General features: G+C 42.9%; 1 protein-coding gene and 1 pseudogene across 1 annotated transcript; both read left to right on the plus strand.

Annotated features, from left to right (window-relative positions):
- The first annotated feature begins 42,229 nt into the window (after positions 1-42,229).
- CNTN5 (contactin 5) lies at positions 42,230-893,176 on the plus strand. The gene is made up of 25 exons (XM_074981652.1): positions 42,230-42,246; positions 163,444-163,569; positions 322,129-322,257; positions 464,012-464,230; positions 489,536-489,659; positions 495,445-495,620; positions 581,866-581,961; positions 619,959-620,162; positions 647,883-647,985; positions 679,193-679,374; positions 694,453-694,589; positions 696,746-696,875; positions 700,461-700,611; positions 762,732-762,859; positions 765,027-765,202; positions 795,810-795,930; positions 817,330-817,488; positions 817,883-818,032; positions 837,453-837,523; positions 838,840-839,074; positions 857,013-857,122; positions 879,390-879,576; positions 880,008-880,120; positions 881,842-882,010; positions 890,288-893,176. Exons 3-25 carry the CDS (start codon positions 322,200-322,202, stop codon positions 890,389-890,391), a joined length of 3,303 nt encoding a protein of 1,100 aa, XP_074837753.1. The 5' UTR covers positions 42,230-42,246; positions 163,444-163,569; positions 322,129-322,199; the 3' UTR covers positions 890,392-893,176.
- Positions 275,666-275,773, plus strand: LOC142007706 (U5 spliceosomal RNA; annotated as a pseudogene).
- Positions 893,177-1,092,501: the final 199,325 nt, after the last annotated feature.

A 1,092,501-nucleotide genomic window follows, 5' to 3' on the forward strand; every position in this document is an offset into this window, starting at 1 on the left:
GTTCTTGTCCTACTCTGTTCCATTTGTGACCAACTCTTGCCATTTGATGCAAATGATATACCTCAGACATCTGTTTATGAATGTCTGTAGCTTGTGATCTGAAGACTTTTTAGAATGCCAGTTCTTACTTCTACACAACAGTACACTCTTCACATTTATGTTGAAGATCTGCAGTTTCTTCATTGCAGATATTATTTGTAAACTCCATATAGAACAAAGTGTCTTGAAAGCAGTTGTTGCTTTCCCTATCATGGCATAGATATCCTTGTCTATTCCTCTGTCTCTGCCCATAATACTCCCCAAGTAGGTGAACTGCTCCACATCTTCCAGGTCATCCCCTCCCAGTGTGATGGTGTTGTTGCTGTACTGGTTAATCCTCATTGTTTGGTCTTTGCCTTTTAAATGCTCAGTCCAGTCATTGAGGCAGTTTTGTGTCGTGGTGTGACCTTTCCTTCCATGCTGGATAACAGAACTTTTACTGGGGCTTGGATATTTAAAAAAAAAAAATGCTGGAGGCTTTTTCATATCATCTTTATTAAAAAAAAGAAACAACATTAGATAGTAAAATAATTGGAGAAGAAGTCAGACATTAAAACACACCTTAGCTTGCCTTTAAATCTGAAAGTAAACAAACAAAAGTCATATTATAAATAAGCCTTTTCTAATATCAGTGTAGGGAACAGAAGGGTTACATAAGTATCAAAATAGCCTCTCCTAATGATAGCTGATGGGCATACAAGCTACTACCTCATCTCTAATCTATACTGCCTGGGAAGTGTTAACAAATGCAGCCCACCTAACTTACAGTAATATCCTGTCCTTATAGTCAGCATTTGTATCTAGTTATATCATGTACATGACACGCTCATCCCACTGATAGATTCTTCTCAGCCACGAACAGGGGAAAATATCCAGGAAGAACTGAATATCCTTTCTGCTTCTACCACACTCTGTCATGAGGTATTGGTAGCTCATCTGCAGAACATAGCAAGAATGGAGGGAACTGTTTTTACAGGGTTACACTCATGCTTCTCACGCAGATCTCAGGAGAGCTAGTGTTCCTCATAAATAAGAGCTTTTTTTTCCTGTGTAGTTTCAGAGGGATTGATTTCTTACTCCTTTTAATTCAACATCTTTGCTAAGTCTTCAGAAGACATTATGAGATGTGGCAGGCTCAAAAGCCTACCATAGTCTGTTGCACAGCTGTGGATATTGTTCCCCTAGGAACCAGACAGTGCTGTCATCCATATTTGCCACTTCCTGGGAAGAAAAAAAAATCCCCCAAGAAGTGCATGAGGCTATCTACTTATGGTCATCCACTTATATCCTTTACAAATATTTCAAAATCAGTTTTTCCAATACCTTTGTGCCCTGCTCATGAAAGTGTAGCTTCTTCAAACTTCTATCATGAGCAACCTTGTTCAGCAGCTGATTGCAAGATTGCACTGATCAGGTGGCTCTGAGCACGTTACCTGTAATTTTTTCTTAATACTGTAGCCTTTCCAGCTATTAGGATAGTAGTACATAATGATGCATGTGACAAGTGTCCGTTTCAAGTCAACAAAATCTTCCTTAGCTTGTGCTAAAACTCCTATCACGTCAAGAGCTGTGGAGAAGCATGTAGTTATTTCTCCACAATTCCACTGAAAAGGACTGCACATTTTAGACTGAAGCAGGTTTTGGAGCAGACTTTTTGCTTGTGTAAATTGGCAAGGGTCTGTTGAAATACAGAGAAGTAAATTGTGTGGAGCGTCTACACACAAACCCTTGTTTTTTGCTGGCTGGCATATGGAAATAGTCTCAGTGCTGATATGACTCCATAGCTAACAAGTTGCTTGGAACCCTAGTTCAAAGCAAATCCAGGCAGGTCCTGAAGCAGGATATTCAAACTAAGTGAGGAACCACCCATCTTGCCAACTGGATCTGATCCCGTTGACATATTCTGACCATACTTGTTATATGGCAGCCCCAGCAGCAGGAGGGCCACTGGTAGTGGAAAGCCAGCAAAGAGTCCACACAAAAGAACCCCGGAGGCATGAGGAGATGTAGTATGAGTGCAAAGTAGGTATCAAGCAGGACTAAGAGACAGAGACATGTTTTGAGCCACTAAGTCATGAGATACCTAAGTGGCTGATCTGGCATGAGTGCCTCACTTCAGGAGAGGATTTTCAGCAAAGCTGCCTCCCTTCACTTGTACCCTATTGCCAGTACATCAATAAGGTCAAGCCATTTAGGCACCTAAACACCTTTCCTATCCCTACTTCTGTGCTACTTAATTGATTAGCTTCTGAAAATCCCTTCCTGAAGAAGGAAACTCTTCCCATCCACTGTATGGAGAACCTGGGCGCATAATTCACAGATGAAAATTCCGCTGGGCAGTCAGTCACCTGGGCTTTAAGTGTTGCAGCACTGAATGGGGCTATGCCTGAGATCTTCTAAGGATCTGGGCCTTTAGACTTACACACACACACACCCACCCCAGGAGCTTCCAAGAACACATCTGGCCACCTCTGATTGGCGAGAAAATTACATCTACTCTTTGCAGACTAGAATGCTCCGATACTCAGGACACTGCTGCCCAACAAAACTTGCACCATGAAAAAAGAAATTAATGATTTTAAAAATCTAACCCCCTATCACAAGCAGAGATCTTACCCCTAAAAGAGAGGAGTGCACTTTGAGATCCTTAGGGACTTCAGTCTTGCTATTGTTTGATTCACACATGTACTCACTTTGATGGGCAGCAGTATAATGAAAGGATAATTGCTGTATGTGCATTTCTTTATTACTGGAAAGAAATTTACATGTGGGGGAGTGGCATCGTGGGTATAAATGGTTCCATTAGTTCGTTGCATGGTCATTTGTTTTAACTGTAGTCAGGCCCACTGATGGGGAGGAGGGGAAAGGGGGCATAATCTGTGGAATAACTCTCACCTCAAAACAGAGTGGATCACTAAGCAGGATATTCTGTCCAAGCATGGGCTAACTCTTCCCTGTCCCTTCCCAGCCCCCTGGACCTCTTCACCCCCACACAGAGACTTTCACAAAGAAATTCAAAAAATCAAAGCACCTTTTCATCATTCATACAACTCACACCTCCTGTTTTAGTCCCCACATTGTCCTTTTTGAGTGAAAGATGGAAATAATGTCTTTGTTTGCTAAGAAAGGATCATATACTCATACTGAAGTTAGTGAAATGGAAGTATAAGAAGTATAAGAAGAATCTCTCAAGATGGTTAATCTTTGGTAGAATGATTTTGGTTTTGGAATGAATTCAAAGTATAGTAGCGATAATGATATTGGCATAATCAAAGGGGTACAATAGTAGAGTTCAAGCTATACATAAAGTTTGAGACCCTATAGAAAATGAAACGTAATTTGGCAATGAAAAATTACCTCTGTCAAATGAATTTCTAAGGCCAGTCAGTGGAGATTTATTGTTCATGGTGTTAATACTGTTATTCACACCATGTTATTAAAAGGTTCTTTCTGTGTTTGTCTCCAGTATTCATTGTTAAATATGTAAATGCACCTTTAATGGAATCAAAAGTGTTCACTGATTGTACAATGAAAGCTAATGACTCAGTTCAGGTCCTGAGTTACAATTACAGTCACTTATGATAGATTATTGAGTGGAAAAAAAAGTAAAAAGAAATGTTGCAATGAATTATTTCAAGGTTTTGAATAATCCATCAAATTTTTGGGATTTCATTATCATAAATCAGAAGATAAATTCCACTGAAAAAGAAGAAAAGATTCACTTGTTGAAAAAATTAGAAGCGTATGGGAGGGAGAGATAAGTGAAATGAGTTTCTTCAGTAACGATTATGCAGATGTCAAATCCAAATTGCTTATTGGGTTACCCTAGGCAGTTAATTCATGAAACAATTTCCTCGTGGATATTTCCCACTGACTGTTCTTCACCATATTCCAGTCAGGGAAATGTCATTATTTCCTACCAGTCTGCAATTCACAGATCCATAGGAAAAGCGAGAAGGGACATTGTGATCATCTAGTCTGACAAAAGCCCTATTTTCCTGAATTATTACCTTTTTGAACTGGGGCATCACTTTTCCAAAAGATCTTGGAATTCTGAAGCTTCTACTTTACAGAGATCCATACTGTTTTCATGGGCGTTATATATTGAGTTGCAAATTTATTTCTATTGCATTCTCCAACCCATCACTCTGATTAGTGTAGATGTAGCCAGAGACATGTATGGTCTCTGTGACAAGTATTTAATGTATTTAAAGGAAATGAAGTATTTTTATCCACATCTCACAGATGGGGAATTGAGGTGCAGATTAAATTACTTGCCCGAGGTCACACAGAAAGTCTAGTAAAGCAGGAAACTAAATTTTGATCTCCCACATCCCAGGCTAGCTCCCTGAGTCTTGGAATCTAAGGTTATTTACTGACAAAGTGCTTTTCCGTGGCTGCGTCTACACTAGCAAGTTCTTTCGAAAGATTTTTTGGACATCTGTACAAAAGTGGAGTGTCTACACACAAAAAGTGTTCTTTTGAAAGTAAATCTAAAGAATGAGGCACTTTTTTCGCAATCCCTCTTCCTTCCCCGTTTCAGGAAGAGTGCCCCCTTTCGAAAGCTTCTTTCGAAAGAAAGTGTATGTAGATGCTCTGCAAACCCTTTTTATTCCAAAAGAGCAGTCCTCATGGGACCTGACTTTTCGATCCCTGGCCTGTTCTCTTGAACGAGTGGGGGCTGTGTGGACGGTCTCTTTGGAAAGAGCAGATCACTCTTTTTATCTGCTTTTTTGTGTGTGGACACACTCTTTCAAAAGAAACTCTTTTGGAAGACATCTTCCAGAAGGGCTTCTTTCAAGTGATGTCTTAGTGTAGACATAACTCATTTGTTTTAAATATAATCCAGTCCACTGATAGGGCAGGGGGCTGGGGGGAGGCAAAGGGGGCAGTTGTCCTGGGGTCCAATGACTGAAAGGGTGCAGGGCTCCTGGCTGCCACTGCAGTAGCCCTGGGGCATTTAAATGGCTATTGGAGCGCTGTGTGGTGCATTCCAGGCTGCACTAAAGAGTGGCTGGGAGGGGAGGGGACATGATGTGGTACACTCCAAGCAGTACTGAGGGCTGGCTTCTCCTACTACTGTTTCTTCTGCTTGAGGCACCGCCCCTTCCAGAAGCACAGAGCCACTGTCACCCCATCTTGCCCAGGGACCCAGCAAGACTGTCAGACCCCTCACTATATTTTTATTTGAGTTTACTATTATCACATTATGGGATTCCAGATTTTGAAGGTTGATTCCTTATATGCATCACTAAAAGCCATGGAGATGGAAAATTAAACAAATACAAGTTAAACCTCTTTCATCCGGCACCCTTGCGACCTGATGTGTGCCAAATGAGAGAATTTGCCCAACTACAGGAGGTCAATGCTAACAGCATTACCAAAACTTCCACTGCTAACAGGGCTCTTGGAAGACAGTTAGGGATAAATTACAGCTAAATAACAGCACAGAACTGGAGGCTGTAAACAAACTTTATGGGACCATGGGAAACTTGGCTACACTCATGGTAAGTGGATATCCAGCTAAATAATATCATGCAGGATGTTGCTGAATCCCTATCAATCAGCATTGACAACTATACGTTAGAGGTCGTCCACGAGTTCGTTTACCTCGGGTCCACCATCACTGACACCCTGTCGTTGGACACTGAGCTAAATAGGAGGATTGGAAAAGCGGCCACAACTCTGTCCAGACTCAGCAAGAGAGTGTGGAATAACAACAAGCTGTACACTCACACCAAAATGCAAGTCTACAGAGCCTGCATCATCAGCACCCTCCTTTATGGCAGCGAGACTTGGACCCTGTATGCCCGCCAGGAAAAGAGGCTGAACGTCTTCCACTTGTGCTGCCTCAGGCGCATCCTTGGAATATCATGGAAGGACAGAGTGACCAACACCGCCGTCCTCAGGCAAGCTGGAATCCCAACCATGCACACCCTCCTCAGGCAGCGTCGGCTCCGCTGGCTTGGCCACGTCCACAGGATGAATGATGGAAGGATTCCAAAAGACATCCTGTATGGTGAGCTAGCCTCTGGCAAAAGACCACCCGGATGCCCCCAGTTGCGCTACAAAGATGTCTGCAAGAGAGACCTCAGAGAGGTAGACATCGAGCTGGACAACTGGGAAGAACTAGCAGACGACCGCAGCAGATGGAGGCAGGGGTTACTCAAGGGCCTTCAGAAGGGCGAGATGAGGATCAGACAGCTAGCAGAGGAGAAGTGAGCGCACAGAAAGCACATTAAGGACTTACCAGACACCCACCACATCTGCAAGAGACGCAGCAAGGACTGTCACTCTCGTGTGGGTCTTCATAGTCACAGTAGACGCTGTAAATGAAGTCCTCAATTGAAACTATAAAGGGCGCAATCCATAGTCTATGCAGACTGAAGGATGCCTACTTGGATTATGGCTGTTGTACTTCATTTTAATGTGTTTGAGCACAGAATCTATGTATGTTATTAAAATAACAGTATTTCATTACAACTATGTGGACTGTCGATACTTTTCTTCTTAAAACAAATAATGCACCATGTAATATTCAGACACTCGTCTTGTTGGGAGAAAACCTTTCATGTTGAATAACATTGCTGGCCACACTCTTACAACTATGTTTAAATTAAAAATGTAGTTCAACCGTGATTAACCTAAAACCAAGGTTACCTTCCCTCCCTTGTCTGAAATCTTGAATAGCCAAAATACATTTATTACTCCTCTCACTCCACACCATTTGCATAATGTATTCTGAAGGTAGTAATTTTGCAGAATACATTAGAATGCCATGGGGTTCCATCTTTGGGGTTCCACAAAATCTCCTTGAAGTTGAAGTCTTAAAGAGGGCCTTAGATGAAACACAAAATGAAAAGTTAAAGCTTGCCTATGGGAAAACCAATCTATGGGCGAGATCCTGGCTTCATTGGAGGTGATGGTAAAACTCATATTTTTGGAGAGAACAGCAGGATCTCAACATTCATGAGGGTTCCATGTTTAGAACCCTCACAAATGTTGATTTTTAGTGAATATGGGGCGGTGGCTGGAGACCCAGAGGAAGCGGTGGGTGCTGGTGCTCCTGCCCAGAGCACCGGAGGAAGCAGTGGCTGCCAGCGCTCCTGCTTGGGGTCTTAGGGGAAGCGGCAGCTGGCAGCACTTCTGCCCCGGGGAAAGTGGCCGCTCAGCCGCTCACGAATAATTGAATTCACAAACATTAAGTTAATTAATTGTGAGACCCTACTGTGTTTTTCCTATAAGCATATAGATATCAAAGAGAATTGGCTCACTAATTTCTGTCTGTACCTATCATTTGATATTGATCCACTTGATGGCATGGATATTTGCTTTTCCTTAGCAGTTAAGTACTTTATATATAAATGAGAATGTGACTACCAACAGTTGAAAAAAACAAGCCCTACCAAGTACAGACTTAACCTCAATTGATACAAAATGCAAGAAGACATTTTCAAGAGCATTTAAAAATCTCATTTCACTTGCTTCACTGTTGGTTTATAAAATTATTGGCTAATATGTTGAAATTTCAGTGTAGCTGCTGATTTTAAGGGAGCTCCCAGCGTTAACTGGAGCATAGAATAATGTGGGAAGCTGCCGTTTAAGTTTCCCATTATCAGTTTATTATTGCTTCTGTACTTCACTCTCATGCCTCTGCTGAGGGGAGGCTTCCACTTATGCTTAATTGTGTCAAAGAGTAGCAAGATTTTGAAATATAGACAAATGATGGCAACAAGGGACTTGACAGAGAGACCATTAAATACTTCTGTTCCACTTGAGAGCTAATAATATGCTAAAACTAGGGCTCTAGAAATGCAAGACGTACAGCATCTTTTTTCACTTTTCAATGACTTGTATAATATTGTAGACAACGTACTAATTTTCTTTGCGTCTGTGTGCTTCCACTGAACAATGTTAGGCCCACCTTTGTCATTGGCCCAGAGGTAGAGAAGCAGAGACTGGCAGAGGTTAACTAAGGCTAGCTTGACATGTGCAAGTTCCTGTATTCACATGTGTTTGGCAAAAATACTTAGGTTTGGTAACGTTCTCTTCTCCTGATTTCAGAGAGAAGCCAGAAAATTTTAAGCTTTAAAGGCTATGAACACCATAATAGAAAAGCAGTCTGAAACTTACTTTTTAATTTCGAAGGCTTCCCCTACACTACATTCCCCTTTCAAAGGGGGGAATGCAAATAAGTGAGATCAGAATGCAAATGAGGCATGGATTTACATATGTTGCACCTCATTTGCATATTCTCATGTTATCTTGCTTCCGAAAGAGAGTGCTTTCAAAACAAAAACAGCCATTGAGATGGGGGTACCTTCAGAAACAAATCCCCTTTTGGAAGGAATTCTTCGTCCTGAAAGAAAATAGGAAGAAGGGTTCTTTCAAAATCGGGGTTTGTTTTTAAAGGAACCCCGTCTATGTGGCTGTTTGTGTTTTGAAAGCAGTCTCTTTCAGAAGTGAGATTGTGCAATAATATAAGGCATGAAATATGTAAACCAGCCCCTTATTTTCATTTCCAATCTCACTTATTTGCATTCCCCTTTTGAAAGAAGAAAGTAGTGTAGACTCAGCTATAATTATTAAACTAGTCTCATGGTTTTTGAGGATGTGTTTTGTGACTGTGAAGTCCTTGGGTGGGTAATGTTGTAAAATCTAGTACAGATACAGAGAAAATAACTCAATGGAAAGAACATTTACTTTTGCTCCTACCCTACTCACAGCAGATCAGAGCAATACACAGAACAAGTTGGGCCAATGTTTTATAACTCACAGCAGAAAAATGAAAGAAAACATAACTAAATGCCTGCATGAGGTGCTTGCCACTATATCACGCAATATTACTAGAAGAAAAAAATTATTGCATTCTGCTACTCCAGAATGAAATATCGTGCTAAATAGAAATCGTTTCTAAGTACAGGTTGAACCTCTCTACTCCAGCACTCTGTTGCTTGACAACATCCCTAATCCAGCATGATTTTAGTTTGCCAGATGATTTCTTATCATGTGTAGCCAAGTTTACCGTATTCCAATAAAGTTTGTTTTCGGCCGCCAGTCCTGTCTCTCAGTGTTCTATGCTGTTATTTGGTTGGCAGGAGGGATAGCTCAGTGGTTTGAGCATTGGCTTCCTAAACCCAGGGTTGTGAGCTCAAGCCATTTCAGGACAAAGACAAATAGATGTCAGGAATGGTGCTTGGTCCTGCCAAGAGGGCAGGGGACTGGACTAGATGACCTCCCAACATCCCTTCCAGTTCTAGGAGGTGTGTATCTCCAATTATTATTATTTTTTTTATAATTTACCTTTAAAGCAGAAGCATTGGTAATGCTGCTAGACAATACTGATCTCCTGTGGTACATCAAATTCTGTCATTCAGCAGCAGTCAGGTCTTGCTGGCACTGGATTAGACATTCAGTCTGCATAGCAATGTTAGTTGAGTGAAATTAAATAATCTGAACAACCAGTGTTTGCCCACTTGACCTTGCTTTCTGGACACCAGTTGAGTAATGGAAAGCAAATTAAATTTTGTTCTCCAGTAGGTCACATAACCTGTATGCTTAAGAGAGACCACAAGAATCAATCAGAAAGAAGCACCTGGACCATAGGTAGCAATGAATGACAACATCAGTCTCTCACTATCCTCTCCTGATCCCCTCCTCTTCCTATTCCCTGTTCTCTTCCCAAGTTCTGCCATTGCACTGGTGAGCAAAACCAAGAGTGATGTGTGGAAGAAGGGATGGCTAGCTAGAAATGGAGGTGGAAGAATGTCTTGTGGAAATAACAATTTGGATACAAGGTCTGGATATCAGAGGTTCAGGCATGTGTGGGGATGGGGAGCAACAAGCATTGCTGTGGGGGCAGGAAGAACTAATTGTGCAGGGAAGTAGGTTTATTGAAGGCAGGTCTTAGATACACTGGGAAGTAATGATAGTGCTCTGTGTAAGAAAGCGTGATGCTTGACAGCAGAATTCAGACATTTAATCAAACATCCTGGACCATGAAGAGGAACTGCAAGCAAACATAAAAATTATGTTAACCATAGATTTTTGTGAAGCACTTCACCATTAACCAGATTGCAGGTCAAATAGCACAGAAATAAATCTAAGCTAATTGACTTAGACTTGTGTTTAATTTAATTAATTGAAGATAACCCCCAATACACTCAAATTCCATCCTTCTCATTGCAGCCAATGAGAGCTCTAGAACAGGTTGAACTTCTCTAGTCCAGCATGCTTGGGACCTGACTGATGTTGAACAAAAAATTTTGCCTGATCACAGGAGGTCAATATTGTCTAGCAACATTACCCATACTTTCTCTGCTTACTGGGCTTTTATAAGATCTTTGGGGGTAAATTACAGCTACAAAACTCTGAGAGCCAGGACTCGTGGCTGTAAACAAACTTTATAGGACCACAGGAAACTTGGCCACAACAATGTAAGTGGCCATCTGGCTAACTAAAATCAAGCTGGATTACAGATGTTGCTGGGCGAAAGAGTGCCAGTCTAGAGAGTGTCAAGCTCTATCTCTGATGTTAAGTGAACATCTCATAAAATGCTGCACTAGCATGGAAGCATCATGAGGATTTTAGAGGACGAAAATGCAATTTGGAAGAGATTAATCAAAATACTTCTGTGCTTAATGTCTCCCACAGATTGTTTATTATGGTCATTGATGTCTGTGCTCAATTCAACTTTCACATTGGCTTTGTGGTTCATTTTTAGGAGTTTTTATTCATAATAAAGGAAACAACAAAAAACCACACACACCCCTTTCTCCCCAACTTCTAAATACACACAGACTTCTTCTAGGGACTGGCATTCAAGAAAGTGGAAAAATTCTTCCCTGGTGTAGTACAGCCTGTTCAATAACCTTCAGGGTTACCTTTTAATCAACTACATACATTTAAGGTGCATGAATTCATGTTCAGGTTTCACTATTGCTGGAGCACAATATTTTATTCATTCCAATGTTGTGCCACACTGGAATCAGCTCATGAAATAACTTGTTAACCAGTGTCCTGGGGCAACAGATACATTCGTAATTCAAAAATGTTCAATAGTCTACATCAATCATAGACTACAATGTCTGAAAGCATGGGCATATGAATGCATGCTAATAAGTATAGTCAAGAAAATAACAAGTAACTGCAAAGTCAAGAAAAATGAATCTACCAATATTATGGACATAAAGGGAGCAGTCATTGAGATCATTTTAGTACATTTTATAATTAATTTAGAAATTGGTGCATAATATCTGGGCTAATTATTATAACATTCATCAAATAATAAAATTCGCACACAAACTTTCCAGAGGAGTTTGCATGTGTGTGCTTATATATTTGGACAGATTAGTTATCCAAAGCCAGCTACATTTTACAATTTAAGGTGTTTCAAGGTCCAGCGCTAGTTAAGTACATTCGAAATGTTTGTATCTGAACTACCCAGAACTCTGTTTTTGCCTATTTCTGCCACATCAAATCCTTTCTGACTGATCATGTGCTTATGATGGTGTTCAGTCTGCTAAGTTGGGGCAGCTGTCAATGAAAATCACCTGTCAGATGATTGTAATAGCCTTGTATATAGTGGGAAAATTGATGAAAAGCATCCCTGTATCATGAACATGTCTAGAGTGAAAAAAAAAAGATGAAAATAGGTTTGTTTTGTTTTTGTTTTGTTTTGTTTTTTAAAGTGACAGAGAGGTAGCCGTGTTAGTCTGTACTCCAACAAAACAAAGCAGCAGATATGTAGCACTTTAAAGACTGACAAAATGATTTATTCGGTGATGAGCTTTCATGGGACAGACCCACTTCATCACATCTGATGAAGCAGGTCTGTCCCATGAAAGCTCATCACCACATAAATCCTTTATTTAGTCTTTATAGTTTTTTTAGTTAGATTAGTAGAAGTAAAAATAATTCTGCTCATCACAGTCTTGAATATACCCATTTGAAAAACAAGAACAAGTAGACCTATGGCACCTTAGAGATTAACAAATGTATTAGGTCATGCGCTTCTGTGGGTAAAACCTACTTCATCAGATGAGTTGGAGTGGAAAGTGCAGAATCCAGGGCATATATAGCAGAGAAAAGAAGGTCTCATTAATAATGCAATATATGTGTGAATATCACAGGTGGGGAGATTTCATCACATCACTTGCTATCAATGAGACACATGCAACTTAATGTTCTTCATTAACTGGTCCTGCTAACGACAGGTAACTTCTTGTGTATTGATTTATTTAGCTGCCATATATACCTTGGATTCTGTAGTTTCCACTCCAACTTATATGATAAAGTGGGTTTTACCCACACAAATCTCATGACCTAGTATATTTGTTAGTCTTTAAGGCTACATCTAGACTATTTCCCTAACTGGAAATAATTTGTGCAATCTGTGCAATGCAAATTGTGTAAATTATTTTGAGGTAACTTATTTCAAACTTTGTGCCACCCAAACAAGTTCCAAATAAGTGGCTATTTCAAGGTTGCCACTACCCCTCTCATAATGAGGGGTAGCCGAAATGGAATGCTGCACTTGAAATAGTGCTGCTGCTATGATTACAGTGGGTAAATGTAGAGTTGGTATTCGAAGATACATTTGTATCCCAAAATAACTTTAGTCTAAACATAGCCTAAGGTGCTGTAGAACTGTTTGTTGACGTTACAGAGTAACATGACTATCCCTCTGAGATTTTAAAACAATTCAATAGAATTGTTTTAGAAACTGTTATTAAATTTACCCAGTGTAGGTATCCTGAACATGTGCTAAAATGAGATATTTAATGTCTCAAAAAAGTGTCCATTATCATGCATTTCATGCATCTGTCTTTCAGGGTTTACCTGCTGTGACCTTGTAATTGGGTGTGAAAACATGATGATGATTGCCTAAACTTCTCATCAAAATGTCAGACACTTCACCATTAATCTAATTTGTTCATGAATTGTGAAGGCTCAGGGCACTTAAGTACTCTTCAAATCCTGTCCCCTTCCATCTCAGGCATCTTAGGTACTAATTCATTTCAGTAAATGTTTTAGTCACCTATATTTACTGCAAGTGTTATATGTTCCTTAACTGTGAGCTCTTTTGGAATGGTGGGCAAAACAGTGGCCAGATCTAAACTATAAACTTGCTTTGGTATCACTGTGTTGCGCAGGTGTTGAAAAAATCACATTGAGTGACATAGTTTTAACAAGGATACCTTAGCTTTTGTCCCGTTACCCCTCCTTCACTTATGCTATATCATAAGAACATAAGAATGGCCATACTGGGTCAGACCAAAGGTCCATGCAGCCCAGTATCCCGTCTGCTGACAGTGGCCAATGCCAGGTGCCCCAGAGAAGGAGAACAGAAGACAATGATCAAGTGATTTATCTCCTGCCATCCATCTCCTGCCCTTGTACTGAAGGCTGGGGCACCATACTTTACCCCTGGCTAATAGCCATTTATGGACCTAACCTGCAAAAATTTATCGAGCTCTTTTTTAAACCCTAATAGAGTCCTGGCCTTCACAGCCTCCTCGGGCAAGGAGTTCCACAGGTTGACTGTGCGCCGTGTGAAGAAAAATTTCCTTTTATTAGTTTTGAACCTACTACGCATCAATTTCATTTGGTGTCCCCTAGTTCTTGTATTGTGGGAAAAGGTAAATAATTTTTCTATGTTCACTTTCTCCACACCATTCATGATTTTATATACCTCTATCATATCACCCCTCAATCGCCTCTTTTCCAGACTGAAAAGTCCCAGTCTCTCTAGCCTCTCCCCATATGGGACCCGTTCCAAACCCCTAATCATCTTAGTCGCCCTTTTCTGTACCTTTTCTAATGCCAATATATCTTTTTGAGGTGAGGAGACCACATCTGCACGCAGTACTCAAGATGTGGGCGTACCATAATTTTATATAGGGGAAGTATGATATCTTTTGTCTTATTATCTATCCCTTTTTTAATAATTCCTAACATCCTATTTGCTTTACTAACTGCCGCTGCACACTGCGTGGATGTCTTCAGAGAACTATCCACTATAACTCCAAGATCCCTTTCCTGATCTGTCATAGCTAAATTTGACCCCATCATGTTGTACGTGTAATTTGGGTTATTTTTTCCAATGTCCATTACCTTACACTTACCCACATTAAATTTCATTTGCCATTTTGCTGCCCAATCACTCAGTTTGTTGAGATCTTTTTGTAGTTCTTCACAATCCCTTTTGCTTTTGACTGTCCTGAACAACTTGGTGTCATCTGCAAACTTTGCCACCTCACTGCTTACCCCATTTTCTAGATCATTGATGAACAAGTTGAACAGGATCGGTCCCAGGACTGACCCCTGGGGTACACCCCTAGTTACCCCCCTCCATTGTGAAAATTTACCATTTATTCCAACCCTTTCTTTTCTGTCTTTTAACCAATTCCCGATCCATGAAAGGATCTTTCCTCTTATCCCATGACCGCCTAATTTACATAAAAGCCTTTGGTGTGGGACCGTGTCAAAGACTTTCTGGAAATCTAGGTATCTTATGTCCACTGGGTGCCCCTTGTCCGCATGTTTATTATCCCCTTTTTGACATCTTTATGATTTGGACCCCTCTGTAAAGAGACTCTGGAAGAATTCCACAGAGATTTTAACAACCTGCATCCTACCATCAATCTCAGCATTGACTATTCCCCGTGAAAAGTACATTTCTTGGACACCACAGTACAAATCTCTGATGGCCACATTGACAGCACTGTCTACCAGAAACCCACCAACTGCAACACTTACCTACATACCTCCAGCTTCCATCCAGCACACACTAAACAATCCATCGTTTATAGTCAAGCCTTTAGATACAATCACATCTGCCCTGATCCTACTGACAGAGACTGAAAACTTCAAGTATCAGAGAGGTAGCTGAGTTAGTCTGTGTTTTCAAAAACAACACAACTTCAAGACCTCTACCAAGCATTTGTAAAACTTAATTGCCCACCAGGACAAATACCCAGAAACCAGCTACTTCAAGATAGGCCCAAGAAGATCAATAACAGAACACCACTTGTCGTCACCTATAGCCCCCAACTCAAACCCCTGCAATGCATCATTAAAAACCTACAATCTATTCTGGATCATGATGCTACACTCCGGAAGGCCCTAGTGACCGTCCGCTCTTCTCCTGTAGACAACCTCCTAACGTAAGAAAGATTCTCACTAGCAATCACAGGCTACACCACAGTTATACTAATCCTGGAATTTTTCCTTGCAACAAAGCCCACTGCCAACATTGTCCACATATTTATTCTGGGGATACCATCACTGGACCTAACCATGTTAGTTACAAGATCAAGGGCACATTCTCATGTACTTCGACCAATATTATGTATGCAATTATGTGCCAACAATGCCCTGCCACTATGTATGTTGGACAGACTGGGTAAACTCTTCACCAAAGAATGAATGGACTCACAGCAGACACCAGGAATCTCAATACACATAAGCCAGACAGTGAACACTTCAGTAGAGTGGGCCATTCTGTTAAAGACCTGAGAATTTGTGTCTTAGAACAAAGAGACTTTAAAAAGAGATTACATAGATAAAGTTGTGAATTGGAGTCCATATTCAAATTTGACACATTTACACTTGGTATGAACAACAATAACAATTACCTCATTCATTAGAACAAAAAAACAGTCAAGTAGCAGTTTAAAGACTAACAAAATAATTTATTAGATGAGCTTTTGTGGGACAGACCCGCTTCTTCAGACCATAGCCAGACCAGAACAGACTGAACATTTAAGTATGGCTTAAGTATGGCATGGCTATGGTCTGAAGAAGTGGGTCTGTCCCAGGAAAGATCACCACCTAATAAATTATTTTGTTAGTTTTTAAAGTGCTACTTGACGGCTTTTTTGTTTTTATAGTATATAGACTAGCACAGCTTTCTCTCTGTTACTACTCACTCACTAGAATGACTGCTTCCCTTCTTTTGATGCTCATAATTATCTCAAGCAAGACACATAACATCCTCCACCCTTCATCTCCCTCCTTCAGTCCAACGTACTTGATTGTCAGTTTTTATTGCAAATTTTTTTTTGACCTCTGTACTTATAGATGCCAATCTGTATTGGAAATGTGATTGATCTGATGAAGTGGGTCTGTCCCACGAAAGCTCATCAACTAATAAATCATTTTGTTAGCCTTTAAAGTGCTACACTTCTGTTGTTTTGTTTTGACCTCATCCCTGGTGTAGATAGTGCTGTGTTGACAGGACAGCTTCTCCCAGTGACATGGTTACCCCCATTTGCTGAGATAGATTAATTAGACCAACTGAAGAAGCCCCCCCCATCAGTTTAGCGGCATCTTTGCTGATGGGCTGCTGTGACACACGCTGCAACATATTAAGTGTAGACCTGCCCAGATTTACAAAATATACTCGTCAATGTGTTCAAAAGGCTGGCTGTTGACTGTGTGCTTAAAAGAAAACCTTCCCAGCTCTCTGTGTTTTGGGAGGACATGTAACAATCTAAAATGCTAGTGTAAGAGTGCTGAATTTTTCTCTGCCACCCATCAGAGGTAGCAGAGAGTCTGTAAGGAACATATGTGTAAACACAGTAGGTCATCACACAGATGTGCAGATCTTCCAACATAATGAGAGATAAATCATATGACTTTATTAAAGCTGTCATCATTTTTAAAACCAAATATTTCTACTTTTGATTTGCCAATGCTATCTGTTTGTGTCTTGTGACTAGATGCACTGCTGATGTTAAACAAAGGATATCTGGTGGATAGATCTGTATTACGTATATGATATGATTGGTAACTGGTTTCTATTAGGCAAGTGCAGGGTTTTCTTCTTGTAGGAACTTTTTCCTCCTCACTATACTGTTCTGATGCTGATTGTTGTTATTTGGTGAAGCCACACAACTACAGTTCTAATACAGTAAATCCTCGCTTTAGTGGACCCTGATACAAGGGACTTTGGAAATAATGGATGCTGTCTGCCAGCCCCCCCACCGCACCTAAATAAATGCTGGGGATGCACCAGAGCCACCGTCGGGGCTGGAGAAGCTGCTGGAGTGGCTGGGACCGCCAGGGCTGGAGGATCCACTGCAGCGGCTGGGGCCTCCAGGGTCAGAGGGTCAGTCGTCGGGTGGGGGGACTGTGACAGGGTGCAGGAGCTCTTCTCCCCCAGCCCTGTGTGCATGGAGTGAGTGATGGGCAGGGAAGTCAGTACATCGTCATACAATATAACCATTCAGATATAATGGACTTTCAGCATTAACGGACAGCCCTTCTCCACATTAGTCCATTAAATTGAGGTTTGACGGTATAGCTATCTTTCAAGTAGAGGCATCTTTCTGTTGAGCTGACAAGAACCTGGTTAGGGATGTTTATGTTGTGTAGGTACTATGTTTCTAGACCTTTCAATTTGCAACACAATTTTGACAGGACAAATTGTATTCAGATACTTAAAAACTGAAATTTAATACAAAGGGGTGGTATATAAGACATTAGCAGGTGTGTTGTGAACAAGACACGAGAAATCATTCTTCCGCTCTACTCGGCACTGGTTAGGCCTCAGCTGGAATATTGTGTCCAGTTCTGGGCACCCCAATTCAAGAAAGATGTGGAGAAATTAGAGAAGGTCCAGAGAAGAGCAACTAGAATGATAAAAGGTCTGGAGAACATGACTTATGAAGAAAGGCTGAAAGAATTGGGCTTGTTTAGCTTGGAAAAGAGAAGATTGAGGGGGGGACATGATAGCGGTTTTCAGATATCTTAAAGGGTGTCATAAGGAGGAGGGAGAAAACTTGTTCTTCTTGGCCTCTGAGGAGAGAACAAGATGCAATGGACTTAAGCTGCAGCAAGGGAAGTTTAGGTTAGACATTAGGAAAAAGTTCCTAACTGTCAGGGTGGTCAAGTACTGGAATAAGTTGCCAAGGGAGGTTGTGGAATCTCCCTCGCTGAAGATATTTAAGAACAGACTAGATAGATGTCTATCAGGGATGGTGTAGATAGTGGTCGGTCCTGCTGTCGGGGCAGGGGACTGGACTTGATGGCCTCTCGAGGCCCCTTCCGGTCCTAGTGTTCTATGATTCTATAAAGTGTCTCAGTGAGTTTCTAGTGACATTCTCTACCACGTGAAAAACCGAATAGACTCCTTTATTGAGCATTTATACAATCCAAAATATTGACTTTAAGGAGGTATGAGTTGGTTTACAAGACTCTATGGATTTTGAATGACCTGGGGAATTAAAAGAAGGGCGGTATACTTTTTTGTTTAAGGAGAAAATACGTGTGTTTAATGCTCACTTTGTAATCCTTATTCATTGCCTTCTTTTCCAACTGAGGTTGCACAGAATAAGGATTGTAGGTCTGAACTTGTATGCTGGAAAGTGGTCTTGTAAGTTCCCAGAGAGGTGAACCCTGATCTGAGTTGTACCTGATCTACATAGGCTTCTAAAACAAAAGAGTCTATATCAATTCTAAAAAAAACCTGAGTCCTGCAGGAGTGATTTTGAAGATCTATTTGCTCTCTCCAGGTCCCTACAGCTGAGTTAGGTACTGAAGAGATGTAAGAGTGCTAGGGAATCCTCCCTCCCAACCCCCTATAGTTAAAAAAGGCAAAGCTACATTCTTGCTATGCCCCCAAAAGAGGATTTCTACAAGTACAGATCGATTAACCAAATCATGCCCCTCTCTACTCAATTTATTGTGTGCTGCTGTGCAAGGCTATGAACTTTTTTAGAGCTCCCTGTTCAGCCCCCCCCCACTTTTTTATATAGGACAATTCCCCCTTTTTTGTCATATAGGACCCTGTGCAGACACAGGAGACATGGCTGGATTTCTCCTTCTGCATTAGTAATGATGTTTTCCAGAACTTTTTGTTCCATGTTTGTACAGCACCTGACACAATGGGGACCTGATGACTGACTTAAGCTCCTCAGTGCTACAGTATTAACAATAATACTCTTTCCTCTGTGGCTAAAAGGAAAATATTTCTCATTGGCTGCGTCTGCACTTAGAGAAATCTTCAAAATAGCCATGCTAATGGCCGTTTACAAGAATACCAATGAGGCACTGAAATTCATATTCAGCACCTCATTAGCATGCCACTGGCAACACGTCTAAATTGCCACTTCTTCATCGAGTGTCCCCATGGGTGCTCCACAATAGGTGTCAGGCTCGCCCGGCGCCGCAGATCGGAAATCTTCCAGCAGTTTCTCCTGGATCGCGCATGCGCCGGCGCGCGCCACTCCTTGCACGATCCGGTCCCCGCCAGTTCCTTCTCAACCGCCATCGGCTGCAGACGGAATCCGCTCAGGCTACAGCCAGAGTCAGATTAGACAGTGTTTTTAGGTGTAGATTGTTGTTTCTTTTCAAAAAAAAAAAAAAAAAAAGAGAGAGAGGACAAAGAGAGTATTAAAAAAAAAAAAAAAAAGGAAAATAATAAAAGAGAGAGAGAGGAGCGGAGAAGAGGAGTGGACGTGAAGGCCAGTAGGCCGCCCGCTGCCTGCAGGCGGGTGTCCGCAATTCGGGGAAACAGGCACGGACTAGGTGCTAAGTACCCTATTAACAGTACAGACTCACCGCGATGGCTTCTTCAGGCTTTAAAAAGTGTGAGTCCTGCCGCGAAGCTATGCTGGCCTCCGATGGGCATAGTGAATGCATCCAATGCCTGGGGGAATCACACGTTACCCAGAAGTGTTCCCACTGTGCTAAGCTCACAGCCAGGGCCAGGAAAGACAGAGAAATGCATCTTAAAATGCTCTTGTTTGATAAGGCCCTCCAGCCAGACGTGCCGGAGAGGCAATCAGAAGGGCCCTCTGGGTTCCACAAGAGGAAGGCAGCTTCTCTCACCCCGTTGGTGCAAAAACGGAGGAAGCTCTCCCCAGCTCGATCCCTGCCGGTGGTTTCAGCGAGCAGGACGGGCGGAGCACACAGCCCCCAGCTGCATACTCAGGCAAGCGGCACCGCGGCAGTGCACGTGGCAGAGGCTGAGCCTCCGATTATGAAACAGCCGGCATGCGCGGCGCCTAGAGCGTCGGCAAGGCAAGCGCCGGAACCGGCAGCACCGCCACAGGCGGCACCTACCCCCACAGTACCAGCGGTGCAGGGCCAACAGGCACGGAGCCTGCAGGCACCGGAAGACATTATCCGCGCAGCACCGCAGCTGAGCGGGCCAAGCGCGGCGCTGACAGCGGGGCCGAGATCCCCGGCGCAGGAGGGGGCAGTGCCAGCCCCGCAGGGGAGGGGAAAGGCGAAAGCAAAAGCCCGGCACCACAGCCCTTTTCCAGACAGGGCTGCGCTGCTGCTAGCAACAAGCCCTCCCCCTGTGCTACACACGCCGCCCAGAAGGCCTGGGTCCCCACCGGCCTATCCAGAACCTCCTTCTCCGTTCCTCCAACCAATGTCACCATGGCTTAGGCCACCTTCACCCTTTCTGGGCCTGGATCCACTGGAGTACTATCACAAACCAGTGTCACCGCTATCTGTGTCATCGCGGAGGTCTCGCTCTCCCAGGCATCGGGGGTACACACCCCGAGAGTGGTCCAGGTCTCCGTCCCCGGACCCGTGCCCATGCTGCCATGGTCGTTCTTATCATGCTGGACACAGACACCCCAGGCCTACGCCCGGGGCAGGTCCCCCCTGGCCATCCAACACCCCCGTGGGTACTCCCGTTCGGGGATGGAAACTCAGTTATCTCAAGGGGAGTTAATTTTAGAACCCCGAGACTTTCCTTCGCAATCATCCAGTAAGCAGGTGTACCATCGGCTGCAGGAACCTGAGAGTTCGAGGGAAGTTTACCCTAGTGGTTCCTCCTCATCCTCCCCAGATGAGGCCATGGCCCCCGGGGATGTTACTCCCCCGGATGACCTTAAACAGTTTCAGGAGCTGTTTAAAAGGGTGGCTTTCACGCAAGGCATTCAGACGGCAGAAGTGCGGGAGAAACATCACAAACTCCTGAAAAATTTGAGACCCCTGGCTTCATCCAAAATTGCTATCCCGCTGGACGAAGCCATTATGGAGTCAGCCACTACCACGTGGCAGACTCCGGCCTCTGTTCCGCCTGTGAACAAGAGAGCAGATAAGAAGTACTTCGTCCCGGCAAAGGGCATGGAGTTCCTCTTCAGTCACCCACAACCGAATTCATTGGTGGTCGAATCGTCCCAGCAGAGGTCAAAGACTTCTCAGTACAAATCGGGGGGATCGGACAAAGATGCCAAGAAGTTAGAGCTGTTTGGCAGGAAGGTATATTCCTCTTCCACCCTGCTATTGAGAATGGCAAATTATGCGGCAAACCTAGCGAACCATAACTTTGATAATTACTCCAGTCTTACTTCTCTCATGGATTCACTTCCGGAAGATAAGAAGCCGGTGTTGAAGGCAATCGTGCAAGACGGCTACGCAGCTTCGAGGACGGGAGTCCAGATTGCCCTGGATGTGGCAGATACGGTGGCACGCTCAACGGCTACAGCAGTGGTCATGCGTAGAGAATCCTGGCTCCAGACATCGGGCATCCTGAGGGATCTACAGGCGAAGATCGTGGATCTTCCCTTTGACATGCAAAAGTTGTTTGCAGACTCAACCGACTTGGTCCTCCACTCCAGTAAGGACTCGAGAGCTACACTTAGAACCCTGGGTATTTATACCCCTCCATATAGGAAGAAAAAATATTACCCTCAGCAAAGACGCTACCCGTACCAACCACAGTGTGCGCAGTATCAATGGAGCTACGACCAAGGGCGACATCAATAGCAGCAACAGTGCAGAACTCCCAGGCGACGTTCCCAACAAAGCCGTACACCCTCAGGACAGGCCCAAAGGCAACAAGTTTGACGGGCATGTCGAGGGCTGCACTATCACTCCCATCGTGCAATGCCACTCTCATCTCATGTTCCATCATCGCCTCAGACAATTTCAATCCCAATGGCAAAAGATCACCGCAGACAAACGGGTGCTGGAGATCATAGCCACGGGTTACGCGATCCCTTTCCAGTTGCTCCCACCGACGAAGCCTCCCTCCAGGCCCCACCTCCGGGACGCTACCCACAAGGCGAGGCTCAAACAGGAGGTGGACCACCTTATGTTCATAGGGGCGGTGGAAAGAGTGCCGGAACAATTCCAGGGGAAGGGATTTTATTCACGCTACTTCCTCACAGAGAAGAAAACAGGAGGCTGGAGGCCCATCTTAGATCTTCGGGGCCTCAACCACTACTTGTGCAAGCAACGTTTTCAGATGATTACAGTCGCCTCCATACTCACGGCACTGGACAATGGAGATTGGTTTGCAGCCCTTGACTTATAAGATGCTTACTTTCATATAACGATCCACCCGGCACACAGGCGCTTCCTCCACTTCATGGTCGGCAAGGAACACTTCCAGTACAGGGTTCTTCCGTTCGGTCTCTCCTCAGCCCCCAGAGTCTTTACCAAAACCCTGGCAGTGGTGTCAGCCTACCTGCACAGACAGGGGGTATTCATATTTCCATACCTGGACGACTGCCTATTGAAAGGGGCCTCGAAGGCAGAGGTCCTATGCATGATACGCGTCACAGCGGACACGTTTTCTTTGCTGGGCCTAGTCATCAAGCTGGCGAAGTCAAAGACCGACCCCACACAGGACATAGAGTTCATAGGGGCACGCATGAACTCTATCACAGCAAGGGTGTACCTACCCGACGCCCGCTTTCGCGCCATCAATTCGCTGATGCAAGTCATTACATACAGCCCCACGGTGCTGGTCTTAACGTGCTTACAGCTGCTGGGCCATATGGTGGCAGCAACATTTGTGGTACAGAATGCCAGATTGCACATGCGAAGCCTGCAGCATTGGCTGGCGAGCGTCTACAAACCGGCATCCCACACTGTTCCCAGGGTGGTGTCACCCACGACAGAGGTGCACAGATCCCTGGCGTGGTGGGAAAACCCCAAGAACTTGCTAGCCGGGGTGCCCTTTCACCAACCACAAATTTCTATTTTTCTTACTACTGACACCTCCCACATAGGATGAGGAGCGCACATCGGCGACAAGGTGACGCAAGGGCTATGGTCCCCTGCGGAACAGCCACTGCACATAAACATACTGGAGCTCAGAGCAGTGTTCAATGCCTGCAAGCATTTCCAAGAACACATATATGGCAAAGTAGTCGGGATCAATACAGACAATACCTCCACTATGTTTTACATAAATCGACAGGAAGGAGCCAGTTCCCATGCCCTATGTGCGGAAGCAGTCCGACTGTGGAACTGGTGCATCGCCAACAACATTACGTTGAAAGCCTCGTACTTGCTGGGCGCTCACAACGTGAAAGAGATCAGCTGAGCAGGCGCTTCGCACTCACGCATGAATGGGAGATCCGCTCCGATCTGCTACGACTGATCTTTCATACATGGGGGTTTCCCCAGATCGATCTGTTCGCCACACAGCACAACAAGAAGTGTCCCCAGTACTGCTCCAGGGCAGGAGTGGGGCAGGGTCCCTGGGGGACGCATTTATGATTCCATGGAAGGGCCCCCTACTTTACGCGTTCCCCCCCACAGCGCTTATCCACAAGGTCTTGCAGAAAGCCAGAAGGACTTTCCTTATCCTCACTAAAAGTCCACCTTGCTGCTATATCAGCTTTTCGGCATACAGAGGAGGGGCCCACGGTATTTGCCCATCCTATCGTTACCAGGTTCTTGAAGGGGTTGGTAAACCTGTACCCCCCTCAGAAACCGCTTCCGCCATCGTGGAACCTGGACTTGGTGCTCAGCATGCTCACGGGTCCACCTTTTGAACCATTAGCCATGGTTCCCCTACGTCTCCTTACGATAAAAACAACCTTCCTCCTTGCAATTACGTCAGCTCGCAGGGTGAGTGAGCTCGCAGCAGTTATGGCAACGCCGCCCTGCACAGTGTTCTCAAAGGAGGCGGTAACCTTACAGCTGCACCCAGCCTTTGTTCCAAAAGTTTCTTCAGAGTTCCATCTTAACGAACCAATAGTTTTACCCTCGTTTTACCCGAAGCCTCACAGCTCCAGCAAGGAGGCACGCCTGCATCTCCTGGATGTGAGGAGGGCATTGGCCTTCTACATAGACAGAACTAAGTCCTTCCGGAAAACAGACAGGCTTCTAGTCTCTCTCGCTCCCAGGTCAAAAGGAGAAGGTCTCTCTTCACAGAGAATCTCAAAGCACATTGTGTCCTGTATAAAAATGTGCTACAAGCTTCGAAAGACTCCTTTGCTGGCCCCGCCCAGGGCTCACTCCACTAGGGCGGTGGTGGCGTCAACAGCCTTCTTTAAGGGCATTGTGTTGAAGGACATCTGTAGAGCGGCGACCTGGTCATCCTTCGACACCTTCGCCAAGCATTATGCCCTACATCGGGTATTCCAAGAGGATACCCGCCTCTCGACAGCAGTCCTTTCGGGGGCAAGCTGCACATAAACCGATTACCCACCTCCTTTCTTGGGTTACTGCTGGGTAGTCACCTATTGTGGAGCACCCACAGGGACACTCGATGAAGAAAGAGAAGTTACTCACCGTAGTAACGGTGGTTCTTCGAGATGCGTCCCTGTGGGTGCTCTACCACCCGCCCATCCTCTCTGCTTTGGATCTCTGTCTAGTGTCTTTCAGGAGCATCCGAGGCGGTTGGTCAAGGAACTGGCGGAGACCGGATCGCGCATGTGGCTGGGGACGCGCAAGGGAGTGGCACGCACCGGCGCATGCACGATCCAGGAGAAACTGCTGGAAGATTTCAGATCTGCGGCGTGGGGCGAGCCCAACACCTATTGTGGAGCACCCACGGGGACACATCTCGAAGAACCACCATTACTACAGTGAGTAACTTCTCTTTTTTGCTACTGCACGACTCATCCAGATGGCTGTCCTTTTCGAAAGGACCCTGGAAACTTTGAGATCCTCTTATTCCTATCTGTTTGGGTCCTTATTAATATAAAATCTTATTGCTTAGGTCTGGAGCTTTCATAATGGCCATGTCTGCTGATAGGAATAAGGGGATTTCAAAGTTGGTGGGGTCCTTTCAAAAAGGACCACCATCTGGACGAGCCACATGGGAGCGAAAAGTGGCAATTTCAAAGTGTCATGGCTGGTGGCATGCTAATGAGGCACTGAATATGCATTTCAGTGTCTCGTTAGTATTCTTCAAAATGGCCATTAGCATGGCTATTTCAAAGATTTTTCTAAATGTAGACATGGTTATTGTGAAAGCTCCAGACCTAAGCAATAAGACTTGATATTGTTAAGTACCCAAGCAAAGCAGAGAATGAATTTTGAACCCCCCACCCTGCCAGAAAGTCAGTTTAACTCAAACCAAAATCTGCTTTTGTTGTTCTCAGTGAAAAAAATAAAAATCTCCTGGGTCAAGCAAACTCTTTCAAATGTTGATTCAAAATAATAACACTTCAACATTTTGACACGAATCAATATTTAGAAAGTTTTGTTTTCAGTTTTCTTTTGTCCTAAAGCTTTTCACCAAATTTAACCTAAATTTGTGAAGTTCCACTGCTTCAAAATGCATTTTTGGAAAATGTATTATTCACTGATGAAGTTATTCCCAGCTGTAATAAACAGCGGTAAAACATATTTTTAACATACAGTTACATGAGCAAGACACAATTCATTATTAGAAAGCTTCAGAGGTTGAAACTCCATTCATGCAGTGTTATTAAAGTCTGTATCTACACTAGGAAAGAAAGTCGAATTTATTAAAGTTAACTTTATACCACTAGATTTTATAACTGATGGTGAATGTCCAAACATGTTTACAAAGTTGGCATAGTGTGTCCCTATTACCTTTGATAACTTTGACTGTGTCAGCAGCTGCTTGGTGTGGAGGGAGCCGGAGAGCCCAGCAGCTTGGTGGTGGGGGCAGCTGTGTGGTGTGTGTGGGGCTGGACACTGGGAGAACCTGGCAGCAATGTGGTTCAGGGGGTAGCTGGAGAGCCCAGGCTGATTCCTGCTTCTTGTTTCCTACTTCCTGCTCACCTGGCCTACATCTACACTTGCCCCCTTCACTGAAGGAGGCATGGTAGTCAGGCTGATGGGAGATTACTAATGAAGTGCTTCAGTGAATATGCAGCACTTTATTAGGCTAATTCTCCTGCACGGCAACTTCAAAGTGTCACATTTTGAAGTGCTAGCACGCTGTGTAGCCATGGGCACTTCGAAGTAGCACGAGCACTTTCAAGTGGCTGCGACTACACGGCATGCCAGCACTTCAAAGTTTGAGACTTCGAAGTTGTCGCTGAGGAGAATTAGCCTAATGAAGTGCTACATATTCATTGCAGCACTTCTTTAGTAATCTCCCATCAGCCTGACTAACATGCCCCCTTCAAAGGAGGGGGCAAGTGTAGAAATAGCTCTGGAGAGCAGCAGAGGTGAAAGTGATTGTCAGAACAGATGCCTTGGGGGCACTGTGGGATATTTCTGGAGGTCAATAAAATCAAATTAAATTATGTTGTGTCTACACTAGCATTAAGTTGACCTCGTGTAGGCAAATTCGTCCTTCATGGAAAAGCTGAAGCAGAGGGTAGCGCTGGGTGGAGGCATAGCTCAGTGGTTTAAGTAGTGGCTTGCTAAAGCTTCGGTTGTGAGCTCAATCCTTGAGGAGGCTATTTGGAGATGGGGGTAAATAAATGTCAGGGATGGTGCTTGGTCCCCCTAAGAGGGGAGGGGACTGGCCTAGATGACCTTCCTAGGTCTAGGAGATGCAGACTTCTGATTACATGAAAGTCAACCTTACTGAAGAGCGGTACATTATAAAATTGACAAAACTCTTTAAAATAGACTTTAAGATCTCGTGTAGACACAGCCTAAAATGAGTAGCTTATTTTTTCTGTCTGTGAGTAACAAAAACAGAAATGGAGTCTTTGTAATTTAGAACACAATTAGAAAGATGCATTGGGGTTAAATATGATTAGTCACATAACATCACTGGATATTTGGGATATTTTCACAATAAACCAGCATGCCGTATGTTTCAAATGTTTCTGGTCTTTGTCTCCATTCTCCAGGTTAATAAAGCAAAGATAATCGCAGAATATGTAAGAAGAATTGATTCTTCTGAGTCAGGTGCTGGAGGATTTTGGTTCAGTGAACTGAACTTCTATTAGAATGAGATTATTGAGTTGCAATTATGTACGAGTGCAATACACAATCAGCTTTGTGGGATGTATTTTATACCAAGCATCTTTTCTAAATTTTGATAGAGTACATATGGTACAGGTGCCTTCTACCAAGCAAGCTTCATGTAAAAATCAATCTCAGTCTCAGCATTAATTTTATACTTCACATTGAAAAGATTCATGCTTCGGAAGGTAAATTCCCTAGTTGCTGTGAAATCTGCAGATAAACAATAGCAGCTTTTTCACTTATTGGCTTTTTATTTTTCCCTCAGTACAGTTTAGTTAAAGAAAATATTAAGTTTCACAGGTTATAAATAGATTTTTTTTTAAAAATCTGCCACACAGAAAAAGCAAACACAAATCCAAATGACCACTCGTTACCGTGTTCTCTAGTCACAATTTGTGGTTCCTCTGGCCACATCGGGGGGATCAGCTAGAGTGACCATCCGTCTCATTTTGGCTGGGACAGCCATGTATCTCAGGCACCAGGAAGATAACCTGATTTATTTTAAGAAACAGGCTAATTGCCCCGTATCTGCTGAGCTGCCATTTCCCCCAGATGAGCACAAGCACAGCTGTTGGCTGGAGAGCAAGTAGAGAGGATATACTCAAGGGCCATGTGCACAGGCCAAAGAGGGAGCCAGCAGGAGCCCTGTCCTACTGGGCATGTGTATGCCCCCTTTCTAAGATTTTAATGGGTCCTAGTTCCCCAGCAGCCATCCCTGCAGCCAAGGAGCACCCTCCCACCCCAAGGCAGAGCTGCTGCCCCACTCCCAGCTCCCTGCACCTTGGGGAAGACAGGAGCCTTTCCCAGCTCCCGGTAGTTCAGGGAAGCCAGGAGCCGCACCAATGGGGCTGTAGCTCCCACTTCCTTTGGCTCAGGGAAGCCAGGAGCTGCACCGGTGCAGCTGCCACCTCTTTTCCAGCTCCCTGCAGCTCTGGAAAGCCAGGAGCCACATTGATGTGGCTTTCTGAAGTGTGAGGAGAAGCCGGGAGTCATACAAGCAGGGCTGCAGCCCTGTTCCTGGCTTTCTGCAGCTCAGGGAAGCCAGGAGCCGCACCAGTGTGGCTGCTGCCCCCTTCCCAGCTCCCGCAGCTCAGGGAAGCTGGGAGCCATACCAGGGGGGCTGCTGCCCTGTGGCTCCCTGCAGCATGGGGTGAAGCCAGGGGCAGCACTGGCAAGGCTGCAACCCTGTTCCTGGCTCCCCGTGGCTTGGGGACGCTGGGAGCCCTACTTGCGAGGCTGCCACCCCATGGCTTCCCATAGGGGCAGTTTCAAAAACCCTGTTCCGGTGCCCTGTGATGTGGGGCTGCCAGAGAGCTGCACTCGATTGCCAGTCACAGCCGGGAGCTGCCCCACCCCCACAGGGTGTCCTCTCTTTGGCAGCTAGGGAAATATGGTCACCCCAGGATTAGCTCCACTGCTTTATTCTGCTGCTTACTGCTCACCCTGCTACTGGTTTCTCTCCTCACTTCTGCGATACCAACATCCCACTGGAAATCTGTCTTCAGCTGTCTGCTCTCCACTGTCCAGAGTATTTCACTTCCTCAGTGTCTGGAAAAGGGACCCAGGCCTGCTCATGGCTTCAGGTTCCAGTGCAGATACATTATACCTGGCAAGAGTGGTCTGCTTTCCCTCATACCCTATTGCTCCTTTCTTGGGCTCTGGCTTCCCTCTCTCTGGGTCTATTAGCACAGACTCCCTCTTTCCAGTGAGTTGCTGTAGATATCTGATCCATAAAACCTCAAACACATCTCCCTACATCCACGGAGTGACTGTAGTATACTTCTCCTGCAGGTTCTTCCTGCTGCCAACTTTCTGTCTTTATACCAGCCCATCAGGTGCCTCCTGCTGGCCTCCATCTTCAGTCAGTCCTTGGAGTCTTGGTTCTTCCCCAGGTGCATCCTGTCAGGTTAATTATTCTCATTTACTTGCTCTGCCTTATAACATGACCACTCCATCACACCACCTCAATAGGTTACTGACTCTTATTTTTATCACTTGTATATTGTAAAGGATTGTAAATTATACTTACCTAACTTAGTGCACTAAAAATATCAGCATCTGTTCTTTTAAAAATTCCTTTCTTTTTTAACGTGGAAACAGTGAGCCACTTTTCAGAGCTCTCATCATTGGCCAAACTCTGCTGTCATCAAAGTTAACAGTAATTCACTCTTGACTTCAAGACGAGCAGAGCTAGGTCATGACTGTGGAAATCCTCCCCTGATGTGTAAGTTTAGATATCCATGTTTCTTTTAGGGCTTCTGTCTTGCAACCATAGCTTCATGGGTAAAGTACTTTATTAGCTCACCTTGAAACCAACCTGTAGCACATGAGGACATCAGATAGAAACATTGGAGACATAGGTTCCTGTTATGTGCTTCTGAGATGACTTCTGTCTTAGCATCTGAACCACAGCTCCACATAAGGATTACTAGGCAGGGTGTCATTGGGGGTTACCAGGCTGCATAATATTTCTCACTGAATTATATAATCAGAAAATAATCTCAGAAGCTGTTAGTCATGCTGATAGTTAATTTATACAACCACATTTTCCTATCACTTTACCCTCATGCTTATTTCAACATTCCTGCTATTTGTTACTTTACCTCTTGGATCTGTCTTAATTTAGAACCCGATCTTGTAAGCCACTTAAGAGCATACATAGTTTTACTCATGAATGAAGTTACACCCTTCTGTTAGTGTCTGAAGATTGGTGCTTTAACTTGTAAACTCAGTGGGACAGGGTCTTTCTTTTATTATGGGTTTATAGACCACTGAACACCAAAGGACATCAATTCTGATGAGGCTTCTAGGCCTCTAGGCCTTGTAACATAAAATACTGTAATAACCTTTAATGGGATCACAAAGTCTGTCTGTTATGTCATATGACCCTACCGAGATAAAGGTTGTTGGAGGTACTGTGACAGTGGTAGGCAACTTGGGGATCATGGACCCCTAGGCTGTTACCCACACTCACCTGTCTCTCACACATCAGGGCTCTGGAGCCCTGAAATGCATACTCCTCTCCCTACCTCCCAGCACTTTAGGGACTCAAATGATTCATGTAATTCCAGATGTAGGAGGGTGGTGAGGAATGGGGATGGGATGGAGTGGAGATGGAGTGCAAATCAATGGATTCATAGTGCCCCAAAAGTGCTGGGTGGGGGAGGAGTAGGAAGTCCAGAGCGCCGGTGTCCTTATGCATGAGAGGTGCATGGGGAAAGGAGGTAGACAAGGGATACATGGAGGGGCCCACACTGCTACAGCTGAATGAGGTGAAGGAGGGCCGCTCATATGTCTCACTCACTATTTTTGGTTGCCCATTAGTGTACTATGATGTCACAACTTACAGTAAGTGACAGGCAGTTCATGACCCTAAGTTTTATGTCTCTGGAAGAATGAAATTAAGAGTTGGCGAATTCACTCTTGCTAAAAGGCAATACTTTTTCTATAGAGCTGACTGCCACATAAATTCACTAAGGCCAGGATGTTAGCCTCAAAGAGGAGATGGACATTTATATGGATAACAAGCATTATCAAAAGTAATTGTGAACTTGCAAGCACTATTTAACTTCATTCTTCAGGTTTGACATAAAATTCTAACTATTACAGATCAGTATGAGAGGGCTCAGATCATCCCACTCATCTTTAATGTGGGTTACTTACACCTCCTTCTTGCATTTGGATCAGTAGGCAGTGTTAAAGACAGGATACTGTACTAGAAGGTCCCCAGGTCAGCTCCATTATGGCAATTCCTAATGGCAATCAGGTGATGATTGGGATGGCCAGGTTTCAATCAGAGCAGGATTTCAAGACCATGTAAGTGCAATTGTATGAGAGCCAAAACTGGTGTAAAAAATCAAGCCTGACATCAAGCCCAGGCTGAGGGTTCTTTTGGGTGCTGGTGGCAAAATACTTATAGACTAGGTATATATCTTAGATGACTCATTGAGGGACAGTAACATGGAATCCCAGGACACCATTTGTTAATGTTAATTTTTAAATAATAGATTTTTCTATTACAAAACTGTCTTTATAGGACATTGTTTTTCAGCTGTGTGTTTTATTATTATTATTATTATTATTATTATGAGGTAGAAAAAAGGACAACTACATTACCTTAATGCATTGTGGTGTTGTGGTGTTGTCAAGAAAAGTCATGTCATGGAGTGAGGCATGGAGAAAACTCAAAAATAGAGCAGTATATCCACTCAAATTCATTTCTGCAGGGCATTGTCATAGCTGGGAATTCAAGAGAGACCACTTTCCTTTCTGTTTTCAAGCAACTTTGCAACTTATGCCATGGCCAGCCTGCTACTTTTGACCTCTTTTGAGCTTTTAGGGTTAAAAGGTTTCCCCACCTCCCCAGCCTCATAGAATGCACATCAGGTATCAGAGAAAGGAATTTGCTATAATGGACTATGCTTACCAAAATGTTTCTCATTGCAACATTGGCAATACCAGAGAATGAAGTCCTCAATTCAGTTAGAACATGGGCTACAGAAATGTGTGGTTTGGGAAGTGCAAAATTTTCTGTGGGTATTAATGACAAATCTGCTTAGTCCATGAAGCTGAGGAAACACTTCAAAACGTGCGTTCATAATTTAATCTCTACATTCATTCAGTTGTGAATGTGTTGGCTGCAATAGTCAACAGTAATCATTTCACTCTTGATAGTTGTTGTGATATAAAATTAGCAACCAGATTATGATTGCTAAATACTGTACATGACATTGTACTGCTATCGAAATAGCACCTGATGAGTGGATTCCAGTCATTATTTCCCCACTCTATTACTTCAGTTTTGCAGCAGACTTCATCCATTTCAGTGGAGTTACACTGCAATAGATTGGGTGAAAAATAATGGAGAACTCTGTCCAAAATTTCTAACACTCCTATTTCTTTCAGAAGAAAAAGCATAGGCACAATAAAAGCTTGAATCACTTCCTAGAGTTTTTACTGAATTAATAATATATTTAGAAATATGCAATAGTATAATATTTAATCGTTGTTGTTAATTGTCATTTATATTGCAGTAGCATCTAATGTCATCAGGCAGTTTAGGCAATAATTGTTACTAAGCACAAATCAGTGTTGCATTTTGTGTCGCTCATCAAATGTGAGAAAAAACCTGGGAATAAAGCCACAGCCTCTAGATCGTGGTTGTGTAAATGCCAAAGGCTTTTGATAGCATCAGTCATGAGGGCCTCTGGTGGATCTTGCACCAAACGTCAGGTGCATTCACACATTCATCCCCACCATGCACTCATTCCCTGATGCTGGCTAGAGTGCTGGAAAATGATGCTTCATCAGAGCCTTACTGTGTCACAAAATGATGTTAAGCAGGGTTGTGTGCCCACGGCTACAGTATTTACTATTCTCTCTAATGCTGGGCTCCTAGATTGGAACCAGGGCATTCACATTCAGTTCTGCACAGATGGCAGCATCTCCAGTCTCTGTGTCTTTGGTGATTATATATAAGCAATCAGCTTGCTTGTCAGGGAATTCCTCATGCTGCTGACTGTGTGCTCATAAACGCATACAGTTGAAGACGTGCAGCAGTCTGAAGAAAAGTGAAGTGGTTTATTAACCATGTTCCATGAAAAAATGAATTCTGCCCCTGATATCACAATTGATGACAGTGCTTAATGCAGTGGAAAACTCCTGCTAACTGATCAGCACTGTATCTTATAGTGCCATGATTGACAATGAAATCCAACAGAACATTTTTAAAACCAGTTCTGATTATGGTCAACTTTGTTGTTGCTGGTCGATGTGAGAAGCATTTGACTTCATACTAAATTTAGTGTCTGTTGTGCAAGTGTCTTCAGTGCTCTTTTCAACAGCTGTAACATGAAGTAACCAGATGGGATACCAAAAACTGAAGCCCCAGGCCAGTGCTACATAATTAGTATTGAATCCTTAACCATACAGGCGTAACTTCCCTGGCCATGGCACCTCGTACAGGTGAACAATATGTAACTTCCCAAAGCCATATTTTATGCACAGATGAAAAGAGGAGCGTGCACACTGAGATGCCAATGAAAACATTATAAGGACACACACACAGCTCATTTAAAAGTTAGCCATGTCAACCTCAACATAAAGGAAGTTGCTTCTGATAACATTTGAGGGTATGAGCAGACCCATTGGACTGCAGCTAAAGTCATCAGGAATAGTTGAACAAAAACAAGCCAAAGAGAAGAATGAGTGAGGAAAATAGGCTGTGGCATAATCATGTGGCCATGTCCGTCTGATGTGCAGATGCGACTGTGGATCTCTCATCAATTTCTCTTTGCACAAGGAGGTTTGCTGAAACAAAAGAGTGCATGTTTTTGACTATGTTGGCAGAAAGGTAGCAGAGACTGAATCATGGCTCAGAGTAACCACTGGCTCCCTTCTTTCTCCTCATTCCATGGGAAAATTAAGATGTGCGAGCCCTTTTCCTAGAGCAGTATGCTTACTCCCCTGCACTAGTTCATCTTTGCTGGCCGGGACATTGGAAGAGTGGGGGAAGAGCCAAGGCATGCGAAGGGGAACAATCACCTCTGTGGAAAGGCACCTCTGTTGGTGGAGGGTTGGAGTAAAGAAACAAACTCACAACACAAAAAAGAAATATCTTTTCCTGGCCTATCTTTGGCATTTTGTCTTGTCATGCTGGCTTCTGGGCACCCTTCCTCACTCCAACAGGCAGTAAGCTCGGTTGTGGGGCAGAAAACAGCCTTCCAACACAGGAGAAGTCTCATCTCTCTGCTGCCACTAGCTTCATTGTGGCTTGGTCTTCTCTCTCCTCCATCTCCTCCCTTCCCTCTCTCTCCTCAGAAGAGATGTAGTTATAGGTTATAGGCAGCCCTAACTGGACTCGTGTCCTTAGTTGCCCTGAGGTACCCTATTTTTAACTAATGGGAAAAAGGGCCTTTACCATTCTAGGGGTGATATACTTGTCTTCCACTACTATCTTACAGTGGTCTGGTCTGAATTTGTCACAGCTGATAGCATCAGATGCTTCTTATGTATTATGATGGATGGGGCACAGGTGAGCCAGCTCACTGAGGGAAGTAAGCTATATGAGGAAAAAGGTATGATACATCTTGCTTTCCCCATGGAGCAAGGAGAAACCAGGGACACAGTTGTTACTGAAACACAATTTGTTCTCTGCTCTCTTCTCATGGTTATAAGAGTCTAGAAACACTTTGTATGTGTTTGATTTGCCATGTGTATTTTAGTTCCTTTTAAAATGCATATATAAGTTTCCTTTTTTGTGTACAGTTAATTTTAGAAATTTATTGGAGGTACACATCTTTTAGAACTGGAAGATTATCTAATCCAGTCCCCTACCTGGGCCAAGCACCATTGCTGGCATGTATTTGCCCCAATCCCTAAATGGCCTTGTTTAAGGATTTGAACTCCTAACCCTGGGTTTAGTAAGCCAATGTGCAAACCCCTGAGCTATCCCTCCCCCCAAGAAAAAAAGCCACAGTGTGCCCTTGCTCCTGGGTGCTGCACTGGCGGGAGCCCCCTTTGGCTGGCACAAGAGCTGCCTCAGGCCCTCCACAAGCCAGGGAGGAGTTGAACCTGCAATCTCCTGATCTGTAATCATTTTTTAAATGAATGATTTGTTAAGCAGGTATAAAATTTCAACGGTCATTAAAAGTGCATTTACTTTCTTGCACAAAATCAAAGCTTCCATTGGGTATATATATTTTAACGATTTATGCTTATGAGTTTGAGCCTTCTCCTTCCCAGTTTGGTAGTCCGAAAATGAATGTTTTTCTTAATTTAAAAAGAAGTAAACCAAGCTATTGTGAGCCTTCAGAAAGTATTGGGGTTTTAGCTAAGGTTGAACTAGTAATTGACTTTGAGCGAGTTCAGCCTTGGTTAGTATGCTGTCATTCCACGGTACGGGCATAGTGAGCTGGGCTCTTATGGGGATTTCAGTAGCACCAACAAATATAGGGATTGCATTAACATAAATGCATCACTCTGTTTGGAACACGAGTTTACTTATCTCACTTAATTCAAAGTAGGCACATTTAGTCAGATTATAAAACTACTCATTGAAGAGATTTGCAGCAGCTATTATTTTATTATTTGAACACAACCCCCACCCCCGACATATAAAAATATCCACACTGTTGCAGATTGATATATTTCCACTGACAGCAAATGAGCACAAGTACTATTAGCGCAATGAATGGAAAAGAGATCGATAAAGATTAATCTACACATTTCAAAGTGTAGGCCTCTATCAAATGAATATAATGTCATTAATACATCATACCAAACAGAAGTTATTCCTATTCCCAAATCAGTAAAAACAAACAAACTTGGTTAAATATGCAGAATCTAGACAACCTTACTGTGTTTACATTGGATCAATGTATATGTTCACCCAGTGTAGAAGCTGATTCATTATCACTGGAGCGAGCTTAGCAAATGTACTGGGGATAATACTGGGGAAATCATCTCAGAGGGGTACCCAAGTTAGTCTGTAGTTTCACAAAACACCGGCACTCCTGTACTACCTTAATGACTAACAATTAAACAAAGACTAATAAATAAAATGGTTAGTCTTTAAGGTAATACAGGACTGCTTGTTGTTTGCTGTGGAGATCACCACCTCTGCTCCTCCTCTTCTACTTTTCCATGCATTCTAACATGCATGTCTCAGATGACTGAATCTTCTTGAAATAAGTGGGTGCCCCAGTAGGATATTTCAAATTACCACATATGTAGGAAGTAAGAAATTTAAGTGGGGAGTGAAGATAGAAAGACAGCACATTTCAAAGACCAACTGATAGGATCAGTGTCACTGGTCTTGTCTGAGGAGGGTTGATATCAGGTAACTGGGTCCTTTGTTGTAGTATGTTTAACGCAGAGTCAGCAGATGACTTCCTTGTATCCATCTTCATCACAAAAATAGAGAGCTTAACTTAAATATATTTTTCAAGGAATAAAGAGGAAGTACTGAGGTACTGAAAAGGTGGCACTGGAGCAAGTGTATTTATTATGAAAATTCAGCTGGACTGGATTCTGTCTACCAAATGCTCTTGAGGAGCATAGGGAAAGCAAATATGTAAGCTCTGACTGAAAACAGCTACTGTCATGGAGACCAGGAGGGTAATATATGACTAGTTCTCAGAAGGCAGCTAGAGGTGATCCTTGGCATCCGTGAGCCTTACTTCATTTCCAGGTACATTGGTTCAGGTTTAGGTTTTGAGAAGTGCTAAAAGAATTGGAAGGCCTACTCACAACCATTCAAAATAAAAAAAAAGCAAGTTATTGCTGCTTCAATCTGCTAAATCTTTTGGCCATGTCTACACTGCGTCACCCTTCCAGAAAGGGAATGCAAATGAGCAAGAGCAAAAATTCAAATGAAGCGTGGATCTACATATCTCATGCCCCATTTGCATAGTCTCATGCAATATCGCTTCCGGAAAAGCCTTTTCTGGAAGCAAAACCAGCTGTGTAGATGGGATTTACTCAGAGGAAAACTCCTCTTCCAGAAGAACCCTTATTCCCCAAGGCTATGTCTACACCTGCTAACAACTTCAAAATGGCCATGCTAATGGCCAAATCGAAGAATACTAATGAGGCACTGAAATGCATATTCAGCACCTCATTAGCATGCCCCCGGCCGCGGCACTTTGAAAGTGCAGCCGTTCACTCCCATGTGGCTCGTCTGCACCATGGTCCTTTTCGAAAGGACCTCACCAACATTGAAATCCCCTTATTCCTATCAGCTCCTAGGAATAACAGGATTTCGATGTTGGTGGGGTCCTTTTGAAGAGGACCCTGGTGTAGACAAGCCACACCTGAGCAAACTGCAGCACTTTCGAAGTGCCGCAGCTGGGGGCATGCTAATGGGGTGCTGAATATGCGTTTCAGTGCCTCATCAGTATTCTTTGATATTTTTCATTAGCGTGGCCATGTCAAAGTTTTTAGTAAGTGTAGACATGGCCCAAATGTTTTGAAAGCAGGGTTTCTTTTCCAGTGAACCCCATCTACACAGCTGTTTTGGCTATCGAAATCAGCTCTTCCAGAGTTAAGATCCTGCGTGAGTATGCAAATGAGGCACAAGATATTTAAATCCATGGCTCATTTGCATGTCTGATCTGCTGCATTTGCATACCCCTTCTGAAAGGGAGGGGCAGTGTAGCCACAGCCAATGTTAGAAGTTGGGAATATTCTGTCATTCATTTGAAAATGGCTGTAGGACAGAAACAAGGAATAGCAATACATGGTACCTTGTAACATGTCGAAGGGTTGATATTAGTATGCCCCAGGTCTCATGCACCCTTCCTTTACCATACCATATTCAATTCCCTTATGTGTGCCTTCTAGATCTGACATAACTCTTCCCTTCAGTATGTATCAACTCTGTCTCTTCTTATGCCACTTACCTTTCTTTCCATTTCTCCAGTGAAATCAGCATCTTCCTGAATTCATCAAATTCTCCAACAAATGTCTCCATAATTTTTTCCATACAACCCCCTAGATATAAAATTCCCACCCAGAGCTGCCCTTCAAATCCCACTGCCTTCTCCTCATGAAAGAAAAGCAGTCAATGACAACATTATAGCTCATCACTTACTTATCTCCCCCACCCCTCAAAAATGCTTATGTTACAGTTATTTTCTTTGACAGTTTGGCTTTCTCTGCAACTTTCAAACCCTTCAGCATAAGGACCGTGTCATTCTTGAATGTTTACAATATGCCTGGCACCTTATTGCAACCATAAACAAGAAAGTAGTTAAAAAAAGCTGTTGGAACAAACTGAGAATTTGAAAAAGCAGAAAGTTGCCTGGCCTAGTTTAGCTTAAGAAGCACAAGTGTGAAGTGGATAAGCTGGTAGGAAAGACACACAATTTTTTATTAAAAGCAGCTATTATATGAGAGCATCGGAGGGTAGCTATGTAGATACAATTGCATATCAGAGGGAAAATAAACTGTACCACTTCTACCCCCCACAGGGTTCTAAATTAACTCTCCACTCATCCTGGGCATCAGGGGAGACGCCTCAGTTCAGACATACTTGTCCTGCAGCTGCAGCCAAGAAAAGAAAAAAAAAAGGTTAACATGATGTTAGAGAGCATATGAAATGAGATGGAGAACAATACAGAAAATATAATGCCATCATATAAACAAGTGGCGTGGCTTGTTAAGTACTGGTCACTTTATCACACAAAGATTCTTGGTAAATTAGAGGGGGGTTCAAAAAAAGTGATGAGATTGATCAAGGGTATGGAATAATTTGCAATGTAAAAAGGACTGGGATTGTGTGCCTTACATAGAAGACATAGGGGAGAGCATGATAAAAGTCCATAAAAATAATTAAAGGTTTAGACAAGACATATTATGTTCTTACCTTCTTGTTTCTTAACTCAAGAAAAATGGGACATTCAGGGCACATCTACACAGCAGCCTTATTTCAAGATAGCTTTGAAATAATGCCACTACACACAAAAATGCATTTCAAAATATCATTTACCTACTTCAACAGACAGTGTCTACACACTTAGGCCATGTCTACACTTGCCCCCTCCTTTCAGAAGGGGCATGGTAATAAGGGATTTTGGGAGATGCTAATGAGGCACCTCATTAGCAGGATGGCAACCACGCACTTTTTGAAAGTGCAGCTTTTGAAACACATGCTGCCCATGTAGATGGGGGCCTTTTGAAAGGACCCCCTGATTTCGACAGCCCTTTCTTCCCATTTGGTTAGGGTCTATTCCCAGTCTTAACAGCACTTTTCTGAAATAGGAGCTATTCCTCATAGAATGAGGTTTGCCAATTTCAAAATAAGCCAACAACTCTTTTGAAATGATTTTCAAATACTGTAGCGTTTGCATTGTGTAGGCGCTAGGATAGGTATTTCGAAATAACAGGTGTTATTTTGAAATAGGTTTGCTGTGTAGACCTACCCTCAGTGAACTTAAAAGATGGCAAATTTAAAAGCTGTAAAAGGAAATTGGACTGTGGAACTAATTATCACAGCATGTCATTCACAGACCTCCAAAAATACTTAGATATTTGTCTGGGTTGTAACAATATCCAGAATTGATATAATTATAACAATTTTAAGAAGGGATGTCAAATTTTGTGCTTCAAGATTTAACCCCATCTCTAGCTATTATAGATGGAGATCAGATCAATATGCAGGTTAAATATGGACCTACTGTGTTTTTTTGCACATTTCCCTGAGCATCTAGTTCTGACTACTGTCAGAAGGATTCTGGATAGTTCTGATCCAGTATGGTGATTCAAAGCCAAAGTCCCCTCAAGCCTCTGGCTTATCTGGGTGATGCAGTTAGTTGACATCAGTTTCAGCATGCAGTCAGCATGCAATCCAACTGATTTGTTCCAGTGGATCAGCTTCCCATTTTGCAGCTAGATGAACTAGAAATGGCCTTTTAGAGTGAAATGAAGTGAGACTCAAACCCACCACAATCAGAACTGTAGCTGAGCCCCTTAACCACTCAGCTACTGCACCTCAGTAATAGCCTTTTTTATACCCCATCTAAGTACTAATAATCACATCTATGTTTAGATTGCCTACTTGAACAAGGGGCCTTCAAACTCCAGAATCTTGATGTTTCCCAGTCACTGTTATTTACCAAACTAAACTTAATCAATAGGGGAGAAAAGCAACACAATTATCGTGCTTTCCTCCCCCACCCTATCATTTTTCTTTATTCAAAAACGTAGTTTTCGCACTGGCAAGATCATGGCTGGAAGTTTTATTAGCATCTATTGATGCAGCAATTTGCTGATGGAAAAAGCGTGCATTAAACAGTGAACTGTGAATACAAAGAAGAAAAGTTTCTCCACTAAAGTAACAAATGCCCTTTCTTTCTTGTCTTTCCCTCCCCAGTCTGCTTAAGTAAACCAAGCTGGCCTGTGGCATGTTCTGAAGACAAATCAGCAATGGCATGCACAGAATTGTGCACATTTGGCAGATGGGTATATGACTGTAGACTTGTTTTGCTTCAGAACATGAAGGCTGCTTCAATTCACAGCATGTCACACCAGTACATTGGAAGAATTCTTCGCTTGTTTTGTCTAAACAATTGCATTTCTCTATTTCCTGACTGACAGTCTGAAAAATATTGGTCCAACAGTTCATTGACTTTCAAGATGGGCAGCTTTCTGTGCCACAGAGTACTGGGTTGAACCCCTCTCTTGGGTAGTCTTATGTTTAATAATCACATACTTTTTATTTTGCTGATAAATCATCCCTCACATTTAATTTAAAATGCATCATGCCCTGAACATTATAAATTCAGACTCCAATCGTAGCTTACAGGCATTGAGGTCTTGCTGCTGCTTTTTTCCCTCTGAACACTTGAAGGGCAAATACACCAAAGTAGTATCACTCAGGCATGAAAATGTTTTTTTGATTACTAAAACTCCACCTCAAAAATCTTGCAAGAGAGCTCTCATGGCTGGCCTGGCAGCAGTGTATTGTTCTGTCATGCAAGAGATCAGAACTCAGGTTCAGACATTCCCTTTTGCTCCAAAGATCATCAGATGTGGATAGGGCAAGTTCCTCAACCCCTGGTGGCACAGTAAGAGTCTTCTGCTGCTCTTCAGGAGATTTTCAAGCACATATTTGGATCTCCTTTGATGTGAAACTCTGCAAGCAATATCCAAGATAATAGATAGAGGTTCCATCTCTCTTGGAGGATTTTGGTGTGAATGTGACATATTGAAAAGGGAGGCAAATTGGAGGAGTCAGGAGACCTTGCCATTCATCCAGCCTCGGAGAAATCAAAGCACAGGCAGACTCTAAATAAGCAAAGAGACACAAAAAGACAGTCACAGCTCACAACAACGAAATCCAATTTCAATGGTTTGCTAATAGAGGCTAGACAATAACAGCTTTGGGATGTATCTGCAAATTTTAAAGTGTCAGAAAAACCAGGAGAAGCTCAATTTCTAAAGCACGGTATTCTGGAACTAAAAAAAAAATATTGGCTAACACTTGTTAGTTTGTTACTATACAGCATTTCAGTAACAACTAAAACCATTCTGACACCTTCTCCTGGCAAAATAAGATGCTGCCTATGTCCACCTAGGCAGGAGCCTTTATCTGTTGTATTCAAGGGAGGAAAAGGTTAGATGCATGATATATACACAAGAACAGATGGTATTATCCAAAGCTCCTACTCAGTGAATCAACCTGAAAGCTTCAATTTGGAGCCTACAAAAACAGCAGCACGTGTCTTTCAGCACATTCTCAAACTTCACATCCATCTTGCACAATTGGACCAGGGATGTTATGCTTAGACATATTAAAGAAACATTCAGAAAAAACCATAAATAATGATAGTGCCAGTGCTTCATTTAAGAAATGCTATCACTACAATATTTAGCACTTACGTATTTAGAATTGTTTTTAATTTTCTTGTACAGGAATTATACATTTATTGGGACAGCCCCATTCTTTTTAATCTCTCTTCACAGAGAGTTTTTTCCATACCCTTAGATTAGTAATAGAAGAGAAGAGAAGAGAATACAGAAACAAAAGGAAAAATTGATTTAAAATGTTTCAATTTTGTTACAATGAAACATTTATAGCCACCCAAAAAAGAAACAAGTCTCAATATTTGTCCATGCAAAATTTCAAAATGTTTGGATTTTGTTCTGAATCAGAATGAAACCAAATCTTTTGATAAAAAGAGCTTCCATCTTTTTCCCAGTTCTAGTACAGACTACTAATAGGTGCTTCTTTGAGTAAAGCTTGATGTTGATTGTCTCATTTGGGCACATAAAATTGGTTGGAAAAGACAAACAGGAAGGACCTGTTGACTATACCATATGGAATAATTACAGTGATGGTCCTCAAAGGGGTAAAGCACTAGAAACTGTATTATACAGCCACAGCAAGTAAATTATTACCCACAGGATTAACTCACCAAAGTCTGAACTAATCAGTAATGTCGTAATTGTATCGCAGACACTGAATTGTACCCCAGCTAGGAAGATATTCCATCTTCCTTTCATTCTGGATTACTGACAGCAATTGTTACCTGCTAAGGAGAAGCTGTGACAGTTCCATCCTATGCTTGATTGAATTCCAAGAGATTCACAGTAACATAGGTAACTGATTATGTTGTGAAGACTCTTATATGGTCCCTGTCTGTTTGCCTTTCTATTTTAGCATTGTTGTTTATATGTCAGTGAACCTTGTTATTAATTTGTGAATGCTTAAAAGAAATGCAGAAAGCTATTACTGTGTTCAAGGAAGAGATTTAAGTTAGTCTGTGTGAAAATAAATTTATAATATAAATTGTAAACATAACAGCTTTGAGTCATTCCCTAAGTGATGTATGGTGTTCTAAGCAGGTGGTTCAGAGAGTCCAAGTGAAAAAATATAATAACCTTGATCAGCATTCACATATAAAGTCTTTGTAATAAAGCAGTGTAACATATGGTTGTGTAAACTCTTGCTTTTATTGGAAAGAGACATTTAAAACAATGCTATGTTCTGTGTTTCTTAATTCATAGATAAAAATGCATGTGTTTTGGTCTCAAGCTAATGTAGAAAAGTCTTTACTATTGTTACTTATGATGATATTTTAATGCTGTAGAATGATCTTAATTAAATTTGAGAAATCACTTTTGATTAATTAACTAAATTGCTTTTTTGAAATGTAATATGTTCCATAATGGGTTATAGAGTTAATATACTAAAGGGAGATTTGATTGCAAATTTCAGCAGAGTATCAAAGGCTACTTTCGTGCCAAACAGAACTTTGATGATGCCAAGAGAAAAAAAGAAAGGATACATTGTATGTGTAAGATGATTCAAATTATTCTTATTTTCCATTATTAGAGAGTAGTATGAGGTGAATCTTGCATGTGTATTGTCATTCATGCATGAGGTGATTCATATTATTTTCTTTCTTCATTATTAAATAGTTTGGGTGAATCTTCCAATGTGAAGTACAAAAGCAATCTCAGTAAACACTGAATTTTTATTTACCTCATTGCTACTGTACTTATTTGTGATATGGCTGTGTGTTTTGTTTTTGCTTCACTGCGTAGACCTTAATCTTTGGTAATATGCTAAGTGCAGTGAGAAGAATACGGACACTGCGCCTGCATATGAGAAAAATAAATTAATACCCAAAGGATTAACCCTTCAGCAGAATGTGATAATTATTATTGTAGTAATTATTATAATATATATTTTCCACTGTACCTTTTACAAACAGGTTGTCAGTGAAAAGCAAACTTTGAGTGCAGTGTGAACAAAATATGATGACTGGAGCTCAGAAAATCCTCCCTGTAGTATTTCCTCTCCTCACTTCCCATTTGTGTTTCACTCTTATTTATCTTTGGATCAAATTATTATGACTGGGACAAAATAATCCACAGCTGCTCATATTCTCCATCATTATTGCTGAAAAGAATGCTGCCTGAAACAGAATTAAAATTTTGCAGATGAGCTGTTTCCCTGTGATTACACACAATGCTTCTGAAGAGAATCCCTCTTTGTACGAATAATTCAGCTGCAAAAATGGTACTTAACTCAGATCAGCCCTGTTTTGCTTTTGTTTTTTTTCTCTCTTAACAGTGCTACCAGGTGCTGAATTCAGCTCTGAATATAAGACCTTTCATGTCAGTGAAATTATGCAGGGCTGAACTTTGCATTATATATATATCTATATATCTATATATATATAATATATATATCTATATATATATGAAAAAATATTTCATTAGACTAATTTTTGCCAAGATCAGGCCTGGCATTGCTTGGAAATCTCTTAGAAATTGATATGTCCTTGTCAGATGTAAAGAAGCATAGGAAGCTTGTGTACAAACCCCACTAAAATGTTCAATATGGGCATCTTCTGTGGCTAATCCTAAAGGGAACAGGAGCGGGTATGTTGTAGGGATCAGGTTTTGACAAATAAGTGACTATAGAGTGGATACAGGTGGGGTATGCAGGAGAAGAGTGAGCACAATAAACGGATTACTGTTTCTTCTGAAGTTCAAAAGTTGTTGGCGAGCACAGGTTAAAACAAATGTTGCAAATCGTAGCCATGTGCACAAAATAGGCAGTCATACACCTATTTTGTGCCTTCAGATGCATGTTTGGTGGGTCTTGTTTCAGTATTCTTTTAACTGTTGACAGTAGGTAACAGATTAGTGGCACTAGCAAATATCCCCTTTGCTTAGAACAGGGAATATTGGTGTAAAAATAATTTTAGCATACCTCCTATAATTCTTTCTTTGGGCCTGTGCTCAAAATTTAGATTGTTGCTCAAGAACCTGAGTCTACTGCCTTTGGTCCCCTGGAGAACACCAAGAAAAATCGCATGATCACTATATGAGTTTTTCATCTGTCAAAGCAACGAAGGGTCCTGTGGCATCTTATAGACTAACAGAAAAGTTTTGAGCATGAGCTTTCGTGAGCACAGACTCACTTCATCAGATGCTGGGAGGGTGTCTGTGTAATGGTGTGCTGGTCAGTGTTGTGTTGAAAGTATTCTTTGAGTCTGAGATGGTGAAAGTAGGCTTCCAGATCACCGCAGAACTGTATTTTGTTTGTGCGGGTGGTGGGGCAAAAAGAGAGTCCCCGAGGAAGAGCAGACTCTTCTGCTGAGCTGTGCGTGTAGCTGGACAGATTGACGATATTGCTGGCTGAGTTAGTGGTACCACTGCTACTGATAAAGTGAGTCTGTGCTCACGAAAGCTCATGCTCAAAACTTTTCTGTTAGTCTATAAGGTGCCACAGGACCCTTCGTTGCTGTTACAGATCCAGACTAACACGGCTACCCTTCTGATACTCATCTGTCAAAGTTATTTTTCTGCATATTAGCCATAACCAATAGAATCGGATTTCAATAGACAGTGGAAAATATCCTAATTCCTTCACAGTTAATCTCACTGGTTATGGGATCATGTTGAACTGGTGCCTACTTGACCAAGGATACCAAAGTGCAAAATACACAGTGTAATTTCACCTCCCTGCTTTGGTGCTGTCTTTCAATCACCTTTGTCTCATCATTAAAAGAGTCAAACTTTCTTTGAAACTCATTTTGCTTTTAGATTTTCATAACCTTATTTTAACTGTTCCATATTTTGATGAATTCTCAGCATTCCATTTAAGAATTTGAGGAAGATAGCTTGGCTTGAATTTCCTATATATTCGGAGAGGAAGGTGTGTATATTTTTAGCTTGCATTCTTGTAGCACTTTTGAACTTTGAAGAAATACAAGTGGAAATATGGAACCCACTCCCAAGCAAACAATAAACAAAAGCTGAATTCAAAATTCAGGTAGGGGTTCTATGAATAATTCAGTAACGTAAATAACATATTCTATACAGTGATTTTTTCCCCTCATTTTCCAATATATTGTATTTTAGCAGTACTAAAGTGAATGCTGTTTTTTTTTCAGGGAATGTTTGTGCACAATAATAACATATTTTGTGCCAAAATAAGGACATAATCTGACTACACAGCTAAAATACCTGTGCATGCAGTGACTAGGGAGATATATATTACCTATTAGTGCCAGTAAAATACGCTCAAAAATTGTATCTCAAAAGAAGCAAATAAATAGTGCTATTCATATGTTGAAAGCTGAGTAGGTGCTCACAGGCTAGCCCTAAAACAAACAGTGGCTGTGGGCACTGAGAACTGTCTTTGGCCTCCCTCCAGCCATTTGTTAAACTTCTGAATGCCTTATTATTCATTGTATTTTTTGCCTGTTTCAGGACTTTGATTCATGACCTATCATTGTCATGTAAGATGAGAAATTTGCATGATATAATCTGTACATCTGCACTGAGTCATTCCATAGATAAGTAAATAAAAAGTATTTCCTCTAAGCTTAGAGAAACTTTTTAATTTTAATTATAAGTGATTCCATGATTTATGCTTCACTCCTCAATTTCTTCTGCATGGGGATGAATGCTAATGCCTAAAGCCTGGTCATTGCTGTTCTGTTTCAAATATTTTCCCATCACATTCAACCCTGATGCAAACTAGACTGCAGTTGAGCTTTTTGCTTCCCAAACTGAGTCCTGAAGGCTTCTTTGGGAGCATTTTTTAAAAATTTTCCTGCAAGGGAAAACATACTGGTAATGACAGTAAAAGTCAACGTTCGACGGTATTATAAAGTGTATGTCACTCGTTATCCTTTTCTTCCATGAGAATGTGAAAAAAACAAAGAACTTCACAATCTGTGCTTGTACTAATACAACTTTAGAAATATATATTTGTATCCAGGAGCAAGATTAATATCAAATAATGGTATTTAAACATTTGTGAAAGGTGCTTACATTACTCTCATGACATATTCTGAAAGCACATGTAAAGTGCCAGCTAGCATTAATATGGTATCTTGGGGCCTGGTGAATTTATTTAAAATACACTCACATTTTTATATACATTTGTCTAGATATGGTTTCGCATTTGTATATCAGTAACATACACATGCAGTAGGTCCACAGGAGCATTTTCAGTACCATTATTGTTTATGCACCAGTGCAGTGTATACGTGAAAATGATGTACTTACAACAACAGTAAAAGTATTAATAACAATAAGATAAGAGCAATCTACAAGAAGATAGTTCTCCGCTACTGTTAAATTACTTTTTAAAAAGAACTGTAGTCTATCTTCCATTTCCCATTATTTACTGTAAGATTCTATAGCATGTCCCAGTTTATTTTTGAATTGCTTTACTGAGGCTACGTCTACACGTCCTCCAGGGCCGGCAACGTCGATGTTCAACTTCGACGTTGCTCAGCCCAACATCGAAATAGGCGCAGCGAGGGAACGTCTACACGTCAAAGTAGCACACATCGAAATAGGGTTGCCAGGCACAGCTGCAGACAGGGTCACAGGGCGGACTCAACAGCAAGCCGCTCCCTTAAAGGGCCCCTCCCAGACACAGTTGCACTAAACAACACAAGATACACAGAGCTGACAACTGGTTGCAGACCCTGTGCCTGCAGCATAGATCCCCAGCTGCCGCAGAAGCAGCCAGAAGCCCTGGGCTAAGGGCTGCTGCCCACAGTGACCATAGAGCCCCGCAGGGGCTGGAGAGAGAGCATCTCTCAACCCCGCAGCTGATGGCCGCCATAGAGGACCCAGCAATTTCGACGTTGCGGGACGCGGATCGTCTACACTGTCCCTACTTCGACGTTGAACGTCGAAGTAGGGCGCTATTCCTATCTCCTCATGAGGTTAGCGGCTTCGACGTCTCGCTGCCTAACGTCGAAGTTAACTTCGAAATAGCGCCCGACGCATGTAGACGTGACGGGCGCTATGTCGAAGTTGGTGCCGCTACTTCGAAGTAGCGTGCACGTGTAGACGCAGCCTGAGAGATTGGTATAAACCCAATCAGGAGAAAATCCATTAAGGGAGGAAGTTTTCACTGCAAGGATACGGAGGTCGGGTTGTTTGTTTGTTTATTTGTTTGTTTGTTTGTTTTAAAGGAAGAACCTAGCCTTTGCACAAGAAAGTTGTATCAGGTTAAATTAATTTGTTTTTAAAATTGATTTTGTTAAAGCAATTCAAATACATCTATGTTCTTTCAGGTTAAGAGCTTTTTAAATTTTTTAGTTTAAACCACTTCCTGCTAGTCAATTTAATGAGAAAAGGCACAAAGCTGAAATATGCATGTCCAAACAGGAGTTTGCACTAGTTGAATTAAATCAGTTTAAATTCATACCCTTGGTTAAATCAATATAATTTTCTTCTGACCACAAGACCTTAGCGAGAAGGGGGAGTTGCAGACAGAGCCAAAAAATGGTCTGAGGTTGGGAAAGATCAGGTAGTCCCTAACAGGTAAAAAATAATGAGAACTAGAGGAGAAAAATGAAGGTCTATAGAGAAAGATGAGGAGAGAGGGATGTGAAGAAATGGGACTGAATGAGAAAGGTGGAAGAGAGAAATCTAGGAAAGATGTAATAGTAAGTTAAGGCTGAAACTCAGGGTGAAAATTTGTAGGAAAAAAGATAAAAAAGGGAAGTGAAATGTTTACATATGAAAAAAACAAAAGCGGAGGAGGGGGCAAAGGAAAAAGGTAGAGAGCAAATGGAAGGGATCAGGTAAGACAGGGCAGCCACTCTGGTGGATAATGTAAGAGGCTATATAGATAAGAAGATCTAATTGTAGATCCAATAGACATGGGGAATTCTCATTCAAAAAGAACTACCCTTTTGCCCACTACTGCAATGGAATAGAAGATAACACAACATTTTCACTCAACAATCCTTGAATATTTTTGTGCAGACCATGATGGAGAATTGTTTATATTTCTGGATAAGGCCTTTTTGATCATTTGAGTGCTCATGCTTTAGTGTATTTTGTGTCCTCTATTCTCCAGCACTTTTCCCTCTAGGTAGAAGGACAGGGCAAACTGGTGTTTATATACCATCTTTGCCTAGAGCAGATTTCAATGCTATTCAAGACTTATGCTTGCTGACTGTGAATTCATGCTCTAGGAGTTGATGGATTTTAATGTTCTTTTGAATGTCTCACTATGGAGAGATTTTAAAGTGTTTCTAAAGTGGTAATATGAATCAATTTCATAGTAGTTACGTATAGTTTGGACCCAATTCACAGTAAAACACAAAGGGCTCATCTACGTTAGGAACTAACTTTGAAGTTTGGCACTATTTTGAAGTATCCAGCAGAGAGTCTACACACATTTTCCCTTACTTCAAAGTTAACTTTGGGAGCCCAAATTCAAAGTCCTTACTCTATTCCCAGGAAGTTTAACTTCGAAACAGGGTCTGTGGAGATGCTTAACTTTGAAGTTGCTTTCTTTGAAGGTGTACTTTGAAGTAAGCAACTTCCAAGTCATTTTTGTAGTGTAGACACAGCCAAAGTGTAATAAGCCCATCCTGGGATGGCAGTATAATCATCTTGTATCATGCTAACCCCACTATCTTTAAAAACATCAGTTTATTATTTTAATAGCAAAAATATCTTACAATTTCTACTATTAAGATGTGCTCACTGGCTATGTCTACACTACAGTTACTATAGGAAGATATTTGCCAACAAAACTTCTGTCTACAGATTCGAGAACAAGAAGTCTTGTGGCACCTTACAGACTAACAGATATCTTGGAGCATAAGCTTTCGTGGGCAAAGACCCTCTTCATCAGATGATGAAGCGGGTCTTTGCCCACAAAAGCTTATGCTCCAAAATATCTCTATAAGGTGCCACAAGACTTCTTGTTGTTTTCAAAGCTACAGACTAACACGGCTACCTCTCTGATACTTGTCTACAGATTGTGGTCACACATAAAAGTGGATCCATCTGTCAATCCGCTTTTCCAGCAGAGAGCAGCTGCACTGCCTGCCTGCTGTCTCAACAGAATGGCCAACTGGAAGCACAGCAGACAGGGCTGCCTGGTGTCTCAGAATTCCTGTCTGTCAACCAAGGGCTCCTCAGAATGTCCAGACTGATTTTTTGTTCACAGATCTGTGTCGGCAGAGGCGTTCTGCCTCATGGGGAGTGGGATACGTCTGATGACAAAATTGCTGCATTGTGTAGATTTACTGTCAACAGAACGCCTTGGGAATCTGAATGCTCCCTGGGTTTTGTTGACAAAATGCCAGTTTTGGAAACAAAACCCTCTAGTTTAGACATAGCCCTAGAAAGCAACTCCACAAAGAGCTCAGTCAAAAGAATATCAGTTAGGCAGGAATTTTCAAATTCAATTTATCTAAACTATATTGTCACCATGAATGCATGAGTGTGGATTTAGGGAGCTAAGACAGAAGGACTCTGTTGTCGAGCAGCTTAATCCTCCCAGAAACCAAGTTTTACAGCATCAATTTGGAGATTAGGGGTATTCCATATTCAGACTGGAGATCTGAAATATATTCTGTTCCAAATAATGATTGCAGCTATTGCATTCCTGAAGGTTTGTAAAGTTGGTTTTTTGTTTTTTTTTACTCGTTAGTCAACTTCTCAGTCTCACACCTGAGCCTGAAACAGAAGGGTCAAAAGGGTGTGGTTGTTGGGTAATATATTATTATTTATTTGTGGCAGATCACAAGCTGCAGATGGAGGGTGAGCACTTTGGGTGTTGGATAAATGCCTTTTTGCTCCCCTCCTAGGCTCACAGAGGGTGCAGCCCTGCAGAATGGACAAGCAGCTGGGACCCATTAGGAGTCAGCTGGCAACAGAGGCTAATCAGGTACCTGTTGCTAGTGAAGGCCTTCTGGCTCCCTATGAAAGGCTTCCCCGTAGGCAGAAGTGGGGAGGGATCTGAGAGGTGGATGAGGAATAGAGGCTGGCAATTGAGAAGAGCAAGGTGGTGCAGCCAGGTACAAGGGTGAAACTGCTAGGGGGAAGTGGTGGGGAGCAGCAGTCCAGGGAAAAGGCTGCTGAGTTTGGGGCAGGGGTAAAGTCCTTACAGCCACCTTCATTTAGTGTACTCAATTCAGAGTCCAGAGTAGTGAGTGGGCCTAGTCTCCCCACACCCTTCCTCTGGAGAGCTGCCTCTCTGGAAGGACAGGAGTGCCCAAACCTGCTGAGCAGAACTTGTCTCCTCCCTGCTTGGGACTTGCTGTTGATGAGACTGGTTCCGTAAGCCAGGACTCTTTGACTTTGGACTGACCCTAGGTAGTGAAAGGGGCCACCGTGAATCTTTGAGGCACACTAAACCCTGCCAGAAAGCACAGGATCCCGAGGGTGGCATTTAAGGACTTGTCATTTATTATTTTTATTATTATTATTATTATTATTATTATTATTATTATTATTTCCAATTGCGTTAGCTTGGACAACTTCCATTAACACTGTTGAAAAAGAATCCCTATTAAGATGCAGGTTAATACTTGGAGCTTTTTGGGACATTTTTTCCTTGTGAAAAATCACATTATTTGATTCTGGACAAGCACAGTTTTGTGGCTTTCAATTTGTGCATGAAAACCTGAAGAATTATAACAACTTAGTTTTTGTTGAAATTTTTCAATATTTAAGAATCACTTTTGTTTTGCTCCCTCTATAAAAAACAGCCCTAACATTTTTTGATAAAAACACACTTTCCATGAAAATCTCCAGTTAGTAAAAAAAATTCCGTAGAAAAGTAAGTTTTAATAGACATTTTACTACCAGCCCTAACTAACCTGTTTGAAACTATGTTGGCTGACTGGTTTGTAACTGAGATTAGCACTTGCACTACAATGCAGCCAGTTAACACATGCTGTGTTAACACTAACTGTGTTAGTCATGTTCAGGTAACTGAGCTAATGTTGCTGCTCTTTTTACTTTTCAAAGCAAGGCCCAAGTGTATGCTCTGGAATAATCACGAACATCAGACAAAAACAACTACAAGTAACAAACTTAATTGCTGTGTTGCTGTGCTGTCCTGTGCAAAGATGGAAAATGATAAACATCCTAACTCTGTTTTATTTCCTAAATTTCTCCTTTTTTTTTCTTTTTTGCACTGTAAAACTTTCTCAGCCATCGACTAATAACAGTTCCTGTAGCAGAGAAACCTTTGAGATTTTCATACCCAATAGCAAAAAATGAAATGAGAACAGGCTCATCAAATCTTCTCTTGAGTAACTATTGCAGATTTACCGCAGTAATAAGATATTTTTCAGGTAATCCATATTCTGGAGTTATCCTAGCATCGTATGGTACAATATTGTTCTCTGACATTTGGATATTGTGGGTACTTTTTTGTTGCTTTCAGTTTTTACAGTGTTCTCCCCATGAATGTAAAGGCTAATGTCAGGGGTTACCAATGGGGCTAACAGTCATTGTGCGCCCCCAGGCAAGGTTGGAGGAGGGCCTATCTCTGTAGCCCAGAAGGGATGGGGCCAAGGGTAGTCATCCCTTAGAGCCACTCAGACCATGGTTCTGGGCTTCCCCACCATTCTTTCAGAGCTGTACAAAGTGGCACAGCAGCATTACTGCAGTGTTTCAAATGGGCCCAGAAATCATGCTGCTGCCACTGCTAAAATAACAGGAGTGGCAGACAGAGCTCTGGTTCCCTTTGAAACTGCAAGCCCTCGGACAACTGCCTTTTTGCTCCCACTCCACCTGATGGACTTTTGAATACTTTCTGTATTTGTCAAATGTTTCATACACAAATGCTAGGAGTCTGTCTAATAAGATGGGTGAACTGGAGTACCTCATATCAAAGGAGGAAGTTGACATAATAGGCATCACAGAAACATGGTGGAATGAGGACAATCAGTGGGATACTATCATACCGGGATATAAATTATATCGGAAAGACAGAACAGGTCGTGCGGGTGGCGGAGTGGTACTATATGTGAAGGATAATATAGAATCAAATGAAACAAAAATCCTAAAGGAATCAAAATGTTCCATAGAATCATTATGGATAACAATTCATTCCTCTAATACGAATATGGCATTAGGAATATATTACCGACCACCTAACCAGGACAGTGATAGTGATGCTGAAATGTTAAGGGAGATTAAAGAGGCTATCACAATAAAAAGCACAGTAATAATAGGAGATTTCAATTATCCCCATGTTGATTGGGTACGTGTCACCTCAGGACAGGATTCAGAGATTAAATTTCTTGATGCCTTAAATGACTGCTTCTTGGAGCAGCTAGTACAGGAACCCACAAGGGGAGAGACAATTCTCGATCTAGTCCTGACTGGAACGCAGGATCTGGTCCAAGAGGTAACTGTTACTGGACCGCTTGGAAATAGTGACCACAATATAATAACTTTTAATATTCCTGTGTTGGGAAGAACACCGCAGCGGTCAAACACTCCGGCATTTAATTTCAAAAAGGGGAATTACACTAAAATGAGGAAGCTAGTTAAACAGAAACTAAAAGGTAGAGTAACTAAACTAAAATCCCTGGCAGCTGCATGGAAACTGTTTAAAGACACCATACTAGAGGCCCAACTTAAATGTATACCCCAAATAAAAAAACAGAGTAAGAGACCTAACAAAGAACCACCATGGCTTAACAGCCATGTTAAAAAGGCAGTGAGAGAGAAAAGGGCAGCTTTTAAAAAGTGGAAGTCAAATCCTAGTGAGGAAAATAGGAAGGAACATAAACACTCCCAAATTAAGTGTCATAACGTAGTAAGAAAAGCCAAAAAAGATTTTGAGGAACAGGTAGCCAAAAATTCAAAAAACGATAGTAAAATGTTTTTTAAATACATTAGAAGCAGGAAGCCCGCTAAAAAAGCAGTGGGGCCCTTGGACGATAAAGATATAAAAGGAGCGATCAAGGAAGACAGTGCCATTGCGGAGCGATTAAATGATTTCTTTGCTTCAGTCTTCACGGCTGAGGATGTTACAGAGGTTCCTAAATCTGAGCCAGCCTTTATAGGTGACAAATCTGAGGAACTCTCCCAGATTGAAGTGACATTAGAGGAGGTTTTGGAGTTAATTGATAAGCTGAATAGTAACAAGTCTCCAGGACCAGACGGTATTCACCCAAGGGTTCTGAAAGAACTCAAATGTGAAATTGCGGAGTTAACAACAGTGGTTTGCAACCTATCCTTTAAATCCGCTTCGGTACCCAATGACTGGAAGATGGCCAATATAACGCCAATATTTAAAAAAGGCTCCAGAGGAGACCCTGGCAATTATAGACCGATAAGTCTAACATCAGTACCAGGCAAATTAGTAGAAACAATAGTAAAGAATAAAATTGCAAGGCACGTAGAAGAGCACGAATTGTTGGGCAAAAGTCAGCATGGTTTCTGCAGAGGGAAGTCATGTCTTACTAATCTATTAGAATTCTTTGAAGGGGTTAATAAACATGCGGACAAGGGGCACCCAGTGGACATAATATACCTAGATTTCCAGAAAGCCTTTGACACGGTCCCACACCAAAGGCTTTTATGTAAACTAGGCTGTCATGGGATAGGAGGAAAGATCCTTTCATTGATCGGGAATTGGTTAAAAGACAGAAAACAAAGGGTTGGAATAAATGGTAAATTTTCACAATGGAGGGGGGTAACTAGGGGTGTTCCCCAGGGGTCAGTCCTGGGACTGATCCTGTTCAACTTGTTCATCAATGATCTAGAAAATGGGGTGAGCAGTGAGGTGGCAAAGTTTGCAGATGACACCAAGTTGTTCAGGATAGTCAAAACCAAAAGGGATTGTGAAGAACTACAAAAAGATCTCAGCAAACTGAGTGATTGGGCAGCAAAATGGCAAATGAAATTTAATGTGGATAAGTGTAAGGTAATGCACATTGGAAAAAATAACCCAAATTACACGTACAACATGATGGGGTCAAATTTAGCTACGACAGATCAGGAAAGGGATCTTGGAGTTATAGTGGATAGCTCTCTGAAGACATCCATGCAGTGTGCAGCGGCAGTTAGTAAAGCAAATAGGATGTTAGGAATTATTAAAAAAGGGATAGATAATAAAACAAAAGATATCGTACTTCCCTTATATAAAACTATGGTACACCCGCATCTTGAGTACTGCGTGCAGATGTGGTCTCCTCACCTCAAAAAGATATATTGGCATTAGAAAAGGTACAGAAAAGGGCGACTAAGATGATTAGGGGTTTGGAACGGGTCCCATATGGGGAGAGGCTAGAGAGACTGGGACTTTTTAGTCTGGAAAAGAGGCGATTGAGGGGTGATATGATAGAGCTATATAAAATCATGAATGGTGTGGAGAAAGTGAACATAGAAAAATTATTTACCTTTTCCCATAATACAAGAACTAGGGGACACCAAATGAAATTGATGGGTAGTAGGTTCAAAATTAATAAAAGGAAATTTTTCTTCACACAGCGCACAGTCAACCTGTGGAACTCCTTGCCCGAGGAGGCTGTGAAGGCCAGGACTCTATTAGGGTTTAAAAAAGAGCTCGATAAATTTTTGCAGGTTAGGTCCATAAATGGCTATTAGCCAGGGGTAAAGTATGGTGCCCTAGCCTTCAGTACAAGGGCAGGAGATGGATGGCAGGAGATAAATCACTTGATCATTGTCTTCTGTTCTCCTTTTCTGGGGCACCTGGCATTGGCCACTGTCGGCAGACGGGATACTGGGCTGGATGGACCTTTGGTCTGACCCACTATGGCCATTCTTATGTTCTTATATTCTTAAACAAACAAACGCTCGCTTTGAAACTGGGGGCCCTGATTGTCCTTTCACTTACACTCTCTGTATACTACTAATCTCAGAGGCATAACCATGTTAACTTATAGCTTTAGAATCATAGAATCACAGGGCTGGAAGCAACCTCAGGAGATCATTTAGTCCAGCCCCCTGCTTCAAGAAGGATCAACTCCCACTAAGTCATCCCAGCCAGGACTTTGTCAAGCCCAGACTCAAAACCTCGAGGGACGGAGAATCCCCCACCTCTCTAGACAGTTCACTCCAGTGCTTCACCACCCTTCTGGAGAAATCGTTTTTCCTAATGTCCAACCTATAGTTCTGCTTCTTTGACTTCAGACCATTACTCCTTGTTCTGCCATCTGACACTACTGAGAACAATTTCTCACCCTCCTCTTTAGAGCTCCCCTTCAGGAAGCTGAAGGCTGCTACTAAATCACCCTAAGTCTTCTCTTCTGTAAACTAAACAAGCCCAAATCCCTCAGCCTATACCTTTACCAAAAACCAAACCAAACCAAACCAAAACAACCCCCCCCTCCAAAAACAAACAAGCAGTCCTGAAGCAACTTAAAGATGAAAAATTTTATGTATTAGGTAAAGAACTTTTGTGGGTAAGTCCCGCTTAATCAGATCTGAAGCAAAAATGAGAGTACAGTGTATACATGTGTACGAGGTGGTGGGCAGGGGAGGGAAGAAAACGGGAAAAAGAGGGGTGGGGGAGTCACCAGTCATTACTAGTACCTATAACAGGAGTAAATTAAAGTAACTTGGATGAGTGCCATTCCTGCAAATATCAAAAGTGGTGAAATTATCCTTGTAACGTGTAAGATAATTGAGATCTCTGTTAAACCCCTGGTTAAATGTGTCAAACTTCCAAATGAATTCCAGTTCAGTTGTCTCCCTTTGCAATCTAGTGGTAAAATCCTTTGTAACCAGAAGGCCACTCGAAGGTCCATTATCGTATATCCTGTCCGGATAAAGTGTTCCCCTACAGGTTTCTGTGTATTTTAGTTCCTGATGTCTGGTTTGTGTCCATTCATCCCTTGAGGCAGGGACTGTTCAGTTTGTCTAATGTGCATGGCAGAGGGGCATTGTGGGCTGGTAGTATCTAGTGCTTCAGTGGTAGAATTCTTGCCTACCATGTAGGAGGCCTGGGTTTGATGCAGCTTATGTTGTGGGGGAAGGGATAGCTCAGTGGTTAGAGCATTGACCTTGTATACTCAGGGCTGTGAGTTTAATCTTTGAGGAGGGCCTTTCAAGGGTTGGGAGCAAGTCAGTCTTAAAAAGAAAAGAATTAGACCCTGGTTCTCACCTCTAGAAACTAGGGAGAATATGAGGGATACTTCTTTCTTGTAAGGATTACAGTGACATTTGATACAAGAGAGGAGCTGAATGGGAGTGTTGGAAGAAGAACTAGTTTCTCAGCCTAACAAATGAATATATAATTTCCAAGCAGTATGAAGGTGAAGCTAATTTACAGATTGCTGCCCAGAATACAAAGCCAGAAAGTTACAAGCTGAAATATGCTACCTGACTAGCACTAGTGACAGCATAAGACACGCTAAGATTTTATGGTATTGTTTTAAACTGGCATAATAGCCTTTTATATTCTGCTTATTTATTAGCTATTTGCATCAGTTCAATGGTGAGTAGTTCAGTAGTTTGAAGAGGACTAGCACACTTGAATCAAAAATTCATGGCTCTGAGAGATAAAACTAAAATGTCAGCAGGGAATGTGAGGCCAGTAAGGAAAGGGCCTTTTTTCACAGAGTAGTTAAGTAATTGTTACTCAGGTCACAGAAATGAAAATCTAAACATTTAGTGGCAGTCAAGAAATATTGAAAGGTGGTTCTCCTGGGCCATCTTGGATGAATTCAATAGAAGTTTATCATTCTCCTTGCAGAGGTGGGGGCAAGTTATGTACCATGGCATCAGCATAACTGAGGCAAATAAATGTCACTGCACTGTCATCGGTGGCTATTGTGCTTCAGCTGTGGCCCTACAGAAACAGCAAGAAGTGATCTGGAGTTGTTTATGACTTCTATCACTGCCTTCTTCCCCAGCCTGTTCTTTCCCCACACCTAATTAGGACACACAGGGCCTCATTCTGATACCACTTAAAGCTGATTTTCTTCTCATCTACACCTGTGTATGCAAAATCAGGATGAATCTCCATAAATACATTTTAATGCTCTTCATGTGATAAAAGCCTATCTTATTTTTCCATGGATAAACATATTGAGTTATATACAAAACAAAAACCTTCTTATTTCAGCAGGAGGTAGCACCACTCAATTTAGGGCCCTGCAGTTGAGATGAAAATGCAGCTTCTTTCTCTGTTACTGAATGCTACTTGCCACCTTGCTGCTGAAGAAACACATCCATTGCATTTAGTTTTATCAGCTACTTCAAGACCTGGCCAATTTGTACCAGCCATAGTGCACTTTAAGGTAAAGCTTTCAGCTGCCTATCTAGTCACAAGCTCATAGTGCCCTTTCAAAATGTCATCTTGTCTGGATAAGACAGACTGTCATTTAAAAAAAGAGGGGAGGGAGAGGTATTGAGAAGAAGTAAGATGAAGAAGAATGATGTATGAGTTGAGGACGACTGCAGGAACCAAAATCTCATATGGCAGGTGCAATTCAGGATTCAGCTAATTATGATGGAAATGGTGATGATGATGGCTCAGTGGTGAAATGGTGGATCCTTGAATCCGCAGATATGTCATGGAGGAAACCAGGAGGGTGACATTTTTAGGATTCCAAATGAGAGTTACAAGTAGAGAATCCTATTCACCCTTCTTGGCTACGTCTACACGTGAAGCCAACATCGAAATAGGCTATTTCGATGAATAACGTCTACACGTCCTCCAGGGCCAGCAACGTCGATGTTCAACTTCGACGTTGCGCGGCACCACATTGTAATAGGCGCTGCGAGGGTACGTCTACACGCCAAAGTAGCACACATCGAAATAAGGGTGCCAGGCACAGCTGCAGACAGGGTCACAGGGCGGACTCAACAGCAAGCTACTCCCTTAAAGGGCCCCTCCCAGACACAGTTGCACTAAACAACACAAGATACACAGAGCCGACAACTGGTTGCAGACCCTGTGCCTGCAGCATGGATCCCCAGCTGCCGCAGCAGCAGCCAGAAGCCCTGGGCTAAGGGCTGCTGCCCACGGTGACCATAGAGCCCCGCAGGGGCTGGAGAGAGAGCATCTCTCAACGCCCCAGCTGATGGCCGCCATGGAGGACCCAGCAATTTCGACGTTGCGGGACGCGGATCGTCTACACGGTCCCTACTTCGACATTGAACGTCGAAGTAGGGCGCTATTCCGATCCCCTCATGAGGTTAGCGACTTCGACGTCTCGCCGCCTAACGTCGAAGTTAACTTCGAAATAGCGCCCGATGCGTGTAGCCGCGACGGGCGCTATTTCGAAGTTAGTGCCGCTACTTCGAAGTAGCGTGCACGTGTAGACACAGCTCTTATGTGCTCCACTAATTATGCCTGTTAGATCCCTATTGTTACAACAGTGTTCTGCTGGGGGCAAGCGGTCATGTTAGTTAATTGTACCTTATATTGGCAAAGTTATCCTGTAAGTGGCAAAACATTGTAATTTGCATGAGGTTTATGTTCAGGGGGTCACTGGTATATGGTTCACACAATGAACTCTGCTCACACCAGGCTTCTAATTGCTCTGCACTACGAGAGTGGTGCTTAGCTGTCAGAACAAGTCCATACATTTGTCATACTGAAAGCAAAGCTAGTGAATGCTACCCTGTTTTGCTGTTCACACACATTTATGTTCAGATTACCTGTATGTGTCTTATATAACTCTCTAGGCCTCAGCTGCTTTTGCCCTGGAGATTTCAACCGAATTGGACTTATTCCAAGCTGCATTTGATTTAACTTGGCTCTGATTCCTGGGGCTCATATATGTAATTATGATGTTTCCATTCAGTTTCTGATCTGTTAGCTTAGCACTGGAATTGTTTTCATTTACGTGCATTGTCTTGGCTCTTAGGCAGAAAAAGAACCAGAATAGAATAATTACATTGGAGCCATACAGAGGGGTTAGATATTTGCTGAAACTCAATGTATGGCACAGACAAGGTCCCTCCCTAATAGCTGTTTTAGTGGCAGGTGGGAGAAAAATTATATGGGCACAGAGAGAAGCTTAATGCTATTGAAAGCAAAACAATAACTCTTTAAGTCCTGACAAGGTGTAATCCATGGTTTAATTATTATTTTTTTCAGACACTTAACAAAATATTTTTGGTAAAAGCACTTTCATATATCTAAAAAATAAGAGTGGAGATAAATAACTGTCATCTAAAATCATGAATAGAATATATTATTTTCAAACACTTTGATAATCTGTTCTCAGATTTCCTGGCTTGTTTATTAGTGTTATGCCTGGAAAATCCTAACCAAATTTCATTCAGAGGATGTGTATATTTTGTACTTGTTTAGAGTATGCTGTTCTTTCATGAGCAACAGGAGTTTGGTTCCCATTGATGGTATTTGCAGAGCTTCAGCCAAAGCTACCAGAGAGTGTGTTAGAAGGTTCTGATTGTAGAAGCCCTATTGTGTATTTAAACTTCTGTGGGTAAAATAGGACGTGCTGATGAGATCATGGCTTGGCCTCTGTGTTTGCAGTGGAAAAATCAGAAAACCAATTATCTTACCACCAAACTATCTAAGAACATATTGCATTTAGCAAGGGATAATTTGGGGATCTTTTACAATACATAATATGTGCTTTGTTGATGGACATTATTCTCCATTTAGCTACAGTCTGGTGTCAATCTTCTAATTAACAATAGTCAAGTACATTTTAGATATTAGGTTATGGTGACAAGTTGTAATGAAACTGTCCAATTTTGTTCTTTTGGGAACCTAATTTTGCTCTCAGCTATAAGTGCAAATCTGAAGTAATTCTTCTGGCTATATATTGTGGAAGTGTTCAGACACCAGCACCCAGTCATCCCCTTCTACAATAAGATACATGGGAAGGGGGCGTACTAGGACAAACTAGCTTCGATCCCCTCAGAGAGAATCTCCACCCATATTATTCAACTGGGGGCCAGGCAGGGAAAATGGGATTTGCCTCTCCCATTCTGCATGAAAAAGACTATTGGGCCTGTCCCAATTCTGTGAAATTGCATCTGTATTTTGCCTCCATGGTCCTTGGAGGGCACCCATTCTAGACTCCCAGTTTCCAGCAATCTTCTTTCTTGGACTGAGACCCACATTTCTCTCCTGATGAACTGGGTGTTTTTCAGGCAGGAGCATTTCTTTAATGGACTATAGTACACCCAGCAAGCCAAACAGCTTAAACTGGCCAGCAACTGCACTTTGCTCTTCAAACACTAATTGCCAGAAGTTATGAGTTTTACAGCACTGCTGTTTATGAGCAAGCACATGGATTCTTAAGTTGAAATTATTATAGAGAAAATATTAAAAACAATAAAAGAATCTGCTAATATGCCCCCCCCCCCAAATTCTGACAGCTCTGGTAGAAGTCCAACAAACCCCATTTTTCTGTGGTCTAATGTCCATTCAAATAAGCATTCCCATGAATAGCTTCTTTTTCTTTTATACAGCTTGGGCCATTGATCTTCAGATTCCATGATCAGTGGTCCCTCCTCCAGATATAGCTTCAAAAGGCTGTGGTGGGATGGGTAGCACTCGACATGTGATCCTGTTTGAGACATAAGGTGTGGGCTTGAGTGGCTAGTCCCTCCTGCCATTCAAACAGCAAGGACCTCATTTCTGTTTGTAGTGCTCTAGTGCTATCATACCTAGCGCTATTGTGTCTGCCTGAGCTGGAAATGACACCTCCAGCTCAAAGTGCAGATACAGACATATAGGGCTGGAAGGGACCTTGAGAAATCATCAAGTCTAGCCCTCCATGCTGAGGCAGGATCAAATAGACATAGACCATCCCTGACAGGCATCTGTCCAGTCTGTTCTTAAAAACTCCCAGTGATGGGAATTCCACAACCTCCCTTGTAAATCTGTTCAAGATCTTAAATACCCTCTTAGTTAGGATGCTTTTGCTAATATCCTGAATCTCCTAAATCTGCTGCTGAATATCCTGAATCTGCAGCTGATTAAGCTCCTTACTTATCGCCTTACCTTCAGTGGACACAAAGAGCAATCAAGTATCTTCATGTTTATAATTACCTTTGCCATGTCTTAAGACTGTTACCAGCGTTCCCACTCTCTCCACCCCAATCTAAAGGTACCCATTTTTAACATGTCCTTATGGGTAAGGAATTTAAAACTTTTAGGTTTTTTGTCACTCTCCATTGGACTCTGTCCAGTTTGTCCACGTTTCCTAAAATGTTGCACCCAGAACTAGACACAGTACTCCAGTAGAGGCCTCACCAATGTTAGGACAGCAGGGTAATTACATCCCCTGTCTTACACACGACATGCCTATTAATGCACCCAGAATATTAGCCTTTATTGCAACTGCATCACTTTGTTGACTTGTAATCTATTTGTGATCCATATGTATGTATTGTCTAAATATATAATATTGTCTATGTAAGATTTGTAATTGTATGAGTATATATGGACTCTTTCTAAGAGCCCATCAGCCTCATCAGCATAGATGGGATTTTAAAAACCACTCAGCATTGGGCTAATTATGTGTGCCTACTGGAGCTGACAAGTGCTGTATCGCTGACATGAATAGGAACAGTGTTTACATGAGTGCTGAGTGCTTCTGAAAGTCTTTTAGCTTGTATGCATGCTGATTTTCCCAAGGCAAAGCAAGCACATAATTTGGAAGTGATTTGCAGCTTCCCCAAAGCTAGACAATTGTGGCATTGATTTTTTTTTTGGGTTCTCTGTTGTAAAAATGAGGCCAAATATGCAATTCAGGTTCCAATCTGAACTTCTCCAGAGCTCAGATGTCTTTGGATCCTGGATTTTGGATCAAGTCCTCTTGTACGCTAATGAAATACTTCCAGCAGATCATAAAGGCTATGCCTACACTAGAAGTATCTTTCAACAGATGTTTCTGTCGGAAGACATTTTCTGACAAAACGTGAGGCAACGGTGCAGCCCTACACTGAAGGGGATTGAAAGAGCAATCTGTTCTGTTGACAGAACAGCTGGACCGCCCAGCTGCTCTCTTGACAAAACAGCCAACCAGAACCTCAGAAGACAAAGCTGCTCAGTGTTCTGGATGCCCTGTCTGTCAACAGAAGGCCTCCCTACAGAGCATCCACACAGCTTTTTTATTATCAGATTCTGTTGACAAAGGTGCTCTTCCTTATCTGGGAGTGGCAGAATGTTGTTGCCAGAAGTACCAAATTTTCTCAACAGACTGTCGACAAAACATATTTTGTGTGGGCATGTGGTGACTTTTGTCAACAAAACTCCAGTTCTGTTGAAAAAACTCACTAGTGTAGCTGTAGCCTTTCTTCATATATAATCAATGAATGATATAGAATGATCACTGTTATGTGTAATGATAAAATTTTATGTGAAGGAGATTTCAATTTCACTAAATTAAGTGCCAATAGATTTGTTTTTGAATTTGGTTCACAGAGTGGCTTTGTTGTTGCTCCATAGCCTGTGGGAAGGATTCTTTTTTTCCCTTTCCCTCGCCCCTGTGGTATCTCCACTCCAAAGCCTAATTACTTGGGCTGCATATGGAGAAGAGTGTTTTGTCTACAATACACAGTTTGAATCTGAGTTTTCAAGCCTGTTCCAAAACCAAATCAGAACCCTCCATGACAGGATCACCTGCGTGCTTAGAAAATGCTCAGCCTGCAGTCTTTTCTTTTGATATTTCTGTGGTGCACTGGTCTACAATTCTTCAAATTTCACAACAGGAAAACCTGACAATACTTGTGTTGTTTTGGGTAGATCATTTCTTACCAGGCTAATGATCTGTTTTTATTACAACATAAACACAACACACATGGGGGGGCCTTTGCTCAAAAACATCTGAGAAAGTTTAAGCTACAAGAAGAAGAATATTACAATGGGTCAGTTTAATCCCTGAGGTAATTCCTTTGATTTCCTTGAATTTGCACCAGGGAGAAATCTGGTCCAATGTGTGTTTTAGGAGGTGATATTGTCTTGAGTAGGAAAGGCACTTTACAAATTGTCATTATAACATTAATAAATAATAATAATTGACAGTTCTAATGCTTTATTCCAATGTTACTCAGCCAATTTTAAGTGTCCTTTAACAATAATTTTTCCCATGAAATAAATGGAACTTTATTTTTTAAAGAGAGAGGGAAAGAGATGTCTATTATGTAGTGTGTGCACAACTACCATGCATTGTTATAACCTAGGTAGTTTTTAAAAACAGTCTTGGGAATTTAACAGTAGAGCTCTACCAGCAACTTCTCTATTTTGCTCACTGTGGTGTTTTCTTTTTCTTTAATTCAATTCAGAGTTTACTGTGAAGGAAGGCCACATGAGATTAAAGCTTGTTTTGCTGCTTGCCCTAATGGATAAAGTTCATACATGCACTAGAGAAACAGTTACATACAGTAAGCCTTACATCACTTTTAGAATATAAGCAGTGGCATGCTATTATGAGAGCAACACATATTTAAAAACAAAAACAAACAAACCCCCCAGGATTAACATTTTTGGTGTATACCATAGCAAGTCTCTGACAACATAAGGACACAATTAGCTTTTTAAAATAGTAATCTGGAATGCTTCTTTTCAAACCATTGCTATGGCATAAGAATTCACTCCACTGACCTAGAAAAATATAGAAAGGGAACTTTTCATTGTTTGTTTTTAATACCTATATTCCAGTTTTCAATTTGAGTGTGAGAAGAGATTTTTATTACAAGAAGTGACTGAAAATCTGTACAAATGTGATTATATAAGCACTTTCTATATTCTACCTATCCTCCATAAGGATCCTGGGTTATTTTAGAAACCAGTGAACAAACTGTCTGGAAGAACTTTTTTCCCAGATACTTCTAGAATAGGACACAGACCTCATTTAAAAACACTACCCTACATTTTTAAAAAATGGAAAAAAATGTTAATTGACTGAACCTGCGGAAGGAATTTTAGATAGAATTTAATTAACTAAATTGAAATTTGGATAGAGTGTACAAAAGTGACACACATACTATTATGAAAAATGTCACAGGGTATTCTGAAAAGTGTTTTGGGTACTTTTAATGGTGACATGTTTGGGAATTTGATTTTGTAGGGATAAACTCTTAAAGCTACCATTATTGAAAGGGATTGCAGTGAGAGGAATTGTTTTCCACTAAACAATTATAGGGCAAGAGGTAATGTTGTGTCTAAATCTCTCGTTGACAAAAGGTATTTTCTTCAGTACAGTTGTTTAGCTGAAGCATGACACTATGTAAAAGTGTTCCTTTTGCTTTTCCATCTTCCATAAAATCTGGACTGTACCAAACCTTGAAGTTCTCAGCTCCACTCCATGAAGTATTAGATTTGAGTACTTTTTGGTGGGTTGAGTTGGCATAGTCCAGTCGTCTGGCAAATTCTTATTTCTGAAAGCCATTCTGCTGCTCCCTTCAGTAAAATCTGCTTTCCTTTCGTAAGTGTAAAACATAAAATATGGTTTTGCAGTTGTGATAAGAGAATTACACTTAAAGCTCATTTAGGCGAGTTAATTATACTTGATGACAAGGTCCTAAGTAAACTTCTCTGACTCATGACAGATAGTTGTTCCCTGTAAGTGGCTAGGACCCTTTGCAATTGTTCCTGTGCACTACCTTTGTTTTTGTATTTATTGCCATACATCAGGATGGGAAAGTTGAGGCCCACTATGTTAGAGCATAGAATCGTAGAACTGGAAGAGACTTTAAGAGGTCATTAATTCCTGTTGCCTGCCCTGACAGTAGGACTGAGCACCATCTGTATCATTCCTAACAGATGGTTGTCTAAGCTACTCTTGAATATCTCCAAAGATGGAGATTCCACTATCTCCCTAGGCAATTTATGCCAGTGCTTAACCAGTCTGACAGTTAGGAAACTTTTCTAAATGTCCACTTCCCACACTGCAACTTAAGTCCCTTGCTTCTTGTCCAATCATCAGAGGCTAAGGAGAATATTTTCCTCCTCCTCCTCGTAATCTCTTTAATCCAGAACTCTCTTGTCTGGCAAACTCTGTAATCCAGCATGATTTAATTAGCCAGACAACCACTTACCATGGGCGTGACCAAGTTCCCTGTGGTCCCATAAAGTTTGTTTACAGCCACCAGTCCTGGCTCTCAGTGTTCTGTGCTATTATTTAGCAGCAAGTTACCCCTAAATGTCTTTTAAGAGCCCAGTAAGCAGTGCAAGCATTGGTAATGTGCTAAGCAATATTGCTTCCCGTTGTCCAGCAAAGTCGCTTGTCTGGCACCAGTCAGGTCCTGAGGGTGCTGGACAAGAGAGGTTCAACCTGTAGTAAGTTCATGCACATCAAGTAATTTAAGTGTATTTCCTAAAGTAATTGTAGATCTCTGGACTACAGAACACATGCGCTCTATCAAGAATTCTGTTTCTGTTACTGCATCCAATTCTTGCCTACATTGATTCTGGAAGAAAATAATGACCTCCCTGGGAGTTCACAGAACATAAATGTATTCGACAACTATCAGTTATGTGCTGGGATTGTGTAGACCTGATACTTCTTTCACACAGAATAGTGTAAATTAAGAATAATTTCACTTGAAAACAATGGAGTTGCTTGGATATAAAACTGGGAGTGAGCACAGTCAAGCTTTACATATCTCAAGTAACTGACACTCAACTGTTTTTGTTAGTTGTGAAATTTTAAAACATTTTTGCAGGCTAGATTGTGGGGAGGAAAGACTCGAATTTGTTTGGGGTAAACTGGGGGCTTAGGTTTAAGTTTGAGTTTCAGTACCTCTAAGAAAGGTGCAAATGTGAATATTCCAAGTGAAAACAAAAAAGCAGTAAAGTAACACTTTAAAGACTAACAAAATAAGTTATTAGGTGAGCTTTCGTGGGGCAGACCCACTTCTTCAGACCATAGCCAGACCAGAACAGACTCAATATTTAAGGCATAGAGAATCAAAAAGAGTAATCAAGGTTGACAAATCAGAAAAAAAAAATCAAGGTGAGCAAATCCAAGTGAAAATTGAGTACCTCTATCAATGAGGAAAATTACATCCTTGTTTATTTTTACTGCTGTGGTTTTGTTAGGTTGCGAAGAAAAAAATCAGTGACATAACATGAAATTCTCTTTTCGTTTGAGGCAGTTGACTTGTACATTTTGCCCAAATTCTGCTGCAGTTTACATGGCTGTAAATCACTGCTACTCTCCCTGAATTCAGTAGTGGTAGAAATAGAACTGAGCACCTGTATGTGCAGTTCCTAGGTCTGTGAATTGGTCTTAGTCACTGCGTAAAAGGTTTGTTAATATGTAAATATCATTGCCTCTGATCTTGCTGAAATTCCTGTAAAGCTGAAGCTGTATGGGAAATACATGGGACATTCGCAGACAGGAATGTTCTTTCCAGGAAATGCATCCCTGATAACTCTGCATATGAGCGTAACAGAAAGGGTTTCTTCCATCCATCATGGAAGCGATGGGAGACTGCGAAGCCTGTCAGAGGGAAGGGCTAAGGGAAATTTGAGCATTTAACTTAAAACTGGTCTTCACCTCATGGCAGAGAGATCTGGGAGACAAATGAAAGTAGTGGGCACACCATTACACTTGGTACTCGAATGCACTCATTCCCATAACATTTGCCATTTCCTGTGACATGCTTTGGGTCAGCTACCTGCAGTGCTACATGCATCTGACACATTAAGTAGCCTTGTCCCAGTGGCAGGATTAACGGATTAAAGTTCACAGACAGTTGACTAATGGCAATGAAAGCAACTCTTAGGGCATGTGCCTACTGCATCCTTAAGTCAACTGCAGTTAAGCCAGCATCCAGATGCAGCAGTAATTAAATCAGTGTGCATAGCCACTCCACACTCCTTGAGTCACTGGAGCGTGTCCTCACTAGCGCTGTTTGCACTAATGCAGACAGCAGTGCACCGTGGGTATCTATCCCACAGTGCAACACACTGGAGGGAGTTTTGGGAGGGGTTTGCAGTGCCTCATGGGACCAAAATATTCTCACAGCTGGGAATGGGAAAGAAGGGAACATGGCTTCAATGTCGCAGATGCAGTTTTCTCCTTGCTTCCCCTGATTTTAACTGTAACCTGTAATATTTCATGCCTTTTTCCAAAAGTCCAGATCCACAAGAGGAGGACATTGCAATGTCCTTCAAGCAGCCCTTCTGGAAGTCATAGAATGACACAATTCCTGGTTGCTGCTGGAAGTCATGCAGCAGCTGGGCATGTGGAGCACCATTTCTGGTCCTGAGAAAGAACTAGTGGCTCCCTATCATTATACAGTTTTTGAACGATCAGTGCCTGTAGAACTTCTGTATGCACAAAGCCACTTTTCAGGAGCTGGGCTTGGAACTTTCCCCAGTCCTGTGGCACAACAACATGAAAGTGAAACCAACTCTGAAATGAAGCATCAAGTGGTGATTGCTGTATGGGTGCTTGAAAAGCCAGATGACTATGAATCAATTTGGAGTTTGGAAATCCACTGTGGAGGATCCTGTGATCCAAGTTTGTAGGACCATGAATGGCCTCTTCCTGAGAAGGGTTGTGACTCTGGGTTATGTAAGGAGTACAGGATGGTTTTGTTACAATAGTGGTGTGATAGGTGGCATGCATCTTGTATGTCATTCTCTTGGCACCTGACCACCTCACCAACAAGAGCAGATAAACCAAAAGGAATACCTTTAAATGGTGACGCAGCCATGGAAGTGGATAGGTTGTTTGCTAGTTTTGTGCAGCCAGATACCAACACTAAAGGGGGAACACAATGTGGAGCAAGAAGCTTTAAAGCCTGTTTTAGTAATCTCTCCCTCCCACTCCCAGTAATGTGAGCTGCTTCCCTGTATTGGGCTGTTCCACAGTGTGAGCCTTGCTGTAACTGCTGGGTTTTTTGTCTCCAGCTCATCTCCACCATTGCCACAGTTTCAGTGTCCCTCTTTGTCCCCCCATTTTAAATTAATAAAGATGAATCCCTTCTTAAAACATGGACTTTTGCTGCACATACCTACTGCAACTTAAAGATCACAAATAGAATGTAACCTTGGATGCACATTGGAATAAGATTGGTAGGGGAAAAGCAGACTCGTCTTTAGAAGCAGAGTAGCCTTGCCTGTCACATGTTATATGTGCAATTTTTATTCTTAGGACCCTTCCCTGGGATTGAGTGTAATTGCATCTCCCCTAACACATCCTCCTCCTCTTCCTTCTGGCATGTTTGGGATAGAGAAAGGGGGTTGTCATGATTCAGGCACTCCACTCTGTGGGGGGCTGCAAAGGGAGATTAGCCTGAAGGAGTATCATCTTAAAGGCCAATGAGATGTCTCAATATGTCTTGTTGTTTCTTTTGAATCTTCAGCTTCTCTTTTTGTGTGCCACACTCACTGTCCTGACCTGCTCTCCTGTTTGTCATGTCCAGTTGTTCAGAGAAGAATCCTCCATTCTTTTTGATTTTTTTCTGCTGTCCCAGGGATGCTCATAATCATTGTGTTCTTTCACCCTTGTCTTATCTAGGTGAGCTCTCCACTGGTGTGGAGAAAGAGCTGAAGTCTGCAGTTTCAGATGTAAGCCATGGAAAGTGGAAAGCACAACCATGGTCAGTAGAGACACTGTGGCTAGTGGAGAGTTGCTATACAAAGATCATTCCACTTATTTAATGTAAGCTTAAGGAATAATATTTTCATTAACTCCAAGTATTCACTGAACCATTTACTGTCCCAGCCCTCATGAATACGACCCTAAGGCCTGGGCGCTGGACTGTCAGCAGCATTGGGTGGACAACCCACAGCAGGACCATAGGTAAAGAGGGGGTCATGGCATCTGTCATCTAAAATAGGGATGTTGTCTTGAGATTGGAGACCATTGTTCACCCTTCCAAAGTTCAAGCCTTCACATAGGCCGCACAAAGGGCGAGAGGTACATGCAGTGGCAAGTGGGCACAAGATTTCCCTTCCTCAGTTGTCCCCCAGTGCTGCTGCTAGCCATCTCCCAAGACTTACCAGCCCTTGCCACCCAAACCACTACCATGTTTGGAAACTGTGGGTGAAGAGGTGGAAAATCACAAGCGGGATGGGAGAACTCAGGCACTGTTGTTTAGACAGGCACTATTACGTGCAGTCTGATTGGGTCAATACTTTCCTTTATGACTTATTATTGTGTTGATGGCTAATTCATCGAGCATTGTCCTGCATTTGCATTAAGTGGGTTAGAACTCCTGCAGGTAATAAAGAAGATGTATTAAGGGGAAGTTTTTATTATGTGTGTAATATTGGGATTTAAATTGCGACCAAGTACAGTAAGAAAGATTAAACACTTGACTGCTGTGCCTCGAGTGATGCAGAGAAAGAGGAGAGCATGGATATCATTTTCGTGTAGCTGGAGAGTGATGTGTGAACCAGTAAGGTGTAAGTTAGGGTTTTTGAAATGAATAAGAGGAGATGTAGAAAGAATTTTTTACTAAGTTTTCACAGGAAATGTTGTTGGGTTGAAGATTGTATTGGAACCAAAAAGGAGAAGGATAGGCAAAAGATGATATAAAGTACTGTGTCAGGGAGGAAAGAAGAAGTGGGAGGTTTTTGTAATGGAGATGAGATACATAACAGTTAAGTTTGGGATTTATGAGTAACAATTCAAAGGCGAGTAAGTTCCATTTCAAGATTCATAAAGTGTCTATCTATAAATGCAAAATGTTCAGCAAAAAACTATATAAATAAACTGGAGGCACTTGCAGACAAAGAAAAAATATACAATTATGGGCTTAACAGAAATCTACTTTGATGACTATAACTGGGGCATTCACGTGAAAGGAGAAGTAGGAAAATAAAAGAGAACAGAACCTGCTGAGGAAGAAAAATGTGTTACTTTCTGAAAGACAGGCTTTAGCAGTGACTAGTTAATAGCTGGCTTAAATCTTGTGAATGCACATAAAAAAATGTTGAATGGACCCTGTCTTTTTTGCTTGCCATAGTTGCTTCTGTGCAGTATAGGTGAGTAACAAAGCCCATTGCTGTTGCAACCTAGATTCACTTCAGACAATAGGAGTGTGTGCGTGGGGGAGGGGGTCACTCTACTGCTATTGTTATGCAGGATAAGAGCTCCCTGTGTGCCATAGCATGTGCAGCATTCAGTAATCACCCAGGCCCTGGTCACAAAGATACTTCACCTAAACCTCAGATTTAGCCACTGAAGTCCCAGTTTTAGGTTCTGCAATCTACAAAACTCCTGCTGAACCCGCTTGACAACTATACTCGCTTGACACCTACATATTGAGGGTAAAAGCACCCTTGCTGCGTAAGTTTCTGCCTGTGTGCACAACTGCCTCACTGGCATCCAGCTGCACACCTATGGACCACAATGATTCATGAACCACTGAAAGATAGGGGATAAATGCCTACCTTGGACAAGGAGGTCAGTTCAATAGGCACACTCAAAATAGGGTTGCCAGTTGTGGAATAGTTTAAAACCAGACACTACGGCAGGCATAACACAATTTCTTCTGCTCTTCTCTTTTGCTGCTGAGAATCCACCCCTGCTGTGCCTCTTTCCCACATGTTTCATCCCTGACCCCACCTCTTCTCCGCAAGGCCCCACTCCTGCTCTGTCGCTCTCTGGTCCAGCAACATAAGTGGTCCATCACAACCATGGACATTGCTGGATCAGAGAACCACAGAGCCTTGGGAGTTGGGGGGGCTGGCAGATGGGGGACAGCAGTGACCAATTGTGGCTCCCAGCCCCCACCAGCTACCCCTTCTCTAGTCCCAGCTGTGGTCCACGGCTTTCTGGACCAGGCTGCAGTCCCTCTGCTCTCTAGCTCCAGCAGGACTGGAGAGTGGTGTCCTGCAGTGGGGCCAGTGAGTGTCGGACCACAACTAGGGCTGGGACATGACAGCTCATGGCCTGAGCCAGGGAGCTGTAGCTGGGGATGAGAAGTTGAGAGCTTTGAGCTGTAGCCCGGAAGTAGCAGCTGAGGCTGGGGAGCTGCAGCCAAGGTTGGGGAATGGTGGCCCAGGGTTGGGCCAGGGAAACATGGCCCAGGCCAGGAAACGGCTGGCAGCTACGAGGGGATTCTGGGAGCAGGGCTGAAGACCAGCAGGGGTTTGACCTCCCCTCATCTGGCAAAATCCCTGGTTTGGCACGCTCAGAGTCTGAGCAGTCCTGGATCAGGGAGGTGGAATGTATACCTCCAGAACTGAAGTTGGGGGGATGCAGCAGCCCAGTGCAGGTAGGACGTGGAGCCAGCTAAGTAGGAGAAGATGTGGGTGATGACTCATGGCTTCACTGCCTGCAGTAATCAGACTTTAGGTGTCGAGTCAGGTCTACTGACTAGTTACTGTCGGGTCCACTTAGCCTTCTGCCAGAATGAGTCCTGCCCAAAATCTTGCCACTGTCCATTTTTTGCCCAGTGGTCAAAACACTCCCAAGCATGTGGGATACCCAGAGTCCAGACCCCTGGTACAATCGCTGACCACTGTAGAACAGCTTCAGCAGGAGAGATTAAAGGTGTCCTCTTCAGAAAATTGCATAGCTCACTGGTTAGTACTATGGTTTTCAATCAGTGGTATGGGAACCTTTGGGGTTACACAGATCTCTTCCAGAGGGTACATTAACTCAGTGTTCCTCAACCTTTTTATGAATAAAAATTGGACTTATTTCATGTTCATCTAGTTTTGCACAGTCACAAGTATGACGGCAAGTAGGTAATTTCTTCCAACTAAACAGTTATGATAAAATTACTTAAACAAATGCGTTGCAATGGTAGAAAAAATTGAGTGTCTGAAAATTGTAGGTACTGGGGATACTTTTTTTTTTTTTTTTTTTAAAAAGGGGTACTTCATATAAAAGAGAGGTTTGAAAACCCCTGGGTTAGTTCTTCTGCTGCAGAGACATGGAGACCCTTGTTCAAATCCTTTCACCTGCATGTGGAGAAGGGGGAACTGAACCCCACCCCCCTTCCTTTTCTCCATATTAGGTGAGTGCTCTAACCATTGGCCTAAACACATAAGATTAGCAGGAGCATCTCAACAGGTTGATTTTTGTATGGAGCAAGGCAGGCACCAAATTCATTCCTGTAAGAAAGAGCTTTGGCTCCAAAAGTGCTTGCCTGCAGGAAAGGGGTTCTTATTCATGGATTACTAAGTAGCGACAGCTCTCTCCCTATAACATAGATTTTGGCACCTTTACTGTGAAAATGGAGGGATTTAGTAATTGGGAGAGTCCCCAAGAGGAGATCTATCTCATGGGGGCTGCTGCTTTCTAGGCTGGCTTTTGTGGATCTCATCATAGAATGCTTCTCTGCCTATGAATTTGTATATGAAGCCCACTAGTTTAGCTCAGTCTTTACTGACTACAGTGTTATTCCTGGGATTGTGAGGTGCCTAAAAGTGAAATTATAAAACACTGAGGGTGTGTCTGCACTAGCCGGCTACTTCGAAGTAGCCAGCACAATGTTGAAATAGCACATGTCGCGTCTACACGCACCGTGTGCTATTTCGACATTGAAATCAATGTTAGGCGGCGAGACATCAAAATCACTAGTCCCATCCAAAGATGGGAATAGCGCCCTACTTCGATGTTCAACGTCGAAGTAGGGCATGTATAGACGATCCGCATCCCGCTACTTCAAAATAGCTGGGTCCTCCATGGCGGCCATCAGCTGAGGGGTTGAGAGATGCTCTGTCCAGCCCCTGCAGGGCTCTGTGGTCACCGCATGCAGCAGCCCTTAGCCCAGGGCTTGTGGCAGCTGCTGCTGCTGCAGCTGGGGGTCTATGCTGTGTGCACAGGGTCTGCAACTGGTTGTCGGCTCTGTGGATCTTGAGCTGTGCAGGCCGTGTGTGTCTGGGAGGGGCCCTTTAAGGGAGCAGCTTGGAGCTTTGCTGGCCCCTTATTTCGATGGGGAGCACTTGTGTGTGTGGATGCTCCGCATTTCCTTCCGGGGTGGCTCCTTTCTATGTTCTCCATTGCTACTTTGATGTTGAACATCTATGGCAACAGCCCTGGAGGATGTGTAGATGGTATGTGTGGAAGTAGCCTATTTCGATGTCCTTACTTTGAAATAGGCTACTTCGATGTAGTGTGCTAGTGTAGATGAAGCCTGAGTGTGGCAATTCCTAAGTCCTATTTGAGACACATGCCTCAATCAGCACTATGTATGAGTAGATAAGGCATGGGCATCTGTGTTTATACCTATGAGCATAGACACTAAGTTCCACCAGTTACTTACTGTATGATCTTGGGCAACTCACTTCATTTCTCCTCACTTCTTGGAACGCAAGTTCTTTGGGACAGGAACTGCCTCTCATGTAGTTGTATTGTACCCGCCACGAAAGAGACCCCATCATAATCACACTGTCCATTTGTCCTCCTAACTGGCTTTGTCTGCAATCTCTATACAACTGTAATGTTGCCATCTTACCTAAGTACTATCTCTCATATTTCTTTCATATTCTTCGTATTTGAAACTATTTTCTACCCCTATAGTTTTCTCTTAAAATTGTCTCTGTTGCTTTCTTGTACAGTATTCTGGTCTTTCTTCATCATTCTGATCAGGTATTTTCTGTTCACCTACCCTACAATAGCTTATCCTCTCCTGATGTACCATTCTTCTGCACTGTGCTGATTAGTGTCGCATTGCCATTATTTTGTACTTTCAGATACAGCCAACTTTGTGCCTCTGTGAGAGCTGATCAGCAGCTTCATAGATTCTATCATCCTGACGACTGTTGATTGCTGAAGAGCTGGTTTAGCTCTAGGGAATCAGTACAAGAACTGGGCTGGAGCCACAGAATTCCTCAGCCCACATTTGGATCTGTGTTTGGCTAGATATATAACAGCAAGAGGGGAAAACTACGAAACACCGATCTGGATTTGGTACAGAAATGTCTTGTTGCCAATTAAGTTTTAGGGTCTGAGGACCTTCAGAAACCGTGTATCCAATTGCTAGTGGGTGCTGGCTTCAAATGCACATTTATAGATTACCGTAAATATAAGAAATTACAATTTGATAATTCCCCAATTTTTTTCTAAAGCTCAATATTTTCAAATAGACCAAACCACTGTAAAAGTGAGAGCCCTTCTAGTCATACTTCAGACAACTGCCAAAGACAGCTGTGAAATTAAGAGTGAAGAGATACTCTAGGCTGAGGGCAGCTGCACCAACAGCTGCCACAGGCCTGGGGGCAAGGTCAGAGGAGGGACCAAGGGTGGAAAGAGTGGGGCTTAGGGAAGTCAGCCCAAGCCCCCCATCCCACGTTCTTTGTGAGCCATGTGCAAAGCAGCAACACAGTGCTCCATGGCATTCAAAGGGGTCCAGAGCTCCAGCTGCTGCTGCTCCTTCTTTGGCAGTGTCAGCAGCTGGAGCTCTGGGCACCTTTGAAATGCCAGCATGGGGGCAACTGCCTCATTTACCGCATGCCCCCCCCGCCCCTCATTGGTAAGCCTGTTTGAGGATGGTGTTTCAGAGGGTAAACTAAATATATGAATGGTACGCAGTAGGCACCTTGGCACAAATTACAAATGCACTCTGAAAGGATGGGGCATTAAGGAAAAATAAAAAGCCCTGAGTGGTATTAATGGAACATTTTACTATCCAAGCACAGACTGCAGGATATTAAATGGAGGAAATAAGTCTGAGGGTATGTTGGTGGATGTGGAACACAATTGATTTTTAACTGAATAGGTACATCATCTGAAGGGGAAGGAAATAATAATAGCTCTGGCAGTAAGTAAACCATTCAGAGGAGTACACTTAAATAACTTTGAGCCACAAATGGACAGAGGCAAGAAAATGCAAAATGTTGATTTTTTTTTCTTTAACTTGTGTGATTGGAAGGGGTCAAGTAGCAAACCCCAGCTACTGCAAGGAAAATAAAGATAAACAGACTATATTACTTAGGTGCAAAAATGGAAAGGGAGGCTCAAAGGAAAACAGAAGAGGGGTGGGGAAAGGAAAGCTAGTGAGAAGCTGCCCTAAATATCTCCTCTGGCAGAAAATCAGTGGAGTGAAACACTTAATTAAAAGTGACAATCATCATGGTGTCCCCCCGTTGCAAAGGGCTTGGCAGTTTTGTGGAAAAAGAGGACCTATCTCTTTTAAAAAAGCTAAGGGGTAAATGTTCTGGTGTCAGGGACATGAAGAAGTGTTCACAGCACTTAATCATAAAGTTTTAGGGCCAGATCTTGAAATGGTGGTAAGTGGTGTAACTCCACTGAAGTTAATAGAAGTACACCATTCATACTAGCTATGGATTTGGCCTTTAGTTCCGTGTACAAAAGAGATGAGCTGTTGTACTTAATGTCTGTAGCATTGTTCTGCCAATCTAACCCCCTTCTCCCTCACGTGTCTTTGGTGTTGAGTGAGGTCCCAACACCAGTGTTCATGGAGTGCTGTGTTGTTTGATTCAGAGGAAAAGTAGTACTACCATTACCCGTTTACATAAAGGCTACTCTATTCTTGTGTTTTGTCTGGATATGATTAATATGGTTGAAACCCAAGGGCCAAAGTAAGATTGCTGATACCAGTAGCATCTTTGAAAGTCAGTGAAGTTATTTGCATGTGTTAAGGGGATCACAGCTGGGTCAGGCTCTGGTCATGTCTAGGCCACATAGAAACCTGCATGTGCAACCCTAGGTCCAGGCCGGATGTAAAAAAATGTATGTGTAAACAGAAAAATTAGTGTAAAGTTCAAGCTTCATGTTTTTCACAGCAAATCTCAGTTCCATATTTCCTGTGAAATCTGTGATGACGTGGGAAAAAAAAAGCTTCATAGAGAAAGAAGAAACAGCGACATGTTGTGATGCTAGTCTGCCATGTTGATTTTAAAGAGATACTGTCAATTTAAAAGTCATTCCTGTAACTGATTTTTTTTAACCTCCTGCTGTTACAAGCAACACCCAAGATTAATTACAATGAAAGGTTAGAAGAGAGAAAAGTGTGTTTCAGGCTTATTTTGTGCCTTTGACAGCACTTCTGTATATAGTTAGCTTCAATGTTTTTCTTCTCTGCTCAGTTTCATCTGTCATGTGTCTGCATCTTCTTCTAGAAATAAATAAAAGTACCACCATTTCTAATAAAAATATGTATTATAGATACTTGTATATTTGTGTTTATTGTGAAATTAGAAAAAATGGGAGACATAGTAAAACATCTGGTGGAATTATTGCACAGGTGGCAAAGTTCAGCTTTGTATCACATACTGTCTGAATTGAGAGTAATAAAAACATAACAATTGGAAGGGGGCCTTGGGTAAGTCCTAGGTATGTTTCATTCATAGTCTGAAATGGGCTAAATTTGAAAGTGCTATCTTTTCAATCATCTATTCTCACATAGAATTAGAGGTAATTCAGAATGGTTTCACTCTATGTGGACTTATAGGATAAGCAATTCAGTACATGTTGAAATGCAAAGACATATATAAGTAGATGCATTTTTAAAAAGTTTTGATTAAATTTGGTTTTGAGAGACAAATCTGTTATCTAGCCCCACAGCACTGCTCTGTATGTAAGTGTATATGTGTATAACTATGGATGCACACAGAGAAGTGCTGCAGCATTAGGTAATAGAAATTAGGTATTACCTTACTGTTCATCAACATCCTGTGGTAGAGAGAAAATGCTAGTTCACCTCTAACTGTTCAGCTGACCTGTCTAATTAAACTTATAAGAAGGCACCTGGCTTCAGAGGGAAAGAAATTCAGGTTAGCCAGAGATCTGGCAAGTCATATTCAGATAGAGTGAAGAGGAGACAGGTGAGAGCACATGTGAGACCCAGGGGAGCAGGAAGAATCAAGAAAGATATGGCAGGAATTACTTCTGTGTGAGCAGTACTGAGATGCTGGTGATACCCAACTGAAGCTGGAGACCTCTTGCATCTCAGGCAGTGGCTCCTAGGAAAGGGGAAAGGTCTGGGTGGGTCAAGGGGGATTAAGCTGTGAAGGAAACTGGTTGTTTCAGGATGAGTTCCAGGAGTTTGGAGTCCCAGGCTGAGAGGCTTGGAAAAGGGGGATGCTGCAAGAGGGAGAGGCCTTGAGGAAAAGACAAAAGAAGGATGGTAGAAAGCCTGCTGATTCTTGGGCAGGGAGGCATTCAGATTGGATCGGTGGTCAAAGGAATTAAGTGCTGCTAGTGGCTCTTGGATGGGTGATTTGTTGGGGATGTCCTGGGAGAGGGGAATGGGTAAATATCCACTGTCTATCTATGTGTATTAGAATACTGAAAAATAGTTTTTCTACAAAGTTTGAAGGAAGTAATGCACTGGTGCATGTGAATAAATAATGCTTCTCCCCATTAGCAAGGAACTCCTCCCTGAATCACATTGCAGCTTCTGTCTATCCCAAGGTGCAAGTCACATGATATTTGTGGCACAACAGATTCAGAAGTGCAGAAATGAACTGTTCATGGCATTCAACAGCCTAACCAAGGCCTTCAACTCTGTCAGTTGTGATGCCTTATGGAAGATGCTGTGTAGGTTTGGCTGTCCACAGAAAGTTATTTCCATCATCAGATTCCTCCATCATTAGGATGATTGTCACCATTCTATCCACTGGCTCAGAGACCAAACTATTCATTATTCACAGTGGTATCTAGCAGTATTGTGTCATTGCTCCAGCATCTCCATTTACCTTGCTATGATCCTGATTTGCACTCATGACTACTTTCCTGATAGAACTTGGATTGAATATTGTATAAATGACCAACGCCTGAATCTCCAGCATCTACAAACAAAATCTAAGATCACTAGAAATAGCATCACCAACTTTCAGTACGCAGATGGCTATGTCATTCTCATATGCTCAGAGGTCAACTTGAAAAGTACCCTAAACCTTTTTGCAAATTCCTATCACAGCCCAGGACTCTCTCAATATCAGGAAAACCAAGGAACTCACCAGCATGTACCTGCACAAGCTACTCTTTGAACTCTACAAATCACAATCAGTTGAAATGTCCTGGAAAATGTGAACCATTTTCCATACGTTGGCACTTTTCCCAAACAGCCAGAACTGACGCAGAAATTGGATAAAGAAGCCACTATGCCAGCATGTCTTTTAAACGACTACTTAAATGCATCTTCAATTATAGGGAGCTGTAAAATGTCAGATAAATTTTGACCTATTCAGATAGATCTTGACCTCAAGGTATTTACAAGACAGTTGCCATCCCCACCCTTCTCTGTGGGTGTGAGACCTGGGTAACCTACAGACGACATCTCAAGTGGCTGCAGTGGTTCCAACAATGCTGCCTCAGCAGTAGTTTCAGAATGAGCTGGGAAGACTGATGCATTAACATCAATATCCTCTGTGCAGCCAACCTCAGCAGGTCAGAGCAGGTCATCAAACATAAACTCCTCTGGGCTGGGCATGCTGCATGTTTCCCTGATACTTGCCTCTCAAAGCAAGTATTCTTCTCTGTATTCAATCAGGGAAGAAGGGCTTGTGGAAGCACTGTGAGGACATATTGAAACTACATCTTAAAAAGGAAGGCATCAACCCAACAAACTGGGAGAACTCAGTGACAAACAGAACACATACATGCCATACAACAACAAGCCACAGCTCACTTTAAGAAGAACAAATGTGCTCAGGAGATACAGAAGTGTTGAAGGAGTTGAAAGGGCACAACAATCCAGACAAAAACTATGTATCCTCCAAGATTACAGCTGTCACTTCTGTGGGGAAATTTCCAGGGTATGAATTGAGCTCCTAAGCAACTTAAAACATCGCCAATGAACTCCCTTGGTAGGAACCATATTTGCAAAAAGGGATAGCCAAAGAGAAAGATGAAAAGATAGTTAGACAATCTAGGTAATCTATTCCATGTCTTTACAGATAATCATAAGTGTCATGTGTAGATCATCCAAATATCTTGGCTGAGATTTTCAAAGCTGATGAAGGATTTAGACCACAACTTTCACTGAAGTTTATGGAAGTTGTGTGTCCAAATCTCCTGTGATTTAAAAATATCCCTGTTTTTTGCCCTACAATTCATGAACGAGTTGAAAGTAAATAACCATACATACAGAAGAATGCTGTACTATTTAATTATCCAGATTTTCTTGTGGAACATTAATGTAAAGATTACTAGTGTTCAGGGGCACCAGCTGTCAATGTGCACTTACCCCCCAGATTGTTGTTCCTCTTTACAAAGGAAGTTAACATTACCCACCACTGTCTGAGTTGTATTTGAGACCTAGGTTTCTCCAATACAGGGTGCCAGTCTGTGGCCAATGGGGTACATATGGCACAAAAGGGGAATCTAATTAGAGGCTGTGAGTCATTTTGCTGATACTGACTGTCCACAGGCACTGTCCCTTTCATCTCCCAGTGGCCACAGTTCTCTGTTCCTGGCCAATGGGAAGTATGGTAAGTAGTGCCTACAGCTGAAGGATCCATAGGGACATGCTGGCTGCTGCTTTCCATAGTTCCCTTTGGCTGGGAGCAGAGAACCACGGTCACTTGGAGCTATAGTGGGCAGTGCTTGCAGGGGGTCAACATGAGCAAAATGTCTTGCAGCCCACACTGAGATTACCTTCATGGGCCACACATGGTTCTCAATCTGCTGTTTGTCTAATCACTTAGGCCCTAGTTCAGTGGTAATATCAAGAACAGATTGTTTGGTTTATTGTCTCAGAGTCAATTGCTCAAAATTGTCAATAGACTCCATTTTAATGAACTCTAGAGTGAAGCAAAATGAAGTTTAAAAGAGTGGAGCTTTGCTTGCTTTCTTCACATTATTTTGATGTTATTATGAATTGGAGGAGGAGCTGTTGGTTAACAATCTTTCTGTATTGAGATATGCTCCTTTCATAATAAATAAGGTTAAAGCCACTGGTTTGCTTAGCCACCTCATGCTACTTCCAGGCTACTCAATTGGTCTAATGCCATTATATAAAGCAATGATATGTGTACAGTGTTCACTTATGGTCAAACTAGCCAAAAATGTATAGCAGAGGTAAAAGTCATTTAGAGCCATGTAGTGACAATGATTGGAGGCATGAAAAGACTTCCATATGAAGAGACTAAAAAGTTTGGATGTATTTAGTTAAAAGGAGAGACAAAGATTGGGCAACATGACAAAGGCATGTTATACTAAATGGCAATTCTTTTTTAGTGCCACTACTTGCTGGTACTGAGTACCAGCACCTCGGCAGCCCAAGCCATGGGATTGGATGAAGGGGTGGAGGCTGCAGCGCTGGCTGGGTACTGGCACCTCTTTTTTTTTACTAAAAAGACACTGCTGAATGGTCTATCCAAGGTACATTGGTAGCCCTGTTTACTTTTCTCATACTATAGGAATCACTGTCTCAAGATCCTGCTTGGATCAAGAAATCATTTAATGTGCACAAAGCATTAAAAAATCTATATGGCTAATGAGCAATCCACAGGTACATTAAGGAAGATAAAGATTCATTGTTTTGATGGGATATAAACCCTCACTTCAGGGTATAAACTAATTGCTTTGTAATGGAGATGAAGAAGAAACTTCCTCTCTGTTCTGTTCTATTACTGTCCACATCAGGATTTCTTTCCTCTTCCCCATTCGTTGTTCTGAACGCTGATAGATAAAGGACACTACTACCCACAACAGATATTCTTATATTCCTTAAATGCTACTTTTCTTTATGAAATGGCTTTTGCATGCTGCACAGAATTCTTTGTCTGCCAATCACACCTTGCACAGTGTCAGTAATCCCCACCAAAGATGTGGATAAGACCACTTCATTTCTTTCCTACAAGTGTCCATTTTAAAACAGCAATAATACACTCCAGGCAAAACATTTCTCAGGGATTCATTTACTGTATGACTCAGATAGTTGAAATCACTCCACCATTTGTCTTATGCCTCACAAAACATAGCCCAAAAATACAATAATTCTCCAAAATGCTCTGTCTTATTACTTTGTTATAGCATACTGGAGGGCCCTGTAACCACAATGAAACTTGGAATAAGCAGGAATTCCATTAGTGGCTTAAACTGAAACGTGTTGCATTCTGGTTGTAAAGGGTTTGTATTTCTGCAGCAGGTTGCAGGGGAGGGATGATATTAAGTCAGAGTGGAAGTAACTAATGCCCACTATTGTACAGAATAGCTTAACAGAATAGCTTAACGAACTCTGGATATAGCTGCCTAAATCCTCCATGAGTTCTTATGCCTTTTATATCTATCATTTTAAAGATATTTTTGTGAAGTACATCCCAGGATATAATTGTCTAATATGAATGGCTGTAGCTTTTTTCTGTTCTTGATTATCTGCACAATGCTGTACACATTTTCAGTAGCGATTTTACTGGAACACAGAGTATACTGTACATGTAATTGCTGAGTATTACAGCTGCCCTCCAATAACTTTCCTTACTGTTTCATCAAGTGTATCTGCTTTGTAGAAACAATTGTCTTTGAAACAGACATAACTAAATGGGTGAAGAAGGGTATAGGAGGAATCCTGGCAGAAGCAGTCACATGCTGAAGTATTATATTATTCAATTGAGCAAAATTTAGTATTATAAATACAGTAATTGTGATATCCACAGGGGCATTGGTGGCTGAGGGCTTTTTCAGTCGAAAGGTTGCAGGTTTAGTTATTGCCTGACAAACATGAAAGCCCCCATCAAAGTCACATCACATGTTCTCTGAACATTAATGTGACAATTTCACATTTTGGCTCTGGCTATGCTACCAGTAGTACCCTGATTTTGTAACCAGATCATAACATGTTTATTGAAATCAGTTGCAGCTGAGACGGCTGAGTTCTGCCAACAAAGCAGATGCTTTCACAAAGCAGCCATGTCTCAGCCATGTTTGTGCATCCCCATTCATTGCCCTTCTAGTGCCTGAGTTTGTAACGGTGCCTTCTGGAAGGAGCTCCCCAGGGGACATGCACACAAAGCACAACCAGCAGCAGGGGTCAGTAGTGCACTTTGGAGTTTTCTACAGCTTCAGACCTGAGAAGAGACATGGTGCTCTAAACTGGTTATGCACAGGCCCACTGACACAGTGGAGGGGCCGTGGGGGCAAAAGGACAGTTGCCCCAGGGCCCAGCATTTCAAAGGGGCCTGGAGATCTGGCTGCCACCACTGCTGTAGGAGCATTGGCAGCAGCCAGAGCTCTAAGCCTCTTTGAAATGCCACAGAGCACTGTGCTGCCATGCAGTGTGCAGCTTTGAGGGAGTAGTGGCAGGAGAACTGCAGGGTAAACCCATGCTTCTGCTGTTAACCCTGCCCCTTCCTGCGTGGGGATCCTGGTCCCCCTCCAACCTTGTCCTCAGGCCCACAGCAGCTTCTGGTGATGCAAATCTTATTTAGGTTTGAGGGGGGGAGTTGTCTGTCCTTCAACAAAGAAGGCAAAGTAAGGACTCCTGAGATCAGAGAGAAAGTCCTCTCAAGGATAAGTAACTGAGAGAGGTAGCCATGTTAGTCTCTATCTTCGAGAACAACAAGAAGTCCTGTGGCACCTTACAGAGTAACAGATATTTTGGAGCATAAGCGTTCGAGGGCAAAGATGCATGAGTGGGCATAGGACTTCTTGTTGACTAAGAGATAGCAACTAAAGGATAGGAATAATGGCTTAGTTTTGAGACTGGAGAGAGGTAAAAATATTGAGACCAAACAAGTATCTGTACTGTGACCAGTGTTGTTCTATCTATTCACAAATGATCTGGAAAAAAGAAGGTAAATAGTAAAATGCACAACTCACAGGTGACATGCAATTTCTCAAGATAACTCCAGGGCTGTGAAGAGCTGCAAAGGGATCTCAGAAAACTGAGTGACTGAACACAAAATGGCAGATGAAATTCAGTGTTGATTGTGGAGTTGTGATGTGTAGTTCTCTGAAAATATCTGTTCAAGGTGCAGCAGCAGTTGGAACAGCTAACAGAATATTAGGGGCCATAAAGAAAGGGACAGACAATAAGATAAAAGATGTCACCACATAAATCCATGGTCACCCACCACTTGAATAATGTGTTCCGCCACTTCAAAAATGTATCGGAGGGAAGTAAAAAGAGATTAGTGGTATAAAGTAGCTTCTGTTTGAAGAGAAATTAAAAAGACTGGGCCTGTTCAGGTTAAAAAAAGAGACATTCAAGGGGTGGTATGATAATGGTCTACACAATTGTAAGGCTGAAGCATCCAGCTCACTGGCAGGAGGGAAGGAACCTGCAACTTTAGACACTAAAGCCCTGTGGTCTACTACATGAACTAAAACACAAGTGGCTCTCAGCCAAGGCTACAGAGCAGAGACTTCACTCTCCCTTGCCAATGGTCTCAGTGCCTCTGGGGTCAGACAATCATTATTGATGTGGAGAACGTGAATGGCAGTGTTGTTTGTCCTTTAACATAACACAAGAACCTAGGGCCATCCAAATGAAATCAGACGTAGGTTCAAAACAAACATAAGGAAGTGTTTCTTCACACACTCTATGGCTATCATGCAGAGTTCGTTGCCTAGACATGTTGTGAAAGTAAAAACTAAAACTGGGTTAAAAATTTAGATAAATTCATCCACGTACGTCCATTGATGTCTATTAGTCAAAATGGTGAGGACGCAACCCCATGCTCTTGGGGACCCTAGGCTTGTGACTAACATAAGTTGGGGTGGATTGACACGTGATAGATTACTTGATAGTTGTGCTGTCTGTTCATTCCCTATGAAGCCTCAGACATTAGCCATTGTCAGAAATGAGGCTACTGGGCTAGAGGCACCTTTGCTCTGAGCCAATGTGGCCTTTTTATGTTCTTGGGGTACAATACTGACTATGCACTTCCATGGTGCATTTGAACTAAGAATACCAACTCTCCAAAAGAGCCCCGCAAATCACTCTGAACCTTCATACCACCCCATGAAACATAAATATTGAAATATACATGCCATCTGTTTCTCAACTGCGGAGGGGGGAAAGGAAACATTAGGTCATACCACAAATGGTTGCCAATACTGTGAATTAGAACCCAAATGTCACTAATTTTAGTTCTCCTTTTTTAGACAAAGGGTACACCTTTTAAGCTGCATCAGCCGTTCTCCAAAAGTGGGTCAAGGTTCCAAAGGGGGTCATAACTCCATTTTAATGAGTTCTCCAGGGCCAGAACTGCTTGGACCGGGCCTGAAACTGAAGCCTGAACTTTACCTTCACCCAGGGTAATGCAGCTCAGACTGTGGCATCATCTCCCTTCACCCAGGGCAGCGAGGCTTGGGTTCTGCCCACCCTGTCCCCCGCGGTCACAGAGTAACTTTATTGTCAGAAGGGATTCATGGTGCAATGATTCTATATGAGCAATCCAAGCACCAGCCATCTCATTAAAGAATAAAATTTCTCAGCTGCTGCTTTTGAACTTTTTAAAAAATTGCATTTGATAAGAACGTTCAAGGTGCAACACAGTCTTGAAAAAGTTGAGCTGGGCAGAAAACTACTATGTGATTGATAAGTTATGCAACCTCTTATGTTCTCATTTAATAATTGGCTGGTAGTCATAGACTCCATGCTCATTAATCCAGCTCCTGTTACTCCCCAATGTATGAGGATCTCACTCATGCAGCAGGAGATTGGTGTCTTGGCTCAGTGATTCTATTTAACGCTAATGACATCATCCATGCCACAAAGATAATAAGTGTTTGCCACCTCTCTGGTGCCATATAATATTGTTGACTTAATGTTATTTAACCTTTAGTCATTGTTATGGAAATAGCTGTTAAATAAAGGCAAGAAATCTTAGGCCTTTTCCTCCCCACATACTGAAATCGTGCAGGACTGCTGCAGAGGCATTTCAACATGTTAATTAAATACAACACCACAGAATAATTGCAAGCCAAACAGCAGCCTTTCCTTGTCAAGATGTGTGCAGAATCACTGTTAGGAGAGATTCAGGTACTGCCCAGCTGATTACAGAGTGCCCACCTACAGTGAACAGCATGTGTTTCTTTTGCTGGTACACATCCATGTATGCCTTGGTGCACATCATGAAATTTATTCGGCCCCTGGATGGAAAAATTCAGAGGGAACTCTTCCTCTGGGTGTTTTAAGAGTAAAATATAGTAGATGTAGATGTCTTTGCAAAATGCCTTCTTTCACTTTCTGCAAAAGAGAGCACAATGGGTGGCCCTCACCTCTTGTGAGTGCCCCCATCTGGCTGAGAGCATATCTGCACTGCCTCAGTTCTTCTTCTTTTCTTTTTTTTTTCTTTTGCCTTCTGGCTATTCATCCCTCTAGCTGAGTCACTCTGGAGCCGTGTCTACACGTGCACGCTACTTCGAAGTAGCAGCACTAACTTCGAAATAGCGCCCATCACGGCTACACATGTTGGGCGCTATTTCGATGTTAACATCGACCTTAGGCGGAGAGACGTCGAAGCCGCTAACCCCATGAGGGGATGGGAATAGCGCCCTACTTTGACGTTCATCGTCGAAGTAGGGAACGTGTAGTCGTTGTGCGTACCGCAACTTCAAAATTGCTGGGTCTGCCATGGCGGCCATCAGCTGAGGGGTTGAGAGACGCTCTCTCTCCAGCCCCTGCGGGGCTCTATGGTCACCGTGTGCAGCAGCCCTTAGCCCAGGGCTTCTGGCTGCTGCTGCTGGAGCTGGGGATCCATGCTGCATGCACAGGGTCTGCAACCAGTTGTTGGCTCTGTGGATCTTGTGTTGTTTAGTGCAAGTGTGTCTGGGAGGGGCCCTTTAAGGGAGTGGCTTGCTGTTGAGTCTGCCCTGTGACCCTGTCTGCAGCTGTGCCTGGCACCCTTATTTCGATGTGTGCTACTTTGGCGTGTAGACGTTCCCTCGCAGTGCCTACTTCGATGTGGTGCTGCGCAACGTCGATGTTGAATGTCGACGTTGCCAGCCCTGGAGGACGTGTAGACGTTATTCATCGAAATAGCCTATTTCGATGTAGTGTTCACGTGTAGACGTAGCCTGGGTGTCAGTAAGCAAATCCCTTTTGGGGTAAATGTTTCTCAGGGCCCGTCTAAGTGCCCTCTGTATAGTCTCTCAGATACTTTCTCCACTCAGAGAGTGAGAGAGAAGTGTCTCCAGGGCTTCTCCTCCTGGAGACTGTCTCTGCATCTTTATCAGTTCACCACTGTCTGGTTTCGTCTCTGCACCAAGTTACAATCATTCACTCCCCTCCCTCCAACATTTCTAGGATGCCAAGATGCAGGCAACCTCCATGTTCCTAAGTTCAGAGGTTGAGGGGAGTTAAGGAGAGCAGTCTTACTGTGAAATCTGGGCCCCAGCTCAGTGACCCTATGGATAGTAGCTATGTGCCAAGTTCAACTTTATAGGTGCTGCTTTCTTGGGCCACTTCCCTCTGGGCCTGCTGACTCCTTGCCTTTTCCTCAGAGCTCTATCACGGACTATGTGCATCTACTGATGTGCCTCAGTCTTTCATCTGCCCACCACATACAGAGTTCTTCTTGGTGCTGTTGCTCCCTCAGGTAACCAGCCAGCCAACCCTGGTCTTCATTCTTAGGCTGCGTCTACACTAGCAAGTTCTTTTGAAAGATTTTTCAAAAGAAGTGGGCACTTTTGAAAGATCCCATGGATCGTGTACACACACAAAGTGTAACAGAGAGATAGCCGTGCTAGTCTATATACTATCAAAACAAAAAAGCAGTCCAGTAGCACTTTCAAGACTAACAAAATAATGTATTAGGTGATGAGCTTTTGTGGGACAGACCCACTTCTTCAGATCATAGCTATACCAGAACATACTATACTATGTTCTGGTATGGCTATGATCTGAAGAAGTGGGTCTGTCCCACAAAAGCTCATCACCTAATACATTATTTTGTTAGTCTTGAAAGTGCTACTGGACTGCTTTTTTGTTTTTACATAAAGTGTGCTTTTGAAAGTCAATTGAAAGAATGTGGCACTCCTTTCAAAACTGCTCTTCCACTCTCGTTTCAGGAAGAACTCCTTCTTTCAAAAGAAAACGTGTAGATGTTCTACGGGCCCTTCTTTCAGAAGAGCAGTCCTCATGGCCCCTGATTTTTCAATCCCTGGCTCATTCTTTCGAAAGAGCCAGGAGCTGTGTGGACGCTGTCTTTCGAAAGAGCAGATCACTCTTTTGATCAGCTTTTTTGTGTGTGGATGCACATTTTCGAAAGAAGTTATTTCAGAAGACATCTTCCGGAAGGGCTTCTTTCAAAAGATCTCTGTAGTGTAGATGTAGCTTTAGAGGGCACCTGCCAGACTGAGCTGATGCTGGTGCTGAAGCTCCTTTTTATAGGCCTTCTTGGTTTGTGATAGGCTGCTTTGTTTGGCTGGCAATCCAGCTTCCTTTGGAGGATTTCTCTGTGGTTCCTGAGACAGAGTAAGGCCATTAGCCTCCAGCAGGGGTCTTAAGGGCCCAGTCCACCCCTTCATTGGGAGAGTTTGGAAGAATGACACAGCAGATCATAGCCGTGTGCAAACTGTAGGGCTGTCCTACTGCAGTCAATGAAAAACAAATTGCCTCTTAGGTTATGTCTACACAACACTGTAATTCCACATTCCCAGCTGGCCTGTGCCACCTAAGTTGGGCTCACAGGGATGTAGATTTTTGGACTCAAGCTGGTGGACCCAGGGCTTGGGCTGCAGCAGGAGCCCAAACGTCTATATTTCAATTGCACAGCACTTAGGCTTACATGGCTTGAGTTAAAGTCATCTGGCACAGGTCAGCTATGGGTATCCAGTGGCACTGTGCTCATTCCCTAAATGCATGTATAACTGGAGACACATGGCATTATGATGACTTTGGCAAAATGTGTATTGCAGCAGTACAAGAGGGAACAGCTTAGCGGGACTCCACGCAGAGGTTCTTCATGCTTTGTGGATTTATTGCTCCCTAGAGCAACCATGGTTTAGTGTCAAGTCTCATTCTCTTTGCCTGTTAGAAGAATTTAGACAACGTATATCCTACAGGTGCTCCATGGATGACTGACCATTACCTGATACTGAGAGTTTCAATACTTACAAGTCATGCTGAGATTTTCATATTAAAATCACTGAAAGAGAGATATTATTTTATTGTCACAGTGTAGATAAAAGTATTAGGGTTCTATGTCCCAAATGTATAATGACTCAAAGAACTGGTGCTTGTGTGCTTTGCTTTTAGTCACTTTTCACCTTTTCTTGTATGCCTGTGCCAGTAATCAGCGAGACACTGAATTATATTTAAACTGTATTTTAATAATCAGAATAATAATTTTGGGAGGAAAATATAATGGGATGGAGAATTCCATAAACTCCAGGAGCCTGATTCTGCATCCACTTACACTGATTTCATAACAAGTATAACTCAATTTTTTGCACAGTTGGGATTACTTCTGATATGCACTGGTACATGTGAGATGGGAATTAAGCTGAACCTTTGTGGGCAAAGTTTATCTTTTTAGCTTTTAAACAAATATCTCTAAGAGTCCTTCATTCTGAAAGTGAGAATATGACACAGCATTTATACATTATGTTTGTCCAGGATTGAATCCATTACCTGTAATATTAGATCCAATATAAGAACATGAGAACAGCCTTACTGAGTCAGAACAAATGGAGCATCTCGCGTAGGATCCTGTCTTCTGACAGTGGCCAATACCAGGTGCTTTAGAGGGAAAGAACATAACAAATAATCATCAAGTGATTCACCCCTATCTCTGCCCAAGCTGGCTAAGTAGCCATTGTTGGAACCTATCCCTCATGAATATATCTAGTTAGTTTTTGAATCCTGGACAATTGAATAATTCTCACTTGTGTAAAGAAGTTGTCTTGCAGATTTAAGCCAGGTGTTTTTACCTGATCTGGAAAGTGGAATTTCCCCCACCCCCCCGGCATGAAAAATTCTAATATTTGAAAAATTGTTTTGATTCTGGATAAAAAAAAGTATAAATTTCAATTTTTCTTTCAAAAAACTGTCATGGAAACTTCATTTCATTTTGATTATATCAAATCAGCTAGATGTCAAAATAGTTAACAGGGAAACATGGACAAGGACAGCTCCTGGACTAATGTGATGAGTGATGCATTGTGGGATGAAGGTGGACAGTCTTTGGTGGGGAAAGAACAGGTTAGGAGCTATCTAGAAAAGCTAAATGTACATAAATCCATGGGCCCAGACCTAATTCATCCTAGGGTTCTGAGGGAGTTGGCGTATGTTGTTGACGAGCCCTTGGTCGTTATCTTTGAAAAGTTGTGGAGATTGGGAGAGATCCTGGATGATTGGAAAAAGGCAAATGTAGTGCCCATCTTTAAAAAAGGGAAGAAGGATGATCCAGGGAACTAAAGGCCGGTCAGTCTTACATCAATCCCTGGAAAAATCATGGAGGGGCTCCTCAAGGAAGTCATTTTGAGGCACTTGGAGGAGGGGAAAGAGATCAGGAATAGTCAGCATGGATTCATGAAGGGCAAATCATGTCTGACCAATTTGATTAGTTTCTACAATAAGATAACTGGCTCTGTGGATAGGGGAAAATCAATGGATGTGATTTATCTTGACTTTAGCAAAGCTTTTGATATGGTCTCCCACAATATTCTTGTCAGCTAGTTCAAGGAATGTGGATTGGCTAAATGGATGGTAAGATGGATAGAAAGCTGGCTAGAAGATGGTCGGGCCCAGAGGGTAGTGATCAACAGCTCGATGTCAGGATGGCGGTCGGTTTCTAGTGGAGTGCCCCCAGGTTCGGTTCTGGGTCCTGTTCTGTTCAACATATTTATCAATGACCTGGATGAGGGGTTGGATTGCACCCTCAGCAAGTTTGTGGATGACACTAAGCTGAGGGGGAGAGGTAGATATGCTGGAGGGTAGGGACAGGGTTCAGACTGACTTATACAAATTGGAAGATGGGGATGCAAGAAATCTGATGAGGTTCAATAAGGACAAGTGCAGAGTCCTGCACTTGGGCCGGAAGAATCCCGAGCATTGTTACAGGCTGGGGTCCGACTGGCTCGGTAGTAGTTCTGCAGAAAAGGATCTGGGAGTTGTAGTGGACGAGAAGCTGGACATGAGTCAACAGTGTGCCATTGTAGCCAACAAAGCTAATGGCATATTAGGTTGCATCAAGAGGAGTGTTGCCAGTAGATCCAGAGAAGCGATTATTCCTCTTTATTCGGCTTTGGTGAGGCCGCATCTTGAGTACTGTGTCCAGTTCTGGGCCCCCAGTTATAGGAAGGATGTGGATACACAGGAGAGGGTCCAGTGGGGGGCGACCAAAATAATTAGGGGGCTGGAGCATATGACCTGTGAAGAAAGGTTGAGGGAACTGGGAATGTTTAGTCTGCAGAAGAGAAGACTGAGGGGGGACTTGATAACATCCTTCAACTTGCTGAAGGGAGGTTGCAAAGAGGCTGGAGAGAGGATGTTCACAGTGGTCACGGATGGCAGAACATGGAACAATGATCTCAAGTTGCAGTTGGGAAGGTCCAGGGTGAACATTAGGAAAACCTTTTTCACTAGGAGGATGGTGAAGCATTGGAATAGTCTACCCAGGGAAGTAGTGGAGTCTCCATCCCTGGAGGTGTTTAAGTCTTGGGTCGACAAAGCCCTGGCTGGGCTGATCTGATGGGTTTGGTCCTGCTTAGAGCAGGGGGCTGAACTCGATGGCTTTTTTAGGTCTCTTCCAGCTCTATTGTTCTATGATTCTATGATTTTATGAAATATATCAAATAGAAATATAATGGTAACAGCAATATTTTATGGACTATAAATATTGGGATGAAATTAATCAAAACGGTAGTTGAAGCAAAGTGTTATACCTTGCCACTGTTCATTTAGACTTTTTCTGTACATTGAGGCATTACCAGAAAATATAATGATTTTGAAGAAATAGCATCTTTGGATGGTAAAACTGTTCCACAGAAAAATGTTAACCAAACACAATAATTATATTGTGATACAATGGTGAGGGAAGGTTTTATATTATAATAAGTATAAAACAGGACATCAAAATACCAGTATAAGTGTAAGTGGATGCAGAATCAGGCTCCTGGAGTTTATTATATAGATATAGATATATAGATATTGATGTATAATATGGCATAGTTATAAATATAGATAAATATTAAATAACCCAACACAATAAAATAAGCAATATATGGGAACCTATCAACAACTCTAAACTTAACAAAAGCACTGGCATCATGCCCATACTAAAGAAGTTGGAGATGAAAAGCTGTGGGTGAAATGAACCACTGAGCAATTAGGAGAATAGTTATAAAGCAGAGGGAACTTGTAAGTCACTTAGAACTGTATATGAACTGCATAAAAGGGGCACATTTCAGAACAAGAAACCTGAAGATTATTTTTACTGAATCATTTATTTTAATAGATCTTTAGCAAAGAAGAATATAGATTTACCATTGTTATCATTGTGTTAGCCACTGGCAATGGGATGATAATATTGAAAGCTAATGTGGAACTGTGGCCTTATTATTTGGTACTCTAATTACTTGCCTCAGTAAGCAAAGGAGCCTGAGGAAAATAAAGCTGGAATAGGCATCATGTTAGGAGCGTGGAGTGATGGAAGCTCTGGGCTAAATGATCAGAAGTGTTGCAGCTTGCAGAAAGAACTGATGTTCTAGAATCCATCTGGTTTAAAGATTTTCCCTTTTCTAAAGTTGCCAGCAAATTGGTGCTTGATTTCATGAAATCTGTTGTGATATAAATTTGTCCTCACCACCACCTGCCCCTTTTCTTCTTGCTTCAGGGGAGGGAGAGAGAGAGAGAGGGAGAGAGAGAGGAAAAAAAATTTCTATCTGAAAATGTCACTTGGAAGTGGCTTCTTCACCTAAGAGAGAATACTGAGCTGTGCTTGTGGAAGGGAGAAGGGAGAGGGGAAGAGTTTCTCCAGCTAAAAGACCCTACTAGTATCTTAGAGTAGTTCATTTCATGTACGGTGCTCTTATAGAGAATATGGGTACAGACAGTTTGTTTAGTGCTAATGATCGTTTTGAAGGAAATGTCAGAAGGAAGCACCATTATACTATGTATCCTTATGCCATAAAAGACCATGGGATCTGTCCATTGTGCATGTGTTTTAAACAGAAAAATATTATGTACCGGCATGCCTGAGTATACAGCTGCGGTTTTCTTCTGACATGCTGCATGATTTAAAGTAAAATGTTAATGCACCATTGTTTTAATTTATGATTTGTTTCTACCCAAGTTAGCAATCCACACACTAAGCAGGGTGGCCCTTACATGCCCCTTTCCCCCCTATACTCTGGATAGACTATAGAATGGAATTTAATTAAACTCTTACTTACTTCAATTGTAGAAGCCTTGTCAGTTTAATTGATTCTTGGTCAAAGTAATATTGATTGGATAAAAGCAAATCCATTTCTCTCCCAACAATTAAAACATTTAAATAGGCTCCGTCTCTCTTTTGATGAAAGGACAGGAAACTACTGGCAGCCGGTCTGATGGTTGATGTGGATCGTTAGCAAATGAATTAGTGTCCATTTGCATTGATATCTGTCTTGTTTCAACATCATACCTTACTACATTAAAGTGCTGTAGCGTCTAGTTGTCAAACGCCAGACATTCATGTGAAAAGCCCTTATGTCTCTGTGCAAAAAGCTCTCTGTCAAGTAAGCTTTGCACATTCAGGCCTCTGAGCCTGTGAGCTGCTGTGGTCTAACAACTTTGCTAGAAGTCAATGGCAGTAGAGGACACTGAGCTGTAGAACTGCTCAGGAAATATTTGACTCAAGTTTTTTCCTCAAAAAACACCAATCTATCGAAATCAAAACTTTAAATATTTCACATGGAAGGGTTCTCCAGACTATGGTGGGATTTATGAGGGTGAGAAACCGAGTGTGTGCATCCTGCTGATTAGCTAATACCAGAGGTTAGGGCACTCAGATGGGATGTGGGAGACCCAGGCTCACATTTCAATCCCCACCAACCTAGATGTAGAATCAATCTCTCTTTCCTGTGTGATTGCTTTCTGCTGTGTCAAAGTAATTAAATATTTTATTGGATAATTGATTTTATATCTCAGTGGTGAGGGCAGGGGTCTGCAAAGTGGGGGGTGGCATGAAATTTTGGAAGGACGGGTACAGCATGATCGGCCTCCTTCCCCACCCCTGCAGCATCCTCTGCCTCCTTCGTGGCTTTTGCTGGTTCCCTCAGTCTCTACTGCTTTGCTGCCACCATCGCTGAGGGAGCACAGTGTGTCACTTCTGGGAGACCGCCACTCATGTTAGACGGGTTGGAAGGGCCCTTCTAATTGCTGGACAAAAAGTGGGGCCCAGCCTCAGAAGTTTGCTGACCCCTAAGTTAGGGCATGCACTAGGTTTGCAGGTAAGTGAGGTTCAAGTCCTTCTTGGTGTGCCTGATTCAAAGGACTTTAAACTGGATCTCCCACAACCCTTCTTCATAGCCCTGCCTGTCCAGATACATTTGTTATGTGTTCCTTAAGGGCAAGAAAACAAATTTTTTTATCAGTGAATTTTTTTTTCCTGAAACACAATTGTTGTTTTCTGGCTGGGTGGGTGGAATACAGGGTAGAAGGTTCAGGGTTCTGACAGTTCCCATTGGTAACCCTGCCCTCTGATGCTCCTGTTCCCAGCCAAGTGAGAGCTGTGTGGGCAGCCCTTATAGAAGGGGGCTAAGAGCGAGCAGAGTACAGCACCCACAGGATTTTGGCCCAGTGCCTGGGATCCTGACCACTGGCCCCACACATCTGGAGCTCTCCAACTGGACCTGCACATGCAGGGCTTCCCTGCTGCTCCCATACACTGGGACTTTGCTCCCAGCCTCAATTTTGGACAGGTAGGAAGGGGTGAGGACAGGGTGAAGCTGTCTTGATCAGAAGCCATCTACTTGCCAGCCACTTTCTTACCAATGCACCACGCTGAAGCACACTAACTTATTTTCACCTTTGTCTTAACTGGAAAAGCACCATAACCCTATCAGAGTTCACTGACAGCTTATGGATTCATAGACTTTAAGGCCAGAAATGATCATTATGATAATCCCCTGTTCCATAACACTGGCCATACAACCTAACCAAATAACCTGTGCTTCAAGCCCATCACTTTTGTTTGATCTACACACAGCATATCTTTTAGAAAGTTTGCAAACAGCCCTTGAGTGTACCACTATACACACCAGAAATAAAATTAGAAATAATAGTACAAGAGATTAAATGCAGGAAAAAAAAAGAGTGACAAAAGTAGAGCCCTGCAAATCTGCAGATATCCAGTTTGTATCTGCAGATGTGGATGTGGGTATACATTTTATATCTAGAACTCTGCAGATCTGTGGATATCCATTTTATATGCAGGATCATTGTTGTAGATGCAGATACCAATTTTGTATGTATGCCAGGTTGGAGACAAAGGTTCCTGGAATATCAGAAGGCAGTTGAATTAAGTAAGCCTTAGAAATTGTGAATAGCTCTTTGCATCTCGTAATTAAGTTTTGGGCACACATTTCTGCTAGCCTCAACTCATTGCCAAGAGTGGAGTTAGGACACCAAAGAATCTGGCCCACTTGGTTTCACAGGACTGGAGTGTTTCTCACTTTTACTGTTCGAGAACATTATCTTGTTTTCTCTGCATATGGTGATTATGTCCATTTTGAATGCGGTGCAGAAATTGATTATGGAGTGGTAACACAATATGTTGGAGCCCTACCAAACTCCATGTTCTCATTTTTCTGATTTTTGATGGCATACAAAATATCTAAAAAGAATACAAACTAATTCCTAATCATCTAGCTGATTGCTACAGCATAATGGCATAATGATAGGTTTCATGTAAAATGATAATGTTAGAAGTCACATGAGAAGACAGAGCATTCATTTAAAGGATACCATTTTAAATCAGGCTTGTGTATGGTTACTTTGTAAATGAGAGCACAGGATAAATCTTTTGGATGTAGAATATGCACTTTGCCTCTTTAAAAAAAATAAAGAAACAGCAACTCTCCATCTATTTTAGGATTTAAGGATTTCAAGAATTAAAGTTCCAGCCTTTCAAAACTGAATCCTACTGAGCCACTGTAATGAATCATGTGATCTCTTTAAGTAGTTACCTCATCCCATTTGTCTGATTGGCATTGACTCACAATCCAGTTTGGAATCTTAGAAGAAAAGGCTGAAGTAAAGAACCATGATGGTGGATTATTCACTCTTCCTGGTTTTCAGTTTACGGCAGAAGATTATAGAAATGTAAATACACAATTGCATCAACTTAATCTACCTTAGCTCCTAGTCTGATGTGCTGGCTTTTGTGTGTGTGCTCTTCTAACCCCAAGCAGTCAAAGATGGCATAATTTAAAAGGAAATCCAGCCCAACATGGGGCAAGGATTATCTGCTCCCCCCACTTTTTTTTTTCCCCTACAGCTTGCTATATGCAGACCACAGCAGTCTCCTTAACTGCTATGTGACTGCAGCAGTTCTCCTGCACCAGGGACATATAAGGAACAGTTCTGTTAGGGTTTCCATTTGTGCAGTGTGACTCTGAACCCTCCAAACCCAGGATTTTTCATCATTAAGGTGCACTCAAGTGCTATAATTGTAATCATACTTGAAAGGCCATTGACAGCGTTGTCAGTAAAGTTTGATTTCAATCTCTAGAGTGGCATTTTTTTCTTTCCAAAGTACTGCTATCTTGAGAGTTAATTTCTTATGCAGTGTGAAGGAAATAGTATGGGGGTTCATCAACACTTATTGGAAGATCCATAGGCTGGCGGTCAATTTCCTGGGGTTTGATTTAGCATACCTAGTAGGGACATACTAAATCAAACTGTGATGGAACCGCCATTGACCTTGGTAGTCCTGGCAGTCATGAGAAGTATGGGAAGTTGATGGGAGAACTTCTCCTGTTCACCTCCCACAGCATGGATGGCAGCGAAAAGTGATTTTAGATAAATTAACTCCAACTCTGTAATTTTCATAGCTGGATTTGCATCTCTAATATTGATTTGTACCTCCTAGTGTAGACCAGGCCTGTGCTTCTCATTCTGATTCCTTTCTCCTGGAAGCATCTCTCTACCTATTTGTGGCTGCTGCTTATACCTCTTTCTGACAACTTAATACACACAGAGCAAAGTCTGTTGATATGAGAGGAAGCAGCAGACCATGCTTCCTCACTTTTTGTTTGTGTCAAATTAAAGACAAGATAAAGGTTACAGGATGTTTTTTCTTTGCTTCCCTTTAAAACTGTTTTAACCTTCTTATGAGGAAATAAAAAAAATCCAAAACTTACTTGCATAATTGTAGTGTCTAACCTGCCCTTTAAAATTAGACATGCTGACACCTCATGGAAAAGGTCTAAAAGAATTCTGTTTTCAGTTTGGATACGGAGAACATATTTGATTATAAGCTCCTCTTTCTGAAACCTGTGACTTAATTTTTAATTTTCATCTCTTCCTGTTCTTTATGCCTTAGTTTCCATTTCTGATACTACCGTTTTCTGGACAGTCATGGGTGATGGGCCTTCTGGGACAAATTCTTCGCTCAGTTATAATGGTGGAAGCCCATTTATACAAAGCTTCACCCTGTAGTTCTTTTGGTGCTAAGTGTTTTACATGATTATACCCACTCACTGACTTCTCTGTCACTACTTGTAGGATTTTGCCCGTAATTGAGTGATAAATAGAAGCAGCAATAGATGTATTGTAAATGCCAATATCACCCCAACTTCCTTTAAATTACGATGGGTCAGAACTGAAAACTGGAATTTGGCTTCTGTCCCCTGGGATGATAGGACATAGATCTTTGATGCATCCTGTTTCAGAATTGTATAATTAGGTATGGGGGCACAGATTCTGAATCCTTCTTCTGTAAAACATGGAAGGTTGGATCCAGGGGTCCAAAACCACTTTCATTGTTTCCCCTCTCAAGACATCCACCTTAACTAAGGCTGTGGCCACACTAGTCCCTCCTTTCGGAGGGGGTATGGTAATGAGCCACTTTGGCAGATGCTAATGAGGCACTGCCATGAATATGCAGCACTTCATTGGCATAATGGCAGCTGCACGTGCTTCAAAAGTGCCGGTTTCGAAATGCACACCCCCTATGTAGCCAGAGGCCTTTCCAAACAACGCCCTGATTTCAAAAGCTCCTTCTTCCTATTTGGTTTTGGGAAAAAGGGGCTTTCAAAATCTGGGGGGGGGGTCATTTTGAAAGGCACCTGGCTACACGGGTGGCATGTGTTTCAAAGCTGGTACTTTCAAAGGACTTGCGGCTGCTATTATGCTAATGAGGTGCTGCATGTTCACAGCCGTGCCTCATTAGCATCTTCAAAACCAACAAGAATATCTATTTGTCTATAAGGTGCCACAGGACTTTTGTTGTTTTTGAAGATACAGGCTAACACAGCTACCTGTCTGATACTTATCATTAGCATCTGCCAAAGTGGCTTATTACCATGCCCCCTCTGAAAGGAGGGGCTAGTGTGGCCACAGCTTAACAGTGTATCTTTCTTGATTGCCTCTAGGGTATGATTCTGCTATATCTGTAATCTCCTGTTTCACAGTGTCACATGATTATGGTGGCCACAGATAACACTGCTTCAGGCCTTCATACCATGAAGTTCCTTAATTCCTGCCATCACCTATCATCTTCTCAATAGAGCACTGCTACATAATTTCTGAGGCACCTTTGAATTGCCATGGCTGTCAGTATGCTAATGAGGTGTTGCATATTCATTGCAGTGCATCATTAGCATCTTTCGAACCTGCTCATTAACATGCCCCTTCTGAAAGGAAGGGGCTCGTGTAGACACAGAGCTGATGTTTGCAGAGCAGGCAGTTAGAGAATAAATAAGTGGAGCTTGTTTTTATATAGAAGCCATTAACATCAACCTGTGGCTAAAGGGATGTAAATTGTAGGTGCTTAGCAGCTCAGAAGATTAGACCATATGTCTAGAATATATCCTCCAAAATTTTAGTTTCTTCAGAGTTAGTTTTCCAAGTGTTCTGAGGTTTTTATTTTTTTAAGATTGTGCAAATAAATTCCCTTATAACCCCTGAGTGTAATGGGGTTTATATAGCTCAGTTATGAATGTTTGCTCCAGGATCAGATTTGGCATGAAAGACTAAAGTCTAAAACCTACCATTGTAGTTTGGAAAAAAAAATGAAAATAAGTGCAGTTGATCAGCAATTGTTCTTTTGGAATAACAAATGCAAACAGATTAAGTCTAGTGTTTTTTCTAAAAATGCAGCTCTGCTCTTGAACTTGATTTTGTAGAACAATTGCATTGTCAAGTTCTGTAATCAGTATTTCTCACTGATTTCCATATCAAATTTGCTCATCTTGCTGCTAAAAACTATGAGCTCCACAAACTCAACCTTCACTTTGATAGTCAAGAAATATTCTTTACGATTTCTGGATCACCATTAGCAATAGTGAATTTATACTTGTGCCAGTCCAAGTCTCAGTCCACTGAAGGCTGCTAAAATGTCAATGATAGCATAATCTGTGGATAGCATGTCAGTGAGGTATAATGCAGAGCCTAATCTAGTCTGTAGAAGTTTTGTTACTGAAGAAGTGTGTGATGATAAAGAACACAACTTAATTGTCTGATCCACAAATTCACCCAGGATCCAATGGACAGTTATTAAAACGTGCTGTGAAGACATAGGACAACATATGATCCAGCTGCTATGGAGTCTTTACTCTTTTTGGCTTATCTTATTCTGTTGTATACTCAAAGCCCATAAACAAAGATTGGGCTGCTGATAGAGGGACCATTGTGATTGTGTTGTCTGATGTCCTGTATAATACAGGCCATAGGACTTTATTTAATTAATTCCTGATAAAAGTATAATACCTGTGGCTGAATTAGAGACAATTTTTGAAATAATATCAAATCTTGATTTAAAATTTCCCAGTGTAGAATCTACCATAACCATAGGAAAGTTGCTCCAATTGCTAATTATCCTCGCTTTAAAAAAGCCTGATTTGCTTCCTCCCTTCCCCTTCTCCTTACCCCAAAGCTGGAATGCCATGAACAGCTGATTCACAGTTTCTCCAAAATTTCTGGGAAGAAGGGAGGGCGTGTAAGTGTGGGGTTTTGGTGCCCTAGTGTTGCACCTGCGGGAGGGGCACAGGCAGGGTGTCTGTAGGCCACAGATGGACCCCCAGTGATATATATATTACTGGTTTAGATAGTACTTTATTTGCACTGAGTAGTAATGTGAAGGTAGCTGTATTGTATTTGTGCCTTGGGCACAGATGATTTGTTTTACCCTGGTGAAACAAAAAGCATTTTGCCTGTAAATCACGTTAACTAAGCATAAGTTTTCATACCAATATGTAGAAAAGACTGTATCATAACATGGAACTAAACTAAGGTCTTGAAAAATTCATAGCTACCTGATGGAGTCACACATGTAAAATAGCATGTAAAACATAGCACTACCCCACATTGTTAAAAAGCTTACTGTGTAAACATTAAAGGTGTAACAGATTTTTCATCCTGAAATTTTCTTGTTTCTATCAACAAAAGCAGTTTTACTAAAATACATAATTTTCTATTTAAATTTGTATCGAAAAAATCTGTTATATGATTGAACTTTGTGACAAACTTTAATCCCCCCCTCTCATAAAAGATGGATTACAGAATAATATGAGAAGCCTGATTTCTGCAATCCATTCTTAGATTGAGCTCTCTTTGGAGTCCTGCCATTGATGAAAGTCTGACCAAGATTTGACCCTAATTAAGTTTCATGCTGTGAAGTGTGTTTGTGTAGCTCTTTCACAGGCCCTTGTCAAAGTTATGTATTAGCAATTCTAAACTCAAGACATTTTTACCCTGAATTAATAGACAGTTTTTATAACTGATTTTTTCCTAAAATAAACATATTAACAAAAATTGAGAGAGTTCATTTCTAACAGTAGGAATTTAATTGATTGCATTGAAATAAAACACAAAACAGTTCTGCAGATTTTGCTGTAACTGCCCAATGAACTTATTCAACTATCAATGAAGTTTCTGTTATGAAGGAGATTATAGATTGGATTACAAAATAATTATTTTTTATTTGCTTCTGAAGAGGACACAGTGCATTGACCATATATATTATCATTTTTTTCTGAACTGCATGAATGTGTATCACAAACAATGGCAAAGTAAATATTAGAAATTTTATTTATTTCTGGACAAGAAACCAGCAGCCAATTCCCATGCTATTAATTTTGCCGTATCACTCGGAGAGTGTTTGTTGTGAGAAATACTGTCTCACAAGTCTCGTTGAATTGAAAGACAGAAATATAACATTTCACACTCATTTATATTTAAGCCATACTTCATATGATTAGCATGAACCACATCAGAAATACAAACCACTGCCAGGAATACAGCATGACACAGAACAAAATATTTGAGAAAATCTCAACCAGGAAATGGAATGCCAGTTTCAATGAAATAAGACCCAAGTTTTAACCTTAGCCTAAAATGTGACATGGCCATTTCTGAAATTTGAAAGGTTTTTGACAGTGGGTCTTTTGGAAGAATTAGGATCTGATTCTTCAGCGTACACCAGTGAAACCTGACTTACATCATTTGAGAAACTTCTGATTTATAACTCTTGAGAGGACAATCAGTTCTTGACTTCTCCATTTGCTTTCCTTTTTTTTATTCTTTTTTCCCCCCTGTTGACTGTTCTATTACAAGTAGCAAGCTAGAGGACCCAAGTAGCAAGAGACAAGCCCTGTAGTGATAGCTACTGCCCAATGTCATAATAAAGTAGTGATTCTGCCCTGAGGAGTTTGCATTCCAAATACCTCAGACCATCAAAAAGTCAGGGAAATGAAGTTTTATTTTATCCTTTCTATATAAAAGCAACTAGAAGTCCTGTGGCACCTTATGGACTAACAGATATTTTGAAGCATAAGCTTTCGTGAGCAAAAACCCACTTTGTCAGAAGCAATGCAACACCTTACAGAACTGATGCAGAGGATCCTCTTGGAGGCTAATATGAAGGAAAAAGGAGTTCAGGAGAACTGGCGGTATTTTAAATAAGTCTTATTGAAGGCACAGGAACAAACCAATCCTGATGCTCAGTAAGAAAAGCAATTATGGTATACAACCAGCTTGACTTACCAGGGAAATGTGTGGTGAGCTTAAACTCAAAAGGAGGCTTATAAGAAGAGAAAACTTGCTCAGATGACAAAGGAGGAGTATGAATATATGGCTGGAGAATGCTGGTCAGAAATCAGGAAAGCGAAAGCACAATTGGAACTGCAGTTAGCCAGGGATGAGAAGGGCAACAAGAAGGGTTTCTTCAAGCATGTTAACAATAAGAGGGTTATCAGGGAGAGTGTGGAGCCATTATTGGAAGAGGAAGGTAACCTGGTGACAGATGTGGGAAAGGCTGAAGTACTCAATGCTTTTTTGGTCTCAGTCTTCATGGACCAGGTCAGCTCCCAGACCATAGAAATTCAGTATGGGAAGGAGGTGGGCAGCCCTCCACGGGGAAAGAATGGGTTAAAAGCTATTTAGAAGTGCTAGACATGCACAAATTCATGGGTCTGGATTGAGTGCATCCAAGGATACTGAGGGAATTGGCAGATGTCATTGCAGAGCCTTTGGCTATTATCTTTGAAAAGTCGTGGAGATCGGGCGAGGTGCGGGATGATTGGACAAAGGCAAATGTAGTGCCCCTCTTTAAAAAAGGAAAGAAGGACAATCCAGGGAACTATAGTCCAGTCAGTCTTACTTCAGTCCCCAGAGAAATCATGGAAGGTATCCTCAATTAATCCATTTTGAAGCACTTGGAAGAGGGGAAGTGATCAAGAGCAGTCAACATGTCTGACCAATCTGATTAGCTTCTATGATGAGGTAACTGGCACTGTGGACATGGGGAAGTCAATGGATGTGATATACCTTGACTTTAGCAAAGCTTTTGATACAGTCTCCCACTACATTCTTGCCCATAAGTTAAGGAAGTATGGATTGGATACATGGACTGTAAGATTGACATTACATCTGATGAAACAGGTCTTTGCCCGTGAAAGCTTATGTTCCAAAATATCTGTTAGCCTATAAGGTGCCACAGGACTTCTCGTTGTTTTTGTAGAGACAGACAAACCTGGTTACCACTCTGATACATTTCTGTACATGTGGATGTACCAAAACAAAAATCCACCACAGGAGAGAACAAAGGCAAGCCCGTATAATGTAAGACTGGTGCCTCAGACTCACGGTCATCTTTTCTCTCAGCTTTATGTCTCTGCATAGGCCCAAAAACAACATATGGAAATTGTGAGACTACAAACTTAAATCTTACAAAGGATGTTCTCCTGAGAATTCAAGCCTAAATTGTTGAATTAATAAGTTTTAGCTAGTCAAACTTCTGGGGTGTAACCCTGAACTGAATCCAAACTGCAAGCCTTCAGAGAGCTATCACTAGACTTTTAATTTTTTTGATTAAATATGTCATCTTGATCTTTTAGTTCTCCATATCTTGTGGCTGATAATAACAGAAAAAAATCAGTAGGTATTAAATCTGTGGAGCACTAGGCTGTTTTCTGCACACACAGTTGTGCAATACAGTGTCACTTAAACAGAATGTTGACAGCTGTTGAATAGTGTCCTTGGTTTTCTTCTCTAGCCCAGCAACAGGAGTGTGCTTTATATTACCAGAGCCATTTTTCTTGGACAATGAAAACGACAGTATTGATTTATTCTTTTGTCCGTTGTTTGTGTCTTTGTCTCGTTGCATGCAAGAGTGAAGTGAGCTCAGAAAGAGAAGAGAAAATCTGACCTTTTGCTGCTAGAGTGTCACTTTCCCAACACATACAAATAAATTGTACCAAACGTTCTCTGCTAATTTAGTGTCTAAAATGCCATTCTTGCATTTTTGTTTTGTTTCTGAAATATCTGAGAGTTTAAATGAGATTTTTCCATGACCTGTTCTTATTAATAAATGCCATGCTATTGTTTACCTGTTAGTTTGAAATGGGGACAGATATTTTTAAAACGATACTTTCCAGACTGAAAATGACTTAGTATTCCATGCTGCCCAGTTATAAATATGTCCTACAGAGTGTGCAATATGAGTGCTGAGCCTCTCACAGGGTTAAAACACACTGATCACTGGTGCTTCCTTGTGGCTCATCTGAAGAATTAGATCACCACTGCCCATGCCCCATGCTGCAGTTACTCAGCCCATTGCTTCAGTCATTTGTTCTATGGCTGTTCTCTCACTGGTAAGGAACTCCAGTGCTTCTCTGTTGTGTCTTTGCCCCCTGGACGAGTAACCCTCTCCCCCTCCCCATCATCCTCTTCCCTGTATTATCAGAGACTTTTTTCCTCAATGTGATAGGCAGTCTGCATTTCCACTGTGCTGATTACACCACTTCTATACTGGTTGGTAGGGGAACCTGGGTCTGCTGTCTACATTGCGTACCAATCCAGTGGTTTTCAAACCAATAATTCAGGTAAGTTCTGTCAACCCTTACTGCTCCCTTTCTGGCCTGCTTCTACTGCTGTTGCAAGCTCCTACTCTCCCTCTTGTACCCAGGAATGAGACTGCAGCCTTCCTTCCTACATCCCTCTTTCTCTACATCCTCAATGCTGAGGCTTTCCGGAAGCCCCTCTTGGTCCTGCCACCTGAGCTGCATTCTCAGTCTCATTGCCCCATGGCAACCTAGAAGGCGCAGCCCAAGGCTAATTGGCCTCTCCTGCCTCTTTAACCCCATCTGGGCTGGTGTGTGTGGAAGCCTATCACAGGGACCAATATCCAGTACAGCCTGACCAGCCATTCGTCCCTCTCACTCCATTGACTCCAGAGGCATCCACCTCCCAAATCCACCTGTCTTTTGCTTTTTACATAACAAAAATCATATAAAGAATAGGGACAGTGGGATTCCTGCCAACTGTGTTTACTAACCTGTGGCATCCAACATGCCAGCCACTAGCCACATGAGACTCTTTGGCTGGATGAGTGTGGCTATTTAGCTTGAACAATAAATATGTTTTCAGAATAAACTGGCTAGGTTGCTCTAGCAGTAGCCACTACAGTAGCTAGTGTTCAGAACTGGTTGGAAGCCCATATGGCTGACCTAGCTACATACATACTGATGTTTTACATGTTATCTGGCAGCCTCTACTGCACTGAGAACAGTGAGCACCACTAGAAAACTCACAATCTACTCATCCTCCTTCCCCACCGGAGCTGAAGAAACATGGGCTGCCTTGGCATGCAGATTGTTGTCAGCTCTCATTATGTTATTGCATTTTTGGTGGACAGGATTTTAGCTGGGGCTTTAGGTAGTCTGGCAATGACATGAGTCTCCAGCCCCTTGGCAAATTTGACCTTTGCTTTGGAGAACTCCCCCATCACTCCCCCCAAGTGACTGGCTGCCTCCCTCACTTCCCAGTCTTCTGAGACTGAGAAACCAAAATCAGAGCTCTTGCCTTCTCCCTTTGGTAACTCAAAGCCATTGTGGTATAAGGGGAGGGGGGAGGAAGGAGCAGAACCTCCTTGCCCCTCCACCACTGCTAGTTCAGGGTTACTCCACTCCCTTCTTGAAGCACCCAGCCAGAGAAGAGGTAATGGCGGGTGGGACAAAGAACCTCTGGAGCTGCTGTCCTGAGACTCAAAGGGAGTGAAGGGACTCCAGTGTAGTCCCCAACTCTGGCTGGGGATAGGTGAGTGAAAAACATCAGGAGGAGCAGGGGGCTGAACTGATGATGATGGTGGAGATTGATATGGAGGCTGGAGGCAGAATTAATTGCTCACCAGGGATGGGCATTTGTGGAGGTGAGAGCTCTGCAACAGGCGCAAGAATTTAGACTATTGCCTCAGTCACATGCTTTGCATCCCTCCTCTCCCTGGCCAGGTACTGCATTGCCTCTGTTTTATGTCTGAGCCCTTCAGCCAAGTCACCATCATCACACATTGCATTTGGGAAGTGGGTAACGCTAACATTTTCTGTCTCTCTCTCTCTCACACACACACGAACACACATGAACACACATGATAGGGAGGAGTTCGAAAATCAAAATACAGACAAACAATGGATGCATAATTGAAAAATCACATGCTTTTGGCCCAATCTCATGATGTTGGAGGATCAAACTCCTGATTTTTGTTATCTTCTCATTGGCACTACTGTATACAGACCCTATATGGGTCCCCACCCTTGAGGCCACCACAACAGAGACCACAGGAAAAATAGTTAGAGGATTAAACAGGTAAAACAACAACAAGAAGAGGTCTAAAATATACACTCAAATCAGAACTCATCAGGCAATGTCTTCTTCAGAACTCCACTGGAGCAAGTCCTTTTCTGTTTTACCAGGTGTTTACAGGCACAAAGGATGCAGGAAAACAGCAATAGCTATATTTTTATTGCAACAGTTAAAACATTTTCTGTTGGTTTTGATTTTGTGGTTTTCAGTTTTATCACATTCAGGTACATTGTAATAAAACCCACACCCATTTTTTGTTTCTGTTTTTGCTCAAATTATTCTAGTGATATTGCTGAATAAAAATTTCCTTTTCAAACATGATCCCAGTTCCTGTTATGTGCAGATGTATTTCAATACAGCATGTTTGACCTCAAAGGTGTTACATCCCATATAATTAGCTCAGATGGATGATGTAGACTCAACAATTTGTCAGTTTATTTGAGAGTATTAAAAGGGAATCATGCCCTTAATACATGAGACATTCTTTTGTATGTGAGCAAAAACAGTATCCAGCTTTGTATTCCACATCTTGCTAATTGAATCTTGGTGATGCATTCAGAATATCTAATTTTAGACCAAATTAATTTTGTAGTGATTTTTTCACAGAATAATAAAATACACCTCCAGATGTTCCTTTCTTTAATTGATGGGCCAAATGTTTTATTGTATCAAACTAGAAAGTGCTTGTTATGCAATATATTACCCTTTGAACAGGAGAAGGTAGATGTTTCCTTACCTTAAAAAAAGTGAAATTAAATTAAAAAAAGTTCTGTTTTGCCCTCTGTAATTACATCAGTTATGAGGTTAACAAAAAATTACCCAGTCTTGCTGATTGGGTTCAGCATTCTGAGATTGCTTATTTTTGTTTTAGAGCCTGCCTGCTGGGTGGGCCAATTTAAAAGCCCTTTAATCATAAACAGACTTTTCAATTAGTTGGGAAGAATAAAATGTATAATCTGCTCAGGAATGGTACAGACTATGTGAGGGAGCAACTCATTTCATTCCCTCTCAAATGACGATTGAAAATAAATTGGTGTCTTACGGTCAGACCTACTTACAATTTGCAGAGGCAGCTAAATATTGATGCTGCTTTGCTTTTTGTGAGAAAGAGTGGCGTGGATATTATTTATGTAGATTGTCTACTTTAGTTCTGCATACAGAGAGGCACCTCAATGAGTATCTATCTTCACATCTAGGTAGAGGAAAGAAGAGGTCAGCTGTTTCCACGGTAACCATTGCTGCCTTCTCAGGAACCCATGATACATAGGCTAAGATTTTATACAGGGAGAGACTGGGTAGATCAATGAAGAAGGCGGAAACACATTGGAGAGATTGCATGTTGTTCCTTCTCTGACCTTGCAGAAATTCTTACGAAGAAAATGCATCCTCGGCCTTTATAACTTTTTCTCCAGATTCCCTGGGTCTTGCCTTTCTTTACCCTCTTCTTCCCACCCCACCTAGGCCTGCCTGGTTCCAAAGAACTGAGCTGAAAAGCTGAGTAAAATTTGCCCTGGCCTTGGTTGGCGCTCTGAGGAGCAGCCAGATCTGTTGACAGGACTTTTTTTTCTTCAGTGGTTCAATATTCATATAGCAAAGAATGAATGAAATTAGATCTCACAGAGAGGTTTTACCATGGGAAAAGGTTATCTTTCCATTATTTTGTAAATGTTTCAAGCATTCTTTGTGTATTGCTAATGTTATTATTGTGTGATATATATTAAACCCTCACCCACCAGTATGTCGTATAGGTAAATAGAGAATGTTTATTTCCCCTCAAATAATTTATATTCTAACAACTTTCCTACAAGCTGAGGGGAACCTGGGACTGGCAACCCTTGTAAGTGAGAGTTGAGCAGACTTCATCACCAGTAGCTGAGAGTCAACTAGATGGCTGAGTGTGCAGGATATCACTGTTATACTTTATTCTCTTTATTGATGTATGTACTTGACGACAGGAGCAATGATCTGTAGAATATCCCATGGGGAGAACTATTCCTTCAGTCAAACAAACTATATCTACACATTGTGTTACCAAGTTGGCATTGCTCACAGAACCCAGAGACCTAGCAAGTTTTTGCAAGAAGTTATTTCTTGTAATTGCTCTATTTCCCCTTTCTGTTTTAAACCTTGGTGTTATCCATAGTTATTCATGATTCTATGCCACTTGCAATCTCTATTTTTTGCTTGGTAATGAATGTTCAGTGAATTCATGCAACTTATTTTTGAAAACGTATACACTTGAACCTCTGCAATCTGTGTGTCCATGGTCCAGGAACACATGTGGTTCAGAGCCTGGCAGTGGGAGGAAGAAGCAGCTTTGCACATGGCCAGTCCCCCACTCTCCCAGCTTGGGGGAAGGCAGTGCAGTGAAGTGCTTGTCTGAAGGCATTTCCCCTGCCACTCCAATAGTAGTGGGGGTGGTACAAGGGAACAGTGGTGGGGGCAGGATACAGAACCTCTTGTGCCCCCTGAGAAGAGCCCCACCCCTGTCCCTCTCATGCACCCTCTCTCTGAGACCCTCCTCCCACCCCCAGCTTGCTCCTGCACTCTCCCTCCCTCTAAGACACTGCACTTCCACCCCTGTGTGCTCCTGCATCAACTTCCCTCTCAGACCCCACCTCCCCACCTCCATTGCTTCTCCCCAGCCTCCCATACCCAGTATGCATTTCTGTCTATAAAAATTCAGTACTTTGCAAAATGTTTTATCTCCACCTTCAAAACAAGAAGTATACATGAACACCCATGGTCTGGAAAATTCCAGTATCTGACAGCCTATTTCCCAAGGTTGTCAGATTAAAGAGGTTCAAGTATATTCAGTTCATACAGGTTGAAACTCTCCAATCTGTAGCTCTCTAGTCCAGAAAAATCCATGGTCCCCTAGGACCATGGATATTGTTGGACCAGAGAGCCCCAGATCTGGGAGTCTGATGGCTAGAGGGCCAGTAGCTGGTGGCTGGCAGTGGAACTGGGCCTGGTGACCTAGGGTAGGAAGCTAAGGCTCTGTCTACACTAGAGCATAAAGTTGATTTTAAGGCACTTAGCTTGTTTTACAATGTGACTATCTTCACAGCAAATACCATTTGGTCAATTTTAAGGGGCATTAAGGTCAACTTTCTTGCCCCGCCCCTTTGATGTGGTGAAATGACAAGTTCAAATTTACAAGGGTGGGGTAATGCTTGTGTGGAAGCAGCATTACTTTAAATCAATTTTATTAGCCTCCACTGTTATCCCGCAATGCCCTGAATGTGTCCATTCTGACTGCTTCTGCGCCACTGCTCTCCAGGGCTACGTCTACACGTGAAGCCTACGTCGAAGTAGCCTATTTCGATGTGGCGACATCGAAATAGGCTATTTCGATGAATAACGTCTACACGTCCTCCAGGGCTGGCAACGTCGATGTTCAACATTGACGTTGCGCAGCACCACATCGAAATAGGTGCAGCGAGGGAACGTCTACACGCCACAGTAGCACACATCGAAATAAGGGTGCCAGGCACAGCTGCAGACAGGGTCACAGGGCAGACTCAACAGCCAGCCGCTCCCTTAAAGGGCCCCTCCCAGACACACTTGCACTAAACAGCACAAGATACACAGAGCCCACAACGAGTTGCAGACCCTGTGCATGCAGCATGAATCCCTCGCTGCAGCAGCAGCAGCCAGAAGCCCTGGGCTAAGGGCTGCTGCACACGGTGACCATAGAGCCCCGCACGGGCTGGAGAGACAGCGTCTCTCAACCCCCCAGCTGATGGCTGCCATGGAGGACCCCACAATTTCGACATTGCGGGACGCGGATCGTCTACACGGTCCCTACTTCGACGTTGAACGTCGAAGTAGGGCGCTATTCCGATCCCCTCATGAGGTTAGCGACTTCGACGTCTCGCCGCCTAACGTCGAAGTTAACTTCGACATAGCGCCCGACGCGTGTAGCCGCAATGGGTGCTATTTCGAAGTTAGTGCCGCTACTTCGAAGTAGCGTGCACGTGTAGACACAGCTCAGGTGTGCAGGAAGTAAGAAACAGGAAGCCTGGAAGTTTGAATTCATTTTCTTTCGGGTATCTAGCCATGATTTCTCTGGGTTGCAAAAGAGACGCAGCACAGAGCCAAGAGAGAGCCATGATCTCATTTCTCTGTGGGTAGATGAATGTGTACTGAGCAAACACCAGGGACACTCAGCAATGCCAGGTGAAAATCAAGCTCCCCGGACACCCACATGGCTGCCAGGCTGTGTCCTACATCCCAGCAGGCAGGGGGGCATGCCCTGTCCTGTGCAGGAAAAAGGGCTTCTTCTCTGCCCCTGATTTAGCAGAAGAGGCCAAGAAACTTGTTTAATGTGTTCTGAGAGCATCCAGCTGACTGAACCATCTCAACATGTTGCTCAACTTGTTTTCTGCACTTCACATTTGTACAGGGTAGCTGTTCCACCCCAAGCTGCCATGTGGCTGGCAGACTAGCTCCTTCTACTCCACCACATGTCTAGCCCTGCCCCACAATACCATGGAGTGGCTAGGCTGTGGGGACCATGACTGCAGACAGCAGCACATCCTGCCCTAAATGGGGTGAAGGCTTTTTCCTTGCACAGGGTTTAACAAGAGAGACTGAGAAACTTGTTTTCTGCATTTCACATTTGTATGGGGCAGCCCCACCCCCAGGCACCATGTGGCTGGTGGGCTAGCCCCCGCCCCACCATGCCATGTGGTGGTTGTGAAGTGCGAACCATGCTTCCAGACAGTGGCCTATCCTGCCCTGCATGGGATGAAGGTTTCTTCCCTGTGATAAATTTGTTTTCTCTGCTTCACAATTTATGGGGCTAGCTCCCACCTGGCACCATGTATCTCAGGGCTAGCCCCCTGCCAAAAATATGTTATGGTGCTGCATCCCCCCAGGTGCCCAACTGACTGGATGTTGCTCAACATTTTACAAGGCTGTATCTTCAACACACCATGTACCTGGGGGCTATCCCCTGCCAAAAAAGTTTTACGGGGCTGCCCACCCCCAAGGTGCTCACTTGGCTGAACCATTTCAACAAGTTGCTCAACATTTTATGGGGCTACCCCCCTTGGGCACCATGTACCTGCAGGCTAGCCCCCCACCACAAAAATTTTATGGGGGTAGCCCTCTCTCCCAAGGCACCATGCCCCTTACTCCTGTTTCACTGTACATGGGAAGCATGCAGGCCATCTTTATTAATGACCTGGATGAGGCACTGGATTGCACCCCCAGCAAGTTTATGGATGACACTAACATAGACGAAGAGGTAGAGATAGGATCCAGAGTGACCTGGATAAACTGGAGAATTGGGCCAAAAGAAATTGGATGCGGTTCAACAAGAAGTGTAGAGTCCTGCACTTGGGACATAAGAATCCCAAACATTGTTATATGCTGGGGACTAATTGGCTAAGCAGCAGTACAGTGGAAACGGACCTAGGGGTTATGATGGATGAAAGGCTGGAGATGAGTAAACAGTGTGCCCTTTTAGCTAAGAAGGCTAATGGCATGTTAGGGTGTATTAGGAGGAGAATTTTGAGCAGATTTAGAGAAGTGGTTGTTCCCCTCTATTTGGCACTGGTGAGGCCACATCTGGAGTACTGTGTCCAGTGTTGGGCCCCCCAATATGAAAAGGATGTGGATGTGCTGGTGCAGGTTCAGCAGAGGGCAACAAAAATGATTAAGGGGCTGGAGCACATGACCTATGAGGGGAGGCTGAGGGATCTGGGCTTGTTGAGTTTACAGAAAAGAAGACTGAAGAGTGATTTAATAGCAGCCTTCAACTTCCTGAAGGGGAGCTCTAAAGAGGATGGAGAGAAACTGTTCTCAGTGGTGTCAGATAGCAGAACAAGGAGCAATAGTCTGAAGTTACTGAAGGAGAGGAATAGTTTGGGTATTAGGAAAAACTACTATGCCAGGAGGGTGGTGAAGCACTGAATGCATTGTCTAGAGAGGTGGTGGATTCTCCATCCCTAGAGGTTTTTAAGTCCAGGCTTGACAAGGTCCTGGCTGGGATGACTTAGTTAGGGGTGATCCTGCTTGAATCAGGGGGCTGGACTAGATGACCTCCTGGGGTCCCTTCCAAGCCCTGTGATTCTATGAGGGAACCTAAGGCACCTTGGGAACTGTAGTTCCTTGGCCAGCTCCCTGCCTAGAGAGCTGGGTTTAGAGCAGGGAACAGATTACATTTCTCAGCTTACCTTTGGCCACAAGCAACAGGAAAGACACTGCTGTGAATTTACTGTCACAAAGAAGAGTTTGCTGGTAACTAATATCTATTTAATTACTAGTGTCCTATATATAGTCTTAACTGAAACACTCTGGAGACAAAATCTGGAATATTTTGGAGTATTGTTTGGGATTTATGACATTACAGCTAGATCCCAGAAGGTAATTTCTATAAGACCTTTATTACTAAATAATGTTTTAGTGTGTTATAACAAAATCATTTTACTAATCACTATTTCCACTCTAAACATTTCATTAACTTCTTTTATGCACACTTATGGCAGGGTTATTTTGAACTCCTTATTTTTTTTTTAAATGTGGTCCACATTAAAACAAAAACAATCAAACAAAGAAAGAAAAAATCTTGTCCTGCCAAAATTCCTGCATATAGGCCTGAAACTTCACTCTTACCTCACGGCTCTCTTATTTTCAGGCCCAGCAGACAGCCAGGAGATCTTCCTCACTCCTTTGGTCCCTTCCATCATGAGCTGTCAATGGTGCTGTAGATTCCTTTGTCCAGCCACAGGCACCATCGCTGCTACTCTGTCTCTAGCAAGGAACTGAAGGCTGTCTGCACTGCATCTCTTTATATACTAATCATCAACCCTCTGAGTGGCTAGCCCCTTGCAGCCTCTACCTGATTGGGTGCTCTCTCTAAGGTGTTGGAGGACTTAGGTCCATTGACCTTTTCCTGCAAGGAACATGACAGGACCCTGAGGTCCCCAACATGGGCATTCTGGGCTTAGCCCACCCCATCACATGTTTTGTATAGTTTCTTATACTGCCGTCATTGCTTAGGTATCTGAGTGCCTTTGAGGAGTACAATAGTCAACATGACTAGTATCTGTGAAAAATGTTTCATTCTCTCCCTCTGTCCCCGTTCTCACCCTGTGTGCAGCATAGTCTTTTTGCTTTGGTGATGTTTGGCTTGTTTGGGATTTTTAAAGGTACATATTTCTGTGTGTATGTGTTGGAATAAACAAGTCCAATGAAGTGAGCTCAATTTTGAAGCAGAAGGTTGTGAGATTTGTTCTCATTTTTGTTTGAGTGAATCAGGAGTTCATTCAGCATTTTCAGACAAGCCCCTGAAAAGCTGTCTGCTGTGCAGATAAGCTTTACCTTTATGGAACAAATTTCCAATATGCCAGAGGAGTTGAGCTGTTGACTAGAGTGTTCATACTGAGGCTTCAAACAATCTCTTAGATACTGTGAGCTCCAGGTGTGGCATATCTTGAAGATAAGGACCGTGAACTTCTCTCAATAATCTGTGCAAAGGCAGTGTAGAATGTGAAGGAAAGCTAAGATGTGCTCATAGTACCCTGTGTTGTTAAGGAGATCTACTCCAGTATTTTGTGTTATCTGAAGTTTCCTGAAGGCTGACAGCTTTATGTCCATGTATGTTGCACTTCTGTAGTCCTCATATGTATAACTGAGGCCAAATCTGTGAGGTTAAATTGCCATGTCTTAGTGAACTGGAGATAGTAGAAAGTATTACTCATTGAAGCTGATGTGCATAAATTTACTGCAGGTTGAACCTCACTAGTGCAGCACCCTCAGGAACTGACCAGAGCCAGCTGAGAGAATTTGCTGGACCACAGGTGGTCAATATTGTCTAGCAGCATTACCAACACTTCCAATGCTTACTGTGCTCCTAGAAGACATTTAGGGGTAAAATACAGCTAAATAACACCACAGAACACTAAAAACACAGAACACTATGCATCAGGACTGGTGACTGTAAACAAACTTTATGGGACCACAGGAAACTTGGCGACACCCATGGTAAATGGTTGTCCAGCGAATCAAGATCTTGCCAGATTACAGATGTTGCCAGATGAGAGAGTGCTGGATTAGAGAGGTTCAACCTGTACCAGCAAGGAATCCAGAAGCATTCTAAATCATGGAGAGAAGGATGGGATTAGGGGAGGAGGATGGGTCTAGGGCTGCAAAGAATATTGAATTTGATGCGGTTGCAGATCAGAAAACAGTAGTTAGTTTCAAAGAGTGAGTGGCTCAACACACAAGTAAGATGGTCCTAGCTGGCACATTTTGTAAAGGTCTGAAGTCATGGGGCAATGAGGGCATCATGGGAATCAGACAGGAGGGCAGTGCTATGGTCAAATCTGGAATGATGGGCTGGGACTAGACGTATAGATGTAGAAAGAAAAGAATCAGATTTTAGAATGCTGTGGAGGAAGGCACAAGAAGATTTCAACATACCCTGAATATGCAAGGAAAAGAAGAGGAAGGAGTTAAAGATGTTGTCCATTGTAAGGATAAATAAGAGGAAGGATATAGCTATTTATCAAGCTGAGAGATGGAGTGAGTTTTGGAAGAAAGATCAAGCACTAATATTTTCGTATAGCTGTGCTAAATCTAAGCTGATTTAGACAAAGCTTTGTGGAAATGTTGGTGACAGGATGAAATGCAGGATTAAACGGAACATTTTGGGGATGATTCTTAGCAACTTTAATCTGAGTTCATATTTTCAGATCGTTGTACAATAAACAAATCTTGAGAACACTTCTGAAGTATGTAAGTGGCTATATCATAAAGAAGTAAACTAAAGGAGAAAGGTTAAAATATCAGCCTAGCACCACTGAGCACATTTACAAGAAAACTTGGATTAAAAAATGTCATTTCTTTTTTTCTAGTCTTGCCCATAATTCAGTAAACCAGGCTCCTTGTTAAAATATATAATAACTATATAAGACTATAAATTGTTCCTGTAGTCAAAAGGTGAAAATACTGTATATTTCAAATCTAAAGATGCATCTAAAATATGCCTTGTAACTGTACATAAACCTCTGCCAAATTCCAAATATTCTAATAGTTGATTCTCTTAGTCTCATCTTGTGTTTTAAGATTACACAGTTCTGAGGTCATTCCCCTTTCACTCCATCTACATTCTGCATTCCAGCTGTGGTAATGATTTTTCTAAAAAAACCAAATGTCCTTTTGATGACTTTAGTTTCTCCTGAATGTCCTGTTCAGATGCATAGTAGTTTTTTTTTCAAAAGCTTACTGACATTAAGCAGCTGAATTATTAGCTCTTTTTATAACAACCTTCCCACTGAAAGTCAAAACTTTCACCTCAATACTTTCCTAACAGAGTTACTCTGGACATACCATATAAATTTATTATACCTATTATCACAGATGGTCTACATTTGAAGTATTAGCTTATAATGTGAGGTCAATTTCTGCTGTTTAAACTCTGGGTTTATATGTGACTTCACAGGTTATAATGGTCTGATTACACTTGTAACTGTACGCAGAATTTGGCATTTCCATGATGTTTGATACGTGATGTCTTCTTGTTAAACAGAGGCCTGTTCTCTCCTACAGACAACCACCTAACCTTAGGAAAATTCTCACTAGCAACCACAGGCCATACCACAGTAATACTAATCCTGGAACTTTTTCTTGCAACAAACCCCATTGCCAACTTTGTTCTCGTTTATTCTGCAGACACTGTCACTGGACCTAACCATGTCACTTGCAAGTTCAGGGGATCATACTCCTGTACCTCAACCAATGTTATAGATGCCATCCTGTGCCAGTAATGCCTCTCTGCTATGTATATTGGATAGACTGGACATTCACTTCACCAATGAATGAATGGACACAAAGCAGACATTAGGAATCTGAATACACATTAAACCTGGTCAGTGTGTATTTCAATGGAGTGGGCCATACTGTTAACCTGAGAATATGTGTCTTACAACAAAGAGACTTTAACACCAGATTACAAAGGGAAAGAAATGAACTAGAGTTTATGCTCAAATTTTATACTTTGTGTCTTGGCCTCAATAGAGACAGCAATTACCTTACGTATTACAAAGAAAGCCTCCCATTTTGATGTTCCTAGTGATCTCAGGCAAGTCACTTAATGTACGCTTGCAGTACGGAATTTTCTCTCCCCACCCTTTGCCCCTGTTTCTGTCCTATGTATCTGATTTCTCAGTTTTCGTTTCATTTTTTTTTGTATCTCTTTGTTATAAAACCATCATGCCAATTCATTTTCAGCACCATGTCCAGTACAGCACTATCTCCAGATCTGAAGAAGTGGGTCTGTCCCACAAAAGCTCATCACCTAATAAATTATTTTGTTAGTCTTTAAAGTGCTACATGACTGATTTTTTGTTTTGTTAAACTTAGTATTATTTGCGATGGAAAGACATTTGTTAATAACAATTCCAGGCTGTTTTTTTTTAAATGAGGACTTCCCATGGAATTCTCATCAATACCCTAGCTGTGCCAATGAAACTATGCAATGCAATATGCTACAGCTCATCAGTTTCAATAAAGTTGCATCCTCAGATAGCAGTGCTTGAACTAATCAATTAAATAACACTTTGTTAAGCTTAGCATCTGTTTGAAACAAATTGTAAAATCTTTGAGGCAGATCTTCAGCCAGTATAAATCAGCACACTGTTGATTTTCATGGAGTTATGGCAATTCATGCGATCCAAGGGTATAGCCTATAGTTATTTATTTGGTATTAGAAACATGCTACAGATCCATATGTTTGCCGTATGGCACTTTTGACTTCAAAATACATCACAGACACTCAATTATATCTAAAGTACAACAGTATGGTCCAGTTGCAAAACCCATCAGTAGCAAGCTAGGCAATTTAAAGGCTCAAATTGAAATTAATAATTATTAAAAGAAAAAAATAAAAAGTAAATTGTCCTTTGGAGGAAATGAATTACAAATTAATATCTGCCATTTTAGATAAGTTTTTCAGTTCAAGGAAATGTTGGACTATTCTCTTGAATTTCACAAGTGCTTAACTTGAAAGCCACATGAAAACCAACCCTCATCGCAAACCTCTCCCCCGACCCATGCCACACACACCACACTACAAAAGACCTGTGACTGTGGACTGAGGGAATTTTCACTAGAATCTAGGAAAGTTGAAGATGTTTAGAGGAGACTTTTGTGCTCAATAAATTTGATTTCTGATACAGTAGAGATGGTCAAATTACACGTTAGGGTAGTCACAGTCTTTTACTACATGTCTGTATAGAACCTAGCATAATGAGGCTCCATCCTCACTGGAGCCTCTGAGGATAACATATGAATAAATAATTTCTCAGTTGACCCTATTATTGTGCTCTCATATTGCTTCTACTTTACAAAGGTTCTTATACTACACTAATTACTATAGATTTTGAACACCTTTGGATCAGTGACAAAACTGGGCTTTAAAAATCTGAAAAATATCAGGTGTGATTTTTTATTATTATTATTATTATTATTATTATTATTATTTCTGAGATATTTGTATAGAAGCAGGAAAACATGAGCTCTTTAAATATGGCCAAAATTTGCTTGATCTATACAATTTCAGACCAATGGTGGAGCAATTAATGTTTCTACATTGAGTGCAGGAGTTTGATGTTGCATGGCACATAAAGAATACTATGGAGAAAAATATTGAACCTCTGTCTCGTTCAGGCTCTGTCTACACTACATAGTTATTTCAGAATAACAGTTGCCATAAATTAAAAATAGCAGGTGCATTATTTAGAAATTGGTAACCCTCAATGGCAGTCGCCACACTAGAAGATAATTTCGAAAGCGATTTTGAAAGGAGGGGCGATTTCGAAACGAGCAGCAGAGCAACTACACACAAATCGCTCATTTCAAAATCAACTTTGGAATAAAAAGGCAGTCATTTTGAAGGCATTGTTGCACTCCTGTGTTGGGAACAACACCCCATTTCGAAGTTGATTTCTAAATGAAACGTGTAGCTGCTCCACTGGCTGACATTTTGAAATCACAAGTCCTCCATGGAGCCAGCCCCTTCCTGGAGCACAGAGGTGCCCTGGCCAGCAGCCAGGGCTCTATGGCTGTTAGCTCCGACTGCCTTAAAGCTGCAGTGACACAGAACCCCCTTGCAGGAAGCTGACAGTATGCTGGCAGCCACAGGAGCATGTGCTCACAGCTGTACGTTCTGCAGCACCCCCAGAAATGTAGAAAAGGATTCAGCTGGAGCCATGACCAGCAGGCAAGACCCCCCGGGAGCCCCAGAGGTCACAAGGCACTGAGTGGCAGAGCTGGCAGAACCCAGGGCACCCTGTGGCTGGAGGCTGAGGTTCAGGACCTGCTGGCCGTCTGAGAGAATGAGGACATCCTGCTCAGGGTGGAGATGCAGAAGTGAAATGCAGCAACCTTCATCCACCTGGCCGACAAACTGGCCACAAGGGGCCACTCCCACTCCCAGACTCCTGACCAGGTGCGGAGCTGCAGCAGGGCTACACAAAGGCAAGGGACACAGCCATGTGGTTGGGGGCAGTGCCTGCCACGTGCCCCTACTATACTGAACTACACCAGCTCCTAGGCCACAGTGCTGGAGGAGACCCTGGACACTGCTGATCCAGAGGGGCAGGGCAAGAGGCCAGAGCTGGGACCTTCCTCTGCACCACCATCTCCAGGCCTAGAACTGCCAGTCAATGACAGTGACGGTGAGGGCAGGAGCAAGGGACCCTTATATATTGTGGAGGCATCAGAGGGCATGAGCTAGGTGGCATCTACTCGGTTCTCCCCCAACCCTGCCACTGAGGCACCCTCAGGTAGGCCAGGGTTTGGGGTGCCGCCCGACATGTCGGGGGGGATATCCCTGCCACTGCCAGCATGGGCCTGGGCCCTCAGCCATGGGTTGGGGACCCAGGGATGGCTGTGGTCACCATCATGGAGGGGCCTGAGCACATGGGAGGTCCCCCAGGGGGCCATGGACAGCCATGTGGGGCACATGACGGGGGGGGCGAACCAGCACCACCAGTGATGCAGTGTGGATGGACCCCACAGCAGCCAGGCTGCCCCAGGGCCCCCCACCATGAGCAGGGAGGGATGGCCATGGGGATGTGGCCACTGGCCCATGGTACCTGGTCACGTGACTGACAGGGTGCTGCCCTCTTCCCTTATGTCTTCATGGCCTCAACATTCACAGGCCACCCCAGCCCCCTTGATGTGCCAGAGAGCCCTGCAGCAGCTGAGAAGGGGGAAGGAGTGATGATCCCTAGGACCAGGTGCCATGCTGGGTGGGCCCACCACCACAGCTGGGCCGATGAATTGGCAGCAGCCCACATGCCTGTGTGCTGGAAGCAAAACTGCCTGCTGCAGGAATGGCTGTCCATGGAGCGGGTGGCCTGGGACCAGGTCATGGGCTACTTTAACACCTTAACTCACGCTCTCACCAGCCTCCTGGCCCAGCCACCTACTCCATGGATGGCCATTCCCATGGCCCCTGCTGCTGCCCCTGCCTCCCCGATGCCCGTCCCACTCCTCTCACTCTCACTGTCATGCTCCCACCTGGCATGACCATGGCTGAGAGGGAGGAGCTCGCGTGGTAGCTGTGGGCAGGCATGCCTGGCCTGGCCATGGTTCCACTGCCCTCCCCTGGCAAGTCTCAGGCCATCACAACCCCAGCATGCCCCTACTTACCAGTGCTCGCTGCATTGTCCCAAACCCACCATGGGCCCCGGACCTAGGGCAGTTGCAGCTCCAGGGGCTGCTGTGACTCATGTCCCACCACCCCTTTGGATGACTGAGGCCCCGCACCTCCCATTGTAATTAGTTCACCCCCCCACCCCTCCAAGGTAAACGGTTAGAGACTTGTTAGGTTTTGAAAAATTAACGGTTAACTCTATTTAACAGTGTCTGTGTTGTGCATCGGGTGGGGATAGTGAGGGAAGTGTGTGCGTGCAGGGGTGCTGGTGGGGTGGACGTGGGGGTGAGGGTGTAGGGGGTGTTGTGTGGGGTGGGCCAGGGCCAGGTTACCAGGGTCCCCAGGTGAAGGCCTCTCAGAGAGCTTCCCACATGTGCACCCCATCCCATTGTGCCTGGCAGCATGGGACTGTACCTAGCTGGTCATATTGTGGCACAGCTTTGATCACCCAGCACACCATGAGGAGCTCCTGCTTGCTCTCTGCAAGGCTGTGCAGAGCATAGCAGGCTCCCACAACCACAGGCACGCTGGGGAAACCCATCTCCAGGCACGTCAGCAGGCACCTGAAGCATATCTTAAGACGCCTGAACGCCCACTTTGCTGTGTTCCTGGCTTGGTTGAACCAGGCATTGTAGCAGTCATGGCTCTTGTTAGGGTGTCCTGTGTAGGGGCGCATTAGCCAGGTCTGGAAGGGCCATGGTTCTATCCCCCACCAGGAGTTTCCATGGGTGGATGGAGGTGCCCTCGGCCATCCTGCGCCCAAGTCATGAGTTCCTCAGGATGCAGGCATCATGGGCCCTGCTCAGCCAGCCCACACAAATATCTATAAACCATCCTACGGCATCCACAAGGGCCTGGAGGATGGTGGATTGGCAGCCTTCCAATTTATGTAGCACCCACGGCTGTGTGGTGGGGCCTACATAGTGATGTGGGTGCTGTCCAGTGTCCTGATACAGTTGGGGAATCCCAGCTGCTGGAACCTGACTATGGCGGCATCCATGTCCCCCAAGTGTATGAGCCCGCACAGGATTATCCAGTTGATGGCATCGATGAACTGCATGGGATGGAGGGCATGGGTACCCATGGGTGTGTGGTAGTATGTGGGGGACCACTCCCCAAAACCTCCTCTCTGGGCCCCACCATGGGTGCATGGTGCAGGCTGCCTTACCTCAAGAAGGACGACCCCAACAGTAGCCTTCCCCACCCTAAATTGTTCGCTGACTAAGCGATTGCTGTCTGGAGTGGCCAGCGTTGCATGCAGGTGTCCTGGTGGCAAAGTGCTGGTGCCAGACACTGGCACAGCTCCATGAAGGTGGCCTGAGTCATCCTAAAATTGTGGAGCCAGTCCTCCAGGATAATGTGGCTCCATGAGCCCTGCTGGAAGGGTACGGCCAGAGACAACAGCGGACCCGGGTAAGGGGATACCCCACATGCACCATGGGAGGAGCCAGCAGGAGGCCAGCCATGTGGTGGGCAGCATGGAGACTGAAGTGGCATGCTACCAGGGTGGCCACCAGGATGGCTATGATGTCCAGGATGTCCCCATCTGTGAAGTGCTGCTGGTCCATGCCAGGCTGCATTGTTGGGACTCAGCAAGGCTCCACTGCTGCTGGGCTGGAGGTTGCATAATGCAAGCAGCCTGACCCCTCAGCATGTGCTCAGGGAGTGTGTTTGGGAGGGCCTCCTTAAATGGGTGGCTGGCCAGTGCTGCAGGAAGGGCTTGCCAGCATTTGACCTTTCCCTCGCCATTTCCTGACCCATTATTTCGAAAGGAGGCTGTAGGCTGTGTAGCCGCTCCATTTTAAAAGGACGGGGTTTCTTCAATGCTGCAGATTACAACGTTGATCTGCATTTTGTGTGTAGTTGCTTTGTTGCGACTCACTTCAAAGTGTTGGATCAGGATTACCCCTTTCAACGTCGCTTGCTAGTGTGGCCACAGCCAATGCATGTGGAATAAAACTAAAAAGCTATTTTGAAATAAAAACCATTAAGAACCCGAATAGCAGTATTTTGAAATAAGCCATCATGGTCCCATGTCACTATTTCAAAATAGTTGGGTGCTATTTTGAAATGCATTTTGAATGCCTGCATCTACACTAACAAGTTATTTTGAAAGATTTTTTGAAAGAAGGGGGCCTTTCAAAAGATCCTGTGGAGTGTCTACACACAAAAAGTGTTCTTTTGAAGGTAAATCAGAAGAATGCTTCGCTCCTTTCAAAAGAGCTCTTCCACTCCCATGTCAGGAATGACCTATTTTGGAAAGCTTCTTTCCAAAGAAAACGTGTGCAGATGCTCCTCAGGGCCTTTCTTTCAAAAGAGCAGTCCTCACGGCACCGGATTTTTCAATCCCCAGCCCATTCTTTCCAAAGAACAGGGGCCGTGTGGCCACTGTCTTTCGAAAGAGCAGATCAGTCTTTTGATCCACTTTTTTGTGAGTGGATGCACTCTTTCGAAAGAGGCTCTTTCGGAAGAGATCTTCCAGAAGGGCTTTTTTCAAAAGATCTCTGTAGTGTAGATGTAGCCCATGTGTCTGTGTTATTTTGAAATAAGATATTTTGAAATAGTTGTTTCAAAATATTTTATTTTGAAATAAATCTGTAGTGGTAGCCTCACCAAATAGCATCCATTCTGTACAGCGAATGAGGCATATGTCACATTGGGGAAAAGACATAGAATAGAATCATAGAACTGGAAGATACCTCAAGAGGTCAGTGAGTTCTGTTCCTTACACTCATAGCACTATCTAGCACCATCTACAACAGATGTTAATCTAGCTTGTCCCTATGTACGTGAAAGCAGTTATCCTGAAATATATTTAAGGCCTCAACAAGGATTGAACTCATTACCCCTGTTTCAGAAGTCTAGAGCTCTAACCAAATAAAGGCTTTATCAGGAATAGTAACAGAGAGGAAGCCGTGCTAGTCTATACACTATCAAAACAAAAAGCAGTCAAGTAGCACTTTAAAGACTAGCAGAATAGTTTATTAGGTGAGCTTTCGTAGGACAGACCCACTTCTTCAGACCATAGCCAGACTTGAACCCACATCTCCTTCCTGGGACCAGAACACCCGACTGAGGGAACAAAAGTAGATGAAGTGGGGAACCTTAGCCCACTCTGCCATCTTGATCACATGACTAAATACTGCTTCTTTCTAACTTTTATGTATGTTTACTTTGCAAGTTTAATATTCTTTTATTGTATTATTTGTATATAATACTACATTCTGCCCCACTGCTTTTTCACATTGTATGATCAGATGCTGTTCTCCCCTCTCCCCAGTAGAGGTATGAAGTAATTTTGATTACAAGCTAAGGTGCTTACATGTATATTATACATTTTAGGTTTAATATTTTAACTAGTAATGTACTGTAAACCCCCAAAATGCTCGACTTCAAGTTGTGCTTAACTTGAGTTAATGTGGGTTAAGGGCAACTTGAAGCCATTCTGTGGCTGTCTGCCCACCCTGCTGCCCTAGTCTGTGCAAATGGGATGGACAGAGAGCCATCCCACCGTGTGCAGCCATGGCATCATAGTTTCTCCCTGGCTTCCCCCATCTGGGGGAAGCTGCACTGCTGTACAGTTACAGTGGCTTTATTTTTATGGGTCCATTTAATTTCCTTTTGGTTTTCAAGAACTGAAAGAGAGAGAGAGAGAGAACCCTATGTGAAGGTCTATAAGCGTCTATAAAAACTTTTATACCGCAACATACTTAAACACTGGTTTCATTTTAGTACATTAAGGCTACGTCTACACTACAAGCATCTGTCTACAGAAGTTACTGTTGGAAGAGATGTCCACACAAAACATCTGTCAACAGAATGTGTCTACACATAAAAGTGGATCGATCTTTTGATCTGCTCTGTTGACAAAAGGTCCCTGGGAGTGTCTACATGATTTTTTTTTGTTGGCAGTTTCTGTCGACAAAACACATTTTGTGTGTAGACATCCCATGAGTTTTGTCTACAAAACTCTCTAGTGTAGATGTAGCCTAATAGTCCATGTATTTCATGTGCTTAAGTGCCATGCAGAATTGGGTCCATTGGTTTCATATAGGCTTTAACAACATTAATTTATGAGATTATAACCCATATAAATCTATTTAATTTAAAGATTGTATTCATGTAAATATTTTCATTCATACCTTTAAAGTGATATATGCATGTAGATATACTTCTTATTTGTAAGAGAGTGGCTTATTTTTTTCATTACACAATTCTTTAGTTACAGTGCATGTCTAAATCCATGATTTACTGATGATTTTATTAACATACAGTATTTTCATAACTTTATAATCTATCAAAACTCAGTCTTTCCCATGTGAAGTCTGGAAGTTTAAGAGTCAGATGTTTAAATTATTTGTGTGTGAAAACTTTTTTTTTTAAAGGCAGAAAATTGTGTATTCTCTTTAAGGAGAAAAAAATCCAAACTTATGAAAAAAGTATTTCACATGCAAATTCCAGATCAGTATTAAAAATTCAAATATTTCACATATTTTACTGAGGTCTTGGAAGCTTAACTTTCTATCCAATCATGTTCCTATAAGCATCAGTGTGTTTCCTCCTTACCAGGTAATTTTCTATGGTGCTGAAGCCCCAGAAACTAAATTTTGTATGTCTTTTTAATAATACCATTGGATAATATGTGACATTACTATTATTCTTTTTCTATGAATTAAAACTTAGGTTAAAAACTCTGTGAGAAACAATGTCTCCAGAAAAATGTGTTTGAGAGAACAGAGAATCTTCAGATTAGAATGGGTGAATTAAAAATTGAAGATGAAACAGTAGTCTGATTAGTTATGTAGAAAAGTAAACAAAATAGAGATAAGAGGTTATCATAGATAAGAACAACTAGTTAAGTAGTAAATTACAACAACCTGGATAGAAGATCAGATCACATATAATGTAGCTGGAAGAAGCCAAGAGGAAATATAATCAAACTTTGGAAAATAAAACCCATAATGGAAATACTGGAGAACACTTACAAGAAAATGATGTGATCATTATATCTTTTTTTCAATAAGTTATGTTTTGGGAAAAGTTTGCTAATTAAAAAATAGAGTGGAAAATTGCTCCTGCCTAAAGAAAAAGATGTATAAATAAAGCCATGATGAAAAGATGTATAATGTGATATAGAATATGTGATTTGAACAAACTTATAAAGAGAAATCATTGCAAAAGATATAAGAAAGGAACAAGCGATGAACTGTGCAGATGCAAAAAACCAGTAAACAAACAAGCAAACAAAACCAAACAAGCACATCTTTTGAAGTTACTTCTAAAATATCTTATCTTAAAGTAAGACCTTCATCTTTGGAAAAATGTAACTTTCACATACTAAATAATAAGATTGTTAACCTTTCTGTCTTTCATAATTATCCAGGTCACTTTGATAAATTTCACAGGCATATGGTAGTAGAGCCTTTTTAGTGCTATCTTCAATGAAATACTTGTCTTAAATTTATTGTGTCAGTCACTTCCATGGCAATAGATTTTATATATTTCTACTATCACAGTCTTGGGACAGTGAGGAAAGGTAGCGGGACTCAAAGGAGAAATGTTCATAATTATTCTCAGGCTGTGTCTACAGGTGCTGCTTCTTCTGGAAGCAGCATGGTAATGAGCTATCTGCAAGATGCTAATGAGGCATTGATGCAAATTTTCCATGCCTCATTAGCATATCAGCACATGTATGGAGTTCGGAAGCTCTTCCGGACTCCAAAGTACACATGGAGATGTGCAGCCTGTGGAAGGAGACCCTCCATCTGTAAGCCCCGTCTTCCCCAAAATTTTGAGGAAGAGGCTTCCGGAAGGAGGATTTCCTTCCAGAAGATCCCCGCAGGCCACGCATCTGCATGTGTACTTTAGAGTCCAGAAGAGCTTCTTCTGAACTCCGAACCATGTGCCAATATGCTAATGAGGTACAGAAAATTTGCATCTGTGCCTCATTAGTGTCTTCCAGAAGCAGTATTTCTAGATACAGCCTCAGATGGTTTACAAATAGAAATGAGAATTCAACATTTCCTGCAAATTGATTTCTTGTATATTTTCACTAACATACTTTTAGATGATGTAATAGATTATAGGCAGTCAATTCCTTATTAATTCATAAATCCATTACAGAAATCAGGTATGCTTCATATATACAAATTAGTTTCAACATATTTAAACTGCAACTATTTTTGTTCCATGTATGAATGTTATCATCTGGTGGGAAAGTACATATAACTGAATGAACTATACTTTTTGAAGGGTACCTCATCATACCTCAGTGGATTACAGCTGAGAATACTAAATTCAGGTTAGGCAGCGGAGAAGCAAGACAGATACCTAAACCTCCTAAAACTGGAGGTTACAGCTTTCCAAACCAGCAGTATAATGAGCTTTTGTATCACCCCACTGGTTAATGAGAAGTCCAAAAGAACAACAAGTCCCTGTATGCATGACAGCCCTTAGTTCATTACCTGGGGGCTTGGACTTTATGGTGATTGGTTAGGGAAAACCAGTTTAATTAGAATTAGGTTCCTTCCTGTCCTAAGGGATCATCCAGCTATCTGCCTGGTCAATATATCATTTAGATCATAACCTATATTCATACCTTCATTGCCTAAAAACTAAAGGTTTAATGATGAAATGACGAAGAGAATTATAAATGGTTAATGGATCAAATACCTGGAAGTGATATACAGTGTTCAAAGAATAAGATCATAGCAGTCATGGAATAAATTGCTAACACCCAAAAATCTTTCTGATGCTAGCAAACAGATCGGGGTCATCAATCCTTGTTCAAGGTTTCCTTCTTAGAAAGCCAAACCACAGAAAAGAAGCAAGAAATTAAGACAAAAATGGAGATGTCTCAGTGACTTTATGTATTCTCAGATGTTTGGAAATTTACTTTCTCAGATAAAGGCAACAGCTCCTGCTTGTAGAAAGTTACTGGCCCATGATGGAGTTCAGAGTCATGTAAGAATAGCTGACTCAGAGGGGGCAGCCAGTGGTCTGTTTGGGCCTGAGGCATCTGCAGCAAGACCTACCAGGTGGGATGAGTTCATCTATGGCTCAGTGGTAGTGTGAAGTGTACTTTCTGTCTAACCTTGAGGCAAATCCACCTGGTGGGTTTCACCCAGGAATATAACACAGATACAAATACATAACTAATCATAATTACCTCAGATTCAGAGATTATACATGAATTTAACCAGAATAATCATACTTGATAGAGTGTAACATTTCCTTTAACTCTGCCATGAAGCCTCTGGGGGTTCCATGCCAGGCCCAATCTTGGATGGAGGAGGAGAGTTGGTCAGACAAGTGTCAATGAGCTGATCATGAAACAATACAAATGAAATCTGTTTCTAGTATGACTAACTGATAAAAGATGCTAGCTCAGACATTGCCTGGATAAACAAGGTCTGTGGCACCAACTGAGAGATCAGGTTGGGTTGATAAGTTGGCTACCAAAACAAAATACAACACATACAATATCAGTTGGAACATGGAACGTCTGAACACTGCGGGCAAATGGAAAGTCTGTTTCCAGTAAAAGGACTATATTAAGTGGACATGGTTATCAAATGACAGGAAGTCCCAGAATGTGATAGGTATGACCTTGATAAGAAGATGAGTAACATCAATACAGAAGTGCCAAACTTTCCAAGGAGTGTATACAGACTTGGACCACAGTCTAGTTATCACAAACTTCAACATGAAACTGAACAGAAAGTATAAGGCACAGTTTAAGAAAAGAAGAGACATGGCAAACCTGGACAAAGAAGAAATAGGGAATGCATACAGAGCAGCACTTGAAGAGATTAGGAATGTGAGCACACAGAAGGACCTAGATACCAGAGTCGAAGGGATAGCCACAGCGACAGAAGAGGCAATTGAGCAGACTGTTCCAGAGGAAGAGAACATCCATAAGAAGTGGATTACGCAGGAGACACTGAAGTTGGTCCAAGAGAAGAGAGCACTGAAGATCAAAAGGGATGTTTCCGAGAGGGCAGAACAGCAATGTAGAGTGAAATGCAATGATGTAAGGAAAGCACCCAGAAAGCATAAGGAAAAATGGTTAGAGAAGCAGTGTGATGATACAGAGAGGTATTGTGGCAAGTGTGAGACCAGGGAGGTGTATAAGATGATCATGAATATTAACAGGAAGTGGCAGCTGAAGCAGATGATCATCAAAGACAAGAACAATGAGGTGCTCAGGAACAAGGAAAAGGTTGGTCAGCTATGGATGAGATATTGCACCAACCTGTACAAAGCACAGTTGGACTGAGTGTCTCAGAGAGACTGATCAAAGAACTGAAAGAGACATCACTGAGCATACAGAGCAAGACCGATATTTTGAAGAAGAAAGTAGAAAAAGCAGTGAAATGACTAAGAAACAACAAAACCCCTGGAAATGATAAGATCACAGGAGAGATGATCAAATATGGCAGAAAAAGTATGATTCAGGGATTATGCTGGCTATGTAATATAGCATGGAAAGAAGGGCAGGCACCTGAGGAATGGACAAGATCCATGCTACTGACAATGCACAAGAAAGGAAATGTATTGGAGTGCAAGAACTACAGAATAATTGCCCAAACAAGTCATCTAGGCAAAATGCTGATGATATTACTGATGGAGAGACTGAGATTGCAGATAGAACATCTAGTGGATGACCAAGCAGGATTCAGGAAAGATAGCAGTACCATACAGCAGATGTTGGTACTCAGATTGATAGTAGAGAAAGCTCAATGAAAGAACAAGACCAATTGCTTCATCAATTTTCAGAAAGCACTTGACAGTATAGCTCAGAAAGTGACTTGACTTGGTCATACAGGCTACGTCTACACGTGAAGCCTACATCGAAATAGCTTATTTCGATGTAGCAACGTCTACACGTCCTCCAGGGCTGGCAATGTCGATGTTCAACTTCGACGTTGCGCGGCACCACATCGAAATAGGCGCTGCAAGGGAACGTCTACACGCCAAAGTAGCACACATCGAAATAAGGGTGCCAGGCACAGCTGCAGACAGGGTCACAGGGCGGACTCAACAGCAAGCCGCTCCCTTAAAGGGCCCCTCCCAGACACAGTTGCACTATACAACACAAGATACACAGAGCCTACAACTGGTTGCAGACCCTGTGCCTGCAGCATGGATCCCCAGCTGCCGCAGCAGCAGCCAGAAGCCGTGGGCTAAGGGCTGCTGCCCACGGTGACCATAGAGCCCTGCAGGGGCTGGAGAGAGAGCATCTCTCAACCCCCCAGCTGATGGCCGCCATGGAGGACCCGGCAATTTCGACGTTGCGGGACGCGGATCGTCTACACGGTCCCTACTTCGACGTTGAACGTCGAAGTAGGGCGCTATTCCGATCCCCTCATGAGGTTAGCGACTTCGACGTCTCACCGCCTAACGTCGAAGTTAACTTCGAAATAGCGCCCGACGCGTGTAGCCGCGACAGGCGCTATTTCGAAGTTAGTGCCTCTACTTCGAAGTAGCGTGCACGTGTAGACACAGCTACAGAGTGCATAGCAGACTGATGCGGTTGTTGAAGGATATCAACGACAACACAGCAGCGGCAGTGGGAATGTGCACAGAGTTGGGAAGTTGATTTAGAATGAGTAGAGGTACGAGACAAGGGGGCAGCAGAACATTTTACACATGTGAGACATGGGTGGTAACAAAAGATTCGAAGAGAAGGATATTGGCATTTGAGAGGAGTTATAGAAAGATCCTGAGAATAGGATGGATGCAGAAGGTCAACAACAGGGAATTATATAGGAAGATACAGCCGAAAAGACCCTATTGCAGAAGGTTATAAAATGGAAGTTACAGCTATTCTGACATGTCTGCAGAATGAATGACAAACGAAATATCAAGACCCTGTTATTCGGCATAATGGATGGTTCAAATAGGAGAGGCAGACCCCACACAGAATGGTTAGATGATACAATTGATTAGTGCAGAACTAGTTGACAGAATCTAGGTCACTCTGCACTAGATTGGGAAAGATGGAAGGAAATAGCAAAGGAGGCATTGGGCACCAATGGGTGCTAGGCCCATGGTTGTTGATGATGATGAACATTTCCACTAACACTTTTCATGATACACACTTTCCATAAATCTTACACAAAGTGCAACAGTGGCCAAAAACAGTAATATAAATGACCACTTTTACTACACACAGCATCACAACAGGATTTTGTGAATTTTATTCACTGTATACAGTCACTGGAGTATATTTCCAATCATCTGAGAACAAATTATTGTATTAAGTAAGGTATTCCTCTGTGTGTGTGTGTGTGTGTGTGTGTGTGTGTTTTGCAGGGATGTTGAGTGAGCCACAATATCTGAATCCCGAAGATTTCAAAGCAGAAGAAAAACATATTTAAGAAAAGGAGGGCGAGATTGCAGTTACTTCATTAGCTGCTTTTTTCCAAATACCCATTCTCCATCCCAAAGACCAGTTTAACAGCTGAATATTAAGTGATATTGGTGCTTGAAGCCACTGGTTTTCCTCTTCCAAAAATCAAAATCACTATAATCCAGAAATCACTTCTGAGAATCACAGTCACAGACAGCTGGGGGGGGGCGGGTCTCTCAAGCCAGCTCTGTCATGAATGTGTACCTTCTTGTATGAGGAAGAGGAAACTTGAGAAATATGGCTGTGGGATTGGTCTTGCTCCAAAGGCCTTGATTTTAACATTTGAAACATAATTTCAGGGAACATTACTATGTTATAAATAATTCTCTGTGCCAACCTTGAGTTTCCACATTATCTGGACAATAGTATGATATAATTCCTAATAGTCGATAGTCATTTGTGCAGATCAGCAACATTTTTGCTTGAGGATCCTGCTTGACTTCAGGCCTTCAAGCTCTTTATATAAGATGATCAATTTCAATGTGTGCCGAGTCAGGCAAAAAAAAATCTTTACCAAAGTGAAATAAAAGCATCCTCAGTCATCTAAATTTTATAATCAATAACTCTTTACTCTGCCATGCTTTACCATATGTTATTTAAAGGTAGGTCTTTATGTTTAATTGAAATTCCCCTAACTACAAAAGGTTTGGAATAAATTGCGTTTAATATATGAGGAAAGGTGGTTTCCACTATCTGGCTATCTTTGTCACGGACACACCTTCTGTATTATCTCTCTCTATATACCACCTTTCCTCAACACAAAAATAATTTTACAGGCAGCTTGTTAAGTGAAACAGAAGTGTTTCACAAAGACAGTGAAGTGACCTATTGCAATGGGTATTTACAATACAATATGCATTCCATAAGGTCAACGATTCAATGTTTTTAATCTGATCATAAACTCTAATATTTAAGAACTGACTGCTGAAACACACCTCAAATGATCAGAAGCAAATTTAGAATGATCATGTATGGGCAGAATAGAGTGTGGACATTTTACAAATAGTGATCATTTTGCCATAGCAGAAATGCGTTCTGTTTTTCCTCTAAGCTCTTCATGATGGCCTCATCATTTTCATCAAACCAGTCTTGGTGAACTCTCTTTTTCAGTCCTAGTGCTGAGTTGGTTGACTCCGTCACCAGGGTTTTGAACTGGTCCCACTTTTGTGTTGGGTCTCCAGTCAGTCAGCACTTTATCAAGGCAGGCTGAGAATTTCTCACAAAGACCAGTATGTTGCAGCTTCCTGATGTTTAAGGAAAGTCTGACAACCTTGAGCTTCTCGCAGTGCAGTGGTGTGACGTGCAGCATAAGGACTGATCTGACAAGTCTATGATCAGTCCAGCACTCAGCTCCCTGTATGGCCCTGGTGATCTCAACATCTCAAATGTCCCACCTGTGACCGATGACACAGTCAATCAGGTGCCACTGTTTTGATCTTGGGTGCATTCATGTGGTCTGGTATTTATCGGCTTGCCTGAAGAAAGTGTTGGTAATCGTCAGGTCATTTTCTGCACACAAGCTCAGTGGAACGCAGCCATTGACATTCATGTTACCAACAGCATGATGGCCCAGCACCTCTTTCCAGGTCCTACAGTCCTTGCCAACCCTGGCATTGAAGTCACCCAACAGAAGAAGCTTGTCACTAGGAAGAGTTGCTTTCACAAGTTGTTGAAGGTCCTCATAGAAACTTTCTTTTGCTTTGTTGCTACTAGTCAGTTTGGGGGTGTAAGCACTGATGACTGTAACATGGGGAGAGGTGTTGAGGGGGAAGTGGAGCTTGATCAGATGCTCACTGATGCAAGTTGGTAGGTCAGGAAGCTGGTGCAGAAGTGATGTCTTGATGGAGAGTCTCACTCCATGGATTCTGTCTTCATTCTCTGGCCTGCCTTTCCAGAAGGTGTAACATCCATTTGGTTCGCAGATGGATCCTTCCTCTGCCAGTTTCGTCTCACTCAGGGTGGCTACGTCAATGTTATAACATGCTAGTTCTCTTGCTGCGAGGGCCATTTTTCTCTCAGGTCTCATAGCATTCTCCCTGTCCAAGAGGGTGCAAAAGTTCCATGCTGCAAATATCATCTTTCTTTTCACTGATTTTCAACCGCTGTGAGGGTGAAATTTCCAGCTGCAGCATGCTAGCCATTTTGTTTGGGACAAGCAATTTTTGGGACACCTTTTCTAGTCCCCTCCCTCATTTAGAGAGCGAGCAGTGCTGTTCCTAAAAAGGCCTGCTTGGTTGCCTGGGATGCTGCCAAACTCCTCTGTCATCCCGGGGTCAGAGTCGTGTGATCAAAATGCACAGGCAGCCTACGTGCAGGTTTGGAGCTACGACTCCACCTGTCGCTTCGCCCCTCTGCCATTGCCATAGGACTTTGAGGTAGACAGAAGTGACGAGAATGTGCAAAGATCCTGTGCGAGAAAATGTTTAAAGTGGAAAAGCCGTTGCACACGGGCAGTTCCACTCTGTCGACCTCAGAAGCCTGGTTCCAGTGGTACAAAAAGTCATCACGGCTGGGACTTCCTAGGCTGCAGTGGATGGCCATGCTGTCTTTGGTGCCTTGTCACGCCCTTCGCTCTCCACACCGTGTTGCAGAACCGCCTTCCTGGCCATTGCATCTTGCTGCTGATCTCGTCCGCCCAGTCTGCCGGAGCCAACTTTGCATGTTGGGATAGGTTATTCCCTATCTCACCGCAGGTTTCAGACCTGCCAGTTACCCTCATCTGATTTAGCCTGCCTGTCGAAGCGGTTTATTGGGGTGCAGCTGCTGCATGCTACAGCTTCTTGGAGCTCCAGGTGAGAGCTAGGTGCCAGGTGCGGACCAAAGGAGCACAAACTGCCCTGAAGAGACACAAAAAGTCCCCACACCAGAGGTGTTACCCCTCCCTGGACACCCCATACACCCCTTACAAATAGTAAACAAATTAAAATTCTAAAAAGCCAGTAAACCTCACTACTTATAAAAATAACCACACAAGGTTTTACAACACTTGAAAAAATTATCCAGAAAATCAAGTCCCACTAAATGCTTGTTTACGTGGAAAATTTCTACTATTATAAGGTTAGGATGTGGCTATAAAGAGCTATCGTTGTAATAATATCTTCCCCCTTGTAGAGATTTATTCCAGTATGACAACGCCTTTACTCTGGTGTAATGTATACACCAGAAGCAGTGTTAACTAAGCTAAAGTATTCCACTCTTTTTCCATGAAATCCACATTAGGAAGTTCACAATGGTGTAGCTACCAGGCCTTCCAGTGGTAGGGTAATGAGTTGCCCCAGGGCCCAGCAATTCAAAAGGATTCACGGTTCCTGGCCACGCCTGCTGCAGCAGCAGTGGGAGCTGCCCTGTCAATCACTACCAGAATGCTGTGCAGTGCATTTCAGGTGGCACTGAGGGCTGCTGTGCAGAGAAGGCATGGGGTGGCATGCTCTGGGTGATGCTAAGGGCTGGCTGAACCCCACCCCATCCCTTCCAGCTATGTAAAATTGAGCCCTTCCTGCACCTTGCTCAGGGGCCTAGCAGGTCTGCCCCCCAGCAAGAACCGTGCTAATATAATTATATTGGTGTAACTGAAGAAATCTTCCTTGTAAAAATGCAATCTGTGACTGTACCATATAGTACTTTTTGTGGAGGAGGAAGGGCATCCCAAAGAAAAAAAAAGCTTAGCATTTCTGGTAATGATCTGTTTTGATCTTTGAATTCACCTCATGACGTGTGCTACTCACAGATAAACCTGTGTTTTGGTTGCAACAGAGCAGCAGCAACATAGAGATAAATATTCCATGGCCACTTTAAACTACAGATCTGTTTGGATGAGATAATGATGATAATACTTCACACTTACATAGTACTTTATATCTTCAAGGCCCTCTGCTAAGATTAATCTTCATACTTCCTCAGCGAGGAAACATCAGCCTCATTTTCTAGCTGAGGAGGTGGAGGTAACTTTCCCAAGGACGCACAGAGCATGGGAGGGACAAAGTTAGAACTCAGGACTTCCTGACTCCTAATCATTGATCTTGACTCTGCTTAGATTATTTGCCTTTAGTTCCCCATAAATTATAGGTGACTGGTGGTGAGGGAAGGGGATTATATAGAATACATCTAAAGCATCAGGGCTGCCCCAAGACAGCAAAGGAGTATTTCTTACTGATGACTGTGCCTCCCTGTGCAGCAATGCCCATCTCTGCCTGCAGGACATTGGCTACAACTGCCCTGTAACAGAATATTGCCTATTATTGAAAGGTTCAGTTACAGTCAATATTTCCAAATTATAGGTTGTACACTGCCTGGGTAAGTCATAAATCAAACAAATTCCTGTTATCACAGTATCTCCTTGTTTCTTTAAGCTTTGAGGTTTGGAGTGATAAAAGCAGCCTAAAGTCATAAAAATCCAGTTGTTCTCTGCCTAGCATGTGCCTGTACTGATTTTGACTCTTTGAGACTGTGCTGATATTTCAGACTGCAGACTCCATGTCTTCAGCAGAATCATTTCCCTTACCCATTCAGATCTCTTCTGTTCCCCCTTTTCCCCTTTGAATCCTAAGGGTTCAGATAACATGAACCTTGATGTTGGAAACCTATGAGTATGGCTTTGTAAAATCAAATGCAGATCTGAACCTTCCTCTATACAACCTCAATTACCAACTTCCAGCATCCCATTGGCATTCCTCCTGAAGTTATATGTTGACTTTATAGACCTCATTTGACTTCTTGGATAACTTTGTTTCATGAACGACCATACTTATGTTGATTCCGAGGCATATGTCTTTGAGGGACTGTGGTACACTGAAGTAGTCAACAGTTCAGTGAAAAACCTGTAAATATATTCCAAAATATTTTTTCAAAGCAATTACTGAAAAACAAAAAGGTCCCTGAACTCTTTTGTACTTCTTTCAAAATCTACCTCTTCATCATCAAATTTTTTGGAGCATAAGCTTTTGTGCGCAGAGACCTGCTTCACCAGATGCTTATGCTCCAAAAAATCGGTTAGTCTATAAAGTGCCACAGGACTTATTGTTGTTTTAGTGGATACAGACTAACACTGCTACCCCTCTGATACATTTTCATCGAAACTGCTAAATACTAACTGAACTATATCAGGAAAGCAATTCACTGAAGTATCCAGTAAAGCTGATGCTTACAACTTTTTGGATCTTATTATATCACTTCGGCAACTCTCTGAATAAACTTTCCCTAAAAAAGTTATGCAAATAACATTTAAGGAAAATAGAAAGAGGTGTGACCCCTGCTTATTAAAAACTAATAATCATAAATCAGCATGCAGGATAACCACAAAAATCCATGCTCTTGGCACATCTCAGCATCCAGATACACATGACAGCACACATTATTAGCAGGTCATTTCATGCATTTTCAACAAATACAAACTTTAAGAAACTGGCATATACTTAGCTACAGTCAGAGCTCACAAAGCTGGTAGGAAAAATTAGAACATTACAAAGGGAAAAATGTAGGAGCAGTCTTTCGTGATTCAACATGCTTAACAGGACATAGTTAATTTAGCATTATTTTATTTATTTATTTATTTAGAGCTTATATTAGTTCAGGTATCTGATAGAATAACACCCCTCTAAAATCTTGGTAAGCATTCTATTTTCAAAAGAGTTCACAGAAAGATTATTCTGCTCTGGATTTGATGCCTCATGTTTTCAACAAGAGAGTCTTTTCAGCAAGAGCGTTTTTCAAATCCGACAGAAACCCCACCAGATGAGGAATAAAAAATGGGAGCATGTTCCCCAGCTCTCCAGACCTTCTTTGGCTCTGCAACACCATTCCGGCCTCATGTGAAAAAGGAGTCATTCTCTTGTCCCCAGAATCGTAATAGAGAAGCATCCCTGCGGCAGTGTTATAGTAGAAAAAAAATTTATAGGACTTGAAGAATAGCATGTGTCTAAGCTCTCCCCTCCTTGGAGCAGTGTATGACAATGCTGTCTCCATGCTAGTATGCCAGACACGAAATGCAACTATAAATCAAGTAGTCTCAGACCATACATAAAGTGCGGTCAAAAGCACAAAAGAAACATTTTGATAGACTATTTTTACTAACTTATTTCAGCTCTCGTGTGACTTAGCACAATAGAAAGTAACTGTTTTCCCAGGAAGGTGTGTGAAAATTTTCAAGTTGATTTTTTTCCCTTTTCAATATTAATAAGGCTTGGTCCTTTTCTGTGTGAGACCAGACATTTGAAATAAAATTAGTTATGTCACACATAACTCAAAGCATGTTCATGGCATAAAGGCCCTGATACACAAAACATTTAATGGATCATCATCATCATCATCATCATCATCATCATCAATAACCATGGGCTCAGTGCCCGTTGGTGTCTGATGCCTCTGTCACTATTTACTTCCATCTTTCCCTATCCAGTGCAGAATGGCTTAGTTTCTGTAGACTAGCTCTGCACCAATCCACTACATCATCTATCCATTCTCTGTGGGGTCTGCCTCTCTTAATCAAACCATCCATTATGCTGAATACTAGGGTCTTGATTTTTCGTTCGTCATTCATTCTGCAAATATGTCCAGATAGTTGTAGCTTCCATTTTATAACCTTCTGCGGCAGGTTCTCTTTTGGCTGTATCTTCCTATATAATTCCTCATTGGTAACCTTCTGACTCCATCCTATTCTCAGAATCTTTCTATAACAACTGCTTTCAAATTCCAATATTCTTCTTTTCGAATCTATTGTTATTACCCATATCTGACATCCGTACAACATGTTGCTGAATACACATGTTTTCAAGATGCCCAGCTTCGTTCTTAAGCTTATTGCTTTGTTTTTCCAGATCTTATCCATCTCCTTCAAACTTGCTCTTGCTTTCACTATTTGTCGCTATTTCCTTCTTATAGTCTACAGCATACGTTATGTTGCTCCCCAGATATGTGAACTTCTCTACATTTTCTAGTTCAATACCATCAACACTGATCTTCCTTCCTATTTCCTTATCTCCAAATACCATTGTTTTTGTTTTATCGATGTTCATAATCAGTCTGTACCGCTTCCCTTCTTCATTTAACACCCACACCATTTTCACTAGCTTCTCCTCATCTTCCTCAATGATAACTATATCATCCACAAACCTCAAGTTGTTAATTCTTTTCCCATGCACAGATATCCCTTCTACCTCTTTCTTGATCTTGTCCATCGCTCTCTCCAGATGTGTGATGAAGATATTTGGTGATATTGGATCTCCTTGTCCCGTACCTCTGCTTGTTTTGAACCAACTCCACATATGTTGTCACCGCTGCCTCCACATTATCACTGATATCTTTCAACAACCATATCAGTCTGCTATCCACTCCATATGACTCCAACACTTCCCAAGTCACTTTCTGATCTATACTGTCAAATGCCTTTTGAAAATCGACGAATCAAGTGTTTTTGTTCTTTTGTTTTTGTTCTTTCATCGAGCTTTCTCTGACATCAGTCTTAGAGCCAATATGTGCTGTGTCATACTTCTATCTTCTCTGAACCCTGCTTGCTCATTGCTATATGTTCCTCGAACTGTGATCTTAATCTCTCAGTCAGTATCATCATCAGCACCTTACCTATATGACTCGTTACGACAATCATTCTGTAGTTCTTGCACTCCAATGTACTTCCTTCCTTGTGTATTGTCACTAGCACAGATCTCATCCATTCCTTAGGTGCCTTCCCTTCTTTCCATGCTATATTGCATAGTCGGAGTATTTCCTGAATCATGCTTCCTCGGCCGTATTTGATCATTTCTCCTGTGATCTTATCATTTCCAGGACTCTTGTTGTTCTTTAGTCATGTCACTGCTTTTTCTACTTCCACCTTCGAAATATCGGTCTCACTCTTGATGCCCAGGGGAGATATTTCTTTCAACTCTTCAATCAGTCTCTCTGAGACACTCGGGTCCAACTGTGCTTTGTATAGATCATTGCAATATCTCATCCATCGCTAAACAATCTTCTCCCTGTTCATGAGCACTTCTTCGTTCTCATCTTTGATCGCCATCTGCTTCAGTTGCCATTTCCTATTAATATTCCTAATTGTCTTATACACCTACTTGGTCTTACATTCACCATAATACCTCTCACTATTTTCCCATTGCTCCTCTAACCATTCTCCTTATCCTTTCTGGCTGCTTTCCTTACCTCATTGCATTTCATCCTATATTGCTTTTCTGCCATCTCAGAAACATCTCTTCTGATCTTCAACACTCTTTCTTCTTGAACCAGCTTCAGTGTCTTCTCAGTAATCCACTTTTTATTGATCTTTTCTTCTTCTGGAACAGTCTGCTCAATTGCCTCTTCTATAGCGATGGCTATCCCTGTGACTCTCTTATCTAGATATTTCTCTGTGGTGATATTCTTAATCTTCTCTTCGAGCACTGTTCTGTATGCATTCACTCTTTCTTCCTCACATAGCCTTGCCACATCTCTGCTTTTTTAAACTGTGTTTTACATTTTCCTTTGAGTTATATCTTGATGTTTGCGATCACTCGACTGTGGTCCGAGTCTATATCCGCTCATTGGAAAGTTCGGCACTGCTGTACTGATGTTATCCATCTTCTTCTTATCAAAATTATATCTATTATGTTCTGGGACTTCCAGTCATTCGATCGCCATGTCCACTTCCTACAGTCCTTTTGTTGCAAATCACCATCTCATGCTCTGTAGCAAACTCACCTCATTTGTTTCTTTCTCCATATCCAAACCTTCCCAAGACTCTCCCCCAACCTTCGTTATCTGTTCCACCCTTCACATTCCAATCTCCTCCGATGATCAACACATCTTTCTTCGGTATCTGCTCCACTGTCTTTGTCAAGTCTTTATAGAATAGCTCAGTCTTTTCCTCCATACTGTCCAACGTGGGTTTATACACCTGACTGACTGAGATATAGAATGGTTTTGCTTCGAATCGCGTGACCATCATTCTTGCACTCACTGGTTTGTATCCTAATAATGCTCTTCTAGCTGTTTTGCTAAGAAGGAAATCCAACTCCTGTTTCATGCTTCATTTTGTTTCCTGACCAAATGACTTTGCAACTGCATTTCTCTCCTGATCCCATCCAACGCATCTCTGCCAGTCCAACTATATCACATCGGTATCTCTCCATTTTCTTCTGAAGCAGCTCTAATATTTCAGTTGCCCAGAGTGTTCAGACGTTCCATGTTCAAATGGATAGCATATGTGTTAGGTGTAATTTTCTTTTGGTAACCAACTTATTGACCCAACCCTGATCACTCGATTGGTATCGCAGACCTTGTTTATCTGGGCAATGTCCGAGCCAGCATCTTTTAACATTTAGTTGTACTGGCATCAGATTTCATTCATATTGTTGTTTGATAGTCAGCGCATTGACACACATCTGACCAACCCTCCTTCTTCATCCAGGCTTGGGAATGGCATGGAGTTCTCAGTAGCTTCATGGATTTCACCGATGCCTAACTTTAACTACATACATTGTCCTATGGCTTCCCAGTGGATGCTGCTGCATATGATGCTATGCTAAATAAAGGATTTTGTGATGTGGAGGTCTGTTTTCTGGATGTGGTAGAGTTCACCTACACCTTCTGAACATTAAAATTTCTATTAAAGGTGATTGCAGACTATGCCTTTTTAATTTCCTGCTTTTCATTTCAATATGTTCATTCTCTGTCACCAGAATTGCATTGCTGAGATAAATACCTGAATAGCTAAAATAAATAAATACAGTTAAAATCTGTTTTCTTTTTATACTCTTCCTGAAAGCACTACCAATAATATATGAGCAAATGAGCCAAACGATCATGGTGTAATTAGTCGATTCAGTGGCTGTAAGTAATTGTTAGGTACTCATAAGCATTTTGTGGTAGATTATATTGTCATTAAAGCATATTTACAGTGTATTAGAAAAATCTTGGTGCAACTTAGCCAAGCAAATTTCTCAGCTCCTCTTAGAATAGTACCTTCACAAGAAGAAAATACTTGGTACTAACAGACTGTTTAATTTAGCCAAGAAAGGCATAATAAGAACCAGTGGCTGGAAATTGGAGCCATACAAATTCAATTCAGAAATAGGGAACAAATTGTTAGTGGTGAGGCTGGTTAGTCATTGGAACAAACTGCTGAAGGAGCTTTTGGATGGTGGATTGTCCATCTCTTGAAGTCTTTATCTTGTCACTAGGTGCCTTTCTGGAAGATATGCTTTCATGAAACACAAATTATTAGAGTCAACAAAGGAATAACTGGATAAAAGTATATGGCCTATGTTATGCAGTTGATCAAACAAGATGATCAAATGGTCCCTTCTTACCTTAAAATCTATTAGTCTGAAAAGCAGCCTTTTGAAACTCTCATTTGGGACTTATAATTCATTACATTACAATGGGGATATGTAATTTACTGTGATAGTTAATACGACTGGCCATTTAGCCTGTTCATAGAACTTTTTATTTGCATGCTATTTTCTGGTCAAAAATATTCCCTATTGTTGTTCAGACTAAAGTGGAATAATTAGCTTCCTCATGGCAGATTTTTTGGTTTAAGATACACATCAGTATAATTTCAGACGGTAGAGTCCATGACAGTTGACCCTATAGATAGTTTGTTTTGTGATTAACAAAACATGCTAAAGAGTATTTATGACATTTGATTCTCCAGGTCTGTCTTTGATAATTACTAAATTATTTATAAAGGCTTTTTATAAGGGTCTGTTAAAACATTTTAAGTATATCAGAATGCTTTAATATTTTTTAAAAAATTAATATGCATAAGCCCTGCTCAGAGTTTGGTTTTCAGTTCATGAATTAAATAGTTGTAAAATACAGATCAGGGAAAAGAAAGACCTTGTTGTTTTAAATAGGTGGGTTATTCTGCAAAGTATGTATGCAGCCTAAAATGTGGACAAAGATACATCCCTACTTACAGGAGTGTTGTAAAAATGAGCTCCCAAATGTTTGCATGAAACTTAGTTATTATTTTGGTGGTGACCCTATATGGACCTGAACGGGAAGATAAAACTGATTGACAACCAAAATGCAGCTGACCCGCCTAGTCTCATAATCCAATCTGAGGTAAAGGCTCAATGTGAGCAAACAGCACAAAAGTTGAAAAAAATATCAGACAGCAACAGTAATAAAATAATTTCACTTTTAAACAATTGTATTTCATATTGATATTGTTCTCTGAAACATGTTAGTATTTTGGTTCATATTAAAAATCTTTTGTTTGTCATTGCAGGTGGATATTTCACTTATACTGAAAAAATATCAAAGTTTGCAGAATCCTTCCTTAAATGAATAGTTTTACTACACAAAAGGATTGTACAAAACATTCTTGGATAGTCTTGTATTCTGTTACACTGCAGGGGTGTTACACTGTCATAAAAGTACAAGGTCAGATCATTTGATGTTGATAAGCAATCCTGTAACTTTAATATAGATGATAAATAGCTTTACCACATTTTAATACTACTCCACATGCAAGAATAGGCTGCCTCAGAGAGCATGTTGCACTCCGTTTCCCCCAGTGTAATATGTAAAATACAGAAACCTGTTGTTTTCTCCTTTTTTATGCATACATAGTTATAGTCTATATCTCTGCAGATGGAAGAACAATGTCACCGGAACAGTAAAGTGGTAATTAATTAATGATTGAACTGAAAATATATTTGTCAAACAAGTAAACAGCCTCCCAACACTTCTCTTTAGCTAATTTTTTAAAATAATTTACTTAGCATTTCTAACAAAATGCTTTCCTAAGGCAGGAAAGTGTTGTTCTGAGCATAAAATATGAGCAGGTGGCTAAGCAATGCGTTGTGACTGAGTATAGTGGATTTACACTGAGGCTAACAATGCCTTTTATTGATAATCTTCTCCCATCTGTTCTAATGATTTATTCATATGAAGAAAAAAGCAGGTGAGGAGAGAGAATGGAAATAAATGGCAATACATATGTTCTGAATTGTTCTATGATTGTCTAAACAGCATAAATGCTATTGTTAATGTTAAGGCAATTACTATCCTTTAAACATCATCTCTACCCTAGTATTATGGAGCCTTCATTCAAACCAGAGGGTTGAAAATAGCCGAAGACAAAATTCCAAATATACACTTTCAAGGGGGTATGTCTACACTAGCCAGTTTTTTTGAAAAATCCCCCAGAACATCTACACACAAAATGTATTCTTTCGATGTTAAATTGGAAGAACGTAGCACTTTTACCAGTGGCCCTCTTCTCCCAGATGAGGAAGAGAGCCTTTTTCTGAAAGATTCCTTCAGGAAAAAAATACATGTAGATACCCCAGGGGCCCTTTTCCAAAGGAGAAGTCCTCATGGTGCCAGATTTTTCAATCCCTGGCCCTTTCTTTTGAAAGATCGGGCGCTGAGTACTTCTCTCTATCGAAAGAGGGGATCAATTTTTCATTCTGCTTTTTTGTGTGTGGACATAATCTTTTGAAATAAGTTTTTTTGGAAGATATCTTTTAGAAGAACTTTTTTGTCCTCCTTGCTTACTGTTTTTGGTTCTCTGTGTCTTAAATATTGAGTCTGTTCTGGTCTGGCTATGGTCTGAAGAAGTGGGTCTGTCCCACGAAAGCTCACCTAATAAACTATTTTGCTAGTCTTTAAAGTGCTACTTGACTGCTTTTTCTTTTGAAGGATCGCTGTATTGTAGACATAGCTGAGGAGTCTGTATTTCCAATGAACACTATGGAAATTCCCATTGTTGGAATAAAGTCTGGATACTGTATGTGAAGCAACAACCAGCTGGCGGAGTAATTCTGAACTTGGTTGAGTTTCAGAATGCACTGTCAGGCACCAAGTTATGATTGGTTATATAGCTAGCTGATAGTCAGAGGAAAGAATAGAAGCAGACAATAAGGAAATAAGTGTAATCAATGAGCAATCAATGAGCAATCCAGATGAATTAACAAACAATCTGGGAGTTACAAAGAGTTTCTGTGTGCAGTTTACAGAACGTTTTATCTATAAACAAATCCTCTGAAGAGTGCAGTTATCGACACTGATGTTTAAAGCAGTGATATCTCGCCTGTAATACATCGAAGTCTCATCTGGTACCTTCACACAGACATGACCATTCATGTTATTTCTACAGAATCAAGGCAAGCAGGCAATGCAGGATCAAAGCTGAAGTTAGTGAAAGAATCATGTAAATCGCCCTTAACTATAGTCCAATTCCCCTCCCCGCACGGTCCCTTCCTGGAAGGTGGCTGCCTAGGGACTTATTTACACCAACTGGGATGCCCTCCCCAGATGGCTGGGGTGAAAGGGATTACCAGACTCCATTTTGGAACAGTGGTTCTTAGCAAATATCATGGCCTAATTCAGAATTTTATTCTATATTATTTTCTGTGATATTATGAGAAGAACTATACATTTTGTTAACATTTCATATATTTTAAATGTTGGGAAGGTATAAAATCCAGAAGGAAACAACCGATATTTTTATTTGAAATACCATAAAATAAGCCTTTTGAATTTCACACAACTCTAATTGTGACCACCAATTTGTCGATCAAAATGTTAGGAACAAATTTTAAGTAAAAGCAGAATGACATGGTCATCGTTAATTAGAGATTTCTTATTGAACACATTGTTTATGTTTTGGGTTATAGTGAGTGTTTTTCCCATTGAGATTTTGCAAGGGAATTGTGGGAAAGAAGGCACCACTAATATGCAATGTGACAGGTACAATGGTGTTGGACATAGGAAGGAAAAGGAAATAAATATCATCAAGCACTAGTGCAGTGGTAGCGTCAGTCTCAGATTATTGATATTACAGGTGCATAGTCTTATTAGATAAGTGTGACACTGTGCCCCATATTGTAGGGAAATATGTTTTTGAATATGATTAACATGAATATGCTTTATGTGAAAAAGGTCCAGTAAGCTATTGTTCAAGAGCCTGTGATACTCTGAATGTGTGTATTCTATTTGTATGTAGGAATAATTCTAGCATACAAAGTTAGTAATATGAACTTTAAATCTGCTAATTGATCTAGAATTTATAATGAACACCATTAGTGGTACCTAAGGATCTTAATAGCTCATGCTCAGTGTTATTATCTGTAAATGGTTTTGGTTTTACTGTAAACCTAAAGTGTGGTTAGTTCTACAAAGGCGTGTGACCATGCCACCTGGTGCTAGAATCCATCTTGAATCTGTTTCTTTCCCCGATGGGTATGGGGAGAATTTAAAAAAAAAGATTCCCATGCTGGGGAAATTCTATTTAAGGAATGGAAAGCAATTAAGATCATCTTCTGCTTGCTTTTGAAGCTGCTTTGCCCATGCTCAGAGATACACATAAAGAAACCTGAACAAAAGAACTCTAAGGACAGAAGAAGCTGTTAGACTCAGGCCTGAGGAAAGATCAGTTCTGTCTTGAAAAATTTTAATTGAAATCAAGATTAAGGAGAAAATTATGATCTGTAAGAATTTCTCTTAAGCTGCGTCTCCACGGCCCCTCCCTTTTGGAAAGGGCATGCAAATGAGGCACAGATTTAAATATCTATTTTTAAAAATACTTATTTTTAAAAATACCTATTTTTTTCAAGAAGTGTATTTTTGAAAGGGGGGTTTCCTTTCAAAGGAACCCCGTCCAAACAGCTGCTTCGGCTTCTGGAAATGGCTCTTGCAGAAGCCAGATCATGAGGGAGTATGCAAATGATGGACAAAATATTTAAATCTGTTCCTCATTTGCATTTACAATTGGCCACATTTGCATTTACAATTGGCCACATTTGCATGCCCCTTCTGAAAGGGAGGGGCCCCGTAGACGCAGCTTTTGTGTATGAAGTTTAGCTGTCATGTTTTGTTTATTTTAGATTGCTATCTTCCTTTGATATGTCTGTTACCACTTGCAATCACTTAAGCCCTATTTTTCATACTTAATGGAACACTTTTATTTATTATCAAGCCCAGTATAAAGAATTGTTACCTGGGGAGAGCATCTAGTGTGCATATCTCTCTTTCATTGGTAAAGAGTGTTTATGAACTTTCTCTGTGTAAAACTTTTATACAGAGTAAGACAGATTTATGTGGGGTTTTTGTCCTTTTTGAGGGCTGTGCTCCTGGATGCCATCAAGTTCCTATAACTGAGTACTCCCAGAGCTGAGCTGGTTCAGTACCTGTGTGACTCTGCAGAGGATGGGGATGGTTATCCCAATTCTGTGCTTATGCTGGGGCAGACAAGAGCTTCTGGCCCAGCAGGACAGGGAGTGGGGTACCCCAGAGGGCAAATAGGCAGGCTCAGTGGTATGATCACCACGTTGGGTGACAGCCCCAAGGGGACCTCTGTGACTAAACTCATTGCTATAGCTATGTCTGCACTTGCCCCCTTCTTCAAAGGGGGCATGGTAATCGGAGTGATGGGAGATAACGAATGAAGTGCTGCAATGGATATGCAGCACTACATTAGCCAAATTCTCCCCCGCGTCAACTTTGAAGTGTCAAAAGAGTAAAGGAGTGTTGAAGGAGTAAAGTCACTTCGAAGTAGCGCGGGCACTTCAAAGTGCCTGTGGATACATGGCGTGCTGGCACTTTGAAGTTTGACACTTCAAAGTTGTCATGGGGGAGAATTAGCCTACTGAAATGCTGCATATTCATTGAAGCACTTCATTAGTAATCTCTCATCACCCTGATTACCATGCCCCCTTTGGAGAAGGGGGAAAGTAGACCTAGTCTATGAGTAATAATACAAAATTTGTGTTTGTAGAGTACCTTAAAGATTTAAAATACTGTATAAAAACTGACCAATTTATCTTAGCACTTACAGCAACCTCTCTGTATAGATGTTCTCTATTTTTCATGTGAGAAAACTGATGTTAATAGAGGCCTAGAGAAAGTGGTGTGTTTTAAAAATTTGTTATCTAAAATGTTAAAACTCATGTGCAGACAGGACAAGTTGTGGTGTTATATGTGTTATCTGAGAGAAGTGAGTCCTGGGAGAATCTGCACATGTCAGAAGTATTAGAATATAAGAGACTGAGTTAGCACTGCACTCCTGAGACAAAATGAGAACTTGTAGTTGACTACTTCCATTTTATACTCTCCTGTATAACACTAAATAGCTTAATTATCTCTTGAGCATGTAGGCCTTCTGAGTATTTTTAAATGATTATCATGCCTCTCACCCCAGAGTTATCATTTAGACCAGGTATTTATGGGACCTCATTCTCTCCTTATTTGCCTTGGTGTTGATTCAGAGTAATAAATCAACAGTCTTAGTCTAGTGAATGAGGCTCATAACATTTTCAGTTTTCTTTCTGAGTCTATCCCATCAGTTTTTAGTCAGAATTCCTCCTGTCTTGTTTATATTTTTCTGATGTTGTGTTGAAACCTTCATTTCTGAGACATCTTATTGCAAATCCATAGCTAATTTACTGTCCAAAGTTACCACTAGTTGAGTAGAATTAGGGAGAAATAAGTGGAACATTTTAGGGATGAGATTAAGGTAAATTTATATAGAGAAAGGCTGGAGAAAAAAGTAACATAAAATGGAATTAGATGCAGACTCCTGGGCAAAATAGAAAAAATTAATCCTTAGGAACATGCAAACTGTCTGGGAGCCAGAGAATGAGAGAAATCTGAGAAATGGATCAAAATGCATTTGAGTATCTCTTGGAAAAAAGGATAAGGTTAGGGTACAGTGGGGGATGAGAATTAAGAAGAGTGGGATAATGTTTTCTATATTGTTGAGCCAGAAGTAGAAGGTGGGGTCTGTGTCTGGTTCTTTGTCCATGGGACATAAGAAGCAGAGAAGAGACAGCAAGCCAGGAGTTAAAGCATTTATACATTGTCTTGTCAAAATCCCAGACTGAGGTTTCTGGAGGGCAAACATTTTGATTCAGAACTCCAAAATATCAAGATATTGGCTCAAGAAATCGTGACCTTTAATCAGTTTTGTTTTATTTTTTACTCCCCTCTTTTCCACTTTCAATGCCTCTGAAATTTCAGGTTGAAAAGTATCAGATAGGTAGCCGCATTAGTTTGTAGCTTCGAGAACAACAAGTCTTGTGGCACCTTATAGACTAACAGATATTTTGGAGCATCAGCTTTCATGGGCAAAGACCGATGAAGCGGGTCTTTGCCCATGGAAGCTTATGCTCCAAAATATCTGGTAGTCTGTAAGATGCCACAGGATTTCTTGCTGAGGTTGGAAGCTCAGTCTTTAATCCCACAAAAATGCATGACATTCCTAGGCTGCTCAGATGGTGACTCCACATTTCTTCTCCTCATCCCATGATAGGGGAACTGCCATCCATTTTCTGCTACTGTTTTGCTACAGCAGCAACACTTCTCTGCCTCCCGCTGCCCTAGGACCTAATCTTGATTAAGGTAGATACCTCAAGGTAGGGCAGGTCGATGTCCTTATCCATCAGTCTCTCACATAGAGCCCTGCCCAGCCCTGACAATAATTGGATTGTAGGAGCTCTTTGTGTCATCACAACAGCTCTTCCAGCAGATTTCAAAATCCCATGATGTGCAATCAGTTTATGACAGCTGGCAACACTGGCTCCTCTTGGTTGCTCAGTGGGGCCTTTCCTAACCTGCTACATACTCTGGGCTGGGAGAGCTCCTGTTCTGTCTCCACCAGTTCCCACCCCATCACCATCCTTTGCCACCCCCCTGCTCCACTACCTCACCCTATTCGCATGCAACACCTAAATCTATCTCCTGCTTCCATTCTTTCTGCCTGTCCAGCTTTCACAGTGACTGTACTAGGCTTCACAGTTTCTGTGTCCTGCCCACCTTCCTGAATTATGGAGTGGTAGCCATTTTGCCTTTAGGTGTAGCTTCAACATTATTGAAAGCCATTGCAGCCAACCTTGTGAAGGGTGTCTTCACTTCTGTATAGACAGGCAGTTTGGAAATGGCAGATATTTTTCCCCGAGACTAATAATAGATAAAGGAAAAATTATGAGCTGGCAGCCTTTTATCAAGTGTTCACATTTCCTGATGTCTGATTAGAGCCTCTTGGAGTCTTCCACACTACAAATAATACATTTTTAAATTGTGAGGGAGGCCACAGGGTGTAGAACAAGAGAGAAGTAGCCCAGAAGAGCATAGTGAGGCCTAACAAAGAAATGGGAAAGGGCCAGAAGAAGTGCTACTGTGTCCATTTAGGAGCAGTAATCTAGGCCTGGGAATTGTGAGCATAACAACCTGAGTTAGTTTAAAGAGTAAGTGGAAAATAATATTGTTATTTCCTGCTTCATTAAGCAAATCAGATGATTAGATAGACACAAGCAATGTTAAATTAGGTATCTTAGAATTGGCTTGCTAAGCAAAGAAATACAAATTTTCATGAAAAAATGACTCTTGGAAGCTGTGAGTCCTATTAAATGTGTTGATTTTATTAAACAAACTAGTAGTAAAGCATCAAAACAGCCACCAATAGTACAGTTGAGTACAGGAAAGATTACACCATTTGAATTCATACTTCAAACATATATTATTTTATTTCACCAGGATTGCGGTAAAACAGCATGGCAGGATGATGAGAGTCATGCAGTTCTATGGGCCCTTAAATACAGGGTACTCTAGAAATAGGTGGGGTTGAGTTTCACACTGAGACTATTTATGCTCTCAGGCTCTCGGCTGTCTTAAGTCTTCCCCTACCTTGCTCTGTAAGTACAGGGGAAGGAGGAGGTTTCTTAAGGGTTTTGGAGGCCCACCAGCATGTCACTCAAGTGACTGCAGTTCACAATGTTGCAGTGAAGGCTCTGGATGCTAACAGACTCTCTTCTTCCCTTCTTACCCAAACCTGTGCTGCTCCCCTAATTCTGCTTGCCATCAGGAGAAAAGAGAGAAAAGAAAGGCATCTCCCACAAAGATTTTCTGTTTGCTGAAAGAAATAATGGAAGGGAGGAGATTTAATTAGTTGGATTCGTATCTCTTAGTCTTTTATTGTCCAGTGTCAATGGTGAGAAATGTATTTTTTAAAAAGCAACTTCTACTGAATAGAATCAATTATTTTATCTCAGAAAAGACAAGGAAATTTCTGGGATGTGTTCTCCTTTCCTTTCCATATCCCTGTTGCCACAGATTTTTCTCCTGTGTTGTGACATCTTCCCACTAAATAAATACTAATTTCCAGCATTTTATCACCACATTTATATTTCAAAACTCAATGATAACTGCTAAATTTCTGGAGTTTACATGCTCACCACCTCAAAATATTACTGAGTACAGTTAGTGTTACACATATGCCAATCCCTACAGCCTCGCATAAAGACTTTAAGGTATTCAATGCATGTATTGTTATGGACTCTATGTAACCTATCTAAGGGGCAGATGTGACTGATGTGAGACCTAGGAGTTCAAAACAAAATGTGACAGATGAGCATTGGTTTTGAAATCATAAGTGTTAAGTGGATTTCATAGAAAATCTGCAGGGAGAGGTTAATGCAAATTCCCCAGCTATTGTATTGCCAAAACACAGTCTTTTGAATCTGTGCCCGAAAGAGAGAGCCATTGTCTGCTAATCATTTGTTACTGAGGGCCAAGATGAAATACCTGAGTTATATTAAAAAATGGCTAATCTGGTTCTGGACCTAAAACTGATGAAATTTTAAACAGGGGAAAACCTGGCAGTGGCTTTTGCTGGACTGAAACTTACCAGAGCCCCAGGCTGGCATTGGTTGGGACCTCTGGCAAGCATTCCAGATGTTTTCAATAGTTAATATTTTCCCTGTAATGATTTTACCTTGAGAATAAAAATAGTTGGTTAGAAGGAGCAGTGTGGTACCTTATAACTGCGGACAATGCAGTGTTCAGATCCCTCAAGAAGGATAGCACAAGTGCTGGCCTTTCAGGCACTGTGTCCTGCTGGAGTAATCACAGTACAGGAGATAAACAGTGTAGCCCTAAAATCCTAAATCAGGAGGGAGTAAGATGGGGGTCTCTGCCAAAGAGTGGTGATGGGAGCCAGTGACCTAAAATTGGTGTTCTCTGTGGATCCTGGAGGGTGAATTCAGGTGCAGTTGCACGGAACTGTGACACCTAGACCCTTAGAGTGCCATTCATATCAGTACTGAAAGGAAGAACGAAAAGATTTAGGGTAAGAAGACATAGGAAAAGGAGTGAAGCTTGAATGTATATATATTATTCCCTAAAGGAATAAAGTTAATATTTTTTCAGACCCACAGTTATCTGGCATTAGCAAATTCCTTTTTAATTTGTATAATGGGCATATGATCTGTTTGAAGTACATTAATCTCTCCGAAGGGAAAACTTTTATTTTCAAGTCTTAAAAGTATTAAAAACCTCAAACTTTTCCAAGTTCCATAAACCCTTTAGTTATTTACAAATAGCTGCAGATTGTAGTTGAAATTTTCCTGGGATTGGTTGAAATGACACAGCTTTTTTTTCTTAAGCCTCCAGCGTCTGGACAGTACTTGACATTTCCAGTTCTATGGGGAGGCTTTGTATGAAAGTTTGCTAAATTTATTTTATACCTTATGCCTGCAGTACATCTGGCTTATCCCCTAATTCTTTGGTCATTCAGAAACTTTGGATAATGTCTTGCCCTGCAAAACCCATTACATATCTCTGCAAAAAAAAAAAAAAAACTTTTGGGGCAAGATAGCTGTTTCACCACAAAATCTACAGGAGGAGCCCAGAATGAAGGCAGTTTCCTTTCATGGCTTTGTTTATAATCTTTCCATGACAAAATTGGAGGTTGTGGAAGAAGCATGGCATATGTAACCACTAGAGGTAGGTCTCCAGTGCAACTAGAACCCTTTGACTGATCCATGACAGCTGACTCTGGTTCATGAATATCAGACAGTGGAGCTGTTTAACTGCAACATAGACTTACAGGCTCATGTTGGAACTTCATCTCTAGGACCCTATGATGTGGGAGGATCCCAGAGCTTGGGCTGCAGCCTGATCCCAGAAGTCTACACTGAAATTAGACAGCCCTGCAGTCTGAGTCCATGTGAGCTAGCACAGGCCAGCAGGAAGGTTTTAATTGAAGTGTAGACATATCCTAAGACAGTGTTGTCATAGGGTTGTAGTATGTCAGTACCAGGATATAAGAGAGTCAAGGTGGATGAGGCAATATCTTTTACTGGAACAGACCAGATTTTGAGCTGTACACCTGAAGAAGCACTCTCAGGAGCTCAAAAGCTTGTCTCTTTCACCTTGGTGCAATTAAAGATATTACCTCAGCCAACTTGCCTCTCTAATAGCCCAAGAGAGTCATTAGCATGGAAGCATGGAGACCCTGCTTCTACCAGTTCCCGATAAATATGGCGCCACTAAAGCAGTGCTGCTAGGCACTTCTGTACCGGCAGCAGCTCCTGGCACCTCAGCGTAGGGATGGGGAGGGTTTCCCAGCATTGATTTAGTGTCACAGGAAAGAGAAGATCCTTTAAAACAGCTGTGTGTTTGACAAATAAACACGCACGATGTTTCAGGGGTGGGAAAGAAAACTGCAAACACATACATATTCTCACTGTGGTTGCTAGCAAATGAGGTGTAAATTGTTTTTTGGAAGAAATGGAAGTGCAAGTCTTCATTTGGCAGTTTTCGTGCTCAGCATCTAGTAATCTTCCAAACATGCATAACATTTCACAGTCTTTTTCTTTTCCCCTGGCCACTTTCAGCCATCTTTTGCTATAGTGTCTAGGATAACTGCACTATACTTGTATTATTTGTCTGTCTATACTGAAATCAATGTTAGAGAACTCTGTGGGCCAGAGACATAATATCATTATTCAATCTGCTAGCAGTTCCCTATTTGAATCCATAAAAGGCCAAGAGGTCTTGACAAGCTATATTTTTTTCGAATATTGATCTTGATGACCAAGCTGGTGCCCTAGAGTCTAACCATTGATTTTTAAAGAGAGAGTTGTCAAGTTGGAGGCCAATTTTGTGCTATTAAACACATAAGGGTTTGTAATTAAAGAAAATGTCAGACTGCCATATTTTACAAGACTGGCAAGAGAGAGAGCTTTTCGCAAGTGAATTAAAAGGTGCACAGACGTGAAAATATACGTACTGTTAATATCTATTCTGTGTAAACAGACTATATTCTAAACCAAACCAGACTGAATAACTTTCTGTAGATCATGGACTTTGCTGGAATTCAGTACCCCTGGGATTTAAAAGTTTAAGGAAGTAATTTGATTCATGGATTCAGCGGTATGAACTATTTGTTTTAAGATTCAATTATGTTAATTTTATCCCCTCAGTGAAGAAGCAGCAATTTAGTCATTGCAACTCTCATTCTGTCTTAATGCTGCAGAGTAACCTATATGAGATGTCTTTTCAGACAACTGCATCATTCATCCTATTACGACCTCTGATGTTCCAGATAAAGTTTGAGTTCTGTTGCATCCCATGCTCTGGATTCAAGTACAGATACGTAACTTGTAGGCAGGCTATCGCAGCACCCCTGAGGTCTAACACAGAGGTTAATCTTTGGTTATGTATGGGGATCCTACTCAACTTGTCCTAAATTCCTGATAAATTTATAATAATGCGTATTTCAAAGACGGCAACTATCAGACCCTGTATGAAGCCTGATTGGTACTGAGGAGAAGTTTATTTTGTGTAATCCAAATTTTAAATATACCCAGTGTGATTTTTTGCTTTGTTTTGGTTTGTTTTTTTTCTGTTGGAGTCTATGGTTTTGACCTGTTCGTTCTAATTTCAAACACATCTATTAATGCTCGTTTATTTTACTAATTAATCCCATATTGTTGTGTGGTATTAAATTATGGATTGGTGGCCTCTTGTGTCAGGCACAAGATGTATAGAGTAAGGGAGAACTCATGCCCCCAGCTGAAAAGAAACAAAAAGAATAGGATGCAAAAAAACAAACAAACAAACAAAAAAAATTACAGCTCAGGAACGAAGGCAGAGAGGAATTAATATTCAGACTTTCCATGATTCCCAGATGCCATTTAAGAGCTAAAATAAATCACCAGATTGTTAAAAAATGGGCAGGATGGAGACTCAGCTCCAAAAAACTGACTGTAAGGGCAGCTAAGCACTTCTCAAAATCTGGCTCCAGTTGTGGGTGATGATGAGCATTTAATAACCTCTCTCTGGCTACGTCTACACGTGAAGCCAACATCGAAATAGCTTATTTTGATGTAGCAACATCGAAATAGGCTATTTCGATGAATAACGTCTACACGTCCTCCAGGGCTGGCAACGTCGATGTTCAACTTCGACGTTGCGCGGCACCACATCGAAATAGGTGCTGCGAGGGTACGTCTACACGCCAAAGTAGCACACATCGAAATAAGGGTGCCAGGCACAGCTGCAGACAGGGTCACAGGGCGGACTCAACAGCAAGCCGCTCCCTTAAAGGGCCCCTCCCAGACACAGTTGCACTAAACAACACAAGATACACAGAGCTGACAACTGGTTGCAGACCCTGTGCCTGCAGCATGGATCCCCAGCTGCCGCAGAAGCAGCCAGAAGCCCTGGGCTAAGGGCTGCTGCCCACGGTGACCATAGAGCCCCGCAGGGGCTGGAGAGAGAGCATCTCTCAACCCCCCAGCTGATGGCCGCCATGGAGGACCCAGCAATTTCGACGTTGCGGGACGTGGATCGTCTACACGGTCCCTACTTCGACGTTGAACGTCGAAGTAGGGCGCTATTCCGATCCCCTCATGAGGTTAGCGACTTTGACGTCTCGCCGCCTAACGTCGAAGTTAACTTCGAAATAGCGCCCGACGCGTGTAGCCGCGACGGGCGCTATTTCGAAGTTAGTGCCGCTACTTCGAAGTAGCGTGCACGTGTAGACACAGCTTCTATGTGATTTACCTAGGGTCACTCAGGAAGCCTGCGTCAGAGTCAAGAACTGAAGAGCTTGTCTACATAGCCCTGTAATAGAGACTAAGAGGATGTGAAATGCAGTGTACATTAAAGTGTGGCACTGTACCTCCCCCAGATGGCTGTTGTTAGTACAACAGGTTTCTTGTTTCCATTACCATAGCCCAATAGGTGACACAAAGTAGAGAATCTGAACTGTTGGGCCTTGTATGCAAGCACTACAATATAGCCTCTGCCCCCAAAGGATTCTTATTTTTTGAACTCAACACCTATATTTCTATTTGCACAACTGTCCTTGACACAAGATTATTCAAAGTCACACTGAAATGGCATTTCTTTTCGTTTCAGCCATTTATTTTGTTTTTTTTAGTTAGAGGGAAGGTTGGTGGTTTTTTGTTTTTTTTAGTATGTTGTTTTGGGGAGCTAACCCACTTTCAAAGTCTTGTATTATACACTCATCGCTCAGTTTATAAGAACATTTGCAAGCTTCTCTTTAGCAGAGATTTTATTTGAATGCACATATTCCAGGAAGGAGATCTAAGTCTATTTTTACAGATGCTAAGGGGCATTAAAACGCCTTAGGAATCAACTTCATTAGCTGATTTCACATCAGTTTGAATAGTACACAGAAGGAAATAGTGCACTTGTTTTATCTGGCAATCAGTTCAGGTTCAGGGCTTTTCAAAAGATGGGAAGGGGAAGATTGCTTTATACAAAATATATCCTATACAAAGAATTGATGTAGCAATTTAAAGATTTTCTTACTGTTATGGAAAAGCAGTAGCTGCCCTATAGTAAAGGCTTCCATTCTAAAACTCAATTATAGCAGCCCTTTTACTTTTGCTTAGAAAATTCATTTGGCCTAAAAATTGCCAGATTTACTGTCAAAGGCAAAGATTTTGCAAAGGAAAAAGAAAATTAACCAAATCTTATGAGTTCCAGATCATTAAGGTTTCACCTGGATTTGAATTAATGAGCTTATAGTAACGTTTCTGTGTCTTCTTCTTGGCTCAAAATGATTTGTTGCAAACTGTTCACATTTTCCACATAGATAAAATGCTTTGAAAATTTACGTCCCTGCTAAATTTTAAGAAAAAAGATTGTGATTCTGTAACATTATTAGCAGTTTTTATATTCTATCATGAATATCAATTTCTTAAATAGAATCATTAATAATCTTTGTGGGAGTTTCTTCACTTGCTTATCTACCTAAATCCTTTCCTTCAGTGAAAGCACTGCGTGTGGGTGTATGTTGCCCTCTATTGCTTAGCAGCTGCTTAGGGGGAAAAAAAAGGTGTGGGGGGGGCGGGGCTTTTCTGCTTTTCTTGTTGATAACCTTCTTCGTCACATAGAATCACAGAACACTAGAACTGGAAGGGTCCTCGAGAGGTCATCGAGTCCAGTCTCCTGCCATCACAGCGGGACCATGTACCATATAGATCATCACTCATAGATGTCTATCTAACCATCTCTTAAATATCTCTAGTGATGGAGATTCCATAACTTCCCTAGGCAGTTTATTCCAATGTTTAACCACCCTGACAGCTAGGAAGTTTTCCTCACGTCCAACCTAAACCTTATTTGCTGCGGTTTAAGCCCATTGCTTCTTGTCCTATCCTCAGAGGCCACAAAGTAGAATTTTTCTCCTTCCTGTTAGAGAATTATTTTTGTAGCCATCAGAACGGATTCCAGTTGGAATTCTGTAAGCATATTTGATTGGCTTTCTGTGTAGAAGTGGCAAATGTATATAGTAACTGCATCATAACCGTGGGTCCATTCTAGTTTGAATTTTAATGAATCAGTAATGAAAAGTGTGGCTAAATTAAATCATATACTTTCTGAGATTAAAAAAAACTTTGTCTTTAAAAGTTTGCAGATTCTAATTTTTTTTTTTTTTATTTCTTTGCAGAGGTAGTCACATCACATGGCAGCATCTTCTAATTGCCATGGTCCAAATTGTACCTAAAATGAAAAGAAATTCTATTTTCTTTTAAAATAGGTTATCCTTTTTAATCCCCTCTACCTGGAGCAGTTACCCCTTTGTCCCAAGAGTGATCGTCATGGTGCTGGATTTTTCAATCCCTGGCCCATCCTTTTGAAAGAGCAGGGGCCGTGTGGACACTCTATTTCAAAATAGCAGATTGCTCTTTTGATCCGCTTTTTTTGTGTGTGGACGCGCTGTTTCGAAAAAGAATCTTATGGAAGATCTTCTTTTGAAAGATCACTGTAGTGTAGACATGGCCTTAGAAAGAAAGAGTAATCTCCTCTACAGGCTTAGCTGAGTGATAGTTGGCTTTTTAGTTCAAACTGCAGAGGATCCTTCACTAACCTTCAAAGGTCCTAGGACTGAGACCTTCTGTTGGCAGTTACACTAATTATTTGTTATTCTTATGTTGATAGAAGGATTATCGGTGACCAAATAAATCATCTGAACGTAATATAGTTCATGATTGTCAATATAATAGTATAATTATTATTATGGCAGATATCATTATGTGGTGCTGTTACTCACAATCCCCCCACAATCTTACAATTCATTTTTCACAGCATGCGAACAAATATTTGGCCATGGGGAGACACACTGTGGCCGTGTCTACACTAGCCCAAATCTTTGAAATGGCCACGCAAATGGCCATTGCGAAGATTACTAATGAGGTGCTGAAATACATATTCAACACTCATTAGCATGCTGGCAGCTGCGACCCTTCAAAATTGCCATGGCTCGCTGCCAAGCGGCTCGTCCAGATAGGGGTCCTTTTCGAAAGGACCCCAGGAGCTTCGAAATCTGCTGATAGGAATAAGGGGATTTCGAAGTTGGCGGGATCCTTTCGAAAAGGAGCCCTGTCTGGGTGAGCGGCGTGGCAGCGAGCCATGGCAATTTCGAAGTGCTGCAGCTGCCAGCATGCTAATGAGGCGCTGAATACGTATTTCAGTGCTTCATTAGTAATCTTCGAAATGGCCATTTGCATGGCCATTTTGAAGATTTGTGCTAGTGTAGATGTAGCCTGTGTGTCCTTATTTTGTTATGCAAGGTTCTCTATGAAATGTTCATGAAGGAACAGGCAGGTTTACCATCTGCTTTCATTATTTACTAGAGTCAGCTCTTGAAGCAGAGTTGCTACTCAGGGAAATAAACACTGGTGTTGCTCTCAGATTCCTTAAAGGGATTAAAGGTTGAGCCCTTCTAGTCTGCATTCTCTGGTGTGCCAACATTTGTGGTCGACAAGATTTTAGTTAGCTGGATGTCCACTTATCACGAATGTGCCCAAGTTTCCTGTGGTCATATAAAGTTGGTTTACAGCCAACAGTCCTGGCTCTAAGTCAGAGATCAGCAACCTTTATCACCTCGTGACATACTTCATCACTGGTTATAATTTCATGGCACACCTAATATGTATAACCCAATCCCCTCCCTCCCCAGAGCCATGCACTCTTAGTGTCCCCCGCCACTCTAACTCGATGCTGGCGACTCATCAGAGCTGCTGACACCACTGACACCACCCCAGAACTGCCACCACCACCTTCCACCATGTGTTTTTCCCACCAAGCGGTGGGACAAGTGCACAGTGCAGCAGACAGCAATCCCAGAGCAGGGCTCTAAGGCACACTAAGTGTCACTTCGCATCACACCAGCTGCAGAGCACTGCTCTAATTGTTCTGTGCTGTTATTTAGCTCTAATTTATTCCTAAATATCTTCTCAGAGTCCATGAAACAGATGAATTGTTGGCAATACCATTACAAAACATTGACCTCTTGTGGTCTCGGAAATTCTCTGGCTCGGCACTGGTCAAGTCCTGAGGGTGCTGGACTAGAGAGGCTCAACTGTTCATGCATACTCTTTGTGGCTGCTTCTGCTCCAGTAGGAGTGTATATGTAAATAAAGCAAGTCACATTTGGAATATACCCAGATTGCATGCCGCTGATTTCTTGACCACGGGTAAGCCAGCCTCCACAACCACACATACCTGCTAAAGTTGTATCATGGGAGATGGAGATTGTAGGATTAGGAAAGTACAGAATAGAAAAAGAAAGTACAGGATACAAAAAGAGAAAAGAAACTGGGAGCTGGTTGTAAGTATGAAAACCACATGACTTTAAACTTAAAAAAATGGGTTTAACTTGACTTGGTCTAGAAATAAAATTCAGATAAAGTAGCTCAGTATTTCCCTTTGGCAAGTTGTATGCATACATATGCATACAAAGTTAAACAGAAAGTTTTAGTGGAATATATTTTGTAGCAATCCTTTAATAGCTTTGCTCCTTGGATTTTATTTATAGTGGAATTTTGCCCTATTACAATTACAGCACAAGTTGAGGTAAAATAGTATATTCAGCAAAGGATTTTTGTGCACCTAAAATAAACTGACCTGGACTGGACTGAGAGTACTTAAACACCATGGATACTGTGTCCTGGGACTGCCTGCTAGCTGATGTAATCCATCAGTATTTAATGGGCTTGTAACCCTGGCATCTAGGTGCCAATTCACTATTAAACCTACTGGTCCTTTCCTGTTGCTTGATGAGAGATTGCTTTAAATGGAATAACAAAAACGCATTGGACACCATTTATAAACACAATATTTATTACTTTGCAGTGATTGTGACTCTGCGCCCCAGTATCTTCAGTTCTGATTATTGGATGCTGTGGTGGTGCTTTGTCATTGGGGCCTAAATAGTAACAATGGCTGTGAATGATCAGTTTATTATGTCTACATCCTTTTCTTGTTGCTGCTTATTAGGCAACTGTATGAGGGACTGGAAATGGGTCTTATATTCTGCTAGCAGTTTTAATAGTTCTCTCTTCTTTAACCGGTGAAAAGGAGTTTTTCAGTCAGTGGCAGAGCATCACCTCTCAGAGCTATGTTGTGGACCTCCATGGAAGCACTCTTCTATTGACACTGCTGCATTCATGGTGGGGCTTAGGTCAGCGTACCTACATTGGAAGGAGTGGTGGTTTGTTCACCTGCCTGTTTAGCACACCACCACCACTAAAATGTCAAAGCACATACCAAGCCTCAAAAACACCATAGTCTTGTACAGTGGGAGGAAGGAGGAGACCTGATATTTACTGGTGTTTGTTGTGACAGCTACTCATAGCCTGGCTTTGAAAAATTATTTAGAGTCACATTTTCAATGGTATAGTCTAACTTCGGGTTTCTCAATTTTGACTCCTACCACAGGGTTCTGTTTTCAGAAGCTCAGAACATACTGAATGGCAGTTAAATTTCATGGGGACAGTAGGGCTCATCATCTTTTGAAATCAAGCTGGCATTACCTGGTTCATATTGTACACCCAAAACCTGAAGCACTTCAGTATTGGCCAGAACCATTATTCCGTTTTGTCCTCATGTGTAAAGTAGAAATGGCGTTTACTTCCATGACAGGATTCATTCATACATATTTGTAAAGCACTTTGAGAGTTTGAAATTAAATGCACAGTAGAAATCTACTATATTGTTTGTGAGCTGTGCACTTTGGAAACACTGAAGTAAGTAAAACTGAGCAAAGCCAACACAGCTGAACTGGCATTTAGCCTCAGTTTGTTAGATTGTGGCTATTCTCCAAGCTTCCTGGTAAACAGGACGCATATTCAGTTTCTATTGGATAAAGACCCCTGTTATTTGGTACCTGATGAATCAAAAAATTGTGTTCATCACATCCCTGACTGTCCCACTGTAAAGTGACACACAGCTGTGCAAACTCATCTGTGTCTTAAAAAAAAAAAGCCCACATTCCATTAATATGACTGGAAAACAAGTACTTGTCTCAATTAACTCGAATCCAAGGAAACAGATGAAACAGCAGCCTAGCTCAGTGAAGTTTGTCACATGATGATTATTAGCTTTTGGCAAGCAGCAATGACACCATACTGGTTTTCAAGAGGTGTTATTTTCCTGACAGCTGCAGCAGCAGAGGTGGCAGGAAAGGCAGCTTTCTGAGTAAAAAGGTGCAGCAGCACATCCCTGTCACTGAGTACGAAGATCCAGTGGGAGTGAAGTCTTCAATAGACACTCTAGCCAACTTTCTTTCTCATGGTTCCCCCTGCCCCACTTCCCTTCTTTATTGTGTTAGAGAGTGAGATTGGTTCCCTGACAGCAGGCTTAGGGGAGATAAGACTCTGACAAGATACAGGATGCACAGAGAAACATGTGACTAACCATAGTAACAAGGTTGTGTTTGTTAGCTTGTGATTTAGAGGACTAGAAATCCCAAACCATACGGACAGTGTTGTTTTTCTTGTTATGCAGAGGCTACTTTGTTGTTCCCAGAGAAACAAACAACAGAAGCCAAAAACGCTACATCATGTGATTAAGATTTCAGCATTGAGCCTTATTTAGTAAATTCAATATAATTTATTAGAATTTATATGTAACACATTAAAATTAGATCCTGTGTGTCTGCAGCTGCAGCAAAAACTGTGGAAATTAGCTCCAAAGGTGGGATTTTGCCTTGCCAAAATCTGTCCCTTTGCTCTACTGAATTCTTGCATATGTTGCTGGATCATGAAGGTTGAGGAGAAGTCTTATTAAAAACTTCACCTACATTAAGTTGTGCTATTGGCCTGCTGGGTGATCTTAGGCAACTAATTTCATTTCCCCTGATTCTGTTTTCCCCATGGTTACAAATGGGGATAGTGGCAGAGACCTTTGTTGTAATGTGCTTTGAGATCTACTGGGGTAAGTGTTCTTTAGCAGCTAATCATAATAAATAATGTTGGAGCACATGTTGAAAGGAGAGAATAAATGAAAGGAGACCTCCACCTCTTTCTGCCAAATCATGCTGAAAGTGGTAAGGTGCAAGTAACCAACCATTAGGCAGGATGATTGGAGGGGTGAGGCCTTGGAATCCATTGTCTCATCGTAGAAAATAGGTAAAGAGGAAGAACTATCACTTCTGCAGCACACTAACTGTAAATTTGCCCAACAGGAGCTGCAAAATTTTGCTGTGGGGGAGAGCAGAACATGAAACCACTCTGTTCCTTTCCCTGGATTGGTAGCATTCAGAGAGATGCTCTGAGCATAGAGTGGGTGCAGGATAGGCAGAGAGTCTGAGGGGAGCTCTTACTGGCTGGGTCCTGAGGCTAGGCAGATCAGATTTGGCCCATGGGCCATATTATTCCTGCCCCTGAGATAGGATGGCATATATATCAAGATACTACAACTAAATCCATGCAAATATTTGATTTTTTTTTTAAATTATTTGACAGTCCTGGAAAAGTGAAGTTTGATTTGGTTCCATCCGATGTGCAAAGTCTGAAAAAAAATTCTTGAGTTGAACAATTCCATTTTGCAGCCTTACAAAAGATTTAATTTTACTTGAAGCACTTTGTTGCTGGACATTTCAACGTGACAGATGCCCAAAATGCCAACAGCAGGATCCTGTCTTTGCTTAGGACATTCAGATGGGATGTGGGATATCAAGATTCAACTGGTCCCCTTGCCTAACATGTAGAAAGAATGTGAACCAGATTTGAATGTCTGCTACGTTATAATTGTCTGCTCTCGCCACCTGGCTGCGAGTGGTGAGCCAATTCAACATGGATAAGAGGCTTGCATGCTGCCATTCGGGTCAGAACAGCAGTGCAGAGCAAGATCCTTGCTATACAGCCTGCCTGTGGATCTCTGCATGTCCACCTCCTTCCACTCTCAATGTCCTGTTCACTGGTGGGGGGGGGGGGGGAAGGGACCTGTACAGTCTGCATCTGAGCTATTGTGAGGTTGTATTAACACACATTTGTGAAATTCTTTGCAACTCTTGGATCACATGGCTGGGAAAGTGAAAAGCATGATTTACTGTTTAATTCTAATTACCAAAACCAGCTGTATGGAACACCTTCTGCAGGTTTCACAGACCAGTGGATGTTTCTATCTGCAAACCACTTTTAACAAAGTGTGGGCTTCTAGCATTAATGTCTCCAATGAAGATGACATTCAGACCGTAGCTGAATGTTACTCTTTTATGTTTGCTTGCTTTTGTTTTTGATTTTTTTTTTGAGTTTTTCAAAGGAAGTTATTTTTGAAAAGATGTCTTGTGGCCCATTAATAAACAAAAATGTCGAAAGGAAGTTGCTAAAAATAAAGCGGGATTAAGGTATGTTTTTGTGTTCAGAGGAATATAATAGAGTAAGAAGGCAAGATAAAAACATTGCACTAAGCAGATTTTTGCTTTTCAAGGCAGATGAGTAATTTGGCACTATTCCAATAAGGGTTTTCTGTGCCTGTGCTGACAGTAGCATACCCTCCTCAGAGCTGCATCAATCCCACCTATGACTAATCTCATGTTCCCCACTCCTCCCCCACACAGACACTAAAGATCAGAGCTAAGAGGCAGGTGATAGGTTGAAGAGTAGCTGGTCCTTATAAAAGGCAGCAGGTTCCCAGATCAGCTGGGTGGGGGGGAAATTACTGCAAGTTAATAGTTTCCTAAAATGGGGCATGAAACCAGAATGATCCTCATTATGCAAACTCTACTAGACAAATGGCCTGGAGAATGAGAATTGCAAGGAGTAGAATGCCTCCTGGGGGGTCAGAGAGAGAAAAGCTTTTGGGAGTTGTAGCCTATGTGATGCAGAGACACTCCAATACAAATGTATTGTGCTTAAGTTTCTTGTGCCCTGGGCTCAGGGCCACACCTTCTCTGATACAGCATTGATTCCTCATAGGTCAGTGAAGAGCCACAAGGGTAGAGGGTCAGAGCAGGGTATGTTAAAGCAAGCACTTGAAACAAGCAAACAAAAAACAACAGCTGTTGTATTATCTTCAAGGGGCCACCAAAAACACAGTTGATTTGGGAAAAGAACAGAGAAATACAGCTCTAGAAAAATACATGAGTATCCAAAATTAGAAGTCTAAATATTATTACTTAACATTTATGTTTTAGCAGGGCCTTTGGGCAGGCTCAAGTTGGGGCTGAATTCTAACACCCAGGCTGTGGGTACACTACCTCCCTACTTCAAAGGGAGGATGGTAGGTAGGGTGTTGGGAGTTTATTAATGAAGTGCCACGGTGCATATGCAGCACTTCATTAAGCAAACTCCCCCTCATGGCAGCTTCGAAGTGTTAAACTTCGAAGTGCCAGCTTGCATCTAGACACAGCTCACCCGCCGGTACTTTGAAGTGCCCGGGGTACTTCAAAGTCCTTTTACTCCTCAGAATTTTATACCCTGGGCACTTCAAAGTTTAACACTTTGAAGATGCCACGGGGTGGGTGGATGGAGTTTGCTGAATGAAGTGCTACATATGTACCCCCTCACTTCATTAATAGACTCCCAACACCTTACTGGCCATCTTCCTTTCGAAGAAGGGGGTCGTATAGACAAGCCCCCAGTGTATAAATGAGTGATAGATGATTCCTCTCCTGAAACACTAAGTAGACTAGACAGATGTAAGTAGAGGCAGGAATCTATCACTAAGCAGATCATACAATCTGATAGTGGCAGATGTTGCCTTAGTTCCATGTGTTTTGGGGTGGGGTCAGTTAAGTAGGCAGGAGCTCAATGGAAAGGGAAATGAAGGGAAGCAGAGACAGGGGAGAAGAGTGTAAGGAGAAGCAATGATAGAGTGAACCTGTCATGAAGAGATTCAGGCAGATGGAGGATTAGAACAAATGGCCTAGCAACACAGGGAGAGTCATAACAGTTTTCACTGGAATATTCATTTCTTTTCTTAAAAAAAGCAGTTCTTTGCTTTGTCTGCTGCTGATCCTGTGGGGGGTTCTCTGTGTTTTTCCCACAAGGCTACATACTGGCAATGCAAAGGGGAGCTGCCCCCTGAATCTAACTGCCCCTGTCTGCAGTAGAATTAACATTAACTCATTACTTCTGTTACAAGTAGTCTGAGCCAATAACTTGAGGCTGTGTTATCATAGTAAGTGATTAAAGCGCAAACTTCTCCCCCTGTTTCTCATTCAAAGAAACATCTTTGCTCTTTTGTTAATCTAATGCAAAACACTGTCACATTAGTGTGATAATGTACCCATTGTGAATCAAGAAAGGAGGAGATGCCTTACTTCAAATAGCAGCTGTGTATCACAAAATACATCAGGTCACATGGAAAGTCAGTAACTAAGCTGACAGTATCCATATGAAAAGAGAGATTAAATGACAGAAAGCTCCAAATATAACACAGTATACATTTTTTTCCTGTTCAACAGATTACCTGAAAGGACTGCTATTTTTGACTCAACTGAATGCCTTGTCTTCATCAATTATCGGTTACAAGGACTATTTGCTGAGACTATTTCCCTTTTGAAAGCTGCTGTTCACACAGCTGAACTCAGGTATAGTGAATGTTTAAACCAAGTTTATTTCAAATGTGTTAGTTTGCTGAGCCCAAGCAACATGTAACTTGCCAAACTAAAGACAGTCACAGAGGCTATTGCCATCAGAAATCCAGGATTAAGAGGGAGCAATATACAGAAAAGTTAAATAAAATGCGTTAAGGTTAGACTGAATATGTTGATCACTCTTGGCAGGGAAATATGCAGTATAAAAATTCTAACCCACTTTACTGGGAGCTTTGCTATCCTATGGAAGGTTTAGACTTGTTACGGTAAGAATAGTTAACGACTAAGGAGAAATTAATACCACTTGGTTATGTATTGTTCAAATTTTAACAGTAACAGTTAACAATTCATTGAATTGCAAATTTAAGAAGACTACAAATAAATTTGCAATTATAATTGATTAAATGCAATTACTGAAGCCCATTAGAGGCAGCCCTGAGACACCAACTTCACACTGGCTTCTCAACTTCCCGATAGTCTGAAAGTGATTGGACCTCGGCTTTTCATTCATTCTGTTATCAAGATGATGGGAATCAGCTGAAAAGTTTGGATTCAGATTGTAACTTCTCCAAAGGGTAATGTTCAGGCTAAGGACTTTGTTTCAGGCCCATATCATGTATGAAATTTCTCCTGAGACTATTGGACTTGTTTTCAAATATACACTTGTATGTGTTTGTGTCTGTTTTATGTATGCAGAAGCAAACTTCCTGAACACTGAAATTAATTCCCTGTGATTTTTTTTCATATCTGTTCAAGTTTGTACAAAATGCTGCATTAATGAACAGATCAAATGAGTAGTGCTTGCTGACAGCCTAATGTGATGCAAAGCAATGCAGTACAACAGCTGTAGATCAGAGACTTTTGGATCTGATGTTCATCATCCAGATGGATGATGGATATCCAATTTACATTTATTGAGGAAGCATTGGCAGATGGAAATGGAATGAAGGAGTAAATGTCTATGGTTACCTGTTAACTGGTGTAGTTCATCATTCACCAACAGAATGAATTATGCTCATGTAGTTCAAAATGCTGCTAATTAATTTTTGAGAAGAAACTTTATGATGACCTATTAATAAACCACAGTTCCAGGTTGGGGATAAGTAGCTTGTTAAAGTGTAGCATGCCTGTGCAAACTGATTTAGAAGTGCATAGTTCACTGTTGTAATGTCAGATGTTTTACCTGCCTACCCAACTAATTGAGAATAACATGGGAAGACTAGAAAGCAATTGAAACAAATGAGACAGACAGTGCATTCCAAACAGACATAAATGAATTAGAACTGATGAACCCAACAAGGGTAGATTCACCATGTCACTTTAAATGCAACACAATTTCATTCATTTTCATGTACCTGATCTGTTGTTGCAAGTACTAAAAGCTTTCAGCTGACAGTTTAACTTGAAGCTGCATTCAGCATACTAGCCTTGCTATCGGGGGATTTATTGAAGGATAATCTATATATTAAAAGGAATGCTGGCATGACATCCTGGGAAGCAGACTTTTTGATGGCAGCTGGTGCAGCCATTACTAGCTGCTTAGCCATCTCAAAAAGAATTTATTTTGTTGGAGAGTTGCCCGCATCGGTACAATTTTTATGGATTTACACCCATGGCAGGATTCCCAGGATGTACAAAGTATAAAGCCCTCTCCATCTCCTAATATTAATGTAGAATGCAACATGTAATAGAGGAGTTTGATACTAACACACAAAATGAAATAGAAAACAACTGTCACTCACTAATAATATTGTATAGTGTTTTAAATTTACTGTGTCCACATATGTAGAGTGGTCTAAGTCACATAGGTTCAGTTAAATTGTCTTTAATGTCTGAGAGGCTACGTCTACACTAGCACACTACGTCGAAATAGCCTATTTCGAAGTAAGGACATCGAAATAGGCTACTTCGACGCGTATCGTCTACACATCCTCCAGGTCTGGTGCCGTCGACATTCCACGTCGAAGTAGCGAAGGGGAACATTGAAAGGAGCCGCCCCATAAGGAAATGTGGAGCGTCCACACACACAGGCGCTCCCCGTCGAAATAAGGGGCCAGCAAAGCCCCAAACCGCTCCCTTAAAGGGCCCCTCCCAGACACACTTGCCCTGCACAGCATGAGATCCACAGAGCCAACAACTGGTTGCAGACCCTGTGCACGCAGCATGGACCCCCCAGCTGCAGCAGCAGCAGCCAGAAGCCCTGGGCTAAGGGCTGCTGCACGCGGTGACCATAGAGCCCCGCAGGGGCTGGACAGAGCATCTGTCAAACCCTCAGCTGATGGCCGCCATGGAGGAACCCCCTATTTCAAAGTAGAGGGACGCGGATTGTCTACACACGCCCTACTTCAACGCTGAACATCAAAGTAGGGCACTATTCCCATCTTTGGATGGGAATAGTGATTTTGACGTCTCACCGCCTAACGTCAATTTCAACGTTGAAATAGCACATGGCGTGTGTAGACGTGATGCGTGCTATTTTGACGTTGTACCGGCTACTTCGAAGTAGCTGGCTAGTGTAGATGCACCCAGAGTGTTTGGAGCCAGGATTTCTGCTTATTAACAAGATAGAAACTGTAGGTTGTACTTTTCTTCTCTGGCATGGTTGGGTCCGGACTGGTCTCAAATGGGAGAATTTGCTGGACCAGCCGGGGTCTCCTGTATGTGCCTGGAGGCACTTGCTTTGGCTCTCCCATACATCCTAGCCCACTTGCAGCGAGGGTCCCTACTGTTTCAGGCCATGCTGCTGCAGGGCTGCCATAAGGCTCTGGCACTGGGCTGCTGAGGTGGGGGGTCTGGCCCTGGTTCAGCAGAGGTCTGGCTCCTGGGGCTCTGGTCTTCTCCACATGCAAGGTTCCAGTCCCAGCCCAAGACTGCAGTGGGTTTCTGGCCAGCCCCATGCATGGAGCTCCAGCAGCGTTCCAACCGGCCTCATGCAAGTAGCTCCAGCCTTAGCTTGGGGCTGAAGTAGGGCCCTGGCCAGCTCTGTACATGGGGTTCCAGCCTCAGTCCTGTGTTCCCTGGGGCTGCAGGAAGCCTCTGACCAGCCACATTATCACAGGGCTCCAGCTCCAGTGGGGCTTCAGTCTGCTGTGTGCTCCCAGGGCTTTTTGAGTCCCTGTTCCTCATTTGCTTTACACTGACTGCATGAATTAATGTGAAGTATAGCAAACTCAGGGCTACTCTACTTTGACTATCTGCCCATGACCCCCAGAAATCTTCCTTTCAGCCAGGGTTCACTGGAGCATAAGGATGCCCTTGCTCTGCTGCCTTTCCCTGTATGTTGTGGACTCGCAGAGCTTGACCTGGGAGCTGCTGCTATAGTTTTATGCCTCACAAGGCACCTGCTCATGCCGGGGGCTCCTCTTAAAACTGGAACTGCCATGTACACAGGTGTTGTATAGAGACAGTGAGTCAGAGTGGCTGGGGCACAGCAGATACTGTCCTTTCATGTCAACCCACTTGCCCAGACAGAACAGCAAAATTATTACATGTGTTACAACCCATGAAAGGAAGGCTTCAGCAGCCATCAAGGTATATTTGAGTACCGTATGTCAGTCCATTTTAACGGCCTCCACCTGTATTAGCAGCTGTAAACTACAGAGGACATTAATTAGGCTTACTAGGAGATTGACCTTGTTTTGAAACTGCTCTTGCTTTAAAATTTCAAGGGAAAAAACCCACAATATTTAGCGAAAAACCAGTTTCTAAACTCAGATTTGCAGTGTATTTTACTGTACGTTGATATTTTAGACAGCTGGAAATTCTGATAATCATAACACTAAAGGACAGAAATAGAAACACTATTTGCTAGACATTTAAATAGAGCTCTTCACTTTCTTCCAAATGCGGTGATTTTTCAAACACTACCATATTGAGTGTATTGAAGAATCTTCAGAGAATGAGACATATTAGTGAACCTTCCATGGTTTGTTCTGGGCTAAAAGGAAAACTGAAAAACGACCTTTGTATTTTTCACCTCTCCAAATCATGCTGTTCCAGTGATGTGTAGAGTTGGATATAACAGAGATGAGTACAATAGACTGTTCCATAGACTGAGTTTTCCAGGCCATTTAATTCTCTCTCATGCCTTCAGAACCTTTCCAACAGAGCTAATGATAACAGATTGTCACATTACCCAGCTCATGGTGACCTGTCTGCTTAGGTGCCAGAAGTTCTACTCACTCAAGCTATGAATTAAAAAAAAAAAAATAAAGTCTTCTGAAATTGCTATAAGCACATCCAGCAAAGTATTATGCACCATGGAAATAGTCTGTCATTGTTTTATGTGAGCATTCCAAGAAAAAGCATTGAAAAAATCTATTTCTAATAATTTATCCATTAGACATGTTGTGGTGCAGCAGCTTTGTGCTGATGTGCTCAAGAAACCTGGCCATAAACAAACTCACTTTGCCCTGAGAGGTGATAGGGTTAATCCAAATGTAAGTGGGAATGGTCTTATCCTACAGAGCCAGCATAAGCATACCTATATTCACCCATCTCCCATAAAAGAGAAATAGCTAAACAAAAGTGGGAATAGTAACAGAGAGGGAGCCGCACTAGTCTATATACTATCAAAACAAAAAAGCAGTCAAGTAGCACTTTAAAGACTAACAAAATAATTTATTGGGTGAGCTTTCGTGGGCACACCCACTTCTTCAGACCATAGCCATACTGGAACAGACTCAATATTTAAGGCACAGAGAACCAAAAACAGTAATCAAAGTTGACAAATCCGAAAAAAAATATCAAGGAGAGCAAATCAGAGAGCAGAGGGGGGCGGGGGGGGGGTGGGTGGGTGGGTAGGGGGAGTCAAGAATTAGATTAAGCCAAGTATGCCAAAGAGCCCTTATAATGTCCCAGAAAATTTGCATCCAAACCACATATTCAAACCACATGTTAATGTGTCAAATTTGAATATGAAAGAGAGTGCAGCAGCTTGTCTTTCTAAAGATGACTGGAAATCCTTCTTCAATAAGATGCAAACTCTTAAGTCATTAACAGAATGGACCACTCCATTAAAATGTAGACTAACTGGTTTGTGGATCAGGAGTGTTTTTTGATGTCTGTTTTGTGCCCATTAACTCTTCGTCTGAGAGAGTTTGAAGTCTGTCCAATATACAAAGCATCTGGGCATTTCTGGCACATGATGGCGTATATGATGTTAGTTGAGGAACATGAGAATGTGCCCGTGATTCTGTGAATAACCTGGTTAGGTCCAGTGATAGTATCTCCAGAATAGATAAGTGGGCAAAGCTGGCTGCAGGCTTTGTTCCAAGGTATTCCTATGATATAGACTGTGGCTATTGATTAGAATCCTCATAAGGTTGGGAGGTTGTCTATAGGAGAGAACAGGAATGTCACCTAGGGCCTTCTGGAGTGTGGCATCCTGATTAAGGATAGGTTGTAAGTGGGAATGGCTTGGTTGTCCTGAACTGCTGCCAATTGCCAGCTCTGGTTTTGTCACCTTTGAGCTGTTTGCAGACAGTATAATTTATGTCTAGGGATTGGATCTGCATTTAGAACATCTGGGGCTCAGAGAGTGCAAAGGTGAATTTCATGCCACTTTCATGCATGTGCACACATATGCATGGCTGACTTATGTGTTGTACTCCTGTCCTACCTGAAATAATTGACACCATTAAATTTTTCCCCAGTTAGAACCAAATCTCATCTAAAATAAGCTTAACCCTGTTCTTCACACCCATTGTCGATTATATACTCTGGTGTTTCCTACTCTTAATCACAGACAAATACACAAGAGTTTGTCTGGGAACATGGGGGGCATTTCTGCTTTAAGCAGGAAGCATATAACATTGAAATATCACAAGAGAGCCTTTGATGGTGCAGGGGGAAAGAACGCAAGCTTGACTGGGTAAAATAGCATTTAAGGAACAGCTAGATAAATTCGATATATTCAGGGCCTTGTAACATTTATTTTAAGGTACTGAAAAACTAGCAGAATTGTTCTTGCAGCCATTGGACATTTATCTTCCAATCCTCATGGAGAACTGGTGAGTCCCCTGGGTCCTGGAGAAAACATAGTACTTATCTTTAAAAGGTGAAATGAAGAAGAACAAAGGAATCAGACCAAACAGCATAAGCAGGGTAACAAATAATAGCTCACACAGATTTGCTAAAAAACAGATTGTGCCAAGCCAACCATATTTCTTTTTGCGACAGGGTTACTTATCCAGAGAATGAAGGAAGTGGAAGACCTGGCTTATACTGATTGTATAAGGATTTTAACACGTTGGTGAACATAACAATGATTGGGTTCTTACAAGCCCGTCTAGTGTACTCAGCATTGTAGTTTCACATACTCATAAAATTGGTCTAATTATTTTTGTTTTCATTAACACTGTCCTCAGAACTGGTGATCTACAACAGACATCTAGTGGACATTTCTAACTTTCCCATCGGTTTTTTTTTTGTTCTATTAACCGAGTTCTTTGTTGTTGAAACTTATATTAGATAGTTTGAAAATGTGTGACTTTCACTCTTTGATCATGTCTATATTATGGCTTTTATAACAGCATAGGTATGTTGCCATAGCTACAACCCCAGAATGAAGATACCTAAAAGGATTTTGTATTGTTGCCCCTGGAATGGGCAGGACCAAGGGAGGAAGGAGGGTGATCTAGGGCAGTAAGCACTTAGCACAGCCCAGACCACAGGGCTGCCCACCATCTCACAACCAAGCAGAGTGGTGGAGCAGCACTGCTATGGTGTTTCAAAGGGGTCCAGAGCTCTGGTGATGGTCAGAGCTCCAGACCTCTTTGAAATTCCAGGCCATGGGGCAGCTGACCCCTTTGCTCTCTCCTCTTCCTCCACCATAGGTGGGATAGCTAGATGAGAGAAACACTCTTCCTGGCCTATGTTTTTACCACAGGTTAGGACACCAGAGAGGCAGCATTTAAGGTGTAGATTTTTAACATCTGCAAGCACTGTTGCTATATAAACTTACTACTTTAGTGTAGACCAGGCATCTAAGATAACTATTTCCCTTGTTTTTTCTGTGCAGATCCACTAAAAAATTATGAAAATATGAGCCATTTTTAGAAGAAACATTTTTTAAATGCCATTTTCATATTTTTGTTGGAAATGAGCAAAACAAGAGGTATTTGGATCCCAATATGAGGAAAAGTTAAAATTGTCATTTGATAACACTCCAAGTATTGGACATCTATTGAAATCACTCATTTTGGGTGATTCTTACCATTTTAAATGGTGAAAACAAGATCAATGGTACTTAAAATATTTTGGTTGCATCTGTACTCAGGTGAGAAATGAGGCTTCTTTCACATATTGAAATGACTCTTGAGAAACAGTAATCTCAAGTGTAGATATGAGTTCATGGTCTTGGACCTAATTTCCATTCTCACTCCAAAACTGAAAGTTGTTTGAATTTGTGGTTCTCATTTGTGTATTTTCTAACTTTTATAAGAGCACAAAAGCATAAGAAGGTCCATAACTGGGTGAGACCAAAGGTTCATCCAGCCCAGTATCCTGTCTGCCAACAGTAGCCAATGCCAGGTGCCCCACAAGGAGTGAACTGAATAGGTAATGACCTCTCTCTTGCCATACATCTCCAACCTTCAACCAACAGAGGCGAGAGACACCATTCCTAACCCCTCCTGGCTAACAGCCATTAATCGACCTAACAGAGTACAAACAGAGTATTTAGCTAGCAATAGGTAATGAGAAAAAAGCAGTGAATAATGAGACCTTGAAATTGGAGCCCAAAAAAACCCACTCTAAAATGACGGGGGGATGAAAATTCTATCATCATAACAATCACGAGCTTTGTGAAGGCAATAACCAGCACTGTTATTTTTGTTATCTTTGTTTTGCTCTGTAATCAATTATCTGAAAATAAATGGATGCTTATAAGATCTGCTTGTTCTATAAATGCTTTGGAGGTCTGATTTTAGTGTGCTACAGCAAGATTAGTGCAGCTCTCATTAATGTGATTGGAGTTGTGTGACTAAATCCTGGCACAGTGGTCTGAAAATTTAGCCCGAACCTTCTTGTCTTGGTGTGTGTAGGGAGGGAGGGGGAAGAAGAGAAAGAAATAGACCTTTCGTGTTTTTTGAGGTGCCTGAAGTAAGGATGAGGAGTTTTCTGGAGTTCTGTGTATTGAGATGACTTTCTTTTTTCAATGTGTGATTCCAGTTAACTAACACAGTAAATGCCTAAATTAAATTAACAAGATTTAAAATTTTAAGAGATTTTAATTTAAATGTAGCCATTTTGATTAATTTGCTTGATGATGACAACTAGTAGATTTATAACTCTATGCTTACTCTGTTGCCTAATGGGTACATTTTAGATTAAGAGGCAGTCCCCATTATTTATAAGGACTGAAATATAGAATAGCTACCCCTTAGCCAGGGGTGTCCCTTCAGATGTTTGAATTTCAAACAACTAGAAATCCAATTATTTAAACATCAGCAGCACTATAATGATTTGGTTTTATTGTATGACTAGTTTATTAGTTGTAGTTTTATATTGAAGTCAATGATATTTTATGATCATATACATTTTGTATATCTTAAAATACTACAAAATTAAAGAATTTGCTGAAACATTTTTTAAAAGTCTTCAGACTTGGTTCCTGTAATTTTATAAGACTAGTAGATGAGGTAGTTTGGTGGATTAAACTGACATGATGTAAATTAATGATCAGAGTAATTAGCCACTGGAACAGATGTATTAAGATTTGTGATGGATTCACCATCACTGACAATTGTTGAATGAATATTGAATTTTTGTGGGGGAAGTAGGAGGATTAAAAGATCTGCTCTAGAATTTATGTTGGGGAAATTATATGGCCCTTGTTATACAGGAGCTCAGACCTAATGATCGCTATAGTTCCATCTGGCCGTGGAATTTGTGAATTCATATATCACTCTAACAGGTGGGATTGAACCCTGGGGCTTCTTGAACTTAGAACATGAACCTTTATTGGATGAGTGAAAAATCCAGCTGCCTATTAGCTAAGGTGGCAGAGCAGACTCATTACTCTGCTTGTAAGTGGTCTATGTGCCACTAGATGGGACAAGAAACCACACCCAGAAGTTGTGTGGGTAACCTATAGCTCACTTCAGCCTGACGAGATGTCCAGTATATACCATATATCAATATGCCTACTTTTTCCTCTTGTATTTGTTTTGCTTATCATACTACTTGAAGTGATTAGATGTATTGAAACATTTAAATCTATTATCAGCAATATAATGTATAAGAAGGCAAGTTTTCATACACCTCAAAATATGAGAATAGAGTGGCATTACCCCCAGATGGTTTTTAGTCTCAGTTCTCTGGGGCAGGGACTCTCTTTTTGTTCCAAGTTTGTACAGCATCTAACTCAAAGGGGCCCTGGTCTGTGACTGCATCTCCTAGGTGTTGCTGCAATACAAATTATAAATAAAATGAGCAGTAGGAGGCTGGAATTCCTAGGCAAATAGAGGCTGTTTGTGTGTTCTCCCACCTGGGGATGCATTTTCTACCTGCATTCTTCTGTATTTCAGGGCATGAAAAAGTCATGCATCTTAACCTTGAAAATTCTTCCTCCCCAGTCTCACTGATGTTGTAGTGATAGCTGGTGTTCTCTGTAAGCTGAACACTTTGGGAAGCCACCCAGGAGAGAGTCGGGTGCTGCCCATAGCTGGCAGAGTGCCTGCAGCTGCCTATAGCTGGCAGCATGTGTTTCGACGGGCAGTGCACATGCTCATGTGCCTCAGTGTACATACCAAAATTTATTCTGCCCTTGAGGGGAAAAAAATAGAGGCAAAAATTATTGTGGTTTCTGTTTTATGTGGCACATGCTCAGAGACCACATTGATAGGCAGCAGTATAACTAATAAAATAAGAGATTATTTTTGGCTACTGAAGGGCTTTCATATTTGTCATGAAATGTGCTCTATTAAAATTCCCAGTAAAAGTATTTATGAATGTTATAGCATTTCTCTTCAAGCTCTAAGTCTTTAACTGAGATCCACACACCAGCCAAATGCCAGGATCAATAACTTCATACTAGGAATGGGCCAGATCCTATCTGAATATCAAAAGCCCTTTGGCTCAATTCTGAAAGGACTTTTCAATTATCTCTAAAGTAGAGACGAAAAGTTGTTTATGCCTGAACAACAGAGAACCAATTGATCATCCTGTTGATTGCAGGTGGAAAAGAGTCAGACCAACACTGGTTGCTTTTGAACATCCCATCCTCAGAGAAAGACTGCTTAAGAAAACTCCATCATCATATAATGAATTGGCACAACCTGTAGTTCAGTTGTGAACAGGACCAGGATTAAAAGTTATTTGGCATTTTTAAAATGTGTATAACTTTTTTCGTTTAATGTCTTGTGCTCTGCTGCACATTCCTAATAACGGCTGGAACCAGAAGCAGAGGTGCTGTACAAAAGGAGCTGTTGTCATGGTGTTTCTAGCCTGGCTAGAAGATGAAAGACAAGAAGTCTATTGTGTTTGTAAATATTAACCTTTTTAGTCATCTTTTCATACCATGTTAAATTAATTAGCATCGTAACTATTCTCTTAGAATCTTCACAACGATAACAAGTGTGTCTGTATGCTAAGGCTGAGAATGTAGGTTCTTAACCCATGTGTGACCTGAATTCAGGAATTTAATGTGATTGAGTGTTGGGATGTGTCTAATTACCTTCGTCTGCTCAGCTGTTGGATTCCAAGTCTCCAGTGAAAAGGACCCCTCATATTAATGACAGGTGTCTACAAAGTATGTTATGAACAAAACTAAGGCTGTGGCCACACTTGGCCAAAACTTTGAAATGGCCAAGCAAATAGCCATTTTGAAGATTACTAATGAGGTGCTGAACTGAATATTCAGTGCCCCATTAGCATTAGGATGCTTCCGGTCGCGGCTCTTCAAAAGCACCACATTCAAACCCTCATGGCTCGGCACAGCTATATGGGGGTCCTTTTCAAAAGGACCCTGCACGTTTCAAAATCCCCTTAGTCCTTTTGGCAGAGAGGAATGAGAGGAATAAGGGGATTTTGAAAATGTGCGGGGCCCTTTCGAAAAGGACCCCTGTGTAGCTGCGCTGAGCCATGTGTGCTCGAAAGTGGTGCTTTTGAAGCACTGTGGCCCGAAGCATCCTAATGCTAATGAGGCACTGAATATTCAGTTCAGCACCTCATTAGTAATCTTCAAAATGGCCATTTGCATGTTCATGGCCTGCATATTCATGGCAGCGCCTCATTAGCATCTTTTGAACCTGCTCATTAACATGCCCCTTCTGAAACAAAGGGGCTTGGGTAGACGCAGCCAACATCTGTCAACAGATTGCATCTACACACAACTTGTTCTGTCGACAGCAAACTGCTAGGCTGCACTGCCCTCTGGTGCCAGAAAACAGAATGGCAGCTCTGAGAAGAGGGCTGCCCAGCAACCGTAAGTCATCTATGTCGACAGAGAAGTGTCTTACACTACATTTTGTCGGCGGTACTCTGTCAGGAGATTGTTATGCATAAAATTTTTGAGAGATAATATTGTTGGGCTGGGGCTACACTAGAGAGTGTTGTCGACAGAAGGGGCCTTCTGCCAACATAAATCGGGGACCGTCTACATGCTTAAAGCATTCTGTCAACAAAAGTCTCGACACAACTCTTCATTTTCCTCAACAGTATCATCTCTCAAAAATTTGAGGCATAACAACCTCTAGACAGAGTATGGTCGACAAAAGTGCAGTGTAAGACACTTCTCTGTCAACATGACTTACGGTTGCCAGGCAGCCTTCTCAGAGCTGCCATTCTGTTTTCTGGCACCAGAGGGCAGTGCAGCCTAGCAGTTCGCTGTCGACAGAGCAAGTTGTGTGTGGATGCAATCTGTTGACAGATGTTGGCTGGGTCTACCCAAGCCCCTTTGTTTCAGAAGGGGCATGTTAATGAGCAGGTTCAAAAGATGCTAATGAGGCGCTGCCATGAATATGCAGGACCTGATTAGCATAATGACAGCCACAAGTGATTCGAAAATGTGAATTTCAAATCATGAGCCACCCTTGGAGACTGGGACCTTCTGACGGGATCCCCCTCCAGTTTTCGAAAGCCCCTTCTTCCTAACACCAGATAGACAGAAGGGGCTTTCAAAAACTGGGACTCCTTTCAGAAGGTCCCCATCTCCATGGGTGGCATGTGATTCGAAAGCCGCACTTTTGAATCACCACAGCTACCATTATGCTAATCAGGCACTGCATATTCATATTCCCTATGGAAGCGCCTCATTAGCATCTTTGGAACCCGCTCATTAATATGCCCCTTCTGAAAGGAAGGGGCTTGTGTAGACACAGGGGTTCTGTCGAGATTATCTTGTCGACAGTAACTTCTGCCGACAGATGCTTCTAACGTAGACATAGCCTAGAGGAAAATGCAGAGTCCCTGTACCCGCTCCATTTCAACAGCCCTGAATGGGACTATAAGATTTGTCTGTGCTGCATTTAGGCACCCATGGCTGGCCTGTGCCAACCCTGCCTTGTGCTAATGGAGTTCAAGCTAAGGAGCTGTTTAATTGTGGACTAGGTGTTTGGGCTGGAATTGAAGCCCTGCCTCTAGTACTCTGACTAGGTTCCAGATTTTGGGCTGCAGCCCAGTCCCAAATATCTACCCAGCCCTTTATCCTGAGCCCCACTGGCCTGAGACAGCTGGTATAGTTATGCGCACCTAATTGCAATGTAGACATATCCACAGAGGCTAACTCTTGCCTTTCACCAAGAGGGACTATGGATTACTTCTTGCTCTATTAATCTCTGACCAATAATCTTTGATTTAAATTACTCTATTTCATCATGCTATTTGACAATGTCTCATTGTTCCATATGAACATGAAACAAACCCTTTTCCTGTGGTTTTTCTAGCCTAATTTTGGAAAACTGGCATCCATGTTTACAGCCCAAGTTCTGCAAACATTTTTCCGCATAACTTAATTGGGATTGTTTACTTCCATTACGTTTGTGTGTGTTGGGAGGATTAGGGTTTAAATAAATTATTTTATTAATTCAAAGAAGATTTTTTTTTGAAGACTCTAGATTAAAGAAGTGGCTTTGGCAACAAGGATGAATTATTTAATTAGTTGTATTTGTATGACAATAAGAATCCAGAGGTGTCTGTCTTTTGTTGTGGGTGCCAACACTGTACATTTTGAACAAAAAATGGTATGTAAAGTACCTATCATGTCACCTTTAACTCATAGCCCAATGGCCTCTCTATAGCCTGTGCGGGAGGGGAGAAACAGGGAGATAACTGTAACTTTATACAAGTGAAGAGCATCTGTTCTTGGTAATATTGAGAAAATTCTATGTTAGTTCATCCATTACAGATTATGAAATTTAGCAGGAAGTTTAACGTTGGTTGTTTCTGTTTTTCCCTCTGCTTGGTTCAAGTCCATATCAGAAAAGTTCACAGTTGTCATTATAGCATACACTGTAATGATGTTTTATCACTTCATTAATGAATATTGTCTTGTAAATTCATGTGTGCATTGTAAACATTAAAATCTAAACTTTAACACCAACAGAAGAAAGTTGAAGGCTGAATTAAAACGGCATTTCTCATGCAACATCTTATCAAATTTGCCATTTGCCTTGATTCTAGTAATTTTGCAAATCAATACACTTGTTAGTTAATGTTAATGAATGAGAGAGTCACACATCATTGGCCCCTTCAATTGTTTTCCTATTTTATTTTGTCACATTTATGTAACTACGCACTTCAGTTGCACAAATCAATAATGTTGAAGTAAACATCTCCAATAATCCAAAAGTATTTATGCTCATAACTGGAAATCTAACAGTTTATTGTCAGAATTTGGGAAAAAATGTATAGTCTCCAACATACTGAAGCAATGTCTTCTGCCAAGTGGCAAAATCTTTATACACTGGTGGATTGGATTAGGAGTGTAACTAAACATGTAACTGAATACTTAGTGCAGATGTGGTCGTCTCATCTCAAAAAGATATATTTGAATTGGAAAAGGTTCAGAAAAGGGCAACAAAATGAGAGGGGCCAGATGAGGAGAGATTAAAAAGATTAGGACTTTTCATCTTAGAAAAGAGGAGACTAAGGAGGGATATGATAGAGGTCTATAAAATCATGACTGGTGTGGAAAAAGTGAAATAAGGAAAAGTTATTTGTTTTCATAACATAAGAAATAGGGGTCATCAAAAGAAATTAATGGGTAGCAGGTTTAAAACTATCGAAAGGAAGATTTTCTTCATGTAGCACACAGTAGGTCTGTGGAACTCCTTGCCAAAGGATGCTGTGAACACCAGGACTTTAACAGAGTTCAAAAAGGAACTAGACAGGTTAGGTCCTTCAATGGTCAGGATGGGTACAGATGAAGTCCCTAACCTCTGTTTGTCTGAGGCTGAAAATAGGTGATAGGAGAGGCATCAGTTTGGGACTTCTTGAAGCACTTGGAAGAGGAGAAAGTGATCAGGAATAGTCAACATGCATTCATCAAGGGCAAGTCATGTCTAGCCAACCTGATTGGCTTCTATGATGAGGTAACTGGCTCGGTAACTGTGGGGAAGTCAATGGATGTGATATAACTTGAATTTAGCAAGGCTTTTGACACAGTATCCCATAATATTCTTGCCCGCAAGTTAAGGAAATATGGATTAGATAAATCGTGGATGGAAAACTTGATGGATTGTCAGGCCCAACAGGTAGTGATCAATGACTCCCTGTCTGGTTGGCAGCCAGTTTCAAATAGAGTGCCCCCAGGATCTGTTCTAGGGCTGGTTTTGTTCTGAATCTTTGTGAATGACATGGATGAGGGAATGGATTGCACCCTGAGCAAATATACATTTGATACTAAGCTAGGGGAACAGGTAGCTACATTACAGGGTAGGGATAGTGACCTAGATAAATTGGAGGATTGGACCAAAAGAAATTTGAGATTCAACAAGGACATGAGCAGAGTCCTGCACTTGGGATGGAAGAATTCCACACATTGTTACAGGCTGGGGACCAACTGGCTAGGTAGAAATACAGCATCAAAGGATCTGGGGACTACAAAGGATGGGAGGCTGTGTATGACTCAACAGTGTTCCCTTGTGTCCAAGAAGCCTAACGGCATATTGTGTTAGCCTGAAACAGATTAAATTAAATATGGTTATCGGAAAATGGGCTGCCTGCAAATTCAATCTCCCATCTGCATCTGTTCAACGGTAAGTATTTAGGTTTATGACACCTTAAGATATAACAAAGGTGACGTTTATTGAACTATAAACAGAGATATAATACAGAACTAGGACTCCCAAACTATATACACAAGCTTATACGTCTCGGATGTTAGCCCCAAACAATGAAAATAAAGAGGTGCCCTTAAATTAATGGAATAGATAGTACCATCTCCTGGCGAGAGAACAGTCCAGAATATCAAAGCAGGGACATTTCAGCTTCAAACGGAAATGATGGATACAGGTAGGTCTTCTGTTCTGGTCTTCTGCCTTCTATATTTGACACAAAGTCCTGCATGTAGTGAGCCTAAAAAGAATGATCTGTGATGGCGTGTGCAGGTAAGTATGGTACGAAACTATAACTAACGATAAACTAAAAAGGTTTAGCTGTCCCTGTGGCCAAATCAGTACCCAGACTGCTACCATTAAGCTAATCAGCTGGCCAGAGGCCTAGCTGTCCCTGTGGCCAAATCAGTACCCAGACTGCTACCATTAAGCTAATCAGCTGGCCAGAGGCCTAGCTGCCCCCCATGGTCAAATCAGTCTTTGATACTGCTGCCAATGGCTAATCAGCTAACCCAACAGAATAGCTCAGCTGTCCTCGGTAGCCTAATCAGTATCTATACTGCCACCATTGAGCAAACTAGCTGGACCGAATCCCTGAGCTCTCCTCACCAAGACAGACTGTGAGGCCTAACTGCAGTCTCTGGTAAGGTGTCCTAGAGGATTCTTCTCAGTGAGGTCCTGGGGAAAAAAGCCTGAGGAGGAAAGAGCCCTAAGGGGCAGGCTCCTCCTCTCTCTGTTGCTGGGCAGATTCTACAAATTTCCCACCTTGACTAGTCGCCAATTCTTCCCGCCTTTTCCCTGGGGAGAAAGATGGAGTCACATCCTTTTTAAAATGGATGACAGACTGGAGTCCATCTTGAATTCACTAAACTTAAAAATTCAACCTAACAATTGGAATGCATTAAAAGGAGCATTTTCAGCAGATCTAGAGAAGTTATTATTGCCCTCTATTCAGCACTGGTGAGGCCACGTCTGGATTATTGCTTCCAGTTCTGCCTCTCCTGACAGCATAGAAAGGATGAGTATGAATTGGAGACGGTCTAGCAGAGGGCAATCAAAATGAATAGGGGGGTTGGAGCACATGACCTACAAGGACAAATTGAGGGATTTGGACTTATTAGATTTGCAGAAGAGAAGAATGAGGGGCAATTTTATGACAGCCTTCAACTTCCTGTAGGGGGCCTCTAAAAAGTGTGGAGACAGGCTGTTTTCAGTAGTGCCAGATGACAGAATAGGGAACAGTGGTCTCAGGTTATAGTGGAGGAGGTCTTGTTGGATATTAGAAAAAAGTACATCATCAGGAATGTGGTGAAGCACTAGAATTCATTACTTAGAGAGGTGGTAGAATCTCCATTCCTAGAGGTTTCTAAGTCCTGTCTTGACAAAGTCGTGGCTGGGATGATTTAGTTAAGCCTGATTCTACTTTGGCCAGTGGCTTGACTTGATGACGTCCTGATGTTTCTTCCAGTCCTCAGATTCTATGATGTCACATTGGCTTCTGTCTGAAGACAGGACTCTGGTCTAGATGGACCTATGGTCTGACTCAGTATTGCCGTTCTTATGTTCTTGTGACAATTCTCTGCTGACTCGGAGCCCAAGCCTGCTCTCTCAAACTGGTTTATATCAAAATGTTAGATGAGTGTAATTGAATGCAGAGAGACATCCTCAGACATACATTGTCATTTCTCTTTTATCGTATACTAAAGGACCAGATCCTGTAACTTTTACTCACATGGGCTGGGTCTACACTTGTCCCCAGCTTTGAAGGGGGCATGTTAATCAGGGAGATGGGAGATTACTAATGAAGTGCTATGATGAATATGCAGCACTTCATTAGGCTAATTTTCCTCCTGGCATCTTTGAAGCTTCAAACTTCAATGTGCCGGCATGCATGTAGCTGCAGGCACTTTGAAGTGCCTGCACTATTTCAACTCCCTTTACTCCTCAAATGTTTGAAGCTTTGAAGTTGCTGTGGGGGAGAATAAGTCTAATGAAGTGCTGCGTATTCGTTGTAGCAATTCATTAGTAATCTCCTGTCACCATGATTAACATGTCCCCTTTGAAGTTGGGGGCAAGTGTAGACAAGCCCTTGAAGATTATCTTTGACTTCAAAATGACTCCTAGTTAAGTAATAACAACTGGATCAGGACCATAAACTTAAATCAAATAGAAATTGGCTGATGCCATGATGATTATCCACATCCCTTTCTCCCTAGAATGGCCCTTACCCTGAGCTTTAGGAGCAAGGTAGCTGAGAACACAGAAGCTCCCCTGGAAGGTCAAGCTCATCATTAGTTTCCTTCATGTTGGGGAATTGCCTGGAGATCTGGAATCTCTGGGTTTGTCTTGCTTTGCCCAGGAGGTAGGCAAAAAGCAGATTTTAAAAACCTGTCAATCAGAGCCAAAGTATTTGTCTTTTCCTTCCCCTCCATTATATCCATGTCTTTCTTGTATATTCCTTTTGTACTCTATCCAATGCATTTGGAATACACATCACAGACCTTGCAAGTGTATTTTGCAGCTAACCACTAAGATTGTGAGGGGAATCCAAGTCCTGATGATCTATGTCTAGACTGGTGGCTGTAAACAAACTTTATGGGACCACGAGAAATTTCTCTCATGATATATGGTTGTTTGGCTAACTAAAATCATGCCAGATTGTGGATGTTGCTGGATGAGAGAGTACCGGACTGGAGAGGTTCAGCCTGCACTTAAACACTCCCTTTTCTCCAGACTCCATTTCAAAGACATGACGTTTCTGGTGACTGTTTAGTGCTGTGAGGCATGCATGCCAGTCATAAAGCAATCAAAACATATGCACTTTGTCCAGTTTAACATTTTTCTCCTTTTCTCCTTAATTATTTAAAGGAAAGGAAAGCATAGTGTGTATAAAACAACATACCATTCTACATGCAGTGCCCCTCAACTAGCTTATCCTTCATGAGGATCGTTGTGGGCTCATCTGTGCTCTGACAGGAGGGCAAGTAGGCCAGGTCCTCTGCCCCATTACCTACCCTGCCCCAGCAGCAGCCTCTGTCCTCTTAATATCCTGCAAAATGACTTTTTCTCTCCCAGTTCTCCTGTGGAAGTCTCATCATGGATTCTTGCTGGTGCTACCTGATTCTTTTCTTCTGTCTCATGATAACTGTCCTTCGCATCCACACCTCATTGTCTTTTAACAAGTGACGGAAGTGTCTTCTCCCTTTTGCAGCAAATCCATTGCCCCAAGGTGTTTTACTTTGAATAGACCACTACTAAGTACTGATTATTCACCATTGGTCTGGCCTGACAGAGGCATGACACAACTCTTCTAACTTCTGGTTTTCCCATATCATAAAAATGTCACGATTCAACATTTCCATATAATCAGTTCAGAAGTGGCATAGACAAATCATCACAACTGGTACTTTTAGCCATATTGACTTCTGACCTGGTAATCAGTGAATTGCTTACAGGCTAATTAATACAAGATGTGTGTGAGATCTTCTTTTTTCTTGAGTTATGATTTATATATAAATGTATCAGATCCTTAGAGCACAGACTGCATTTTACTTTGTTTGGAAAATACCAAGTGTGTTTTAGAGTCAACAATAAATAAATGATATTAAATAATACTAGCCAACTATTTGTTGTAGTAGGGCTGAATTGTACCCATAGGTATCTTGAACACTTGTTTCTATTTGTTCTTTCTAAAACGTGTTCAATAAAATATTGATTTAAAATAGCAAGGGGACCTTCTTCCTGATGTGCAACCAGAGTACCCAAGATCAGTGTTATTAGAGCACTAAAAATGAAATATATTTCTGATCCTGCTGCACTGCATGTATTGTCATTGAGCATTCATTTAAAAATCATCTGTATTCAGATATTAACACACAATGACTTATTCATTCCTCAAATGTAAAATAGAATTCAGAGTCTCTAGTCATTTTAAGAACAAGTAAGTAAATTACTTAACACAAAACAATACTCATCTATTAAAGCCCCAACATCTGGGCAGAAGAAAATAAGATTGTCTCCATTCCAGCCATGGAGTCAGCTCTGTCTAAATCAATATCACTGGGGTAAGGAGAGAAATTGATGTCCCTGTTAACTGACAAAATACAGAGAAGAAAGTGAAAGTAAACAGAATCAGAATGACACAATTTCTGATTTTAGAGATTTTCAGAAAGCATGAAACTCAATGCATAATGTGTAACAAATCAAAACTATTTATGGAATTCAGTTGGCCCTCAGGACCCTACAGGGTGATATCCCATGGACTGGTCGTGCTCAAGATTTTAAGTGGTAGGGTTTAAGACGGTTATGTGCTGCAGCAGAAAGAATATTTCTGGATGTAAAATCGGAACTGGGCAGAACTCAAGGGAGACCCCCCTCTGCATCTATGTCTCTATCTAATGGGGTTCCTCACCCGTGTTCCCTCTGATTTTTTTTCCATCCAAGGGTTGAACCCATAGAAACATAGGCTGTGGGTGGCTGTGGGCATTCTGCTAATCAGCTGGACAGCACCTGGATGTCTCCTGGGCAGCTGCACAAGCACTGAGCTTGCAGGGAACACTGTTCCTCACTGTGATTTTTTTCAAGCCCTTGCATACTGGGTGATAGTCATGTAATATAATTCATTTACATATGAATTGCAGTGAGATTATACACCGAGAGAGATAGGTAAACAATCACTTCAAGCACTGGGCCAAACACTGCCCCCCTGCCACCCTAAGTTATGTAAAGTTCTCCCAAAGGAAGACATCAACCCATTCTCATAGAGAACTGAAATGCCATAATGCTAATCTTAACTGCAAGTTGTACGTGCCTTGCCCAGCATTCTCAGGACCTGAGTGGTATCGAACTAGGGGATTTACAGGATGAGTGGAGGTCAGGCCTCCTGGCTACCCTGCCCTGGGGGCTGCCAGCTTGGCTGGGTTTCCCACTGCTCCAGGGCTGCTGGTGGGGCACCATGCCCTAGTCGACTCTGCTGCAGGGCTGCTGGCTTCCCCATCAGAGCCCTGTTATGGCAGATCCTGGTAGGGCTCCCCCCACACAACTGGGGTCTCTTTGGCTCTTTGAAGGCGAGCGTCTAACACTGAAAGGATTATTTGCATATTACAGCACAACATGCACATTTATAAATTAGAGGTGAATCAACAAGTATTGCTGGGCAAAGCATTATTTTCAGATATTTGATTTGAAGAGGTCAAGAGTTTGGGATTTTTTTTTCCTGATTTCAAAATATGGTGATACGTAGAAACCTGTTTATAAAGACAATAATTTTCCCTAAAATGTTCAGATTCTAACCTTGAATCCATAGATTGGTGAAAGAGAGGAGATTTGATAATTTCAGGAGCAGGCAAGCTATATTTGGAAGATAAAATTCCAGAACCTAGGGGTTTAGTTAATTTTTCATCACCAGTTACAGAGAATTTGAATTTGTAGTCTTGGAGACAATTACTTTCATCGTAATCTGTGGAAAAAGGAACTTACAGCATCTCTGAAGGCATATGTACAAAAGAATAATGATATAAAATCACCTCATTAAGCACCACAGTATAAAAAAGTTATACAATAAGCTAAGCAAAAAAAGGACATGATGTGAAAATAAGGTGAAAGAAGGTGGAGAGTTGTGAAAGTCAGCTGATCTCTCCAACCAGAGTGAGAACCTGTGGAGAAAAGCCTCTAAGAAAGGAGATTCGTCAGAGGGATGTTGAATATCTTAGAGCAGAATAAAAGGTATTTGAAGATAAAAGTAGAAGTAGAGCAACAGCAGAGATCCTCATTTAACTTTTTTTTTTATTTTGTGATCAAAGGAGAAACATTAACACTAACATATCTGACAGCTGAAGGATGTGCTGGTTTCTTGGCATGAAATATTGAGAAAAGTGAAAATGTATCAGTGTCTCTGACAAATACAAGATAGTATCGGTGGCAATCTTTTCGCTCCTTAAGAGCTGAGAAAGAGACATGCTGATTCCAAAGACAGAGAATGATTGTATTTATGCCATAGAAATATAGCAGGAAAACAGTAATATAACTGGAAAACAACTGTGAAATGAAAACATTGATAAGCTCTTGCCTAGTGAAGACAGAAGTTATATCTGATAAGCACCATAGTGCAGTGATTGTCTATGTATTGACATGTAAATAGTAATATCAACAATATATGGTGACGGCAGCAATAATCATGTCTAAACATCATCATCAACAAAACCTAGCAAAAATTATGCAATATGGTTAAACCATGTTTGTAGAAATAATAGACAAGACTGAATTACTGTCTCTGCCTTTGATTTGCCAGGTAAATCCATAATTAGAAAAGGGACAGATTAAAAATGGAAAGGCTAAAACCATTCATATTTCATCATTTATATTTATTTACATTTTTCAGAAAGGAAAATGATCACATATGTTTATACCCTGCTGATGATATGAAGGTGCAATATATGCACATATCATTCTGTTATAAGTTCACTATTAATATGATTATACATATTGATCACTCTTCATAAATAGGACACTAGCATATAATTAGAGAATTAGGATAATAATGATGTAATTAGGATTGAGGAAAGCTTCCATTATAAAACTATTTTCCAGGTGCTTAACCTATTTATGAAATTATTTCTGTGGGATGCACAGTTCTATGCTTCCGTTACAGAGGTATATATGCATTAGTGTACCCACAACTCTAGCCCGGACCTTATGGTTGCTCAATTGTTAAATTTGTTTAATGCAAAAGCCATCATTAATTCACCCATTTTAAAAATGTATTTTGAGGAAGATCAGGAAAAAGAATCAGTTTATACTTCCACATCCACTGTAACTTCAGCATGTTGTGTATGTGCTACACTTTGTGTTTCTCGGTATATGACCTAATCTGCAGCTGTGGCTTGCAACAAGCTCCATTTGTTAACATCTGTACAATGTTGCACATGAAGTGGTTGCATGATAGACTTTGAAGATTTTACTAGTGTAAGAAATACTTTTTTTGAAATAGTGGGGATACAAATGCACACAATGCAGAAGCCAGAGAATCCCTTCTTATGTGGCTGCCTGGCCCCTACTGACTCTCTCCAGAGTAGGGTTGCCCTCTTATTCCCTTGCTTCTGAGGAAATTGTGCATCCTAATCCTTCACCAGTTGTCACTTTAGTATCAGCACGTCAGCCTAGACAACCTCTTGCTTCAGCTCCACATGCCCATATTGCTTGGGCTAATAAGACTCTTCTTTAATCCTTAGGGTCATCTATCTAATCCTAAATTGAGCAATTGTGGTTCTGTAAGGAGAGGATATTGTTACCCATCCATATTTATGTGTTTTTCACCATATACCTGTGTCTCAGGTTGGCCAAGTTAAGTTTGAGATGGGAACCTGAATTCTGAATAAATACATTTTCTGAACCATTAAAATGTCAGTGGTAGACAGCGTAAAATTTTGAACTGCATGTCCAATGGTTACCATGATCTGAATGGAAAGGTTGAATTACACAACAACTGCTGAAGCGTATCCACTGATCAAATGTATTTACTCTAGAATAAATAATTCTAATAATAAATAAGCTCTTTGTTCCTATTAACATTTAGAACTAGAAGATTTACCCAGCATTACCTGGGTCCTTAACTCAATTTTTGTTTTTGGAAAATAAAATGAAAATTTACATGCCTCATTTAAGTCATTGCTCTGGAGTGGGGCTGGAGTTGAGTATTTCAATCAGCAGGCTGCCATGGGGAGAGTGGACTACTCCATACTTCTCACTGCAGCAGCTGGGGGCCAGGTGAGAAGTGTCTCTCCACAGCTACTGCAGTTCCAGCAACCACAGTGGAGGGTTCAGCTTGGGCAGGTCCAAGTTCATCTGCCTCCTGTGCTCCCCAGACAGAGCGAGGAATGCAGCAAACTCTGAACTTTCCCCAGTTGCTTGACAAAAGGAAAGAGCCAGCAGTGTCCCTGTACGAATTGGGTGGTCAGCGGGAGAGTAGATGGAGCCTCAGCCTCCCCTCTGTCCTCACTAAAGGGTGCCTTGTTGGTGGGAGACCCTCTGTATGGTTTTATGAGAAGCAATCCCACTCTGGACACATCCCATTTTCCTGGCACAATCAAACCCCTACCTTGGTTTAAGTTATGATAAAAGGAAGCTGAGGTCCTAACTCTTACTCCTTAGGAAGAGTCCTTGAATACACAAACAAACTCTAATATATAGTGGATGACACATGTTCTAAGATGCTACTTCTACGCTAGACAGTTTTTTTAGACAAAACCCATGACACGTCTACACATCAAATGCATTTTGTTGACAGAAACGGTCAACAAAAGGCTGTGTAGATGCTCTGGGGTCTGTGGCAGCAGTGAGGGTGGCTTTTGTGGACATAGAGGATCAAAAGATCAATCGCTTTTATGTGTAGGTATATTCTGTTGAGAGAAGTTTTGTCGGAACATCTCTTCTGACAGTAACTTCTGTAGACAGATGCTTCTAGCACAGGCGTAGCCAGAGTGAGCAAACAGCCTGCTCAAATGCCCTGTTAAAATATTTCTGTATCACATTTGAGCCATCAAACCTTAGGCATGACCTATTTTAAATCTTCAAGGTTACTTCTGAAAAAAAAATCCCTTTGTTGCACTGTTTGAGGTCAGAAGGCAGGCACTCCTGCTAAAAGATTCTCATCTGTGGAATTTACTCACAAGACTGATTCCTTTAGGTGTCTATATAACTGATCTATGTTTGTCAGCTTTTGTCAGTGAACATGATGGTGATATGTATTTTTCTTGGTGGGGGGGCATATTTGAAGTGATATTGTTTATATTCTGAAAAAAAGCATTCTCATGTTTTAAAAGATGTACATGTGCTTAAAGTGGCTAACGAGCACACTTTAGAACCTTAAAAATGAAGGAATGCCAACAGTTTAATAGGTAATAAAGCTTCAGACATAGAGTACTGGCTAACATCAGTAAACCAACACACTTTAGGCTAAAGATTTTAATTAAGGAGATAATTGTCTTTATTTTTACTATTCAATGTCTTAACTCAGCTGAGTGATTTGCAAAGCTCAGAGGAATCAATATGGTGGGCTAACATTTATACCAGAACCAGGGTTGTGAGATAATAACATCTCATTTCCTTTCTAGTGGTAATTTCAGGATATTTACATAAAGCCCATAGTGCCTATAATCTCCCCTGGTTTTCTTTAGGTAGAGCTGTGTGAACAACTGAGATTTTTTTTTGTTTTTTTTTTCTGTCTTTATCTTTTGTTCATTTACTATTTAAAAAATGGCAGAAAATATTTTGGGTCTTTTTTTTTTTGCTAATTTTTTTTTAAATTATTTTTTAGTGAAATAGAGAATCATGATTAACATTAAGCCTACATCTACACTTGCCCCCTTCTTTGAAGGGGGCGTGGTAATCAGGGTGATTGAAGATAACTAAGGATGTGTTGCAATGCATATGCAGCACTTCATTAGGCAAATCCTCCCCAGCGGCAACTTTGAAGTGTCAAACTTTGAAGTGCTTGCATGCCATGTAGCCATGGGCACTTCAAAGTGCCTTTATTCCCCAAAATCTTGAGGAGTAAAGGAACTTTGAAGTAGTGCAGGCACTTCAAATTGCCCTCAGCTACATGGTATGCCAGCACTTTGAAGTTTGACATTTTAAAGTTGCTGTGGGGGAGAATTTGCCGAATTAAGTGCTTGATATTCATTGCAGCATTTCACTAGTAATCTCCCATCACCCTGATTTCTATGCTCCCTTCGAAGTTGGGGGCAAAGTGTAGACATAGCCTTAGGCTGTCAATCAATCACAGACAACTGTTGTGATTAACAAAAATTGCAATTAATATTTTAATTGCAATTTATCAGTTTTAATCATACTGCTAAATAATAGAATATCATTTGAAATTTAGTGAATGTGTTGATCTACGTTTTCAAATATACTGGTCTGTATTACTACGTAGAATGTACAATGCTCACTTTACATCATTTTGATTACAAATATTTGCACTGTAATAATGATGAAATAGAATTTTTCAGTTCAGCTCATACAAGTGCAACAGTGCAAGCTCCTTATCATGAAAGTCCAACTTATAAATTTACATATTGTGGTTATATAACTATGCTCAAAACCAAAACAGCATAAAACTATAGACCTTTCAAATCCACTCTTTGCTATTTCTTATTTACCCAATCATTCAGACAAACAAATTTATATTTACAGGTGTAACAAGGTCAGGCCACCAGACCAAAGTAGGAAATGGGGAGACAGCCCAGGATGCAGCCCTGGCTAGGGGACAAACGGAAAGAGCTGATTAAGCATCCAGGTGAAAGCAGCAGAGAGGGTCTGCAGTTATTCAACAAGGGCCAGCTGATCTTATGCCAGCCTGCTGGCAGGAATTTTAAAAGGCAGCCCCAGTCAGGGAAAGTTGGAGGAGAGTGAGGGAGAAGACAGTAGAGACGAGGAATCATTCAAGAGTATGATAAGATGAGCCAACAAGACAGACAAGGAGACTGGCAGCACTTGAAAAGACAGTGGCGAGGAGGGAGTAGCTCCAAGGATGGGTGCCTTGATTCCCTTCCCCTGGCGAGACTGACAGTCCATACCATGGCTAGGGGGAACAGATTGCTCAACCAGCCCCTAGTAATTTGCACTGCTTTTTTCTAGAAAAAAGTGCCAGAACTCAGGTCTGATGATTCCTCATACGGGTTACAGTGTTCACTTTTAACGCCCAGTCCCCATGTTTCTGCAGGACCAGTAGGGGTTACAGTGTTCACTTTTAACGCCCAGTCCCCTTGATGCTGCAGGATTGGAGGTGAAAATTTTTCAGGTGTTCTAATGGAAAAAGCTGTCAGAACTCCATTCTGGTGCATTCCAGAAGAAAGAGAAGCCCTGGTAGTTTGTATCTGGCTACTTATGATCTTACCTGCACATCTGAGATGTGAGTGCTCAATGAGACACCCTACCGTGCTACACACAGTCCCTTAATTTCTGACTTAATTCACCACATGTGAAATTTAATGTCACCTAAATGGAAAAATGCTTTGGTGTCTCCCATCCCCATTTTGACATAATTATCACTCTGCTGCTTTCTGATAAGTGTCTAATCATGTCTCACACACGTGTCTTAGCCATGATAGAACTGTGGCAAAAGTAGAATTGATCCACCCAGTGTGCAATATGGACTTTTTGCAGGTGTTTCTAATAGACTCATCTACTTTCCAAAGCTTTTTCCATGCATGTATTCCCTATTATGTTACATGCTTTAACACCAACTATTTATACTTTGTAAAAATTGTATATACAGTGCTAAATTTTTGACCTGTAATAATACAACAGACATGGAAATCTACTCTCTATACCACCTTGGTCTGTCCCATGAAAGCTCTCCTAATAAATTATTTTGTTAGTCTTTAAAGTGACTGCTTTTTTTTTTGTTATAGTATATACACATTTTCCCTCTCTGATACCTTTCCCTGATGTGTATCTCTGTCCCAGAACTGGCAGGTCCTTTAAGTAGAGTCAGGCTAAGTTTCACTGGTGTTTGGGTCTGGTGACCAGGGGAAAAAGATCTCCATGCAGGCCAGAGAGAAGGGACGGGCTGAAGCTACCTTCAGTAATGGGCAGAAGCAGTCCCCATTCATTTTAAAAATGGAATTAGAAGGCCATGAGAATAGGTGTTTCTAAACAAAAATGTAGCCTGGAAAGAATATGTGGGTGAGCATTGAAGGAGATTGACACATTCTTTTGTTCTAGGGGTCCAGCGTGGGACTTCCAGTGAGGGAGGGTGGAAACCTTCCTTTCTTGCTAAGTACCAAGATTGTAAAGGGACATCTGAGAAACATGTTAGGCAAAGTGCTGAGCCTAACATGGGACAGAACAGAAGTGATAGCTCACTGAAGATAAAAACTTTGTGCCTTTGTCATTTTGAATTCTGGCCATACTGAAGGTGTTGAACACCTTCTTTGCTTTGTTGAACTTTATCTCCAGATATGGGAATGGACTTTGAGTTGGCCTGAGAACTAAATTGCTAAGAAGCAGAAGAATTGTGCAACTGGGAATAGGGAAAGTGAAGCAGTGGCAGAGTCTGACACCAGCTGTGGTGAGACTATGCCCACTGATTGAGCAAGTTAAAACAACTCTTTAGTTGTTTATTTAATCTCTCTTTACATGTAGGTAATTTGATACGTTAATAACTTTCAAGCGCACTTCTGGGTGTGACTTAAATGTATTGCAAATGAGTATACACTCATGTCTATATCTTCTTGGACAATTGCTACCAAAAAAAAAGTGTATGTGGCAGAATACAATACTGGATCCCTTATGGCAAAGGAGTGGCTTTCATTTCAGATTTCAGGAATATGGAATCAAAACAGTTAAATTTAAATGTTGGTTAAAACTTGCTTCCATCGTGATATGATTCTAAAACTGGGGTTTCTGAACATTCTTGTGATTTTTGTCAGCACAGAGCTTTTAAAAATAGTGATGGGTCAGTGGTGTAAGAACCATAACTCTTCTTTAAACTTAGCATAGCTCATTAAACATCCATTTAATTATGAAATCCTACAATTTTAAGAAGGTCCTATTTACATATCCGAACCATATTGACCTACGTTGATGCCCCATGAAGGTAACTCAGTAGTATTACATGTACACATATTTGAAAAAGACAGAAAGTCTGTATATCTTTGACAGACTATACAGCCTGCCTGCTAGATGGTCTGTTCTATCTTTTATTCACATCCTACCAAAGGCTCTTGATTCCAAGTAGAAAAAAATAGATATATCTAATCATAGAATCAGAGGACTGGAAGAAACCTAGAGAGGTCGCCTAGTCCAATCTCCTGCACCCATGACAGGATTAAATATTTTATAAACCATCCCTAATAGGTGTTTGTCTAAGCTCCTGTTAGAAGTCTCCAGTTGGGGAGGTTACACAACCTTCCTAGGTAATTTATTCCAGCACTTAACCACCAGGACATTTAGGAACTTTTTCCCTAACGTCCAGCCTAAATCACCATTGCTTCTTGTGCTATCCTCAAAGTTTTAGAAGAACAAATTTTCTCAGTCTTCCTTTTAAAAACCTTGTCTGAATTTGAGAATGTTTCTATTCTTCAGATTAAACAAACAATTATTTCAATCTTCATTCATCTGTCATGTTTTTTAGACCTTTAATAAATTTCATTGTTCTCTGGACTTTCTCCAATTTGTCCACATGTTTCTTGAAATATGACAAACAGAACTCAACACAGGGCATATATATTTACACTTGCACTAGTTGTCAATGTGCTAGTAAAAGTTTAAATAGCAGACTAAATGTGATAGCATGGGTAGCAGCAGTTGAGGCAAGGCTTGGTCATTCTGATTATGTATATACCAATTTTGGGTAGGTTTGTAGTTGGTGTGGTAAAACCATTACTCTACTGTGTACACAAGAAAAAGACTCCCACCCTTAATGGTCAGTGTAGAAATAAAAAAAAAAATAAATTAAAAAAAAAAAACAAGGTGTTGAAATTGTTTCCCATTACAGTAAAAGCAAAGATGAAAACTGGGGGGAAAAAAAACAGATCTGAAATCCCAAAGTTTTTTTTTTTTATGTAAACAGTATGTTGTTCCCTGTCTGCCTGATGGCAAGAAAGCAGGAATTATGGAAGTTCTGGCAGCTGCTGATTGAAATTGACATGCTGTCACCCTCTGATTAGCAGTGGTGAAACTGATTCAGGCTCAAGTCAATTTAACAAGAGTGTGGTCAGTTTCACATCTGCCATTTAGCAGTGGGCAGCAATGAAACTCAGAAGGATTAGGTCAAGTTCAGCTTCCAGGGTCACTCACTCCATAGTAATCAAGGTAGGGGGCAGTGTGGAAGTCCTATTTCTTCAGAGGCCCACCAAACAGAATTGCGTGGGAGCTTGGGAGAACCATCTCCTGTGTTGTGAAGCTTCTAGCTCACAATGCTGGCTAGAAGCTGGTGAGGTGAAATGGCAGTAAACCATGAAGATTTCAACTGGAACTCTTCCATTCAACAGATAAAGTAGTTAAACTTCAGCAGATTTAAAAAAATCTCCATAATTTAGTAAAGTTTCACTGGGATTTTTTGCTCCTCATGCTACATTACTGCTGATGTAAATGCAGACATTCATAGGATGAGACATAATTAGGTTTCTCTCTTGAAAATAGCCCTTATAAAGTCTCCCAAACAGTTATATCAAGTGCTCCGAACTTATATGGGGACATTGTGGATCTTTTCTGTTATGGGCATGCATTATGGACTTCCATAAAAAATTCCAATCACAATGTGAAATAAATTTGTACTTAGACCATTAGAACCCCACCTCTTTTTAAAAATTACTTTCAAAACAATAAAACAGCCCCTACATCAAGTATTACTGTTGAAGGGATATATGTATCCACTTTCTCAAGCTTATGTTAATATGATTGTGTCTACTTTCTGAATTATATTTTCTGATAAATCCTGCTGGTGTTTGGTGGTCAGGATTATGATTCCTCAGAGGTGTAGCATTCACATGTGATTCTCACTTCCATTCAGCTTCCCTCACTCCCTATAGTTTGAGTATGAATGTTAACACTAATTGCAGAACGCTGAATGCTTTATTTGAATCTTTAATATGTTTACATCTTTTCAAATTGATTCTTGGAGTGTGAAATCTTTGTTGTCATTGCTGTTTAATGTCTTAACATTTCCAAGTGGGAAAATGGTATGAATTTTTTCTTTGTTATTTAAGATGATTCAGCAAACACATTAATTTGAAATAGATGTAATGCCCTTTCCTTGACTTTAAAGGAGATTAATGCTTATAATTATAAATCACCTTTATCAACGTCTATCAGTGCTGACACTGACTGATCTTGGCAAACACCAAAAGCAGACCAAGTTGAATACAGTTTTGTAAATGTCATTGTATGATATCACCACAGGGAGTTTGCATCTTTCTGCATTGATAGAAATGAGGTTGTAATTAGAAATGAGTGACAAGGTGCTTTTCATCTTTGACTAGGAAAGATTTTATATGTCAAAATATCTCACCACAGGAACAATTTTCTCTATATCCTTTTCTTGTCCTGAACACAGTTTGCATAATAATTGAGGGGGAGGGAAAGATGGGAAATTATTGGTGAATGTTGCCTAGTGACAAAATAGCAGAAGTTCAGCATTTGCAGATAACAATGGGTTGAAAACGATCATATTGTGATATTGACAGATACCATTCATGGGAAACCTTAGGATAAAAAAAAAATCCCCTATGGCATAGAAAATACCTTTTTAAAATTTTATATATTGAGTGGTCTTAAAAGTACCTGATGGAATTTAAGCATCTACTTTGAAAATACGGTTAGAGAGTTTAATCATCAGAATTATAATCACTGTAAGAAGACAAATGACCTGAATTATATCTTTCCTGATCTTTTAAAGATCAGTAGACCTGCCTTGTCATTCAGTACAAATGGTATTTAATGTCATGCACACATTGAAAAATTACTAGTTGGCTCAGTAAATGGATTTATATTGATTATGTTAAAATTAGTACTTAGAAAAATTGTGGCAACAGTGTTGTTTTAAACTTGGTATGAGGGCTGTCTCATTATGAAAACATCACACGATGGTATCAGACTTTTATCAAGTAAAACGTAGAATGCTTTGAAAAATATCTGGTGAAACAAAAATTCTTAAGCCAGTGTATAAGCCAGTGTACCTTAGTACATCTCCACTGAAGTTAGTACAGCTGTGTGATGCTTAAACCAACTGTGGCATCTAGACTCTTTTCTTGAAGTGAGAACTTTTAATATTTTCCTGTATGCTTTTCCTTTCTTCATGACAAAAGGAAACTTTGACACAGATCTTCCATTTCCTGTATGCCTTGCCACGATGTAATTTCAATGTCCACTTTTGTCACCCTTCCTCATGTTTAGGAACTTGTTTTTTTATGATTACAATGAGACTATTTGCAGTAATGTCCTGCATAAATATAGCAGAATCCAGGCCTCCATTTGTACATCTTTCTTGGAACAAACTGTATTTCCAAATGCCTTAGAGTCAAATGGCTCAATGGAGGAAAAATATATTTGAGAGGCTTAGGTGAGAGACAGATGATACCAATCTGTGAAAGCAGAGAAGATATTTTTTACTTGAGTTGTACCTCAGCTGAAGAGCTAGAATGCTGTGGGTCCTGGGGAAAGATGGGAGGGTGGCCTGGCTCTGTGCATTGAGGTGGAGCTTAGGCCAGTCAGCCTTGGGCACCATGACCCTCACTCCATCAGAGCTGCTTGTGGAATGGCGGAACAGCACTCCATAACATTTCAAAGAGGCCTGAGGGCTACTGTCCCAATGCCCGTCACTGCCCCCCACAAATCAGGCCTGCTGATAAAACAATGGTTACTAGATTTCCAATGGGAAGAACCTAGATGTAAGCAGAAACAAGCCTGAAATGTGTTCCGCTTTTCTGTCAGAGTCAGATGTTGATGGATGTTTGGCTGTATGTGAGTGTTCTTCCTGCATATAGTCATAGCTCTGCATGGCAGACTTCCAGCAAACTGTTCAATGACCACAAAATTTTTTGGGCTACAAAGGTAGCCAACCAAGTTTATTGCCAACAAAATACAGACTTTGCTCCCTGGATTGATGTATATAGTTACTCTAGCTCATGCGTACCCGTGCAAAGGATGCAGCTCAGTCAGTGATGGGACTTTGCACCTGGGCTATGCAAAGTCGACCTCTGAAACACAGTTTTATGGACAGAAATGAACAAGTTGCCCATCACTCCTAAAGTTTCCTGTGATGCTTCTCATTGCCCTGTACATGTTGATTTGATCAATAATCTCTATTCATCACGTGCTCATCCTTTACTCATCTTTAGGGCATGTGGGAAGTGTGCTGTTATCCAGGTGTACTCATGCAAACCACATTCCAGTAGAGTGTTCTGTGCCTAGATTATTATCCCTAAATGCACCTACACGGCCCTGAAGCATAGTGCTGCTGCTGGCAGCTCTATGCTACTGAGGTTTCTAGAAATTACAGATGGTTTTCCATTTGCATACTCGTGTGGCTAATTAGCATAGCTATGCGAGGCTTTGCTCTAGGCAGAGGGGCTGCTGGAAGTAAAGAGGCTGTGTGGACATGCTTCTGCTGGCTAAACCCCACTCTGTCACCAGGCCCTTATCTCTGAATTTAGCTGGCAGAGGCACATCCACACGGTCTCTTTCCTGCTGGCAGCCTCCTCTGCCGAGAATAAAATCTCGTGCGGCTATGCAAATTAGGAACCATTTACAATTTCTAGAAACCTCATTAGCATAGCGCTGCCGGCTGCAGCACTATACTCTGGGACCATGTAGACATGGCCCTTGTGCTTGCCAAATTCAGTGAGCAGGGTTTGCCTCTTGCTTAACTTTGCTTTATATAGGCAAAATGTTGACTTTAGCTCAGCCTTAGTCCTCAGACCACACCTTATGTCTCAGGCCCTCTTTCTCCTGCATTCCCCCTCTCTTTTTCCCAGGGGAAAAAAAAAGCATAATGCATAAACTGAAGATGACCCAGTGGCTAAAGAGTGTTATGTGGTCACCTTACTCCACCATCCATACATTCATGGCCCATCTGTCCCTTATTCTGCACACTCTCCCATATGACCAATGGACAGATTTTGTTCTTCAAATTTATTTGGCCCCCTACGGTGGTCCTGGGAATGTTAAGGCCCAGAATTTTGGTTGAGGAATGTAATGTTATAATTCGACCTTGTTTGCACTTCCAAATAATATATATGAGTAATATATATCTGGTGCATATAGTTGTACTTCATGTGGGCATATGTGTACACTGGCTATATGTACAAAAGACATTGCCTTGCATTCAACCATAGCCAGCCTTTGTTAATTTGGTAGTGTGGTTTGGTCCTTTTGGTAGTGCAGATGCTCCTATTAAACGCTCCTATTACAGCAATTAGTTACCACTTGTATTATTACTAGTACTAGGCTGAGGCTATGTCTACACTACAGAGATCCTTCAAAAGAAGTTCTTTCAGAAGATCTCTTCCAAAAAAGCTCTATTCAAAAGAGTGCGTCCACACACGAAAAAGTAGATCTACAGGTCAGTCTGCTCTTTCGATAGACAGCATCCACGCAGCCCCTGATCTTTCCAAAGAAAGGTCCAGAGATCAAAAAATCTGGCACCATGAGGACTGCTCTTTCGAAAGAAGGGCCCCACAGAGCATCTACACATTCTTTCTTTCAAAAGAAGCTTTCAAAAGAGGGCAGTCTTCCTGAAATGGGAGCAGAAGAGTGCTTTTGAAAGGCTCACTGCATTCTTTCAGTTTACTTTCAAAATGATTTTTGTATGTAGATGCTCCATGGGATCTTTCAAAAGAGCCCTCTTCTTTCAAAAAATCTTTCGAAAGAACTTGCTAGTGTAGATGCGGCCAGAGTGTTCTGAAATGCTAAGGCCTTTATATATAAATGTCTTGGAGTTAGTTACTACCCAATACTGTCCATTCATGCTATAGATTACCCTTATTGCTGGTTGTCACCCTCTGGTAAGCTTTGCTGGGCAGGAAACAGGAACTGCTATCTTCTCTGTTCCATTGGTTCTGTGTGATACACCAGGAGCTGTGACAGATCTAGTTGTTCTTATGGATGCCGTCTTCCAGATAACCTACTCAATGGGCAGCAAGCAATTTATCCTACATTGCAGGATTGGCACTGGTAGCCAGATGTTGAGCAGATTATTTTGAAGAACATGTGACTCTGTTGGGGTGCGGTGTCACTGACCCCAATTACAACTAGTACTTACAGGGAATTGGGTACTTACATGGAATCGGCTTACCCAATTTGTAGTTACTATGTAACATGATTATTTTTTACCAATTTGTTTTTTCCTTTCCTTCATGCTGTTTGCTGCCATTCATTTGTTGATTTTTACCTTGGTGTTGGTTGAAGAGTTTAGCAATGGTATGCACATTGCAAATGATGTACAGCAATAATATGCCAAAATTGTCAAGAATATGGCAGTACAGAAAATATATAGTTATCATATTACAGTAATATAGTTTCTTCTCATGCACTAGCCAAGTTTAAGTGATTTCTAGTTGATTGTCAACATAGAATGAGGTATGTTGGACCAATCTCTTATGCATAAAGCCTTCATTTTTCTTTTCTTGATGTTTTGAGGTTCCTTTACCATATACTGATATCTTCTGGTGTTTTTAGTCTGTGAGGTGCAACCTTAAATGGCTAGTTACTTAGCATCATAAAATTTTGGGGATTGTGTTTTTTACATTTTTAATAACCCAAATGGAATACACAGATTAATTTGGTTGTTTACAAGGTTGTAGGCATGAAGTATTTTATAATACAAGCTATACCCTACTAATCGCTGTTTTATCAAAAGAGTTTGCTACATAATTATTACCAAAGTGTTTTTACTCAAGCTTTTAGAGTTGATTTGCCTTTGATACGAATTCCACTTTTGTTAACTGTTTAGAAACACATATCTTAGCAATCACTGTTTCCCTTTGAATTAGCATACAAGAAAAGAGAGCAGAATTAAACCAAAATAAATTTTAAAGGCAAATGTATATGAATGCTTGAAGGATGTTAAATTTGCATAATGCTTTTATGTGTTTGGAAGCCAAAGGGGAAACCTGTTGAAAAGGTGGAAACCTATTGAAACTGTCTGCTTGACTACATGCATAAATTATTTTAAACTTATGTTATGACAGTCCTATAAATATATTTAAAACGCAAACAAAATTGATAATTTGTTTATATTAACTTTACTCTAGTCATGGTGATTCCCCTAATATTTTTCTTTAAATAAAAATAACAAAAACTGCGATCGCAGATAGAAGAACATATAGCAGATGAGCAAGGAGGATTCAGAAAAGATAGAAGTACCATACAGCAGATATTGGCACTAAGGCTGATAGCGGAGAAAGCTCGACAAAAGAACAAAAACATATACGCTTGCTTCGTTGATTTTCAAAAGGCATTTGACAGTATGGATCAGAAAGTGACTTCGGCAGTGTTGGAGTCATACGGAGTGGATAGCAGACTAATATGGTTGTTGAAAGATATCAATGACGATGCAGAGGCAGCACTAAGAATGTGGGGAGTTGGGAAGTTGGTTTAAAACAAGTAGAGGTACGAGACAAGAAGATCCAATATTGCCAAGTATCTTCATCGCACATCTGGAGAGAGCAATGGACAAGATCAAGGAAGAGGTAGAAGGGATTTCTGTGCACGGGAAAAGAATTAACAACTTGAAGTTCATGGATGATATAGTTATCATTGAGGAGGATGAGGAGAAGCTAGCAAAAATGGTGCAGCAGTTAAATGAAGAAGGGAAGCAGTATGGAGTGATTATGAACATTGATAAAACAAAAACAATGGTATTTGGAGATAAGAAAATATGAAGGAAGATCAGTGTCTGGTACTGAACTAGAAAATGTAGAGAAGTTCCCATATCTGGGGAACAACATAATGTCTGCTGTAGAGTGTAAGAAGGAAATAGCAACTAGACTAGCAAAAGCAAGAGCAAGTTTGAAGGCGATGGATAAGATCTGGAAAAGCAAAGCAATTAGCCTAAGAATGAAGCTGGGTATCTTGAAAACATTTGTATTCAGCAGCATGTTGTATGGATATGAGACATGGGTGATAACCAAAGATTTGAAAAGAAGAATATTGGCGTTTGAAAGGAGTTGTTATAGAAAGATTCTGAAACTAGGATGGATGCAGAAGGTCACCAGTGAGGAATTATATAGAAAGATACAGCTGAAAGAGAACCTGCTGCAGAAGGTTATTAAGTGTAAGCTACAACTATTTGGGCATATTTGCAGAATGAACAACGAACAAAAAATCAAGACCCTGGTATTTGGCATAATAGATGGTTCGAATAGGAGAGGCAGACCCCACAGAGAATGGATAGATGATATAACAGATTGGTGCGGAGCTAGTCTACAGAAACTAAGCCACTCTGCACTGGACAGGGAAAGATGGAAGGAAATAGTGAGAGAGTGATAAGACACTAATGGGCACTGAGCCCACGGTTATTGATGATGATGATGATCATTGCATGGGTTTTGTTTCTGCTGGTGGTGTACAGTTGCACATGCCTAGATGCACAAAGAAAAATTATTCCACGTGTGTATGGAAAAAATCTGCACATAGATGGAATCTCCCCAACAGTCTGTTCCATTTTCCTACTATCCTGATTTAAGCAGCTTTTCCTGAGATTTCATTTAAATCTGCTGCTGTAGTTTGAACCCACTGCCTCTTGTCCTGAACCCTGTGGCAAAAGAGAAGACAGTTTCATTTGAGATCATTCATCTGACAGGAGACTCAAGAGCCAAAAAATAACATGGATTTTGCACTGATTTATACAGCACACTAGAGCAAAGTATTTGTGAAGGAACTAACTGATGTGTTACAAGGGGTGGTGGTGAACAACTTCAGATTTGTCATCATGGGAGATATCAATACACTATGGACAAGACTGAATTTGTGGAAGGCCCAAAATACATCTGCTCACTTGCCTCTCCAGGCCTTTTACAAATCATCTCTACTCTACTCCACATAGCCAGGCATGACCTGGAGCTGATCTTTGGCTTAGATATCAATTACCCATGATCCTGCACAAACCATCACCACATTCGAATAGTGCTCAGAGACCTTCCAGCTCCTGGGCAACAAGAGAGATTAGTTATCCTGCACCAAACACAGACACCCTGGGACTCCAGCCAATTACAATGCTTGCTAAAGGACAACGGCACTCCACCTGCAGGTTCAGGAGTCCAGGGCCTGGTGAGTCATGACTATTCTATGCTACCTCAACCATTGACAGGCTGGCCATGAGACTGCCTCTTTCTCCCCATTATCCATGCATATTTTCTTGAGTTTTATTATACCCTGCAATAGAAGACAGGCAGAATAAGAATTAATGCACAGTGATGGAAAACACAGGGGCTGTGTTTACACTACCCCTCCCTTTTGGAAGGAACATGTAAATGCAGTGGATTGAAAATGCTAATGAGGCACCAATAGGGTGCTTTTGAATGCAGGGCTTCCTTCTGAACGAACTCCATCTATGTGGCTATTTTACATTTCCAAAGAAGTACTTTCAATAGGGCAAATGGCTGCTGTTAGGCAACTGGGGCACTGAATATTCATATCAGTGCCTCATTAGCATTCTCAATCTACTGTATTTCCATGCCCCTTCCAAAAGGGAGGCATTGTGTTGATGCATCCAGGCTGCTTCAGTATGTATGTATCATAAGTATCAGAGAGGTAGCTGTGTTAGTCTGTATCTTCAAAAACAACAAGAAGTCTTGTGGAACCTTATAGACTAACAGATATTTGGAGCATGAGCTTTCGTGGGCAAAGACCCGCTTCATCAGATGTATCTGACGAAGTGGGTTTTTTCCCATGAAAGCTCATGCTGCAAAATATCTGTTAGTCTATAAGATGAATCATAAGGTATTCCTTAAAATCTATGCTGAAGCTGCACTACAGGTCAAGTGAACCTTCCTATCAGTCTCCATTAAGGTTGCCAAATCATCTCCCAGGAGCTGACAATGTCAGCAAACCACTCCATCAATCCTAAATGCCTCCAGCTTGTATCAGATCTTTGCATGACGTAGTGCTCAGCTCTAACCTGTTTCACTGAAAGGACTGTGAACGTTTGGGAAACCTTCTCAAGCAGCACATATCTGCTTCACCTGCAGCAATCAATTGACAGCTCAGCTGCATTTCCAAAATTCACTATATTCAGCCATCAAGTAGGTCTGGACACACTAAAGGAGCCTTGCCCTAAGATTTGGAAAGCTTGTTCAGGACCCTTCTTGGCTTTTGAAAGGGAGTAACAAAGAAGTGGCACCAGTCCTGACTGAAACACCCAACACCTCATTTAGAAAATGAATATTCTCTTCTGCTTTCAAAGATGCAATCATCCAACCAGCACTGAGAAAACCCATCCTGGACACAAAGTTCTAGCCAACTCTTGCTCAAAGGATAGAACAGACTAGAACATAAGCATAGAGTCTCCTGGGCAGGAAGAAGGAGCTTATAAGCCCTTTCTTCGCCCAGTCATGCCATACCACATTCTTCCACTTGGGGATTAAAACAGGGCCAGGTTTTGGTATTTTGCTGTGGGTACGGTGTTTGTTGCCATTTTGGGTGTGAGATTTCTTTTTCTTCTGTACCAGACTGGCCTGGGCAATGTGTTTTTTTTTACCTCCCTATCAGCAACCCAGGGACCTGGTGACCAAAGTAGGCTAAGTTGTAAGAGTCATATGATTACAACTTGGCAGGGCCCAGTACAAATAATTGTTCAGTAGTAGATCCAGTTCCTCCACTGCAATTGAAGTGTTTTGGGAGAAAGTGCCACCTAAGTAACCTGTCAAATAGGGTGGTGACTGCTAATGTATGGTACAGCAAGTGTATTATTCTCTTTTCTCCAGTCCCTTAACTTCCCATGAGAGGATGGCAGTGGCGTGCCAAAGACAGCGTGGGGCCAGCTTAATGGGGTGGGAGACTGAAGACAGCTGTCTCCCATGGGATAAAGCATAAATAGTGAAGGATGACTTTTCTTGGAAGAGTTATTGCTGGACTGTTCCCAGAAGAGTCATTCAATAAAGTTCTGACCTAGTAAAACCATGTTCCTGGAGTGCTGTCTGTCCTCCTCTCATGTCTGGGTCAATAGAACCATGAACCCATGTTTCATCAGACGAGATGAGGAATCTATCCGGATCCGATCTTTCCTTCCATTACTCAGATCGGGGTCAGCAACCTTTACGAGGCACAGTGCCAAAATTTGACCTTCTGACCTTGATGTATAATACGAGTGCCAGTTATACTTTTTAAAGTCACAACAGCTTCATTAATAAATAAATTAAGATGCAGAGCTTTACCATTTAGGTGGGGGTTGGTAGCATTAGCTTGTTTTTTGTTAATCCACAGGCAGCATGGCTTTGAGCAAGTTCTCACTGCATGGAGCAGGAGAGGTGCGGTGAGCTCATCCCTCGTATGCCAGTGAAATTCAGCTCATGTGCCACTTTTTGGCACCTGTGCTGGGGATTGCTGACCCCTGACTCAGATAAACTTATTGGAATCTTGTTTGTAAATGTGAGTTGTATTGTACGGCAGTTCGTGTGTATTTATATATTATTTAAAAAGAAGACTCAAAAATGTTCACAGGCTGTTAGTCCAGTAGCCATTGGTGTCAGAATTTAACACTGATTTCACTAGTGCTGACAGCCTTCACTTTATATAATTTCCATTTGTCAGACATTTCAGCATCATCCAGCTCATGAAATAATGTCCCTGACAGCAGCTGAACACTATCAGTGATTAGGAGGGTAGAAGAAGACTATTTAACATCAAAGTATGTTAATGATCACAACAGCAATTTATGTGTTTCCATTTTGTCTGGTCTAGAGTTGTCAAAGTGCTGATTTTGAGATCAGTGCACATGGGTAAAACAGGAACACAAGGAACCTGGCCCTATATGACCCTGAATGCCTAACCTCCCATTAACATCAGTGTGCTCAGAGGATCCAGTGGTTAGTTAGTGAATATTTCAGTATGTCAAAGATGAAAGAAAAGAAGTGGGTGTTATGCTGAATGACAAATACAATGAATGGAAATTAGCTGTCATGTTGGTTTCAGGTTTCTTTTGCATCTTTAGAGCTTATTAGCTCATGCTTTTACTAGAACGTATAGCACTATATGCAACGCACAGACAGTAGATAAAAAACAAACCCTGAATAATATATCATACTCATAAAACATAAATTCAGGGATCTTTCAGCTCTGGCTTAGCCTGTGAGGAACACTGGATGCACCAGGATTTTGATACAAAAATTCTCAAATGTAACTGTTTTAAGAACCACAGATTAGAAGGAATACACAAGGCTATGATTTACCATTAGGAAGGGACATTATTTGCAGTAAATGCACAGGAAAACATTCATATCCATTAACAATCCATTCCTCATGGTCAGATGTCTCGAGTGTTTCCAAATGCTGTCATGTAAGGACTGATCCAACTCCCATTTTCTTTACAATGGGGCTTTTGATGCCGACTTGATGAATGGAATAGAATCAGACTGTATCTTCTGGAAAATTGCCCTCAATAGTCTTCCCACTTCAGTGCCTGGTGTTCTTTTGCTTGAGTCTGAGCATTGTTCCAGTTTTGTTTATACTGATGCAAATTAGGTGTAATTTTTTTGGAATCTATTGGAGTTATCAGTATGAAAACAGTGTAAACAAGAATCAGAATCAGACCAGATGTGTCTTCCAGAATAAGGTAATTGTGTGTCCTATTTATAAACTGTTCTATTCTTTTTAGCGCAGCTTGTGTATAAAAACATTCTTTGTCTCTAAAACTGCATGCTATGCTGTTATTCAGAGAGCCTGAGAGCTCTACAATATATTAAAGGTAATGGCAATGTGATTTAATGGAGATGCAATTTATTCAGCTCAAGGGAAGAATCCTGCCTACAAAAACCCAAGCAAATATACAAATACAATGGAAATATTCTTGAAAGATGGGTATACAGTTGGAGGAAATTGTATGTCAATGACTGATAAGCAAAATTGCTGTTTTACTACTGCCATCAGAGGTTTCAGCAATAGACAGAAATTCTAACCCAGTCCTCAAGTATCTTCTATCTCACTCTGAAACGCATTTGAGTTTCCTCTTACATATTGCCAGATTCAGTCTCCTTTGGATGAATTTATCAAAATAATAATAATAATAATAAAAAAGCCCTCACTACATTCCCAGGGCCAGATTGATTCTACTTTGCACACCCCATGCAAAAGACAAAGGAAGTCGCATAGATCGCCCCTTCTGTACATCTCCAAGGGGGAACGGGTGGAAATTGTCTTAAAATGGAGAAAGAAGGACAGAGTTGGGGCATGTTAACAACAAATGGCATAAGAAATGCATGCTACAGAACCCTGATGCAATCACCATGAGCACTAATCCCCAAACCCTTCCTGGGATGGTGTTGCTCAGCACCATTTTCTACTCAAAATTATGCCTCATGTGCATAATCTAGACCTCATGTTTTCATAGCTTCTTTCTTGTTGGTAGGATTTGCATATACTCTCTGGAGAATGTGTGAGTGCTTGTGTGTAAACAGAATGAATGAGTATCATCTACATCAATACACTTGTCATTTCAGTGTTCTGATTATACCTATCATTCATTAGGAGTTTATTACTTGGAAGTAAAAAATTGTCATATTGGTAGTAATGGTCTTTTATGCTAAAACTTTAGATTCATCATCAAGGCTGCTTCTACACAGGCAGGATCTTCCAGAAGAATGGCGCCTTCTTCCAAAATATCCGTGGAGCATCTATACATGCAAGGTGCTCTTCCGGAAGAAGGTGCCCCATCTGCTGGATTCCGTACTTCACTGCGGAATCAGGAAGGCCTTCTTCTGGAAGAAGGCATGTGTAGACATTCCCAGACTGCTTCTTCCGAAAGAAGCAGTCTGGCCTGTTGGCAGCCTGTTGGAGAGCAGAGAGGCTCCAAGCAACCCCAGCAGACCTCTATGATGTCTGGGTCCTGCAGCTTTTAAAGCTGCAAGGACCCGGAGACCCCACGACAGGAAGCTGAGAGTGTCAGACAGGCAGCTCATGCAAGGCAGCCTGCCAAACTCCCCTGAGGCCCTGCAGTGCCCAGCGAGCCCCCACCCGCAGAGATGGCCAGCAGGCCAGCACCCCGCACTGCTCAGGGGAGCCCCAGGGACCCTCACTGGGGAAGCCAAGACCCCAACTGGGCTCCAAAATGGAGGGCCCCCTCCTGGGCTGAGCCAGAGCTCCAGGACCTCCTAGGCCTCTGGCGTGATGAGGACGTACTTCAGAATACCAGTGGGCACCGGAGGAATGCCTCAGCATTTGCCCGCATCACCCAGGGCCTGGCTGCTCGTGGCCACCCGTCCCAGACACTGGAGCAAGTCAGGCGCAAGGTGAAGGAGCTGCAGTAGATGTACATGTGGGCCTGGGACAGTGCCTGAAGATCTGCCATGCCCCTGCCAGCTGCCCCTTCTACTGGGAGCTTCGGGACCTCCTGGCTGCAGATGATGCCTCACCACCCTGTGCCTAGTGAAGATGGCCACACCCAAGCCCCCTTCCATGTTGGAGAAGGAGGAGGGACCCACCACTGTGGACATCTCATCTGATGGGGAGTCCACAGATGGGTCCCTTGTCATGGCGCTGCCCTCCACCGCCAGCACCCAGGCCCCCTCCAGTCAGGCACCAACCGACATATAAAAGTCCACCTTGGGTAACTGCGCACCATGGCCAAGCCCCGGGGAGAGGAGGGGACAGCTGAGCCCCAAGGCCCTAAAACCCATCCCTGGTTGGGGCCCATGGTGCACCGATGCCTACGGGCAGCACCCAGTTCCCTACCCCATGGAGTGCCCCCCGAGCATGCTGAGGGTGCCCCCCAGGCATATACAGCTGCATCCAGAACCCCCCATGGCTGAAAACCTCCAGCCTGCAAGCCCATTGCTAGGGTGGGCCACCATGGACAGTGCCCCAGCCCCAGCATCATGCCCCAGGGGCCACTGCAGTGAGTGCATATAGGCCCTCATGGCAGACTCCACAGCACATGGCCGTCCTGTGGGTCTGTGGAGGGGGTAACCAGCCAGGGAGACTGGGCCCATGCCACCTAGGTTCCGGATATGGCACTGACCCCTCCCTCTACCCTCACCCTCTGTCTCTTAACAGCGGCACCATCCAAGTGCCGGGGCACTAGGACGAGGAGCCTGGGGCCTGCCAGCCCCATCCAGCCTGGAGGACCCAGCAACCCACCAGCTGGGCCCAGACCAGCTCCCGCAGCACAGCAGCCATGGGTGCACCAGATGAGGTGCAGCTGCCGTGAGAATGAGGTTGCAGCCTACACCGTGGCCCTCCATCACCGGAACGCCCTCGCCAGGAGGTGGCTGGCCCTCGATGAGGCTGAGCTGTGATGGAGGTGGCACACATGGGGGGAGGTGGTGGGGATACTCCACAACATGTGCCGGGCCCTAATGGGCCTGCACTCAAAGCCCCCGCTGCTCCCCCCGCAGTCCCCCATGAGGCCCCCCAAGCTGTCCCACTGAGGATCCCCCTGCTGTCCCCCCTGCAATACACCCAGATTGCCCTCCCCACTGTCCCCTTAACTGCTCCTGTCCCTGCCAGCCCATGACCTTGAGGCCCTGGCCACCCTACTGCCCACGGGCCTGCCCGACACAGCGCTGAGGGACCTTGCAGCATGGCTTGTGGCCATGGTAGGCCCCATGGAGGGTCCCCTGAGCCACAACCCACAGCACTCGACAGGGTACCGGGCGTGTGTGAGCTGGGCGTTAAACAGCTCCTGGGAGGGTTTGAGGTGGTGCATGTGTGGGTGCATCAAGCAGGGCTGGAGTGGGTAGGCCAGGTTGCCCACAAGGCAGAGGGGACTCATGATGTCCCTGATGGCACGTTCCCACTGGGGCACAAACATCCCAGGCTCCATCCTGTGGAGCAGGGCGGAATTCTTCAGGAGCCACACGTCCTGTGCCCTGCCTGGCCAGCCGACATAAATGTCCATGAACTTCCCATGGGTGTCCACCACTGCCTGGAGCATGATGGAGTGGTACCCCTTGCGGTCAATGTATCGGCTGCCACTGTGGTCTAGGGCCATGATGGGGATGTGCATCCTGTTGATCTCCCCAAAGCACTGGGAGAACCCAAGCGCTGTGAAGCCCTCGATGACTGCATCCAGGTCCCTGATGTACACCAGCCGCCTCCTCAGAACATGGTTGATGGCCTTCATGACTTGCAGGGGAATGGGAACAGGTGCACTCATGGGCATACACAAAGGGGTCCCTGCCCCCTTCCCCTTCCACCCCCTCCCTCCTTACTGGGACCCCCTGCTGGGGATCCCTCTGGCAGCAGCCATGTGGTATCCTGTCTGGGCTCAACCTGCCCGACCCCCAGCCTGGCCCCCTCCCAATTGGTGCCTGGGGTTGCCTGAGCCTGCTGGCCTGCTCCCTCCGGCCAGTGGGGCAGGGCCTGGGGCAGGGCTTACCTGGAGGATGACGGCCCTGATGGTGGATGTGCCCACCCTGAACTGCTGCCCGATGGACCAGTGGCTGTCTGGGGTGGCCAATTTCCATATAACAATGGCCATGTTCTTCTCCGGGGAGAGGGCCAGCCGCATCTAGGTATCCTGGCATTGTAGCATGGGAGCAAACCAGCTGCAGATCTCGAGGAAGGTCTCTTTCTTCATCCACAGGTTCTGCAGCCAGCAGTCGTTGTCCCATTCCCCATGACGACCCTGTCCCAACAGTTCATGCTGGTGGTGTGGGTCCAGATGTGCTGGATGGTCTGGAGGGGGTCCAGCAGGGATGGTGGGGTTTCAGGACCCATAGACCTGGGCCTCTGTCTCCACAGGAGGCTGAGGAGGGTGGCCAGGAGCATGGCTAGCCTGTGGGTGAGGGCAAGCCTGGTGTCCTGCGGCTGCTGGGGGTCCATGCCTGCTGGTCAGTGGGTGCTGGACAGTGACCTGGGTCTGGCTTGCTGGGCACAGACGTGGCAGGCCTCAGCAGAGTTTGCAGAGAGAGGCTGCTTAGGTGGGGCCTTTTAAAGGGCAGTTTGGCTGGCAGCTCCGGAAGAACTTCCTGGCCATGCGACCCCGTCCATGCTGGTTCCTGCCCTGCTCTTCTGGAAGAGCACCAGTGCATGTGGAGATTTGCTGTTCCGGGAGAATGGGCAGCTCTTTCAGTAGCCCGTTCGGTGTGTAGATGCACTCTTCTGGAAGATCCTCTTCTGGAGGCCTCTTCCGGAGGATCGTCTTCCAGAAGAAGTGGCATGTGTAGAAACGGCCCAAAATGTTTTTCTCTCTTTTTGTTTAAAATGTAGATGTAATGCTAAGGACACTGCAGAAATTGATACTCATTAGAGAACATAATTTAAATATTGGAGCCAGGTCTCACAATCCTGACAAATGAAATGCTTCGCCCTGATGCCACTGACGTTTTGCTGCATCAGAACTCTAGGACACAAGTCCTTTTCATGTAACATTGCTAAGAGCACAGATTCCCTTGCAATGCTTCTGTGTGACTGGGGCTCAGGAAAAGCTTGAGCTCTCTGGAATTCTTGGTGGGCTTTTTCAATGTACGCTATCATTATATATTTACATAACATCATGTATTTGAATGGAAAACAAATTGCGTCTTTTCCCCAAAGAACTCAAGTCTAACAGAGACATAAGCAAAAGAGAGAGATTTTCAAGAGACATAATTTAATGTAACTATAATAAAAACCTCTAGTGCCATGAAATTTTATGAATAGAATTTGTCTCTATTTTAATATTCTTATCTGTGGTACACAGCATTTAAGCTACTACTCATTGCTGTAAGTACACCTAAGAACATCAGTTGAGACCTCAGAGAGAGTTTTTGGCTGAACTTGGAGTATTAGATTTGGTCCCAAAAGCAAGAGGATAAAGGATTCTCAAAACATTTTTGTAAACACGATGTGTATCTACATTGACTGCTTTTGTTCAGATTCTTCATTCAGAATTCTGTGAAAGCCTGTGCTGGGGTCTATGGTGACCTGGAAACCAATGGGCTAATACTGGAACTGCCAGTCAGTGCTGATTGGCAGTTTCACAGTAGCTGGGAGAATAATAGAACGGAGAAACAAATAGGAAGAGGAGGTGGCAGAGGATCAAGCAGTCTGGAGAAGGAAACTGCTGCTTGGAAGCTGGTGAGAAGCTGCCCAGAGACAGCATCCATAGAAGGAACGATGAGATGTACAGGATGGAGAAGCCTGCAGAAACCCTGGGAGGGAGGACTTAAAGACAGTACCAGCAGCAGTGATCACTGAAATGCTGGGCTCTTTCCAAACAGGCATATAACTTTTGTCTTTTTGAGGCTCACTGTGAGTCCAAAGCAGTTAGCAGAAGTAACGAAGCAGTCTAAAAGTTTCTATGCATCCTTCGCTGAATGAGCCAACAATGCACAGTCATCAGCAAACAGAAGGTTCCATCCAATGGAAGAAAGTGCTGTCAGACCAAAATAGCTCATCGGATCACATGGCCAGTCTGAGATACTGGAATAGCCAGTTGTGCGTTTTAACCCATTTATTGATCAACAAAAGGTAAGAGAGCATGTAAAACTTAACAACCCTTTATTCTTTCTCTGCTTCCTCACTTGGGCTCCACTTTTATAGTGCAGATTCACTCTTTGTATTATGACTTATAATGATCCTTCAGAGTCACTTCTAAGAATCAAGTGAGGGTTCTACGAAATAAATTGATTGCTTCTACGGGCATTGAGGTACCCTTGTCCTTCACATCTCTTCTAATGTTTCTAGCTAAATTGGAAAAGATGCCGCTTCTGTTGTGTTATTGGTCACTTTTTGTAATAGGAGAGGCTTGCTCAGAGATGGAAACATTTCAGCTTTTAGTGATTACTGTGAGTCTCAGGATGCATAGGTTGTGTCCCTGTTCTGTACTACTTTGTACAGTTTCTGAGGTTGTAAATGTCTGGGCATCATTGTTTGTTGCTTGCAAACATCTCTTTTCTGTGAAATACTGTGCATCTTCCGTAAGGTGTCAAACACCCTCATGCTGCCACTGACTTCAGCGAGAGCTAAATGTACTCATTATTTCTGAGGACTTGACCCACATCATCTGAATTTTAGCTCTTTCCTCAATTCATTGCAACAGAGATATTTGATACCTATGCAGCTCACTTAATTGTTTTCAAATGTGGTGAAGGTCTCATATGCTTTATGCCATATTATACAGAGATTGGTTTAAAAAAACCTGTTAAGGTAGCAAAGTTAAGCATTTTAAAATTTACTACCGTTAGGCATTCGTAAAAGTCTCACATGACCACATGCTCCTTGCTCCTCTCACGCAAGATCATTACTTCATCATGTATATAGGATAAATGGAGAACACTGTCTAGAAAATTATTCAATATTTCTTTTTATTCTCCTCATTCTCTGCCTGGTCCCTTGCATTATTTACTGGATACCTTCCAAACCCCACACTGAACACAACTATGGATTTCTTCATGGGCTGTTCTATGATGCTTTCATGATAGGATCTTAATTTTTCACGAATTCTTCTGATTTCATCTTCAAAACACCCCTCAGAGGTGAAGTTGTGGCTTTATTCCCATTTTATGAAAAATGGAACTGAGGCACAGAGGCAGATTTGTTCATGCAATTAAATGGAGTCACATCGAGGAAGATAGAGACACATGCTTCGCTAATGGGTTTCCCAGCTATTTCCTAGACACACAGGAAAAGACAGCACTCCCATGCTCCTTTATTCCTGTTTTCCACTAGTGCTGTTCTTGTCCCTATTTCCTCTTCATATTCCTTGTCATCCGTCATTTCTGTGAGTCTATCCTGCCCCACGCCACTGAAAATACAATATCATGAGAAGCATTGAGAGAAAAGAATGGACTATCTTCCTACTTTTTTCTTCTTGTCCTTGGTGCCAGTAGGTGACTTCTCAGCCCATGTAGTTGTCTATGTGGTCGGTGCAGTGTGGTTCGCGGGTAGGAGCTGTAGCATTTGGGGGATGCATAGTTCATCAAATTTTAGGAAATTATCAAAGAATTTAGCTACCAAACTCTAACATGTCAGCAGAACCTATGAAAATAAATGTTCAGGGGCTTATAGTTGGCCAAATTTGGACAGGTTTGTTACAGAAGCATGCAAAGGATGCCCTTGACACCTGGGCAATTGCTCCACCCCAACTCTGGCTGCCAATTTTCAGTGATGTTAAACTTCTCAATAAAAAAGTTGCAAGAGTCCTTTTTAACCTGAGCAAAACTATGTATTTTTCCCTAATTTCGTACTTGAAAATAGATGCAGCCTGAGGCAGATACTCAGCATAGACAGTTTCAACCTAAATTGTTAAAAATTGGGTTAAAGTTGCAAGTAACTGAAAAACAGTTTTGCAATGGTACTTGTAAGACAACCTTAATAACAGGTGATACTACATCTGCCAACTATAATTACAGGAAGTTTTTGAATATCACAAAAAGGACTCCCCATGATTGTGGTGATTGACTCCAGTACACTGTTCCCTGTTCCTAGCATGGAATTGAATACATTTAGAAAGTTCTGCAGAATTCAAACCTGATGATCTGTGGTTTCATTTATTCAAAGCACATCACCTTATTTTGAAATGGTTGCCATGGCAAGATAAGTATGTGACATTTAAGAAATCATCATTGGTTGACATTGTACTTGATTAATTTGCTCAAATGAGAGATCAAATTTCATTTAAATTGTGATTGGTGCTTCAGCTGAGGGTTATTAGCTCTTGGTCAACAAGAGTGGAAAATAATTATTAGAGGACAAGTCCTATAGTCCTCATGATGCGAAGAGAAAAGGCAGTCATATTGCAGCCATGCATTGTGAAACAAAACATTTATGCTCAGTTCTTTCTTTTGATCTCCTTAGAACATGTAAGTATTTAAAGCTTCAAAATTACAGCATTTGGTAGTTGGAAACATGAGGGACACCTCAACAGAGTAAATTTTGTCTTGTAAAGATATTTACTATATTTTGGAAGACAAGATGTCTCAGAGTTGAGTACTGGAGTATGGAGCCACTGAGCAATAGATACACTCTCAAGAGTGACTTTTCCTACTATACAATAGATGTCTTATGTTTTTAGGGTTTCACCATTTAGGTTAATATTTAGTTAGTATTGGCATCCATCACAAAACTACTACCAAAACTGGCATTAATTACCTTTCTTGAAAAGGCTGAGGGCTTGGATGGGCTTTATCACATCAGATAGCTTTGGACACATGAACAAGACCATATGGAGGAAACCTGAATTGCTACACTGTGTTGTTCCTGATCTATGGGTATATCAAGAACAACTTCTTCTTCTTCTTCTTCTTCTTCTTCTTCTTTTTTTGGCAGACATTAAGAAAAAACCCTTTTTTTTTCATCAGTAACCATACATTTCCAAAAGAGAGATACATGGTCACTTTGGCATTCACCTGCAATTGGGTTGGCTATTCAGTAACATTCCATTTTAAAGGTGATCTGCAAAGTTATAATGAAGACTGAGCTAATCCCAGAATTATGTACTGAACTCTTCCCTGTGCAGGAAAAAAATGTGTATAATAAAAAGCCCTTTCAGATTTATAATCTCTATTCTGTAAAAATTACTTAACTTTGTAGACTAAAATTAATACTGAAGTGCTTGATATTAATGCTTAAGTATGCATGTAGAAACTGTCAAACATCACAAGAAAAAAAAAAAACAATATTCCACCCCCAATTGTCTCCCGCCATCTTTTTTTTTCAAATCAACTAACTTTTGGGACTGTCTCTCTACTCTTGAATTAAGACAGTGGAAATTACTTCCCATATGTTAAAACACTAAAATAATTAATAATTTTCTGTGTGCACAATAACTGTATGTATGTGAGTGAAGGTCAGTAACACTGTGCTCTTGGTTGGTTGATCAAAGTGGCCCAGTTCATATGGCACTGGTAGCTGTCATGTATTGTTTTGGGAACATGTGAATGCTGCCCTCTAGGGATTGTCCAGAAGTGAAAAATGGAATAGATCTTCCCCTCAGCTCAAAGAACAGAGCCTTTGTTTATTTTTCAGCCTGAAAGACTAAGACTGTTGACCTAGATTCCTATGTATATTACTTTGTATATTTGTATCTGTGCAGCCCATGGATCTGGGACAAAGCTCAATGACACCTAGGCAAGCTGTGAACAGAGGAAACTATCTAAATTAAAAATGCTGCAAAAATAAACTGTGTTGAGTGGAATTTTCTGGTCCTTAACTTATTGCACTCAAGTTTTACTTGACACAGTACAGTTAAAATTTTTGCAAACTTACTTAAGTTTAAAAAGAAGGTATACTTTTTTAAGCATATTCCTGAAGTATTTTAGTTTTCAGCCTAACAAAATTTGATAAAACCCTAAATCCCAAGATTATTTAAAAACTAATGTTTGACGCAAGTATTTTATATTATTGACTATAAATTTAGAAATTGTCAAATATAGATTTCCTTTTATATTAGTCTTTGATTTTCCGAGGCCAGATATAATTCAAAACCTGAAGCCAGATTCACTTCAACTCAATCTATATATTTCTGCTTTCTGAGCTACACTTTATCAGTGTCATTTCAGAAGAAATGGAATGGAATATTTGAATTCTCCAGGAAAGTTGACAGAGTAAAAGGACCCTGGGCAAAAGGTAAGGCAGAGGCTCTGCACTCCTGGAAGGACTGGGGCCAAGGGCAGCCAGCCTGAGTGCTGCCTGGAGCATGCTGCCCCCAGAGCCCTTCGTACTGCCCAGAGCATGTGACATGGCATTTTAGCAGCAATGTAAAAGGCACAGTGCTCTGGTTGCTGCTGGTACTACTACAGCAATGATGGTGATTGGAGTGTGGGCCCCTTGGAAGTACTGGGCCCCAGAACAGCTACACACCTTGCTCCCCTGCCCCCCTCTAGTGGGCCTCGAATTCACACAAATGGTACCTGTTCCTTATGCTTTGCAGTTGGCAACTTGGGAAGCAACTGTGTATCTAGTATCTTTTGACTAAGCTAGAACTGTGTTGAGAGGGTGAGATGGAATTTAAAATAGGCATGCAGGGCTTGTAATTCATCCTCGCTCAGCAACAGCAGAAGCCAGGCTGACAGCACAGGTAGAGTTTTGATGAGAATGTTGATTTTAAAAATGCCTCCACGGAAGAGTAACAATAGATAGATTGATCCATTCATCATCCTACCCTCCACATCCTCTGTTGATTCTCTTCTGTGGAATACTGGTAAGGAATAAAGTGTTAACTACTTATGACAGCCTGAACATTGCATATGGTCCCACTGGTAAAGGTGATCGATGAAGAGGATAGTTCAGTGATAAACTCACAGAGAAGCCATAGCCAGCATTGTTTTTGACATTAACCCTAACCAGGATGCATTCTTGGTGTTGTAAATATGTAGCTGAAACATTATGGAGTCTGAAACAAACTCCCTACCCCAACAAACTCTGCACATGCTATTCACAGCGATACTCCTCATGCCATTATATTGTTATTGTGTAGAAATCCACTGGCCTTCTATTTATCTTCTCTTGAGATATTTGTATTACATTTACTGGCCATGTCTACACTAGCCCAAAACTTCGAAATCGCCATGCAAATGGCCATTTCGAAGTTTACTAATGAAGCACTGAAATACATATTCAGCGCTTCATTAGCATGCGGGCGGCCGCGGCACTTCGAAATTGATGTGCCTCGCCGCCGCGCGGCTCGTCCCGACGGGGCTCCTTTTCAAAGAACCCCGGCTACTTCAAAGTCCCCTTATTCCTAAGAGCAGATGGGAATAAGTGGGACTTTGAAGTAGCCGAGGTTCTTTCGAAAAGGAGCCCCGTCTGGACGAGCTGCGCGGCAGTGAGCCGTGCCAATTTCAAAGTGCCACTGCCACCCGCATGCTAATGAGGCGCTGAATATGTATTTCAGCACTTCATTAGTAAACTTCAAAATGGCCATTTGCATGGCCATTTCGAAGGTTTTGGCTAGTGTAGACACGGCCACAGTGTTTGAACGTGTGATTCTTTTAATATACTTAGTCCAGTGCAAGATAGAGTTCTATATTTAATGTTCAGCCACTGACCCGCTGTATGACCTTGGTCAAGAGTAAGACTGTAGCGAATAATTTAGGAATGTACTGTGTGTGTGTGTGTGTATATATATATATATATTTGTATTAGAGAAAAAACCCAAAATTTTATAATTTTTCAACCAGCTGAAGTGCAATTAGTTTAACTCCTTGATGTCCTGCTTACCTCAATCTGTATTGCCGCATTGTATATTACTCTACTCTCCAGTAGATACTTAAATACCATGGGTGATGGTGTGGTGTAAAAGCGAATTAAAATGGAAATCAGAGAGGTAGCAATTTATGTCCATTTTATACAGGTATAAATGACTATCTAAGGCACAAAGCAACAGAGAATGAGGTTGCCAATATAAAAAACAGAGATGATAATACCTATTTCGTCTTGTAAAGTTATGTGAGATCTGTGGAGTTGCTCTTGTATGGTTTCATTTTAAAATTTTTAACTGATATATATTATTCCCTGTGAAGATAGTATTTGAAGTGACAATGACTATGTAGATTCTTCTTTTGTTTTTTCTGTCAGATGTGATACTGCACTTTATTATACAAAGTCTTTTGTCTCCATTGTCTAACAACTGCTTAACAATTAGCAAAGGTTGTCATACTTGAAATATTTTGATTCTAAGAAGTTTCCAAACAATTAATGAAAATTTCTGGAAAAAATCACACTTGCAGCTGTTATGTTCCTCAGTATTACAATTTAGTTAATTTCAAAACTTGAATTGGCCTTAATCATTCTTAGCCAAGTGTGTGAAAGCCCAGTGTGCATGTTTGGACATCTGGATTGCATGATAAAATAAAATGTAAAATGCCATATAAATTTAGGCTGTGCTGTGTTTTGGGTCTAATATGTGAAACATTAGTTGATTATGTGCAGTTTCCCTACTGGTCTTATCATATAAGCTCTTGCCAAATTTGCTCAGGTCTAATTTGGATAGCTCATGGTTAATCTCTGAAAGAAGACATATCGGCAGTCACATCCACACTTGGCAAGCCAGCTTGCTGCTGGCAGTACCATAATCAAGACTGCCCACACTAGAATAACAATAGAAAAGATTAATCTTTTGGACCCTGATAGTAATGTGGATGCAATATATTATACCAACTACATTAGTGTAACCCTTCCAGTATTGTAATTTTCTGTAGCTGCTGTCAAATTTAATGCAGAGGACACAGAAACACTTGCTTTAACAAGGCAGAAGCTGTGTGACTCAGGCTTTTTACACGTGCTGATGGTAATGAGGCGTATGCAGCAGTGACAAGGCAAGAAAGCTACCAGATATGCAGCAAGGCTGTACAAATGTCACTGTTACTAGGTACTGACTGGACATGCTTGATGGACCCAAACTTGAGATTCTCTGTTGATTCCTTATGTGTGAAGTTGAAAATGTTGATGTTCATCCTACAAGAAATAGTGTTAAAAAGGCTGGAAGGCTGAAGTTTTACTGTATGGGTGGTAAAACACTTTAGTCTAAAACACTACCCGCATGCTGCTGGTTCTGTAGTCTTCCTTTCATTTGCTGTGGCTGAACAATGATGGCATGGTTCCATCAAAAGGAAAAGACCCTTCCTCCTCTCAGAAAGGTTTTTTTATTGTTATAAAAGCTGTAAAGCATTAGATTTATTAAAGTTTCCATTTCAGTGCAGACGCTATGTTTGTGTAGCACAAAGGGGTGCTTTAATGCATATACAGCACCATCAGCCTGGCTTTCCAGTGCTTCCAGAATTCCTGGAAATAATGCACCTTGGGATATTACCAGGCTTTAAACAATCCTATCAAAATTGGCTCAAGTTTTAAAACATAAGGATTTGCTCTGTCGATAAGGGCTACTACCAAACAAATAAGCCCGGAACATTTCTACAGAACTTTTTGCAAAGCACTTTAAAAAAAAATACTGGGCTCTGTTTTGCAGGGAAAGTAGGATTAATTTGGCATATTCCCCACAAAATGAAGAAAAGCCAATGAGAATGCAAGCCCAACATACAGCATTCTCATGAATGGCACAATTTCCATGCTCAGGGAGAAACCTGCATGCCTGTGTCTAATTGTTCAACCCTTTCATATCCTGCAAGTTAAGTCCTATTGATCTGGGATACCTAGGCCGTATCTACACTAGCCCCAAACGTCGAAAGGGCCACGCAAATGGCCATTTCGAAGTTTACTAACGAAGCACTGAAATGCATATTCAGCACTTCATTAGCATGCGGGCGACCGCGGCACTTCGAAATTGATGCGCCTCGCCGCCGCGCGGCTCGTCCCGACGGGGCTCCTTTTTGAAAGGACCCCGCCTACTCTGAAGTCCCCTTATTCCCATGAGCTGATGGGAATAAGGGGACTTCGAAGTAGGCGGGGTCCTTTCGAAAAGGAGCCCCGTCGGGACAAGCCGCACGGCGGCGAGGCGCATCAATTTCGAAGTGCCGCGGCCGCCCGCATGCTAATGAAGCACTGAATATGCATTTCAGCGCTTCGTTAGTAAACTTCGAAATGGCCATTTGCGTGGCCATTTCGAAGTTTGGGGCTAGTGTAGATGTAGCCCGAGTGGAGAAAGTTGAGTTTGGATGGGCTTGGAACGAGGCTGGAAGGGAAATTTTCATATTTCATACTCCTTCCAGTCTTCCTTGCTTCAGTGTAATTTAGGTGGCAAATGTACTCCTACTTTGGGATTTGTCATCCTCTCCACGTACCCCTTCCCACTCTAAGAAGGGCAGAAAGAAACTCATGACCAGAACAAGTATAGATCTTCCTGAATCATCCAAATCTGTGGAAAAACCAATGCAGCCTATCTTCTCTGGCATGGAGAAGATAGTAAGGAAATATTTCTCCTCAGGGAAGTCAGGAGAAATATAAAAAATGTAAAGCCAGGTTGGGAATTTTTTTACAAAATATTTTCTTTAGGAAATGCCAATTGGTTGAAACTCTTTTTTCCAGAAATGTAGGTTTTGACAAATTTTGATAAGATTCTCTGCTCCAAAACTGTGAGAGTGGTTTAGTCTGGTAGTTAGACCACTCCCCTGGTTATCATGAGACCTAAGTTCAAGTCCCTGCTATGTCTGATTTGGATCAGAGACTAGAACTTAGGTCTCCAATATCTTTGTGGGTGGGAACAGAAACAAATGCTGAATCTTTGTGAAATAAAATTCTTGTCTTCTGGACAGACTTAATGAGGAGAGCCTCACAGACATCTCTTCTTTGAGGACATGCTGTTAGGTTTTTCCATAGATGATACTTGGCCCCAGCCTGTAGGCAATATTCTGTGATTTGTTGCGGGGTGGAATCCTAGGTTGACACATTTGCAAAGATATATGGAGACCTGATGATGTAGCTAAGAGTCTATAACATTTATAAATGCACCTGATCAGGTTAGAGAGACACAATGGGTAAGGTTATATACTTTATTGGTTAGACTTCTGTTGGGGAGAGAGACAAAATCTAAATTTCTTTACCATAAAGAGGACAGCTATACAGTTCTGGAAGTCCAACCATCAGATAGTGATCAAAGCAATAGACAAAGGGGGAATGATTGCAGTCCTCATCTGTGGTTACTGTGTTAATGAGGTGAAACAACAACTCTCCAATACTACCTCCTATAAACAATTCAAAGAAGATTCCGTACCACACTTTAACTAGGAACTTAAGGATGTAATCAAATCCTTTCCTAAACAACCATGAAAAGAACTCTACAAACACATTCACCATAAACCCAACCCAGGGACCATTTACTTGCTTTCCAAGATATGAAAAGAAGAAAACCCATACTGAGCCATCATATCCGGCCATGACTCTATTTCTGGGACTTTGGGAGGGCATTCTCAAACCAATTACCTCGCAAATAGGCAGCTTCTTCTGGGTCATAACTGACTTCCTCCATAAACTCTATATGAACATCCTCTCTCAGAACACCATATTTGCCACCATGGGTTCCACTTTCTTATACATCAATATTCAGCACAGTGATGACATAGCTGCCTGTTGCAAATATTTATAAGAAAATGGACAATGCTCAGTTACATACCCAAACGCTTTTTGCCGAACTCATCAATTTTCTTCCTTATCTATTACACTTATACATTCAACAACAGACACCTTTTCCAAACCATAGGAATAACCATAAGTACTAGGATGGCTCCTGGCCAAACTCTTCAAAGGTCACATTCAAGAAGAATTTCAGGACAAATGCAACATGAAACCAATGATATATCTGAGACAAATGTATGATATTTGCCTCCTCTGGGCAGATGTCTTAAACTTCCTCATAAACTTTCCACAAGAATTTCTACAGTTACCACCAATCTGCTAAACTTTCCGGAATTCTCCCATGCTACTATCAATTTTGTGAACATTGCAATCAGCTTCAACAATGGAACTGTACAGACAACCCTACACAAGAAATGCAGATTTCCACATAAAGCTTAAAAGATCAGTAAATACCCCAAATAGATGAAGAAATATGTTATCAACAGACATTCACATACCACAGAATGTGCTCTGGGAAGAAAGCAAATGGTATATATATTTAAAATTGCCTCCACAAAACAAAGGCACTCCACCAGAGACGTAGATCACATCATAGAGTGGTCTATCCAAACACCCCAAAAGAATCTGCTTCAGAAAAGAAATAAAGGCCCATAATATCGCCCCCCTAGATGTGATCAAGAGGCCCCACGGGAACTCATATGGGTGGGCTATGATCAAACAGATACAAACCACACTTGATGCGGACCCCATCCTCAGATTATTATTTACTAATCCACTCCTCCGGCCTTGAAATAAAGCCCTAGCCTCTCCAAACTAACCATCAGAAGCAAGCTCCCCCTATTAGATCAGCAGTCCACCTCCCAACCCGAGTAGCACCAGCCCTTGCCAGAACATGTCTATCAAAACATGCAGTTGTCAATTCACAGGGTCAAGGATGGACAGGATTATGGGATTCACTTCAACACAGAGCCAGTTAGGAATCATATACTGTATTATGCTTTCTGCTCCATGCTACTACAGTTTCACAGGGTACACATTAGCAAGCAAAAAGCACAGCAGGTCAATGCACTCAGTGGGATAAGAAGCTCTTTGGAATGCTTATGTTCTTTTCTGCCACAGGAAGTCCCAATTCCAGACTGCTTTATACCAGGACCATGGTGGATGTGGCTCCAGATGGGGAAATCCAGGGCACCTTTAAGGCTATAAGTCCCAAGTGAAACTCACCACAGGTGGGATTCTGTCCCTTAGCTGTATACTGGGTGCACATGCAATAGCTCAATGCCAGTTTTTAGGATGTGGCCACACTAGCCCCTCCTTTTGGTAGGGCTATGGTAATGTGGCACTTTGGAATATGCTAATGAGGTTCTATCAGGAGTATGCAGCACCTCATTAGCATAAAGGCAGCCATGCACATTTTGAAACTGCTGGTTTCTAAATGCAAGCTGCCTGTGTAGCTTGGGACCTTTCAAAATGACTCCTCCGATTTCAAAATCCCCTTCTTCCCAAAACCACCTGGGCAGTGCAGTCTGGCAGTTCTCTGTCGACAGAGAAAGTTGTGCGCAGCAGCTATCTGTCGACAGAGGTTCAGTCGAGATTGCCCTGTCTACAGATGCTTCTAGTATAGACATAGCCAATATGAAAACCTTGGTACAATGGTGGGTACACCACAGAAATTCTTTAACCTGAAAATTTTACTATTAAGGAAACTGAAAATAAGTTTCTTGTCCTATTCAAAATAGCTTTCTTTGGCTAGTTAAAGTGCATTAAACTCTTTAAGCAGAGAACACAAAATTACAGTCAAGCCTACAATATTTACTCATCACTGTTTGAGTAGATAAAACAAAGCAGCAGAAATGTAGCAGTTTAAAGACTAACAATATGATTTATTTAGTGACGAGCTTTCATGGGACACACCCACTTCTTCAGATCCATCATTTTGTTAGACTTTAAAGTGCTACATATCTACTGCTTTGTTTTTTTGGACTAACATAGCTACCTGTCTATTACTGTTTGAGTAGATGTTCATCTTGCTCTAAGAAATCACTGGAAATAGGCCATTCTAAAAGTTATCAAACTAATTTTTGGAAAAAACAAAAATAAAGGAAATATGGAATATTTCAAAGAACTTAAAGGTTTTAAAATGCTTGAGAATGTATCACAAACCTAGTTTTGCCTTTGAGCAATTTGAACAGATTATGAGTAGAAGCTGAAATCACTGCTGCAAATTGTGATGCAGCAGCTCATTTAGTAATTCCTTAATGATTTCTTAATTAATAAAATCATATTAACAAGAATGGTGCCATTCTTCAATCTAATCTGAAAGTTTGATTACTTTTGAAATTAAACTGGAGTTTAATTTTGAGAGTGCTTATTACCATGCTGTTTAACCCTAGGACTGTCGGGTCCAGCCAAATGATGTTAGTTTTTTATTTCAAAAGGAAGTGCTCTAGGAAGACCTCTGGTTTTGTAATAGAACAAGAGGAAAAACTCCTGGGCCTAATATGGAAGGAAATGTCTCTAGTATAGATATGTGGAGAGAGCTGGTACTGGAGTTTGTTGTTGGGATAGATTCCTAAGTGTTTCCATTGTATAGTGTGTAGCTGCTAGTAAGAATTTTCCCGAGGTTGGGTGGCTGTCTGAAGGAGAGAAGAGGCCAGTCACTCACTCAAGGCCTTTGTGAGACTGAGGGATCAAGTGCTGAAAGAACCAAACAGGGGCCATGCGCAGGCTGACCTGCTGCTCACAAACAAGGTGGAACTAGTAGAAGTGTGTGGCAGCCTGGGCTGCAGCGACCATGAGATGGTAGATTTCAGGATTCTGACAAAAGGAAGAAAGCTGAGCAGTAAAATACAGACCCTGGATTTCAGTGGACCAATTTTGACCCCCCTCAGAGGACTGATGAGCAGGATGCCCTGGGAAGCTAATATGAAGGGGAAAGGAGTTCAGCAGAACTGGGAGTATTTTAAAGAAGCCTTACTGAAGGCACATGAGCAAACCATCCCAATGCACAGAAAGAAAAGCAAATATGGTAGGCAACCAGCTTGGCTTACTGGGGAAATCCTTGGTGAGCTTAAACTCGAAAAGGATGTGTATAAGAAGTGGATACTTGGACGGATGACTAAGGAGGAATATAAACATTGTTCGAGAATGCAGGGGAGTAATCAGGAAAGCAAAAGCACAGTTGAAACTGCAGCTCGCAAGGGATGTGAAGGGTAATAAGGGGGGTCTTTACAGACATGTTACCAATGAGAGGGTGATAAGGGAGTGTGGGGGGGTATTACTGGATGAGGGAGGTGACCTGGTAACAAATGATGTGGGAAAATCTGAAGTACTCCGTGTTTTTTTTGCCTCTGTCTTCATGGACAAGTTGAGCTCCAAGCCTACTGCATTAGGTAATGCAGTGTGGGAAGGAGGTGGGAAGCCCTTGGTGGAGAAAGAACAGGCTAATGGGGTATTTAGAAAAGCTAAACATACACAAATCCTTAGGTCTACATTTAATGCATCCAAGGATACTTGGGGAATTGGCAAATGTAATTGCAGAACCTTTGGCTGTTATCTTTGAAAACTCATGGAACATAAGAACATAAGAACATAAGAACATAAGAATGGCCATACTGGGCCAGACCAAAGGTCCATCAAGCCCAGCATCCCATCTGCCGACGGCGGCCAATGCCAGGTGCCCCAGAGAAGGAGAACAGAAGACAAGTGATTTATCTCCTGCCATCCATCTCCTGCCCTTGTTCTGAAGGCTAGGGCACCATACTTTATCCCTGGCTAATAGCCATTTATGGACCTGACCTGCAAAAATTTATCAAGCTCTTTTTTAAACCCTAATAGAGTCCTGGCCTTCACAGCCTCCTCGGGCAAGGAGTTCCACAGGTTGACTGTGCGCTGTGTGAAGAAAAATTTCCTTTTATTAGTTTTGAACCTACTACCCATCAATTTCATTTGGTGTCCCCTAGTTCTTGTATTATGGGAAAAGGTAAATAATTTTTCTATATTCACTTTCTCCACACCATTCATGATTTTATATACCTCTATCATATCGCCCCTCAATCGCCTCTTTTCCAAACTGAAAAGTCCCAGTCTCTCTAGCCTCTCCCCATATGGGACCCTTTCCAAGCCCCTAATCATCTTAGTCGCCCTTTTCTGAACCTTTTCTAATGCCAATATATCTTTTTTGAGGTGAGGAGACCACATCTGCACGCAGTACTCGAGATGTGGGCGTACCATAGTTTTATATAGGGGAAGTATGATATCTTTTGTCTTATTATCGATCCCTTTTTTAATAATTCCTAACATCCTATTTGCCTTACTAACTGCCGCTGCACACTGCGTGGATGTCTTCAGAGAACTATCCACTATAACTCCAAGATCCCTTTCCTGATCTGTCGTAGCTAAATTTGACCCCATCATGTAGTACGTGTAATTTGGGTTATTTTTTCCAACATGCATTACCTTACACTTACCCACATTAAATTTCATTTGCCATTTTGCTGCCCAATCACTCAGTTTGCTGAGATCTTTTTGTAGTTCTTCACAATCCCTTTTGCTTTTGACTGTCCTGAACAACTTGGTGTCATCTGCAAACTTTGCCACCTCACTGCTTACCTCATTTTCTAGATCATTGATGAACAAGTTGAACAGGATCGGTCCCAGGACTGAGCCCTGGGGAACACCACTAGTTACCCCCCTCCATTGTGAAAATTTACCATTTATTCCAACCCTTTGTTTTCTGTCTTTTAACCAATTCCCGATCCATGAAAGGACCTTTCCTCCTATCCCATGACCACCTAATTTACATAAAAGCCTTTGGTGTGGGACCGTGTCAAAGGCTTTCTGGAAATCTAGGTATATTATGTCCACTGGGTGCCCCTTGTCCGCATGTTTATTAACCCCTTCAAAGAATTCTAATAGATTAGACAGACACGACTTCCCTCTGCAGAAACCATGCTGACTTTTGCCCAACAATTCGTGCTCTTCTATGTGCCTTGCAATTTTACTCTTTACTAGTGTTTCTACTAATTTACCTGGTACTGATGTTAAACTTATCGGTCTATAATTGCCAGGATCTCCTCTAGAGCCTTTTTTAAATATTGGTGTTATATTGGCCGTCTTCCAGTCATTTGGTACCAAAGTGGATTTAAAGGATAGGTTACAAACCACTGTTAATAACTCCGCAATGGAGATCAGGACAGGTCCCAGATGGCAGCAAAAAGGCAAATATAGTGCCCATCATTAAAAAATAAGGAAAGAAAGACAATCCAGGGAACTATAGACCTTACCTCGGGCCTTGCCTCAGGCTATAGACCTTAGCTATAGACCTTACCTCAGTCCCCAAAAAAATCATGGAGGGGATTTTCAAGGAATCCATTCTGAAGCACTTGGAAGAGGGGAAAGTTATCAAGAGTAGTTAACATGGATTCACTAAGGGCAAGCCAGACCTGACCAATCAGCTTTTATGATGAGGTAACTAGTTCTGTGGACACATGGAAGTCAATGGATGTGATATACTTTGAATTTAGCATAACTTTTCATACAGTTTCCCACAATGTTCTTGCTTATAAGTTAAGGAAGTATGGATTGGATAAATTGACTGTAAGGTGGATAGAAAGCTAGCTGGATGGTTGGGCCCAATGGGTAGCGATCAATGGCTCAATGTCTGGTTGGTGGTCAGTTTCAAGTGGAGTGCCCTAGGGATCAGTTCTGAGGCCTGTATTGTTCAACACCTTTGTTAATGACCTGGATGAGGGGATGGATTGCAGCCTCAGCAAATTTGCAGAAGACACAAAGCTAGGGGGACAGGTAGGTACATTGGAGGGTAGGGATAGGGCCCAGAGTGACCTCAATAAATTGGAGGATTGGGCCAAAAGTAATCTGATGAAGTTCAGCAAGGAGAAGTGCAGAGTCCTGCATGTGGGACTGACAAATTCCAACCATTTTTGTAGGCTGAGGACCACCTGGTTAAGTGGCAGTACAGCAGAAAAGGACCTGGGGATTACAGTAGATGAGAGGCTAGATATGAGTCAGCAGTGTGCCCTTGTAGCCAAGAGTGGTAATGGGTTATTGGGGTGCATTAGGAGGAGCATTTCCAGTAGGTCTAGAGAAGTTATTATTCCCCTCTGTTCAACACTGGTGAGGCCACATCTGGAGTATGGTGTCCAGTTCTGGGTCCCCCAATATAAAAAGGATGTGGATGCACTGAAGCGGGTCCAACAAAGGGCAACAAAAATGATTAAGGAGCTGCAGCACATGACCTATGAGGAGAGGCTGAGGGATTTAGGCTTATTTCATTTGGAGAACAAAAGAGTGAGGAGCAATTTTATAGCAGCCTTCAACTTCCTGAAGGGGAACTTTAAAGCGGGTGAAGACAGGCTGTTCTCAGTAGTGAGTGGTGGCAAAACAAGAACCAATGGTCTAAAGTTACAATGGGGGAGGTGTAGGTTGGATATTAAGAAAAACTATTTCACCAGGAGAGTGCTGAAGCAGTAGAAGACTTTATGTAGAGAGGTGGCGGAATCACCATCCCTAGAGGTTTTTACATCTTGGCTTGATGAAGTCCTAGCTGGGATTATTTAGTTAGGCTTGATACTGCTCTAGGCAGGGGATTGGACTCATTGACTTCCTGAGTCCTTTCCAGCCCTACCATTCAATGATTCTATGATATAGGTGGTGTTTCTGTGAACTAATGTATTATTTCAGTGAGAGATCCTTGGCTCCAGGAATGTTTGGAGACAATCTAGCTTTAGTCATTTATAGTTTGGGAGACAGCAATGAAGGGTCCTGTGGCACCTTATAGACTAACAGAAAAGTTTTGAGCATGAGCTTTCGTGAGCACAGACTCACTTCATCAGATGCTGGTCTTAGAAATCTGCAGGGCCAGGTATAAATAAGCCAGAGCAAGGGTGGGGATAACAAGGTTAGCTCAGTCAGCAAGGGTGAGGCTTACTACCAGCAGTTGATCTGGAGGTGTGAACGCCAAGGGAGGGGAAGCTGCTTCTGTATTTAGCCAGCCATTCACAGTCTTTGTTTAAGCCTGAGCTGAGGGCGTCGAATTTGCAGATGAATTGTAGCTCAGAAATTTCTCTTTGGAGTCTGGTCCTGAAATTTCTTTGCTGTAGGATAGCTACTTTTAAGTCTGCTACTGTGTGGCCTGGGAGATTGAAGTGCTCTCCTATGGGTTTTTGTATATTGCCATTTCTGGTATCTGATTTGTGTGCGTTTATTCTTCTACGTAGAGACTGTCCAGTTTGTCCGATGTATATAGCAGAGGGACATTGCTGGCACATGATGGCATAAATTATATTGGTAGATGTGTAGCTGAATGAACCCACCATGGTGTGGCTGATCTGGTTAGGTCCTGTAATGGTGTTGCTGGTGTAGATATGTGGGAAGAGCTGGCAATGAGGTTTGTTGCATGGATGGGTCCCTGAGTTAAAGTGACTGGGGTGCGGTGTATAGTTGCTGGTTAGGATTTGCTTCAGGTTGGCGGGTTGTCTGTGAGCAAGGACTGGTCTGCCTCCCAAGGCCTGTGAAAGTGGGGGATCATTGTCCAGGGTGGGTTGTAAATCCCTGATGATGCGCTGTAGAGGTTTTAGCTGAGGACTGTAGGTGATGGCTAGTGGTGTTCTGTTGGTTTCTCTCTTGGGCTTGTCCTGTAGTGAGAGGCTTCATGGCACACATCTGGCTCTGTTGATCTGTTTTTTCACTTCCTCAGGTGGGTATTGCAGTTTCAAGAATGCTTGGTAGAGATCCTGTTGGTGTTCGTCTCTGTCGGAGGGGTTGGAGCAAATGCGGTTATATCTTAGTGCTAGGCTGTAGACAATGGATTGTGTGGTGTGTCTGGGATGGAAGCTGGAGGCATGAAGGTAGGCGTAGCGGTCAGTGGGTTTGTGGTGCAGGGTGGTATTGATGTGGCCATCGTGTATTAGCACTGTGGTGTCCAGGAAGTGGATCTCCTGTGTGGACTGTTCCAGGCTGAGGTTGATGTTGGGGTGAAAGTTGTTGATCTCCCGGTGGAATTCCTCCAGGGTCTCCTTCCCATGTGTCCAGATGATGAAGATGTCATCAATGTAGCGTAAGTAGAGACGGGGTGTTAGTGGACGAGAGCTAAGGAGGCGCTGTTGGGAGGTTTCTTTGTGGCACAGTTTTTCTTCCTAATGTGTTAGAGGAAAGTTAAGGTATCTTTGTCTCCTTGACAGCAGCGCAGAAATTTCTCATGTCTTAGATTGTCTAAATCAGAGTGTAATTTCAGCCACTGATAATTGTTTCATTTTTTTTCTTTCAGAGGTCATCCAGAAGCATGATCTTAGCTACTTTCTCAGCCTAGACAGACAGATAGGTGTTATAAAAAGCAAGGAATTCAAACATACCATTTCACAATTTCACCAGTTCTTGTACATACTATTCACATTTTGGGAGTGGGGGGAAGGATTACTAAAATAAATGAACATTTCTTCTTTTCCATATTTAATTGATATGTTATATTTGTGAAAAATGTAGTTAGGCAAGAAAATTCAGTGAGCCACTGTCAACACCTTCATAGAACTAAATTAATTGCCAGCTTAAGGCCCAATTCAACAATACTCATTCACACCCAGTATGGTACTACTCCATGTGATTAAATGTGGCAGAGTTGAGAAAACTCAATACGCAGGAGGGTGATCACAGCACTAGACAAATAACCAGCAGGCTCCTTTCACAGTACTTAATTAGCAAGAGTATAGAATTATTAAAAATGAAATTGAGTAAATTCTGAAGCAAATCTCCATAACCCATTTCCTTTTAATGAGACTTCAGTTAGTTGTGAAGGGAAGCTTTAAGTCTTCTGTCTCTTTAGATACACATGACTATTTTCTTTGTCAATGATAATGGGTATAGATTGATAATGAAATATTTTCCGCAAGAGTGGAAGAAACTTTGACAGTTTAGTCTGTCTGAACAACCTGCTAGTGTGAAGGTTTTGGATGAGCAGAAAGAGGAGAGGTCAGTTATTACTGGATATCCTATCCTATAATTAGAGACCTACTGTATGCATAACTGTGATCAATAGATTGCTGCTCCACACAACTTGCTCAGTTAACAGGGAGCTGCCAGATAGGACTGCCCTCTGGTGACAGAAAGCAGAAAGTATCGGAGGGGTAGCCGTGTTAGTCTGGATCCGTAACAGCAACGAAGGGTCCTGTGGCACCTTTTAAACCAACAGAAAAGTTTGAGCATGAGCTTTCATGAGCACAGGCTCACAGGACCCTTCTTTGCTGTTACAGAAAGAAGAAAGGCAGCTCTACAAACCAGGTTGCCGGGCAACTGGAAGCTGTCTCTGTTGACAGAAGTGTCTACACTGCACTTATGTCAACAGTACTCTGATGACAGCATATTATGCCTCAAATTTTTGGCTATCTCTAAACTAGAACATCTGTCCACAGAAGTTACTGTTGTCAGGGAAATCTCAACAGAACCTTCGTCAACAGATTGCATCTATATACAACTTGCTCTGTCAGCAGCGAATTGCCAGATAGCACTGCACTATGGGTGCCAGAAAGTGGAATGGCAGCTCCACAAAGAGGGCCACCCAGAAACCGGAAGACTTCCCTATCGACAGAAGTGTTTACACCACACTTCTGTCGACAGTACTCTGTCCCAGTACTCAGGTCCCTTCTGTTGACAAAACTCTCTAGTGTAGACCCAGCCTTTGAGAGATAACGCTGAGGCAAAAGCAGAGTTCTGTCAAGATTCTGTCAACAGAAGGCTTTATGTGTGTAGACTCTCCCTGAATTCTGTAGCCAGAACTCTCCAGTGTAGACACAGCCAAAATGTTTTCCAGAGGGACACTGGTGACTTGTACTTAAGTACCCATCCCTCCCTCCCCTCTCACATCACCCAAAAAAGCAGCAACACTTTTAATCAGGTATCTTTTGGAGTACTTTTTCCACCTGTGCTTTAATGTACCTTCTATATTGTCTCTTTTCTTTCCCTATTTTTCCCGTTGATTGTAGTTACCTTCCTGCATCTTCATTGCCTTTGTTGTTATACATAATATAGCACATTCTAACTATATACAAAATCTTTTTTTAACATTCTCTTTTAAGTTAATGAAACTGTATAGTGAACTGTTTCAGATATCACATTAATATAAATATATTCACTTCTGAAATATTCAGGGGTGATAACATTTTTCATGGACACAAACCTGCACAGCGTGATCTGTGTCTTTGAGCTAGATAACTTCAACATGGCCTCTTCAGAACTGTCCTTTAAAAACATTCAGAGACTTTAGTTAGAGAAGAATGCTGAAGCATAACTACTCAAGGGTATGTGTCTGCAAATATCAGTGATATCCACACACTACAAGCTTCACTTATTGCTCAGAATAGCTTTGGTCAAATCTAAGCAAGAACAAAGAGGATTGTTTTATTGCTTAGGAATAGAAATGGGATTCAGGCAACCTTACGTTTTATTGTACTTGTGACTTCCTGTATAGCTGTTAACTAACATCCACCATGTATAGAATTTTGGAAAGCTGGAATATTAGGTACTGTTGGAAAGTCAGGGTATTCTCTTATGTCTCGTTATATCCTGGTCAGGGATAACGTATTTTGGAATTTTCCTCTTTCTGGGCATCATATTCTACTTAATCTGACAACTTTACAATGCATTACAAAACACATCTTTTTGCTATGCATTTCCACTATCTGGTGTTTAGCATAATTTTCCTGGTAGTCAATGCATTGTCCTGCCTGGAGAAAAATGTGGCATTATATTTTATGGATTTCATGATTATTTCCTTCAAAATGCGAAAATATGCTAGTTACAACACATTACAGTATGAATAGAAAAATGCAGGGCCTGTTCCAAAGAACTTACAAACACAACTTTGAGAGTGAACAAAACAATTAGACGAACACCAGAGAGGAATGACAGCCAAAGATGAAAAGTTACAGCTGTAAACATCAGCTGTTTAGTGTGGGCATATGTCCATGTTGACATTTCTGTGGGTTGTTAACTTTGATGAAGCAGACATAAAATTGTGAACCTTTACTATTCAATTTTGATGCCGTAAAAACAAAAGATTTTAGCAGGGGTTGAAGTGTGGTAGGTTGCCTTTGATGACAAGACTTTGCCTTCCAATAAGCAAGATAATCATGATGTTTAGTCTGTCTGCCTTCTGCACAGGTTTGTATGATTTTGTCTTGCCTGATAAGTAGCTATGATTGTCTGACTACTTTCTATTATTCCTATAAACTTTGTGTTTATTTAAAATGACACCAAATAGAGCAGGAGACCGCTAAACTGGGATGCACATAGCTCTCCTCAGAGTTGTTAGGTGGGGGAGCACATGAAATCTGGTACAGCTGATATCAAATACTAGAGATATTGCACCAATGTAGAACAGAAGGCTGAAAATATTCCCATGGAAATTTTATAGACAGGCAAAATGAACTAGGAGCCTTGCTGTATATTGTTTTGCCTAAGCATGTTTATAGTCTGTTGGATACTGCAATGATCAGTAATGAGTTATTGCATGAGCTATGTTACAGTATGACTGCAGTCCTGTGACTTCACCTTTTTGTGTGTTTTCCCTGTGGTATAATAGATATGGTTATTAGTTCATCATGCATATTCTTTCAATCCTTCTGCCTGCCATAAATTTCCATTTCCTGAGTAATACACAATTGATGGTCAATAGTTATAAGATTCCTTCTTCCTTTGTGCTTGCTAAGACATTTAATTCATGTACCAATCCATGTAAATGCCCACTGAAGGAGGCAAAGATTCATTCACAAATCTGAATTCAGTCTTTATTAGTCATGTTTCTACAGGGTACTATTTTTATTTGTGTCAAGAATTAAAAATTGAAACAAGTTGCATTTGAAGTCTCTGGATAACCATTTCTGTCCAGATAATTTGATGAATGATGCTGCCTGGCAAGGCTGTTAGACACCTCCCGCCTCCCACAGCCACCTTTTTTATTTTTCGTTTAGTACAGTACGTAAGAGCTCAAGTCATAGTCCAGGACTCTGTTGTACTAAGGGACTATACAAACGTGGAACAAAAAGCTGGTCCTTGCCTCACAGAGCCTTTGTTCAATGTATAAGACAAGAGCCAACAGATGGATGTAGACAGATAAACAGGAATTGAAAAAAAAACAATGAGATAATGTGATAGCCAGTAGTATGGGGGACCAGTGGCCTAACCCTAGTCAAGATGTTGAGCCGGTTCCATTTACATGTGGGAATGTGTGTTCCCTATTTCCTCATGGTGTCCCATACAATGCCTAGGAATATATTAGCATCTCCACTCTTCATTTGCATAGGTTTCTAATACTATTTGCATGCTACTTGTATGTTTATCTGCAGAATACATGAGAAATATATTTGGGAATTTTTTTTTTGTTTGGAAAACTGAGGATTGGTATGACATCTACATGTGTTTGTTCCTACTCTAATCATGTATTCTCCCTCTTTAAGTGTACAGTTCAGGCATTTCTCTGTTTTTTTTAAAGATATAAGCTTAAGCTTCCTAAAAATCAGGCCTTGATCATAGAATTTCACTGATATGGAGGTCTTTCTTTTAATGTTGAGAGTGGTGACATGTTCCTGCACAATTTTATTTGGCATAATTTTCAAGCATATTTCTGTAAAATAAAAAATGATTAGAAGAAGTTGAAGTGTTAAAGTAGTAAGACATTAAAATTTCTGTTCCATATTATTGAATCTGTTTGAAGTCTTTGTTCTCTGCAAGAAATTGTGAATGAGTGCATGCTAGTGAAAAGTAAATAGCATGCTTAAAGCATAACAAGAATATAAAAAGTTCTATTTCCATAACTATGTGGGTACAATACTTACAAATCTTGGTTCTGTAGAAACCTTAGTTGTATTTTCATTATTGTATTATAGTATTCATTTCTAGTTCAGTTACTACTTCTAGAAAGTAACATTAGTTACAAATATTTTAAATGGGTATGGTCAAATTGTTGTAACTGTGCTTATTTTCTGGGGCACACATTTCCACCCTAATATTACAGAATGTATAATAAGAATATTTTAGGAAAAATGTCTTTTTTCAAGACAAATAAACCTACAGCCTAGATTAAGTAGGAAAATCATATATCAGAATCAAAGAAATATAGGGCTGGAAGGAACCTTGAGAAATTATCAAATCCAGCCCCCAGCAGTGTGGCAGGATCAAGAAAATCTTGGAACATCATTGACAGGAGTCTTCTTAAAAACCTGCAATGATGGAGATTCTACCACCTCACTTGGAAGCCTGCTCCAGAGCTTGACAATCTTTATAGTTAACATTTTTCATTATATATATCCTAAAGCTCTCTTTCTGTAGATTAAGACCCTTTCCCTTGTCCTAACTTCAGTGGACATTGAGAACAGTTCACTGTGTTCCTCTTTATAAAAACATTGAACATATTTGAAAATTGTGATCAAGTCCAATAAAGACTAAAATATGCCCAGTCCTTTTTAACCTTTCCTCATAGATCAGGTTTTCTAACACTTTTATAATTTTTCATTACTCTCCTCTGGACTCTCTTCAGATTGTCCGCAGCTTTCCAAAAATGTAGCAGAATTGAATACTGTATGTTAAATAAGGCATTTGTTAAAGCATATTTCCTGATATCTGTGAGGCTGACTGCTTGGGCTTCTTGCTTTGTTTTCCAGGTCATCTTTTGTTCCCCTTATGTTTGTTTTCTTGAGTTCTCAAGAACATCATCTGTCCTCCATGAATTTTCAAAGACAGTTGCTGAATATTTGGGTGCTTGCTCTGGCTGGTTCCTTATAAAATGTAGGATTGATTTAATCAAGCCCTGCTAACCTGAATACATCTGAATATTCTGTAGCCTGCTCGTTTCCTATTTTGGCTTGAATTCCTATGTCATTTTTATTAATATTAGTTATGTTGCACTCATGATTAATCTTGTTATTAAAGACTAAAGCAAAATGGATATTAAATATTTTAGCCTTCTTGTCATCAGTTATCATCTCTTCTTTCCTTGTAAGTAAAGGACAATGCTTTATTTTTTCTTTTTCTTGCTCTTAAAGTACATAAGGAATGTTGTTTTATTGCTTTTTATTGCTAGACTTGTAAATGACATATTGTCCACCCAATGTACAAGGGTTTAAGTCAAGTAACTCATTGCTAGGTGAACAACCTGACCCCCTGACGACTTCACCCTGACTTCCAGAAGTCACTGCTGATCTGTTCAGGGTCATGTTTGGTGGTACTATGGGTGACTGCTTGGATGAGCAGCAGTGGATTGTGGTGACAGGGGCAGATGAGCCTCAGCAACCTTTCCATAATGTGTCAGAAATGGGCTCAAGGCAGACAGCGTAATTCTTGGAATATCATGTCAACTTGGCAAGTGAATGCCTCCATCAGTCTCAGAAAGGAGTTTCTGACCCCTTGCATCGCATGCCTTGTCTTCTTGGGAGTGATGATTATGAGCTTCTCAGCCTTGGAGGCAGTTGGTTCTTCCTCTTCCGCTGTTGGGCTCTGCTCTTCATGTATAGTCATCACTCTAGAACACTGGTTCTTGACCATGATGGGAGGGGGCTGGTTATGAGGTGGTGCAGCATCTACTGCTTGAGGTGATGAGCAGCTGGTCTCTTCCTTATGGAACAACTGGTTTTCCATTGTCCTCTGGTGCCACAGTAATCAGATAGCATCTTCCATTCCCGATGTTCCCACTTGTGTTTTGATGATGAAGCCCTTATTCCCCTGGATGCTATGCATATAATCCACCTCTTTCTGTCACTCTTTTACTTGCTTCTTGAGGAATTAAGCTATAGACACCTCTCTCCAGGTGGTTCCCCCTATGTGGCTTTTGTCAGATTCACAACAAAGCAAAAGGTAGGCCAGCATGGGACTTCACTGGTAAGAATGCCTGTCCAGCAAAGAGCCCAACTTGTAGAGGCTGAGGAAGAGCTACTAATAGTGTTGGAAACAGGCCATTTACCTCCCATAGTGGGTTCTCCTCTTTGAGTACCAGAAAGAAAAATAAAGGGGAGGTAGAGGGGGGCAACTCATGACCCTACCTCCTTGCCTTCTCCCACTGCAAAACTCAGCTCGCTGACTTCCTTAGTTTCCCAGCTGCCTTTGCCTCACCAGCTATAAATCTTACCAACCATTGTCAGACTACATGTCTTTAAAAGCCTGGGTCCCACACAAAGATGGAATGGAAACTCAACCCATCTTACTCAACTCTCTCTAATCACAGGCCTATCCAGTCAAAAACTGCATTTCTCTCACTTCAAATATCCCTCTAGAATGCTTCAAAAAGTCCTGCTTGAAAGCACATGGTAACTCATTAAATTGCAGTACAGCCAGACAATAAGCAACCAGGCCTAGATTTCAAAATCCAAGAAACACAGTAGCCAGCCTATTACATTTGATGTCAAAGTCCCTCCAGTGTTTCTCTTTTGCCCCCCCCCCAAAGGTTATTCAATATCAATAGTCCAGTGCCCCAGTAGTACACAACTGGCTAACACCTTCAGCCTCCAAGACTTGGATAAAATAAATAACTAAAGCTTTCACTTGAAACTCAGACCATATTTGAGATTCAGAGTAATTATTTTTTCATTGTTCTATATTTTTCCAAATTGAACTGGAAGCAGAAAAGTTTAAAAAATTACCAAATAGCTGTATTTATATTTGCCAGAATTAGAAGCCAAAAGTATACCAAAAAAAATATTCACCAGCTTTCCACCAAATTTTTACAGATGAATGAGGTTCACATTACTAAAAAGTCAGGTTTATAAACAACTATGGCTACGTCTACACTAGCACACTAGAGCCGTGTCTACACGTGCACGCTACTTCGAAGTAGCAGCACTAACTTCAAAATAGCGCCCGTCACGGCTACACGTGTTGGGCACTATTTCGATGTTAACATCGACGTTAGGCGGCGAGACGTCGAAGCCGCTAACCCCATGAAGGGATGGGAATAGCACCCTACTTCGAAGTTGAACGTCGAAGTAGGGCACGTGTAGACGATCCGCGTCCCGCAACATCTAAATAGCGGGGTCCGCCATGGTGGCCATCAGCTGAGGGGTTGAGGGACGCGCTCTCTCCAGCCCCTGTGGTGCTCTATGGTCACCATGTGCAGCAGCCCTTAGCGCAGGGCTTCTGGCTGCTGCTGCGGCAGCTGGGGATCCATGCTGCATGCACAGGGTCTGCAACCAGTTGTCGGCTCTGTGGATCTTGTGTTGTTTAGTGCAACTGTGTCTGGGAGGGGCCCTTTAAGGGAGCGGCTTGCTGTTGAGTCCGCCCTGTGACCCTGTCTGCAGCTGTTCCTGGCACCCTTATTTCGATGTGTGCTACTTTGGCGTGTAGACGTTCCCTCGCAGCACCTATTTCGATGTGGTGCTGCGCAACGTTGATGTTGAACGTCGACGTTGCCAGCCCTGGAGGACGTGTAGACGTTATTCATCAAAATAGCCTATTTCGATGTTGCTACATCAAAATAAGCTACTTCGATGTAGGCTTCACATGTAGACGTAGATTTGGTCAAAGTAGCCTATTTCGACGTAAGAACATTGAAATAGGCTACTTTGACACATATCGGCTGTGTCTACACGTGCCCCAAACTTCGAAATGGCCATGCAAATGGCCATTTTGAAGTTTACTAATGAAGCGCTGACATGCATATTCAGTGCTTCATTAGCATGCGGGCGGCAGCGGCGCTTCGAAATTGACGAGCCTTGCCGCCGCGCGGCGCGTCCAGACGGGGCTCCTTTTCGAAAGGGCCCCGCCTACTTCGAAGTCCCCTTATTCCCATGAGCTCATGGAAATAAGGGGACTTCAAAGAAGGTGGCGTCCTTTCGAAAAGGAGCCCCGTCTGGACGCGCCGCGCGGCGGCAAGGCTCGTCAATTTTGAAGCGCCGCTGCCGCCCGCATGCTAATGAAGCGCTGAATATGCATGTCAGCGCTTCATTAGTAAACTTCGAAATGGCCATTTTCATGGCCATTTCGAAGTTTGGGGCACGTGTAGACACAGCCATCGTCTACATGTCCCCCACGGCTGGTGCCATCAATGTTCAACATCGAAGTAGTGATGGAGAATGTTGAAAGGAGCAGCCCTGAAAGTAAATGCAGAGTGTGCACACAAGCTCTTCCTGTCGAAATAAGGGGCCAGCAAAGCCCCAAACTGCTCTCTTAAAGGGTCCCCCCCAGACCCTCGGCCTGCACAGCATGAGATCCACAGAGCTGGCAACCGGTTGCAGACCCCATGCACGCAGCATGGACCCCCAGCTGCAGCAGCAGCAGCAGCAGCAGCCAGAAGCCCTGAGCTAAGGGCTGCTGCACGTGGTGACCATAGAGCCCCACAGGGGCTAGACGGAGCATATCTCAACCCCTCAGCTGATGGCCGCCATGGAGGACCCCACTATTTCGACATCACGGGATGCGGATTGTCTGCACATGCCCCACTTCGATGTGCAACGTTCAAGTAGGATGCTATTCCCATCTTCGGATAGGAATAGTGAATTCGACGTCTTGCCGCCTAACTTCGATTTCAACATCGAAATAGCACACGGTGTGTGTAGACAAAACGTGTACTATTTTGACGTTGTGCAAGCTACTTCGAAGTAGCCAGCTAGTGTAGATGCACCCTATGTGTCTAATCTTTCAGTTTTATATTTTAAGCGAACCATCAAAAATTGTACAAAATTATAAAATAAAGTTAAAAATAAAAAAATTGTCTGTCTTGCGCTGTCTCTCTGGGGTAGAGGAACATGACTTGGGATGTATTATTTTTTCTTTCTTTGCTTTATCATATTGTAGTGAACTTCAAACATTTTGGTGGTCACCCATCACTAATGCAAACTAATCATCTCTTAAATGAAACTCTCACAAGTGCACATTCAGCTGAAGAAATATTGTATTTGCTTTATGGAAATTATTGGCCATAACTGAAGAAGATTATTTTAATAGAAATTGTGAAAATTAGGAAACAGTAACTTTAAAAACAAAGGAGCATGGAAAATTAGAAAAAAAACATATACCTTCTTTTGTGTCTATAATAGTAAAAATGTTTATTGATCACTGGCACTTATTTGGAGCACAAACAAGACATTAATGCCACTATGAAAATAGAGTTAAAATCAGTTTTGAGACTGAGGAACAGTCCAAATATATTGGTTCCTGGTGACGGGGGGCCACATTTCTAGTTGAGTAAGTTCAGATCCACCATCATCAGTAATAACAAAAATGAGTGCTTGGTATTACTGGGAAATGAGTTGCTGTTTCTGTCTAGTTCTTATTGCCTGGGTGTCTGACATACACAGTCCATCTTTCCACTTGATATGTTCTGGCTGTCTGGTTAACTGTTTCAGGAGAGAGGTTAAGGATATGTTTACCTGGCAGTTGAAAGCAAGCCTCCTAGCCCAGATAGACTGGAACGGACATGGAAACTCCTCACTCACTGGAACTTGTCCCTCCAGAAAGTGTAGGATATATTGCCAAAGAAATGCCAGGGCTTGCATTGTAGTTGCTGTTTTCTACTTGCTCTGTATAGTTTAATTTAGAAATATTTCAAGCTTCCAGTGCAGGAAGGAAAAAGATATAACATAGGTTTTCAGAACCCACCACTGAAATTCTCTCCCTGGGTGACAATCTGCAAAGCTCTCATTAGAGCGAACTTTCAGACGCTTGCTGATTTGCAGAAAGGAGCATGAGTGATGGGTGTATGACTTGAACAATGGCCTTGTGCATACCATAGACACACACCGTCTTTAAAATGTACCCCTCTGAGTGTGCATTATATCCATCTCTCACCCACTTCTGCAGAAGACATTTATAGTCATTCTTCACTGTTTATTATTAGAGAACCAGTGAATATGTAGCACAGTGTTCTGTGCTTTAACGGTCTAATATTAGAGAGTCCCAAAAGAACAAGCGTGATAATCGGAAGCACAGAGGAAAGAAATGTGGAATTTCTAGTTATTAGGAGCTACAAATTCTACAGAACAGACTTACACTTTTTTCTCTGGGTAACACTTTCTTCATTTACTGCTCTTTAGCAGGAAGTGACTAGAGAACAAAGCCAACCATTGCAAAAATACAGTCTGAATTTTGTCCTTTAGTAGCATGATTTAATCATTTTGACCTCTTTTTTCTGTTAAGTTACAGGTGTGAATGGTTTATGAACTTTGTGTGTTTCAGCTATTCAATTATTAGTAATATGACCTAAGAAGTATTATTTACACTGTTGGTATTTCTATTAAAATAGATATCATTATGTGACCCATTAAAGCTATAACTGTATATTTTTTGCAGTTGCATCATAATTTAATGCTGTATATTACAAGGGCCTATAGAATTTTCTTATCAATTGTTTTGCTACATGAATAACTAGACTATTTACCAGCCACTGCTAAGTTCCTTGACTCAATTAATTTTTGTATTTTGGAAAATAAAATGGAAATGTACATGCTTAACTTAAATCATTGCTCTGGGGTGTGGATGGATAAGGGGTTCAGTATGCAGACTCTGCCATGGAGAGAGGACTAGCCCACCCTTCTACCTCCATAGCAAATTAGGGTCAGGTGAGAAGCACCTTTCTATGGCTGCTGCAGCTCCAGTGAGCACAGCTGGGGGAGGGGTGACTGTCCCCCAGCTGGGGCAGGTTCAAGCTCATCTGCCCCCTGCACTCCACAGCCAGTCTGAAGAAACCATAAAAATGTGCACTTGTCCCTCACTCTCTGACCAAGGCGAACAGCCAGCAATGTTCCCATATGCTTCAGCTCCCCTACTGCCCTGCCCCACCCTCCCTAAATGGCACCTTGGGGGTGAGAGCCTCAGAGCTGGGAAGTCCTGGGTGGGGAGGCGTGCATTCCCATCTAGCCCCTTTCATCTATGTGGTTATTCTGTCTCCTTTCTGTATAGTTTTATGAGAAATAGTCCCATTCTAGGCACAACCCAGAAGGAATTCTTCTATAACTATCATCGGTACATGTTGGCCATGACTAATATAGTTGTACATATTACCCAAGACCCCTGGATTAGTGGGCTGTACTAGCAAATTGAATATTCAGCTTTGTGAAATAGTGCAGTGCTGGATACCATACAGCCAAGGGCATGCTCTGTCTGTATGACTCCAGTACATTGTTTCTCAAAGGGAAACCAAACAAACAAACCAAAAAATTGCAGCAGTAGGTCTTTCTATCAATTCCCCAACTGTAATTTGCACCAATGTTTCCTGAGAATGCTAAGCAAAGAGCAAATCCTCAGTAGGTAAGCTACAGGTTTTTTTTTAAATAAACATTTCTAAAAGGAGAAGAGACAAATAAACCACATAACTTAATCAGACATTCACAACAGTGTCAAACTATTGCAGCTAAACAATGCTCTACCTTCTTTCTGGGGATATTTTTGGCAATGTTTGTTAGAGTGGGAAAGATACCTTTATATGTATGGAGTAGACAAACTTAAATGAGTCTGCCTAGTACAAAATAGAGCATTGAAATATGTGTCAAATATGTGGAAAAGAAATGCCAGGAATTAAAAAAGGAAAAGGAGGTCATAATTCTGTTAAATCTTTGAAGCTAAGAGGTGTGATACTTCATCTTCAGAGAGGTCAAAGGGAATTAAACCTTTAAAAAGATATCAACACAAAAAGCAGTCAAGTAGCACTTTAAAGACTAGCAAAATGGTTTATTAGGTGAGCTTTCGTGGGACAGACCCACTTCTTCAGACCATAGCCAGACCAGAACAGACTCAATATTTAAGGCACAGAGAACCAAAAACAGTAATCAATGAGGACAAATCAGAAAAAAAATGATCAAGGTGAGCAAATCAGAGAGTGGAGGGGTGTGGGGGAAAGGTCAAGAATTAGATTGAGCCAAGTATGCAAACGAGCCCCTATAGTGACTCAGAAAGTTCCCATCGCAGTGTAAACCACGTGTTAATGTGCCGAATTTGAATATAAAAGCCAGCTTGGCTGTTTCTCTTTGAAGAAGGGTGCGAAAGTTTTTTTTCAGTAACACACACACCTTTAGGTCATTAATAGAATGCCCCATTCCATTAAAATGTTGACTAACCGGTTTGTGGATCTGGAGTGTTTTGATGTCTGTTTTGTGCCCATTAACCCTTTGTCTAAGGGAGTTAGAAGTCTGTCCAATATACAAAGCATCTGGGCATTGTTGGCACATGATGGCATATATGATGTTAGTAGAGGAGCATGAGAAAGTGCCCGTGATTCTGTGAGTAACCTGGTTGGGTCCAGTGATGGTATTTCCAGAGAAGACATGTGGGCAATGCTGGCAGCAGGCTTTGTTGCAAGGAAAGGTTCCAGGACTGGTATTCCTGGGGTATAGACTGTGGCTGTTAGTGAGGATCTTCATAAGGTTGGGAGGTTGTCTGTAGGAGAGAACAGGCATGTCACCCAGGGCCTTCTGGAGCGTGGCATCCTGATTAAGGATAGTATCGAGGATGTGAGTGACGTAAGAATAAATTTGAATATTGATTAGGCTAAGTCAGTCACACCAGAGCAATGGACTGGACTAAAACTGAGTCCTTACCAATGCTCCCAGGATTTTACCCCGCGACCCTGCTCGCCGTCTACGGTGGGTCTAATCACAACGGGGTGTGTGAACTGCGCTGCTGCGGTGTGTTTACCCAAGGAAGAAATACGGACAAGACGTTAGGTTCAAACAGGGAGAAAGGGTTTATTTAACAAAGTAGAAGTGTGGATTATGGTAAGCTAGGTGACACAAAATATATGGACCCTTTTTTTTCTGAAAATAAGCACAGGATTTGAATACTAATTGGCTTTTAGCCTTAAACAACAGGTAACTGCTATAACAGCACTGCTATCTAACCCCTTAGCTACTTACTGCGCTTCCGGGACGGGCCGTGCAGCCTTCGATGCGTGCTGTAAAATGGAAAGGATAACTTCAGAGCTGAATATTATATTTATTTATTCCTGGATCTTCCTGAGGTTCACCAGGTCGCTCAACCCTTGGCCGACTACCTCGGGGAGCAGATCTTACTTAGAATAAGAATTTGCCTGCGCTAAGCTAGGTCAATTCTCTAGTTAAGTGGGTTGCCCTGCTGGCCAAGCAGGGGAGAGCCCAGTATATGTGGGGTTTCCTTCTGAGAGGTTATCCCCTTAGTTAAATGGTGGGGTTTTCCTAGTTAAAGGTTATCCCCTCAAAAAGGTACTGCCTATTTCGACCACCTTGTTATGGTAGCCCTTTATTGCAGACCTTCATTACCCTTAAAGGGTTACTAAGAACACGAGGGTTTTCCCTTTATAGGGTTATCCCTGACCGCTCTACCCTCCTAAATAGGGGGGAGCTTATAGCTCTGGATTCTAATTATAAAGCAGTTTGCCTAACTACCCTTCTGTGTGCATGTAATAGTTTTAGGCTAGACCAATAGCATTGGCCTCCTGTGCCTTTACAAAGAGACAAGGGGTACAAAATATAAGACGCAGATCATGGACTTGGGGAAGTCCCAATCCACTCTCTGTTACAAAACTATATAAAAACATTAACTGCTCACCTAATTACTTATATTAGTCTTAAACCCAGACCACAAATACCTCCTTATTCCTGCTCTGTAATCCAGGTGCTGGGCCTGTAGTTCTCTTTGAGCTAGGAAGTTATGACCCTCACGGCGCGCTTGTACGGGAGCCGCGTCAGGTCAGATAGTAAAGGAGGAAGGAAGAAAAAGAGAGCCAGGAGGAAAAACCGGCTTGGTTAACAAAACCTCCTGTGTCTTTTCAGGAACGACCGTGATATTTCAGACACCGGCCCGAGCTAAGGTCGGTGACTGGAAGGGCAGGGTCGCTGCTGCGGTTTCCCCGTGCAGGGCACCATTGTTTAGGCAGTGCGATCTGCCGGGCAAACCCTCCGGATAAAAGAACCGGAGCCTTACTAGTGATTTTTTGCTCTTTGTAGACTGGAACTCTTCTGTTCTTCGTCGGCCCACGGCGGCTAGCGAGCGATGACTGACACACAGGTCAGCTTCGGCTCTTCCGCCAGCGATGTTCGGCTACAGGCTCAGTCCAGCTCTTAGCTCAGTCCTTCTCTGTAGTCTTCTTTCTTCTTTGTCCGCTCTCCTCCGAGGTCAGGTCCGGAATGCCCCAAGCAGGGCTGCTCTCCTGAATATATGCTGCCTGGGTGGACCTGTTTGACAACTTCTGCCTGCTAGGTCCTCCTCAGTGCCACAATGTATCAAAGGGGCATTTGACTACTACATATGTATAAGGATTCTAAATTGACCAATCAGTTTGAAACATTTCAAACATATTCATAGCCCGCCGAATATTAATTGTAACTGTCATTCTCCAACTGTCATTTTCCAGCGGCCATTTTGTGTATCTAAACACCATTTTAACAGTAAATACATTTTACAATTTATCTAATTTTGATGTGGTTTGTGAGGGAAATATGTCACCACTGCTGGTAAAGCAGATTATAAATTTTAAATGCTTAGCTTAAAGGCTGTTTGGTCAGGATGCAGGGCAACCACACAGACACCACGGCTCATGGACAGGGACATATAAATCACCTCAGAAGAGGATTTTTCTACAGATAGGTTGTAGGTCTTTAATAATTCATTGCAGTGGTTTGAGTTGGGGGCTGTAGGTGATGACCAGTGGTATTCTGTTCTTGGCTTTTTTGGGCTGATCTTGGAGTAGCTGGTCTCTGGTTAAGAATCTGGCCCTGTCGATTTGTTTTTTTACTTCTCCTGGTAGGTAATTCAGGTTTATGAATATTTGGTAAAGATCTTGTAGTTTTTGGTCTCTGTCAGTTGGATCAGAGCAAATGCGATTGTACCTGAGAGCTTGACTGTAAACAATGGACCTAGTTATGTGTGCAGGATGGAAGCCAGAAGGGTGTAGGTAAGTATAGCGATCATTAGGTTTTTGGTACCAAAATGAGACAAAATCTCAACTATGCTGAACTCCATGCTGTCCACAGTCTCAAAAATAACCTCGACATCATAATCAAACCAGGGGGCGCTGTCGTCATCCTGAATAAGTCAGACTATGAACAGGAGGCAGCCAGACAACTCTCCAACACCACATTTTACAGACCTCTCTCCGCTGATCCCACTTTCTCTACACCTTAAATACTAGTTTCTTGGGTTTGCTAGTTGTTGACCACACAAGGAAACCCTCATCTCAACTTTGTCCAAAATAACACATAGGTTGATTTTAGTAATATGTATAACTGAGCCATTCAATTACTGTGCCTAATTTATAATTAACTTCAACATACTCAGCAATGCTATGTCTCATGACAGAAAGGGGAATGGCAGCTCTGCAAACAGGGCTGCCTGGCAACCAGAGGCACTGTCAACAGAAATACACCACACTTCCATCAACAGTACTCAGTTGACAGAATATTATGCCTCAAATTTTTGAGGTATAACTCTGTTGAGGAAAAAGCAGAGTTCTGTCAAGACTCTGTCGACGCAATGCGTGTAGACACTCCCTGGCTGTTTCTACACATGCCACTCTCAGAACAGCCCGAAATATGCTAAGGAGGCATGTATGTAAATTCCCGGCACCTCATTAGCAAATTTTTGGGAAGAAGGGACCTCTGGAAGAAGGACTTCCTTCTGGAAGACCCCCCAGGGGCTGCGCTTCCACACGCCATTTTGGAGTCTGGAAGACCATCTTCTAGAGTCCAAATCATGTGACCTTATGCTAATGAGGTGCTGGGAATTTACATAGGTGCCTCATTAGCATATTTTGGGCTGTTTATTAGCATGCCACTTTCTCCAAAAGTGGCATGTGTAGAAACAGCCCCTGAGTTCTGTCAACAGAAGTCTCCAGTGTAGACACAGCCAAGATGTTTTCTGGAGGGACAAGGGTAGCTTGTACTTAAGTGCACCCCCCACTCCCCAGAAAAGCAGCAGCACTTTTAAGCAGGTAATTTTTGGGGTACTTTTTCCACCTGTGCTTTCATGTAGCTTCTACGTTTGTCTCTTTTCTTCTCCCTATTTTTCCTGTTGATTGTAGTTACTTTCCTACATCTTCACAAATTTTTGAAGGACAATACTGTCATGGCAAATGCAGAGTTCTGTCAAGACTCTCTCAACAGAATGCTGTAAGTGTGTACATGCTCCCTGAGTTATGTTGACAGAAGGCCGCTTCTGTCAACAAAACTCTCTAGTGTAGATACAGCCTAAAAGAAATGTACCAAAATCGTGTGAAGACAAGCAGCTTGAGAAAGTTAGTTGTAAAAGAAATAATGCTAGTCAGACTATGTAGAGTGTGAAATAATGTGTAATATTCATTTTGTGTGCATGTGCATATGCGCATGGTGTTTCAGCGTGGATATTACATAAGAATGTCATAAGAGTCGTATATGGTTTATGTATTCCTAAAGAAAGAAGTAGGAATGGAAGAAATAAAATGTGGAAATGCTGTTTGAGCCAAATGACTACTCTCAAGCTGGGATGCCTGCTGGAATAAAACCAATAGAAAGAAAGCAAGAGAATTATGGCAAGAAAACTGGAAATGCTAAGAGGGGAATTAAAAGTGTAAGTAGCTCACCCTTTCCCACTTAAAAATATAAGAAAGACATTTCAATAGATGTCAGGAAACAGAGGGCGTAACTGGTTAGGTTACAGACACTGCGGAGAAACAAAGCTATTTCTTCACATTGGACTTTATTACAAAGTATTTCAGGATATTCTTAATGCAGATGTACTCTTTTCAAGTTATAATGCTGAGTTGTGTTCAGACACTTGGGTGTCACATGCAGAGGTGAACAGATAGATAAAAGAACAGAGAGTCAGTGGAACCAGATGGTACATGTTCTAAGGCTATGAAGGAACCAATGAAATATGAACTCCCAGTTTTTAAAGTACTTGTTTGCCATGAGTGGACTTGTTCTGCAGAATGGTGAATGAGCTAAGTATGTCTCATTCAGATATTTCACGGCTCTTTAAATTGTGAAATTTTCATATTTTTCAGTACTATCAAAAGGACATGGGAAGTCATATGTTTACTGGGAAGTATAGCAGTAAAGCTGGGACTGTATGTTGATGTTATATTATGTATTTTTTTAAATAGTTTAAAAATTCAGAGCTTTCTCCTCCCGTGCTAAAAATTTCCTCCACTTGTGTAGTAAGTAAAGAGCAAGCAGAGTTTCTGTGAAGATTCAACAGGAGATAATAGAATACCATATGCTTGTTGGTTTCCAGTGAGAAAAGAGGGCACCGCTAGATGTGAGGGTCTTTAGAAATGTAGAAAAATCCACATAAAATAGACTTTCCTGTATCCCAGTAGGAGCTCTCCTGTATTTAGCCTCGCTCATTGTAATTGATAGGCAGTTGTGGGCTGCTTAGTACAAATTGTGAAGACAGAAAATGGAACTCAATATTATGACATTGCAGTCTTGCCAAAGAGTCTTTATTGGTACTAGTCTTCTGGATTAGACACCATCATACTTAGTCTTTTTTTTTTCCTATGACTCCTACTGCATTTTGCTTCATAAATGTTTTGGCACAGGATTTTTTCATTGAACTGCTCCATTCATGAGTATTTTATGACACTAGCCCTCATAAAAAGATGTCCTCCACAGATAATCCTCAGAAGCACTATTTGCCCAGTGGAGAATAATCTTGTGACCAAATGGGTGCTTGTTCACAAATATTGTCCAGTATTGCTAATGTTCTCATAAACCAGCCATTTAGAAGTTAAAATTAAGATGATTCCCTCTTCTCCAATACAACTATATCTTTCCCATAATGCATCATCATAACTTGATTTTAACCTTTGTACTGACAAAATGCTACTCTCACTTTGGCCATTACTTAACAGTGCCACATCACAAGATGTTGACCCTTCATTGCATGCAGTCCCATGGTTTGTTTTACATCAGAGGTACAGGATACCTGTATAGTATTTGGCTGTATAACCAAATATATACAGTATAACCTGTATAGTTATTGGCTACGTCTACATTAGAAGCATCTGTCTACAGAAGTTACTGTTGGAAGAGATGTTCCTACAAAACTTCTGTCAAGAGATCGCGTCTACACATAGAAGCAGATCAATCTTTTGATCCTTTCTGTCAACAAAAGTTCCCCTGGAGCATCTGTGCAGCCTTTTTGTCAACAGTTTCCGAGGACAAAATGCATTTTGTGTCTAGATACTCCATGAATTTTATCTACAAAACCACCCCAGTTTTTTCTACAAAACTCTCTAGTGTAGATGTAGCTATTGACCTTATTAAGAAATTGTTCTTTCCAAGTTTCGTTATACATTTGTTGTTGTTTTACTCTTTTTGCATCATACTTCCATAACTTGTTCTTGATAAACTTAGCACATATGGGCCGTGCCTACACTAGCCAAAAACTTCGAAATGGCCATTTGCATGGCCATTTCGAAGTTTTTGGTGAGTGTAGACATAGCCATGGATACATTCGTATCCATAGTCTTAGTTCTACTACTGTAAATTCCATTTCTACTGGAAGACTTACCCTGCATTGTTTGAGTCCTTCCAGGCAGGGGCCCAAAGGGGTGTCGGATGCAGAAGTCAGGGTTGGGCTTGAGGAGGGGCTCAGGGCAGGGGTGGGAGTTGCAGGAGGCAAAGTAGAGTGTTGAGAAGTGAGGGGGCTCATGGAGGGGGTGGGAGTGCTGGAGACGGGGCAGGGGATTGGGGGTGGGGGGTCCAGCGCGGGTGTGGGAAGCTCACAACAGGGGGTGGGAAGGTAGCCAGTGGCTTCTCCCTGGGTCTGGCCTGGGATAACACAGACTGCCTGCCAGCTGATCCCAGGGGGTGTCCTAGGGAGGCAGAGGCCATGCAGTCTGTTCCTCAATGCACACAGGGACCAACCCAGTGCAGTGGGTGCAATGTGGTTTGGCCTCTAGTTGCTCCCCATGGCCCTCAGGGTTGGCATGACCCAGCTGTCAGCTGCTCCCTGGGGCAGGCAGGTTGGTGGATGCCATGCTTCCAGCTGGCAGTTGCTCCCTGGGGGTGGCACTTGTTGTCCTTGTGTGGTCATTCTGGGGTCTAATTGTCCCACATGCTTGATGCTCCCTGTGGTGATTCATTAATGAAACTGTCCCTGATAACTCACCCCTCCCTTTCCACTTGAAAAGAAACAATAACATTCCACACACATCCCATTGTCCTGACACAACCAGACCCTGACCTTGTTTTAAGTTATGGTAAGAGGAAGCTGCATACAAAATGTGGTGGTCTTAGCTCTTACATTTAGGAGGAGCTCTTGAACAAATGGATTCACAGTCAGACAGGCAGCAGAGAGATGCACAAACTCTCTCAAGTGTATTGTAGATATGGCTGGAGCTAGTTTCCTTTTCCCTTTTTTATATTCCATAGACACTGCTTTTTTACATAGCGGCATAACACATGCCAAGTGTAAAGACCAAAATGACAAACAATTCACTCTTGTCACCAGCACCCTCTTTGAAGGGAATTTTTGGTAAGGCAGCAAGAGGAGAGACATTTATGTGGCTGTGAAAAATAGCTGTCCTACAAACAAATAATTGATTTACCATAAATTTGACAATGCAGGATAAGAGGAGAGATGCACTTTTATAGTAATTATGCAATCTCTGGAAGAACTACAGCTGTCTATTCAGGTGTGCTCAATTTCTCCTTGATGGGAATAATTACCTTCCACCCTCACTGGGTAATTGCCTTTTGATTGAGGTCATCAGAGCAATCAAATCAGTGAGAGGCTGAAATCACTGGTAGAGTAAAAGACAAGTGGGAAAAACATGAAGAGAAATATTAAAAAGGAGAATTAATAAAGAGAACTTGCATCTATTTCAAAGCTTTAGCATTCACTGGGACATTTCAGATGAAGTCATTACATAAAAATAACCTGCAGTTAAATATGTTAAAGCTAGTGGCTGTTTATTCATCTTTCCCAGGAGAACAAGAAAGGTTTTTGTGTCATTGACATATTTTGTTATTTGAACAATGGAGTTTCTAATTGCAGCCTTTGCAGTTAGTTTCTCTTTGTGAAAATTAATGTCAACTTAGATATTTTTGTTGCCTATTGTTCATGTTCATCAAATGAATTTAGTAGCTTTTGTGTTTTTTCTTTTATTTTCCACTGAAGTAGGTCTCTTTGGATCATTTCGTTATACAATATTATTGGAAACTGTTTGTGAGTATTTCCTTTTACCTGCTAATGATGTGCCTGTATTGTGGTTCAGGATGAATTACTTTTTGTCCCTGATAAGCTCTCCTGTCATTCTAATAGCTTCTAAAATAAATGCACAATTACATAGTGTAATAGTTGATTGCTAACATTTTCATCATAGTATGTGTGTGTGTGTGTGTGTTTGCAATGAATATTTTACTTTGGATAATGAGTAAGCCTCACAGGAGGCTAATGTGCATATTTTCAACTCCTAATTTAACAGACTTTTAAAAAGTAGTGATTTTAAAATGTAGGAGCCTCCTTGAGCCTTTGAGAGGTAAGCAATGGAGATTTGCAGATGATACTAAACTGCTCAAGACAGTTACATCCAAAGCAGATTGGCTGTGTCTACATGGGCACAAATCTTCAAAATAGCCGTATTTCAAAGATTACTAATGAGGCGCTGAATTGAATATTCAGCACCTTATTAGCATTAGGATGCTTCCAGCCATGGCACTTTGAAAGCACTGCTTTCAAAAGCGCGTGACTTGGTGCGGCTACACGGGGCTTCTTTTCAAAAGGACCCTCACCTTTCAAAATCCTGTTATTCCGATCATCCCCATATTCCAGCTATTTTGAAGATTTGTGCCCATGTAGACACAGCCATTGTGAAGAGCTTCAAAAGAATCACGCAAAATTAGGTGCTTGGCAATAAAATGGCAAATTAATTTTAATGTTGATAAATGCAAAGTAATTCACATTAGAAAATATAATCTCAGTGCTATGCCTAAAATGATGGGGACTAAATTAGTTATTACCCTCAGGAGAGAGATCTTGGAGTCATTGTGGATAGTTCTCTAAAAACATCCACTCAATGTGCTGCAGCAGTCAAAAAAAGCAATGTTAGGAATCATTAAAAAAGGGATAGAGAAGAAGACAGAGATGATCTTATTGCCTGTATATAAATCCACAGTACACCCACATCTTAAATACTGTGTGCAGATGTGGTCACTTCAGCTCAAAAAAGATATTTTGGCCTTAGAAAAAATTCAGAAAAAGGCATAAAAATTGTTAGGGGCTTGGAATGGCTGCATTTCAGAAGAGAGTAAAAAGACTCCTCAAATGTTTTGCGTGTAAGGGCACTCCGAAGTTGCTGCGGGTACTTCGGCGCTTTGAAGTTTTGCAACTTGAAGTTGCTGTGGGGAGAATTAGCTTAATGAGGTGCTGCATATTCATCACAGGACTTCATTAGTATTCTCCGCTCAGGCTGATTACCATGCCCCATTCACAGAAGGGGGCTAGTGTGGACACAACCTTGGTGATTACCTGGTCTGGAGGACAGGATACTTGGCTAGATGGACCTTTGGTCTGACTCACTATGGCTGTACTTATAGTCCTATGTTCTTCAGTAAATAATATAAAATTCAATAAAGGCAAATGCAAAGTTCTGGATTTGGGAAGGAACAATTAGTTGCAAACAAAATGGAAAATTACTACTTAGGAAGGAGTGCTTTGGAAAGGGATCACAGGGTTATAGTGAATCCCAAGCCAAATTTGAGCCTGCAGTGTAAAACTGGGACATAATCTGCTGCAACAAAGGAAAATTTTTCCACTCTGTTTTGCTGGACTACTGCATCCAGTTGTGTGTATCAAAATTAAGGTAAGATGAGAAAGTGGGGAAAGTGCATACAAGAGCAAAAAAAAATCATTGAAGTTTTAGAATATGATCTATAAGGAAAGACTGAAAAATTATTGGAAGAGAAGATGAGGGGGAACATGGTGACACCTTTTAGGTACATAAAAGATTGTTACAAGGAGGATAATGAAAAACAGTTGTCATTAATCTCTGGTGATAGGATGAGAAGCAATGGTCTTACATTGCAGAAAGAGAGTTAGCCTGGACATTAGGAAGAACTTCCTAACTGTCAGGATAGGTAAGTATCAGAATAAATTGTCTAGGAAGATTGTGAAATGATAATGAAAGTTTTAAGAAAAGGTTAGGAAAACACCTGTTAGGAGTCATTACATTATTAGTTAGTCCTGGCTTGAGTGCAGGGATCTGAACTAGATGATATATTGTTTCCTCCCAGTCTTGCACTACTGTGAACTATGACTATATCTTCCACTAGCTGTACTGAGGAGTTACCCAAATCTTGTTGTTGGGTGGTATTTGTATGATATGTCTGAGGGTGCAGTCTTGACTGTGGAAAGTCTGTGCCTCTTTAATTTTCCTGCCTGAGCTGTTTCTTATCTTGCTATACTAGTGAGCAGCAGGCGCCTCCATATTTCCTTCACTCAGTTGTCAGCATGCAGAGGCACACCTAATCAAATTGGATAAAGGTTCTTCCAAGACACTCATGAATTTTATACAGGGAGAACCAGCAAATATCCTCACCCTGAGCCTTGCACTCCAGAATTGTGTGTCTTACATTGCCCAAACCATTCTTTATCCGTGCAAGTTCATTAATTAGTTTCTCTCCTCCCAGTTGTCCTTCTCCAGCCTCTGAGTGGATACCTCAAGCACTGATGATTATTAACTAGTGAAGAGTTTATTAGCTAGAGGAGGATAGAGTTTAATGATTAAATGATACTGGCATTGAAGATTAGAGTTGGTTACAAAAAGAAATAAAATAGTAAAACCACCATCAAAATCATATACTGCACCAGACTAATAATTCTAAAAGCAAGAGGATTTATTCTACCCAAAACTTCACAGCAGTTCATGCTAACTGGAAATCCTTCCCATTAGGTCCAACACCTCCTAAGTTCTCGATGGTGATGTCTTTGTTTTCCAGGTGATCATGCTTCCTTTTGTAGGGATAGATTGAAGAGGCAGACAAAGGGTGTGTTTACACTAGGAACCAACTTTGAAGTTAATTTTGAAGTTAGGCACTACTTCGAAGTAGCCATCAGAGAGTCTACACACATTTTCCCTTAATTTGAAGTTAACTTCTAAGTAGGGAGCCCAACTTCGAAGTCCTTACTCCATTCCCAGGAATGGAGTAATGCCCTACTTTGAAATTTAACTTCAAAGTAGGGTGTGCGTAGATGCTGTACTTTGAAGTTGCTTACTTTGTAGTTGTACTTTGAAGTAAGCAACTTCGAAGTTATTTTTGTAGTTTAGACACAGCCAAAGTGAAAATACCACTTCTCTTGTTTATATTTTTTCCAGATGCATCTAAGTAAGGATCTTAGCATATCATCAGTAACACTAGTGTTTAATTATAAGTGCTACTAGCAAGTCTACATTTTCAAATTTAATCATTAATAAATTAGGCTTGATATATATGGCCCTCACATAGCAGAATGCAAATACAGCTTTGATAAGAGAAGAGAAAAGATTATTTTCAGCATTTTTTCAGAAAAAAGTGTCACCCTTAATCCTGTGCTACTTGAGGTGAATTCTGTGAGAGCCAGGGTAGGGAGAAATGCTGGACGCTGTCCAAAATACATTCAGTGTGTTTGTTTATAAGTCATTGCTTGTCTTTCATATTTAAGATATAGCACAATTATGGTACCATAATTCAAATAAAATAATTGACTGTGGTATCTTCTAACTTCTTCCATATGTGTTAATTTTTAAACTTCTTATTGAAGTCGTTTTCATCCTTTCCTCTCATAGGAGGTAATAAAGAAACAGAGAGAAAATGTAGAAGTTCTGAAAAGTAGAACAATCAATGAGAGTCAAACTTAAGGGAATTCTTGATAGTATCATACATATTTATGAAGCAGCTAGCACAGCATTTTCTAGGCACATTTTGAATGTTTTATTAATTGTAAGTAAATAGCATTCTCTTGGTTTTGGGACATAACCCCCTTTAGTTAGAGAGAGAGTCTGGTTTGGATCCTAAATTATCAGATACAACCTCATAATTCCACAACTTTTAGAGGTAGAAAATGAAAAAATGAGAAAGCAAAAGCCAAAGAGACATTTGTTTGCAGATTGCTCAAAGAGAAGTTTTGCAGTGCATTGTAAAGTTCAGATTTGTGTTCCATTGAGGCCCTATCAAGAAGATGCTGCTGCTAAATTTCATAGGTAGATGAAGCATTTCTGGTGACGACACACAAGATCAGAGAAGAAGCAACAGCCCCTTGAGTAACACCGGACTTGCCCTTTGAGGTTTCTTAGATAGTTACTGAAACTTGAAGCTTCATCCAGATATGGACTGGAAAGTATGAAATGCTTATTTGTGTACCTCACTTGGAAGTGGATCAAAAGGTTTTGAGTGTTCTCTTGGGGAGAGAACAATATTGTAGTCTAGTCTAAAAGCAATAATGACAAGGACATATTTATGAGATTTCCATCCTTATAGCGAAGAAGGTGCCTCTGGCCATGATGCAGTCAGAAAATACAGAAGCAATGGTTAATCTTGTTAGACCCTCTAATTGTAAAACCCTTTTGACAAGAGGCTGAATGAGCAGCCAAACTTTAACAAAGCTTTAATTGTTCTCTTTTTCAATCACTGCCATCTCCATTTTTAATTTCTGGAATTTACACCAGCTACCTTTTTTGCACATCTCAATCTCTATCAGACATTTGGAGAGCGAGAAGGTAGCTATGTGTGTCTCTGATGAGGAGAACTCAAACATGAATCAACCTCATGTAAATACTGAATGTAGAGTTACAAGTAGAACCCTTTAAAATTCAATCGTTCAGATGGTTCAGTAAAGCGATATTATCTAGGTCTCAGCTACCCTAAGCTGGCTGTCCACAGATAAGTCAGCATCACCACATTGAAAAATCAGGTATCACCAGCAATGACTTTGCATACATTAGACAATTCCTTTAGTAAAGGAAAGGTCAGTTTTTGTGCACTGAAATCCTGTTGAGTCTCTGTAGGACAACAGGTCTATCTGGAATATTTACAAAGTTGAAGACCTACATTAAGCTTTTGCCGATATCACATAAATGAGTTTAGTGCTGGTCACATAAAAAAGCACATTCATCAGGGCTCACTTTACTGGACTTGCATGGGAACTCATCAGAAAGGCCTCTTATTACTAGATTTTCCTGTCCTTTCAGCCAGGGAAGACGAAGTGATGGCTTGGTTATCTACAAAGTAAATAATTTCCACAACATGGTGTGAGGTATGTAACTAGCCCTGTTTTCAGTTAGATTGTGCAGTCTTTAGTCCAAAGACCGGTGTTTGTTAGTGCTCATGACAATGGGGTCCTGATCTGTGACTGGGGCCCCTATACTTTACCACAATGCAAATAATGTTGGTATGACTATATAGATGCTTAACATTATAGAAACAGGGGGTAAATACCCATCCATTCCTAAAGGATAGTTAAATACTGAGAGACAATGGGTATACCCTTGATTTGTTTTTTAAGAACTGTTGTGGTAGATGGAGGCTAAAATCATATATTTCTAATAAAGCATGGCAGATATGCAAACTAACTTTTCTTAGTAGAAGGAATGATCATCAGCATATTGTGGTTGAAATGGGAACTATTTATGGAATGGTGAAATAAGACAAACTGGTCTTCCTGGGTCTGAAACAGTCAGCAGTTGTTGAACTACGTTACTTAAATACTTCAAAACTTTGTGTCCTGAATGAATACGAAATCTGCTTCCAGCCTCATAGGCTTTCAGCATATTCTAATGTGCTATATGTTCTCTTGATTCCCCTAAATTGCCAAAAACAAACCAACCAACCAACCCTTTTTTGCTTTAGGATAATAGGCATTAGGTTGTGACAAAAGTACTGTGAGTCCTCGAGGTCACAGGTTGTTCCAGAGCTGGACTGTTCTGTAGAGTGTATTTTGTTTCTACTTTGAAAGATATTTCTTCCATGTTGAATAGAAACAGAGAGGGAGCCGTGCTAGTCTATACACTATCAAAACAAAAAGCAGTCAAGTAGCACTTTAAAGACTAGCAAAATAATTTTTTTAGATGAGCTTTCTTGGGACAGACCCACTTCTTCATATGGCTATGGTCTGAAGAAGTGGGCCTGTTCCACGAAAGCTCACCTAATAAATTATTCTGCTAGTCTTTAAAGTGCTACTTGACTGCTTTTTGTTTTGATATTTCTTCCAAACGAGCTTTAAAAGTCTTGATTTGAAAATCCCACAAATTTAACTGCAAGCTGACACTCTGCACCATTTATTTGGTCTCAATAACAGAGAAGATCCTTCTGAGGTACAAACTAGCCATAATGGATTCAACAGTCCCTGTTATGCAAAAACACACCAATAAATCCTGAAGCTATGGTTACAATAGAAACTAGGACAAAGAGAATTACAGAGCTAAACAGTGATAACTCAGTTGAACTTGATAAATGGACTTTGTTTATACAGTAAAGCGCTAGTTTAGCTACTGTGATTGGCAATAAGGCCAAGCTTCTAAAAAAGGAGCAATGGAATACTTAATTTGAATGTACATTTGACATAAATTATCTTACGAGCTGTAAGTATGTTAGTATTAGTGAAAACAAGATATTACCATGAAGGAAACTCAGGAAATCTACAAATGGTAACAAAACCCCTGAAAATTTACAAGAAATCCTGTGGCATCTTGTGGACTAATAGATACCTGACAAAGTGGGCCTTTGCCCATGAAAGCTTATGCTCCAAAATATATGGTTGTCTGTATGGTACCGCAGGACTTCTTTTTTGTTTTGGAAGATACAGACTAACACGGCTACCCCTCTTATACTTGAAAATTTAACATCTTTCATTTTCTGGTGTTTCTGAAAAACTTCTGCTCTTTTCTTAGATCATACAACACTGGAACTATCTGGGCATTTGTTAAATATGAATGTGTCTATTTCCTGAGTTCTCTTCCTTTTTCTACAATTTAGGTTGCAGCTTGCTTGAAAATGTATTGGAAATAAGTGACTTAAATTTAGCTAGGAATTAGCAAGATAAAGACAAAGTCATTCTCCCTTCCACAGATCCTTGGGCAGTGGACAAACTGCCTTTAAGTTGGTATATTTTTCATTCATTACAGGAACTATGTAGTGAAGCCAACAGATAATAGGGATTCTGGTTATTTCTTTATTGACTTATTTTCAACTTGTGCAACACTTCTGATTAAGTAGGTATGTATTTTTTGAAAGAAAAAATATAGGGTGCGGCATTGCCTCCCCTGAAACATCAGACATTAGTTATTGCCATAACTGGGGTACTAATCTTATTTGGTATGGTTAATTATTTTGCTTTCTTTTTTTTTGTTGTTTTTTTGTTATGCTATGCCCTTCAGTTCATGGTATCTGTAGTTAATTAGGTCAGTAAATGTCATAATTTTAGTCAATACACAACAGCAATAAAGACAGAGTTTCCAGTAAAGCTCTTAATGGGCTACAAACTATAAATTGTGATTCCTGGAGGATTTTTGTGTATGCTAAGAATTCTGTTGGAATTAATTATTCTGTCTTTTAATTTGCATGAGTGATATTTTAAATGACCTTTTTTATTCTGTCACACAAAGCAATTGGCGCAAAAAACATTAATAGGAAAATGACAGAGGGAAGACCTTTTAAGATTACTGAAATCTAGAAAACTTAAGCCACTACCTTAAAACTCTCCAGTGCATCATTGACAACCTACGATCAATACTGGAACATGACTCCTCACTTGCACAAACTGTGGGCCAGTCCTCTCCTACAGAAAGCCTCCCAATCTCAAGAAAATATTCATCAACAGCCGCATGCCATACCATAGAAGCACTAACCTAGGAACCTGTTATTGCAACAAACCCCATTGCCAGCTCAATCCACATAGCTATAGAAGTGACACCATCACTGGATCTAACCACATCAGCCACACCATCAAGGACTCATACACCTGCACATCTACTAATATTTATGTATACACCATCATGTGCCAGAAATGGTTCTCTGCCCTGTACATTGGACAGATCAGACTGTCTCGGCACCAAAGGATGAATGGACATAATTCTACCTCAGGAAATGGAATACATGTAAACTTATACGGCAACACTTTAATTTTCCTGGACATTCAGTAATGGACTTAAAAGCAGCCATTTTTCCACAAAAGAATTCTAACAGATGATTACAGAGGAACACATCTGAATTGGAATTCATTTGCAAATCTGTAACATTTAACTTGGGCCTGAGCAGAGATCTTAACTGTCTTAGGCATTAGAAGGGAAATTTCCACACCTTTTGGTATTCACAGGAATGGGACACATCCCACATAATTTGTTTTATTAACTGGTCCTACTAGTGATAGGTAACCCCCATTTTTCTTTCCTTCCTTCCTCTACCCCTGCTATATAAACCCTGGATTCTGTTTTTCTACTCTATTCATCTGAGGAAGTGTGTTTTACTCACAAAAGCTCATGACTTTATATATGTGTATTAGTTTCTAAGGTGCCAAAGACTGCTTGTTATTATGTGCTGCCAGTTAGCAGATGCCATTGCAACACAGAGAAAGGTTAAAATTGGAGACTGCATCAAAGCTTCAACAGTAGCCCATGAAAATACTGAATCCTGACCTGAAAAGAGACTAAAACCTATTGAAGTTAGTAGAAGCATTTGGTGGCCAGAATCTCTGAAGGGGTCAACGTGTCTCAAGGGTGGGCACCCCCTTCACTTTTAGAACTACAGTAAACCCATGATTTAAAAGACCCTGATATAACAGACTTTGAAAATAATGGACACTGGCTCTGGCACAGGTGATTTTATGCTAAATCTATTTAGTCCCTATTTCATTGTTTGAAACATCAGAATATCCTGCACCATTTTCGTGTTATTACTCATAAACGTATATTTACAAGCAAGTGATTTTAAATCAGGCCCTGAGAGCTGCAGCCTTTTGTGTATTCCTGTCTGCTTACTTTTGTCAGAGAATCTCTCAGGGAGAGAGAGGAGATGTATAAATTAGCCTCTCCATTTAGGCTTTGGTTTAAAGGCCGGGGTGTGCTTTCTGTGCTAGTCTGCTCATTACAAATTAGAAGATTTAATGACAGGCTGCTGAGCCAACCAATTCCTTTAGCTGGGTAACTCTAAAGATCACAAAGCATTGCGGATCTGATTTCTGACAGGGAATCATATTATTCCCATAGTGAAAAATACTTATAGCAAGTGAATACCAACAGAGAGATTCATTTATCTAATTTGGCTGGCTCATCAGATGATTACAACAGTGTTTGGGTGAGATCATAAAGATTTTTTTGTCACAATAACTTTCAATTTTGTTAACATTTTTTTCTGAAGCTGTGTCACTCTGAAGTTATTACCTAGTGGCTCAGATATTGCACTGAGGAACTGGAACAACAAGTAGAAGAGGTGTACAAAGTATAGGCCTTAAAACCAGTCACTACCACATTACATCTATTGGAAAGGATGCACGAACGCTTTTCTAACAGTGGAAATGTGACTGCCCTCTTCTTGACTAAGACACTGGGGACTTCCAGAGCTGCAAGTAAGAGTGCCTGTAGCTGAAGCTAAAAGGCCAAGTCTTAACAACAGAGAGATCTACCACACTGAATGATGAACATTTTCTTCTTCGGACCGTCTCTTATGGACAGTAGTCAAACCTCCTAGGTTTTTTAAGTTTTCTTCCTTATTGAAACACTAACCAACACATCGGCCGTGTCTACACTAGCCAAAAACTTCAAAATGGCCATGCAAATGGCCATTTCGAAGTTTACTAATGAAGCACTGAAATACATATTCAGTGCCTGATTAGCATGGGGGTGGCCGCGGCACTTCGAAATTGATGTGGCACGCCACCGCGCAGCTCGTCCAGACGGGGCTCCTTTTCAAAAGGACCCTGGCTACTTTGAAGTCCCCTTATTCCCATCTGCTCATAGGAATAAGGGGATTTCAAAGTAGCCGGGGTACTTTCGAAAAGGAGCCCCGTCTGGATGAGCCGCGCAGTGGCGAGCCACATTAATTTCGAAGTGCCGTGGCCGCCCACATGCTAATGTGGCTCTGAATATGTATTTCAGTGCTTCATTAGTAAACTTCGAAATGGCCATTTGCATGTTTTGGAGGTTTTGGCTAGTGTAGACATAGCCATCCAGTTTTGCAAATATCTAGAATTAGATATTTTGAGCAAAGTAACAGTAATCAACTTACGGTTAACAAATTCTTCAACTGTCAAGTAGCTAAGAGATTACTACAATGGAGGCAATCTCTCTACTCAGTTACTTGCTGTGCAAACAGGCAGAGGTTGCAACTCACCGTTGATTAGCGGGCCAGCAATCCCAATTAACACCTGTTAGTACAACATACTTTGTGGGAGCTATCTTACAAAGTAAATTGCAGTGAGCAACTTATTGATTATTATTTATTTAAATGAGCCTCCTAACACTATAGTTTAAACAGTGAAATTCAGAAAAGGGGAAAAATAATTTATAGTGTCTTTCATGCTTCGTAAATAGAAGGGGGTAGAATTAATTTTAGAATAATGGAAAATAAATTGAAACCGTTCTTTCAAGAAATATTAGGAAGCTAAATCTAATAAAACAGGCTTCTTTCCTCTCTCTTCCCCTCTCTCTCCCACATGGTAAGTTGTGTTAAAGAAGGTTTTATATAATAACAGTGAAATTAATTTGATTCAAATAAGATATAGCTAACCTGATAACCCTTGATCATGTTACATAATATAAATTAATGTCACATATCCAAAGGAGAATCATATTTTAAATATTGTAGGTGCCTTTTAGGTTCACCCCAAAGAGAAAAAAGAATTATTAGGAGAACAAGTTGCTCCCTCATGCACAAAGGTATCAGAATCGATCTCCAGTTCTAATCTGAAGCCTTTCTGTCACATTTCATAGCGTGGGATTCAAAAGACTTCAGGTCATGTGTTTAATTTAATATTATGACAGATTATTTTCTGGTGTGTGTAGCATATTTCTTTGAAGCCCACAACTTTTTGTCCTGCCTCTGAGTCTGTTATTTCAAACTTAACATAGCAGTTCTGTGGCTAGTTGCAATAACTATGTACCATTTAAAATCTCATTCCATACAGCTGCGGTTAAGAGCATGAGGCATGAATTCATATTAGAGCTCATTAGGAATATTTTCACAGAATGGTTTTTCCACTGGAAAAAGTTGATTTGTTAAAAAACAAACCTTTTCATGGAAATATCTGTTTCAATAAAACTTTCATGGGGGGGAAAGAGGAAAAAAGGAGAGTGAGTGTGCGAGCGGGCGAGAGAGAGAGAGAGAGAGCTTCACATACTGTAGTGATTGGGGAATTCACTCATGGTAGTAAATAATAATCTTTCATTATTCGTTTTATATTGTATTCTCATGAGTTGTTAACCAAACATCCCAGGATCTTCTTTTCTGTGTTAGCAAAAGATACTGGCTGAACTCTATTAAAGAGGATTTTCTTCTGAATAAATTAATGTCTTTGTCTTGGTAGACTTGAAGTTTATTTTCTAGTGCATTATTATTATAAAGTTTAACTGACCCTAGTGTGTTCTCAATAAGCAGAATTTTAGCTGGCCCTTAGTGTCCTATTAAATAACGTATTGTATTTGTGTGTGTGTGTGGTTTTTTTACTCTAAATTCTTTGGGAAATGTCCAGAAAAGATCCAATTGTGATTGATGTTGGACAGGTGTTTCCTTGATTAATAAAATAGTAATCTATAGGCAAGGTCTTTTAATTTCTCAGGAATTACTCTAGCATCATTTCTGGTCATGACTTTGTTATAGCTATATTTTATAATTGAGAAATAGTGGATGGTTGAACAGATGTATTTAGCTTATTTTTTATTTAATAAATCAGATACCATGAAATTACTTCCATGACTTCCATGATCAATACTTCATTTTCTTTGAGTCTTTTTTCTTTCTGTAAACATAGTAGCTAAGTCTACATGTACCCCTCCCTTTCGAAAGGGGCATGTAAATGAAGTGAGTCAAAATGCTAATGAGATGCCAATATGAATATTCAGTACCTCATTTGCATAATAGCAGGCACCCGGAGTGTTGAAAGTGCTGCTTTGGAATTGCAAACTATCTGTGTAGATAGGGTTTCCTTGAAATGAAAGAATTCTTGTTTTCTGACCCTTCCTGCTTTGTAGTTCAAAAATAAAACGGCATATCTATTATTAGTTTTATTTTAGTGATTCTCCAGTATAAGACTACTTTGATCCTAAGAATTTGCCAACAAATAACAACCCAAAGGAACCTCTGCACTGATCTCACAGATCATGATGTTACCTTGGGGAATCAGCCTCCTTTATGGCATCAATAGTCATCTGGCTTGGACAATGATTTTCTGCATGCAAAGCACCAAGAAATGTATTGGACAGTCAGCACAGGTCCAAATTCCTAAGTAGGAATTTCCCCTTTTAATGGAGGTTCTGGAGACAGCTGACAGTTCAGGTATCCATGGCTATGTGAATGTGCTGGAGTTGTGCTCCCATGATCCTGAAGAAATGCTTCAGAACCTGCAATGAGGGGTTTGGACTGTTGCAGATTATCTGGACATCAGAAAGAATTTTGATCCTCTCCATCTGCTAGTCATATTCAAGCAGTGGCCAATAAGGTTGTTGCCTTGGGGGAAGACTCCTCACTACAGAAACAAACTGAAAGCATGGCTTTTCCCAGTAAATATTGGTTCTCCTTTCAGATTGACATAATCACTTGAGTTCTAAGTGTTTGTCAGAATTTTTAAAAATTTCTATTATTTACTTAAACCAAGAGGGATTTTACAGGGATCCATTATAACGGACATGCTGGCTTAGCATGTGTCCACTATTTATAAAAAATGAACCTGAAAAAATCATCATTTGCTTCAGAGAAATTGACATTTAACAAAAACACTTTTGAGATTGCACATGGCAGCTCCTAATTTAAGGCAGTTATTACCTTAAGCAGCTACCCCAAGGAGAAAATTTCTCCTTTCCATTAATGATGTTATTCAATGGCAATTTCAGAGATATCAAAATTTGTTTTTGTTCCATGTTTATTTTTTTTTCATGTCATGGGAGGTGTGCTCTAGTTTAGAATGAGGAGAAACCCATGCTCACATCCCTTCTGTGTCTGATTCAAAGCAGCACGGCATCCAAGATTACTCAGAAGCAGGAAAATTACAACTTGAACAGGAGAAGTTTGCTACATCTAAGGTCAGTGCTGTAACCCCCAGGCTATTGAGTTAGTGCATAACAGAAAAAGAGGGATGAATCTGTCTGCCTTACATGGAAACTTTCTGATGAAAGCCAGAAAGCCTTTGACACGGTCCCACACCAAAGGCTTTTATGTAAATTAGGTGGTCATGGGATAGGAGGAAAGATCCTTTCATGGATCGGGAATTGGTTAAAAGACAGAAAACAAAGGGTGGGAATAAATGGTAAATTTTCACAATGGAGGAGGGTAACTAGGGGTGTTCCCCAGGGGTCAGTCCTGGGACCGATCCTGTTCAACTTGTTCATCAATGATCTAGAAAATGAGGTAAGGAGTGAGGTGGCAAAGTTTGCAGATGACACCAAGTTGTTCAGGACAGTCAAAAGCAAAAGGGATTGTGAAGAACTACAAAAAGATCTCAGCAAACTGAGTGATTGGGCAGCAAAATGGCAAATGAAATTTAATGTGGGTAAGTGTAAGGTAATGCATGTTGGAAAAAATAACCCAAATTACATGTACTACATGATGGGGTCAAATTTAGCTATGACAGATCAGGAAAGGGATCTTGGAGTTATAGTGGATAGTTCTCTGAAGACATCCACGCAGTGTGCAGCGGCAGTTAGTAAGGCAAATAGGATGTTAGGAATTATTAAAAAAGGGATCGATAATAAGACAAAAGACAAAAGACATAAGACAAAAATAAGACATAAGACAAAAGATATCATACTTCCCCTATATAAAACTATGGTACGCCCACATCTTGAGTACTGCGTGCAGATGTGGTCTCCTCACCTCAAAAAAGATATATTGGCATTAGAAAAGGTTCAGAAAAGGGCGACTAAGATGATTAGGGGCTTGGAACGGGTCCCATATGGGGAGAGGCTAGAGAGACTGGGACTTTTCAGTTTGGAAAAGAGGCGATTGAGGGGCGATATGATAGAGGTATATAAAATCATGAATGGTGAGGAGAAAGTGAATATAGAAAAATTATTTACCTTTTCCCATAATACAAGAACTAGGGGACACCAAATGAAATTGATGGGTAGTAGGTTCAAAACTAATAAAAGGAAATTTTTCTTCACACAGCGCACAGTCAACCTGTGGAACTCCTTGCCCGAGGAGGCTGTGAAGGCCAGGACTCTATTAGGGTTTAAAAAAGAGCTTGATAAATTTTTGCAGGTTAGGTCCATAAATGGCTATTAGCCAGGGGTGAAGTATGGTGCCCTAGCCTTCAGAACAAGGGCAGGAGATGGATGGCAGGAGATAAATCACTTGATCATTGTCTTCTGTTCTCCTTCTCTGGGGCACCTGGCATTGGCCACCATTGGCAGATGGGATGCTGGGCTGGATGGACCTTTGGTCTGACCCATTATGGCCATTCTTATGTTCTTATGTTCTTAAGTCTTCATGAAAACAGAGACATCTTTATGAAATGTCTCAGCTTTGACAAAACAGTTTATTTTGATTAAATGAGATTTTTTTTTAATGTTCCCACCAGTTCTGTATAATATCATGACCACGGGCTGGGCAAATGTAAGCTCCTGGCACACTGTGCGCTGTGTCTGTATCTGCAAATCAAAAGATCAGGGGTCCTCAGTGGAGTTAATAGAGCTCTTTTTACTCAAATGAATGAGACCCTTACACTTATTGCTGATAATTCCACTGTCAAATCCCATTGGTGAGCCTTAAATAAAAAAGGATCATTAAACACATCATTTGCACCTCCATAGCTGTGGTTTTGGGAACACTGTTACAGAGGGATTAAGTATTTTAGGATAACAATTTTTAATATGAAAAAGAGAAGGTCAAATTCATAAAACCTTACAAATGTAGAAAAAGAGCGTATATCAGATATTTAACAATCTCGTCAAAAATTATTCAAAAAAGTCTTTTAGAACGATGTTCCTGTTTTCCCTTTGCTTCACTGCACTGACAGTTGGCAGTTCTTAGTTATCAAAGACCCACAGTTCAGAGGTGACTTAGATGGGTTCACCTCTCACTTTTTAGTTTGTAGGAGGAGGCATCAAGTAGTGCATCTTTTTCTGCTGCCTCCTCTGCTCCTGGCTCTCAGCCGTTCCTTTTCTCTGTCAATCACAACATATGTGTAGTGTAGATGTGCCCTAGGTTTATAGCTTGAAGGAGGCATAAACACATTGGCTATGTCTAGAGAGTTTTGTCAACAAAACTGAGGCTTTGTTGACAAAACTCGCAGAGCATCTACACACAAAATGTGTTTTGTCAACAGAAAATTCCAACAAAAAAGCTGTGTAGATTCTCCGGAGAACCCTTTTGTCAATGGAGTGGATCAAAAGATCGATCTGCTTTTTTGTGTGGATGCAATTGGTCAACAGAAGTTTTATCGGATCATCTTTTCCACCAGTAACTTCTGTAGACAGATGCTTCTAGTGGAGACATAGCCGATGGCTACGGTTACGCTGACCCAAGCTGCCAGCAGCAGTATGCAAACGGACAGTGTCAAAAGTGCAAATAGCTGCTGATTTTCATATTTGCTCACCAGGAGACGCTGCTGCCAGCGCAGAAAAATCAGGCATAAGAGGCTGGCGACAAAGGTGGGTTTTCATCAGCAAAAACCACATTTACACAGCTTTTTTGTGGCGGCGGCAGCTTCTGCCAGTAAGCAAATATGCAAATGAGCAGCCACTTGCATTTTCAAGACCACCTGTTTGCATACTGCTGCTGGCAGTTCGGTTCAGTGTAACCATAGCCATAAAGTATAGGCAATATTATAGTGTGTATGTCTGCACTAGCACAAATCTTCAAAATGGCCATGCAAATGGCCATTTTGAAGAATACTAATGAGGCACTGAAATACATATTCAGCACCTCATTAGCATGCTGTTGGCCGCGGCTCTTTAAAATTGCTGCATTTTGCTGCCGTGCGACTCGTCCAGTTGGGCCCCTTTTTGAAAGGACCTCGGGAACTTCAAAATCCCCTTATTCCTATCGGCTGATAGGAATAAAGGGATTTTGATGTTGGAGGGGTCCTTTGGAAAAGGAGCCCCATCTGGACGAGCCACGTGGCAGCGAAATGCAGCAATTTTGAAGAGCCGCAGCCAACAGCATGCTAATGAGGTGCTGAATATGTATTTCAGTGCCTCATTAGTTATCTTTGAAATGTCCATTTTCATGGCCATTTCAAAGATTATGCTAGCGTAGACATAGCCAGTATGCTTTGGTGTATGCATCTGAGAAAGATATACTAATAAAATGCACATTTCTGCAACTGATTTTGAAAATTGATTTAAAACCATAAAATCCTTAGCGCCTTCCAGTAACATAAGGTTCATGCTGGCAGAATTGCAGCATGAGCATAGAGCCCAAATTAGCAAAATACATGTCATAAAATATTATCACCATCAGTAATGCTTAATAAATCATATCTGTGGGTGGAACAGATGACTTGACAGATCATTAGAATGACAGTAGCCAGAAAGCTTGAAGGTGTCATAGCTGAGGTATTTGATGTGTTCTGGACAACCAACCATAGTATAACAAAATAATAGAGATAATTTTGAGCAAAATAAATTCCAGATACCACTATCAGGCATCAATATTCCAATAATCGTGATGCCCACAGGGTAACAGGATGAATATTTGATACAGCAGCTGATTTCCTTGAGATCTATGGACCTTCCATTCTTATTTCATTTTTTGTTACTTCTTAGCAATTTTAGAAGGATGCAAATTGTTGTTGTACTATCCTTTAATCATTATGCCAGGAGTTTTTTTTTTTTAACCACTTGCTAATCTGGAAGATAGGAAGGAAATGGAATTGTAACAATCCATCCCATACCCCTCCGATGAAACAAATGACAACTTGTTGTTTTGTCCTTTGCTACACACAGAGCAGAAGCTTTTGTTTAGTTCTAGGTAATGAGGTGCAGGTCTCCTCCTTCCTCACTTGTGAATTTTGATATGACAGTCATTTATGAGTAATTCAAATTGTTCATTTAAATATGTATTAGTAGGGCATTCAACAATGCACTACATCTGTCTTTCATGTCAGTATAATATTAATGCAATGTGTTCTATGTAGTGTTATGCCTTAAACCAACAGACATTGAACCTAGTTCAGGATGAGGTATTTTACTTATTAAATAATCGGTCTTGCTGGGAGCCCATGCTACCAGTTCTCCAGTGTTTGCACTGAGTGACTGTGAGCTTGCTGCCGGAGGTTAGAATAATGGTTTTAAGCACTAAATGGGTTCGGATAGGCTTTTTTGATGGACTGTACAGTGCCCTACTATCACAATTGCATGTAATGGAGGCTCACAAGCTGGAGACCCCTCAGTATAAATGAAAGGGAGCGAGCTGCTGAGATGTCTTCAGCAGGGCCATTACATTTAGGAATTTACTATTCTGTGCCAAAAATAACCAGCCTGTTGACAACAGGATATTCTGAAAAGCCTTGTGACAGGAAGGGGTGATAGGGACTGACATTTTGTAGTGTAGTCATATTAGTATCACATTTAGATATGCGTGTTATAACTGGCTGGTTATTTTTTTGGTTTGCTAGTACGTGTATTTTTTATGAGATTTCCCCTGATATCATCTGAGACCTCCATCATCCTTTGAGAGAAAATGACGAATCTCCTGCTGTGCTGTATCATTGGATACAGCTTCATGTTGCAGCCAGACCTTCCCTGATATTTCTTAACATTTTTCTAACTCTTTATAATTGTAGCAAGCACAAACCCCCTTGATTTGGGGTGAGAAGGTTAATTAGAGAGGTTGTGTTTTGTGGATGTACACAGATGTCATTTTGCTGTTTGTCACTGACAAGCCACGCTCTGTGTTCAAGTGGATGTTATTACTGAAAGTTTGATTGCTTTTCTGGCTTCAAAATGAATGAATGTTACCAAAGCTAGATGCAATGCCACCATTTGGGTTAGCACTAGACGGTATTTCAACAGATATTCTGATAAAACTGGCATCTCTAAGTTAGTAGTGTTTTGTTGAGCTTTTAAAAGTTTCTATTTTTCGTAAGAATCTCTAACATTCACTCTAATATAGACAAATATACAGTTAGCATGTATTCAAATCCAATCACAATATTCTCGTCTATTAATTTTCACTTTGGAATTTTTATCACATGAAGTACAATAATATGTGACAACAGATATTGCTTCTGTAAGTAGTTTTAAATGGCTATAATGCTTATCTGGTCACATCTTCTTATTGCAGTAGCTCCCACAGTTTTCTAGACTCTGTGCAAATGTAACCCATGTGTTCTGGGTGTGAGGTACTGTCCCATCTGGTGGCACTGAAATCATTTACAGGAGTGGTGTTAACAGGCCACATAATCTTGAATAATCCCTGGTTAAGAATTTATGCAGAAAAAAATCTGTTCCCTCTTGTATGTAGCAGTGATACTCTTCTCACACTTGAAGAAGAGCTCTGTGTAGCTTGAAAGCATGTCTCTCTCACCAACAGAAATTGGTCTAATAAAAGATATTACTTCACCAACCTTTTCCCTCTCATAGATGTTTACATTGTTTGAACTGACCCAATATAAATTGCTTTACTTCTAAAAGAGAGAGAGGCTGTCTGAGGTTAAATTAGAACTAACTGGTTGGTTAAAAATGTTTAACTGTATTGATGTGATCTTCAGCATAATAGTAATACAATATATATTCAATTTTTACTGGAGAGCCTACCACAAGAATGTACAAAATTCTATTGTTTTCACTGAAGAATTGGTTGAGAAATTGTAACAGAGAAGGGAATCTGGACAATGAGCTTTGGTTTTGCAACCTTGAAAGGATATTATATAAAAATTATGGAAATCATTTGATTATTATTGATAAACCAAGCAGAGAATTTTATCTGTAGGAAGATTTATTTTATCAGAACAATCAGAGAAGTGAAGTATGTTTACTGCCCCTACCTGGAAAGTATGGAATGTAGTTACTTGGGACCACTCCTTTGCTGCCATGTTTTAAACATGGGCTTACAATATTATAGTAATAGAAAAAATCGATACATTCTGTTCAGAATTGACTGAAACATTTTATGCAGGACGTACCCATTTTCTTAAATATGCTTCAGAGCAATCAACCTTCCTAACAGAATGACTTGATTTGGGGCTCTTGAAGATTATTTTGAAACCCCTGGCCAACATGCTCAGGGAGGCTAGCTTCCAGCTTTCCCCTTCTGCCTGAGGCCCTGCCCTTCTGTCCCGACACCCCTTCTCCACTGCAGCACCAAGACCCGCACCATGGCCAAAGAACCCCATCCCATTGCCCAGCCTGAGTCCTGTCCACTGGTGTTCCCAGGCCACCCAAATGCCCTGAGCCCTTCAGAGTCCGGGAGTGCCTGCTGGCCAGCCTGAGTCCCACCTGGGTTTGAGGGACAGGGTGAGTGAAGACAGGAAGAGAAGCACTGTGAGCAGAGGCACAGGGAAAGAGCAGGACGTGGAAGCATGGCCTTGGGTGGAGCACAGGCAGGGTGATGCCAGTCTGTTAGGGAGGCTTAACCTCCCTAGGCCTATTATATCTATCTCCCTTGTTAAACCTATTTTATTGAAATCTTCCCCATTTTGGTTCGTCTCAGTCATGAATGTTAATCTAAACGTAAGGAGATGGATGGAGTTACTGTCTCCTGCCCAGTCACAGAAAGATCTAATTGATAACAGTGGCAATAAAAGTGAGGTAGGTGGATGATATTTTAGAATTATGTTTCAATAACCTCATGAATGTGACCTGTTCTATTAAATCTGTGTTACACCGGATAAACAACAACAACAATAATAAAAAGGTGCAGTAGAGATTATTGTATGAACTCATAACGGGCTTTTTCATCTACACCTTTCAAATATTTGTTGATTTTTACTATGACCTCCACAGTTATTATTTAGTGATGTTTTGCTCTTGCCTCACAGGCTTCAGAATAAGGAGCTAAGCTCCTAGAGTTAAACAATCACCTGAGTGCATCGTGTTTTTCATCTACTGAAGTTTAGAGAAAACCTTAAATAGTGTAATAATTGCAGATGTGAGGGTAGGAAACAAATATGAATTTCATCAGAAAATGGTGAAGGATGTGGCAGTAGATGGACTTACCAAGAAGGAAGAGGTAATGGAAAATCAAAACAAGATTGTAATGTGCCAGAGACTTTGCTTACCTTTGGAAAGAAAAATAAGTACACTGGGTTAAGGTAGATAAGGATAAACAAAAAGGGCAACATATTTTTTTCTCGAAGAAGAGAAGGTGTTTTGATAATGACTCTATTCAAAGAACACAGATCTGTACCCCTAGAGAACTACTTTGCTTTTTGAAGCAGCCAGTGGCAGCAGGTTCGCACTACAGCCAGGAGCAGATTGCATCAAATCAATGAAAAGATATCATAATTTTACTGAGAGATGCCATACAATTGATTGAGGTTTTATCCTCATAGAAAATCGATCTAAGTATGAAGCTTTCAATAAGCTGACCTAGAAAATAGACTAGGGAAACAGCTAAGGACAGAGCAAGATGCATCATTACTCTCCTGCTGAATAAGTTGGGCAGATACAAGACTTTCAAGTGGGTAATTGTTTGCAAATGGATGTGGGATTGATAACTTGTTTGAAGGAATTGGACCATATTGTCATGGAATTCCTTGAAAAGATTTCAGTGGCATCTGATAATCTTTCAACATTCTAGGTAGAGTTGGCAACCATCTAATATTGTCCTGAAGTCTCTTTAAAGATTGTTATGTGATGAATCCTTCAAGAATACACCCAAACAAAGTTGGCAACCCTACTTCTAGGTGAAAACAACCATCATCGCAATGGTAGGGAGAGAGAACCCTGAAAAAAGGATACATAATGAAAAGATGTGGCAAAGCAAATTTTAATTTATTTTCAACAATGGCTGAGTTTGCTTCATGTGTACATTCTGGAGCCTGATTTCAAGAGCACTTGTATTTGTATTTGCAAATGTCCACATCTTCATGTCTACTTTGTGTTCAGACTACAGCTGCATTCACATGCAGAAAGTTTAATCACATGTGAATGTCTGCCCAACTGTCTCTCTAGTCATATGTATATCCATCATCATCATCATGGGCTTAGTGCCAATTGGTGTCTGATGTCTCCCTCACTATTTCCTTCCATCTTTCCCTGTCCAGTGTGAAGTGGCATAGTTTCTGTAGACTAGCTCTGCACCAATCTACTATATCATCGACTCATATGTTTATGCAACACTCCTACTTGTAGTAGGGATGCTAAATAGTTAACTGATATTAATGCCAGCAAGCATGAAGCTACTGGTATGCTTCCAGGTTAACAAATTAACTGGCTTTTACAGGGGAATTGTGGCAATGGCCAACTGCCACTGGGATGGAACAGCTCACAGTCACAGCAGACTGGTGGCATGGCTGTGGCTGGACCCGATAGCTGTAGTGGGCTGGGCAGCAGGCCCTAAATTAAATGATTAACCAGTTAAGTGCTAGTGTTTACCCGTAAACTGTTTTAACATCACTAACTCATGCACATACAGGAAGTACTTTGTGCTAAGAACTTTTGCACTGATGAATATAAGAAAGGTCAGGCTCAATTTCTGTTAGAAAACCAGGCCTCAGTGGTCCAATAAGGGTTAATTCAAGGAAAAAACATTCAACACTTTCAGAAAATAATGCAGTAATTTGAATAGTGAGTTTATGGAATGTGGAATCTAAGGACATATTGAACCTTTGGCTTATTGTTTTACACAGACTCATACAAGAAAATAAATTTGACTTATTGTCACTTTAACCACACAAAATAATTTCAAGTGGGAATCGGATGTAATTTACAGAACAGCTAAACAATTCATATTTTTGCACACACCCAGCAACTGTACACTAATGCTCTTCAAACTGTACACAGTACATTTTATTTTAAAGCCCTGCTATCTAAACTCTTTACCAGTGGTATAAAACTTATGTGAGCAAAGCTGGTTTGCAAGCTAACACTATGCTTGATATAAGTGAGCTCAAACTCATTATCACTTTCTGTGAGAGGTTGGAACCAAACCATCTGTTTAGCAGTCTCCAGATGCTTAATTCAGTCAGAGAATCCTGAGTTTATGATAAAATAATTATTCTCTTAGCCTGAAATGCTATGTCAAATGGTACCAGTGATTCATGTTTTTAAAAATACCTTTCTGCTAACACATAGACAGATATGTTATTTGTGTACTTCAGGACCAGGAGAAACTATTTCTATTGTTTTAGACAATTCTTCTCCTGCATTCTAAATCAGTGGATTATACAGCAGTAGAAAGGTTATGTGTACTTCATGATCAGGATGTGGGAGGATAATAGTGACAGTTATATACATAGAGGTCCTGAAGGCTTGGAACTCATCTGTTTTTTTAAGTTTCAAGGGAAATTACTAAGAAAGAAGATCAGCTAATCGTACATGAACACCTGGACATTATTTTTTCCTTCCATTACTCTTCTCCAGAGGTTAATAGAAACATGGAACTCATTTTCTTTGGGTTGGGTCCATTTCTGTAGTTCTCCACAGCTTTTAAGAATGCTTGGTAAAAGATGTGATATTTGAAGATTAAATGTTCGTGGTGGATTTTATTTCACCAGTTGTTCTGTGTTTTAAAAAGAAGTGTGAGTCATTGCATGCAAGAGTAGCTCAAATGCATATCTTTCATCAGATTCTAGTTTATTAAAGCAAGAGAGGTGGCAAACCAAAGTTTGTTAGTGTAAACATTCCTATTAGTGCCCCTTATGGAATAAGAAAAGAGAATCTTCATTATACTCTTTATACATTGTCCACATTACTAGATACACCATATTTGAAAGCCATTTTGAAGCACAGCTCAAACGTGGCTCCCTGTCACTCTCACCATTTTGAACATGATTGGCTGATCCAAATGGATGCATTTTTACTCTAATATGTTCAGTCAAAATGGTTCTGACAATCTTTTCATTATTCATAATGAATAGTTTGAATGATTTGTCCAAATGATATAGTGGTTATGGAAGATTTGCATATTGGGCACTGTGACTATTCATTTACCTTTTTTATTTTCTTCACGTTCTGTGATTCAGTCGAGCTGTGGCACAATCTAATTTGAGATTTTATTTCTGTGGAACTCCAGTGCCATACTTCAGAGATTTTTCAGTAGCTTCATTTACATGAAAAACTAGAGGGATTTTTGAGTTAACGAAGCAAATGGGTAATAATCATTTGACGCTAACTTCATTTTGCCTTATGTTGCTGAATGTTCAGTCGTAAGTGTACCATAGATGTTTATCCTAACAGGAAATTACTGTATTGTAAAGGCTGCCAGGGAGAAAGATGGAGGCTTTCACATTTGGGTTTGAGGCAGATCTGTCTCTTGGCCCCTGGGAAGGCACTGATGGATAGTTGGGGGTTGTGGGATAAACACATTACCTGGATTTCTGCTAGTATATTTATCAGTGAAAACAACTGAGAATGTTGACTCTGATGCTCTGAGGTTCACCCAGACCAGGAAAGGAGGTGTGTCACCATGTGGCCTGTAACCCTATCTGCTTCTGTGCCTTGCAGCTTTGTCACAGAGCCCTGATACTACTAGTCTGCTTATAGCACCATAGCTTTACTCCAGCTCCCACCGGCTAAGTCACTCCTATCAATGAGACACCATCAGCCTTTCCAGGCCCAAGTCTCCCCAAAACCACCTGCCCTGCAGGTGTCCAATCCTTCTCACTAGCCCCTCATGGAAGTTATCAACTTTTCTGTCTCCAGAGAAATGGAGAGCACATTAGCCTCTTTTGTGTGGGAAAACCTGTTTTGCCTCCTGTGTCTGTTCAGACTCCAAAATACAGGTTGAACCTCCCTAATCCAAAACTCTCTCACCCAGCAACATTGGTAATCCAGCATGATTTTAACCACCTGGACAACCACTCGTCATGGTTGAGGCCAAGTTTCCCATAGTCCCATAAATTTTGTTTATAGCCACCAGTCCTGGCTCTCAGTGTTCTGTGCTGTTATTTAGGTGTAATTTACCCCTAAATATCCTCTGAGAGCCCAGTAAGTAGTGGAAGTGTTGGTAATGCTGCTTGAAAATACCAACCTCCATAGTCCAACAAATTTTCTTGTCCAGCACTAGTCTGGTCCAGAGGGTGCCGGACTAGATAGGTTTAACCTATAAAATATAAGAGTATTCCCAAATTTACAGTGATATGAATGATCAACATGTTATTAGTTTTCAAATGATACATCATAAAACATAAAAACAGTGTGTAAGGTGCATTGAGTTGGTCAAACCAGTTGAGTTTTACTGTTCCATTCCAGTAAACCTTCTTATCATGAAGGCATTGGGATGCTATTTGAGTCCCAATGACATTTATCTTTTTAACTTTAGGATTCAGAGTTAATAATCCATTCAGCTGAAAGAGGAAGTTGACAACTTGCAGAGTTATTGTTTCAGGCAGTCTGATAATCCAGGAAGAGAACACTTTGCATTCATGACATGTTTTTATGTTTGCCTTCTCGCTAACGCTGGGGTGGGAGTTTAGAAATGTACTCTTTTAATATGAGTTCATTTCTGGAGTTACATGAATAGCAAGAGCTTGATTCTGCAGCAGAAGACTCATGAAACAAATGCTCCCAACCATTCATTTGTTTTCCATATGAAAGCACATTCCCCATCCAGCAAGCTGCACTGTTTTATGTACACAGCTCTATTATCAGTGGAAAAATTGATTTCCGGCATCATATTAAAAGCCAGAGCATTATGGCACATAATTATTGATAAATATCACTGTAAGTGGGACTTATTCCACTTAGGCACATTATGCTTCATAATTAAAATGTTCAAGTTAGCAGCTATTTTGAGAAAAGATAACTTCAGTGGAAAAAATGTCTTTGGTGTTTAATGATATAGTTTGTCAGAATTTCTAAGCTGTTTTATTAATGGTAGGGGCCACTCATGTATTGGCAGTGTTTCCTACCTAGAGCAAATTTGAACTTCAGTCGGAATGGTGCCTCTCATCTTAAAATCCAATTGCATGTCATCACTTAGTGCTAGATATTTTTCTTTATGCCAATGCTTAATAAAGGTCTTAGTCCATACATAACATGGCTATTGAAGTGTAGGGAACACACTTTGAAATGTCTAAATGTGTTTTTAATAAAATTAAGCTGATTAAGTGATTGTTATGAGTCAGAAGCACACCCTTCCGTTTCCATCTAGTGGGATCTTGAACATTTGCTCAAACCTTACCTGAGACACTTACTATTATTTCCTGGAAAAGCTCATCATGAAAAAGGGGAGGGTAAAATGTGTTGGGGTGGGAGGAGGTACACCCCATCAGGCAACTGATTAAAAATACTTTTGACATAGCAAACTTCCCAGGTTCTCTAAAAGGCCAATTGTGAGTGTTTAGGTCAGAAGAAAAGGAGAAAATTATGAGTGCAATATCCATTTAGTATGTATTGGGCCACATATTCGCACCTGATGTTACTTTTGCCCAATAAACCAGCTGTTTGGGAATTCCCTAGGCATACAGAATCTCTGTTTGGTAGGCCCATTGATGGAGGGAGTGGGATGAGGCACAAAGGGAACAATTGCCTTAGGGTGTGGCATTTCAAGGAGGTCTGGAGCTTCAGCCAGCATTGCCATTGCTACTTCAGCAGCTTTGAAGTGATGGTCACACTGCTGCACAGGATTCTGGGAGCTAGACTCTGGGAGCAGTGCCACAGTTCCAGTGGTTCTAAGGGTGACGGCCCTTGTCCCCACCCCTTTTGCCCTGGGTCTCACCCACTCTGTGTGTGTGGAGAATAGCCCCCACAAACACTTTGCCTCAGGGTGCATGGTGGCTGTCACCACCCAGTGCTGGTTGGCAAATGTCTTTGTTTGATGCCCCTTCTCCCTTGGCATAGGAGGAAAGTTCGGAGGGTCTTGAAAAGTTCCTGTGGCAGCTGCAGGATTGAGAAGCTGTCAATGGCCATTGCTGAGGTTATGAACCTACTTTGTAATGAGAAAAAATGTTTATACAACTTTGTGAATTTGTGGGAATCACACCAAGACTTTAGACTTTCTCTCTGTCATATCTCCAGTGAATCATATGTGCAGTGTGAGACTGGTTTCTGTTAACTGAGCTTCTGTTATACCAGGTTATATCTACACTAGAGCCCTTTCCAAAGAAGTCTTCTGGAGATCCCTTCCAAAAGAACTTCTTTTGGAAGAGTGTGACCACACACACAAAAAAAAGCCGATCAAGACAGTGATCTGCTCTTTCAAAAGAGATCATCCCCACTCTTTCGAAAGAAGGGGCTAGGTTTCAAAAAATCAGGTGCCATGAGGACTGCTTTTTTAAAAGGAGGGCCCCTGCGGAGCATCCACACACGTTCTTTTGAAAGAAGCTTTTGAAAGAAGGTGTTCTTCCTGAGGCAGGAGTGGACGAGCACTGTTGGAAGGCATGCCACATTCTTTCATTTTACTTTCTGAAGAAAACTTTCTTTTTGTTGATGCTCCACAGGATCTTTTGAAAGAGCTCCCTTCTTTCAAAAAATTTTTCGAAAACGCTTGTGTAGCTGCAGCCCCAATATATGTTTACGCAGCACAGTTGTTTTGAAATAACTTTGCTAGTATCTACATGATGCAACTGCTATTGCAAAATAAATTTGAAATAGCAGCAGTCTTATTTTGAAATTTGCAATCCTGATTTCCTGAGGACTAGTGCCAATCTCAAAATAGTCTGTCCAATTGCTCTATTTGAAAATTGACTATGTGTGTGAAGGTTGTATTTCCAAGTAGCTAAGTGCTCTTTTGTAATGCAGTTTTGTCTGTAGCACTGTTGTTTCAGAAAGACGAAGTGTTACTTATTCCCTAACATAAAGGTAGAACCTGGGGTTATCCAATGAAATGCACAGATAATAAGTTTAAAATAGGGTTGTCAATTAATCTAAGTTAACACACTCAGTTAACTCAAACATTGATCATGGTTAATTGTGGCTTTAATTAAACTGTTAAACAATAGAATGCCAATTGAAATTTATGAAATATTTTGATTTTTTCTACATTTTCAGTATATTAATTTCAATTACAACACAGAACACAAAGTGTAGAGTGAGCACTTTTTTACTATTCACATCATATAAATCTTTTGCCTTTTACTAGAGATTTCTGTGGAGTGGAACAATTATTTTTATTCCAAATATTTGCTGTGTTAAATAATAAAATAAATAATAATTTTCTATTTACCTCCTATAATACTATAGTTCAATCCCTTTATTCTGAAAGTGCAACCTACAAAACTAGATTTTTTTTGTTGCAAAACTACATTCAGAAACAAAATAATATAAAATCTTAGAACCTATACGTTACCTCAGTCCTAGTTCTTCTCCTGACTATTGCTTAGGCAAATAAGTTTTTTTTCAAACCTTCATTGGAGATAGTGCTGCCCATCTCTCATTTACAGTGTCACCTGAAAGTAAGAATGGGCATTCAAATGGCACTTTTTTAGCCATCTTTACAAGTTATTTACATGATGGATAGTCTCAGCATTTGTTTGGCCACCATTCTGGGCATGCTTTGATACTGTTGACACACGTTAAAAACAAATGCATTATATAAATTTTAACTGAATTCCTTTGGAAAGAATTGTAGCTCTCCTGGCCTGTTGTAATTGCATAATGCCACATATTTCATGTTATAGCAGTCTGCGATGATGACCCACTATACACTGTTCCTTTTAAGAATATTTTCAGTGCAAATTTGAAAACAATTGTCCACTGTGAAATTTCTAAAGATAGCTATAGAACAAGACACACGGTTTAAGAATATGAGGTACCTTCTGAAATCTGACAGTAGTAAAGTGCGGAGCATGCCTTCAGAAGTCTTAAAAGAATAGTATGCTGTGGTGAAAATAACAGAACAAAATCACCATAAAATAGAATCAGTCTTCTGTTGGTGGCATCTTACTCAGATGATGAAAATGAACATGTCAGTCTGCACAGCTGTGGATCCTCATGGAGCACACTTGTTGTCAGAATGGACATGTTTTCTTGGGAATGGTAGTTGAAGCATGAAGGAACATATGAATCTTTAGCCTATGTTTACCTTGTGACACTGCCTACCATGGTGGTATATGAACACCTGTTCTCACTTTCAGGTGACATTCTAAACAGGAAGCAGGCAGCATTGTGTCCTGCAAATATATATAAAAATCCACTTGAGTGATTGGCTGAACAAGTAGGACTGAGTAAGCTTATAGGCTCTAAATTTTACATTTTTAAAGCAGGTCTTTCCCCACAAAAGCTTATGCTCCAAAGTATCTGTTAGTCTATATAAGGTGCCACAGGACTTCTTGTTGTTCTCATTCTTAATACAGTATTTTTTGTACATAATTCTACATTTGCAATCTCAACTTTCACAGTAAAGAGAATGCACTACAGTACTTGTATGAGGTCAATAGAAAAATACTATTTTGGTTGTCTTTGTAGTCAAAATAAATACCAAGTGAGTATGGTACACTTTGTTCTCCATGTTGTAATTAAAATCAATTTTGAAGAGTATAAAGCACACAAAAAGATTGAAATTAATGATATTCTGTTATTGTTTAATAGCATTCATTTCACAATTCATTGTGATTATTTTTAAGATCATGTTTAAAAGTCATTAATTTTCAATCACTTGGCAGCCCTAGTTTAAAAGAAACCAAGGAACTACTTGTTCACACCTGTCAACCTGTGGAACTCATTGCTGGGGATTTTGTGAAGGCCAAAAGCATAACATAGTTCAAAAAAAGAAAAGTCCATCAATAGCTATTAGCCAAGGTGATCAGGGAGGCAACCCCATGGTTTGGGGGTCTCTTGCCTCTGACTGCTACAGCTGGGAGTTGAGTGCAAGGTTTGGCTCATGTAAGGATTAGCATTTCTGTTCATTTCCTTTGCGGTTTAGACAGTGTCAGAAGACAGGATACAGGGCTAGATACAGACCACTGATCTGACCCTGTATGGCCATTCTTTTGTTCTTAAGGTACTTATCATTTATTTGGTAAACTTTGCAACAAATACAATATGGGAAATAGTGTGTTAAGATCCTGATGAGGCTTAGTGTGAACTACCTGTTAGTATGCAACAGACCATGGCGTGGATTATAAAAGGGCACAGTCCTTTCATTAGCTGCACCAGCCTTTTCTCCTGACAAATCTGAGTCCTCTGAATATTAGAGTGCTAGCCTAAAAACATTTGAGCAAGCCCTCTCTTTTCACAGTCCTAGTCTGTAGACATTACTCACTTGTGTAATCACGAATCCTCTTTAAGGAGTTTTAGAGCTGTTATTTACTAAGTTTGTCATTTATGATTAATGAAGAATTCATGCCCTCAGAGGCAGTATTCTCTCACATGGCAGGGAGATGCTCTGCTTATTTTATGGCATATGTTATTGTCAGTACGCAAACATCTATAGTATTTCAGTTCTATTTATGTAAGTTATAGGAATAGGAAGCACTAAGATAACTAATAGACAGGAAAACAGTGGGACTTAGTCAGATTGATTCTTGATTCAAGTCTAATTTCACTTTTTGTTAAGTAAGTTCCAGTTCAAATCAACAGCAGAAAAATGGGGCCAAATTGAAGAGGAACGCAAATAGAAACAAGAAGAAAGAGGTTGCATTCAGTGCACTAATTATTCAAGTTCCAAAAAGCTGCTAGTTGAGAAATAAATGATAAATTATAATGCTTATTTTGGGCTAACACATTACTTGCACTCATCTTACAGTTGTTTATCTTTGAAAACTGATGGGATAATATTTGTTCTGTATTAGTAATTATGTTGTATACCGAGTTTACACAACAAATAATCATTCATAAAAAGGGTATTTATAGAAATAGCTAGGAAGGTGCCTTTGAAAAAAGAGTATATTTTCTAAAAAAGTAAGAGCTCAAAATTCCTATATAACGGCTATTTAAAAGCAAGTTCTGTCAAACCACAGAATATTACTTGTGTTCACGTATCATTAAAAAATATGTCAGTTATATCCAGAAACAATCTTTAATCAGGAGGCAAGTTTCCATGAGCACTGTTCACTGTGGAAGGCTTATTTAGTACATAATAAAGACTACAGTTACACGCACAGAGAAAGCAACCTCAGATTAAACCTTTCACTTCTTCTTGTATCAGAGACTACACAAAAAGGAATGTGAAGTAAGTATACTTTGAATCTTTAGTCAGTAAAGTAACATAAATACAATGCTCAGAAGTATAGCCTCTAAGTTAAAGTGCAGTGTTGTGAAATAGTTTCTCTTCATCTTTGATGAAGACGTAGTGGAACCCACACACCTAAAGGTGTGGTTCAGTGTCCCATGCAGTGGCACCTAGATCGGTGGTTCCCAGCCTTTTCAGTAACATGGCACACTTGAATGAGACAAACAATTCCATGGTACACCCACTTTTTTCAGCTGAGTTGATTGCTCATAAACATCACTTTTACTATGGGTATAGTCTTACTAGAGAGGTTTGCAACATAGTAGAGCATACAACAAGATAAACAAGAATCAAATGCAATAATGTTTCAAATTCACCACAGAATAGTCTTAGTGGACACAGACACATTTTCAAATTATGCTCAATGCCATGCTAGGGATGTTGAGTAAATGAGTAACCACTGAAAACAGGCTTCCCTCCCTGCCAGCCCAATGGCTCCTGTACACAGCATTTAAACAGCGTCCTGGCTCCAGCAGGCTCCTTCCCTCCCACTTACCACAGCAGGTAATTGGGACAGGCTCCCTGCCAGCTCGATCAGGCCAGGAAGCAACATTTCAGCTGGCTCCCAGCATTAATGGGGTCCTGTGGGGCTGATATTTCTCCTCAAGGGAAATTTCCCCACAGGGGGGAAATTAACAAATCCCATGCCAGCTAGGTTGTCAGTTTCCCCATGGGTTGGCTCTGTAAAGAGCTACGGCTAGGGGAAATTGAAGAAACTTCATGGCACACTTGGACAGTTCTCATGGCACACTGGTTGTAAACCACTGACCTAGACCACTTAGAGAAGGGATGAGTGTCCTCCACAAGCTTAGCTGACAGCCAGACAGTGGGCTTTTAGCTCAAACTCTAGAGGTGCCTGCATTAGTTGCCAGAGGCACCCGGTTTGAGTCTGCCAGTGGGTGGTTACACTAGCCCATGTGAGCTTATATTTTGTTACAATTGCCTGGGGTCAATAATGGATGGCTAACTGCAATTTCTGATCTGTCTTGCAAGAAGGAGCTGTGCACATGCCAGGTTAGATTAACCTGGGAAAGTGACAGATTTTCATTACTTTTTCTTGTTCTCACCAGCTTGCAAAGCACACCTGAAGATTAAGTACTTGTAATCATAAATACCACCATTTATATATATAAAAATGATGGTAATGGACATTTCAAGATGACTCCATGCAGTTAAACGATTTGATTTGTCACATGTACCCCCAAGTTTTCATCAGAGGGGTAGCCGTGTTAGTCTGGATTTGTAGCAGCAACGAAGGGTCGTGTGGCACCTTATACACTAACAGAAAAGTTTAGAGCATGAGTTTCGTGCATCTGAAGAAGTGAGTTAACTCACGAAAGCTCATGCTCTAAACTTTTCTGTTAGTCTATAAGGTGCCACAGGACCCTTCATTGCTGCTACAAGTTTTCATCATTATCAACAATCATGGGCTCAGTGCCCATTGGAGTCCAATGCCTCCCTCACTATTTCCTTCCATCTTTCCCTGTCCAATGCGGAGTGGCTTAGTTTCTGTAGACTAGTTCAGCACCAATCTACTATATCATCTACCCACTCTCTGTGTGGTCTGCCTCTCCTATTCAAATTGTCCATTATGCCAAATACCAGTGTCTTGATTTTTCATTCATGGTTCATTCTGCAGATACACCCAAGTAGCTGTAACTTCCATTATATAACCTTCTTCAATAGGTTCTCTTTCGGCTGTATCTTCTTATATAATTCCTCATTGGTAACCTTCTGTGTCTATCCTATTCTCAGAATCCTTCCATAACAACTCCTCTCCAATGTCAATATCCTTCTCTTCAAATCTTTCATTATCACCCGTCTCACATACATACAACATGCTGCCGAATACACACGTTTTTAAGACACTCAGCTTTGTTCCTAAGCTAATCACTTTGCTTGTCCAGATCTTACCATTGTTTTTCAACTCAGTCTTGCTTTTGCTATTCTAGTTGCTGTTTCCTTATACTCTGCATCATATGTTATGTTGCTCCCCAGTTGCGTGAACTTCTCTATATTATCTAGTTCGATCCCGTCTCCTCTGATCTTCCTTCCTATTTTCTTATCTCCAAATACTGTTGTTTTTGTTTTATTGATGTTCATAATCAGTTCATACCGTTTCCCTTCCTCATTTAGCACCTGCACTATTTTTGCTAGCTTTTCATTTTCTTCAGTGCTAATTGTGTCATCCACAAACCTCAGGTTGTTGATTTTCATCCCATGCATCAATATTCCTTCTATCTGTTCTTTGATCTTGTCTATTGCTGTCTCTAGGTGTGTGATGAAGATACTCAGTGATATCTCATCTCCTTGTCTTGTACCTCTACTTATTCTAAACCAGTTTCCCAGCGCTCTGCACATTCTTACTGCTGCCTCCGCACTGTTTATATCCTTCAACAACCATAACAGTTTGCTATCCACTATGTACGAGTCCAACACCACACAAGTCACTTTCTGAACCATATTGTCAGATGTATTCTGAAAATCAACAAAGCAATTGTAGATATTCTTGTTCTTTCATTGGACTTTCTCTGCTAACAATCTTGGTACAAGTATCTGCTGTATGGTACTTCTATGTTTCCTGAATCCCTCTTGCTTGTCCACTAGTTCTTCTATCTGTGATCTCAGTCTCTTTGTCAGTATCATCATGAGCACCTCCCCTAGATGACTTGTTGGGGCAATCATTCTGTTGTTCTTGCACTCAAATGTATTTCCTTTTTGTGTATTGTCACTAGCACTGATCCTGTCCATTCCTTAGGTGCCTTCCCTTCTTCCCATGTTATATTACATAGTTGGTGTATTTCCTGAATCATACTTTCTCTCCCCTCTTTGATCATCTCTCCTGTAATCTTATCATTTCCAGGGCTTTTGTTGTTCCCTAGTAGTTTCTGCTCTTTCTTCTTCCTCCTTCAAAATATCAGTCTTGCTCTCAATGCTTGGTGGAGATATCTCTTTCAGTTCTTCTATCAGTCCCTCTGAGGCACTCGGGTCCAACTGTGCTTCATACAGATTGGTGCATTATCTCGTTCATCACTGCACAACCTTCTCCTTGTTCATGAGCACCTTGTCATTCTATATCATTGATTGCCATCTGCTTCGACTGCCACTTTCTATTAATATTCCTAATAATCTTATACACCTTCTTGGTCTTACACTCACTGTAATACCTCTCTATATCTTCACACTGCTCCTCTAACCATGTCTCCTTGTCCTTTCTGGCTGATTTCCTTACTTCGTTGCATTTCACTCTATATTGCTGTTCCGCACTCTTAGACACATCCCTTCTGATCTTCAATGCTCTCTTCTCTTGGACCAAATTCAGTGTCTCCTGCATAATCTAATTCTTACTGATCTTCTCTTCTTCCAGAACAGCCTGCTTAATTGCCTCTTCTATTGCTGTGGCTATCCATTCAACTCTCTTATCTAGGTTTTTCTCTGTGTCCATATTAGTAACCTCTTCAACTGCTGCTCTGTATGCATTCCCTATTTCTTCCTTGCCTAGCCTTGTCACATCTCTTCTTTTATTAAACTGTGTCTTATACTTTCTCTTGAGTTTCATCTTGGTATTTGTGATCACTAGACTGTGGTCCAAGTCTATATCTGCTCTTTAGAAAGTTCGTCACTGCTATACTGATGTTACCCATCTTATTCTCAAGATCATATCTATCATGTTCTTTGACTTTCCGTCATTCGATTGCCATATCCACTTCCTACACAAGTTTTGCCACATTTCAAAACTTACAAAATCAGACCGAAAAATACAGAAGTGCCACAGGGCACTGTTACTGAAAATTGCTCACATTTTCATTTTACCATATTATTATAAAATAAATATCTTGGAATATTAATATTCAACAGTAAAAGCTTGATGATCTGGAATCTCCAAGGAATGGGGATTGCTGGATAATCAAATATTCTGGGTATCTGAGCATGAGCCGCACAGCTGATGGCAAGGCAGCTGGCCCTGGCCAGGATGCCGGCACTGCTGCTGCTGGCAGGGCAGCTGGCACTAGCGGGGATGTCAACCCTGCTGCTGCTGGCAGGGCAGCTACCCTGCCGCCACTGGCCATGTGACCCCATGGGACATGATGCTGAATAAGAGAACTTGCCATTATCCAAGTGCCAGCTAGTGCAGCTTTTACTGTACTTACATTTCATTTTATAATATACAAAGCAGTAAAAGAAAGCATTGTCTATGAAATTGTAGATTGTAGTTGCTTCACTAGTGTGTTTATGTAGCCTGTTTTGAAATTATTCTCTTGTGTCTAGATAAGTTGTTGTACCCCCTGGAAAACCTTTGATTCTCCTCAGTGGTACATGTACTCCCAGTTGAGAACTGCTAGCATGAAACATCTGGTTGCATTGGTAAATCCTTTGAACTGTACGTATTTTAGCTTAATGGGAAGAAAATGCTCTGAAATAGGCTCACATCCTTCTGATCTTGAGTTTAAAGAAACACTTGTTGGCTTCAAGTTAATGGTGTTTCATATTAACAACTTAATAAGTAGAAAGGAGACACTTGGAAGAAAGTCCTATTAATGTTGTTTGTAATGTATAGTTATACCTGGTGTAGATGCAGGTACCTCAGTTTGTGAGATACTGGCTACATCTACACCTGCCCCAAACTTCGAAATGGCCACGCAAATGGCCATTTCGAAGTTTACTAATGAAGTGCTGAAATGCATATTCAGCATCTCATTAGCATGCGGGCGGAAGAGGCACTTCGAAATTGACGTGGCTTGCCACCGTGCATCTCGTCCAGATGGGGCTCCTTTTCAAAAGGACCCCGCCTACTTCGAAGTCCCCTTATTCCCATGAGCTCGTGGGAATAAGGGGACTTCAAAGTAGGCGGGGCCCTTTCGAAAAGGAGCCCTGTCTGGACGAGCCGCACAGCGGCAAGCCACGTCAATTTCGAAGTGCCGCTGCCGCCCTCATGCTAATGAAGCACTGAATATGCATTTCAGCGCTTCATTAGTAAACTTCGAAATGGCCATTTGCATGGCCATTTCGAAGTTTGGGGCATGTGTAGACAGGGCCACTATGTCATAATGACTGAAACAGGTTGAAAAGGGGTCAGGGCAACTTAAGGTGTCATCTTTACAGTTAATGGTTCTTACTAGATTTTTTAGAGAATGAATTGGTGAATGAATGAAATGGCTAAGAATTATTAGTTGGTAGAGGTGATCAGAAAACACTGCATATGAAGGTTTTCAAGATTTTTCACAGATTTGGGGAGACTGGCAGAAAGGGACGTATACTTCTTATGTTTGTTGGAATCCAGATTCTCTATATTCCTTCCTTTCCAAATATCCATTACCTGACCAAGAGATACAACATGCAAAACATACCACAGATGTAAAACCACACTTCATAAGCCATCTTAGAGCTGTTCGCACCAATGTCAGTGCTTGAATGCTGTTCTCAATCTGGGGAAATAAGACACTCATGTATGTTCCAGGTATGTGTGACAGATAGCTATAAGGGTCTTGCTGTAGCCTTTCAGAAAAAAAAAAAAACAATACCAATTGCATTTCTGGCTGAGGACAAAGCCAGTGAGAGACATGTAAGAGACCATAGCGTTGGTTGTCCAAGCATTAATTGTAAGAGACGCAGTTGTCCTCACAGCACCTTCAAGTTCCATCATGACCAAGATTAGCAGAACTCACTTTTTGTCATGAGCAGCAGAAACTTAACACTCACCTATGCTCCCCACTAATATTTTGATGTATGCACAATAAAGATTTAAACTGACTTTCCATCCCTGAACTCTTATATTTCAAACAGTGAATCAATTGTGTAGCTGATAGTAAAAATCAGCGATCATGTTTGGATACCTCCGTATAGCATCATATCATCTTGATACTGACTGTATTGATGTAGAGTATGTTGTAGAAAGAGAAGCTTTCATTGCTTTTCATTGTTTCATATTCAAAGTCTAAACTTCCATCTGGCCAACTACTTCCAGGATTTTTCTCTGTCATACTGCCAGTTTCACTCCCTAATATGTATCTTCTTTCAGTAATGAAAGAGGGTTTTTGTGTCTAATTAAACATGACATTCCTCACTTTCTGCTACTCTGATTCTGACCTGGGCTCTTTTCCAAGTCCTCTGAGCTGAAGCAGGCAAGCAAGAACTAATGACATTGTACATAACAGGGAGTGTTGTGGGATGGAGGAATGGGTCCTGCTGTCCAGTTTTCTCTTTGTGGGTTGTATGTTTGACCACCATCTGAGCTAGGAGGTTTCTTCAAGAGAGGTGACAGTGGACAGCAAAGATCTATGTGTACAATCTGACATGATTACAAGAAAGCCACTGCAATTTGGGAATGAATTACATAATTAGATATATTACACGACTAGACGGCTGTGTCTACGCTAGCTCCCTACTTTAAAGGGAGCATGGTAAGTAGGGTGTGGGGAGATTATTAATGAAGTGCTGTGCCGCATATGCAGCACTTCATTAAGCTAATTCTCCCCTGCGGCAAGTTTGAAGTGTTAGAATTCATAGTGCCAGCTTGCATGTAGCTGTGGCTAACCCTCTGGTACTTCTAAGTGCCTGGGCAACGTCGAAGTCCCTTACTCCTCAAAATTTTGCTACACGCAAGCCAGCATTTCGAAGTTTAACACGTCAGAGTTGCCGTGGGGAAGAATTAGCTTAATGACATACTGCATATGCAGCGCCACACTTCATTAATAATCTCCTGACACCCTACTTACCATGCTCCCTTCGAAGTAGGAAGCTAGCATAGACAATAGCCTATGTCTGACAAGCCAAAATGTAAATGTCTTGTTTTCAAAGAATGTCAACTTCTATAATCGAGAAACAGTGAGGAAAAAAGAAAAAACAATTTGAATGTTAGTCAAGGTTGCTAGCTTTGCATTAAACTGAGACAAATTAGGTCGATTGCAGTGGCACCCAGAGACTATATTTGACTTTGTCTAGTAAGTAACGATAACCCAAACTGACTTTCCCTTGTTATCATTTATCTACCTGCACTGGACTGTAAAAAGAAGAATGTTAAACCTGTTTCTCAATTTTGTTTCAGAAGAGCTCTAGAAAACCACTGACACTTCCAGTAAGGTTTTCTAATGGATGACTAATCCACATTTGTTGATGCTAACATTGAGCCGCACTTCATTTCAGAGTGCAAAACACAGCACACTGTGTAGACAATGCTCGGGGGCTCTCATGTCTAAACTTAGTGAGAAAGAAATATTAATAATCAGTATGCTGATGTGGCCAGAAATTGTCTTTGTTTTTATATAGCAAGAATACTATCACATTACTATTACAATTTATACTGTAGAGAACATTGTTCATCTCATTGGATCACAAAGCTGTGTACATTTCTTTACACACAACACCACTGAAATGCAGCTGTCTGTTGGAGCGTAAAACATCAGCAAACTGGAAAAGTTACAGACTGCAAAAACAGAACTGTTGCCCAAGGCAGTAGTTCCCTCCCATCCTCAACCCTTGCACCTAATAGGAAGTTTCGGGAGATCTTTACGTTCCACGCAGAACAGATAAGATCTTGTGACTTTAAGATCTCAGTTGCATAATCTACCTACATTGAACTGCCTTGAATACAATTGAGCACCTTGGAAACATGAATTAACTCTGGTGGTATTTGACTCTGTGTAAGTCATCCCATTCCCAATTATCAAGATGCCCTATAACAGTGTGTACAGAAATTGCTCTACCCATGACTTCTGAAAAAGCCATTTCCATAGCACAACAGCCAATGCATCCCGCCATGAGCAACACTAGAGAACAGCTATTTGGGGGGTGGGAGAGGTTTAAAAATGACATCCAGTTGAACTCCAGAAAAAGCTGAGGATAGACTTTAACATTCTAAACCCCAGGCTACAAATAACATATTCCAGTTTACTGCTTGAAATGTCTTTGATGACAGGCGATATACTTCAGCATTTGCTACTGACTACTGAGCTTGGCAAACAGCATGCACAGCATTTCAGTAATAAAACAAGAATACTTTCCTCCCTTAACACTTGCATTATTTCCCCATCAGCGAAATAGCATGTGGACAACTCCCCTTTGGGACGTGTCCTAGCTAGCAGTGAAAATGAGAAATGCAGACATATGACACTCTTGGATTTATTTAGAGGGAATGGAGGAATATAGCCAGGGAAGAAGTATGATCAAATAGAAGAAAGTTTGATTAGTATCAAACATGTTGTCTTGCTGCCTGTCAAAATCTCCAGTTCATAATCTCTGCTGCTATTGAATTCTGCCTGTCAAGAAAGCACATTATTCAAGCTTTTTGTATAAAAACATTTAGAGAGAGAATAAAAGCAATGGTGACATTTTGTAGACAAAAAACATTTTTACCATATTGGCAGATGACACCGTAACAATACAAACAACACAATCACTGATTTTTAAATGTTAATCATGTAGGTATAATAAAATGTGGATTGACAGAAAAAAAAATCCCTTTACAGTAACTATTTTAATAACTCTAATATAGCAGGTGTACTGATAAATATTTTGTTTTTAAAAACATAGTTTGAAACATTGATACTTGTGAATCTCCTTGCAGAAAAAGCAATACAAGAGCATGATGGTGTTCTGCAGAAAGTATTTGTTCCTGTTGCTTTTGAAGACTGTTAATGATTCTAGCTGAATTTAGGCCAATTTTGTAACACTGCCAGGATCCCTTGGTAACATTTTTTTCATTAAATGTACCTTGTGATAAGTAGGGTCACAGAGATCCCCTTGATCCTGTCACAGGATGGGCTGATCGTCTACAGAGCCCACCTACCTGCCTTCTGGTGTGCTCCCCTGCCCTGTCCTGTTGAGCCAGAAACTCTGGTCTCCCCCAGCAAAGGCAGAGTTGTGGTTACAGGCCATCAAGTGACAGTGTCAAGAGGATCTTTGTGACCAGACCTGTCACGTACTGCATTCACATATTTTCACTTAGGAGTTGCTTTGATACTTTGACCATAAATAGGATTTTCTTGTTAGCCATCAGTTGTGACATACCCATGTCAATACCCAGTTAAAGCAAGCCCTTCAGTTCTCCTGAATTTTATTTACAGATCTATTGCACACAGTCCCAATAAGACACACCAGGTGCTACGTAGCTGATGATGGAGGGGATACTTTGCTGCCAGCCAGCATGATGATTTACACATGTAATAATCACTTAGAAATGTTTTCCATGTTAGCTGATTATCTATCTTGAAAAATAACTTTGAAATAAAAAGAGTGCGTGCATTTACTACACTCGGTATTACGTGAAGCCTATTCTCTTTTATTGTCTTTATTTCAGTACTATAATGACCGGCTAGACAATCTATAGTTGTAGTTGAGCAGGGTCACATTTTTAAAAGAACTAATTTTCATTTATTTGCAATTTTTGAAAAATACCCAGGAAAGCATGTATGTATGTATGTATGTATTGCACCAGTTATATCTGTCTGTAACCACTGACAGGTGGATTTAAATTTCATACTTCTGGAGCTTAGTGCATGAGCCTCTACAGGATGAACTAAAAGCCAGATGACACACAGCTAAGGCTGTAGAGGAGGCTCATTTTTATTCTCGGTAAGTGGTCTCAGTGCCACTACATGGGCCAGTGAACCACACCCAGGAGGTGTGTGGGTTACGTGTGTGTGTATATATATAAAATATATATATATATATATATATATATATATATATAAACTATTCATCTTCCATCAGTAATATAGCTTACTTCTCTCAGAAACATTTGTCAGTATTCTATCCTGACTTACACCTCACAGTTCCAATGAGTGCAGTGAGTTAACATGGATATTATTATTTTTTTATCTCAGAATATAGCTTGATATATTCTCAATGGAATATTTGGTTTACAAACATTGCAAAAGTTAACTAACTTTTGCAGCATTTTGAGATATTTTCTTAGCATATTAGGATCCTCTCGCTAACCAGCCAACTCATCCCTGCAAGCTCTGCCAAGGGGGAAAAAACCTCTATATGACTGTCTTTATGACTAACAATAGAAAATGAATTCTCAAAGAGTAGCCCACTCAAAAGAATGTATTAGTTTTGAGGGTTCCTGCTCTATTTTTCTTCTCATATTTGTGGTAATAGGTCATTGGAAGATTGGATTGTTTGGGTGTACAGTTTTCTAAATTTTCATTTGAAATGTCCTCTGCTCAAGTCACTATATACAGGAAATAGTCTCACTACACTTGAGTCAGTTAATAGCATCTGGTCTGTTCTAGCAACAGAGTTTTTTTCTATGTGTTGGTGGTGTGTTGCCATCAACAGTTTGTTCTTATCTGATGACAAAATTTCAGCAAGAAATTAAATTCATACAGATGGATACACTCACTCTGCGATAAAATAGAAGGCACAAGACTCTGAATCTGCCTCACCTACATTTCCACACTTCAGCTGGCATCTAGTAGGCATGAAAGGTACAACCCACTCCAATTTTCCCCACTGCTGTCTTTTCAAGGCTGCTAATCAGTATTTTCATTCCAAGTCTTGATTTTCTGTGGTTTATAACTTCCATATAAGTTACCAGTATTACTCCAATTTTTCAAGCTTACTCTCATTGCAGAAAAGTGTATGTGGATACTAACTGGTTGAAGAAAATTCACTGAGCTACTTTGAGTTACTAAAGTCAGGACAAAGTATATTTTGAGCAGAGAGGGTATATTAGGGCTGTTCATTTAGAGCTCAATTTTGCAAAGTGCTTCTGAATGCTCCACTGAAGTGCTAATCAGTTATCCATGGTGCAGGGAATCTTCAACTCCCATTGAAGTTAGGGGGAGCTGATGAATACCTGTATAGATAAGACTGAAGGATCCTAATTTTTTCAGTTTTTCAAAAGCGGGGCCTCCTTTCAGAGGAACCCCATCTACATGGCTATTTTGCATTTCGAAAGCAACTCTTCTGGAATGGCGAGTGGCTGCTGGTATGCAAATGAGGTGCTGAATATACACATTGCCAACTTATTTACATTTTTAATCCACAACATTTGCGTGCCCCTTTCAAAAGGGAGGGGCCAGTGGAGGTGTAGCCACTGAGTATTGGCCCATGTATAGGCTTTCTTCAAATGCCTATGGACTAAATCCTACCCTGCTTCTGGCGATGTGTGGACTGAAGGATGAAAATCCATTTAGTTTGGCTGCACTAAATTGACGGCAAAACATGTACAAGTCTCAGAAGGCATCTGCAATCCCTGCTCTTGCAAAGCGCTTTTAAATAAAGGCTCAGTCCTCTGTATTAAAAGGAGAAGTATCCACATCTTAATACCTGCTACTGGTGGGGGATGCACATCAGTTATAGCAGCTATAGTTGCTGATGACTTCCAGTTCAGAGAGTGGCTCCACTGCCAATGCTCAGCCTGGTGCAGAACATTCATATCCATACACCCCTACTAGGACCCATGTACATAAAGCCCATTTTATGTAGGCTTAACACATGGGGGAGGATTTGAATGAAAAGGATAAATCCATGTTGCTGCCTCTGATAAATATTTTCTTTAACCTTTCATGGATGGAAAGCAGTCAAGTAGCACTTTAAAGACTAGCAAAATAGTTTATTAGGTGAGCTTTCATGGGACAGACCCACTTCTTCAGACCATAGCCAGACCAGAACAGGCTCAATATTTAAGGCACAGAGAACCAAAAACAGTAAGCAAGGAGGACAAATCAGAAAAAGATAATCAAGGTGAGCAAATCAGAGAGTGGAGGGGTGTGGGGGAAAGGTCAAGAATTAGATTAAGCCAAGTATGCAGACAAGCCCTTATAGTGACTCAGAAAGTTCCTGTCCTGGTTTAAACCACGTGTTAATGTGCCGAATTTGAATATAAAAGCCAGCTTGGCTGTTTCCCTTTGAAGAACGGTGCGAAAGTTCTTTTTCAGTAACACACATACCTTTAGGTCATTAATAGAATGCCCCTTTCCATTAAAATGTTGACTAACCGGTTTGTGGATCTGGAGTGTTTTGATGTCTGTTTTGTGCCCATTAACCCTTTGTCTAAGGGAGTTAGAAGTCTGTCAAATATACAAAGCATCTGGGCATTGTTAGCACATGATGGCATATATGATGTTAGTAGAGGAGCATGAGAAAGTGCCCGTGATTCTGTGAGTAACCTGGTTAGGTCCAGTGATGGTATTTCCAGAGAAGATATGTGGACAAAGCTGGCAGTGGGCTTTGTTGCAGGGAAAGGTTCCAGGACTGGTATTCCTGGGGTATAGACTGTGGCTGTTAGTGAGAATCCTCATAAGGTTGGGAGGTTGTCTGTAGGAGAGAACAGGCATGTCACCCAGGGCCTTCTGGAGTATGGCATCCTGATTAAGGATAGGTTGTAGGTCTTTAATAATTTGTTGCAGTGGTCTGAGTTGGGGGCTGTAGGTGATGACCAGTGGTGTTCTGTTCTTGGTTTTTTTCGGCCGATCTTGGAGTAACTGGTCTCTGGATATTCGTCTGGCCCTGTCGATTTGTTTTTTTACTTCTCCTGGTGGGTAATTCAGGTTTATGAATATTTGGTAAAGATCTTGTAGTTTTTGGTCTCTGTCAGTTGGATCAGAACAAACGTGATTGTATCTAAGAGCTTGACTGTAAACAATGGATCTAGTCATGTGTGTAGGATGGAAGCTAGAAGGGTGTAGGTAGGTATAGCGATCAGTAGGTTTTCAGTACAGTGTGGTACTGATCAGGCCATCCTTGATTAGTACTGTAGTGTCCAAGAAGTGTATCTCTTGCATGCTGTAATCGAGGCATAAGTTGATGGTGGGGTGTAGACTGTTAAAGTCTCTGTGGAATTCTTTTAGAGTCTCTGTACCATGGGTCCAAATCATAAAGATGTCATCAATGTATCTTAAGTAGAGGATGGATAATAAGGGGTGAGAGCTGAGGAATCATTGTTCCAGGTCAGCCATAAATATATTAGTATATTGTGGGGCCATGCGGGTGCCCATAACAGTTCCACTAATCTGGAGGTACATATTGTCCCCAAATCAGAAATGATTGTGTGTGAGAACAAAGTTACAGAGGTCAGACACCAGACTGGCTGTGGTGGCATCAGGGATGGTATTCCTTTCTTAGATGATTTATCTTTTCTCTTTATGATAAGGGAATTAAACATAGCAGATCAACATTATAGAATGTTCTTGTAGCATGAAAACTATGAAACAAAATGAACATAGACATACAATTCAAAGGGAAATTTGTCACAGTCTCCATAAGCCACGCCAGTTTTGACGGGTATTTTGGCATATCTTTTCTGCATGCTAGTTTAAGAGTTAAGGATGAAATCACAGAACTCATGTAGAAGCTCCTTGTTCGTAATAGATTTTGTACTCTCTTCAAGTGATTCAACCCAATATGTAAAATTTTGTAAAAGAAGAACTCAAATGGGCTTTGTTGAGCATCCTTTGGTTTTCTATGCTCCTCTCATGTATTAGTGAGTCTCATTCTTATGTAGTTTTTAATGAATTTTCGTCTCAGAGATGAGATAGTTATCTAAGATATAAGAAACAAAGTGCAAAATAGACATGGGTTTCACAATCTGGATCTAGCTATCAGTCTTGCTTTTGTCAACTAGGGAAAATCTGATAACATTTTAAGCTTATTACGATTGCAGTATTTTTAGTTCTCTTTCTTTTCATCTGCAACTGCTGTTTCCTTATTAGACATACTTTTTGAAAGATGAATGTAACTCCGTGATTGGGTTTATAATCCAACATTTCTGAGCATGAAGGAAGAGCTTAAACAGACTCCAAGAAATGCAAAATGCCCCCGAATCCTAGTGCCCCATGATGCTAGGAAACAGGAGCTGATTGTGACTGTGGGAAAATTATATTACCAAAAGTGAAGGCTCCAGCTTGAGCTGCCACAGAGATCTTTGAACTCTCTTCATTTCTTGCCACCTGCCAAGAAAGGAAGATGTCCACAACCCTAAAACTTTATTACCGTTTCAACCTCAGGTGATGCTCAGAGTTGCTGATTTAATTAAATTTTTGATTTGATATTTAATTAAATATTTGAATCAGATTAATAGATCAGCTCTAAGACCCTGTGTGGATGCTCTTCAGTCAGTATAAATTTGGCTTACATTGTATTAGCTTGTGAATGTAATTTTCTAAGCTAAACCAATATAAATACTTTTCAATCTCCTTCTCTCCACACCGCAAAAAACTATATCTGGGAGTTTGCACGCACTGAAGGACTGAGTTTAGCTGAGTCTATGCAACTTGTGTGTCAACATGGGCTGGGCTCATAGCATTTAGCTTGAGCTCCAGTTGGACCTTCCACAAACACTCTCTCTCTCTAACACCTTAACAAAGCTTGTGAGTTTAGAAGAGATTGTTCTTGGATGACATAGTTTAATATTAAAATACAAAGAGTGAACTTCAGCAATGTTAATGCAATTCACAAAACAATTTCTAACATAATAAAAAACACAAAGAATAACTGTGGTGTAAAGGTTTGAGTGGTTTGTAACATCGGGAAGGGTATCTAGAAGATCTAAAGAGGTGATGCATGTTTATAAGCTCTCTGTTACAGTCAGAATTACTCGTGGAGGAGAAGACTGAGAAATAACATCCTTTATCTTGTTTGGGCCTATTCAGCTTTTTTAAATAAATTGTGTAACGGGCGGGTGGTAGGGTTCATTTGTTGAAAGGTTACAACTCAGGATCACCCAAAAGCCTAAAATGTCCAGCTGTGTCTTTGGTACCTGACATTCAAAGTCAAGGGTGTATTTCAGTTGCTTCTTTTATGGTGACAAATAGCTTCCTAATCTTCTCGCTTGCTATTTTTCTCCTTACCTCATAAGATTTCCTGAATTACCTACCATTTATCCAGCAACTGCATGTGCCAGCTCAATGATGCAGGATTGCGTAAAAACTCATTTACAGCATTTATCTTCATGCTTGTCTTAACCTTTCCAATATTTTCACCAATGCAGTACATGAGAGAGAATGTACTCCACAAATTAGCAGAATAAAATATATGGGTCACTTCACATGAGGAAAAATGAATATGTTTGGACTTGAACATGCGGTGTCTGCTTTTTGTGTCAACTGCTGATAGTTTACCAGTTTTTTCCGTGTAACAAGAATGTAGAATAATTGTTTTAAAGAAAGATATTATTTTCGTCCATTCCTTTCACTTTCTTTTAGTATAAAAGTCGTGTGTGTGTGTGTGTTTTGTTTGAGTTCTAGGGAAAGAAGTCTTCTATGTTTTAAAACTTTGAAGACAAACTGACTGCAATAAATATAGTTACCGTTACCTCTTGTAGCTGGGTCTACATGTGAGCATCCTTTGTCACTGGGTGGCTGGGCACCTCCCCTGGTGCCTCGACGCCTTTGGACCCACGCCAGCAGCACCAACTGGTGGGAGCACCTGGTGCTGGGGAAGTGGGGTGAGGAAAGGTGTCTGCACAACTTCCGCATGTTGAGGCAGACCTTCGAGGAGATCTGCCACTGGCTCACCCCTGCACTTCTGCACCAGGACACCTGCATGCAGCCAGCCCTCATCCTGGAGAAATGGGTCATGATCACCATCTGGAAGCTGGCCACCCCAGACTCCTACCTCCCCGTGGGACAGCAGTTTGGGGTGTGCAAGGCCACCATCGGGGCTGTATTTATGGAGATAAGCTAGGGCTGGGTCACACATCCTGGGGCGAGGGGAACCCACCTCTGCAAGCGGCCGGGTGGGAGGGGGCAGGGATCTGGGGCCAGATGGGAGTGGGGCAGAATACACCTGAGGCAAGGGGGAGAGATGGCCCACCACACCTGCACTCTAGCTCGTGTCCCACTCCTCCCCACCACGCAGGTCGTCAGAGCCATCAATGCAATGCTGCTCCATGGGATTCTCCACCTGGGGCATCAGGACAACACTGTTGCTCGCTTCCAGGACCTGGGCTTTCCAAACTGCATCGGCGCTTTGGATGGCACGCACATCCCCATCCGCACCCTGCCACACAGCACCGGCCAGTATGTCAACACGAAGGGCTACCATTTGGTGGTGCTGCATGCCCTGGTGGACACGAGAGCCTGGTTCACCAATATCTATGTGGGCTGGCCCGGCCACACCCACGGTGCCCGGGTCTTCCAGAACTCTGGGCTCTGACAGTGAATGGGGGCCAGCAGGTTTGTCCCCCAGCGGGAGATCTCGATGGCGGAGGACGTCACCTTGACGCTTTGCATGGTGGCAGATGCGGCATACTCCCTGCAACAGTGGCTCATGAGGCCATACTCTGGACACCTTGACCTCACCTGGGAGGCATTCAAACAGCACCTCAACCATGCCTGCAACATTGTGGAGGGGGCCTTCAAGCACCTAAAGGGGCAGTGGACGTGCCTCCATATGCAGCTGTAGGTCAGGGTCCTCAATGTGTGCCAGGTGGTGGGAGTCTGTTGCGTCTTCCACAATATTGTGGAGGGGAAGGGGGATGCCTATGTCCCTGGGGGGGCCCTTCGGCTAGTTCTGGCTAAGAGCAGCTGGGCACCACCCACATCCGCCAGGCCCGCCAGGATGGCCACCGCACCAGGGAGTTCCTCAGGCAGGCCTTTGCCAACAGCCACATCTGACCCGCATGCACACTCACATCACATGCACATCTGCCACCCACCATCCCGGCCACCCCTACCCCCACCAGAACCTCACCCACACATCCACCACCCACCATCCCCCTGAGGAGCACAGCACAGAGTGGTGAACAGTAAATAAACATTTATTGAGACCATGCATTGTGAACTATGTACAGGTGGGGGGATCTTAACTTATAAGGGGGAGGAGAAAGTGCGGGGAGCACTGGCAGGTAAGGCTGGGGAGTTGGTCCAGTGGGGGCAGGGTCAATGGAGGTGGAGGGGGCAGACTCAGTGGGGGTGGAGGGGGTGGGTTCAGCGGAGGAGCTGCCGGGGGGCCAGGAGTCAGGCAATGTTGGCCACATGGTCCCAAAGCGTCTGGCCAATGCCCTTGAGGGTCTGCAGCAGCCTCTCCCAGGCCACCCTCTGCTGCTCCATCTCAGCCTCGGCGAGCCGCAGATGCTGCTCAGTTACCTTGGCCTGGTACTGCCTGGCAGAGTCCTCCCAGAAAAAGGGACATGTGGCTTTGGAACTCCTGGAAGAAGGACCATGTGGCTGGAGCAGCCCCAGAGCAGCTAGCCTGGTCCCTGGCCTGAGCATAGCCCTGATGCAGCTTCTTGACCTTGGAACATACCTGCTCTGTGGTTTGCTCTGGGTGGCCCCTCGTCAGGAGGCCCTGAGCCAGGCAGCCAAAGGCAGTGTCATTGTGCTGCTTGAACCCCATCTCCTGCAGGACCTCCTCATCCTTCCAGAGGCTGAGGATGTCCCGCAGTGCCTGTTCCAACCAGGAGGGGGCCCATTTTTTCTCCCCCTGGGATCCCTGTGGGGGTTCGGGGGGGACCATGGGGCTCGCACAGGGGCTGGCTACTGGCTATGTCTGCAATGCTGTAGCATGGGGCTGGAGCACGTGCAGAGGCTGCTCCTAGTATGCTCTCAGCTTCCTGCCACAGGTTTGCTGTGTGTGGGCAGCATTAAGGCAGCCAGATGCAGGGACTATAGAGCCCTGCTGCTGCTGCCTGGAGTGGTCCCACACTCCAGCTGACCAGCGCCATGGTGGACCCGTATTTTGAAAAGGAGTAATGTGGAGCGTCTACACATGTACTCTTTTGATTTAGTTTTTTGAAAGGGGCCAATCTTCCTGATATGGGGTCGGGGTTCGGATTTTGACGTCTGCACCCCGTTCCTTTAATTTCCTTTCGAAAGATGGCATTAAGCGTATCAATGCTTCTCCCACTCTTTCGAAAGAAGGCTACTTATTTCGATGTTTTGTACATGTATAGACACAAGGGTGCATCTACACTTGCATTCTTCTTTCAAAAGAGGTATGCAAATGAGGGAAATCAGAAATGCAAATGAGGTGCATATTTGCAAAGTTCATACCTCATTTGCATATTATTTAGGAAGCACTTCTTTTGAAAGAAGAAAACCAGTGTAGACACTGCTCTTTCTAAAGTAAACCCCATCTTTGAAAGAATCCTTCTTCCCTTTGTGTCCAGATGCAGTCTGTCAACCAAGGATTCCATTGAGATTTCTCCATCCACAGTAATTTCGGTCGACAGATGCTTCTAGTGTAGACATAGTGGCTGTGGCCACACTAACATCCCTCTTTCAAAAGGGGGATGCTAATGAGCCACTTCAGCAGATGCTAATGAGGTGTTGCCATCCATATGCAGTGCCTCATTAGCATAATGGTGGCCACATGCGTTTCAATATGTGCACCTCTGGTGTAGACAGGGGCCTTTCAAAAGCATCCCCCGGATTTTGAAAGACCCTTTTTCCCAAAACCAAATAGGAAGAAGGGGCTTTTGAAATCCGGGGGGTCCTTTTGAAAGGTCCCCATCTACACTGGTGGTGCAGGTTTCGAAAATGGCACTTTTGAAACACGCATGGCTGCCATTATGCTAATGAGGCACTGCATATGCATGGCAGTGCCTCATTAGCATCTGCCAAAGTAGCTCATTACCACCCCCCTTTCAAAAGGTGGATGCTAGTATAACCACAGCCAGTCTGAATGAATCATTTTCAGTCAGAGAATACAGAGCTCTCAAAAATGAAATACTTTGAAAAATTATGTTGACTTTGGAGATTTGATTTCAGAGAGAAAAGAGGAGAAAAAGCACCATACAACATTTTGGACAAATTATTTTGCTTTGTCTTTTTGAATAGATGTTTTGCTTTGAATATTTATACTGTATAATATAATATAAAAGCCCCACTGCCTTGTGGGTTATCCTGGGAAGGAGCAAGGCTAAGGGAGTAAACCCTGACAGAAAATACGGAGGGGAGTCCTAAGGCGGTTCTGTGCCAGCTTCTGGCATTGACCCGGCAACTCCTGCAGCTGAGCTGGTACCAGACGTAGAGGTTATCCTCTCCTTTGGACTATATCAGTAAAGACGAGAGGTGAACACTGGTGTCTGGACAGCCCAGGGTCCCAAAAAATTGCCCAGGCTCGCACCTGGAGAGGTACTCCAGCATCGCTTAATAGCGTTGAACCAACACAGGAGGTAACAGATATCGTTATAAGCTCTTACTTATAAGATATAAGCTCTTGCTCGATTGGTGTAGAGAATGAGTGCTAGGGGTTGCCTTCGACGGTGGGAGAGATCGTCACATCTCACTGAACAGTCACTGCCCGCCTCAAGCTGGTCAGCCCCCAGCCAGTAGGGTACTGTCCCGCCACAGTTCACCTGCCTCCCTGGGTGCATGAGGCTTAAGGCTCCCAAACCTGACAAGTGACTGAAATTTGAGCACCAGGTAAACCAATAAGAAAATCAAGAAGAAAAGGAAAGCATCAAAGTTTTCGGCTTACTTGCTGGAATGTGCAGACCATGCTGACTGGTTTGACTGAAGATCTTCAGGCCATCAGCGACACCTGAAAGACCACTGTCATCAATGAGGAACTGAAGAGGCTCCAAGTTGACATTGCTGCTCTGCAAGGGATGCGACTTGCAGATTCGGGATCTCTAAAGGAAAAGGACTACACCTTTTTCTGGCAGGGTAAAGCCCAAGAAGAACCCAGGGAGCATGGAGTTGGCTTTGCCATCAGAAACACCCTTCTACAAATGGTGGAATTAGTCATGGGCGGATCAGAAAGACTCCTTCAGGTCATACTTCAAACTTGCACCAGTCCTGTCCACCTGATCAGCGCTTACGCTCCAACGCTGTACACAGCACTGGAAGTAAAAGACAAGTTCTATGACATGCTTAGTGCTGCCATAGTGCAAATACCTGCTCACGGACAACTGTACATTTTGGGTGACTTCAATGCAAGAGTTGGAGCCGATCGTGACTCATGGCCTTCCTGCTTAGGCTATTTCGGTGTGGGAAACATGAATGAAAATGGAGAGTGTCTTCTCGAACTTTGCACATACCACAATCTGTGAATCACAAACACATTTTTCCAATCCAAGCCACAGCACAGAGTGTCATGGAGACACCCACACTTGAAATGCTGGCATCAACTAGACGCGGTCATCGCTAGACGTGATAACCTCAAAAACGTCCTTCTGACATGCAGCTATCATAGTGCCAACTGCAATACAGATCACTCGCTAGTTTGCTCCAAACTCAAGGTGATTCCCAAGAAGCTGTACCACTGTAAACCGACTGGAAGGCCCCACATAGATGTCAGAAAGACAGCAGACTCAGAGAAAGCCGAAAAGTTCAGAGAGACCCTCGAGGAGAATCTGTGCAGCAGCCCTGGGGATGCCAGTGTGACATCCAGATGGCAGCATCTGAGGGATATAATTTATAACATGGCCTTGTCGGTGTTTGGAAGAAGAGCTAGAAACACAAATAACTGGTTCGAAGCTAACTCTGATGAGATGATTCCAGCCATCAAAAAGAAGCGCGCTGCACTCCTGGAATACAAACGCTCGCTGAGCCAGAGTACCCTGCAAGCGCTCAGAGCAGCCAGAAAAACAGTACAGCAGACAGCCAGGTGCTGTGCCAACAACTACTGGCTCGAGCTATGCAGCAGCATCCAGACCAGTTCTGACTTTAGTAATCTCAGGGGAATGTACGAGGGCATCAAGAAGGCATTAGGGACCCACCCAGAACAAGATGGCACCTCTGAAATCCAAATCTGGTGAAGTCATCGCTGACAAAGCCAAACAGATGGAGCGCTGGGTCGAGCACTACTCCAAGCCGTACTCACGTGAGAACATTGTGGTCGATACAGCCCTCGATGCCATCGAGCTCCTACCAGTAATGAATGAACTGGACCAGGAACGAACTGTGGATGAACTGAAGAAAGCCATCAACAGCATTGCAGTAGGAAAGGCCCCGGGCCAGGATGGTATACCACCAGAGGTAATCAAGTGTGCCACAGACACTCTCCTGGAACCCCTACACGAGCTATTGTGCCTGTGCTGGAGAGAGGGACAGGTTCCACAGGATATGTGTGACACTAACATCATAACCTTGTATGAGAACAAAGGAGACAGAAGTGACTGCAACAATTACCGTGGAATCTCCCTCCTAAGCATCACTGGTAAACTGTTTGCTCGTGTCATCCTCAGCAGACTCCAGAAGATTGCTGAGACGGTGTATCCCGAATCACAGTGCGGATTCCGCGCAGAGAGATCTACCGTTGACATGGTCTTCTCTCTGAGGCAGCTTCAGGAGAAATGCAGGGAGCAGAGGAAGCCACTCTATATTGCCTTCATCGACCTGACCAAGGCCTTTGACTTGGTCAGCAGGGATGGGCTGTTCAAACTGCTCCACAAGATAGGCTGTCCACCATGGTTACTCAAGATGATCCAGTCTTTCCACGAACACATGAGAGGAACCATCCAATATGCTGGCACATTATTGGATGTTTTCAGCATCAGGAGTGGTGTCAAACAAGGATGCGTCCTCGCTCCGGCATTGTTCGGGATCTTCTTCGCTCTCCTCCTGAAGCATGCCTTTGGATCTTCAACAGAGGGCATCTTTTTGCACACAAGATCTGATGGGAAACTGTTTAATCTTGCATGGCTGAATGCTAAATCTAAGGTGCGGGAAGTCCTAATCAGAGATATGCTGTTCGCAGATGACGCTGCTGTAGTGTCACACACAGAAGACCAGCTTCAGAAACTGCTGGATCAGTTCTCCAAAGCATGCAAGGACTTCGGGCTTTCCATCAGTCTAAAGAAGACAAATGTACTTGCTCAGGACGTTGCTGAACCTCCATCAATCAGCATTGATAAGTATATGTTAGAGGTCATCCACGAGTTCGTTTACCTTGGGTCCACCATCACTGACACCCTGTCATTGGAGTCTGAGCTAAATAGGAGGATCGGAAAAGCAGCCACAACTCTGTCCAGACTCAGTGAGAGAGTGCGGAATAACATCAAGTTGTGCACCCAAACCAAAATGCAAGTCTACAGAGCCTGCATCCTCATCAACCTCTTTTACGGCAGCAAGTCTTGGACCCTGTACAGCCCCCCAGGAAAAGAGGCTGAACGTCTTCCACTTGTGCTGCCTCAGGCGCATCCTTGGAATATCATGGAAGCACAGAGTGTCCAACACCGCTGTCTTTGAGCAAGCTGGAATCCCAACCATGCACACCCTCCTCAGGCAGTGGCAGCTCCGCTGGCTTGGCCATGTCCACAGGATGAATGATGGAAGGATCCCAAAAGACATCCTGTATGGCGAGCTAGCTTCTGGCAAAAGACCTCCCAGTTTCCCCCAGTTGCGCTACAAAGATGTTTGCAAGAGGGACCTCAGGGAGGTAGACATCGAGCCGGACAGCTGGGAGGAGCTGGCAGACGATCGCAGCAGATGGAGGCAGGAACTACACAAGGGCCTTCAGAAGGGTGAGATGAGGATCAGACAACTAACAGAGGAGAAGCGAGCCCACAGAAAGTACAGTAAGGACCTGCCAGACACCCATTACACATGCAACAGATGCAGCAAGGACTGTCACTCTCATGTGGGCCTTCACAGTCATAGTCGACGCTGCAAATGATGATCCCAAATGGAACTACGAAGGACGCGATCCATAGTCTATGTAGACTGAAGGATGCTCCTACTACTGTAATTTAAAATGAAAAAGTGAAAATCAAGAAGAAATATTTGAATTATTCGTTACAAAATAGTTCGATACATCCACATTTTTGTTTGTTTTTCAGTCTTCATTTTGAAATTTAATTTTGCTCAGATTCAGAAAATAGCCATATTTGAAACTGTATAGAAAACAGAATTTCCATCTGCAGCAGAGCTCTAGTTACTAGTGGTTTGAGACTATCAACTAAGCATCAGGTGTTCTAAAATATTTGTTATAAACTACCTAATGAAACAATAAAGCTAGAGTTCAGGTCATAACTACTTTTCAGTAAGGTGAAAAGCAAATACAATTGTTTCCATAAGAAACGGTGTGGACACTAAACCTGTGTTATAAGCATGTAAGATAATTTGGGTGTTCTTGAATCAGTTGGTGTGGAAGTTTATATGTAAGTTCCAGAAAGCGAATAATCAGCCCAATTGAAAAGGAAAGTGCATGGAGATTCTTGAAAGCAGTCATTGTTATAAATAAGTTCCTACTATAAAGTACTCTCATAGGCTCGATTTTGCCGTCATATTTCTGCAGCACCATTGAAAAGGGCCACACTGTCTATCCAGTGCAATATGTTTCCATTTATGTTTGCTAACAAACTATCAAGGGAATTGCTGCTTCTCTGTATAACAAAAGCAGCATTTCAGCTCTCTCCCTGTTTGAGTGGGAGGGACAAAAACAACTTGGGCACTACTGACACTACTAATGTTGCTCCAACTAAAATTGTTATTGTCGTACTGACAGCATCACTGACACTGCTGGTTTTGAGTTGCTGTTCTTTGATAGGAGATAGCCCAGCAGTATTGGCTAAAATGGTAGTAGAAAATGGTGCAGTCAGCTTTTGTATGGTGGGTTTTCTTGATCATCCAAGAGACTTGAAGAATTGGATTCAAAGGTTGAGTTTTGACCAGAGCTCTCGTTTTCATTCTTCTCTTCATGATGCTTGCATTTCAGGGGAAAGGGAAATGCTCCAGGCTTATTGCCTACAAGGCAGGATAAATATCTGAAGAGTTTACATTACAAGTTGGAAAAGCCTCTTGAGCTTTGTAGCATATGGATTTCTGAGAGCTGCCTTTTGTGTGTCTGGGTTTTAGAAGTATTATAGAAATGGGAGAGAACTAAGACAGGTATTTGGGTATAGTCAACCACAGGGACAATTGGGCATGGAAGCATATTGTAGAGCAGTGTGTACTGGCATGCGAGACATTTCTTCTGAGTCATTTCTGGCTTTCAATTCAAATACATCTGAACTTACAACAAATATACAAAAAGTAAAGTACAGTAGTAATTAGAAAAATAGAACAGCATCGTATGATTCACAAGTGCCATGTATAATTGATACTTCACTCCTTGGGCTATGTCTACACTATAGCCATCTTTCAAAAGACGTTCTTCTGGAAGCTGTCTTCCGAAAAAACTTCTTTCGAAAGAGTGCATCCACACACAAAAAAGCAGATCAAAATATCAATCTGCTCTTTTGAGAGAGAGCTTCCACACAGCCCTCAGTCTTTCAAAAGAACAGGCCCAGGATCGAAAACACCAGTGCCATGAGGACGGCTCTTTCCAAAAAGGGGCCACCAGAGCATCTACACATCTCTGAAAGTGGCATGCTAACAAACAGCCCGAAATATACTAATGAGGCATGGATGTAAATTCCCAGCACCTCATTAGCATAAGGTCACGTGATTTGGAGTCCGGAAGAGCGTTTTCTGGGCTCCGAATCACATGACCTTATGCTAATGAGGTGCCAGGAATTTACATCCGTGCCTCATTAGCATATTGGGGGCTGTTTATTAGCATGCCACTTTCAGAGAAAGTTGCATGTGTAGAAACAGCCGGAGAAAAAGAGGGCTTCCAGACAGAAAGTCGCATTCTTTCAATTTCAGATCAAAAGAGCACATTTTGTGTGTGGACACGCCACATGTTTTTTTTGAAAAAGGCAGGATTTTCTGAAATAACTTGCTAGTGTAGATGAAACCTTGTAGTTTGAGGAGTAAGGGACTTTGAAGTAGGGCGGGCACTTCCAAGTGCCCGTGGCTACAAGTATGCCGGTACATTGAAGTTTAATACTTCAGAGTTGCCACGGGGGAGAATTAGCCTAATGAAATGCTGCGTATTTACCACAGCACTCCATTAGTAATATCCTGTCGCCCTGATTACCATGCCCCCTTCGAAGTTGGGGTCAAGTGTTGACCCAGCCATCATGTATATTTAGGATGACTTAAAAGTAATATGTAGTTACTTTGTGTCTCTGAATCAGTGTATTTTCCTCAATCCAGTTAGGATATTTTCAGCTTAGAAATCTAACTTATCTGATTTTAACCTGTGTTGAAAATAAGGTATTGATACTGAAAGCAATTAGAGAAAGATATATTTTTCTATTCTTCAAGACCTTTATTAAATACATTTCGGTACAATTTATTTAAATGACTTTTTCCATAGAGACAGCATCATTTCACCTTTCAGCTGGGATGTTTGCATTAAATAATTATCTTTCTAACCTTCTTTGCACTAGTAATGAGCTGTGAAATAAATACCACGTATTTCTTTCTTAAGGGGCAATTTGATAGCAGCCTTCAAATTCCTGAAGCTGGGCTCTCAAACAGATGGTGAGAGGCTGTTCTCAGTAGTGACTGATGACAGAACAAGGAGCAGTGGTCTGAAGTTACAGAGTGGGAGGTGTAGGCTGGATATTAGGAAAAACCGTTTCACTAGGAGGGTGATGAAGTACTGGAATGCGTTACCTAGAGAGGAGATGGAATCACCATCCTCAGAGCTTTTCAAGTCCTAGCTTGACAAAGTTATGGTTGAGATGATTTAGTTAGCATTGATCCTACTTTGGGCAGGGGTATAGACTTGAAAACTTCCTGAGGTCTCTTCAAGCCCTAGGATTCTATGATTCTATGAAAATGTGAAAGTTAGATATTCATAAGCCAAGGGCAGATGCTCTAAATTGGGAAAGTAGGGTGTTTAGAATACAGTTTGCATTTTGTTGGACTGTTTTAGTAGTAAATGGTGATTTTGATTTTCCCCCAGCTGGATGTTCATTATAAGTACCCAGTCTCACTTCTAAGTTTAAAAAACTTATAATTATAAACACTCCTTTAAAATTTTGTATGAAAAACAGGTCAAGCTGACACAGGACCTTGGTTTAGCTATGCAACTAAACTATGAAGAATTAGCAATGATTGTGTTTCTAGTGTCCTTTTGTCCTTATTTCAGTTTGTAAAAATCTATTAAAATTGCAGGAGTTCAAATTAATTCTTTAATAGTTGACTCCCCACGGGCCTAGGACTTCCATTACTGAGCATAGAATGATTATAAATAGAGTACTCTTCTTTATATTTATATACTGGGATCAAACCACAGGAAATAACCTGTCTCCTTGTTCAAGCTTTCATCTAGGACTATATTTGCACCTACTAAGTAACTCTTCCTCTCCCCTATACTGAATAGTCTGTTTTAAATTCAAGCCTGTCTCTTGCTATCAGGGAAAAAAGAAATCATAGTTTTGTTTTTTTTAACCTGTCTGGCATAAATACTCTGATACACACGTGGTGAGCATAACTATGTGGACATAGATGGGTAGATAGCTAATGCAAGGACTTCTTAGAAAATACTTTGGACTTTTCATCCAAACTTACCTATTATCTCTCACTCCACCCAATATTTTTCACATTTAGTAAGAGATTACCCTACTGGAAAACCCCTTATACAAGACTATAATGGTATAGGGAGAAAAACATTGTATATCATCATAAAAAGAATACTGCAGGATGATTTGCTGGAGCTCATTTTGCCAAGAACTGTGAAGCATTGTACTGTCTTGGCTTCCTCACTGGTCTAGCCGCTCTGCATGAGGCTCTTTAATCAAGGAAAACAGCATTCTGAAAAAGCATTTTATTACATATTGTGAAATGCCTGATAGCTGTACTGCTGTCCGGGTCATAGCCACAGATAAGGGCTTGGACTGTAAATTGCTTCTGATACAATTGATTTATCAAAGAGGTGGGGGATGGGTCCCTTCCCAGACACTCCACACACACAACTGCAAACAAAGCCTCAGTCAGAGCCAGTAGCTTGTACTCTGCAAATGACAGTTATTTCTTCACTAAGAAAGCATGAAAAGTCAACACAACATCTCCCAGAAAGCTATGTTAAGGAAGGGTAATGGTGGGTATGATTCTCCACTCCCTATTAGTGAAGTGACTGAATCTATTTCCTGTGACATCCTTTACCTGGGTTATCTAGCAGGATTCTCCATGTATCAGTCCTGAAGTTGCCTTGAGTACACACCTCGGTAGTCCCAGATATGTCTTTAACTGGCTGACTAGGACCTAACACATTAGCAAATATTTCACACAAATATCAATGGAAGATTTATTCCATTGTACTGATTTTTTTTGTCTGGCTTCCATTTTGTAGAAGATGTCAAACTTGCTGAGGTGAAAAGTATCTGAATAAAGCAGAAATGAAAATGCTGTCATAGACTTACAGCTGTGTGTTCTTTTCTCTATATATTGCTGGTTCTTGAATGTCACATAGTTGCTACGTCTACACTGGGATGGTACATCGAAATAGCTTATTTCGATGTAGCGAAATTGAAATAAGCTATTTTGACGAGTAGCGTCTACACATCCTCCAGGGCTGGTGCTGTCGATGTTCAGCGTCGACATAGGAGAGCACTACATCGAAGTAGGCACTGCAGGGGAGCGTCTACACACAAAAGCGGCCCAAATCGAAATAAGGGTGCCAGGAACAGCTGCAGACAGGGTCACAGGGCGGACTAGAACTTCTGGGGCAACAGCTAGCCGCTCCCTTAAAGGGCCCCTCCCAGACACACTCAGCCTGCACAGCACGCGGTCTGCAGAGCCACAAGCACGCACACCCCGTGTAAGCAGAATGGGCCCCCAGCAGCAGCAGCAGCAGCAGCAGCCAGAGGCCCACACACCCACCCCTGGAGCAGTGGCTACCCTGCTCAGTGCCATGGAGGAGGCAGCTCAGCATCTTTTATTTGAGGAAGATGAGCTGTCCTCAGGGGATGAAGAAGCAGCCCCAGACCTTGCTGCCCTCCCAGCTTCCCCCTGCCGGACACACCACCAGCTGTGGAGGTACCCCACTAGCACAGATTGGTGGGAGCGGCTGGTGCTTGGCGAGTGGGACAACGACCGCTGGCTCTGGAATTTCCGGATGAGCCAGCAGACATTCCTCGAACTCTGCCAGTGGCTCACCCCTGCCTTACGGCAACAGGACAACCCCATGAGACATGCCCTCACTGTAGAGAAACGGGTCGGCATCGCTTTCTGGAAGCTGGCCACTCCAGACAGCTACCGATCCGTAGGGCAGCAGTTCAGCGTGGGCAAGGACACCATCGGGGCTGTCGTCATGGAGGTAAGAGGACCCAGGGGGAAGGGGGAGCCCGGGGCGGGGGAGCGGGTGCCTGGGAAGGAGAGGGAGCTCAGGGAAGAGGGGGAGCCCAGGGAGGAGCCCTGGGGGGACGGGGAGCCCGGGGAGAGGGCTAGACACACCCTGCACACCCTCCACCGGTGCGCTCTCATGTCCTTCCCCTGCAGGTGGTCCGTGCAATCAATGCCCTGCTCCTCCACAGGCTCGTGCGGCTTGGGGACCTTGGATGCCGCCATCGCAGGGTTTGCCAGCCTGGGCTTCCCTAATTGCTTTGGGGCTCTCGATGGGACCCATATCCCCATCTGTGCCCTGGAGCACAGCGGAGGACGCTTCCTGAATAGGAAGGGATACCATTCCATGGTCCTCCAGGCCTTGGTGGACAGCCGGGGCCGCTTCTTGGACATTTATGTTGGCTGGCCTGGCAGCACCCACAACACCCGGGCGTTCAGAAATTCGGGCCTGTGCTGCCGGCTGGAGGTGGGGACCTACATCCCCCAGCAGGAGATCCCGCTGGGGGACACCATCATGCCCTTCTGCCTCGTCGCAGATGTGGCGCACCCCCTCCGGCCCTGGCTTATGCACCCCTAGACGGGCCATATAAGTGCCACCCAGGAGCGGTCCAACACCTGCTTGAACCATGCGCGCCAGGTGGTCGAGCGGACTTTCGGCCACCTCAAAGGCTGCTGGAGGTGTCTCCTCACCCACCTGGATGCACTGGTGGACAGCAAGGGAGAGGCATTCTTCCATGGCTGGGCTCTGGAGGTTGGCAGGGCCAACGCCCAGCCACCCATTGCCCCCAGTTGCCAGGGGATCTGGGTCTGGGAGGCCCTGCGGGCCCATTTTGACCAGGCTGCGGGGTGAATGCTGGCAGAGCCAGCTGCTGGTGAGCCACCCACTGCCCCCCCACATCCCCCACAACACTACCTGCCCCCATGCCCACACCACTGAGCACCAGAGAGCACACACCACCCACACACTTCTTTTGTAAATAAACAAAAAAATGAACTCTACATTAAGAAGGGGGGAACTATGTACCTGGGGGGCAGCTACTAAAGGGGAGTGGAACAAATAAACTATTTAAAATTATGGGGGGAATATGTACAAAGGAGGGGAGGGCCTGGGGGGGCAACGTCCTTGGCCCTTCGCCCTTCTTGTCCAGCACCTGGCGTGGGGGGGTGCGACCAACCCATGTCTGGGCCAGAGGCCCTGTCGAGGCTGGGTAGGGGCCGGGAGAACCGGCAGATACAGCCTGGCCAGGTCCTGAGCCCACGGTCCCCCTCAGTGGCAGGCTCCAGGACAGCTGCTGGTGGAGGGCGGCTTGGAGGGATGGCGGGCGGAGCAGTGGGGGGGCGGCCAACTGCTCCGCAATCCGCTCAAAGGTCTGCCTGAAAGCCCCCCAAGCTTCCTGATGCCAGGCCAGCACTTGCTCCTGCAGGTGGAGCTGCCGCTCCTCCACATGCAGGTGGCACTCAGAGACCTCCAGCTGATGCCGGAGGGTGACGAGGAGCTGGGGGTCAGCGGACACCCGGGGATGGTTCCGGCGCTGTCAGGCTGGTCCTGGGGCCGGTCCCTGCTCCGCTGCTGGGCTGGCCTGCTGCAATGGCCCTGGTGGGCTGTCCGGCACAGCGGACACAGCACCTGTGCTCTCAGGGCCCTCAGATGGTGCAGCTGCAGAACAGAGGCAGGGAGAGTGGAGACAGCTGTTAGTGTGGGCCCTGACCCGTGGCCCATGTCCTCCCACCCCTCTGCTGCTGGTTCCCCATCCCCATCCCCCAGAGATGCTGCTGATGATAATGGGTGTGCTATCCCCGTCCCCAGGGGGGACCTCTAGGTTCCACTCCCCCCATCCCCAGGGATGGGGCATGGCGCTGTCCTGCTGGGGGGGCAGGGGCTGATGGATTCTTCTGAGGGACATGCCACTGCTGTCCTCGGGGCCATGGTCATCTGGGTGTGTGGAGGGCCCTGGTCATGTCCCTTGGCCCTGCCCCTTAACCCTGGGGGTGTGCACTGGGGAACATACCTGATTGTCCGCTCCCACGGTCGGGGGACACCCATCAGGCGGACTCCCTGCTGGAGCTGCGGGAGGGGAGGTCTATGAGCCGCCTCCCCATCGCTGGAGGCCTCCTCCTCCTCCTCCTGCTGTGCTGTCTCAGGGGTGGGCTTCTGTGTGGGCCCCTGGGGTGCAGGGCTGGCCTCCGGGCTGGACTCCGTCTCCGGGGCCTGCTGGGGCTCGTCGGCCGAGGCGTCAAGGGTAGCCAGGGGGGAGATGGTGTACTGGGGGCCCAGGATTTCCCTGAGCTCCCTGTAAAAGGGGTAGGCAGTGGGGGCGGCCCCAGATTGGTGGGCCAGGGTGTAACCCTGCTGCAGCTCCTTCACCTTACTCCTGACATGGTCAGGAGTGCAGACAGGGTGACCCCGGGCAGCCAGGCCCTCGGCCAGCCGAGCGAATGCATCTGCATTCCGCCACTTGCTCCCCATTACCTCTAACATCTCCTCCTCGCCCCAGAGCCCCAGCAGGTCCTGGATCTCTGCCTTCGACCAGGAGGGGCCACGCTGCCTCTTCCCCCGCTGGCTGGCTGGCTGGGAGCCCTGGGTCCCCTTGGGGGGGTGCCCTGTGGGTGCTTGGGGGGTGGCTGGCTGCCATTGGTGCTGGGTGGTGGTCTGGAGCTTGTGGAGAATGTGCAGGCTGAGCACGTGTGTGTGCTGCTGCCTGCACGTGCTCTCAGCTTCCTGCACAGGAAATAATGGGGTGGGGAGCTTTAAGGGGCTGCTGCACGCGGCGACCATAGAGCTCAGAGGATGGAGAGAGAGTCTCTCAACCCCTCAGCTGATGGCCACCATGGAGGACCCTGCTATTTCGATGTTGCAGGACGCGGATCGTCTACACGTGCCCTACTTCGACGTTGAACATCGAAGTAGGGCGCTATTCCCATCTCCTCATGAGGATAGCTATTTCGACGTCTTGCCGCCTTACGTCGATTTCAACTTCAAAATAGCGCTCGGCATGTATAGACATGGTGGGCGCTATTTCGAAGTTGGCCCGGCTACTTCAAAATGGCCGGCTAGTGTAGACGCAGCTAGTATAATGCAAAGAGATCTGTTTAAAATGATCCTCCTCCATTTAATGCAACTTGCAGCCCTTACATCCTGAACTGCCATTTCACAGCCTAAGGGGGATTGAGTGTCTTCAGGAATTTTTATGATGATCTGAATATCATCTAGGTCTAGAACTGCCAAAACTTTGTAATACTTAAAAACCAAGCACTCCAGTAGCAGTGCTGGTGCCTCCAACATACCACTTTATCCCTTCCTCCCCCTTCAAGCCCAGGACCCTGCATCTGCCCCTCCTTTTATCTGAGCTTCCTTTAGTACTCTTCCTTTTTTCCTCCCAGCCCCCAAAAACACAGGTTGGGAAGGACTTTCCTGAGGAGCTGGGGCTGGTAACTGCAGCCAACTAACTCAGGTAGGAGGTGGCCCTACAAAAGTAGGGGCTGGTGTGGGTTATGACCTGACATCTCATTGTCTCTGCTGCCCACAGTAACCCTATTTTCGTGTCCAGTCAGTAGATCTGACTGGTCTCTTTCAGGTCCTCTTTGTGACCAGATTTTCAGGATGAAAACCAGACCCTTCTCAACCCTCCTAAGATGCTGTGTGGAAAGCTGTGTACTTGATGCAGCAAATGATACTCTGACCTCTGAATCAATGTCCCAGCTTCACTTTGGCGGACTCAGTATTTTCAGTGAGGAGACTTGTTTTAAAACAAACCCTGTATTTTAGATCTACAACCAGGTGAACAAGTCATTGTCTGCTATTCTAACATACAACCAGCCTATACGTTTCCTACAAAAGCGTTGCTTCTGAGACCCATTTTTGAGAGACAGAGTTGCAGCAATGGCAGGGAGAATTGGCAGGAAATTTGGCAACTTTTCACTGCTTAATACACAGAACACTGTAGCGCTGGAGTTAACATGTCAGATCCTGACTTCAGTTGTGCTGTGACAGTTTACATCAGCTGACGGTCTATCCCCTTTCCTTTGTATGAAGTGTTTGCCTAAAGACTGGGAGGAGCAGGGATGTTAACTTTATAGCTTGGTCAAATATCAAAATGGGGGATTACATACTTTATATGAAAATAGCCCCTGTGTTTGCACCTGGATGTGGAGTAAAAAACACATTCTTTCTAATTAGTTTTCAGGAAATATGCCCACTCCAATAACTTGATCAATAAAATACAGTAAAAGAAAATAAGACAGCAACTCATTCAGAAATTCTTGTGTAAGAACCAAGCTTCCTGTGCCACAGCCACTAATACTTTTCCCTCTGTAACTAAAATGAATCCCTCTCACAAAGGCTGTGCCTCACTCTAGCAATCTGTCAACATAAGTTACAGTCAGAAGATATCTGCTGACAAAACTCCTCTCGACAGATTGCGGCCACACATGAAAGCAGATCACTCTGTTGAGTCACTCTGTCAACAAAGAGCAGCTCTACTGCCCGTGTGCTCTCTTGACAGAACGGTAAACCAGAACAGCAGACTGGGCTGCTCCATTACCCAGGATCCCTGTCTGTCAACAGAGGTCCCCCTGGAGCATCCACACAGCTTTTTTGTCAACAGATTCTGGCGAGAGAGGTCTTCTGCCTCATGAGGGTGAGGCAGAAGTCTATTGACAAATGTGCTGAGTGCTGTTGATAATACATTGACAAAACACATTTTTAGTGTGGACCCTCTGCAAGTTTTGTTGGCAAGACTCTCCAATGTAGACGTAGCCAAAGAGAAAACTATCTTCGTCTGTTTTTAATTTCCCTTTTTCCTTTTCCCAGTCCTTCAAAACCAAATTGTATAAATCTCAGGTCTCTGAGAAGTCACTTTCTCTTAGCTTTGAACCCCATACTGTGAAATAAATGGATCTCCCTAAAGGAAAAAGACTGAGCTTCAAAAAAGCAGATTTCTAAAGAAAGATAGATAGATAGATGTGGCTCTTAATCCCTAAATGATTGGCTACATTGGTTTTATGTATACAAGAAATCTGCTTTTTTGAAGCTCAGTCAAAGCTAAAGATAGATAGATATGTATGTATGTGACTCAATGTCCTCCCCCTACTACAGAGCCAGGCACCCCAACCCCCCAGCAACTCACCAGAGCGGCTGCTGCCACACATTTCTCCCATGAAGCGGAGTGGCGTGTGTGCAGAGCAGGCAGACAGCGCTCCCAGCATGTGGCTCTTTGGAGTAGTCTCATTTAATGGCTCAAATAGCCATGGGTTGGCCACCCCTGACATAAAGAAACCTCATACATGATCCATACTTGCGCTGCAGTGATCTTAAACATTTATTCTTTATCTGTTTCATAATCACAGTAATATTCCCATGGAAAATAATGGAGGTACTGGTCACATTGAGACCCCTATTAAAAATGAGATATCCAGCATATCTGATCTGCTGCTTTTATCACTAATATTTGAGAAGGTTTTACATTATGATATCTTGGTTTCAAATTAAATGTCAGATTCAATTTCCAGCTGAAAACATGAAGTGTGTGACTTTCTGTAAAAGAGTAACCTCTCACCACCACTGCGTAATTGGTGTGTGAACTCAATATGGGACACAAGTCTTGAAAGCAATCATTATGTGGCACCCTTTTCTTTTAAAAGTAAACAAGCCATCCTCAGATCTTTAAAAAAAAATAAAATAAAATAAAAATCTTTGCTTGTGATTTGAGCCCTTACTGAATCCTCCTGACTTTGTTTAAAATCTTGGTAAAAGTAGTGCTAAATAGCGTGACTACAGATACGAACCATCCCAATGGGATCAGGCCATCAGTTACATCTTTATATCTGTGACATTTAGCTTCTAATAAAATGAGATTTGTGAAAGGAACTGAAGAGGTACTTTAGTTATTTTTTCCCCTTTCTATGCAGGCTAGCTCTCGTTTTAATAATGGGACTTCTAATCCACTTTAGTATCCTAGTGTTATATCTTCGCAAACTATCTGCATTATAAGTAGTATTTGTGAGATATGTTGAAATATAAAAATGTACCCTTAAACATCTAGACATCATGTTTAGCTCTGGTTGTAATTATTAATGTAAGAAACATGCAATTAAATATACTCCTAAAAATAATAGATAATTCCCTGTAACACCAGTCAATTTGTTTCATCATTAGTATCCTTCAGCATGGCAGTTTAAAATGTTTTGCAGTCATTCAAATGGAATGGGCCAAAATTGCTAACATTTAACTCCCCCTAACTGTTTTAGAACAATTGACTATTTGAAGTATCTTCTTCTGAAATATAGTTTTATCTTTATGATGCATTTTGAAACTCCACATGCCAACAGATAATTTTAATAGTGAAGCCATCCATCTCCAAAGATAATGTATTCTTTACTGTATATGTAAATAAAATCTGTCCTGTTTATGATAAGATTGTTCTGAAAATGAAAATTTTCTTCATTATATATGGCTTGTCTTTTAAGGTTAGAAATAGCTATTATGATGATCTATTTGTTTTCCTGGTTGGAATTTCACACATGCACTGAATCCAAAAAACTCATGGTAACGTTAAAAGCATGTATTTTAGTAAGATAATCAGGGTAAAATTTTCAAAAGTGCTTAAGTCCCATTAATTTTCAAAGAGACATGCATGTACCTGCAGATCCTGATGTAAAGATGAATGTGCCATACTTATTAAGCAGTACAAATGATTGATTTTTACTTGTGGAACCTTCTCATTTTCAAACAGGATCAGTGCAGGTGGCCCCTTACGCTCCTACAGAATCACAGTGAATTCAATTATATTAAGACCACGAGTCATATCAATATTAAAAACAAAACAAAACAACAAAAAATACCCCTAAGCTGGGGTAAAGCTCTAATATAATATATCAAGCATAGATAATGAACAAATTTGGTGGCTGCTTTGTTTCATATTTGTCCAAATACCACAAAAGAGCATTTGCAAATGTGCCATTTGAAAATTATAAAAGTCCTTGCTGCTAATCAAGATTCTTACATATTTGTTCTAGGAGACATTTATTAAAATAGACTATGGCTTGCATTTAATTTTACTACACTGTACCTATAAAATGATTTTGCTGTGATATATCTAAACAGGATATCTGTTTACTAATCTAATTTTGTGTGTGTGTGTGTGCGTGTATTGGCTGACACACTGGGGATTGACTAGTAACCTCTAGAACTAAAAGAGTGAGCTGCTCCAACTTCAGCAAAAGCTCTCTAGCTTGGTTTTTATCAGTCTTCTCTGTGGATTGGCAGAGAGGAGAACCTGTGAAGCACTCAACAACGGGTTATGTAGATACATCCTGTTCATGCATATGCCAGTTCAAGTCTCCTATGTCTGTCTTCTGTCCTTTTAATATAACCCACTGTGCATAAAATGCCTTCTAAAACCCATAGCACCAGGTCTACATCCTCTTCTTATTGAAATCCTCCTAAAAGACTCTTCATGCAAGTCCCTCAAACGTAAATGAGATACAATTGAAATACAGTAACTGCTTTTTCTATGCCCCTCTCTTTTTGGCTTCTGTAATGTAATCAGATCCATGTGAGCAAAGCACTGTGTCCCTTTACAACTCTAATGAAGTCATTAGAGTTCTGCTTAGATGCAGGGTCTGGTTGCATAGATCCAGTTATGGAATTTGGAGCCTAGCACTGCCTGCCCTGAAGGGATGACAGTTTCTTTATCTCTCTTTCATGTGCAGCGCTGATAGCTAATAGGTATATCCTGCTATCCCAACAGTAGATTTGTCTGGCAGGGGCCATTTCACTACATAAACAAATGTTCAGGTCCGCAAAGAGAGGTGTGCTCAATAATACTTAGTCTGATGTGCTTAATATATGCATAACCTAACACTCTTAATAGCCTCATAGAGTGCTAAGTAATGCTGCCTTGCACAATTAAAATGCACAATCTTATTAGTCTGGCAATTATATTTAGTGGCAGGCTTAGGCTATACTGATTTTTCACTAGCATACATAATTCCAGATACAGGTGGAAGATGGAATCTATAAACTTATTCATCAAAGTCAGCATCCCTATGTGCACAAGCTGGCTGCTTCAGGAAGGAACCCAGCTTGGACTCTCTCCACAGAAGGTGGACCCAACAGAATATGGCTGCAATAGCATGACACAACAGTGGCCTTATCATTGCCCTGCTGTACCTATTCTATGAATAGAAGACCTACTCTGCCAGTATGGTGCAGTTCATGATTACGAAATAGAGTTTTAAAATAATAAAAAAAAGGGTTGCAAAACCACTGTTCAGTCTAAGTCCTGTCTCATATCCCAGACAAGCTGCATGAATTTACTTTTCTCTGAGGTTTTAAATTCTAAATGGATTGAATTGAATTTAAATATTCAAGTGACAGAGGCAGCCTGCAGGTATTGCATGAATTGGTGTAGGCACTCATCCACAACATCTCTGGTACTTTTGGGGTTCCTCAGGTAACCATGGGCTATGAGGTAGCTGCTTTCTCAAGTTGCCTGCATAATAAAATCCCATCAAGAGAGTTAGACAGGGGACCTAGGACTTCCTCATTGCTATGGCATTAGGCTGGGAATCAAATTACCGACACTCCATTTTTAGGTGTATTACAAACTTCCTGGGTGAACTTGGACAAGTTGCTGAAACCCACTGTAAAAGAGTGTTGGAAGATGATTTCATAAATCTTGTGAGGCTGTCTGCTGTGAGGTGAAGCCACATATATACCTAGCCTATATCTATACTATAGAGTTTTGTTGGCAAAACCCCAATTTTGTTGACAAAACTTGAGGCGCATCTACTCTAAAAATGTATTCTGTCAACGGTAACTGAACAGAACGTGGCACTTTTGTTGATGGACTTCTGCTTCTCCCCGACAAGGCAGAAGCCTTTCTCAACAGAATCTGTTGACAGAAAAGCCACGTGGACACTCCAGGGGGGGCCTCTGTTGACAGACAGGACTTCCAGATTACCAGGCAGCCCTGTCCGCTGTGCTTGTAGTTAGCCATTTTGTTAAGAGAGAGGCTGGGCACTATTGCCACTCTCTGTCGACAGAGCCGATCAGCAGCAATACACTTTCGTGTGTGTCTGCAATCTGTCAAAAGAAGTTTTGCAGGAAGTTGTCTTCTGACAGCAACTTCTGTCAACAGATCACTGTGGTGTAGACTTAGCCCTACAGAGAGAACACCAATATCTTCAGACTAAAAACTCCATTAACACTTAAAAGATGTACAAAAAATGCCAAGCACCTGAACCAGTTTCAGATTTTCAAAAGGGCTCATCTTTCCTTCAGGCACCCCAAATAAAGTGGCCAATTTTTTAAAGAAAAGCTCTGCCCCCCTCCCCCTCCTAGCACCTCCTGTCTTTTTCTGTCATGCCAAAATAGGAGACAAACTCACAAAAATCTGTTTCTAATGTTTTGTTTTACTTGGACCATAAACTGTTTTAGGGCAGGGACTGACTTTGTTCCATTTTAGTACAGTGCCTAGCACACACGGGTCCAGCTCCACATCCAACCCAGTGCTTTTTTTGTGCCAGTACTTTCTGGTACTGAGTACTGGCACCTCAGCAGCCCCAGCTCTGTGATTGGCTTAGGGGTCATGGGGGTGGGGATCTGGCTGTGTACCGGCTTCTCTTTTTTTTTTAAGTGCTGCAAATATCTTTCTACACTGCTTTGATTTTCCTAAGGCTCCCTACACTAGCCACTTACTCTGCTGAGTAACTTCATTCATATTGAGTAATTCTGAGAGCTTTCCTCATTGGCTACGTCTACATGAGAAGCTCCTGTCAACAGAAGTTGCTGTCAGAAGGGATTTCCTGGCAAAACTCCAGTTGACAGATTGCATCTACACATAAAAGCAGATTGAAAGAGCAATCCGCTCTGTTGACAGAGAGCAGCAAGACTGCCTGGCCCTCTCTTGACAGAACAGCTGACCAGAAGCCCAGCAAACAAGGCTGCCCAGTGAACCAGAAGTCCTGTCTGTCAACAAAAGGGCCCTGGTGTGTCTACATAGGAGTTTTTTCGACAGAATACTCTTGAGAGAGGCATTATATCTCAATGGGGAGAGGTATATAATACTGACAGTGGATGTGCTAGGTTTTGTTAACAAACTGTCGACAAAGCACATTTGCTGTGTAGACACTCCACGGTTTTCCTGACAAAAGCCTAGTTTTGTGGGAAAAGCCTCTCATGTAGACGTAGCCATTATCTTTGTATTATCTTGCATAAATGTTTGTAGCATCAACCCACAGCAATACTTTAAAAATGGACACATTTATTTTCTTGAATACATTAGTCAGTGAAAGTACTCCATGAAACTTTATACATTTACATAGTAACAGAGAGGAAGCCGTGCTAGTCTATACACTATCAAAACAAAAAGCAGTCAAGTAGCACTTTAAAGACTAGCAAAATAGTTTATTAGGTGAGCTTTCGTGGGACAGACCCACTTCTTCAGACCATATCCAGACCAGAATATTGAGTCTGTTCTGGTCTGGATATGGTCTGAAGAAGTGGGTCTGTCCCACGAAAGCTCACCTAATAAACTATTTTGCTAGTCTTTAAAGTGCTACTTGACTGCTTTTTGTTTTTATACATTTACATCTTAGCTTTAAATATTTTAAGGTTTCTGATCACAGCCTGTCTGGGTTTCCACTGAACTTCACTAAAATTGGTCTCTGCAGCATATTTTGTTTTTGGCAAATGAGATGAGTGAATTTCAAGAAAAAAATGTTTTATCAGAACTTATTTGGCTAGCTTTGTTCTCAGTTTAATGTGTGAGGATTGCATTCAGTTTTACCTATTCTCCAAGAGGTGGCAAAAGCAAATTAATAAAAATGGTGGATAATTTTACACTTTTGCCCAGCAGATGATGACAAGTAGTTGTGAACCATACAATTGCCTTTGCATTTACTGGAAAGGAAGGTATTTCAAATTTCACATTTATAGGGTTTGTGGTGCTTTAGTACTCAAATATGAACAGATAATAACTATTGAAACAGGAGCTTCTTAATTTACAGGTACTAGGTGAGATTTTCAGTGGAGCCTAAGTTACACTGAATCATTCAATGGGACCTGGGGACCTGTACATTTAAGTCAGTTATGTGCTTCTGAAATTTTGAACATTTTCTGCATTCAGGAAACATCCTTGTTTTGCTTTCCAAAAGAGAAGAACGCTCAGATACTCCATTTATGTCAATGGTAATTCTGCGCAATCTACTTCCTCTATGACATTTGTGCCTTTATGCTGAATCTGAAGAAGTGGATCTTAGCCATGAAAGCTGATTATCTAATAAATAAATGTATTAGTCTTTAAGGTGCTACAGAATTTCTTGTTTTTTCTGGAAGAATTTCATCCTAGAATATGAGCCTTAACCCCCCGCAACCCTGCAGACCAGACCAGCAGCCTGACACCCCTGCCAGCCTGAAGACTGTCCCCGGCAGCCTGACCACCACCAGCCACGTGGCCCCAGCAGCCTTAACCCCGCAAAGGCCCCACAGACCAGCCCAGAAGCGTCATCACCGCTGGCCCTGCGGTCATGACAGCCTTAACCCTGCCCCCAACCCCCGGCCCCACAGACCAGCCCGGCAGCCTGACCCCGCCCCCCTTGCTGCCGGCTCACAGACTGGCCTGTGGCAGCCTGACTCCACCACTGGCCCCATAGACCTAGCCCACTGCAGCCTGACCTCCTCCCCCAACCGGCCACACACCCAACCTGCAGCACCCTTAACCCCCCCAACCCTCCCCACAGACCCTACCCACCACCAGGTTTTAACCCTCCCTCCTACTCATGGCCCCAAACTCTCCCCAACCTTAAAACTCCCTCCTCCTCCCCAAACCCAAGGTTCTCTTACCTTTCCAAAGCAGTGCCACATGCTGCCACTCCTTTGCTAATCAGAGACTTTTACATGTATTTTAATGGGAATTTAACATCCCTCTTGCAAGTTTTCACCTGCAAGCAGAAAGGTGGGAACCAATTGTGTTCATAGAGCGAGGGATGAGTGTAGACTTTTGGATATTTATTTCAATACAGTAAACCCTCAGTTTAAAGGACTAATAATTATAAAGAACTAAACTTCTGTCAACAGATCACTGTAATGTAGACATCACCTTTATGTTTCTAGCTATTTTAAGCTCATTTTGCACCATGACTTCTCTAATTTTGCCCGTAGGTCTTTATGTTATTTGTCTATATTCCTTTTATGTAACTTAACCCAGTTTACACTTTTTGTAGGACTTCTTTTGATTTTCGGATCATTCTAGATCTCTTGGTTAAACAGAATGGCATATTTCCTGTCTTTTCTGCATAGTGGAATAGTTTGCCCTTATGCCCTTAATAATGTCTCTCTGAAAAACTGCCAACTGTCTTCATTTGGTTTTCTTTTTAGACTTGCTTTTCGTGGGATTTTGCCTACCAATTCCCTGAGTGTGCTAAAGTCTGCCTTTTTTAAATCTATGGTCTTTCTTTTGCTGTTCTCCCTCCTACCTTTCCTTAGAATCATAAGCTCTATCATTTCATGATCAGATGCCTTCCATTTTCAATTTTGAGTTTAACAAATAGGGAGGAATGGGTTGAGAACTAATAGGAAATTAATACAATAGATAATTAATGGGTAATTAATACACTAATTAGTTTAATTAATAAGTAATTAATACATTTCATTGTAAGATTTATAGCTCAGCTGCTTTCTGTCGTAGTAATGACTCTGTCATTTCAGAAATATTCTTGAGATAGTCTCATGCTTCTCTTTAGTCCTAGAACCATTTTTTCCTGTTCTTGTGACATAAGAATCACCAGAATTTTGACTATCATTTCTGCTTTTCGCCTTGTAAAAATGGGCATTGAAAAAGGAAAAAAAAAACCAATGATGCATTCTACAAATTTTAACAGAAATAGCCATAAGGAAAAAAAGTTAAATATTAATGAAAATGTTTATTTCCCATAGGTCTGTCCAGCAGAGAATGCTGAAAGAGATAACTCACCCAGCCCAGGAAATGTACTGACTGAAACACAGATTATCACAGAAGTGGAAAACAAAGGCAGCTGGCATTAATAATTAATTGAGAAGGGTTCCCTGTGGAGGTTTAGATGAGCTGCAGTTATGTTCTATTTCAAGGATGCATATATTAACATGTACACTTCAGATTAAATATGCCCAGTTTAAACTACTTGAAAGAAAGAACAATCCCAAATTGGGAATCTTTATTTGTGTTAAGTGTTGCACCTGGAGTGCTATATAGATGAGAGCTGACAAGTTACACCTGTAGAGGGTTTCAAGAATAACTTCTCCAGTATAAAAATAAATGGAGTCTTTCCCTGCTCACTCTGTATGTGCAGGTGTGTTTGTGTTTGTGCATGCCCCCTGCACAGAAAAGGGGAAATAGGTGATGTATCTCACAAGTGGAGATGTTCAAGGTGCATTTTAATAGGCAAGATACAGCAGAAAGATTATCACATATGTTCTTTGAAACATTTTAATGTTTTCACTTTGATTGTGTTGCACCCCTTCTGTGTCTACTTTCTATGGCTAGTCTAATGAGTGACAGAGACCACAAAATGGGTAATGTTACTATGCTAAGTGATGCCACTTAGCTAGTGGTCCACATTAAAGGTTGTAAATGAACCACATTGATTCTGATGACGTTAGAGGCATGATTCACATTCCATCCCCACATGGACTAGCCCAGAGTACAGAATGCTGCATTCTCAACTGCTATTGTGGCAAGTGTTCACGTGAGGGTTGGGGCATAATTCCTTAAGATCACTTGCAGAAGGGCCTGTCATAATCTAGCTTTAAGCAGTTGTGACACAATAGCCATGGCAAGCCTTATGCTCATCCAGACATGGAGCAGAAATACACTCACGTGGCCCACAACAACTAGACATTTGAACTGTGGATGCTGACTGCCTGAATCAGTCAAGGAACAATCTGCAGGTTGCAATCCATTCATATTGTTTCAACTCTTACAATAACATCTAAGAATCATATAAATCAATACTATAACAAAAGTTTCCTCCCCAGAGATCTCCCAGACGTACTAGACAAGACTGGACAGATGGGGGAGATAGACAGATGGGTGTCAGTTTGGGAGAAGGAAAATAAACATTCACAAAGATATTTCAAACTGAAATATTATTGGTGTTTGCAACCTGTTTTGGCATCAGTGGAAGCGGTTGAATTTGGTGAACTAGTTGTTCTTTTCAACTCTCTTTCTTACCTCTAGAAAACACCAAACCATTATTTCAAGAAGCTGGGGGAAATGGTTTGCTGCATTCATTACACTGGCTGATAAAAGCTGCAGTGTGCCGTTTGAATTCTGGGCTCCAGGAAGAACAGGCATTCAGGGCCCTGACATACCTCTGCCATCAGGGGCCGTGTCTACACGTGCACGCTACTTCGAAGTAGCGGCGCCAACTTTGAAATAGCAGCCGTCACGGCTACACGTGTTGGGCGCTATTTCGAAGTTGAAATCGACATTAGGTGGCGAGACGTTTAAGTCGCTAACCCCATGAGGGGATGGGAATAGCGCCCTACTTCGAAGCTGAACGTCGAAGTAGGGCACATGTAGATGATATGCGTCCCACACCATCGAAATAGCGGGGTCCGCCATGGCGGCCATCAGATGAGGGGTTGAGAGACGCTCTCACTCCAGCCCCTGCGGAGCTCTATGGTCATCGTGTGCAGCAGCCCTTAGCCCAGGGCTTCTGGCTGCTGCTGCCGCAGCTGGGGATCCATGCTGCATGCACAGGGTCTGCAACCAGTTGTCGGCTCTGTGGATCTTGTGTTGTTTAGTGCAACTGTGTCTGGGAGGGGCCCTTTAAGGGAGCGGCTTGCTGTTGAGTCTGCCCTGTGACCCTGTCTGCAGCTGTTCCTGGCACCCTTATTTCAATGTGTGCTACTTTGGCGTGTAAACGTTCCCTCGCAGCGCCTATTTCGATGTGGTGCTGCCCAACGTTGAAGTTGAATGTCGATGTTGCCAGCCCTGGAGGATGTGTAGACGTTATTCATCGAAATAGACTATATCGATGTACGTGCACGTGTAGACATAGCCAGGATGAACAGCAAGGTCTACCTTATTTCTAGTGCAGCTATATGATGACATTCACAACCTAGCCCTGAACATAGATAGACACAGGTCTATACTATGAAATTGCTTGAGATTCTCTTAACATACCTCCATTTCAAAGTATCCCCTCCCATTTTACAGAAAGAGCTCTTGGAATTGCACTAGATTCTCGTGTTTATTTTGAGTAGACTATCAGATTTTTACCAGATGTTTCTAATTTTCCTAACAGAGACTTTGTCTTCTGTCTCACTAGATTGATCTTTAATGAAGAAGCATCAGCACTGCTAAAATCACACAAACAGGGACTCGAGATCTTTGTGAGTAATGATGTGGTCGTCATGGAGACTGATTCTGTTTCTGTCACTCACTGGGTGTCTTTCAGGTAAAGCACCAAAAATGTGCATTACTGTTTTAAGAATATCTGACAAGAAGAAAATCGAACTATAAAAGCAACATTAGTGCAAAGAAAAACGAACAAACCATGTCAATTTGCAATAAATCAAAAGCAATGAATGTTATCAACCTAAATATAAAGATTGTGATTGCTTAATACAAAATTGCACAAGCATTCCTACTTGCCATTAATCTTAATTATAGTCAGGTTTACTTTTAATTTGTAAGGAAGAATGGAAGAGTTAGTCATTTGCCAATTTAAAACAAGAATACCCCAATTTATATAGTTTCAGAGAGAAAAAAATCTGCTTGGAAAATAATTGATTTAGCAAACTCCTTTGAAAGGACTCAAGTCTGCAGCCTTGTTAGTGATTCTGGGCTGTGAAATTCTCAAATTCTTACCATGTTCTGAATCTGGAAACTTAATTATGGAGTTGATGTTTCTTTCTGTAACAGTATGTGTGGTATTGATCTGCACTAATGATTCTGGTTTTGCCTGCAACAGTATTCCTTTTGAGCTGTTTTTCCTTTGGCTTTAGCTTAGTATTATCTTTTAAAGTAAACAAATTGTGTTGCCTTATACTAGATAATCATTTAATCTTTGCATGTGGGGATTTCTGTAATTTGATATTAGGCTTTCCAGAATTATCTTTCATCTGTGCCTAGCACTGTTTTCTTTCAATTTCCCAGTTTCCAGAAATTGATTTTTTTTCAAAGTATTTTTATTTATCTGCCTTCATTCACAATAACCAAAGCTGAAGCAGTCTAAATATTATGGGTTGTATCCCTTATGCAACACATGCTTCTTTACAGAAGTTGTTCTTCTAGCTTCAGGCTAATAATAATAAGAATACCGAGCTCTTATATAACATTTTTGATAAGTAGGATCAGGCCTCACGCTCTGGAATTATAAGTCCCTGTGCAGATCTGCAAAAATTTCCTAACCTTGACGTGTCATTCATTTCTTTCTGGAACTGCTAGCTGTCTGCCTTTTTTCGGTGCTTTCTTATGTGCCCTATGCTAATTCACCGAACCATCCTCTTCTCAGTCATATAACCTCCCGACCCCCTGCACATTCATTCTAGTCAGTTATTAAAGTTAGTAAGTAAAATTTTCTCCATTTATACCTTTGTCTTTGGTGCAGTAGAACATAATGGCTGGATCTGCACTTGCCCCCACCTCCAGATAAATATATACAAACCTACTACATAGTGGGCTTGTCTACATTTGCCCCTGACATCGAAGGGGGCGTGTTAATCAGGCTGATGGGTGATTGCTAATAAAGTGCTGAGGTGAATGCACAGCACTTCAGTAGGCTAATTCTCCCCCATGCCAACTTTGCAGCCTCAAACTTTGAAGTGCCGGCTTGCATGTAGCTGTGAGCACTTTGATGTGTCCATGCGACTTCAAAGTCCCTTTACTCCTCAAAAGTTTGAGGCTTCGAAGTTGCCACAGGGGAGAATTAGCCTAACAGAGTTCTGTGTATTCACCACAGAACTTTGTTAGTAATCTCCTGTTGCCCTAATTAACACACCCCCTTCGAAGTTGGGGGCAAAGTGTAGACAAGCCCAATACGTAATAGGTTTGTATGTATTTATGAGGAGGCAGGGGTAACGTGTAGGGTTCCTGATACAGATTCTAAACCATTTGGAAAAAAGGGACTTCCCTTATATTTGTGTCCTATATAGCACATTGTCATTATTTAGCAATATTTGTATTTCAGTGATTCCAAAAATAATTTTCCTTTGCAGTGGTTCTGAGCCTTTCTAGATGTCTGTACTCCTTTCAGAAGTCTGATTTGTCTTGCATTCCCTAGGTTTCCTGGGGCTTCAACTTTCTGGTTTGGTTTTCAGAAAGTCTAACACTGGTCCTAAAAATCCCATAAAACAAACTCACCCACAGTTTGATAACTGCTGATGTATTGTGTAGAATAGTGTAAACAAATCATTGTATTAAATTTTAGCGTGCATTGACTTTGCTAGTGCTTTTTTGTGGCCTGTTATAGAACTACAAAAAAGTCTAGATGAGTTGATGTATCCCTTGGGAGACCTCTGTGTACCCAAAGGGTACATATATGACTGGCTTTGAACTGCTAGTCTCTTGTAAATACTATCCACAAATTAAACTTAATTCTCTTAAATGGGAAACTTCACCATGATTTATTATTTATTTTTTACTATAAACATATTTTGTAAACCCAAAGTACAGAATACTCTTTGGAAATCAGTAATTAGAAACGAGAATCTCTGATTTTAAGCATTGCATATCTAGTTTGCAAGTTGTATAAAAATCACAATTAAAAAGCTAGTATTTGGCACCATTTTACTACACAGTGAAATTTGTCTCCCTGATGCTACAGCAGATTCCATTTGAATGGGATCCCCATTAGGCTGCATCTACACTGAGCTGTACTGCCAACAGCTTGATGTGAATAAGCGGTCTTGAAAATGCTTACATGTGTTAATTTGCATATTTGCATGGCTGATTTGCGTATTCACATGAGATCGCCCTGCTGGCAGAGGCTGCTGCAGGCAGAAAACAAGTAGTGTAGACGTGGTTCTGCTAGTAAAACCCTCCTTTGTTGGCAGCCCATTATCCTTGATTTTTTCCAGGCATAAGGGGCTGCCAATGAAGGGGATTTTTGCCAGCAGAACCACGTCTATGTTACTTGTTTTTTGCTGGCAGCAGCCTTTGCCAGCAGGGTGATCTCACAAGACTATGCAAATATTCAAATGAGCAGCTATTTGCATTTCTGAGAACCCTCCTTTACATCACACTGCTGGCAGCGCAGCTCAGTGTTGATGCAGGAGTAGAGTACTGTTGTAGTTTATGAGCATATACACACATAACAGGATCAGCTGGACACAGTCAACCACAGATCTAAGGCATGGGACTCCACAGTCATTTGTTACACTGCAGTTTTTTCATGATGACCACTGCAACACACTATACCACTCCATTATGAGTGCTCTGAAGCAAATTTGAACACAAATAAGGAAGTAGTCAGTTTGCCTCACTGAGTCCCTGTTCAGATACTTATGAAATTAAGGAAATTAAAAACCATTTAAAATATAAGCAATGATAAATGTTTGTCGAGCATTGATTCGACAAGTCTTGAATGAAGTATAAGTATTCCAATGTATTCTGAATATTTCTTTATCTGAAGAACAACATCATGGAAGCACTTGACAATCAGCCTGAGATATTTAATTGAAGTACCCATTATATCTCTCTCATTGTTTTTAAGAATATATTCCTTTCAGTTATTCAAAATGCTCCTGTTTTTCCGTCGCTGGTTGGTTATCTAAATCCCTGTCTATTCTTATTTTTGGTTCTTTAAGGATTATTCCATATTATGTTGGGGTTCACTAAATAAATCATTTTACTTCAAATCTATTTTCCTTTATCATTATAAATAATGTAGAGCAACACATCTGTTTCTCACAAATGCATTAGATGATTCTCACAATATATACAGCATCTTCAGCTGTTACTTCACATCTCATCCAAAAACATAATATCATATGAGCTTAAATTAAAAAGAGATTTGAAACTGAGAGGATCAGATTGTCAAAGTACATTGTAATTCTAATAAAACACCTTGTGTGTTTCTTTTGACATTTAATTACATAATTCTGCACATACAGCTGCTGTTATATCATTACAGTCACTGATGTACATTCGCTGCCGCAAATATTTCTTGCTTTTGATTTTGTTCAGCATGATATGCTAAGTTAGGTGCTTTAGAATTTAATTTTAAACATTATCAATTGCAGTTTTCAAAGGTAAGACAATAGATGCGGGTATGTGCACTAAGAAAGAGGAGGTTCAGTTCCTGTTGTTTCAAGCAATGTTACGTTTCAGAAATTAACCTTTATATCACCAGGTCTTGACAGTATTTGGTCAAGCAAAAAAGTTGGGAAGAAGACACTGAATTATTGCATTAACTTTACACTGTTGAGGGAAAACATCCTGCCAGATATGCAGAGACTGTATGTCTTGTGTGGGATAAATACACTACATATGTTTCTGGGCAATGGGAAAAGTGATTTGTGGGTAAAAAGTGTGAGCAGAAGATAATGAAATTGAATAAAGCAATGAATGCCTATTTAACTTGTTATCTATACAAGAATCCTAATTCAAGCTACAGTCACCTGAAAGTTTACAGAGCACCCAAAAATTTGTTTGTTTATTTGTTTGTTTGTTTGTAAATAAATAACTTATGAGTTATCCACCAGCTTAGTCAATATTCACTACTTCTTGCTTGGTAGAAGTGAATATTAATAGGTATCAAATTCCCAGACCAAAGCTAATTTTGAAATTCAGCAGGGGCAAAGCATAGTTGTGTTTCCAAAATTAACAGCAGTTCTTCTAAAAAATGTTATTTGACATAACCAGTTGCTCTGAGACATTTAAAACTTTGCGGGAATAAAAGATTTTCCCTGCTGAAAGACGACATGTATAACATTTCAGACAGAACAGTTCTTTGCATAAATTGGTGGTGGTAGCTGGTTGTTGAATTGTCCTTATAAATTATGGAAAGTGTTTTACAATCTTAATAAAATTCACACTGCATCCTAAGCTTTATGTTCTGTAAAACTATTATATTCTTCAAGATGTACAATACTTGCTACAAGAGCCTTTAAGCATGTGGTGAAATTGACATGCCCATGTAGCCAATCAGTCATGTATAGTATGTTATAATGGCGTGATGCTTATACGTAATGGGAACCATCAATGATCCTCAGGTGGATTCACTGAGGAGATCTAGATGAGCCATGGGGCTTGTGGATGAGCCTGATTTACCCTTAGAGAGTGGCTGGGCATTCAGAATTCCTTTCTATCATGAAAGTGAGACAAAGTTGCTGTGGGTACTGGGATTTACGACTGTGTTGTGGCTTCTTTTATTCCTGTGGATTGTTTTTTCAAGCTAAATTGGAGGTGGGGAAAAATTAGGGGACTAGTTTCACTTGTGAACTAGATTGCATCTGTGCTAAGGATATGGGAAAACTATCAAACCCTCTTCTTTGTGAGTAATTGCAATACAAATATATTGTGAACAGTAAGATAGTGGACCAGCCCTGGACTAGCCTGTTCCTGGCATTGAGCTCAGGGAGGCTTTGATCACTGATAAAACAGACTAGAGTTTAAAGCAGATTTAGAGGGGCCCATTTAAACCTAAGGCAAATTGTTCATACATTTTCTTATATGTGGCTTGGGTTTAAGTCTTTTGAGATGAAATTTTAATGATAATGAGCACTTGTGTGTATGCAGGAGTTGCGTAATTGGCATTAAAACAGGTTTGAATGTTTATCCTTTTTATTAATGGAAAAGCCTAGAATGAAGTAAAATTTCTTACACCCCAGATTTGATTCTGTGATGAGTTTGCAGGGTCTTCTATGACATTATACCCTTGTTAGCCGGTGGCCAGGTAATGTGCAGTGAGGTACTCCCCTGGGTCCTAAGCAACCCAGTTTTTTACTGTTAGAGGAGGCAGCTCCTAGCACTCTCACCCACGGCCAGGCTGTAGTAACCAAACGGTTAAAGTTCTTTTTGTTGTGTCGGCTGTGTTGCAGTGACAAAAGGGTAACCGGGTCAGGCTCAGAGCTTAACTAGTTACAAGTTTATTTAAGCTACAGTTATAAGCGTGCGGTTACAAAAGGCTATTGTCTACTTCTTATATGCTAGCAAAGTACAGGTGTTAACAAGTTACGTTACAATCCAATACAAAGATATCTGTTACCATCTAACACAATGATATCTTGACACAATGACATCTAGTTACAGAGCTCTAATTCTTTAGCTGTGCACAAAAAAGTCGGAGACTTAGCATGGGTGTATCTTACCCTCTCTGCGTCTCTCGATACCAGCGTAGCCAAGCTGGATCGGTCACTCAATTCCGTGGAAAGACGAATACGAGGTTGGGCGTCCCCAGTTGTGGACCTCGAGAGGCAATCACCTGACCCGACCAGCAGGTAGTTGGTGGAATGCACTCAAAGTTAGAGTTCTGCTGGGCCCATCTTTTATACCCCTCTGGGTTACGTATTCTCTTTCTTATCTATGGTGCCAGATCATACTGGTCTGTCTTTGTGACGCCAATAGTGATTACTTCACTAGGAGGGTAGTAAAGCAGTCTAAGGCTGTGTTTACATGAGCCACAGAATCACAGAATCATAGGGCTGGAAGGGACCTCAGGAGGTCATCTAGTCCAGCCCCCTGCTTCAAGCAGGATCAACCCCCACTAAGTCATCCCAGCCAGGACCTTGTCCAGCCAGGACTTAAAAACCTCAAGGGATGGAGAATCCACCACCTCTCTAGGCAACGCATTCCAATGCTTCACCACGCACCTGGTGAAGAAGTTTTTCCTAATATCTAATCTACACCTTTCCCTCTTCAACTTCTGACCATTTCTCCTTGTTCTGCCATCTGACACCACTGAGAACAATTTCTCAGCCTCCTCTTTAGAGCTCCCCTTCAGGAAGTTGAAGGCTGCTATTAAATCACCTCTAAGTCTTCTCTTCTGTAAACTAAACAAACACAAATCCCTCAGCCTATCCTCATAGGTCTTGTGCTCCAGACCCTTAATCATTTTTGTTGCCCTTCGCTGAACCTGCTCTAGCAAATCCACACCCTTTTTATAGTGGGGGGCCCAAAACTGGACACAGTATTCCGGATGTGGCCTCACCAGTGCCGAATAAAGAGGAATAACTACTTCCCTAGATCTGCTCAAAATGCTCCTCCTAATGCATCCCAGTATGCCGTTAGCTTTCTTGGCTACAAGGACACACTGTTTACTCATAGCCAGCCTTTCATCCACCATAACCCCTAGGTCCCTTTCCATCGTACTGCTGCTGAGCCAGTCGGTCCCCAGCCTGTAACAATGTTTGGGATTCTTCCGTCGCAGGTGCAGGACTCTACACTTCTCCTTATTGAACCGCATCAGATTTCTTTTGGGCCAGTCCTCCAATTTATCCAGGTCCCTCTGGATTCTCTCTCTACCCTCCAACATATCTAGCTCTCACCCTAGTTTTGTGTCATCCACAAACTTGCTGAGGGTGCAATCCAGTTCCTCATCCAGGTCATTAATAAAGATGTTGAATAACACCGGCCCCAGAACCAAGCCCTGCTGCACTCCGCTTGAAACAGACCACCATCCAGATATTGAGCCATTGACCACTACCCGCTGGGCCTGACCATCAAGCCAGCTTTCTACCCATCTTATAATCCAAGGATCCAATCCATATTTCCTTAACTTATGGACAAGAATGTTGTGGGAGACTGTATCAAAAGCCTTGCTGAAGTCAAGGTATATCACATCCACTGACTTCCTCATGTCCACAGAGCTTGTTACGTCGTCATAGAAGCTGATCAGACTGGTGAGGCAGGAGTTACCCCTGGTGAATCCATGTTGGCTACTTTTGATCACTTTCCCCTCTTCCAAGTGCTTCAAAATGGATTCCTTGAGGATTCCCTCCATTATTTTCCCAGGGATTGAGGTAAGGCTGACGGGTCTATAGGTCCCTGTATTGTCCTTCTTTCCTTTTTTAAAGATGGGCACTATGTTTGCCTTCTTCCAGTCATCCGGTATCTCCCCTGATCTCCAAGAGTCTTCAAGGATAATGGCCAAAGGTTCAGCAATGACCTCTGCCAATTCCCTCAGTACTCTGGGGTACATTAAATCCAGACCCATAGACTTGTGCACATCTAGTTTTTCTAGATAGCTCAGAACCTGTTCCTTCCCCACAGATGGCTGCCCTCCACCTTCCCATACTGCATCATCTAGGACCATCATTGGGAAGTTGACTTTGTCTGTGAAGACTGAGGCAATAAAAGCATTGAGTACTTCAGCTTTTCCTGCATCCTCTGTCACTAGGTTACCTCCCTCATCCAGTAATGGCCCCACACCTTCTCTGATAACCCGTTTATTGTTCACATGCCTGTAGAAACCCTTCTTGTTACTCTTCATATCCCTTGCCAGCTGCAGTTCCAATTGTGCTTTCGCTTTCCTGATTACTGCCCAGCATTCTCCAGCTGTATGTTTATACTCCTCCTTAGTCAACTGTCCTCGTTTCCATTTCTTGTATGCATCCTTTTTGAATTTAAGCTGACTAAGGATTTCCTTGTTAAGCCAAGATGGTTGCCTACCATGTTTGCATTTCAGAAGGGGCATGTTAATGAGGGAGTTTGAAAGATGGTAATGAGGTGCTGCCATGAATATGCTGTGGCAGCTGCAGTGATTCAAAAGTGCCACTTTCGAATTGCATGCCACCCATGTGGTTGGAAGCCTTTTGAAACAACCTTCCAGTCTTTGAAAACTCCTTCTTCCCAAAACAAATGGGAAAAAAGCAGATTTCGAGGTCCTGGGGGTCAATTCAAAAGGCCCCTGGCTACATGAGTGGTGCACGATTCGAAAGCGTCACTGCATAATTGCTGTGGCCGCCATTATGCTAAGCAGGTGCTGCATATTCATGGAAGCACCTCATTAGCATCTTTTGAACTCCCTCATTAACATGCCCCTTCCGAAAGGAGGGGGCTCGTTTAGACACAGCCTAATAGGTTATCTAGAGAGGTGGTGGAATCTCCATCCTCAGAGATTTTTAAGTCCTGGCTTCACAAAGCCCTGTTTGGGGTGATGTAGTTGGGATTGGTCCTACTTTGAGCAGGGGGTTGGACTTGAAGACCTCCTGTGGTTTGTTCAAACCCTATGTTTCCTGCAGCAGTTTCTTGTCAACAGCATTTCTGGGGCATGTGCATAGTAAAAGAGATGAGAAAGGTAACCATGATATTGCTTCAATATGTACCACCGTTCTTTTGATTTGCACTCTGTCTCCCTGAATGTATCTCTTTGTTATGGGAACTGTTAATATTCAGTTGCCTTTGTAGTTCAAACTGATATGCTGAAAGTTACTTTAAAATAGTACTATCTAACCTATGCATGCTCCTTGTATTAACGAAACATAGGAATGTGTATAAAAACAGCCTGCATCAAATTATACTTAATCAGCACCAGTTTAACAAAAACAGTATACCTTTATTTGTGTATAGAAGATATCTTTGACAGTAGCTGGTTGAGATTATGATATCCTGGCATTCCATTCTACAACTATTACAGCTTGGATGAAAATGCTTCAAAGTAAAGGAATGCCAACAACCAAATAACACAATGAATGGTATATAAACAAGTTTCTCTTTCTTGATCTACCATATATGTCTCATGTCTTTTTGATCCCTTGTTCTTGTTAGGTCATAGAATCATATGATTTAGAACTGGAAGGGCTCTCTAGAGGCCTTCTAGTCCAATCCCCAGCACTTAGTGCAGAATTAATGGTTATCTTTTCCAGTGAGGGGCAAGCTGCAGCCTGAGTGCCACATACAGCTCATCAGGATAACCCACCAGTGGGCTGGAAGACATTTTGCTGATGTTGACCATCCGCAGGCATGGCCCCCTTCAGCTCCCAGTGGCTGTGGTTTACCATTCCTGGCCAATGGGACTGTTAGGAAGTGGCATGGACTGCATGGTCATGCTGGCTGCTGCTTCACGCAGGTCCAATTGACGCGAAAGGGTGAACTGTGACTAGTGGGAGCTGGAGCAGGGGGAGGATGCCTGCGGATGGTGAATGTAAGAAAACTCTTTCTTGGCCCGTATGAAGGGCCCAGGTCTATGGCATCTATGTTGGATCCCTCACTAGCAAGCTCCAGATCAGAAACCACTAAACTTTTATACAACATTGAGGGGCACTTACCAAGTGGCTGAAGTAATAAGTATGTGAGTAGTAGCAAGGCAAGTTTCAATGCCCTGCTCTAAATTTTGAACTACAGATGCTATTTAGCTGAGGTACATGTTTCCATCTCTTAGACTAGTCTTCACTCGCCATCTGGCTAGCTAGCGGCTTTTAGCATAGGTAACCGAGAACATTAATATAGGACTCCAAATATTTTCCAATCTGCTCAATATGTTACTGTTAAGAGTTTCAGCAGTCACGGCCAGCATTAATGCTCATAGCCTAAAGGTTCATAAACTGATTAGTCAAACCATGTAAAAGATGAATGCTACCTGGTAGACCTGGGATATGTTTTCCCATCATCTATTTGGTCAATTCCATTCCATACAACAGCTTACCATCTGTTTAAGTTTGCTGAGTGCTTAATTCGTTATGAAAAAATAAAAGGGCCATTAGATGCTGAGGCATAAGATATTTTTTTCTATTTTACTCATGCAGTAAGCGTCCCTGAGGGGCTGAAGCTAAGAATTGCCAAGCCCAGCTGTGCTGGGGGTCAGCCTTGGCAATTCCTATCAAAAACAAAGTTTGTTCCTCTGTCACATGGATGATGTTGAAGAGAGAATGTTACACAATTATCTGTTTACTGAATTTCTTCCTTGTTGAAAATATGGCTCTGATAGCAGTAGTTGACTCTGGTGTTGACCTTTGGGGTTTTTTTGCCCACCACCTGTACAGATTCTCTGCCTGCTACAATAAATCCCTACTCTGATTACATGGTTAGAATCGCCTTCATCCCAGTCCATAATGCAAACGTTGAGAACTCCCCCCAGCATTCTCAAATAGAAGCCAAACACTAAATGGGACAAGGAGACAGGTCTACTCTTTCACTTTTAAACATGCAGTGCCTTCAGATCAGGACTGTAACATTGTGTAGTGGCATCTACTCCCGGTGCTCTCACACTTCACTGAGCAGGCCAACCAATCTGTTTCTTTTCATACCTTACTGCGCATTACATATTTATTCCAAATGATTCTGAAGGGCTTAAAGGAATCTGCAGACAGCCCCTGGGTACAACCTACAATGGTGTAGAATATCTTCCTCGCATTTCTTCCAGCAGACTAGGTTAGCACAGCCAGTGAAAGTGGCTGACAAACTTCTCTCAATGGAAAAAGCTAGCTGAAGAGTCCAGTGGGAGGTAACATTTCAGCTCAATACAGCCTACTGAATTCTAGCTCTAGTTAGCTCACTGGAACCATTAGTTTACCTCTTAAGAGCTGTTCTTTGCAGCCTAGTGAGATGCTGTCTTCCTCAGATAGTGCATATCTCATTTTGCTAAGTGCTCCAGGGGAAGAGATAAGATGACACCCTGACAGAAGGCTTTCTCTTCAAAACATATAAATATGTTTTGGTGTTCTCAGTCACAAAGTCAGAAAGTAAGAGTTATGATAAGAAGCCACCATCATGTGATTAGTTTTACTGAATAATTAATTGCCACTGTTGTTGCTGGGGAGAAGTAATTAATTATGAGAGGTGATTATAGCTTTGTTACCCCAATGTGAACATGTAAATGGGTCTGTTCTCTCCTGCCTGATATGAAGCTCTAAAAACAATAACATTTGGAACTTGATAGATGATTAATTCAATCCCTTCACTCTTCCCATTCATACAATGTACACAGAGGGAATACAGCGGTGCATAATGCAGAGAACAACGCTTCCCATGGTCAGTGGAGTACTTCATGCAGGCATGGAATACTTAATACAGTCAGTCCAAGTTGCTGGAGGAAATTTAACTGCTTATTTTAAAGAAAATATTTCCTAAATGTTGTCATAGCCTTCCCTATCAGTGCACCAAGCGCAGATGAACTCCATTGCTTTTGCAGTGACGATCCAGGCAAGGAGATTGGGGCCTCTGTCCTCCTCTACTGGCTGGTCACATGACCTCTAGGTTAATCCTTAAACTGAAACTGTCAGAAGTTCATGTTTTTAACCTGGCAGGTGCTAAATTCAAACCTTGCTGATATTCAGTTCATTTTTGGTGTGGCGGGGAGAGGGGTTGTTTACAGTTGACCAGGCAGCACAGAAGGATAGTACCTTTCTTCCACCAATTCAAGGCAGGAGAAACTGAGACTCTGGATACCTTTTTCAAACATATCTGTAGACTAGCCTATTAATTTTTATATCTTGCTGGTGATTTTGACTCTGCAGTGTAAAAAGAAACATGCTATAAGCAGTAAGGAAAAAAATCACCTGGATCCCTTAGCTTTAGGACTAATTCCTTCTACTTTCTCAAACTCTCTTGTGATAATAGGTGAAGGAAACCTTTGGAGGTGAACTTCTAGATATTTACTGGGTTCATAGAGTTCTTCTGCAGAATGGAAAAATAGGGTTCCTTGTTTGCGCCATCAGACATGGCCACAAGTTTGCAAACACTATGATTGTCACTAAGTTTTGAATCCAGGGTCTTGAGCACCAAAAAACACAGGCCACTAACACTTGAGCTAAGTAAAAGCTTTGTACCCCTTAAGCTGTTATACACCCTGGGGCCAGCCAAAAAAGGTGAACACGATCTGATTAGATTTTGATTACATTTGCATGAATCTACGTCACACAATAATGCAGAACACTGATTCATGTTAAATATGTATTACATAATGTTCAGAGATCAGATTTATAATATTTTAAATATTAGCAGTTTATCAGTAAATACACTGTGGCTTCATCTACACTTGCCCCTTTCTTCAAAGGGAGCATGGTTATCATGCTGATGGGAGGTTACTAATGGAGTGCCACGATGCATATGCAGCACTTCATTAGGCTAATTCTCTCCTGTGGCAACTTCAAAATGTCAAACTTTGAAGTGCCCATGGTTACACAGCATGCCAGCACTTTGACGTTTGATACTTGGAAGTTGCCATGGGGGAGAATTAGCCTGATGAAGTGTAGCATATGCATCGCAACACTCCATTAGTAATCTCCCATCAGCATGATTACCAAGCCCCTTCAACGAAGGGGACAAGTGTAGACATAGCCTGTGTTTCTTATCTCTACAAACAACTAGCTACATCTATTCAAAATATTTTAAAATTGTGAAGGTCAGCGTCACAGTGGTCATTTTTATTATTGGTGGCAGTTTAGTGAAGTCAATTTCCTGTCGATGGTGTAGCTAAACCGGATTCAAAATTGATTGAAAATAAAGTTTGAAAAGTAAATATCTGCTCCGTCTAAAAGTATGAAACGTACTTCTATCTGAAGTAATGAGAGGACCTGACAATCAGGCTTGGTTGTAAGACCTAAGGCCTAAAGTCTAGGGCCTGAACAATAGTGGGTTAACTTTTCTAACATAAAGGAAAACTAAGGCTGTGAGCTAAAGGTAAGTGCTTCTCCAAGGAATTTGGCAAAGACAGGGCTAATATTGCAGAAATATCCATACCTGATAATAGAACATCTTCCTTAGTACCAGTATACTCCCCATAGATAACAGGACATGACAACCCAGGCTCAGCATAGTGTAGGGATAACACCATGATGGATAGTGTTGTTTTGATTGTACCACCATCTACAATGTAAAGGGTGGCATATGGCTACATCTAGGGGAGTCACCTGGAATATGTAATGCATACATAAGTTGTTTGTTCCTGTGTATAAAAGTGTCACTCAGAAGGGCTGCATCGAGTGACCTAGGGGATGATGGATCCCTCTTGCTTCAGATGACTCACATCCATTGTCATAGTATATTCATGTGCTAGAGTTAACTCCTGACATCTAATTGTGATGTCTGGAATGTTAGAGCCATGTGTCAATGACAATAAACGTGGTTCCAGTGCCTTCATACCTTGCCAGATTTGTGGCTAATGGGGGCTCTTGGAAGTCTGTGGTGTGCTCTACCTGCAGAGACTACACTGCATTCTGATGAGAGCACATGCACACAGCCAAAGGTTATCAACACAGAAGGGAGCAGAACAATTGTTAGAGCACCACACCAGTAATAGTGTCTGACGACAATATTGTTCAGTGCTAAAACTTGGATGCAGATCTTATTTAATGCTATACTACACCGGGACTGGTAGCTATTTTGCTTGGTGGAGTGTTTTGGTAGGTTGATCTTCTCTCATTAAGCACAGCAGCGTGCAAACACCGGACAAGGCTGGAGAATATTTCACTTTGGATTTTACTTCTTCTGTTTGACATGGCTGATGCCCTTTTGTTGAGAACCTCCACTCAGAAAGAAGTTTTAGCTTTTTTAATTGTATGTAATAACAGTGCTATGCAATCACTCTCATATTAAGTATGTAGCTGCTGTGATATTAAGTAGTCCTTTGTCTCAATGCGGCTAGAGACAAGAGTGTAGAATTCAATAAGCTGAGAAGTTAAACATTTCAAGTGCCCCGACTATCAGCTGTGGAATGAGTGTATTGATAATCCTGTGTCTGATACTGTCAGTGTGGACACTTAAGAGGGTGTGCTACTGTGAAAAGGAGTGCTTGAGTTGTTGAAGTTTGACGAGCATCAATTTATCACACTACAGATCTGTAGGTGGTTTGCTGTAGCTCATGACACAGCTGCTAATGATATCATTTTAGCTTGGTTCTGCACTGTAAGTGGTAGCTTTAAACTCATCATAACCCTGTGAAACACAATACTTTATTCACGTTCAGAAGATACTCAGACACGATATTCTAGCTAAGCATGTGATTTAGATGAGTCAGATCCAATCTAGCTATGAAATCACAGGTGTGCAATCACAGGTCAGGGGATTCTGAAAACTTAACTAGAAGTGATTAAAACATTTCAGAAGAAAAAAATAAATCACAGATTAGGCGGGCTTCTGAGGACTACTATACAGGGCTACGGCATGTATCAGCCCTGATGAAGTATTCAGTTCATTATTAGGAACTCCACTGAAGGATGATTGAAAATGATAAAATTTTATCTGATATCAGCATGTAAGAATGGCCTCAATTTGTCAGGCCAAAGGTCCATTTTCCTGGTGGTATGAGCAGCAGGTATGCAAACAAGGAAAGGCATTGCCTTCCCACAATCACCTACATTCCCCACCCCATAGCATTGCAGCCCAGCTCCCTGGTCACCTGGGTTCCCTGGACTGTGGTACGGTAGCCTGGCTGCCTGATGGGACTGGGGCCATAGGGTGGCAGCCTGGTTCTCTCATTGCTGGAGACTGCTGGGGCCAAGGCACAGCAGCCTGGTTTCCCATCCACCCGCGAGGGAAGGATGTGGAAGAGGTGGGGCTGGAGTTTGCCTTTGATACCTGCTTCTGCATCTGCTGTGCATGCCCAGTATCCTGCCTTCTATCAGTGACCAGTGCCAGGTGCCCCAGAGGAAATAAACAGAACAGGTAATGATACATCCCATGTCACTCACTCCCAGTAAAGAAACACTTAGAGGAAAAAATTAAAGAGACAAGCAGACAGAGTAAAAAGATGTCAAAGCAATGGTGGCTGGTTTTCCAAGTTATGATGTGAGGAATGTGACTGTCACTTGTAAATCTAGTGACAAACTTTGCATGTGCACTGCTGGAACCACAGCCTGTGTGTTCCATTGAGTGAGTGCACATCTCTACATATAACATACCGCAGATGGTGTTTGAGATACCATGGATAAACTTTTCAAAAGTCACAGTGCTGAAGCTCCTCGCTCACTCTTGAAAATGGGACTTCAGTTGAAATCAATGGGACTTAGACATCTAGTTATGATTGAAAATACCACCAGGACCCTAAATGCATCCTTGTGTGACTAAATAACATTGACAATCTGGCCGCTGAGGCCTGAGGCTAAAAAGCCTAAATAAAGTTCTATTTACATTACATGAGATTTAACTTTTTAAGTCACTTAGGGTAAGTTTTTCATAATTATATCTGGCCTTTGAAACATTTTATATACGTTTGACATAGCAGACAAAATATCAGACAGTTATAGAGAGGTAGTTCTTGCATGTAATACCCTGGCAAAAATAACATGTCTCCTCTATAGAGATCATATTATTCTATGTTACTATATTACAAAATGTTAAGGAATGGGAAATGATGTTAAATGAATGAGACTAAATAAAGAAATAAAAGTGGAAATCAAATGAACCCCTCCAAATAAAAACAGCAGCCAAAAAAATTTGCTGTATTTAATCAACCCATTTGTTGATTATAACAAAGCTGATGGAACAACCATGATCTTTAGCTCTTTGATTGATCATAAAATAATTTCAGTTACAGAGTCAATAAGAAAATTTGTTCAATCCTGACATTATGAAACCCAAAAGACTAAACACATAAGTAAGTGCTCTGCAGGTGAATCCAAACGAATCATTTATGTGGGTGATTCAGAGCAAGAATCTGTAAAAAAAATACTTGCCATAGTTGTTAGCCATCCTGAAGTTATTCCAGCTTAAGTTGATATACTGAGCATGGGTATTGGTAAGGGGTGACTATTTGCAATAGTATGAACTAATCTGAAAAAATAAAGTCTACCCAATACTGTAGTTATTTAATTAGTATCTTTTATACAGTCTGCTTCAACTGCTCTATCTTCTGTAAAAATGGAAAATGCAAATTCATAATAGAACTTTTCTCACCTCTGTTGATCATTCTTATCCTGGCTCAGTATTCTTCATATGATTCTTATAATTTGTCAGTCATTTAAGATTTTGGGTAAATGATTTCTACAAATTTAGTATATTGTAGGGTTTTGTGTTTTGTTTTGAAATGAGTTTTGACCAAACTGGTATAGTGGTACATTCAAAGAAAGTTTCAGATTAGTCAATAAAGTATTCATCAATCAGAAAGATCAGTAAATCAGCTAGCATGAAAATTTAGTTAAACAGAGGAAGACAGAAAACCTGTTATTAACTATTTTTGTTAACTTTTAAGTGTCAAACCCAAATCATCTAGAAAGAAGGATTTTGGATATAATCTTAAAATCGAGTGCTGTCATGTTTCTTTGATCTCTCTTGCACCTGTGTACTAGCTTGAGTACTTGCATTTAGTACTATGTCCCAGGCGGCATTATGTCTCATGTTTGTAGCTGGATAATTATTTTTGTTGGTTGGGTCTAATGGATAACTACTTTGATTTCCTCTGTTCCCAAAGCATCCTTTCAATGTCATTGCTACCCTTTTGTATGTTATTGATAAACACAGTTAAGCATTACTCAAGGCTTATTATTGAAGAAATCATCACACGTACCTGCACATGACATTATCCAATATAAAGGTTGCTGAAAAATTCGGGAGAAGCCACACTCCAAATTCATACTGCTTCTCCTGCAGTACATTGACTGAAGTGTGGTCCTTTTGTATATCTGGCTATCCAGTTAGCTAGCAGTGTTTTCTGGGCAGGATGGCAGAATCCAGTTTATGGTGACAGTTGCTATACATGCAACAATTCACATAGCCTAACAACTAACTTCACATCCAGAGGAAGGGAGGAAGGACTCTATTGGTTGCTTTAGTGGGTCCAACAGTTAGCTAGTATGGAATGAGTTGTTTGGATCTTTATACATGTAGCATGCCTCTTTCATTGGCCCCTGTGCTCTTGTAGGAAACCTTGATGGTTCTTTTTATTTCATAGTTTTTTTTCACTACTAACTTTTGATCAAATAGAGGCAATTTACAGCTGAAAAAAAACTGACTTTTTTAAGGCATCAGCAACTTTTTCACACAATTTACATCATCCTTTTGTTTATGTTAGTCCACATTCATATGACTCACTTAAACGTCTACTTTATAAATATCCATGTTCTTTTTTCATTCTCCTGTCGGAGTGCTCTAGCCCCTAGTCCAGTTCCACTCACTCAGTGCAGGACTTCTGTTGACTTTACTGGGAGTTGGATCAGGTCTTAAATCAGGAGGTAAAAGTGCACAGAGTAGTGTAATGGAAAGCCACCTTTTGCACACCTCTCCAAACTTACAACATGTGTATTATGGAAGTACCAAAGTATCTGCATTTAGATGTGCATCACTCGTTTAAGCCAGAACCTTGGTTTTCCTCAAATTGTATTTACATTTGTGGGGTTGTCTTGTGGCCATCACTGCTCCAAAACTCTTGGGCAGTCTATAATGCATTGCATCAGATATCTCTAACCATAATAATTACATTGTCTCACATATTGTAGTCTCTGTTCAAAGCAGTGATATCACTGTGGAGGTTTAGAAAAAAATGGCAATATTTTATTGTTACTGGGCATAAAAATAAAGAGCAAAAGACTTTGATTATAAATTAACTAGAGAAACTCAGTACGAAGTTTGCAATTGGTTTATTATGGGTAACACTCAGGTAGTTGCTATTGATGTTTTAAAGTTGTTCTAGTGAGCAGAAAGAACAAAAGTACACATCAGCAATTATTAGATGAATGAAAGCATTTTAACTGAAGACATAAAATCATAATGGGAAAAAATCTATATCTTAACTTCTTGAAAATCAAATCATTAGTATTTCATTAAAATTTCATTTTCTTCACCTTGAAAATACAGTTTTCGCCAACTGTGCTCATAAGAATGATTTCTGTATGCTTCTGGATTATCATTTCTTTGAAATTTCTTACATTAGTAAATGAGTTTGGCTCTAAAGTAGCCCCAGCTAGCAATAAATGGGGAAATATGTTGAAAAATATCCTTCTGCAAAAAATGAAATGTTTCACATTATCATGACTGTGTTGATGAAAACATCACTGGAAGGTTTCAGAGGTCTAGGACAGAATTTCCCTCAGGAGGGGGAAGGAAGAGATCTGAGCTAAACTAACCATTAGCTACAGGGTTACCTAGGACAGTACTTACTAAACTATGTTCTGTGGAACGCTGGTATTCCATGAATATATTTCAGGTGGGCTGCAAAAGTTTGGAACAATCATTCCAAATTTTGCAATAAATAACCATTTTATGATAATAATAATGGAAAATGCTGAGACATGATTTTATTTCTACATCTCACAAGAGTGGTAGTACTCTGACATCACAACAAGGCTGACTAACATTGTGCTAGCCTCCCCTCTCTTCTAGTCTTCTTCTATATTCTATATGGTGGCATAGCAACTAGTAATGATGTGCAGCTCATGCACTACACCAGCAAGGCAGATAAGCTGTCAGTTGGCTGTTTAATATCAGCCAGCAGGTATGTGTAGCATGTGATAATATATTTTCATAGGTGTTCCACATTAAAATATTATTATTTGGTGTTCTGTGGTCTCAAAAAATTAAGGAACACTGACCTAGGATGTAGGAGATTCAAGTTTCTCTTCTGCATCAGGCAGAGCCTGATGTGGTGCTCTCTCTGTCTTTCCTGTTTAAGGTGTTTCACTTTATCTAGATACTGGAATGAAGCAAATAAAGATTCTGACTTGACAGCCTGGTGTTCAGGGTAGTCATCTTGGAAGTGGAAAACAACTTTAAATCCCCTCAGTGTTTGATTTAGAACTGGAATTCAAATCTGGGGCTACGTCTACATGTGCACGCTACATCGAAATAGCTTATTTTAACGAATAACATCTACACATCCTCCAGGGCTGGCAACGTTGATGTTCAACTTCGACGTTGAGCAGCACCACATCGAAATAGGCGCTGTGAGGGAACGTCTACACGCCAAAGTAGCACACATCGAAATAAGGGTGCCAGGCACAGCTGCAGACAGGGACACAGGGTGGACTCAACAGCAAGCCGCTCCCTTAATGGGCCCCTCCCAGACACAGTTTCACTAAACAACACAAGATCCACAGAGCCGACAACTGGTTGCAGACCCTGTGCATGCAGCATGGATCCCCAGCTGCAGCAGCAGCAGCAGCCAGAAGCCCTGGGCTAAGGGCTGCTGCACACGGTGACCATAGAGCCCCGCAGGGGCTGGATAGAGAGCGTCTCTCAACCCCTCAGCTGATGGCCACCATGGCGGACCCCGCTATTTCGATGTTGCGGGACGCGGATCGTCTACACATGCCCTACTTCGACTTTCAACTTCGAAGTAGGGCGCTATTCCCATCCCCTCATGGGGTTAGCGACTTCGACGTCTCACCGCCTAACGTCGATTTCAACTTCGAAATAGCGCCCAACACGTGTAGCCATGATTCGCGCTATTTCGAAGTTGGCGCCGCTACTTCAAAGTAACGTGCACGTGTAGACACGGCCTGGGTTTCCTACATCCCAAATGAGTGTCCTAGATATTAACTGTTCCGGTGTTCATCTGGTGACTGTTCTGTCTCTCTCTCTCTCAGATGTTTTTGGTTAGTTCTGCATCAGAACAAAAACAAGGAACAAAGTATCAAAAGTTCTTGTAAAATTCAGTTATTTCCTGTCTGATCCTAATCCCAGCTAGTCTTCCAGCTGGATCAAAAGCATGCAACGTTCTGCATATTATATACGGAATGACTATTGCTCTTTGCTAACTCATGTCCCTGTTAAAATATGTTTATTATACCTAAGACTCTGAATTACAAAGTTCCCTCTCAAACACCTAAATGTTTAGGCACATTGGCTCCTAAGAATGGCTGTGTACAGAGAGAATTGTGCTATATTTCATTTGGAAGCATAGCCAATCATGACTACAGCATATTCCAAAAATTCATTCAATCCTACTAGTATTTAGATACATCAAATAGTGATATTATTCATCCGTGTAAAATACATAAAGCTCTAAGTAATTTATTAGGCTGTCTCAGGGGAGAGATGTCTTACCAAATACACAGATTTAATCACAGTGCTTATGGTGTTTGACTGATGCTTAAAGAATGAGAAATCGTCAAACAAAAAAGCTAGTTTTAGTCTTCCCAGCATGCTATCAATGAGATTTGGTGGTATCAAATTAAAATAAGGAATAAAATTGAATCTATAGTGGACTTTTAAATCCACAAACAATTTTAATATATTTTCAGTTGAATAAATTTAAGTTATTTTATCATGTCACTCGTCTTACAATGCATTTTGGGTATATCTAGACAAAAGTAACTATTGACCCAATTTCACCTAGATACCATTGCCTTTTCCTAAGCTTTACATAACCTGTCACAGCTCTCAGTGGGTGAATCCTCTTGGCCAATCACCAGTTATCAGGAGACCTGTGTCATTGGATCATGTGTTCTTTAAGCCCTAGACTCTGAATCCAGTCCAGACATTGCCCCAGGTTAGGGTCTCTAGACATACTCCTGGGTTTCAGATCCTTTGTCTAGTACTCCTCCTGAGAGTTGAGATGTCATCCTCCAGCTATATGCCCCTATTAGCCATACTGATCCCTCAGATATCATGTAATTGAAATATACCATCTTACAAAAGTTAAGTAATGTGCATGTTCTGGGGCCACATGTGAACTCGTCAAAAGCATGTAGCAAATGAGACACATAACACAGTCTTTTGCATGATATAGTAACACCATAGCTTTATTTCTTTCATGGCAAAAGAAATGCACTTACGTATAAAAAAATAACAACCCATAAATGCATTTCTTTACCTCCACTTCATCACCATTTTAGAACATTCCTTGGACTTGATTAGAGTCCTTTTGAGCCTGTCCAGGGTCCTTCTTCTGTACCATGTGGCTTGTCTTCTCAGTTAGAGTCTCTCATTTCATTTCTGGTGGTCAGCCTCAAAATCATTTCAGTCTCTTCTCCTCTCCTGCCCAAAACTTTCCATGTAAATATTTGAACCCTGCCTTTAACCACATAGGTACTTTGCTTGTTTCAAAGTTAATATCAACTGCTTGATTTCTTTATCCTCCTAATTTTCCATTCTTCAAAAAGAGCCTTGTTGAGAAGTTGGAGAAAACTGGTGGTCCTCAATGTACCCATTATGTAGTTAGATCATAGTTGTTAAAATTAATTACTCTCCATCATCCTTATTCTGGTGACCAAGTGCTACAAGCCCTATCAGCCCATGGTTGATTTGTGTTTTCCACAAAAATGACATTCTGTTGTACAGCAGTTCTCACAGTAACAACTTCAGCACATCAATTCATAAGTTGTAGAGGCAGACTCCCAAGATTGTCATCACACCCCCCTGTAGTTAGCAATCAGAGTCATTGAAAATGACTACAGAAAGCACTAAGTATGCCCACTGCAACCCCTGAGAGCCATGCCTGTAAGTTAACAATGGAATGGAATAGAGGAGGAGACAAGATACATTTTCACTGCCCATGGAATCCTTGGTAGTACTCATGGCAATGTCTAGATTAGAGGGTTTTGTTGACAAAAAGGCCGTTTTGGTGACAAAACCCACAGAAAGTCCAGATTCCCAAGTGTGTTCTGTTGACAGTAAGTTGATAGAATGCAGCACTTTTGTCGACAGCTATACTCTACTTGCCAAGAGGAAGAAAGCCTCTGTCAACAGAGATCTGTTGACAAAAAGCCTGTCTGAACATTCCTGGGGCCCTTCTGTTGACAGAAAGAGGTTCTGGGACACTGGGAGACCCTGTCTGCTGTGCTTCCAGTTCGGTGTTTTGCTGTTAGAGCAGCCAGGAAGTCCAGCCACTCTGTGTTGACAGAGCAGATTGATGTTTCAATCCACTTTGTTGTCTGGACGCAATCTGTCAAGAGAAGTTTTGTCACAAAATATCTTCCAACAAAAACTTCTCTAGGCAAATTGCTCTAATCTAGACATAGCCCATGAAACCAGTGTGTTTTTGTTTTTTACATGCCCCGTGAGTAGCTTGGACCAATGAGATATGTATCCTTTAATTTAAAGTGCAGATGTAGGTTGTATGGTCCAGTAGAGGGAGAAGTCAAGGTCTATGTCTACACTAGCAAATCCTTTTGGAAAATCAGGCCCTCTTCCAAAAGAACGAGTGGAGCGTCCACACACAAAATGCAGCCTTTGAAATTCCTTTCAAAAACACATGATGCTTCTTCCGTGGGCCCTCTTTCTCTCCCAAATGAGGAAGAGCACCTTTTACAGAAAGCTTCTTTCAGAAAAAAAGCATGTGTAGTTGCTCTGGGGGCCTGTTGGTTGAAAGAGCAGTGCTCATGGTGCCAGAAGTTTTGACCCCTGGCCTTTACTTTCAAAAGAGTGGGGGCTGTGTGGGCGCTGTCTGTGGAAAGAGTAGATTTCTATTTTAATTTGCTTTTATGTGTGTGGACATGCTCTTTTGAAATAAGAGCTTCCAGAAGAGATACTCTGGAAGATCATCTTTTGAAAGCTCACAGTAGTGTAGAAATGGCCAAGAGGTATGTCTACACTACAGAGTTATTCCAGAATAGTTTATTTTGGAGTTGTTATTCCAAAATAATGCCTCTGCACCACAGGGAAGCCACAAAAATAAGCAAAACTTATTCCAAAATACTGTGTCCACACACAATAGATCCTATGTCAGATTAGATCCCCTGGAAGGTCTGATATAATTCAAAGTACTATGTCCACACAGCAGCTTTATTTTGAAATAAACTCTTCCAAAATAGCTTATTTTGAAATACCCTTTATTCCCTGTCTACACAGTATCTATTTTGAAATATATATTTCAAAATAAGTAGTATTCCTCATACAGTGAGGTTTACTAAATTTCAAATAAGGTATCTGCTATTTCAAAATTATTTCAGAATAGCAGTTGTGTTGTGTAGGTATTTGGAAAGTTATTTTGAAATAGTGGCCTCTATTTTGAAATAACTTTGCTGTGTAAACACAGCCGGGCTGCATCTACACTACATTCCCACTTAGGATGCAAATGTGGCTGCTCAAAAATGCAAATGAATCACAGATTTACAAATCTCACACCTTATTTGCATACTCTCATATAATCTTGTTTCCGGAAATGATTTTTTTGAAAACAAACAGCCCTGTAGACGAGGTTCCTTTGGGGAAACGAAACTGTTTCGAAAGACCCCATCTTCCTATTTTGTTTCAGGAAGAACAGTTCTTTCAAAAATGGTGTTTGTTTTTGAAGGCTCTTCCAGAAGTGAGATCGCATATGAATATGCAAATGAGGCATGAGATATGTAAATCAGCACATCATTTGTATTTCTGATTTTACTCATTTGCATTCCGCTTCTGAAAGCGGAATGCAGTGTAGACATATCTCTCAGGTGTCTGGGTGAAAGAGGTGATGAGACCTTTAACATCAGCACATCTCTTCCCGAGCAGTTCTATGACTCTTTGATTTGACTAATACTTTGTCCATGGAAGGGTTTTCTACACAGCAGGCCAACCTTCCTCCTGAAGAGATCAGCCTACTTGCACAGCAGTGAAGCCATGTGTATTTTCTTCAGTTCATACAACCCCTGGTTGCACACATTTCTAACATAAAAAGAAATCATGCCTATTTTCTATGTGCAGGACTGTTTTGTTCACATTTTGGGGAAAAAAAATAACTGCAGTTGATGGCAATATTAGTAGGTTGGCAGTTTTCTCCAATCCCATCATTAATTGCAAATGGATAGAAGGCTAGACTTGGGTCTATTTTTCAGCTTCAGTTCAAAGAATTACACACTGGAGCATGATTAATACTCTGGGACATACATTTGCCAAGATAAACAAACTGTGTTCTTGGGATAATCATATAGTGAGAGTGTAAGTCAAATTTTAGATTAACACCCTATTATTATGCCAGGAGGCAAAGATCCATTAATTAGTTCTCAATTAGTTCCTTTTATTTCTAATCTCGGAGTATTAGGTATCGATGGAATTAATAGATTAGTAGCTGCATCCGAATGGTGTCAAACAGGCCAAAATGCAAATGGAGGATGTTTTTAATGGGATTTATTGATTTATATGCATTCTCCTGTTAATCAGTTTTTGTGTTTGACCTCCAGTACCGTTTTGTTTTCTAATATATGAGTTTATAAAGAAATCACGGTCAGTTTTGGTCTCTAAATTAGTTTTTTGCAGTTTAAATTGTTCATTTCATCATGCATACACAATAAATCTGACTTGGAGAAAAAACTGTTCCTGATGCACCATCAAGCCTTACGGTGGCACATGAGCTCTGGAAATCACTTTGCAGCCTCTTCCTCTGTTTCTTTTTCCTTTCAGGACTGCTGATGTGAGGGGCGAAGGGGGCAATTGACGCAGGACCTGATGATTCATAAGGGCCAGTGGCTCCCAGCTGCTATGGCTACTACAATAGCAGTGGCAGTGCCTGAAGCCCCAAGCTCTTTAAAGTGCTGCTGGAGCCATACAGGGACCACTCCAGGCAGTACTGAGGCTCATGGGTGAGGGCAAAGCAGGGTCTAGGAAGTGCTGAGGGCTGGCTGCCCCCTGCACCGACCCTTCCACCCAAGTCCCCACCCCTTTTGAAAGCACAGAGCCAACACCCTACACACACCTGGCCAGGGGACCTGGCAGTTCTTCCAGTCCCCCAGCTTCCTCTCATGCAAACTGGTGTTTTTTTGTTCAGTTGTTTGTTTCCTGGTTAGTTGGTTCTTTGGTTGGTCCAAGTACTATACCTCTCCTGTCTGCAGATGGCATGATCCTTCTGAGGGAGAAGAACAGTAGCAAAAATAGGTGGAGAGAGCACTTCAGCAACCTTCTCAACAGACCCTCCATTGTCAACCCTGTGGCCCTAGACCAGATCCCTCATAAACCCACAATAGACAGTCTTGACTTGCCCCCTACAATGGATGAGGTCAAAAAGGCAATCAGCCAGACCAGCTCTGGCAAAGCCCCTGGGATGGACGGTATCCCTGCTGAAATTTTCAAAGTGACAGGACCAGTGTCACTTGAAGACACTCACAACATTCTGATCAGCATCTGGGAAGAAGAAGACATGCCCAAAGACTTTAAGGATGCCACAGTCATCTAGCTCTTCAAGAACAAGGGCAACAAAGCTGACTGTGGAAATTACAGGGGCATCTCCCTTCTCTGTGCTGCTGAGAAGATCTTGACTCAAGTCATCCTCAACTGTCTGATCACCATCATCTCAGAGGAGAACCTACCAGAGGCACAGTGTGGTTTTCGCCCAGGCTGCAGCACCATTGACGTGATCTTTGCTGTTCATCAGGTCCAGGAAAAGTGCATAGAGCAGAACTTGGATCTGTACGCTGTCTTTATAAACCTGACGAAGGCGTTTGACACCGTCAACAGAGAAGCCCTGTGTATCATCCTGTCAAAACTCAGCTGCCCGAGAAGATTCATTAACCTCATATGCCTGTTCCAGGATGACATGACTGGCTTTGTTCTTTCAGATGGTGAGTCCTCAAATCCATATGAGATATCCAATGGTGTGAAGCAAGGGTGCATGCTGGCCCCAGTGTTATTCAACCTCTTTTCAATGTGTGTCCTCAGCCACGCAGTTAGGGACCTGGGCCATGGAGTCTACATAAAATACAAACTTGATGGGTCACTTTTCGACCTTCATCGTCTGAACGCTAAAACCAAGATGCTTGAGAGGCTCATCCTTGAAGCCCTTTTTGCTGACAACTGTGGACTTATGGCACACAAGGAATCTGATCTCCAGCTCATCGTCAACAAGTTTGCTGATGCCACTGGCCTCTTTGGTTTGACCATCAGCCTAGGAAAGACCAAGATACTGTTTCAACCTTCTCCAGGATCTGCTGTTCTCCCCGCTTCAATCTTTATTGAAGGAACAGAGTTAAACACAGTAGAGGAGTTCAAGTATCTTGGCAGTGTGATAGCAAATGATGGCTCCCTTGACAAAGAAATCAATGCCAGAATCTGCCAGGCCAGCTGGGCACTAGGACGTCTGAGCACATGAGTGTTGAATCAACACAATAGCTGACAGTCCACTAAACTGAAAGTGTACAAGGCTGTAGTCCTGGTCAGTCTCTTGTGTGGCTGTGAAACCTGGACCTTGTACAGAAAACATAAAACTGCTGGAGTGCTTCCACACACACAGCCTGAGGTCAATACTGCACATTCGATGGCAGAACAGAGTTATGAACCTGGAAGTCCTGGACAGAGCAGGAACCACCAGCATTGAAGCCAGGATTATGAAAGCCCATTTTTACTGGACAGGGCATGTCATACGAAAGGAGGCATCGAGAATCCCTAAGCAACTCCTCTACAGTGAACTGTCCCAACACAAAAGGAATCAAGGCAAGAGATGTAAAGACTGTGTGAAGGCTAACATTGCTCATGCTGGTTGAAAACCAGATCAGCTAGAGCAGCATGCAAAAGACCAAACAGGCTGGCATGGTCTCGTACAACATACATAAGACAACTTTGAAGAGCAGTGATATGTACGCTTGATTGATGCTCATGAGAGGAAGAAAGCAACAGCACCAGCCACACCAACAGAGCCAGGATATTTCCCTTGCCCCCACTGTGAATGCCCATGCCATTCAAAGCTTGGACTCCTCAGCCATATGCAAGTCCACAACCAATGAGCCTGTGCAAGCTCAAGACGTCATCGTCGGACATGAGGGACTACCTACATACGGTTGGTTGCTTGGTTTCTGAGAGAGTGAGAAGGACTCTGTTTCTGGGAAACATAGTGACAGTGGAATTCACAATGTCTAAGAGAAATAAGATGATGTATGCACTGTTATACATGGCACTGATGAGAGCTTTTCTGGAATCCTGTGTGCAGGTCTGGTCTCCCACATTTAAAAATAAGGGAATTCAGTTTGGAACAGGTGTAGAAGCAGGCCACGAGAATGATCAGAGGAATGGAAAACCTACTTCTGAGACAATATTGACAGTGTGGTTTGTTTAGTCTAACTAAATAATGGCTGAGAGGGAGATATAAATGTGCTCTATTTATATGTCAGAAATATAAATAGTAGGAGGGGAGAGTACTTATAAGCCGTGTCTACACATGCACACTACTTTGAAGTAGCGGCACTAACTTCGAAATAGCGCCTGTCACGGCTACACATGTTGGGCGCTATTTCGATGTTAACATCGACGTTAGGCGGCGAGACGTCGAAGCCGCTAACCCCATGAGGGGATGGGAATAGTGCCCTATTTCAAAGTTGAACGTCGAAGTAGGGCACGTGTAGATGATCCGCGTCCCGCAACATCGAAATAGCGGGGTCCGCCATGGTGGCCATCAGCTGAGGGGTTGAGAGACGCTCTCTCTCCAGCCCCTGCGGGGCTGTATGGTCACCGTGTGCAGCAGCCCTTAGCCCAGGGCTTCTGGCTGCTGCTGCGGCAGCTGGGGATCCATGCTGCATGCGCAGGGTCTGCAACCAGTTGTCGGCTCTGTGGATCTTGTGTTGTTTAGTGCAACTGTGTCTGGGAGGGGCCCTTTAAGGGAGCGGCTTGCTGTTGAGTCCGCCCTGTGGCCCTTTCTGCAGCTGTGCCTGGCACCCTTATTTCGATGTGTGCTACTTTGGTGTGTAGACGTTCCCTCGCAGCGCCTATTTCGATGTGGTGCTGCGCAACGTCGATTTTAAACGTCGACGTTGCCAGCCCTGGAGGACGTGTAGACGTTATTCATCGAAATAGCCTATTTCGATGTCGCTACATCGAAATAAGCTACTTCGATGTAGGCTTCACGTGTAGACGTAGCTATACTGAGTTAGGAACCAATGTTCACACAAGAATAAATGGATATAAATTGGCCATAAACAAATTTAGCCTTGAAATTCGAAAAAAGGTTTCTAACCATCACAGTAACGAAGTTCTGGAAGAGCCTTCCAAGAGGAGGAATGGGTGCAAATATCCCCAGTGGCTGACAATAGGATACAAGATAGACAGGAGTCTGAGAGAATTTATTCCAGGTGTCTGGTTGGTGGTTCTTACCTACATGCTCGGCTTCTAACTGATCACCATGTTTGGGGTTGTGAAGAAATTCCTTCCCAGGTCAGAGTGGCAGAGACCTAGGGTTGGTTGGTTGTTTTTATCTATCCTTGGAGCACAGGGCATGGATCACTTTCAGGTTAAAAAAAAGAGAAACTATAACACGGTGTAGCTCAAAGCCTTTAAATCACAATTTCTGGATTCAGTAATTCAGCCTGAGGTTCTCAGGGTAAGGATGAGGGGGTGGAGAGTGTCCTGTGATGTGACCTGTGATATGAAGGAGGTCAGAGTAGGTGACCACAATGATCCATTCTGACTCCCAGTGGGCAAGTCTTCACTAGACAGTTTTGTAGACAAAACCGAGGTTTTGTATAGACAAAAAGCATGGAGCATCTAAACACACAGTGGCTGTGTCTACACGTGCCCCAAACTTCGAAACGGCCATGCAAATGGCCATTTCGAAGTTTACTAATGAAACACTGAAATGCATATTCAGCGCTTCATTAGCATGCGGGCGGCAGCCGCGCTTCGAAATTGATGCTCTTTGCCGCCGCGCATCGCGTCCAGACGGGGCTCCTTTTCGAAAGGACGCCGCCTACTTCGAAGTCCCCTTATTCCAATGAGCTCATGGGAATAAGGGGACTTCGAAGTAGGCGGCATCCTTTCGAAAAGGAGCCCCGTCTGGACGCGCCGCACGGCGGCAAAGAGCGTCAATTTCGAAGCGCGGCTGCTGCCCGCATGCTAATGAAGCGCTGAATATGCATGTCAGCGCTTCATTAGTAAACTTCGAAATGGCCATTTGCATGGCCATTTCGAAGTTTGGGGCACGTGTAGACATAGCCAGTATGTTTAGTTGACAGAAAATGTTGACAATAAACTGTGTAGGCGCTCCAGGGACCCTTTTGTCAACAGTGTAGATCAAAAGAGCGATCCGCCCATATGTGTAGAGGCAATCTGCTGACAGAAGTTTTGTCAGAACATCTCTTCCACCAGTAACTTCTGTAGACAGATACTTCTAGTACAGACATACCCATAGTGTTTAAATCAGCAAGGGTCTTCTATAATCATTTAATCTGTCTTTCAGCATAACATAGACCAAAGATTTTCATCCAGTTTATCCTGTAACTTGCAGCACTTATTGGTATGAATCAAACACATTACATTTGCCTGTCTCCTCTCTTGGCCACACCAGCACAATGTTTTGTGCTCTACAAAATGGAGCCAGATAAATTATGTTGGCCTCTTATCTAAATACGCTAGAATAGAGTAGCTCCTTTAGACGGCACATGCAGAACCAGCTATCACTTCTTTCCTCATTTGTAAGAATATTTATGTACAAAAAAGTCTTAGTATTGAGAAACTTCTATTGACTTCACAACGCTGTTTTAATGCTTCAATTGGGTATTCATTGGACAGTTTGTTGCTCTGCAATGCTGTCAGCTCAGAGAGTGATGGATAAAATGGCAGTACTATAAAGCATGATGTTACACCTGTAGTTTAATTTGGTTTCGTTGGCCACTACATTTTGCCAAGACATAACAGAATACTTAAACTCAAACTATTTATTTTCACGTTCTGGGGTGCAATCCAGGCCAAAGATGGGTTGTGTTACCACCTGTGCTATAATCCTTGGTGCCTGTCACTTCTTCACTGCTGTTCAGAACTACTGAAAGGTTAAAGTAGGTGAAACGTATGTACAGCGGTATCCGAGTTTATAACTGCAAATGTTGGCAGTGACATAATAAAAGGGCCAATTTCCCAAAAGTCTTTCAGGGGTACCCAGACTAACTGTTATTCAGTTATTCTGTCCTTTTAGAGTGCAAATTATCTAGAAATGAAGAATATTTGTTTGAGTCCATAGTTATATCTTTTATTTCCCTTGCAGAAGGAAAACTGACAGTTTCTTTACCCAGCTGGACTTTTTCTTTAGTAAGGATGGGGGATTAGTATCTGACATCAGGTCATCAACACAATGGCAATCTGTTTTTTGACATTAACACATTTTTGTGTGAAAGTCTTTCTTTAGCATTCCCCAAGACTTCCTTGATGTCTGATGTGTTATTTACTTACAGGGGTATTTGCAATGTACATGTGTGCTGTTATAAGAGGAACAGATAAGTGGAAAATAATGCATGTAACAGCACAATACTTTTAATGAGGTTTAAGTACTCAAAACACTAGTCATTTTGATCTATTCAAATACATACTTGAATTGACCTGAAAACACTCTGATATGGCCTGGTCAGCCAGGATAACATAGGCAACAGAATTTCTGCAAAATAATTTTAGAGCATATGTTTTAGAAAAACATCAATTCTTAACTTAAAATTTTTCAGTGGTAGAGAAGATACCTTGATCCTCAGTAAGCTATAGTTAATTGCTAACACTGCTGACAACTGTGTCAAAAAGTGTCATATTTCTAGTCTGAATTTGTCTAGCATTAAGTTCCATTCACTACATTATAACTTCCTCTGCTAGATGGAATTTAATATCTCTTATTAAACAATTGTTCCCCTGTACGTATTTGCAGACTGTGCTCAAGTAACCCATTAACCTCATCTTTGTTAAACCAAATAGATTGTATTCCTGATTCTCTCACTGTGAGGCATATTTTCTAATCCTTTAATTATTCACATGTACCGTCTTTGTACTTGCTGTAGTTTATGAATATCCTTCTTGAATTGTGAACATCAACTGGGCAAAGTATGTCATAAGCATTCACGCTGGTCCCAAATATGGAAGTGAAATAACCCCAGCATTCCTACTCAAGAGTCTCCTGCTGATGCATCCAAGGATTGTATTAGCCCCGTTGGCCACAGCATTGCACAAGCTCAAAAATACAGAACAGAAATATTTAAGGAACACTGCTGCTTTTTCTGAATTGTTATTGATAATTCTACTATTTCCATCTAACACTGAACTAATACCATTGTTAGGATTCTTTTTGTTTCTAAAGTACTTAAAAATCATCTTTTGTCCATTTGATACCCTTATAATTTTCTGCACTTTCCAGCTGCTGATTTTATCTACTGCTATCAACTTCCCATTCATATAATTTTCCAAAGCAATTTGGGAATAAGGGAATTTTGAAGACCAGGGTTCATTTCAAAGTGGCTGCATCTATACAGCCAGTCTGTGTTTCGAAAGCAGCACTTTCGAATCGCAACTAGCCACCATTAGGCTAATGAGGCACCGAATATGCATCCCACTGCCTCATTAACCTGTCCAAAGTGCCTTATTAACATGCCCCTTCTGAAAGGCAAGTGTAGACATCGCTTTTATCTGCCAGAATAAGGACTAGTATAGAATTAGCCTATGTTGACAGCAATACTTTTCAGGTTAGATTTTCTTAGTATTATATATGACATTCCAAAGATGTCTTAGTATTGGCAGCATGAGACCTCCAGCATGCCACTCAAATTAAAGCTTTCCATGGTCTCACAGCTTTTATTCTACCTCTTGAAGATAAGTGCAGAAGTTGGTAATCATTTTCTTCTCAAGTGTGATTTGGTGGTCTATGATCAGAATCCAAGGGCTTGTCTACACTACTACCTTCCTTCAAAGGAAGGGTGGTAATTAGGGTGTTGGGAGTTTACTAATGAAGTGCTGCCATGCATAGGCAGCAGTTCATTAAGCAAATCCCGCTTCAGCAACTTCAAAGTTTTAAACTTCCAAGTACCGGCAGGCGTCTAGCAGCAGTGCACCCGCTGGTACTTCGAAGTGCTGGGGCAACTTCAAAGGCCCCTTACTCCTCAAAATTTAAAACTTCAAAGTTGCCATGGGGAGTGGGATTTGCTTAATGAAGTGCTGCCCATGCACGGTAGCCCTTCATTAGTAAACTCCCAACACCTTAATTACCATCCTTCCTTCGAAGGAAGGTGATAGTGTAGACAAGCCCTATGTTTCAGTAAAAACAACTAGGTTGAATTTATGCTCATAAATGAGCAATTCTAGTTCTCCTGGGTTCCTAGCATTGGTGCAATTAAATAATTTCTTCATTTCCTTTGAGTCTTTGATTCATTTTATTAACAATATCTTGATTATGTGCAGCCTGTCCAAAAAAATATTTCTCCCTTTTTCTGAGATGGAAGACATTTAAACTATATTGTCCCCTAATTCCATGAAATATGAGTTGTTTTGTGTTCCACAAAAAAACAAACAAACAAACAAACAAAAACAAACTAGGATACTACACTACATAGAATCCATTCTATCTCATGCATCTCAGTAAACATATTGCTTCTAAGGTGGTATAGATTTGTTATTGTGGGTATTTTTTCACCCAGGGTCATTGAACAAATCTCTCATTTCTGTTGTTTTTATTCCTGAACCTTTTTAATTTCTAACTTATTTGCATAATTCTTTTCACTGGCAAGTGAGATTCTACACGTTAAATGTAAGTTCACAACAGCAGGGGTTCTTCTTTCCCCTTAATTTTTTTGGATCATATATACCAATCAGTTAAAATAAAATTTACAACACCCTGTGGTCTTAAATGTAAACTAGCTTGCAATCAATTTGCTCTAATGAAATTAAAGTCATACAGGATTACTGGAGAATGACAGTCCTTTGGAGCTTCCCTGAATTCATAATGGATACAAATGTGATAGCCTAAATAGATCATGTGCAAATGTAGATGTTCCAAAACACTAAAGAAAGATTTAGGATACTTTATTCTGAATTAGTCAAACAACTACAACATTCTAATTATCTTATCTGCAGAGAATTTTTTTCCAAATAATGCTCCATGGCTAACTTGCAAAATTGTAGCTGCACAGATGATGACTAAAATCAATCATTCCTTCAGACAAAAGCACTAGTCAGAAATTACTCCAAGGTCTGTTGGATTTTTTATGCTAATTTAACTATACCAATATAATAGTAACCTAAATTTTCACATTCATTATTTATGCAAAGGAAAATAGAACAGTGAAAAGGTTATTTATCTAACTTCTGCTAAAAATTCTTATGTATTTGATTTATGCTATATATGGTACTGCTTAGTTTTAGAACTTTGAAAATTAATCTCCTTTATGGAGTGAGACCAGGGTGCTGGAACAGATTTTTATGGTGTGGGTGCCGAGAGTTGTTGAACCAAACTGAAAACCCTGGATAGAATGGAAACTACTTCAAGACAGGGGATACTGCAGAACACTCTGCATGTCTTGTTCCAAAACCCATGAGTGAAATTGTCAAAGTCTTAACTAATTAACTAATGATTGGATCTTTGTAAGTATAAGGGACATCCATACGCCCTTTTTTATTTTTAAAATACAATGTACCATGCCGGCCTAAAACACTGTAGTTCCTATGTTGCATGATCTATTGATTGTGCATTAATTATTTATGATTCTCCAATTGATAAATTAACACTCTGGGGTTTGGTAGGTTAGAGTTCTGAGATCAGGCACAAAGTTATTGCAGTTAACCTGGAAAGCCCAACATTCACACAGTTGCAACACTCATATTTTAGAGAAAGTTTTTCAATTTGCCGTAGTTTCTTTTACACAATTAATAAACACTACAAGGTTGGATCCAAATAAGAATGTAACCATAATGCATGGTGATGCATGATGGAGCTGTCCTTCCTCTGGAGTGCCAGTCAAGGTCATAATGGAATTAAGCCAGTTAGGCCTATCATAGTATCTGATGTCTGCCATGAATAATCATCAGAGTGTTTGGCCTCATTTGACCTTAACTAACTTCTTTACCCAAAAAGTGTTGGGGTCTCCTTACCCTACATGTTTTAGCACATTAATTATTTCAAACTTATTATCATATGTGTCTATTGATTATTTGGCAATTTTGTGGTTAAATGGCAGCGGATGTTTTTGTCCCAAAATTCCTAAACTGGTATCAACAGACTTCTTATGGTTTATTGACTTTTATGTGAGCAGAATTATATGCTGGGAAATTAAGTCTTAAGTCATCTTGTGAGTTAGGATCACTATTGGTCAGTTTCCTTATGCTAAGGCTTATCGGTCTACTTTCCTGATGCCACCTCCTTAAGCAAATATCATACAGCCCTGAGCCTGTACCTTTTTTTCATTAACATCCTGTACTTAAATCTTACTCATCTTATCTTGTTACTTAAAAACTAATTTTAAATGTCTAGTTTAACCCACAGGTTCCACATCAGTTGTCATATCTAAAAACTTGAAATGTAGGATTCTGATCTTTGGTGATCCTTTGACTTTATAAAGTTATTTGGAACCGAAAAGGAATATACACTCCACTAAATCCACACAAGAATCTTCTGTTTTTTATGAAGGGTTATATTTTCTGCAGTACATTCCAATATACAGGATTTTCCTGTTTTCTCACTCTTAAGCTGTGTCTACATGTGCCCCTCCCTTCTGGGAGGGACATGTTAATGAGGCACTTTGGAACAGTGGAGTGGGGTGAGGGGGGAAATCTGGTAGTGGCCCCGCTGCTGCCACAAAGCAGGTGTGGCTTCTGCACCTGCCCCAGCCCCTGTCCAGTACTCTCTTGTCCTGGAATATCCATGGTCCTGCCACTATCTGAGAGGTGCAACCTGTAGCTGGTAGCATTGTATGTGGTAACAGCATCTGGATTCAAATAATTAAATCAAAGAAAAAACAATGGAGACTGCACATTATCAGCCAGATTTTTTCAAGTACTTGCCTACTTTTTTGTGCTTGTAGTCTTTCTGGAGGTAGAAGGACACATATATTTGAAGATCACATTCAACTTATTAGCGGTCCATGTGACTGGTTTGCTTCAAAATTGTGGATGGGACAAAAGAAAAATCTGGTTAAGGAGAGGTGGAAAAATCAGATCTTGTATCTCTCTCTCAAATATGTACACAGAGAGAGAGAAAGAGAGAGAGAGAGAGAGAGAGACTTCTCTCTGTAAACATTTGTTTGGTCACAAATCTAAAAATGTCAGAATTCTAGAGCCTGTTAACATACCTATACGTAAATAAAGGTCACACTGTCCTGCTACAGTGTTTAAGATACAAAAATCCTAACTAATGTGAGAGTAGTGAGTGGTTACATTGGTGCTTTATGATGGAATAAAACAGCTTCCTATTAGAGGATTCTAATAAAGCACATTATAGCAATAAAGGAGGACAAAGCACATTCACTCTACACTGTTACATTGATATGAAGTGCTGCTGCAGCTCAGTATAAGCTCAAAACCTTGTCTCTCTCACCAAGAGATGCTGATACAGTAAAAGATATTACCTTGCTTGCTTTATATCACCATTACCTTACTAGTTATTCCTATGGGACATTAACAAATTATTATTGGTATCACCATGTGCATTAGTCTCCATTCAGCTTTTACATTTCACAGTATATGACCTGACGACGGTGTAGAAGAGTTTTCCTTTATTGCTAACACAGTGAGAGTTTTTAAAACTGCACACAGTGCAGAAATCTGCAGAAGGCCCGAGCAGCCTAAATTCCAAATACAAAAGCTCATTCCTAGTGATTTGAATTCTTTCTAAAGCAATAGATTATCATGGCAAGATGTCACACCACATATTCCTGATCATGGCATTGCCCAGAGACATTAAAAGTATCATCAGAATGGATTTCGAACTGGGATTCCGTACCGCAATAAGAAGATCTGTTTCTCAATATTTTTGGGACACGAAATGCATACCTCAAAGAATGCAACACAAACCCAGTCACACTGGGTGCTCCACATAGATACTTGGGGAGGGTAATAATCTTACTACCCTATTTGTGAATTACTCCAAAATTGTTTCGCAACCTACATAATTCTCTATTCCTATATTGTGATAAATATTACTGTCAGATGCCAACCTGTTCAAAATAAAGGAAAAATACAAATACCAACAACAGCAAAACAAACAAAAAATCAAAGCACCTCTGTTAAAAATGTGTACTACCATAAAGGATGAGGACATCAGCATCTGGATATATACATATTATAATTATTAAATAGTTTTAAATATCATTTGGCTGAATTTTAAACAAATAAATTTGCCATGGGATGGGAGAAAGGGAGTGTGTTTCCCAAGCAGTACTTAACCCATCCCTAAAAACGAACAAAAAGTACGTATTCAGAAAGCGTTTTGTCCTTCTATTAAGAAACAGTCTAAGAAAGCCTTAGTGTCTGCAAAAGTTGATTTTTTTTTCGTTTCTCTAAATTTTATTGAACAAGGAAATTAGTCACTGATGCTGTTGGTTCCATTGGGGATGTAAATAACATGCTGCTGGAGATATTTCTCCTGTTGCATTTAGTGCCAATAACCATACAAATATTTTTTTCAGCTAGCTGTTGCCACCTTCAGTTAAAGCATTATGCACAAAAGTACTTCTAAATTCACAAACGGCTCCATTTTTCTTTCCTAAGCTGCCCACCCAAAAGCTCCAAACTAAGACAAAGAAAAAGAACTTAGCATGTACATTAGAAAGTGCATCACAACACAATCTTTTTCTGTAGGCTTGCCTAGACTTTTATATTCTGCTTTACTTTCTGGGTAGGGTATCTTACAAATATTGAGGTAGACAAGTCAAACAGACAGATTGTTAAAATGGCTAATGCAATGGTACTAGAATGCTAGATAGTACATTGTGTCTAGTAATGACATAATAAAAATAAACATAAAAAAGGAGGAAGGGAAAATGTAAGGGAAAAAAGACCCAGGGAGACGTTAATTCCCCAACCTTTCCCATGAGTAAAGTTCCATTAAACAAAAATGTGAAGATTTTTTCACTTTGTTTGGCATGACAAAAGATGACCTATTCCCTATTGAAATTAATATCCTAATGCCGACTGATTTCAATTGAGCAGGAGCCAGGCTTTAGGCAGTGATCAAAATATCCACAGAAGCAGGAAAAGGTTACTATGAAGTAATAAAACCCAAGTTTTAATTCACCACTCTAGCACAATGGGGACAAGCTGAATCCTTCCACCTAAATCACAGATCAAATCCTCTCTGAGGTGGAACACAATCATGGCAAAAGGGCAGGCTCACTTATTGCTCAAGGAAGACATCCTTGTTTTGTACTTAGATGCCACAGAAATGAAACTACATACTGAATCACTGCAGCCCTGGCTTTCTTAAATCGGTCCTGCTTTTGAAGCTACAACTGGTGACTGCAAACTCCTCCTCAGGGCTTAATTTGTGCCAAGGCTTTCCACAGCTGAGCCCTGGCACCTCCATGCTTGGCAGTTCATATCCCAGCAAGTGTGGGCTTACTACATCATTTATGAAAGTGAAAAAAAAATGATTGAGTCCCTTGCTTGAGTTCATTATAAATTAAGCACTTCATTTTAATTGGAGAGGTTGTGGGAGCTTTGTGCCTTTGTCAGGCGAGTGGACTTTCTACAAGAGGGCTTGGGAAGCTAGGCTTCTACCAGAGGGGAACTCAAAATAGCTCAATTCTACTGCCCCACCAGGCATCAATCACAGGTAAATCTTAAACACTCTGATTTTTAATTGGTATGTTTGTTTGTTTGTTTGTTTTATCTCTGACCCAATGAATAGCTTCTGCTTAATCTGTCACATGACATGTAGAGGTGGTGTTCTCCTTGAAACTTCACAGATAAAGAATGAGACAAGCTGAAACAAACTCAACTATACAAATGTGAAAAGATGACAAGAAGAATAAGAGCAGGGAGAAAAGGTGAAATAGAAGTTGGAAGCTACATTTCTACATAACAGCCATATGCTCATTTTATCTAAATAGCTTCAATGGCTGTGAAGTAACAGTAGGAGCAGCAGCAATGTAAGATATATTGGCAGCTGAATTCTTTTGCTGAAGTACTATAAAATACTGAATTGTGTGCCATGATCCGTTATAAGAATAAAACAGCTATAGAAACAGTAGTAGCTATGGTACAAAGTAATTGGTGGTAATGTTACTGCCTCACCTTCTAAAAGCACTGAAAATAAATGCTGTCACTACTATTGTTCAAAACAGTGTATTTGATTACATCATACAAAAATAGTAGCAGAAAGAGAAAACAGGAAACAATCTGTTTAAACATAGCAAGATCAGTCTTTCTGTAGAAACTAAATGATAAGTAAATATCATAATTTAACTTCTGTATCTCCAGTGTATGAGAACCTATCCTATTCTAAATTACTACGCGTAGGACCAATTGGTTCTTAAATGAATTGCACCATGTTCTTTTTCTACATTTTACTTGGTTTATTTTTATGAATAGGATTACAGAATATGTAAATGACATCTAAAGAGGACGTTGGGCAGGGATGGTGTCTCTAGCCCCTGTTTACTTGATTACCTGTTCTGTTCAGTCCCTCTGGGGCGCCTGTCATTTGCCACTGTTGGAAGACAAGACACTGGTCCAGGTGGACCTTTCTTCCTACCCAGTATGGTCATTCTTATGTTATCTTATTCCTATGATACTAAAATGGGGTTGGGACAAAGAAATAATACATGAATCCCTACAAATGTTCTAAATATGGCCAATTAAAAATTCAGGTTGGAAAAATTAAAACTGTTAACTGGGGGGGAATTTTTCAGAAGTACCTCTATTCTCCTGTCAGGAGAAACCTGGAAAATAGCAATATCTACTTTTTAAATGTGCTCATTGTACTAAAAGTAAAATAATAATAATTCACTAATAATTAAGAAATTCATGTTTTGTCCAAGCAAACTATAGTCTGTACCTCTTATTTATGCTACCTTCTTAAAGTATGATAAGGCTAAAATGTATGCAAAATATTTTCAAACTTCTTTGATTCCATCATTATAATCAGCCAAGAGTTTTCTTTCTAAGGCTGGAATCCTAAATTTTCATAATGTCCACTGAAGGGTCTATGTGATTTGCAAGAGGAACATGTGCTCTGCATCTCTCAGGTTTTTGCTAAAACGAATATGCAGTGAAATGAATAATGCACTACAAACACAATGGCTACTTTGAACTTTTGAAGATAGTTGGAAATTAGAGTAAATTGCACTAATGAGACAGCATAGACACACCACACTTTATATGTTCCGATGAGGAACACGGAGTATTTGCAACCCTCCGCAATGGAAACATATCAGCAGCTCTACTTCTTGGCTCATCTATTAATTAACTCCCATCAGCCGTGTCTACACATTCTCCTCCCTTTCGGAAGGGGCATGTTCATGAGTGACTTCAGAACATGTTAATGAGGCTCTGTCATACATATTCAGCACCTCATTAGCATAATGGTAGCCAGGCACATTTTGAAAGTGCTGCTTTTGAAACACAGACTGGCAGTATAGATGCGAGCGCTTTGACATAAGCACCACCTTTCAAAATTCCCTTATTCCCAATTCATTTTTGTGCCCATTCTACCCATGAAAGCTTATCCTCCAAAATATGTTAGTCTATAATGTGCCACAGTACTTCTTGTTGTTCTCAAAGATGCAGACTAACATGGCTATCTCTCTGATACTAGTAAATAGGATGAAGTGCAAGAAGGATGCATGTAAAATGCTCCACTTAGGAAGGAACAATAACTTGCATGCACAAAATTTGGGAAATAACTGCCTAGGAAGGGACCCTTTGGGAAAGTAGCTGGAGATCATCATGGATCACAAGATAAGCTTCATTGAAAACAAACAAAAAAAAACAAAAAAATCAAACAAGAAGAAATAAACAAACAAGCAAGCATCATGCTGGGCTATGTATTAGCAAGAGTGTTATAAGCAAGAGAAAAGAAGTAATTCTTCCACTCTAGGCAGTGCTGATTAGGGCTCAAATGGAGTATCTGGGCCAGTTCTGGGCACCACATTTCAGCTAAAATGTGGACAAATTGGAGCAAGTCCATGTGAAAACAACAAAAATTATGAAAGGTCTGGGAAACTTGACCATTGAGGAAAGAGCTAAATAATTGTGTTTGTTTCATCTAGGCTGTGTCTACACTACAAAAATAACATCAAAGTTGCTTACTTTGAAATACAACTTCGAAATAAGCAACTTCGAAGTTGAGCACCTACACACACCCTACTTTGAAGTTAAACTTTGAAGTAGGGCACTACTCCATTCCTTGGAGTAAGGACTTGGAGTAAGGACTTCAAAGTTGGGCTCCCTACTTCAAAGTTAAGTTCAAAGTAAGGGAAAATGTGTGCAGACTCTCTGCGGGCTACTTCGAAGTAGTGCCTAACTTCAAAGTTAGTTCCTAGTGTAGATCCACCCCCGGAGAGGAGAGGAGTGGGTGAACATGGTAATGGTTTCAAGTACGTACAAGGAGGAGGGAGTAAAAATGTCCATATTAAACCTCTGGGGCTAGGAGAAGAAGCAATGGGGTTAAAATGCATCAAGGGAGGTTTAGATTGTACAGGAGGAAAAGCTTCTTAACTGTCGGTGTGGTTTAGCACTGGACTGAACCATCTAGGGAGTTTGTGGACTGTCTGTCATTCTCCATACAGCACTCTTGCTAAGACATCATAGAACGTTTGCTTTTTTATTCAGCAGTATTACAGTGTTAACTCGTATTTAGCATGTGGTCCACGATGACTTCCAGAGTCTTGTCCTTGATTTTGTGGTTGCTTCTAACGTATTTATAGAGTGTTTTCTTGTGACCCATCATGTCCCTAAATTATAATCATGGCTTCATTTCAGCAAAGCATTTAAGAACATACTCATCTTGAAACCAGCTAACAGTGCCACTAACTTCTGTGTTAAAATATATTTGTTGAGCAAGATGTACTTGCATGAATAAAATTATGAATGAATTTACATGCTTGGATGAATTGGGGGCCTCTTGTGTAGAGTGACCTTCTGCTTATTCTTAATTTAAGCTTTATGAGTTATTAAAATACTTTATTATTGAACACAAGTAATTATATGTGCTTGTTAATTGGCAGCCAATAAAAAAATCATCATGGGCTAGATCCAGCTCCCATTGATGTTGATTTCCTGAGGCTAATTTTGTCTGATTTTATTTAAGAAAAATGCATATTCCATATCAACAATATTGGAAATCATAACTACAGGGTGGCTGCTTGCCCTACTATAAATGCTAAATTTTTTTACAAAATCAGATGAAAATAAAAGAATATAAACCCCCTCCCCCACAGACAGTCCCATGGGTGGGGCTGCCAAAGTACCGTACTCAGTACCAGCACGTACCTAGGACCACCAAATTTAGTATACAGCTTCCTCTTATCTCAATTCATTTAGTTGGTAGGTCTGTAGATATCATGGTACAAATGGGTCTTTGAAAAGAGTTAGAATTTGTAGAGGTTTGTGAAAACCAAATAGTTACATTTTTAAAGGTGGTTTCTGTGAATATTTGGGAAGTCCAGCATCCTAATTAATATGCTTTACTTCAAGTTCTGTTGTAGGCATTTATTATTAGCTAGCGAAAAATACCTTAATTTAATATAGGTGTGCTGCCATTACAAGTGTAACCCACGAAGATAAAGCATCTGACATTGGTTAGATACTTGTGACAGAGAGATATCCATGTTAGTCTGTATTCTATTAACCACGGGCTATACCACAATAATACTAATCCTGGAACTTTTCCTTGCAACAAGCCCTGTTGCCAACTTTGTCCACATATCTATTCTGGAGATACCATCACAGGACCTAACTATGTTAATTACAGAATCATGGGTACATTCTCCTGTTCCTCAACTACCATCTGATATGCCATCATGTGCCAGCAATGCCCACACAGCATGTATGTAGGACAAACTGCAAACACTCTTTGACAAAGAATGAATAGCCATACAACTGACATCAAATATCTCCAAATACACAAACCTGTCAGCCAGCCTTTTAATGGAGTGGGCCATTCTATTAAGGGCCTGAGAGTTTGTGTGCTACTGAAAAAAGACTTTAACAACCATCTACAGAAGAATGCTCAGAACTAACATTCATATTCAAATTTGACACATTAACATGTGGTTTGAACAGGAACAGTACTTGCCTGACCCATTATCAGACCTCTTTTACATACTTTGATGTTTGACCTGACTCTTAACTTCCCCAACCTCCCCACCTGGCCTGCCCCACCACCTCGGTCTCTCTGCTCTTGTGATTTGCCAACCTTGATAGCAATTTTGGACCTCTGTGCTTTATATATGGAGTCTGTTCTAGTATGGCTGTGATCTGAAGTAGTGAGTCTGTCCCATGAAAGCTCATCACCTAATAAATCATTTTGTTAGTCTTTAAAGTGCTACATGAATGCTTTTTTGTTTTGGTTAGATAATTGTTTATGGAATCCTGTTCTCAATTATTATACTCGATTTTTGTTTGTTTTAATTTGATAACATGGAGGTTATTAACTTGCACATGCTCTGCAAGTGCATTTGCTGAGGGTTTTTTTTAATATCCTTTTCAGCTGGTACTTTGTTGGTGGAAGTGTCATTTCACACTGTTATGGTGCATAGACCCCTCTGATAAAAGGCATAAATTAGCTCATGGTGTTAAACTACCATCATTTTAGATTTGCTGGTTTTAATATTTAATGCTTAATACTACTGTGTTGGCCTAGCTCTTTACCTCACTCATGTCCTGTATTCTTTCACATTCCTATATATGTGGGAGTACTCTTGGGGCCTAGTAATTTGTAGAAGAGACAGTAGGGAGTTTACATCAAGCTCTTGACCAGCCTCTTAATTATTTACCACATCAAAGATCCTCTAACGTTGTTTTTTATTGTGCCCTTGTGGGCCATTTGCTAAAAAGCAATTTGCTGTTCTGGAGCTCAATTAGCTTTGTTCCTTCTCGTACATGTATGTAGAAAAAACACTCTAAATGGGTTTTCCAATCCATCAGAAAACCTATTAAATTCTGCTGGTCTCATTTTTTTTACATTCTTAAAAGATCTATTTTTGGTCTTTGTTGTTAAAAGCTAAAGTGGCTTGTTGTTATTAATAGTAGAATTGCCTATTTCTAAACACCATAGGTAACATATGCGATGCACTACCATATACAGCAATTTTACAGCATCTCCAAAATCTTTGTGTCTGAGAGTTTATCTGCCTGCCTTAGAGTTAGATTCTTTAAATGTATCTGCCTCTCCAGGCAAGAGCCCCACTGATATCATGCTTTGCGTGGGAGCATGAATAACTCTCAATGGGTCTGCTTGCAGCCCCAAATGTTTTGAATTTATTATGAGGTAACAATTTAAAAAAAAAGCCAAGTGACTTAGGAGTTTCTGTGCCTAATGCCCAACATTCTTGTCTAGACACAGCCCAAACATAACCAGCAGAGAATTCCAGAATCAAATGTCTTTCCTTACTCTTTTCTCCCATGCCAAGAAGAATAATGACTCTGTGCTTGGGCAAAATATTTGTTTTGGGTGGAAATGCAGCTTGGGAACCTTCCCCCTACTATTATAAATCTCCACGTTCTCTTTAAATTTGAGGTATTTCATATGAAAATGAGAGAAGACTTGTAGAAAGAGTATTATGAACCTATAAAAATGGTGTATTCACAAAAAAACAAGCAGCCCTGTAGCGCCTTAAAGAATAGCAAACATATTTATTAGGAAATGAGCTTTAGTGGGTAAACCCACTTCATCAGATTTTGGAAACTTGCTGCCATGCAGTGTGCTGTATTCCCAAAAGGAATAGTCTGAAATCCCCTGAAAGCAGTATTCCCTGTAAACTGAGAACTTGGACAGCTTTCCAGAAGAGTTTCAGGCGCCACCTGGATGACTGGCAGAGTGCCCACAGCTGGCAGCACATGTTCTTGTTGGTGAGGGTAATTAGCTGGAAGAACTTGAAAAGTTCTTAAAACTTAAAAAAAGTTCTTTAAACTTAAAAAGTGTGGGTAATTAGCTGGAAGAACTTGAAATCCAAATGAATAAATACAACTATTATATAATTGGTATCTCCAAAGACAACCGTTTGTTACTCAATCTAAATGTTGCCTCCCTTCAGCAAACTGCCTGAATGTTACATATCTAAACCCAGAAGAGCAAGTCTGTTTGGAACAAGTGCTACAGGTCTTGCTGGATAGTAGCAAGTTTTCTACTAGGCTATCTATACCACCAAAGGGAAGTGTTTCTGGATATGGGCATCCCAACAAGACCTCTCTCTGACTGAGTCACCATCAGTCTGTCATGGATCACTTACTCCATCTTAGGCAACAAGATCTGGCCCTCACATTAATCAAGATGCAGTCAGCAGCAGTTTCAGCCTTCCTCTCACCAGTGAACATTAGGTCAGTGTTCCCTCATGCAATGACAGTCCACTTTCTCGAAGGCTTGGAGAGACTTTTTTTCTCAGCTCCATGAGCCAGCCCCCCTAGAGCACTTTTGCCTGGTAGTGATCACCTCAGCCAAAAGGGCTTTTGAAGTTAAGGCCCTTATGTCAGAGACACTGTACATAGTGTTCCAGACAATTGCACCCCTACTCAGCTTTTCTGTCAAATATGGTTTCAGAGTTCAATAGCTACCAGGTTATTTTCCTGTCAGTCTTGTTCCCAAAGCCTCACAAGAATTCAGTAAAGGGGTGGCTCCCCCCTTTGGATGTTAGATGTGCTCGCACATTCTAAGCCCTTTTGCAGGTCAGCAGAACTCTTTGTGGCAATAGCAGAAAGAATGAAAGGTGTCAGGGTCAGCCCAGATAATCTCATCCCGAATAACCTCTTGTATTTGGACATAATGGCTACGTCTACACGTGAAGCCTACATCGAAGTAGCCTATTTCGATGTGGCGACATCGAAATAGGCTATTTTGATGAATAACGTCTACACGTCCTCCAGGGCTGGCAACGTCGATGTTCAACATCGACATTGCGCAGCACCACATTGAAATAGGCGCAGCGAGGGAATGTCTACACGCCACAGTAGCACACATCGAAATAAGGGTGCCAGGCACAGCTGCAGACAGGGTCACAGGGCGGACTCAACAGCCAGCTGCTCTCTTAAAGGGCCCCTCCCAGACACACTTGCACTAAACAGCACAAGATACACAGAGCCGACAAGGAGTTGCAGACCCTGTGCATGCAGCATGAATCCCCCGCTGCAGCAGCAGCAGCCAGAAGCCCTGGGCTAAGGGCTGCTGCCCACGGTGACCATAGGGCCCCGCACGGGCTGGAGAGACAGCGTCTCTCAACCCCCCAGCTGATGGCTGCCATGGAGGACCCCACAATTTCGACGTTGCGGGACGCGGATCGTCTACACGGTCCCTACTTCGACGTTGAAAGTCGAAGTAGGGCGCTATTCCAATCCCTTCATGAGGTTAGCGACTTCAACGTCTCGCCGCCTAACGTCGAAGTTAACTTCAAAATAGTGCCCGACGCGTGTAGCCTCGACGGGCGCTATTTCGATGTTAGTGCCGCTACTTCGAAGTAGCGTGCACGTGTAGACACAGCTAATACGAGCAGACAAATGTCACACCTGCAGCCATTGTGATAGCGCATTCTGTACGAGCTCAGATCTCTTCGTCAGCATTCCTCATGCAAATTCCAACCCAAGACATCTTCAATTTGGTCACCAGTGCATGCCCCCTCATCCCAGTGTGCCATCACCCAACAGACTCAAGACATTACCAGGTTTGGGAGAGATTGTTGAGGTCTGCATGTTCCTGACCTGATAGCCCACCTTCTCAAGTGCTGCTTGAGTCACCTAATGTGGATGTTCATGTGTATCTGTATACTAGGGCTGTCAATCACAGTTAATGCCAACAGTTATCTAAAGGCAAAATTAATACATTATTTTTATGTGTCAATCACGTACCCGTGGACAGGGAGGGAAGCATCATCAGTGAGAGGGCTGAATCCCCATCCCAGCGCTGCCATAATGGTGGGAGGGATGAAGCAGAGGCAATGGCGAGAAGGAGAGAGTTGAATCCAATGTGGGCTAGAATTCCGTGCCCATGAGCCCCCATATCCTGAGAGGGGATTAAAACCCAAGCAAGGTGGAAGCCTAGAATCCCTAGGCCCAAGCCTATGTATGCAAAATATAGAAAAGCACCCAAGTATTTAAATTAATGGTAATCTAAAATTGTTTAACAGTGCAAATTAAGCTGTGGTAAATCATGATTTTGTTTAAATCTCACAATTTTAATTGCTTTAAAGCCCTACTATGAAACTTTCCATAACTGTTGTACTTCAAGAAGTGTTGCTCATGTCCACTCCATGATCCACCTTCCTTACCCCTCTGTCAAAGTTTTTCAGCAAGAAGGAACTGAAAGCATGTGGAGTGGATGGCATGTGTGTGGCACCCAGTACAGCCGGCCCATATGCACCTAAAGTGGAATGGCCAAGACCAACACATCTTGAAGAACAAGAGGTTTAGAAAGGATAGCAACGATTCCCATCACTGCACCATGACACAGGGCTAGAGTGGCCACATTTCAGGAGGGCACTAGGAAGTTTGGGATATGGGCTGTTGGACTTGGCCTGCATAATGCAGTATAAGTGCAGAAACCCCATGTTGGGCCACAGGGTTCCACAGTATCTGACCTAGGGTTACAACTGAATTCCGATGATCAGACTTTCTACTAACATTGGGTTTATATTACAGGATACAAATACCCTGAGTGGCTCATGAATTTGGTTGTAAGGAATAGTTTATGCAAAAAGCTTTCTTTAGAGAGGTTTACAGGAGCTATTTAGACTTGTCCTAACCTCCAGGCAAAGCGAAGTACACAGACAAGAACATTCTATTGAGAATGTCTTCCTTCCAATACCCATGAAATTTCACTCTGAAGAACTCCATCTTCAAATGCAGCATTAAAGATGGACTTGGCACATGCAGGCACATGCGTGCACGTGCGCGCATGCACACACACACACAGAATGAGTAGGGTGTTCAGAAATCAAAAGGCCAGGCCAAACTCCCCACCAGCACCACCACAATATAAGGTCTCATGAGTATGGTGGTCCAATTCATGGTTTGTGACCTTTTGCAGTTGGCAATCCTGGTACCCAGTAAAGTCTATCAATGCCATAAAGCCCTTATAAAGTGGGAGTGTAGATGTACATTGGTCTAATTAAGAATATAGAACAATTATTACTTGCCTCCCCTTTTCAGCTGCTATAGTGTTGCACACATGTAGGCTAGCAATATGCTTCTCTGAGTCTTTTGTCTGAGTTGGTGCAGGTACCTAATTTCCCAGGTGGGTACCTTCATATAATGGGTATTTTAATTCTCACCCATCTCATTATTACTGTGGCCTTTCACTGCAAATATCAAGAATCATTGTGATGCAGAGTACCCTACAGACACATACCCTTTAAATATCAAGGAGTTTAGCTGAAACTTTCAGTGTTTTCTTTTCTTTAAACTTTTTGGTCTGCTCAGTACACCTGATTTACTTGCTGCTGCTATTATTCCACTGTCTCCACAGACTTTTTTCTTCTTCTTTCGCTCTTCTCAATCCTGATAACATATAGTTCATTTGTCACAACTAATCAGCCAAATGGTGAAGAGAAAATTGGTTTGTGCTGGAAAGTCTAATACATCCCACTGTATTCCAAATGTGTAAGTGTTCTCCAGTACCAACCCATTCTATTGTTTTGAAATGCTTGCGTTTGAGGCGTGGATGACTCTTTTAAAAATGACTGAAACTGCTACTATGAGAACCATGGGAAATACAGTCACCTAAAATGGCAGAATCTTATGACTATGTCTACACTGCAGCTGAGAGCTGTGATTCCCTAGCTAGAATCATAGACACATAGACAGAGAGATATCTATTAGCTCTTTTCAAGCTAGTGCAATAAAAAAAAAATAGTAGTGCAGCCATCATTGCATGGACTGTGGATTTTCTCCAAGCTCCCAGGGTCAAAAAGTGGCTTGCTTTAACTGCTGTCCATGCCCCATCATCTGCACTGTTCTTTTTGGTGCACTAGTTCGAGCTGAGTGCCCATGAATCTGTTTACTTGTGTGTGGAGTCACAGCTTCCAGTTGTCATAAGGGCATACAATTGTTATGGAGATAATTGTTATGGAGAGGTGAGGGCATGTGACGGTAAAAGTGATGCCACCAAAGCTTTTAAGTGCCTATGGAGTATTCCCAAGCAGCAGTAGACAATTTGGTCCTGGCATGCCAGGGCATTTACCTAAGTTTTAGAGCTCTAAAGTATGCACTTTGGTGAAACACAGTGGGGTATACAAATGTGTTGAGACCGGGGCTCAAAATAAAGTTTGAATCTCTGAGAGGGATCTTGACAAACTAAGATATGCACAGGAAGCAGGGAAGGATGGATGACAAGATCTGCCATTGGCGGGTCTTAACTTTAGGCAAAATTACTAAAAATATAAATAAAAAACTCTTCAGTGGTGCCCCATTTTTAATAGTAAGTTAGGTGTAGGGTTGTCAATTTTCTTATTGCACAAAATTAACTAATTTGCCTTGCCTCTTCCCTGAGGTCCTGCCTATTCTGAGGTCCCACTCCCACCTCCTCCATCTTTCACTTCGTTCCACACTAACTCTCTTCCACCCATCTGGGGCAGAGGGAGGTGGGAGGTGGGCCTAAGGACTCCAGCTGGGTGTTCAGGCTCTGGGATGGGTTTGGAGATGAAGCTTGAAGTGCAGGGCTCAGATCTGGGACTAGCAGGTTGGAATGCAGGATGTTCTGGCAGGGGGCAGCATGTTCATGGTGAGGACTCTGGCTGGGCAGCATTTAACCCAGGCAGCTCCCAACTGGCAGTGGGTCTAAAGCAGGGTCCCTGCCTGTTGTAGCTCCATGCTGCTCTTTTGAAGTTTGTGGCATGTCTGGCCCCTGGTCAAAGGCGCGGCCATGTTGCTCTATGTTATATGCTGTCCCCACCTGTAGCCATGACCCCTGTAAAGCTCCTGTTGGTAGTGGTTCATGGCCTATGGGAGCTGCGGAGTTGGTACTGAGCGCAGGGATTGTGGGATAACTCTGGGGACAGGGATTCCCTGTGAAGGAAACTGCTGGCTGCTTCTGAGACCTGCAAGAGACCTGGGACCTGCGAGACCTGGGTTTCTCTGCCCAGGTGTTCTGGTCAAAAAAACCAGATGCTGGCAACCCTCGTTTGGCATTGTTTTGCTGAGGTAACATATTTCTCATCACAGCTTCTCTGTCAAGTCTCCATTTCTAAATAAAAGTATATTCAGATAATTTATTGAGCCACAGCCTACCAAGGTCCTAGAAGCGTTCTTAGAAGAATCATATGCTGTGGAAATGATCCAACACACAGGCTCTTTGGGAAAGAAAAAAATTAGCACTAACAGTGGTTAGCAAATTAGACATTAATTTAGAAAGTTACAGGGCAGAACGGAATCCAATGTAGTTTTGGGACTGTATAGACAAAGCTTTCTTGTTACAGAGCTGAGAAAAATTTCTCTATGCTGCTTTAATGCACCTGTATTTATATATTTTGTTCAGGTCAGGACATCAGATGAGCATGCAAATCTCAGCAAATTATAAAGAGTTTGGAAATGAGCAATAAAAAATGGATGGGGAAGGACTGACTTATGTGTTAACAATGAAAAAAGCTAAACATGTTAAAACACATGACAACGTGTAGGTTTTTGAGGGATATAAGCACCAGCTTTGATTGTGATAAGTAGAAGTATGTCTGGAGGTAGGATGAAGCTAAGACGGCTAAAATTTAGGCTAAACAGAAGTGGAAAGAAAACTTCCAGAATCTGAGTTTTCAACAGCAGTCTCCAAAGGGATTCCATATTGCAAGGAATAGGTATTTCCAGGGCTGTGGCCATACTAGCCCCTCCTTTTGGAAGGGCTATGGTAATCTGGCACTTTGGGATATGCTAATGAGGCACTGCATATTCATGATAATGCCTCATTAGCATATCCCAAAATGCCACTTTACCATAGCACCTCCGAAAGGAAGGGCTAGTGTAGCCACAGCCCAGGGCTATGCCTACATTAGCACCCCCCTTTCGAAAGGGGGGTGCTAATGAGACACTGAGATATGCTTATGAGGTGCTGTAATGAATAGTCAGCACCTCATTACCATAATGGTGGTCACGGCACTTTGAAAGTGCTGCTTTCGATTGCACAGCTTGTCTACAAAGGGTCCTTTTCAAAAGGACACCACACACTTCAAAATCCCCTTATCCTATAACCAAATACGAATAAGGGGATTTCAAAGTTTGTGACGTCCTTTCGAAGAGGATCCTGTGTAGACGAGCCATGCACGACCAAAAGCAGCATTTTCTAAGTGCCACGGCTGCCATTATGCTAATGAGGCACTGCATATTCATTGCAGCACCTCATTAGATTATCCCAAAGTTTCTCATTAGCTTCTCCCCTTTCAAAAGGAAGGTGCTAGTGTAGATACAGCCCAGGTGTTTTTCTCACTTCTGTCGTTCTGTGGCCTTGTGTACAGTCGGCTTTTCTGTAAGAATTATCTCTTTGACATAAGTGTTGATAACTATGGTGACAGTGTTAATTAATGAGGCACCAGCAACTGACAGATTTAAACCCTACTCTGAAGAGACTGAAGCAACATGAAATTAAAATACCAGTGGCTTCATGGGACATAAAACCATTGTAGGAAAGGACAGTGTGATTGTTTGTATTTGGAAACTCTTACATATTATAATGCGAGAACATGGTTACTTATCATATGGAAGTTGTTTATAAGGTTATAATCGGTAGAGATTTTCTAGTGTTTTACCCATGTCAGTTTGATGGAGGATTCAACATTGTTAGCAACAATAATTGAAGGAATTAGTAGCAACTAGTGTAGCAAAAATATGCACCTCTTCCACACAATCGGCTGGAGACTCTGCAGAGTGACAGCTTTTTAATTTCCATCATTCTGTATGTTTGAATTCATTCAGAGAAGCTGGGAAAACAAAATGAGGTAGAGAAGTCCGACGTATGACGGAGTACCCAATGAGGACGACAAGCTCATTGGTGATGAATAAATCATACATAAGTTTGTATGCATGCCAGTTTTGTTGTTAGTCTCAAGCTGGTGCTGAGACACTTGCAAGCTTTCATTTTACTACAGTCACTCATGTACCTTGGTGGAGAAAGCACAAAAGATAAAAAAAAAGAAATAGCTTGAGTGAAATCTCAAAACAGTTCTGTTCCAAAACAAAACAAAACACATGTTCCAGCGGACAGTGCACAAATGGGAAAAGAGCAGTGGAGAAGTGGAGTAAGATATATTAAAACTTATATTTATTCTTTCTTAATTTATTCCATGTTTACAAAGTGCATTAGTGCCAGGGAGATGTCAAAACAGGGATGCATTTGTCTGTGTTGAATCCCAGCACTCATAGAACCCTAACACACCATCCATAAATTATCCCATGGTAGAGAACAAGGAGAGGAAAAAAGTAAAAACCCTCTGTGAAGGTACTGTTTTTTACTTCGGGTGTAAGGAAGCTATTCTAGATGGCTTAGGATGTTGGTAATTAATAATGGAGCATTATCTGGAGGTCACTGCTTCAGACAGCTCAGGTTACTTGTGAATAAGACCTCTTCAAATGGCCTTGTTAAAATGAGTTGGTGAGCTGTAGTTCAATTTCTACTGAACTATCACAAGAAGTAAAACCATCATCATAACTTCTTCCCCTTCAGAAACAATCTCAAATAACAGACTGATGAATGAATGGGCATGGAGTCCTCACTGTCCTCTCTCCTTCTGTGATCCTGGAAGCTCAGGGCTGAAACACAGATGATGAGGAGAAGGAAGGAGAGGCAGAAAGAATGGGAGGCTGAAAAAATCAAACTTTGTACTCGGGACCTAGTCCTCAATCCTGCTTTTTCTCTGTCTGAGCCAAGAATCATCATGAACAGCTCCTGTGTTCCTTCTGTTGCAGCACCCATCATAAGGAGTTGGGAGGAACACGGAGGTTACAGCTGGGGACAATGAGGTGTTTACAGCAGTATTTTATTAAAGTAGCCCTAAGGTAGTTATAATGTACAAAGGGAATGGCCTAAAACAGTCGCTAGAATCAGGGAGCTGCAACTTGGTGCTTCTAAGTGGCTTTTTTTTTCCAGCTTAAAACTTCTAAAAGCTTTTCATCCCAGCAAAAAAGTCTTCTAAGATTTAAATGGGACACTGCCACGCCTTCTGATGATTCACCCATGGTTGAATTCTACCCAGGAAACAATAACAGGGATGTGATTTGTGATTGTGTTGTGGAGGGGATGACTGGAAATTGAATAGAGTAAGGAATTTGGTATTTGTAAAACATTTAGCTGCCTATAGTACTAAATATAAGAGTGTTAACTGTACCAGCATAGTGTCTAAATATTTGGTATATGTGTAGGTTTTTTTTGGGCTTACCATCAGCCTAAAGAAGACAAACGTACTCGGTCAGGATGTTGCTGAATCCCCATCAATCATCATTGACAACTATATATTAGAGGTCGTCCACAAGTTCATTTACCTTGGGTCCACCATCACTGACACCCTGTGGTGTTGGACACTGTGGTGTCGGACACTGAGCTAAATAGGAGGATTGGAAAAGCAGCCACAACTCTGTCCAGACTCAGCAAGAGAGTGTGGAATAACAACAAGCTGTACACTCACACCAAAATGCAAATCTACAGAGCCTGCATCCGCAGCACCCTCCTTTATGGAAGCAAGACTTGGACCCTGTATGCCCGCCAGGAAAAGAGGCTGAACGTCTTCCACTTGCGCTGCCTCAGGCACATCCTTGGAATATCATGGAAGGACAGAGTGACCAACGCCGCTGTCCTCGAGCAAGCTGGAATCCCAACCATGCACACCCTCCTCAGGCAGCGTCGACTCCGCTGGCTTGGCCACGTCCACAGGATGAACGATGGAAGGATTCCAAAAGACATCCTGTATGGTGAGCTAGCCTCTGGCAAAAGACCTCGTGGACGCCCCCAGTTGCGCTACGAAGATGTCTGCAAGAGAGACCTCAGAGAGGTAGACATCGAGCTGGACAACTGGGAAGAACTAGCAGATGACCGCAGCAGATGGAGGCAGGGGTTACACAAGGGCCTTCAGAAGGGCGAGATGAAGATCAGACAGCTAGCAGAGCAGAAGTGAGCGCACAGAAAGTACAATAAAGACTTGCCAGACACCCACTACATCTGCAAGAGATGCAGCAAGGACTGTCACTCTCGTGTGGGTCTTCATAGTCACAATAGACGCTGTAAATGAAGTCCTCAATTGAAACTTTAAAGGGCGCGATCCATAGTCTATGCAGACTGAAGGATGCCTACTACTACTGGGTTTTTTGTTTTTTGTTTTGTTTTACTTTCAATTCATACTTTGCCTTAGGATTCACACAACTGTTGTTTCTATTTCACAAATGTCAGGGTCCAGGTAAGTGCTCAAGACCCTAAAGAGCAAATGAGGGAAAAGATTAGCCTTGGAGAGAAAATTCTCAGCTTCTGTGCATGTGTGTTCATATTCATGTGGGCGTGGGTGTGTGCATACAGGCCTGCCAGTGGGAGAGGGCAAAAGAGGAAATTACCCAGAGCCTGGACCCTTTAAATCACTGCTGGAGCATGACACAACATACTCCAGGCAGCTCTGAGGACTGGGGATGGGGTGCAACAGTCCAGGCCGTGATGAGGGCTGGCTGCCCCAGCTCTGCCTCTTCCACCAGAGGCCCTGCCTCTTCTGAAGGTGCGGAGCAGGCTACCCCAACTTGCTGAGGTACCTGTTGAGGCCATTGGCCCTGCTGTGTGTGGTGCTGGGGGGCAGGAAAGGGGTGGTTATATGTACAGTTAGCATGAGGAGAAATTGCTGTGTGGGACTGTTGAGACTTGTGGTTAGCACGAGCAGAAAATACTGTCTGGATTTCTGGGAGGGACGCTGTACATGTAAAAGTTTGGAAGGAATATAGATCAGGCAAACAACTCTCTGTGATTCAATCAAAAGCCTTTCAACCTGTAATGGTAAAGAGGATATGAATGTCTGTTTTTATGTTTAATTGAGTAAACGTTAAAAGGACAGATGGCAGCACATTAACATTGCGAAGAGCCTTGAACACTCTTTTTCTGGCAGTCTGATTCAGCAGCCAATTTGAATCTGTCAGTCTAACAAAATTATATTATGATGTATTGGTTTGATCGCTTTCCTAAATCTGTTTGGACTTCAGCCTTGATTTAGTATACAGCAGAACATTAGTGTCTAAAGTACTTTATGAAAACAGAAAAGAAGAGGAAAAAGAGTAAACAGAGACAATAAATCTCTTAAATCTCATTTATAATGCAAGTAGTGAGTGGCAAGTGAGGTCTTGAGTGATCAAATGTAATTCTACTTGCCAGGTGTTTTAAGAGATTCCCATAAGCAGGAGTCATGCTCTACCTTGTCCTTGAATACTCAGGGTTTTTTTTCATCAAATAATGTTTCTGTGTCCACAATATGATTTGATCAGAAGGCAGTTTATTATTTATAAGTTAAACTCCTCCATATATATCTCACCTCCATTGATACGGTATCTGAAAGGGTTAAATAAACAACAGATGAAAAGTTTGCAGAATAAGTCTAAGTCACTACTGCAGTTAATTTGTTTTTGCTGAGTGCATTTCTCAGTATTGATTTTTGATCTGGACAATACATTGCCATAAGCTAGAGTTATTTTTAGCCAAAAGTATTTGCTTTGTTTAGTTTTTTTTTTTCAGAGTGGGCAGCTCTTGTCTTTGTACAGTTACTACTGAAGGATCTCAGAGATGGAAGAACTCAGGTCCAAATTGCTGTAACATTTATTCTCCTACCTTCCAGGGGACTTGCTTCCACAAAACAAATAGATGGCTCAAAAAGCTGAAGTAGCCCTTGCTAGTAATAGATGTCAGAATCAGCTACAGTGGAATGAGTGTCTGAATGTATTTTAAGTGCAACACCAATGACATTTTTGAAAAATATTCTCCATTATTGTTGACCTAGTAAAGATAGAATTACTAAAAGCCCTACCGTAAAAAGCCCATTGGCTTACAGCAGTGTTTTCAGCAATGTGTCAGTTACACTTCTCTCAGCTGGATAATACAGTGATAAAACTAGTCAGAAGCCAGTAGGCTGTCTGCATTAGGCCTCCAAATGTTTCTAACACTGGCAATGATGAGCAACTATTCCAGAAAAAGAAAGGAAAAGGTAATGAAATGGCAAGGACTTGAACCTTGGGAAGGATGAAGGAGGTGTAAAGAGACTGAGAGAGAAAAGAGAAGACAGACAGAAGAAAGGATGGACAGGAGAGAACCTGAGCTTCATATTACCACCAGAAAGAGACAGATCTATGTGACCTGGGACTCCTTACCATCAGTAGGCTTGTCACCAGAGCAAATCCAAAGAACAGAAGTATGTACAAGGATATGAAATGTAGAACTTTGGCTGAAAATAATCCCAAAGGCAGTGGGGAAAAATTCACTGATTGTGCTTTGTTTCCAGGCAAGTGACACTTCCAGATTTCTACTGGCACTGACCAAGGATGTCTACAACAGGTGGGTAAAATGCTTAAAGAAGTTGAGGCTCAAGTTATCTTCAATGGAATACTTCCACTTTCTAAAGATGGTGGGGAAAGCATGACAAGATAATTATCATCCACAGGTGATTCAAGTACTGATCCTTTGAGGAAGACTTGGAATATTCAAGCATTCAGAAGCATTCACAGAAAGAAGACATCTCTTGACTGGTGAACTCCACCTGTGTAGCTGGGCTCAGAATGGTAGCCATGTTAGAGTGTAGCTTCACAAAAGAAACAAACTGTCCTATAGCACCTAAAATACTAACCATTTTATTTATTGGGTGATGAGCTGTAACCAACCAGGCTCGGGTTCCCCAGAAACAAGGCTGCACCCAGAAGGCGAGTGCTATATTTGGTTTATTGAAAGCGCGTGACACCCGCAATGGGAGCCCTGAAAACGCCACAGTCACCAGTGGGGGAAAACCCAACGTGTTGGAGCTTCGCTCGGGGAGAGGCTCTGTAACAGGCCTCCTAGCACTAGCTGATAAAGCTTAACTCATTAACATAAGATTGCCTAAAATTGCTTATGCATTTCTTATCACTATCTCTTGTGGCCTGATGCCAGCGTAGCCTTGAAGTATTGGCAAGCGTACTTTGTTTTGCAGGTGTTGCCATGGCAGGGTCAGTTGTTTTGCAGCTTTTCACCTTGCACAGGCTGGTCTGTTTAGGATTCCTCTGGGGGTTCACAGAGGGGTCAGACTGCATTCTTGACCGTTACAAAATCTTCTCGCACCCTACACTCCTCCCCACAACCCCTTTGTGAACACCGAGGCTAGTAGGAATCGAGTGAGGTGGTTGATGCCCCTCTGGCAAGACTTCTGGCCATACAGCATGCACCTGTGGAACAGACTTGACAACAGCACATGAGACCGAGATGCCCGGTGCAGAGGCATAAGAGCCCAAGGAAGAGGATTTGCACCAAGTGGGCTGCCCAGCCCCACAGTGAGCCTAACCAGGACCAAAGCCAGCTACTGCCCTGGCTTTGTTGGATGCCCTGGGCCAGGACTTCCAAATGATTTAAATTGGTCTCCACTGTGTTACTGACATTGGTGATGTTGAAACAACACATACATTTAAACTCAGCACACTTGTGTCCATGTCGCCATGCGGTTCTGTATCACTCCTTTGCGCACCTCCCAGAGTTCCTGATTGAGGGCCGCAATAAGAATGGAGGTGAGGTTGATAGTTAGCGAGAGCACACGCAAGGTGGGTTATGGCATAATAGTCATGGCCCAAGAGGCCGGAGGGACCTCCAAAAGCAAAGATTAGGGCTGCTGCCTCTTTTTCAGTGGCCAAAGTCAGCCTCGGGTCGCAAGTGGGTGGCAGGGCAGGGTTGGTATGTCACGTGCTGAACGGCGTCAAGCCTTGTGTTGCGACAGATAAGGGCTGATAAGGGGCACGATCCTGCCAATGGTACAAGGGCCGCCTGAGCTATACGCAGGTATGTATGTGCGGGCTACACAGACACACAACAAGAACCACCCTGTCGGCAGCAAAAGTGGGTTATGGGCATACGAGACAAGCTGGGTCTGAGTACATTGTAACTCGGAGTTATTAAGGTCTACTCGGGGTCCTGGTGCATTAATAAAAAACATGCAATGTGTAGCTCGCGTTACGTTTGCTACACGAAACACGAGTACGACTGTCTGGGGCTGCCAACACAGTCCCCATGTCATACAAATTGGCAAAGGTAACCGTGAAAGCAAAGTTACGCAGAAGAGTATAGTTCTGCAAGACTGCAGAAGTAGCACTGACACTTATGAAGCATGTGTCCATGAGCTGTCCCACGGCCATACTGTGGGGCAGACAAAAGGCAGATGTGTTGATGGCAGGCTGTGCCAACATTACCCGTACGTTGGAGCTGTCACTGATATGTGTGCCCCACTCTGAGGCCGTTGCTACAGCAGTCCAGAGGTACCAGCGCCACAGCCAGGCCATGGTTACAGGGTCCCTAGCGTCAGTCTGCGGGAAGAAACACAGTGAGGATAGTCCTTTCCATCAGGGAGGACCACGGCCATGCCCGAGCCTTCTGCTAGGATAGTAACTACTTGTATAGCCCCCGAGGGCACACCATGGTGCCAGGCACTAAGCAGAGGTACACTGATCACTGGTGCAGGGGCACATTCTATGTGTGCCGTCGTGGGCGTCACAGGGACCAGCTCGACTAGGGGTTGCCCCACTTCCCAGACAACCAGCTGATCGGTGTGATTGTAACACTGTAGTCCAGCCAGTGGTGGGCCAGGGACTGACCAGTACGTTGGGACCCAACTCAACCCAGGTACTTGGGTGTTAACAGCAAAGAGGATCTCGGGGGTACACTCAAGTACGTCCGCTCCCGCCCAGGATTTGGCAGTGGTTAGGGGTGCTACAGTCTCCGGATTCCCAGCAAGGAGCACCACCCGGTGTCCTTCCACTTGCACCTGGACCGGGAGTGAGGTCTGCCTGACACGTACTACGACTCCTTGCTCAGGGGCAAGGCGCAGGCACTCATAGGGAGTAGTGGGTCCAACAGCCCGGTTGTTAAGAAGGAAAACAGCACAGTGCACCACCTCCCACCACTTTTTCAGGGTGTTCGTGGGTGTCAGTTTGCATATTTGCTCTTTCAGGAGTGCGCTCATTCTCTCAATTAACCTACTCGCAGTGGGAGTATAGGGCATGTGGAATGTCCAGGTTACTCGTAGGTCGGCTGCCCAGTCACGGACATGTTGGGCTGTGAAGTGTGTGCCCTGATCACTCTGTATCACTAGGGGGATGCCATACCATTCGCTGATCTGGGTGAGTGCCGTAAGTGTAGCAGCAGTGTCCGCATGCTTGCAGGGATGTACAAACAGCAGGCCAGTGTAGGTATCCACGGAGGTCAGCAGATAGAGCCACGAGCGTGATGGAGGTAGTGGTCCGATATAATTGATCTGCCACTCACTACAGGGCAAGTGCCCGGGGCGTACGCTTCCTGTGGCTAACACTAGTGCTACTGGGGCCAGTTTGGTGCAGACAGTGCATTTCAGTTGGGCCACCCGCTACGCTACCAGGGGGAGGTTCTCACCCTTGGTCAGGCTGTATTGGTGGGCTGCGTGGGCGCCTCAGTGCCCTGACTCCACATGAAAGGCCATGGCGCGTTCTGTGATTGTATGTTCTGCCATCTGATCCACAGCTGCATTGAGTTGTGCCTCCCAAGTTGTCTGTTTGGTATGGGCATCAACGTGCTGCACTGCCAGGGGCTGCTGCCAAGCAAAAGCTAAGAGTTGTTGCCATAAGTCGGCGCCCCAAAGGGGGCGATCCGCTAGCTTCCATTCCTTGGCTTCCCACGTCGTCACCCAGGTGCGCAGACCCTTGTACACTACCCAGCTGTCAGTATAGATAAAGGTCTCTGCTTGCCCAGCTTCCACCACCAGCGTCGCTGCCCGCAACTCTGCCCATTGGCTTGAATTACCTGTTCCCCAGGCAAAGGCGATTTCATCCTTATAGGGGGCATATGCTACTGCTTGCCACTGTCTCTGTCCCGTTGGGGTGTACGTAGCAGACCCATTGGTTACCCAGATGCTTTCTCTCCTCTCCTCAGACACGGTATACAATGGAGGTGCCTCCGCCACCAGCAAGAGGGCTACTGGTGAGTCGACAGTGGGTAGCTCCTCCGTTAGCTGGGGAGCATGCTGAAAAGTAATGGTTCCCAGGAAAAGGGCATGTGGAACAGTAAGTGTGGGGGCTCCCAAGCGCATGCGCTGCTGTAAGTAGTGTTTCCAATTGAAGTGGGTAGCTGCTTGGGCCACTCCTGTATGTGCATGCTCAGAGGTATTGGTGACCCGCCCCGTTAAGGGGATTGGGGTCTGTACAGCAACAGGGGCGATGCCCGTGACCTGCTCAGTGTCCTGCAAAGCCCACACCACTGCTAGGATCTGCTGTTCCAGGGGGGTGTACCCACCTTCGGCTCCACAGAGGGTTCGTGACCAGAAGCTGATAGGTTCTTATCGCTGGGTTCCTACCTGCTGCCACAGACCCCAGGACGCCACGTCGCTGACAGTTCTTACCTCCAGTTCAAACAGTTGGCACTGCAGCTGTGCCGTGAGGCGGGCGTGTGCCACCATCGCCTCTTTGCAGAGATCGAAGGCTCATTGGTGCTTCTCTGTCCAGTTCCACTGGGTGGCTTTGCGCACAAGCTACTGTAAAGGACGCATAAGACAAGCAAGGTGTGGAATAAAAGCACGCCAGAAACCAAGAAGGCCCAGAAAGGTTTGCAACTGCTGTTTAGACAAGGGTGTGGGGAATGCTTGGATGGTATGCCGCACTTTTGGCGGAATGCATTTGTCCATACTCATCCACAGTACACCCAAGTAGACCACGCCAGTGGCTGGCCCCTGCACTTTCTTGGGGTTAATAGCCCACCCCCGTTCCTGCAAACCTGTTACGACGGTGTCTAGGGCAGCTTGAACAGTTGGTTCATCTGGTCCCGAGATCATAACATCATCAATGTAGTGGTAGCAGGCTGTCCGGTCGGGGAGGTCCAGGCGCTCCAGATCGGCCTGCACTAACTGATGGCAGATCGTCGGGGAGTGCTTAAAGCCCTGCGGTAACACAGTAAACGTGTACTGCTTTGTTAGCCATGTGAAGGCAAACTCTTCTTGACTCTCAGGATGAATGTCAATAGAGAAAAACGCATTGGCCAGGTCTATGACAGCATGCCAAGGCAAGGCTGCCACGGTGATGCGCTCCAGGATGGTGACCATGTCCGGAACTACAGCCGTAAGCTCCAGGGTTACCTTATGGAGTTCCCGATAGTCCACCATCGTGCTCCACGATCCATCTGGCTTCTTCACTGGCCAGATGGGGCTGTTGAAGGCGCTCAGCGTGGGGTGAATAATATCTGCCTGTAGCAATGCAGCAATAGTGTCACTAATCTCGTGCTCTCCACCAGGAATGTGGTACTGCTTGACTGACACCAGGGCCTGGGGGACTGGCAGGTGCACCGGGTCCCATTTGGGATGTCCCCGCAGTGGGGGCTCCACAGTTCTGATTGCCTGAATGTAGCAGGGGTGCCCAAAGGCAAACAGCCCATACTGTGTATCCACACACCGGCCACGCAAGACGTCCATTCGAATGATGTATTCACCCAAAGGTGCAGCCAGCACTGTTGCCCAAAAGCGAGGGGCTTTCCCCAGCGTTAGGGTGACCTCCACCAAATAAGCGGTGGTCTCCGCTCCTCCAAGGCCCTGCACAACCACCACACGACCCGCAGTCTGAGTAGAATGCAGAATGGTTACTTTGGCTCCAGTGTCTAACAGAGCTAACACATGCTGCTCCCCTCCCTGGGGCCACTTGATGGTTAACAGGACGAATGGGCGCCGGTCCCCTGCTACCTGTTGCACAGCCACAGCCCATACTGCAGGGGACCCGCCTCCCCATCACTTCCTAGGGGGAAGGGTCCAGTCGACAGGGGCACTGGGCTCTGTCCTCCCCCGCAGATCGTGTACCTTTCTGTGGTGCCTGGGTCTCACCCGCCCTCTTGGAGGCACCCACATCCTCACTCTGCTGGGTAGGCAGCAATTGTAACCAACGTTTGTACAAGTCTGGTGTTGGCAAACCATTGATCTCCTCACGGGGGACTCCTGCCTTCAGCAAGTCCATCCACATGGTTCTCTGAGTCACCTGAGCGTGCCCTTTTTCCTGTCCAGGTGCTCCTGCCTGACCACCTTTTCCTTTTGCAGCACGGACTGCTTTCGTGCCTATGACCATCTCTAACTGTATCAACGTTCCAACTAAGTCACCTATGCGCCCATTCGCCGCCATGACCACAGCCGTAAGACAGGCCTTCAGCTTGAGGGGGGCAAGGCGTAACAGAGCAGCTTTGATGGATTTCTGGACCTCTACATCATCCGGTTCTATGTCGATGAAAGCCACAGCCCAAGTCATGCCCAGCTGCCGTAGCGCACTCATCCCTTCTGGGATCATATGCCAGGGACTCACCAGTGGCTCCAGTTCCCCCAGAGAGGGGTAGACCTGGTCCACCACCGTAGTCAACCAGTGGTACAGGGACGGCGCTTCCATGGCATTTCCCTGTGCATCAGTAATACCTAGCATAGTCTGCAGCGCCTGTCTGACCTGTGAATCCTGGGACAACACACCCATCTGATGGAGTTCCACAAGCAGCAGCAACACAGTGTTGCCCGCATTGTCCCACGCACGCACCAGCCAGGCCAAAAGACCTTCCCCTGGCTCCTGCTTAAAACTCTTCACCATCTCCTGCAATTCACTTGTCTTAAACGTCCACCAGACCCCATTGCAGCGACCTCCTTCTGCCCTCAGCTCCCGAATGGGGTGCGCCTGTCTCAGGACAGTTTGCACAGCCTCCCCATTCACCTCCTCCTCCTCCGATGAGGAAGAGCTCTAAATGTTCCCATCCCAGGTCTCAGGGTCACAAGTGGCTAGCGCAAGGACTGCACGCACTTGGGCCGTCAACACTGGTTCTTTCCCTAGTTTTGCGCTCCGACTATTCGCCACTCTCGCCGCCAACACCTCATACCGATGGGTTAACTCTTGCGTCCTTTTGGACTGCGAGGTAACCACCTCCTGTGCTATTGCCCGCGCATCCGCCAAATTGTGACATTCCTGCTCCTTCCCCGCCAGCGCCTTCTGCAAGCGGAGAAGTTCAGCATCCAGGGCCTGGAGGGCAGTTAGGAAAAGCCATGCCACCTCTTCCACCGCCCTTTTTTCCATCCCTGGCCGGCGGCTCAGCTGCAGCCGATGCAGCACCCCTTTTACCTGTACTAGCATCATGCCTGCCACCTCCTGCAACTCTGGCCAGTCCTCCGGGGCTGCCCAACAGGCCACCATCCGCGCTACCGGCCCCCATCGCTCCGTCGAGGGCCATCCTTGTATGCGCTGCAGGGCCAGCGCTGGCTTCCCTGCCTCCCCCGCTTTTGACCAAAAGGGCATCGTACCTGAAGAACCCTGCTCGCTGTGCCAATTGTAACCAACCAGGCTTGGGTTCCCCAGGAACAAGGCTGCACCCAGAAGGCGAGTGCTATATTTGGTTTATTGAAAGCACGTGACACCCATGACGGGAGCCCCGGAGACGCCGCAGTCACCAGTGGGGGAAAACCCGATGCGTCGAAGCTTCACTCGGGGAGATGCTCTGTAACAGGCCTCCTAACACTAGCTGATAAAGCTTAACTCATTAACATAAGATTGCCTAAAATTGCCTGTGTATTCCTTATCACTATCTCTTGTGGCCTACTGCCAGCGTAGCCTTGAAGTATTGGCAAGCATGCTTTCTTTTACAGGTGTTGCCATGTCAGGGTCAGTTGTTTTGCAGCTTTTCACCTTGCACAGGCTGGTCTGTTTAGGATTCCTCTGGGGGTTCACAGAGGGGTCGGACTGCACTCTTGACCGTTACAAAATCTTCTTGCAACCTACACGAGCTGTCATGGGTAAAACATTTAGGGATAGATTAGATGTAACTAACAGCAAGGAATGCTGAGAGCCCGGACTGATTGCTGTAAACAAATGTTATAGAACCACAGGAAAGTTGGTCACAAGCATGATAAGTGATAAGACAGATAACCATGATAAAACAGACAACTAAAATCATTTTTGGTTTCCCCCATGCTATATTGCCAACATGGTTGCAGCAACTGTATTCTCAATTGGCAATCCATCCCACCTCCAATCATTGCAGAAAAAAAGAATTGTTGGTTTTCCCTCAGAGGCAGGTGACCCAGGTATGGGCCAAGGAGGCGGAGTGTCACTGAATGACCAGTTGAAGTACTCTCCCCCATTGGCAGCAAGCCCCTGAGCCACTGGGGGAGACTTTTCCCTGTCAGCAGCGGCAAGCCCAGATATGGGCCAAGGGAGAGGTGGTGGGGTGCCAGTTGAGCTGTTCATTCCCCATGGCAGCAGCAAAGCCCCCAGTATCTCAAGCTGCTGGGACAGACTTCCCATGGCTGCATCGAAGCATCCCATATCTTAACCACCAGGAGGAGAGTTCCCCATGGCGGCAGCAAAGCCCCCAGTATCTTAACTGCCAGGGGAGACTTCCCAATAGTGGCAGCAAAGCCCTCTCCTTCCTGCATGACTGGCAACATTACCAGCACTGAACAGCAGGCACATCCTTTTTATTGGGTTGGGTTGGGGGCTGTCCACATGACGTGACTGGCACGGGAAAGACCCAGACTGTGTTGTGCCTGTGGGGGAGGGAAGGAGGTTCGCACACATATGTAAACCGCTGAGAAGAATTTTCTCGGCATGTTATGCAAGCACGACCCCCAGCACAGCCTTGTTGACATGTGGTATGGTGGGGCAGGGCTGGCACCAGGCAGTGCAGAAAAAAATAGCAAGTGTACGGACAGATCCGTGAATACCCTGCAGGGGCTGTTTGAATGGGTAGATCCATGCACACTGCTAACAGCCTAGAAAGAAAGAAGCCATTTCTCAGGCTGTCATAAACTAACATGAGACCACAGCTAAAGGCTTGCTGCTCCTGCTTGGAAATTCAGGCTCTTCCTGTTACTGGAGAGCAGCCACCAGAGAGGAGCATTGTGGGTTACAAACAGGACATCTCTGGAGACTGATAAATTTTGATTTTAAGATGCAGCGTTTCCACACTTGCATTTAATCGAACTTCTGAATTTGAGCTTGACACTATACCCATCAGGTAACGGCCATTCTGTAATCTTGAGATTAGTGAACCCAAAATCAAGCTAATGGTCTTTGCAGTGCAGACAGTCACGTGGTAAAATTGAGCTAATTGAATTAAATTTGGTTTTATCTCATAGTGTAGATGCAGCCTAAGCCTCACAACACCTCTGAGAAGAAGGTAAAGAGTGGTTTTGTTCAGTTTTACATGTAAGGCATAAAAAGTTTAAGTGACTTGCCAGTGGTCACACAGCGAGATAGTCAGAGCCAGAAATAGAAATCAAATTACATCTTTTCCCCTAATGCCAGTGCTGGGTGGCCATTCTGGAGAGACTATAATTCTGGTAGTTTAAATTGTTCCACACTTGCATACATCAAAATTTCATTGTGCAGTTTGTTGCCGCATTTTTACACTCCCTTTTTGCCCTTTTTTGTACATTAAATGTGTAAATAGTCAATTCACTGTGTATTAGCTATGATCCACTGGCCTTCTGTAGGGCAATTAGAATAAGTGAATGCCAAATCCTTAGAAATAGTTGCTATAGAAATAGTTGCAGAGTTCTGCCAGGGTAACAGCTGTAGTACATGAAGTCCTTATTTACATGAACTGTATTCAAGAGGTAAGAGGTATAGCGAGACTGTGTGTATTGCCAAACTGCATTCAATCTCTTAGGAAAGGAAAAAAAAAAGAACATGCCAAAATTCTAGCAGGCTCATTCATGTTGATATGCATTGTGGTAATTACAGGTAAGTTCTAAGCCCATGCCTGTAGTTATAGAACAGTCTACATTCTTTGCAAGCAATTTCTATTAACAGTGCAATGCCCTTCCCTATGAGACTTATAGGAATAAATTGTGGGTTTCATAAATGTCATAAGAAAACAACTGGACTGGGCTGTGCATTTTTCAGTGACTGTTGTCAGAGACAAATTTATCAATGTTTTCTGACATTAATTATACTTTAGAATATTTCCATATAAATCAAATATTATTCTGAACAAGGTTTAACTCTAAATTAGATCTTGACCTCTGACTATGACTTTAAGAAGGAAGGTTGGATAGTGACAGGAAAATTCAAAGTGCTCACTCACTCACTGCTCACTCTCTCTCTCTCTCTCTCACACACATGCACACGCAAACCAAAAACAAAATTTGGCAGGTGACAGAAAAAAAAATAATTTCACAGGGAAAGCTGGCATAAAGTATCAGTATCTGCTTTGCCAAAAGTTGCCAATAGTTTGACCTCAAGATACAGAACGTTCAAACAAATAAGGGTACTGCATAAATAAGCTACGTAAAATCTTTTAGACTGCCCCTCAGTTCTCTATTTTGGTGAAAAGTTCTGAGACAGCGTCTGTGTGCCTGAAATGATTGATGGGATTGTTCTGAAAGACTATGGTTATTTTTGGTAAAATTAACCTGGACATAGAATAATAAGGACTAAACTATTATACTATATACAGTAACCTTCCTAATTACTAATGTCTAATATGTTTTATAGCAATACATGTGTTTACTATCAAGGGGGCTTCATCTGCCTTCTAAATCACAGCTGCACATTGGAGTTACTTTGTAAAGTCAGCTCCTTCTTTGCATCTGTAGGTGATTTGCATGCCCTCTAGATGATAATACAGATACCTCTGCATGCTGTAAGACTCAGTAAATGCTTTGTCAGGGCTGATATTAGACTACTCCGCCCCAGGTGTGAGACTGCATTACAGATAACCATTTTATTTTCTTCTCTCATTTCTCCGTCCCTAGGTCTCACCTCTCTTTTGGAAAACTGCTCCTCTCTCAGGCTCTGGCTACACTGTATCAAATATAAATGCAACCCCATGGCTGAACACTATTCTATTTCCACTGCCCGTTGTCATGACAGGGATAACAGAAACTTTGACAGAGCCACTTATTTTGAACTTTGGTGCTTTTTGGACCACACCAGTTTGAAATAAGTTAACTCAAGATAACTTATGGAATTTGGGCAATGCAAATGCGTAGCTGTAGCTTCAGAGAAGGCAAGTGACAGGCAGTTGCTGTTCTGCTCTGTACAGGCTGGCAGGAGTTGAAAAGGGTGTTGGTGAAATGGGAGATTACTCTTTTACATTGAAACAAAACAGGGTTCAACAGGACTCTCATCTTCTGTGGGGACTGAACATAATTTAGCTAATTGCTCTTCACTTAAACTTAGCCTTAATGCAGTATTAAAGTTTGCCATGAATGAGTGCAGGGAAGGGGTTAATCTTCCTGAGGTAACCTGAATCCCAGATCAGCCAATGGTAGTGAAATAATTCTGTTTAAACTGAGAACAATTGCAGTTCCTGGGCTTTTTGTCTCTGCAGACTGCAGGGAGAAAGACCTGGGGTGGGAGATGGCTCCCAGGCAATTGGAATAAAAATCAAAAATATCTTACCATCGCAAAATCAACCATAGAGGTAAAAGTGCAATGGAAAATGTATACAGTCTTCCCCCACCTTATGAGGGTAATTCGTTCCTGAAAAACTCCTCTTAGGGCAAATTCTTGTAAGTTGAAAATGTAATTACCATTCATTTCAGGGGGAAAAAAATTTATGCATTCCTGAGCCCCAAAATTTACACCCATTTACACTAAAACAACACCAAATCACATTAAAATGAACACAATTACTTCAGTAATTAACATTAGTTAACATGACACAACCTAACAAAGTGTTTTCCCTTCATTAACTACTCTACAATATGTCAGTTTACCTGCAGAGACGGGGGAACAGAAATTGAAGAGCGCCTGGGAGGGGGACACAAAGCCGGGTAGCTGCCTGCGGCTTCAGAAGCGGGGCTGGTGCTAGGGGGCAGGCAGGGCAAAGCAAGGCACGGGGAGGCAGCCCGGCCTAAGCACCGCTTAGGTTAAGCGGGGAGGGGGTGGTGTCAGAGGCTGGCCGTGCGGGGAGATAGGCAGGCACAGGAGGCCCCCAGTTGGCAAGGGGCGATGCCTCACTCATGCAGGGCTGCACAGCGGAGAGGCCCCGCCAGCAGCGGCCGAGGCGCTAAATGCGCAAAGGAATGCCACAGGTGGCAAGTGGTGCCCAAGGCACAGCTGTGCAAGGCGGGCAGCGGTGGCCCCCTACCCACCCGGGGAGTGATCAGCAGGGGCGGGGCCGGGATGGGCTGCATGCCCAGCAGCCACATCTCTCAGGAGCACCTGGGAGCCCGCGGCTGCCAGCTAGGCCGGGGCGCGCCGCTGCTGCAGAGCCAAGGCGGAGACCCAGACCAGCCACAGGTAAAGGCTGGGCCAGGGGCTCTGGGAAACAGCAGCCAGGTGCTGCGGAGAGACACGCAGGGCAGGATACAGCTGCAGGCACCTGTTGCCTGGACTGCAGCCTTTCTCTTGCTGCAGGGCGTCCGTGCCCCGCTGAGGCGCACAAAATTGAAATCGGTCCTTGTAAATTCGAGGAAATGCCTCGTAAGACGAGGTAGGGGGTTTAAATCAAACTCATCGTAAACTTGAATTCTCATAACCTGAATGGGTGTATTTTGGGGTATGACTATAGTTAGATGTGTTCAGATTTCTGGTTATTTTAAATGTGGGTGGACTGTTGGCTTGTTACCTTGTTCTGTTGTTAGTTGCTCTGTTTTTTCTCTTTTGTGTTGTTGTTTGGCATGAACTTTTAAGCTGAATCCCAGGGAAATATTTTTTTCTCTGCCTGCACCCCCATGATCTACTTTTCTCTTGTTTTGTGAATTAATCACTGTTGTAAGCAACTGATCTGATTTCTGTGTCCTAAGAAGAGTCTGTGCCTCAGACCAAACAGTCAGCTACTGAATTACAGGTTTTTGTGCCCAAGATCTCTCCTGAAGGGGGATTAAGAGTTTGAGGTACCCACAGAGTAAGACATCCTAGTGTGTCTTCTTGGTGTTGGGGGGTCTTTTGTCACTTGGGCCATGTCTACACTAGCCCCTTCCTTTCAGACAAGGCATGGTAATGAGCGAGTTGGGAAGATACTAATGAGGTGATGCCATGAATGTGCCACACCTCATTAGCATAATGGCAGCAGCACATGATTCGAAAGCTCTGCAGAGCTTTCGAATCATGTGCTGCCCATGTAGACGGGGGGGCCTTTTGAAAGGACCCCTCGGACTTCGAAAACCCCTTCTGCCCCTTCCTATTTGGTTTGAGGCAGAAGGGGCTTTCAAAGTCCAGAGGGTCCTTTCAAAAGGCTCCCGTCTACATGGGCAGTGCGCTATTCGAAAGCAGCACTTTCGAATTGCACGCAGACACCATTTTACTAGTGAGGTGCTGCATATTCATGGCAGTGCCTCATTAGCATCTTCCCAACTCTGTCATTACCATGACTCTTCTGAAAGGAAGAAGCTAGTGTAGATGTAGCCTTGGTGGTGGCAGCCTACCTTCCAGAGTCCAGGAAATCTGTGACCCTGGAAAGTTTTAAAGTAAAGCCTTTGAATAGGCAAAATGTTTTAAGCTCTATGAGGCCCCACTTTCTGCACTCAGAGTGGGGAGTTGGGAGGACCCCTGACAAAGTTATACACTAGAAATCTATATACAGTACTGGCATAGTGAATTCTGGTCAGAGAACAGGTAGTGGCAGATACTGCAGCTGACATGGCTATTTTTTCTTAGGCCTTGTCTATACTGACAGAAGTTGATCAAAGTTATTCTAGTGCAGCTACATGAATAGCATTACTGGAGTCAACACAGCATCAGTAGGAGATAATCTCCAATAGTCTTACTTTACTTCTTTCATTGCATTAGAGTATTGTAGTCCACCAGAGCATGCTGTGCAGTCAATATATCAGGTCTTCACTAAGCCCATAAAATAGATCCCATTAAATAGATCCAACACAGAACCATCAATCCTGTGTAAGTGTAGACACAGTCTTAGGCATGGTCTCTGTCCATTAACACCATCAGACATCAAAGTTTACAGAACGTTTCCACATTTTAATTCTCTGATGCCAATGTATCTGCGGAGTCTAATTGAAGAGGAAAGTATAGAAGAATGAAGCAGGCAGAGTTTACATCTATGAAGAAGAAATATTTGGAACCCTATAGGCACAGAGACCACAGACAAGGGAGAATGAAGTCTCTGCTTTACGGCCTCAGTTTACAGATAGTTAGCTTTTACCTCATAAGGCAGAGCACATGGCTTTAGCCTCTAAGGTTGCAGATTCATTCCCTTCTGCTGACAGCCAGGGTTCGTTAGCCTTACAAGTGAGGCCTCATCTGGGATGAAGTGCTAGAAAGTCTCAAAAGCTTGGGGCATGCTTTCTCAGCTGAAGGAAGTATGCAACCCAGGCACTGAGACCAGTGACCAGGGAGAGTGAAGTCTCTGTTCTACAGCCTTAGGTGAGAGCCAGCTGGTTTTTAGATCATGCAGTAGAACACATGGCCCCTTTCGCCAACAGCCCAGGTTTGTCAGACTTACATTTTGTTTTCTTGAAAAACAATTTTATTTAACCAAGTGATAATTTTAAACTGTTTCTAAAAGAAGTCTTTTCTGCCTTATTAATGGTTCTCACAGGCAGAAGATTCTATAAGAGCAACCCACTTTACTTCCTCGGCAAGGACTCCATCATTCAATGACTTTCTTAGATAGAGGTTCAGTTTGTGTACTGACATTCATATACACTATCTTTGTTATTTTCATTACCTGCCACTTACATGCACTGCCCCAGATCAGGGCACTACATGAAGAAACATGAAAAGGGACACGCTTTTCCAGGTTTCTTGCGATTTCAGCAGATAAGTAAACAAAGAAGGGAAAGGAGCGACCATGAAGTTACAGCAACGTAAAAATTTTTAAAACAATATCCACATTAATTTCCAAGTAAAAATAAAACTTTTTACCATGTAAAATTCATTTCAAATCTAAAAACTGATTGCAATGTATATGAACTTTTTTCTTTTATTCATACCAGTGCGTCCTGTTTCTCAGGGCCAGCCAACATGTCTGAACAATATATTAAATGTTTGTTTTTCCTTTTCAGTTTTACAGTGATAGTTTGTTGCTATAACTGTTTGGCTGAGTTCAGTAACCATCTTTCTTCTATGCATCCATATGGTGCCCAGCAGTATGGCCCAGGCAACACAAAATGAGCGTGTCACCTCATAGGACCAACACCAGATGGGATTTTTGGTATTCGCTTCAACACAGAGCTGATTAGGGATAGTATAGCCCCTTTTCGTCTCAAGAGATGGTGGTTAGCAGCAGTGGTGAGGATCTATGGGCAGTGTTTGTCTGCAGTTTCACTCATGGCTTATCCGTCTATCCCCATGCACCCAATGAGGAAGGCAGACGTGGTGTGTCAGCATGTTAATGACAAGGGGCTTCCTGGCTTGAGGCAGCCAGTGGCTGACAAGTGGAGCGCGATGACTCCTCCCACTGATGAAAGTGATCCTGGACATTCTCCTTTTTGCCAGTTGAGGAGGGCTTATAACCCGTAACTACCCCTTCCCGTGTTGTTTCCTTGCTGTCAGGGTGGAGTGTCCTCTCCATTTGGCACCTTCTTTGGCACAGTGCATTGCCTCAGCTAGTGTTTGAAGCAAAGGCATTGCCCAAGCAGCACTATTCCTCTCTTGGTTGCCTCAGTGAATCTAAAGGAAAGACAGAAGGCAGTACTTTTGAAACTGTGGTGACTGCCCAGAGATGCCTGAAAGCAGGTTTGGCAAATCCTCCCCACTAACCACCTTAGGGTCTCCACTCTGGATTTTCTGTTTGGATTTACTCCCATAGCCGTTGGCTCTCCTGAACCTACCCACAAAGCAGTGGGGAATTTTCTGATAGGGTTGTCTTCCTGGGGTGATGTAAGAAGTCCCGCTTTCTTGGATGCCAGTGACCAAGTCATGGCTCATGATTAGGGGATAGTAGTACTTTATTAAACTGATCTACTCCAAGTTATTGCAAATTATTCACAAGCTACATATTAATAAGCCAAGGACAACAAGAATGTATAGATCTGGACAAGAGACTATTTATGTCCCTTCTGTCACAGGGAGTTTTGGTACCAAAGTGCCTCACATCAGGGCCACAGCGGACATTGCTCCACCTTGAGGGAAGAGCTCCAGAGTGCTCCTGAAGCTGAGCGTCCCTGGTTGAAACTCAGTGAGGTGTAGGACCTTACAGTGATTTTTATCCCTTAGCTGTTTACTGGGTGTACGCATACTAGCCCAATGCCACTTTTAACATTCTCATGGGGCTGAAGCCAAGATTGCCCTAGTTACTGGTTCACCCATCTAAACGCAGGTATCAAGGGATGATGTGGCAATCTCATGTTTATGTTTGCGGGGTTCAAGGCTGTAACAGGCTGTAACACAGGAATGGGAACTTGGTTATACCACAGGAATGGAAGTTCCCACTCTTGGTCTGTGTGCTCTGCAGGCTGCTCTTTAAGGCCTTTAGGCCTGCAGATAAGTCTCTTGGCTTGTTACACAACATAGGGCTTCTAGGCACTTCTGCAATACAAATTATTATAATCTTTGCAATATAGTTGCTGCCACAGTACATAGAAAATATTTACTCCAGCAGCTACAGTACAATTTCTTATCTGCTTCTTAAAAGTTAGAATTACAACACAAAGGCTAAGTCTAGACTGCCGAGAACTGTTAGCAAAACATATGTAAATTGCACAACACATTTGCATATCTTTTTGCCAACAGTTCTGATGGGAGAGGCTTTTCCGACATTTAGCCCATCCACCTGGGGCCAGATGTCGGAAAAAAAGCCGCTGCCGAGACATCCCTTTCTTGTGGAATGAGGTGTACAGGGATGGCGACAGAACGCTCCTGAATGGCAGATCTCTGCTGACAGATCTGCAGTCTGAACGTGCACTGTGTTGATAAAACTTCTATTTTGTTGACAGAAGCCTGTAGTCTAGACGTAGTCTAAATTTAGTAATTCCCTGTAGCAAGAGCAATAGGAGGTGGAAAATCAGAACATTGGTAAGTTAGTAAAATATTGGTCAGTCTATAAGGTGCCACAGGACTTCTTGTTGTTCTCGAAGCTATAGGCTAACATGGCTACCTCTCTGATACAGAACGTTTGGTACTGGTCCTTACTGAATATTACTTTCAGATGTGTAATAGATTGCACAAGAATTGCATGATTCTCCTTTTATTACCAGTATACATTACATCATGAAAAGCTGTCCCATTTTGTTTTGAAATCCAGATAAAATGAAGCTACCCTATAGGTATAGAGAATAGTTTGCCCACTGTTATTCCCTCCATGCTAAGTTTATACACCTGAATACGTAACATCTTAGAACAAGAATCCTAAACCTGGGGAATCATAGAATCATAGAATCATAGAACACTAGGACCGGAAGGGGTCTCAAGAGGCCATCGAGTCCAGTCCCCTGCTCCGACGGCAGGACCAACCACTATCTACACCATCCCTGAAGATGCAGCCTTCAGGGTGTCATAGCAGCCTTGCTCTTCCCATATGTTACAGACATCATTACGTGTAATACAAAAGATGGACTGCAGAGCTGACTGTGTGCAGCATGCAGGAGGCACTTACAAATCCACCATGGGTGTAATGGAAAGAAACTGACAAATTGTAGTATGGAATATGTATGTCTCTACAGTACGTGAGCTCTGCTTTATCTATTCACCAATTTGCTGTGGTGGATGCACTGCGTTTGGTGAAAAATTATTAGTTCAGAGGTGACTTACAATGTAGTATCTGCCCCTGGCTCCACTGTACACCTATTGATTCTTGGTCAGTATTTCTTCATTGATTTCCATGGGGACGTCTGCTCAAAAATTGATGATACCATATATCTGTGTGTTGTGATCTGTGATTTTGAGAATACCTGCACAATAAGGCCAAAAGAGTTCAGCTAGGAGTCAAGACACCCAGTACCCTACTTTAACCACTAGCCCATGATTCTCTTGGGAAAGCAAGAAATTCATGAATCAGGAAAGTATTGAAGCACATAATGAAGACCGTTAAACCTGTGCTAATAAAACACTAGATATATAATTTAACAACTAGACCTCAGTATGAAACAATTTTCTGATAGTACATTTTTTCAATGTTGAAAGCAATCCTATTCTACTTCTGAATGAAACTGAGACCTGTTGTGGTTTTTCATTAAGAAATGAGAAAGAGAGCTATGCACTCCAGAGAAACAATAGCTCAGTGGGTAGAGTACTCAAGTGGGATTTTAGAGCATCCTTTTTTCTTTTGCTCTCTTTCTAGATCTGTTCTGCTTTATACACACAGTTAAATATTCATTGGGACAGAGAAAGACAGATTTTTTCAATCAGTATTTAGGGCAACCATCTGGAATGTGGGAGACGTAGGTGAGTGGTCTTAACACTGGGTAATAGGCTGTCCTGGGGGAACTATTTCTGTTTTTCTGTGTGGTTTTTGTCTGGGAAATCCATCCTAGATCTTAGAAACAGTTTTCCATCAAGTTTAATTAAAATTGATAACCCCCTTCCACCACTACCAAAGGGCAGTTTCAATGAACTTGCATTTTATTATGAAAAACTCTGTCTTCAAAATATTCCTGACCTGCTCTAATCATAATTAAATAATCTAAATAGCTGCAGGACTCCTGACAGTGACATGGCTGTGCTGTCTGCCATGACTTATTCCAAAGAAAGGTAGTATGAATGAATGAAACATCTGTTAGATGGCTGGTAGACTCTTTTCTCTGTGACCTGTGTGAGGTTTGTGTTTTTCAGTCCTTCCTCACTGGCTTTGGAAGAATATTTATCTGTAAACATTTTAGAGTATTTGGTCACAACTAGCAGTTATTTGATTAGGGTTTAAGTACTTTAGCCAACAGGTAAGCAAAAAATCTGTGACATCTTTCAACATCTTCATTACGTGTGATAATTTCAAAAGGGCTTTTTTTGGCTTAACTCTGCTCCTATTAAAATGGTGTTTGCAATTCATACTAACTTCAATGAGAGCAGAATTAAGCCAATGCCATGTACTTTGGAAAGGGGACCCCACTGTGGTCCAGACCCTCGATCACCATGTGCTTCCGGGCCAGGGCTCTGAAACAATTGGGTAAGTCCAGGTCTGCAAAACTGGCGAGGGCAGTGTCCAGGTCCCCCAGGGTGCTAACACCACACAGGAGCACTGTGTTGATGGCTTGGATGACCTATGGTGGGGGATGGAAGGCACATCCATGAATGCCAGACTAGGAGGCCCCCCTGCCCCTTTCCCCCTTCCTGCCAGGAGTCCCCTTGCCCAGTAGCCCCCTCCCCAGCGTGGGTCCATGGCGGGGGCCAGACTTACATCTATCAGCACCTTTCCAACGGTGGCCTTGCTGACTCCAAATTGGTGGTCAACGAACTGGTGGCTGTTAGGTGTGGCCAGCCTCTATAGTGCAATGGCTACCCTCTTCCGCACCGGGAGCACTGGCTGCATCTGTGTGTCCTGATGCTGGAGTACTGGGGCGAGCTAGTGGTAGAGGTCCTCAAATATCTGATGGGTCATAGTGAAGTTCCTCAGCCACCAATCTTCATCCCAGTCCTCCAGCACTAGCCAGTCCAACTACTTATTGCTGGTGGCGAAGGCCTACCAGCATCAGATCAGGGGGCCCAGTGGAGGGGCAGCGGGGCTGTGGCCAGGGCCTGTACGCTAGGTCCCACGCAGATGACCCAGCCATGCCGCTGAAATAGCAGAGCAATCCGCATGGCCAGCAGGCTGGCCAGAATGGAGAGAAGATCGCCCTTGGGGAGGATGTGGGCTGGTATGTTCTCCAGCTCTTCTCCTGAGCACAGGCTTTGCTGCTTTATGCTGCCTGGAAGCCTTTAGCAAGTGCAGGGTGGGGGTGTTGGAAGGGGCTCTTTAAGGGGTCAGCTGGCTGCAAGCCCAGAAGAACTTGTCAGCCATGCGACCCCCTGCCTGCATCATTTCCTGACCCCTTGCTTTGAAGTAGGGGCTATTGTGTGTAGACACTTAACTTTGAAGTAGACTGGAGCCTACTTTGAAGTAAGGGAGGGTGCTTTTGGTGTGTAGATGCTCTACTTTCAAGTTGCTTACTTCAAAGTTATACTTCAAAAGTAAGCAACTTCGAAGTTATTTGTGTAGTGTAGACACAGCCTATTTATTTTTATTGCACTTTAAAACATTCTTCTTTTTTTCTCTAACTCTACTGGCCACAGATTTCACCTGGTGTTAGTTTGCTTCCCTTACCAATTATATTCAATTCCTAGCTTCTGATTTTCATTCATTGCTATGAACTTTCCCTTTTTTTCAACTGGTGTGTGTGTGTGTGCCTGCGTGCGTGTGCGTGCATGTGTAATCAGTCTTCACTTCTCCTCTAAGTCAGATTGGTAATTTAACCAATATGCTTTTCTTTCTTGATTGTTGGATTGTGGTTTTGGGGCATCTAGTAAAGTAGAATCTTAGAGTTATGAACACTTCAGGATTGGTTATTGTTTGTAATTCTCAAAACTTTACAACATTAACTTAATACAGCTTTGAAATTTTATTATGCATAAAAAGTATCTTTCACTTTTTTAAGTATTTACATTTATTACAGGGCTGAACTGTATTTCCTTCTTTTTTTTTTTTTTTTTGTCTCTGAGCTGCCTAACTGTGTACTTCTGGTTCCAAATGAGGTGTGTGAGTTGACATCTCATTTGTAACTGTAGCATTTGTAACATTGAGGTTCTATTATAAATTGTTCTTAAATAATTACTAGTTAGTATTTAATTTTTTATGATTGAATATTTCCTCCTAGCTGATTTGACTCAATTATTTTCAACTTTCTGAAATCAGGCCTTTCTTAAGCACTGAGTATATTGTTAGGATGGACTTCGTTCTGTTTGAACATTTAAATGTGATCAAGTCATGATCACGTGTATTTTCAGTTCTGTGCTCTGTGTCTCTTTATGTGTTTGGACAAGGTTTTTTAATACAGCAAGGCCCCACATTCTGAACTTAACATTCACGAATGCAATTATTTGGGAGTGGCTACTTTCCCAGAGCTCAGGAACAGGGAGTGCTGGCAGCCGCCACTTCCCTGGGCTTTGGGCAGGAGTGCCGGCAGCTGCTGCTTCCCTGGAACCCTGGGCAGAAGCACCAGCAGCTGCCACCTTGCCGGAACTCTGGGCAGCAGCACCAGCAGCTGGGGCTCTAGGTGGAGAGCACTGACAGCTGCCACTTCACCATATTCATGAAACTCAACATTTGCAAGGGTTCTCAACACCGAAACCTCATAAATATTGCAACCCTTCTGTATAGTATCCCCCTGTATTGGATGCAGCACGTTTAGAGTTAGGAAATTATCTATAAGGTTTAGAAACTTGGCCAAGAACCATTATCATATATCTTTGTTACTGATGCTATGCCTTGGCTCTGCAATCTGTTGTGCTGCTTCTCTTGTGTGTGTGTGTGTGTGTGTGTGTTTGGGGGTGGGGTTGTAATGATTTCAATAAAATTACAAGGGTCACCATCCATAAAAATTTTATATTCTGCAGATTTCAAATCTGCATTACTTTACCAAAAATGTTTTTGTGTCTGTCTCTCCTTTCCTCTCTTTCTTAAAATACTTGTTTTAAAAAAAAATTAAAACTTTTTTTCAGGTGAGCTCAGAGATATTGTAGCAGTTCAGAGATATTGTTAAGCAGACTAAAACTAAAATGCAAATTATCAAAAAAAGATGAATTTATTGCCTCAGGAAAAGCACTGAAAATTATGGAAGCTCTTTCGTATATAAAATTTTATGTCCCTGAGTTCTTCTTGTATGCTAATCATATTGCTTTAAACCCCTCACTAACAAGTAACTATAGCACTGTGTTTTAAAAATATGTATATATGGCATCTTTGAACACTTCCTTACAAGCTCAAACACTTGTTTAAACTGTATCTTTGTATCATGCCATATTCCATGTCTTCAGCACTTCTGTTATTCAAAGGAAATTCTTTCTTTCTTTCTTTCTTTCTCTTCTGTTTTGTTTGTTAAACACAAAGAAGGATTTGGCACTTTTGTTGCTGTGAAACATGTGAATTCATAGGCTGGTGTTGCTAGTTGTGATCCAACGAGTTTTAAATTTTATTGTACTCAGGTGAGTGGTGAAGTCTGAACTTGTGTAAAGATATTTTGTTCATCTTGGGCCCTAATACTGCAATGATCCCCATGTGGACAGACGCTTCCACTCATCTGAACAAAAAGCAGTCAAGTAGCGCTTTAAAGACTAGCAAAATGGTTTATTAGGTGAGCTTTCGTGGGACAGACCCACTTCTTCAGACCGTAGCCAGACCAGAACAGACTCAATATTTAAGGCACAGAGAACCAAAAACAGTAAGCAAGGAGGACAAATCAGAAAAAGATAATCAAGGTGAGCAAATCAGAGAGTGGAGGGGTGGGGGGGAGGTCAAGAATTAAACTGAGCCAAGTCTTGGCTCAGTCTAATTCTTGACCTCCCCCCACCTCTCCACTCTCTGATTTGCTCACCTTGATTATCTTTTTCTGATTTGTCCTCCTTGCTTACTGTTTTTGGTTCTCTGTGCCTTAAATATTGAGTCTGTTCTGGTCTGGCTACGGTCTGAAGAAGTGGGTCTGTCCCACGAAAGCTCACCTAATAAACCATTTTGCTAGTCTTTAAAGCGCTACTTGACTGCTTTTTGTTTTGATAGTGTATAGACTAGCACGGCTTCCTCTCTGTTACTATTCCACTCATCTGGTGCACTATGTAGAACTGACCGTTAGTTTGGCGAACTCACATAATAAAAAAATATACATTTGCATGTGTACTTTAATCTTCATGAACATTCAAATGAACTGCTGTTCTTCAAGGGACCAAACAGGAAAAAAGAATATTGTGTGATGGATGTAATCCGTGCAGCTAACACTTCTTTATCAGTACTGGAAGGAACTAGATGATTACCATCGTATTACAAAGGGCAAGAGTGTGGTCTTTGTAGACTGGGTGAGCAATTTGGGAAGTGTTGGTGTCTTCACAGGGATTGTCACAATTTACCTAATTTTATTGTAATATATCTAATACACATCTGTAATATTCTAAGATGTCTCAATATCTTTTTATGATTGTCAGCCTGCATCTCAGGTCAGCTTTTTTACTCCACAGACATGAATGATCTTAATTGTGCTTGACACTGGGCTGGCCTTCACCAAGGGTATATTAATGAGAAATGAAAACAGAAGAGGTCAGAAATATTCCACCCACTTAATACCTCTACAGTTCAACCTATGCCTCTCTTTCATAGCTGAAGCAGAGAATGTCATCGAAGACCCACTTTCGATGATGTGCCTTTTTGCATGTCACTTCCTGTGTTGAATCCCTGTAACAAGCGCCATTCATATTCCTCCAAAAAAACAGCTTAGTTAGATTTTTACTGACAGTGAATCTGATGCTGTCAGCCTGACCTCTTACGCTAAATTAGTTCTATCTGTCTTTTAGATTATAAACTCTTTGATGAAGGTACCATGTCTTAATTGTTTATAAAGTGTTACAAGCATTTCTGCTGTTTCATAAGTATTTATAAATTATGATAATACTTTATTTTATGGCTTGACTTATAAGAGTTAATTTTGGTTCTAGAAGCATGTTATAGGTATGAGTGGTATGTATTACTAGGGGTTATGGACACCTAAGTAAAGTTCTTCTGTGTTGGGCTAGAAAATGTGCTTTTCTCTCCATGTGGAAAATTTCATATATTCAGTGAAAAAATTAAATTTGAACATATGTAACTGAAAATACTTTTTTTAAAAAAACTTGGAAATGGGACCATGCTGCCTCATGGGGTTTGTAGTTTAGATATTGTATAGCTCTATTCTCCTCTGTGTGCTAGAGCTTCCCCACTCAACTGTATCTCCCATGCTGCACCACAGCGTTTTCCTGTTGCTGAGACACTGAGGTGCATCATAGGGTCATCTCAACTGGCAGAATCAATTCCATAGAGGACAATCAGGGTATGCGTCACCTGAATTACGGCCCCCATGACTATTTGTGGTATCATTTCCAAATCTAATATCATGGGTGTAGGATGAAATATTTGTTTTTCATATGAAATGGAGAGACCTTTTCAGTTATTGGGTTATGGCTGTGCAAGGTCTTTTTGTTTCAGAAAAAGTTAAAATTTTCTTCAGGAAACAGGTACATTTAGTGAAAAATTGTGTTCAGTAAAATAAATAAATAAAAATTCAACAGCATTTTTCAATCTGCTCTAGTTATAAGTAATCCATTGTCTGGTTGGATTTTACCAAGTCATCAGTTCATTCAGATATCTATAAGCCCTTTATTAACTATTTATACAGTATTGATAAATGGAAAATTGTTATAAACTGCAACTATAATAATAATAATAATAATAATAATAATAATTAATAATACATTTAGTTAGTTTATTATGTTAATCACAGAGCCAATACTGATTTACTGCTATATGGGGATCTGGGCACATACAGAAAACAAGACCTAGATTTTACCCATCCTTTCAGGCGATTCTCAGGAGAAGTTTTCACACAGTTCTATCGAGCCCCAAGAGGCTCATCATTTAAAAACCCTCCAGAAAAAATGTCCCCTTTTTCCATAGTAGCTTGATGGCTTCTTCTCCCTCTTCCATACCAACAGGGTCTAATGTCTCAGAGGGGTAGCTATGTTAGTCTGTAGCTTCGCAAATAACAAGCACTCCTGTGGTACTTCAGAGGCTAATAAATGTATTAGGTCATGAACATTTGTGGGTAAAACCCAGTTATTCTTCCCAGGGGGGTGAAATTTGATTTTAAAATATAAAGGTGGTCTCCTGTTTCCCTCCAAAGCAAATCCTGATCATTCTATGAATTCTGTGTGTGTCGAAAACCTCTCTGTTCGTCGCTTGGGCACTCCATAAATAAGGTCATTAATTGTCACATTCAGAATAGCAATGTACAGTAGCATGTGATTACTCCATTGCAGTACCCTCATTGTCACTAGTCCAAAGTACATTCCTCTCTTCAGACAGGTCACTTGGCTAAGCATTCCAGATTACTTATTTGAAGGTTACAGAAGTCCTGCAAATGGCAGATGTACAGTACTCCTGAGATACTTAAGTTATCAGGTTCAGGAGTAGGACCCTGCAAGCCTCTATCCTTTCAACACTGGTGTCCTTGGTGATATATAAATAAATAAATGTATGTATTTCCATAAAGAATTGTAATGACTATGAAGGGGTTGTAATGTTGTATCCATCTGAACACATAACTGCCCATATTGTTATAAGAGCATTTGGTTAATGATCCTATAATCTTCCATGAAAGATTTTTAAAGAAACCAAGTGGTGTTTTGATTACATTACACTGAAATGATGCATCACATCAATAATAAGCTGGACATTAAGATGTATACTGAGGGTGACCTTCATAGTAATTTCTTACCTTCTAAATTTCATTAGATATATCACAAAACTTGTAAGAGCTGGTGATCCCTGGTCATTTTGACTTTTCTGACTTTTCTGGATTTGGGTCACATTCTGGTCTTTACTTAAAAAACAGCTATATCCCCCTTAGTCTGTTTTATTGCTAGATAGTCTCTGTCTTAAGTGTGTGCAGAACATCCTTATTACCCTGTCCAGAACTTTTTCCTCATCTGTAGCAATATTGAATGGCTGTAGTTCTTTGCAGCTCATGGTAGCAGTTTATTAACCTCTAAATTTTCACTCAGCTTCTATGTAAGACTACACTTCCATTCCTCCCTTATTATTTTGTTCAATGAGAACCACCTGAAGCTACTGTTATAAATTCATTGACTCCTCCAGAGTCAGGAACTTTTCTAATGAAATACCTGTGGTGTCATAATTTTCTACACTACTTGATTTTAATTCAGATGACTTTTTCCTTCTACTGGCCTGATCCACACACTTCACAGTACTTAGAAGTCCCATAATTTCACTGGGGTGGTAGGACTATCATAAATTTGTTTTGAGTTGGTCCTCTTGCAGATCCAAGCTATGAAGGATTCCCCCATATAAGAAATACTTTGCTGATATAGGGCTATCTTAGCAGCTTTTATGCTCTTTCATATGGTACATGGTTGGGTCACTCATGCGCCTGGGTTTTTTTCCAGGCTATGTCTAGGTTACAGTGATTTGTCGACAGAAGTTTTTGTTGGAAGATATGTTCCAACAAAACTTCTGTTGACAGATCACAGCCAAATTGCCAAGTGTATCACAAGAGCAATCCACTCTGTAGACAGAGAGCAGCCAGACTGCCCATCCACTCTCACAACAAAACAGTCAACCAAACGCACAGCAGACAGGGCAGCCTGTCACTGGTGAGCCCCTCCCCCACCAGCCCCGGTAAGTCTTTGGAGCAGATGTATGAATATAGCCTACTTTGCCGTCTAAGAAATCTGTGGTGATAGCTGTTGCTGTAATGAGGCTTTTTACAGTGCAGTTGAAGGTTGGTTTTTCCCCATTCTGGTGGTAAATACTAGTTTTTGCTTGTCTGACTCTATTAACGAGACATTCTTCTCATTTCCTTCAAAACCCTCTATCTAATACAATGAGGAACGTTACTTGTAGAGAATTAAACTGCTGCCTATCACCATAATATCTGAATACCTCCCACATAGAACTGATAGCAGTAATGAAGTCCCTAGTGGATTTAATGGAATATGGCCATTTAACTACAAATCAAATATTGTAGTTTATCAAAGGGGCAGGAAGAACTGTACACTTCGGCACTTCCGCCACTCTCACACCTAACTGAGTAATTGTCCCTGCACATTGTGGAGTTTCTGTTTTTGACTCTGAAAGGCAGTCAGATGACTGGTAAAACAAATGAGACAATAGGAGTAGCTATTCAAGATCAGAACAACACCGGTCCTTCAGATCCATCGTGTTTCTACCTCTACCTCCGGATGCTGCTTATGTATCCCCCTGCAGAGCGGAGGTTATAAAAGCTATTAAGCAGAGGTAGAGCAGCCTCAGATAAAAGCCCTCAGAGCTTGGCAGGAAGTTTCTGAAGGGACATAAATGGAAGAATAAAAAAATGAGGAGACAGCAGGACACCTCTGTAGCAGATGACATAGACTAAGAGCCTGTTACTTATTCCTAAACAGGAGAAATTTGCTAAACTACACATATTAAAGGAATGAGACAGTAGTGCTGTTTTCCTGGCTGCAATCTGATTACTTGGATCCACATTAAAAAGGATGATAGGGAGTCAGTGACTACAGTGGTTATTTCTTCAGCACAGATCCACACACCTTATAATCCCCACATAAAAGCCATGTTTCCCCTTATTCACAAAAGTTTTAATAACAAAGTCATCTGCTGATGTTCATAATACCCAGACTTCAATACTTTTGCATACAGGATAGTTCATATCAGGAAAGTGTGAAGTAGTCTTATGAATAATTTAAGATAAACCACTGTCATCAACATAAATGAATGTAGTACATTTCAGGATGCATTATCTCAGCATCTCTTATTGTACAATGTTTACTTCCTCACTAATTCAGAAGATTTGGTAATCTGCAACAGATCTCCCAGTCATTTAAATGAATGAGCAATGCCTGCTGTATTTCCATATGCCATTATTTGAATGACTCTGGTGAAAGTCACTAGATTTGAATCTCAAAGCTTATACACAACTTTGAAAAAGTAAATGTTTGCATATACAGCCAAACCTCCCTAACTATGTACATTTTATTATTGTTCTATGCAGCGGACTTTGAGCTATTGAAGTTGGCACTGACACTGGACAGTTCCTCAAAATATTATCTTTGGGTGCGTCTACACTTGCATTCCTCTTTCAAAAGAGGTATGCAGATAAGGTAAATTGAAAATGCAAATTAAGTATAAATTGGCATATTTGACACCGCATTTGAATATTCCAGTTTCTAAAAAGCTTCTTTCAAAAGAAGAAAGCCAGTGTAGACACTGCTCTTTCGAAAGTAAACCCCATCTTCAAAAGAATCCTTTTTCCTATTAAATAAAGGGAAGAAGGATTCATTTGAAGATGGGTTTACTTTCAAAAGAGCAGTGTCTACACTGGCTTTCTTCTTTCAAAAGCTCTTTTGAAATTAGAATATGCAAATGAGATGACAAATATGCAAATTTACACCTCATTTGCATTTTTGTTTACCTCATTTGCATGCCTCTTTCAAAGGAAGAATGCAAGTGTAGACGCACCCTTTCTGCTTTAGGTATTGGCATGATTCCTGTTACTGTAGTTTTTGAATGCTGTACACCAGCCTAGTGAAGTAGTGCAAGTACTGTTATCCATTATACCAGTGACTGAATCACATAGGAACAGATTTTTAAAGTATCAGAGAGGTAGTTGAGCTAGTCTGTATCTTCAAAAACAACAAGAAATCCTGTAGCACCTTATAGACTAACAGATATTTTGGAGCATAAGCTTTTGTGGGCAAAGACCTTTAAAGTGATTATTAACATTACCTAGGTGTCTAAAGATGCAGATAGGCACCTAGTGGAATTTTCAAAATCACCCTTGATTTCTGTCTGGCCTTTCTGTCACCTGAACATCTCCACCTTGAAGACATCTTCAGGGTAGCGTCCAAGTTAATTGTGATATTAATATAGTTCAAAACTCAAATGAGTCTCTTTAAAATAGTAGTTTCCTGAGCGGATCCCTTAAGAAGCATTTAAACACTCAATAAGCCTCCCAAATAATTTTGAATCAAAGCATTGATGATAGTGGAAATTTTCAATCCTATTGCTAATGTGTTTTTCCCATCAGTTTGGCTACATGGTTCATCCCACATGCCCCCAACCCCTGCCTGTGAAATACACTGGATACTTTACTTCAGTGACCTGCTCAGTGACTTAAGGATAGGAGGGTTCTCCTATGTCATGATGAACTTTACGATTTATCTGTTGTTATATCCAAAAAATACAGAATTAACTAACCAGTCTGTGGCATAATCAAACTGGTTTGGGGTTCACTAACTCTAATCTTGTGCAGTATATCTCAATTAATGCTGCAGACTGTGGCTAATCACATTCCCACCAGGCAGGCTCACATATCTCACAGAGCTGGGTTATTAAAATCCATATTTCACGTTAACAGACATGTGTGAGATTAGTTTCTAAGTAGTAATGCACCTGCCATAAATACCTCGTATCTAGTATCTTCTGAAATACTGCTGCTGTCAAAGATAAAAAAGCATGATGTGCATTCAAAACTAGTTTACGTTTCCTTTTTATGGACAGGTGATTTTTTTGGCCCTTGCTTTATCCTGATTTACCTGAAAAGCTACAGGGCACAACAAAATAGAAACAGATACTACTAGTAAGCCACGAGGTGGAAAGAGATTCATAGAGAAATGTGGCTGTGTTATCTCACACTATTGATCATCTCTCTTCTCTCAAACCTACTAGGAAAAACAATGTTTAATGGAATTAAAAATGCTTAATTGTGTTCATCCTTTTAAGCACTCTGGGCAATTTGTGTTGTATGTTAAACCTTTGTAAACCAGGAGCCTTGGCCTACTGCTCACATTTTTTTACCTGCAATTTTTTCTTCAAAAATCTCCATTTGCAGATTGATACAGGAAAGATAGATAGAAGGAAAACAGAATTTGCAATAATATTACAGATTTCCATCCCAGTTTTTCAGTCACTCAGCAGGTTATAGTTATGCTAAAATGAATTGGTTTTAATGTGTCTTAAAGGACATGGTTAAGGATGAAATGTTTTTCTTTATTGTTTGCATACAAATGAAGGACTCGGTCTGCCATATCCTGAGTGCGTCCCCTAACCATCAAGCTCTTGATTTCCCTGGGTTGGGAGCCAATGAGAGTGCTTTCTTTTATTTTTCATTGAAAAACTTCAAAAGATCACTGTTTGACATGACACAAGAGCATTTTTGCAGGAGGGAGAAACCATTTCCTTTCTAGCTTTTCTCATCAAAACTGCATTTTACAGGGAAACTGTAAAAGACTGGCTCTAAAAATAACTTCCCTGCCAGGCCCTGGCACATAGCTAATCAATACAATTAAGAGTTAATGAGTTCAGGATGCTAGTACATCTTACAATTTATATTTAAGGATGACAAAATGTGTACAACCGTACAATAATAGATGCCACGTGGTGGTTTGCTTTTTATGGAGTAATACTTGGCTGTATTGCATATTATTATGAAAATACCACTTAATGTGAAATTTTTACATAACTAAGTTCCTCATGTGCTTTTAGGCACTTATCCTTGCAGCTGTTTTGCAGTTTTTTATATTAAGTATGCACAATATTCAGTCATAAACTGCAGCTAAAATTTAAGCTGCCAAGACAGAAACAGGCAAAATTAATTCAGCAAGGCAGGTCAGGCAATCCATATCTGGGTGATCACTGAGCAGGCTCCAGGGAGAAGTGAGGAAGGATAAGTAGTACATTATAAGTCCCGAGGTCAAAGACCACGTGTTTTACTTAAGAGGTACATTAATTTCCATAGACAAATGCTGTTTTGAATGTTTTATTGTTCTTCTGGGGTGAACGTAGAAAGGCAGTCCCATGTCTTCATTGAGTATTATTTACATGATGGTTAGTATTTATATTGTTGTGGTGCCTAGGAATCCCAGTCAAGGATCACTACCCAGTTGTGCTAGGCGCTGCACAAATACAGAACACAAAGACAGACATGCTCCCAAAAGCTAAATATAAAACTAGGTGAAAGCAGGTGGCTACAGACATCTATAATCTATGTATTGATTTCTATGAAGTAATTATCTGTCTTTCTAGCCATGGTCTTACATAATACCCATGACTATAGGATTTGAAGACTTGTCAAGTATTTGGAAATTGAAATGGCGTAGAAAGAACAGAGAACCCAGCTAGCTTCCATACAATTCAGGATTTAGTGAGCCTTGGTTGTGATCAGTCATAGTCAGAAGTTATGTTGTTTACATAGACGCCTAGACTGTGGCCACATTTGGCCAAAATATCAAAAGGGCCATGTTAATGTCCAAATTGGAGGATACTAATGAGGTGCTGAAATGAAAATTCAGTGCATCATTAGCATGCTGCCTTCCTCAACACTTCAAAAGTGCCACATTTCGCTCGTGTGTGGCTCGGCTACATGTGGGTCCTTTTCAGAAGGACCCTGCAGATTTCGAAATCTCCTTATTCCTATCAGCTGAATAGGGGATTTTGAAGTTCTGCGGGGTCCTCCCAGGTAGCCAAGCTGCGCGAGAGCAAAACACAGCAATTTGAACTGCCCCAGCTGTTAGCATGCTAATGAGGTGCTGAATACTCATTTCAGTGTATTAATATCCTCCAATTTGTCCATTAGCATGACCCTTTTGAAATTTTGGCCAAGTGTGGCCACAACTGGTGAGAGTTCTGTCTAGAATCTGAGCATCCCTGATAACTGGGCAGAGGAATACATGAAAGAAGAAGTGTGTTTTTCTTTTCTTCAGTATTGATTGAGTGCTGTGTTATTTACTGTCTGCCATTGGGAGCTTTCTTCTCTTTGTTGACATCACTCTTGTCCCAGAGAGGCAGTGTTAACCACTTTAGGAAGCAAGCGTGAGGAAAGGGTTTATATAGATCAATCTATCTATCGATTTAATAATTGAAGTGTTTTTTCAGTACAATACACTAAACACTATAGTTTGCATGCAAGATATGCAGACTTTGAGTATTTTCCTCAAGATATTGTTGGAGTTCATTTGCATCAAATTACACATGAGACAGTTTAGCCAAACCAAACCAAACAATCTGCAAAAAAATCAGAATTTCAAATCATACTGTTTTATTGTCATGCAAAGAGATTAATGTCTGACAAGTGGATATTAGTGTTTAGAGAAAGTCTTTGGAATGAAATCTAGCAAAAGCATCAATTCAAAGGCTGTTTCTTGAATCTCGCCAATTTGTTTTTGAATTACCTAGAATAGTTTCTTTGTGTCTTTTTAAACCAGTTTTCAATTGACATTGTCAACTTGGATTTTCAAAACAAAGATGATGTAGCTTTAATCAGCAGTAGGGCAAAAAGCATTTTCGTGCTCAGTAATATTCTTAAGGTGGTAAGTAAACATCCTTCTTAGGTTTACAAGAATTATGATTCCTGAGGCCCCCTACAATATATTTGAAGGTACAAACTTGGGATAAAAAATTGCCCAAATTCAGGCCTCAAATACACTCCAGATTTCAGTGAGATTAAATTGGTGTGGAATTAAACTGTTAACTGTCATGAAAGATAAGAACAACACAGAAATGGGTGAAAATAAATAAGGCTATCATTAAATAAAGGAGAAACTAAGTTACATTAGAGAAAACAGCCTACTGCCTCTCTTCATTTATGAAATATATTATGGACTGTGTAGTTCTAGTTATACCATGAAAGGGCAAAACCTATGACCAGGTCTGAAATGTCATCATAATGAAGAAAACATAACTTTTTCCAAGCAAGCTGAATGATGTTTTTAACAAGTTAATTTTCATAAATATATCCAAGAACACGTAGATTCTCTTAAGTACAGAATGATTTGGCTTGGCTTTATTGTATAGGTACTTGTTGATGTAAATAATACAATATTAATGTGTTCAACATCAATATTCAATACAATATTCAATACAGTATTAATGTGTTCAACCATGTTTTCAACAGAAATAATGTTTGAAGTCAGAAAGAAGTTGGGGTTCATCTAGCTGAATTTCAAACCCTGTAAGATATCCTGGAGTTTTAACTTAATCACACATCTGATCAGGCTCTGATCACCATTACATGAGTAGCCCCTCTGTTTTTTAGTAGAATGGTGCCTTGTTTGTACGAGTGGATGTGCTAGCTAATTATGTCTAGGTGTGTCCACTGGCTTGTCAATTGTACACATTAATACAAAGGAGGCAAAAAACAAGGTAACAAAACCTGCTTATGCACCTATCATCTCACTCTTTGTGGCATTATAGAAAATCTCTTTGTGAGACTTCCTTCCCATACTTCAATTTTTATTTACCTTCTTAGTACAGGTTCTGTCTTCACATGTGAGGTGAGTTTCCAGTCATGTAAACAGGAATTGTGCATGCATGTTTAGCAGATTTGGCAAAGATGGAATTGCAAGAAGTGTTTATCTGTCCATTTCTCAAACAAAGTTGCATTGAATTCATAAGACACCAAAAGATTTATATTAATTTATATCCTGACCCTGAGAGACACTGAGTACCTTCAACTCCCTTTGACTTCAATGGAATTTACAGATCTCAGTATATTGCAAAATCAGGACCTAGATTGCAGGGATGGGGAAATGGAGTGCTAAACAAGGAAGAAAGGAAGTAAATCACTACCAGCTTCTGTCCTGTTTTTAGACAAATGGCAAGTATGCATTTTTCTTAAATGTACATCAAGTACTGAAGGTATGACAATTAGAGAGAAGGGCTGAGGGGAAATGCCACAGAAGAATATGATATCGGTGCTAAGCAGTGTGTCCTCATTCACCACCCCTACTCACACTCGCATAGACAGCCCTGAAATAGCTGTTTATAGCAATTGTTTTCAGCCAGATCCTCCTTATCTGTTTTCCTTCCCTTCTCAACCTAGTACTCACTGTCATTAGTTTATAAGCTGAGCCCACAAACCATGCACCTGCATCTGTTGTTGATCAGCTTATGCCAGTTGTTCTCCTGGAACTAAAGTATCCACTGTCATGTTTTTCAAATAAAAGCTGAGCTGACAAATTATGCACCTGTGCTCTTCCTTCCTCCCCACCTGCACTGCTGTGTCGTTTTGCTGTCCTTTCTTCATAATATTAGCAAAACCTATGTGGCCACCATAAATGAAAGCTGCTGTCTGTTTCATCTTTAGGTATTTTTATTGAAAAAATATACCTGTTTTAACAGAAAGGAATCCAGGCAGCTACTTTTATAAGTCATTATTGTATTGTCAATTTATAGTTTGATGATATTTCTAAGTCAGTTGAAATTCTGCCACTGACATCAATGGAAGTGGGTTCGAAAACAGTTGTAGCATAATAGAGCAAAGAATATGTATTCAGTTTGTATGGAGAAGAAAGTCTTAGAGAGATATATTAATGTATCTTAATTGTGTTTTATCTCATCCTTGGTACACTAAGGCTGCGTCTACACGTGCACGCTACTTCGAAGTAGCGGCAGTAACTTCGAAATAGTGCCCGTCACGTCTACACGTGTTGGGCGCTATTTCGAAGTTGAAATCGACGTTAGGCGGCGAGACGTCGAAGTCGCTAACCCCATGAGCGGATGGGAATAGCGCCCTACTTCGACGTTCAACATCGAAGTAGGGACGTGTAGACGATCCGCGTCCCGCAACATCGAAATAGCGGGGTCCTCCATGGCGGCCATCAGCTGGGGGGTTGAGAGATACTCTCTCTCCAGCCCTTGCGGGGCTCTGTGGTCACCGTGGGCAGCAGCCCTTAGCCCAGGGCTTCTGGCTGCTGCTGCTGCAGCTGGGGGTCCGTGCTGCATATACAGGGTCTGCAACTAGTTGTTGGCTCTGTGTATCTTGCACTGTTTAATGAAAGTGTGTCTGGGAGGGGCCCTTTAAGGGAGCGGCTTGCTGTTGAGTCTGCCCCGTGACCCTGTCTGCAGCTGTGCCTGGCTCCCTTATTTCGATGTGTGCTACTTTGGCGTGTAGACGTTCCCTCGCTGTGCCTATTTCGATGTTGGGCTGAGCAACGTCGAAGTTGAACATCGACGTTGCCAGCCCTGGAGGACGTGTAGACGTTATTCATCGAAATAGCCTATTTCGATGTCGCAACATCGAAATAAGCTATTTCGAAGTTGGGTGCACGTGTAGACGTAGCCTAAATGATGCAACACAGGATCAGTTTCCTTGGTTAATAGACAGACACACACAACTGCATCATTTGCAGCTTAAGTACATATAAATCAGGGGCAACAAAGAGACTGTCATTATCTAGGTCAAAAGAGAAGTGACATTGCAAAGGGCTAGAGACTTAAATGTCATGATTAATTTTCATATTCTTATTAATCTTGCCTCATTCCTGCCTTCAGAATAGATAGCCTCATAATTTATTTACAGATTATTAGAATCCCAATGACTGATTCCCCTCTCATTTATGCTAGTGTAATGTCAGCATCAGAGAAGAGGCTATGCCATACCACTAATAATTAAAATTATAAAAGTCAAAAATAGCCATTGGAGAGAGAAAAGCATCTGATATTATTTCATACTAATGCATAACAAGGTCTGGAAAGTCAGCATAGAATAAAGAATACTCCTAATAAGAAGGTCAAAATTCAAACAACTTTGTAATGATTATGATAGAGAAATGAAATTCCTCAACAGTTCAGTGATGGGGTTGTTCTTACCTAATATGGTTTTAACTTCAGGCCATGTCAATGGCACCATTAAACTTCTGTTAAAGTCTGTGCTTTTATTTTATGGCAGAGGTACATTCACAGAGAGCAAAGGGAAAAATAAGTGTGGTCAAAGTCATGAGCGTATGCTTTAGGAAGCGGAGTGTACCTCTGTGAAAACGAGCTGAGTGATCCACTGCTAGGAGTAGTCACAAGACTTTTTTTTTTCCAGAAGGTTTGGGAGGCATACGCCTTTCTCTCCCCCACCCCCGGGAGGGGAGGATGAGGATCCGGCACAATGTGCGGACAATGAGAGATGTGGGGAGACCTGCAGGCCTCCTCCCTCCAGCTCATGCCCCACCACCCCACTTCCATGATCCTTCCGCCTTCATGAACAGCAGGCCAGGACGCACCTGGTGTTTGGAGCAGACCAGGAACATGCCCACTGATTCTGGCTTGTTTTCCTAAAGCCAAATAGGAATAAGGGGCTTTCAAAGACTTGGGGGTCCTTTTGAAAGGACCCGCCTACACGAGTGGTGCATGATTCGAAAGCAGCTCTTTCGAATTGCCATGGCTGGTATTATGCTAATGAGGCACTGCATATTCATGGAAGCGCCTCATTAGCATCTGCCAAAGTGTTTCATTGGCATCCCCATTTCAAAAGGTGGGTGCTAGTGTACACATAGCCATAATGTTTATTATATATGTTATACACTCACTATAAAGAGATTTTAAAACCACAGGCAATATACAGTTTTCTATATTCATGAATGGGGAATAAGAAAGCTCCATATCTGTGGGATTTTTTTTTCAATGTTAATGGTAATATTAAATGTTTCGTAGCTCCCACTAAACTCAGTGGGGATAATAGTAGCATTATTTTACTCCTTCTCCCATTGGTATACTTTTATATTACATTAAATGTAAATAATTATTCTCTGCTACTAATCAATAGAACTAAAAGTATATGATTTCTGATGGGCATGCCTATTTGTCTTAAGTGGCATGAACAATACTTAGTGCATTACACTTAAATTTTGTACACTTTTTAATATTAATTTTGATTGGAAATTATACACATCAGTAAATTTTGTTGAAATGCGTACGTCAATAAAAAGCAAAGGCAAACTACAAAATAACCAGTTTTAAACTAGCAAACTCATCTTCATACATTGTCTACCTATGCACCTTTATTTAGCCTTATTCCCTGACTTTCATAAATTCAGAATATAGTTCTTCCTGAAAGCCATTAGGTTTAGATTGTGATAGAGAGATAGCCGTGTCAGTCTGTATTCTATCAAAACAAAAAAGCAGTCGTGTAGCACTTGAAAGACTAACAAAATCATTTATCAGGTGATGTGCTTTCATTGAACAGACACACCTCTTCAGATCATAGCCTTACTAGAACAGACTCAAAATATAAAGCACAGAGGTACAAAATTTTTTATCACGGCTGATGAATCAGAAAAATTGTTATCAAGGTTGGCAAATCAGAAGAGCAGAGGAGCGGTGGGAGGGGGGGTGTGGGGTGGATAAGTTAAGAGTTAGATAAAACATCAAATAGTTAAAAGAGCCCTTATAATGGGCCAGGTAATTGCTGTCCCAGTTCAAACCACATGTGAACATGTTGAATCTGAATATAAATGATAGCTCTGAGCATTCCCTCTGTAGTCGGTTATTAAAGTTCCTTTTCAGTACAACACAGACTTTCAGGTCATTAACAGAATGGCCCACTCCATTGAAGTGCTGGCTGACAGGTTTGTGCATTTGGAGTTTTTTTATGTCTGTTTTGTGTCCATGTATTCTTTGATGAAGAGTGTTTGCAGCCTGTCCTATATACGTTGTGTATGGGCATTGTTGGCACATGATGGCATATATGATCAGAGGTGACAAGTGAATTCTCTCCAGGCTTCTTCATCCAGGACATGCTGGATCTAAATCATTGCTTATCCTTTGACCCTAGCAGTACTTCTCCTGTTTATCCCCTCACAGACAGACAAATTGGTCTGAATCTGAATTATTTTAACCACTACATAACTCTTTAAAAGTTCACTTTAAAAATGAAACATGGTGAAATGACAATTCAAAATTTTTGAAACAAAATATCCATACAGATCACTTAGAACATGCCAACACTGGTTTTCCTCACTTTTCGCTCATCTGAAAATCTATCTGAATTTTTTAAGTGGATTTGCTGTTTTGCTGAAAAAAATTGGCCCAACTTTGCCCTGAAGATTTCCAATAAAATAGGCCTTCCAAGCTAACAAGAAAAGTATTTCCTAGCTTTATATAAAAGGAACCTCGTATTAAGTAAAGATTTTCCATAGTCTGGTAAGGTGGGTGAAGAGTGTCCCAAACAAGGAAGTGAGGCATGAGGAAGTTATTGATTTTCAGATACATTTGCAGAAAAGGTCAATGGAAGTCCAGGCTTTTAGCCAAATGATCAATTCTCGAAACCATATACTATTTCAGCATTACAGAGATGATATTAAACACACATTCCTCATCATATGCTAGTTCTATTAACTTTGAAAAACCATCATGAAGACATTGAACAGCTAAACATGGCAAGCCATATATAAAGCCTGTGACATGCCAATGATTAAAACTGAAAAGGCTGTAAAATAGTACCTAAAAGTATAGTAATGATCTGAATCTTTTTAGATCCTCTTTGATCATAAGAAAATACCTCTTGTGATGTTTCTGCTTGTTGCCCAACAGTATGACCAATACTGAGAGATTAGGTTTTTAGCCCAAAACAATACGTGAAAAATAGAAAGGAAAGGAACAAAAGATCCCCAAAATGCTTATCATCTCATAATGTGAATTAACTATTGAATGAAAATGTACGCCTGTAATTTTTTTTAATTTTTATTTATTTATTTATTTATTTTTATATTCAAATAGATTCATCCCTACCTTCTCTATCTACTATTAGGTTCAGATTTGAGTTCTAGTCCCTCTTTGGACACTGGTTGCCTGTGCATTTAGTATCTCTGTGATCAGTTTACCTTATCTGTAAAATGAGGATAATAAATCTTACTTCCTTTTAAAAAGTGTTTTGGAAAATTGACCAAAAAGCATTATTTCAGAACGAAGTAGCACAGTGATTCACAAAAGTAGTAAATGCGGAGTTAAATCTTATTCCTTCATTAATTAAGCAGTTCAACATTAAACAGCTCACCATTAAGACACTGCATCACAGAAAGTTATGGCAAAAAACAATAAAGCTAGGTTAATATTCATACTTGCTTGAATTGAACACCAAGATACCCATTACTCAATAAAATTGGATATTGCAAATCAGGGCCAGCCACAACATGTAATTTCAAACAATCAGTATTTTATGTATTCATTTAATATCTGTACATTTATATTTTAAACATTGATTTTGCACCAATATAAGATATAGTTACTGTAAGATGGTAAGTGGTAAAGAATACCCACAAGTACTGGTAATTGGCAGCTGAGTACATTTTTAATTACAATTGTAAGACAAAACAACATTTTGATTAATTGGGATGACATTAGCAAGAAATGTAAAATGTGTTCTGTCCAAAGAAAATCTATTTTTAAAAGCCAGCAAGTTCCGTAAGGAGAGGGAATAAATGAGTTTCAAAAATAAACAGAACATACTGTGACTAAGAGTGGAGTTTAGCATTACGCGTCTCAAAACAAAAATGCAATAAAATAAATCCTAGTATTTTTGTTATACAGTTGGTGGCAGTTTAAAACAATGTCTGAAATGACATAAAATTGAGTCTCATACACTTTGAGTTCAGATTTAATGCTGCTGTTACTTCCGTTATTCAGCTTCTGTGGTTAATACTGAAAGCACAGCTACCTTGAGAGCTCACAAAGGAGATGGTTGCAATTTACATTTAGAGGGGAAAATAAGCAGCAATGTCTGACAACATTCCCTTAGAAATTACTCCGGGCTGTTTACATGTAAATCACATTCTTGAATATACAACACACACATTTTATTTACAGATTTAATAAATGCTCCAAACATTGAGAAATTAGAGTTCCTTAAATTTTATGAAAGTCACAAATACACAAGTGTGCAATGAACTTTTTAAAGAGTGCTGAAGTCCTCAGAAAAAGTCAGAGTATCTGCAAGTCTGAATCATAATAAAATAAGGGGAACAACAGCCATTTTTAAATGCATCAGCACAGCCCAGGGTGCATAGTTTGCAGAATGCATAACACAAGAGCTTCTCAAATGTTTCAGTACAAATATAAGGATAATGACTCAAATGGTAACTTCAAAAGCCCCTTTTTGTTTTCGATATGTGACAAACTTAATGCATAAGATTTAAGCAAAAGTGAAATCTTAACTCATCATTTATATACGATCTTAGGGTATCATCCTAAACTTCTTTGAACTGATTGCACTGAATACTCAAACTCATTGTCTCTGCCCCCTCCCCAAAACTTCATCTGTAATTTTAACTGTAACATAGAGATAAGAAGGAGCAGAGATTTACTGTAATTGGAGCCATCACTTCTTAAAGAACTAACAGTTTGTACCATGTAAACTCTTACAGAGCCCTGCTCTGAACAGAGCAAAGATGGGAACTAAAACCTCAACCCAGATTCTAATACTCTCCAGTGAGGAAGAAAAAGGGTCAGCTCTGCCATTTTTCCCAAAGTCAAACTTCAATTCAGATCTCCAGATGTCCATCCCGTCTCCCAGAATCTGGAGCTAGGAAGATAAGAGAGTTTTCCCTGGCTCAGTTTACTTCTGTTTGTACAGGTGTGCCCTTCCAACACTTTTGATGTCTTCCTTCCCTCTTGCCCCCTTCATAGGGTTCCCATATAAGGGACACTTCACACCACTTACCAAGATTGATGTTAGAAGGTGCTATCAAAAGAGGTGGCGTAGATACAGCCCATCGGGCAGATCCAGCCTGCCAACTCTTTCATTCTGGTTGCTGACCTGCCTCACCAGGACCCACAGGCAGGCAGCAACTCTGGGGTCAAAGCAAGGGGCTGTCTCTCTGCACTGCCCTCGGGGTTGGGGAAGGCCAATGGAGAGCTGAGAGATTGTGCTGTGGGCAGGGGCAGCACAGGAAACCTTTACCTCCTGCTCACAGCACAGAAAGCCACGTAGAGCAGCCACCCATTTTGAGCATTCTGAGGCTACAGCAGGGAGGGAGCCTGACGGAGGAATCTGCTGGGCTGCTGTCCAGGAGCCTCCTAGGTAAGCACCTCCCAGCCAGAACCTGCCTCTGGCACCCCAGTCCCTGCTGCACCCCAACTTCCTGCCCCAGGTCACAACTCCCTCCCAGACCTTGTACCCCCTACTCCCCTCTCCGAGGCCAGAATCCTCTCTTGTACCCATGCCCCCTCCAGGATCCTGCACCCTAATCCCATGCCTCAGATCACAGCCCCTTCCTTCAGCCCAACTCCCTCTCAAACCTTACACTCTCTCCTGCACCCAGTCCTCTACTCAGAGCACTTTTTTGCACCCAACCTCCATTCCAGACCCCACACTCTCTCCATAGAAAAGTGCAGCCCTTGACCACTTACCAAAATCTTGGGGTGCCCTCCAACAAAAATTGTTGCCCACCCTATGTTATCCTTACTCCATCTCAGGAAGCAACATAGTCCATGCTGTTCTTAGTCCAGACCAGCATGATAGCACAGCAGACATTCTCCTGCATTTTTCTTCCCAACGGTCATTAAGTTTCTATCATATTGAAGCATTTGTCTCTCATTGCCTTCTAATCCGCACAAGAATAAGGAGCCCCTTTTGCTAGACTGTTGATACTGTTCCTAGTGAGAGGGTTAGGGAGGTTAGCATTTGAAAGACAAATTCAAACCCGTCATGTCTTCCAGCATAACTTTATACAATAAAGGATCATTTGCACAACACAAGGAGAACAACAACATAGGGCAGATTTCATATTTAAATAATTCTGTAAAATCAATCAGAATGTTACTTATTTTCCAAAATTGCTCAACTTTAAAACAACATTGGCTACGTCTACACGTGAAGCCAACATCGAAATAGCTTATTTCGATGTAGCAACATCGAAATAGGCTATTTCGATGAATAACGTCTACACGTCCTCCAGGGCTGGCAATGTCGATGTTCAACTTCGACGTTGCGCGGCACCACATCGAAATAGGCGCTGCGAGGGTACGTCTACACGCCACAGTTGCACACATCGAAATAAGGGTGCCAGGCACAGCTGCAGACAGGGTCACAGGGCGGACTCAACAGCAAGCCGCTCCCTTAAAGGGCCCCTCCCAGACACAGTTGCACTAAACAACACAAGAGCCACAGAGCCGACAACTGGTTGCAGACCCTGTGCATGCAGCATGGATCCCCAGCTGCCGCAGCAGCAGCCAGAAGCCCTGGCCTAAGGGCTGCTGCCCACGGTGACCATAGAGCCCTGCAGGGGCTGGAGAGAGAGCATCTCTCAACCCCCCGGCTGATGGCCGCCATGGAGGACCCGGCAATTTCGACGTTGCGGGACGCGGATCGTCTACACGGTCCCTACTTCGACGTTGAACGTCGAAGTAGGACGCTATTCCGATCCCCTCATGAGGTTAGCGACTTCGACGTCTCACCATCTAACGTCGAAGTTAACTTCGAAATAGCGCCCGACACGGGTAGCCGCAACGGGCGCTATTTCGAAGTTAGTGCCGCTACTTCGAAGTAGCGTGCACGTGTAGACACAGCTATTGTGCCTTTGACTCCTATATAAGATTACATGAACAGTATGTGATAAAAATATTTAAGCCTATGACTGCTCTGCTTGGCCCATTTTCTGTCTTATTTTAATAATCTATAGGCAGGTGCATGGATCAGTACGCCAGCTCTACGCAGATGATCTTTATAAGGGTATATCATTTCCCAGTTTATCTGTGCAGAACATTTGTGGTTACTTTTAAAAGAATTTGGGTAATGGCAGTGATTTGGTTCCTAGATGGCCATGTACCTTCCCTCTCCCCCAGGTCCCCTGTGAAACATGGCAACTTTTGTGCATGTATTTGCCATTAAATATTATGAAGGTTTTTAATATATGCAGGTAAACCTGGGCAATTTTCTAGTTGGAGGTAATTTTCTCAAGGATGATGCATTTAGAGGCTGACTCCTTGTATTCATTTTAATGCCAAACTGATGCCACAGCTTGAGTAAATTTATAGACAGTCTCACAACCTCCCTTTCTTCCTCTTAAAACTTGTGGTTGCACCAGCCAAGGACAATTGACTGATTCTTTAATGCCAATTTGTTGGCAGCTATGCGCGGAGTAGGGGGCATTTGCTGGAAAACTGTTTGTTCTCTGGTCGCCGCTAACTTAATATGAGTAGGCTTAGATGACAAATTTTACACACTAGAAACAATACATTTCTGATGCTTCACACCACAACATCAGCAAATTCATCAGCAAGCCTTGATTTTCTGCTCCATAAAATAGATTACAGCAATGGTGTAGGCATCAGTTATATGTACAGTGGTATCTCAGAGCACTTCTTGAGCCATTTACCATAATGAATCAATTATATGTGATGGTAAAGTGAGCTGCTAAGAATATGAACAGTTACCATTTTTTCAGGCCTCACCTTCTGCCGTAATTTTTCAAATAATTTACAAGTAATTTTAACAAAATCATCCAAGGCACAGAATTTGGTGGAGATGGATCTTTCACTATCCAGACGTGTTAGGAAAATCATATAGCAGGGCACAGATTATCCAGCAAGTTTTTGGAATGTGTTGGAGACCATTTTTTTCATTGCACAATGTGGAGAAGTCTATTAAGGAAGAGGCTGTTCTAGATATGATTTTGGCAAATAGAGAGGAACCAGAAGAGATTTTGAAAATTGATGGCAGCTTGGATGGAAGTTAACATGAAGTGACAGCAATCATGATTCTAGGGAATGGTTGGAGGGAGAACAGCAAAATAAAGTCAATGTCTTTCAAGGAGGCAGGCTTTTATCAAGCTCATGGAGTTGGTGTATAAGTTCCCATAGGACCCAAGACTTAGAAGAAAAACATGTGGGCTACGCAAAAAAAAGAGAAGTTTCTGGATTTTCTGGATTTTTTTAACTAAATTATGTCACAATCAATAAATTGTTTTGATTGTTAAAAATCCCTACCAAATAACACTTTCTTGACATTTGCCAAATACGGTATTTTAATTTTTGGTTCATAGTCTAAATTTTCATTGAAAGTTTACTTCAGTTTTATCAAAAATTGTAGGATCACCCATCCCCTCAAGACCTAATTGAAAACAAAAATGTTTTAGTTTTTCAGCCACAAGACTAAATAAATATCACTATTTGTACATTTCTTTAAAGAATACATAAGCAAAGAAGTATAAAAATACCAGCACTACAATAAGTTCTTGGTGAGTGTTTGGTCAATCTTGTATTAGTTTTTCCCATATCCACTCCTTTTGTGTTTGCTTCCTGTGAATTTCCAGATTATCGTGTGTTCCTAACAACAAGTTTTCCCAATAGTGAATTTCAAAGCAACAAGCATGGATAGACCTGGAAAGCCAAATTTTACTTTTACATAAAAAGTGTAGGTAGGCATGCTAAATTATTGTGTTTAACTTATCTGACCAATGCCAGGTAAGCCATATAGCTGAAATTCAATACTCTGGTATCAACCAGTAACTGAAAACTTCTCTTCATAGATTCAAAACGTCTGAAAAACAAAATCAGCTTGTCAATATTTTGCAAGCTCACACACCCTTGCCTGTATTTGTCAAATGTTATTTTTCTAAAAATTATTTTCTCAATTATAGTCACATAAGGCATACATCTTACCAGTTCTAAGGCTTATAATCCTACACTAGTGAGCTTTTTTGAAAAAGTCAGGGCTCTTTCAAAAAATCGTGTGGAGCGTCTACACACAAAATGCGTTCTTTCAATATTAAATTGGAAGAATGCATCACTTTTCCAGCAGCCCTCTTCCTTTCCCCAATGAGGAACAGTGCCTGTATTCAAACGATTCTTTCAGGAAAATATGTGTGTAGATGCCCTGGGTCACTTTTTGCAAAAGAGCCATCCTCATGGTGCCAGATTTTTTGATCCCTGGCCTGTTCTTTCAAAGGAGCAGGGGCTGTGTGGGTACTATCTATTGAAAGGGCAGATCAGTTTTTTCAATCCACCTTTTTGTGTATAGAAGCACTCTTTCAAACAAAGTATTTTCAGAGGAGATCTTCTGGAAGAACTTCTTTTGAAGGATTGCTGTAATGTAGACACAGCCTTCCAGTCCTTTCTATTTTTCTTTTGAGGAGCTTCTGAGTTTCCTAATCGTAAGCCAGAGCTCTTGAAAGATTTTTATTTATTCTGTCTTAGTCATTCTATTACATTAAATGGATTTTAAAGGTTATAACAACATGAACCTAAAATTTTACAAACTCAGAGAGCCAAAGTAATAAAATTTAAATGATGTGGATGCTTTTAATGATTATTAAAAATGACAGATTGATAGCCCTTCCTGGAGCCTAGCAAGGTTCAGATAGATGCTTTTCCTATCGCAAATGACCTGTATTGCTCTGGTTTTGTTTCTTGTGCTGCAGATTTTTAATCAGACAGGACAAGGGATTTTTTTGAACACTACAGGGTGATGTCATTTGTGACTATGAGACAAACGTTTATCCCCTAACTATATTGCTAGAGAGTAATACATTAGTTTGTGCCACTCTTCACTATAGATCCAATTAAATTTATGATAATTTCCCTCACAGTGGTGGTTGGAAAATGATGTAAACTTACAATACAAAATACATGAGCGATCTCAAGCTTGTGGAAATTCTTAGGCTATGCCTAGACTACAGGGTTTTGTCAACAAACCCACATTGCATCCAGACTGTGAAGCACATTCTATTGGTGGTAACTTGACAGAATGCAGAGCTTTTGCCAACTGCTGTACCCTGCTCGCCACAAGGAAGACTGCTGCTGCTGACAGAGATTTGTCAACAAAACGCCACTGTGGATGTTCCGGAGGGCCTTCTGTCGACAGAAAAGGCTTCCAGGGCACGATGCAGATGCTCCAGCAGACAAGGTGTCCACAACAAGCAATGCTCTATGGTTCCTGCCTTCAGTCTTTCTTAAAGCCATGGGGAGCCCTGGGAACCTCATGGCAGGAAGCTGAGAATGTGCAAGCAGCAAAATGTCAGGCAGCTCTACAACATGCCCTCAGAACCACACACCATAAGCAATGGCCAAATACTAGGCACCCTGGGACCCCCACCATGCGCTCTCAAGGGAGCCTATCAAGGGGTCCCAGGATCCACCCTGGGGCTCCAAGTGGTGGGCCCCCTCGTGGAGTGGGGCTGAGATCCAGGCCCTGTTGGACCTGTGGAGGGAGGAGAAGACCCTCCAGGAGCCCAAGGCCAGGCACAGGAATGCCAAAATATATACAAAGATGGCTACTGTCATGGCCAAACAAGGCCACCCCCACCACAGCATAGAGCAGGTCCTGGTCAAAATAAAGGAGTTTCATCAGAGCTACATCCAGGCCCTAGATGCTGCCTGATGCCCCAGGGCAGGACCAGCCACTTTCCCCTTTTAATGGGAGCTCCATGTGATCCCTGGGGGGATACATCCCTCCCTGCACTGCAACATTGACACTGTGCTCGAGGCCCCTTCACCACAGTGTAAGCCTCCATAGGAGGAGGAGGAGGAGGCATCCCAGCTGCAAGCCACACCAGAGCTGAGCAGAAGCCCAACTTGGAGGCCAGCAGACTCATGCTGGTGTCATACCCAGTCCCCAGCAGCCAGACCACCTTGCAGGCATCCTCGGAGCTAAACCAGGGTCTCTCTGGTGAGTACTCCACATGTTACACACCCCAGGCCAGGGCAGCAGGTTAGCGTCACTTGACTGGCCTGGGCAGGACTTCACACTGTGGTCCCAGCACATGGAACCACATGCAATGGGAGTGTGCATCACCCAGACTCAGCAGAGAGCCCCCAGGCATGGGGGGCATCCTGCTGCCAGCCTCATGGGAGGCCAAGATGAGACCCAGGCCCTGAGGCACGGGACTTCCCAGCACAGGATACAAATCCACTGGGGTAATAGGAGAAAATACTTAATGTCCCTGAGGTAAATGAGACTTCTGGGAAGTTGCCTTTATAAAGTACCAAAATTCGCCTAGGAAAACATGCATGTTTCTGATGTTCTTTGAGGTGTGATTTTTACAGTCATGTTGCAGGTATGTCATTTAGCAAGCAACAGGAATGGTATAAATTTTATAACATTGAGGAGATTTAAAATCCTAAATGCCTTTGGGGGTGGAATTTTAAAGTTCCTGCTCACTACATTTGTACTCAGGAAGGAGAGAGGACATCCTTTATGGCAGAAATCAACTATATATGAAAATCAGTCAAGTCACCAGTGGGACAGATTTCCCATCCTTGCGTGCTTGCTTGTATCATTTACTTACTGTTTTGTCTTGTAGATGATAAGTTAATGTGCTCATTTTCAACTTGTGTATATAGTGCCTAAGTCAACGTATCCTAACTGGTTGGCCCATAGATTCTAATATGTATGTTAAATAACAGTAATAATCAGCTGTTGTAAGTTGGCATAGATCCATTGAAGTCAATAGAAAATGGATTCCACAACTTTGTGAACATTACTGGAAAAAGTAAAACTGGAGTAGTTTTTGTAAAGTATCATAGGGCTAGTCTACACTTCCACCTTCCTCCATTAAGCAAATTCCGCCCCCCCCCACACACCCCCCACAGCAGCTCTGAAGTTTTAAACTTTGAAGTACCAGCACGCGTCTAACTGCAGCGCACCTGCCAGTACTTCGAAGTGGTGGGGCAACTTCAAAGTCCCCTTACTCCTCAGGACTTTGAAGTTGCCCCAGTACTTTGAAGTACTGGCGAGTGCACTGCGGCTAAACACGTGCTGGTACTTCGAAGCTTAAAACTTCGGAGTTGCTGCGGGGGTGGGGGGAATTTGCATAATGAAGTTCTGCCTATGCACAGCAGCACTTCATTAGTAAACTCCCAACACCCTAATTACCATCCTTCCTTCAAAGGAAGGTAGTAGTGTAGACACAACCATAATGTCTTAGGAGCCTAAGTCCCATTTTAAAACATTATTTAGGAACTTAAGAATCTCTGTTTCACTGAAATTATTAAATAATTATTTTTAATGGGAATTTATTTGGATATTTTAGGAAATTTTGCTGAACATATAAAGATGCAATTGTGCTGCTCAATCTCGGATTCATCTACTGCTCACACATAGTTACTCATGCCCACAAAGTTATTTCCTCTGTGCATAAACAGGCACACATCTTGCTTTAATATTATAGTTGTCATATCAATCTTTTTATATTTATGTCAAAAATGATGATTTTCTGCTAGACCCTTACTTTTTTTTTTCAATGTTAGAGGTAAAAATAACAGCCCTATCAAGTTGAAGCTCTCCAGGGTTCTTGTGAGATCTATTTTTGACATGTTTATGAAAATTTTGAATTAGCTAGGTTTTGATCATTTGGACCAGAATCCATGAAAAGAAAATAGTGAGTATGAAACTAAAATTATTTAACTTTAGCACTTTTGGGGGGACAGTGAAACAACTAAAAAAAAATAGCAAACCACTAGCCAGGTCCTTTAATGTCCCTCATTATTTAGGTGACTAGGAAAAAAAAAAGTTGGGCATTGGCAATGACATGACAAGTCTGTATTATTTTTGCAATCATTTGCATGGCAGTCAATGCTATTTTTGGATTACCTTTGTTCATGTATAACCAAAGAACATTCTACCGTAGGTGGCTATGTGTGTGCGCTAAACCAGTAGCTCCTCAACTACAGCCTGTCAGAGTGTGCTCTGTCATATCAAACTAGCTTTTCTTCCTGTTTCCAGCTGCTTCTAGGGGTGTCCAGAGTGTTTTTGTTGTTGTTTTTGGGGTTATTTTTTCAATTAAAAATGCCTAATGGTTTGGAAACATAGGAAAAATAAGATGAAGGGATCATACTCACTGTCTTTAGGATTAACTGCAACATAAGTGGAGAAGAGGAAACAGGAACTACCTGAATCGAGCAGAAAATACATGGTGAATTTAATGGAAAAAGTTCTTTAATGAAGGAAAATAATGTGTTGTTCTCCTTTGCATTAAATCTGTGTGAGAAGGTGTACCTGGTCCTTGTGGGTAGCCTGCTCTCCTGCTACATTCCTGGAAAGGCTGCACAGAGGCAGCAATCGAAGCCAACAATGCTCACATAAAAGGACTTACAAGGCCTGAACAGCTTAGCTCTGAGCTGGGACCACAGGGAGGAAGAAGGAGGAGGCTCTGCCCTGGTCAAATAATAGCTGTGAAGTAGAGTCGATGTACATAGGTGCTACAGATTGGGTGCCTGGGTAGGGACCCAGACTAGTGGGCCAGCCTGGATTCCCCCACTGGGATGAGACCTAAGCTCTCAGAAAGGCCCATAGCTTTTGAGAAGCCTCCCAGTGATGGGGATGAACTCCCTGTGAGGGCCAACCATATGTTGAACTCTTTGTTGTACATTTGATTGTGTAACTTAGCTAGAGGGCTGAGCACCTAGAGACCCACCTAGTAAGGTCAACAAACTACAGTATGCAACCTGTGCACGTTGTACCCAGCTGGCAGGAGACACTCACTCAAGTACGTGTTGTCCATGTTCCCTGGCAGTATAACCTGTATAGTTCCACTGAAAAACCTTGGCAGCATTTAGGGTATTATGCTAAGGCTGTCCCTTTCATAACAATACACAAGAGACATTAGAGGCAGGGTGGGAGAGTCTGCCACTGCATCAGTCCTCTGGTACCTCTCCTGCAAAGGTGTGAGCTAATGACTGAAATGGCTATTCTAGTAGCCTCCTCTATCTTTTTCTTTCTTTAGTGTCTGGCCACTTTTACTTTACTTTTTAGCATAAAGCTCCTTATAGAAGGAAATTATTTTTTCAGAATAATGTTTGCCCTGACTTAGTCTTCTGAAATTCTATTTCACAGTACATCTTTTCTCACTCTGTGAAATCCAGAGAGCGATTTTTTCTAAAAGTTGAAAACAAATTTCTTTAACGAATTCTCCTTAAAAAGTAAGGATGGAATTCCCCTTCAGCAGGGAGCCAGCCCCAAGTCTGTGACTCATTTAAATCCTTAAAAAGAGGCTTAAATGGCGCCTAGCCAGTGTGTCCATCTTCTGCACTGGGATGAGTTCATCTTATGTGAGTAAGGGTTAGTTTCACTAAGTGTTTGTGAATTCTGTTTACAGCCCTGCTATGGCACTGACTGTACATCCAGTGATTTAATTAGTAAGATTTCTAAGAGAAGGCTAAGACACAAAAAGCTCTCTGCAGCTATCTCTACACTATGAGGTAAATTCAAATTTAAAGCAGTTAACTTGATATTAAAACATCACCATTAGTTTAAACTCGGGAGCAATAATATCGATATCATAACATCATCAGTACCGGCTGGGTGTAGAGTCAAGTACAAATTTAAAATTTTGAATAAAAGCCAGTGCGTAAGCACCATAACTCAAAATCAAATGTATTAACCTCCATAAATGTTCCGTATGTCTCCCACAAAACTGTGTGGTTACCTGCCAGTTATGGCCACTGTTCTCCAGGTGCACAGGAAGGAGGTCACAGGAAGCCCGCAAATTGGAATTGGAATTTGAATTCATCAGCACCCAGTCCTTGAAATATAAAGGGCACCCATAATGAAAAATTTCTTTTACCCATCACATTGCATTCCACCACATCAGTAGAGATCTCCTTCAATCATGAGCACTCAGGATAGTGATCTACCTAGTAGTTCTCAGGCTTACAAGGGATCTCCAGCATGGAGCCATCTGGAGATTCTGGATCGTCTTGCACTTTGGAGAGATGAATCAGACGAAATCAGGTGAGCAGACTTCGGGTGTCCAAGAGAAATGTGAACATATATGATGAGATCTTGCAGTTGATGACCACCAGAAGTTGCTCCCGGGACTCTATGCAATGCTGGGTGAAGGTGAAAGAATTCTGGCAGGCCTATCACAGAGTCTGGGAAGCCAAACAGCATTCTGGGTCATCTCCACTGACCTGCCACTGTTATGAGCAACTGTACATGCTTCTTGGGCTGTGCAATAACTTGGTGTGTGCAACAACTTGAAGCATTTGAGGGTCCATGATTGCACTAGTGCTGCCTCCCATTCATTTTTGCGTGGCTAATGAGTGCTCTGAATTCTGGGAGAGTACTCTGCATTTTGGGATAGTAACATCAAATGCTCACAAACACCCAGCAGCAACTGGGGCTAAGGCACTGTGGGATATATGCCCAAAATGCACTGCTCACATAGTCAAACTAGGATAAGGCAATTGGGACACAGAAACTCAACACAGGGCAATGGAGGGTTGAATTTCCAAATGATTTGTGGACACTTAAATTTGAATTCATAATATTGAGGTTAAGAAATCAAATGTATTAAAATACAAATTTATCTTGTAGTGCAGACATAGCTTGTGGTACAGATCCAGGCTGTAAAGTATTGAGCAAATACCAAAGCAAGCCATGGAAAACAATACTCTATCCTGGCAGTGGAGAACAGGGGGTGGGTCACTTGGTAATTGCCCTGGCACTGATCATAGTCACTGTTGGAAGACAGATGGGCCATTTGCCTGACACAATTTAGCCATTATGTTCTTATGGCAGAATCAAGGACAGGATACATTCACTGACTGGGAAATAAACATTAAGGACCTGCTTGCAGAAATTTTGAAGATGGTGAATCTGTATCTGCCTTCTGTGCACACACAGCAGAATATATCAGAAGTCATGTCACTGGGATAGAAAAGTCATAATTTTTAGATAATAACAACTAATTTTATAGTTTTTACAAAAGCTTTATTGACCGTCGCAATGGAGGCATGCACACAACTGTCTTGGAATACAGTTGTGAAAGGTATATTTAGAACAGTACTATGTAAAGGTAAACTTAATCTGATAGAACAAAATGCACGTAAAACTCATTCAGTGACTAGAAAAATCTATTGTTTTAATTAAATATTGTAATTCAGATTTCTTGCTTCTACACTCAACCCAGTTTAAGGTAACCTTATTTCCCTTTGTATACAGTGTAGAATAATCCCTTCTGGGGAAAGTAAATAAAATTTTCAAAAAAACTAGGTAAGTTCATGGAGCATAGGTGCATCAATGGCTGGATGGGCAGTGATGGTATAACTAGCCTCTGTCTTTCAGAAGCTTGAAATGAGCAACAGGGAATGGATCGCTTAGGCTTGCATTCCTCTTTTGAGAGAGCCATGCAAATAAGGGGAATTGAAAATGCAAATGAGGTGTGGATTTACATATCTGGTGCCTCATTTGCATATTCTTCTTTCAAAAGAGCTTCTTTTGAAAGGCGAAAAGCAGTATAGACATGGCACTTTTTAAAGTAAACCCCATCTTCGAAAGAGCCCTTCTTCTCAAAATCTGCACCTCATTTGCATTTTCAATTTCCCTCATTTGCATGCCCCTTTCAAAAGAGGAATGCAAGTGTAGCTGCAGCCGTAGTGCTTTCCTGTTCTGTTAATTTCCTCTGAGGCACCTGGCACTGGCCACTGTCAGAAGACAGGATATTAGGCTAGATGGACCTTTGATCTGACATGGTATGGTCATTCTTATGTAAGGCAAAATTCATTCAACAACAACATAGGTATGGAAAGTGTAATTTCCACTTCTTCAAATGAATATGTAACTTGCAACATTTATAAGCTTGTTAAACTTTAGTGTGCTTCCCTTTTTGAATGTATTATCTCTCCTCAGTAGATTCCTCCCTTACCTTTGATTTTTCAGTTGAGCTTTGAATACATTCTTAGTGACGTTTTCAAATGTTTCACTGAAATGCACACAAACTCTTTCATCAGGAGATTATCTGCACCTGTCATGCTAGATAAATAAACATTTGGGATAATTTTCAGGCAGCTTTTACAGGTTTCTTAAAATGCATTAATCTCAGTAAGTTACAGGTCACACTGAGTAAGTGTGATTGGAAAAGTGTTAGCTCTTGTCCTAAATAAGCAAGAAGTAATTTAAATAATAGAAGACAGATATGCAGAAAACATGTTCTTTTAAATAACTCTGAAATATTATCCTGTCTTTTTAATCTGAACAGTTTTCTTCATGTTCTAATATTGTTTTCTCTTTTACAAAACCTGTGTTTTAATGGTAAAGCTTATAGGCTAAATGTTACTTACATTTATTACTGTATAAATTGGAAGTAGCTCATTTGAGATCAGAGGACTTACACTGGTTTTACATTAATTAAAGTCTTACCCAGTACTGTAGTGTCTGCAGGTGCTGCTGGCCTTGGGGCCAGGTGGGAGCAGAGCCACAGGTTTGTGCCTAGAAGGAAGACGTGGGGCCAAGGGAAATCAGCCCCTAGTGCCACCCTTACTATGGCATAGGGCCTGGAGCTGCAGCCACTGCCAAAGTAGTGGTGCTGATGGCAGCTGGTGCTCTGAGTTCCTTTCAAATGCCAGACCCATGGGCAATTGTGCCCTTTGCCCCCTCCCTGCTCCTTCATCATCAGTGGGCCTGACCCAGTGTATTTAGTGACATGCATCATTCTAAATTTCATAATAATGTATAATGCTTGAGAGGCTATCATAGACCAGTATCCCATTGTGCTAGATGTGGTCCCTATGCAAAGCAGAGGGGAAAAAAAGTCTGTATACTATTTAGAGAAGAGACTAAGGCAGGCGATAACAAGTGGAATCAGAAAGATCTGAGAGGACAAGAAAACCGTGAGACAATACTCGTCAGCTAGTGTTCTCAGCACACCAGCTGCCTAGCAAGTGTCAGGTGTTGTGTAGACATCTCAGAAAAGAGTTGTAAGGAGGGATGTGAAGAAGGACAATGAGGTGGATCAGCAGATGTTTAGGATGAACTCATCCCATATGTGAGGGGCAGCACAGGATAAAGGTTAGGCAGGTCTCCACATGTCATGCGTGAGTATATCAACAGACTACTGATCTTACATAAATTGCTGGGTTTTTTTTTCCAGTTTGCTTGTGGATATTTGCATACTATTTGATTCACATATGGATTAGACCTTTGAATGTCATACATATTTAATTCATTTGTATAAATATAAGCTGTGCTAAATTCACCAGATAATGGCAATCTGACACTGGTGTATTTTTGTGAGGAGGAAGAGTAGAAATAATTATTTCTATCACTCTATTTTCATTAATTTATTGTTGAAATAGTTGACCTTTGCTTCTGGGCTTTCTCTTTGTGTTCACAGTTGAGAGCTCACTCGGGTGCTCAGCAGACACAAGGAAAATTAGTTTTGGTTTCAATTAGAAGCATGCTGTAGGGGCCAAGCAATGGATCTCATATCTGTAATGTTGCATGCTTTGCTGCGTTACTGGCTAGCTGACAAGCATTGTCTTGTTCCATAGAGAACTGGGCATCTGACACAATCAAAAGAAACCCCTACAGATTGTAACCGAGAGAACTCTTCATGCTGTGCTGTCCCATCACATTGTACATATAGCTGCAATTATGTTTTCCGGTGTGCATTAAACTGCATTTACTCACATTGAATTTCAGCTGTTATATTTTTGTCCAGTCACCCAGCTTAGTGAGATCTCTTTGTACCTCGAAAGTCAGCTTTGGACTTAACTTTCTTGAGTAGTTTTGTATTGGCTAAAAATTTTGCCACCTCATTGTTTACCTCTCTTTTTCCAGATCACTTATGAATGGCTATGTCCAAAATGTAGGATATTGTCAACAAAATGTCGATTTTTTTGACAAATCCCAGGGCGTGACCACATTGAAAAGCGTGTTCTGTCAACAGTAAATCAACAGAATGGAATGGTTTTGTCGACAGCCATAACCTGCTTGCCATGAGGAAGAACTCCTCTGTCAAGAGAGATCTGTTGTCAAAAGGTGTGGATATAACAGAAGGCCTTCTGTTAACAGCAGAGGCCTCTGGGATGCCACACAGGTGTCCCACAGACACCCAGATCCACAGCAATCAGCACTCAGGAGGCTGGAGAACCCTGGGGCAGAAAGCTGAGCATAGGAAAAGCTGTATGTCATGTGATTCTCCCCAGCATGCTCACAGCCACACCCGGGAGCACCATGGTTGAGTCACAAGCCCCTTGGCCCTCGAGGAAGCAGCCCCGAGATCCCAGGACCCGCCCCAGTACTCAAAGATACAGGCCCTCCTGGATCTCTGTGCTGAGAAGGAGACCCACCACGACCCCTGTGCCAGGTGCCATAATGTGAACATCTGGATGTGCCCATTGTTGCCCACCAGGAGGGTGAGCTGGAGGAGAGGGAGCAGTGGGACCTGGACGAGACCTGCAACTTCACCAGCATCCTGAATCTGGTCCCAGGCAGCCAGGATGCCTCCCAGGCCTCCTCAGATGCAGTGGAGGGTTTCTCAGGTGAGCGCCCCATTAATCACATGCCCAAGGTGTGGGAGGCAGGCTAGACAGTGTGGTGTGCAAGCAATGGCCGGCTGGCTCAGGCGGGACATTGCACTGCAGTCCCAGTAGCAGTAGTAGTAGTAGTAGCAGCAGCATCCTTCAGTCTACGTAGACTATGGATCGCGCCCTTCGTAGTTCTGTTTGGCATCCTCATTCACAGCGTCGGCTGTGACTGTGAAGACCCATACAAGAGTGACAGTCCTTGCTGCATTTGTTGCATATGTAATGGGTGTCTGGCAGGTTCTTGCTGTGCTTTCTGTGGGCTCGCTTCTCCTTTGCTAGCTGTCTGATCCTCAACTCACCCTTCTGAAGGCCCTTGTATAGTTCCTGCCTCCATCTGCTGCGATCGTCTGCCAGCTCCTCCCAGCTGTCTGGCTTGATGTTTACTTCCCTGTGGTCTCTCTTGCAAACATCTTGTAGCGCAGCTGGGGGCGTCCAGGAGGTCTTTTGCCAGAGGCTAGCTCACCATACAGGATGTCTTTTGGGATCCTTCCATCATTCATCCTGTGGACATAGCCAAGCCAGTGGAGCTGACGCTGCCTGAGGAGGGTGTGCATGGATGGGATTCCAGCTTGCTCGAGGACGGCGGTGTTGGTCACTCTGTCCTTCCATGATATTCCAAAGATGTGCCTGAGGCAGCGCAAGTGGAAGACATTCAGCCTCTTTTCCTGGCGGGCGTACAGGGTCCAAGTCTCACTGCCGTAAAGGAGGGTGCTGAGGATGCAGGCTCTGTAGACTTGCACTTTGGTGTGAGTGTACAGCTTGTTGTTATTCCACACTCTCTTGCTGAGTCTGGACAGAGTTGTGGCTGCTTTACTGATCCTCCTATTTAGCTCAGTCTCCAAGGACAAGGTGTCGGTGATGGTGGACCTGAGGTAAACGAACACGTGGACGACCTCTAACGTATCATGAAGAACTACATGTAGCGTTAGTGTGCAACACAGATCCGGCAGACAGCCCCTGACCATAGGTGGCATTTTGCTGCCAGGCTGTCAGGAGTCTGAACAAGCATCAGGCCCTGGGAAGTGGGGGGCATCCCAACACCTGCAATTTCTGGAAGCAGGTTAGCTACAAGGGTGCCAACCGGGCCCCAGGCACTCCAAGGGGTGCCCCACGCAGCACATGAGCATGCCTGCCTGTGTGCAGCAGCACCCGCTCCTGTTCTCACTCCTGTGAGCTGTGCTGTGAGCCACAGGTATGTGATGGGCCCCACAGAGGACCAGGCTGTGCCTGGCTCCCCCACCACCCATGAGGGGACCCCTCTGAGGCCAGACATCCCCTTGACTTCTGGCCCATCATCTGGGAGGCAAGAGTGGTGGCAGAGGGCAGCATGGTCCGATAGGCAGAGGCCCCGTGCAGCAGGGCCCACTGTGCAGGCCACACATGGCTTTGCTTTCAGAACATCCTCCTCCCCTGCCCCGAGGGTTATTGGTTGCTGCTTATGGTGCGGGACACAGCCTCGGGAACTGTGTCTGCATGAACAACTGGCCATCCCTCCCTCCTTATGCTCTGTACAGCTGGACCAGGACCAGCACCAACTAAGGGCTTAGGCACTCTAACATCCCCACCACACTATCCCTGGAGCCAGAGGAAGTGTTCCATAGTCCATGAGGACATCAGGTGGCAGCATGTGGGGGTGCTGAAAGAGATCTAGCAGATGCTGGTGTACCACATCCACAAAGATGTGAAGTGGCAATTGCAGGCATGGGACCAGCTCATGTCCTGCTGTGACATTACCACAGTGTAACAGGACTTGGTGGTGCAACCACCCACTGCTGCCCCACAGCCCTACACCCTTCTACAATCTTGCAAGGCACCCTGAACCCCCACCTGCTCCCCTTAGGTGATGGCCATGCCTATAATCCCCAACAACCCACCTCCCTGTCCCCTGCCAATCAAACCCCACCCCAGCCCCTCCTTATCTGTACCTCCCTTGTTCCTGGAACCCAGCCAGCCCTGCCAGGGGTCCTGAACAGGCAGTGAGAGGGGACTCTGAGGTGGGTGCTGCTCAGAGTCCTGCCCCCGTGAGTTCATGGCCCCCTTCCCCATCTTCTGAGGCCCCCACCCCATGTCCCAAGCCCCTCCATCACCCCAAGTTCTGAGGCCTCCCACCACTCCACAATCCCAGCCAACCTTCCCCATTCGCACATTGTAAATGGTCCAATAAACCAGTTTTTGTTTGATATTCACAAGCCAGGGAGCAGTGAAAGAGCAAAGGGAGAAGTTGTGGTGCGGATGGGGTGGAACTTTAAGCCTGAGGCCACCAATGAAAGGGACCTGATGAGGGTTACTGGGGTCATTGGGAGAAGCTCTCTCTCAGGGCCTCCCATATTTGCATCCCATCCTGATGGGCCTGGTGAATGGTGGCTGTGCTCAGCTGCATATAGGCTCACTGATTGTGGCTGGCATCCATCCGCCACCCCAAGAGGAAGGGCTCCCCTTTTCCCTCCACAGTGTTTTGCAAAATACAACAAGCTGCCACAACAGGTATGTTGTGCTCCTCCATGTTGAGGCAGGTCAGCAAGCACCTGAACTGTGCCTTGAGGTGGCTGAAGGTACATTCGCTCTGCATCCTGGCATGGTTCAGGCACTGACTGAATTGTTCCCTGCTGGGGTCCAGCTGTCTGGTACACAGCTTCATCAGTCAGGGCATGGGGGTTAGGCCATGTCCTTCATGGTGCAGACTGGCATCTGCATATCCCCTACCGCCAGCTCATGGCTGGGGATGAATGTGCCCACCTCCAGCTTCCATCACAGGCTGGAATTTTGGAACACTCAGGTGTTGAGTGCCCTGCATGACCACCTGACAAATGTCTGTGAATTGTCCATGGTGGTCAATAAGAGCTTGTAGCACCCTGGAGAAGTAGCCCTTCCTGTTGACATAGTGGGCCACATGATGCTTTGGAGGCATGGATCAGGATGTAGGTCCCATCAATGGCTCTGGCAAAGTTCAGGAACCCCAGGGCAGCAAATCCAGCCACAGTTGGTTCCAGGTCTCCCAGATGGATGACCCTCCACAGCAGGATCAAGTCTATGTCCCTCATGACCTGCAGAGGGAGATGAATAAACATTCATGACAGGAAATGAGGGAAGGAGTGCCTGATCCCCTGGGGAGTTGCCCATCCCCCTCCCATCCTCTCTCCCCGGGAGCATTTGAGGAGCCTGCCCTGTGAGGCTGCCCCTCCCCACCAGCAGCAGGCTGTATGAGGGCAGGACAACACAGCCCTTTGAGGATGGTGCTCCCCACACCCCAGTCCACCCCTCCCACCCCCCAACCTCCCTCCCTGAGGGTTTCCATTTTCCAAGTCCCCTTCCCTCCATGAAGGGACTGCAGCCCAAAAGTGCCTTACCTCCATGAGGAGGGACCCAATGGTGGCGTTCCCCATGCCAAACTGGTGGCCTTCAGGATGGGGAAGTTTTGGAACTACTGCTGATCATCCCACTGCTCTGTGACCAGCTGGTCCCACCAGTCCAAACTGGTGTGGAACTTCCAGATCCACCTCTCCACCACAGAGTGTGATTGCCAGGCTGTAGCTCTCACAGTCAGGGAGAGGGTCTTGAGAATGAGTTTGGGGTTGAACTCGCAGAAGAACTCAAAGGCAACTGCGAGAAAGTACAGCACAAACCTCAGCATGTTGTCATGGGATCATCACAAGCCCAGGGGCAGCTTCAGCTGCATGGCACACAGGGACCAGCTATGTCACCCACAAATGCAGTGAAAGCACAGCAGGCACTGCGAAAGCTTTGCTGTCCCTTGCAGGAGTAGGCGAGCCCATAGCAGGAGCAGGGGAATGGCTGTCCGGTGAGGTCCCTTTAAGTGCACATCTTCACAGCTCTCCTAAGGAACCAGTAGCCTACAACCCCAGCTGATGTGGTTTCACGTTCTCATTTTGTGAGAGAGCATCCCATCGGTCTGTCTGCTCTCTGTCAGCAGAGTGGATCACTCTTTCAATGAGCTTTGATGTCTGGGCATACTCGGTTGACAGAAGTTTTGTCAGGAGGTATCGTCTGATAAAAGCTTCTGTTGACAAAACCCTGCAGTCTAGACATAGCCAATGTTTTGGACAACACCAGGGCAAACAGAACTTGTTAATTACCTTTTTCCATTCTGAAAATCAGCACTTTATTCTTATGCTTTGTTTCCAGTCTTATAACCAGTTACTGATCAAGGAAAACCTTCCCTTTTATCCTGTAGCTCCTTACTACGCTTCAGAGGCTTTGGTATGGGTATTGTCAAAGGTTTGTTGACTCCCTTCAAAGAGCTTCAATTGGTGATGCATGATTTCACTTTAAAAGAACATAGTAACTCTTCCCCAATAAGTCACATTCATCTATTTATATGATATGTCTGTTCTTAGATGTAGTTTCAATACATTTTTTTGGTACTGAAGTTACTCTCATTAGACTGTGAGTGCCAGGATCACCTCTGTAACTCTTTTTAAACATTGGTGTCAAATTAGCTCCACTCCTGTCATCTGATACAGAAGGAGATTGAAATGACAAATTATAAAAAACAGTTTCGTTTCTGTACAGTTTTATATTTGAGTTCATTTGAAATTTTTGGATGAATACCATCTGGTCTTGGTGAAAGTTCAGACTCCTCTGTATTCAGAAACTTATCCTCAACTTCATCACTCTCTTACTTACATTGGTATAGGCCTGATTCAGCCTGCCACCCTTCCATAGGTCAATCCTTGGGACTGCTGCACAAGCAACACAGAGGTGGCATGGCTGTCTCCACACATTGGAACAGAGGTTTATGTCCACAATATTCCCCAGGGAGGATATATGCCTATCTTAACTGGCATAAACTGGGCCGCCAATAGCTAAGTTTGTGTGAGATAGGTCCATCAGTGGCTATTAACAGTTCCTAGCCTCTGTTTGCCGGAAGCTAGGAATTGCCATCAGGGGATGAACCACTTGATCATTGATCACTGTTCTGTTCATTCCCTCTGGGAAACCTGATATTGGCCACTGTGGAAAGACAGGATACTGGGCTAAATGGTCACTTGGTTTGACCAAGTATGGCCATTCTTAATCGGTTTCATTGGCCCTATTCTTGCCCACTCCTGATATTTCTTCATCTTTCAAATGCCTATTGAAAGTAAACATGTTATACATCACAAAAGCATTTCTCACGAGACATGCCTATCTGAAAGTAAAGTTGGCTGACCAGGTTCCCTCCACGTTTTTTCTGATGAAAAATTAAAGACTGGCTGCATCCTTACAACAACAAAAACAAAAACCATTATGTTTATAGGACAACTGAATTTTCAGCCAAAACTTTGAGGATTTAGGTTTTCTGTGTTATTTTTTTTTAAAAAAAGGCTAAGTTTTCTGCATGGGAAAGACATGCCAACCAGTTCTTCTCAAAAGTCTAACTGTCTCCCCCATCCAATATTATCAAATTTGTGAACAGAGAAGTTGATTTGGTAGGGTATTCTTTCTGCGGACCTTTCAGTTTGAGAAAAGCTCTGCAGTTGGGCCTTTCAGTGTGTACTCTTGTGACCAAACTGATGAGCTCAGTAGGCTTGCCTCATTTTCACTTTGTGTTCCAGTGCAGTGCAGAGTGCTACTACTTGTGGGGTGGTAAGCGGGTTATACCCCAAGCTCCTGACAACCCTTTGGGGGTCTTGAGTAGTCACTCCAATACTGCCCTCTTCCTTCATGATAGAAGGAACAAAAGTAAACCAAAAACAGGATCCAAAACAAAGTCCAATAGCCTTAATTAGGACAACCTTCTTGAATCAGCAGTCTGTCTCCACTCCTTCATCAGGGATGATCGAGTCACCTAGGTCCCACTGTCTTCGGTGTGCCACCCTAGGGGCCCTATATCAGGCACTCCAAAGACTGAGGGCTTAAGTGTGCAAGAGCATCCATGTTCTGCCTCTTACATATGGCCTTTCCAGGCATCTACTATACGGCAACCTTCCCCAAAGTCTTCTGCCAGCAAATTGAGTTCATTAGGGTGTTTTTCTCTGTTCAATACTGCAACATTCCTCCACATATCTCTTATCTTCTTTCTGGGTTGATTTTTTTTTATATCCTAGCTGTGGCCAATTAGCTTTTTTATCCAGGTAGGGGAAAATATTATTCCATGAATTAACTTGTTAGTGTCCCTCCAAGGCGGAGTTTATACACACCCTAGCAAGCCAAATGTATACTCTTTGCAGTACCAAAGAGAAGTCCTGTGGCACCTTATAGCCTACCAGATTTTTGGCATCTGATGAAGAGGGTCTTGGCCCATAAAAGGTTATGCTCCAAAATATCTGTTAGTCGAAAAGGTACCACAGGTCTTCTCGTTGTTTTTGCAGATACAGGCTAACACAGCTACCCCTCTGATACTCTTTGTACTGTACAGTAATAGTGTTTTTATTTACCTGGATCTTTTGTGGGGGTAGTTGGTGCAATATAAGTTTGACAGTTGAGAGGGAATGGTTTCGTTTTGGCTTGATTTATTTTCTCTGTGTGTGTGTGTGTGTGTGTGTTATAGCATTTTTCAAATTAGATTTCTTAGGAATAAATGTGTAAATGCTAGACACTTTGGTCAATGTAAGTGACGATTTTAAAGAGACTGTAGACTGCTTCTCTCTCTCTCTCCCCTTTTCCCTTTACTGCTATAGTTAGGTTACTTTTAATTTCAGTCTGTAGAGGAAATGTAATAAGTGATGTTTTGGCTTAACTGAAATATAATCTGACTCTCTGATGGATATAATCAGCTCAAATTTCTGTTTATAGGGATCACAACATCAACAGAGTCTCTTAATAATCTCAGGTATTTGGGGAATAATAAAAGAAGCTTATATGTCATTGAATAGACTAAAAGCTTATATTCAGATGAAAGACATGAATACACACTGAACTAGGTGGAAAACAAATTGCTTTCTACAAAGTTCAGGGACTACGATATGAATTTCTGTCCTTTGTAGAGTGGCATTACATGTTTTATAAGTGAACTCTTCCACTGGAACAATGTAATTAAAAGTTATAATAAAAATTGTTAAGAGTTCTTAGTGGCATTTTACAAAACATGCTAGCTAGCAGGAATATAGAAGTGAAGGTCACATTTGCAAGTATTATAAAACACATTATATTTTAATTAGGTATCTGATAAATGTCATTGAATCTAAGTTGTTGCCCTACTGACTCTTAAAAAAAACAAAAACAAAATATACCGCCTACAGTGTCAAAATCACTTACTTAAAATTTTCTTGTCATTAAATTTAAAATTCTTGACACTAACTGAGACATAATAGGATAACAAACTCTTTGTTGACACATTTCACTGTTTGGACTAAAAACGGAATTCTGTTGCAGATTGAAGTGTATTTTGACAATTTATTGAATATCACTAATGAAACTATATTCAGATATGTTCCTGCTTTCTATCCAATTCCGAACTCATAAAGGCTATGTCTACATTAGCACACTATGTCAAAGTAGCTTATTTTGAAGTAAGAACATCAAAGTAGGCTACTTCGACTCATATTGTCTACACGTCCTCCAGGGCTGGTGCCGTTGATGTTCAACGTTGAAGTAGTGACGGAGAACGTCAAAAGGAGCCGCCCTGGAAAGAAATGTGGAGCGTCTACACACACAAGTGCTCCCTGTTGGAATAAGGGGCCAGGAAAGCCCGCGGACTGGGTCACAGGCTGGACTGGCCCTTCTGGGTCAACAGCAAGCCAGTCCTTTAAAGGGCCCCTCCCAGACACACCCGGCCTGCACAGCATGAGGTCTGCAGAGAAGTAGCCACTCTCTTGCAGACCAAGTCACAGCAGCTGTGGACACCCAGCAGCAGCAGCAGCCGCAGCAGCAGCAGCAGCAGGAAGAGGAGGCCCTCCAGGTAGTCATCCAGGAGCAAGCACCCAGCTAGGTGCTGCCCGGGAGGCCACCCAGTTGTTCCTGCCAGAGAAGCCCTCCCCAGAGGCAGACGGGGACACCCCTGACCACCGAGCTCCCCTCTTCCTCCCACACCGGCTGCTCCCACACCTCTGGAGCTACCCCACCAGCTTCAAGTGGTGGGAGTGGCTGGTCATGCGGGAGTGGGACAACGACATGTAGCTGCGGAACTTCCACATGTGCCAGCAGACCTTTCTCAAGCTGTGCCAGTGGCTCACCACTTCACTGAGGTGCCACGACACCTGGATGCGGCACGCCCTCACCGTCGAGACTAGGGTCACAATAGCTGTCTGGAAGCTGGCCACTCCAGACAGCTATCGCTCCGTGGGACACCAGTTTGGGGTGGGAAAGGCTACGATCAGAGCCATCATCATGGAGGTAAGGAGGCCCAGGCACGCACCCACTGGGGGGTGGAGGGGCTGGGTGTGGGTCTGGGAAAGGAGGGGCTGGGTGGGGGGGTACCCAGGGAGGTGCCTGGTAGGAGGGCCTGGGGGAAGGGCCCTGGGGCACCCTGCACACCCTCATGGGTGCCTGTGTTCCCTCCCCACAGGTGGTCCATGAGCTTAACGCCATGCTGCTCCAGAGGGTCATCCAACTCGGGGACCTGGATTCAGCCGTTGTTGGATTCGCCGCCTTGAGGTTCCCAAACTGCTTCAGGGACCTGGATGGGACCACATCCCCAGACCACAATGGAGGAAGATACATAAACCACAGGGGCTAACACTCTGTGGTCCTGCAGGCCATGGTGGACATTCGGGCCCGCTTCCAGGACATGTACATGGGCTGGCCCGGCTGCACACATGATGCCCATGTTTTTAGGAGCTCGAGCCTGTGCCACTGGCTGGAGAAGAGGACCTACATCCCCCAGAGGGAGATCCCTCTGGTGGACACCACCGTGCCCCTCTGCATCATGGCGGACACGGCCTACCCGCTCCAGCCCTGGCTCATGCGGCCGTACACCAGCCACCTCAACGCCAGCCAGGAGCAGTTCAACACCTGCCTGAACCACGCCCGCCAGGTGGTGGAGAGGACATTTGGCTGTCTGAAGGGCCACTGGCGGTGCCTCCTTGCCCGACTGGACATCAGCCTCCAGAACATCCCCCAGGTTGTGGGTACATGCTGCACATTCCACAACATTGTCGAGGGCAAAGGGGAGGCTTTCGGCCAGGGGTGGGCAGTCGACTCCGTCACGGGCTTCCCCCAGCCAGCTGCCGCACCCAGCCTCCAGGCCCACCATGAGGGGATATGGGTCTGTGAGGCCCTGTGGGCCCACTTCGATCAGGGAGACCCCCGAGCACCTCCCTGGCTTTCCCCAGAAGACAATCCCACACACAGCCCACGCTGCCTGCACACTGCCCCCAACACCCGCACACCACACCCTCAACAAGCACACGCCTCCAGTTTTTTTTTTTAATAAAATTTTTTTTTCTGAAAACTGCTAACTTTCTTTTGTGCACAACAGAAACTGCAACCAATATACAAAAAGGGGGACAGCTATATACATGGGGGACAACTATATACATGGGGGCCCAGCGGACAGCTCGGCTGTTGCCCCATCAGTCTGGTGTGGCGGTAGAGGGGTGCGACCCCCGGTGGGTACAGCTCGCGACTCCACCCCCCCGTGTCCACGGTCCCTGGTGTGGCCGGCTGGGGGCTGGGATGACTGACAAGTATGGCCGGGATGCCTCCACTGGCTGGTCTTCAGCCCCAGTGGGCTCTGTGGAGCTTGCAGGTGGCACAGCAGAGGGGGGCAGCAGGTGGGGCAGCTGGCGGTGAGATGGGTGAGGCAGCAGGTGGGGCAGCAGGCAGCGAGGTGGGTGAGGTGGCAGGCCGTGCGGCGGGGGGCCTCGGGTGGAGCGGCGGGGAGGGCAGCCTGGTGATAGCTGGGGGGTGGGAGCCAGGTGACACCCTCCCAGATCGACCTGGCTTTGTCCCAGAACACCCCCATGAAGTCCTCCCATGCCGCCCAGTGCTGGGTGGACTCCTCCCAGTCAAAGTGGAGTCTCTCCTCCGCCACCTCCGTCTGCCGCCAGAGAGCTGCCGGGAGCTGGAGGTCCACAGGGGCCATCTCCAGGGTCCGGAGGTGGTGGGACCATCCTGCTGGCCTTGGGGGTGTCTCCGGGCACTGGCAGTGGCTCACCTCCAGTGGGCTGTCAGGGACAACGGAGGGTGCCTGGCTGCCTGGGGTGTCGGATGGTGCAGCTGCAGAGAGGGAGAGAGGGAGGGGAAGGCTGTTAGTACAGTGCCCTGGCCTGTGGCCTGTTCCTACCATCCCCCCTTGGGTGCTGGGTCTCCATCCCCATCGGTGGGTGTGATGTCCCTGTTGGCTGTCCCCATAGCATTGTCCTCCCGCCCCTGGGGTTAAGGCACAGTGCTCTCCATGGGTGCAGCTGCTGACAGGCGCTTATGGCTGTGCCGCCATCCTGGGACTGTGCTGTGGCTGGGTGGTTGCGGGTTGGGGTCCGCTGGCGGTGTGTGAGGCTCCCAGTCGTGTCTGGTGGCCCCCCCAACCCCCATGGCCCATGGGTGTGTGCTCTGTGGGGTAAGTACCTGACCATCCATTGCCACGGCTGGGGGAAGCCTGGTGAGCAGATGCCCAGCTGGTGCTCCAAGAGGGGAGGTCAATGAGGAGCCCCCCTTCCTCACTGCTGGACCCCTCCTCTGCTGTCCCAAGGGGGGGGGGCTCCTCGGGTGGGCCCCAGGGTGTGGGGCTGGCCTCCGGGCCAGACTCTGGCTCTGAGGACTGCTGAGGCTCATCGGCCATGGTGTCCAGGGTGGCCGGGGGTGAGGAGGTGTCCTGGGGACCCAGGATGGCCCTGAGCTCCCTATAATAGCGACAAGTGGCAGAGGCAGCCCCAGACTGGCTGTCCAAGTCCTGGGCCCAGGCGTACCCCTGCCACAACTCCTTCACCTTGCTCCGGATGTGATCCAGAGTGTGGGCAGGGTGACCCCAGGAGGCCAGGCCCTCGGCCAGTTGGGCAAATGCTTCTGCATTCCGCCGCTTACTCCTCATCACATGGAGCACCTCCTCTTCACCCCAGAGCCCCAGCAGGTCTCGGAACTCGGCCTCCGACCGGGGGGGGCCCCGCCTCTTTTTGGCCCCCTGCTTGGCCTCTGGGGGTGCCTGGGTCCCCTCAGGAGGGGAGCCCTGGGGGTGTTTGGGAGTCTGGCTCGATGCCATGGCTGGTGGCAGTGCATATTGGGGCCTCTGCAAAGCGTGCAGGGCTAGCACCTGTGTGTGCTGCTGCCTGCACGCTCTCAGCTTCCTGCCACAGGAAATCCGGGTCTGTGGTGCTTTAAAGGCTGCTGCACATGGGGACCATAGAGCCCCACAGGGGCTAGACAGAGCATCTCAATGCCTCAGCTAATGGCCGCCATGGAGGATCCTGCTATTTCAAAGTAGCGGGACATGGATCATCTACACACACCCTACTTCGATGTTCAACGTCAAATTAGGGCGCTATTCCCATCTTTGGATGGGAATAGCGATTTTGACGTCTCTCCACCTAAAGTCGATTTCAACATCAAAATAGCACACAGCGCGTGTAGATGTGATGGGTGCTATTTCAATGTTGTGCCAGCTTCTTCGAAGTTGCCGGCTAGTGTAGAAGCACCCAAAATGTAACAAATTGCCATCTTGGTTCTGTATGTTTAATACATCTACGCTGGGGGTTGCCAACCGAGGGCTCTTGAGCTGCATGCGGCTCTTTGAGCTGCATGCAGCTCCCTAGAGGTTTTTAAGTCCCAGCTTGACAAGGTCCTGGATGGGATGACTTAGTGGGGGTTGATCCTGCTTGAAGCTGGGGGCTGGACTAGATGACCTTCTGAGGTCCCTTTCAGCCCTATGATTCTATGATTCTATCAATGAAATAAATACATGTTCTTCTCAGAGTCAAACACCCAGACTGCTCACTGCCATGCTGCATGTGCCCCAGTGCCAGGAGGGAGAAGTGTTTGATGGCAGTGGTATCGTTTTGGTGAGTCCCAGGCATTGGGTTACAGTAGGCGGGGTGAGAACTGGGGGCGCCTGGCTTTTGAGGGGAGGAGGATTGAGATGGGGGAGGACTGGGAGTGCCTGGCTCTTGGGCGGAGGGACTGGGTTCTAATGGGGTGCTGGAGGTTCCTGGCCCTGGAGGAGATGAGGGGGATTGGATTAGAGTGTGGGTGGAGGGTGCCTGGCTCTGAAGGAGGAAAAGGGCATTGAGCAACATATTATATGTTTATTTTTATCTGTCTAGCTGTCTATCTACTTAGGGAGGTAGGTAGATAGATAAAAATAAATATATTCTATGTGGCTGTTTGCACTTTATCCACAACTATTTTGGCTCTTAGTCTCTAACTGATTGGCCACCCTGATCTACACTACATCTCTGGAGCTTGCTTAGGCATGTTATTCATCATTTTGCAGACAAAGTGCTTTTTCTCCCTTTTCTCTTTCCTCCAAGTTTTTCCTCCCGTGAAACACATGTAATTCAGTGTTTGAATAACAGACTAAAAATGCTGGTCTTTTAAAGTCTTGAATTCTTATTATTTCCAAATAACGTTAAAGTCATTTATTTCCTTTTAAATTAAGTATAAAATCAAATTTAGTTTTGGTTATCTGTTTTTTTCTATTGGAACTATGATGTCAAACTAATAAGTTTCTTTGTCTATACTTCTTAGCTGTGTCTACACTAGCCAGTTCTTTCAAAAGAGCAGGCCCCAGTCGAAGTCGTGCCCAGCGTGTCTGTCTATACATGATAAGCACGCTTTCAAACATGAAATCAACGTTAGGCACTGCAGGAATTGAAATCACTTCTCCAAACAGAAAATAGAAAGAGGCCACTCCTTCAACATCTTTTATTTGAAAAAGGACGTGTGTAGATGCTCTGCATCCTGCTTTTTCAAAAAAGCGAGGTCTGCCATGGTGGCGATCGGCTGTTAGGCAGAGACATGTTGCCCAGCCCCTGGGGGCCTCGATGGTCTGTGTGTGCAGTGTCTCTTAAAGCTGGACAGACCAAGAAACCCCATTGCAGGAAACTGAGAGCGTGCAGGCAGCAGCCATTGCATAGTGTAGACATAGCTCTTGTGGTGTCATTTTGGCTAATTATGTCTAAATCTGACCAAAGAATGGGTGTCCAACAGCATATGAGATACTATGATTTGACATCACTGAGATAATTTTGTTGAGACTATTTTTTTGTTAGGGATACGTGTTTTACTAGTCCCATGAAAATCCACCTGCATTTGACCAGGTAATAAGACTTTGTAAAACTTCAGTATACACGTGCTCAGTAAAGACTTGCAGGATTATTGCCCCTGTATACTGGGAATTGAAGTCCAGACTTAATTGCTGGGCTTGGAATGGGGATGAGAGCTCTTGGTTAAGACAGTTAAATGTTTTCCTGGAGAGCTGGATTCTATCCCTGCTTCTCCTATGAAGTTCCTATGAGATGCTGGATAAATTGCTTAAATGAAACTTTTTGCAGGTGGTGATTATATCTATTGTCCTTAAGACACTTGGGCCTGGTTTGCAGAAATACTGAGCACTCTCACATGCAAGTGAATTCAGAGGGAACTGTTCTTTAAACCCACAAAGTGTTGCAAAATACTAACCACTCTGAAAAATCAGGACTAGTTATCTCAAAGCGGGCACCCAAAATCTATGGATCTTAATTTCTATATGCCCTATTTCCTCACATGTTAAATAAGGTAATGCCTCGCGGACAGTGTTGTGAAAATAAATCATTCACAGAGCACTCAGGTACCATTATGAGCACAACAGGGAAACCCATCAGAATCTTAATAATTCTCTATTCAGAGCAGGGACTGAATAAGGTGTAATTAAGAAGTCACGTTGCACAATGAGGATGAAACAAAACATTGAATTGCTGTGTAGTCAGTGAATGTTGTCCATCCTGTGCCCTCAAAGAGGCAAGGTTCCAGAAGCAAAAACTGTGATAATGCAAAAGCACAAGAGGGCAGATGTAGGATTGCACAGGTACCCTTAATTCAGGTATTTCCTAACTTTAAAGCACTTGTCTTTGCAACCTACATGTTTGTTTCAACTCATTTTTCCATCTGAAGAGGGAGTACGTATGGAAGGAGGATGTGAATATACTACTCACAACTTTTGGTGAGAAATGACTGAGGTGGCAGGCATATCACAATATCAGACTCCAACAATTTATGTTTAATGTAGACTTTAAACTGTATATTAACCTATTTTACTGCTGTACTCCATGTTTTCATAATCCTTTATTGCATTCTTTGATAGTGGTGACTAAAATCAACCTATTCTGATTCATATTAACTTTTCTTAATGCAATTTTTTCTTGGGCTGACCCTTAAATTAATTAGAACCAAGTGACTACAGCCATTTATCCAAAGGGTCACCCAAACAAGACAGGTTAAAGGGTAGAGATCAGACAAATTTGGATCACCTCCCCTCAAAGTAAAATGTGTTGGCTTTGGGTTAACAACCTTATCCATGAAAAAGAAAACATACAGAAACATCTACAAAGAAACCCACAATTACACAGCTCGTGGGAGAGTTGGCAATTCACATGGATTAAGTATGAAGCATGGTAGGGAAAGCCAAAAAGAAGCTGCTCTGTACATGACCCTGGCTCTCACCCAGGACAACCACCCAGTTTGTTACATGGAATGTTTGGACCATGTATCAAATGGGGAAGACAGTGCAGCTAGCAGCAGAGATGAAACAGTACAAGCTCGCTGTTTTGGGTTTGTGTGAGACAAGATGGACACAGTCTGGGCAACTATGCCTGGCAATATGTGAAACCCTCATCTACTCAGGACTTGAAGAAGAGAATGCAACACACACAGAAGGTGTGGGTTTGATATTATCAAGAGAGGCATCTGATGATTTAATGGAGTGGACAGCATTACCACCACACATCAACACGGCCATTTTTTGTCCCAAAGTGTGGAAGGTACTAATTGTGCAATGTTATGCACCAACTCATGAAGCAGCTGAGGAATGTAAACCAGACATATAAGAGAAACTACAAAGAGTTGTGAATTGGAAAACAAAGAAGATTATATTAATTTTGATGGGGGAACTTCAATGCAAAAATTAGAAGCATAAATACAGGAAGAGAACAGACCATGGGAAAAGAAGGCCTAGGCATCATGAATGAAAATTGAGAGTGCTTCATTGACTTTTGTTCCTTCAATGGATTAGTAAGAGGTAGTAGTGTTTTTCCACATAAAAGGATCCACAAGGTCACTTGACTTTCACCAGATCACAAGTCAGAAAACCAAATTGATCACATCTGTGTCAGCAGCTCTTTCAGAAGATAGATGCAAGATACGCACATTAGAAGAGGAGCAGCTGTAGGTTCAGACCACCATTTGGTCATGATACACTCAAGTTCAAGCTCAAGAGGTACACCACAAATGCAACCAAGCCAGTGGGGGGAGGGGAGAGACATCACGTTACTCTGTATTCCAGGGAAAGTGTTCAGTGGGCATCTCTTGGAGAGAATGAAAATAGAAATTGATAGACAGCTCAGAGAAGAACAGGCTGGCTTACAAAGTAAGAGATTTTGTACTGACCAAATAGCAAATCTCAAAGTGACCATAGAACAGTCACATAGAACAGGAGAACTCCCCCTTGTATATAACCTTCATAGATTTCAAAGTACCTCTGACAGCACTGACAGAGACACTTTGTGGAAACTGTTGCAACACCATGACATCCCATCCAAAATTATTAACATGATCCATTCAATGTACGAACCCTCAACATGTCAAGTTGTTCACGATGGTGTCTTGACAAAATCCTTCAGCATTCAGGAGTGTGACAAGGGTGTCTGTTGTCACCTTTCCTGATCTTGGTCACAATGAACTGGTTTATGAGCAGGACAACAGATGACCAGCACTGCGATATTCAGTGGACACTTTTCGAACACTAGAGAACATTGATTTTGCTGACGATTTCACCCTCCTTTTCACACTGACATGAAAGCATGGAAGAAAAGCTCGCAACACTAGACAAAACTGCCTCAATGACTGGACTGAGCACCAACAAGGCAAAGACCAAGACAGTGAGGATCAACTAGTCCAACAACACCACCATCACACTAGGAAAGGATGACCTGGAAGATGTGGAGCAGTTCACCTACTTGGGGGGTATTATGAGCAGAAACAGAGGAACAGACAAAGATATCTGTGCTAGAATAGGGAAGGCAATAGCTTCACTCAAGACTCTTTGTCCCATATGGAGTTCACAAATAATATCTGTGAAGACAAAACTGTGGATCTTCAACCCAAATGTGAAGAGTGTGCTTCTGTATGGATGCAAGACCTGGCATACTAAAAAGTCTTCAAATCACAGGTTACAGACATTTATAAATAAATGCCTGAGGTACATCATCACATCAAATGTCAAAACTTGGTCATAAACACTGAGCTTTTGAACAGAGCAGGACAAGAACCACTTGATGTTCAAATCAAGAGAAGACTATGGGAAGGGCTAGAACACACTCTCAGAAAACCATCTTCCAGGATTGTCTGCTAAATGAAACCCACAAGGAAAACACAAGAGAGGAAGACCTCAGCTAACATGAAGAAGATCTACTGAGATTGAAAGACTACAAATGCAGTATCCCTGGGGTCATCTAGAAGTTTTGTCCCAAGACAGAGTGAAGTGGATGAGACTTGTAGATGATCTATGCTCCACTCACAGTACAAGGGTTTAAATCAAGTAAGTAAGTCAAGACTACAGCTCGGTAATAGCCAATTTGATTTTGCTGATGACGTCACCCTCCTTTCACACTGACATAAAAACATGGAAGAAAAGGTCACAACATTAGGTCACTACCCACAGCTGGGGTAGGCTACAGTTTTCCCTCTCTTCCACCTAGAAAGTGTGCGGCTTCTCCCCCTGCTGCCACAATTTTCCCCACTTATTGTTTAGAAGATGAAACCGTTTTTAGCATTACTATGTAGAAATCACAAGTCACACACTAATAAATAATGAGTCTCTCTGGTTGTCCCACATTGAATGGTCAGAATAATAGAGCTCTATCTGCAGAACAGGTGCTTTAGAGTTACCTATACAGCTTCTGGAGCTCTTGGCAGGGGCAGATCAATGGCCTCCCTCAAGGATCAGTTCTTTCACCAATACTGTTCAATGCGTAAATCAAAGACCTGCCAGCTACAATCTTGGATAAGTTTGTCTATGTCACTGACATCTGCTGCAGCTACCAAACTCAGTCCTTTGTTAGAAATTGAAAATGTCTTGAATTAAGTTATGAAATCCATGGCAAACTATTATAGTTGACAGTACCTGCACCTGAGCTATTTTAACACCATTTTTAATATATTCCAGCTTCATAATGCATGTGCAAGCCATAAGTTAAAGTTTTTTTTTCAACTGATGATTCTTGAAAGATCCAAACCTTTTGTGTGACACTGGAAGGATCAATAACATACAGCAAACACTTTAGGAAGATGTCAGCCAAAGGCAGGACTCAGAAAAACCTGCTCAGAAAATCAGCCAATCTATCCTGAGGAGAAAGCACTTATAACCCTTCTCTTCAATTTTTTTTTTAAATGATGTATGGTGCAGCAGCTTCAGACTATGTCAGATATTGTTGATTGCTTACTGACTTATTTTAATGGTTGGCAGTTGACATACCACCGGCTGGTGATGGCACCATTCAGAGGCTGGGATCATTGCACATATTCCCCTGATAATGAGGAGGAGGAGAAGGAGTTGCACTTGTCAAAGATTTTGTAAATTATAGTTAGGAATCAAAAAGAAAAAAATAGAATTTTGAATACATATTTTACTAGAATTGCATATGTATATATGCTTAAAAATGGGACACGTCCAACTTAATTGCCTTCATCAACTGGTCCTACTGATGACAAGTAACCTCTCCTTTTCTCATCTTTTCCCCCTCCTTCCCTTCTATATAAACCCCGGATTCTATATTTTTCTCCTGTAACTATTTGAAGATGTGAGTCTTACCCACAAAAGCTCATGAATTAATACATTTGTTATTTTTTAAGGTGCCAGAGGACTGCTCATTATTCACAAAACAAAAGATCCTTATCACAGGGGGCATGCCATTCTTCATAAACCAATCATAGATTAAATTCTGCATTATAAATAAAAAATATGCTGTATATGTAATATATTTCCACAAGACAAAATATAAATGAATTAAGGAAAAAGCAAGCTAAGTCCTGGAAATATTTTAGCACTTTTGATATTGTATTAGATGTATTACAGTAGCCTTGAAATCCTACTAAGTTTATGCTATGCACTGTCCAGATCCATGTTAGAAATCAATTCCTACTCCAAGTAGTTTACAGTAAAAACTGACAAAACAGATAGGAAAAAAGAGATTAGCTCTCTTCATGGATAGTGAATTCAGAGTGTGTATATTGAATAAAAATTTCAAAAAAACAAGCTTAATTTTCTAAAGTCATGTGACAATCTTGTTGAAATTCAGCAGGACTTAGGTGCTTACAAAATTTTTTGAAAATGGTATTTACATTCCTAAATTGCTTAAGCATTTGAAATTTTTATCCTATGTGGTTTGCCACAGGTCACAAAAGAAATTGGTGGCAGAATGGAAACTGATTTGGAGCATAAAATCCAAAATATCACAATGCAGATCATGTACTTAAATACTGAAAAGAATCAGTTCCCATTGTATAGCAATCTAATCCATATCAAATTAGAGAAATATATTTGTTTGTTTAAAAGCATCAATGAAAAGTGAATTCTAATTAAGCTACTGCGAAGAGACAATTTAGCAGCCTAAATCCCTGGAGGGAAATACGTGGGTTTGGAAATGGGTTTTGCTTTCAGGTAAATCAGGTTTTGACTTCTGTTCTGTTGGCAATGATGAACATGAAGTACAGGCTTTCAGTAGCCAAATGAGAAATGTTTTATGATGTACAATTTATTAACTATTTCTAAATTGGCTTTACAAGAGCTGCTTCACTGGGACACAGAAGCCTCACGAGCATGACAAAATAGAAGTAGTTAGATGAAAACTGAACAGTTAAATGTAATCCCTACCAAACAGAGGATACTCTTAGCAAATATGCCTTTCAAGGTCAGAAACCAGACTGCTTTATGCTGATACTAGTAAAATGACCAGGTGATGCTCGGGTATTTAAATGAAGAAGGATTTTTTTTTTTTAATTTGGAAGATAAAAGGAAAATGTAGTTATGCAAATTATTTTATTTTTGGAAAAAGAAATTTGTATTAGTAAAAGTCTGAGCATGATTCAGAGATTGCACACAGCTTTTTGGTAGACAATATTTGCAGTCTTTCTGTCTTTTGCTGGAATAAATAGGGGTAGGCAAGTGTTGGGGTGTGGGAGGGCTGACAATATGCGGGCAGGGGTTCAGAGATCTGGGGAGTGAGGGCAGGCAGTGAAAGGTGCTGCTGTGAGGATATGGGTAGGGGTAAGAGCAGAGAGCCTGTTGTGTGGTGAGGCTGAGGGTAGGAAGGCAGGGGGGCTCAGGACAGGGAGTAGGGGGTGCTGGGGTGAGGGAAGGGTTGTGGAGATTCAGAGAACAGTGTTTAGTGTGAGTGAGAGAGGTGTGGGTAGGGGAGGTGGTGTAGATGCACAGCAGGGGTTTTGGTGTCTGGGTGTCTGAGGGCAGGGGTGGAGTTTGGAAGTTAGGTCCATAGATGGCTATTAGCAAGGGGTAAGGTATGTGCCTAGCCTTTTGTCAAATGCGGGAGATGGATGGCAGGAGACAAATCGCTTGATCATTGCCTTCGGTTCACCTCCTCTGGCATTGCCTACTGTCGGCAGACAGAATACTGGGCTACATGGACCTTTGGTCTGACTCAGTATGGCCATTCTTATGTTCTTATGTAGTAGTGTGAGGGCAGAAGCCAGGGAACTGAGGTCTGAGGGTTTTGTAGGGAGGCTTAGAAGTGGTGTTGGGGTACGGAAGGAGGCTGTGGCCAAGCAGTCAGGGAGTCCAGGGGCTGGGAGGGTGGGTATCCTCACGGAAGGGATGGGGTTTGTGTGGTGAGGGCAGGGGTGAGGTGAGGACAGAGGGTTGGGTGTGTGTGAGGGTCAGGGCAGCGAGTGAGTGTGCAGACATCACAGTAGGGATTTTGTTGTGGTGGGGGCATCCAGGGCAGAGGGGGGAAGGTAGTGCAGTGAGGCCAGTGGGTGGGGGCTGAGGGGAAAGGGTTCAGTGAGGGGGTCAGAGCAGGGGTCTTATGGCAGGGGGTTGGGAAATCTCAAGGGGTTTGCCCAGGAAGGCCATAGCAGTGAACGTGGAGCCAATCTGTAGGTGGGGGCAGGGTTGCACTGCCCAGCTCTGGAATCTCCTCTCAGGGGTCTGTGTTGCAGTTCCTGACCCCAGCATCTTCTCATAGGAGGGCTGGGCTGGGCTGGGCTGGCCTCTGCAGCCTGAAAGGTACCTTCTGGTGGGGAGAGGGGAGAGGTGCTTTCCCACCCTCTAGGGGAAGCTGGGACTGGGCTCTTTTTGGGGAACCCCTTCCCCTGCCCAAGCATGAACTGCAGGGGTGGGAGGGCAGGGCCAGAGCCATGGCACCTTTCTCTGGCCCCAGCAAGAGTAGCAGGCAGGAGGAGGGGGTTTGGGTGGGGGTGCCATGCTTGTAGCTCTTTCCCCCGGTCCTGGCACAGTGGAGGGGGCTGGACATTTTTCTTGACCCAGCACAGTGGCAGCAGGGTGCCAGAGCTTCAGCTTTCTTTCCCCAGCACCAGCACAGCAGCAGTGGGAGGCCAGGGACCAAAGCCAGGGCAAGAGGTGTGGCTTTTCCCCAACCCTGGCACAGTGACTGAGGAGAGTGGGGTGGGAGCCTGGGTCCACGTTGATTTTCCTGGCCAGAGCATGAACTTGCTGGGTCAGACCTGGGGTTTGTGGCTGCAGCATCGTAGAGGGGGCTAGCTGTGAGGAGGTGGGGGAGGAAACCTCAGGGTTCCCTCTGTGTGGTGCTGGGGCCAAACTCTGACAGGAGGTGGTTGAGGTACAGGGGCACTTACATCTACCAACAGGGTAGAGAGCCCTGTCTCCAAGTGGCCACTCAGTTCCTGCTGCAGCTGCCCCCAGTAGTGAGCCTGATGTATGTCCCCCCCTGCTTTCATTGCCTCCTCCTTTTCAACGTTCTGGGTAACTGTGGGCTATCAATCATATCCCACTTTCCAGGCAGAGCCAAACTCTGACTTTGGTTTAAGTTTGGGTAAGAGGAAGCTGCACACCAAATTTTGTAACAGAGAGGTAGCCGTGTTAGTCTGTCACTTCGAGAACAAGAAGTCTTTTGGCACCTTATAGACTAACAGATATTTTGGAGCATAAACTGTTACGGGCAAAGACCTGCTACAAATTTTGTAGTTGTAGCTTTTATGGTTTAAGAGGAATTCTTGAATAAACATAACATCAACAGACAGATGCACTTTACAATATAGAGTAGATTAGTGGAGGATCTCGTCACCATGGGGTAACATAGCTCTTTTGTCTGTGCATTAATATAACAAAGACCTTTACCTTTTCCTAGCCACCGCTCTTTTGATTTGTGCCGTTTGCGCTGGATTTGTTTGCTTTTGAATGCTGGAGTTACTATTGTTTCTTATTCAGGTATATAATAATATCTTTAAGATTTGTAAAATATTTGTTTCTTTTAAAGGAAGACTAAAAATATCAAAATTATTCTGGCTTTGCGACAACACAGAGAAAGTCTGTTTTAGCAATCCATCTGAAATTGTGATTTCAATAACAAAATAAATTGTCAAAACTAGTTTGCAGTTCAGTGATGTTGAATTCAATTTCCTTGTGTAGATTACTACCTTGCATCATGAGAGCAATCTTTTCAATAGCACTTCAGTGGGAGATGTATATAGTACATAAGACAGCAGAAGAGTTTCATTTTTCTTGGAGATGTGTCTGTGCCAGCAAGTCTTCATTCAGATTCATATATAGCAGAGGCTGAGTTTATACTGCTCTGAAGACTTGGTTCAGTCTCATTTTTTAATTTTCATCAAGCTATATAATGCATTTTGTAATGCTTAAGCAGTTGATTAACATAGGGTGACTATCCATCCCATTTTAGCCTTTTTTAGGTCCCTGGAGAGTGTCCTGATTTTTTTTTTAAACAGGCTAATTGTCCCATATGTTGCAAAACAGGGACTTGACATTTAAAGAGACATATCCTTAAGGATCAGGGTCTGTCTGTTTAATGAGCTGGCTGGAGGAGGCATGTGGGCTCTTTAAACAGATTGTTTAAACACACTGTTGCCAGCAGCCCCTGGTACAATGGGGGTGGGGTTGGAGGAGGGGTGAGGGGTATGGGCTGCTGCTCACAATGCCTGAAAAAGACAGAGGAAGCTGTGTCTCAGATATCCCCCACCTCCAACACTTCTGACAAGTAATAGGATTGGGGTAGGGAGGACAGGGCTCCATGGTGGGCAACAGGGGGCAGCCACTTGGTGGAAATGGGGGACAACTGCTGGGCAGTTGCACTTAGCTTGGTAGCCCACAGGCAGCAGCAAACAGGAAAGTCTCTGGAGTAAATGGCAGATTGACCCACGCCAGGAATTAGATGAGGGATCATGGATTCCATGAAGGATGGGGGACAGGACTCAGAAGACAGCAGAGACAGGAAGAAGGGGACAAGGAAGGTGAATCAGGGAGGTGGGCTGGTAGGGCTGGACTAACTCTTCTGGAGTAAGGGCTATTAGATGTTGTGGGGTCCCCTAGGATATGGGTTGAGCACAAAATAATGGGTTCAGAAATGACGGAGGGCAGGCTCCAGGCTGGGACAGAGAGTGTGGGTGTGAGATGGGGTGAAGGTGCTCCAGCTAGGAGTGCAGGCTCTGAGGTAAAGTCTGGGATGAAGTGTTTGGCGTACATCAGGAGGGGGCTCCAGACTGGGACCCGGGGTTTGGAGTGTGGGTAGGGGCTCAGCCTGCCCAACTGATGGATGGGGGGAAAAGGAATCAAGTGCCCAGGACCCCAGGCAATTTCAAAAGGTCTGGAAGCCCCAGAACCTTTTAAATTGCTCAGGCAGGTGTGGCAGGTGGAGCCCACCTTTGGGGAGGCTAACCCCCTGCTCCGTTCTTTCTGCCCATGCCTTTTCTCAAAGGCCAGAGCCACATCCCCCTACCCTTCGAGAGGAGGTGGAAAAAAGGTGAGGTGATGAGAGAAATAGGGTAGGTTGGGAGTTTGACTGCCCCACTTTGCATTGCCCCAATTTGCATGGGTGTTAGTGGATTAAAAGGGAAATAATTCTTTTTGCAACATAATTCCTTAGTAACTATCTGAAAACTGATCTTTTTTTTTTAATATCCTGTGTTACTTTACTAATTGATGCATGGTAAATTAAAACCTGGAAGAACCTTACCATAGAACCTGGTTATTTGTTTGACTTTTCAATTAGAGTTGGATTTCCAGATAAGTGATTTCCATCAAAATTTTAGTCTTTGTCTGGGGAGGGGTATTTGAACCATTAGGCTGCCACCCTTATCTTAATCTGGCTTTGTCTTGGGGAGTGGAGGAGATAGGTAGGCCAGGACTGCAGAGAAGGGAGGAGAGAGTGGCCCAAAGAACGTAACTAGGAAACAAACAGGCGCCATAATTTATCTGATGTAGATCCACTGACTCCAGTGAAATTGAAGTGGGACCAGGGGAGGGGAGACTAAAAATCTGTTAGTCTATAAGGTGCCACAGGACTTGTTGTTTTTAAAGATACAGACTAACTCAGTTACCTCTCTGCTAGTTGGCCTAGTAGGTTTCATTATCTTTTTATACTGCTGCAAAAATATCAGTTGGTTTACATTGTTCCAGAACCAGGCCCAGGGCTCCTCCCTGCTCCCAGCCTCCTGTCTGTACTCCTGACCCCTGTCCCTGACTCCTGCCCTCCTGCGCACACACCCAGCTCTGATTTCCAGCAGCTCACTCATATACCCCAGCCCTCTCCCACATGTCCCCAGCCCCCTGCTCTGTCTCCTGTACCTCTCTGTCTGACTGCCAGCACTCACACTACCAGCCCACGCTCTGGAGGACAGTAAGATGAGGACAAGGCAGGTACATCTATAGAGCAGTAACCACTTAATTTTAGGCATAATTCTGGTTTTTTTTAATTTTTACCTATTTTTGTTACAATAATGCAGTATATAGTTTAAAGGGGTGATCAGTCAACTTAAATGCTATTTTTGAATGTTTGTACTGCATAGTTCTGATGGATTGCCATTCAACTCACTTAACTCCAAGCAGTTATACCAGGTGTCCCGTATTTTACATAGGGAAATATGGTCAATCTATTAAAACAGAGTTGTTTAATGAAGGGTACATGTACATTTGGGGGTACACCAAGATCTTCCAATGAGTATATCTAGATATTTGCATCTGTTTCTATCTATTTATATCTATTACATATAGATATTTGCCTAGTTTTACAACCGGCTACATTAAAAAAAAAGAAAAGAAAAAAATAGTAAAGTCAATACAATCCAAATATTTATCCAGACAATGAATTGTTTCTTTTGCTTCATATGCCTTATGCTAAAATGTAAATGCAACATTTCTATTTCAATTCATTTATTTAATAATAAGGTGGTAGAAAATCAGTGAGATTTCAGTAGGGCTGGGTCAACACATGCCCCTTCCTTTCGAAAGGGCATGTTAATGAGCAAGTTCGAAAGATGCTAATGAGGCACTGCAATGAATATGCAGCACCTCAGTAGCATAATGGCGGCTGCGGCAATTCAAAAGTGCGGCTTTTTGAATCGCGGGCTGCCCATGGAGACAGGACCTTCCAAAAGGACCCCCCAGTTTTCAAAAGCCCTTCTTCCTATCTTTGATCAGAAGAAGGGCTTTCGAAAACTGTGGGAGGTCCTTTCAGAAGGTCTCATCTCCACGGGTGGCGCGCAATTCGAAAAGCCTCACTTTCGAATCGCCGCAGCCGCCATTATGCTAACGAGGTGCTGCATATTCATCACAGCGCCTCATTAGCATCTTTCAAACCTGCTCATTAACATGCCCTTTCGAAAGGAAGGGGCACGTGTAGACCTAGCCTAGTAGCCTTCTGTGATATGACTGTATATTTGTGTAAGTTTTTAAGTGAGATGTAACTTGGTGGTATGCAAAACAAATCTGACTCCTGAAAAGGGTACTGTAATCTGGAAAGGTTGAAAGGCCCTTGTTTCAAGACCTCAGATTATTTTAGGACCATGTTTCTCAACTGTTGGTACTCCTCTGGGGGGTACTTATATATTTTTTTGAAATGGGATACTTTATAATAAAGTTTGAGAAAAAACAGAATAAAATATAACATGGGTAAGCAGTGAACTTATTTTATATCAGTTATGTCACTTTTGACCTACTTTCTTAGGTAATAAAACAGAAAACTTTATTGTCTGGCCAAACGTTTGAGGAGGAAAACTAGGGGCTTGTCTACACTATCCCCCCTCCTTCGAAGGGAACATGTAAATGAGCCCAATTGGAGAATAACACCAAGGTGCTGTACTGCATATGCAGCACCTCATTAGTATAATTCATGCTGTGTGAACTTCAAAGTTGCTGGCAAGCTATGTAGCCACAGGCACTTCAAAGTACCCACACAACTTCAAAGTGCCCTTACTCCCAAAACTGCTTGCCGCCACCGTTTGCGCTGTGGGAATTATGCTAATGAGGTTCTGCATATGCAGTGCAGCACCTCATTGCTATTCTCCGATCAGGCTCATTTACATGCCCGCTTTGAAGGAGGGAGCTGGTGTAGGTGAGCTCTTGGAGTCAGAAATTGCTATTCTGTTCTAAGTATGCTCACATGCATCTTGGTCTTGGGGAAAGGTCATTTGGGTCTAATATTTAAAATAATTAGCCACTATTTTGTGAGCCTAACATGAGGTGTGATTTCCAGGTGTGCTGTGCACTATCTCCATATCTCTGTGGCTTCAACTGGAGTTATTTTTGGTCCTTTTATGAAAATCAGGCTGTCATGATGAGTCATGCTTGACACCCAGAAATTGACATACCCAGCTTATTGGACACATTGAAAATGTGGGTCTTAGTCCTGATGTCAAAGGAGCTTAACTGCTATAATTTTAGTTGAAGTTAATGGGAACATTGGGTGCTTATTACTTCATAGATCAGGTCAAGTGGGTGTTTAAATATTAATTTAGTGACCAACCATTAGGCATCAAAGCTAAAATTTGTTGCCCTTGGTATGTAACTGCATAACTAAGTGTGTTAAGATGAAAGTGATCAAAGGATAACTTACAATGAACATCAGGTATAACTTTCCAGTGAAGAAATTTGATAGACTGTTCAATAGGCAACCAAGCAAAGTGGTGGGAAAACACATCATTTGTGTCTTTTCAAACTAGAAAGAACAAAGTACTCAATTATGCTGTAGGGAACAATTCTTTATTGACAAGGAAAATGGACTATGTGGAAGAGGTTTTTAGTCTTCAGTTTCTAATTTCTATGTTGTTCTGAGTAGACATAGGCTAGCTCTGATTGCAATCAAGTACCTAATTTGTTTCAGGAAGCTCATTAAGGTGCATAGGTTGTAATAAGATGTCTGTAGCTCTGGTAAATCACATTTTTCTTCAACAAAAGCTGATTACAAGAGGTTTGGGTTCACCTATTTGCTACCTTGGGCACTTTATGTTCTCAGTGAGGATTGATCAAAATCTTTCATCTTTTAAAACAGTCTAGGAGGTCAGATGAGATTTACTGAGGTTGTGTTTTACTAGGCAATAAAGTTTGTTTATTTGAAAAGTGAGAACCAATGTGATTTTGTTTGATCATATTTGATTACATAATTTTAATTTATAGAAAAGGCAGAAGTGGTGGGAGAGTGAAGAACTGAATTCTAAACAAATGCACACCTCTGGTGTCTATTTTAACAGCCACTTTGGCCAGCCTGACTTTTACATAGAGCATTAGCATAAGAAAAATTGTAACATAGTCCATGGCCATATGATGTTTGGACCATGAGAAAAGGATAGCTTTATTGTTCTGTACCCACAAACAATTTCTGTTTCTTACCAAATAATGTTTATTGTGATTTTCTTCTTTGTGTTAAAAATAATTTAAATGTACTTATTAATTGGAGTATATTTCTTCAATCCCTAATGAAAGGGCAACACAAACTGGCCTTCGGTTTCATCTTAACCTCAGTGTCAACTCAGAGTTCCCAGAAATAGTTTAATCCTGTATAAAGAAGCAGTTGGATCTAGTAGACTTCAGATCCTGATTCCTTCTTTGACGGGGAGAAGGTTTGGTTGGGGAGAGAGAGATGGTTTGGCTCTTTATATTCATGTTCCAATTAACCCTGAGTGAACCTTTTGCTTTACTCTATCAGCTTAGAATGTACACATTTTATCACAAAATCTTTATAAAATAAATATCATCTTTGTTTTGTGCCACAACCTGTTTTGTTATGAGAACTACGGACAATATCAATTTTACAGTATGTCTACACTATGAGATAAATTTGAATTTATTAATATCGGTTTTGTAATCCTGGATTTTATAAATTCAAATTTGACTATCCTCTTCTCCCCATGAATTCTTCACAAAGTCGTCTTATTGCTGCCATGCTCAATTGGCTAACACTGACTGTTGCAGCAGTGCATTGTGGGAACTTATCCCACAGTTCCCTCATCCCAATAGCATTCTGAGTATTTTTGCTGATGCAGCATGTGTAAAAATGCCCTGCAAGTAGTTGTTGGTATGTGAGATCATCTTCCCACATTGCATTGCCCTCATTCCCCTCCCGTGGTAAGTAAACATCCATTTTTCCAGGTGGAAGGAAGGAAAACTAGTGCATCAAAAATGATCGCTAAATTCATAGAAATATTTTTCTCCTGTAACTGCATCGCTTTTTAAAAACTGTAGCTGTCTTATGAAAGGTTTTAGAAAAATCAGCAAGTGTATGTCTTCTCAACCAACTATCCCCTCTCTCTTGATTACATCTGATCCATGAAAATAATACAGGGACAATGAAAAGCTTGAAGAAAGAGCAGGTAGTAAAGGTTTTGAAAAAAGAGAGTTGTTGAGGGGAGGGGTTTGGGGTTCCCAGTTCATTATACAGCCTCTGTGCACAGTCTGTAGTCTCCACTGGCCCTCCACCCTTTCTTCCCTGTATGAAGGGATCCAAAGTTAGAAGAAAGAGGATAGAAAAGGCTAGGAAAAGAGATTTTTGGCTTCCTTCTCGACTACACAGACACTGCCAACAGGGTGTATGGGGTGCTCCAAATTTCATTGCCATCATGGGGTGTTTTGGTATTTGGGAGGTTGAATGGCCAGTTGACATGGTCCCCAAAAATCTTTTATGGTGGTGAGGTGCAAGGTCCATGGCCCCTTGAACCATTCCCCTCAGGCGGCAGCTAGGTCCCACAATTCATAGCCACCAGGAAAGACTTTCCCCCCATGACAGGTAGCCCCCCAGGTTTTTGAAGTGGTGAAGAGCATGGCATGGTTGAGTGGGGAGCCAGTTGAGGTAGTCCCCAAGGGCAGCTGCAAACCCTGCAATTTGTAGCTGCTTGGGGAAGACTTCCCCCCAGCAGCAGCAATGCTCCAAAAATATTTTTGGTAGGGGACCAGTTAAACCAGTCACCCTGGGTGCCTGCAAGTCCCCAGAAATCTTAGCTATCAGGGAAGACTTCCCACCAGCAACAGCAGTGCCCTGAAAATATTTTTGTTGATGGGCCACTCGAAGCAGTGCTCCCAGACGGCTGCAGCTCCCCAAAATCATAGCCACCAGGGGAGAATTCCCCTGGCAACTACAAGTCCCTAAAAATCTTTCCTGCCCTTGGAGTCCTCACTGCATGCAAGCCAGGACATGGAGCTGCCTGGCAGTGTGGTCAACTCCGAACAGCGGGCATGTCCTTTTATTGGGTCGGGGGCTAGCCACAGGATGTGGTTGGGTGCAGGAAACACCTTGACTGCATTGTGCCTGGGGGGGTGGGTAGAGGGTGCATAAATGTAAACTGCTAAGAAGTTTCTCAGCCTCTCAAAGAAGCATGACTCCAACAACAGCCTCCCTGGCACTTGGTGCAGTGGGGCAGCGGCTGGCGCCAGGCAGCGCAGAAAAAAGTACCAAGTGCTCAGCTAGCAGAGGTACAGACAGAACCACCTTGGGACTATTTGTGAAGGGTACATGCATGCACAGTGCTAATAGCAAAGAAAGAAAGACATTTCTCAGCCTCTCATACAACATGACCCCACAGATGTGGGCTTCTTGGTCCCGAATTGAAATTCATGGTCTTCCTGTTACCTAATTCCTGAGCACCTAGAATGCAGCATCCAGAGTGGAGCACTTCGGGTCATTGTGGGTCACATATGGAACACCTCTGGAGGCTAGTCAATTCAATTCAAAGACATGGCGCTTCCACACTGGCCTTTATTCAAACTTCTAAATTCAAACTTGATCCTATTGCCAGCCGGTTCCAAAAATATTATGAGATATTAGTGCTCCCTAAATCAAGCTAATGATATTTACAGTGAAGACAGTCACTTGGTATAGAAAAGCTAACTGCCTTAAATTCGAATTTAACCTGGTATGTAAATGTAGCCTTAGTTTCCAAAGGGATAATGGCTTCAGGCTATACCAAGAGACATATGAAATATGGAGTAAACTAAGATCTACAACTTTTTGGGATGTCTTAGATCTCATTAGAAAATGTTAAGGAATATCAAGAGACAATAAAATATATTTTCTTGGAATGAAAGCTATATTGCATTTCTATTAGTGGTTGCATTGCAAGAAGCCCTATAAGCAGTATTCCCATTCTTCATTTTAATTTTTCACTACCATATCATGGAATAGGTCTGCTTACCCTGTTTATGGGTCAGGAAAGATCATTATAAAACAAGATAATGCACTGCACTATAAAATGGGTGCCTTCTGAGACCAAAATGAAAAATCATCTCAAGACAATTCGTTTTATGTATGCTTTCTATAGTACCTTATATATATACAGGACAAAGTTATGCTTAAATTTGTTTCAAAAAAGACACTAGGACATATCTGTCTATTGAGCAGCTTGCTTAGGAGGAGATGGCTATTTTCAGATGTTTGTTCTCCTTTTGTCAGACGTTTGCTTTTAAAGTAATGGCAATATAGGGATTTTTTAACACCTTCTGAATACTAAGCATTGAAACAAGGTATCTAGTACCTGTCTTCAAAAACTTCAAGGGTCTCAGAATTCACCCATTTTTCTTCTTCTGACCCACCGGGGTAAAATAAATGGTTTGTTTTACCAGCAATATAGTAACACAATAGTGACCTTTTCTTTTTTCTACCAGACTCACTCCTTCCCCCACTGAGGAATACTTCTTATTACAGATGCTCCTTTGATACCCACTAGTATTTCCTGCCCACTAGCATAAATGAACATATTTTACAACAATCTGGAAGTTCTGCATAACAGAATATGTTGATTTTCTAGATGTTGCATTTGGGAGGCCTCACATTTGATTTACATGGGAGTCCTGCTTGCTGAGTTGCTATAGAATGGGTTTCTAAATATAATTTTAATCTCAAAATTAGAAATGAATTTATTCTTTAAAACAGCATTTCACAAACTGTGTTCCATGTGATGGAATAGGTGCTTTTTGAAAAACTTTTGATGCTAGGGACATTATTACTTATTAAATAAGAAATTATGCCTTATCAAAATTACTAAGGTATTTGAATAGTATTTAGATTGTAGGTGTATTAAAACACATTCAAAATAGTATAGTAATTATGCAACTCATGACAAAACAGATGCAAAAACACTCAAGATTAAAAAACTTATTTTCCAGTAGTTTTCTGTAAAAATAACAAGTTTATAAAAGAGAAAATTTAAAAATATTTCCATACCTAATTTGTTTTCAGTTTCTTTTTCATAATTTTTTTAAAGCTTTATGGAAGGACAGTTCTTTCTTTGAGCAATATTGTTCTTTCAGTTTTTGTAAGAACAGCACTAACCCCCTTTTCTCGGCTGTTATATTGATATTTTGTTTTGGGTTTGTACTTATTTTTAATTTTTATACTTCATTATAGGGATATTAACCATCCTTCTATCAGAAGGACATTAGCTGTTTGTTCAGATGATTTTCTCTTGTTATTTTTTGTTCTTTGTAAACTAAAAGACATATAAAAAATAACTCAAATCAACTTTTGAGCATTAAGTGCAGCAATTTTTCGCTGTGAACCTTCCCTCTTTCCCCTGGACCAACATGTATGTGTTCTGTCAATATATTCCAAGCCCAGAAGTGTTCCGTGGCCAAATTAGGTTGGGAAGTGCTGCCTTAAAATAATGTGCTTGGCACTGTATAAGACACACACAACAAAGGACAGTTTCTGGTTTCTGAAACGTGCAACTGTAAACTCCATAGCCAAAAAGACAAAAGCATTGGAAGAGACAAAAGAATAAGTGACCTTGTTGTGAGTACATATTCAAGCTCTCCTGAATTAGGTCACTTCACCTCCACAGTAATGTTAGAGTCAGGAAAGTGTTTCATATAGGTCGGTATTTCTGGGTTACTTCTAAAAAGTGAGCCTAACAAGAAAGGAAAAATGAGGAGGGATTATAAGGGCTTGGAACTAAGGAAGACAATGAGAAGGGCTTCACAGTGTGAAAGTTAGTAGTTGCCACCATATACTTATGAGGTCTGATATAACTACAGGTGGACTTCTCTCTTTGGCTCTCTCTATGGTTTAACATTGCCACCCATTCCCATAGTGTCTAAGTGTCTTCCACCTAAAATTGATAATAATATCAAGGTGCCTGGTGGACTTCATGAAGTCGAGAATGTTTCTATTTAAGTGGTCAGTACTCTGCTGGGTACTGATTTATTTTAAACAATTCATTAATTTCCCCTCTTTTCATCTCAGTTGTGCATTTCCTGGTTAAAATATTATTTAGGCAAAAATCTACCTCCTTTTCTCCTACTCCTGGTATCTTATCTCATCCTCAGAACTTACTGCTTTTTTTACAGAATATTCAGAAGCTGTTCCAGGCCTCCCAACTTCATATGCTGCTATCCTAAGAATTAAATCTGCCAGTTCACCTTCAGCATTGTTTAATTCAAAGAACAGGCCACGATTAAGCAGTCCTTCATTAGGAAGCATATCTTCTCCAGGTTGGAAAGGGACAGCGCAACACTATCATTCACCAACAAACCTCTATCACTTCTCAGAGGCCTTCAAACATGATGGTAAGTCCTGCTTTTTCTCTGACTCATTGAAGAGAAGGTGTATTTGTGTGGCCTTGACAAAATGGGTACATTTTTATTTGGTTGCTTCAGTATCTCCCATTGTAAAGATGGCTTTCAGTAAACATCGCACAGTAAAAATGAGCTTTCTTTTTTTTTAAAGAGGCTACTTAAATTGACCTTAAAGTCACCAGGGTTAAACATTCTTTTCCTCTTGTTCCTATGGGGATTTTATTTTATTATTGCAGCCTTTGCAATGCAAGAATGGGAAAATAGAGGTGGAATACAATTGCACTGCAATCCAATTTGATCTACTCAACTAATGTCTGTACATTTGAAAGGCACTGCAACAAAATCTCAATTTGTCTCTTATGGGTTTTTTTTCCCAAAGTGCTCTGGTATTTTTCACCTTTATGTGGATTAAATCTTTATAGTGCTTCTTATCAAACTATTTTTCTTCAATTCCTAATATATTATATAACCTCCTGACACTCAAAATACAATGTGGGATCTTGTTTTAGATGCAGAAATTATCAGTAATAATAAACATTTCCTATTATTCAATCACATTTATTTTCTCTTTATCATCTTCTCTTCTTTGGTGTGAGCCTTAAGAGAGTCTTAATGGAATTTATAAATCATAATTTATTTCTCCCCAAATTATCCCCATCCCAGCAAAAACGAAAGGTAAAATTATTTAAATGTAGTGGATCAAGAAGATGACAGAAAGAAGGAATTGCAAAAGAGACCAATAACAATATCAATATGCTGACAGTAGTCTTTTCAGAAAGGCACTTTAGCATGTACTTAACCATTGCACATTATGGCTGTGTCTCCGCTACAAAACAACCTTGAAGTGCTTACTTCGAAATGCAACTTCAAGGTAAACAACTTCATAGTTGAGCATCTACACACAAAAAGCTGCCCACCCTTACTTCAAAGTAGGGTCCCAGTACTTTAAAGGGAAGTGTCCACACAACAACAGCCCTTACTTAGAAATAAAAGGCCAGGAAATGATGTTGGCAGGGGTCACGTGGACATCAAGCCCTTCCGGGCTTGCAGCCAGCCAACCGCTTAAAGGGCACCTCCCAACACCACCTCCTGGCACGTGCTCAGGGCTGCCAGGCTGCACACAGCAGGGCAGACCACATGCATGGGAGCAGACCTGAACAACATGCCTGGCCAGCTGCTCCCCCAGGAGGATCTCCCAACCGCTGTGGTCAGCCTACTGGACATGCTGCTTGCTGTCCTGTTAGAGCAGCACACCACGGCCAGTCACATGGGCTCCATTCTGCAGGCACTGGGCTGGGCCCTCCTGCCCCTTCCCCGGCCCCTGTGATCCAGCACCGATGGGCCTCCACCACTGGCACTGTGCTGCCCCTGCTTGTGGCATGCTCTCAGCTTGCTGCCTGGGGTTGCTGGGGAGCTGCTTCCTGTCAGGCAGCCAGCACTAACCATAGAGCCCTGTCTGGTCTGGCTGGAGTGTCTCCTTGCTGCAGGGAGGGACCACTGCCATGGCAGACCCTTACTTCAAAGTAAGGAGTGAAGAGAGGCTACACGTGCCCTACGTCAAAGTTAAACTTCAAAGTAGGGTGCTACTCCATTCACAGGAATGGAGTAAGGACTCAGAAGTTGGGCTCCCTTACTTTGAAGTTAACTTCAAAGTAAGGAAAAGTGTATGTAGACACTCTGCTGGCTACTTCGAAGTAGCCCCTTACCTCAAAGTTAACTTCGAAGTAGGATCCTAGTGTAGATGCATCCTATGAGTAACAGCTGTCACAAAACAGGATGACTTAAGCATGTGTTTTTCTGAATTGGAGCCCTGTCTAGGAATACAGATAAACTGCATCCTGAAAACAGTTAAATTGTGACCTTATTAGAACTGGATTTTCTTTTCTGCGGTTATATGTGTTGTATGATATTCAGCATATTTACAAAACTTGGCTACTGTCTGTGTTCCTGACCTTGCTGACTCCTCCTCTGAAAATCTATGTACAGGAAAGAATCTGGAACAATCAAAGCAGTGTAATGAAGAACTGAAGTTCATTGTCTAACAGTAGTATTATGTTGGCATTTCACACAATGTGTCTTGGAACTGGAGGCAAAAGCACCAGTTGGTTGGGGAAGAGCAAAGAAGGCAGATTTTATAAAAAAAACAAAATTGGGAACTATAAGTGATCTTCCCTGAGAGTGAACCTGATGACTCCTGTGCAGGCCTGTTGATGAGGAAGGAGAGTGTGTAGAAACTGCACAGAGGCTTGGCACTTCTAAGGGGCCCAGAGCTCCAGTCCACCACTGCTGCTGCAGTAGCAGCAGTTGTGGCCAGGACCTCTGGGCCCCTTTGTAATGCCATGGGAGTGTCACTTTGCCACTCTGTGCAGCTTCCCTGAGGACTCAGGGGCCGGGGATGGAGAGTAGAACCATGCTTCAGGTAACGCTAAGGGTTGACGCTGACTGCCCTTAGCCCCACCCCTTTTACCTGATGATCTGGCCTTTTGTGGGGCATGGAGCTGGTACCCTCACACCTTGCCCCCAGGCTATGGCAGTGGCCCCAATGCTCCTCCGAAACCGGGACTGAAAGTCTGAAAATGAGGCATTTTCTTAGGATTAAATTCTCACAATCAGTTTGGTGATATATATACATTTATGGCTCTGGAAAACAATGATTTTTGTCAATTAGTTCCTGCTGAGATTTAATGCCATCTGCTGTGGAGTAAGAGATAGAAAGCTTTCTTCCACTCTCCCAACCTGGATCTGACATGGTGAGGACTTTGGATATTGCATGGCCTGCGTAATAATGATTCACATACGTGAATAGGCAAAGTCTTGACTAAAGCCATACATATTATTCATTTATTGTTTTGCTGGTAAGCTCCAAAAAAACAAGAAAAAATGTTTTAGAAGAACCCCAAACCAACTTTTTCCAGATGTCTTAGCAGACTGGAAAGTAAAGGCAAAATGCTTGAGATTGAATAAAACATTTAATTATATTTGCATCCATTGCCGTGCTGGTTCTTTGGTACCTACAGTTAAACGATTTATGTTTCTCGTCACCACTTAATTTAATCTTATTGAATTATTTCATTTAAACACACATTTAATAGGCCGTAGGACTTCACCCTATTAAATCAAGCTGTTTTTAAAAACATAATGTTGTGATTAAAAGAAATCTGCATAGAAAATGTCACTGGGTATGTCTACGCTGCAGTTAAAAACCGGCATCTGGCCTGTGCCAGCTATTTGCAGCTAATAATCTGTTGCACACTAGGCACTCAAGCTGTGGCTGGAGCCAGGCTCTAGCACCCTGTGCGGGGGCAGAGTCCCAGAGCTCAGACTGCACCACAGTTAAACTTAGGTGGTGGCCAGGTGCCTGGTTTTCAACCCTGAAGTCCAGACAGATCTACTGAATTAACACTCCATGTTTGTTTACTGGGCGGCGGGGGAGGGTGGGCAGGGGATCACGGGATGCTCTTCCATGAAGGACTGCTAAACAGGGATCGAATTCTCCTTTCAAGGAATGGGACGGAAGTATTTGGCTCAAGACTGGCTAACCTAGTAAGGAAGGCTTTGAACTAGGTTTGATGGAACAGGTGACCAAAGCCCACAGATAAGTAAAATACCTGGAGACCTGAGAGCTGGGTTGGAAAAGGAAGGGATCATGGGCTATAATAGGAGACAAAAAAAGAAGGACAAGGCAGTACTGCAGGGCAAAAGCAAATCAGTACCTTAGATGCCTATATGCAAATGTAAGAAGTATGGGTAATAAGCAGGAAGAATTTGAGATCCTAACAAACAGAACTATGATATAACTGGTATCACAGAAGCTTGGTGGGATAATACGCATGATTGGTATATTGGTATAGAAGAGTACGCCTTATTAGGAAGGACAGGCATGATAAACAGGGAGGAGGTGTTGCCTTATATATAAAAAATGTGCACCCCTGGACTGAGGTGAGATGGATACAGGAGACAGACATGTTAAGAGTCTCTGGGTTAAATTAAAAGGGATAAAAAATGATGGTGATATCGTGATAGGGGTCTACTACAGAACACCTACCCAGGTAGAAGAGTTAGATAAGACGTCCTCCAAACAATTAACAAAACTATCCAAAACACAGGAGTTGGTGGTGATGGGGGACTTCAACAATTCAGAGATATGTTGGGAAACTAATACAGTGAGGCACAGAATATCCAGAAAGTTTTTGGAGTGCAGGGATGACAATTGTTTATTTCAGAAGGTGGAAAAAGCTACTGGGGGGAAGCAGTTCTAGATTTGATTTTAAGAAATTGGGAGGAACTCATTGAGAATTTGAAAGTGGAAGATAGTTTGGGAGAAAGTGACCATGACATCATAGAGGTGACGATTCCAAGCAATAGTGAAATGGAGAACAGCAAAATAGACACAATGGATTTCAGGAAAGCAAATTTTGATAACTCAGAGAGATAGTAGGTAAGGTCCCATGGGAAGCATGATTAAGAAAAAAAACAACTGAGGAGAGTTGGCAGTTTTTCAAAGGGACATTATTAAAGGCCCAAAAGCAAAATATACTGCTGCATAGGAAAGCTAGAAAGTATGGTAAATGACTGCCTTGTCTTACCCAGGAGATCTTGCATGATCTCAAAATCAAAAAGGAGTCATATAAAAAGTGGAAAGTCAGAGAAATTACAAAAGATGAATATAAGCAAACAGTACACGTGTGCAGGGGCAAGATTAAAAGGTCAAGTCACAGAATGAGCTCAAATTAACTAGAAACAGAAAGGGTAACAAGAAGTCATTCTATAAATATATTAGAAACAAGAGGAAGACCAAGGACTGGGTAGACCCACTACTCAGTGAGGAGGAAGAAACAATATCAGGAAACTTGGAAATGGCAGAGGTGCTTAATGACTTCCAAGAAGGCTGATGCAGAAACACCTAACTTAAGGCATGCTAGCGGGAAGGCGGTAGGTGTAGAGGGTAAAATACATAAAAAACAAAATTAAAAGTTACTTAGAAAAATTAGATGTCTTCAAGTCACCAGGGCCTGATGAAATGTATCCTAGAATACTTAAGGAGCTGATAGAGGAGGTTTCTGAGCCTTTAGCTATCATCTTTGAAAAGTCCTGGAAGTCAGGAGAGATTCCAGAACACTGGAAAAAGGCAAACAGAGTGACCATCTATAAAAAGAGGAAAAAGAATAACCCAGGAAACTCCAGACCAGTCGGTTTAATTTCTGTGCTGGGAAAGATAATGGAGCAAATAACCAAGGAATCCATCTGAAAACATCAGGATGAAAATAAGGTGGTAGGTAAGAGCCAGCATGGATCTGTAAAGAACAAATCATGCCAGACCAATCTGATAGTTTTTTTTGACAGGATAACAAGTCTTGTGGATAAGGGAGAGGGGATGGATGTGGTATGGTATACCTAGACTTTAGGAAGTCATTTGACATGGTCTTGCACAATCTTCTTATCAATAAACTAAGCAAATACAACTTAGATGGGGCCACTATAAGGTGGGTGCATATCTGGCTGGATAACCATTCTCAGAGAGTTGCTCATGGTTCACAGTCATGCTGGAAGGGCATAACAAGTGGGGTTCCTTGGGGATCTGTTTTGGGACCGGTTCTGTTCAATATCTTTACCAGCGATTTAGATAATGGCATAGAGAGTATGCTTATTAAGTTTGCAGATGATACCAAGCTGGGAGGGGTTGCAACTGCTTTGAAGGATAGGCTCATAATTCAGAATGATCTGGTCAAACTGGAGAAGTGGTTTGATGTAGACAGGATGAAGTTTAATAAGGACAAATGCAAAGTACTCCACTTAGGAAGAAGCAATCAGTTTCATACATATAGAATGGGAAGTGACTGTCTAGGAAGGAGTATTGTGGAAAGGGACTTAGGGGTCATAGTGGACAATAAGCTAAATATGAGTTAATAGTGTGGTTCTTTTGCCAAAAGAGCAAACGTGATTCTGGGATGCATTAACAGGAGTGTAGTGAAAAAGAAACGAGAAGTCATTCTTCCACTCTAATAAGCACTCATTAGGCCTCAGTTGGAGTATTGTGTCCAGTTCTGGGCACCACATTTCAAGAAAGTTGTGGAGAAATTGGAAAAGGTCCAGAGAACAGCGACAAGAATGATTAAAGGTCTAAAGAACATGAGCTATGAGGGAAGACTGAATGATCTGGGCTTGTTTAATTTAGAAAAGAGAAGAGGGGACATGATAGTGGTTTTCAAGTACCTCAGAGAGGGTTACAAGGAGGAGGGAGAAAAATCGTTCTCTTTGGCGTCTGAGAATAGGACAAGGAGCAATGCACTTAAACTGCAGCAAGGGAGGTTTAGATTAGACATTTGAACAAGCTTCCTAACTGTCAGGGTGGTTAAACACTGAAATAAGTTACCTAGGGAGGTTGTGGAATCTCCACCACTGGAGATATTAAAAAGCAGGTTAGATAGCCACGTATCAGGGTGATCTAGATGGTGTCTGGTCCTGCCAAGAGGGCAAGGAACTGGACTCGATGACCTCTTGAGGTCCCTTCCAGTTCTAGTGTTCTATGATTCTATGATTCTACATTCAGTCATGGCCACCTCCTACATCTGTTGGTAGCTGCACCTCCACAGGTGAGTCCCTCCTGAGCTGGGCAGCACAGTGGGAGGAGGAAAGCAGCAAGCAATGAGAGGAAGAGGAAAAGAGGAAGATTGGATGGGGCCTGAGGGGAGAGGCTCTGGGGATGAGGCAGAATATGGGTGGGGCTTTAAGGGGAAGAGGTGAAGCAGAGGAGAATCTCGCATACATGCTGGAGTGTCCGATTTTTTTTTTATATAGTAGAGGTTGAACCTCTCTAGTCCAGCACACTCAGGTCCATCATCCACAATCTGGCATGATTTTAGTTAGCTGTATGTCCACTTATCATGGGTCCCATAAAGTTTATTTGTACCCATTTGGCTGCCAGTATATCATGCTGTTATTTAGCTCTAATTTACCCACTAAATGTCCTCTTAGAGCCCAGTGTGCAGTGAAAGTGTCGGCAATGCTGCTAGACAATATTGACTTCCCACGCTTTGGTAAAATGTTTGGTTGGGCTCAAGTCAGCTCCTGAAGGTGCAAGACTAGAAAGGTTTAACCTGTAACAAGTTGGCAACCATAATTTAACAGCCCCGTAGTCCATGCCCTGTGAGTCTGAGTCAACTGGCACAAGCCAGCTGGGGATTTTTAACTGCAGTGTTATAGCTATATTTACGGAATGGTAGTGTTATTTAAAATACCAGTAGAATAATTTATTGCCAGTCAAATTCCTGTTATGGAGAATGTAAACTAATGTTGTATGGCACTGGAGATCTTTGTCTCCCAACATTTATGCCAGATGTGTCTGTTTCAAGTGGCAGGATTGGGAGACCTTGACCAGGGAATACCATCAGCCTTCAGAATGTGGTGCTGATGAAAGAGGCCATTAAAAGAATGTTCCATGTGTGTGCTTCTGCTTTTGGGAGAACAGTAGGAGACCAGCAGTCCAATGACTTAGTCTGCCAGTGTGAACTTGCTAAATAAATGTTTCTACTTTAAAGAGACACATGAAAATATGAGGGAAGAATTTTGCCATCTATATTGTGTTAAAGCCCCTGACCTTGCACCTGTGGAACATTGCACCAGCATCAAGCTAAACCAAAGTCAATGGAGATGCATTTAGCTGCAAGCATCTCCCCTCACAGAATATGTTGAAGACCTCCAATAGCTCTGTTCAGTAAAGATAAAGGAAGTCATCTTAATCTTAAGTTAACTAAAATCGGCCATGTACTTCTTAAATAGATCAGTTTTTCCTTTTTTATATATAATACATAGGAAATTACTGTCCTGTGTAGTAACACAGTGAACGTTAATTTTACGTAGGTCAAATAATATTGTTTGAATTTGAAATAATTTGCTATTTTGCTCTGACGTACCTTAGTGGCATTTCCTTTTTTTGTTCTTTGAGGGAATATTGTGACTTGGCAGAATGGCATTATCACGATGGATGGTAGTATTTCATCTCAGGTGTTGAATCAGAGCTGCTGCTACTGTTGCTGAAAACTTGCAAAGCAAAATTATTTGTATCACATCTGCCATACTTTTCAGTCCATTATTAATTTTAAAACTGTTTGTGGGATCTCCTAATTTTCAGATTAAAAAAGTGATTTATTTTTCTTTAAATAACTGATTTTAATGTGACTGAATTATTTTTCAGATAGCTGTCTCAATACACTGAACGCTCAATATGAAATTTGAAAAGTGATTAAACAGATTAAACTGCCTGCTCCCAAGATAATAAAGGTTAATTGAAAGACCCTGAAGAGTCACCTCAAGTGCACATAAAGCCAGAGTAGATTAAAAATAAACAGTGAAAGAATAAGTACCAAACTGAATAAAAGATTGAGCAGCAAGTAACACCGATTTACATGTACTGTGTTTCCCCCAATTTCAATGTAAAACATACACGTGTTAATATGTGTGATAATCCAGCAACTTGCCTACACAAGATGATTGGTCCCTGTTGGGAGTGATGGACACAGCCCCACTTGCATCATAATTAGTTAGCTGTTTCCCCAGCTGCAGGACAGGAGTGTGGTTAGCAAATACCTAAAGGCATAATGGCCCCGCTCAATGAGTTGAGAGAGCTCAGTCTGGAAGCTGACCCACAATTAGTGGGCCAGCTTCCATGGAAGGCCGCAAGTCAGTGTCTACAAGCAGCTGATGAAGTGAGTCTGTGCTCACGAAAGCTCATGCTCAAAACTTTTCTGCTAGTCTATAAGGTGCCACAGGACCCTTCGTTGCTGTTACAAGCAGCTGGGTACTCTAGAGGAACAAGACTGAGGATCCAGTCTTCTGTACCAGAGGGGGGTGAAGCCACAGGGAGAAAAAATGTCTATGATAGGTCTTGTCCCATGCTGTGTAAGATGATGGTGCTTCAGGAGAATTAACCTGGGAATGCATAGTACCAGAACAGAGGGTAGGACCCAAAAGGAGCCTGGATGGAGGTCTGAAGAGAAGCCTACAAAGAGTCAAAGAACTTTTTTGTTCATTTAGATTTCTTAATTTGAGGGGTTATTTTTTGTTTGTTTGTTTGGTTTGTTTGTTTTTTTACCCTAGAATGGTTTAAGATTGTTTTTGAGTTGGCCAGAGGGCCAAATCAAATCTAGAACAGTGACCTGTGTGTGAAGCTCATTTAGGAACTCTAAGTAGAGGGGAAATGGAGGCAGAGCACCAGAGTCAATCCTGACCACAAGCAGGTGCTTGGATGGCATCCACCATGTTATGCTACTGATTTTTTTCTAGGGCAGTTGCTTTCCTACAGTGATCATGTGATTCTTCAGCCTAGACATAGACATCTTGATGGTTCTTTGACCTGTCAAGTAGTTGTGTTCTTGTGCTCTTTTTCGTTTGTGTGGCATTATTACAGAGAAACTGACAGCTGGTGGCCGCACTAGCCCCTCCTTTTGGAGGGGGCATGCTAATGAGCCACTTCAGCAGATGTTAATGAGAAGCTGTTATGAATATGCAGTGTCTCATTAGCATAATGGCAGCTGCACGTGCTTTGAAATGCCAATTTCGAAATGCACACCACCCGTGTACCTGGGGGCCTTTTGAAACAACCCCGATTTCGAAAGCCCCTTCTTCCCAAACTCAAATGGGGAGAAGGGACTTTCAAAATCAGGGAGTCATTTTGAAAGGCCCCCTGCTACACGGATGGCATGCATTTTGAAACTGGCACTTTCGAAGTGCGCGTGGCAGCCATTGTGCTAATGAGGCACTGCATATTCATGGCAGCACCTCATTAGCATCTGCTAAAGTGGCTCATTAGCATGCCCCCTCTGAAAGGAGGGAGTAGTGTGGTCAGAGCCCTGGTAATCTCTATATTTAGGTTGTCTAACTTTATATATTGTTAAAGAATATGTGATCCTCTAGGAGTTCAAACATCTGCACTTATTGCTAGAAAACTTTGAAAAATTTGGGTGGGGAAAAGGTACTGGGGCTAGAAAAGAGCATTTTCATTGCCTCATTAAATTCTGTTTGGATTTAGCAGTTCAATATTACTGAAAATTGATGTTTTTCTTCTCCCCCATAGTACTGAGATGTGTTTTGGCAGTATGCCAGAGGAAATAACTGAACAAGTCTTTTTAGACACACCCACCATTAACACAGTAGCAAGTGATGCATAAGGAGAAGATAACCTCTCCTTGAAGGGTATTGTTGTTCTTAGATCAGTTCCCAGTGGGTGAATGTTAATAACTGACACCCATGTTATCTGTTGCTGGAAAACAGAGAGGTGTACCTAGCAACGCATAACACTAAAGAAAAACAAGATTAGATAACAAGAAACAAACATATATGTATGAAGAGTACTTTATTTGCCAACCACAGGAGTACTGTACACTGTAAACTTATTCTGTATTTGCTTCCATTGCCATTAAACACTGTTTTGATGCCAGCACATAAAGTAATGAAATGTGATGTGTCTTCTGGTTCAAGTGCCAGTTATTTGAGAATTCTAGATGATAGAATGACAGTTAAAATAGAGTTTACTGTACTAACTTATGATTTTTGTTCATGACTATCTCCTCCTTTCTTCCATTTGTTACATAGTTTGTTAGTTGCTCTCACTTCCCCTCTAAATCAGGATTTTTTATTTTATTTTTCTAGCACAGCCTTTTTTCCTCTGTTGTGGGATCATGAGTTTTGGTCATTTCCTAAAGTATTCTTAAATTATTCTCAATTTTCACTCATAATTTTTCTGATTAAATTCTTCCTCCCCTCTCATTTGGCTCATAATTGTTTTCTTAGTTTTGTGAAATTGACTATATTAAAGTACTTATTACTGGTCTGGACTTTATTCTTTTGCACATTTATAAATGATCAAGTCATCATCACTTGTACCTAAGGTACCATTAATTTTTAATTCCATCATCAGTTCATCTTTATCAACCTCATAAAGAATTCCCCTGTGGTGGCTGTACCACTTTCTAAGTAAGGAAATTGTCATCTATAGTATTTTAGAAATTTTAAGATGTTTTAATACTGGCAGCACAAAACTTCCAGCATGCCACTCAAATTGAAATCCCACCTAATAACGCAACATTTTTCCTCTGCACATTATAAATGAGTGAATAAGGAGGTGGTTATCCTGTCCCCTATTGTATTTTGGTGGTCTGTAACATACACCAACTAATGACTCATTTTGCATTTTATCTGCTAGATATTGGCCAATAAACATTCACAATCATTTTCTACTGATTTATCAGTGAGTTGGAGATAGGTAATGCGATTTGAAACAATGAAGCTCTCCCCACCTGCTTTTTGTCCATTCCATCCTTCCTAAATAGGTTATAACTATTAATTAACATTCTACTAATGTAAATTGTTCCAGTGGGTTTCAGTAACAACACATAGATTGAATTTATGCATGTGAGTGAGCCATTCCAACTCCCTGTTTGCAGCACTGAATAATCAGGTGTGGTTTTAGAGGACATTTCACTTTTCCGTGATAGTGCAGTTTTTGGCCACAACCCAGGATTCCAAACTTGGTACAGCAAATCCTCTGTTCCTATTTCAGTTTTTCTATAGCAAGCAGTAAATCTACCAGTAAGCGATCGGCTGTAATGCTCCTTAGAATAAATGTATTGTGGATAATCTTTTCCTAGTCATCTTATTTTCACATGCTCATTTGGTATATGTCTTTGAAATATGTAGTCACTGACCCTGAAAACACTTCTACTATGTAAATAAACTCATTTACTTCTATGGCACAACTCATATATATGAAGCTCCGCAAGTATTTAAGTATTTGCATGATTAAGCTGTTTTGTTGCCACTTGGCAGACATCCAAATACATATCTAACCTTGTAACTCTGCTTCCTTGTGGAACTAAGAAGGAGATACTCATTTGATTATGTAATCAAGCTATAGAATTATGGACTGGAACTGACTTCAAAAGGTCATCTAGTCCAGTCTCTACCCTCTTGGCACGATTACATAATAATCTGACCTTTCCTGACAGGTGTTTGTCTAATGTCTTCTTAAAAGCCTCCAATGACTGGCGTTCCTCTGCCATGGCAATTTCTTCTACTGCTTTACTGCTCTGACAATAAGGAAGCTTTTCCTAATGTCTAACCTAACCTTAACCCTAACCCTCCCTTTGCTGCAGTTTAAGCCCTTTGCTTCTTGCCCTATCCTCAGAGGTTAACAAGAACAACTTTTGTCCATCTTTTATGTACTTGAAAACTGTTCTTATTTTCCCAGTCAGTCTTCTTTTTTCCAGATAAAACAAACCGGCTACGTCTACACGTGCACCCAACTTCGAAATAGCTTATTTCGATGTTGCGACATCGAAATAGTCTATTTCGATGAATAACGTCTACACGTCCTCCAGGGCCGGCAACGTCGATGTTCAACTTCGACGTTGCTCAGCCCAACATCGAAATAGGCACAGCGAGGGAACGTCTACACGTCAAAGTAGCACACATCGAAATAAGGGAGCCAGGCACAGATGCAGACAGGGTCACGGGGCGGACTCAACAGCAAGTCGCTCCCTTAAAGGGCCCCTCCCACACACACTTTCATTAAACAGTGCAAGATACACAGAGCCAACAACTAGTTGCAGACCCTGTATATGCAGCACGGACCCCCAGCTGCAGCAGCAGCAGCCAGAAGCCCTGGGCTAAGGGCTGCTGCCCACGGTGACCACAGAGCCCCGCAAGGGCTGGGTTGAGAGTATCTCTCAACCCCCCAGCTGATGGCCGCCATGGAGGACCCCGCTATTTCGATGTTGCGGGACGCGGATCGTCTACACGTCCCTACTTCGATGTTGAACGTCGAAGTAGGGCGCTATTCCCATCCGCTCATGGGGTTAGCGACTTCGACGTCTCGCCGCCTAACGTCGATTTCAACTTCGAAATAGCGCCCAACACGTGTAGACGTGACGGGCGCTATTTCGAAGTTACTGCCGCTACTTCGAAGTAGCGTGCACGTGTAGACGCAGCCACCCAGTGTTATTTCTTCAGTCTTCCCTCGTAGGATATGTTTTTTGGACCTTACATAATTTTTGTTGCTAACCTCTGGGTTTTCCAATTTATCCACATTTCTGCTGTTCATCCATAGGAAGGCTCAGAGAAGTTCATGTTTTACAGGAAGAATGGCCTAAAGGATTAGCTCCACACCTGTCCCCCAGAAATCCTTGTCTTATTCTTGCCACTGCCACATATTTGTTGTTCATAATTGGGCATTTTTTCAAAACATCAGTTAGTTTTCCAGAGGATCTCTAAGATGTTGCGAGCATTATTTCTTCTGTCATGAGAATGAGTGCATGTATTGTGTTTGGCGGTGATGGCTTGTCTTGCACCATTCACTCTTGTCTGGTCACCTGTGCTCCTGTGTCATGCATTCACGGGACAACTATCAGGGTTTAGAGTGCAGACTATGGCAATCAACATGGAATCATCCTGTATCTTTTCTGTAATAGTAAACAATGACTATGCCTGCAGCTGCCTTCTGTACTGTTACAGTGTGTAACACTCTCATCCACTACAGAAACTGTTGTGGTCTTCACTATTGACCCAACAACTGGGAATATGGGTCAGGGAGTGTCAGGATTTGTTCCACACATTGGATGGCCTATTCACAACGCCTCTGAGGTGCCATCCTGCTCCAAGATCTCTTACAGAATTTGGGCATGAAAGGACCCAGTTATCAATTGTTACCAATGAGGAAATAAAATTAGGCTCTTATCTGTGAATAGGCGATATATACCCGCAGGGAGGAACATAATGCACTTAGTGCTTGTCTACACTACCACCTTCCTTCGAAGGAAGGGTGGTAATTAGGGTGTTGGGAGTTTACTAATGAAGGGCAGCGGTGCATAGGCAGCACTTCATTCAGCAAATTCCCCACCGCGGCAACTTTGAAGTTTTAAACTTGGAAGTACCGGCGCACATCTAGTCACGACTCACCTGCCAGTACTTCAAAGTGCCGAGGCAACTTCAAAGTCCCCTTACTCCTCAAAATTTTTAAAAATTATTCTCAATTCTCAAAAGTTTGAGGAGTGAGGGGACTTTGACATTGTCCCGGCACTTTGAAGTACTGGTGGGTGAGATGCGGCTAAACGCCTGATGGTACTTCGAAGTTTAAAACTTTGAAGATGCCGCAGGGGGGAATTTGCTTAATGAAGTGCTGCCTATGCACCGCTGCCCTTAATTAGTAAACTCCCAACACCCTAATTACCACCCTTCCTTTGAAGGAAGGTGGTAGTGTAGACAAGCCCTTAATCTCCCTTTCCTTTAAACAGACTAGTTGGTGGCCACTGATGATAGCAATTGAATCACTATGATGATCCCTGACTAGATGCTTCATGTAGACCTGTGTCACTAACCATGCACTAACACCAATCAAGATCATGCTGGAAAATAGTAGTTAACAGTGCGGTTACCCAGATTAAGGCTGACTGCCAGTGGATTTTGAGGCATGGAGGCTGTCTTGTGAATAGTGGCAGAGTCATCAGGAATGGATTGTAATCTCTTCCTCGGCACTGAGGTACTTGCATGCTTCCTGGGGAAAGAGGCTCACTCAGGCTACGTCTACACATGTATGCTACATCGAAATAGCTTGTTTCGATGTAGCAACATCAAAATAAGCTATTTCGATGAATAATGTCTACACGTCCTCCAGGGCTGGTGCTGTCGACGTTCAACGTCGACATTGGGCAGCACCGCATCGAAGTAGGCGCTGCGGGGGAGCATCTACATGCCAAAGCGGCACATATCGAAATAAGGGTGCCAGGAACAGCTGCAGACAGGGTCACAGGGCGGACTAGCACTTCCAAGGCAACAGCTAGCCGCTCCCTTAAAGGGCCCCTCCCAGACACGCTCAGCCTGCACAGCACGCGGTTTGCAGAGCCATAGGCATGCACACCTCGGCGAAGCAGTTATGGACCCCCAGTAGCAGCAGCAGCAGCCAGAGGTCCACCCAGCTGCCCCTGCAGGAGCAGTGCTCGCCTTGCTCAATGCCATGCAGGAGGCAGCTGATCACCTTTTATTCATGGAAGAGGAGCTGCCCCCAGGGGAGGAGGAAGCAACCCCAGACCCTGCTGCCCCCCCTCCCCCCCGCCGCACACGCCGCTGGCTGTGGAGCTACCCCACAAGCACCAACTGGTGGGAGCGGCTGGTGATCGGCAAGTGGGACAACGACTGCTGGCTCCAGAACTTTCGTATGAGCTGGCAGACATTTCTGGAGCTCTGCCAGTGGCTCACCCCTGCACTGAGGCACCAGGACACCGCCATGCGGCGTGCCCTCAGCGTGGAGAAATAGGTCGGCATTGCTGTCTGGAAGCTGGCCACTCCAGACAGCTACCGATCCGTGGGGCAGCAGTTTGGCATCGGCAAGGCCACCATCGGGGCTGTCCTCATGGAGGTAAGAGGACCCATGGGGAGTGGGAGGCAGCACTGGGGGGGGAGGGGAAGAACTATTTACATGGGGGGGCAGGTATCATAAAATAACAGGGGTCTAATACAAACTATATACAACATAAATAAAGGGGATATGTACAAAGGGAGGGCAGGCAGAGTGGTGGCCGGTGTGGCATGGGGGGCCAGGTAGTCTGCGATGTGCTCAAACATGCACATAAAGGCCCCCCATGCCTCCTGGTGCCAGGCCAGTGCCCGGTCCTGCAGATGGAGGCGCTGCTCATCCACCTGCAGGCACTGCTCCGAGACCTCCGGATGCCACCGGAGGATCGCCAGCAGCTGGGGGTCCGCCGTTGTCCCTGCCCTGGGGCTGGTCGGTGCTCTGCCGAGGGGCTGGCCTGCAGTGATGGCCCCGGTGGGCTCTCCGGGACCACTGACACCTCGCCGGCGCTCTCCAGTCACTCCGATGGTGCAGCTGTGGAACACGGGGGGGAAGAAGAGTGGAGACAGCCGTTAGTGTGGGCCCCGAGCCGTGGCCCTTGTCCCCCCACCCCTCTGCTGCCTGTTCCCCATCCCCGTCCCCAGGATATGCTGCTGCTGCTGATGGGTGTCCCACCCCCTCCCCCCGGGGGACCCTAGGTTCCGCTCCCCCCATCCCCAGGGATGGGGCATGGCACTGTCGTGCTGGGGGTGCAGGGGCTGATGCACTCTTCTGAGGGACAAGCCACTGCTGTTCTTGGGGCCATGGTCATCTGGGCATGTGGAGGGCCCCGGTCATGTCTGTTGTCCCTGCCCCTCAACCCCGGGGGTGTGCACCGGGGGGGTACATACCTGATGGTCCGCTCCCACAGTCTGGTCGGGGGAAACCCTGTGGGCGGACGCCCTGCTGGAGCTCCGTAAGGGCAGCACAATGTGGAGCCCCCCGTCGCTGGAGGAGGATTCCCCCTCCTCCTCCTCCTCCGGCATCCCAGTGGTGGGCTCCTGGGGGGGGCCCTGGGGTGCGGGGCTTGCCTCCGGGGCGGATTCCGCCTCCGGGGCCTGCTGGGGCTCGTCGGCCGAGGTGTCAAGAGTGGCCGGAGGGGAGGAGGTGTGCCGGGGGCCCAGGATTTCCCTGAGCTCCCTGTAAAAGGGGCAAGTGACAGGGGCGGCCCCAGATCGGCTGACCGCATCCCGGGCCCGGGCGTAACCCTGCCGCAGCTCCTTGACCTTACTCCTGACATAGTCAGGAGTGCGGGCAGGGTGACCCCGGGCGGCCAGGCCCTCGGCCAGCTGAGCAAACACATCCGCGTTCTGCCTCTTGCTCCCCATTACCTGGAGCACCTCCTCCTCGCTCCAGAGCCCAACAGGTCCCGGATCTCGGCCTCCATCCAGGAGGGGCCCCGCTGCCTCTTTCCTGGCTGGCTGCCAACCTGGGAGCCCTGGCTCCCCTTGGGGGGGGTGCCCTGGGGGCCCTTGGGGGGCTGGTGGGCGGCCATCGCAGCAGGGGGGGTGTCTCTGGGCTGCAGGGAGGCGTGCAGACAGGCCGCATGGCTGTGCTGCCGCCTGCACGCTCTCTCAGCTTCCTGCACAGGAAGGAAGGGGCGGGGAGCTTTAAGGGGCCGCTGCACGCTGCAACCATAGAGCTCAGGGGCTGGAGAGAGCATCTCTCAACCCCTCAGCTGATGGCTGCCATGGTGGACCCTGCTATTTTGATGTTGCGGGCCGCGGATCGGCTACACGTGCCCTACTTCGACGTTCAATGTAGAAGTAGGGCGCTATTCCCATCTCCTCATGAGGATAGCGACTTCGACGTCTCGCCGCCTTACGTTGATGTCAACTTCGAAATAGCGCTCGCCATGTGTAGACGTGGCGGGCGCTATTTTAAACTTGGAGCGGCTACTTCGAAGTAGCCGGCACGTGTAGACGCAGCTTCACAGACCAGAAAACCATCACCATGCCATCTATACTTACAAGGAGAAGGATAGATCAGTGGTTTGGGCATTGGACTGCAAAACTCAGGCTTGTGAGCTTGATCCTTGAGGAGGCCATTTAGGAGCTTGGGGCAAATAGATTGAAAGAAATTTATCAGGAATGGTGCTTGGGTCTGCTGAGAGGGCAGGGACCTGGACTTGATGATCTCTGAAGGTCTCTTCCAGTCTTATGGGATAGGGATACCTCCATATGTTTATCTACATTATTATGAAGGAAAACAACCAGAAGTGAATGTATAACTGCCTTGTGCTTTGAAGCAGGGAAACTTTATTTACATACATTATTAAATTTACTTATTAAATTCTGCATTATATTGAGAGCATGGCGTAAAATTGTCATAGTTCATAATCTTGCGAAAGAGTCAACACATGCTCATGGAAGGTGATAATTTTCTTGTAATCTTGAGTCGTAAATCTGTAGGGTCAGCTTCTCCAAGTGATTATTTTTATGGGGTGGTTAAGATAGGCTATCAGGCAACCGTCATTTCAAGAAAGCATGTATGGACATAACATGCCAATATTGCCTCTGATGCCTTCAGTCACTTAAAATAATGTTATCGTATTTTTACTCACATGTGCCACTGTCCATCTCTTGTTCGTGCTGAGCTGTTCCAAGCTCCAATTCTTCAACAGAATTGGAGCCAAGAACTCTGTGTCCCTCAGTCTGTTTGACTTCTCTGGGACATAGGCTTAAAGGGGTAGCTTAGTTAGTCTGGAGCATCATGAAAAACAAGGAGTCCTATAGTACCTTAAGGACTAACAGAGTTATTTAGTAGTTTGCATGGATAAGACCCACTTCTTCAGATTTTCAGATTCTGAATTCTGAAGATGTCTGACACTGTGCATGTGAGATATGTGCTGCCCTTTTAAGGGGCTTCAAGTGAGAGGCTAGGTGCTACATAGTAGTGCGTGGAGGTGAATCCAAAGTGAATAGCCATCGATAGCCTGCTGGGTGGCCATGTTACGTCTAAGCCCACTCCTGTCAATTTAGTACCTCTCAGTTCAGCTGCCCATCAGTTTGGGCCAACCTTAGCTGTATATATGCTTCTCATGGGTTCCTTCACACCTCTTTTCCCAGGGCAGGAGGCTGCACCCAGGTCCTATTGTATTAACTTAGGTGGACTGTATGAGCCACAGGTGCTACCAAAACCCATTCACCACCCTACCTAAACAGTTTTGAACAAGATTCAGGTGTTGGTAAGCAGAGATCTGAGTTTGCTTAGTAGCTTGGGTAATGCATAGTGAAAAATCCGTTAATTAATGAGACAAAAAAGAAGGAAAAAACTATTACAGCATTTGAAATGTACAGTGGAAAGTAAAGGATTTTAATTTAACACTCCTTGGTCCCTTTCCTTTTAGCTGCAGAGAAGTTTTAGAAGGGTGAAAAAAAAAAAACCAAACAATTTGACAATCTCTTAGGTGATATCAAAGACAATTCTTCTTTTGCAAGAAAAAGTAGATACATTAGTTGGAAGGACCTGGAGATGTTAATGTGATTTGCTGTTAAAGTCCAATCCGGTTTCCTATGGGGAAAAAACAAACAAGGAAAACATACACAAAAAGGGAGCAGGAGCAACAGCAAGGATAGAAGCTGCATATTCTGTCTCTGGTGCTGACTTTCACTTTCCTCCTCACAGCTGGAAAAACAGCAACACATCACACCATCTTATCAGCTGCTCCGAGATCTCCCAAACTTGTCCTGGCATTAGACGGCTTAGGGCATTGATTTTTATCTTTATCAGAGAGGTGTAGCTGAGTTAGTCTGTATCTTCAAAAACAACAAGAAGTCCTGTGGCACCATATAGACTAACAGATATTTTGGAGCATAAGCTTTTGTGGGCAAAGCCCTGCTTCATCAAATGCATGAATTGGGGGTGTTCAGAGGAGGATTTAAAGAGGGAGTCTCAGTCAAGGGGAGGGCCACAGTTGACAAGGTCTATTCAGTCACTGGGGATGTGGCCCATTAACTGCTGATAAGGTGGAGTTGTGAACGTTAAGGCTACGTCTACACTGGGACGCTACATCAAAATTGCTTATTTCGACTTAGCGAAATCGAAATAAGCTGTTTCGATGAGTAGCATCCACACATCCTCCAGGGCTGGTGCCGTTGACATTCAACATCGACACTGGACAGCACTACATCGAAATAGGCGCCTCAGGGGAGCGTCTACACACAAGAGCAGCCCCAATCGAAATAAGGGTGCCAGGAAAGGCTGCAGACAGCGTCACAAGGCAGACTAGCACTTCCGGGGCAACAGTAAGCCACTCCCTTAAAGGCCCCCTCCCAGGCAGACTCAGCCTGCACACCACAAGGTCTGCAGAGCCCACAAGCACTTACACCCTGTGTAAGCAGCATGGACCCCCAGCAGCTCAGGGGCTGGACAGAGCTTCTCTCAACCCCTCCGCTGATGGCCGCCATGGAGGACCCCGCTGTTTCAATGTTGCAGGACGCGGATCATCTACACATGCCCTACTTTGACGTTCAATGTCGAAGTAGGGTGCTATTCCCATCTTCTGAGGAGGATAGCGATTTCAACATCTCGCAACCTTACGTTGATTTCAACTTTGAAATAGCGCTCAGCATGTGTAGACGCAGGGGGGCTATTTCGAAGTTGGCCCAGATATTTTGAAATAGCTGGCTAGTGTAGACGCGGCTTAAGAGAGGAGAAATCAAGTCAGTTCAGTCAGGGGGGATGTGGCCCATTATCGGTAATTAATGTGGAGGTATGAACATCAAGAGCAGAGAAACTGCTTTTGTAATGGCCCAACCACTCCCAGTCTCTGTTCAGTCCTTGGTTAATGGAGTCAAATTTGCAAATGAGTTGCCTCTCTGAAATTTCTCTTTGCAGTTTATTTTTGAAGTTTTTTGGTGTAGGACTGCTACTTTTAAATCTGTTACTGAGTGTCCAGGGAAATTGAAGTGTTCTCCCAAAGGTTTTTGTATGTTACCATTCCTGATGTCTGATTTATGTCCATTTATTCTTTCACGTAGAGACTGTCCAGTTTGGCCGATGTAAATTTCAATGGGGCATTGCTGGCACATGATGGCTTATATTATATTAGTAGATGTGCAGGTGAAAGAGCCCTTGATGGTGTGGTTGATGTTAGGTCCTGTGATGATATCGCTGGTGTAGATATGTGAGCAAAGTTGGCACGGCGGTTTGTTGCAGGGATTGATTCCAAGTTTAGAGTTACTGTGTTGTGGTCTATAGTTGCTGGTGAGAATTTGTGTAAGGTTGGCAGGCTGTCTGTAGGTGAGGACAGGTGTGCCTCCCAAGGTCTGTGAGAGTGAAGGATCATTGTCTAGGATGGGTTACAGATCACTGATGATGAGCTGGAGAGGCTTTAACTGGGGGCTGTATGTGATGGCCAGTGGTGTTCTCTTGTTTTCCTTGTTGGGCCTGTCTTGTAGCAGGTGGCTTCTGGGTACATATCTGGCTCTGTCAATCTGTTTCTTCACTTCCTTAGATGGGTATTGTAGTTTCAGGAAAGCTTGGTAAAGGTCTTATAGATGCTTGTCTGTGTCTGAGGGATTGGAGCAAATGTGGTTGTATCTTATTGCCTGGCTGTATACAATGGATTGTGTAGTATGCCCTGGATGGAAGCTGGAGGTGTGAAGGTAAGTGTAGTGGTCTATGGGTTTTTGGTATTTATGTGACCATCACTTATTTGCACAGTAGTGTCCAGGAAGTGGATCTCATGTGTGGACTTGTCCAGGCTGAGGTTGATGGTGGGGTAGAAACTGTTGGAATCATGGTGGAACTCTTCAAGAGCCTCTTTCTCATGAGTCCAGATGATGAAGATGTCATCAATGTAGTGCAAGTAAAGGAGGGGCACCAGGGGATGACAGCTGAGGAAGCATTGTTCGAGGTCAGCCATAAAAATGTTGGCACACTGTGGGGCCATGTGGGTGCCCATAGCAGTGGACTGATTTAAAGGTATAAATTGTCCTGAAATCTGAAATAGCTGTGGGTGAGCACAAAGTCACAAAGCTACACCACCATTTGTGCCTTGGTTCCATTGATCACAGGCTGACAAGCACTGTTGCAAACTATGCAGCCGTGGCCATCCAAGCCAGATTTTTCTCACACAGAAGGAAAAAGGGGAGAAGGGAAGGAGAGCACAGAAGATATGGAAGAGAAAAAGACACATTCCATAGAAGTGTAGAAGTACGAGGAACCTAGGGAAGTCACCAAATCTAGCCCCCACATTTAAGGAAGGACAATTAAACCAGAGAGCATCCATGGCAGGTATTTGTTCTAACCTGTTCTTAAAAACCTCCAGTGATGGTGATTCCACAGTCTCACCTGGAAGCCTACTTCAGTGCTTGGGGAAGGTGGTGAGTATATAAATTGTCCCCCACAGTTTGAACTAAGGTGGTATGAACAGTAGTGAACACCAAAATGCTGTTCTTTGTGTCCTATCCCCTATCTGGATGCCAGAGGCATGAACCTAAATTTCTTGGGGCCTTTAAGTTTGTGCCTGAACACTGGGAAGTTATAATGCAGTACGTTGGTGCCTTATTTCAAGCTGCAAGGCAGTGTAGACATCCCAGGTCTCACATCCCTGGCAGTGGATGGGATTCAGCTGCAGCTGATGGAGGTGTCTTTGTTATGTGGCTCCCTCTCTATGACCCGGCTGGGTCAGGATTAGAGTGAAGAAGGTCAGGGATCCTAGGAAATGATCAAGATGGCAGTTGTGATGGTGAAATTTGTTCAAATAGTGAGATTTTCTCCTATGTAGTCTCTTTCCTTAAGGAACCCAAAAGGGAGTGGTCAGTGAAATACCATGCTCTCTCATTATTTAATGTGGCAATTATGCCCAATATCCAACACACCAATTCTGCTTTATTGATTTTTCAATCCTTGTCACCTCTTGTTTACCAGGCATGATTGTAAGATGGCCCTGGAGTTATAGCAATAAAGCCTTTTTGCATGGACTATTTTAGTATTTCTGTCTCCCACTTATACTGTTCCCATCAACAAATGATGTTATTAGTTATTGTGCTGTCTTACAACGTTTCACTTTCCCCAGATGAGCTCCCAATTAGGATAAATTTATAGGCCCAGTTATTATAAAAGAAACACAAACTCTGAACAAAGCATTATGATTGCTCTTTTCAAAGTTTATAACTGAACAGTGACTTAGTACAGCTTTGAACTTCACAATTTTAAAAGAAATATGTGCACATTCCCTGTTTTTAATAGTTTACACTTAACACTTTACTGTCTTTGCCTTGTTTGTTTTGGTTTGGTTTTTGTCTGCTGCCCGATAGATGCCTTGAATTTCCAAACAAGATCTGTGGTTGACTGGTCAGTTTGTAAGTCTGCATTTCTATAGTAGCTTTTGTTTGACCTTTTCCTAATATCATAGGAACTCAGTAAACAAAAAGACACACAAATCTTACAGAGTTCAGTTTCTGGAGAGAATCAACTATATGACATCAATATTTGTCTGACACAACAGTCAGTCAGTGAATAGTTCCCATGGTCCTCATTCTTTTTTTCATATCTAAGATCCCTTTTGGCATATTAGGACTCCTACTCCCAGAATCCTTTTTATCGGTGCACCCCTTCCATTTAGAACCATAGAAAGTCATGATGTGTCAGGCTGTGGTTGTGTTCCCTGACCCATTAAACTATCCCCATATTATTAATGGATTTACGATAAAGGACAGCCACACTGTTGTTACCACATGGAATTTTTAATTGGTGGCACCACTGGCATCAAATCAGAAAGGGGTCAGTATTTGTCTTGTTATTACCTGAGACTACACACTGTCATTCCTTTATGCAGAATAGGAGGCGTTTGTGGTAACAGTTGGCAAATGTTTTGCATTATAGATTCAGTGTTACATTAAGTCACTACTAGTGACATGTGAGTGCTTTGTTAAACTATATATGTATATGTGGCTCTTCATATAGTTCATTGTGTTCTTTACTCTAAAATGCTTTAAATGATTTAAATTAATTTGTTTACCTAAATCAGAAGATCTGAGAAATGTCTATTAATATTAAATAGAAAAAAATTGACTTTTTTGTACAAGTGTTCACCTGTTTAAATCCAGCTTCGGTAGTAAATTTAATCTCTCAAACAGTTTTCTTTGGAATTATGGGAAAGCACAAACTGTGCAACTCTGTGTGCCTTAATTCACTTATACAGTTCTCCAAAAGAGGGTGAGTTCCAAAAAGTGAGCAAATAGAACATTTTTTTCTGTCAACAGCAAGCAGAAAAGCATAAATGAGGTGTTTTAGCAGGTGCACATACAAAGCTAGTCCTGCAGCGGCTTAATTCTAGTGCGGCAGCCTGCCCTGATAGGAGCATGGTAAGGAGCCATCTGCCAACGTGTGTTTTCACAAATACATTAGGCTGATTTAAACATCCTAATGCAAAGTGCGGTATCCAAGATCCTCAGATGATTTTGAACAAACCTTGAAGGAGTTTAACAATGTGAACAGTTACAACTGTAAAACTGTGATAGCTGAATGCATGCACTTATGTGTTTTAATGTGTGTTGGAAAAATGTGTGATTACAAATAAAATTGCAGGCACTGGGCTAAATTCACAGATGAGTCTAAGAAATTTGGGAGGCAAGCTAAGTTGGTATAAATTATACTTTTTTACTTCTACTATACCGGGTTACACCAGCTGATACTTACATGATGGAACACATTATATTCATAAGTACTTACTGGAAATTTTCACTCCTTCTACACACCACTTCTAGACTTGCTCCATATATCCCTTAGTTCAGTCATTTTAATATTTCTAATATGCTCTGTCTTGCTCTCTGCTTAGCAAGAGATACTTAATTCACACATGACATGGAGGGGAGATGTAAATTTTAGATTTCAATATACATAAAGGAGTCACCAGCTGGTGCTACGCCAATAATTCTATCAGTACTTTTCCTTAGTGTGAGAGTACTGTACAACCCTGGAATAAAGGATGTGTTGGTGTTCATTCTATGTTACAATCCACCTGTGCCAACTTTCTGATTTCCCAGGGCATTGTCAAACCCTGCTGTGATCCAAGCCTGCCCCCAGTCCCTCCCTTCTCCAATGCCCCATCTCGTCCCATCCCAATGCACCACTTCCTGCCTTCACCCCTCCCTGGCCTGCTTATTCTCACCCTGTTCTGCTCCCACCAAGTGCGCTCTGCCCTCTCCCTGATCCTCCTCCTTCCTCCCAGCACTTTCTGCTCACTACTGAACAGGTGCTCAGCAGTGGGCAGCAGGCAATGGGAGTGGGTGGGGGGGGTTGGAGACTGGCTGCTGTTTGGCAAGGCCCACCAGTGGGTTTTGAGCACCCAGTGTTTTCTGTGGGTGCTGCAGCGCTGACGTATCCACAAAGTTGGTGCCTATGCATCAATATTTTGGGTGGTTGAGGGGGTAATTGTTGAAAAGATAGGAGCGTTTGCTTTCTGTCTTAATCTATCCAAAGTCAACTCTTGGGGAAGATTTGCTGCCTGGGAACAGTATATAACTGTGTATATTATTACATATAGGCAAATGGCATGTAAATAGAAAAAGTAACAGAAAATACCCAGAGTCTGTCACTGATTTCTTAAACAATGGGAAACTGACCTATAAAGCCCCAATGTCTGAGGCTGCTCAGCAGAAGGGCAATGTTACATGTCCTTTTCCCATGCTTGACATCATTTATTATCCTTACAGACTAATTAAGTAAGTCTCTAAGGAAACACTATTCAAGTAATGTTGTTTCTGAATTTACCTCAGTTGCATTTCCTTATCTTTTTTTAAAATATTTAAAATATTTTATTTTAAAACTGCTGGAGGAGTTTGATGTTTGGTTTGTGGGAAAGAACATGTGCCATGCAGTGTGATGATATAACCTGAGCATACAGGAGCTTTGATAAGGCAGCTTTTACTGAAATTCCTGAAACTGGACCCCTTGTGTTTCTACAGAAAGTGTTGATTATGGGCCAGTGTTTGTACAAGAGCCTGATGATGTGATTTTTCCGACTGATTCCGATGAGAAGAAAGTGTCCCTGAACTGTCAAGCGAGAGGAAACCCTGCTCCAACTTACAGGTACAGTGAATCTGTTGAGAAGTTCTTGTTTGGCCTGTGTGCTCTCCTACTGAACAACATGTGGAGGGAAACAAAGTAATGGAAAGATGCAGAAGCCCAAGCATAACTTCCCTGTTCCTGGGGCTCTGGGACCAGTGTGGACTCTGAGGAGGCAAATGGAAAAGGGAACTGCCAGGAGTTATAGCTCGAGGATCCCCAAATGTCTCCATCCATTTGAAGATGTTTCTAGATAATTATCTGACCCTCATCATTTTAATATTTGAACAATGCAAAATTATTAATGCATTTAATTCCCACGCCAGTGAGAGATTAGGAAGTGCTGTCCCATTTTACAGTTGAGAAATTGAGGCACTAGGTAGATTAAATGACATGTCCAAAGGCACACAGGAAGTCTGTAGCTGAATGGAGAACTGAGCCCAGTTTTTGAGTCCTAATCCAGTGCTTTGTCCTCCACATCATCATTACTACACTGAGAAAATGGGTAGCCCCCTGCCTCTGCATTCCTTTGCAGACCTCACTCAGCCCTAGAAGTACAGAAGGAACAGGACTAGGTGGGTTGCTATTTGTTCACCTCACTACCACCAATCCTTAGCATCAATCAGGTGCACAACTCCACAGGTCATGAGCAGCTCAAGCACTTTCCACAGGCCCCACTGTTTCTCTACGGTTAGTGATGGGCACACTCCAAAATACTGAGCATCTCCCTGGGATGTCCAGCCCCTCTTCTGTTGGACACTCATAGAGGCTGCGTCTACACTGCGAGGTAAAATCAGTTTTAGTCAGCCCGACTTTTCCAAGTGCCTGTCTTCACTGTCAATTCCACTAGCTCAATTTATGGAGCATTAAAATCGACATAATATCGAAATCCTTAAATCGTAGTAACCAGACAGGTGTAATGTTCAGTTCAAATTCAAAATTCTGAATGAAGGGTAGTGAGGATGCGCCATATCTTTATGTTAAATTCATTAGCCTCCGTAGATGTCCCACAGTGCCCTACAGTGCTCTGCTCTTGCCTCTTATACCTCCACAGCTCTGAGGTGCAGAGGAATTAGGCAACAGGAAGACTGTTACAATTGGGCACCTGGAAGCCCGTGGCTGTAGGGTCATGAGATGCTGAAAAATCTTCTTTTTTTTCATTTGCGAGTATCATGACTGTGGGGTCTGTGGTTCTGTGTATACCTCTGCTAGCTGCCTTTTTTTCTGCACTGCCTTGTGCCAGCTGCTGCCCCCCTCCGTACCATGGCTAGGCTGTGGATGGGGGTTGTGCTTGTCTGGTAGGACAAGAAACTTCTTTTTAGTCGTTTACATGTTATCCTGCCCCCCGACTTCCCTCTCTTCCCTCCCCGAGAGGTGCAGTGCATTCTGGATCTTTCCCTCACCTGCCTCACATGGCAGCTAGTCTGTGGGTGGGGGTCATGCTTGGATGAGAAATTTCTTTTCAGCCATTTACATTTTGTCTTGACCCCCATATTCCCTTCCTTCCCTCCCCCTGGAGGCACCACACACTCTGGAACATTCCCATGCCCAGCTGCATCACGTGGCTTGACCCCAAACCAATAAAAGGATACGCTGTGCAAGGTTCCAGACAGCTTGCGTGTGACGAAGGTCATGACTTTCAGGGACTGACTGTATCCAGGGGTCTTTTAGCCGCACAGGGGATGTCTGTCTCAGTGGTAATGATTTCCAGGAGCTGGCTATAGTCTGGGCTCCTTTAGGCACCCATGGGAAATCTCCCTTGGTGCTCATGATTTTTGGGGCTGACTGTAGCTGTGGGTCTTTTAGTCACTGGGGGGAAGTCTCCCTTGGTGGTCAGAATTTTCAGGGTCTGGCAGTAGCCAGGGGTCTTTTTTCTGCCAAATGGATGTCTTCCTTGGAGGACACGATTTTAGGTCAATGGAAGAAAATACTGTGTCACTAGAGTGGCTGTCCTCCTGGACCAAATTTTTATATGGGCTTTATCAAAGGCCAAAGGGGTGGGCTTTATTTAGGGGTCTTTTACCCACCCTGAGCCATAACTATTTCAATGATTCATTCAAGTTCCAGTGGAGCAACTATGTCTACTTAAACATGTGTCTTCTTTTGCAGAAGGCCTAAATCCAGATCCAAGTTCCTATATAATGAAAGGGTCTCAGTGGGCAGTTGTGATTGTCGTGGCTGTCAAAAGTCTACTGTCTTTTAGCTTCCCCAAGCCATTACTGATGATTCATTTGCGTTTCAGTGTAGCATCAGTGCCTACTTAGAGTTCTCTTTCCCTGGAGGCCTGAATCCATATCCAAACCTAAAATAAAGCATAGGCACGCTACTAGTAGGGGCAGGTGGAGGGTCTCCCTGGGTGGTCATGGTGTTTGAGGCTGTCAAACGTCACGATTTTGGGGTGCTGGTTGTAGCCAGGGGCCTTTTAGCCAACCCAAATTATACATGTTTCAATGAAGGCAATGTAGTAGCTATACAATTGCCGCAGTTCTTGAAGCAAGGCTTGCAGCAGCAAATATTCTTGCCTGAGGTTCTTTTTTGGCAGGTCCAAACCTGGCTGTAGACTGGCTGTAGACTGTGAATGATTCATTCGAATTTCAGTGTAGCACTGATGTCTACTTACACATACTTAACATAGTGGGGAAAGAGGGGAATGAAATGTGGGAAGATGTTGTCATATATCCAGATCTACTTGCCATGCCAGAAGGCTATGGAGCTCAGGGAACTGTGAGATAGATTCCCACAATACACTCAATTTAAACTACTTGTGTGTGGCAGCAGTAAGTCGATTTTGTAGGGAGCATGTGGGAAAGCAAAGATGCTCAAAATCGAATGGATAAAACCCAGCATTAAGAAACTGATTTTAATCAATTTGGTTTTATCTCGTAGTGTAGACTCAGCCAGTATTCAAAGACTAGGGCTTCCGGAGTAAATAGAGTTTACCAACTCCACTTCAGATTACTGCTCAGCTTAGCACACAGTAGATAGATAGATTTATAGGGAAATAAAGTATAAGTTCATTTAACAAAGAATAGAAAGAAACAACAAAATAGAAAACCAAAGAATAGAGATTCAAAGTGGATGCAAGAAGTAGCACTAGAAATACATGATGACATATAAACAAAAATCTTTATTCTCCTTCAACAGACTATATTTAATATTAAGTAGCAAATCTCAGGAATTCTCCCAGATGGAGTTGTCTAGCGATAAGCTTTTATATCAGGTTGACAAGCAATAATAAGTTACTTGGCCCTGATGGTATTTACCCAAGTGCTCTGAAAGAATTCAAATTTAAAATTATTGTACTATTAACTACGATTTGTCGCCTATCACTTAAATCATTCTCTGTGCTAGATGACTGGTCAATAGATAATGTAATGCCAAATTTTGAAAGAAGAAAAACCGGATCTCCAGAGGTAACCAAGCACATACAGAACAGTAAGCCTATTCAGTAACAGACGAATTGGTTTAAACAATAATAATGAAAAGAACAGTAAGATTCACAGATGAACACTGTGTTCGGAAATCATGGACATGGCTTTTGTAAAGGAAAACCATGCATCACCAGTGTATTAGATATCTTTAAGAGTGCTACCAGCTGTATGGACAAGGGTGATCAAGTGAGTGTAGTGTTCTTGGACTTTTAGAAAGCTTTTGACACGATCCCTCCCCAAAGGCTCATAAGTAAAATTAGCCATTCCTGGCGTAAGAGAGAAGGCCGTCTCACAGATGAATGATTGGTTAAAATAGTCTGTTTTCACAGTGCAGAAAGGTAAGTAATGGGGTCCAGTGTTCTTCAGTATGTTCATAAATGATTTGGATGTGCAAATAAGTATTGTGTGGCAAAGTTTGGAAATGATACAAAATTATTCAAGATACTTAAATTGAAAGCCGATCATTAAGAGTTAGATAAGGATCTCACAAAACTGGATGACTTGGAAACAAAATGGCAGTGGAAATTCATTGTTGATAAATTCAAAGGAATTTACTTTGGAAAACATAATCCAAACTCTGCATACAAAGTGATTGGGTCAAAAAATAGCTCTTGTGACTCAAGAAAGAGATCTTGGAGTTATTGTACTTAGAGCTTTTAAATATCTGCTCAAAACGCAGCACCAGTTAAACTAGTTAACAGGCTATTTGAAGCCATTAGGAAAGGGAAATTCATAGTGCTTCCACACTTTGAATATCACATACATTTCTGGTTGTCCCTTTTCAAGAAAAAAGTATTAGAATTGGGAAAAGTATGGAGAAGGGCAAAAGGAATGATTAGGGGTATGGAATGGCATCATGTAAGAAGAAATTAAAAATACTTGAGCTGTTCATCATCACAAAGAGTCTTCTAAGCAGGAATATAATAGAGCAGTGGTATTCAGCCTGTAGGTCATTCAAAAAAATTTTTGGGATCCCCAAATGAGAAAAGGTTGGAAACCTCTGTGATGGAGATCTATAAATTCATGAACAGTTTGAATAAAGTGAATAAGGAAGTTTTATTTACCCTTTCACATAACACGAGAACCAGGTGTCATCCAAAGAAGCTAACAAGCAACAGATTTAGAAAAACTTAAATAATTTCTTCTTCACGCACAGTCAACCTTTGGAACTCATTGCCAGGAGACATTGTAAACACTAAAAATATAACTGATAGAAAAAAGAACGAAATAAGTTCCTGGACAATAGGGGATATTTCCATCAATGGCTGTTAGTTAAGATGGGAAAGTACACAATCTAATGCTCCAGGTGTCCCTAAATCTCTAACAAGAGCTGGGACTGGGAGTAAGTGAATTGCTGTTTTCTGTTCTCTCCATCTGTAGCATCTGCACTGGCAGACGGGATAGTGGGCCAGATAGACTATACGTATGACCTAATATTGCAATTTTTATGTTCTTATTTGGAAAGCTGGAGTGTACCTACCCACTATGGATGCAATCTTTGTGGAGTTTAGCTGCTGAAATCGAAGAGGTCTATACTCACCATATGCTTACTCTGACAAGCCAGATTATAATTTGGCCAAATTTGGACAGATTTTCATGGGAACAGCAGTAGATATTTCCTTGACATAATGGTCAGGCCCCTGTCAAATTTCAAGTGCCTTCTCTAAAATGTTGTGACAACAGAACATATTAAACAAAATTTTCTGGTATTTAATGTTTTGAGAGCAGTATATTTTCCTCTGCCCTGGTTCTCAAAAATATCTAAATTGTTTCATCTGAATGTTTGCAAAAAATGGATGAGCTAAGTAGATATCCTGAATGGAAAATTTCAGCTCATACATATAGGCTGTGGCCACACTTGGCCAAACTTTTGAAATGGCCATGCCAATAGCCAAATGGAAGAATACTAATGAGGCTCTGAATTAAATATTCAGCACCTCATTAGCATTAGCACACTTCCGGCCATGGCACTTCAAAAGCGCTGCTTTCAAACACGCACAGCTCAGCTTTCGAAAGGACCCCACACATTTCAAAATCCCCTTATTCCTCCCAGCTGAAGTGCCTCAGCTGGAAGTGTGATAATGCTAATGAGGTGCTGAATATTCAGTTCAGCGCCTCATTTATATTCTTCCATTTGACCATTAGCATGGCTATTTCGAAGTTTTGGCCAAGTGTGGCCACAGCCTTAAAGTTTGCCAAAGTTACAAATGATTGGAAAAAGAATCTTATAATAGGAAGTATCTGAAGACTTTAATTAAATCATTACTACAGGGTGCCACCTATAATAATCCGCTTGATTTATCTGCATATTTTGTATATTTTCAGTAGTTTCCTTTTTCAGACAATTGCTGAACTAATTTCTCCCTTTTTCTCTCAAGATGGCTACGAAATGGAACTGAAATTGATATAGAAGGTGATTACCGCTACAGTTTGGTAGAAGGAAGTTTTATCATCAGCAATCCAAATGAAGCAAAGGATTCTGGGCAATATCAGTGTTTAATCACCAACGTGTTTGGGAGTATTTTGAGCAGAGAGGCCACCCTTCAGTTTGCATGTGAGTAACAATATTTTATAGGGAGTCAACCGTAAGTGATTCATCAGAGTACTCAGGAGGTGCACCAACACCCTGTGCCTTTGACAAAATTGTAATTGCTAAATGTGCCCCCCATGCTCCATTTCTGACCCTCTGGAGAGTCAACAATTGCACTATTTAATAATATTCTGTTCTGTAATTTGAAAATACTCTCTAGACTGTTACTTGCGTAACTTGCTAAACTAGTCAGAGAAATCTTCTAAAAACCACACAATTGCTGTAAATTTAATTTTCTATTTCTACATTCAGACTTAATCTGAGCTTAGCTGACTAAGTGTACATGGTGGAATAGCTTCAACAGGAGAGACTGAAAGTTGTGCCAAAATATCACATAACCCAGTGGCTGGGCTCCTTTCCTGTAATGTAGGAGACTCAAGACAGAGGTTGAGTCTAGGTCTCTTTATCCCAATTTGATGCCTTAACCAGTGAGCTAAATTACATAAGGAAGGCAGCCATAGCTTCTGCAGTGGCATCACTTCCTTCTTCTCCCTCTTCTGCTGTTAATGAACGGCTGTCCTAAGTTCCCAGGTTCTGTTGGCAACTAGAAAGTGCCCTAAAACACAAATGTTTGCTCATGCTGATTCCATTCTAAGTGTACACAGGCTCCCATGCATGGGTATCAGAGATTTTTGTCTTAGTCGTATCCATAGGATTGGCTGTGGCACCCACTTGAATGCCATGCTCATGTATTGATGTGTTAGGTGCTGCTGGCCTTATGCCTCCCCAGTGGTTAGTCTGCATGACTTTCCTTGCCTTGAAAGGGCTAGCAGTTTCATCTCTACTGTCTTCTAGCCCTAGGGCCTTTTAAATAGTTTGTTTATAGTTCTTAGTGTTTAAGTAGTTGTTAAGTATTCTGTATTATGACTAAGCAAACCATCAGCCCTGTAGCACTTTAAAGACTATTTAGTTAGCCTTTATAGTGCTACATGACTGTTTAGTTTGTATTGTAACATTGCCAGCTAGTGATCCCCATACCAGCTGACTCAAGTGCTTGGGGGAATCACGTGACAAACAAGTGCCACTGAAAAAACTTTGGAGTCATGACCCAGAAAGAACATGACATCCATTTGAGAGCCCTCCACTTGGAGGCTACTCTCTTCCTGGCTTCCAAGCCTTCCCAGCTGCACTCTACCCCCAGCACTTTGGCCTTGGTATGTAGTGTACCCCCAACACAGTGCTGTGCCTGGCACTGCTCTCTGATGCTGGCTCCCAAAAATAAGTCTAAGAAAGGTGGTTCTCTGGGACCAAGAGAGAAAAAATATGGGGTATCAGCCAAAGCTCCAATTTCCAATTTCACACTGGAGCCAAATGGACATGCCTTCCTGAAGGGAACTCTTATGCCAGCAAGCAATACACCACAGACTCTCAGGTTTGTGGTGGAGTCAATGGATTCCCAGGCTATCCTGATGCCCAGAAAGCACACGCATCCATCAGTGCCACTGAGGCCACTTGCATCACAGGATGTGTCAGGAGCTCCCTATGAGGTAAGGCCAGCCAGCAAACCCCCTGCCACAAACCTTTGATCCCCAGAGCTGAGCCAACACTCTCCATCGCTGTATTGCAGGTCTCCGGCTTCACAGCCAAGGTCCTCCACCCTAGATCACCAGCACTGCAGTCATGGTCTCCACCCTCTCAACACAGATCGATTAGGAGGAGGTGCCAGTCACTGTACCACTGGCACTGTTCATTTTCCCACTGATCACCTTCTTGGTGCAGATCCCCATCTCCTGCACCATAGGAATGGTCTCCATTGTGCTTCTGGTCCCACCGGTCCCCAGTGGTGGTGGCCCTATTCAAAATGCAAGTCTTCATTGGCAACAATTAGCCACTGGACCTAGGTATCAACAGCCCCACTTTGGCCATGGGAAGGATATTCTTCTGGCATGAAGTAAGGATTTCAGCCCCTTTCCAAAATATTATCAACCTCTGTTGACCTCTGTGATGCTATCTTGGCAACACAGGCAATGGCCAACACGGTGACCCTTCTGGAGTACTTGGGATATGCCTGTGATGCTAATATCCCCTTCACACCATTCATCAGCCTGTTGATAAAGAGCTAAAAATCCATCTTAAGTCCTGTTTTCGGAGCAGTTCATGACTCCACACAAGCCAGAGACTTTGTTCCAGAGGTACATTTTCATGCAAGGGCAGAGCTGATCTCTCATGTGAAGAACAATGGGCATCACTACTCACACCTGATGGCTGCCTGTACATATGTGATTTGTAATGCACGGCTCCATCTCCAGCTGCTCCAAGCATGGCTAGTCTTGTTCTACATCCCCAACAAGCATGAGGTAGACTGGACAGTCAGGGTTCCAGATGACATCCAGTCATCGCTGGAGTGGTAGTCCTACTCTGGGTTGGTGTTGGTGGGAGTCCCCTTTATGGTCCCATCTCCATTACAGACCCTGGAATCCAGTGCCTTGGGCCTGGGCTGGGGAGGCCATCTGGGTGAGCTCAGCATGTACGACTGCTGCTTGCAGGATGATTTGGCCCCTCCATATAAGTTTCAGGGAGCTCAAAGTAGTTCAACTGGCCTGCTAGGCTTCTTTTCCCTCAGTTGAAGAAAAAGGTGGTGTAGGTCCTGACATATGATACCACTGTAATTTATTATATTAACGGACTGAATGGAGTCAAATTAATGGCCCTTTGCCAAGAAGCTCTCATACTTTGGGACTTCTGTGTGCGTGGCATGGCATTCATCTGTTAGCCACATATATTTCCAGGACCAGATATGCATTAGCAAATCACTTCAGCAGGATCTTCTCTCCATGAATGGTCGCTCCATCCGGAGGTGGTCAGTATAATCTTCCAGATATGGCATCAGAGTAGGAATTGCCATGTGTTCTGTTCAGTCTGGGATATGGATAGGGACTTGCTGTCAGGTATCTTTCTGACCCCATAGTCAGAAATCCTGAGATATGCCTTCCTACCGGTGCTGTTGATTCAGAGTCCTTGTGAAGATTAAACAGGATGGGGGAAAGGTGGTACTGATACTCCTGAGTGGCCTCAATGGAACTTGTTTGGCACGCTCTTGGATCTTTGGCTAGCTGCCCCACTACTGCTACCTCTGTGGCCACACCTACTCTCCCTGAATCATGGCTGTCTTCTGCACCCAAATCTGGCAGCATTGCACTTGACAGCATTGCTACTGCATGTCTGAATGCTGAAGAATAGAATGCTTGGCACACATTCAACAGTTCTTGCTGGATAAACAGAAAGCCATCCATCAGAGTGACTTGCCTGGCCAAGTAGAAAAGGTTTGTGCATTGGGCCTTGGAATGACATGTCCAGGCTTAGCAGGCCTCATTGCAGGTGATTCTGGATTATCTTGTGCACCTCAAACTGCAAGCATTGTCCCTGGCATCCATCAGGGCCACCTGGCTTCCTGCTCTCCTCCTCTTTTCTCCTGGAAGGTTTTGCTGTGTGCCATGAATGTCAGGAGTGCACTGGTCTTCTGAATAGAAAGGGCAAAGCTATTTTACAAGGGAATGAAGCTATTCATTTTGTTGAGAGACAGGATGAAAGGTTGCCTGGTGTCTCTTCAGAGGATTTCATCCTGTATCACAGCCTGCATCTGCTATGGGTATGAGCTGGCAAAAGTGCCTCTACCAGCAATTGTGGCAGCTCACTCGACTAAAGTGTGAGTGTCATTGGCCTTCCTGGAACAAGTACCAAGCCAAGAGATCTCTGTAGCACTGCTACCTGGCCCTCTGTCAATGTGTTCACATCTCATTACCTGCTCACCCAGCAAGACTAAGATGATGCTGGCTTCTGGAGAGCAATTGTTCAAGCCAAATGACCAGGTACTCTGAATCCATCTCCATGGAAACTGCTTGTGAGTCGTCTAGAATGGAATTGACATGAGCAAGTACTTGAAAGAAAAAATGGTTACCTATCTTTCATAACTGGTGTTCTTCAAGTTTGTTGCTCATGTCCGTTCCATTACCCATCCTCCTGCCTCTCTGTTGGAATTGTTGGCAAGCAGGACCTCAGATGGTGCAGGGGCAGCAGCACCTAATATACCAATATATGAGTGCAGCTCTCAAGAGGGTGCCACAGCCAACCCTACGGATACCACTAAGGCAGGGGTGCATAAAGTGGGGTTGCACTCCGCAGAGGGGGCATGATATTTTGTAAGGGGGGGCACAGTGCAATCATCTCCACTCCCCTGAAGCTTCTGCTGCCTCCCAAACCCTGTACTTCCTCCCCCCATGGCAACTGCCATTGCCATCACCAAGAGAACACCCCCCACAAACTGTTGGGCCAATCAGAATGTGCAGAGGCCCTGTGCCAGGCAGCAGGGGCAGCCAGCGAGTTCCTAGCGCATTAAGGCAACCACACTGGTTCCCAGTAGTTCCCTGAGGTGCCAGTATGTGAGCAAGTAGGGAGGTGGGAGGGATAGCCCAGTGATTTGAGCATTGGTGTGCTTAAACCAGGGGTTGTGTTCTCAATCCTTGAGGAGGCCATTTAGGGATTGGGGCAAATAGATAAAAATTTTATGTAGGGATTGGGGCAAATAGATGTCAGGGATGGTGCTTAGTCCTGCCAAGAGGGCAGGGGACTGGACTAGATGACCGCCTGAGGTCCCTTCCAGTTCTAGGACATGTGCATCTCCCATTGCTTTCTATTGGCCAGGGATAGCTCAGTGGTTTGAGCATTGGCTTTCTCAACCCAGGATTGTGAGCTCAGTCCTTGAGGAGGCCATTTAGGGATTAGGGCAAACAGATGAGTGATGCTTGTGAGGGTGCAGGCCTGTCTTCAGCTTGGTGCCACCACCACTCATCAATATGGCACACCTATGAGTTCCCTTAAGCTTCCTGGGCCTTCCTCTGAGCCCCTCACCTGCTGCATCCCTTTCTGTGGTCCTCCTGTACATTGTGCAGGGCAGCTAACTGCAGGCTTAAAAAGTGAGGCCTGACACAAGAAGTTTGCTCACCCCTGCACTAAGGCAAAAATCTCTGATGATCATACATGCACCTAGAATGGAATGGATATGAGCAGCAAATCTTGAAGAAACAGTTATGAAAGGTAGGTAACCATTTTTAAATGATTGTAATTGTTATTACTAAATTCCTTAATAATGTGGTGGAACTATGTCTCTGAGGGTTGGGAAATATGTTGTTTACAAGTGGATTACCACCAATTGTGCCACTGTTTAAATTCTATACCGAAATGTAGAGGATTATAAAGGTACAAAATATAATCTGCTTACCACTCAACTACATATTTAAATATAAAATGCTACTGTGATCTCATCAGGCATTACTAGACTTCAGCTGTCAGGAAACACTGCTGTGTCTTACCTTCTATATAACAAAAGTATAGTAAAATGATTCCTTGGCTATTTAACATTACAACTGGTAAATCTGGATTGTTTTGGGGCTCTGAAATACAGAACTTTGTGTCTGATTTCTGAGGAGGAGCAAAATGTAGGTCAGCTGACCCTAATTTCAACAAGATGAGCTATTTGGGGGATAGGGCCAGAGTTACAGAAGTTAGTGTGGAATTCAAGTGTCTGACAGTTGCAATGTACTCAAGATCCAATGCATCTTTGGAAGGCACAGTAAAATAAATGTGTTCTCTTTTGACTAATTTTGACAGAACTATGCACCATCTCCACTTGGAATGTACCAGGAGGGTTTTGTATTTGAAATTTTTGACCAGCATTCATATTTGTAGTTGCAGAGATTGAAGTTGTCACAGTATGGCTATTTGCAGCACTTTTCCAGTCAATATTTTAAATTCTTAGCTCTGGAGAGATAGTAGAGCTTGCTACAGCAATAGGTTAATAGTAGAACGCTAGCTGGTAGATGTCAGAGGTGGAAGTTGACAAGACTACAAATGTCATAGGAGGAAAGGAGAATGTTTGAAGCAAATAAAGCACCATAGAAGAAAATGCTGAATGGTAAATAATTGAAGGAAACAGAAAGGATGTGAAGTAGTCAGATTGAAGTGGGCCACTGCTGAGGAACAGCAGCAGAAGAGGAGAGGGTGGAAAAGAACAGAATTTCCAATTGTGTCAATGTAAAGTGTTAGTCTTTTCATAGTTTGGGAGCAGCTCTGAAGCAAACAGCAATTCCAGTTATGATGTGTGGTCTGATTTATTTTCTTCTCGCCTGCTCTATGCTGCTTCTCATCTAACTCCTCCCTTTACATCAGTTGCACACTCTTGCTTTGTTTCCTTCCAGGCCATCCTCTACAACTAGAACTTGTTTCCTGTCCTGGTGACCAAGCTTCTGCCTTCATTTTTATAAACACACCATTTCCATGAGGCTTGTCAGCCCAGTGACATGTTGGTTTTGTTTATAAGATGATAATTTGCCTTTTTTTCCCCGATCCCACACAGAGGAAAAATTATAATCTCTTCCAGTTGTTTTGTGTGTGTGTGTGTGTGTGTGTGTGTGTGTGTGTGTGTGTGTGTGTGTGTGTGTGTGTGTGTGTGTGTGTGTGTGTGTGTGTGTGTGTGTGACTTCATCTACTTTGACTATCTTGGAGGTCAGGGCCTATACCTTCCCTTTCTAAAGTACCAAGAACACAGTTGGACTTAGTAAGTAATAATTAATGGCTGTTAGCCTTAAATCTCTCTTAATCCACACATAGTTCTTCACTCTTTGTTGTGTATGTCTCCAATAGAATCACAGAAGTGCTGGACTGTAAGGGACTTCAACAGATCATCTAATTCAGTCCCCTCAGCTCAGGACAGGATTAGGTGACAGTATTTCTGTCACATTTCTAACGTAGACCAGGCTGACAAAAAGTCTCCTATAATGCAATGATTTTTTTATAATATGTGGAAATCCACTATATAAAATGCTGCCTCTGTACTGTTTTAACTTGCTGTCATGATGATGAGAGCCTCGAATCGATAACGTGACATCTCCAACTTCTCACATATCCAGCTGAGTTTAGAACCTGAAAACTCATAGCAATCTATAAAAAGTTTAGATTTTGTGTCAGTTAGAAATTTGTTTCAGTAAATCAAACAGAAAATGAATCAAGATAGTCTCCCTGTGCTGTTCCCAGCTTGAAAATATCTTTGTGCCAACCTTGCTAAATTGATAGGTCATGTCTAAATCAGAACACACTGCTTTCCAGGGTACTCAGATGATTTAAATCTCAATATTCAGCTCGTCTGCCTTGCAGCAATAGTTAAAATAATTTGATCGTGGGCTTTAGGAGAATTGGAATATACAGTAGTAGGTACCGTAGTGCTCAGTATTTGCACTATAGCTAATGATAATCAGCAGTTTCCATTAGGAAACCTGAATTTCAGGGTTATATCTTGAAGTGTGCTTCACAGATGCTTTTTGTGTGCTTTACACTGTAGTTGATGGAATGTCTTTAATACAAAAAGTTGTGGATAGTTAATCTCCGGTGCCTTACAACATCCTCTCCAGAATAATCAGAACCTTCGTGCAAAAAATTTCATGGGCTTTACGTATGTAGATATCCCAGGTACAATGCAGTGCTATATGTAATGCTCATTTTCCTTCTACTGAAATGCATTAATTTGCTGTTTACATAGTTTGGTTATATTATTATATATAATATGATAGAATTTGATTTTATGTATGATTGTATCATTCATTCACAAGGGATTTTAAAGCACTATGATGAATCAAGATTGAAAGATTTGATGAATACGGTCTTTATGATGGGTTTTAATATGATACCATTTTGAATCTTGGAATTATAATTCCATTTAGCACAAAAGATCTTTGTTATTTAAAGTCAAAATGATACACAGTGGGCTGTCATCTTCAGAACAGTTTAATAATATGGGCCCAGACTGCACGTCTTTAAAATTTTGCCCCCTCGGGCAATATAAAGATTCTAGTGAGCACCAATGCCAATGCAAACTCTTGGAAATACCACATGTAGCCACGGTTCCAAATGCTCAGTTGAGCCCACCCTTTAAGAAAGGATCATGAACAATTTGTCCTTATCACTCTGAATCAACCTCAGTTCAGGCAGGTTACCTGTGTCTGATCCCTTTGGCTGAAAGATTTTGATTCAGACCTGTAATATGACATGGTTTCTGGACACAGCTAGAGAATCAATCCAGTATATATTTGATTAAAATCAGGCTACTTACAGCCCCAGGCTGGGATTTCCTTCTCACTAAGGCAAATCCAATCAGCCACAAAAATATCTCTGCCAGTCCCACTGTCCAGCCAGAAGCCACACAAGCAAACCCACAGACTTCCCAGCTGCTATACCAGCCCAGACCAACAATTCCCAAATTCAGTGAGCGGTTCTTTAAACCTATTTTCACCAACTCCACACAGATTCTTCCAGGCCCCAAGAGGTCCAGCGCAAGTCCCCAGTCAATATACACTTGGATCTTGCCCAAATCACCATTCTCACCAATCCTTCAGATCTAAACATATATAGGTTTAGTAACAAAAAAGAAAAAACAGTGTTAGAGAGAAAAATTGTTAAAGGGATACTTTACATACACCAGTTATAGTTATTGATACTTGCCAGCGATGTTATTTGCTGATTCTTGAAAGTCTCTGAAAGGCCATCCTATAAGGGATATAATTCAAGGTTACATAGTTTTAATTACCAGAGAATTGTAGATTCAGCCAGCTGGAGTCAGTATACAGGAACAATGATTGTTGGAACAGGGTCTAGAACAAAGAAGAAAGATCAAGTCCACCTCATGGTTCTCACTTGTCTAGGGACCAAAACCTTTTTTCCTTCCCATCAGGTCTTTGAGGTTCAATATCATCTGACCCAGGTGAGCCACTGTGGCAAAATTCCATTGGTCGTTGGTTTTGCCAGCACTCCCCGGTTATTTACATGTTAAGTGGAATGGATATCTGGGCATTTGATTTACATCCCATTGTTTAGCCCAGTATCCTGGCTGGGTCTGAGTTCACACCTCCTATTGGGAAGCTTAGTACTAAAACACTGCTAATACAACTACAAAACTAAAAGGCATAATTCTACCTATGACATGACACAGACATATAAGTAGCATACATAAATTCAGGACATTCTCAGCTTTCATTAGACTCCTCACATGGCCCTCCAGCACAATATTTGGGGCCAATATATACAGTGGGCACTTAAAATGGCCTCCTTATCCAATATAAAAGTCCAGCCATGTGACAAGGCCACTGCTGTATGAATTTTCACATAGTTCCACTGAAACCTTTAGTTTTCTGTGGTCTTGACAAAACAGACCGTTGTAGCCAAAGATCAGTTTCCAGTTTCCAAACTCAGCCTAGCTGAGGTGTGTTCAAGGAAAGAGGATTCACCAGAGATGGAATCACTTCCCATAATTATGTTTAATAAGACTGGCAACAAAGCATTCAAGAAGCATTTTGGGAAGTTAGGACCTAATCTGTAGTCAAAGCACAGCAATTATACAAGACTGTAATGATGTGAAAGCTGACCTAAAACCACCATGTAAAACCAAGGTGTCTGAAGTTATGAGATTTGGAGTTTGCATAATGGCATTTACTTCCTCTTGTTTGCTCTAGAAACCTAGGAATCGATTACACCTTACAGGGGGATGTACAGAAATAACATCCTGCCTGAGGTTCGTGGTCTGCACCATTTTGGCAAGTAATTAACTCCTTGTAGCGAATTAGACTAGCTCTTTCAATTAAGTAGAATAATGGTGCACCACTTCACAGTGAGGCTGACAGCCATGCCAGACCCACTGGGCTAGGGGTTGTGGGAAGTTCTGTCCTTCCAGAAAGAGCGGGGCTTCGGAAAGAAGGGGCATAACTGGGGCTTCCAACCTTCTGTGCTATCCCAAGCATGTGGTGCAGAGCTTTAGGTAATTTTTGAATCATCAGGCCCTGGGTCAATTGGTCCCTTTGCCCCCTCCTGTCAGAGGGTGTACCACTCCAAAAAAGCAGCCTACAGAGTGTTAAGGTATTTTTCAAGCAGCAGTACAGAAAAAGCACATGGTGCAGCATACTCAGGAAATACATAGGAAAGACTAAGGTAAACGAAAGGTTCATATGTTCCAATACCCTCCATCACATGATTTTGGACAAACTAAATTTGCGCTATGTTGCTGTGGTCATTATTATGCTGTGCAGCAAAAATGTGACACTACAAGCACCTCCCACACGTCATATCACATCCCTGTTTGTGCATGGTTAAATGATAGTCCTCTCTGAAACCAAAAATGGGCTTTGAACATTTTATTTGCTATCTTCAAAGTTAGAGAGTGTATAACTAGATTGTGTGTAAATAGACACAGACCTATAAACAACTACTAGAGTAATGGATATTTCAGTATAATGGATTGGAATTTGTCAAGCACTTTCATTTGTAGCTACTGATCTACTCAAGACCCTTAAAACACATTTGCAGGTATTTCTATAGCCCCAAACAAACACACACATTTTATTCTCGTAACCCTGGACTCAGCAACCTCTCCAAGGCAGAGTGCCAAAATTTGACTTTTTGACCTCTATGTATGGTCTGAGTGCTGGTGATACTTTTTAATGTCACTGATAGTCCCACTTATAACAGCTTCAGTAATAAATACATACAGATGCAGAGCTTTACCGTTTAGGTGACAGTAACATTAGCTGGTCTTTTGTAAATACACCAGTGGCATGGCTTTCAGCAAGCTTCTGGCTGCATGGAGGAGGAGGAGGAGGAGGTGCAGAGCTGTGCTCCTGCATCACATGCCCATGAAAATCAGCTTACATGCCACTCTTGGCTCCTGTGCTGGAGGTTGCTGACCCTTGTCTTACCCTATCCTTTCTGCCTTTGTTGTAGTAGATACAGTACCTAATAAATTTCATGTCCAGGGCTGTGCTGGCATCCTTATTTATGTTAATTTAGGAAAGCAAAGAAAAAGGCAAAATATTTTCATTGTTTATTAGGAAAAAAAGGAGGAAAATATGTTGCCAAATAAGTAAATATTTGCCAGAATTTAAACTGTAAGTGGAAGATTATTATGAAGCAAAACAAGAAAGGGAAGGAAATGAGAACAAAACATAATACATCAAAATGTTGAAATCTAATAACTGTAAACTAAAGTCATAGTTCAGATGTTGATCTGTAATGTGCTGTAACAAAACCAAAAATAAACTTGCTAGTTTGCCTTGCTTTTAAATATCAGCTTATACATATCTGAATCCATCAATATCTAACACAGGAGGTGTCATTTATTTGCCAGTCTTCTATTCAGGTCTGCTAACACTGAAGAATATCAAAGAATATTTATTGAATTTCCTTCCACAGTTAACACAATTCATGAAATTAGCTGTACAAAATGTGGCTAGCTCAGTGCACAAATCATCCGAGGTCTGACACAGCTTTACAAATTCTTAACTCAGTGGCATTATTTCAGATTTCCATGAGTGGAAAAGCCTCACCCACAGCCCCGTACCTTTCTACCCCATTCCCTTGGTTCTCCCCAATTCCTCCCCGCTCCCTACACACACACTGCAACCCTGCAATCTCTTTTCTTCCTATACCACTGCAGCCTAAGAACTGGTGAAGCTCTGTCCCTAGATCATGGTCATGGGCAGCAGTGAGAACTCCAGTCCCAGCATTGCACGGGAGGTCTGTGTGCTTTAGCAAGGGACCAGGGAAAGTGCACTGGGGATTCTCTCACCCTGCCACCTGGAGCTTCCACTGGAGAGCAGGTTAGATGCAGAAGCTTCCCCTGCAGCTTCTGCGGGTGATGGTGTCCTATCAGTATCCTTTGGAGAGGAGCAGGGTTCTGCTGCCCCATGGTTGCTGCCAAAGAGTGGTATTGGGCGCATGGGGGGATTTCCACCTCCCAATGTTACTGACACATAGGGGAGTCTACACACCATGTCTTCTGCTGCCCCATTTGCTCAGCAACCCAGCAACCAGGAATCCAGCATGCTGACAATGACAGTGGAGTTTTTCCAGGGTCCTCTCATTTCTCCTTTTGCATCCATCTGTCTTGTGGCAATAGTGGCTTAACAGAGCCATGGCTTTATCCACACGTGTCCTATTTGCTCCTGGCGGGAGTTTTTCAGGAGCCACTGACAGCCAATGCCCAAGGCTTGTAAAGCAGCTCTGCAAGGATGGCCACCCAGCTTCACTCTCCTGCAGGTCTGTATCAAGACAGGGGACAGTAACTCAGAGAAAATAAAGAAGAATTATGATAGAGTCTGTAAATTATGCACAGAAGTACAGATCTAAAACAGTTAATGCCCACAAACAACTCTAATGGTTTATATCACTAGCTAAATAGTTTAGTTAGTGCTTGTACACAGTTTAATGAGCCCCGATGCCTCATTTATTCCTGCATTGAGTTACTCTGTACATGGGGATAACTTCAACCTTATTGATCCTTATGCAACAGATCCTGAAAAAGTTCTGCTTACTTCAAAATGTTCAAAGCAGAGTATCAGCCCTATCAATTTCATTTATTGGGCCATATTTTCTGATTCCAGCAAACTATTGTCAGCAACTTTTCATAAGCACTGCTCAATCTTCTGCAAACATATTTTCAACAGTGCTGTATAATTTATACTTTGTGTTCTGTAAAAGCACTCATAGCAAGCAGGCATTTAGGCAGACAATTTGAATCTTAATTTCAGCTGTCACTTAAAGATGTACACTGCGTGCACTTGCTTTTCCCTTCTGCATGTTGTGTTTTTAGCATGAGACTAGTAGACATTCTGGCTACCTTTACACCAGCAAGCTTTGCTGGCAAAACCCCAAAACTTGTGGAGTGTACACATTCAAAATATTAACAAAACACAGCACTTTTGGTGGCAGCATTCTGCCTCAAAGCTTTGAGGCAAAACGCTGCTGTTGACAGAGTCTGCTGACAAAAATGCTTTGTGCATGCTCTTAGGGGTGCGGGGGCTTTGTTGAAAAATCTCTTCTGACAGTGACTTCTGTTGACAGAGTGCTGTAGTGTAACCATAGCCTCTGTCTACCTATAATATGTTGCAACTACCTTTCCTAATCTAGTCTCTGGTGCTTCTATGGCATCTAGAATCGTTGGATTTAAGTACAGATGACAGCAATGTAGGTAGCACAACTGGAGGATGTTTTCAAAGGCTCAAAGAGAAGTTAAGTGTAAAGATCCACTAAGTGGTAATATAGCAGTGTGCCTACCTGCCTTTGAAAATCGCTCCCGTATTGTTGAGAGGAAACCCGTGTGTCTGCCTTTATAGGATATCTGACGTTACTTTAAACTATTTCTTCTCCTTTAATCTTTTAGACCCTTTCTATTATATTCTTACTCTCCTTTGAGTTCTACTCTTCCCTCTGGGAGCTATGCTTTTACTAAGGAAAGACTACAATCAAAACGTCTGTGTTGTATTATGATCTGAACCTGGCCACATTTGATTTCTTCTGGGAAAGAATTACTTAGTCATCATTCTCCTCTGAACAGCATGGTGGCCCCAGTACTTGAATACCTTAGTCTGAGGTGCTCAAGTTGCAGTGCACAGCTTTCAAAGTGGGTTATAGGCAATGTTCCCTCTAACCTTTTCCATACATCTGTGATTTTTCCCACCCATGTGCAGAATAAATTTTGTTGTGTGCACCAGACATTTGTGAATGGGCACCACAAACCTAAAAGTGTGAGCTCCCTGCTAATCAGCTGGACAGCAACAGTCTCCCCTGAGCAGCTGCACAAGAGCTCAGCTTACAGGGAGCACTGGGTATGGTTGGTGAATTGGTTTGCAGTCTATTCAGTTGATGATGATTAAAACAAGTGCCCAAGTGAGTGCACATTGCAGCTGTCAGATCCTCAGCTCACTCTAAACCTCTCCTAGGCAGTTCCAGTTTGAACCCAATCAACCAAATAACATACTGGTAGAGTGACACTTCTCACCAGACCCCGTTGCTTGCTCTTTATCCAGGAGTCTTAGAATCATAGAACACTAGGACTGGAAGGGACCTCGAGAGGCCATTGAGTCCAGCCCCCTGCCCTCATGGCAGGACCAAGCATTTTCTAGACCATTCCTGAAAGCCATCTATCTAACCTCTTCTTAAATAGCTCCAGTGATGGAGATTCTACCATCTCCCTTGGCAATTCATTCCAGTGTTTGATCACCCTGACAGTTAGGCACTTTTTCCTAATGTCCAACCTGAACCTCCCCTGCTGCAATTTCAGTCCATTGCCTCTAGTTCTATCCTCAGAGGCAAGGAAGAACAAGTTCCCTCCCTCTGCCTTATGACACCCTTTTAAATACCTGAAAACTGCTATCATGTCCCCCCTCAATCTTCTCTTTTCCAAACTAAACAAGCCCAATTCTTTCAGCCTTTCTTCATAGGTCATGTTCTCTAGAACTTTGATCATTCTCGTTGCTCTCCTCTGGACCCTCTCCAATTTCTCCACATCCTTCCTGAACTGTGGTGCCCAGAACTGGACACAATACTCCAGCTGAGGCCTAACCAGCGCAGAGTAGAGCGGGAGAATGACTTCTCGTGTCTTGTTCACAACACACCTGTTAATGCATCCCAGGTCATTTCACAATGAGAGACAGAATCATACTATGACACCTGTCTTTGAAAGACCTCTTTCTTAGGGCCTGGTCCTGCACACGCTCAATTGTATAAAGTCAGTAGAACCCCTTATGGTGGTAGCCACTATGCCCAGTGGAGAGAATGTGCCATATCATTAAGATAGTAATGGGCTTTCTGAGCTCTGTTCGTAATGATATGAGTCAGACAACCATGAAACTACTTTGGCATTAAAGGCATCCACTTGCAAGCCTCTTCACCAATTATGCCACAAAATTTTATGAGGGTGTAGTTATACTATAGTTATTGACCCAAACTGTAAACTTTTTCAACTTGTATAAATATTAAAAGATCAAAGGTAATCTTTGGCATAAACCACAGAAGCAAATAATAACCTTACTCCTTTGTCTTTCAATCAAAAATAAACTCTTAACAAAAACTCCATCTCCATATTCTAAGGCCCTATCTCCTATATATTAGAGGATGGAGGGATCTCATCTTCACCAAATAATTAATAGCAATATATCAAGAAATATTGAGATTTAACTTGTTTTTGCAAATTGTAGCACAGAACATTCACTAAAGTACAGTGGCAGATTGTATACAATTACAGCTAAATTAAATTTGCCACAATAAATTAACAAGATACACTTTGTGATTTTTGCTGTCTATTCTTCTCATTTAACTATTAGTTCACAAAATTAAGATATTCTCAGCAAGTCTCCCTGATCTTAGTGGAAACTAACAAGGTTTGGCAGTGATAAGAACGGCCAAAGAGGAAGCTAACACTAGGCAAATTTCATTGCAAATAATTGTCAATCAGAATCCATTTTTTAAGTATCTCTATTATTATTATTATTATTATTATTTATATCATCATCTCAAGATACATATCCATGAACTAAGAGGTAGCTTTTGAAATAGCAGCTCAGAGAAGTATTCTTCAGAGTGAAAATATCTGTAGATTTTTAATTGCATATGTCTTTTACGCATGGGGGGCAGAAAGAACCAATTCACATTTCCATTCTCATAAGCCATTACATGTGCTGCTCACCATTATCTATTGTGGTGCCATTTAAAAAAATAATTCAGATATCGAAGTTTTTGTGGGCAGGAGTGGGTCCAATGAGGGCTTAGTGGAGAGCAACATGAAATGACCATGCAGCTTCTTAATAGTAAGCTTCTCTGTTATAGAATCATAGAATCCAACGATTCTATTACAGGGGTCAGCAACCTTTCCAAAGCAGAGTGCCAAAATTTGACATTTTGACCTCTACATGTGGTCCAAGTGCCAGTGATACTTTTTAAAGGCACTAATAGTCCCACTTACAACAGCTTTATTGATAAATACATTAAGATGCAGAGCTTTACTGTTTCAGTCTTTAAATCTCTGTCCTACCAGGGTTTTTTAATCATTGAAAAATGTCCAGGATTTTAATAAAGGTTGAAACTCTCTTATCCCAGATTCTCTGGTCTGTCAACATCTTTGGTTCAGTAGGACCACGGATGTTGCTGAACCTGGGAGCCCCACCCACAGAGGATGCTAGAGGCTGGTGGCTCGGCAGGTCTGGCAGGTAGCCCCACTAGCTGAGCACAGAGCTGCCGCAGGCTCTCGTCAGGGAGCTAAGGTAGCCTGGTGTGGCCAGTGGGTGCCCCACTGCTAGGGGCATAGAGCTGCTTCCGGCCCAGGCAAAAAGCTCTGGTGGGCCCCGGGGTGCAGTGAGCCCCAGCTAGACTGGGGCAGGCAGCCAGTGGCCCAGGGTGCAGAAGTCAAGGCTGTCCCTGAGTGTGGAGCCCCAGCCAGCTCCACGAAAACAGCCACTGGCGGCCCCATCAGGGAGCTGCATGGTGGGAGGAAGGGCAGGGCTGAGCTCCCACCATGTGCAGAATGAAATTGGCTCACATGCCACTCTTGACAGAGGTTGTCTACCCTGTTCTATAACAATAGGTGAGGTCTTCTAGTCCTGTCCTTTGTGCACAAAAGTTATTTGGAAATAGCAATAAATATATAAAAAGAGCTGAAAAACACTTTACATATGTATGGTTTAATGAGAAGAACATAGCCTTTAATGAGCATTTGCAAGAGTACCTGGAAATAGAGTGTAAATTAGGGCACATATTTTACTGTGGACTGAAAAAGTATCTGAGTGTGGATCTGAAGATCTTAGCGAAGTTTTGTTTTCTAAATGACTCATTTTTGGTTTGGGTTTTTTTTTTTTGTTTGATTCGTTGTTTTTTTTCTGTGTTGTTTGCTTTTTGGTGGTGGGGATAACTGCACTTACATGGATTGCGGAAACTGCAATGAAACATCAAAGCTACATCTACACTAGAGCACTTTTTCAAAAGGGCACCTTTTGAAAGAGAGTAATGGGAAGATGCCCTTTCGAAGAGGAGCATCTACACATGGGCTGGGAGTGGCGCTGTCAATGAGTGCCATCGAAAGGGTCACCTGCCACATCAAAAGGGGGCATCCAGGCCATCGAAAGACAGTGTCTGCAGGCACCAACACCCTCTTTCGAAAGAATGGGTGAGGAAACATCGTGGATGGGGTTGCAGGGTGGCCAAGACCTTCTGGGGCCTCAGAAAACTGCTCCTTTAAAGACCCGCTCCCAACACCCTTGGCCTGCACAGGATGAGTCCTGTGGAGCTGCCATAAGCTCCACAGGCATAGGGCCCGCAGGAATGGACATGGAACAGCAGCAGCTCAACGTCCTGCTGGCTGTCTCCCATGGAGAGGTCACCCTGCTAGCCATAGTGGTGGTTGCCCTGCAACTTCTGTCAGGGGAGCCCCGCCCCCCAGGCCAGAAGGGGATGCCTCAGACCATGGGGTCCTCTGGGCCACACCTCCCCCCGGATGCTCTGTCAGTTCTGGAGCTACCACACCAGCTCCGAGTGGTGGGAGCAACTGGTTATGGGGGAGTGGAATATCAACTGATGGCTCCAGAATTTCCAGATGAGGTGGCAGACCTTCCTAGAGCTGTGCCAGTGGCTGTCCCTGGCCCTGAGACACTAGGATACCTGGATGTGGTGCGCTCTTCCCATGGAGAAGAGGCTTGCAATGTCTGTCTGGAAGCTGGCCACTCCAGACAGCTACAGGTCTGTGGGACACCAATTTGGTGTGGGCAAGGCCACAGTTGGGGCCATTGTGATGGTGGTAAGGAGGACTGGGCATGCACCCATTGGGGTCAGGGGGCCCAAGGTGGGCCTGGGCACACCCTCATGTGTGCCAGTGTTCCCCCCTTTGCAGGTGGTGCATGCCCTAAATGCTATGCTCCTTCAGAGGGTCATCCACATCAGGGTCCTGGACGTGGCCATTGTGGGCTTCATTGCACTGGGGTTCCTGAATTGCTTTGGGGCCCTTGACAGGACCCACATAGCCATCTATGCCCTGCAGCACAATTCATAAACAGGAAAGGCTACCACTTGGTGGTCCTGCAGGCCATGGTAGACAGCTGGGGCCAATTCCAGGATGTGTACATGGGCTGGTCTTGGCTGCACCACGATGCGTGGGTGTTCCGAAACTTGGGCCTGTGCCACTGGCTGGAGGCAGGGACCTACATCCCTCAGAGGGAGATCCCGCTGGGGGAAACCACAGTGCCCCTCTGCCTGGTGGCCAACACGGCATACCTGCTCCAGCCCTGGCTCATGCAGCTCTATGCAGGCCATCCCATCCCCAGCCAGGAGCACTTCAACAGCCAGCTCAGTCACACCCACCAGGTGGCTGAGCACACTTTCGGCTGCTTGAAGGGGCAGTGGAGCTGTCTCCTTGCCTGTCTGGAGGTGGGTGTCCTCAAAGTTCCTCAGGTGGTGAGTGCCTGCTGCATGCTCAATAACATTGTGGAGAGTAAGTAGGAGGCCTTTGTGCAGGGGTGGGCTCCTGAGACCAGCACAGGCTACCCCCAGCCAGCTGCCATCCCTACGCACCAGGCCCACCAGGACGGGATCTGCGTCTGGGAGGCCCTGTGCCATTACTTCAACCAGGGCCCCAGTGAGCTCTGCCCCGGCCAGTCTCCCACACACTCCTCCACACCCTGCGCACCCTGCATCACCACACCCCCAAGCACACACCACACTGGGGGTTTGGAAAAATAAAGGATTATATTGTGCACCAGAAGAACGTGTGGATAATAACGTGTTGTAAGAATAACAGAACATCCAACTATTTATAGGGTGGCTAACTATGTACAGGAGGAGGGGGACCTAGGTGGCCAGCCTTGTGGGCTATCACTCCAGGGAGGGGTGGTGGGCCGCAAGCCACGGCAGTCCCAGGACACATGCCCCCACCCCCATCCGGGGTCCTCGGCATGGCTGGGAGGTAAGGCCAAGCATCGGCATTGGCCTGGTGTTCTGGGCCAGTGGGGGTGTCTCCTGGGAGGCTGACAGGTGGAGCCACGGCAGGAGGGGCAGCCAGGGAGGTAGTGGGAGGGGACAGCCAGGCCAGCAGCTCCTGGGACGTGACCACCACATCCTGGAAGGTGGTAAGGAACTCCCTGCAGGTGGCCTCCCACTCCTTGAACTGGAGCCGGTACTCTGTCAGCTCCACATGCTGCCAGACGGAGGTGGGCATCAGCCACTGGCCAACTTTGGCTCCCCTGTGATCAGGCCCATCCTGGTGCTGGGGATAGCTCTAGCCAGTTGCCATCTTTCGCCTCCGGGGACTGTCTGAGACCACTGACAGGGCAAGGATCTTCCAGCCCTCATATGGTGTGGCTGCAGAAACAGAAGGGAAGACAGGAAGAGGCCGTGTGTATCAACCCATGGCCCTCATACCCCGTCTGTGGATGCAGTGGCCCTGTGAGTGGCCCCCTTGTGCGGTCTGCCCCCCAGCCCTGCCCATGGGGGCAGGATGCGGCACTGTCCGTGGTAGGGGGTGCTGATGGGCACTGGCAGCCAGACCACTGTCCCAAGGGCTATGGTTCAGCGGGTGCCTGGATGGCCAGGGTCTGCTGGATGGTGTGGGGGGCCCCTGATCGTGTACAGTGGCCCCATCTCGTGATCCAGCATGTGAGGCCTGTCAGGTACGTACCTGGAGGTAGTCAGGCCTTTGGCCAGGTGGGCAAAGGTGGCCTCATTCTGTCACTTCATGCCCATGACCCGAAGCACCTCCTCCTCCTGCCAGATCCCCAGCAGGTCCCAGAGCTCGTGCTCTGTCCAGGAGGGGGCATGCTTTTTCCCCCGCTGGCTGGACCCATGCGAGCCCTGGACATGCTCAGAGGGCCCTGAGGCTCCTGACCTGCTGGGGTGCTGGCCATTGCTGTCTGGCAGCTGCTCAGGATGTCACCAAGGCATGCAGAGGCAGCAGATGTGAAGGCTGCTGCCTGCACACTCTCATCTTCCTGCAATGGGGTTTCTGGGTCTGTGCAGTTTTAAGAGCTGCTGCACACACAGACCATAGAGGCCCACAGGGGCTGGGCAGCACAACTCCACCTAACAGCTGATCGCCGTCACGGTGGACCCCACTCTTTCAAAAAAGCAAGACACACGGCCTCTACACATGTCCTTTTTCGAAAAAACAGGTTGAAAGGGTAACTTCTTCATATTTCCTGTTTGGAAGAGCGGTTTTGATTCCTGTGGCCTCTACTGTTGATTTCATGTTTGAAAGAGCACATGGACTGTGTAATTGCACTGCATGCTGCTTCGAACTCGGGCCTGCTCTTTCAAAACATTTGCCTAGTGTAAACACAGCTCAGATGAGGGTAGCTGTAGGGACTCTACAGCTCTAAGGATACCTGCAGATGTTTATGCCCCCTCAGCCTGAAGTCAGCCATGCAGTCACTAGGGACCTGGACTCAGTTGTTATGAACATCTTTAACTCCCATTCAGTTCAACTGGACATTTAGGTGCTTGACACTTTTTAGAAATAGAATTATTTACAACCCTGCATTGAGTCTGTTTTCCTCCTACACCTTTCCCCAGCATCCTAATCTGTAAATTATATTTGGGTTTTTGTCATACCGACTAATTGACAAATTGGTGCATGTTAATCCATATTTATAATTTAAACTCCCAATGCCTACCTGAATTTGGTCCACTTTTACCTCAGTTTTAGGTCTTTCTAAATCTGCTGGTGAGAATGGGAGAAAACAGGATACATTTTTTAATGTAATTTTATGAAACACAAATGAAGATGAGCTGCTCTGTGGGAAAAATTTATACACAGAAGACAGAAGGTGACACTATAAAAGCTAAAACTTTGTTCCTCCTTTTGTATGCAGTTAAAATCTGATTAAATTTCAGTGATAGTTGGATTGAAGCTATACAGTGTGATCCAAAGTCTACTGAGGTCAGTGTAAAGGCTTCCGTTGATGTCAGTGGAGATCCAGCCCATAATAAGGCATTTTTTACCTTTCAGAGAAGTTGGGAGGCTGTTTTTCATTGAGTGCACAATAGATACATTGCAGTTCACAACGTGCCATTAGTTTAGAAAATTACGCATCAGGGAGCAAGTTAAAAACAGGGTTTAATTTTTCAATAGTATCAACCCACAATAATGAGCGTAAATCTTGAAGGGGGAGAAATTTAAATAAATCAGCTGTTTAGTTCTCTGGTCATCAGAGTCACCTGATCTGAATTCAATGCAAGGAATTTTCTGTAATAAATTGAAGTAGAGACCAGTAAAACTACAGCAACAAGGAATAATTGAAGCTGTTTATGATAAACCCATGGTAGAAGCTATCTCCCATTTGCAAGAAATTATGTATTATATCATGATATGGTACACACAAGTGAAAAATATCAGAGAGGTAGCCATGTTAGTCTGTATCTTTCAGAACAACAAGAAGTCTTGTGGCACCTTACAGACTAACAGATATTTTTGAGCATAAGTTTTCGTGGGCGAAGACCAGCCTCATGAGATGCAAGTGAAAAAGTACTTCAAAGGAATTATTTGAATATGCCTGTGTTTATGTATATATTGCACTTAAATGCAAGATCTGTGCCAAGAGGGAGCTCATTTTATTTTATTTTTTCTGAGCATTTCTGCTTCAAAATAGTGACTGGTCCTCACATCTGTTGTTTTGTATATCCAATGAATTGTTCACAACTCCATCTGCGTGGATTGTAACCTTTTAGTTTCCATTTTCTCAGATCAGTAAAATATATAAAGGTTTCTATTTTTAACCAGATAAGCTTCCGCAATCAGTTATAGGAATTCTCATCTTCAGACTTGATGATTATTAATTTAGAGCCTTGCTCTCTGTGACAATTCATTGTAATGAAGACAGTGGATAGCACTCTGCTTCATTTTAGTCTGGTCTGTCATGTTTTATGCTTTTGTTTTTTTAATAACTATCCTACCTTATCCATTACACTGAAATGTGATTTCACATACAAGGTACAAATATCCTAGTTTATTCTCTTTTCTGTTAGGCTGCATTTGCTCTTGTAAGTTTTTTTGAATATTTTTCAGAAGAACGGAGCTCTTTCTAAAGATCCCATGGAGCGTCGGCACACAAAAACCCTACTTCCTAGAGTGAATTGAGAGAACGTGGCACTCCTTTCGAAAGTGCTCTTCCTCTCCCATTTCAGGAAGAGTGCCTTCTTTCAGGAGAAATCTTGTGTAGATGCTCTGCAGGCCTTTTTGGTTTTTGTCTTGAAAGAGCAGTACCCAGGGCCTTTGTGGATGCTCTTTCGAAAGAGCGGATCACTCTTTGTTCTGCTTTTTTGTGTATGGACTCACTCCTTCGAAAGAAGGTCTTTCAGAAGAGATCTTCCAGAAGGGCTTCTTTCAAAAGATCTCTGTAGTGCAGATATAGCCATAATGAAGAACAGTCATGGCTCTGGTAAGTGAGTCCACTGTTAATGTTAAACAATAAGATGGCTTATGTTTAGAAAGTGAAAAATCTGCAAATGATGCAGCTCAATACCTTTGTTGTTAATGGTTCTTAAGTGTTTCATCTATTTTAGCAGAGACTGTTTCCACACAATAATTATGATTTATGTCTTCCAAGCAAAAGACTAATGGGAAGTCCCCAGTTACTATGAAAACAAACTAGGTCAATGTCACCGTACAGCAAAAGTCAAGTTTTAGTTTTGCAACAGTATTGCTGTAGGGAATGTGGCAGAAGGAATGCAGTGCTGCTGAAGGCTGGGAGGAATGAGTCTCCCAGAGGTCATCTGCATGAGAATGCAAAAGGTGTGCATGTGTGATACCTTTTCAGGCAAAGCCTAATGGGTAGCAAGTAAGCCATGAGATTTGGTCTATTGTAAACATGTAGTTGTAAAATCACAATTTAAGCTGACACTTAAGGTGGGAGTTGTGAGATCTCACCAATGCTCTGGGTTGTTGTGGGGGACAGGGCAGTCGCCTTAGCTGTGTAAGACATTGATTACACAGGGCTCCCTGGTTTAAAGCATTGTGAGAGAACAAGGGGAGGGTATGGGTTGAGCCAGCTTGCTGAGTGCCTTGGCCCTGCCTATGCCTTGGCCATATAGCTATAAGCCTGGCTTGACTAACCGTCCCCACCTGTTAAAAGATAGAGCTGGATACTAGGGTGTTTGTGAAACCCCACACTAGAGATACCAAGAGCTGAAATCACAGAGTGGCAGCTGAGGCCACACAGAGCTGAAATCACTGGATTCTGCCTTAGGGCAATCCCAAGCAGTGGGGTTAGGACCGGCAGACAACAGCAGGACCAGCGGGCGGCTGGTAGGAGCGGCGGCGGCGGCGGTAGACACCGGCGGGCGGCCGGTAGGAGCGGTGGCGGCGGATGACGGCGACTGGCAGACGGCTGGTGACAGCAAGGGGAGGCTACAGACAAGTGGACAGCTAGTATTGGCCTGGTGATGTATCTGTGGGCTTTGAGTTTGGGACTGCACCGCAGAGGGTACACCCTGTAACTGTGTGTGTGTGGAAAAGGGCCACGAGCCCCAGCAAGAGACTGGGTTCTACTGCATATGGGGATGGTATCTGGGTAAAAGGGGTTTTGTCTCTTCTGTGCTGAGATATACTGCATCTGTCACTGTAACCTTGGGGTAGGTTACGGTCATTAAACAAGCCATTTCTATCTCAGACTCTGCTTGCGGGGGGCGGGGGGGGGAGAACCGCCTTACAGGCACCCAGCACGGGGGTGAAATTGTCCCAGGCCACTGGGTGGGGGTCGAGCCGGTTGATTGTATCCTTGATAGGAAAACCCCACAAGAGTTGAACCCGGCCCTTCTGGCTGGCATCTGGCGTTAACAGAAGGGTTACATAAGTGGGGGCTCGTCCGGGATCTCTTTTGCTGGGTAGTACCCCTCGCAAGCACACATATATATATATAACATTGTAAGAAGCAGTTGTTGTTGCGGGATAAGTTAGAGTTTATACCATGGCTGGCCGTATGCTAGAAGAGTGGTGTGAGGAGTTGGGTATTGACCCTAGAAATTGTCTATTAGTTTTAGGGATACCTGAGGGTATGGAAGATGGCCCGATTGAGGCCCTTCTAACAAAAGCCATTGATTCTCTAACGAGGTGTCACATACGGGGGCGTAGACCTCAAGTAGACGACAAAGCATTTGTGGTGCTATGTGAATTGCCAGTAGCTGTGGACTCTTTGCAGATCCCAAGTGAGATAAAGATTCCCACTGGCACTTTGAAAGTTGTGATCGCCAAGGCCTTTGCAACAGGCCCCGCTTCACATGCTGTATTTGAGGAGAAGATGACAGCCTTTTTCGCACAGGAAGGAAAGACTATGGCTGACGTGTCAAGTCTACTGAGTGCTGAACCATCGGCCCCTGGCCCTTCTATGGATGTATGGGCCAAAGCTTTGGGACAAGCATTGGAGAAGGTCCTGCAACCTCATCATGAATCTAGTTCTTACCGTAAGTTACGCTTATTTTCGGGTGGTGTGGTCCCAATACCCGGGGAAGAAGCGTTTGAACCCTGGTTAGAACATACCACTGAAATGCTCCGAGAGTGGGCAGTACCTGAAGCTGAGAAGAGAAGGCGACTGATAGAGAGTCTCCGGGGTCCCGCGCTGGATGTCATTCGGACGTTGAAGCTGGGTAGTCCGGAGGCTAGTGCAAATGACTGCTTAGAAGCTCTCAATCATGCCTTTGGGAGGACTGAAGATTCGGAGGAAGTTTATTGCAAATTCTTGAGCACCAGACAACAGAGAGGCGAAAAGTTACCAACCTATGTTCAGAGGTTGGAGAAACTACTGCAGAGAGTTGTCTTGCATGGAGCCATCACAGCGGAGCAAATGGATCGAACTCGAGTGTCCCAAATTGTGAGGGGAGCGCAATACCAGCACCCAATCCTATTCCACCTTCGGTTAAGGGAACGACTGGCGGCCCCACCCAGCTATTCGCAATTGATTAAAGAGATCCGAGAAGAGGAAGAAAGGCAGGCCACCAGTGAGAGCGGGGACACTCAACCATCCAAACATGGCAGCACGGCCCCCTCGCAACTCCCCAAAACATTGATGGTGAAGGGTGGAGAGAAGCTTGCCCAAAGAGTGCAAGACCTGATGGTGCAGGTGGACGAACTGAGGGGTGCTGTAGGTTCAGCCCGGGCACCAGGGAGTGGTGAACAGCTAGCAGCAGCGGTCCATAAGACTGGGCTCAGGACAGCTACTTCTGCAGGCCGGCCAAGTAAAGGATCCTTCTTCTGCTACAAATGTGGTCAGGAAGGACACACTGCAGCAAGATGTCGAAATAAGGAAAATCCAACACTGGTGTACCAAAAGCTGAGGGCCACCTGGGAAAAGTCGGGAAACGGCTACAGGGTCTGGGAAAGGAGCCGCCCACACCCTCGGGAAGCGAGGGCTCCCCTAGAAGAGACAGACCCACGGCTTTCCCACGAGGACTAATAGGACCTAGAGCAGAAGTCAATGTGAAAATAGAAGGGGTGGAATGTACAGCCGTCCTTGATACAGGGTCTCAAGTGACGATCATATTCCAGTCATTCTATCAACAAAGGCTTGGGCACCTGCCTATCCAGCCATTGACAGGTCTCGGCCTGTGTGGACTCAGCCTGAATGAATACCCCTATGCGGGGTATATCATCGTGCACCTAGAGTTCCCAGAAGATGTGGCGGGGGTAAGAGAGGAGGTGGACACAGTTGCCTTAATATGCCCTGACCCCAAGGGGATCTCTGACGTGTCAGTGCTCATAGGGACCAACTCCAGTCTCTTTAAAGTACTGGCAGAATATTGCAGACGACGGGCTGGGGACCAGTACCCGAGCACCCTGATGATTCATGCACTTTGTGCTGAAGCCTACAAAAAATTTGAGGATTCTAAACAGGAGTTGCCTGAACTACCAATGGGTACCCTGAGGTATGCGGGCACAACTCCCATAGTAGTGCCTGCAAGGACAGAGCAAGAGGTGCTCACTAGGAGTACCTGGCTAAAGAGCAGCGGAGGGACTCTAGCTATGGTAGAGCAACCAGCTGATGGAGGCCTTCCTGAAGGAGTGCTGGTTCCCAGTGGAGTTATAGCCTTACCCGCTGAAGCCCAGGAAGAGGTGACTATACTAATCGCTAATGAGACGAGTCGTGATATTGTTGTAAAGCGAGGGCAAAAGATAGCAGACCTTTTTGAGCCCGATGCAGTGGTAGAGCCCCAGTGTGGTACTCCGGCCCCAAAGATAGATCCAGAAAAATTCGACTTTGGAGATTCACCACTGTCTGAGGAATGGAAGACGCGGTTAAGGGAAAAGCTTTGCCAGAGAACAAAGGTATTCTCACTGCATGAGTGGGATGTGGGATGTGCAAAAGGGGTTGAACATAACATCAGGCTGCATGATTCTCGACCCTTCCGGGAGAGATCTAGGAAGATCGCCCTTTCTGAGATGGAAGATGTGCGACAGCATCTTCAAGAGCTGGCAGAGAATGGCATCATTACAGAGTCCCGCAGCCCATATGCTTCACCCATTGTTGTGGTCCGTAAAAAGAATGGAAAAATCCGGATGTGTATTGATTACCGCACCCTAAACAGTCATACGGTGACTGACCAGTACACTATGCCTCGGATCCAAGATGCCTTAGACTGCCTGCTAGGAAGCCAGTGGTTCTCAGTTTTAGACCTTCGAAGTGGATACTATCAGATTCCTTTGGGGGAAGAAGATAAAGAGAAGACAGCCTTCATCTGCCCATTAGGGTTCTACCAGTTCGAACGCATGCCGCAAGGGATTTCCGGGGCACCAGCCACATTCCAGCGTCTTATGGAGAAAGTTGTAGGAGACATGAACCTACTGCAAGTCTTGGTTTACTTGGATGACCTGATCATATTCGGAAGAACATTGCAGGAGCATGAAGAAAGACTTCTTAAGGTCCTCGACCGGTTGGAGGCCTATGGGTTGAAACTTTCTATTGACAAATGCCAGTTTTGTAGAACATCGGTGAAGTACGTGGGTCACATTAGCTGCGTCTACACGTGCACGCTACTTCGAAGTAGTGGCACCAACTTCGACGTTAGACGGCGAGACGTCGAAGACGCTAACCTCATGAGGAGATAGGAATAGCGCCCTGCTTCGACGTTCAACGTCGAAGTAGGGACCGGGTAGACGATCCGCGTCCCGCAACGTCGAAATTGCTGGGTCCTCCATGGCGGCCATCAGCTGGGGGGCTGAGAGATGCTCTCTCTCCAGCCCCTGCGGGGCTCTATGGTCACCGTGGGCAGCAGCCGTTAGCCCAGGGCTTCTGGCTGCTTCTGCGGCAGCTGGGGATCTATGCTGCAGGCACAGGGTCTGCAACCAGTTGTCAGCTCTGTGTATCTTGTGTTGTTTAGTGCAACTGTGTCTGGGAGGGGCCCTTTAAGGGAGCGGCTGGCTGTTGAGTCCGCCCTGTGACCCTGTCTGCAGCTGTGCCTGGCATCCCTATTTCGATGTGTGCTACTTTGACGTGTAGACGTTCCCTCGCTGCGCCTATTTCGATGTTGGGCTGAGCAACGTCGAAGTTGAACATCGACGTTGCCGGCCCTGGAGGACGTGTAGACGTTATTCATCAAAATAGACTATTTTGATGTCGCAACATCGAAATAAGCTATTTCGATGTTGGCTGCATGTGTAGACGTAGCCATTGTGTCCCAGGAAGGTGTGAGTACTGATCCAGACAAAATAGAGGCACTGGTCACATGGCCACGTCCCAACAATTACCGAGAGCTTAAAACCTTTCTTGGATTTAGTGGATATTACCGTAGATTTGTGCAACATTATGCGTCCATTATCAAGCCTTTGAATGATCTCACTCGTGGATACCCGCTCAACAAGAGCAAGGCTAAGACCAAGGGTAAGGGGGGGCCCTCAAGACTGCCAGGGCAGAAGTGCCGTGGCCCTCTAGAGCCTTTTGGATCACAATGGGATGAGAGGTGTGAGAAAGCTTTCCGAGAGATCATTAACTGCCTAACTCATGCTCCAGTCCTCGTGTTTGCTGACCCAAACAAACCCTTTATCTTGCATACGGATGCCAGTTTGGAAGGGTTAGGGGCGGTGTTATACCAAGACGTGGACGGCAAACATAGGCCTGTGGCCTTCGCTAGCCGAGGATTGTCTGACAGTGAGACCCGTTACCCGATCCACAAGCTGGAGTTCTTGGCCTTGAAGTGGGCCATCACTGAGAAGTTTCGTGACTACCTATATGGTGCTAAGTTCCAAGTATGGACAGACAACAATCCATTGACATATGTATTGACAAGTGCTAAGCTGGACGCCACTGGGCAGAGACGGGTGGCTGCCTTGGCCAGCTACGAGTTCAGCCTACAGTACCGATCGGGCAGAAGCAACATTGACGCCGATGCATTGTCACGATGCCCACAGCCACCGGAGATTGCTGAGATTCCTCTAGATGGAGTAAGAGCCATTTGCAATGGAAGTTATCACAAGCCCCAGGCCCCTGAGAGTTGCATTGCTGAAACTCTAGGTTTACCACCCGAGAGTGTGCCGTCGGCCTCTGTGAACTATATTGTGTTGGATCAATCGCCATTGCCTAGGCTCAATGCAGCGGACTGGCAAAAAGCCCAGTTGCAAGATGCCGACATCCGTGACACCCTGCTCGCAAAAAGAGAGGGGCAAGACCCTCGAACCATTGTTCCCTCCACTCCGGGAAGTAAAATACTGCTAAGGGAGTCGAACAAACTGAGACTGATACAAGGCGTGCTGCACTGGGTCACCGTAGATCCATTGCAAAATCGACGAACACAACTGGTACTACCGACCGAGTACAGGGTTCTGGCCATGAGGGCTCTGCATGATGATTTCGGACATTTGGGTATGGAAAGAACACTTGAGCTTCTCCGTAATAGGTTCTATTGGCCCCGGATGGCTGAGGATGTACGCAGGAAATGTGAGACGTGTGCTCGATGTGTTCAATGCAAAACTCTGCGCACTAGAGTAGCCTATCTGCAGAGCATCACGACCAGCAAGCCCTTGGAACTGGTATGCATTGACTTATTGTCTCTGGAGCTGGATAGGAAGAATATTGGAAACATCTTAGTGGTAACTGATCACTTTACCCGATACGCTCAGGCCTACCCCACACGGGACCAGAGAGCCACCACTGTGGCACGGGTATTGTGGGAAAAGTACTTCTCAGTGTTTGGACTCCCAACTCGGATACACTCTGACCAAGGGCGAGACTTTGAAAGTCAACTCTTAAAGGAGGTGCTAAGAGTGGCAGGAATAAAGAAGTCCAGGACAACCCCTTACCACGCGCAAGGGGACCCTCAGCCAGAACGGTTTAACCGAACCTTATTGGATATGCTGGGGACATTGCGCCCGGAGCAGAAAGCGGCCTGGAGTCAACATGTTGCTTTTTTGGTGCATGCCTACAATGCCACAAAGAATGATGCTACGGGAACCACCCCGTGTTTGCTAATGTTTGGACGAGAGCCCAGACTACCAATAGACTTGTGTTTCGGGGTGTCAGGGGATGGGGAAGGCTATGAGACACATTTGCAGTATGTTTCCCGACTAAAGAAAAAGCTGCGGGATGCCTACTGTTTGGCTACGGCAGCTGCCCGCAGGAACACAGATCGTAACAAACACCGGTATGATGCAAGAGTGCGCCCTCAGGAGCTCCAACCTGGGGACCGAGTTCTCCTGCGGAATCTAGGGGTTGCTGGTAAACACAAGATTGCCGATAGATGGAAGGCAACACCCTACCTGGTGATGGAAAGACTTAAGGACCTACCTGTTTACAAGATTAAACCTGAGAGCGGATCAGGGCCAATGAAGACCGTACATAGGAATCTCCTACTGCCTGTGGGAGAGTTGGTTGGTGCATCTGCAGAGATGGACTATGACATACGACCAGGTGCAATGTCACATCCATTACCCAACACAGGCAGTGGGTGCAGTGGAGATGATCTTCCTTTATACAGCACCTTCGAGAGTGATTCTGAAGAGAATGAGATTCCCATGGAACACCCTTGAGTGGGAACCAGATCCCAGAGTCTATTGCAGGAACCTGGGGAAAAGGCAACACCTTTGGCACTGAATCCCAGAGCAGAAGTGTTTAGGCCCCGGCCTGGGGACCCTCCTTCCACAACAAGACTAGTCTGGGATGATGAACCTGCCTCAACTGCCGACAGTTTGGAGGAGAACCAGGCATGTGCAGATACACCCCCATTAGCTGACGGAGACATTTTTGTCCAGGATATCCCAGTCTGTGAGCAAGAGACACAAGGACCAACGCGGGTGGAGGGGGAGTCCCCGGGTGGATGCCCCTTGCCCCTGCTGCCAGAGGAGGACCCTGCCCCTGTTATCCCCATCCTCAATAGGCGAGATAGAGCCATAAAGCCCATAAACAGACTAACTTATGAGGCACCTGGAGTAGTTGGGGAGGATGTAATACATCTGGCACACAGACTTGTAGAAGCCATAGTGAGCTTTCTCAGGCCATTAGAGGGGAATTCATGTGGATGTTATAATTGAAACAGTGTTTTGCCGCGACGTCAAATTCTCAGCTGGGGGGAGGATGTAGGGAATGTGGCAGAAGGAATGCAGTGCTGCTGAAGGCTGGGAGGAATGAGTCTCCCAGAGGTCATCTGCATGAGAATGCAAAAGGTGTGCATGTGTGATACCTTTTCAGGCAAAGCCTAATGGGTAGCAAGTAAGCCATGAGATTTGGTCTATTGTAAACATGTAGTTGTAAAATCACAATTTAAGCTGACACTTAAGGTGGGAGTTGTGAGATCTCACCAATGCTCTGGGTTGTTGTGGGGGACAGGGCAGTCGCCTTAGCTGTGTAAGACATTGATTACACAGGGCTCCCTGGTTTAAAGCATTGTGAGAGAGCAAGGGGAGGGTATGGGTTGGGTCAGCTTGCTGAGTGCCTTGGCCCTGCCTATGCCTTGGCCATATAGCTATAAGCCTGGCTTGACTAACTCTCCCCACCTGTTAAAAGATAGAGCTGGATACTAGGGTGTTTGTGAAACCCCACACTAGAGATACCAAGAGCTGAAATCACAGAGTGGCAGCTGAGGCCACACAGAGCTGAAATCACTGGATTCTGCCTTAGGGCAATCCCAAGCAGTGGGGTTAGGACCGGCGGACAACAGCAGGACCAGCGGGCGGCTGGTAGGAGCGGCGGCGGTAGATACCGGCGGGCGGCCGGTAGGAGCGGCGGCGGTAGACGACGGTGACCGGCGGGCGGCCGGTTGGAGCGGCGGCGGCGGCAGTAGATGACGGCGACCGGCGGGCGGCCGGTAGGAGCAGCGGCGGCGGATGACGGCGACTGGCAGATGGCTGGTGACAGCAAGGGGAGGCTACAGACAAGTGGACAGCTAGTATTGCCCTGGTGATGTATCTGTGGGCTTTGAGTTTGGGACTGCACCGCAGAGGGTACACCCTGTAACTGTGTGTGTGTGGAAAAGGGCCACGAGCCCCAGCAAGAGACTGGGTTCTACTGCATATGGGGATGGTATCTGGGTAAAAGGGGTTTTGTCTCTTCTGTGCTGAGATATACTGCATCTGTCGCTGTAACCTTGGGGTAGGTTACGGTCATTAAACAAGCCATTTCTATCTCAGACTCTGTGCTTGTGAGGGGGGGAGAACCTCCTTACAGGCACCCAGCATGGGGGTGAAATTGTCCCAGGCCACTGGGTGGGGGCTCGAGCCGGTTGATTGTATCCTTGATAGGAAAACCCCACAAGAGTTGAACCCGGCCCTTCTGGCAGGCATCTGGCGTTAACAGAAGGGTTACATTGCATTACAGAATATTCCAGCACTGATATTCCTAAAATCCATCACAAAAGTTGTACTTTAATAGTGAGATAAAATATACTCACATCAGTGCTAGATTGCTGCAGTTCTCCTTGGACAAATGTGTCACCATTTGGGGATATTATCACTCATGATCTGCGAGTCACACCAGCTCTTGCTAAACTGTTCATCTTCAGTACATGAATGTTCATACTGTTTGATCCATGCTAAACACTCAGCAAAAACATTACAGGATAGCTGGTATTCACATTTTCATCAAAAATATAAAATGGGGAAAATTCCGCATTTTAAAACGTCAGAAATATTGATAGGAATACATAGGAAATTAACTCAACAATTACAAAGGTTTTCATGTTACTAATGGAATGTGAGTAGTCCCTTTGAGGCCACTGGAGTTCCACCCAGTAGAATCAGGCTCTAAAAATATACATAATACCATCCCCAAATAAAGAGTAAGAGGGTGATATGACACCTTTGTGTAAGTATTTTAAGTGTTTGTAGCTCAAAGAGAGGCATATTTAGAATGAAAAAAGGAGAAATTACTAAGAATAAAAGGTAAATTTAAGTCAATACATTTGAAATTGAATATTGAGATAAATTCCCTAGTTAGGAAGGAAAATGTTTAAAGCACTGCAGTTTGGTTCTTTTAAAACTGAACTGGACAAAGCAGTAGAAAACTGTGCAGCAGGACACAATTTTCAGCTGGAAGGGAGATGGAATAGACATCCCCCAAATACTTCCCCGGGTCTAATTTCTGATGCTGTGATGAAAGTGTAGGCAAAGGACAGTAGAATCTCAGAATTACAAACAAACTCTATGGAAGGTTCATAATTCTGAACAAAATGTTATGGTTGTTCATTCAAAGGTTATTGCTGAATAGTGACATACAGCTTTGAAACTTTACTATGCAGATGGAAAATATTTCTTGTAACTATCTCAATTTGAATTAAACAAACTCAGAAATAGTTCCTTTACCTTGTGTGTGGTTTTTTTAACCTTTATGATCCAAGCAATGTTCACTGAACAAGTTACAAAGTCAGAGAGAGAGAAGCAACACACAGTTTGTTAGTTAGCACTTTAAGGGTAATGGTCAAGTATTCAATGTGAGAACCTGCAATCAGGCATTTAGGTCCACACTTAGACTCCTGAAAAAATGGACTGGTTTTTAGGAATTCTGAGCACCCAGAAGCTCCTTTTAAGTGTTTTTTTTTTCTTTTTGTGGTACTCAGGACTTTTGAAAAAGGCTGCTTGTCTATAATTTAAAAGCCCCTCAGTTATCAATTATGGTGAATCTGTGCTAAGAGACAAAGAGAATTCAGATATTTTTGGAGTGTGGAGGAGAGTATGAAGACAGATTGTTCAAGTCACAGATGGGACCTATTGTACAGAGCCCTCTACTTAGTCCTGTACAATGTTGATGTAAAGGTCTGTAACTTTCAGTTATTGCTCGTTTTAAGTCCTGTAACTTTCTGCGAGCTTTGTAACAGTAGCTTTGGTTTGTAAATGTAGCTATATTCTATAAAGTTATATTTTGTTCCATGAGCTTTGTTTTGTATCAGCTGCTAAGTCTATATTAAGTATTAGAAGATAGCAATTAATTATTTATGAATGCCATAACTCTTGTAAGAAACCCTGGCTATTCCTTTTGTTAAAGAAATTTCTTCCTTTCTTTCCTCTGTGTGAGTGAGGAAGCTGTGCATGTAGGGGAGGTGGGAGGGGCTATGGAATCAGTCCCTGAAGTCAGCCTATCTGAACAACCAATTGACAACAGCACCTGGATGACCAAAGGCTATTAGGAGCTGAGTCCAGAAAAAATCCCACTACAGACAGAGAAAGAAGCCCCATCAGAGAAGCTTAAAATCACATCTGCCATTAGCTGATGTGTCATGGTCATACAGAGTCCTGGGACAGTGGCGATGACTCATGTATGGTCATGTACATCATGTATGATGACCCATGGTCATACAGAATCCTGGGGCAGTGGGACAGGACAATTACTTTTGGACGAAAACATATAAAAGATAGGGACAAAGCTATAGGATCACTCTCTCTTATTTTCCTGCTTTCTTCTTAGCATCACCACTCTGCAGGTCTGAGTCTCAGTTAGTAGGGATGGGAATGGGGAGCAGGAGGAAGTCCAGGGCCCTGGCCCTAGGCCCCTTCCCTTCTCCCCAGTATGGATGATCCTGAATACGAAGCTGAAAAAGAGCAGCTGACAAGGGGTTCAGCTCACCACCCTTAATTCATGACTCCAGACAGACACCCTGGACCTCAGCTTCCTCTGCTGTAGCTGCAACTTGAAAGAAGGAAGGGATTTAATAGATTCCCTTGACCAAGTGCTGTATTCACAACCTAACAAAAACCCTTCCGTTAAATAGTAACAGAGAGGAGACCGTGCTAGTCTATACACTATCAAAACAAAAAGCAGTCAAGTAGCACTTTAAAGACTAGCAAAATAGTTTATTAGGTGAGCGCTGAAGAAGTGGGTCTGTCCCACGAAAGCTCACCTAATAAACCATTTTGCTAGTCTTTAAAGTGCTACTTGACTGCTTTTTGTTTTGATATTTCCGTTAAAGAAGAAAATATCTGTTCTTCCATATCCTCAGGCTGCTTGCCTCAGATCATTAGCATCGCTCTTCCCTTGTATTTGATTGAATTTTAATCAGCCAGTACTTAGGCAGATCACTGTCCCACACAGAGCTCTTCAGATGAGGGACCATGTCATTCCCAGCCACTGAAAAAGAAAAATAGAGCACAGAATCCTCACCAGATTAGAACAGAGTTTGTCACTAGGGTGACCAAATTTCCTAAACAGAAAATGGAACAACATGTGAAGCTCTTGCTGCCACTCCCCCACTCACTCCACAGTCAAGGCTGGGCCAACCCTGCACCCACGCTTCTCTGCACAAGGCTGAGGCCAGCAATGCTCTTCTCTCAAGCCCTGACTGCACCCTAGCGCAAAGCTAAAATCGTGGCTCACGTGCCTGCATGTTCCTCCACACCCCACTCTTTTTTTTTTTTTTATAAAAACAGGTATGCCTCCTCTTGATCCATTGGCAAGAGCAAAAGAGACATATATCCACTTTTGCATGAAAATAGTCAGGATGACCAGGGAAGGTCTTACAAAAGGGACTGGCCCAGCCAAAATCACATTCATCTACATAAACTCTAATCTATCCTTAAAAAATTACTTAGTAGGAATAGGGATACCCAATTGATTGATGATGATGATGTAGGCTTTTTCAAGTCATTCATAATTAGGTACTTGGCTTACTGTTGTAACCCTTTTTCACTCCTCCCTGGGTTACTTGGGAGCAGGCAGCACTCAGTTGTATGTCTATGCATCTGATGGGTTCAATATTAAAGGAGATCCTGAGTGTCCCAGTGGTGATGTTGGATAGTTGGGAATCCCCTTTCCACCCCTGATTTCTAAAGCTCTGTAAAATGGCAGTGCTTCCACCTGGCTGGCCCCTGTACACAGTTAATGGTGTGCCTTGGGAACTGCCAGGAAACTTATTTCAGTTATAATCTGGATTTAACTCACAAACAGCAATTATGAATAGTATATGTCTAACAGACCACATAAAAATCAGCTCACACCTTTACTTAACAACTTAACGAGACAGGGTTACAGACTAAACATGAACTAAATGAATTATCAGTATACTCAGAAATGAATGAAACATAACTGGCATGTGCACTACCAACAATTCTCCCACCCCAGAGTGCACACTCATTATCAAAGTGCTGGTTACTTGCTTGCGTTGGTGTGCAGCTGTTGTTCACTGGCTTGCAGACAGCTTGGTCAGGGTTCTGTGTGTCAGCCCAGGCAATGCAACAAGCTGACTAGGCCCTGGAGCCGGCCTCTGCAGCACTTGAACAGACACAGATCAAGTTCCTTCCCTGCAGGGTTTCTCATTAGCAGGCTGCAGCTCCCCAAAGCAGTTCCTGGCTGGAAGAAAGCTTCATACTTGCTTTGCAGCAGTCTGTGCAATCAGCCTTAACTCTCCAACAACAGGAAACTGCCATCTTCTTTTTCAGACTAGCCAGAAAGCCCCCTTTCCTTCCCAAAGCCTCACAGGAGTTGTAGTCTCTGGAGTCAGATTACCACACACAGCAACAGCTAGAGGCTCCCACATACAGAAGGACCTACACTGTGTTCCCTAATATAAACTAAATAAACTGAATAAATAGAAACTGAGGAACCAGTTAATCAAAATCCTTTACAATAAACAAAAGATGATTAAAAATGAACTCTCTAAACTTGAAACTCTCATCAATAATCAGGCATCCACACAAGATCCCACAGAATGAGACTTTACCTATACTAGACAAGACATCTATAAAACACACTTCCACTTTCTACAAAAATGAAAGGACAATAAACTGCCTAAATTCCTTCATACCTCAGGATACTACAACTACAACAACCATAGCTCAATGAACAATATTGTTAACATTCCCAGCTACAAACTCAGCCCAGCAGAAGTCTTTCTTATCCCAGGGTCTTTCTTTCTGCCCCACTTCCTCCACAAACTTAATACAATTCTGAGGTGACCTGGAAGCCTTCTTTCACCATCTCTGTCTAAAGGAATTCTTCCAACACACCTATGAACATCATTCTGATTCTCTTGACTCCCCGCTACCAACAGCAAAGAAGAACTCTATGTGGACTTCCCTGATGGCTGTAGTGAAAGTCTGGATTTCTATGTACACTGCTTCCACAACTATGCACAGACTGACTTCATACACAAACAATACCAAATAAGACACAATCTCAACTATACTGAATGCTCTGCTGTCCAGAGTTTTAAAAATAACCCAGACATTATTCTCAAACCAGCTGACAAAAGGAGAAATGACTAAGTCTTACTAATTACTAATGGCATGCTGTTGTCATCATGAATAAGTCAGACTATGAACAGCAGGCAGCCAGACAACTCTCCACCACCACCTTTTACAGACCTCTCGTCTCTGATCCCACCTTGGAACTCCCTGCTGCTACTCGGGACCTTATTCACTCAGAGACACCATCTGAGCCCCAACCTGGATTATTCTATTTACTTCCCAAAATCCACAAACCTGGAAACCCCGGACACCCTATAATTTCAGGTATTGGCACCCTTACTACTGGACTATACAGTTATATAGACTCCCTCCTCAAACCCTACGCCACCAACACTCCCAGCTGTCTCTGAGATACCACTGACTTCTTGAGGAAATTATAAAACATCAGAAAACTTTCTGAAAACACCATCCTTACCACCATGGATGTAGAGGCTCTCTACACTAATATTCCATATGAAGATGGATTACAAGCAATCAGGAATATCATTCCTCACGTTACCACAGCCAATCTGGTGTCTGACCTCTGTAACTTTGTTCTCACCCACAATTATTTCTTATTTGGGGACAACTTATTCCTCCAGATTAGTGGCACTGCTATGGGCACCCGCATGGCCCCCAGTATGCCAATATATTTATGGCTGACTTGGAACAATGATTCCTCAGGTCTTGTCCACTAATACTCCTCCTTTACGTAAGTTACATTGATGACATCTTTATCATTTGGACCCATGGTGAAGAGACTCTAGAAGAATTCAACAGAGACTTCAACAATCTGCACCCTACCACCACCTTATGCCTCGACTACTCCATGCAAGAGATACATTTCCTGGACACTACAGTACAAATCAATGATGGCCTGATCAGTACCACACTTACCAGAAACCCACTGACTGCTATACTTACCTACACACTTCTAGCTTCCATCCTGCACACACAACAAGATCCATCGTTTACAGTCAAGTCCTTAGGTACAATTGCATCTGCTCTGATCCTACTGTCAGAGACCAAATACTAGAAGATCTCTACCAAACATTCATAAACCTGAATTACCCACTGGGAGAAGTAAAAAAACAAATCGGCAGGGCCAGATCAATACCCAGAAACCAGCTACTCCAAGATAGGCCCAAAAAAGCCAGTAACAGAACACTACTGGTCATTTCCTACAGCCCACAACTCAAACCACTGCAACACATCATTAAAGACCTTCAAGCTATCCTAAATCAGGATGCCACATTCCAGAAGGCCCTAGGTGACAGGCCTGTTCTCTCCTATAGACAATCTCCTGACCTTTTGAGGATTCTCACTAGCAACCACAGAATATACCACAATAATACCACTCCCGGAACTTTTCCTTAGAACGAGCCCCAATGCCAACTTTGTCCACATATCCATTGTAGAGATACCATCACTGGACCTGGACCTAACCATGTTATTCACAGAATCACAGGCACATTCTTCTGTTCCTCAACTAACATCATATATGCCATCATTTGCCAGCAATGCCCATGCACCACGTATGTAGGACGGACTGCAAACACTCTTCGACAAAGAATGAATGGACAAAAAATGGACATAAAAAAACTCCTAACTCACAAACTTGTCAGCCAGCACTTTAATGGAGCGGACCGTTCTATTAATGACCTGAAAGTCTGTGTTTTACTGAAAAGGAACTTTAAGAATCGTTTACAGAGGGAGTCCACAGAACTACCATTTATGTTCAAATCTGACACATTAACACATGGTTTGAACCGGTACAACAATTACCTGGCCCAGTAAAAGGACCCTTTTACATACTTTTGTACCTAACTCTTAACTTCCCCACCCCAGACCCCCTTCCTGTAGCCCCTCTTCTCTTCCGATTTGCCAACCTTGATAACAATTTTTGGACCTCTGAGCATTATATATTGAGTCTGTTCTGGTGTGGCTATGATCTGGAGAAGTGAGTCTGTCCCACCAAAGCTCATCACCTAATAATTTATTTTGTTAGTCTTTAAAGTGCTACTTGACTGCTTTTTTGTTGAGATATAACCAATAACCATCTTTGTTCTTAAGAATATAATGCACCCTAGTGGAGATGGGAGGTTCCAATTTGCTTCATTTTGATCTGTGATTTCTCCAGGATCTTCATTGTGAGGCTTGTCTCTAAGAACCACAGTTCCATAGTACAGTACTTCAGTTTACATAAACTAGACACTTATCTCAGGCTTGCAGCAACTTGTGAATGCAGACTTGAGTTGAGTGAGATTTAGGAAACCCTGATTTATATTGCATGACAACTGAAATTCAGCATGAGGTGAGTACTAGAGTAGTACATTTTGTGTTTTATATCTATTGCATAGAGTAAAATATAGATAGTGAATAATGTTGCTTTCATTGTTTGCACTGTAATGATAGCACATTCCAAAAAAGAGTATGCCTTTGGCATAGTAAAATATGAGTAATGAAAAAACTATAAACATCTCTACATATTTCATTGTTTGAAATACTGGTTGAAAAAAGAGGGGTTTGCTACAAGTTACTTTAAGTTACTGCTTGAAACTGGACTACTTTAAAGCACTCAATGTTTGATTTATAAAATCGTCATTTACCATTTATATGATTTCTTCACAGTTTATTTGGTAAATATGGAACACTTTGATTTTACATCATGTCTTAAGGAAACTCTTCTGCAAGTCACTCTCATCATTTTCGTATCAAAAGTGCCCATTAAGGCAAAAGAGGATTGAAGATATGAAAGAAATGTTATGCTCTCAGAATAAGCATGTGATTACACTGCTTTTTATGTTATGTTAGAAAGAGCAGCCATATTTTAGAATAAGGACATTGTGGAAGTTAAATCTGACTGGAGGAATGTCAGACTGGCATTAAATCCACTGGCATAAGGTCATCTTTGAATGTACAAGTCTCTAAGTAGATAGGTTTGTGTCCACGTCATTTTTAAAGACAAAAACCACTGATGACAGAGTGTTTCTGAGCAATAATACAAGTTGTCTGAAGGCATCTGCTGGCTTCCACACTTAGGCTCTAAATTGGGCATGAGTAAAGAAAACTGCTGCTTTACTCTTTGCTTAGCTTCCAGAATTTTCCTTAGCTTGATTCTCTCAGTTTAGTCAATCTTCCCACATCTGAGATGTAGAAAATGGCTGAGGAATTGTGGAGACTGACACAGAAAACAAATAAATGCTCCTTTTGTGGTAAGGCAATTCATTTTTGCCTGCATTTTTTTCTCCTTAAGAAGTCACACAAATTCTGTGCAGTAGCTTCAAACTATCTAGCACTCCTAACCTCTTCTCAGCAGAGGCCAAAGAGGAATACAGCTGCGCAGCTGAACATCTCACAATGCAACCTTCAGATCCCAAGCTAGGATACTTGAAGAAATAGTTCTCATTCTTCTTGGACTTATCTTCCTGGGCAGGTCTATACTAGAAATGGTCACAGGTGCAGATTCACTGATGCAACTGTGCTGATGTAGTACTTCTGGTGAAGACACTCTAAGCCAAAGGGAGAGAGCTCCCCCATCAGCCACTTCACTTCAGCTGCTTGAGAGGTGGGAGCAAGGTTGGAAGCAGAATCTGCCCCACTAACATAGTGCTGTCTATGCCAGCACTTAGGTTAGTATTCGCACGTCATTCAGGAGTGTGGATTAGTCAAACCCCTGAGCAACATAGTTTTGTCAAAGTAATTCTGTAGTGTGACCCAAGACCCTGATAGCTTAGGGCATTATGGCACCTGGAGTACAGCCTAAGAATCCTCCTTGTGTTACTGTCAAGCCTAAGAAATAGCCAGCACTTAACAGGTCCACTGTCAACATCTCCTTAGCTCCACAAATCATGTTTGAAGTTCTTTCTGCTCTCTGGTGTTATTTCAATTGTCCCTCTGAATATCTTGAATTACTTTTCCAGAGTCTATAGAAGAAATAATGGCATACTATTCGTTCAAAGTGACATTCATCCAAAGCCCATACAGTTCAGAAAACTCTGTCCCAAGACTTCTTCATTGCTGATTTGGATTTTCGTAGCTTCTCTTCATACATGCCCAATTGTTTCATGAAACTGACCCTGACTCCTTTGAAGAGGACCACCTCTAGGAGATGTTTGGCTGATAACGATTTTGTTTGATGACAGAATATCACTAGACTCTTGTAGTTAAACCCCCTCCATGCTCAGAGGTGCTTCTATAGTTCAGAGAAGAGAACAATAAAAAGACTGTGCCAGTCCTATGCACTCTGTAGTTTAGTTACTAAGGCTGTGTCTACACTTAGCAAAAACGTCAAAATAGCCATGCTAATGGCCAGATCGAAGAATACTAATGAGGTGTTGAAATGCCTATTCAGCACCTCATTAGCATGTCTATAGGAATAAGGGGATTTTGATGTTGGTGGGGACCTTTTGAAAAGGACCTTGGTGTAGACAAGCAGCGTGGCAGTGAAATATGGCAATTTTGAAGTGCCACGACCACTGGCATGCTAATGAGGCTCTGAACACACATTTCAGTGCCTCAGGATAGCTCAGTGGTTTAAGCATTGGTCTGCTAAACCTAGGCTTGTGAGCTCAATTCCACAAGAGGCCATTTAGAGACTGGGGTAAATAAATATCAGGGATGGTGCTTGGTCCTGCTGAGACAGCAAGGGCCTGGACTAGGTGAGCTGCAACAGTCCATTCTAGGAGATGTGTATCTCCAATTATTTCTTCAATCTGGCCATTAGCAAGGCCATTTTTACTAAGTGTGGACATAAACTAAGTGAATACAAGTGCCTAATTCTTCTTTACTCTTATTGTCTAATTTAGCTGGTGACAAGCTAAGAACTGAGAAAACAAACTATTTCTTCTAACATGGATTATATTATAAAAGCATAAATCTGTTGGGCAGCAAGCGACATCATGAATTCAAGTTCAGGCCCATGCATTGAGGCAGGACCAAGTAAACTGATAGCATCCAACCTGTTCTTCACAACGTCCCTTCCGAGCCTATTCCAGTCCTTAGCTGCCTAGAAAGTTGGAAAAGTTTTTTCCTGATGTTTAGCCTAAATCTCCATTGCTGCAGTTTAAATCCATTACTACTTGCTCTAATTATAGTAGACATGGAGAACAATCAATTTTATAAGAGCCATTAGGATATTTGAAGACTACCAGGTCATCACCCAACCCCCCACCCCGCCCTGACTTTCTGCCACACCTCTTTGGTTCTCAAAATTAAACACATTAATTTAAAAAAAAAATCATTTCTCACAGGTCAGGTTTTCTAATTTTTTTAATTATTATTTTTTTTTGCTCTCCTCTGCACTCTCTCCAATTTGTACATGTCTTCCTTAATGTCCCTCAGAAGTTGACACAATACTACAGCTGAGGCTACACTGGTGCTGAGTAATCAGTTTCTTCCCATGTCTTAGGTGTAACATGCCTATACTACACCCACAAAGTATATTAATCTATTTTTGCAGTTGCATCACATTGTTGATACCTATTCAGTTTCTAACCTACTAAAACTCACAGACCATTCTCAGCACTATTATCATCAAGGCCAGTGGTCCCCAAGCTTTTCCAGGTCCTGCCCCTTCTTAACTTGTTCACTCCCATCCTCCCAGAGCTGGAGTGGGGCATGGCCAGATTTAATGGACTAAAGCTGGGGTCATAGCTAGAAGGCAGATGTGGAGTGAGGAGCCATGGATGGAGCTGAGGTGGGGCCAAGGAGAGAACCAGGAGCTGGGCTGCAGCTGGGATGGACCAGAATAGACCTGGGAAAAAATCAGGGCCAGGTGGAACTGCTTCTCTTCTCCTTCCCCTGTGGATGTTGCCTGGGCCACATGGCCCCCAGATATTCCTACATACTGCCCAGGGCAGGGGATGGGCATGTTCCACAGTTTGAGAACCTATGACTCAGCGATTTACTCCCCATTTTGTAGACACTTTTTTAATTTCCAAAGTAAAATACTTTTTCACGTATATGCATTGAAAGTTATCTCATTGAATTAAAACCAGTACTCCAGTTTCTCAAGACTTGAAAATTAATTAAAATAAATAAATAAATATATGAAAATGCTGCTGCCACAAGTTCTCCCTTTTCCCAATGGAGCTGGGTTGCTCCCTTTTATACTAACCCAGTATTTGGTGCATGCGCAGTATGGCTGGGTGGGTGTGACTTCCTCTGCCCACAGGTTATTAACCCCTTCTGGACCCGTGCAAATGTAGGCACACACCACATAACACCTAGAATGATCTGTTGATTTGAATACATCTAACATATCTGAATATTTTTAACCTGTACTTTCCCTGTGTTGGCTTGCTCTCTTTCCTCCATGCTGTTAATAGTAACTGCTCCCCATTAATCTTTTTAATTAAGACTTTAGCAGAATAGGTGTTAAAAACAATAGCCTTGTTAAAGTCATCAGTTATTAGCTCTCTTTCATATGTAAGTAATGGACCTACACTTTTCCTTTGTCTTTTCATTGGTCCTGATATCTTTTACATAATGCAAAAGCACTTTGAAAAAAGTCTATCTCTTTTGAATGAGCTGTGCCACTCAGCAAGCTTGTCTAGAACAGCACATGGACAGAAACTTCAAGAGATCATATGAAAAATACTTCATTTGGCACTCTTTCCCAACTTCAGGAACTCAAAGGCTGTGTTTATACTAGCAAGTTCTTTTGAAAGAGTTTTCAAAAGAAGTGGGCTCTTTGGAAAGATCCCGCAGAGTGTCTACACACAAAAAGAGGTGCTCCATTTGAAATCACTCTCCCTTTTCTGTTTCAGAAAGAGTGCCTTCTTTCGAAAGCTTCTTTCCTAAGAAAATATATGTAGACATTCTGTGGTGCCCTTCTTTCAGAAGAGCAATCCTCATGACACCTGATTTTTTGATCCCTGGCCCGTTCTTTCAAAAGAGTGGTGGCTGTGTGGATGCTCTTTCGAAAGAGCAGGTCACTCTTTTGATCCACTTTTTTGTGTGTGGCCTCACTGTTTCAGGAGAGGTTCTTTCGGAAAAGATCTTCCAGAAGGGCTTCTTTCGAAAGATCTCTGTAGTGTAGACAAGGCTAAACAGAACTACTCACTGAATATTTTTCAATGAACCCTGTAGGGTTCTCCATTTTACTATACAAAATGATGGTACAATTCTTGCCGGGATGCTTCCTAGCTGCCAGCCAACATGTCAGCTCTGCAGTCTGTGGGACATAACACATTTTTGTACAAGATTTCTATGCAAGTGATATGGTGTTCATGCCCAGGGACCCTAATGAAAATATGAATGCCACCTGTGTTGGTGCTCCAAAAGTATCTGATGTCACTGCTTCTGAGGGTGAGACTTTGTTATCTGATGTTTGTTTTGAAATAAAATCTAGGGTCTTCAGTTGGGAATCAGAGCCCCATTGTGTTAGGCGCTGTACACATGGTGTGGAAATGTGGTCTGTACTCCAGGCATTTGACAAATAAAGTGTGTAACAAATAAAAGGTGATGTAAAGATCATATGCAGGGTGCAGAGTGGGAAGGTTGTGATTAGGGCAATAAGTAGCAGGTGCAGCACAGTAGCTGCCAAGGCACTGTGAAATATTTCGATGGCCTTACAGCAGAAGTGAATTTTAAAAAAAGATTTTAAGGTGGACAAGGTAGAGGCTTTGTGGATTTTTAAATGAAACTATTTCCATTCATGAGGGAGAGCATGTGAGAAAATGCCGATGTGTTTGAGGCTGACTGGACAGGCAGATAATAAATGCTAGCAACTCACCCTGTTTCATAGGAATACAAATTTAAAGAAAAAAATGGTTTGTCCTGCAATGTTTACAGTAAAATATTGGTATTTCCCATGTAGTCACAAGGCAATCTACTCCCTATGGGCTGCACATTAGGGCTGTGTCTACATGGGTAGCTTCTGGTGACAAAACTGGGCTTTTGCTGACAAAGGTTGTGGAGCATCTACACGGGTAAAGCACTCTGTCAAGAGTTTGTTGACAAACCTCAGCAGTTCAGTTGGCAGAGTTACCCCTGTATAACGCCACTGTCAATAGTGTTTTGTCAACAGAGTGCCAGCATAGAGAGTTCTGTTGACAGAGAGGGCTTCCGGTTTCTTGGGCAGCCCCGTTTACAGAACTTCTGGTCAGCCATTCTGTCGAGAGAGGGCAGGGCAATCTGGTTGCTCTCTGTCAACAGAGTGGCTTGCTTTTTTGATCTGCTTTTGTGTGTAGATGTTATCTGTTGACAGAGATACTGCTGAGGTTTCTCTGTTGACAGCAACCTCTGTCAACAGAGGCTGCCCGTGTAGACATAGCCTAAAAGTTTGGGGTTTGGCGAGCAGATCATACTCATACAAAGGTTTGGATGGCTCTTTCTAATAGACCTCTACTTTAGCAAGTCCCCAACTGAAAAAGCTACCACATGTTTTAGGAGAGTATGCAGCTAATGCTCTCCCAATATTCAATTTACATACCCTCAGCTTCAATCATTCCCTAACCCTTATGGCTACATCTAGAAGCATCTGTCTACAAAAGTTCCTGTCAGAAGAGATGTTTGGACAAAACTTCTGCCAACAGATCATATCTACACATAAAACCAGATCAATCTTTTGATCCACTCTGTTGACAGAATGGCCCCACCAGTGTCTGCACAGCTTTTTTGTTGACTCTGTTGACAAAATACATTTGTGTGTAGAGCCTCTGCGAGCTTAGTGTGCAAAACCCCAGTTTTAATTGGGAGCAAGGGAAAGTCAAAGTGGGTCATTTATTTCAAAGCTGCCCCCATCTACACTGCCAGTCTGCATTGCAAAGGCTGCACTTCAAAATTTGCGTGGCCACTGTTATGCTAATGAGGCGCTGAATATGCATGTCAGCACCTCATTAGCTTGCTTCAAATTGCCTAACGGGGCGAGTGTAGAAGCAGCCTAAGAATGGAGATGAGGCTGAGACTAGGAGTAAAGATGTTCCAACACTTGTTCAGTTTCCCTCTATTTTCAGACATATAATGTGCATTCAACTTTTTCTTCTATCTCCCACTGGTCCCCACCCACCCTTACCTCATCCCTCAGTCTCTGGTTTCTTTCAGCAATAGGAGACGTGCTAAAAAAGACACAGAAAATAACACTTCTTCTGGGGTATATTTTTACTATTTATTCCTAAACCAGTGTCAGCAGGTACTGCACCTCACCTAAATATTAACTAGCAGTAACAGCATCTGGAACATTAATGCAACACTAAGTAATGACTCAGCATACTCTAAAATAATATTTTTCATCCTCAGTTGATACTTAATGTTCTTAGACTCATCATGAGAGATGATACGTAGTCAGGCAGAATGTGAAATTGCATTTTATTTGCTTATGTTTGATAAATATTCAGTGTTTGGTTGGATTTATCACCAACTATTTTTGATTGCAGGAGGCAGTTCCTTTTTTCCTGACTGCACCATGTCTCACTGGTTTTCCTTGCAGTGGTGTCTTCCTCCTGATGGTTGACCTCTAAAAAGAGAATCACATCACATTTATAATTTTGCTGTTGGTGTCTGTAAATCTCAGAAATGTGAACATGTCTCAGTGAAGAGTCTCCCTTTTGCGTCATAATAGAATTGTTTCCAAAATGATGTACCCCCACTTTCTGCTGTAAGCTCATTAGACAGCCTAGTGTCAGTAATGTATTGTCTTTCTTTTCAACATCACAGGATAGATGCACAGAGATAGACCACACAGTCACTTACTGATGAGGAAAGAGCTTGCTAATGTGAATAGGGAGCTAAGTTCTGCACCTGGTATCCTAAGGTTGTATTTTCTTGAGTCTATTAATGTCTTTTGTCCAGTGGTGCCTCTCCTTCCTTCCTGTCAAGTTGAAAGCTTATTGTCCTCTTGAAAATTCAACCAATTGTTCCAATTCCAAGGGAATAAAAGATTCTTGGAAATTACTCCAGGTATTTTATAATGCTGAAAAGAAATGGACCATTAACTAATCTTGGTTCTAAAATTGATGCATCAACATTTCTGTGGGCTGACATTGTGCAGCGCTGTTTCTCTCTTTCTCTCTGAAAGCCAGACATCTAAAGAGTTTGATTCAGGTCAGTGTCTGGTCTCTTTTTAGTTCTTTGATTCCCTGGACTAACCCTAGCTCAGGTATCCTCACTGCCACACCCTCTGGCATGAATGGCTCCCACATGAACATGATGGAAAACAGCAGGCACAGGGCCCTGACCTGGCATATTAATGCAAGTAAGGAGTTCTGCTCTAACCTGGGAATTCTCTCATAGCCAGTTGTTGCCAGTTTCTGGTCACGTTGCTTCAAGAGAACTGGCAGTATTTTAAAGAAGTCTTCCTGAAGGCACGAGAACAAAAAATCCCGCTGCATAGTAAGAAATGCAAACATGGTAGGCAATCAGCTTGGCTTAACAGGGAAATCCTTAGTCAGCTTAAATTCAAAAAAGGATGCATATAAGAAATGGAAACATGGACAGTTGACTAAGGAGGATACAGTGGGAGAATGCCGGGCAGTAATCAGGAAAGTGAAAGCACAGATGGAAATGCAGCTGGCAAGGGAAGTGAAGAGTAACAAGAAGGGTTTCTACAGGCATGTGAACAATAAACAGGTTATCAGAGAAGGTGTGGGGCCATTACTGGATGAGGGAGTTACCCTAGTGACAAATGATGCAGGAAAACCTGAAGTATTCAATGCTTTTTTTGGCTCAGTTTTCATGGACAAAGTCAACTTCCACATGACAGTCCTAGACAATGCAGTACAGGAAGGTGCAGGGCAGCCATATATGGGGAAGGAACAATTTCTGAGCTATCTAGAAAAACTAGATGTGAACAAGTCTATGGGTCTGGATTTAATGCACCCAAGGGTACTGAGGGAATTGGCAGAGGTCATTGCTGAACCTTTGGCCATTATCCTTGAAAACTCTTGGAGATCAGGGGAGATACCGGATGACTGGAAGAAGGCAAATGTAGTGCCCATCTTTAAAAAAGGAAAGAAGGACAATCCAGGGAACTATAGACCTGTCAGCCTTACCTCAATCCCTGGGAAAATAAGGGAGGGAATCCTCAAGGAATCCATTTTGGAGCAATTGGAAGAGGGGAAATTGATCAAAAGTAGCCAACATGGATTCACCAGGGGCAAGTCCTGCCTGACCAATCTGATTAGCTTCTATGACGAGTTAACAAGCTCTGTGGACATGGGGAAGTCAGTGGATGTGATATACATTGACTTCAGCAAGGCTTTTGATGCGGTCTCCCACATCATTCTTGTCCATAAGTTAAGGAAATATGGATTGGATCCTTGGACTATAAGATGGATAGAAAGCTGGCTTGATGGTCAGTCCCAAAGGGTTGTGGTCAATGGCTCAATATCTGGATGGCGGTCTGTTTCAAGCGGAGTGCCACAAGGCTCGGTTGTGGGGCCGGTGTTATTCAACATCTTTATTAATGACCTGGATGAGGAAGTGGATTGCACCCTCAGCAAGTTTGCAGATGACACAAAACTAGGGGGAGAGGTAGATTTGTTGGAGCGTAGAGAGAGAATCCAGAGGGACCTGGATAAATTGGAGGACTGGGCCAAAAGAAATCTGATGCGGTTCAACAAGAAGTGTAGAGTCCTGCACCTGGGGTGGAAGAATCCCAAACATTGTTACGGGCTGGGGACCAACTGGCTCAGCAGCAGTATGTTGGAAAGGGACCTAGAGGTTATGGTGGATGAAAGGCTGGATATGAGTAAACAGTGTGCCCTTGTAGCCAAGAAGGCTAATGGCATACTAGGGTGCACTAGGAAGAGCATTTCGAGCAGATCTAGAGAAGTAGTTATTCCCCTCTATTCAGCACTGGTGAGGCCACATCTGGAATATTGTGTCCAGTTTTGGGTCCCCTACTATAAAAAGGATGTGGATTTGCTGGAGCAGGTTCAGCGGAGGGCAACAAATATGATTAAGGTGCTGGACCATAAGACCTATGAGGATAGGCTGAGGGATTTGGGCTTGTTTAGTTTACAGAAGAGAAGACTTAGAGGTGATTTAATTGCAGCCTTCAACTTCCTGAAGGGGAGCTCTAAAGAGGAGGGTGAGAAACTGTTCTCAGTGGTGTCAGATGGCAGAACAAGGAATAATGGTCTGAAGTTGAAGAAGGAGAGGTGTAGGTTAGGTATTAGGAAAAACTACTTCACAAGGCAGATGGTGAAGCATTGAAATGCGTTGCCTAGAGCGGTGGTGGATTCTCCATCTCTTGAGGTTTTTAAGTCCCGGCTGGACAAGGTCCTGGCTGGGATGACTTAGTTGGGGTTGATCCTGCTTGAAGCAGGGGGCTGGACTAGATGACCTCCTGAGGTCCCTTCCAGTCCTATGATTCTGTGATTCTTTAGTCTTGTGGAGAAACAAATTCTTGCTGGAGAATGTAGTCCACTCTTCCTGAATGTATCTAGCACCCTAAAACACATCCCCTTTTGAATTCACTACATTGGAGTTCTGTATCTTCTGTATTGGGAGAAATTCTGCAGCTACTCACCTGCTGGGCCTTTCCTGTTATTTAAGATGCTCAAAGCGACACGGCTTTATGAGTGACACTGGTGAACTCTCCATTTATTGTTTTACCTCAGATTAGGTTGTCTGGTTAGGTGTAAGGGGTTTGGTTGTTTCTGAAAAATGGGAAATGCTGAAATCCCAGGATTTTCCAGAACATGGAAAGGCAAGCAAGGTGACAAAAGGGACGATGTACTTCATACTCACCACTGGGGGCAGCGAGCACAGGGAACACTAGTATGACAGAGCGAGTACTAGGGCAGCCACGGCAGGAAAAGCGTGACCATGTGGAGACAAGGCTTTCTACCTTGCCAGGAGAGATAAGTGCCCTTCTGCTCCAACCTTATCCCTGTCGCTCCCATACAATTAGTCCCCAGTCGTATGCATAAACCATATCCTTTTTTCCTTTTGTTTTATGGACAGGGTAAAAAAAACAACAACCACTAAACCAACCAAATAAATAAGCAAATAAAAACCTTCACTTACATACCTGAGCCATGCTGGGTTAATTTCATAGTATATTCATATCTATATTAGACAAGATGGTGTGAGATAAAACCAGGCATACTATAAGGAAATACTATTCATAGTCTCCACATGTAACATTGCCACAATATCTCAGTCCTGACCTACAGGATACCCTGTTTTCCAGTCTTCAACCTGTATTTCAGTAGAAACTGACAAAGAGCTGTTCTGTAATGTGCATTGCTTTTATGTCTATGGACAAACAAAGTCATTTTCATTTGTCACTTGAGATAGCACATAAACTTAATTCTTCAGTGTTGGGGTACTAGTGTGCAAATTAATTTTGGGTTCGTAAGAGGCACTGTTTTGTCTCCATTGGCATTAGTCAGCTTCATTCACTACTTTTACTTTTGACGATCAATATACAGTACTATGTATTATGCGCCATGAAATATGTAAAATCCTTGTCTGCAAAAGCAAATGAAAAGGTGCTGAATGGTCAATTTTAATCATAGCAAAGCACATGCAATGAGTATTTTGATGAGGAAAACAAAGGAAGGTACTTCACGTTGTTGTCTGGTGCTTATGCAGCTGTGACATCTGCTGGTGAGGGCACGTTGCAAGTTAGTCGTGCAGCTTATGGCAGCATCCTGCATCTGAAACTTTGAGATAAGGGTAAAATTTCTTCCCTGCTGCTGTTGCTATAGTAGCTGTTGCTTCTGCAGCCTCCTCCCTTCTTTTTTCCTCCCCCCATTCCAATACTTCTAATATTAGGCTCAGCTTTGTTTCAGCAGGAACATGAAAACTTGGCATTAGAACGCAGTATTCTCAGTAAAACTTTGCAGCATATTCATATGTTTCATTTTTCACGTGCACTTTCTAATAAGAAGGAAGCACTTAGCTGATATTATACATTTATTAGGAAGGTAATGTCAGTTGTGAGTAATATGTTGTAGGGGACGAGAGGCTTGGGTTATGTGAGCATAATTGATGTTGGCTGTACCTCCACACAGTCTAATAGGCTGTAATGCCATTTGACATGAAATGTTCATTTGGTTTAATTGATTTCCTCTATGTTGCCTTTGTTTGCATTTTCTTAATCTAACAGTGCCCGTTACAATTTATAACCATTACTGAATCTTGGTTAGCAATGATGTAAGATTCCCATGTGAACTTCACTGACTTCCAGGCACAGAGTTCAAAAGTACACAAATTGGCTGGATAGTTTACCACCTGGGGCGAATAAGTTGTTTGTGTCTATTGAGTTGGGTTGTTTGGTGGTTGGGGAAATAGTATTCCTGGGAGTATTATTTATTATACATTGTGGTCATGCCTAGAAGCAGAGAGGTGGCTGTGTTGGTCTGTATCTTCATAAAACAAAAAAGTAGTCCTGTAACAAAATAATTTATTAGGTGATGGGGCAGACCCACTTCTTCAGATCTGGAAAGTTTACTTTTCTTGAGATCTGTACCAGTTTACCTTTTTTAAAGTTTCCAGATCTGCTGAAGTGGGTCTGTCCCACGAGAGCTCATCACCAAATAAATCATTGGGTTAGTCTTTAAAGGGTTACATGACTGCTTTTTTGTTTTATGCCTAGAAGCCTCATTCTTGGATCAGGACCTAATCACGCTAAGTACTCTACAAACATAAAACACAAAAACTTTTCCTACTCAAAATGTATTACAGTCTAAGTTACTGTCTTAGCAATATTTGCATAGTAATAAAAACTCTGATCAACAAAGAGCATAGTAGCACTCCTGTGAAGTAAAATGTTCTAGAGATGGTCCTTCCATGAATTAAAGCAATCAGTATGGATTGATTAGAGCAGTCAAAAGGAGCAGAAGGGATAAGAAGAAGGAAGAGAAGCTAAACATCAGCAAGGGAAACCAGCTGACACAGTGTACTAAAGCCAAAATAATGTTCCCTCAGTCTCCATGCTGATAATTAATGAAGTGTTGATGAAGTGAGGCTGAGTCTCTTTGAGTGAATTAATGAGCATTACATATGATAACTTTAATGTAAGTGACGTGGCCATCTCTCTACCACTCTCCTGTGGTCTGATCTTTTGTTTGGGAGATCATTTGTAAGAAATCCAAAATTCAACATTCGTATGCCAGCTATGTACAGTGTTGTGGTGTCTCTGCTGATCAATCAGTAATGTTTGTCACATACCAGTAGCTGGCCAACTGGCTTCCGGCTGTGGGGCTGCAGGGTCTCCCACATCCCAGACCCCCTGTCAAGTAAACACGAGATATGTACATTTCTAATGTGTATATCTCAGTGGATTACTGAATTCCACTTAGGAAGGAGCAAGCAGCTTCATACATATAAAATGGGAACTGACTGTCTAGGAAGGAGTACTGCGTAAAGGGATTTAGGGAACGTGGTAGACCACAAGCTAAATATAAGTCAACAGTGTGATGCTGTTGCAAAGAAAAGCAAATATATTAACATGGAATGTATTAACAAGAGTGTTGAGAGAAAGACATGGGAAGTCATTCTTCTGCTCTACTCAGCATTCATTAGACCTCAATTTGAGTAGTGTGTCCAGTTCTGGGCACCACATTTCAAGAAATATGTGAAGAAATTGGAGAAGGTCCAGAGAAGAGCCACAAGAATGATTAAAGGTCTAAAGAACATGAGCTATAAGGGAAGACTGAAAGAGCTGGGCTTGTTTAATTTAGAAAAGAGAAGACTGAGAGCAGACAGGATAGTGGTTTTCAGGTACCTAAAAGAGTGTTACAAGGAGGAGAGAGAAAAATTGTTCTCCTTGGCCTCTGAGGATAGGACAAGGAGCAATGGACTTAAACAAGCAGCAAGGGAGGTTTAGGTTGGACATTAGAAAAACTTCCTAACTATCAGGGTGGTTAAACACTGGAATAAATTGCCTAGGGAGGTTGTGGAGTCTCCACCACTGGAGATATTTCAGAGCAGGTTATATAGACATCTACTGGGAATTGTCTAGACATTGCTTGGTCCTGCCATGAGGGCAGGGGACTGGACTCGATGACCTCTCAAGGTTTATTCCAGTCTAGTATTTGACAATTCTATGATCTCTAAACAGTTTCTGCATTCTTGGCTGTACAGAATGGTGTAATTTTGCATAACTTCATCAATTAAAATAACAGCTAGACAAGTCTGATATAAAGTAAAGCAATGCACTGGTTAAAAAACATAGGCCAGTTCTAGATAAAGCAAATGGCTATGTCTAGACAAGGTGCTGCTGCTGGCAGCATCATGCAAATGAGGGCACTCGACAATGCAAATGGATGTTAATTTGCATAGTTGCATGCCTCATTTGCATACTTGCATGAGATCACTGTCTCCGCAGAGGCTTCTGTCAGCACAGAGCAAGCCATGTAGACAGGGTTCTGTCGGCAAAGACCCCCTTTGTCAGCAGCCTCTTATTCCCCATTTTTTTTCAGGAATAAGGGACTGCGGAAGAAGGGTGGGGTGGTTTGCTGACAGAACCCCATCTACACGGCTTGCTTTGTGCTGACAAAAACCTCTGCTTGGACAGCGATCTCGTGTGCATATGTAAATGAGGTGTATGAGTATGCGCATGAGCAGCCATTTGGATTTTCGAGTTCCCTCATTTGCATGTGGCTGGCAGTGGCAGCACCCTCTCTAGATGTAGCCAATGGCAAACATCCAGAAGGTTAAACAAACTCAATAACTTTCCCTATAATCCTGTGCTTTAGAGCTTCCAGCAGTTGGCATTTTAAAATATAAAATTAAGCTGAAGCACAAGAACAGCGCAAGAAGTACAGAAGGTCTTTTTGTTTTGGTTTGGTTTTTTTGTTTTTCCATTTGCAAACTTCAATGAGTGGGTGTGATGAGTTATGTGAATGACAATCTGTCTCTTCAGGTTCACCATGTCCTGTTGAATACATGGTTAATGAGTGGAGAGCATGAAAGACCCTCAGGAAATACAAACTTTCTTTTTTGAACTGTACTATTAGAAGTTCTCTAATGAAAGACAGCCCTTTGCTTTACAGATGTATAAGGACACAGGAGAGAAGAAATGGCTACCAACCTGAGTTTGCTGCATTTTTAGTGAAGAGTGTGGCATTTTACGGCCAGACTACAGTGGGAATTCTGGCTCAGTCAGCTATCATAAGGGCTTTCCTGGCCTTCATATTAGATAAGCAGCTCTGTCATTCTGTCACTAGGTACAACATGTACACTTATCGAAAGCCTAGGCAGTTCTGCTTATTGGTATAGATTACAGAGGGGAGCTGAGCTCTGTCTTATCCTTCCTTTCCTCTGCCCTTAGCACCTGTGCAGCTCAAATAGGGGTTCTCCAATGAGTATGTGTCCTGGTGCTGTGCACTGGCAAAAAAGGGAGGATTTGTGACCTTGGTAGCACACTGGGACGTGGTACTGAAACACAGCCAAACCTTTAATGTTGGTATCTCAGTTAGCATGTTTCACCTGCTCCTTTTGAAAAAAAAAATAAAATGATTAAAAAACAGACAGGCTTTTAAAAATATAGGAGAGGGCACACAGCTGTTTCACAAAGTATTTTTAAACCATCTTTCTGGCCCCTAAAATGAGTGACATGTAGACTTTGCAAAGGAATTGCAAACATTCACCCTCTAAAACCCTCTTCTTAATTGAAATGATTGGAACAGGCATGTCTCATGCAGGAAAAAAAAATAACATATCCATTTTGACAGCAATAGCAAAAAGATGGAAATGTTTTTAGCTTCCTTTTTTGTTGTTGTCACTCATGTTTCCTTGGGCACAAATTTTAGAGGCCTATTGTATAAATTTGGCCCATAATAAATCAATCTGGGGTTTCTTGGTAAAAGAGATATTGAAGAGGTTATGGGTATAACAGATGTGAGCTGTGGGAAGTGCTAGGAGTTCAAAAACTACACTGAGATGTGCCAGATAGACATGGACTTTTGGGACAGTAAATGTTAAGTGGGCAAACACAAGGAATGCCTAATGCATAGTCCAAAAATCTAGTTATGCAAAAACCCAGCTTTTTGAAGCAGTTGCCTCAGGAGGAGGCCACTGTGTGGTGATTACTTATTCCTGAAGTTTGGAGATCAAAAGCCAGAGGTGCATAAAGAAACAAGTGAACTATTCAGTCAAGGTTCTTATTTCTGAACTGAAAATTGACATAAACTAATAACCAAGTGGGCAGATACAGTGATGAGCTTCGAAGAACTAGTACCTAATGCAGCACTCGGTTGGTAGCATTCTTGCCAATTGTAGCACAAGTGCAGGTTATTTCACTGGTTTGTATATTTGTTTGGTATACTTTTAAACTAAGAATAAATGCCCTTTAAATAGCGAAGTCTGGCTGGTAGTGGTTGTCCTGTTATGTCCCCTAGACAGAGGTTAGCCACAGGTGCTGGATTATGGTCTGAAGTACTGGGAAGCTCCAGCAAGTTGCAGAGGGTCTGCAAATCTAACCCTCCAGTCCAAAGGGAGAGAAATACATGACTCTACTTGAGAGAGGCGGCATGTGGAATGACCGAAACCTCAGAAGGGTATCCTGGGAGAGCCTAGTGGGAGAGGTTAAATGTGTAGTTAGTCTTAAAACTGTGGCAGGGGGCTTGGACAGGACTGGATTTAGGGAGGGCAATGTAGATGATTTCCTGGGGCCTGGGCTTAGTGGGCCTTGAGGTGCTGGGTTTTTTTTTCTTTTTGTTGAATTTTTTTTTGCAGGAAGTTTATTAGTGACAAAAAGGAAAACAGAATGTTTGTAGTACACTGTTTCAAGTATTCTTTATGGGTATTCATTTTTAATAGTAGTAGGCATCCTTCAGTCTATGTAGACTATGGATCGCGCCCTTTATAGTTTCAATTTAGGACTTCATTTACAGCGTCTACTGTGACTATGAAGACCCACAAGAGAGTGACAGTCCTTGCTGCATCTCTTGCAGATGTGGTGGATGTATGGCAAGTCCTTAGTGTGCTTTCTGTGCGCTCACTTCTCCTCTGCTAGCTGTCTGATCCTCATCTCGCCCTTCTGAAGGCCCTTGTGTAACCCCTGCCTCCATCTGCTGTGGTCGTCTGCTAGTTCTTCCATTTGTCCAGCTCGATGTCTACCTCTCTGAGGTCTCTCTTGCAGACATCTTTGTAGTGCAACTGGGGGCATCCGGGAGGTCTTTTGCCAGAGGCTAGCTCACCATACAGGATGTCTTTTGGAATCCTTCCATCATTCAACCTGTGGACGTGGCCAAGCCAGTGGAGCTGACGCTGCCTGAGGAGGGTGTGCATGGATGGGATTCCAGCTTGCTCGAGGACGGCAGCGTTGGTCACTCTGTCCTTCCATGATATTCCAAGGATGTGCCTGAGGCAGAGCAAGTGGAAGACATTCAGCCTCTTTTCCTGGCGGGCATACAGGGTCGCAGTCTCGCTGCCGTAAAGGAGGGTGCTAAGGATGCAGGCTCTGTAGACTTGCATTTTGGTGTGAGTGTACAACTTGTTGTTATTCCACACTCTCTTGCTGAGTCTGGACAGAGTTGTGGCCGCTTTTCCGATCCTCCTATTTAGCTCAGTGTCCAACGACAGAGTGTCAGTGATGGTGGACCCGAGGTAAATGAACTCGTGGATGACCTCTAACGTACAGTTGTCAATGCTGATTGATGGGGATTCAGCAACATCCTGACCGAGTACGTTTGTCTTCTTTAGGCTGATGGTAAGCCCAAAGTCCTTGCACGCTTTGGAGAATTGATCCAGCAGTTTTTGAAGCTGGTCTTCTGTGTGAGACACTACAGCAGCATCATCTGCGAACAGCATGTCTCTGATGAGGACTTCACGCACCTTAGACTTAGCTTTCAGCCTTGCAAATGTAAACAGTTTCCCATCAGATCTTGTGTGCAGCAAGATGCCCTCTGTTGAAGATCCAAAGGCATGCTTCAGGAGGAGTGCGAAGAAGATCCCAAACAATGTCGGAGCAAGCATGCATCCTTGTTTGACGCCGCTCCTGATTCTGAAAGCATCCGATAATGCGCCGTCATATTGGATGGTTCCTCTCATGTCTTCGTGGAATGACTGGATCATCTTGAGTAACCGTGGAGGACAGCCTATCTTGTGGAGCAGTTTGAACAGACCATCCCTGCTGACCAAGTCGAAGGCCTTGGTCAAGTCGATGAAGACTATGTAGAGTGGCTTCCTCTGCTCCCTGCACTTCTCCTGCAGCTGCCTTAGAGAGAAGACCATGTCAACGGTAGACCTCTCTGTGCGGAATCCACACTGCGATTCGGGGTACACCCTCTCAGCAATCTTCTGGAGTCTGCCAAGGATGACGCGAGCGAACAGTTTACCAGTGGTGCTTAGGAGGGAGATTCCCCAGTAGTTGTTGCAGTCGCTTCTGTCTCCTTTGTTCTTATACAAGGTTACAATGTTAGCGTCGCACATATCCTGTGGAACCTCACCCTCTTTCCAGCACAGGCACAGTAGCTCATGTAGGGGTTCCAGGAGTGTGTCCGCGGCACACTTGATTACCCCTGGTGGTATACCGTCCTGGCCAGGGGCCTTTCCTGCTGCAATGCTGTCGATGGCTCTCTTCAGTTCATCCACAGTCGGTTCCTGATCCAGTTCGTCCATTACTGGTAGGAGCTTGACGGTATCGAGGGCTGCGTCAACCGCAACGTTCTCGCATGAGCACAGCTCGGAGTAGTGCTCAACCCAGTGCTCCATCTGTTTGGCTTTGTCAGCGATGACTTCACCAGATTTGGATTTCAGGGGTGCCATCTTGTTCTGGGTGGGTCCAAATGCCTTCTTCATACCCTCGTACATTCCTCTGAGATTACTAAAGTCGGCACAGGTCTGGATGCTGCTGCATAGCTGGAGCCAGTGGTTGTTGGCACAGCACCTGACTGTCTGCTGTACTGTTCTTCTGGCTGCTGTAAGTGCTTGCTGGGTACTCTGGCTCGGTGAGCATTTGTACTCCAGAGCCGTGTCTACACGTGCACGCTACCTCAAAGTAGCGGCACTAACTTCGAAATAGCACCCGTCACGGCTACACGTGTTGGGCGCTATTTCGATGTTAACATCGACGTTAGGCGGCGAGATGTCGAAGTCACTAACCCCATGAGGGGATGGGAATAGCGCCCTACTTCGACATTCAACGTCGAAGTAGGGAACATGTAGTCGTTGCGCGTCCCGCAACATCGAAATTGTGGGGTCCTCCATGGCAGCCATCAGCTGAGGGGTTGAGAGACGCTCTCTCTCCAGGCCCTGCAGGGATCTATGGTCACCGTGGGCAGCAGCCCTTAGCCCAGGGCTTCTGGCTGCTGCTGCTGCAGCTGGGGGTCCGTGCTGCATGCACAGGGTCTGCAACCAGTTGTCGGCTCTGTGGATCTTGTGCTGTTTAGTGCAAGTGTGTCTGGGAGGGGCCCTTTAAGGGAGCAGCTTGCTGTTGAGTCCGCCCTGTGACCCTGTCAGCAGCTGTGCCTGGCACCCTTATTTCGATGTGTGCTACTTTGGCGTGTAGACGTTCCCTCGCTGCGCCTATTTCGATGTGGTGCTGCACAACGTCGATGTTGAACATCGACGTTGCCAGCCCGGGAGGACGTGTAGACATTATTCATCGAAATAGCCTATTTCGATGTCTCCACATCGAAATAGGCTACTTCGATGTAGGCTTCACGTGTACACATAGCTCAGGAGTGCAGCGCGCTTCTTTTCAATGACTGGAATCATCTCATCTGAGTTCGCTTAGAACCAGTCGTTCGTGTTTCTAGCTCTTCTTCCAGACACTGACAAGGCCGTGTTGTAAACTGTATCCCTCAGATGTTGCCATTTGGATGTCGCATCGACGCCCCCGGGGCCGCTGCGCAGATTTTCCTGGAGGGTCTCTCTGAACTTTTCAGCTTTCGCCGAGTTTGTCGTCTTTCTGGTGTCAATGTGGGGCCTCCCAGCAGGTTTAGAGCAGTACAGCTTCTTGGGTCTCAGCTTGAGCTTGGAGCAAACTAGTGAGTGATCTGCATCACAGTCAGCACTATGATAGCTGCGTGTCAGAAGGATGTTTTTGAGGGTATTACGCCTAGTGATGACCACGTCTAGTTGATGCCAGTGCTTCGAGCATGGGTGTCTCCACGACACTCTGTGCTGTGGCTTCGTTTACCTTTATAGAATCTCATTGGCTACATCTACACTACAGAGATCCTTCAAAAGAAGTTCTTCCAGAAGATATCCTCCAAAAAAGTTCCTTTCAAAAGAAAGCATCCACGCAGCCCCTGTTCTTTTGAAAGAGCGGGCCAGGGATCAAAAAATCTGGTGCCATAAACATCCTTTTTTGAAAGAAGGGTTTCGCAGAACGTTTACACATGCTTTCTTTTGGAAGAAGGCATTCTTCCTGAAACAGGAGTGGAAAAGCACTTGTGAAAGGAGCACCATATTCTTTCGATTTACTTTTGAAAGAATGCTTTTTGTATGCAGACACTCTGCGGGATCTTTCGAAAGAGCCCTCTTTTTTTGAAAAAATCTTTGGAAAGCGCTTGCTAGTGTAGACGTGGCCATAAGGTATTGAAAAGTTTAATAAATGGAGAGTGGGTGCCCGAGATGCTCCTTGCCAGGGGCACAATTTGGTCTGGGGCCAGCAAGCAGAGAAATTATGAGGTAAGGTTCCTTGGTTTTGCATAAGCTCAAGCTAAATGATCAATAATGATCTCATCTGCATTCAGATCTAGGAATCTGTAAGTCTCTCATGTAAAATTGGCCAGATCTTCCATGTGATTCTATATGGTGGGTTGTGTTACACTTACAGGCCAATTCTACCTGTTAAATTTATTTCACTGGTTTAAAGGATCATATTCTATTAGCATAGAGACTGTGTAAGGGCTCCTCCTGCACTTCTTCTTCTTGTTGCTGGCACAGAAGAGAAAAGGAGGTATGACCAGGAGATAGGGTGCTGTGGCTGGGTTATCCCCACATTGTAGTGATATGTCTCAGAATGATTCAACTACCTGTGACTGTTGCAGACCAGCATCAGAGCAGCTCGATATGGAGCATGGGAATCACCTAGTATTTGGTATATTATCAGATTGCAATGGTAGAAATTTTAATTATAATGTAGGAAAAGCAGAAATCTTCAATACATATTTCTGAGCTGTACTTGAAGAAAAAGAGATGATATAGTCATTTATGTTATCAGAACACTTTCCATTCCAATAGTAATTTGGGAGAGTATTAAAGAGTAGCCACTGAAGTCACACACTTGTAAAGCAGCAGATCTGAATAACTTGCACACAAGAGTTATAAAAGAGCTGCTTGGTGAATGTGATGGGTCATTAATTTTGATTTTCAAGGACTTCTGAAACAGTGGAGAGGTTTCCAAAAGCTGAAAGAAAAGCAATGTACTGATATTTAAAGAGGTTGTCAGACTGACCTCAATCTTAAGCAAGATAACGGAGCAGCTGATACAGGATTCAGTTAATAAAGAATTAAAGAAAACCAATGTCATTAATATCAGCCAACATTGCTTTGTCTTTTTTGTGAGATTATAAATTTTCTTGATAAAAGCAACAGTGATGATGTGTGGAAGGCACAGGACTTGTTTCCACAAAACCTTTTAATTAAAAAACTGGGCAATAAAAATTAAAACACGTTAATTCAGTGAAATTTCATGCCCTCTATACAGCGGGTTGGACGAGAGTATCTGAGTGCTCCCTTCTGGACTTAAAATCTGTGAAAACAGCCTGTGAGGAGCAGCAGCAGACTTAGGACAGATTTAATTCACCTTTGCACATATACCTGATGTGCTCTTTAGCTGCTCTCTGGGGAGTGCATCCATGTGTATGTGGGTAAATTATGTACTGTCCCTGCATATGTACCCAGGGGAGTTGAAAGGAGTGTCCAAACTCAGTTCAAATCATGCACTAACCTATTTGCACTGATTGCATAAACTGAAGTGGCATTTCATACTACTCCTCAATTGTTCAGAGATGAAGCAGGGCAATGCCCCACTTTCTGCACCAGCTCAAGTACTGGGCCTGGTATGCTACTGAGTGGACCAACCCTTCCACATTCTTCAGTCCTGACGCAGTCAGGGGCTGTGCCTCCCCTTGTCTTGGGAGCATTGCACCACACGTTTGTACCACCTCCAGAGTAGAGAAGTACCTGTAAGATCCAACAAGATTGATAAATGTTTTGTCTTTGCCTGCAGAATGCTGCAGGGAAGATTTTAAAATCCTGTTAAAGATTCCATTATGATAATCAGTGTGTCGCTTAAACTCTAGAGTGAATATCGCTACGATTTCCCTGAGCTCTTAAGAAAGACAAACAAAAATGCCAATTAATTAGGAAACAATGGACCAAAATCACTGTTGACATAAATGGCTGCAAAACTTCCCCATTTCCATCCGAAATGAATTTAATCCAGTGCATTTGATTGGCATCTGATTTAGGAATATTCCCAGTTTTGGGGGATGAGGGGGATGGAACCCAACAACTTTTCAACAGAATCCTTGTCAATCTCATTGGATCTTACTGGTGCTTCAGAGACTTGTGGTGTAATAGCATACATCATGAATGTGCACTTCAATCTCTGCTCTGGATGTTCACACCTCCACATTAGAATCTGACAATGGGCCACTTCCCCCTGACTGATCTGACTTGTTTTCTCCTCTCTTGATGTGTACTACCGATAATGGGCCGTTTCCACCCTGACTGAAAAGACCTTGTCAGCTCTAGCCCTCCCCTCTCCTCTTTAAATCCTCCTTTGAGCCCCCGACCACCCAACTCATGCATCTGATGCAGTGAGTCTTTGCCAACAAAAGCTTATGCTCCAAAATATCTGTTAGTCTATAAGGTGCCACAGGACTTCTTGTTGTTTTTGAAGACACAGACTAACACGGCTACCTCTCCGATATGCTTCAATCTCTTATCTTTCAAATGCTAATGCTTCCTTAGCTACCTAGAGATTTTGCTTCACATCCTATTGTTATACCTTTGCCCCTCTCCCTGTGTAGTTACAGCTGGTTTTGGATTTAGCAGTAAAGTATTTCCTTTGTCTCGCTAGTCCTCAAATAACTACTTTGACTTTCTTCTGTTCTTCTGGGCCTCTCATATCAGATTCCTGTACTATTTCAAGAAGGGAGGTGGGAAAAGTGAAACTGATTCATTGTCTGAAAAGCAGCGGTTTGAAAATGAACTCATAGGAATTCAATTTTATCCCAATGAATGAAACATCAGGGCTATGGTTACACTAACAAGTTTTTCCTGAAAAACACGTTTTGTCTACAAAACTCATGGAGCATGCAAGCACAAAATGCATTTTGTCAACAGTATGTGGACAAAACACAGCACTTCCACTGAGTGTTCTGTCTCAAAGATTTGAGACAGAACACTGCCATTGACAGATTTTGTCAACAAAAACGCTGTGTGGCCACTCTGGGGGTTGGGGGGTGTTTCTCTTGACAGACAGAGTATCCATAACAATGGGAAGCCCTGTCTGCTGTGCTTTGGGGTGCCTGTTTTCTTGAGAGAAAAAAATATATAGTATGCATGTGACAAGCTTTCTGTAATTACAGAGTATTTCCAATTGTCAGATACATATGTATCATATTATGTAATAAGACATTTTTCAACCTTGAATAACCAGACCAAGTAGGTATTCATGTACCACGGAAGTGTTCAAATGTCATGGTGATGAGGCTTGATATAAAAATATAGGTAGAAGCACCTATTCTCAGCCAAACAGGATAGCTACATCTACACCACAGAGATCTTTCCAAACAAGCCCCTCTGGAAGATCTCTTCTGAAAGTACTTCTTTCGAAAGAATACATCCACACTCAAAAAGACAGATCAAAAGAGTGATCTGCTCTTTCGAAAGAAAGTGTCCGCACAGTCCCTGCTCATGTGAAAGAAGGGGCTAAGGATCAAAAAATCAGGCCCCCATGAGAACTGTTCTTTTGAAAAAAGGGCTTGTGGAGCATCTACACATGTTTTCTTTCACAAGAAGCCTTCGAAAAGGGGTGCTTTTCCTGAAATGGGAAAGAAAGAGCGATTTGGAAAGGAGCACCACATTCTTTCAATTTAATATTGAAAAACACTTACTAGCCGCATATACACGTGCCGGCTACTTCGAAGTTGCCGCGCCAACTTTGAAATAGCGCCCGCCACGGCTACACGTGGCAGGCGCTATTTCGAAGTTGACATCGATGTAAGGTGGCGAGACATTGAAGTCACTATCCCCATCAGGAGATGAACGTCGAAGTAGGGAACGTGTAGCCGTTGTGCGTCCCGCAACATCGAAATAGTGGGGTCCGCCATGGCAGCCATCAGCTGAGGGGTTGACAGATGCTCTCTCCAGCCCCTGAGTTCGATGGTCGCCGTGTGCAGCGGCCCCTTAAAGGTCCCAGCCCCCTGCCTTCCTGTGCAGGAAGCTGAGAGAGCATGCAGACAGCAGCCCAGCTATGCAGCCAGCCTGCACGCCCCTCTGCAGCCACAGAAACCCCCCACCTCTGCAATGGCCACCCCCCAGTTCCCCAAACGTCCCCAGGGCACCCCCCCCCAAGGGAAGCCAGGGCTCCCAGCCCGGCAGCCAGGCTGGGAAGCGACAGCGGGGCCCCTCCTGGATGGAGGCCGAGCTTCGGTACCTGCTGGGGCTCTGGAGTGAGGAGGAGGTGCTCCAGGTAATGGGGAGCAAGAGGAGGAATGCGGATGCGTTCACTCGGCTGGCCGAGGGCCTGGCCGCCTGGGGTCACCCTGCCCGCACTCCTGACCATGTCAGGAGTAAGGTGAAGGAGCTGCGGCAGGGTTACGCCTGGGCCCGGGATGCGGTCGGCTGATCTGGGGCCGCCCCCGTCACTTGCCCCTTTTACAGGGAGCTCAGGGCCATCCTGGGCCCCCGGCACACCTCCTCCCCTCCGGCCACTCTTGATACCTTGGCTGACGAGCCCCAGCAGGCCCCGGAGGCGGAGTCCGCCCCGGAGGTAAGCCCCGCACCCCAGGGGCCCCCCCAGAAGCCCACCCCTGGGAAGCCGGCGGAGGAGGAGGGGGAGTCCTCCTCCAGCAACAGGGGTGCTCCAAATAATCCTGCCATCCCAGAGTTCCAGCAGGGCTTCTGCCCACCAGGTGTCCCCCGACCGTGGGAGCGGACCATCAGGTATGTAACCCCCCGGTGCACAACCCCGGGGTTGAGGGGCGGGGGTAACAGACATGACCAGGGCCCTCCACATGCCCAGATGACCATGGCCCCAAGGACAGCAGTGGCATGTCCATCACAGGAGTGCATCAGCCCCTGCCCCCCCAGCAGGACAGTGCCATGCCCCATCCCTGGGGCTGGGGGGAGCGGAACCTAGGGTCCCCAGGGGGAGGGTGTGGGACACCCATCAGCAGCAGCAGCATCTCCCCGGGACGGGGATGGGGAACCAGCAGCAGAGGGGTGGGGGGACAAGGGCCATGGCTCGGGGCCCACACTAATGGCTGTCTCCACTCTTCTTCCCCCCCTGTGTTCCGCATCTGCACCATCGGAAGGACCGGAGAGTGCCGGCGAGGTGTCAGTGGTCCTGGAGAGCCCACCGGCGCTATCAGTCCAGGCCAGCCCCTTGGCAGAGCACCGACCAGCCCCAGGGCGGGGACGACGGCGGAGCCAGCACTCCAGGACGGCGACGGACCCCCAGCTGCTGGCAATCCTCCGTTGGCAGCTGGAGGTCTCCGAGCAGCACCTGTGGGTGGAGGAGCAGCACCTCGACCTACAGGAGCGGGCGCTGGCCTGGTGCCAGGAGGCATGGGGGGCCTTTATGCGCACGTTCGTGTGTGTCGCGCACTACCTGGCCCCCCATGCCACACCGGCTGCTGCTCTGCCCACTCTACCTGCTCCACCCGCTGCTCCACCCGCTGCTTCACCCGCCGTCGCACCACCATCTGCCACCGTGGGCCTTTCCACCAAGGGGGACCTGGGGCCAGCTGACACCCGCCGGCCATATCTCCTGGTCCGCCCAGCCCCCAGCCAGCCCCGGCCAGGGCTGAGGGCGCGGCGCGGGTTGCGGCCGCCCACCCCCAGTGCTGGACATTAGGGGGTGTGGGGCCCAGGACATGGCCCCCCCCACTCCTTTGTATATATCCCCTTCAGGTCTCTTTTGTAAATAGTTTTTATTAGACCCCTGTTATGTTGTTATGATGATACCTGCCCCCCCAAGTAAATAGTTCTCCCCTTCCTTGTCTTCCCCTTTTTTTCCTGTCATCTTATCTTATTTATAATACATATATATATAATATTTATTTTGCCTGTAAATAGTTATGATAATAATAATAAGAGTTCAAAATATATTCTGGTTTGACGAAAAACATGTCTGTTTTATTTACAAGAAAAGTGGGGGGGTGTGCTCTTGGGTGCTCTGTGGTGTGGGCGTTGGGGCAGGGAGTGTTGTGGAGGATGGTGGGGGTGCAGTGGGGGGCCTGCCAGCGTTCACCCCGCAGCCTCATCAAACTAGGCCCGCAGGGCCTCCCAGACCTGGGTCCCTTCGGGGTCCACCTGGCGACTGGGGGCAGCAGGTGGCTGCACATCGGCCCTGCCAGCCTCCACAGCCCAGCCCTGAAAGAATGCCTCCCCCTTGCTCTCCACCAGGTTGTGGAGGGCGCTGCACGTGCCCACGATCTGGGGGATGTTGGTGGGGCCCGCATCAAGGCGGGTGAGGAGACACCTCCAGCACCCTTTGAGGCGGCCAAATGTGCTCTCCATCACCTGGTGCGCGTGGTTCAGGTGCATGTTGAAGCGATCCTGGCTGGCTGACAGGTGGCCCGTGTAAGGGTGCATGAGCCAGGGCCGGAGGGGGTATGCTGCGTCTGCGATGACGCAGAGGGGCATGGTGGTGTCCCCCACAGGGATCTCCTGTTGGGGGATGTAGGTCCCCGCCTCCAGCCGGCGGCACAGGCCCAAATTCCGGAATACCCAGGCGTCGTGGGTTCTGTCAGGCCAGCCCACATATATGTCCAGGAAGCGGCCCCAGCTGTCCACCAAGGCCTGGAGGACCACTGAGTGGTAGCCCTTCCTGTTTAAGTAGCATCCTCCACTGTGCTCCGGGGCACGGATGGGGATGTGGGTCCCATCCAGAGCCCCAAAGCAATTTGGGAAGCCCAGGCTGGCCAACCCCGTGATGGCGGCATCCGGGTCCCCAAGCCACACGAGCCTGTGGAGGAGCAGGGCATTGATGGCGCAGACAACCTGCAGGGGAAGCACATGGGAGAGCACCAATGAGGGGTGTGCAGGGTGTGTGTGGCCCTCCCCCGTGGGTCCTCTTACCTCCATGAGGACAGCCCTGACAGTGGCCTTGCCGACGCCAAACTGCTGTCCCACGGATCGGTAGCTGTCTGGAGTGGCCAGCTTCCAGACAGCAATGTCGACCCATTTCTCCACACTGAGGGCACGCTGCGTGGTGGTGTCCTGGTGCCTCAGTGTGGGGGTGAGCCACTGGCATAGCTCCAGAAATGTCTGCCGGCTCATCCGAAAGTTCTGGAGCCAGCAGTTGTCGTCCCACTCTCCGAGCACCAGCCGCTCCCACCAGTCAGTGCTCGTGGAGTAGCTCCACAACCAGCGGCATGTGCAGCGGTGGGGGGGGGGCAGGGGGCTGCAGGGTTTGGGGTTGCTTCTTCCTCCCCTGCAGGCAGCTCCCCCTCTGTGGCTAGGATGTGATCAGCTGCTTCCTGGATGGCATCAAGCAGGGTGAGCCCTGCTCCTACAGGGGCGGCTGGGTGGACCTCTGGCTGCTGCTGCTGCTGCTGCTGCTGCTGGGGGTCCATGACTGTGTCGCCCAAGGTGTGCATGCCTATGGCTCTGCAGACTGCATGCTGTGCAGGCTGCGTGTGTCTGGGAGGGGCCCTTTAAGGGAGCGGCTAGCTGTTATCCCGGAAGTGCTAGTCTGCCCTGTGACCCTGTCTGCAGCTGTTCCTGGCACCCTTATTTCGATGTGTGCTACTTTGGCGTGTAAACGTTCCCCTGCAGCGCCTACTTCGATGTGGTGCTGCCCAACGTCGACATTGAACGTCAACGGCACCAGCCCTGGGGGATGTGTAGACGTTATTAATTGAAATAGCTTATTTTGATGTCACTACATCGAAATAAGCTATTTCGATGTAGCGTTCACGTGTAGACGTAGCCATTGTGCATAGTTTCAGAGGGGTAGCCATGTTAGTCTGGATCTGTAACAGCAACGAAGGGTCCTGTGGCACCTTATGGACTAACAGAAGAGTTTTGAGCTTGAGCTTTCGTGAGCAAAGACTCACTTCATCAGATGTGACTCACTTCATCAGCATCTGATGAAGTGAGTTTTTTCTCATGAAAGCTCATGCTCAAAACTCTTCTGTTAGTCTATAAGGTGCCACAGGACCCTTCGTTGCTGTTATTGTGCATAAACGCTCTGTGGGATCTTTCGAATGAGCCCCTTTCTTTTGAAAAATCTTTTGAAAGAACTTACTAGTGTGGATGCAGCTGATGTGAAGCAGGTGGCTGTGTTAGTAATAGTCTCTTTGTATTACAGGTAATCTCAAGAGTGACAAAAAACAGAGGGCCAGATCTTGTCACCCTTGCTTTTGTTAAACCATAACTTAGTTCATGAGAAGTTCCACTAGGAATTCTCCATGTCGTAAGTCTCTCTTCAGCATGGGTAAGGGTGAATGGCTCTGTCTCTCAATGAATGCTACCAAAATGCAGATTTTCATCTTACTTTACTTTCCCAGTTTTTTGCTTTTGGAAACATTGGATTTTGCCTTTGGTGTAAAATGAAATTGAGATATACCCTTGTATCATAGTTGTATGGAAGAGAACTTACAGCTCACAGTAAGGAAAGGTAGTTGGAGGATCAACATTTTCTAACCTGAGTGCCTATGGTTAATTACCTACGTCCACACTTGGGCCATTTTAGCTACAGGTGTTTAGCACTTTTCAAAATCAGAGCCACTTCGTTTAGGTCCTCAAGTTTGGTTTGCGTATTTTATCATTCTGATCTATTTAATTGTAAAAATGTGTGTTATGTCATAAACTAAAATTTCCAAGCCTATTACCAAAGTGTTGTTACTTGTTTTGTCAACACTTCATATTACTTAGGGGCTTCTCAGTGAATGGAATCTTACAGTTCAATTAGTCCCATTGACTTCAGTGAATTAAAACCGGGTTTAGACATCTTCCCAATAGAACAGTAAGGGCTTATTTCAGCCAACCTGTGACATGTATAAAGTGCTACTCAACATGAAAAGTGTTGGCATAATCAGTCCCTTAATTACCCATGCAGGCCATGCTTTCGAAAGGTTAATTATTGCAGCATTGTATTCATGTGAGTGAAGCAGCTGATTATAGAATAGAAAGGGAAAGCTCTATGTGGAGTTTTGTATTCACCTTTTAGTAATGAGGAGACAATGCAACTGAGAATGATTATGGATTCTGTTCCTCCTTGCACATCTTGCATGGAATCATGTACTACCCTCCGTTCACTTTTATCTGTGCCACCCCATGGGAGACAGTAAAGGTACGTCTACATTACGAGGAAGATCGACCCAGTCAGGCTCAATCTTCTGGAGTTCGATTTTGCATGCCTGGTAGAGACACTGAAAGTCAAACTATCTGGGTTTGGCAGTCAACCCCTATACTCCTCAATATTGAAGGAGTAAGAGAGGTCAATGGGAGAGTTTCTCACACTGAACTTCCTTCCGTGTAGATGGTCAGGTAAGTCAACTGAAGATAAGTCAAGTCGAGCTACACAGTTGCTGCAGCTGGAATTGCATATCTGCAATCCGCTTAACTCCCTAGTGTAGACCAAACCTAAGATTGCACAGGAGTCACTGAGCAAATAATGTGCAGATAAAGGAGTTACGCAGATATACTGAGGTCTAATTTGACCTGTAGAATTCTTAGTGTTAGCAATGGTGCAGAAAAAGGAAAGAGTTAAGCTTGACTCCCATATCCCAGGCTTTCTGAAAAGCCTATCCAAGAAAATATCACTAGTGAACTCAGCACATTTGAGACAGAATTTATGAAGAGGCCATTCATACAGTCATATCAGAGTTGAATTACATTTCAAGCTCTGCTGAAATCAAATGACACCTTCTCCCCATTTCCTTTCTACTCCTATACGTTTAAATTTTGCAAATTTTCTCCAAGCTGGTTAAGTATCAAGTCAGACTTGAGAAGGAGTCCTGGAATGAAAATACTCTGTGTTCTTGTAACACTAGACATAGGAATGCATTTGTCTGACTGCATGGGATGTCCTCCAGTGCTTTACCTGGTATAATGGTATTCCTAGATTTCAGGTAATCTGGAGTGGTTTGTACTGGCTTCAGGGAAGTTATTTCACACTTCTCTTGAATTTTGAATTTGAACTTTATGCTAATCATCAAATAATTCCTTTATTTTATTTTATTTTATTTTATTTTATTTTAGTAATTCTTTGTATTGCAGCATGTCATTAGGCACAAGCTCATTTTCACTCTGATTTCTCATCAAGGCTTTTCAAAACTTCTCCATTCTTTTTCTTGTTCAGTGTAGAACAGTGTTTTTAGAGAGACTGAAAACAGTCTTAATCTGTTAGGTAATCTGTATGCCCCACAATGCAATGGACTTTCTCTGGAAGCACATTAACTGCAACGAATACTTAAAATTGCAATCAGTGTTTGTATTTTTAACTGGAAATACAAACTATTAAACAGTAATGGAATTGAATAAGATGAATGTGCATTGTTACTGTAGTTGCTTTTCTCAATAATTTTCGAGTACCCCCTTCAGCTCCTTAGTGTGTGACACACCTAAATTGAGGTAGAATGGATGAGGCAAAGCCATTTTCATACATTTATGTGGCTAGAAAATTACATGAATGCTACTATACATAGCACTTACCTCCTTAAGTGTCATTCATTTTTCTCTTTGGTTTTCTATTTCTGGGAGAATTCCATGCCACTGTGCAATACAAAATTTGGGAGCACTTAATAATGCGTGTACAGAATTTCCTTTTTCCATGACAGAAATGGGCTGCAGAAATGTTGGCCCCCACTAGGGGCCAGTGGGTCTGGCAAAATCCATCTCAGAAATAGAAGACAAGGTTGACAGGGAGAGGAGGAAGCTGGAGGGTTTCCATGTCTGCAGTTCCCAGCACACCTTTCTGGAAGGAAGTGTCGGAGCCCTGGAAAATTCACGCAAGCCTGGGACCCAGCATCAGGATGTTTCTCCCTCCGAATTTAGGTGATATGAGTTTGAGGGTTCAGGGGGTATGAAGCCTGCAGCTGGCCTGAAGAGGGAGGGGCTAGAAGATATGAGTGTTGGGCTCCCCCATGGGCTCTGGGGCAGTGGAGACAGAAAAATAGGTTGCCACAGCAATTTCTTTAACTCTAATCTATTCTGCTCAGCCCAAATCTCATTACAAACTGTCATCTAAAAAACAACACCAAAACACACAATTAAAGCTGCTATAAAGACAACCAAGATGTCCGAAGGTAAGCTGAAGAGAAACAGCAGTGCAGAGTAGCATTAAAATATGAAAAGGTATGAGATGTTCAGGAGATTGACATGCTTCTTTAGACGATACCTACCAAATACCATTACTTACCTATACTTTTGAAACAGACATTAATTTACTTATGTTGCAAACTATTTCATTTGTTTGTTTCCTTGGGCAGCCATCATGTTTGCACTGATTCAAATTCATTTCTCAGCTTCGTCTGTTGTCCACATACTGATGTGACCCCACAGAGAAAGCTCCTAGTGTAGACAGGCTCAGCTGTGGTTTGCAATTGTGTGACTCATTCCTGTTTCAAGCAAGGTAAAGTGCACCAGTGTAAATTGTAGTTTACAGCATCTTTGAGCATATAAGGGGTTAACAGTGGTGCAGCTACCCCAGTAGTTGGCCACTGATGATTGTAATGTAATCATCTGGATTTATTCACTCACTGAATTTTTCATGAAAAACAAGTTCTTCCAGACTTGTTGTTTTGCTTTATCTCAGTGCTTCGTCGTCTCCATACCCCTGATTACCAATAACACAGATTGGGAATCATGGTGCTTAAGAGGTAGCACATAGGTGTAATGATGTTGGAGCAGGTGCCACCTCATGTGTAGGCTCATGATCTCACTGAACATTGAAAAACAAATTGCTGGAATCTAATCTGATTTAACTGTGTGTTTGTATTGTTAAGATAAATATTAAAGTGGTAAGAATATGTTTGGCATTTAGACATCTGAATAGCTTATAGGATGCTGTGTGATGCTTACCCCATGTTTTATAGTAATAGCAAATATTTCTTTTGTACACCTCTGAAATGTATGGCTCATCAAGGAGGAGAGGAGCCTTCTGTAAAGCAGTGCTGGTTTCCAACAACAGTTATAGAGTCCTGTTCAATAAGAAGGTGATTGTAGCCAAGTGAGCCACTGTGAGACATCAAAGAAAAAAAATGTTTACTGCATTTCTCATCCACTTGGTGAGCTTGTATATTAGGGAGATGGGGATAATAGTCCCTGACAATGAGAAACTTGGTTCATTTCTACTACTTGAACTGAGAAGGAACAATAATCACTAAGCATAAGCAAAGGACCCCTTCAGCTGATTTGCCTGAGTTAACCCTAAAAAACATGAGTTAACATATTAGAGAAGTTTCTGTTATCTGTTGGATCTAAGACTGTGAGTCTTGTGACTTTGTGTGTTACCTGCTTTAGCCTTGTAATTCTTGTTTCTTTTTCCTAGTTAATAAGTCTTTAGTATTACAGGACTAGCTACAGGGATTGTCTTTGGTTTGAGATCTGAGGTAAAAATGACCACAAGTAAGTGACCGATCTTATGGGACAGGGAATAACCTGAATATTTTTGTGATCTTTCACATAGAGAGATTTTATGTGACAGGCAAAAATCAGAATTAGTTACCAAAAATAAAATATAATATCACAGTTTAAATTCTCAACCCTATTGACCAAGCAGTAGCTTGATATTTCTCACCCAATTGGATATTGTCAGAGAAAGCCCCTAGTGCATTCTGAGAGCCTATGGAATCCCTCTACAAGTGGTCCAGGTCATCATGAGTTTTTACACCAACTTCATGTGTAGCATGGGATACTGTGATCTGTCTTTTGAAGTCCAGACTGGGGTCAGACGGGGATATGTCATGTCTGCACTGCTCTTCAACATGGTGATCAACTGGGTGATGCGGAGAACAACAGCAGATTCATCAGGCAATATCAGATGGATGCCTTTGTCCACACTGGAAGACCCTGACTTTGTGGACAACCTTGCGTTGCTTTCCCACACCCATCAATGCATGCAGGAAAAGACACAATGCCCATGTACCTTTGGATGTCAGGTTGGACTAAGTGTTAGCAGAAAGAAAAACCAAACAAACCACAGACTGTGACTGTCAACATAGATTCACCAGCATCGATCAAGATAGATGATGCAGACTTACCCAGCACGGTCAGCTCTACGTTGTTAGGCAGCATCATCCACCATGATGGAAGCACCAAGAAGGACATCCAGAGCAGACTAATCAAGGACCGAAATGTCCTCAGACGTATGAAATGTGTGGAGGTCTACACAGTACAGTGTCTACACCAAGCTTAAGCTGTAACAGAGCTGTGTCATATTAACACTACCATACAGCTCAGAGTGCTGGAGGATGACACAGTGTGACCTTGCCAAGCCCTTGTCCTCGTCTTCACAAGATACTTCGCATCTTTTGGATGAAGACAATCTCCAACCATGACCTGCTCCTGCGATGCCACCCAGAGGATGTGACCACTACCATCACGAGAAGATGCTGGAGCTGGATAGGGCACATGATGAGAAGGGAGGCAGACACCATTGTAAAGATAACACTTCAATGGATTCCTGAAGAATGATGGAAATGTGGGAGGGCCAAGACAACAAGGTGGTGTACTATTGAGGCAGACATGAAGAGAATGAACCACAACTGGGACACACTGGAGAAAATGTCCAAAGACAGATAGAAGCGGAGGACCTTTGTTGTGGCCCTACATTCCAGTGGGCATAACGGGCTTTAACCAACTAACTGGATATTGCAGTCTGTAATATACCTTACTATAACCTGTGGCAGATCACAGTATGCAGCGGACAGGTGCCTGGGGAAAGGGGGACATTTTGGGCATTGGAGGAACCCTTATTTTTCCCCTTGTAAGTTCCCAGAGAGCGCAGTCCTCCAGACTGCATAGCCAGCTGGACTCATCCTGGGTTAGCCTGCATCAGGCTGGAGTGGAGGCACCTGGGACCAATAAAGACCTTCACGCTTTTCTATAAAAGGCTTTCCCCAGGCAGCAGGAGGAGAGAGGCATGGTGCCTAGAGAGAACGAGGCTGGAAGTGTGGTGAGAGGAGACCAGAGCAGACCAGATCCTAGCACAGCACAGCAGCACAGTACTGGGAGAAAGATCCCAGAAGGTAGTGGTGGGGTGAAAAGGCCCAGGGAAAGAGAGCTGTTGTGGGGCAGGGGCAAAATCTCCACTGGCTCCCCCTCTTTCCTAGGGTCCCTGGACCAGAGTCTAGGGCAGTGGGTGGGACTGGACTCCCCCCACCACTTTCCCTGGTAGGGCTCACCAATTGGGGTAGGGCCAGAACAGCTCAAGGCAGGAGGAGAAGGGAACCTCCTCCACCCCAAATTTGCACTGGCCTATGATTAACATGACTCAGTAAAGGGAAACCCTTGCCTTTGGGAAGTCCCAGGGCAACAAAGAGGGGCCTCCCATAGTCTCTGAGGCCCACGAGGACCAACCTGAAAGCACAGGACCCTTTAGGGACAGTTGAGGGGTCTGTCACAACCCTTAAATCTCAACCAGTCTTCTCCATCTGAGTCTTAAGTCTTTGTTGCAAAACCTTTGTTGGTTTCAGCATAGATAGGATATGGAGAAAGGCTCCTGTGTCCTATTTTATACCCTTAGACCAATGTGCTTGATGAACACAAGTCTAGGAATGTATGGTGGGCATTGCTGAGTGCCTGGGCAAAGCTGAGCAATTTCCCTGATGTGGCTTTATGCAGGTGAGCAAATGAATTGTAGCTTCCTTACTTGACAAAGGCTGGTGCTTTCCATTGAGCACCCATTCTGGTTATCTCCCTTGTCATTGTCTCCATAGCTAGTATCTGGGTGCCTCCCAAATCCACGGCATATTTTAGTGCCAACTTTACAACACATTCTCATAATTTCTTATGTGTTAATGACATACGTATTTAGACGGAAGTGACTTTCTGATTTTCCTCTCATATCTTACATGACATGTTTTATATGCAAGGTCATAATTATATATAAATGAGAGTAAGGGGGTAATAGGGTGCACTCCCATGGTATAGAATGCCACAATCACAGTTTAATGTAGTCCACAATGTAAATTAAACCTTGGGACATTTCTTTATAACTTAAAAATGCATTGTACCATCATGCATTATTAATTTAACATGTACCTTTTTATTGCAGAAACAGTCATTATGGTTTATTAACCATATGTTTGCATTTTCTGCTGTTCAAAGTGTAAAATCAAGGCATGCAATTGACTGAAGAGATGCTATCTGGCATCTTTACGAAGCACTACATTTGTTTACCAGAATGAATATATAGATTGAGACTTCTCTGGTCTCTTCTTTAATGGCATCTGATTTGCTTACACTTTCACTGGAAGGTTTGCAGCAGTGTACTATGCATTCATGACATCACTCTATAAAATACAAGGGCTTTAAGTGATGCACAGTTAACTTTCTTATGCCGTATACCCTCTTTAAAAATGCATATACACCTGTAAAATGCAAAATATATTAAACAACAGAATTACACAGAAGCTCATTTTAGCTGCTTTGATTTTGTATTCACACACTCTGCTTAATGAAACTATTCCCAGCTGAACTACTGATGTTAGAGAAACATGGCCAAAGTGGAGAGATTCACAGAAGGAGGTAGCTTAATAAGGAGTTTAATGAACAGAGAACTATCTCCTGTTTGTAGCAACATAAAATCTTTAGAGACTCTAGGTGGACATTCCCCTATAAGTCTATAGACTAATTTGGCACACATATGAGAAAGCCTGCTTCATTTAACCTTTATCAGTGTAAGAGGGTCTCCTATACATAATTCAATTGCTATCTGTGCTTTCTTTTAAACAATGCTATGTTCCATGTATGATCCATAAATTTTAAAAGTGGTAAAGGTCATGACTCGTGTTAAAGTTGCTGGAAATCATGAAGCTGAAACCTCAAGCACTGCTTTGAAAATGTACAATTGGTGTTATCTTAGTGCTAATGCTAAGACAAGGGTAAACAAATCTGATCTCTCAGGGAATAAACTGAACACCAACAGAACACAGACAATTTTTTTTTTATTTGTGAGCCATATATGTCAACACACACTTCGGCTACATGCCTTCTTTAGAGGATGTCTGGTTTATTCTCATACCTCTGTTACTGATTGCTGCTACAGGCAAAATAGTACGCTCAATGACTAGTCTGAATGGTCTGAAGCAGTGTTGTGGTTCTGACATTCCTGATACTAACACCCTATGTCTTACCGTCTCTAAGTGTCTTCGATTTTTCTTTAAAATGAAATGGCAAACAAGTGATTTGTTGGTAGCTGCCTTCTTTTGTTTAAATGTAAATTATAGCCAAGAGACACATGGTTAATCTTTAACAAAGGGGTGTTCCTTTCATTCACCTCATCTACCTCAAACTGATTATTAAAACAAGGAAGAATTGTTTATATCATTCTTCAATTCCCTGTTATTTCAAGGTTTGTTTTTTAAAAATAGTGTAGTATTTACTTTGTACAGTACACTCTCGATTTAACGGACCAATTTGGCAGGAGGGTTGTCCATTGTTCCCAAATGTCCATTAAATATAAGTGTTAGAGCCCCTGCAGGTTTTCCCCGTCTCCAGTTCCCCCCAAAATAAAAACAAAAACAAAACATAAAACCCCAACTTGCCAGAGCTGCTGCTAGAGGAGCTGCTGGACCTCCACATGACTGGCACCTCGTTGCACATAGCTGGAAGTGCCTCACCACATGCGGCTAGAGGCACCCAGCACACACATGGCTGGAAGCGCCTCACCACATGTGAATAGTGTAGCCCTGCCACATGTGGCTGGCAGAGCCACTGCGCAGCTTGGAGGAGCCACTTCCAGAGCTACCACTTGCTCTTCCCACCAGGGGTGGGGCATGAGTGCCGCCTGTCCATGAGTGCGCCCCCCACACATGGGGGGACTGTGTGGTGGTTCCAGCAGAGGAGGTGGCAGCTCCTCCAGGCCATGGCAGAAGTAAGTCCCTTTACTTTTTTGGTGGGAGGGGATTTAGGATTTTAGTGACCTCAGTGGATTTTGGGAGCAACGGACATCTCCCCCCATTGTTCTCAATGTCCGCTAAATCGGGATCTGTAAAATCAAGGGTTTACTGCAGTTAATTCTATCCCTGTACCATTTATTGATTAACACCAGCCACCTCACTCAAACAATTTAATTAGTGAGTAGTCAAGTGGGCTGAAACTCGCACCTTATGTTACCCTCCCAACCCCTTGAACTACATTGGTTTGACTAAAAGTGAACCTGGGTCTTAAATAACTATGTTAGCAAACTGTGACCTAACTGCTGAATTCTCTCTTGCTCCCTTGCTCTCTCGCTCTCTCCATTACAGAGAAAAGGCAAACCTGAAGTCTTTTAGCAAAGACTCATCAGTAGAACTTATTAAAAAATGAGGCTTATTTCTATGGAAAATGTCATGGGTTCTTTTGGTAAAAAAGCAATCACCAAAATCTTTCAGCATAAAGCTAATAGCTATATCTACACAAGAAGCCTCTGTCGAAAGAAGTCACTGTTGGAAGGGTAAAGTCCATTAAACAAGATTTAGGTGTCCATAAATTTTATAAAACTGCAATAAAATTTCAAAACCCAGCAATTATTATTCCATAGCAATTAAATTTCTTCTGTGCTGCTTCAAACTTTTTACTGCGGAGCAGTGGAAATTGATGTTTTAGTTATTTATTTAGTTCAATGTTTGAGGTGATGTAATGTGAATCATGTGATCCACATGGTGTTGTTATCTACATTTTCCCACTGAGTTAGCATCAGCACATTGGCAACATGTAACTAAGGCTGTGTCTACACTAGCTCCCAACTTCGAAGGGAGCACGGTAAGTAGGGTGTTGTGAGATTATTAATGAAGGGCTGTGGTGCATATGCAGCACTTCATTAAGCTAATTCTCCCCCGCAGCAAGTTCGAAGCGGCAAACTTCGAAGTGCCGGCATGTGTATAGCAAAATTTTGATGAGTAAAGAGACTTCAAAGTAACCCGGGCACTTCGAAGTACTGGCAGGTTAGCCGCAGCTACGCACACACTGGCACTTCGAAGTTTGCTGCTTCAAAGTTGCCGTGGGGGAGAATTAACTTAATGAAGTGCTTCATATGCACCACAGCAATTCATTAATAATCTCCCAACTCCTTACTTATTGTGCTCCCTTTGAAGTTGGGAGCTAGTGTAGACACAGCCTGAATGAAAGTGAGTTAAATAGCATATTGTTCTTGTGATGTGTGAATAACAGTGATTACTTTTCACTTTTCGCCATTTATGTAATCTTAATATAGTATAAACGTGTCTGTCAAAAAATGTGTCTGTTCATAAATTTTTCCCATTTTGTCTGTCTGTGGGTTGGCAACCCTGTCTAGAACTGAACAACTAATTATAAGGGATCAACCCAAACGCTTCTCTAAATCCAGTTAACTACTTTTCCTACAGAAATGAGACAATTATGAAAAACCATGTAGAATCAATTAGATTCAGAAAAGCAGACATGCAAAGAGGATTTCAGGTGGTCTTTGTTAAATGCTGTAGTGTCCAAAGTCGTATTAAAGCAATTTTTTTCTGATTACTTTTGTTCCTATAGATAGAGAAATAACATGGGTTTTGCTCATTGTACTTAGCACTCCTGGATTCAGAACATGTTTTTTCTCCTCAAAATACATTCAATCTAAAGCAAATCACTTCTTGATCTGTCCAAATATTAAGTTTGGCGAGGTTTATACAGGCATGTAATTTAAATTTCTAGTCACAGAAAATATCAAACTATGCACTTTAGGGAGCTCTCTGACCTTCTCATTGACAGAGATTTCATGAGGGTCTCATTGGAAGGAGACCAAGAACAATGATTGTAAAGAATAAACAGGGTTTGTGTTGTTGTTTTTTGTCTAGAAAATGGAACTTGACCTGAAGCCTTAAATGCAGAGAGATCAGGGCTTAATTTTTCAATGTCACCTGTAAGTCAGCACCTCATATGCTCAGAGTGTCTTCTGTTAGCTAAGTTGGTCAGGAGTGGTTCCCTAGACTCTCTTTGCCAGAGGCTTTGAAAGAGCAGCAGAGGAGGGATCTCTTGATGGCTGCCTGGTCTGTTCATTCCCTCTGGAGCACCGGGCACTGGCCATTGTCAGCGTGACAGTTCAGAAAACTGGATACTGGACCACAAGGACCTTTGATCTGCCTCAGCTTGAGCATTCTCATGTTCTTATGTAACTGTATCCCAACAACACTCTTCAATACTATCTCATAAGAAAGAGTGAGACATGCTGAATTCATAGCACCAATTCTGTGGTATTCTGTTTGTGTTTTTGCTTGTAGGTTTTTGAGCCCTTTGACCCTGCAAAGAGGACCTTTGTTGCTGCCTTACGTACCAGTGGGTGTAACAGGCTTTAAATAACTAACTAACAGCTTAGCTCTTATAAGCTGCGTCTACACGTGCACGCTACTTCGAAGTAGCGGCACCAACTTCGAAATAGCGCCCGTTGCGTCTACACGCGTCGGGCGCTATTTCGAAGTTAACTTCGACGTTAGGCGGCGAGACGTCGAAGTTGCTAACCTCATGAGGAGATAGGAATAGCGCCCTACTTCGACGTTCAACGTCGAAGTAGGGACCGTGTAGACGATCCGCGTCCCGCAACGTCGAAATTGCTGGGTCCTCCATGGCGGCCATCAGCTGGGGGGTTGAGAGATGCTCTCTCTCCAGCCCCTGCGGGGCTGTATGGTCACCGTGGGCAGCAGCCCTTAGCCCAGGGCTTCTGGCTGCTTCTGCGGCAGCTGGGGATCTATGCTGCAGGCACAGGGTCTGCAACCAGTTGTCAGCTCTGTGTATCTTGTGTTGTTTAGTGCAACTGTGTCTGGGAGGGGCCCTTTAAGGGAGCGGCTGGCTGTTGAGTCCGCCCTGTGACCCTGTCTGCAGCTGTGCCTGGCATCCCTATTTCGATGTGTGCTACTTTGGCGTGTAGACGTTCCCTCGCTGCGCCTATTTCGATGTTGGGCTGAGCAACGTCGAAGTTGAACATCGATGTTGCCGGGCCTGGAGGACGTGTAGACGTTATTCATCGAAATAGACTATTTCGATGTTGGCTGCACGTGTAGACGTAGCCATAGAGGATGAGATCACAGCTCGAGGACACACATTGCTTTGCACTGCAGAAGTGGCTGTATTTCGGTGATAAGGGTCTACAAAAATTGTTACAGAATCTTTTTGGATAAAAGTCCATTAACATACATAAATATTAATCAAATGGATAATCAAATACTTTTTGAAGGAAATATTAAAGGAATTGACACAAAAATTGCAAACCCAATAGCAAAGATTTTTAACAAATCCATAAACTCAGCAGTCATATCCTGTAACTGGAGGACTGCCAATACAGTATATATGGCCCCTTTTCATCGTGAGACACGGAGTTTAGCAGTGATGGTGAGGATCTATCATCATCATCATCATCATCATCATCAATAACCGTGGGCTCAGCGCCCATTGGTTTCTGATGCCTCTCTCACTATTTCCTTCCATCTTTCCCTATCCAGTGGAGAGTGGCTTAGTTTCTGTAGACTAGCTCAACACCAATTTACTATATCTGCCTCTCCTATGTGAACCGTCCTTATGCCAAATACTAGGGTCTTGATTTTTTGTTCATCGTTCATTCTGCAAATATGTCCAAATAGTTGTAGCTTCCGTTTTATAACTTTCTGCAGCAGGTTCTCTTTTGGCTGTATCTTCCTATATAATTCCTCATTGGTGACCTCTTGCATCCATCCTATTCTCAGAATCTTTCTATAACAACTCCTTTCAAATGCCAATATTCTTCTTTTTGAATTTTTCATTATCATCCATGTCTCACATCCGTAAAAGATGCTGCTGAATACACACATTTTCAAGGTGCCCAGCTTCATTGTTAAGCTAATTGCTTTGCTTTTCCAGATCTTATCCATCGCCTTCAAATTGCTCTTGCTTTCACTATTCTAGTCACTATTTCCTTCTTACAGTCTAGATCATATGTTATGTTGCTCCCCAGATATGTGAACTTCTCTACATTTTCTAGTTCAATACCATCGACACTGATCTTCCTTCCTATTTCCTTATTTCCAAATACCATTGTTTTTGTTTTATCGATGTTCATAATCAATTCGTACTGCTTCCCTTCTTCGTTTAACACCCGCACCATTTTCACTAGCTTCTCCTCTTCTTCCTCAATGATGACTATATCATCCATGAACCTCAAGTGGGCAGTGTTTAAGCCTACAGCTTCTCTCTTGGCTTATCCATCCAATATTGGATTTTCACAGTTCACTGCAATAACCACATCAGACTATTTCTAAATTCTTGAGTCTGAGAGCTTTTCCTTCTAAGACAAAGTTCTTTTGTATGGCTTGCACACATACTATCAAAGGATGATGTGCCCTGTCGTAGCAATTGTTGCCAGCTTTTTAGATCTGATGATGTAGGTTCTCAGGATTTTGGATCAATGTTGAATTTTTTCATGGCGTTTTTGCATGTATCTGTGAATCTTAGCCTTGGTATGCCTTTTGTTCTCAACCGACATTACAGTTCACTGAAGAGGATTTATTTGGGAATACGTTTATCACCCATTCTTCTCACATGACAAAGCCAACGTAGTATTCTGTTTTTGAGGCTTGCTATGAGGCTGGGTATGCCAGATCTTGACAGGACATCTGCATTTGAAACTTTATCTTGCCAGTTGATATTTATAATTCTTCTGAGGCAGCAAAGATGGAAGCTGTTCAGTTTTTTTCTCCTAATTCAAGTAGGTGGTCTGTGCCTCAGGACCATAAAACAGGATACTCAATACACATGCCTGGTAGATTAGTATCTTTGTTTTCACTGTCAGCTTAGGATTGTTCCATGCTCGTTTCATAAATCTGCCAAAAATAGCAGCTGCTTTCCTAATTCTGATGTTCGGTTTCTTCGTCCATGGATAGGTTTGTGGTGACAGTAAATCCAAGGCAACAGAATTGTTGAACCACATCTAATGGGCTGTTATCCAGAATGACACTGGGTCACTGAGGTATACCTTGAGTAAATACAACAGTTTTCTCCGTGTTTATGTCAAGAGAAAACAATTTGCAGGCTCTGGACAGAGAATCCAGCAGTGACAGTAGCGTGTCTTCATTATGAGTGACAAGAGTTGCATCATTTGCCAAGAGGAGTTCCCCAATGAGGATTTTCTTGACGTTAGTTTTGGCCTTGAGTCTTGCCAGGTTGTAGAGAGAGCCATCTAATCTTGCGTGGAGAAATACTGAATATTTTCATTATGCACCTAGAGAGAGTGATGAACAAGATCAAGGAAGAGGTAGAAGGGATATAGGTACACAGGATGAAAATTAACAACTTGAGGTTCACAGATGATATAGTTATCATTGAGGAAGATGAAGAGAATCTAGTGAGAATGATGTTGGTGCTATATGAGGAAAGGAAGCAGTATGGACTGATTATGAACATTGATAAAATGAAGACAATGATACTTGGAGATTAGGAAATAGGAAGGAAGATCATTGTTGAGGGGATTGAACAAGCGAATGTAGAGAAGTTCATGTATCTGTGGAGCAACATGACTTATGATTTAGAATGTAAGAAGGAAATAGCAACTAGAGTAGCAAAAGTAAGAGCAAGTTTGAAAGTGATGGATAAGATCTGGAAAAGCAAACTGATTAGTTGAGAAACAAAGCTGAGCATCTTGAAAATGAGTGCATTCAGCAGCATGTTGCCAACATAGCACTTACAGTTTAAAAAGGGAAGGGAAAAGAAGTGGTCTGTGAAACTACCAGCTTGTTATTTTGACCTCAATTGTATGGAAGGTCATAGAACACATTTTGAAAGATAAAGTATTTTAGGATTTAGGTATAAGTGGTAGTTGGGATAAAATACAACATGGTTTTATGAAAAATAGAGCAAGGCAGACCAACCTTATCTCTTTCTGGGAGAAGATAACCAATTTAATAGATAAATGAAATAGATCATATCTAACTGGATTTCAGTAAAGTATTTGATACTGTTCCACGGGGTGAATTATTAGTTAAATTGTAGAAGATAGAGATTAACAGGAGAATCATAATGGTGGGTTAGAGACTGGGTTAAGGAGAAATTGCTACAAGTCATATTGAAAAGCGAACTGTCAGACTGAAGGGAGGTGGCAGATGGAGTTTCTCCATTATCAGTCTTAAGGCCAATCTAATTTAGTGAAATTTGCAGAAAACCCAAATTGGGAGGCATTGTTAATACTAAAGAAGACTAGACTATTGTACTAGATGATTTGCTTAACCTATAAAATTGGATAGAATAGAAAAGAAATAGAAACGGGATTACATTTAATAGCACAAAGTTCAAGGTCATGCACTTAGGGACTAAAACCAAGAATGTTTGCTATTTGCTGGGGACATGCCAGTTGGAAGTGACAGAGGAGAAAGGCCTTGGTGTATTGATCATCTACAAGAAGACTATGAGCTGCTGTTGCGATGCAGACATGGAAAGGCAAATGTAATCCTAAAATTCATCACTGGAGGTATTTTCAGTAAAGATAGGGAAGTGTTTTTTTCTGTTGTACAAGACTCTAGTGAGACCTCACGTTAAACAATTCAGTTAGAACATAACATAAGAACATCCATACTGGGTCAGACCAAAGGTCCATCTAGCCCAGTATCCTGTCTGCCGACAGTAGCCAATGCCAGGTGCCCCAGAGGAGGGGAACCGAAGACAATGATCAAGCAATTTGTCTCCTGCCATCCATCTCCCACCTTCGACAAAAGGCTAGGCACCATACCTTACCCCTTCCTAATAGCCATCTATGGACCTAACCTCCAAATATTTATCGAGCTCTTTTTTAAACTCTGTTAGGCCGCTTCTACATGTGCACGCTACTTCGAAGTAGCGGCGCCAACTTCGAAATAGCGCCCGTCACGGCTACACGTGTCGGGCGCTATTTCGAAGTTGAAATCGATGTTAGGCGGTGAGATGTCGAAGTCGCTAACCCCATGAGGGGATGGGAATAGCGCCCTACTTCGAAGTTGAACGTCGAAGTAGGGCACATGTAGACGATCCGCGTCCCGCAACATCGAAATAGCGGGGTCTGCCATGGCGGCCATCAGCTGAGGGGTTGAGAGACGCTCTCTCTCCAGCCCCTGCAGGGCTCCATGGTCACTGTGTGCAGCAGCCCTTAGCCCAGGGCTTCTGGCTGCTGCTGCGGCAGCTGGGGATCCATGCTGCAGGCACAGGGTCTGCAACCAGTTGTCGGCTCTGTGGATCTTGTGTTGTTTAGTGCAACTGTGTCTGGGAGGGGCCCTTTAAGGGAGTCGCTTGCTGTTGAGTCCGCCCTGTGACCCTGTCTGCAGCTGTTCCTGGCACCCTTATTTCGATGTGTGCTACTTTGGCGTGTAGACGTTCCCTCGCAGCGCCTATTTCGATGTGGTGCTGCCCAACGTTGAAGTTCAATGTCGACGTTGCCAGCCCTGGAGGACGTGTAGACGTTATTCATCGAAATAGACTATTTCGATGTCACTACATCATAACATAAGTTATTTCGATGTAGCTTGCACATGTAGACGTAGCCTTAGAGTCCTGGCCTTCACAGCATCCTCTGGAAAGGAGTTCCACAGGTTGACTGTGCGCTGTGTGAAGAAAAACTTTCTTTTATTAGTTTGAACCTGGTACCCATTAATTTCATTTGGTGTCCTCTAGTTCTTATATTATGGGAACAACTTTTCTGTATTCACTTTCTCCACACCATTCATGATTTTATAAACCTCTATCATATCTCCCCTCAGTCTCCTCTTTTCTAGACTGAAAATTCCCAGTCTCTCTAGCCTCTCCTCTTATGGGACCTGTTCCAAACCCTTAATCATTTTAGTTGCCCTTTTCTGAACCTTTTCTAACACCAATACATCTTTTTTGAGGTGAGGAGACCACATCTGCACACAGTACTCAAGATGTGGGCATACCATAGTTTTATATAGGGGAAGTAAGATATTCTTCTTCTTATTTTCTATCTGTTTTTTAATTATTCCTAACATCCTATTTGCTTTACTGACTGCCACTGCACACTGCATGGATGTTTTCAGGGAACTATCCACTATAATTCCAAGATCCCTTTCCTGATCTGTTGTAGCTAAATTTGCCCCCATCATATTATATGTATAATTGGGGTTATTTTTCCCAATGTGCATTGACTTACACTTACACACATTAACTTGCATTTGCCATTTTGCTGCCCAATCACTCAGTTTGCTGAGATCTTTTTGAAGTTCTTCACAGTCTGCTTTGGTTTTGACTATCCTGAACAGTTTGGTGTCATCTGCAAACTTTGCCACCTCACTGCTTACCCCTTTCTCTAGATCATTGACGAAATAAGTTGAACAAGATTAGTCCCAGGATTGACCCTTGGAGAACGCCACTAGTTACCCCCTTCCATTGTGAAAATTTACCATTTATTCCTACCCTTCGTTTCCTGTCTTTTAATAAGTTCTCAATCCCTGAAAGGATCTTTCTTCCTATCCCATGACCTAATGACCTAATCTTCCTACCCTAATTTACATAAGAGCCTTTGGTGAGGGACCGTGTCAAAGGCTTTCTGGAAATCTAAGTATACTGTTCTAGTTTCTCTATTTAGGAAAGATGAATTCAAGCTGGAACAGGTGCAGAGGAGGTTTACTAGCTAGATCAGAGGAATGGACAACCTACCTATGGGAGGTGATTTATGGAGCCTAGCCTAATAAACATAGGCAGAGGTAAAGGACTGATGTTGGCAGAAGAACAAATGGATTTTAAACTAGTAATTGATAAATTTAGTCTTGAAATTAGATGAAGGTTTCTAGCCATCACTGTAGTGAAGTTCTGGAACAACTTTGCAAAGGGAATAGGGGGAACAGAAAACATACTTTTTTGAAGATTGATAAATGTATAGCATGGGCCCATCCATAACCATTTCTAGTAACGATCCAAAATGGTGGGTGATGGAGCTGTGTGACTAGTGGGTCTCACCTACATGTTCAAGGTCTCACTGATCACCATATTTGGAGTTGAGAAGGATTACTTTCCCACATGTCAGATTGGGAAAGCCCCTTCATCAGCAGCATGGGGATAGGTCACTTGTTGGTATAGTGGAATTTCCATAACTTGAGATCTTTATATCAAGCTTTGAGGACTCCAGTAATTCAACCAGATTATGAGCCTATTGCAGCAGTAGGTGCGTGCAGCTCAGTGGCCTGCAATGTGCAGGAAATTAGACTAGGAACTGATCATCTTGGTTCCTTCTGGCCTGACAGTCTAGGAGTCTATGAAGCACTTGATAGAGAACTCCTATGTTTAGGAACTTTATTCTGCAGCAGTGGGAACTTATGAGTTCTCTGAGAGTATCCCGAAGCAGAGTATATTGCAGTAATCTAACCATGATCCGCATCAGAGATGAATGTTCATTGAGTCCAGATCAACCACAAGCAAATAACAGTACATGCAGGAATCCAGAATGAGAAATGCTTCTAATATGACCCAAAGACAACAAATTTACCATAGTTACTTCTTTGTAAATATTGGGGTTAGGGCAAAAGTGTGAAGTTTGACTCTAGACACTGCTCTAAAGCCCAATAATTAAAGAAGTCAGATCTTCTGGATGAAAGGCAGTATGTAAATATAAAATATTCATCAGAGCAGTTTTTTATCTGAAAAGCTTGTTTCAAGAAAACAATAAACAATTTGATGCAAACAGGAGATGTGTCACTCTACAAGAGAAAGTAACATGTTTCAACCATTACTAGCCCTCCCTGAGAACCTCACTAGCCAGTACTAGCAACTGCCGTTTGTAATATGAATAAAGTAAAACTAATAGACTATTTGAATTGTTATATCATGTTATATCATGTCCTCACAATAGTAAAGTATAATATGCATTACTTCTTATATGCTGTTAATGTCAAAATAAAAATATAAAAACAAACATTCAAAAAATTAATAATTTTATAAAACAAATGTTTTCCAAAATGACAAATATTTACAGGATGTTTTACAAAATATTCTGAAAATTCTTGTTTTCATTCAAATTTATTACAGAAATATTCAAAATGTCAACATTTTCCATAAATCAGAAATATTTCAGTCAGCTCTTTTCATTATAAGGCACTGCAACTTCACTCAAAAGTTTAGTGGGGGAAGTGAAATATGCTTAATTCAGTTTCAGTTGCTGTGAGTAATGTAGGAAGGCAAAATATAGTTACCCCAAACTGAATGATAACCTTGTTACTGAAGAAACTATATGGGAAAGAGTATTAAAAATAAACTTGTTGTACAGCTGATTTGCTTATACAGCCTTGGGAGTAGGTTCTTCTTCCATTTATAACAATGTATGATACACAATATTCTTTGGATGATATATTAACAACCCTGTATAGGCTTCAGACTAGACACAAAGCATCCTCTTCACCTTTTTTTCTTTTTGTTTACTATGCATGAAAGTCTTCTATCAGTGAAGGAAATCAATAAACATGAAATAGTAAAAATAAATAAAAGAGCTATTAAATGTCAGTTATAAATGGTGCACCACCTAATACTAAATCACATGAGCAACAAAATTTAATTACTTTCTTTCCATGCAACTAAAATGCCGTGTTATGTTGACAGATCTGGGAAATTTTAGTGGCCGGACGAGAAGTGCAGTCTCTGTTCGAGAAGGTCAAGGAGTTGTTCTGATGTGCTCTCCTCCACTTCATTCACCAGGTACAGTAGGCAACGTTCTATGTTGAAACTGTTTTGTATTACTATACGCCCTCTATTTTAGAGCATGTTTGCCTGTGAAACTTTAAAGGCAAACTAGGCACAGTTCTGCAAAGTTCTTGGAGTACCAAATGAGTAATTAAAGATCATATACTCTAAATGCCATTGAGTAAGCAGAATTTCTGGGATAAGATTGTCTTATTTCCACTCCTACTGTTGATTGTAAGAGCAATAAACTCCATACCCCCAATGAGTAATATGCCGCCTTTGGGTCACAGAAGGTGATTTCTTTTAAAGTTTAGAAGGCTTCAAAATTGTTTCAAATGTCAGTGTTCAGACACAATTGTTGAATACATATTGAATTTTGTTTTTTTTCCTAGTACAGACATAAGTTTGATTGCATTCCCTTGCTGCATAGCTTTATTTCCAGCACAACGGTATCATTGGCAGAAATAATCATAAATCCCAAGAAATGGTTTCAACGGAAACATTCCAAGAAAAATCTTAGAAATGCCATTGCAGCTACATTTTACCTTCTCAGACTCACCCTTTTGCAAAGTCTGTGCAGATGGGTAAATATTTTTAAGAGAAAATCTGATATTTGCACATTTCATATTCAGTTGCAATATGATATCTAGAGAAACTTCAGATGATACCTTTCTAGTCAAGTATCAGAGAGGTAGCTGTGTTAGTCTGTATCTTTGAGAACAAGAAGTCCTGTGGCACCTTATAGACAGATATTTTGGAGCATAAGCTTTCGTGGGCAAAGACCTGCTTCGACAGATGCATGAGTCAAGGACACTCTAGAATAGTTCTTTTCCTACTTGGGCTTGAGTTCCATGTTTTGAAGATTTGTTTTCTTTTTTGCCTTCACATTGCAGTCCCAGAGAAAAGTTATATTCTATAGAGAGAAGAGCTTTCAGAGGAGAGGATAAACCAAAAGGATGACAATCCTGTTTAATGTGATAGAAGAGGGTTTAGATTTTTTGTTTTTGTATTTCTCTTGCCAAAGGACCTGTGGATGGGGTTGGTTTCTATAACGCTGTGGGCTGCTTTCTATCTATCCTTCACCCTTCCCAATGCTCACTGCTCTTTTCTGGGTTCATTCTTCAGTTGCTCGTAATTTTTCTTTGTTTCTTCTAATCCAGGAGACCATGGGCTGTGTCTACACTACAAAAATAACTTTGAAATTGCTTACTTTGAAGTACAACTTCTACACACACCCTACTTTGAAGTTAAACTTTGAAGTGGGGCATGATTCCATCCCCTACTTGGAAGTAAGGGAAAATGTGTGTAGACTCTCTGCTGGCTATTTCGATGTAGTGCCCAACTTTGAAGTAAACTTCAAAGTTAGTTCCTACTGTAAACACACTTATAGTGTCCAAGCAATGAGCTCCTTTTCATTCAGTGCTTTTGGATGGTAATGAGACATCACTACCACATATGCCAATTCAGTGAAAAGGTGGGAAGAAATGGGTCAATTCCAGCACGTAGACAGGTACTGCGTCTGGCTTCACAATATGGGCAGAGACTGAAGGGACATAGGGAGCTGGTCATTGCTACACTCATAACCCACCCCACTCTTTACAAGCTATCATTTAACAAAATAGCTCATCTTACTATATGCTACCAATACACATGCCCTTCAAATGTTTTCCCAAGAACAATACATCCAGCTGTTCCTGTCTGAATCTTCCGAAGGGTAAAAAATCTGGGACAGGTGTAATGTGTGTAAGTAATGCAGCAGATTCTTTATGATGGTGATGATGGACAAGAACCCTGCTGCTCACACAGGTACATCATGAGTTACAAGACTAGACATTGGAAAAGATCAAGTTTTCGTTTGCAATGTGAGCAGATTTGATATTGAAATCACTGGGAGACATGCCATTGGGAACTTAGTAATAGCAGTTTTTCAAAGTCACTTTTCAGAACACAACTACATGTTAAATCTTTGAAGATAATAGGGTCAAAACCTTTGATATTGGGAGTCTTTTCTTGCATGTCCAATTTTACATATACTACGCCTGATTTTCAGAGGCACTTGGCATCTGCAGCCCCTATCTTCTTCTGTAGTATTCTTCAGAGGAGAGAAATTTTGTTCATTGAAAACCACTTTGGAAACAGATCTGTAGAGGAATAACTGGTCACATTTCTATTCAAGTGGCCCATTACCTGAGAAACCTATCTATCTAAAGTAGATACTGCTATCTAAAGTAGATGAGAGAGAGAGAGACAGCTACATGAATCCAGCCAGACTACCTGAGTAGCTAGATAAGCTGCTATCTAAGTAATCCTTGGCTACCCCACTGTTTTAGGTCTTTATTCTAAGCAGAGATAGCTCATGTCTCTTCACCTGCCTGGGAAAACTTGTTCCCAGCTGCACTGTAGACATTTCTTTATTTCTTGGTGGGTGAATACCATGGTCTCAACTGTGAAATCCTTATTCCTACTGGTGATCACTTACACAAATAATCCCACTGGACTCATTCCTTCTGGACTGCTTCCTCAACACTGTCCATCTCTTATCCTAGGACAAACATCTGAGGTAGAATGACAAATCTACTCATTCTCCACAGCCTCTTAGGCAATGCCTCCAACAACAAGATCCTACTCTTCCATCCTTAAGTCAGTGGAACTGCTCACTTGAGTAATTGCTCACCAGCATGAATAAGAATAGCACAGCTGGGACTTTCAAGGCCAGTGATGGTAACCCAGAGGCAGGGCATGAATGAAGTGAAAGAAATACTGGTTTATGGATTTAATTCATTTTCACAGATGAGATAAAGTAGGTGTGAATAAATAACACACACTTTATTTGCACAAAATACCAGTTCCTTCAGCCAAGTCTTCATTGCTGTGCAAGGCGCCAGTTGTTGGGGAATACATTTATCATTTTCTTGCCAATCACCAAACAAAATTGCTGAACAACTGATAAGAATACAGGTTGAACCTCCCCAGTCAAACACCATCTGGACCTAACCGGTGCTGAACAAGAGTATTTACAAGACCACAGGAAGTCATTATTACCTAGTAGAATTGCCAACACTTCCTCTACCTACTGGGCTCTTAGAAGACATTTTGGGGTAAATTACAGCTAAATAACAACACGGAACATTGATGGCCACAGAAACTTGGCCACAACCGTGAAAAGTGGTCATCTGGCTAATTCCAGATTACAGATGTTACCAGATCAGAGAGTGCCAATCTAGAGAGATTCAACCTGTACTACACAGATGTCTTTTTAAAGGACTTTGCAATACACTCATAGAGTAGTTTTCCCATACAAATAGTCTGTTATCTGGTTCTTCATGTATTTTTGCTTTGATGTGTCATCCAAGAATGATAATGATGATTAAAAACTCCCAAAGAAACAAAAATGAAAAAAATGAAATTCTTTTAAAAAAGTTATTTGATTAGTTGTACAATTTCTTGCTCCAAATAATTTTTGCATGAAAAGAGCGTAAAATACCCAAGTAAGTTTTCCAGGGGTAGTGCCATAAACTTTTGTGGGACATTGAACAAAGGCAGAGGAGAGCAACAAGAATCACAGAATCATAGGACTAGAAGGGACCTCAGGAGGTCATCTAGTCCAGCCCCCTGCTTCAAGCAGGATCAACCCCTGCTAAGTCATCCCAGCCAGGACCTTGTCAAGCCAGGACTTAAAAACCTCGAGGGATGGAGAATCCACCACCGCTCTAGGCAACGCATTCCAATGCTTCACCACCTTCCTGGTGAAGTAGTTTTTCCTAATATCTAACCTACAACTCTCCCTCTTTAACTTCAGACCATTACTCCTTGTTCTGCCATCTGACACCACTGAGAACAGCTTCTCACCCTCCTCTTTAGAGATTCCCTTCAGGAAGTTGAAGGCTGCTATTAAATCATCCCGAAGTCTTCTCTTCTGTAAACTAAACAAGCCCAGATCCCTCAGCCTATCTGACTGCTTTTTGTTCTCATAGGTCTTGTGGTCCATCCCCTTAATCATATTTGTTGCCCTCCGCTGAACCTGCTCCAGCAAATCCACATCCTTTTTATACTAGGGGACCCAAAACTAGACACAATATTCCAGATGTGGCCTCACCAGTGCTGAATAGAGGGGAATAACTACTTCTCTAGATCTGCTCGAAATGCTCTTCCTAATTCACCCTAGTATGCCATTAGCCTTCTTGGCTACAAGGGCACGCTATTGACTCATATCCAGCCTTTCATCAACCATAACCCCTAGGTCCCTTTCCATTGTACTGCTGCTGAGCCAGTTGATCCCCAGCCTATAACATTGCTTGGGATTATTCCATCCCAGGTGCAGGACTCTACACTTCTCCTTATTGAACCGCATCAGATTTCTTTGGCCCAGTCCTCCAATTTATTCAGGTCACTCTGGATTCTGTCTCCGCTCTTCAACGTATCAACCTCTCCCCCTAGTTTTGTGTCATCTGCAAACTTGCTGAGGGTGAAATCTAGTCCTTCATCCAGGTCATTAATAGTGATGTTGAATAACCCCTGGTTGAAGGTGGTTGAAGATCCAAGTCTTGAGGCACTCTGCTTGAAACTGACCGCCATCCAGATATTGAGCCATTGAGCACTACCTGTTGGGACCGAACATCAAGCCAGCTTTCTTTCCATCTTATATTCCAGAGATCCAAATCCTATTTCCTTAGCTTATGGAAAAGAATGTTGTGGGAGACCGTATCAAAAGCCTTGCTGAAGTCAATGTATATCACATCCACTGACTTCCCCATGTCCACAGAGCTTGTTACCTCATCATAGAAGCTAATCACATTGGTCAGGCAGGAATTTCCTCTGGTGAATCCATGTTGGCTACTTTTGATCAATTTCCCCTCTTCCAATTGCTCCAAAATGGATTCCTTGAGGATTCCCTCCATGATTTTCCCAGGAATTGAGGTAAGGCTGACCAGTCTATAGTTCCCTGGATTGTCCTTCTTTCTTTTTTTAAAGATGGGCACTACATTTGCCTTTTTCCAGTCATCCAATATGTCCCCCGATCTCCAAGAATCTTCAAAGATAATGGCCAAAGGTTCAACAATAACCTCTGCCAATTCCCTCAGTACCCTCGGGTGCATTAAATCCAGACCCATGGATTTGTGTACATCTAGCTTTTCTAGATGGCTCAGAACTTGTACCTTTACCCACAGATGGCTGCCCTCCACCTTCCCATACTGAATCTTATAGGACTGTCATGTGGAAGTTGACTTTGTGTGTGAAGACTGAGGCAAAAAAAGCACTAAGTACTTCAGCTTTTCCTACATCATCTGTCACTAGTGTACTTCCCTCATCCAGTAATGGCCCCACACCTCCTCTGATAACCCGTTTATTGTTAACATGCCTGTAGAAACCCTTTTTGTTATTCTTCACATCCCTTGCCAGCTGCAGTTCCATTTGTGCTTTTGCTTTCCTGATTACTGCCCGGCATTCTCCAGCTGTATGTTTATACTCCTCCTTAGTCAACTGTCCATGTTTCCATTTCTTGTATGCATCTTTTTTGAGTTTATGCTGACTAAGGATTTCCCTATTAAGCCAACCAGGTTGCCTACCATGTTTGCATTTCTTACTATGCAGCAGGATGGCTTGGTCCTGTGCCTTCAGTCAGACTTGTTTAAAATACTGCCAGTTCTCTTCAACTCTTTTCCCCTTCATCTTTGTTTCCCAAGGCATCCTGCTCATCCATTCTCTCAGGAAGTCAAAGTCTGCTCTTCTGAAATGAAGGGTCTGTATGTTACTGCTCACCTTTCTTCCTTTTGTCCGGATCCTGAAATCTATGATCTCATGGTCGCTGCAGCCCAGGTTTCCTCCCACTTCTATTTCTCCTACTAGTTCTTCCCTGTTTGTGAGCAGCAGGTCAAGTTGCGCACGGCCCATGGTCGGTTCCTTCAGTGCTAGTACTAAGAAGTTATCCCCAACATTCTCCAAAAACTTCCTGGATTGTCTGTGTGCTGATGTATTGGTCTCCCAGCAAATGTCTGCACAAATCATGGTTCTCATGATTAAAGTATCCCATGAGAACCAGGGTTTGTGATGTGGAAGCTTTACTTAGCTGCCTGAAGAAAGCCTCATCTATCTCATTTCCCTGATCTGGCGGTCTATAGCAGACACCAACTACATCATCACCTCTGTTACTTCCACCTCTAAGCTTTACCCAAAGACACTCAACTGGATTTTCTCCTTCCTCATACTGGAGCTCTGAGCAATCATACTGCTCCCTCACATAGAGTGCAACTCCTCCTCCTTTTCTCCCCTGTCTGTCCTTCCTAAACAGTTTATAATCTTCCATGACCATGCTCCAGTTATGTGAATCATCCCACCAAGTCTCCTGTAGTCCAACCACCTCATACTTTTTTGACTGTTCCAGGGCCTCTAATTCTTCCTGTTTGTTCCCTAGGCTTCTGGCATTTGTGTACAAGCATCTTAGAGAAATGGCTGATTGGTCCAATTTCTCCTCTTCACCCAGGAAACATACTTAATTGTTCCCTCCTCCTTCCCCAGTTACCTCAGGGCTTGTGTCACCTTTCCCCGACGAACCTGGTTTAAAGCCCTCCTCACTAGGTTTGCCAGCCTGCCTGCAAAGATGCTCTTTCCTCTCTTAGTGAGGTGGATCCCATCTATTCCCAGCAATCCCTGTTAACGAAAGAGAATCCCATGGTCAAAGAAACCAAATCCTCCCCTGCTACACCACCTATGCAGCAATGCATTTACCTCTGTGATTCGATGATCCCTGCATGGACCTCTTCCTTCCACAAGGAGGATAGACGAGAACACCACTTGTGCACTATATTCCTTGATCTTCCTTCCTAGGGTTATGCTATCCACTGTGATCTCTTCAGAGTTGCTCTTGGCTGTATCATTAGTTCCTACATGGAGAAATAGGAAAGGGTAATAGTCTACAGGTTTAACAATTTTTGACAGGGACTCTGTAATATCCCAGATTCTAGCTCCAGACAAGCAGCAAACTTCACGGGATTCTAGGTCTGGAAGACAGATGGATGACTCTGTCCATCTTAGGAGGGAGTCCCCAACCACCACCACTCATCTTTTTCTCTTAGGGGTGGCGGTCATGGAACTCCCATCCCTAGGGCTGCACATCCCATGCCTTATTAACCATGGGAACTCTTTCAGATCCAATCCCTGTGAGGTATCAGCCCCAATTATCTGCACCGTATCACCTGTGGAGAGAGACTGAAAGCAGTTACTTAACTCCATGGGAACTGGAGATACCTGAACTGGTTTTCTCCTCCTGGAGGTAACATGCTTCCAGTTCTCCTCCTTGTTTTGGGTAGCCTGCTGTTCCTGCAGTATTATCTGTTGCCTTCTATCCACAAAGTCTTCACCCTCTCTGATGGACCTGAGGGTTGATATTTGTGCCTCAATTCTTTTAACCTTCTCTTCTGAAATGGCTACCAGCTTGCACTTGGTACATAGAAAATCCTTTCTGTCAGCCAGGAGGAAGACAAACATGGCACATGACATGCAGGTCACAACAACAGACCTCTCACAAGCCATGTCACTGTCCATTTTTTCCCTTTTCAGAGATCCCTTATTTGTTTCTAGTGCCAACTTGAAGGGCACAAGAGAACACCGTATAAGAAAGGGAAAACAGGTATGGGGCTCCTCCTGAAGGCAAACTCCCAGGCAAACTCCCTGTTCACTGCTCACAGCGTTCTCTGGGACTTCCTTCTTATAGACCTGCTATCTGGTTAGGCCCCGCTCAAAGCACTTGCCTCCAATCTAATCAGCCCTTGAAGGCCCACCTGGAAGGAAACTCTCCCAGTTCACACCTTGCAAACTTGCCAAACTGCCAGACATGCTTTCCAACTGCCCCTCTCTGCAAAACAGATGCTCAGGCACACAGGCAGCTATTCAAACTGCCCATCTCTGCCAAATCAAACAAATGCACAGACAAGAAATTCAACTCACCAGCTCACAACACAGCCCCCCAAATGCCACACTTACCTGAGCTCCTCGAGGATGCTTTCCCAGGCAAACTCACTGTTAGCTGCTCCTGTTCACTGCTCCCTGAGTTTTCGCTTGCATTAATAACTCCTTTTTACATATCTTAATTTCTTTGCAAGGAGATCAGTGAATGGTAAAATGAAAGAAACCTCCCTCAGAACAAACCTCCCTTAGAAAGGTAGTTTGGGGTGGGGGATGTTTGTTCGTTTGTTTGTTTGTTTGTTTGTTTGTTTGCTGGATATCTTCCCTACATATTGAACTGGGAAAAATATCAGAAAACTAATGAGGAAACTAATTTGGCATACATACATTCCTTCTCAAGACATAAATCCACAGATAGAATCACAAAAGCTGCTTTCTTAAGTTATCATTCCCAAAAGTTGTGTAGCTAGAATCAACTTATCTGCAATCAACTTATCTGATCTACACACAGCTGGGTCAACAGAGAAAAACTCCCATTGACCTCCCTTACTCCTCATGAGAATGAGGAGTACAGGAGTTGACTGCCAACCCCAGATTGTTTGATTTTGTGTGTCTTTATCAGGCATGCAAAATAGAACTCTGGAAGATTAACCCTGACCACGTCAATCTTCCTGGTAGCATAGAAATAGCCCCAGTGTCCATGCCAGAATAGCTTCACACCAGAGAACTCCTCCAACAAAATGTTGAATTGCTCCCTTACTTTCTGTGGTCATCCTTCCTAAATAAGCTAGTCCCTCTACCTCCATGTGCCCTCTCATCGATACATGCTCATCAATTTCAGCCTCTTGGAATGACAGCCTTTGTTCAATGAGTACATTTTAAGAGGCCTTTGTTGCCTTTTTTCTATAAGCAATATTATGGTTCTTTATTGTGACTTTCTGAAGCATGTAAATATGGGTCTTTAGTCAGTCATTTAATCGTCTTAATTACAAAGCTCACTATGGAGAGATTAAAAATGAATGGAAGATTTTATCCTTATTTACATTTCCCCCCTCAGAATTAATGCTTTCAGCTGATCCTTTTAATGCTTTTATTCACAGCTTTTAGTATCCACTTAATGGAGAATGAGTATTCTCATTGTTAAAATTAGAGCAGTGTTTACACACTGCATTCTGTGAGCATGAAAAGCAGATGCATGCTTCTTCCTGTCTCAAAGGGACATTACCGCCTGCAAAGGATGCTGTTTTTACAGTCTTTCCACACAACAGCTGCATAGATGTTAAATTGTAACTTTTATATATTTTTCCAAAGGACAAGTCTGGTTGTGCCCTATTTGAAAACAGTGCCATAAACTGCATCTTTTTATGCCTTTCTTCGAGTATTACAAAGGCAGTAGTTACTATGGGAAGTGTTTCAGAGGAGATGATTAATGCCAGTGTTATTGAGATTGTAGTACTTCCCATGTATCTTTTGGATGTCTGCATAGAGTATTTTGCTAACCTGGCAAGTCACTAAAAGGAAATGAGAATCTTTTTATCCTGAGAGCCAGGAGTTGTAGCTTGTGTTCTTATATGTACTAAATGACTACCTCTGCCCTCACTTTCTATGCACTACAAAAAGTCACTTCAATTAAATACTAGCATCCTTCAGTCTACGTAGACTATGGATCGTGCCCTTCGTAGTTCCGTTTGGCATCCTCATTTGCAGCATCGGCTGTGACTGTGAAGACCCACACGAGAATGACAGTCCTTGCTGCATCTGTTGCATGTGTAATGGGTGTATGGCAGGTCCTTGCTGTGCTTTCTGTGGGCTCGCTTCTCCTTTGCTAGTTATGTGATCCTCAACTCACCCTTCTGAAGGCCCTTGTATAGTTCCTGCCTCCATCTGCTGCGATCGTCTGCCAGCTTCTCCCAGCTGTCTGGCTTGATGTCTACTTCCCTGAGGTCTCTCTTGCAAACATCTTTGTAGCACAGCTGGGGGCATCTGGGAGGTCTTTTGCCAGAGGCTAGCTCGCCATACAGGATGTCTTTTGGGATCCTTCCATCATTCATCCTGTGGATGTGGCCAAGCCAGCGGAGCCACCGCTGCCTGAGGCTGTGCATAGTTGGGATTCCAGCTTGCTCAAGGATGGTGGTGTTGGACATTCTGTCCTTCCACGATATTCCAAGGATGCACCTGAGGCAGCGTAAGTGGAAGACGTTCAGCCTCTTTTCCTGGTGGGCGTACAGGGTCCAAGTCTCGCTGCCGTAAAGGAGGGTGCTGAGGATGCAGCCTCTGTAGACTTGCATTTTGGTGTGAGTGTACAGCTTGTTGTTATTCCACACTCTCTCATTGAGTCTGGACAGAGTTCTGGCTGCTTTACTGATCTTCCTATTTAGCTCAGTCTCCAAGGATCAGTGATGGTGAACCCAAGGTAAACGAACTCCTGGATGACCTCTAACATATAGTTGTCAATGCTCATTGATGGAGAAACAGCAATGTCCTGAGCAAGTACATTTGTCTTCTTTAGGCTGATGGAAAGCCCAAAGTCCTTCCATGCTTTGGAGAACCGATCCAGCAGCTTCTGAAGCTGGTCTTCTGTGTGTGACATGACAGCAGAGTCATCTGCGAACAGCATCTCTCTGATGAGGACTTCCCGCACCTTAGATTTAGCTTTCAGCCTTGCAAGATTAAACAGTTTCCCGTCAGATCTTGTGTGCCGCAAGACGCCCTCTGTTGAAGATCCAAAGGCGTGTTTAAGGAGAAGTGCGAAGAAGATCCCGAACAGTGTCGGAGCAAGGACGCATCCTTGTTTGACGCCACTCCTGATGCTGAAAGCATCTGATAATGTGCCATCATATTGGACGGTTCCTCTCATGTCTTCATGGAAAGACTGGATCATCTTGAGTAAAAGTGGTGGACATCCTATCTTGTGGAGCAGTTTGAACAGGCCATCCCTGCTGACCAAGTCGAAGGCCTTGGTTAGGTTGATGAAGGCAATATAGAGTGGCTTCCTCTGCTCCCTGCATTTCTCCTGCAGCTGCCTCAGAAAGAAGACCATGTCGATGGTAGATTTCTCTGCACGGAATCCGCACTGTGATTCAGGATACAGCCTCTTCAGATTCACTTCAATTATCATTACAAGAAAATTGTACTCATCTCTTCTATATGTAGAGCTTTGAAAATTCACAGAAAACCTTTTTAGAACAGCTCACAATCTGCAAAATGAATGTAAAATTTTCATTAACATTGAGACCACTGAGAGAATACTGGACTGTAGGTGGACATCAAATCCAGCTGTGTTGTACTTTGGGGCTGTTCTATCCATTTATGAGTCGCTTGGCACAGAGTTGTGACCCTGAAGGACCAGATGAAACACAGTCTTTGGTACTCACATAGTCCTCACTGTTATGGTATCTGACCCCTTCGTAATCTATTCATCTGCACAGTATCTCTTTTGAGGTAGCAAAGTATTAGTCTCCTCACTGTGGAACTGAGGCACAGAGAGACTCACTTGGTCAAAGTTACACAGCAGAATGGGTCTCCCCTGTCCAAGAAAATATCTTTACCTGTAGGTTAATTCAAATGGGAATTTACCATTACTATTTCTGGGCTTCCTTGCTGATTTTTTTTGGCATTATTAAATAGGTATGTGGTCCTACAGTGTGAGATTGTAATTTTGTTTCTAGTTCCCTCCTGCTATTGCATTGCTTTAAAACTGGATAATTAACTGTACTATTTATAGTTTGCATCTAGGAGAAAACAACAGCACATGGGCAAAGTCATGAGTCTTTCCTCTCCCATGCAAAGAAGAAAATACAAAATCCCCACCCATGCACTGCATCCACTTGTCTAGTTGCAATGTGAACACAGACCCCGATGTGGCTTGAATGTACGCTTCAGCCAGCAGCAAGTATTAACGATGTGTATAGCTCTTCTTTGCAGCAGTAACAAAAAACCTGCCACTGCATATCCATCAGGCATGCCTGTGAAAATCCTTCTCAAGCTCCTAGGACTATGGCATGAGATGCAACTGTCCTTTTAACCCTAGCCAAGACAGGCTTTGGACGCCAAACTCTTATCTTCTTTTTCTAGTTGTTAAGTTAATACCAAAACTGAAAACAAACAAGCCTGAATTGAAACGCTCCCCATAGCCTCATTAGTTGGTCTCCAATACAAGTTGAACCTCTCTTATCCAGCACCCTGGGGATCTAACCGGTGCCAGATGAGAGAACTTGCTGGACTATGGGAGGTCAATATTGTCTAGCACGTTACCAACACTTCCAATGCTTACTGGGCTCTCAGAAGACTTTTAGGGTAAATTACAGCTAAATAACAGCACAGAACACTGAGAGCCAGGATTAGTGGCTGTAAACAAACTTTATGGACTACAAGGAAACTTGCCTACAACCATGATAAGTGGCCATCTGGCTAACTAAAATCACGTTAGATTACAGATGTTGCTGGACAAAAGAGTTGTGGATTAGAAAGGTTCAACCAGTATCAGCCTTTTCTCTTCACTCACGTTCTTTAGTGGAAGCATCTCTGATATAACCCCCAACACCCTCATCTTTATTTTCTGAATAGGTCCAAAGCTGACTGATAATATTGAACCTTCCCTCACTGGTGAAGTTCATTTGTTCTCATGTTGGCTTTCCATAGTGGAAGCACCCAGAGCCCTTGCTGTGGCATCATTTATTTTGGATCTGTGAAAACAACCACACAAGTTTGTGTTGTTTATCTGGACACTGTACTGATGAGTCAGCCCAGATTCCTCAGTGTGAAAATCAACTAACAGGATTAATTGCATCATCTTTCCTTCTGATGTGTCCCTTTCACTGTTCAATTCATGTTCATTAATTTTGCTGTTCCTCTCCCTTGAGCATTTTTTGGTGTTTCCCTCCGCAGTCTTGAGAAGGCAGTGTGTAATCTGAGGTTGTCAAATTTAAATTATTAGGGAGTCTAGAATTTTTCTATACCCGTGTGGCAAATTATGATTATTCAGGGGACTAGTCAAGATGTTGCAAATTTCTTGGCAGTGGTATCTTACTAGATTTGAATTTTGTTTTAATTATAAGAATATGCCTTCTCCTCAGTAATATTTCAATGAGATAAATACACACAAATGATGATTGTTCACTTAATTTTCTTCATAGAAAAAGGCTTTAAAATATAAATTAAGAGAATAAGGAAGTTAAATTAATGACAACAAATTTGCAATTGACCCAGATTCAGGAAAGTGTCTCAAGGAACTTATAATTTCCCAGGCTCCGTAAAACTTCTCCCATGGTTAGCACTATTCACTGTTGTGTGATCGTCATCACCACCCCACAGTTCTTACATCTAGGGGGAAGAAGAAACCTTCTTATAAGCACCCAATTTTTGGTGGCATTAGATCAGGTGGATCACTGATAGGAATTATTTCCTCCCCTCAGGAATCTTGAAAGTTAGTGCGGGAAACCTGTCTGACCTTGCGCAATTAAGCCTGCACATGATGCTGTGTGAATGGGCAGCAATGACAGGGTTCTGCTTTAGGAATGTATGCTACTGTGCCACATGCTCACTTATGTCAGCAAGAATTACACCAGCTGCCGGGTCAGGAGAATCAAATTATAAGTGAAAAGGCAAAGAGAAAGAGGGAGAAAGCAAAACAGATTAATTAATTGAAAATACACTGAAAAATTTTGGTCCCAACCTTATGCGTTATTGCCTTTCAGGCATCTAACGTGTCTATTTGTCTGGCTTCCAACAAAAATTACAGTAATGATGGAAAGTTTCTGTAATGGGAAAACTCTTTTTCTCTAGGGACAAGTTACTAACCTGTTAGTAAAATGTCCTAGGATCAGGGTGTTTTGGAAATTAGATGTAACGAGCAGAAGCTCTTCAACCCAGTAATGAAACTAGACAGTGATCCTGCCAATATAAATTGAAATCTATATTCATTCTATCAAATTTATTCCTGTAACAAGCACTCCATGGGCTGATCTACATTACCACCTTCCTTCGAAGGAAAGATAAGAACATAAGAATGGCCATACTGGGTCAGACCAAAGGTCCATCCAGCCCAGCATCCCATCTGCCGACGGTGGCCAATGCCAGGTGCCCCAGAGAAGGAGAACAGAAGACAATGATCAAGTGATTTATCTCCTGCCATCCATCTCCTGCCCTTGTTCTGAAGGCCAGGGCACCATACTTTATCCCTGGCTAATAGCCATTTATGGACCTAACCTGCAAAAATGTATCAAGCTCTTTTTTAAACCCTAACAGAGTCCTGGCCTTCACAGCCTCCTTGGGCAAGGAGTTCCACAGGTTGACTGTGCGCTGTGTGAAGAAAAATTTCCTTTTATTAGTTTTGAACCTACTACCCATCAATTTCATTTGGTGTCCCCTAGTTCTTGTATTATGGGAAAAGGTAAATAATTTTTCTATGTTCACTCTCTCCACACCATTCATGATTTTATATACCTCTATCATATCGCCCCTCAATCGCCTTTTTTCCAAACTGAAAAGTCCCAGTCTCTCTAGCCTCTCCCCATATGGGACCCATTCCAAGCCCCTAATCATCTTAGTCGCCCTTTTCTGAACCTTTTCTAATGCCAATATATCTTTTTTGAGGTGAGGAGACCACATCTGCATGCAGTACTCAAGATGTGGGCGTACCATAGTTTTTTATAGGGGAAGTATGATATCTTTTGTCTTATTATCGATCCCTTTTTTAATAATTCCTAACATGCTATTTGCTTTACTAACTGCCGCTGCACACTGCGTGGATGTCTTCAGAGAACTATCCACTATAACTCCAAGATCCCTTTCCTGATCTGTCATAGCTAAATTTGACCCCATCATGTAGTACGTGTAATTTGGGTTATTTTTTCCAACATGCATTACCTTACACTTACCCACATTAAATTTCATTTGCCATTTTGCTGCCCAATCACTCTGTTTGCTGAGATCTTTTTGTAGTGCTTCACAATCCCTTTTGCTTTTGACTGTCCTGAATAACTTGGTGTCATCTGCAAACTTTGCCACCTCACTGCTTACCTCATTTTCTAGATCATTGATGAACAAGTTGAACAGGATCGGTCCCAGGACTGACCCCTGGGGAACACCACTAGTTACCCTCCTCCATTGTGAAAATTTACCATTTATTCCCACCCTTTGTTTTCTGTCTTTTAACCGATTCCTGATCCATGAAAGGATCTTTCCTCCTATCCCATGACTGCCTAATTTACATAAAAGCCTTTGGTGTGGGACCGTGTCAAAGGCTTTCTGGAAATCTAGGTATATTATGTCCACTGGGTGCCCCTTGTCCTCATGTTTATTAACCCCTTCAAAGAATTCTAATAGATTAGTAAGACATGACTTCCCTCTGCAGAAACCATGCTGACTTTTGCCCAACAATTCGTGCTCTTCTACGTGCCTTGCAATTTTATTCTTTACTAGTGTTTCTACTAATTTGCGTGGTACTGATGTTAAACTTATCGGTCTATAATTGCCAGAGTCTCCTCTGGAGCCTTTTTTAAATATTGGCATTATATTGGCCGTCTTCCAGTCATTTGGTACCAAAGTGGATTTAAAGTATAGGTTACAAACCACTGTTAATAACTCCGCAATTTCACATTTGAGTTCTTTCAGAACCCATGGGTGAATACCGTCTGGTCCTGGAGACTTGTTACTATTCAGCTTATCAATTAACTCCAAAACCTCCTCTAATGTCACTTCAATCTGAGAGAGTTCCTCAGATTTGTCACCTAAAAAGGCTGGCTCAGATTTAGGAACCTCTGTAACATCCTCAGCCGTGAAGACTGAAGCAAAGAAATCATTTCATCGCTCCGCAATGGCACTGTCTTCCTTGATCTCTCCTTTTATATCTTTATCGTCCAAGGGCCCCACTGCTTTTTTAGCGGGCTTCCTGCTTCTAATGTATTTAAAAAACATTTTACTATCGTTTTTTGAATTTTTGGCTACCTGTTCCTCAAAATCTTTTTTGGCTTTTCTTACTACGTTATGACACTTAATTTGGGAGTGTTTATGTTCCTTCCTATTTTCCTCACTAGGATTTGACTTCCACTTTTTAAAAGCTGCCCTTTTCTCTCTCACTGCCTTTTTAACATGGCTGTTAAGCCATGGTGGTTCTTTGTTAGGTCTCTTACTTTGTTTTTTTATTTGGGGTATACATTTAAGTTGGGCCTCTAGTATGGTGTCTTTAAACAGTTTCCATGCAGCTTCCAGGGATTTTAGTTTAGTTACTCTACCTTTTAGTTTATGTTTAACTAGCTGCCTCATTTTAGTGTAATTCCCCTTTTTGAAATTAAATGCCAGAGTGTTTGACCGCTGCGGTGTTCTTCCCAACACAGGAATATTAAAAGTTATTATATTGTGGTTACTATTTCCAAGCAGTCCAGTAACAGTTACCTCTTGGACCAGATCCTGCGTTCCAGTCAAGACTAGATCGAGAATTGACTCTCCCCTTGTGGGTTCCTGTACTACCTGCTCCAAGAAGCAGTCATTTAAGGCATCAAGAAATTTAATCTCTGAATCCCGTCCTGAGGTGACATGCACCCAATCAATATGGGGATAATTGAAATCTCCTATTATTACTGTGTTTTTTATTTTGATAGCCTCTCTAATCTCCCTTAACATTTCAGCATCACTATCACTGTCCTGGTTAGGTGGTCGGTAATATATTCCTAATGCCATATTCATATTAGAGGAATGAATTGTTATCCATAATGATTCTATGGAACATTTTGATTCCTTTAGGATTTTTGCTTCATTTGATTCTATATTATCCTTCACATATAGTACCACTCCGCCACCTGCACGACCTGTTCTGTCTTTCCGATATAACTTATATCCCGGTATGATAGTGTCCCACTGATTGTCCTCATGCCACCACGTTTCTGAGATGCCTATTATGTCAACTTCCTCCTTTGATATGAGGTACTCCAGTTCACCCATCTTATTAGACAGACTCCTAGCATTAGTGTAAAAGCACGTTAAAAAACTACCACTATTTATATGTCCGCCTTTCACAGACGCGTTGGATTTTTTTATATGCGATTGTTTCACATCTGATCTTGCCCATATATTATTTCCCATGTTCCCTATCTGACTAACTTCTCGGGAATCCCTATCTATGGAGCCTCGTGTAAGAGAAGTCTCCGTCCGATCCAGGTGCTCCCCCGCACCAATCGGCTTTCCCCCACCTCTTAGTTTAAAAACTGCTCTACGACCTTTTTAATGTTTAATGCCAGCAGTCTGGATCCACCTTGATTTAGGTGGAGCCCATCATTCCTGGTAAGATGGTAATTAGGGTGTTGGAAGTTTATTAATGAAGTGCTGCTGTGCATAGGAAGCACTTCATTAAGCAAATTCCACACACCCCCCACTACCCCGCGGCAAGTATCGGTGGATGAGCTGTGGCTAGATGCGTGCCGGTACTTCGAAGTTTAAAACTTCGAAGTTGCCATGCAGGGGTGGAATTTGCTTAATGGAGTGCTGCCTATGCATGGATGTGCTGAAGCAGGTTCGGCGGAAGGCAACAAAAATGATCAAGGGGATGGAGCACAAGACCTATGTGCATAGGCTGAGGGATTTGGGCTTGTTTAGTTTACAAAAGAGAAGACTTAGAGGTGATTTAACAGCAGCCTTCAACTTCCTGAAGGGGAGCTCTAAAAAGGAGGGTGAGAAACTGTTCTCAGTGGTGTCAGCTGGCAGAACAAGGTGTAATGGTCTGAAGTTGAAAAGGGAGAGGGGTAGGTTAGATGTTAGGAAAAACTATTTCACCAGGAGGGTAGTGAATTGTTGGAATGTGTTGCCTAGAGATCTGGTGGAGTCTCCATCCCTTGAGGTTTTTAAGTCCCAGCTGGACAAGGTCCTGGCTGGGATGACTTAGTTGGGGTTGATCCTGCTTGAAGCACGAGGCTGGACTAGATGACCTCCTGAGGTCCCTTCCAGCCCTATGATTCTGTGATTCTGTGATTAGTAAACTGCCAACACCTTAATTACCACCCTTCCTTCGAAGGAAGGTGGTAGTGTAGACAAGTCCCATGAGTAACGGTGCCAATTTAAGTTGGCAACCAGTCAACAGTGTTGCAAAACTTTTCATTTTAGAAGCTTTTTAATGTTTTAAAATATTTCAGACTCTCCTTCAAAAGTGGGAATACACACATTACATGATAGTTAGGTGACGTAAGTATTGTTATAAAAGGAACAAAGTGACCTAAACTCAATATTCTCATTACTAGATATCTGTTACCATTTAGCTCTTTTGCTGTACTAAAATGGCAGGTGGGACAATATAATCTCAAAAACATGTCAGCTAAAGATTTTTCATTAAATAGTCCATGCTATGAAAAAAAAATCACACCAAACAGCCTCTCCAGCGCACACTGTGCGAAAGTGTAAGAGCAGAGACAGTAAATCAATATAACTAAGGAGAAGAAGCCACAAATATAATGCTGATAAGATAGATGGAACAAGGGGAAATGTAAGATAAGAAAGCAGAGAAGGAGGAGATAAATTATTTATTTTTAATGCTTTAGAATCTAATTCTTTCCCTGCATGTTTCCCTGCCCTTGTGGGATAATCTTATAAGATGTAACTGGAATGAAACCAATAGGGATCTTTAGAAATGTAATGTAATTGACAACCATCCCCCAACCTCAGTGATTATCTGACTCCTTTCTATAGCAGTGTGGCATAAGTGGGTGTTAAGGAGAGATGTAGATGTAGGAACAGGAAGCTTAACCTCATGGTTAGGGCTCCACTATGGCATTCAGGAGACCAGGTCCAGTTCATAGCTCTGATATGGACTTCTTAGACAAGATTCCTAGTATAACAGGGTTAATAATTCTGTACCTCACAGGGATGTGTGAAGATTAAAAAAACATTAATGTGTGTGAAGTACTACAGTGCTTGGTGGGCTATAAATCTCTCAGTGAAGGAGGGCTGTACTTTTCACACTGGTACGGAGGGATGTGGAAGCTGTCTTGGATATTCCTTAAACGCCAGCCTTTCATTAGTTCAGCAAGTGCTGCCTTGCACAATAGAGTAGTAACTGAGACAAATCTGAGAGGATGCAAATTGGGCGGATTTAACAGTAAATGATTGAAAGACGATTGCTGGGATTTAACAATGAGATAGAGATTGAATTTGGGATAGCAGTGTAACAGCATGGATGGGATGATGCTGAATAGCTATGTCTTGTAATATTCATATTCAAGTCTGACGGATTATGGACAGACCAGTTCTACTGTGGGAGCAATATATATTCTACTCATATCTACTGACAAGAAAAAATGTTTTCCATAGCAATAATAGAACAGTAGGTATTACCCAAATCCTTTTGGTCACTGTGCCACTGGAGGCTACTTTGACAATGAGACAATTAGCAATATGCCTAAGGCAGATAATTTTCTTGCCCATTTTTATCTTCTCTGCTCTCATGCTATGTTCCAATGTACCAGTAGTTAAAATAATGTTGGAGAAATTCATTAGTGAGCTAATAAAATTCCTATTGCTGTTATCCTACAGCAAAAAAAATTTCATGTTTTTATCAGATTTACTAAATTATCGTTTTGAGTGGATTGGTTTTCTTTTGCAATTTTCTCAGACTCTGGAGAAATACGGTAGGAGAATAATGTGAATGGAATGAGGTGGTAAACTAGCTATACGGGGCTTGTCCTGCAGAGCCCCAAAATGCAGATAGCCACAGGACAAATTCATGTTTGTAGGACCAGTTGTTTTCACTGCATCCAGCTTTTACAAGTGACTGTATGGCCGAGGAATACAGAAGCAGTACACTGGTCCCTTTTTCTCTATCCTGATAGAGCATAATTGAGTGAAATCCTGGCCCCACTGAAGTCAATGGCAAAATTCTTATTGACTTCACTTGGACCAAAATTTTCATTCACTGTGTTCTGCTAACTACAAGAAAGCAGAAGGAATAGTGAGCAAAAAATATAAAAAAACTGAAAGGTAAAGGAGAGTGAGATGAAAAGAAAAAGAAGAGGAGAGACAGAAAAGATTTGAGAGGGAGGATACATAGGAAGAACAAGAATACAAGCAGCAGCTATAACATATACTACAGCATGAGGCGATACCAGGAAGGGATGTCTAACCTTTTGTGCATTACAAGGATTACAGATCACAATCACAAGATTGAACACAGATAGTAATGTGCTAGTACATTATTTGACTTTTTGGTCGAAAGTAATGGATTTTTCAGTTTGTTGACAGCCCTGAAAAGTTGAAAAAATCACTTTGGGAGAACCCCCCAAAATGTTTTCAGAAAAACAGCTTTGGATCAAGCAACACATTTTATTTTGACAATATTAAAATATTTCATTTTGATTTCAACCACCTGAAACTATTTGGATTATTTTTGTAAATTAAAGAACATGTGGAAAAAAAAGTCTTCTCAATCTGGAAAATAAAAATGTTAGATTTTTACCATTTTGTTTGTGTTCATTTCTTCTGAAATGCACAATTTGTTAAAACCAGCTCAAACCCACAAATTTTTTTGGTGTTACCAAATCTTCATTTTTCACCAACAATAAGTTTTGGGGAAAAAAATGTTCCCAGTTGTCATTATGGGAACTTTTGTAAATTTGAAGCATATGCTGGTAAAGTCACTGTTCAGTTTCATATACCATGAATGACCCAGAGTTTGAAAGTCAGGCCTGCTCAGCCAGCACTTGAACTCTAAGTGGATATGCAGATCAGGATTTGTGAGTGTAGGTATACATCAAGATGAAAGCGACTAGCCTAATTTGAACAGACATGGGGAAAATTGCAAAATACATTAACATTAATATTATTTATGAAACTAATACTTACAGGATCCAGCTAAGACTGTTTATGTTAAGTGCTTATAAGGCCCCATTTATCATACAGTACCCTAAAATCTTTAATTTATTTATTCTCCCAACATTCATGTGAAGAGGAGACATATTGTAATCTCATTTTGCAGATGGAGCTCTGAGGCACAGGCAGATTACAGTCAACATTTTCAAAACTGACAATTTTAGGTAGAATAAAAAAATAATTTGGTGTCAATCAAAATTTTTTTTCCAATTTTGACTTTTGAACAGTTTAAAATATTTTAATATAAAATGGAGCATTTCATGTTTAAAAAATCCTTTTGAAAACAACATTGAATCTTTTTATTCTGACACTATTCAAATAAAATGTTTTGTCATTTAAAACAAACACTACATTTTGGTTTTTAGCTGTTTTGTTTCTTTTATTGAAATTTCAATGAAAATATGTCTTAGTTTCAAAAAAAAAAAATCTGACCTGCTTTAATTTTAGATGCCTCAGTTTTATGGTTCCCAAGTTGAGACTCCATGAAGCAACCTGATTTTTAGAGAGTGTCAAGGGCTACAGTTACGCTGTCAACAAAAGTCACTGTCGAAAGAGCTTTTCTAACAAAACTTCTGTAGGCAGAGTGCAGCCATGCGCAAAAGCCAATTGGAATAGCACTCCGGACTACTCGGCCACTCTCTTGACAAAACAAATACCCAGAAGCACAGCAGACAGGGCTGTCCATTGTTCTGGATGTCCTGTCTTTTGAGAGAATGCCCTCCAGAGTGTCCACACAGCTTTTTTGTCAACAGAATCTGTTAACAGCAGCATTATGCCTCATTGAGGAGAGGCAGAACCCTGAGTGCTGAGTTTTGTTGACACTGTCAACGAAATGCATTTTGTGTGGATGTTGTACCAGTTTTGTCAACAAAACCTGGGTTTTCTTGGCAAAACTCACTAGTGTAACCGTAGCCAAGTAGTCAGCCTCTGAAAAATCAAAGATCACTTTTGAAAATTGTGACCTTAATAAATTGAATAGAAAAACTGTTATCCCTGTTTTGCACTGGAACATAGAGTTTAAGATATCACCCTAAAGTCACACAGGACATCTCTAGCAGCACCAAGCAACCTAACTCTCATCTCCAGACAACCAACATAGTGACTTGAGCCCATCCTTCATCTTCAAAATGAGTTTGGCCCTGAAAATTGGAATCAGTGACCTCAGGACTGTACAAATGCTCAACCAAGGTGGGAGCAGAATGGCCCATGGTTAGCCTTACATTAATGTCAATGTTTCTTTTAGAACAACACCAAAAAAAACCAAACCAAAACAAAACAAAAAACCCAACGGAGCTGGCAAAGCATCTTTCTTCTGTGTGCTATATACCGTGTGACACATCCAGTGTCACTTTGACTGCTGTTACTAAAGGGTTGAGTGGGCAGATTATAATCATGAGACAGTGACCTAGGCAGGAAGTAAGACAACAGAAGACTATGTATTATCTCTAAATAACCATTATGTGACAAGTGAAAGATGGATGTAAGCGTTTCATTGGTTTTCCAGTAGCACAGCATATTATATGTGGATAACAGGGATTGAGCTCTATGTTACGTATATGTAAAAAGATCAGTTGAGGGCTGGGTTTGCACTGTCAGATATTGCTGATGGCTGAGCAGCAATATTGCCATTGTGTGGAAGATTATTAACTTTTGATGTGCAACTCTCTTCATGCCTATTTGGGGCTATACAGTGTCTTTAATAATTGTTCTAAAGAGCTACTGGAAATTTAGTTTACAAAAAATGTCTTTTGATATCTTTATGTTTACTTTCCTGTTCTTGCCCAGTGCATATGTTCACATATAATATTGTCTTCAGAAGAAAATGTTGGAAATTCAAGTGTTTGTGATATTAAAACCTAGAAATACACCATGCAAGAGTTGAATAAACTGATCTTATCTAACTGTTCCTAGCTTGAACAACTGTGTATTTTCCTGCTGATAAGCATTACAGCAGTGCATAGTAGTTTATAGCCCTAATTTTGGTGCAGAATTCAGGGAGAATACTCACAATAATCCTACCATCCTAATTGTACAGCTGTACTACGCCGTGAGGAGTGGAAGGCTGTATACTTTTGGTGGTTTTACTAAAGAAGGAAATGAAAACACATTCTAGGGTAGAGGCCACTGTAGCCTAGTGAGTCTCACACACTCCAGGTGTGATTCTTAGCAAGTTTCTTCCTTCTGTGTTTCTCAGTGTAACAACCTTGGCCTGCAGCAATCATCCCCTCTAGGTGGCGTGGGCTGACACAGCTCATCCCTCCATGTCTGGCCAACCCTGGGGCCTGGTCCCTTTAAGGGAAGGCTGGAGGCAAGCAAACAGTTTGGAAACCCAGCTCTCAGTTCAGGGCGGGGCAACACCCACACAACAGTTGGGAAGCCCAGCCCTTGGTTCAGGGCAGGGCTGCAGGTAAGCAAACAGTTTGTGAGCCCAGCCCTTAGTTCAGAGCAGGGCCCCAGGTACGTCACTATCCACTAAACTGGGTGACTTTGGAGAGGTAAGAGGTTGCCCATCCAGGGAGGTGGGGCAGAGGGATGCAGGCCCTCCCACTCCACTGCATCCCAGCCCGGGACCCTACTGATCACTCTCACCCTGAGCTTGGCAGTGGGGATCCAGACTGCAACACACAGCCTAGGCTCAAGGGGAGCATTCCCTGGGCCACTTCCTACCTAGACCTCCATTGGCACTGAGTCCCAGTTGGCTTGGTCCACCGGTCCAGGCTGGTAGGTTTCTTCCAGGTAGATCGCCTTCGATAGCTCCAGCCAGTTGGACATCTCTACGTCGTTCAGCTAATCCACTGGAGACAGGACCATGGGCTTCAGACGATCAGAGGCCTCAGCACTGCAGGCATCAGGCAGGACTCCAGGACCATGCTCTTCTGGAACCCCAGGGTAACTAGCCACGGGCAGTCTCTCCAGTCCCGACAGGGCCTCAGGGGAGGGGGCCATCCACTGGCATGAGTGCCCTGGTAGATCTGGGAAATCAGGGTAGTAGCCCAATGGCAGGCTTGGCTGTGGCTGCCCAGGCTGGTCTGGGCCGCTGGGGGGCAGCTCTCGCCGGCAGGCTGGTCGGTGGTGGGTGCCCCACTCCTGGTGCCCAGAAGTCAAGTCAGAGCCCCCAGTCCTGCTTGGAGGCCTGGCCTTCAATGGGCCTTGAGCCCTGTCCCTGGCCCTTCTGGCTCTAGGCTCCGCCCTCTGAGGGGCAGAGCACAGGTGTTCCAGCTCTGGGCCTGCCCACCAGGGTCTCTGAGCGGCCTCCTCCACCTCTGAGTCAGGGGGAGGCCACAGCACCTTGCTACACTCAGTTTCCCCATTCAATACGGATCTTGCTTCATGATCTAAATATGAAAAATGATGTAGAAGGGGCTAGGTATTATTATTAGTGTACTTGGGTTACATGATGTTGTTTCTTGCATTTAGATATTTCTCAGGTGGGCTCCAGTGTCTTTTGGGATGGAATATAACCTGTCATGACTGTCTGCTGTACTTCTGTTTTCATTATCTTTTACTTCATGTTCAGGCTTCTCACATTTTTTGATCATAACACCAAAATATATCAATCTGCTGACAATTTTGTGGTGGTTGAAATTTTATAGTCCCAAACAGAATGTTGGGAATCATCAAGATAGGGATGTGTAATAAGAAAGAAAATATGTTGCCCACATCTTGAATATCATATGCAGATGTAGTCACCTCATCTCAAAAAAGATATATTTGAGTTGGAAAAGGTTCAGAAAAGGGCAGCAAAAATGATTAGGGGCATGGAACAGCTGCTATATGAAGAGAGATTATAGGAGTATGAATTTTCAGGTTGGAAAAGAGATGACTAAGGGAGATTTGATAGAGATCTATCAGATCATGATGGGTGTGAAGAAACTAAGTAAGAGAAAACATTTAGTCCTTCCTATCACAGAAGAAACAGGGGGGTCACTAAATGAAATCAATAGGCAGCAGGTTTAAAAAACAAACATTAGAAAGTACTTCTTCACACATTGCACAGTCAACCTTTGAAACACCCTGCTAGAGGATGTTGTGAAGGCCAAGACTTTAGCAGGGTTCAAAAAAGAACTAGATAAGTTCAGGGAATATAAGTTTAGCAATAGCTATTAGGGTGGATAAGGATGTTGTCCCTACCTTCTGTTTGTCAGGGCTGTGAAGGGTTGCCAGGGGATAGTTGACTTGGCCTATGTCTACACTAGAGTGATCTGTCAACACAAGTTTCTGTCAGAAGATATCTTCCAAAAAAACTTACGTTGACAAATTGCAGCCCGACTGCAAAGCAGATCAAAAGACCAATCCACTCTGTCAACAGAGAGTGGCCAAACTGCCCAGCTGCTTCCTCGACAAACCAGGCAACCGGAAGCACAGCAGACAGTGCTGCCCAGTGTCCTGGAAAACTTGTCTGTCAACAGAGGGCTTCCTGGAACATCCAGGCTGGCTTTCTGTCAACAGAATCTCTTGAGATAGGCATGCTGCCTCATGGAGGAGCAGCGGAATGCTGTTGATAAAAGTGCTGTGTTCTGTCAATTTACTGTTAACAGAATGCCTTGGGAATGCAGATGCTCTGTGGGTTTTAGCAAAAAAATACCAGTTTTGTCGACAAAACTCTTTAGTGTAGACATAGCCTTGACTACCTGTTCTGTTCATTCCCTTTAGGGTATCCGGCATTGGCCACTGTCAGAAGACAGGACACTGGACTAGAAGGAACTTTTGTCTGACCTTGTATGGATGTTCTTATGTTCATATTACACAACACTATGGCTATGTCTACACTAGGACACTACGTCGAAGTAGGCTATTTCAAAGTAATGAAATCGAAATAGGATACTTCGACGCGTATCATACACACATCCTCCGGGGCTGGTGCTGTCCATGTTGAATGTTGAAGTAGCGACGGGGAACATCGAAAGGGGAAGGAAAAGCAGAGCATCCACACACACAAGCACCCCCCTTCGAAATAAGGGGCCAAGAAAGCCCGCAGACAGGGTCATAGGGCAGACTAGCCCTTCTGGGGCAATATCATGCCGCTCCCTTAAAGGACCCCACCCAGACGCACTCGGCCTGCACTGCATGAGCCCTGCATTGGTGACACAATCCTCGCAGACCTGGATGTCCAGCAGCAGCTGGAAGCCCTCCAAGCCTCCTCCTTCAGGGCAGGCACGCTGCTAGACGCTGCATGGGTGGCCACCCAGCAGCTCTTGGCAGGGGAGCACTCCCCTTGGGCACAAGGGGATGCCCCAGACCATCGGGCCCTCCTGCTCACCCCCCCGTTGGGCACCCCACCAGCTCTGGAGCTACCCCTCCAGCACCAAGTGGTGGGAGTACCTGGTCATGGGGGAATGGGATGATGACCAGTGGCTGCAGAACTTCTGCATGAGCTGGCAGACCTTCATGGAGCTCTGCCAGTGGCTAACCCGCACCTTGAGGCACCAGGACACCTGGATGTGGTGCACGCTCCCCTTCAAGAAGAGGGTCACAATAGCTGTCTGGAAGCTGGCCACTCCAGACAGCTACCACTCCGTGGGCCAGCAGTTTGGCCTTGGCAAGGCCACAGTCGGGGCTGTCGTGATGGAGGTAAGGAGGCCTGGGCCTGAATCCACAGGGGGTGAGGGGCCCGGGGGGGGGGAGCTAGGGAGGGGGGTGCACTCTGCATACCCTCACAGGCACCCACATCCCCTCCCCAAAGATGGTGTATGCGCTCAATGCTCTGCTGCTGCAGAAGGTCAACTGACTTGGGGACCTGGACGTGGCCGTCGCAGGATTTGCCACCATGGGATTCCCTAACTGCTTTGGGGCCCTCAATGAGACCCACATCCCCATCTGCGCCTTGGACCACAATGGTGGGCATTATATCAACAGGAGGTGTTATAATTCTGTGGTCCTGCAGGCCATGGTGAACAGCCGTGGCCGCTTCCAGGACACATATGTAGGCTGGCTTGGCTGTACCCATGACCCTCACATGTTCCGCAATTTGGGACTATGCCGCCGGCTGGAGGTGGGGACCTACATCCCCCAGAAGGAGATCCCTCTGGGGAACACCACCATACCCCTCTGCCTCATGGCAGATGCAGCCTATCCCCTTCAGCCCTGGCTTATGTGCCCCCACACAGGCCACCTCAATGCCAGCCAGGAGCGCTACAACACCCGACTGAACCATGCCTGCCAAGTGGTCGAGTGGGCCTTTGGGCGCCTGAAGGGCCAGTGGCATTGCCTCCTGGCCCTCCTGGACATGAGTCTCCCAAATATCCCCCAGGCTGTGGGTGCCTGCTGCATGCTCCACAACCTGGTGGAAAGCAAGGGGGAGGACTTTGTGCGGGGCTGGGCACTGGAGGCTGGAACAGGCTACCCGCAGCTGGCCACTGCCCCTAGCCACCAGGCCCAGCGGGACGGGGTCTGGGTCCAGGTCCAGGTCCAGGAGGCCCCGAGGGAGTACTTTGACCAAGGGGCCGAGTGAGTGCCACCTAGGCCATCCCTGGTGGGTCCCCTGCACACCGCCCCTAGCACCCGCACACCACCCTCACTGAAAGCACACAGGACATGGGGGTTTTGAAAAATAAAACTGCTTCATTGTTTAAATAATCAAAAACCTCACCTCTGTGCATATAGAAATAATAACAAACAGCATCATGGAAGATAACTATATACGGAGGGGACAACTTTATACATGAGGGAGATGTGGGCATGCAACCCATAGGCCCATCATTCCAGGGTAGGGGGTAGATGGGCACAACACCCGCCGTGTTCAGGTGGCCAGTCCCCCTCTCAGCTGAGGTCCCCGGCAAGGCTGGCTGGGGGCCGGGAGGATGGGGAGGTACGGCCAAAGTGGGTTCTCGGACCAGTTGTCGGCCCCAGTGGTCTCCTGCCCTTTGGAGCTGGCAGGTGGGAAACCAGGCAAGGCAGCAGGCAGGAGGTCAGGCGGTTTGGCAGGCGGGGTGGCAGGCAGGAGGTCAGGAGGAGCGGCAGGCAGGGTGGCACGGAGGACAAGGGGGGGGGGGGCAGCTGGGCCACCAGCTCCTCAAAGGTGGAGGCCACCCAGTTAAAGGTGGCCATAAAGTCCCGCCAGGCCTCCCAGCGCCAGGCAGCCTCCCACTCCTCTAAGTGAAGCCTCCGCTCCATGATGTCCGCTTGGCGCCAGAGGGCAGCAGCCACCTCGGGGTCATGGGTGGTGCACCTCTGGCCCCAGCAGGGTGGGCCTGTCCCAGCGCAGGTGGTGTCCCCAGGCGGTGGTGGTCTGGGGGTCCTGGGGGGCTGTCTGGGACCACAGATGGTGCAGCTGCAGAAACAGGGGGGAAGAGGGGAGGGAGGCAGTTAGTACCAAGCCCTGACCCATGACCTACCCCCACAAGGGTATCTGGTCCCCATCCCCCATCCGTGCATGCAGTGGCCCTGTGGGTGGCCCCTTCCAGTGGTCCGGCCCTCCCACCTCCCACTGTCCGTGGGTGAGGGTGCTGATGGGCACTGGTGGCTGTGGCACTGTTCCTGGGCCATGGTCTGCCCGGGCCCTGGCAGGCTGGGGTCTGCTGGGGATGTGGGGTCCCTTGACAAGTGGTGCCGCTGCCCCATGCCCTGGGGGTGTGTGCTCTGTGGGGTACATACCCAACACTGCACCGCCATGGTCAGGAGAGGCCCATCTGGTGGATTCCTGTCTGGATCTGTGGGAGGGGATGTCCAGCACGAGCTCCCCTTCCTTGCTGGACCACTCCGTGGCTGGGGTGGAGGGTCCTGGCTCTGGCCCTGGGGGTGCAGGGCTGGGCTTCAGACCTGACTCTGGTTCTGAGGCCTGCTGGGGCTCGTTGGCCATGGTGTCAAGGGTGGCCAGCGGGGAGGTGGTGTCCCGGGAGCCCAGGATAGCCCTGAGCTCCCGGTAATAGGGGCAAGTGGCAGGGGCAGCCCCAGACCAGCTGGCTGAGTCCTGGGCCCAGGTGTAACCCTGACACAACTCCTTGATCTTACTCCTGACATGGTCAGGAGTGCAGGCAGGGTGACCCCAGATGGCCAGGCCCTTGGCTAGCTGGGTGAATGCCTCCGTGTTCTGCCACTTGGTGCTCCACATAATGGGGAGCACCTCCTCCTCACCCCAGAGCCCTGGCAGGTCATGAAGCTCCGAGTTGGTCCAGGAGGAGCCCCGCTTCCTGCCCTGGCAGCTGGAGGCCTGGGAGCCCTGGGATGGCCCAGGGAGGAAGCTCTGGGGGCGCTCGGGGGGCTGGCTTGCTGCCATGGTCTCCATCTGGGCCATGCAGGGCTGCCTCGTGGCACGGCTGCTACCTGCATTGTCTCAGCTTCCTGCTGCAGGGTTTCTTGATCCCTGCAGCTTTAAGAACCACTGGGCGCAGAGATCATAGAGCATCACAGGGGCTGGATAGCACATCTCTGCCTAACAGTTGGTTGCCGCCATGGCAGACCTTGCTATTTCGAAGTAGCGGGACACGGAATGTCTACACTCGTCCTACATTGATGTTAGACATCAATGTAGGGTGCTATTCCCATCTTCTCATAGGAATAGCAATTTTGCTGTCACGCCGTCTAACTTCGATTTCAACTTCGAAGTAGCATATGCTGTGTGTAGACGCGGCACGTGCTATTTCGAAGTTGGGCTTGCTACTTTGACGTTGCATTCTAGTGTAGACACACCTTATGCTACACATACAACATGTAAAACTGTGGAGTATGAATTTTCACTGTGATCATAATTGGGATATACTAAATTATTAAGAAGCAGAGTGGGAAAGGAATAGAGAGACGAACAAAATGAGGAAACTGAAACTTCAGAAATGTTCAGTATTGGAGCCAGAGAAGTTATGAGTGAAAGCGAAAAAGCAAATGATACAAGAAAAAATATTGTCTGATATTAAACATTCAAGCCAGGACTTTACAAACTTTAAATAACTTTGTTGACCCTGACAAGTGGCTATTATGATCAAGACAACTAGTTAGATATTGGTAAGGTTGGTGTTCTTATTGTGGCACAAAAAAAAAAATGTCCAGGAAAAAGTAAAAACAGTGACAATTTTTAAAATAAAAATAAGAAAAGTTCGTGGCACACAGTATTTTTCCCTCTTAGATGACATTAAATAGCTGTCATTAATAGTTTCAAAGCAGATAAAGGAAACAGTAAATAGAAAAAAATCTGACAATCTTAATTTGATGAAGTATTTATGAATTTTAATTACATGATGTTATCAATTTCTTGATGTAGCTAAATATCTCTTGAACCATAGAAAAGAATTATAAGGTGTATAACCTTTTTAATTTTTAATAAAGTCATGCTTTTCACATTAAAAACACAGCCATTTATTAAATCTTAGAGATCAAGCACACAATCTGTTCAACGCTGTCATGCAAATACCTACACAGGACATGTGGTCCATCTGAAGCCCGTATATTTGACTGGGAAGGACACGGAGCTTCTTAGGAATTTTTCATAAAAAATGTTGAATTGCCAAAACCAAAACTTTTTGCAGAAATATGGCAGTTTGTTTCATTAGGGCTTCTCAGTACCAGGCTGGACCACTTCATAGTAGCAAGATATTTTGGGTACTGAGCTGGGATGTGGGAGTCACAGATTTAAGTATTTGCGTTGATGCAGATAGAGGAGAGACTTGAACTTTAGGTTCCCATGTCCACTACAAGTTCCTAGCCATTGAGCTCTTGTCTGTTCAGAGGAAGGTGGTCATCTCTTTTTCTTCCCCCTCATCTCCCTCTCCCACAGTTTTTGGCAAGGTCTACTTTTTCCCCCATGCAGAATGACAACTTGGCCATGGCCACACCAGACCCTTCTTTTTGAAGGCCTATGGTAATGCGGCACTTCGGGATATGCTAATGATGTGCAGTGCCTTATTAGCATAAACGTAGCAGTGTACACTTCAAAACTGCTGGTTTTGAAATGCACGCCTCCCATATAGCTGGGGGTCTTTCGAAATGACCCCCTGATTTCAAAATCCCCTTCTTCCCAAAAACAGATGGGAAGAAGGGGCTTTCAAAATCAGGGGGCCGTTTTGAAAGGCCCCTGGCTACCTGGACAGTGTGGGTTTTGAAATCAGCAGTTTCAAAGTGCATGCAGCCACCATTATGCTAATGAGGCACTGCATATTCATGGCAGCTCCTCATTAGCATATTCTGAAGTGCCACATTACCATAGTCCTGCATAAAGTAGGGGCTAGTGTGGCCACAGCCCTCATGTTGAAAGCTCAGTGAGTTTTTATTTTGTTTCTTTGTGTGAGACAGACATCTTGTTTTCTATCTAGTCCTAATAGAAGTAACCACACACATGGGATCAAGTGTTTTTTAGGATTATTGTGTTTTGAATTAGCTACCTGTTTTTGTATGCCAGATAGAAAAATGTGACCTGCCAGCTTTCATAAATGGATAGAAACTGGTGGGAGAGAAACTTTCATAGGTCATCTGCTAAACCTTTCTGCCAGCATCAGCCCCTACAGTTAACGTTGGTATGAATGCAAATGTTTAAAGATTTATCACAGTAATTAAATTTGAACAAAGACAAATACATGTTTGGTGGAATTTTGTACAGAAAAGTGAGCTATAGCTAGAGAACCCCCAGAGCAGAAAGGAAGCAATTTTGTTTCTAGTTGATAAATAGACAATATCTGTTGGTTCTATGTGGCTGCATCATGATGCAACAAATAAATTGCCTTCATTAAAGATTTGCATGGAGGATTAATGAGGATTTGATAATAAGCCATAGAAGCGGAAAGAAATGCAGTGAAATTATTAATTGGATTGTAGTGAGAGGACATAGGAAAGGCCCACTGTTATCATTCATCTTAGGTGATAGGGAGTCCTTCCACTCCATGGATGTCAATTGTGCTCAGTAGCTAAAGCCTGTTGCTTATTTCATTCCTGGTCTGTGGCTGTTGTATGACATGGTTGAATACAGCATTGGTGCTTGAGTTTAAAACTAGCCATAGGGTAAAATAAGGACTTGAAAGGTTTCTTGCTTTTATGCTTGTTTATTTTGCTTAGATCCTGTTCATTGTTGAACCTTAAAGGACAGATAGCATCTATAGTGTCTTGTTAGACTGTCTGCAGCTGCCTATATATTAAATGCCACTCTTCATGCAGAATGTATTAAAAAACAACTGCTAAAGAATTGATTAAATTCCCAGGTTATTTCTGATTTTGACCATTGTCAGGGATCAATTCCTTTGTTTATCAGGTATTTCCATCTTAGCCGCATCTACATATGCCAGCTACTTCGAAGTAGCCGCGCCAACTTCGAAATAGCGCCCACCACGTCTACACGTGGCGAGCACTATTTTGAAGTTGAAATCGACATAAGGTGGCAAGACATTGAAGTTGCCATCCTCATGAGGAGATGGGAATAGTGCCCTACTTCGATGTTGAACGTTGAAGTAGGGCACGTGTAACCGATCTGCGTCCCACAACATTGAAATAGCGGGGTCCGCCATGGCAGACATCAGCTGAGGGGTTGAGAGATGCTCTCTCCAGCCCCTGCAGGGCCCTATGGTCACTGTGTGCAGCAGCCCTTAGCCCAGGGCTTCTGGCTGCTGCTGCTGCAGCTGGGGATCCATGCTGCATGCACAGGGTCTGCAACCAGTTGTCGGCTCTGTGGATCTTGTGTTGTTTAGTGGAACTGTGTCTGGGAGGGGCCCTTGCCGGCTTGCTGTTGAGTCTGGCCTGCGACCCTGTCTGCAGCTGTTCCTGGCACCCTTATTTTGAGGTGGGCCGCTTTGGTGTGTAGACACTCCCCTGCAGTGCCTACTTCAATGTAGTGCTGCCCAACGTCGACGTTGAACGTCGACGGCACCAGGCCTGGAGGATGTGTAGACGTTATTCATCGAAATAGCTTATTTCGATGTCACTACATCGAAAAAAGCTATTTCGATGTAGCATTCACCTGTAGATGTAGCTCTTGAGAAATTACAGTATTTGGTAAAAATCATGTGTTTTGAAGAATTTCAATATTCGCCCATCTGGATGTTTGAGAAGTTATACCTTTGCATGCCAATGCATCAAAATGTGATGATACAGCTAAGAGGATATTAGATTTTTTGTGTCACTGGCATAGAAAGCCAACCACAGTAAAATAATAATACATTGGAAGATACATGTGGGATTGCATGTGAATGTTTGACCTTTACAGAAAGGAAAAGTTCTTACTTAACCATCATACCTGCTTCATGCTTAAGATCCAGGTGCAAGTGGCTTTCATTAATTATTACACCTATATGTAATAATGCTTTTTTGTGCTAGTATGTGCTGGCATAGAGTACTGGCACCTCAGCAGCCCCAACCACAGATACCTAGCCAGGCTGCGGGGGAGTCCCCAGCAGTCCCATATCGAGGAGCCAGCTGAGTACTGGCTCCTCTTTTTTTCAAAAAAAAAAAAAAAAAAAGCACTGTACAGCATTATGTTTTATATAGTTAAAGGATTCAAGAAAAGTATGTACACATTTGAATGATTTTTATGCTAAAAATAGAATTTCCCGTGATAAAAGATATCAAACAAACCTGAGAATATTCAAGTGTCTCCAGCTGTAGGACTGGGTATATCAATTGATTTGATCTATTTCTACCTACCTTGGCAACACCATATTTTTTGCATTGTCACAGAACCAACATCACTTCCTCAGAAAGCTAATACATCTAAACATGATGTTATAGCACAAAATATGCTGATTTGTTACATCTTTAGCCTTATCCATTATGGGAAAGATGTCATATAGTGACAATTGTGAATTACTGTTGTGAAGCAGAGAGAAAATGGATCTACTAAAATAATTTAAAGATATAATTGTAAACAAAATTTCACATAATAAATTTCTTAGCAAAAGATAGATCTGCTTTTTCAATACTTTATCACTAGGAGACCTAGATTTTCACTCACATGCTGCACTAAAAATGTGATAAAACATGGAAATAAATGAGGTATTTTGAAAGCTTTTCTAAGTGACCTTCTGAAAACAGATACAGAGCTCCTGGAGAGAGATTTCTATAAACAAGGCTGGCCATTCATAAACAGAAATGCCCACTCTACTGTGACCATGGTGACTTAATCATATTAGCACCAAAACTTTGTAAATTACAGGACTTGCTGGCAGACAATTGCTTTAGTCTTGTATCTCTGGAGAATGCCAATTTACAGTTGCCTTTTATAATTCATAATTTTACTGTCTTTTTTTATTTTGCATGCTCCTGTGTTTGTGTGTTGATTAATTGTATTTGCATAAACGTTGGTTTTGTGTTGACTGTAGACTGTAATTTCAAGACAGTCCTCTCCATCATCTCTCCATGTTTGACAGTGGTGTCATATTAAAAATAAAATAGATGGCTATTAAAATAAAAAGATAATTTTAGTATATTTACACTCATGCATATTGCAACATACAGAGCTTTCCTCTGTTTTCAACTAAACTTCTTGCCCTTCCCTCCTAAAAAAATAAAATAAAATAAAATGAAGTATGTGAGTACCATTGCCCAATTTTAATATTTTGTTTTGTCAAATAAATACCTCTTGAGATGCAGGTGTTTCATCCAGTCATGAAGTTAGGACTCTCCCCGGTACAGGGAATATTTAGATTCAGAATTGTACTTTGGTTTATTTAGCTTTTGTCCAGATGTGAGGTTTAGATTTTGAGTCTATTCAAATCTGGTAAATACTTAGATCTCAAGTTTGGGCTCGTGCCCATATGTGTCTTTCTTTGTAAAAGAGTTTAATCCAGAACGGGTCTGCATGGGTATTTGGTTGATTGACTTATTGGCCATTCTGCTTTTCCATGTCTAGGGAGACCATGACTCTTTTTGGTCCTAGTTAGGGAGCCATCATACCTAATGACTGGGATTTCTCCACATGACTGGATATAGTAGTGCATACCTGGCCTTCATATAAATGTAACTAATACAGTAATACATTTCATGCTTTTCACACTTCTGGCACAGACAAATGACGTGTGGGATTTGTAGGTATCCTAATTTCTCCCTTATCTTTAGAAAAAGAGAAGGCTTAAGGAGAACATAGACCTTTCTAAATTTTAGGGAGATTCATCTAAGCCTCTTGATCCCTCTGTTTTCCAACCAACCATGGGCAATGAGACATTTTTAGCACAGTGGGAAAAAAAATCTATGAAAGGACTAGACTGATACATATGTGATTACTGACTTCAGACTTCTGCTATGGCTGAAAACAGTAGCTCAGGCAATTTGTGGCTAAAAGCCTGGAACTCACTACACCAATGAAGCAGTTTAAATCTTGGAGCAAAGGCAGTGACTTTATATTACTGAGCTAGCCTTGAAATTTCTATACTTAGACTCCACCCTGACAAGATTCTCATGAGGAACATGGCAGCAAGAAGATCCCCTACATCTAATGTGGGTTTGTCAAGTTCAGCAGGGCAGAATAATCAAAGAAGTGGCAAAAGAAGATGGTACAATTGAAGAGAGGAAAGAAATATCATGGCTAATAATAGAGATGGATTTATGTCTTCTAAGTCAGAACTGGCAGAATCCAAAGGCAAATGTAGAAGAATCTTAAGGAGGGAGAATGCCATTGACTTCAGTCAGAATTTTAGTTCTACAGGATCCCTCTGTGTGTGTGTGTGTGTGTGTGTGTGTGTGTGTGTGTGTGTGTGTGTGTGTGTGTGTGACTGAGTGAGTGAGTGCTCTGTAAAAATGTTGGCTGAACACTCATCCAGCTGCTGTGTTTTGGTCTCACATAGTGGGCCTGTGTGATTTTTTACTTTTCTTGGTCTGAGTAGGCTGCAGCACTGTCTCTTTCCTTGGCCCATCCAGCACACTTCCTGACACAGGACACAGGCACTTTATCTGTTATCTCTTTGCAGCCCAGCTCCTATTAACGCCTGGACCAGCACTGACCAAAGACTCTCTCGTAGCTTAACCCTCTCCCAGAGCTCCAACCTTCTGAGTGCTGTGGATTTACAGTTCCCCTCTTCAGACACAGGTGATAGTGGAAGTAAATATACATGGAGCCTCTCTCCAACCGACCTCTACAAGGATTCTGGTCCTGGTCTTAAAAAGGACCCCTTTGCTACAATAGCATACGCTTCCTCTCTCTTGTCCAAGTCCCATTGAGTTCCCCCTTGTAACATGACTCCCTAATAAAACAATCAGACCACTCAGTTCTACCCAGTGATGACTTAATGATTTCCTCACCCTCACCCATCCCATACCAAGAGTTCAGATTTCAAAAACAGGTGTGCACAGCCCAATAGTATTTTTTCGTCCAGGTGTGCACTGACTGAATGAATGATAATCAAAGTATATTTACACACATTTGTGAGTACAGTTAGCACTTTGCTAACATATTCACTCAACATGATGATGGCAAAAGACAAAAGCTGAACAGGTTTCGTCTTCAGAAAGTTTGCAGTCTGACCCAAATATGCATAGGGCCTGTGAAGTTGTGGTAAAATTGATCTCTCTGGGCTTGGCTGTCAACCCTGGTACTCCATACTATTGCGTTGAAAAAGGGAGGTCAGTGTGAGCCCAAAGATCCTCAGTCTACACCAGGGAACAAAGTCAATCCTGATATGTTGATTCTAGCTACACTAGTGATATGGCTAGAATTGCATATCTGGGATTGCTTTTGTTTCTCTAGTGTAGACTAGGCCATACCATATCCAGTATCCACCAGAATTTGTAAATTGTACATAAGTGAATCACCAAAAATATATATCTATAAACACTGGGCAGGTCTACAGTAGACCTGAAAGTCGATCCTAGATACGCAATTGGAAATTGCGTAGCTGGAATCAATGTATCTATAATTTATTTATCTGGCTGTCCTCACTAAGGAAGGTCAATGGGAGAAACTCTCCCACCATCCTTCCTTACTCCTAGCAATAATGAGGAGTACAGGGGTCAACTGTTGAGTCCTGATAGTTCAGTTTTGTGCATCCCCACTAGGTGCACAAAATCCAACCCCAGAAGATTGACCTTGACTGGGTCAATCCTCTGGCAAGTGTAGATGTACCCATTCTAGGATTGCCAGTTTTCGGGTTGGATTGATTCCTGTAGATTTCATCATTTGACATCTTTTATTAAAGATTATTCTTTGAATCCTGGAGACTCCAGAACAATCCTGGGTGGTTGACAACCTTAAACAATTCTTCATTTAGAATTTGATGTATTTTCCCCTATAACTGATTGGTGTTTTAAGGGAAAATCATATATTTTCCTGGGATGGATCAGAAGGTGAATTTAAGAAGCCAACTCTTAAAATTTAATTAAAACTTTTTCTTTATCATTTCAGAGACGTTTTCTTTATCATTTCAGGTTTTCCAGGGAACCAAAATCTATCTTTTGGAAGGGGTATGTAAATGCCGCAGATCAGAAATGCTAATGAGGCACTGATGTGAATAAAATTTGGGAACGAGGATGCTTTTGAAATTAGGGTTTTCTTTCGAAGGAACACCATCTATGTGGCTAGTTTTTGATTCGCAAGCAGCATGTTCGATGCTCCAGGTGGCTGTCATTATGCAAATGAGGTGCTGAATATTCATAGGAGTGCCTCATTAGCATTCCCAATCTGCAACATTTACATATCCCTTCCAAAAGGGAGGGGCGGTAGAGATGTGACCTATAGGTTCAGAATAAGGCAGTATTCTTTTTGCGATTCTTGGTTCCGTGGCATTTGAGACTCATGATTGAAAGGAATCCCAGATGCCTCAGTAAACCAGAGACAGGAGAATAAGTGGACGTGCAGGTCACACCTTGAGGCAGCTGTGGCAGTCTGAATCTTGCAAGATACTGGCATACCATACCATCATGAAGAGTCAAGGGCTCATGCCATAGGGGTCCTGAGAAGGGTCAAAATAGTCCTAATTTTTTTTTTGCCTTCTTTAATTCAAAATTGAAAGTTTTCATGGAAAGCAGGCATTTTATAAAAAAATGTCTATGGAAAAATTTCAGCTAGTCTTAATTATTGAATGAATAAATAACTATTCTTATTTCTAGGTGGACCCATAGCATGCAGGCTGGGACCTAAGCATGTGGGTTTTGTTTTTTTTTTGACCCTGTTGAACAATTTAATGTTTTTGGGTTTTTTTCTCTATGACTTGATGACATCTCACAAGGGACTTCAGTCAGACTATTGGCCATGCTTTATGTAATTTCTTCAACCAGAATTTAACTAAACTCAGCTAACATGTCTTAAGGGTTCCAGGCTTTGAATTATACAAAATAAACATCAAACACATTGTGAGTTTGTTCATTCCTAACACACACTGTTTTTTTTCCATAACCAATCCTTTATTTTTGTGTTTTTTCAGAGATCATCTACAGTTGGGTGTTTAATGAATTCCCCTCTTTCGTGGCAGAAGATAGCAGACGCTTCATCTCCCAGGAGACAGGAAATCTCTACATCTCAAAGGTGCAAACATCTGATGTTGGCAGCTATATCTGCCTTGTAAAAAACACTGTGACAAATGCCAGAGTGCTGAGTCCTCCTACACCTCTGACACTGCGGAATGATGGTAAGTAAGGCATTTCTGATCAAAGGAAGCAAAACAATGAAAATGAACCAGACTACATAGTATAAAGCAAATGATTAGTGTTTAATATATACATGAATGCATTCATCTGAGTAAATCAAATATAGTGGCCCTTATAGTCAAGCTTGTATGCTTAAATTTCTGTATGTAAGAATCTAAGTAAGTACCTACTTTTCAGAGATGCTGAGCATCCAATGGCCATGTCTACACATTCCCAAACTTCGAAATGGCCATGCAAATGGCCATTTCGAAGTTTACTAATGAAGCGCTGAAATGCATATTCAGTGCTTCATTAGCATGCAGGCGGCAGCAGCGCTTCGAAATTGACGCGCCTAGCCGCCGCGCGTCGCGTCCAGACGGGGCTCCTTTTCGAAAGGAAGCCACCTACTTCGAAGTCCCCTTATTCCCATGAGCTCATGGGAATAAGGGGACTTCGAAATAGGCGGGGCCCTTTCGAAAAGGAGCCCCATCTGGACGCGCCGCGCGGCGGCAAGGCGCATCAATTTCGAAGCGCTGCTGCCGCCCGCATGCTAATGAAGCACTGAATATGCATTTCAGCGCTTCATTAGTAAACTTTGAAATGGCCATTTGCATGGCCATTTCGAAGTTTGGGGCACGTGTAGATGTAGCCAATATCTCCTAGTGTGTTGTCCCTTAGGCTGTGTCTACACTTGCATTTCTTTTTCGAAAGAGGAATGCAAATGGGGGAAATTGAAAATTCAAATGAGGCACTAATCTACATATTTTGTGCTTCATTTGCATAATCGCTCTTCGGAAGAGATTCTTTTGAAAGAAAAAAGCAGTGTATACGGGACTCTTTCAAAAATAAACCCTATCTTCTTCAAAAATAAACCTCTTCTTCTTTTGTTTCAGGAGGAAGGGTTCTTTTGAAGAAAGGATTTACTCTTGAAAAAGCCGCGTCTACAATGCTTTTTCTTTCAAAAGAAGTTCTTTCAAGAGAGGTTATGCAGATGAAGCACGAAATATGTAGATTTGTGTCTCATTTGAATTTTCAATTTCCCTCATTTGCATTCCTCTCTTGAAAGGGGAATGCAAGTGTAGACATGGCCATGAATCTTATTTCAAAAGAGATCCATTGGATGCACTATGGCTTATTTTGAAATAGGCTCTATTCTCTGTCTTAACAGCACCTATGTCAAATAGCTGTTTAGAGATAGGTGCTATTCCTTGTAAAATTAGGTTTACCAATTTCAAAATGAGCCAAACGTTATTTTGAAATAATTTCAAAATAGTGGCTGCACTGTGTAGATGTTAGGGTAATTATTTTCAAATAACAGCTGTTATTTCAAAATAGCTGTGCTGTATAGACATACCCTTATTTATCTGTCTTTGTTGAAAATAATTACCAGTAAAATTTCAGAAAGCTGCTGAATAACTTAGCATCTAAGGCTCAGTAGGACTAAGGATATTTAAGGATTTATTTTTAAAAGGCATATAGGTGCTTAAAGCTTCAGACAGGGGTGCCTAGTAAGATTTTCAAATGTGCCTAGTCACCTAATTCCCATTTATTTCAATGGAAATTAGAAACTTGGGTTGTGTGTGCAATATGGACTGTATGGCAGCACAGCTGTACAGCCGCAGCTGCTTTACTCCAAGGTCTCTTGTTCAGCCCACTTCCACTCTATTGTGATGGAAGAGTGCTCTCCGACTGAAATAATTAAACCATCCCCAATGAGTGGTGTTATCTATGTTGGTAGGAAAACACCCATACTGGGCTTTTTTTTTTTTTTTATGTATTTCAGCACTTCATTAGTAAACATCAAAATGGCCATTTGCATGGCCATTTCAAAGTTTTGGGCTAGTGTGGACACGGCTACTGAAACTTTTGATTGTGAGGGTTATTTTCACACCCCAACTGACAAAACTTTTACCAACAAAAGCGCTACGGCAGACAAAATCACTTTGGAAATTCCCAGAATAATAGAATGGCCATACTGTGTCAGACCAAAGGTCCACGTTTCCCATTGTTCTGTCTTCCAATAGTATACCCACATCTTGAGGGAGTGAACAGGATAGGTAATCTTTCAGTGATCCCTCCTCTGTCATCAGTTTTGAGCCTCTGAAAAACAGAGGATGAGGACACCATTTCTACCCAGCCTAAGTACTGATGGACCTGACTGCCATGAATTTATCTAGTCCTTTTTTAAACTCTGATAAAGTCCTGGTATTCACAACATCCTTTGTTAAGGAGTTAGACAGGTTGACTCTGTGCCGTGTGAAGAAAACCTTTTTGTTGGTTTCAAACCTGCTATCTGTTAATTTCATTTGGTGACCCCTAGTTCTTATGTTGTGGAAACAAGTAAATAACTTTGCATTATTCACTTTCTCCATACCTGTCATGATTTCATAGACCTCTATCATATCCACCCCTCAGTCTCCTCTTTTCTAAGCTGAAAAGTCCCATTCCTTTTCGTCTCTCTTTATATGGCAGACATGCCAAGACCCTGAACATTGTTGTCAACCTTTTCTGAAACTTCTCCAATGCCTCACTCTCTATCTCAAACACTGTTTTTACTCCAGTACCCGGCACCTCGGCAGCCCTGGCTGCAAAACTGGATAGAGGTGGGGGTGGGGAGCCGGATGAGTACTGGCTCCTAATATATATATTTGGATGAGGTGACCACATCTGTACATCTGTGTGCAGTATTCAAGATGTGGGCATCCTATGGATTTATAAAAAAAAGATATTCTTTGTCTTATTCTCTATTCCCTTTTTAATGATTCCTATCATACTATTTGCTTTTTTGACTGGTGCTGCACATTGAGTGGATGTTTTAAGAGAACTATCCACAATGACTGCAAAATCTCTCTCTTGAGTGATTATGGCTAAATTAGTCCCCGTCATTTTTATGCACAGTTTGGACTTTTTTTTCCAATTTGCATTCATTTGCATTTATCAACATTAAAATTCATTTGCTAGTTTGTTGCCTAATCACTTGGTTTTGTGAGATCCTTTTGAAGCTCTTTACATTCTGCCTTGTTCTTAACTATTTTGAGCAGTTTACTATCATCAGCAAATTTTGGCACCTCACTGTTTACCCCCTTTTCCAGATTATTTATAAATAGGTTGAATAGGACTGCTGCCAGTACAGACTCTTGGGAGACACCAATTGTTACGTCCCTCCATTCTGAAAAGTGACGCTTTATTCCTCTTGTTTCCTGTCTTTTAACCAGTATAAATCCATGAGAGGACCTTCCCTCTTATCCCATACCAACTTACTTTACTTAAGAGCCGTTGGTGATGGACCTTGTCAGCAGCTGTATCGAAATCCAAGTACATAGGATAGGCTCCCCATCTCCAAAAATTTCCACGGTTTCTAAAGTCTAAACTTCTCCTTCTTACACCATCATCTCATCCATGCATTGAGGATCTGCAGTTCTTCCTGTGTACCTGGCCCTACTCATGGTACTGGAAGCATTTCAGAGAATACTACCATTGAGGCCCTGGATTTCACTCTCTTCTCTAGCAGGCTAAATTTGGCCTCCAGGATCTCTCTCCTATCCTTCTCCATGTCATTGGTACCTACATGTACCATGACCACTGGCTTCTCCCTAGAACTACCCATAAGTCTATCTAGATGTCTCTAGAGATCTGTGACCTTCACACCAGGTAAGCAAGACACCATGTAGTTCTCCCGGCCATTGCAAATCCAGCTACCTATGTTTATAACAATCAAATCCCCCATTGCTAACACCTGCCTTTCCCTAATGACTGGACTTCGCTCCCCCCAAAGAGGTATCCTAAATGCAAGAGGATACTACATCATATGGAAGAAGGGTCTTAACTATGGAGTCATTTTCCTCTGCTCCAGTTGAGTGTTCTCCATCCCTCAGACTTTCACCATCCTCAACAGCACAGAGGCTGTCCTACCACAGGTGGGAAATGTTCTATGGTGTTCTGGAACACTTCCTCTATAGATCTCTGTGCTTCCCTTAGCTCCTCCGGTTCAGCTGCCCTGCCCTCCAAAATCCATATATGGTCTCTGAGTGCCAGGAGCTCCTTGCACCAAATGCACACATATGCCACCTGTCCATAAGGCAGGTAATCATACATGCTACATTGGGTGCAATAAACAGGATAACTTGCACTCTGTGCTGGGCTTCTCCCTGCATTATCTCCTACATATAAGTAGATTCTTAATAGGGTTTTTATTTAAAACAGGTGGTTTAGGTTTTAATTTACTTTAAAAGAAGTTATAAAGAAGGCCAAGTATATCTAGTCGCCTTCAAACACCCCCTCTAAGCTCCCACATGAAACTCCCAGTTATCTTAGCTCCCTGGCTGCTTGCTAGCAATGCTGATACAGCCCTGGTTAAGGTTTGATACATGAACAAAGGATTAGGCTTCGCAGGCTCATTAAGATGCTCACAACTTCCAACTGCTAGCCTCAACACATGCTCCTTCAAGCAAACAGCTCAGCACATGGATCTCCAGAAGTCAGCTGTCTGCATTGTTAGCTATCATTCTGGTTCTGAATGCCTAGGTCATGTCAGAAATTGAGACATCATTTCTGAAGTCACTTAGTCATTTTTGAAAATTTTACCTCCATAATTGTAAATCTGGAGAAGTCAAGTTTGAGTATTATGCCTTGTATGGCCATATTGCACTAAATAAAATAGAAAGTAGAGTCAGATTCTTATGTAAATGTTGGCTATTAGGTATTCTTGAAAGAATTGTACGCTATTTACATGGTGGCATAAAATCCATGTAGGTTGAATCTCCTTGGTCCAACACACTGAGGACCTGACCAGTCCCAAACCAGGGAATATGCTGGACCAGGGAAGGTCAATACCAGCTCCTCCGCTCCATGTGATGACGCCCAGGAGTCTGCAGACCAAACCCTGGAACACCAAGGGTCCTCTGGTTCTGGCCTCAGGGTGCCATTTCTTTCCTGCTGGGACTTCAGAGGCTCTGCTGCTCCAGCCCCCAGGGCACGAGGGGTCCCCTTCACCAGCAGCCAGCCTCAGGGGTAGTAGGGTTCCACTGCTCTGGCTGCCAGACCCTGGGGCACTGCAGCTCTGCCCCTGGACTCTGTGACTCAAGTCTTCCCTAGCACAGTAGTGCTCCTGGCCCTAGAACACCCATGTAGGCCCTGATGGTGCTGGACCTGAGTTGTTACTGGACTAGGGAAGTCCAGATTACAGAGGTTCTACCTGTAATATGTTTTTAGCTGTTTTGGTGTTAAATATTCAAAATTTATTACAGCAATATTACATTTTTAATTTAGGTCAAATTGAATTTTGATTATTTTTAAATAGTCTTTTTGATTTTAAATAAATCAAAAATAGCACATCTATATTTGTCAGAATTGTTTTCCTTCTAAGATATCCTACATTTCATGCTACTAATTCCTCAGGAATTCATTTGAGCAGCTAACAACACTGATTCATGCCCCCATGTATACACACAAGTATGCACTCTGAAGGAAGTCATAAAATAGAATGCATTGTGGGGGCTCACTTCATCTTACACTAAAAATACCTCTGTATTGTAACAACATTACAAAGAATTGGCTTTAAAAAGCTGATTTAACTGAGTACTAAATAATGCATTCACTGTTTAGAATGGGATCAAGTTGATCTTTCTATTGTGACAGTTGAAAATTTCCATGTTTGCACACTTACAAAAATTACTTACTTTGCATGGCCTGTTATTTTATTTTGCCTTCTTGTGTCACAAATACTTATTTAGGGGAACTGCAAACTGTTAACTCATAAAATCTAAGTTTAAGTATTAAACTTTTTGTAAATAATAATAAATGAAAGCTTTTGGACAGATTAAGAAGGAAGCAGTTGTCATGAATACCTAGGATTCTATTGTACTATTTTTGAATTCACATTGTAGTTTTTTTTCTCACTATTTCAGTCACACACATCACTACCCTACCTAGCTACATTTAATTTGTGTACAAGATAAAAGAAATTAAACATATGAATTATCAGCAGTGTTACAGTATTGGCTGCATTGTCCAGTGCTGTTCAGTATAACCCAAAAAGTGGCATAGGGAAACCAGAATAAAAGGAATACTTATTGTCAAGCAAAGATCTAAAATTCATGAAGGAAAATGAATGAATAATCTTAAATGTCAAGTGTGTAATATACACCAGCCTCAAGCAACTTCGAGTTTCATGGCTGACTGTCACTAAGCTTCTATTACCTGAGCTTCTGAACTTTGTAGCAGTATTGGGGGAGTCTCTGAACAGAGATGAACTTCTCCTAAACAAATTCTCCATTCCAGTTTTACACAAGCATGCATCACTACTGAGCGTTAATGTCTTGATTTGTCTCTATTTAGATTTTGTGAAGAAACTAATTCACAATAATGGACTGAGCTAAAAAATGTCCAAGAATTCCTGCCTGGCTATGCAGGTATTCCAGTGCATTTATTGTAGTTCGAGTTGGCTGGTAATTTTCTGACAAAACATTTTTTCATCGGCAAAATGTCAAGTAGTCCAACCATTCCATAGGGTTACCATATTGAAAAGAGGACACTCTTGAGAGGGAGTGTATCTGTATTAGTATGTATTAGTTCACATTGTATTAATGTTATATTATATTGAGTATATTAATACAACATGAGTTGATAGATACTAATATAGATACCCTCCCTGTCATGGGTGTCCTCTTTTTTAAACAGTCAAATATGGTAATCCTGCACAGAAATGAGAGAGAGAGAGAGAGAGAGAGAGAGTGGGAGCACCAAAGAGAGGGAGACTAATTCTCTAGACCTCTGGTTAGGGCACTCATGTGGTAAACTCCAGGTTTCTGTCCCAGCTCCAATGAATATTTAATTAACCGTATCAAATGGAATGATTCAAGCAAGAGTTAGAACATAAAAACATAAGAACTATCGTATTGGGTCATACCAAAGGTCCAGCTAGCTCACTACCCTGTCTTCTGACAGCGACTAATGCACGACTCCCCAGAAGGAGTGAAGAAAACAAATAATCATCAAGTGACCCTTCCCCTGTTATCCATTTCCAACCTCTGACAAATGGAGACTACACCATTCCTACCTATTCTGGCCAATAAGTATTGATGGACCTATCCTCCATGAATTTATCTAGTTCTTTTTTTGCACAGTTACCTCTAATGTAGGAAGTTAAAGTTTACATCCCCATGAACTGGACACATCAGGAACATTGATTATTCTGTGGTTTCTCTCTTTCTCTGTAATTTTTCAGAAAAAACAACAACCACCCACCAAACCCAACACACCACCACACACCACCTTTGAAAAACTCAGATTCATCCTCATGCACAAGAGGAAATTTTGGAAATCATGATAACTTTTTGCAGTATGAAGAAACAGTTTCCCAGCCAGGTCTAATTGTAACAGATGTTTTCAGTATATTCTTAAACATACCTTGATAGAATTTTCAGAAAATGTTTACAAGTGGGATATCAAATTGCTGTATCTGAGGAAAGTTACACTTTCCTTTAGTGTCAGGTTTCCATACAATGCATAGAACTCTGATCTTTTCCAAGACGTTTTTTCCCAATTTATATGTCATTAAAGCAACAATTGACCTAAATGGCTTTACATTACATTCTCTTTGACCTATTTATACATATTACTTTATTAGAATGATGGTGACAGAAATTAAAGTAAAGTAACATTGTCACTCAATAATATAGAAAAATGTTGTCCTTTCAAAAAAGTTGCTCAGTAAAGGAAACTAATCATTGGTATCAGAGAGGTAGCCGTGTTAGTCTGTAGCTTCGAGAACAACAAGTCTTGTGGTACCTTATAAACTAACAGATGTTTTGGTGAATAAGCTTTCGTGGGCAAAGACCTACTTCATCAGATGCATGAGTGTGGTGGGGGGGGGTGTTTCAAAGGGATATTTAAAGAGTGGGGTCCCAGTAAGAGGGAGGGCCAGAGCTGACAAGGTCTATTCAGCAACGTGGAAATGCCCCAGTACATAAGAACATAAGAACATAAGAATGGCCATACTGGGTCATACCAAAGGTCCATCCAGACCAGCATCCCATCTGCCGATGGTGGCCAATGCCAGGTGCCCCAGAGAAGGAGAACAGAAGACAATGATCAAGTGATTTATCTCCTGCCATCCATCTCCTGCCCTTGTTCTGAAGGCTAGGGCACCATACTTTATCCCTGGCTAATAGCCATTTATGGACCTAACCTGCAAAAATTTATCAAGCTCTTTTTTAAACCTTAATAGAGTCCTGGCCTTCACAGCCTCCTCGGGCAAGGAGTTCCACAGGTTGACTGTGCGCTGTGTGAAGAAAAATTTCCTTTTATTAGTTTTGAACCTACTACCCATCAATTTCATTTGGTGTCCCCTAGTTCTTGTATTATGGGAAAAGGTAAATAATTTTCCTATATTCACTTTCTCCACACCATTCATGATTTTATATACCTCTATCATATTGCCCCTCAATCGCCTCTTTTCCAAACTGAAAAGTCCCAGTATCTCTAGCCTCTCCCCATATGGGACCCGTTCCAAGCCCCTAATCATCTTAGTCGCCCTTTTCTGAACCTTTTCTAATGCCAATAGATCTTTTTTGAGGTGAGGAGACCACATCTGCACGCAGTACTCAAGATGTGGGCGTACCATAGTTTTATATAGGGGAAGTATGATATCTTTTGTCTTATTATCGATCCCTTTTTTAATAATTCCTAACATCCTATTTGCCTTACTAACTGCCGCTGCACACTGCATGGATGTCTTCAGAGAACTATCCACTATAACTCCAAGATCCCTTTCCTGATCTGTCGTAGCTAAATTTGACCCCATCATGTAGTACATGTAATTTGGGTTATTTTTTCCAACATGCATTACCTTACACTTACCCACATTAAATTTCATTTGCCATTTTGCTGCCCAATCACTCAGTTTGCTGAGATCTTTTTGTAGTTCTTCACAATCCCTTTTGCTTTTGACTGTCCTGAACAACTTGGTGTCATCTGCAAACTTTGCCACCTCACTGCTTACCTCATTTTCTAGATCATTGATGAACAAGTTGAACAGGATCGGTCCCAGGACTGACCCCTGGGGAACACCACTAGTTACCCTCCTCCATTGTGAAAATTTACCATTTATTCCAACCCTTTGTTTTCTGTCTTTTAACCAATTCCCGATCCATGAAAGGATCTTTCCTCCTATCCCATGACCACCTAATTTACATAAAAGCCTTTGGTGTGGGACCGTGTCAAAGGCTTTCTGGAAATCTAGGTATATTATGTCCACTGGGTGCCCCTTGTCTGCATGTTTATTAACCCCTTCAAAGAATTCTAATAGATTAGTTAGACACGACTTCCCTCTGCAGAAACCATGCTGACTTTTGCCCAACAATTCGTGCTCTTCTACGTGCCTTGCAATTGTATTCTTTACTAGTGTTTCTACTAATTTGCCTGGTAGTGATGTTAAACTTATCGGTCTATAATTGCCAGGGTCTCCTCTAGAGCCTTTTTTAAATATTGGTGTTATATTGGCCGTCTTCCAGTCATTTGGTACCAAAGTGGATTTAAAGGATAGGTTACAAACCACTGTTAATAACTCCGCAATTTCACATTTGAGTTCTTTCAGAACCCTTGGGTGAATGCCGTCTGGTCCTGGAGACTTGTTACTATTCAGCTTATCAATTAACTCCAAAACCTCCTCTAATGTCACTTCAATCTGAGTGAGTTCCTCAGATTTGTCACCTAAAAAGGCTGGCTCAGATTTAGGAACCTCTGTAACATCCTCAGCCGTGAAGACTGAAGCAAAGAAATCATTTAATCGCTCCTCAATGGCACTGTCTTCCTTGATCGCTCCTTTTATATCTTTATCGTCCAAGGGCCCCACTGCTTTTTTAGCGGGCTTCCTGCTTCTAATGTATTTAAAAAACATTTTACTATCGTTTTTTGAATTTTTGGCTAGCTGTTCCTCAAAATCTTTTTTGGCTTTTCTTACTACATTATGACACTTAATTTGGGAGTGTTTATGTTCCTTTCTATTTTCCTCACTAGGATTTGACTTCCACTTTTTAAAAGCTGCCCTTTTCTCTCTCACTGCCTTTTTAACATGGCTGTTTAGCCATGGTGGTTCTTTGTTAGGTCTCTTACTGTGTTTTTTTATTTGGTATCAATAGTACTTATCAAAAGAAGAAAGAATAAGTTAGATCAGACAGGGGGATGTGAGCCTTTGTCACAGTCTAATGGGGAGATATTAATGCCCAGGGTTAATCATCGGTAGTGTGTGGAGAAGGATAGGGCTGAAGAATAAATATATCCCGCAAAGAGGAAGTTAAAGATGGCAATAAAATAAATGTCCACATATCTAAATGTTTCCTTCTCTTTATGTAGCTAATTGCTGCATTGTGGCTCTGAATACTGGATGCAGTTTATCATGCTGATGGGTTCCCATAAGGAAATTATTCATTTCTACCTTGTCAAGTGTTTACAGAGGCCCAGAAAGTACACGGCTTTCTGATGTGTGGTGCTTGGCAAGCCAGCCAGTTATTTAGATCTATGATAAAGCCTGATAGTCCACCTGCCTGGTCAGCACATTTGTCAGGAACTTACTGGAAATTGTTATGTAGACTAGATTTGATTGGAGGTTTTTTTTTTTTTTTTGGTTTTCCTATTTTGGCTTGTCTTATATAGTCTCCTACACTAATGATTGTTCTGGATTTTTAGTTTATAAGCAGTACCAAAGGCATGGGGCATCCCATTAAATTGTTCCAGTGTATTTATCTATGAGGAAGAAGCAAAATAATATTAAGGCTTTATGTCAAACTCCGAAAGAATGTAGGAACTTACTTGGCTTTTATTAATCTTTTATTTCTTCAGTGATGTGTCTCAAAGGGAAACTTGGCTCCTTGATATGAGGCAAATTAAATAAAAATATCAAGAAATCCTTGAATGGGTTCTGAATAAAATGAACACCTCATTTGTTCAGATGTCCTTGACAGTCATCCCATACAATTCAATTTCACTCCAAGCTGGTTTATAAAAACACTTCAAAATGTGATCTGAAGTGATGAAAAAGTTTTAGCAGGGCAAGAAGCATGCATCATTTCATTAACTGTCTTTATAATGCCTTAGGAACTTGGAAGAGTTATTTAAAATGTGTTTACAGACAGTAAAAAGGGGTTGTTAAGGTGTATGTTTGCAGATTTGTAGATTACGTGAGAGCAGTAAAGTATCTTGAATGGTAAAAATATCAGAAAATATCCTCAGAACAAGAAAATGAAAACACAGGGAACATAAAACCCATGAAAAGTGACAGCATAATGCAGTTATTGCAAGTTCACATTTTCTTTTGGTTTTTCTTTTTGTTTTAATTATCGCTGTGAAGAAGAGACTTAGTTGCTTTTCATTTTATCTCAGTAGTAATATAGCTGCTGCCTAGTTCTCTTGCTGCGTTTGAAGTTTCGAGAAAATACTGTGCAATTTCAAACACAAGGGTCACCTTCTGCTCTATTACACCTGTGTAAATCAAGATTAACTCTTCTGACAATTTGATCTGGTTTAACTGAAAAGAGAGTTTGGTTGTCAATAAATTTCTTATATCACCACTATACTTTGAGCCAATCACTACAGGTTGGACCTCTCTTGTCTGGCACCCTCAGGACATTACTGGTGCCAAACCAGAGAAGTTGCTGGACAACTGGAGATCAGTATTGTCTAGCAGCACTACCAACACTTCCACTGCTTACTGAGTTCTTAGAAGACATTTGGGGTAATAATTTACTAAGTAACAACACAGAACACTGACAGCCACAAATAGTGACTATAAACAAACTTTATGGGACCGCAAAGTTAGTCGCACCCATGGTAAGTGGACATACAGCTAACTAAAATCATGCCAGCCCATGGATGTTGCTGGACCAAAGAGTGATCCCACTGACTTCATTGCAAATAATCATGTGAACACTAGAAACAGTATTTGGTTCTGTATATATCAATGAATTGGAAATACTGAATTCTAATTTTAGGAGACAAAGCATGTGGTTTGTGTGGTTACTGAGTTATAAACACTGGGTTGTATAGCTTGAAAGTCTCATGAATATCTATACTTAGCACCCATTTGGTAAAGTAAAGTTTTAGGGCAATTGAAAATGTTTCTGAATTCTTCAGATACAAGGGACAGTGAAAAGAGGTAAGGATGGGGCAAGGCATAGAGAATTACTCTATGTAAAGTGTGGCAGGGTCAGTCTCATTCCTGGGCCTCAGGTCCTCCATTCAGTCTGCTGGCCCCATCAGGTGAACCCCGTTACCCTTGCTTGGGGCAGGGAGCAGTCTGGGGGGAACCTGCTCCCAACCCACTTGTTCTGGGTTCCGGCCCAGGGACAATGGCTGCTACCTGTGATGGCTGACTCCCTTCGCCCTTGCCCCTGCAGCTCTTCTCCCTGGGCTGCTTCCCAGATGATTCCCCTTGGTACCTCCTTCCGTTAGTGGTAGCCATGGCAGCAAGTCCCCTCCTTTGTTTGGCCCCTCCAGCTGACCAGTTCTTCACAGTCTCTGGTTGAGCTTCAGGCCCCCCTGGACTGGGGCAGTCTAGCTCTCCTGGGTTGCCGAGGCTCCTCTCCTCTTTTGTGGTCTCTGGCATTTCTCTAAGTGTCCTCCTTCTTCCTCCTCCTCCTTACTCGCCTTCCAAACTCTCCTTAACCACCTTCCCCTTGTCCTGCACGGAGAAGGGCTTAAAAAGGTAGCCCTGAGTAGGTTCAGCTGGCCCTAATTGATTTAGAGCAGCCTACTCCTCAGCTGCTCCCACTTTGATTGTCAGCTCTGTCTCTGCTGTTTTTACTCCTGCCTCTCCTCTCCTGGCCCCAAACTGCCACAGAAGTAATAGAATTGTAGGTGCATTAAAATATTGATTTTACATACATATGCTACTGACATGATCAGTAAGCCTTTTACTCAGTCTGCTAATTATTAGCAAAAGATTTGTCCAGAATACATTTAATCTGAATCCTTTATGACTCTCCCAGATAGTAGTAGTAGTAGTAGTAGGCATCCTTCAGTCTGCATAGACTATGGATCGCGCCCTTTAAAGTTTCAATTGAGGACTTCATTTATAGCGTCTATTGTGACTATGAAGACCCACACGAGAGTGACAGTCCTTGCTGCATCTCTTGCAGATGTAGTGGGTGTCTGGCAAGTCCTTATTGTGCTTTCTGTGCGCTCGCTTCTCCTCTGCTAGCTGTCTGATCTTCACCTCGCCCTTCTGAAGGCCCTTGTGTAACCCCTGCCTCCATCTGCTGCGGTCATCTGCTAGTTCTTCCCAGTTGTCCAGCTCGATGTCTGCCTCTCTGAGGTCTCTCTTGCAGACATCTTTGTGGCGCAGCTGGGGGCGTCCAGGAGGTCTTTTGCCAGAGGCTAGCTCACCATACAGGATGTCTTTTGGAATCCTTCCATCGTTCATCCTGTGGATGTGGCCAAGCCAGCAGAGTTGACGCTGCCTGAGGAGGGTGTGCATGGTTGGGATTCCAGCTTGCTCGAGGATGGCGGTGTTGGTCGTTGGGCAAATAATGTAGCAAGACACTGATTATCCAACAAGCTCTTGGAATGTATTGGAGGCAACTTTTGTTTTTGGGTTCCAGAAGGTGGAAAATGCTGTAAGAGGGAAACTTTTCCACATTTGATTTTGACATGTTGGGTGGAACCCTTCTTCGTATTTTGTTTCAGGAAGAGGTGCTGTTTCGAAGTTGGGGTTTACTTTTGAAAGGGCCCCGTCTATGCTGCTTTTTTTCTTTTGAAAGAAGCTCTTTTGAAAGGATAATATGCAAATGAGGTGCCAGATATGTAAATCTGTGCCTCGTTTGCATTTTTTATTTCCTTCATTTGCATGCCTGTTTTGAAAGAGGAATGCAAGTGTAGACCCAACTACTGTGTCTTATGATAACTTTTTCTGCTAGATGGGAAAGTTCCCTCTTGCTCCCTGTACTGTTGTCCAAATGTCTCTTAACCTTCTCTTTATGATAAACAGAGAGAGCTCCTTACATCCCTTACTGTAAATCATGTATTCCAACCCATTAACATGGCATCACTTAGGGGACTCCGGGAGGCTACAACCACCCCAACTTTGCTTTAGCCCTCCACAGGCCATGTTTACCAGTGCAAAGGTAAAATGTTACGCAGAAGAAAGGGTGGCATGGTATGGCATTGCCATAGCACTTCTGCACCACTGCTGCTGAGGGGTGGTGCTGTCTTCAGAGCTGGGCCATTGGCCACCAGTTCCTAGCCTCAGCTCTGAAGGCGGAGTGCAGAAAGCAGTATCTGCAGACTGGGCACCCAGCTTTAAAGGCAGCTCTGCTGCCACCAGTCACAGAGAAGTAACATTAGCATGGTGTGGCATTGCACCCTTTCTTCTCCACTGCTTCTGGAAGCATCACTGCTTTCAGAGCTGGGCAGCCAGAGGGGGATGGCTGCTGGACACAGAGTACAGCTCACCCATTTTCTGTCTATCACACCTCAGACACTGTCAAGGCACTTGTGCTGCCACTTCCCTTTAAGAAAACTGGTTTGCCTTCTCTAGACCATCTCCAATTTATCAACACTTACGAATGCTGGAAGTGTACAGTGGAAGTGGGCACTATTCCAGTAGTAATTGAGTTAACATTGAACATTTTTCCGTTCAATTAAGAAAACTTTTTACATGACAATTTACCACTAGGTTGATGTTTGGTTTGCTGGAAACAACTCAGCTTCAAATCTAGGTCATATTAAAAACTGAGTTTAAATGCTTTCAAAGTGTACACCTGTACTACCATTTTTTTCTGGTGTGGATTTAATTTTTTCTTGCAGAAAGAAAACAGCTAAATTGACTGCACACAAAGAACTGTCAAAAACACAAAATAAAAATAAACTGAGTTACATTAATTATATTCTATATAAAGAGCTGGTGCATTGTTTTCAGTGTTGGCCATTTTTTGGATAATGATTTCCCTTTACCTTTTCTACTTTAATTTCTCCATCTGTAACATGGGGTAAAAAGTGAAACTTATATTGCTTTTTTGTATTTTCTGAGTTCAGTAATATGGTTCCATCTCCAAACATTTCTCTTGAAAATTATGAAGCAACCTGATTTTAAAAATTACATATGAACGGTCTCAATTATGAAAATCAAGTATATTTCCTTTTTTAAGATGCACCACCACACCCCTCTCTGTTCAGATGCTTGTAATTGTACGTAAACAAACTCCTTTATAATGTGCTGAGTTGATTATTCTTAAAGTTGAATCCTTTGCTTTGGGCTTTGATTTCCCACTCTTACCTGTCAAAGGAGTATGTATCTTATTGGTTATATTAGGAGAGTGGGAATAAGGATTTATAAATATTTTAGAAAAGGGACCAGGATGGATGGTTTAGCTCAAATCTGAGTAACTTCAGAGTTCAGGGATGTTTACATATGGAATTGTATTTGGCGGATAATGCTAGGTACAGTGGTCTGCAATCTGCAGCTCAAGAGCCGCATGCAGCTGTTCGAGGACTTCTTTGTGGCTGCTGATATTATAATTGCAAAGTTAAAAAAAAACCTCTTGATTATTTTGGATAAACGCTGAATGTTCTGCAGTAAACATGTATCTCATAATAATTATTTTGTGTGCGCTGTTCATAAAATAGGGGCTACAAACAGCATGGATTGATATTATTTACTAAGGACCATGTTATATTCACGTGCATTGCGGTTCTTGAATTACTGAGTTTTTTATTAAATGTTTAAAAACATGGCTCTTGCTATTTTGGTTGTCAGCTACGGGCTAGGTATGATAAAGGCTGAAGGACTGTGTTGAATAAGGATACAGAACTCCAATTTCATGCTCTGTAATCTCTATAGTCCTCATCCTTTTAATTATTTTTAATAGTTCTTATTCTGGATTCTGCAGATGCTTCATGCTTCCTAGGTGTATGTATGTGACAGTTTTCTTTGGAGTGTGGCGTGATGTCCAACTAAGAATATTTTGTTAGTTCCATGATCTTGTCAACATAATGAAATAGTCTGATTGTGAACAGCAGGAATTTTGCTTAGGGTCAGAACTATTGTAAGTTTTATAACCAGGGCACTTTGTTGGTATGGGCTCTGAGATAGTAAGCATTTCAACAGCTCTTAATGGAGGGAGAAAAAAGCTTGTGTTAGCTTGATCTTCATTATTATAGAAATGACTGTGTATTTATACTTCCCCAGTGATATGAGGCACTCCAACAGAAAAGTACTTCCTATGCAGAGAGCACTTTTCAGTTTAATTGGATAACAGTGATTGTTAGAGCAATCCTACTTCTGTCCCAATCAATTAGGACATATTGAAAAATCCCAGTCAGTGTGTTGCAGCTATTCAAATGTTTTGGTATGGAGAGGGAGAGACTAATTTTGTTTTAAATCTTCAAATAGTTAAGTATGTGTTTCAGGGAAATTGGAGGTAGAGGTCAGTTTTAAAGTGCAAACGCTATGTGGTTTACTGTAGAATAACTATATCTATCTAAGCATTTTCAATGTGTCATCACTGAGGCATCTGAAAACCCTATATTGAACAAGGTCTGTCTGTGAGTGTCCAGATGACATAATACATTTCCAATCTGTCAATGAAATCCATGAGATTGAAGTGCAAGTTGAAAATAAAACCTAGAAAGGAAGAATGGTCTTCTGAGGTCTGTATTCAGTTCCTGGCTTTGTTACAACTTTTCTCTATACTTGGGCTTTCCAAGTATGGCTCTTCCAAAGGTTCTGTCCAACAGTTTCTCCTTATGTCTATTTCTCTCTCTCTTAGTCCACGTCTACACGAGCACAAAACTTTGAAATGGCCATGCAAATAGCCGTTTCAACGATTACTGATGAGGTGCTGAAATGCATACTCAGCTCCTCCTTAGTATGCCACCAGCTGCAGCTTTTTGAAATTGCCGCTTTTTGCTGCCGCGCAGCTCATCCAGACAGGGGTCTTTTTCAAAAGGACCCCGCCAGCTTTGAAATCCCCTTATTCCTATCTGCTGATATTGTTAAAGTTAGTAGCTGCGTCTACATGTGCACGCTACTTCAAAGTAGCGGCACCAACTTCGAAATAGCGCCCGTCGCATCTACACGCGTCGGGCGCTATTTCGAAGTTAACTTCGACGTTAGGCGGCGAGACGTCGAAGTCGCTAACCTCATGAGGAGATAGGAATAGCGCCCTACTTCGACGTTCAACGTCGAAGTAGGGACCGTGTAGACGATCTGCGTCCCGCAACGTCGAAATTGCCGGGTTCTCCATGGCGGCCATCAGCTGGGGGGTTGAGAGATTCTCTCTCTCCAGCCCCTGCGGGGCTCTATGGTCACCGTGGGCAGCAGCCCTTAGCCCAGGGCTTCTGGCTGCTTCTGCGGCAGCTGGGGATCTATGCTGCAGGCACAGGGTCTGCAACCAGTTGTCAGCTCTGTGTATCTTGTGTTGTTTAGTGCAACTGTGTCTGGGAGGGGCCCTTTAAGGAAGCGGCTTGCTGTTGAGTCCGCCCTGTGACCCTGTGTGCAGCTGTGCCTGGCATCCCTATTTCGATGTGTGCTACTTTGACGTGTAGACGTTCCCTCACTGCGCCTATTTCGATGTTGGGCTGAGCAACGTCGAAGTTGAACATCGACGTTGCCGGCCCTGGAGGACGTGTAGACGTTATTCATCGAAATAGACTATTTCGATGTCGCAATATCAAAATAAGCTATTTCGATGTTGGCTGCATGTGTAGACGTAGCCAATTATTGTTAAAGTTGAATCCTTTGTTTTGTGCTTTGATTTCCCACTCTTACCTGTCAAAGGAGTGTGTATCTTATTGGTTATATCAACAAAGTGGGAATAAGGATTTATTAATATTTTAGAAAAGGGTAGGAATGCTTCTAATGGTAATAAGGGGATTTTGAAATTTGTGGAGTCCTTTCGAAAAGGACCCCCATATGGATGAGCCAAATGGCAGCAAAAAGTGGCAATTTCGACGAACTGCAGCCGACGGCATGCTAATGAGGCGCTGAATGTGTATTTCAGCGTCTCATTAGGAATCTTCGACATGGCTATTTGCATGGCCATTTCGAAGTTTTGTGCTAGTGTAGGCATGGCCTAAAAGAGATGCAAATAGACATAAGGAGAAAGAAAGCTGTTGCCCTGTACATCTACGGTAATTTCATGACCTCCTTTACCCTAGAATTAGAGCACCTCACAGTCTTCAGTGTCATTATCTTCACAACACCTCATGAAGGAGGGCAGGACTATTAGCTCCATTTTACAGAAAAGAAACTGAAGCATGGAGTATCTACATGTGGAATCCTTGAAAATATTTAGGCACCTATGTACCAGTTCTGGCTCCAATGTCTAAAATTATGGTATATTCCGATGTGTGGGCCCTCAGTCTCTAATGTTGAAACTGTTCTACTGTGGATAACTAATGAAAAAGTAAATGAAATAGGGGGACTGGACACTCCATCTCCTACCTTCTGGGTAGGTACCTAAACCATTAGACTACACATCAATCTTGCTCCTTCTCTGGTTCCCTGACAGTTATCGAGCCACAGGGCAAGCAAATTGGAATGATTCTGTAGCCCAATGATCAGGGCAGCCACATGGGTGGTGAAAGATCCCAGGGCCAGGCCCCCTGTTCCAATCATGTTTTCATCTTGTGTTAGCAGTGGAACTGCTTTACTGCTTCACTTGTGTAAGGTGGTTTTTAACCACAAAAGCTTATGCCCAAATGTTAATTTTTAAGGTCTCACATCAGAATATACCATATCCATAGTTCAGTTATTAGAGCATTTTCCAGTGATAAGAGAGACCCCTGTTAAAATGCTATCTCCAACTTCCCAAGTGAGTGCTTGTGGCCCAGGGAGAGCCTCAGTGCTAAGTAGTAGTGGATGCACCATAACACAATGCATATCAGGTCTGACGTACTCATTTCCCCACTCTCATTATTGTCGTATTCTGTATGTAAATAGCATCATGTCATATATAAACTACTCAAAGGTTGATCATTCATATTGTAGTGGTGTGTGTGTTCTGGAGATATATGGAGAAATATGAATATGTGTTGTAAATATGCTCTTAAACTGCACTTGTCAGACAAAGTTTAAATCACCCCTCTCTAGAGAAAGGAATGTGTTTCTGCCTAAACATGTTTCCAGTGTGAATTGGGCAAGGAGGAACAATGACATTACATTTACGTGAAGGGTGGGCAAATCTAACAGGCAAACCAATGCAGAAGATGGCCACTCTGCAGTCTCAAGGAATGGAAGCTACAGCTCTAGGAAACCTTTGTGCCTGGTGTAACAAGGCTCTGAATCAAAGGGACACAGCACAGAGGCACACAAGGTAGCAAGACAAGTGCTGACACAACCTCCAGTTTGTAACAGGATATTTTATCAGTGAGAACCATCCTGAAAGCGAGTCTTGTGGCAGAAGAACTAGAAAGGTTGAATATTTATATATGCAACATGCAGGAAACATAGTTGAATTCGAATCCTGATAACGCAGCTTTGACTCACAGCGGTCAGATCTTTCAATTGCTGTTACGTGCCTCTGATTAACCTGCCGGCTACACTGATGTTGCTCTGGTTTGGTTCTGACAATGCAATCCATATTACTGCCATGGCAGGCTTATTCTCCATGTTGAAAAGTAGTAGTTGTACTGAAAGATCTGATGCTCAAAAAGTTGTTTTTTAATTCTTGGTTACATGACATTATATAATACTTCAAATTGATATTACGATGGGAAGTCTTGTGGCACCGTAAACACTAAGGCTATGTTAACACTGCATCCATAACTCAAAATATGATACACAACTTGTGGTACACAAACTGCATATCCTATGTCGAGTTAATTTTTAAATAGGCTATTTTGGCATTTGGCGCTGTCTACACAGCACCAAATGTCCACATGCTGTGCTATTTCAAGGCGTCCTTTATTCCTCCTGCAATGAGGTGTACAGGAATGTCGAAATAGCACACCCACTATTTCAAAAAATATTTCTAAATGTCGGACACATTTCAGAGATGCGGAGTAACTATTTTGGGATACCTCGGTATCCTGAAAGAGCTCTGCAGTATGAACAAAGCCTAACAGATTTATTTGCGCATATGCTTTCATAAGGAAAAAAATATTTTGCCAGATGAATGGAGTCATCTGTGTGATAAAGTGGCTTTTAAGCATAAAAGTTTATGCCCAAATACATCTGTTAGTCTTTAAGGTGCCACAGATCTCCTCATTGTTTTTGCAGATACAGACTAGCAGAGCTACCTCTCTGAGTCAAATTGATACTGTCATTTTAGGAGATATGGATGTGAGAATTGGCTATAACAGTATTGGATTTGAACTAGTACTGAGGCCATACCATTCACTAGAACAGGGGTCAGACAATAGTGATTTTTATTCATTTGCTCCTATAAGTGAACTTTTTTAATCTCTACCTGGTTTCTGCACAAGATTTACCATAAGGGCACATTTCTATATAACAGTGCAACTTGGACCACACTCAAGTTTGGAAAAGCTGAGCTAAACTCATACAGAACAGGAATGCTGATCTTCTCTGGAATCCATTCATTACCTTCTAATAGCAACAATAATCTGTAATCTAAAGAAGTTCTGGTAGTTATAACAAAACATGTCGATATTGATAAACTTCATGATGAAGCAATTGCTGATAGTTGTACAGTAGCAATTTCAGTATTGGATGAACAGCTGTCCATCATGGAGGAGTAATCCACTTCAGTTCTGGACTCCTTCAGAGACTGCCAGAGAACAACTGGGATAAAAGAGAGTGAAAAAAGTGATGTTGGGTTTCAGATGATACCATCAAATGTGGAAGAGGAAAAAAAGAGGCACAGAGCTAAATGGATGAAATAATAAAGACAGGAATGGGCAAAAGAAGGGTATGTCTAGATTACAGGGATTTGTCAACAGAAGTTTTTGTTGCAAGATATCTTCCAACAAAACTTTTGTCAACCGATCATGGTTGACAGAGAGCTCCTGTATTGCCAGCCCACTCTCTCAGTACAAGCATCAGAAAGGTAGTTGAGTTATTCTGTATCTTCAAAAACAACAAGAAGTCTTGTGGCACCTTATAGACTAACAGATATTTTGGAGCATAAGCTTTCATGGGCAAAGACCTGCTTCATCTCTCAGTACAACGGCCAATCAGAAGCACAGCAGTCAGGGCTTTCATGTATCCTGGAAGCCCTGTCTGTCCACAGAGGGCCCCCTGGAATGTCCAGGCTGGTTTTCTGTTGACAGAGGTGTTATGCCTTGTGGGGAGCCAGATAGGTATGTCAACAAAAGTGCTGTGTTCTGTTGAGTTACCATTGACAGAACACCTTGGGAATCTGGATGCTCCCTGGGTTTTGTCAACAAAACCCTCTAGGTAAGAAACCCTCTAGCCAATGAAAAGAAGTGTCTTCAACAAGCAGACAAAAGCACTTCTTCTAAGTGGAATGATCATAACCAAAGATGGAATTTTATAGCAAAGTGTATTGGGAAAGCCTCCAAGAAATATGACCAGAAATGTGTATCTGAGACTTTAAAGATCCTAATTAGATGTCTGTTCTCTCAGCTTCTTCCACTTAAAGACAAATATGGAAAATACTGCCAAGATACTTATGCACAATGCATATGTTGGAGTGAACATGTTTTGCATGTGTCAGTCATATGGAGCATAAATATGGGTAATAAAAACAGCCAAGAGGAAGAAACTGAACAGGTTTCAGTGTCAAAAGTTATGGAGTAGTCATAATCATAGGTTGGATTTTGTTGCAAATGAGAAGATCCTTAGATAATCCTGGCAATTAGTAGTCCTGCACCAGTTGAGAAGAAAACCTTAACAAATGTGGGATTCTGTCCAGTGTGAAGAGGAAAGGACACTTTTACAGAAGTCACTGTGACTATTCTGCCAAACAGTCCCTGAGGCCACTGGAGGTGTGAAAGGAGCACTCAAGAAAGACCATGTAGATGCAGAGACAGTAAATGAATTCTCTGCATTAGCCTTCACTAAAGAGTATATGGGGAAGTATTAAGAACCATTAGGAAAGAAATAGATAAGAGAAATTATAATAGTACCACTGTATAAATCTATTTTAAGCCCACATGTTGAATACAGCAGGAAGCTCTAGCACTCCATCTTAAGAAAAGATATATAAGAATCAGAGAAGATACAGAGAAGGGCAATAAAATGATTTGGGGTTTGGAACAGCTTCTAGTTATGGAGAGATTAAAAAATGGGATTTTTTATTTTAGAAAAGAAACTTCTAAGAGGGGATATAATAGAGGTACATAAAATTATGCATGTTATAAAAAAGTGAACAAGGAAATATTGTCTTCTCTATTATGTAACCTAAGAACTAGGAGTTACCTAATGAAATTAATAGCATGAGGTTTAAAACCGAGAAAATGGAATGTTTCTTTATGGGATACCACAGCCAACCTTGTGGAATTTGTGGACATGGAATTTAGTGAAGGCCAAAAATGCAAGTTAGTTTAAAAAAAAAAACCAAGAGTTACATAAATAAAAGGAGGATAGGTCCATCAACGGCTGTTAGCCAATATGGTCAGGGACGCAATCTCATGCTCTGGGCATCTAATCCTTTGACTGCCAAAAGCTGGAACTGGATAATAGGGGATGGATCCCTTGAAATAGCCCTGTTCTGTTCATTTCCTCTAAATCATCTGATACTTGTCATTGTCAGAGACAGAAAATTGGCTTAGATGGACCATTTCTCTGTCCTAGTAAGGCCATCCTGTCATTTTTATGCTCTTATAAGATTTATGCAGCTTAGGCTGAAAGAAGGAGAGCATGAGATTGACCATGAATGTAGTTGGTACATGCTATTTTGAGAGATTTAAGAAGCCTAAATCCTCCCAGATGGATTCGTGCTGAAGGAAGATAATGTTTAAGGGAACAACAAGAAGTCCTGTGGCACCTTATAGACTAACAGATATTTTGCAGTATAAGCTTTCGTAGGCAAAGACCCGCTTCATCAGATGCATGAATGGAGGGGAGACCAGAGGGGGATTTAACGAGTGGGATCCCAGTAACAGGGAGTGGCTGGCTCCTTACAAAAGCAGCTTCTCTGCCCTGGGTGTTAATACCTCCCCATTAGACTCTGACAATGGGTCATATCCCCCTATCTGATCTGACTTGTTTTTTCCTCTTTTGATACATACGACTGACAATGGGCCATTTCCACCTTCCTGAATAGACCTTGTCAGCTCCGGCCCTCCCTTTTACTGGGACCCCACTCTTTAAATACCCCTCTGGAACCCTCCACCCCATGCATCTGATGAAGCAGGTCTTTGCCCACAAAAGCTTATGCTCCAAAACATCTGTTAGTCTATAAGGTGCCACAGGACTTCTTGTTGCTCTCAAAGATACAGATTAACAAGTCTACCTGCTACTTATTCCAGGGAGGTCCATTCTGCACATCACCATGGCTACATCACAGCCATGTACACCTGTTGCTGCAGCTCCTGCACCACCTCCCATGCCTTCTCTTTTCCCTTCTTCGGGAGAAGGCAGAGGCCTAACTCTTTCCAACAAAGAATGCCTTAAACACCTAAGCTGTTTGACCACAAGTGCCCATTCATGAATGGGCAAGCAGAGCTACATGATTCTCAATTACTTGGAATTAAGCACCTATCACTGGTATGCAGGAAGAGGACTTAGCAAACTCCTCAGCATCTCCCACTGATTAGCTTAAGCAGCTTATTGCCTCATGTTCCAGATCACCTAATTTGGCTTTGTGAAACATACTGTTCTTCCTGTGATTTTCTATGTGCCTGAAAGTTAGCTACCCTGAATCTCAGCATGGCAACACTGAAGTCCCTTCATGGATCCAAGGCTAAGGGACTTGCCCAAGAAAGCACAAGAAGTTTGTGATGGAGCAGGAACTTAATCCAAGTCACCTGACAGTCAGACTAGTACCCTAGTCACTGGATCTCCTTTCCCTCTTTGAAGGCAGGGAAATAACTTCTTAAATACCCATTTTTTTGCTTAAGAAATACTTTCTTGAGCTAATGTGGAAGCATCTTCTTTCCGTGTTACAAATGAGGAAAACAAGTTTTACCTTTATAAATGTTGCATGTCCATGTTTATTTGATTGCTGCTGATTGTGACTATCAAAGAGTTAATTCCTGCCAGGACTAGCTGTGCTTGGCTCTGGACAGCATGCTGTCCTTTTGGCACTACTGGGCATGACGCTGCACACTTCAGGCTTCATTTCCTTTGAAACTTCATTTTCACTCAGCTCTCTCTGGCAAGTGCCTTAGGGAAAATCCTGCTGGGACACTGAAACAAAGAGCTTTGGTGCTGATAAAAGCAGCTTGACAGACAAGAGAAGAATCTGATGCACCTGATGAAGCAGATCTTTGCCACAAAAGCGTATGCTCCAAAAAATCTGTTAGTCTATAAGGTGCCACAGGACTTCTCATTGTTTTTGCAGATACAGATTAACACAGCTACCCCTCTGATAGAGGAAAGAAGATCTGTGTGACATAGAAGAGGTCAGGAGAGATGAAGGTGGATCCTCAGACCTGAAAAGATTGGTCTGGAATAAACGAAGACCTGCTTATACTAGATGGAAAAGGAAAAGTTAAGTTCAGAATCAGTTTAGATTTTGATTGCTTTAAGCCATATCTCCCTGAATGTTTTTGTTTTGAAGCTGTTCTGAGTAACTGCATTTCATATTGGTCACAAGTTCTAGGGTTGCCAGTCATCTGGTAGTCAACTGTAATACCTGGTTTAAAATGGATCCTGGTGGCTCCAATCAGCACCATTGACCAGACCAAAAAGTCTGGTTAGCAGTGCAACAGGGCTAAGACAGACTCCCTACCTGCTCTGGCTCAGCACTGCGCCTGGTAAGCTGCCTGAACATCCCTGCAGATCCTAGGCATACAGGGATCTAGGGAGGATTCAAGCACTGAGCACTGGCTCTGCAGTTCCCATTGGCCAAGGACTGCAAACAATGGGAGTTGCAGGGGTGGTGTCCTCACATATAGGCAATGTGTGAAGCCGCTCTGGGCCCCTGCATAGGATCCACAGAGATTTATTAGCCATTTCCCAGAAGCCACCTTTTGTAAGCACCATCTGGACCTTGCACCCCGTCTCAGGCCTTAAACCTGTGTCCAACCCCAAACCCCTTCCTGCACCCCAGACTTATCAGTCACAGCCTGGAGTCCCTCCTGCACCCTGAACCCCTTTGCCTCAGGCCTAAGCCCCTTCCTGAACCTCAAACTCCTTATCTCTGGCCCCACCCCAGAGCTTGCACCACAAGAGAGAGCCCTCATATTCTCCCTGAACCCTATAGCCCTTCCCTACTCTCAGCCTCCTCCTGAACCTCAATCCTCTCACCTTGGACATACAGTGGAGTCCTCACCTCCCTCTGCACGCCAACCTCTGCCCCAGCCAGCTAAAAGTGAGGGATGGAAAGTGAGGATGGAATTGGGAAGCAGAGCCTCAAAGAAGGGCAAGGAGTGGGTGGGGCCTTAAGGAATAGACAGGGCAGGGGGTAAGACATAAGACAAAGGTATTTGGTTTTGTGCCATGAGAAAGTTGGCAACCCCTACAAGTTCTCAGAGAGGATTCTGCAACTGGGTCTAAATACAGTTGGGAGCTGAGGGAAATATACTGGTGTCCAGTGGCATTGTTGCTGGTGATTCAGTGTAAAGTGGAGTGAACCATGGATTTTTGTTCTAGAAAAAGTGCAGACAGAGGCCTGCAACTTAGAAAGAATTCTCATAGAGAGAGAGGGAACCTTAGTGTATCTCAGCCCTGAACCATAACATTTGGATCATCTGTTCTCTACTGTTTCCCTGTTACTCATTTCAGAATTTTACACTATGTTGTAATGTATGTGCTAGTCAGTTTTTGAACCTTGCACTCCCACAGCCTTACCCACAGGATAGATTTACATTTCTGGTTTGATAAGTAGAGTTTTAGATGACTTAGGGAATACTTTAAAATGTATCCCAAAAAAGACATGATTGAATTGCACACTATATGCACAGTCAATATCTGTTAAACATTCAGGCGCATTTTACCATTTTCCTACATTTATGATACAAATGAAATGAAAAATTCTGTCTAGAAATCTGCTAAATCATAGTGACCAAAACAGAAACAGGAAAGAAAAACAAAGCTGGAGGTACACCAGTCACTCAGAGAATTTGTACTGTAACACATGGAACCCAGACTTCGATAAACTTGGCTTTGAGGCTCAGACAAATCTCGCAGCCTCTTTGAATTTCAAGATTATAAATAACACAAATAAACCCTATTCTTTTGAAATAGTAGACTTTCCCTTCTTTTTCCATTCTACTCTCACCCTGTTACCCTGGCAGACTGACAAGGGATAGCAGAATACTTGTGTTACATCTCACTATGGTGCCTGCAATCAGGATGACCCCTTGTTTACATAAAAATAGCTGTCATTAACATGACAAGGTACAATATGTTGACAGGTCAGCATCTCCTTAAGACAGGACCTCAGCGTGACAAGAAATGTCTGATACTTATATTTACACGCAGAAGTTCCAGTTAATGGGTGTTTGTTTGAGGAAAAGGTGAATAAACACTTCTTGCCATTCTACCTCTCTCTCTCTTCTGCTTTCCATGTTCTTCTCCTTTCTCTTCTCTTGCTATCTTCCCTTCTTTCATTTCCTTCTTTTGCCTCCCCTTGTGCCTATTGCCCACTCTTGAACTCAGTGAGGATTTTTCCTTAGGCTTTAGACCATCTCCTTAGTCCTGTTACTGTATCATCTTTGATATCACCTGACTTCCCTCTTTTTTTCAGGTTCCCCATGACCAAGAATATTGTCTCCGTCTTCAGCAATTCTAATGTGGATAGTGTACCTTTGCCCTTTAGCTTCCCCAAGTCTCACCTATCTCCTTCCACCATCCCATCAGTAATCTAACCAAAAATGCTATCACTAAATTTATATTCCTTTCCAGCTACCCTATGACAACCTCAATCTTTGAGTCATATCAAATGAAGACTCCTTATCTCAGCTTACAGAATCTTTCTCCATTTACTGCTCATTTCCCATTCCATAAACTTTTCTCTATTGCCTCCTGCAAGACAAATTCTGCTATCAGTTACACCAGGACAAATCCAGACTGATTTCATTGATTTCCATGTCTAGTTTTTTTTAAAGGTCCAGAATGTCTTTACTGTACATTTTTAGCAGCACTGAGCTGTTAAATAAATAATGATAGCCAGGCTTATGACATTTGAGGAGGGTTTTGTGAGGTTGGACATTATTTTCAATAGGAGAGACACATGCTTTCAATCCATTTGGCTGCTTTCTACAAATGTCAGGATGTCCTTGATACAAAGGCACAAGTTATATTGCCTGGATAGTTAGAGGACATTTGCTAAGTTTTTGGTTGATTTATTCATCCTAACCTCCACTACATTAAATGACCCAAGTTATTGTACATGAAATTTCCCGACCCTCCAGAATTTATTATACACAGCAATCTTTTGTAATATAATTTGAACACATATTTGAGGAAATGAATCATTTATTTTAAAAGTGCTGCTGAAGATACCATGGGACAGGGGATGAATCGGATTTGAGCAGAGCAAGTCCAACTAATGTAAGCTATTTCCCCACCACCACTGGCTTTATCTCTGTATAGCTATTAGCAATCATGCCACAGTGGTTTTCACAATAAAGTCACTAGACTTGGAAAGAAGTACTAGCATTCATTTTATTTTTAAAGACCATTCTTTATTTCCCAGGTGTGATGGGGGAATATGAGCCGAAAATTGAGGTCCATTTTCCTTACACAGTTACAGCTGCTAAGGGAACTACCGTTAAGATGGAGTGCTTTGCGTTGGGCAAGTAAGTACATATTCTTCCATAATTAGACACCATTGTTTATTAAAATGTGACACATCTAATTTTTGGTTCAGTTATTTTGCAGGGTTTCATTTTCACAGATACTCCTTGGTGTATAGAACAGTTTTTATAAGACAGTTAAGTGGGAATTGACTAAGTAACCAATTATGAATTCCCTGCCTAGCCATTCCTACAGTTAATAATACATACAAGTTGAAAATGTGCTGGTTTGACACAAAAAGTGAAGTTCTTTTAAATCAAAAGGGGAAAATGTCATTTGCATTCTTCTATTTGCCACACATTTTTCCCCTGCTACTTTTTGACTCCTTGCTGGCACAAATCAGGTTTTAAAATTCCAGAGTTGTTCATTGTTGATTTTTTGTTTTGTTTTGTGTTGATTTTCCCCTGCAAAATCTCTTAATTGGAAAGAAAACTATATTATTGTGTATTTATCTATTCCAGTCTTGCACATAGATTCTATATAGAAACAATAAGATAACATTTTAAATATCCTAAGAATATAATACATGCTAGCAGTGCCTTTTTTGTTAAAAAAAAAGAGGAGATGGTACTTACCTGGCTTCCCCCCGAACCCCGCACTCCAACCAATACCATGGCTGGGGCTGCCAAAGTGCCAGTCCTCAGTACCGTCAAGTTATTGGCACAAAAAAAGCACTGCATATTATTATATGAGCTCAGGATTATTTTTGCATCCTCTAACCTAATGGTAGTATTGCCTATCTCCCTGTAAAATCTATAATTCATGGCGGCATCAGTTATCTTAATTGTAACAGACCCATTAGCAGTGCCAGAGTTCTGGGTTTAATATCTCAGATTGGCTAGAATGTTGTGTGCAGGTCAATAGGCTGGTTAATGTGGAGATGAGGGTATTGAGTTTTTAAAAATAATACTTTACAATTTTATAGCTCTTTTTGTCAAGAATAAGACCTCAGGGTATTTTTGTGATATACAGGATGAGGTTCATAATGTTATTAAAGGAAACCAGGTTTTTTCACCAGAAGTAAAGTGGGGCTTGGATAAGATAATCAGACAAAGCAGAAAAGTACTATCCAGGACTCAGAGATCTTCTGTTTCCTTTACTGCCTCTCTCATGACATAAGCAGCTAGAAATGGATAGATAGGGCAAAATGTTTGATATTTACGCACTGTGGTGTCTCTCTATGTGTGTGTGAACCCGTGAGCTCAAGTGCATGAACGTGTGCATGACTGGCTTCTGCTAAATGGACTCAGAACTGATGACCTGTGTCATACAGCCTTTTTGATCCATGTAGCATCACAGAAGAGACAATTTGTCTAGATAGTTCTTTATTCAGGCTGCTGAATGCCAATTCTCCTTACTGGCTTTCTAATTCACAAAACATTTAATCACATAAGGTCTCCTATAATCTTGGCCAGGATTCATCAATAATTAAAGAATTGCTGAATGCTACACTCCCACAGCTAAACCAAAAATCTCCTGTACAAGTTGAACCTCTGTGGTCTGGCACTCTCTATTTCAACAGTGTCCATAATCCAGCATGATTTTAATTAGCTGGACGACCATTTATCATGGATCTGGCCAAGTCTCCCATCACCCCATAGTTTGTTTACAGCCACCAATCCTGGCTCTCAGTGGTCTGTGCAGTTATTTATCTGTAATTTACCCCTAAATGTCTGTTAAGAGTCCAATAAGCAGTGGAAGTGTTGGTTATGCTGCTAGACAATATTGATCTCCCATGATCCGGAAGATTCTCTTGTTTGGCCCTGGTCAGATCTCAAGGGTGCTGGCCAAGAGAAGTTCAACCTGTACTTCTCATGGATTGCAGCAGAATCTCAGAGCATTGAATATCTGAGGTACAGAGGTTTTTTGCAACTTTGAAATGTTTGTAACTCTGAACAAAATGTTCTGTCTGATTTTTTCAAAAGTGTACAACTGAACATTGAGCCAGCTTTGAAACTTAAATATGCCTAAGAAATATGCTGCTTTTTAACTATCTTAATTAAAATAAAAAAGCACTGAAACAGTTTTCTTACCTTCTGAAATTTGTATTTTTAACTTTCCATCTTTTAGTAGTTTTCAGTTAACACAGTACTATACTGTATTTACTTTCTTTGTTTTATGTCTCTGCTGCCACTTTGTTACATATGGTTCCAACTGAGGTGTGTGGTTGACTGGTCAATTCATAAATCTGGTGATCTGAACTCTGAGATTCTACTGTCTAAGTATTATCCTATCTGTTGCTATAAATTTCTGAGCAGCCAGGTTCTCCAGCATAACAGCCATGAGATCCTAAATGTCCATAGTTGTTGATGTGAAGTATTTAAGTTATACTCACAACTAGTTTTGAAGGAAGCTAAAATCTTTGAGACTGTGAGTGTATAATAGGGTTATCCAAGCCTAGGGTTACCATACACCCATGACAGGGAGCGTATCTGTATCAATATCTACCAACTCACATTGTATTAATGTGTTATAGGTGTTATAGTACCTATGGTACATTAATACAGTATGAGTTGGTAGATATTGATACAGATACACTCCCTCTCAGGGGTGTTATCTTTTTTGAAATGTCAAATATGATCACCCTATCCAAGCCAAACCATGGCATATACAAATGTTGACCTGGGAAGAATTTGTGCAATGTAATTATTTGGATTGCAGTGATAACTGCAACTCTGATCCCTTTGTGGTCTCCCAAAGTGCACCCCCTCAATGTCAAGCCTTGTGCTTTTATCCCCCTGGGGAGGAATTCCTCAATTTTCCCACTCTTGGACTAGACTTTGAGCTACAATCCCCTGTCAATCAGGCTTACCCAACAGATCCACTCTAGTTGAGCATGTGTGGTTCTTCCCTTCTGCCATCTGCATTCGGTGGTATATATAGTGACCAGACAGCCTTCCTAAAATAAAATAATTATTTTATTTACCACATTAGAAACAAAACATTTAGCAAAAATGGCTTTATGAAACAACAAACCGTCTACACTCATGTGCTTTACTTAAGGCTTACCATTCACCAATAATCACTTAGGCTGGCCTAATTTCCTTCTAGCCCCCACTGTATGTCTCAGTGTCAGTCTGGTTTTCCAGAATTGGTCCCTAACAAGGCTGTGTCTACACTAGCAAGTTCTTTCAAAAGCTTTTTCAAAAGAAGGGGGCTCTTTCAAAAGATCCAGTGGAGCGTCTACACACAAAAAGTGTTCTTTCAGAAGTAAATCGAAAGACTGCAGCATTCCTTTCAAAATCGCTCTTCCTTTCCCATTTCAGGAAGAATGCCCCATTTTGAAAGCTGTGTAGATGCTCCACAGGCCTTTTTTCCATCCCTGGCCCACTCTTTCAAAAGAGCGGGAGCTGTGTGGACACACTCTTTCGAAAGACTCAGAAGTTTAGCTGAGTTAGTCTGTATCTTCAAAAACAAGAAGTCCTGTGGCATTTTATAAACTAACAGATATATTGGAGCATAAACGTTCGTGGGCAACCACCTGCTTCATCAGGTGCATGAGTGAGGGTTCCAGAGAAAGGTCTAAATGTATAGGCTCGTGAAAAGGAGGGAGTCCCACTCAACAGGAGGGCTAGAGTTGACGAGGTCAGTTCAGTCATGGAGGATGTGGCACATTATCAGCAGCTAATGTGGAGAGTTCTCCTCTCTTGATGTTCAGAAGTCCACATTAGCTGCTGGTTAAATTGTCTTTTAATAACGTTAAACTATTTACCAATGGGAAGTTTATGTTGAGCCATTGTATTCTTTCCTTCTAGTTTCTGTCTAACAATCCCCTTATTACTGAACCAACACATTCCTACATCAAATATCCTGATAATGTATAATATTCATGAACTATTAGAAAGCAGTTCCACTTCTATCACAGTTAAAAATATCTCCATTTTTATCCTCATTTCAGAGCAATGTGTTCTATTTAGTTTTCTTTTCAATAACTTTGGCTGTGTCTAGACTAGCCCCCAACTTCGAAGGGGGCATGGTAATTAGCATGTTGGGAGATTACTAGTGAAGTGCTGTGGTGCATATGCAGTGCTTCATTAGGCTAAATCTTCCCTGTGACAACTTCGAAGTGTGAGGAGTAAAAGGACTTCAAAGTAGCGTGGGCTCTTCAAAGTCTCCGTGGCTCACCCGCAGCTACACGCAAGCCAGCACTTCGAAGTTTCACGCTTTGAAGTTGTCGCGGGGAGATTTAGCCTAATAAAGTGCTGCATATGTACTGCAGCACTTCATTAATAATCTCCCGACACCCTAATTACCATGCCCCCTTCAAAGTTGGGGGCTAGTCTAGACATAGCCTTTGTCTAATTTACGTAATCACAGTACTCAGCAGTTCAGGTAGACTGTCTTTGCAGAAAATTGTACACACCTTGGCAAATTAAACATTTCAATTAGAATTGGAATGAATTGATTTAAGAGAGCCTTCCAATCTGGATTTTTTTCTGTTTTGTTTTGCTTCATCCTACAGTTGGAAAGATATCTTACAGGGAGTCTTTCACTGAGGGCCTGCAGTCTCCAGATCCGCCCAGCATGGGTCTAATTCTGTTAATGGTCTGCACCCTCTGCTACTATGGAAACCAATTGCATTCAGTGCATGTTGAAGATATTGATAAATTTAACCTCTATACAGGTGAAAGCAACAGTTTGAAGAGCAAGTACTTTGGCATAAAATCTGCAGGGTGGATAGTTTGCAACAGCCTTTATACCACAGGCCTCAGGGAAGAGACTGTTTGAGAGGTGCAGAGAGGAAAGCAACAACCCTAGTGAGATTTCCTGAAACATTGAGACAGATAAGGAAGAATCCTGCTCTCCAGAGGCGGCTGGTGGCTCCCAGCATTCTTGCAACGCCTGTACTCTTTTTTGCAGCGTTAATAGTTGGCAACCAGACTCCTATGGTCTCTTGGCTACCATAGAAACAATAACCATTATGTACTTTTTGAAAAATTCTTGATGGAACTAAAATGTAGTTGCTGACTCCCTCTGAGCCAATGATTATTTTCCCAACAAAACCAATTCATGCCAAGTGCAGTTTCTTACAATAGACACTAACAAAGAAAAAAAGCATCTCTGAGAACCTTTCATCCTGAATGCCTAGAATATATAACCTGTTTTAAATGTCAGAGTGTGTGTAGGCAAATGCACAGGGGAAATAAGGATGATACCAGATGCTTTAACTACCCCGTGTCCAAGTTGTTAACCTGTAACAACAACCAATGATCTGTGCCATCACACAGTTTAAGATTATCTGACAAGTCAACCCTATCTGCTAATACTGTAAGAGGCAGATATACATACACATATTATTATATTTTTGCAGCCATTTGTGCACAATGGCCATTTCTACACAGGCCACTTCCTTTGGAAGTGGCATGCTAATACACAGAGCGAAAGATGCTAATGAGGTGCGGATGCAAATTCCCCGCGCCTCATTAGCATAATGTCAAGTGATTTGGAGTCCAGAAGACCATTCTTCCGGACTCCAAAACACCGTGTAGAAATGTGGCCCCAGGGGGGGCTTCCAGAAGGAAGTCCTTCTTCCAGAGGCACCCCCTGGGGCTGCGCTTCTACACGGCATTTTGGAGTCCAGAAGAATGGTTTTCTGGACTCCAAATCACGTGACATTATGCAAATGAGGCACAGGGAATTTGCATCTGTATCTCATTAGCATCTTTCTTTCCATGTATTAGCATGCCACTTCCAAAGGAAGTGGCTTGTGTAGAAACGGACAATGAGATCACGTGATTGAGCTTGCTTTGCACCAGATAAAGTAATAAATTACATGAATGACATTTTTGACCTCATCTGAAACTTGAAGGGACAGGTGGGAAGTACAGAGTTCCCTGTTCTTTTTCATTCCCCACTCCACCAACCCAGTCTTGCATTCCTGGTAGTTTTCACACATCTTTTCCTGTTGCGCTCCATTGAATGCTCAGAAGGGAGCTCAGGCTGGCCATAAGCAAGGGTGTAAAAAGTACCCAAAAAGTTACTTGGGTAAGTACAGTTATGTTGCAAAAAATATTCTTAAGTAAAAGTCAAAGTATCCTTAGAGAAAACAACTTTAGCAAAAGTACAAAGTTGATGCATCTTGATAGTACTCGAGTATCCAGAAGCGGAAAGTAGCCATCCTATAGAAATCTATTGTTATACATATAAATAGTGAAGCCCTATGATAACTTAGGTGGTTAACCACCGATTTTTGTAGGGTGGCTACTTTTTGCTTCTGGATTTTGGAGTACTATCAACATGTGATAACTTTGTACTTTGACCAAAGTCATTTTCCCTAAGGATACTTTGACTTTTACTTAAATACATTATTATATAGGAGGGGTCTATATGCACACACACGCACACTCCCCTACATAATCATAGAATCATAGAACACTAGGACTGGAAGGGACCTCGAGAGGCCATCGAGTCCAGCCCCCTGCCCCAATGGCAGGACCAAGTACTATCTAAACCATCGCAGATAGACATCTAACCTGTTCTTAAATATCTCCAGCGATGGAGATTCCACAACATCCCTTGGCAATTTATTCCACTGTTTGACCACCCTGACAGTTAGGAACTTTTTCCTAATGTCCAACCTAAACCGCCCTTGCTGCAGTTTAAGCCCATTGCCTCTTGTTCTATCCTCAGAGGCCAAGAAGAACAAGTTTTCTCCTTCCTCCTTATGACTCCCTTTTACATACCTGAAAACCGCTATCACGTCTCCCCTCAATCTTCTCTTTTCCAAACTAAATAAGCCCAATTCTTTCAACCTTTTTTCATAGGTCACATTCTCTAGACCTTTAATCATTCTTGTCGCTCTTTTTTGAACTGCGGTGCCCAGAACTGGACACAATACTCCAGCTGAGGCCTAACCAGTGCAGAGTAACCGCTATCACGTCTCCCCTCAATCTTCTCTTTTCCAAACTAAACAAGCCCAATTCTTTCAACCTTTTTTCATAGGTCACATTCTCTAGACCTTTAGTCATTCTTGTCACTCTTTTCTGGACCCTCTCTAGTTTCCCCACATATTTTTTGAACTGCGGTGCCCAGAACTGGACACAATACTCCAGCTGAGGCCCAACCAGCGCAGAGTAGAGTGGAAGAATGACTTCTCGTGTCTTGTTCACAACACACCTGTTAATGCATCCCAGAATCATGTTTGCTTTTTTTCAACAGCATCACACTGTTGACTCATATTTAGCTTGTGGTCCACTATAATCCCTAGATCCCTTTCTGCTGTAGTCGTTCCTAGACAGTCTCTCCCCATTCTGTATGTGTGAAACTGATTGTTCCTTCCCAAGTGGAGCACTTTGCATTTGTCCTTATTAAACTTCATCCTGTTTACCTCAGACCACTTCTCCAATTTATCCAGATCATTTTGAATTATGACCCTATCCTCCAAAGCAGTTGCAACCCCTCCCAACTTGGTATCATCTGCAAACTTAATAAGCGTACTTTCTATGCCAATATCTAAATCATTGATGAAGATATTGAACAGAACCGGTCCTAACACAGACCCCTATGGAACCTCACATGTTACACTTTTCCAGCAGGATTGAGAGCCATTAAGAACTACTCTCTGGGTACGGTTATCCAGCCAGTTATGCACCAACCTTATAGCAGCCTCATCTAAATTGTATTTGCCTAGTTTTTTGATAAGAATATCTTGAGAGCTCATATCAAATGCTTTACTAAAGTCTAGGTATACCACATCTACCTCTTCTCCCCTATCCACAAGGCTCATTATCCTATCAAAGAAAGCTATCAGATTAGTTTGACAAGATTTATTCAAACCCATGCTGGCTGTTTCCTATTACCTTACCACCTTCCACGTGCTTGCAGATGATTTCTTTAATTACCTGCTCCATTATCTTTCCTGGCACTGAAGTTAAGCTGACTGGCCTGTAGTTTCCTGGGTTATTCTTATTCCCCTTTTTATAGACGTTGTGTGTGTGTGTGTGTTATATGCACACATACTATGGATTTATATTTCAAATCTGGAATTCAAATGTAGTTGTAGCCTTCAAATATAAAGCTAAAGAGCGACCAAATTAAATACAGGAGTCAAATTACATAAATGTATGTATTTTGTCCACATTCACAAGTGTGCATTTTAGCATTGGAATGATTAATTACAAAAATGCTTGTTCAACCTTAGAAGCTGTTGATTTTCAAAATTATCAGAGTTGAGCTTTAGGGAAAATGGTGCCCTGGCAAACTTGCATTTTGGTGCCTCTACTCCTCCTCCCACTTTCCGTTTCCCTTGGAAGAGGCTCAGTTCCTTGCTCCTCTGAGTACAGGGCTATTATCAATCCCTCTTGCAAAGGGAGTTGTCGAGTCCTCCTTGGCCAAGCCCTTCCTTTAAGAGCTACATGGGGAATGGATTATTTTTGCTTAAATTACAGGTGGGGAACCTAAGGCCCAGGGGGCTGGATGCAACCCCTGGCTTGCCTAGATCTGCCCTCTGAGATTCAGGGCTTCCCCCCAGCATTGAGGAGCCCATGCTGGAGGTCCAACCTCCTGCCATCCCCTCCTGGGGCTGGAGAACAGAAAATCTACTAGCCTGGGCCCTTCAAGGGGAATGTGGGAGGGCCAGTTGGGGGCCACATAAGTGCAGGTTCTGTTTGTTTTTGTTTTTGCTTCTCACTTGTATGTAACCCTGGACTGTGGCCCCAGACCCAGGAAAGGTACCCTACGCTGAATTAAATATTTTCCCCCAGATATGACACATAGAAGGCAGCCTGCTGTTTTTGAAAGGCATCAGATTGTGAAACGAAACAGTGGTTAAAAAAATCTGAGGGAGTCCCTCGCCCTTCAGTGGGTTCTACTTGCATAGTCTGAGCTGCTATGAAGAAGCACTGGCAGCTCCCTTTCTGCAGCAGCACTTACCCCTTATGCCTGGTGCTTGGCCTGCAGCTCATGGTGAGCTCCATCTTATCAGAGGGGGCTGTGTCTCACCCATGGCTCTCCTGCAGCCCTCTGACCACTCCTGACTCACCAGTGGTGCCATTTCAGATTGTGGGGGGGCTGGGGAAGGCAACTTTAACTGTCATTCCAGAGGATACTTAAGAGCCTGAAATGTCAAGGGTTTGGGCGGGAGGGGTTCAAATAATTTAGAAATTAGCTGATTTCACAGTACACAGAAATCCTGAATAATTCCATTAGTAATATTTAAATTATCTATAGAAAGGGAAAGCAAGAAAAATTTGGCTTGAGAACTTGTTAGAGTTAAAATTCAGTGATACAAACTTCTGAACTGGGCTTGTAACAAATGGATGAGTGAATGAATAGTTAACTGAACAAATCATGTCTGGTATTAGGGTATTTATTTTGTAAATCTTGACGTGATATAGTGGATTTTGCTATTTTGTTGTAGTCGTATCGGTGCCAGGATGAGAGCCACAAAGTGAGCAAAGTAATACCTTTAATTGGACCAAATATGGTTGGTGAGAGAGACAACCTTTGGAACTCCTCAGAGCTCTTCTGCTCTGTGAAGCTCAAAAGGGCTAATCTCTCATCAACCAAGGCTGTTTCAAAATAAAAAGAAATTACCTTACCCACCTTTTCTCTCTGTGTTTTAACAGCTTTAAAGCTTGACTGATGTGCATTTCAGCTTCATCTGTCATTAAAAATTATCAGCCCTTCCTCTGTAATTTCCCACAACTTTGATAATTATAAAAATACAAAAGGCTTAACACATATCACACACAGTTATAACAAATAAAAAGTGTGTTTCATCAGGCGTTTTCATGAGCCAGAACAGCAGGGGTGAAACTGTAGAGAGTAGAGGATTATGGGCAGAGCCTATCTTGCCACTAAATTCCTCTGAGTTTAAGTGCCTCATTGAAACCACAAGTCACAACACACACGCCTCATCCTTCGAGAGAATGAAAAAGGTTTGCAGGTTAAGATGAGAGCAAAGAGAAATCCTTATTTCTAATCTTGATGCAAGGATAATGCTGTGCTCAAACTTTTCTCAGGTCAGGGGGCTTTAAGAAGCATATTGATGGTACAACTTGTAGTGAGAACATAAACAAACCCTGAGGGTGTGGCTAGGTCATCAAGGCTTGAGTGAAAAGTAAATGTGTTTCAGCCATCCAGCCAGATATCACTCACTGGCTACGTCTACACGTGAAGCCTACATCGAAGTAGCCTATTTCGATGTGGCGACATCGAAATAGGCTATTTCGATGAATAACATCTACACGTCCTCCAGGGCTGGCAACGTCGATGTTCAACATCGACGTTGCGCAGCACCACATCGAAATAGGCGCAGCGAGGGAACGTCTACACGCCACAGTAGCACACATCGAAATAAGGGTGCCAGGCACAGCTGCAGACAGGGTCACAGGGCGGACTCAACAGCCAGCCGCTCCCTTAAAGGGCCCCTCCCAGACACACTTGCACTAAACAGCACAAGATACACAGAGCCGACAACGAGTTGCAGACCCTGTGCATGCAGCATGAATCCCCTGCTGCAGCAGCAGCAGCCAGAAGCCCTGGGCTAAGGGCTGCTGCACACGGTGACCATAGAGCCCCGCACGGGCTGGAGAGACAGCGTCTCTCAACCCCCCAGCTGATGGCTGCCATGGAGGACCCCACAATTTCGACGTTGCGGGACGCGGATTGTCTACACGGTCCCTACTTCGACGTTGAACGTCGAAGTAGGGCGCTATTCCGATCCCCTCATGAGGTTAGCGACTTCGACGTCTCGCTGCCTAATGTCGAAGTTAACTTCGAAATAGCGCCCGATGCGTGTAGCCGCGACGGGCGCTATTTCGAAGTTAGTGCTGCTACTTCGAAGTAGCGTGCACGTGTAGACACAGCCACTGTGACTCATTCCCTAGGGGACGCCTGGGAGAGCTGATTTCAGTAACAGTTCTAGCTTCTGCACTCACCCACCTGTCTCACACTGGAGAAGCAGCAGCAGCAGCTCCCCTCACCCACCCCCAAAATGTGAGCAAACTTCTAAGCCAACCAGGAAAGCAGGAAGACAGAACCAACTGCTGGTTGGGGAGGGGCACAATTAAAAGGTTCCCATCTCAAAATTCAAGTGTCATACCCCACTCCCCAGTTTGTAGCCCAGTCATCCTCCTCAGTCACCCACTGGGGCTTAGGAGGGAAAGGGAGTGAAGGTGGACCCAGACCTGTTCCAAACTAACACACACCCAGATAGCAGGATTACTCCAGATCCCAGCCAGCCACCCAAGCAGCATGCACGTGCCCACACACACACACACACACACACACACACACTCTTTCTCTCTCTCCAAACACCAGCCAGCCGGAACAGAGAAAATAAACACACACACCTTCAACCCCCAGCAACCTCAGCTGCCTGCCCCACCCTTTTCCCATAGGACTTCTGCAGGGGGCCCTCTGTCCCCAGCCCTGGCAACCACCTTGCTGCTTCACCCACCAGAACAGAAGAATTACCCAAGACAGAGTCAGTTCTGCAGCTGTTGTCCTCCCTACCTAGCTGGCTTACCTATGGGCAAAGTCACCTGAGACTCTTCATATGCACCCCCCTCAGCACATCATCCTGGACAACAGCCTTGGTCACTAGGGATGATAGATACTGCAAAGATATTGGTGTTGTATGCAAAGGTGTTCATGCAGCTATTATAAAGCTATTAAAAAGGTTCTTCTTTGACAGGGTCATTGTGCTTGTTGGTTTTTTTTTAAAAAATTATCACAGCATGCTGATTGGATAATATGCATGTGCGGCAGTGTTTAGCAAATTGGAATACTGGCTTGTGAGGTAATAAAAGTAGTGAGTAAATACTTTCAGAAATGGTAGGTGAACAAAAAGTACAGTATTTTCAGGAAAAAAAAGTGAAAGTACAATTCCATGAAAATAAATTATTAAAATAAAGTACAAATCCTGAAAAAATGTAGTTGGGTGGTGTAACAAAGTATTTCTGGTTAGTTACTTTACACCTCTGGCTTTAAGTAATTTTGTTTTTTTTTAATATTCTGAGTGCAAATGAGGAAACACTCGTTACTACCATTCCCTATGACAGGCTGCTCCTGATTTTAGCTTATGCTTTAGCGTAGCTGACTCAAGTGGTTGCTCTTCTGTCGCATTGTAACTGTGAGAATGACAAATATTCCTGAGAGATTTCCATGTGGTAGGCAATTGACAAGGTATTCTGAAAGCCTGGTCTTTACTTGCAGGTTAATGATTAATTAATAGTGTTTATTTGGAACTGTCAGTCACTAAGAGCTGCTGGAATTAAAACAAAAACAAAAACAAAAACGAAAAAAAAGGAGCTGTGGTGCATTTCTCGATTAAGCAGAAATCAAATGACTTAATTATTTATCTTAACAGAAAGTCTCAGGAAAGGATTTCGTTCCTGGGCCAAGCAGTCAATAGAAGCAAAAGGCAGTAGGATCCTGGAGATGATTACCAATGCCAGTTATTGGTGACCTTTGCTATTGCTGAGGAATTATATTAATACAAGAAAGAAATGTCTCAGCCTTGCATTTTATTTGTAACTATTTGAACTCTATTGTGCCTAGAAGCTCTAATCATGGACCAGGATCCCATTACGCTTGGCACTGTGTGACTAGCACCAAAGACAGTCCTTATTCTAAAGAGCTCAGCATACTATAGGCAAAAAAAAAAAAAAAAGGGTTTCCCCCACCTGATGCATGTTAATGAATGGATTCTCTTTAGCAAGTTTTTTTTTTTAACTTTTGCTTGGGTAACAGAGGTTGTTTTTATTGAGTACATGAGATCATGTTTCCTGCACGAGATATCTTTATGCTGTGATTACCTTCCCATTTAATGAAAATAAACCTGGCCCCTGCTGTTTGTGTGGTTATGACACTTTAAATCTTCACTTTAGTTCTTGCACTGATTTTTACACAATATCTCCTCAAAATTATCTGCTTAAATTTTTCCCCCGATCAACTGTGTCCTTAAAAAAATTAAAAATTTTCACATGGGTTTTTCAACTTCTCCCAATTTTTCTATTTTTCACTACTTACCAAAGCATTGTGCTATATTTTTATAATTAATATGCTTTTTAAAATCATGTTCAAAATGTCTGTTGAACATTTTGATTGTTTAAAACACATACGTTAATAAAAATGGGACCATTTCAAGCTTTGAAAAAGGAACACTTTGAAATTTCTGCAAAAATGTTGTTGCTTTTCAACCATGAGGAAGTTAGCATTTCTTTTAGGAAGCAGAGTTTTCACTACTCCGCATAAATGTAAATATCTGTTGCTCTGTACAAAGTCAGGTCAATTTCTGGTATTAACCTTGCTTTACTTGGTTATCACTTATAATACAATAATCCAATCTATTGCTCCCTCTCTTTCACTAATCCATTTGTTCACTGATTTCCTTGACACGAATTAATTTTATTATGTAGATCTGCAAAAGAGTAGTCAATTTACTTTTTTTTAGTGGTTCGTTTGTTATAAATAAAATGTTCTTTTCCTGTGTGATATATTTGTACATAGATCACAATATGCATGACATTTTTGAATGTATACCTTTGAATTCGCAATCTTCACAGAATTACTCTCATTTCATTTTCAACATTTTCTACGTTTCTGATTTCATTTCCTACATTTTCTCATATATAGCATTGGTTTACAGTAACATTTTAAATTAACCACATCCTCCAGTTCTTTACCCTGATGTTTTTCCAAATTGAAGGATTCATTTAATCTTCATTTTAATCCCTTTATATGAAAAATTTTCTTATGTTTTGGACATCACATAAAAGGAGTGTAACAACTAGAGCTATGTCCACATGGCCAAGTTATCTCAAAATAACAGCAGTCATTTCAAAATGACTTTGGCAGTGGCTAAATGATGCACACACTGTTTCAAAATAAATTCAAAATAGTGTTCTCTATGCCTTAAATATTGAGTCTGTTCTGGTATGGCTATGGTCTGAAGAAGTGGCTCTGTCCCATGAAAGCTCACGTAATAAGTTATTTTGTTAGTCTTTAAAGTGCTACTTCACTCCTTTTTTTGTTTCAAAATAGTGTGTGCATTATTTCCATTCCAGTAAACCTTATTTCCTGAGCAATAATACCTATTTCAAAATAGGCCATAATGCGGTCCAATGACACTATTTCAAAATAGTGCTATGGACACAGAAATTCTATATCAAAATAGCTGGGTGCTGTTTTTAAATGCTTGTTGTGTGTGGTTGTGTTATTTCAAAATGAGATATTTCAAAAATACCCTAATCATGCCTGACTAAACATTTCCTTTCTACTTATATAGCTGTATGTAAGATCTCCTTGTGGCCTGAATAGTTACGGAATTCCTTAAACCCTGTTCAGGCTTACACATCTCTGTCTCTTCTCTAACCACACAAAAGAAAGACTCCTCAGCAGTTAACTGCCTTCATTCAAAAGATCCCTGTCACTCTTCTCATTGGCTCACCTGTCTGCTTATTAACACAGAGCCCACTCTCTGGCTATGTCTGGAGTGCCAAAAATTGTCAGAAAAAGATATAAATTGTGCACTGCATTTGCGAATCTTTTGCCAACAGATCTGTCAGGAGAGGCTTTCCTGATGTTTGGCCTGGCCACACAGGGTCAAATGTTGGGAAAACCCCCTCTGCTGAGACATCCCTTCTTCCGCATGGAACAAGGATGACGAGGATGTCAGCAGAATGCTCCCAACATGGCAGACGTCTGCTGAGAGACCTCCAGTCTCCCAACAGAAGCCTGCCATCTGGACATAGCTTCTCTGGGTTTAACTCTTTGTAGACATTCATTCATGACACTCTTCCAGTCCACATTCCAGTTGTGGGCCATAGAGTACAGAAGCTTATATTTTACCACTCACCTGTAGTCCAGACCACTTAGTCTGACTTACACATCTGCCTCACCAACTCTTTATATGCTACTGTTATTCTTATTTGAAAGCAATAGAGGCCCCTAACCGCATGGGATTGGACACCTTACTATAATTGATTTATTTTTCTTTCCACTAAATATAATTAGTGGGAATGATCATCAACTATGCAGAGGCAATGAAGAGATGTGGATTGGAGGTTATAGTGAAAGCTGATGCTCCTATATTCGGATGGGGCTTGTGACCCTTGTGGGGGGTAACTGAGATGTCCAGGTGTTAGCTGGTGGCCGGGTAATGTGCGGTGAGGTGCTCCCCTGGGTCCTAAACAACCCAGTTTTTTTCTGTTAGAGCAGGGAGCTCCTAGCACTCTCACCCACGGCCAGGCTTTCGTAACCAAACGGTTAAAGTTCTTTTGTTGTGTTGGCTGTGTTGTAGTGACAAAAGGATAACAGGGTCAGGCTTGGATCTTAACTAGTTACAAGCTTATTTAAGCTACAGTTATAAGCGTGCGGTTACAAAAGGCTATTGTCTACTTCTTATATGCTAGCAAAGTACAGGTGTTAACAAGTTACGTTACAATCCAGTGCAAAGATATCTGTTACCATCTAACACAATGATATCTTGATACAACGTCGTCTAGTTACAGAGCTCTAATTCTTTAGCTGTGCACAAAAAAAACAGAGACCTAGCATGGGTATATCTTACCCTCTCTGCGTCTCTCGATACCAGCGTAGCCAAGCCGGATCGGTCACTCAATTCCGCGGAAAGACGAATACGAGGTTGGGCGTCCCCAGTTGTGGGCCTCGGGAGGCAATCACCTGACCTGACCAGCAGGTAGTTGGTGGAATGCACTCAATATTAGAGTTCTGCTGGACCCATCTTTTATACCCCTTTTTGGGTTACGTATTCTCTTTCTTATCTAAGGTGCCAGATCATACTGGTCTGTCTTTTGTGATGCCAGTTTGTTACAAGGGCAATTCTTACTTAATTTGCACTTGTAAGACAGGAGATAAGCAATTTGAGAGTACAGGACATTCTTTTTGTGTGGGCAGGGACTTCCCCTTCTGGGATGGTTGTGTGGTCATCAAATTCATCAATGCCAGCTGGGGTGATTTCCTGAGGGTCCCCCCACCCCTCTCTTGTTGACAGTTTGGCCTGTTAGCCTTTTATCTGTACTTTCTGCTTCTCAGGGTCACGATAAGCTAGCACATCTGGGCCTCAATGAGGGCATCAAAGACTGTGCTGTCAGCAGCCGTTTCTGTGCCCTGTGTGCTTCTCAGTGAGGGGGGGGGGGCAGCGAGCAAGCTAGCTTGTAAGGGGGAGACTTTGTCTGGCTACACCAGGGTGAATCATTACCACCTGCTCACTGAAGGAAAGCACCTTGCCATTATCCATCCCTCTCAGACTCTGTGCTCAGTGAATGGCCTCGTGCACAGATAGATGAGCTGCACAGGGTTGGGTATCTTAGTTGACATAATTTATTGCCACGCCCAGATCCATGTCATTCCACACATTTTGGGAAGCGAGGTGATCATTTTCTGTGCATCAAGAATCTGGTGTACTCAACATATACTCTCAAAAGTAGTGTAATATTCCTCAATGCAACCCCCTTCCCTGTAGCATGGAGTAACTGGGTGGGACTCCCTACAGTAGCTCCTCCAGCCGGTCCCTCAATAATTAGCTGCTCCAGCCTCCAGAGCACCCTCTTCCAGCCGGTGTCCCACCCACTATCACTTGCCTTCTGTTCTCCACTCTCCCAGACTACAGTGTCCTTCCCTCAGGCTGGGTCTACATGGAGCTCTGCTCAGGGCTCTGGTTGGCAGAGCTAGTTTCAGGCATAAGGGACTGTGATGTGGGGGTTTAGCCGGCATCCACAGAGCCTCTGCAGTGCTGGCACCCCTTTCTGCTGTACTGAACTCTCACGTGGCTATGTTCATGAGCTTTGGGAGTATGCAAATAAGCAACCATTTGCAATCCCGAGAAGCTCGCTTTACATAGCTCTGTTGGCAGCCGTGCTGAACAGAGCTCTGTGTAGACCCAGCCTCAGGGTACCGCACTGCCTGAGTGTTCCCTTTCTCTCTGGGATCCTCCCTTACCAGAGAACCCCATGCCCCAAAACCACATTGCTTCAGTGACCCACTACCGGTCATCATATAGCCCCTTACCTCAGGGGCAAATTGCAGTTTGAAATGGCCACTCATTTTTGGTAAAGAGTTGTGGACCTGCTGCCCTGGCCACCTCTCTGCGGCCCTAGTGTCCTCAGGCTGTAGGGTTTGCCTGGCCAGAGATCTGCCTGCCTTTTCCCCAGCCCTGCTCTGTGTTCAAAAGCCTCTTAGCTTCCCTGGAAGCTAGAGCCCTTTTGCTTCACAGCTGGGGCAGGAGTCTTCTTTCCTCCTCTCCTGGAGCCCCTTTCCCCCTTTCCTGGGCCTTAATTGGCAGTAATTGCCACAGATGCTGGCTCCTCAGCCCCAGCCCTCACCCAGGGCTGGGTGTTAACCCTTTCCCTGCAAGCATGGAGCCACCCCACTACATATTAGCATTGTTTAGCATAGCTGGTTAATCCCTGGAGAGGATTACTTGCAAGAGATGAGTTTTTATTTAGTAATTCTGGCATTTTGAGCTCTCTTCATGCTTTTAGTCATCCAGATTCATGAGCATCTGCTGGGCAGCTTCTTCCACTACCTGTTTCTCTGCAGCTGCTGCCTGCTTTCTGTGATAGGCATTCTTATCACAATTGAACCATCTCCCCTCTGGCCCATGACAGCTGAATGGCTGTCTCACTGAGGACTAGGCCAAGCTGGTACCCTGTCCCTGGGTGTGTAGCAGTCATGCCTGCACTCCACACAGCACCATTGCTTCTCAAGGGATCTGGCTACTCTACATGTAACTTATCTGGGTCCATGAGCATAAACATCATTTCTTCAACATTTTTCCCTGCAGCTGCTAAAGTACGACCTGTACACAGCTGCTCAAACTGCAGCTGAGTCACTTTGGAATATGCTTCTTGTTTGTTTGTTCTGTTGCTTCGCCTGAAATAAACAAACAGTAACTAACAAATTGTAAGTATTTTCTTTCCTGTTTCCATCCTTATTACTTTCATATTGTTAGGTTACATGTATCAGTTTACTGAGTTAATGCCTGGAGCATAACTCTTAGTGAGCTCATAAACCAAGTGCACATCCTCCTGCTTGTACCACTCTGACACTTTTCAAAGTTACCTGACAAGTGAATCACTGCTACCTGCTCATGGCAGTTACCAGCTGCTAGCTCCTTAAAACCCCACTCTTTCCTGTGCCAGCTAGCAATTTACACACCCCAGTCTGTTACACCTGAGTGCCCAATCCCTTTGCTTAAGGACACCCCCAGTGATCCACTGCCTCCACAGAAGCCATGCACTCCACTTTCAGGCCTGCCAGTGGGGAGAGGATAGGGGGCAGCTGACTCAGGACCCAGCGATTTAAAAGGGTGTGGGGCTCCTGGCCGTCACCACAGCTGCTACTGCAGCCGCCAGAGCCGCAGCCCTTTTAAGTCTCCACTGGAACACCATGCACCATGCACCATGCAGTTCTGAAGGCTGCCTTGGGGAGGCTGGACACAGCCCTACTGCATCCACTTAAGCCCCTGTGGGCTGAGTTGGCCCCCAACCTTGCTCAGGCACCAGAGGTCTGCTGGCTCCACTGTCCATTTCACTGGTTTCACCTCCATTCAACATTCTCTTGAGTACACGATACTTAAATGTGACTATAGTAAAACAAACTGGCATTTATTTAACGGACCCTGAAACAAAAATTCAGATAAGAACAAGTAAAAGGATTTGGAAACATAAGAGTAAAGGTAAAAGAAAAGCCCAGATCACAGCCTAAGGATTATAATTAGTAACAATTTACTCTCCTGGCTGCAGTAAACTCTTTCATATCCTGCAGCCCCAGGACTGGACAGTTGCTGGATATGGAAGTATTACGGATAATGGAGAGGATCCTTTCACCACCAGTTCTTCAACAGGGGGGCTGCACTAAAGCAGCACTCCCCTCCCCAAAGCTCTCGGCAGCCTGGTCCCTGGAGTGCGGCATCCACCCATGCAGCCCACTCTGCGCTCCCTGTTGGGTTTCAGCAGCTCAGGCCCCGGCCTGTGCTGCTGCATTGGGGGTGGGTGCTGGCTCCCTGTGTTCTGGCCACCTGTCCTGCTACCGTCTCACAGGGGTTCAGCTGCCTCCAGCAGCTCAGGCCCCAGCCTGTGCCATGCATGGCAAGGGCAGGGTCTGGCAGACAGTGGAGGGACACTCTCCTCCCCACACCAGCAGCAGTTGCTGAGCAGCCCTGGAGCATCCACAGCCCAGGCCCAGGTAGGGATGGGGTGCGGCGGATGCAGCATCCTTGTCTCGTCTCCCCACCCACCTCCCAGCACCAGTTCCTTCTTAATAAGGGGAAGGGCATCAATGGCTTGGGGCGGGATGGGATCCCCTCACTGCCTGCAAACAGCACAGCCACCCAGAAGAAACCTAGTCTCCGGCATAACACCTGGTGGCAGCGCTGGTTATTTGAGAGTACCAGTTGATTGAATACTGGTTAAAACAGTTTATTATCTGTAATAAGGTTTCCCTACCCAATGGTCATTCCTTAGTGAACTGGTTCAGTCCAGAAAGCTGGGTTTCATTTGTCATGAGGCATTTCCACTGCTCGAGTGGCTCCTCCATAATGGATAGTATCTTATATTTTTTCTTCTTCTCCTATGTATTCAGACTGGTGTCTTGTAGCCCTAGGCCTCCCTCTTCGACACTTTCCATGGTGTTCTTTTGTCTTTGTAAAAGATCAAGCCTGCATCTGGTCCAGACAGTAAACACTGGCTCAGGTGGATCCATGCCTCTTCCTTGTTCTCAGTATTGATTAACTGACTTCTGAGATTTCCACCACATTTGGTGACATTTTTTTCTTACAATAGTTTTGGAACATAGTAGCCTACGTGTAAAATAACTTTACAATAGTTTCTCATAACATCGCACAATAACCATAATAATCAACTAGTTCTTGGCTTTTTGGCAGAAACCACACTCAACTCTCTTTGATGAAATATCGAGATGATGTTTGGACACAGAAGTAAATATTCCCATCTGTGCTTGCCTGTGTCACAGTGGTGTATCCCCAAGCTGGGAAGTGTGGCAAAGAAATTGTTTTGGCATGTAAAAGTTTTATGCTTCCTTTTTTCATTGATTTTTTTTTCATAGTACCCAGCTCAGCAGGTATTGATTACAGACAATAGGAAGCCATGGAGAATATTGCTGACAACTAAATTATTTTACCTCCAGTGTTTTTGTTTCTCCATATTTGTGGGTGATTTTGTCACATTACTGCTATATGTCATCATGACAGTAATAGCTATGCAGTATTTCAGTATTCTTTGGAAAGTTCTGGTACAGGACACTTTATTGATACAAGTGATGTCATGGCTCTGCACCTTTGTGTGAAATATTTTACTTACTGGTCAGAATAAAATAGAAATAGTAACTACCTTTTAGTACTGAGTTATGCTGAGGCTATTATGATAGCAGCATCATTCATGCCACTACAGTTAATGTTGCTTTAGTAATTCCATCATAAACTCAATTTTTGAGATTTATAGCTTGGTCATAAAAATTAATTCCATATGTAATTTGGCTTGATAGATTTCAGCTGCACAGTCCATTTTAAATCATGTTTTCTAAATGAGATAAAATTAAAATTAAAATATTTTAACTCACACAAGTGAATGGATTTTAGCAATTAATAGTCCACAGAGACATCCATTAATGGCCATTATTTTCTGAAATACAAAATTCTTTAGTTGGATCTGATCGGCAAAACTTCTTCTGATTGTAAACCTAGACAGTAATTAGAAGAGAGAATTACATCTCCCAACCAGCACCTTCACCATTCATGAATGAGATCCGTTTTACTTTCTTGGTTTCTTGCATAGGCAGCAGGGTAATGTATGCCTGTCCGAGGGTAAGAACTACAAAATGTAGATAGCTGCAAAATGAACTTACTTTTTACCACCAAATCCCTCTTTAACACTTTCCTTTAGCGCAATACCTATAAGAAAACTTGACGACTGTTAGCCCACTGGTAGACTGATAATATGCCTATCGTGTTATTTCATTGTTTCTGTGTCCTCCAGAATGTCTATATTCATGGGTTGTCTCTTGTCTTATACTGAAATTATAAACCATTTGGGGTAGGAGACTTTCATTTTGTTCTGGGTGTGAAATAAACACTCAGCAATTCTGTCCAGTAGCTGTTAGAAACAAAGGGCCAGATCCGTGCCTGAGCACCAACCTTTTTGCACTGTTCCAGTGTCTCAAAGGAGTCATAATTTAAGCTTCTTTAGCCCTTAGTATGAAAACCCAGCCTCCATTGTGTCAGTTGTGTGCTGTGGGAGGAGAAATGTGACCACAGACCATTGCAGTGGGCATAATTTAAAGCAGTCCTGGGGCTTCACTAAATTATTCAATGGGCTTGACCAGGGTGTGCAAAGTGTGGGGCTGGCCCACTTGTGAGATCATGAAATTTTGTAAGTGAAGGCACTTGGCTATTTGTGTCTCAGGCTCATCTATCTCATTAAAAACGTTCAAATATTTTACTGTTTTTATGTATGTGTATTCACATTTATATGCCGACCAATAACATTTTAATATTCTGTGTGCTTATTTTCTTACACGTGCCAGAAGGGTTTTTTTAATATGAACAGAACTGAAATTTCCATAGGTTTGGATTATATTAGACAGGTGTGGGGGGGGGGGCTGCTAATTACAGGAACAAAAAGTTTGCTCACCCCTGGACTATACTATCCTCTGGCAGCCTCAAGGATGTGGGAAGAGCAACAGATTCTCATAGTCCCTTTGGTTCCTCACTTGTTTCCTCAGCTCGGCTGAGCAGAGGTCCGGAGGCTGCTGGGGATCCAGACCAACAGCACTTTGTTACATACTGCTTCTATGGCATCTGTGATACACAACGGACATCACATTTCTAAAGTTAAGAATAATAAATACCTGTGGCACATACTCCACCCTTATTGATCTCTGTCCTGGCAACCTCCTTGAGACCAGCCAAAAGGTCTCTGCAGATTGGTGCCAGTTACTCTCAGAGATTCAGTTCAGAAAGGCTGTGAGGTGAGGCGTAATGGCTAAAATTATCCATCAGTGTCAGTCTCTCCTCTGACATTTGCTTTTTGAAAGGACTCTGATCATCCCAGTCATTTCAGCAAACATTGAACAAATCCTGTCTGCTCCCATAATAAGTGTAACAAGTGCCACGCAGAGCTACTCTGCTGTATGACATCTTGATTAACCGGCTTCTGTGCATTAGACAAGGAATGCACACTAACAGCTCTAGTTTCCGCTGGCTTTCCTGTACTTGTAGACCAGACAGTCCTAATCACTGCACCAGAAACTCACTGGGGGAAAACAAATTGGAAGAGTTAAGATAGATCACTGCACCAGCCACACATCGAGCTTTCTGCTGATGTTAAAAGATATTGGGGGCAAAGTGAAATTCTAAATGAAGCAGTTTTATCTGCAATGCAAAGACAAAGAGAGTTTGGTTGGGACTTTAATTCCACTGCCAAATCAGTTATCACAATATGAAGAATGACAGGTGCAATTTGTGACCTGCCAGTATCCCTAATTTAAATAAAATAGAACAAATGGCTGCCACTATCCCTTTCGTTACATAGCTGCCGCTTACTGAGGTCTAGTGATCCAAGCATGCACTGTTCAGCCTGAAATGAAGCATTATGTGCTGAGAACTCAGTGCATTAGAGATTAAGGAAACGGTATTGAAGCAGTTCATTATTTGTTCTTTTGACTTCTTGGTAGTATACCTTTGCTTATAGAGCATGTTTCAAAGCTTGATAGAGGAGGTAAATATCCTTCTTTGCATTTTAAAGAAAATTAAGCTGAGACTTATGGACAGGAGGTGACTACCCCAAGGTAACACAGCAATCCTGCGACAGACTCAGGAATACAATTCAGTCCTTCAAAGTCCCAGTCCTGCTCCTCTATACCCTGGTGGAACTTCCACATCCCTCAGTGCAGTAGCTAACATGCGGATGCAACTGGGCTGTCACAAGAATGTTTCCATTGAATTAGTGTTCCTACCCCAACATGGAACCCCTTTTGTTGATGCAGGCTGTGTCTGCACGTTGGTGTTATATAGGCATAGCTGTGGTGCAATGGTACAACCCCCTTAGTGGAGACATCACGGTTATCACTCAGCGTTCTGAGGATTTCTTCTGAAATCCACATGAAGAGTTTACACTTAATTGTGCGGGGCACCCCTTTGGCAGTGAAAGCAATGCTTCAGATTCACTGATACAGCCTAATTCCATCAGGAGTTAATAATTTCTTAGAGCTCTGTTAGTCAGTTGTATGGCTACAATGACTATATCCCCAAGAGACTAGGAGGCTGAAGAGAAGAAATAGGCTGTAGAAGAGAAACTTCACTCTTCAGTGTCAGTGGTCTTAGTGCCTCTGGGGTTACAGTTGTTTTGCCTTTGGCAGACACATGGTACATGTTGTCAAGTATCAGAGGGGTAGCCGTGTTAGTCTGGATCTGTAGCAGCAACGAAGGGTCCTGTGGCACCTTATAGACTAACAGAAAAGTTTAGAGCGTGAGCTTTCGTGAGTTAACTCACTTCTTCAGATTCTTGTGAGGAGTAAGGGACATCATGATGGTACATGTTGTTTGCCAGGCAAACAGACCTCTCTGAGTATGTCTACACAGCATATGGACCGAGCAGGAGAGAGCCTCCCAGCCTAGGTCAAGTGGGAGGGTTAGCAGGACTCCATCTCATGCCCTCTCCTGTTGATGTCCCTTACTCCTCACAAGAATGAGAAGTAGTGCCAAGGTAGATTGTCATGCCCTGGTGGTTCTGTTGAGCATGTCCTCACTAGGAGAGCTTGATCAAACCCCAGAAAACAATCCTGACTGGGTCAATCTTCCACTGAGTGTAGACTTACCCAGAATGCCAATAGACATGAATATGTACCTCTTGTGTTTGTTTCTATCCTTCTCCTTTGTATTGATTCTGAAGAAGAGCTCTGTATAGCTTGAAATCTTGGTTCTCTCACCAAAAGAAGTTGGTCCAAGGAGAGAGATTACCATTATGTCTCAACCTAGCGATTAGCAGAGATGCTCTTATACTTTTGCTTTTTTTGTAATAACTGTGTGGCACATATTTGCAATCAATGATCATTTGTTCCTACTACAACTCAATTGAGATTATTTGGTAAATTCCATATAAAAGCATAGGGACCTCCTGTACAGAGATTGCACACTCTGAGTATCAATCCAGGCCCTTCATCTGCAAGTTTCATCCTCATTCTTCATTCAGGGAAGTGAAATTTTCCCTCCCAGGTGATTCATACCCCTCCAGACCTGCAACACCTTTCTCTTGGTGGGCATCATAGCTTGCGAAGGAAGCAACCCACTACATCAACCCTCCCCTAGCACTGAATACAACTGCCTTTGGAAACATCAGTGCAAGAACGAAGGTGTGTAAATTACTGCAGCCTATTTACAATAAGTTAGTCTGCTTTGCTCCAGGTATAGAGATAGCCTTAAGGCCAGCTTCCACTCTAAGATGAAGTGTACTTGGCCTTCTGGCTAAAATCAAGTGTAGAGCAAATTTGCAGCTTTTGGGGAGGGTTCAGGCAGGAGGAGGTTATGGCTTTTCTGGAGCTATGGCTGGGGTTGGTAGCTGTAGGGGTGCAGAACTGTTGTTCTCCTATGCCATCTTTTCTTTTCTTTTCTTTTCTTTTTTGAGGGACTTGGGGGCTAAAGGCATTGCTTCTCAGCCTTTTGGCTCAGAATGAATATAGAGCAAACCTGAATCTGGCTGGGGAAGTTCAGGGAGGAGGAAGATAGGGCTTTTCTGGGTCCAGGGCTGGAAAGAGGGGGAGGCAGGAGCTGTTTAAATAAACCAGACCACCTGTATATAGCAGCAACCACTTCAGCCCAGTGTGTGTGTGGGGGGGTGATGCTGAATGCCCTACACCCTTGGTTCCAGCACCCATGGAGGGGACTGTCCAGCAGACTCTTGCAGCTATCCACTAATGGAACTGTAGAAGTCTTAAATTTGAAGGAAGGCCCTGCTGTAGAAACCTCACTCCTGCCATTTGAATTCCTAATCCTCCAGCCAAAACCCACATACAGAGTTTGCTTCTACTGTCAGAAAGGAAGGAGACCTGAGGGAGTCTTGGAAATTGCAGAGTCTAGTCTGTTACCACAGGCAGCTCCTCAGGGTAAGCGATTGGATTGTCACTACTGGAAACATCCCTGAGCATGCATTTATACAAAGCCTGGTAAAAATATTGTCAAAATTCTCCCATTCCTGTGTGCAATTTCTGGTACTCACTCTCTGTCTCTGCCATTAAGAAGTGGTGTTCAAGAGACAGTCTTCTCTGTGGGCACTCCCTAGGCTCATGTGCATGAACCAAACTGCCTCACTTGTACCCTCTTCTCAGTGGTAAATTTCCTACTTCCAGCAAACCTATGCTCTCTAATTTAGAGTTGTTGACTTTTTAATTTAACTTACTGATTCCCCTAGCACCACATTAGGCATCACTAGCTGTTCCTTATCCCAAATGCCTGCAGGTTGTCTTGGCCAAAGCTGTTGGGATGCAGTTGCTGTTTTGGAAATTAGTGTTTAATAACTAAGCTTGACATATATGACTGCCTGGAGCCAGTGAACAGTGTAATCCACGTGAATGATACAGAGAGACGACAAAGAGAGGTTTGACTTTGTAAGCAAAAATAATGTGTATAAAAGTTCATTTTAAAAATATTCTTTCTTTTAACCACTTGAATCACAAAGTTCTGGTTAACTAAATCTGACTGATGATCTTGCATATTCTTGCGATATAAAATAGTGCTGAGTCTCTTTCGCACCAATTAAAAATTTGCAGTATCTTTGTAGTACCAAGAAAAAAAATAAGAATGACATCAAAATTATTCTGGTTATATGATATTGAGGATTCTGCAGGGCAGCTAATGCAGAAAATCATCACTGAACACACCTCACTCAGACTTCCTTCCTTAATGCTGGAGAGGCACAGCTGTGAAATATGCCCTTTAAGATCATCATAACTCTCTATAAAATTAATGGTCAATAGCCTATTTTTAAATGGGGAGGGGAGGAAAGTTGTACATCCTTTTCACTCACTACTATTAAAACTAAACAATTTCTATTCTAGGCTGCTTCTGCTTTCTTGTTTTGTTACGTCTTAATCAAATTGATCACTATATTTTAGAAGAGTGTTAGTCTTGAAAGAGTTTGGTTTCAGAAATTCAGAGCACTCACCACTTTTGCCAGTTAGTGTTGAATGTCACCAGCATCTCTAAAAATCAAATCGTAAATAGTTCTAAACATAAAAGACATATGCCTTGTGTCTTTGTTGATGATTGATATAAACATTTCCACAGGTCAAGGTTGGTAGTGAGGAAAAGCTTACACAATTTCTGAGTTCTGTGCCTGTTCAATGGATTGTCTTCAGTGCTCTACCCTTTGTGATCACTGACTAGCCTCCATTAAAACAAAAGACAAGGTATTGAATAGTCTTGGATATTTGAATGAAACTCTGCTAATGATCTATAATGTATCTGACCAAAATACAATTATATGGACATTGCAAATATATAATTATGTGGCTGACAAATGCACATTTCTAGAAGGCATATGGTGAGGAGAATTTCATGGTACTCCTTGACATTTAATCCTGCATAATTATCCTGTAATAATTAGCAGACATTTTGCACAGTTGGAAGGCTGGAAGGCATAAAGAGAAAAGTGTGGTCTTAATAATCATAAATGCACCACCATGCCGTTCTGCAATGTGGTGTTTCATGCACCGTAGTATTAGGAGGCAATATTAATTCCAGTGATTTATTTTTAAAATTTCTATGAGAGTTGCAGGAGAACCACACAAAAGGGATTGAAACTACAAAAAAATCAGGTCCCTCAGCAGCTATTAGCCTGGATGGGCTGGAATGGTGTCACTAGCCTCTGTTTGCTGTGAGTGGGCAGCACTTGATGATTACCTATTCTGTTAAGTCCACTGGGGCACTTCGCATTGGCTACTGTCAGAAGACAAGCTACTGAGCTAGACAGACTTTTGATCTGGCTCAGTATGGCCATTCTAATGTTCTTATATATAAAACAGAGCTCTGCATTCCCTATGTGGCAGAACATTGAAAAAGTTAGACCTATGGAAAAGATTCTTTAGGATGCAGGAAGGTCTGAGGGAAATTTTCTTGATTCCAAAATCCTAGCGCTCACTGCAATAGGTATATTTTGATGGTTCCTAGCAGCTTGTCTGTCATGAAGCATTGGGTGGATTGTGGCACTAGAGTTGTTCATGGTGGGATTTTGAAAAGTATTTAGTGTTTACCACTCAATCAATGGCAAAGTTCCACTGACGTCAAAGGAAACAGAGCTGGGTCAGCGCTGAACACTTTGAAAACCCCACCCTTCAAGTCTATCTGAGATTAACTCCAACCCCTATTCTGTTCACAGTCATATGCATACTCTGTAGACATTGACCTAGAAATAATTCTTACAGGGTATGTCTGCATTTTGAGGTGGTGGTAGCTGGGGGCCCAGGTCTTTAAACCACTGCTGGAGCCACAAATAGCTGTTTGGGAGGGTGGTTGCTGCACAGTCCAGGTGGCATTGAGGTCTGGTTGCCCCCAGCCATGTCTTGCCCACATGAGGCCCTGCCCCTTCTGGGAGCATAGAGTTGAGCCCCTCTCCCACCACCACCATGGGCAGCTGCCTGACAATTCTGTCAGCCCCCTTGTTTCAGGATCGGATCTCTGTCTCTTTCTGACAGATTTCTGCGTACTCTAAAGAATAAAGTAAGGGAAGGAGAGAAGTCAAAGAGGCAGATGTGGAAGTGGACCTATCTGATACTAATGCAGGAAAATGGGACGGTAGTCACTGATAAAACTGAGTGTTTTCAGGCATCTAATCTGAGATATACGTCTGAAAATATTTGTAAAATGCATCATTATAATGAATAATCCTTTCTGCCCAATCCTTTTTCCCTATCCTCCCCCCAACACACACACATCACCTCTGTGAATTTGTGTAGCTCCTCTGCCTACTGGCATCATGCACCTCTGTGCTGCCACAACATGACCTATAACCCTGGCACCCTGAATGGTCATCCACTCAGACAGCCAGGCCTGGATCTTGGCCCTTTTGAAATCCACAAAAGTTCTGAAGTTGTCTTTAAGATGGGTGAAATTTCTCTTGAGTTATCCAGAGACATAGCTTTGTTTCAGGGGCAAGATATAGAAGCCCTCCTAGTCAGACTCAGTGGGAGTACACACATGCATAAAATTGCTCATAAGGATAAATGTTTGCTGGAGAAAGGTCTAATCTTGAAAAATTTATATATTTAATTAAATATAGGCACTGTAAACAATCCCATGGATTTGTACTGAATCTCCCTCTCTCCCCAAAAGACTAAAGAACTTTATTGATTCTGTAAATTGCAACCAACTCAACTGTTAATCATCAAAATCTTTTAGAAAAGCTCTAAAATTTTTAAATGAAAATATATGCATAATCAAAATGTTCATGCTAGATCATGAGTTTTCTAGAGAAAGTTGTAAACTTTTTTCTTTGATATCCTTAGTGATATACACATTTTTTGGTTGTTTGGTTGTTTGTTTTTATACAAAAGTCACCATGGGTAAATTTACAGAGATGTATTTCTCACTTCAGATGTAAAAATTATACCCCATTTGTGAGTTATGCAAGGAAAATATGAAGCTTCATTAAACAGAGCTCCAACTTGTCTATGAGTAGAGATTTGCAGTTTGGGAGCACTTTTCTTTGAAATCATTAGATCTTTGTAGCCAAAGCATTTTTATGTCCTTGAAAAATTCCACTTATTACCTCATCATCATAAGAAAAAAGTGATTTTTAAAGATGTTTCATAACGGTCTAGGCAATAACAAAAAGTTCGTTTAGTGTTTCCCATACTACAAGCATTAACTTGCTACAGCATGCCATTAAAGTAAATTAATAAAATAAATAAGTCTAGTGAGATTTATACAGTATTTTTGATACATTTTCTTACATAGTGACTTCTGTACAAGTTCATTTCAATATTTTTTGACTTTGTTAGTGTTTCCATGAAACGTGATAAAAATATTCTGCTAGTCAACATTATTCAGTTGAACTGGGACTTGGTGCTGAAACACTGAAATCAAAGGGTCTTTTGCCACTGATAGTATTTAAATCAGGATTTCAGTCCAGATAACAGTTCTGGCTCAGAAAATTTTGCAACATTATACACAAAATATTTCCACGTTTTTCTATCTAGTCTTGCTCACACAGTTGCTGAGTCAACAGAGTGTTACACCTGCTATAATATAGCTCTATTTTGAACACCGTTAAGAAGCATAAATATGAATTAATCACTGTAATGGACATTCAGAGTTGCCTTTTTCTATTCCATATGGCAAAACAGGGATTGTTCCAGTGTACCACATACACGCATAGATTTTAAGAATTTTTTAAGTGGCCAAAAATCCACAGTTCCATAAATCAAGGAGTACAACATTGGCTGAAAGACCATGTTGGTACAGTGGCAAAGTGAAGGCAGCAATTTGAAGTGAATAAGCAATATATCAATTGCAAGAAGTGAAACTAGACAGCAATCAATATAAATTTCAGGTGGTGAAGTATAGAAAGCACAAAATGGAAGCTAAAGATGTCAAGGAAAAAATCTGTGGCTGACTGATAGAGCTAAGGTCAATATGAAGAAGGTTATGTATAGAAAGAATGAAAGAAACCTGTGAGCTCTATGAATTATTATTTTTATTATTACTATAAAATTAATTATTAATTTTGACTGACAAGCTTAAGACATCTAGGGACTAATTTTTTCATTTGCTAATCCTACAGCTCCAAGGGTTGAGTAGAGTTGTAAGAATACATGGTATCTTTATAACTAGTCCCAAGATAAATGACACCAGTTGAGAAGCCGCAAAATAAGGCACTAAAGCATAATTTTTGCTGCTGCTGTTTTTCTGTTCCAGGTACCACTTCACTTTTGTTGTAAGATTGTGGCAAGTCCTGAAAATTAGATGTTATAAGAGAGGTCAGAACAGTGTATTATTTTACACTTGGGCCTAATCTATGAATTTTTAATCTAAATCCAAACTCTCCCAAATGTCAATGATAATTTTGTACTCCATTTGATTTGAAACATTCCTCTTGTAGATATCATGTTACTAAAGAGATTATGTGGTGCAATCACATTTTTTCCTATGATGTCTTTGTGTCCTAGGGACCCCAGCTTTCCAAATGATTGGAATTGTTGTTATAACACAAAATTGTTTGTATTGCTTTACCAGATAGAATGTATTGAAAGTAGTAGGGAAAAAAACCGTGGAAAGGAGTGAGAACTGAGTGCCTGTAGTGAAGAGAAAAGAAGATGATCTGGTCTTTCACTCAACATAAATGATAAAACACAATATTTCAGTGTTTCAGGATACACTTATTCAGACCATTACCGAGGAAAAAGCTTCCACTTCAAGAAATAGGGGTATATCACTGAGTTTTAAGCTACTAATAGCGACACCAGTACGAGTACACAACTGTTTATAAAAGCGACCTTTTTAATCCTTAAAATATTTCTACAGAAGTGTTGTAGGTTTTTTTTTGTTTTTTTTTTTTTAAAGTATGATCACCTTATATGGGCAGCCCGTGAAATAACTGAGACATGGAAGTGGATTCCAGCCTACAGAAACTTATGCCCAAATAAATTTGTTATTCTTTAAAGTGCCACAGGACTCCTCGTTGTTTTTGCTGAAACAGATTAACATGGCTCCCTCTCTGAACTTTGAGACATCTATATTTATCTAAAATGTGGCAGAATTATAACATCCCACCTGTCTTTATAGACAGGCATACCCTGAATACTTCCTTGCCTCCTGTGTAGTAATATCATTCTTGAAAATAACATCATGGGAAGCTGGTAGAATGGCTGCACTTATGAAATTCACTCGGGGTAAGAGATGTTATTTCCTTTACCCATGAAATGAAGGTGCTCAAGGCAACAATAGACAAACGTGGAGAGCAGATTAATCCCTGCAGAGAAAATTTGGAATGATTTTCTTAATCTGAATTAAAATTTAACCTCCTTCGTGGAAGATAGGGATGTCTCCGATAAAGCAGTATCTCTTATTAAACATTCCCTATGGAATACAAAGTATATCAAGCAGTACATGGACCTTAATTGTGATTACACTTTATTACCACTTAGACTATTAAGTACTTACATTACCAGATAAGAGAATCTATATTCTTAATAGTAGAAAAGTGTTAACAGTAATTCTACTAAATATTTCAGCCCTGTTCCAACAATCTCGTGGAGGAAAGTTAATGATCATAATCCAAGTAAAGCCCGTCTGAGAAAGTCCCAAGCTGTTCTTGAAATACCTAATGTGCAGCTAGAGGATGCAGGGATGTATGAATGTAGAGCTGAAAACTCGCGTGGAAAGAATGTCTTCAGGGGACAACTACAAGTGTACAGTAAGTGTGTGTCCAGAAATTACTATACAATATTCTGCAATAATGTATTAATGCTTATGGCTGTACGTTCACATGAAATAAAGCTTTAGACTAGTAAAAAAGAGTTGGTTCTTTCTTTATATAAAATCATTTTGAAATTAGCACTAAATATATTTGCTAGTAAATGACTCATTACATATTGAGTTGCAAGTAGAGCTGGCTGATTTTTTTATTATATTTTTTCTCAGAAATTCAACACAATAACGAGGGGTTTTTTTCACATATTTTTCCCCAGCTTTACCCCAGGTTGAAATTTCTTAAAACCAACAATTTTTTTAAAAAACTTGTTTGCCAAATGTTTTTACTGTTTCTGTTCCTCTCATAATTGTACAGGCAATAAAAGCTATATGCCATACAACTCTCTTATGACTTCTGTGTAAGACATATGTAATAGAAAAAAATTATAAATATATTGAAAAGATTTTATTGTATTACAGTTATGTCTTATATTCACAGAATCACAGAAGTTTAGGTTTGGAAGAAAACTCATGAGGCTCTCTGGTCCCCATCCCCACCCCTCAACACACACACACACTTTAAACAGGATCAACCTCAACTAAATCAGTGCTGCATTTGTGCTATTGTAAGGTTTGAAGTGTCGCCAAGGTTTTTATATCCCACAATGTAGATTACGTTTTGGGGTGAGAACTGAGTGGTGCTTGTCTCATTGCAAAATTAGTGATCTTCCCTTTTCAAAGCTAGTGTAATTTGTTAGAGAAATTGCACAGTTGATACAGAGAAAGAGAGACCTAAAAAAATGTTGTGGAAAATTGACTTAAAACATTATATCAGGAATGGCACATTTTATCTGTGTGGGCAGATCAAACACCTGCACAGCTTGAGTGTTTGAGTCAGAAGTCTTGTTTCACAGTATTTTGTTTTTAAGTACTGTGTTTTGTTAACACGCGCTTACTTTTATATCTGTCAGTTGTATGGGTTATGAGTTTCACAATTCCTTGAGTTAAGACGTGAAAGAGACCTCTCAGATGAGGCTATCTAGCAAATCTCTCTGCTAATTCAACACTGTTCCATTCTGTACCCCTCTATGGTTCTGCTCTCATTTTAAATGTCCCAAACAGGATTTTGATACTTCACTTGGAAACTAGTCCTCAGCCTTACAGAACATCCCCGGCCCCAAAGTCTTTCCTGATATTCAGTCTTAATCTTCCTTTAATTGCATTATTATTATTCTTCAATGAATAGATTAATCACAATTAATAATTCTTCTAGTTTTGGTACATGCATCTTTCAAATGTATATATTGCTGGGATGGATTCAGAATTATTCATTTTTTTTTCATAATTCAGATCTTCCTGTTTTCTAATAATCTCTGCTCCCTCTAACATGTTAATGTTTGTTTTTTTCCTGGTCATACCTCAGGCCTAAAATGAGTGTCAGAATGTAATTGACTGAGGCTTCCCATCTTTTCTCATTCATACCTTCTTCATCTGGACCAACAGTAGTTTTACAGCTTTTAATATACACAGAGATTCTTTGAAGGGCTTACCCCATCCCGCAAACACAGTGACTTGCACCAGCCTGACTGGGCCCATCATCCACAATGTCATTTCTACCCTAATCTTCAGAGGTTTCCACTGAAAACAAGTTTCCAGGGCTGAGAACCATTCCGATCTCTTCCAGTGACAAGAATGCAAAATGATTCTGGATATTATAAATTGTTACTGTCAACTGTTGGGCTTTTTTTTAACAGTACAGTTGCTCATTCTCCACAGTATTTAGTAAAGACACAGCACATTTTAGTTGAATTGCAAGGTGTGTCCCTGGTTCTCCTCAAATAATACTAGCCTTTATCTAGCTCTTTTCATCAGTGGGTCTCAGCATTCTACAAGAAAGGTATCATTAACTCTCATTTAACAAATAAGGAAACATGCACAGCAGAGTGTAGTCACGTGGCTAAAGTTACCTGATAGATCAGTGATAATACTAAGACTAGAATCCAGACCTCTTGAGTGCCAAGCTAGTGCTCTAACCACTCACATTTACATCTGTTAGCAAGGATGCAGATTCAATTTCTTAATAGGAAGCAAGTTTTCTTGTCTGCCTAAAATGCTGCTCCTGAAGGTCAGAATATTTTTTATTTTAGTAATCGGCTGTCACCAGCATAAGTTCTCTCTAGACCCTTTGTCTGTGTCTACACTAGCAAGTTCTTTCAGAAAATCAGGCCCTGTTTCAAAAGAATCTGCGGGGTGTCCACACACAAAACGCCCTCTTTCAATCCGAAATCAAAAGAGCGCAGCTCTGCTGGAACCCTCTTTTACTCCCAGATCAGAAAAAGTGGCTTCTTTCAAAAGTTTCTACTGAAAAAAGTGTGTAGACTTTTCTCAGGACCTTTTTGGAAAGAGCAGTCCTCATGGCACCAGATTTTTTGATCCCTGGCCCATTCTTTCTAAAGAGCAGGGGCTGTGTGGATGCTCTCTGTTGAAAGAACAGATCATTTTTTAATCCACTTTTTTGTGTGTGGACTAGCTCTTTCAAAGGAAGTGTTTTTTGGAAGAGATCTTCCAGAAGAACTTCTTTCAAAAGATCTCTTTAGTGTAGACATAGTTATGTTTCCATGATTGCCAAAAGGTCAATTTTCTTCTACAGTGTTTCATGGTTTACACTTTGTAAATGGTATTAATCTGCAACCTGTGGATTAGACTACAACAAACCCTTTGGCAGAAGGAAGGGGAGAGCTGTTGCAAATTATTGTATTTTGCAGCCTATTGACTATCTGAGAAATTGTGATTTAACAACCAAATGCACCAATGCACTTCCCGCCACTAAGGGAAAGAAACCCAGGCTATTGTCTGCAGATCAGCAAGTGCCTGAAATGGAAAGCAGAATTCATGATTATAAGCCCCTACCCATAAGTACTTAAACATATCCACAATTCAAATGAGGGAGCACAAAATGAAGTGCTCTCTCATTGGCCATGGAACACATGATAGCACTTGCCAGTCCATTCTGGAGACAGTGGCCCAGTGTCATGGATTCTACAAAATCAGAAATCCCTTTTCAGAGCACAGTTTGTGGTTCAGCAGAGCAGTTTACTGTTGGATAATCTCATCTTGCTTTACTGGGGGGAGGGATAGCTCAGTGGCTTAAGCATTGGCCTGCTAAACCCAGGGTTGTGAGTCCAATCCTTGAAGAGGCCATTAGGGATTGGGGCAAATAGATGTCAGGGATGGTGCTTGGTCCTGCCAAGGGAGTAGGGGGCTGAACTAGATGACCTCCCAAGGTGCCTTCCAGTTCTAGGAGATGTGTATCTCCAATTATATCATTGGGATGACATAGTAGGCGTTGATCCTGCTTGAAGCAGAGGGCTGGACTAGATTACCTCCTGAGGTCCCTTCCAGCCCTGTGATTCTATGATTTTATTAAGGTAGAGACAAGGTAGTGGTGGGAAGATCTTTTATTGGACCAATTTCTATTGGTGGAATGTATATGTTTTTGAGCTATGCACAACTCTCCTGGGACCAACACAGTTATAACAGCACTACAAACAACATGCTCTGGTGGGATTCTCCAGCACCACTTTGAACAGTTTGCTATTACATCTCTTAAGCTGCGTCTACACGTGCACGCTACTTCGAAGTAGCGGCACCAACTTCGAAATAGAGCCCGTCCCGTCTACACGCGTCGGGCGCTATTTCGAAGTTAACTTCGACGTTAGGCGGCGAGACGTCGAAGTCGCTAACCTCATGAGGAGATAGGAATAGCGCCCTACTTCGACGTTCAACGTCGAAATAGGGACAGTGTAGACGATCCGCGTCCCGCAACGTCGAAATTGCCGGGTCCTCCATGGCGGCCATCAGCTGGGGGGTTGAGAGATGCTCTCTCTCCAGCCCCTGCGGGGCTCTATGGTCACCGTGGGCAGCAGCTCTTAGCCCAGGGCTTCTGGCTGCTTCTGCGGCAGCTGGGGATCTATGCTGCAGGCACAGGGTCTGCAACCAGTTGTCAGCTCTGTGGATCTTGTGTTGTTTAGTGCAACTGTGTCTGGGAGGGGCCCTTTAAGGGAGCGGCTTGCTGTTGAGTCCGCCCTGTGACCCTGTCTGCAGCTGTGCCTGGCATCCCTATTTCGATGTGTGCTACTTTGACATGTAGACGTTCCCTCGCTGCGCCTATTTCGATGTTGGGCTGAGCAACGTCGAAGTTGAACATCGACGTTGCCGGCCCTGGAGGACGTGTAGACGTTATTCATCGAAATAGACTATTTCGATGTCTCAACATCGAAATAAGCTATTTTGATGTTGGCTGCACATGTAGACGTAGCCTTATTTTAATATACACTTAACCAGGGATTGTTTTTTTTCTGGTGGAATGCACCCGAATGGAGTTCTGGCATCTTTTTTTATTAGAAAACCAGAAAATTTTTCTCCACCAGTCCCACAGCAGCAGGGGAACCCAGACAGGAGCCCCTGCTGATCCTGAAGCAGTGCAGGACAGGGGGCATGAGGAATCATCAGACTTGAGTTCCTGCACCTTTTTTTCTAGAAAAAAAGCACTGCACTTAACATAAATGATTTATAGTAGAGTGACATTGCCATGTCTCAGAAGCTCATGTTTCTTCAATAGGAAGTGGCTGTCTTAGGGTTACAGGTCATATGTAAACCATCGTATCTTACTAGACAATATTTTACAGCTTTAGCCGAGGTTGCAGCACTAATACTGTCGTACTGAGGGTCACACTGATTTACATAAGTCCATAGATACTAGCTTGCTGTCTGTTTTAATTTTTCTCAGTTTGCAGTTTCATTTGATTTGGTTCACCAAGGGATATTCTGGGAGTTTCATTAATACCACGTCTGCTTGGATAGTCTGATGCAATCACAAATTCATTTAATTCCTGTTTTACCCAATACTGACACCCAACTGTAGCATGATCTTGTGATTCAGCTGATATTTTGGAAATGATAAGCATATTGTTGTAGTGGTTGGCTGAAGTTCAGTCGTGAGAGCAACAAATCCATTTAAAATTAATGTTGATAAAACTCAAGATATCCTCAGAAGACTTTCTGTTTTGAAAGCTGTGATTTTTTTCCTTCATATCATTTGGTCATCTTGTAATTTGCAGTGATGTGTGCTGAGGCTCAAATTGATTAAAACGGAGAGTAACATAATGCTTGTTATTATGGGAAATGCACATCATTCCACTTAACAAATGAGTTACAGAACTTCACAAATTCTGGCTTAGGATCTGTGGAATTTTCCACATGGATTACAAAATGGTAATTAAATTAGTCATCACTACTTACTTTCTTAAATTGAGTGAGTTGTTGTAGAAGCAAAGGAGGAACACATCATAGCTTCCCTCCTCTTTCCTTTTTTCCTCTTTCCGTTTTCATTGCTCGGCTATAAAGTGTGCGATCTCCCCCTTGCTCCTGTCCTTCATTTTTTCCCATCCCTTTTTATCATCCTTCTTTCATTATTTCACTTCTATATAGACACACAGACTGTGAAAGAGAGGGAGAGGATTTGTGAAAAGGGAAAAGAGAGAGAGAGAGAGAGAGAAGCAGACTTGTTGGGAGGGTGAAAATGAGAGTGAGCACTGACAAATGGGACATAAAATAAATAAGGATGGATGGCAACTCAGTGGAGATGAGCAGGATGGAGTGATGGAATACTGCAAGTGTAGCGTATGGGTGGGATTGAATATGGAAGAGAATGAGCCTTGCAGCCATGTGTCTTCTAATGCAGTTTCTGAACAAGGGATATGTGTACCCTTGGGGTACACTGAGGTTTCCCAGGGGGCACATCAACTCATGTAGATATTTGCCACGTTTTACAAAAGGTTACATTAAAAAAAAACCACTAGTAAACTCAGTAACAATCTAAAACAATCACATTCAGATGGTGATTTACTTCTAATGCTTTATGTACCTTACACTGAAATATAAGTACAATGCTTCTATTCCAGTTCATATATTTGATAATAAAATGGTAGAAAGTCAGCAAGTTTTCAGTAGTAGTCTTCTGTGATAGTCTTGAATGTTTTTGTGAGTAACTAGTTTTTAAGTGAGGTGTAATTTGGTGATATGCAAAACAAATCTGCCTCTTGAAAAGGGTACAGTAATCTGAAAGGGTTGAGCGGCACTTGTTCCAAAACCTCAAATTACCTTAGGAGCATGTTTCTCAACCAGTGGTATGCATACCCTTGAGGGTATGCAAGAGGAAGCTGGGGGTACTTATATATATGTTTTTAAAATATATTTAAATATATTTTAATATATATATATATATATATATTAAAAAAGGAGCACTTTATAAAAAGAAGTTTGAGAAATATTAATCTAACACAACACCACCCAGTAAAGCAGCACCCATACACAGACTTCTTCTAGATCAAGGATGGGGATATTGCTTCTGAAAAAAACCTAGTACACTTTGGCCTTGCCTACACCTGCACATCCCTGCTCTCTGGTACAAGGTATGTGATGGTCTGCTGCAGGTCTTTTGGTCCTCCCTTGGTGGAATTATGAAACTCTGCTACATTCTGCCTCAATAGTGTCCTAGGAAGAGAGACAGCCACGCTAGTTTATGGCCCTGGGCTTTAGGGTTTAGATAGTCTGGATTGAGACAAAGTGGGTGAGTTAATATCTTTTATTGGACCAGCTTTTTTTTTAGTGGCAAAGAGACAAGCTTTTGAATTTCACAAATCTTCTCCGGTCTAGAAAAGGTAACCAGAGTATCTAAGGGTATGTCAACACAGTAGCCTTATATTGAAATAAAATATTCTGGAATAGTTTATTTTGAAATAATGCTGTTGCACACAAAATGCATTATGAAATCGCACTTAGATATTTGGAAATACAGCTTCTACACACATAGATACTATTTTGAAACAGAGCCATTGGGCACACTATGGCTTATTTTGAAATAGGCCCCATTCCCTGGCCGCATCTACACTAGCAGATGCTTTTTAAATAGTTTTTGAAAGGAGGAGCTTTTTCAAATGATCCCACGGCATATCTACACACAAAATGCACTCTTCTGAAAGGACTTTCGAAAGAATATGGCTCTCCCTTCGAAATCACTCCTCCCTTCCTGTTTCAGGAAAAACACCTTCTTTCGAAAGGCTCTTTCAAAAGAGAATGTGTGTAGATGCTCCATGTGTTGCTCTTTCAAAAAAGGGGTTCCTCCATGATGTCAGCAAGCTGGCGCTCTGAGACACCCCTGCCTGCACAAGCAGGACTCTATGGTCAGTGTGTCAAGGTGCATTTAAAGACAGAGAAACCCAGAAACCCCATGGCAAGAAGCTGAGAGTGTGCTGACAGCAGGGACAGCACAAGATCTCACCAGCACACCCTTCAGCATGCCCTATGGCTCTCTGAGCCAATCCTGTGGCACCAAATCCAGTGTCCACAAGCCTCACATCCCCCAGGGGTCCCCCTCCAACCCATCCAAGGAGTTCCAGGGGCCAAAGAAGAGGGTCCCCTCCTGGAAAAAGGCCAAGGAGAAGAAGTTGCAGGCACTCTGGGGGGCAAGGAGCTGCAGCTGCACATCACCATCTGGGACTGGAATACTGCAGCCTTAAGCCAACTGTCAGTTGGCCTGAGTCAGTGGGGCCACCTTGACTGCACAGCAGAACAAGTGCAGAGTAGATTGAAAGAACTGTGGTAGACCTACTGCTGAGCCCATGATGTGGCCAGCCGGTCGGGGCAGTACCCATCACCTGCCCCCCACTTCCAGGAACTCAACTGCCTCCTGGGGCCCATGTAGGTGGCACCACCCACTCTTGTCCTAGACTCTGCCAGGCTGGACATGGAGCCTGAGAGCAGTCCCAAGGAGGAGCCAGAAACAGCAGCAGGCAGCAGCCGCCACCCAACAGGCATAGGAACGGAAGCCCAGAGCAATGACAGGGGTTCCAGTGATGGGGCCCTTATCATTGATCTGTCTTCAGAGGTCTCCAGCCAGGCCACCTCTATCCAGGCCTCCCCCAAGTTCTTGGAGGGATGTGCAGGTAGGCCTTGTGCGTGTCAAATGCCCTGGCATGTGGGGAAGGGCTGCCCTCCTCTGCCACAGCTGGCAATATGCCAGCTCCAGTCCAGACCCACCCCAGACTGCCATGCTCCCTGGACCTCAGTGGGGGCTGCACACAGTACTCAGCACTGGCTTTCGTGGACAGCACCACAGACCATGCCCCCAGGAGGTGGGGGAGGTCTAACCGATGCCTGTGTGTGCCCCACCCTTGTGGGGACCCCCAGCCACCTGGACCCCACAGGGCCCCTGGACCATCAGACAGCAGATTGAGGGGGACACGACGGTTTACATAATACTTAGTCCTGCCTCAGTGCAGGGGCTGAGGCAAGCTGACTTATCAAGGTCATTTCCCAGTATTAAATGTCTCCCATTCTCTTTTGTAGGAGACCACTTTAAATGCAATGAGCAATTAAGGTTTAACAGTCAGTAGCACGGGTGACAAAATAATAATGAGCCATAAAACAAGCATCTGTTAAGTCCATGGATTTTAGTGTCCAGCAAAGTTATGAATCTAGGCTCTCAGGCACATTGTTCACGTTTCCTTCGAAGATAAAGATTGAGAGGTCAGATATAGAGAGATTGTTCTGTGAAAAGTGTCCCCTACGTGATATGGGGTGTGTTTTCACTCATTTTCCCGTGTGTGTTCATTAAAGAGTATAGTGAATGTTTTATTTCACACGTTGTTATTAGGGCATTTAGTTCACTGAGGCTGTGTCTACACTTACCAAAAACTTCAAAATGGCCATGCTAATGGCCAGATCAAAGAATACTAACAAGGCGCTGAAATGCATATTCAGTGCCTCATTAGCATGCCACCGGCTGCGGCACTTCGAAACTGCCACGTTTTGCTCCCATGTGGTTTTTTTACATGTGGGTCCTTTTCAAATGGACCCCACCAACATCGAAATTCCCTTATTCCTCTGAGTTCATCAAGATTAATGACTAAGTGGATCTACAATGACTGCCTGTGTCTGCTATTTTGTTCAGTAGATTTTAGGGGTTATATAGGTTGCATACAGAAAGCACACTAAGGACTTGCCAGACACCCACCATATCTGCAAGAGATGCAGCAAGGACTGTCACTCTCGTGTGGGTCTTCATAGTCACAGTAGACGCTGTAAATGAAGTTCTCAATTGAAACTATAAAGGGCGCGATCCACAGTCTATGCAGACTGAAGGATGCCTACTACTACTATACTATAGGTTGCATATCCATGTGGTGTTGGAAAGGTTATTTTGGTTGAAGTATCTGTTGAGGAATTCACAAGCATTGGAATTCACAAGCATTTTTTTTCCTCAAGTAATCAGAATGATCCAGTATGTGGTTTCACCCACTGGGCACTGACCAATGTGATGATTCCTTTTTAATTAGCTCTGTTGGTGAGCATGATGGGACACACTCAGCTCTTGTGAGTGGCTCCCATTGGTTGGATGTGCTACTGCAATCTTTTCCTGCTCCTGGTGCCCCCTATAGGTTTCCAACCTCGCTGGCAGTCTTCACTGTCCCAGCCCTCACACAGTCAAAAATGGATGGACTGTTTCCAGTGAAGGAAAATTTCTGCAAACTATCTGCCAGTTTTACACATGAAAGCTCATGACCTAATAAATGTGTCAGTTTCTAAATTGCCTCAAGACTGCTTAGCCTTATCAGGGTCCTGAGTACCATCCCTGGACTGCTTTAGTCCCTTTCTCAGGCATTTAGTCAAAGAAACAGATGGAACTTTCAGTTAGCCTTCTTCAGATTCTGCAGCATTGTTTCTGAGCCCTTTAAACCTAACTCCTTTTCTTGGTCTTTTTAAACTCGTTCTTTCTTCTTTCCAGGGATTAGTCCACTCCAGCACTGGCTGGTGGACAGACCCAGGAATAACCATTATTCTGTGTCACAGTTGAGGGATGCTGTACATGGTAGCCACATACCCCTGCACTCAGTTTTTTTGCTCCTTTTCCCTGTGTGTTTTTCCCAAATAACCCCTTTCCTCACCTATTATCTTCTTGTTGCACTTGTCAGGTCCTGTCAGTCACAGGGCAAGTAAATCAGCCCATTGAGCTCTTCTGGCTTGAGCAGAGCACCCATATTTGTCCCTTTGGTCCAAGCCAGCAACTGAATCACTCAGGCCCTTCAGCTCCTTTTCTCCGAGCCTACTGAGGTCTGATTGTCTGCTTCTATAATGACCATCTAGACTCACCTGGAGAACCCACCTCTGCTGCTCCTCACTGGGACATGTGAAGTAGAACCACAGGGCCTCCAACAGGGGGCCTTAAAGGGCTAGGTACACCTCATGACAACTGATGATGTCATAGTTATGGATAATGTCTGTGTTATCGTGAAAGAATTCCTTGAGGCAGAATCAACTGAAAAAATCTAGTTTTCCACATGTTCGTATGGTCCCAGTGTTCTGAGGTGGGGTAGAAGTTCAGTCTCTACAAAAGTACATATATTTCAGTTTTAGTTAGGATAGCCTGGACCAGTTGATGATGTAAGAATAATATGTAGGGTCTATAAGAAGGATCCTAGTGTTGTGATTTCTTCTATTAGTAATGTTCTGTTTGTGGAGTTCTTGTAATTGGTTCCACTTTTTGTTTTGGTAACAGTGAGATCCCATACTTAATGGGGAACACATCCTAAAGGAAATCTTTTCTGAACCTCTCCCTCTTCCAGCCTTCTAACAACCCCAAAAACCTCACCAAGCTCCTCATCGTATATATCATCCCCATAGACTAAGACAGGCAAAGTAGCACCAGAGCCTCTCATAACAATGAATGTAAAACCTGCAGACATATCTCCACAGCTATGATGATCAATGTACCTTTCGAGATATATGGATCCTACATACTGTGTGGTGTAACTCATGCCATGTGTCAAATTCGCCAATAACTATTTGGCTAAATCAGTCGATCGTGATGCTCTCGAACTCTTACTGAAAAATGCTAAAACACAAATGCAACTTACTACATTTGGGGGAACACATTTCACACACTGAGCACTCCTTATCTGAGCTGTCAGTCTTCATTCTCAAAGGAAACTTGTACATCTTCAAAAGATGAGCCTGTGAACTTAAATTTATCACCCTGTTGGACGCTGAAAACCAAGCATGTAACAAAGACATTTGTTTTATGGCTCCTTATAACAGTTTGTCACACACTACTGCTTACTAATCCTTAACTGTCTATTTCATTTTTAGTGTTCTCCTACAGTATATGTGAACCCCTTATTCTTAACAATTCTTAGCTTTGAATGTAGCTTTGGAACTCTACTTACCTTTTCCATACCTAAGGAACTTGTGCTCTTTCTCCAGCAGAAATTGGTCCAGTAAAAGATCTTATCTCACCTACTATGTCTCCTTTGCACCAACATAACTACAATAACACTACAATAGACTTGATTTACATTCCATGCAGCAAATGACCAATCCAGTAGATAGGGTTTCAACACTGTCCTAGTTACCTATCATGCCAGCTCAAATTTTCTCAGCATCATAGAATCATAGACTCATAGAAGAGTAGGACTGGAAGGGACCTCAAGAGGCCATTGAGTCCAGCCCCCTGCCCTCATGGCAGGACCAAGCACTTTCTAGACCATCCCTCAAAGCCATCTATCTAACCTCTTCTTAAATATCTCCAGTGATGGGGATTCTACCACCTCCCTTGGCAATTTGTTCCAGTGTTTGATCACCCTGACAGTTAGGAACTTTTTCCTAATGTCCAACCTGAACCTCCCCCGCTGCAATTTAAGTCCATTGCCTCTTGTTCTATCCTCAGGGGCAAGGAAGAACAAGTTCCCTCCCTCTGCCTTATGACACCCTTTTAGATACCTGCAAACTGCTATCATGTCCCCCCGCAACCTTCTCTTTTCCAAACTAAACAAGCCCAATTCTTTCAGCCTTTCTTCACAGGTCCTGTTCTCTAGACCTTTGATCATTCTCGTTGCTCTCCTCTGGACCCTCTCCAATTTCTCCACATCCTTCCTGAACTGCGGTGCCCAGAACTGGACACAATACTCCAGCTGAGGCCTAACCAGCGCAGAGTAGAGCGGGAGAATGACTTCTCATGTCTTGTTCACAACACACCTGTTAATGCATCCTAGAATCATGTTTGCTTTTTTTGCAACATCATCACACTGTTGACTCATATTTAGCTTGTGGTCCACTATAACCCCTAAATCCCTTTTTGCTGTTCTTATTCCGAGGCAGTCCTTTCCCTAGGATACACCTGTCTCTGCCTGGGCCCCTACCTCTGACAGGCAGCATTGAAGAGAATACCACCTGCGCCCCAAACTCCCTGACCCGTGCCCCCAGAGCTCTGAAGTCACTCTTAACCTGCTCAGCGTCACACCTTGCAGTATCATTAGTGCCCACATGGATGAGAAGCATGGGATAGTAGTCAGAGGGCCGGATAATCCTCGACAATGCCTGCGTAACGTCTTGGATACGGGCCCCCGGCAGGCAGCACACCTCCCGAGATGAAATGTCAGGGCGACAGATGGGCGCCTCCATCCCCTTCAGAAGAGAGTCTCCAACCACCACTACTCTACGTTTCCTTCTTGCAGGGGTGGCAGTAGACTTCCCAGCCTTGGGGGTACGAGGCTTCTCCTGTTCTGTACGGGGTAATTCTTGGTCTCCTGTATCAAGTACAGCATAATGGTTTTCCAGTACCACGGTGGGAGGGTTCTGAGCAGGGGTGGGACACTGCCTGCTGCAAGAAGTAACCAGCTGCCAGTGTCCACCCTGGTCCACCTCCTCCAGTGGTTTATCAGCCGTCCTGTGCACTGGGACACTTACCTCCGCAGTCTCCACCTGAATACTATCCAGGAACTGCTCATGGACTCGGATACTCCTCAACCTGGCCACCTCCTTCTGTATCTCCCCCACCTGCTGCCTGAGAGATTCCACCAGCAGGCACCTTTCACACTGAATATTCCCCTCAGCCTGGGTATCAGTAAGTGGGAACGGCAAGCCACAGTCCTTGCAGAACCACATCAGGATCTGGGTATAAACATCCATGATCAGGCAGTCTGTCTGGCTACAGGCACAAGTGGATGAGACAGCAGTAGTGCTGGCACAGGTGTTGCGGGTCTTCCTAACCAAGGAAATGATTGGTGACCTGTCAACATTAGATAAATTGCTAGATTTATTTTTAAATTCCATCCACCATAGGTTCTGCTTATTTTAGTGGTTTATTGATTCTCTGATGTGATGTCCAGAATAGATCCTTTGTTGTGCTATCTCTGGATTATTACCCAACCCAGCCAGAAATATTATTCTGTATTCCTTTAAGTCAATTGCATTGCCTTCTTAGCTTCTGCAGTTCCTTGCAGAAAATGTGTAAATGTTTTATTCTTAAATGTTTTGGAATCATAATATAATTTGACCTGTTTTTCCCTTTGCACTGAACTTGGCAGTGGTTCCATATCTTACCTGGATAGGCAATCACTTACACCTTCATGCAGTCCCACTGAAGTCAGTGATTCTTCCCAGGGTATCTGGTGTACAGGATTAAAGTTCAATGCTTCATTCATTCCATGTGTTGCCAACACACTGAAGGGTGAAAGTCAGTGTGCTGGTTAAGATCTATCTGCCCCTCAGTGGTCTAGTCCACAGGTCAGCAACCTTTCTGAGGCAGAATGCCAAAAATTGACATTTTGACCTCAATGTACAGTCTGAGTGCCGGAGATATTTTTAAAGTCATTCATAGTCCTACTTACAACAGTTTTGTTAATAAATAAATCAAGATGCAAAGCTTTACCATTTAGGTGCTGGTTGGTAGCATTAGCTGATCATTTGTAAATCTGCACGTAGCATGGCTTTGAGCAAGCTCCTACCTACATGGGGAAGGAGGGGTGGGGATAAGCTCCCACCTCGTATGCAAATGAAAATCAGCTTGTGTGCAACTCTTGGTGCCCATGCTGGGTTGCTGACCCCAGTCTAGTCCAGTGCCATCTTATGGATCTGCCTTTCTGTCTTTGACTCGCCATGGGATTTATGCCAATGTGGGGGTGCTAGAATGTTATGTCCCAAGTGTGCTCACTTGATGGCCAGCTCACACCTCCAACATTCACCCCCTACATATTGAGCACAAGGATGGTCACTTCTGGAAAGAACATGATGAAACAGTTCTGAGGCTGTCCACACCTTCACAGTTGATTAAATCCTGATTTCCTGGTGGACCAGCAGAGCAACAAAGGGCAGGGACACAATGGAACTGAGACTCCCTACTGACATCTTAAGCCTACAGCCACACTACCATGGAAGATTGATCCGCTTAGGTTTGACCTTCCATGGTTTTGTTCTGTGCATGTGCAAAATGGCACTTTCCAGGGTCAAAGTCAACTCAGGAACTCCTCACGAGTTCTGAGGATTAAGGAAGGTCAGTGGGAGGTACAATCCCATTGACCTTCTTCCATGTAGACAGCCATAGTAGTTGGCCACTGATAAATCAATTTTAGCTGCAAAATTAGAGTAGATAAAATTGCGTATCAGCTGTTGACTGCCAAGTCTAGTATAGACACAGCCTAAGAGTCGTAACTTAAGCACTGCAATGTTTCTATATACTATGGTGATGGTCATCAAAAATGTGTGCAAATTAATAATTGCTGAATTAATTATGCTGTACTGTTTTAGTCTAGTATATATTAATAAAACATAAGGGCTCTCTAGTCCAAAATATAGGCCTGGACTGAGGGCAAAGCAAGCAAAGCGGTTGCTTTAGGCCCCACACCTTCAGGGCCCTGTGCTCACATCCAGCACACACTGGCCAGGCCTTACTGTCAGTGTGCCACTTTAGGCCCAAAATTCATTGGTAGATGCTCAGCTCATAATCCTGTAGTGTCCTTTACTCAAATTTTATTTTGTTCTGACCCCTTTTTATTTTCTTTGGACCCTTTGTGTGTCTTTTATAAATGTTTTTTTATCTGCATGTGAATTAATACAGTCAAAGATTCAAAGATAGATTGTGCACGATTTTACAATCTGTATTTTTAACTGAACAGGCCTATATGATACCAGCTGCAATCCTAGCAGCCTCCTGTGTTTTATTTGTCTTGATATGTCTGTTTTACAGCCTACCCACATTGGGTGGATAAGCTTAATGATACTCAGTTAGACAGTGGAGAGCAGCTCCGATGGGAATGCAAAGCCACCGGAAAGCCGCGACCCACCTACCACTGGCTGAAGAATGGAGTCCCTCTCAGGGCACAGGTAAAGTGCTCAATAAGCCACAAGTAGATTGTACTTTCCTCTTTAATTCAGAGAAAGGGAACTAAAAAAAAGTGCTGAAGAGGAGATGCTTCAGATAGGAGAATTTTGCTCTTTTCTGTAAATATTTAAAGCTGTAGGTAACACAGCACCAGTTTTCCTGAGGGTCTTTCTGTAAAATTATGTCAAAGTATGTGATAGAAAGTGGGCTGCAAATTTCACTCTGTTGCTGCAATCCAAACAGGATAACAGGCAGGGATTTTTAACTTCGGAATCCATGACTCTGAAATGTCTTTTCCTTTATTGTCAGTAAACTAGTGATATCCTTCTGAGCAAGACGCAGCAACTGTTGTTTATTTCTGCTTTTGATTACAGTGTTTACGGTAGGGTTGTCTGTTACTTTTTTCTGAATATTTCTGTGTAAGGTCTTATTGTGAATGGTCCTTGTATGGCTGAGCAAAAAAAAGTGGAACTGCTCCTTAATACATAAGTTACACCTATGTAGAGTCCATAAACTCAGATTCCTTTAAACATCAGCAGGTACGTGCATGTTAAATATGGCATGGTTATAACTTATTATAGGTCTCCTGTTCCTCAGCATAGTGTGACTTTTTCTCAGTAGCCAGGTCTAATTTTTGCATTTCTAAAAATCTGATGGTTAATTAACTCTTTCGAGAAAAGCTAATCCCCTGCCTTTACAGCCAGTATCATTCCATCTGGGAATTCCATGTCTTCACTGCACTGATCTAACAAATTTTAAAAGGTCTAAGTTTGAATGTTTTTATATGCAAATGACTGACATTGACATGGTCTGAATTGTTTTATTTTCATTCAACTGAATCATCACCTCATTTCATATAATTTCATCTTCATACAGAACATTTCTAGTCCTTTAGAGACTCCAAATATGAAGAGCAGTTAAAAAGTGTTTGTAGACTCTTCATGCACTGCCAGATTAAAACAAAATTGTTCAATTGTGGTAGAAAATACCCCCATTTGTTAATGAATGCATAGAATGGGTCTATGAATAAAAATGATGTGCTTTCTTTTCTGTGAATGCTTCATCTGTCTGTGAAAATTGACCAATTATGCAAACCATGAGACAACAAACATAAAAGGCAGTTTATTTTTGACATCCTGAGACACTGCAAACAGGTTTATAAACTTTAGCTATTCCATATCTACCTTTTCAGAGGTGGCTGGAAAATCAATCCAGATTTTCAACCACTTTTTTATCTCTGTGCTTTCATGGACTTGACATTTCCCAGACAATACAGACTCTGAAAATTCCATTTCAACCTGAAACTCAGGATCTCAGAAAAGAGGAGGATATTAATTAATCTCATATGCATTTTAATTACTATATTGGTAATATACTTTAAATCACACCTAATAGATTTTTGTAATGAAACTGAAGAGCATATTGTATCTGCTCAAGTTATTCATCAGATGGCCACACACAGTGCAAATTTCCCTGCATAGATGTCAGTGTTCTTTGCTAATGACCTGCAGCAACTATTTTCTATAAGGTTTTTTCAGATGAGATGCTGCAATTAATACAAATGCAACTTGATCCTGCTACTCTTACCCACATGAGCAGTCTTTTTATAAAGATAGAGCCATTCCTGCCAATGAAACTACTAATGTACAACACTCAGCATTGCAGATTTGGATTAGTCATGTGTGAGATGATTTGGTATGTAAACAAGCATGCACTATGGACTCCTTGAGACCATCAAGCACATGTCACACATGACCTAAATTACGTCTGAATTCTGGTTTCTTAGCTAAGAGGCTAACACATTGCTGTAGGTTGGCAGGTTATTCTTTGCTAAACCATTTTTAAAAAGCAAGTTGGTGTAGTGGAGCATGGGAACAGTGTGCAGGATTGTTGCCTTTACAATGAAATTAAATAACATAACCCAGGGGAAAAATCATTTTTGTGGTCATTTAAGGCCCCAAAATGTTTTGTTTACCATTCATTGGAGAACAAAAGTAGGTCATGCAAAAGCACCCATTCTAGAAGATGTCTACATTATATTTTAAACATATTGCTTTATTTTATTTACTTTATTATTCCCTTGACTAAAGCTAAGCACCCAGCAAATCCACTTCCATTTGTTTGCTTTTGTAGAATTATTTTTTTCATTCCATTACAGAGCCGGGTTGAGATGGTTAATGGTGTACTGATGATCCGCAGTGTGAATCTCTCAGATGCGGGAATGTACCAATGCGTAGCAGAAAATAAATATGGAACAATTTATGCTGGTGCTGAGCTGAAGATTTTAGGTGAGTAATGTCTGAATGGAATGGGACTACTCTCATCTTTCTTTTTTTAATTACATGACTGTGGTCTTTCATGATAAAGAAAGAGATTCTACACCTCCAGCCTTAGCAGAACTGGAGTAAAGCTGTATAATTAATTTTGCTGGGTTCCTCTTTTCCTCTTTCTTTTATTTATGTGCCCTTGGCTACTTAATGCTTCACAAGGACATTTGCTACCAGAATTACATCTTTTTTGAAACACCTCCTTCAGTGATGCTTTGATGATTTTTTTCTCACCTAATGCCAAATGCTACGTATGGGACAATGCACAGCCAAATACCTCTGCACCCCTTCCCTGACACACACATTTTGACCTCCTCCCACCTTTGAAAACAAGGGAAGACATAAAATCCCTTGTACATAAAGAATTGAAAAATCTGGTTACTAAAAAAAAAATCACACATCCCATGGACAAAACTAAAATTAAAATCTGTTTATCTTTCACTGTATCCCATTTTTGGGCATAAGACTCCTACTTAGGAAGGTACTGCTTCATTTGCTTTATTTTAAGCATGTCAGCATTCTCACTGAAGTCACCAAGACTGGTCTCATGCTAAAAGTTTGGCATATGCATATGAGTAACATGAATCAAGGTCTTATCTGGCATTTGCTGGAAAATGTTGGTCGATGATATTTCATGTTTTCAAGAATTAGAAAGAAAAGCATGCAAGAGAACTAAATCGTGAGACATGGCACTTCTGCTGTCCTACACTTATGGCATTGGTTGAAGCAGTACTGTAACATAATAGTCTCAATAGAAGAGATGGAAAAATTTCTGAGGATTCAGTTTAGATAATAATGCAAAGTTCCCTTGCTTCCTGATACCCTAAAAGAAACGTGAGGGTACATGAGCACTAACCAAACCTTGTGAATCAGAAAAACAGGTCTGGAAACTTAGGATAATGTTTTTGTAAACCCCTGCTCATGTAAATAGTCCCACAGTAAACAGTGGAATAAGAGTGTTTATATGAATAAAGAATTTTAGGATTGAACATCTGTGGCAGGGCAGACTAGGCCCCAAAAGGCTCTCACTGAGACTTCTGGCCTTGCCTTGTTATCTAAACCATAGAGTAGTCCTCCAAAGATGCTAGAGCTGTATCCAGAAGAAGTACCAATCAGGAGCCAGAAAAGCTTGTAAAAAGAAGCTTCAGCACCAGAGCCAGGTCAGTGTGGTGGGAGATTCCATTATGGAAATATCTACCTCAGGGAGCTCTGTATGGAAAGCTGACTAGAACTGTGGGCTGCAGCAGGTGCTGACAGACTGCAGGAAAAGCCCTGAGAAGGGCAAGGGCCGGATTCAGAGCCATTATAGAAAGGGTGCTGAGACAGGCCCTGGTAACAGTGTGCCCTGGAAGGGGTTTATATCTCCACAGTGTGTGGCTCGGGTAGAGGGCTGAGGTTATAAGGACAATCAGATTGATATAGACTATGGCTCAGGTGTGATGGCCAAATAATTGATAGACTGATTATTTTATATAGACTGAGATATAGTCGAGGGCTAAGTAGCCAAAGGCCTTTATTGAAAATTGAGGGGGCAATATAGGCACCCACATCCCTCCAAAGGGAGACACCCCGCAAGAGATGAGGTGGAAACCATTACAGCAGCTCATAAGAATTGGATGATGGAAGCTGGTCTCACTATTTCCTACTCCAGATGGGTCATAAATGCTCTCCTGAGCTAACCCAACAATTCTGCTTTCTGGCCCTTCTGGGCTACATCTACACATGCCCCAAACTTCGAAATGGCCACGCAAATGGCCATTTCGAAGTTTACTAATGAAGCGCTGAAATGCATATTCAGCGCTTCATTAGCATGCGGGCGGCAGCGGCACTTCGAAATTGATGCGGCTCGCTGCCGCGCGTCTCATCCAGATGGGGCTCCTTTTTGAAAGTACCCCACCTACTTCGAAGTCCCCTTAGTCCCATGAGCTGATGGGAACAAGGGGACTTCGAAGTAGGTGGGGTACTTTCGAAAAGGAGCCCCATCTGGATGAGACGTGTGGCGGCGAGCCGCATCAATTTCGAAGTGCCGCTGCCGCCCGCATGCTAATGAAGCGCTGAATATGCATTTCAGCGCTTCATTAGTAAACTTCGAAATGGCCATTTGCGTGGCCATTTCGAAGTTTGGGGCACGTGTAGACACGGCCCTGGTGTCTGAGCACAAAGAAGTATTTATGGAAAATAATTTAGAAAAAAGGTTTGGTATGGGGTCAGACCCATTTTGAGATAAATGTTTGAGTGGAGTGAGAAAATTGCATGGGATTCTGATACAATTTTGCCTACCATAGGCCAGTCTAACTGCTGATCCAAGGGTTGTATTTCCACAGCTACTTCCTCAAAATGTTTCTTCATGCCCATATATTCCATTCCATAGCTAGGAGCCCTCTTCTCAGATTGCCCTTCCTTGGGAGTTTTGGGTAATGTTCAGTGAGCTGCAAAGTCCCTGTTTGTTACGATGTTCCCTTTCTAAGGTACTTTTGATGTGTATTTTTATTGTTTAACAAGTACTTGGTCTATGTTGGTTTGCAGTGAAATGTAATTTGGCCAGTATAATCCTGCTGTTAGGTAACTTAAATTTTTCACATCATGACTTTCAGCAATGCCATAGTAGTTCATTAACTTAAAAGTTGTATTTCATTTCTAGATTTTTAATAAAAAAGAGAACAAATTATATTGCTCTTTTTAAAATATTGTTATTAAAATTGTCCAAAGCATGGTTTAGAAACTCATATGTTTCTGAGAAATACAAGGAGAAGATGTCACTACTGTTTCCGAGAGAAGTTTTTTCAAGACTAACATGATAGATGCAGAGACCCATAGAATTACAAGGAAAGCTGAACCTTCACATTGTAAAATTACAGGAAAATAGGTTGTATTACCCTTCCTTGCATTGTTTGTTACTTTACTCTTCACACATACCCATTAAAATCAATGGGCTTGTTCATGGAGTAAGGTATTACTCAACATACACAAAGTTAACTCAACTGAGCTATTTAGTTTTTAAAATATCCTTGAATTTGAAAAAATACACCCAAATGTTAAACATCTGGAAAATAAATCATTTTTAAAGAATGAAATCCTCCCAGAAAACTATAAACATGTTCTCAATTTTCCACAACTGGCATTCAGGAAGAACAAAGGCAAAACAAATAAAAGTCCATCAACAAATTCTTTGTAACAGTGTTTAAGAGTTTAAGTGGAATTTTTGGAATTTATAATATCATAGTACTTTGAGCTAATGATGGTAATAAGGGTGGGGGTTTTTGTTAATATCACTACATTTTCTCTAAAACAGGTAGATTTCACAAGTAATCAAATTTTACTGTGTTGCTATGAATAACTTCTTATTATCTGATAGTTTAATTAAATTCTAGTCTTGCCATTGGAATTGGAAGCTGGATTAATGACACTTTTTGTAGAGATGCCATATGAACTGTGTTATATTAGATTCCTAATAAAGTGAAATGGATGATGAACCATCTGCTAGAATTCATTGAAATGGAAGGCTATGATAGTTCTTTATAGACCTAACATATTTCTTTTTAACAGCTTCAGCTCCTACTTTTGCTTTAAATCAGTTGAAGAAAACTATAATTATTACCAGGGGACAAGAAGTTGTCATTGAGTGCAAACCACAAGCCTCTCCAAAACCAACCATCACTTGGAAGAAAGGAGACAAAGCAGTAAGAGAGAATAAGAGGTCAGAAGTCTCTTCCATAAACTAAGTATTAATGAAGTTGTATTTACTACAGTGGTATCATATGGAAAGAACAGCAAGTGACAAGAAAATATATATTACTTATGTACCAGATTGTGTGCATATTAGAGTTACTAGACAAGCTGATTAATTTGGTAGTAGAGAAATTGTTTTCCCTGCAGTGGATAGATATTGCTGTTAACTTGGAAATCGAAGCCCTGGTGATTTAAACAATAATGCAGAGAAGGCTAAAAATGTTTTTTCTTGTTTATTCCTTGTTCTCCATTTCAGACATGCTGCATTAAAGATGTGAAGGAACTCCACTTCTTGTGGTTCAGGAGATGAAAAATATGTAGGCTCAGATTACTGTGATGGTGACATGAGAACATGACATTTGTTCACATTAGTTTAAAAGGGACCCAAGCTAAGCTTGATGAGCTTATTAACAAAGGGGTCCTGCTTTGAAGAATATTTCGCATGTAAACCCAATGGAACATGGTTGTTGGCAGGTGCTTTGAACCTAAAAGCTAGCTGTCCATCAACTGAGACTGTAGAGCAGATTTCACTCTCCCTTGGGGTTACATACTTTGCCTCAGTTAAGGAAGCACACCATGAGCTTCAGAGTCCTCCCAGCAGTTCATCCCAGACAGGTCCCCCTTGTAAAGCTGATGGATCTTTTTTGTCCACAGGAGGGAATGAACCACAGATACAGACTAGCTCAGCTACCTCTCTGAGATCTTTCTTTGATTAAGTAATTCTGTCCAGCTCTGTACTTTAAACATTGTTTAAAAAGCTACAGGTCAGATTCCAACTGCAATTGTATTAGAAAAGATAACACTTCTATATAGTAGAGCAGTCTTGCTAAACTTGACATATACTTAAAGAATGCCCCAAAATCTTATCTTCATTCTTGAAATGTTGTGTAAGTGGTTTAAGACCACTTAAACTGACTTACATGTCATTATTCTGAAAGATAAAAGCAAGGTCTTTTTATGCATTTATACAATATAGATGAAAGCTGTACAATGCATCTGTTTTGGTCAACAGTGGTATGTGAATGTTATCAGTTTGATCTTTGCGAATGGCAAATTAGTTTCATGTTGTTTGTTTCCTGAAAAAGAAAAGGGGCAATATTTCATATGATTTTGGCTCTTTGTGGCAGGATAAGGCAATATCTGACATCAATTATTTTACCCATTAATTTATAGATGTGATTTTGGAATGGTATAGTTTGATAATGGAGGAGTGTAAATGTAGGTAAGTTGTGAAGTTGGTATCAACCATACAAAGCACTAACTGATAATGTTCAATAGTGATCAGAAAGAAAGGGACTTTTGTTTTGCCTGGATTTGTAAAAAGTGACAATTTACTTAAGCTTCTGTTTTTGATCAGACCATTTTAATCTTTGTGTCCTGCCAGCTGATTTGTGATGGCAAAAAGTTACAGTCCTGCACTAACAGAAATGCCTTTCATTAAACTCTGTTTCATTATTTCTTTAATAATGGTACAAAACCAAGATGTTGACTGTAGTTCTGCAGGATGTACCAGAGGTTTACAGTTAATTATTTGAAATTTCTATACACACACTGACTGATCTGATCACTTTGTCATCCCAATATAGTCATCCCACTGTGGTCCTGACTTTCATGGTACATTTGATGTGAAACAAAATAGGGCCAAATTCTGCTTTCTGTTGATTTAGTAGAGTTATTTCTGATTTACAATGGTGCAAGAGCACACAGAATTGGACCATAATGGATTCAGTTACAGGAAATCAAGAAGTGTGTTCACAGCAAGTAAGATGAAGTGTACAAAAATAGTAAAAACAAAAACAACCCAGAAATAATGATAATGTCAGCAAAATAAAATGTGTACTTTTTGGCATACTTGGTATTCTTCTGCATATTAGTAATGGATGAACAGCAGAAAGTTCTGAAGTTTCGCATAAACACTTATCTGATATTTTTTCACACACAGCCTAATTCTGATCTAAATATCTCATGAGACCATTATTTAATGTTAGATTTTCTGATGCTTGCTGGTTCTCACTGGATTGAAAGTGTCCTGAAGAAAATGGCCTCTTCCATCTTATTTATGCAGCTCAGTTTTGACCATGACTAGAAAGGAACTTGAAAAGGCAGTCAAGATAAAAAGAGCTGAAGATTTGGTTTGTATTCTGTTTAACTTTCAGTCAAATGTACAGACCAATTTTTATGTTAGTCAGAGTGCATCTATCTCTAGTAAAACTGGTTACAGAGGATCTCATTCCTGACCTTGTCTACAGAATTTCTAAAACAAGGATAGAACCTATTTGAAGAGGAGAAGCACGAGGCCATCACATGACGGACTGTGTTGGGAAAGGTGTTAATTTTGGGGGGAAGCAACTTGGTTTGCCCATGCTTTGGAGGACTCTTTTTGGGGAATTGTATAAGGTAGCTACCACACAGTTTTTTAAAAAAATGGACAGGAAGAAAAAACAGTCTCTTGTTTTGGTGCATAGGTTCAAATATTCTTTTAGTTAACTCCTTGATATGAAATGATTAATTACCTGAGGTCTACTGTCAGGTAGCTACTAGGATGAATAAACACACTTTCACCTAGAAGAGCTTAGTAGACCAGGGTGGAGACCATGACATGATTGGATTTCCCTTAATAAAGTCATCGTCATCATCATCATCAATAACCATGGGCTCAGCACCCATTGGTGTCTGATGCCTCTCTCACTATTCCTCACTGCATTATACAGATAAGTTAATCAAAGTATTTTTTTTCCCTAGAGCCTAAGAGGAAGACAGAGAAAAATGCTGTTGATATTTCTAGTTTTAAATATTTAGAAGGTACTTAAGTGCTATATAATTGAAGGGAATCTGCTGTCAATTATTGTGATACCTGTATAAATGTATGTATAAATATGTAAATGTTATTTAATAACGTCTTTTGTGCAGGTTTTGTGAGCCAATGAATTTTTATGATGATTTACTACTTCACAGATTTTAGTAAGCCATGTCTCTGTGTACAAAAGTTTCTTTCGTCACTTTTTAAGGTCACCTACCTTTCTTCTTTAGATTTATTCTTACAGCAGTGATTGTAGTTGATGTTTAAACTGGTATGCTTGGGGAGTTGCTGGTGTAAAAAATTTTCATAAGTCTTTGCTCATCTGTTTTGTTCTCTCTCTTACATTCAAAGTATTCTTTTCATTAAAATCATATTGATTTTCACTCTAGCTCATTTTTTCCAGTAGATGTCCATTAATTATAGTTAAAAATAATCTAAAAGTACTCTAGCAAGTGTAAGAATGTTATTCAGGCTCTATTTCTTTCTTCCGCATTCAGCTCACTCTATTTATAGAAGATTAATGGGGGGAAGCAGCTTCTGTCCAACAAATTGAGAAAGACAGTGTTTTTACAGGTGACATTTGTTTTGTCTTGTATACATTACTTTCTCTTTTAGGGATAAGTAGTAATGGACACTTCACCAATGTCCTCTATATGGGTTTTGGGCAGGTCCCATGACAGGGGAAACAAAAGGGGGAGGTTGCCCCCCCCGTGCCCCTCCACGCACACCCAGGCCTGGCCTTTCGAAAGGTCCTGGAGTTGCGGCTGCCACTGCTGCCAAAGTAACTGCAGCAACTGCTGGAGTTCCAGGCCCTTTTGAAAAGCAGCAGCAGAACAGCTGTGGCTGCATGCAGCTGGGAGAGAAGGTATGCCAGCATTGCAGTCCAGGCAGCTCTGAGGGGCAAATGCACTAGGCCCCGCCCCTTCTGCCATTGGCCATGCCCATTTGGGTGTGGAGCTGCCCTCTCACACACATGCACACACCATGCAACGTGGCCCACAGCAGCTCTCGGAGGCACTGTTTTGGGGTGATTTTATTTTTCTGATAATTTTAAGGAGTCATCCCATTTCTATTTGCCACCATAAAAACGTTGCCCTTAGAATGAAGGGCCAGTGGATGCGTGAAAGAAACCCAAGATTCACAGTAAATCTCTATCATAACCACAAGCCTTGCATATTGCCTCTGACAACTGCTGCCTGAGGTCACTGTTTTACTGGCTATATTCTTCTGCCCCAAGTCCAGTTCAGATTCTGGCCCATCATAAACGCCCAAAGATCTGCACATACTTTATAATTAAACATTCCTCTGAGATAGATAGATATCTCGCGGTCTCTTCACCCACCACCACTGAAATGCAGCCCTTTTTATGTGGAATACAATTGCTTACCTTCACGCCAATACCATACAAAATAATGGTAGATAGGAAGTGAACAATACCTTATTCAGTTAAAGCTGTGAGGGGAATTATGGATAATTATAATGTAATTCCCAAGGATAGGATTCAGCCAGAATACAAATGCTGAAAACCTGCATTCCCTGACATTAATGACTGCAAGTAACTGGGATCATTATTTGACATTTCCTCTGACTGATAGCATCTCCAGAAGTACTCCTAACACCAAAGATAGGTGTAGACTCATAAGAAAAAAGGCTGTATATTGAACCAACCTCTGTTCTTCCCACATCACTGAAATATTCACTGGAGGTCTTGACGGGTCTTGCACAAACCTGTTTAGTTACTGAGATTTGTTAAATGCTATTACCGTTCAAAATCTCTCCCCGAGTTCCTGAAGGGTGACAAAGTTGCTGCTGAAATACAAGTTTGCAAGTTTATTTTGAGCAAGGCTGGAGAGGCTGGATACCCTAGTATCCAAGAAGGCTAATGGCATATTGGAGTGAATTAGGAGGAGCATTTCCAGCAGATCTAGGGGAGTTATTATTCCTCTCTATTTGGCACTGATGAGGCCACATCTGGAGTATAGTGTCTAATTCTGGGCCCCCAGTATAGGAAGGGTGTGGATGCATTGGAGAGGGTTCAGCGGAGGGCAATCAAAATGCTTAGAGGGCTGGAGCACATAATCTACAAGGAGACACTGAGGGATTTCAGGGTATATAGTTTGCAGAAGTGAAGAGTCAGGGGAAATTTGATAGCAGCATTCAACCTTCTGAAGGGGTACTCTAAAGAGGCTGGAGACAGGCTGTTCTCAGTAGTGACAGATGGCAGAACATGGAGCAGTGGTCTCAAGTAACAGTGGAGGAGGTCTAGGTTGGATATTAGGAAAAACTATTTCACTGGGAGGGTGGTGAGCACTGGAACTTGTTACCTAGAGAGGTGGTGGAATCTCCATCCCTAGAGGCTTTTAAGTCCTGGATTGACAAAGTCTGGGCTGGGATGACTTAGGGTTCTTCCTGCTTTGGGCGGGGGCAGGACTTGTTGACTTCCTGAGGTCTCTCCCAGCCCTAGGGCTCTATGATTCCATGAATCTTGCCAAAATTTATCTTTTTGAGTTGAAAGTGTCCATACTGGATGTCGGCCTCAGGATAAATAGTTAAAAATAATCAGCCAAAAGAGTTCAGTATCATTAAGGCAGTTGAATGCTACCCTGCAGAAAAGGATTTTACTCCTGTCTGTTATGTGATTCTAAGCAAGTCATTTAACCCACGCCAGGAGAAAATTTTCACTCACGTGTTCATCATTTTCTGAGTGAGTGTCTTGAGTTCCTGAGGTTGATTTGTAGAGCTGCTCACAGCTATATGTGAACTAAGTGGGAGCTGTGACTTGAGAATATAAAGAATTAACATTACACAGATCTTAAGCTTTTCATTGTAGGTTTGCAAAAAAACATGGATATATTTGCCTTTAATCTTTCTCTGCCTCAATTCCCAATTTGTCAAGTGGTGATCATAATACAGTCTCATTTTACTGGAATGTTAAGAAAATGAACTGATTCATATTTGAGAAGTATTCAAATACTGTAGTTAGTACATGTACATACATGTGTGTAATATGTTATGTAGTAACCAATGTCCCTATACAACTGCAGTTTGGCTACAATGTTGTAATGAGATATAAGGGTAGGCTATTTTGCATATTTTTTCAAGTACTTTGCTCAGAAGCTCACTTGGATGGCTAAAACCCTGGAACAACCAAAGCAAAGATCTTGTCCACCCTGGTTTTAGGCAGTTTTTCCTTGTTGTTCAATTAGGTGAAGAACAAAGAGCACTTCCATCTAAAAATAGGATTATTTAAGAAGTCAGGAATAGACAGGCTTTTATATTTCTTTAGGCTCACAGAGTAATTCATTTCCACATTTGACACGTTCTTATTATAGCATTCTCTTCATGTTAAATATAAGGATCTATCAGTGTTTCCATTTCGAGTTTGTATTTTAAAAGGATTCATGGCTCAGTTCTTTAAAAAAAGCGGGGACAAACACTAGGCAAGAATTAGAGTTAGTGGGTGTGTTTAACGTTCCCCAACTGCCCCAGAAAACAAACAAACTGTCTTGGTCATTTTATGTCACATTTGTAAATACTAGTCCCCTGCATCTTTTGGGTGGAATACTGGTTTAGCCTGACAATTGCTGTATTTACTGTGAAGACATAGGAACATGTTTCTGCAAAGTCTTTGGAAATTTTACCAAACTGTTTTGAAGTTAAAAGCCATTGGCCTTGGCACCACATTTAGACTTTTGTCTAGTGCTTCCTAAATTCCCTTTAGCTCAAAGCTGCTTGTCACTAACCATTCACATTTTCCATTAATGCCACTTGTGAGTCCTCCAAAAACTGTGTGTTGAATATATGGGAAGAGAATAGGCTATAAATAAGTAAATTTAACAGCAAGTTTTGTTCTAGACAATTTTGGGACCCATTCTTGCTTCCATTGACATTTGTGCAGACTATGGGCCCATTCTTGCCCTCTAATATCAGCGGAAATTGTTTGCCACCTACGTGAGTGGAGGCATGTTAAGATACGATTATAGGTGTCAGAGTCAGAGCATGTAACTTCTATTGGATGGTTACTGGGCATTTTTGAAAAATCTCTCTTTGGATATGGATTTAAGTTTTATTTTTTAAATCCTGGACTGCTAATAAAATGTTCAACAGTACCTGAGAGCCTTCCATGACAATTAAGCTCCTAAGTATGTGTTTAAATGAAACTAAGACTCCTGATTCACTGAAGCCTTGCTACACTGAGTGTAGAAATGCCTAAATACATTTAAAAATCTGGACTTTAGGCACTTATAGGTCACTGACAGTCACTGGATGATCCTAGATGTTCCTAACTGCCCAAGTTGCATTTGAAAATGAAACTTAAGCTCCTAAGTAACTCAGGCTTTTTATCCCAGTGTCTTATGTGCATGAAGGAAGCCGCTCAGAAGCTATAAATAAGACATGAAGCTACCTGTCTTTTGAAGTTGGGGTGTTGGAAAGAGCACACCACAGTACTACTCACTGTCTGCCACCTACCATTTGTCTTCTTTTGTGTTATTCAGGAGGCTGATAATTATCGACAAAGACCTAAATGAACAACATGTCAGATTTTTCAGAAGCCTTCCTTCCCCCATGGTGCATCATACTTTGTCCAAGGGGATATGTCTCACAAGGACTGAGGACAAGGATGTTTCAGTTGCAGGCCTTTGACTTTAGAATTTTGCTCCCTCTGGAAATATATCTGAGTCTGGTCATGCTGAGTTCCCCTTTTGTTCAGGTTTGTTATTAACAGCACAACTTAGCATCAGAAAGTCAACAGGCTGGTAATTCCAAATATTTTGTTCTTAAAGGGCTGTTGGTTCACCACTTCAAGGATAGTCAGAACATATGTTCCCTGTATTAAGGAAAATGTAATTTGATTCTGAACTTAATAAAGTGCATCCAAATATCACTTTAAAGACTAGCAAAATAATTTATTAGGTGAGCTTTCGTGGGACAGACCCACTTCTTCAGACCATAGCCATACCAGAACAGACTCAATATTTAAGGCACAGAGAACCAAACAGTAATCAAGGAGGACAAATCAGAAAAAAATGATCAAGATGAGCAAATCAGAGAGTGGAGGAGTGGGGGGGGAAGTTAAAGAATTAGATTAAGCCACATATGCAGATGAGCCCCCATAGTGACCCAGAAAATTCCCATCCCAGTTCAAGCCATGTGTTGATGTGCCGAATTTGAATATAAAGGACAGCTCAGCTGTTTCCCTTTGAATAGCGGTGCGAAAAATTTTTTTAGTAACACGCATACTCTTAAGTCATTAACAGAATGGCCCACTCCATTAAAATGTTGACTAACTGGTTTGTGGATCTGGAGTGGTTTGATGTCTGTTTTGTGCCCATTAACCCTGTGTTTAAGGGAGTTAGAAGTCTGTCCAATATACAAAGCATCCGGGCATTGTTGGCACATGATGGCATATATGATGTTAGTAGAGGATGCATTCAGACAATGTTATTCATTGTTTTATTTTTTCAAAAAAAATCCATTTAGCCCTATGTTAGTTGGATGGATTCAAGGAATGCCCTAGAGGAATTCCTTAAGCCTTCTTGTGGTCAGTGCAAGGCCTTACTTTTCCATTGGGTAGATGATCCAAATCTTGTTTCCTGCCTCTGCTTCTTTACTTCATTATTGGATAACAAACAAAAGCAGTCCTACAGCTCCCCTGAGAAGGTAAAGCCAAGAAGCTCAATCATTCTGAACTGCAAATAATCTCAAGGTACTTGCTTTGTTGTGCTATGTACACCTCCATTTTCTGCATTCTTATCTCAAGCTAATTATCCGTTGAGCTAAAAGTTGATAAATACTCATTCTAATGATGGTTCATTTACCACAGTTGCTATAAATGGTTACCAAAGTTCCTGTATGCACACTGCATAGGCAGAACTTTAATAAGTCATTAGCTGCTTAAAGGGTTTTCTTTGCTTAAGGCCCCCTAGACTATGACTTTCAGCTCAATTTGTCCTTACTAGAAACTGCATCGTAAATTCTTGGGAATTTAAGTGTTTAAGTGAATGCTATCAACTGATCTTTCCCCCTCCCCAAATGGCACTTTAATCATCACAAAGTAGTGAAGAGAGAAGATTCTGAGGACATTTAGAAAGAGACATTTCATGACAGAAATTCTTATTTTCCTAGGAGAGTTATACAGTCACTTCTTTTCACTTTTTGCATAAATCATGGTCTAATTTAGTTGTGGCTTCCTTCTAATGGGAATTAGAAATCCACTTATAAATTAGAAAAGGAACATAATGATGACCTTGACTATGTAATAAAAACAAATAGCAAGATCGTCTCCTAGCAAAAATGGGTTATTGTTCAACAGCAACACTGTTGTATCAATTGGTCAAATTAAACTGGCTAAACATGAAGATCATGTTAAAGTTTTGTCTGTGCTCTTAAACAACTTTGATTCTTATGTGAAAATCACAAGTCTCTTAGGCTACTTCTACACTAGAGAGTTTTGTCGACAAAACTGGGGATTTGGCGACAAAACTTGCAGAGCATCTATACACAAAATGCATTTTGTCAACAGAAACCATTAACAAAAAAGCCATGTAGATGCTCCAGGGGGCCCTTTTGTGGACAGAGCGGATGGAAAGATCTATCTGCTTTTATGTGTAGGTGCAATCTGTTAACGGATGTTTTGTCAGAACATTTCTTCTGACTAACTTCTGTAGAGAGATGCTTCTAGTGTAGATGTAGCCTGAGGGTATGTCTACACAGGAAAGTTATTTTGAAATAACAGCCATCAGTATGGAGGGACATTAGTGAATCTTGCTCTTAAACGATCTGTTCTCATTGTGGACTGAGTTTATCCATTTCTGTGGATGTCACTCCCAGAGCTTTGACACGCATATATGCACTTAAGTGTTAAAGAGATGCAGTCAATTTAAAAATCACATTTCTACTTGAAGGGTTTGCACCTATGTGTGTTATAATCAGAAGCTAATATTATTATAGCTGGAAGAGGATTTTAAAAAATCAGTTTATTTTATGCGTTTGACAGCACTTCACACAGCTTCAGTTTCAAATATCTGTTGTCTGTTGGTTGTATTGCTGGTGTCAGGCACTGTCATGATTACATCAATGCCATACCCTGCTCTGGCCAGTATTAATGTCTGCACAAGCTGCACACATTGTGAGTGAGATGTTTGCTCCACTGACATCATAGGCAAAACTCCCATTAACTTGAATGGGCCAGGATTTTATTCTGTTATCGGAGAACTTGTGTTTTGCATGTTCCTTTCAATGTTATTTGAGAGCTCTTTTGCTACTGCTCATAAAATGAGTATATAAATGTAGAAAGAAAGGAATCACATTTTTTAAGGGTGTATAATACTGCTTTCCATAGTAGTCAAGTTAAAACTGAATGAAGCTTTTTTAATGTATGGCAGTAAAATGTGAGAACTCACTTATTATTTAAAAAAGAAACAATTTAGTCAGCTGTCAGCACGTTATTTGCAAAGACATTCAGTGAGCATTCATCCTTACTTTCCCCTTTGCCCTCTGAGATGCCATTTCTTACATTTGTTTTGAGTATTAATAACTAAGAGGTAGCCATGTTAGTCTGTATTCTATCAAAATAAAACAACAGCTATGTAGCACTTTAAAGGCTAACAAAATAATTTATTAGGTGATGAACTTTTGAGTATTTCATGTTCAGTATTTGTAAGTCCTTACTATGTATTATCAGACACTAGTATAATTAATGTGCTGTTTTCTCCCATCTTATTAATAAAGATGTTATGTAAAACTAGGCTCAGCATTAATACCTGCTATTGTGCACTGGACACCTTACCCAACATAAGCTGTGTCTACACGTGCACGCTACTTCAAAGTAGCAGCACTAACTTCGACATAGCGCCCGTCGCGGCTACACGCGTCGGGCGCTATTTCGAACTTAACTTCGACGTTAGGCGGTGAAACGTTGAAGTCGCTAACCTCATGAGGGGATCGGAATAGCGCCCTACTTCGACGTTCAACGTCGAAGTAGGGACCGTGTAGACGATCCGCGTCCCGCAATGTCGAAATTGCCGGGTCCTCCATGGTGGCCATCAGCTGGGGGGTTGAGAGATGCTCTCTCTCCAGCCCCTGCGGGGCTCTATGGTCACCGTGGGCAGCAGCCCTTAGCCCAGGGTTTCTGGCTGCTGCTGTGGCAGCTGGGGATCCATGCTGCATGCACAGGGTCTGCAACCAGTTGTCGGCTCTGTGTATCTTGTGTGGTTTAGTGCAACTGTGTCTGGGAGGGGCCCTTTAAGGGAGCGGCTTGCTGTTGAGTCCGCCCTATGACCCTGTCTGCAGCTGTGCCTGGCACCCTTATTTCGATGTGTGCTACTTTGGCGTGTAGACGTACCCTCGCAGCGCCTATTTCGATGTGGTGCCGCGCAACGTCGAAGTTGAACATCGATGTTGCCAGCCCTAGAGGATGTGTAGACGTTATTCATCAAAATAGCCTATTTCGATGTTGCTACATCAAAATAAGCTATTTCGATGTTGGCTTCACGTGTAGACGTAGCCATAGATTCCTTTTCATTAGCTGTCCTTCAGCCCATTGTGTGTATAAAGGTCAACAGGCTTTTTTTTTAAACAGAATACTCACTACGAGTGACTCTATCCCTTTGGCAGGATTGGGCAGAAACTAATCAACTTACAAGTGGGAAATGTGTGATTTGAAATATACTTTGCTGCCCTTATATTTACTGTGCAACCATCTGTTAAAACGCTGCTAAGGATTTAAAAATTAAAGATTCCAGTTAAAAGTTCAGGAAGCTGTAGGAGAAAAGTATGTTATTTTCATGTAATGATTTAAGGGCACCATGCCTAAAATATTTTCATCTCATTGTTTAATATTGTTGGAAAGTGATGATACAACACCAGACAGGGCGATGTAAATCAGAAAACATAGTAACAATAAAATGCACTTTCAGAGACTGATAGTTGCATGGTGTAGCATCTCAAATCCCTTTGGTTTTTACAAAGCTTTCTAAATAATTCAACTTAAAAGGATCTCCAGACTATTTTCTGATTTTTGTGACAGCTGACATCTTTGTCAGAGTACTCTTAGCAACCCCTTACTCATTTTTCTTTAGGAATAATACTAATTCTTCAAGGCAATCTCTTTAGAGTTCTCTGTATATCACGCTTCACTGACTTTCTTTCCATTTGCTCCAATGGACATTATTTTAGTTCTTCTGTGGTTTGCTCAAACCTTCTTTCTATCCTCTTCTGGAGATGTACTTCAACACTTAGTAACATTTACAGTAATTATACAACCTAAGGCCCCAGTCCTGTGTGAGTTGCATCTGATCTGGACCCTGCCTCCTAAAAGCCCCATCAGCAAATTTATAAATTGATTGATACTGAGGTGGAAGGGTCCAGTGTGGTTCTGCAGTCTGACATCTGTAATAAAGGCTGCAGAACTTCCCCAAAATAATTCTTAGAGCATACATTTTGGAAAAGAAATCCAAGTTTGATTTAAAAATTGTCAGTGATAGGGAATCCACCACAAGACTTTGTAAACTCTCTTAATGGCTAATTCTTCTCACTGTTAAAAATGTGTACCTTATTTCCAGTCCGAATTTGATTACCTTCAATTTATAGCCATTGGATTATGTTATATCTTTCTCTGCCAAACTAAAGAGGCCACTATGAAATATCTCTTCTCATGTAAGTGGTTATCAACTTTAATCAGGTCACCTCTTAACCTTATTTGTGCTAAGCTAAATAAATTAAGCACCTGGCCTCTATCATGTTTTCTAATCCTTTAATCATTCTCATGGCTCTTCTCTAAACCTTTTCCAGCTAATTGCCATCCTTCTTGAATTGTGGCCATCCATACTGAACGTAGTATTCCAGCAGCAGTCACACCAGTGCCAAATACACCTGTAAGAAAGCCTTCCTGCTCATAACTGAGACTCCTGTTTATGTATCCAAGGATTGTGTTAGTCCATTTGGCCACATAGTCACACTTTAAGCACATGAGAAGCTTCCCAGGATAAAGTCCTCCATTGTATAATATGACCCATGTTCTTTGTTTCTACCTGCATATGTTTAAAGCTAACCATATTAAAATGCTTGTTGTTTACTTGTGCCCAGCTTGCCAAACGCCCTGTCCATTATTTAACCCTTCTCCAAATTTGTATGTCATCTGCAAACTTTTCAGTGATGTTTTTATGTTTTCTGCAATAATTTCAATCAGCCCTATAAATAATTGTTCATATTCCTTCTAAGATGTTGCCAGCTCCTCATTTCCCCACCCCACATGCAACAGTGTCTTGTGCTTCCCTCCCTAGACAAAACTGCAGCTTCAAATTACTCTTTTTTTCCTGGTTTCTCTCTCAACACAGAATACGCACAAATACACTCACAACTTTAAAGCCTCCTTCATTAATTAGCCTTCTGGTCTTCACAATTACCCTGTCCCCCATCCCAGTCATCTTTCCCGACCTCCTGCAACTCCAGACTGTGAACATTTGATGATTTACTTCACCAAAAGTAAAATGCCTGGTCTTCCTTAGTTATCGGCCTGAAAGAATATAGGTTTTTCTTTTATTTTCCTTGTGATGGACATGCCAGTGGGTTTCCTTCATCAACAAGCAGAATCAATTCTTTCATGGAGGTTTTCATTAATTTTCCTACCTTCTCTTTCATTCTTTACTGTCTCTGTCACAGTACAATGTTGTTCTTGATTGCTGTGGCTGTTCTTTGATTGCTTCCCTGAAACTCATGTCTCTTCTGCACTTGCAGGAATGTCACCTAAACAGGCATTTTCTCTGTGGAAAAAAAAAATGGTATTTAACCTCCATAATACTGAAAATGGAATGGGGGGAATGTGTCTTTTTGTTAATATAGTGCCAACTGTGTTGTGCTTACCACCACAACCTACATAATAATTAATATATTTCTCCTCAAAAATGGAAGATAAGCCTTTTTTTTAGCCTTTATTACAAGAAATTCTAAGTTTGTTTACCAAAAGGAGTTGTATGTTTCACTTAATGGTAGTTCAAGTTGTTACACTAAGTTGAAATTATGCACCATAACTATATAGTTGTAAGCTTCTAATCATTAATATGAAAAATAACACACACATATTGTATGTTATGAGCTGTAATTCAGAAAGTGAATTCTACTTAATTCTTCTTAAGTAACTCTTTCAAATGAAGATGTAAAAATGTTTAGTGTGAATGCACTTTTAATTTATTTTATATCTTAAGTAAATTCAGGGGAAAACTTGGATAAACAATACTGACATCGTTACTGACACTTCAATAACTGCAAATGAGTCTCCCTCCGTCTACCTCCCAATTCTAACATTTTGCCTAATTCTGATTTCACACGTCAGTGAGTTCTGAACAATCCGTGTTTCAAAGCGCATCGTGTACTAATTTTGCTTTGACAACCTTGTAATGGGAATTTGAATACTTATTACATTTTTTCTTGAGGAAAACAGAAAGGAGAAAAAGCCCCTACAAGTTACCCAGCCTCAATAAAATGTTAGTGAATCTACACTTTTTTCACCACAAAATGTCAGTTTTAGGTACCTCACCTAAGGTTCTTACATAAATTAAGTTGTCATGGGATAAGAGGGAAGGTCTTTTCATGGACTGAGAACTGGTTAAAAGACAGGAAACAGAGGGTAGATATAAATAGTAAATTTTCCGAATGGAGAGGGGTAACTAGTGGTGTCCCCCAAGGGTCAGTCCTAGGACTAATCCTGTTCAATTTATTCATAAATGATCTGGAGAAGGGGGTGAGCAGTGAGGTGGCAAAGTTTGCAGATGACACTAAACTGTTCAAGATAGTCAAGACAAAGGCAGACTGTGAAGAACTTTGAAAAGATCTCATCAAACTGAGCGATTGGCTGACAAAATGGCAAATGAAATTTAATGGGATAAGTGTAAGGTAATGCACATTGGAAAAAATAACCCCAACTATACTTACAATATGATGGGGACTAATTTAGCTATAACTAATCAGGAAAAAGATCTTGGAGTTATCATGGATAGTTCCTTGAAAACATCCACACAGAGTGCAGAGGCAAAAAAAGGCAAATAGGATGTTAGGTATTATTAAAAAAGGGATAGAAAATAACGCAAGGAGTATCTTACTGCCCATATACAAATCTATAGTATGCCCACATCTTGAATACTGTGTACAGATGTGGTCTCCTCACCTGAAAAAAGATATCCTGGCACTGGAAAACATTCAGAAAAGGGCAACTAGAATGATTAGGGGCTTGGAACAGGTCCCGTATGAGGAAAGGCTAAAAAGATTGGGACTTTTCAGCTTAGAAAAGAGGAGGCCGAGGGGGGACACGATAGAGGTATATAAAATTATGACAGGTGTGGAGAGGGTGAATAAGGAGAAATTATTTACTTGTGCCCATAATACAAGAACTAGAGGACACCAAATGAAATTAATGGGTAGCAGGTTTAAAACTAATAAAAGAAAATTCTTCTTCACTCAGTGCACAGTTAACCTGTGGAACTCCTTGCCAGAGGAGACAGTGAAGGCTAGGACTATAACAGAATTTAAGAAAGAGCTAGATAAATTCATTCAGGTTAGGTCCATAAAAGGCTATTAGCCACGGGTAGGAATGGTGTCCCTGGCCTGTGATTTTCAGAGGCTGGAGTCGGATGGTAGGAGACAAATCGCTTGATCATGGTCTTCAGTCCACTGCCTCTGGGAAATCTGGCTCTGGCTACTGTCAGCAGACAGGCTACTGGACTGGATGGACCTTTGTTCTGACCCAGTATGGCCATTCTTATGTTTTTATGTTCTAATAAAATATTCCTATCTGCAGCTTCCATATTTTTTCTCTAGACTACTTCCCTTTCAGATAAAATAATTTTCTAATGCCTTGTAATTCCTAGTTCATCTGAAGCAAAGTACATTCTGCAGAAGCGTCTTAAAACAAAGAGGGAGTAACCCTTGCAACAATATAAACCTAAGCAGTGGTTCATTTAACTCTGCCATGAAGCCTCTAGGGGTTCCATGCCAGTCCCAAGACTGTATAGAGGAGGAAGGTTGGTCAGATGAGTGGTGATGGAAGACCCTACAGCAAATGGGTACATGATATAGTAGATAGGTGCAGAGCCTGTCTACAGAAATTAAGCCACTCCACTCTGGACAGGAAAAGATGGAAGGAAATAGTGAGAGAGACGTCAGACACCAATGGGTGCTGAGCCCATGGTTGTTGATGATGACGACGATAATGGTGATGATGATGATGATGATGATGATTATTCATTTCATCCTGAATCAACAGTAAATTAAAAAGGCATTATTTCTGGGTTTGTGGTTTTTAATATGCTATGCCCTTTTTCATCTGGAAAGGTTCAAGTCCATACAGTAACCCTTCGTAGTCGATTACATACCCACTGAAGAGTATTGTACATCCTCACTGATATGTCATCAATACATCACAGTCTCGGATTTCTAAACTCAAATACACATGCTTTCTCCTTCCTGATTTAATTTCTATTGGATATCTGGCTCCTGCATCGTGGCTTAAAATGCACTTTCATCAAACATTCAGATAAATGAGAAGATATATTCCAGATTGTAAAGTGAGGAGAACCCCTGGTGGCTAGTACAAGCATCTATAAAAAGAAACCCTGGGAAATACTACCACAGATGAATTCTTATTCAGTAAAAATCATTTCCTCCTTAGCATGGGGTTGCCTGTTCATCGGAAGTAATTTTCTCAACATACTTAATGAAAAAATTTTATTGCATAAACATAATATTAAAATTAACCAATTCAGACACTTCCATCAAAATCGCAGAGTGTAGAGAGTTATAGAATTAAATTCATTTTACATTTAACGGATAATAAAACTGACATGCTGTCCTTTTGTGTCTAATTGTTGGGGAAAATCTCAGAATACCCTGATTTTTTTAATAATTGATTTCAACAGTTTGGACAGTTCAGTGGTACTCTTGCTTACTTTTATTGTAATTCATTTCCTTTTGGCAATGAAAATGAGAACATTAGGGAAAAGTTAAATAAAATTTTGAAAAATAACTCCCACAGATCCACAAAATCACTCATCATCATCATCATCATCAACGGCTCAGCCTCCATTGGTGTCTGATGCATCTCTCACTATTTCCTTCCATCTTTCCCTGTCCAGTGCAGAATGGCTTAGTTTCTGTAGACTAGCTCCACACCAATCTACTCTTTCATCTACTCATGCACTGTCGAGTCTTCCTCTCCGATTTGAACTGTCCATTGTGCTGAATGCCAGAGTCTTGAATTTTCGTTCTTCGTTCATTCTGCAGATATGCCCGAATAGCTGTAACTTCTATTGTATAATCTTCTGCAGTAGGTTCTCTTTTGGCTGTATCTTCCTATATAATTCCTCGTTGGTGACCCTCTCCATCCATCCTATTCTTAGGATCTTTCTATATGGACTTCTTTCAAATGCCAATACCCTTCTCTTCCACTCTTTCGTTATCACCCTTGTCTCACATCCATACAATTAGTAGGCATCTTTCGATCCCGAGGGATCAATTGGGTTTGCGCTCCAGTTGGACTGATTCGAGCAGAGTCTTCTGTGGCTGTGCAATCCAATCTGGGAGTGGCAGTCCTTTCCGCACTGTGAGCAGCAGTAGGCAGATGTCACTCTGGTATCACGGGCACGGATCTTCCTGAGGGCTCTTCTGTCTTCCGCTTCCTTCACCAAGGTAGTTTCATACACAACAAGAGCTTCCTTCACTCGCTGTTTCCAGGCATGCCTGGCTGAGGCGAGTGAATGCCAGGTGTTCACACTGATAGCGAGAGCTCTGAGGTCATGCTTGTACATGTCCTTGTAGTGCAATTTAGGTCGCTCTTTTGGCCTCTTTCCAGATGCCAGTTCGCCGAAGAGGAGGTCCTTCTGTATTCGGCCATCCGTCATGCGTGAGACATGGCCCAGCCAGCGCATACGCCTCTGTTTGAGAAGGGTGAACATGGAGGTGGTGCCTGCCCTCTCAAGCACTGCGCTATTAGGGACCTTGTCCTGCCATGAGATACCGAGTATGCGCCTAAGGCAGCGCATGTGGAACGTGTTGAGCTGCTACTCTTGTTTTGAGCGCAAAGTCCATGTTTCACTGCCGTACAGCAGTGTGCTCAAAACACAGGCTGTGTAGACCTGCACCTTGGTGTGTACAGTGAGTTTATTGTTAGCCCATACTCGATTCGTCAGCCTGGAGAATGTTGTGGCGGCTTTTCCAATGTGCTTGTTGATCTCGCTATCAAGTGACAGTTGTCCAAGATCGTCGAGCTGAGGTACACGAACTCATGGACGACTTCCAGTTCGTAGTCTAACACATTGATAGATGGCTCGTTACCCACATTTTGGCCCATCACCTGGGTCTTCTTTAAGCTGATTGTGAGGCCAAATTCCGTACATGTATCCGCAGAGCGAGTTATGAGTGACTGCAGTTCCTGCTGAGTGTGAGCAGCAATAGCTGCATCGTCAGCAACAAGGAGCTACCTTAGATGCTTTGTAAGCACCCTGGTCCTTGTTCTAAGCCTTGACAGTTTGAAGAGGTTGCCGTCCATTCTTGTGCGGAGAGAGATACAATATGCTGCTGAATACACACATTTTCAAGATGTTCAGCTTCATTCCTAAGCTAATCACTTTGCTTTTCCAGGTCTTACCCATCACCTTCGAATTCACTCTTGCTTTCGCTATTCTTGTCTCTATTTCCCTCTTACAGTCTAGATCATACATTATGTTGCTCCCCAGATAAGTGAACTTCTCTGCATTCTCTAGTTTGATCCCATCTATGCTGATCTTCCTTCTTGTTTCTTTATCTCTAAATACTATTGTTTTCATTTTGTTGATGCTCATAATCAGTCTGTACTGCTTCCCTTTCACGTTTAGCAGCTGCACTGTTTTCACTGTCTTCTCTTCATCTTCCTATATCAGCCGCGAAACTCAAGTTGTTAATTCTCGTCCCATGCACCACTATCCCTCCAAAAATACTGCTTAACATTTATGTCATGCCATCTATATGCACTGAGCTTTACAGACAGGGAAGGCACATATCCTCTGTCCTGACAAATCTAATAAGGAATTTTACGCAATCATGATCTGTGATCCTTCCACTTCCATCCCATCCTTCTCATTCCTTACCCCTCCCACCACCCAACAGATACAATCTTATTCTTACTTGTTGTTGGCTCATTTAATAGGAATGACATATCAGTAGGTCCCCTCATATGGTTTCAAAATAGAGAGTCCTACTGCAATTTTCTAATGTCACACTGTCTTGTGTGTGGCTGGATGCACTTTAGACCTGTTTTTCAGGTTGGGATTAGAAACGAGGGCACAGTTGTTTCCACAGTCACACATGGGCTACATCTACACTAGTACACTATGTCAAAGTAGCCTATTTTGACGTAAGAACATCAAAATAAGCTACTTTGATGCATATCTTCTACACATCCTCCAGGGCTGGTGCCATCAACCTTCAATGTCAAAATAGCAATGGAGAACGTTGAAAGAAGCTGCCCCAGAAGGAAATGTGGAGCGTCCACACACACAAGCACTCCCCATCAAAATAAGGGGCCAGCAAAGCCCCAAGTCGCTCCCTTAAAGGACCCCTCCCAGACACACTCGGCCTGCACAGCATGAGTTCCACAGAGCCGACAACTGATTGCAGACCCTGTAAACGCAGCATGGACCCCCCCAGCTACAGCAGCAGCAGCAGCAGCAGCAGTAGCCAGAAGCCCTGAGCTAAGGGCTGCTGCACACAGGGACCATAGAGCCCCACAGGGGCTGGACAGACTGTCTCTCAACCCCTCAGCTGATGGCCGCCATGGAGGTCCCTGCTATTTCAACGTAGCAGGACGCAGATCATCTACACACGCCCTACTTCGACGTTCAGCGTTGAAGTAGGGTGCTATTCACATCTTCGGATGGGAATAGCGATTTCGATGTCTAACCACCTAACGTCGATTTCAACGTTGAAACAGCACATGGCACGTGTAGATGCGACGCGTGCTATTTCGACATTGTGCCAGCTACTTTGAAGTAGCCGGCTGGTGTAGACGCACCCATGAGGGTTTTTTTTTCCCCTGTGTTAATCTACTCAGGAGTGACCATCACAGATGGCCATCCTGTCTGGGACAATTTGGAACAGGGAAGATGAATGAAAATGGACAGCGCCTCCTTGAACTCTGCTCCCAACATGACATCTGCATAACCAATACCTTCTTCAGCGTCAAACCACAGCACAAAGTCTCGTGGCGACACCCAAGAACGAAACATTGGCACCAGCTTGACCTCGTCCTCACCAAACACAGCCGTTTAGGTAATGTCAGGGTGACACATAGCTACCGCAGTGTAGACTGTGACACTGACCATTTGCTTGTGTGTAGTAAGGTGCATATCCAGCTGCGAACATTCTTTTGCTCCAAAAAGGAAGGGAGGCCGCACATTGACACTGGCAAGATTCGTGACTCTTCAAAAGTATGCGAGTTTGTCCAAACACTTGAAGAGGCCTTGCCCTGCCCGGACAACACTGATATCAGCAAGAGATTGGAACAACTACGGGATGCTATCTATAATACGGCGATATTTACCTTTGGGAAGAAGACAGTCAAGTCTGCTGATTGGTTTGAAGCCCACACTGAAGTGCTGATGCCCCGATTGAGAAGAAGAGACAGGCACTGGCTACATACAGGTCCTCTCCCAGTGAGGTGAACCTGCAGGCGCTCCGGTCTGCTCGGAGTCAAGTGCAGCAGGTTGCTCAGCGGTGTGCCAAAGATTACTGGCTCTAACTCTGCTCCAAGATTCAGCAGGCCACGGACAATGGTAACATGTGAGGAATGTACGATGGGATCAAGCAGGCCATTGGTCCATCACAAAGAAAGACTGCCCCACTTAAGTCGGCCACAGACGAGGTCTTGAAGGATAGAACCAAGCAGATGGAACACTGGGTGGAATACTACTCACAGTTGTACGCCAGAGAGACCGCAGTTACAGAGAGAGCCCTGAATGCCATCGAGTATCTGCCCACCATGACTGAACTCAACGCTGAGCCCACCTTGAAGGAACTCAGTGACATGCTAAAAGCAGTCTTTTCTGGAAAAGCCCCAGGGAAAGATGGTATTCCCTCAGAAATCCTCAAATGCACCAACAGTACCCTAGTTTCAGAGCTGCATGGAATACTTTCCAATGCTGGAGAGAAGGCAGCATACCACAAGATATGAGGGATGCTAACATCGTTACTGTCTACAAGAACAAGGGTGACAAAAGCGATTGTAACAACTATTGTGGCATCTCCCTTCTTAGTACCATGGGGAAGCTATTTGCACGTGTTGTTCTGAAGAGGCTCAATGTTCGTGCGGAGAGAGTCTACCCTGAATCTCAGTGTGGGTTCAGAGCTGAACGGTCCACCATAGACATGGTTTTCTCTGTTAGGCAACTACAAGAAAAGTGCAGGGAGCAGAACAAACCTCTGTATATTGCCTTCATTGACCTGACCAAGGCATTTGACCTCATCAGCAGAAAAGGTCTGTTTGCGATTCTGGCCAAGATCGGCTGTCCCCCAACTCTGCTCAGCATTATTACGGCCTTACATGAAGGCATGAAGGGGACCATCGTATACGACAGATCCACATCTGAACCCTTTGAGATTCTCAGTGGAGTGAAGCAGGGGTGTATGCTGGCTCCAACACTGCTTGGCATCTTCTTTGCGGTTTGGCTCAAATATTCCTTCAGAACTGCTACACAGGGCATCTCTCTCTGCACGAGAATGGACGGCAACCTCTTCAAACTGTTGAGGCTTAGAGCGAAGACCAGGGTGCTTACGAAGCATCGAAGGGAGTTCCTTTTTGCTGACAATGCAGATATTGCTGCTCACACTCAGCAGGATCTGCAGTCACTCATAACTCACTTTGCGGATGCATGTATGGAATTTGGCCTCACAATCAGCTTAAAGAAGACCCAGGTGATGGGCCAAAATGTGGGTAACGAGCCATCTATCAGCGTGCTAGACTACGAACTGGAAGTCGCCCATGAGTTCGTGTACCTCGGCTCGACAATCTCGGACAACTTGTCACTTGATAGTGAGATCAACAAGTGCATTGGAAAAGCCGCCACAACGTTCTCCAGGCTGACAAAGAGAGTATGGGCTCACAATAAACTCACTGTACACACCAAGGTGCAGGTCTACACAGCCTGTGTTTTGAGCACACTGCTGTACAGCAGTGAAACATGGACTTTGCACTCAAAACAAGAGTAGCGGCTCAACACGTTCCACATTCGCTGCCTTAGGCGCATACGTGGTATCTCATGGCAAGACAATGTCCCTAATAGCGCAGTGCTTGAGAGGGCAGGCACCGCCTCCATGTTCACCCTTCTCAAACAGTAGCGTATGCACTGGCTGGGCCATGTCTCACGCATGACGGATGGCCGAATACAGAAGGACCTCCTCTTCGGCGAACTGGCGTCTGGAAAGAGACCAAAAGGGCGACCTAAATTGCGCTGCAAGGACACTTGCAAACATGACCTCAGTGCTCTCTCTATCAGTGTGAACACCTGGCATTCACTCGCCTCAGCCAGGCATGCCTGGAAACAGTGAGTGAAGGAAGCTCTTGTTGTGTATGAAACTACCTTGGTGAAGGAAGCAGAAGACAGGAGAGCCCTCAGGAAGATCCATGACCGTGATACCAGAGTGACATCTGCCTACTGCTGCTCACAGTGTGGAAAGGACTGCCACTCCCAGATTGGATTGCACAGCCACAGAAGACGCTGCTCAAATCAGTCCAACTGGGGCGCAAGCCCGTGATCCCTCGGGATCGAAGGATGCCTACTACTAATCTACTCAGGGTAATTCTGACTATCGTTGGATAGTTGTGAGGCTACTGCAAGCATGAATACTTGTCCCTTTTTGCTGTTAATATATAACTTGATCATACTTTTTAGAACCCTTCTATGTAAAGTATTCATCTTATTGTTTGAAAAGCACTTTTTCCCAATATACAAAAATCCAAGGATCTTGATGCAAAGTCTATTAAAATCAGTGGTAGTTTGTCCATTAACTTCAGCAGACTCAAGAGTCAAGGCTACTCCCATAAGCTGCCCAAGGCTTGGTTTGACAGCTGCAAATCTTGTCAAAGATAAGCAGAGTCATGGCTGGGTGAGTCTGCTCATTTCTCTTTCTCCTTGTCTTCATTCAAGGCTTGTTTTTATCTTGTTAGTGAGTTCTTGTTAAATTCAACTGTTGAAAAGTCAATTGTAGTTTTTAAAATGTAATGTGGGCAGGGTCATAGCTAATGGGAAGCCTAGAATTGACTTCAGCCAGTTAATCTGTACTAAGCATATAGTTCTCTTGTGGGACTGAGGAGTGAAATTCTGACTTCACAGATTTCAACAGAGCTACAGTTTCACCCAGAAATATGGCACATATTAATTTTGAGTAGAAAGATAGCAAAATTTCAGTTCATTCAAAAAAGTGCTGAAAATTAGGTTTTGGATTTTTCAGCAGCAAAATTGACCTGAATGAGACTTTGTCCATTGAAGTACTGAACTTTGATAAGTTAGGTATTTTTGACAATGAGATATTTTTAATCTTATACGATCATCAAAACATAATAATGTAACTCCTCCCTGTTAGGTGTATCCCATCAGCTCATGTAGTAGCAGTGTCTGTTTTATCTTGCACATGCAAAAACTATAAGCTCAGTAAATGCATCTTAAGTGCAACTGGCGGAAAACATTTGGATTTGATAAGAAAGTTACAACCTTCTTTAATGATAACATTATCTTCAGTATAGCACAAAATGAACAATTAAAGTAGTATTGGAAGCGCTTCACTGTGGATAAATGTTGGCACACAGGTTTCAATTCATAAGTCCAGAATACACGTTATAAATGAAAATAGAGGAAAAATTAAAGAACACTGACACCAGTTCAAAATTAATAGTCAAAGAGAGATAGCCGTGTTCGTCTGTATCTTTACAAAACGAAAAAGCAGTCATGTAGAACTTTAAAGCCTAACAAAATTATTAGGTAACAGAAAGATAGCTGTGCTAGTCTATACACTACCAAAACAAAAAAGCAGTCCAGTAGCACTTTAAAGACTAAGAAAATAATTTGTTGGATGATGAGCTTTCGTGGGACAGACCCACTTCTTCAGATCATAGCTATACTAGAACAGGCTCAATATTTAAGGCACAGAGAACCAAAAGTAGTAATCAAGGTTCACAAATCAGAAAAATATTATCAAGGTAAGCAAATCAGAGCGTAGAGGGGCAGAAGCAGGGGGAGTCAAGAATTAGATAAAGCCAAGTATGCATAAGAGCCCCTATAATGACCTAGAGAATTCCCATCCCGGTTCAAACCATGTGTTAATGTACTGAATTTGAATATAAAAGAGAGTTCAAATTCCTTTTCAGTAAAACACTAATTTTCAGGTCATTAACAGAATGGCCCACTCCATTAAAGTGTTGGCTGACGAGTTTGTGAATCAGCAGTGTTTTTATGTCTGTTTTATGCCCATTAATTCTTTGTCTAAGAGAGTTTGAAGTATCCAGTATACAAAGCAACCAGGCTTTGTTGGCACATGATGGCATATATGATGTTAGTTGAGGAACATGAGAATGTGCCCATGATTCTGAGAATAACCTGGTTAGGTCCAGTGATGGTATCGCCAGAATAGATATGTGGACAAAGTTGGCAACGGGCCTTGTTGCAAGGAAAAGTTCCAGGACTGGTGTTCCTGCGGTATAGACTGTGGTTATTGGTGAGGATCCTCATGAGGTTGGGAGGTTGTCTGTAGGAGAGAACAGGCCTGTCACCTAGGGCCTTCTGGAGTGTGGCATCCTGATTAAGGATAGGTTGTAGGTCTTTAATAATGCCTTGCAGTGGTTTGAGTTGGGGGCTATAGGTAATGACCAGTAATGTTCTGTTCTTAGCTTTTTTGGGCCTATATTGGAGTAGCTGGTCTCTAGGCATTTGTCTGACCCTATTGATTTGTTTTTTTTATTTCTCCTGGTGGGTAGTTCAGGTTTATGAATATTTGGTAAAGATCTTGTAGTTTTCAGTCTATGTTGGTAGGATCAGAGCAAATGTGATTGTACCTTAGGGCTTGACTGTAAGCAATAGATCTAGTTTTGGGTGCAGGATGGAAGCTAGAAGCATATAGGTAAGTATAGCGATCAGTGGGTTTCTGATAGAATGTGGTACCGATCAGGCCATTCTTGATTTGTACTGTAGTGTCCAGGAAATGTATCTTTTGCATGGCGTAGTTGAAGCATAAGTTGATGGTGGGGTGCAGATTGTTAAAGTCCCTGTTGATTTCTTCTAGAGTCTCTATACCATGGGTCCAAATCATAAAGATGTCATCAATGTGTCGTAAGTAGAGGAGGAGTAATAGGGGACGAGAGCTGAGGAATCATTGTTGCAGGTCAGCCATAAATATATGTGCATATTGTGGGGCCATGTGGGTGCCCAAAGGAGTTCCACTAATTTGGAGGTATAAATTGTCCCCAAATCAGAAATAATTGTGGGTGAGAACAAAGTTACAGAGGTCAGACACCAGATTGCCTATGGTGACATCAGGGATGGTATTCCAGATCGCTTGTAATACGTCGTCATGCGAAATATTAGCGTACAGAGCCTCTGGTGGCAAGGATGATATTGTCAGGAACTTTTCCTACTTTGAAGTAGCTGGCACAACATCAAAATAGCACACGTCGCGTCAACTCGGGCCGTGTGCTATTTCGACATTGAAATTGATGTTAGGCAGTGAGACATCGAAATCGCTATTCCCATCCGAAGATGGGAATATTACCCTACTTCCATGTTCAACATCAAAATAGGGCGTATGTAGACGATCTGCGTCCAGCTACTTCAAAATAGTGGGCTCCTCCATGGCGGCCATCAGCTGAGGGGTTGAGAGACACTCTGTCCAGCCCCTGCAGGGCTCTATGGTCACTGTGTGGAGCAGCCCTTAGCCCAGGGCTTCTGGTGGCGGCAGCTGCTGCTGCTGCTGCTGCAGCTGGGGGTCCAAGCCGCGTGCACAGCGTCTGCAACTAGTTGTCGTCTCTGTGGATCTTGTGCTGTGCAGGCCAAGTGTGTCTGGGAGGAGCCCTTTAAGGGAGCGGCTTGGGGCTTTGCTGTCCCCTTATTTCAAAGGGGAGCACTTGTGTGTGTGGACACTCCGCATTTCCTTCCGGGAAGGCTCCTTTTGATGTTCTCCGTTGCTACTACGACACTGAACGTCGACAACACCAGCCCTGAAGGACATGTAAATGATATGTGTCGAAGTATCCTATTTCGATGTCCTTATGTCAAAATAGGCTACTTCAACGTAGTGTGCTAGTGTAGACGTAGCCGATGACAACAGCACCTGCTTTGTCAGCTGGTTTGATTATAATTTCTGGGTTATTTTTGGGACTCTGGACAGCACATAATGGAAGTTCAAATATTCTTCCACAACCACCATCATCCCTGTAGGTGGAAGACTAGAACAGGAGGATTGATGCCCCAGATTCGTAATGACACTCATTGGGACTCTCAGGAAGGTTGTGTTTCTATATTTACATTCAACTACTGTAGGCTGATATTTGCACTTAGCAGGAGGAGGACTTTGATCAATCACGCATATTTTACATGGGATGGTATGGAAAGACGCTAAACTTACTAGAGCAATTATAGGAAATTTCAAGGAGTCTTGACAAATTACAGGCTGATGACACTGCTGTCACATTATCAGTGGAAATCTGGTTTGATCTAATTAACAGCAAAGAACTGCAATCACAGAAGAACAAGATTGGAAAAAGAAACAATTCAGAGCAGCAATGGAACCTTCTCATTGCTTAGTCAACATGACTGATCTGCTTTCATAGACTGGACTAACAACAGAAAGCAATGCTGAAATATGGCTAAAACATTATCCTGAGTTTCTCCTTTCTCTTCCAGAATGTAAAAGTAAAGATCCATATCTCTTTCCCAGATCTATTTAAAAAGGAAATTGTTGTATTTCATTGCATCAAAATACTGCAAAATGATGTGATTCAAACCACTGATGATGGAACAACTGAATTCAGATACAATCAAAAGACCATATTTTAAGTAGCCAGATTTTAAATAGTCAACAAAAGCATGCAGTAACATTCATTTGGAATAAGGAAGAGAATAGCTTGAATTAGATCTGTGTCCACTTAAAATTGGTCTTGGTTGTACCCCAAGTCTGAAAATTCTCCTTAATTGAAAGTACATAAAACAATGACCAGACAGAGAAATGAACTGGAAAGAAAATGAACAAGTGAAGCTCTGCTTCCATAATAAAAACACTTGCTAGATGAATTCAGTGCAAAACAAAACAAAAACAGCAACCACATACAAGATTCTGATTTTTAATTATGGTGTAGCAATATCTGAGGACCACAAACAGAGCTTTAGTGCCCCATTGCGGTAGGGACTAGACAGACATCTAACAAATAGTCCAATTTTGCAATTTGTGGTGCTAATGTAAACAGATTTCATTCCACATATAGAAATATATCTAAGTATTTAAATTCTAGGAATTCAGTGGCTTCATATATAATTAGAATATTGTTTATGTAAAAAGATGGGATTGGCAATTTTTCTGAGCACACATAGCTTGGCATGAAGTGAAAGTGTAACACAAATTAAAAAAAAAACTTTGAAGTATTTTAAGGGAAAAGCCTATTCAAAATGACATGAAAAAATAGTAGAAATATTTTCCATGACACATTCTCAAGCTCTTGTCAGATTTTCTCTAAAACCTAAACACTGACCCTGATGAGAGTGTAGGATTTGATTTGTGCTTTTGGTGAAATACTCTAAAATCCATTTCTATAAGAAAAAGCACAAGAACATTTGATTTGTCAACTGTAGTTTCCATAAAAGACTGTATCTTAATCTATTTTGTGAACCACAATCTGCAGTGTAATTTTCTACGGTAGGAAAAAAAATACATGGGCTTGTTTGTATATAGGAATTTGAAAGGCTCTTAATTAAATGTCCACTGACTAATCTGATTGCCCTGGTATATCTTCACAGTCAGTGATTTATAGACTGGCAGAGGGTCATGGGAGACATTTACCATGTTAATGGTGATATATGGGAACAATGTCTGTTTAGTCTTCAATATTTTATTACCTATTTCTCGCCATAGTTTGTAATGATGGTGCTTTTTATGTATGCTTGTGTGTGCACATGAACTTGCCAGTATTGCCTGTAAAAAATAGCCAGTTTTAATTTGGTATGGAAGAAGATTGTAGAGGAAGATTTGGTGACAAATTATGCCCCCAGAAACTCACAGTATGCACAGTTCTAATGATATCAGTTGGAGAAAGCAGAGTTTCTGAGCTCTGATGCAGAGCTCTAATGCACATAGTATGTTATTTTAAGAGCTGCACAGTACTTTCTTAATTAAACTTAATGTCAAACAAAACTCATCTATTTTCCAATAAAGAAGCCTGAAACTCAGGCCAGAAACTTCTTTCAGATTCTCAGATTCATGGAAGTTCATCGTGTTAGTGCTTCCAATCAGTGATTAGATTTTACCTCTGGGGCAGATTGCCTTGGGTTTGCAACCTCTTCTGTCACCACCCCAACCGTTTAAATCAGCCTCTGTTTCATATGTCTGCCAGATAGCTAATATGTACCAATTTTTTAAAAGTTCTCCAGAGGTGATTGCAGACTGTCAAGCCTAACTTCAATATGAGGCAAAAATTTTGAAACTATAGAAAAGAACAGAATTAACACACAATGTAGAGGTACACAATATTTTGTGGAAGTGTCATTATAGCTTTTCTAAAAGAAAATCAAGCTGTACCAATCTATTAGAATCCTTTGAGGAAGTTAACAAACATGTGGACAAGTGTGATCCAGTGGAGAAAATATAAATGGACTTTCAGAAAGTCTTTGACTAGGTCCCTCATGAAAAGCAGTTAAGCAAAATAGAGAGTCATTGAATAAGAGATGAGTTCCTTTCCTGGATCAGTAACTGGTTAAAAGATGAGAAACAAAAGGTAGATATAAATCTCCTCAGATGATCAACACATCTCTCTTCACAGCAACGAAGGGTCCTGTGGCACCTTATAGACTAACATAAAAGTTTTGAGCATGAGCTTTCGTGAGCAGAGACTTACTTCATCAGATGATGAAGCTTTCATCAAGCTTTCTCTGCTGTGAACCTTAGTGCCAATATCTGCTGCATTGTACTTCTATATTTCCTGAAACCTGCTTGCTCATCTGCTAGATGTTCTTCTATCTGTGATAGTCTCTCCATCAGTATCATCATCAGCACCTTGCCTAGATGACTTGTAAGGGCAATCCTTACGTTCTTACACTCCAGTGTACTTCCTTTCTTGTGTATTGTCACTAGCATGGATCTTGTCCCTTTCTTAGGTGCCTTCCCTTCTTTCCATGCTATATTACATAGTTGGTGTATTTCCTGAATCATACTTCCTCTGGGAAGATGGGATTGCATTACAGAATATAGAGGAAGTTCACATATCTGGGGAACAACATAATGTATGATCTAGACTGTAAGAAAGAAATAGAGATGAGGAGGAGGAAGCCCAGTCCCTCAACTTGGCTGCACATCTCATTTTCTTCTGATCATGGAGAACATCTCTGTTTAATAAAGTAGGACACAAGTGTTTTAATGAAATGTGTATGCACATTGGCAGTGGAATAGCTGACCTGTCTTGTGTGTGTTTGTGAAACTCTTTGCCCTGGCAGGGACCACCTTGCCCTACGGAGAATCCCTCCAAGAAGGGAAGAAGCTGTATGCAGTTCTGACCTCTCTCAAAGATTCTGGCAGAGAAGCCAGCTTAAAGCTGGAGTCAGAGTTCCAGCAGGGAATGTATGCACATATCTCTTTCCACTTCTATCTCAATCTACTTTTGTATCCTGAGCCACCAGTCTTTCAAGACTTTTTTCATTGCTTCTGGACCAATGTACAGGATTCCAAAATATCAGTTAATTAGATATGTGTCCAAACTCCTGGTCATTTATCTGAACCAGACTGAATCTCTTTGGTTTGTGAGATTTTTCATTAAACGACTTCTGGGTTGTTAATGCTTACTGTGGTATAGCAGAGTAAGCACAAGACAGTAAGAAGCTGCTGAGACCTAATTCTGGCTCTGTTTGTGACTTATTAGTACCTCATGGCAGTGACTTAACTTCTTAGATGCGCTCATTCATAATCAAGATAATATTAACACTTACCTACTTCGTGGAGGTTTTGAGGATTAGTTCATGATAACATGGCACTTGAAAGATAGATAAATTGGAGTCTGTAGTGCTTCTTCCTTCAGGAGCACATCACCTGAAGGAGTGATGCTATTAAAATGTCACTATTAAATAAACTCCTCAAATTAGGTTGACGTGTCAACCTAAAGGTTACTCTTGTGCCTTTAACATCATACTTTTCCAAATGTGTTGAAAGTGAATTGGCATGACAATTATATAACAGAGATACAAACAAAAAAAATTGAAATGAAAACTGAAAAACCAGTTATATATGATATTTGTATCTCTCTGTTATATAATCATCATGCCAATTCACTTTCAGCAAATTGGGAAAAGTATGATGTTAAATATTGTAACCAACCAGGCTTGGGTTCTCCAGAAACAAGGCTGCACCCAGAAGGCAAGTTCTATATTTGGTTTATTGAAAGTGTGTGACACCTGCAACGGGAGCCCCAGAGACGCCGCAGTCACCAGTAGGGGAAAGCCCGACGCATCAGAGCTTCACTCGGGGAGAGGCTCTGTGACAGGCCTCTTAACACTAACTGATAAAGCTCAACTCATTAACATAAGATTGCCTAAAATTGCCTATGCATTCCTTATCACTATCTCTTGTGGCCTGCTGCCAGCGTAGCCTTGAAGTATTGGCAAGCGTGCTTTCTTTTGCAGGTGTTGCCGTGGCAGGGTTAGCTGTTTTGCAGCTTTTCACCTTGCACAGACTGGTTTGTTTAGGATTCCTCTGAGGGTTCACAGAGGGGTCAGACTGCTCTCATGAGAGCATTACAAAATCTTCTCACACCCTACACTTCTCCCCGCGACCCATTTGTGAATGCCGAGGCTAGTAGAAATCGAGTGAGGTGGTTGAGGCCCCTCTGGCAAGACTTCTGGCCATACCGCGTGCACCTGTGGAACAGGCTTGACAACAGCATATGAGACCGATATACCCGGCGCAGAGGCATAACAGCCCAAGGAATAAGATTTGCACCAAATGGGCTGCCCAGCCCCACAGTGAGCCTAACCAGGACCAAAGCCAGTTACTTTCCTGGCTTTGTTGGATGCCCTAAGCCAGGGCTTCCAAACGATTTAAATTGGTCTTCACCATTACTGACATCGGTGATACTGAAACAACACATACCTTTAAACTCAGAGCACTTGCGTCCCAGGAGAAGGGCGTGTGGAGCAGTAAGTGTGGGGGCTCCCAAGCACATGTGCTGCTGTAAGTAGTGTTTCCACTTGAAGTGGGTAGCTGCTTGGGCCACTCCCATAAGTGCGTGCTCAGAGGTATCTGTGACCCACCCCATTAAAGGGGATCGGGGTCCGTACAGTAACACAGATGATGCCCATGACCTGCTCAGTGTCCTGAAAAGCCCACACCACTGCTAGGATCTGCTTTTGCAGGGGGGTGTACCCGCTTTCAGCTCCGCAGAGAGTTCGTGAACAGAAGCCGATAGGTTCTTTTTGCTGGGTTCCTACCTGCTGCCACAGACCCCAGGATGCCATGTCGTCGACGGTTGTTACCTCCAGTTCAAACAGTTGGCCTTGCAGCGGTGCAGTGAGGTGGGCATGTGCCACCACCGCCTCTTTGCAGAGATCGAAAGCTCGTTGGTGCTTCTCTGTTCAGTTCCACTGAGTGGCTTTTCGTGCAAGCTCCTGTCACAATGGTGTCTAGGGCAGCTTGAACAGTCGGTTCATCAGGTCCGGAGATCATAACATCGTTGATGTAGTGGTATCAGGCTGTCTGGTCAGGGAGGTCCAGGCGCTCCAGATCAGCCTGCACTAGCTGATGGCAGATCGTCGGGGAATGCTTAAAGCCCCGCGGTAACATGCTAAACGTGTACAGCTTTGTTAGCCACGTGAAGGCAACCTGCTCTTGGCTCTCGGGATGAATGTCAATAGAGAAAAACACATTGGCCAGGTCAATGACAGCATGCCACGGCAAGGCCGCCACAGTGATGCGCTCCAGGATGGTAACCATGTCCGGAACTATGGCCGTAAGCTCCGGGGTCACCTTATTGAGTTCCCAATATTCTGCTGTCATCCGCCACGATCCATACGGCTTCTTCACTGGCCAGATAGGGCTGTTGAAGGCGCTCAGCGTGGGATGAATAATCTCCGCCTGTAGTAATGCAGCAATAGTGTCACTGATCTCGTGCTCTCCACCAGGAATGTGGTACTGCCTGACTGACACCGGGGTCTGGGGGACCAGCAGGCGCACAGGGTCCCATTTGGGATGTCCCCGCAGTAGGGGCTCCACAGTTTGCCCGAATGTAGTGGGGGTGTCCAAAGGCAAACAGCCCACACTGCGTATCCACACACCAGCCATGCAAGACATCCATTACAATGAGGTATTCACCCAAAGGTGCAGCCAGCACAGTCTCCCAAAAGGGAGGGGCTTTCCCCAGCGTTAGGGTGACCTCCACCGAATAAGCGGTGGTCTCCGCTCCTCCAAGGCACTGCACGACCACCGCGTGACCCGCAGTGTGGGTAGAATGCAGAATGGTTACCACAGCTCCAGTGTCTAACAGAGCTAACACATGCTGCTCCCCTCCCCGGGGCCACTTGATGGTTAATGGGACAAATGGGCACTGGTCCCCTGCTACCTGTCGCACAGCCACAGCCCGTACTGCAGGGGACCCACCTCCCCATCACTTCTTAGAGGGAAGGGCCCAGTCAACAGGGGCGCTGGGCTGTGTCCTCCCCCCGCATCCTGTATCTTTCTGTGGTGCCTGGGTCTCACCCGCCCTCTTGGAGGCACCCACATCCTCACTTCGCTGGGAAGGCGGCAGTTGTAACCAGCGTTTGTACAAGTCTGGTGTTGGTAGACCATTGATCTCCTCACGGAGGACTCCTGCCTTCAGCAAGTCCATCCACATGGTTCTCTGGGTCACCCAAGTGTGCCCTTTTTCCTGTCCAGGTGCTCCCACCTGACCACCTTTTCTTTTGCAGCGTGGACTGCTTTAGCGCCTATGACAGTCTCCAACTGCATCAACGTTCCAAGTCACCTACGCGCCCATTCACCGCCATGACCACAGCCATAAGAGAGGCCTTCAGCTTGAGGGGGGCAAGGAGTAACAGAGCGGCTGTGATGGATTTTTGGACCTCTATGTCATCCAGTCCTACGTCGATGAAAGCCACAGCCCAAGCCATGCTCAGCTGCTGCAGCGCACTCACCCCTTCTGGGATTGTACGCCAGGGCCTCACCAGTGCTTCCAGTTCCCCTGGAGAGCGGTAGACCTGATCCATTGCCGTAGTCAACCAGCGGTACAGGGACGGCGCTTCCACGGCATTTCCCTGTGCATCAGTAATACCTTGCATAGTCTGCAGTGCCTGTCTGACCTGTGAATCCTGGGACAACACACCCATCTGGTGGAGTTCCGCAAGCAGCTGCAACACGGAGTTGCCCGCGTTGTCCCACACAAGCACTAGCCAGGCCAAAAGGCCTTCCCCTGGCTCCTGCTTAAAACTCTTCACCATCTCCTGCAACTCACTTGTCTTAAATGTCCGCCAGACCTCATTGCAGTGACCTCCTTCTGCCCTCAACTCCCAAATGGGGCGCGCCTGTCTCGGGTTGGTTTGCACAGCCTCCCCGTTCACCTCCTCCTCCTCCTCAGACAAGGAAGAGCTCCAAATGTTCCCATCCCAGGTCTCAGTGTCCTAAGTGGCTAGCTCAAGGACCGCACGCACTTGGGCTGTCGACACCGGTTCTTTCCCTAGTTTCGCGCGCCGCCGATTCGCCACTCTTGCTGCCAACAACTCACACTGATGGGTTAACTCTCGCATCCTTTCAGACTGCAAGGTAACCACCTCCTGCACAATTGCCCGTGCGTCTGCCAAATTGCGACATTCCTGCTCCTTCCCTGCCAGCGTCTTCTGCAAGTGGAGAAGTTCATCATCCAGGGCCCAGAGGGCAGTTAGGAAAAGCCATGCAACCTCTCCCACCACCCTTTTTTCCATCCCTGGGTGGCGGCTCAGCCACAGCCGACGCAACGCCCCTTCTACCTGTACCAGCATTACGCCTGCTGCCTTCTGCAACTCCGGACGGTCTGCCAGGGCTGCCCAACAGGCCACCATCTGTGCTACTGACCCCCATCGCTCCGTCGAGGGCCATCCTGGTATGCGCTGCAGGGCCAACTCTGGCTTCCCTGCCTCCCCCACTTTTGACCAAAAAGGCATCGTACCTGGAGAACCCTGCTCACTGCGCCAATTGTAACCAACCAGGCTCGGGTTCCCCAGAAATGAGGCTGCACCCAGAAGGCGAGTGCTATATTTGGTTTATTGAAAGCGCATGACACCCATGACGGGAGCCCCGGAGACGCCGCAGTCACCAGTGGGGGAAAACCCGACGCGTCAGAGCTTCACTCGGGGAGAGGCACTGTAACAGGCCTCCTCACACTAACTGATAAAGCTCAACTCATTAACATAAGATTGCCTAAAATTGCCTATGCATTCCTTATCACTATCTCTTGTGGCCTACTGCCAGCATAGCCTTGAAGTATTGGCAAGCGTGCTTTCTTTTGCAGGTGTTGCCATGTCAGGGTCAGTTGTTTTGCAGCTTTTCACCTTGCACAGACTGGTTTGTTTAGGATTCCTCTGAGGATTCACAGAGGGGTTAGAATGCTCTCATGAGACCGTTACAAAATCTTCTTGCACCTCACAAATATCATCACTTAATAAATTATTTTGTTAGTCTTTAAAGTGCTACATGACTGCTTTTTTGCAATTTGTGTGTAGACGCATTGGCTACATCTACATGGCATTCCTCTTGCAAGAAAACAATTCAAATGAAAGAACTTGACATTGCAAATGAAGTGCTGATTTACAAGTCTCATGCATCATTTGCATAACCTTACGCGATCACGCTGTCAGAGATTTTGGTGGAAAAATGAAACAGCAGCACAGATGGGGTTCTATCGGCGAAAATCTGCTTCATCAGCATCTAAAACTGGATTTTCCCACAATTTTTGACTGTTGCAGTGAAGTTAAGGCCCTTAGTAACTTTATCAATTGAAACAATAAAGTTGAATATGAAGCAAATTGAATGAAAACCACCAGCAAATTTTACTGCATGGGAACAAAACATGCTGATGTTAAGTCAAAGTTAGTGTATAGTGAAATCTTTTGCATTATGCAGTTGAAATTAAAAACTGTACACTGATTTTGATTTAACCCAAAGTAAACCAGACAAAGAGACATACAACAAATTGGGAGGTTTTATCAGTTGAGACCAGGCCCATTGGTTGTTATAATTCAAAATATCTAACACATCTCGTGGCACTATAATTTGCAATATATCAAAAAAGCCATACAAGTAATCATCAGATAGAAAGGATTATAATTTCTGCTACACTGGGACAGGTTCTATTATAGTGTTATGGGTTCATTCTTATATATCTATAACAGGGAAACACAGACAACAGTGATCTTCTGCACTTATGGAAACATAAAAAGGTGACTTCTCCTTTCACAACACCCATTAATCGTTCCCAATGGTTATTCATTGTTTTGTCTCAAGCAACAAGCTGAATAGTTTAGGAGATGTCCCTTTAACAAAAACAGGTTTGAATGTTAGAAGCAGGTCATCAGGAAAGTAATGTGATCCAAAGCATGTCATCATAGAATCATAGAATCATAGAACACTAGGACTGGAAGGGACCTCGAGAGGCCATCGAGTCCAGCCCCCTGCCCCAATGGCAGGACCAAGTACTATCTAAACCATCCCTGATAGACATCTATCTAACCTGTTCTTAAATATCTCCTGCAATGGAGATTCCACAACCTCCCTTGACAATTTATTCCACTGTTTGACCGCCCTGACAGTTAAGAACTTTTTCCTAATGTCCAACCTAAACCTCCCTTGCTGCAGTTTAAGCCCGTTGCTTCTTGTTCTATCCTTAGAGGCCAAGAAGAACAAGTTTTCTCCTTCCTCATTATGACTCCCTTTTACATACCTGAAAACCGCTATCACGTCTCCCCTCAATCTTCTCTTTTCCAAACTAAACAAGCCCAGTTCTTTCAACCTTTCTTCATAGGTCACATTCTCTAGACCTTTAATCATTCTTGTCGCTCTTTTCTGGACCCTCTCTAGTTTCTCCACATTTTTTTTGAACTGCGGTGCCCAGAACTGGACACAATACTCCAGCTGAGGCCTAACCAGTGCAGAGTAGAGTGGAAGAATGACTTCTCGTGTCTTGTTCACAACACACCTGTTAATGCATCCCAGAATCATGTTTGCTTTTTTTGCAACAGCATCACACTGTTGACTCATATTTAGCTTGTGGTCCACCATAATCCCTAGATCCCTTTCTGCTGTAGTCATTCCTAGACAGTCTCTCCCCATTCTGTATGTGTGAAACTGATTGTTCCTTCCTAAGAGGAGCACTTTGCATTTGTCCTTATTAAACTTCATCCTGTTTACCTCAGACCATTTCTCCAATTTATCCCGATCATTTTGAATTATGACCCCGTCCTCCAAAGTAGTCGCAACCCCTCCCAACTTGGTATCATCTGCAAACTTAATAAGCACACTTTCTATGCCAATATCTAAATCATTGAAGACATTGAACAGAACTGGTCCTAACACAGACCCCTGCGGAACCCCATTTTTTATACTTTTCCAGCAGGATTGAGAATTATTAAGAACTACTCTCTGGGTACGGTTATCCAGCCAGTTATGCACCCACCTTATACTTGCCTCATCTACATTGTATTTGCCTAGATTTTTTATAAGAATATCATGAGAGACCGTATCAAATGCTTTACTAAAGTCTAGGCAGACCACATCTACTGCTTCTCCCCTATCCACAAGGTTTGTTATCCTGTCAAAGAAAGCTATCAGATTAGTTTGACAAGATTTATTCTTTACAAACCCATGCTGGCTGTTTCCTATTACTTTACCACCTTCCAAGTGCTTGCAGATGATTTCTTTAATTACCTGCTCCATTATCTTTCCTGGCACTGAATTTAAGCTGACTGGCCTGTAGTTTCCTAGGTTATTCTTACTTCCTTTTTTATAGATGGGACTACATTTACACTTTTCCAGTCTTCTGGAATCTCTCCTGTCTCCCATGATTTTCCAAAGATGATAGATAAAGGCTCAGATACCTCCTCTATCAGCTCCTTGAGTATTCTAGAGTGCATTTCATCAGGCCCTGGTGACTTGCAAATATGTCATGTAAATGTAAGCAATTTAGGGACCATGCTTATGCATGCAAACTTCAGTAGGAATTGAGCTTGGTTTCCTTTGGAAATCTTACCAAAACAAAACAAGAAGCACCATGTGATATCTTTATATCCAGTGGCATTTAAATAAAATGAGACATTAAAGCTTTGGGCATCCACTTCACAGGAGACATCAGTATTTCACAGCAGCAAAATACAACAAATTCTGATTTGAAAATTCATCCCCAATTAGCAAATCCCAGCCCTGCTAGCTTCCTTCATCATCTCGATCTCTTGTCCATTAAAGCTACATCCGCTGCTTACATTGATTCAGAGGTCCTGTCCATAAGAGGGACAGTAATCAGATATTCTTGTGCCATGCAGCAATAGCAGTTTCCTGAACTCAGAGAATGAATTCATCACAGATCAAAGGTGGTTTTACAATATTCCATAAATCAGCACATTCTCTTAAAATGCCCCTCCAACCTGGTCCTCCACAACACACACACACACACACACACACACACACACAAACACGCACTTTTGAAGCATTTTTTCCATATTCCACAGCACACTCTTATGTCACATCTCTCTTCTTATGTCTTAATTAATGAAGGTTTGTAATTATCACATATCTTAATTATTACAGGTTTGTTGTGTTTTGTTTTTTAAAAATTGATGCATTAATGAAATTAATATAATATTTTATGGCTTTCAAAATTACCTGACCACAGTTTAGGAAGCTCTAGGCAGCAGCAAGTGTTACAGTGTCTTTTGGAATGCATTATGAGAGATAATTGCATGTGAAATATAAACCAACTCACTAATTTCATTCACTCAACAATGTCCATGCCTTCTCATTTGTTTTTTACCTCACCGCTAGCTTGGTTAATTTTGTTTTAAAATGTTCCTAGGGGGGAAAATGTAGGTACCTATCAGCAAGATGTACTATAGAAAAGGTTAACTCCTGTCCCTATTGAAATCAGTTGTAAAACACCTTTTGGCATTGATGGGGCCTGGATTTCACTAAAGAAGTTTAACGTTAAGTGTCCTGTCGAAAGTACAGTGATTTGCCATGGGCCAGGTTTATAAAGACACATCTCCTTAAGACAAACAATAGTTGTCAGTGTGAATGAGGTTGTACGGATGAATATCTACTTTATCACCCTTAACAGTCAGGTAGCTAAACATTTGTATGATATCAGTTGGGCCCACAGAATTGCAGATTTACAGTAGGAGGACAGATGGACAGTAATTAATCTCATAGGACCCTTTTGCAAGTAGGTGTTGCACCTATTTTGCAGGTGGATATAATGAGACGAGGTCACACATGACAAGGATTGGTGGAAGGAGTGTAATCTAGAATTGTTAGTTCTCAGTCCCCTGCTTTAACCATGTACATATCTTTTCCTGGAACACACAAGATCATGACTGACACTGCTCCATAATTCAGTTCTGTTTAGATATACTTATGGAAACCCCCTTACCAAGCCTGTAGAGATCTAGACAGAGTTCAGTTCTCTAAAGGCAGATGTGTTATTTTACACCATGGTCCAAAGTTACAGAGGGGGGGAGGTGTAGATTGGAAATTAGGAAAAACTATTTCAGCAGGGCTATGTCTACACATGCCCCTGCCTTTCAGAAGGGGTATGTAAATGATGCTGGTTGAAAATGCTATTAAGGCTCTGGTATGAATATTCAGCACCTCATTTGCATAATGACAGACACCCAGAGCATCAGAAGTGCTGCTTTTGAATTGCAAACTAGCCATGTATATGGGGTTCCTTCAAAAGGAGATCTCACTTTCGAAGGAACCCCATCTACACAGATAGTTTGCAATTTGAAAGCAGCACTTTCAACACTGCAGGTGGCAGTATCATGCAAATGAGGCATTGAATATTCATATCCATGCCTCATTAGCATTTTGACCCACTTCATTTACATGTCCCTTCTGAAAGGGAGGGGCATGTATAGATGTAGTCCAGGAGAGTGGTGAAGCACTGGAATGCATTACCTAGAATGGTGGTGGAATCTCTATCCCTAGAGGTTTTTAAGTCCTGGATTGACAAAGTTCTATCTGGGATGTTTTAGTTGGGGTTGATCCTGCTTTAGGTAGGGGGCTGGTCTTGATGACCTCCTGAGGTCCCTTCCAGCCCTAGAATTCTATGATTTCAAGATGTATTTAATTGAAAACAAGGCTTTATCATTCTCTCTTCCTTGAACCATTTGATTATTTGTGGGAAAAAAACTGTGGCATTTATCAAATATTGCAGGATTTTTAGAAGCAGTTTCTTTCATCAAAGGTTGAGGAGCTGGTGTACAAGGACAGCATTTTAGGCCCCTTAAATAGTGTACCTCAAATCAAAGATAGATTCCACTGCAGCAATTTCAGCCCTGTCAGTGTCTGATATCCATATGAAATGAAGCGTGTGCCCCTTTCTGAAGGTCTAACTGCAACCATCTGTCATTTTCCTGACTTTATTCATCATGTAATCATTGTGCTTCTGAACCTTGACAAACAAACAACAGCCCATCTGCACCAGGTCATTGATAACAAAGAAAAAAAATAGTGAAACCTTAAAAGATGTTGCTTTTAAATTGTCAATAATTTAATTATTTAGTAGAGAGAAAAAAAATCAAAATACATGTTTTCAAAATTCTTGTTAAAATGTCTATAAAGCATACTTTCAACCCTTAGGCAATAAGTGGCTTATGCCACTGAAATTTACTACTGTATACACCTTGGATGCAAATCAACCCTTCTCTACTATATAGACCTATTCTCAATATTTTATGTAGAAGGAGGAATCAAATTCATAAATAATAAATCTAAACCTCCTGGGTGGAATACATATGAATAGAATGAATGCCTGTCAAAAATCACACACTCATTGAAAGAGTTCACCACTGTATTTTTAAATGTCAATCACTGTCATTTGCCACCACTGAAATGGAATAAATCACCAGTTGATAGTGTACACATTCAGATTAATCAAGATAGTTAATTGCTACATTCTTATCTCATTCACGCTAAATCAGTTAGTACAAATGCAAATCAGAGAAATTCAAAAGGCAAATGGTTATTGCTGCTGGTGGGCTAAACATGAACAATAAATGATAAAATTCAAAGAAAATATATATGTTTTGTGATTCCATTAGTCTGTGTCTCTGAAGTCTCTGAAATATTGAAAGCATCAATAATAACTACTATGAGCCATGGCCCAGTAGGCTAGAATGCACCAAGAAACCTCCAAAAATGACAGTAGAAGGAAAAACAAGCAGACCTGTATCATTGTGAAGACTAACATTTATTTATTAGGTAATGTGCTTTTGTGGATAAGACACATTATCTGAAAATTGAGGAGATAATGAAACAGTGAGAGCAAAATATGATCTGGGCAAAACAGAAAGGTCTTACAGTGACTTGGAAAGAGCCACGAATGAATTTAAGGGAATACTTAAGAAGGATGTTTTATATACAGGATCCTCAGCAAAAAACACTTGCCTCAGCCAAATGCCTGGAATGCAAGGAAGATGGCCATTGTCAACCATGTTGGAAGAACATGTTTTATTATACATAAGCAATAGAAAAAGCTGCTGAGCTATCTCTCAGATAGATTATTAAGAACTCTGAATCTCATGAGCAAGAGCTTGGCCTGATTCTTTACTCATTACAGCTGCATATCACATTGGATTGGAGTCTAGAATTGGTATAAAATGTATAATCCTGAGTTTATATCAGACATCTTTTCACCGACCATTGATCTGACATGGAGTACAATAATCAAACTTCACTTAGAAGCACTGCATGTCAGTGTAGGAGTGATGGTGAAGAATGTTCTATTTGGTTGAATGCAAAATGTAAATTGCAATCTATGTTTTGTTGGTCTCCATCACTGTAATATTCCTATTTAGGAAAAAGTAGCAATGTATTTAATAGCTGCAAGCAGCCAGGGCAAGGTTATATATTTAATAAGGATGATATAAATTCAGTCAACACAATAACCCTATCTTTCCTGGGCATAGTAAAAGTACAGTAAAATGAAACACCAAAGCCATTCTGTGATGTAGCAAGTTATTTCTTGAAAAGCTGCCATTCAAATACTGAACTGAGAACAACTTGTTTAGTTTGTAAAATCTAACAAAATCACAGCATTGAGTGGGATAATTGTAGAGACACTTCTAATCCTTCACAGTCTTGTTTAATGTTCTCAGAAAAGTGGTCAATGAGAAAAAAATAATCCAAGTATGAAAGATCTTCAATAATAACTGTCGTAACCGAGGTGTGGACAATCAGATCACAGCAGTGCTTAAAATGTGTCTGGATTTAGAAGCTATAGAGAAAAGATCTATTCTCAGTTGCCAACAATTTGTATGTGAAAACCTGCTCTTCAACAGCTTAGCATTGTATCATTTTCTGACATGTCTGTGTTTTTTGGTGCCAGTGGCATTTTGTCATCTTTGACCCTGTGGATATATGATGTTTCGTTTTGGCTTCTTTTGATTATGTTTAACTGATTGTTTCTAAATAATGACATTTCACCTACTCTGTCAACTATATGGGCTGTTGTTTGGTAAGGTTTAGTTCTTTGCACATTACTTTTTGTGATTTATTTGATTCCAATATGTAACTATTATCTATACTGTTACAAAAAAGATGTGCGTTTAGATTTTTCTGTAAATGATTCAACTTTATAAGTGTGGTATCTTCAATTACTAAACTGGATTAGGCCAAAGCAACTATAACTTTGAATACACTAATATTATGAATATTTTGCATTTGAATAGCATATCCTTTCTGCTCAAAATAATGAATAAGGATGATTTTTTGATCTTCCTATATTTTTCTGTTTCACATAAGTGGAAATCTACTTTATCATCAGCTTTGTTTGGAAGTTTGGACAGGATTCTGTTGTTCTTTGGGAGATAGTGAACAGAATACATCCAAGAGTACTGGGGGAATTGGCAGATGTCATTGCAGAGTCTTTGGCTATTATCTTTGAAAACTCATGGACATCGGAATAGGTTCCTGCGGAAAAATCTTGGAGGGGATCCTCAAGGAATCCATGTTAGAGCACTTGGAAGAGGGGAAGGTGATCAAGAGCAGTCAACATAGATTCAGCAAGGACAAGCTATGCCTGACGAATCTGATTAGCTTCTATGATGAGGTAACTGGCTCTGTGGACATGGGGAAGTCAATGGATGTGATATACCTTGACGTTAGCAAAGCTTTTGATACAGTCTCCCACAACAGTCTTGCCCATAAGTTAAGGAAGTATGGATTGGATACATGGACTGTAAGATGGACAAGACAGCTGGCTTGATGGATGGGCCCAATGCCTAGTGGTCAATGGCTCAATGTCTGCTTGGTGGTCGGTTTCAAGTGGAGTACTCCAGGAATCAGTTCTAGTACTGTTCAATATATTTGTTAATGACCTGGATGCGGGGGTGGATTGCACCCTCTGTAAATTTCCAGATGACACTAAGCTAGGGGGTCAGGTAGATGCATTGGAGGGAAGGGATAGGATCCAAAGTGACCTCAACAAATTGGAGGATTGAACAAAATGAAATTTGATGAAGTTCAATAAGGAGAAGTGCAGAGTCCTGCACTTGGGATGGAAGAATCCTGTATATCGTTACAATCTGGGGACTGACTGGCTAAGTAGCAGTGCAGCAGAAAAGGACCTGGGGATTACAGTGGATAAGAGGCTGGATATGGGTCAACAGTGTGCCCTTATTGCCAAGAAGGCTGACAGTATATTGGGGTGCATTAGGAGAAGTGTTTCCAGCAGATCTTGAGAAGTTATTATGCCCCCCAACTCAACACTGGTGAGGCCACATCTGTAATATTGCATCCAGTTCTGGGGCCCCCAGTATAGAAAGGATGTGGATGCATTGGAGAGGGTTCAGTGGAGGGCAACGAAAATGATTAAGGGTCTGGAGCACATGAACTTTCAGGAGAGGCTGTGAGGTTTGGGCTTATTTCATTTGCAGCAGACAAGACTGAGGGGCAATTTAATAGCAGCCTTCAACTTGCATAAGAACATAAGACTGGCCATTACTGGGTCAGACCAAAGGTCCATCTAGCTCAGCATCCCCTCTGCCGACGGTTGGCCAGAGCCAGGTGCCCCAGAGGGGGTAGACTGAAGACAATGATCAAGTGACTTATTTCCTGCCATCCATCTCCAGCTTCTGACAAGGGTCAAGAACACCCCTGGCTAATAACCTTTTATGAAACTAACCTCCATGAATTTATCTAGCTCTTCTTTGAACTCTCTTATAGTCCTAGCTTTCACAGCCGCCTCTGGCAAGGAGTTCCACAGGTTCACCCTCTCTACTTTCTGAAAGGGGGCTCTAAAGAGGATGGAGAGAGACTGTTCTCAATGGCTACGTCTACACGTGAAGCCAACATCGAAATAGGCTATTTCGATGAATAACGTCTACACGTCCTCCAGGGCTGGCAACGTTGACGTTCAACTTCGACGTTGCGCGGCACCACATCGAAATAGGCGCTGCGAGGGTACGTCTACACGCCAAAGTAGCACACATCGAAATAAGGGTGCCAGGCACAGCTGCAGACAGGGTCACAGGGCGGACTCAACAGCAAGCTGCTCCCTTAAAGGGCCCCTCCCAGACACAGTTGCACTAAACAACACAAGATCCACAGAGCCGACAACTGGTTGCAGACCCTGTGCATGCAGCATGGATCCCCAGCTGCCGCAGCAGCAGCCAGAAGCCCTGGGCTAAGGGCTGCTGCCCACGGTGACCATAGAGCCCCGCAGGGGCTGGAGAGAGAGCATCTCTCAACCCCCCAGCTGATGGCCGCCATGGAGGACCCAGCAATTTCGACGTTGCGGGACGCGGATCGTCTACACGGTCCCTACTTCGACGTTGAACGTCAAAGTAGGGCGCTATTCCGATCCCCTCATGGGGTTAGCGACTTCGACGTCTCACTGCCTAACGTCGAAGTTAACTTCGAAATAGCGCCCGACGCGTGTAGCCGCGACGGGCGCTATTTCGAAGTTAGTGCCGCTACTTCGAAGTAGCGTGCACGTGTAGACACAGCTATTGGTGACAGTTGACAGAAAAAGGAGCAATGGTCTGAAGTTACAGATGGAGAGGAGTAGGTTGAATATTAGGAAAAACACTGGAATAAGTTAGAGAGAGAGGTAGTGGAACCTCCATACCTAGAGGTTTTTAAGTCCCAGCTTGATAAGCTGCTGTCTGAGATTATTTACTTGTGGTTGATCCAGCTTTAGGCAGGGGACTGGACTTCATGACCTCCTGAGGTCCCTTCCAACCCTAGAATTCTATGATTCTATGATTCCATGAATGGAAGACTGACATGATGTGCCAGTGGGAACTATTTGTAGGCCATATGAATTCATTCCTAACTGTAATGCATTGCAATAATCAAGACCTCTAAGTCAGCAGTGGATCACTATGGTCAAGTCTCTGTCCAATAGGAATGCAGTATATCATCTTGCAGTCAAATTGGGTACATTAGAAATGTAATGGAGAATATCAACTTTCATGTTTTGGGAAGGAAAAAAACCAAAGATTCCTAGACCTTTCCTTCTGCTAGCAGCTTTAAAAGTAAAACCTGATATAACTAAAATAGCCCAACCACATGGACTGAAAGCATGTTGTTCATTTTTCCCCAAAATTGTGGAATATCCAGAATCTGGCTTGTAACCACCCTGTGTCAGTTTTTGAGGTCATAGCAACCATGCCTAAAGGTTTCTCACTTTCAGGGAGGACCCACAGATCAGTTTACATTAGTCATTTATTAATTTCGTGGTCACTAGATTCCACTACACTTTTGCACCCAGTACATTCTGACCGTGTCTACACTAGCCAAAAACAGATAGGAATAAGGGGACTTTGAATTAGCCAGGGTCCTTTCGAAAAGGAGCCCTGTCTGGACGAGCCACGTGGTGATGAGCCTCATCAATTTTGAAGTGCCGTGGCCGCCCGCATGCCAATGAGGCGCTGAATATGTATTTCAGCGCTTCATTAGTAAACTTCGAAATGGCCATGCAAATGGCCATTTCGAAGTTTTTGGCTAGTGTAGACGTAGCCTATATTTTTCAATATATAATTGACCTTTGGTTTGGCAGCCAGCACCCATTATGCCGTTTTCTTGTCAGTGTCTACCTGAGTGTCTGAAGGGCATAATAACAAGTGAACAATTAACACCAATACTGATTTATGTACCCAGTGCCTTTTCTTATTATTTAAATTCAGGGGAATTATGTGGCTGGGTGTACATGGACCTGTAGTGCCGGCAGCTTCATGGAAATGAGCAGTCTCGCAATTACAAATGCCTACTCATTAGCATAACCACATGGGTAATTAGCATAGCCACGCGAGATCTCCCTGCAAGCCCAGGCTGCTGCCGGCAGTAAACAGGCTGTGTAGATGTGCCTTTGCCAGCAAAAACCCCTCTGTCACCAGCACCTTATGCTTGAATTTTTTCATAAGGGGGTTTTGCTGGCAGCAGCACATCTACACGGCCTGTTTACTTCCAGCAGCGGCCTCTGCTGGCAGAGAGATCTCACACAGCTATGCTAATTAGCCATGAAGTTATGCTAATGAGCAGCCATTTGCAATTGCGAGACTGCTCATTGCCATGAAGCTGCCATCACTACGGGTCCACATAAACCCAGCGTGTGTATGGAGGATACAGAGGGAGGGACAACAGATTGTTGGAAGTTTTCATTTTGTTTCAGAAAATTAGATATTGTGGTACTAATAAGAAAGGTTTAGTTTCAATCTTAAACATCATACAGGGACAAGATTCAAAATTATACATGAGATATAATTATGTGTGTGTGCATATATTTGTTTCTTCCTACACTCCATATGACAAGGAGTAAGCAAAATTTCTGAATTGTGCGTTCTTCTCCTAACCACAGCTTGTTTGTGCTAAGTGATAAAAATACTAAAAACAATGGAAGACGGGGTACTTTTCTGAGTGTGTGTAAGACTGGAAACATGGCTACCTTATCAAGCTTCCAGAGAAAGGCAACCTGAAGGAATGAATGAACTGGAGGGGCATCACATTACTGTCTATTCCAGGAAGTGTGTTCAATAGGATTCTCTTGGAGAAAATGAAGGCAGAAATCAATAGACAGCTCAGGGAAGGACAAGCCAGCTTCTGAAGTGAGAGATCCTGTACTGGCCAAATAACACCTCTCAGAGTGATCATAGAATAGTCACGTGTGTGGAACTCCCCCGTCCATAACTTTCATAGACTTTGAAAAAGCCTTTGACAATGTTGATAGAGACACTTTCTGGAAACTGCTGCAACACCATGGCATCCCATCCAAAATTATTCACTTGATTTCTTCAATGTATGAACCCTCAGCATGCTAATTTGCTCATAACGGTGTCTTGACAGAATCTTTCAGCATACTGTTGGGAGTGTGACAAGGGTGCCTATTGTCACCTTTCCTGTTCTTACTCACAATGAACTGGATTATGAACAGGACAATAGATGGCCATCAATGAGGCATTCAGTGGACACTTTATAAACAGCTAGAGGATACTGATTTTTGCTGATGATGTTACCCTCTTTCCACACCGACATGAAAGCATGAAAATAAAAGGTCATAACACTAGACAAAACTGCCTCAATGACTTCTCTGAGCATTAACAAGGGAAAGACCAAGACAATGAGGATGAAGCAGTCCAACAACACCACCATCACTCTGGGAGGGGATGACCTGGAAGATATGGAGCAGTTCACCTTCTTGGGGAGTGTTATGGGAGTGTCATCTAGCATAGTCCTTGAAGCTCTCACATAGAACCCCCAAAGAAAATGCAAAACATGAAGACTTCGGGCAACATGGAGAGGGTCTACAGAGATTGAAGGACAACAATTGGAGTACTTCTGCAGCCAGGTAGAAGTTTTGCCCCAAGACAAAGTGAAGTGTAGGAGACTTGCTGATGACCTATACTCCACGCAGAGTGCAAGGGTTAAGAAGTATTAGTGTGCAAGAAAGAGAGAGAGAGAAATGACCAAAGAGTGAAAAATTAGACTTTGTCATTTGTCACAATATGCACAATCCCCTTTAGTGTCCTACATTAACAGCCTGTGAGGGGACATATAAACTATCTACCAGCACGGAGAGCATAAAAAGAGCTCTTTTAGGTTGCTGTGATTGTGCTTATGCACATCTACAAATCATGCCAGGATCAAAGGAGGAGTTAAAATGAGTGAACTCTACTCAGGCAGCCATGGGAAAGGAATAGGATATCATGGTCTCTCCCTCCAAGAGAGCCCTGATAGCCAACATAGCCTCTGCCTTTACAAGATTCTCTGAGGTCAGATGGGACACAGACTGAGAAACACACTGGAGGAACAGTTTTAAGGTAGACCTGTGAGAGTTCCAAGGCCATCTGAAGTAAGACAAGCCAATATTCTTCCTGACAGAAGCTGCTTAATCATTTTTTTTCATTTCCTTTATGGTTTTATTTAGCCTCCTTTGCTGACTGTGGCCCGTTTGGGTTCCTTCACCTGGGACTATGACATGGGAAAGAAACAGCTGAAGGGTTAGGCTGGGTGATTGAGCATCAGCCCCTCTAACCTGAAACACCCCTCAGAACCTGCAGGGGTGGCGACAGTTGGACCTGCACACTCACGTCCACCTCAGAGCCCATGAAAGTTGCTCTGTGCCAAAGACAGATTTGTGATATAGCCCTCTTGCTCTCCACCAAAAATACATGGTGTGGGTTTTAGAGATGGATGTTTTGTTTTGTTTTTTTCTGGGAGTGTGGGGGGCGGGGTGGAGAATTCTAGTGATATGTTCAGAATAGTATAGTTTACATTGATATGTTTTTACATGGATCTTGTCCACATGAAAATTCTCTAGCTCTAGCCTCTATTTCCCCTTTTCTCTTTGGCTATGGACAGACTGTCAACAAAATACATTTTGTGTATAGATGTTCCACATGGTTTGTTGACAAAACCCTGTGGTGTAGACTTAGCCTTAAAGTTTCATTTGCAAAAACTCAGCCTATTAAGATAGCTACCAGGAGCCATGGAAAGGCAGTACTAGTGTGGCATTTTGTATAAGGGACCTTGACTTCCCAGCTATGCCTATTACGTGGTCTCTGTGCATGCATGTGAAGTTTATCTTTGGAATGGGTTTTAAAGAGCAGGAGAATTCACATTTTGTGTATCTGGTGCAGCAGACTGATTGATTGAAACTATTTCTTGCATGATGTATTGAATCGGAATTTTGTTAAAGCCTTTTGAGTTTTGAAATTAGGAATTCTTTATCAAGTAAAAAGAAATAACTTAAAATAACCAAGCTGATAAGCTGAACCTCTGATGATTCTGGCTATTGTCCAGAGTATTGGAATGTGGCGCACATTTTTACCATGTGAAAGTCTCCAAACATCTCAAAGTGAAAATACAGGATGTCAATATAAGTTGCCCTGGATTTTTTTTTTCCTCTTCACAGTCAGAAAGCCAGGGCAAGGCCAATAGTGTAGATCTTATACATTTCAGGATGATGCTTGCAATTAATTTATATATATTTCAGTATTTTAAATGTATTGGACAAATGAACCTTGGTCTAGTTTAAAGATTGATTGTATATGCAATTCAAGGGAAGGAGGAACACACATTGCACCTGAAAAGTTCTTTGTAATAAATATATCACAAAAGATGGATGATTAAATGACTCTATGATAAAATGTTTTATGCTTCTGTATTTTGGCACTTAGAGACTTCCTTGGTAGCCCTGTGAGTTTTTAAATTGGAATACAAACAGCAAAGGTTTTATAACAAATACTCACCAGTAGGATATATTGCTACTTTGTGTGCTAATAAAAATGATCTGACTTCTTTAAGTAATCTCAGAGTTGGACTCATTTAACATTAAAATACAATGGGGAAATAATTTACAGTGGGAAATTACCCAATTTATAACTAAAAGCAAACAGATGAAAAGAAACAAAAAGTGAGTCACAGAACAGTAGCATGTGCTAAACTCTAGATGGGTCCAACAAGACACTCTGGATCTGGATCTTGAGAATTTTAAAAAGTGAATCAGAATCTGAAAACTAGCCTCTATCTTTGTAAGGGTACAAATCCATAGCCCGAATTCAAACAATCTCAAACTTATTTATTTATTTAAAATATTTTCACCCTGCCTCTCTATTTCAAATATTTGAGGTGGCTTACAATTTTTTTTTAAAAAAATATAAACATATATAAAAATTTAACAATACAAAACTCCAAAAGGACATAAAACCTATTAAAACATCTCAAAAGAAGGATCACACACAAACTCAAACACCAATAAAAGCCCGAGTAAAAAGGGTGGCTTTAACATGGCACTGAAACAACGTTAATGTTGGCATCATGCAAATACCCCAGGAAAGAGAATTCCATAGCCTGGGATCAAAGGCCAAGAAGGCTCTGCTCCATGTTGATGTTAATCTTATCTCCCCCAAGTTGGGGAACAGCAAGCAGAGCCTTCCCAGCTGACCTCAATCCCTGGGCAGGTACATATGGGAAAGACAGTCCTTCAAATACCATGGAGCCAACCCATTTAGGGCTTTCTAAGTTATGGTAATTTCAAATGTGAGCCAGACCAGTGCTGACTTTGGTAATCTCAGGGGAATGTACGAGGGCATCAGGAAGGCATTAGGACCCACCCAGAACAAGATGGCACCTCTGAAATCCAAATCTAGTGAAGTCATGGCTGACAAAGCCAAACAGATGGAGCGCTGGGTCAAGAACTACTCCGAGCTGTACTCACACGAGAACATTGTGGTTGATACAGCCCTCGATGCGGTCGAGCTCCTACCAGTAATGGATGAACTGGACCAGGAATCAACTGTGGATGAACTGAAGAAAGCCATCGACAGCATTGCCGTAGGAAAGGCCGTGGGCCAGGATGGCACACCACCAGAGGTAATCAAGTGTGCCATGGACACTCTCCTGGAACCCCTGCATGAGCTACTGTGCCTGTGCTGGAGAGAGGGAGAGGTTCCACAGGATATGTGCGACACTAACATTGTAACCTTGTATAAGAACAAAGGAGACAGAAGTGACTGCAACAATTACTGTGGAATCTCCCTCCTAAGCATCACTGGTAAACTGTTCACTTGCGTCATCCTTGGCAGACTCCAGAAGATTGCTGAGAGGGTGTGTCCCGAATCACAGTGTGGATTCCGTGCAGAGAGATCTACCGTTGACATGGTTTTCTCTCTGAGGCAGCTGCAGGAGAAATGCAGGGGGCAGAGGAAGCCACTCTATATTGCCTTCATCGACCTGACCAAGGCCTTCGACTTGGTCAGCAGGGATGGACTGTTCAAACTGCTCCACAAGATAGGCTGTCCACCACAGTTACTCAAGATGATCCAGTCTTTCCACGAAGACATGAGCGGAACCATCCAATATGACGGCACATTATTGTATGTTTTCAGCATCAGGAGCAGCGTCAAACAAGGATGAGTCCTTGCTCTGACATTGTTCGGCATCTTCTTCGCACTCCTCCTGAAGCACACCTTTGGATCTTCAACAGAGGGCATCTTTTTGCACACAAGATCTGATGGGAAACTGTTTAGTCTTGCAAGGCTGAAAGCTAAATCCAAGGTGCGGGAAGTCCTCATCAGAGATTTGCTGTTTGCAGATGATGCTGCTGTAGTGTCACACACAGAAGACCAGCTTCAGAAACTGCTGGATCGGTTCTCCAAAGCATGCAAGGACTTCGGGCTTTCCGTCAGCCTAAAGAAGACAAAGTACTTGCTCAGCACATTGCTGACCCTCCATCAATCGGCATTGACAACTATTCGTTAGAGGTCATCCAAGAGTTCATTTACCTCGGGTCCACCATCACTGACACCCTGTCATTTGAGTCTGAGCTAAATAGGAGGATCGGAAAAGCAGCCACAACTCTGTCCAGACTCAGTGAGAGAGTGTGGAATAACATCAAGTTGTACACCCACACCAAAGTGCAAGTCTACAGAGCCTGCATCCTCAGCACCCTCCTTTATGGCAGCGAGTCTTGGACCCTGTACGCCTGCCAGGAAAAGAGACTGAACATCTTCCACTTGCACTGCCTCAGGTGCATCCTTGGAATATCGTGGAAGGACAGAGTGTCCAACACCGCCGCCCTTGACCAAGCTGGAATCCCAGCCATGTACACCCTCCTCAGACAATGGCGGTTCCGCTGGCTTGGCCATGTCCACAGGATGAATGATGGAAGGATCCCAAAAGACATCCTATATGGCGAGCTAGCCTCTGGCAAAAGACCTCCTGGACCCCCCCCAGTTGCGCTACAAAGATGTTTACAAGAGAGACCTCAGGGAGGTAGACATCGAGCCGGACAGTTGGGAGGAGCTGGCAGATGATCGCAGCAGATGGAGGCAGGAACTACACAAGGGTCTTCAGAAGGGTGAGATGAGGATCAGACAGTTAGCAGAGAAGCGAGCCCACAGAAAGCAGAGTAAGGACCTGCCAGACACCCACTACACATGCAACAGATGCAGCAAGGACTGTCACTCTCGTGTGGGCCTTCACAGTCACAGTCGACGCTGCAAATGGTGATCCCAAATGGAACTACGAAGGGCGCGATCCATAGTCTACGTAGACTGAAGGATGCTACTACTACTACTACAGGAGTGAGGAAGAAATTTGTCCCCCATATTCAGAATTGTATAAGAGGTGAAGTGCATTGTAAGGATTTTCACCTGTTTCTATCATTTCACAAATTGGCCAACGCTGGAGGCAGGATATCAATCTTGATGGGCCAGAGTGGCAAATCACATGTTTCTGTATCAGGGCCTGTTTTTAAAATTCTATAGCCCATCCAAGCATTATTATACATTTTTCAACCCTACCACATCATCAGCTTGAAATGCCCTGCTATATTTTGCAATATGTCAGTGTGTAAATTGTGTCACCAGAGTAATTCCACCTCCTGCCTCTTTCATTCTCAAGGCTGTAGCTACAGCTACATCAAAGTCTAAAGAGTGGCACTTCTTCTTTAGGGGTTATTTTAGCTCACAGTCAGAAGCCTTGGACTTGGGCATAAAGCACAGGACACTGCAAAGTAAACTGGAGGTTTTAACTTTCTCACATTCTTAATCAGTAGATTATTTGCCAGTAGGAACTCATGCCCTTTCACCCTTACTATTAATTCTCTGGAAAGAGCACATCTGTCTGTTTAACTGCCCTTTCCCAGTTACAAGGCCATACTTCACCTGGCAATCATAGAAAAAATAGATCTCATTTGCCCAGTTTGCCAGTCGTAGTATCAAATAACTCAATTCTTTTCCAGAATGTTAAATGAACTCCACTAAGATGCAAACGGGTGTCAGGGATATAATAAGGTTACACAATATTATTGACATGGTTCCATTTATGCGTCCTACAGACAAACATTTCTGTAGTAGACAGCTCTATAAAGCAGCCTCTCCACTTAGCTGACAGTGTATTTTTCTTTCATGATGCCTATATATAAAAGGTTAAATGGTTCAGTTTAGAAAACAGAAGAACCCCAGTGGTTCTTTAATTTTTAAATAATCCCTCATAAAATTTTAAGAAAGGAAGATATTAATAATCTGATTATTCACCAAATTGACTATCAAAAGTAAAATAGAACTAGATAGACGTGATAAAGACTCAAAGTAAAATAAGTTTGCAGGAGAGCAATTTTTCCAACCAGATTTTTCTATGGTGATTTTATCTACAGTATAAAAATAGCCTGTATGTTCCTTTTCTGCAGACCTTCCCTGACAGATGTTTTCTAATCTGCTCTTAAAAATCTCCAGTGATGGTGATTGCACAACCTCCCTAGGCAATTTATTCCAGTGCTTACCCACCTTGACAATTGGGAAGTTTTTCCTAATGTCCAATCTAAGCCTCCCTTACTGCAGTTTAAGCCCCTTGCTTCTTGTCATATCCACAGAGGTTAATGAGAACAATTTTTCTCCCTCCTTCTTGTAACAACCCTTTAGGTACTTCAGAGCTGTTATGTTTACGCTCAGTCTTTCCTTTTGTAAATGAAACATACCAAATTTCACATTCTTAGCTTTTACAACTGGACTTACAGACTGACAGAGTCACAGGCACACTTTAAAGGATGGATGGATGGATGGATGGATGGATGGATTGGTGGATAAATATTTCTAAAATGCTGAGATAGATTGTGATGCCACATTAAGGGAACAGGTCTCCTAGGGCTTCCTTGCGCATGGCCTGCTCCGTCCATTAATGCAAGGAGATTTTTCCACAGCAGCTAAGTCTAGACTACAGAGTTACAGTGAAAGTGCTTTAGCTAAATGGTTGTTGCCCTAAGAATACAAAACTTTCCATGTAAACATCTAATTACGAGGCTTAACTTTACAAGACTCTCATTTTCTGAAATTACAACCTTTTGTGCTTTGTATTGCTCAAGGTTAATGTTGGCACTTCAAACAATATTTGTCCTTCAGGTAGGCTTAGATACCTTGGGCCAGGCCCTCAACTTATATAAATCATCCAAGCTCCATTGAACTCAATGGACCAATGCCAATTTAGATCAACTGAGAATCTGCCCCTTTGGTACAAGGCCTCCTATTCATTAATTCTCGGTAATTATCCCCTCAAGGCATTTCCACATATTTAATTCCTTCCACCCCCAAGCTATTTTTCAGCATGTATGTTGAACATTTAATTAGTAGCCGAACTTGAAAATATCTCACAATAACTTTTTTTAAAATAGTATAATGTCCTGGAAGCACCCTATTTTTAAGTTTGTGAGAAAAATAGCTAATATTAGCTAATTACTGTAATTCAAAATCATAAAGAGATTTATAGTAATGAAAGGGATCTTTTTGTAAAAAACAAGATTTCTAGAGATCTGTCTCCAGGGAGGAAAATATTCCTTCAATTGAAGTAATTAACCCAAAATAAGAAGGCAGGGGTTTGTAATAGACTTTATTAGCAATGGGAATCAGAGTTCAACATAGCTACGATCTCTGACAGATACATCTGTCATTTTGATGTCATATTTCACCATTTGTACAGCTGGATTACCTTGAAAACAAAGGACTTTGTAAGACAGAAAAATACTGTTGCAGTGGATTGCACAATGCATTTGAAGATCCTTATCCTACCTCCCGCTTCTTCTGCTCATAGGAATAAGGGGACTTTGAAGTAGCCGGGGCCCTTTCGAAAAGGAGCCCCATATGGACGAGCCACGCGGTGGCGAGCCATGTCAATTTTGAAGTGCCATGGCTGCCCGCATGCTAATGAAGCACTGAATATGTATTTCAGTGCTTCATTAGTAAACTTCGAAATGGCCATTTGCATGGCCATTTTGAAGTTTTTGGCTAGTGTAGACGTAGCCTATGCCTGGTTATGATCTGAACAAGAAAAGCAGGAGACAGCAAATGTAAGCATTTTAGTCACTTTTTTTCCCTCCTACGCATTCACTGTCCCTGTGTCTACATTAGCCCCTTTCTTTCCAAAGGGGCTTGTTAATGAGTGGGTTTGAAAAATGCTAATGAGGCACTGCTATGAATATGCAGCACCTCACTAGCATAATGGCGGCCATGGCGATTCAAAAGTGCACCTTTTCGAATCGCGTGCCACCCATGGAGATGGGAACCTTCCAAAAGGAACCCCCCAGTTTTCGAAAGCCCCGTCTTCCTGTCTGCTGTTTGCACTATGTGCAAAGCTTTCCTTTAGGCTCTCCCTCAACTAAATTCCATAGTCACACTCCCTTAAGTGCTTCTAGTTCTCTTGTGAGGAAATATAAAAATTAAGTATTACCTAACATATAAAATCAGACACCAAAACAAATAACAGGTATGAAAATGCATGCTTAAAGGCTCCACACTTAAACCTCCTACCAATTCATATTTTTGCCATATTTTTCTTATTCAACAATAACTGCCTAGGCATGGCAAGAAAAAAATACAGTTCTGAACATAAATTTTCTAGCTTTGTTTTTTTCCTAATATAGCCCAGCTAAGGGTCTACCTGTGTCTCCTCTAAACCAGGGCCCAGTCCTGAAAGGTATGGAGCACCTGCAACTCCAGTTGACTTCAGTGAGTAGCTGTGTCTACACAGCAGGTGTAGACCTACAAAGGTATTCCAAAATAGCAACACCTTGGCTTTTCATAGCTCCTGAAATAGCACTCTATTTCAAGTGCATTATTCTGGTTCTGGTGCCCCTCATTGTATGAGGAGTAATGGGATGTTCAGAATAGCCATTTGGGTGGAATCAAGTTCAGAATAAGGTATTTCAAAATAATGTACCCAATTCATATAGTGCAAATTTCATAAATTATTTTGAAAAAATCTTATCATGCGGACATACTCAGTAGGAGATGCAATTGTTGAGCACCTCTGAGGTTTTGACCTCTGTTTTTAATTAGTTTCTAACCCATGACTTGTACAACCAAAAACATGTATCTTAGTCCTTGGTAGAAGTCAAATCTCAGTTCATATATCAGACCGAAAAGGACAGCTTTCCAATTCTTTGTTTCACAGTGCTGTAAAAGCAGTCTCCATACAAAAATACCAGAGTGAGATGATCACCCATGGCTGTGAAGACTATGACCTGCTATATACATTGCTCAGGGATTGTGAAAAATTTAGCACTCTAAATTTTACAGATTGGCCTAACCCATCTATTGGGTAGACTACATTGATGGAAAACCTTTTCTGTCTACACTGACAGTGAAATCCTAAACCACTAAAATGAATGGCAAAACGCTCATGGACTTCAATGAGACCAGGTTTTTGCCATAATTTCTACATAGCTCAGCAAAACTAGACCTGTATCTGAGAATTATAGGAAATCTATAGGAAAAACAATGAGTGATTTTCAGTGAGTGGACATTTTCCCAGTAAAGTTTCCCCAGAGACTTTGAGCTTTCTTACTCTACCTCTGGCTTAACAGCCATGCTGGAGTGAATATCAGAGTTTTGTTTGTATGGTATTGTGTGAGAGCTTTTTTTTTTCATATGTAGTCAGGGACAAGCCAGTAAGTGAGACAAGTTTTGTCACCTAAAATCCCAACTAGTAGGACCTACATTCTCAGCGCAAAATTTTTGCATGATCTTATCAGAAGTGTGTTTGGACTGAAGCCAGTTTCCTCAGTGTTTGCTTGCATTTTGAAAGTTTGAATCCAGAAGTTGGTCACTTGTCAGCTAAAACCCTGTGCACCCAAGGATATATTCCAGACAGGACCAATGTGACTAACACTTCACACCTGAGCTAATCCTTTCATATGATCCCCAGCAGGGTTTGAAGGACTCAGAACTGTGCAAGCCAGCATCATCTTCCACTCTGTTTATCTTCAGCTCACAACAACTTGCTCAGCCATCGTGGCCAACCTAGGATATGTCTCCACTGCGACTGGGAGCCTGGTTCCCAGCAATGATTTACAGACATGATAGCTGTGCCTCAGCTTGCAAGATAAAAATAGCACTGTAGCTGGGAGCAGTATGGGAGGCAGCTCAAGTAGTGATCAGCATCCAAATCTACCTAGAACCCTGCGTATGTGCTTAGGCAGTTAGCCCAAGCACCCACCTCTACTACTCTAGCCATGTTTCTGTTAGTGTGTTACTTAGAACAGCATACCAACCCCTTGAATGACCATTGAAGGAGACACTCCTGCTTCAGCTGGGTATTCAACAGGAAACTACCAAAGGTCATCTGTAACTATTGTATCCCTATTTTGCCCCAATTACTCAGTAGGTGTAAGTTGCTCATTCATCTACTCCCCAACAGAAACCCAGCCTAAAAACACCCGCTCATACAGCAGAGCAGGTCAAATGTCCCTCCCAATCACAAAAAAATATACTTCCTACCAGACAAACTGCACTTCCTCATCAAAAAAGCAGATCTCCCTTTCCGTTTCAGTTGCTGTAGTTGGACAAAAATCCAATGATGACAATTAAAGTTGATTAAACCAATGATCCATGTAATCTTAGTCTTTTCTTTGTTAACAGGGGAACTAATAATATTCCCTGTTTCCACAGTTTTTCTATTTTATAGCTCTAGGAGAATAGAACACAAATATTTTGCATCAAAAATATGCACATCTATGCTATTGTATTAAAACCATAATTGTTAAATATTTTTTCGTCCTTCCTAATGTCAGCCTCAGCCCTTCCTCCTTTGCCAAATTGAACTCTTTCCTTTGGAAAATTATCTTGCTTATACCATTATCTGGTATTTAAGTAGCAATAGATCTTGTAATCACTGTCACCCACAGCTGCGTCTACACGTGCACGCTACTTCGAAGTAGCGGCACCAACTTCGAAATAGCGCCCGTCGCATCTACACACGTCGGGCGCTATTTCGAAGTTAACTTCGACGTTAGGCGGCGAGACGTCGAAGTCGCTAACCTCATGAGGAGATAGGAATAGCGCCCTACTTCAACGTTCAACGTCGAAGTAGGGACCGTGTAGACGATCCACGTCCCGCAACGTTGAAATTGCTGGGTCCTCCATGGCGGCCATCAGCTGGGGGGTTGAGAGATGCTCTCTCTCCAGCCCCTGCGGGGCTCTATGGTCACCGTGGGCAGCATCCCTTAGCCCAGGGCTTCTGGCTGCTTCTGCGGCAGCTGGGGATCTATGCTGCAGGCACAGGGTCTGCAACCAGTTGTCAGCTCTGTGTATCTTGTGTTGTTTAGTGCAACTGTGTCTGGGAGGGGCCCTTTAAGGGAGCGGCTTGCTGTTGAGTCCGCCCTGTGACCCTGTCTGCAGCTGTGCCTGGCATCCCTATTTCGATGTGTGCTACTTTGACGTGTAGACGTTCCCTCGCTGCGCCTATTTTGATGTTGGGCTGAGCAACGTCGAAGTTGAACATCGACGTTGCTGGCCCTGGAGGACGTGTAGACGTTATTCATCGAAATAGACTATTTCGATGTTGGCTGCACGTGTAGACGTAGCCCACATGTCCCTGTATGGTTCATTGCTGACCATAGGGTTTTTATAGAAGTGTTACTGGTGTAAACTTTCATGTTAGGGAGTTCATTTTCTGCAAGTGGCCATCCCTTTGGGCATATAAGCAATGAGGGCTGCAGCCTGGATATCCAACATTTGCATTGAGAAAAAATGGCTGTGAGGATTTCTGGGTTCCTGAGATCACTGGATATAGAGACTCTGAGATCTAAGTTAACAATTTCAGACATGATCCTCCTCTACTTATCACTGACGAGGCCTTAGCTGAAATACTTTGTTCAATTCTGTGTTGTATAAAAAGGTTGTGGACAAACTGGAGGGAGGCCAGAAGAGAGTAACAAAAATGATAAAAGGCTATAAAACATGACCTATTAGCTCACATTTTTTGGAAAGGGTATATTAAGTCTTAAGGAAAGAAGACTGAGAAGGAGCCTGATGATTCTGTGATTCCTACAGTCTAGTATTAAAAGGACTATTAAAAGAAGTGGCTGTATCCAGTGTCAAATACCGTGGAATTGCTGTTGTGTCGGATAACGCATGCTCATTAATATGTGTTATAAAGGCACCTTAAAATTCATGTATAGAAATACCCTGGAGGTTGTCTTTCTTCGGGTGTCACTAGCATGTCAGGATGGAGAAGTCTGGACTAAAGCTACCCATGTTGCACTATGGTCTGTGGATAAACACATTATTTCCGTGTCTAATAGAACCATCATTCTGGTATCTTGCCTGAGCTCAAAATAGACAATTTTGAATATTAATGGTGCTATTTGTATTACCTTCCAGTTCCTTCCAGTTGATTTACCAGCAGACCTGCTTGCAAGGCCTTTGATTACTCAGATTGGTCTTTTCCTTTTATATGAGAGCTGTGAGTTGGCTAGAAGTGTAGCTAGAATTGTGCATGCGATTCATTGCATAATTGCCCTTAGAATCTAGCTCTGTCTGCCCAAAATGTTTTAAAACTTGGATTATATGATTTTTTTTAGCATTTGTGAACATTGCTGAAGTGGCTTTTCATATGCCTGGAACTGAAACTGTACTGGTTAAAAAATCATTTTGCAAAGTCTCATATTGTTATATATGGTAGTTTAATTGTGTTGATTACAGATCATTCTGAAAGGGAAAATACAAGGGGCTGTTCACTGCAAAGGAGAAAGAATGTGTCTTAAATCACTGTCAGTTGCTAAATTAGATTATTAATTTGAAGTAGTGACATTTTTATAACAAAGTTGAATGTGTATTTGTTTGTTAGATTAAATTTTAAGAAAAATCAAATAGGTTAAGTGATACTTGTCCTGTGTAATCACATTTTTTGTCTTTTTCTCAATGCCGTATTCTAAAAAAAAATCCCATGTTTCTTATCCAGTGATTTATTTGCCTAAAGAAAGACAGAAAATATTGCCACCAGAGTGTCACCTTTTGCATGGGTAATATACAGTACTAGTCTGACCTTTCATTGCCCTGTCTTACTTCTGGAAACTATAATGCTGTTTTATATTTGAAATAAATGGTACTACATTTTTCATTAAAATGAGACTCAGCTTTTTATCCCCAATAAATCTTGTGAAATATACATAGCAACAGGGGAGTATTGCTCATGACTGGTTCATGTAGTACTTTTTTTCAACTAGAACCCTATTTGTTGCCTTGATAATTTAGTTTGTACATATTACTGAGACATGCAGTAAGTAAATAGCTCCAAATTACAATTCAGTTTTCTATCCAGGTTTGTCTTCCTAAACATGTTTTTTTCTCCGTTTATTGGCTGCAGAGGAAGCAGGGTAAAACTTGTCGACCCTTGCTTTCTTGATATCCCTTTTCTTGGGGTGGTCCTGCCCAGCTAATAGCTAAGGTCAAGAGGAGAGCAAATGGGCAGTGTGTTCATTTCAGAAGCACTTTGTCTCTTTGCCACTGCAACTCCCACCGACTTCTGGTTCTTATGCCTCCTGAGATGGGTTTCTCTTTATCTCATTCACTTCTTATAGCATTTATTGTTAATGACACTGTCCCTCAGAAGCAGACTTCAGAGTTAATATACTATTGAGATGAATGGACGAAAAGGAGTCGCACCTCTCCTGCAGTTATTGTTTCAGCCTCTGTGTCTGCAGGAGAGTCAACGTATCACCTTGCACTTGGCTATTATTTGAAAGGTTTTCCTCACAGCCTTAAGAGCTATTTTTTTGAATGTCAGATTTAGATTATATAGATGCCAATGAATCTTATGGATCTTGGGGAGGTTGGTAACCCCCAACTTATAATTGCTCCTTCATTGTCCACAACCTGGATGACAAAGCAATGAAAGCTACTGGAGACTTTTTCTGCAGTAATGTACACTACTTTTTGTGGTACAGGATCAATTTGGTAAGGAACATCTGCCTCTTCAAATGGTCAGAATCCCACAAACACCTGCAAATGTTCTTAAACTTTTGTATAACTGGGAAGTAGGAAGGACTGTATCAGCCTGGAGATTCATTTCCCTCGTTTCTGTCCCCTAGGGCTAGTTTGCAAGAGTGTAGAATCTCCTTGCATGTAGGCAGAGAAGCACATGAGGGGGTTATATAATAAAAATCTATGATGAAAGAAATTCTCTCCTCTTCAGAGGACCAGTGCAAAACTGATACACTAATCAATTCCTATTAATTCTTTCATAATAGAAATAGATACAGAGGTTTCACCAGGCCCACTAACAGTTAATTCTGGGCCCCACAGGGAACAACTATCAACAGGCCCCTGGCCCCTATCCGTCTACCTCCTGGAAAAGCTCCAAGCTCACCCTTGGGACAGAACAACCCTGGGCCAACCCAGCTCCATCCCAACTGCTCAGATGAGCACCAGGGCAGCTGTATTACACCTCCTCTCCCTTCCCCACACCTCAACTGCCTCCTGGGAAAAAGCTGCAGTGACATCTCTTGATTTAAAGATACTTCTGATATGCCCTATGCAGGTTCCAGGGCCCAGTAACCCCACCCTGGAACCCGCATGAGGCATATCAAATGCATCTTTGAACCCAATCAAGAGATATTTTCACCGGAGTAGGCAAAGCTACCACAGCAGTGGCTGCAGTCCTGGGTCCCCTTTAAATTGCCTGGATCTCTGGGCAATTGCCCTTTTCCCTCTCCATCTGTGGGCCTGGGTCTTGCACAGGCTTTTTATCACATGGGTGAATCTCACCCATGAAGCTTAACTTAAAAATAAAAAAGTGACAAAAGTTCAATAGGAGATGACAGAAGAATGACTTAATTTTAAATTATTAAATATTAAAAGTGGCAACAATGTTTTATTTTCCATCTTTGCAAATCCAAATTTCTCTTTCTAGCACAGTTTGTAAGGCTAAAATTTCAACCACCAAACAAAAAGGGTGTGATTTTGCAGCAGTTTCTTGTGAGTACCACTGACTTCAAAGAAGTTACTCACCAAGATTGTAGAATCAGGCCCACACAACATTCTGGAGAAAATAAACAGAACCCACTGGAATTCATTTCCATACCTGCCCTGCATTTTGTATAGCAAGTGCTATAAATCATATTTTGGCCACATGCGATTAATTTTATATTCTTTCCCTATTATCCTCTGCTTCGTACCCTTCATAGTTCTAAGACATGATTTTTAAGGTCACTTAGTTTCAACTTGTGCTTGATATTGAAATGGCTCTCAACCATAATATAATAGCCGTCTTTTAAAGAGAAAGTATCAAGGGTCATCTTTTTTAGAAAAACACAATTAAAATTCACCATCATCAAGTATCAAAGGAGAATTTATCCACTTATTCCTGCTTGAGGTTATTTTGAGTTAAGGAGAACAAAGAAATAAAATGGGTGTATTGCACACCATCCTGAGAGACAGAAATATCCTAGTAATCCTCGGACAGAGGAGGCAGCAGTTCGTAGTCCTATTAATTAGCCCAAAACCAACATCGTGGATTTTGCCTGTGTTTGAGATAACTGATACATGCTATTACAGGATACAAACATTTTTTATAATTTTCAGGATAACTGTTCTTCCAGATGGGAGCCTACAAATACTGAATGCTTCTAAATCTGATGAAGGAAGGTACTTATGCCATGGAGAAAATGTGTTTGGTTCTGCAGAAACTGTTGCATCAGTATTTGTTAAAGGTATGGAAAATCACACAGCTTGTTTAGTAATTAATTATTGATTATATTGATACTTGGTAAAGTAATGGGTCCAGGAGTCCCAATCATGGATTAAGATCCTACTGTGGTAGGCGCTGCACAGACACAGAACAAAAAGATGGTACCTGCCCCCAAAGAGTTTACCAAAGATTGTGTCAATAATTTCTTCCTTTCTGTTTGAATATATTCCTATCATATTTTATGATACATGCATATAAGGAGAATATAGTACATAAATTAAATCTGTCCAAGTTCTCAAATGAATTCTGTATGAAAGAGGAGAGGAAGAATAAGGAGGTGTCCATCTCTGGCTTTTAGATGTGCTAGCTGTGAATGACAATTATTTTTTTATATGCCCACAGTGAACAAAATACAGTAATTAAGTCCAGTTTTTATCCATAGAAATTCTAAAAAGAAATGGCTAGATTGAAAGCTCAGCAGATTGTTATCTGTTTTCTAAATACAATTATAATTGGTTTCCCAGGCATTTGGTTGCTATTAATACAAGTGATGTCTGATTTATTGATAAGAGTCAGTCATCTTAAATTTATATAACACTTCCCTCTGGGTTGTACATCAGCCGTGAATAATTGACAGTTCAGAGGGCATTTTTAAAATATACATGAGCAGGTGAGTCTACAGCCTAACCAAGCCCCTGGGAAAGGTGAAAGGAAGTAGTTTCATGCTCCCAAAAGGGGTAGGGCTTGGGTGGAAGGGGCAGGACCAGGACACCTGTCCCTTAACTCTGCCTGGGCTGCACCTCACACTCCACAGCCCCATCCAGAATGTGCCACCCAGAATTCTGCAGAGCACCACCTCGGGCTCCAGTGGTCATTTAAAGAGCCCAGGGTTCCAGATGCCACCATTGCAGCAGTTGTGGCAGCAGCTGGGAGCCTCAGGCCCCTTTAAATTACCAAATCCTGGGGCAATTATGCCCTTTGTCTCCACACCACCTATTTTCGGTGAGCCTGTACATGTGAGATGCATTCCTGATCTTGAACTGCACTGAACTTATACTTGGTGATTCAATTCACCCTGCAGTGGAGGCTCAATCCTGCAAGTTGCTGAGTAAACTGTGCTCAACCCAGTAATCTTTTTAAGCACAGGTTCAGTATGTGAGTATTTACATTGACTTTTAGGACCAAAGTGCTGTGTACCTTGATGGACCAAGCCCTAAAGTTGCTGGAGATGCAGACTCAAAGCAGGGGCACAGGCTGTGTTTTCTAAGCCTAAGCCTATGTCTAGACTAGAGGGTTTTGTCAGCAAAACTGCCATTTGTTCACAAAACCCATGGAGCATCCAGATACTAAGTCAACAGAACGCAGCAGTTTTGTTGACAGCTGTATCCCACTTGCCACAAAGAAGAATGCCTCTGTTGATAGACATGTGTTGACAAAAAGCCAGTCTGGACATTCTGGGGGGGCCTTCTGTTGACAGAAAGAGCTTCTAGGACACCTGGCAGCCCTGTCTGCTGTGCTTCCAGTTGGTTGTTTTGCTGATAGAAGACCTGTCCAAATGCACAACTAAAATTAGTATGTAGGGGATAGTAGTATGTGCTAGAAAGGGGCATGCATTTGGACAAGTATTCTATCTAGAGGAGTGTATTCCTGTTATTATTTTTCATGCCAAGCATAGAGAAATCATGAATAAAAACCTCCAGATAATGATTCTGGATTCTTTCTCTGTGTTTTCTGGTGTCTGCACTTATGGAAGCTACAAATATACTTTTTAATGAAAGATGGGATTGTATAATCACAAGATTCTAAGATTTGGTGCTTTAAAAATATTGTGAGGCTTGTGACACCATCTTGTAATTTGGAAACACCATTTCTTGAGCACAAGGCACCAGTCAGTTTGGTAGCAGGTCTCCCTTCCCAATATTTTTGGTGGTGACTAGTAGAGACTGTACCTTGTCACTTTCATGAAGGTGAGGAGATTATTGCTGTCTCTCCCTGCCTTTGCCGTCTCCGCACTGTGGGCCTACATAGCACAGTGCAGTGTTTGATCCTATGTACTTAGAACAAGAAACATTCATCTCACCAAGCAGACAAGATTTTAGAATTTAGTAGAATTCAAAAAAATTCTACATTGATGTTGGAATATCACACGACCTGCATTTAATTCTTACTAATTCTTCTCTGTTTTCAAGAACCAACAAGGATAGACCTGACTCCCAAGAGGACCGAGTTAACAGTTGGAGAAAGCATTGTCCTCAGTTGCAAAGCCATTCATGATAACACGCTTGAGGTCACTTTCTACTGGACTTTGAATGGGCAGCCAATTGATTTTGAAAAGGAAGGTGGACACTTTGAAAGCATCAGGGCAGTAAGTGAACATACTTTATCTTATGTAAAGTTCTAACAGATCAGTCTGTTTCTAGCTAAGCCTTTCACATGACAAGATTGAAAGATAAAAAAATCCACTGACTGAAAAATGAAACGTTAGCTAATGGAACTGCTATATGCACGTCATTTGGCTTAATTCAAGCAGCTCTAGTCAAGAAAAAGTATCTGCAAAACTCTGAGTCTCACTGATAATAGCGAGGTATATCATGATCCCAAGAAGAAAAAGGTACCATGCACCAAATCCTCCTTATCTCAGTCATGCATAAAGTTCCATCAACTTTTGTGGATCTGTTGGATGAGTAAGCAAAACAAGAATTATACCCTGTGTTCTTAGGAGTCAAAACTTAAATTACAGTTATGTCACAACTGTTTTCACAGATGATGTCGGTTACATAGCTATGTGCACATCCCCCCTAAATGTGCTGTTCACTCAGTTAGCATATATTGTAACCAGTGACTACCAAATGCTACATTTTCATTTTCAAAACAGTGTATGAGTTTTTTACTATGCAGCTCTCATTACACTCAGTGGAAATCATGTGACAAAAGCCATTCTCACCATTTTGAAATATTACCTATTGTAACAGTAACTGTGTAAGAATTAGCAATTAGATAAAGTCAACAGGATGATGAACTAAGCTGAAACTGTGCCATGTAAAGAGGCTTGAACTTTCTGAATGGAGAGAAACTTTTATGACAGTGAGATTGACATTGGAATGCCCCATAACTTATCTTCCCTTCTTGTTAATTAAATGCAAATCAAACATTCATGCAATGGTAACATACCTAAAGCAAGCACAAAAATCAGGAAATTTAAAAAGACATGCAATGTGGTAGAGTTAACTCTGCATTAGAAAACTCAAATCTGTCTGGCTTCATATTACTATCTTACCATATATGTATATGTGTGTGTGTATATATATATATATATATATATATATATATTAGATTTAGCTTCTCTGATACTTTTAAAATAAAAATCCTAGTGAAATGCCTTCCTAATCCTAGTGAAATGCCTTCCTGGCTTCATATTACTATCTTACCATGTATATCTATATCTATATCTATATCTATATCTATATATATATAGATATATATATATTAGATTTAGCTTCTCTGATACTTTTAAAATAAAAATCCTAGTGAAATGCCTTCCTAATCCTAGTAAAATGCCTTCCTGGCTTCATATTACTATCTTACCATATATATATATATATATTAGATTTAGCTTCTCTGATACTTTTAAAATAAAAATCCTAGTGAAATGCCTTCCTAATATGGGAGTCCTCAACAGATATACCTTTATCTGAGCATCCAACCTCTCAAATCACTCAAGCATGATTATAAATAAATAGAAAAGTGCTCTAACTTGCATACACAAACTTTCCAGGTTTACATATTCATAACATGAAAAATACTAAGTGATTTTCTTCAGTCATGAATGATTTTCTTTCCTCTGTGACAATTATGAGCAAATTGTAATTTCTGTTGTTTTGGAGCTATGCCAATACAAATATTTCACTTGGTACCTATTAGGCACCCAATCCCTTTCATACTGAGCTGAAAAGCAACTGAGCTCATTCAGATCAAAATTTACACCTTTGGCCTTGAGCTTTAGCATGGAAAATTTCAATCCTGAAGCGATTTTTTTTTTTAGAAAGCTACCAGCAACTGAAGAAGAGAGGTAAGAATGGCAGGTGGCCATGAAATCACCATTGGAGTTCTCTCCTCAGAAAGTATGAAGTTAGCTGAATTTCAGCAAGTTTGAAATCAGCTCCCTAATTACACATTCAGTAAATTGCTAAACTGTTAGTGAAATATTCTCTCTGCACTCCTGCCATCTTGCTAACTGCGTGTGCTAGAGTGTCCCCTACACAGAAGCAAGTCGGGATTCTGAAAGAAAGGGCAGAGTTCCATCTGCATAGCACTATCTTATTTTTTTTACTTCCTCAGGGAGGTGTCTTAACTGATGTTACTCCAGAAAGGGGCACTGTGAAGGCTTGTGCATTGGGGCTCCCAGAGAGAGATGAACTGAATAGGGGGTCTACTTCTACACTAGAGGCATCTGTCTTCAGAAGTTACAGACGGAAGAGATGTTATGACAGAACTTCTGTCAACAGATCATGCCTACATGTAAAAGCAGATTGATCTTTTGATCTGCTCTGTCAACAGAAAGGCCCCCGGAGCACCTACACAGCTTTTTGGTCAATATTGTCTGTTGACAAAATGCATTTTGCGTGTAGATGCTCCACAAGTTTTGTCTACAAAACCCCAGTTTTGGCTACAAAACTCTCTAGTGTAGATGCACCTGGGATGTGCAGGAGCCCCAGTTCAATCACCTACATCCCTTGCAGACAAGCAAAGGGTGGTAGTAGTGCTTTACTTATCTGCTGCAGTTGAAGGTTCAACTAGGGTCCAGTTGTACCATGTGGAAGAGCAGTGATTTGTGGCAAAATGGTTCTTCAGTAAAAATGGGGAGGAGTCCTTTCTCCAGAAAACCCCAAGAATCCACAGAGGAGACTGGGGGAGCTCTCATGCTTTCCTAACTCTGTGGGGCTGCGTCTACACGTGCACGCTACTTCGAAGTAGCGGCAGTAACTTCGAAATAGCGCCCGTCACGTCTACACGTGTTGGGCGCTATTTCGAAGTTGAAATCGACGTTAGGCGGCGAGACGTCGAAGTCGCTAACCCCTTGAGCGGATGGGAATAGCGCCCTACTTCGACGTTCAACATCGAAGTAGGGACGTGTAGACGATCCGCGTCCCGCAACATCGAAATAGCGGGGTCCTCCATGGCGGCCATCAGCTGGGGGGTTGAGAGATACTCTCTCTCCAGCCCTTACGGGGCTCTGTGGTCACCGTGGGCAGCAGCCCTTAGCCCAGGGCTTCTGGCTGCTGCTGCTGCAGCTGGGGGTCCATGCTGCATATACAGGGTCTGCAACTAGTTGTTGGCTCTGTGTATCTTGCACTGTTTAATGAAAGTGTGTCTGGGAGGGGCCCTTTAAGGGAGCGACTTGCTGTTGAGTCCGCCCCGTGACCCTGTCTGCAGCTGTGCCTGGCTCCCTTATTTCGATGTGTGCTACTTTGGCTTGTAGACGTTCCCTCGCTGCGCCTATTTCGATGTTGGGCTGAGCAACGTCGAAGTTGAACATCGACGTTGCCGGCCCTGGAGGACGTGTAGACGTTATTCATCGAAATAGCCTATTTCGATGTCGCAACATCGAAATAAGCTATTTCGAAGTTGGGTGCACGTGTAGACGTAGCCTGGGACTCCAAGCATGTCCCACTTGAAGTGTGGCTTCTTAGACAAGAACCTCCAGAGTTTTCTGTTCCCTTTGGTTTCCTCTCTTGGAAATCTATAGAAGGGGATAAACTGGCTTCAAGTAACTACTCAGGTATTAGGTAATAAAATGAGCTAAGTGATTATTGAACATAACCTTTGTCTTTCCCATTTACAGTCTCACTTTTTTTCATTACAATTCACTGGTGGGTGTTGGGAGGCTGTTTTGTTATTTCAGACTTTTCTGGCTGTTCAGAGTTATGATATTACACAAAATTGATCCACAGTAATCAGCCTTTAACTTTTCATCATACATGACAGCTAATGTGCAAAATTATCATTTAGATTTGTCAAAGTTTGGCTCAGACTCACAATTTATCAGACCACTCTGTTTTATTAGCAAAGCCGCTCTGCTAATACATTTAGAAGTGAGCCCCCCGAGTGGGGCTTGTGTCTCTTAATTTATACAGTTTTTTTGGAGAACAAGTTACAGACAAGTTACAGACAAAAGAAGAAAAAGATTTTAGTCACCACCCTTCGAGATCCCTGAGACCAGTCACGTATCTTCAATTACCTGCCACCCTTAACAATCTCCTTTAACAGCTTCCAGTTAACTTAACTAATTGCCCTTCACACCTTCCATTCTGATGCCTGCTTCTTAGAGGTGCTGGCTCCATCTTAATTGCTTCTCCATTCAAAAGCTAACTGTCCCTACCTGTGCTCCCTCAGATACTTTGTAACATGTTTTGGCATGCCCTCTCATATACAATGTATCCAGCACGTCCCCTTATACAACGTTATACTTATACAATGCTATACTTCCACAGATTCGAAAATAGGAGCTTTGAGAGATGAAATGACATATGCTTGCCCTGATTTACCAGACTTTTTCTCCCCACAAAGTCAAGCTAATTTGCAATTATTTCTTAACTTTTTCATTTTTCAAAAGAATTTTGCAGATGTTACCTAAGAATTCTCATATCATGCTGAGGTTTCATTTTCATCAGTGAAAGCCTCTCAGTTGCACAAAAAATACTGGCAAAATACAAAGCTGTCAGTGAACACACTGATATAACTGTGCTCTGATATGCTGGGACAAACTGCATGGAGTTTGCACAAGTGGAAATGACTGCAGAATTTGTTCAACGGTGTATGTGTCATGCTATTGAGGAACGTTACTCGGAGTATCACAAACCCTTATTTCTAGATTCTTTCCAGTGTTCTGATATTAGTAAAATAATTTCAGTATATTAAAAAATATTGTAGTGGTCAGTCAGCTTTTTGTGGTGAGTTTGTGGCTTTCTTTCCCTTCTGTTGTTTAAAAGAGTCACTACCGTCTTCCTAGGTGACAGAAGTGTAAATCAGGCATAATGGAGTCAAGTATCTTGAGAACCCACTGGAGAGAGAAAAGTGGTTGTATTTCAAGTTATAGAAAGTGATGTGAAAATGTTGTAATGTGGATGAGCCTCAGCCCCTGAATTATTAGTTAGGTTTACCTTTACCATGATTGTGAATACAGTGATCTGGTATCCACTCACTCTTACAATAATTGTACGTTTCATTTAGTTCCATTCCTTATTTGTTTAAAAATTGAGATCACATTCTCTTTCACTTCACGTAGGTAGAGTGGGTGGGCAGGGCTAGCTGAAATAAAAGGAGGCTGCAAATAAATTGGATATGTGACAGGTTGGCAGAAGACAATATATTATAGTGGCTTGCTATTATGCAGTGCTGAGATATCAAAATCTATAGCCCTGTCAGGAGACTCATCATTCTAATTATCTGAATATTGGAGAAAACATAATCTGACACTCATCATTTCTCTCCTCTGAATGTGTTAATTAAAATTTAGGCAGATATCAGTTGACCAGCAGACAGAGTTCTGTTTCTGCCATGTGTGAAATGAAGCTTTATCATTTAGTAGGCAATGGTAAATCCCAAAATTTGTAATTTAGAAAGGAAGCATTTTCTTTTTTTGTTGTATTACGATTATGAACAAATATTTAAAAAATTCCAAACAAATTCATTTGTGGGCTTTTTTCAGGTGTAACTTGTTTTACTTTCTGTTAATGTAACCAGAGCTATACGAATAATTGAAGATTAATATATCTTTGTTTCATTAAAAACATTTAAATATGATAGGGCCCCAGAGAAGCTAGTCAAAAATTAAGTTATTCTGTTTACTTTTTCCTATAATACTTCTCCCCTTGCCGGGCTAAAAATGGGAGGTAGTGTATGATGAAAATCCAAAATTAGGGACACAAAAATTAATCATGTGGAAAACTTCAAATTCTGTGAAATTCCTTCCTTTAATGCCATTAGCTTCAGCCTCGTGATTCTTTATTTCTGAGCAAAGTAATTTTCGACAAGAGAAGTGAAGAGATGACACCTTTATGTGTAATGTAGAGAACTTAAATTAGGGACTTTTATATTTTGTCTATGCTTGAAATGCTATAACAGCATAGCTGCAACACTTCAGAATAGGTAATTCTCCTCTGCAGATTTATTAGCTACATGTACAGAAGAATTTTCTGTCAACCTAATGTTGTCTATATGAAGAGTTAGGTTGGTTCAATTATGCCACTTAAGATTGTGGCTTTTTCATGCCTCTTAGGCTGCATCTACACTATGAGATAAAATCAAATTGATTAATATGAATTTTGTAACTCTGGAATTTATAAATTGAATTCTGACTATCCTCACCTCCCCACATGCTCCTCACAAAGTTGATTTCTTGCTGCCACACTGAATTGGTAAACATTGACTACTGCAGTAGTTCATTGTGGGAACCTATCCCACGGTTCCCTTATCCCCATAACATTCTGGGTATGCGTGCTGGTCTTTGACATCATCTTTCCACACTGCATTTTCCTCATTCCCCTCTCATGCTAAGCAAACATCCATTTTTTCCATTGTAAGGAAGGAAAAGTAAGGCATCCACAGAGATAGCAAAAAAGTTAACAGAAATCTCTTCTGTAACTTAATTCTCAAGTGGCCATCCACTGACTCCTACCACCCTTCCCGTGATTGCATCCAATCCCTGAAAATAATACAGGGACCCTGAAAAGCTTGAGGAAAGAGACGATAGAAACGTTTTCAAAAAAAAAAGGAGAATTGCTGAGAGGAGACAATTGCTTTGTCTTTCCAGTGCATTATAAGGCTTCTGTGCACAGGCTGTGTTCTCAATTGGCCATCCACTGACTGTTCCTGCTCCTGTGATTGTATCTGATCCTTGAATATAACACAGAGACAGGCTGTATTCCCCAAGTGAGAAGAAAAAGGATAGAAAAGTCTAGGAAAAAAAGATCTTCACTACACAGACATTGCCAACATGGGGCATGGCAGTGAAATCTCATACATGGAACTTATAACAGAAACAGGAGCCTCAACTGGCCCTCCACCATGTGTTTTTGGGGGTCAAAATATGAAGACAGATAGCAAATGTTAGGAAAAAAGTTATATCAGAAATATCAAAGCAGTAGGTGTCTGCAATGGACAGCAAGCCCTGAAAATATTTTTGGTGGTGGGGAGAGTGGGGGGCTGTGGCCTGTGGTTGCAGAGCCAGTTGAAATGTAGAAGTAGTGGAAGTAGTCTCCCTGACTATCTTAGCCACCGGGGAGACTTCCCCCTGGCAGCAGCAAACCCCACTGGTTCCTTGCCAGGAGAATGGGGGGGTTTCAGTGGGGGACTCGCTGAATTAATTCCCCCTGAATATCTTAGCCGCTGGGGGAAACTTTCCCATCCTTGGAGCCCTAACCATGTGCAAGCTAGGATATGGGGCTACCTGACAGCATAGTTAGCACTGAATGGCAGGCAAGTCCTTTTATTGGGTCAGGAGCAACCCACGTGATGTGACTGAGTGCAGGAAGGACCCTGACAGCATGCTGAGAAATGTGAACTGCTGAGAAGAAGTTTCTTGGCCTCTTATGCAAGCATGACCCACCACTTCACTGCAGAAAAAAATCACAGGTGTAGAGACAGAACCACGAACTCCCTACAGGGGCTATTTGTAATGGGTTGATGTGCTCAGTGCTAACAGCAAAGAAAGAAAGGTATTTCTCAGGCTGTCATACAAACATGAGCCCACAGCCAAAGGCTTGCTGCTCCTGCTTCAAAATTCAGAGTCTTCTGTTATTGCGTGCCTGGAGAGCAACAGCCAGAGCAGAGCACTGACAGTCACTGTGGGTTACGTACGGGACACCTCTGGAGGCTAATAAATTCATTTTTAGCATGTGGTGCTTCCACACTGGCCTTTAATCGAACTTTTGATTTCGAGCTTCATGCTATACCCATCAGGTACTGATAATATTGTAATGTCAGTATTAGTACTCCCTAAGTCTAGCTAATGGCATTTACAGTGAAGACAGTCACATAGTGATATCAAGCTAACTGCCTTAAATTCGAATTTATCTCGTAGTGTAGACACAGTCTGAGTAGCATAGCTGCTAGGTCTAGCATTACAGTGCAGCCCTTCCATCTCAAATGATAGCTGCATGCAGCTGAGATCTTGATACAATATAATCTTATGTAGTGTTTATTCTCCAGAATACGCAAGTACTGTACACTTTTGATGGTTTCACTGCTTTGGTCTCCCTGCCAGATGCATAACATTTTTAATAGGTTTTGTTAGTAATAAAGCCATTGACCGATCCTTACTAAGATTTTGGTGCTCATTCTTTCTACCTGAGGGACTCTGGTATTAATTAATGACCATTTTGATGTTTTATATGTAAACTACTGACTAAGTAATTCCAGAAACAGAAAAGTTTTTAGGACTGATGCTACGTTCCCATCTGTGAAAATTACTCATACTCCTGTGATAACAAACAAAAACACAAAGCATATCTTAACAAGACTTGTTGCCTTATTTGACTGTATATTAGGTAGTTAATTATGGGCATCTACAAATGGTATTACATTATTTCTCAGGAGAACCAAAGAACAATACTCTGAAGGTGCTGTGTCTGTTTACTCACTAAACTAGCAAATATTTGATACATACATCAGTTTAGATGTGTCTTTCATGTTAGCGTCCTTATTCCTTCACTCTCCCACATCCCTGGATCTTCTCACATGAACAGAGAACAAGAATACCCAAAGTCTGGAGATGCAAACAGTCCAATGATTTTTGGGGTTAGGCTTCTAACAAGCATGAATCCAGTCTTCTTTTTCCCTTTTTTCCCTATTTTCCAACTTAATTCATTCCCATCCCCAATTTATATTGTAATATTCTCAGCTATATCATAACCAATCATTTTACCAATATTCAACTAACCACTCCCAACACATTGTAACATGAATATCTAACAAATTATATCACAGCACCTAAATTTGTTTACGCTCAGCAGAATTAACCCTACAGCAGACAGAAACAATCAAAGAACCAGACAAAGACCACATGGATAAACATTAGCAAAGTGGGGAGTATAATGACAAAACAATGAAGAAATTAGGCTTTCATAATGTCAACTCACAAGGCCAAGGCTAGACAGGGTTTATGGGAGTCGCTTCAACACAGAGCCGATTAGAGATAATAGTACTTTATTATGCTTATCTACTCCACGTTACTGCAATTAATTCACATGGTACACATGATAAACAGAATACAACAGGAAAATGTATATGTATACCTGCGTCTACACGTGCACGCTACTTCGAAGTAGCGGCACCAACTTCGAAATAGCGCCCGTTGCGTCTACACGCGTCGGGCGCTATTTCGAAGTTAACTTCGACGTTAGGCGGTGAGACGTCGAAGTCGCTAACCTCATGAGGAGATAGGAATAGCGCCCTACTTCGACGTTCAACGTCGAAGTAGGGACCGTGTAGACGATCCGCATCCCGCAACGTCGAAATTGCTGGGTCCTCCATGGCGGCCATCAGCTGGGGGGTTGAGAGATGCTCTCTCTCCAGCCCCTGCGGGGCTCTATGGTCACCGTGGGCAGCAGCCCTTAGCCCAGGGCTTCTGGCTGCTTCTGCGGCAGCTGGGGATCTATGCTGCAGGCACAGGGTCTGCAACCAGTTGTCGGCTCTGTGTATCTTGTGTTGTTTAGTGCAACTGTATCTGGGAGGGGCCCTTTAAGGGAGCGGCTTGCTGTTGAGTCCGCCCTGTGACCCTGTCTGCAGCTGTGCCTGGCACCCTTATTTCGATGTGTGCTACTTTGGCGTGTAGACGTTCCCTCGCTGCGCCTATTTCGATGTGGTGCCGCGCAACGTCGAAGTTGAACATCGACGTTGCCAGCCCTGGAGGACGTGTAGACGTTATTCATCGAAATAGCCTATTTTGATGTTGGCTGCACGTGTAGACGTAGCCTATGACCTATATATATGTCTGGGCAACAGGCTATTTGGCATGGTTATGCCCCTTTCAGCTGCAGGGAGTTCCAGTTCTGAAGTGCCTCCAATCAGGGCCATGAACATCGCTCCACCTGGGGGGAAACATCCAGGGAGCTACTGATGCTGAGAGTCCCCAGTCAAAACTCAGATGGGGCAGGACCTTACAGTTATTTTATCTGTTAGCTATTTACTGGGTGTGCACATACTGCTTCAAAACCACTTTTAGCATTCTCGCAAGGCTAAAGCCAAGGTTGCCCTAGTTACTGGTCTGTCCCTTGGTTCTAACATCTAAGCACAGGTGTCAAGGGCTGTTACAGCTATCTCATGCTTATGTTTACAGGGTTCAAGGCTGAAACAGTCTGTAACATAGGGATGGGAAATTGGTTGTGCCACCAGAATGGAAGTTCCCACTCTTGTTCTCTGAAGCCTGCAGGCTGTTCTTTAAGGTCTTTTACGGCTTCAGTCAAGTCTGTTGGAATGTTACATGACAGAAATCCTAACTATTGATAAATGGTGCCTTTCTAAACAGAAGGTCATCAACCTAAGTTTTCTTTAAATAGTCTAGGCTCTTCCCTTTGTCAGAAGGCAATAGACTGGATAACCTTTCTAACAATCCAGAGTTGCCTTATTTAAATATGATTGGTTTGGGATTATGAGGACAGAAATGTACATTTCCCAGTTTATGGCTTCCCCTGCTGGTAGCCAAAGACCTTAGCTTAAGAACAAGGTCTCAGACGGTCACAGTGAGAGAAGACCTATACTCAGGTAGACTGTGATTTTGATTCTTTGTTTTTATACCCCTGCAACTAACTAAAAGATAAGAATGCAAACAATTTTTAAAGTACAGGCCTTTCAGTCCTGATTGTCTGTATCCTAATAACTTGTAGCACTGGCAGGACATGAAAGCTGCGTCTACACGTGCACGCTACTTCGAAGTAGCGGCAGTAACTTCGAAATAGCGCCCGTCACGTCTACACGTGTTGGGCGCTATTTCGAAGTTGAAATCGACGTTAGGCGGCGAGACGTCGAAGTCGCTAACCCCATGAGGGGATGGGAATAGCGCCCTACTTCGACGTTCAACATCGAAGTAGGGACGTGTAGACGATCTGCGTCCCACAACATCGAAATAGCGGGGTCCTCCATGGCGGCCATCAGCTGGGGGGTTGAGAGATACTCTCTCTCCAGCCCTTGCGGGGCTCTGTGGTCACCGTGGGCAGCAGCCCTTAGCCCAGGGCTTCTGGCTGCTGCTGCTGCAGCTGGGGGTCCGTGCTGCATATACAGGGTCTGCAACTAGTTGTTGGCTCTGTGTATCTTGCACTGTTTAATGAAAGTGTGTCTGGGAGGGGCCCTTTAAGGGAGCGACTTGCTGTTGAGTCCGCCCCGTGACCCTGTCTGCAGCTGTGCCTGGCTCCCTTATTTCGATGTGTGCTACTTTGGCGTGTAGACGTTCCCTCGCTGTGCCTATTTCGATGTTGGGCTGAGCAACGTCGAAGTTGAACATCGACGTTGCCAGCCCTGGAGGACGTGTAGACGTTATTCATCGAAATAGCCTATTTCGATGTCGCAACATCGAAATAATCTATTTCGAAGTTGGGTGCACGTGTAGACGTAGCCGAAGTGTGAAAATGTTAGGTTGAAAGCTGATAAGCACATAAGGAATAGTAAGGATTGGAGAGGAAACTTATATGGAAGGAAATTTGAGGGATTTGGAGAAATTGGAGAAGGCCCAGAGAAGAGAAACAAGAATGATTAAAGGTCTAGAGAACATGAGCTACAAGGAAAGACTGAACAAGAATTGGGTTTATTTTGGAAAGGTGAAGATTAAGAAGTGACATGATAGCAATTTACAAGTACCTAAAAAAGTGTTACAAGGAGGAGGGAGAAAAATTGTTTTTCTTAGCCTCTTAGGATAGGACAAGAAGCAATGGGCTTAACCTGAAGCAAGGGAAGTTTAAGTTGGACATTAGAAAAAGTTTCCCAACTGCCAAGGTGGTTAACCATTACAATAACTTACCTAGGGAGGTTCTGGAATCTGCATCATTGGTGGTATTTGAGAGCAAATTAGATTGACATCTATCAGGGATGGTCTAGATGGTACTTGGACCTGCACGACAGCAGGGGACTGGACTCAATGACTTCTGAAGGTCCTTTCCAGTTCCGGTGTTCTGTGATTCTATAGAAATCATTTTTCCCTCTGTTGATTCACAGAAATAGAGCTTGGCAAGGAAAAAAAAAAGAATGAAAGAAAGTTTGTATCACTCCATCACATGCCAGATAGGTTCAGAAAAGTATGACAATAGATATAGAAAAAGTCCTCTGGCGCTAGAAACCTCCTGGTTGCCCATCAGAGGACTCAATGTGTAGTAATCTCTGTAATTCAGAGAGGCAATGTTGCATGGGAAACTAAAATGTCCAGAATGATTTATTTATATTAACACTGAAGAATACTTTGCACACAGAAAATATAACTGTTAAACTTGATCCTGATTTTCTCTTCAATTTCATTGAACCAACCCCTGAAATCTTGCCCATTTTTTACTCTGGATATTCTCAGTAAAATTATTTATCAGCATTAATGGTTATTTGTGCCAGTAATACTCTAGAATTTTCAAATAAAGTTATAAGGGCCATAGTAAATAACCTTTCCTCATATTTTTTGTGAAGGGTATACAATTAAAATTCTTTGCAATCAATAGTCTTTAGCAAATTAATTTATTGTGTGTCACTGTGTTTTAAAAGAAGCCCTTAATAAAAATGAAGTGAAGATTTGAAAGTGGTGCAAGTAAGAAATGGCAAAAGCAACACAGTAAAGCAGCAGTTGAGATGTTGAAAGCCAATAACTTCATATCTAGTAGAAAAGACACCTCAGCCCTTAGATGGTGATCAGACTGACAGTGACACTTCCAGTTCTGATGATGAAAATCTTGTACACACAAATGACATTTCGATGCCATTGCCTCACAGAAATGCCAACATTAGCCATACATGCAGAATCTATGCTCGGTTTAGAGATTGTGCAGGCAGAAAATGAGGACCTCTGATATGCTGTGCAGTAAGAGCAAGAACTTAAGGCTAGTACAGGACACTGTGCAACAACAGTGGTAACAGAACCTGATATTGAACTTCCTGATAAGAACAATGTTGCTTAAATGCAGTTGTTTCTCAAAGTTAGTTGGTTCCAGATTCTAAGTAATATACTGAATGATGCTGAAAATCATGTTTTCCCACTCGTCTGCTAACAAAAACTCTTCCACATGGACAGAGCTAAACCAGACACTGGCTCTGCTGGACCATGGAAAAGCAGGCTTTGCACTGTGTACCCTGTTTTGTTTTTAACAGTAATACTGGAAATGCATCATCACTGTCTGATTCGTTTGATTGGAGCTTCAGCAGAGGTTGGAGGATGTTGAAAATCTTAATACCTGCACATGAAACTTCAGTATTGAATAAAGGCAACTATATTACATGGAAATTAACTAGAAGGACAGCACTAGCTGACAGTTGAAGCGCAAATTTATCCTGAGTGAAATAAACACAAAATTTGGTCACTGGAAAAAAACACTTCAAGCACACATTGGATGTCATTATTTTCCTTTCTGAGTGAGGATTGGCTTTGCTTGGTTCCAGGGAATGTAAAAATCATCCTACAAACTGAAACTTCCCTGGTATAGTAACAGAGAGCGAGCTGTGCTAGTCTATATACTAGCGAAACAAATAAAGCAGTCCAGTAGCACTTTAAACACTAACAAAATAATTTATTAGGTGATGAGCTTTTGTGGGACAGAGGGTCTGTCCCAGAAAAGGTCATTACCTAATAAATTGTTTTGTTAGTCTTTGAAGTGCTACTGGACTGCTTTTTTTTATTTTTCTTGGTATATTTGAGCTTCTTAGCAAGCCTGACCCACTTTTATCAGGCCATGTTAAGCATGCTCGTGAATCAGAAGAGAGCGAAAAATGCATGCGAGCCTACTATCTGTCTACCAGAACACAAAATGAGTGTACTGAGGTGTGTGGGACATTTGTGCAAACAAGAACTCTTGAAGAGATCTGACACATTAATGCAACTCTAGACTGTTCTTATAAGAACATATGATCTTAGTTGTTCAATATGTTAAAACTGCAGGAAGTTCAAAGGTTTCAATTGAGGAATTATTAATTTTGTTCAATAATTTTTCAAAAAAAATGTGAAATAAATCTCTCCTTGTGTATTAGAAATTTGCTAGAAGGGAGGTGAAGCACTGGAATACATTACTGAGAGAGGTGGTGGAATCTCCAGCCCGAGAGGTTTTTAAGTCCCAGCTCAGTATAATCATGACTGGAATGATTTAGCTGGGGCTGATCCTGCTTTAGGCAGGGAGCTGGACTAGATGACCTCCAGAGGTCCCTTCAAGCCCTAGAATTCTATGATTCTTTGAAACTATCAGCTCCATTTCTATTGCAAGTAAACTATACTGTGTAATTGGGAAAACCTGCTGCTCACAAACAGGGAAGAACTAGTAGGAGAAATAGAAGCAGGTGGAAACATGGGCTGCAGTGACCATGAGATCATAGATTTCAGGATCCAGACAAAAGGAAGAAGGGTGAGCAGTAACATACAGACCCTTGATTTCAGAAGAGCAGACTTCGACTCCCTGAGGGAACTGATGAGCAGGATCTCTTAGGAAATGAAGATGAAGGGGAAACGAGTTCAAGAGAATGGCAGTATTTTAAAGACGTCATACTGAAGGCATGGAAACAAACCATCCCACTGCATAGTAAGAAATGCAAACATGGTAGGCAATAAACTTGGCTTAACAGGGACATCCTTGGTCAGCTCAAACTCAAAAAGGATGCGTACAAGAAATGGAAACATGGGCAGTTGACTAAGGAGGAATATAAACATATGGCTGGAGAATGCTGGCGAGTAATCAGGAAAGCAAAAGCACTATTGGAACTACAGCTGGCAAGGGTTATGAAGAGTAACAAGAAGGGTTTCTACAGGCATGTTAACAATAAACGGGTTATCAGAGAAGGTGTGGGGCCATTACTGGATGAGAGAGGTGACCTAATGACAGATGATGTACGAAAAGCTGAAGTACTCAATGCTTTTTTTTGCGTCAGTCTTCATGGACAAAGTCAACTTCCACATGACAGTCCTAGACAATGCAGTATGGGAAGGTGGAGAGCAGCCATCTGTAGGGAAGGAACAAGTTCTGAGCTATCCAGAAAAAGCAGATGTACACAAATCCATGGGTCTGGATTTAATGCACCCAAGGGTACTGAGGGAATTGGCAGAGGTCATTGCTGAACCTTTGGCCATTATCTCTGAAGACTCTTGAAGACTGGGAGAGATCCTGGATTACTGGAAAAAGGCAAAAGTAGTGCCCATCTTTAAAAAAGGAAAGAAGGACAATCCAGGGAACTATAGATCGGTCAGCCCTACCTCAGTCCCTGGGAAAATAATGGAGGGGATCATCAAGGAATCCAATTTGGAGCACTAGGAAGAGGGGAAAGTGACCAAAAGTAGCCAACATGGATTCACCAGGGGCAAGTCCTGCCTGACCAATCTGATTAGCTTCTATGACGAGGTAACAAGCTCTGTGGACATGGGAAAGTCAGTGGATGTGATATACCTTGACTTCAGCAAAGCTTTTGATACAGTCTCCCACAGCATTCTTGCCTGTAAGTTAAGGAACTATGGATTGGATCCTTGGAATATAAGATGGATAGAAAGCTGGCTTGGTGGTCAGGCCCAACAGGTGGTGGTCAATAGCTCAATATCTGGGTGGCACCTGGTTTCAAGCAGAGTGCCACAAGGCTCGATTCTGGGACCAGTGTTGTTCAACATCTTTATTAATGACCTGGATGAGGGACTGGATTGAACCCTCGGAAGTTTGTAGATGACACAAAACTAGGGGGAGAGAGAGATACATTGGAGAGTAGAGAGCGAATCCAGAGTGACCTGAATAAATTGGAGGATTGGGCCAAAAGAAATCTGATGGGGTTCAACAAGGAGAAGCGTAGAGTCCTGCACTTGGGATGGAAGAATCTCAAACATTGTTATAGGCTGGGGACCGACTGGCTCAGCAGCAGTATGACAAAAAGGGACCTAGGGCTTATGGTGGATGAAAGGCTGGATATGAGTCAGCAGTGTGCCCTTGTAGTCAAGAAGGCTAACGGCATACTAGGGTGCATTAGAAGGAGCATTTTGAGCAGATCTAGAGAAATAGTTGTTCCCCTCTCTTTGGCACTGGTGAGGCCACATCTGGAATATGGTGTCCAGTTTTGGGCTCCCCAGCATAAAAAGGATGTGGATGTGCTGGAGCAGGTTCAGCAGAGGGCAACAAAAATGATTAGGGGGCTGGAGCACATGACCTATGAGGAGAGGGTGAGGGATTTGGTCCTGTTCAGTTTACAGAAGAGAAGACTGAGGGGTGATTTAATAGCAGCCATCTACTTCCTGAAGAGGAGCTCTAAAGAGGAGGTGGAGAAACTGTTCTCAGTGGTGTCAGATGGCAGAACAAGGAGTAATGGACTGAAGTTAAAGAGGGAGAGGTGTAGGTTAGATATTAGGATTTTCCATCCCTCGAGGTTTTTAAGTCCTGGCTTGACAAGGTCCTGGCCTGGATGATTTAGTGGGGGTTGATCCTGCTTGAACAGGGGGCTGGACCAGATGACCTCCTGAGGTCTCTTCCAGCCCTATGATTCTATGATTCTATGAAAAGCCTGTAAGAAGTGGGAGAGTTAATGAATCGTCCCATTGTAGAGGTAAAGAAGGGACAAATTCCTAGGGTGGTTTCCTAGCAACTGCTCATGATGATGAAACTCTGTTGTTTAAGACCCATATGTAACAGTTACTTTCCTGCAAAACAACATATAGCCTATTATCATTTATGAACTAGAAAAAAAAATCTCATATTTTATTTCCACTTCAGGTTAAGGGATTGAATGAAACTTTTAATTTTTCATCATAAACTCATCATAAGTCACACAAGTGAACTCCATAAGTCACTCTGATACCATGGTTGTGGGTGTGGTAGGAGACTTTGAAGAGAGCAGAATAATTGATGCATTCAGAAGGTGTAGGTGATCAGAGCTTTGACTCTGAAATTAGATTGCTACATCTAAGGCAGCAGCTAATGTTGGCACTAGATAGGACCACAGTATGTGAAAAATTGCCCCAAGCAGCAGCTTAGAGGTAAAACTAATAGGAAGCACTATGGACATAACTGTGACCTAAGATAAGCAACAGTACTGGAAAAGATAAAGCAATAGATTTATACGGCAATTGTGGATACTAGAACAAAATGTACACTAATAAATGAGATGCTTTGGAGCATATTGTAATCAATTCAGAATAGCTGATTGCCCTAGGGGGAAAAGAAAACCCTCATTCCTGACATTACCACATTATTAATTTTGTTTTTAACTGTTTAAACTCTGTTTGTCAGGGCTGGAAATGGGTGAGAGAGGAGAGATCACTTGATGATTATCTATTTCATTCATCCCTTCTGTTGCACCTGACACTGACCACTGTCAGAAGATAAGATACTAGGTTGGATGGGCTGTTGGTCTGACCCAGCAGGGCCATTCATATGTTCTTAATGAGGATTGTAGAGGTGTTGTCTGGGACTTCCATCCTCCAGGGCAGGCAAAGGCCACAACAACTCACTACAGTTCTGGGTGGTCCTTGTTCAGAGCAAGACCACAGTTGTCAGGCTCACTTCCCTTTAGCAGTCAGTAGCTCTAGTTCAAGGTGGACCAACAGTTATGTAAAGGTTCAGCGCCTCTAAGCATGACTGAGCAAACAAACAGTCAGTAAGTAAAAGTCTGCCCTGGTTCAGGGTGGAGCAGTAGTCAGTGCAGGGCTCAGCTTCTGTAAATTGGGTGAGCAAACTAGCAATCTGGGTGTCAGATCAGAGCGGGGGAGATTGCCACCCTGTGTCGGATGGGGGGTGGGGGCTGGTAACGCAAGCCTGCCCACTCATTGTGCCCCACTGCCAGGGCCTAACGGCAGACATCAATAGCTACTGGTTAGTGGGGATCCAGACTGCAACACACTGACATCAGCTCAGGCAATACTGCAGCCTCACTAGGATCAGCTCTTCCCAACCCCCCACCTCCTCTCCACCCCAGGTACTTCCTGTCTCCCTCTCTGTAGGTACCTGGGTCCATGCCAGGTTGTCAGTGAGCTCAGGTGCTTTGATGACCTCAGGGTAGCAGGAAAGCCTCATGTCAGGAAAGTTCTCTGGAGTCTGGTTGGAGCTGCTTGCTGACAGGTCAGGACAGTCTGGCTACGTCTACACGTGAAGGCTACATCGAAGTAGCCTATTTCGATGTGGCGACATCGAAATAGGCTATTTCGATGAATAACGTCTACACGTCCTCCAGGGCTGGCAACGTCGATGTTCAACTTCGACGTTGCTCAGCCCAACATCGAAATAGGCACAGCGAGGGAACGTCTACACGCCAAAGTAGCACACATCGAAATAAGGGAGCCAGGCACAGCTGCAGACAGGGTCACGGGGCGGACTCAACAGCAAGTCGCTCCCTTAAAGGGCCCCTCCCAGACACACTTTCATTAAACAGTGCAAGATACACAGAGCCAACAACTAGTTGCAGACCCTGTATATGCAGCACGGACCCCCAGCTGCAGCAGCAGCAGCCAGAAGCCCTGGGCTAAGGGCTGCTGCCCACGGTGACCACAGAGCCCCGCAAGGGCTGGAGAGAGAGTATCTCTCAACCCCCCAGCTGATGGCCGCCATGGAGGACCCCGCTATTTCGATGTTGTGGGACGCGGATCGTCTACACGTCCCTACTTCGATGTTGAACGTCGAAGTAGGGCGCTATTCCCATCCGCTCATGGGGTTAGCGACTTCGACGTCTCGCCGCCTAACGTCGATTTCAACTTCGAAATAGCGCCCAACACGTGTAGACGTGACGGGCGCTATTTCGAAGTTACTGCCGCTACTTCGAAGTAGCATGCACGTGTAGACGCAGCCTCTTTGGGCCCAGCTCACTCTGCTGGACTCACCCCCTCAGGAGGCAGGCAAGAGGTATCTGATCCTTCCAGCTGCTGCTGCCCTATCCATGAGCTCAGAGCTCCACCTTTTCTACTTCCTGCGTGTTAGTCTCTGGGGGATGGGCAAGGGTGCGCTGGCTCTGCCCACCCAGGTTTCAGGGAGGACTCTTCTGCTTCCAGGGCACGGGTAGGCCACACCACCTTACTACAAGGGCCAACAGGGTAATCAAGGAGAAGATATATAGCCTGGGGTTTGCAAAGGAGTTTAGGCACGTGACTGTCTGTGAAATTCAGTAGGAGTTTGGCACCTAAATACTTTTGTCTCATTTGTAATCCCAGACATATCAAGGAAGAAGACATGTTTCATACACCATGGAACTTACTTTGCATTTTGAGCAGATATAAACATTTCAGAAACCAAATGCACCATATGGCTGGGTGACTTTCAGAACTCAAAACATATATATATATATAGTTCTAATGGTGCACTTCTTGGCTGAAGAGCTAAGCCATATCATACAGCCTTTCTATAGATTAACTGAACCACGATCTGCTTTTGTTTAGAAGAGAACACACATAAAAAGAGGAAATTTCCTGCCATTACTCATTTGAGCTTTTAAAAATATTAGATGTGTGTATTGACAAGTACCTCAGACAATTCTAAGTCATCTGGTCGAGTTTTGAAACCTTTTGACACTTCTTGCTTCACTGTAACCAACTTTGTTTTGTCCTACCCAAAGGGAAAGCATGTTTCTGAACTTACTGAAATGTTAGATCTCTTTCAGTAACAGAAATCAAAAAGTAGAAGACTGGGATCCTGGCTTTGGTGACTTAATAGTTACTGTATGGGATTTTTGCTGCCCTCCTTTTAAGAAATCACTCTCTTTTAAACAGTTTCTAACTCTGAATGGCATTCTCACACCTCAGACTACAGCATGAGCTACAATAAAACCATTCCTAGCTTTTCGTAAGGGTAAACAAAATCAGTTTTGGAAATTTGAACACCAGTCTGAACCTCACTCCTTTCCTGAAACCTAAACCCAAGTCTTCTGTGGTTCAGTTTGCACAACTATCATCCCTGCTATTCTCCACTTTCTCTCCAACACCTTCAAAAGATTCAACCCTTTTCCAAGAAATCCTGCAAGAACCCCCTATCCAGGACATTTCCAATGTAGAATCTGCACTCTCAAATCTCTCTTCTGAGATTATGGGTTTGGTCAAACCTTGGGAACTCCAGGTCTAGCTTATGGTCAGTGATATATACTGGAGAAGTTCATGAGACTTGTTATGAGTTGCTGGCAAACAAGAGAAAATGAGTCTGATCAGGATTTAGATTCAACTAACTAGTCACAATATTTACATAACCAATATTCCTTTTTGTCCTGTGTTTGCACCTTGTGTGTAAGTACAGTATTTGAATTATATCTGTGACCTTTAAATATTGTCCAAACCACCAAGGCAGACTTTTAACTGAGGCTTGGTTCTGGCCAGGTATACCTCCTTTGTGAGAATTGTCTTCAATACAGGAGATGATAATCCCCATACGAATGCAAAATATCCCTTTCAGATTACCATTTACAGGGAACAAATCCATTAACCTTGCTATTTGGAATGAATTACATTCCAGAGGTTGGATTTTGAAGAACAGGGGAAGTAGTCAGACTGCTTTTGAAAATCCTATCTTTTGGCACCAGTTTTCCAGGAATATTCATCCCAAATCCAAAAGGGAATGGAGTGTGTTCAAAAAGGTGGCTTTTATACAGGGGGTCCCCTTTATATGTCATGGTTACGGACCATGAAGTCACAATGTAAAGTGAAATGACATATAAAGGGGAATTTTACCCCATAAGAATACATGTAAATACAGGGGTTGTTTTCTTGTTTTAATGTCCATTAGCAGTGAACCACATACAGCACACAGTAAAACATATTTAATGTAAAAAATCATAAATTCAAACACATTTGAAAGGATTTGAATCTTAAAGCACAGAGGGTCCTGATTCAAGTTCATTGTAGAACGATTGCAACAGACCACATACAGTATGCATTAAAACATTTTTAATGTATAAAAATCATATAATCAAACATACCTTTAAAAAGATTTTAACCTTAAAACCCAGGGGGTCCTGCTTCAAGGTCATTGGGGAGTCTTTGCTTTGTTTACTTTTTAAAGAAAGAATCAAGGGTTGTCTGCATTCCTGTGTTTTGTTTTGCTTTTAATATTACTCAGTAGCAAGCCTTAGATTCTCTAATGCTCCTAGCCACCATTGATGAGCAGTAGCAGTCAAAGAGATTGTAACATCTTTGTATTATCTCTGTTACACATTCAACATGGTTGAACATTTCCTTTGGAGTCTGAATTGTGAAGACAGCTTTCTGTTCAGAATCTCCCTCTCCTTCATCACTATCAGATGTATTTTCTTCTTCAAAACCATGCATGTCCAACTCTAACAGCTCTTCATTGCTCAGAGGCAAACCATGTGACTCCGACAGCTCATTAACATCATCAATTTCCACTTCATAGAAGCCTGCTTCCTTTTCCGGTTTCACTATTTCATCATGAACACCTGATGTGTCATCAAAGCCAGGGAAGGTATGGATTGCAGCAGGACACATTTTTTTCCAAGAACTGTTTATTAGGTGGCTAGAAACGTCTTCCCAGGTGGTACCAATTAACAATACAAAGTCATAAATGCTGAATTTTTTCCAGAATTCCAGGACTGTGGGTTTTTCATCACCATCAGTGTCAGCTATGAGTTTGCAGGATATCTTTCGTAATCCAAGCCTTGTGATGGGATTTCCAAATAACAGGGAGGTGAGATTTTACTACCTTCTTCAATGCTCTTGGATTTTCACTATGATAAACTAGCAATGACTTTAATTTCTTGTTGCCATTTTACGTTACCCTCTAAACGGAGAGTAAGTCTATCTTTTGTGGCTTTGAAACAGAAATATATGTCCAAGAAGGTGCGCACTTCCAATACAGCCCAGTTTCACCAACATTAAACACCTGCTTAAAATCATAGCCACCTTCTTCAATTATTTTTACAAGTTTATCGGGAAACATTTCTGTAGCATCTGCATCAGTGCTGGCTGCCTCTCCCTGAATCTTTACTTTCTTGAAACAATACTTTTTTTGGAAATGTGAAGCTATCCTTGGGCAGCCTTGAAGGGCTTTTCACTTGAAGTAGATTTCTCTTCCAACTGCTTTTTTAGATCTTCGTATAAGCTTAAAGCCATCTCTTGAATTAGGGCTAAGCTGATTGGCGTGTTCTGGTTATGGAGATCCTTGATCCATAATGCCAGCAAATGTTCCATTCTCTCCATTATCTTACTTCTTTGCCTCATTATTTTTACCTCTGAATGCTTCAAAGTATGCTTAGCCTTGCTTTCTATTTCGGAAGTATTCTTCACTATTGTTCGAACACTCATCACAGGCGAGTTAAAAGTGCAGGCAATGCTGACCACACTTTCACCCTTTTTACTACGACTTATAATACCCAACTTAATGTTTAATGCAACACTACTGCATTGTTTCTTTACCTTCACACCTTCCTTGCACTTTCCCTACACTTGCTCATTGTTAATGTATGGCAAATAAGTACAAGGAACAATGCAGAGTGAACGCGTTGAACTGCTAGTTGCACTGTGAGAACAGACTGGGCAGAAGAAGCAGCATGGATGATGCTGGTACGATATGCAACGCTAAGGCGGTGGCTGTGAATTTCAAATCGAAGTATTGTATTGACGGCACATAGGTCGTGGTGATGTAAGAATGGGGAATTTTTACATCTTTGTCCTCAATATGTCCATGATGTGAGTGCAAAACAACATACATCAGGGCGACGTATAAAGCGGGCCCCCTGTACCAGCTTTTAGCTTCTTCCACTATCATGCATAGTTTGGGCATCAAGATAGCCTTTGGTGTTAATTAAGGCAATTTAACAGGGACTCAAAAGTACACTAGTTGAGAGTAGCCCCCAGAGAGCAGCCAGATATAAGGGAGCATTTACACGAATAGCCAAAGTAAGATAAAGTAGGAGCTCTCATGTCAGCTCTGTACTATGTATGACACTTTGCCTGCACTGGGGGAAATTTTTAGCACCCTATTAAGATGGCTTTAGGTCAGTTAATCTAGGGGTGAACTGTAATCTTCATCTTCACCAACAGTATTTTTATTATTTTACAAAAACTTTCTTTTGGTTGTTCTCCAAGGTTTCAAACCCCTGACCTTTGTATAAACAGAGGACTTCTTCTGCCCTTGAATCCATAGAATACACAGGTAGCATCATTCAGAATTTTAAACCCAAGGGTCCAGGTAACCTTCATAGATGTACCTGTTATATCACGAGGCATGTTAGAATTCCAGACTTGCATAGGAGAGCAAGTCTCTGGGGTGCCTTTTACATGATTAGAAAGTGAGTTGGCCCGGTTCTCCAAGATATTCTGCACCTGTTACTTCCCAGGGGCTACAGTGGGATTTGCCACTTCTCCACACCTCCCATTCTCAGGCCACTAATTTCTCACCAAACATCAATTTTTATTAAAGCCAGCAAACTTAACACTCATACTGTTATTCTGTAATAAATGTAAATGTTTCACAGGGATCCGTTTTATTGCACTACTCTCCCTCATTTATAGCGATGATACTTGCAATTGCTGCCAATTTGGCTACCTCTTTAGCCATGCAGATTAAATACACATTATTTTCCTGATGAGAATATTAGGATTCATATAGTCACAAACCCAGTAGTAGTTAGAGTGACAAGAAAGATTTTGAGGAAACGCCTTAGCAATTAACAAGACAGTTGCTATCTATAGTGCTTTTTCACTTCTTCCAAAGAAAGCCCATATTAAATGCAGCTTATCCTCAAGTGAGAAACTGAAATGTGGATTGATTTGGTCTTTCCTATAAATACCTAAGGTTTATATCACAAACATTAATCTTCATGAAAAATCCAAGTTTCATGGCTAATAAGCACTAGTGTGCTAGAAAAGTTAAAAACTTTTCTATCCCCAAATCGATTCCTTATAGAAATGAAATAACGTGCTTCCCTTTTATGTTTGCCTGTTGCCAAATGCTCAAATCTCCTAGCAAGGATTAGAGAGAGGTAAAAGAGTTTCTGGAACTTCAGAATAGCATGTCAAATTTCTGAATTGTAGCTGGCCAGATGATTGTCTGTGCATTCCAGTATCCTGCCTCCAGCAGGTTCAGATACTTCAGGGAACAAAGTATGTTCTGTTATTAGGTCTATTAGCTTATTGTGCTGTTCACTCCTGTATTCTCTCTGCTACCAATGGCAGCCTGTGTATCTCACCTGTCCACTTCTCCAACAAGCAACACCTGCATCCATTCTCCCTGCTCGTCTTTTCCTATTTTAAATTCTTACCTAAAGTTTAATCCCTAAATTGTAAAACCTAGCCATGCTGTTGGTGCATGTAAATCATTCTTATTTGACATTGGTTACACAAGAGGCATGTTATGTTTGGTGTATCGTTATCTCATCCTGCAACTTACTCAATCTAGTTTTTCTATCTCATCCACCTATGATAGCCTTTCAGGTCCATAAGTGGTTAACTCTCTGGAGAAGGATGTTGTCATCTTTCTTATGTTTTGTGCAGCACCTAGCACTGATGCTAAAGCATAAGGATTCCTTGAGCTACCATAATACAAATAATGGTAGTCCATCGATCCGATGATAATAAATCTGTGCAGATCATCTATTATTGGTCTTATGGTGTGCCCTCTGGTGACTGTATAAACCAATTCTAAAGGTGCACATTTTGCCACAGATGTTTCATGGGAAGTTTGCAATCTGTGGGTTGTGCATTGCTGATGCTTTGTGACGTAATTCGCGTGCCTCTTGTAGATGCCGGCAGCGGTCTTCCTCAAAGGCAATGCAGGTATTTCTGACTGTTGCACGCCACTGTGTTCTGTCACTGGCAGCGTCCTCAAGGTCCCTAGGTTTGATACTGCTGTACTGCAAATTGGCTTTGATGGTATCCTTGTAGCGTGTCGGTGGATGACCTATACACTGGATGCCCTGGGAGAGTTCACCATACAGAAGCTGGCGAGGGATTCTGTTGGCATCCATGTGGCTGACGTGACCAGTCCAACGTAGTTGTGACTTCATAATGATAATTTCGATGCTTGTCATCTGGGCTCTCTCGAGGACCTCAAGATTGGGCACTTTGTCTTGCCAGCGGATCTTCATGATGTTACAGAGGCAGCACACGTGGAATGCTTTGAGCTACTTGATGTGACGCCTATATAGTGTCCATGTTTCACACCCATACAAAAGTGATAAGAGAACAACAGCTCTGTACACAAGCAGTTTTGTTGACATCCGGATGTTATGGTGGTTTAGAACTTTGACATGCAGTCAGCCAAGGGCCTGGCTCACTTTGGATATTCGCGCGTTGATCTCATTATCCAGTGATCCATCACTGGATATGACACTACCCAGCTATTTAAAGTTCTCCACTACTTTAAGCTGAGTGCCCTCAATGGAGATACTCAGGACAGGAGCATTGATCCAGGTGCAGGTTGATGGAGAACTTCTGTCTTTCCGAGGCTGATAGTTAGTCCGAAAAGTTGTGAGGCCTCAGCAAACTTGTTGACAATGTGCTCAAGATCGTTTTCAGTGTGAGCCATAAGGGCACAGTCATCAGCAAAGAGTGCCTCAGAAAGGAGTTTCTGCACTGTCTTAGTCTTTGCGTTCAGGCGACGGAGGTCAAAAAGTGAACCATCATGCCAGTATTTCAAGTATATACCTCAGTCCAGATCTTTCATTGCATGGTTAAGGATGCATGCAAAGAACAGGTTAAATAAGACAGGAGCGAGAACACATCCTTGTTTCATGCTGTTGGTGATGTTGAAGGGGGCTGATGTGGCTCCATCAGACAGTACTTCACCTGTCATGTTGTCATGGAAAAGGCGTATAATCTGGACAAATTTTCTTGGTCATCCAAGTCGTATTAGAATCGTCCAAAGGGCTTCCCTGTTGATGGTATCAAACGCCTTTGTCAGATCTATGAAGATCGCAGACAGGTGCATGTTCTGTTCAATGCACTTCTCTTGTATTTGTCTGACAGCAAACACCATATCAGCTGTGCTCTGGCTAGGTCAAAAACCGCATTGACTTTCAGGTTGACTTGCCTCGGAAATACTGGCTATTAGGTGGTTCAAGATGATGCAGGCGATGATCTTCCGTCCAATGGAGAGGAGGGATATGCCTCTGTAGTTTCCACATTCTGCTTTGCTGCCTTTGTTCTTGAAAAGGGAGACAATAATAGCATCATGGAGGTCCTGTGGTATGTTTTCATCCTCCCAGATGCTGATGATCACGCTATGGAACGCTGCTAGTGCTGCTGGACTTGCCGCTTTATATATCTCTGCTGGTATCCCATCTTTTCCAGGAGCTTTTCCTGAACTCATCTGGCTGACAGCTTTCTTAATCTCATCTATAGTGGGTGGAAAGTCAAGATCTGTCAGGACGGGTTGTTGTGGAATTTCATTGAGGATGTTGTTATTCACGGTCGATGGTCTGTTAAGGAGGTTGCTAAAGTGTTCTTGCCATCTTTCATTGATGCCGTCTTTGTCTTTGACCAGCATTGTGTTGTCTGATGAGAGCAATGGGGTAGTCGTTGGTTTAGAAGGTCCATAGACAGTCTTAATAACACTAAAGAACCTCTTTGAGTTGTGGGTCTCAGCATAGTGCTCAATTTCTTCGGCTTTGCTCTCCCACCAGCTGTCTTGTTTCTGACAGAGGTCTTTCTGTGTTTTGCTCTGAAGGAGCTTGAAATGGTCCCATTTGGAGGCTGAGGAGGGGTCATTCTGCCATTCAATAAAGGCTTTTCTCTTTACTTCCAGTGCTGAACATATTTGTTCTTGATTCTCATTGAACCAATCCTGATGTATTCTTTTCTTTGGTCCAAGCGATGTTATTGCTGTGTCAGTCACTATCTGCTTGAACTCATCCCACTTTTCAGTTACAGTACCGACCAGTTGACCGTGTGATGTTAATTTGTCATCGAGACTCTTCTGAAAATTGTTTAAACATTGGGCATCCTTCAGTTTGGCTATGTTAAAAGCAGGTCGCACATGCTTAAGGCATTTGTGCTGAGAAGGAGCAATGTAAAGTTGAAGAGATATCCTGACTAACCTGTCCAGCACTCTGCGCCTCTCATTACTCTGGTGATCAGTATGTCTTGGATGTCTCGCCTTCTGACAATGGCATTATCTATCAGATGCCACTGTTTAGACCTAGGGTGCATCCACGTCGTTTTGTATTTATCCGCTTGTTGGAACAGAGTGTTGGTAATAGTCAGGTCATTTTCAGAACAAAGGCTCAAAAGGAGCAGTCCATTGTTGTTCATTTTGCCTACACCATGTGGCCTGGTTACTCCTTTCAAATTCTCATTGTCAGCTCTGACTCGGGCATTGAAATCTCCAAGTAGGAGTAGTTTGTCTGTTGCGGGTGTCGCCTTGATCAGTCTGTCGAGATCTTCATAGAATTGTTCCTCTGAGTTGTCAGGGCATGTTAGAGTGGGTGCGTATGCACTGATGATGGTGGCATGATGTTTGGTGTTTAGTGGGAAGCATAGTTTCAGCAGTCTTTCATTGATACCTACTGGAAGGTCTGGGAGTTGATGCATCACTGAGGTTTTTATTGCCAGACCGACTCCATGTATTCTATCCTCTGTCTCAGTCTTACCCTTCCAGAAGAAGGTATAACCACTTCCTGGTTCACTCAAGAAACCTTCCCCAGCCAGTCTTGTTGCACTTAATGCTGCTATATCGATGTTATAGCGGGCTAGTTCACGAGCAGTGAGAGCTGTCCTTCTCTCAGGTCTTGCAACAGCTTCTTGATCCATGAGAGTACGAACATTCCATACACCCATGGTAGGTTTTCTCAAATTTTTCTTTTGGTTTTGACCACAAGTAGGGTTGAACTGCCAGCCGTGGCTTGCTGGCCAGTTATTGTTGTAGGGCAGGCAATTTTTAGGCCACCATTGCTAGGCCCCTCCCTTACTAGGGTGAGCAGTGCTGTCCTAAAGAGGACTGCTCAGATGCCTGGGATGCTGCCGGGCAACTCTGCTGCCCCAGGTACAGAGCTGGACAACCACTTGTCCACAGGCCACCTACATGCGGGATTGGGACTACGACTCCCAGTGGTAACCTCCACCTGTTGCTTTGCCCCTCCCCCCCGTCGCCGCAGCACTTGGGTGATGTGATGATATGATGATTTGCACAGGACCTGTGTGTGAAAGCTTTTTAAGTGGTAGAGCTGTTGCACGGGAGCAATCCCACTCACTCAACCTTGGAAGCCAGGCACCAGTGGTACGTAGAATCGTCATGACTGGTAACTTCTTTGGTTGCAGTGGATGGCCTTGACATCTTTCATGCCTTGTCAAGCCCTTCACTTTCCACAAAGCGTTGCAGAACCACCTTCTTGGCCATTGGATCTAAATGATCTCTTCCACCCAGTCCACCGGAACTGACTTCACATGCTGGGTAGGCACATCCGAAAATTCACCAAGGGTTTGAGCCCCATCGGTTACACTCACCTGATTTGGCCGGCCTGTCAAAGCCATTGCCCGGGGTGTGGCCGCTGCGCATGCTGCAGCTACTTGGAGCCACAAGTGAGAGCTGAGTGGCAGGCGGGGACCAAAGTGGATGGACTACCCCCGAAGAGGTACGACAAGTCCCTCCAACAGAAGTACTACCCCTCCCTGTACACCCCATACACCCTGTAATACAAATAATGGTAATATATATAGCACAACAGACACAGAAGTCTATCCAAAAATACGTGCCAGAAGTCACCTAGTGCAGAGGTTGGCAACCTGCAGCTCTTTAACAAATCATTTGTGCTCTGGACACTGCCGCTGCTGATTCCTCTGTGGCTCTCTATGAGCTGCCCAACAAGAAGCGGCCAGTCAAGACTGGGCCAGAAAGTTGCTTCAGGCGGGCTCCCTGCTCCACTGAAAGGGGTATACACACCTGAGCCGCACACAGCTCTCTGAGCAATAAAATGCTCTGAGCTGTGGGAGCACGATGTGCCACTCTGTGCATGCGTCCCTTCCCTGTGCTTCAAGAGAGATGGCACTGGTGGCTCCAGTGAGTCACCGGCACTGGATTACAGCAGGGGGGAGGGTGCTGGGGGTTACTGGCTCTGGAGGAGGAGAGGAGGCATTGGGTTAAAGTGGGGAAGCTGGAGGTACTTATCATTTTTTTAAAAAAGGGGTACTTTATTTAAAAAAAGTTTGAGAAACTCTGGTGTAGAGTGTTGATGAGAACCTGACTCTTCCTGCTTAACAGCCTATCCCCAGGCACAGCGTTTACCTTTTCCTCATTTGCTCTCCAACCCAGGATGAAAGTGACATAAAATTTCTAACTGAGATTCAGAGATGGTATTTGAGAATAAATCAATGAGAAGTTTTATATGATGGCTGCATTGTCAAGTCTGTTCTCTCAAGCCAGGGTTGGGAAATTGGCAGAACAATGCAAAACAAAACAAAACAAAAACAAATCAGCTGTCAATCTATTCCTGGAAAATTGGACACTAGCCAATGCCTGTCCATCACCTCTGACACATCAAACCTCACCCATATCACAATTTATTTTCAGATAAGCTCTATCCTTATTACGTGGTCACTTCCCAGAAATAATACGTTCTATTCCTTTCTTGAAGTTGAGGTAGCATCAATGGCTCAGACAACCACAGCAGGCCCAACAGGGTCCAGCTCCCCACCCTCAGAAGGGGTGGAGCTAAAGATGGAAGGTGAAGCATTTAGAGCAGTTAGCCCTGCCCCCAAACCCTCCACTCCCTCTAGCCACACAGAAAGGTGGCACAGCACTCCACAGCATTTCAAAGGGGCCTGGAGCTTGGGCCACTGATGCTGCCAGTGGGGCACTGGCTGGAGCTCTGGGTCCCTTTGAAATTCTGGGCCCAGGGGGCAACTTCCACCTTTACTCCCTCCCCCACTTTAGTCAGGCCAGGGAAGCACTGTATGCACATTTTGCTCCAGGTCTGCATCTTATTTATACTCCTGTCATAGTGGAACACCTCACAAATTAGTCCTTTTATGAACTATATTTTAGAAACCCTATTGTTCTTTTTAAATCAGAGATTAGATGCTGAGAAGACACAATGATTCCAAGAGTATGAACTTGGTATAATGGAACAGTTTTCTGTCAGTAAATGCTGATTCATGAACCATCACTTGAATTTATTAAACAGCATGGCGATGCTCAGACCCAGCTCTTCATGCTCCAAAAGGCAGTTATATCATTCTCTTCTTGCTCACTTCTGAGCATAGCTTTTGAACAAACTTATCGCTTTTGAGTAGAAGCAAAAGCTGGGATTCACATTACTCCATGTTCTATATTTTTGGCATCGGAGGAATTCATACTTCTGCTGTAAGTACAGACAAATGCTAAAAGAAAAAGGTGGCAGGGAGTTTCTTATTCAAGTTTTTGTTAATTTTCTCTAACCCACCTTAACTTCTATCATTGAAAACTCTTCTGGAAAACTTGGTTTCCTTCCAAAAGAATGAGTAGCTGCAATTAATGTCATTGCTGTGGCCAGAGGAAATGAGATCTCTCCACAGAATAGTACCATTTCCCTGTCTGATTTCATTAAAGATCCTTTATCTCCCAGTCCAGGACTCATTGGAAAACTGACAATTACACATAAACTATTTTTTTCGTTTAGTTAATATATTTGCTGGGTTTTGTCCATTTGGAAAGCATTTCTTCGTGCATGCAAATATGTGGGGGTACTTCTTAGGCAATGCAAAGTTAAAATCATTTCCCTCTGCATTCCTTGAAATGGGTGTTAATATATTGAAAGTTCTTTTAATATAATCTTCACAGGGGCCTTTGCCACAATATGCCAAGGTCCCCAGAAACCACCTTGAAGTGGGTAGATTTGCAACATTTTAAACTCACACTTCATCCCTCTTTCAGCAAGCATCCTCTGCAGATTTAATGATCAGGAACATCCTTCTGATGCATGCTGGGAGATATGGCTGCAGGGTACAGACCACAGCAGACAGTGTATCAGATGAGGCAGAACTTCTTGTTAGGGGTGAGTATGCTAAAAGTTGAGTCTAAAGACATGATCAGCATAAATTTAAATTAAAAAAGGAATTTAAATGCATGGACTTAGAACTTATCAACTCTGTACATTATACTCAGATTTTACAATACTGATGTCATTATTGTTTAAAGCCTTTGTCTTTGAAAAAAAACTGTGTGGTAGACCAGTGTGCAAAATAGGCATGGCCAACAATGACAATAGGTAAACGGACCTTCATCTCTTAAAAGTTTTAATAGCTTGAAAGGCATAATGGATTTTTTTAAAAGGGTCACTTTGGTGTGACGTAAATGATTCTTTTCATTGTAATTATAAATTGTATCTAAAATTGAAGACATTATCTCAGGTTTAGAGGTGTGGGGATATCAACTCATTTCCTAACATGGGGATTGTTCTGTTTATAGTATGACAGTTAAGAGAAATTACTAGGAAAAAGTCCAAAATCTGAATATTTTGGAATGAATGAGTGATGACCAAGCTTTACCTCACAGATACCACAATGGATCTGAAAGATGCAATTAGGGCTCAACCTTGCATGCTGTGAGCACCACATGGGAAGAGCAGACTGCCCCCAGATCCCATTGCTACAAGTTAGAATTTAGCATTCTGAACACCATGAAAGAAAAATGCTCAGGGCTGTGCGGGATCAGCTGGGCCTCCAATTAACATAGTGCTTAGTCTTTTCCTTTGCAATATGTATTCTGTGCAAACAACAGATGATATACAATCATAGAAATGGAGGATAGAAGGAACATCAAGAACATTTATGCAATATTCCATTTTGATAAGAGTATGATGGGACTTGTAGTCTCAAGTTTCCCTTGCATTTGTGTAAAAATGGTAAGAGACTGCACTGTAGAACTCCCTATGTCTTGTTTAGGCAGCAGATGTCATGCCGGCCACACTTGTTATATTGTATGCTAAATTTTAAAATGAAATAAAATATGGGATATCTTTCTAGCATATATGAAACCCCAAATAAAAATATAAGATGACTAGGGAAGATTTTTAAAAGTAGCAGCTTTTTAGCTTATTCCATCACTTCTGAATTTTTTTCTATCATTTGCATGTGTAAAATACGCTCTGGGAAAAAGAAATGGTGTTTTTGTCAGAGTGCAAGATTTTTTTTACTTTTCTGGAGGCAGCATGTTTGCAGGAGCTCCTCTTAGGGGCTATAGGGCTTCTATTACCTTAACTTCCATGTCATTTCACTGGTTATTTAGAATCCCACAGTGTTACTTCTAAATTATATAAATTTGACCCCCACTCCAGAACCTACTATGGTAAGCTAATTACTTCTCCTCCATTCATTTTATGGAGTTCAGTTTATGATAGAAGATGTTTCTCAGAATAGGAAGTCTGAACGCTAGTCATAAAGAAGCATTATTGGAGGTGTTAGAAGAAATTGGATTTATGTATTCCCCATATTACATTGAAATTAAAACTATGACAGTTTTATAACATGATTCAGTTTCAAATATGCCATGCTTATTATGTGCCATTATCCTTGCCTCTGCAGATGGTAAATAAGAGGCTACAATCAGAATTATGTTTGTATCAGTTTTACAACTGGTTTATAATGTGTGACTGTTTTTGCACTGGTGTAAAACCCTACTTTCATTAAATTATATATTTTGGCTAGTTTGTTCACAAAGTTAATTCCCTATTAGACAGTTGTAATATTTATGCAAATTGTGTAGAGCAGATTCTACAGTGCCAGCAGTACTTTTGCCAAATTTAGGATGATTTTTTTCTTAGTATTTTTTGTTTGTTTTTTGTTTTGTTTTGGCCTTGTGATAAATACTTAAAGCAGCTTCTGTGTATTTGTCTTGAGTTGTTTCTTCTTTGGCTTTGTCCAAAAATTAATCCAAAATATTTAAGAGGCTAAAGATTTACTTTCCTTTATATTGTTAAAAATCTGTTGTAATTCAGTCTCTTTGCCCTTCCCCAACTTTTTTTCTGTGCATCTCTCAGTTTACATAAGCATTCAGTGGTTTGCAATTTGATAGTCCCAGGTGCAGTGCAATTGCAGGCTTCTGTTGGTGGAGCCCTTTGGGAACACTGGACACCGCTTCAGCTGAAGAGATCGATGATGCAAGGTTGCTCTGAGACCTCCCAGTTGGGTGTGTAGAGGAGGCTTGTCAGGTGTCCAGGAAATTCATTACCACTATGCAGTTGTGTCAATGAAAGCTAAAAGAGCAGGATTCTTTGCTTCCTAGTATACATCCCAGGGATAGCTCTTGTCTTTTGTTTTGATGTTATATTCTATGGCTTGTTGGATCATTTTTGACATGTCGTTACTATTCTGGCTGCCCATATGTGAAATTGTCTTCACTTACTTTACCCTCTATCTCTGTGGTAGGCCATTGTACACACAGAGTAAGTTACTCAAAATAATCTGATTTATCTTCATGATCTCTTAGATATCCATGGATATAACTGGTAGATTATAAACAAAGGGATTACATTATGATACAGGTTCAAACTCCCTCATCCAGCACTCTCCCGTCCAGCAACATCCCTCATCCAGAAAGACAATGGATGTCACTGGACCAGAGAGCAGCTACAGGGACCCCCGCCCAGAGAACCCCAGCAGCCCAGTGACTTGGAGCTGGCTGGGGTACAGAGCCCCGCTGGCAGCTCCAGCCAAGGGAAACTCATCCGGGGTAATGAAACCCCAGCAGGCCCACACCTGGGAGCCAGCTGGGGCATGTAGCCCCCCAGCAGCCACAGCCTCAGGAACCACAAACAGGGATGGGGAGATGATGGCATCCCCAGCTGTGGGAACTCTGGCCGGGAAGCCCTGCAGGAGTTGCTGGCAGCTCCCAGCCACAGAGAGCCCTGCCAGCTGGGGGTGGTGGGAACCTGACAGTCCTGCAGAGAGCCCTGCAGGAGTGGGGACACCCCTCCAGGCATCTGGCCTGAGCTTCCCTTATCCAGAAAATCCCTTCGTCTGGGAACAGGTCCCTAGGGTGCCAGACAAGGTAGGTACAACCTACTAATCAGAGGCATTGACTGCAAGCTAAAGAAAATTATTTTGATTCTTTATAAAGAAGGTCGAGAGAGACAACTGTACATTGTCCTGCCCTCATCAGTTGGAACAACACCAGCAGAAACACTCTGAAAAATCCCTATTTGTACACATTTCATGCAGAGTCTTCGGGTACATGCAGTCTCAGAACATTTTATTGTCTAAAAAAATGCAGTTCCTTTATGGTTTGTGTTCTCTTTGAAACAGTATGTACCAGCCTAGCATATTCACATGAACAAAGACTGAGCAGCCAAGGCTCATCATTTTTCCTCATTTATATAGTATCTTCATTAGGTACTGCATTGTAGAATAAATTTGCCAAAAGAAATAATTGGCTAGACAACTAGGGCTAGCTCTATTGTACCTGCAGAATGAGTAGTGCAGCACAAATCTAAATACTTCTGCCTGCAATTGAATGGTTTACATCAAGAATTAGGCAATTAAAGGTGCAAGTGCTCAGATTTATGCACGTCAGTTTGTCTGCTACAAATAAGGAATCTAATCTTCCGATAGTTTCCTACAATGTGTGCAGGTTTTTAACAGTGTGGGCATTTTGCAAATAAGGTGTAATGCTGTTTTTGTGCTCACTGGCTTTTATTTAGCCTGAAATTCACTTTCATCAGGAACTCTTTTTAATGACGTATTTGTTAGTGACAAAACCATAGTTTGTTGTTCCCTCACATAGTCTTGAAAAATGTTGTTAAATGTTTTCCACCAAAATCTTGGCAAGAAGCAAAAATCTATCCTCCCATGTGGATTCAGCATTTGACATTCACCACTGAAGACTTTGATGGGTACTTTAGAAATCTGATTAAATTTCATGTCATAATTAGTACTAAGACAATGTTCGGTGTAGTCCGTAACCTCTCCTTGTCCCAAATAACTTTCTGTTCTATCCCTTTTTATTTCTTCTCCCTTATGTTTTATTTTTAAAATATGACAAAGAATGGTCACATCATTATTTATAAACACTTTATTGACAGCAGGAGAGTTTGCCCTATGAATTGATGCACTCACCTTTCAGCTTAGAATCCTATTATGGCTTGCAAGTGAAAAACAGTTTCGCTGTTTCATCCTCGTGAATATTTGTCATCAGAAAACTGCCGCACTGTTTGACATAATTGGAGTGTCTGTATGCAAATAAGGCTCAGCCACTGAAACAAAAGAAGACAAAATCAAGGATGCTTTAGCGGATTAACACAAAGAACTCTTCACAGTTCCTTACCACACTGTTCAATTCTAAGTAATGCTGCTAGTCCTTAACTTGTGTTGGCATCAAATATCCTCTTCAGAAAATGGCTTGGTGAGTTCTCTTACCCTCTGCATCACAAGAGAATCCTTTCTGATGAACATCTCTAACATTAATACAGGTTATACTTTATTGCTTCCCACATATAAAATTCCTTCTTGCACCTAACTGAATTCCTATAAGCCTATAAAATGTATGACATGATTTACAGATTACTAGTAGTAAATATTGGCAAAATTTTATTGTGAATTCTAATAAATCCTTAAGCCTGTGGTAGGCCAAATTCTGCTCTTGGATATACACACATGCCTCTCATTGTCTTATTTCAAGGCTCTGTGGACTCATCTGAAGAGAAAATTTTGTCCACAGAGACCATTAATGTGCTGGTACATAAGTCAGTCAGACATATTATATATGTGAGATGTATAACAAAAATACCCTATACTCCTACTAGACCTGAGTGAAGATGATAAAATAAGAGTTATGAACCTACATTCTATTTCCAATTTTCACCATGTTCTTATTTCCCTGAAAACAATTGTGCAAACGTGTTTCTCCACAGCAGTGTTTTCAGAATAGCTTTTGTCATGTAAACAAGGGTAACAACATGGGAAAATGTGATTTCAAAACCATTGGCCATTATCTTTAAAAATTCATGTTGACTGGAGGACATCCTGTTTGATTGGAAAAGGCAAATATATTTTAAAAAGAGACAAAGGAGAGTCCAGGGAACTATAGACTGGTCATGGAGGGGATCCGCAAGACATCCATTTTGAAGCACTTGGAGTAGAAGAAAGTGATGAGAAATAGTCAGCCCGAATTCACCAAGGCCAAGTTATGCCAGACCAACCTGATTGCCTTCTGTGACAAGGTAACTGGCTCTGTGGATTTAGGTAAAGTGTGGATGTAATACACCTTAACTTTAGCAAAGTTTCTGATACTGTATCCCACAGTAACTTGCCTGCAAGTTAAAGCAGTGTGCCATGGACTGTAAGGTGGATAGAAAACTGTCTAGATCTAGTAGTGATCAATAGTTCTATGTCTGCTTGGCAGCCAGTACCAAAGGGAGTATCCTAGGGGTCAGTTCTGGGACCATTTGTTTTAAACATCTTTATTAATGACTTGGATGAGGTGATGGGTTACACTCTCAGCAAATGTGTAGATGACACTAAACTAGGGAGAGAGCTTGATATGCTGTAGGGTAAGGATGCAGTCCAGAGTGACCTAGACAAATTGAAGGATTGGGCCAAAAGAGACCTGATGAGATTCAACAAGGACAAGTGCAGAGTCCTGCGTTTAGGATGGGGGAATCAAGCACTGCTCCAACCTGGGAACTGGCAGGCTAAACAGCAGCTCAGCAGAACATGACCTAAGGATGAAATATTGGATATGAGCCACCAATATGCCCTTGTAGTCAAGAAGGCTAATGGCATATTGGAATGCATGAGTAGGAGTATTTTCAGCAGATCTGGAAAAGTGATTATTCCCCTTTATTTAGCACTGATGAGGCTGCATCTAGAATATTGTATCTAATTCAGGGCCCCTGGTACTGAAAGGTTTTGGACACCATGGAGAGCATCCAGCGGAGAATGACAAAAGTGATTAGGAGACTGGAACATGTGACTTATGAGGAGAGGCTGAAGAATCTGGGCTTATTTAGTTTACAGAGGAGAAGAGTGAGGGATTTGATAGCAGCTTTCAGCTATTTGAATGGGGGTTCCAAAGAAAATGGAAAGAGGTTGTTCTCAGATGTGACAGATGACAGAACGAGAATTAATGGTCTCAAATTGTGAAGTGGGAGGTCTAGGTTGGATATTAGGAAAAACTATTTCCCTGGGAGAGTGGTAAAACTCTGGAATGGGTTACCTAGGGACATGGTAGGATTTCTCTCCTTAGAGGTTTCTTAGTCCTGGCTTGACAAAACTCTGCCTGGGATGATTTAACTGGGACTAGTCCTGCTTTCTGTAGGAGGTTGGACTTGATGATCTCCAATATGCCATTAGCCTTCTTGACTACAGGGGCATATTGCTGGCTCATATCCAACCCTACAAGTCTATGAAAATATGCCCAGAACATGCTTATCCCTTTATGTGAAGTTTCAGCCATCCAGTCAAGGATCAGAAACTATTGTTGTTTTTAATCTGTCAATAAGTATCATACCCCATTTTTGGTTCTGATCCAGGAACAGTTTTCCCTAGCTGAATGCCCTCTCTGTTACCAATTTTTATTTTATTTGTGCACATATTCAAATTCCTGTGATTTTTCAACCAGCAAGAGACTGAAAAAAAATTATTTTCAGCTTGTCTGGTTTGCCTTCTATAATTGGCACCACTGGCTATATTCATATTGTCTGTACTTATTTTTCATAAAGAAAACTTTACAAAAACAGAAGGCTCTAATTCAAGATAAATATGCATGTCATGTTCTGACACTAATGATGTGATCACAAATGTAGTTACCATATACCCACATACCAACCAGGAGGTTTACATTCTGCAGATGTCTCTGCTGATGTTTTAGCCAACGATGTGTCAGGTTCTCTCAAGAATATGCCTGATAGGTAAGTTAATTTGTTTTCAAAGACTATCTTCCAAATAGGTTTGTCGTCGTTGTTGTTTTAATATTTCCATTATGTGATAAAATTCCAAAACAATCTTTATTCATTTTTAATTACAGTGGCTATCTCCATGATCCGTTACTTCCATCAGCTGTCAGTCTAATGAGGCATTAAGCCATCTCATAGCTTTGTCACAGAAAGAACTGACAATGTGAAGGAAAGACTTTTATTGCCTTAATACTGCAGATCAGCATTGGTGCTACCAACCACACATACCAAACAGCATATTTTGCCTTGAAGATAGATGGATGTTTCTGAAGTCTAGGAGGGCAGCAGCAGTAAATATAACTCAGTTGTACCAAAAGGACCAAAGCCCACAATGCACTTCCTAATTAATTGACGCTTGTCTTTGACTTTGATAGAATAAGGCCTCAAATGGGTCTCTTCTACAAATAACAGCTACTGTATATTTTTTCTGTTCCCTCTTTGATAGAGGAAACAGTGAAGTTCTGCTGTAAGCAGCAGGGGCAGGATTTGTTGGGGTCATACAAGAGTTAAACATGGTCTGCATAGGATTGAACACAGTCTTGGGAGGCCTCCGTTTGCAGCCCCAGAACTGGGGATCGCTCTGGTCTTTGCCCATTCTCTGAGCTGATTAGGAGTAGCATTGCAATCATTGTTTCAGGGCAACTCAAAGTGCTTTCCTGAATCAGTGCATTAAAGCACCTACAGCATGTGCAGCATATTGTGATACAGTGTTGCAAGGATTGAGACTTCACTTTAAGCATTTAGAAATAAGTCGAAAAGGATTTCCCTATTAACAGTTATGCCCAATGCATAGAACATTGAAAGTAAAAGTATATTAAAAGCCCTGTGTACAATTTTAGCTTAGTTTTAATAGTTATTATGTAGTTACACAATAATAAAGTTCCAAGTTGACCAGAGGAGGTTTAGCAAAGTAAGCTCACAAAATAAAAGGCTTTGTGTGTGTTTGTGTATGTATGTATGTGCACACTACCACAATCTACAGACCTCAATCAACAGGACTAAACTATCTCCATTTCAACATTGACTCAGTTAATGAAAGCTTTTATTAATCCCAGAGAAAGAACAGTGAAGTACCAGTACCTGGAAATTATTCATTTTCTTTAGAGGCTGTTAGTTCAATTCATGCTTTCTTTATTGTCAACACAAGGAATCAAAACGTTATTAGCAAACTTCTCTTGACATACATCACCCACGTTGTCAGAGATTCTGTCACCTGAACCCTATCTGTAAATTGAAGTTCACATATTTTTCTTGAAAACTTGGATCATAGTATGTTAAACCCAAGCTAATAAGTGGAATCAATCACATACCACTGAATTGTGTGCTGCATTACAGACAACATCACAGTAATCCATCCATCACCTAGAGCATCTACTGCAAATGATCAAGCCTCTTTTCAGATTTCAATGTTTAAATGCTCAATTTAACCTGCGATCTCTTTCTCCAAACATGTCTTGTAGTTCCTTCTATATTGTTCCAACAAATGTGCTGTCAAAGCATGACAGATATAATCTTTCAGTCTCTGTGGAGCTTAAATAGTACATTAGAGGCAATACTCTGTAGAATTATGACTTAGATTACAAACTGTGCAATGAAATAGGAAAGAAAAGGGCCACTACTAGTTTGTAAAGATATTATAATGACGTGTTACTGAATCTCCTTTGCCCACAGTATAAAATACTAATTTATAGTGTCCTTTGAACATGTAAAAAAATGAAAGCATAGCTATTCTTTTTGCCTACTGTCCCATTTTCTTGATCCATTTGTCACACAAAGCAATTATCTAAGTGCTTCTTTCTTGTTATCATGTGGCTTTGAGAAAAAGATAGACAGATGAATAAATTGGTTTATTCTGAAGGCACAGGCCACTGTGAGGAGGAACTTAGTGTGCAGTCCTAGTGTGACTTTATCCCCAAAAAATCATGAAGGTGGGTGTGCCATTAGAACCTTCATTTCCCCGATTCTCTGAGCCACATTGACAGCTTCTAGAAATGCCATGTTTGTAGACAGATGCATAAGTGAGTATGGGCTAGGAATTCAAGAGGAGGCTTTTTAAGACATTTGAGGACCAGGTTCTGGTCCCATTGTGGTGTGGGGTGTCGAGATTACCCATATTGTCAAGGAGTGTTTCTATTGTGAGAAGAGTGAATACAAGAGTAGCCATCCCTGGTGTGATGAAAGGCAGTAGTAGCTGTGAAATGTACATATACTGAACTTTGAGATAGTCTTCATTTTTTAGAGTTAGGATGTAATTACAATGCACACCCTTAGCAAGACCTTCTCACAAGACCACAAATTAGTAATGGACTCTGTTGTTCTCCAAATGTATTTCAGCATTAGGGGGTCACAAAAAGACTTATTTTCCACAAGGAAAACAGAAACCCCCTGCTCCTGATACTTCTCCAGAGCCAGTCGGGAGCATTATTTGTTGGGAGATCATTTCCTCTTTCATTGGAATACAGGTCTCCTTTGAGCCTTTCCTCTGATTCATCTCACATAAAGATCCTGCTCAAGATAAGAAAAAAAAGAGCAAAAGTTACTTTCATAGGTCCCATATGGCCAAGACAAACTGGTTCCCATATGTTAATAAGCTAGCAACGTGTCCACCAATCAGCCCCTTGCTCACATCCTTGCTCAGAATGCCAAACAGATCTGTCGTTCCAACTTACAAGTTTTCTAATTCTAGACATGGCTCCTCAGTGCTTTGAAAGTATAGTGGTGTCCCGTTCAGGCAATGTAAAAGTTGTGCTATTACATGATAGAATAATAACAACTTGGCGCAAGTCTATGGAGAAAAGGAAAAGACTCCAAGTCTGGTGAAACTCAAAACACATTGCCCCCATCTCTTCTTGCCTCTCACCAGTACCAGACTAAATTGCAGGTCTAAAAATATCAGGATTATTTATAAATCATCCTACGGTGAAAAGATTCTTCATCCTCCACTGAAAAGATACCTCAAAGACATGGATAACCTGTTCCCACAAATCAAACATCTGACCCCAACATGGGACCTTAACCTGCTCCTCAGGTACTTTAGAAAGCCTCCTTTAGAACTCATGGCCACCTACTCACTTATTCGTCTTAGCCACGTCTACACTAGCTGGCTATTTCGAAGTAGCCAGCCTAACTTCAAAATAGCGCATGTCATGTCTACACATGCTGTGCGCTATTTCAAAGTTGAAATCGACATCAGAAGATGGGAATAGTGTGTAGATGATCATGTGTAGATGATCCGCATCCCGCTACTTTGAAATAGCGGAGTCCTCCATGGCGGCAATCAGCTGAGAGGTTGTGACATGCTGTCCAGCCCCTGCGGGGCTCTATGGTTGCCATGTGCAGCAGCCCTTAAAGCACTGTGCATCCAGATATCCTGTGGCAGGAAGCTGAGAGCATGCAGGCAGCAGCACCAACATGTGGCCACCCTGCACACCCTCCATAGGTCCCACAGACCCCCATGGTAGCCTGCCAGCATCCTGAGTGCCCCCAGGGTGCACCCCCCCAGGGGGACTCAGGGCTCCTACCTGTCCAGCCAGGGGTGGAAGAAGTAGCAGGGCCCCTCCTGGTCGGACTCCGAAATCCAGGACCTGCTGGAGCTTTGGGGTGAGGAGGAGGTGCTCCAGGTAATGGAGAGCAAGCAGCGTAACACAGACGCATTTGCCTGGCTGGGCGAGGACCTGGCCGCCCAGGGTCATCCTGCCCGCACTCCTGACCATGTCAGGAGTAAAGTCAAGGAGCTGCGGAAGGGTTACGCCCAGGCCCAGGACACGGACAGCTGGTTTGGGCCCACCCCCGCCGCTTGCCCCTTTTACAGGGAGCTCAGGGAAATACTGGGCCACTGGTACACCTCCTCCCCCCTGGCCACCCTTTATACTGCAGCTGAGGAGCCCCAGCAGGCCTCGGAGCAGGAGCGCAGCCTGGAGGCCAGCCCTGAACCCCAGGGGCTCCCCAGAGGAGCCCACCCCTAGGACATAAGAGGAGGAGGGCACCAGCGACGGGGAGCTCCTTATTGACCTCCCCTCCCACAACTCCAACAGGACTTCTGCCCAACAGGTGTCCCCCAACCATGGGAGTAGACCGTCAGGTATGTACCCCACAGGTGCACACCCCCAGGTTATGAGGCAGGGGCAAGGGACATAACCAGGGCCCATCCTCCACACCCAGCTGACCCTGGCCCACCACCTCCCAGCCAGACCATGGCCCCAGGACAGTGGCGTGGCCTCCAGAGCCTGTCAGAACCCACCCCCACACTGGGCAGCACCACGCCTCATCCTGGGAGGGTAGGGGGAGCCAAACCCCTCAAGGGGGTCACCCACAGGGACACCACACCCATGGCTGGGTGACAGGGGATGGAGACCCAGCACTGGGTGGAGGGGAGGGCGTGGGCCACAGGCCATGTCCCAGTACTAACAGTTGTCCTCTCTTTCCCGCTCTTTCCTCAGCCGCACCATCCGAAGGCTATGACAGCACTGCCATGTCTGTTGTGCAAGACAGCCCACCGAGATGTCATGCCGTGGCAGCCAGATGCAGCAGGGACCAGCCCCGGGATGAGCCCACCACCGCCAGAGCCAGCCACGGGTGGCCACTGACCTCCCCCAGGTCCTCGCCACCCTCCACCACGAGTTGGAGGTGGCGGAGCACTGCCTGCAAGTGGAGGAATGCTGCCTCCAGTTGCAGGAGTGTGCGCTGGCCTGGCACCAGGAGGCCTGGGGGCATTCATGCAGACATTCGCCTGCATAGCCAGGACCTTCAACAGGATCACAGACTGGATGCCGCTCCCCGCTGCTCAAGCTACGGTCCCTCCCAGCCGCCCTTCTCCTGCCTTGAAACCCACCGAGGAGGACCGCGGGGCTCAGGAGCTGGCCTGGTCATATTTGCCGGTCCTCTCGGCCCCCACCTGGCCTTCACAGGGCCTCCAGCCTAGGCGTGGGTCGCGCCACCGCACGACGGACGAGGGACAGTAGGGGCCAAGGACTGTGCCACTCAGGCCCCCCTCCTATTGTACATAGTTCCCCCCACCTTGTTGGAAATAGTTGTGTCCCACCATCCCCTTAGTAGCTGCTCCTCCAATGTACATAGCTCCCCCGTGTTCATTTCTGTTCTACATTGATACTGGTCAGCAGTTTTTTGGTTGGTTAAATAATTTTTCAGGTTTATTTTTTTTTTTAAAAGCGTGTGTCATATGCTGTTAGGGAGCAGTAGTGTGGGTGGTGGGGGAGCAGTGAGTGGCCTGCAAGGGATGGCTGAACCAGCACTCACCCTGCAGCCTCATGGTCGGCCTGGCAACTTGGGGAGGCAGCTGGCTGGAGGTAGGCCATGCCGGCCTCCACAGCCCAGCCTTGCACAAAGGCCTCCCCCTTACTCTCCACCAGGTTGTGGAGCGTGCAGCATGCACCCACAGCCTGGGGAATGTTGGGGAGACCCATGTCCAGACGGATGAGGAGGCACTGCCAGCAGCCTCTGAGGTGGCCAAAAGCCTGTTTAACTGCCTGGCATGCATGGTTCAGCTGGGTGTTGAACCTCTCCTGGCTGGCACTCAGGTGGCCCGTGTAGGGGTGCATAAGCCAGGGCTGGAGGGGGTAGGCCACATCCGCCACTAAGCAGAGGGGCACGGTAGTGTCCCGCAGAGGGATTTCCCTCTGGGGGATGGAGGTCCCTGCCCGTAGCCAGCGGCACAGGCCCAAGTTCCTAAAAATGTGGGTGTCATGGGTGCTGCCAGGCCAGCCAATATATATGTTCTGGAAGCAGCCCCTGCTGTCCACCATGGCCTGGAGGACCACCAAGTGGTAGCCCTTCCTGTTCAGGAAGTGTCCTCCGCTGTGCTCTAGAGCACGGATGGGGATGTGGGTCCTGTCCAGTGCCCCAAAGCAGTTGGGGAACCCCATGCCAGCAAACCCTGTGATAGCTGCATCTAGGTCCCTGAGCCGCACAAGTTTGTGAAGCAGCAGAGCATTCAGCACATGGACCATCCGCAGGGGGAGGACATGGACACCCGTGAGGGTGTGCAGGGAGTGCCTGGCTCCCCTGAGCTCTCCCCTGCCCCTGGATTCTCCTCTCCCTGGGCTCCCCCCGCCCCCCTGGGGTCCCTTCCCAAGCCTCCTTACTTCCATGACGACAGCCCCAACAGTAGCCTTGCCCACACCGAAGTGCTGTCCTACAGATAGGTAGCTGTCTGGAGTGGCCAGCTTCCAGACAGCGATGCTGACCCACTTCTCGATAGTGAGGGCATGCAGCATAGCATGAATATGTATTTCAGCGCTTCATTAGTAAACTTTGAAATGGCAATTTGCATGGCCATTTCAAAGTTTGGGGCTAGTGTAGACACGGCCTTCAGCTGCCCAAAAGCACATTCAACAGCGTTCCTGGCATGGTTCAGGCATGTGTTAAAAACATCCTGGGATGGGTCTGTGCTTCCTGTGTAGGGCTTCATGAGCCAGGTTGCAGGGGGTACACTGTGTCGGCCACAATGCAGGGGGTCATGGTTATATCTCCCACCGGGAGCTCCTGTGCGGGGAGGTAGGTCTCTTCCTGCATCCTGCAGCCGAGCCACAAATTCCAAAACACCCAGGCACCCTGCCCGACCATCCCACGCTCACATCGATGAACCAGGCCTGGGCCTTGACAAGGGCCTGGAGGACCACAGGCTGGAACCCCTTTCTGTTTATAAAGGTGCCAGCACTGTGTTCCAGGATCCAGATGGTGATGTGCATGCTGTCCAGTGCACCAAAACAGTTGGGGAAGCCCACATACCTATAGATCCACCTGCCTCCAATCCATATCTGCAATTCAATAAAAGAGGGGCAAGACAACCCACCATGTAGCACAAGGGATTCCTTCCCAATAACCTGTTGAAAATGAAGAAAACAGTTAATTTTATATTCAGAAATATTGCCTATAATCCATACCCCCAGCTGAGTGTTTCAGAAGTCTAGAGCATTCTATAGACCTATTGGCTGGGTCTACACAGTACTCCACCCAGCATTACTGCCAACAGAGCTATGCAAAATGAGCTTCTTGGGACTGCAAATACTGTGCTATTTGCATACTCCCAAAGCTCATTACCGCAGCCTCACGGGAGTTCAGCATCGACAGAAGGGGCTGCCAGCACTGCAGTAGCCATGTGGGCATGCCTCACCTGGCAAAACCCACCTCGGTCACCAGTCTCTTATGCCTCAAATGCGTAAACATAACCATTAAGATTTATTATGTCCATAGTCATTTGTTTCCTTGATTTTTATGGGGTTTCATCTTGCAAATGATGTGGCAATTGCAAAATGAGTCAAAAGACTCTCTGCAACTTTAATCACGGAAATAATACTGCATCTCCCTCATATATGACACGTTTTTAGGACCAGGACAAAAAAAGGACATCTAGTTCTAAAAACACAAGCTTCCCCCATGCGTGGTAAAGGAGGGCAGCTGTTTGCTCGTGATCCACACAACAAACATCCCTGTGATCTTTCTAAGCTGCCACTTTACAGTAGAGGGAGAAAATGGACAGTAGTAAAACAAATGTATGGCAAGGTTCATCCTGCAAAAGGATCAGAACAAGCCGTATGTACTGATTAACACATGCTCTGGGGGTTTAATTTGGAAGTTTGTGGCTTTTTTCTGATCCTCAGCAGTCAGGTAAATTGTATCGTTAGTGCCCATTCCAGCATTCATAGAACTCAGTGGCACTAAAAGTGTCCCATTAACTAACACAGGAGAGCAATCTGGAAACAGACAGAGGAAAAATAATTAACTTTGCTTTATTACCATGGGTTTGCTTCAAGTATAGCTGTTATGTGACTTTATAAGGAGCTTTTACTTTATAGAATGTTTGAAGAAGTAAAGACAATCCTTTCCGTGCTAGAGGGTGTTAGAAATCTTATACCACTTTGAAATGGCCATAGTAGCTCAGCATCTCTTGATCCTGAAATAGCACTTTGTGGGAAGAGAATGTTGAAGAGACGTGCTGCTGATCATACAGACGAAAATGTAAACTCACTAGCAACCCTTCTTACCTCCCATGCCTAAACTGCAGGCCCACCAAAATCCCCCCTGTGCAGTAAGATACATCTATGCTTTCATATACCTCCTGAAAGCTTGCTTCTTCCTGGGAATATTTCCAACCTTTCTGTATGCTTTTCCTTCAGGGAAAGGAGGCAGTAAATAAAAGGTGCTATTCTGGTGCTTTTTGTTAACAAAAAGAACAATAAAATGAGATAGTGGCAGGAATCATGAGTACCCTTGATAGGGAGAAAAGAATTATGCAGATCAGACTTCAGTAAACTGCAGGCTATGAAAAGTTAATTTGTTGCTTCTGTCCACTATGTAGCAGAAAAGCAGGTTTTGTCTAGGTATTCAATGTAAAGAGCAATGCTTCTCCAAATTATTAAGACACTGCAGTTGGTGATGGCATTCCAGTAAATCCCATATTATCTTCAGCCAGCAGCAGAAGCTCTTTGGAGTTCCTCACTAGATGATGGATAAGCACAATTCTTCAGTTCAAACAAAATCCATAACAAGTTTTCCAAAATTCAATCTCTTTTGCTCTAACATAAATTTCCTTTATCTAAATGGAGGAGTTGCTTTGTCAGAAGGTGTCACCTATGTCCTTTATGCTGTGTTTCCATCACTTCTGAAGCTAAAAGTGGATGTTGTACAGCAAGCACACTTCCCAACAAAAATGCAGCCAGACTACATTTATGTCCAGTCACCTTCCATGTAGAGTTTAAAGAGGAACAAATAAGCAGACTCACGTTTTCCCTTAATTAAATACTTTTAAATTAAAAATAGTTTTAGAAATGCTGACCAACAATACAGCCCTTGAAAAGCATCATTGACCTAAACATCAGCCTGATACTAAGCATAAAATTTAATGGCATTTTCACAAAAGGAGTAACATCTGCATAGCACTCAGGTCTCAGACAAACTGTCATCCACTTGTCATCACTGAGGATTTAGACCCTTAATCAACTTTCAAAATGGAAATGCTTTTTAGGAATCCTCCTGCCAGTAGTGTGAGACTGCATGCCCCAGATAATTTAATGAAAATTGTTAGGAGTGTGAATGACCTAAAAAGTTAAGAAACCAAAACTTGGGCAAGAAAATATGCTCAGAATTTAACATGTGACATGCACATAACTAAATCTGTACAGCTTTCATGTAAAGAGAAGCGTGTTATTATTACTATAATACAGTGGTTGCAAACTCAGCCTCTGCATAAACATATGGCATCTTCATGGGAAATGGTAATACATAGGACCCATAATGTTGCTTAAGATCCAAAATAGATTAGGCCATAGAGACTATAATGCATACTGTGCCTAGAGCTCCAGCTCCTGGAATCACGTGATTACAATTGGATTGTAGTGCTCGTTAAAAAGTAACTGGCTATCATGGTTTCAAGGTAAACTTGGAAATTATACCTGCCTGAGTCTGCAAATAGACAAGCAATTGCTGGAGACAGGTAGCATTGCCACCTTTCTCCCCAAGGCCTCTGCCTGTCCCCTTTCTGAGGCCATGGCCCTGCCCAGCCCCTTCTCAGATGCTGGGCCCCCCCATTCTATCCCCCGCCTGCCATCACTCTCTCTCCAACCCTCACTCACTTTCCCTGGCCTGGAGAAAGGTATGGGGGTGTAGGCTCTGGGAAAGAATTAGGGTGTAAGAGGGGCTTCTGGCCTTAGGCATTTCGAGATTGGGTGAATCCCCATCAATCAGCATTGACAACTATACATTAGAGGTCGTCCATGAGTTCGTTTACCTCGGGTCCACCATCACTGACACCCTGTCGTTGGACACTGAGCTAAATAGGAGGATCAGAAAAGCGGCCACAACTCTGTCCAGACTCAGCAAGAGAGTCTGGAACAACAACAAGCTGTACACTCACACCAAAATGCAAGTCTACAGAGCCTGCATCCTCAGCACCCTCCTTTATGGCAGCGAGATTTGGACCCTGTATGCCTGCCAGGAAAAGAGGCTGAACGTCTTCCACTTGCTCTGCCTCAGGCGCATCCTTGGAATATCATGGAAGGACAGAGTGACCAACACCGCCGTCCTCGAGCAAGCTGGAATCCCAACCATGCACACCCTTCTCAGGCAACGTCGGCTCCGCTGGCTTGGCCACGTCCACAGGGTGAATGATGGAAGGATTCCAAAAGACATCCTGTATGGTGAGCTAGCCTCTGGCAAAAGACCGCCCGGACGCCCCCAGTTGCTCTACAAAATGTCTGCAAGAGAGACCTCAGAGAGGTAGACATCGAGCTGGACAACTGGGAAGAACTAGCAGACGACCGCAGCAGATGGAGGCAGGGGTTACACAAGGGCCTTCAGAAGGGCGAGATGAGGATCAGACAGCTAGCAGAGGAGAAGCGAGCGCACAGAAAGCACAATAAGGACTTGCCAGACACCCACCACATCTGCAAGAGATGCAGCAAGGACTGTCACTCTCGTGTGGGTCTTCATAGTCACAGTAGATGCTGTAAATGAAGTCCTCAATTGAAACTTTAAAGGGCGCGATCCATATTCTATGCAGACTGAAGGATGCCTACTACTACCGTGGACTGCAGTTGGTCATCACTTACCTCAGGTAGCTCCCATTCAATGGCACAGGGAGGTAAGGCAGGCTCCCTACCTGACCTGGCTCTGTGTGGTTCCTGGAAGTGGCTGATATGTCCAACTTCTAAGCAGAGGGACCAGTGGCCTGTGCACACTAGCCAGGCCCACAGGCGCCTCCTCCACACCTCCCGCTGGTTGAGAAGCCAGTGCTGGGAGTCGGGGCAGCACGCACAGCTTCCCTGGTTGCCTCTCCACCTACCACCATAAGGGATCTGCTGACTGGGAACTGTTCAAAGCCAGAGTAGGCAAGGAACCTGCCTTAGCCACACTGCACTGATGACCAGATCTTTGATGGCCCACTGAAGCATGCTGACAAGACTTTTGATAGCCCAGTGAGCCATGCTGACCGGCGTCATCATGATCCCTTTTCAGTTGAAAAACCAGACACCTGTGACTCATCCCATTCATCTCAATGTACATTAACTCCAAGTGCAACACCAGCACATAAGGGGACTGCATATGTGGCACAAGAAGAAGGTAAATGGGCCTTTCCACTTATACATAACCATGCCCAGCTGCTGAGGTAAGTATTGGGAATGCTCTTGCTGCCACCTTTTTCCTTAAGAAGGCAAGCAGATGTTTCCCATCACTGCCATTTCAAATGACAATGGAGCCTATGAGGCTGTATCCTATGATGTGCCCACGGCCCCATGATTGACTTAGTCTAGCCCTGTTTATGTTTTGAGAGAGATTTTTGAGCAGTAAGCGAAGTGGTGGGATTGAGCTATGATAATGTGTTGATTGCAATTTTTTTTTTTTGTAAATCATACAGGTATTACTTTGTTGAAAGAGCTATCAGGGGACTGTACAGTCAAATTATATTAGCTGGTTTGTGTTTATAAAACACCATATCTGATGAGGTGAGACTCATGGCCACAACATTTTCCAGACTTGTTTAAGTCCTCAGGCTTAATGTTCCACTTGTGCCTTGTTCTCATCTCTTTGGGTGTAAACTGGCATTTCCTCATGAGATACTGAAGGACTCAAATCATGTATTGTATTGGCTCTGAATTCTCTTAAGTGTCCTGTTAACATGTTTTTTTCCTCTTTTGCAAAAGGATGCTGAACAATATCTACCTATTTTTACTCATTAGATTTCAAGGCAAAACTATATACCTTATCATTTCAAATACCCAGATAAATTTAATATGGGATATTAAAGAATTCTCATGCCTTGTTTTCTAATGTTTCATTTAAATGGTACAGTTTACATGCATTTCAATACTGCAAATATTTTACAATATGATAGCTTATTTCAGAGAAAAATTTTTCAGAGGCAAGACAAGACTATGTAGTTCATTATTATTTGCCCTGACATTCAAAACAACCTAGATTTCATCACTTTTACCCCCAAATCCACTTGGTAGCAGGCATTCCCTGACTTGCCCATAAATTTTCACCATAATTACTAACATCAGTTTCAGCATGGGTCCATTACTGCCACCTGAGGGGCCAACAAAAGCCAATATATGTTTATAATTACACACATAAGAATGGAAAATCTTGGTGCATGACTATCTATAATATAAATTACCTCATTTTACAGTCAATGAAATTAAAAGACTGGGAAATTCAAAACCAATAAAAGGAAATGCCTTTGTACGCGGGCTGTAATTAAATTGTGGAACTTATTGCCATAGGAAATTCTTGAAACCAAGAATTAAGATTCAAGAAGATACTTACATGGCTATAAGAAGATGCAGATATGTCATAATCAATTATGGGAAAAATTTCTGAAAGACTCAAACTTTGTGCTTCATGGTTTAAGACAGTCTCTTACTATAAGAGTCTAGGATAAGATTACCTTGGGGTCAGCTTATTCCACAGTTGCCTACTCATTGGCTATGTCTACATTACCACCTTCCTTCAAAGGAAGGATGGTAATGAGGCTGTTCGAAGTTTACTAATGAAGTGCTGCCGTGCATAGGCAGCAATTCATTAGGCAAATTCCCCCCTGCGGCAACTCTGAAGTTTTAAACTTAGAAGTACCGGCGCACATCTAGCCGGTACTTGGAAGTCCCCTTACTCTTAAAAATTTTTAGGAGTAAGGGGACTTTGCAGATGTCCCGGCACTTCGAAGTACCAACAGGAGTGCCACAGCTAGACGCGCACCGGTACTTCGAAGTTTAAAATTTCAGAGTTGCCCCGGGGAGCAGGGGGGCGGAATTTGCCTAATGAAGTGCTGCCTATGCACCGCAGCACTTCATTAGTAAATTCCAAACCGCCTCATTACCATCCTTGCTTCAAAGGAAGGTGGTAATGTAGACACAGCCATACAGTCAGTGTATTTACACAGCAAAGTTATTTTGAAATGACAGCCATTATTTTGAAATAAGTACCCTAGTGTCTACACAACACAAGTGCTCTTTCAAAATAATTTTGAAATAGTGGATGGCTTATCGTGAAATCGGTAAATCTCATTCCTTCCTTAAATGAATGCAAAAGAATGTTTTTCGAAAAATGGGGTATTTTTCTGAAGGAACCCCACCTACATGGCTGTTTTTGCTTCCAGAAAAGTATTTTCTGGAAACGCAATTGCATGAGGATATGCAAATGAGGTATGAGATATGTAAATCCATGCTTAATTAGCATTTTTGATCTCACTCTTTTGCTTCCCCTTCCAGAAGGGGAGTGCTGTGTAGATGTAGCCAGAGAGCTTAAGGCCAAAAGGAACCACCAGCTCCTCTAGCTGACCTATGTGTCAAAGACCACCAACACCCCCAGACCCAGCACACTAAATCCATGCTTACTGTGTGGTTCATACCCCTTCTTTTGAAAAATCTGCTTCTCACCACAGCTGGAGACAGGACACTGATACAGTGTTCTCAGAGTCCACTAACACTGTAGCAACTGAAGAATATGTGGAGTCTTCATATCTTCATTTTTGTTCTGACTCATCTCTGTTATTGTCTGCGGCTAAATAGAGAAAATAATATTTCCTACTTCTCAGGAGGTGCAAAGCAATGTTGTTTGGGTTTCTCCCCACCCACTCTAGACCTGTAACACACAACATACTTTAGACTATTAGCTTAAGGGAAAAATAAATAATATTCCAGAAAGCTGTTAGATGATGCAGGGAGTACATTTAGGTGGTGTTCACACCTTGTTACTTAAAATGACTGAATGTGTGAGACTATATATATATATATATAAAATTATTAATTTTGGTGATTATCAAAATGTACCTCTGTTCAAGGTACATATTGAGCTTAGTTTTACTTTTAACATCGTTCATTTGTCATGTCAACAAACTGTGTGGCTTGCCTCTATAAAATACATCATGTGCATTGTGTTTATGTTCATATAATTATTTATTACTTTTACAGCATATGCAATGTTGTGGAATTTTAAGGCATCATCACTATCAAAAAGGGCTTACAGTCTGAGACATCCTCCAGCAATAGGTTCTGTGTATTGACTTAAATGGGACTCCTAATGGACATAAGGATTTGCTCACATAGTTACAACCTTTGAATCAGGACTTGAGTTCTGATGAAGCAGAGCAAAGAAGTTTGCAAGTAGATGGCAGAAGGCTGCAAGAAATGAGGAAAAGAACATATGGCTGTTTAGTTTAACCATAAATGCTTCTTAAAGGTTGCTATTTTTATTGGCCTGAAGTTTTAAAAACTTAAAATAAAATAATTGTTTTTTTAAAATAACAAATCATGTTTCTAATTCCACAGCTCTGACATGTTGTTTGTCCCTCATGCTGCATTAAAAATGGAAATAATCATAATTTGTCATCAGAAAGCATGGAAATCAATCACCTCAGTGAAATGCATCTTAACTATGTATTTCATGAATACTGAACTGATTCAGATCCTTTTGGAAACACGTGGTGTATATTGATGCTGCTGAATTGGCATGACAGTGCAGCTCTTTTCATTCTGTCTCCCTTATTTCTAGGTCCTCCTGGTCCCCCAGGAATAGTGATAGTTGAGGAAATTACAGAAACCACAGCAACACTCTCCTGGAGTCCTGGGGCAGACAACCACAGCCCTATCTCCTCGTACAATTTACAAGCACGTAGCCCATTTTCACTTGGCTGGCAGACTGTAAAAACAGGTGAGAGAAAGATTTTAAATATAATGCAGGTAGGCAGAGTTCAAAACTCATGGTTCAAGAAAATAGAAACTTCCTACACCAGTTGCAGAAGATGATAAAAATGTAAAAGTTCCTCTTTTAAAAATCGCATTTGGGTGCCACTTAGTAACATACCTGCAATGTGGCAGTCTCTGCTGTAGCTGTGCATAAAGAGAGGATTTCTGTCTCCAGATATTAATCATTCATCTTTCAGAAATATTAAATAAATTTATACATACATAAAACTGATGAGGTATTGAACCATTGATTTCCATTACCTCCAGTGATTGCAAAATTCAGTTCCACCTGCCACTGGCATATTACACATGATTTTCAGGTGAGTTCATGATTTACACGATTTCTTTTCTCTCTACAGTTCCAGAGAACATAAGTGGTGATATGGAATCCGCTGTGGCAGTAGAACTCAACCCATGGGTAGAATATGAGTTCAGAGTTGTAGCAACCAACAAAATTGGGACTGGCGATCCAAGTGCACCATCTCGAGTGATCAGAACCAATGAAGCAGGTAGGAACTTGGAAAGCAACAAGTTTTTTATTCTATAGGAGCCATAAGGAAAAAGAAATTTTTTAAAAAAATGAAAAAAAAATCTATTACCGTTCAACAGCATCTTGCAGAAGTCTTGGTGCTCTGTTATCACTAATCAAGCATGGTGTTTTTTCACAATGAGAACTTGTTACTTCCAAACAAAAATATTTTTAATTTGAAAATGCTTCAGATGAGATGTCCATTCCTCTCTTATGCCATGCGCTGTGTCCTCTGCTTTCTATAGCTCACCATCAGCTTGTCTGCAGCTCCAAACCCTGCTTGATCCTTTCCCAGGAGACTCTGCTCATTTATGAACAGGCTCAGCCATCATTCTACTGCTGACATGCCCATTACTTTTTCCTTCTGCCAAGATTTTCTGTCATCTAGTCTCTTTCTGTTCCCTTTTCTTCACTGTAAATCCTTCACATGTCCCATTGTTTTGGAAGTCTGATGTACTGCTTCCAATCATGCATTGGGTTTGCTGGATCCTGAGATTGTTGCTGCATTCCAATCCAGTGCCTTCTGGGTCATTCCTTGCATCCCAAAGTGAATTGTGTGTGTGCCTCTGAGGAAGACCCAGGACCTTGAAAGTGGCATGCAGTGTCAATAAGCCAAAGAAGAGTGTTGGACAAAGCTGAAGTAAATGGTGAATTTTTCATGCAGTGCACCTATAAAGACAGCATGGTGAACCAGAAATCAATTTGGTTGATAGCTGTTGCCTCAGTTTTGAAAAATCTTCTCTTTAGCAAAAAACACTAACCAGATAACAAAGACTTATTCAGAACTCTTAGAAATGTAAATGCCCAAAACTTTGAAAGATTAACAACAATTTGTAGAGATATGAGGGGGATAAAGAAACAAGTTTTGTGTGGCAGAAAGGCAACACAAGAAAAGCTTATTTTGAACTTTTTAGAGGGAGGGACAAGTCCGGGGAGAGAATGCATGTATAGAGAGAAGAGTGGGAGACAGGGATTTTTCCTGAAAAAAAACTTAGGAAGAAGGGTGCTTTTGAAAGCAGGTCTTCCTTTCAAGGAAACCCCATCTACATGACTGTTTTGTATTTTGAAAACAGCACTTCCTGAATGGCAAGTGGCGGCTATTATGCAAACAAGGCACTGAATATGCAAATCAGTACCTCATTTGAATTTTTGATCATCCATGTTTGCATGCCCCTTTTGAAAGGTAGGTACAGTGTAGATGTGGCCTCTGTATCCAAAGAGCAAATCAATCTTTTGATCCCTTTTTTAGTGTGTGGACATCCTTTTTCGAAAGAAGATTTTTCAGAAGAGATCTTCTGGAAGAACTTCTTTTTAAAGATCACTCTAGTATAGATGTAGCCAGAGAGTAGCTCTGTTTTCAAGCTTAAATTAGACCAGCCATGCTTCTGTGACCTGTGCCTGCTGGAACTGCTGCTTTTTGCAGTGCTAATGCCATCTGGATCATAGAGGCCGCATCTACATACGCCCCTTCCTCCAGAAGGGGCATGGTAATGAGCAGCTTGGAAGATGCTAATAAGGTGCAGATGTAAATTTCCTGCACTTCATTACCATATGGCCACGTGATCTGGAGTCCAGAAGAAGCTCTTCCAGACCCCAAAATAGCTGTGTAGACGCATGGCCTGCGGGGATCCCCCAGAAGAAAATTCTCCTTCTGGAAGCCCTGTCTTCTGGACAATTTTGAGGAAGACAGCACTTCTGGAATGAGGGGTTCCTTCTGGGAAATTCCCGCAGACCACGCATCTACATGGCTATTTGAGAATCAAATGGCCATATTCTAATGAGGTGCAGGAAATTTACATCCATGCCTCGTTAGCATCTTCTGGGCTGTTCTTTGGCATGTGTAGTAGACGTGGCCTTAGAAATTAATGAGTCTGCTACAGCCTTGGCTAAAAGCAGAACAGCTTTTAGCTCATGTACTAACCTTATGCAGTAGGGTTTTAGAGGTTCTAGGTTCAATTCCTGTCTACAAGGTGGGGGAGTCTTGTTTGCTACACAGCTTTACCACTTGTACACGTGTATTTTGAATAGTTAGATGAATATGTTATTCCCTTTTTATTCTGTTTTCTGTCTTTTCCTGAGGGGGATTATAAGGATTGCTGGTGGTAATACACTATCTGCATTCATAATTCTGTGACCTTTGTTAATTATATACATCACAGCTGCAGTAGACTGATTTGTGTACTCATAGAAACATTGACTTTAACGTCAGAAGGAACCATCATGAACATGTAAGCTGACCTGCACATTGCAGACTGCAGAACCTCATCCACACTCTTTTGCAATAGAAACCCCATATAAAGTCATTCTTAAAATAGTCATAATAGATGCAGTTAGACTCATTTTATATATTTGATCTGTAGTCATAATAAAGAATAATTTATTTTTTCTGGTTTAAATAAACACTTTGTTATTTTTAAAAAATAGGTTTCACTGTACAATCATAGAACTGCATGGAAGTCCATCAATTTTCATTTCTTCCTGCCAAAGGATGCATTTTCCCAGACTTCTGTGCCTTGTTCATTCTATTTTAGTCACACGCTCTCTCTTTACATATAAATCTCTCTGCTTTTTTCAAGCACTAGCTCCATATGCTTCATACTTTGCTCCATTACAGTCCAAAGGGGGAGAAGGAAAACAATATAAAAAATACATAACCTGCTATAATTTAAAATAGTGTTTGGAAAAGCTTTTACCATCAACCTTATGCTTTCTGTGATTTTGCACCATATGTAGGGCTGTACTAATTCTGTTGAACCAAAGTGGTCTAACTCCTTCTCCGGTTAGGCAGGTGATGCAAATCAGAGAGGACACAGACATTCTGAAAGAAACTTATCTCAGGTGATAGGTCACATCTAAGAGCTTATGTTCTCTCAGATTTATGAATGCATATCCTGTATTTAAAAGGAAGGTTCTGTGTTTTAATGGGCCAGATGTATTTTAGGCCACAAATGTGTATTTTTCTCACCATCTGGGTTTTGAAAATTTAATGCTGTAGTTTTCAGTCATATTATGTAGGATGGCAGTGGGGAGTGGGGAGGTTGTTTTTGGTTTTTTTTTGTTGTTTTTGTTTGTTGTTTGGTTTTTTGTTTGTTTTTCAGTTGTTTTCCAGGAAAAAAATCTTGCATTCTCCAATTAATTTCCCTATGACCCTGGTGAAAAGTTCTCCCCAGTCTCAGTTTTTTTCCTTTGGACAATTGTGGTTTTAGCGGTAAGACTTCAATCAATGATATATAATGAGCGGTAGTAGAAGAATAATGGGACTGGATAACACCTGTGTAGTATGTGCTGTATCCCTAGCTAGTGGCTGGTGAGCTTAAATCACAACAGGCTACTACCACTTCTTTAACTCAAGTGGTAGAAGTGTGTGATTGAGTGCTGAAATGCCTGGTATCAAACCATACTGCAGGTAAACGCATTTGCTATTGAATGAAAACTATGTGACTAATGAACTAAAATAGAGTCACGCTACATGAGTTATTTAGTGTCGTCCCACCTCCCAATTTGATACTCTTCCCCCCACCATAATACTTTTAACTACAGAATTGTTCTACTTGAAGTGTGTTTTTGGGAGCATGGCATGTGAAATACCAAACAGATGTCAATAAATCAACCTGAAGCTTCAGAACAAGCTGAAATATATGGTGAATTTGTCATTCAACATATGTGTTAAAGATACCATGGTAAACAAGAAATCATTTGTCACAGCTTCTGTTTCAGAATCTTCTCCTTAGTGAAAATACTACCCAGTTGTTTCTGTTTGTTGGGGTCTAATACAAAGAGAAAAGGTAGATTTTTTTAATTGCCACAAGAGATGGTATCCCAGCTTGTTAAAAATATAGAGAGTTTTAAAATATTTATTAGTAATGATAGCTTAATCCACTATGTTTATGAAAAACTGGCATGGATATCATTAGTACCAAACTTGCAAGTTCTACATTCTTGTATATTACCTCAGGTATCTCAACTGTTCCAGAAAATTACTGTTTTCTTCCTTTGAAATCTTACACCCAAAAGCCACAGTCTTGAAACTGGACTTTACGTGAAGTCGGCAGCCCATGTGAGTAGATCCAGTTTCAGGACTGGGGTTTACATAATGGATTTGGAAGACAAGCATAATTATCTTACACCCCAGGAAGAAATGGGGTGAAGAAAAATTCAGGTTATGGATATGTGATTGCACAGTTATTGTGTGCAGGCATAAATAGGTCTTGATTCTTGTTTGGTTTTGTTGCTTTTGCATGTTTTATAGATAGACTGATTAGGCTGTGTAGTGTTAAGAATGATGTGAATGAGCTTGATAAATAGATTTTGGGGTGGCTTGGGGAAGGGAGCAGCATGGCAGAAGGCGTGGAGGGGTTTGTGAGAAAAAGGAGTTGGTGCCAAAACTGGAGACTCTTACAGAGGAGAAATGATGGGGAAAGATACAAAATGAGAGCAAGTCAGGTACAGAAGCAGGTTGACAGGTCTGAAGTGCAAGAAGAAGTTGTTTACTTAAGAAGATCTGCTATGCCATGTGGGCTGCCACAGCTGCAAGATCAGCAAAAGATCTCAAAATAGAACTCCCTGTGGGCAAACAGAAATGACCCGCTGGCACAGAATTCTCCACAAGGTCTTTGACTTTATTTCTCTCCCTCTTTAACCTTCAGAGGGTTATTTACTAACCTTGTGGGCATGAAGCAAGCCCACAGGAATTTCAGAGTCTGAGGTTCTTAAATGAAGGAGCTAGAAGCAATAAGGTGCTTTTCATGGGTCATCATTGCATAGCCAGGCACAGCGGCTTTCATTTTTATGAGAGGTCACAGAGAGGTAGCCATGTTAGTCTGTTTCAGCAAAAACAATGAGTCCAGTGAAACTTTAAAGACTAACAAATTCATTAGTGTGTTAGGGCATAAATTTTCATGAGATATAACTCACTTCCTGAGCTTATGTCATACACCCTAATAAATTTCTTAGTCTTTGAAGTACTACCGGATTTCTGGTTGTTTTTCTAAGACTATCTCAAAAATGCACAACCGGAAAATTGTGCTGAAATATTTGAATTTTCAAATTGTGTATTTCTAAATTTGAGAGCTACCAGGAAAAAATAAAAATTGGAATGAATAAATAAATGTCTGACACACAATTTCCAGTGGAAAACAAATGGCCGAGAGTGACACTAAGATTGTAAAATGAACTCCCAAAGCATAAATGACCAATCACTTCAGCTACAAGTGACATGAAGAGAGTGCCTCTTTAATCAACACTCATCTGTGGTGGAAAAACTCCAGTTTTTTGGAGCTGAGGAAGTGGTAACTGTGATGTCTGCAGCTGACCATAACACCTAGGCTTGCATTTAAGTCAGGGCCCATGGAGAAAAAATGTATGCAGGAGAAAATAAAACTTTTCTTTACCTGTCATATTGAGAAATGACCTTGCCAAGTAGCATCCTAGTTACAGTAAACAGTGAGAGAGACAAAATAGACTCACTGTATGTCTGGTGAAAATAGACTCTAGTCTAAATAGTCTCTATTGTTAAAGGTCACCGTACCTTATTTTAATGTGACATTTTCCTTTTTTATAAATTTTCATCTTGGTTGCATCTACGCTTGCATTCCTGTTTCAAAAAAGGAATGCAAATGAGGGAAATTGAAAATGCACCTGAAGTGCTAATTTACATATCTCACACTTCATTTGCATAATCTCCTTTCGAAAGAGATTCTTTTGAAAGAAAAAAAGCAGTGTAGATGGGGGTCTTTCGAAAATAAAGCCTGTCTTTGAAAGGACATTTCTTCCTGAAACAAAGAAACGTGGAACGAAAAAACAGAGATGGAAACATCAAAAAAGCACAGCAAAAAGAAAAAAAATATGGTTGCATATTTCTTACCCTAGCATTGTTCCTTGAGAGCCCTAGTGTTTTCTGGCCTTTTATTTCTCAGACTCCATGTTTTTTCTGTTACATTTGGAAGCTGTTTTATTGGATCCATGGCTATTTCCATAGTCTCTTTTTAGACTCCCGTGCTTCCCAGAAGAGTGTTCAACACATACACATGCCCCTCTCTTTCCTAGGCTGGGAGAGCTCATCCATTGCAAATATTCTGACTCACAGAATGCAGTGTTTTCCAGGATTTTCTCCAGATATTTCTTGGCTTGCAAGAGAAGGAAACACCCATGTATTTGAGCTGAAGTGAATGTGCCAATTCACCAAAATTCAGACCTTGAAAATGAAATTCACAGATTCACTTTGCTGGCTGTGGACTACTGAGATTACTTTGCCCTTAGTTACCACTCCTATCTCTCCGACGCAAAGGACATCTTCTTACAGCCAGATGTCTTGGTCCCAATTTTGCTGCTGGACAATTCAGGAACTGGTGACTGATGAGGTCCAGATACCTGGTATGCTAACATGTGAGCCTGGTAGGGGACTTCACTTTCCTAAGCATTTTCCATAAAAGCCTTCCCTATTCTGTACCATCTCATTAATTTGGCAGTCTGCCTGTGACCTATGAGGTAGTCTCTTCAGTTAGAAGTAACTAAGCAATGAGATAAGCATGGCAAGTGTCCTTTCCTGTAAAGCTGGTATCTCTTCTTACTCTGGAGGCTGAACATACGTTTTGCCTCTTCATGCACAGCAAGGTGCAGTTCAGGTAGATGAGCAAGATCATTCTGATTGCCTGTACTGAAGATGGTGATATTGTGTCTTGGGGCAAGGAGACAGTAACCTTCCTCTATCCTCCAAACAGGTGCCACCTGTTCCTTGGACCCTGAACTTTGTTCATTTGAAATTAATTGTATCCTTTGAGACTGTCCACTAAGAGACCTCAAATGGTTTTCCTTGAGCAATTTATCAAAACCAGGGAGGCTGGAAGAACTGGCAACAGTCAGTCCCCTATTAACTTCCACACATGGTTTTCTACAGCAGCCTGTCCGCTTCTCAAATCAAAACAATTACTACCTATTTTGTCTGTTATTTTTACATGCACATCCAAGATGGAAAGAGCTTGGGAAAAATGGAATCTTAGAAGGTTTCTTGTTTTGACAACAAAATATGTGCTGCAGGAAATTTAATTCTTTTTAAAAAAAGATATGGCTCCAGCTCACTGGTAGGTTGAGCTGCCCCACTTAACCTGTGGGGGTATTCAATGCACTTCACTTTCCTCTGTGCATGGGGGAGCTCTGGGATAACACACATGGGCTATGTCTACACAAGCCAAAAACTTCAAAATGGCATGCAAATGGCCATTTTGAAGTTTACTAATGAAGCGCTGAAATACATATTCAGCGCCTCATTAACATGCGGGCGACCGCGGCGCTTCGAAATTGACGTGGCTCGCTGCCGCGTGGCTTGTCCCAACAGGGCTCCTTTTCGAAAAGACCCCGCCTACTTTGAAGTTCCCTTGTTCCCATCTGCTCATAGGAATAAGGGGGACTTCGAAGTAGCTGGGGTCCTTTCGAAAAGGAGCCCTGTTGGGACAAGCCGCGCGGCAGCGAGCCACATCAATTTTGAAGCGCTGCGGCCGCCCGCATGCTAATGAGGCGCTGAATATGTATTTCAGCGCTTCATTAGTAAGCTTCGAAATGGCCATTTGCATGGCCATTTCGAAATTTTTGGCTAGTGTAGACACGGCCATGTATATACAATGTATTTCTAAGCAATGTATTTCTGCTGCACCTCTAACACAGATCTGTCACCTACAAAGCATGATCATACATGTACGGAGTATCCACAATGCCTGTAATTTAGTGACTTGATTTGAAAGTAGTCTCATTCACTGCCTGCCACTTTTCAACTTTCTTCCACAAATCAGTAACAGAACTAATAGTACAGCATTTAAATACCTATGGAAGCAATTGTTGGAATGGTATCAGGGAATCGACAGAATAATAAACAGGTTTCCACTTGCCTTCATTTTCTAATTAAACCCTAATCTTGTTACTTAGTTCATATTTAGTTAATGTGATTACTCTTCATAGCTCCTTTCACTGGAATGGATTACACTGATTTTCCAGCACATCAAAGTCACAGCGTGTTCCAAGAGATCTGTTAATTCTCGCCGTAATACATATTTTATAGGTCCACAAGGTGAAAAGAGCCAATAACATCAATTTGAACATGCCAGACATTCCACGAAAGTAACCGGGCACTTAGAGCCTGGGGCAGACCATCCATTATCTATGCATGGTGAAATGTGGTCAGGAGAGAAATTGAAAAGATGCCGAATTTAACCTGTTAACTGTGCATGCCAACTTGATTCTCTGAGCTAATACGCTGCTAATATTTAGTTGCAGAAAATGTATATGATTAAAAACAAATTAATAAACCTTTCGCTGAGTTAGACTAAAGAATAAACGTGTCAGTGAAAAACTGGTTTCTTTGGCATGTTGTTGTTCTTGTTTTCACTAAACTAGAGAAATTAGGTTTCAGCATGTCTATTGATTACTATTACTTTATTGTACAATAAAATCCACTGTTGTATTGAGATTTCCTGTTGTTAAAATGGATAATTAAGGCCTACGAGGGTAAGAGGGCTTCTGGCAGAGCCCCAAAACCAAAAATAGAAAGAAGATAGCAACCACTAACTGCATGAGTATGTTTAAAAACAAGCCACTAATTTGTATGTAAAACTGAGGAAGCCAGACACAAGTATAGTTCTGTGTGTTACCTGCAAACAAAAGAGAAAATTAAAGTGATTGTCCTTTGATCATCTGAATCATAGCACCTAGGTTCCCAGTTTCTTGGATTGTATTTTGAAGTACTAAGCCACTATGGTGCAGTCATGCATCTGATATTATAAGTGAATGACAATTACAGTTATTTAGTATTAAGATTCAAATGTCACACAAAGTATGTGTTGCTGTTCCCTCTGCCCCATTGTTTTCTATACAGTTAAATATCGTAAATTACTTCCTCAGAGAATCTGGCACATTTTCACATCTTCTTACAGTTACAAATGAGGTAGGAAATGTTTTCCTGGGAGAATGAGCACCAGAGGACTGGACTTTCACACTATTAGAAGTTTTTTGTTTTTTTTTACTTACCATTTGACATGTTCCCAGGTGTATACTGTAGGATATGTGTAAGGAAAACAAGAAACAAAAAAACAGTAACAAAAACAAAAAAAAACAACCTGTTGAGCGTGTTGTTGTTTTGGTCCTTGGATTAGGAAGTTTTGTCAACCTGCTGACAACCCTTATTTCTTAACTGAGATCAAAAACAAAGAAAAGATGTTTTAAAAAGTATATGTCCTACAAGCAATAAAAAAAATCTAGGAGGAGCAAACAGAAACTGGAAGTTACTTTAAAAAACATTTTTATAAGGAATAAAATAAAGTTTAATAATTTATCTTCCTTAAGTTATGAAGGAGCATCTAAATATTTTATTTTTTCAGATGAGATGCTTCTACCTTGATACAGAAAGCGTTATTGCAAAAAACAGCTTCACAATGATAGCAATTGAGTACAAGAAGCATGAGTTTGTGGGTAAGGCAGTGAGCTGAATAGATTCAGTCCATGGAGCTGCTAGAAATTCTCTGTGTGATCTTGGTCATGTAAACAGTTTACCATGTGAAAAATAAGAGCATGGCTATACTTCTTTCTATTTTGTCTATTTAGATTGTGATGTCTTCAGGGCAAGGATCACTTCTCCACATTTGCACAGTGCTTAGTACAGTAGTGTTTGATCTTGGGTATTTAGGAGCCACTGTAATAGAAATAAATAATTATAAATTTTGTATGGTACCATATGAAAACGTATTGAGCATTACTCTCCTTGAACATTGTAACTTGCAGAATTGAAGAGGTTGTTCAGTAGTTCCTTAAATACATAAAAAAGAAACATACACACTGATTGTATTTTATTTATTTAAGTCCACATTATTCGTAAGATTACATTTGCACAAGTGACCACGCTAGTCTTTTGGATGCTTCTGTTTTGGGGTCCTCAACTTGAGACATGTTGGCTTCAATTTCAGAAGAGCTGAGTTGCTGCAACTGCCATTAAAGTCAATAGGAGCTGTGCTTTACAGGAAGCAGACTCAGACCAATGATGAGCTCTGCTAACATCATTTTAATTGTTAAAACCTACTGTATAATTACTAGTCTCTGTTAGCTACAATTAGTCTGTTGTTGTCAGTGTCTGTTTCAGCTCATGGTGGTGCAGCCAAGGCACATACTTTGATCATTGGACTGCACAACAGTCAAGATATGTTTATTGTTATAATTGGTCTCTTTTGATACTAATTTCACCAGGTCCTACAGTCATTCCACATAAAAACCTTCATTAAAGTTAATACTGTACATATAAGTATATGTGTGTGTTCTAAAAAGTTCAGTACTTTTTTTAAAGCATAGTTAGCTCATACAGACAAGTTACTCATTCTTGGACAACTTGCCTCTTGTTTATACTTCATTAAGCTTTGTGCATCTCCTTTTTCTTGTCATGTAGATGTGCTCCTTTCTTCCCTCATATTATAAGGTCACTGTCAGATGCTTCATAAAGCTATTGGAGTTCCCTGTTTAGTCTTTTCAAGAACTTTAGAATTCTTCCTCCTTTTTCGGGCTACTGTGAGAGGCAAACGCTTTTTGTGTTTGTACATTTTTAACCTGTTTAGTTTAAACCAATGCTCACTTTTCCAGCCAGGCCTACAGATAGTTTTAGACAAATCATCATGAGCCAAATCTCATTGTTTTTATTCTTGCCAAATTTACAGTGAGGTCATTTTGAGCTTTGCCTGTGTAAGGACTGCACTGTTTGTCCAGATAACTTGACACGCTGGATATCAACACCTTTTGGAAGATGATCACAACTTACTCTAACGCACATATTCTAAACCACCTCCTCAGCACATTGCAAAGCATGCAAGAGGAATGTGACCACACATACACCACCTCTGACAGAGATAAATTATGTACCTTCATAAAAAGAGTCAGTTTGCTCAATGGTTTGTTTGAGTAACCTATGAGGAGAGGCTTGACCTATGAGGAGAGGCTGAGGGATTTGGGCTTATTTAGTTTGCAGAAGAGAAGACTGAAGGGTGATTTAATAGCAGCCTTCAGCTTCCTGAAGGGGTGCTCTGAAAGGGGTGGAGAAAAACTATTCTCAGTGGTGACAGACAGCAGAACAAGGAGCAATGGTCTGAAGTTACAGAAGGAGAGGAGTAGGTTGGATATTAGGAAAAACTACTTCACCAGGAGGATGGTGAAGCACTGGAATACATTGCCTAGGGATGTGGTGGAATCTCCATCCATCGAGGTTTTTAATTCCCTGCTTGACATAGACATGGCTGAGAGGACTTAGTTGAGGTTGATTCTGCTTGGGGCAGGGAGCTGTACTCGATGGCCTCGTGAGGTCCCTTCCAGCTCTGTGATTCTATGATTCTGTGATTCTATGAATGGGATCGTTCTGTGCATGTCCCAAAACAATGTTCAACCAAAGGGAAGTGATACTCATTTTCCAGTAGGTTGTACTCTTTCCTCTCAGTATTAAATTGGTAAATCACATGGCCAGGCTCCAACCATGATCCATGGGTCCTGTGCTTCTAGGTGGTTATCATATGCCTCAGAAGCTCACTGTTGACTCTCCACACTTGCTCTTACCTTCCTAGAGGCCAGGGTCACACCTTACTGAGCCATCCTCATCATTGGCACAGTCAAATGATGAGGATGAAACCCCACCATAATCATCGCCCTTTCGAGGAGCAGACTTTTTGAGATGTGGGGAGGGTTAGGGGAAACCAAGGCCATCCCTTACACTGGGTTTCCAGGCCAGGGACACTGGGTGATGGCAACTGATGGGATTTTTCCCCTAGCCCAAATACAACAGCCTTTTCCCTGGGTCACTTCCCCAAAAGTTCCCCTAATGCCTTTTCCCTTATACCTGAGCAAATCTTCCTTCCCTCAGTACCAGCACTCCCTCAGCTCTCCAGCAATGCACATCCTCCTCTCAGTCCTTGACTCAACTCTTTCCCAGAGGGAAAGCCATCTAAAGTAGTCCAGCAGGCCTTAACTGGCTGCAGGTGTCTGAGTAGCTGGCTGCTTCAAGCTAGCTCTTGAGTGGCCTTGGGTGCCTGCCTGCTTTGATTACATGGCAGCAGCCTGTTGCAGTATATTCAGGAAACAGAAAACGGTTCACCCAGCTCCCAACTATTTTAGCCAACTGCTACGAGTCTGTCACAATCAGTAAAACAATATTACAGTTAAGGGGCATGCCACTACCAATAGAGTCCTCATTTATTCATAACAAATAACATCATGCTTCTGACCTCTAATGGATACTAAAATATAGAGGTTTTAATTCTGGGATCTCGCCTTTATTCCTGTGTCATTTACAGGAAGAAATTGTTTCTTTCTGGTTGTGTAGTACACCCAGCACATCAATATTTAATGCAAAAGTATCTTTATATGTATCACCGCTTATCATTAATATCCTGAAGACCAGGAAGATGCTAATTATATGGCCATAAATGTAGTTTATGAGTGAATAAATACTGTTATAAAACTATATACTGTGATATAAAAGTGATGTTCCTGTGGAAAGCTGCTAATATACAGCCTTGGTGCCTGGAAAAAAATGTTTTCTTTTAATAGTTTTCTTCATTTAACGGTTACTCATCTCAGAGTGTTCCCCTGTGACTGAATATATTGTGGTTTTGTGCAGTGCAGAGGAAATTTATTCCTTTGACACATTTACTTTTTTTTAATGGTTATTCATTTGAGAGACTTTCACTGTACGACTGTATATTTTACAGTTTGGTGCAACGGATATTCATTCTTTTGACAGGTTTATTCTTTTAACATTTATTCATTTAAGTAGGGCTTCAGTCTGTAAGACTATTATCAAGAATCCTCTAGAAAGAAGGCATGAGTTCTTTCTGACTGAACTAAAAATAAGACTCTCAAGTTGAATACTTCAAAGGAGCACAGTGTTCTGAATCAGCAACATGACATCAAAGTCAACAAGTCATGCACTTTCATATTGCCATACTACCAAAGAAACCTCATAGATATATTTCTGAGGGACATTTGAAATTGGATTCTACGTTTGCTTAACACCACACTCAGTGTAGAGATGATTTAATGCTTATAGCATGTTAATTAGCTTCTGATTGACTATAAAAATCATATTTATTGAGGGCCTGCCACTACCGATGGTGCATCATATTACTGAATACTGTGAAATTTGACTGTTTCAGAGCAAAATTTTCCTTTCCATTCTGCAAAGCACGTTTATATTTATTGCATAAATTGCACTCATTCGTTTCCCCTGGCAGCCTCACTGGGGGGGCCACACAGGTAGGAGCCTCAGCAGCAGTGCAGGCCAGGGCCACACCAATCAGCAGGTGGGTAAATAACCACGGGGTAGGGTGGGTGGGGGTTTTGGAGTCAGTGGTAGGGAATTTCGCCTGGTCCAGCAAATTCTCTTGTTTGGGACCAGTCAGGTCCCAACCATACTGGACCATGGAAGTGCTACCTGTAGTATTTGTATGAGGCTACGAGGAAGGTTTTCAGGTGTTTGCCAAAGAAAAGAGCAACACAAACCAAGTCAATTTAAGAGAACAGTAAACACCTGTAATTTATCTCCTTACTGAAACTCTTCTTCTCCAAAACAAAAAAGGAGTCAAGTAGCACTTTAAAGACTAACAAAATAATTTATTAGATGAGCTTTTGTGAGACAGACCCACTTCTTCAGACCATAGCCAGACCTGAACAGTCGCAATATTTAAGGCACAGAGAACCAAAAATAGTAATCAAGGTGGACAAAGAAAGTACGCTTATTAAGTTTGCAGATGATACCAAGCTGGGAGGGGTTGCAACTACCTTGGAGGATAGGGTCATAATTCAGAATGATCTAGATAAATTAGAGAAATGGTCTGAAGTAAACAGGATGAAGTTTAATAAAGATAAATGTAAGGTGCTGCACTTAGGAAGGAATAATCTGTTTCACACATACAGAATGGGAAAAGACTGTCTAGGAAGGAGTACAGCAGAAAGGGACCTAGGGGTTCTAGTAGATCACAAGTTAAATATGAGTCAACAGTGTGATGCTGTTGCAAAAAAAGCAAACATGATTCTGGGATGCATTAGCAGGTGTGTTGTGAACAAGACACGAGAAATCATTCTACCGCTGTACTCTGCGCTGGTTAGACCTCAGCTGGAATATTGTGTCCAGTTCTGGGCACCCCAATTCAAGAAAGATGTGGAGAAATTAGAGAAGGTCCAGAGAAGAGCAACTAGAATGATAAAAGGTCTGGAGAACATGACTTATGAAGAAAGGCTGAAAGAATTGGGCTTGTTTAGCTTGGAAAAAAGAAGATTGAGGGGGGACATGAGAGCGGTTTTCAGATATTTTAAAGGGTGTCATAAGGAGGAGGGAGAAAACTTGTTCTTCTTGGCCTCTGAGGAGAGAACAAGAGGCAATGGACTTAAACTGCAGCAAGGGAAGTTTAGGTTGGACATTAGGAAAAAGTTCCTAACTGTCAGGGTGGTCAAGTACTGGAATAAGTTGCCAAGGGAGGTTGTAGAATCTCCCTCGCTGGAGATATTTAAGAACAGATTAGATAGATGTCTATCAGGGATGGTGTAGATAGTGGTCGGTCCTGCCGTTGGGGCAGGGGACTGGACTCGATGGCCTCTCGAGGCCCCTTCCGGTCCTAGTGTTCTATGATTCTATGATTCTATGAAATCAGAAAAAAAAAATGATCAAGGTGAGCAAATCAGAGAGTAGAGGGGCAGAAGGGGTAGGGGGAGTCAAGAATTAGATTAAGCCAAGTATGCAAACGAGCCTCTCTAGTGACCCAGAAAATTCCAATCTCAGTTCAAACCACATGTTAATGTGTCAAATTTGAATATGAAAGAGAGTTCACCAGCCTCTCTTTGAAGAGTTTTGTGAAAATTCTTCTTCAGTAACACCCAAACTCTTAAGTCATTAACAGAAAGGCCCACTCCATTAAAATGCTGACTAACAGGTTTGTGGATCAGGAGTATTTTTATGTCTGTTTTGTGCCCATTAACTCTTTGTCAAAGAGAGTTTGAAGTCTGTCCAATATACAAAGCATCTGGGCATCATTGGCACATGATGGCATATAAAATGTTAGTTGAGGAACATGAGAATGTGCCCCTGATTCTGTGAATAACCTGGTTAGGTCCAGTAATGGTATCTCCAGAAAAGATATGTGGACAAAGCTGGCAGCGGACTTTGTTGCAAGGAAAAGTCCCAGGATTGGTGTTGCTGTGGTATAGACTGTGGCTGTTGGTGAGAATCGTCATAAGGTTGGGAGGCTGTCTGTAGGAGAGAACAGGCCTGTCACCTAGGGCCTTCTGGAGTGTGGCATCCTGATTAAGGATAGGTTGTAGGTCTTCAATAATTCATTGCAGCGGTTTGAGTTGGGGGCTATAGGTGATGACCAGTTCTGTTCTTAGCTTTTTTGGGCCTATCTTGGAGTAGCTGGTCTCTGGGTATTCGTCTGGCCCTGTCGATTTGTTTTTTTTTTTTATTCTCCTGGTGGGTAATTCAGGTTTATGAATATTTGGAAAAGATCTTCTAGTTTTTGGTCTCTGTCAGTAGGATCAGACCAAGTGCAACTGTACCTAAGGGCTTGACTGTAAATAATGGATCTAGTTATGTGTGTAGGATGGAAGGTAGAAGGGTGTAGGTAAGTATATCGATCAGTGGGTTGCCGGTACAGTGTGGTACTTATCAGGCCATCCTTGATTTGTACTGTAGTGTCCAGAAAATGTATCTCTTGTGTGGAATAATCAAGGCGTAAGTTGATGGTGGGGTGCAGATTATTAAAGTCTCTGTAGAATTCTTCTGGAGTCTCTGTACCATGGGTCCAAATCATAAAGATGTCATCAATGTATCTTAAGTAGAGCAGAGGTAATACATATATTTCCTGGACACTACAGTAGAAATCAAGGAGTGCATGATAGGTACCATACTGTACCGGAAACCCACTGATCGCTATACCTACCTACACCCTTCTAGCTTCCATCCTGTACACATAACTAGATCTGTTGTTTAAAGTCAAGCCCTTAAGCAGAGGAAAGGTAATAGATACATTTCCTGGGCCAGACAAACACCCAGAGACCAGCTACTCCAAGATAAGCATATTTGGCTTAATCTAATTCTTGATTCGCCCCCTCCTTCTGCCCCTCTACTCTCTGATTTGCTCACCTTGATCATTTTTTTTCTGATTTGTCCACCTTGATTACAGTTTTTGGTTCTCTGTGCCTTAAATATTGAGTCTGTTCTGGTATGGCTGTGGTCTTAAGAAGTGGGCCTGTCCCACGAAAGCTCACTAAATAAATTATTTTGTTGGTCTTTAAAGTGCTACGTGACTGCTTTTTTGTTTTGATACTATATAGGCTAGCACGGCTCCGTCTCTGTTACTCTTCTTCTCCAGTGTTCTTTGGTAATATGACTGCAACGCATCACTTGATCATCTGATCACATATGTGTGTCAAATGCTACTGGCAGAGAATAACTGTATAGACCAAGTGTGGCCAACAAGCAGCCCACAGGCAGCCACATCTGATCTGTGGGATGCTTTTTGCCCACCCTTATTGTAGGGCCTCTCAAGTGTAACTGAAGGAGAAAAACGTACAGTTAAGCTATGTCTACACTAGCCCCCTTGTTTGAAGGGGCATGGTAATCAGCCCGAGTGGTGAATACTAATGAAGTGTGGCGATGACTATGCAGCACCTCATTAGGCTAATTCTCTCTACAGCAACTTCAAATTGCAAACTTCGAAGCACCGGCATGTCCTGTAGCTGCAGGCACTTTGAAGTACCCATGCAACCCACCCAATGTTTAGGAGTAAGGGCGCTTTCAAGTTTTGCTGGTACTTTGAAGTACCTGCAGTTACACGGCATGCCGGTGCTTCAAAGTTTGCAACTTCAAAGTTGCCGCGAGGAGAATTAGCCAAATGAGGTGCAGCATATTCGTTGTAGCACTTCATTAGTATTCTCTGCCCAGGATGATTACCATGCCTCCTTAGTGTTTTTCCAAGGTGAACATATCTCAGCAGGGAAGAAACAATTCATATTTTCAAATTTCTCAGGTCATTCAGGTGAGACCTGTAGACACCATAGCAAAAATTGTATTTTAAAAATACGGGTTGAACTTCTCTTGTCTGGCAACACCTGTAACGCAGCTTAATTTTAGTTAGGCAGACAACCACTTATTATGGGTGTGGCCAAGTTTCTTATGGTCCCATGCAATTTGTTTATAGCCATCAGTCCTGACTCTCAGTGTTTTGTGATATTATTTACCTGTGATTTACTCCTACATATCTTCTAAGGCTGGATCTGCACTCACCATGGAAGTTCGAATGCTTAGATTCAATCTTCCAGGGTCAATGTTGACTCTGGAACTCCTTGCAAGCCCCAAGGATTAAGGATGCTGATGTGAGGAGTGCTCCAATCAGCATTATGCAGTGTGGACAGGGACAAATATCAACGGCTGCATAGTCAAGTTTTGGTATGCAACTAGCATCCCTAAAATTGCATAGCAGCCATCAATATTCCAGGTAAGTGTAGACCCAGCCAAGTAAGCAGTGGAAGTATTGGTGATGCTGCTGGACAATATTGACCTTCCATGGTCCAGAAAATTTTCTTATTCAGCATCAGCCAGGTCCCTAGGGTGTTGGACTAGAGAGATTCAACCTGCTTATGTAAATAGTCACACACACATTCTTTTTGGCATGCCATTTACATCGATGCAAATCAGAAGTACATCCTGTGTACTCAGTGGAGTTACGTCAATGATAAATGAAATCAGAATTGATCCTTTTTCTCCTTCTTCTCTCTTTTGTCAGTGAAAACCTGTTAAGGGCTCCAAAAGCCTATGCACATCAGTTCCGAAATCTGTGCAAGCTCCCAGCAGCTAAACTCTGCCATATTATTACTGAACTTAAGCCCTTAAGGGCAGGGCGGGGAATTGTGTGCATTCATTTAAATGTGTTTTCTCTCTATAGTTCAAAGGCAGACAGCTACCAAAAAAATAAACTGGATGGCATACAATGGGGTTTTAACAGTTACTTCCTCACAATACCTTTCTGTATTTGACATATGTACTAATGTGTGAGGAAGAAAAGAGGTTTCTATCCCAGAAAGCTTTTAATCAAATAAAGAGCGAAGATATAAACCACCCACCATACATAAATTCACACTGCATAAGTCATTTCTGGAGCTTCAGTAGATGTGGAAAAGGAAAGAAAAGCAAGTACATGAATCCAAGCAAAGCTAGTATTTTCCAAATTGGGAAAGCATGCAATAATACACCCATACTGATGATAGCGCTAATATTTTTCTATGTTGCTTTGACATCCTCATAGGTTTGCTGTGTGTTGGTTCGATAAATTCATACACATCTGTAAAGCAAACGCAGAAAACTTAGTCACCTACATTTTCATAAAGGAGTAGTGCTTTGGGATGCTACTCTTGTTCAGTGTCCAACTTGAAATGATAAAACATGTGCAGCGCTTTATGAAAAAATCAGTCCCCATTGTCCCAGGTTGGACTCTCAGAAATTGAAACACCTCAAATCACCTGTCACTTATGAAAATTTAGGCAAATGTCAGGTTTGTGTGCAACCTTTTCTCTGAACACTGAAATACATAAGATTTTTTGTATATGTTTTTTCCTGGTGGCCTCTTTAAAACACACACACATACATGTGCAAATATTAATAAGATAATTCCAGCAAAAATTCTTGAAAAGTCAACAGCAAATTAAAATGTGAGATAACCTGGAGGACAGTTGCTGCTATTGTTTTTTAAAGTAACTTTAGCTATGTTTACACTAGCATTCCTCTTTCAAAAGAGACATGTAAATGAGGGAAGTTGAAAATGCAAATGAGATACAGATTTACATATCTGGTGCTTCATTTGAATATTCTTTTGAAAGAAGAAAATCAGTGTAGACGTGGCTCTTTTGAAAATAAACCCTGTTTTCAAAGGACCCTTTATTCCAAAGTGTTTATTAAAAATAAGGGTTCTTTTGAAAACAGGGTTTATTTTCGAAAGAGCTGCATCTACACTGATTTTCTTCTTTTGAAATAAGCTCTTTTGAAAGAAAAATATAAAAATATAAGTGCCAGATATATAAATCTTCACCTTATTTGCATTTTCAATTTCTCTCATTTGCATACCCCTTTCAAAAGAGGAATGCAAGTGTAGCTGCAACCTTTGTTTCCTAGAATATTTCTTTTCTTCTTAGCAGTATGTGTTCAGTTTGAACTCACTAAATGGATTACATGATTCCCTAAAATGCAACCAGAAAACTCTTTTTTACTGTAATGTTTTGTGTTTTGTTACATTTGACCTGATCTGACAGTTTACTGTCTTCTGGAGAAGGTTATTACTATGGGGAAAACTTCAATAACTTGGACACATTGGGGTTTTTTGCCTTTTTTTTTCTGTTTATAGTTCCAAAGACAGCACCAGCTAATGTAAGTGGCAGAAGTGGAAGACGGCATGAATTAGTAATAGCATGGGAGGTAAGGGACTCTTTTTGATTAAAGGTCCTGTTTCATGTTGACTTTTTGTGAGCAAAGTAAGAAGTACTGTAGTGAGGTTCCCCAGAGCAACTCCTATCGATATATGAACACAAAATATAATTTCTTAAATGTGTGTTAGGGTCTCAAAGGGATCATTTCCTTGTGATGAGAGCAGATGACAACCTGGAGAATCTAGCACTTAGAGAAGCAACCCCAACTAAAGTTTATTCGTTTTTGCTTTCCTTCTCACTCAGTCAGCTAAAGTTGATATTGCCTCAATAGATGTGCCGTAAATTCTGCACAAGACACAGTGCTAACTCAGCATGTGAGAAAGAACATCAACTCCTCCCTTAGGCAGGAAGGTAGGCAGAAAACTGACAAGCCTACAGAAGGCCACAGTGTTAGCTGATGTAAATTTGCCTTATTTCATTCACTTCCCTGGGTCTTTGATGGCGTACATTATCTGAGGATTTCTTCAAAAGGTTATTTTCATAACCACCATCACACAGCATTCAGTTGGACATTCTGTGCTGATCAGCCTTAATCTGAAAACCATTATTTCCATAACAAAAAATGCAAAGCAGACTTAAGTCATCTTTGCGAGCCTGAGCAAATGCAGTCCCCGAACTGGGCACCAGATTTCAGTGTTTCTCCTGTTTTTATTTGACCCTACCTCCCCATCATGTCCCATAAATAACTTCCTACTGTTACTGTTTGCAACACAGCACAATGCGCATCACTAACCTCTTATATTAGGTAATGTCATTAGCCAGATTAATAACAACATCTGGGTATTGCATATGTTTTAATTATGCACAGCAAAGTGAGTGCATCTAAAAGGTTCTTTTGTTTCAAAAGATTTCTACCATTTCCAGTTATAATCTCTACCTTTCCAAGGGGAATTCCACCAGAAATGGTAGCTGATCTTAGGCGATAATACAAAAAAATTGTAACAGAAATCAGGGAGTTGAATTTGTTTCTAAGGGCCTTAAAATATTGCCTTTCTCTGTGAGCAGTCCCATCCAGTGCTGGGGAGATTACTCAGTGTGAGTAAGGGTGACAAAGTCAACCACTCATTAAATATCCAGAGGCAGAACCTCAGCTGTTGTAATATAGCATTAGTCCACTGTGATCAGTCTGCCCCCACCAAAACCTATAGGATAGACTGCCCTGGTCAGGGAAGCTATATTCAGCATGGTTTTGTGAGTTTATGTGATCACCTCTGTTAAGCAACCAGTTTATATTTGCCCGTTGTGGTTGTTTCCAGTGTAATAAGGTTTAAAATATCCGTCGATTAACTTAACTTTCCTTTTTAGCCAGTATCAGAAGAGTTCCAGAATGGGGAAGGATTTGGCTACATTGTGGCTTTCAGACCGAATGGAACACGAGGGTGGAAGGAAAAAATGGTGACATCCTCAGATGCTTCCAAGTTCATCTACAGGGATGAAAGTGTTCCTCCTCTGACTCCATTTGAGGTGAAAGTTGGTGTATATAACAACAAAGGTGATGGACCCTTCAGCCCAATTGTGGTCATCTGTTCAGCTGAGGGAGGTCAGTCTGGAAAATTATTAAGATAATCTTCATGTAATAAACTAATAATAATAATAATAATAATAATAATAATAATATAGTGTTTTTCATTCATAGATCAGAAAACACTTTTCAAAGCAGATAAGTATAATTGTTCTCATTTTGCAGGCGGGGAACCTATAGCACAGGGAGATGACACAGAAACATAGAAGATTAGGGTTGGAAGAGACCTCAGGCGTTCATCCAGTCCAACCTTTTCACTCAAAGTAGGATCAGCTCCAACTAAATCATCCCACCCAGAGCTTTGTCAAGCCTGGCCTTAAAAACCTCAAAGGATGGAGAGTTGACTACTTCCTTGTTAACCCATTCCAGTGCTTCACCACTCTCTTAGGAAAATAGATTTTCCTAATATTCAATCTAGACCTCCCAAAGTGCAATTTGTTTCTTGTACTGTCACTTGCCATCACTGAGCACAGCCTTTCCTGGAAGCTTTCCTTGCAAGAAAGCCCGCTGCCAGCTATGTCCACATATCCTCTCTGGAAATGCTATTACTGGACCTAACCAGGTTATTCACAGAATCACGGGCACTTTCTCATGCCCCTCTACTAACATCATATATGCCATCATGTGCCAACAATGTCCAGATGCTTTGTATATTGGACAGACTTCTAACTCCCTTAGACAAAGGATTAATTGGCACAAAACAGACATCAAAACACTCCAGATCCATGAACCAGTTAGTCAACATTTTAATGGAATGGGCCATTCTGTTAATGACTTAAGAGTATGCATGTTACTGAAAAAAAAATTTTTTGCACCACTATTCGAAGGGAAACAGCAGAGCTGTCTTTTATATTCAAATTCGGCACATTAACACGTGGTTTGAACCGGGATGGGAATTTTCTGAGTCACTGTAGGGGCTCATCTGCATACTTGGCTTAATCTAATTCTTGACCTTCCCCCCCAACCCCTCCTCTCTCTGATTTGCGCACCTTGATCATTTTTTTCTGATTTGTCAACCTTGATGGCTATTTTTGGTTCTCTGTGCCTTAAATATTGAGTCTGTTCTGGTATGGCTATGGTCTGAAGAAGTGGGTCTGTCCCACGAAAGCTCACCTAATAAATTACGGTGATAGTCTTTAAAGTGCTACTTTACTGCTTTTTGTTTCAAAAGTCAAGTGCCTCTGCTCTCTAATCCTTTTTTGTTGTCCTCTTCTGGGTTCTCTCCAATTTATCCACATCTGTTTTGAACAAAACTGGGCATGGTACTCCAGATGTGACCTCACCAGTGCCAAATAAAGGGGAATAATCACCTCCGTATCTGCTGGAAATGCTCCTACCAATGCAGTTTAATATGCTGTTAGCCTTATTGGCAAAAAAGGCACACTCTTGGTTATATCCAGCTTCCCATTGACAGTAAACCCTTGATATAACAGTTGAATAGGGGGAAGGGATGTCCGTTAAACCCAAAAATCCATTAAAGATAAGGGTTTACAGAGCACACACACCCCAGCACCCCCACCCCATCGCCCCCACAGCCAGGCTCCCCCAGTTCTCCCACATCCAACATTGAATGCCAGTGACTCAAGAGAGCCACCGCACCAGCTGTAGCTGCTGCCACAAGCTCATTCCACTGGGATGGGGCACATACTCAAGTGCTGTCTGCCCACGTATGCACCCCACCTTTGATGGGAGGTGAGTGCATGATGTCTCTAGCGGCAGTGGCAGTACAGGCCACAGAGGAGGCTCCAGCCAAGGCAGCTCCTCCAACTGTGTTGGAGGCTTCAGCCACACAGCTGGAAGTGACAGCCCCTCCAGCTGCAGTGGCACCTCCAACCACAGCAGAGGCTCTGGACACCATGGCAGTGGCTCTGGTGATTCACCTTCTGCCATTCTACATGCAGGACTTTGCACTTGGACCTGCTGAACCACATCAGATTTCTTTTGGCCCAATCCTCCAATATGTCTAGTTCACTTTGGATCCTATCCCTACACTCAATCTCTATCCACCTCTCCTCAATTTGATGTCATCTGCAGACTGGCTGATAGTGAAATCTGTCCTGTCATTAAGACCATTAACAATGTGGCTTGTTCAACATCTCCCAGCAAGCCAGTGGCAGAGCTGGGACTATAACCAGGTCTCCCAGGTCCCAGTCCAGTGTTCTCTTCACTCAGTTACACAGCCATGAGTGAAGGGGGTCTGGACTTGAGGACCTCTGAAGGTTCCTTCCAGTTCTGCTATTCTATGATTCTATGATAATAGTCAGATGATAGGTTTCTCACATGAGATAGTATCAGAGGGGTAGCCGTATTAGTCTGGATCTGTAACAGCAACGAAGGGTCCTGTGGCACCTTATAGACTAACAGAAAAGTTTTGAGCATGAGCTTTCATGAGCACAGACTCACTTCAGCATCTGATGAAGTGAGTCTGTGCTCACGAAAGCTCATGCTCAAAACTTTTCTGTTAGTCTATAAGGTGCCACAGGACCCTTAGTTGCTGTCACATGAGATAGGGTCAGACAGCTGATGAAAACAGATTAAATAAAAAGACTGACTTTGCTCCACTATTGTTTTGGGGCTTTAGGTAATTCAGTATTCCAACTTATGTTAAACAAATGTTTACAGCATCAGATTGTTTCATAAATTCTCAGTATTATTGATTCTTTCTTGGGAAACGGATTAAAAAGTACACTGTGTGTGTTTATATTTATTTTTTGCTACTTGCCATTTTCCTGTTTTAAACATTTGTTACTAAAAAGGGATTCAGAAACTATAGTTAGTGGCTGAACACTTACTGTGAATAACAGACAATGAATGCTTTATGAACAACCCAGAGGCTGAAAATTGTTCTGGAGATTATCCAGCAAATATTTATGGATAAAGACTATGGGTTCAGCTAGTAGTAAATTGATGTCGCTCAGTTGGTTTCCATGGAGTTATGCTGATTTACACTTGCAGAAGATCTGACATTATATTTATAAAAATCAGTGTGTGAAAATTCATATGTAGAAGAAAAGGCAGGAAAATATTATTCACAACAAATGATTTGACCCACTCTAATACTAAAAGCTGGATTAAGAAACTCTCCTCAGGTTGAGTAGCACTTTACTCTGTAAGAAGTCCCATTGCTTTCAGGGGAATCGCAGTGTTAAATAGAAAACTTGGAATTTTGATTTCATATGAGCTCAAAGCAAAAGGATAAGATTTTTTTTCCTCCTGATTACCTAGTATTACCCTTCCTTCTTCATTAGATAGGTTTGTATACCTTTTATCCCACATTCTAAAAAGATTAAAAATCTGATTCCTTTCAAAGTACAAGTAATTTGTATGTGTTTAATTGTTTGGCTTAACATTATAAAATATTGACATTACTACAATAAAAATAAGGTCTTAAAAGCCAAAGTAAATTGAAATGATATCTGACATCCAGGAGTACTGGGACGTTTTCGTTAATCTGCATTTGTCATTAATGTTACTTAACAGACAGTGAAGTTACATAATTTATTCTGATATTTGTATTATTTTAACAACTCAACTCTCCAATAAGAGAATCAAAAGGAAAATAAAATTTTAAAAAAGATCAGAGCCATGTATGAGACAATGGGGAGATATTTTTTTCATTGCAAGATATTAATTTATGAATGTCACTTGTTATTTTCTTGTTTTGAATGGCAAGTAGTGAAAATTCAGTTCAGTGTTATATTTAAAGTTTATCTTTTAAGTGTTTAGAGAAAACTGAAAATAGAATCCGCAATAAAGTAAAAAGTCGATATTTCTAAATTTGACCTTAAAATGTGAAAATTGCAAATAAGTCTGGAGTTATTAATTTATTAATTTTGCTTAGTTTTCTCCAAAGGAGAGTAATAACTTACGGTAACCTCATTTTCTTAGATACAATTCAATCATCCAAAATAGCTGCCCATTATAACTTGCTAATTCTGTCTGTGTATGTCAGTGCCTTATAAGTATCTGAAGGTGCTATTATCCAGTTAAAAAGAACAAAGAGACAGGATTTTTATGTGTAATCAGGTTGGGCAAAGACCAACAGTTTGGAAACAAAGAACAACAGTACACATCAGTCTTGGGGACTGATATGGGAAGTCCTCATTCTAAGTGCCATCAGTAAGTGTATTTGTTATTAAGAACCAGTGAAATCCATTCCTGTTCAAAGGGACAGCAGAAAGTCCTATGGTAATATTATCAAAAGCGACTTAGCAATTAAGCCCTATTAGGATCTTCAGTTACTAAGGACCAGATCAAAAAGATATTCAGGTACCCAAAGATTCAGGTAGGTTAGTAGTGAGATTTTCAAAAATGTGTATGTAGATTGGCCACCTAATTCCCAATGACTTTCATAGGCTCAGAGAACCATAGTACTAGAAGGCATCTTGAGAGCCATATGGTCCAGTCCCGTGTGCTTAGGGAAGAATTAAATATTATCTGGACTATGCCAGACAGGAGTTTGTCTAACCAGATTTTAAAAATCTCCAGTGATCAAGATTCCACAACCTCCTGGGGCACTTTATTTGAGTACTTAACCACCCTGAGAGGAAGTTCTTCCTTATGCCCAACCTAAACTGCCCTTGCTGCAGTTTAAACCCATCATTTCTTGTCCTATCTTCAGAAGCTAAGGCAAATATTTTTTCTGCCTCCTCCTTGTAACAAACTTTAATGTACTTGAAAGTGTTAACATATCCCCTCTTAATTTTCTTTTCTCCAAATTAAATACACCTGGATTTTTTTCAATCTTTCTTCATAGATTGTGTCTTCTCTGGACTTTCTCCAATTTGCTGAAATGTAGCATCCAGAACTGGACACAAAATCCAGTTGAGTCCTAATCAGTGAGGAATCGAGTGGAAGAATTACTTATCATGTCTTGCTCACAAATCTCTGCATAATACATGCCAGAGTGATGTTTGCTTGTTTTTGCAACAGTGTCACACTGTGGATTCATATTTAGCTCATGATCCACTATGAGACACAGATTCCTTTCAGAGGTACTCCTTCTTAGCTTGTCATTTCCCATTTTGTATGTGTACATCTGATTGTTCCTTCGTAAGTGGAGTACTTTGCATTTTTCCTGATTGAATTTCTTACTATTTACTTCAAACCATTTCTTCAGTTTGCCCAGATCATTTTGAATTTTAATCCTATTTTAATCCTCCAAAGCACTTTCAACCCACCCCCGGCTTGGTATCATCTGCAAACTTTGTAAGTACACTCTCTATGCCATTATCTGATGAAGCAGGTTTTTGCCCATGAAAGCTTATGCTCCAGAATATCTATTTGTCTATAAGGTGCCACAGGACTTCTTGTTGTTTTTGAAGATACAGACTAACTCAGCTACCCCTCTGATACCTATCTGAAATAGCGCCATTGATGGAAATATTGAACAGAACTGGACACAGAAGTGGTCCCTGAAGGATCCACTGGATATGCCCTTCTAGCATGACTGTGAACCACTAACGATTACTTTCTGGTAATGGTTTCCCACCATTTGTGCACCCAACTTATGATAGCTCCAGCTGTCCTATATTTCTTTAGTTTGCTTATGAGAAGATCATGGGAGACACTATCAAAAGCCTTGCTAAAGTTAAGCTATACTACATGTACTGCTTCCCCAATGCACAAGGCTTATTGCCATGTGAAAGAAAGTATTAGACTTTTTTGACATTTCTTCTTGACAAATCCATGCTGACTATTTGTGACCACCTTATTATCCTCCTGATGCTTGCAAATCGATTGCTTGATTATTTCCTCCATTATCTTTCCAGGTACTGAAGTTAAGCTGATTATCTGTTATTTCCCAGTTTGTCCATATTTCCATTTTTATAGATGGGAAGTATTTTTGCCATTTTCCAGTCTTCTGCAATCTCTCCTGTTTTTCTTCACTTTTCAAAGATAATTTCTAATGGCTCTGATTCCTGCTCAGTCAGCTTTTTTATATTCTACCATGTGTATTTCATCAGATCCTGGTGACATGAAAGCATCTAACTCTGGGGCCAGCAACCTTTCTGAGGCAGAGTGCCTAAATTTGACCTTTTGACCTCTATTTGACCTTTTGTCCCAGTGCTGGTGATACTTTTCGAAGTCACTGATAATCCTAATTAAGTATCGGCAAGGTAGCCATGTTACTCTGTGTCTTTGAGAACAACCAGGAGTCCTGTGGCACCTTACAGACTAACAGATATTTTCGAGCATAAACTTCATTGGCAAAGACCCCCTTCGTCAGATGCATGAGTTGGGGGAGCGGGTTTCAGAGGAGTATTTATAGAGGTGGGTCGCAGTAAAAGGGAGGGCCAGAGCTGACAAGGTCTATTCAGTCAGGGTCGAAATGTCCCATTATTAGTAGTATACATCAAGAGAGGAGAAAACAAGACTGATTAGTCAGAGGGAATGTGGCCCATTTTCAGATTCTAATGTGGAGGTGTGAACATCCAGCGCAGAGAACCTGCTCTTGTAAGGGGCCAGACACTCCCAGTCTCTGTTTAATGCTTGGTTGATGGACTCAAATTTGCAAATGAATTGCAGCTCAGAGATTTCTCTCTCCATTTTATTTTTGAAATTTTTTGTTGCAGGACTCCTACTTTTAAATCTGTTACTGAGTGTCCAGGGAGATTGAAGTGTTCTCCTACAGGTTTTTGTATGTTACCATTCCTGATGTGTGATTTATGTCCATTTAGGTCTTGGGAGTGCGGCCACACACAAAAGCCAGTCAGGAGAGTATTCTGCTGTCTGCTGACAGAGCATCCAGACTGACTGGCTGCTCTCTTGACAACACAGGCATGTGGAAGCACAGAAGACAGGGCTGCCTATTGTTGTGGATGGCCTGTCTGTCAAGAGAGACCCACTGTGGACATTTCCACAGCTGTTTTGTCAACTGAAGTCTGTCCACAGCAGCCTCATGCCTCAAAGTTTGAGGCAGAACACTGCTGGCAAAAGTGCTCAGTTTTGTCAACACACTGTACTTTATACAAACTTTCCACAGGTTTTGTTGACAAAACTCTCTAGTGTAAGCATAGCCTTTGAGAACTATCAAAGAACTTCTTTTTCCTATTAGACTTGCTTCCCATGGGATCTTACCTACCCAGGGCCATCCCTAGGGGTAAGCGGGACCTGGGTCAAATCACCTGTATGAAGCCCAACCTCCCGCCACCTTAACATTTTTATACAAATGAAATCTGGAGACAGTGAACTCCACAGGTTAAATGTTGGTAGTATCCAGCTGTATAATTATAATACCATATTGTATTTGTACTTCCCCATACCAACGCATCCCCCCAAAATAATGCTCCCTGCCCAGGAAACATTCACATACCTAATTTGCCCATCCCCTCCACAAAGACTGATTGCATGTTCATCAAAATCAAATTGCCACCATCCATGACTCACAAATTGTAACATACTCCAGGCATCTGTTCCAAAACTCTCTTTGGTTCATGGGGTTATGATTGACTTATCCTTAGTTATGTTTACTAATGATGGAGTGAGTTCAGATCACCTGTCTCAATGAAAAGAATGAGGTCTGGCTATGCCTCATCCAGCCATACTAGTACCATTCCCTCTCTCTCTCACTGTAACAGTAGAGAAAGAAACAGGTTTTGGCGGGGAGCCTGAACTCAATGACACTGAATTTGGAGCACTATTACTGTTTCCAGGAGGCAGATTTCCAAGCAATTCATCACAAGCATTTGGTCTTTAGTGCCTTTAAAACAGTTGAATTTTAGAGCTCATTAAATGGTGGAAGTCCATGGAAGCCCTCTGCTCTTTTTCTGTAATTTACCAGTCTTGGTTGTGTGGGGGGAGATATGGGACCTTCAGCCCTGCTGCTGGAGAGTTGAGAAAGGCAAAAAGGACTGTGAGGCAAGGAAACCCCCCCACCTCCCACCTAGTGCTGGGAGAAAAGTGAAAGGGCAGTGGAAGAGGGGTGTGTGAAACACTGGGGGGGACACTAGAGCTGGGTGATGAGCAAGGGATGAGATGGAGACTGGCTGGCACTCACCTGTGCCAGCAAGGGCCCACCGGTGCTGCTGGGAAGTCCCACTGCTAGAAAAGGGAAGGCTGCAAGGGCAGGGGAAGGGTGACCCTTCCCTGCACAGGCTCCTGGCATTTGTGGTAAGGGAGCATAGGATCCTGCTACAGCCAGCAGGTTACTTAAGAGCTGATGAGAGTGGAGCAGTGTGGCTGAGTCTCTCACTGCTGCCAACCCTTAGACTGAGCAGCCAAAGCCCAGGGGACTGCAGGCAAGTAAAAGAAACAACAGCCCAGGGAGGGGCAGGGGACAAAGGTCTGACCCATACTTTTGGCACCAGGCCCCCTACTAACCTCCAGGCCTCCCTGCCCCCCGGACATGCATGTGAAGCACAGAGCCCTCCAGAGCCCTGGACAGTTGCCCCAGTCCATCCTACTGCTGGGATGATCCTCTACCTACCCACTCCCAGAGTGTGCTGAAGTCTGCTTTGTTGAAATCCATTATCATTATTGTGCTGTTTTCCCTCCTAGAATTCCTGGTAATCATGAACTCTTATCATTTCATGTCATTGTCACCTAAGCTGCCTTCCACTTCCTAATTCTCAAACAGCCCCTTCCTGTTTACCAAATCAAATCTAAACCAGCCTGTCCCCTTTCACTTAAAGTTTATAGTAGTTAGGCACTATCTCACTTTGAAAATCCCATTAGGCACCTATCTACATCTTAGTCACCTAAGTAATAGCTTTGTACATCTGGCTTTAAGCACTTAGGTCACTTCTGAATATTACTCAGGAGCTTTGGGCATCTTTGCCCATGTGTGCCAATTAAATCTCACTCAAGCCCTCAAGCACATAATTATCTTATTTTAAAAATAGTTTTTATAATTTCGTACAGAAAGATGATGAATGCTTATTAAAGTTCCAAAGGAATGAGGAATCTGGCCCTATCCAAGCCATGAATTCCACTGGGTAGTTATTATAAATGTAGATTTTTGTACCATATTTTCACAGAGCCGCTAGTACTGTGGAGTTTCAGTCCCCAAGTGGGGTTTCTAGTCATTAGTGTAATGCAAATAATATATAATGAAAACTGATGGTACAAAGAAGTTTTCCATATGAATTCATTCAGTCAGGTGGAAAACCTAATTCCACAGTTATTTTGGGAAGAGAAGTAGGCAGATGGACTATTTCAGAGCTCTTAGAGTTTTACTAGTAGGTCTGTTTAAGAACTGAAAATAAAGCATGTAAGGAAGACAGCAACATATATTATGAGATGTACAGTAAGACAACAAAGGCTAAAAGATTTTCTGTTTGTCTCAATCTTCCATGCTTTTTCATTCTTGTCCTTCACTGGAATTAAAAACAAAACAAAACAAAAACCTTATTCTTCTCATTTAGGATAAATTTGCAGTTATGGCCTTATAAATTAGGCCACCCTGGCTTTCACATTAAAACCTTGCATCCTTAAGGTGCAGTTCTGTGGATCAGTTCATAGCTAAACCTGAGCTCCAGGGGATTTATGTGAACCTGAATATTAATAAATTGGCTTCTTGCTGGTAAAATACAATGGATAATTTACTAAATTGGTCAGATGATCCATTTGTATTACAGCCTGTAAAAGTTCAACTACAGCTGTCCTCACTGAATTTTAACTACTGAAATCATAATCCTTCTACCAAGGAGTTTACTGAAAAGTCCTTTGATTAATGCTGCTAGCCCCATTGGGAAGTCATATGAGTAATCACGATTATAGGCACATCCCCTATGTTATTTTGAGAACTCCAGCTGGTATGTCATTTTATAAATGTTTCATTTATATTAATGAACCTGGTAAGAATGCTCTGCACTTTTAGTCAATCAGAACTTTGTTTTTTATCACCCAGCCTGTCCATTTTATACCCTGTACCAGTGCAAGAGAGACACCAGAAAGTAAATTAATATCTTCAGAAGCAAAAGGTGGTTTCTTTTGCTGCACAGATCTCTGTTAGCAGCACATCAGTAGCCTGTGATGGAATCAGGAGAAGGAAATAACAGTTATAATTGGAGGGAACACACTTTTTTTAAACTATACTTTAGATGCTCAACTAGTCCTCTGGAAGCTCAATACATTTTTATTCAGTGGCAAAGCTGAAGCTTAAAGATGAACAAGAACAATAATTACTGTTTCAAATGCCAGATGAGTACCAGGATACGTGTATACACTCAAAAAGTTTAGGACAGTGTGACACACTAGTTCAGGGGCGGCCAACTAGTTAGGGACTAAGAGCCAGAGAGAGAATGCAAAGAGGCATGTGGATAGAGCGCAAAGAACCCTGTGTTGTATATTTATTTTTGATAGATAGATAGATAGATACACAATAAGAGGATCAATGTCCTCCCTCTCCCTCAGAGCCAGGCACCCCCAGCTCCACCCCCCACTCTAACCCAAACCCATTCCCCTCCCCGAGAGCCAGGCACCCCCAGTCACCCTGCTGAAACTTGACGCCAGCGACTCACCAGAGCCACTGCAGCTGTCACCATACACTTCTCCCACCAAGTGCTGGGGCACATGCGCAGTGTGGAGGACAGCACTCCTGGTACATGGCTTTGAGGAGGAGCCACATATAAAGTGTGACAGAGCTGCATGCAGCTCAAGATATGCAGGTTGGCCACCCCTGCACTAGGGACCAGATCATGCCTCCTAGTCCTGTTCATGAATGGGGGCACTCCAGGCTTAGACCTTCCACCAAAAGAAAGGATGAGCCACCTTTGGATCCTGTAGAGTTCTGCACTGGAAAAGGAAGTGGAGATTGCATAAGCTTGAGGGAAGACTAGGCAGGGCAGGGAACAGGTCCAAGGGACTGCAACTCATCCCACTTTTGGCCTCATGAAAATCAATTAAGAAAAAAAGAAATATAATGTATTTTAATTTCCACAGGGAAAGCACAACTTCATTATTATTCCAGAGAGAGACATAGCTAAGGGGATGATTTTGGCCAGGGGAAATTCACTACTGATGAAGTCTGTTGCCCAAATGTGTGGCAAAGACTGGGGTAATGAGGAACAGCTCCTGGCAAAAGAGCTCAGATTTTACATAAAGAACCTCTGTAAAAACTCCTCCCTGGCAGTAGCATGGGAAGGGGGCAAAAACTGGTAGTAGAAGTGGCTAAGCAAGAGATTAGGTTGAGACTGTGTTCCCAAAAGGGTTTAAAAACTTGGTCTTGCCTGAGTTGGGCCTGCATTTATTTTTGTTTTAGAACATGCTTCCATAATATTAGCCAACACGCAATTCTTTTCACCTATTAATGCTATGGAACCTGAGAATCAGCTCCTTATTCCATTACCCATCAAACTAAAATTCTAAATTTTCTGATAGCAATCTAACAGGATGCAGGAAATGCATTGCCCTATTCTGGCTTAGACATTAAAGTCATCAAACATTGCAGGATAATAATGCTACTCTAAATTCTGGTCTTGCAAATCAAAAGTAATGTGTTTGGGAGATTGCATGAGGCCTTTCAAGGTTTTACTGTTTTGTTTTTTTATTTGATCATGACATGGCAAAGAGATTATTAAAGATGTTGGCTTTTTTACCAGTGGTACCCAAGAAAAGTATCAGTAAGTGTAGCCTAATATGGAGATATTCATAAAAGAATTTGATCATAACATCAACAGGAATTATAGAAAGAACTAATGACCCTGCCAAACGTACCATCAATGCTATACCTACCGTGTAAATCATGTCATTGTACTGAGCCATGCTCTATTTTATACTATAGCAATTTATATGGTCTTCATCATGTTTGAATCAATAAAAGTTACTATTTCATTTTCAGAAGTTTTCAGATAGTCATAATGCACCTTATTGCAAAAATATAGTTTCTGTCCCTTTACTGAATATTTGCATTTGTGGTGTCTAGTATCATTGAAATAGTAATCAAACAGACCAGTAGTAGCCAGACATCTAAGAAAATCATTTACTATATATATATGGTATATGTGGCTTTCAGTTTATGAGTATATACACACTTCATATACTGAAAACTGTTGTATATGTATGTAAAGCCCTTTGTGTCTATTGTGAGCAATACATAAACCTTTTTCTACTGACTATTATGAGATGGAAATTATTTATATATTTTAAAAAAGTATAAAAGCTGCCAACAAACATTTTATATACATCACAAAATATTTATCACATTGTAGTATTCCCTGGAAACAAGACGATTGCTTCAATAACATAAAAACTAGAAAACTGCTGTAGCTGCACAAATCTTAGTAGTGCACAAAAAATAGTGTGCCCACTGAAAAAAAATTTCTGTGTAGCAATATCTTTGAGTCCAGAAGATGAAATTGCTTATGCACTGAAAACAGTATGACCATGTCTACACTAAAGTTTTGTTGGCAAAACTGGGCTTTTGTCGACAAAACTCAGGAAGCATCTACATACAAAAGGCATTTTGTCAACAGTTGCAGCAAAACAGAATACTATCCCCAACAGTTTTATCCCTCTCTGAGTTGAGGAACAATGCTTCTCTTGACAGAGTTCTGTCAACAAAAGTGCAGTGTAGACTCTCTGGAACCTTTTTGTTGACAGACAGGGCTTCTGGTTCACCCGGCAGGCCTGTTTGCAGAACTTCTGGTCAACCATTCTGTTGAGGGAGGACCAGGCACTCTAGTTGCTATCTGTCAATAGAGTGGATTACTCTTTCAATCTGTTTTTATGTGTAGACACAATCTGTTGACAGAAGTTTTGCCAGTAGATCTCTTCTTCTTGTGACTTCTGACAACATATTGCTGTAGTGTAGACGTGGTCTAGATATAGATATAGGTGAGCAATTCCGAAGGAGACATAATTGGGAGTGGTGGGGGCAGTTACTACAAAACATTTATATTAAATTCCTTAGTAAGATGATTTGATCAACTACCAAAATGTAAAATAAACCCAGGCTGTGCCACAAGGAAATTCTGTTGTTCTCTAATCATATTAAACAAGCCCGAAAATGCATCTTTTAAAAAGCTCTTTTATGTGCCTCTTTATAATGTAAAAGCCAGGGCTGCATGGTCAGACTGACACATTACAAAATGTAATGAGGTATGTTTGGCCAAGAAACAAAGTACAGGCTTTGTTATCCCAAATGAATCTGAATCCAGCGTTTTGCAAAACAAATAAACAGACCCTCCAGGGTGGTGAATATCTACTGTGGGCTCATGCTGTAACGTAAAGCTTTCTGACTTAGTTCTATATGCCTATCTAAACATGTTGCAGTACTATTTTGTTAACTTCATCTAGAGTGAAAATTGCCACTGATCCTGAGCTCCCATAAAGCTATAGCTTAAGTAATACATAGGGGCTCATGTAAAACCTCTGCAATCACAATGGATTCTGTAAACTAAGATGACCATACAAATTTATGACACGTATTTTCTCTGTAGGGCTCCCCAAAGCTTTCAGTTTGCATTTTCCATAGTTTCCCCTGATCTTGCCTCTCTTAGGCTACACCTAGACTGGTTCTAACTTGAAATAATTTTGAGATACCTTATTTCAAACTTGGTGCCATCCAAACAGCACTAAAGTATAAAATAAGCACTTATTTTGAAGGTTCTGCTACCCTTTTCACAGAATCTTAGAATCCTACGGCTGGAAGAGATCATCTAGTCCAGTCCCCTGCCCCAAGCAGGATCACTGCTAACTAAATCATCCCAGCCAGGACTTTGTCAAGCCTGAACTGGCAAATCTCTAGGGATGGAGATTCCATCACCTCTCTTGGTAATGCATTCCAGTGCTTCATCACTCTTCTAGTGAAATAGCTTTTCTTTATGTAACCCCTTTTCTCTCCTCCTTGGGTTACTCAGGACCAAGCAACACTTGGTTGAGTGTCAGGCCACCTGAGAGGTTCAATATTAAAGGAGATCCTGAGTGTCCCAGTGGTGATATTGGATAGTTGGGAATCTCCTTTCTACCCCTGATTTCTACACCTCTATAAAATGGCAGTGCCTCCACATGGCTGGCCCCTGTACACACTTAATGGTGTGCCTTGGGAGCCTCCAGGAAACTTATTTCAGTTATAATCTGGATTTAATTCCCAAACATTATATATAGCATATGTCTAATAGACCACATAAAAATCAACACACCCCTTTACTTAACAACTTGAGGAGACAGGGTTACAGACTAAACATGAATTAAATCAATTAACAATATACACAGAAATAAATGAAACATAACTGGCAGGTACCCCGCCCTAAGTTCTGCCACCCAAGAGTGCACACTCTTTAATTATCAAAGTTCTGGTTACTGGCTTGCGGTGGCATGCATCTGTTGTTCACTGACATGCCGACAGCCTTGTCAGCATTCTGTGTTTCTATCCAGGCAAAGCAACCACTTGAACAAGTCCTCTGACTGGAGCTGGCCTTTGCAGCACTTAACACACAGAGATCAAGTTCATTTCCTGCAGGTTGAATAGTAACAGAGAGTAAGCCATGCTAGTCTATACACTATCAAAACAAAAAGCAGTCAAGTAGCACTTTAAAGACTAGCAAAATAGTTTATTAGGTGAGCTTTCGTGGGACAGACCCACTTGGTCTGAAGAAGTGGGTCTGTCCCACGAAAGCTCACCTAATAAAATATTTTGCTAGTCTTTAAAGTGCTACTTGACTGCTTTCCTGCAGGGTTTCTCATAAGCAGGCTGCAGCTCTCCAATGCAGTTCCTGGCTGGGAGAAAACTTCACCCTTGCCTGGAAGCAGTCTGTTCAAACAGCATTCTCTGTCTAACAACAGGAGACCACCATATTCTCTATTACAGCCTGGCCAAAAAGCCCCCTTCTTTCCAAAAGCCTCATGGGCATCGTAGTCTGTACAGCCAGGTTGCCACACACAGCAACAGCTACAGGCTCCCACATACAGAGCGGCCGACATTTATATCCAACCTAAACCTCTCACTCTGTAACTTCAGATCACTGCTTCTTGTTCTGCCATCCATCACTACTGAGAACAGCTTCTTTCCATCCTCTTTAGAGCCCCCCTTCAGGAAGCTGAAGACTGCTATCAAATTGCCCCTCACTCTTCTCTTCTGCAAACTAAATAACCCCAAATTTCTCAGCCTGTACTCATAGTTCATGTGCTCCAGCCACCTAAATATTTTCGTTGCCCTCCTCTGAACCCTCTCCAATGCATCCACATCCTTGCTATACTGGGGTGGGGTGTGTCCAGAACTGGATGCAAGATGCAATATTCCAGGTGTGACCTCACCGTTGCCAGATAGAGGGGAATAATAATTTCTCTAGATCTGCTGGAAATGATTCCCCTAATGCACCTCAATATGCCATTAGATACCTTGGCTACAAGGGCACACTGTTGACTCATATCCAGCCTCTCATCCACTGTAATCCCCCGGTCAGGTCCTTTTCTGCTGCACTGCTACTGTCAGTCTGTCCCCAGCCTGTAACAACGCTTAGGATTCTTCCATCCCAAGTTCAGGACTCTGTACTTGTCCGTGTTAAACCTCATCAGATTTCTTTTCACCCAATCCTCCAATTTGTCTTGATCACTCTGGACCCTATTCCTACCCTCCAGCATACATATCTCTCCCCTTAGCTTAAGGTCATCCACAAATTTGCTGAGTTTGCAATCCATCCCCTCACCCAGGTCATAAATAAAGATGTTGAACAATACCGGCCCTAGAACTGATCCTTAGGGCACTGCACTTGAAAATAACCACCAACCAGATATTGAGTCACTGCTCACTACCCATTGGGCCCAACCATCTACGCAGCTTTCTATCCATCTTACAGACTATGTATCCAATCCGTACTTCCTTAATTTATGGGCAAGAATGTTGTGGGAAACTGTATCAAAAGCTTTGCTGAAATCAAGTTATGTCACATCCATTGACTTCCCCATGTCCATAGAACCAGTTACTTCATCATAGACGCTAATCAGATTAGTCAGACATGACTTGCCCTTGGTGAATCTATGTTGACTAATCTTGATCACTTTCCCCTCTTCCAAGTGCTCCAAACTGAATTCCTTGAGGATCCCCTCCATTATTTTTCCAGGGACTGAAGTTAGGCTGACGCTGGATTATAGTCCCCTTGATTGTCCTTCTTTCCTTTTTTAAAGATGGGCACTACTTTTGCCTTCTTCCAATTATCTGGGACCTATCCTGATCTCCAGGAGTTTTCAAAGATAATAAATAGCCAAAGGCTATGCAATTATATCTGCCAATTCCCTCAGTACCCTTGGATGTATTAAATCCAGGCCCATGGATGTGTGTGTGTTTAGCTTTCTAAATAGCTCTTAACCTGTTCTTTCCTCACCAAGGGCTGCCCACCTCCTTCCCATACTGTATTGCCTAGTGCTGTAGTCTGAGAGCTAACTTTGTGCATGAAGTCAGGCAAAAACAAGCACTGAGTACTTCAATCTTTCCCACATCATCTGTCACTAGGTTACCTCCCTCATCTCGTAATGGCCCTGTTCCTTCCCTGATAACCCTCTTGTTGTTAACATGCCTGTAGAAACCCTTCTTGTTGCCCTTCACATTCCTTGCTAGCTGCAATTCCAATTTAGCTTTCACTTTCCTGATTAATCCCCAGCATTCCCCAGCCATATATTTATACTCCTTTTCTCATGGTGAAGGGCAGTGGAACCAGAATACCACAGTTAAAATAGAAAGAAAAGCTGTGGAGTTGCTATTTTGGGATATAAAAGGATTCCAAGATATCAAACAGTCTAAACCACTGCTTTTTTTGTGCCAGTACTTGCCAGCACTGAGTACTGGCACCTTGGTATCCCCAGCACTGGACTGGCTGGGGATGGGGCGGGGAGACAGCTGAGTACAAGCTCCTTTTTTTTTTTTAATAACAAAAAAAGTACTGGTCTGAACATAGCATTATTTCTGACAAAGCCATGTGGTTTTTAGAGATTTTCCCCTACCCCAGTGTTCTGCAACGTAAAATATGTTAACAGCAAAGCTAGCTAAAGTCAGAAAACCAAAGACATGCCTTGCCATCTGTATGAGGCTGTAGCCTGTGCTTAAAAATGTATTTACATACACAAGCAACCTGAAGGATTGTTCAGTACTAACATACTCCTGAAACATGCATTTGCTTTTCATTTCACTGCATCTGTGAGTGTAACTGCGTGGTTTTTAGGTGCTGGTTCAACTTGAGAGAAAGGTCATCTGAGCACCTCAAGTAAATTTCATTTTCAGCTGCTGAAATGGCAGAGTAAGTGACAGACGAAGAATGCTCTGTTTCAGCAGTTCTCGAACTATCAGTTGGGATCCCAAATTGTGTCGTGACACCCTATGAATGGGGGTCCCCAGGGTTGGCTTACGCTTGCTGGGACCTGGGACTGACGCTCTTGCCCCACCACCCACAGATGAAGCTGAAGCCTGAGAGTTCAGCCCTGGGTGACAGGGATCAGGTTGCAAAGCCCCCAGTCTGGGGCTAATGTCCTTGAGCTTCATCTATGCCCACCACTCCCCACCCATCCAGAGTGATGGGACTTGGGCGGCCCCACACCAGGGCATTGGGGCTTGGGTGGGCTCAGGCTTCAGCCCCACCTCCAATGGCTGTGCAGTAATTTTTGTCAGAAGTGGCTCAGGGTGCAGTGAAGTTTGAAACCACTGCTCTGTTTGCTTCGGCACTCATGCAGATCTGCCGATGAAGGCTTGACGTATGTATGTGGCAGGGGGAGCAAAGCTGAAGATAAAAATTAAATGTCATTGAGGAGAAATCAGTCAATTAATGGAAAAGGGGATTCTTTACTGTATGCCCAGCTCAGTCCATCTGTAATAAGATACTAAGGGAACATGACATAAATAAAGAAAAATAATAGCTATAATCTTTTTATTTTGTTTGCTTTCTCCTACTCACAACCACCACAATGCTTTATTCTGGGTAAGGCGGTATAACAGGGGATGTATATGACACTTTCTGCTGTAGTGCTTTTGACAGATACAACTTGTTTCAGTAAAAGTTTATTATTTTATTTTTGCTTAATACAGAACCCAGTGCTGCTCCAACTGATGTCAAGGCTACAGGTTTGTCTGTATCAGAGATTCTGGTGGCGTGGAAACATATGAAAGAAAGTCTGGGAAGACCACAGGGATTTGAGGTAGGAGTACAGAATAACAGTGCAAAAAATGTTGCTATTAGTGCTAACGTGACAGTTTGCTGAAGTGTGGAATGGTGAAACTTCAGTAGACCTTATGCTCATAATTTATGACTATTTGTAGGAGATAAAAAAGGGCAGTTAGTTCAATTGTACCAAGTGACTGCCTTCACTGTAAATATCATTAGCTCGATTTAGGGAGCACTAATATCAATAGTGTAATATCGTCGGAACTGGGTGAGTGTAGTGTCAAGTTCGAATTTAACAGTTTGAACGAAGGCTAGTGTGGAAACGTCATGTCTTTGAATCAAGTTCATTAGCCTCCAGAGGCTGACTGGCTGACTGCACCAGGCTCTCGGCTCCCTGCCATTTGTGGGAGCCAGTAAACTAACCAGCGCAGCAGAGCTGATCAGTTTCTCAGCTCCTGCAAGTGGCAGGGAGCTGGGAAACTGACAGTGCTGCTGTACCTAGCTCCTGGCTTTCTGCCACTCATGGAAGCCAGGAAACTGACCAGAGCATCAGCCCTCATCTGTGTCCTGGCTCCTGCAAATGGCAGGGAGGTGGGAAACTCATGGTGCTGCTGCACCTGCCTCCTGGTTCCCTGCTACTTGCAGGTGCTGGAAGACTGATCACCACAGCACCAGGATCCCTGCTTTACCTGGTTCCTGGCACCCACAAGCCAGGAGCAGCAGAACTAGTCAATTTTCTGGCTCCCCCAATCTGCAGGGACCTGGGAACCAGGCAGCAGGGTGAGCACTGCCAGTGGTGGAGGTGCAGTAGGCCCCAGGTGAGGGTGCAGAATGTGGGGCAGAGAGAACTGTGGGATAGGTTCCCACAATGCACTACTGCAATGGTCGATGTTTGGCCACTCTCATGTGGCAGCACTAACTCAACTTTGTGTGGCCTTTGTGGTAAGTGAGGATCGTCAAAATCAAATTTAACAAAACTGAGGCTACGTCTACACGTGCACCCAACTTCGAAATAGCTTATTTCAATGTTGCGACATCGAAATAGGCTATTTCGATGAATAACGTCTACACGTCCTTCAGGGCTGGCAACGTCGATGTTCAACTTCGACGTTGCTCAGCCCAACATCGAAATAGGCACAGCGAGGGAACGTCTACACGCCAAAGTAGCACACATCGAAATAAGGGAGCCAGGCACAGCTGCAGACAGGGTCACGGGGCGGACTCAACAGCAAGTCGCTCCCTTAAAGGGCCCCTCCCAGACACACTTTCATTAAACAGTGCAAGATACACAGAGCCAACAACTAGTTGCAGACCCTGTATATGCAGCACGGACCCCCAGCTGCAGCAGCAGCAGCCAGAAGCCCTGGGCTAAGGGCTGCTGCCCACGGTGACCACAGAGCCCCGCAAGGGCTGGAGAGAGAGTATCTCTCAACCCCCCAGCTGATGGCCGCCATGGAGGACCCCGCTATTTCGATGTTGCGGGACGCGGATCGTCTACACGTCCCTACTTCGATGTTGAACGTCGAAGTAGGGCGCTATTCCCATCCCCTCATGGGGTTAGCGACTTCGACGTCTCGCCGCCTAACGTCGATTTCAACTTCGAAATAGCGCCCGACGCGTGTAGACGTGACGGGCGCTATTTCGAAGTTAGTGCCGCTACTTCGAAGTAGCGTGCACGTGTAGACGCAGCTTGAATGTATCTGGTAGTGTAGACATAGCCTGAGAGCCCAAATCAGCTGACTTGCGCTCCTGGGACTCAAGCTCTTGTGCTAGAAATATTAGTATCTAAGATCCACTCAGGTCCCAGCTCTAAAACCTTCCAAGTGCAGAAAGTCTGAAGGGCTAGGCTTCAGCCCAATGGGGAATGTCTATACTGCAATTTTTAACCTTGTAGTGCAAGCCAGAAGGGTGATCCAAGCTGTAAGACACATTGTCTTACAGGAGAGGAGAGGGTGTTACAATGTAGACATATCCTTGATAGTCCAAAAAAGTTGAAAGAACTGCATGTCAGTTAGTGTGCTGACTTCACTGGTTACAGAAAATTCACCATGGGAAGTTTTCAGATCTACATAACCTGTTTAAAATAGACTCAGAAGGGTAGCCATGTTAGTCTGTAGCTTCAAAATATTATTTCCCAAGAGCCATCCTTGTGCATGGCACTCCTCGTGCAAACATAATAGACACTCTTGCTTCCATTAGTGTGTTCTCTTAAGTTGTGTCTACACTAGCAAGTCCTTTTGGAAAATCAGGCCCTCTTCTGAAAGAACAAGCAGGGCATCCACACACAAAATGTGCTCTTTCGAATTTCTTTTGAAAGAATGAGGTGCTTTTTCTAGAGGCCCTCTTCCTCTCCCAAAAGAGGAAGGACACCATTTTACAAAAGATTCTTTTGCAAAACAGCATGTGTATGTGCTTTGGGGGTCCTTCGTTCGAAAGAGCAGTTCTCATGGTATTGCATTTTTCCATCTGCGGCCCCTTCTTTCGAAAGAGCTGGGGCTGTGTGGATGCTCTCTTTTGAAAGAGCAGATTGCTCTTATGATCTGCTTTTTTCTTAATCCAAAAGAGATCTTCTGGAAGATCATCTTTCAAAATATCACTGTAGTGTAGACGCAGCCTTAAGGTATGTCTACACAGCTGCCTTATTCTGAAATGACCTATTACTGAATAGCTATTCCCAAGTGGCTTATTTCAAAATACTGCTGCTATACACAAAATGCATTTCAAAATAGCGCTTAGCTATTTCATTTCAACATCCTTTGCCTTTAGCTGAAGAGAGTTTTCAGAAGAAAACAAAACCCTTGTCGATAGGCTTGTAGATAATGTCAAATGTTAGCTGGGAGGGACTGGCACTGTGTTTGTCTTGCTTCGTCTTTTTAGGGAACAAAAGCAAGACAAACACACACAAAATGGTATTGAAAAGAAGAGCAAAGACAGATAATGTTACTTCTGTCTATGTTGATGACTTTCACCAACATCCTCACTGCTGGAAAAACATAGGCACAACACACTGCTGCATCTGCCACTCCAGAGCTCATCCAATTTGTATCAGAATCAGGCTCTATGGGCATTGCATTCAGTTGCCTGACTGGTTTTCTACTCACAGCAGTGAGACAAAATATGCAATGTTGGCTGGCTAAGTCAGACTATATTAAACAGAAGGCCAAAGGAGAGAAGTAGGGAAGGAAAGAAATGAGAAAGAGAAGGGAAAAGTTACAGCTAGGACAGAGGCAACACAAAGTCTCACATCTCAGGGAAAGTTTTGGTTTCAGTCAAAACTTGTGGAAATGTTATCTGGGTCTCTCTCTGTGGCCCATTCTGATCAGAACATCAGTCAGGACTAGTACTAAGGTAGTCCAGGATTCCTGGCAATTTTTGTGGTGTCAGTTTACGACAGTGGTTGTTGGCCATAAGTTGTTTCTTCTGCTAATTCTTCCCAAAAGTCTTTTTGTCTCAAGAATCCCAAAAGGAACCACTGAGTGGAATAATCCAACCTTTTGTTATTTTGTCCACCAGTAGACCCAACATGCCAGTCTTGGTTAATTCATTTTCAGTCTTCTATTCCTCTTGTTTACTAGTCATAGGTTACATCTACATTAGCCCCTTCTTTTTGAAAGGGGCATGGTAATGAGCAAGGTTGGAAGCTGCTAATGAGGCTCTGCCATGAATATGCAGTACTTCATTAGCATAATGGCAGCCGTGGCAATTCAAAAGTGCCACTTTCAAATCTCCGCCACCCATGTAGATGGGGGCCTTTCGAAAGGACCCCTCGGACTTTAAAAGCCCATTATTCCTATTTGGTTTTAGGAATAAGGGCTTTTGAAGTCTGTGGGGTCCTTTTGAAAGGCCCCCCCATCTACACGGGTGGTGCGCAATTCGAAAGTGGCACTTTTGAATTGCCACAGCCTCCATTATGCTAATGAGGCACTGCATATTCATGGTAGCACCTCATTAGCATCTTCCAGCCTCACTCATTACCATGCCACTTTCAAAAAGAAGGGGCTAGTGTAGATGTAGCCATAATCTTAACAAAGTTCTGCAGTAATAACAGCTAATTTCCTTTTGTTTACATGAATTCAGTCTCTGCCTCCTTTTTGCATCTTTTTTTAAATAATTCTGTATAACACAACAGGACTCAGATACATCCAGCTGCGGACATGAGGACAGATATGAGCTAGTTGTTCAGGATCATTTTTAACCCGACATAGAGGCTACTGAAATTTGTTTAATCATTGAATTAAAAGTTAATAAATATCAGAATGTCTGGATTTGGACAAGGAAATAATAGTACCCTCCAGGGCTATCAAACCATTAAACTTAATCTCAATTAATTGTGTGATTAAAAATAATTGTGATCAATATTCTCTCTAATTTTATGTCCATGTGCGGACTGAATTTTGCTATGTGCACTAGTATAGAGATGATGTGCAATATCTGTTAATCCCACTGTTAAAATAATAAAAGAATAGCACTTATTTAAATAGTTTCAATGTGTTTTGCATTTTCAAATATATTGATTTCTGCACAGCATTTCTGTAGAGCGCTATGTTGTGGTTCCTGGGCAGGAACAGAGATGGCTGATAGGTTGGCTTCTCTGCTCTCTTCTGCATTTTTGTCTTTCTTTGGTTCCCCTCTGCTCCACACAGCAGTAAGGCATGAAGGTCCCTTAGAGTATTTTTTCTATATATTTGAGTTCCTAAATATGTTTGTGGTCCTCTTTCAAGTAGTAAAGCCATTCAGTGATCCATTATTATTATTATTACTATTATCATCATCATCATCATCATCATCTTGTGTTTCATTTACCATGCAATTCTCCACACTGAATTGTGCAAACTGCTTGTCCTCACTAGCTTGTTATATTTTAGTCACACTCCTTTGTGTTGAATATGCTCCCTTCCCTGTGCCCATGACTTATTGCTATCCAAATCAGTTGATACCGTACTGGGTTTCATTTATTACAGCTAACTGCTATATAAAAAGAACAAAATTATACCTAATACTGATTGTAGTGGTATTGCAAATGTACCTCTCTCAAATCTGAAGTGTTTCCACTCACTCGTAACCTTTGTCTTCAATCTCCAAGATAGTCTTTTATCCTCTGAAATTGCTCCATCACTACAACCTACCTTTTAACCTCATAAATGAGTCTTTGTGTAATACCCTTTAAAAATTTGATGTCTATATAAATTATGGCTACTATTTCCCCTGCCCTTATCCCATTGATTTCACAGGTTATCAAAATGCTCTGAGCTTTATTTCATCCTTCCCACATTTATTTGCTCACAACTGAACTAATTAGACTTTTATTTCCAAAATGAAAATGTTTTCTCTAATGATGATGACTCTTTCTAGAAGAATCCAGCCTTCCAATTTTCCATTTTCGCTGCTGCATCATATAACACTGGTTGAAATTGCAGTGAACATGTTGATTTGTTTGGGGTAGGTAGCTCAGTGATCTTTCTTTGAGCCAGGAGCTGTGTCTTCTTGTGTGCTTCAATTGTACTTGGCATACTTGGAGTGCAGTCTAAGTAATAAATAATACCTGCTTTAAGTCCGGTGTTGGCTCCATTGCAGAAATGATGTTAGTGATTATAATTAGTATCAGTGGTTATTACTAATGGCTTTTCATGCCATTCAAGAAGTTTAAACTGCTACTTTGGGGTTTTCAAATGAACCTAAGGGAGAAAGACACCTAATTCCCATTGGATTTCAATTCGTGGAAGTGTAATTCCCTGTTGAGCAGGGAAATAAATTTCTGCTTTCTTTTTCTGGGTCCATCATGCTCATCTTTGTGAGTCAACTGCTGCTGCTAGGGAATGTGTGGATCCATGCTTCTCACACACCACACACCTGTGCAAATCTTCCATGCAGACCAACAACTATTACAGCAAATAGCTCTATCTCTTCTTTGCCCCTCCAGTTCCCAGAAATATTTTCATCGAGGAGTCCTTATTCAGTGAAGCAGGAGAATAAGACTTACTCCCTCACATCCTCAGAAGGGCAAGCAAAGGGCAGTGTAGTCACAGATAGTGGTTTTGGCTCACTTAAAGTAGAGGGATTTAAATGGGGAGGAGTTAATGGTTTGGAGGACTAGTGTAGTTCATTGATTCTAATCTCCATTTAGGCTTGTAAAGAAAAGACCCACATAGCTGGTCCAGTTTGCATGACGTGACCAGCAATTTCTATTAGTAAGTGCCAGAGGTTCAAGAGGAAAGGGCCTTTCATTGAGATTAATTGGCGACAAGGTCAAAAGGTCAGAAGAAAAAGCTCATTACCTAATAAATAAATGTGTTAGTCTTTAAAGTACTACAGGTCGGCCTGTTTTTTGTGAAGCTGCAGACTAACATGGTTACGCTTCTGAGACCAGCAAGAGTGTATTTACTAAATGCTCTAGTTACAGATAATTCCTGAAGAAGAATAACTGCAGCCATCAGGTAAAATGCTGCCCTCATAGTCAGATGCTATTGAACCATAAGCAAAATGACTTGAAAGCATCAAAATAACAGCAAGATGCTACATTCTCATGCCTCAATTTGTATTCCGCCTGTGGTCAGGAGTGCAGTGACAATCACCTCTATGGCCTTCACATTTCCTGTCTGTTAACAAGAACATTATTAACAAGATTTTTTTATCTTTTGAATGTTTGGTCTCTTGACAATGAAAGTGACAGAATAGTTACTAGAGAAGGACAAATCAGCAATGACCCAGCTTTGACTCCAGCAAGCTTTGCTCTCGGCACTAGCATGTAATGAAAGGCAAAGTAACATGTCCACTTTCGCGTTGTCATCCCTGATAGGCACTGCTAACAATTGTCACACAAGTTTTATGCCAGGCGTATTGTGCTCATTTACGTCCTCCAAAGCACACATTACTTCTGGCATCAGTGCAGATTTGTCAGCGGGTCCCAGAACTTACTAAAAATATGCCAATGATGGTTTTAATAAATAAAGTCAGTTCACCTGACTTCCACAAAAGAGTTCAAATTATGGAAGACACAAACAAATGTGCATTGAGGTTTGCCCCACAGCAGGTGTTTATCAGACGGAATGACTTTTTTTTATTTTTTTTCTGATGGGACTTAGTTAAAACCTCTGGCAGAAGTGAAAAACAGATATGTAGAAGAACTAACATGAAGTTAGGGTACAGGCTGCTTTCCTTTCCACAGAGTGCATGGCTAACAGCTGTCTTTGGAATCCATTGCAAAGAGAAAATTAGCTGTTGACCTGGAGCATTATTTGTTTTCCACCCATCACTAATGGGGGCAAAAAAGGAAACCCTAATCAGTGGTAGCAATAAGGGCTTTCATACTGAGTTTTTGTTCTTTCTTTCTTTCTGAAAAGCTAAGGGCTGGGATTTAAATTACAGAGGAAGTCGCAAAGCTGTTGTGTCAATGTCATTGACATTCACCCCTAGAGTTAGTATCCTGAGGCACAGATTAGACCTGGTTCAAAGATCACTTTGACAAATGGTAAATTCAGAGAATATGGAGTACTATTTTCTGAACATAATGGCTGTGGCTACACTTGACCCCCCTTTTGAAAGGGGAATACTAATGGACCAGTTCGGCAGATGCTAATGAGACTCTGCCATGCATGTGCAGTGCCTCATTAGCATAATGGTGTCAGCACGCATTTTGAAAGTGCTGCTTTCGAAATGCACGCCACCGGTGTAGATGGGGGCCTTTCGAAAGGACCCCTGGATTTCGAAATTGCCTTCTTCCCATTTGGCTTTGGTTTCAAAACATGTGCCGTCACATTAGCATCTGCCAAAGTGGCTCATTAGCATCCCCCTTTCGAAATGGGGATGCTAGTGCAGCCACAGCCAATGACAATTGCTTATGTCCAATTTGTCCTGTCACAGAACAGCATGGTGATCTTCTGTATCCCAGCATGTACTTCATGTATACCAGATGTTTTTTTCACCATCTGAAAGGACAGTTGTGTCCATTGGGCTGTCTCATCATAATCTTGTAATATTTAGTGCACAATATAAAAGTTTCATCTGGTATTTTTGCTGCTGTTTATGGTAAACACCCTCCTTTAGACCTTTGGAAGGTTGCACGCTATCAGCAAAACAGCAACACTCACTGCACACCAAATAAGCCTACTGAGACACTAGAGACAGCTTTAAGGCACAGAGACACCCGTCAGCATGGTGGGTGTGACATATTAAAATGGAAATTCGGTTTTTGAGTTGATGGTGTCCCTTTAAAGCTTGCTTACCCTCCAACTCCCAAAAACAGAGGTGGGGTAAGCACTCTCCATGAAAGATTTCATACCCTCGATTAATGAGGAAAGTGGGAAAAGCAATAACTCAGGTTTGCTCCCTGTGTTTTCAGCCTATTTTGGTGTCACCAGCCCATGCTTATTCTCCAGAACAGGGTGTCCAGCAGCAACAGGAGAGAAAGCCAGACTTGACTGATATTTCTTAGCTAAAAATAAAACTGAAAAAAGGCAGGAAAATAATATTTTGTTCAAAAAGAATAATGCTGAAATGTTAGTTCCACCAACCATAACTGAGTATTAACAAGCAAAACCAGTACTTTTTTCCTTTGCATTTCACCTTCAAAAGTTGCACTGGTCCTTAGTGGAAAATCTATGTGGAATCCTAATTCAAACACATCGCCAGCCAAAGTCTGTTACAGCCACGGTAAATACATGTGGAGCAGGGCATTGTGGGATCACAGAAGAGTTCCAGTTAAACTAAAAAAATGGATTCTAAAGAAAATAAATTCTATTCGATTCCTTAGGTTCACATGCTAATATAATTTCAGAAGAAATTATAAAATGTCTCAACATAAAACCTGTAGTAAGGGAACACATACATATCAATATATAATCTTCTAATGGTGGAAAAAAATCTTGTTATAGGTATTTTTGAATTACAGATCATTATTAAGCATAATTTAGAAGACAAAAGCTTTACTGATAGAACAGTGGATATGTACACACCACAATGCTACTTTTTGCAGGAAAACTTTCCTGTTTTTTGACAAGATAAAACCACCTTAACAAGAAGCCTGGAGCTTTATGCAGCAAAGTTAAAGCTGCCCTCCATGACCAGTCTGTTCACTGTCTTGTGATGTATATGTGTCTTCCCTTTCCAATCTCCAGGAAACTTTGAGATTCCTCAGCATGGAGAGTTCATATGCTAAACATTCCATTCTGGGCAGTGAGACAGCAAACCCCCTCCTGCCTGGACTACAAGGGAGGCCTGGATCATTGGTTTGTGCACTAAGGAGGATGTGGGAGAGCTGAGAGGGAATCACTGAATCATTAATAAGGAATCTGGCTCTCCCTGGCACTTGGGACATGGTGGCAGGCAAAGTGGGCTGATTCTGTGGGAGATGGAAAGGAAAACTGCTGTGCTGTACTGTGTAGTGCAGAGCCAGGGAAGGAGAGGGGGCTGATGTGAGAGGGTATCCTCTTCCCCCCACCTTGCCCCAAGACTGGTTGGTGCTGGCTACTGTCTGAATTTAAAGAGACAGTTCCACAGGTTGACTTCTTCACACAGCACACAGTCAACCTGTGGAACTCCTTGCCGGAGGAAACTGTGAAGGCTAGGACTATTGCAGGGTTTAAAACCGAGCTAGGTAAATTCATGGAGGTTAGATCCATTAATGGCTAACACCCAGGATAGGTAAGGAATGGTGTCCCTAGCCTCTGTTTGTGAGAAGCTGGAGATAGATGACAGGAGAGAGATTGTTACCTGTTTGGTTCACTCCCTCTGGGGCACGTGGTATCGGCCACTACTGGCAGACAGGATACTGGCCTTCATGGACCTTTGGTCTGACACAGTATGGCCATTCTTATGTTCTTGTGTAGCATACTGATGCAGTCACCCCCCCCAACACACACGTACGCTCTGTCACGCTCTCCCTGCACACACTCAAACATACACTGCCTTTCCCAAACTGTCTCCCTGTCCCAACACACACTTCACCAGAAAAGCAGCTAGCAGTATAGTAGGATGCCCATGAAATGATGGGATGAGAAACCTTTATCATATGCCCCTTGAAGCTTTACAAACCCTTTCTGAAAGACCCTGTGGCCAGATGCATATTGGGATACCTACCAACAAAGCATGGCCAATACAAGAACAGCTAGTGTGGATGCACAGCAGGACCATAGTGTGCACATGCAATTACAGTTTAATTAAAGCAAATGTACATCAGTACAACTGTTGTCAACACAATCTTGTAGTGCAGAGAAGGCCTAAAGGATAACATTCAGACTATTCATGATTCTGAACTTATTCATTAGCATTAGTAATTGGATACAATGTATAATACAGAGTTAACTGACACCAAGGAACGAATTATACATGTGTGCATTAAAATACACTTGGCTTTAAGAAGCAGAACACAAAAAGAATTCAAAAGGTTAGATATTATTGGATACAATTAGTATGCTAATTTAGATATAAATACGAGACTGGAAGAGCTGACTAAATGGACAAAATTCATTAGTAACAGCAGAAAAGAAAAGTGGAATAAGTTTACATCCAACACACTTTGTAAAAGTATGTTAAAGGGTTTGTGCGTAACACTGCTGTAGCCATGTTCATCCTCAGATATTAGAGAGCTAAGGTGGGTGAGGTAATATCTTTTTTATGCCAAATTCTAATGGTGAGAAAGACAAGCTTACAAGCTTACACAGACCTTGTCTTCCAGGCGCAGAAATATACTCGCGGTATGTCTACTCTCATGGGCTGCAGGTATATGCGGCAAAGGGAGGCGATGCCTTCCCTGGGTCTTAGCGCTCAACCTTTCCCTGTTCCTATCCCTACCCTGACAGTTCCCCAAGGCTCCTACAACAGGCTGTTGCAGCTTGCAGGCAGATGACTCTTCTCCAGAACAGTTAACTTAACTGTTAACTTAAAAGTGAAAAGCTTTTCAGCTTGTGAGGCCTGTTAGCATAACACTGAATCATGCAGTAGTAATGAAATCCATTTAGCAGGGAAGTGCCAACCCTGAATTTACTGACAAAGCCAGTTGTGTGTTACTGTGTCTGCAGGACCTTAGCTTGAAATTTGCTTTAATCAGTGGTGTCCAAAAGAAATTCACTGATTGCCCCACACACCCTCAGCCAAGCGCCCTCCCCCCAAACCCCAAGCCAGGTGTTGTCTCCTCAGCCAGACACCCTCCTTTATGCACAAACTACCAGTGACTCACCAGAGCCACTGCCACTGGGCATAAGCCACCTCCCAGCTGTAGCCAAACTGCACACCCGGGTGTTTAGGAACTTGGGCCTGTGCCGCCAGCTGCAGGTGGGGACCTACATCCCCCAGTGGGAAATCCCTCTGAGGGACACTACCATGCCTCTCTGCCTTGTTGCAGATGCAGCCTACGCTCTCCAGCCCGGGCTCATGCGCCTCTACACCAGCCCTCTCACAGCCAGCCAGGAGCAGTTCAACACCCACCTGAACCATGCACGCCAGGTGGTCAAGAGGACTTTTGACCACCTCAAAGGCCACTAGAGGTGCCTCTTCACCCGCCTGGATGCAGGGCTCCCCAACATCTCCCAGTCAGTGGGCACATGCTGTATACTCCACAACCCAGCGGAGAGCAAGGGGGAGGCATTTGTGAGGGCTGGGCTGTGGAGGCTGACACAGCCTACCCCCAGCCACCTGCCGCCCCTAGTCACCAAGCCGACCATGAGGGGATCCGGGTCCGGGAGGCCCTGTGGGCCCATTTTGACCAGGCTGTGGAGTCAACGCCAGCAGGGCTAGCCTGGTGAGCCACCCACCCTCACCACACTCTGCCCACACCACACTGCCTGCCCCCACCACTGCGCACCAAAGAGCACACACCACACGTTTGTTTTGTTTTAAATAAACCAAACGTTCTTGAAACAAAAGCGATGAACTTTTACATTAAAATGGGGAACTATGTACACCGGGTGGGGGAACAGCTATAAAGGGTGGTGTGGGACAAGGCAACTATGTACAATAATGGGGGTGGAATATGTACAAAAGGGGACCTGGGGGGCCCAGTCCTTGGGTGTGGGGGGCCGTGACCCACGTCTGCGCTGGAGGCCCCATTGAGGTTGGGTGGGGGCCAGGAGAACCAGCAGGTATGGCCGGGCTGGCTCCTGAACCCCACAGTCACCCTCCTCAGCAGGCTCCAGGGCAGGTGGAGGGCGGCTGGGAGGGACAGTGGCCAGAGCGGCGAGGGGCGCCATCTGCTTGGCGATCCACTCGGAAGTCCTCATGAAGGCCCCCAAGCCTCCTGGCGCCAGGCCAGTGCTCTCTACTGCAAGTGGAACCAGCGCTCCTCCAGTTGCAGGTGGCACACTGACACCTCCATCTGATGCTGGAGGTTGGTGAGGAGCTGGAGGTCAGCAGCCGCCTGCGGCTGGCTCTGGCAGTGGCGGGCTCGTCCCGGGGCTGGTCCCTGCTCTGCTGCTGGGCTGCCCATGTGACGGCCCCAGTGGGCTGTCTGGCACAACAGATGCAGCACCCCTGCTGTCAAGGCCTTCAGCTGGTGTGGCTGTGAAAAAGAGGGGGGAAGAGCGGAGACAGCCATTAGTCTGGGCCCTGACCTGTGGCCCATGTCCCCCCACCCCTCCGCTGCTCGTCGCCCATCCCCTGTCCCCCAGAGAGGATGATGGGTATCGTGTCCCCCCCGTGGGTGACCTCTTTCTGGGGTTCTGGTCCCCCCATCCCCAGGGGTGGGGCTCTGTCTTGGGGGACAGGTGCTGACGGGCTCTGGGGGACATGCCACTGCTGTCCTCGGGGCCATAGTCTGGCCAGGCCATGGTGGGCCGGGGTCAGCTGGGCGTGTGGAGAGCCCTGGTCATGTCCCTTGTCCCTGCCTCTTAACCTGGGGGTGTGCACCTGGTGTACATACCTGATGGTCTGCTTCCACGGTCGGGGGACACCAGTCGGGCGGACACCCTGCTGGAGCTGCAGGAGGGGAGGTTGACGAGGAGCCCCCCATCACTGGAGCCCTCCTCCTCCTCCTCTGCTATCTCAGGGGTGGGCTCCACTGAGGGTCCCTAAGGTGCAGGGCTGGCCTCTGGGCTGAACTTCGGCTCTGGGGCCTCCTGGGGCTTGTCGGCCAAGGTGTCAAGGGTGGCTGGGGCACGGGAGGAGGGGTACTGGGGGCCCAGGATCTCCCTGAGCTCCCTGTAAAAGGGGCAAATGGCGGGGGCAGCCCCAGACCGGCTGGCCATGTCCCGGGCTCGGGCGTAACCCTGCCACAGCTCCTTGACCTTACTCCTGACATGGTCAGGAGTGCAGACAGGGTGACCCCTGGCAGCCAGGCCCTCGGCCAGCTGGGCAAACCCATCTGCATTCCGCTGCTTGCTCCCCATTCCCTGGAGCACCTCCTCCAGGTGCTTTGGAGCACCCCAAAGCCCCAGCAGGTCCCAGATCTCAGCGTCTGAACAGGAGGGGCCCCACCGCCTCTTCCCTCCCTGGCTGGATGGCTGGGAGCCCTGGGTCCCTTTGGGGGGGTGCCCTGTGGGTGCTTGTGGGGGCTGGCTGGCTGCCATGCGTGCTGGGTGGGGGATTGGGGCGTCTGGAGGGCGTGCAGGCTGTGCACGTCTGTGCTGCTGCCTGCATGCTCTCAGCTTCCTGCCACAGGAAATAAGGGGGTGTGGAGCTTTAAGGGGCTGCTGCACGCAGCCACCATAGAGCTAAGGGGCTGGACAGAGCTTCTCTCAATCCCTCAGCTGCTGGCTGCCATGGAGAACCCCGCTATTTTGACATAGCGGGACGCAGATTGTCTACACATGCCCTGCTTCGATGCTGGACATCGACGTAGGGAGCTATTCCCATCTTCTGATGGGGATAGCGATTTCGATGTGTCACAGCCTTACGTCGATTTCAACTTCGAAATAGCACTCAGCATGTGTAGACGTGCCAGGTGCTATTTCGAAGTTGGCCAGGCTATTTCGAAAGAGCTGGCTAGTGTAGACGCAGCTAATGAGTTTAAATATGTAGTATACTGGAATGATTAATTTATGAAGAGTATATTTAAAATATAAGCCCAACTTAGAAATACTGATGAAGAAACTGTAAAACAGAGAAGGGCTGAACTATGTATTCCATAATATTTAATGTTGCATTATGTAGGACTACCTACTTGTCCTTATTACAAAGGTTCTGCAAGTAAATCTCTGACAAACTTCAGACGATATGAAAAAAATTGTGACTGACATTTTTTATTCCAAAATTTAATACTTTTAATTACTTTCTGCGTGTTCAGTCTTTGCAATCTGGCAGGCAGAGAAAAACATGCTCTGTCAAAACTCAGAAGCTGACAGAACAAAAATTCCTAGAGGCTATTTCCACTTGCTCCCTCTGTCAACAGATCATTTCTACAATGGAACTCACCTTCATTGGCAGTTTGAGCAATGCACTGTGGCTATGTATCCCACAGTGCAGTGTTGAGGGAAGGCAAAGCTGATCACTCACAGTTTGGGATTCCCCCTGAGTTAAGAACATAAGAACAGCCATACTGAGTCAGACCAAAGGTCCATCCAGCCCAGCATCCTGTCTGCCGAACAGTGGCCAATGCCACGTGCCCCAGAGGGAGTGAACCAAATGGGAAATGATCTCTCTCCTGCCATCCATCTCCAGCCTCTTACAGAGACTAGGGACACCATTTCCTACCCATCCTGGCCATTGATGGACCTAACGTACACAAATTTATCTAGCGCTTTTTTAAACCCTGTTATAGTCATAACTTTCACAGTGTCTGCTGGCAAGGAGTTCCACATTTTGACTGTGTGAAGAATTTCCTTTTATTTGTTTTAAACAGGATGCCCATTAATTTCATGTGGTGTCACCTAGTTCTTGTATTACTGGAACAAGTAAATATTTTTTCTTTGTTCACTTTCTCCACACCACTCATAATTTTATGTACCTCTATCCATACCCCCCTTAGTCTACTCTTTTCTAGGCTGAAAAGTCCTAGTCTCTTTAAACACTCTTCATGGGGACCCTGTTCCAAAGCCCTAATCATTTTACTTGCCCTTTTCTGAACCTTTCCTAATCCTGATAGATTTTTGAATTCTGTATGCATTATTCAAGATGGGGCATACCATGGATGTATATAAGGGAAATAAGATATTCCCTGTCTTATTCTCTATCTATTTTTAATTATTCCTAACATTCTGTCAGCTTTTTTGACTGCTGCTGCACACTGTATGGATGTTTACAGAGAACTATCCAGTATGACTCCAAGATCTTTCTCCTGATTAGCTGTAGATAAAGTTTTTCCTAATCATATTGTATATATAGTTGGGGTTACTTTTTCCAATGTGCATTACTTTACATTGATTCATATAAAGTTCATTTGCCATTTTGTTGCCAAATCACTCAGTTTTGTGAGATCCTTTTGAAGTTCTTCACAGTCTGCTTTGGTCTTAACTATCTTGAGTAGTTTAGTATCATCAACAAACGTTGCCACATCACAGTTTACGCCTTTCTCCAGATCATTTATGAATAAGTTGAATAGAACTGGTCCGAGGACTGACCTTTGGGGAATGCCACTAGTTACTCCTCTCCATTCTGAAAATTTACCATTTATTCCTACCTTTTGTTTCCTGTCTTTTAGCCAATTCTCAATCCATAAAAGGATCTTCGCTCTTATCCCATGACAACTTAATTTACATGAGAGCCTTTGGTGAGGAACCTTATCAAAGGTTTTCTGGAAATCTAAGTACACTATATCTGCTGGATCCCCATTGTCCACATGTTTGTTGACCCCTTCAAAGAACTCTAATAGATTACTAAGACATGATTTCTCTTTACAGAAACCATGTTGACTTTTGCCCAACAAATTATGTTTGTCTATGTGTCTGACAATTTTATTCTTTACTATGGGTTCAACTAGATTTCCCAGTATCAAAGTTAGACTTACTGGTCTGTAATTTCCAGGATCGCCTTGAAAGCCTTTTTAAATATTGCCATTATGTTAGCTATCTTCCAGTCATTGGGTACAAAGGTTGATTTAAATGATAGGTTAAAAACCACAGTTCATAGTTCCACAATTTCACATTTGAGTTCTTTCAGAACTCTTGGGTGAATGCCATCTGGTCCTGGTGACTTTTTACTGTTAAGTTTGTCAATTTCTTCCAAAACCTCCTCTAACAACACCTCAATCTTGGTTGAATCCTCAGATTTGTCAAATACAAAGGATGACTCAGGTTTGGGAATCTCCCTAACATCCTCAACCTCAAAGAGTGAAACAAAGAATTCATTTAGTTTCTCCACAATGACTTGATGGTCTTTGAGTGCTTCTTTTTTTTCTTGACTGTCTAGGGAGCCCATTGGTTGTTTAGCAGGCTTCCTGCTTCTAATATACTTAAAAAACGTTTTGTTATTGCTTTTTGAGGTTTTTGCTAGGTGTTCTTCAAACTCCTATTTGGCACTTCTTATTACATTTTTACACTTAGTTTGGCAGTGTTTATTCTCCTTTCTATTCTCCTCATTTGGATTTGACTTCCACATTTAAAATGATTTTTTATCTTTCACTGCTTCTTTTACATGGTCATTAAGCCATGGTGGATCTTTTTGGGGGTCTTTTACTGTCACAGTCTTCTGGAAGTTGCATGATGACAAGCTCTGTGAGCTCACAGTGCTGAGGAATGTAAAAACAGAACAGCAGTCTGCCCCTCTCTTGCTGCAGCATCACTCTTCCTGAACTGTTCTCCTAAGCTGTGTCTATGCTACAGAGTTCTGTCGACAGAAGTTACTGTTGACAGATATTTCCCAACAGAACCTCTGTATAGAATACATCCACACCTAATATAGGCTCCCCCATCAATGCTCTCTGTCAACAGAGAGCGGTTGGACAGCCCAGCCTTCTGTCGACAGAACAGACAACTGGAAGCCCTACAAACAGGGTAGTCCAGTAAACTGGAAGCCCACTTTGTTGACAGAGGGCCTTCCAGAGCATCTACACTATTGTTTGTCAACAGATTCTGTTGACAGAAGTGCTGTGCCTTGTATGGTCAGGACAGAACTCTCCCAGGAAAACTGCTGCGTTCTGGCGACAGATTCTCAACAGAACGTATTTGTAGTGTGAATGCACCTAGTTTTGTCAATAGAAGGCCTCCACTGTTGACAGAACTCTATAGTGTAGACCCAGGTCTAGTTCAGGGCAGAGCAGAAGCACTCCAGCAATTTGTTCCCCAAATGGAGAAACTCACTCAGCTGTTAGATAGTTCCCAGAGCTTTGAAACTGGAAGAGAGGCAGCCTGAAGGGCAACAGAGATCAAAACTCTGACCACAGTAATCAGGGCAGGCACTGTGGGTTGCTGGTGGAAGTCAGTTCTGTCGACAAAACAAACAGTAGACTGAACAATGTGTCTTTGCTGACTATAACAGGCGAAGAAAAGAAAAAGATCTCTAGTTGGACATTTTTATGTGGCTGAAACAGGACATTTTCCCCAACGAACGCCTTTGAGTGTCACAACCAATTGTTCTTTGTTGTAAATGTTTAACACACAAGTCAAAGTATCGTTCAAAGTGAAGTGGCCTATTAATACACTTCCAGCCAATGGTGGGTGTAAGGAAGGTGAAAGGGAAGGCCCCTTGGGGTGGGGGAATTGTTAGTGGGTTATAGAATGTTGTAATAAGCCATAAATCCAGTGTTTCTATTCAGTCAGTGATTTTTTACTGTCTAGCAAAGTTATGTATTCAAATTACCAGGCTTGTCTTTTGAAGTAGTTCTACAGATTTTCTTAGAAAAGGAGGACTAAGGTGTCAGATATAAAGTGAGGGAAAAGAAAAGGAAAAATAAGATCATTTAACTGAAGAAAAATCCAGTGGATGAACCCACATTTTGATTATTGCATTGATTACTTTAGGGGGGAAATGACTAATTCTTAACCATGATACAGTCATCAAACCAGTAAGCAAAGGGCATAGTAGAAATTAAGGCCCACTGAGTGGACACCTGGCTCCAAAATAATTGATTCTTGCATGGTACACTGGGCCTGACTTACCATTGTCTTGCTCTAATGGTTTTTGGTGCATTCAGTGTTCCCTGTAAGCTGAGTGTTTGCACAGCAGCCCAAGAGAGATTCAGGAACCACTCATCTGATTACCAGGGCACCCATGGCACCCAGACCTGGCAGCATGTTTTTCTGTTGGTCGTGCATATCTACACATGCCTTGGTGCACAGAACAAATTTTATTTTGCCTATGGCTTTAAAAATTAGAGGGAACACTGTGGGTATTCAGAAAAAAATTGGAGGAATTCACTGCCAATCAATGCTGACAACAGCTAGGGAAGCTCAATAGGCTGCTACTTCATGTTTTATGTTTCACATGAACTTCTGGAATTCTTTAGTTCACCATTTATCTTGGATGGATATGAGGTGGAATGAGGACATGGTGGAATGAGGACAATCAGTGGGACACTATCATACCGGGATATAAATTATATCGGAAAGACAGAACAGGTCGTGCGGGTGGCGGAGTGGTACTATATGTGAAGGATAATATAGAATCAAATGAAGTAAAAATCCTAAAGGAATCAAAATGTTCCATAGAATCATTATGGATAACAATTCATTTCTCTAATATGAATATGGCATTAGGAATATATTACCGACCACCTAACCAGGACAGTGATAGTGATGCTGAAATGTTAAGGGAGATTAGAGAGGCTATCAAAATAAAAAACACAGTAATAATAGGAGATTTCAATTATCCCCATATTGATTGGGTGCATGTCACCTCAGGACGGGATTCAGAGATTAAATTTCTTGATGCCTTAAATGACTGCTTCTTGGAGCAGCTAGTACAGGAACCCACAAGGGGAGAGTCGGTTCTCGATCTAGTCTTAACTGGAACGCAGGATCTGGTCCAAGAGGTAACTGTTACTGGACCGCTTGGAAATAGTGACCACAATATAATAACTTTTAATATTCCTGTGTTGGGAAGAACACCGCAGCGGTCAAACACTCTGGCATTTAATTTCAAAAAGGGGAATTACACTAAAATGAGGAAGCTAGTTAAACAGAAACTAAAAGGTAGAGTAATTAAACTAAAATCCCTGGAAGCTGCATGGAAACTGTTTAAAGACACCATACTAGAGGCCCAACTTAAATGTATACCCCAAATAAAAAAACACAGTAAGAGACCTAACAAAGAACCACCATGGCTAAACAGCCATGTTAAAAAGGCAGTGAGAGAGAAAAGGGCAGCTTTTAAAAAGTGGAAGTCAAATCCTAGTGAGGAAAATAGAAAGGAACATAAACACTCCCAAATTAACTGTCATAATGTAGTAAGAAAAGCCAAAAAAGAGTTTGAGGAACAGCTAGCCAAAAATTCAAAAAACAATAGTAAAATGTTTTTTAAATACATTAGAAGCAGGAAGCCTGCTAAAAAAGCAGTGGGGCCCTTGGATGATAAAGATATAAAAGGAGCGATCAAGGAAGACAGTGCCATTGCGGAGCGATTAAATGATTTCTTTGCTTCAGTCTTCACGGCTGAAGATGTTACAGAGGTTCCTAAATCTGAGCCAGCCTTTTTAGGCGACAAATCTGAGGAACTCACTCAGATTGAAGTGACATTAGAGGAGGTTTTGGAATTAATTGATAAGCTGAATAGTAACAAGTCTCCAGGACCAGATGGCATTCACCCAAGGGTTCTGAAAGAACTCAAATGTGAAATTGCGGAGTTATTAACAGTGGTTTGTAACCTATCCTTTAAATCCACTTTGGTACCAAATGACTGGAAGACGGCCAATATAACACCAATATTTAAAAAAGGCTCTAGAGGAGATCCTGGCAATTATAGACCGATAAGTTTAACATCAGTACCAGGTAAATTAGTAGAAACACTAGTAAAGAGTAAAATTGCAAGGCACATAGAAGAGCACGAATTGTTGGGCAAAAGTCAGCATGGTTTCTGCAGAGGGAAGTCGTGTCTGTCTAATCTATTAGAATTCTTTGAAGGGGTTAATAAACATGCGGACAAGGGGCACCCAGTGGACATAATATACCTAGATTTCCAGAAAGCCTTTGACACGGTCCCACACCAAAGGCTTTTATGTAAATTAGGTGGTCATGGGATAGGAGGAAAGGTCCTTTCATGGATCGGAAATTGGTTAAAAGACAGAAAACAAAGGGTTGGAATAAATGGTAAATTTTCACAATGGAGGGGGGTAACTAGTGGTGTTCCCCAGGGCTCAGTCCTGGGACCGATCCTGTTCAACTTGTTCATCAATGATCTAGAAAATGAGGTAAGCAGTGAGGTGGCAAAGTTTGCAGATGACACCAAGTTGTTCAGGACAGTCAAAAGCAAAAGGGATTGTGAAGAACTACAAGGAGATCTCAGCAAACTGAGTGATTGGGCAGCAAAATGGCAAATGAAATTTAATGTGGGTAAGTGTAAGGTAATGCATGTTGGAAAAAATAACCCAAATTACACGTACTACATGATGGGGTCAAATTTAGCTACGACAGATCAGGAAAGGGATCTTGGAGTTATAGTGGATAGTTCTCTGAAGACATCCACGCAGTGTGCAGCGGCAGTTAGTAAGGCAAATAGGATGTTAGGAATTATTAAAAAAGGGATCGATAATAAGACAAAAGATATCATACTTCCCCTATATAAAACTATGGTACGCCCACATCTCGAGTACTGCGTGCAGATGTGGTCTCCTCACCTCAAAAAAGATATATTGGCATTAGAAAAGGTTCAGAAAAGGGCGACTAAGATGATTAGGGGCTTGGAAAGGGTCCCATATGGGGAGAGGCTAGAGAGACTGGGACTTTTCAGTTTGGAAAAGAGGCGATTGAGGGGCGATATGATAGAGGTATATAAAATCATGAATGGTGTGGAGAAAGTGAATATAGAAAAATTATTTACCTTTTCCCATAATACAAGAACTAGGGGACACCAAATGAAATTGATGGGTAGTAGGTTCAAAACTAATAAAAGGAAATTTTTCTTCACACAGCGCACAGTCAACCTGTGGAACTCCTTGCCCGAGGAGGCTGTGAAGGCCAGGACTCTATTACGGTTTAAAAAAGAGCTTGATAAATTTTTGCAGGTCAGGTCCATAAATGGCTATTAGCCAGGGATAAAGTATGGTGCCCTAGCCTTCATAACAAGGGCAGGAGATGGATGGCAGGAGATAAATCACTTGTCTTCTGTTCTCCTTCTCTGGGGCACCTGGCATTGGCCACCGTCGGCAGATGGGATGCTGGGCTTGATGGACCTTTGGTCTGACCCAGTATGGCCATTCTTATGTTCTTATGTTCTTATGATGCTTTCCCAAGAACATAGTACTACACCCTGATCTTTTCCAGGGACATATGAGTAACTTATTCTGAAATAACTAGTCTCAGGGAGAGACTAAAAATAGAACGAATGCAGTAGGTAGACACATGCGAGGACACTAATAAGAGGCATAGCTCAAGGGTTGTTAAATATAAGCTGTTCAAATAGCACTTAAGTGACAGCTTCTGTTTGGGGGAGACCCATATTATAGAGGATAATGTAAGCTCTGAGTGGGGTGCCATTGATAGACCTAGAAGAAAAAATGGGTTTTTTTATACTGTGATATCTTGTAGATATTTGATCCCTGGGTATGAAGGGAAGGCGCTATTCAGAAGTCTTACCTAACCGATATAATCTTTTAGAGACCATGAGAAACTCGGTGAAACTTTTAACAATCACCGACTTGTATCCACCAAAGGTACCTTTAATCTTTGTGTAAAAGGAGTGGCAGAGGCATGATTTCCAAATAATTACATTTGACAGAAACCTGTTTCCATCTGAAGAATTAAAAGAGAATCTCCTCTGCTGTCCTCCCCCTGCAATGCTACTCGCATGAGATTAACCCATGACAATATTTTCTTAGGTGTGATATCATTGCGTATTCATTACTTTGACACAGATCATGCATCTGGGCACCATGTATTATGCAGGGCCATTGCGCCCCTTCTTCAAATGATTCAGTCAAAGATTTCCCCAGTCGTATGGTAAATGTTTTTGATGACTGGTGAGAGGTGAGCTCTCCTTGAATTTTTTGAAGTTCTTATTCTGTCAGCACTTATTCTGTACTGGTCTGTCTAGCTAGTCGTAATGTCCCATGCTGGCAGAATGTGATGCACTGAATTTCAATGATTCTGGGAATAATGATGTGATATGTTGACTCTGTGGTGGTGTGACATGTACTGCTCATGTGTAAGCTGAGGTTACAATTCCCCCTTGTTTAAAAGGACCTGTTAATTTGATGAAAGGAGGAGCTTCAAAAAAAGTAAGGAATAGAAAATAAGGAAGTGTCATAAAGACCCAGATTAATCTTCCAAACGGTCGCCTGTTGGCAGGTTGTTTACTGGAAAGATATGGAGCCGGAAGAAGCAGCAGAAAAAGTGAAAACTGAAGGAAATCAGTCCTCTATCATTCTGACAGGATTAGAAGGCAACACATTATACCACCTAACAGTGAGGGCATACAATGCTGCAGGGTATGGCCCACCGAGCAGCAGAGTCCATGCAGCCACCAAGAAATCCCGTAAGTGACCAAGACTCTTTGCTTTGTGTGGAAAAGAGTCTGAACCCTTCTGTATTCCCTTTTAGCTGGAAATAATAAGCAAAGCTGATATATAGGTTTGATTCATGACCATGCTTCTGTGCTTACATCTGGATAATTTTGAAGTGACATGATAAAATTTGCATTCACAACAGACAAATGTTATCTTCTTGGAAAACAAGGCTAAGTTTTTTGACACAAAAGAGAGATAAAAGGATTCAGGTTCATAAACTCTATATAGTAGCTATTAAAATGGCACTCCTGGAGCAAAAACCACCTTATTGGTTTCAGCTAGAGAAGGAAACCTGTAAATGCAGCCAACTATAAATGTAATAAAAGATTAAAATGCTCACCAAGGTTTTTCAAAGTACGTTTTTTAAGTGCATGGTGTCATTTGCTCCCTTTGTGTTCAGCTCCCAGCCAGGCACCAAGCAATATTATGTGGATGCAAGATGGCTCTCACGTGTCCCTGGGATGGGAACCAGTTAGACCTCTAGCAAATGAATCTGATGTGATGGGATACAAGGTCAGTGTTGTCCTGTCTCACTCATCTTCCAAATTACTCTTTTCTTTCTTGCTTGCTTTCTATATTTTACAGATCATTTGCAGTCTTCATCCACCCAGTTTTAGATATGTAAAAAAGCATTGAACAAAATCATGAAAAAGAACTAAATCTCATGCTTTCTCTCTATGTTGTATTTTCCAAATGGTAATTGTCGGCTGCTGGTTGTAAACTCAATGTACATCTTTGGAGGCAATTACTCCTTCATATCTGATCCAGAAGTGGCTATTAATAAGACCAGCTTGCAGTGAAATCCCTGTTCATACTTCAGTTTAACTGTATTTGCAGTAGATGTAAAGAAATGCGGAAGAATGAAGTATCTTAAATACGATTACAATTACTATTTTAATAAAGCATAAGTACAAATATTGAGACTTATTATGATTATGTTGGTGGTAGTCAGCAATCTCTGACTGTAACATCTGGCATTTTAGTTTTTGAAGTTTTAAAGATTGCAAGTTGAAAAGTCCTAAGTAATACATGACATAAACTGGGGAATTCATAGGAATGCAGTACATGCTTTTAAAACAAAATAAGATTAGATAATTTATGTATTCTTCTTAATAATTACAATTTGAAAAATACATGCATACATAAATTATACCATGGAATACAGTGCCCAGTATTCTCTGAATCACTGCAAATATGTCATCAAAATGTTTGAGGGTCATAAAAAGTTCAGGTAACTTTTTATATTTTCTCTAACCTTGTCAGTTTTCCCTGGGAATAGACATCTGTGTACTGAAACACTGGAAGGACAGCTACATTATGCATGTATATTTCTCACTGAACCAAGACAAGGGTGCACTGAATTTTAAAATAGAGGGGCAGAGAGCAAGTTCTCAGTTCATCTGGTTAGCTGGTTAACTCCCAATGAGGCTCTACTTCAAAGCATCTTCATTCAGTTTGAAGCTAGGCACCCAAAAGATCTGGAAGTTCATGTGAATTTTTAGATACATTTACTCTAAAAATATTTTTGAAGTTCAGTTTTACTTCAGCTAGTGTCTGTGGGTTTATGCAAAACTGGAAGACAAATATTGAAACTTTGCCGTGGGTATGAGCCAATAGCCAGTCCGCTGATTTCTGTGGACTTTGAATTGGGCTGTGTCTTTGACTCTATTTTGAAAGCAACTTCAGGAAAAAGGAAAAGACCAAGTTCTCTACCTAAAGATGACGAGCTTATGTCCTCCAGTCCTTCCTCAAGTCCTTTAACAGACAATGTCCTCCAGTCCTTCCTCAAGTCCTTTAACACACAATGCATTTTTTTGCCTCAAATAGCAATTTTGCCTGAGGAAAGGGCCCCATCTTTATCCTAAAATTATTATAGTCAGTGGCGCTGAAACAATTTTTCAGCTAAGGGTACTGAGATGTGCCCCTCCCATTTTACTCCCTCCTCACCACTCCAGGCTGGGGCCACAGCTGTGTGTGGCTACAGAGCCCCAAACATAGGGCAATGGCCAGGGCTCCAGGGTCTGCTGCAGAGACAAATGAATCCCAGGTGGCAGTGGGACCTTCAGTGGATGAGACCCTGAAGCCAATAGTGGAGCTTGTAGAACCATCAGTTGGGACTCTGCCTTGCACCAGAGCTGCAACATCCCCTTCCACCCCCCCTCCCCACCCCACACACAGCCCTACTTCCCACGCCTGTGATTACAGTAATTCTAAAGCTCCTGTATCATCCTTAGGTCTTGTTTAGACAAGAAGGTCACAGCAACAGTCAAGTAATTGAAACACAGAAAACTTCTGCAGTGGTACTTCTTCCTGATGTTGGGGTCTATATCATAGAGATTCGTGCAGTCAGTGAAGGAGGGGATGGAACAGCCAGTTCCCAAATCAGGGTACCATCTTTTTCAGGTAAGTTTACTATTATTTTTAATACAACCTGCTGCTTTCTAAAGCTCCATACTTGCATAATACATGTTAAACTCAAAGGGATAATAAGTTATTATACAAAATCATTGGTCAAATTATTCAGTTACACATCAAATGAAATATACAACTAAGGCAATCAAATGGGATTATGTGTATGTATTTGTTATGTAAATATATTCACAAGGGAAGACAGTCTACAAATGTATTCACCTTATTGAAGCCTTCACATGCAGAAAAATGTCACACAGTATGTTTGAGTTAGTGTATGAGAACCAAATACCAAACACCGCTAAAAACTATTAACCTGCTTCACTGAAAAGTTTGTACATGTTCAAGAAGACTTCAGAAACAACCTGGATCTGCCCCACCTGCACCCATCCACCTGCATTCCTGGAGTTCTGTATACTGATGTATCAAAATGTTCTGAACACTATTATGGAGTCACATCCCAAAAATCATGTATCAGACCGAGGTCCTTCTCGGTTGTGAAAGGTTTGTGAGCAGCTGATGCCACTTCTCATGGAAATACTTAATGCCAAATACAGGAAAGGAATATTCCCTTCTGCCTTCAGATTCCCAATAGGCTGACCAACACCAAACAAAACCCATCCTGAGTATCATAGGATCATAGAATTCTAGGACCTCAGGAAGTCATCGAGTCCAGCTCCCTGCTTCAAGCAGGATCAACCCCAAAAAAGTTATCCCAGCCAGGACTTTGTCAAGCCGAGACTTAAAAACCTCTAGGAATGGAGATTCCACCACCTGTCTTGGCAATGCATTTCAGTGCTTCACCACCCTCCTGGTAAATAGCTTTTCCTAGCATCCAACCTGCTTGTCTCCTTCTGTAACTTCAGACCATTGCTCCTGCCATCTGTCACCACTGAGAACAGTTTTTCTCCATCCTCATTAGAGTTCCCCTTCACAAAGTTGAAGGCTGCTATTAAATCACCCCTCAGTCTTCTCTTCTAAACTAAACAAGCCCAAATCTCTCAGCCTTTCCTCTTAGGTCTTGTGCTCCAGCCTCTTAATCAATATTCAATATTCAATATTGTCTAGCAGTATCACCAATACTTCCATTGCTGACCAGGCTGTTAGAAGACATGTAGAGGTAAGTTAGAGCTTAATAACAGCAAAGAACACTGAGACCTAGGGCTGGTGGTGGTAAACAAACTTTACGAGACCATGAGAAACTTGGCCACAGCCATTAAGTGGAGATCTGTCTAACTACAATCATGCTGGACCACCAGTGTTGCCGGACCAAAGAGATTCAACCTGTAATAGTGCTGGGAAACTGCAGCATCACAAATAGACCCCGTGGTTGTGGACTCCCAATCAGATCAGTTCTCTCCCTGATCCTGATTAACATCTAAATACAGCCACTAGATTAACTGGTCAGACAACTACATGTTCTAGCAGTATGCAAATGATATACAGCTTTACCGGTCTTATACTACTCCCATCAAGTGTTTAGATGGGCTTCATTGAAGTATGAAGAACTTCTGGTTGAAGGTGAACCCAGATAAGACAAAGGTGGTGAACAGAAGCAGGCCTTTTGGAGAGTTGGGAGCAACAGTGCTAACTCCTTTGTCTAATGGTGCCACCTACAGTAGGTTTACTCAGTCCATGGTTTAGGAGTTCTCTTGTATTCCTCGCTAACACTGAGCTCTCACATAACAGCATATACCATTTCTGGTAGGCTAGGAGACTCTGTCACAGCCTGGAAGGCTGTTAGCCGGTGGCCGGGTAATGTACGGTGAGGTACCAACTATGCCCTTGTTATCATCTGAGTTTAAAACTGCGAGAACAGGGAGCTCATCGCTGCAAGCAGCCAAGACAGGCTGATGGATTCCCCTGGGTCCTAAACAACCCAGTTTTTTTCTGTTAGAGCAGGGAGCTCCTAGCACTCTCACCTACGGCCAGGCTGTGGTAACCAAACGGTTAAAGTTCTTTTTGTTGTGCTGGCTGTGTTGTAGTGACAAAAGAGTACAGCAGTCAGGCTTAGATCTTAACTGGTTCCAAGTTTATTAAGCTACAGTTATAAGCGTATGGTTACAAAAGGCTATTGTCTACTTCTTATATGCTAGCAAAGTACAGGTGTTAACAAGTTACGTTACAATCCAATACAAAGATATCTGTTACCATCTAACACAATGATATCTTGATACAACGACATCTAGTTACAGAGCTCTAATTCTTTAGCTGTGCACAAAAAGAAAGGAGACCTAGCATGGGTATATCTTACCCTCTCTGCGTCTCTCGATACCAGCGTAGCCAAGCCAGATAGGTCACTCAATTCCGCGGAAAGACGAATACGAGGTTGGGCGTCCCCAGTTGCAGACCTCAGGAGGCAATCACCTGACCCGACCAGCAGGTAGTTGGTGGAATGCACTCAAAGTTAGAGTTCTGCTGGGCCCACCTTTTATACCCCTTTTTGGGTTACGTATTCTCTTTCTTATCTAAGGTGCCAGATCATACTGGTCTGTCTTTGTGATGCCAGTTTGTTACAAGGGCAATTCTTACTTAATTTGCACTTGTAGGACAGGAGATAAGCAATTTAGGAGTACAGGACATTCTTTTTGTGTGGGCAGAGACTTCCTCTTCTGGGCTGTGTGGTCATCATATCCATCAATGCCAGCTGGGGTGATTTCTTGAGGGTCCCCCCCCCGTTGACAGTTTGGCCTGTTAGCCTTTTATCTGTACTTTCTGCTTCTCAGGGTCATGATAAGCTAGCACATCTGGGCCTTAATGAAAGGCATCAAAGACTGTGCTGTCAGCAGCCGTTTCCATGCCCTGTGTGCTCCTCAGTCGGGGGGGGGTGGGGCAGCGAGCAAGCTGGCTTGTAAGGGGGAGACTTTGTCTGGCTACAAAGGCAAAGACATGTCCTCAGTTATTGAAGGCCTCATGGATGAATAACAGCAGAATGATATTCTTAGACATAAAGTTTTCACCTGGCGCTGAACGCCATGCTGGCTACAGAAAACACATGAAACCTGTCTTCTGTTCTTGACTCCAGCTTCCTATATACTTCTGAAACAAGTTCAAGGTCTTAGTCCTTATCTTCAAAGATCTCTGTGGCCTGAGTGCAGAATATGTAAAAGACTACCTAATGCTCTATAAAATGGATGTGAAATGTGCTCCCATAGGAAGTAAGGACCATCATAAATATCACCACCTTCTTCTCCAAGTGCAGGTCCCATTTCTTTCACCTGAACCTTCTTGAGCATAAGTGTATAGAAGCATGTGTCAATGTACATATTCAGAACAACTTTAAAAACATTCCGCTGTACAGGTCTCTCCCCACTGCAAGACGATAAGAAAACAAACATATGACATGTTAGTCATGTTTTACTTTAGGTGAAGTCCATTTTCTCTCTATAGACTGTCTTTTCCAGTTCCTAATATAAACCTAAATCTGTTCTAAATCTTATTAATGTATTGAGGCTCTGTAGTTCTGCCTATCCAATTGGACTTGTGCATAGAACTGGAAGCATTTCAGAAGGAGTTCCTGGAATATAATCTTTTATCTAGCAACCTAACTTTGTCCCCTGCCTTTCAATGAAAGGGATCAGGTTGGTCTGGCACAATTTACCTTTTGTAAACTATATTTTATTTTATCTAAATTATTATTTAGCTCTGTATCTTTAATGCTTCTCTTTCAAACTTTGTTCTAAAACCTAGTATCAAATCAAAAAAAAGGACTTGTAATTTCCTGGATCACTTCCCCAGCTTTCTCTGACATAAGCTCTATAATGACAATTCTCCAGTCATAATATGTAACCTTGAGTTTACAGGTTCATTCAAAACCTTTGCTTTGGAGCTTAAATTTTCATGTGCCAGTTCTTTTCATGTGCTTGGATGGAGATTACACAGGCCTTCTGATCTGATGCAATTAAGCTGCTTGAGTTTAGTCTCCATCCATAGTTAAAGAAAGCAAGTGTGCCCCAGTGCATCGCTTTGGCAAGAAGTAGCCAGCTGGCTGGGTATTCAGCTGCAGGAGGTGGTGCACATCTAGCTGGGGTCTCCAGGCTTCCTGCAGGCTACTGCAGTAAGCAGCAGGGAGCCAGGCATACTTAAGGGCCTGCTGGGAGAGCCCCCTCTACCTCAGTCAGGGACTGCCCCAGGTCCCCACACCCCCTCCATGTAAGAGGGCAGGAGATGAAGCCACCCGCCTCCAAGACTCATTCCAGGAGGCTGCTTGCTGTTGTTCCCCTTCCCATCACTTTCAGGGAGTGAGGGGAAAGCGCACAGTGTCTGTGTTATGTCGCAATCTCCTGTCAAACCCCTGCCCTGAGCCTCCCTACCCAGGGGGTTCTCTTCATTGAGAAGAGGATAGGACAGTACCTGTAAGTTTCATCTCTGTTTCCACCTTACATGTTCTAATTTCTACTTCCATGTCCTTCTCAATAATTGTTGTGTCACTTCCTCAAGCTTCTCATTGACCATTAAAACTGAGGCAATGTATTACTTTAGATGCTGGTCCATAGTGGTCCCACTTCTTCTATCCTTATTTTCTTTTATGACTAGTTTTAATTTCCTTTTCAATGTCAAGTTTTCCTTTGCTTTTGGTAGTTCTCACATTATCTCTACACTTTTTGACTTCCATGAGATAGCTTTCCTTTCTGATCCATCCCATCTTCCATTCCTTGTAGGCTGTCAGCATTCCCTTAATAACCTGTTTGAGATGCTGGGCCATCCAGTTTAATGTGCAACTCTTCCTTATGTTTTTCCCCCATTGCTTGAGATGGAAACTTCAGACAATTTCGACAAGTTAGACTTCAAGTATTTCCAAACTTCCTCCTCATTCATGTCCCAGAGTGTTTAAGTCCATCTGACTTTTTTTAATTCCCTTGTTTACTACTCAGAAAGCAAGATTGCTAAATGCAGATCTATTGTTGTCATTGTGTTTTGTTTAAACTGAATTAACTGATGAACACTCAAACTAAGATTGTCCTCTTTAACTACTTCTATAAGTCCTCACCACCTACCAACATCAAATATAAAATGGCATCATCTGAGAACTGCCTGCCATCTCAGATGCAAGATAAAGACAAAGTTACTGGGTGGTATGAGGAAAAGAGAGAATTATATGAGAAAGATGAATAACAGGTATCTGTTAAGGAGCAGGTAAAAATTAAGATAACATCAACATAGATGACAACATGTATTAGCTCATGTTTTGAAGAGGTTAGGGCTTCATTGGCCAGAGAAATCTGACTTTCTGTCTCTTCTTTACAAAGAGTAGAATTAAAATATATCTGTTCTACTTGATAGCAGCTCTTTAAGCAAATACGACTGGCAGACCCTAGCATACTCTCCAGTGAGCTCCAGTTTTTGTCAAGTTGTGACATTATTTCATTTTATTATTGTAGTCAAAGCTTGGGTTCTGATATGTAAATAAATGTTAACTCAATCTGTGGTCACTTCCTTACTCACAAACAGCTTCTTATTAAAACTATTTACCATTTTTCATACATTGTAAAAAAAATAAAATAAAATAAAGTATTTTTACCAGATGTTAAAATAGTCTAAAAGTGGTGGGTTATATTAGTCTCAAAAGAATGCAGGTCCCTGTGTTTTCCAACAATTCTATTGTCTTCAGTGGCATTCCCCGATTCATGCTGGTGAAACTCAACAGAAACACTCTTACGGTATTTCTGTTGAAAACTGATGACAGCGTGAGAAATGAAGTTACTTAGTAGTTTATATTTGCACCAGTATCACAACATTTTCTTGGGAGAAAACAGTTCCTAGTTTAAAATGCAGCTAGCCATGAAGAAAATATATCTAGCCAGATCCTCCATTTATATAAATTACAATGAAATTCCATCAATTGAAATGACCTGAGCACATCCTCGCTTAGACAGCAGCACATACCAGGACATTAATGTAAAAATGATTGCCACTTTCATGAGAAATATGTTTATGGAAGTATTCTTCAGTACAATCCCATAAAGAGAAATAGTTTTCTTCAGAGTAAATCCATTTCTCCAGACTGAAAGCCATTGTCACCAGCACACAAAATAAATTAATCTTTTCCTCCAAATATGTGCATAAAGGCACTCAAATGGTAACAATTATGGAAGAACTTTTGGTGACCCCGGGTAAAAGGGGTCCAGACTTGGAAATGTATTGTTTTAATGTGTACATGTCTGGCCATATCATAATGAATGGAGCCATATATCAGTATTTTAATTCCATGGGATTTATAGATTCAAATAAAGTAAGTACATTTGTAGGGAAAAGTCCTGTGTCTCATTTTTACTCATTTTGTTGATAGATTCTAAGTAGAATAATAGAATAATGGAATTTTAAAACCAAAAGGGACCTTGAGAAGCCTTTTAGTTCAGACCTCTTCACTTGAAGCAGGACTAAATTTTGTCTAGACTATGCCAGGGGTCAGCAACCAAAAGAGAAAGAAGAGACTTTTTTTTCCAATTAGGTAAAAAGATCAGGAATTCAAGAACCACAATATATGTGAATATGTGATGGTCCTTAATAAATAACGTCAAACCGTACTTTTTGTTGTCCCTGTTTTAAGAACAGTGTACACATACTTGTTTGTAATGTGATACGTTTGCTTCAAGACATTCACAAACTTTTTGCATATTCTATTTCCTCACACTTTACATGGGTGTTTGTACTGCTGTCTTCCCAACGTTCACTCCTGAACCTTCTCTCTCTCTCTGGAGGACACTAGGGGGTTATCCAATTTTTCGAGACCACATATAATTTTCTATTTAGATATGAGTTGTTCATTTTTGGGCTTTTAGAAATTCACTGTTTATCAAAAATAATCAGGAGGGTTTTTTTGTTTTTCTTTTACTTTGCAATTATAGATTCAGGAGACACAAAGAAGGCCTTAAAGAGCTGCATGTGGCTCTGGAGCCACATGTTGCAGACCCCTGGTTTAACCTAACTCACTAACAATGGAGATTCCAGAATCTCAGTAGGTTATTTACTCCATTGCTTAACTACCCTGACAAGAAAGGGTTTTTTTTTTCCCCTTTTTCCCCCTACCCTGTGTCTACACAAGCCCCTTCCTTTCAAAAGGGTCATGTTAATGAGCGGGTTCGAAAGATGCTAATGAGGTGCTGAATATTCATTGCAGCACCTCATTAGCATCTTTCGAACCCGCTCATTAACATGCCCCTTTCGAAAGAAAGAGGCTCGTGTAGACCCAGCCCTAATGTCCAATGTTAAACACCCTTGCTGATCCTAATCTTAGAAGTTAAAAAGAACAATTGTTCCTCACTACTCATTATGACAGCAGTTTATGTCTCCCAATCTAGTCTTTTCTTCTCCAGACTGAACAAACCCAGTTTTTTTCAATCTTCCCTCATAGGTCATGTTTTCTAAGCTTTAATCATTTTTTGTTGCTCCTGTCTATGCTTCCTCCAATGTGCCCACATCTTTTCTGAAATACAGCATCCAGAGCTGGACATGGTTCTTGGCTGAAGCCTAATCAGCACAGAGTAGAGTAGAAGCATTACCTCTTTTGACTTGCCTGCCACACTTGAGTTAATACATCCCAGAACGATGTTCGGGGTTTTTTGCAACAATGTATGTTTGTTTGTTTTTTTGCAACAATGACCACCATATTTAGCTATGACCACCGGAGCTTTTCCTCTATTATTCCCTTCTAGACAGTCATTTTCTGTTTTGTAGATGTACAACTAATTGTTTTTCCTAAGTGGAGCACTTTGCATTTTTCCCAATTGAACTTCACCCTATTTATTTACTTCAGACCATTTCTCCATTTTGTCCAGGTCATTTTGAATGTTAGTCCTAACCTCCAAATTATTTGTAACCAGTTCTGGCTTCACATCATCCACAGGCTTCATAAGTCTACTCTCTATGAATTATCCAAATCATTGATTAATATATTGAACCGAACCAAACCTAGAAACAATCCCCATCAGACACTGTTTGATATGCCTTGCCCACTTGACTATGAAGCACTGATAACTACTCTCTTAGAAACACATTTCCAATTATTTATTCTCTCACCTTAGAGTAGCTCCAGCTACAGTGTATTTCCCAACTTTATTCATGAGAAGGTTGTGTGAGATAGTATCAAAAGCCTTACTAAAGCCAAGATATACCCGATTTAATGCTCTTCTCCTTCCCCACCATTGTGCAAGGCTTGTTACCCTGTCAAAGAAAGCTATTAGGTTGGTTTGAATTTATTTGTTCTTGACATATATGGAAAAAAACAATTAATTCCATTTGTTCCTTGCTTGATTTTGTTTTTCATTTCAGGTGGAAAAGTTACAAGCTCTCAATCCACTTTACATGTTATCTCTACTTCCTCATCATCTGTAACACTGCTCTTGGCTTTGATGGTCCCTTCCACCTCATGGTGAAGACTGCATACTATTTCTTTGTTCTGTTGTTTGTTTGCTTTAGCTTGATAACACCAATGAATGGAGCTTTATGTCCATGAAGAAGCTGGAACCCTAAGCTAATGCTTAAAGACCCATAGAAATACACATGGTGCACTTAGAAGAGTGTTGGAAAAATGATAAATAATTCATCAGGTTTTTCTCTTCATTTTTGTAACTGTCCTCTGTTTGGAGAGGGGACGCTTATTGGCCCAACAAATATATGCAGATTGTATGTAATAAACTTTTGTAAGCAAATGTAATTTCTGTCAGATGTACTTTACTTTTTTAATATTTATCTTTGGTGATCCCCAGTTGTGTACCATTAGTTGTTTAAATAGTGGTGTCTAGTACAGTGCATTGGTTTTGTTTGTTTGGGGTTTTTTTTGTTTGGTTGTTTGTTTTTTTTAATGACTTAAGTTTGATAATGACTTTCAATCTAGTGCTTTTCTTGTTTCCCCTAAAGCTGGCTGCTCACAGTGACAAGGCAGTAGGAGAGAAGAAAAAGTTCAGTTGTATGACTCCCTGGATAACTATAGGAAGTATTTTCCACAAAATGTATAAATAAGTATTGAATTAGAAAAAATGATCTATCTGATATCCTTTTGAAAGCACTCCCAGAGAAAGAGAACACACAAGAGAAGAAGCCGTTTTTTTTATTGTAAGGTAAACAGGAAATGACTGAAAACCAATTTAAAATGGAAATAAGTGCTGTTGCTTTTCATATGATATTGTATAATTTAACTGAAGAGGAAGTAAATGTTTATTTTAATAGAAAAATAAATAATCTAAATTCATTTACAATGCATATAGCAGGTAAGCTGCCATTGGGCATTTAATCATAGCATAAAGTAGTTGCTAAATGGGCAAATAAAAGGAATGCAAGGAGACCAACCTGCTATTTTGCAGTCAGTCTTAGATCTTATTTTTAGTCCATTTTTGTATGGTACTGTACTTTCTATATTTGGTAATTAAGCTAATGCTGAAGTCTGTAAGAATGCACATCATGGGGGGACCATAATATTTCATGGATTGTAGTCATGCAAACAAGCACGGTTCAGTTAAAATATGCTTCAGGGACTATTTGCTTCCCAACTGAGACTTGGATAGATAAGAATTACTGCGTAAGCTTTCAAGTTGGCAATGATATTGGACCTTCTTCTGTAGCTTACCTGATAGAGATTGGTCTTGTAGGGACTGTGTTCTATCATCTATAATCCCAGCCATTTTTTCTGCTGTATCAGTCATTTTGCTGTTCTGTAGAGAGTTAGGAAGAGTCCCCATTCTAGATCTAAAGGCCTTTCCTCATATTGGCACCTAAGCCAAAATAACCCCTCGTGTATATGGTGTGTGTGTGCGTTTGTACAGTGTGGTGTGTGCACAGTGTTCTCCATGAGGGGACTTTTTACTACTGTGTTTGTAGGGACTGTGCCCAGGATGAACTTTGCTCTGTTTGCGATAATCAAGTGTGCTGTACTCAAATAATTTTTATCAAAAATGTCCTGGTAGTATAATGCTTATAGCTGATTCTCTTGACTCTTTCAACAAAGGTTTAATTCATGTACTTGGTTTGCTAACAAAAATTCTATCACTTTGCTTGCTTGTCAGCACATTCTTAATGTGCCAGTTCTTACAACTTTAAAATGACAGAGAGCAAAGCACCATAGCAGAGCAGATGCAAAACTAGATCTTCATTTTTTATCTCTTCGAACATTTTACACATTTTTTATCATTTTATTACCCTCTGAGAATTTTAAAGATTCTATTCAGATCACCCCGCAACAGGTTTTACATATTCTCAGTCACCTGAATTGCTAGGAGAACGATGATAAGGCAATTATCTGAGAACTAGAAGTTTTGAGATAAAAGAAAAGAAAATGACTTCCTTCAACTTCTTCTGAAATAACAATTTATGGTCAAAGAAGGGGAGGTGGAATAGATTACATCGTATGCACTTTGGTTTCAATGCCATTGCTGATAGAGCTAGTTGAAACAAAGCAATTGCCTTCAATGGTTGCAAACCAGAAGCATTTCCATTAAGCAAGAGAGCTTGCATGACCGCACTCATGTGTCTAAAGAAAAATCAGATTCAACAATGAACCAGAGGGCAAAATTTCCACATTCTAAAATTAGCTAAATGTAATTCCCTCTGTCTTAACACCAGTGCAGTTCAGTCAGGGGGATTCATGATCAACAGGGTTACTGTCACCACAGATGGCATTCCAATTAAATAAATTTCTGAATACAAATTAATAGACATGGTTGATCACAAATATCAAAGTCTGGTGCAGATAAAGAGGAATAGATATATCAACTTATATCTAGATCATCAAAATAGTGGTGGAAATATGGAACACACCTTCAGGTCATGTGAGTGTATTGCAGGGACACAAGGGGTTAGGTTTTATATTCAACGTGAACAGAATATGTATTTTGCATCTTAAATATATTAATAAACATGTTTTAAATGTTTAAGCATCTATGTATTGCATATTTGTTAGCTTGCAGTTGGCAATGTTTCCTTATGCCACATTAATTTTTAGCTGCAAAAAGGTTTTTTTTCTCCATGAATGAGATTGTAACAGGGCAGTCACTAAAGAGACTGTATTTTTGTATAACATTGCAGGAGCTGTTTTTGAAAATAAAATAAAAAGTAATCCATTTGCAGCCCAAAACAAACTTATTGTCATGGCCCATCTCAAAATTTTACATATATTGTATACAATCTGTATATATACTATATATAATGGTATATACTACGTGAAAGACACAGTAAAAATAATAGTTTCTGTGTACTGTTCTTGTAACATTAGACCTTTTTAATAAATAATTCTCTTTTTATTGACTTTTAGCTTATGTCCTATGAAATGCTGAATAGTATTTATTCATGATGGGGCACAAGTATTGTGAATTCTAACAGGAACAGTCATTGGCTTTACATATCTTTGAAGAAGAAAATAAGAATCTACAGTAGTGCATCTGGAAAAATCCATCCAGTAAAAATCAAAAGATTTTTAATACAATATCTTTATAACTTTGAACATATGTTAATTTCTTCTGGGATTGTGTAACTTCTATATTTAAATACAAAAAATACATGTAAAACTACATCAAAAACCAAAACAAAGTCACAGCTGTTCCTACCAAACATTACAAAAAGAATTTGTACTTGAAATTAGATTGTCTGAGACTTCATTTTTCTCTTATTTTTACTCTTGAAAAGGAGATAAGTTATGAGGAAGCCAGCAAACAGGACTGTAAACATATTGAGAAATGAAACACATTTGGACCTGGTGGGTATGTACACCAGGCTTTCAGGTTTCACAAATATCCCTGAAGCACACAGGTACAGAGGTGTCTACATCTTTTGATGTTACCTTCTAGAGCAGGCTTGTTTTATCTTAAACTTGAAACATTGTGTGAAAAAGCACAAAAAATGTTTAAAAATTTGCCTTTTATTGAAAAAAAATTAATTATGAAAGACATCAACCATGTCAGTACAACGATAGCCTGGCCTTTGCCTTCTGATCATTTGACTTGTTTGCTAATGAACTTTAACATTTGTTTTAGGACTAGGCTTGGCATAATTCATTTTTTATACACTCAGCATCCACCAATGTCTATTTCAAGGGTTTGTTTTTTTTTAATTTTATTGTTTTCCGTCTTCGCAGTTGCAGGAAATTGGGGAGAGAGTGGACAGTCATTCTTCTCTGAATCATGAGGTTCAAAAAGTTGAAGCTTTGTAACTATTAAAGCTTATCACACATGGAAAAAAACCAAAACAAATATCCTTAAAACCAGCACCATTTTTATTTCTTTGCCTATCTGTAAATTTCAATTATTTTTATTGGTTGCTGGGTGTGTACGGAATTTGACATTTTAAAAACATTTACCAGTAAAAATCTATTCCTCCCAAGCCTATTTATGAATGCACTTTGGTAAGCATACGTGACTTTGCAGCATAATAAAAAGGCAAAAAAACATTCTGGAAATAAAAATAGATTGCTACAGCCAACATTTGAACCGAGATTTCAATTGCAAAATGGCTATTGCTTAAATAAAGTGTTATCTCAGGACTTCCATTAAATTATCTATGAATGTCACAGAAAACTGCAAGGACCTGTTTTTGCTGATATGGGTAATAGTTTACATTGAAAATCCATAAACTTGTAGAACTTCTATCAAACGATAATTTACTCTCACCTTCCTATGGCCATCATCGTAACTCTTCTGCAGATGAAAGACCATTTTCTTCTTAATTACTTCCTACATTTTGGAGCAAAACAATGTCAGTGCTGTGAGAAAAAAAGAATGGAGTTGCATTATAATAGCAGGACAACTGGCTTCAAGCTATTAGTTACATCCTCCTCAAGTGTACTTTCTATGCCTTCTAACATAAGGCTGCTTTGTATACCCAAATATAAGCATAACAATTTTGGATATGAAGGTCCTGAGCCTATTGTCACTGATGAGCTTTCCATTGATTTCAGGGTGAGCAAGACTGAGCACCTAGTGTGTGTGTATTTTATAATATGTTAACTGAGCCAAAGGTGGCATCTGAAATGAATGCTGCCTAGATCTGACCTGGATAACATTCTGTGAAAAAAACCAACATTATTTGCTTGTAACTGCAGCATTCTTAGTACACCTGCTTAGCTGAGGGGTTTAGTTTCTTAAACAGGTTGACTTAGGCTGCATTTACACTATGAGATAAAATCGATCTATAATAAATTCAAATTCTTAAGCTTGATATTATGAATTCAAATAAAGTGTCCAGAAAACTTCTTGAAATTCGACAAATCTTTCCTCCGTGTCAAATCGCCGTGTCCCCATTGCCCCTTACAAGTTCGACAGCATGAACACTGCATTTTCTTAGCCCCAGTTTCTTGTGGGTGTTTCATGTTGGAATCCCAGAATTCCAAGCACTATCCCAGAATTCACTGCAATGCTAACCATGCAAAAAAAGAACTGGAGATCACCCCATTTCCTGTTGCAGCATTCCAGCACAAGCATGGATCTACAAATGCTCCATCTCATAGCACAGATCATTTTAGCAACCACAGCATTTGTCATGCAATTTGTCCTACAATTCCAAAGCTCAATGATGCTTGGCTAGCCTCCTGGTGATGCTGCTGCTGCTGCTGGTGATGGTGATGATGATGAAGTGATAATGATGATGATGATGAGGAGGAGGAGGATGGTGACTTGGAACAGCAATTGTGCCAACTGCGGTCCAAGAACTCAGAGCTGGTGGCTGTCATGACTGCATTGTTCACAGTGGAGCAGCGGTTTTGGACTGGAGAGACCAGCACACACTGGTGGAATCACATCGTTTTGGAGTCCTGGGATGCCCAGCGGGGGATACAGAACTTTTGCATGCACAAGTCTATCTTTATGTAACTTTATGATGCACTGGTGTCTGCTCTGAAGCACAGCAACACCAAAATGAGGCCAGCTTTAATGGTGCAGAAGCAAGTGGTGATTGCACTGTGAAAGTTTGCAAACCCCAACAGTTACTGTCAGTGGCAAATAAGTTCTGGGTGAGCAGATCTACAGTGGGGGCCATGGTGATGGAGGTGGCCCATGCAGTCTGTCAGCATCTCCTCAGGAAGACTGGGACCCTGGGAGATGCACAGGCCATAGTGGATGGCTTTCCTGCCCAGGGCTTTCCTAACTGCACTGGGGCAATAGATGGCATGCACATCCCCATCATGGCCCAAGCCCACCCGGTGTCAGAGTATATTAATCGAAAGGGGTACTTCTTCATGGCCATTCAGGAGCTGGTCAATCACAAAGGTCATTTTACCACCATCAACAGTGGCTGATCAGGAAGGGTTCATGATGCGTGCATATTCCAAAATTCGGGTCTATACTGAAAGCTCCTGGATGGAGCTTTTTTCCCTGATCGGAAGCAGGTGCAGAATGATTGTGGAATGCACCTTTGGACATTTGAAAGTGAGGTTCAGATGTTTATTGACCAGTTTGGACATTTCTAAAGCTGACATCCCCACCGTTATTACAGCATGTGCTATTTTGCACAAGGTATGTTTTGAAGCAGGGGGCAATAGGCAGGGCTTACTCACAGCCATCTACACTCCCATCCACAAGTAGCCACACTCAGGCTGCAGCAATAAAGGACGCTTTAAAAACCAGCTTTATGACTGATCTGTAACACACATGGTTCCTATGTATGTCTCCGCCATAATGCTAATAAATCAACTGTGCCATAATGAATGAATGCTCTTTTTTGGTGGGAGGCGGTTAAGTTGCAGTAAATAAAATGGGCTGTCCCGGCAGCACCCCTTTCAACCCACTCGGTTCCCTCAGCTGTGTGTCTGCTGCAGACAAGAGAGTTTCACTGGGCAGCTGTGCCTTCAGTGGCACTCACCCTCTCCGCTACCCGTTTTGATTTGTGTTCCACACCCACGCACACTCCTGAAGGACAAGAAATCACACCGAGCTCAAATAAATTATTTTGTTCTGGGTGTAGGAGAGGGTTAAGTGGCTGGGAAAATAAGTCTTCTCAAGGATGCTTGAATAGCCTTTTGCAGTGGCTTGCCCTCCGTCCCTGTATACAGAGACACCAACAACAGGAGTGGGCAACCTCTTCTCAGGGGACTCCAGCCAGCAGGTATCAGCTGATGTCCTGTTGGGTTGGGAGTCCCTCTGCAACTGAAGCAGGGAGTGCAGGATCTCCATCTGCTCAGTAATGGCCATTACGAGCTTTGCCCTGACCTTGGTCTGCTTTGCCACAACCTCATTCATCTTTGACAATTGCTGCTGCTGCAGGTTAAGCATTCTCTTGTTAAAGTTTACTTGACTCTGATGCCACTAAGCTGTACTGTGACGCCACTGAGCAGTGTCCTTTGTCAAGTTCTTGTGCTGTGCCTGAGTGTTTTGCATGTGCTGCAGGATCATATCCTGTTTGCAATTCCTGCGCCTCCTGGTTTTCTCTGCAACACAAGGCACTGAGTCTGGAAAATGAAGGTCAAAATTAACATACAATTCACTTAATGTGCTCTGAAGTACAATGAATTGGTCTTCCTGTGTACTATCACTGAAAGTATACTTCTGAAGCACACATGGGTTATTAAGGATGGAACGGTAAGTGTGCATTTCACAATACCTCGCTTATCCAGCACATTGCTTTGTGGACATGGTATGTTATAAGCAATTGTCCTCTTTTGGTGGGAATGGGCAGGGCTGCAAAGCAGGGGCAGCCATCAGGTGTCCTGTGGCAGTGGCAATGGACGGCTGCGTGTGGGGCTTCAATGCACAATGAAAATAATGCAAAGAAAAAAAAATATCCAAAGAAAGGCTGAATGTAAAGGGACATGGGAGGGGAGAGGTATAGCAGAGGAATCCCCCCCCACATGGCGCAGGGGGATTCCTGAGAAATGAAAACAGGTGGTGTTTGGTAAGGGACATGGGAGGGGAAACACCCAGCAAAGCCTAGCAGCCATGTGATGCCAGGGAGTCCTGCAAAATCAAAAGAAATGCTGGGGGAAGGTGGGGGTGTCATGGAAAATGAAAATAAATGCTGATTGGAAAGCCATGCGGGTGGGGGACGCCCCCAGGGCCTGCAAACCATGTTGTGGGGTGAGGAAATGCAGCACCCACTGGCTGCTGCAGGCCAGTGTAAAGGGTCAGGAAGCATAATTAAAAAAAAAAAAACCAGATGCGAATTGCCATGCTTCTGCACGTTGCCAAAGAAGACGTCACCCTCCTAAAGCTAACAGACATGGAGAAAAAACAGCTGTTCCTGCCTTGTGACCAAAAGCCTAGAAAATTTGCTAAAATGCTGTGTGATACCATGACACAGGAGTGCTAGCTGGTTGCCTGGTGTGGCAAGCCTACTGTGGAAGCCACAAGAAGTCAGGCCTGCCGAAGAACCTCATGCAAAAAATAAAAGTGCCTGGATGAGGTCTTCGAGGAGATCTCCAACAAGGAGAAGTGTTCCATCCCAAGAAACATTAACACGCTGTTCTGAGAGACACAGACGTACAGCTAGCAAACCTGTACCTATGCAAAACCCTATAGCTATACCTACCCTCAAGCCGCTTCTAGCAGAATAAAGACTCATCCAAACTGCTTGCTCCAGAGGGCTCAGAGTCCAGCGTGGAAGTTACTGGCATGGAGGGGACTGCCATGGAGTGCTCCAGTGTGGAAGGGATCACCACAGAGGGGCCCGCCATGGGAGGGACCAGTTCCAGGTCAATGATAAGAGCTCCGGGCTGGCTGGAACTACTTACTTTGTTCCCTGATTGTTGCTCCTTTCCTCTGTCTATTGCCCTCTTCCTCTAGGCTACCTTGCTCCTCCAGGCTCTCCCCGAACTCCATAGCAGGTCCTCCACAAATGTTGCAATTCAGCCCAGGCTCCTTGGTGGGGTCACTCCCCATAAGCATGTGGAGCTGTTGATAATAGCAGCAGGTCTGTGGAGCCTCCCCTCACTCCTGGTTGGCCTCCCCAGACTTTTTGACAGGCCCGACAGAGTTCTTTAACCTTCACCTGGCACTGCATAGATCCCGGGAGTAACCTTGAGTGGCCATCTTGCGCCACATCTGATCATAGATGGCCAAGTTTCTCTTGGCCACCTGAAGTCTCTTTGCCATTGATTGGTCTCCCCAAATGGCAGTGAGATCCAGAATCTCTTGGTGGGTCTAAGATGGGGCTCTCTTGCATGGCTGAGAAGTGCTAGTCAGAGCACTGCCCTGCATGCTCATGATTGCAGTCCAGGGCTACTGACAATTGCTACCAACGCAGTGTGATGGCTACCGATGTAGTGTGACATGATGGGCAAAGGGACTTTTTTACAATGGAGAAGCTTTCTATTTGCAGGGCTGGGCTGTTAAATTCCAAGTCAAATTTTAATTCATAGTCAAATTCAATCCAAACTTTGAGGGCTTACTTTGACCTTCTTCCTGCACACCTGACAACAGTGAACAACAAAGTGGCCATACTTGGAGGGTCATTGCATAGCTTTTTGGGACACATACGGGACACTTCTGGAGGCTAGCAAATTTGAATTAAGGACATGGTGCTTAAAACGGTCACGTTTTAATATAGCGCTAAAGCCTTGAAATTCAAATTTAGCTCATAGTGCACATGCAGCCTTAGTTGATTAGTGGAGTGACTGCTGGTCTTTCCTGTGCTCCTTCTCTGATGATTGGTCCTAAGTAGAGCAAACCAACTCATGGGCTGTCATTGGACACAAACACTTACAATGCACTTTTCAAGGTTTTCTCTTCTGTGCCACCCATCGGAGGTCACCTTCACTTTATTACCTTTGTTTTCTCTTATTTATTTGTCTGGAGGAAGAAAAGCTTTTCTTGAGCACATTTTGATTAAAACCTCTCTGATTCTAAATCCTAATGGCATAAAAAGAGGAGTCTTACAAAAGACCCATCTCTCAAGATGAATTGCAAAGGCAAGCAATAGATACTTGATCAGGAATGCAGGTGCTTAGCAGTCATACAGAATTTATAATAGGAAATTGAATCTGTTGCCACTCAAGAATAGAAAACATGTCAATATAAAGACATTGAAAGTTTTTGAAGCAAATCTGGGTCACAACTTTAGCAAGCACCAATCTACTGTTGACCTTGTGGTTGACTAAGCTTTTCCATTTTATAATGATACCATTTCTTATCTGCTACAAAGGGACCTTTTTGAAACGGTGCAGTGGAATAGCACTTTCTGGTCACCTGTTAAACCCTTCCATGACACTGAGTCAGGAGTGCTGCCCCAAGTCAATTCCTTATTTTTGTGCAACACACACATCCAAATCAATCCTTGTTTTGGAAAGCCATCTTGGGTGGTGGCAGCATTTTCTATTTGTTCATGTTGAGAGTGGACATCTTCATGTGTGCATTAACTGTGAAAATAAATGCCCCATTCTCCTGTGTCCATTCCCTCATAAAATGTACAAAATGTCAAATATATTCATTTTTCCCTTTAGGTTTGAAATCTAAAAGTTCAAATAAGCCCAGGGTGGAGCTAACACAGGTCATGTTTTATTTTAGTCAGTGACATCACAAGGAGTGCTGCATAAGTGTTTGATACAGTATACATTGACAAAAGTAATACATTTGCCATCCATGTTGATGGGGCAAAGACTACAGGCGTTTCTCAGGAAGAAAACTATGGTTGAAATCCCCAGCCTAGTGGCATCAGTGGGAGTTTTACCATTCACTTTAATGAGGCCAGGCTGGATTCAGCCATACAATTTGACCCCCTGTGAATCACCTGGCTGAAGTCATAAGCCTGATGTGCAGCAGCAAATACAGTGAGTAGGAGTATTGGGGAAAAGGACAGAAAATACAGGGAGAAGGCAGTGATATTACAGCTAGTGATGGCATCCTCAGATATGCAATACTGGGCTTGGTTACTCACTCTCTTACTCCAGTTTTACAATGGAGTGGTGCCTTTTGAGTTCACTCTCATTCCAGTGACATTAAACGGGTGTAATGCAGTGATGAAGGGCATCCAGTATTGTGTCACGCAAAACCTTACCACCACTATTAGTTCACATTGGCTAAGAGGTGAAAAGTGCCATATGCCCAGAAAAAGGTTGAGAGCCCATAAAGGGCCAAAAATATGACAGGTGGCTTTATACTGAGTTGTTGAATATCACAGGGATCAATGCAGATGAACAGTATTAATTAATTTCTGTAATAATCTAGAAAAAGGAGAAAACTGAACATTATTTGCATATTACAGGACAATGGGAGTCCTGGTGAACCCCTTTTAGAACAGAGGAACAATACAATGAGCCTAGAGAGCTGAGCAACAGAAGGGCTTAGTGCACACAGGCAAGGGTAGAATAACTCTGGCATAAAATGTGAGGAAGCGGTTCCAGCCAGGAGGCTGTTGTCCAGCAACATCCACAGCACCACATAATAACTTGGCCAACAACAGACACCCAGCCATCAAGTCATTTGTCAGAAAGCATGGCCTGCCACAAGCTGGCATCTGAACTTAGTAGGTAACAGGGACTTGTTAGCTGATGGCCAGGGGGTGATGTACCCCGTGTGCCCTTACTTCATCCAAATATTTAACTGCTAGGACAGACAGTCCCTTCGCAGCAGGCAGCCAGGAGTGGCTGACGGATGCCCCAAGGTTTTACCACCCAAGTCTTTAACTGCTAGGACGAGAAATCCCTTCACAGCAGGCAGCCAGGGAGGCTGACGGGTGCCCCAAAGGTTGTACTGAGAGCCTCCTTCACCCGAGTCGTTGGCTGCTAGAACAGAAAAGTCCCTTTGCAGCGGGCAGCCAGTGAGGCTGACGGGTGCCCCAAGAGTCTGCCCCGTGGAGGCGGCATGACTCAGCGCTCAGCTCGCAGTACGCCTCACCAGTGGCCACGCTAATACAGCCAAAAAACCGGCTGAGTTCTTTTTATTTGCATTCAGTTTGCACAGTAAAAGGAAGAGTCAGGTTAAAACTTAAACGGTTACTATTTATGTGATAAGAAAGCTTAACTCTTATGGTTACAAGGCTTATATTTTCACTTCTTAGTTACAAGTAGCTAACATATAACAAAAGTACTTTAATTCATAGATCTATTATTAAATGCGCCCAAAAGCAAAACACATAGCAGGTCTTATTCTCACCCCTGCGTTACCCAGCTTGGCATGGCCAGCGTCTGTCACTCAATCCCTCAGGAAGAAGAGTATGAGGAGGGCATCCCCTGGGACCTCGGGAGGCAAAGACCTTCCTGAACGGCAGGTATAGGTAATTGGAGCTCAATTAGAGGGGGCTGCCGGACCCTACTTATACCACTTGGGTCAGTACACTCTTCCTTATCTTTAAAGATGCCAATTGTGTTAGATCATCTTTGTGACGCTAGTTCTCTCAGGGAGTTTCAAGGGCTTAATTCACACCTGCGAGGTGGAGATAATTTAGACATTCTTTTCTTACGGGCGGGAGATTCCTCTCCTGGGATGACGTGTAGGCGTATCAATCACCGGTACTAGCCAAGGGCAGCCTGAGGCCCTGGTCATCTACTAGCCCATTTCTCTTTTGTTGTCTGGTTTCAGTCCATTCAGGGTCATGATGAGGCAGTCTGTCTGTGCTCTGAGGCATCATAGACTGTGCTTGAGATTAGCACATCAGTGCTCTCAGGCATTCCAAGACTGGGCTGTGTCCTTTGTGCTCTGAAGCACCTAAGAGGGGCAAGATGGAGTAGAGCCGGGGGGATTCTGTCTGGCTACAGGACTATAGCTAATGGGAAGGTTTGAGCTGCATTTCAAGTTAGGTTCATTTTGTCAGTGATGTCTTAGAAAACACTGTTCACCACACGTTGTTGATACGCAGGAAGGTGTGAGGGCCCACTGTAATCTACCTGCCCTGTGAGCACTGAGAATGTTTTATGGTTTCTCTTAATTCATGTGCAATACAACCACTGTTCACTAGGCTGTTCATCAAGGACTAGCTACCCGTCACGCAGGCATGTTGGGTTGTTATTCCTCAGAACTTTTTCTGTATGTTTTTTCCTGTCTAAGGTCTCTCTTTCAGTCACTCTGCATGAGTGTGTGTGTGTGAGGGACAAAGGGCTTTGCTCCCCAGTGGTCATCTCAGCTGTCAGGCTTGTACCGCTCATATAAAGAAGCAGTACTACTTCCAGTGTCTACACACACACACACACACATCCCAACACCCTGAATTCTAACACACTGCTAGCTGTATCCACAGGCTAGCTTTAACCCTTTTTCTGTTTGTGTGAGGCTCCTCACCACTGTCACACAACTTCCCCTCTTATGACTCCATTTAGAGTACATCCCTCCCGCTCAGCTTTCCCCCATCTGATGAAAATAAAGCCACACATAAGTGGGCTCTTCCAACCCAGTGTTGGACACGGAGAGAGAAAGGCTGGAGAGACAGGTACTACCTCATAATTCAGGAGTTAGTTTCCTTCACAGCATGAAGCCGCCACAGAGGAGTATGATCTATGACTCTAGTGAAGTGAAGTGAGTGCTCAAGATATAGTAATGAAGTGCACCCATAGCTCACATCAATTCCAATGCCTGGAGTAAGCCCATACCTTTGAGAAAAACAAGGTGGCATGCTGTTCGCCTTCCACTAGCAGGAATACAATAGCCCCTAATCCCAGACCCCAGTCATTGGCCTGTAACAAGAATTCTTTGGCGAAGTTGGGGCTATAGAAGACAAGTTCTTCACAGGGTTGGGCCTTGGAGTTTGAAAAGCTTCTTCTCAAGCCTGAGTCCATTGAATCATTCCTGAGCTGATATTTTTGAGAAGATCTATAAAAAGGGTTGTGATGGTCAAGAATCCCAAAATAAACTGTAGGTAGTATCCTTCCAGGCCTAAAGAAGGCAGCATGCCTCTTTCCTCAGGGAGGGTGTGGAATATGTCTGAAGGGCCTGCACCTTATCCATAAAGGTCAAGCGTGTTTGACATTTATGGGTAAGGTGCCCCAAAGTGTACTTTAGATAGGTTGTCTCATTTCTGCCAAAGTGACATGTAGTGGGGTTTGCTATCAGTCCAGCTCCCTTGAGGACTGTAATCCAGTAGCTGTGTATTTTTGGAGGTCTTGACAGCTTTAAGAGTAGATTGCATCATCAAGATATGCAGCAGCATTGCTGTTATAGGGATCAAAGGAACCAGGGCATCTGTTATTGGAAGATGGCTCCAGCCCCAGGTAACCTGACCATCCCAAAGGAGATGGGGAAAGAATATTTTCCCCCTAGCTACAGCTGAGAAAGAAGCAACATCACAATTAGTTCGGGGAGCAAAGGGGTGTGAAAGACCGGTACTGGGAAAGCAAGGCCTTTGCTGCACATATCTTTATAGAAGGTAGATAAATAATGTCAGCACCAATTTATGTCCCTTATTGAAGCTGGCTATGCCTATTATTGTGAGCATCAGCAAACGCGTCAATGACTCCCTTTAAATCAAAAGACTTTGATAAACTTTTTTTCAATACCCATGACAGCCAAGGCCCTTAGCTGATCATCTGTCATGCAGTTCCTCAGGTAATCTTTCACCCAGGCAAGACACTATTTTTTCACATGTAGCACTTGATGGAGGAATACGCAGACCAATCACGCTTAATTTATGCAGCTCATGGAAAACAAGTTTGTATTTATCAAATATATATAGATGCAGCAAAGTGTCAGGCTTGACTGCTACTCTTCTTAAGAGTATTCAATTATTTTTGGGGAGAGTTTGACCTTGGGCTTCACACTGTCTAGATCACGTCCATGGCATTCTGCGAGAGGTTTTAATTTTAGAAAGTTCTCATCCTTTGGGTTAAAGCAATTGACACTAACAAGAACACATTTGTTCTCAGAAAAGCTTCACTGAAGTTCTATTTATGCATTCAAAAACTGAAAGGGCTTGTTGTCGCTTGATGCAGGTTCAATCGAAATGCGTTCCTGAAGTCTGTTGTCAACTTTGATACAAAATTTTTGTATTCCTTGAACTTCAGAGTCTCAGGCAGGGATTGGCAACCTTTGCCTCTCAGACCATCAAGGTAAGCCACAAGGCCTCAAGACATTTTGTTGGCATTAACCCTCTGCAGCCACAGCCCATCTCAGCTCCAAGTGGCTGCAGTTTGCCATTCCTGGCCAGTGGGAACTACAGAAAGTGGTACAGTCTGGACAGATTTTCTGGCTGCCGCTTCCAGCTGCTCCCACTGGTCAGAAATAATGAACCATGGCTGCCAGGAGCTGCAAGAAGCCATGCCTGCAGATGCTCAACCTCAGCAGAACATCTCGTGACTCTCCAGAGGATTACCCTAGCAGGCCAAGCATCAAAGACTGCTGACTAGGGTTCAAGGGATTTCATGATGTATATGAAGAATAAAGGGTGCAATGCTGACTTTTGTGAAAATATCATAAAGAATAACAATAATAATTATAACAATAATAATAATAATATTTTTCTTATAGAACATTTCTAGAATGGTCTGTAACTACAGTGGCCAGGTTATTTAATACCAAACCAGCATGCATGGCATGAATAGATTGCGTAACATTTGTAGCCCACAAAGGCATATTTTCAGTGGTATAAGCACTGTGAAACTTTAATGGTCTTGCTGAAAGTGAAAATTTTTCAGGCACCAGTTACAGGAATATCTGTTTTGTTTATGGGAATAGTGTGAAATATAGAAAAAGAAATGGAAAAAATCATTCAAGTGTTTTTGTGTATGTTTTGTCATGTATGTGAAAAATAAGACCATTTCACAGAAAATGTCACTAAGGTTTGCAAATTAGCAAAGGTGATTTTTCAAATTAAAAAAATTGTACAAACCCCTGACTTTTACTCAGGTCCATTTTCTAAGTTGACCTTCATGTCACCCTCCCACAGATTCGCTCTGTGTTATGACAGAGGTGTGGAGACCACCTGTTCATCTACACCACCTGGAGCCCACCCCACACAGTCCACCCTTGCATTTAAGTGGAGCCGAAGGCATATTACAGGGCACAGGAATGCCAGACGCACACGAGAATGCCAGCTCTGAACAAGTGCAGGTTCTCGAATTGCTGCTACATGACAGGGCTCCACAGCCCAGATCATCAGGCTTCTCTTGTCCACACAGTTAAATACTGTTCAGTTTTTATAAGATTAGTTACATCTTAGGAGGCTCTTTAGAATACTCCTTAGGCTGATCACAGCAGGTACGACTACAGCACTTCTTACATTGATGTAAAGCTTTCAAATCACCAATGACTTTCATGAGGGTGGTAAACATCAGGGTGACTTTCATTCTCAGAGATTTTTTGATCCCCTCAGACTGTATGGTGAGATTCTTCATATGTTTCTTTTGCCGAGAAAACAGTGTTATTTGTGACCATGAGATGAGAAGGGACAGTCTTGCAGTTAAAGCAATGGCTTAGTACTCAGGAGATCTGGATTCATTTCTTGTGTAACATTGGACAAGTCACTATGTTTTGCATCTCAGTTCCTGATGTGCACTATAAGGCTGATACTTCCTTACCTTGTAAGCTTCTTGTGGTGATCAACATGTTAAATACTGTGAAGCACTGAGATACTACAATAATAGTGGCCATAAGTAGAGAGAGCCATTACTAGAAATCCTAAAACTGTTAAAACTGTTTCACAAATAGCCAAGAAGCACTTCTCCAGAGTTCTGAGTGACCATTGACAGAACAATGTAGCACAAAAGGCTCAAATTAATAGTTAAATTTGCACTCCAAGCAAGACAGATTATATTAGTATGTTTGTACTCCTACCAATTAAGTAAATATATTTTACTTTGTAAAACTCTCTATGCTTCTGGATCATAGACTACTGTGAAGAAACTCAGTGACAATATTCAGATTCACTACATCACAGCATCTGTGTCTTCCTCTGTTAGATCAAACACCCTCCAGGAGGCAGTTGTTTGTAATGCACTTTGACATGCGTAAATTAAAATTGCCATATACATTTACTTATTCATGCAAGCAGGTATTTCTGTGATGTTAATATTCAACTCAGAAATGGTTGCTCATTATACTTAGACATCTCCAAATGAGACATGATTGTGTTCTGACTTGCTGGTTTACTAATCTCATTTAATTCAGATGTGCTGTCAAACAAGATATAAAATTAGAACAAAAAAGATTTCTGTGAATTCCAGAGTTTTATATTTACTGAGACACTTCTTTTATTTGGTTTCCCCTACAAGTTGCTGGGTTTTTTTAGTGAAAACACTTTGTACTGAATGTGGCACAAGAATGAGACATATTCAGACAAGTTTTGCTTTGTAATACTTCAAATGCTACATCTGTGAAATATTTTTCCAATGCTCTTAAAAACACATTTTAGAAATCAATTGTGGCAAAGCTCTCATTAAACCTGATTAGATAATGTTTCTATTTTAACATTAAATTGTGTTTTAGATACCCAGTCACATGAAATAGAGAAATGAATTTCAGTGCTTAAAATTCATCTGACAACTGGGAGGTGAGAAGGGTTAATTTCATTTCAGAGTAACCGAGAGCCATGGGAGTCATCACCTTAATTAAAACAATCAATTTTGAATTGAAGACCAAGTCACTGGTGGGCACATGAGTAGATGCAGAAGACTCATAAATCTAATTCTACTCAAAAACTTTGCTAAATTGAGAGAATTTTAAGAGGTTTCCACTTCAAAATTATTAGCAACCTAGAAATTACTTTACCTACAATTTCAACAGCAATTTCTTATCAGTTTCAGATGGTACTGTGTCTACCACAGTAGTACTCGAGAGGGTCCTGGTAATTTAGGTGTTCATTGTAAAGGGAATTTCCTAAATTCTTCATCTATTTTCCTGTTATACAAAGCTTTGCTGCAGTTAAATAAATAGTTGGGGTAGAGTTTTTGTTGTTTACTTTTAGACATGAATGAAGGAGGTACTTCATAGAATCATAGACTGCTAGGACTGGAAGGGACCTTGAGAGGTCATTGAGTTCAGCCCCCTGCCCTCATGGTGGGCCCAGTACTATCTAGACCATCTCTGATAGACATTTAGAATATTGTTTGTTTGACCGTCTATCCAGTTGAGGTGAGAAAGCTTCCTCAGAAAGGAAGGTCTTGCCACTTGCCTTCTAGGTCTTGAAGATCAAATCTATTCTGAACTACACTGGAAACCTATTCCATTTCTAGATTCCTCAAAATGACAGTTATTTGTCTCTGGTTCTCATGTGTCTTCACCCAAGGTCTAGGAACTCCATTGTTTCAGAGGAGTTAGTATATCGTAGATGAAGATATCTCAGATTCAAATCAAAATGAGCTCTGACTCTACACTGAGTTTCTTTTTTCTTTCTGAATTTCTTGATGAAGCTGGTTTGTGTTCAAAACAAAGCTCCCCCACCCCCCTGTCTAAGCTACATTACTACAACTGATCTTGTTAGTTATATAGCAAGTCCAGATCACAGAGAAAACAAGCTGGTAAGGGTACATCTGCACTACATCTGGGGGCATGCTTCCCAGCTTCAGTACACATGCACACACTAGCTTGGGTCAACTTAGCTCACTAAAGAAAGCACCATAGCTTCTGGAATTACTAAAGAAAGCAGCATAGCTTCTGGCATTACTAAAGTGATACACAATAAAGCAAGGGCACATGAAGTTAGGTGAGTGCTGGTCCCACACAATATTTACAGTGAGACCCAGCTGCTGCTATGATTCAATCGACGCACCTGCAAATTCTAGGTATGCAAGCACAGTTAGCAAAACTACCCTCTCCTGGGAGACCATCTTGGTTATGACAATTTTGCCGCCAACTCATATGAAGGAGGGCCACTCATGCAACCCACTCACTAGCCTAGGTTGCCGATTGCTACCCTAATAGTATGTCCAAACTACAAGGTTGGGGCACAATTCCAAGATCATGCAGACTTCGTCACAGTGGGTCTCATCAATGTGGCAGGCTGAAGATAATCGTGTAGCTGTGGCAGCATAGTCATCAGCAGGCATGAACACATGCAAATGCATTTGTGGCTGCTAGTATATCCTGTTGCCAACCATGCTACCAGGGCTACACTACTATTTTTAGCTCAGCCTGGCATGATAATTCGAATATGGGATTCCTGGTCCTACTTGCAGGCTAGGAAGCTCTGTAGGGAAACATATGGTCACTGTCAAAACAAAAAGCAGTCAAGTAGCACTTTAAAGACTAGCAAAATAGTTTATTAGGTGAGCTTTCATGGGACAGACCCACTGAAGAAGTGGGTCTGTCCCACGAAAGCTCACCTAATAAACTATTTTGCTAGTCTTTAAAGTGCTACTTGACTGCATTTTGTTTTGACAGTGTATAGACTACCATGGCTTACTCTCTGTTACTATGCAATATGGTCACTGTGTGACAGGCAGACTAGAACTATGCGGGGATTGAGTTGTGTATCTGTGTTTCAGTGAGCAGCCTGCTTTCTCTCTTTCTGTCTACTCGAGCTGAGAATGACAGCCGCAGTTCCAAGAGCAGAAGCCTTAAAGCAATAGCTTGCAATTCTAACACAGTCTTCAATACACAAAAATTGTTCCCTCGAGACTTAAAATTCTATAATCTTTGAAAATAGAAAAATGCCCAAAAGCATTATGTCACCAGTAAAATTCAATGCTTTCAAGTGGGGACTGAAATGCCATGAAACCTGTGCTGGAGGTACGGCTAACTCCAGTGAAGCTTTGTGAAGCAAAATGTATCCTAAAGCTCCCAAGTGTGCAGGCAGAAGTATTCTCCACCTCTTAGAGGACTGCAGCAGGTTCTCCCTCTCCAACCAGAGATGGGGCCTCATTGCCTTTCCGAACTGTGGGGCCCTATAAAAGAATACGCAAATGCAGATTTGTGAGGGAAAACAGGGTGCTCTTCAGAGCAACTCGCACTATTGTCAATGTTTGAAAGCAGCCCTAAAGATTTACTATAACATTATCACTTGCAGGCTAAGGGGAAAATATAATTGCACTCTTTAAGACTGTCAGAGGGATAAATACCAGGGAGGGTGAGGGGTTATTTAAGTTAAGCATCAATGTAGATGCAACAATAAATAGGTAAATTGACCATCAATAAATTTAGGCTTGAAATTAGGTGAAGGGTTCTAACCACTGGAGGACTGAACTTTTGGAACAGAGTTTCCAAGGGAGAAGTGTGGACAAAAAAACCCTAACTTGTTTCAAGACTGCATTTAGTAAGGTTCTGGAGGGAGGTGGTATAGTGGGATGGCCTGGATTACTAACAGCAAATATCATTACAGCTGGTGATGGGACACTATTTGAGGAAGGTTCTGAATTACTACTGGTATCTGGCTGGTAGGTCTTATGTTCAGGGCCTTACTGACTACCATATAGAGGATTCGGAAGGAAACTTCTCCTGTGTCAGATTGGCAGATACCTGTGAGAGGGGAAGGTTCCCTTCCTTAGCAATGAGGGGCATAAATCACTTGCAACTTTAATTTATTGTAACTGGTGGATTGTCTTGTAACTTGATGTCTTTAACCACGGTTTCAGGACATCAGTAACTCAGCCAGAATTTAGGGGGTCTATTACTGGAGCGGGTGGGTAAAGTCCTATGGCCTGCCCTATGCAGAAGTTTGGACTAGAGGATCAAAATGTCCTTTCTGACCTTTAAGTCTATGATTGTTGTAAAAGCTCTGTTTTCTTACATTTCCTAACTATTTATGGCTATTTGCTAGAATCCTGAAACACCTGGTAGATCCAAGTTCACTATAATGTGAACAAAAACAGCTGTAGACTGAGTACTTAAAACCAAAACTGAAGAAAACACAAAAGTCAAAATATGAATGCAGCTCACAAAGTAAGAAGCAAGTATTTTGGTATCTTACCCTTTGGAAGGGTTTGCTTGTGTATTTCAAGCCATTCCAATGCTAACAGGTCTCAGTTCACTGATGTAATCAGTAAAAACAACAATTGCCTGTAGGTTCATTAAATAAATCAGCACTTTTACTGCTTTTGAACTTAATGACTCTAAGGCAGAAAATTGCGACGGACACAGACAACCAAATTCTTGTTACTCATCAGCAGTATTTTACTGAAGGGAATATAATTCTGCTTTTTATTCTTAAGCTGTCAGAAAAATGAATTTTTAAAAATTTGAATAACTGGAAGTTACCCTAAGTGGGAGATAGACATGTATTCTAATTAAGATAAACCTTTTTCAGAATAAAATACTTTGTCTTATTCTATCTAGACATTGTAGAAAAGTGTTTGTTTTATATCCAAGTTTTATAACCCAGATCAGATAGAACAGATGCACCCTAATGCAAATAAGTACTTATTTGTGTGAAACTCCTCCTGTAATGACTAAAACTTCCAATCAAAACAAAATGTTAATATTAATTCTTAATAAAAAATAGGAGTTTTGGCCTGATTAACATGCAAAATGTACTTCCTCTAAAGAGATTTAGGTTCTCAAGATATTATGGCTGAAGGCATACCCCTACAAATGGTCATTTCAGTCTATGGTTGGTGGGGGCAGTCCCGAAGCTAAGCTTTCAGCTTCAGTGAATAATATTTTTACCACCTCCAGCTATCTGGCAACTCCATCCCATCCTGGAAGAAAATGGCCAATTCTCAGCAATGCATGACTTTATGATCTCCTTTCTATACTACAGCAATAACATAGCTATATGTTTTGGCCATAAAACCATCAGCCCTCAGGAAACTCCCATTAATACAGAATACTACAGCATGGCTCCTCAGCAATACAGGCTACAACAAACTTCTCCTCAGCTCTCTCAATACAGCTCCCATAATATCTCAAGTCAAATACTCAGTCCGTATTGTCAAACTGGCTGGAGTTGCTTGAGCCGCAACCTCAGGACAGACTGTTACTAACCAGGGAACAAAACCAAAATTCTTCATTTAGCTCTCATCAGATGTGAATTCCTCAAAAGCTATAGCTATGTCTACATTAGAGTGCTACTTTGAAAGAGTGTCTTTTGAAAGAGAGACATTGAAAGACACTCCTTTGATGCGTAGCATCTACACATGGGCTGGGGCTGGTGCTGTCAATGAGCGCCATCAAAAGAGCCATGCAGCACATTGAAAGGGGCTGCCCCAGACGTGGAAAGAGAGCATCTACATGTACCAGCTACCCCTTTCAAAAGAAGGGACCAGGAAAGGCTGTGGATGGGGTTCCAGGGTGGACAAGCCCTTCTGGGGCCACAGCAAGCTGTTCCTTTAAAGGGTCACAGAATTACAGAATCACAGAATCAAAGGGCTGGAAGGGACCTCAGGAGGTCATCTAGTCCAGCCCTCTGCTTCAAGCAGGATCAACCCCTACTAAATCATCCCAGCCAGGACCTTGTCCAGCCGGGACTTATAAACATCAAGGGATAGAGAATCCACCACCTCTCTAGGCAATGCATCCCAATGCTTCACCACCCACCTGGTGCAGTAGTTTTTCCTAATATCCAACCTACACCTCTGCCCCTTCAACTTCAGACCATTACTCCTTGTTCTGCCTTCTGACACCACTGAGAACAGTTTCCCCCCATCCTTTTTAGAGCTCCCCTTCAGGAAGTTGAAGGCTGCTATTAAATCACCTCTAAGTCTTCTTTTCTGTAAACTAAACAAGCCCAAATTCCTCGGCCTATCCTCATAGGTATTGTGCTCCAGACCCTTAATCATTTTTGTTGCCCTTTGCTGAACCTGCTCCAGTAAATCCACATCCTTTTTATACTGGGGGGCCCAAAACTGGACACAATATTCAAGATGCGGTCTCACCAGTGCCGAATAAAGAGGAATAATTACTTCTCTAGGTCTGCTCGAAATGCTCCTCCTAATGCACCCTAGTATGCCATTAGCCTTCTTGGCTACAAAGGCACACTGTTTACTCATATCCAGCCTTTCATCCACCATAACCCCTAGGTCCCTTTCCATTGTACTGCTGCTGAGCCAGTCAGTCCCCATCCTGTAACAATGTTTGGGATTCTTCTCCCCCAGATGCAGGACTCTACACTTCTCCTTATTGAACCACATCAGATTTCTTTTGGCCCAGTCCTCCAATTTATCCAGGTCCCTCTGGATTCTCTCTCTACCCTCCAATGAATCTACTTCTCCCCCTAGTTTTGTGTCATCTGCAAACTTGCTGAGGGTGCAATGCAGTCCCTCATTCAGGTCATTAATAAAGATGTTGAATAACCCCGGCCTCGTTGGGCCCAACCATCAAGCCAGCTTTCTATCCATCTTATAATCCAAGGATCCTATCCATATTTCCTTAACTTATGGACAAGAATGTTGTGGGAGACAGTATCAGAAGCCTTGCTGAAGTCAAAGTATATCACATCCACAAGCCCCACAGACACAGGCCAACAGGAATGGACATGGATCAGCAGCAGCTCAACACTCTGCTGGCTGCCACCAGTGGAGCAGACACCCTGCTAGCCACATCACTGGTGGCCACGCAGCAGCTCCTGGTAGGGGACCAACCCCCCACAGGGGCATAAGGGGATACACCAGACCATCAGGCCCTCCTGCCCCTCCCTGTGTGCTCCGCTGGCTCTGGAGGTAGACCACCAGCAACTGGTCATGGGGGAGTGAGATGACGACCGGTGGCTCTGGAATTTCCAGATGTGGTGGCAGACCTTCCTGGAGCTATGCCAGTGGCTGACCCCTACCCCGAGACACCAGAACACCCGGATGCAGCATGCCCTCCCCATGGAGAAGATGGTCATGATAGCTGTCTAGAAGCTGACCACTCCAGACACCTACTGCTCCATGGGACATGAATTAGGTGTGGGCAAGGCCACAATTGGAGCGGTCGTGATGGAGGTAAGGCAACCCAGGCATGCACCCACTGGGGTGGGGGGCAGGGGCGGCCAGGCAGGAGAGCCAGGGTTGGGCTGAGCACACCCCCCACACCTTCAAGGGTGCCTATGTCCCCTCCGTGCAGTCAAGACTATGCTCCTCCAGAGGGTCATCCACATCGGGGACCTAGATGCAGTTATCATGGGCTTCGGCGCACAGGGTTTCCCAAACTGCTTCACAGCCCTTGACAGGACCCACATACCCATCTGCGCTCTGGAGCACAGCAGAGGACAATTTATAAACAGGAAGGACTACCATTCAGGGGTCCTGCAGGCCATGGTGGACAGCTGGGTATGGTTCCAGGACAGCTATGTAGGCTGGCCTGGCTGCACCCACAATGAGTCAGTCTTCCGAACCTTGGGTTTGTGCCACTGGCTGGAGGCGGGGACCTACATCCCCCCAGAGGGAGATCCCACTGGTGGACACCACTGTGTCCCTCAGCCTGGTGACCGATGCTGCATACCCAGGCTCATGCAGCCCTATATAGGCCAACTCACCCCCCCCACCAGGAATGCTTCAACAGTCAGCTCAACCACGCCCACCAGGCTTGATTTAGAGCTCCTGGCAAAGAACACCTTTAGAACAAGAATTTGTTTAAGTAGACACAGGCGCTACACTGAAACTGCAATGAATCATAATATCAGTTATGGCTCAGGATGGCTAAAAGACCAGCAGTTGTGGTCATCACTGCAAATTCGTGACCACTCAGGAGGTGTAAAATACCCCCAAGTACAGCCAGCTCCCTGGCCTTTGCATAAAGCTCATACAAGAATTTCCTCTGAGAGGACAGACACTCTAGTAACAAAGTATTACTTCTCTTGCCTGAAAATTGTGTCTGTCAAAGGAAACTTCCCCCCTGGGCAGATAAAAGACCCATGAATAGCAGATAGCCCCCCAATATCCAAGCCACAAGGGAGAATTTTTCTGTCCGGCAACAGGACCCTCATCAGCTGCCTGGCACCTTATGCACCACATCCTTTTTTTGGTTCAGGGCCAAGCCACGTGATGCAGCTGGGGCGGGAAATTTCCAGACTGTGTGGCACCTCCAGGGGGAGGGAAGGAAGGGGTTGTAGGGGTCAGGACAAAATGTAAGCAGCAGAAAAGAAGTTTCTCGACCAAGCACAACCCCGTCCCACAGCCTAGCAGCCACATGGTATGGGTGGGGGGTGGGAGACACAGCTGGCACCAGGCAGTGCAGGAAAAAAAGGCAGCTAGCAGAGCTGGACGCAGAACCTCAGACCCCACAGCGTCACTAAGAGCAAAGAAAGAAAGAACAATTTTCACCCTCTCATGACCCTACAGCCACGGACGTCTGGGTGCCGAAATGAAACGGTATTCCTGTCGCCTAATTCCTCCGCACCTGAGAGCAGTGGAGATGAAAGAGGCCAGAGCAGAGAACTAGGGAGCATTGTGGGGCACATACGGTATGTGTCTGGAGGCTAATGAATTCAATTTAAAGACATGGTGCTTCCGCGCTACCCTTCAGTCGAAATTTTAAATTTGAATAGAATGCTACACCCGTCAGGTTATTACAATACTATGGTATCAATATTATGTCAATTTAGTGCACCATATATCAAGCCAATGGAATTTGCAGTGAAGGCAGACACTTGCTAAAATCAGGCTAAATGATTTAAAATCAATATTATCTCGTAGTGTAGATTAGTAACAGAGAGAAAGCCATGCTAGTCTATATACTTAGACAAATATATATATATATATATATATACACTTAGACAAAGAGTTAATGGGCACAAAACAGACATAAAAATACTCCTGATCCACAAACCGGTCAGCCAGCATTTTAATGGAGTGGGCCATTCTGTTAATGACTTAAGCATCTGCGTCTTACTGAAGAGGATTTTTCACGCTACTTTGGAAAGAGAGGCTGCTAACTCTCTTTATATTCAAATTTGACACATTAACACATGATTTGAACTGGGATGCAAATTTTCTGGGTCATTATAGGGGCTCTTTTGCACACTTGGCTTAATCTAATTTTTGACTTCCCCTCACACCTGCCCCTCTACTCTCTGATTTGCTCACCTTGATAATGTTTTTTCTGATTTGTCAACCTTAATTACTATTTTTGGTTCTCTGTGTCTTAAATATTGTCTGTTCTGGTCTGGCTATGGTCTGAAGAAGTGGGTCTGTCCCACAAAAGCCCACCTAATAAACTATTTTGTTAGTCTTTAAAGTGCTACTTTACTGCTCTTTTTGTAGTGTAGACATAGCCTTTGTAACCTAGTCAGACCTCCAGGTTGCTATCACCAGCAAAACCAATTTCAGTGCATAGTGAGTTTTCTGAGTGTTCTTAAGACTTCTTCCTTCCTTCAGAGTTCTCCAGCAAGCTTGCCACCCTCTATGCTGACTCTAGTTAACTAAGACCACATAATACAATGGCTTGGAACAGGCTTCTAGACCATCGGCCTCTTAGGCACATCTGTCTGATCCTAGGGTTCCAATGGTGACAGACCATGGTACTCCAACGCAGGCCTCTCTGTATATTTTATAATATATTTTGGTAATAGTCGTGCATGGGGCCAACCCTAGCACAGAATTCCATTATGGTAGGTATAATATTGGAGGTTTTTAAGGGCACAGGTGAGAGGGCCAAATTGGGGCAAATTGCCTAAAACAAGGCTACTTACAGCACAAGACTGGAGGTCCTTCACTGTAAGGCACCAAACCAGTCACACTTCTGTTGCCACACTAGCCAGCAAGAAGTCATACAAACAATTCCTTTGCACGATCCAGCTTCCCATGTGCCACAACTAGTGTCCCTCCTTACACAGATGAGAGGTTATGAAAACTAATCTCACCAAATCCAAACAGGTTCTTCCAGCCCCAGAGGACCAGCCACATTCCCAGGTCAATGAATACCTCAGACCTTACCCAAATGAGCATGCTATGCCAGTCCTTTAGAATCTAAAATACAGAGGTTCATTAATAAACAGAAAGAAAGAATAGGTTGAGAGTAAAATTGTTAAAGCAATACAATTACATACACCAATCACAAAGTTCTTGATGGGGGCTGGCAGCAGTGGTGGAATGGGTTTAAAAGTTTCAGGAGTACATCCTTTGTTAGGATGGGTCATCAATCTCTCTGGGCTCAGCTCATAGCAGAGGTGCTTCTGAAGTGATGAGCAGGAATGAAGACGAAGCTGGAAGAACTTCAGGACCCTCTTTATACCCTTGCCCAAGTGGAGGGAACTCCATTGTTCCCCCCTGTGTGGAATCACGTCCTAGATGGAGCTTGTCACATGAGCAGGTCACTTGTCCAAGACCTTTTTGGCAATCAGCCGTCACGTCTCTGCTGAATTACAGGGTCACAGCCAAACTCCTCAGATGTTGATTGGCATCTGATAAGGTACTTTCTCTGTCAAGTACTGCTTCACCTGACTAGGAATCCTTTCACAAAAGTCCACCACACCTTATTCTATGCTCCCAGAAACTAAAATTTCAAATACCAGCATGGAGCTAAGACTTATAACTCCACAGATAAAAATGATACAAACATATGAACAATATAAACAGATTCAGTGAATCACCAGCTGTCATTAAACACCTCAGATGGCCCACTTAGCATAAGATTTGGTGCAAACCTAGCATGGTGGTTGGAATAATAGTTTTCATGTCCACTTTAAAATCCAATAAAGTCACAGTAGGCACTGTAGAAGTATAGAATAACACACTATCCCTGACCCAAAAAGCTTACAATATAAATAACAGTTTATGTGCTAAATTAGCATGTTTCAAAAGGCTGCCAATATTTTCTTTTGGATCTGCTCTTCAAGTAAGAAAAAAATCTATTCTTATGCAAATTAATATAAAAGGCGAGAGGAGAAGGAAAGCTGACATATGCTGTATTAACAGAATAATCTCTAAGGCTGAATTACCTCTGAAGTAAGTGTTTTTCAAAGTTTTCAGTGAGGCATTAGCAGCTGTCTAAAAGCCAAAATATAAATCAGAATTTAAATGGGAAGAAAAATTAGGCTGACTTTTAGAATTTTTGTAGAATGCTCTAAGAACATTCCAATCCATGTAAACAAATTACACTCCAAGTCAAAATAATAAAACAGAATTTTAAACCTCACTCTTCATTCAATAGGAGCACATTTGCAGTACAGATGAAAAACAGTATTTCACAGAGCCCAGACATTTAACAAACATTAGTTACACTATTTATTCCAATAGCATTTTGAGATTATTCATCCAGCTGTTGCTAAGGGAACAGCCTACATATATTTCATGCGTTATCAGAACTAGAATGCTGCTTTGCAAGAGATAAGCCCATAGAAAAGTAAAGTTAGATCTCAACATATGAGCAAGTTAAAAGGGGGTGGGGTGTGTATGGACATGGGTGTACTTGCACAATCATAAGGCAAGCACTATCACAAGTAAGTTACTAAAACCTTGTTCTCATCTAACTGGAAATATTCATTTTCTTTTGCTGTAAAAACAATACTAGGTTATTTTCAGGCAACGTTCCAAAACATTGTATTAATGTCACTACATACTGCAACAAACTGTGAAATTTTGAGTCATCCCTGCAAAATATTTGTAGCATTTTTGTGGTAAGTTTTATTTTTACAGTAATTGTAAACTAGACAAGCCTTCATCATCATCATCACTGTCATCAACAGCCACGGGCTCAGCACCTCTTGGGCTACGTCTACACGTGAAGCCTACATCGAAATAGCTTATTTTGATGTAGCGACATCGAAATAGGCTATTTCGATGAATAACGTCTACACGTCCTCCAGGGCTGGCAACGTCGATGTTCAACTTCGACGTTGCGCGGCACAACATCGAAATAGGCGCTGCGAGGGAACGTCTACACGCCAAAGTAGCACACATCGAAATAGGGATGCCAGGCACAGCTGCAGACAGGGTCACAGGGCAGACTAGCGCTTCCGGGGCAACAGCTAGCCGCTCCCTTAAAGGGCCCCTCCCAGACACACTCAGCCTGCACAGCACGCGGTCTGAGGAGCCATAGGCACACAGACCCCGGGCGATGCAGGCATGGACCCCCAGCAGCAGCAGCAGCAGCAGCAGCAGCCAGAGGTCCACCCAGCCCTCCCGGCAGGAGCAGGGCTTGCCCTGATCCATGCCATGCGGGAGGCAGCTGAGCACCTCCTTGCTACACCGGAGGAGGAGCTGCCCCCAGGGCAGCAGAGCTCAACCCCCAACCCTGCAGCACCCTGCCCCCACCCCCGCCTCACACGCCGGCGGCTGTGGAGCTACCCCACCAGCACCGACTGGTGGGAGCGGCTGGTGCTTGGGGAGTGGGACCAAGACCGCTGGCTCAGGAACTTCAGGATGAGCCAGCAGACATTTATGGAGCTGTGCCAGTGGCTCACCCCTGCACTCAGGCACCAGGACACCGCCATGTGGCGTGCCCTCACAGTGGAGAAACGGGTTGGCATCGCTGTCTGGAAGCTGGCCACTCCCGACAGCTACCGATCCATGGGGCAGCAGTTTGGTGTTGGCAAGGCCACCGTCGGGGCTGTCCTCATGGAGGTAAGAGAACCCACGGGGGGAGGGCAGGGCAGGGGAGGGGGGCCCGGGCAGAGGAGGGCAGGGGAGGGGAGGGGAGGCCAGCGCAGGGCAGGGGAGGGGAGGGCGGGGGAGGGCAGGGCAGGGCAGAGGAGGGCAGAGGAGGGCAGGGCAGGGGAGGGGAGGGGAGGGCAGGGCAGGGCCACGCACACCCTGCTCACCCCTCATTGGTGCTGTCCCATGTGCTTTCCCTGCAGGTTGTGTGTGCCATCAATGCCATGCTCCTGCACAGGCTCGTGAGGCTGGGGAACCCAGATGCCACCATCATGGCCTTTGCCACCCTGGGCTTCCCCAATTGCTTCGGGGCTCTGGATGGGACTCACATCCCCTTCCGCGCCCCGCATCACAGTGGAGGACGCTACATAAATCACAAGGGCTACCGTTCTGTGGTCCTCCAGGCCTTGGTGGACAGCCGGGGCCGTTTCCAGGACATTTATGTGGGCTGGCCTGGCAGCACCCACGACGCCCGGGTTTTCTGGAACTCGGGCCTGTGCCGCCGGCTGGAGGCGGGGACCTACGTCCCCCAGCGGGAGATCCGTGTGGGGGACACCACCATGCCCCTCTGCGTCATTGCAGATGCAGCATACCCACTCCGGCCCTGGCTCATGCACCCATACACAGGCCATCTCTCCGCTAGCCAGGAGTGCTTCAACGAGCACCTGAACCATGCGCGCCAGGTGGTGGAGCGCTCATTTGGCCGCCTGAAGGGACACTGGAGATGTCTCCTGACCCGCCTGGATGCGGGCCCCAACAACATCCCCCAGATTGTGGGTGCCTGCTGCGCCCTGCACAATTTGGTGGAGAGCAAGGGGGAGGCCTTTTTCCAGGGCTGGGCTGTGGATGCTGGCAGGGCCGACGTGCAGCCACCCGCTGCCCCCAGTCGGCAGGTGGACCCCGAGGGGACCCGGGTCCGGGAGGCCCTGCGGGCCCAGTTCGATGATGAGGCCGCGGGGTGAACTCTGCCAGGCCCCCCACTGCCCACCCCTTCCTCCACCACACTCCCTGCCCCAACGCCCACACCATGCAGCACCCAACCACACCCCTCTCCCACTTTTCCTGAACAAATGACAGCACGCGCTTGTGGCTGAGCTTAAACTGCTTTTTCTTTGAGAACTTTTTTCTTTAACTATAAATAAAACAAGAACAAACTATATACAACATGTGTGGAACCAAAGTAATATTTACAAATAAAACAATAGTAATAAAAAATTGTGTTCAGTAATAAAAAGAAAACCAGGGATGATAAAGGGGAGAACTATTTACATGGGGGGGACGGGGCAAACGGGGGGCACAAAATAATAAGTCCCAACTATATACAAGTGGGGGGGCATGTCCCGGGCCCCTGACCCCTAAGTCCGGCACTGGGCGTAGGCGGCCGGGAGCCCTGCTTCGGCCGCAGCCCTGTCCGGGGCTGGCTGGGGGCGGGGCGGACCGGAAGATATGCCCGGTGACTCTCAGCTGGCTCCAGGGGTCCCTCGGCGCTCCGGCCCTCGGCGGTGGGTGGCGGGGCGACGGCGGACGGGACAGCGACGTGCGGAGCAGCTGGTGGTGCGGCGGGTGGAGTGGCATGGGGGGCCAGGTAGTCCACCAGGCGGTTGAAAGTCTCCATGTAGGCCCCCCATGCCTCTTGGCGCCAGGCCAGCGCCCGCTTCTGCAGCTGCAGGTGCTGCTCCATGACCTCCAGCTGCTGACGGTGGATAGCCAGCAGCTGGGGGTCCGTCGCCGTCGGCTGGTGGTGGCGCTGGGTCCACCGTCTAGCCCGCCATGGGGCCGGTCGGTGCTCGGCCAAGGGGCTTGCCTGGAGCGATGGCCCCGGAGGGGTCTCCCAGACCACTGATGCCTCGCCGGCGCTCTCTTCCGGCCCTTCCGATGGTGCAGCTGTGGGACACAGGAGAGGAGGGGGGGAAGAAGAATGGAGGCAGGTGTTAGTGTGGGCCCCGAGCCATGGCCTTTGTCCCCCCAGCCCTGTGCTGCAGGTTCCCCATCCCTGGGAGATGCTGCTGTGATGGATGGGGTTCAGGGGTCCCCCTGCACTGCACCCCATCCCCTGGTGGGAACGACTCTCACTTCACTCCGCAGGGTCTGACAGGAGAGGTTTCTTAGGCCACAGACGCCCAGTTTCTCCCAGGAGTATCAGCACCAGCTGTCGGAAGAGACAGTCCTTCCAACCAGTCCTGTGGAGAAGACCTCAAGGGGTGCCCCTCTGGGATGCAGGTTTCCCCCTCCTCAGGCTGGCTGCCTTCCAGCTCTCCCTTCCCCTAGCCTCTACCTGTGGCCCCCGCCCTCCACCCCCCAATTCAAAGCCAGCTCGGCTCCTCCCTCCTCTTTGTTCAGGGCAGAGGTGTCACCTGCCGGCTGTAGCCCCATGATCATCCTTTGCCCCTGGGAGCTATTCGGCTCTTGTTGCTCATATCTAGCCTGAGTCTCCCTTTTGCACTCCCCCCACTCCATCACATGCTGCTGCTGCTGCTGTTGTTGCTGCTGCTGCTGCGGGGTGTCCCACCCCCTCCTCCCGGGGGCCCCTCGAGGTTCCGCTCCCCCCTGCCCCGGGGATGGGGTATGGCACTGTCGTGAGGGGTGTGGGGGGGCAGGGGCTGATGCACTGCTGTGAGGGACATGGCCCTGCTGTCCTTGGGGCCATGGCCATGTGAGCATGTGGGGGGCCCTGGACACATATCTATTAACCCCCGCCCCTCAAGCCCAGGGGTGTACACTAGATGGGGGTACATACCTGTCGGTCCACTCCCACAGTCCAGAGATCCCCGGGGGGCGGAGGCCCGGTTGCTGCTCCGGGAGGGCAGGAGGAGGATCTGCAGCCTGGATTCTGCAGAGGAGGAGCCCCCCTCCTCCTCCTCCTCCTCCTCCTGCCGCAATGTCCCGGGGGTGGGCTCCAGGGGGGGCCCCCGGGGTGCGGGGCTTACCTCCGGGGCGGACTTCGGCTGAAGGGCCTGCTGGGGCTCGTCAGCCAAAGTATCAAGGGTGGCCGGAGGGGAGGAGGTGTGCCGGGGGCACAGGATGTCCCTGAGCTCCCTGTAAAAGGGGCAAGTGACGGGGGCAGCCCCAGATCGGCCGGCCGCATCCCGGGCCTGGGAGTAACCCTGCCGCAGCTCCTTCACCTTACTCCTGACGTGATCAGGAGTGCAGGCAGGGTGACCCCGGGCAGCCAGGCCGTCGGCCAGCCGAGCGAACGCATCCGCATTCCGCCTTTTGCTCCCCATTACCTGGAGCACCTCCTCCTCACTCCAGAGCCCCAGCAGGTCCTGCAGCTCGGCCTCCGTCCAGGAGGGGCCCCGCTGCCGCTTGCCAGCCTGGCTGCCCTTCTGGCTGGGCTGGTTGCCCTGGCTCCCCTTGGGGGGGGGTGTCCCCTGGGGGCGCTGTGGGGGCTGCCGGGCAGCCATCGCAGCTGCGGGGGGTCTGTGCTGCCTGAGGAACGTGCAGGCTGGCCGCTCTTCTGGGCTGCCGCCTGCATGTTCTCTCAGCTTCCTGCACAGGAAGGGAGGGGGATGGGACCTTTAAGGGGCCGCTCCACGCGGCCACCATTGAGCTGAGGGGCTGCAGAGAGCGTCTCTCAACCCCTCAGCTGATGGCCGCCATGGAGGACCCCGCAATTTCGACGTTGCGGGACGCGCAACGACTACACGGTCCCTATTTCGACGTTGAACGTCGAAGTAGGGCGCTATTCCTATCCCCTCATGGGGTTAGTGACTTCGACGTCTCACCGCCTAACGTCAAAGTTAACTTCGAAATAGCGCCCGACGCGTGTAGCCGTGACGGGCGCTATTTCGAAGTTGGTGCCGCTACTTCGAAGTAGCGTGCACGTGTAGACACGGCTTTGGTGTCTGATGCCTCTCTCACTATTTCCTTTCATCTTTCCCTGTCCAGTGTGGAATGGCTTAGTTTCTGTAGACTAGCTCCACACAAATATACTATGTCATCCAGTTATTTTTTGTGGGGTCTGTCTCTCCTATTTGAACCGTCCATTATGCTGAGTATCAGGGTCATTCGTTATGCAAATATGCCCAAACAGCTGTGACTTCCGTTGTACAACCTCCTGCAGTAGGTTCTCTTTCGGCTGTATCTTTCTACATAGTTCCTCATTGGTGACCTTCTGCATCCATCCTAGTCTCAGGATCTTTCTATAACAACTCCTCTCAAACACCAGTATCCTTCTCTTCAACTCTTTCATTATCACCCATATCTCACATCTGTACAACATGATGCTGAATAGACATGTTTTCAAGACGTTCAGTTTTGTTCCTAAACTAATCACTTTGCTTTTCCAGATTCTCATCCACCACCTTCAAACTCACTCTTGCTATCAGTATTCTAGTTGCTATTTCCTTCTTACAGTCTAGATCACGTTATGTTGTTCCCCAGATATGTGAACTTCTATACATTGTCCAGTTCAATCCCATCTACACCAACCTTCCTTCCTATTTTCTTATCTCTAGGTACCATTGTTTTTGTTTTATTGATGTTCATAATCAGTCCATACCTCTTCCCTTCCTCATTTAGCACCTGCACCATTTTCGTTAGCTTCTCCTCACCTTCCTCAATGAAAACTACATCCTCTGCGAACCTCAATTTGTTAATTCTTTTCCTGTGCACAGATATCCCTTCTGCCTCTTCGCTGATCTTGTCCATAGCTCTCTCTAGATGCATGATAAAAATACTCAGTGATATCAGATCTTTTTGTCTCGTACCTCTACTCATTCTAAACCAATTTCCCAACTCCCCACATGTTCTCATCACTGCCTCCGCATTGCCCTTGATATTCTTCAACAGCCTCATCAATCTGCTATCCAATCTGTATGACTCCAACACTGCCCAAGTCACTTTCTGATCTACACTGTCAAATGTCTTTTGAAAATTAACAAAGCAAGTGTGTATGTTCTTGTTCTTTCATCAAGCATTCTCCGCTATTAGTCTTAGTGCCAATATCTGCTGTATGGTACTTCTATCTTTCTTGAACCCTTCTTGCTCATTCACTAGATGTTCCTCTGTCTGAAATCTCAGTCTGTCTGTCAGTATCAACATCAGCACCTTGCCTAGATGACTCGTTAGGGCAATTGTTCTGTAGTTCTTGCACTCCCATGTATTTCCTTTCTTGAGTATTGTCACTAGCACAGATCTTGCCCATTCCAAGGGGCCTTCCCTTCTTTCCATGCTATATTACATATCAGTGTATTTCCTTAATCATACTTTCTCCATCGTATTTGATCATCTCTCCCGTGATCTTATCATTTCCAGGTCTCTTGTTCTTTTTTAGTCGTTTCGCTGCTTTTTCTACTTCTTCCTTCGACATATTGGTCTCACTGTCAATGCTCGGTGGAAATATCTCTTTCAGTTCTTCAGTCAGTCTCTCTGAGACACTCGGGTCCAACTGTGCTTTATGTAGATCGGTGCAATATCTCGCCCATGGCTGCACAATCTTCTCCTTGTTCATGAGCACCTCTTCATTCTCATCTTTTATCGCTGTCTGCTTCAGCTGCCACTTTCTATTAGATTCCTAATGATCTTATACTTCTCCCTGGTCTTACATTTGCCATAATGCCTGTCTATATCTTCACACCGCTCCTCTAACCATTTCCCCTTATCCTTTCTGGTCACTTTCCTTACCTCATTGTATTCACCCTATATTGCTGTTCCACCCTCTCAAAAACATTCCTTTTGATCTTCAATGCTCCCTCATCTTGGACCAACTTCAGTGTCTCCTGAGTAATCCACTTCTCATTGATCTTCTCTTCTTTTGGAACAGTCTGCTTAATTGCCTCTTCTATTGCTGTGGCTATCCCTTCAACTCTCTTTTCTAAGTCTTCCTCTGTGGCTGCATTGTGAATATTCTCTTCGAGAGCCGCTCTGTACACATTCCCTATTTCTTCCTCACCTAGCCTTGCCACGTCTCTTCTCTTCTTAAGCTCTGTCTTACACTTTCTTTTGGCCATTTCTCCAAAAGTGGCATGCTAATAAATGGCCCAAAATATGCTAACGAGGCCCAGATGTAAATTCCTGGTGCCTCATTAACATAAGGTCAAATGATTTGGAGTCCAGAAGATGCTCTTCCGGACTCCAAAACAGCATGTAGAAGCGCGGCCCCCAGGGGGGTCTTCCAGAAGGAAGTCCTCCTTCCAGAGACCCCTTCTTTCCAAAAATTTTCAGGAAAAAATTTTTGGAGAAAAAGGAATGTGTTGAAATGTCCCTTGAGTTTTAGCTTTATGTTTGCAATCACTGGACTGCAGTGGACTGTGAACAGTGGGGGGAGAGCTAGTCAAACCAACTATCAAAACAAAAAGCAGTCAAGTAACACTTTAAAGACTAGCAAAACAATTTATTAGGTGAGCTTTCGTGGGACAGACCCACTTCTTCAGACCATCTCCATACCAGAACAGTATGGCCATGGTCTGAAGAACAGGATCTCTCCCACAAAAGTTCACCTAATAAATTATTTTGTTCGTCTTTAAAGTGCTACTTGACTTCTTTTTGTTTTGATAGTGTATAGACTAGCACGGCTCCCTCTCTGTTACCAGTCTTACAACTGGATAGCCACTCTGCCTTCTTGCTTTCACTCGCACAATGCTTTGAGCACGAGGGGGTGAGCCCTCTGTAATCCATATTTTACACTGTAATGATCACTACCCCATACCCCCACAAACTTCAAGCATTGTTGAGACTCCACAATTCTTACACTGGGTGATAGCATAAATTGTGACTTTACAACAACATGCTGTAGACAAAACCTCCCTGATTTGCCTGCTCCCAGCAGGCTTTGTTTACAAGGCATTACATATGCACGGTTTTGTATTTTCATGCAAATGATCTCTGCAGAACACATTCCCCAACTTCTTCAGCAGTACTGAGCGCCTGCTGGCACTTTCCTTACATCTAAAAGAACTGCCAGGTCATCAGCGATAATTTGCAGGGAAGAGGGAGAGTTAATGTTTTTCCTCACACTCTGTAGACTTCTAGTCTCGACCTATTCACTTCCAACCATCCATCACTATGCTGAGATTGGTGTGAGCTTAGAGGAAAGGGCAAGAGCATGCACACCCTCAAGGCAGGGAGACACTCTGAAAGTGTTAATTCAAACTAAGAACAATAAGAAGTCTTGTAGCACCTTATAGACTAACAGATATTTTGGAGCATAAGCTTTCGTGGGCAAAGAACCGCTTCATCAGATGCATGATTGGGGAGGGTGGTTTCAGAGGGGTATTTAAAGAGTGGGGTCCCAGTAAGAGGGAGGGACACTATGTTCTCTTTCCTCATTTTATAGGTTTTGTTTTCAAGTCTTCAAGCCGTGCATTGCTCTATTGAACCTGTTCCCTGGGGGAGCAGCATTCAGAAGGGAAGGGAAGTAACTGCTCTTGAGCTAGGGTACTCTCCTGAACAAAATTCCAAGGCACAAATTACCTACACTCAACTAGACCTTTGGAAAAGGCATGACCCATAACGGAAAAGGGAATTCCCCTGCTGAAGGGCTGACCAGTCTCCTGGGAGCCCTAGTAGCTAACTAACTTCAGATGTATATGTCCGAGGAAGGTGCTACTCTATGGGAGTAAAAGTTGTGGAACAGGGCTTGGTATAGAGCTTCTCCCAGTCATGTACAGCTCAGGTGACAGCTGTCACAGGAGGAGACTCCGACTTATCTTCACTCTCCAGCACCATGGAGCACAAGCTGCACTGTCCAAGAGTGTTGTATCATCTCCACTCACTCTTCATTCAGGGGGAAGCTGTGCACATACAACCCCCACCCAGCCTACCCATTTGTCAGTGGTGGCTCTAGGCCATGGCCACTGTGAGGCAGTAGCTACACAGGGCCACTTAGCCCTAAGTGAAGGTTAGTTGTTATCAAAAGGAACTTAGGTAAAGTAAATGAGTCTCCAGGCTTCCTGGACCTCCTGTGATGCACAGGCTTGGCTAAGGGCCAGATTCTGAGGGCCTTGTTGTGTAATTTAGTCCACTCATGGTGCCACATTATTCAAGTCATGAAATAAGGTGCCACTCTGTATGCTCAGGGGTCTCAGAATCTCTCTGTAAATGTTCTGAGTGAAGCCTTCCCCAAGAGCTGCACCCAATATTGCTTTTATAGGGTCTGCAGCTGTGAGGAAGAATGGCAGCACTTGGCCCCAAACATTTATACTGAAAAGGCCTGCTTTTTTCCTCTGGTCTCAAGCAAAGATAAGGAGGTGCAGGCTTTGGAGTGCACAATTTGCTAATGTGAGCTGTGGTCCAAAAAGAAGGGAACAGAAAACAACTTGTGCTATATTTTGGGAGAGATTCCATTTCTTTTTCTTACAAAAACAAGAGACAGCTGTGGTTTTTCCCAGTCAGAAAGCTTTTTCTTTTTACTTGTGTGCATTTAATGATTGTCTCACACCACCTTTCATGGTCAAGACAAAAAGCAGTCAAGTAGTACTTTAAAGACTAGCAAAATAGTTTATTAGGTGAGCTTTCATGGGACAGACCCACTTCTTCAGACCATAGCCAGACCAGAACAGACTCAATATTTAAGGCACAGAGAACCAAAAACAGTAAGCAAGGAGGACAAATCAGAAAAAAGATAATCAAGGTGAACAAATCAGAGAGTGGAGGGGTGGGGGGGAAGATGAAGAATTAGATTGAGCCAGTATGCAGACGAGCCCCTATAGTGACTCAGAAAGTTCCCATCACAATTTAAACGATGTGTTAATGTGCCGAATTTGAATATAAAAACCAGCTCGGCTGTTTCCCTTTCCAGAACGGTGTGATAATTCTTCTTCAATAACACACATACCTTTAGGTCATTGACAGAATGCCCCATTCCATTAAAATGTTGACTAACTGGTTTGTGGATCTGGAGTGTTTTGATGTCTGCTTTGTGCCCATTGACCCTTTGTCTAAGGGAGTTAGAAGTCTGTCCAATATACAAAGCATCTGGGCATTGTTGGCACATGATGGCATATATGATGTTAGTAGAGGAGCATGAGAAAGTGCCCGTGATTCCGTGAGTAACCTGGTTGGGTCCAGTGATGGTATTTCCAGAGAAGATACATGGACAAAGCTGGCAGCGGGCTTTGTTGCAGGGAAAGGTTCCAGGACTGGGGTATAGACTGTGGCTGTTAGTGAGGATCCTCATGAGGTTGCGAGGTTGTCTGTAGGAGAGAACAGGCATATCACCCAGGGCCTTCTGGAGTGTGGCATCCTGATTCAGGATAGGTTGTAGGCCTTTAATAATTCATTGCAGTGGTCTGAGTTGGGGGCTGTAGGTGATGACCAGTGTTGTTCTGTTCTTGGCTTTTTTGGGCCGATCTTGGAGTAGCTGGTCTCTGGGTATTCGTCTGGCCCTGTCAATTTGTTTTTTTTTTACTTCTCCTGGTGGGTAATTCAGGTTTATGAATATTTGGTAAAGTTCTTGTAGTTTTTGGTCTCTGTCAATTGGATCAGAGCAAATGCGATTGTAACTAAGAGCTTGACTGTAAACAATGGATCTAGTCATGAGTGCAGGATGGAAACTAGAAAGGTGTAGATAAGTATAGCGATCAGTAGGTTTTCGGTACAGTGTGGTACTGATCAGGCCATCCTTGATTAGTGCTGTAGTGTCCAGGAAATGTATCTCTTGCGTGTTGTAATCAAGCCATAAGTTGATGGTGGGGAGTAGATTGTTAAAGTCTCTGTGGAATTACTCTAGAGCCTCTGTACCATGGGTCCAAATCATAAAGATGTCATCAATGTATCTTAAGTAGAGGAGTGGTAATAAGGGACGAGAGCTGCGGAATCGTTGTTCCAGGTCAGACATAAATATATTAGCATATTGTGGGGCCATGCGGGTGCCCATAGCAGTTCCACTAATCTGGAGGTATAAATTGTCCCCAAAACGGAAATGATTGTGTGTGAAAACAAAGTTACAGAGGTCAGACACCAGATTGGCTGTGGTGGCATCAGGGATGGTATTTCTGATTGCTTGTAATCTGTCCTTATGTGGAATATTAGTGTACAGAGCCTCTACATCCATTGTGACAAGGATGGCGTTATCAGGAACTTTTCCAATGTTTTGTAATTTCCTCAGGAAGTCAGTGGTATCTCGAATATAGCTGGGAGCATTGGTGGCATAGGGTTTGAGGAGGGAGTCCACTGTCATGGGTATGAGAGCCAGAAGGAAAAGGCCTGAATGGCTTTCAGAGATGCCTCTTATAGTTATGACACTAGAAGATGATTATTTATAGTGCCCTTTAGAGTGCTGCTCATGCATTCTCCTAAATGATCCATCAGGCTGTTGGAAAATGCTGCCTAGTTCACAGAAGCACTGTGATACATCAGGGTGATATACTGGGGAATTTTTCTTTCATGAATGCCTGTCAATATTGTAAGAACTCTGCCTTTAAGCCTCAGACATAGGAAGAAACATGATTCAACCATTACTGGTGGTTTTGTGATATTAATCAGCAGTATTATTGGAGTGAAGGAAACAAACTAAAAAGATCCCCCAATCAGTACTGAGGAGGAAACAATCTTTACCTCTATTTTTCCTAACAAAAATGGAACACCATGAGCAAAAATGGAGATTTTGTCAAATCTGGGATGTGTAAACCAGGTTTGCCTGAAGCAATCTGTGTGACATTGTGGCGATTTGCCTTGTTTGGTACATTAAGTAGTAGTACTGAGAATAGCTCCAAGCACTATGTGGTATTTGAGCACACGGGGAATGACTGTTCTATTGCTTATAAAGAAACAGTCTCTGATTCTCTCTTTTTAAATGGAACTGGTACCTCTCCTTTTCTAATTATGATTTATTGACCGTTCTGCAGTGCTCAGAGGTTTTGTGACTGCTGTCTTCCGTGCGTAATTAGGATATTGTCTACGTCTACACTAGCACACTATGTCAAAGTAGCCTATTTCGAAGTAAGAACATCAAAATAGGCTACTTAGATGCATATCGTCTATCGTCTACACGTTCTCCAGGGCTGGTGCCATCGACATTCAATGTCAAAGTAGCAACAGAGAACATCAAAAAGAGCCGCCCCAGAAGGAAATGAGGAGCGTCCACACACACAAGCCCCCTCTTTCAAAATAAGGGGCCAGGAAAGCCTGCGGACAGGGTCACAGGCTGGACTAGCCCTTCCAGGGCAACAGCAAGCTGCTCCTTTAAAGGGCCCCTCCCAGACACACCCAGCCTGCACAGCACGAGGTCTGCAGAGCAGTAGCCACTCTCTGGCAGACCAAGTCACACCAGATATGGACACCCAGAGGCAGCAGCAGCAGCAGCAGCAGCAGCAGGAAGAGGAGGCCCTCCAGGTAGTCATCCAGGGGGCAAGAGCCCTGCTAGGTGCCGCCCAGGAGGCCACCCAGTGGTTTCCGGCAGAGAAGCCCTCCCTGGAGGCAGACGGGGACACCCCGACCACCGGGTTCCCCTCTTCCTCCCTCACCGGCTGCTTTTCCACCTCTGGAGCTACCCCCCAGCTCCGAGTGGTGGAAGCAGCTCTTCATGCGGGAGTGGGATGATGATATGTGGCTCCAGAACTTCCACATGCACCGGCAGACCTTTCTTGAGCTCTGCCAGAGGCTCAGCCCAGCACTGAGGCACCACGACACCCGGAAGCAGCACGCCCTCCCTGTCAAGAGGCGGGTCACAATAGCCGTCTGGAAGCTGGCCACTCCAGACAGCTATAGCTCCATGGGACACCAGTTTGGAGTGGGAAAGGCCAGAGTCGGGGCCATCATTATGGAGGTAAGGAGGTCCGGGCACGCACCCACTGTGGGGGGCTGGGTGTGGGGTTGGTGGGAAGAGAGAAAAGGGCTGGGTATGGGCTGGGAAGGGAGGGGCACTGGGGAGGGAGGGTCTGGGTGGGTGGGGTGCCCGGGGAGGTGCCCGGGAGGGGGGCCTGGGAGAAGGGCCCTGGGGCACCCTGCACAGCCTCATGGGTGCCTGCGTTCCCTCCCCACAGGTGGTCCGTGCACTTAACAACCTGTTGCTCCAGAGGGTCATCTGACTGGGGGACCTGGACGCAGCTGTTGATGGATTCGCCTCCATGGGGTTCTGTAACTGCTTCAGGGCCCTGGATGGGACCCACATCCCCATCCACGTCCTGGACCACAGCGGAGGAAGATACGTAAACTGCAGGGGCTACCACTCCGTGGTCCTGCAGGCCATGGTGGACAGTCGGGGCTGCTTCCAGGATGTGTATGTGGGCTGGCCCAGCTGCATACATGACGCCCATGTTTTTAGGAACTCGGACCTGTGCCGCCGGCTGGAGGCAGGGACCTACATCCCCCAGAGGGGGATCCCTCTGGGGGACACCACCATGCCCCTCTGCCTCATGGCGGATGTGGCCTACCCGCTCCAGCCCTGGCTCATGCGCCTGTACAATGGCCATCTCAACACCAGCCAGGAGTGGTTCAACACCTGCCTGAACCACGCCCACCAGGTGGTGGAGAGGACATTCGGCCATCTGAAGGGCCGCTGGCGGTGCCTCCTTGCCCGACTGGATGTCAGCCTCCAAAATATCTCCCAGGTTGTGGGCATGTGCTGCACGCTGCACAACATCATTGAGAGCAAGGGGGAGGCTTTCGTCCGGGGTGAGTGGTTGACGCTGGCACAGGCTTCCCCCAGCCAGCCACCACACCCAGCTGCCAGGCCCACCATGAGGCGGTATGGGTCCACAAGGTCCTGTGGGCCCACTTCAATCAGGGAGACCCCTGAGCACCTCCCTGGCCTTCCCCAGAAGACTCCTTCCCCCCACACAACCCACACACCGCCCCCAACACCCACACGCCACCCCCCGCAACAAGCACACACCTCCAGTTTTTTGGAAAATAAAACCTGTTTTTTAGTTTGAAACCTGATAACTTGTTTTGTTCACAACAGAAACTACAACCAATATACGAAAAGAAGGACCACTATATACATGGGGGACAACTATATACATGGGGGCCCGGCGGACAGCTCGGCCATTGGCCCATCAGTCCGGGGTGGGGGTTGAGGGTTGCGACCCCCGGTGGGTACGGCTCGCAACACCCACTGCCTGTGTCTGTGGTCCCCAGCGTGGCCAGCTGGGGGCTGGGAGGACCATCAAGTATGGCCAAGATGCCTCCACTGGCCAGTTTTCAGCCCCAGTGGGCTCTATGGAGCTTGCAGGTGGCGAGGCGGGTGGGGCAGCAGGCAGGGCAGCAGGCAGCAAGGCAGGTGGGGCAGCAGGCGGGGCAGCAGGCGGCGAGGTGGGTAGGGCGGCGTGGGGGCCTCGGGTGGAGCAGCAGGAAGGGCGGCCCAGGGGACAGCGGAGGGCGGGAGCCGGGTGATGGCCTCCCAAAATGACCCAGCTGTGTCCCAAAAGACCCCCATAAAGTCCTCACATGCCTCCCACCACCGGGTGGACTCCTCCCGGTCAAAGCAGAGTCTCTCCTCCGCCACCTCCGTCTGCCACCGGAGAGCTTCCAGGAGCTGGAGGTCCACAGGGGCCATCCCCAGAGTCTGGTGGTAGCAGGACCATCCTGTGCCCTTGGAGGTGTCTCCAGGCGCTGGCGGTGGCTGACCTCCGGTGGGCTGTCGGGGATGACAGAGGGTGCCTGGCTGCTGGGGCATTGGATGCTGCAGCTAGACAGAGGGAGAGAGGGAGGGGAAGGCTGTTACTACAGTGCCCTGGCCCGTGGCCCATTCCCCTTGCCCCCTCTTGGGTGCTGGGGCTCTGTCCCTGTCGGTGGGTTTGACGTCCCTGTTGGCTGTCTCCATGGCATTGTCCCCCCACCGCCAGGGTTAAGGCTGAGTGCTGTCCATGGGTGCGGGTGCTGACAGGCTCTGATGGCCGTGCCGCCATCCTGGGACTGTACTGTGGCTGGGCATTTGCGGGTTGGGGTCCGCTAGGGTTGTGTGAGGCTCCTGGTCGTGTCTGGTGCCCCCGCCCTGTGGCCCATGGGTGTGAGCTCTGTGGGGTACGTACCTGACCATCCATTGCTGCAGTTAGGGGAAGCCCAGTGGGTGGATGCCCAACTGGTGCTCCAGGAGGGGAGGTCGATGAGGAGCCCCTCCCCTCGCTGCTGGACCCCTCCTCCACTGTCCCAAGCGGGGGCTTCTTGGGTGGGCGTCAGGGTGCGGGGCCGGCATCCAGGTTGAACTCCGGCTCTGAGGCCTGCTGGGGCTCATCGGCCATGGTGTCAAGGGTGGCTGGGGGGGAGGAGGTGTCCTGGGGGCCCAGGATGGCCCTGAGCTCCCTGTAATAGGGACAAGCAGTGGAGGCAGCCCCAGACCGGCTGGCCGAGTCCTGGGCCCAGGCGTACCCCTGCCACAGCTCCTTCATCTTACTCTGGACATGATACAGAGTGTGGGCAGGGTGACCCCAGGTGGCCAGGCCCTCGGCCAGTTGGGCGAATGCTTCTGCATTCCGCCGCTTGCTCCCCATCATGTGGAGCACCTCCTCCTCGCCCCAGAGCCCCAGCAGGTCTCGGAGCTCAGCCTCTGACCAGGAGGGGCCCCGCCTCTTTTTGGCCCCCCGCTTGTCTGCTGGTGGTGCCTGGGTCCCCTCAGGAGGCGAGACCTGGGGGCACTCAGGGGACTGGCTCGATGCCATGGCTCTGGGTGCTCACGTCGGGGTCCATAGAGGGCATGCAGGGCTAGCATGTGCATGTGCTGCTGCCTGCACACTCTCACCTTCCTGCCCCAGGAAATCCAGGTCCGTGGTGCTTTAAAGGCTGCTGCGTGTGGGGACCATAGAGCCCCGCAGGGGCTGAACAGAGCATCTCAACCCCTCAGCTGATGGCCGCCATGCAGGACCCCGCTATTTCAAAGTAGTGAGATGCGGATCATCTACACAACCCCTACTTTGACGTTCAATGTCGAAGTAGGGCGCTATTCCCATCTTCGGATGGGAATAGCGACTTCGACGTCTCACCGCCTAACGGCGATTTCAACGCCGAAATAGCACATGGCACATGCAGACACGACGGGTGCTATTTCGACGTTGTGATGGCTACTTCGAAGTAGCCGGCTAGCGTAGACGCACCCTATCTAGCAGCAAGATGTCCTTCATTAGCCTCTGCAAAGTAAGAGACAATACCTGGGTTACTAGCCTAATGAGAAGTTGTGCTGTTTGACTCAGATCTTTCGGGGATAGTATGAGGCAGAACCTTCCTGTGGGGAGGACAGGCAGGGGCTACGCCTCCATTTCCTCCCTCACCTTGCCTCGATTTCCTTATGGGGGAGGGGAAAAGGACTAGCAGAGCCACTGTCTTCTAGGTACTGAGTAAATCTTGGAGAATACCATTTTTTTCTGCTCACTGTCAACTCTATAAAAATAAGTGAAAAAAGGTTTGTTCTGTGCAAAACATTTTTGTTTTGTTTTTACATTTTAGAAGTAAACAAAGTAGATTTCTGAATGAAAAAGATTTGTGAGTATGACAAATTCAAAACAGGGACTTGAACACATGTTTTCCATATCCAAGATGAGGGCCTGCCCCCTTGGCTTATTAGTTGTTTGTGGAGGACATGCCAAACAGGCCCTCTGCCTTATGTTTCTTAACAAAACATTTTGAAAGCGTCTGATTTTGCTCCATGTAGAATGGAAGAAAATGTTTAAATCTCATCTTTTTCTTGACAAGGAATTCTTTTTTTCTGGCCAGTCCTTACGGTGAAGTTTCTAGCCCTGAGGTTCGAAAAGAGAAGACTTCCTGGCTATCAGTTCTTTGCTCAGATCACTAGTAAAGTGCCTCTCTCCTGTTACATTACTATTTTTATTCTGTGCATCTGCAATATTGTGAAGGTCACAAAAAATCCAAGGACATAGCTCCTGATTGAGGGAAATAATGAAACCTAAACATAACCTTTCACATGTGAGTGGTATCATTGAAGGAAGTTCCATTGGAGGATGTGTGCTTGCTATTAAAACAGTTGGAGTATATCCTTTTTTGAATAACATTGTTGTAGCTTTGGAACTGTGGCAAAATGGTTGCCTATGAGGCAGATTTCATTGACTAATGTTCTACCACAGCAAGTAATCAAGAGAGACTTCTGTATTGCCTTATTTGATTTCACTTGTATGGTATATCTATGTTCCTGCCTAAATCCTAGTCATATGCTATTTCTCAGCTCAAAATAATAGGCCTGTAGTGCCGTCTCTTGTTCCAGGGACACAGCAGCTATCACTTCAACTAGCAAGCTCTGAATGCAAAGCTGAGTCTTCAGTGTAAAAATCCAAGGGAGAATTGTAGAATTCCAATATGCTATAACTCTGTTTTACTGCAGCAAGCTATGCCTGGGGAAAATATGTTGTTTTTATCCTCAGCATTAACCTGTGGTCTGTATGAGTTCAACTGCAGAAATTATTTTTTCTATATACTATAAATGGACTTAGTGTCAGAAATTAATTGTCTGCTGTCCAAGCAGATAGTTGTCTTCAATCACAAGACAGATAAAACCCCTGCAGGAGTTAAAAAGGTGCACAAACTAGGATCATAAAAACAAAATAATTACAAAGATAGTCTACATTTTATAGGAGTCTGAAAAAAAATGGATTGTGTCAAACATGCTAATGAAACTTATATTTATACGTCATATGTGTCATAACATTAATATTGTTTAGCTTGACAGAAGAACGTATGTATGTATTAGTGACATTAAGACATGTGGGTCAGCTCGCAGGATCTTTTGTTTTCTATCTAAATTACGAGACCTATTTTACATGTGAGTGCGTCTACACTAGGAACCAACTTTGAAGTTAGGCACTACATCGAAGTAACCAGCAGAGAGTCTACACACATTTTCCCTTACTTCTAAGTATCAGAGGGGTAGCTGTGTTAGTCTGGATCTGCAAAAGCAACGAGGGGTCCTGTGGCACCTTATAGACTAACAGAAATGTATGAGCATAAGCTTTCGTCAGATGCAGGTGATGCCTTACTTGTAAATTAACTCACTTAACTTCAAAGTAGGAAGCCCAACTTCGAAGTCCTTACTCCTGGGAATGGAATAGTGCCCTACTTCAAAGTTTAACTTTGAAGTAGAGTGTGTGTAGACACAACTTTGAAGTTGCTTGCTTCGAAGTTGTACTTCGAGGTAAGCAACTTTGAAGTTATTTTTGTAGCGTAGACACAGCCAAAGATGGTTGAATGGAGACTGAAATCAGTAGGGGAGCCAACAAAACCCAGAACTGTTACTCAAACTGTAGAGTCTGTCTTTAAGGAGAACACTCTTGAAATTCCAACAATGTGTCCTTGAGTCATGAGCTTTTTCCATGCACAGCAAAGTGTATTTAAGGAAAGAAAATGATCAATTAAGCTTATCCACTGTATATTTGACTCCTACTTTGAATGTTACTATAAATTAAACTGCTAGTGTTTAAGTCCTCACCCTAAGCCAGCTGCCATGGAAGTAATTATGTATTTTACTGCACTAAAGACTGTAGGATTTAACCCCATTTTCCACCAAAAAGTAAAATATAAATGTTAAGAATGTGAGAATATTCTCATGCTACAATAAGGAAAAGTATTTTTAGGTTTAGAGCTTCTTTCTGTCCTCCCTTCCCCTTTGTGAATGGGTCTGTGTCCTATCATGCCTTCTTCCATCAATATCACTATCATCTGGGGAAGCACACAAATACACATAAAGTTTAGGTCATATTCTTAAGGTTAATTTATTTGCTATTGAAGAGTATCTGACTGACAGCAAAGGAGACTGAAGTCTTATTCTCATTTCCAGATCAGCTACAGGCAAAGGAAATCTCTCTCCAATGAGAACTGACCCTGATCTGCAAAGACCATCCCTTGTAATAAAGTTCTCTTTCTTTCACAGATGGGACTGCCACCTCATACTAGTAGAACCATGGTTCTTTGTGATACAGCCACATATCTCCTAGAAAAATTAGCTGAAATCACCGCTGCTGATAGCTGCTGGGATAGATTAGGTTTGAATTTATGGCTTTGAAAGCAATGTTCTGCATTCCACTCACAAATCTGTCAGTCATCTCTTTGCAACTCCAATTAATTTATTAGAACTTCTTAATATTTATACTGCAATAGGACTCAGAGGTCATCATTGGGTTTGGGACTCCACTGTGCTATATAGATACCAAAACCCGTGCAAAGATGTGACCCTTGGTCTGAGAAGCTAAGAAGCTTAACTTCTAATCAAATTCAGTCCTGATGTAAAAACCGTGAGAAGTCCTGTGGCACATTACAGCCTAGTGGATTTATTGGAGCATAAGCTTTTGTGGGCAAAGATGCACTTTGTCAGACAAAGTAGATCTTTACCCATGAAAGCTTATGCTCCAACAAAATCTGTTAGTCCATAAGGTGCCACAGGACTTCTCATTGTTTTCGCAGTTACAGAAGAACATGGTTACCCCTCTGATACCAGTCCTCAAGTAAGCTTTCCACAAGTATGTTGATTTGCATGGGTTGTAAGAGGTATAAGTAAGGACAATCATTTTCCCATGCTATGTAATTACCGGTTGCAGTTTCCATTAGTGACTTAAGCAAGTAGATATTGGTAATTAGGAAATCCCTGGCTCTTTTGCCAGAATACTCTCCTAAGCATAGTTAGTGTCAGAGACTCCAATTTCTAGCTATGTACAGATTCCTATAATCAGCTTTCAGATAACCTTTCCCCATTCAAGAATATATTTCTGAGATTCTGTGTGATTCTGTTAACATTCTACTATATTTTCTCCTTTTCTATAATATTCTTTGATATTAGGTTCCATAGAAAGAGTGTACAATTTGCTGCTATCACGGTAACGCATGCGAACGTTCACATTCATTATTGTGTTTTGTGATCATGCATTTCCAAGTACGTTACAACAGTTCTCTCACTTATTTTTCAGGAATAATTCATAGTCTCTACAGCAAAGACAAACAGAATGAAGAAGCAAGAAAAGATGCCAGCTCTTGCTGGTGAAATGAAAAATCCAGAGCAAGAGCTGAACCTTTCAGACATGGAAAGCAGATCTGAGTGACAAACAGAAACACGGATGCCATCTGCCTTACAGCTGCTGAAGCAGGACCCCCTGGCCACCACACTCCTTTTCCAGGTTAATCAACATAAGCAACCTTTGCACCTTTCCTTCCGTAGCTCCCCAACTATGGCTGCGTCTAAACTATGAGATCATAGAATCACAGAATCACAGAGCTGGAAGGGACCTCAAGAGGTCATTGAGCCCAGCCCCCTGCTTCAAGCAGGACCAACCCCAACTAAATCATCCCAGCCAGGACTTAAAAACCTCTAGGGATGGAGATTCTGCCACCTCTCTAGGCAACACATTCCAATGCTTCACCACCCTCCTTGTGAAATAGTTTTTCCTAATATCCAATCTACTCCTCTCCTGTAACTTCAGACCTTTGCTCCTTGTTCTGCTGTCTGTCACCACTGAGAACAGTTTTTCCCCATCCTCTTTAGAGCATCCCTTCAGGAAGTTGAAAGCTGCTATTAAATCACCCCTCAGTCTTCTCTTCTGCAAACTAAATAAGCCTAGATCCCTCAGCCTCTCCTCATAGGCCATGTGCTCCAGTCCCTTAATTATTTTCGTTGCCCTCTGCTGAACCTGCTCCAGCACATCCACATCCTTTCTGTATTGGGCGGGGGGGCCCAAAACTGGACGCAGTACTCAAGATGATGTCTTACCAGTGCCAAATATAGGGGAACAACTACTTCTCTAGATTAGCTCAAAATGCTCCTCCTAATTGACCCAATACGCCGTTAGCCTTCTTGGCTACAAGGGCAGACAGTTTACTCACATCCAGCCTTTCATCCACCATAATCCCTATGTGCCTTTCCACTGTAGTGCTGCTTAGCCAATCGGTCCCCAGCTTATAACAATGCTTGGGATTCTTCTGTTCCAAGTGCAGGACTCTACACTTCTCTTTGTTGAACAGCATCAGATTTCTTTTGGCCCAATCCTCCACTTTATCCAGGTCACTCTGGCTCCTCTCTCTACCCTCCAATGTATCTACCTCAACCCCTAGCTTGGTGTCATCCACTAACTTGCTGAGGGTGCAATCCAGTCCCTCATTCAGGCCATTAATAAAGATGTTGAATAACACCTGCCACATAACCGAGCCTTGGGGCACCCCACTTGAAACCAACCGCCATCCAGATACTGAGCAATTGACCACTACCCAGTTGGTCCCTCCGCCCTGGCCATTGCTCTCTAGTAACAGGAAGAGCCTGAATTTCCAAGTAGGAGCAGCAAGCCTTTGGCTGTGGGCTCATGTTGGTATGACATGTTAGTACTACATGTTAGTATGACAGCCTGAGAAATGGCTTTCTATGCTGTTAGTAGTGTGCGTGCATCTACCCATTCAAATAGCCCCTGCAGGGAGTTTGCAGCACTTTCTGTACACTTGCTATTTTCTTCTAACAGCATAGAAACAACTATTTTCTTCTAACAGCTGAGAGCATAGAAAGAAAAAAGTCTTCCCCGGCAGCTAAATGGCTTGCTGCTGCCACTGAGGAAAAGTCTCCTCGAGTGGCTCAAGGGCTTGCTGCCACTGGTGGAGGACCACTTCAACTGGTCATCCAGTGACACCCACCCTTTTGGCCCATACCTGGCTTGCTGTCGCTGGGGAAGGAACAACTCAACTGGTCATCCACTGGCCCCTACCCTTGGCCCATAAATGGGCTTGCTGCCACTGGGGGAAAACCAAAAATTCTTTTTTTCCTGCACTTTTCTATCCTTTTCCTTCTACCTTTAAAGAACAGTCCAGGATCCAGCATTAAAACTCTCCCCAACTCCAATGTAGTATATGGGGAAACCAGAAATTCTTTCTGGTCCCCTTCATTATTTTCAGGGATCACATTTCTGCAATCATGGGAGGTGGGATACTCCGCGGGTGGCCAGTTGAGAATACAGTCTCTGCACCCGCGTTGGCAATGTCATGTATGGGGAAAACAAAAAATTCTTTCTTCCTACATTCTTCTCAATGTAACAAATACGCTGGGCCCCTGCATTATTTTCAGGGATCACATTTTTGCAACGATGGCAAATGGAATACTCAGTAGATGGCCAATTAAGAACATAGTCATTGCACGGAAGCCTTATAGTGTACTGGAAAGCCAAGCACCCTTTCCATTAACAACATAATGAACAGGGAAACCAACAATTCTTTTCTCCTACATTCCTCTCAAATTAAAAAGCATTCCGGGCCCCTTCATTATTTTCAGGGATCACGCATGTAATCATCACTGTACATCCAGTTGAGAATACAGTTGCTGCACCCATGTTGGCAATATAATGTATGGGGAAACCAAAAATTCTTTCTTCTAATTTTGAGTGTCTTCTGTATTGTTTCCAGGGATCGACATATTTTCAGGGATCGGGAGGGGAATGATGAAAATGCAATGGGGGAAGATGACGTCAAGACCAGCGAGCATACCTAGAATGCTAAAGGGGACAGAGAATTGTGGGATAGCTTCCCACAATGCACTACTGCAAGAGTCGATGTTAGCCAATGTGTGTGTGGCAGCAATGACTCATCTTTGTGGGGAGCACAGTGTGAAATGTAGATGGTCAAAATCAAACTTAAAAATTCCAGAATTAGAAAATTGATATATATAAATTTGAATTTATTTCATAGTGTAGATGCAGCCTATGTCTCCTGCAGGAATTCTTTGTTCTCTGCTCACAAGGCCTGCTCTGTGGCTGCTAGCTTCTCCTGAAGCCTTGTTTAGTTGCTCCACAGAATTCCCCAGTGCTCTTTTTGTCAAGCCCTATGCTCCTATCATGAACTGTTTAATTTCCATGCCTTCAGTTGTTTCTCCAGTTCTTCTCTGTCCCATTCTTTTTATCTTTTAACTCCATGCCTAACCCTACTGGATGTGTAGGTTATATGTCTGAAATATCCATGGTCATAACCATCACTTCTGCCTTCTGTGTACTCTTGCCTCAGGACATCCCCCCTAATTTTTCCCATTTTTGGAGCCCACACCCACAATTTCCTACCCCATAGTTTTCTGAGTTGCCAGTGTGGATCCGTTTTCCTAACTGAATGAAACACATTCCCCCCGTAGTTCAGGGGTGATCATCTGCCTACATTCTACATCAATTGTAATGAGGTTCCTACCCACCATGACTCTGATGTCGCATGTCTAAATCTGGGAAAGTAAATCTCACAGCATCAGGTGTCCCACCCCACTGCTTCTGCACTCTGTTAGTTCTGCAACAGACTGTGTTGGCCTCCCACCCAAGTCCACCATTTAGTCCACTCTTTCTGGGATTATGAAAACCACTGTTCAAATGCCTTCCCCAGATGGTGTTCAGTCCCCACTTGGGATTCTGTCATGATACCAGTGGCTGGCATGGGACAACATGCCCACCTTCTACAGCAGCCCAGAGACCCTATAATCAGCAATCCAGGTCTTCCCACTCCACTTCCCTCTTGCTGTTTCTCTGGCTACTTCCTACCCAGCTTGTCTCTCTTCATCTACCAGTTTCTGAACTTACCTTGAGAGCCTACTGCACTCGCAATGACTGCTCCCCACCATGCCCATCTAGACTCGTTATTTCCTGACAGGATCTCATTCTTAGCCTGTCCCCAGTCTTTCTCCTTGTCCCTGATCACTTCCCTCATCCCAGGGCTTGTTTGCACTATGAAATGGATTAATGCTGTGGCAATTGAGCTACCAGGAGTTGATTTAGTGGGTCTGGAGAAGACCCACTAAATTGACTGCTGATCACTCTTCCGTCAGCTCCGATACTCCACCAGAATGAGATGAGTAAGGGGACTCAATGACAGAATTTCTTCTATCGACCCAGTGCCATGTAGACCCCTCACAGCAAGTAGCAAGTAATAACTACACCAATTTGAGTTACACTACTAATCTAAATTAAATTGTGTAGCTTAGATCAGCCTGTCCTTGTAGTGTAGATCTGCCCTGGGGGAGTGACTGTAGACTCCTTTCGCTGCAGTTTCTCTTTCCTTCCTTTGTTCCTTCCTTCCCCTTTTATGGTGTAACAGACTCAACATGTGAGGCCATTACCTTCAGTTTTTCCATAATCAAAATCTATATCTCTCATTCTGTCCTATATCCATTTAAAAGGATAATAATACCATTTTAATGCTGCCTCAATTTCAGTACTCTCACCAATCTATTCAGGCTATATTCTTTCACCTTGATGTGTCTGAGAGCTTCATAAAGAATCTTTCTGCAATATTCTTCTGGCATTGGCATAGCAGAGGCTCAGATATTTCTTTAACTTTGCATGTTTTGCACATCCTGTCTTTGTGCTTGTTTAGTACATATAAATTACCATTCAGGTCACAGTGACCTATTAGCACTCTATTGTAACTCTAAGTACAGTTACTTCATTTCATCTATCAAAGCTGGAAAAGAGAACATTATCCCTAAGCCTTGGACATATTTCTTAGAGCTTTTGGGGTTTTTTTTTCCCTCTTTGGACCACATTTCTTGCTATACCTTCTTCTTAACCAAATTTTTGAATTCCTTTTTTGTTTTGTTTTGTTTTCCGAGAGATTTTTGTATCAATTTCCTCCTTTTAAAGCATTTTTGACTGCTTCATCTGCAGTTGCATTGCTAAGTAAAGCAGCAAGTAGTGGAATTTGTGTTATTACTGTATGTACACTTAATTGCACTCTTGCCATATTTTAGAACCATATTTCATTGATTAAATCATTCTTGCTTTTTGAAGCTTCCTGTCTGATCACTGTTATGCGTGATAAAGAGCCAGGTAGGATAGCATCTGTAGTTGTGTGGGCATCCCTCATAAAGATCAGTGCCAGCTGCATGCCAAACAATTCCTCTGTCATCATGGCTACAAAATTGGATAGCTTGATAGATTTTTTAATTCCAAATTCAGAAATACAAAATGCCATTTCCAGTGTATCCAGGCGGTCATCTTTAAATCCGTCAATATAGATTTGGCCATGTTGAACCCATGTTCCATGCGTAAACTCATACGTTTTACTGGTGAGAGTCCTCTTTGTTATATATAATTCCAAATGCCCAACCGAAGAGACATCAGTCACAGTTTGATTTTCTGTGACTAAAGATTTTAATCTCTTCCAGCTCTTCCTTTTCACTCTGTTGTTTTAGACAAATTTTGTCCCTGATGTGCAAGTCTCTGATGCCCAGACATTTTTTCTACTAAATTCCCAGTTGTCGTTGTATAATTGTTTACTACTCTTATCTTTTATTTCCATTAACCTTAGCCCAAAATATTAAATGTAGCAATTTCATCCTTAAATTTATTAGCATTTTTCTAGCACTTGCATCATATGCAATCATGTAATAATACCCATATTACATTAAATTCACTGAGCTTGGGCTTATATTGGTTCTGACTTTTTAAGTGTGGATTTAAAAGCTCAGCTGAAGGCTTGGCATGCATTATCTGTAGCTGGTCTTATCTGCATTGGCAACAGTGTGGTCTTATCTGAATCCCAATTGCCTCCAGAAATATTTAGAAGCTATTTATCCCATCTTTATATTTGCCTATGGAGCTAACACCTCTTTTCTCCTCCCTTCTCCCTGTCACTGTGAAGGGAGCTAATAAGCCCTTGCTGACTATCTGGATCATTAAGACTGCTTGACCAACCCACTAGGAGGAGGGATGCAAAGAGCTGGGACCACACCTAAAATGGAAATGAGAACCAGTGGTCAAGGACTGCATTCTTCCATGATATTAATGCAGGTGGGTGTAGGATCTAGGATGGAGCTTGGTGTGCCAAAAAGAGCACGGGGTAGGGGACTGTGGTGCAGGAAGGTGTGCATGGTCCAGGAGGGGATATGGGTATGGGTGCAGGAGAACATTCTGAGCTGGAGGAGGAGTGTAGCAGGGGGTGCAGGGGTTTGTGTTGTGACTGGGGGCAGGGGATGGGGGTGCATAGTCAGGCGCAGAGGCACAGAGGGATGTGACCTGGAGCAGGGGGTACAGGAGAGGGAGCAGAGTGTTGTGGGGAAGGAGGAGCTGGAGTGCCAGGTGCAGGCTCTGACCAAGAGGTACTTATCTAGGTTGCTGACATCCAGCAGCCCAGTGAATGCTCAGGTAGGTTTTCTACCTTCCACAGGCCTGAATGCCTCTCAGGCCAGCCAGCTGCAGGGGCCATGAGCTCTCTGAGGGGGAGCGCTAGCACACTGCGTGTGCCACAAGCCCAGCCCAAGCAGTTCCCAAAACCAATGGGAGCTGTGAGATTGCACTGGGGGTGGGGGCAGCATGTGATGTTCTCCCCCAGAAGCTCACAGCATGCAGAGCACATGGCCTCCATAACCAGGTTATATTGAGCAGTGTGTGGAGGCACAGAAGGCTGGGCGCAGGACAGAGAGGTGGGCCAGATCCAGTGGTTTGGTAGGACAGACTTGGCCCACAGACCGCATTTTGCCCACTCCTGAGCTAAAGGAGAGAGAAACGCCCTGCACCACTCCCTGCTGGGATCCTGGGCTTGGAACCAGTGAAACGGAAGGGCCCAGATCCCCCCATCCTCCTCCACTGTCCTAGTCAAACTGGAGCTGGAGCTGGTGCTGGACAAACTTGAACCTGGCCCCAGGTCCTCAGATTGCCTGAGAAGGCCCTGCAGGCCTTTAGAGGCTACTGAGCCATGGCCTGCATGCCAGGCCTTCTGGCCTCTTTGTGAACCCAGCTTCATCCACAAATAGGGTAAAATCTATTCCTGCCGTGCATTCTCTGGGAGATGATTAATTGTAGTCTTAAGTAAGGTAAACCTGATAACGCTCCTCTGTGGAGTGCCATTAGCAAGTTTATAAATATTTGATGAAGCTCTTCCCACCTTAGCTTGTATGATTCTATCAGTTAAGGAGTCTCTTATCCACTAGAATATTCTTATTATTATTAGCATTGTGGCTAGTTTTTACTGGAAGGCTTCTTCTGATGCTACATTCTTTCAGTGGTAAAAAAGACATGTATCATACTTTCTGTTCCTTGTGCTTTTCAGTACTTCCGTTAATCTTGCAATAGGATTAACTGTGCATGATCCTTTCCTGAAATCACTTTGTATACAGTTTATAATTTCATTTTTCCAAGGAATGCTACTAATCTTTCATTTATTGTTCTTTTCATAATTTTGCTCACATGTTATTGGAGGGCAATAGTTCTATACACATCAAGTGTTGTGCATATTTTGCCTGGTTTGCCTATAATTGCCACTTGCTTGCATTCTGCTGGCAGTTTTCCTTTTTCCTCATAAACCTTTATGTAATTTCAATAAAATCTTTAAACTTGCCTCCAGCGGGTGCTTAATCATTGCATTGCATATTCCATCCTTACCCGGGGGTTGGATTTTTAGTTTTGTCACTAGTTTTTCTGAGTTCCCCTGTCATGAAATTTTCATTCAGTTCATCATCTTTATTGTCTACCCAGCTATTGAAGACCTGAAAATTTTCTTCAGTGAACATTCATTTTTGTTCATGAAACCCTTTGCTTTGATTTGTATTCCTACTAACTTATTGGAACTCTTTTGCAAAAATGTCTGTTTGTCCTAAATTAGAGCGTTCAACTTTATCATTTACCTGTAAGACCAGATTTTTTTTAACTTTATATCCTAGTCATTTTTTAAATTTATTTATTTATCTCTGAAACCTTGGGCTTTTTTATTCCTTTTCTCATAATACTTCCTGCAACTCTCTTTCTTTGCCTTTTTATTAAGCCTTTGTGCCATTATTTTACATCTTTTATAATTCTTTATGTCCCTACTAGTAGTCAATGTACTTTTTGAATGTTGGCATTCTTTATTTCTTTCTTTGGTGTTTTAGAAGCTTCACTCTATCAGGAAACTGGATTTCTGAGTTTATGGAAATTCTTTGATCTCTCTGACACCTCTTTCTACTCTTGGCTTGCTGATTTAAGGCTCCAATGTCCAATGATAACCCTTAAAACGTAGTTTTTTTTTTTTGGTTGGGTTCTTTGTTTCTAATGAATAGTGCTGAATGGGAAATGTAGATTTTTTTCCACTCAGGCCCAGTCTCTTCCTAAAACAACCCTGCACAGGGGCCACCTTCAGATTTAACCCACTCCTCCAGTGCCTTGGAACCTCCTAATGCCATTGCTGATCTGCCAGGATGCAATCCTTTTGAGAGCAAAGCTTCCTGTATCGTAAACTATATATTAGCTGCTCCAGACAAATGGAATCCAGAATCCTAGTCACAGCCCACAGTGTCTCTTTCCACTTGGCTTCCCAAGATCGCAGTTCAAGTTCAGATTTTCTCATTCAAATGCCTTATTTTACACACAACAAAGCTATGCCAAGAGGATTACACTTAAATTAGAGGATGGGTGCATGGTACATCACAATTGCAAGGTACACAGTAAGCCTCCTCTTTTACATATGTAGTACCCAGAGGTACTGAGAACTCATCTGGGGTGAATGAAGTCTTTGCTGTGCAGCCTCAGTTGAGTACCAGTTGGCCTTCATCTCACATGGAAGACTGTAGGGCTTTAGACCCTCTCCTCACAGGTTCTATACCTGGTGCCAGCAACCTGGTTCTGTCTTGGTATTATGCATATATTTATACTTATGTTGAATTACAATTTATTACATCACATGTTTCAGGATAGGCTTGGTTACTTTGTAGGAACCAATCCCTGTACAGGATATTCTGTCCAGCCACTGTCTATTCATGAGCAATTCTTTACTACATCTTACATTCCAGGCTTATATTGTGCATTCTTTTCTGTCCTTTGTGAACACTACCAGGGTGTCCCCCATTAGCTACCACGGACATCATATAAGAACATAAGAGCATAGGAATGGCCATACTGGATCAGAACAAAGGTCCATCTAGCCCAGGATCCTGTCTTCCAACAGTGATCAATTCCAGATGCCCCAGGGGGAATAAATAGAACAGGTAATCACCAAGTGATCCATCACCTGTCACCCATTTCCTGTTTATGACAAACAGAGACCAGGAATATCATTCCTGTCCATTCTGGCCAATAGACATTAATGGGCTTATCCTCCATGGATTTATCTAGTTCTATTTTGAACCCTGTTACAGACATGGACATCACAACGTCCTCTGGCAAGGAGTTCCACAGGTTCAATGTGCATTATGTGAAGAAATACTTATTTTCATTTGTTTTAACCTGCTTCCTATTCATTTCATTTGGTGACCCCTAATTCTTGTGTTATAGCAAGGAATAAATAATGCCTCTTTATTCATGCTTTCCATGCTAATCATGATTGTTATAGATTTCTCTCTATCATAGCTCCCCTTAGTCTTCTCTTTTTACAAGCTGAAAGTCTGTTTTATTAATCTCCGCTCATGTGGCAGCCTATTCTATATCCTTAATAGTTTTTATTACCCTTTTCTGAACTTTTTCCAGTGCCAAGATATCCTTTTGGAGATGAGGCAGCCACATCTGCACATAGTATTTCAAGATATAGAATTGGGTATGTATCATGGATTTACATAGCAGCAATAAAATATGCTCTGTCTTATTCTCTGTCCCTTGTAATGATTCCAAACATTCTGTTTGTTTGTGGAGGGGGAGGTTGGACTGCCATTACAAATAGAGTAATGTTTTCAGACAACTATCTACAATGACTCTACGATATCTCTCTTGAGTAGTAACAGCTAATTGTCTCCATCATTTTGTATGCATAATTAAGATTATGTTTTCCAATATGCATTACTTGGCATTTATCAACATTAAAATTAATCTGCAATTTTGTTGCCCAGGCATCTAGTTTCATTAGATTCTTTGAAAACTCTTCACAGTCTGCTTTCAACTTAAGTATCTTGAGTAGTTTAGTATCATCTGCAAATTTTGCCACCTCACCGTTTATCCCCATCTCCAGATCATTTATAAATATGTTGATTAGTATTTATCCCAGTACAGACCCCTGTATGACATCATTAGCTGCCTGTCTCCATTTTGAAAACTGATCATTTACTCCTACTCTTTGGCTGTGTCTACACTAGCTCTCAACTTCGAAGGGAGCATGGTAAATCGGGTGTCAGGAGATTACTAATGAAGTGCTGCGGTGCATATGCAGCACTTCATAAAACTAATTCTCCCCTGTGACAACTTCAAAGCAACAAACTTCAAAGTGCTGGCTCGCGTGTATCCACGACTAACCCACCAGTACTTCCACATGCCCGGGCTACTTTGAAGTCCCTTTACTCCTCGAAATATTGAGGAGCAAAGGGAGTAAAGGGACTTTGGGCTACATGCAAGGCGGCACTTTGAAGTTTGCTGCTTTGAAGTTGCTGCAGGAGAAAATTAGCCTTATGAAGTTCTGCATATGCACCACAGCACTTCATTAGTAAACTCCAGACACCCTATTTACCATGCTCCCTTTGAAGTTGGGAGATAATGCAGACACAGCCTTTGTTTCCTATCTTTTAACCAACTATTAATATGTGAGAAGACCTTCCTCTCATCCCCTGACAGCTTACTTTTCTTTAGAGCCTTTGAAGAGGAAACATATCTGGAAACCTAAGTACACTACATCCATTGGATCCCCCTTGTCCCCACACTTGCTGACCACCTCAAAGAATTCCAGTAGATGGGTGAGTCATGATGTCCCTTCATAGAAATCATGTTGACTTTTCCCCAACTAAGTATGTTCATCTATGTGGCTGAAAAGTCTCTTCTTTGCTATAGTTTCAATCAATTTGACAGGTACTGAGGTTAGACTTACCAAACTATAATTTCCAGGATCACTTCTAGAGCCCTTTTTAAAAACTGGCGTCACATTAGTGATCCACCTGTCAGTTTGAACAAAAGATTATTTAGTAGTTCCATAATTTCACATTTGAGTACTTTTAGAACTCTGGGGTGAATGCCATCTGGTCCTGGTGACTTATTATTGTTTAGTTTATCAATTTGTTCTAAAACCTCCTCTGACGACACACTGATCTTGGACAGTTCCTCTGATTTGTCACCTAAAAATGGCTTAGCCTGGGGACTCTCCCTCACATCCTCAGCCATTAAGACTGACCCAGAGAATTCATTTAGTTTCTCTGCAATTACTTTATTGTCCTGGAGTGCTCCTTTAGCATCTTGATTGTCTAGTGAACCCACTTGTTGTTCAGCACACTTTCTGACTCTCATGTACTTAAAAAAATTGCTATTATTTTCTGATTTTTTTGCAAGCTGTTCTTCAAATTCCATTTTAGCTTTCCTAATTTTAACTTTACACTTCATTTGACAGAGTTTATGCTCCTTTCTGTTTTTCTCACTAGGATTTAACTTCCACTTTTTAAACAACCCCAAGTGAAAGAATTAGTGAGAGGTCAAAAAGCACTTTTTTGATTCTCTCTATATATATTTTTTAATTTGGGGGATACATTTAAGATGAGACTTTATTACAGAGTATCTGAAAACTTTAAATGCAGCTTTCAGGGATTTCACTTTTGGCACCGTACCTTTTGATTTCTATTTAAATAACCTGATGTTTGTCCTGCTCCTCTATCTGAAATTAGATGCCATAGTGTTGGGGTGATGTCATGTTTTTCTCTGTCAGAGTCCTCTAAAGAGATTAGTTCAACACATGATCCTCCAAACAAACACGTATTCATTTACTTCCATAATCATGCTTTCTGAAAAATGTAACCTTATCCACATGTAATTACTCTTTTCAAGGCAGTCCTACATCTGATATCTTACATGTAGTAAGGTTTGCTGCTGCTACAATGCCTTTCATTGTATTATAAATTTTTTCTAAACTATCATTTATACACTTGCTACTTGTCACATTTATTCAGATTACAGTCCCCAATTAGCTTTGCAAAGGTGTTAGATAGGGCTTTCTTCAGTGTTTCCATCATTACCTCTGCCCCACTAAACAATTAGCAGAGGGAAAGGATCATTTCCCATTATGTCCTCTTCATAAATTTCTGAGCTGCACTTACTTGCTATATACCTTGTCACAATTCACAGATCTAAAAATGAAAAGGATTCATCCACCAAATTAAACCTAGCAGGTGCTCCAATATTTAATAATAGCACATAGTTCACATCAGTGAACTGTTCCAGACATTTTCCATTATAATCATTTTCCTGAATCCCCATAATTCATTATGGCTATTAAGAAAACCACACATAATGTAGGGGCATCGTCGATATTCTCTAACTCTTCCTCATTCTAAACTACCTAGTCTTCTACATGGGTTGTGAACTTTATACATTGGCATAAAGGTTGCTATTGTTCTGGAGAGGAGTCTCAGCATTGTTGTACTCAGCATTTAAGTTCTGTATAGCTATTGTGAAATAATTAAAAGCTTCCTTTATAAATATATAGGAATCCTCCCCCTCTTGTTATGTTTCTGTCACACTGGACTACTACATATCCTGGAAAGTTAAACATATATCATTTATCCAATCATGTTTCTTTTACACTGTCACAGGGCATGAGGCTACCTGCTGGTCTCCTTTGAAATTGGCTCTTCTACCTCACAGCACCCCCTGCGGACCGGTGTCTAACTCTCCATCACCTGTCTTTTCTGTTACTGCAGGTCCTTCTGGTTCACGGTGTTCTTCCATCACGGCACTGTCCTATGGCAAATGCCACCACACTCTGGGATCATCCTCTCCAAGGAAATTCCAATCCCCTAGATCCACATTGCCTCAGTGACCCACTTCCAGTCATCATTTAGCCCCTGACTCAGGGACAAACAGCAGTCTGAAATGGCCACTCATCCTTGGTAAGGGGGTTTGCATATGTTATCTTCTCCTGCCTGGCTGCCTCCTTGCAGGCCTAGTACCCCTCAGGTCCCTGTCTTAGGCCCTGCAGTCTGGGAATAAAGTCAGGCCAGAAATCACAAGCTCCACCTGCCTTTCCCCAGCACTGCTCTGTCTCAGTGCATCTCTGCGTATCCCCCCTTGCACCCAGGTCCTTCCTGCTCCACAGCTGGAGCAAGACAGTGCTGCTGTCTCCACCTCACCAGGATACCCTATTAATATACCCCAGCTGAAATCTAATTGGCTGCTATATGCTGCAGCTGCTTACTGGACAGTCCCATCCCTCTCCCAGGCTAGACTTAACCCTTGTTAGGGCCAGTGCATGACAGAGGCTCCATCACATACGCAGTTCAGATTTATTTTCCACTTACAGTTTTCTTTCATTACTGGTCATGGGCATGAATGCAGGCTGTGGAGAGATTGCCTACATGTAAAGACTCTTCTGCCACTTTCTGCTATTTTTTAATTCTTTTCATTCTTCTTCCTTGTCCAACTTTGAGTGGACAAAGAGGAAAGACAGTGGCTAGAGTAATCCAGATGATGGAGGAAGGCAAAAGGTTTAGTAGGGAAGATGAGGGCAACAATCTTCCAAAGTTTGTTTGCAACTACTGCTATGGCTACACTATGGTTCCTATTTCAGGATACACCACCGTGCTCAAAATAGCAGGGCTAAACACTGTGCTCAAAATAGTAAGGCTATTTCAAGCATGGGTATTATGTTTCCACTCCCTTTCATCATGAAAGGGGTAGTGGAAACTCCAAAATAGCCGCATATTTTGAACTTCACTGCCATTTGGACAGCACCAAGTTTGAAATAAATTAGCTCAAAGCAACTTATGCAATTTGCATTGCACAAATTGTGTACATTATTTCATATTACGGCTGCTGTGTAGCCATAGCTTAAGAGTGTAGAACTGACTTCACTTACATGAAGTAGGGCTCTACTCAAGAGAAGAAGAAGTTAGTACTACCATATTATCACTAGAATGTCACTACAAGGGTATCAATGAAGGAGTCAGACATGCAGGCAAAGAGCAAACTTTAGCCAGAGACCACTTATATTGGCCTAGTATAGCAGATGATGTTGACCATAAGAGCAGAATGTGTGAGATGTTATCAGAAGGAAAGCTCAAGTAGAAAAGGAAGAGGCTTTAATAAATACTAAGGCTTATTCATCAGTGGGGATAACAGCCTAGATTTCTTAGTGTAAGAACCTGATAACCATGATACAAGGAATGTTTTGATGGTGACAGATTATTTTACTGGCTATGCCAAGCATGTCCTACTAAAGACCAAACAGACACAACTGTTGCTACTACTCTGTAGAATAATTATCTCTGTCATTATGATTTTCCAAAAAGGATAAATAGTGATTATGGAGTAAATTTTGAATCTAAGATGAGTTACTCTTCTACACTCATAGGCTATGTCTATACTACAGAGTTATTTTGAAATAAGATATTCAAAACAGCTATATCAAAATACCGTATTTTCAAATAACACAGCTACACACAAAGGCCCCATCTACACAGCATTCCCCTTTCAGAGGAGGAATGTAAATGAGGGAGATTGGAAATGCAAATGAAGTACCGATTTACAAATATTGTGTTTCATTTGCATAATCTCATGCAAGTGCGCTTCAGAAAAGACTTTTTCAAAAGCAAAAACAGCAATGTAGATTGGCTTCCTTTGGGGGAAAAAAATGTTTTTCAAAGAACCCTTCTTCCCCATGCGACTCACTTGAGTCCTATGGGAGCCAACACCAGAGTAAATGTGTTCTGATAGCTTGACCAAAATCAGCCGTTGTGACTTGAAATGAGATTGAGAGCAACTTGTGGCATTTGGGTATTGGCCCACACAAAGTGCTGCACAGCTTCAGCATCTCAGGACCTGAGGAGGGATTATACCTCAGGGATGGATGTATGTATGTATGTATGGATGGGTGGGTGGGCGGGCGCATGCTGCAACTAGGGGTGCTGCCACACCCCTGACTTGAAGTGGTTTCCATCATATTCAGGGTGGATATGGATATCCACGTGTAGTACGCAGAAGCACTGAGACCTCATCTGGGGTGAGTGAAGTCTCTGCTCTACAGCCTTGGCTGAGAGCCAGCTGGCCTTTAGCTCACATGGTGGAGTGCAGGGCTTTAGACCCTTGTGAGCTGATGCCCAGGTGCCAGCTAAAGGTCCGGTGGGGCAAAAGGGGGTGATGCCGCACCAGCAGCTACGCTAAGCAGCCAGGGCAGGCTAGGTTCTTTGGTTTGCGTTTAGTTCGGGTACAGCAGCAAGAGGAAAAATTACACTTATTAGAGGCTTTAACAATTACTTTTATTTATACAAAGATAGAAACAATTTAACTTAAGAAAAGTTCTAGACAAACTAGTCAGCTTAAACTAATACAAGTAATGTGTACACAAGAAAGGCACGTTGCAGGTGTGATTTTCACCCCTGCCTCTTAGACCTGGTGGAACCAGAGTCTTTCCCTCAATTCCTATGGGAAAGAAGTGTAATACAGGTGTAATTCTTACCCCTGCCTCCTAGATCCGGTGTGACCCAGAATCTTTCTCTCAGTCCCTCGGGAAGAAGTAGATACGAACCAGGCATCCCCAGTCTCGGGAGTCAATTTCAGACCTGGCCAGCAGGTGTAGGTGATTGGAACTCAAAGGGGGTGGGCTGCCAAACCCCTCTTATACCCCTTTTGTCACGTAGGCTTCTTCCTGGTCTCAAGTGGCCAATCAGGGAGGAATGTGTTTGAACCCCAAGTTTCCCAGGGAAGGTGCAAGGCTCAGTTTGCACCTGTGAATTGTGGACAATTGGGCACCTTTGGAGGTGATGGGCAGAGATTCGCCGTTCTTCCTGGGGCAGTGATCAGGTGTGTCAATCACCAAGATCAGCCAGAAGGGTGGCCATTAGCTAGCCCATTCACTGTCTGGTTTTTGTGTATAGTAGAGAGGCTGGGTGAGACAGCACACCTGCGTTCCCAGGATATCAAAGGATGCCTGTCTCCCTCTTCGTTTCTCTCTCTGTCTCTCCCAGTGGGAGAGAGAAGAAGAAAAGGCCAAATGGGGGGGGTTCATGTCTGGCTACAACCCTATGCTCAGAGGTTCTATCCCTGGGGCCAGCAACCTGGGCCTGTCAGCATAACACATGGAAAGAAATTGAAATCTGCTGATCACCAGGGCTCTCCCAGGTGATGCTGTAGACACAGGAGAGGAACACAGTGCCACTGCTCCTTGGATCCTGTGCCAGCAGCTCCTTCTGGCTGGGCAGCTGTACCAGTTCCAGCCCTGCCCCACCTGTGTCTCCTATCTTGGGATGTACAGCTACACAGCCTGGAGGAGCTGTCAATGCAGAGTGCTGACCCATGGGAGTGGTGGTACCATGATCTACAAATTGTTTCAGCAACTCTTTGTGGAAATGTATTCTCTTCTCATGATCCATTACATGAGGAGAAAGAGGATTCCCAGTGCACTTTGTATTCAGTGAGGGGGGATCAAGGCACCACCTCCTCTCAATCCTTCTTTGTCTCTTCTGGGATGTTGTGCATTCCTGCTGTTCTCTATAATGCCAGGCTGGTATATCCTAAAAAACTACAATTTTCCAGAAATTAACATTTTCTAGGACTAGCCTCATGGACCTTCCTGATACGTAAATTTTAAAGCCATGTCTGTATCTGGTTCTAACCTTTTCCCAAATACACAGTTTATGTCGCAATCAGAAATAACTTTTATTTTTCAGGGATTATGCAAACATCTAATTTTGTCATACTTAAAAGTCAAAACTCCAGCATAAAATATCACTGTCCTTCCCCTGGTTTTTTAGCATAAAGAAATGATCAGCCAAGGTGTTCTTGTCTGGAAAGATGGATTTTTTTTCAAGTTCCAGGGCACACTGAGACTTTTCCTGATATTGTGATAGATTAGCTCACAAAAAGTGGGGCATGTTGGCAGGCTGTGTAGCTAATATTGGAATCAATGAAGAAAGGTAGGTCTAGCTGGAATAATGATGTATAAACCTTGTATCTTTGCAGCCATACTGTATTTTCTTCTGCCAAATTGTTGTTGTTGGGATCAAAGAAGAGAAAGTAATAACATTCTGCCTTCCTGTTTGTCACAAAATCACTGCGTGCTAGCAACAAGCACAGTACCTTAATGGGTTTTGCTAAAAGAACTGAAGACATTGTGTGGAAGTGTAATAAAGGTTCATAGTACCTAAATATTTGCAAACAATTTTACCAAAAGGAACCAATAAATACTTCCTGTCCCTTGAAAAATATTTTTTCCACATCATCAGACTCCACTGTTAAGTCTGCCATCCCATGACAGGCTGTATCCTAGAAAAAGGAGCTTATATTACTGTGGTACTTGCCAGAGTAGTAGCGTGATGATATTTCCCTATGCCAAAAATGGGACCCCTGGAAAAGCTGAGTTCAACTGCCGTCAAACAGAACTGTGCAGTACAATATTCAAAATAACATTGAGTTGACTAAGCACCCAATGAAAAGACATATTGCATTATTATAGTAAAAATAGGGACTTTTTTTAAAATATATACTTACAATGAAGTGATTACTGCTCTTTAGAAGTGCCTGCCTTGTTCTCACCTTGCCATTTTGCACAGTGTGGGCTGGCACTATCAGGGTTGGTAGTGTGATGGGGAGCTGCAGGAATCAGGCCAGGGGGATGGGTTTGGCGTGGGAGGGCTGGGTTTCAGTGTGGGTGAGCTGCAGGAGTCAGGGCTGGGAGTATGGAGGGGCACAGGAGGGGAAATAGGAGGCTCGGGGGGAGAGGCAGGAGTCAGGGCAGAAGGTTGAGGATGTGAGGGAGGGGAGGGCAGGAGGCTTGGGGTGCAGGAGTCAGGACAGCAGTCTGGAGGTGTTGGGGCAGGGCAGGAGTCAGGATAGGAGGCTGGGGGGCAAGCTGGGGAGGGCAGGGGACTGGGAGTGAGGTGGGAGAGCCCTGGGGTGATTTATCTACCTTTCTTGCTGCCACAAGGGAGTTCTGAGCTGTCTACATTGGGGCACGGCTGCTGGGAAACTGGCAGCAGTGTGAGCGACCTCTTGGCTTTTTCCCAGATGCTGCTGGCAAGAGTGCATGCCAGGGACAGCTCATTAGCTGCCCAGTCCACAGGCTCTGTTTAAAGAGCCCACCCCAACTGTCTCTTTACTGACATGAAGATCCAGGCACATGTGTGCATGAAATGTTACTTACCCTTTGCCTGCTGCAATGTTCTGGGAAAGTCAATGTAACTACAACTGTTCATAATTTGTACTGTGGTCATGCCAACAGGCCTTAATCATGTGTAGCCTGCCAGCTTATAAGGCCTATTCATTTAATTAAAGTTTCTGTACATGTATTAACCCAGCACAAGTCGTTCAGTGCATAGTTGGCTTGACCTAGAAAATGGCAGACTTATTTTTTGTTGTGTTCCACTTTGCTGTAACCGCAAGAGACTTGCAGAATATTCTGCTCTGCAAGAATTAGCTTGGTGCAAGGTTTTTTTCTGTTTTCCCCTATGTTTTACCCCTAGATTTGAGGCATAATATTTACAAAAGCAGAAAACAATCAAAAAATGAGACCCAAGAAAGAAGCAAAACACACAGGCAAAGTGCCAAGGTTCAAAGGACAAGCTATGAAAGAAGATAAGATTGGTGTTTATAAAAGGAGCAAGAATAGCTGCAATAAAGTAGCATAGAATGTATCCTCTTTAGCACTTTTGTGAATTGCAGAAGTCAAGGAAAACGATGCTTGCCATATGCTAGAGTCTCAGGGACACCATTCATCCAAAAATAATTGTGTCTGTGACTAGAAACTGCTTGACATCTAGCCATGTCAATTATGTTACTGAGCTAAAGGCGGGGAGGAAAATGTCACTGACCCCACATCTCTTTCCCGTGGTCTGTGCTTGGAAGAGGATAGAACATCACACCCTCTCAGGGAGGAAGGTTAGTACCACTGGCATCCAGGGAAGCAGGAGAATAAGCAGCTTACTAACACATAAACAAAGAAATATCAGCCTAAACATAAGACAGCAGACAACTGAGACTAGCATCACTGACAGAGTGGAGGCAGGCGCTGATGCCTCTAAACAATAGGTCCCTGCTGTTTGAATAGCCTGTCCTACCCTTTCCCCAGCCATCTCAGGAAGCTCTTTTAACAGCAGATCAACATATCGGACAATTTGCCTTTTTTAAAAAATGGTTCGGACACTATCCAGAAACCTGAAACAAGGGAGAATCCTGTTAAAAATGGAATGGACGGTCACCCTTCAGAATAGCATTCTATTAAAACAAAAAGTGTTGTAATACAAATTTACTGAATGCTAAGACCTGATGCTCTGGGGGGAAAAACGTAGCAAGAATTGGATTGTTGGCTAAACTCATGGCATTTAATAACATAGCAATCAACGCTGTAATATGTGAAGAGTGTAATTTTAAATTAACTTAAACTTACATGACCTAGAACAGAGTGTATACATGCAAAAATAGAGCAATTATATGCTTTTAGACCAATATGAAGAAAGGATAACAGAAGTAGTTTTGCTTGAGTTCTGTGCAAAACTTGAGGATAAGGTAATGCAGTGACATTTATTGATCATGTTTTTGTGTGTCTGGGTTAAATAAAAAAATAAGCTAAAGTAAGCTCATGTAAATGCTGGTCTAGGTTTAAGAGATCCTATATTGATTTTTTATTTAAACATTACTCCATAGCAGCATACAACATTTTCAAAAGTGACTGTTCATTTTTGGGCTCTTTTTTATGTGTGTGTCTTAAATTGGCCTGATTTTTCCAAAGGCGGGTGCTCAGTACTTTCCAAAATTAGGCTCCTTTACAGCATTTCAAGCTGAGTATTCAAGATGTTCAATACATACAATGAGAGCCTGAAACCTAAGCCCACGTAACATAGGCCTGGTATGAGACCTGAAGCCTAGGCCACAATAGTCAAGACTTTGCTAATGTAAAGCAAAGTAAGCAAGAAGCAGGTCCTGGTTCACAGAAGTTGGCAAGACTAGGGCTGATATTACATGAACACTCATATCTAAAAAGTACTAAGCACAATCTGGAAATGGATTCCAGAAGGGTTGTAACAGAACACCTTGTTAAGAGCCCACTCCCGTGGGTCAGCACACACCTCACACATAACAGGAACATCCTGCCCCAGGTTCAGAACACGATAGCGAGCAGACCTCCATGAACAAGGTAATGAGTGGTATTTAGGTAATGTCAGAGGGTGGCTATCTTTGTGTAACTAGTTCGTACCTGTGTGTATGTAACCCAAGGAAGTTGTCTTTATCCAGCATAGGGGACAGTGATGAACCCCATGCTATTGACTGAGTTGAGTCCAGTGCTTTTTTGTGCCGGTAACCCCCAGCCATGTGAATGGCTGGGCAGGAAGGGAGAAGGGGAATGGGAGAGGAGCCGGCTGAGTACCAGCTCCTCTTTTTATTTACAAAAAAGGCACTGGTTGAGTCCATTGTCACAGACACATCTTCCTAACCTGCCTGTGCTTCATTTCCAAAAAAACCTGGTGTGGTGCTTTCAGTCCTTATCTGATTTTGGTCTTTGTGGGACTCTCTTGGAGTCTACTATATTAGCCATCTGCGCAGAACTAATATAATATACAGAGGGAGCATATGCATTCGGCCAAATGGTTATCATCACTGGACAGAGCAAGAGACCTATCAGGACACCACACTGGTGACTTCTGGCAACCACACACATAACTACTCATTATATTTACAAATCTTAGCCAAATAAATGTGCCATTTTTATGTAGTGACTGGAGAAAGGAGATTGCCAAAAAGCATGGTCCTAATATTTCATGTAAATTTTTCCATTCTTTTTTTCTAGCTACTCTTGGGAAGCTTGTAGTTGGTCACCAGTTTTCAGGAGAAGTTTTGTTGGGGGCACTTGAGCAGCACATACAATAATGATAAGATTTTCATTGCTGACTGTGAAGCAGGATTTTTTTCTTACCAATATTTTCCAGTGCTGGAGACACATGAGGGTGTGTTACCTTAAAGCTGCTCATGTGAATGTTGTGAAAAGAATGTGTTTCATGCAAAGTACATGAGACAGACTTTCTTTGTATGTTGAGTGTAATAAGTAAAACAGACAATTTTCAAAGGAAGCCAATAGGCCATCTCATGATGTAACTACACCAAATAAAATACATGCAACTTATCCATAATTGACATAGATTTCATATAATTGTGTCAGGTATAGTTAGAAAAACAAACTAAAACAAAACAGCATTTGCTTTGTAAAACCCACTTATGGGCCTTGATTTAAGTTCCCTGTAAGCTGTGTGACCACCCAGCTGCCTATTCAGTGCAGTACAAGCACTCAAGGAACCCATCTGGATACCCGCCACAGCTGGGAGAGAGTCTTCCCTCCCCTGGCCCCAACTTACCCTGGCCCTCAAACTGCTGTGTCCTGGGAAGGGGTGTCTTGAATCCACTACGGGCCTGGATCTGCCACACTGGGCCTGCCATGTGGGGTGTTCCTACCCTGGCCCAAACTTAGCCACAGCCATGACACCTCTATCTTGGGTTGAACTCAGCTGCAGCAGTAACTCCTTGTGACCTTGCACTCCCCATAATTTTTATGGACATATGTTTTTGGATATCAATATGCCTAGCTGGAATATGCTTTATGCAAAATGTGGCACATGACCCATCATTGGAGAGCTTGTAATCCCCTGACTGTGTACACAGTCAGGTCTCAAGAGTATGCAACCCCACTCTTACATGTCTGACCCCGATTCCTATAGTAAACCCTGTACTGCAATTTCTAGTTGCACTCAACTCGCTCCCTCCGCCCTGGCTCAACCCCCCGTGGCTCCGCACAGCCCAAGTTCAACCCCCCCGCTCTACTCACCACCTGTGCATAGCTCCTGCTCACCCCTGACCCCAGCTCTAGCTCACCACCCCTCAGGCACAGCTCTTGCTCGACCTCCCAGCCCCAGTTCAAACCCCCTGCTAGCTCCACACCTGTGCACAGCTCTGGCTCACCCCACACACCCACGCCTGGCTCTGGCTTACCACCCCTCACACACAGCTCCAGCTCACCTCCTGCCTCGGTGTAAACTGCCCGCACTTGGCTCTGGTTCAAGCCATCTGCCCCATGCAGCTCCGGTTCAGTGACCCACCCCCAGTTCAACCCCCGTGCCGACTCACTACCTACACCCAGTTCTGGTTCAAGCCGCCCGCCCTGCACAGCTCTGGTTCAGTCCCCTGCTGGCTCACCATCTATGCATGGCTCTGGTTCTGGCTCAACCCCCCACGACCCACCTCACCACCCACGCACAGCTCCAGCTCAGCTCCACTCCTAACCCACCCCAGGCTTAGGCCCCCCCCACTCGCCTCTCACAGCCCCAACCCACCATTAGGCTTAACCCTCCCCAACTGCACCCCAGGACTTACTTTTCCGCTGCTTTCCCAGCTGCAGGACACGTGTTCTGCTGGGGAAAAAGCCAGACCCCACTTACATGAGGGTGAACGGAACAGAACCCTTGCATACTCTAAGACCTTACTGTATTCTATTTCTGTGCATGCATCATTCCTGTATTTGAAGTTGGAAATGTGAAGTATAAATCTGTTTATATATCTAGATGACCTAATGGAGCCCATTAGTAGTATTCAAAGAATTTACTGGCTTGGTAATCATGACAATGATCTGTGAATAATCTTGGTTTCCCTATAAGCCTGAACTATGGGTAGTCCTGCTAAGACATGTGGCCATGTCACCTGATGTGGGACCAGTTTTGCATGTGGGAGAGAAAAGGGTTGAAACTGAACAGAAAGGATTCCCACCTTGGGCAAAATCTATGTATAGGCAGAGAAGCAAACAATAGGGGAGTTGGCAGTTGCCAGATATCAGGACATGCCCTGCTTAACATACAGATGACTACTGGAAACATTTAAGTCTGAACAGAGGGAAGGATCAGATCACGTTAGGAGGATGCCTTGTCTATGAGAAAAGAATGCCTGTTACAGTAAGAAATTGTGGCTGTGTCTACACTAGCCAGCTACTTCAAAGTAGCCAGCACAACATCAAAATAGCGTATGTTGCATCTACACACACTGTGCGCTGCTTCAAAGTTGAAATCGACATTAGGCGGCAAGACCTCGAAATCGCTACTCCTATCAGAAGATGGGAATAGCGCCCTACTTTGACATCGGTAGTGCCACGGGGCAGGGGCACCAGACATGACTGGGGGCCCCACAAGCCCCCAGGAGACCCCGACCCACAACTGCCCAGCCACAGCATGGTCCCAGTACAGCAGCATGGCCATCAGCACCTGTCAGCACCCAAACCCACGGACAGTGCCGTGCCCTAACCTGGGAGTTGGGGGACCACGCAATGGGGCCACCAACAGGGACACCATACATATGGACAGGGGACAGAAACCCAGCATCCAAGGGGGAACATGGGGCATGGGCCACTGGCCAGGGCACAGTATTAACAGCTTTCCCCTCCCTCTCTCCCCCTTTCTGCAGCTGCACCATCCAAGGCCCCAGGCAGCCAAGCACCCTCTATCATGCTGGAGAGCCCACCAGAAGTCAGGAACCACCAGCACCTGGGGACACTGCCAAGGACAGGACAGGCACACCACTGCCAGACCTAGGGGATGGCCCCTGTGGACTCCCAGCTTCTGGCAGCTCCCCGGCAGCAGGCGGAGGTGGCCAAGAAGAGGCTGCGGTCTGACAGGGAGAAGTCCACCTGGTGCTGGGCAGCGTGGCAGGAGTTTTGGGGGTTTTCCGGGACATAGCCGGGTCGTTCCAGGAGGCCGTGGCCCGGCTCCCACGCCTCACACCACCCTCCCTGCTGTTACACCCGATGCCCCGCCTGCCGCCCCACCTGCCTCGCCTGTCGACCCACCTGTCATCCTGACTGCCAAGCCCCCAGGACTGCAGCCCACTGCGGCTGAAGACCCGCTGGGGGAGGCATCCCAGCCCTACTTGCCAGTCTTCCCAGCTCCCAGCCTGCCATGACAGGGACCACAGACAAGGGTGGGGCCCGTGACCCAAACCCACCAGAATGATGGGCTGATGGCTGAACCAGCCACTGGCCCCCCCATTTGTATATTAAGTTCCAGTTTTTGTTGTTCATGTACCATACCAGACAGTTTTACCAGTTATTCAATAATCCACTGTTTTGTTTTTCAAAGAAAGCTGTGAGACGTGTACTTGTTCGGGGGATAGTGTGCGGGTGGTGGGGGCCGTGCAAGGGAGGCCCACCGGGGATGGCCAGGGAGGTGCTCAGGGGTCTCCCTGATCAAAATGGGCCCGCAGAGCCTTGCGGGCCTGTATCCCCTCATGGTCAGCCTGGCAATTGGGTGTGGTAGCTGGCTGGGGGAAGCCCATGCCAACATCGACTGCCCACGCCTCGACAAAGGCCTCCCCCTTGGTCTTGACGATGTTGTGGAGCATGCAGCACACGCCCACAACATGGGGGATGTTCTGGAGGCCGACGTCCAGGCAGGCAAGGAGGCACCACCATCGGCCCTTCAGGGGGCCAAATGTCCTCTCCACCACTTGGCAGGTGTGTTTCGGGTGAACGTTGAACCACTCCTGGCTGGCATTGAGGTGGCCAGTGTACGGGTGCATGAGCCAGGGCTGGAGGGGGTAGGCGGCATCTGCCATGAGGCAGAGGGGCACGGTGATGTCCCCCAGGGGGATCTGCCTCTGGATGAGGTAGGCCCCCACCTCCAGCTGGTGGCACAGCCCTGAGTTCTGGAAGACGTGGGTGTTGTGTGTACAGCCAGGCCATCCCACATAGATGTCCTGGAAGCGGCCCTGGCTGTCCCCCGTGGCCTGCAGGACCATGGAGTGGCAGCCCCTCCAGTTTATTTATCATCCCCCACTGTGGTCCTGGGTGCAGATGGGGATATAGGTCCTGTCTAGGGCTCTGAAGCAGTTTGGGGACCCCGTGGCAGCAAATCCTGCAATGGCCACATCCAGGTCCCCAGCTTGGACGACCCTCTGGAGCAGCATGGCACTGAGCGCATGGACCACCTGTAGGGAGGGGACACAAGTGCCCATGAGGGTGTGCAAAGTGCTCCAGGCCCCTCACTCCCAGTCCCCCCAGGATCACTCCCTGGCACACCCCACTCAGCCCCTCCTTCCCAGGCCACCCTCAGGTCCCCCTGCACCCCCCACCCAGCCTTTCCCTCCCAGGCACCCCTTCCATCCCCAGCCCCGCACCCGGGCCCCCCTCCCCAGCACCTGGCTCCCCAGTGGATGCATGCCCAGGCCTACTTCCCTCCATGACAATGGCCCTGACCGTGGCCTTTCCCACTCCAAACTGGTGGCCCACAGAGTGTTAGCTGTCTGGAGTGGTCAGCTTCCAGACAGCTATTATGACCCTCTTCTCCACAGGAAGGGTGAGCCACATTCGGTTTCCCTGGTGCCTCAGTGCGGGGGTGAGCCACTGGCAGAGCTCCAGGAAGATCTGCCGGCACATGCAGAAGTTCCACAGCCACATGTTGTCGTCCCACTCCCGCATGACCAGCTGCTCCCACTACTTGGAGCTGGTGGGGTAGCTCCAGAGGCAGCGGAGAACCTGGTGGGGGAGGAACAGGGGATCCCGGTGGTCAGGGCATCCCCGTCTGCCCCCAGGGAGGGCTCCCATGCCAGGAGCTCCTGGGCGGCCTCCCGTGCAGCACCTAGCAGGGCACTTGCTCCCTGGGTGACAACCTGGAAGGCTTCAAGGTGCTGCTGCTGCTGCTGAGGGTCCATGGCTGTTGTCACTCGGTCTGTGAGAGTGTGGCTAGCATTCTGCAGATCTCGTGCTGTGCAGGCCAGGTGTGTCTGGGAGAGGCTCTTTAAAGGAGTGGGTTGCTGATGCCCCGGAAGAGCTAGTCCGCCCTGTGACCCCGTCCGCAATCTTTCCTGGCCCCTTATTTCGAAGGAGGCACTTGTGTGTGTGTGGCCGCTCTGCTTTTCCATCTGGGGAGGCCCCTTTTGACGTTCCCCATCGTTACTTCGACATTGAACGTCAACGGCACCTGCCCTGGAGCATATGTGGACAATACACATTGAGGTAGCCTATTTTGATGTCATTACTTCAAAACAGACTACTTCGACGTAGTGTCCTAGTGTAGAGGTCGCCTGCATTTAACAAATTTCTTAGGCTATGTCTACACTTGAAGCATCTGTCGACAGATGTTACTTTCAAGAGGGAAATTATGACAGAACCTCTGTCGACAGACTGCATCTGCCCACAACTTGCTCTGTCAACAGAGAACTGCCAGCTTGCACTGCTCTCTGGTACCAGAAAGAAGAATGGCTGCTCTGTTCACAGGGCTGCCCAGCAACCAGAATCCCTCTCTGTCGCCAGAACTGTCTACACTGTACATCTGGCGACAGTACAAAACTCTCTGGTCCTGGCTACACTAGCACCCCATTTTCGAAAGGGGGATGCTAATGAGCCACTTTGGCAGATGCTAATGAGGAGCTGTCATGAATATGCAGTGCCTCATTAGCATAATGGCAGCTGCACACATTTTGAAAGTGCTGCTTTTGAAATGCACGCCACCTGTGTAGCAGGGGGCCTTTCAAAAGGACCCCCTGGATTTTGAAAGCCCCTTCTTCCCAAAAGCAAATGGGAAGATGGGGCTTTTGAAGTCCAGGGGTCCTTTTGAAAGGCCCCCATCTACATTGATGGTGTGTGTTTTGAAAGAGGCAGTTTTGAAACGCACACAGCTACTATTATGCTAATGAGGTGCTGCATATCCATTGCAGTGCCTCATTAGCACCTGCCAAAGTGGATCATTAGCATCCCCCTTTTGAAAGGGCGGTGCTAGTGTAGCCAAGGCCTCTAGTGTAGACACAGGCTTGGAGTATTAAGCAGAGCTAGGGTGTTTTCTTTAATTTAGCCTAGTAACTTATTTTGAGTTGTTGGTTATCACTTGCAATCCCTTAAATCCTACTTTTTATACTTAATAAAGTAACTTTTGTTTATTGTTAAACGAGGGCTGACATGTTTAAATATTTATTACCTGCCCAGGGAAGGGGAGGGGGACAGCTCTGCATCTCTCTCTATCATTGATACAGGGAGAAAACAACTTACAAATTTCCTCTGTATAAAACTTGTATGTACAGTAAGATGGATTTATCTGGGGTTCTGGTCCCTTTGGGGCTGTGCACCTGGGTGCTGTGACAAGTCCCTTTGACTAAGCCTTCTCAGAGCTGAACTGTTCTCAGTGTCTGTGTAGCTTTGCTGTTGGTTGTGACCCCAAACGTGTTTTTAATGGGAGAGAGCAGAGGTTCTGACTCAGCAAGACAGGATGGTGGGGCACCCCAGACAGCAGGTAGGTGGGCTCAGTGGTATGACCAGCCCATGAGGTGACATTCTCAAAGAGATCTCTGTGACCAAACCCACCACTTGTCCTGACTCCAGCCCAAAGTAAGCAATGGCCCAGTGCCAGGATCTGCCCTGGCTAGGGCACTTGTACCCTGTCCTGCACCCAGACATGGCTGGGGAGCTTGAACCCAGCTACAAGTGGAGCTGCTGCAAAGGGGATAGGCACCTCTCTCCACCACCTGCTGCTGCAAAAAGAGAGAACTGTGAAGGGGAGATCTCTCTCCCCACAGTAATGCTGGGGAACCCTCCTTCTCCCCATGTCCCTCAATGCAGCCTCATGCCAGAGCCAGCAACCCCAGCCAAAGATCTCACACCTCTGCTCCCCAACTCTCTGCCACAGTCCTGAGCACTTCATTCCTGACCCCACCCCAGAGCCTATGCCCCCAGCTAGAGTCCTCACACCCTTGACCCCAGATGGCTGCCCAGGCCTGAGTCCCCTCAATACTCAGAACCTCTGGGTCTCATGCCACCACAGGAACTGTATTTTGCGTGTCCATACAAAGGTGATGTGGCATACGTCACTTCCATATTGGTGCACATAACAAAATTAATTCCACCGGAAGGGGGAACAATTCAAGGGAACACTGGTCTTGATGCTGTAAGATACTTAGAAGCCCCCAAGTGCCTTCAATTTAAATTTACATCAACAGTTTCCTGATTCAGTAGGGCACTTAAATGTGTGGTTAAGTCCCAATGAGCAATCTTTAAGTGCCATGCTGGATAGGGAACTGGGGCCGCGTCTACACGTGCACGCTACTTTGAAGTAGCGGCGCCAACTTCGAAATAGCGCCCATCACGGCAACATGTGTTGGGTGCTATTTCGAAGTTGACATCGACATTAGGCGGCAAGACGTCGAAGTCGCTAACCCCATGAGGGGATGGGAATAGCGCCCTACTTCGAAGCTGAACGTCGAAGTAGAGCACGTGTAGATGATCCGGGTCCTGCAACATCGAAATAGAGGGGTCTGCCATGGCAGCCATCAGCTGAGGGGTTGAGAGACGCTCTGTCTCCAGCCCCTGCGGGGCTCTATGGTCACTGTGTGCAGCAGCCCTTAGCCCAGGGCTTCTGGCTGCTGCCGCTGCAGCTGGGGATCCGTGCTGCATGCACAGGATCTGCAACCAGTTGTCGGCTCTGTGGATCTTGTGTTGTTTAGTGCAACTGTGTCTGGGAGGGGCCCTTTAAGGGAGCGGCTTGCTGTTGAGTCCACCCTGTGACCCTGTCTGCAGCTGTTCCTGGCACCCTTATTTCGATGTGTGCCACTTTGGCGTGTAGGGCTGCGTCTACACGTGCACGCTACTTCGAAGTAGCGGCAGTAACTTCGAAATAGCGCCCGTCACGTCTACACGTGTTGGGCGCTATTTCGAAGTTGAAATCGACGTTAGGCGGCGAGACGTCGAAGTCGCTAACCCCATGAGGGGATGGGAATAGCGCCCTACTTCGACGTTCAACATCGAAGTAGGGACGTGTAGACGATCCGCATCCCGCAACATCGAAATAGCGGGGTCCTCCATGGCGGCCATCAGCTGGGGGGTTGAGAGATACTCTCTCTCCAGCCCTTGCGGGGCTCTGTGGTCACCGTGGGCAGCAGCCCTTAGCCCAGGGCTTCTGGCTGCTGCTGCTGCAGCTGGGGGTCCGTGCTGCATATACAGGGTCTGCAACTAGTTGTTGGCTCTGTGTATCTTGCACTGTTTAATGAAAGTGTGTCTGGGAGGGGCCCTTTAAGGGAGCGACTTGCTGTTGAGTCCGCCCCGTGACCCTGTCTGCAGCTGTGCCTGGCTCCCTTATTTCGATGTGTGCTACTTTGCCGTGTAGACGTTCCCTCGCTGTGCCTATTTCGATGTTGGGCTGAGCAACGTCGAAGTTGAACATCGACGTTGCCAGCCCTGGAGGACGTGTAGACGTTATTCATCGAAATAGCCTATTTCGATGTCGCAACATCGAAATAAGCTATTTCGAAGTTGGGTGCACGTGTAGACGTAGCCAACGTGTAGTATAAACACCATCACACATGGCCCTTTACAGTCCTGTGCAGCTGTTCTACTATCAGTGTCATCCAGCCCCCAGCCCTTCTGCCAGAAGGAAGCGTTGTGTCTGCCTGGTGCGCTCTCTTCACCCTGCGCCGGACTTGCCTTGCCTTCCCCCTTTGTCCATCCTCCCCATGTGACACTTTACTCCTCCAGCTAATGGATAACTAGTTCTTCAGCTCCGGCAGCTCAGACTGATCTAGTAACTAGTCCCAGCTTCCTTGAACCAGACCTTTCTCTGGGGAAGGGAGTTGGACATACAAGCTGTGTCTACACGTGCACGCTACTTCGAAGTAGCGGCACTAACTTCGAAATAGCGCCCGTCGTGGCTACACGCGTCGGGCGCTATTTCGAAGTTAACTTCGACGTTAGGCGGCGAGACGTCGAAGTCACTAACTTCATGAGCGGATCGGAATAGCGCCCTACTTCGACGTTCAACGTCGAAGTAGGGACCGTGTAGACAATCCGCGTCCCGCAACGTCGAAATTGTGGGGTCCTCCATGGCAGCCATCAGCTGGGGGGTTGAGAGACGCTCTCTCTCCAGCCCCTGCGGGGCTCTATGGTCACCGTGTGCAGCAGCCCTTAGCCCAGGGCTTCTGGCTGCTGCTGCTGCAGCGGGGGATTCATGCTGCATGCACAGGGTCTGCAACTCGTTGTCGGCTCTGTGTATCTTGTGCTGTTTAGTGCAAGTGTGTCTGGGAGGGGCCCTTTAAGGGAGCGGCTGGCTGTTGAGTCCGCCCTGTGACCCTGTCTGCAGCTGTGCCTGGCACCCTTATTTCGATGTGTGCTACTGTGGCGTGTAGACGTTCCCTTGCAGCGCCTATTTCGATGTGGTGCTGCGCAACGTCGATGTTGAACATCGACGTTGCCAGCCCTGGAGGACGTGTAGACGTTATTCATCGAAATAGCCTATTTCGATGTCGCCACATCGAAATAGGCTACTTCGATGTAGGCTTCACGTGTAGACGTAGCCGAGGAGATAGGAATAGCGCCCTACTTCGACGTTCAACGTCGAAGTAGGGACAGTGTAGACGATCCGCGTCCCGCAACGTCGAAATTGCTGGGTCCTCCATGGCGGCCATCAGCTGGGGGGTTGAGAGATGCTCTCTCTCCAGCCCCTGCGGGGCTCTATGGTCACTGTGTGCAGCAGCCCTTAGCCCAGGGCTTCTGGCTGCTTCTGCGGCAGCTGGGGATCTATGCTGCAGGCACAGGGTCTGCAACCAGTTGTCAGCTCTGTGTATCTTGTGTTGTTTAGTGCAACTGTGTCTGGGAGGGGCCCTTTAAGGGAGCGGCTTGCTGTTGAGTCCGCCCTGTGACCCTGTCTGCAGCTGTGCCTGGCACCCTTATTTCGATGTGTGCTACTGTGGCGTGTAGACGTTCCCTTGCAGCGCCTATTTCGATGTGGTGCTGCGCAACGTCGATGTTGAACATCGACGTTGCCAGCCCTGGAGGACGTGTAGACGTTATTCATCGAAATAGCCTATTTCGATGTCGCCACATCGAAATAGGCTACTTCGATGTAGGCTTCACGTGTAGACGTAGCCGAGGAGATAGGAATAGCGCCCTACTTCGACGTTCAACGTCGAAGTAGGGACAGTGTAGACGATCCGCGTCCCGCAACGTCGAAATTGCTGGGTCCTCCATGGCGGCCATCAGCTGGGGGGTTGAGAGATGCTCTCTCTCCAGCCCCTGCGGGGCTCTATGGTCACTGTGTGCAGCAGCCCTTAGCCCAGGGCTTCTGGCTGCTTCTGCGGCAGCTGGGGATCTATGCTGCAGGCACAGGGTCTGCAACCAGTTGTCAGCTCTGTGTATCTTGTGTTGTTTAGTGCAACTGTGTCTGGGAGGGGCCTTTTAAGGGAGCGGCTTGCTGTTGAGTCCGCCCTGTGACCCTGTCTGCAGGGCTGCGTCTACACGTGCACGCTACTTCGAAGTAGCGGCAGTAACTTCGAAATAGCGCCCGTCACGTCTACACGTGTTGGGCGCTATTTCGAAGTTGAAATCGACGTTAGGCGGCGAGACGTCGAAGTCGCTATCCCCATGAGCGGATGGGAATAGCGCCCTACTTCGACGTTCAACATCGAAGTAGGGACGTGTAGACGATCCGCGTCCCGCAACATCGAAATAGCGGGGTCCTCCATGGCGGCCATCAGCTGGGGGGTTGAGAGATACTCTCTCTCCAGCCCGTGCGGGGCTCTGTGGTCACCGTGGGCAGCAGCCCTTAGCCCAGGGCTTCTGGCTGCTGCTGCTGCAGCTGGGGGTCCGTGCTGCATATACAGGGTCTGCAACTAGTTGTTGGCTCTGTGTATCTTGCACTGTTTAATGAAAGTGTGTCTGGGAGGGGCCCTTTAAGGGAGCGGCTTGCTGTTGAGTCCGCCCCGTGACCCTGTCTGCAGCTGTGCCTGGCTCCCTTATTTCGATGTGTGCTACTTTGCCGTGTAGACGTTCCCTCGTTGTGCCTATTTCGATGTTGGGCTGAGCAACGTCGAAGTTGAACATCGACGTTGCCAGCCCTGGAGGACGTGTAGACGTTATTCATCGAAATAGCCTATTTCGATGTCGCAACATCGAAATAAGCTATTTCGAAGTTGGGTGCACGTGTAGACGTAGCCTAGATGTTCCCTCGCAGCGCCTATTTCGATGTGATGCTGCCCAACATCGAAGTTGAACGTCGACGTTGCCAGCCCTGGAGGACGTGTAGATGTTATTCATCGAAATAGTCTATTTCGATGTAGCGTGCACGTGTAGACGTAGCCTAGGAGTGGAGGGCACTCTTGTTCACAGACAGCCAGAACCTGTAAATCAGACTCAGTCTCTCTCTGAGGCTACGTTTACACGTGCACGCTACATCGAAATAGCTTATTTAGATGCAGGGACATCGAAATAGTCTATTTCGATGAATAATGTCTGCACGTCCTCCAGGGCTGGCAACGTCAACGTTCATCTTCGATGTTGGGCAGCACCACATCGAAATAGGCGCTGCGAGGGAACATCTACACGCCATAGTGGCACACATCGAAATAAGGGTGCCAGGAACAGCTGCAGACAGGGTCACAGGGCGGACTCAACAGCAAGCCGCTCCCTTAAAGGGCCCCTCCCAGACACAGTTGCACTAAACAACACAAGATACACAGAGCCGACAACTGGTTGCAGACCCTGTGCATGCAGCATGGATCCCCAGCTGCAGCAGCAGCAGCCAGAAGCCCTGGGCTAAGGGCTGCTGCACACAGTGACCATAGAGCCCCGCAGGGGCTGGAGACAGAGCATCTCTCAACCCCTCAGCTGATGGCTGCCATGGCAGACCCCTCTATTTCGATGTTGCAGGACCCGGATCGTCTACACGTGCTCTACTTCGACGTTCAACTTCGAAGTAGGATGCCATTCCCATCCCCTCATGGGGTTAGCGACTTCGACGTCTCGCCGCCTAATGTCGATGTCAACTTCGAAATAGCACCCAACACGTGTACCCATGATGGGCGCTATTTCGAAATTGGCGCCACTACTTCGAAGTAGCGTGCACGTGTAGACGCGGCCTCATGAAAGGGACGGAGCACCAGTTATATGTGCAAGAATATAATACACATAGGACCTCAAGGGTTGCTCAGCACCTTGAAGGATTTCCTGGATTCTTTGCAATATGTATGAGATAAAATAAGCAGGTTATATTTGGCTCTTCCAAATCCATTTTAAAAATCCACATATCATGATTTAGTTCTTTATTATTTTGATATCTGAGAGGTTTTCTCTGTCTAATTAGAGGTTCTATGCAAGTCCACTCAGAGCTGAGCTGCATAGCCATTGTCAATCATTTCTATTAATAATGTCCTCATTCTAAACAAATCACCCTGATTAAATAGGAATGACATTACATCCCTCTCAATGAAGCCAGCTTCAAATGTAGGCACAAAAGGAAGCGTTGAGGGCCCTTTGATGTCCCGTTCCAGCCTTTGAGTCCACATCTTCTGTAATCTTCTATGACTGTACCTTTAGATCAGAAAGTAGGTTAGGTGGCCTTTTTCTCATTTTAATTCTTGAAAATGTTTATAAATCACGATCTGAAAATGGTTATGAATCACAATCTGAAAAAAGGAGAATCCAGCATAGATTGAGGGGGTAGTTAATGAGAATTTGTCTGTGCTTGATTGTCAGAAGCAGCGAGGATTAACCAAAGAAAATTAGTACATTTATTAGTACTTTTAGTAGTGCATTTATCTTTTCATCTGCAGGCTATAAGAACTTTTAGCAGCTCCTTATTACCAATATATCTAAAGTTCAGTTCATGGTAAGCCCAGTTCCATGATAACACAAAACAACAGAAGAAAATCCAAGAGATAATATTCGGGTTTTTTTTCCATTACCCTGTACATAACATTTTCCTTGTGAGCCTAATTTTCAAACTTGTTCCTCTGTAAGGGTACACAGATTTTTATTTAAGAAGCAAAATTAGAAATGCACTGTACCAAATATAAAATTTTACCAAGCATACAGGCTATAACTCCAGTGGAATCAATGCATGAAAGAGGCAGGCTGCCATGCATTCATGAAATGCAATCTGTAAGAAACCAAATCAAATTGCACCAAAGATATATTAGGAGCTAAGTATTATGATCATGGACCATCTCATGTTTACTGCACTTTTTAAACTGAAAAAAAACCAAACAGAGCATTATTTGCCCATGGCATTTCTGGTAAAGAATTTCATCTCTGCACCTGAAAACCCTTACAAACAATTACTGAGGCCTTATCAATATCACAAAGTCACCTTGCATTGAGCTATTTCTGTATGTTCCATAAACCACTCCACCTACTGATTCTCAAGATCTGGGATAAGGAGCAGATGCCATGAGAGTTCAGAGACACACTGATCATCAGTCCCCTCAAGGAGGGCAACAAGTCAGACTGTGAAAGCTATCATAGCATCTCCCTCCTGACAAAAGCAGAGAAAATCTTAGCTCGAATCCTTGCAAACCAACTCCTGACACTCTCAGAAGAAATTCACCCAGAATCCCAGCATGGTTTCCAACCATTCTGAAGAACATCACATGTCATCTTCACCACATGGAAATTACAAGAAAAATGTTGTGAATGAAACAAGACTTATACATGAGTTTCATCAACATAACCAAAGCATTCAACTCAATCAATCACAGTACCCTGTAGACCATCCTCACAAAGATCGACTGGCCCAAAAAATTCATTAGCATCTTGAAGCTGCTTCATAACAACATGACTCCCACAGTATTGAGCAACAACAGATCCCAAAGCAATGCTGAGTCATTGTCCCCATCACTGTTCTGCATTTTCATTGACATGACCCTTCAGCTTACTGATGGCAAGCTTCCAGATGAAGGGAAGATTGTCTGTAGAACAAATAGGAAGCTTTACAATATCAGGAGACAGATGGCTAAAAGCAAGACCTCCATGACCTTTATCATGGAGCTCCAGCATGCAGATGACAACAACATGGTTGCTGCTCTTTCTCCTGGACCCCTTCAGACAATCTTAAGAGCCTTCACCAAAGCATATGGGAATTTTGGCCTCACAATGAACATCAAAAAGAACAAGCTGCTCCACCACCCCTCACGGATGGGACAATCTCATGTGCCATCTGTTGAAGTCAACAGAGAACTTCTGGAAAATGTGGAGCACATCCCATACCTTGGAAGTCATCTCTGCGCTAAAGTTGACATTGACAGAGACATCCAGCATCGTCTGAGCCATGCAAGCTCTGCTTTCACCTGCCTGAAACAACATGTCATTGAGAACTGGGACATCTCTTCCAAAACAAAGCTCCTTGTGTACCATGTGGTGATTGTTCCAACACTACTGTATGCATATGAAACCTGGACAACATACAAGCATCATTGGAAGGCACTTGAACAATATCTTCAATGCTGCCTCAGGAGAATCCTAAATATCTCTTGGCAGGACAGGCGCACGAACACTAGTGTCCTGGAAGAGATGAACATGACCAGCATTGAAGCCATTATCATTCATCAGCAACTTAGCTGGACTGGTCACATGGTTCGGATGTCTGATCAGTACCTCCCAAAACAGATTCTGTTTTTAGAGTTGAAGGAAGGACAAAGGAGTGTTGGGGGCCAGCAGACATATGAAAATATGCAGCATTGGTGTCAACGCTTAGGAGAACGTTACCCAGGACCATCCCTAGTGGAGAGTGGTAATCTGTCAGGGGGAGGGACTAGTTGAGAGGTCCTGCTGCAGTGCAGATGAGGAGAGGTGGAGAAGAAGAAAAGAAGAAACCTGCCCACACCACTCCAACAGCTACCAACAACTGGCCCTTCTGTGATAAGATCTGCAGTGCACAATCAACCTGTGGAAATCCTTCTAGATGATGCTGTGAAGACCAGGACTTTAGTATGGTTAAAAACCTAGATAAATTAATGGAGGATAAGTCCTTCAATGGCAATTAGCCAAGATGGATAGAAATGATCTCCCTAGCTTTTGTTTGTCAGAGGCTGGAAATGGGTAATAAGGGAGGGATCACTTGATGATTACTTGTTCTGTTCACTCCTTCCAAGACATCTGGCATTGGCTACTGTCAGGAGACAGGATACTGGGCTAGATGGACCTTTGGTCTGAACCACTCTGGCTATTCCCATGTTCTTATGTTCACCTCTTTACTGTGCTACTAAACGGTAGGTGGTACAACTGGCTAATAAGATGATTTATGGCCATACAGTCACTAATGAATTAGTAATTGCTGAATCTTGACCAGGCTCCAACTCTTCTAGTGTTTCACATGGCTGAGTTTCTGTAAGCAATTCTCTACAGGATTTGGCTAGTCTTTAATCACAAAGAATTCACAACTGCTAAGCTAACTGTTTTGTATAATAATAAATATTTAAATTATCCATAGAATCACAAAGATATATTGAATCTCTATTGTGGGTTGAAAACTAGCTATTTTACATCATATAATAATACTTCTCAATGCATCTGGTTCTGTTCTTTGAACTTATGTTTCATTTTAGCTAAACCTCACATTTTAATTGTGGCATAGCTGCTTATTTACATTTTCCAGATGGGAAAACTAAGGCATGAGCCATTTAAGGTGCATAATTTCAGATAAACTGCCTGAATTTCAGCAGTGCTAAGCAACCATTAAATTAGCCGATGGGTGTCTGACATGTCCCAAACTCAGCCCTCTTATTTAGCACCCATCTTTGTAGATTTGGGCTAACATGCCTCACCAAAGGTCATACAGATAATCCACAGCACAGCAAGAAATAGAACCCAGATTTCTAGCTCTGTTCTTTAACTACAAGAAAATCCTTATACCTGGAGCTTGGTAGATAAATATTTGATTTTAAGAAATTAAGTGTCTGCATAGTCAATTGGATATGTAAATTATTCATACAAAATTGTATATTGAGCACTCATTAATTTAATTGCTGTGTGTGTATCTTTTATAATACAGAAAAGTGTGAATTTAAAAGGCTGTTTTATTTTGACTTGATATTTATAGCCCCCAAGAATAGTTGAAGTCCAGAACTACAATGCTTCTACCCTATCAATCTTGTGGTATAATACAGAGTGTATGGTACATTTAAGAAGCAACGATGCAACATATTGACTGACTTTTCAAGAGACCTATGTGAAACCTTTAGAGTGTAAAGATGGCCAGCTAACCAGAAGTGAGAAGAGAATCTGAACGACTTCCTGCTACTTCACTGATTCTAAAGAGATAATTAAAATGTTTTTTTGCCATAATTTGGTTTTCCAGGACTCTGCATACCAAAAGGAAAAAGACATTGTGTAGGATGTGGAAGTGATTTAAAACTGTCAATGACACAGAGGTTTGCAAATAGGGGAGGGCAAAGGGGCCAGCTGGGGCCTGGCCATTCAAAACGCCCCAGGACTTCTGGCCACTGCTGCTGATATTGAGTCCTGGGCCCTTTAAATCACAGCTGGAGAATCCAGGCAGTGAATTCCAGGCAATGGTAAGGGCTGTTGGGGGGGAGTTTTGTGTGGCACAGTCTGAGTGGCTCTGCCCTGATCCTTCCACCGGAGGTCCGACCCCTTTTTGGAGCAATGACCCAGGCCTCCCTCCAAACTTGCCCGGGGACTCAGCAATTTTTCTGGTCCTCTGATGACACACCAAGAAAATAAATTTAACACCAACAAGACATGACCAGATGAGACATTATGAGAAGTGAGGCACTGGTCAGCATGCAAGCACACGTGCAACCGGTCAGCATGACACAAATAAGGTGTATATTCAGGTATATGTGTCCTTATGCACGTTACTTCATTTGGGTCCCGAACCTGGTAAAGTCATTGTTAACCTTTCCGTCAACTTCAATGGGCTTTGGATTCGGGCCCCCTCTGTTTTACCATTCTCCAGCTAGTCAGTATCTCTTCTTGCGTCGGAAGGTATACAAGTTGTTTTCCATTCCCCCACCATACATTTCTTTTGTCTTTGTAGAATATGGTACAGCTGAGACCCAGCCTCATCTGAGCACAGGATTAAATTTTGGACCATAGCTCTCCTTCCACAGCTTACATACTACAATTTACCTCCAAGATCTCTGTCTGCCTGTTGTTCCATCTGGGCTGAAAAGATGCACCTATAATCTTCATACCATCCTTGAGGAATAATTTGACTCACTTGCCACAGTGACTGGACACTAATTACTAGAGATCTTAATGCAGGTTGTTAACACCTGATCCCAGGATAACACAAAAGGGCTACATCTACACAACAGCCCTCTTTTGATATAAGGCATTTTGAAATTGTCATTTTGAAATACCTTATTTCAAAATATCACAACCAGACACAAAATGCATTTTGAACTAGCACCCGTCAATTTTGAAATAGCATTTCTGGGCCCATGGCACTATTTCAGAATAATGCCACTGGAGCCCATGATGGCCTGTTTTGAAATAGGCATTATTCCTGAGGAAATGAGGTTTACTGGAATCAAAATAACACACCTGCTATTTTGAATTTGTTTGAAAATAGTGTGCGAGTCACTTATGTGCTGCCAACATTCTTCAGAATAACTGCTGTTATTTCGAGATGTCCAACGTAGACATAGCCCAGAAGTTTACTTTTCTTATTCTATATTTTAAGCCAGACCCTCGCCACCCTAGTAAAAGAATGTGGAACAAATTTTTCAGTCCCTAGAGCTGGGGTCCTGAATGCATATTTTTTGTCTAAATAACAATGGTTTTATTTTCAGTGCTAAGCACCTGTAGAGCCCATAAAGGCAGTAGTATATCTCAACATATGGTTAGGCCTAACATTAGGCACTCAGATGTGACAATTTTGTCTATGAACTCTTCAAAACAAGAAGCTGCCTGTTCCTGAGTTTCCCCACATCCCCTAACACATTTTAAATGCTGCTGCAAGAAAAATAAATTAGAGTATAATTAATCATAATAATGGAGTAGGATACAAGTAGGATGCATACCCTTAGCGTTCAGTGCCTTGTATCGCAAATCCATGCAATACTGGTATTCCCTGAAGTCTCACTGAACTTTGTCTTAACAATCATTTTCAAACTCCCCAAACCTCTACACTGCATCTTTTCAACATGGCACTGTGTTTGCCAATGAAAAGCCAATGGTCCATCCCGTAGAGTTATATATAAAATACCACTGTTCCTTCTTACTGTAATTACACAACAATCTGTGTTACCTCAAAAGACATTTTGTGGTAACTTTCCACAAATGATTATTGATTGGCATTACAGTAGTGTCTAGAGAAATCAGTGAAGGCTGGACTAGGTGTGCAAAAACAATAAGAAATAATGCTTGCCTTGAAGAACTTACACTCTAAACAAACAAAAGTGGTGTGAGAACCAGAAGCTCGGAGAAGTGACCTTGCCAAACTCAGACAGCAGGTTATTGGCAGAACTGGGAATAAAATTCTGGTGCCCACTCTACTGCCCTCTCTGCTGGATCATGTTGCCCCATCTTTATATTTATTCTTATAAAATTGCACTTAAGTTTTTTCTACAAGCATGCTGAGGTGGCAGGTGAAGTATCTTCCAACCAGCAAACACATATTATAAAGTTCAAATATATTTGAGGTTATAAGATGCTATTTTCAGGTTAAAGATACTGCAAATGTTGTAGTGAGATTGCTTTCTCTCTCTGAGTTCATAATTAAAACATTATATCTTTCCTTAGAAATAAAATACCATCAGCATTAAAAATATGATTTTTAATAACAACTTTTCCATGGGGAATAGCAAGCAATTCTCTTCCTCCAAAAAGAATATCTAAAATTCAAACCACAGATACCGTTTGGTTGAAATGTATGAGAAAATCATAGTAATTAAAGTAAAGGGAGGTCAGATTTACATTCCCTCTGAAAAGGAATTGGAGACTAAATCAAAATAGAAAAGATGAAGCCCATGAAGAAGTCAACACCTGGTGCTCTACTGGGGGACAGCAGAACATACAAATGATCCAAGTGTAACATCCAAATGTCAGCTAACTGTCATCCCTAGATAGAGAGGCCTTTGGCCTGATTTTCAGAGGTGCTACAATTGAAGTAAGAGCTGCCAGTACGTAGGCCACTTAATCCAAAAATTATATGGTGAAGATCACACATGAGTGACTAAACCCCTTGTAGCTGGATCCCTGAAGTCTGAGTAGCCTAGTGGCTAGATTGCTGAGTAGGAGTGCAGGAAGGGCGGAGGTGGGTGCTGGCTCCCCATCCCTCTGTGTTCCTCAACCAGGTACTTTGAGCCACTCCCTATTTGAGTTCTGAAGTTTGGAGGAGTCCCTAGGAGAAATCCCAATAGATTTCTCTCCTTTTTCCCAGAGGGGTAGGAGTGGAGGCTTACTTGCTCCTGTGACTGCTCAGCAGACAGATTCTGGTTTGAGCGCTGAGACTGCTGAACCAAACTATTGCCTCTTCATCCGCCCCAAACTGAGCCAGGCTCCTTCCCTTCCTTACCCCCTACCCCCACCTGTCATCATTTACAGAGCTTTCTTCAACCCCTGAGATGCCAGGCCCTCCTTTCACCATGCCCTCACATCCTTCTAATACCACATCCTTATATATTCCTTATTTTAACAGGTGCTTTTCACATACAACCAAGGAACGCATGATAATGCAAACAAATTAAAGAAACCCTATACAAGAATACGACAAAGTGCACTTAGTGCTAAAGATGGGAATAGTTCATAAGGTTGTGTTTTGGCTAGCCGTTCCTCTTCTTAGCCATCTTCAGTGCATGATCAAGAAACATACCATCAAACCCCCATTGCATAATAATTTCAGGAGTTTGGCAGTCTATCCCCAAACCCTCCCTGTAAACAAGGAAACTCCTGGAACTTGGAGGAGAAACTATTGCAAACGGGGTTCTTCATAGCAAAGTTAAAGAAAGACTGGCTGCGTCTACAATAGCCGGCTACTTCGAAGTAGCCGGCACAACGTTGAAATAGCACGTGTAGCGTCTACATGCTCCGTGTGCTATTTCGACGTTCAAATCAATGTTAAGCAGCGAGACGTTGAAATCGCTATTCCCATCAGAAGATGGGAATAGCGTCCTACTTCGACGTTGAACGTTGAAGTAGGGTGTGTGTAGACGATCCGCGTCCCGCTACTTCGAAATACCTGGGTCCACCATGGCGACAATATGCTGAGGGGTTGAGACGTGCTGGCCAGCCCCTGCAGGGCTCTATGATCTCTGCACCCAGCGGTTCTTAAAGCCACATGGACCCGGAAACCCCTTAGCAGGAAACTGACAATGTGCACACAGCAGCCGTGCCACGAGGTGTCCCTGCACAGCCCAGAGGGGCACCATGGCAGCCAGCCAGCCTCCCGAGCGCCCCCAGAGCTCCCCCTCCAGGCCACACCAGGGATCCCAGGCCTCCAGCCGGCGGGGTAGGAAGCGGGGCCCCTCCTGGATTGACCCTGAGCTCCGTGACCTGCTGGGGCTCTGGGGTGAGGAGGAGGTGCTGCACATCATGGGGAGCAAGCGGTGGAACGCAAAGGCATTTGCCCAGCTGGCCGAGGGCCTGGCTGCCCGGAGTCATCCTGCCCGCATTCCTGACCATGTCAGGAGTAAGGTCAAGGAGTTGCAGCAGGGTTACGCCCGGCCCTGGGACTTGGCCAGTCGGTCTGGGGCTGCCCCCACCACTTGCCCCTATTACTGGGAGCTCAGGGCTATCCTGGGCCCCTGGGCACCTCCCCTCACCCCCAGCCACCCTTGACACCACGGCTGACGAGCCCCAGCTGGCCTTGGAGCCAGGGTCAGGTCCAGAGGCCAGCCCTGCCCCCCACAGGGATAGAGCCAGGACCCTCCACCCCAGCCACTGAGTGGTCCAGCGAGGAGGAGGAGCTTGTGCTGGACATCCCATCCCACAGCTCCGGCTGGGTGTCCACTAGATGGGAATCTCCTGATCCTGGCAGTGCACTGTCAGGTACGTACACCACAGAGCACACACCCCTTGAGCAGGGGACAGGGGCACCACTTGGCCGGGGGCCCCCCACATCCCCACAACACCCCAGCCTCCCATGGCCTGGGCACACCACAGCACAGGGACGGTGCCACAGCCACCAGTGCCCAGCAGCACCTCCACCCATGGACAGTGCTGTGCCCCACCCCCAGTGAGAGGGGAGGGGGTGGACCACTGGAAGGGGCCACCCACAGGATCACTGCACACACCAATGGGGGACGGATGGGGGGGACACAGGCCCTTGGGGGGATGGGGGGTTGGCCATGGGTCAAGGCTGGGTACTCATGGCCTCCCTTCCCCCTTCCCCCCATTTCTGCAGCCGCACCATCTGTGGTCCCAGACAGCCCTCCAAGACCACCGGAACACCAACGCCCAGGGTTGCCACCTGCCCCGGGATGGGCCCACCCCTGCCGGGGCCACTGCCGCACCACATATGACCCCGAGGTGGCTGCAGCCCTCCGGCGCCAGGTGGACCTCATGGAGTGGAGGCTCCAATTCGAGGAGCGGGAGGCTGCCTGGTGCCAGGAGGCCTGGAGGGAGTTTATGGCCACCTTCAACTGGGTGACCGACACCTTTGAAGGGCTAGTGGCCCGTCTGCCCCCCCGCCCAATGTCCTCTGTGCTGCCCTCCCCGCCGCCCCACCTGCTGATGTCCTGCCTGCTGTCCCGCCTGCTGATGTCTTGCCTGCTGCCCCGCCTGATGTCCCTCCTGCTGCCCCACCCACCAGCTCCTCAGGGCAGGAGCCACCCGGGGCCAAGGACCTGCCTTGGCCATACCTCCCCGTCCTCCTGGCCCCCAGCCGGCCTCACCGGGGACCCCAGCTGAGAGGGGGACCAGCCAGCTGAACACAGTGGGGCTCACGCCCTTCCACCCCCACCGCAGAATGATGGGCTGATGTGTGGCCTGCCCATGTCTCCCCCCTGTACATAGTTGTCCCCACCCTGTACGCAGTTATTTATAGTTGACCACCCGTACATACTTTATTAGAGATGTCCCCACTTGTATATAGTTATTATTTTCATTTAATCTGTTTTATTTGCTAATATTATATGCTGGAAAGAGGCGAAATTTTTGGTTATGTAAATAATGACAGTTTTATTTTTCCAAAAACCTTTGTCCCGTGTGCTTTTGGTGAGGGTGGGGTGTGGGTGCTGGGGCGGGGTGCAGGGATGGCCGGGGGGTCGCTCACTGTGCCCCCTGGTCAAAGTACTCCCTTAGGGCCTCCCAGACCTGGACCCCGTCCTGGTGGGCCTGGAGGCTCGGGGTGGCGGCTGGCTGGGAGTAGGCTGTTGCGGCCTCCTGTGCCCAGCCCTGCACGAAGGCCTCCCCCTTGCTTTCCACCAGGTTGTGGAGTGTGCAGCAGGCCCCCACAACCTGGGGGATGTTTGGGAGGCCCAGGTCTAGGCATACCAGGATGTAACGCCAGCGGCCTTTCAGGCACCTGAAGGCTCGCTCGACCACTTGTCAGGCATGGTTGAGTCAGGTATTGTAGTGCTCCTGGCTATCAGTGAGGTGGCCTGTATAGGGCCACATAAGCCAGGGCTGGAGGGGGTGTGCCGCATCCCCCACAAGGCAGAGGGGTACGGTGGTGGTATCCCTCAGAGGGATCTCCCTCTGGGGGATGTAGGTCCCTGCCTTCAGTCGGCAGCATAGTCCCAAATTCTGGAAAATGCAGGCATTGTGGGTAGAACCGGGCCAGCCCACGTAGATGTCCTGGAAGTGGCCACAGCTGTCGACCATGGCCTGCAGGACCACAGAGTGGTAGCCTTCCGGTTGATGTAGCATCCACCACTGTGGTCTGGGGCACGGATGGGGATGTGGGTCCCATCAAGGGCTCCAAAGCAGTTGGGGAATCCCACAGCGGCGAATCCCTCAACAGCCGCGTCCAGGTCCCCAACTCGGATGACCCTCTTCAGCAGCAGGGCATTGAGTGCATGCACCACCTGTGGGGAGGGAACATGGGTGCCTGTGAGGGTTTGCAGAGTGTAATCCCCCTCACCCAGGACCCCCTCCTCAGCCCCCCTCCCCAGGCCCCCCTCCCCAGGGGGTTCAGCCCCAGGCCTCCTTACCTCCATGAGGACAGCCCCGACTGTGGCCTTTCCCACGCCAAACTGCTGTCCCACAGAGCGGTAACTGTCTGGAGTGGCCAGCTTCCAGACAGCTATTGCAACCCTCTTCTCGACAGTGAGGGCACACCGCATCCAGGTGTCGTGGTGCCTGAGTGCGGGGGTGAGCCACTGGCAGAGCTCCATGAAGGTCTGCTGGAGCATGCGGAAGTTCTGCAACCACTGGTCATCATTCCATTCCCCCATCACCAGGTGCTCCCACCACTCGGTGCTGGAGGGGTAGCTCCAGAGTCGGCGGGGCACCCAGTGGGGGGCAGGAGGAGGGCCTGATGGTTAAGGGTGTCTCCTGGTGCTCCTGGGGAGGGCTCCCATTCCAGAAGCTGCTGGGTGGCTGCCCAGGCAGCATCTAGAAGGGCGCCTGCTCTGTGGGAGGTGGTTTGTAGGGCTTCCAGCTGCTGCTGGACGTTCATGTCTGCGGGCTCGAGGTCTGCAAGGCTTCTATCACCAACACAGAGCTGCTTATGTGGTGCAGGCCGAGTGTGTCTCAAAGGGTCTCTTTAATCAAGTGGCTTGCAGCTGCCCTGGAAGGGCTAGTGTGCTCTGTGACCCAGTCCGCGGGCTTTCCTGGCCCCTTATTTCGAAATAGGGGGCTTGTGTGTGTGGACGCTCTGCATTTCCTTCCAGGGTGGCTCTTTGCAATGTTCCCCAGCGCTACTTCGTTGAACGTCAACATTGCCAGCCCTGAAGGACATGTAGATGATAATCATCGAAGTAGCCTATTTCGATGTTCTTACTTCGAAATAGGCTACTTCAACGTAGTGTTCTAGTGTAGACGTAGCCTATATTTTATATGCCTCCTTTTTCTTAGGTGCAGGAACAACCCCTGAGTTTCAGGTGCTGAAATGATTTTTAACTGAATCAACTCTGTTTGTAGTGACTCTTTCACCCAATGTACTATAGAATACAAGTAAAAGTTATGCCCTCAATGTATATGACTTGTAGATTTGATTCAGCACTTCTCAACTGTATGCACTGCCCAAATAATGAAAGACAGAGAATGTGCCTTTCATCCTTCCTGTCATGCCGAAGTTCAGAGAACAAACACAATACGGAGCAAAATGATACATAAGGAGCCCCCCCAACATATACCAGAATTGGCTACTAATTGTAGTGAGCTAAATTGAGTGACGTTTACTCCTTATTCATTAGGGCCGCATCTACATTAGCAAGTTCTTTTGAAATATTTTTCAAACAAAAGGGGCTCTTCAGAATAGCCAGTGGAGCATCTACCCACAAAAAGAGGTCTTTCAAAATTAAATTGAAAGATCATAGCTCTCATTTTGAAAGTGCTCTCTCACTGCCCTTTCAGGAAGAGCGCCTTTTTTCGAAAGCTTCTTTCAAAAGAAAATGTGAGCCTGATTTTTCGATCCCTGACCCATTCTTTCGAAAGAGCGGGGGCTGTGTGGATGTTCTCTTTCAAAAGACCAGACCACTCTTTTGAACCGTTTGGTTTGTTTGTTTGTTTGTTTATTTTCTCTGTATGTGGATGCACTTTTTTGAAAGAAATTCTTTAGAAAGAGATCTTCCAGAAGGACTTCTTTTGAAAGAGTGCTGTAGTGTAGATGTAGCCTGGGAAAGTGCAACAGAGTAAAGTATATGGTAAACATTCAAGAAGATCGAAGTATCGACTATTTGTTTTTCTTATACCAAAGAACTTGGGCTTACAATAAATTTCTGACTTTTTGTTGTGTATATTGAATGTATCTTTGTGAAAATCTGTCCTTCTGGAAAGTATGTGTATCTGAAAATCAGCCTTTAATATGATGATTTGATTTTATTTTGAAGTACCTCTTAAAATTATAGTCTTCGGAATTGTGTGATTATACTAATGTTGGGAGGGTTGTAAATTTTAGGAATCATTAACAAATGGCAATGTACCATATATGAACTGAATAGACCTTTTGAAGCTTGAATAGAAAAGAAAAATACAAATAATACTCAAATAAAACAAAAAAAAATACTATTAATTTGCCTGCTATTTAATCTTCTTTTTAAGTTTTAAAGTTCATTTACTTTGTGCACTTATAAATAAAAACAATGTCTGATCAGAAACGCAGGAAAAAGAACAAAGTATCAGTATTCTTTCAGGTGAGGCAACCTCTATCCAGTTGTAATCCAATGATACTTGACTCCCAATTGAATTAATTTCATTACTGAATTCTCACAGACAAATGTCAAGATGAGGTGTTTACAGCAGAGAACAGCTGATGCCATAGCACAGAGATCTACAATCTTGCAGAGTCCCATTGAAGTGCACACCAGGTTCCATGCTTATGTATCCGTTGGCAGGATCAAAGCCCGTCTATGATACATAGATGGCTCCCATCAACAATTGTAAACGTGTTTATCTTCCTGTGAGGTAGTATTAGCCCTGCTGTACAAATAGGGAACTGAAAGACAAAGGGACTTGTCCAGTTATACCGTAAGTTTGTGGTTGAGCAAGAAATGGAACCCAGGTCTCCTGAGTCCCAATATAGGGCTCTGATAACTGGTCAGCCTTCCTATCAGTGTTGTGCATAACTTTAACAATATTTCAGAGCAACATCTTGAGGGTGCACCTTTCTAAGCTCTGCTGTGCATTGCAAGATTCCACCGGTTCAGCAAATACCATTTGTTTTGGCACACATGTAAGAACATTTGAACAAGAACTTACTACTGGAGAAACTCTCCCCCAAGCACTCAGGCTATTTCTACACTACAGCTGTCCTTCAAAAGAAGTTCCTCCAGAAGATCTCTTCTGAAAAAACTTCTTTCAAAAGAGCACATCCACACACAAAAAAAGTGGATCAAAATTGATCCCTTCTTTCGATATACAGCGTTCACACAGCCCCTGCTCTTTCAAAAGAACAGGCCAGGGATCAAAAAGTCCAGCACCAGGAGGACTGCTTTTTTGAAAAAAGGGACTTGGGGTGTCTACACATGTTATTTTTTCTGAAAAAAAAAAATCTTTCAGAAAAAGGCAGCCTTCCTTATCTGGAAGAGAAAGAGGGCCACCAGAAGAAGTGCTGCATTCTTCCAATGTAATATCAAAAGAACACATTTTATGCGTAGACACTCTGCGGGATTTTTCAAAAGAGCCCCAGCTTTTTCAAAAAAAACTCACTAGTGTACATGTAGCCTCAGATACACACTATTAACATGCTCATAAATACATTACAGTGCCTCACATGATGCTATAGTAGCCTAAATCAATCAATAAATCCTATACAAAAGTGCTATATGTTTAAAATTAGACTAGACTAAGTATTAGAAAATGCATTAAGGGAAGCAACCTTTTATGGCTGCTGAACTGTTAGTGAAGGATCCTTTCCATTTCTTACTTCAGAGCATCATTATTTCCTTTTATTACTTTCTGAGTATCATTTCTTTCTCTCTCTCGTTTATTTTTGTTTGTTTTGTTTATTTTGTCTTGTCTCTTTCTCTATTTTCAAGGAACAGCTTTTATTTTCCTTAATGTACCACTCCCTCCCTTTTTAGCTTTATCCTAACATCAGTATTTTGTAACCTTATCTCCTTTGCATGCTTACTTTATTAAGGACAACATAAAAACAGTAAGATTGTATGTCCTGATGATGCATGAAGAGGAAAAATTGTGTGGTGAATTATTAGAGTTTGCAATGGGTATCACTGGTATGCAAAAATTAAAGACACCATCAATTTCAGATTATAAAGAATAACAGTTTACAAAGAATAACAGAGAATTCAAATGTAGGCGCCATATTGTGACATAGAAATGATGTATTCTGCCCTGCAGTGCATGGGCAAGCATAAGAGCTGCTGTGATGCAACACAGAGTCAAACATTAATGAGAAGGACAAAAATCTTAAAAGGCAGCAACCACAGCCTTATAGATTTTAATGTCAGATAGTTTGTAATTCAGTAAAGCAAAACAACATAGTGAGTTGTTGAAAGGAGCAAGTTGAAATTTTAAAAAGCAGAATGAACACACCGATAAGCTTTACGGAAAGCCTGATGCATTTCATATCTGATTGTATTGTTATGGAACTTCTAACTACAGCTACAATCCCACCTCTGAGAAGCAAAATCAATAGTGCAGTTAATAAAAACCAATAAAGGGAAAAGTCACTGAAGTGGTGGGTGAGAATGGTGCCAGCATCTACATATAGGTTACGTCGACACTTGGGGAAAACTTTGAAGTGGCCATGCTGATGGCCAAATCGGAGAATACTAATGAGGCACTGAAATTAATATTCAGTGCCTCATTAGCATGCTGCTGGCTGCAGCACTTCAAAAGTGCCGCATTTCGCTCACGCGCAGCTCGTCTACATAGGAGTCCTTTCCTAAAGGACCCTCATGTAGATGAGCCATGCGTGAGTGAAACACAGCACTTTTGAAGTGCCGTGACTGGCAGCATGCTAATGAGGTGCTGAATATTCATTTCAGCACCTCATTAGTATTCTCCAGTTTGGCCATTAGCATGGCCATTTCAAAATTTTGGCCAAGTGTAGACATGGCCTAATGTATACGGTTATCTCCACCAAGTGCTGCAGAGTGCCATTAAAGTTTGGGGAAGGCATAGCTTTGCTCCCCCTCAATCTTCCTTTTTTCCTCTCTACCTTCCTGTACCCCAGCAGTCTGAAGTGCTGGCCCATGAGCACCTATATGCACCCCTTCCAACTACAAGCACGTAGCATTGCAACCTGGTGCACAGGCCTGCTGCTAGCTCTTGTGATTTAAAAAATTACCTGTAAAAATGCATGTGAACATTTATAAGATTTCACCGTTGATGTGATCTCAAGAAAATTGTACCTAACCTGCTTGTCTTTTGTGGTTCTGGAGTATTTAAACAAACAGGCTCTCAGTTAGTTCTCTTAATAGTCATATATAGGTTTTCATTCCACAGTTGAGGAGTTGTTTCTGTTTGCTCATCCTACAACCTGAAAGTTCATGAAGGGAGTTGGAAACCTTTTCCCGAGATGAAAGCCCCAACTCTGGTTTGGAACCTCAGTTTGATTCTTAGAAATCTCCCAAAACCTCTTTTTGAGCCCATGACAATCTGCTCATTATTAAACTTACTTATGAAGATAGCCTTGTTAGAGTCTATTGTTGTGATGATACCAACTTATTGTGGCTGATATAAGTATGGTAAGCATGACTTTTGTATGGCTTGCTACATTTGAATTTGCTAGAGGATTCTGGGAGCAGGCATCTCTTAGCATCAGACAGTATGGAAATGTAGTAGAAGTGCTGAAATGGCTGGATTTGGGCATGTGTTTCAACATAAGAGTTTAAGGTGTCAGCCAAGTAACCAGTAAAGTAAAAACATACATCAGTGAGTTTGGTACAGGCTGACCTGGGTCAAAATAACTCCTTTTGGAGGACATCACTCTAAGAAATAACTAAAGAATGGATAAATGTTGATTGAGTTTTGGTCTGTATTTGTTTTGCAGCCCCCGATCCCTTCCACAATATTAATTAGAGAGAACTCATAATGAAACATCCACAGGGCATATTTTTAGGACATGTGACTCCTTTGTGAACAAAAGATAAAATGCCAAGTAAAGTAAATTAATTATTCAATTCCCCAATTAACATCTGAAGAACTCTATGGCGTGTGACTGGAGGCCTCAGGATAACTACGACCCTGCTACGAGAGATCTTTGTGGAACTTTTGAACCAGAAGGCCTCAGAGTAATCTTCTCGATTCTGTTCTGGAGTGGAGCAGAGGGGATGTCTGACAGACTAGGAGGAAAAGGAGAAGAAAAAGAAGAAGATGTTGTTGTTGTTGTTGTTGCCTGGTGCAATAACTGTGGTACGCAGATATATGTGTCCCACGTGTGCTCTGCTATTGTACTCTGTCCCTTCTGCTTTGGTACTTCCTGAGATACTCAGCAGTGGAGCAGGAATTGAGGGTAATTCAGTTGGTCAGCCCAATATATCATTGGTGTGGCTATGAGGATGCATAGGACACCTGAACAGGCATGATGGACTCTGCTAATGAAAATCTCTGATCAAAGGCATATGTGAGGAATATGCATGGTGAAATGTAGAGCTATAGGGAAAGCACATCTCAAAGAACAAGTTACCGCATGGGGTGAGTAAACTTATCTTAACAGAAATAATTGAGACTGATATTTTGCAGACAAAAGGAGAAAGAATTTAGTGGGTTTTCCTTTTTCTCTTTCCATAATCACTCATTTTCAGTATAAATGTCTGCTTTAAGTGGTTGAGTCTTTCTCATATTTAAGCAGTAAATTTTCAACTTTAGCATTTAATTCTTCTGGGTATTTGCCAAGAAACTGAGTAAACCAGGGACTCGGTATGGAAAAAAACACCCCCACCCAAGGACTGTTCTTTTAATGTTATATGGTAAAAGATGCTTTATACATTTTTAACTCTTTTGGCCCACAGGATCAATATCTCACCAGCCAAACTTGTCCTAGCCACAAAGTGGTCAAGCCATGATTCTCTCTCCCCACAGATCTGTGGCAGGAGGCAGGAGTAGGATGGGAGTGAGGCTGTGGAGTCTGGGCAGGAGATAGGGTACAGGAGCAGTGTGCAGGACGGGGTGGGGTGTAGGCAGCAGGGAAGGTGCAGAAGCAGTCTGGGGGTGAATGTGCAGAGTCTGGATGGGAGGGAAGGTGCAGGGGTGGGCTGGGGGTAAAGCAGGGGAGGGGGCAGGAGACTGGAGCCATGTCTACACATGCAAGCTACTTCGAAGTAGCGGCACTAACTTCGAAATAGCGCCCATCACGGCTACACGTGTTGGGCGCTATTTCGATGTTAACATTGACATTAGGCGGCAAGACGTCGAAGCCGCTAACCCCATGAGGGGATGGGAATAGCGCCCTACTTCGATGTCCAACGTTGAAGTAGGGACCGTGTAGTCGTTGCGCGTCCCGCAACTTCGAAATAGCGGGGTCCGCCATGGCAGCCATCAGCTGAGGGGTTGAGAGATGCTCTCTCCAGCCCCTGCGGGGCTCTATGGTCATCATGTGCAGCAGCCCTTAGCCCAGGGCTTCTGGCTGCTGCTGCTGCAGCTGGGGATTCATGCTGCATGCACAGGGTCTGCAACCAGTTGTCGGCTCTGTGGATCTTGTGTTGTTTAGTGCAACTGTGTCTGGGAGGGGCCCTTTAAGGGAGCGGCTTGCTGTTGAGTCCGCCCTGTGACCCTGTCTGCAGCTGTGCCTGGCACCCTTATTTCGATGTGTGCTACTTTGGCGTGTAGACGTTCCCTCACAGCGCCTATTTCGATGTGGTGCTGCGCAACGTCGATGTTGAACACCGACGTTGCCAGCCCTGGAGGACGTGTAGACGTTATTCATCGAAATAGCCTACTTTGATGTCGCCACATCAAAATAGGCTACTTCGATGTAGGCTTCACGTGTAGACGTAGCCTGGGGTACCTACCTGGAGCAGTTCCTAGGCGGTGTGAAAGGTGTTCTGTGCAGGCACCACCCTTGCTATTCCCAGCAACTGAAACTCCTGGCTAATGGAGAAATGTGGGGGACTATGCTGACAGGGAGAACTCCTGGGCAGCACACAGAGTGGCTTCCTCCTGCTGCCAGGCAGAGCGTGTGCCCTGGCTTGCCTTGATCGGTCATGCAAGGCTTGGGGCTTCCCTTCTCTGCAGTGGGGTGAGTTGGTGCTAGCACTTCAGCCACGCTGCTCCCCACATGGCTAGAGCACCAGCACCAGCTCATGCTTAGGGGTGGTGAGGTGTGCCCTGAGACTCATGGGATGGATCAAGGCAAGCTGAGGGGTGGATCTAGCCCGTGGGTCATAAGTTCCTCATACCTGGTCTATACCAATACCAATATATACCAATAGAACGAGGCCTATACTCAGGAAAGCACAGTCATATCCTTGAGTCCCATTGTCTTCAAATGGAACTTAGATCCATAGATTTTAAGGACAAAATGGACCACTAAGATCGTATAGACTGACCTTCTGCATAAGACAGGCCATAAAATTTCACCAAATAATTCCTGCATCAAGCCCAGTATTACTGGACCTAGAGTATCTATTTTAGAAAGATAACCAATCTTTATTTAAAGACTTCTGGTGACAGAGAATCCTTCATGCTAAGAACATAACATAAGAACATAAGAATGGCCATACTGGGTCAGACCAAAGGTCCATCCAGCCTAGTATCCCGCCTGCCGACAGTGGCCAATGCCAGGTGCCCCAGAGAAGGAGAACAGAAGACAATGATCAAGTGATTTATCTCCTGCCATCCATCTCCTGCCCTTGTACTGAAGCCTAGGGCACCATACTTTACCCCTGGCTAATAGCCATTTATGGACCTAACCTGCAAAAATTTATCAAGCTCTTTTTTAAACCCTAATAGAGTCCTGGCCTTCACAGCCTCCTCCGACAAGGAGTTCCACAGGTTGACTGTGCGCTGTGTGAAGAAAAATTTCCTTTTATTAGTTTTGAACCTACTACCCATCAATTTCATTTGGTGTCCCCTAGTTCTTGTATTATGGGAAAACGTAAATAATTTTTCTATGTTCACTTTCTCTACACCATTCATGATTTTATATACCTCTATCATATCACCCCTCAATCACCTCTTTTCCAGACTGAAAAGTCCCAGTCTCTCTAGCCTCTCCCCATATGGGACCCGTTCCAAACCCCTAATCATCTTAGTCGCCCTTTTCTGTACCTTTTCTAATGCCAATATATCTTTTTTGAGGTGAGGAGACCACATCTGCACGCAGTACTCAAGATGTGGGCGTACCATAGTTTTATATAGGGGAAGTATGATATCTTTTGTCTTATTATCTATCCCTTTTTTAATAATTCCTAACATCCTATTTGCTTTACTAACTGCCGCTGCACACTGCATGGATGTCTTCAGAGAACTATCCACTATAACTCCAAGATCCCTTTCCTGATCTGTCGTAGCTAAATTTGACCCCATCATGTTGTACGTGTAATTTGGGTTATTTTTTCCAATGTGCATTACCTTACACTTACCCACATTAAATTTCATTTGCCATTTTGCTGCCCAATCACTCAGTTTGCTGAGATCTTTTTGTAGTTCTTCACAATCCCTTTTGGTTTTGACTGTCCTGAACAACTTGGTGTCATCTGCAAACTTTGCCACCTCACTGCTTACCTCATTTTCTAGATCATTGATGAACAAGTTGAACAGGATCAGTCCCAGGACTGACCCCTGGGGAACACCACTAGTTACCCTCCTCCATTGTGAAAATTTACCATTTATTCCAACCCTTTGTTTTCTGTCTTTTAACCAATTCCCGATCCATGAAAGGATCTTTCCTCCTATCCCATGACCACCTAATTTACATAAAAGCCTTTGGTGTGGGACCGTGTCAAAGGCTTTCTGGAAATCTAGGTATATTATGTCCACTGGGTGCCTCTTGTCCGCGTGTTTATTAACCCCTTCAAAGAATTCTAATACATTATTTAGACACGACTTCCCTCTGCAGAAACCATGCTGACTTTTGCCCAACAATTCGTGCTCTTCTACGTGCCTTGTAATTTTATTCTTTACTAGTGTTTCTACTAATTTGCCCGGTACTGATGTTAGACTTATCGGTCTATAATTGCCAGGGTCTCCTCTGGAGCCTTTTTTAAATATTGGCGTTATATTGGCCGTCTTCCAGTCATTGGGTACTGAAGCGGATTTAAAGGATAGGTTACAAACCACTGTTAATAACTCCGCAATTTCACATTTGAGTTCTTGCAGAACCCTTGGGTGAATGCCGTCTGGTCCTGGAGACTTGTTACTATTCAGCTTATCAATTAACTCCAAAACCTCCTCTAATGTCACTTCAATCTGGGAGAGTTCCTCAGATTTGTCACCTAAAAAGGCTGGCTCAGATTTAAGAACCTCTGTAACATCCTCAGCCGTGAAGACTGAAGCAAAGAAATCATTTAATCACTCCGCAATGGCACTGTCTTCCTTGATCGCTCCTTTTATATCTTTATCGTCCAAGGGCCCCACTGCTTCTTTAGCGGGCTTCCTGCTTCTAATGTATTTAAAAAACATTTTACTATCATTTTTTGAATTTTTGGCTACCTGTTCCTCAAAATCTTTTTTGGCTTTTCTTACTACGTTATGACACTTAATTTGGGAGTGTTTATGTCCCTTCCTATTTTCCTCACTAGGATTTGACTTCCACTTTTTAAAAGCTGCCTTTTTCTCTCTCACTGCCTTTTTAACACGGCTGTTAAGCCATGGTGGTTCTTTGTTAGGTCTCTTACTGTGTTTTTTTATTTGGGGTATACATTTAAGTTGGGCCTCTAGTATGGTGTCTTTAAACAGTTTCCATGCAGCTTCCAGGGATTTTAGTTTAGTTACTCTACCTTTTAGTTTCTGTTTAACTAGCTTCCTCATTTTAGTGTAATTCCCCTTTTTGAAATTAAATGCCAGAGTGTTTGACCGTTGCGGTGTTCTTCCCAACACAGGAATATTAAAAGTTATTATATTGTGGTCACTATTTCCAAGCGGTCCAGTAACAGTTACCTCTTGGACCAGATCCTGCGTTCCAGTCAGGACTGGATCGAGAATTGACTCTCCCCTTGTGGGTTCCTGTACTAGCTGCTCCAAGAAGCAGTCATTTAAGGCATCAAGAAATTTAATCTCTGAATCCCGTGCTGAGGTGACATGTACCCAATCAATATGGGGATAATTGAAATCTCCTATTATTACTGTGTTTTTTATTGTGATAGCCTCTTTAATCTCCCTTAACATTTCAGCATCACTCTCACTGTCCTGGTTAGGTGGTCGGTAATATATTCCTAATGCCATATTCATATTAGAGGAATGAATTGTTATCCATAATGATTCTACGGAACATTTTGATTCCTTTAAGATTTTTGTTTCATTTGATTCTATATTATCCTTCACATATAGTACCACTCCGCCCCCCGCACGACCTGTTGTGTCTTTCCGATATAATTTATATCCCGGTATGATAGTGTCCCACTGATTGTCCTCATTCCACCATGTTTCTGTGGTGCCTATTATGTCAACTTCCTCCTTTGATATGAGGTACTCCAGTTCACCCATCTTATTAGACAGACTCCTAGCACTTGTGTAAAAACACTGTAAAAAACTACCACTATTTATATGTCCACCTTTCACAGACGCCTTGGATTTTTTTATTTGAGATTGTTTCACATCTGATCTTGCCCATATATTATTTCCCACGTTCCCTATCTGACTAACTTCTAGGGCATCCCTATCTATGGAGCCTCGTGTAAGAGAAGTCTCCGTCCGATCCATGTGCTCCCCCACACCAATCACCTTTCCCCCACCTCTTAGTTTAAAAACTGCTCTACAACCTTTTTAATGTTTAATGCCAGCAGTCTGGATCCACCTTGATTTAGGTGGAGCCCATCATTCCTGTATAGGCTCCCCCTACCCCAAAAGTGTCGCCAGTTCCTAATAAATCTAAACCCCTTTTCCCTACACCATCGTCTCATCCATGCATTGAGACTCTGAAGTTCTGCCTGTCTATCTGGCCCTGTGCGTGGAACTGGAAGCATTTCAGAGAATGCCACCATAGATGTTCTGGATTTCAGTCTCTTTCCTAGTAACCTAAATTTGGCCTCCAGAACATCTCTTCTACCCTTCCCTATGTCATTGGTATCGACATGTACCACGACCACCAGCTCCTCCCCAGCACTGCCCATAAGTCTGTCTAGATGCCTCGAGAGATCCTCAACCTTCGCACCAGGCAGGCAAGTCACCATATGGTTCTCCCGGTCATCACAAATCCAACTATCTATATTTCTAATGATCGAATCCCCCACTACTAAAACCTGCTTCTTCCTAACAGCTGGTGCTCCCTCCCCCAGAGAAGTATCCTCGGCGCGAGAGGATACCATAGCTCCCTCTGGAAGGAGGGTCCCAACTATGGGATGGTTTCCCTGTGCTCCCATTGACTGCTCTCCTTCCCTGAGCCTTTCTTCCTCCGTAACAGCATCAGGACTGTCAGATTGGAGGTGGGACAGCCCTACTATGTCCCGGAAAGTCTCATCAACAAACACCTCTGCCTTCCTTAGCTCCTCCAGTTCAGCCACCCTGGCCTCCAAAGCATGCACTCTGTCTCTGAGGGCCAGGAGCTCCTTGCATCGAGCGCACACATACGCCACCCGCCCACAGGGTAGGTAGTCATACATACTGCACTCGACACAATAAACAGGATAGCTCCCACTCTGCTGCTGGGCTTCTGCCTCCATTTCCTACTCTAATTATATATGAGGGTTTAATTAAATATTTCAGATAGAGGTTGTTATAAAGGATTTAAGTTTAAGGGCAATAGAAGTCACTGGCTCCCTCCAAGCTCCCCCTCTAAACTCCCCTCTCAAAACTCCCTCTTGTTAGCACTCCCTCCTGTTCGCAAGCACCCAGTCACAAAGCTCCCTGGTCACTTACTAGCGGGCTTTAAGTGCTCGGCCTCCCTGAGAGCTCCTCCCTCTGCTTACAGCTCAGCCAATCAGCACACGGTGTTTCAATTCAAACCTAATCAAGACTCACAGCTTCCAGCTGCCTGCCTGAGCACACGGCCTGTCAAACAAACACTCAGCTCAGCACTCCAAACGAACAAACAAACACAAGTCCAGAACCCCCAAACACAAGCAGCCACTTACCCCAAGGTGCTTTGGTTTGCTCCTTCCTTCTCCTCCACCAGGAGAGCCTCTCAAAACTCCCTCCTGTTCGCAAGCACCCGGTCACTCCTGAGTAATATGTTTCAGGAATGAATTACCGTTTGCTAAAATTTGCATCTTACTTCTAGCCAGGATTTATCTTACGTCAGCTTCAAGACATGAGCTCTTGTTATGCCTTTGGCTGCTAGATTACAGAGCCCTTTACTATCAGAAATCTTCAGCACATATAGCTATTTAGAGACTGTGATCAAATCACAGCTTAACCTTCTCTTGGATGAATTAAATAGATTCAGCTCTTTACACTTAAGCACAGGCTTCAGTGCTTCCCTACCTAGTGATGCTTTCCTGAATTGAGGTCTGAGTTACACCACAATAGTACAGATACTACTAACAAATGTCACAAGTATCACAGAGGTTGCCATGTTAGTCTGTATATTTGAGAATAATGAGAAGTCCTGTGGCACCTTATAGACTAATAGATATTTTGGAGCATAATTTTCGTGGGCAAAGACCAGCTTCATCAGAAGCATGAGTAGGGGGGAGGGACCAACAAGTGTTTCAGCCATCAGGTACACAGATTCGACTGTGACCAGTGCAATATACATAAAACTTCCATCTTGATTGCTGTTACTTATAGCTATCAATACATTTCCATTAGTATCAAATTCAATGAGAATATTAAAAAAGGAAGGAGGAGACAGCGCTTATTCTAGAAAAATGTGAAAAAAACCTGGAATTGTAGAAAATATCAATACTCAAGATAATGTCGTAATGAAAAATGTATGTCCTAATCTACCAATCAGAAATATGACTTAATTTTAGGATCTGTAAATACACAGTCGTCTACACAGACCCTGCTCCAAAGAGTTTAAAACCTAGAAGAACAAAGGAATATGCAAAATATTCAGCTCAATATTGGGCTGAATGTTAGCCAACAGCTCCCATGCTGCCTATCCTACCTGCCCTTGACCTTAATCATTTGAGGAGGTATCACAGCAGAAGTTAGTTTTACATATACTGTAGGTTAGGGAGAAATGACTGCACATGGGCAAAAGGGGAGTACACAGTGGCAGGGGATGAGAGGAAGCAAGAGCGTGACAACAATAATCGTTATTCACTCAGTTTGCACCGTCACTCCTTCCCTTCACATCTTCACAAATTCCAATTGACTTTAACAAGGTTACACATGATGGCAGAGGCAGAGAATGTCTTCGGGTTATTTGTCTGCGCAGATCATGGTACAATGGGGCCCTACAGCTTGCTTGGCATCTTTAGGCACTAGTCTAATAGGAATAAAAGTAATAGAGTAATGGATGACAGAAAAGCGGGTAAGTCAGTTGTTTAAAACAATGAAAGTTAAGGGAAAGGAGAGCAGAACCAATGTGTGGTAAAAAGGGGCTGCAAAGATGCCTTTCATAGAATCATAGAATCCAGGGCTGGAAAATACTTCAGGAGGCCATCAAGTCCAGCCCCCTACCCAAAGCAGGATCAACCCTAACTAAATCATCCCAGACAGGACTTTGTCAAGCCGGGACTTAAAAACCTCTAGGGATGCAGATTCTACTACCTCTCTAGGTAACTCGTACCAATGCTTCATCACCCTCCTGGTAAAATAGTTTTTCCTAATATCCAACCTACACCTCCACCTTTATAACTTGAGACCACTGCTCCTTGTTCTGCCATCTGTCACCATTGACAACAGCCTCTCCCCATCCTCTTTAGAGCCCCCCTTCAGGAAGTTGAAAACTGCTGTCAAATTGCCTATCACTTTTCTCTTCTGCAAACTAAATAACCCCAAATCCCTCAGCCCCTCCTCATAAGTCATGTGCTCGAGACCCCTAATGATTTTCATTGCCCTCCACTGAACCCTTTCCAATGCATCCACAACCTTTACATACTGGGGGACCCAGAACCAGATGCAATCAATAGTCCTTATGTGGCCTCACCAGTGCCAAATAGAGGGGAATAATAACGTCTTCAGATTTGCTGGAAATGCTCATCCTAAGGTACCCCAATATGCCATTAGTCTTCTTGGCTATAAGGGCACACTGTCGATTTATACCCAGTCTTTCATCCAGTGTAATCCCCAGGTCCTTACATTCTGAAGCCTGATTCTGTACAATATGAATTTAGTATGTCCATATCTCCCCACAGATTTCCCCATGAATTGTGAGATGCCTAATATTGTCCCTTTGCATTGTTCCAACACTTGATCTAACAACCCACACTTACTGCTTGATTCATGTGACCTCTTAACTTTGTGTGACCTAATTGCTGAGAGGACTGCATATGCCTTGTTAATCCAAGTGAAGACTGTACCAGTACATGAGACACCTGATTATGTATTGTAACAGTCAGACGGATTTATAATTTGAGAGCTCGGCTGTGCACTAGGTGGCTAATTGAACTCAGGGGGAATCAGTGATAGTGTCAGTATAGCATTATTGTTATTACTCTGGGGTACAAGTTGTTATTTAGCAAGGTGAGCACCGTGTGCAATCAGAAACGCAGCATGCAAATACTCATTTGTTCAGGCAATGAGTCACTGTGCAAAAAAGATTATGAATCTTTTCAGAGGTTCAGAGTGTGCTCCTTCCATCTCTCCTGTTGAAGTTGTTGACCATAATTGATCTGTACCTGAACAGGCTAGCCTATGAATCATTATACAGAGAAAAAAGAGCACTTAATCCATAGAATTCTCTTTAACAGTTGCCCAGATTTGTTTGCCGTAGCTAACCCATATGAAAGCCCTTGAGCAAGTTATTACATTATTAACTTTTCCAATGGAGACGTTCATATCAAGTACTTACATGTCAATAATCCATAACATGAGTGATCACCTCTGTTATAAACACCATTTATGTAAACTAACTCTCGAACTCAGCATACAACCAAAATCTGCCTTGGTATTGAATACATTATTATGCACTATGTAAGCCCTCTTGTTTTACGTCATCCATGCTTTCAGAGTTTTAGGATTTTTTAATATTGTCTAACCTTTGAGCATAGGGCTTGTCTTGGGCTTTGTGCATTCTGAAAGTTGATGTGTAATGCATAATCAGGGCCCTCCAGGTGAATAATGTGACAAAGGTCCATGAATATAATTAACCTGCATGAAAAAGACAAATAAGTAGGAGCTGGGAAAGTATAAAACATAACAACAGTCATTTAGACTTTACAGTGAAGAATATTTAAAACCAACATTTTAATCCTGATTTGAAAATGAATGAAATTAAGTAGGTAATTCACTTGATCTTGTTCATTTCCTAAGTTCTGCAAAATGTGCATAGTCTTGAACGGCTGTATTAATCCTGTGCCCTTCTTATGTGATAGAGACAGAATGCCTCCTCTTATGTTTTTTACACACTTTCATCTATGAGAAAGCTACTCTTCCAGCACATGCAATAGACATTCTGCAGACCAGTCTTTGAAATGTCATAACCTAAGGTATATAAGTAAATGGTTATGCATTTGATAAGAAAACCTACTATTCATATTATTCATTTCCCTTCTGTCACTATTCTCTAACAAATAGGCTTATCCACTTATTAAAGCAGTTCATTTGACTTTTCTCTGCTTGATACTTAGTAATGCATTATAAAATTTGGCAATTCAAGAACTACAAAGGCAACAAGGATAAGGTGGTTTATGAAACCTTAATTTGGCCCTTTTGTAGATATGCATTCTTACATTGTCCTTAATAATATCACTGTTTACAGTGCTGTTGTAGCTGTGTTGGTTCCGACTAGAACAATAGATGCAAAAGCTGCAGCTAAACCTCCACTGCTACCATGATCAATATTTCTCAAAGCACAGCTTTCTAGATCAAGGGGTCCTATGCATGTCTATCATAGCATATAGTATACCTCACCCAGGGCACCAACAATAACTACATGACTAAACACAGACAACCACTGTTCTCTGAAATGAACTTACACAGGGTGCATCTACACTAGCTGGCTACGTCGAAGTAGCTGGCACAATGTCGAAATAGCACCCATCGCATCTACACGCGCCGTGTGCTATTTCAACGTGGAAATTAACATTAGGTGGCGAGACGTTGAAATCATTATTCCCATCCAAAGATGGGAATAGCACCCTACTTCGACGTCGAAGTAAGGTGTGTGTAGACGATCCGCATCCCACTACTTCAAAATTGCGGGGTCCTCCATGGCGGCCATCAGCTGAGGGGTTGAGACTCTCTGTCCAGCCCCTGCAGGGCTTTATGGTCCCTGCGCGCAGCAGCCTTTAAAGCACCATGGACCTGGATTTCAGCAGCACACACACATGCTAGCCCTGCATGCCCTCTACAGACCCTGACCCATCTACCCACCACCCATGGCATAGAGTCAGCCCCCAGAGCGCCCCCAGGGCTCCCCTCCTGAGAGGACCCAGGCACCCCCAGCAGCCAAGCGGGAAGCCAAAAGGAGGCGGGGCTCCTCCTGGTCGGAGGCCAAGCTCTGAGACCTACTGGGGCTCTGGGGTGAGGAGGAGCTGCTCCACATGATGGGGAGCAAGCGGTGGAATGCAGAAGCATTTGCCCAACTGGCTGAGGGCCTGGCCACCCAGGGTCACCCTGCCTGCACTCCGGATCATGTCCGGAGTAAGATGAAGGAGTTGTGGCAGGGGTACACCCAGGCCCGGGACTTTGCCAGCCGATCTGGGGCCGCCCCACTGCTTGCCCCATTACAGGGAGCTCAGGGCCATCCTGGGCCCCTGGGACACCTCCTCCCACCCAGCCACCCTTGACACCACGGCCAATGAGCCCCAGCAGGCCTCGGAGCTGGAGGAGCTCCCCCTCGGGACAGCGGAGGAGGGGTCCAGCACCGGGGGGGGTCCTCATCGACCTCCCCTCCCAGAGCACCAGCCGGGCGTCCGCCCACCAAGGTTCCCCCAGCTGCAGCAATGGGCGGTCAGGTACGTACCCCACAGAGCACACACTCATGAGCCATGGGGCGGGGGCACCAGCCTCACACACATCAACCCGCAACCACCCAGCCACAGCACAGTCCCAGGACAGCACCATGGTCATCAGCACCCGTCAGCACCCTCACCCATGGACAGCACTGTGCCCTAACCCTGGGGGCGGGGGGACCATGCAATGGGGACAGCCAACAGGGACATCACACCCACCAATGGGGACGGAGACCCAGCACCCAAGGGGAGGCAGGGGGAATGGGCCACGGGCCAGGGCACAGTACTAACAGCTTTCCCCTCCCGCTCTCCCTCTCTGCAGCTGCACCATCCAATGCCCCCGACAGCCCACCGGAGGTCAGCCACCACCAGCACCCAGAGACACTCCCAAGGCCAGCGAGACGGTCCCACCACTGCCAGACCCTGGGAATGGCCCCTGTGAACCCCCAGCTCCTGGTTGCTCTCTGGCAGCAGACGGAGGTGGTGGAGGAGAGACTCCGCTTTGACAGGGAGGAGTCCACCTGGCGGTGGGCAGTGTGGGAGGATTTCATGGGGGTGTTCCTGAACATAGTCGAGTCGATCCAGGAAACCATCACCCGGCTCCTGCCCCCTGCTGCCCCCCCGGGCTACCCTCTGCACCACTCCACCTATGCCCCCCCGCGGTGCCACCTGCTGCCCCACGTGCCTCGCCACCTGCCTCACCACCTGCCACCCCACCCACCTCGCCGCCTGCTGCCCCACCTGCCACCCCACCTACCGTGCCGCCTGCCAGCTCCCCAGGACCAGAACCCACTGGGGCTGAAGACCAGCCAGTGAAGGCATCTCGGCCGTACTTGCTGGTCCTCCCAGCCCCCAGCTGGCTGTGCTGGGGACCGCAGACACCGTGGGGGGGGTCGCGAGCCATACCTGCCAGGGGTCGTGCCCCTCAACCCCCACCCCGGACTGATGGGTCAACGGCCGAGCCATCCACCGGGCCCCCATTTGCACTAGTTGTCCCCCTTGTATAAAGTTGTCCCCCATGTATATGGTTGTCCCCCTTTGTGTATTGGTTGCAGTTTCTGTTGTGTACAAAACAAAGTTAGCAGTTTTCAAAAAAAAAAGGTTTTATTTTCCAAAGAACTGGAGGCATGTGCTTGTTGGGGGGGTGGTGTGCGGGTGTTGGGGGCGGTGTGCGAGCAGTGCAGGCTGTGGGTGGGAGGGTCCTCTGGGGAAGGCCAGAGCGGTGCTCAGGGGTCTTCCTGATCGAAGTGGGCCCGCACGGCCTTGTGAACCCGTACCCCCTCACAGTGGGCCTGGCGGCTGGGTGCGGCGGTTGGCTGGGGGAAGCCTGTGCCGGCATCGACCACCCACCACTGGATGAAGACCTCCACCTTGCTCTCCACAATGTTGTGGAGTGTGCAGCATGCGCCCACAACCTGGGGGGATGTTCTGAAGGCTGACATCCAGGCAGGCAAGGAGGCACCGCCTGCGGCCCTCCAGATAGCTAGAGGTCCTCTCCACCACCTGACAGGCATGGTTCAGGAGGGCATTGAACCGCTCCTGGCTGGCGTTGAGGCGGCCGGTGTATGGGCTCATGAGCCAGGGCTGGAGGGGGCAGGCCACGTCTGCCACGAGGCAAAGAGGCACGGTGGTGTCCCCCAGAGGGATCTCCTTGCATAAGTAGTTTCCCTTCTCTGTGCCTTGATTTTTCCTTCTTTGTCTGATTTGTCCTCGTAGTTTTTGAGTTCTGTGGTCACAGAGCACCTCTTATAAAGAATTCATATTGTTCCTTGAACAATATAGTTCTAATCACATCTTTAGGCATCAGCATGGTACAAATGCATAATAATATAACACTAAACCAAAGGGTTATTTTAAATATTTGGGGGCATATGTTAGAATCTTTTCAGCATTCTTAAAGTCATACTCATAAATACAAAATGCTTTATGTGAGGTAAACAAGAAATGGGCAGACAGTAGTGGAGAACACCTCTGGAGGGACCAGTTTTCAGAATGCAGCCTCCAATTAGCATATGGAACTTTGCCTGCGGGATTGCTTGTGTGTACATCTCGTGTGCTGTCACTGGTGGAGACAAAGGATTGAATCTGAAGGATTAGTGTGAGGGCAGGGGACTGGACTTAATGACCTCTTGAGGTCCCTGGCAGTTCTAGTGTTCTATGATTTATTGCCATTAGCACATACAAATCAAACACAAATGCCCAGTCTGATGCATCAAGGTAGAACTTCCATGGCATCAGTAGAGGAAGAGGTGCCGCAGGTCCCTGAAACCCGATCCCTACCATCCTTACTCCTCAGCTGCATACCCATTTATGGGGGTTTGCCAACAGAATGGCTACCAGATGCACTAGGGGTCCTTTCATAGCTTGGTAATGAGGTGCAATTGCTAGGATCAGAAGTGCCATTCCAGCAGCCACCTGCTTCCTTTTATTATTTAAAGCGACTTAAGGGTTGGGCTGTGCCAGTAAAATGGGGTGTGCCTGGAATGGGATGGCTTCTCATAAAATGAAACAGAAAAGAGAGCGTGCTCAAAATTGGCATAACTGAGTGAATGTGGAAAGAGACTGACCCAGAGGTGAAAGTAAGCCAGTGCACCCCACTGGGCGGCTCCAGTAAGGAGACAGCTGGCTGGGGTGCTCAGCTACAGGAAGTGCCCTTCAGGGAGGGTGGGGGGCTGAAGAGCCCCGCCCCCGATTTGTACAGGGGTATTGCTTGCTGTTCTCCTCTACCGCTGTCAGGCAACAAGGGAAAAGTGCAGCGTCTGCTGCATTCCTCACTCTGGCTGGGGACGGCAGGAGGCAAATGAACTGTGCATTTTGGGATGGGAACAGCAAACAGCTTCAGCCCTCCTGCCCTCCCCACATGCACCCTTCACAACAACCACCTGCCCTGACCCCTCCTCCCTCTGTCCTGACTCCTGTACCCCCTACGTCCTCACTCCCCTGCCTTGAGGCCTTCCACACTCCATCCTATACTTACATTTCTTGCAGGTACTGTTGTATCACAACCCCTGCCCCCATCCTCCTAACTTGTAGGCCTTCCTTGTGGGGTAGGGTGGTGGGTGATACAACCATACCTGTAAGAAATGTAAGTTATTTTCACTCCTGGACTGACCCAAGATGAGCCAGAAAAATAGGATGAACCTGAAATAGATTGCATCTCAATAAACCTTACATTAAAGAGATAAAGTGGAGAAATTTGGAGCAGTGCTCTGTTTCGGCACAGCTAACCCAATGCTTAAGGTATGAAAACTAGGAGAAAATGCTATTGCAAATTAAATTGACTATAGACTTTTTTTGTTAAACCATAGCAAATAAAGTTTATAGGGATGAAGAATAAAACAAAAACATTAAACAGAAACCATTTAATAATCCCTTTCTTTAAAAAATCCAAAATAAAAATTAACTTCACAAAAACAATGTTGTATTTTTTAAATACAATCATTTCAATTAAACATGTGCATTTTCCTTTTATTTAAAACAGAAAACCCTTAACTGAGTTAAGGCTCCAAGCCACGCCAGATAAATTTGCTAGTTCCAAATAAATCAGAAGTGTTCAAAAGAAGAGTCAGCCCTAATGCATCAAACAATAATTAGATGACAGAAGTGATAAAACCCAGGAACAAAAATGAAATGAATCCTTCTCCTCAGTGATCACAAGGGAGGCTAGAGAACTAGCCACAGAAATGCATATTCCAAGGAAGTGTACAAAGGTCAGTAAAGGCCAGAATAGGTGACAAAGGAATCAGAGTTGCCGAGTGATGCCAGTGGCTGTGCATGCACCTCATCTTCTTATAGCTAATGAGCAGCTCTGCCACCTGCTGCTCCCATGTCATTTATATTTCATTGTGGTCTTCATTTATATTTTTTGCATTAATACTAAATTTCCTTTACATTTGTCATCAATCCCTTGCTGAAGATGTTTTCAGCTGTATGGGACATTACTCCTGATTTTTGTGAGCATGTGTCCCAGAGTTGAAAGGCAAAGTGATAAATATTAAAATCCATTGGAAACATAAGATACAATAGAACTAGAGGAAAGCTAATTGTATGCCTATATTTACACATATGGATCCCAACTTAAAAGAAAGCCTGTGAAAACCAGCAGTGGTGCTGCAACTGTTTTTAGATAGGGGTGCTGAGCTGTGCCTCCCTCCTCACCCTTGTTCAGCTCAGGAAGGCCAACTTTCCCAGACCTGATGGACCAGATGCCATTGCCACAAATGGTGTCCATTATGTCCAGTCCGACAGAGTTAATAACCCTACCCACACCTGGAGATGGCTGCGGAGACCTGGGTCAGAAACGAGACCCCATGTGGCAGCAAAGCCTCCAAGGCTGGTGGTTGGGACGCTGTGGAGGGAGGGCTGCGGAACCCACGGAGTCACAAAAGCTCTGCTTTGGGCAGGAGGAGTTGTATTTCCACACACTGAAATGTTGCTTGCTCTTCTGCCTGTTTCCCTCACAATCCAGGAACAAGGGGAAAGTACACAGCTTGTATGAATTCCTCCTCTGCCCCCTGCCCTCACCAGCCAGGACTGAGATGAATGCACACAAGCTGTGTGCTTTCCCCTTGCTCCCTGATGGGGGAACAGAAGAAAGCACAAACAGTGTCCCAGTATGTCTTCCTCTGCCCTCCTGAAATGATGCCCCTTGCCAGGGACAGTGGGAACAGAGGAGGTTGCGGGAATGGCAAGACCCAGCACTGGTGGAGCCATGGGTGGGTCGGTAGCAGGGCTGCCACAAGACCTGGGGGTGCTGCAGCACCCCCCCCCCCGTACCTCAACTTCTCATGACTATGAAATAAGGTAGAATCAAAGGCTAAATAAAGAAATATGTTAAAATTACTTAGCTAAGTTAGATGTTTTCATGTCACTAGCGCCTGATGAAGCTCATCCTAGAACAGTCAAGAAGCTAAGTGGGGAGTTATATGAACCTTTAGCAATGATCTTCAAAAAGTCATGGAAGATGGGAGATATTCCAGAGAACTGAAAAAGGGCAAATATAGTGACGATTTATAAAAAGGGGAATAAGGACAACCTGGAGAACTTCAGGCCAATCAGCTTAACTTCAGTACCCTCAAAGAAAATGGACCAAATAAGCAATGAATTTCAAAACATCTAGAACAGTGGTTCCCAAACTCTTCAGCATTATGCCCCCTTTTGATTTCTGAGAAACCGTCACCCCACTGCCTCTTCTTTACCATCATCCAACCCCCCTTTTAACAAAAACCTCAATTCGTAATTTAAAATAAACACAAAAACTTGATAAAAATGTTATTTAAAATTCAAAACAAGCACAAATAGTTTTTCTTGGCCCCTTGTGGGCTACCAGACCTGACCACGACAGCCGCCTGAGACCTGTGCTGCCAGAGCCGCCTGCCCAAGCCCTGCACTGCCAGGGCCACTACACTGAAGAAGAAGGGGGCAAGTGTAGACATAGCCTCAGAAAAACTTCTTAATTGTCAGGGTAGTTAAGCACCAGAATAAATTGCCTAGGGAAGCTGTGGAATTTCTACCAGTGGAGATGTTCAAGAGCAGTTTAGACAAACACTAATCAGGAATGGTGAAAATACTAAATTCTGACTTGAGTGCAGTGGACTGGACCTCTCAAGGTTCCTTCCAGTCTAACACTTCTGTGATTCTATGAGCCTATGCTCTATAAAACCACAGCTCTATAATTTTTACTCAATAGTGGGGGTCTAATTAAAGCACACCCACTTTCTCAACATAGAAAAAGTGGGCATAAGTACCTATCAAAATGTGACATAGAGGGGATGTGATCATTTTGGTTTGGGGTACAGTACATTTAGCCCAGATAGATTCTCTGCTTGTTTTCTGTTGCACTTCAGACAATAAACAGTAGATGGAAAAGCTCCACATTTATGTGCTGTCTCTCAGTCTCTTGCATTCTTTTATGTAGATTTTTATTCGCTCTTTCCAGTTTTCTTAAATCTGAAATGTCATCAGGTCAGAAAAAAACCTCCAGTCCTCACTCCATGGGGGCCTAATCCAAAATGCATTGAAGTCAGTGGGTGTCTCTCTATTAATTTCAGTGACTGTTAGATTGGGCCCTAGGAGTTTTGCCTGAGTAAGAACCAACCAAAAAACTGCTTAAGGACTTTAGAAATTGACTTTGTACTACTACAGTCAATTAATACTGCGTATTGGATGCCGCATTGCTAAACCAGTATTCCTATCGTCTGTAGTAATAGATACTGTTCCCCTAACAGGGATTTCCCCAGATCAGCCTCCCACCTCCACTAATCAGGGTGTACGTACGTGCGTGCGTGCACACACACACACATATCCCCAGTTGCTAGCCAGATACATCGCTGTGGTGCCCAAGTGATCAGATTTGGCTGGGGTTTGGGCTACAAATTATTGGAATGCCAGAATAATGAAATGTTGTTATCCTTATTGTATGAGTAAAAGGCATCAGAACTGTACTTACCCTGTCTTGACTGAGGACCTGTCTCTTCCAACTGAAACCTATGAAGAGACGTTATGCCAGATCCCAATGAAGGGAGGGTGAGGACACATGTTTTACTTGTTGGTTTACTAAGATTCACAAGCACTATTTGACCTGGCTCTCTCCACTGTTTAAAGAGAGAACCAATTCGGCCCCATAGAGAGCCCTTTGCTAAGTGACTGCTAGAGATGAAATCACTGATAATTCCACAGCTGGAATTGCATATCTGCGATCAACTTAAAGGTCTACACCTGTCTGAAGTGCTTAGACCTACTGTGGGTCTGTGTTTCTGCGGAAGAGAGAGACCAGTTTAAAGTACCAGTGAAGCTTGCCCACTGACAGCTGAAATCTCAGAGTACTGGGACCTCAAGAAACCAACTTGCGGAGGTCACAGTGGTGGGTGGCAGCAGAAGGACCATTGGCAACAGAGTGGTATAATGAACAGCTGCACAATTGACAACAGTGGCCAGAGCAAGTGGTGAGTGACTGGAAAAACAAGCATTGTGGCTTCCCCCCCTCCTTCTGGGGGATGAATGCATGTAAGAGCACCTCTGAGGTGACACCTACACTAGAGGGTTTTGTTGACTGGAGCTGCCTGGCCCTAGCCCAGCAGTTTCTTTTATATTGGCCTGTCAGGCCCTGATTGGTTGCCACTGAGACAGGCACTCTACCCTCTCAGGAGGCCCTCTTGTCTGCTCCTCACTGAGTGTGGCAAAGCCCCTGGCCTCCTCTAGAGGGCATTGGGGCTTGGTCCACCCAACACAGGCATGTTAAAAAAAAATGTAGGATTGTGTTTTACTGACTTTGCTCCAGAATGCTAGACTTATGACTATACATACAAGCATCCTAGGCTATGTCTAGACTAGAGGGATTTGTCAGCAGAAGGTTTTGGCAGAAGATATCACACAATAGAGTCTTGTGCATTTAGCTACAGTGGTCCCAGATTTGTTTTCAATGCCTGACAACTAGGGTCTATCAACATTCTGAAGGGAGAATAACTATGAGCACAGGTTTTGCAGGGCATTGCCCTCCCTCCAAAGGTGGCAAGGCATGGGGGCACATGGCTATGTACCACTGTTCCCCTATCTCTGCAAGCACGGAGCTGCCCAGCTGAAGGAGGCTGCATCTTGGTTCCGCTGACTGCAGCTGAATGCTGCCTCTCAGCTCCTAGTGCTAGCCATGCTCTCCTTTTGTGAGCTTCCTGTTCTCTGTGTGACAGTGAGTCGCCACAGTCATAAGACATGGCAGGAGGAGTGAGGGAATGAGGGTAAGGGATGTGGGGAAGAGGCAGTGGGTATGGAAGGAAGTGCAATAGGGCAGGGAGAGGAGAATGTGCGAGTGAGGCCTGGGTGCTGTAACTAGTGGTGCAAGAGCTTCCATTAGATAGAGCAGGGGTGAGCAAACCTTTTAGCTTGGGCCCTACTTTTTGTTCCTGCAGTTAGCAGGGCCCCTATGACCTGTCTAATGTAATCCAAACTGATAAATTTTCAGTCATGTTCATAGAAAAAAATGTTTTGGCATGTGTAAGAAAATAAGTGTGTCTCTGCCTCGCTAGACCACTGTTTTGGGGGAAATAATTAGATTATATCAGTACCACATATCTCTTAAGTAGATTGTTTGGGGTTGTGCTTTGTAAATAACACAAACGCAAAAGGTGAAAACCCTTGTGTGCTGCAGAATAACTGATAGGTCGTTGTCATGGTTACTACTCAATTGTGTGTTGAGTTATGCTGTTAGAACCACAAGCAAAAAAGAATTCAAGCTTTTTGTCTGCCGTTCAGGAGCGTGATGTCCAATAAACAGACTCATTCTGAAATCAATGCCCCACGTGCTCTGCATCGCGGGCAGGGCTGGCATTTTAAATGTCCCTGTCTGGCTTGTTGGCTGTGAAATATAAATGGTGAGCAGAGTTCAAGAGACAAAATGGCTTAAGTTGCCAACAAAATCCTCCATTCTGAAACTGACAGCAAAAAGTCATTACAAGTTCAAAGCCTCATCCTGCCATCCCCTGCACAAGTGCAGAACTAATGCACAAGATGAGTTCCATTGAAATAAACAGAAATGTTCACCTTACACAGCAGCACTTGGAGAAGCAATGGTCTCTTAATGCTAAACAGCTCCAGGGTTTAAGAGAGAATGAAATCCTTTCTTTAGTTCTCTCTCACCCACTTCTCCTTGTTTGATCAACCCTATAAATGTTACAACAGGTAAATTTACCAGAAACCCCCTCTCCCAAGGGTGCCTATTACTTCCAGGGGAACTCTCCTTCCAGCTGACTTGTTTTGATTTTTTTTAGAACAGTTTTGCCCAAAGAAGTAGGAAGAATTCCTGTGTCTTCCTGATAACACCAACCGCTCATCTGTGAAAGCACAGCAGGGAACCACATTCCTCAGACTGCTCTTTCCACAGAAGTCCCTCTCCACATAGAGAGAAACCTGGTGGCACCTTATAGACTAAATGATTTATTGGAGCATGAGCTTTCGCGGGCAAAGACCCACTTCAGATGTCCTGGATGAAGCGGGTCTTTGCCCACGAAAGCTTATGCTCCAATAAATCTGTTAGTCTACAAGGTGCCTCAGGACTTCTTGTCATTTTTGCAGATGCAGACTTACATGGCTACCCCTTTGACACTCCTCTCCACATATGTGGCTGCAGCAGCTGGAAGGACCTGTCACAGTCCCATTCACAAAGCACCCATTTCTTCAGCTCTCTCTCCTCTGCGCACTGGTCTGGCCAGCCCCCACGTGCTGAAGCAACAAAAGCTCCAGCTCTGTGCACAAAAATGCAAGGGAGCTGAGCCGGGTAGGAAGACAATTCGAGAAAATTCAGCCAGACGGAGCTCTGCTACCTGGGGGAAGACTGAGCTGGTTTGGAGCAGAGGCTGGGGGAACCAGCAGAGGTCACAGAGGTGGAGGGGTGATTGCACTGTGCCTCCCTTACAAAATTTCACACGCCTGCAGGGGCCCACCTCCTACTTTGCACACCCTGATATACAGTGTGTACAGTTTGGTTCACTAGCTCTCAGCACTCCCACTACACTAATTGTTCCAGCACTCCTGGAGGAAGGGGGAATTGAAGGGGAAACTATTGGGGTGCCCCATTAAATCAGCCCCTTACCCTGACAATTACTCCCCTACACCTGCTCCCTGAGTCCTCAGACATCTAGACTCCCTACTGATTCCCATTGCCCCACACTCAGCCCCCCTCTGCTGAGTCCCTACCACCTTCCTCAGCAGTCCCATTGCCCTTGCACCCAGAACCACTCAATGAGATTCCTGGGCATCTAGATCTTCCACTGAGCCACCTACACTCAGATTGCCCCACACAGAAATCTCTCACCCCATACCTAGATCCCCTATACTAAGCCCCTCCATGCTTGGATCCTACTGGGCTGATCCTGCCTACCCTCACTGGGTGCACATGGTGAAGAGAGGCAGTACCCCAGGGTGTTTCTGGGGCAAGCCAGCCTTTGAACTGTGTCTGGATCAGGTATAGTCTCACTGCTCGGTCACTGTATGAGGGGAATTGAGGGCTTCATAGTGATATTCCACCCCAGTGTAGCCAGTGGCCCGCAGTCCCCACTACCATGTGAGAGTCACATTTAGTTATTGACAAAATTGAAAGAATTTTAAAAGATTGTATAACATTTTGGCGGTGGGGGGTGCAGAATTCCTTCTGGAGTATCATATCAAAACAAATCACTTAAATAAACAAAGAACAAATGAAGATAAACTTTTACATATTTATCTCTTGAACTTTTATGAGAATTTTGAATATTTCCAGCTTTTTGGGAGTAATTTTTCAAGCCAAGAACAATGAAAATGGATTATAAAAGTTCATTTTTTGCAGAACCTGACTTTCTTACTGACAATACAATTTTTTTCACTCTTACATTTATAGCCTCACAGGTCAGCTTTCTCTCTGGACCAGAAAACCATCACCCTAATGATAAATAAGCAGACACATGTGGGTAATCCACTTACTTGAGCAGTGGAGAACAAAATCAAGATTTCATATAATTTTAATGTTATACTCTGGGCTTCACGGGCAAAAATATTGAGATACTTGAGAGATGAGCTAAACTACAGGAGTTTTATTCATTAGCTAAACATATTTAAACTAAGAGACCTTAGTGTTTGGTATAATTTGCAGATAATCTAAGTATCTAATTATTTTACGTTGAAGGTACGTTCCCAAATTGATTCATTTTTGGAAAGCCGGGTCATAATAAAATTATCTGTATCAAAGTAAGCATAAAAAAAGGCTTAGAGTGAAATGTTCTTGGCCTTGGAGTATAAAATAAATTAGATTATACTACATTTTTCATTTGCCAGCTGGATACACAGGAACACATTTTCCACAATGTTCAATGGTAGCAGATTTTGAAAACATACTCAGGACAGGTCTGTAATCAAGCTGGGCAAATGTTTTAGAAATACTTTTCCCCCTCTTGGCTATTCATCTTAATTTCATTTCTTCCTACATTATTATTTTAACTTAAAATAAAAGTTTTGACTTAGATTTTGTACACAGTCTTTCAAAATCTATCTCAGCACAAACTAATATACTTATACTATCTTTTCTCAAGATTGTTGAAAATTAACTTTGTCCAGCAGTTTCAGTATCTTACTACTTGAGCTCCTCTGTCAGGACTTTTTAAACCTTATTGTGACAGAGGGGAATAAGTCAGCATCAAATTGTGAACTCCATTTTGTATTTTGTGTTGAAGACATGACTAAATTTGTTCAAGGGAGGTTTTTGCAATGCATTCTAGACAACTGCTCAGACTCAAAAAGGAAAAAATCACTGCATACAAATAGTCCTAAAAACCAAAAATTTACCATTAGGGTCAGTGACACCTTCCGGAAGAACTACCATAGAGAAGCCATCAAGATACCATGTGAGGCAAGCAAGAGTGGACAGAAACAGGGCTGAGTACTCAACATGGCAAAAGGAGATGGAGACTGTGGTTAAAGTAGGGTGCCAATCTTAGCAGGGCACAATCTATTGCCACAGAAGAGCAGAATATGCAGCAGGAAAGGCTCTGACCAGTGTGAAGTGCTGACAAACCATACACTCAGAGGTGGGTGAGAACTCACAAGAGGACAGTGAATGCTAGAACTTTTTTTTATTTCTGTAATCTCAAGTGCTTTTAAGAGTACACTGACTGTGGTTATGAAATTCCTTTGCTAAGACTGTGCTGCTTGCTTTCCTGCCACAATGGCCCAGAAGAGGTTAAACAACAAAACCAGGAAGCCTCCCCCACAGAATGGCTCTGAGGGAGTCTGGTGAGTGACCAGGAGGGCTCAGACGTCTCAGTGGGTTCAGGGTCTAGAGCAGCTGAACAGCATCCCACGTCGCAAGGAAGAGGGGTCAAGCCTGGGGTCTCAATGTGGGAGTGTGCCCAATAGACCCAGACAGAGAAGGCGTGACTTGAGAATTCCCAGAATAAACTGGCTTAGACATTCAAGGCACCCAACTACTGGTTTCACTCTCAACAGTCTAGCGACTATACAGAGAGTATTGGGCTGAGGTATAACATAGCAGCGGGAGCAGACAGTAAAGATTTTTTAAAGGAAGCTTTTGCAAGGAAACCAACTGCTTGCTCTTAAACCGAAATCAGAAAGTGGGATTTTAGTCTGTGTGGGAAGAGAGTAGGAAAAGACAGAGGAAAAGCTGTTATAAAGAGCTCACTAGAGTTGAGCACTCATGTAGCAACCTAACAGTGGCAGGAAACAGGTCTCCTATCACATAATAAAACCAGCTCAGCAAATGGTGATAGCTATGAGAGAGCATCTCCCACTCACTTAGCACTGTGCACATGAGCACTTAGGCTGGTAAAATTTACGTAACTGCAGGGGCATGTTTTTTCATAGCTTCACCATGACCCTTTTAACACCATTCCAGGCAGTGCACAGAGAAGACCACGGGCACCAGTCTTGCGCAATATTCTAATACTACGCTGTTGAAGTTCATTATTACACTGGCTGAACACAATCCAGTTAAATAACACGTGCCGACTGTCAATGTATTAACTCCTTGTGTCAAACAGAATCATAATACTGCATACAGACACCTGAGATCAGGATCTGGAGGAAGCCAAAGGTCCCAAGACTTGCAGATCATCTAAGTTTTGACTATCAGAATGGAAGCTGAATGAATTTCCAAGCCACACATTGGAAGGTTTACAAACTGGGGAAAAAATTCTGCATGCTATTAGTCCTAGAAAACAAAACTTTATCTTTTGGGTCAGTGAGGGGGGATTAAGTTACATGTAAGTGTTGGAAAAGTGAAAATAATTTATTTTTCACATGGGATTTCGGAATTTTGGCTCTGATCCTGGAATTGTCTGAATTGTAGTCTGAAAGTAGAATTTAAATGAAGATCTCTGATTGTACCAGTGATAACTGCCTGCATGCTTCAGCTGCCAAGTAAGGAGCATCTTCTCTGAAATCCACAGTAATGCAATAGATGATTGTTTGGTTGTTTGCCATTGCTTCCTGTAAAATGTGCGACTTTATCCTGAGCAAACCTAAGAACAAGTTCTACTTTGATTACTGAGTTGCTATGGTGCTATGTACAACAAATAGTTTCTCCATGAGTCTGAGTGTCATGGGTTTTTTAAATGTTCTCTGGGGTTTCTAAATTCCCTAAGTTCTAAGTTCTCTGTCTGCAGAACAAGGACAACTGTTACTGCCATTTCCAGCTCTATGATGATTTACTTTAATCAGAATGATTTGGAGCCCTTTCCAAACATTATTTAGGTGCAAAAAATAAGCTTATAGTACTGTGATTTATCCCATTTGCTCTCAGGGGAAACTCGAGATATGTAGATTTCATTATGTCAAGGTCAGATGCTTACCTGAGGTAAAACAGTGTAACATCATAGATTTCAACAGAACTATACAGATTTCTACATCTCCACAGTGTAATATAATTCAGATACAGTACACTTCTGTTCTCTTCATGTTGAATAATAACAGAGAGATAGCTATCAAAACAAAAAGCAGTCAAGTAGCACTTTAAAGACTAGCAAAATAGTTTATTAGGTGAGCTTTCGTGGGACAGACCCACTTCTTCAGACCATATCCAGACCAGAACAGACTCAGTATTTAAGACACAGAGAACCAAAAACAGTAAGCAAGGAGGACAAATCAGAGAGATAGCTGTGTTAGTCTGTATTATATCAAAAAAAAAAAAACCAGTCATGTAGCACTTTAAAGACTAACAAAATAATTTGTTAGGTGATGAGCTTTTGATCTGAAGAAGTGGGTCTGTCCAGTGAAAGTTCATCACCTAATAAATTATTTTGTTAGTCTTTAAAGTGCTGCATGACTATTCTTTTGTTCTGTTCTCTACGGTGAACAAACCGAAGTTCACAGCAAAGCTCTTTCTGAATCAGAAGTAATTCAGCCTATTAACATTCAAAAATTTATCCAAAGGCCGTTGTGCCAGATGTTTGGGGGGATCTGAATAATACTCCAAACTGCTGCATGATCCATTGTAGTTTCTTGTTTAAGATGATATTTGCTTCTCCAGCAGGGGAGGCCTTCCTGAGTTCCTCTAATACTGCCCCAGTTACTCTCATTCTTAAAAACAGTATGATAAATGTGCCTAACGTAACTCTGAAAATCTGTGTGAACATCCATTGCTGGAGATAGATCAGTAAATTCAAGGCACAGGAGAACAAAGAGATTTAATGAAAAAACACGTCTGCTGCAGTACAAGCATCCAGGCAATAGGTCAGCACCTTGCTATATATTACAAAGCAATGCTGTTTCTTGTATTTTCAGAACTCACAAGCAAACCAAGCAGAGGAGCACAGCATGTTTCTCCCAGCAAACTGACCGTCTATGGGAGCAATGACCTTTTCTTCTTGTTTTAGGCCCCTCTGTCTGTAGGAGTCTGTGACTTTCACAGGGAGGATCCTTTGTGCTGCAGTCTGGTTTTAGAGATTACAGCTCCCATAATGCCTTGGGAAGAAAAAAAGGAAGGAAACTGTTTTTTTGCCAGGCAGGTAAGAATGTTGTCCACACACCTATGTGTGGTTAACTGTCCCATGCAGTGGCATCTAGACCACTTCACAGACAAATAAGTGTTCTCTATAGCCTAAGCTGAGAGCTTCATGGCTTTGAGCTTAAACTTTAGAGGCACCTGCACAAAGCTCAGGAGGTCCCCATGTTCAAGTCTGCCTGTGGGTGGTTACAAGAAGATGGGGATCTCCTTTTCTGGGGAAGCCAGAGCCTGATGTTGAGGACATGCTGTGGCCCCTGATTGAACAAACCACTTCAGGGCAGGTGTGGAGGCTTTTCCAAATCCAGGAACTGCTACTAGAAGCTAGAGGCTGTTGAAGAACCCAGCAGAGAAGTTGTTTTAATTGTCTGTGCCTGTTAAAGAGCTGCAGGGGCTAGTTCCAGTGTCAGAGGGGCTGTTCAGCTTGCTGCCCTTCTTTGGATTGACACATAAAACCTGTACCAGCTGTTTCCAACCCAGGTGAAGACCCAGAAGCACACAAATGCAAGCATCTGCAGCTCTGCTACCTAAGAAGTGCACGCTCTCAGGTGGGACAACTGAGGATGGTGTACATGCCACGTTTTATTTCTGTACTGTGTACTCTGTCAGTTGCTTTTCTTCAAGTTTAGACTGTAACCCTGTTTCCTTAAATTGTGAAGTAAAGGTGTTCGCTCTAGTTTGGTCAATTCTATGTATATGATTTATACTTGCTGTTTGGTGTTAACCCAGATTATAACCTGGAGGTTCCCAAGGCACACCATTAAATGTATGCAAGTGCCAAGCCAGGTGATGGCGCCACAATTTTATATACCTTTAGAAATAAGGGACTGCAGGAAAGAGGTAGAAAGTGTGTTCCCACCTATCACCACCGGGACACTCAGGATCTCCTCTAATATTAAAACCATCAGGCCCCCCAGACACACAAGTGAGACTGCCTGCTCCCCAGTAACCCAGGAAGGAAAGGGACGGGGTGGGGAGGGGGTTACGTTATCACACCAGGAAGTCTCTGAGACTTCTCCTTGCCATTAAGTGTCTCATAGCAATGACAGTGTTTATTGTTTCACTGTTGCAGATGGCATTCCAAGAAAGCAGTGAACAAAGAGCACAGCACAGGAGTAGGAGTTTTGCTGCAGTGAGATATACTGTGGGTAAATTTACAGAAGTCTCTAGAAGAAGCAGATGTGCCACATAACTATTTACGGTTCCTAAAATTGCAAGTGCCCCACCTAAAATACCTTTGTTTAGACAGGAAGAAGATGAATTATATTCACTACTAACACACTTAATCACAATATCCCTTTCCACTCCTCTAAACATAGCCAGCTAAATCACTGGCAGTGCAGCACACATCAGATGCTGCACACATAAGACATGAAGCAAAGTTCAGCTAGCTATTTTATCAAGTAATTAGAGTACTTAATATTATGCACAAGATAATTAGGAGAACAAACTGCTAATGGATTATAATTGTAAGCAGTCTAAGTCAGCCCTAAATATATATGCTGAATTCATGGTGAGAATTTTAGCATTGAAACTACACAATCAAATTAATCAAGTCAGTAGAAGCTCTGAGACCACAAGTGATTAACCCATCTAATTGCTGTAGACTCAACAACTTCCCAAGAAAAATAAAGTATCGTTCATTACAGGAAGCACGGTGATGGTTTATTTTCCCAGAGAAGTTGTTGTTGTTGTCTTAAACAATCTCTATAGGCTTGATTTATTTTTGAGTCTTATTTCTTTAAAATTAAAGTACTAGCTCATATTTTCTGTTTCAACACCCTATGATCAAGTAGCTAAGCCTCAGTTACAAACAGGGAGAAGCTGAGCAAGCTGGATATTTTTTAAAATAACTTAAATCAACAGAAACCATTAAAAGTTCATCACAAAATAAATAAAATGCTAAAACTAGCCATCCACTTCTTATGATCTTACCTATCTTTAAGGGCTTTTATAAGTGCTCTCTTATTGATTTATTTGCCCTCAAGGAGAGGCCAATAAAATTACAAGGCTAGGCTGAACATTTTAGCACCAGAAAATATAAACCTATGTGTCTCATAAGACTGAGCCTTTTAAAATGTTAACACTTTTGTTTCTGTCTCTGCAGTGGGGATGTCTAATCTGAGGTATGAACAGGCATGACAGAAAATGCTGGAGAAGCTCTGAATTTGTGTGAGTTCCAACAGTCAAAAGGAAAAAAGGATTTGCTGTGCTCCTAGCCTGCCTTGCTCTAACAGCTAAAGGCTGACTCTGCACTCACTTATTAAATAAATAAGGAGTGACTCCAAGGAAATTAATGAGTTTATAGCTTAGTAAATAGAATCAGTGCCAATGACATTATCTCTTCCTATAGCAATTGGTAGAAATTGAATAAGAACATTACTGTAAGAATCCTGAAATACAACACACGTCCTTAACTGGAAAGATCAGCATAAAACACTTATGGCACAATTCAGTGACTGGAACATAGACAGGTGACATAATCATAAGGCACGCCATTTCCATGGATCGGATATCTGCAAGTCCATTCATAATAATTGATAGTCATGTACTGAAATTTGCAAAGATATACCCATTGAAACTCTCTCGTCCAAAATTCTCTCATCTGGCAACATCACTCATCCAGCTGGACAATGGATGTTGCTGGACCAGAGAGCACCTAGACCAAAGAGATCCAGGTGTGAGGGCTGGAGTGGAGCCCTGCTGGTAGCAGGGAGCCTAGCTGGCAGCCCGCTCTTGAGAGCCCCAGACACAGACCCAGAGCAGGGAGCAAGGCTGGGGAGCCTCACTATGGGGAACACAGCTGGGACTGGGGAGTCTTACTATGAGGAGCTCAGCCCTGGTCAGGAGCCCTGCCAGGAGCCCTTTGGTGGGTAGTCAGGCTTGCCAGCGGCCCTGCAACTGCAGGAACCCTGGCAGGGCAGGGGCAGCCTGGAAACCCCCAGCCAGGGAGACGGATGAGGTATGGTGTCCCATCAGCAGCCCTGCACATGTGGGGACTCTGGCCAGGATAGGGTAGCTCCGCAGCCCTGTGGAAGGGATGCAGCTGTGGCAGGATGCCCTGCTGATAGCGTTGCAACTGCAGCGACCCTAGCTGGGACTGGTGGAGCACCGCAGCCCCATGGCTGGGAACTAGCTTGGGCATGAAGCCTTGGCAGCACCACAGGAATGGGGAACCCAGCAAGGGCAGTGGAGCCTGGCAGCCCCACGGAGGAGGGCTCCTCCAGGCAGTGTGGGGCTAGACCTCCCCTTGTCTAGCAAATCTCCTCTTTCAGGACTGCTCAGGTCCCAAGGGTGCCAGACAAGAGAGGTACAATCTATATTGTGAAATCCACTGTATAGCCATTATCTACTTTATTTGCTTCTTTATGGCAAATAAAGGAATCACTCTTTCCCTTGAAGGGCCTCAGCCATTTAGCCCCAAAATACCAGATTTTCAACGATGTTACACAAAGGTTGTGGCATACCTAAGAGCAATGTAAATGTGTAATTGTAATGGCTTTGTTCTTGTTACTCTTGCTGACTGCTGTAACCAATGGGTGCTGCTACCAAAAGCTGTAGAATTGTACCATGTACTGAATGTTTGGAAAGAACCATGTAACATGATGACATTGATGTATAAGCATGAATTGTATGTTGAAGGAGTTTGTAATTCTGAAATGTCACCATTGTTCTCTGTAACTAGTCTTGCAACTTCTCACATGAGGAGGAACATTTCCCTTAAATGATGGGAGGAAAGCAGGAAAATAAAAAATAACCTATTTTTTGTTTGTTAAAAAAGACCAAGACATAGGTTGGGTTATTTCACTTTTACTTAATTTAGCCTGCACATTATTGACATTAGAAATATTAAGTTTTGTCTTTTCTGGTTTTACAGGTAGGTCCTCTTCATCCATGGAGAATTATGACAAGACTAAGACTCAAGCATGAGCTAGATGAATTTGTGGCAGCTAGGTCCATCAATTGCTATTAAGCAAGATGGTCAGGCACGCACCCCATGCTCTGGATGTCCCTAAGACTCTGACTGCCAGAACGTGGGGACTAGATAGCAAGGGATGGATCACTCGGTAATTGTGCTGTTCTTTTCATTTCTTCTGAAGTACCTGGTACTTACAATGTTGGCAGAGAGGAAACTGGGCTAGAAGATCATTGGTCTGACCTAGTATGGCCATTCTTCTGTTCTAAGACTTTCTACTGATGCACTTATAAATCCTCAGGCAAAAACAAAGGGTAAAGAATTCATAAGACAGTTCCCTGCCACACTACCATCCTGTTGCTTTTTGCTGTAGTTAGAAAAAAAAATGGACCTTTCTGTTAATTTGTGGATTGTTTCAGTGTAAATGAAATCCCCAGATGTGATAGTAGATGTGTCTGGGAAAGAAAGGGGGAATAATCAGACTGCTTGAGATGTGTTTCAGTCGTGCTCATCTTAAAGTCTCGCTAAGTCTGCTATAAGATTCACTATGTAATGAACATGCACCAGGGCTGGAGAGCTGCAGAGATAATTTAAAGCTGCCACCCCTTCAACACTTGGCACCACTCTTTTCCCAGTATTCTTCAGAGAAAACGCTAATAGAGAAGGGGGGAAACTTTATTTTTTGGAGGAGAATATCTCAGAAAGTTGTCTTTATATACAATAAAAAAGAATCAGAAGAGTAGCTGAGTTAGTCTGTAACTTCAAAAACAAGAAGTTCTGTGGCAACTTATAGACAAACAGATATTTTGGAACATAAGCTTTCGTGGGCAAAGACACGCTTCATCAGATTCATGAGCTGGGGGTTCCAGAGAAGAAACAAACAAACCTGTTCATTTCATCATAACAATACATTGTGTGCTGCTTGTTTTTTAATCAGTTAATGGACTTAATAAATCTCTCTCTCAGCATAATGTAGCAGTCACTCTTAAATTAACCTAATTGACTTCAGAGTTCTTATACCAGAGACAAATTTGGCTTAATTTATTTATTCCTGTAATTATCAAATAACCAGGAGGATGACTTAAAATGGGCATATTTATGCTTCCATGAGCGAACACCATGTATGATAAGTATATTCTATCATAATCAGGACTCTTTTGTGGCAAAGAGGAAATATGTATGAAATGGGCCACACTGTATAATAATGAACCATTTTTTAAATGGCTTCCAAGGGGCAACCGAATGATTAACAGATGTTCTAAAGAGGTTACATGCATGAACAGCATTGTTATAAGCACATCACCAGAAGGTGTCACAGACAGTTATAAGCCTTCTGTTGACTGCATGGGCTCTGCAACAATCTATATTAATTGTTTAATCATTACAACAAGGTCAGCTCAGCAGACCCCTCCTGGAAGGGTGAAAGGCAGCTCAGGATGCAGCTTGGGCTAGGGAAAGAACAAAAAGATCTAGTTAAGCTCCCAGGTGGAGGCAACAGGGTATAGCAGCAGGTAATCAGTGAGAGCCAGCTGACCTCACTACTGGCGTGCTTAAAAAGCAGTCCAAGTGGCGGGGGTGGGGGACAGGACAGAGAGAAAGGGAGGAGACGAGACGAGACGAGACGAGACCGAAAAGAACAAACAACACATAACATCTATAACAGACAGCAGCGGGAAGAGGGAGTGGCCTAATGAGAGAGTGCTTGGGCTCCCCTCCCCCAATGAAACTGAAGCCCTGACTGTGGCCAAGGGGGAATGGACTGAACAGCTGGCTCAGACTGCCAGAGGTAAGTGCAGCCTAAGCCATCCAGTAGAAGGGAGAGGTGTGGGACCCTGGCAAGAGCCAGGGATACCTTGCCACACCATTTCGTAAAACCATTATCAAATGTCTATTAACCTTTTATAAACTATTTATAGATGGAACCTTATCATAGAATATGACCGCACAATGATTTAGATTTGTGATGTTGCAATGCAATAAGAATTTAATTTTTTTCAGAATGCAAATAGAGAAACTCCAAGAGAATTGCAAAGAATGTTTCCTCATTGCATCTAAGGTGCTATCATTGTCCAAAGCTCCTGCTTGGGTTTCTACCATAAGTAACCATTTATCATTTCTGTTCTCTCACTACGTATATTTCGTGATGCTAAATCTGATGCCCTTACACAGATTTAATACAGCTCAAGAGCAGGGTAAAGAGCCACATAAGAGCTTCGAGGTCTTTGACATCTGTAACCTGAAACACTGCACTATTGGTGTCTTCCTGTAAAGGTATGTCTGCACTGCAGCTGGGAGCCATCTTCCCAGCATGGATAGACACACATGCCCTAACTAGAATGCTAGAAATAGCAGTGTAGCAATGAATGGCATAGTCAATGACTTGAGCTAGCCACCTCACTACAAACCCACAGACTGCCTGGGACATACCTGGAAGCTTAGCCTGAGCTGCCAATCAAATGCCCCCCAGCTACGCTGCTGTTTGTAGTAAAGTACCTCAACCAGAGCTAGTAAGAGAGAGAGCTGTGTTAGTCTGCATTCTTAAATCTTACTTTAGTGAGTATCAAAACAAAACAGCAGTTGCGTCACACTTTAAAGACTAACAAAATAAATTTATTAGGGGGATGAGCTTTTGTGGGACAGACCATCTTCTTCAGATCTGTGGGTCTGCCCCATGAAAGCTCATCCCCTGATAAATTTATTTTGTTAGTCTTTAAAGTGCTACATGTCTGCTGTTTTGTTTTGGTACTCACTATGTAAGTTTCAAGCAGAACTCGTGTCTGTCTCTTTCTACAGATGTTGGGAAGCACACTCCCTGCTGCAACGTAGACATAGCCTGAGTCACATATCAAGTAAAAATGACTGGTTCCACATATCCACGTATTTCTATACTAATTACATTTCTCTTGCCTGCCCTTCGGCTTTTAACTTCATTTTTGATCTTGAGCTCCAAATTCATTCCTTTTTTCACTCAAAATAGTGCATAATAATATTAGGTATTAAGAAATAAGACTATTCTATATTAGACAGGTTTTTACACTGCCCTTCCCACCATCGTGTCTGAGTGCCTTCCATTATTGCCTTAAGCAACGTGACTAGCATCTATCAGAAATATTTGTTCTTTCTCTTATCCTCTCCCCGGGGAAGGCTGTGTGTGCCTGGCAGATTTGGGGAGGGATTTTTTATATCATGTTATTTTATTAGAGACATGTTGCTATGAGTTTACGTTACAGATGGGAAGTTTGAAGTCGCAGAGGCCCTCTTCACTGAAGAGGTATGTCTTTAGAGCATTCGATTCAAAAATGTTTTGAATTTGGAACAGACCATGTCCACTGTTCTATCAGTGTTTGCACTCTGGAGGTTACGCCCTCCAAACATTCCATTGCATATGCATTATCTATTCATCACCACTGGCTTTTATCACCTACTGTAATTTTAATCTAGCTGCTCTGTGATTTTAATTTCATTAAATGTGAGGGCATGTGGTGCATATTCCTCAGGATATAAAGATGCTGCAATTTACAGAAGCACCATATATCCAAAGGGCACAGTCTAAAACTGACTTTTCACTGAAATTAAGGGAAGAGAAGAAAATAATGTATATCTGTATATTAAAATATTATGCATGCACTGGTGTATGTGGGTACTAATATTAAAGGCTAAATTATGTATCAGGCAATAGCTCGTGGAGTTCTGAACACTGCAGGCAGCATACTCAGTCCCAAAATGGAAGTGAAGGGAGACATCACACCTGTTAAATACACAATGACTCAAAGAAGCATGCTGAGCTTTGGTAAATATGGATTTAGGAATGAAATTATTTGCAACCCTTGGTCCTTAGACTCAGAGGTAGCCATGTTAGTCTAAATCTTCACAAAACAAAAAAGCAGTCCTGTAGCACCTTAAAGACAAATACTATTGTTTATTAGGCTATTATATTATTAGCTTTTGTGAGACAGACTCACTTCATCACATCTGGAGAATAACTGATAACTGAGAGAAGAAGGCCTAATAGAAAAAACTTAAAGGAAAAAACCTGATAACTCAGCTAGATGGGTGTGGGGAAGAAAGAAGGATATGGTGGAAGGAAGTGGGGGAAGAGGAAAAAAAATTCTGTTAGTGGCTAGTAAGTTAAGTGGAATGCCTGCGATCACTGTGAATGTCATAAGTGGGGAGAATGTCCTTGTAATGTTTCAGATAATTGAGATCTTTTTTGAGTCATGGTGATAGGTGTCAAACTTGAAAATGAATTCCAATTTAAATGTCTCCCTTTGTAATCTGGTGTTAAAATTTCTTTGTTTTAAAACACACATTAAGTGTTCAATGGTGTGTCCTGCCAAGCTGAAATGTTCACTTGCCAGTTTATGTTTATTCACATTTCTAATGTCTGATTTGTGTCCATTCATTCTTTAGTGAAGTGATTGTCCACTTTGAACAATTTACATGGCAGAGGGCCATTGCTGGCACACGATGGCATATATCACAGTAGTGGAAGTGCACGAATATGAGCCCCTGATTGTGCGACTGATGTGGTTAGGGCCAATTCTTCTTCTCTCAGTTATCAGTTACTCTCCAGATCTGATGAAGTGGGTCTGTCCCATGGAAGCTCATCACATAATAAATAATATTTTTAGTCTTTAAGGTGCTACAGGACTGCTTTTTTGGTTCTTAGAGAGCATGCTTCTTAAGGAAGGGACCTTACCTCTTTTGAAAAGTTAGGATGCTATGCTTGGTGATAGAATAATATAGCAAATGAGAGAAGCAAATTCTTTGTACTTCCCACGAGACTCTCTCTTAGGATTGTGCAAAGAGGATCTTCCTTTTATTTCCTAATATCAGAGAGATAGCCGTGTTAGTCTGTAGCTTTGAGAACAACGAGAAATCTTGTGGCACCTCATAGACTAACAGATATCTGTTAGTCTATGAGGTGCCACAAGACTTCTTGATATTTCCTAATGTGAAAGTAACCTGTAATTAAACAGATCAGGCCCAATGGCCATTAAACAATAATGTGGTAGGAGAGCTGTTGTGTGAAGCTGCATATTTAAGCAGCTGCATCTAAGATTCATAGACTGCTCTACAATTATTATGCAGATTTTAGTAACCATTGTGCATCATTTTTACACATTCACGCACACAAATTAATCCTACGAGTGAATATCTCAAACTGCTGAACTCCTCCAGTAGCCTATGTATGATGGGCATTGAACAGTACTGGCTCGGAACAGGCAGAGGTGAGCATTTGGGAAATTTGGGGGAGGGTCAGGAGCCACTCTGAAATGAAGCCACTGGCTGGGAACCCCATTTAGAAGGGATTCAGAGGAGCAACAGCCACTTATCTGGCCCAGCGGATGCAATATGTGCTCCAGAAAGGAAGGATGTGCCTCAGCTGTATACCCCCATCTCCCAAATCCCCTTGAGTTCCCTGCTCAAAGTCAGTTTATTCCAGTGTCGGTCTCCCTCAGTTTCCACTTTTGAAGCTGTTCTGCTTTGGATAAATAATTAGTGATTGAGTCAGAGTCAGAATGAGTGCATTTCTTGGACAGTAGGGCAAACACATGGGAGACCCAGGAAGCAGTGCCCCCTGCTCCAGTGGCTATCTATTTGTGTACCCAAAGTGTGTCAGCTTCATCAAGACACTGAGGGAGCCCACCATCAGACTATCTCACTAGTTCCATCACTCCCCGAAGAGGTGGCAGATCCCTTCTCATCAAGCAGGGGAAGGCTTGAATGATGGAGGCCCTCTTCCTCCAATGTTCATCAGAACACCTTTCATGCTATGAATTGCGTGCAGCGACAGGCACCTCTTTGCCACTCAGACTTTGGTGCCTAATTCCCTTGTGTGGAACAAAATTTAGCACTCATTCCTTTCCCTGGCATCTCTGATAGGCTGGTGTGGGTGGCGCCATCCTCAAGACATTGACTTTGTGCATACCAGTGATTCTCCAGGTGCCTAAAAGTTATGTGCACCATCACCTGGCCTATATATCTGTGAAACTAGTCCAATATAGAAGAATGAATGGCACAATGTTAGCCGATGGCCTGGTGAGATACCACGTGTGCCTTCACTTCATCCGAGTCTTTAACTGCTAGGACAGACAGTCCCTTTGCAGTGGGCAGCCAGGGTGGCTGACAGATGCCCCAAGGATTATCACCCGAGTCTTTCGCTGCTAGGACACACAGTTCCTTCACAGCGGGCAGCCAGGGAGGCTGACGGGTGCCCCAAGGGTTATACTGAGAGCCTCCTTCACCCGAGTCTTTGACTGCTAGGACAGAAAGTCCCTTTGCAGCAGGCAGCCAGGGAGGCTGATGGGTGCCCCAAGAGTATATCCCATGGAGGCAACACAACTCAGCGTTCAGCTCTCAGTACACCTGTCCAGTGACCATGCTAATACAGTCGAGATTATCTGGGGTTCTTTGTTCGTGTTCAGTTTAGCACAGTAACAGGAGGAGTCAGGCTGAAAACTTAAACAGTTGCTATTTATTAGATAGTTTTTCTTAGTATCCAACCTACATCTCTCCCTCTGTAACTTCAGACCATTGCTCCATGTTCTGTCATCCACCATTGAGAACAGTCTCTCTCTCCTCTTTAGAACCTCCTTTCAGAAGTTAGAAGACTGCTATCAAATTGCCCCTCAGTCTTCTCTTCTGCAAACTAAATAAACCCAAATATCTCACCCTCTCCTCATAGGTTATGTGCTCCAGACCCCTAATCATTTTTGTTGCCCTCTTCTGAACCCTTTCCAATGTGTCCACATTCTTTCTATACTGGGTGGCCCAAAATTGGGCACAATACTGCAGATGAGGCCTCACCAGAGCCAAGTAGAGGGGAATAATAACTTCTCTAGACCTGCTGGAAATGCTTCTCCTAATGCACCTCGGTATGCCATTAGCCTTCTTGGTTACAAGGGCATACTGTTGACTCATAATCAGCTTCTCATCCACTGTAATCCCCGGGTTCTTTTCTGCTGCACTGCTTCCTAGCCCGTCAGTCCCAAGCCTGTAACAGTGCTTGGGATTCTTCCATCCGAAGTGCAGGACTCTGCATTTGTCCTTGTTGAACCTCATCAGACTTCTTTTGGCCCAATCCTCCAATTAGTCTAAGTCACTCTGGACCCTATCCCTAACCTCCAATGTATCTAACTGACCCTCTAACTTATGTTCATCTGCAAATTTGCTGTATGTGTAATACATCCACTCATCCAGGTCATTAATAAAGATGTTGAACAATACCAGCCTTGGAACTGATCCCTGGGACACTCCACTTGAAACTGTCCACCAGCCAGACACTGAGCCATTGACCACTGCCTGTCAAGCCAGTTTTCTATCCATCTTACAGTCCATGTATCCAATCCATACTTCCTTAACTTATGGACAAGAATATTGTGGGAGACTGTATCAAAAGCTTTGCTAAAGTCAAGTTATATCACATTCATTGATTTCCCCATGTCCACAGAGCCAGTTACCTCATCATAGACGCTAATCAGATTGGTCATGCACAACTTGCGCTTGTGAATCCATGTTGACTACTCTTGATCACTTTCTCCTCTTCCAAGTTCTCCAAAATGGATTCCTTGAGGATTCCCTCCATGATGTTTTCCAGGGACCAAAGTGAGGCTGATGGGTCTATAGTTCCTGGACAGTTCTCTCCTTTTTTTTAAAGATGAGCAGTACATTTGCCTTTTTCCAATCATCCAGAACCTCTCCTGATCTCGACAAGTTTTCAAGATAAGTTGAACAGAAAGGCCAAGGAAAGACTGATTAAGGAAAATGAATTACACCTGAATGTGTCATGCTTTTTCTAGGATGTAAAATGAGTCCATGGGGTCAGAGGGGTGGGGGTGTGTGATTCTTATCTCATTTATACCAAGGTAATTCCATGTGTTTAAATGCAGTTTGTTATGCTTGATTCACACTAATAAGTATAAAGAATAATCTGTTAACCCACATTCATGCAATTCATATACCTACGATATGAAAATATAAATAACAGTTCTGGTGAAGCTAACTGATTCCTCCTTTCACATTCTTATTCATTGTTTTTCATTCTATGTCCCTCTCACCTGGTTCCTTGGGGACAAATTTGCTATGATTTATACTAGTGTAAATCAATGTTATTGCACAGAAATAATCTGAGTTACACCAGAATTACTTAAGACAAATTTGCTTTTACCAATACATAGCCTTATACAACTAAACGAAATTACCAATGTGTAATTTCTGCTGTTTTACAGATAACCTAGTTTGACCTGATAATATTGGAAAATCTACAGTTTATTAATTAAGCAGCCTTTTGCATTGCTTTAGAAAAGCATCCCTTTGGGAACAAAATTTAAGCATACCACTGAAACAGAGAGAGGCAAATAATTCTCTTGGGCTATAAGGGACAGCTGTCTCTACTGCCAGATATCTATGAATACTTTATTTGTGTTTTAAAATAAAAGATTTAGGTGATAAAATATTTGTACAAAATTATTTCAAGAGTTCTCTGGGGTTATCTGGTTTTGAGGAACATTTCACACTCATATTTCCATGAAAAACATTTTGTTGATGACGATAGCAAAAAAAACAAAAAAACAAGATGTAGCAATTATGCAAAAATCAATGTGCCTAAAAACCCATTGTGAAATATCAACTTAAACCTGATGAAAAATCCATTAAATGGAGGATATCAAAGTTTATTTTAAGACTGAATGAACTTGAACTAATTCATACTTATCTGAGAATGAAGAACTGCATAAAGAAGCATGTAATAGCATGACATTCAGTTCTGTTACAGATAATGATGAGTTAGCTTTTCTTCTTCTAATCCATGTTTTAATACCACAGCTATTTAAAACTTTATGTAGCTGAAATTTGATATATAAATCATCAGCATTAATGTCTACGTTTTCCTTCGAAAAATTGGTATAAATCCATTTAACTGTTTAGGTGAATAAGGACAATGTTTGTCCTTTCAGAATTTTGGGGCATGCTGTCTTTAGGAAATAGAGGTGTACATTAGTTAAAGTCCATGACATTGATATTTCCATATCAAAAGGAAACACATACGGTGATTTTCACCCTGAAAGCACCTTTAAATATTAATTAACACCCTTATCACACGTATTAGGTGTAGTAGACAAGAACCTTTATCTACAATTGCTAAAGTAGCAAAAGGAGGGCAGATAAGTCTAATATAAGTTTGATATCCTCCATCCTCCCTGTTGAAGGAAGTCGTCCAGGTAGGGATCACTGAATCATGGAAGTAAATGCGTGATTGCGCAGGTGGTGTTGGAGAGAGGACTTTGGTTTCTTCGACCATGGGATTCTGTTTTGGGCACAAGAATTGCTAAGAAGAGATGGGATCCACATAACAAAGAGGGGAAAGAGCATCTTTGCAGACATGCTTACAAACCTAGTGAGGAGGGAGTTCAAATAGGTTAATTGGGGATGGTGACATAGGCCCTGAGGTAAGTGGGGAAGTGGAGTACTGGGAAGAAACACAAGGAGGTAGTAAGAAAAGCAAATATGGCAAGCAACCAGCTTGGATTTCTAGGGAAATCCTTGGTGAGCTTAAACTCAGAAAAGGATGCATATAATAAGTGGAAACTTGGACGGATGACTAAAGAGGAGTATAAATATATTGCTCAAGAATGCAGGGGAGTAAATCAAGAACGCAAAAACACAATTGGAATTGCAGCTAGCAAGGAATGTGAAGAGTAACAAGAAAGGTTTCTACAGGCATGTTAACAATAAGAGGATAATCAGGGAGGGTGTGGGGCCATTAAAAGATGAGGGAGGTAACCTGGTGACAGATTATGTGGGAAAAGCTGAAGTGCTCAATGCTTTTTTTGCCTCTGTTTTCCTGGACAGGGTCATCTCCCAGACTACTGAATTAGGCAAAGCAGAATAGGAAGGAGGTGGGCAGCCCTCAGTGGGGAAAAAAACAGGTTAAGAGCTGTTCAGAAAAGTTAGACATACACACATCCATGTGTCTGGTGTTAATGTACCCAAGGGTACTGAGGGAACTGGCAAATGTCATTGCAGAGCTTTGGCCATTATCTTTGAATACTCTTAGAGATCAGGAGACATCACAGATGACTGGAAAAGGCAAATATAGTGCCCATCTTGAAAAAGGGAAAGATGGACAATCCAGGGAACTATAGATCTGTCAGCCTTACCCCAATGCCCAGAAAACCATGGAGAGGATCTGCAAAGAATCCACTATGAAGTACATGGAAGAGGTGAAAGTGATCAGGAATAGTCAGCATGGATTCACCAAGGGCAAGTCATGCCTGACCAATCTGTTTACCTTCTATGATGAGGTAATTGGCTCTGTGGATATGGGGAAAGCAGTGGAGGTGATATACCTTGACTTTAGCAAGCTTTTGATACAGTCTCCTACAACATTCTTGCCTTCAAATTAAGGAAGTATGGATTGGATAAATGGACTGTAAGGTAGATAAAAAGTTGGCTAGACCATCAGGCCCAACAGGTAATGATCAACGGCTCTATGTCTGGTTGGTGGACAGTTTCAAGTGGAGTGTCCCAAGGATCAGTTCAAAGGCTGGTATCGTTCAACGTCCTTATTAATGACCTGGATGAGGGGATGTCACACACTCAGCAAATTTGCAGATGGCACTAAGCTAGCGGGCAGAAAAAGATACATTGAAGGGTGGGGATAGGGTCCAGAGTTACCTACACAAATTAGAGGACTGGACAAAAATAAATCTGAGGTTTAACAAGGACACAAGCAGAGTCCTGCACTTCGGATGGAAGAATTTAAAGCATTGTTAGAACAGGCTGGGGACCAACAGGCTAAGTAGCAGTGCAGCAGAAAAAGACCTGGGGATTACAGTGGATGGGAAGCTGGATATGAGTCAGTAGTGTGCCTTTGTAGCCAGGAAGGCCAACGACATATAGGGATATGTTATGAGGAGTATTTGCAGCAGATCTAGAGAAGTTATTATTCCCCTCTGTCCAGAAGTTTATAGGTGGATATTAGGAAAAGCTATTTCATCAGGAGGGTAGTGAAGCACTGAAACGCATTACCTAGATAAGTGATGCAATCGCCATCCCTAGAGGTTCTTCAAGTCCTGGCTTGACAAAGTCCTGTCTGGGATGATTTAGGCAGGGGACTGAACTTGATGACCTCCTGAATGCCCTTCCAGGCCTAGGAGTCTATGATTCTAAGTGGCTTTCAAAGGCTGCAGAAAGATTTAGAGCCACATTTCCAATTTTCTTAGTGCTCATAATTCAGGCCAAAATTTCAGAAATACTCAGTTCTCATTTAGGCACCTAAATGAATTGATGAGGCTTTCAGAAGCACTCAGTGTCCAGTGAAAGCAATGAACTGCTAGGTGCAAACCATTTTGAAAATCTGACCTTTTTGTTTAAAGGCCTGAATGGGAACAGTTGATGCTGAGCTCTTATGAGAACTTGACCTTAGTGTCACCCGGGTTTTAAATTTTAGGTCTTCCTGGCACTGAATTCTGTGTTTAGACCATGTGGCACAAGCATAGCCATGACAATACAAGACACTAGGAGAATGAAATCACACTGCCCAGCAATTCACAGGTAAGTGTCTGGAAAAAATTGTATGCTATCCATACAATGTCAAAATCATAGCACTACAAAACTCAAAAGTAACAGAGAGGAGGCCGTGCTAGTCTATACACTATCAAAACAAAAAGCAGTCAAGTAGCACTTTAAAGACTAGCAAAATAGTTTATTAGGTGAGCTTTCGTGGGACAGACCCACTTCTTCAGACCGTAGCCAGACCAGAACAGACTCAATATTTAAGGCACAGAGAACCAAAAACAGTAAGCAAGGAGGACAAATCAGAAAAAGATAATCGAGGTGGCAAATCAGAGAGTGGAGGGGTGGGGGAGCTCAGTCTAATTCTTGACCTTCACCCCCACCCCTCCACTCTCTGATTTGCTCACCTTGATTATCTTTTTCTGATTTGTCCTCCTTGCTTACTGTTTTTGGTTCTCTGTGCCTTAAATATTGAGTCTGTTCTGGTCTGGCTACGGTCTGAAGAAGTGGGTCTGTCCCACGAAAGCTCACCTAATAAACTATTTTGCTAGTCCTTAAAGTGCTACTTGACTGCTTTTTGTTTTGAAAACTCAAAAGATCTTTAAAAGGGTCTAGTCCAGGCACAGACAACTGGTTACAGAATAAGAGCCATCGATAGAGTGCAAAGAGACGTATTACATATTTATTTTTACCTATTTATCTTTATAGATAGATTATTTATCCATATAAAAATCAAATATATAATACGTGGCTCAATGCCCTCGCCCCCTCCCACTCCCCCAGAGCCAGGCTCCCCAAGTCCCACTGTTCCACCACCCCACTCTACTTAAATGCCAGCAACTCACCAGAGCTGCTATTGCTGCCACATGCTTCTCCCACCAAGTGCTGGGCCATTTGCACAAAGTGGCAGACAGCACTCCTGCTGCACAGCTCTGAGCAGAAGCCACATTTAATATCTCAAAGAGCCACATGTAGCTCAAGAGCCATGAGTTGGCCACCCTGACCTACTCCAAAGTCATTGGAAGTCAAATGATAATTTTTTATTGACTTGCACCTGGCCTGTAGTATAATTAAGAGATAATCAACTGTTCAAGATACTTCAATGACAATTTTGTTTTTGTAAAAAATCCGTACAAGCAATAGTACCATTACAAATGCATTATATTCCACAAAGGTACCATAAATATAATTTGGAATCATAGGTATCTACTTCCCTTCTAGCCAGGAGATTCATATTTATTGTCAGCTTTTCTGCAGAAGATCCTTCTTAAAAGAGATGGAGGGAAGAGAAGGATCCAAAAATATTGCACAAAAACCACATTTAAAAATAACTTAAGGCTACTATCAATATAGTAGCACATCTGCAGATAAAGGGTATTAGCAAGAAAGACTGTCATAGGTATATTGTTATAGCTACTAAGTGGAGCATCATGAGTGGAATTGAATAACATTAGAATAACCCATTATGAAAAGCTGCATCTGTTGTGAGTTTGGTTTGATGGATGGCAATGGGACTTGGGTAACTGGTCTGGCTCAGACCAGAGTACATGTGTGACTGGAGTTCATGGACAATGTGCATGGAGTCCTAAAAAGCCAAAGTTCTCCCTAGCTGTGTCCAAACTTGTTTAAGTTAAGAATGTTGAGACTTTATTAGTGCTTCATTCATGTTATTTTGTAAACTGTATGTTATATTTTAGTGAAAGAAACTTTAATTTTGAAATGTGGAAGAACTGTAGAATTGATATCTTCTGTGTATTAAAGGGCTGCAGAGGAGAGGGGTAAAGAACTAAGGGATTTTCTTTTCCTGTATAAAAGTGATCTTGTCTCCTATCTATAACTCTGGAAAGAGAGCCTCACTACTATTTGAACCTATGGATGACTCATTTGCTCCATATCTGTTGACCCACTTTAACTCGGAGAACTACACAGCTGAAAGGAGTCTAGACCTGTATCTGGATCTCCGATGGTACAATTCAGAGAAATAAGGAAACAGTTGAGTGGGTTAGGTCATAGTGTACTTGAGAAATCTGTTTCACTAGCAAAGGATGAACTTTAAACTCAGAGAGAAACTGTCCTTATGTCTGCTTTCTGTATTCTCCCAGGCTGTTTGTCATCTGACTGACCTTCAGGCTGACAAAGAACGCATGCATTTCAAACCAAGGTGAGAGCAATTTCCTATTCGTAACTTGACTCATTATACTGGCATCTTTCCTTGTATTACTAAGGATGCAACACTGACATTGACTTAATCATTCTCAGAGATAATATTAAATGAGGTTCCAGGGGTCAACACAGCATGTGAGGTTGTCACAGCAACGGATATCATGCAATGGAACAAAGAAAAAAACTGGAATGGTTACAATTAGAGCTGTATGGGAACTGGATTTTTCATTTCACAGGGCATTCCACGACTTTGGCATTTGTTTTCATTCCAAATCAGAATTTTTAAATATATATGTATATATTTGGATTGATCAAAACATCTTGTTTCATAAAAATTAAAATATTTCATTCTGGGTTCAGCTTTTTCTTTTTTAAAATTGTCTTATAGGTGATATAAAAAATATAATTTGGAAATGAAAACTTGTTCTGAAATGGCAGTTCAGAACATTCCATTCTGAAAAGGTCCTGTCTGGAACAATTTGTTTCCATTTCTTTTTAAATGAAATTTCATCAAAATTGACATACTTACCTAGAAGAACATTCCATCTGAAAAATTGTGACCAGCTAGTTGAGTGAGATGTAGCAGTTAGTTGAGTGAAATATTTGTGGCACAGTATGTGTGAGTATGTGCCATAAATTGTCTAAGGCACAGATACAAACTTACAATGAATGAGAAACGTACTCTATAGTCTGTTTTGTGCCATTCTTGCAGATCTTAGTATCATACTAACCCAGAAGCATCACATGCATCCCAAGCTGAGGTGAGAGGGACTTCTGTGTCATAAGTGGACTTGGTATTGCAGTCCCAACTTTCCTGTTAGCTCTAATGCTACTAATGAGGAAGAGGACAGACCAAATAATGCTCAGTGATAAGGGCAAAATGCACTCATTATTCATGAGAATGGCATGGTTTGATGGTGACAATTTCTGGCACAAAGGAGCAGGTAACACTTTTGTACACTTCCAACATGTCAAGCTGCAGGGAAACACTAGTCTAAGATGAACTGACTCATCCTCTTGGCCAGGGGATCAATGCCACAATCAATCGAATGCTTTAGAGCAGAGGTTTTCAAACTGTGGGGCATATGCGCCCCTACCAGGGCATTGTGGAATGTTTTAGGGGTTGAGCGGTGACTGCCCTGCACAGTGGAGCTTAGGCTAGCTCCACAGAGCAGGGATCAGAGAAGGAATGCCACCATCTGACTTTTCTCAGCAGACCACCCAGCCATGCCTGTATCTATTTTTTTTTTTTTGGGTTGGAGATAGATACAATGAAAAAAATGTAACTCAAAGTGGGGGTTCAACGCAAAGTTTAAAACTGCTACTTTAGAGGTATAGGAAGTAGGCATGTAGAGGAATGCAGCCTGGGATAAAGGGTTGGTGTTGTGTTCATTATGATGGCATGAACAGACCAAAGGGTCAAGGGTATAATCTTAACTTTTTACCAAGAATATGCTGCAACCTCCCGTGAGCACCCTCACCTAGTCAGGTGCATGTGCCTGTGCCACTTTGGTTCAAAGTCTCTTCAGCTAGTCAGCCCTCTGGCTGAGTAACACTCTGTGTGCATCAAACAAAACCCTTTCTGGAATATAACCTTAACAGAGGCCCATTTTGGTGCCCTCTGTGGTGTCCTTCCAATCCATTCCTCACTTGGACAGTGGGTGGTGCTTCCAGGCATTTCCCTCATGGAGACAGAGTGGCTCTATCACAGTCAATCAGAATATTTCAACAGTCTTCAGCCACTCACCAGACACTTAGAGCTTCTATGGTGCTGCTGCTCCCTCAGCCAGCCAGACACCTGTGACACTGAGCTGACTCTGGCCCTGCAGCTCCTTCTTATAGAACTTTCTGCCCCCTGATTGGCTGCTTCCTCCTGCAGACCCTCTAGCCTCTCTTGGAGAACTCCTCTGTGGTTTAATGAGATGGGGTGTGGCCACAAGCCTCCAGAAGTGGGCTTTGGGGCCTAGTCTGACTCATCACATACAGAAAAGAAGGGAAAGCATCAAGCTTTTGTAATGTAAAGTATGAAGTAAGACTTTCTGTTTAACGGCATTCCTTATTAACTTATCCTTTAAATGTAATGAGTTTTTTGAAGGAAAACACCATTTTTAACTTGTTTAGGCTAATTTAGGTATATTTGGACACCCTTTTGCATGTTTTCCCATTACCATTTATTACTATCAGTTACTTTGTCACCTGGTGAACTTTTACTTCCTTCTCCCATTTGAGTTACATTGAGGGCAAATGTGTAGGCTGAATTATTACAACAGTGAGATCCCTCTTTTCACATCATGCTTCTTGTCAGGACAGTGAATAAATAAACGGCAAAGTTGAAAGCCTGGAAATTTCAACTGAAAAAAAAATTATCAAACCTCAACTCCTCAAAGAGAAGTGCCCATTCCCTGACATCTGAAGAAAGGGCTGGGTGACCATGGATCTCTGCTCTCTGTCTGCTGACTGCACTAAGTCACAGTGCTACAGCTTAGAAGAAAATAGGCAGCTCGATTTTTACAGTCCAATTTTTAACTTTTCATGATTTCCAACAGAGGCCAATTTGAATCTGCACCCTGGATCCATTAGTGCTGGATTAATTATTTTCCTTCCACTGGGCTAAAATCTAATTTTCATCCTCTGCTTAGGCCTGGCTGAGGAGTGAGCAACTGCAGGTAGGTATTTATTTGTGGTGCCTACGAGCAAAAGACAGATGGATATCAGTGTCTTATACAACACAACAGATCCACATGTGAGAGTCCTGGCTCCAGATGCCTCTAGCTGTATATTCTTTCCCTGACACAGATTTACCATATTATCTCTCCCAGAAGGATAGTGCTGGGATGGTGAATGATGAGTCTAGCCAATACAGTTGCAATGGTGTCTATAGAGTTGTTTCTTTTCATCATGTTTTCCCCCAGTGCTGGTAATCACTTTATGGTTGTTGGCAAGCCAGTATTGGAGTGCTTTTCGTCCCAAATTAGTAGGTTAACCCCAATTGTTGTCCTTGGCATTGTGCTTAAAGTGCTGAGAGTCCCATGCCAATTTGCATGTAACAAACTGGCACCCATGTTTGGGCTCACAAAAGCAATATTTTGGATAAAAGCAATCCCAGTTTGATAGGAGGATGATTAACTTCAAGCAGTAAATGAATGATGAACGTGTTTTTAGTCCTAAATTAATGAAATGGACACAAGCCTTATTAAATAAGAATGTAACCTTGGAAAGATCCCAAGTTTATCTCAAGTCCTTTATAGTCTTCTAATAGAAGTAGAACAACATGAATGTTCCTTATCAGGTGCTCCTCCAGAAGGGCCTGTATTGTACCAGAATGAAGCAATCTCTGAGTGAGCTTACAGACAAAATAGCTTTTATTTGGTATGTAGACAGGTCTACTTTTTACAAGGAAGACAAGGCATATACAGGGTGTGTGGCAGTAAAAATATCTGTTGGAAAAGGTTTTAAGGGGCAATGTTTGTCTCATTTGGTACAAGCCACTGAAGCTGTTATGGTTGTAGTATCATTGTAAAATATACCAGCAGATGAAACTGGCTATTTTCACAGACTTGGAATGGGTTTTGAGAATTATGGTAGGCTACATGCCTCAATGGCAAACACAGGCATGAAATGAGCAGGTGGTAAACCTATTGCCCATGCTGAAAAGTTATATTGTTTATAGGATTTAGAATGACAAAAATGATTAGGGCCTGGAGCACATGACTTCTGAGGAGAGGCTGAGGGATTTGGGCTTATTTAGTCTACGGAAGAGAAGAGTGGGGGCGGGGATTTGATGGCTGCCTTCAACTACCTAAGCAGGGTTCCAGAGAGGATGGAGACAGGCTGTTCTCAGTGGTGACAGATGACAAAACAAGGAGCAATGGTCTCAAGCTGTGATGAAGAAGATTTAGGTTGCATATTAGGAAAAACTATTTCTCTAGGAGAGCGCTGAAGTTCTGGAATGGGTTACCTAGGGAGGTGGTAGAATCTCTTTCCCTAGTGATCTTTACATTTTGTCTTGATAAAGCTCTAACTGGGATGATTTAGTTGGGATTGGTCCTGCTTTCAGCAGGAGGTTGGACTCGATGACATCCTGAGGTCTCTTCCAACTCTATCATTCTATGATTTTTTTGGTAAGATCTAAGTTATATATCAACCTGGGTGTGTGGCTAGTCCTTTGGGATCAGAAGAACACCTTGACAAGACCAATTTGTAAAGAGCCACTCATTCAGCCACTGAATCTAGTGACTTGGTGCTGATGCAGGGACAGGAATACCTCAGGAAATTGTTTTTATGATCCCCTGTTAGTCAGCGTGATGAGACAGAAGTTTACTTTTCAGGCTGGTTTGATATATGTCCTGGGAGAATAATCAGCAGCATGGGGAAGGGGATATATTTGACTCATTTCTTAGTAGTTTTAACTGAATTTGGTTTTCTCAGTCATGTCACACCAAACTACACAGTTACACAGGCCTCAGAGGTAAACTGCTGAAGCCTCTGCTGAAAGAAAGCAACAGGGGGATCCTAGAGGGGAAGAAGCAACAGCAAAAATCTCTGCAGGAGCCAGGAGAAGGGGGCAAGGAGCACAGGACTTCAGTGGGTGTCTGAAAGAGGCAGAAAATATATGAGGATGAGCATTTCATTAGGACTTCATGTGGGAACTCTTGTTGCCCTAGCGAGAGAGCAAACTCTTACATTACTTGACCACAGGGCTGAGCTGATGAAAACCCACCAACAGAGTAGGCAGTGGCTGGAAGTAGACAAAGAGGGTGGTATGAGAAGCAACATCCCCTACCAGCACTACATTTAGGCACAAAAGGGAGCCCTGAAGGTAAGGACATTCCTTTACAACAACATAAATTGACATGCAGCATAAAGACAGATTCCATGTATCCAAAACAAAAGCTACTTTATTCCCAGAGAATGTCAGGGAGTGAGTCTGGAAGGATATGATCTACTGAATAAACCTGGATAACAAGGAGGGCAGGGAAGCAAGAGATTGCCATCCCTGACTGAGCTCATATTAAAACTAATAACCCCATCGTGGAGTGATAATAGGCCCCATTCCTTCTCTGGTGAAGAAACTGGGTAAAGAGAAAAGCAAAATCATCTCTTATCCCAATTCTGCAGATAGACTCCAGCTTTAAAATGTCACCTCCATGCTGAGAATAATGTTGGGTTCTGTAATTGATTACACCAGATTTAGATTCTACAGTTCAGGTATCACGATTTCTCTTCTGGTTGTGAAAAACACAGGCGAAATTTTCAATAATGAGTGGATGTGTCAAGCTCCAAGTCCACTCAATACTAAAATAACTAATATATAACCATGCAGAGGATATAAAATTGGATGTATTTATACAAAGTAACTGATTCTTTATGCACAGACTATGTCCAGATATTGGCCCAATGGGGGTTTGCAAAGCTGGACGTATATGTGGGGCATTTAGTTTGTTTCTGTCATCCTATCTCACTCCTCTTGACAAAGTCCATTACCAGTGTTGTTCCTCACCTGCTCATATAGTTGATGGATTCCACAGTTGATCAAACTACAAATCAGAAACCAAAACAAAGGCACTACCTCTTTCTAAAATTACTATATCATATTGCGCTAAATAGAAATGAGATCTGATGTTCCTATCCATGAGTCAACTAATATTTTAACCAAATATACATCTATAGAGATGATAATGGGATATACTCAGAGTGAGATATAGAAACTACATAAAGAGGAAGTCAGAAAAACATCCTGCCCCGTCTGATCTCATAAGGTCCATCTTTGGAAATTTTTCCTCTGTGCTCATCATACTGGTACAAGGCATAGCTGATGGAACTAAGACTCAGACTTCCTCTTTCAAATTCAATTTAACTTCCTTTTTTAGACTACTGCTTGGATCTTTACTTGATTCAACCTGTGTGCCAACCACAAACAGCAGAATCAAGGGCTTCCTCTGAAAATAATTCCACAATATTCAGTTAATTCAGAATGATGTAGGATTGTTCTGATCACAACTCAGGGAAAAAAAACAATGAAAACAACTCTGCAAGGTGTTACCTTCTAGCTGAATCCCAGAGATAGTAGAACTAAGAGAATGGAAATCCATGAGAATATTCCTACTTTGGAGTTGAACAAAATACATCTGACACCAGTGGAGCTTATTGAGACTGTTTTATATACTGTTATTTCCACTATAGCTGTCATGTTCTCTGTCCCCTTGCATAATACGTGGCTATTAGTATTGCATGCAACCAACCCTTCCTCATGTACCACCTTCATGATAGGTTCCATTCTTGAGAGTGTTTGCTAGGATACATATTTGATCAAGCCAAAGTTCAGATTCCAAATTTCAGAAACTATTTCCTAATCAAATAATTACTCACAATGGGTTAATTAGGAATGAATCTGCAAGTATCCAGCTTCAAGACACATCAACTAAGAAATAAAACACACACACACAGGCTAAGGTTACACTGATCTGAACTGCCAGCAGCAATATGCAAATGGACACTCTCAAAAATGCAAATGTTTACTCATTTGCATATTTACTCACCAGCAAAACAAAGCTGTGTCAAAGTGTTTCTGCTGGCAAACCCCTCATCCCCTTTGTTGGCAGAACCATGTTTACACAGCTATTTTGTGCTGGTGGCAGTGTCTGCTGGTGAGCATATATGAAAATGATCAGCCATTTGCATTTTTGACACTGCCCATTTGCATACTGCTGATGGTGGCTCGCATCAGTGTCACCTTAGCCAAAGAGAAATGATGGGCCCAGTCACAGGCAGGTGAAGAACAAGAGTAATTAGGAATTAAAACTTAAAAGGTATATTCTGATCCTTGAGGTATACCAACTCTAAGGAACCAGACAGAGATATGGAGTAGAAATCACAGAACACTAGAACTGGAAGGGACCTCAAGAGGTCATCAAGTCCAGTTCCCTGCCCTCCTGGCAGAACCCAACACCATCTAGACCATCCCTGATAGGTGTCTATCTAACATACTCTTAAATATCTCCAACGATGAAGATTCTACAACATCCCTAGGTAACTTATTTCAGTGGTTAACCACCCTGACAGTTAGGAAGTTTTTCCTAATGTTTAATCTAAACCTCCCTTGCTGAAGTTTAATCCCATTCCTTTTTGCCCTATCCTCAGAGGTCAAGGAGAACAATTTTTCTCCCTCCTCCTTGTAACCCTCTTTGAAGTACTTCAAAACTGCTAAGTCTAAGTCTTCTATTTTCTAAACTAAACAAGCCCAGTTCTTTCAGTCTTCCCTCATAGCTTATGTTCTCTAGACCATTAATCATTTTTGTTGCTCTTCTTTGGACCTTCTCCAATTTCTCCATATCTTTCTTGAAATGTGGTACCCAGAACTGGACACAATACACCCATTGATGCCTAATGAGCACTGAGTGTAGTCCCTGTACACACCATGATCACTCTTTTATTTCCCAAAAATGCCATGATAATCATCTTGGAGCATGATGTCCTATGAAGCCCCCAAAACCTCATCTCTTCTCCTTTCCTGTAATCAAATTCCATTCCTGGCTGTGTCAAGTTCCTCAAAATAATTCCAGGATGTTCTGTTAATTTAGAATTATGTAGGGTTATTCTGGTCAGAAATCAACTGTTCAGATACTTAGCTGAGCAAAAGAAGGTCTAATTTCTAAATAACAGGCCCTGGCTTTCATCATAAAACCCCATGGCACACCATTGTGTTAAACAGAATGAGGCTGGAGGTTTTTTAATTTAGCTCAAACTAAGGGGAAATTAGGAATTAAAAAGGATAAATGTGCCCCAGGTCAACTAATCTAAACAACTCTAAAGAGTTCAGAATACTGCAGCCATTTACAGAACAAGATTACTCCTTCTCAAAAGCAGCAAAATGTATTTGTCTTGGTTAGGGGAGCAGACAGACTTGTTGGGCCCTTGGACAAGGTGGGAGGGAGGGGCTGGCTCCACACTCCCAGAAGGGGCAAGGCCTCAGGCAGAAGGGGCAGGGCTGGGTAGCCACCCCTCAGTGCCATCTGGAGCATATTGCACTGCTCCTCACCTCCCCACAGCCAGTCCTTAGTATGGTCTGGAACATCCCACGTGGTGCTCCTGTGGTGATTTAAAGACCCTGAGGCTCCAGCTCCAGCAGTAATGGTGGCAGCAGCTAGGATCCATGGGTCCTTTTGAGTCACTGGCCCCTGTGGCAATAATCCCCTTTCTCCCGTCCCTGTTGGCGAGCCTGGTTTTGGGATAGTGTTTTCATTCTGTAACATGCCTTAGCCACAAAAAAGGAAATGAGATGCAGTTCCTAAAAAATAAATCACATGGCTGCTTTATAGGTCTCCTTGCAAAGTGTTGGAATTTGAAGCATATCAGTGTTGTGCAGCCATTGCCAAAGTATCTTTCCATACTCCCACAAAAGAGTGGTTAGTTCAGCAGACTGTCCTGTCCGAGGATCGAAATGAGAATAATTTAGGATTCAAGTTGCTGGTTTGAGGTCCAGTGAGTTTCCATGCGCAGAGATATTTGTTTATTTTTGAAAGCACAGCCACCTTTCAGCCATGGGGAGTACGCTAGCATGAGTCACACAGCTTCCATCAACCGTCTGCGCTGCTTATTGAGTGGGTGGGCAGGCTGGAGGGCTGTGAATGAAGAACAACCATCATTATTTCCTTGCCCCAAGCCTTTGATTAACTGTCTGCTGCCAAGTTCTCAGGGAGTGAGTTCTCTGAAGGACAGAGCAGCCTGAAATAAATTGGCTGATTTGGGAATATTGCAGCCTCATCCAACATAAATATCAGGAAGGATTTCAGCACAGGAATTGCTCCAAATATTCTAATAATGTCAGTGTATGGATGCTTGTGGTGGGTGGGAGACATAGACTAAAAGAGTGTGTGGCGCATGTCTCCAATAATACTATTCAGAGGTAGCAGGAATGTCCGTCACTGCTGCTGCTGTCTGCATTAGCTCCAAATATTCAGTGTCTTATTTATTGGTAGGGATAGACACAAAAAGGCAAACGTTTCTAGTCAGATCCTTCCAGGACCCTTTGGAGGATGTTTAGAGATTGATTGGTAGGGAAAGAGGTAATACGCCTAGTTCACCTGTGTTCACATACCTATCAGAAGTGTAACCACCCTGAATTAGCTCTGTTTGCAGGTGGGCAGCCTGTGAGTTAAATCTCATACCTCAGGGCAAGACCTGATCACTGTCAAGGATCGGGAAGGACTTTTTTCTCACGCAGTACACTGATGCATATTTGTCATTGTTGATTATGAGGCAGGGATTGTCTTCTTCTGAAGCATCAGATAGTGGTCACTGCCAGGTGGAGGATACTTGATTACATGGACTCCATTCTCTGCTGAACCACTTTTAACAAAATTTACTATTTACACTGAGTTCTCAAATGTCTTTTTTGAATTACTAGACAGTGAACTATATATTGGTGAAGGGAACAATGGTAAAACTTTTTTCAAAGTATTTCTTAACCTTAAGTTCACAGCATCTTGTCAAATCTTATTTGGGAAAAAAAGATCATTCAGATAGGTTTAGATATGAACACTGATAAAAACTAATGACCATAAACAACTGCCAGTGTTAATCTGCAATGTATTGGCTTGGGAGGTAAATTCCAGTGCGGGGAAGGTGCGTAGGGACTGGTGGTAAGTCTGGTTATATGTACCATCTCTATGGCTGGGTCTACATGAGCCCCTTCCTTTTGAAAGGGGCATGTTAATGAGCGGGTTCAAAAGATGCTAATGAGGTGCTGCATATGGTGGCTCCAGCAATTTGAAATGTGGGTTTTCGAATCGCATGATGCCCATGGAGATGGGACCTTCCGAAAGGGACCCCCCCCTCCCATTTTTGAAAGCCCTTCTTCCTATCTGGTGTTAGGAAGAAGGGCTTTCGAAAACTGGGGGGTTCTTTCGGAAAGGCCCGTCTCCACCGGCAGTGCACAATTCGAAAAGCCGTACTTTCGAATGGCCGCGGCTGCCATTATGGTAATGAGGCGCTGCATATTCATTGCAGCGCCTCATTAGCATCTTTCGAACCCGCTCATTAACATGCCCCGTTAGAAAGGAAGGGGCTCGTGTAGACACAGGGTATATGACCAGCAAATTGAGGTGATTAGTGTGTTAATTAAATTCACAGAAAATATGAAAGCGGGAGGTCTGAACACTGATGGCAAGAAAAAAGATAATACAAAAGGACTTGAAAATATGGGAACAAAATGAGATTCAACCTCAAAAAAATGCAAGATAATACATCTGGGAGAAATAATATGAAACACAGATAGTCCCTAGGAGGAAGAGACCTGGACAGCAGAAATGTTGAAAGAGACGGGGGGATAAGAGAAAATAATCAATTGGATATGGAGTTACAATACAGTATTGTGACCTATAAACCAAATAGGATTTTAAAATGCTTAGTGTGACAAACAAGGGATGTTTTGTGAGACTGTCCCACAGGTATTTCAGACAGACCTGAGCACTTAAGTATTGGGTGAATGTTGTTAAGTTAGAGAGAAATTCAAAGCAGGGGAACAAAAATGTTTAAGGATGAAGGGACTGAGAATACTGATCAGTAGGTGACTTCAGGAGGTGCGGAGTGAGGATGGAAAATAATAAAAACTGTGAAGGGAGAAGGGTTATTTACAGACCATTGAAATCAGTGCCCTGGCCTGATGGGCTTCAGGAAGTGTTGTATGATGTAGATCTTACATTTTGTGATGTTCACTTCATTTTTTTAAATGTTCATCCTTCTGAGGGGTTGTAACCCCCTTCCAAGCACTCAGAAATGGCTGAGCTCTGATCTCAAACTGACCAGCTCATTCACTGCTTGACATAGGAATTCAGCCAATAAATGAATAAAACATAACATGAGAGTTAACAACCAATAAGAAAATAAAAGAAAGAAGGCGGGGGGGAAATTGAGAGGTATCAGAAATACAGCAGAAGAGGAAGATGAGAATGAGGAAATCTAAAATTTCAAGGTTCTGGGATCCAAGGAGGAGGAAAGAATATCATGTCCCATTTAAAAGCCAGTGTATGTTGTCAGTTTATTTGCTTTTCCCCAATCCTTTGTAACAATCTCATTAATAATCTATTTCCAATTTGACTGTATGCAGCCCCACCCGCACAGTACTTTGTCTGCTGCTGGTTCTAAGATCTTCCCCTTCCCCATCCTATCCTGAAGGGCACTAGAGCCAAGAAGAGGAGTGGGAAACTTCACTCCGCAGCTCGGAGGCACAGGGCTTCTTTACTCCATGACACCAATAGGGGAAGATGGGTGGAGGAAAGCTGGGAAGGGGGTAACCAAGTAAAGGGAAACAGTCTTCTGGAGATTGTCTGTGTGGTGAGGGTGGTCATTCATTTCATCAGTATATGTAGGCAGAACAGATGTGCTAAATCACATGAGGAGTCTTCACTTGCTCTCTACCTGGGAAGTGGAGGTGAGGGGAGACACCTGTCTTCTGAGGACTGGGAGAGCTACAGGTAAGAAATTATCACTCTCTTCCCTCACAAAGTGCAGCACTGGGAGAGGATCTGGAAGGAATCACAATGTGGGGAATAAGCTTTCATGGAGAGTATCTCTAACCTTTCCACTTTGCAAGGAGGAAAAAAAGTCAGGAGAAATGGGGGAGATCTTCCTTTTCTTTGTTCGAAGATGTAAGATTCCCTATCTCCCCCAGGCGGTATAGGGTGCGTGGTGGGAACCAGGTGACAGCCAAACTGTCAGTAAGTGTGGAGGGGGACTGGAAATTGCTAGGGGAGGCCAGAGAAACACCACTCCCTTCCTCCACAGAGTAAGAAGGGTCCCAAAACAAATAAGAGATTGTCACTGGCCTGCTTCAGGGAGGCAGGAAAGCTAAGTCCTCTCCATTGGTCACCATGGCTCTTAGGAGTAAAGCCTAGTGATTCTGCACATTCCAATGTCTCTCCAAAGATATCTGCAGTCACAAGTAGATGTTTCTATCCATGCAGGGGTCTACCGAGAGAATCCTTGTAGGAATTGTCACTCCCCTCCCAGAGGCAGTGGTGTGAGAGAGCAGCTATTGCACATGAGAGGGGATGATCAGGCCTTTGAAATTAGCTAATGTGGACTGAAGCTGGAGAGAGGTGGGGGCAGAAATCTTCACTGTTGTGCTTCAGAAAGTGATGCAGGAGGCTGAGGAGGTGAAGGGAAGGGGCTCAGAACTCTCCTCCCCATGGCAAGGTATCAAGGAATTGAGGATTCTTTTCTTCTTTCTCCTAAATGGAAAGATGTTGATGGAGCAAGGAGCACCTCATTCCATCCCTGAGAGTGACCTCTAACTCTATGGCACAGTGATCCAGTAAACAATATGGGGAAATAGAGACTGAGCTTATGTCTACACTATGAAATAAAGTCAGATTTATTAAAGTCAACTTTTTACCACTAGATTTTATAAAGTCAAAGTTGAGTGTGCGCACCTGCTCACAAAGTCAACTTAATGTGTACTCACTAAATCTCCAATGTTTGACTGTTGCAGCAGTGCATTGTGGGCACCTATCCCACAGTTCCTTCAGTCCCATTGCATTCTGAGTTTTTTGACGATGCATTATGGGGAAAAAATGCCCTGCAAGTGGTTGTGGGTGTGTGATGTCATCTTCCCAGATCACATTGCCCTCATTCCCCCCGCCGTTGAAAACAGATGGCCATTTTTCAGAAGTCTCTTTCCCTGATGAGAGAAATTGTTCAAGTCATCCACATGATGGAAAGAGGGAGCTTTTACAACAGAGTTTTTTTCAAAAGACTTTAATTTGACCTTAGATACCAGTGAAGAGCGAGAGACTGGCTGAAGGAGCCAGGTTTGAACTAGAGAGAGAGAAATTTGTGAGATGTCACCACAGATAAGTGAAGAATGGTAATTTTTCAGAAGTCTCTTCCTCCATAAAAATACACCAAACAGGAATGGTTCAAAGTGGGTCTGTGCAACTAGTGAAAGACTTCATGTTATTCGCAAGAAGATACAATGACTTGAGAAGGAAATGTATGGAATCCCAGAGGGCATTGGTGTATAGTGGTTTGAGTGACAATAAAAGAAGAAGAGAAGGAAAGACAGAGAGCATTGGTTCTAGTGGTTACAGTCTCTTCCTCAGTGAAAATACAGCAAACCAGAATCTATGTGATGAGTGCAAGACTTTGTAATAGTCATAAGGAAGGAAGATAGAATGAAAAAGTGGCAGTGTATCTGGCTGAAGGAGCCAGATTTGAACGAGAGAGAGAGAGAGAGAAAGAGAGAGAGAGAGAGAGAATTTTGTGAGTCATCACCATTAGAAGTGAAGAACACTCTAGGGAGGTCATTGCACTGATGTCTCCAATGAGTCACAAGGAGACCATTAAAAGTAGTAGCTCTAAACTCATTGGCCATTTGTACACAGGCCACTTCATTCGGAAGTGGCATGTTCATACACGGAGCAAAAGATGCTAATGAGGCACGGAGGCAAATTCCCCACACCTCATTAGCATAATATCATGTGATTTGGACTCCAGAAGACTATTCTTCCAGACTTCAAAGTGCCGTGTAGAAGTGCGGCCCCAGGGGGGGCTGGGGGGGGGGCTTCCAGAAGGAAGTCCTCCTTCCGGAAGCCCCCCCAGGGCCATGCTTCTACACATCATTTTGGAGTCTAGAACGGTCTTCCAGACTCCAAATCACATGACATTATGCTAATGAGGCACAGGGAATTTGCATCCACGCCTCATTAGCATCTTTCGCTCCGTGTATTAGCATGACACTTCCGAAGGAAGTGGCCTGTGTAGAAACGGCCACTATGAATCCCCAAGACTAAACAGAAGGAAAGACTCCCAGAGGGCGTTGGTATCCGGTGGCTGCTGGAAGGAGCCATTACCCTGTCAGAATTCATAGTGGCTCAAGCAGACAAGGAAAATTAGGGAAGCATTAGAAAATAGAAAAGTTAGGGAAAGAATGAAGGGGTTCCTTTACCTCTTCTGGTGAAGAAGCCCTAGCCCTAGCAACTGCCTGTGTGTGAGAGGAAATGGAGAGAGAGAGAGCCCGCAAACAACATTCCATCAAAGGAAATTCTCCCCTGAGCCACACGATTTGGGAAGGAAGAGTACTCCACATGTCCCCCAATCAAAATTCTCCTCTTCCATGATGCTTCCATCCCAGTGAGGGTAAGCCCTCTCAAGCAGTGAAGCCCCATGCAGGACAGGACATGGCACTATCTGCAGGCATGGTCCACACTGCCCAGCTGCCATGTGGTGTGCTGGAGTAGGGGCTAGCCACCTGGTGCAGGGGAAGGGGGTCAGGGCAGGCAGCCCTGTAAAGTGTGAAGTACAGAAAACAAGTTTCTTGCCATCTACTGCTAAATCCAGTGCAGGGAAGAAGCCTTCACCCCATGCAGTGCAGGGCATGCTGCTGTCTGGAAGCATAGTCCACACAGCCCAGCCACCATGTAGTGGTGGGGTGAGCGCTAGCCATGAGGTGTGGTGCGGTAGGGGCTAGCCCACCAGCCACATGGCACTTTGGAGCAGGGGGGCTGCCCCATCAAATGAGAAGCCTAGAAAACAAGTTAAGCAATCTGTTGAAATGGTTCAGTCAGTTGGGTGCTCTCAGAACTGATTTGGTAACAAAGTAATTGTTCTTCTTTTAAAAGGAAGCTCCATTCATTCCTATGAGATCCTTCTCTGTCCCAAACATACTCCATAAATCCCCCAGTCACATTCTGCTGCTGTCCCAATTATTCTTGATCCAGGCTGTATGACTGGCTGTATGGCACCAGTAGGGTGGTCCCAGAACTGACCAAAGAAGTGAAATACATTTGATAACAAGGTTATTTTTAAAAGCAACTATTCCTTGAAAGGGACTGAATGAAGCACGTCTCAGCAGTGACTGCTTAAAAACATAACCACCACATGGTGGCTTTTCAGGAGGTGTGGGGACAGCCCCATAAAATGTTAAGCTGCACAGATTCATCCACCCACACGGAAATGAGATCCTGGGTCTCCTGAAGGCTCCATGCTACCTTTGCAACCCTGAGAAATCAGGGCTAGATGAAATCACCACATTGGCCAGAAAGAAAATGAATTCAAATTGCTGGGCTTCCTGTTTCCTATTTCTTGCACACCTGGACAGCAGTGGAGGTGAAAGCGTCCAGAACAGACACATTCGGGGCATTGTGGGATAACTCAAGAGGCCAATAAAATTGACTTAAAGTAATGTTGTTTCTAGACTAGCATTAATTCGACCTTTTACAACTGAACTTGGGCTGCATCTACACTACAAGATGAATTTGAACTTAAGGCAGTTAGCTCGATATTACCACATGACTGTCTTCACTGTAAGTACCATTAGCTTGATTTAGGGAGCACTAATGTCAGTATTACAATATCATTGGTACCTGACAGGTATAGCATCAAGCTCTAATTCAGAAGTTCGATTAAAGGCCAGTGTGGAAGTGCCACATCTTACAATCAAATATATTAGCCTCCAGAGGTGTGCCGTATGTAACCCACAATGCCTCTCAGTGCTCCCCTCTGGCTACTGCTCTCCAGGTGTGCAGGAATTAGGTAACAGGAAGACCATGTTTTTCAAAGTGGGAGCAGGGACAGTGGCTGTGGGCTCATGTTTCTGTGAAAGGCTGAGGATAAACACCTTTCTTTGCGACTAGCACTGTGAGCACATCAACCCATTACACAGTCCCTGCATGGAGTTCATGGTTCTGTCTCAACACTTGTTATTTTTTTCTGCACTGCCTGGTGCCAGCTGCTGCCCCACCACTCCACGTGGCAGCAAAGCTGTTGTGGGGGTTGTGCTTGCATACGATGCCAAGAAACTTCTTCTCAGCAGTTTACATTTGTGCGTGAACCCCCCACCCTCCCCCACAGGCGTCACGCAGTCAGGGTCTTTCCTGTACTCAGCCACATAACGTGGCTCATCCCCAACCCAATAAAAGGATGTGCCTGCTGTTCGGTGCTGACCATGCTGCCAGGCAGCACCATGTCCTGGCTTGCATGTGGTTAGGGTTCCAAGGGCAGGAAAGCCTTTTGGGAGCTTGCTGCTGCTGGGGGGAAGTCTCTCCCAGTGGCTAAGATATTCAGGGGGACTAATTCAGCTGGCCCCCCACTGAATCCCCCCTACACCCTTAGCAAGGGACCTGTGGGGCTTGCTGCCACAGTGGGGAAGTCTCCTCCAGTGGCTAAGATATTTGTGGGCTGCTGCCACTGTGCGGGGGAGTTGGCCCCGGTGGCTAAGATATTTGGGGGAAGTAATTCAAGTGGCCCCCCACTGAAATCCCCCCATGTCCCTAGCAAGGGACCAGTGGGACTTGCTGTCACTGGGGGGAAGTCTCTATGAGCAGCTGAGATACTCGGGTGTGGGGGCTACTCCAACTACTTCAGCATTTCAACTGGCTCTGCAGCTGCAGACCAAAGGTCTCCACTGCCAAAAATATTTTGGGGGGCTTGCTGTCCATTGCAGACACCTACTGCTTTGATATTCCTGTTATAAAATCTTTTTCCTAACATTTCTTGTTGGTCTTCATGCTTTGACCCCCCCCAAAAAAAACACAAGGTGGAGGGCCAGTTGCTATTCCTGTTTCTGTGAAGAGTTCGGTGTATGAGATTTCACTGCCATCCCCCATGCTGGCAATGTTTGTGTAGTGAAGAGGGAAGACAGGGACCTTTTTTCCTAGACTTTTCTGTCCTCTTTCTTCCAACTTTGAGAATACAGTCTATCCCTGTATTACTTTCAGGGATCAGATGCAATCACAGGAGGGGGGACACTCAGTGGATGGCCAGTTGAGAATTCAGTTACAGAAGAAAGAGATTTCTGTAAACTTTTTTTGCCAACTCTGCGGATGTCCTACTTTCCCTTCCTTCCAATGAGAAAAATGGACATTTCCTTACCATGGGAGGGGAATGAGGAAAATGCAATGTGGGAAGATGATGTGAAAGATGAGCAAAAATGCCCAGAACGCTACAGGGATGAGGGAACTGTGGGATAGGTTCCCATAATGAACTACTGCAACAGTCGATGTTTGCCAGTTGTGTGGCAACAATAACTTGACTTTGTAAGGAGCACATGCGGAGGTGAGAATAGTCAAAAATCGAATTTATAAATTCCAGTTACAAAATCAATATTAATAAATTTGATTTTATCTTATAGCATAGGCGCAGCCTTGATGTTACACTGCCTGGGAGGGCTGGGGTGAGGTGAGGAAGTTGACCTTAGCATACCTTAAAATCGACCCAATGGTATTTGCAATGAAGACGGTCACAATGTAAAATCAAGCTAAGTGCCTTAAAATCGACTTTATGCTCTAGTGTAGACATAGCCTGAAAAAAAGTAATCTACATTGTGACAGTAGCGCCTAGAACAACCCATGAGAAATTAAATAGCAGAAATAAAAGGAGCACTACTAGTTGAACTATAAAATATCAACCTTCTGAAAATATGATGTTTCAACACAAAGAAACAAGTGTACCCCTCTGTAAAGTAGCAGCACCCATATGTCTGAAATTCATATGCATTTTGTAGAATTTAGACAAGTACCCAGCCACATGATTCAGCTTGCAGTGGCATGATCAGGGAAGAAAGCAGAGTATGAAGAGCAGATGCCTAAAGATATAGTTCAGACAGAGTCCTAAGCAAACCTAAAAAAAAAATGAAGGAATTACATATACTGTAAATTCTCTTATATCCAGCAGCTCCAGGACCACGAGGTTGCTGGATATCCAAATATTCTGGATAATAAAGAGGTATATTTAGCAATGCATAACACTAAAGAAAAACAAGATTAGCTGTTAGGAAACAAACAAAAATGTACACAGAGTACTTTATTTACCAACAACAGTCGTATGGTGCACTGTAAACTTATGCTATATTTGCTGTATTAATCGGTATTTACTCTCACTATACTGTACTTATGGAAAATGTAACTAAAATTTACCTATGGTGAAAATGTTGGTTATTTGAGAGTTTTGGATAATAGAATGCTGGATATGAAAGAGTTTACTGTACTAAAGGACATGTGGACAGTTAAAACTTCTGTGAAGACAAGTAGGACTTACAGAAATGAGAACAAGCACCAGCTGACTCTGTGTCAGAGAAGATCTAAAAAATCCATCACCAATCAAAACAGATAATTCACCTTCAAAAGACAAACATGAAAGATTCTTCCAGAGTAAAAAGGTGACAGGGAAAAATAGCTTATATCAGAAGAAATCATATAAAACATGGTATAACTGAACACAAATAATCAGCCTGTGACTTTCCAAACCTTGCATAAGAAGTTGGGCACAAAAGAATAATCTATTGATCTAATACTTCCGCTGGAATACATGTATCCATGGCTGAAGGACTGCTTCTGCTGTAATGACAAAGCTGTCTCACAGTCTTTCCTAGTAAATTTGCTATTGAGAACTGATGAGAGGTTCCAGTAGAGAAAATAGTGTGGTATAAAACTTTTTTTTATGGTGACATAAAAAGCCCATTTCACAAAAAGCAGTTAGCTGGGAGGAACACATAGTCATTACCGGTAAGGGAATGGAAGCTGATCTAAAAAATAAACAAAAAACTGGTCTCAGAACTTCCATACATGAGAGCTACTTCAATAATATTTTTAGAGCCGTGTGCATCTCTCTAGGATTGTACTGCATGTGAGGCAAAGGCTCTTTCTTTCAAAAGAAGAACACTTTGGGGGATGAATCCATTTACATGTTGACTAAGACAGAAAATCTCCTCAAATATCCTCCACCCATGATAACTGATAACGATAGTTCAAAAAGCTAATAACTGTAGCCTAGGTTACCATATCCTTCAAAAGACTGGACATAAGACAAACCTGTCAGGTGATTTGGTGTCTCAGTGGAAAAAAATAAAACTGCATAGAATAAATGCTCTGTTATCTGGCATGTTGGGATGTAAGGTGCCAGTTAGTAAAAAATTCCAGTTAAGTAATAGTTAGTTTGTCTGTATTCTAACAAAACAAAACACCAGTCATGTAGCACTTTAAAGACTAACATAATGATTTATTAGGTGATGAGCTTTTGTGGGACAGACCCACTTCTCAGCTCATCACCTAATAAATCATTTTGTTAGTCTTTAAAGTGCTACATGACTGTTATCCAGTTAAGTAAGTAAGACGTATAGTTATCAATGGAATACCAGTTTTCAAAGAATTAGCATACAATACAGTGGATAAAGTATAAATTAGTACCCAGGGTACTCATCAATCCAGTAGTAGTACTGCACTGCAGAATGGTTGGTTTCTTGAAGCGCTTAGGCAGTGGTGAGTAGTGGGAAGGGACAAAGAGAGGCATGATCTAAAGAGGGCACAGTGAATCTCCCTCACATGCCCTGCATCTGACTCCCATCCATGACCTAGCCCTGTCTCACCCCCAGCCCAGGACTGCCATGCTCTCCCCATCACCTCATCATCCTATATTACCTAGCAGGTAGTGGGGGAAGTTGTGTCCTCCTGCTGTGCTGCTGGCTCCAATCCCCTGGGAGATCCACCATGCACTCTCCCAGGCCACCACCATCCCTTCCCCCGCGACCCCGCACCTGCCTGGCAATTCTGGCACACAGCATGGCCAGAGGCTTCCTGGATTAAAAGTGTATAGCGCCTGGAAGTGCTGTTGCCCTGCCCCTTCCCTTGTGACTCTTTTTCCTGGCTCCTCTCTCCCCCAACACACACAGACACAGAGTGTTTGGGGATGGGCATGTGACACTTTCTTCCCCTGCAAGTTGTCACTTCTACTTACAGGTAAAGTTTGCTCCACAGTAGGTTCCCCTATGGCACTCCCTATCATTACCATCATCAATTATCATTGTAGATATAGGTGTAGGAGGTTGGGCTGAATCTGTCTTCTTGGCAATCACTCAATAATGAGTAAGACGTCTTCATGTCACTCTCCTATTGTGAGTCTGTTGATGGCTGATCAGCCCAATGCTGGAGCAGCAGGTCTTATCACAGAAGGGGCAGGTGTTGGTAACTGTTGGAGAGGCACGGGGCAGTTTTTGACGCTTTTCCCTTCTTCTCCACCTCTCTTGGTCTGAACTGCGGTGAGACCTCTCAAATTGCACTGTCCCCTCACTGATTACCATTCTCCGCTGAGGACAGTCTTGGGGAAGGTTCTCCCAAGTGTCGACACCAATCCTGTACTTTTTCATGTGTGCCCTTCAGCATGTCCTTATCTCGCTTCTGCTGGCCCCGCAATGCTCCTCTGTCCTTCCTCCAACTCAGAAAAGAGAATCTGCTTTGGGAGGCACTGATCAGACATCCAAACCACCATGACCAGTCCAACAAAGTTGTTGATGAATGACAATGGCTTCAATGCTGGTCATCTTCAACTCTTCCAGGACTCTAGTGCTCATGTACCTATCCTCCCAAGAGATTTAGGATTCTCCTGAGGCAGCATTGATGGTATTGTTCTAGTGCCTTCAGATGATGCTTGTATGTTGTCCAGGTTTCACACACATATAGTAGTGCTGGAACAACCACTGCACAGTACACAGGGCGCTTTGTCTTGAGATAGATGTCCCAGTTCTCGAAGACCCTTTGTCTCAGGTGAGTGAAAGCAGAGCTTACACAGCTCAGACACAATTTCTGCACCAATGTTGACATTAGCAGAAAGATGACTTCCAGGGTATGAGAAGTACTCCACATTTTCCAGCAGCTCTCCATTGACTTCCATAAAAGGTGCATTAGACTGTGCTGCCAGTGAAGGTTGGTGGAGCACTTTGTTTTTTCTGATGTTCAGTGTGAGGCTGAGTTTCTCGTATGCTTCACTGAACACACTTAAGATGGTCTGAAGGGCTGTGGGAGAAAGAGCAGCAACCATATTGTTTTCTGTGTACTGGAGCTCCATGACTGAGATTGAGGAGGTCTTGCTTTTAGCCTTCAGTCTCCTCAGATTGAAAACCTTCCTGTTCATTCTATAGACAATCTTCACACCATCTGGAATCTTGTCATCAATGAGGTGAAGGGTTATGGTGATGAAGATGCAGAACAGTGATGGGCCAATGACGCAGCCTTGCTTGACTCCTGTTTTGACCTCAAAGGGGTCTCTTTGGGATCCATTGTTGCTTAATACTGTGACAGTCATGTTGTCATGAAGCAGCCTTAAAATGCTGATGAATTTTTTGGGGCAGCCAATCTTTGAGAGGATGGCCCACAAGGCGCTAAGACTGACTGAGTTGAATGCTTTGGTCAGGTCAATTAAACTCATACAAGGCTTGTTGTCTTCATGACATTTTTCTTCCAGCTACTGGACAGTGAAGATCCCGTCTGCTGTTCCTTGGAATGGTCGGAAGCCACACTGGGATTCTGAGAGAATTTCTTCAGAGAGCAGCAGGAGTCAGTTTGCAAGTATTCGAGCTAAGATTTTTCCCTGCTTTTGCCAGAAGGAAGATGCCCTGATAGTTTCCACAGTCCAGCTTGTCACTCTTCTTGAAAAGGCTGATGATCAGTGTCTCTCTGAAATTTTATGGCATCTGCTCCCTATCCCAGATCTTGAAAATCAGGAGGTGGAGCTGTTTGTGGAGCTCTGGCCCACCTTCTTTGAAGACTTCAGTGGGGATTCCATCTAGTCCAGTTGCCTTGTTGCCCTTCCTCGCTTTTATGGCAGCTTGGACCTCACTCAGGGTAGGAAATGTTGCAAGATCATCTCTGCACTGTTGCTGAGTGATTTGATCAAGGGGTTCTAGGACCACAGTGGAGGGGTGGTTCAAGAGCTCATTTCGGTGCTCCCTCCAGCAAGAAGCAATGGCTTCATTGTCTTTCAAGAGTTGGGTACCATCCTTTGATTTCAGGGGATTGATTCCATGGTTTCTCGGTCTACAGTCAGCTTTGGTAGCATTAAGGAAATCTCTCGTATCATTTGATGTTTGTGAACTGCTGGAGTTCTCATGCCTTCCCAGTCCACCACTGGTTTTTCAGAGTCCTTGTTTCATGTTGCACTTCATCCCTGAAAGGGTATATACAGACCAGGGGAGGAATTTTGAAATAACCTCCTTGCCCAGCTTTGGAAATTGTTGGGTATTTCAAAGAGCAAAATCACACCCTATCATGCACAGGGGAATGGGACTACTGAGCAGTTCAACTGAACACTCATGAACATGCTGGGAACCCTGTGTCCAGAGCAAAAGCAAACTGGAAGGAGTATATTGAGTCCATAATTCATGCCTACAACTTGCACCCAAGAAGTCTATGGGTTTTTCGCATTCTTCTTAATGTTTGGCCAGGTCCTAAAGCTAAAGATAAATCTGGCCCTGGGTCAGCAGCTTCTTTTAGAGCACTATTTGGAAGTCACATTGTCTGATGGGGTCCTTCAAGCCTTGTACATTGATCTTTCATCATATCTATTTCCTCGCACTTTTCCATTTGGTGACAACCCTAATCACCATTGTGGATCAAATAAGGTGATGATTGGTCTAGCAGTCATCACCAGTAGTCATTGCACGTGTGAAAAAGACATCATGCCAATCTCATCTGCGGATGATGACATAGTTTATGAGGTGCTGGTGCTTTAATTGAGGATGTTGCCATGAGGTCTTAAGTTTGTTTTTCTGGCAGAAGAGAGTGTTTCTGATTATGAGCTCATGTTCCACACATTTCATAAGGAGGAGAACGTCATTGGAGTTGCTGTTGCCAAATCCTTCTTTCCCAATGGTAGTCTGCCAGAGGTCCACAACTCCTCTGACCCTGGCACTGAAATGCCCCAAGAGAATAATTTTGTCTTCCTTGGGGATGTTTTTTTCAGGACTGTGTCCAATTTGGTGTAGAACTTCTCCTTCATGTCATCCTCAGCATCTAGAGTTGGTGCATAAGCCCTGATGACAGTTGCCTGTTGGTTTCTGGAAAGCTTCAAGCAGAGAGTCATGAGATGCTCATTGATGCCAGCAGGACTTCAGATAGGATCTTTGTTAGTACCTTTTTGATGGCAAATCCTATTCCATGAATTTGTTTTTCTTCCTTTGGGTTTCCTTTCCAGAAAAATGTGTACCCTCCACTTTCTTCTATTAGCTGTCCTTCTTGGCTACGTCTACACGTGCAGCCAACATCGAAATAGTCTATTTCGATGAATAACGTCTACACGTCCTCCAGGGCTGGCAACGTCGATGTTCAACTTCGACGTTGCTCAGCCCAACATCGAAATAGGCGCAGCGAGGGAACGTCTACGCGTCAAAGTAGCACACATCGAAATAGGGATGCCAGGCACAGCTGCAGACAGGGTCACAGGGCGGACTCAACAGCAAGCCGCTCCCTTAAAGGGCCCCTCCCAGACACAGTTGCACTAAACAACACAAGATACACAGAGCTGACAACTGGTTGCAGACCCTGTGCCTGCAGCATAGATCCCCAGCTGCCGCAGAAGCAGCCAGAAGCCCTGGGCTAAGGGCTGCTGCCCACGGTGACCATAGAGCCCCGCAGGGGCTGGAGAGAGAGCATCTCTCAACCCCCCAGCTGATGGCCGCCATGGAGGACCCAGCAATTTCAACGTTGCGGGACGCGGATCGTCTACACGGTCCCTACTTCGACGTTGAACGTCGAAGTAGGGCGCTATTCCTATCTCCTCATGAGGTTAGCAACTTCGACATCTCGCCGCCTAACGTCGAAGTTAACTTCGAAATAGCGCCCGACACGTGTAGACGCGATGGGCGCTATTTCAAAGTTGGTGCCGCTACTTCGAAGTAGCGTGCACGTGTAGACGCAGCTCTTCTGGTCTATGCATTTCTGCCAGGGCAGCTATATCAATATTGAATTATCATAGCCCACAAGCAATTATTGCCATGCATCTCTCAGGTTGCTCACCGTCTGGGTTGTCCATTAGAGTCCAAACATTCCACGTGCCAAAGCTTATTGTTCGATTTTGACCACATACAGGTGAACCCACTGGACACAGTTATCCAGTGAGGGGGCGTGTCAAGGTAAACTAAGTTTAGGGCACCTTTTCTAGCCCCCTCCCCATGTGGAGGGAGCAGAGCAGATTCTAAATAGGGCTGCTCAGTCATGCATGCAGCAGCCAGACAATTCTACCACCTCTGTCCTCGAAACAGGACTAATGCATACATCTACCACCTACATATTGGTCCTTGAATGAAAAACTTCCAAATTTCACAATCCTGTTCCCATCGCCATTCACCAGTTGTTGTAGGGTTTAAGTTTAGGAGAGTAGTACATAGAGGAAGACACCTCTGAATGACTTCTTTAATGTGGGGGGCTGTTGTACTGCAGCCATCACATGGTTCTTGATGGATGGAAGGCTCAGGTCCAATGGCATGGGATCCATGACAACTGGGAGTCTCCTGTCTGCTGTAGCCTTCATCCACCTTCACAGCTGTTGTAGCATTATCCTGGCTACCCTCTGCCTGTTCTGCCTTTGACGACTTTTAGGATCATTCTTCATCTGGGCCTTCCCCTTTGACCTTGCTGCCATGAGTGACCCTGCTGGGAGTACCAGATTCCCTACAGCATCGCTCTCGGATTCATTGGAACACACAGGCCCACTCACCACGAAAGGTGATGATCCAGAGAGTAAGCAGAATCTGTAATGACCCAATGACAGGCCCTGGAAGCTGGTTCTTTCTTTTTTCTTTTTTTCTTTTTTAATAAATCCTTTATTTCAGCTTGCTTACGTGTCTTCTGCCTCTTTTGAATACCAGTAGAGTGCAGAACATGCACTTGCATAAGGAGATGGGCAGTGTACTAGCCCCAGTTACTAGACTGATGATTTGTGCTGGGAGATATCAGAAATGCTGCCTAATAGAGCTTTCTGCTTGGTAAAAGAGATTTTACCATAAAAATGGTCTGTTGCTGCAGTAGCAAGAGGCAGCAATGCCACAGTCATTTAAAGAAAAGTTGCAGTGCAGACTCGGGTGCAGAAGTGTGATACAGGCGATTATTATTTCACCGTCTGTTAGCTGGTGGCCAGGTAATGTGCGGTGAGGTACTCCCCTGGGTCCTAAACAACCCAGTTTTTTACTGTTAGAGCAGGCAGCTCCTAGCACACTCACCCACGGCCAGGCTGTAGTAACCAAATGGTTAAAGTTCTTTTGTTGTGCCGGCTGTGTTGCAGTGACAAAAGGGTTAACAAAATAGTTAGGCTCAGAGCTTAACTAGTTACAAGTTTATTTAAGCTACAGTTATAAGCGTGCGGTTACAAAAGGCTATTGTTTACTTCTTATATGCTAGCAAAGTACCGGTGTTAACAAGTTACGTTACAATCCAATACAAAGATACCTGTTACCATCTAACACAATGGTATCTTGGCACAATGACATCTAGTTACAGAGCTCTAATTCTTTAGCTGTGCACAAAAAAGTCAGAGACCTAGCATGGGTGTATCTTACCCTCTCTGCGTCTCTCGATACCAGCGTAGCCAACCTGGATCGGTCACTCAATTCCGCGGAAAGACGAATACGAGGTTGGGCGTCCCCAGCTGTGGACCTCGGGAGGCAATCACCTGACCCAACCAGCAGGAAGTTGGTTGAATGCACTCAAAGTTAGAGTTCTGCTGGACCCATCTTTTATACCCCTTTTGGGTTATGTATTCTCTTTCTTATCTATGGTGCCAGATCATACTGGTCTGTCTTTGTGACGCCAGTTTGTTACAAGGGCATTTCTACTTAGTTTGCACTTGTAAGACAAGAGATAAGCAATTTAGGAGTACAGGACATTCTTTTGTGTGGGCGGGGCACATCTCCTTCTGGGTGATTGTGTGTGTGCATCATATTGATCAATGCCAGCTGGGGTGATTTCTGAGGGTCGTCCCCCCCCTCTCATATTGACAGTCTGGCCTGTTAGCCTTCTAGCTGTACTTTCTGCTCCTCAGGGTCACGATAAGCTAGCATATCTGGGCCTCAATGAGGGCATCAAAGACTGTGCTGTCAGCAGCCGTTTCCGTGCCCTGTGTGCTCCTCGGTGTGGGGGGGGGGCAGCGAGCAAGCTGGCTTGTAAGGGGGAGACTCTGTCTGGCTACACCGTCAATAAAATATCAGTTCACAAAAACATCAGATTTGATGAACAGATGCTTAATGCTACAAACAGGCTTCAATCTACTCTGAAAAGGAAATGAAATGTGTCACTGTTAAAGAGCATAAGCATTAGAAATGAGTCTCTCTCTGTGTGTTAGCAGTGGTACAGGGAATATTCCCAAATCCAAGAAGTGATAGCACTGCAAGGAGGCCCAAAAGAATTGCCAGGCCCCTGGGCAAGGTAGGCAGGGCCCGATGTGTGCCCCCAGAAGGGGCTGGACAGGGGCAGCCAGCCCTCATTTTTGCACTACATCATGCTTCCCTTAGAGACACCCAGAGCATGCCATGCAGTGGTCCAGTGATGATCTAAAGGTCCTGGGGCTATGATGGCAGCTGAGAGCCCCAGGTCCTCTTGAATTGATGGGCCCCAGAGCCATTGCCTCCTTTGCCTCTCCCTCAGCAGGCCCGTAGCACTGTCTCATTCATTGCAGTAAGAGATGGTGCTGAAATTCACAAAGATCATCAATACATAAGCAAGTTCCATGCCACATCCCTTCAATCAGCATGGCAAATGAGAGATAGCCCTTAAGGATGTGAGAAGTAAAAAATTGCCACATTTTATAATGTATTGTAGTCTGAACTGCCAAAGTCATTAATGTCAAGAATTCCATCTATATATAGAAGAAAATCAGTGTGATCAAGAGGTGTGTGAACATTCAGATTTGTATTGCTTTGAAGTGCATGCTGAGGCTCCCTAGCCCTACTGTATTTAAAATCAAAAGCTGGTTTTAGCAAAAAGACTTTCGCCAGAGACAAACTGGGATGAATTTCTGGAAGATGTTTATTCAGCAGGGCATCAATGGTTTGGAAAGGAGCATCCCAGAAGTGCCCTCAGCTTTGGGCCCCAAAAGCGGAAGTCAAAGGTACAGGTGCATTTAGCCCTTACTGTCCAGGCTATAGAACTGGGATCCAAGGTTCAACTTCAGGGATGTTTGGTGCCTAACCTGTCCAAATTCTGTTATTACAGTAAATTCTTTCATATCCAGCCCCACAGGGACCCAGAGATTGCTGGATATTCAAGTATTCTCGATGATATAGAGGTATACCTAGCAATGCATAACGCTAAAGAAAAACAAGATTAGATATTAAGAAACAAACAGAAATTTATTCAGAGTACTTTACTAACAACAGGAGTATTGTACACTGTAAACTTATACCGTATTTGCTGTATTTACTTTATTTACTTTCACTATACTGTACTTATGGAAAATGTAATTAAAATTTACTTATGGTTAAAATGACGGATGTTTGAGAGTTCTGGATGAGAGAATGCCAGATATGAAAGAGTTTACTGTACTGTGGTGATGTGGACCATACAACTACTAAAAGGGATAGGTAGACAGACAAACTTTAAAAGTCTGTTTAATACATCCATTCCCCTTTAGCCATGCTCCCCAACTAAGGGCTCGTCTACACTTGCCCCCAGCCTCGGAGGGGGCATGGTAATCAGGGTGATGGGAGATTACCAATGAAGTGCTGTGGTGAACATGCAGCCCTTCATTAGTCTAATTCTCCCCCGTGGCAACTTCGAAGTGTTAAACTTCGAAGTGCCAGCATGCATATAGCCATTTGACACTTTAAAATTGCTGCAGGGGAGAATTAGCCTAATGAAGTGCTGCATATTCACCACAGCACTTCATTAGTAATCTCCCATCACCCTGATTACCATGCCCCCTTCGAAGTTGGGGGCAAGTGTAGAAAAGCCCTAAGACCAGAGAATAGCTCTGAAATATCTAAAACCAGAATAGGCTATTTAAATGCATCTACTGTAAATATCAGAGGGATCAGACTGCCTCCACGCATGGGATTCCCCTCCCATCTGGTCCCCAAACAGCTTCTGGAGGGAGGAAAAGTTTTGGTTTTCTCGTGGAGAATTCCCACTCATAGAATAAGGATATCAGCTCAATCATGATATCAGCAGACAATGGAACAGGGCAAGACCCTTGATCTGAGCAAATACATATACTTTTGACATACCTTGTCAAGCAGAAAGCAGCATCAAAGTTCAAATAATTAAAAATCATATGAATCAAGTAGTCACTGAGAGATTCTGCTGAAGTAGGTCATTCCTAACATATATACCACAGTTATGAGCTTCAGAAATCACCCTCCTAACCTCAGGGGAGGATGAAAATTCTAAGAAGGCATCCTGCAATATTCTAAAAATGAGAGAAATAAGATCCCAATCAATTTTTAAAAGGACATATAGATTTTCTTTTTGTTCTCATTATATAAATCTAGCAAGAGCTCGATATAGCCTATCTAATAAGACTCACAGTATTATTATCACGAATCAAACTTTTGTAAAATCAAAATGCTATTGAAAGACAGCTTCCTTGGATTATTTGAGATAATTTTCCCTTTGAAATATGCAATTATTGTAGTTTCCCTTTTTTTTAATAAGGACAGTCCTAATTTAGGAGGCTGTGTCCTGATTAGAGCAGACATGAAACTAACCAGATGACAGAGACATAAGACCAGGAAAGTGGGACTGAAAAGAAATTAAACTACAGGGAAAATTTGAAAAAAAAAAAAAAAAGACAGCTGCATTGTCAGTAGAGTTAAGGGAGCTAAGAAAGCAAGTGAGAAAACATACGGAAACAAATAGATCCTCAACATTATACTACAGCACAGAGGTGGACCTAAATCTTGACAGCTGGTGCTTTAATGGAACAGAGCATTTTGTGTATGAAGTACAACTATGTCTGCTGAAAACTTGCAACATTTCAGAAAGGAATTTTGTAGACAATGAACAACTTGAGTGCTGGAGTAACATCCATTTCTTTAAGAACAGTCATTTTGAAGAACTACCTAAAGACTGTTCCCATTTATCATTACGCAATAAATAAACTTACTGTGCATTTCCGCATCATTCTTCATTCAGGGATCCAAAAGGAGTATGTTAAGAGTAATTAATTAAATTTCCCAATACACTGAAGAGGGAATTATGATTTTTCCCATATTGTACATTGGTAAACAGACACAAAAAGAATTAAGGAAGGGATCATCATCTAATGTAAATCAACATACCTCCATTGACTTAAATGGAGCTTAAATGGAGCTATGCCTGTCACAGTTCAGGAACCTGCACCTTCCATAGACCAGACAGGGTACCCACTTGCTGCTCCTGGCTCCTGTGACATCACCTTTCCTGGGGGAAAACCCACATTCATCTTCCCCCGACCAGACTTTTTCCAGGCTGAAGGTTACCCCACCTACAAAGTATTATCCCCCCAAGCCAGACAGCCTAACTGGGCCATGTCTGTGTTTTTCTTTCCCTTCCGGGTCTATGAACATTTTAAGTGCCTATAGTTGTAAGTAATGACACAGCACTTTCTAACAAAGTACATTTAATCTTAGAGCATTACACAGAAAACATGATAAAACAACAAAAGAACCATAACATGTATGCTAATAAGTTGACCAGAGATCATCCCACACTCCAAAATCAGTCCTTTGGCTCATAAACAGGCTTTCTCTGTGGTTATAATTTCATTACAGTCTGAGCCCAACACAAGAACAATGACGAATTGGTAAATCTCTTCTTTATCTAGCTTTAGACTTTGATGCTAGGAATCATGTTAACAGATGATCTGCAGACAATGGTCCCCTCCTCAGGATGTAGCTTTTTTTGTATAACCAGAGGCAGTACATTTCTATTCACCTCCTAGAGCTTTCTGGAGAAACCCACCGAGCCTTGTTTGTTCCAAAAGTTCATTCTTGTCTGTCATCTTGTTTCAAATAGAACTTAGAAGCTCATAACACTGCAGAGAGTTAACATTGGTCATATTTCCCTTAAAGGAGTTACTTACAATTCCACAATAGCACATAAACTTCGCTTTTTAAATACAATGGACTCCAAAGATATCTAAATATATTCAAGATTTTTCAAGGATATTGGAGGAACCTGTCATGGGTGTCACAATGCTGATTTAAGCTAGCTCAGGATCTGGTCCAAGGGTTTAATTCTGAGGACAATGAGCAGCATGCAAAGAAGATTGAAAGATCTCAGTATTGCTGTTCAGGATCACAAAGAGGCTTAGCAATTGCTCAGAGTACAGCTGGCCATGGGGAATTCATCTCCACTATGATGAAAATTTAGAAATCTTTTTAAATTGCCCTTCCAGACATTAACCAATAAGAAATTAAATATTATTACTTAATATATTGTGTCTGATCATTTCTTTTCTAAAGATCTGTATCAAAACTTGGAGAAGAGTATCTGATTTTGTCCACGCAAATAACAGCTATTTCTAAAACATTGATGAATAATTTTGAAAACAAGTATCTCCAACTCAACTAAACTAGACTACACTACCCTGTCAGTAGTGTACATGCCTCATAATGCTCGCCATAAACTTATTACAATTGTGCTGTTGCAGCAGACAAAATTGTAATAGTATTTGGAATGTTAGCTAACTTCTCCAATACCTAGTATGGGAAATACCTAAAGAATTCTAGGTAATAATCTTTAGATACTCCCCTGAAAAGATATTAATGGTGACCATTACAGTTCACTAAAGGAAAATTTTACTGAAATATTTTTCTTACAGTGTTTGGCATATTTAATTATAGTTTTTCTGAGAAACTAGCCACAGTGTGTATCTTCTTTTCAGAAGAAAGTATGCAGGTTTCACAAGTCAAAGACAAATGTGGCAGATGTAGAGGAGTCTGTATAATATGCTTGGCAGAATTCAATTTATTTATATACTTGCAAAAGACAACCAATTTTAAGCATTTTTATCAAGTTACATTTTCACAGTAGTGCACAACTATAGGGGGATCAGACAATACAGGGTTCAGAGAATGATTATTTCATGACAGTGAATTCTGAGATTCAAACAAATGATTTATAACTATTAAACCACAAATTGTCAGCATTGCATGTCACAAAATACAAAGTAAATATCCTTAAATCAAACGCTAATAAGTTCTCAAGAGGAATTTTTCTTACTTTGATTATCTATACATTTTGATTATTATCCATGGGAACATTTTGGTCAGTTTATGTATGTACAGCAAAATTAATCATTACCAATATTTACTGATAAAAATCAAGCTCTTCTGGGATTAAGCACATATAGGCTACATCTACACTGGCCCCTCCCATTTGAAAGGGGCATGCAAACCCAGCAGATGCATATTCAGTGACTGATTGCATGATGGTGGTCACTCACCATCCAGAACAGCAGCCTTCAAAATGCAAAACAGCCATGTAGATGGGGTTCCTCCGAAAGGAAGATCTGCTTTCAGAAGCACACGTGGGCAAACCCACTGAATGGTTTCAGGAGGAAGGAAAAGTTGAGGTTCCCTGGTGGAGGATTCTCACTTGTACAATATAAACCTCAGTGCAATCCTCATGCCTGTGGGAGCTCAGGTAGATGGTCAGGTCTTAATCTTTAACATAAAATTACCCCATTTTCTTTGCAGAATTCTTGAAGGAGGCTTTGCTAACTCAGATATATTAGAAAGGAACTCAGATTTTGATTAGTACATTGAGGAACTACAAAGCAGCGGCACAGGGAGGCTTCTTCCAAATACTGATTGTGTTGGATAAGATTGTGAGGTACTAATTTGATCAACGACAAGCAGACAATGGCATTTTCGCTCAGTTGCCAAAACACATCATGAGATGTTATGGTCAATGGCAATCATTGTTGTACCCTCTCCAAGAAAGACAGCTCATCATTACCCGGTTCAATAAATCTGAATTCTTTATCATGTGCCACAGGCCAGCATTTGGATAAAAACATGGTCTACTGTCAAACTCTGTGTAATACATAAAATAGAGCTTTCTTTAGCAGCCTCATGTTGGCTAAAGTGCAACAGAATCAAAAGGTTTTAGACATATATTCACAAGGGAAATGTTGATTCTGCCAAAAGCCCTAGGTCAGTGATTTGTCATGAACACTTTCCTTCTATTGACTATCACTAGATACTGAACACACCCTGGCCTACATTTTAAAATAAGTATGAGCATAGCTCCAGAGGAGTGCTTATTCCAGCACACATCCACAGATGATGAATTATGGCATTTTTCGAAGGGAAGGTGTCTGGAGACATATTGAGTATATCTGTGCTAAAAGACAGGAATGCTCAGAATGGCTAGTTTGGGGACAGGGCTTTGGAGATAAGCAAATATAACATCATTTTTAGGATTGCTCAAGAGACACTTCTGCTCACACAGCCCACTATCAGTTGGATGGGTGCAAGCCAGGAGGTACAGTTTAAAATTTCTCTATTCATTTCTCCCTTGTGTGCAGTTCACAAAAAGCAGCAGATAAGGCATAATGGTACATGAAATGCTTATTTAATTTTGTTGTCTCGTTATTGTGTTCAGCCTACGCCATCATTTAATTTTCAATCCATCCCTCAGTCTGGTGCACAACATCTGAGAAGCAGAGTATCTGTGTGGTCAGTGAGAAGAAAAATATCATTTAGGTAATCTCAGGCTTCCTTCTACACCCCACCCCAGAAACAGCAGTAGAAGTGAGTCCTTTGGGCTGTATAGAGAGACTGAAAGAGAAGTAGTCAGTTAGGGTGAAGCTACAGGATTCAGCCATCAGAATGTTGTAGTCCCAGTTGAAAGAAGGTGCAGGGCCTGAGTAAGCTTAGTTGTTGCCTGGAGATAGAGGAGCAAATAGGGTGTAGACAATACAGTCTTATAATGTATTAATCGCTTGTAATGTGTATTAATGAAAAGTGATAGAACACATGAATGTGAGCTCAGTGGTTAGGATGAGAATCAGTGTTAAGCAACTCTAAAGCTGCCATCCAGCCTTCTCTCATTAGCAGGAAGGAACAGTCTTTCAGAGAGTTGATAGAGATGAATCAGGCAAACTATTTGTGTCTGTAACTGAGGTCAAGGCGGAAAGGGATCAGAACAATCCCTGCGGTTCAGTATGATAACACTATTGCTCTTAGAAATAACTAGAATACAGGTTGCGGCATGAAGGAGATACAATAAATAATTAAAGGCTTGTACTAATAAAAGTTTGTTTTACAATTAGATTGACTACCTTACAAAGGCAATTATGTTCCTTTGTCTATGTGAAGCTATTATGCAGTCCTTGGAGAGGGAGCAAAGGAGTGAATGGGCAAGGAAGGTGAGCGTTTGAAGAAAGATAAAAACTTGAAGGTCACCTCAGCATCCAGATGGCCAAAGAGGGATGTTAAAGACATGGGACGGGGTGCAAGACACTATCAGATGGGATGTTGGTAAAAGGCAGAACAGTGCAGGACAGATAGATGGCCTTGGAGTTAAAGGCAAGTACACCTAAGACAGACAACATGGCTTGAAACAACTTTAGAAAAGAGTCACTAAAATGTGAATACTGGATGACAATCAAAAAGAACTTCCAGAGAAACTCATGTCACATGAACTGATTGAAAATGATTAGAATCTGACAGGGCACAGCACTTAGAACTGAATGGAAGAAACGTCCCATGAAAAAAGGGGTGTCTTGATGGATTTTGGGGTCTCAACTTGTTTTACGTGGAGCACTGATCTGAACCAGCAGAAGCCCCATTCTCCCCCCATTTCCTCACATTAATTCACCTGATCAGTGAATGAATGTGAGCAATAGACCACTATAACATTGACAAGACAATGTTTGTGTGTGTGTGTGTGTGTGTGTGTGTAACACGTATGTGTGAGTTTGTGTGTACAGTGAATATATATACATTTGCTAAAATATGTTACATTATCAATAAATGCAGGGTATTGCTTTATCCCCCTGAAAAAGATCCTGTAAAATTATTTCATGTATAGCAATGATGCTCCTGACTGGCTGAAGGAGCTAGAACACTAGGAACAAGGCAGTTCTTGGCAGGAACCAGGGGAGCAAGAAATTGCTTCTGGCTGGCTGCTGGGACTGAAGCTGGACGAACCCTGAGGTAACGTCAAAGCTGCAGTGCCTCGTGTGGGAAGTGGCCCAGGGAACAGTAAGAATGGCTGCAAGTAGCTCTTATTCATAGGGTCTCTAGACTGTGATATAAAACAGTGGTTGAGTCTGGGACACCTCACCAGCCATAAACAGAGTGGTCTAACCCCAGAGAGGGGAGTTTAAGAAGCTCAGCGAAAAGTGCTGAAGACCTTGAAGAGGGTCATTATTTGTAGACTCCAATACATGCCTAGAAGAAGACTAATGAGAAGAGTGACTCAGCAGGAGATCTGGAGAGTCTGGCTGTCAAAGGTGCCAAGGAGGAAGCACTGGGGGCATGACCCCATAGCAGAGTCGAGACAATTGAAAACTAGTTCAGGATGTGGTTGTAGAACACTAGTAAATGAGGATGTGGTATTTGATTTTATTGGCCTAACTGAGGATTGATTAATTGAGGAATGAATGCAGGGATCGGGCTGCATACAAAGACATTGTTGAGGGCACTGTGCAAGGCCCTGTTACCCTGGAAGAGGTCTGATTGTGCAACCACAGATTGTGTATAACTTGGTGGGAGAACTGAATCATGGAATGCCCAGTTGAGAAGAACAGAATGACTAACACTAACTGAGAAGAGTGCAGGCTTTTGGGAACAGGGTGCTCACGCGAAGTAAGAAGAACTCCATTACGGGGCCCATTGTGTTAATACTTATGATTACAGAGTAATGTTAAGAACTAGGCAAACCCATCACTTATCAGTCTTTGAGCAGGCTATTATTGGAGCATGTTTTGGAACTTGACCGGATCAATCTCTCTCAATGAACCATCACCCTGTATCTTTATATTACCTGGATGAGGTGAGACTTGTGACAACTACCCAGGAGATGATAGTTTGTCAAATGTTCATATTACTGCACAGCAGATTGATGTGTCCCAGATACCCATTCTGGCTTACCACACAGGGGCTTTCATGGTAGGCAAGCCAAAACTCCCTTTGCATGCCAGATCTTAAAACCCACATCCAACATTTCCTAATGGATAACTTAGACAACACCAAATGCATCTTGCTGGCATTTGTTAATCACATTTTTAGGTGCCTGACTCTTCCCATGCCTTATACAGGGAGCCTGGGTTCCTGACTCAGGCCTCTGGATTTAACTAGGGAGCAGAGACCCTAAAAGTTAGGTACAGTACAGCAATACCAAATCCAAGTCCTCTTTGCAGATCTGTCTCCTGAGCCTATTGCGATCTAAAGTCTACACTGACAGATAAATATCCTGCAGCCCTGTTTCTCTGGAGCAATAGTGACATCCCATGGTCAAATAAGTTAATTTCTAGCTTGTAATGCTTAAACAATTTCTCAGTACATTATTCAAAATCCATTTAACCAGCTTGAAAAGTTGCACTGGAGATCACAATTTAAGCTCGATGCATGTAGAACAAAACTGGATTTTATCTGCTTTCACTTCATTTAGAGGTGAATTCTGAAATCAACTTGAATGGTGTGATGTTTTAGAAGATATTTAGTTCAACAGTTATTTAAAGGATAATTAAATCACACTTAAATCTTCTAATCACAAGTAATCCAAATGAACAGATTCATGCTATTGGATTTCTTATGAAGTTATCCAAGTACACTTACTTTGATGTATTGGTAAGTTACTTTCCTTAATGAATACTGAAGGATTTGTGGGGGGTATGGAGAGGAGAAGTTTAAAATAACATAGCTCCTAGTGCTGTCCCCCAGTTGTACTTAAGGAAAGGATTCCAGGAGAGTAAAATATCATATTGACATAAGTGGAGGGAAGGGGCAGCTCTGTTACTTGCTTCCTTTGTCCATGGAAGTTGCTCTTCGAACCTGTACGGCTGTTGCTCCATGCTTTGAGAAGGGGTACACCAGTAGATCAGAGAGGAGTCAGTGTACATACAGAGTATACTTACAGTCCGCTCGCAGCCACCATGCACTTCCACATGGCCTCTCCCCTTCTGGGCTCGTATTAATTACTGTGTATTGATGGTGCTGTGCTATGATATAATCCTCCCATGTCACTGGAATACCATCTAGATGTTAAATATGTGTCTGAATACGAACTCAAACTTCTTCACCCCAAGCTAATGATGACAGACAATGCCCCAAAACAAGGGTGACACTGAAGACAACTGACACATGAACACAAATACAGACATAGGAGATTGACAGTATTGTCAAAAAAAACATGGTCCTCTGTGGTCAACCAAGTGTGTTTGTGAGGAATAAAGCAAATTAATGAGGCTGTGGAAAGAAAAAAGAACAATTTCTTCCCTTTCCCTTCCATTCTAGAAACAACTTTGGCACATATACCCTGGATGTTTCTCTCCAGCATAGCAGAGGTTCTGGTCCAAATCATCCTCCACAGATATGCCCATATACAAGAACACTGCTTATCAATACAGTTATTTTCAGTGCTTTTTTTTGTCAAAAAAAAAAAAAAAAGAGCTTGTACACATCCCATTCCCTGCCCCTCCCCACCCCCGGCCAATCCCATGGCTGGGGCTACCAAGGTGCCAGTACTCAGTACCAGCAAGTACTGTCACAAAAAAACACTGGCTATTTTGCTTTCTGTCAAAGTAAATTACTAGTTCTGAACACTGCAAACTTAGTTTGAATTCTGGTCAAGTCATGGGTGAACCTTTGCAGTTTAGGGCCATCTCCGCTATATTTTACCTGGAATGATTACTTTAAACAGACTAAGGAAGGGTATTTAATTGGTCTGTGAGGGGCAATGGGAGAATGAAGAAGTTTCTCACTCTCTGTCCCAGTTACTGCTGGGCTCTTGCATGCACCGTGCATTTGCCACAAGGTGTTTTATGTTTCATGTTATAATTCACTCTTTGCCTTGGTCTGCAGCTTTGAGAATTTCTATCACTGTAGTTGTAAAAGACAAAGGGTGAAGGGGGAGGATGATGTCTGTTAAAAATTAATATCTGATCACAGCTATAAATCAATACGCAAGACCATTTGCTGTTCTGAAATGGCTCCTTTACAGAGCTAACTAGTGCCAGTTACATCTTCCACTTTTTAAACTATTCTGTATTGGACAGAGGTACAGGTCTAATGGCCTTGAATAAATTTGTAGGCACTGAACTGTCAAAAACTTTCTGTTTTATGTGGCTCATATGAGCATATCCTCATGACCACCCATATTTTTATTTAACTGGTTGCCTTCTGTCAAGAACCAGCAGAGGGCATGTGAAGACTGAGTTATTTAAAAGCACACAAATTACAATTAAAACAGAATGGGCATTTCTAGCAAAAAGAGTAATTTGCTGGCTTTGAATTAATCTTTACATGTTACATTTTCTACCTTAAAATATTTGAGCATAAAAGTTTCAAGACATAAAATTTAAATGATTAATCCCTTATTTCTAAGTAAAATGTCTCATGCAACACTTACTCAAGTCACTGTTACCTTTCCAAAACAGGCATTTGTTTACTGGGAATATTCAAAAACACTGTAAAAATGATGCATACGTATCCAAATGCATATACTATTGCGTCACTAAATGAGAACAGAAAATACTACGTAGGTCTGTGGGAATGATTATTTTACATTCACTATACAATGAGTGAAAGCTCTGTTTCAGCATCATTAATCAGTTAATTGGATATTATGCAGTTGCATTTTAGAGCCATTTATAAATTAGCATAGATATGTATGGTGTTTTCCCATCATGTAAATGACAATGAGCCTGATCTTCACCTATTGTAAAGGGTCACAGGTTTTTTTTAATGGAGTTATGGCCATTTATACCAGCTGAGTATCTGGTCCAACGTCTATGCCTTGTAAAGTGAATAGTCTAAACTGGATCACTATAACAGTCAATATAATTTGGATAAGTAATAATTCACATTATAGAAATAGAGTGATGATCAAAGTTGGAAAGCTTTGTGGAAGCAGATTCTAAAGAGAAATGTGAAGTCACAAATGAAGGATGCTGAGCATAAGAACTGGGAGGCTGTTTGAGACCTACAGGGATTCACTCACAAGGAAGAAGCCATGTATGAATAGTGCCAAAGTGGAGGCTTGGTCAACACTAGAAACGTTTTTTAGTGTAACTCTATTGCTTAAGAGTGTGGAAAAATCCACAACCCTGTGCAACATAGTTACACTGACCTAACACCTGGTCTGGACAGAGCTCTCTGGAGAGGGCTTCTCCTATCAATGTAAATAGCACTTCTCAAGGAGGCAGGGTACCTAGGCTGATGGGAGAAGTTCTCCTTTCCCTATGGGTAGCATTGTGTAATTGTACAACGCCCAAAGAGAGCAGAGAGAAATTATAGGAGAATATGGGAGCAGTAATGTAAATAGGGACAAAGTTGTCTGAAGCCCTGAAAATGAAAATGTGACATTTGATCAGGGTATTGAAAAGGAATTGAAAACAGTAAAAGGATTTCAGGAGGGAGGTCAGGCAGTAGGGGGAAGCTTCTCTTAGATTGAAAGGAAGGGAGACATGAGGTGTTGGCCACAGATCAGAAGGCTGCTGCTGCAGTAATTAAACACTGATGTTTAATTAATAGCTAATTGTAAGTACTGTCACTGTAATGCTTTATTCTCTATTTCCTACTCTTCCACTGGCATTGTTTGGGTGAACTCCTAAAAATCTGGCCCTTAATGGCCTGGTTTTAAAAATGTGCAGGCACAACAGCACTTAGTTACACATACTGGTTACCTGAACATGCAAATCTTGATGTGAATATATAGTTGTGCTAGTTGCACCTTTAAACCAACCAATGTACAGGTTTGAAATTCAAGCCCTGAAGATCTTTCCCATCAGAGGCTTGCTGTCACCCTGTGCAGCTGCCGCTCTCAGGGAGCAGGTCTTAGCCCATCCGCAGCCATGTCTACACTAGCCCCAAACTTCGAAATGGACATGCAAATGGCCATTTTGAAGTTTACTAATGAAGCGCTGAAATACATATTCAGCGCCTCATTAGCATGCGGGCGTCCACGGCACTTCGAAATTCACGCGGCTCACCACCACGCGGCTCGTCCCGATGGGGCTCCTTTTCAAAAGGACCCCACCTACTTTGAAGTCCCCTTATTCCCATCTGCTCACAGGAATAAGGGAACTTTGAAGTAGGCGGGGTCCTTTCGAAAAGGAGCCCCGTCGGGATGAGCCACGCGGCCGGGAGCCGCGTCAATTTCGAAGTGCCGCAGCTGCCCGCATGCTAATGAGGCGCTGAATATGCATTTCAGCACTTCATTAGTAAACTTCGAAATGGCCATTTGCGTGGCCATTTCGAAGTTTGGGGCTCGTGTAGACACAGCCTGTGTCTCATTAACTGTTTCTCCAGCTGATCTCATCACACTTGACCTGAGCAAAACTTAGTCATTATGGGATAATCAAGGGCTTGTGCATATGGCTAGTCAATGCATACTACAAGGGTGTGAATTCTGAAGTACACCAGTGACTTGTGCACTATCTGACCAACGTAAACGTTGATGGAAATCATTGAAAGTCTCCTCTTCAACGCTGCAGAGAGACGGACAAGGTCCCTGGACAAGGTGGACAGGGACCCAGTTCCATGCTCCCAGAAGGGACAGGGCCTCAGGCAGAAGGACAGGGACTGGGGCTAGCAAGCTCTTCAGGGACACCCCTAGTATGACAGCAGGGCTCTGGCAATGATTTAAAGGGCCTGCAGCTTTGGTTGTTGCCATTATTCCTGTAGGAGCAGTGGCAGCAGCCAGGAGCCCTGGGCCCATTTAAATCGCCGTCATTGCTTCTAGTGCACATTAACAGGGTACTATAACACATGCTCATTTACATTAGGAAACAGGGGTGATGCATGTGGGGGAAGCAAGGGGGCACGTGTCCCCCAAATGCCATGGGCAGGAGGGGCAAGGCACCAGCCAGCAGCCAGCAGGGCCAGAGTCACTACGTAGCCTGGGGATTAGCAGGGGGGTCTGGCACATGCAGAAGGGGATCTGACACCCTCACAGTCACTGACAATGGTGGGGAAAGTGGAGTCATGGAGGAGGGAACAGGTTCCACTCTCACACTCACTGGTGGCATTAGAGCTAGATGCAATCTTCCCAAATGAAATTTTATAAAACTGGTGGAACATTTTAAATTTATATCCCACAGGTAAGTGAAACCACCACTTAAAACAAACAAACAAAGCAAGTATTGCAGGTGATATTGCTAACTGCAGGACTGACTGCATCATTGGAAGGCATTCAGATACCAAAACAAAGGATGTGGTATAAGAACCTAAACAAATTAGAAAACAGCTTGTGACACTGCTGAATCTGATCCTATGGCATAGTACAATTTTCCTAACTACAAATCCTACAGATCTCTTACATATTCCAAAATGACTTAGTGCCAAGAACCTGAATAACGGGTTCTCATGCAAAACTGTCTTGAAATAATATTACATTTGGCAAGGTGTCTTTCAGTGGGGAATTCTCTGTGAATTGAGTAAGGTGATATTAATCTAGTGAAAAGAAAACTATGATGAAAGGGCCAGAGGAAAGTCAAAAAGTGGCTGCTGGTGGATAACACTATGCATGACTGATAATCAAGTTTCACTTTCAGGGTGATCTAGTTAACTGGGAAACTTGCCCAGGGTCACTTCTAATTCCATCTGAAAGTAGCCAAAATTTTCAGAAATCAGTATCTAAATTTAAGCTCCTGAACCCATATTTAGGTGCCTGCAGTTGAAATTTTCTAAAGCACAAGTTTCACGCTACTTACTGGATGTAGAGCTGTCGACTAAACCCAAATCCTGGAAAGAAGACTGAGGTGATGAACAGAAAAAAACAGGGAAACACTTTGGAAAATTTGACAAATGATCTAAGAACAGGTTAGCTCGGTTGTTAGTGCTGAGTCATGATGCCTAGGCCTTCTTTTCCCATGGTCAGTTCTCTGCCTGTATTTATGCTTCCAATTTTCACTTTGAAGTCACCCATCAAAATCCAGATATCCTCCTTTGCTTTCTGGTTCACACCACTTTCTAGTTTCTCATAGAAGTCTGCTTTACATTTCTCAGCTGCTTTGTTGGTTGGTGCATAATTTGGCATAAAAGTACAATCAGTAGTTTCTGCATGTTGGTGTAGAATCTGGCCACAGTGATGCATGATGATATTGCTGTCCACTCCATTAAAGCACCAAATGCCTCTTGATAATATCAAGCTCACGCCTTCTGTGTGTGGCACACCCTCTTTTCATGTCCTGAGTAGATGAGGGTTTCACCTGTTGCCAGGCATAACTGCCCAGATTGTGTCCATCTTGTTTCACACAAGCCCGAAATTGCAAGCTTGTACTGTTTCATCTCTGCTGCAATCTGTGCTGTCTTCCCCACTTGATATACGGTCCAAATGTTCCATGTACCAAACTGGGTGGTCATTCTGGGTGAAAGAAGGGTCATCTGTGTGGCAGCTTCCTTTCAGTTTTTCCTACCATGCTTCATACTCAATCTGTGCAGATTGCCAACTCCTCCCAAGACTTGTGTAGTTGTAGGTTTCTTGTAGATGTAACTTTTGGTTCTTTTATGGATAAGGTTGTTAACCCTAAGCCAACCCCTTTTACCTTGGGGAGAGGTGATCCAAATTTGTCTGGTCTCTACTCTTTGATCTATCCAGTTTGGATGACCCTTCCAAGAGCTGCTGGCTCCCACTGGCATAGCTCTCTGGGTCACTGAGAGATACAAACCACCTCACCATGAGATGGAGTGGACTATGGGGTGGGAGTGTTTTTCCTCACAAAAGGATCCATAAGGTCACTTGGGTTTCACCCGACCACAAGTCAGAAAACAAGATTGATCATTTCTGTATCGGCAGTTCTTTCAGAAGATTGATACAGGACATCCTCACTAGAAGAGGAGCAGATGTAGTTTCAGAACACCATTTGGTCATGATAAAATTCAGGTTCGAACTCAAAAGGTACACCACAAAAGTGACCAAGCTGGGGTTGAGATTCAGCATGGAGCAGTGGAGGGACATAGAGACAAGAGCTATTTTCCAAGTGGGGTTGTCCAACAGATATGCACTTAAGAACATAAGAACGGCCATACTGGGTCATACCAAAGGTCCATCCAGCCCAGTATCCCGTCTGCCAACAGTGGCCAATGCCAGCTGCCCCAGAGAAGGAGAACAGAAGACAATGATCAAGTGATTTATCTCCTGCCATCCATCTCCTGCCCTTGTACTGAAGCCTAGGGCACCATACTTTATCCCTGGCTAATAGCCATTTATGGACCTAACCTGCAAAAATTTATCGAGCTCTTTTTTAAACCCTAATAGAGTCCTGGCCTTCACAGCCTCCTCCGGCAAGGAGTTCCACAGGTTGACTGTGCGCTGTGTGAAGAAAAATTTCCTTTTATTAGTTTTGAACCTACTACCCATCAATTTCATTTGGTGTCCCCTAGTTCTTGTATTATAGGAAAAGGTAAATAATTTTTCTATGTTCACTCTCTCCACACCATTCATGATTTTATATACCTCTATCATATCACCCCTCAATCGCCTCTTTTCCAGACTGAAAAGTCCCAGTCTCTGTAGCCTCTCCCCATATGGGACCCGTTCCAAACCCCTAATCATCTTAGTCGCCCTTTTCTGTACCTTTTCTAATGCCAATATATCTTTTTTGAGGTGAGGAGACCACATCTGCACGCAGTACTCAAGATGTGGGCGTACCATAGTTTTATATAGGGGAAGTATGATATCTTTTGTCTTATTATCTATCCCTTTTTTAATAATTCCTAACATCCTATTTGCTTTACTAACTGACGCTGCACACGGCGTGGATGTCTTCAGAGAACTATACACTATAACTCCAAGATCCCTTTCCTGATCTGTCGTAGCTAAATTTGACCCCATCATGTTGTACATGTAATTTGGGTTATTTTTTCCAATGTGCATCACCTTACACTTACCCACATTAAATTTCATTTGCCATTTTGCTGCCCAATCACTCTGTTTGCTGAGATCTTTTTGTAGTTCTTCACAATCCCTTTTGGTTTTGACTGTCCTGAACAACTTGGTGTCATCTGCAAACTTTGCCACCTCACTGCTTACCTCATTTTGTAGATCATTGATGAACAAGTTGAACAGGATCGGTCCCAGGACTGACCCCTGGGGAACACCACTAGTTACCCCCCTCCATTGTGAAAATTTACCATTTATTCCAACCCTTTGTTTTCTGTCTTTTAACCAATTCCCGATCCATGAAAGGATCCTTCCTCCTATCCCATGACCGCCTAATTTACATAAAAGCCTTTGGTGTGGGACCGTGTCAAAGGCTTTCTGGAAATCTAGGTATATTATGTCCACTGGGTGCCCCTTGTCCGCATGTTTATTAACCCCTTCAAAGAATTCTAATAGATTGACAAACTTCATCTTCAAAGATGCTACCGTGGAACAAATTTGGAAACACACCAAAAGAGCCAGAAAAGAGATCTGCGATAAAATATTGGGAAAGAGGACAAAGCATCACAAAGAATGGATCACAGCAGAAACTCTGAGAAAACTGAAGGAATGAAAGGACAGAAAAGAAGCAGTCAACAATAGCAAAACAATAGCAGCCCAGGTGGAAGCTCAAAGACTGTATTCAGAAGCCAATGAAGAGGTTAAAAAGTCTGTTAAACAAGATAAGGAGAACTTTGTGGAAAACCTTGCAGAACAAGAGGAACAAGCTGCAGGACAGAGAAACTTGAAAGAGCTGTATGACATCACATGAAAGCTAGATAGGTGACAGCATACAGTGGATCAGCCAGTACAAGATAAGGAGGGGCATGTGCTAACAAACCCAAGTGAGCAGCTTAGTAGATGGAAGGAACACTTTGAAGAGCTACCAAACCACCCTGCCTACATGGAACCTCCTGAGTTACCACTTGCAAATACACCTCTGCAAATTAACAGCAACAGACCTACAAACGAAGAAATCAGAAAAGCCATTGCCCATCTGAAAAACAAAAACACACCTGATGCAGACAACATCCCCTCAGAAGCAATCAGGACAGATAGGCTATGTCTACACTAGCCCAAAACTTCGAAATGGCCATGCAAATGGCCATTTAGAAGTTTACTAATGAAGCGCCGAAATACATATTCAGCGCCTCATTAGAATTCCAGCAGCCGCAGCACTTCAAAATTGACACGGCTCACCGCTGCGTGGCTTGTCCAGATGGGGCTCCTTTTTGAAAGGACCCCGGCAACTTCAAAATCCCCTTATTCCTATCTGCTGTTAGGAATAAGGGGATTTCGAAGTTGCCGGGGTCCTTTCAAAAAGGGGCCCCGTCTGGACAAGCCGCGCGGTGGTGAGCCGCATCAATTTTGAAGTGCCGCGGCTGCTGGCATTCTAATGAGGTGCTGAATATGTATTTCAGCGCTTCATTAGTAAACTTCTAAATGGCCATTTGCGTGGCCATTTCGAAGTTTTGGGCTAGTGCAGACACAGCCATAGTGAGGCATCAGTCAACATGATATATAATCTATTTGGGAAAATTTGCGACACTGAGAAGATCCCACAAGACTGGAAACATGGCTACCTTATCAAGCTTCCAAAGAAAGGCAATCTGAAGGAATATAAGAACTGGAGGGGCATCACGTTACTGTCCATTCCAGGAAAAGTACTGAACAGGATTCTTCTGGAGAATGAAGACAGAAATCGATGGACACCTCAAGGAAGAACAGGTCAGCTTCCAAAGTGAGGGATCTTGTACTGACCAAATAGCAACTCTCAGGCTACGTCTACACTTGCCCCCTTCTTCAAAGGAGGCATGGTAATCAGAGTGATGGAAGATTACTAATGCAGTGCTGCAATACATATGCAGCACTTTATTAGGCTAATTCTCCCTGATGGCAACTTCAAAGTGTTAAACTTCTATGTGCCATCATGCTGTGTAGCCAGAGGCACTTCGAAGTCCCCAAGGCTACATGGCATGCTGGCACTTCAAAGTTTGACACTTCGAAGTTGCCGCGGGGGAGAATTAGCCTAATGTAGTGCTGCATATGCATTGCAGCACTTCATTACTAATCTCCCATCACCCCGATTACCATGCCCCCTTTGAAGAAGGGGGCAAGTGTAGATGTAGCCTGAGAGTGATCATAGAACAGGTATTTAAGTGGAATTCCTTCTGTACATAACCTTCATAGACTTTGAAAAAGCCTTTGACAGCATTGATAGAGACACTTTGTAGAAATGGCTGCAACATCATAGCATACCATCCACAGTTATTAACCTGATCCATTCAGTGTATGAACCCTTAATGTGCCAAGTTGTTCACAATGGTGTCTTGACAGAATCCTTCAGCATACTGTCAGCAGCGTGAGAAGGGTGCCTATTGTCACCTTTCCTATTCTTGATCAAAAGGGACTGGATTATGAGCAGGACAACAGATGGCCATCAATGGGGCATTCAGTGAACACTTTTCAAACAGCTAGAGGGCATTGATTTTGTTGATAGTGTTGCACTCTTTTCAGACCAACATGAAAGCATGGAAGAAAAAGTCTTAACACGAGACAAAACTGCCTTAATCACTTGACTGAGCATTACAAGGGAAAGATCAAGATAATGAAGATCAACCAGTCCAACAACAACACAATAACACTGGGTGGGGATGACCTGGAAGATGTGGAGCAGTTCACCTACTTGGGGAGTATTATGGGCAGAGACAGAGGAAAAGATAAGGCTATCAATGCCACATTAGGGAAAGCAACAGCTTCATTCAAGACTCTACATCCCATACAGAGTTCACAAAATAATATCTGTGAAGATGAAACCATGGCTCTTCAACACAAATGTGAAGAGTGTGCTCTTGTATGAATGTGAGACTTGGTGTACTAAAAAGTCTTCAAATCACAAGCTACAGATATTGATAAACAGATGCCTGAGGTACATCCTTCCCATCAAATGGCAAGCTTGGTCACAAATTACGAGCTTTGGAACAGAGCAGGATAAAAACCACTTGACGTTCAAATCAGAAGAAAAGTAGGGACGGCTAGGCCACATTCTGTGAAAACCATCATCTAGCATAGTCCATTAAGTACTCTGATGGAACCTGCAAAAGAGGAAGACCTTGGACAACATAGAGAAGATCTACAGAGATTGAAGGACAACAACTGGGGTACTCCTGGAGTCAGCTCGAGGTTTTGTCTCGAGACAGAGTGAAGCGGAAGGGACTTGTAGATGGCCTATGCTCCACTCAGAGTACAAAGATTTAAGTCAGTAAGTCAAGTAGTGCTGAGTAATTCTGGCATACATATATAGGTATTGCATGTGTCTATTATAAGATTTTACCATGTCTTAAGAAGTGGTTCCTGTAAGCAGAGCGCTTGGGCTGATGTCCAAGAGATATACAGGACCCGCCCACCTGATAAGCAGAGTACCCACATCCACCCACAGTGGGAGGCATGTGTTTCTATTGGTGGTACACATCCACACATGCTGTGGTAAACATTTATTTTGCCCATGGATGGAAAAAAGTTAGTGGGAACACTGGTGTTAAAGGCCAAAATATGCTTAACTATGCATTTAGGAACATTACTTTAAGCTCTATTTTTGAGAAACTTTGGCTCCTACCAATACTCTGGACCCCTCCCAATCAGACTTTTGAACAGGACGTAGAACAGAATTAGTGCTGGTGGCACTGATAAATCTCCTCTTGGCCACCCATAAATATCACATGTCCACATTTACTTATCCTTTGAATTTGATAAAGGCAACCATGCAATCCTGCTATTTTACCTCAGATTTGCGTGGGAAGCGTTTAAAGGGATTATGCTGAGATACTGTCTAAGTCCACAGCCAGAGAACTCAGGTGTACAGTTGTTCTACCACCTTCTGAAGTCTCATCTGTGGACTCACACAAGAACTTATCCTCTCCTCCATTAGGGCTGAGTGTAAAACAGCCTGAGCTAAAATGGCAGCAACACAGGTGCACATCACCTCTGCACCACTTTCATATCACATGCAAGCAGCACTATCTCCCATTTACCCAAAGGTCTAAATGAAGCGAAGGGCGGGTGGCTGAAAAAGTTTTCTCTATTGACTGAAGTGAGATGGGTACCCAGTGCAGGTCATGGTACCCATGCAACTTAGATCAGGGATGGAACCTCTGCATTGCAGCCCCAAACCAGCTCACTAGAATGCATCAAAGGGTTAGGAGGTTGCCTGGACTCAGCACCCCACTCTGGGTGCCATCACCTGGTGCATGTGCCATTAAGGTTTGGCTTAGCTGTCCCTCTATTATGTTGAGCTGAGTGGCCAGCCAGGCCCAACTTGAGTCATGTGGTACTGTGGTGCCACGTGCCCAGTTCCAAGGCCATTCATGCAAATTTGGGCCAGCCCAAACCTGAGTGGTGCTGTGACCCAACGCTAAAGAAACCCAGCCAGTCCCACAAGACAAGAGAAAGAAGAGGGTGATTGATGTTCCATCCTTCAGTATGTGCCAGCTCCACACATCTGGGCAAAACCACATCTTGCATAACCTTACTGCTGACTTCCAGTCCCTGCAGAATGGGTCTCCAATGTACCTCCCCACAACTGGGCAACTATCCCTCTGTCACACATCCATGCTGAATCCAAATCCCTCATATCTTCCCCCACTGCAGCCCCGGCCCCTTCTGTCCCTACGTCCTTCCCCCAATGCTTCTTCCACTTTTTTTACCCCAGCATCCCAAATTCACCATCCCTTTGCACCCCCCTTTGGCCATGTGAGGGATGCATATTTTATGGAGAACTATTGGCTTGTCCATCTCTTGTTGTTCCTCATATTCTACCCCACAATCCACCCACTGCATACTCGCGCCCCTCTGCCCCCAATTTTTTTCCCCGTCTCCACTGAATCTCCAAGTCTTTCCTCACTACACCCAAGGATGCCCCGCCTTCCCACTTTATCTCTCCCCCATACTCTCTACCCCACGTAGGCATAGGGGACACCATGTGTTTTGGGGCGTGGCTTGCCTTAATATTTCTCCCTTGAGTGGTGGAGAGGAAGTCTCTGCAGTTGGCTGGAGCATCTGGAATCTTAGTTGTGAGTCCCACTCCCATGCACACTCGTGTTTGATGTGTACAAATAAGTGTTGCACTTACTAAAATTTGAAGAAGGTGTCCCACAATAAAAATCTGCATTAGGCCCCATCCATCCCTTCATGCACAATTGTGTTCACTGGGAGTCATCACTGTTTTGGGGCACTCAAGCAAACCTGTGGCCACAGAGGCCCAACCATTTTTGACCTCCCTATTTCTGAAATTTTCCATGTTTAAGTGCTAAGACACAGAGATTAAAACCAAGAGCTATGATTTGTACAGTATGGAGCAGCCCACAACATGAGCAACAGAAGCCTCTGAGAACCCATCTCCATAGGGTCCCACACTCTTCAGTGACTCTCCATTAAATACCCCCTCAAAGTCAAAGCACCGATTGTCCCCTCTCAGCTTCCTCCATGAGACTAGCCCAAGAGACCACATAGCCCCCTATAAACGATTTCCTATAACAGGAGCATTCACTTGAAAGCATGAAACTGTCATTTAGGACAGTAAAGCTGGAAGCATGCGCTCACTACTCTAGTATATATATACAGACATCCGGACAATGTTGTGCACCCTATGACACCATGGTTTCACTGCTGCTGCTTTATGAGCCAACTAGCTCAAAGCCAGATCAGGTGTGTCTGCAGGTGCTGCAGACATACTTCTAATTACCATGCAGACATACCCTGAGAGCAAATAAATCACACAGTGTAAGTGGCATAATTGCAGGTGTTAGCAGCCAAAAAGGAAGTGGCATTGGTGGGAAGGTAACAATCAAAAGCAACAGGTCACTAGGGAATGTGACAAGCAAAATGTAAAGATGTAGTTCAATAAGGCATGTAGAAGGTATTACTGAGTACACAGATGATGAAAGATTGGAGGGAATTAGCAAATAGTACTGGTTGAACTTTTCTAGTCTGGCACCCTCAAAACCTGACCAGTGCCAAACAAGAGAATTTTCCAGATCACAGGAGGTCAGCATTGTCTAGAAGCATTATCAACACTTCCACTGCTTACTGGGCTCTTAGAAGCCATTTAGACATAAATTACAGCTAAATAACAGAACACTGAGAGTGAGGCTTGGTGGCTGTAAACAAACTTTATGGGACCACGAGAAACTTGGCCACAGCCACAATATGTGGTCATCTGGCTAACTAAAATAATAATGCTGGATTACAGATGTTGGGAAAGTTCTGGATTAGAAAGGTTCAACCTGTAGTGGTAAAATAGCGCAGAGATCTGTAAGGCTAGAAAAAATTGAACTGGGATTCCATTTCTTTTTGGGTATATGAGTCTGTTACAGTAGTTTCATAGAGTAAATATAGCCCTGGAATACTGAAAAAACCTGAAATCTCTAAGCCTATAAATCAAACACAGTAAAAATCTTGCTGACACAGCACATTTTATATACAATTACTACAGAATATTACAAGTTTCATAAATGAATCTGCAGAGATTCAGGATGGAAACCAAAGAAATGTGGCTTGGTGCAGACCTCAAGAATGACTATGAATTGCTTTAGAAAAATACCTACAAAAATACTGGCTAGTGAAGACAACTAAAAAGCATGTTGTTGTGCATGTTTTAGTTATATAATGTGCCTTGATTATATGATTCCAACCTTTATATTTTCTACGGTAAAACAAATAAGAACACAGGCAATAATTATTTGGTATATTAATCTTCCTTTGGCATAGTCTCTAAATGCATATTGCTCCACTATGAAATCACCATTTTCTTTGTGCAAATGCTCTCGAAATAAATGAATATATATTATGAGAGCTTTATGATATTGTGGTAAGAATTATAGAAATGCCTGTAAATACTGAAATGTAAAAGCAACAGGTGTCCTATTGTGGTACTTGTTTTTCTACTTATCTATGTGGAAGTTAGAGAAATATTTTCTTCTTAATGTTAACCACCACAGAAACATAAAAATTCATGGCATTTGTAAATTGTAGTATCTGTCAAGAATAGTATGTGGGGGCAGCGCTATTATTTTACTCATGTGGCACACTACATGTATACTGGCTTTGCTATAATTAGATCATTTTGATCATTGATTTTTTTGTCGCAAGTCCTACTAGTTTGGACTTCACTCAGATTAAAGAAACAAGAGCTTAATTTCCATCTAACATATAGGAAAGGAGTGTATAAAAAGGGAAGGCTACATGTGTCATCATGTCTTATTTGGCCACAGCTGAGAATACCAGAGTCAGGACACACTGCTGAGAAAGAGGAAAGCCTCATCCCTGTCGAGAAATCCTGTCAGAGAAGCCCTTGGCAGGGTTTCGAGATGCCCCCAGCCTCCGGTGTACTGCAAGGTCTCCTTGGTGACAGGTCATGCTTGATACATTAGCAAAACACAAAGTTTTACCTCAGAAATTTCTTCAGAAAGTGATTTTAACTTAAAATCAATACACAGCCATCCATTTAATCTGAGGGGGTAACTTTTGGCGGGAAAACAACAGCCAACAACTATGAATATTTATGAGACTCATGATTATTAATGAATTGTAACTGGTCACTCATGACCAAAAAAGGAAAGACTTCTGGAAAAATCCAAAGTCTCCGGACCTGTCAGGGGCAGTTCCCTGTCAGGTCCGCACCCAGCCCCCAGACTCATGAATAATTCATAATCTGGGCGTATAAAAGAAGGGCGCTCACTACGGACAATGCCTTTCGGGAAGGCCCTGTCTTATGACTTGGACCAGTCCCTTTTGGTAGCCCCTCGGGGTGAAGCAGCTGAAAATCACTTTGCATCATCCTAAGGGAGAGCGTGCCACTGGACAGACAAGCGGCACGGAGGGGACCTGGATCGCCGCACCAGGCGTCGCCTGCAGCTCGCAGCCATTACATTGCGGCAAAGCCCAGCAGCGACGGCAGTATACCACAACACCTGGCACCGCTCCCCGGCAGGGGCTGACCGGGCCAGGCCTGGCCCTTGCTCCAAAAAGACTTCTTCTTTACCAGACTAGACAACCCACCGACTAAGCAGCTGCGAGCGTAGGCTACAATAGAAAGGTCACTCCAACTGCTGCATCCTACCAATATTGACTCACTCTCTTTTTCTCTTTATTTCTATTTGCAGTTATAGATATTATTGTTGATTATTGTTATTACTGTTGTTATTGTTGTTCTTAAATGCTTTCGTGCTTCCTTAACTATTAATATTTTAATATAAGTATTAGGCATAGTATTACTGTTATTATTAGAAGCTTATTGTTAAGTGTCTCTTAAAGACCTTTTTGTTGTTAATTAACTTAGTACAGTTATATATTTACAAAATCATTATAAGCACAAGTTGCCATTGGTGTCAGGGATTAGTAACCCCTGGGCCAAACACGTATAAATAAGGGGTGACAGGATGCAACAGTTCCACCCGCCCCCCCCAAGGTAAACGCAGGGGGTAGCAGGGCCCCCAAGCGTATTATACTTAAGCACAGTGTTTATACTGTCTTATTTTCTCTTTGGGCCCCTGGGGAGCAGCGCCCCAGTGGATCTAACTGACAGCAGGGATTGTTGTCCAGTTTAAACAACACCCCGTTTGTCATATAAAGCAGTGTCTCCCACACGGGGGCACACTAGTGTGTACTCTTTAATACTTCTTTGGGCAATCTGTCAGAAGGCATGAGAATGGCAACAGGATTCATCCTTTATGTAAGTAGATGTGATTAACTGTATTAACTGTAACCGTGTTTATAACAGTGTAACATCGTCATTTAGGGAACACTTATAATAAACCTCCATTCTGTTCCTGCAACAACTAACTACTCTCAGCTTCCATTTTCTCTGGGCCATACAGGGAACTGCAGGGACCTAACACCAGGGGATGCCCTCTACGGAACTTTATTAGCTATTGCAGACACCTGTGTTTCTTTTAATCTGACCACCGTGCTAAATTGCCCTTGGGTCTTTTTAATTCAATCAGGCATCACTGTGTTTCATTTTTAAAGCAAATTGTTTTTATTAAAAGAGGGAAATCCGCAGGGGTCATTACACCACAGACCTATAGCCATTGTTAGAGCCTAGGTCTGACAGAGCTCGGCATTTTTGGTCGGCTCTCGCTGCTCTCGTCTCACAGGTGCTTGCCACATTCAGCTTCTCGGCAGTGGCTGGGACAATCCCAAACCAGTGATTATTCTACCTTTTGATTATATCAAGCCAGTAACAAAGGTAAACTTGTCTCGCCATACAGGTGAACAGTAAATCAAAATGCAGCCCTTATTTCACTACCTAGACACTAGATTTTATGATGAGTGATTACTGAAAATGAACTTCAACAAAAGGTTTTTCTGATCTCAGGACATCAGCCACATAGTTGGGCCAATATATAACTCAGCTCTCTCCCTATAGTCACTCTGATGCCAATTCTTTAGTAACTAATATATAAAGGTTTTATAATAAAGAAAAGAGAGTTAAGAATGGTTAATAGATTATATACCTAAAATAATGTCAATTTTCTCACATCAGGTTTGTAATAGTGATGTTTAAGACTGCTGGTAACTTCCAAAATATTGGAAGGTCCTCAATCCATAGCCAATATGCTCCTTTTAGTTGAAAATCCACAGTCCAGAGAATCAGAACAGGAAAAAAGACACCATGGAGATGTTTCAGGGTTCTTTTATATCCTCTGCCATGTGCTTGGAATTTTACTGTGCCAGGCAAAACTCACAGCATAGTCTGTGGAAAGTAACTGGCACAAGATGGAGGCTAGGATCACATGAACATGTCACATGCCCTTACTTAGTGACTGGCCACATCCATGTTAAGGATTCCACAAGAAGACCTATTTGGATGTAATGAGTTTCCTCTATGGACCATTGTGAGAGTGAAGTGTCCTAAATGGGCTATCAAGCTTGAAAAGTCTATCAGAATGTTCTGGTTAGCTGGGTATAAATTACATTATTCCTGATAGGTGATACAGGTATAGAGCCAATATTTTATAACTTCATATACAAAAATTATACATGTATATAAACAGGGTAATTTTATTTAGCAAACCATAACGTTTCCACTGATACCTCACATGACACTCTTTGTACAAGATCTTTTACAACTGCCTAACAGTGACAATATTAATCATACATATGGTCCTATTTCAAACAGTCAGCATCATAACATTAAAATAATGCATATTATCTTTTATGCTATTAGCTTCTATCACATAGATTCTGTGCTCACTGAACTGGCAGAGGCAGAGATGCTTGACAAAGCCACTATATTTGTAGACAAATAATAATTTTTAGCAATTCTCTCATCATCAGTGGTGCTGGTAATGGTGGCAATGTTATTGCAGACCAGACTTGGAAGCCTTCACCAGTGGGTTTTCTAAACTTTTGTCAGAACAAGTCTATATGACACTTTTCTTTGGAGAAAATAAACCTTTCTGAATATCAAAGACTAGATTAAGTCTAGGTCATAGCACAAAGATTACCATTAATAGGATGGGTCATATTGTTGCCCAATCCAGGAGAAGGTGCACTGTTTGTAAACACATGGTAGAGTGAATGGGTTGATATGGGGTATTTGTTATAATGTATGTCATCACAGTGCTTTTGCAAGCCCAATCTCCATTGTGCTATCTATTGTACATACACATGCACAACAAAAGTATAATCCCCAAGCCAAAGAGCTTACAATTTAGGGATGAAAGTGAAATATAAGTAATCCTGGGCTCTTATGCAGAATTTAGGAAGGAGATAAGCATCATTACCACCCTTTCACAGATGCAGAAACTGAACCACAGAGAGGTGGACTTGCCCAAGGTCATACAGCAAGCTATTGGCATCTCCTGAGTCTTTTTCTGATGGTCTGTCCACTATGCTACAATGCCTCCACAATGAAGAGGTAAGAATGGGGAGGTGGGAGGCTATGAACCTGGAATTTGAGAATAAGTGCCACACAGTGGTAGTAACCTAATTCTAGCTAAAGAGACAGAACTGCTGGATTCAATAAATTTGTGGTCCCAAAGGCCCAAAATGTAAACTACAGCACACTTCTATAACATGACTAGTGGGGGACAAGTGGCGTGGTTATAGGAAAGAAGGAGGCTCATAGATGACATACCCAGAGCTCATATTTATGGAAGAATTCAAGGAAGGCAGTTTATTGTTAAAAAGGATGCATCAGCTGAGGGTGAAATTGGAGGTATGTTAAATTTCATAAATGTTCTTAGCATTCAGCACTGAACATGAGCAGTGACCATCACCTGGTAGGTAGGAAACCAGGATCTTGGTGTTTGTTCCCTAAAGATGCATGCAAGACAGCACTGATGCTGGTAGCATTGTCACTGGTGTAGAAAATGTTGCTGTTTACAAACATTCAATTCAGAAATATTGTTTTTGTCCTATATGATTTTTTTGGCTGTATCTGCCATGTCTGGATTCTGTCTCCTCTCTCAGCCTCAGCAACAGGGAACCGTATATTCTGCCCTCTCTTTTGAGACACATCTAAATTATGTGGTTAGAACTTCCTTCTACAACTTGAAGGCCCTTGTTACATCAGGGCCATTTGTGCTGCACTTAGACTTCAAGCTTATTCCATGCTTCTGTTATCTCAACATTGTGTGATTATGGTTCTTTTTGCTTGCTTTTACAATAATGTTTTCCATAAAATAGAACTAGTTATCTGAATGGCCAGAACAGAGCATGCGCAGCAATATAAACATAAAACCAACACTGATCAACAGGTCACTCATCTGCATACTGGTATGAGTTGCAGAAGAAAGCCCACGTGGTGGATAAGAGCTGTGCAGCTTTTACCTTACAAAACATTTACTGAAGAAAGCAGAGACCTTTGCTTAAAAACTAAAGAAACAAATCATTCACTGTAGCATGCTTGCAGGAAGTGTGACTTTTCTAAAGCTCATTATTCTGTCAAATGAAAACCAGTTTTCACCACAGCAGCCAACGACACTCATCTCACTGCTTCCAGTAGCTTCAGCACTAAAGTAATTAAAAGAAAATATTACAAGAATAATTTCATAATAGGGAAATATGCATTTTCCATTCCCTCCATACTCATACATAGTTATAGTTTTGCTTCCAACTTTTAAAATAAAAATAATTTTTGTGCAAGGACAAGATGAACAAAGGTTTAGAATTGGCATACTTATGCATGCTTAACCATCACTGTGCAAGCGTCAACAAATTAAGGGAGGCAGATCTGATTCAAAGCTCATGAAAATCAACATAAATCTTTCAACTGATTTCAGTGGGACTTAAAATCAAGTCTAATCAGCCTAACCTTGTAAAAAGCACAGAATAAGGACACAGAAGGCCCACAGAGCACAATTTGGAATGTTTTGCTAGCATTTCAGCTGCAGTATTATTTATTATAGTTATAAATATTTATTATAGTTATAAATATATATAAACACACACTTCTCCTTGTTTCTGTTTCACAAGCAGCCAAATTACTGTGCCTCAGTGGTATGAAGGAAGAGTCAGTGAAATGGTCAAATTATAAAAGACACACTTTTCTTTCTTTCTTTCTTAGTCTTACACTAGCAGAGAGAGTTGGGAAAATACATAATAAGATAAACTTTCTTTTTATTCTATGTGTTAGATGGCCTCCATTTCCTAGGTAATGTCTCTTTAAGTCATTTAAACAGCTATCTGCCCCCTCTGTACTGGGCTTCATAGTTCCCCATATTACAAACTGAGATATTAAAGATATCAAGCATAGCTCAGATGATTTTGCATGATAGCATTCTGTGTTATTCACCACAAACCCACAGCTCTCATGCTTTTCTTCCTGTCAGTTTATGAACTTTGGAAGTGAGTAACAAATTAACTCCAATTGTCTTATCTAATATCTTGAGATGGCTAGGGTGCCCAACCATCATGTACTGGGCAAGACAGTCCCATATTTGGGATGCCAAAAAGGTGTCCCTACTTATCTTTTCAAAGGGATGAATTGTCCCGTATGCAGGCTCTCAGGGGCTGAGGGTCAGGGCAGGAGCACCTGTGGCTGCCGTTCGCCTGGGGCTCTGGGAGGGGAGCGCCCACAGCTGCTCCTTCCCTGGAGCTCTGGGCCGGGAGTGCCCCGGCCACCGCTTCCTTGGGGCTCCACACAAGGGAGTGTCCAGGGCTGCCGCTTTGCTGGGGCTGGTGCGGGGGAGGGAGGGAGGGGGAGAGCTGGCTCCCTGAGGTTTGGTGCAGCTGAGAGGAGCCTCCCCTCCCGCCATAGCTCCCTGTCCCGTATTTTGGACAGAGAGATGTGGTCACCCTAGAGATGGCTGAACTGCTTTTTTAAAATCTGGGTTTATAATATAGGTGCTATGTTTTGAACTACAACAACTACAGCATATGAAGGCATTTATTTCCATACAATCTATGAAATGCTGGAATTTAAAGGGTTAAAACAGTGTGAAAAATACGAAAAATGTTAATAATATAAACCAACTGGGATTAGAACTCAGAAACTGAAAAAAAATTATGCACTAAGTATTGCCCGTGAAAATGTATAGCTATTACAGAAAGGCTACCCTATTGTCCCTTGAATGCATTAGAAACTATGTGTATTAAACAAACAAAAAACATGGTGTAGAAATGGGAAAGAGTTCAAAGCAAAGGCATTTCCCCCATCTATATCTCTTGCACATTCATGGATAAAGCCATAGAAACCAGACCTCAGTTACGTGATTTGTATTTTTTTTTACTAAGAAAATGAGAATATTTTTCTACCTTTTTGTCTGTACATGTCTCCTCTACTAAGATTCTATAGTGCAGCTTACATATTTTAGAACAGGAAGAAAACAAAATACCTCGATTTCAAGAATACTAGCCTCAACCTACAACTTTCAACCTTGAAGTAAATGAATACTTTAAAAAAGGAGATAGGCTTATTAAAGCACAATCCAGATACAGAGAAGAGACGTTTCAGCTGGAGGGAGACTGGGAAACTAGGTGCTTGCCTGTGGAATCAACAGCTCTTGGTCTTGGTCACTTAACTTCTCTATGCCTGTTTCCCTATCTGTTTATTTCAGATTCTAAAAATGACAATGTGCTTATCCAATAGGTTTTTGCACCCCTAAATCACTTAAAATGTTACATACACAAATTTAAATACAGCAATGAAGGGTCCTGTGGCACCTTATAGACTAACAGAAAAGTTTTGAGCATGAGCTTTCGTGAGCACAGACTATACAGAAAGTCAATACATCCAACCCAATTTCATACCAAAATCCAATTATACATTCAGACCCATCTGCAAATGGGAGTGGTTAAAACTGAAAAGATCTGAGTTCTGTTCTTGCTCAGCCAGATTTCATGTGCAGCCTTGGGAGAATCCTATAATCCACCTTGGTTGCCTATCTGTATAATGGGGATTTTTCCCCTTATGCTACAGGAGTATTTTAAATATAAATTCACTGTTTATGCAATAATCAAGTACCCTGAGGCTGATGGCCATGTAAGTACTTAAACAAACAGATCATTAATTCTGCATCATATGCTTGCCCACCTCTGTAAACTGTTTGATATCTGTGCATGAGAAGTGTTCTAAATGCTTATTGATTTTTATACTCTTACTACATAATACATTTTGTGAAACGTAATTACATTATTTGCTGGGCCTCCTTTTTTGCAGTTAAATTAGCACTAAGTGTTTTTTCTCCGAGTCTGGAATTAACAACATATGAGTTGGTCATCTGATATTTGTAATGCCTCATTTTGCTTGGCTCAGTCTACCATGATCTTTAAATTCAACCTGCCTTTTATTTGGAAACATGGTTGAGTTAGGTTTGCTTTATGAGTGTCAGTGTGGTTATCAGACTTGCTTCAAATGGAAGTGTCGACTGTGTTTGGGTTATATAGGGAAACCATTGATAATATGGGAATAGGCCACTGGTCAGTAACCAAAATAGCAAGAAGAGCCATCTTTTTCCAATTTGGTAAAAAACTCAATAATTTAAGAGCCTCAATCCATGTGACTATGGGATGGTCCTTAATAAATTATGTCAAACCATACATTTTGTAACCCCTATTTTAAGAACAGAGCACACACAGTGATTTATAAGCCGTGTCTACACGTGCCAGCTACTTCGAAGTAGCTGCGCCAACTTCGAAATAGCGCCCGCCATGGCTACACGTGGCGGGAGCTATTTCAAAGTTGACATCGACGTCAGGCGGCGAGATGTCGAAGTCGCCATCCCCATGAGGAGATGGGAATAGCGCCCTACTTCGACGTTCAACATCGAAGTAGGGCACGTGTAGCTGATGCACGTCCCGCAACATCGAAATAGCGGGGTCCGCCATGGTGGCCATCAGCTGAGGGGTTGAGAGACGCTCTCTCCAGCCCCTGAGCTCGATGGTCACCATGTGCAGCGGCCCCTTAAAGGTCCCTGCCCCTGCCTTCCTGGGCAGGAAGCTGAGAGAGCGTGCAGGCGGCAGCACAGCCACACGGCCAGCCCGCACGTCTCACAGCAGCCACAGTCCAGCCCCCCACAGCGATGGCAGCCAGCCAGACCCCCAAGCGCTCCCAGGGCACCCCCCAAGGGGAGCCAGGGCTCCCAGGCTGGCAGCCAGCTGGGGAAGAGGCAGCGGGGCCCCTCCTGGACGGAGGCCGAGCTCCGGGACCTGCTGGGGCTCTGGAGCGAGGAGGTGCTCCAGGTAATGGGGAGCAAGAGGTGGAACGCGGATGCGTTCGCTCGGCTGGCCGAGGGCCTGGTCACCCGGGGTCACCCTACCTGCACTCCTGACCATGTCAGGAGTAAGGTTAAGGAGCTGCGGCAGGGTTACGCCCGGGCCCGGGATGCGGCCAGCCGATCTGGGGCCACGCCCGTCACTTGCCCCTTTTACAGGGAGCTCAGGGCCATCCTGGGCCCCCGGCACACCTCCTCCCCTCCGGCCACTCTTGACATCTCGGCCGATGAGCCCCTGCAGGCCCCAGAGGTGGAGTCTGCCCCGGAGGCAGGCCCCGTACCCCAGGGGCCCCCCCAGAAGCCCACGCCTGGGACACCAGAGGAGGAGGAGGAGGGGGGATCCTCCTCCAGCGATGGGGGGCTCCGGATCGCCATCCCGTCCCGGAGCTCCAGCAGGGCGTCCGCCCACCAGGTGTCCCCGACCGTGGGAGCGGACCATCAGGTATGTACCCCCCTGGTGCACACCCCCGAGGTTGAGGGGTGGGGGCAACAGACATGACCAGGGCCCTCCACATGCCCAGATGACCGTGGCCCCAAGGACAGCAGTGGCATGTCCCTCAGAAGAGTGCATCAGCCCCTGCCCCCCCAGCACAACAGTGCCATGCCCCATCCCTGGGGATGGGGGGAGCGGAACCTAGGGTCCCCCAGGGGGAGGGGGTGGGACACTCAGCAGCAGCAGCAGCAGCAGCATCTCCCGGGGACAGGGATGGGGAACCAGCAGCAGAGGGGTTGGGGGACAAGGTCCACGGCTCAGGGTCCACACTAACGGCTGTCTTCACTCTTCTTCCCCCCGTGTTCCGCAGCTGCACCATCGGAGGGACCGGAGAGCGCCAGCGAGGTGTCAGTGGTCCCAGAGAGCCCACCGGCGCCATCACTCTAGGCCAGCCCCTCGGCGTAGAACCGACCAGCCCCAGGGCGGGGACAACGGCGGACCCAGCACCATTCGAGGATGGTGATGGACCCCCAGCTGCTGGCGATCCTCCGGCGGCAGTTGGAGGTCTCAGAGCAGCACCTGCGGGTGGAGAAGCGGTGGCTCCATATGCAGGAGTGGGCGCTGGCCTGGCACCAGGAGGCATGGGGGGCCTTTATGTGCACATTTGAGCGCATCGTGGACTACCTGGCCCCCCATGCCGTGCCGGCTGCTGCTCTGCCCGCTCTGCCTGCTCCATCCGCTGCTCCACCGCTGTCTGCCACCGAGGGGCCATCCACCAAGGGGGACCTGGGGCCTGCTGACACCCGCCGGCCATATCTGCCGGTCCGCCTGGCCCCCAGCCAGCCCTGGCCAGGGCTGAGGCCGAGGCGCGGGTCGCGGCCGCCCACCCCCAGCGCTGGACGTTAGGGGGTGCGGGGCCCAGGACATGGCCCCCCTCCCCCTTTGTACATATCCCCTTTTACTTGTGTTTTGTATATAGTTTGTATTAGACCCCTGTTATGTTATGATACCTGCCCCCCCACGTAAATAGTTCTCCCCTTCCTTGTCTTCCCCTTTTTTTGCTTATCACATTATAATATATATAATATTTATGTTTGTTGTAAATAATATAATAATAATAAGAATTCAAAGTTTGGTGGTTTCACAAACAACAGGTCTATTTTTATTTTCAAGAAAAGTAGGGGGGTGTGCTCTTGGGTGCTCTGTGGTGTGGGTGTAGGGGCAGGGAATGTTGTGGAGGATGGGGGGTGCAGTGGGGGGCCTGCCAGCATTCACCCTGCGGCCTCGTCAAAATGGGCCCGCAGGGCCTCCCGGACCCGGGTCCCCTCGGGGTCCACCTGGCGACTGGGGGCAGCGGGTGGCTGCACGTCGGCTCTGCCAGCCTCCACAGCCCAGCCCTGAGAGAATGCCTCCCCCTTGCTCTCCACCAGGTTGTGGAGGGCACTGCACGCGTGCACAATCTGGGGGATGTTGGTGGGGCCCGCATCAAGGCGGGTGAGGAGACACCTCCAGCGCCCTTTGAGGCGGCCAAATGTGCGCTCAACCACCTGGCGCGCGTGGTTCAGGTGCATGTTGAAGCGCTCCTGGCTGGCTGACAGATGGCCCATGTAAGGGTGCATGAGCCAGGGCCGGAGGGGGTACACCGCATCTGCAACGATGCAGAGGGGCATCATGGTGACCCCCACAGGGATCTCCCGCTGTGGGATGTAGGTCCCCGCCTCCAGCTGGCAGCACAGGCTCGAATTCTGGAATACCCGGGCATCATGGGTGCTGCCAGGCCAGCCAACATATATGTCCAGGAAGTGGCCCTGGCTGTCCACCAAGGCCTGGAGGACCACTGAATGGTAGCCCTTCCTGTTCAAGAAGCGTCCTCCACTGTGCTCCGGGGCACGGATGGGGATATGGGTTCCATCCAGAGCCCCGAAGCAATTTGGGAACCCCAGGGTGGCAAACCCCGCGATGGCGGCATCCGGGTCCCCAAGCTGCACGAGGCTGTGGAGGAGCAGGGTGTTGATTGCGCGGACGACCTGTAGGGGAAGGACATGGGACAGCACCAATGAGGAGGGGTGTGCAGGGTGTGTCTGGCCCTCCCCTGCCAGGGCTCCCCTCCCCTCCCCTCCCC

Source organism: Carettochelys insculpta, chromosome 1 (genome assembly GCF_033958435.1).
Source record: "Carettochelys insculpta isolate YL-2023 chromosome 1, ASM3395843v1, whole genome shotgun sequence".
In the NCBI taxonomy this organism is placed as follows: Eukaryota; Metazoa; Chordata; order Testudines; family Carettochelyidae; genus Carettochelys; species Carettochelys insculpta.

Bases quoted from the DNA above. Each gene is read 5' to 3' on its own strand.
- CNTN5 (XM_074981652.1), top strand. From the start codon at position 322,200: ATGATGTGGTCGTCATGGAGACTGATTCTGTTTCTGTCACTCACTGGG. The intron at 464,231-489,535 runs GTAAGTCCTGCT...GTGTTTCTACAG, and splicing joins AGAGGCCTTCAAACATGATG to AAAGTGTTGATTATGGGCCA. The intron at 647,986-679,192 runs GTAAGTACATAT...TAAATATTTCAG, and splicing joins GAGTGCTTTGCGTTGGGCAA to CCCTGTTCCAACAATCTCGT.